Source organism: Heteronotia binoei, chromosome 1 (genome assembly GCF_032191835.1).
Source record: "Heteronotia binoei isolate CCM8104 ecotype False Entrance Well chromosome 1, APGP_CSIRO_Hbin_v1, whole genome shotgun sequence".
Classification (NCBI taxonomy): Eukaryota; Metazoa; Chordata; class Lepidosauria; order Squamata; family Gekkonidae; genus Heteronotia; species Heteronotia binoei.
The window spans coordinates 55747495-56848521 of NC_083223.1; the positions used below are offsets into that span (position 1 = coordinate 55747495).

A 1101027-nucleotide genomic window follows, 5' to 3' on the forward strand; every position below is an offset into this window, starting at 1 on the left:
GACCCTGTTCCCTGCAGCCAAGTGTTATCACCACATAATACCACAATGGAATGTAGGCTTGCCAATCCCCAGGTCCCAGCGGAGGTTCTTCCACTTTCCCAGGCTCCTTCCCATCCCTAGTCAGCTGGCCGATGGGGGGAAGCCCCATCCCCACAGCCACCATATGACTTTCCACCTCCAGAGGCTCCAGTCTCCGGTTGGAAAGGCTTCCTCTTGGGATGGTGTGCCTGTGTTACTTTGAAGAAGTTGGCAGCAACTCGTGAGTAGAAATGCCAATCTCTCACTTCAGAGTTGCCAGAAATGGGGGGGGGGGATGTCTGCTGGACACTTAATTATTCCCAATGTGGAGATTGATTCTCATAGGACAGGGGTAGCCAATGGTAGCTCTCCAGATGTTTTTTTGCCTATAACTGCCATCAGCCCCAGCCAGCATGGCCAATGGCTGGGGCTGATGGGAGTTGTAGGCAAAAAAACATCTGAAGAGCTACCATTGACCACCCCTGTCATAGGGTATAATGGGGAATTGATCTGGAGGTATCGGGGGCTCTGGGGGGGCTGTTTTTTGATGTAGAGGCACCAAATTTTCAGTATAACATTTATTGCCTCTCCCCAAAATACCTTCCAAGTTTCAAAACCTTTGGACCAGGGGGTCCAATTCTATGAGCCCCAAAAGAAGGTGCACCTATCCATTATTACCTATGGAAGGAAGGCATTATAAAAGGTGTGCCTAAATGTGATGGCCAGAATTCACTTGGAGTTCAATTATGCTCATCACACCCTGGCTCCGCCCCCAATGTCTCCTGGCTCCACCCCCAAAGTCCCCAGATATTTCTTGACTTGAAGTTGGCAACCCTAATGGAATGGCTTGTTGAAGCTGGTAGCCTTTCCCATTGCAGTGAACCACAAGGAAAGAAGGAAAGTGACTAATGTATTCCATGATGAGGAAGCCTTGAGGAAATGCATTTAGTAGCGGGGAGATGATCCAAGCAAGCAAAGACAGGATAGGGTAATGGGCCTGCCTTGGTATACGCTGGCCTAGGCCTACAGAATTGATGAGCTACCTAGTTGAATCCAGCAAATCAGCATAGCATAACCTGCCACAGCCCTTGACAACTTCCTCTTTGTTTTTGCAAACCAAGGCAAAGAGCAAAAATGAGAAGTCTGAGGTATATGTGGGCAAGCTGCTTTATTAAGCATTATTAATATGAGCAGCTTTGTTTTGCTGAGTATAAGGGCGGATTCTAGTCAGTCTAATTTATTTCCTCACTAACAGATAGGATAAGCAGGGGGAAGGGAGGCTTTCATCTCTATGCTTTGATTATTGGCCCTCCAGGGTGACTGGTTGGCTGTTGTGAAAAACAGGATGCTGGATTTCACTGGTCTGATGCAGCAGACCTCTAAAGCTGTTAGCTATTTCCATGTGTGGTTAGGAAGGCACATGTACCCTATACATGGGTCTGTGTGAATAGGGTCCACTTTCTAGTTATAATATAGTGGGTTCAATGCATGGACAAGACGAGGTAGTAGTGATCATAGCTCTTTATTAAGTACAGCATGGTATAGGGCTGCCCTAAAAGACTGCAAAAACTGGACCAAAGGGGCCAACTATATACACAACCAGTTCCAGTGCTAGCACGGTATTGGATCATTTAAACCAGCAGGAGCCCGTGATTGGAGCAGGGCAGCAGGTATTTGGATCCTGCTGCCTATTGTTCATGAGTCCCCAAGCTCAGTCCTAATGGCTTCAATGAGCCAGGCAGGAATGCACTAATAGTCTTCACTCAGGTCCGTATACATAACACCTGTTCAGCCCAAATTCATCCTAAGCGGTCTTGAACATAAAGAAGAAAATCTTCCTTCTGCTGTCTCTCACTTCTGTGTTAAAGACAACTCTGGCTTAAGGCTGCCTCCAGCTAAGAGATCACCCCGTCCGGGCAATTTCCACACTCCTTTAAAGTTCATTTTTCATTCAACCATGTTACAGGGTAGAGTGGGGGGGAGGTCTTGTAAAAAATGTAAGTGCTGTCCCAGTTCTTCCGTATTTTCCCTCCATTCCTTTTAAGACTGGTTTCTCCAGTACTTTGTATTTTCATTGTAAAATGAATGTGCAAGAAAGCCTCTTCCTGTGAATTTGGACATTTTCCCTGCTGGCCAAACCCACCCCAAAAAGGGTGGGTTTGGCCTTTTTAAAGAATTTGAATGTCAATGGCAAAATTTTTCTGTGCTGGAAGGTGCCTGCACAGAAACAAACATTTCCATTAGGAGTGCTGTCACCATCCAGGGGGCAAAGGTAGACTTGTTGTTTGTGTGCTATTTGTGCAAACAACTAACAAGAGTAACTAATGAGTGGTCAGGTGGCCACTAATCACCATCTTTAGGACTGAAAATTAATTTATCCCCAGATAGTGAAGAGCTATTAGGATCTGAGTACATCCTGGAGAGGGAGGAGGGGGATGTCTGAAGGTAGCCCAAAGGATGGCTGGGGTGTGAGGTTTTTTGCCACAGCTGGATTCTGGCTATGGCATGGGAGCCAAAGTGTGATACCCCTCCTCATCTGAGTTTGTCCCAGCTGCGCTTATATGGGAGGTCAAATCCTTTTTCTTGGGGGTTCCCCTTAGCAGTGTCCGCTTCAAGGCAGAGGGAAGGAGGGAGATGAAAGGAAGCAGGAGGCACCCACAGATGCCTGCTTCATAGTTTGGTGCTTTTGGGTGGGCCCGGCCACATGCAGCAATGGATCATCTCTTTGGGAACCAGTAGTGGCATCTCAATCCTGATGGTGTTGGACCATTCCCCTCCTCCTATGACACTTGCAGGGCAGGGAAGGAGGAGCTGCTGTGGCTATGATTTCTGACTTTCTCCACTCAGGGCTCCTGCTGCTTTCTGCTGGGATGGATGGGAAGGTGGGGCAGGGCTGGGCCTCCAGGCATCCTGCGGGGCAGGACTCCTATTTTGAATTTCTTCTCTCCTTCCCAAGAACTGTTCACATCAGGGAAAGGGGGGGGGGTGGAATATCATCAGATGGAAAGGGGGAAAGAGAGCCCACTCCAAGGGGGAAGGGAATCCAGAGCTGCTGCTGCTTCTTCTTCTTCATTTATGGGTGTGTGTTTATCTGCCCCCTTGCCTGGAAATCACGGTGACCTCTGGTGACTCCTCCTGGAGCATGGAGGACATTCAGAGAAGTGCGATTGTCTATTTGAGGCTGCTGCAGTGCTTCAGTGCATGTGGAAAACAAAAACAGGGGAAGGGGGAATGGAAAAACAATCCTCAAATGTGAATCCGAAGGGACAGAAGACAAAGAAAAAAATGTCACTGTGAACTGATTGCACCGATAGCGTGATCATTGGAGCCGCCACAACACTGACAAACGCATGAGAGGTGGCTGCAGTCTGGAAAACGCCCTGAGCAGTTCTGCTGAGAAACTGTAAAACCATGTGGCTTGTGCAAATCTCAAAAGGAATGCAGAAAATCTGGACAGAATGAAATGTGAAATGAAGTTTATTGAGGGGAATAATACAAGCAATTGGTCAGGAGGGTTAGGAAGCTCAAGCAGTCGAAATATTATTCAGCAATACAGTGATAATATATTTCAGGAGCAAAATATTGCATGCACTCCACCCACATTCCAGTTTGCTTTGGTATTTATTGAATCTCATCTTCATCTTTTACCTCTTCTGGCTCAAAAATATGCTAATTCTCAAAGACTGCTATTTCAGGAAGGATTCATACAGCTTTTTATAAAACTGATCGTGTCCTAAATGCAGCTATAAGTTTCCTCTAGCAGAAGAGGGTATTGTTTTACAGTTCCTCTTTGCATTGCAGACCCCCAACAGCATGAAGGGTGCCTCATGCTATTTCATAAGGTCCCCTGTCCCCCAGGTATAGCATTTTAAGGAGCATTTTGTGCTATAGTGGGACATGAGAGGCAAGAAAGTCTCTTCCATGAGCAGAGATTACCGCTGGATCATATCATGGGACTTTAACAAACCAATCATGTTATCTTTCTGCCGCAGCTACTAATAGAAAAGACCATCTTGTGCATTTCACAAGGTCAAAGGATCATGTAACAATAACAGCATGCATCCACCTCATGGAAATTTCAGCATTAGAATTTCTTTGTGTGCTTGGAGATACCTAAGTGGGGAGAAGTTAGGGTGGATAGTGTTGGACAGGAAAGACTAAAAACCTAAATAGCGAACAACATTCTTGCAATATGGGAGGGGTGATTAGTTGTGCTAGAGTCTGGTAATGTCGAGGTACTCACCTAGGTAGTTTCCAAACATCTGAGACTTTTTGTCAGCATGGAAATGCAAAGACGGGGAAACTATGATCTATTCATTTTTTACTTTTATGAAGCTGTATAAAAAGCACAACCTCTGCCTATCAAAAAGTGGCAATGTTAGCCAAGGCACTCACTCTCTTTGGAAAGTGTCACTGCAGATTTCAGTGGAATTTACTTCCATGCAAGGACTCATTCAAACATGACATTACATGATCTCATCACTCTTCTAGGCAAATGAAATCTTGTGTTTGATATTGTAGTGAAAGCTGTCTGTAGTGATCCCCATCCACTGTTTCACACATGCAGATCATGTCCTGATGTCACTGAGTGATGAACCTATAAAGTCACCCTAGGGGTTTAGGACCAAATTATCAGCATGCAAAATGGCCTCATTCACACATGCATATAATGTCATATATTATGCAGTAGCCTTGGTTAAAAAAAATACACAAAACTGGGTAGTCACCATGCTGTTGTATATGTGTATCTGACTTACTTATTTCCTAATCACCTCTTCAAAGAAAGTGCAAGTAGATGTTGAATTGAATTCAACTCCCTCAAGTTTCCCTTCTCATGAACAGATGACTTCTGCAGCTGTTGAAGTTGATAGTGCTTCTTGTCAGGTAGAGGATGCAAGCAGGGGATCCAATCCAGAAATGGGATGGCCTGTTATTTTGCCGCATAAACCACTCCCCTGTGGGGAACATGGTGCCATTTTGTGCCTCTGGCTGCCAGTCAAGTATGGCATGTGCCAACAGAGACCCCCCCTGACCAAAAAACGGCACACTCCTTCTATCTGGGATGGTCGTCCTCTTCCACCAAGCACACAGCTTCAGGAGGAATGCACATAGAGTGGTGAGGGAGGTAGGGGACACCTGCTAGGGCTGCCAAGCCCCCGGTCCGGTCCGGGCTTTCCCCACCTGGGAGGTTCCCAATCCGCCGACCCACATTGAGCTGGCAGGGGAACCTTCCCCTATATTGCTGGTGCGATAATGTCACCTGTAAGTGACATCATCAAAATGGAGGCTCACATGCGGGGCCGCTCTAGGCATTTCTGGGGAAACTCTATGGTTTTCCTGGATGTTCTAGCCATTTGGGAGGAAAACTCTATGGTACAATAGGTACCATAGAGTTTTTACCTCCCAAATGGCTAGAGCATCCAGTGAAACCATAGAGTTTTCCCGGAAACGCCTAGAGCGGCCCACACGCACACTGCCATTTTGATGATGTCATTTCTGGGTGATGTCATTGCATCGCGGCGCTTTGCACGTGTGCGAAAGTCCCCCGCTACATGAAGCTGGGGACTTGGCAACTCAAGCATGCAAAATGGCCTCACACCAGCCTAGCCTAACACCCGCCTAGCCAGCCAGATCAGCCGAATTAACCCTGCCGATCAATGGGGTGACAGATGTCACAGCCAGATTGCCCTCACATCCGCCAACAGAGACCTCCTTTCCTGGATTGGTGTACAAGTGTGTGTTTATATATAGAACAATTCTAAAAATAATATCTTAACAGCTTTGTTAATCAATGCCATTAGTATACTGAGTTATTAGGCTACCAGGCTTCAATCAAAATGTCTCCCTCCCCATCTCATAATTAGGAACTTTCCCCCCAAAGGGTTAGAACTTGGAAAAAAACAAAACAAGCCCACATTATCATGTCAGCCCGTCACACTGTAGAATATTTATTTGATTGCATCTATGAGACTTGAAAGCAGATGAGATGCATTGATATGCCTTGGCTAGAGAAATTTCATATTCATTTTAAATAATGAACTGAGTCAGTGACACCCTGACTTTTTAATCTTTACCTTTGCACTCTGGCAAATTACATATGGAAAATAAGCTCCTGCCCCCTAAAAGTAACTTATTAAAGAAACAGTGTGCATTAAGATTTGATAATAATAAGAGAGCAAGATGTAATAGCTGGTTCAGTTTAACATTTTCAAACAGTCCTAGAAGCTGCATGTCATTGTTGACCGCTTTCCTCAGAATGGGGCTGGAAGGGCAGAAAAAAGCATTTGGGCAAATGTCTCTACATTATAAGCTGTTATAAGGCATTGGAGAATTTTCTACAGAATTACGTCTTTAAAATGAGTTTTCTCATTTATTTGAATCACAATTGTTTTCAGAAATGGAAGCAGTGGCACTGCAGCATTTAATATTCATTATGATTTATAATGCAGCATTAAACAATCCTAAGATGTCTGGTCTTCTTTTAAAAAGAAAAAAAAAGAATATGTATGATGCCTTAGAGTAGTTGAATGTAAATTTTATGTAATGTATGGAAGACGGCTAATGGAATATGAACAGGCTTTGGCAGTTGTGCAGACCTATTGTTTAAATTGGGCAAAATACCAGGACCCAAATGTGATTGTGGTACAGCCCGCCAAACTGTTTTCCATCTGTCACAGGAATGTGAGCATCATGCTTTCCAGGGATATGTGACAGAGCTCTTTGAACTCTCCCCAGCTGCAACTGAGTAGATTGAAAATTGAGATATTAGGGGAGGGGGGTTGACTGATCTCTGTGTTACTTTGCCGTATGATTAATACTGATAATGCTAATACTCATAATAATAATTTGTGTACAGAGAAAAAAATAAGCACAAAACCAAAAAGATTGCCTTGAGCAATTTTCTCTCCCCACCAAGTAATGTCACTTTTTAAACCTTCTGGCAAAGTAGTCTTTGTACAAGCTGTCTGCAAGAGAGTGATTGCTATCGCACTGTTCTGTATTGCAGTGACTGAAATGCATAGAAAAGGAAAACTCAATTCCTAGTTGAATCAAGATATATTGTCAGATCTGCAAGCTCCAAGGAAAGTGATTGTACTTGCTGTACTCATCCTTCTAAAAGAGAACACTGATGTCAAAACCACCAGTTAAAAATAAGGTTCAAATTTCAAGATCTCCTAACTTTATTAGCATCCATATGTTTCTGATGCTGCTGCATATGTAGCAAAACCTTTCTTGGTGTTGTCCCACTGGTACAAAAGGGAACCACAGGGAATGGTCCCTCAGAGCAAATGCCCAACAGATGGCCAGAGATCTTGCCCCCACCCCTTATGAGTTATCTGCCCTGTAATAGTGAATAACATTGACTATCAGCATGCAAGCATGTTTCAGCAGCATTCGACTATTTTAAGCCCATTTTGCTTCTTAGGATGCTAGAGAGCTACTTGGTGGAAAACCTGCAAATCTGTCTGTGTTGCTAGCCTAATTGTGAAGCCTCGCTCCCTTGCTATCTTGATATTGCTGAGCTGTTAAGCTGTGTTGCAAACTACATTTTAAAACATACCAGGAAAAAAAATAGTACCAGGAGGTTAAGCTTGTTCTCCCTCTTGTGAAGACCGTAATATTGCTTCAAGCCCTCTGCCATTTGATAGAAAAGATTTGCAAAAGGCAATAATGAGGTGACTAATTGCACATGGCACCCCACATCAGGCTGTCTTTACCTGCTCAGATCCTAATTATTCTTTTAAAGGTGAAATTTCTTTCTTTGTGTATTGTGCGGTGCAAAAAGAATCCATCATATTTTGTAGGTACTCCATCTTGTAATGGCGAATGTTTTCTTCCATCTGTGATCATTTCCTCCCCCGTCTCGAACGAATAGCAGCTATTCTTCCATCTCTTTAAGGTTACCTTTTGTGGGGCGGAAAAGGAGACAGTTGGAAACATGGAGTTTTCTGATGAGCTCAGCAACAATAAGAGAGGAAGAGACTGACCTCCTGGTGGCCTCTTTGCCTGGGAACAGTTTTCCTCCTCAGGATGTTGGTGGCAGTGAATGGGTATTTTCACCTCCATCGGTGTGATTCCGATTCTGACACAAGTTAAAACAGCAAAGGGAATCTTTTCTTCTGAGTCATCTGAAGGGTGCTATAGCTGGACACACTGATTCCAAACATGCCCAGGATCAAGGCTGCCCGTTGCAGCAGATTGTCTGCCGCGTGGATGACTATCTTCCCAGCAGCTTGGGTCTGCAAGAAAAGGGGGGTAAATTATATGTTGATTCCTTAATATGTGATAGAACGTGCAAGCTTAGAAGCGACAACCTTCATCTTGGGAGGCGCTGATGGTAATTCAACGAAGCCCATCTCGCACATGACAAAAATTCGCTGTTCATCTGTCTGCCAGATAAAATACAAAAATCAGTTTTTGAAATTACGGTTTGTTACAGGTATTGGATGACTGCTTGGTGTTTGCCAATATATGGCACAGAGGGGTGCTGGAGAGCTTCTTCTCTTCCTTACATTTATTTCCCAGACTGAAGCACATGCTGATGCAGACTTGCATAATTTGAGATTCACCAAGCTGAATGGAGCCCGTAAGTTGTTGGGTTCCTCATGGGTCCAATAAACCTCCTGTTTTATGTTGCCTGCCTGAGTCGGCAAAAACAGAGGCTGTCAGGCACCTAGCAGGCAATTCATGGCCAGAAGGAGCACAAAGCTGCTTGGGGCTTGATTTCAGATCAGAACGTGAGCAGACGAACACTCCAGGAAACCTGTGTTGCCTCCTCTTCCCTCTCAAATTGTCCAAAGAAATAGAATAGGTTGTTAGTGGCCATAAATTAGGACAGCATTAGGCACACTAATAGCACAATCTTGTACAGAGTTACTCCAGATTTCAATGGGTTTAGACTGGAGTAACTCTACATATGGTTGCATTGTCACCATATGAAAAGTAATGAATTTAAACATTGCCCAGCTTTCTCCAGGATCATGTCAGTATCCTTTGTCCTCTTTAGGTATGTCTATAATTCCAGTTTGCTGAGGGGAAGTGTAGATGACTGGGGAAGGCAATGGCAAACCACCACATAAAAAGTCTGCTGTAAAAACATTGTGAAAGCAGCGTCTCCCCAGAGTCGGAAATGACTGGTGTTTGCACAGAGGACTACCTTTACCTTTTTATAATTCCAGCTATTGACTAAATGGGAGGAAATGATAATCTTAGAAAAGTTTGAAAGTTCATCATCTAGACAGACATTCAGTGTGAGGCACTCATCTTCATGTGAACATTTTAATTGTGGTTCTGAGTTCTGTTTTAGGAGGCCTCTATCCTAGGTTAGAATGGGGAAGGACTTTGTGACTTTTTAAAATTTAATTTATTTAATTTATATCCCGCCCTCCCCACCAAAGGCAGGCTCAGGGCGTCTCACAAGCCAAAGGTCGACACAAACACATTAGTGTGACCAATACAATAAACAACAATAAAAACATAAAAAACAATTTAAAACAATTGCATGTGCTACTATCAATATTTGATTTTCTCAATAGTCTGTGATAGCCCCAGCCTAGTGGTATCCTGCATTATTGCAAAGAATGATAATCTGTGGCCTCAGGTGAACAATGTTGATGCTGTAATTCATTATAAACAAAGGTTCATAAGGAGATATAGAGTGAAAACTACATAATCTGGTTTCTAGTTAACAGGAGCCAGGTAGAGATAAATGTGCTACAATTGCCACAGAAGATATAAATCTGCCTACAAGCTATTCTGCCAATATCTGCGAGGCTTTTGCATTAAGGAATACTTCAGTCCAGTCTTTGAATAACAATATTAACACACTAAATAGCACTTTTGCAGCGCAATCTTAAGTATACGTCCCTCTAACTCCATTGACTGCCATAAATTTAAAAGGATGTAACTTGTTTAGGACAGCACTGTGAGTGTTCAGAGTGCTTCATACAGATTATCACAGTAATCCTCACAAACCCTGTAAAGTAGAGCAGCATTAACTAGTGTATGACTTATGGACAACTGAGATGGAGAGGCTAGCCAAAAGCCAGCTACTATTACGTGACCCAGTAACATTCTTGATCACTAATTCTTTTAGCTAGCGTGCTACACCAGTTCCCACTAGGTGTGGTTTTACTACAAGCTAAATGGTTATATTTAATCTTCAACTTTTGTACAGGTTTATGGTTTCCTGAGGTCATGATATTTTTGGTGGGTTTTTTTAAACCTGGATTATTAACAAAGAGAAATGTTTCATCCCTTTTCTGTGTTAATGGGTTTGAAATTTTGCCTCAGTAACTTTATGAACATTTTCCTTCTATATTAAAATACATTTATCCAATTTAAAGGCTATCCGAGCATTGCCATTGTTTAAATTTAGCTGGAGTATAAAGCAGCTCTTTTTGCATTATGTAGTCAGAACTATGTCCATGATCCAGAATAAATGGGCTTCCTGGAAAAGCCTTCATTAGACATCCATGCTGCATAGCTGTATACTTTGAAGTAAATCTCATTGAGATATTTTTTTCCTGGCCAATGTGTTTAGAATTGTAGGCTACAACTTTAGTTCTCCCAGGTCTGAAATTCTCTCAAATGGGGCACAAATTCTATGAGCAAAAAGGAAACATAGCACTTAGGAAGCATGAACAGAAAACAGAGAGATACAGAGTTAGAAACATCCTACCTGTAATAACCTTATATATCCAGGAGTGATTCTTCGTAGACGGATAACCATGTTTTCCAATTTGTTAGTGGACTTTCAGTTTCTGAGACCAGAGGATTCCAGCCTTTTGCAGATTTAGCCAGGAGATGACATCACAATGAAATCAAGAATTCAACATGTGTGTCTTATACAACTAGCTAGTTTTAATCAGTGAAGTCCTTTGACCAGCACTATCAGAGAGACCTAGGGAAAGGGTGAACAAAGATGCTTGTTTCTCTCCTGGTTTCCGTTAAGTGTTTGACATGCCACTGTCCTGCTAGTATATAAAGCCCAAGACAATTACATAAGCTGTCACATGTGATCCATCTGAAAAGCTTTATTGGCAGAAGTCCTTAACTCTCAAGCCTCAAGCAAGGTATGTCTCCAATTCCGGAAAACTCCTTAGGTATGTCCCAAGCTCATTAGAAGAACAAATCAAGGGCTAGCCAGCTTTGAAATGCAAGCGTCTAAGCTGTCAATCACTCTATAGATAGAAAGGTTAGAGACAGTGTTGAGGGTGGAGAAGGAGAGGGCAAAAAAGTTGTGAAGTTGTAGCAATGCAGATTGGATTGTACTGATTGTACTGATACTTTGGCTATTGCCCCTCAAAAGGATGAACTAATGTTAGTGCTGGACAAACCTCACTACAGTATGGAAAGGTAAGGTTTCTGTTTTTCTCTGTTTCACATGTAGCAGATGCGAGTTCCCATTTCCTGTGGCTAAGTTAGTAATCCACTTGGAGGCTTAGCGCTCTCCTGCTGTTAGACTTATGTGGTCCCTTCTTTAAAAAATAAAAGGAACATCCAGAAGGATGTCTTTCCCTGTTCATCTATGCCCTGCCATTTTATGGCCCTCTCTATGAACACACAAGCCCAAGAGACCAGGTACAGTCTGGTTTCCAAGATTATATCTAAGGATAAGAAAAGCCAGTCCTCAGCACCAGGCTGTCCAAGGCCAGGGCTCAAGCTTCCAGCCACTGAGGCTGTGTATTGGGTGATAAGGAAAATGAGCTTCAGATGACCTACCCTAGATTCAAATGCTAGTCATGCCACAATATGGAGGCACCAAGAAAACCAGGCACCAGACAACACAAACATGCTTGGACGATGGACCATTTCTGTGCAGCTAGATCAGACATTGGCCGTCCTAGGCAACAGGAAGACTGTGGGTTACACTCCAGCCATTTGCTGGTGCAAAGATCTTGCTTCTAGTTTTGACTTTATTGTTCTTTGTCAGTTTCAAAATTTCTGGTTGCTAAAAGATGGTGGGACAATTAAAGGGATGGAACTTTGTGGATCCGAACTGAACCAACACCGGAAGCTCCCGTTTTATTTTTATGGCTAGTGTTGCTGGATTTGGTGATCTGAGTCTGCGCTTGTGCTGGTGGCGAAGGTGCTGCCCAAGAATTTGAGTGTAATTCAGTCTCTGCCCTCCCTGCTTCCATTGGCTCAACAGAACCTTCTGGGAGGTGCATCAGTGTGGCTACAGAGGAGTCTCCTATTTTAGTGTCATGCACAGCAGTATTTATTTTGTTTAAAATATTTTACCATGTGTTATCTCCACAAATGCCAGGTGGTTAACAGAACATCAAAAGCTGCAAGAACACAAACATCGTAAGTGCCCAACAATAAATTAAAACCAGTATACAGTTAGAACACAGAGTTAAAAACAAATGCGCACAGTTTAAAAACACAGCCAGAAGTAGCTTAGCTTCCACCAGATGCCCTCTGGAACAAAACAGTGAAGGCATCCACCACACCCATGCCAGTAGGTTATGGCATAGGAACAGACCTACCACAGAGAATATCTGTTGCTTAATGAACCATGCTAGGTAGGGTAACCATGGCCTGGATAGCCCAGGCTTGCCTGATCTTGTCAGATCTCAGAAGTTATGCAGAGTTGGCCCTGGCTAGTATTTGAATAGGAGACCTCCAAGGAATACCAGGGTCATGATGTGCAGGAAGACAATGGCAAACCACTTAAGAATGTCCCTTGCCTTGAAAACCCTACAGGGTCGCCATATATCAGCTGTGACTTGATGACACTTTCCACCACCACCACCACCACCAGGTGATGGTATCATCAGGAGAAGGATGCACGGGTGAGATGCAGTTTGAGAGATATGAGGGTCTCAGGCTCTGCAGGGTTTCCAAGGTGATAGCCAGCACTTTGATATGGGCTTAGAAGTGGGCAGGTAACCAGTGCAGTTGATGCAGCAGTGGGATTATATGTTCCAAGCCCCTGACTGCAGACAAGGGTCTCATCACTGCATTTTGAACCAACTGAAGCTTTCAAGATAACTTCAACAGCCATCCCACATTCAGCACATTAAAGTAGTCTAATCTGGAGGTTATGATAGCATGGATCAACATGTCCAGGTCTGCAGAGTCTAGATAAGGGGTCAGCTGTGAGCCAGATGTAATTGAAAGAAGCTGCTGCAACCAACAGCATCAACCTGTTTATTCACTGCCAAAGATGGTTTTGAGAACAGCCTAGTCTAACCTACCTGACAGACTTTATTGAATAAAACTTTGTTGGTCTTAAGGTGCCACTGGGCTCAAGTTTTGTTTAACAGACTTGTTGTGAGGGTAAAATGGAGAAAGGGAGAATGTTGTAAACCATTTTGGGTCCCTGTTGGGGGAAAAGCAGGGTATAAATGAGTAAATAAATATCTGGGAGAGACCAGAAAGCCAGTAAAGCATGATATTGTGGAAACTGACCTTAGGGTGTGATCACATGAAGGATTTAGCCCAGCCTAGCCATGCCTCCTATCTGGATTTAATGTACTCGATTACACACACACCTGCCTCTGGAGTCCCACCCGTCTTTACCTTATTTTAGGCTCGGCTGGGACCAGATTAAATAGCTACCGGATATTTCCCAGTAGCAAATCTCTAAAGCATGTGTAGGGTGTGTTTCCCAGCTGTCTAAATGATCCATGTGCACATGAGCAGTCTGAATGCTCCTTGCGCATATATGCAGCCCATGTCTTTCCTGGCAGCAAGGGGGGGAGGGGGCTGTGTGAATGCCCCAGCACACATCAAACAATACCAATTTTTTCAAAGCCAGAATACTGCCAGGGCAGATTCCATGTGAGATTGCACCCTTAGTGCCGGCAATATCCACCACAGACACCCAAAACTAGATGAAGAATTTTCCAGATGTTAAGTGTTCAGAATTTAATATAGTCATTTGAATGGGAGAGATTTATGCACATTCCATTTTTTTTGTTCTATTGAAATTAATGGAATTTAAAAGTGTACCACTTTGGCATTCTTTTCTTGTTCCATTTGTTACAAAAGATGGTTCAGCATTCTTCTGACAAGGTGGCGGGGGAAATGTTCTGCATTTGAAAGGTCTGTTTGCTAATCAGAGATTGCATGTCTTCTGATTCCAGAATAGAATTTCCTGATTCTGCATACTGTGAGATTTAAAGTGTACAAAAGAGGCTTAGCTGATTCTTCTTCTTCTTTTTTTTTTAAAATACTGTTTGATATAATGGTGACTTGGCTGAAACCAAAGTAGTTGCACTTTGATATAGAGTATGGATAAGAAGGTCCATGTAGGTCATTTGTTAAGTGCCTCTTGGAGTCTGAGTTTAACAAAGCCACCATGCAAGCAGAAATTATAATTGCCAACAACAGTGGATCAAACATGGTTAGGGAAGTTTGAAGCAGTTAATGAGCTGATAGTTGTTCTTTCTGTTGCTGTATAGTTAGTGGTAGTCCTAGAGTGATGGTACTACCTCTACATTTTAAAACATTTGGACAAATCCTGGACATGGTCCTGTCAAGTACTGCACAATCTTCACCAATCAATACTCCTTCATAGTTGAACAAAGGTGTTTTATTGAATAAGCTAGACAGTTACAGTGCAAGATGGTTCTTGCTAAAACTAATGCATGTGTCCCCAGTCCACACAGATATACCCCTGGATCCATTTGTTATACATTTAAACTGCTAAGCGTAAAAATAGACCAATAGCATCCCCCCCTCAAACATTCCAAGCCCTCCTAAGCATGAAGAAATGAGAAACTGTAAGAGTCTCTGGGAGTCAGATAACACAGGATGGCCTTGGAGCTGCCCGTTCCTTGTTCCCAGAGTTGAAATGGATACTTAATGTGTTGCAGACATAACAGACCAGTGTGCATGAGAATATACTGATGTTAGTGAGCCAAACAGGATCTAGAAGGTTACATACAAACAGAAATCCCATTTAGATCAATCATGGCAAGAGACACTCTTGACAGGTCCATTCAAAGTTGAATATGTTTTCAGTGGAATCTTGAGAAAAATATTCAATAGAAGTCAGTAGGCTAAAATGGGTTAACTGCTTAGGATGGCATTGTCAAAGTCCCATTGGCTCCAGTGGGAGAGTTTAGCATTTCTTGAAAATGCTGTCATTGAAATCAATGGGCCTTAAATGTGCTTAAATTTGAGGCTGATTCCGCACTAACCTTGCTCCACACCAGGCTTCTGTTTCTCTCCAGAGCAAGCTATTGATTTCACACCAGCTGCTCTGTGCTGCCATTTTGTGCCAGGGGCAACCCGCAATTTGCCACACCGCAGTGTAAACTTGTTTTTTCAGGTTTACGCTGTGGCACTGTGGCACAAAATGGTGGCGCGGAGCAGCTGGTGCGAAATCGCTAGCTTGCTTCGGAGAGAAACAGAAGCCTGGTGCGGAGCAAGGTTAGTGTGGAATCAGCCTGACTGTGCAAAACTCTGCACAGATACTCATGAGGGTTAAAAACTGAGACACAAGCTACATCTTCCATCAGTACCACACAAGAAAGTTTATTCAGAAACTCTCCTTGCAAAAGCATTGGGTTGGATCCATCCTGCTTTTTTACTCAACTGTGGCCAAATCCCCTTCTTATTACGACCCAACCCCCCTCCCATTCCACAAGGCTTTTGACCATGCAGGTCTCTTGATACCAAACATAGCTTTTTTGGTGGTCAAAAGGTACGCTTTCCTACCTTTTTCAGCAGTGGAAAAACTGGTTGGATCCAACTCATTACAAATTGGGTATGAAACTTCAAATGTACAATTACAGACACTCTCTCTGTTCCAGATGTCATTGTAAATAGAAGTATTTTATGCATTCTGTGAGGCTTTTTAAAAATGAACCTAGCCAGGAATGCTTGGATTTCACCTTTAACATATTTACCCAGGCTCCCAAAGAGATGACACTGATATGAATTATGATATTCCACTTGGACACAGGCCAAATATTCATAAATGATTTCAATATGGACACATTCTTTTCTAAATTAACTTCTGCTCCACTCCAATGTGTTTGTAACTGCGGTTGCTATGTCCATGCTGTCTTAGCCACCTTGATTATTTGTGGCTACTTTTTGTTATTAGCATTCTTATTTCAGGTATTAGTACCTGGCAATGTTAAAACAACATATATTACTGTTAAAATGACATATATTATCTTTGGAATAGTTGGTGGCTATGAAAATAGATCAGAAACGTACTCTTATGCTCTAAAGGAAGAAATATATTAGCTGAACTTTGCTTTTTCTCAGTTAGCTCAAGAATCTTTCCCTGTAGGAAACATATATTAATTGAAAAGTGGACCTTCTTAATAGGGTTGAAATTTTTTTGTTTTAATTCAGACAGATCTTACATGTTATTAACTTCTGAGGCTAAGGGCATGGAAAATGCAGCTCACAAAATGAGATAAATGAATATGGAGAAAACCAGGAGGGGAAAACGTTAAGATAGGACTTCAGACAGGCAAGTGAAGGTTTAGGGATAGTTGATAGATGATGTCCTATCAGTAGAGATGCTGGTGAGAAAATAGCGCTTTTGGGAAGGGGAGGGAAATAAATACTGTTTGTGAAGATTTAACATTATCTTTTCAGTTGTCACATGGTTTGGGCCTGAATAAAAACTGTGCTACACTTCAGTGGTTCCTCTAATATTGTTTTCTTATATCCTGAAAGACAAAGTGAATGAGCACAGATTTGTCTTCCTTACCCTCAGAAATGAGCTTTCTCCTTTTGTTGTTGTTTTCCTACCTCCCCCCCCACCAGTTGTTCTCAATGTGCCTCAAGATAACAGGCCTCAACCTTATTTATCAGGCAAATTATATAACAATGAAAGCATGGCTTTGCTTTAATCTCCGAAAAAAACCGAGGTCATAAAGAAACACGTGTAAGGTCAATCTTCCTCCTTCTTTCTAAAAAGCACTGCGGATTAAACTGCCCCTATGAACAATTCCAGTCAGTCTGCAAACTAAACTGTGTTAGGAAGCCTAATTGTGTGAATAATTCTCTTCATGCATGAGTCTTCCCTGATTTATTCTTTTTTTCCTGTGTGCAGACTACTCTCAGTATTTCATTGGCATTCTTATCCAAGGATTGGATCCTCTGTTCTACTCTGTTAAATAGTGGAGCCTGGTGCTGGTGAAGGTTCTGGACTGGTATTGGAGGAACGATGGAGTCATAGGATCCAGCCTTGTATTTCTTTCCCATGAGGCATTTTGTAGGCCTTAAAGCTATCCACAAATGGCAGACAAAATTCTGGCAGCTGCGGAGAACCTGGGGAAACCAGGGAGCACAACTCAATAGGGTGAGGGGTAGAGTTTGAGGGGAAAGTCTCCTGTTAAAGAGGCAAAGGATGGTGGCCCTCTCTACATTCTGTGGTATGCAGTTTTTGCATGTGATGACAAGTCTCCCAGTACCAAACTGTGCCTTCTACTCATCCAGTTACCTTCAATCAAACCCACACAATCCAGACTACATATATATCATAAGCACTCAAAAAGGACTGCGTGACTTCAAGCAGGTCAGCACAGCCCATAAAAAGTTATTGTATAAAATATACATATTATTACAAACCTAAGCATTTAGAAAATATACATCTTCTGATTTTACATAAGGGTCCTACCAATAGTTCATCTAGTCCAGCAACCTGTCCAACACAGTGGCCAACCAGTTCCTCTGGATGACCAACAACAAGGTATACAGGCCAAGGCCTTCCCCTGATATTGCCTGGGATGCAGATGGATCACACAAAGTCTGTTCTTATATGCACAAAAACACACGCCTAACATCATCATCACAGATTAAGCATCATCGGCATAACAGATTAAGAGAAGCAAAATGGAAATAGAATCCTAATACACCCCTCTCCTTTTAGAAGACAGATACAAAAAGTTCACTGTTTCAATAGTTACAACACTTTGAGAATAAAGAAAATAAAGGGACTTATCATCTGATTGGCCTATTTAATCCAATAATAACCAATCTAGACAAATAGCATGAATGTTAAAGTAGTCCTTCCTACCACAGCCACATAATATATATGAACATATGAAGCTGCCTTATACTGAATCAGACCCTTGGTCCATCAAAGTCAGTTTTGTCTACTCAGACTGGCAGCGGCTCTCCAGGTTCTCATGCTGAGGTTTTTCACACCTACTTGCTTGGACCCTTTTTTAGTTGGAGATGCCGGGGATTGAACCTGGGACCTTCTGCTTCCCAAGCAGATGCTGTACCACTGAGCCACCGTCCACCGCCTTTGCGCATATGGAATCTTTTGAAAACACTCACCTAACACATCTACATTTTTTGCTCAATGCTAAGAATAGTTATTTAGATGGAAGTTGCATTGATTTCAGTGGGACTTTCTAAAAAAGGAAATGTAGAATTGCAGCAATTCTCTCTCACACAGTGATGCTGCCACCATTTCCCTGATTCTCTCTTCTAGCATGGTGCTACTGTCTGCTTGTGTAGTAACTCCCACATGGTGTCCTTGGGTGCTTTGGTGCTTACTGGTGGGTTTCCTGGTACACATTTGCTTCTACACCAAGCATTTCTTTTCTCAAACCAAAGAGCCAATCATGGCCTTCCTTCACATCATTTGAGCAGGAGATGCTCCAGAAAAAACTCAGGAGGTACAACCATTGTGTCTAGAGAGACCAGCAGTTCAGAAACACACCTTCATCATAGAAGGATGGCCACCATGTGGTAGCTGTTTTGCGCGTGCCCCCTGCAATGGCCATTTTTGGTGGCATTCATTCACTGTCTTCAAAATTCTGAAGATGCTCACAGCCTCAACAAGAGTGGGCACTAGGGTTGCCAATCTTCAAGTGATTTTTGGGGTTCTCTGGGAATTAGCATTGATCTCCAGACTAGAGGTATCAGGTTCCCAGGGGGAATTGGCAGCTTTGGAAGGTGGACTCTATGGAATTACATTACCATGGAGTTCTCTTCCCTCCTGAACTCTGCCTTTCCTATGCACTGCCTCCAAATCTCCAGGAATTCCTAAACTGAAGCAGGCAACTCCCATGCTAGCTCATCCTTGGTTAAGAGCAGTGGGCTCTAATCTGGAGAACCACGTTGTATTCCTTACTCCTCCACATGCAGGCAGCTGGGTGATCTTTGGTCAGTCACAGTTCTTTCAGAGCTGTTCTCTAAAGAGCAGTTTTCAAAAGAGCTCTCTCAGTCCCATCAACCTTATAGGCTGTCTGTTGTAGAGAGAGGAAGGGAAGGAGATTGTAAGACCCTTTGAGACTCTGAGTCGAGGGTGGGTATAAATCCAATGCTTCTTCTTGACCATGCTGAATGGGAGAATGGGAGAAAAACCAATAAGAAGGAACAGATAGGAAGGAACAGATAAGAAAGCTGGGTTACCCAAGGAATGTTTAATTAACATTAAAGAGTCTGCATTATTAAATGACAAAGTAATATTTCAAACTGCTGCTGTGTTAAGTAAGGATCAGTAAAGTTCTTTTTTCTAATACTGAAAAAAAACCCTTGCATCAATGTCCTTTGCAGTGAATATATTTGTCTTCAGAACAGATCAGACCAACTTTTTTGTCTACTTAGTATTTATATACTAAAGAATAATCCCTCAAAACAGGACCACATCTGAACTCCTGTCTATGTGACTTTCTGTGACTTGTTATTCCTTGGTTGCTATAATTTTTAAACTGTATTTGAATGTGAATTATCTTCCCCCGACCATTAATATCTTAGAACTGTATTTATTTCTTGTTATTTTATATTCTGGAAGAATTGTGCTTATTATTATCAGGGCCGGCCCTGTCATTAGGCAAACCAGGTGATTGCCTAGGGCACCGGCCTTTTGGGAGCACTGAATTGGGCACCCCCATGTGACTTGGTGATGTTATCCGTGCAGGAGGGTGGGTGCCAAAAGTTAGCCTTGCCTAGGGTGCCAGACAGTCTAGGGGCAGTCCTGGTCATTATAGTACGGTGTAATTAAGTGCACAGACTCTTGTCTGGAAGAATTGTGTTGGATTCCTCACTCCTCCAGTTGCAGCTGCTGGAACGACCTTGGATCAGCCATAGCTCTCACAGATCTGTCCTTGAAAAGGCAACTTCTGTGAAAGCTCTCTCAGCCCTACCTACCTCACAGGGTGTCTGTTGTGGGGGAGGAAAGTAAAGAAGATTGTAAACTGCTCTGAGATTCTGAGATTCAGAGAGAAGGGTGAGGTATAAATCCAATATCATTGTAATCTTCTTCTTCCACAGTGTATGCTGAAGTGGAAGAGCAGGAAAGTGGGTGCTGTGGTTGTAGCTGGTAGTCAGGTGACTTCCAGATGGAGTCTTCTCTAACGGCTTGGGGAAACAATAGCTAGACACAGCGCAGCACCCTTTGGATCTTCCATGTGTGGGTCTGTATGGATCACATACACTCACATGCTTTCAGCTTCCTGGCCTTTCCTTATTCAACAAGTATCTATGCACAATATACACGTATGCAAAATAGACAAATAATTTATATGTTGTGGTCAAAAATAATTTAGGTGTTTGTGGAACGGGATTCGGTAGGACAGCCTACTTTCCTCTCCTGCATCTGGCAGCATGCACTATTTGAGAGTGAGGAAAGAGGCTCCACAACTGCTCAGCAAAACTCTCATTGGCTCATAACCAGAATCCCTGTGGATGGATGTCAGAGAGCATCATGCCTGCCTGAGTGAACCATCCCTTCTGTTCCCCAGCCTGGACTTTGTCTGTTTCCCCATAGAGCCCTTAAGCTTTGCTCTTTCCTCTCTCCCATATCACATTCATACTCTTTCACTCTTCCATTTATTTTCTGATCTCTTTCAAATGTCACACAGCTTTTGCTACTGAGATGCAGATGAGCGCACTAACCTGGGGTGACCCAGGAGGCATATATATTGAACAGAACTGAAATGACGGTGTGATCAGATTCACAGTATTCTTCAGCTCTTAGACCTTTGCATGGTCAAATTAAATTTGTAGCACCAAAGGATTCTGTATTCTAGGCTGACAGGCTGCTTTCGTTGTCCTGCCAGGAGCTTGGGAATTTGTATTCTTTTTTTGGCGGGGGTAGTGGTTTTACAAACCATTTCCCCTCTTTAGCCCATTCAGGATATTGTGTACATATCTATTTATTTCTAACATCATTTGAGGTGTAAAGGCCTTTCCCATTCAGATTTAGCTTGGTTTGCTGGGCTGAAGCAGAAGCAATTTACGGCCTGCTTATCTAAACATTTCAGAGTTTGCTTTGTCAAGCTATGGAATGAAGCACAGTAGCCTGGCAAAATGTAATTCATCTGAGAGAGATGAGCTTGTGTGTTAGCTGTAGAAAAAAAGACACTGAAGGACGGTGGTTCTGAAAACACACGGCTGTGTGCAATAAGTTTTTTCTTTATGAAAAGGTTCTCAAAGGGGGGTGGGGGTGGTGGAATAACAAAAGAACCCAGAGCCAATCCAAAAAAGCAGGAGGATAGTAATGGACATGTCAAGAACAAAAGATGGATGGCATTGTTGTTCCATAGTTTAATTTGTTAGGAAAAGATAAGTAGAAGCTTGTGTTTATGTTTCTTTTTACCAATTTGCAAGCTCCGAACTGCATCCCGTAGATAAAGTCATCTGTTCCTGCGCAGTATTCCTTGAGTCGTCCCCTGGGCTAGGATGAGGCTTCTTGTCTCAGTGTTGCTAGCAAAATATTTGAAAGGTGTTTTCTCCCCAAATTAAGAATAGAAGCTTTTTTGCTGTGGCAGTGTTTTAGTTGCATGTGTTTTTAGTATTGTCAAAATGGAATTTGTGTTCCTTTCTAGCAGTTCCTGAAGCACAGGTTCTATTGCAAACACATTCTACCATGCTCTGGGATAGTGTCCAGACCCAACGTGACCAGCAATAATATCTCAGAGGATAAAAATGTTTCCTGCAGAGAATGGGGGTGTTAGATGTTTGTACCAGTAGAATTTTGGATGGCTTGCCAGACCTCAGCAGAGCCAAGAATAAAGTCTGGTGATTTTTCAGACCATTCTATGTGTATGATTTCCCCAGTTATACCCCTCTTTGCCAAGAGGAACATTGATATAGATTTACCAGCCTGCTTCTGATTTTTAAATTCAGAATTGTTCTCATGACTGCCAAAGGAAACTGAAGACTGTCTGTAACCTACCAAGTTGGTAACCACCAGCCCCTGTGGTTCACGCTTTTCTTCTAAAATTGACAATGCTTCTCTAAGACATCATCATGATGTTCTCATTGGCATCCCTGCATTAAAATGTTAATAGTGCAATCCTATGCAGATTTCCTCCAGTCTAAACCCACTAAAATAAAGTCTCTTGGACTATGCAGAGAAAATGTCTGCAGTTTCCCCAAGAGCTATCAAAGGATCACATACTCTTCCTGTAAATTCCTCCAGATCTATCTTTTCTGTATGTTCACTTTAGGACAACTGTTTAGGCTAGTTGCAAGACCTTTTGAGGAGATACTTGGAAGCATTAGATCAGGGGTGTCAAACATGTGGCTCGGGGGCTGAATTAGGCCCCCAGAGGACGCCTATCATGTCCCCAAGCAACTGGCTGTCATCTTCTCCCTTCTCCCTCTCTGTTGCTTCCTTCTGCATAACAGCTTGCTTTGCAAGGCTTGCTCAATCACACAGGAGCTACAGAACAAAACCTCTATTTTTCTCCATTGGCTGAGACTCCTCCCTTGAGGAGGAAGGGGGGGAGGCAGAGCTTGTTTTTCCAGGCTCTCTCAATTGCACAGCAGAACTACTGAGCCAAGCCTCTCTCCCTTCTATTGGCTGAGGCTCGTCCCCTCCATTCCCTGGGGAAGGAAGGAATGATGCATAGCTTCTTTTGGGAAAAACAAAATGATTATCCCTGGACCGAGAGAAGTCAAGCTGCAAAACACCAGAGTGCAGGCCTTTTCAGCTGCGGCCCCGGTCCTATGGAACCAGCTCCCAGAGGAGGTGCGGGCCCTGCGGAATCTCAACCAATTCCGCAGGGCCTGCAAAACGGTCCTCTTTAAACAAACGTATGCTGGCTGCTGAATTAGGACCTAGAGTAACCGTGTCTCAAGATTCTCGTCAGTATAGATACTTAAACTGGCAGGCACCAGCGTCAGAATATTATTATGCTGCCAGATTAATTTAACTCAAACTGTGAATTTTAAATTTTTTTTAATTATTAACGGGTTTTTATAATGTTTAGATGTTTTTACTGTTAACTAAGTCTTATCTATTACCTATTGTTATACATGTATAGATGTTGTTAGCCGCCCTGAGCCGCCTCGGCGGGGAGGGCGGGATACAAATAAAATTTATTATTATTATTATTATTATATTATTATTCTTTTGCTCTGGATCCCATAGAAGAAATACAAAGAAAGCACATTTAAGACCGAGTGCTAACGTTTTAAGCATGTTTTAAGTTTTATATATAATTGTGTTTGTGTCCTTTATAAAGTTTATATCTCTGCTACCTACTCTTAAATAGGTACACACATGGCCTGGCCTGACATGGCCCACAACAACATGGCCCAGCCCAATAAGGTCTCATTTAAGTCAGATCTGGCTCTCATAACAAATGAGTTTGACACCCCTGCATGATGGTTCTTTGTGTTCTTGCCATACCCTGATAAATATTTTTGAAAAAGATATGTTTATATTAGGACTGTTAGGTGGGGTGCTCCCGGTTCTTTTTCATGTATGTAATCATTCATGTTATTTTTCCTGTGCAGCTAGACAAAGCTGAAGTGAAACGAGGAATCAAAGTACTGCCTCATTGCTTTTTCATGCTTGCTGCACATCTTGGAGGATTTTGCTGGACTTAGTGGCTTACTGAAATTTGACTTGCTTATAGGAAATTGATACAGCTTATAGGAAATTGATTTAGACTCTTGTGGATATTTCTAGCACGAGTTTGCTATTTGAATGTATGTAAAATTTATGGGTCCAGTTTATCCTGTTTCTATCTCTTGTACTGTGTTGTTATTTAATAATTTGTAATATATCATTTATATTTATAATTCCTTCATTGTGCTTTATATATATTGAGGCTGGATATTCACAGAAACGTTTGGGTTTTTCTCCAGTCTACTTATAGCTGTGATTCTCTGCTGGTTGCTCAAATCTCCAGGTGGAGCCTGATATCACAATTGAACTTCAAGCAACAGATCTCTTTCCCCCTGGGGAAAATAACTGCTTTGGAGGGCAGATTCTATGGCATTGTATTCAGCTGAAGCCTCTTCCTTTACTGACAGAACCAAGCTTGGTTGCCTAGCAACAGCCACTGCCTAGCAGCTTCCCCAATGGCCCAAACTTTGTCTGTCCTGGGACAAGGCTGAGGGGAAGAGGGAGGGAGTGACAGGAAAGAGGCAGCCACCATGGCCTCTGATGAAATGCTCCTGGAAGGGTCAGGCCTTGCTGTCTAGTCACATTGCCACCTTCGTCCCCTGTCTATTCTCTGTCTACCTGCCATGTGCTTTCTCTTTCAAATGCCACGGAGAGTTCTTAGGTGACAGCAAGCGGGAGAGAGGAGTGGATTCAACCAATGGAACACAATGGAACTTGAGCGGCAGTAGACAGGCCAATGGTTTATGGAGTGCACCCTGAAGTCAATAGGAGAGCTGGAAAGTGCTAATATATATATATATGCTTCAGATCTCTCAGCCCTGAGTTCTAGCAGAGATCTTCTTCGTGGTCTCTGTGCTTCACACTCATGGGATAGTGCGCCTGCGCCGATCCCCGAATCGGTAACTGAAAAAGCCCGGGATTTTTTCGCGCTCGGCGCCAGTGAGCATGCGCACGCGACCCACTGCGCATGCCCACCAGCGCCTGCGCGACAATCCCGCCAGTTCCTTTCTGACCGCCGCGCTAGAGAGGTTCACTTTCTGCTTTCCCGGTCGGTGAGATTTTTCTTCTCTCGTTTTTTGCCCGTTTCGCTGTGTAAATAGTTCCTTAGTTAGTCATAGTGTATAGTTAGATAGTTAGATAGTGTTTAGTTAAAAAAAAAAAGCGTTTTTTTCCGTTTGTCTGGCGGCCTTGCCCCTTGGGGCGCTCCGCTTTCGCTTTCCCCCATTTTTTCTCTCAGTCGTTTTTTAACTGAGAGTTTTTTCTCGGGCGGCTGCTTATGGAAAGTCGCTGGGGGTTTTTCAAGCGCTGTCGTGCTTGCGGCAAGAAGATCGCCCCTCCGGACGGCCATTCCCTTTGCCTGCTGTGCCTTGGAGAAACGCACAGGGTAGAGTCATGTCCGCATTGCCTTCGGTTCTCTAAACAGACTAGAAAGAACCGTGCGGCTCGATTATCGGCAGCACTGACTGAATCGGCGCTTCGGCCTCATCGACCGATGGAGTCATCGGCACCGAAGTCGACCGACACCCCGGCACAGGAGCTCGCATCGGCCGATGCCGCTCCGATATTGACTTTGGATCTGCTGGAGGAGCGTGGCGCTACAAACCGTTCCCACGAGGGCTCGAGTACGCCCGCTGAGAAACGCCGAGAGGACTCGGGGACCCGAGCTCCTAAGAAGGCGAAGGCGAAGTCGAAGGAGAAGCGCAAGCGACCCCGCACTCCTTCCCCGTCGGGCGATGCATCGACTTCGACAAAACCGTCAAAGTCGGCGCGGGTCTCTCCGATTCGGAGTCCATCAGTCCGTCGGCTGTCGGCGTCGGAGCACGAGCCTGAGATCGACCTCACACAACGGTCCTCATCTTCCGGCTCCCGTCGGCGGTCGATCAGTGATTCGGCGTCGGAGGTGGATGCTTCGGCACCGGTCATAGACCCGCCGTTCAAGCCCCGACAGAGGCGAGAGCGATTTCCCGTTCTCCAGCGCTTCCCGATACCACCATGGGAACAGCGCAGGTGGCAGCCTCCCTACTCCAGATATGAATCCGTTCGTTGGTACCCCGACGAGTATCCAGACTGGGAGCAAGCGTCGGAGTTTTCTTCGATGTCGAGGGTTTCGCATCGATCCCGGAAGGCGTCGGCATCGGTTTCGGTTCCCCCAGACCGTCAGCTGGTTCCGATCGAGACCCCGCTTAGACCACCGCTGACTCAGCTTCCACCTCGAGAATCGACCCCGATGCTCTCGGAGCACTCTACCCAGCGAGACTCCTCTTCATCGGAGTCGGAAACTGAAGAGCAGGAGTTGGAACCCTCATCGGGTCCCCAAACGGCGGAAGATCTCCCGATTTTGCCGTCGGAGGATCTTAAGTCTTACGGAGACCTCGTGAGGCGAATTGCTGCTACCCTCAAACTGCCTGTGACTCAGCCGGAGCCTGTAGTGGATGACAACGTGTTTGACATCATGCAACGGAACACGTCCACTGCAGTGGCCCTGCCGGTCACCAAGGTGATCCTTCAGGCCATCAAGGAACCTTGGAAGAAGCCTTCTTCGACACCGGTCTCTTCCAAACGGCTGGACCATATGTACAGGGTCCAGGAGGCAGGGGCCGAATTCTTATTTACCCACCCGCGTCCGAACTCGGTGGTGGTCTCATCCTCATCGAAGGCTAGGAAGGTGCATTCTTCCCCGCAGGACAAGGAGGGCAGGAAGATTGACGTAATGGGCCGCAAGGTCTATTCAGCGGGGGCACTCGGCATTAAGGTGGCCAACTACGCTGCATGCATGGCCAGATATCAGTATGCAGTGTGGGAACAGCTCTCCCCCTTCCTCTCCTCTTTAAGCGAGGACAAGAAGACGGCGGCAATGAAATTGCAGAAGGAAGGCCTCGTTGTGGCCAGACAGCAGCTGGCCGCGGCGAAACATATGGTTGAGGCTTCAGCCAAGGCTATTACTTCTGCGGTTTGCATCCGCCGGCACTCCTGGCTCAGGTCAACGGCACTACATCAGGACACCAAGACCTTTATTGAAGACTTACCCTTTGAGGGTGATGGACTTTTCAGTACCACAACTGACACGGCGCTGCAAGAGTTTGACAAGAGTGTCAAGACGTCTAGGAACTTGGGTGTCCAGTCGTCCTCCAAGTCCCCTAAATCCAAGCAATGGTCCAAACCCTGGTCCAAAAAACCGTACCAAAAGTTCTCCCCGGAGCAGTGGCGTCCTTGTTCTCAACAGCCCGAACGACCATCCTACTCCGGTAACGGCAGAAACCGTTACGGGGGCCAGCCTTCCAATAAGTCTAAGGGGGCCCGGCCACAGAAGCAGGGGGTTTGACTTCCCGCTGGCACGCGTCATCGCTCCCACTGTCGACTCCTCCATCCGTCTACGCCCTTTCCTGCCTGCCTGGGAGTTGATCTCCACAGACAGGTGGGCTCTGTCCATCGTGAAAGAGGGCTACATAATAGAATTTATTCAGACCCCAGACCAGTCCGTGGTAGTTACCACTCCCCCTTCCCCACCTCTGCTGGCGGAGGTGAACAACCTCCTACAGAAACAAGCCATAGAGGAAGTTCCATTGGAGGCCAGGACAGGAGGCTTTTACTCCCGCTACTTCCTGGTCCCCAAACGGGACGGGGGCCTGAGGCCTATCATGGACCTTCGGAGTCTGAACAAATTTATTCGGTACCAGAAGTTCAGAATGGCCACGCTGCAAACAATCCTGCCCCTCATCAATCAAGGGGACTGGATGGCGACCCTGGATCTCAAGGATGCCTATTTTCATGTCAGCATTCATCCTGCGTTCAGGCGTTTCCTAAGGTTTGCAGTGGGTGCTCGGCACTTCCAATTCAGGGCCCTGCCGTTTGGACTGTCTACTGCCCCTCGGGTGTTCACGAAGCTGATGAGTGTGGTGGCTGCCCATCTTCGTCTGCAGGGAGTCATCGTCTTCCCATACATCGACGACTGGCTTCTTGTGGCGAAGTCGAGGGAGAGTCTAACAACACACATTGCTATCACCCTGCGTCTTCTCGGCACCCTGGGGCTGCAGATCAACCTGGAGAAGTCCCATCTCACTCCTTCAAAGACAGTCCAATTCATAGGGGCTCTATTGGACACACAGCAGCATCGAGCATTTCTTCCTTCGCAGAGAGCGAAGGACATCATCGATCTGGTACAGCTTCTTCGAAGACGGCAGAGGGGCACAGCCCAGCAGCTCCAGCGGATGCTGGGGTTGATGGCTGCGACGACAAGCGTGCTACGCTTCGCAAGACTGCACATGAGAGGCCTACAGTTATGGTTCTTGCGCCATTTTCGACCTCTCAGAGACTCACCTCGAAAGAGGTTCACTATTCCACTGGGGACTCTCCGCTCACTGCAATGGTGGGGAGTAGAGAGCAACATCTGCCAAGGGGCTCCTTTTCATCTGCCGACCCCTACAGTGACCATCGCTACCGATGCTTCCATGTGGGGGTGGGGAGCTCATCTGGAAGATCTATGCGTGGGAGGCAAGTGGACACCGAAACTGAGCCGGTGCCATATAAACTATCTAGAACTGCTGGCGGTTCACTTCGCCCTTCGATCTTTCCGCCCACTGTTAGCGGGAAAGACTGTGGCATTGCTTACGGACAACACTACTGCCCTGTGCTATATAAACAGACAGGGGGGGGACGGTGTCTCGCAGGCTATGCTCGCTGGCGATAGACCTCTGGGAGGAGTGCCTCCAGTGGGACATTTTTGTAAAGGCCACACATCTGCCGGGGGTCCTCAACATACAGGCGGACTCTCTCAGCAGGGGGGGAGCCTCCCCACACGAATGGGAACTGCATTGGAGGTTCCTAGAGCCAGTGTTCCAACTTTGGGGCTACCCGCAGTTGGATGTTTTTGCCACAGCGCAGAACAAGAAGTGCCCCTTGTTCTGTGCAAGGGGAGGTGTGGATCCAGCTTCCTTGGGAGACGGACTCCTACTTCGGTGGGAGGGCTGGTTCCTGTACATGTTCCCGCCCTTACCTTTGCTGACGAGGGTGGTTCACAAGCTAGTGCAGGAGAAGCCACGCTGCATCCTAGTGACTCCGTGGTGGCCCCGTCAGAGCTGGTTCTCGATTCTGCTCCAGCAGTCGAGGGGGGTCTTTTACCAGTTCCCGGCAGAACCGGACCTGTTGTCGGCCCAGGGCGGGCACGTGCTCCATCACAACGTGCCTCACCTGAAACTGACAGCGTGGTTCATCGACCTCTAGACTTTTCCTCTAGGGTCCAGCAGGTGCTCCAAAGCAGCAGGAAACCTTCCACCCGCGCCTCTTATGAGAGGAAGTGGAAGAAGTTTAGCAAATTTGTGGCTGACTCCCAGTTGCCGCCCGCCTCGGTCGGGCTATCGGCAATCTTTGAGTTTCTTTTGTCTTTGGTGGACGAGGGACTGGTGTTCTCCTCCATCAAGGTCTACCTAGCAGCTATTTCTGCTTTCCATGGTTCGGTTGAGGGTTACACCGTTTTTGCTCACCCGCAGTCAAAAAGATTCATGAAGGGGCTGTTTCGCCTCCATCCCCCTTCTAGATCCCCTCCACAGTTGTGGGACTTGACTTTGGTTCTGGACAAATTGACTCGCCGTCCTTTTGAACCTATGGCAACGTGTTCCTTGCAACTTTTGTCTTGGAAGACTGCATTTTTGGTTGCCATCACTTCAGCACGTCGTGCGGGGGAGCTCATGGCAATGAGGTGTGACTACCCATACCTTGCCTTTCGGGAGGCTGGGGTTTCTTTGGCTCCGGACATTACATTCCTCCCGAAAGTGGTTTCCCAGTTTCACCTTGACTTAGAAGTCTGGTTGCCCACCTTTTTCCCTAACCCTTCCTCGGATGAGGAACGCAGGTTGCATGCGTTGGATGTTAAGCGTGCCCTCCTGTTTTATTTGAATCGTTCACGGGGGTTTCGTAAGGACAATCAGCTTTTTGTCTCCTACTCTGCCCCCAAGTTAGGGTCCAAGATTTCGTCTCAAAGACTTTCCAAGTGGCTCACTGAGACGATCAAACTTTGTTATTTGTTGGCTAAGAAGCCTTTACCTGGACCTGTTCGTGGACACTCCACAAGGGCGATGGCCACGTCGGTGGCATTCCTGAAGGGCGTGTCCCTGTCTGATGTCTGCAAGGCGGCTACCTGGTCTTCTCCGCATGCCTTCATGAAGCACTACGCGCTGGACGTGCATGCTCAGCAGAGGACTCGGTTGGGAGCTGTGGTGCTACAAGCTGTTTCTTCGGGCTGACCGTCTTCCCACCTCCAGGTATGCTTGCTTGCTAATCTCCCATGAGTGTGAAGCACAGAGACCACGAAGAAGATAGACAGGTTGCTTACCTGTAACTGTGGATCTTCGAGTGGTCATCTGTGCATTCACACTACCCGCCCTCCTTCCCCGCTGCTGATGGTCTCCTTCCAGCAAGAGGCTCTCGACGGTCAGGAAGGAACTGGCGGGATTGTCGCGCGGGCGCTGGTGGGCATGCGCAGTGGGTCGCGTGCGCATGCTCACTGGCGCCGAGCGCGAAAAAATCCCGGGCTTTTTCAGTTACCGATTCGGGGATCGGCGCAGGCGCACTATCCCATGAGTGTGAATGCACAGATGACCACTCGAAGATCCACAGTTACAGGTAAGCAACCTGTCTTTACTGCCACCCAGGGAGCAGGTTGATTGAGGCTCCCATATAGCTCCCACCCAGGACCTGGTAACCTTGTGGAAGCAACGTCTATTCTCTGGCTTGCATCCATGGTCCTTACTGATTCCTGGTCCTGACCTGCTTGATTTCCTTGGCACCCTGACCTTTTGGCTTTTGGACACTGACTTCTAATTCTGGTTTGTGATTCTGCATGGTGACTTTGCTCCTGCTTGACTTCCTGGACTTTGACCTTGGACTGGCTTTGGACTCCTGCCTGCCTGCACCCTGAGAATGTGACATACACACACACAGTTTTAAAATTATCTTTAAAGTATTGTTTTTGCTTGTATGCTGCCTTTGGGAGGACTCTGGTCCTCAAACATGCTGCATAAAATTTATGCAGACTCAATCATTTACTGATCATGTATTTTGCTGTGTCATCCAGTTAGGATGAGGTAATGGGTGTGCAACCCCATTGGGTAATCCAGAGTACCTTTGTGGACTGAAACTCATAATTACCAACATCCTGCACTGGTGGTGCTGGAGGCGGGGGAGCCAAGGGCATGCTGCCCTATTGCTGCAACCTCAAGATCCACAGCAGTATGCTGGAATGCTGTCCATCTGAAGAACAATGAAGTCAAGTCTGCATGGTAACGTGTGCCTGTCCAGCTGCTGTGCTGTATAGTTTAGTTAGTTGTATCCTATAGTGTTTTATTTCCCTTTGCTCATGTGCCTTAATATTATCTTATGAATACAATTGGTTTTCTTAATAAAAGCCTTAACCATTTTAAGCACCAGGCTGCATGATTGTTTGCGAGAGCTCTCCAAGGATCCAGTACCTTAAGACCTTTGGTCATATTTCTGCCAGTATAACTGGGTGAGGCTGCAGACTGTAAGAGGACTACCTTGCAGGGCTGTAGGTTCGTTAACGTTCTGGCAAGGGCAGGAGGGTTTCTCCTTTTTCCTTCCTGAGGCCCAGAACAGTAAAAAGGAATGGAGGCAGACTATCTCACAGGCTATTGGGTTTTACAGCCTGAACCTCATCTCTTCCCCTTAGCCTGAGTCAAGCTCCACGTCTGGCTTAGACTAGCAGGAAGCAGGAAATGGTGTGTGTAGATTTTTCCTAAGTTGTAGACAAACAAAATAAATGACCAGTCTTCAAAAAGAAAAGTGTCTGTCCCCTCATTATAAACCAGAACACAACAAAGTCTGTAAATAATGTAATACATCCATCTGATTGTCTTGTTGGAACAGTGAGGGTTTTCTGAAACCTCAACAGTCTATCACATATTTTGACAGTATTAATGGAATGGATCATAGCCTGTTAGGGTAGAAAATGAACACTGTGCTCTCTTTAATGCTGAGGAGCAGGGGACCTCTTGGCATAAACTGTATGTGCTAAACCAGCACACATCATTTCCCAGCATAGCTGTAAAACAGAAAATAAATACCCAGCATCTCCAGGTAATGCTGCTCAATGGAAAACACCCCACAATTACTCTCCCCCTCAAATGCCTTGCAAAGGTGCCTTGCCCTTGAAACAGGTCCACAGACAACATCAACCTGATTCAAATAACTAGAAAAATAAGAGAGTCTTCCAAACAACACTGTGGTTGCCAGCTGCTTCTCTTACCAAGTTAGTACAGTTTGTGTCTCTTATTTGTAATGACCTTATATTTGTTTGTATTGGGTTTGATGCAAACACACTGGGGATCTGGGGTCATTACTGAATAAGGGCAGGAGACATAAGCAAAGGCACCTGGGCTGTGATCTATAGGAACATAGCTACTGAATGGCTGGCAGCACCTGCGCTGGGTGCTATGAGCTGTTCAACAACCTTGGGACTGCTCCTCGTTTGAGAGTCAGTTTGGTGCAGTGGTTAAGAGTGCAGACTCTGATCTGGGAGAATCGGGTTCGATTCCCCACTCCTCCACATGTAGCTGCTGGGTGACTTTGGGCAAGCCACAGTTATTTCAGAGCGGTTCTCTCAGGAGCAGTTCTTGAAAGAGCTCTCTCAGCACCACCTACCTCTGTTGTAGGGAGAGGAAGAGAAAGGAGACTGTAAACCACTCTGAGTGAAGGGCGGAATATAAATCCAATCTCCTCCTCCTCTTCTTCTTTTCTGTGGTAAAGCTGCTGATCCACCTTCAGTGATGCTCAACAGTAACAGGAAAAGAAAGTCAGAAGTACCAGCAGAATGGCTACCATGTTCCATGAACACTTGTGTCGGTTTATATGTAAGCATTTGCTAGACACGAACACAAGAGACTGTCTTATATTGAGTCAGACCTTTCATCGGTATTGTTTACTCTAACCAGCAGTGGGTCCCTAAGGTCTCAGGCAAAAGATTTTTCACCATCACCTGCTACCTCATCCTTTAACTGGAAATGCTGGAGATTGAAACTGGGACCTTTCGTATGCAAAGCGGATGCTCTGCCACCTCTCTCACATGGACATAATTGAGGCTGTAACTTCTGCCATTGCCTCATTATGCCTTCCAGTTAAGACACTGGAACCCCTTTCCTTTTCAGTGTTGTTTGTTGAGTGATTGTGGAATCATTCCACAATGTTCCCATTCATTCTGTAACCCAAAACAAAAGTTCATTTCTGGTTATGGGTTTTTTTAAAAAAGATTGAATTTGCTTTATTCCTCTAGTTTTGCACTCCATAGTAGGGAAGGATGAAAGGGTTAAGTGCACAAACTAATGAAACTTTTGTGCAGTGTACTCAGCTTAATGTAATTGAAAAAAATCAATGCACTTCAGTCTGTCAGTTAGTAATCTTGCATTTAATTGAATAACATGCCAAGTATTTTAATCTGTTTACCAATGTAAATAGAATAGAGCAGTCGAGTAATTCAAATAAACAGGAATGCCTTTCCTGACTTACAACAGAATTTGTACATGACCTTCATTTTAAGTTCCTACCATAAATTAAATGAGTGTGCCAGTTTACAGAGTTATGGGTGGTGTCTTTTAACCATAATTCTGTACACAGGGTTGGCCGGATCCCACACATCATTTTTGTTGATTCATGCTTTTGTGCAAGGGGAACCACAAGTAAGTCATCTCAAGTAGACCTTGTGATGTTTGACCGTTTCCCATCTTGCATTCCTCCTTATGCAAGAGATAGCCCAAGGTGTAGATCAATAACTTTTCACCTGTTCTGACCTTGTTCAGCAAAAGCATATTGCACTTCCCAACTGGACAGCATTGACTGCAGTACATAGCCCTTTGATTATTACATGAAGCAAAACTGATTATAAGATCCACTATGGTATCGTGGTTAAGAGGGGTGGACTAATATGGAGAAACAGGTTTGATTCTCCATTCCTCTACATGACCCTGGGTCAGTCACAGTTCTCTCAGAATCCTCTCAGCCTCACAAGGTGCCTGTTATGGGAAGAGCAAGTGAAGGTAAGCTGCTCTGAGGCTTCTTAAGATAAAGCAGGTATAAAAAACCCTATTCTTCTTCATCCAAATATAAGCCAGTGTTTGGAATACTCAGGATCCCGTCAATCTGCACATCATGTTTAGTGTAGATTGCATACATGTGGAAAACCCCCAAATCAAAATATACTGGACTTTCCCATGAGGCTTCTAAAAGTACCATTCTAGAACTGGAACTCTGTACTCCTTTTTTTATTAGTGTAGTGAACTGGACCCAACCATCCTTCAAGGACACTCTCCTCAACGCAAAAGCTACTTAAGTTGGAGGAAGTCTCCTTAGGCAGAAAAAAAGTTTCACATTTTGCCCAGTGGACAGGGGTAGGATCCACCCCCACCAAGAGTAAACATTTATAACTGGATCAAAATGGATTCTTCAAAACACGAGTGGGAGCTCTGCTTGCAGAATGAGTCTCCCCAATTTTTGCAGCATCTCCTGTCCCTGGCACCCAAGAGCTGTCTCAGAGGCTTCAGTTGCCCCTGTGGATTCAGTCTGCCATCTGGTTAAAAGATTGCATTGAAGCACAGCATTGGAAGAAAGAAGAACATTTGTTTCATGAAAGGGGGAAACCCACATTTGTCCCTATTGGTAAAAATTTATATTCTTAAAAAGATACAAATTTTGGTAAATGAAAAGGGGGCATTTGACAGCTGGGCGTTTCAAACAGAAACAGTAAGCATAGCAGAGCCACTATTGCCCACCCCTGTTGTATCCTTTACTTGCATTTAATCTTCATCAGTGTCCTGGTATGCCCTTGCCTCCACGATGCCTTTCTGCAGTGCTTCTCTCTCATTCTTGCCTCATCCATCTTGCACTGCAGCTTGGCACTGCTGCATGCGCTCACATAACCCTGCTTCTTTCGCCTTTAAATTTTGCTCTCCAAGGCTGCGCCAGACCCCCCCTCCCCTTTTAAGGGTTGCCTATTTCTTTAAAAACTGTTACTGATTTTTATTCTGCTCCATGTTTTCAATTTCTTCTCAGTGAGCAGCACCGACTTTGATTAGTGAACAAGTTTATTTCATGTTACAAGGCATTTATAAAGCTATCAAGCAATATTGACCTCAACTGGCTTCCCCTGTTAGTTTCTAAAGCTTGTTTTGTTAGGAGTTCACAGCAAACAAAATTCAGACATTTTCAGGTACTGTCTTCGCTAACATGCTTTCTGTTTCAGCATTTTGCCTACTGTCAATCAGAAGATATGGAAGGTGGGATGTACAGATGGTGTTAGACTAGGGACCCACCTAGTCCAGCATCTTGTTTCTATGGAAGAAATATGTTTTATGGTTAGAGAGTTGGACTAGGATCTGAGTGAACCAGGTTCAAATCCTCACTCTGCCATGGAAACTCATGGGGTAACCTTTAGCCAGTCACTCTTGTGCTCTCTCAGCCCTAACCTACCTCACAGGGTTGTGAAAATAAAATGGAGGATGGGAGATAGTGTGAACTGCTTTGAATCCTCTTTGGGAAGCAAAGCAGTGTATAAATATCTAAATAAAAATGGGGCAACCGGACTCCTCTGGGGAGATCCTGCTTGTTGTTTTTCACAAGAGTCTGATACTCAGAGAAATACCACTTCTGAACATGAAGGTTCCATTTAACTGCCACTACTGAGTGTTCACAAAGATGTCCTCCACACATTTGAATTTTTAAAAGCTGTTCACTAAAAATGCAGGTGCAATGCCTCTACCTCTGTCATTCATTCTGCCATAATATACATTGCATACATTGATCTGGGATTTGGCAAAGGTGGCACTTTCTATATCACACAGTTGTGGCAATGCGGAGGCTTAGGGTATGAATTTATGCACTGGTCCAGAGGGCCATAGAATTAAGACAACACAACCCCTGATGACACTGCTCCCTTACAATGCACTTCCTAAGCCTTCCTAGCTCACTGCTTCAATGCTCTTTGAAGGGAGTAACTCTGCTTAGGATCTCACTAAGTAATCAGCAGAGAAAGACCTGCTTCAGTCAGATTTGGGTTTTAAACTACCAAATTTATTTTTCATGCATTTTACAGCACCTTTCCATTTTTTGGTTTCAAATGAGAGCCAATACATATACCCATTGTGACAGAGAGCAAGGAAGCCAGCATCAGTATTGGAGTTTAGTATGAAATTCACTGGGTAGTCTTGCACAAATCAGTACCAGAGCCTGATCCACCTGAGTGGATTGTTGTCAAGTTAAAATATTGCTCTGGAATCCTCGCAGGAAGGACATGATTCAAATGTAACTATGCTACAGTACTTTGCTGCTGTGCATAATAGCAGGGCAGGCTGCATAAAGATCATGGGAGGCTGATGCAGCTCTGCTGAGGAGAAGGGGGGCTATTTCATCCCTTTGTCCCTCATCACAACAGCATCCCCAGTCTGTGTGGTTATTCCTCCATATGTGTTCCCCAACCCCAGGGTGATCTTTTCTGGGACAAGGAGGGTCTACAGGAACAGAACAGGAAACAGGACTATTCTGTGAGCTTTCCATGCATGGATGGTTGGATATAAATCAATATGAGACCAGACTTCCATCTGTCACAGCATTATTAGTTTCAAAAAAAAGAATTCCAAAGCTATGCTGAAGACCTATGTTCTATTGACTTGATCTCCCAACCGTTAACAGTCGCTATCTAGTAAATAATGAAGGTTGTTCTACTGCCATATGACATTCATAAATCCTGCTATATTCTAAGCTGTTATCTTCAGATCTCAGAATAAAGTATTAGAGTGGTGCATAGATTCCATTCATGCATGTAGAACCTTTTGCAAAAATCCAGAACCTTTTGCAAAAGCAACCAGCACACTTTGGGGATAATTTGGGAATAGTGGGATACTGAAGGTTAGTGAATGGCTGATGCCTTTCCTACCCAACTGAATAATCCTAACATGTTTTCAAAGTTTGCTAATGGAAATGAAATATTCCCCTTGTCTGAAATCTATTATTTGAGTCTCTATTAAAGCTGCAATGACTGAGACAACTGCATCCCAATGAGTGACAATGCAGGAAATTTTCTTCAACATGTTCATGATGAATTTCAAATACAGATTGTTAAATGAATATAATAAGACCATTTCTTCTTGTAGCAAAGGCTCAGGTGCCCCCCCCCCCCCCCAGTAAGGTGGTGAACCCACATCCAGGCTATACCACTTTAGACTGCAGGGGAAAGCTCACATGATCAAGTGATTTTCTGTACAAGAAATTCTCAGCACCCCAATAGGCATTCAGCATCTATAGAAGGAATGCTTTTATATGGAAGAGCCTATGATTATATGAGCACCTACCCCCAGGCCAAAAGACTACAGTGTAGCACAGCTCTGCCATTTCAACGAAAGTCACCTATATGGCCAGAAACCTATATTCATATTTGATGTGGAAACCTTTTTCACACACTATAAGAGCTGAGATTAATATTGTTTTTCTCATGTTTGACTTCATGCTGCATGATCCTTATTAATGAACGTCCTCTTGGGAGTTCTTGCATAAACAACATTCCACTGACTTGTCCAGCTTGCAGCAATAGCCCCACCAGCATCTGATGAAGCAGTCTACACAAAGTCAATCTTTGTAAGCAAATAATCAGTCTAGATGGTGCAACTGCAGCCAGATTTGGAGGCAGAAGTTAAGAGTATCAGACCGGGATTTGGAAGACTCATGTTCCAATAATGGAAACTCCCTGGGTGACTGTGGGCCAGTCATACACTCTCAGCTTAGCCCTAGCCTAAAGGCTGTTGTGAAGGCAAAATGGAGGAGGGGAAAACACTTTTGGAGAAAAGGTTGAGTGAACATACAGTATTTTAATGAAGAATTAATTTTCTATAAATAGTAACATGGTCAAACCTGAATATATGCACTCTATGGAACCCAGAGGAGATACGGGATGATATGGTATAACCCAGGATGTGATCACATAAGCAGTTTGGCCTGACATAGCCACCCTTCCCCTCTGAATCAAACAGGCACAATCTAATGTGCACATCTTGCTCCCATGCCCCACTCATCCCTACCTCATGCTAAAATGACTCACATACAAATTAAGTAGCCACCAGTAAATTTGGTGGTGAACTTGGCAAAATGCTTTCATGGCAGGTTTCTGGGTGTCATTGCCTGGGCACAACATGGAAACACATGAGAGGTGTGATCATTCCATTCTGTTTCCAGCACATCCTTTTCCCCAACCCCACTCCAATGTGTGCTCAGCGCCCCCATAGAATACAGCCAAGAGTCCATGTGTGCTAGTCTGCTTCTGCATGCGCACAACTGGACTTAGAGAAAAACAACCCAACTCAGCTGCAGGGCACTGTTCTCTCTAAGCTGAGTTAGTGTGAGCTAGCTCACAGATTTTTAGCCTCCATCTCACGCATTTTTGTCTTAGCTCAGGAAGGATGACCATAGAGTACACTAATTTATGCAGTAGCTCACACAACTTTAATGCCAGTAGCTCATAAAGTAGAATTTTTGCTTGCAAGACTCTGCAGCTTAGAGGGAACATGTGCGTTAGTGATGCAGATGACCATAGGCCCACAGCACTGTGATGCCACCTTAGGGGGCACTGTCTGATCAACAGAAACTATCTCAAACTCAAGCAGCTTATTTAAAGCCAAGATATGGCCACAGCAACCTGCCGGCCTCACTGCACCCCCAGCCTTATCAGCTAATGGAAGCTAAGCAGGGTTGGATACTTGGATGGGAAATCATCAAGGAAGACTCTGCAGAGGAAGGCAATGGCAAACCACCTCTGGTTCTCACTTGTCTTGCTGGGGTTGCCAAAAGGTGGTTGAGACTTGATGGCACATATATAAACATGGAATAGAGAGACAGGATCATTCTTGCCCCATAGAGTGTAATTTTAGAACATCTGTTTGGATGTTATAAGCAAGTTATGGCTGCCAGTTCTCTAGGCTGGATAAGAACATAAGAGAAGCCATGTTGGATCAGGCCAATGGCCCATCCAGTCCAACACTCTGTGACACAGTGGCCAATTTTTTATACACACACACACACACACACACTGTGGCTAATAGCCACTGATGGACCTCTGCTCCCTATTTTTATCTAACCCCCTCTTGAAGCTGGCTATGCTTGTAGCCGCCACCACCTCCTATGGCAGTGAATTCCACATGTTAATCACCCTTTGGGTGAAGTACCTCTTTTTATCCGTTCTAACCCGACTGCTCAGCAATTTCATTGAATGCCCACGAGTTCTTGTATTGTGAGAAAGAGAGAAAAGTACTTCTTTCTTTACCTTCTCCATCCCATGCATAATCTTGTAAACCTCTATCATGTCACCCCGCAGTCAATGTATCTCCAAGCTAAAGAGCCCCAAGCGTTTTAACCTTTCCTCATAGGGAAAGTGTACCAAACCTTTAATCATTCTAGTTGCCCTTTTCTGCACTTTTTCCAATGCTATAATATCCTTTCTGAGGTGCGGTGACCAGAATTGCACACAGTATTCTAAATGAGACTGCATCATCTATTTATACAGAGGCATTATGATATTGGCTGATTTGTTTTCAATTCCCTTCCTAATAATTCCCAGCATGGCATTGGCCGTTTTTATTGCAATCGCACACTGTCTTGACATTTTCAGTGAGTTATCTACCACGACCCCAAGATCTCTCTCCTGGTCAGTCTCTGCCAGTTCACACCCCATCAACTTGTATTTGTAGCTGGGATTCTTGGCCCCAATGTGCATTACTTTGCACTTGGCCACTTTGAACCTCATCTGCCCACTTACCCATCCTCAACAGATCCCTTTGGAGTTCCTCACAATCCTCTCTGGTTCTCACCACCCTGAACAATTTAGTGTCATCTGCAAACTTGGCCACTTCACTGCTTACTCTCAACTCCAAATCATTTATGAACAAGTTAAAGAGCATGGGACCCAGTACTGAGCCCTGCAGCACTCCACTGCTTACCGTCCTCCACTGCGAAGACTGCCCATTTATACTCACTCTCTGCTTCCTATTAATTAGCCAGTTTTTGATCCACAAGAGTACCTGTCCTTTTACTCCATGACTCTCAAGCTTACTAAGGAGCCTTTGATGAGGAACTTTATCAAAAGCTTTCTGGAAGTCAAGGTAAACAATATCTATCGGATCTCCTTTGTCCACATTTGTTCACCCCCTCAAAGAAATGTAAAAGGTTAGTGAGGCAAGATCTTCCCTTACAGAACCCATGCTGAGTCTTCCTCAATAACTCGTGTTCATCAATGTGCCTACTCATGCTAAATTATGGGATCATATGCAGGCTGGTAATGTGTGAGCTTCTTGTTCAGTCGCACAGTCGAGTCCGACTCTTTACAACCTCATGGACAAAGTCACACCAGGCCCTCCTGTCTTTCACCATCCTCCGAAGTCTGCTCAAATTTGTGTTAGTTACATCAGTAACACTGTCCAGCCATCTCATTTTTTGCCGTCCCCTTAATGAGATGTAATACCTATGGAAATAACGTAGGAGAAAAGTAAAGGCTCAACAGAGATTTTTGAGGAACAAGCAGAATAAAGAAACAAGCGGGAGGACTAATTTGTAGCAGTCATCATACTAATAAAGAGGCAAGACAGAATATTTGCCTCTTACATGACAAAGCTCCAACTAGACCAGGGCTCTGTTATGACCAAGAGAGAGATCTTGGAGTCATGGTAGATAACTCACTGAAAAGGTTGAGACAGTGTGTGACTGCAATAAAAAAGGTCAACTATGCTGGGGATTATTAGGAAGGGAACTGAAGACAAATCAGCTAGTATCATAATGCCCCTGTATAAATCAATGGTGCAGCCTCATTTGGAATACTGTGTACAATTCTGGTCACAACACCTCAATAAAGATATTATAGCATTGGGAAAAGTGCAGAAAAAGGCAACTAGAATGAATAAAGGATTGGAACACTTTCCCTATGAAGAAAAGTTAAAGTGTTTGGGGCTCTTTAGCTTGGAGAAATGATGACCAAGGGGTGACATGATAAAGGTTTACAAGATTAGGCATGGGATAGAGAAGGCAGAGAATGGATAAAAGGAATTACTTCTTCACCCAAAGGGTTATTAACACATGGAATTCATTGTCACAGGAGGTGGTGGTAGGTGCATGCATAGACAGCTTCAAGAGGGGATTGGATAAACATATGGAACAGAGGTCCATCGGTGACTGTTAGCCAGAAGGTATAGATGGAACTCTCTGTCTGGAGCAGTGATGCTCTGTATACTTGGTGCTTGTGGGGGGACAACACTGGGTGGGTTTCTAGTGTCCTGGTCTCAGTGATGGACCTCCTAATGGCACCTGGTTATTTGGCCATTGCGTGACAGTGTTGGACTGGATGGGCCATTGGCTTGATCCAACATGGCTTCTCTTATGTTCTTATGTTATTTAGTACATTCCTAATGTGTTGATCTTATCCCTAACAGTGAATATTCTGAAATTACTTGTTGGTTAGAGTATTGTTAAAGCAGGAGAGTAATGGCTATGGAAGCAAACCATTCACAATACTAATAGTCAGGAGCAGGATGTGGAGAGTGGATTTAGGTTTTATTTTGGTAATTACATACTGATGTATCTTCAGGACACTGGAGACAATGTTTATTCTGTACACTTCTCTGTGAATATGCTCAGAATCACTTGCTGGGTGACTAGATGCAAAGAAGGATGTGGCTCCCACACATCTGTCAACTGCATATTTGAAGAAATATGGATCACAGATCAGAAAAGCTGCATCTGCTGTAATTCTGTGCAATTATTAGCCTTGCATCTGGTCACCTTAGCACGCTGCTGGCAGCTCTCTAATTCACTTGTATAATCGGAAGAACATTGCAATTAGGAAAGGATACGCAGGTGCTAATTGTTGAGAACATTATTGGAGCTTGACTGAATGTTGCTGAAAAGCAATCAAAATCTTTATGTATGGATAAATCTGGTAGCAAAGTACTGCGATGTAATTCAAGCTGAAGGAGGGTAGACATCAAGGGCTATGGAGACCACTCATTTTGTTTACAAAATCTGCCTGAATGGCACGGATAAGGAATTCTTCACATGATGATTCATCCCTAAGGCTACTTTCCTGAGAGTAAGCCCTATTGAATAATGTGGGACTTACCTTGAAGTAAACCTGCTTAGAATTGTTCCCCAAATGTGGTTGCAGTAAATAAGTCTATACAAATGATTTTCCAAACTCCTCCTTCCCTTCATTGCATGTACCATGTAGTCTACAGCAGGGGTGTCGAACTCCTTTGTTATGAGGGACGGATCTGACATAAATGAGACCTTGTTGGGCCAGGCCATGTGTGTACCTATTTAAGATTAGGCAGCAGAGATATAAACTTTATAAAGGACACAGACAAGCACTATTAAATATTTTTTTTTAAAAAAAAACTTGTGCTTTCTTTGTATTTCTCCCATAGGATCCAGGGAACTGGGCAAAGGAAGCTCTGGCTCTTTCTTTCCTTCCCAAGGGGACCAAGAGGGGGAGGAGTCTCAGCCAACAGAAGGAAGAGAGGCTTGGGTCAGTAGCTCTGCTGTGTGATTGAGAGAGCCTGGCAAGGCAAGCTAGCCCTCCCCTCTTCCTCCCCAAGGGAGGAGCCTCAGCCAATGGAGAAAATAGAGGCTTTGCTCTGTTGCTCCTGTGTGATTGAACAAGCCTCGCAAAGCAAGCTGTGATGCAGAAGAAAGCAAGAGACAGGGAGAAGAAAGTAGATGACAGCTGTTTGCTCGGAGGCCTGATTCAGCCTCCAGGCCGCATGTTTGACACCCCTGGTCTATAGCATTCACATGTGGACTTGTTATGAAGGTTACCATTAACAAATAACCAGGATGGTTTCTACTCACTGCTTAAAACTGCTTGCCAACAATGGGGTTGTTACAATATCAGCCTGTAGAAAGGAAAACTGATCCAATAGGGACTTGAACTACTTTTGAGCATTGCAAAGTAAATCAGAATTGAGGATATTGCATGGTAGTCCACATCTGTACGTATGCAGGAAGAAAAGAAGAAGAGATTGGATTTATACCCTGCCCTTCACTTGGAGTCTCAGAGTGGCTTACAATCTTGTTTCCCTTCCTCTCCCCACAACAGACAACCTATGAGGGAGGTGGGGCTGAGAGCACTCTCTGAGGACTGCTCTTGAGAGAACAGCTCTGAGATAGTTATGACTCAAGGTTACTCCAGCAGTTGCATATAGAGCAGTGGGGAATCAAACATGGTTTTCCCAGGTAAGAGTACATTCACTTAACCACTACACCCAACTGGCACTTTACCCAACTGATCCACAACGGTGAATCACACCAAAGCATAGTCAAACACTTTAACTTTCTATACTGTTTTATTCTAATACATTAAAAGGAACAGACTTGTATTAACAATTATATATAAACATATACAAATAAATTTTTCCTCTTTTGTTTTATATAGAAAAATATGCACTCTAACATTTGTATAAACAAATAACAGCATTTTTTGGAAGTGACACTTCAACTTCTTTATGGCTACAAAATAATTTTTGTAGTTATGAAGCATCTTGTGTACATGGTTCTCCCTTGGACAAATTCAGCCGCAATAATACATTGTCTTTCTCTCACACCATATACGAATATTAAAAATCTTTCTAAATTGACCATTAACTTGAGGAAGAAGTCAATTTTTTTTAAAAGCTGGTGAGTATCTTAGTGAACCCACTCGAATGACACTGTGTCTTCCCAAAATTCAATTCATAGTCTGTGTATTAAATTTAAACTCTCTACAGATGGAGGTACACATGAACTTTATTTCCTGTTCTTCCCAGGAAGGATATCTGTAATCCAGTAGAGAAACAGCAAAGAGATTGCATTGGCGTCATCTGCAAAGGAAAAAACAAATTTTGCATGAAATGTCAATATGATCGTTTTCAGTCAACATCTTAAGATCAAACAAAAAAAATAAAATATACATCTGTTTCCATTTTGCTGTTGAATAGGATGGGGGTGGGAAGGAGAAGCACCTATCCCCTAGAGCTACAGAAAACAAAACAAAACCCTTCAAGCTCTTAAAACAAACAGTTAAAAATACAAAATAAATGGTTTCTATAAAAGATGACTATTGTAAAGTATGAGTCACTATACATAAGGGTGGAGGGGACTTTAATTCAAATATTTTATTTCTTTAGAAAACACTTAGTGGTGCCTCTCCAGAGACTTACTCAAAACCATTTGCAAGTAAAAGAGTACAATAAAATATAAAATAAAATGACAGCATAAAAACAAGCCAGGGCACAAAAGTAACGCAAAACACTCTTCAGCTACTTAAAAATGTTAGTCATCAAACTGACCTCAAGGTGAGAGCAGATAATAAAAACAGTTTTTAAATGTCATCTTGATCAGGGCTTTCTTTTGTAGCAGGAATTAATTTGCATATTAGGCCACACACCCCTTGATGCAGTCAGTCCTCCAAGAGCTTACAGGGCTTTTCGTACAGGGCCTATTGTAAGCTCCAGGAGGATTGGCTACATCAGGGGGCTGTGGCCTAATATGCAAAAGAGTTCCTGCTATCAAAAAAAGCCCTGATCAAGATGACATTTAAAAGCTGTTTTTATTATTATTATTAAGCCACCTGTTTCTTTGGCACCATATTTTCTATGGTGCAAACCTAAGCAGGTCCCCTCAGAAGTAAGTTTAATTTTCTTCAACGGGGTTTACTCCCAGGAAAAATGTTCTTAGGATTGCAACCCGTGCTTCTTATCGGGACATTGGTCTTCCCAGCTTCTCTTCTTTTCCTTTGTTTCAATGCACAATTCCACTGTTTGTCATCGTCATTCTGCTAATGTCCTTTATCAGCTATCTTTTCTTGCCTGGGTTCATTACAAATGTCATCTTCTAAGGCTCTTTAGGATCAAGCTCCTTCCTATCTCTTTCATATTTTTCCTCCCTATACCCACTCATTCTTTACTCTCTGCTTCATATTATCGTCTGGTTAAGCCACCTGTTTATTTGGCGGCATATCTTCTTTGGCCATATGTTCCAACTTCTGTGTTTGCACTTCTCTGCCTCTTAGGTTTAAAACAGACAAGGTGCTGGGATCTTCCCAGTATCTTGCAATGGGTGAAAACAGGCATGCTGTCCCCTATTTGGACTGAGAAGATGTAAGGACATACATTTAATGTGCACTAAGACCAGGGATGGGGAAGGGAAGATGGCATGACATAGCCTGATTTCATCAGCTCTCGGAAATTAAGCAGGGTTGGTACTTGGAAGTACCAGACGCTCAGAGCAGCTTACAGTCCCCTTTCCTCTCCTCACAGCAGACACCCAGTGAGGGAGGTAGGGCTAAGAGAGCTCTCAGAGAGCTGCTCTTGAGAGAACAGCTCTGCTGAGAAATTGTGGCTGACCTAAGGTCACACCAGCAGTTGCATATGGAGGAGTGGGGAATCAAACCCAGTTCTCCCAGATTAGAGTCTGTGCACTTTAACCACTACATCAAACTGGCTCTCAGCAGATTAGCAATAGTATAGAGAATCCTTATATCGATTAGCAAACTGTACAGGGATGAAAGGGTTAAATGCTCTCTACTTTCTCTGTGCAGCTGTAATTTGACTTTAAAGGACTTATGGAGACCCCCCCCCCCCTTTATTTTTGCATGCATGGTGATCCTGCTACACGTGCTTTTACTTATTTCTGGAAACAAGGGCAAAGTAGAACAGCCACGTGCCTGCTTTTCAGGCCTGTTATGTAAAGCATCAGACTGAAAATAATCCAGAAATGGGTCTTTTAGGTATAACTGAATATGCTCCAGCATCGTTTCTCTGGGCCTGGAACACATTGGTAACATACTCCCCCCCCCTCCACCCCAATGCCATCCAACTCTATTCCTAAAATATTATGAGTCATGAAAGAAACATTTCTATTTTATTTCTGAAATTACATAAATAGCTGAACATAGTAGGAGGCAGTGGGGAGAAGCTGTGACTCTGTGGCAAAGTACCTGCTTTGCGTTCAGAAGGTCCCAGGTTCAATCCTTTGCATCTCCAGTTAAAAAGTAATAGGTTGTTGTAGCCACTGTCAGTCAGAGTAGATTATACTAGCTTTACTAGACTAATAATCTGGAATAGTATAAGGCAATTTTATGTGCTCATTAAAGCGCTGGTAACCTGTTCTGGCCCCTCATGAATACACCAACCCATGGGTAAAGTGTGCCCAGTTCCACCCACCCCTGACTTGGCCCCTGTGACTATGCCAGAAAGAGACTGTATGTGCAAAGAAAGACACGTGGATTGCAGCATGTTAAGAGCACATCTGAAGCTATCCATGACATAATCTAGTCGTTACATCATGAAAATTGGACACTGGATAGTTTTACTTTCTACTGTTTTCTCTCTACCCAATTGATCTCACAATCTTGCGGGGACATAATGGAACAGAAGAGAACCAGGTGCACTGCCCTGAGTTTCTTAGGGGGGAAATGGGATAAAAATATGAGATACGCCCTCTATTTTGGGTCTTTTTTTACCTGTCTGTATGCTCTGCCTGATTTTCTCAGACTCATTTATTGACTACGCCCAGGCCTGCAACTGTTAGAGCCTAACATCTGTTACTTTGCCCATCACATTGCAGCAATCATGAAGAATCTTGGGCTTGCAGAAGTGCTGCAGTTCACGCGTGAGAAGATGCCGGCTTGGATCCAGCAATGCACAAGAGGATGCATAAACAGACTTAGAGCTTGTGCAAAACCTTGGGCAACACTTACTTTCTGTCCTATATCTTGCAGAAACACTTTCCGCCCTGCACAAAAGCAACTAGAGATATAGTAAGCCTGCCTTAGTGCAACCAGCTCCCGCAATCTTGAACAGGAGATCTAGTATAAGTGAAAATTTCCCTCTGGATCCAACCCACTGGGGTCTGCACGGGAATCCTCGCAAAACTCTGTACCTTCTTTTCCCTGGGAAATGCAAACATGCCCGTACTAAGAGTAAGATGAGGAAGAACATCAAATGACACAATAATAAAGTTCTAATATAAATACAACCTCCTTTCCCCTCCCATTGTTAAATTCAAAATGTCAAGACTGAGATGCTGTAACTCTGGAACTAATGCATAACAGTAGGTCCCCAACTTCCTGTGTACCTAATACTGTGTCTTTTAAATCCTCTTTTCTATAGTGATCACCACTGTTGTATAATTACACTTTTAAGCTGCCTCCTCTTTAATTTCTTTTTCTTTGAATGCTGTTTCTTTTTAATAGTTGCAATGTATGTGGGGAATCCAGAGTGTGCATGGCAGGTGAAAGGTAATCATAGTGTCTACTGTGTTGGAGAATTAACAGCTAAATGGAGGAGGAATTATTAGAGGACAGTTCTGCCTTTTTAAAAAAGCCGGAAGTTGTTTTTAGCTCTTTAGTGGGTGATAATTTCCTGGGCAACAAGAGAGAAGGCTATTTTTGACTTGATGCTTGCCAACAAAAAAGAACAATGTTAACAGGCAGACTTAAGAGAAGAGGGAACCCCAGAGGCTGGTCAGAAGAAGAATGAATTTATGGACTACAAAAGGAATGGATTAAAAACCCTTCTTACGCTGTCATGACTATGCATACTGCATTCTAAGCGTTTCAGTTGTCACTCAAATATCTGTGGCTCCATCATGTTCCTGCTTAGCTCCTCTCAAAGCCATGTGGGAAGTTTTTTTTCTTCATAGTTGCCTCACATTTCTAATTTTCCAGATGTTCTGGAATACATGAAGTACCTGCCAGGAGAAGAGCCTGTTTTACATTCTTCTCATTACCCTGAAGTCCCAGACGGTCTGCTTAGTTCTGTTAGACTAGGAATGGAAGCAGCTGGTTGAAAACTGAATTTTTTTTTTTTAAAATCCAGCAAAATCCAAAATAGGAAAAAAATTGGTTCTTCTTTGAAAAAAAAAAACACTTTAATTAAGTAAAATTTAAGCCTAAATTTGTGCGGTAACAGGCTAGGGAGGAATTGCTTTTACCTTTACAGTCAGATAAAGTGATGACTGTAATACTTTTGAGCCTATTTCTGCTTGATGTCAGCTATAGTGAAATATTAAATTTTCAGAACACACCAGCTATGCAAATGGCTTTCATCCTCTGAGCTGTCTGTCGCTGACCCATCCATGGTTGGCTGGTATGCAGCCTATTATACAGGGTTTTTTTTTTTTAATTATGCATTGAGAACATTGATATCCAACCTGTCTGCTTTTAAAAAGCACACAAAGTGGATTATGATCATTAGATACAACAGCATCATTGAAAATTACTCTCCTGTGGTAGTGGTCATTGGAAGAAGGGGCCATGTTGGAGAGAATCACCAGGAGGTGGGCAGTAGGCACTCGCCTAGCTTGCCTGCCCCCAGGACAACAGGATTCTTAAGCAGCCCTGGAGTGCTGGGTCAGCTCTGCTAAAGTCACTTGGAGCTTGGTGGGTGGGTGGCCTTCACAGAGCCCTACACCTCCAGCACTGACATTTGCTTGGGAGATGGACTCTGGGGCTAAATAAGGCACACACAAAAACTTTGCTTGCTTTATTTTCACTACAGTTCTCAGGAGTTGCAGGGGGATGCTGAAATATCCAGCAGTGATACTAATAGGATGAACTGGGCACCAGAACAGAATCGGTTTAAAAACTCTGACGTAAACTGCCTTCTTAAACAGGCCACACTGGAAACCTGAGTCAGGAAACAAATGAAAACTGATATACTGACAGGAGTTGTGGCTTGAGTGCCACATGTAGCAATGTGTGGATAGGAGAAGGAACCCTGCAGGCCAGGCAATGGCACAGTGAAAGCCAAGCCTTTCTGTCTCTCCTCTCCTGTGCTGTGCAGCTGTGTCTTCCCAGACTCAGCAGACCAGAGGGGGAAGATCACATACAGGAACAAAGTGGGGGGCTGCCTGTGTGTGCCCTGCCTCCCCTGAGGGTGGCCACCACTGATGTGATCGACAGTGTGTTGTATATGGATCCAGCAGACTTCAATTAAACTCCTTACTGGCCATGAAGCTTAATGTTCAAGTTGCCTTTCCTCCATTTAACATAATGCACAATACTGGAACAAGAATGAAATGGACAGCAGGAAGCAGCATCCTCCCTGAATGCTGCTCTTGTGGAAAAGCAGGAGACAGCATTATGTGTGAGTGTACATGTTCAGTACTGTCCAGTTGTTTCTGACTTATGGCAACCCTATGAATTAGTCACCTCCAGAATGTCCTATTGTCAACAGCCTTGGTCTTGCAAAGGGCTATGACTTCCTTGGTTGAATCAATTTATCTCACGTTGGGTCTTCTTTTCCTGCTGCTTTCAACTTATCTTAGGATTATTGTCCTATCTTCTCATAATGTGATCAAAATATATTAGGCCCAGTCCAGTCATTCTAGCTTCTAAGGAGAGTTCAGGCTTGTCTTTATCTAGAACCCACTTATTCATCTTTTTGTCAGTCTACAGTATCTGTACAATTTCTAGGTGCCATCCCCCATTCTGGAGAAGTTTATTATATAAAAACAAAAGACTCCTCACTAATCTTAACCTTAAGGTTTTTCCCACCTCTTCCTTAAAGGTACATTTCATAATGTTGCACAGAAATGACCTTTCTTTTTGCGGCACCATATCCTATCAGACAACGAAACAAAAACACAAAGCCAAGAAAATCACATGACCCATCAACTTCTAGAACTAAATGAATTTCTTCTAACTGAATTTGCTGGTTCCCCCCCCACCCCCCGAGTCTTGCTTCCAAAGCCTTGGAGGAGCCAGCACCTTTGACTTGAAATGTTTTTGAATTGAGTATGAAGATATGAAGATTTGTATAACCCCAACGTGAACATCTGATGAAGCCTCCGTGTGAAACGGCCGGCTCCAGCTTGTGGCCCCGCGATCAATTTATGGAATTGGGGTTCAGTTTCTTTGCCACTTACAGTTTCTGAAGAATGGCACTGGTTTCTTCCTCTGAATCAATGGAATGATTGCAGTGGATTTAAGTGCATTTTGAACTGCTGGTTTGTTGCCTCCTGGTTGCACCGGGAGTTTATCGAGTCAAAGCGAAATTTGGATGAACACAACATATATGAAATTGTTTCAATGTTTGTTTCAATTGTTTGAAATTTTTCACAATTATACTCTTTAAACTGATTATAAATTTGTTGCCAGTAATTTGCAGCCATGAACCTCTGAGGGTTTTTTGTGCCCAGTTGTTTTTCAGGCAGAATTCAAGGAGTTGACTTTTAAAGACCTATATGTCTTGTAACCAAAATATCTGAAGGACCGCCTACTCCTTTTTGAATCTACCCAAGCAACTGAAGTCATCTTCTGAGGCCATGCTTTCAGTGCCTCTGCCTTCTGTGAACAGGTGGCTGGCAACCCAGAAGGGGGCCATCTCTGCAGTGGCACCAAAATTCTGAAACTCTTTCTTCAGGGAGCTTTAATGTAATTTCATTATGTATGTTTTAATTTGTTACCCACCTTGGTGGCCCTTATCCAGACAAAAAGATGTCCCAATTTTCTGAAAAATTTTGTTAACTAAGTAAATCAATAAGGGTCATCTTACATTTGTAATTGTGCGCTTGATGGTTAGCAGTATATTCTGTCTTTGGATAAGAATAGTTCTGAGGAATATTAACTTGAAACGGGAATGGATCTGGCAACCAGTCTCATCTTATCTGAAAGATAAGTACGGATCTTTCAGATAAGATGAGATGGGTTGCCAGCTTCATTCCTGTTTCAAGCTGATCTTCCTCAGAACTATTCTTATCTAAAGACAAATTATACTGCTAACCTACACGTTGGATTGAGTGGGGTATAAATTAAATAAATGAAATGAAATGGAGAAGAGTTATGAACTGGATTCTGGAATTCTGGAATTTCTGGTGCTTGGAGGGGGCAACAGTGGGAGGATTTCTGGAGTTTCGGCCCCACTGGTGGACCTCCTGATGTCACCTGGATTTTGGCTACTGTGTGACACAGGGTGTTGGACTGGATGGGCCATTGGCTTAATCCAACATGGCTTCTGTTATGTTCTTACCCCCACTATTAATTATGAAAAAGAAAGGGGGGGCAGAGAAATCACATTCATTTCAGCCCTAATGGTCCCTCCCCCCACTTCATACACACACATTGAGCCATTTAGGAAACATTTCTGTATGCTGATGTCCCAGACAGCTGTCATGTGTATGCACAGAACAGAGGTTTTCAACATTGCTCTTTTGAACATATGAAACTGCCTTATACGGAATCAGACCTTTTGTCCTTCAAAGTCAGTATTGTTTTCTCAGACTGGCAGCGGCTCTCCAGGGTCTCAAGCTGAGGTTTTTCACACCTATTTGCCTGGACCCTTTTTTGGAGATGCCAGGGATTGAACCTGGGACCTTCTGCTTCCCAAGCAGATGCTTTACCACTGAGCCACCGTCCCTCCCCAATAGGGTTTTCATAGGGTTGCCAGTTGGGGGTAGGGGAACCCCTGGTTTGGAGACCCTCCTCTGCTTCAGGGTTATCAGAAAGTGGGAGGGGGGAGGGAAATGTCCACTGGGCACTCTATTATTCAGTCTATAATGGAGAATCAATCCATGGGTATCTGGGGTGCTGGAGAGACTGTTTTTTTGAGGTAGAGGCACCAAATTTTCAGCATAGTACCTAATGCCTCTCCTCAAAAAACTCACAAAGTTTCAAAAAGATTGGGCCAGAGGATCCAATTCTATAAGACCCAATAGAAGGTGCCTCAATCCTCCATTATTTCCAATGGAAGGAAGGCATTTAAATGTGATGGCCAAAACTCCCTTCAGAGTTTAACCACGCTTGTCACAACCTTGCTCCTGGCTTCACCCCAAAGTCCCCAGATATTTCCTGAGTCAGACCTGGCAACCCTGCTCTTTTGCATCTAACATCTCTCTCCCAGTTCAATTCTAGTTGACTGCCATACACACATATCTGAACCTGCTTGTGTTATTTACATATTCAGGGCCAATTACTCATTGTGGACATTTCAGAGGAAAATTTAGCCGTTTAAATATTGCTGTGAGGGCCTGATCATGAAGCATCTGTGGGGAGGGCTGTTTTGGCACTTAAGCATCTAAAATTTCTTCAAAAATGGCAGCACTGGCGACGGGTTGGACCCATGTGCTCTTTAATGCTCATTCTGGCTCTCACTGGAGTTACATGGGATATCACCCTACCATGACTTAGTTTCCAGTATGGAGAAGCACTGAAATCAGAAGCCGCCCTGAGCCCGCTTCGGTGGGGTAGGGCGGGATATAAATCGAATGAAATAAATAAATAAATAAGATTTACTTCAGTATAAACATGCACAGCAAATGGCTGCAGAACAAAGTTTAAGTCCAGTGGCACTTTTAAGACCAACACAGTTTAATTCTGGGTACGTGCTTTCAGTATCTGAAGAAGTGCACATGCACACAAAATCTGATGCCCAGAATTAAATTTTGTAAGTCTTAAAGTTGACACACACTGTTCTGTTGCTTCAGATCAACACGGCTACCCACCAGAAACTGGCTGGATGCTTTATAGTTTACAAATGTATTGTAGGGAAAAATAAGGCTCAATGAAGTGAAATATAACCACAAAATTGAGAGCATTCCATCCAGAGAACCAAAGAGTAATACATGATGGGGGTGGGGGAAGGTTAATGTACCAAGCTATTACAAGATTTCTCTTAACAAAGGTACAGGGCAGAAGCTTGATTTTTCACTTTATATATTTTATAGAGATCTTCTGTTGCTTTTGGTTGAAAGGCCATGCAAGAACCTTGGATCTTCCCAGCTTTCCTTTCCCTTCCAGCAGCTTTTTTCCTGACATCCAGAAAATTTATTCCCAGGCTTCAAGACCCATGAGAATTAATAGCCACATAGGTGGGGGAAGGGAAATCACTCTCTTCTTCCTTCTTCAGAGCCCACTGAAGAAAAAGAATGTTGTAAGTTCAACCTATTCCCCCCTCCCCACTATGGCTTCCAGACACACATGGCTTCCCTCTCTCAACTGATATACCCCTGGAATTATGAGCATGCACACCCCCACTGCAGCATCTCAAACCATCCCTGGGTTTCCACCAGCCTGTGATGCCCAGTGAGGTTATCTTTGGGTTCTTCCTTTCCCCTTCAGTGTGCCTCAGGCTGTTGGGAGTCAATTGTGCTGGAAAGGTTCCAGGTAGCTGACCTGGTTCTCTACCTGCCAAATGGGATGGCTCTGTGGCTTGCTGAGAAGGGGCACAGTCCTGCCAGGTGTAGGGGCTGTTGCCATTCCACTAAGTGCGCTAGGGTTTGGCTGCTACCTATTCTTCCAAGTAAGCGAGCAAAGCTATAAGTTTATATATTTAGCAGTTTTGATTCACCAGCAATCCCCATTTTTACTTTACTATTAGTACTTCAGTATTTATTTTGTATTACACCTGCATCTCTTTCCTGTGGACTCAGACCAGCAAATGGTGTATTCCTGTGTGATTCAGGTAACTGAACTCAGCAACCTCTTGTAACTGGATTTTTTTCTGTGCAGCAACAGCAACCTCTTGTAACTGGATTTTTCTGTGCAGAGAATGTGATCCAGTTGTAAACAACTGCTACAGTGCAACAACAGCACAATATCCAACAATGTGGAGAAACAGCCTGTATCAAGCACTTCCAAGCTAAACATTGAGCCCAACAGTGAACATTAACAATGTGCTAGCTGCTGTTGAGAAGATGAAAGAAACAGATCATGGTGTTCAAAATGTCCTCAAATGAGGAAAAAAAGCTGAACACACATTTAGAAAGAGAATGCAAAAATACCCTCCAGCATTTCCTAGATGAAAAAGAAAGGTGCTTTTGAGTGCTTGTAATACATCTATTCTTACACCAGAGATCAATACCTGAGACTCCTTCTCCCATTGGTATACAATGCTAAAGGTTCTTCTCTCCTTCCTATACACTGTGATCAGTTACTGTACCATAGCCCACAGTGATTATGGAAATAGCATTAAGGTATAAACTTGACAACAGATATCCCTTATTGGATCTGTCTACTCTTTTTATATTTCAAAACAGTTAAAACAAGGGAGCCTTATAAAACAGGAAGCTGAGGTGCAGTTGAATGGGGGAGGGTGCGATCGTTTTCCCCTCAGTACCCTTTCTCTGATGCAAAGCCCAACAGCACCTGCCTGCTCTTCCACAAGGGAAATGAACAGTTACCTTACAAGCGCCTGTATATCTTCCTACTGCAGGACAAATAGCAGTTTTGGGGCAAGTGGTTTAATCATCTCCAGAACCACAAACCTGATCCAGCCAGTTGCTTGTAACAGCCAGATCATGGGGAAATCCAATTGTAGATATATCCCTTGGTCTCAGCTAATTCAACCCTAAGGGACTGACCATAATGGTTTTATTTTTTAAAAAAATAGGCTTGTTTAATCTCATTGTATGGAGCCAACCTTGTTTATTTCTTTGTCCTATACCATTTTGTGAATCAAATATCCAGCAGACTTACACAAATACTAAATATGAATAGCATGACTCTGAGGAATAAACACCCTTGCTATATGCTAATCTATAAAGAGATAAACAGTAGTAGTTTGCTTGTATGTGCTTAACATACCAGGAGGCATGGCTGAATGTATCTGGAACTCTTCCATGGCACCCTTTAGTCTTTCTACATCCTGCAGAAGTACAAGGGATTTCATCTGGTGCAGAAGAGTAACATCTGAGACAGCTATGTGATGAGATTCAAGGTGCTGTAAAATCTCACAAATGTTTTCTGAACTCACTGATGGTGCTTCGCATTTTGATCGTTCTAAAGAAAGAAAGGGAAAAAAAGGTTTATTTGGGGAAGATTCTCTTTGTATGAAGTGTATTTATCCTTCATAGCTTTTATTCAAAATCTGTAACACAATCCTCATGCTATATGGACAGATGACATACAGTCCTTGATACAGTACAGAAAAGGATATACCAAAACTGAAAATCAAGAAAGGAGACTGAATTACAGGCACCAAAGTATATCTGTCCCATGTAACCAGAAGAAAGAGTCCTTGAAACACAAGCAACATCCAGTTTTAAACAAAATAGCAACAGAATGTCAGTTGCATATACCTACTTGTACATACACAACAGGTTCTGGCTAAAACCACATTTCAAACCATTCCTTTACCAGACGTTGTTGAACATGCCATTACAAAGTTGTGATGCTTTTACACCACCATAAAATAAAGAGATGCTTTAAGAACTAAAATGTTGATTTTTTTTTACATGATGGCAAATCAATACCTTCATGATTGAATAAAGCGATACGTGCTTGAGATCTAAGAGGGAAAACAATTGCCACTCATGTTACAGCCATCCCAACAAGAGTGCAGTGAAAATATAGATGGTGTGAAGTGCAATTGATTGTCTCTGGAGTGTTCTTTTGAAAATGCAATGTATTCAGTCATTGACTCTACAGCTATTGACCCACCCAGCTTTCTGGCATTTTAAGGGATCATTTTTGATGTATCTTTTGTGCGTGCGTGTGTGTGTGTGCGTGCATGCGGAATAGGATGAGTTCAGGGCAGTCATGTCTTCTGCTATGGTGGGAGACCTCTTGCCCTGGACTCAGTGCAGTGAGGGGAAAAAACATGGAGGGTTCAGTGTCATTCCAGTGCTGCAAACACACTTCCAATGCAAACCAGGGTACATTGCTTCAGGCTTAACCACAGAGTTTGGGGTGAATCCTAGAATGTCATGCTGACACAACACTATCACTTTCAAAGATTTCAGGTTTTCACGGCTGGTAACATCATTAGGGTTTGTAGAATCTTTCAGGCTCAAGTGCCGTGTTCTACTGGAGAAAGTTTTTCTTCCAGACGTTTCGTTCTCAGCTGTGGAGAACATCCTCAGTGGTGTTGCAGCCGGAGCAGGCACTCTGAACTTCTTGGCTGCTCAATGCACAGCAGCCAAGAAGGTCAGAGCGCCTGCTCCAGCTGCAATGCCATGGAGGATGTTCTCCGCAGCTGAGAACGAAACGTCTGGAAGAAAAACTTTCTCCAGTAGAACACGGCACTTGAGCCCGAAAGATTCTACAAACCCTAACTATCACTTTCAGTTTTCATTGCAAGGGACACTACATGTCGGCAAGGTGTTGATCAGGTAAACCCCTGCCCTGTCATATCACAATGGATGCCAACACTGGGCTGGTAATCCTAGATGTGTTGCTCAGTCAGTAGGGCAAAACAGCAAGCACACTGAGGCATCACACAATGAAGGGCTGATCCTGCAACAGCCTATACTTTGCTGCATTGCTTGGAAGGGCACACGCTTGGTGCTGAGCAGCATCAACCAAACCCCTAGTTGTCTGTAGCAAACTGGGGGAAGGTGGTAAGGCCTGTCACTGCACAGCACAGCACAGCTTCTGGAAAAGCACTATATCGGATAACACAAACATTCTACTTGTGGCATTTGATCTGCAATTGCTTATTCACAAATGTCAAGTTATCACTGTAGTTATTAAGTGATAATCATGCATTTGTAAACTACTCTGTAACTATTAATACAGCACATCAGTGATAACAAGACCAAACCTATGGATTATGATAAAAAGATAGTAAAAATTATAATAAAATAAAGAACAGTGATAAAAGGGTTCCAAAAGAGAGAGAATCTGTAAAATGTAAGGAAATGTAACAGGAAACAGTAAAATGACCACTATATGAATAAAGACAGTACTTTTCATTAAGAATTCTTGGTGAAATGGTAAACCATAGCCGAAGGAGACAGGAAAGTGACCTTGTCTTAGGCATAGTTGATTATCTTACTCCCACATTATAAATATTTATATGTTGCAAATACTTGTTATACTATAAATAAAAAGTGAACATTAAAACATTTTTCCTCTGTATGTCTGGTTATATTTTAGTATCCTTTACCCCTATCAGTTATCACGTCATGCTGTTTCAATCTGTGGTCTGGAAAGAAAAATGCCAGTGGTAGGCATTTAGGATTTGTGTCAAATGTAGTTTGATTTAAATCAGAATTCAATATAGCTACTTCTAAATCAGCTTGTGCTCAACAAGTTACATATGTGTAAACAGGATATCCCCCCTACCCCCGCCACCACAGAAACACTTTAAATAAACATGTATGGTGGGCACCTTTAATTCAAATTATCTTCTGAATGGCTAGTCATTAGTCACTGAGAGCCAGTTTGGGATAGTGGTTAAGTGTGTGCACTCTAACCCAGGAAAACCCAGTTTGATTCCCTACTCCTCCACCTGCACTTGCTGATGTGACCCTGAGTCAGTCACAAGTTCTCACAGAGCTGTTCCTCTTAAGAACAGTTTCTGTCAGAGCTCTCTCAGCTCCACCTACCTCACAGAGTGTCTGTTATGGGGAGAGGAAGGGAAAGAAGATTGCAAGCAGCTTTGAGACTCCTTTGGGTAGTGAAGGGAAGAGTATCAATAAATCCAATATCTACTTCTAGTGTGCAATGGCTCACCATGTAAATCTGTGTAACACTGCATGCTCCAGGCAGAATAGTTTGAAATTGGACATTTATACTGGGGATCTCTTTGGCAAGCTACTGCTGCTGAAGAACTTGCCATATGATCACAATGTGGTTCAGATTCAAGAAGATCTGTTCATGTGAACTGGCCTTCAACATTTATGTATTTACCACCTACTTGCAATCACAGCATGAAGTAGGGTTGCCAGCCCAGAGCTGGCAACTGACAAGAGGTTTAGGGGGACAGGATATACAAACAGGCATTGTTTCAATGCTACATCATTTCCAGTGAGGTGGGCGAATCATAGACTATTGCCCTGATGCAAGGATGTCAATTCCAGGGTTGTGCGGGGAGAGTCACTGTGACCACTATTCCCCTAAACAACAAACAACCATAACTGCTGGCAAGAAATCTCCCACTATAAGCAGGTGACCCAGAAGCTCTAGCCATGACATCATATTCTGTGACATACATATATTTATATAATGAGGTAACCTTCTTCCTATCTTTGGAGACTTCATCCAACTTAAGTAGCTCCTCCTCCAGTGGAAGAGCCATGAGTTGTAGGAATGTTCCTCAGATTGGAGGAGCGCTTCAAACTTGAGCCAAAAGAAAAGCTGGGGCATAACGAAATAAACTTGACTCATTGGAGTGGTAGGATAATAGTACGATCAACTCCGTATTATAATTATACACACATATCAATATTTTAGTAGTTTACATAGAAGAGAGACACTTCATTTCCAAATGTATTTGGAATATATTCTACCGAAATAAATGAAATTTATATCCATGCATATACTTAGGCATTTAATAAGATAGTATGATCTAGTTTAGATGCCGGGCAAAACTGCTGCCATTCAAGAAAAGTATGTGCTATTCAATGTTCCCTCTAAGCTGTGGAGTCTTGTGAGCAAAAGTTCTACTTTGTGAGCTACTGCATTAAAGTTGTGGCATTAAAGTTGTGAGTTACTGCATAAATTAGATTGCTCTAGGGCCATTTTTCCTGAGCTGAGACAAAAATGTATGAGCTGGAGGCTAAAAAATTGTGAGCTAGCTCACACTTACTCAGTTTAGAGGGAACACTGGTGCTATTATAAAGTCCTTAGTACCGAAGCACAATGTTGACTCTGGTGTGTATTTCAATAAGGGCCAGTCACATCTCTCACATCTGTTGCATCTCTGGCTCAGCAAAGCAGAATGCACATTCAGGCCCACAAGAAATCTATGCAGTTTTTCCATTAGACGGAGAAAGGATAGCTATGTATTTCTTGTATTACATGTCAAAGTTACTAATGGGGGGAGGGGGTTACCTACTGTCAGAAAAATAGATTTCTTGTGTTGCTTGCAAAAAATCAAGAATGTCATCTGTTTTTTTATCCACATCTTCCAAATTTGTTCCTCCCTCCCTCTCAGGCTTATATGTGAAATCTACACCAGTTGGTTTTGTTAGCAAGCCAGCCGCTCTCATCCTCGCTTTTTGCCGTTTCTTTTTCATTTTTCTCTTTTTGTTTCGACTTAAAGCTTGGCTGTCTGAGTGTTCTGGCTGTAAGTTATCTTCAGTCGGATTTTTATGCTTCCCACATTCCACTTGGCCTTCATGTGAATTATCAGTGTTTTGCAAAACATTCTTTTGCTTCTTCCTTCGAATGCGCTTTTTCATGGGTTGCCCTTGATAATTCTCTTCTGTAGGTTTAAAAGAAGCATGTTAGTTATACATAAGATTGTCAGTAATTTTGGCTGTCCTGATAAGAATATTCCTTCCCCTTCTTTTCTGGAATGTTTAGGTATATCTGATAAATTGCAGGTTCAAGGAGTTTGCTATTAGCTATGTTATTAATATAGTACCCTCTATATGGTATATGGTGCCTCACTACAGGAGCCTGCAGCCTAACAACAGGAAAACCAGAAGGAGTTGAGGAAGAAGAGGAAAGAAGGGGCAATAAGTGAGGAATGAATGTGAAGAATAATTGTATTTATTGAACAAGCTTTGCCTTAGTTGCCCATGAGAATAACGGGTAAGACCAAAGCCCCCCAACCCAAATAAGAGGAGGAGAAGGGATTTGAAAGTGACAGCACCCCACAGTCACAAGCTTCCATCTTAGTACACCAGTAGAAAAATAGTTCCCAGAATGTTTCTGATTCTGTAGCTTACTCATCCATTTAATAATAAGTAGCTGAAACGGCAAGAAATCCGACTCTAAATGCAGAATTATACAAAATAAGACATTTGGAAGGTGCCCCCAAGTTTGTCTCACAACAGAAATGTGGCAGGGGTTGGCATTTGCAAGAAAGAACAGAGAAGTGTGAGGATACAGATTAATCTAACAACAGGCTAGGCTACCTCCCTTTGCATTTTCCCTCCCAGTTGTTTAAGATCACAGTTTCCCTCATCAGCTGGGCCCTGAAACCAGATCATTCTGTGGAATATTTGAAATGAGGCCCTGTTATTTTGAGGAGTCTTGCCATGAGAAGCCCAGAGTATTTGGGCTTGGCCTGCTACTATCTTGAACAAAATGTATTTCAGACCCTGACTCTGGGTGGCTTACCATCAAAAACTGAGCTATTTGCTTCACCAGAGGAACAGGCCATAGCTAAATGCAAACAGCTGTAAACATTTGAAAGTAAGAGTGAGAATCAATTCCTGTTTGTAGACATGGAGTTCCCCAATGAAATTAAAAGGGAAGAATCTGCAGGAAGGGAGGAAAAATGAAAAGTTAAGCACCCCATTTCTTGTTTGCTGTCATTCTCTTAGAATTGCCATTCTCACATTTATATTACTTCAGGAAACACAGGTTTGCGGACCCATGTTGAAGCAAAGGAAGAGAAAGGAAAGTTCATGGGTTTATACAGGCAAACTTATGTGGATGAAGAATGGAACAAAAATAAAACAGTCTGCATATGTGTCAGTGCAGATCCAACATATTTGTGGAATAAGCAAACACATTTTTTTTTTTTGGGGGGGGGAATCTAAACATGCCAACCATACTCCTACTTATGCAGATTTGCTGCATATAGGCGGAGTGAGTGGGTTCCATCCCTATGGAATCATGACAGGGTCCATACATTTGTTTGTAAGCAGGTTGTGTACTGAACTGTGGCTCTTGTTCTGTGCTCTATACACCTTGGCCTGACCACAAACTGCTGGAGTTAAAGGGTTTCCTTTCCCTCACACGCAGAGAGAAAAGAGAGGATGAAAGAGCTATTTTGGGGACAGGGGGAAACTGTGTTGTAACAATGCAGTTTAGCCTTCAGCAGTCCTCTCTTCAGTGGATATCATATTATGTTGTTTTTTTTCTCCTTTTGGACTTCTGGTTGATTAGAAATGCACAACAATGACAACTTTACTTGTGCTCTCTGATACAGCATGTTGTTCATTTAGACTCTGTTGCTCCCTCTCTAGTTACATTACAAAACTTTCTTACTTGGATAATTTCCTAGCTGTCTTTGAGAACACGTAGCCTACTCCTGACTCAGCTTCCAGTCCATTTGGCTTGTGCCCAATCATTGCTCCGAAGCCTGATCTCTGAATCAATGCCTGACCCATAACTTCATCTCAGACATGCTATGTCAAAAAGCATACCCATCTGTCAGAGCCGATGACCTTCTGCCAGATTCCATGCTAATGTCCTTATTTTGCGCCTTGAACTATTTCCTCTCTTAATTAACAGCAGTTCTTCTTACAGCCTAACTAGCTAACAAATCTCTCAAATCCTAGGAACTCCTAGATACTGGCATTCTTTCACACTTGTACTTCATTAAACAAAACGCCTTCTCTCGTATTCATTACAAGGAGGTCTCAAAAAAAGCACTTCCTACAGCAGAACTCAGATCCCATTCAGCACCTCAAATGCAAGCCTCTTCAGCACATGGGGACAGAGGAGCTTTGGTAGCCTGACTTATCTTAGGATACAGACAGCCCCTGAAATTTCAGTTTTCATTTTAAAAAAGTAACAAATGCACAATCCATCATGCTACTGTCACAGGGCCCTCAATGGAAATATTTTCCTTCCCACTCACTGTTCACCCTCAGTCATGCATGCGCCACATACTGGACATCACTAATAATGGGCAGCCCGTGTTCACCTCCCATACTGATCCAGCCACCATTCATCCCCGAGTTACTGGCCTGTGAGATTCTGGTACCTAAAGCTAGAATGCTGTGAACTCATCCTCTTTTATGGGGTAAGTCTATATTTATAGATCCCAGCACAGTTGTGTGTACAGGAAGCAAAGAAGGCAGAAAGTACAAATAAATAAGTTCCCTATTATTGAACTTTATACAGTAGGTCTTGGTTTGACGTCCAGATGGGGACTCATGTAGTGTCATTCCCTTCACATCCCTCTAGGGACTACTGGCTTGGTTGCATTGGTTTCCTCCCTTGACCCCCTGGAAAGGTAGTTAATGTGGGAGCTGAAACCCCCAAGGGTGACCTGATTCCCCATCCAAGAAGACCACTCCTGTTCCAGGCTCTCTGTTTTTTTATGCTTCTTTCTAGCTGAGCCTTTAGCTGAAAGTCACTCATATGGAGGACAACAGGCTGCTTTCAACTGCTGCTAATAAATGCCCATGTATTGACAAAGAGGTGTGTGTGGCAATGACTTTCAGGCTTGGGAATATATGAAGTTTTGATCCCGGGCCACAAAAAATCTACTGGGTAGACTGAAAATATATGCCATTAGCTGATCACTGCCAATTAAAAGCATTATTATGAATAAATGCCAATAAATGTATAGTCCTTACTTAATGCAACAGAGTAATAGAATGACAGCACATTATATAACGTCATCCTGCGCTTGATCCCTCTGTCTCCATATAGGGTTACTTAGTGGAACTTTTTTGTAGTCAATGCCTATGATAAGAATGTTCCAGCAACATGTTAAGATGACATGGATAGAGAAAAATAATGTAGGAGTCTGCTTTATTGTCTTTAAAATATTTTCACTGGCTTGGCTTACGTGGCACGAGCTGCCACTATCTGGCTGGCTTGTTCCACGTAACCTATTCCCAGTCTTTATAATGAATTTGCTTTGAATAAAAGGACTGCAATTTCATTTTGGCTGCCTCCTCCTTTCTTGAGCTTTATTATCTCTGAAACACTTCCTCTATTTTAATACCCGCATCAGACCTTCAGTCCCTCCTTAACTGACAGATGAATCATGGCAAAGGAGTTCTGATACTTTCTATGAAGGAGGTAGAATAAAAATACACAGTGAGTTTAACATTGCAGCACAGCAAAGATCAAAATAATTTTTTTCTCTGTACCTACAATTGGGAGAGTTTTGTATGCATGACATTTGAAATAACCATCTTTCATCTCTCAGGAAACAGGCAGATGGGAGATAAAAATGAATGGCTGTAAAATATCAGCACTGAAAAGGCAAAAATGAATTTGGAAAATAAATTCTCAAAAGAAATAAGGCTTGAATGGCATGGATATTAATCCCATTACACAGCTCTCGGGCTAACTTCCTCTTCAAAATCAGTGTAAATCACACAAATACATCTTTTGTGTGCTCATATGATGCATCTTGACCTATAGATTCATCTGTAGCCCACCTTTGACCTATAGACTCATCAGTAGCCCACCTTTCTTGCCAACACTCAAGCCAGATTACAAAAGTTAAAAAATAATTCAGAAAGACAGCATATAATAGCCAATTAACAAAGTAACAGGACTAGGATTACAGAATTTTAAAATAGTGCAAATAAACCTGATATAAAATTTTCTGCATGGCCTCACAGTTTAGATTTTGGACTTTTTTTGTGAGTTTTTTTTCCTGGGTGTGTGTGTGGGGGGTGCTGTTTGCAATGGCATAAAGAAAACAATCCAATTTAGATCTTTCCTCCAATGTCATTTAACATATATATGCACCCTCTTGTTGAGATCATCAGGAGGTTCTGAATTAGGTGCCATCAATATGCTGATGTGGCTGGGTTATGAAATGCTAGCTGGAGGGTCATTCACAAGATTTGATGGTGTCCAGTTGACAGCAGTAGACTCTGTAAAGAGCCTTGGGATGTGGTTGGATTCTGTACTGTCACTGGATAAACAAGTGTCCATGGTAGCATGGTCAGTGGTTTTTTTAACCTATGCCAGGCCTACCAGCTAGCTCCTTATATGTCTGGGTCAGACTTTGCCATGTTGATTCATGCAATGGTCACCTCCAGATTGAACTACTGCAGTTTGCTCTGTGTTGGGCTTTGGAAACTGCAGGTTTGGAAATTGCAGGTGAACCAGAATGCAGTGGCCAGATTACTGACTGGAACATATGGTCAGCTCATATTACTCCAATTCTGCAGCCAATGCATTGGCTAACAATTAGTCTCTGGATCCATTTCAAGTTGATGGTGTTAACCTTCAAAGCCCCCAACAGTCTGGTACCCTCATATTGACAGGACCGCCTCTCCTGCTGCAACCCCCATTACAACCTCCCTTCAGTCACTGTCTAGGGGCCTCTTACAGGTGCCTGACCCCAGGATGGCTTGGTTAGCTGTCACCAGGGGAAGGGTCTTCTCAGTTGTTGCCCCTACTTCATGGAATTAGCCACAGCTTATTGCTGGAACACTCTGTCTGGGGCAGTGATACTCTGTATTCTTGCGCTTGGGGGAGGGCTTGGGGGGCACAGTGGAAGGGCTTCTAGCCCCACTGGTGGACCTCTTGATGGCACTTAGGGTTTTTGGCCACTGTGTGACACAGAGTGTTGGACTGGATGGGCCAATGGCCTGATCCAACATGGCTTGTCTTATGTTCTTATGAATGCACTCTTGGATGGCACCCATGCCCTGCTAGACTTGTTTAGTTTTCTTAGGGCATGAAAAGCTGAATTATTTAGGTTGGCCTTTGGAGGGTAACCATGTGTTTAAGCTGTTTTAACAGTGGTATGGTGATAGCCATGTATTTTAATATTAAAATGTTACTGATTTATATTTGTTACTCTTAAATGTTGTTTTTACCTTATTGGTTATAATGTAAGTTGCCATTTCCCTTCAGGTGAGTGGTGACTAAAAAAAATCTTATAATAAATAAAAAATAAAAATTCCTCACATTATTGTGATGACCAATACATGTGAAATGATTTATAATATTCTGCACTTAGCGGACCCCACGTGAACACTGCTTGGAGTCCTCAGGTTGGCAATTGGCAGGAGAGACTGATCTTGGGGGTAGCCATAGAGCTTTAGCTGAACACTAGAGCATCATTCAGCATGATGTTGTCACATCCTGGTTGCAGTGGAAGTGATATTATGGCATCAGCAAAATGTTGGTCAGCCCTTCCATTTCTTCTAGCATCTTCCCCTGCTGCCCAGTGAATGGGTAGGGTAGGCAGAGCTGGTGGTGGTGGGGGAATGAGGTCTCCCACTGAATCAGGAGACCTGGCCTCCCTAGTAGTTGTGTCCCTTTTCTTTAAGTTTTCAAACATTTTCTTCAGAGATCTCTAGTGCATCAGAAGGACTGAGAGACAATTGTTTAGGAGGAGTTCAAATGATTTCCTAAAGCAGGGGTGTCGAACTCATTTGTTATGAGGGCTGGATCTGACATAAATGAGACCTTGTTGGGCTGGGCCATGTCAGCCATGTTGGGCCGGGCCAAGATTAGGTAGCAGAGATATAATTTTTATAAAGAACACAGACAAACAAATACATATATTTTTAAAAACTTAGAACATGCTTAAAATGTTAGCACTCATTGGTCTTAAAGATGCTTTCTTTGTATTTCTCCCATGGGATCCAGGGAACTGGGCAAAGGAAACTGGCTCTTTCCTTCCTTCTCCAGGGGACTTGGGAGAGGGGGGAGCCTCAGCCAATAGAAAGAAGAGAGGCTTAGCTCAGTAGCTCTGGTGTGCAATTGAGAGAGCCTGGCAAAGCAAGCTATTCCTCCCCCCTTCCCAAGGGAGGAGCCTCAGTCAATAGAGAAAACAGAGGTTTGCTCTGTAGCTCCTGTGCAATTGAGCAAACCTGGCAAAGCAAGCTGGAGAAAAAATGAAGAGGAACTAAAACACAATGAGTCAAATCAACTAGTACTTAACTTTTGGATGATTTTTTTTGGGGGGGGGAGGGAGGAAAGATACACTCAAAATTGCTGCAAGGGTACTTAGCATTGGCAGGGTACAGATTCTTCAGTGCAGCACCTGCAAACACTAATTGCTACTAAATATTCCTGCTTTAATAAGATTAGTATTTCACTTGGTAACTCAAAGCAGCACCTGCTTTTCTTGCAGCAATTTATAGTCAAAAGTTTAAGACATTTTAAAATATTTTCAAAGTGCATAAAAACAAAGTATGACTCTTGGATATTTTTGGTGTTGTTAAAACTACTAGATGGTGATTTACATTTCAAAGTTTCCTTTGAATTTAGTTTTCCCAGAATATGACAAAAGAGACAAACACTATATAGACAAGGATAACAAAACATGTTAAAATAGCAGTTAAAATGAGTAAACTAGTAATTTTGCTGGTGATATTGCAATGGATCACTATATTGCTCCCCAGGTAGCTGTCTTTGGCATCTCTAGTTAAACCATGAAGAATATCAAGACCATCCTTTGGTCATGCCAAGATGTACTGCTGAAGGCAAATGCAGAAGTACAAGGCAAAAATTTTCCATTTAACATTGTTACTGATGGACTCACAAACTCATAATATGGTTCTTGCAGTGGATAGAAATCAATCATGAGAGAAGCTAACCCTGATTTAAAAAAAAAACACATGGGAAAACTAGAGATTCATAGTTGGTATTTTCAGAAATCCAATACCTCTTCAGTGAAATCAAGAAAGATAATGAACCTTTCATTCAATTTTGAAATGTTTCACATATGAGAAAAAAAAATCTAATGCACTGGGTTTCTATACTTAACTAACTTCCCTAAAAAACAGTTGCTTGGATACTTCAAATAGCTTCAGCTCTCTAAAGTGGATAGATTCTATTCTTGTTTAGAGGGGACTGTCATTCAAAACATCAGTAGGTACAAAATTATCCCAGTGGCTTCCCAGAAAAAAATTCTTCAGTTTTTTGAAAAAATGAGTTTACCTAGAAGGCTGTGAAAAGGACTCCTCCCCCAACGTATCAATTGCCTTCCTGCTAAGGGATATGAGAAAATGGAACCAGAGCAAACTTTGAATAGCTTTCCCCCAATCCCAAAGAATACTTGTAGAAGCAAGTGCCCAAAAGGGCAAAATTGTGTTCCTAGGCTGTCAGAAAGTCAGTTGTCCAGTCAAAGTAGAAGAGGGAGCAACAACCCCCTCCCAGTTTGTTTTTCTGGAAAGGCCATTGCTTGTTTAATGTCACACAAGCAATTTATGATGGAACTAATTAGACTGGTTAACAGTGCTGTATTCATTTGATCCTTCTGTGATGTAATCTTACTGATAAATTACCAAGATAGCAATGGTGAAGAAGCAAGTTGCCTGCTTTGAAAACAAATGGCATAGGACATCAGGTGAGAACCATTATTGTGCTGTTTTGTTTCCCTATCTGGAAACTCTAGCAGACTCAGTACACTACCAAAAGTTGTCCTGCAATGATTCTCTAAAATTGCTATGACCACCCCCCCCCCCAAAAAAAATCCCACCTCAAAACCTGAACACCTAGAACTGTAGACCTAAAACTAATTACACTTCCACCTGGGCATTTTAAGAGTTCAAGAGTATCAAACATCATCTTTAATTTGCAGCCAAGAAACCTTATGATATATTCAAAGCAGTCAGTAAAAGTATTAGAAATGCGTATATTCAAAATGATTTAAATTTAAAATAACGAGATTGTATATATGTACTGTCATCACAGAGAAAATGCATACACAAGACATTATGTACAAAACAGTATACACAACAGGCTTACAGCTCACATTTTAGCGCTCACTGGAAGTTTATCCAAAAAAAAAAAAGAAAGAAAAAAGAAAAAAAGAAAAGAAAAATTATTGTCCATATACAGCAACAACAAAATTTAATACATTCATTCCTATTGCACCCTCAAGGCGACTTACTTCATCCACCATTTTTAACTTTACAACGACAATGGCAGAGGCTAAAAGGCAGAGCGAAAAGGCATCCAGCATAGAGATTCAGTCCCGGGTCCGCCAGGTCCTTGTATGAGACTCTGACCCTACATCACACTACAAAACGTTATCATCTATTTGTTCTCAATTGTTACTATACAGAATTAATAAACCTTTAAGGAAATTCTGCAGATAACTTTTACCCAAAGTGACTGGAGGAGGTACTGGCTATCTCAATCCACAGACAATGAATTATTTCCCAGATGGTGGAATAAATATCATTTCAAAACATTTTTTGTCCTGTTTACCCAATATCAAGCATTAGGCTATCATCTGGGGGAAAATTATCTTTGTTTGACAAGCCCATTTTGTCTGTCTATAAAGAAAAAAACCTTTCCCCTTAGCAGCAGGTTCACAATTCCACAGAACTGGCTTCCCTTACAGTCAATGGCAAGATCATAAGTTAAGACAAAAACAGACACTAAGCAAATGCCAGTTTAATCCCAGGGTCACCATCTGCTTAACCTTGGCTAAGTACCACAAAGGCAATGGACAGCCTGAAACTGTGGACCTTTGGCTTTCGTTATTACTGCAAAATGTCAGGATGCAATGGATCAAAGGAACATGGTGATCTTTTCTTTTAAGTGCATTTCTATTTCATCTTTATGTAAGACAGGATTTCCTTTTCAAATGACAAATATCTGGCCCTCAAAACTATGGCAAATAGGAGTTTTCCAGTATTTGGCATGGAACACTGCAGCATGGAATTCAGGTCACAATGCAGCCCAAAAGAATAAAAAGGCTAACTTGGGGGGGGGGTGTGTGTCATGTAGTGCCATAGTGCTCCTTTTTCACATAGAACTGGATATAAGAGAAGATCCTTTACAGAGCCACAGTTAAATTAGATCTCTCACACCCCAGTCGTGTATTTGTTTCCAAACTAATCTTTCTTCTTAACAGAAGCAGAAACAGAGCTACTTATCTGCAGCCCTGAAAGGACATTTGAGATTGCAGCAGTGCAGGCTTCGTAAATGCATTGTTGCATATGGGGGATTACTTTGGAATTGTATGCTTTGGAAATCTGGAAGTCACATGTATGGCTTGGCAAAAAGCACTATGTGTCAAATCAGATTCTGTCACTGTGTCCCATTCATTAGGCCCTTATTTAGTAAAACTGGCAATGTCAGAAAAAGACAAAGAATGCAAGGAAGGAAAATACAGGAATGACTGGGAGAGGGAAGAATGCTGTAATTCCATTTTATTTTTAGAGTGACTATTTTTTTACACCCAAAAATAAAAAAGGAGGAAATGGCCAGGAACAGCCTCGAATGTACTTAATTGAATGATGACGATCTTGATGCACTAAGACAGCAAGCCGGAGTATTTCTTCAAGCAGATACACCCATCAGTCCTTCAGATTATGGTGGCACATTAGAAATTCTCATTGGCCGGCAAGAAGACTGCCAAAGTCCATTATTTTTGAAGAAATAAAGTTTTCATTTGCAGTTTCTAGTAAAAAACCTGCTTACATAGTACAAGAGTATATTTTTATATAAGTAAGAGAGAAAGCAAAATCAGACAAGTATTTTAGGAGTTGTAACTGCATATCTAGCCTAGCCCTGGACTCAATTTCAGTTTTATCTATCTGGCAAAGAAAAGGAGAACTATATTTCGTTTGGTGGAAAATCCTAGTTTACATTCAAAAAGAGATTCACATGAAAAAGGTTACTATGTTCCTTTGATTCTATACATCTTAATTTCTGCAATAACAAGGATAGCAGATGCTTTCAAAACATATTTACGTTATTATTATTTTTTTTTAAAAAAAATCAGCCCCACATCATTGTACTTAACAGAAAGCACCGATTTGGCTAAAGATAGTTTACATCAGTAAGGTTGCTGCACAATAGCCTGCGAAGATGATAACACAGAAAGCAGAAACTGCACCTATTTCACCTGTAAAAACTGCTAACTCCTTCCAACTCAAACTATTTCTCTATTTTGAATCCTACTTGCCCTCCATTTCAATCCCCCACTTGCTGGTGTTTTATTTACTTAGAAAATTGGTATGCTGCCTCTCCAGGAACCTGCCCAAACCAGCTTACAAAACAAAAATAATAAAAATGAAACTATGAAAGATATTAATTAAAACCCAGTATTTAAAAGCCCTACTTAGCAGAAAAACATAACTATAAAAACCAAACCACAGATACCTTAAAACAAACTTTCCAGATAAAATAATGTTTAAACGAACTGATGCCTTAATTAAATGTCTGGGTGAACAGATACATTTTGGGCTGGTGCCTAAACAAAAGCAACATAGGTGCCAGGCAAGCCTCAAGGGGAAGGGTATTCAACAAATGAGGTGCCACTACTAAAAAAGCCCTCTAGGTTGTCACCTGCTTCACCTCTGAAGGTGGAATCACAGAGAGCAGGGCTTGTGGGATAGCTTAACTGGGAGGCTGGACAAAATGGGAGGAGGCAGTTCCCAGTAGCCTGGCCCCAAGCCAGTGAGAGCTTTAAAGGTGAGAACCAGCACTGTGAATTGTGTCTGGAAACAAATGGACTGCCAGTGCAGATCTGTCAGTATTCCTGTCCCTGACAATATCCTAGCTGCTGCATTTTTGGCACAACAAAAAATTCTGGAAAAAATTAAAACTGAAACCCAGTTCACAGACGTGAAAAGGCATATCTTTAAGAAGACCACGGAAGGTTGCACTAGGACGGCAAGAAACACAAAACACACTGAAATATGCCATGAATATTGGTCTGGAACAGCCAACTGAAGAGTTGTGTTTCAACATGCTAATGGGAAAAAAATTATCTAATTAATTTTAACATGTAATATTTAGCCCCCACCAAAAATAACCATTACTTGGACAATGGCACTTTTCAATAGGCCATGTTAATCCTTCTTTCAGAAATAAGTCAGCAACTGAAAAACCACCAGCTGGGCAAGGCTATCTATGACAGGATTCAAAACGCCAGATCATGTGGTCTTTATTCACAGCTGAAAAAAGGAGACAGCACTTCACAATACAATATGTATCATTAGGTATCATGTGAGATAGGGAAAGCCATATGAACAATATAGATATCCTCACGATGAAGTATTTTGTGAGAACATTTAACACATGGTAAAAGACCAGAGCAACAAACCTTATCTTCCCATTGCCAGACATCTGTACCCCTTCTCTCAGGGGAAGGAGTTGCAGAGGGTAGATGTCTGCTAGGGCTTCATTACACTTTGAGTAAAGCATCTCTGACTTCATTTTCAGTGAAGCTGCACATGTGCTGAATGGTGCTAGGGTTACAAATCACATTACCGATGTACTGTGCTATCAGTGCTGGATGGCTGCCAGGCTATTAATCTCAAAGTCTCCAGAGCATGGGCCCTCGCTCTTCCCTGCTTCTGAGTCTCAGCTGTACTCTTATCACTTCTCTGATGCGGCTGGCACCTGTTGTTGAGACTGCATTTATTCACATGGCACTTAAGATGCAGAGTTCACTTCTGGCATCCTGCACAGAAGCAGGTTCAAAGAGATTTAAAATAAAAAGCAGCCAACCAGTAAGAAACCATTCCAGTACACAATAGTCAAAATACTCAATGCCCATTCTTCAGGACTGTCATACAATTCCTGTCTTTAACTGAGGATCTATCTTTCTGCGAATATCATTTCCCTGGATTATATTTATTGCCCCAGAAGTCATTTTTCTCCACCTTGCAAAACTTCACTATATACATGATATCCATGTTAGTGGACTTCTCATTCTTTTGCTGCAGTGTAGAGAAAAGTTTGCAAAGAATTGTTGCATGAACTCGTCTTGGTTCATGCAAATAGGGTGGCCAGGTCTCTAACTTACTCTGCTACTGCTCAATGTGGCTGATGGAGCAAAATCAGGAGGAGGGATTGGCATAATGCCAACATTGCAAAGTCACTTCTATTGCAAGCCCGGGAGTAGTTGGCACCAGGGAGAGACTCTAGAATTCACCCAAAATCCCAAGGTTTTACTATGGAGTTTTGGGTGAACCCTAGAGCATCATTCTGACATGGTGACATCACTTCCAGCAATGTCACAGTATCACTGTGATACTGTGTTTTTTGCATCCTCCCCCTGTCCCCGATGATGTCCCACCAGTTGCCAGTGCTCAGATGACAACCCCAATAAGCAAGCACTTTGACACCTGGGTGCTCCAGTGAACATAAGAATGCATTTGATGAGAGCAGATAGAAAGACCTTGTGATTTATATGCAAAAGCATTCCAACATGCCACCCTGGTTTTATGGTCACATTTGTAGCAGCGACTTCATATCATAATCCACAAGTGAAGCCAGTGCAATCCAGTACAGATCATTGTGTGTAGCCTGAACAAAACCTGTTTTTATAGTACAGTTCAGTAACCGATACTCTAGACAGAAATGGGTGAATCATTTTCTCTTGCCCAAGTTCTCCATTTCAAACCTTGGAACAATATCAAATCAATTTCATGGGGATTTTGTTATGCATGCTGTTTATTAAATGTGTGATGGAATTAACAAAGCAGAAAGATATAAACTTGCACTTCTAATATGTTGCTGTGAGATTTATATGAAATGGGAGAGTGACTATTTCAGATAAAGAAACTTTACCTAAAACCATTTTTGCACCGTTACTGCTAGCAGCATGGAATTTGCTACCGCATTCCATCGCCCCATGCTGCTCCAGGAAGCATTTGAGACAACACACAGCCTCATAGGAAGTAGCTTTGGATGCACTATGCCACTGCAGGCAGGAGGCAGAGACTGAATGTCTGAATGCTTCCAAACATAAAAAGCCTTCTCTCCAACATAACACCCTTCAAAATGTGAGTATTCCCCTTGACTCAGCTGAAGTGTTCTTCTTGGTTGGGCTGCTGTTAGTGACTGTTGTCTCTGTGACTATGAGAACCATGTAGTTTCTTCCATCTGACTGCTGGATGGAGAAGAAATCAATGGATACAGCATCACATAACAGGCCATGGAGTTCCTGTGTTCAAGTGATGATTGAAGTTACATGGTAAAAATGGGTCTCATGCTAGTAGCGCGGTTGTGATCAGCTCTCTCATTTTATGATTATGGACCAGAATGAAACTGTTTTCCAGTACTTGGAGGCATGCTGTCCTCAGTGGTAAGGCTTTAACAATCCCTTTGCCTTACTAGTCTTGTTGCAGACTTGCAAAACAAATGGGCAAGAACGCCTACTCTGGCAGATTCCTCATGGAAAGCACAAGGTGAAACAAGAATCAGAGCTTTAATATGTTCTCATTATTCACAGATGCATAACTCACAACACAGAACAAATTAGAAATGTAAGTGAGCAGGGGCACTGCGTTTGAGTTACACTGCTCTAAGATGATATCAAAAAATATGCTGTGAATTCTGATGAGAATATTTAGATAACAAGTGCTTGAATAATACAAATTCTGATCTACACCTTTTCATAAGAGAAGTAATTAAATGCACTGTTGTCTTTCCCTCCTCTTATCCAGAATCACTTGAAATTGAGATGGCTGACTATTGGGCACTTGTTCTAATTGGCATAAAAATTTTTTAGTGCCAGTAAACACACACAAACAAGCTGCAACAATGGAGAAACAAATTACAGTGTGGAAGAAAGGAGGGCGGGGGAATCATACAATAAAAGGCAAATTTGGATGGTACTGTAAACCACACTTTTATGAGTGCCTCATGATCATTATAAAATGAAAACTAAAGACAGTGGGGAGGTATCTTGTGCACCTGGACTTAGAAGAGTCACAAGGCACACATAACCACTAAAGACAACATTCCTAAAAACACAAGATGTTTGCTAAGATTGCTGAAGAGCAGCTTGTTTTTGTATTGGAGACGGTGACCGCCTAAAACCTATAAGAAACAGCCAACTACCACCCAATCTGGATTTCCCCATATTTATTAAGTCATACAACACAGACAAACTGCACATGCAGAGCTGTCAGCCTAAGCCAGTACATTTCAAAGTCCGCCAGTCTGATCTGTATCACCTAGGGTGATATGGATTTGTTTGCAGTACAGGGGAATTCCATACTGGCATGAATGCATTTACTACACATGCAAACATTTTGAGCAATAGGGGAACAACCTGAGCAGCACAGGGCAGTATTTACTTGTGAGCCTGCACCTGTCATGTGAACAAAATTGAAGGTGAGCACCATCTTGTGGAGGAGGGAAATAGCTACACTACCAAAAGCCACTGGCTTTGTAGCTTGCACCAAGAAAAAAAGAGAAGTTACTCATTTCACTCATTTGTGTCAGGAAAGAAAAATACAGATTATACTTTTAGGGAAAAACTACTTCCGCTCTCTGTTCACCTTGTATCCAGGTTAATAAGCATATTATTGCAAACCTGGATAATCTCTTTGCAGAAGTCCAAATCAAAGCAAGAAGAGATTAATCAGAAACTAAATTACCTGTTATCATCAAAATGTTTTCCACCTAACCTTTAGATGAGTATTCATATCTTTAAAAGTGTGATATCAAAACATTTAGAAATGAGAAGGCAGAAAGACGCATAAAATAATCCTGGTGAGCACTGGCTCATATTTGGTTCAGTCTGAGAGCCTTACATCTAATGTTGGGGTTCAGTTCTTGAGCATGTGAAATTCTAAAGGACAGAGTACACATATGTCTGAACAGGGTACTTTCCTTTCATCACAGAGCAAGCACATCCAGCCACGTGAGTCACATAGACAAGACTTCTAGGCAAACTGGAGTCCTCTTAACTTGTATACTGAGTACCGCTGGATAAGGTCCTTTCATACTATTGATTTGCACGTAGAGTTGAAATGACCCAGACTACAGCTGAACAAAATCAGTGTCAGTGAACATAAGAAGTGATATTGAGTCAAAGCACTGATTCTATCAAGCTCAGAACTGTCTAGTTTGATTGGCAGCAGCTCTCCACTGTCACAGGTGGAAGGATTAGGCAGTAAGCAATGTGAAAGATCTCTAACTGAAGTTCACAAGGAATGAACTGACAACCCTCTGTTTGCAAGGCAGATGTTCTACCACTCAGTCACAGACCCTCCTGAAAGTGCATCTATGCCTCTTCTAGATGATTTTCAGGGGAGAAAAACAGTATTTTAAATGAAAGTGTCCAAAGCAGGTTTATTCTAGCCCAGTATATATGATATATCTAACAAGCTAACAAGGGAAGCAGGAACACATGACTAAACAAGCTGGCCCCACCTACTGCCTATGCCCAAACATGGGCACAGCAGATGCACATGTAGACTTCTTCCCTGTAATTGGGAATGTTCTACAAATAGCATTTCCAGTCACAGGAACAGAGCCAATGTGCACACAGTTTGTATGCATTTAGGCGCTGTGACCATTTTCGGGCAAATGTACACAGCTTGGGAGCATATCCAACTTGCATGTTCCTACACTTTCTCTATGTGTATTGGCTATCTTCAGATGTGTTAAAACATATCCTGTAGTTCTGGGGGAAAACAATTATGTGGACCTCCCACAATGGTACTGGTGCACCAGTTACATGGGTCATCTACACTTTTGGGAAGCTGCTGTCTATTCCATGCAAGAGAAATTTCTGGTTGGATTGTGTTCAGTAGGTTGACCACTGATTTATGCTGGGGAAGAAGAACCTCATGTGGACAAAAGTCACACAAGAGAGAAATGGCAGTAAAGAGGGGAAATCAGATGAGATTGAGCAGAAAAACTGGTAGAATCCAAACTACTGCTTGAGAAAAACCTTTGTTTATAAGAAGTGCCTTCTATATATGAACAGGTGATGGGAACAACACCAGAGCCCTCCCCTTCTTGACACCCCATATTGTCAAGCCCGGCATTCATCAGACTCAGTAGGGCCATCAATGCACCCTGTAACTGTCTACACACAAGCCAGCTGACCAGCGGTAGATGGCACTTTAAGAGTCAGGCACTCATTAACAGCCAGCTATCTCACAATCAGCTGCTGAGAAGCTCCATATGCCTGGGGGCAAGGTAAGGGACTGGCAGGGAACAGATTACTCAGAAGGCACTATTGGTCACTCACAAACCTGGGGGTTTGGGAGTCCCTGCTAGGCCTGGTCTGGATAGGGCCTATAAAAGACTTGATGGAGGCCAGTGAGGATGCAGGAGATGTGTTTTTCTACTCATAAAGGAGCAGGGCTAGGGGAGGGAAGGAAGAACAGATCAGTTCTCCATCCCCAATGCGTTTTGTCTGAAGCCAAGGAAAGGCACTTCAGTCAAACTGGACCTGGTGCACAATGGGATCCTGCAATAGCGGAAAACACATTGGGTAGTATTCCTACATGCTCTGTGGAAACAAGACTATACAGCATTAAAGCGCTGATTAAATAAACATTGTTTTCATATAGCTGGTGTAGAAAAATATAAAAGCTTGGAACCTAACTGTGCAAACATCTTGAAATCAATAAATAAACTGTAGCATGATTGAAAGTGTTTGTTCCTCAACAGTGAAGAAGAAGAACGCGTACACCAAGAGAGAGTGTGAGAGAGTGTGCATTCTGCTGAATCATCCACTGGATTATAGTTTTCCTTATTACATGTCACAGCACGTAGAATAAGAAGAATTTTATTTTCCCCTCCCCTCAGGCAAAGAGAGCTTTAATATATCAGTCCATGCAGTGTTCTAGAATAGTTTTACAACCAAACAAAATCTCTACAATAAATATACCTGCAAACCTAAAATGAAATGGTACTTGTTGTATTGTCTAATTTGTTCTAGGTAGTAGGTGAGGTGAAAGACCTCTGCTTAATACCATAGAGAGCCACCATCAGTCTGAACAAGGAATACTGACCTTGATGCATCAATGGTCTGAGCTGGTAAAAAGTAACTTCATGTGCTCATGTCTGTGTTTACCTGGAACCAAACCATCCCTGAATGTGTTTTTAAAGTGATGGTTTTGATACCTGAATATGGAGGGACAAAAGTCAACATGATCCTGCCACTAGGTAAGGTATTGAGGCATACAAGGGCCCAGCTGGGAACAACAGACTGCACCTTGTGTGAGGGGGAGATATTTGTAAATTTCCTGCCTTGTGCAGGGGGGTTGGACTAGAGAATCCTGGAGATCCCTTTCAGCTCTATGATTCTATGATTCCTAAGTATTGGAAGCAGTAGGTCAACCCACTGAATCTCCAGCAAGCTGCACAACAAATGACTAAGGAACATGTGTGGCTTCCTCAGAGATAAAAGATGTAGAAGTCTGAGAAGAGTTGGCATAAATAAGAGATTCCATTTTATAAGATTCAGAAGGCAAATGTTAACTTTATGACTGCATCGCAACCTGCTTCTCATCACCATCTCATGTTGTTCTAGAGGTACTTTATGGAGCACTGGAAGACAAAAAAAATTTCAGAGTGATCATGGCACTAAATGCTATGTATTGTTCCATATTTACTTCCAAGTAAGCATGGATAAAGTTAGGCTGCAGGTTGTCAACTCTTGCCATCCTCAAAAATGATTTGATGAGGTTCAATTTAAAAGAGAGTCGCAGTGTATATAAAAGTTAAGTGCCCAATATTTATTTTATAATCGCCTTTCTACCTAAAAGTCACCCAAGGTGATGTACCACTATATAACTTTCCTTGCTAAATTTAAAGACATTAATTCTTCCTATATCATTCACATTTATCACCAGAGACTTCAATACCATAATTTTTTTTTTTTTAGAAAGAGAACTTGATAGTACTTCCGAAAGGCTAGGCAGTTACTGCTCTAAACATGGCCATGACATTGACAGAAACTAAGAAAGAACATAACTGCCAACCCCAGATGAACTACGATTTCTCCTCCCAATACAATCTTAGCTTTTGGAGAATTTAGCAGTTCTAATCAGGAAGTATTTCTGTGTTAGAAATATATATTTTTAGATATTAATATTGTGTATCTTGGAACACAGTTTCGCATTAAATAAGTATTCCAAAATAAGAGTAAACTTATGCATATCTCACACTTTCCAAATATCCCAAAGTTATCATGTTGCCAGTGTTCTGCAAACAGCAAATTACAAAGATAGAATGCTAAAGCAGGAAGCCTCCAAAGCAGAGCGGCTGGCAGAACAAACTTCAAGTCCATAGATCTACAAATAGTCCAACAGGGTTTTTTTCAGATTTGGATTTATTAACGGCCCATGGTCAGTATGCATAGAAAGGTACTACAACAATTGCACACAAAAGAAAGCATTCCTACAATTAAAAACACAAATTTGCAACTCTACTAAAAATAGATTGGCAAATCAAGATTCCAAATTTACTTGAGAAATATATATTGATTGCAATTTTATTTCTTGAGCACAAAACTTCACTATTTTCGTCATAGTCTCCACATCAGAGAGCTTATTAACAATCTCCACATTGGAGATTTCAGAGCCTTTCTCTGATATCAATGAGATACAAGCCAAGCAATTGCTGTATAGCAACGGGGTTTTGGTTTTGACTTTTCTGAAGAACTGAAGATCTAAACTTGTCCATGAGACTTATTTGCTCCGATGATCTAGCTCTTTAAGAAATTACAGCCCAAAATGCATTTATCTGTGACAACACACTTGGAATTGTCTTCAGATCATTTTATTAAACTGAACAGTGTTATTCTATTAGTGTGATGTTTGTTAACCAGGCTATTTACCAGCTGGAGAAGGAAAAAAGGATAGATGTTTATTCTTGTTTGTAAGTGTGCTTGGTAGTACTAATGGTATCACTAAATGATACTGGAAAGAAAATGCAATTAAGGATTCTATACAGATGAGAATAGTGTTATACATTCAGTGGACAAGAGCTGAACACATGGTCTTTATCACACTGAGATCAAACGCAAGTCTAGTATTTTGCAAAGCTTCCAAAGGACCACAATATCTGTAGCACACACACATGTTTTGTCTGTCTTACATGGCAACACTTTAATGCTATCTATATTTCATTCATTTCTATGCTTGCACCTTTAAGGTTAATATAAAGGCATGCAACAATGGGTTTGAAGCAAGAAGCAGTGTAGCACAGTGGATGCATTCACACACAGTAAATAACACACTTTGCAACTGGATTTTTACTGTGGTAAGAATAGCAAAATCCACTCACAAACAGTCATGGTGTGAAAGCATTTGGTGGCTACCGGGGGACCCAGGTTCAAGGTCAAATCCCCATTCAACCAAAAAGCTCAGCAGGTAATATTTGACCAGTTGTTTCTCAGTCATCTTTAGCCCACACAGTTGATGTAGAAGATAAAATGAGGGAGGGAAGAACCATGTGCATAGCGTGAAGTTGCTTGGAGGAAAGTTGGAAGTGTCATGAAACAGACAGAAAAAAACTTAGTTGCAATTTTAATTATTGTCATCATTGCATACAAATGCAGCTGACACAAAATGTCCAAAGTATGTCTTTATCTTGCAAAAACAGAATGAGTCGCTTGGCAATTCACCGCTTTGTTATCTTTTGGTTTGAGCAGTACTTTGATTGCAACTCTGCCCTCTGAAATGTAGAGGGGGAAAAGAATGAGACAGCACTACATAATTAAGATGGAACGTTAGCTAAGCTCAGATGTATGGAAATCCCCATCTTACTGCTTTTTTCTGAACACCTTGGGATAACCAAGCAAGGTATCAGTACACCTTCCCACTTTCTGCCTCTTTTCTACAAGTGGCCTGCTATCACTATGACAACAAGAAGCCTGCAGCACATCTGCAGGGGAATAAAGCATAAGGTAAAAGAAAAGAAAGAAGGTGACTGGGAGGTGAAAGGCAAGAGTGAGGCAAAAAAAGAAAAGCAAAAATAGAAAAAGAAGGAGAAGACAGACAAGATAGATTCTTTACATTAGTGGTGTATTTAGCAAGTGTGTTATGACTACTGCAAGCCACATTTGGGTCCCCATGGGGGAGAAAAGGGGGTGTATAAATAAAGTTAATACACAGTCACACACGGTGCTAAGAAAACTACAGGGAAAGCAACTTATTGAAACTTTCAGGAGGTAGCAATGAAGGAAGACACTATTGATTATCTGCTGGGAATGTATTTATTGCATGGCTTTCAGTGTTCTTTATGTCTGGCAGAAACAAAATCAGCTTGCTATTTTCTTGGGACTAAACAGAATAAAGAATCCAATAAATCTTCTCCTATGGACACCTTTAGGCATATAGCGCAGTTCTGAACAAACAGACTCTGGCTTCTGAATACTATAATCATGTCCTGTAGATTTTGTAGTGACCAGCTAAAGGGTTGTGGGGTCATTATGTCCTATTGCACAATACACAATGGGAATGTGCCACCATATAAATGTTAATACACAAGAAGTGCTCTAACTGAACACTACCCTTTCCTTTTATGCATAACTATATCTTCAGATCAGCTACCTTGCTTTTTACTGGAAGGCTGAGTCAACCTTGAGCCAGCTACCTGAACCCAGCTTCTGCCAGGATTGAACTCAGGTCGTGAACAGAACTTGGACTGCAGTACTGCAGCTTAATGCACCCTTATGAAAGAGGGAAATGACTGTTTAGGACAACAGCTTCTCAATTGACCCAATTTACACCCAATCCTAGACAGAATTACTTCAGTCTAAGCCCACTGAAATCAATGAACTCATATTGGAGGCACTCTGCATAGGACTGCACAATTAATTTGAAGCCCCCACTATTTACTCCCTTGAACTTTGCTTTTCTTTTTCATTGCTTGCTGCCTTCATCTGTCCTGCTTCTGCAAAATTCAGATATGCAACCCTCTTGAGAACCACTTTTTTCTGCTTGCTTTCCAAAATGCTACAAATGGACATATACAGGCACACTGAGAAGAAGAGTTTTATAACTACTGTAGTTCCTCTAGAAGTTCAGAGTCCTTATGCAATGAATAAACAAGCAACTATTAGTATGATATCTAAATGCCATACAGTTACAAGGATATGGGAAATTTAGGCAAAAAATTCATATTTTATTTGTAACTAGGAATAAGATCTGCTGTGGTAACAAATATAACAGGCTCTAGAAAGAGGCTCTGGGTGAGTGCCCTGGCCTTGAGCACTCAGGGTCAATTTGTTGTGGCATCATGGCATGACAACGATCATGCAGACGCTGAAGCTCGGCATTCCTTTCATCTGCAGTATGTAGTTGCTGCCTTTTCCTGTCACATTCATCCTTGCAGCATTTAGTATCAGTATGTGCTTGTGGTGATCTGGTGTTTTTTTTTGGTCTGGCCTGGCTGTGCTATGGTATACCACAGAGTATGCACCTCAAGGCAGCCATTTTTTGTAGGGGAATTGATCTGACTTCAGCTTTCCATCTCCTCACCCACCAGCTGCCTCTACCTAGGAAAAGGACAGTTTTTCTCCACAGTGTGGACCAAAGCAGGAGGGAAGCAACCTCAGCAGAGTACAATGACACAGAGTCCACCCTGCAAAGCAGCCATTTTGCTATTATCTGCAGGAGAGTTTTAGGCTTTTTATATTCCCTATGACTAGGCTTTTTATATTCCCTATGTATTTTCTTTCACACATGAATTGTCATCAATATTTATACATATAAACCACACACACATACCCCTGCAAAAAAAAAAAAACTAAGAAAAAACTAAGCTACTTCTGAAGTAGATATTGATATCACTGCACTCTTTAAGACTTTATTTTTGAAGTACTGTAGTCTTTACAGTGCACTGCATCCAATACTGCAACATATATACAACTGCCAGCATATGTTCTAATTTTAAAAGATGGACTTTCAAAGTGATACCTGTCAGTCTTTCCCATCATGTTTTATAATGAGCAAAGAACCCACAGGCCTGACTGAAATCTTGGTTCACAGATGAAAACATTCTACCAGTTTATGTTCTGCCATATTCAGCTCCAACCATATATTTCAACCAACTTGTCTGAAGATGGGCACTCAATGGAATGGCCAAGGAAGCTTACAGTGTCACTTATGGGTTTGCTAGTATTTCTGTTTCTATGTCCAATGTGACTACTCATCTCTCTTAAACAGAGTGTGTGGACCACTTAGTCTACTGCTGAGCACTCTAGACTGATGCCATATATATAGTGTTTGCAGCGCTGCACATGCAGGAAACTAGGACATTGTTGATTTCATTCCTCCATGTTAACAAAGTATATATAGCTGGCTCTTTGGACACTTGGGCCCTGACATCAGTGCTCTAGAATAATTTCAGTGGTTTCCTGTAGTCCCGTGGTTGACAGTGAACACTAGTTTTAAAGAAAGAGCTATTGATCGCTTATGACACGTCTCTCACCTTCTTTCATGGCATCATCTCTTTGTGTATTATGATTCACTGCAGTACATTTAACTTGTACATAAGAACAAGGGGGATATTGTTATGTTATGTGGGTGGTATGCTCTGTGAAAGTTTTTCTCATGGGATTCTTGCTTTTACAAATTGATTATACATTTTTATAGCACACTAATTCAGAATCATGAATGCATTTCAAAGCATTGCCAGTCACCTCTGGAAAGCCAACATGGTGTCATGGTTAAGAGTGGTGGACTCTAATCTAGAGAACCAGGTTTGATTCCCCAGTCCTCCACAAGAAGCCTACTGAGTGACCTTCAGCCAGTTACGGTCCCCTCAAAACTCAGCCTCACCTACCTCACAAGGTGCCTGTTGTGGGGAGAGGAAGGGAAACCAATTGTAAGCTGTTTTGAGATTCCTTAGGGTAGACAGAAGCGGGATATAAAAAACAACTATTATTTGTTTGTTTCAGTTTTTATTCTGCTGTCCCTGCAAGCAGGTTCAGGGAGGATCACAACAGCAGTGTAAAACAGTAAAAACAATAATCGAGTAATTTAAAACAATTAAGAAAAATATGAGATTTAGAAACAGATCGCATTGTCAATGAAAAGTGCAATATCAGAAAAAGTTGCTGGACCTATAAGATCTACTCAGTCTGGGCTGCCTAAAGATGGAAAATTCAGCAAGGGAGGCTGACTGAATTGGGCACTTGCCACCTCATCCAAAGGCCTGGTGGAACAGCTCCATTTTACAGGTCCTGCAGAATGGTAGAAGGTCTGGCAGGGCCCTGATCTCAAGCAGAAAAATGTTCCACAAGGCCAGAGCCAGGGCAGAAAATGTCCTGGCCCTAGTCGAGACTAAGATGATGTCTTTTGGGTCAGGGACAACCAGCAGGTGTTGATTTGCTGAGTTTAAGGCTCTTCTTCTTCTCCTCCTACATTCATATCATTATATCTCACTGCTTGGATGCAGATTATATATACAGTAATGTCCTAGAGGTTGATGGCTGATAGAATCAGATAGATTCCAGTTGTTTTCCAGTATGATGGGCTTTTCAGCTATCTCTTTTTAAAGTATCATTTGCTTGTTAAAGGGTTAATCTTCCACAAACACACCTCTGCCCTACACATATACCTTTCTTGACTTTTATTTGTTCTGGATAACACAAAGCCCAACTGTAGGCTTTCTGTGTCTTGGCTGCATATGAACTGTGACAGTAAAGGCTGCCATTTTAAACATGTAACAAAGAAACGTGGAATTCTCTCTAAAACTAAGCTGATACAGGAGCTTTCACATGTGCTCTGAAACCTTTTCAGACTTTTTATCGTACAGCAATTTTTTTAAAATGTTGAACAACTACATTAAGACCAGAATAAGTAACTAAAATATTGTATTTCCTGAATTTCCTGTTTATAGTTTCCGATTAGTTTTCTGGATATTGCAAGAAGACTAGATATTTCTTTAGAAAAAGGATACATGTAAAAATGCAATTCACAGAACACTGCTTCTGGGAAAGCCCTGTTGAAATTAATGTAGATCCTATAGGAATACCATGTGATGGGCTGTTACTTTTGCTGGATAATGATGTTCTTATTCTGCAGTCTGCAGGCTACACCTGTTCTGTACATTCCAAACTGTCAGCTCCACTTGTCTAAAATGTCCCTGGGATTTAGTCAACGAATAATTTACCAATAAGATGATAAATTTGATCTCTGTTTTTACAACCAGGTTTTACCAACATGACAACCACAATAATAGACATTTCACACATTCCTGAGCAACAGTCACTTGGAAATACAGGGAAGAGTACTGTTCCAATCCCTTTTGGACAGCAGTAAAAGTGATCAGATATTTCAGCTTTAAGTGGAATTTCTAGAGTTGCCAGCCTCCAGGTGGGGCCTGGAGATCTCCTGCTTTTATAAATGATTTCCAGCTGGCAGAGATCAGCTCCCCTGGAGAAGATTCCAAAAAGCCAGGTGCAGAATTTTTGAAGATTATGTGTTGATCCATGTATGAATTGTCTCTCTCTGTAACTCCAAGAAGAATATTTGCATTGCAAAGAGGTACCAAGTTGACAAAGACATATAAAACCATCTTTAAGTTCTCTCTTTCATTGCTTTTATTCCATGGATTCTCTTGTTTGTTCATCATTGCTCCTTATTTGAGCCAGTTTGGTGTAGTGGTTAAGTGTGCGGACTCTTATCTGGGAGAACCGGGTTTGATTCCCCACTCCTCCACTTGCACCTGCTGAAATGGCCTTGGGTCAGCCATAGCTCTGGCAGAGGTTGTCCTTGAAAGGGCAGCTGCTGTGAGAGCCCTCTCCAGTCCCACCCACCTCACAGGGTGTCTGTTGTGGGGGAGGAAGGTAAAGGAGATTGTGAGCCGCTCTGAGACTCTTCGGAGTGGAGGGCGGGATATAAATCCAATATCTTCTTCTTCATCTTCTTCTTATTGTTCAATGAAGAACGCATATCATTAGAGGAAGTGATTGGAGTGCATATGCCCATATGGACATTTGGGGCAATGAAAAGTGACTTTGTTTAAGCTCTTTTCTCATTAGCTTGGGCTGTATAATTTTTAAAGAGACAGAGTCAAAACAGAATTCCAGAACAGTAGCTATTATATATTGTTAGAAATTGTTATTTATTTGTATTGTGTATGATACTGGTTTATGAATATGTATTTGATAGTGTTTTATACTTTATTGAACAGAAGCAAATAGCGGTAGTTGCTTTAATCCATTTTTTCTTGGTGAACTTTCCAGTTCCCCTGAAGAAAATGGCTGCTCTGAAGGGTGGACTCCATAGCATCGTACCATGCTGAGCTGTCTCCCCTCCCCAAACCATGCCCTCTCCAGGTATTTTTCAACACAGACCTGGCAACCCTAGGAATTTCTTTTTACCCATGACAGGCATATCCATACATGTAAAAATTCCAGGTATGCCAGATCCCAGGTGTATTTTCTGGTGGCTTTGTGTGGCCAGGGATGGAATTCTAGCAGGAGCTTCTTTCCATATTAGGCCACACACCCCTGATGTAGCCAATCTTCCAAGGCTCTTTTTTGTAAGCTCTTGGAGGACTGGCTACATCAGGGGTGTGTGGCCTAATATGCAAAGGAGCTCCTGCTAGAACTTCACCCCTGTGTGTGGCAGACATTGGGATCCCTGTATCTACTGCTGACTTCTTGTGTGATATTTCACACCAATATCTCACACAAAACCAACTCAAGTGAGATATTTACAAAGGGACATATGAACCTAATACTGTAACGATGGCCTTCCCACACCACAGAATTGTTCTCTGCCTTGGCAGTCACCTTCACCACCTCAGGCACAAGGTCAGCCTCTGAGTCACCCAACTTCTGAGATACTTTTAAGCTTATAACAGAAATAAAAAAATCTTCCTGACCAAAATAAACTTTCATTAGGTCATTTGTTGAGAAGAAATACAGTGACGGTGCAATCCTAAAACTTCAACGTCTACTAAAATTGGTGGGCTTAGAAGGGTGTAACTCTGCTTAGGACTGGTCTGCACATATTTTAAGCTATGACATAAAGATACAGAAAGGAAAAAAAAGTGAAACACAGAATAAGATTCTCCAAGGAACATGTTTTTACAAAATAATTAGTTCCTCGGAGAGGAATACTTATCTGTTGTTGGGAGACTGTACTGAAGTAAGGACTAAGGCACAAAATGTCAGGCATGCTTCATGTGAAATGAAAAGCTATCTAGGTAGTTGTAAACTCCCTAACAGAGAAATAAAACAGCCTTTGCTGACTTGTGACAAATCTATATCCACTCGTGTACAGCATCCAGCCTGTATTGCAAAGATGGTAAAATATATTATTCTGACTCAGAAGCCTTGATAACTCATGAGCTATGATCATACTATTGGAAAGCCTGTATTTAAAAATGTATTTTTTGCAAGATGACCTCTGAATTATAGTAAAACTTTATCATCCTAGAGAATGTACAACTGCGACATTTAACAAAAGGCAACAAGTCCCATGCCTGCCCAGAATATACAGCCATTGAGGGTGAAATCTGGACTCCAAGCAGTACAGAGTTTGTCTATGCTCACATGCATTTACTGTAACTTCACATTTTACAGGGTTAACGGGTGCAATCTCAGACAGATCTCAATGTAACTCAGCTTACACTGTCCATCCTTTGAACAGCCACTTGGGGTGGCTTTTTTCCAAGGCTTAGTTTTCAGGCTGTTTTTATACCTCTAGTTTTCCTCCCCAGTGACTTTCCCACCTGCTCCAAGTTATTGGACCTCTAGGTGTCTTGTATTAGTTCCTTTTATGGGTTTTGCCTGCTCCTGATGATTTGCTACTCAGTTTGTTCTGTTTTCTGCTAACTTGCTTCCAATTTATTTTGTGACAGGGTTTTAATATTTTTAAAGAACATTTGCCATGCTTAATGGTTTGAATGCAGGTCTTTAACGGATTCTGTTATAACGTTATTACCTACTGTTTTAATTTTATATGGAAGCAGCCTCCAGAACACTGTGCTGAGAGCGCATGGTCCAAATGTGTGTGTGTGTTTTTAAGTGAACAAACAAACGCCAACAGCCATGTATTCAGTCTCTTCCCCATTTGGTTCATGGCACTAGTTCGCAATGCCCCCAAATGAATTTATGTTGGGAAATGCTGTATGCTATAGATTCAATGGGACAGTCTTCTGAGCAAAACCAACTTTGAAATTCCCTAGAGAGGTGAACTTTTCAGAAATTCTGAAGTCCTATACGCAATACTTCAATCTAGGTTTATTTCACCACTTTAAAGCGCAGCAATGCAACTTGGAAAACCACCAATTATCTTTAATTTACGAAAATAAATAAAGCATGTACATTCATATTGTCTAGTATATTTCTACAAAAATTAGATCGTGTCTAGCATGAACAGACATGACAGCAAATTTCCCTGTCCACTCTCCTAGTACAGGCTGCTGTGCCCTCAGATCATGTCCCTGGGGTTACTGCACCCCCAAAAATAGTGGTGGTGGTGGTGGTGGGGACAATGGCGGACTGTAGGGGCAATTTAAAAAATCAAAGATTTCAGGTTTTCACGGCTGGTAACATCATTAGGGTTTGTATAATCTTTCGGGTTCAAGTGCCGTGTTCTACTAGAGAAAGTTTTCCTTCCAGACGTTTCGTTCTCAGCTGTGGAGAACATCCTCAGTGGCGTTGCAGCCAGAGCAGGCGCTCAGACCTTCTTGGCTGCTGTGCATTGAGTGGGGCCAGGGCTGCTGGAGAGCTGCTATTTGTAGGCTGGAGGGGGTGTGATTTAAAAAATCCTCCCCTCCCTTCCCACTGGTAGACAAATCCTGCTGACTTGTTTCCAATTTATTTTGTGACAGGGTTTTAATATTTGTAAAACTCTCCTTTTCTCCATAGTAGAAGATTCATGCTTGGTATGAATGTGAATATACTGGAGTGGTTTGGAACCTATAAGATCGTGGACAACTTTTCAATCCCTCATGAAGAAGGTTGACTGAAACATCCTGACCAGCTAGTGAGCAATGTCAGAGGCGGTTCTGGGGTGTCCTATACAAGATTCCAGATTTACACCAATTATAAATAAGAGACATTGCACAAGCACTTTATTGAACAGGATGCATTTACTATTTTGTCAACATACAGGAGTTTATTGCATATTGCTGGACTAACCATTTGTATGAACTCGCTATTGACTTTAAATATTTTTGCAACTGGAAATTGAACTTATAAAAATATTGGGAATTAAAGAGCTTTGTTAGTAATCTGACCATGGTCTATTACAGCTGTTGTGGAGAGAAGAGTCTTTTGCATTTGGTCTTTTGTCTGGACCAGTAGCCGAAGAGTTGGTTTCTGAGGAAGGACATTTGGTGTCAGTGTTTTCTGACAGAGGATAATCAGAAAGGTTCTTCAACAGAGAGAAGAGAGAGTCCTTTTTCTATACTACAGTTTAACTACTCTGAGGGAGAATTCAGATTCTCAGTCAAGAAAGCTATCAAACTACTTTACTCAGACAATATTACTGGAAAAATAGATTTGGCAAGAGCTGACTGAACAATTAGGCAGAAACTCTCAATCAAGCCAATTAAAAAGGGTTATTATTGCTTCTTGGGAAAAGAAGAATAATTCCTGCCAGTGAATAGGGGTTGCTCTGAGGAGAACCTGGGTACAGAGTAGAGAGAGACTGAGCTTTGGTCAGCCTCAGGAATTACTTGAAAAATCTAGGAACAAAAAAGCAAATGCTGTTCTTCAGAAGAAACATTATTAAGGACTGTATTAGAGCCCCGTGGCGCAGAGTGTTAAAGCTGCAGTACTGCAGTCCTAAGCTCTGCTCATGACCTGAGTTCGAACCCTGGAGGAAGCTGGGGTTTCAGGTAGCTGGCTTGAGGTTGGCTCAGCCTTCCATTCTTCCGAGGTCGGTAAAATGAGTACCCAGATTGCTGGGGGGAAAGTGTAGATGACTGGGGAAGGCAATGGCAAACCACCCCGTAAAAAGTCTGCCGTGGAAACGCTGTGAAAGCAACATCATCCCAGAGTTGAAAATGATCGGTGCTTGCACAGGGGACCTTTCCTTTTAAACTTCAGTTACACTTTCTTGAATGTTTTAATAATTTAAATCTGTATAAGAAAGATTTTACCTCAACAATCTCTACACCGTCATATATATATTGACACCCCTTTGATACTTCTGATCAATTTAGTCCACCATCTCCTAATACTAGGAAAATACTAAAACTCAAAATCATTCATATTATTAAAAAAGGTTCTTTGTCAAAAGGCCAGTCAATTTTGCCATTCAGGCCAGTCATCACATATAGCATCCAGCATGCTGTTCACACTATGAGAGTACTAATCACTCAGTTATAAAATCAGCAGTCAGAATACATAACTAATTTTCTCAGTCTTGCTTGGATATCTTAGAGACAATTAATGCTACATTCATGGAAGCGTGGAGACAGTAGCGCAACAAACATCAGCATTCTAGTCCAAAAACCATCACCAAATAACATTGATGCATAGAAGCAAAGCAGCTATGTGACTATAAACCCAACAGTGTTTCAACACCAGGACAAATGTGTGCTTGTGTGGGTGTGTAGGGCACACACATAAATAAAAGCCTGCACAACATTTACAAAAAGGAAATAAGACAGAGAAGTATTAATGGAAGGGTGAATTATGATGAACAAAACATTAGGTGAGGCATAACAATCTATACTTGGCTACATTTAATTTACATAAAACCTTTTAATAAAATTATTTTAAAAACAGTCTCAAGTAACAAGAGCCAAAGATAATACTCAACAAGAAATATATCCTAGATGGAGGAATATTCTTACTTCAATGATTTAATGACAAATATTACATTAAATTAGGGCCACTTCCTCCAGCAAGTTATTCAGTGTCATTCTAATGGGTCTAAATATAAGCAAGACTCTGCTAATGAGAGACAAACAGAAGTTTTAAAAAAAGCCTTTATAATTAATTGCAAGTAAAGTAAAAAGGAGAGAAGGCTGCATGGTATACCCTAATCTCATCAGTTCTTTAAAGCTAAGCAGGGTCAGTACTTGGAAAGAAGACCACAAAAGAAGGTCATCGGCAAGCCACCTCTCTTCTCACCTGCCTTGAAAACTGCTTGCTAGGATCACCGTAAGTCATCTGAGACTTGATAGCACTTCACTCACACACAACGTAACAGTATATGACTGTGTATTAATACACCATGCTAAATGTTAGATGTTTTCCCATAGCCAAAAAACTAGAGCCATTAGAAATTCCACTGATACGACAGTTGCAAACCACTGTTATACAACCTTATCTCCTAAACATGTTCTCTGTCCTCGCTCTTTAAGATTAAAAGCAAACAAAAAAAACTGGTTGTGTTCAGCAGTATTTTTAACTGCAAAAGGTGGATCAATCAGTTTAACTTGATTTAGACCACTTAATGAAAAATAATGCCACACAAGTGGTGCAACTGTGGCTCAGCAGTGTAGAGGATCAGCTTTCTTTGCAGATGGTCTCAGGATCAGGCAGCTGGCAAGGTGAAGGACCTCCCACCTATCATCCTGGAGTGCTGCTGCCAGTCAGAGATGATCATACTAAGATCGATAGATCAGTGGTCTGGTCTGACTTACCAAAAGGTAAATTTCACATGTATTCATCATTTTAAAGATACATTGCAAGCAATAATAAAATATTTTTCTTCAAATTAAATTAGTTAGCTATTGCTGGGGGGGGGGGGATTAATTGTTTAGCATTTAACAGGCTCCAATCCAGTACCAAATGCATAAACCTTAACATTCCTTCCCAGAACTGAAGTGACAGAAATAATTTGGGCTAAGGCTGTTAGGCCTCTGACTGGCACCTTTTGCTACCCACCACTTCTTCGAGAGGCAGTGGGACAATTTTATTAGAAGCACATTGCCATCATGGGCACCACAATATAATTTCTCCAGAAATCCAGAAGTGATGCTGGGTAGCTCTAGGAATCACTAGAAACTCTATGGTAAAACCATTAAGTTCCCAGTGATTCCTAGAGCTTCCTTTTATCATTTCTGGGTTTTTCTTGGAAATGACATCATGGCACATGCAATGGTGCCCCCCATGCCCTTACCTCCAAATCTACTCTGAGCCCAGACACAGTTCTTTCTGTGCTTACATGCATAGCAAGAACTCTGCACACTGTATTTTTCTTTTACTGCACCCAGCAGCGTTCCGAGGAAAGCAGCAATTCTTTTGTGAGCCTTCTTTTCCAATCACGAGTTTCTTTTTTTGTATCCTCACAAGTTTAGGTCATCATCTGAATAAATGGATCAACATTTCTGACTCAAAAGCAGTCACATTTAGTTAAATCAGACTGCAAAAGTTCCAATTTAGACCATGTTTTAGACTTGTGAATTATAACTTTTTCTGTAAGCTCACCTGAAAGCAATAAGTTGTTTTTGGGATCAAGAGAATAATATCACTGCTTAACGGTACTTTTTCATAGATGGCTACTAGTGATCACCTTTAGTTAAAAAACAAAGTTGTTTGTGTCAAGCTGGCATCTTAGCCAAGTTTAATTTTAAAATTACAAAATAACAACAGAAGAGTCTTTGTTGTTTGTTAAGCAGGTCTTTAAGGTTTTTAAGGGTATCACATTTCTCAGCAGCCATGTCTTCACAAAAATTCCTGAGTCTGAGGATTCTTTCAAGCATATCACATGTGAAATGTCATCTGGTTGATCAATCTAGGATTGTTGGCTTTTAAAAACCGAAGCTGTTTCATTATTAGAAAAAAGGGGCTGGATGATTAAGTCTTTAACAAAGTAAAGATGCTTTCCCCACTATACTGCTAATGGACCTATTTTTTCATAGCATTTTCAACAGCAAATTGCAGTGTATGAACTTCCTGCACAATAACACTTGGCAGTCACCTAAGCACTTCTGAGGGCCAAGGTGCACCATGCAACAAGCACCATGCTCTGAAGCAGCTCTTCATTGAACTGTACAGTGGTGATAAGTCTGTCGTTAAAGCTTCATTCATGCTTAACTGTGAAATGAGAATCTGGCTTCTAATTTAGATTGCTGGATTTAAAAAAAAAAATTAAAAATCAGGCAATGCTGTGTAATGACATCAAAACAAAGTAAGAACATGATTAATACAACTTCCCTGTCTCAGCTTTCACTCTCTGTTCCTTCATAAGCCAGATGGTGTGCCTTAAGGGGCTTATCCTAAAGAAGTGTTTTTAAATAAATAGATAATAACAAAAATACATTGGAACAGCCAGAGTTCAAAATTAAACAGCTTGAGGTGCTGTGAAGACATTGATTTTGCTACCAGCATTTGCTGGATGATAGTTTATCTGTGGTTTGAATACTGAAGCTACATTAAATGCCCTTGTCAAAAGCAACTTAGCTACAAAAGTGACTGAAAAGGATGCTGTCAGAATAGCAATTCCAACTTACTCTAAAGAAGAAAATGAGAATGAGACCTTGTCTCAATTTTCCTTGCCACCGTTTGGCTTCTTTCACTTAGAACCTCATGATATTTGTCATCTCCCAAGTGGTACCATCAGTCCCACAGTTCATCTGAATGTTTTGAGTTTTTTAAGTCACTGCTTTTCTTAAAATTTAGTGCTTGCTATTTTGTAAATGTCAGGTTTCAGAAACCAGATCCTAGCTCCATAATCACCTTATATGCACAGTAAATAGCCAACATCATGCTACACCTCTCATCCCCAAGCCTTCATGTCAGTCTGGGAACAGGCACACTGCCTCATATCCCTTCTCCAAACATGTGATGTAGTTAGAATAGTTTGGAACAAAATACTGATTGCGGGGAAAACAGAAGTCAGCAGATGCAGGTACCTTCAAATTCAGTGAAAAACAGAACTTTATGGGCATGTACACACACTTGCAGTCTCTAGGAAAGGAACATGCCCCAGTGCAGGAGCATTGCAACCTAGAGGTATTTCCAATGTGAGAATGGCTGCATAAGTGTCAGTTGAGAAATGAGCCTGAGAAGAACAGGTGTGTGTGTGTATATATGTGTGTGTGTGTGTGTGTATTATAGTGCAGTACATTACAGTATAGTGAAGAATGTAGAGCTTTGTTTCTTGTTGGTGGATTTGAATGCTGGGTAAACAGAGGATGACTGGTACCCAAGGAAAATGGAAGTCAAATATGGTCATACAAAGTGAAGTGACAGCAGGATGATCTATGTGGGATGACTGAATTACTTGAGTGGCAGACTCTTGGAGCCTGTTCAACAATGGCTGAGTAATGGCTTCAGGACTTTTCTTGTGCCTGTGGGTGAATTACAAGAGAATGTTGTATTGGAAAGAAGGCTTTGAGACCTCAGGATATTATCCTGTAAACTTGAGTCACTGATAATGACAGTGGGAAAGGTGTTATGGAGGGCTAAAGAAAGGGGCCATGATTACTGTTCTCCTGGAGTATTTAAGTAGTTGGGCTATTTCCTTTGGGGTGAGCCTTAAGGGAACTCTGGTCTTATGAGAGATCCGGTTGCAATATCCAACAATAGATTTCAAACCTGCACCTCTGGCATCTAAGGACCAAAGGATGGGTCTTAGTGGAGGGATATCATCATAGTTTATTACAGACTCAAGACCAGGATACAGTGTAAACATAATACGGAAAAGTAAAAACAGACATAGCGGGATATGAGGGGGTCACCATTGAGTAATGTGCACGACAAGGAGCCTCTCAGAAAGGGAAATGAACCTGTAATGAACACGTACCATTTGACAGGGGCGATATAATAGCTTTTTTCACTGGCATGGCTTGGCTCCAGCTAACCCAAACCTTGGATATTACTAAAGACAGAATGGCAATGGCAAAGGGAGGCAAAGCAGTTTTGGGATGCCAGACTGTATTCTATTCATCTTGGTACAAAAAAGCATAGCACAACAGAACACCAATTCTACAATATTAATAAGAAGCTGTGCCAGAGCAAAACCTTTTGCCAAGATAAAACTGAAGCCTTTTACCTCTATGTATATCATGTCCACTTATAAGCTGCAGCAGAGCTGAGGAAGAGCTGCTGCAAAGAAGAGACCCTTGCCCTTAGAGGAAGGGTGAGTAGGCCCATGTCTGACTGAGACAGTCTAGGGACAGTAAGTCCAGACACGTTAGGGCATTTGTTTATTTTCCCTTCACCCCTTTTACTGTTTAATGCACCTTGTTTGTGATATTGCACTGACTGATCTTTTAAATAAACCTTTTTTTTGTCGTTCACTCTCCCTGGTCCTCACGTCTATTATTTGGCCTAAGCTAAAGGAGGCCTGAAGGGCTTGGGAGGGAACTCTGGGCCTTCTCAAGGGGAACCCTTAACCCAGAGTGGTGGCAGCCATTGGTAATACCCCCCCCCTGAGTTGTGACTATATTTTGTAGTTACTTTTTAAAAAAATTCTCCCCCTAGAGAAGCTTGTCATAAATCAAAATTGTTGGTTGAAACTGTGACCATGGTTGATGCTTTGAGAACATGTAGTAGTATTGTTGCAAAATGCCCGCCAGGAGGGTACAGCTAATCACAAAAAATGGCTGCCATAATGTTGGGAGTCTAGGACTAAATCACAAAAATTTAAATATTTCCAAACCAAGTGCCCTCCTATGACAGAGGTAGCTCATTCTAATTGGACGCTACCCACAGACACAAATGGCTTTCTGGGGTCTTCTAAAGTACCTCCTGTTCCAGTGACATGAAGGACAGACAGGATTGGCTGTCTGCTTTATAGGACAGAAACTTTGAGGAAGATGGACATGGGCATCAGGCAACACTAGTGGGTACCACAGTGTCTAGGTCACAATCATATAACTAGAAAGGGAATGACAGATAAATAAATATGAGGCAACCACTGCCTTATTCTGTCATTTTGCTATTGATAAATTATCTTAACTTTAATACCTAAATACTTCAGCAACACTGCTGAAACTGTGATGTCACTGAACCATTATTACAGTTGTTCCTTCATTATTAATCCAAGAGAAAGACTTCCTAAAAATAAAAGGGAATTTTCCAAACACAGGTTTTTGTGAATGCAATTCAATCTCCACTTTTCAACTGGAAAACTCCACACCTCTCCAGCCTTGCAGTCAAAGACAAGCATCTGGAAAGAGGTCTGGCTAAGTCTTTACACCAAGTCTTTACCAGTCAATGCACATTAAAGCCTTTACAAATAAGGGGAATGAGCAACCATTTCCTTGAGGATTTCAAGTTGGGAACAACAGGGGATCTGGGACATAACATAGATTTTTTTTTTAAAAAGAAACCTAATCCATTCCAAGTGTCTTCTCTTCAGAATGGTTGCATTTTTGTAGACTCTTCAGGAGGGTTAGATAAAATAGACAGGGCCTGTTGTCAGTTACATCTGTTGTTGTGGAACCTGTGAAGGTGGGGGAACAAACTCTTATGACTCTGAACTTTTTTTGTTCTTGCACCAGTTTGATATATTATGTCTGAAAGAAACATAATGATGCGTCTTGTGGTGCATTTACATTCTTATCTACATAAGAAGCCAGCACAACAGATTAGATTACATACAGTACCCCCCTCACTCTTTTTCCAGACCATCTATTTTGAGGTAGGCAACAGAACTGAGGGTATCAGCTCTTTGTAAAGAGAACCAAGCGGTCCTCACAGTTACATTCCAGTTTAGCTCAATCGCTGATTAAGGATGACCTTTTGTCTCTGCATCAAGAACTAAAGTAGGATGGCTCTGATGCCATCAAGTACTATAACTCAACTTCTCAAACTTCTGTTCTCTGATAACAGACTCCCTAAAATTATAACTCAGCAGAGAGTACTTTGATCACAAATGCGGAACTGCCAGGAAACAGCTAGTAAACTATACTTAAAAGTTTTGCCACCATAAGAAAGAACATATATCAGTTATCTCCTTAAGATCAGCCACCATAACAAAGGAACATCTATCAGTCATTTCATCAGGCAGAAAAAGCTTGGCTTCGATAAACTGCAATGGCAGGAGTTAAGCTAGAAGTTCTGGGAACTCATCTTCAGTTTAGGCTGTCCCCCCCTTTTATTGGAAGCTCAGATCTCAGCAAAAGACTAGCAAGATTACTACAGACAGGTATTTAGCACCCCCCCCCCCCCAAAATTGGGAGAATGAGACAGACACCATTTTTAGATCTGTCTATCACACCACAATGGGCTCCCATTGCAGTCCCTGAAATAAGAAGCCTCATCTGCTCTCTCTCCTGTTGGTGGGCACCCATCTTAGCCAAGCTGTTCACCCAGATCAATGTAACTGGCAAATGTCCTTCAGGGGGGAAACTAGGCATCATTGTCCTGGTATATAAAAAGGCTGCAATTTGGTTCACCAAAACTAGCAACCTATTAGCTTGCTGAATATAGACTCTACAGCAAATTTTGCAGCACAAACTGGAGGACTGGGAGGGCTCAAATAACATTATACATCCTGAATTGCCTGTAGGCAAAACTAGCAGGTAGTAATATTGATAAACGTCTATTATTCCTGATTAGGGAACTTAATTCTAACATAACTGTTTTAGAGTTAAGGTAGGTCCCACAGACACTTTAACTGGAGATTCTGATTACTTGGGTAGGGGGAGTCAAACAGGGATGTGTTCTGGCCCCTTTGGTTTTCAATCTGTATTTAAATGATACAGTCCCAAATCTGTCTGACTCAAAGTATCAGATCTCCCATGACATGGTGTTTAACTTGCATTGGGTCAAGGAGGATGTTACATAATCTGGGCAATTTCTATAAGGATAAGACCCTAAACATCAAGTCTCCTAAGACCAAAGTAATGGTCTTTGGGAAAAGACTTTGAAGAATGTAATGGTCAATAGATGCTAACTTAATCAAACAATGCGGAACCTTTAAGTATCCTGGGCTGACTTTTACTGAAACCTTCTCAAGGAAAGTCAACTTGGAAATAACAAAGGCCTCAGCCCCGAGAACTAACGGGGCCAACTCAGGGCTGCCACCCTCCCGGTCTGAGCAGGGGTTTTCCCGGTTTGGAGGGCTTCTTCCTGCCCCAAGCCAGCTGCTCGGCAGGGAAAGCCACGCCCCCAGTGGCCCCATGGGCACAGCTGCACCTACCCTGAGCCGCAGATTTGCAGCTTGCAAGGCAAGTGCACTCAGCGTGGGCTCTCTGGAAGAGCAACAGCGCCAGGCACCCGCTTTCTCAGAGGGAGGGAGCACAGTCACTTGCTCCTGCCTTTCCAAGCCTCGATCGGAGCTTGGAAGGGCAGCTGAGCCCAGCACCCGCTCTCTCAGAGAGAATGGGAGCTGCTATCTTCCACCTTTCCAAGCCTCAATCAGGGTTTGGAAGGGTAGTCGAGCCTGGCGCCCACTCTCTCAGAGAGGCAGGAACTGCTTGCTTCTAGCTTTCCAAGCCTTGATCGGGGCTTGGAAGGTCTGCAGCACCAACGCTTGTTTCCCCCCCAACCATTTAAAGGGAAGGTTCCTTTAAATGTTTGGGGAAACAGTGTGAGTGTGCAGCGCTGTGTTTTCAGCATGATGATGTCATTCTACATGACGTCATTGTGTTGAGGGTAGCCCCTCGCCCTCCCGGAACGCCCCCCCGGATTCCCCCACTGGGGAATAGTTGAGACTTGGCAACCCTAGGCCAACTTTAAATTCTATACCTCAAAAGAAAGATTTCTAGTTAAAGCTGCCTTGAAACTGTTCCAGAGCAAGGCCAACCCTCAGCTTTTATATGCTACAGAGATCTGGGGTTGGAATGAATATCTGATTTCAACTCTAGAACCAATCCAAAATCTTTTTAATTAACATTTTTAGTTTAATCAAAAATACAACAATAACAACTTTATATCAAAAACATAGTTAAGGACAGACTCTTACATAACTATGCACATCTTAGTGCAAACTAATTTAGTACAGGAGGGAACGCAAAATAAAATAGCCACAAATGAGGAACTCTCAAATTGTAAAAGAAAATAGTATATTGTGTCTCTATAAACACCGACAGTGTCACGGCCCGAGTCTCTGACACGAAGCTGCGGCTGCTATCGTCCTGGCAACGAGCCAGGACCTCTCGCAGACAGCTCAGGCGAAGCACAGGGAGTGGTCGTAAAACAGTCCAGTTGATTGATAACGTAAACAGGCAGGCTGGAGGGTGAGACGGAAGCTTGGTCAGGGAAGCCGAGAGTCAGAAGCCGGGGAGCCGAGCCGAAAGTCAGAAGCCGGGAAACAGAGCCGAGAGTCAGAAGCCGGGAAGCAAAGCCGAGATCAAACGATACCTAAGCCAGTCCGATAAGCAAAGCCAGAGTCCAGAATACCAGTCTATGAGTCAGGCCGGGTCAGGAATGCACAGGTTCTTTCCGAAGCAAGGGGTGCGAGACGCAGACACATCCAAGGGTGTTCGCTTGTTGCCAGCACAGTTTGGCCTGAGGCCAGGATCCCAGATATACTGCTGGCTAATTGGCTCGTTAGAACTCCGGGCTCAGATCTCTTCTAGCCCGCATGCGCGCCTCTCTACGCCTGTTCCTGAATTCTAGGCGTCTCCTCTCGCGCAGGCGGGCCCCAGGTGTTGGTGAGTCTGGGGGAGATGAGCTAGTACCTGGTGTGGCCAGATTGGTTTCAGGTGGCCCCTGCTGCTGGCTGGCTCCTTCAGGACTTACGTCCTCTGTTGCTGAAGGCATCTGCACAGCAGGGGCGGGGTCAGAAGCAGGCACCTGCTCTGAGTCAGCAGGGGCAGGCATGACACTATCCCCCCCCTCAGGCCCCCCCTCATCCAAGCCGCCTGGCTTATCTGGGTAGGCCTCATGAAACTGCCGGAGCAGGTCAGGGGTATGCAGGTGGGCAGCCGGTTCCCAGGAGCGATCCTCGGGAGGGTAGCCTTCCCAGTCCACCAGGTACTGGAGTTGACCTCGGTGCAGCCGGGAGTCTAGGATCTGGTGGACTTCAAACTCTTCCTCATCGTCCACCAGCACCGGTGGCGGAGGCGGTGGTGGAACGTCCCGGTTTGGGTCCGGCGCTGCCGCTGGTTGGAGGAGGGAGCGGTGGAATACGGGGTGTATCCGGAGGTGGGCCGGAAGGCGTAGGCGGAATGCCACGGGGTTGACTTGCGCCTCTATGGGGAAGGGCCCGATGAACCGATCGGTTAGCTTGGAGGACCGGCCAGGAGTCCGGAGGTACCGGGTCGAGAGCCAGACAGAATCTCCGACCTTGAGGGGGGCTCCGTCCTGGCGATGTCGGTCCGCGGCCAGTTTGTAAGCGTCCTTGGCGCGCTGGAGCTGAGTGCGCAGGAGGGCGTGGAGCGCGTGGAGTTCCTCAAGTCGGTCGGTGGCTGCGGGAACGTTGGCGGAGGGGCCGAGCGGAGGGAAGAATCGGGGGTGCAGTCCATAGTTGGCGGCAAACGGCGTGGTCCGCGTAGAGCTGTGGACCGCGTTGTTATACGCGAACTCTGCCAGGGGTAGCAGAGTGGCCCAGTTGTCTTGCTGATAGCTGGTATAGCAGCGCAAGTACTGCTCCAAGGTGGCGTTGGTCCGCTCGGTCTGCCCGTCGGTCTGGGGATGGTAGGCGGAAGACAGGTGTAGTTCTGTCCCCAAACCGTGCTGGAAGGCCTGCCAAAAGCGGGATGTGAATTGTGGGCCCCGATCCGAGATGACCTGCGTGGGTAACCCGTGCAGGCGGAAGACGTGGTTTAGGTACAGCTGGGCAGTCTCCGGCCCGGATGGTACTCTGGCACAGGGGACGAAGTGGGCCATTTTGGTGAACAGGTCCACCACAACGAAAATGCAGGTGTGGCCCTGGGATCGTGGCAGGTCTACGATAAAGTCCATGGACACCACGTCCCAGGGACCGGCGGGAGTCGGCAGGGGTTGCAGGAGACCGGAGGGCTTGGCCGGTACGTTCTTGGCTCGGCGGCAGACCTCGCAAGAAGCCACGTAGCGACTAACGTCCGCTCGGACGCGAGGCCACCAGAAGTCCCGGGTCAACAGATGGGCGGTCTTGTGCTGCCCGAAGTGCCCAGCCGGGGGGGCATCGTGGGCCAGCCGGAGGATGCGGGATCGGAGAGGCCCGGGAGGGACGTACAACTGCTCCCGATGGTAGAGCAGCCCATCCCGGGTGGATAGTTCTCCGGCAGGGTCTTGCTGCGGTTCCTGCCGGTGTTTCTGCGCCCACGGGTCGGTGTCTTGGCTGGCCTGTATCTCGGCCACCAGGGCGGGTGCGGTCAGAGTGGCGGCAAAGACCGAGGGTGGCAGAATACTAGCCCTGGGGGCTTCGGTGGCACTAGAGGTGTTATAGTCCGGCCGGCGGGACAGAGCGTCGGCTCTCTGGTTCTGGGAGTGCGGGACGTAGGTGATGGTAAAGTCAAATCGTGAGAAGAACAGGGACCACCGGATCTGCCGCTGGTTCAGCCGGCGGGTGGTCTGCAAATGTTCCAGGTTACGATGGTCGGTGAAGACTTGGACCGGATGCCTGGCCCCCTCAAGGTGGTGGCGCCAGACCTCAAAGGCCACCTTGATAGCCAGGAGCTCTCTCTCCCAAATGGTGTAATTGCGTTCGGCAGCCGAGAGCTGCCGGGAGTAGTAGGCGCAGGGCTGCCATGGCTGGCTAGGCTCGTCCCGCTGGGAGAGCACGGCTCCGAGGGCCACATTGGAGGCGTCTGCTTCCACCATGAAGGGCAAGCTCGGGTCAGGGTACCGCAGAAGGGGACTGGAGGAAAAACTCTGCTTGAGCTGGCGGAAGGCCCGGTCGGCTTCGGGGGTCCACTGAAAGGGCTCCTTCGGTCGGAGGAGTCTGGTCAAGGGCTTGGTGAGGTCGGCGTAGCCCGCGATGAATTGCCTGTAATAATTGGCGAAGCCCAGGAGGCGCTGGATGTCCTTCCGACTTCGAGGGGCCTGCCATTGAAGGATGGCGTCGACCTTTCGCGGATCCATCTGGGTTCCCTGGGGGGAAATGATGTGCCCCAGGAACTCAACGGACTGGAGGTGGAAAGCACATTTCTCCAGCTTGGCATACAGGTGATTGGCTCGGAGTCGCTGTAGCACCTGGCGGACGTGGTGGATGTGCTCCTGTTCGGATGCAGAGTAGACCAAAATGTCATCTAAATAAATGATCAGGAACCGGTCTAGCAGGTCACGGAAAACGTCATTCATAAAATGTTGGAAGACGGCGGGGGCATTGGTGAGCCCAAAGGGCATGACCAGATGTTCGTATTGGCCATACCTGGTGCCAAAAGCGGTCTTCCACTCATCCCCGGCTTTGATACGAACCAAGTTGTAGGCCCCGCGAAGGTCGAGCTTGGTGTAGATCGTGGCCCCTTTGACGCGGTCGAGGAGCTCAGGGATCAGTGGGAGCGGGTAGCGGTTCCGAATGGTAATCTTATTGAGGGCCCGGTAGTCGTTGCAGAGTCGCAGGTCCCCGGTCTTCTTCTTAACGAACAGGACAGGTGAAGACAGGGGCGAGGTGGAGGGTCTAATGAACCCTCGGGCCAAGTTCTTGTCCAAGTACTCCCGGAGGGCAGCCAGTTCCGGGTCTGCCATGGGGTACAGGCGGCCTGCGGGTAGCGGAGCGCCGGGCACCAGGTCGATGGCGCAATCGTAGGGCCGATGTGGGGGAAGCTGGTCTGCTTCCTTCTCATTGAAGACGTCCGCGAACTCCTGGTAGGGAGTTGGGAGTGTGGTGGCGGCCCCCAGGAGGCTGGTGGTGCGTGGGGAACCGGGTTGGTTGACAGGCGGCACCTGAGTCGAGTCGGGTGGTAGCGGGGAACAGGGTGCGAGGGTACTCGAAAAGCTCAGTTCACGTTGCACCCAGTCCACATGGGGGTTGTGGGCTTGCAGCCAGGACAGGCCCAAGATAACAGGGAAGCGTGGCATGCGGGCCAAATCGAAGGTCTGCTTCCCTTGGCGCTGTTGGACCCACAAAACGAGTGGTAGAGTTTCGTGGCGGACCGGCCCCGAGCGCAGCAGACGACCATCCACTGCCTCGACCAGTGTAGGAGTTCCCTTTTCCCGAACGGGGACGCCATGCTCCTTGGCAAAGTGGCTGTCCATGTAGCAGCAGGCAGCCCCTGAGTCCAACATGGCATGGACGAAGATCCACCGGTCGTCGGGAAGCTGCAGGCGGATCGGGACCAGGAACGGGGTGGGTGGTGGATGGACGGAGCTAGAGGACCTCAAGGAGTGCCCCAGGCCAGGAGATCCGGCTAGACCTGGGGCTGGCCTTTTACCGAGGCAGCGGAGCTCGGGGTGCGCTTTGATTTGGCCGGGCAGGAGCTTGCAAAATGCCCGTCCCCTCCACAATACAGGCACAGGTTGTGGGTGCGCCGTCGGTTCTTCTCCTCAGGGGTCAGGCGAGGGCGGGCGCCGCCCAGCTGCATGGGTTCTACAGCCGGCGGTAAAGCTGGGGTACCTGGAACGGGAGCCGCCGGGGGGGACCTTGTTGGAGTAGTGCCCCTCTTCTGCCTCTGGCGCCGACCTTGCAGTCGCCCATCAATGCGTAGACACAGCAGGATCAGGTCCTGGAGGGCGGCTGGGCGGTCGGTGCGTGCCAGTTCGTCCAGGACGGCATCGGAGAGGCCTTCAGTGTACTGGTCCACCAAGGCAGCTTCATTCCAGGCCAGGTCTTGAGCCAGCAGCTGGAACTCTGTGGTATACTGAGACACAGAGTTCTGGCCTTGGTGCAGAGCCCGTATCTTGCGATTAGCTGTCTCAGCACGCACAGGGTTGGCATAGGCGGCCTGGAAGTGTGCCTTGAACCGTGTGTAGTCTGCTAGCAGCGGCGAGGGCTCTAGCAGCAGAGGAGTGGCCCACTTGGCCGCTGGCCCTTTAAGCAGGCTCAGGATAAAACAGACTTTTGTTTTGTCTGTAGGGAAGTCGCCCTGCCTTATCTCCATGTATAGTTCACACTGGGCGAGGAAGGCAGGGAACTCTTCCAAGTTTCCTGCGAATTTCTCAGGAATGCTCACCGGGCAGCGAGAGCGGGGAGCAGCGGCGGCAGCCAAGGCCACGGCATTGGACGCAGTCTGCTGCTGCAGAGTAATCACCGCTTGGGTTAATTGCTGCACCTGGTCTAGGAGCCCCGGCAAGGGGTCCATGCCTCCTGCCGCTTGGTCCGTCATGAGCGTGCCTGGTGAGTTTTGGGTGCTGGCAAGCTGTCACGGCCCGAGTCTCTGACACGAAGCTGCGGCTGCTATCGTCCTGGCAACGAGCCAGGACCTCTCGCAGACAGCTCAGGCGAAGCACAGGGAGTGGTCGTAAAACAGTCCAGTTGATTGATAACGTAAACAGGCAGGCTGGAGGGTGAGACGGAAGCTTGGTCAGGGAAGCCGAGAGTCAGAAGCCGGGGAGCCGAGCCGAAAGTCAGAAGCCGGGAAACAGAGCCGAGAGTCAGAAGCCGGGAAGCAAAGCCGAGATCAAACGATACCTAAGCCAGTCCGATAAGCAAAGCCAGAGTCCAGAATACCAGTCTATGAGTCAGGCCGGGTCAGGAATGCACAGGTTCTTTCCGAAGCAAGGGGTGCGAGACGCAGACACATCCAAGGGTGTTCGCTTGTTGCCAGCACAGTTTGGCCTGAGGCCAGGATCCCAGATATACTGCTGGCTAATTGGCTCGTTAGAACTCCGGGCTCAGATCTCTTCTAGCCCGCATGCGCGCCTCTCTACGCCTGTTCCTGAATTCTAGGCGTCTCCTCTCGCGCAGGCGGGCCCCAGGTGTTGGTGAGTCTGGGGGAGATGAGCTAGTACCTGGTGTGGCCAGATTGGTTTCAGGTGGCCCCTGCTGCTGGCTGGCTCCTTCAGGACTTACGTCCTCTGTTGCTGAAGGCATCTGCACAGCAGGGGCGGGGTCAGAAGCAGGCACCTGCTCTGAGTCAGCAGGGGCAGGCATGACAGACAGTGTTGTATAAAGTTAAAACAGAAGTAAATCTAATGGGGCTGAGCTTGAAATAAAAATCTCATGCCTTGACATAAAGTCTAGAATGGGAAACCATCTTGTTACAAAATAACACTGGTAATCTTTGTTTTCTAATTGTATGGACTAATCGATTATTTTTTTCCCCATGAGATAGTAATCCCATATTTTAGCAAACCAAAGTTTGATTGTCCTTCCATTTTTATGCAAGTGCTATTTTAGCTATTTTATTGACATTGACATAGCTATTTTATTGACATTGTGTTTATCAGATCTTTGCTAGAACACGAAGTGGAAGAATCTCTCCAAAGATTAAGCAAAACAGGTTTCAATAGTACAGAGTATCCTGTAATCTGATATATACATAGGAGATAACTTCTTGCCAAAACATAATAATAAATTTGCAACTTCACCAACAGTGTATATTTGTACCAACTTCTTCATGGTGTTTCCAGCATCTGTTAGATTTTGCAGAGTTTATTCAATGTAGCTTCAGGGGAGTAAGACACCAATGCATGATCATTTTGAAGTTGATCAACCTGGCATTTGTTGCCGTTGATGCTGAGATTAAAAAAAAATGAGATTCTTCTTTTGTCCAGTTAGCTTCAGTAAGATCTATGGAACATTCAGCCTGCCATTTAGTCTGACATGCCAGTCTTATAAAGCTATTGGCACAACCAAATTTTTGTGATATTGGCTCCATCTTAAGAGGAGCCCCGTAGCATAGAGTGGTAAATTGCAATATTGCAGTCCAAGCTGTGCTCACAACCTGAGTTCAATCCCGGTGGAATCTGGAATTCACTGCCTCAGGAGGCGGTGGCAGCTGCAAGCATAGACAGCTTCAAGAGGGGATTGGATAAACATATGGAGCAGAGGTCCATCAGTGGCTATTAGCCACAGTGTATTGTTAGAACTCTGTCTGGGGCAGTGATGCTCTGTATTCTTGGTGCTTGGGGGGCCACAATGGGAAGGTTTCTAGTGTCCCGGCCCCACTGATGGACCTCCTGATGGCGCCTGGTTTTTTTTGGCCACTGTGTGACACAGAGCGTTTGACTGGATGGGCCACTGGCCTGATCCAATATGGCTTCTCATACGCTCTGGTAGTCGGCTCAAGGTTGACTCAGCATTCCATTCTTCTGAGGCTGGTAAAATGAATACCGAGCTTGCTGGGGGTAAAGTGTAGATTACTGGGAAAGGCAATGGCAAACCATCCCATAAAAAGTCTGCAGTGAAAACATTGTGATGCAACGTCACCCCAGAATCAGAAACGACTGGTGCTTGCACAGGGGACTACTTTTACTTTTTTTTTTTTAAACTCTACCTTAAGTAATTTAAATTCAGTATATGGTCTAGAAACTGATTCTGAAATACTATTCAGTCATGTTTTTGAAATACTGAAACTAGTGTAATTTTTTATTCTAATTTGGACTCCAGCATTGCTCTTTGTTGAATGCTCCCATTACATGAGATATCAAGTAGTCTGGGCATTTTAGTCCCCCCCCCTCAATTTTTTTTTTACTGTAGTTGTGATTTTTGCCAGGTTGAAACAACTTTTGATGTAGTTAGGATGATAATGATGATATATCCTGAGCTAAATTTTTTCCTTGACTTGTCCCATATAGAAAAAGCATTCAGAAGACATGGATTAAGTTTGACAAGAGATGGCCTATGTTTTGATTTGGACCACACAACATCTTGAAGTGCTTTGGGGTGAGTATATGCAGATTCAGTTTGAACCCAATCAAGTTCATGGTTGTCATTCAGATCTTAGACTTCATATTTCAAATTGTTTTTTTACTGTTTTTACTATGGACCATTTTTATGATGTAACCCACCCTGAGCCTGTTCTACAGGAAGGGCAGGCTAAATATTGAATAAAATAAAATAAATTAAATTAAACAAAAACAGGTTTCCTACCTGTAACTGATGATCTTCGAGTGGTCATCTGTGCAGTCACACTGATGGGATATAGGCGCCCGCGCCGATCTCGATCGGTATTCTTGAAAGCTGCGGATTTCCGCGCCCCAGGCCCAGTGCGCATGCGCAGAAGCCCCACCGCGCATGCTCACAGGGACCGGAGCGGACATCCCGCCAGTTCCTTCTGACCGCTGCGTAAGCCCTTAGAGATGGACCGGCAGCGGAGGGGAAGGAGGGCGGGTAGTGTGACTGCACAGATGACCACTCGAAGATCATCAGTTACAGGTAGGAAACCTGTTTATCTTCTTCGTGGTCTCTGTGCATCACACTGATGGGAGATTAGCAAGCCAGAGTCCTACCTGGAGGAGGGTGCAACGGTCCATCAGTGAGAAACCTCTTGAAGCACCGCACGGCCCACTGATACACGTCTACGCCAGTCCAGGTCCAACGCATAATGGCTCACAAACGTATGCGAGGAGGACCAAGTGGCAGCATCACAAATGTCTTTCAGTGGTATTCCTCTCATAAAGGCTGCCGAGGTCGCTAGGGCTCTAGTGGAATGAGCTCTAACCTGTCTTGGCAGGGGTTGTTTGTTCAACAGGTAGCACAGTTTTATAGTCTCAGTTATCCACTTCGAGATCCGCTGTGGCGAAACTCTCACACCTTGCGACGTTGTGGAATATGAGACAAAGAGTCTAGGGTCCTTACGTTCAGGCCTTACTCTATGTAAGTAAAACGAGAGTGCCCTCTTTACATCTAGTGTATGGAGTCTCCTTTCCGACTCCGTACTTGGATTAGGAAAGTACGTGGGTAGGTAAATTTCCGCGTTCAGGTGAAAGGCGGAGGTTACTTTCGGGAGAAAGGTTATATCAGGGCGTAGCCCCACTCCCTCCGCGCTGAATCTCAAATATGGGTCGTCGCAGCGCAGCGCTGCCAGTTCACCGACCCTGCGAGCAGAGGTAACGGCCACTAAGAAGGCTGTCTTCCAGGATAGCAATTGCAAGGAACATGTCGCCATAGGCTCGAAGGGTTTCCCTGTTAAAGCCCGCAACACTGCTGGGAGGTCCCAAGCAGGAGCAGGGACTCGTACCGCGGGGTACAATCTTGCCAGGCCCTTTAAGAACCGTTTCGTATCAGGGTGTGAGAACACCGAGTGGCCTTCAAGTTGCTCATGATTAGCCGATATGGCGGCTAAGTACACTCTCACAGATGACACTGTCAGTCCCTTGTCAAGGAGTGAGAGTAGAAAGTCTAGTATTAGTGGGAGACCTGCAGTCTTGGGTTCCCTGTTAGTTCTAATCACAAATTGGCTAAACCTCGCCCATTTATATCCATACGATTTCCTAGTGGATGATTTTCTACTGTTTAGCATGACATCCAGGGCTCTATCAGATAACCTTGTCACACCAGTCTCCACGCCGTGAGTTTCAAGTGAGGCACGTCGTGGTGAATCACTCGTCCCTCGTGTGATAGCAGGAGGTCTGAGTTCGTTGGAAAGTGGTGGAACATTCCGCCGGACAGCTTCAGTATCGGGGAGAACCATTGTTGTCTGGGCCACCATGGTGTGATGAGGATCCCCTTGGGGCGTTCGAATTGAATCTTGTGAACCACCCTTGTGATTAGTGGGATCGGTGGGAAGAGGTACACATGTAAGCGAGCCCATGGGATCAGTAACCCGTCTCCTAACGATAGAGGGTCCGCACCCCCTCTGCAGCAAAATTTGGCGCATTTCGAGGTGTTGCGTGTGGCGAAGACATCCACTTCCGGTGTGCCCCACTTCTGGAATACCGGTTGGAGGAACTCCCAATTGAGTTCCCACTCGTGGAGTGAGGCCCCTCCTCGACTGAGGTAATCTGCACAGGCATTCAGATTGCCCGGTAAGTGCGTGGCTACTAGGGTAGCGTCCGATTCTCTGCAGATTTCCCAAATCTTTAGTGCTAGAAGGCATAACTTTCGTGAGACTGTACCGCCCTGCCTGTTCACGTAAGATAGGGCTGTGGTGTTGTCTGTCAAGATCGCTACTGTTTTCCCCACAATTAGGTGTCTGAATGAGAGAATGGCATGATGTATGGCCAGCAGCTCCAGGAAATTGATGTGGTAGCGCAGAAGATTCTGAGGCCATCTGCCCCCCACACACATGCCTTCTGCGTGTGCTCCCCAGCCCCATAAGGATGCATCCGTCGTTATGGTCAACGTAGGGGTCTGTCTGTGGAACGGGGCCCCTTGGAGGAGGTTGTGCTCCTCCTGCCACCAGGATAGGGTCCAGACTACCGTCGCAGGGACAGTCAGTTGGCGCGAGGGGAGATCTGTCTGACAGTTGAACACGCGCAGGAACCACAACTGTAGTATTCGCATGTGGAACCTGGCGAATTTCAACACTGCTGTTGTCGCTGCCATCAGTCCCAGGAGGCGTTGGACTTGGAACGCTGTGACTGTAGGGTTGGTTAGGAATACAAGAATCAGAGACCTGATGTCCTCCGCCCTTTGTGTCGGGAGGAATGCCTTGCAGGTTTGTGAGTCCAGAATGGCCCCTATGAACCGTACCCTCTGAGAGGGCTGCAGTGCCGATTTCTTTAGGTTGACCTGTAAACCTAAGTTTCGCAGAAGGGTTAAGGTGACCTCTATATGCTGTAGTAATAGAGGTTGTGAGCTTGCCACCAACAGCCAATCGTCTATGTAAGGAAAGATAGTGATTCCTTGTAGACGTAGATGGGCCGCCACCACCACCATAGTTTTTGTAAACACTCTCGGTGCCGTGGAGAGGCCAAAGGGCAAAGCTTTGTATTGGTAGTGGGAGTCTCCAATTGTAAACCTGAGAAACTTCCTGCAGTCCTGATGTATCGTTACATGAAAGTAGGCGTCTTGCAGGTCTAGTGTGGCCATCCAATCGCCTTGGTTCAGGAGGGGTAGGATGTTTTGCAGAGAGACCATTCTGAATTTTTGGTTTGGAATGAACTGGTTCAGGCCTCTTAGGTCCATAATGGGTCGAAGGCCTCCATCCTTTTTGGGAATGGTAAAATATCGGGAGTAGAAGCCTTGTCCCATCTGGTTGGTTGGTACCCGTTCTATTGCGTCTTTTAGGAGAAGGGATTGAACCTCTGTCCTTAGTGTGGGGGATACCCTGGTGTGGATGACTGTGGGAACTGTCGGGTTTTCTCTGAATTCTATTTGATAACCCATCCGGATTATCGACAACACCCATTTGTCCGTAGTGATTGTGGACCATGCCCGGTAATATGGGAAAAGTCTGGTACGGTCCGGGTCCAAAGGGGAGGGGGTAAAACGGGGGGAAGGGCAGTCAAAGACCCTGTTTAGACGGTCTATTCCCTTTTTGTCTGGATTGCTGTGACGGAGTAGGTGAGTACTTCGTTTTGGGGTTGTACGGAGGTTTGGAGTAAGATGTGGAGCCTTTGGGCCTCCATTGTTGTTCTGCGGGTTGCTTGGAGAACGGCTTCTTACTCCACGGTTTGTTCCAGGAACGTCTGCTTTGGGTCCTAGATGAGATGGGAACCCCCAAATTGCGAGATGTTTTAATGCTTTTATCCATCTCCTGTAGTGTGGCATCTGTAGTGGAGCTGAATAATCCACTTCCATCAAATGGGAGATCTTCGATGCAGGATTGAGTATCCGGCTGGAGCGCTGTAGATCTTAGCCAAGAGTGACGTCTTAAGGTGATCGCTGAGGTAAGTGTCTTTGCTGCAATGTCACCTGCGTGTTTTGCCGAATTGATTTGTTGTTTTGCTAATGCAATGCCTTCCCTTTGTATCTTCTTCATTGCCTGTTTAGTTTGTTCGGACAGGTCTGGTAGAGCCGATAATTGGTCCCATAGGGCGTATTGGTAACGGCCCATACACGCTCCATAATTTGCAACTTTTATTCCTAACGAACCTGCTGTGTAGAACCTTCTGCCCAGGTTATCTAGCTTTTTTCCCTCTTTGTCTGGGGGAGCAGCGTGTGTCTTTCTGGCCTTCGAGGATGACGCTACTACTACCGAGTTTGGTTTCGGGTGTGTAAATAAAAACTCTGCTGTGGACTCCTGGACTCGGTACATATGGTCCAGCCTTCGGGAGCTTATCGGTGTTGAAGCTGGTTTGTCCCACGACGATTTTGTGGTGTGGAGCATGACTGTTGTAAGCGGTAAAGCGACGGCCGTCGAGGTGTCTAGCTGGACGACATCGAACACGTTGTCGGTAACTACCGGCTCCGGCTGGACCGTCGGTAGCGACAGGGTGTGTGCCATCCGTTTAATTAGGTCCCCGTACGATTTTAGGTCCTCGGATGGGGATATGGGGAGTTCCTCGCCCACCTTACTCGATGGTGCCGGTTCCTCTGGGGAGGAAATGTCTTGGACTTCCCGGGGGGAGCCTTCCTCCGATCTGGGGGAGCCTTCTATGGACTCCGAGTGCTCCGAAGAATGTCTAGGCGTCTCCGACGCTCTCGGCGACTCAGGGGTCTTCCGGCTCTCCGAACTCCGCCGTCGAGGGGAAGTTTTCTGTGTCTTTGGCGGTGTGTCGGGTGGTTTGGACACCGACGCCGACGCTGTGTGTCTTGGTCGGTAAGATGTCCGGGATCTGACCGAGGCTTCGGACTGCTGGTCCCAATCTAGGTGTCTAGGTGGGAACCAGGGAAACATGGAGGGCATAGGGCAAGACCCATATAGGTATTGCCATTGCCTCTGATCCCACGACATTGGGGGCGGTGGTTTCCGAGGAGAGCGATCTCTGTTGCGAGAGCTTTCCTCTGAATCTCGGGATCGATGTCGGCCCCGAGGGCTACGCCGAGGGCTGCTTGAGTCGTCGCGCCTGGGATCTTTCCTAGGCGTGGTGGATTGATCCTTCTTGGGGCTTCGGGTTCGCCGCTCGTCAGGGCTGACCGACGGGTCTCGGGCCGGTGTTCGGGGCTGAGCAGTGTCCTCTACAGTATGTATTTCTAGTGGACTGCCCTCCGCTCCCGACCGTTGCGACAGATCGAAGTCGCGGTCCGAATCCGAAGAGATGGCGATTTGTGTCGACATCGATGCCAGTGTCGGGGGGCTTGGACGGCGGCGAGGGGAAGCGAACAGCTTCAACGGCGGTACTCTCGCTGCCGATTCCGACGGCGACGTCGGGAGCGAAGTCGCGGACGATCGATGTTTGTCCGACTTTTTCCTCTTCTTCGCTTCCGACTGGAGTCCCTTCTCCTCCCTTAGCCGTTTTGCAGGAGTGGAGGAGGCGGACTTTGATGCCGAGCCCGTTTTTGTGGGGCGATCGGCGTCGGGGGCACTCTTGTCGGTGCCGAGCGATTCTGATGTCGACGGCTTGTGCGACGGCGCCGACATTTTCTTAGGCGACAGAGCTTTCTCCATCAGTGCCGCCGCCAAACGGCCCGCGCGGTTTTTCTTCGTCTGGCGGGAAAACTTCGCGCAGTGAGCACACGCGTCAGGGATGTGTGCTTCTCCTAGGCAAAAAAGGCAAAGAACGTGCCCGTCTGTGGGAGCGATTTTGCTGCCGCAGTTCTTGCACCGTTTGAAAAATCCCCACCGTTGTTCCATGCGGGGGGGGGGGGGGGGAAGGGCGGGAAGAGAGATTTGAGGAGAAAGTCCCGAAAAGATCTAGTCTTCCCGCTCCCTAGTCTTTACAAAGACTGTTGTGTGGTCCAAGCCAAAACAAAATTTGTCAAAATCCAAAAGAAAAACAACTTCCAAGAAAGGATTCCACCGACCGTGGCGAGAGATCGACTGATCCAAGCGGCGGTCAGAAGAGAACTGGCGGGATGTCCGCTCCGGTCCCTGTGAGCATGCGCGGTGGGGCTTCTGCGCATGCGCACTGGGCCTGGGGCGCGGAAATCCGCAGCTTTCAAGAATACCGATCGAGATCGGCGCGGGCGCCTATATCCCATCAGTGTGATGCACAGAGACCACGAAGAAGATTATTAAGCTAGGTTTGTTGCTATGTAATACAATTTTAAATCAGGCAAAGCCTGACCACCTGAATTAATCAGCCTATGTTTCATTTAATACAAGGTTTTATATGCCCGTAAGAAGGCGTTAAAGATTTCTGTCATATTGACAAAAGTTTGTGTGAAATCTTTGTGGGTATTGCCCCAAAATAAAATAAAAATTAAATAGGAAAAACAAAAGATTTCATTAAGTTAGCCTTAACTCAAGCCAATGTTGTAGTCTTTATTTCCTGGTATATTTTGGTATGATTATATTTTATAAGTAGCTCCCAGTAGGCAGCTGTGTTGGTCTGAAGCAATAGAACAAAGCAGTAGACAAGTGCACCTTTAAGACCAACTAAGTTTTATTCAGAATGTAAACTTTCGTATGCTCTTAAGCAGACTTCGTCAGACAAAATGGGAATGGCAAGCAGCAATACTTAATATAAGTGGGCAGTGTGGAATCATGGGAATGTTTTTAGCAGATTAAAAGAATCACCAATAGGGATCTGTGTTTGTTAGCGCAGGACAAAACAGGGTCAAAAAAACACTGGAGAGTGATAAAAAGCAGATTGCTGTCATAGGTGCGGGTGCCATAAATCTAGGTAACATTCTGGCTTTGTTAGTTTAAAGCATCACCAATAGGGATCTGTGTTTGTTAGTGTAGGGCAAAACAGGGTTAAAAAAAACATTGGAGAGTGATAAAAAGCAGACTGCTGTTGTAGGTGTGGGTGCCATAAATCTAGGTAACATTCTGGCTTTAAAGGCCTTCATAACAAATGAGTTTGACACCCTGCACTAGACTCTTAGAGTGCACAAAACAAATGGATATGTATAAAGTTGCATTACTAGACTGTTCCTTTCTATGTAGCAACAACATATGTAATGATAAAGAAACGTATCACAACTATTTCAGAATACACACTTGATCACTAAGGTCACCTGCAAATGAACTACCAAATACTTCACAGTTCCCTAGACCTAGTTCTATCCATCTTATGCATACAGTTGTCTAGAAAAACAAACCTATCAGCATTATACAAACGCATTTATAGTATACAAAATTTAAGATCTGCCCTGACCTGGATAGCCTAGGAAAGCCTGATCTTGTCAGATCTTGGAAGCTAAGCAGGGTCAACTCTGGAAAGTACTTGGATGGGAGACCTCCCTGGAATACTAGAGGTGGGAGGTGAGGGCAGGTTTTATTCAGCCACATCCCTGAATATCCTCCAGACTCCCAGTAGGATTCAATCACCAGAGGTCACCATGATTCCAGGTGCACAGACACTCACACATACACACGCGCATGCGCACACCCACACCCACACACGTATAAAAATACAGAATTTAAGATCTATGGTCAAAATAAAGCTAGGTGTTAAATGTTGTTTAGGAGGTAAAAAATAAAGGAATACTTAAAATAAGGAGCTGAGAGGTCAGGTAAGTGGCCACATGAATAAATGAAGTCATTAGCCTAACATCACAACTAGGGATAGGCATGAACCGGGAATATGGTGCTTTGCATTGGTTCGTGATTCGTTTGATTTCCCAAACCAGTGATTCCTGTTGGTTCATTTGATATCCTGAATTGGTTTGTTTAGTTGTTTAGTCCAGGAGCTGGAAGAACAGCCCCGTCATAAGTTAGAGATGCCAAACTCTGCCTACCTGAAGGACCGTCTCTCCCCACATGTTCCCCAGAGAGCACTGAGGTCAGGAACACAAAATCTCCTCACTATCCCTGGGCCAAAAGAAGCCCGCTTGAAAGCCACCAGAGAAAGGGCTTTCTCCGTTATGGCCCCCACATGGTGGAACCAGCTGCCGGAAGAGGTGAGGGCCCTGCGGGACCTGGTTCAGTTCCGCAGGGCCTGTAAGACGACCCTCTTCCGGCTAGCCTACACCTAGCTGGGATGAAGACTTCATGTAACTGGCTAGCCATCTGTTGATACGAAATTGAAGTGTTATTGGTTTTAAGGTTTTACTGTTTTATGAAATTGAAACGTACTGGTTTTTAAGGTTTTATCTGTTTAATTATTTAATTGCTTATACCTAAAATTGTTTAATTTTATGCTTGATAAACTGTTGGAAGCCGCCCTGAGCCACTCGTGGGAAGGGCGGGATGCAAGCCCCGCATAAATAAATAAATAAATAAATAAATAAAAACTCACAAGAAGTCTTCAGCAGGTTCTCCTCCACTAGCCCTCCAAATTTGTTGAAGACTGGATTTGAGACATCCAAGTTATAGCCCCCCCAAGCAGATGGTTTTGACATTTAAAGCCTTACGTGGCCTGAGACCAACATACCAGCAGGACCACCTCTCCCCATATGTGCGCCGGGGATCATTGCAATTGCTTCACTACGTCTTTTGACTGTCCCTGGCCTGAAGGACATCCCACTCACCTCAACCAGGGTCAGGAACTTTTTGGACTGATGGAATCAGCTTCCCTAGAGATCCAGGTCCTATTTGATTTAATACCATTTCGTAGGGCCTGCAAGATGGAGCTATTCCACCAGGCCTTTGGTTGAGGCAGCGGGTGTCCTTATTCCATCTGCTTGGCCTTCCTTGCTGTGATGTTACTTTATTATTTTCGTCTTACTATTATACTCCTGGGTCTATAGTTGTATTGACCTGTAGAATGTGCCCAATAGAAATTACCACCTATGGTGTATATTATCGTTTTGGTTTTATTGTAATGTTAGATGGTTTTAATTTGTAAGTTTTAAACTGTTTTTTATCTATGTTGTTATCTGCCCTGAGCCCGTCTACAGGAAAGAGCAAAATATATGTCAACAAAAATAAATATATAAATGCCCCCAGGAAAGCTCACCTCTAGCTTCAGGTTTAGCCCCTGAAACCCACAGCAAGGAACACCTTCCCAGCCGGGATAAGTGCTTAAAAAACTGCCCCATAGTGTGTGTGTGTGTGTGGGGGGGAGTCCCTCAAAGCGTCCCCTAAATCAGCCATGCCGCAAACAACAACTCAACTAACTCCTCTCTCTTCATGCTGCAAAGTGAAAGCAGCTGAGTCAGGGTGTGATATTATACTGGTATATAATCTGCTCTCATTCAGCAGAATGGGAGCTCTGTGGTTGGCTCCCAGAGCTGTCAATCAAGCTATGGACAACTGCTTTGGGTGATTCTAGGGCTCTCCACTAGTCCACCCCCAGAGTTGCCTAGAAATTGATTGAATCGGCACCAAGATGTCTGGAGAACAAACTGCAAAAACGAACTGAATGAACCACCACAAAAAAAATGTGGTTCATTTTTTTGGTTTGGGATTGACATGAGCAAACAAACTGTTTTAAAATGAACCATGGACCGGCCTGGTTCATGATCAAACCATGGTTTGTTTCTTGGTTCGTGCCTGTCCATAATCACAATACATGAAGTCATAAGCACTTATCAACAGACTTAAATGGCTTGTGTATTGGCAAAAGAATGTTGACAAAAACACCTTAAAATATGCATAAAATACAACATGTTTTCATGCAAAATGTTCAGTGAATTTCCTACAGTTCTAAGAGCCACATAAGCAGCCTGTAGGACTCACACCCAACCAACACATCAAGTCAAAAGCCAGTATCACTTATTGTAATCCACTAGTTGCTGGACAACCTATTTGTTAATATTATTAGCATTATTGATTTGGAACTAAGAGCAGACTCAAGTACCATTAGACTCGGTACCATTAGATGTACAAATACTGGGTGTTTAAAAAGCAACACAAGGTCAAGATCTCCCTGCATGGAGAAGGATATGCAGGATAGGCAAGCTCCTGTTCACATTCTGGGTATTACTGTATAGTCAAAGAACAAGCGGTTCTGCATTCATATCTGAAGCAGTATGCTCTCAAAAGGAATGTAAATTGGTCCTGTTCTTGGCCTTAATTGGCTCTTTTCCCAAAAACATCACAATTTTGAAACAAGTGAACATGGGGAATCTCAGCGCTATAGAGGCTGGGATATTGCCATTAAAAATAGTTTTTCTAAAACTGCAAACAGTTTGACAGGTAACTCTATTGTGAAGTATCACCACAGCCAAATGGCAAAGGTTTGCCAAAATCTTAACGTAGCAAATATACCAAAACTTACGTGTTGTAGACTCTGTAACTTGGTGGTTCTTCAAATAACGTATTCAGTTCAAATTTACAGATGCAAACAATGGTTTCTGCAAAAACCGCAATGTTTAATAGCTCACCTGAAGCATCACAGTCACTGTCATCGTTATTTTCAGAGTTTTCATAATTCACTTCACTGTTAACATCCAGTACATAGTCTTCAGGAGGAGGAGTTACTGTGTACATTTTTCCTGGAGGCAAAATCATGCCCTTTTTGTCTAGAAAATAATAAAAGACTATGAAACTAAATTACATGTTATGTTGGTGATCCAGGATTAGATCTCCTGATGTATTTTTTAAAATTAATATTAGAAGAAGCTGAGAGTATAGGTGGATCTGCACTGCAGACATGACAAAGATGATGGGGTGTTTAACCCTTCCCCCCCATACTTTTTACCCAATAAAAATTGCCCTCTCCCAATATTTAGTGGTCCCGGAGTAGATCTACCACATATGACATAGTACTGCCCTAAACTGTAGTTAAGTTGATCAGTTATTCCCTTTGCTTGTAGGTAGAAATTTCACAGAGAAGCATACTAAAAGATACCAAAGGAAGGAAAACAATGTTGAGCAAACAGAACCTAGTTACTGACAGCATAAGTTTCAAGTTATTTAACTGTATTCAATATTAATAAAATTTGATTTCATAAATAATAACAAAGGAACTAGAGTTTTCCAGTTATACCAATGCCACTGCATCCATTGGATAAACTGAATAAAAGGGAGAAGAAGGTTTTTATTGAGCAACAGCATAGAATAGTGCCTCCATGTTTTGCCCCAATATATTCACAAATTAAAAAGGCTAAAAGACCTTGATTTAAATCAGGTCTTCTTTCCCCCCGGGGGAACACAGCAGAACAGACTTCCAGAACCTCTTTGTGGAAACAAAATTCTCAAAAAATGTTTAAAAGTTTATGAGGGGCACCCAGGTGTTTTTCTTCATTTCCCTTTCGAGAGTTGTGACACCTCTTCTGAGTCAGAGTTCACTTTATCAGATGCCAGAAATGTACCCTTTTTGCCTTTTTATTTATTAATATATTGGGGCAAAACATGGAGATAATATTCTATGCTGTTACTCACTGAAACAGTCAAGGCCTACTTCTGTCAAAAGGAGCATATGAACAGTCCAGCCAGATTGTACCTCAAGTTTTCCATGCAGCTTGAAACTACTGGTGGGAACACTTTTTTGGGGGGAAAACCCAACTAGAAACATATAAATATGGCATAAATTGATAAAAAAGCTATCCTCTTACTATCACCTTGTGGAGTAGAAGAAAAAACACATGCAAAACACCACGCATATAATCAATTACAGTACACATCTGGAAAGCACGTTAAGAGCCTTAACAACACAGGCCATTCTTGCCAAAATGCACTTCTACCATTATGTAGAAGATTTTGAAATCCGCAGCTGTTGAGAGATGTAACATTGCTCAAGAAATGTCTATTCCCACAATAACTGCTTTGCTCAAGAATTCAAATTGGTCATTTACTCATCTGTTTCCTGGGCATACAAAGGAAACTGCTGGTCTCATAAAAATCCCTCTAAAAAATCTCTATGGGAAATCTCAAAAGTTTGGGGATGTCTTATTTTGCTCAGTAGAAGAAAAATGATTTTAATTTTTGACATTATCAAAAAACAATTTTCTTCCTACTTTGACCCAGAATAGTTTAAGACACTATTTAAAATTCTTCCCTTTAGAGGTTAACAAAGAGGGAAAAATTCAAATAAAATGCAAACTGATTAATCATGCAATCTGGAAACATAGATATAAACCAAAATTAATTGAGACTGTTCAGTAACTTCATTTCCCTAAATTCATGCTAAAACTCTCAAACTCTCCTATCACTGTTGATTGATAATGAAATGTTAATCAAATGTTAATAAGAAGCAAATGTGAAATTTCATAAAGGGGTTAGGACTCTATTGGGACAGTATTGCGTGTTCTTAAAAATGCATAATTGTTAGACACACGAGTTTCCTGAAGACATTCTCTTTCAAAAACAAAACACAATTTGCAATAAAAGAAAATTCTCTTCAAACCCTAGACTAGCTTCTCCCAACTTCTGACTGGTAAAGTTTACTATTTCTGAATTTAAACTAGAGGTTCATCTCCCTTTTATCCATACGCAAATATGGAGAAGTACCCACACTCCAAGGACCCATCTTATGTCTTTCTGAGCTAACTGATCTGAGAATGGGTTTCCTAGGGGCAGATAATTCTGTTGTTTCTTTGCATCAGGAACAATTCAATCACACCTGATGCACAAACACAATAGTTCCCTGTTTCTAACAGGAGCTGACTGGAAAAAGAAGGCAAAAGAACAGCTAATCACACCAAAAAGGCAGGGGGCAGCTACCTGTGGAGGTGAGTCTGGAGCTCTCAGGAGTTGTACATTCATTACTCATGGCACAGTGCACTACTGTACTGAACTATACTGGGCAAATATTTAGTTTCTGAGGCACCCAGGGAAAACCAATTTCCTCTTTAGAAAAACTGTTTCTGGCTCTCATTGTCTTGGTAAAACATGTAAATAAATGACAGAAAGCTTCTGAAAGGTTCTCAAAGAAATTGTTTTTGTTTTTTTGGAAATGAAACTATCGGCTACACTTGGATGTAGGATATGCTTACACAGGCCTTGAATTCAGCAGGAGCTCACAGGAGCATAGCTCCTGAACCTTTCTGAGGGTTCCCCCTCCTCCCCCTCCCTACATTCCTTGTCCATTGAATAGTAGGTGCAGCTGCATAACAATTCCTGGATGATCTCCACCACCTATTTTTCTACAAAATGACCCCTGTGCTTACATTTACAGACTGTTGCGCAGATCTTCTCATCCAATTATCCAAGGGTTACATGCCATTATTTCAACTGCTTTACAGGACAATCAATCAAAAGCCAAGCACCTCTTCAGTATGATTTACTTGATAGTTTCTCTAATGCTTCTGAATCTTCAGAAGTTAAATACAATTATTATTTTATCTGACTAATACTGGGGCTCTTAAAATGTGACAAAATCTGTTCCATCCCATTTTGGAAACCCCATGAAGAAAAGGATGAGCTGGTGTTATCATTCAAGATCTCCAGAGAAAATTGCTTGCTGACATTTGGGAAGGGGTAAAAGGCATACCAGACACTAACAGTTAACAATAGTCTATTGATTCAAATGAAGGAAGCATGGCCTCGGAACATTACTCATAACCATCATATTGAAAGTTATATCATGTTAACAGAATCAACTAACAGAATACAAATTTGTGATGGGAAGACATTTAAAATGTCATCTTCTGCTCTGCAATGTAATAATTATAGTCTACAGCTCTCCTTTTCTTCAGTAATTAACTGCTAAAAGGAATTGTTTAATCAGTCTGCAAAGTTGTTTATTCCATTATTGCACTGTCAAAGATTATCTTATGAATATGTATAGGCAGTGTTTGCTTTCCTTGCCAATGTGTCACTGATACTGAATCCTTAGATTCAGAGCAAGTTTTGAACAGTTCTAAGTGTGTATGTGTGTGTTAAGTGCTGTCAAGTTGCTTCCAACTTATGGTGACCCAACACATTAGGCCTCCAAAATGCCCTATCATTAACAGTCTTGCTCAGGTCTTGCAAACTGAGAGCTATGTCTTCCTTTATTAAGTCCATTCATCTCAGGTTCAGCCTTCCTCTTTTCCTGCTGCCTTCAACTTCTCCTAGCATTACTGTCTTTTCTTGTCTTCTCATACAGCCAGTTTGGTGTAGTGGTTAAATGCGCAGACCCTTATCTGGGAGAACCGGGTTTGATTCCCTACTCCGCCACTTATAGCTGCTGGAATGGCCTTGGGTTAGCCATAGCTCTCGCAGAGCTGTACTTGAAAGGGCAGCTTCTGTGAGAGCTCTCTCAGCCCCACCTACCTCACAGGATGTCTGCTGTGGGGAAGGAAGGTAAAGGAGATTGTAAACCACTCTGAGACTCAGAGTGAAGGGCGGGGTATAAATCCAGTATCATCATCTTCTTTTATGGTGTAATTGCTTGCTGTATGCAGCTTTGAGAAACACGCTTGGATAGGTAAAAAGGAAGAAGAATGCTTTAAATGCCAAAAACAAAACTTTAGCATATCCTGCAGATTTAGGAAAGGCAACAGGAACAATTTTCATGTTAAGTTCTAATCCTAGGAAGTAATGAAACAGGATTCCATGCTATATCTAAAAATTGTCTGTCAATGGAACTAAATTAGTCTACATGTAGACATGAACATTAAGTATGCTTAAGTTTACTGAAACAATGGGTTTGAGTACACTTAACTCTGTATCAAATCACTACATCATGGGCAGGGAGGCGATGGGCAGGATTCCCTTTCATTAGAAGATACTAAGACCACACGTAAGGAATAGAGAAAGAAACTTGTTATTAAACTGCTGTAATGGACTAAAGCAGTTAGCCTGAGAAAGCAAGGAACAGCATGCTCTGATTAAATGAGCCACAACCATGGATACCAAATGTATCAATTTGCCAGACGACTTGTGTGGGGGAAAATCGACTCACAGTTCAGTTTAGCTTTAGTACTGAAGCAGTTCAGAGTTGGGAGTTAGCTCTGAAGGAGTTCAGTTGTGACAAGTAACTGGGAAGGAGCTGTGAACAGCATGTGGGCTGAGTTCCTTGTAAGACAGAACTGATTTTAGAGTTTCTGTCTCTGAGAGAGTTTTTTGGAAGAAGGGGCAAAGCTAAGCTCTTTCTGTGTGGAAAAACTCTGAGGTGAAGCAGAGGGGAACTGAAGACTCTGCTGAGGAGATCTGTCAGCACTTCACACACACACAGAGACCAATTTCACACTAGACATTTAATCCTGGTTTAGCCCTGGCCCCAAGCTGACATTCTACACTAAAATAATAGAATCAGAAACATATAGTTGGTTTCTCTGATTCTCGTGCAGAATGTCAGTTTGGGGACAGAGTTAAATCAGGATTAAAGGTCTAGTGCGAAATTGGTCACAGAGTACTGGGAACATATGATGTCCCCACGATTACAACATCAGACACACTAGCCAATCTGGAAACACCAGGGGACACCACAAAAATACATTAGGCAGTTGAATGGGACTAAAAAGAAGGTTGCTTTCTTCTTAGAAGTTACTTTGTTCATTGAAGCAAGGCTGGACTAGATTAAAAGGGGCACTAACTTATCAACCTGTGCTTGCCCATGCTCCTCAGCTAAACTTTAAAAAGAATAATCAGGTGTCATAAAATTCCTAGGTATCTATCAATTTGTACATCATGGATTGTATATTGCATATTGTGACAGGTTGTTTTCCTTTTTTAAAAAGTGCTGCATTAATCAGCAATGTTTTGTTTGTTTTGCGATTAGGCGGATGATGGCTGAATGCTGAAGGCAAAATGCCTTTTCTTTGTTTAGAATTACTTTCTATATGTGCTTCCCCTTTCATTCCAAGCGTTCTGAAAATCTGTATCGTATTGTCCAAGTATATCTTGTTTATCATTTTCTATAAGATTACATCTGAATACAAAGCACTACTTCTTGTTTTCTTCATGCAATAGCCTTGTTTAGAATATTAATCCAGCAAATTTTGCTATTCAAGTCAGTTTGCAAGTGTTATTACCTGGTAAACATGGGTATCCTTCTGATGCTTCAGTAGACTCTGCTTGTTCTGAGACTGGGCTTCGTAGCACATGTCTCCCTTCTGTGCTTGAAACGGCCACATCAGGAGGAGAGGCAGGAAAGAGTTTCTCCAATACCTTTCTTCTGAACTCTAAAAGTGATAATAAATAAAATAATTTAGCTGCTATGGCTGATTACCTAAATGCTTCATATTGCCAATTTCAATCATCATAGCTTTTTCCTAGTTCAAAATACCAGGATGGCTTTTGGGGAGTCTGTTTAACTCGCTTGAGATATCTCAGTGTGTGCAGAGTTCAGAAATACTTCACTATCAGGATCCCTGCAAGTCAGCCGATCATGGAATGATATTACAGTGAGAACTGATCCAACATACAAGATTCTACATCAATGGTGCTGAATTTTTGGAACTCTAACTTGTCTTCATGGAAACAGGCTCCCTCTTACATATATAACAGTTCAACAGAGAGTGATTCATATCATACAGTCTTCTGCACTACAAGCATCTTTTCCACGATGAGCAGCACTTATCTGTACCCTATTTGCTTGAGTTTCACCCTCCGTCTGAACCAGCGCAAAGCCTTTCCACAGCTTAAAACAAAGGCCACGGTGAGGTTTTCATTTATGAATAGCGTTCACTGACGATGAATTTGGTAATGGCTGAGTAATACTTTGTTGTACAGAAAAAACCCAAAAGCAAGCTATTTCTCTGCTGAAATTTAAAGCGCTCCACTACTTGACCTGCACATAGAAAATGCCAACACTTTAAAAACAGGAAAAGGGTTCCAAAAATTCACATAATGCAAAATGTGTATTAAGTTATACAAGTGGGAACCTGCGATACTTGCAGGGGGATTCCTCCTCCCATCTCTGGCAATTCCCATTAAGACTTGAAGTGGGAGGGAGACTCACAAGGGGGAGCGGAAATCCAATCTCTCCTTCCCCATAGCAGTTCCAGGCCCCAGCAGCTACCTTTTGCCAGCAGCAACAGAGCAGTTCCTGGAAACCAGTCTGAGCCTGTAGTGACTCCTAGAGTGATTCCTCACTGGCATTTGCTCCACCCTTGCTCTTCTCCCTGCACTGGCTCAAACGATGGATTCCCCACTAGTTGCTCTGTGGGCACCTCTTACATCGTGGTTTCTTCCTGTTACCGTTGCAGCCACAGGATGCTGGGTTTTTGGAGTTCCAGTTGCCGCGACAGAAATTGGAAGTAGCCCTAAAGCAAGAGGTGCTGCAGAGCACTTGTTGGGGGAATCGATGGCTTGTTCTGTTGCAATGAGAAGCATGGGGACGGAACAAATGCCAGTGCGGAATCACTCCTACTAGTGTCTTCTACCATTGTGGCCAGGCCTGGAACCTCTCTCTGAGGGCTCTGCTGCAGCAGCTGAGCCTGAGATGACTCCCAGATGCTCTGCCATGGCAGCCAGGCCTGGAGCAGTTCCTGGAGTGCTCCACTGTGGTGGTTGGTTTTGGAGCCTCTCCTGGCAGCCATTCCCAGTATCCATCACTGTTACCAGTCAAGGAGTCAGTCTCTGCATCTGCTGCAGTGACTGCCCAAGCCTGGAATGGCCCCACAGTAATTATGTTACAGACATGGATCAACGCATGCTCTAAACCTCTGCTGCCTGCAGCAGATCCGTTGATCCGTGTCAGTGACATAATTACTGTGGCTCCGAAAAACACTGAGAAAAGAGGCTGACGAAGTGTGAGACGGGTGAAACCGTGAGGACTCTTTTCTATACGGTCCCTCCTTTTTCTCTCTATTGCAACATCACAGCAGAACATTTAAGGACTCCACCCTAAAACACTTACTTATGGACTTGGTTAAGGCTGGTTCCTATGTAGAAACATTTAAGTGTATAATTTGGGGGAGTACAAATACCTTATTGTTCCTTTGTTCTTTATTTTCTCTTATATTTGCACTAAATCAATAGCATGTACACACAATGAGAGCGTGAATATTTATTGTTGACCAGTGATTTGATTATTTTCCTATTTACACACTGGTACCAGTTATTTATATTGTATTATACAGCATTAGATCCTGGCCATCATCACCGCCATGGAGGAGGAGGTAGTTGGGTTGTCTGCTTGTGCACAAACAATACATCTTTATGGGGGGGGGGGATTCCAACACCCCCCCTCCAATGTATTATTTATTTCAGATTCTTCTGCAAACATGGGGATCCCTCAAGTTAGTAGAAAAATCTCTTTTGCCGCTAGGAGGCCTCAGTCCACAGATTTAGCTATCCATAGATGGGGGCTGCATGTGGCTAACAATATACAGACAGTCCAGGCTTCTCTAGAACACCGGGCCTGGATAAAGCACTCCTATTTTTCTTCTTTTTTCAGAAGATACTTGCCACAGACACCACTACTTTGCTCCACAGACTGTCTACCAATGCTTTCAAAAATTAAGAAAATTATTCTAGAAAAGGGAGCCCTTTTCAGACACATCATATGAAATAGTTAATGTTATTGTCAGGATGCCAGAAAGCGACCAACGTGACATTTTAAACAGAGACCTTACTGGGACAAAACTGCATGAAAATCTGTGCCCAGGCTTTTTTTTTAAAAAGTATCTTTTTATTGGGTTTCCACGTTTCTTTCTCTAAATAAAGTATTGTTGGAGTTTGTTAAACCCCTTGCACGAAGCCTGAATATAACCCTCTTCTCTGCGCTGGTGCTGCCGTAGTCCCCTTTCTGAGGATTTTCTCCCATTCCCACTCTGACTCTAAGCAACAAAGCACGAGGGTACACAAATATGAAGGTGTGTTGTGGCAGTACAAGCTATGAGCACAAATTGCAATCACATACACCTTTTCAGTTACAAATTTTCCCTTTAAAAAGCCCAAGAAAACAAGCCCCCCCCCCGCCCCCCGGGAAACCACCTATTAGTGGCAAAATGGTAAGGCATCTAAGAAAAACTGCCAGCTTTTTCTCAGGAGGCAGGCATACACTCCATTGTATCTCATTAAAAAAGAGAGAGAAGATTTGGAGTGTGCCTAAGATATTTACACCTTTCAGATGATTAAGGGGGAAAAAAGAGCTACTACCTTTCTTGAATTGGAGTGACTTTCTGCTAAAGGAAATGGAGATTATATAACTAGGAAAACCGTATTCCCACAGAAATCTGTAAAAGAATGTTTCCAACTGTGCATCCTAGGAAGGCTGGTCCTGACTAGAATGCTGAAAAACGTATTCTTGTATCATTGTGAATCTTCTCTAAATATTAATTTAGACTATGGCAGTTTCTCAGTTCTTTTTGAAATGAAGGAAGCTTTCAGAATAGAAATACCATTGGGAAGGAAGAGAAATTTTTATGACTTGCAAGCCTTTTTTTGTGGTGGTGGTGGTGGTGGTAGTACTCATCAGTATTGAGTACTGGCACAGGGTTGGGGGGAGAAGACCTGAGTGTGTGTGTGTGTGTGTGTGTGTGTATAGCCACAGTGTGTGTGTGTGTGTATATAAATAAAATTTTTGGTCACTGTGTGACACAGAGTGTTGGACTGGGTGGGCCATTGGCCTGATCCAACATGGCTTCTCTTATGTTCTGAGGAGACAATTGGGAGAAACTGGAGCAGTATTGTACATGTGTGTGTGTACGCACACCAGCACTTAAAAAACCCCACTGGTGTTTGTGTTACCTTTCTGAAATAAAGAAAATTGAGAGCCAGTGTTATAGTGTGGGGAGCAGAATGGGGGTAACTTAGTATAATATAGTGGGTTCAACGCAAGGAAGAGGCGAGGTGGTAGTGATCACAGTTCTTTATTGCAGACAGCCTAGTATAGGGCTGCACTCTAAGACTGGAGAACTGGGCCAACAGGGCCAACTTATATACACTCAGGGTTCCTGAGCAAGCATACTATTGGACCATTCAAACTAGCAGGGGGGCCGTGATTGGAGCAGGGCAGCAGGGATTTGGATCCTACTGTCCATTGTTCCCGAGTCCCCAATCTCAATCCTATAGGCTCCAATGAGTCAAGCAAGAACACCATTAAATATACACTTTGCAGATCACATATACAACACCTAGACTGGACAGCTTGGGCCAGCAGCTTCCCAGCTCAGAAAAAAGTTGGCATAGTTAGAGGCACCCTGAGGCAGTCAGACACCGTGTGCTCCGCTACCAGGAGAAGGACTAGCTGCATGCGCTCCAGAAGAGCGGTCACACCGCTCGTGTGCTTTGGAAGTGCTTCCCTGGCAGTTCAGATGGCCAGGAAAGATGACAGGGAAGTGCCTCAGAGATTTGCCACCAGTTACTAACTGGCAGCTTTTTGGAGCACCATAGAGGCACTGGAGGACGAGGTAAGGGTAAGTGCTGGTTGGGGCCCAGATGTGTGCATTTGAACACACCATTTTAATTTAGCTGTGGGGAGTGCCTGTGCTAGCCCAAATTGTCCATCTGAATTCAGCCTTAGGTTCAAATTCCACTCAGGCATGCAATTTTTTGCATTATCCTAAGACATTGATTCTCTCTCAGCTGAAATTACCTCACAGTCAGGGCTTTTTTTGAGCAGAAACGCACAGGGACATAGTTCTGGCTGGCTTGGCATCAGGAGGTGTGGCTTAATATGCAAATGAGTTTCTGCTAGGCTTTTTCTATTTAAAAGCCCTCTGTGAAACAATGGTGACATCAGGGGTGTGCCCTAATACACAAATGAGTTCCTGATTGGCTTTTTCTACCAAAAATAGATTGTCAGGAAGATAAGGAAATGTATTCCTTATCTGTATTTCAAGATAAAATGTATTAAATAGACAGAAACTTGATGAACAGGGTACAAGGCACTTTCAGTACTTAAAACAGAAGCTGTCCTGTATTTCATCCTTCTACCCCATTCTCAGTATGGTCTTATTGCTGCAGTATAAGTTACTACTAGTAATTTCTACACATTTTAAAGTATAATTAGATTAAAAGTCAAAATGTGTGCTGTTAAAAGAGAACACCTGCAAATTTTTGCCACTTCAACTCTTTTTTGTTTCAGCTGTTCAAAGCTGTTACTGAACAAAACACTCTTTCATTAGAACACTGTACGTGTTCATGCAGCAATTTCATAGCTCTCAGAAGGGGGCTCCAAGAACATTATCTAGTCTTCACTCTCGTTTTAAAGTTTCTGAGCATGAGAAAAACAGATGTCGCGTAAGGGTAACATGCTCTAAATCCCCAGCAAAATAATTATAATATTGCCTAGGGACTAAAAATGCATCATAGATTTTTTTTTTAAACATCCTGAATAATAGAATTTTGCCTGTGCAAAAAATGCAGTTTTCTTCCTTTCACATCATGAACAATACTCAAAGCAATGTAACTCAAGGAGCAGCATTCATTGGGAATTTGCAATCTCATATAAACTGCTTCAGCAAAGAAATTACTCATATGCAGGGGATAGGAAAGAATCTTTGCCTTTAAAATGACTGCTCTAGATTTGCCTAAAGGCACATTTCTGTTTTTTAAAAAAGATGCATCATTGAGGGAAAGAAAGAAATGGGAGAACTTTTCACATTGATTGCTATTACTTTACTGCAGAGTACAGTAATGGACACAATGGTCAAAAGTTACACGTGCATACAAATGAGAGGTGAAGTCTTACTACCACTGCAGTAAAACTGAGTATGGCCACAAAAGGCCACAACATAATTTGAAAGGCCTACAAATGGGCCACCAGGTCAACCACAAAAACCATAAACATAGTTTGGTCCCTGGAGGCATTGAAGGCCAAATTAGGCATTTGCTGAAAACATTTATTAGCCTGTCTGCATTGCAGACAACTTGGAGCCACACAGGTTGTGAAGAAATGCATTTTCTCCTGGGAGGCTTGAAATGGGCAAAATCTCCACCATGCGTTTTAACAGGTTCCCCCCTCCAAGCACAGAACAGGTTGGAAAGGGGAAGTCAGTTCAATGCCTTTCCAAGCTCACCTCAGCTACCTCTTAAGTAATGCTTACAGGGCTAGCTAGAGACAATAGGTGGGTCAAGTTTTTCTCCTTCCCCAAGCAGGGACCAGAGAGTTGGAGGGACAGAATGCTAGAAAGTCTTCAGGAAAGACATGCTAAAGGACATATTGTGATGAAAGGTTGAAATTACATTGAATTGGACAAAGCTGGGTGGGATAAAGCTGCAAGCGAAACAAGACCAAAGACCAGTTTGCCTGTTGTAGTGCATACATATTATCTCTGAGAATGTGCTGCAGTGTATGCTGGATATGAAAATTTGCTATATAGATTGTGCTGGGACCAGGAAAATTACCGTATTTTTCGGACGATTAGACGCACCGGAGGATAAGACGCACCCTCCTCCTGGGGAGTGATCCGCTGCCTCTTCCTCCGATCCGGCGCTTCCCCCGCGCCTGCTTGCCTGGCTCCATCTTCTTCAGGCAAGCGTGGGATCGCGCCACGTGGCCCCAGCGCTTCGCAAGCGCCGGCTGTGGAGGGGGCAGCGTGCTTCCTACTTGCCTGTGTGCCTGCCTTCAGCTGTGATGTTTAAAGCAAGCGCTCGGATCGCTCCCTCCCCTCTCCGATCCCAGCGCTTGCTTTAAACATCACAGCTGAAGGCAGGCACACAGGGAAGTAGGAAGCACGCTGCCCCCTCCGCAGCCGGCGCTTGCGAAGCGCTGGGGCCACGTGGAGCGATCCCACGCTTGCCTGAAGAAGATGGAGCCAGGCAAGCAGGCGCGGGGGAAGCGCCGGATTGGAGGAAGAGGCAGCAGATCGCCCCCTCGCCCACCGAAGGTACGTACCTTTGGACCATAAGACGCACACACTTTTCCCCCCACTTTTTTTTTTGGGGGGGGGAGTGCGTCTTATGGTCCGAAAAATACGGTATATATGTGAATGGTGAAGCATATCATGTTTATTAATTTTGTGGTCCAGTACTATACATGTCTGTGGATGAGTGATTTACATTTTAAAGAACTGTTTAAGACACTTTGTAAGGTTTTGAAAAAATTATTATAAAGGACTTCTACTTTTGTTTACATGGAGCTTTTTGGCTTGTATTTATTCTCCTTTCCGTAGGATTACACGGGTTCATCAGAAGAGGCAGCTCTCTTAGCTGAGGTTTGGAGGCAACAGCCATTTTGACTATGTGCTGTCCTTGAGACGTGGAGCAGGCTTTGAGGTAATGGATACCATGTAGAAATATAGAACTCCTAAGTCAAAGAGCCTGTGCTATTTTACAACATCTGATAGGGCATGTATAGCGAGAGGGACAGAGATCTACATTTTATCCATTTCTTTTGAAATCCCTTGCTCAGTCTGGTGCTATGCTAAAAGTAAGCTTGTAAACATTTTCTTTTTAATAAATGCTTTACGATTTTTTGGGCTGGCAGTGGTTCTCCGTGCCACAGAGACCTTCACCGTTATGGAGACGCTATTTTAAAAGGAATGCTGGGGAAAGGCAGGCAGTTGGCAAGTGGCTGTTCTTCCAAGGGTGCTCAAGGCAGTAAAGTGTCCCCAAGGTGACCAGGAACTGGGCAGTACTAGACACAGAGACAAGGCCTCAGAACTTGGAAGGGAAGCTGGGAGTCCTGACCTTCCAGTGGGCAATTTCATGCAAAAGTCAGGTGGTAGTGGTGGACTACCCGAGAGTGGAAGAAAAACCTGGAGAGGTTAACCAAGGAGGGAAGGGTGGAAGAGGACTTCCAGGCCAGTTCTGCTACACAGATAATTTATGTGCAGTTCAGGAAGGCCTGTGGCTCAGTAGCAGAGCACCTGCCGTGTATGCAGAAGACTTCCAAGTTCAAGCCCCCAGCATCTCCAGTTAAAATGATTTTCAAAATCAGATACTAGAAGAGACTTCCCTCTGCCCAGCCCCTGGGGAGCTGCTGCCAGTAAGAGATGATTGCAGTGAGCTAGATACACTTGCAGCCTGACATAGTACAAGGCAGCTTCAAATATTACTCAGCATGTTCTGTAAAATAAAAGGTGGAGAAAATTGGGCTGGACCAGTGATATTGTGTGGTTAAGCCTCTGCACTCACTCCAACAGCAACCTCCTGGAGAAGGTGACCTCCCTTAATCACAATTTAAGGGAAAGGCACATAAAGTATAGACGCCTTTACGTTTCCCAACTCAGTTTTATTTATTAGCTTTATTTATTTATTTCATTTATACCTTGCCTTTCTCCCCAGTGGGGACCCAAACCAGGTTACATCATTCTCCTCTCCTCCATTTTATCCTCACAGTGACCCCGTGGAACCACAGGAGGAGGAGGAGGAAGAAGACCGCAGTTTTATACTCTGCCCTTTTCTCTGAATCAGAGTCTCAGAGCGGCTTACAATCTCCGTTATCTTCTTCTCCCACAACAGACAAACTGTGAGGTAGGTGGGGCTAAGAGGGCTCTCACAGCAACTGCCCTTTCAAGGATAACCTCTGCCAGACCTATGGCTGACCCAAGGCCATTCCAGCAGCTGCAAGTGGAGGAGTGGGGAATCAAACCTGGTTCTCCCAGATAAGAGTCTGCGCACTTAACCACTGCATCAAACTGGCTCGCTGAAGTGTATGACTGGCCAGGACCGGCCCTAGGTTGCATGGTGCCCTAGGCAGACTTGCTGCGCCCCACCCCCTCCATGGCGCCATCCTGCTGCTGCGTGGTCCCGCAGCTCACCACCTCTCCCCTCCTCTCTGCCAACATGCGCCACACCCCTCCCCTCTTTCTTCTTGTTTGCAGCACTGCAATTCAGCATGTTGATATGAGTGTTTGAATAAGTTTTGAGTTAGGAGTGAATTTCTGGGGCAGTGTTAACTTCTTTCTTTGAGTGATCCATTCTTCTTGAGTTTGAATTCTCTAACATGCATTCTCCAATCACCTTTCAGACTAAACACTCTAATCCAGGGGTGGCCAAACTTGCTTAACATAAGAGACATACAGAATAAATGTCAGATGTTTGACAGCTGCAAGACATGAGCCTCAGATGTTTGAGAGAGAGAGAGAGAGAGGGGAAGGAAGGAAGGAAGGAAGGAAGGAAGGAAGGAAGGAAGGAAGGAAGGAAGGAAGGAAGGAAGGAAGGAAGGAAGGAAGGAAGGAAGGAAGGAAGGAAGGAAGGAAGGAAGGAAGGAAGGACCCCCAGCATCTCCAGTTAAAATGATTTAAAAGAAGGAAGGAAGGAAGGAAGGAAGGAAGGAAGGAAGGAAGGAAGGAAGGAAGGAAGGAAGGAAGGAAGGAAGGAAGGACCCCCAGCATCTCCAGTTAAAATGATTTAAAAGAAGGAAGGAAGGAAGGAAGGAAGGAAGGAAGGAAGGAAGGAAGGAAGGAAGGAAGGAAGGAAGGAAGGAAGGAAGGGAGGGAGGGAGGGAGGGAGGGAGGGAGGAAGGGAGGGAGGGGTGGAAAGAAAGCAACTAACTTTAAATGCATTCTCCAAGCAGCTGGCCAACAGTGCAGTGGGAGTTTCAAGAGCCACACAATGTGTGTGAAAGAGCTCTAATCCATGTCATGCCCTATCTGTAAATAGGTAGATAGATTCCAGACTGTCTTATAAATGCTTAAGTCCTTAATCATAATGCTGCATATATCTAATATGTGTCTAAACATGTAAACTGTGGCTCAACCAATGTGTAAATGGATGATACTTGGGATCTGCATTTTTAATTCTTGCTTGGAGGAGGAGATTGGATTTATATCCCATCCTTCACTGAGAGTCTTAGAGCGGCTTACAATCTCCTTTCCCTTCCTCTCCCCACAACCAGGGCCAGATTAATAATTAGGCCAAGTAGGCACTAGCCTATGGGCTCCCATGTCTTTAAGGGCCCTGGGCCAGCTTCCCCCCCCCCTCAGTTTTCCCACTGCTTTCAGCCCTCCCAGTCTGCATGTGCAGCTAGCAAAACTGAGCTGCTCTTTGCCCAACTTGCCTGGTGCAGCTACTGCTGGTGGTGTCACCAGGTTTGCCTCTCTTCTGCAGCTTTGTCAAAGGTATTTTTGAGAAGGTGCCTGCAGGCTGCTGCAGGTGGTGGGGCAGGCACTCTGAATCTGAGATAATTTGTGAGGGGGGCCCCTGAGATTTTGACTGCCTAGGGGCCTCCACAGGGTTTAATCTGGCATTTCCCAGAACAGACATCCTGTGAGGAAGGTGGGGCTGACAGAGCTCTTTCTGGAACAGCTCTTGAGAGAACAGCTCTGAGAGAACTGTGGTTAACCCAAGTTCACTCAGCAGGTGCACGCGGAGTAGGGAATCAAACCTAGTTCTCCCAGATTAGAGTCTGTGCTCTAGGGTGGCCAGACCGTCCCGGTCTCCCGGGACTTTCCCGGTTTTGGCCCCCAATTCCCGGCTCCCGGGCTGGGTATACCGGGACCATTAAGAGGTCCCGGTTTAGCCAGCCAGAGAGCCGGGGGCAGCGCGCCCGGGCGGGGAAGGCGGCGAGTGAGGGAGGGAGCGACCCTGCGCGTGCGCAGATCGCTCTGCGCACGCGCAGGGACGCTCCCTCCCTCCCTCGCCGCTTTCCCCGCCCGCGCACGGGGCCCGGCGGTGGCGGCGGAGGCCCGGGAGGGCGTCGGAAAGGCCCGCGGGGGTCGCTCCAGTGACCCCCGCGGGCCTTTCCGACGCCCTCCCGGACCTCTAGCATTCCCCCCCCGTTCTCCTCCGCCCGGGGGGGCCGTCGGAAAGGCCCGCGGTGGTCGCTGGAGGCCCTCCAGCGACCACCGTGGGCCTTTCCGACGCCCTCCCGGGCCTCTAGCATTCCCCCCCTTCTTCTCCGCCCGGGGGGGCGTCGGAAAGGCCCGCGGTGGTCGCTGGAGGCCCTCCAGCGACCACCGCGGGCCTTTCCGACGCCCTCCCGGGCCTCTAGCATTCCCCCCTTCTTCTCCGCCCGGGGGGGCGTCGGAAAGGCCCGCGGTGGTCGCTGGAGGCCCTCCAGCGACCACCGCGGGCCTTTCTGACGCCCTCCCGGGCCTCTAGCATTCCCCCCCCGTTCTCCTCCGCCCGGGGGGCCGTCGGAAAGGCCCGCGGTGGTCGCTGGAGGCCCTCCAGCGACCACCGCGGGCCTTTCCGACGCCCTCCCGGGCCTCTAGCATTCCCCCCCCCGTTCTCCTCCGCCCGGGGGGGGGGGCGTCGGAAAGGCCTCTCCGCCGCCGCCGCCGCTGCCGGACTCGCCGCCGCCGCCGGACTAGCCACAGGTAAGGGGGCCGGGGGGGGGGGCTGGCGGGAGGGGGTGGCCTTCCTTCCTTCCCTCCCTCCTTTCTTCCTTCCTTCCTTCCCTCCCTCCTTTCTTCCTTTCTTCCTTCCCTCCTTCCTTTCTTCCTTCCTTCCTTCCCTCCTTCCTTCCTTCCTTCCCTCCTTCCTTCCTTCCTTCCTTCCTTCCTTCCTCCCTCCCTCCCTTCCTCCCTCCCTTCCTTCCTTCCTTCCTTCCCTCCCTCCCTCCTTATGTTCTTATGTGACGCAGAGTGTTGGACTGGAGGGGCCACTGGCCTGATCCAACAGGGCTTCTCTTATGTTCTTATGTGACCCAGAGTGTTGGACTGGATGGGCCACTGGCCTGATCCAACAGGGCTTCTCTTATGTTCTTATGTGACCCAGAGTGTTGGACTGGATGGGCCACTGGCCTGATCCAACATGGCTTCTCTTATGTTCTTATGTGACGCAGAGTGTTGGACTGGATGGGCCACTGGCCTGATCCAACAGGGCTTCTCTTATGTTCTTATGTGACGCAGAGTGTTGGACTGGATGGGCCACTGGCCTGATCCAACAGGGCTTCTCTTATGTTGTTATGTGACGCAGAGTGTTGGACTGGATGGGCCACTGGCCTGATCCAACAGGGCTTCTCTTATGTTCTTATGTGACCCAGAGTGTTGGACTGGATGGGCCACTGGCCTGATCCAACAGGGCTTCTCTTATGTTCTTATGTGACCCAGAGTGTTGGACTGGATGGGCCACTGGCCTGATCCAACATGGCTTCTCTTATGTTCTTATGTGACGCAGAGTGTTGGACTGGATGGGCCACTGGCCTGATCCAACAGGGCTTCTCTTATGTTCTTATGTGACGCAGAGTGTTGGACTGGATGGGCCACTGGCCTGATCCAACAGGGCTTCTCTTATGTTCTTATGTGACGCAGAGTGTTGGACTGGATGGGCCACTGGCCTGATCCAACAGGGCTTCTCTTATGTTGTTATGTGACGCAGAGTGTTGGACTGGATGGGCCACTGGCCTGATCCAACAGGGCTTCTCTTATGTGACAATACTGACTTTGGTGGACCCAAGCACTGATTCAGTGTAAGGGAGCTTTGTGTTTGTGACTGGAGTAGACAATACTGACTTTGGTGGACCCAAGCACTGATTCAGTGTAAGGGAGCTTTGTGTTTGTGTCTTCTAGTGCAATTTTGTTCTCAGATCCTGTATTTACTTCATCAGTATATGGGATAAGGCACTTTCTCAACTGTGCTGCATAATGCAGCCTATTTATTTTGTCCTGTTGGCTCTATCTGCGCCACCTTCATCACTTTCGGGGTGTGGATCCCCCAGTGGAGTGGTCTCCCGACTCCCTCCGCCGGCTGTTTCTGATAGCCCTGCGCCCCCTCTTTCATTTGATATGTGTCCCGTGCGGGTGCCACCCTCCCGCCGGGAGATGCCGCAAAATGAGCCCCCTTGAGGCTTATGGCGGCAGGGCTCGGGGGAAGCGAGCTAGACTGCTGTTCTTTTGAGGGGTTATAGAGTGTTTCGAGCCCGTCCCTGTGGCATCGGTCCCATCATTGTGGGGCCCAGGGGGCCGGCGCAGCGGCACGCTGAAGCAGCCTGTCGGTCACTTCCAGGTTCCTGTCCTGCATCTCGACCGGTGTTATTAGTGACAGGCTGCTTCGGCGTGCCGCTGCGCCGGCCCCCTGGGTCCCACAACGATGGGACCGATGCCACAGGGACGGGCTCGAAACACTCTATAACCCCTCAAAAGAACAGCAGTCTAGCTCGCTTCCCCCGAGCCCTGCCGCCATAAGCCTCAAGGGGGCTCATTTTGCGGCATCTCCCGGCGGGAGGGTGGCACCCGCACGGGACACATATCAAATGAAAGAGGGGGCGCAGGGCTATCAGAAACAGTCGGCGGAGGGAGTCGGGAGACCACCCCACTGGGGGATCCACACCCCAAAAGTGATGAAGGTGGCGCAGATGGAGCCAACAGAGCCAACAGGACAAAATAAATAGGCTGCATTATGCAGCACAGTTGAGAAAGTGCCTTATCCCATATACTGATGAAATATATACAGGATTTGAGAACAAAATTGTTTCCGGCGGTGATATTTGGGGGATTTTTGGGGACGTCACAGGAAGTGCTGTGAAGTCACTTCCTGTTTCCGGCAGTGGCATTTGGGGGAAATGATGTCACAGGAAGTGATGTCACTTCCCGTTTCCGGCAGGTGACGCGGGGGGAAATGATGTCACAGGAAGTGATGCCACTTCCTGTTTCCGGTGGTGGCATGACGTCACCGGAAGTGACGTCACTTCCTGTTTCCGGCTGCGCGCGCGCAGAGCGCGCACACCCCTACCCACCCACCCACCCCCCAGTGTCCCTGGCTGGCCTTCAGACATTATGGTCACCCTACTGTGCTCCTAACCCAACTGGGTCTCAGAGACTGGACTGTGTTACATATCACAGTTGCACAACACACTTAAAATTTATCTAGAGTAGGAATATTAATGTTACTGTATAATCAGTAAAGAAGCTACACCACAGCCTCATATCAATTTCCTCACTCTCCCCCACCCTTTACAACAAATGAGGACTTTACACATGTATTTCCACAACCCTTAATCACATCTTAGGTGACAACCATATATGAGGTAAAATGAACTGCATATTGGAGGAATGGAACTTGAGGCACGGCTGGCTCTTGCAGTGGAGCCCTTTTTTTCACCCACAACTTTTTTCTAGCCATTATGTAAAACACAAAGGATAAAGAACTAACTAAAAAGTCTATACATTTTAAAACTAAAATGACTCCCTTGCTACATCCTGTGACCATCTGTAGTAATTTCAGGTATGCACAGAGAAATGGGTGTTAAAACTTTGCTAGAATTTCCCCATTTTGTAAACAATTTTTTCTTTCTCACTCAAGACTAATAACCAGTTACTTTATTTTCAAAGTTTTTCCCTCTGTAACCTTTGTTCTGATTATTATGTTTCAATTATTAAAAACTATTTTTCTTGTATTTTCCCCTACAACACCAATACCTAATGCTACTCTTTGAGGTGAAATTGCAGTGCTGTCTAATAACCCCAGCTTAGGCTATATTCGGAATTGGTTCACAAACAATGTGACATGATCATAGGAGGTGCAGAATGCGTGAAGAGAAAATTAACCCCCTGTTTTGCATTTTCACTAAAACCAATTACATAGTGCATTAAATTGCAGACTAAGTGAAGAATGCAGCAACATCTGCTTGCTCCTCTCCTCTCCCTATTAAAGAAGCTCTAACTAAAGAGAGAAAAATTAGGAACAGCCTTTTCAGTGCTCAATACTTCACGCTTTGTTCATCTGAAGTATTTCATTGATTTCAGCTGACCTTCACTTTATAAGGGGGAAAAAAAATAACAGACAACTACTCAGCTATGGCTTAAACCATGCAGGGACAATCATAGGTACTGAGTTCATGTCATGACTGGAGCCTGGAGAGAAACAACTCTTCACATGGTGTCTCCACAAGTTCTCATGTATGTCCACTCTAAATGCAGATAAGCAAAGATAGATGCATCTTGTCTAACTCTCTAGCATCAAAGAATAAAACCACTCCTGCTATTGTCAGACATGGATATGTCTCTATCTCATTTTGTGAAGTTAAAAGCCAAATGTTTATATATACATATACATACACACACACGCATACCCTCTTGGCATAATGATAGCTATAACAACTTCAATAGTGTTCTGAATAAAATGTAGTAAGTAGCTTGAGAAAAGCAGAGCCTAATCTGTACCCACACCTGTCCAACAAGACAGGGGCCTATGGATAAGATATAGATATAACTACCGGTAATCTCTTCTCCTTTAACTACAGAACATTCACACTGTAGCACCAGGACTTCCCAGCCCTTGTATGGAACATGCAGTTGAAATTCCAAGGTCAAGGATCTAAATACAGGCAGCTATCACAGCTACTGGGCTTCAGAAAGCTTCCCTGGCCTAAGCAACAGTGAGGTTTTCCTAGCTCACAGCAGAAACATGTTGGTACTCCTAAGAACCAGAGTCACAACAGATTTGACCAAAAGTCTACAATAGTCTAGTGGCCCTGTGGCTCAGAGTGGTAAAGCAGCAGTACTGTGATCTGAACTCTCTGCTCATGACCTGAGTTCTATCCCAGTGAAAGCTGGTCCAGGTAGCCAGCCGGTCCAAGGTTGACTCAGCCTTCCATCCTTCCGAGGTCGGTAAAATGAGTACCCAGCTTGCTGGGGGGAAAGTGTAAAAGACGAGGGAAGGCAATGACAAACCACCCCGTAAAAAGTCTGCCATGAAAATGTTGTGAAAGCAACGTCACCCCAGAGTCAGAAACGACTGGTGGTTGCACAGGGGACCTTTCCTTTTCCTTTCGTACCATAGTCTAGCACTCTCATACTTCTTACATGCTTACCAGCCAGATGCTGCAGTACAATGAAGGCAAAAGCTCTGTTGCATAGCTTGGTCTCAATAGTCCAAATTCAGAGGCATGACAATTATGTGTGAGGATCTCTATGCCTTCGCTGGCTGAACAGATGGGCCCAACCTATTCATTTTTGCATATACAAGACCTTTGGTCTTTAAACCTGAAAATCTGCAGTTGCATTGATCTGATGCACACCACAGGATGAAATACACATGCATTTGCACCAGATAGCAAACTGAAATGGGCTATCATAGTTTTCTAATCGAAAAGAGAAGCAGAGAGTCTTTGGTGAAGCAGGGCTGAAGAACACGGGTACTTCTGCAAAGCAATCATTCCAAGTTGGAGCCAGACTGTTTTCTACAGCAATTCATTTCCAGCTGCTTCTACAAACCAAAAACGTCCTTCCTGCACTTGATGCAAGCTAATTCTGTGTGGGGCGTAGAAAAGAGTCAATGTAAACTGTACACAGAGCGGCTCAGTTTTGCTAGCTGCACATGCAGGAAGTAGTCTTCAATCTAGATAGAGATGCAATGAGGTGGCCCAGGAGATGGTTTGAAGCCATACAATCTACCAAATTTGTTGCTGCTAAGCATATCTGGATAGGAGAACTCCTGGGAAGCCTATGTGTATTGCCCAAAGCTCCAGTATAAAACAAATGCAGGCTATAAATGTAATATATTTAGAATGATAGAAAAAGTCACAGAATCTTCATATAGCGTTTTAAACATGATTTTTAAAGAGGGCATGGGATACTTCTGGCAACGATAGCAGTGACCACATTGGCCCTAGGCTTGGTATTTTGAAAAGTACATGTCCAAGTTGCAATACGAAGCAATGAAATATATGCAAGACAGGCAGAATCTTATTTGAATATTTATTATCAGTTGCATTCGCCAGTTGCTGCAAACCTATCATATAATCTCACCTTGCAGAGAGGATTTGTGGGATAGTCACAGTTCTAAAATATGCCTATTGCAGAATACTCCCTGTGGAACCAATCCCCAATAAACAGTTTATGGGGGTCATTTGTTCTTTGGTGTTTAAGTGTTTTACAGGAGCTCTTGCAGAGCAATGGGAAAATATTTTATCTGATTCGTATTGAATGACATAGTGTCCAGAGTACCAAATCATTTTAAAGCTAGTGAACATTTATAACATTGATCAGTTTTGTACTTGACACTTCACAAATCAGGTGGAAAGAGAACAAAATGTCTGCTAATTGCCATGACTACTTGGACCCAAATACACACCTGGGAGCAGGTTTGGACTTGAGTTTATTAAGCAGCAGTGAACCATAAGCCTCCTTTTCACTGGTATATTACCACAGAGCATGCTGCTGGGAAGAAGCTAGAAATGTACATTGGGTATGAATTTGCAAGCACTGCAGGGAGAAAAAGGACAACGAAGAATGCAAGCTTGGGCATTCTGAATGCACACCTTCATCCCCCCTGAGGAACACACAGAGCTGAAAAGGAAAATATATAAAACTGCATTTCAGTATGACCAAATTGGCTTGTATTCTCCCAGCTGATAGATGAATGTAACAGCAGTCTAGCAAAGGTAGGAATAAAAAATACACTAGTTGCTAGCTCATCTCCATCGCGACAGCAAAAATGAAAATGAAAGAACTACCAGCCCTACTCAGTTGAAGATAAAAAGTAGACTGGCATGGTAGAAAATGAAATGCATGACAATATGCTGGATGCTGAAAGATAATCTTGTGGCCTGTTGTCACTATATCAGTCACAATCTCTTACACTCTAGCAGCAAGGTTATGGGCAGGATGCAAATCTTCAGTCTTATTAATGATGAGAACCCATTATCCTATTATTGTCTTTATTACATGTGCACATCCTAAAGACTGCCAAGGTAACTACTATGCATGGGTAACAGGAAGCATTCAAGACAATGAGCCACAGTTGAAACAATCATGGTTTTTTAGGTTGCCAAGGTATCCATGCTTTAGATAACTGCATAACAGACAGAAAAATAGCAGGTTCTGTTTTCACTCAACACCACACATTGGGTACTGCTGCACCTGTTACATTCCTGACTGTAACACACTATCTCCTCCCATCTGTCATGTTGTTGTCATTCACGCATAGGGGTTCTGAAAGGAATTTCTCACTGCTTACTCCCGCAGATTTCACTTGTGGTTTTTATGTGGCATGGAGAATATCATTAGCCCTGTACAGGTCAAGTGAGTGTCTGCAGAGACTCAAGAGAGACATGACAAAAGAGATGAACAATGGGTAGAGAGTACCTGTGGTATGGTAGGTTTGGTAATAATCAGAAGTTGAGCAAAAGAGTAAAAGTAGGGAAAGATGTAATCATTGAGGTACTCTCCGATTCTGTATACCTCAGCCTAAATTCCCCCTATGGCTGTGATTACACATGCTAAATAATATAATTTCGATCCACTTTCAATGCACTTTCAGACTGGATTTTGCCAATTCAAACAGAAAGTGCATTGAAAGTGGATTGAAACTGCATTATTTAGCATGTGTAATCACAGTCTATCAAGTATTACACCTGCTTTATGTAAAAATTTGGAAGACCATTCACGAAGACAAGATTCACCCAACAACAGCAGGAAGCTGTACTGCAACTGTCTGCTGCTGTAATTTGTTTAGTTATTTTTCCAGTCACTTGTTTTCCAAGTTAAATACGAAGCACGGACAACAAAATAAGTCTTTGGTATTGGTGCTTTGTATTAGATTTTTTCCTATCCCCCCTCCCTCAGTTTACTTCAATAGTAGATCATGTTTTTTTATACCTCACTAGCTCAATGCAGCTAACAAAACAAAAACTTCACAGGTAAAGTATCATAAGTATCCAAGTTAAAACCATTATACAAAGTTAAAAGCCAATATTCACAGTTAAAAACACAGTCTAAAAATAATTTTATTTACATTAAATAATCTCTGGAATAGAACAGTTTTTCTAAACACCCTCCTGAACATAGAACATTACAGCAACCCACCACATCCACTCTGATAGGTCATTCCACAGGGACAGACCTACCACAGGGAATGCCCATGATCTAGATGATGCTGAATGAACCATTCTCGGTGAGGTGACCACCAGGAGCAGACTTTCTGAAGCATGCAACTGGTACACAGGAGTATACCAGAAGATGTGATACAAGAGGTATAAGGGTCCCAAGCAATGAAGGGCTTTAAAGGTGAAAAACAACACTGGGAATCAGGACTAGAAGTAGATATGCAACCAATGCAGATGACACAGCACTGGTGTTATATGTTTCAATGGCCCCAGTCAAAAGCTTAGTTGCTGCATCCAGCACCAACTAAACCTTCCAAAATGTCTTCAAAGACAATCCAACAAAACATGTTAGAGCAGTTGAATCTGGAGGTCACAGTGACATGGATCAGCATGGCTACATCTGCAGTCTAGATAAGCTTGCAAGCCAGATGTAATTGAAAGCAGGAGCACCTGGCAACAGCACAGACCTACTTATCTATCCACAAGGCCAAGGCCAAACATACCCCTGGACATTTAACTGGAATTACCAGAGACAGTTATGCGCTTGTTTGTTTTAAATTTCAAACTGTTATTAATTGTACTGTTGCTATTCTTTTGCTATGACCCACCCTGAGCCACTTGTGGGGAGGGCGAGATATAAATCCAAAAATAAAGATAAATAAAATAAAATAAAATAAATAACAGAGAAAGCTTAACCCTATCTAAAGCAGGCAGATTAATCTGTGTTCCAAACCAGCATTACCTCAGTGTTACCTGGACTGAGTTTCCGTTTGTTCACCCTTAGTCACTTGACCACAGCTTCAACATACTGGATCTTCAAGCTCCTAGCAGAAGCTTAAACAGTAGTATATAAAATTGAAATACATCTTTATTGGTGACAACCCACTCTAAAGCTCTGGATAATCTCAACCAGAGGTTTCTTCATATAAAGAACACTGGTGAAAAAATGAATCCTCGAGGCACACTATCTTTGGAGCACACTATGCATCTATGATAGATTTTTGCAGCCACCGAAATGGAGTCTAGCTTCTTTTTATTTATTTTTTTTAGTAATCTGCTTAACATTAATAAATTAAGAAGCAGTATGAGGTAGTAGTAGTAATATTTATTAGCCTCTTTCCCACCTCTGTCTGTAGAACTGAGAGCAGCAGAAAAATTAGCATACTATACAACAGGCCCCAAGAGGCTCATTTTGATTCTCACTCTCCGCTTTCTGCAAACCAGAAACAAGCCAAACCAATGCAGGCTGTTCCTTTTCCTCCAACCATTGATTGCCAAACCAATGCAGGCTGTTCCTTTTCCTCCAACCACGAATATCCTGATCAGCCATACCCCTGCTGATTCTGTTGGACCTCTCAGCAGCCTCTGATACAGTTGGCCATTCTATTATTATCCACCAGCCTGAAAATAAAGTTGGTATCAAGGACATAGCCCTTCAGTGGTTTCACCTTCTTTATCTGCCCAGACACAAAGACTCCACTGGAGGTATAGAATCAGCTGAGAGGAATCTGTCTTGTAGGAAGCCACAGGGTTCATTCTCTCACTCATACTTTTTAATATGGGCAAGGGCACTGAGTGAGATTGTTTTGGAGCTTTGGGGTTCAGTTCAGTTTTATTATTGTTGTCAGCTTTGGGAATGGGTGTCACCAATAAGCAGGGGAAACCCAACTCTGTATTTCATTATCTCCAGATGTGATGCTGAACCACTGCTCTAAGGTTGTAGTTAGGGGTGTGCATTCGGTTCGGCCGAACCGTATAAGCCGCCGAATCACCACTGATTCGGCTGTATACGGAATCGGCTGCAGCAAATTCCAATTGGGGCCCATTATGCAGCAGCCGAATACGGCTCCCCGTATACTTCCGTATATATATTCGGAAGTATACGGCTGTCAATGCAAAAGGCGGGAAAGTGGCTTCTGCAGCCTCAGGGGAGCTGCTTGCCTACTTTCCCGCCTTTGGTAGCTTTTCCCGCCTCTCCCATAGCCTCCCTGGGATCAGGGAGGGGGGGGAGGGGGAAGAGGAGCCCCAGCAGCCAATCCAAAGCATGCATTTGCAAAATGCATTGCAAATGCATGCTTTGCAGGGCTGTTGTGTAGCTGATGGCCCAGCCATCAGCAACATTGTTGTTCTTTTGATCTTTAGCTTACTTGGGTATCCAAGTAAGCACTGTTGTCTGGCCAATCAGAGAGCAGTGCTATTTTTTGAAACTGCTCTCTGTAGGGCCAGAGAACCTTATTAAGGAGTCTTCCTGGCTGGACTCCTCCATTACTGCTGTGTTGCTGTATGTTGGTTGGTGTGAGAGATTGTGCTGCTGCTGGCTGGCCCTTGGCTTCAGCTGCTGCCTGCTGCTCTCTCACTCAGCCTTACCAGACTTCCCTGGAGTACTAGAGAAGACAAGGTAAGACAAGTACTAGAGAAGACAAGTCTTGGGGTTCTTGTTTTTGTTGGTAAAAGGACTTTTTAAGACTCAGAGTTCCTTTACTTATCCAGATTTGGGTGGTGGTGGTGGTGGGGTAGCTTATTTGGGGTTAGGGGGTTAGAGGTTTCTGCTTGGGAAGGGGGCCTGGGGTGGGGGGGTTTTGCCAATTTGCCCATATCTTAATTTAGTGAGAGGACTTTTAAAAGTGCAGTGTCCTTTTACTTCTCCTGATTTGGGTGGCTTGGATTTCTTGGGGTTAGGGTGAAGGGGTTTTTTTGGGGGGAGGGGTTGGCAAAGTTCCTGTATTGTTAAAAGTTAAGTTTTTTACTGTTTTAAAAGGATTCTGTGTTTGATTTGTTGCTGCTTGTTGTGCTTGGCCAGCTCTCCCTTTGTTGTTTGGGGCAGGGCTGGAGAGCTGGCATCTGTAGATTGTGTGTTCTGTGGCAGGAAAGCTGGCACCTGGGTGAGAGACCCAGAACCAGCAGGCTTGTTGTGTTTGGCCAGCTCTCCCCATGTTGTTTTGGGCAGGGCTGGAGAGCTGGCATCTGGGTTTGCTGCAGCCAGGTCTGCAGAGCAGACCTTGAGCAGATTGTGTTTTGTGTGGCGGTGATGTTGGCAACTGGGTTTATATTGGTTCCAGGCCTGCACTGCAGGGTTCATAGAGTAGATAGAGGGATGTAGTGCATTTGGGTCCTATAGAGATTATCTGGTGTGAAGTTAGGTTTGGCTTTGGGTGCCCCAGGAATTGGACCCCCTGGTCCAATTTTTTTGGGACTTGGTGGGTTTGTAGGGGGGATCCCCTGCGGGTTCCCTGCAGTTTTTGGGGCTCTCCCTCAAACTCCCTGCCCCCCAGTAGCCTCTAATTATCCCCTATGTTGCCATTGATTTCAATGGCCCATAGGGTATAATGGTGGAATAGGGGCACCCTCTTTGGGTGCCCCTGGAATGGGATCCCCTGGCCCAATCTTTTTGGGGACTTGGGGGGTTTGTAGGGCCCCTGCAAATTTAGGGGCTCTCCCTCAAACCCCCTCCCCTCCAGGTGGCTTCAAATATACCCTATTTGCCATTGATTTCAATGGCCCATAGGGAATAATGGGGCCGTATATTCGGAAATAGCTGCGCACCTACCGTATAAGCGGCTATTCCGAGTGCTGTATTCAGCAGGATTCTGATTTCTTTTTCCCTGTATACTTCCGAATCCGTGTAATTCCAATTTTTTTTTTTTGCACATCCCTAGTTGTAGTCAGAAACCTAAGGCAGAACAAACTAAAATTGATTCCTGATGATACAGAGGAAATGTTTGTTGGGAAGGCTGATATTCTATAACAGGGGTCCCCAACCCACGGGCTGCAGACCAGTACCAGTCTGCAGCCTGTTAGCAACCGGGCCGTGCAGTCTCACTGCTCCCCCACGGGGCCTCCTCCTCCCTCTGTTTTTGCAATTTTAAGATCTGGAAAGGGGTGGTGAAGTGCCTCCCTCCCTCTTTAAAGGCTGATCCCCCACGCCAATCAGCTGATTGGCGGGGGAAACCATGGTAGCAGCGACGAGTGACCCGCTGAAAAAGTGATGCTGTCCTTGCCTCCTCCCCACTTCCTTCCTGGCCGAATTCAGTGCCCCCACTCTGCCAGCGTGGGGCCGCGGTGGATAGGCCAGCCCTGGAGCTGGTCCTTGGTGCCAAAAAGGTTGGGAACCACTGTTCTAGAAAGACTGAATCCACGTGTTACATAGAGTAATGTTGGCTTTATCAGAGCAGGTTAAGAGCTTGGGGGTGCTCCTGGACCATGCCTTGATGTTTGAAAAGCAAGCTGGCATGGTGACCAAGAGCATTTTCTATCAGTTGCATCGGATTTGCCAGCTTTCTCATTACCTACTCAGCTGAACTCACTGAACTGATCCATGTTTCTGAAACCTCATGGTTGGGTTACTACAACATACTCTGCATGGAGCTAAGTGGGGCTACCATGAAGACAACCTGAAAACTACAAGTAGTCTAGAACAGGGTTTCCCAAACTTTTCTTTCCCGTGGCCTGGTTATTTTTACACTTCTCCTTCATGACCCACTAAAATCCGGGAGTGGAGCTAGAAGACTTTAGGGATGGAGCCAGGAGACAGGACTTATGTCATTTCCTGTGGTGTCAATTCCGGGGCACAATGAACCAAAACTCCACCTTTTCCTGTGATGTCACTTCCAGGGCATGCCCCCAAACCTGCCACTTCTTCAGAAGTAACTTTGTTTTCAGAAAAATCTCTCTGAAACTCATTCTGAGCCAAAATGGGAGTGGAAAGTAGGTGGTCTGCAACTTTTTCATACATTCTCAGGGTCCTCTCTCTCCACCCCCACGCCAGCATGCACCTATCTGTTTGTATGTTCTTCTCCAGCTTGCAAGCACTCCTAATGCCCATGTTCAATTGAATAGCAGGCATCTTTTTTGGGGGGAGGAGGGATTTTATTTTTGGTTTTAGTTGGAGATGTTTTAGTGAACCAAGAGGAAAGGCAGGACCTAAACGTTTTAATAAATAAATATATAGGTTTTTAAGTAGGTTGGAATCTCATCCTATTTTCCACAGCACCAAAAGGTTTTCTGTTTTCCATTTTGCCACTAAGCAGGATGTGCTTGTACAGCGACCAGGAAAACATTTCAGAATTCATCCAATACTAGGACTTTTCCTATTAACTCATTCAACTATTGTAACTCTAATTCTAATTGTAGCTTTGTTATTCAGTGTCCTTGTTACTTAATGTATGTAGGAATGACTACTAGACCTGTCAGAGTTAGAATCTGTGAACATAAGAGCTGTATTAGGCTAAAGAAACTAAATGTTCCACTCGTCAACCATTATCTCACTCCTGGACACACTGAGGAGCAGCTGCGATTCTGGTTTGTAGAATGTGTTCAGCCTACATCTTCAAGCCTACATCAACTCCTACTGAAAAGAAAACTATTTTGGTTTCACCATTTTCAGACTTTGACACCTATGGGATTGAATGAAGAAGCGGACCGGACTTGCTGTATTTGGATGATGTGGCTAAATGTTTGCTGCTCTCTGATGGCCATTGCTGATCCTTTGCCATTTTGATTCCTCCCCTTCTCTCTTTCTTTTCCCCCCTTTCCTCTCCCTCGATACTTTGAAAGCAGAATTACATAACACATGAGAAGTATTGCATCATCCTTTCATTCCATTATATAGCTGACCTTACTAAGACAAATGTGCCGTTTGATTTCAACTGATGGTTGATGACACACATCATCTTGAAGTACTGTGAATTCTATACCAGGTTTGTTTTCAGGTTTAATTGTTCTCAGGTTTAAATGATCATTGTCAATCTATAAAATTTACCTCATATAAAAGTTTTACTTTATAGATTGTTACATCAGTGAAGATTTATGTGTGAGTGCAGCTATCATGAGAAGAGACCCATGGGTTGCTTTATAAGTTTATAACAAGTCACACAATATATGAGGTAGAAATGGTTTCATATTTTTTGCAGAATTTTCCCCATCCCCCAAATATAGCATTAAGAAAGCTTATTTTTATTATAACAATTTGGCCTTTTTCTTTTCTCTTTTCTTTGCATTTCCAGATAACAACATCTGGTCAAGATTAATGCACAGAATTTTCTGATTTTTTTTTAATAGTAGACATTTACCACTGAGGAAGGCCCTTGAGGCCAAAACATACAATGTGTGTTTAACATGTTCATCAACTTTGTATGGAGATTATTACTGTTTCTGTAACGTTTGTTCAGACCCTTAATACACCCTGATATTCAGGCCCTATGTTTTTAATTTTACTACTGTGTACAGTATGCAATATTTATTTTGATATAATTTTATCTGTTGAAGTTTGACCCTTGTAGCATTATGAAAACAAGAACCTGTGTAGATAGGCTAATTAATCAGCATTTTTTTAAAAAAAATTAAACATGGAACATCTATTTTTGGTATAACATGTTGTGACAGATAATTAATTTTGGATGCACTGTTTCAGTGATTAGCTGAGTGGCGCAGAAGACAAACGGAAGCTGTACGAAGAGAAAACACACACAAAAATCATAAGCTCCAATGGGGGGGGGGTTGTAGAAAAAGCCCAGCAGAACTTATCTGCATATTAAGAAACACTCCCTGACACCAAGCCAGCCAGAACTGTGTTCCTGTGCATTCCTGCTAAAAAACAAAAGCCCTGAGCTCCAATAATCATAAAAGTCTAACACAACCAAGTCTATGGCATTAGAGGAACACTTTTGATATGTCCTTAGCATGGATTTATAAGACAATCTTCCCCCACAGCAAAGATATTTTTTCTCATTTTTGCCATAAGGCAAGTTTCAGCCTCAGCAGAGCTAGTATTGTGGAAGAACAGGGAGGCAGGACAAGAGAACAATGCTGCTTACTTCATGAGGAAGGGGCACAGAAAACATTAGTTGCAGCTGTGACGTTGCTGCTAGATTTTTGTGTGCCATTTCAATAAGCAAGTTACTTTGTGGATTCAGAAGGATGCAACTTATGCTCCTTGTTGAAGAAGTTCTACTTTCAAGTCTATACAACATATAAAACCAGTGAGGATCTAATGATTCTCTCTCTCTTTCACACACACACAAATTGATGTTGGAGTCATGAACTAATTAGTTTTAAAAATGATTGGTTAATTAGTGGCTAATAATATCCTGCTATGATGAACTGGCCAGATGGGTTCGAAAGGTTATACATAGTTCATCAAAGGACCAAGGAAGTGCTGACCACCTTGAAGGAAATGGTCATAAATAAATGTAGAAAGATATCCCAGGACACAGATGAGTTTAAGTAGCTAACATTTTACAGATAAAGCTTCATTGCTGTATAAGGCCCTTATACATAAAGTAGCTATGCAACATCAGGGAATGCTAAGTGAGATATATTCTTGAGATGTATTTCAATTGGGATTAGGACCCATGCTTGGCTGCCTAGATTAACTTTTTCTGTTGTGTTTCTGGCAAATTTGTCTCTGCTGAATCTACTGAAGCTCTCAGCAACTTTAGACACCATCAACTACAGTATTTTTTATTTTATTTCAATATTTCTGCACAATATTTGTGCACAATAGAGAGCTTATAAAACATTACAATAAATTTTAAACAAAAACATCCAACTCAACAGGTCCTTCAGTATACTTTTAATCCGAGTATTCAACTGCAAGGATGCCCTAGGGTCATTCCATCCACATGGCTCATGTAGGGGCTACTGGCTGCAAGCCACAGATTTGGCCAGAAGTTCATGTCTTTGACCAAGCCCGGGTCTCAAATACTAAGAAAGGGGGAGGGGCAGATGTTCAGACCAAGTTTTATTCAACTGGCTCAGATATTTCTTAATCTATCAGGGGCGGCCAACGGTAGCTCTCCAGTTGTTTTTTGCCTACAACTCCCATCAGCCCCAGCCAGCATGGCCAATGGCTGGCGCTGATGGGAGTTGTAGGCAAAAAACCTCTGGAGAGCTACCTTTGGTCACCCCTGTATTACCTCTTGCCAAAGACTGGCTGGTTGGGGATCAGCGTGAGGTAACCAAGTGTGATAGGCTGTCCTTATTGAAGTTATACACACTAAATAATGCCCTTTCAATCCAGTTTCAAGGCACTTTTCAACTGAATTTTGCAGTGTGAAAAGGCAAAATCCACTTTCAAACAGTTTCTGAAGTGGACTGAAATGGCATTATTTAGCATGTGTGACCACACCCTGTTTTTCTTTCATTTTAAGATGAAATGTCTCTTTTTCATGTTCCCCCTTGACTTCCCTTTTCTGCTATGCCATTTTATTTTTTATTTTTCTCTCTTTCAGTTTCTATTCTCACTAATTCTTTTATTGTCATTATCTTTAACTCTTGACTAGGATTCCCCTCAACAACTGCTTCTTCTGCCTCATTATTCTTGTGTACCTCTTTAGTCTTTCGCTTTGATGCCATTGCTGACTGGAGTTTTATCACACCTGCAGAATCAACTTCCCGATGAAGTGCGGGCCCTGCGGTGTCTTGAGCAATTCTGCAGGGCCTGAAAGACCATTCTTTTTAAGATGGCCTTCGCTTGATTATTGAACCATTGATAGACTCGCTGTAGGTGTTTTCCCGCCATTACAATCATAATTAAATTTACAACATAGCACCAGAAATGTTAATTTTAAATAGAAATGTTTTAAATGCTGGTTTTATAATGTATAACTATTGAATTGTATGATTTTATTGTATAATGGATTAATATGTTGTGAGCCGCCCTGAGCCTGCTCCGGCGGGGAGGGCGGGATATAAATAAAATGTATTAATATTAGATCTAATTTGTCTTTTAGCCCAGCTGAGGACCTTGATGGAATAAGCAGGAGCCCTCTTGTTTTTCCCTTTCAAATGACAATTGAGATGATATAACATTCAAACAGAACTACCAATTTTATTTAACAGGCAGGGATTGAATAGGTGTAGTCAGGGGTTAGAAATGCTGAGGTAAAAGTTGTTAATAGAGATTATACTTCTTTTGGTATATGTTTCTTCATATAGTTTCCTAATTCTTCAGGTTTCCTGGAGACAGTCTCTTTGTGTACCTAAACTTTTTCCATTTGGAAACCACAGTTTATTTCACTATCCTGAGGTGTCTAAATCTGATTCCATTCACAACAGACCAGGGGCCTCCTCAGAAAAAAAAAACACAAAAAACCCTGCATAACTGGGCAGGAATTACTCTTCATCTCCTCAGAAGTTATAGTTTATTTTGGCCAGAATGGGAGTTTCAGCATACTACCCAATCGTCCTTGCCAAAATCTCAATCCCAGTTCTGGTGTTGGTATAAAATAGACTTCAGTTCAAGATGACTCTTAGATGTTCAGTTCTGATACTAAATTCTTCCTCAGAATAGATGGAAAACAGTTAAGGAAGTAAAGGTGAGCCTGTCTGATTGACTTTGTCAGAAGCCAACTGACTGCTTAACAGAACTGTGGAATTCCTGAAGAAGCCTTTGGGGAAGACAGTAAACTAACGGAAGACCAATCAACTGAAATTCTAGATGACTGATTTGTTTGTCAATGATGCAGCTATTCAAGGAATAAGGGTCTGCAAATTAACTAGTAGTTTCACATGGCAACTTGTATCTAGCAAAGGTTACTAGAGGTGGCAATATTTCATCCTTCTCTCTTCCTTTCACTATTTAAATAGCCTCTCTAAAGCAGCTATGAGCTGTGTAGGATGAAAAAGACACAGTCTTTGTACCCATCTTTTCCCCCCTACAGAGTTAATTACCACAGGAAAAGGGAATAAATAGTAGAGGTATGTGAGGAAAGGTTAAACATTCTATTCTTCAATGAAAGAGAGAGAGACCATCCATGACCAAACCTAGTTTGCCAAGCTAACAGGAAAAATACACACAAAACCCTGATGTTCAAAACTTGCCTATAAACAAAGCACTGTGGGGGAAAAACAGTATAAAGCCCATCTTAAAAGACAGGCAGTTCTAATTGCATTCCTGCAGAAATCCAATGTAAAGCTTCTCCTGCTGTTCGTAAAGGTATTTTGTACTTACTCGGGAATGTGGTGCAGCTCTAAGAATTATATAAACCAAAACCCAGCATAGGTCAGAGTAGCTTCTTTTTTTATCATGCAGTAGGAGGACAAAGTTTCCTCCCTTAAAGAGCTTTTACATAAGAAATGCTGCTACTGGCTACTATGCACAAAACAGACTTATAAGCATCCCCACTATTCTTGTCAAAAGATTGTCCAGTGCCTATTCACAAGCTAAGCAACATAAAAGCAATGCTCCAGCTAGTATGCAGAGCTTAAAAGAAAGCCTGGCAAGGAGTGTGAGCTCCTGGTCTACCAAGGTTTCCTTCTTATTCTTTTTACAGAAGTCTCTCTTTTTTTCCACCTAAAGGACGAATAAGAAAAAAGAACAACTGTGTATAATTAGGATTTTAAAAATGTGAAATCAAGGATGTCATTAAATGGAATCATGTAGCACAGCAAAGAAACTTTTATTATGATTCAAGAAGGCTTTGCAATGAAAAGGATTTGGAAAGGGGAACAGACAGAAAAGGGGAATACTGCAGGTTGTTCAAAATATGGCAACCAACAAGGCAAAAGCCACAGCAGCAGGAGTGAGAGCAGAAAATACAGGAGACCAACAGCAGATGAGTTTGTGCACAGCAGAGAGGAGGAAACGAAAGATGCTGGTGACAAAGAGCCTTAAATGTCAAGGACTAGGAACTGGCAATTGCTGAGACAACTGGCAGGGAACCAGCACAGACACAGAAGGGTAAATGCTATATGTGGTGCTCAGTTACATGCCATCCCCTCCACAAACTTTCTTCTTCCTCTTTTGACAAAATATAGCCTGGAACCTGCACAGGAAGATGTGCAAGGAGGAAAGGGGTCTCTTAACACTTTCTGCACCAGTGCTCCCCCTCCCCCTACTTAACTCCATCTCTGATGCTTTATCTTGATGAACACAGGAAAGACATGTGTGTCTTTTACACTATGAGAGGAAAAGCAGCTGGAAGGGGGGTGGGGAGGGAAAGCAATTTTTAACAAAACATCAGCCGCAGGAGGTTGACAATCTGCTCCCTCACAGGTCAGCCACTGCAGACTCCAGCTGCATTTTGTAAAAGAAAGAAAATGTTTTGGGTGGGGGAGGGATCACACATTACTGAACACAATGCGTAATTGGAGATAAATGAGAAATAGGAATGAGAAGAAAGTAACCCCCATGAGTTTCTGTTTTATTGCTTCTCTTCTTCATCTGTTGCCAGTGTAAGGTGACACAGCAATTAGGTTCCAGCATTCATGTTTTTGTTCACAAGGAAAGGCCAACAATCCATCCATCTCAGCAAAACCCCATCAAAGTGAAAGAGGGTAGGAACATCTTAGAACATCTCCTGAACTAATGTTGTTCAGAGTTATCCTATGGCAGCACACATGAAGCCCAAGCAGCTGGCATGAACACTCAACAGCCCTTATGCATAGTGGAAAAGGAGCAAAGAGCGTTACTTTTTAGCCTGATGATTGCATCTGTCCACCCAAGAAGTATTTACTTCCAAGTATGCTTAGGATTATTTATTTTCATCTGATTCCTTCTCAGAAAGATTCAGCTCAGTACACTGTTAGGTATTATGACTGAATGCAAGAGGAACTGGGATGTAAAAGGTTTAAGAGAATTCCCTCATCATAAGAGCCCCGTGGCACAGAGTGTTAAAGTTGCAGTACAGCAGTCCTAAGCTCTGCTCACAACCTGAGTTCGATTCCCGGCAGAAGCTGGGTTTTCAGGTAGCTGGCTCCAGTTAACTCAGCCTTCCATCCTTCCGAGGTCAGTAAAATGGGGAAGGCAATGGCAAACCACCCCGTAAAAAGTCTGCCGTGAAAACGCTGTGAAAGCAACATCACCCCAGAGTCGGAAACGACTGGTGCTTGCACAGGGGACCTTTCCTTTTCCTCATCACGTACACTTGGCAGTTGGCCCCACCTTCCCCTTGGTTAACTCTTGAGACTCTTTGGCCCTTGTTTGCCTTCCGTTTCATCTTATATAGGACCTGTGCTGCCCCAGGAGGTATATAGTAAGCATCAGGGCTTTTTTTGTAGCAGGAACTCCTTTGCATATTAGGCCACACACCCCTGATGTAGCCAATCCTCCCAGAGCTTACAGGGTTCTTAGTATATAGGGCCTACTTTAAGCTCTTGGAGGATTGGCTACATCTGCGGTGTGCAGCCTAATATGCAAAGGAATTCCTGCTACAAAAAAGCTCTGGTAAACATAAAAGGCAGTTTGTATCAGTGTAAGAAAATTAGTCCTTTACCTGTAATGTAATGCCTGATGGGAACTGTAGTTTTTAAGCACCTTAGGTAAGATGTTCTGAGATAGCCTTCCCTTTCTGGTTGCTTGCAAGCCCATCCAAGTTTTGGATGGCTCAGTGAGGACTGGCAAAGCCACTACATTGGGGGAGGGGGGTGGAGCTGAGTGGCTGGCAATACCACCACAGCACCAACCAGCATCACTGTTTTTTCAAATGGTGACCATGAAGGGGGTTGGTGAGAGAGGGCTCATGGAGCAGCGGTTTACCAGAAAAAGAATGGGGCCAGTGGGGAAGAGAGGAGGAGAAAGGAGAGTGCATGAATAGGGAGACAACTGGGCTGTCTTGTGCATGCTGCTCTGAGGGGAAAGGGGTCAGAAGCAAGTGGAGGAACAAAGGGGGGGGAGGGATGCTGCTGATGCTGCCACATGTCTAAACAGTCATGGAGCTAGGGTTGCCAGGTCCAATTCAAGAAATATCTGGAGACATTGGGGGTAGAGCCAGGAGACCCTGATGGTGGAGCCAGGAGCAAGGTTTTAACAAGCAGAGTTGAACTCCAAACAGAGTTCTGGCCTTCACATTCAATGGAACCACACACCTTTTAAATGCCTTCCTTCCATTTGGAAATAATGAAGGATAGGGGCACCTTCTTTGGGGGCTCATAAAATTGGACCCTCGATCTAATCTTTTTGAAACTTAGGGGGTGTTTTGAGGAGCGGCACTGGATGCTATGTTGAAAGTTTGGTGCCTCTACTTCTACCCCCCACAGAGCCCCAGATACGCACAGATCATTATACCCTATGGGAATCGGTCTCCATAGGGAATAATGGAGTGCTCAGTAGACATTTCCCCCCCCCCACACACACACACACTTTCTGATAATCCTGATGAAGGGGGAGGGCCTCCAAACCAGGGGATCCCCTGCTCCCAACTGGGGATTAAGCAAACATTACAGGAAACCACAGCTTGCAGATAATTAAACACATAGAACCAAAGCTGTGCAAATAAGATTTAAGTATTCATCACACCATTTATTTATATAACTTTTTTTCTTTCAGACACTTCTGTCCTTATAAGTTTTTTCAGAATCCTTCACAGTCCATTTCATAAAACAAAATCAAAAAAATCCATTCTGGGATGCCAAGGAGGCTGCTGAAAAACTTGTAAGGAAAATGACTCATCTCCTGAAAGTGCTATATATACAAAAAGTAACTAATTTGTATGGAATTGTAAGATATCCCCCTCTCTCCCATTTATAGTACCCTTGGAAAAAACCTAGTCTTGCATATGATTAAACACATTTATTGGGGACTTTTTGGGGTTCTTCAGTAAATCAGTTGCTTTCACTGCTAGGAATCAATTGTTTTTGTTTGTATTTTGAGTAAAAAAATCGTTAATTAGGTTTGACGGTGTCCTTTATAAACTTTATGCCTCCAGTACCTAGCATTACATTTTATGGCACATGGGGCCCAGCCCGACAAAGTGACATTTATGTCAGATCTAGCCCACATAACAAATGAGTTCAACACCTCTGTTTTAGCTGCTTGACCTTCCTGGCTCCTGACTTTTTTTTGTTTTACATTTAACCCAACATAAACATGGTTCACTCCATTTTTATCCTCACAACAATCCTTCAAGAGAGCATCACTGGTCTAACCGCACTCCATGGCTGATACACATGTGCAATTGCCATCAACCAGAAAAGCCACATCTACTTCCATCCCTAGCAAGAGGCCTGCACCTCAACGAGGCTCACAGTTTACCTGTTTCTCAAATGGTTGCTGCTCGTTACAGTAGGAACCAACTGCCAGCCACAAGGAAATGGACTGCCCAGTTTTCTGAAACATGGGACAAGTGCCACATTGAGGACCAGTGCTAACAAAAGCCACAGGTGAATCTTGAGCCACTCAATATCAATGCATTAGGTTGAGAGTTGACCATCCAGTAAGTTTTGCAGCTGGATGGAGATCTGATCCAGATAAAAGTTCAACATACTAACTGCTACAACAAATGGCCGGGGGGGGGGGGGCACCAAATTGGGTATGGAGTTCATTCTATTATATGGGCCCATAAGAGAATGGGCCAACAAGGGTCGTCATTTTTTAATTCCCCCCCCCCCACTCAAAAAAAAAAATGTAGATCCAGCCCTGGCGTTTCCACTCCGCTTTTATGGACATCTGAACTCCCGTGTCATGAACTAAAGCTGGATGAGATGTCTAAGCTGTCAGATCTATTTTCGCTGCTTTTTGGGTGGGGAGTCGCTGCCAATATGCTCATAAGTGCATATGCACATGAACCCACCTCCATTTTTTTAAAAAGACCAGACAGCAAGTTCCATAAGCGCTGCAATAATGTTGATGCCTGACCATTGGCCAAGCACGTGGGGAAACCACCCCAGGATGTGGTGTCTGGTCAGACCTTCCCACAACAATTTTTACACTACTGCAATTAGAGGCACACCAGGCCTGCACCAAGCCTCCAGTGTGCCTGCAGCCTTAGCTGCTAGCACTACAGAATAGTCTGCCTGTGATTCACTCTACCAATGTTCAGAAACTGAATGCAGGATTTCTAAAATCACACTCAAAAAAGCTTCAGAACACAATTCTGATGAACAGAAGCAAACCAATACCACCAATTTTTTTCCTGTTGGTGCCTCTTTTTAAAGGAGCTTGCAGTAACTTAATATACTATTTATTTGTGAGGATACTCAGTTAAAGGTCTAAGTCAGGGGTGGCCAAACTGCAGCTCAGGAGCCACAGTGGTTCTTCCATACATATTGGGTGGTTATTGAAGTCCCCACCACTCCGTCAGCTTGGAGAAGGCATTTGTCTCTTTAAATCAGTTCTCCAAATCAAGCCAGCCAGCAGCTTGGAGTGTGCATTTAAAGTTGCTTTCTTTTCACCTCTCCCTCCTTCCTCCCCATCTTCCTTCCTTCCTCCCCATCTTCCTCCCTTCTACAGAAAATCTAGGTCTCAAATCAGCCTTGGAAGATGCATTGAGCTTCATTATCAGTTGCAATTCAGCAGTCTCTCTAATCTCTCTTTGAAATTACTTTGTAAGAGAACTGCTACTCCTAGGTCAACAACTTAATGCCCTGGAAGGGTAAATGTTCCCCCACTGGTTTTTGGATGTTATGACGTCTAATGTCAGACTTGCGTCCACTTATTCTTTGCACCCTCCTGTACTGAAACCACCAGGAACAAATTGAGACCTAGGTTTCCTGTCTCATTACCAATGCTGATATCTCCAGAATACTACCCTTCTGCATATCACACCTAGTCCAATCAAGCCTGCTGTTGTCATTCACCTGCTATTGTCATTTGGCATCTGAAATCACCTTTATAAAGTTTATATCATTGGTAGCTTGTGTTACGTTTTATGGTATGTGTGGCCCAGCCTGACAGTGATATTTATGGAATTTATGCAATTCCCCAGGGCCTGTAAAGCAGAAATATTTCTCCAGGCTTCAGTTGAGGACAGCAACATTTCCATCATTCTTTTTCTTCTTTCCTCCATCTCTGCTTTGGCCCACTCCTCACCTGCCTGCAGAGCTTGTAGCGCAGTCCAGCATAGGATTATGATGAAATATTTGACACCATCTGAAGTAATATATTTTTGTTGTTTTTAACTAGTTTTTTATTGGTTGTAAATAGCCTTACATCATTCAGAATAGGCGATTCACAAGTCAATAAATAAATACTGAATTTAAAAATAAATTTTAAAAGATTCTTGCATATCCTTTTGGATAGGAACATTCCTACCTGCCACTAGACAGTGACTATGGCACTGCAGATATACCAGATATCCAGGATACACCCACCTTAGGAAATAGATAAGCAAACTGAATAGTGCTGTTACTAAGTACTCTGCAACCTATACAAAACCTTTTCCTACATTTTTCCCTACCACCTGTATTTCTCACAAGTTTTAAAAACTGGACTGTGACTGGAAGAACAGAGGTTCATTGGACAATCAGGGAAGAGATTCATTCAACCCCTATAATGATCCCCCTAAGCATCTTAACACATTGCTTTAATAGACACACATATGGCTCCATAATGCACTCTACCGTATCTCTGTTAGCTTCCCATACATGACCATACACTCAATGCGTCCTCTCTCAAAGGTAGTGTTATATTTTCCTCCATAACTGCTATATGCATTATTGTTTTCATCTTAGCATTCAGTTACAAGAATGCATTCCCCATCCCCAATGAATCCCCTTATCCCCTATATTCAGACAAACAGGATACTTAAGCAGGAAATCAACACCTCAACAACATTCTATGGTCTGAGTTCTGTGCCACAATAAAAATCCCACATCCCATTAGACCAACCTTGAGGCATTTGTCATATGCCAAATCAAAGCAGGATTTTAATTTCTGAGATCTACTTCACAAGCCTTTTCAAAAAGTTTCAGGTGTCATTAAAACTTGTACTCTAGCAATGGCTAGAAATTCACAGGGAACACAGTCCTTGCAAACAGTCACTTTGAGCAATGTGGAAAAATGATCTATAAATAACTTCAATAATTCCCCACCAAAATGGATGAATGCTTTAGTGACACAAGGTAGGTGAGTCCAGCAGTATGCTAAACCACCATCATGCACTCTCCTTCAAGTTTAGCAAATCTGCAGTCTCTTGTAAATAAAAAGAACACTAGAAAATTTGTTCAAAAATATCACATTGCTCATTAGAATACCAATGTACAGAATTTGGGGAAACAAGCTATAAGGTACAGATTTCCTACCATCCACCCACTAGCACACACTCTATTCAGCCCCCACCTACCCAAACAGCCACTCCCCCCCTCCAATCATGAGTGGTGCTAAGGCTCAGTAATCTCAGCAGATGACAAAAAGAACAGAAGGAACATCCCATGCCATACACAGTTCTTAACACTATGTGCAAGTAAGGAGCATCATTTTGTAAGTCATTTTCATCCATCAGCTTCACTGCCAGAGACCCTCTGTCCCCCAGTCCCTGACTCAGCATCCCCAAAGAACCCCACAAGCTGCCCCAAATCATACAGGACTTCCTCAGGCTTTCCGCTTTCAGAACTACCCCTCCTCAGCCCCACCCTCTTAAAAATCAGGCCAGCTCCGCTGCTGGCACTTCAACCTTGCTTACTAGGTCATATCAATCCACGGTGTCGCCACTCTAACCAACAACACGACCCAAGGCTTAGCCACACTGGGCTCTTCCTTTGCAACTCTCTTGCAAGGAGTACGCCAACCCGCCTACTGCTCGGGAGCCGTAGCAATGTCCCTACAGAACCCCACCCCCTCCCCCATCTCTCTATCTAGCAAGCCCTTCCTCTGTCCCTATAAGACCGCAGTTTCGCTCTGCCTTGTCTCACCTGCAGCCCTCCTGCTCAAGGCCATTCTTCTCGCGGAAGCTGCCTCGATCCAAATACAATGCGAGGAGTGACACTTATCTGCAAAACACTCGCTGTCCGACGAGGCAAGCAGCCCCGCACATTCTTTCTTTTCCTCTCTCGCCGTCTCCGCACTCCGACCTACTCCGCAGCTTCCTCCTTCCTAGGCGGGCGTGTCTATCAGCCGGGAGTCTGGCGTCCCATTGGCTCCGGAGGCGGACGGGAGGCGTTCCCAGCCCAGGACGGTTCGAATTGAGGCGTAGAGCTTCTCTCAATGGCCGCTGTGCTGGAGGGGAAGGGCCCATGCCGCGCTCGCTGAGTCGGGGGGTGGCGGGGTGAGAGAAGAGTGCGGCTGCGCAGAGCGTGAGAATTCTGCCTCGAGGGTGGTTTGACAGCGGCTGCCGCGAGCGAGCCGAGCACACAGTCGCTTCAGCAGCAGCAGCAGCGGCGCATGGACAGCGCGAGGGGAATATCAAGCGGTGCACTTACCTCAGCTTGCTGGTGCGAGCGCGGGAGTGTGTGAGACACATATACCAAAAGGAGATAATATGTTATACATATGCCTCTGCCTCTCCTCCTCCTTCTTCTTCCACCACCACTCTCATTCCTTCCTGCCCCGGCTTCTCCTTCACCTGACTCGTTGAGCCCAGCATGCAACCCAGTATCTGCTAAATGAATAATGCACTAGAATGTCAGCGCTGAAAAAGGTAAGGGCTTGAAATGATGGACAGTCAATGATCTAATAGCACAGTCCTTGGAGAAAAATGGAGGGGGGGGGGGCGCCGGTGCAGCCTGCACTGAGGGTAAAATCGACCAAGTGGGGGACTTGGGGTTGCAAGCGGTCCTGGCTGCCGCTTCGGTTAGGACTGCAAACTCTCTAGTCAGTGTGCGCGTGGAAAGGGGGGGCCTTGATGGAAGAAGCTGGTCGGATTCCAGCTGCTTGGGGGACTGAGTCATGGGGATGGGGAGGACTAATGGGGGGCAGCCTCTCTATCGGCCACTGCTGCGGTTGGGCTTTGTCGGAGCGCGAAGATGATCGTCTTTGAGTTGTTTGCGGTCTTTGGGAGATGGGGGGGGTCCACCTTCCTGTCCAGCGGCTGGAGGGCTAAACCTGCTTTAACTCGAGGTTCAAACCCGGGGGGGGGGGTCAGCATAAGAGGGCTTGTCGGGGGGAGGGTGCATCTGCTGCGGGGGCTGTTTCTCTCTTTGGCGTGGGGAGTTTGACTGGGGGGGGGGGTGGCTTTGAGTAGTTGTTCCGCGGCTGCTGCAGTTATTTCAGTCTGGTGCGGGGGTACAGCCACTGCTGGGCTCGCTCCTGCTGCCTAAAAGTGGGGTCGGGGTCTAGCCCCGGCCGGCGTTTCCTGCTGGCTGCGTGGGCTCCACTCGTCCAAGGGGTGGGGGGGGGGGGAGAGAATGATGCTCCTTTAGGGATGCTGGAGAGGTGCTTCCGACAGCAGCGTGAGCCCCGCTGGGTTCATAGCAGGGGTCTCTTATGTCACCACGGAGGGGAACTGGGGACTAAGGGATGGTTCGAGTGGCGGCGGCGGTAGTTTGGTGCTGGAGATGAATGGGAATGAGTGGCAGTGTTGGGGTGCGGGTAGAACCAGAGTCTCCGAGACGTGATATGGGGGGGGGGAGGGCTGAGGAGATCGAAGAGATACGTGTGGAGCTGGAGGGGAAAGGGCTCTCTTGTCACCCAGAATTAATATGGAGGGCTTGCGAAAGCTGTTAGGGAGACGGGGAAGGCGCTGGGGTGAGGGAGCCTTTGGTCACCCACAAGACACGCCAGCGCTGAAGCGACGCGACCCCAATCTCTGTGTGATCGCACAGAAATGAATTGGGGCGGGCGGGGGGGGGAGGTCTGGCTGCGGGTACCAAGGGCTGCCTCAACTATAAGGCTGAGGTCAGTTGTTTATATGAAGGGGGGGGGGTCTCTCGGCGGAATGATCGACGGTATTGAGGTCTGTATGGGGGAGGAGACAGGGGTCTCTCCTCCAGTCACCCAGATTGTATTCGAGAGGCATCGGGAGAAGGGCAGCGTGAGTCCCCGTGTGGGAAGGGGGGGGGGGATCTTGGCATTCAGAGACTCGCGGGTGCAGATTGCAGAACGAGGGGGGAGGTCTGTTCGCCCAGGATTAATGTCAAGGGATCTTTGGCGGGGGGCTTTGGTTCCCGTGAAGTAACATGGGAAGAGGAAAGAAGATGGGGGGGGGGGGGTTGAGAGACTAGAGGTGTGAGTGCTGCTCCCTCCCTCCCACGAAGACGAGGGCTCGGGATGAGGTGCTGGGAGTTGAGGGAGAGGTGTTCTCTAGCCAGCCGCTGTCCAAGGTCCCCGCGCTGGAGCTGCGCACCTCATTGCTCGGAGGAGTATCGGCAGCCCAAGTGCCGGCGGCTACTGCCGCTGCTAGCCCCGCTCAGCTCTTTCCGCCTGCGCTGAAGTTGCGGAGACGATCGGCGCGGTTCCCATTCGACGGGAGCTGTCCCAGGAGGTGGGGTCCCCAGGGCAGAAGCGATGGCGCGCGTCCTGGCTCCTCCTAAGGCATGACAGAGGGCTTTCTGGGCGCGCGCGGCTCCTGTGCTGGGAATGATGCAGTTCAGCTGGGGAGGGCCAGAGAGCGACATGTCAGGGTGCGAGAATGCCAGATGATTCTCCCCCCCCCCCCGCCCTCAGCTTTCTGCGCGCACACACCCCAACACAGAGGCACGCGGAGCTTGGGAAAGAGAGGAAGACATTCCATTCCCTCCTTCCTTCAAAGGCTCTTAAAAGCCTGCTCCCAGTGGGAATGAGAATGCAAGGCTTGCCCTGGCTAGAATAAAGCGAGGGAGCTGTCAAGAGTGTGTGTGTGGGGGGGGGGGGGAGGGAGCTATTAAACGTCTCCTCCACTCACACCACCACTTCCACTCCACCTCCCGGGCTTGCTGTCACGGAATGGAAGCTGCTGCGCCTGCTGTTCCCCTGGAGATGCCGGCTTGCGAAGGGCTGGCTGCAAAGTGGGAAGGGTGGAGGACTGGGAGGCTCCCTTTGGAGAGACGCGGGAAGCTGGGGCCTTCTCTCAGCCTTGGACCCGAGCATAAGCCAAGAAACGTCCAAGGCAGCTGATTTCCCTCCGCCCAACTCAAACGAGACACGGGCTGCTGCTTGCTGGTTTAAACGGGGTTGTTCTCTCCCTCCCAAAAGCTTGTCTCCCGCTCTAAAACGAAAAGCTGCGTACAGCTAAGAGCACGATTTCCCAGAGCATTCGCCTCTGCGGCCAGTAGGACAGATGAGGCCCCACTGCCTTCGTCCTCGGAGCAGCTCACATACCGCATCTTCTCCCTCAGCAAACTTTTGTCAGATCATTTCTCCCTCTCCATTTGAAAGAAAGAGCAACCCCTTCGATCGTTTCCGCAAGCAGTTCGGTGCCACTACATAAAGGCACCCTAGACTTTATAAGGGCAAGTCCTTTGGGGGCGGGGAGGGTAATATAATGCAATCGTTACGGGTCGGCGGGGGTATAAACCAATGGAAGTCTTTCCCTCCTAAACAGAGACGAGCGTCTGCTGACTCCTCCCCGCGGGAAGGCAGAGCTAAGAGCTGGTCCTCCTCTCTCGCAGCTGAGGGAGATGATGGCGTACTTCATTGACAGGGTTGCTTGCCTGTGCGCGAGGTGTTCTTGGAAACCAGCAGATCACGGTAGACTTATTTGTAAGCAGGAAGAGCCAAGCGGGCTGGTGGCTCAGGCTCCTGCACGGATGATAACTGGAAGAAGTTGTTAATCAAGACGATAGGAGCCAAATTGTTTTGTGATTGAGAATGACTCACAAACTCAACCTTTGTCAGCAACACAGCCAGTATTCCTCACTTGTGGCATTTTCAGTGATGATCTTCTCTACGCTGACCTCTTTGAAGGGGGAGGGGAGGAAAGATAGGGGAATTGTATGTGTCTTCTCAGATAAAATAAAATGCAGCCATGGAAAAGATATAATCAAGTCATTCACTCTTTTAAACATTAAATTTGACCACCATTGCTATGTTTTACTTATGTCTTCAAGGAGCTGCATAGAAATAATGTGAACATTTATGAAGGGACTACAATTTGTATAGTTTCTAAATTTGTGTAAATGTTCACTGTTAGGATCACAATATGATCCTAACATGATTGTACAGATCACAAGGAACTATGGTGAAAGGAACAGTTTTGAATCCCCCCCCCCAAATTTAGTTACCCCCCCCCCACCACCCAGTTCTTTCATCCATTCCACTAGCTCAGGGGTTTCCTTCATCTTTCTTTCAGATCAACACACAGCAGTTCTTTCTGGAGCGTTTTTACTGGAGCATTTTTGGAGTTTTTAAAACTTTTGGTAAATTTATGAAGTTATGTTTTTCTGCATACCTGAAGTCTTCTGAGGGTGTAGAGAGTAGACGCCTAACTTGTCACCGGGTGGCCTCATTGTCCAGTTGTTATCCACACAGGAGTCACCCAATTTATTATTAGATAGAATGACAGATATTTTAACCAGTCAAGAACAATGAACAATTATTAATTGTGGAACCAACTTCCAGAGGAAATGCGGGCCCTGCGGGACCTTGAACAGTTCCGCAGGGCCTGCAAGACTACCCTCTTCCGGTTGGCCTTCACCGATTAAGAGGGAAACTGCTAAAGAACTCGCCATCATAAATGTAAACGTAATCATAGCACCAGTATATATTTTATTAATTTTATTAATTTTAGAATTTTAATTAAACTGTCAATGTAGTAGTTTTATTGATTGTATGATTAATGTATGAAATAATGTTGTTAGCCGCCCTGAGCCTGCTCCGGCGGGGAGGGCGGGATACAAATAAAAATTGTTGTTGTTGTTGTTGTTGAACAATTATTAATACATTCAGGGCTAGCACCCTAGGCAAGGCTAATTTTTGGTGACCCCTCTACACTGATAATGTCATCAAGTCACATGGGGGGCACCCAAATTGGTGCCCCCAGAAGACAGGCACCCTAGGCAATTGCCTAGTTTGCCTAGTGGCAGGGCCAGCCCTGAATACATTATTCAACTTAATATATTTGCAAATGTGATTTCAGATATTTTCCTTTTCCGTCTTTAATTTTATCTCATCACAAGTACAAGTATTATTGTCCTTGAGGAAAACTATGAATGATTATATTGTTCCATCACAAAAGTTATTTCAGATCCAGTCAGAGTACACTGAAGCTGCATTTTCATGCCAGAGTTCTCCATTCGCTTTAGTAGCTTAATATTTTCTACAGTGCACTTTTCACTGGAATAAATTTTATTAGTATTTAAGGTGCCACTGGACTGCTGTTTAATTGTGCTGCAACGTACTGACAAGGGCTACCATACTGGAATTAATATTCAGTAAAACATTTAGACTGTGCCTCTACTATAATAAAAGTTAGCCAGCAGAGAAAATCATCCCACCCAAACCCTGGCTGAATTAAAAAAAAATGTTTTAAAATGTTTTTAAAGAAGCTCAGAGTAAGCAGAGTAAACACCCAGAGCAGAAGATCATAATACATAGACAGATTGCATAGAAGCAGGTGCCTGCCATGAACTTGGATAGTTGAGAGAATATTCATGAACTACCACTCTGTATTAGATGGCTCAAGTCAATAGGTAATGCCTGTGACTGAATGTCCAACCAGGTTCACTATACTTGTTTAACAAAATGTCATTTATTTTGATTAGCACTAAATATTTGTATACAGAAAAACAAGTTTCTTACCCACCACAACCGCTGTAATCCTTTTTCTAAGGCTTGCTAATTTTTTGGCCTTTAAGACTGGATTTTGTTCATGAATCATCTCCTATTCTCTTTAAAATAACTGCTATATTATGACTCATTTGCTTTAAGGCATATAATGTATTGTTCAATATTGAACGAGCCTATATATATAATTATTTTGTGGTACATATGGTCATTCATTGAAGACCTAATTCTGAGTACTGCTTTATAAACCATTTACTGATTGGGAACTGTGGTTCTCAAGTAAAAGAATGCATTGCCATGCTTGAATTACTTAACTATACTCATAAAACATGATCCCACCTGAATTAACCATGTTTAAGCTCATATTTTTCAATAGGAGATGATTCACTGGCAAGTGAAATTAAAACATATTTAACTTTGTGCCATCATAACGTATGATGGAATATTGAACAATGACCTTTGCCAATGACATTAAGGCTGGCAGGTTTATTTATTTTTGTCAAATGTAGCTGTTTCTTTTTTGAGATGTGGGAATTTTTCTAAGTAAAGTGGGACACATCTACAATTTTCTCCACTTAGTGGAATTTAACTTTGGTTGGCTAGTACCATTTAACCTATCAGGTTTCTATGATTACTTCATTTCAACTTTTTATTATTTATGTATTTTGTGATCTGCCTTGTGGATTATTATTTTAATGAAAAAGTAGTATATTAATATTTTAAATAAAATAATCACTTCAGGTAAAGTTTCTTACAATAACAATGTGACAATCGCAAGCATTTCCATGGTTGGTAATCAGAATTACTATAGCAAAACTGCACACATCATTCTAAGAACACGGCAAAATAGTAGCACGAAGACCATACACTCACTGTAGAGACTGTTCTTCTATTCCTCATAAAATCAACAAAAATTGACTTTCGGGGGGGGGGGGAATGTGAGTGCTGTGGATTGATAGTTTTCTTAATCCATCATTATAGCTGTGTATACAAATGATGGTAATTGTGCTAAATTGCACTTGTGAGGCTGTCTTTAGAGACGGCAGTTAGAAATGGTTCTCTTCAGACTGTCTGTAAAGATTCCTTCTTATGGAGCACCTATATGTGTAGTCTTTTATGGAGTATTAAAACACATGCATACACACACAAACAAAACATACTTAAAATAATTTTTTCACTGTTTGATCTTGACTACACCAAGGGATAGGGCTTGGAGCCTTGCTAAGAATCTCCTTTCCCTTCCCAAACACACACACTGAAGTATCTCCTCCTACCAGAATTAAAATAGTACACAGATTCTCTGATCCTGCCTTTTCACATCAATGAATAAACTTGTTCTTAGGAAAGCGTTTATTTCTTCATTGCTCATCAGCCACAGAGGCTTAAAGATATGGATCTATCTTTAACAGTCTCTGAGATTATGCAAAGTGTGACTGCATACTCCAGAGACTAACCATTATCAAGATAGTTATTTACTTTTAGCCCACCCTTTATTCAAGGCACTCAGGGTAGCACACATATTTTTGTCTACCTCTATTTTATTTTCCCCACAACCTTGCGATGTAGGTTAGGCTGAGGAAGCATGATTGGCACATTTCACCCAACAAGATACCATGTGAGAGTGAGGATCTGAATCTGGTCTCTTGGATCATGGTACAACACTATAACCACTAGAGAGCCAGTTTGGCATAGTGGTTAAGTGCGCGGACTCTGATCTGGGAGAACCGGGTTTGATTTCCCACTCCTCCACTTGCACCTGCTGGAATGGCTTTGGGTCAGCCATAGCTCTTGTAGGAGTTGTCTTTGAAAATGCAGCCTCTGGGAGAGCTCTCTCAGCACCATCTACCTCACAGGGTGTCTGTTGTGGGGGAAGGAGATAATGGAGATTGTAAACTGCTCTGAGATTGATTCAGAGAGAAGGGCGGAGTATAAATCTGTGGTCTTCTTCTACATTGGCTTTCTCAAATAGGTTGCAGCTTTAAATTAGTTCACTAATAGTGTTTTAAAACAATAACAAACTGTTCTTCAGTGTCTTTAAGCACAGTTAGTTCAGTTGTTGCATTGATATGTCTGGTAGCAGCAAACAAAAAAGCGAGGGTTGAGCTGGCTAGAAAAGTGGTTTCTCTGAAGAGAGGGTGAAACTGCTTTTGTGCTTCAGAGAGTCAGCAACAGTACATGCAACTGGCAAGGTCTTGTACTCACCTTGCTGTCTGAGCTCACTGAGAAGCAATCCCTACCACTGAGATAGGTAGTTACTGGGTGCAGAGTCAGAGGGAGTTCATGCTTGATGTCACTGTTCAATGCACAGAAGAAGTTCCAGAGCAGTGCTTGAGCCCAGCCTCTCCAGACTAGCATTTTTTTGGAGTAGAGCAGCATAAGAACTGTCTGCCACCATTTGATCTATGGGCTGGGAGTAGCTCCCCCACCCCATGCTTTAACCACAATACCACACTGGCTTGGGGGAAAACTTCAGGTGTAAAGTATGTAATAAATAAATAAAATGTTCCATATGATAGGTCTATTTTAACCCCAAGAAATATCCATGTAGGTAGCCGTGTTGGTCTGAAGCAACAAAATAAAGTTAAGACCAGCAAAGTTTTATTCTGTGTATGAGCTTTCATGTACATGTACACTTCTTCACTATATGGTGTTCTAAATACTATATTAGGGATGGACATGAACCGAAAAATGAACCGCAGTTCAAGAGCAAATCAGGATGATTCATAGTTCATTTTGGTCACGTCATTCCTGAGCCAAAAATCAAACCACATTTCCCCCCATGGTGGTTCATTTTTGTGACTTGTTCTCCTGACAGACTGGCACTGATTCAATCAATTCATAGGCAACACTGGGGTGGACTTGTGGCGAGCCCTAGAAACACCCAAAGCAGTTGTCCATAGGTTGATTGGCAGCTTTGGGAGCCAACCATGGGGCTCCCATTCTTCTTTGTGGGAGCAGATTATATACCAATATAATACCACACCCTGACTCAGCTGCTTTTACTTTGCAGAATGAAGATGGAAGTTAGTTCAGTTGTTGTTTGCTGCATGGCTGATTTAGGGGAGGCTTTGTGGGACTCCCTTTTTCCCCACACAAAGGGACACGTTTTTAAACAGGTCTCCTGGCTAGGAAGGCGTTCCTTATTATAGTTTCAGGAACCAAACCTGAAGCTAGAGCTGAGCTTTCCTGGGGGCATCTGCTTTGGGGGCTATAACTTGGACATCCCAAATCCAATCTTCACCAAACTTGGAGGGCTGATGGAGGAGACTTCTTGTGAGTTTGGTGCCTCTAACTTGTAAGGAGGCTGTTCCATTACTTCCTGAAACAAACAAACCATGAACCAGTTTAGGAAATCCTTCCTTCCTTCCCTCAAACATCTGGGATTCATGTCTTGTTGCGCTCAAACATCTGTCATTTATTGTATGTGGCTCTTAAGTGAAGCAAGTTTGGCCACTCGTGTCCTACAGGTTTCTCAGTCTTGTGATTCCTTATGTCATATTTGTGTCCATTTATCCTTTGCCATAGGGTTTGTCATGTTTGCCCTACGTAGAGAACCGAAGGGCATTGTTGGCAATTAATGGCATATATGTTAGAAGATGAGCTAAAGGATAAATGGACACAAATATGCAGGGCCGGCGTGTGGGAGTAGGCAGGGTCAGCGGCGGCCTAGGGCGCCCCTTCTTCCCAAGGAGCCGGGCCCAGAACTAATTGCAGGAGCGCAATACGCAAGCCTCTGCTTTCCCCACCCTGATCAGGCTAAGAAGCCTCATTGGGGTGGGGAAAGACAAGAGGGGGCTGAGCGTGGGAGGGAGGGCTTGCGAACTGTGCTCTAGGAGCGCAATACACAAGCTTCGACTTTTCCCGCCCTGCTCAGGCTTCTTGCTTTGATCAGGGCGGGGAAAGCTGGGGGAGGGCTGAGCAGGGGGGGAGGGCTTGTGTACCACACTCTTTGAAGCGGGAGAGGGCTGGCTGAGCTCTTGTGCGAAGCACGTGCAGTTCGAGACATCACTTCTGGTGACGTCATTGGGCCGCGCATGCCCTGCGCACAAGAGAGAAGACACAGGAGGGGGGTGGGGGCACAGGACTCGACCTGGGGTGCCAGAAGACACATTGCCAGGCCTGCAAATATGACATCAGGAATCACAAGACTGAGAAACCTGTAGAACACTTTAACTTGCTTTTATGGTTTTAAAAATAATGTATTGGAATATTGTTTGTAATGCAATGCAATATATAGGAATAGATTTTTCTGACAATACACCTAAAAAGAACAATATATTGGTATAATATTTAGAACAACATATAATTATTATAATGTAATGCAATTAAATTTTAAACATATTTCCCTGCATAACACCGTACCCATCCCAACAACAACAAAAAAATTTCTGTTTTTTACCCTCACACTTGAGAGGAGATGAATGGGGCATTGTAAAGGAGTCTCAGTTAACTTCCCACAATTAGAAAAGATTCTCTTACATATTTATTTCCTGTTTTGACATATTTATTGCTTCAACCGTTGTTCTCCCTTTATTAAATCCATACAACTGTTGACCCTATACACTTAACTTGTTATTTCTGTTTTGTCTCAAAATATCATCTTTCTGTAAGTATGAATGGTTTCCTTCCATTTCATTATATCTGAAGAAATGTGCACACACAAAAGCTCAAACATTGAATAAACCTTTGTTGGACTTAAAGGTGCCACTGGACTCTTACTTAACTCCAAGAAAAAGTATTGTATCCATTAACATTGCATAATTAGGAAGTCTTAGGAAGATGAGCTAAGAATGCTCTAAATAAATAAATAAATATAAATAAATATTCCTACAGCTTTTACTGAGAAGTAACCTATGCTGAATCATTGAGATTTACTTAATAATGATTTTGAGACACTAATCTGCATGTATAAGCTGACAGTGGAAATCAAAACAAGTATTCATAGCTTTTTCATGCATGTAGTACTAAAGAAATGCATACCATAATTGTGCCCTGACCTGGATGGCCCAGGCTAGCACCATCTCATCATATCTTAGACGCTAAGTAAGTAAGGTCAGCCCTGGATAGTACTTGGATGGGAGACTTACAAGGAAGTCCAGGATCACTATGCAAACCACCTCTGTTAGTCTCTTGCTCCGAAAACCCTATGGTTTGCCATAAGTCTGCAGTGACTTAATGGCACATTCTACTACTATCTAGGGCTGCCAAGCCCTGGTTTGGGCGGGGAATCCCCTGCCAGGAAGGTTCCCAACCCACCGGCCCACATTGGGCCAGCGGGGGGAACCTCCCCCTACATCACTGGTGCGGTGACATCACTTGAAAGTGCCATTATGAAAATGGTGGTGCCCATGCAGGGCCCCTCTAGGCATTTCCGGGAAAACTCTATGATTTTTTCAGATACTCTACCCATTTGGGATGGAAAACTCTATGGTACCATAGAGTTTTTACCTCCCAAATGGCTCGAGTGTCTGGGAAAACCATAGAGTTTTCCTGGAAATGCCTAGAGCGGCCCTGTAGGGTGCCACCATTTTGATGATGTCACTTCACATTGTGAAGCATGCACACAAGGCACGTGCGAAAGTCCCCCACTATGGGAAGCTGGGGACTTGGCAACCCTGCTATTATCATAATTGTATATGATGGGAGGAAGGTGAAGAAGGGACAGCATAGTGCGTGCAATACAGCTCTTTCAGGTTTTCTTCTATCCCACTCCTCTCAATGGATTTTGTGTTAGAAAGGATGAACGGTGAAGGTTCAGAAGTGGGCCTATAGAAGCCACTGTTCATCTGGTCAGCCTTTCTCATATTCTGATCATGACAGTGTGTGACTAAAACATACTGGGGTTTAAATGTTATATATACATTAAAATATGCAGGAATGTTTGTTTAGCAAAACTAAAGCCTCATTTGACAGTAGGGTTTTAAAAAATCTTTTTCACTTCACAATATTTTTCTGACAACTGATATTTGCTTTGCATGCAGATATGGGTATTTCATGGACAATAAATGGGGATTGACTAGCTTTCAGTTTTCAGTGAAGAACTTGAATAATCAATGCAATAATTCTGTAGTTTTTAAGTTGAGTGATAAAATTGCCCTGTACACCAATTTTTAATAGCCAGAAACAATTAAAAATTGCAATTACATCAAGTCAAATCAATTTTCCTTTACAACTCTTATAATTCTCTGAGCAGTTTTGGCAATAGAATACTGGAGCGGCCTTTTCATCCTAGAGTGTGCCACTGGAGGCTTTTCAAACTACATGCGTCAAACAAGAACAGCTGCTGCAGTTTTATTCTAGCAACAGGACAAGCCTTGCTAGCAGGTCTGTCCCTCTGTAGTAATTAGTTTATTTAAGTAGGCATGGTAAAATTGAAAGCATACTCCCTATGTTCATAGTACCCTGTCCAAGTATATTCATTTTAATCAGTTACAGTATATTCCTACTGTGTTGAATATATTTCTGAGAACGCTTCACCGTTGGTATGAAAGATGAGAGAAGCAGAACCTTTAATCAGGAGAGTGCATTTATCTTACAGATTTGTGCCCAGTGTAAGTAACATTCATGGTAAGCATGAACAATATAATTGTTATGTACTATATTACTTGTCTTCCATCTGTTAACCTGATTTTAAAGCAAGAGCTCTGGGCAGGTTTTTGGTTTTTGCATTATTCATGCCTGAAGCTGAAGGCCTGCGTGTATCATAGAGGCAGCTTCTCTTAAATTGTATATGAATCTATATTTTTATTTATTTACTTCATTTATATACTACCTTTCTCCTCAATGGAGACCCAAAACAATTTACACCATTCTCTTCTCCATTTTTTCCTCACAACAGCCCTGTGAAGTGGGTTAGGCTGAGAGTACATGGCTAGCCATGATCATCCAGCAAGTTTCCACAGCGCCACACTCACTCTCAATGCAACACAGATAACAGAGATGTCAAAACCCCATAGTCATGGACAGGGCTTTTTTTGTTGCAGGAACTCCTTTGCATATTAGGCCACACATCCCTGGATGTAGCCAAACCTTCTGGAGTTTACAGAGCTCTTCTTACAGGGCCTACTGTAAGCTCTTGGAGGATTAGTTATGTCAGGGGTGAATGGCCTAATATGCAAAGGAGTTCCTGCTGCAAAAAAAAAGCCCTTGGGATCACAATGGGTTGGATATAACCAGCCTTTCTGCTGGAGAAAAAAGGAGAAGGGATTCCTTTTGACTGCCAAAAAAGCTATGCTAGGGATCATGGAAATCTCATGTCCAAAACCTGTATTGGATGAAGGCTGTAATAAAGAGGGGAATTAAGATTAAGGGTAAAGACTGAGTGAGTCCAACCCATAATTATATCAGTGAAGCATAAAAAGAAACCAAAATGAATTGTATTATTTAAATACATTTGATTTCCGCCTTCCTTTTCTGAACTCTCCACCCCCAGCTTCAATGTCATATGCTTTTAGTATTGGCCTCTTTCCTCTCCTATCTTGTTCAGATTGGGGAAACTGCAATGGATATCTGCAGGACAGGAGTTAGATCAAATGATTAGTTTTTCTTTAGCTTTCCTCTTCCAATTTATATCTTAATTTATTAATAAATAAGTATGAAGATGAGCATTTAAAAAATGAAAAGTGACTTTTTTCACTCGCTGCTGAATCAGTGATCTTCCATGAACCAGATTGTTATAATGAAAGATTTTGGGAAGGAGATAAAACCAGGAGTGGATTTTGAATGTGCGTGTGTGTGTAAAGAGATTGAGTTTAGCATAATGCAGTGGTCAGGGGTAACCTGGTCCTGAATGTTCAGTATGCAGAGAATCAGGCATCTGCATATTCTCAAAGGCACTTTTCTTGTACTATTTCAGGATTTGCTCTGGTGTTGAAAACAAACTGTTTGGTTAACCCTTGGCACAAATTAAGTCAGAAGGAAGGAAGAAAATAAGGGAGGACTGTGGGGAGAGAAAACTGTTATATGCAGCATTTTTGAAGGAAGGGGGGGGATGAGGATTGGATATGCAATGGAACTACATTTCTGTAGTTTGCTGCCTTGGAATGGAGGTTCCAGAGGTACTAGGAATGGTGTGAAAAAAAATGCCCTTTCATGCAGCTGACCTTATTTTGTTCTTTGAAGTGCTTTTATTATTGACCAGATTAGGGCTGCCAACCCCCAAGTAGCCCCTGGGGCTCTCCTGCTATTACAGTTGATCTCCAGATGACCAACATCAGTCCTCCTGGAGAAAATGGCTGCTTTGGAAGGTGGACTGTATGGCATGATACACTGGGAGCCTCCCTCCTCCAAATTCTGCCCTCCCTTCCCAGCCCCACAAATCTCCAAGTATTTCCCAACCTAGAGCTGGCAACCCTACGGAAGGCTGTTTATTGTTCTAGCACATTTATTTCATACCTCAGTATCTTACATTGAGGCTAACAAATAATAAAAAATAAAAATTACAAAGTTAAAATAACAGATTGATAAATAATTTAAAGCAAGCCACATGGAACTTAAATGTAGTAAAACCAGGGGTGACAGGCCTGGATAAAAAGTTGTGTCCCCATAACAGAGGCTTAATTAACAGATGGTTGCATTTACCTCCATTCCCGAGAAGCTTCAACTGCCCTTTCCCACACATTATGCTTTTATTAAAGGGGCAGGACATTTTCTGTTGGCAACTCTAAGTAAAACAATCTGTGCATTAAAATCAGCAGTCAACAATAACAACCTGGATAAAACATTTTTAAAACCCCCTAGACCATAAAATATTAACACGTGGGGGAAAGAGGCCAGGATTGGTAAAATGAGAAGAGATGGGATAAAAATTTATTATTTATTAATATTATGTTATTTCTGCTTAAAAATTCTGTGCTCTGGATATGCTGACTGATGCTGAGCTAAATCACACAGCCTCTGTATTCTTCCACTGTAAAATAAGACCACTTCTATCAAAATGGTATGAAAACAACATAGTGGCAGCATCTATCCTACCATTCTATGAGCAAAGTCTGAAGCTTTCCTCCAATGTTAAGTGGATATTAACATTCCTACTTTCAATGTTAATATCCAATGCTGGATATCGTACTAGGAGTCTTTTGGAGGCGGGGGGGGGGGGGGAGAATTCTTTGAACCTTAATATATTTGTTACTAACTTTTTCTACATCATAAATTGGTTTTGTGACACCATCTCATACTGTATGGTTATATAAATCCTGGGTTTAAGAATGATTAAACACACTCAAATTATGTAGCAACACTTGTCTGACAGAATTCGTCTGCAATGATTTCAGAACTTTAAGTTTCAACCCACAAGATGAAATCTGGCTAATGGATATTCATTTCATAGGTCAGAATACATGAGAATATTCAATGTGATACATGTTCTAAGAAGAATCTGTTTTATATTGTCAGACCTAAAGTACTGTGAATTTTGCTTGGCAGCTATTTTATAAGACTTCAGGCAGAGACAGGGGGGTTTTTGTAGAGAAAGCCCAGTCAAGAACTCATTTGCTTATTAGGCCACACCCCCTGATGCTAAGCCAGCTGGAACTGCTTTCCTTTGCATTTCTGCTCAAAAAAAGCCCAGGGCAGAGATATTTCTTAGCTCAGCTACCCAGGTATCTCAGACATACCAATATGAGAAACATACATTTCTGACTAGCATCAATTACCAGAAATTCTTCAGGTTAAAAGGACAGTTAAGCTACAAAACTTGTCCTCCAAAAAGCAAAGGTATATTAAGTGAAGCCACTGTTTATCTTCCTGTAAGCCTTATACATATTGTACAATCTCACATATTTTGCGCACTTACAAATTAGGATCCATAGACTTTCACCTTGCCTGGTGCAAATAGTTTATTTCTGTACATAACCAACACAAAACAGTTAAAACAGTTGAATACCATACATTGGATACACAGCCGTTGATTAGAAAATGATTAAATGAAACTTTACAAGTATAGTATTCAAGGAAGAAAAAAACCTTTTGTTTTGTTTTTTAAATTGGAAAATACAAGGACTTTAAGGTCCCTATATCACTTCTTTACATAATCTTTATGGATTCTAGAAGCTGTGGCCAGAAATTTGCCGCAAGCAAACGTAACTTTGGGATTCGAATTTGGCAAAAGCATATTACTTAATTTCCGAATCTGGGCAACCTGGGCATCTCTCCAATAGGGGTTGGATGTAACTTAACATGTATTTCTTGATAATACTGCAACCAAACTTGGTATGTTTGATCATTTCCACTTTCCCAGAGCTGCAGGGGCAAACATGCTCGGCCTTTGGGACCTTCTTATAATTGCCCTCTGCTATTGCAGATGAAAAATATTACATTGGGCCATAGAAAAGGTCCTTTGATGGGATGGGATTTCTAAGCTTATGGTATGAAGCTGGATAAACTACATCTCTCATTTGGAGAGGGGCTAAAAAATTTGGACCCTGGGCAAGATCATTCTGCCTCTCGACATCTAGTATTCGCTGTTTGACTATGACCCTTGCCTGGTCTAAAGCCATTTCCTGGAGAGACTCAAAAGCCAAGCATGGACAAATTCTGATAAATAGCCCTTAGTCAGGGTCTTTCAGGGGGACACTGGGCTTGAGCTGGCAGAAATCCAATAGGTGCAGCATACTTTAAAAAATTAATAATACACACCTAATGAATTTCTGTTCAAGAGATCCATAAACAGCATAGTATTTCGTACTATCAGTGATTCTCAAGGGGTAAAGGTTACAGTTACTATAGCAATCCAATTAAATCATGAAGTTCATAGTTCTGTCAGGATCACTGATACCCAGCTCAACTAAATATGATTAACTAGCCTAAATTCATTAAACACATTCTTCCTTAGAAACTGGATAGAACACAGGCGAAATTAAAGTCTCTAATATATTGCTGTAAACATTTCAGTGAAATAACTCAATCCAGCCCCGTTTTCCGACAGTAACTACGCAATGAACAGTGCTATCACAATTGTGATGTCTTTTTCTTCCTCCCCTCCCCTTCCCTGCAACTGCATGTATTATTGATTACTGATGATATCCAAGTTAAACGATTATGCTGGATTTCATAAATGGACCAAAAGAACCATAAGCCAACATGTCCAACCCAGTGCTGAATGCAGATGCTATCCATCCTACTATCCCATCACTGTTGTACAAGTTACTATAATCAGACTTTGCTATACGTCTGAAAAATGGGAATAAAAGTGATTACTTCACAAGGATGAGATAATTTTAAAAAAACCTGAAAATAGTGAAGGCTAGTAAAATACTTGGGGAAATAATATATATTAGAGCTAAACAACACACCATAGCCTATGAACTGTTTTATCAGCACCATGTCACCATTTCAGAATGTTCTGTTTTGAGCGCTTTTATACTGCAGCTAGTTCTTTTGGTTGTTTTTAATGGGTAATGTTTTATTGCTATTGCTATTGTTGATTTTGTTTTTATTCTTATTGATATAATTTTTAAAAAAAACTGTTTTAACTGAGAATCACCTCAAGCAGGTTTGGAGAGGCAGCATCCGAAAAAAATTCTACATAAATAGTGCAGACCAGAATTTGTTATAGATAGTCATGACACAGAACTCAAAACCTAGTACTGAAAACAATGCAGACAGTAGGTATATTGAAGTTGTAAGAACTGGCACTATTTGTGTACGAATAGAACAATTCATGGTAAAATGCACTCCCTCCATTGCAGGAAATCTATTTGGGGGTTCTGTGTAGGGTTACTAGGTCCCCCCTGACCACCAGCAGGAGATGGAAGGGTAGGGTTGCCAGATCCAGGTTGGGAAACTCCTAGAGATTTGAGGAGGGATTTGGGAACCTGGGAAGAACAGGGACCTCAGCAGGGTACAATGCCATAAAGTTCATCCTTCAAAGCATCCATTTTCTCCAGGGGAAAATCTTTGAAGCCTGGAGATGAGGTATAATTCCAGAGGGATCTCCAGATCCCACCTGGAAGCTGGCATCCCTAGAAACTTTTGTCTCCAAGCCACTCTCAGTGCCAAAGCTTCGGCTCTTAAAATTTATAAATGATTAGAAACAAGTTGCTACCTTGACCAAGTACAGTGTGCTTTTCCCCTTACCAATGTATAATTCCTCCTAACAAAATGGGATTAGAATTGGTTGCCAGTTGCTGATGCTGCACCGGTGGCGTGTGGGAGGCAGCCTTCCAGGAGTGGGACAGAACTCTGAACAATGTTTCTGGTGTGATGACATCATGCAGAAGTGATGTCATCATGTCAGGGATGTCACATGGCAATGCTGATTGTGGGCAAAACTCTATGGTGAAATCAGCATCAAACCATAGAATTTTGCCTAAAAACTAGAGCATTGCTGTGCAATGTCTCCAGTAGGATGACATCACTTCCATGTGACATCATCACATAGGGACATCACATGGATTGGGGTGGGGTTTCCCCAGCCAGCCAACTGCCCAGTGGCGAGCAAAAGCAATCTGGGGGATCCCCCTTCTCGCTAGGAACTGGGGAATGCCAATCCTAGATTAGTGAGTAGTCAAGAGCTGTATCTTCCAGAGTATATCTCAGCTTCTCAAGTAGAAACACTGCATCTAATTCTCTGGGACAAAAACATGATAGGGTCAGTGAGTGTCCCACCAAAGAATTCTTAAAAACTGATTTTAAAATTGTGTATCCTGAAACTTTCATTAAAGAATTAGAGTTTTTTTCTTTAAAAGAATTTTTTTTTAAATGGTGGTAGCAGCAGAAGACCTGTGAAACGTTTTTAATTCAAGACTAGTTGCAGTAGCACAAAACAGTGTGCAACAGTTCTCCAGAATTCTTCATGAAGCTGGATGATTAAAAAAACAAGGGAGTGAGCCAAAAATATGTTATAAGGCATTCATAACTCTTTTTAGAATGTCCTGCAGACTTTGGGTGAAGGGTGGAGTTTGTGTCAGATATCCTTGCCCTTCTAAGAAGACAAATGTAAGCCTCCATCATGAATGTAAAAACTAGTGGTTAATCAAATGGCACACTAAGGTTCCTCAAAGGCTAAGAACTGAGAAAAGGTATAGTGGTCCACAGGGCTTTTTTTTTTTTTTTTTGTAGAAAAATCTTAGCAGGACCTCATTTGTATATTAAGCCACACACCCTGACATGAAGCCAGCTAGAATTGCGTTCCTGTGCGTTCTTGCTCAAAAAAACCGCTGGTGGTTTCAATATTAACAATTTACCTGTCTGAGGCTCGCAACCAGTGGGAGACTTACTGTTGGGGTGATCATGTTTTTTTTTTAGCAGGAACGCAGTACTGGGTGGCTTGGCCAGGGCTCTGGCTCAAAAAAAAGGTCTCTACCAGAGGGAAGGCATTAGGCAGCCATGCGCTCCCAGACCACATGTTCCGTCCTCTCTACCGCCTCCAATCTCCAACGGGCTTGCAAAGAGACTGAGAGATGTGGAGTCGCCCACAAGTGCCACCTCCTGGGAGAAGCTGGGCCTGTCACTGCCCGCTCTGCCACATGTGGCTCTCTTGCTCTCTTTGGCCATGTTGAGGGGCGGGGGAGTGGAACAAGGTCTCTCATTGGGCTGTGTGTGAGAATAGACATCCATGAAATGCAGCTGATGGCACTGTACTGTTCTGTGTCAATATGTGGAAAGTAACCTACTGAAAGGGTGACATTACTTCCCATGATGTCAGGGGTGTGGTCTAATATGCAAATGAGTTCTTGCTGGGCTTTTTCTACAAAAAGTGACTTCATTGTATAGGGTGACACGCTAGTCTTTGCCCCGATTTTTTGGTTTAACCACAGCGTTTTTGAAGAATGCTTGAGGTCACCTGATGTGATGATGTCACTCTCAGGATGAACCAAAAGTGACATTGTGCTGTTGTTGCAATGTCAATTCCCTTCCCTGGCATTTTCCCCTGCTAGTTAGCTGAGTAGCCTCAGTAGAGCTGGTGGGGACAGGAGAGCTTGCCTCTCTAACAGCATTATATTAAGAATATAACAATATTAGTTGTTAACATACTGAGTTTTACTTATTAGTAAACAGGAATTGAACGAGACCCTTGGGTCCTACTGATTTCCATAGGAGATGTATAATTCAATTCCATTAAAATCAATGGGACATAAAAATACTTCTTTAAACCATGGTCTTGATTTTCATTGCATGTTGTTTTTGTCTTACATTTGCCCCCACAACAGCCCTGTGTGACTATTTTTCCCTTTTCACAAAAGGTGATTTGCTCAAGGTCATGAGTCCATAGTCTCTTATTCAGCTTTCCCCATATTAGGCATTGTAATGAGAGAATTCTATTTCCCCCTCATGTATATAATTTGCCAGAATTACAGAAGAGGTGAGAGTTTATTAATTTTATTAATGATCAATTGCTCTGAGTACTGGTATATGGCTGGAACCCAAAGAGCTACTTTAAGCCTGCCTACAGCATTTCTTGGTTGTGAAGCATAATGGAGTACATTCTGTGGAGTTGTAGAGATATAATTATTTTTAACTAACATCAGGGAGTAAAAAGACTGCTTTGGATCATAAGAAAAAATATAAGTAAGAAAATTTACAATATAACACATATGTAAGATGTTATAGATAAGCTAAATTTGTGGATCCATCCTAAGGCAGGAGGAAGTAGTGCTGCCAGATTGAAGTTAGGAAACTCCTGGAAATTTGGGGTTGGAGCCTGGGGAGAACAGGGACCTCAGTGGGGTACAATGCCATAGAGATCATCCTCCAGAGCATCCATTTTCTCCAGAGGAACTGATCTCTGTAGTCTGGAGATGAGGTGTAATTCCAGGGATCCTCAGGTCTCACTTGGAGGCTGGGATCCCTAGGAGGAAGTTCCTTCAACCTAAGGAGCCTTACTCCACCTTCCTCTGCTGGAGAATGACTTCCAACTTCACCCACTGGGTGGGTAGGATGCATGCCAATATGTCCTGGAAAAAGATCATGTATAGTCTGACTGTTGACTTGGGATGAACTACTGAAAGTTTATGTTCCTTATGACAGACATCTAGTCTAGGGGTAGGCACAAACTGGAAAAATTGAGATTTGTAGTTTTCACAAACTCCTGAACCACAAATTTCTCTATTGCACAAATTGGATTGTGCTTTGGGGAGTTCATGGAATTGCAGCCCCACCTGGAAGTGAGCTCCAAAGGCATTTAAATGCTGTCAGAGTCCACCACCAGCCCACGGCCTGACATGAGTGAGGTTGAGTTGGCCTGACTTCCAAGACAGAGCTCCAAAAGCCTGAGCTTCAAGAGTGAGCTCCAAGATGAGCTCTGAAGGGTTTTATAGGCCTTCAGAGCTCTCTCTCGGTGGCCTGACTCAACTGAACTCCCAGGATGAACTCTGAAGACTTTTATAGGCCTTTGGAGCCCACTTCTAGATGGACAAGGAGGTGGACTCCAAAGCTCACTCTCAAAAGCTCAGTCGGGCTGCTGTAATCTGGAGGTGGCCCCTGAGGCATTTAAATGCCTTTGTAGCTCATTCAGGTTGGGCCATGGGCTCCGATAGCATTTAAATACCTTTTGGAGCCTGCACGAACCCTGACATGAAAACATATAGGTTTCTGGGTGGATTGTGGGAACCAAACCTCTGGTTCACAAACCACAAACCAGCCTGATTCGTGCTTGAAATAGGGTTGGTTTGTCAATTTATGCCCATCCCTGATCTGATCTCATGGAGTGCAGAACAGCATCAAACTTTTTATAGTAAATCAAGTAACAAAGAATTAACCATTCACATAAGAATTCAGATACTATTGTAAAAGTATTCTCTTTCTTTTGACTAATTTGAATCTACTGGTATTAAAGCCTACAGCAGGAGACTGAAGCAAACATTGATATTTATCCCATTGAAATCAATGGAGCTTAAAAAGAGGTTAAATTGAATTGTTCCTTCATATTCAAATATTTTACATTTAGTTACAGTATCCAATGGATAGCATGTTTTTAAAGCAGCTTCTTGCAAATGCTCAGAAATTTATTAGAGTCAGGTTATGAGGGAAAATTTGTATAAAAATTATTTACTTAGGCCCATCCCATGGCACAGAGTGGTAAAGCTGCAGTACTGCAGTCAAACTCTCTGCTCACAACCTGAGTTCGATCCCAGCAGAAGCTGGGTTCAGCTAGCCGGCTCCAGGTTGACTCAGCATTCCATCCTTTCGAGGTCAGTAAAATGAGTACCCAGCTTGCTGGGGGGAAAGTGTAGATGACTGGGGAAGGCAATGGCCAACCACCCTGTAAAAAGTCTGCTGCGAAAATGTCATGATACGACATCATCCCAGAGTCGGAAACAACAGGGGACTACCTTTACCTTTATCCATATGGAACCAATAATGAAAATATTGATATTTTGGGTATATGACATAAGTTTTCCTGGTGTGCTTTCTTTATGTTAAAATTGTTTATTTTTCACAGTAACTTGTGGAATAACTAATATTTTGTGTTTGGACTAACTTTGAATGGGCATGATTAGGATAACAATCAAGTCTTTACTTGGGTTCAGGATTTATTAGCTTTTTTGTTAATTTCATTTTCTATATTTGGTTTTAGTGTATTGTAAGTTACCCATATTTTGGATATGGCAGAATAAAAATATAAATAAATTCCACATTTCAAATTAATGCTTCTTTTACTAAACAAACTGAACTACCAGAGTGAATAATATACGTGCATACACTAGGAGGTCTGATGCAAAATGGAAAACATTTCAACATGGTCTTTTGAGTTTTATATAGAACAAAGAAATGTCTCTCTCTGTGTGTGTTTGTGTGTGTATACACACATTTAAGATTCACTTCATGCATCTTATGAAATGGGCCCTAGTTTACAGAAGCTTATGCTATAATCAATGCATTAGCTTTTATGCTGTCACAAGACTCTTTTGGGTATTAATTTTTTTTAAGTTCCACTGCACTTCTCCCACTCTTGGCATATTTACAATATAGTATTCAATTAAAGCACTTGTCATCTTTCAGTGATCCATTCTTGATTATCAAATATTCTATTTCCTCTAATTTCTATTAAACAGAATTGATAGCATCCATGTCTGTGTCCTGAAAGAATAAAGAAAAAGAAATACAATAAGTCCTTTGAAAAGAAATACTGTGGAAATGTGAAAAGAGATTTTTTTTCCCGTCATTAATTTAGTGGAGAAACTTTCCCATTAGGGCAGACTTCTAAGACTGTACTCTATCATTCTCTCTCTCCCTCTCCCACTTTTTTTCTTGCAGCAATAATTTCTAGAAAAAGCTCTTCATGGGCATTCTGATGGTTTTGTCTGTGTGTATCTTTATGTTAGCATTAAATCAGGCAATAAAATGCCATTTTGTGATATGGATATTTGTTCTTTTGAATATTAGAAAAATAATAAGGTCATTAAAAGGGTTCTTTTTGTGAAATTTAATAGGCTGCAGGTTTATGTATTGTGTGTAACTACTAGGGTTTCCATCTGCCTGCTGGGGTTGGGGTTTACCCTGATTTCAGGGCTCCCAACCCACCAGCACAGGATTGGCCAGCAGAGGAGCCCCACCCCAGAAGAGCTCCTTTGGTGCCCAACATGCCTGGCACAATGACATCACCCAGAGGTGACATCATCGCACTGGGCATGTTGCATGGGGACACTCTAGCTTTTGGGTAAATACTCTAATGGTGCAATAGAGTTTGTTAACTTAAATTCTACAGTATCCTCATGCGATGTGCCCAGCACAATTATGTCACTTCTGGGTAACATCATTGCACCTTGCGTGCAAGTACAATTCCCCTCTGGCAGCTAGGTAAGACCTGACAACCCTAGTAACTGGGCTGTCAGCCCCAGGTTGGGAAATATCTGGAGATTTGGGGGGAGAGGAGCCTGAGGAGGGTGGGATTTTGGGGAGGGGAGAGGCTTCAATGGGTTATAATGTCATAGACTCCACCTTCCAAAGCAGCCATTTTCTCCAGGGAAGCTGATCTCTGTCACATGGAGATCAGTTGTAATCCAAGGCAATCTTCAGCTACCCACCTGGAGGTCAGAAACAAAACAAAAAAACTGTGAAATGAATAATCAAAGAAACCCTATACAAAAACTTAGTGACTATATTACAAATATTTAAAGCAATACAATACCAATATTTCAAAGAGGCAGCTAGGGTTGCAATGCCAGTGTGGGAGTATTGGAAGCCATAACGTTGGATGACCAAGAAGAATGTGGAAAACATAGGAACTTTTCTCACGAATCTACATTTGGAGCACCAGCACTCTAATTCAGCCCATCGGAATGGGTGAATCGTCTTGAGTTTTAAAAGTCAGAAATTGATGCTATGAAATGTACTTGAATTAATAAAAATTGTAGTTGGTAGATATTTGTGATTGGACGGTAGTTGTAATGAATTTTTGATCTTTGAAATATTAGTATTGTATTGCTTTAAATATCTGTAATATAGTCACTAAGTTTTTGTATAGAGTTTCTTTTGCTATTCATTCACAGTTTTTTGTTTTGTTTCTGTCTTTCACTGTGATACTCTAGGTCAGGGGTGTTGAACTCATTTGTTATGAGGGCTGGATTTGACATAAATGAGATCTTGTTGGGCTGAGCCATGTGTATCATAAAATGTAATGCTAGGCAGCAAACATATAAACTTTGTAAAGGGCACAGACACACAAAGATTTTTTTTCTTAAAATAAAGCATGCTTAAAATATTAGCCTGCTTGCACTATTTTGTTTTACAGTCTCTGATAAATGTCACCTCTTGCTATGAATTATTGCATCAAAAACTGCAGACAATGTCTGTGCTGTACCAGTCTTGAATATGTGCTGTTCAGGTGTGCATATCTCATACTTCACTAAAACGTTGCTAGTCTTAAAAGCATTCTTTGTAGCTCTCCTTATGGTGGGGACTGCACAAAGGAAGCTCTGGCTCTTTCTTTCTTTCCCCAGGGCAGGAGGAGGGGGAGGAGCCTCAGCCATTCATTAGAAGGAAGAGAGTCTTGTCTCAGTAGCTCTGCAGAGTGATTAATTGAGCCTGGCAAACTTAATCAACCAGCAGAGCTATAGAGCCGAGCTCCCTCATTGGCTGAGGCTGGTTATGGAGCCACTATTTATGCTTCCTCCCAGGGCTTTTTTTGTAGCAGGAACTCCTTTGCATATTAGGTCACACACCCCGAATGTAGCCAATCCTCCTGGAGTTTACAATTGGCCCTGTACTAGGAGCCCTGTAAGCTCTTGGAGAACTGGCTACATCTGGCGTGTGTAGCCTAACATGCAAAGGAGTTCCTGCTACCCCCAAAAAAGCCCTGGTGAAGCAGATGGATGAACAAATTTCTTGAGGCTGGATGAACTGATTAAGGAGCCAATGGGACAAAGAGGGGGGAAACAGCAGCATATCCATTCTGCTTTTGTTTTCAGAAGGCATGGATATTATGGGAGGCAGAAAATAATCTGTCTGGGAACCCTGGTGACTCTCCAGGGCCCTGGTAGTATGGCTTTTGTGTAAGCCTCCTTTCCCAGTGCAGCCTCTTGAACTTTTTGGAGATCCTGCACAGCCTTTTCCACAAGACACTTCTGTCTGTCTGTCTGTCTGTCTGTCTGTCTATCATCTATCTATCTGGTTTCCCATTATGGTTCGCAGCTTTTCCTCCTGAGTATTTTTGTGTATCTGTGTGCATGCATGCCTGGAAGTCATGGCTGACTTCTGGCAACCCCTAATGGGGCTGAGAGGCAAAGACATTCAGAGGGGTGGCCTGCTGCCTACCTCTGTGTCATGACGCTGGTATTCCTTGGAAGTCTCCCATCCAAGTATTTGCCAGAGTAGGCCCTGCTTAGCTTCAGAGATCTGACAAGATCAGGTTTTCCTTGGCTATCCAGGTCACGGCCTGGCTGGGTTATCTGCAAAATAAGGAATGTATTTGAGTCTGTGAGAAAATGACATATTACATGTGTTAGAACATTAACAGAACTATACTGTCTTTGTAGCATATTAGCTGCTTTCATCTTTGCATTTATAAGAGATCCCTAGGTTTTAATACTAGATAAGGAAAAGCTTCTAGAAATATGGAACAGGTGGCATGCCCTCATTTTCAATCCATTTCTACATTTCTCTGATTGATTTTATACCTGTTTTGAGAAAAGAGCTTTGTGTTGGTTACCAACTGTTGATTGGGAAATTCTTGGAGATTTGAGGGTATAGTCTGGAGAGGGCAGAAGATATGGAGGCAGCTAGGGTTGCAAGGCCAGTGTGGGAGTGGCAAAGTGGGGATATAAGAGGCAGCCATCAGTGACAACATGATGTCACTTCCAGGAAAAAGCCAGATGTGACATCATGCCTCTCTAGCAAATGCCAGAAACTGTATGGTTTTACCAGTGGTGGTTCTGTGATTTGCCAGTGATGGTTCTACAATTTACTGGTGATGGTTCTATGGTCCCAGCTATTTCTAGAGAGCCGTGACATCACAGTTTTTTCCCAGAAGCAATCATGCTGTTGGCCTGATGGCCATTTTTAATTTTTTTTCTCTTGCTCTGGGCTGTGACAGGAAACAAAGAGTTGAGGGTCTGGCAACCCTAGTGTCACGTAGTTCAGCAGAATTCCATAGACTCTACTCTATGAACTTGCTGTTTCCTCCAGGAGAAATGATCTCTGTAATATCTATAATATAATAAAAGCCCTTTTGCCTTGGCAAAACCGAGCAACCAGATTGGTTGGGACTGGGGTGCATCAGTCTTTGGCCCATCAAACTATTAATCAAGAGTACTTGCATGCCATTGGTTGAGTCTGCTCCTCTCTCCTGCCCAAGTCGCTGTTACTAGCCAGTAAAGCTGATTCTGTCAGTAAAAGGCAACCAACCTTAGTTCTGACAGTCACTGGCTCTCTCTGCTCTCCCATTGGCTGAGTCACCTGTCACACTGATTCACAGAGAAAGAAAGCCTTCTCTCTATTGGCTGAGGGAGCGAGGAGGAGAGAAGCAGCCAGAGAAAGGCTTCCCTTAATTGACTGAGGACTTTTCCCTATCCCCTGGAAAAGGGAAAAAATGGCATCCTGTGGCAACAAACCTGTTATGTATGTAGAATTATGTCAGATACAGAGAGAGAGATACGGAGGGAAAGCAAGACACAGAAAGTGATTGAAGTCCTCTGCTTAAGTCCAACAACATTATCAGAGACAGACTGTTGATATGAAAGGTATCACAAAAGGTCTGTGAGGGAGAATTCATTGGGGCCAGTCCTGACTATGGCTGCCAGCTCTAGGATGGTGGGAAATTTCTGGAGATTCTGTGGTGGAGTTTGAGGAAGACATAGGAGTTAGGGTTTCAGAGCAGGGTCAGACATGCCAGACATGTTATTGCTGTGGAACCTAACTGGGTGATTTCTGACCAGTCACACACTTCCAGCCTAACCTGCCTCACATGGTTGTTGTTCAGATCAAAGGGGGGGGGGAGACGAGAATGATGTGAACTGCTTTAGTCCTCCCTTATGGAAAAAGACTATCCTTTTCCTGTGTAGAGGCTGCAGGGAGGGGGAAGGCAATGGAAAGCTGAAGTCAGAAGGGCAGATAAAGGGAAGAAGAGTTGCCAACTCCAGGTTATGTGATTCCTGGAGATTTAAGGGGTGAAAGCAGGTGAGGGTGGGGTTTGAGGAGAGATGGGGCCTCAGACAGGTACAATGCCATCTCCTCCTGGGGAACCACTGTTGCCAATTTCTAGGTGAGGGATGGAGATCACTCAGAATTACAACTGCTTTCCACATGAAAGAGATCAGCTCCCCTTGAAGTGTGTGCGGGGGAGTGAATGCCTTCACTTGGGTGGGAAAACACAGGCGGGGCATTCACCCAGGGCCTCTTTCTAGACCCCTAGTTAGTCATAATTCTGGAAGAACTCCAGGCTCCATAAATGATGGCAACCTTAATTTCATAGAACAATGGATTTCTCAGTAATATCAGATGTCATCACTCTGAAAGTGTATCCAAAATCAAATGGTACTGTATGCTGTATTACAAAGAACTAAAACTAATGTTGCACAGAGGAAAAAATGTTAAATTGGGATTGGTAAAAACTAGGGCTGTGCTATTATGAAGCTCATGATTTTTGGTCATGATTTTTAGCTTCTAGTATATCCCACATCACAGCATCCTGTGAGGAAGAACCCCTAAAATCCTATATGTCTCATTGAGTACTTCATTGATGTTTTTATCCACATACTAATAATTTGAGAAGCAGATGTTTCCTCAAGCTGGCAATGTCCTTAGTTAGATTCTTTCAGAGGAATTCGGAACAAGCAGATTGCACAAAATATACATATAGGTCACGGCTTTTTATTGGTTCAGTCACAGCATTTTTAAAACCATAGCAAACTATTCTGCAATATGCATATACAGATATAAATGGATATGGATAGGTTTATGTACTCATTACGTATGTTAAATGGTAGTGTTCCACCTAGAAGGATTTAAAGATGTTTTGATAAATTGTCTGTATGGATGTATATTATATTGTTTTTTGTCCAAAAGAATTAGAAGCCTTTCTAACTTTGATTATTTAATCTGATACACACACAGAGAGAAAGGGGGTTAGCGAAGTACGTGTTTATATATTTTGGTTGCAAAACTGTTGGGGCTGGGGGGAATTAAACTCTCTATATCAGAATGTGAAAATACTTGTGTAGATTTTTTAGAACTGCAGCTCTGGGCTTCAGTTTATTTGTATTCGTCACTGTAAACATGGTGAAACATTCAGGTTTTCAGGAAACAGTTTGCCTTTCAAAATATTCCAGTTCCTTTCGGAAGGAGTAAAAGCTGCTATTTTTGAAATCCATAGAACCATCATCATAGTACATAACTCATAGGCAGTTTATGCAAATCTTGCTTATATAATTGAGGCCAGCCTAGGAGGTGTGGTAGAACATGCTCTAAGATCTTGATGGTGTTGACTGTAAAATGTGACATTTTAGAAAGATTTATCTGGGTTTACTTTGCGGGTTGATAAAACAGAAGATAATTCTGATTCTTAAAAGAAGGGTAATCTTCACATTCAATAAACTAAAAATCAGTGTAATTTATATTTAAAAATTCATTTTTTTGGACAGAGCATTATATAGTGATGTTTAACTACAAAGGTAAACATTTTGGAGAATTATGAGGGATAGTTGTCAAGTAATTCTCTTCACAACTATTATATTTAGTCAGGACTTTTTTTGAACAGGAACGCAGTTCTGGCTGGCTTGGCATCAGGGTGTGTGGCCTAATATGCAAATAAGTTCCTGCTGTGCTTTTTCTACCATATAGGCATTAAGAATGCTGTGATCTTTGCTACAGATCAGTTCACCAGGTAAACAAACTATAATTGAAAGTAGCCAATCTTGGCATTAATTGATTAGTGCAGCAAAGGACCCAATCTTATAGCAACCTTGCCATGGACCAGTGGCAGGTGCAGCTGAAGACAACTGACCTGCTCCCTCCATTGCAAAGATGCAAATAAAACAAGGAGTGGATCACAAAAAATCAGATGAAGGACCTAGCCTCATTCTACTTGCAGAGACCATATTAAACCAATTCCTTTGTACTTTGAAATCCATTTTTGGTTTTATGGATAACTGTAATTGCTGTGCTGAGCTCCTTTGCAAAACAGGTAGGTTGCAAGGAATAAAACCATGCTTGCAAGCTATAACACATCATTAATAAGAACAAGATAAGGTAGAATCTACGGTACTTTAAAACTAATTCATTTGGAAGACAAATTTAAATATGGTTGCAAAGAAAATAATTATGTTTTTGCATCAGTGACATCAGTATATAAGAAAAAAAAAAACATGTATGCCTAAAAAGTGAGTGCTGTTGTTGGCCTCCCCACCCCCAGCAAATGGCTGCCCAATTCATCAATCAGTAGTGAATCAGTGACATATTTGTGATGACAAGGCAATATGACTTTTCTTGCTGTATTAGTTGGGAAATCTAGCTTTAGGTAGGCTTGCCAGCCCCCAAGACCCAGTGAGGGGGTCTCTGATTTTGCAGGCTCCTCCCTGCCACCAGTCAGCTGGCTGGCAGGAGGAAACCCCACCTCAACAGTCACCATGTGCCTTTAAAACTCAGCAGGCTTAGAAGAAGCTTGGAAATTGCTTGTGTTTTGGAAGGGGTGTGTGTGCCTTTAAATCTCAGTAAGAGGAAAGCAAGATGGGCAGGGTGAGCATACAGAATTATGTGGGTCTTCCTGGTCTGTGTGTGAAGTATGTGAGAAAGGAGGATAAGCCAGCACAGTCCCTATGTTTGTTTGGAGAAAAACCCCACCCCCTAGGCAGCTCTGCTTTAATTTTCCTGTTAGTCTGAAGAAGTTGGTTGAAATACAGCAGATGGTTATATTCAGCAACTCCTGTGAGCAAATTGCCCCAGTGAGATCACAAACGTGTGTGCTTGCAAATTGTTTATTTTGGCTGCTTTGTGTGTGTGTGTGTTCACTTTTATTTAGTGGAAATGCAACTGCTGGGGGATGAGAAAATGTATACTGATTGTTGGGCTGACCTCAGCACTGCTGTAAATGCACTGCTGTATTTTTATTTATTTATTTATTTATTTTAGGAAATGGGAAAGTCTCCTGGCTCCACCCCCAAAATTTCCAAGCTCCACCTCTAAACTCCCCAGATATTTTCTGAGTTGGATTTGGCAACCCTAGCTGTAGGTCACTTTATTAAGTGACTTCCTGGGCTTAGAAGAACTGGTTCATATGAGCTTCTGTGTGTGAACTTACACTTTATTTATTAAAGTGTCTTGCTCTTGCCCTATACATACACTGGGCCATTGTAACTGAGAACTGGTGTGGTGTAGTGGTTATGAGTGGTGGACTCTAATCCAGAGAACCAGGTTTGATTCCCCTCTCCTTCACATGAAGCTTGCTGGATGACCTTGAGCCACAGTCACAGTTCTCTCAGAACTAGCCCCACCTACCTCACAAGGTGACTGTTGTAGGTAGAGGAAGGAAAGGTGATGCTTTGAGACTCCTTAGGATAGAGGAAAGGGGGGATAAAACCCCACTCTTCCTTCTTCTCCTCCTCCTCCTCCTCTCATAAATGATGATTAAGTAGGCTGCCATGCAATCCACATTTGGAGGGCTTGTGGTGGTGCACCAAATTGCAGATTGAATCTGCTGTGAGCAACTCAGATGACCTAATTTCCATATGCTTATTGAAATATAGGATTAAAAAAAGTTGGTTGAATAAGTGGCATAAAATACTTGTCATGTGAACATATGAAGCTGACTTATACTAAATCAGACCCTCAGTCTATCAAAGTCAGAATTGGCTACTCAGACTGGCAGCGGCTCTCCAGGGTCTCAAGTTGAGGTTTTTCACACCTAGTTGCCTGGACCCTTTTTAGTTGGAGATGCCAGGGATTGAACCTGGGACATTCTGCTTACCAAGCAGATACTCTACCACTGAGCCACTGTCCCTCCCTATTTCTTCAGTACATATCTTTTTGAATGCTAATTTTTGGGTTGCATTGGGAGTGAAAAAGCACAAGTTAACAAGGTATCAGTGGGGTAGGAGTGGGCTCTGGGATATATATACCCCCTCCCCATTCCTTATTGGTATTTTTCAGGTATATCCAGGTATCTATAATAGTATTGAGGATTCTCAGGAATACCAGTGTCTGGGTCCATGTATTTCTGGAAATATTCCAAAATATCTGAGCCAGTATTTTAAGGATGCTAGGCTTGTTCTCTCTCCCCACCCCCTTAGCAAGTGTCCCAAGCAATGAGGTGGTGTCAAGCCACAGTGAGTCTTCCCCTGCTTAGAGAAGGTGGCTCTGAGCCAGCATAAGTCTCACCCAGCCTGTGTAGGGTTGCCAAGTCCAATTCAAGAAATATCTGGGGACTTTGGGGGTGGAGCCAGGAGACATTAGGGGTGGAGCCAAGATCAAGGCTGTGACAAGCATAATTGAACTCCAAAGGGAGTTCTGGCCATCACATTTAAAGGGACAGCACACCTTTTCAATGCCTTCCTTCCATAGGAAATAATGAAGGATAGGGGTACCGTCTTTTGGGGCTCATAGAATTGGACCCCCTGGTCCAATCATTTTGAAACTTGGCAGATATTTTGGAGAGAGGCACTAGATGCTGTACTGAAAATTGGGTGCCCCTACCTCAAAAAAACAGCTCCCCCCCAGAGCTCCAAATACCCGTGGATCAACTCTCTATTATTTTCTATGGGAATAAATTGCCACAGGGAATAATAGTGTGTCCAGCAGACATTTCCCTCCCCTCCCCCCGCTTTCTGATGACCCTGAAGCGGGGGGAGGGCCTCCAAACCGGGGGATCCCCTGCCCCACCTGGGGAATGGCAACCCTAGGACAGTACCATCTTCCTTATTTGCTATGCGAGACATGAATATAAACAGATTTTCAAGAGCTCGTAACTCCCTCCCTTTCAGACAAGCTGTGAAATTTTTTCAGGAAGTTGAAAAGGGGGGGGGGGACAAACTACTCTACAGCACGGCTGTCTGACTCTGGAGTGTGGCTCTTGGCTGGCACAAGCCAGACTCAGGGCCCAGAGGAATGCTGGTCTGATTGGCTCCTTTTCCTTCCCCTCCTCCTTTCTGGGGGTAGAATTAGACTCCTTTGTCCAATTTGCTTTAAACTCGAGGGGTGTCATTTGATTGAAAAGCAGCCATTCCAGCCATGCCCCCAGCCCCTCATAGGAAATAATGAAAGCTGAATAATTCCAGAATCCTGGGGAAAAAACCAAAGCCTAAAATAGTACCAGGGGACCCAAATACCAATACTCCTTCCCAAATTCCAAATTTTAAAAATTCATGTTTTTTCCAGGTACACATCCCTATAACATGGTTATCCTACTCCCATCCTGTCATTCCACTGAGCAATTTTTGAAGCCTCCCTGAAGCCTAAGGAGCCTTTTTGCAACTTTATGGTTTTTCCCAGAGCTTTTTTTTTTTTTGTAGCAGGAACTCCTTTGCATATTAGGCCATTCTCGAGCTTACAGTAGGCCCTGTACTAAGAGCCCTGTAAGCTCTTGGAGGATTGGTTACATACATCAGAGGTGGGTGGCCTAATATGCAAAGGAGTTCCTGCTAAAAAATAGCCCTGGTTTTTCTTCCAAAAAAGGAAGGTTGCTTGGGCTGAAGGAAGGTTCCTTGGAAGATAGTATGGGAGTAGAGGTGTTTCTGTGAGAGAAAGTGTTTATCATACAATAAATAAAATCCTTACCTGCATCCATCTCATACTTAAAAAAAATGTCCTTTAATACGGCTTACACAAATGTATACTTATTTATGTAAACATTTATATCCCACTTTCTCCAATTTATAACCCACTTTTTCAGTATTCCTCTGTCCTGAAGAATCTTATTCCAGAGTGCTTCATGCTTACGTCAAGGCTGAATTCTGACATTATAATAAGCTGCAATGAAATTCTAATTGGACATGAACACAGCTTGTAGCTATATTTGTGTGTACCCCTGCCCCCACCCAACTCTATGTACATGGCACTTGATTTAAACTTCCAGTCCTGTTCAAGTTCCAATTCACCATGATGTTCAAATGCAGTCTCCTCAGTGAACTGGATTTTGTTACTGCACACAAGCCAAGATTCTGAATAATGACCATGTAACTTCAGTATATCCATTTCAACAATTTCCAAAACTGTAAGAGGTGAGTCCATAATTAGTGGAAAATAGGGTGACTTCCAGTGCAGAGCTCAAAGGATTTTTGCTGCCATCAATTAATTCTGTACTAAATTCACAGTTGTTGCCTCATCCTATATCCAAGAGATATTCAAAATCAATGTAATAGGTTTCAATTTACAATCTCTGCCCTCTTAGCTGAGTCTTGGCCTCCTTAGCTTCATCACAGTCACTTTGAGCTGGGAGACATATCCACTATATATGGAGAATTTCTTTGTGATAATGCCAACATCTCTAGCATTTGTGCATACCAATTATAAAAACGTTATTCAGTCTTGGTGTAGTAATGTATGTAATGCACCATACTTCCTTTAATGCAATACACAGTCAAAAGCACAAATCTGAGTTGTGAACTCATCCCAGCATACTGACTGATATATCCATGCCCAAATCTTGTGCCCATAATGCTCTTGTAAGAATCTTTATCTGACTTTTTCTAACAATGAACTTAGTGGTCCTGTCACTATGAGTATTAATGAAACAGTTTTTCAGAGGCTTCCGGACACTTGGGGATTTGCTGGGTATGCAGAAAAATATTTATTGGTATTCTTAACGGCCCTATGAGTGGGAATCAGCATACTCATTGACCTCTAGGAGTTATGAGTTTATTTATTTATATGTTTATACAGGTATTATGCATAGTTCAAAGTGGCTTATAAATTCAAATAAAAAATACAAAAGGACTCCTCATATATTAACCCTCTAAGGCCCGATTAAAAGCCATAGCAAATTATAGCCTTTCAAAGCCTCCTCGATACCTCTACAGATTTTCAAGGGGCTTTTTACCCCTTGTTATTATTGCAAAGAGGGGAGGGGGTAAGAATATGAGAAGTAGGCAAGGAGGAAGAGAGGAGAAAGACAGCGATGCGAAGGACAGGAGGAGCTCTTTGTGCTGGCCTGTGACCCACTTTCAAAGGCTTCATGACCCACTTTGGGAAATTAATTAATTAATTGTGCTTCAGTGCTAGACTTCTGGGTTTCAGAACACAAGATGTGCAGGAAGTTACTCATACAGTCCTAGAGTTCAGGATACCCCTCCGAAATCTTCCATCTCTCTCCTCCAATTCCTCTTGGTCACCAACTTTGTCCTGTATTTTACATTTGTATGGAACCTGAGGAAGGATGGAGCAGTGTTCAGTCAGATAATAAAATGGTTATAATTGGCCTTGGTTATTTACCTTTATTCTCTAAAAATGTTTCATATTATAATGGAGTTTTTAATTGGCATTCATTTCAGTTTCTGTAAAATGCTTTATTGAGAATATCAGTACAAGCGTAGCACATTCTATTGTGTCTCCAAATAATTTGTCCTGGACAATAAATTTATTATGTTTCAAAAATATAAATATATAGTATATTTTCCACTGTTTAAAATTCCTTGTTTCATTTCCTAGATTAAAATTTGAATGAAGCAGATGGAGAGACCACTAACCATTTTGAATAAACAATTTTATTAGTAACATATGGTAGTAGAACTATAACTACAACTTATAAAAAGCTTAATATATATTAAGAAAAAGACCATCATTCTACCCCACATCTTACTTTCTCCCACCCCTCCCCCAATTACTTGACCCCCGCCAGTGTTATTTTCTTTAAAAAAAAACAGATATTAAAGGTACCCTTAACTATCAAGAAAAAAAAAACGAAACAAAAAAGAAACATAGGGAAGAAGAACCCCCTTCAAGAGTTATATTGTTATCTTAAAAATCTTAATCCTCAAAAATTGTCCAATGTCCTTTTATTTTCCACTCTTTCTCTACATATCTTCTGAATTTCTTCCACTCTTGGTTAAAAAGTTCTAAATCACAGTCTCTTAATTTTCTTGTTAATTTGTCCATTTCACTCCATGACATAACTTTCATAATCCAGTCCCATTTTTCTGGTATTTTTTCTTGCTTCCACAACTGCGCATACAATGTCCTAGCAGCTGAGAGCAAGTACCATATTAATGTTCTATCTTCTTTTGGAAATTTTTCCATTTGTAATCCCAGCAGAAAAGTCTCTGCCTCTTTATTGAATTCATATCCCAGGATCTTAGATATCTTAGATATCTCTTGTTGAATCATTTGCCAAAACATTTTAGCACTAACCAAATATATAGTATGTTCCTATTAAATTGTACTAATGATCCGTATTGTACTTGTTTTAAAGGATGTATTTTACAATTTCATTTTGAAGGCTAGGAGCATATATGAATTTTAAGTATTAAAAAGTTTAAGCGCTTCTTACTTACATTCCATTTCCTCGCTTCCTTGTTGGAAAAAAAGCTACCTTTTGAACCTCTGCTTAGAAATCCTGCTGCGTCCAGTGCCTCCTACTTAGGAAAAGTATGCATTAAGATCATAGCCTTAATGTTCCAGGAAGGCTACTGTGTCAGTCGATTGTACCAAAAACATAAGTTCTTTGATCACCTTAAAGATTAACAGAATTAGGATGCAATCACATGAGAGATTTGGCCTGACCTAGCCATGCCTCCCATCTGGCTTTAATATGCCTGATGACATGCGTGCACCTGCCTCCCGAGTCCTGCCCATTCTTACCTCGTTTTAGGACAGGCAGGGACCAAATTAAATAGCTACCAGGAACTTTCCGGTAGCAAATCTCTAAACCATATGTAGGGCGCATTTCCCAGCCATCTGAATGGCCAGGAACATGATGCACCCGTCCCACATGCACATGAGCAGGCTGAATGCTCTTCATGTGCTTCTGCATCCAGTGCCTTTCCTGGCAGCAGGGCAGGGGCTGCGTGAATACCCCCCCCCCCCACATCAAAGAATACCAGGTTTTTCAAAGCTGGGATACTGCTACACAGGGGTGGAATTCTAGCATGAGCTCCTTTGCATATTAGGCCACATACCCCTGATGGAGCCAATCCTCCAAGAGCTTACAAAAAAGAGTCTTGTAAGCTCTTGGAGGATTGGCCACATCAGGGGTGTGTGGCCTAATATGCAAAGGAGCTCCTGCTAGAATTCCACCCCTGCTGCTACACCAGATTCCTTGCGTGATGTCACCTTTATTGTAGCATACATTTTTATGATGATGATGATGATGATGATATTGGATTTATATCCCGCCCTCCACTCCGAAGAGTCTCAGAGCGGCTCACAATCTCCTTTATCTTCCTCCCCCACAACAGACACCCTGTGAGGTGGGTGGGGCTGGAGAGGGCTCTCACAGCAGCTGCCCTTTCAAGGACAACCTCTGCCAGAGCTATGGCTGACCCAAGGCCATTTCAGCAGGTGCAAGTGGAGGAGTGGGGAATCAAACCCGGTTCTCCCAGATAAGAGTCCGCACACTTAACCACTACACCAAACTGGCTCTCCTTTATATAAGCTTTTGTTCCCAAGATGTTTTTTTAAAGCCTAGTTTTGTATTTGATTGTGAATAGACTGGTAATTTTCATGTTTATTATGATGACTTGACCATGTAAGTGGCTACATGGAGTCAAATGTTCCTGTGAGTGGAGGAGACTATACATGTATGTTGCTTTAAACTATGCATGTGGTATCTTTCTGAAAACTTTTCTGCCTACAACCTTTGGAACATCTTTATCTAAAACGTTATTTTAGAAGAGACTAATGGAACTTTACAACAGACTCTAATTTATTACTCTTCACAATTAAGACACCTTGACAATGACATCAATCTCCAATTCTGACATTTATTGCCTTTGCTATTTTTTTTCTGCCCAGTTAACCCAACGGATAAATACCAGACTCCAACTTGTCATTCTTTTAATCTGCTAAAAAACATTTTCACTATTTTGCATACTAATTCACTGCCCACTCTCTAAATATGTAGGACTGCTAATTCCATCCCATATTATTGTGTGATGAAGTGTGCTTTTAGCACACAAAAGCTTACATTCTCAATAAAACTTCGTTGGTCTTAAAACTGCTCCTGGACTTCAGCTTTGTTCAAAAAGGCCTTTGGTGCCCTCTGCTGCTTACATTTTATTCACTTGAAGATGTTCACTGCTGTTGGCTACAGCTTCATTTTTATATTAATCTCCTGTCGTCCTTTAAAGCCCTTTTTTAAAAAATAGGAAAACTACAAAATGTTGATTATGTGGCAGCAGTTGCTGCTGAGTATGGCCTTTTGATTTTAAGGCCAAAACTCTTACAAAAGAGCAATTTCAACAATAAACTTTGGGGGTGGGAAGTTGTCTTTTTAAAAAAAAATGCAATGGAAGTTCTTTTCTGAAAACAAAAAAAAAAATCATTGTGTGCCTTGCACAGTTATTATCCACAGTTCATTGTGCACAAACACAGAAAAAGTGAAAGACCATTATCTGTCATCTATACAGTTCCAAAAAATAACTGTGTTCTTTTCCCAACATCCTGCTCTGCATCTACCACTTTTGCCTACTTTTTATATTTTGCATTTTAATTATATAGAATGACTAACATCAGCCTTTCAGAATACAAAATGTTATCAGTTATAAAGGAACAACTTTATAAAGAACTTCTGATCTCCCAGGTATTCTATAATATAATGTGTGGCACCCTCTGTATAATTGTAGATTATTATTACATAACTTTTTTCTAAATTGAATAGCGACTCTGTTTACAATGGGTTTCCTGAGAGAATAATTCTGCCACTGCTGGTCAGAATACTTGTACATATACATATGAAATATTTACAATGGATGTCTGATATTAAAGCCCAAATCAAATAAGTCTACTGGAGCCCCTCCTACCTGTTGTTTCTTTCAGTCCTAGGGTTGCCAACCTTCAGATAGTGGCTGGAGATCTCCTGCTATTACAACTGACCTCCAGGCAATAGAGATAACTTCACCTGGAGAAAATGTCACTTTGGAAGATAGACACTATGGCATTATATCTCAATGAAGTCCTACCCCTCCCCAAATCCTGCCCTCCTCAGACTCCCCCCCCCAAAAAAAAAAAATTCCAGGTATTTCCCAAGCCTGGTCTGGCAACCTTTTTCAATCTCTCCACTCTGCTTTAGGGGAAAAATCCCATAATGTGGCTTACACTTCTCTCCCGAGCATTCTTTTGTTAGAGAAAACTCCATGTACAATTCATACGCGCAATCCTTAATGCTTATTATTTATTTAAAATATTAACCACCTTTTTACCTTATAGGAACTCGAGACAGTTTACAATATAAATAATAAAATACATAAAATGCAGTGAAAACCACTTGTTTAAAACAATAATGTTAAAACTGCTAGAAGACAGAAGACCTAATCAAATGCCATCATGAATAAAACTGTCTTCAGCTGCCACCTAAAGATCACGAGTGAGAGATCCAGATGTACCTCCCTGAGAAGGTTGTTCTATAACCACGTTGGGTTAAGATTGGATCCATGGCAGAACCTAGTAGGTGAAATCTGGTATAAGAAATGAAGCCAGAATGGAACATAGTGAAATATGGGGACAGACTGGCTAAATTTAGTAGCTTCCTGTGCAACCTTAGAAGAATTCTGAGTTTATTGACCTTTTAGACCCCAATATTAGTTGGCCAGGCAGCAACCCTATTAAGATTCCTACCAGTATGGTATAGTTGTGAATAGTATCAGGCTAGGATATGAGAGACCCACACTGAAATCTCTACTCTGCCATGGATGGCTGCTGGGTTCCTTTGAGCTAGTCACTCTGTCTCCAGCTAAGCTACCTCACAGGGTAGTTGTTGTGAAAATAAAATGGAGAAAGAGGGAAAAAAGCAGCTTTTGGTCTTCTGAGGAAGAAAATCAGGGCACAAATAGGCAGATAAATAAATACCATGCAGAAGAAATTTGGGCAGCAATTATGTGTGAATTAAATGGACAGCAGCAATGTAATCCCAGTGGTGGAGTGATTAGATTACAAATATCAGTGGTTCCATCTAGTCGTACAGCTCTTATGTGATTATTTGTGACATTTCTGTATGGTACAGTGAATAAACATGGAACAATGGAGGAAGGAAAAGCTTGGCTGGGGTGGCAGGGAATAATTTAGGAGTGATTAAGTTGTACATTGATGAGTATAATTAAAACCTTGACTTTTGCTTAATTAAAAGCATCAGAGAAGACTGCAAGGTGAATGAAAAGGTATTGGAATTAAAATTATTTACATTTAAAAGAAAATTTCCTGAAAAAACCATTTCCTCATCACACAGTTGAAATTCTGCATGAGTGAAAGCTAAGCCATGGAGGGGGGAGTGCTGCGATTATTCCTAAATCCTGACTTTAAAAAAGAAAAGAAAAAAGGAAAACATCCTCAAAAGGCTGCAGTTTCAAATGAAATAGGATTGAATAGAAGGCATATGCTCTTAAACTTTTCCAAATGTGCACATGATGGAACCCCCAATGGGGCCAAAAATAGCAGGAGAAGGCAATTTTGAGCAAGATTGGTCACACTAATGGATTAAGTCTGGTTTGGTCTTCCATGACCACTGCAGGGCTTCTTTTACAGTGTCATCAATATCTTCTAGGACCCTTGACTTCAGTGTGCTTAGAAGAGTGTAATTCTGCTTAGGATTCCATTGGACCCTCATTAAATGCCTTTACATGTAATATGTTGCTTCCTCAGGTTTAGTTTGGACCTTTCTGGGTATTTGGAATATTTTCCGTTCTGTTTCAGACTTTGGATAGCATGTTGAGAGGAATGTGTCTGGATTTTTTTATTAGAATTTTGAAATCATTTTAATTTCTGTAATCCATTTTTAGTTTTCCTTGTAAAAGTAACAAAAAAGATGGTGCATGAACAAATAAATGTTTTTCACTTTTTATCAGTAATTTATTGAAATGTCAGCCATTTCAGCAACAATGAAAAGATACAAAATGAGCAATATAAACAAGCTCTTTTTACATAAGAAGGAATAATAAGCAGATGGCTGCAACAGATGTTTAATGGCATATAAAACAGACTTCGTGGTTCAAAGCACTTTGCAAACATTATTTCATAAAATTTACAATAGCCCTGTAAGGTAAATTGTTATTATGATCTCAACTGAGATGGTGTGGGTCTGAGGCGGAAAATGTAGTTTGTCTAAGATTGGCTGATGAGTTCAAGACTGTGAAATTTTAGCCAGGACAAAAAAATCCTGACAAGCCAGATCTGAATGGTGGAACTCAGTCATGCTACTTCAGTCCACGCAGGCATCCATAAAGGTATCAAACTCTGTTGCTACATTTTGGATAGCAGATGCAGTGCAAAGAGAATGAACAAGCAGAATGTGCCCCTTTCAAGATTGCTAAGCAACACTTGACAGTTGTATATATAGGAACACCCGCATTGCCTGCAGAGGTAAATTGCATTCATTTTCACACTAAAAGCACTCTGTGGATTAAGATGGATGACCTATAGCTCCAGGCCTTTCTAATGCCAAATGGCAGAGAGGAGAGAGATGAAAATGTGAAGAAGCAGGTGAAGAACAGATAGTGGGGAACTAAGTGTGAACTGGAACTGACACCTGAATCTTTATTTTCAGTGCTTTAGATGTCAACGAGTCATCTGGAGCCAACAACATGTGTTGAGCCAACAAACATATGTTAGAAAAAATATTATGGAGTGAGTAAAATGCCTTGACATGTGAAACAGCTCATAGGATGCTTAGTCACAAATAGATTTGCTGGCTGAGGAGAGTCCTATCCTGCCACTTGAAATGGAGTCCTCTTAGGAGTTCATTACAGGTAGGGGAGGAGAAGTAAATGGAGTCCTCTTAAGAGTTCATTACATGTTTGGCTCCTGCTGTGCTACAAGGGCAACTCATTCCAGGACTGGCTAGATTTATGAGCAAGCACCCACCCCCAAGCTCCAGGCCCCTCCAGGGCTCTTCACTCTGGGAGTTGCAAAAAGTGGGGGTGGGGAGTTACATCACAATGTCACTTCAAGTTTGAACCTGGCAGTGATATAAGAATATGGTAAAATCCATAGAGATGAGTCAGTTCCTGGAGCATTGTAATGTATGTCACTTCTGGTTACCAAATGTGTCCATCAAAATACTGTGTCCACCAAAATACTGCTGCTGGTTTCCAGCCAGGCCACCCTAAGGCTCACCAACAATGCCAGCAAAGGCTGTCATCTCACTTAGTAACTCCTCATGTGCTGCTGCCTGAAGGTGATATAGGAAAGGCAACAAGTGAGCCAACAGTCATCATGGGCAGTACTAGTCAGGCCTGAAATGAGTTGCCCCTGCAACACTGACAGACCTACTGAGATGATACTGGGACCTACTTGACTCTTTTCTTATTCTTCCCTCTACTAAACCAAATGGCCAGTCTGCCCCATGACAGCAGTATGAAGATGTTCAAAAGAGAGTGCTAAAACTTTTTCTTTTAACTCCTCTTGCAGTTTCTTAGTTCCAGATCACCACTTTCAAGCTGATTCTACTTTCCTCTTTGTGTATACTCATAATTAATTCAGAAAAAGATAGTATTGGAATACAACTCTCTTCAAAGATATATGGTTCATTATGAGTGTATATTTGTCATACAAATAAATGATTGTGTTGGAAAGAACAAAATTATTGCTTGCACTTTTTTCATTTATCTACTGTGTTACATCAAATCGAGTGAATTATAGCACATACCATGTGGCCTGATTCGCATATTAATGTGATACTTAGATAGGCAGTAGAGAGGAATTTTTATTCTATAATGCAGCATTTAGGTGATCTGACATTTTTGATCTTCTCTGCCTATAAGTAGCTTTTTATGTGATAAGCCAAATTTTTAAAATTAGCATTGAGAATTGTCAGTGGGCAGTGGAATAGAATGGCAATTTGTTTTGCAGAACAGCATTAAGTTTCCCAAAACTCATGTTTTAGGATCATTCTGTAAGTTGTCACAAACGCTCTACCTGGGCCATATGAGAGAGTATCCTTGTGATTTGCAGACTTCCATATGAATACATATTTTTATGCAGTGTGCAGCTGGTAAGTAACCGCACATGAAATATTTTTGCACTGCATTCTTTAATTAATTTCAGAGCTGATCTCTAGCAATGCAAACAGATTCTGAGAGTCAGCCCAAGCTCAAATTAAGACTTCTGTGGATTCTACTAGAAGATGGTTTGTGATGGCAGCAGTCTCATGATTAGTCATTACTAATATATCTAAAAGGAATACACAGGACACGTATCAGGACTAGAACATCAGACAGACCAGATGCAAGCAGGTCCAAAGCTTAGTTTATTAGAGTACAGGGTACATACATGAACACATGAAGCTGCCTCATACTGAGTCAGACTACTGGACTATCAAGGTCAGTAATGCCTACTTGGACTGGCAGCAGCTCTCCGGGGTCGCAGGAGAAGGTCTTTCACATCACTTACTACTGGATCTGTTTTACTGGAAATGCAAGAGATTGAATTTGGGATCTTCAACTAGCCATGTTCTACCCCTCCTTGCATCTAAGCATTTTAGATGTTGACAATCAATAGGCCAAGGATCAGGAAGGCCTATATAGTACCTGACTTGCAGCTACAAGTGTTGCTATATCATACTGCTTTACTTGTGATGAATAATTGAATAATCACCTACTTACCAGGATATTGTACATTGTAAACAGTGGATGTGTTAATCAGAATGCATTAATTAGATTACATTTTATTTCATGCCTCATTCAAAAAGACGTCATGTGGCATATATGGATCATTCTTTTATATCCTCACAAGTGTGCTTACATGAGGGACAGTGCCAGTCCCAAGACCATCCACTGAGCTTTCTGAAAGATTGGGAATCTGTTTCCAATGCAATCCTCTAATCACCATACCAGTGTAGCTTATTTATTTAAGAATCTTTAAACCATTATTCTACCAAGGAATTCAAGATGGCCCAAAAGGCTCATATTGCAAATTTAAAATCACACATATTTACAACAGACCAATGCCTAACTAATACACATGCCCTAATAATACACTAATATAGATGATATCATTAGATGTCTGCATCAGAAGCCCATCTAAAAATATGTTTTACATCAGGAGAGTTGCCCAAGCTATCAAACCAGTTTGAAGGTGCTTTGAAACTCTAAAGCCTCCCACTTCTGTTCTAATCAATCATTCTTGTTGCTTAAGCTAACAAAGCTAGGGTGATTCAGAACTGTAGCTTCACTGTACACTGGATCCAAGTAAACAGAAAACTGATTTTTTTTTAAAAAAAAGTCAGCTTCTGAGAGCAATGACAATCCTGACCATCTGATGAAAACCAGTCACCAGAATTTCAAAGCTTATGACCTGAGCTCTTCCATGGAATGACCTAACTCTGAATGGATCACCATGAAAGCTTCCATGTAAATCGGTAACTATTTAATAAAGAAAATGGTTTTTAACAAGTGATATTTTATTGATTTCTTTATTTCTCAGCAAAGCTTAAGGCTGCAATCCTGAGAACACACTTCTGGGAATACATCTAATTGAATAGCATGGGACATATTTCCTAGTAGACCTGCCTGGGATTGCTCTTTTGGTTGTTTAACTTAGCGGACATTTGCTTTATCCTCATTTGCACAGATACAAGGAGCCAAATCAAGGATTATGGTTCATCAAGCCTTGCACATGGAATCCATGACGTGAAAGTAATTTCTATAGCAACATTTATTTCAATAGCAGTCACATTACTTTATCTATGAATATAAATCTTTTTTTTTTTTGCCTTTTCTGTTTTTAAACCCACCTGTCTCTGAAGCTTCTCTTCTGAATAAAAATATTAGCCCTCATGAACTGATTTTATTGCATCGCTACTGAATTTTTTTTTATGACTGTTCTCTTGCTAAGCAGAAAGCAGAATTTGAGGGGGGGGGGCTTTTGAGGTTTCTTAAATATAAATTTCAAGTAGGAGGGAATATGTGAAAGCAAGGGTTTTGAATCCATTAAGACCATAATGAACCTACAGTGGCAATAAACCTTCAGAACATAACTTGAAATCTTCCATATTTTGGTCAGAGTGAATAACAAAGAAAACTCAGAATGATGCAATGAAATTAAATCCCAGCCCACAAATGAGATGGTCATTCCCATCAAGCAGTACTGTGGCATTATCTTTATAACTCCCTCTTCTCTTTCTCAGTGTTTAAGAACTGAAGAACCAGTGGTCCACCTACTCCAGCATGCTTTTTCACACAGCTGCCAATCAGTTGCCCAGGAGAAGGAGGACGAGAAGAAGGATTTATATCCCACCCTGTACTCTGAATCTGAAGTCTCAGAGCGGTCACAATCTCCTTTTACCTTAACCCCCCCCCACCCCACAACAGACACCCTGTGAGGTAGGTGTGGCTGAGAGAGCTCTAACAGCAGCTGCCCTTTCAAGGACAACTCCTACAAGAGCTATGGTTGACCCAAGGCCATTCCAGCAGCTGCAAGTGGAGGAGTGGAGAATCAAACCTGGTTCTCCCAGATAAGAGTGCACACACTTAACCACTGCACCAAACTGGCTCTCAACAAACCATTATTCTAGGCCAATAAACAGGGCGTAGAATAATGGTACTAGTTTTGCGGCTCATGGAGAACCACATTAGCAGTTACCATCAACAAAAATAGCTACATTTACTTCCAACTCTAGCCTGATGTTTCCAACTTGGAAGGCTTGCAGCTTATCTGTACCTCTGGTGATATCTGTTTCGAAGTGGCAACCAACTGCCAACCACAAGCTCTATCAGGGAAGAGCCTTGCCTGCTTTCCTCAAAGATGGGGCAAGTGCCATTTTGAAGAAAAGTGCTCAGAAGAGCTGCAGGTGGCATGTCAAAAAGCTACAATTATTTTCCAAGCCACGGAGTGACTATCACTGGCCTAGAGGCTAAGGCCTTTCCTTGGTGGTGCTACTAGCACTGGTATTTTGAGGTCTGCTGCCAACCTCCAGGTGGGACCTGGAGTCTTCCCAAATAACAACGGACCTCCAGATTACAGAGATCAGTTCCCTTGGAGAACATGGTAGCTTTGCAGGGCAGATTATATAGTATCACACTCCTGATAGGTTCCCTCCCCTTTCCAAACATTTCCCTCCCCAGGCACTGTTTCGTGACCTCCAGGAAATTCCAAAGCCAGAGTTGGCAGCCCTATCTGCCAACATCTACCTTTACTCACTGTGATTCACCATGGACAAATCTGCTTTTATTCACATTCACCACAGCTAGTAATTGATATCCTCCATAAACCGTCTGACTAACTCCCTTTTTAAAGCCGTCTATGCACATGGCAATCACTATGTCCTCTGGTAGGGAATTCCACAATTTAATTATTCATTGAGTAAAGAAGTATTTCCTTTTGCCTGTCCTGAACCTATTATCCATCAATGTCATTGGATGTCTTTTAAGTTGCAGTATTCTGGGAGCAGGAGAAAAAAAAAACTATGTCCACTTTTTCTACCCCATGCATCATTTTATAAACCTCCATCATGTCTCCCAAATGGACTCACAGTCTAGCTGTATCTGAAGAAGTGAGCAGTGACTCACAAAAGCTCATATCCTACCACAAATTTTGTTGGTGTTTAAGATGCTACTGGACACTCTTTTCTACTGCTATAGCCATCTTGATGCTTCCCAAGATGTCTTTTCTCTAAACTGAAAAGTCTCAAGTCTCTTCAGTTTTTCCTTCAGCCCTTAATCATCTTGGTTGTACTCTTCATTACTTTTTCCAGTACCTTTTCAACTATATCCTTTGTCAGATAGGCTGAACAGAACTGTGTACACAGTATTTCAAATGAGGATACACCATAGCGCTATACTGTAATGTTTCCTTTGACTTTAAGTCAGGATTATGGTATTCACTCAGGTTCCTGCTCTCAAGTTGATACAGCTGAAACAGGTGTGCTCAAAACAGCTTCCATTAATTAACAGGGAGATAGGAGCAAGCAATGTCAGAATAAGAAAGCTCATGCTGTTTGTAGGCTAGAGGTCTATACTTCTAGCCTACAAACAGTACTACCTAAATAGGGACTTCACCCCATGAGGCTAAACCAAATCATACAAATACCAGCACAGATCATTCCACTGTAATGTATACAACCATAATACTGCAATTACAATATTGGCTGTTTTCTTCCCCCTCAACGACTCAGCTGTTGTTGACAATCATGCCTCAAGGCACATGAATGAAGAACAATGATATCAAGCTGTGATGTCAAACCTAAGGTTGGCAACATCATTTTTTAAAAATGTGGTTTATTTGCAGCTATGGCAGGCAATATTTCCATGCTTAATGCTTTTGTTGTTTTTTTCTTAATGCATGTATTTACTTTGGTAATTTAGATTGCAGAAAAAGAATACATTCCAATTTAACTAAAATGAATTCTGGGTCTAGATCATATACAGTTGCCACAGCTTAATGCTAAGCTGCAAGTGTTCATGTGCACAGGGCTTTTTTTTTGTAGAAAAAGCCCAGCAGGAACTCATTTGCATATTAGGCCACATCCCCGACATCTCTGGAAGTGACCTCATCCGTTCAGTAGGCTGCTTTCTGCATATTGACACAGAACAGAACAGTGTCATCAGCTGCATTTTATGGATGTGTGTTCTCACACAGTCCGATGAGAGACCTTGTTTCGCCCCCTCCCACAAATATGGCCAGAGAGAGCCATGTGTGGCAGGGCAGGCAGCAGAAGGCCCAGCTTCTCCCAGGAGGGGATGCTCGTGGGTGCTCTGCGTCTCACTCTCTTCACAAACTTGCTGGAGGCAGCAGAGAGGACAGAGCACACGGTCTGGGAGAATGTGGCTGCCTAGTCCCTTCCCTCTACCAGAGACCTTTTTTTTTTTAGCTGGAACCCTGGCCAAGGCAGCTGGAGTTGCGTTCCTGCTCAAAAAAAGCTCAGCATGTCCATATCCATATTCCATATGTGAAGTGTTTGACTGATATGTGCTCTCCTTCATGTTGGAGAACTCCATACATAAAGTCTCAACAGAGTAATTAACACAGCAAAGGTGCACTACCTGATTAAAATGTAGCTAAAGCTTTATTCAGGAACTAACACACTTGATAGTGAAGAGATGGGACAGAAATGGCTAAATTAGTAGCTGAGAGAGAGAGAGACTGACTGACTGAGTTGAACTTCCAAGAAAAAGCAGGCTATTGCCTTAACAGTAGCAATCTGGAGACAAACAAGGAATACCATTTAACAGGAGAGAAGGTGCTGACTAGGGATGGGAACAAAAATTGAAGAATGAACTGTGATTGGCTGATTCATGGTTCATTCCAAAGTAGTCTGGCTGATGCTGCCAAACAGAAGCACGAACTGGCTTTTTTTTCTTGGCATGTGGTTTGGTTCCTGTTTGCTTTGTTTTTCCAGACAGTTCCCTGTGCTTCTTGTCAGTTTCCAGTGAAAATGACTAAAAGTGGCAGCTCTGCCCTCCCTGCCCTCTGCACTTCTTGCAGTTTCCAGTGAAATTGATTAGACCACGCATCTCCACTTTCCCAGCAGCCTGCTCTTCTAATCTCTTTCCAGTGAAACTGATGAGAAGTGCAGGGACAGGAGAGTGGAGCTGCTGTGTATAGTCAGTTTCCAAGCATCCTGGGGGGTGAAACAGACCAAAGCTGCAGGGTGGCTTCCCTTTCTTTTCCCAGCTTCTAGGAGAGCAGTTTACTGGGGGCACCTGCTTTGGGGGGCTGTAGCTTGGCCCCCCCCATCCAATTTGCACCAAACTTGGAAAGCAGGTAGAAGAAAGTCTGCTGAAGAGATTGCTGCAAGTTTGGCATCTCTAGCCCACTCGGGGGCCATTCTACACCTTCTTGAAATGAATAAACCAATGAACCACAAATCATTCAGAAAATTAAAAAATGAAGCAAAATGAACCACAGAATCGGGCAACCCAGCAGACCATGAAATGAAACACACCACCATTTTCATGTTCCATGCCCATCCTTAGTGCTACCCCACTATTCTGTTTTCTTGCTGCCCCCTGTATGGCCTTCTCTTCTTCTTTGTACACCAGTTATTGTCTACTCCAAACATAAAGGAATCTTAATTCAGTTATACATACAATCACATAAAGATGGCTTTTTAAGGGAGTTTAATCAATTCACATATATGTATCAGTGATGCTGAGAAAGAGAAAGGACATAAATGAAACAAGAAAACTGGAAATTGCATGAATTTTGTTTGCAAAGTGCTCTGCACAGAACTTGGAAATGTAAAACAGAAGAATTCCTAATGTTTATATGGCTTTCACTTTGGAAACAAGGGCAAATGGAATCCCAAAACTTGGGGACAAATTTAAATACATTAAGTATCCCAATACCACTGGAAAAAAACAATATGAAAAACTACTATTTGAGACATAAACTCTTTTGGCTGAACAGTGCCCCTTGAAGGAGAAGAAGGTATTTGCAAGGCAGAAGGAACTGGAACAGAAGCAGCAAGGGAAAAAGACATGATTGCACATTTTATCTGAAACAGTCTCCATTTTGGCAATAGCTCACCAGTCAAAAACACTAAAATGAGGTCTGAAAGTGAATACTTAAAAATGGAGATTGTATTTTAAAATTTTAGTATGTTTTAACTTGTAACAGCCAATGACCACATACAATAAACTTGCCTACTACTACTTGTTTAACCACTGAGGAAAGCCAATGGGTTCAAATGCATATGATCAGGGTCAATAATGGTCATTTTTTGTTGTCACTGTACAATTTGATTCTTAATTTAGGCTCTCACCAGGACCAATATCTGTTTTTTAGTTTACTTTGTATTAAAAATATGAATACTAAAATGGGGAACAGGAGATGGAAATTTGGCTTCTACCTAGAAATGTAAAAACCTGAAAAAAAACCCAGAAAAATTAGAGGGGGGGGGGGCTTGGTCCCACCATTTTCCTCAAGGCCCTTCCCTTCCATTTTTGCAGTGGAAAAATTGGAAATTTTGGAGAGTACTAAAAAAACCAAAACCCTATGAAATATTTTATGTTTTCAAATGAGTGAAATGCTTTTAAAGACAAGGTGGGCATGCTGTAGACATGTACAGCTCTTAAATCCAAGATTCATTTCTGTACCTAGAAGGATCCTTGACCTTCACGAGAGGAGCATGCATCTTCATCTCAGTGGGGGATCCAGGAGCCTCTCCTGGAGTCTTCTGTCATGTACACAAGAGCATGGTGCAGTAACATCACCTGGAAGTGATATCATTATGTTGCTGATGCTGTGCATGACACTCTAGATTTTGGGCAAAAACTCTTATTTTTTTCAGCTAAAAAACCAATAGAATTTGCCCCAAAACCAGTGTCATTGTGCAACGTCTGTGATGCAATGAACATCATGCTGGGAACATTGCATGATGATGTCCCTGTTGGGGCGTGGGGTTTCCCCCACTGGCCAGCTTTGGGCTGGTGGATTGGAGCTCCACAGACCAGGAGCTCCCCTGGCCAGACCAGGGGCCTAGCAACCCTAACAGCTTTGGTTGATTTTCAGTCATTGCATACCTTGTGTTGTCTTTTGACCTGTGGTTGACCTTGTCTTCTCCTTCATACCTCTAGGACACCTATATCCATAGATCGGGTAGAAAGTAGCTTATTGTCTTAATTTGCAGGAGGAAGGGAAAAAAATACAAAAAGGTAGGGCAGAGCCTGCAGCAAGGCTTCAGAGGAAAACTAAAAGCTCTCTCTAACTGGACAGGAGAAATTAAGGCACATGTGCTAAGATAGTACAGGGTGCCTCAGCTTGCAATCATCTTGCAAGAATTGGATATATTTTCAAAATTTGCAAGTACAAAACTAAGGCATTTATATATTTTTAGATTTCCATAAATATGTCAAAGAGTGCCTGTGAATGGTTCTTCATCCTCTTGGAGAGGAGTGACAAGTGAAGTGCCTTAAGGATCTGTCCTGGGGCCTGTTTTGTTCAACATCTTTATAAATGATTTGGATGAAGGAATAGAGGGAATGCTTATTAAATTTGCAGATGATACTAAATTGGGAAGATATGAACATATGAAGCTGCCTTATACTGAATCAGACCCTTGGTCCATCAAAGTCAGTATTGTCTACTCAGACTGGCAACGACTATCCAGGATCTCAAGCTAAGGTTTTTCATGCCTACTTACCTGGACCTTTTTTAGTTGGAGATGTCAGGGATTGAACCTGGGACTTTCTGCTTACTAAGCAGATGCTCTACCACTGAGTCACCATCCCTCCCTGCAAGTACAGTAAGACAGAAACAGGATCCAGGATGATCTTGACAGGCTGGAAAACTGGGCTGAAACCAATACAATGAATTTTAATAGGGATAAATGTAAAGTTCTGCATTTAGGTAAGAAAAATCCCATGCATGGTTATAGGATAGGGGAGACTTGTCAGGGCAGTAGTATGTGCAAAAAGGATCTAGGGGTCTTAGTGGACTAAATGCTGAACATAAGTCAACAATGTGATGCGATGGCTAAAAAGGCAAATGCAATATTAGGCTGTATTAACAGAAGTATTGTGTCCAGATCACCTGAAGTGATGCTATAACTGTACTCTGCTCTGGTAAGACCTCGCCTGGAATATTGTGGTCAGTTTTGGGCACCACATTTTAAGAAGGATATAGACAAGCTGGAACGGGTCCAGAGGAGGGCAACAAAGATGGTGAAGGGTCTGGAGACCAAGCCCTGTGAAGAAATGTTGAAGGAGCTGGGCATGTTTAGCCTGGAGAATAGGCAGCTGAGAGGTGATATGATCACCATGTTCACGTACTTGAAGGGCTGTCAATAAAAGATGGTGCAGAATTGTTTTCTGTGGCCCCAGAAGGAAGGACCAGAACCAATGGGTTGAAATTAAATCAAAAGCGTTTCTGGATCAACATTAGGAAGAACTTCCTGACAGCGGTTCCTCAGTGGAACAGGCTTCCTCAGGAGGTGGTGGGCTCTCCTTATTTGGAGGATTTTAAACAGAGGCTGGATGGCCATCTGACAGCAATGCGGATCCTGTGAATTTAGGGAGCAGCGGTATTTGTGAACTTTCTGAATTGTGGAGGGGATTGGACTAGATGAGCCTGGAGGTCCCTTCCAACTCTATGATTCTTTGATTACAATTTTATATGCTGTTATTAATGGTGCATTTTATGTTGTTATAGCAGTAATATCAGTTTAGGTTTGATAGAACAGGAAGTATTGTATATATTTCAGTTTTCCCACAAATCTCCATACCCTCTCCAAAAAAGGAGAAATCCCACCCCCTCAATGGCTTCAAAAGTTATGCCAATAAAGATTTTTGGAATTGGAATTGGCTTCAAAAGTTCTGGAAATTTTAGATATCTAGTCCTACCATGAGGAGATGTGGTATTTAGGCAACTCACTTTTCAGATGTATGACCAGCAAAAATCATGTCAGCTGCAGAAAGGTAAGGAAAAGAAAACAGGGAAGGGAAGGAAGGTAAGGAAAAGACAAAAGTAGAACCCCCAGTCTCACACTAACTAGCTATACTAGCTATACACTTACAAGATCATACAGAAAAGGGGCACAATCAGTGGGGGTTGACCCATAATAACTTCCAGCCATTTGCCTTCCCAGTTTGCCAACTGCCCACCCAGTTTTGCCTCAAGTTTCTCTGGTTGATAGCCTGTGCTTGCTACATACTATCACAGAAAGACTTATTCTTCATCTTCCTTTTAATTGAGCAGCTATGCTGCTCAAAGGTATGGTTTAATCACACCAGCCATAAGAATTTAGAGGGACTCTGAACCTCTAGGGCAGAGTTTCCCAAACTTTTCTTTCCCGTGGCCCGGTTATTTTTACACTTCTCCTTCGTGGCCCACTAAAATTTGGGGGTGGGGCCAGGAGACTTTGGGAGTGGAACCCGGAGACAGGAATTATGTCATTTCCTGTGGTGTCAAGGACCAAGTGACATTTCTTTCAGGGCACACTGAACCAAAACTCCACCTTTTCCTGTGATGTCACTTCCAGGGCACTCCCCCAAACCTGCCTCTTCTTCTGAAGTAAATTCATTTTCAGAAAAATCTCTCTGAAACTCATACTGAGCCAAAATGGGGGTGGAAAGTGGGCGGTCCTCTCTTTTCACCCCCACACCTGCATGCACCTATCTGTTTGTGTATTCTTCTCCAGCTTGCAAGCACTCCCAATGCCTATGTTCAGTTGCCTGCACCACCTACACATCCCTTCTTCAACAGCACTGGCCAGTGTATGCAATTGGGAGTGCTGTTGCCATTGCCATCAGGAATGCCAGCACTGTGTACTACCCACACTGGGCCCTGGCAGCTGCTCTACCTCAAAATATGCTGACACATTTAGTAGGCCCTTCCTCCAGCTGCTACTACTGGAATCCTGCCTCAAGCTACAACCAAGCTTGCTTGGTTTCAAGAAGATCTTTCAACAGCTATTTTTCATACTTTTCTTTTGTTGAAACACGGGGAAATTGCTGTGAAAGGTAGCAGAGAATTGTATTGCAATTAATAAATTAATTTCAAGTTACATGAAGTTTATACAAGCTTTTCTGCAGTTATCCCAAAAAGGATATTTATGAGGGGCTTGCAGCTTTTTACTGGCTGTGTTTCCCATGCCTTTAAAAGCAACCTGTTGTGCAGATACTTAGCCAGTGAACTACTTTTATCCTTTTTTAATATTTACAGAAGGAGTTTAATTTTGGTGTCAGACAGCTGTTAAAAGCAGGATTAGTAAAATAGTGCCAAGTTCATAGTACCATCTCTTCCAGTGCTGTTGAGATATACTGCAGTAATCTCCAATAATCTCTTTCTGCCGCACAGCTCTTACTCTCACTCACTCACACAGAAATCTCATAGAAGGCCACCTGGCTACAACTGGGGGTGCCAACTTTTCATTGGCAGAGCCCCTATGTCTGCAACAACAGTATGATGAACAGAAAAGTTTCATCCAGTAAAAATAGAAGGAAAGAAAGAAAGGGGAAAAATGAAATGGAAGGAAAGGAAAGGAAAGACATGGAAAAATAAAACATAAACATAAGAGGAGCCATGTTGGAACAGGCCAGTGAACTGTCCAGTCCAAAATTCCCTCATACAATGCCCAAAAAGCACCAGAATGTCCAGCAGTGGGGCCAGGGCAGTAGAAGCCCTTCCACTGTTGCTTCCCCCCCCCTCCCAGCAGCAAGAATACAGACAGAGCATCACTTGCAAAGAAAGAAAGAAAGAAAGAAAGAAAGAAAGAAAGAAAGAAAGAAAGAAAGAAAGAAAGAAAGAAAGAAAGAAAGAAAGAAAGAAAGAAAGAAAGAAAGAAAGAAAGAAAGAAAGAAAGGGGGGACAAAGGAAAAAAAAGCCTTCCTCACCATCAGATGACCCCAGCCAGCAAAAATTCTACCCAGGGGTCATTTGGTAAAAAAAAAAAAATAGCTACTGGAATGCCCACTCCACACCCCTCCCGGCTGAAAAAAACCCCACACACCCTTCTTTGCCACCCAGGCCTCCTGGGGAAATCTCCCCAAAAGAACATACTGCAAGGCACATGAAAGTTCATCCACTGAAGAACACTTCATGGGTCTAAAGTGCGGGTGGATGCTAGCTTTTCTCTCAAACACTGGGAGTGGGGGAGAAGGGAGGAGAGGCAGCCCAGCTCCTCTCTGCACAACACAGAGATGGAGCGGGGCTAGCTTTGGCTTTTCTTGTGACCCGGTAGTGAGACTTCCATGGCCCGGTACTGGGTCACGACCCTGCAAATGGGAAACACTGCTCTAGGAGGTTACCTCAACTCCCTGCTATGGGAGCAACAGTAGTGAGACAGCCAAGGGCCTTCTGTGGCCTCCTCTCACTGAACTTCCTATCCTGAAGATAGCCCCGGTGAGTAACAAGCAGAACATATCTTCCAAATACAGAGAAGCACAACTGTGAGATAGTCCAAATGTTCATTGATCTGTATTGGGTATGAAAAGGGTTGCCAGCTCCAGGTTGGCAAATATTTGGAGATTTTAGAGGTGGAGCAGGAGGAGACAAGGGTTTAGGAAGGGGAGGGACTTAAATTGCTTATAATGCCATAGAGTCCACCTTCTAAATGGTCACTTTCTCCTGGTAAACTGATCTCTGTTACCTAGAGATCGGTTCTAATCTCAGGAGAAGTCCAGCCACCATCTGGAGGTTGGGAACCTTAGTTTTGAAAGCAACAGATTAATTGGGTGGCCAACCTTACTCCTCCAGGATTCTTCTGCCAGTGAAGGCTGCATTACTGGTAGCATATTGTTGGAACTCTCTGTCTGGGGTAGTGATGCTCTGTATTCTTGGTACTTGGAAGGGGCAATAGTGTGAGGGCTTCTAGTGTCCTGGCTCCACAGATGGACTTCCTGATGGCACCTGCGTTTTTTTGCCAGTGTGTGACACACAGTGTTGGACTGGATGGGCCATTGGCCTGATCCAACATGGCTTCTCTTGTGTTCTTATGTTCTTAAGTAACAGATAAAGCTTCCTTATGACTGCTTCTCCATGCTTCTTTAACTTTTGCACTTAACTATCATCAAGTACTTTATAAAAGCACACAGGATTTTCTGCTTTAGCAAGAGAATTGGGAATCTGGCTGCTGAGCATCAGAACATATGACAAGTTTCAAAACCGATATGCAGAAATCACCTAGTGCATCAAGGGAGACATTTACAACAGGCGTATAACCCCTTTTGCCTTGCTTACTGGTGGAGGATGCATTATGCTCACAGATCCAGGTAGAAGAAAGAAGTAGGGGTGCCTTTTGAGTCTGTACCCTGAGATGGAGTACCTCTGAGTTCTAATGCAAAATAACTAAATGCTCTTCCTACATTCCTAAGCAGCTTTGATTTTTGGGCATGTGTGCAAAGGACTCTTTTTATGAGCAATATGCTTTTTTGGCACTATTCAGCATCCCACTTGTGTGCCTATGAGGCCAGTAGTTCCACTTTTGTTAATCTTGTTTTAGATATTTTCCTCACAATATCATGCCTTAATTTCTTATGAACCTCATTCTATGCTACTCACTTCTCTATGTGTTTTTTAAAAAACCAGATTATTTTAACTTGAATGTATGTAATTTGCTTCAGACACATCATGATGGAAACATATTTTAAACAAATAAATACCCCCATAAAAAAAATCACACACAAACCCTTAACTGGAATGCTGTTTGCAACTTAAATATCTGGCCACTCCCATGTCTGATTAATTATTTCTGGATTGTTTTCAAGGCAGTTCCTTAGACAGTTCCCATTATCAATCTCTTTCAGCTCTGTTGCTTTTAAAATACTCCATTCTCAGCTGGAAAGTATGTGCAGTTTCTTGCCACAGGTTTCTTTTTCCCTTTGCTCTAGCTGAACATTCTGTGTTCCTGTTTGTGCTCTTCGAGGGTCAGACTGGCCCTTTGACTGTCTGGGAAAGCTCCCAGAGGGACACTACCCCATTGGGTGACGTGGCACCTGCTGTCACTGTCCCTGCAAGAGCCTGTTGACTCAGCTTGCTCCAGAGCTGCTCTAACATCTTGCTCTGCCCCAGCTGCTCTTCCTCATCAGAGGTTTATAGCTCATCTCAAGGGCCTCTTAGAAATTGATTCTGCAGTTTGTAGTGCACGTTACTTTCTCAGCTCCTCAGTGTATTCGGGAATCAAACTTTGTTTTGAGCTTTTATAAAATACATTTCACCTGCCCCTTTTATATCCGCTTAACTGTTATAGCTTTACAAGTGTAATTACAGTGTGATATCTTTGTGCATGGTGCATAGTACATTGGCATTCAAGAAGCACCTGCACATCATATTCCAGTTAAAATCTGGAGAGTGCTAACATTTATGCATACATTTGTGTTCCCCCATTTTTTTTAAAAAAATGATTGGTCACATTCAGATCAGTCATCTGCAGCACTCCTCAATAGTTACATATAGTTAAGAAATTGTGACTTTAGTTTTGAGAGAAACACTATCCCCTACTGCTAGTATGCAGCTTCAGGAAGTAGCTAGGCTGGATTATCACCAGCATTTCCCCTCTTTTAATTGCTTTGTGCTGCGTTTATTTACTTCATTATTTGTTGGAGCATTTCTGGACACCTCCCCCCCCCTTCCCAGAGGGATTCAAAACAGCCAACAGAAGTTTCCAAAACAACCAAAACAATTCAATATAAGTAAACAAAACAAACAACTCCCTGGCAGGTCCTGATTCACTGGGTGGGCTGGCTATTGTAGACCCCAGAGTTGCAAGTCATGCTTGACTCTATTGAGCTATAGAGCTCCACTATCTGAACCTCTGAGTGTCCAAACTACATCCCTTACAGAGCAGGCATATCACTGACCTGTGTGGCTTCATTTCCTGTCTCTTCTGGGAATAAGAGTGCAAAGGCAGCAGTTATTCTTCTTCACATCTACATGCCCTCTGTTGCCCCATCCAGCCAGGATACTGGGGTTTTCTGGTCAGCCCTTCCCAGTTTGATAGCTGCTGTCCCTAGTGTGCTAGGCACATTCTCTCCCCATTAATCCAGACCTCTGCTTAGTTTTACAGATGGCTTCTAACTGCCCAAGTGCTATTTGGAGTGTTCTATATATAGACATCCCTTGCTGACATGGCTGCAAATGTTCATAAGGTGACTGATAGCTTCATGTCTACTTCCAATCAGTGGGGCAGCCCTGCTGCAACTCTCTGAAGCAGTGTGTTATGCTCTCTTTCCCAGCCAACTCTTCCAGCACTTTGGATGTTTCTTTGGAGAGGCTACTTTTAAGTACCCAGTGCACCATGGTAATATACACTGGACACATTAGACAAAGCTTTCAAGGCTCTGAAGAGGCAAGAACTGTAAATGTGGGCAGGGCAGGAGTCATAAGAGGGAGAGCAGGGAGAGGAAGGCTCCATAGCAAAACAGATTAGGACTTGTTACAGAAATCAATGAAACAAAATAGAGGGGGGATGGTTCATTTTTTCCATTCATTTGAAAACAAATACAAATCACTAGAAGAAACTTCCTTTGTGTACAAGAGTGAACCACGTAAGATTATACAGTGAGTTTCATAGCTGAGCAGAGACAGATCCATGACTCCTAAGCAGATCTCCTCAGACTCTTACTCAGAGTCCTAGTATTCAGTCAGCCTTACTCTCAGGAAAGTGCTCTTAGAATTGTACTGTAAATCTCTCTCTCTGTGTCCATTTTTGTTTTGCTCTTCCTGCAAGGTGCACAAGATACCATAGCTGGTTTTTCTCCCCCTTCAGGAACATGTCCGGTGAATCATGAGTAATCTGCTTCTTACAGATGACAGGGATATGTTCTAAAATTATGTTCCTGTTACTATGTATGATACCTTTTCTTGACTAGATTTTTTAGTGAGGTAAAATGTTCAGTTAGATAGAAAGTTTGATAGACATGTAAATTCTTGCATTTAAAATTAAAATTATATTTGCAATATCTTTTGGATGTGTTGTTCTAATCACATGGCTAAAGTGCTGTCCTGAAAGACATTAGTGCTTGTTAACTTTTGGTTCACTGAAATAACAGACTTAAAATTCTGTTCTTATCCCTTCTTTTACTTTACCACATCAAAGAGTGTATTATATCTCAGTCTAATGCTGTTGGCCTTGATCCAGGGAGAAAAGAGAAGCAATACCAGTAAATAAACAACCAAGAAGTGAAGCAAGACTTAAACCAGCACTGCACCAGACAGTTGGTTCTTATGGAATCAAAGCCATGAACAGTGCAATGAATTATGATTGAAAAGATTGCTTGGGGATGAATTATTAAACTGTTAGCTGTAAAATGTTAATATGGGTACACAAACATTAGAATGAAAGAGCATCAATACAGGCAACTATATAAACATATCTATCATTATTTGTTGCTGACAGTATGTATCATGTATCTTGTTATTTTTATTCTGCAAGAATAATTTACCATTTCAGTACCAAGATAATTTATTATTCCAGCAGAGAAGACATTGTCTTCTCCATACAAAAGTGTGTTTCCACATGCAAGTGATTATTTTTGCACTGGGTGAACTGAACTCAGTCTTGGATCAGATATCCTTTGACTATCCCACCAAGGATTCATAACTGGATTAAGCTGGGTTGTTATGCTATTGACGCCTTCCTGAAATTTCTTTTTCATATATTAATAATTTCTTTTGAAAACATTGCCTTTTTCTTTCTGAAAAGGGCTGTTTCCATGATGTAGAGATGACCTTGCCACTGCCATGCCATTCTGTCCTGTGAAGTGAAGAGATAATCATCTCTTTGCTGCTTTAAATCACTTGATGTCTAAAGAGTTTGCTTAGGGGCTACTGCTGTTGATCTTACCCAGAACCCGAGATGGAGCTTGTTGAACTCAGTTTTGCAGGGGTGGGAAATTAAAATCACTGTGAAAAACTATAATATGCATCTGACCAGAAAAGGAAGAGAGAGAGTTTTTGTTCTGAGGAGCTGGCTGACAAGAAACAAGGATAGACTATTGCTTGTGGGGGGAGGGAGACGCTAATAGAGATGCACTCTTTCTGCGGTACCTATTCACCACCATCCCTGCCTTGTGCCCCACTCAGTTCATAGATCAAAGTCAATGGCATGTGGTTGTGGCTGAAACCACAGCAGCTAACACAATCTTTAAATTTTCTACTGGAGCGTGACCACTGTACCTCGTACTTCTGTGCACCCCCTCATTTTCTTCTCATATCAGCAGTACATTTGTGTTTAATTTCTCTCTCTTGTATATACCTCTTTACAAAGTATCCAAAGTCAGAGTTAGGATTGCCCCCTTGTTCCAAAAGGATGCAATATGCATTAAGCAAAACAAAATGGTGTAAAAGTAACCAGAAATGATGAATAAAATTTCAAACTGATGGTTGGTAAATGCTAGAATTCTTCTATAGTGTTTTGGTTTGACAGCCAGCCAGTGGCTCAGCACTTGCTTGCTTGCTTCCTTGGCTGTATTGCTGTGTTCAGCTGAAGGAAGTGCTGTGTAGGACCATGGTTTTATTTGTTTGTTTTGTTTTGCGCAAACACCACATGCATTTATGATTTTCTTTTGCTGCAGGGTGGGGTGTGGAAGCTTCTTACCTTTTGTTATGAAATTGTTCTTTCCCATTTCTATTCATTCCTCATCTTAGGGTTTGTCATCCTCTGACGTGCGAATGTAACTACCACAAGTTCACCCCCTGCTACTTCTTGTGAATGCCTGCACCGCGCACAAGGCTCAGACATTATGGGGACAACTCAGGTACTGTTAACCTCCTAGGATTAATGCCTCTTTATGCACAGAAGAGATCACATGTGCATTGCCCAGAGAATATACCACTAGCATTTCTTGAAAATGGTTGAGTATGCATCAGTTACTCTTGCATGTGTTGAGTAGCTTATACATTGATGGTCTGAGGCAGGCACTCAGAAAGATGATAATATTGGTCGCTTAGTGATAAACACTTCAATGTATATGGGTGTTGGCTAACAAGTTCAGAATAGTAATTAGAGTGCTTCAAAAAGTTAATGTTTTCTTGATTTAGAACATCAGCACATAATTTACTTCAGAACTAGAAAATACAGGGTACAATAATTAGACTATGGCAAAATATGTAATGCAAAACTATACACACACGTGTGTGTGTCTAGTTTTGTATTAACACATTTATTTCACTATTTTCCCATCACTGCTTTTATCCCCAATAGTGACTCAAAGCAGTTTATAAAAATACAATTTACAAAAATGTAGTTTAAATAAGCAATTTTATTTTAAAGTATAGTACAACATTATTTGAAGGTAGCTAGAGTTGTTGGCTCAGCTCGAAGAAGGCCTCAGACTATGAGCCATGGGCTAAGATCCAAGAACAATCTGTGTCTTGCTAAAGGCTCACAACAAAAGACAAAAACTTCTAGCTTGTCTGGTGCCTTTGAATTTACCTCGGCACTAGCGTCTTAGAGAGAATACTTGGGTTACCTTTTCCACAGAGTCTGACACATACCAGACTTCACAGGTTGTTACAAATTAATGCAGATTAAGTCTATTTAAAATTTTTATTCATCACATTTGCATTCCAAACCTATCAGAGGGACATTTTCACCTCACAACAATCTTGTGAAGTGGATTGAGTCAAGAGATAATGGCTTGGATTTCACAGAAAACCTCTGCTGACTGATTTCCATCAGCAGACTGTGTTGCAGCCCACTATGACTCTAAAATACTGCTCTTGGGCGACAGCAGACACCCAGCAACAGCATGAAGGGGTAAGGGAGTCAGAGATCTGCAGCAGGGCAGAACCAACGAAAACATCTCCCGTTCCATTAGCAAAAATTCTTCACAGGATCCAGCCCAATATTCAACAGTAAACTTTATTTCAAAGTTGAGTAGAGATTTGCACTCAGGCTTCAAGTTTCCAATCTCTAGTCATCATATCACCCTGACTCTCCACACCTACTAGAAGTCAATTTTGCTGAATTGTTAAACATTATAATAATAAGGAATTCTGGTATGGTAATTGAAGAACAGGGTGGGGGCCTAATATCAAAGGAACCAAAGTAGATAGACTGCAAATACTATTGTTAAGAGGACTTCTCTTATTCTTGTTCACCCAGTTTCTCCCTGAAACCCAACAATTTGTTTTTGTTCCTATTTTTAGAAAGTTGGAGTCAGTTTTGAATCCATTCTGTTTTGATCAAAAGAAAAAATTGAACAAACAAACAAAAAACCTGCAAGGGCTGTTGCTGCAAAGTGCGCAGAGGTGTAACAGAAAACTACAAAAAGAAATGAAAGAGAAATTCTTTTGAAAGAGAATAACATGAATCAATAGCTGTATCAAAACACACACACACATTTTTGGGAAAAGAAATTGCACTTCCTGTAGCATCACTAACTGCCAGTGTGTGGAGGACTTGAAGTGCTGTGTTCAGGTCACCACACCGTGGCTGGCATAGCACAGGGAGAGAGAGAATCAAGGAGGACAAAGATAGACACATTGTAAGTGTGGTGGAAGCAGTTTGAACAATGTATTTGACTGCTGAAATCACCACTACCACCCTTAAGAATGTCTGTCTTCGCCAGGGCTTTTTTATAGCAGGAACTCCATTGCATATTAGGCCGCACACCCCTGGTGTAGCCAATCCTCCTGAAGCTTACAGTAGGCCCTGTACTAAGAGCCCTGTAAGCTCTTGAAGGATTGGCTACATCAAGGGGGTATGGCCTAATATGCAAGGGAATTCCTGCTACAAAAAAAGCCTTATTCTTCACCTATAGCTGCACAGAAGCCCCATCCCCTTCATAGTAAGTAGCCAGCTCATCAAAACCAGGGCCTCACAAAACAAATTCAGGTCTGTCCTAAGGGCCCTACTTCCTTCTAATAATTGGGAGTGAAGTGTCATTTTCCAGCCCAGTTGACTGGATGATCATCATAATTTTAATTCTTAATTAGGGCTGTTTTTATTAATCTATTAATGGCTTGAATTAGTTATTTCATGCTTTAATTGCAACAGTTTCTCTCCTCTGAACTCTGATGTGGCTGCAGTCTTTTGAATACATTGCAAATCCAGCAGACTGAAAAGAATACACTGAACATGATGTTAAAAGGCAAGATATAAAGGATGCTACAACTGCAGCACCCCCTAATGGTCATGAAGTCACTAATCAAGTCCCCCTCCCTCCTTTTTTTTTCTTGTTGCCACAAGAATCAAGCAACATTCTGCCTTCATTATAACATATCATGGTAAATGTTCATGAGCAATTTATCAGCGTATAATGTTGCCTGATAGTAAGGGGATATTTAAATTTGTTTTTAAGGCACTTGCAATATTATCAATGGAATTTTGAAAATGATTAATCAGATACTTATCTGTAAAGCTCCTGAAGAAAGTTTGCTATTAGGATAGTGTTTCTTCATCACCGTGGAGATTGTGTTAATGTTATTTCATTTCCTAGATTCAATTTATTAGACTGTGGTTAACATAATATAGGACCCAACATTTTCACGCACAGATCGCTGTAGTCTGTCTACTGCCGAGGCATTGACAATGAAGGCAGCTTTTTCCCTTAGAATATGTGATTTCATCCTGGAAGACAGGGTGGTGCGATTTTTATTGATTGGTTCATTTAAATCATTCATATCCTGCCCTTCTATCTATAAAATAAACCCTTTTGAAAATGTTATGCGTGATAGCATGCTGATGGATGACAAATATTTATCAGATCTGCGATGAAAGGTCATCACAGCTAGTGATTTGTTTACAAAAAGAGCCCCTAAATTTCATTAGCAGAAAATGTTGTGTTTCCCTCCATAGAATCAGGGCTCTTCATATGTTACTGCAGCAATATGTTAGCTGATTCCCCACAGCTTCTACCTGAGCTACAGTGGAAATGTTTAGAAACATGAAACCATGAGGGTGAGACCAGCAGAGCAGCTTAGTGTGGCAAGAGTATGTGATCAACTAGCAAAAATATTGGATTAGGCATAGATTCAGGTCTTTAGTTATGAGAAAGTGCACTCCCATCAATATGCATGTACATAGAAGTAACCCTCTCTTCCTCACCTCATTTATTTATTATTTTTTGTGTTTCATTTATACCTCCTCTTTCTCCCCAGTGAAGACCCAGAGCAGCTTACATCTTTCTCTTCCCCTCCATTTTACCCTCACTACAACTCTGTGTTGCCACAGGCTGGGAGTGTATGACTGAGGTCATGCAGCATGCTCCCATGGCAGGTTGGGAATTTGAATCTGCATCTCCCAGATCCTAGCTGGACACTCTAACCACTATCCCCCACTGGTTCAGATGTTGCTGCCTGGAAGAAAAAGTCTGGGGGATATGCATCTGGAATACTGCATTCTGCCATAGCCCTGAAAGGGCCAAGACTCCCTGTTGCTGCTTGAGAGTTGAAGGGAGGGAAAGGGCAAAGCATTCCCTGTGTCCAGGTTCCTCAGCTGCTGACTTCCACTCAGTCAGCCTGCCCATCATTAAACATAACTCAAGAACCTGCAGAAAAAAGAGAGCAAGCAAGCAATCTCTTGTCCTCCTAGAAGCAGCTGCTCCCAAAACAAGGCTTGGCAAAACTGAAAGCCCTGTGGGAAGCTTAGAACAGTTCAGAATTCCATTATTTTTAAATCACAAGCCCTCAGGCAGCATGGGTCCCCTGAATGTTGTGCTCTCAGTCCCCCACTCTTAATGGTATAGTAGATTTCCCTTCCCCAAGCTCAATCAAAGAACCATGGCATACAAATCAAACAGGATTCTTCCCACATGGTTATTGATTGACTGACTAAGAAGGCAGTGATCATATGAGGATACACAGCTGAGTTTGCCCAGGTAGTTCCACATTTCCTAACATTACAAGGCAGCGTGGTCAGAAGCTATAGACAAAGACAGTGCTGAGACACTGTATGAAGGAACCCCAAAATGTATCTCAGAACTTCAATAAATGCTCTTCACCCAGCAAAGTTAGCTTTCCCAATATGACTGCTGTGAACAAGAGAAGCCTTTCCTACATTAGTCCAAGTGGTGCCATCATATTAAATTTGTGTGCCAAAATCTGAGAATGATTCACAGCTCTGGTGTACCAGTTGCCACTTGGAAGAAGGCTTCTCAAGAAATGCCCTTTAGTTTCATCTCCAAGTGGCAACTGACGTATGTATGAAGACTGAAGAAGGCTCCACAGTTGTGGACATCCAGCCCACAGCTATGTAAAACAATGCTCAGAGCTCTCTTCCTGCATGAAGCAATGGCAAACTATGCTGGCCACTTGAACACTTGAGTCCAGTAGCCAACTATGCTGGCCACTTGAGTCCAGTAGCACATTAGAGACCAACAAGAGTTTCTGGGTATAAGCTTTCAAAAGTCAAGGCTCCCTTTGTCAGGTACAACGCAATTTCCTGTACCAAATGCTTCCTGTGAAAACATTGTTCACTGTTAATGGCATATAACATATATGAGATATAAATGGCATAAAATAAAGTGCTGTAAAAAATAATCAAGAACACAAGCAAGAAACAGTGGGTCAAACGAGAAAAAAGGTGCAGAGTGACAACACACAAGAATAAACAGGGATGAAAAAGTGTTTGATAATACATCCCTAAAACAACCCAGAAAAAGCATCTGACAACTGTAAAACAATAACTTTAGGGCCTAGCCATACCTGTCAGTTCTCTTTGTCACACTGACAAGCCCCACAGAAGGTCTGCTGCTGCTGCTGCTGCCTTCTTGAAGCATTTCATGTTCTACAATTTTTTTGCCCTTGAGAACAATTCCAGCTATCCCTGTTTCCCAGCCTCTGTTGTCAAAGGAATTGCTGCCGATTGCATTCCTGCAGATGGTCAGAATTGCTTGTATGGACAAAAATGTATTGTGTTAACTAGTCCTAAAATAGCTTTCCAATTGAATAGTGTCCTTTGAAGTACCATGTGAAATTATAAATGTAATAGGATCAGCTCCATTAAGCTCTCAGTCCGTGAAAGAATTTTGTTCTGACAACGAGCAGCTTTGTTAAGTGCTTCAACATTTTTTAAAAAATAATAACCTGTATGACCTGTTGGTAGCCAGTGTTTGTTAACTGTGCATTTCCACATATTCCAGAACATTAGTTAATACCTATAAAACCTCAAATCTCCCCACCCCCCCAAACAGCTTTTTGGAAGTACTTGTATTACAGAACCACAGAGTATATGACACATTCATCAAGGGAGATGCAACCACCTTATCACATGTCACGGCCTACCTGGGTCTTTGTAATGCCAGGCAAGCAACAAAACCAGAACGTTTATTGAGTCCCTGCCACACATAACTGGTGGACAGTGTTTTGCTTACCCACATTAGGCACCAGGTGGGGCCATGACCCTACTTTGCATACAGAAGGTCCCAGGTTCCATGTGAGACCCTAGAGAGCCAGTCAGAGCTGACAATAGACCTTGATTGGCCAGTGGTCTCACTCAGTATAAGAGAGCTTATGTCAAGCATCGATATTTCTCAAAAGTTGCTTTATTTAAGAAACTCAGAAGCTTTGCCAAGGACACAAGCCTTGGAAGTAATGACATACATAGAGTTACACAGTTGCTATATAGGATAACTTCAAAGGGTACCATACAGATGCAGCTTGAGTCACGGGTTCAAAGGTTACTATATACTATCTCTTTTATTACTAAGGAATTTAGGTTATTAAAAACATCTCCCTTTCTCACACTCCTTTCAGCTCTGATAAGAATGCCTGTGTGAACCTGGGGGAGAGGCAGCATGAGAGTAGTCACAGCCAGGCTGTAGCATAAACATCCTTGGGTCAGATGGATTTATTACTTGCCCAAAGTTTGTAAAGGAAGGGGGAGTAGTAAACGAGGGTTTACCTGTTCCCTGTCGAAGGAACCATTATGTTACAGAAATATGGATGCTTGACAGCTTCATATGTTGACCACAGATCTGCCATATTATATAGTCAATAGCTTCCGGCAATGGTTTAAATTCATATTGTGCGTATGTACGCTTAAAAATGTAAGTGTGAATGAGCAATGCACTCTCCTTTTCTTTATGTAGCTTGGGGTGGTTTTGACCATACCCCTTTGGCAGCAGGAGACTCTCTGGGGTAGGATAAATGAATATGTTCTTTTTCATATATATAAGAATGGAGAATGAGTTCTCATGGTTATCTGTATTTTGGAGATGGACTTAAAACAAGATGCTGGGGTTCTCCGAAGGTGACATTTTAGAGCAATTTCCGTGTGCTTTTATGAGACTGTGGCAGTGGCTGAAGTCTGACTGTTCTAGTAGTAGACAGGAGGACTCTTATTCAGCCCCTCTTCTACTGTACATACAAGCAAAAGCTAACATGTCCTACATTGTTCCTAGTTTTAAGAAGGTTGTTCCCTAAGCTAATAATATCCCTCGAGTTTTTGTTGATTGTCAGCAATAGTAAGGTTATAAGCTATCATGTAGGTTCCTGACAGATTCTGTTCTTGTTGAAATTTATACTGTGGGATCAATAGTCATCCCGGTCTACAGTTTTAATTTAGATTGTTTGCATTTTGTATAGTTCTATAAAATACTTCATGAAGATTTGATATGAAAGAGTTTTACTTCCTTTATTGTTCATTGTACTAAATTGACAAGTACTATATCTAAAGAAATACTGCATCAGACAATGGTAATATATGCTATCACAAATGGAATCCAGTTAAGAGAATCCCTCTCTACAATGTCAATGTATTTGCCATAATCCCATGATAGAATTCTACATGTGCTATTTTCTGACTGTTGTGGGACATCTTCTAACACACTGAGTAGGCTAACAAGGAGTCAGTATGCGCAGAATTTAGAGCCAAGGGTGTATATTCCTCTATTTGGAGGGGGGTGGGCACAGGTTCAGGCCTATACCTAGTAATCTATATGAAATTATTTTCATATGAATTTATTTATATTTACAAAAACCACCTACAACCAACACACACACACACATTCTCTCTCTCTATCTCCCTCTTTCTCACCACATTTTCACTCTATAAATTGAAACAGCCAAGGTCTAAAATAAAAACCAGGTAGCTTTGTTACATCAATTAAAACAAATTTATTATTATAAGTAACCAGAGGAAGCACCCTAGGAGGATATTGCCCCATGCGGAAACCCCAGCTCTGCTGCCCAGGCCTGTAGCCATGGTGAGACTACAAGGTCCTGGCCCCACCACCACTTAGCACCCCTGACTGGCTCCTGCTGCCAGGTCAACTGCCCCTGAGCCACTCACAAGCTGGCCAGACCATGGCAGCGCTCCCTTCCTTGCTCCCTCCCTCACATGGCAGCCGAGTGGGCACGTCAGGGCAGCCTTCTCTCAAAGCAATGACTTACCTTGCTGTAAAGGAGGCCAGAAGACTTGCACAATGGTGTTCAGGGGGCACAGCCACTTGGAGGGCCCCTGCAGCACTTCCTGGGGCTCACCTTGCTAGCGCCTGCCTAGATTGCCCCAGTCGCCCCACACCAGCTGGCCTGCCCTTCCTGGAGCTGCAGCCTGGCTCCCTTGATGCCTCAGCCCAACTCCCTCCCTCCCTTCATGCCAGAGTCATGGCAGTGCTGGCAGAGGTGGCTGGCACAGCGGCGACAGGGGGTGACCACCTGAGGAGGCTGAGGAAGCAGTTATTCAGTGCTTAGTGGTCTATTGGATAGATAACATCAAACAGGGAGAACACGGCTTTCTTTTCTCACCAAACTACAAGTCTTAATGATGTATCCAAATCATTAATTGTTGGTTGTTATGAAGGATACTTGCCTGCATTTGATTGCTCCAGAAAAAAAAACGAATAAATGAGATGTAATATTACCAACAATTCCTTTGCCTGTCCGGTACTGTCTGCAGAATGCACCAACACACATTTCCAGTTGTGGGGAGACCAAGGTACAAAGAAATCCTCAGGATTTTTTCCCTCCAGAATAATCACAGAATCCATCACACCATTATCACAGTATTTACCACAAATGTTAGATACCAACAATCCATACTTTTCTGTCATCCTGCCCAACACAACACTTGTGAGACCGTTTCCTGTTGAATCTGTGACATATAGAAATTCCAAACAAATTTTCCTTGATGCCCACTGATCTGCTGTTCAGTGTTTCCTCTGTGCATGTGAGTGCCCACTCTTTAACACAGGAAACCCCATTCAGCAGCAATCTAGAACTTCTCAGGAACTTGCACTGCCCATTGCCCATTTTAAGATGCAAGCAGTGATATTCTGATTACAATGTGAACTGCTCCACTCAGTGATGGGGGGGGGGGGAGATGAGAGGGAGCATTGCTGCTATTGATAAAGAGAGGGGGAGTGTGTGTAATTTAAAGGGGACAAATTGTCCCTTGTCACCTTGATGAGTTTAGCCAGGGCTCATTTTGTAGTAGAAGTGCCTTTGCATATTAGGCCACACACCCCTGATGTAGTCAGTCCTCCAAGAGCTTACAGTAGGCCCTGTAATAAGAGCCCTGTAAGTTCTTGGAGGATTGGCTACATCAGGGGTGTGTGGCCTAATATGCAAAGAAGTTCCCACTATAAAATGAGCCCTGAGTTTAGCATCAATTGCCATAAAGGAATAAAGTTGCCAATTCCCACTTTACTGTGGTGTGATGTTCACAATGCGAGGGGAAAGAAACCCTCACAATTATTTCACAGCAGACGTGGACCTCAGCATCTGCACCACCCAGCCCACTGCTGATACCAGCACTGAACTGGTTGTAGATGAGGGTAGGGAAGAAGATATTAAAAAGCAAACAGCTCCAAGGACGAAAAAAAAAAATGGAGAGAAAGAGAGATCGAAGTGGATATTTTAAGTTTTATCACTGAATAGGTAGAAAACAGCTGGAAGAGGCAGGCACTTTGGCAGGCTTTGGTCTAGCATCAGATGAAGAAGAAAAGAAGCACTGAAGATTCTGAGAGTTGGTGTGGATAGGGGAGATGGACACATTATTTAGGCAGATGGCAGATGAGAAAAAGGAGAAAATGATTTTATAGCAGACAACAATCAGCCTGGTCTTTTGTTCTCCTCCAGAGGCATTCAGCTGAAAGAAACTAACAAATAAAGGGAGTGAGCTGGGCTTGGAGATGAGAGGGGAAAATGGTTAATTGGGATATTGAGGCAAATGATTTGAAGAGAAGGTGCCATTAACCCTGTGCACATTAATAACCATAGATCCAGCTATTCTAGTGGCCTTGGGAAATCACCTGGCCAATTCTTAATAAGCACAACACGTGGTGCTTTCCACTGGTACATTTTAATTTAATTTTTCCACAAGGAATTTTTATCTAAAAACAGCTGGTGGTTCAAATTGCATGCATGTAAATGAACTACCATATGCAAATCAGTAATGACTGCAACTTTTTCTCTGCCACTTAGGTAGAAATAATTATTGTAGTTTTATTCTCCTTTGGGACAGTCTTTTTTTATAAATACTGGTAATAATAATTGTATCAGGATAGCTGGAGGCAACAGCCCAGCATACAAGTTTAAATGAGAAATTATGGAAACATTCACAATTATCATAATGCTATGATTCCACAACTTCAGAAATGATGCCTTGGAATTGCCAAAGAAAACCTTTAAAAATAACATATCTAGAAGTTCAAATGTATTTGTTAAATCCCATGGTTCTCATTTAGTATTGCTCTGAAGCACAGATTTATCCATTTTGCATTAAAAATAGGAGAAAAAATCCACCTAGAGTCTTAAAAGAACTTGAATATCTCTTTTTCACTCATACATAAAAACCTTTCTATTATTAAATGGCAAATGAAATATATACTAGTTATGATGAATAGTGAATTACAGTAACAGGCAGGCTGGTCTTATGACCATGATATGGCAGCTACACATATCCATACACTAATTTATCCTATTTGAAACCAGATCTAAAGGGATTTCTCATATCATGTCTTTAAGATCCAAAAGAAGTGAAGACCAGAATTTTGCATCTCTACCCATTCCCAGAAAAGTATGAAACTGGTATACCATAGGATGCCGTGAGTCCCACAGCACTACCAAGGTTCTGCATTATCAATGAGTAGATACAAATGACTGTTTATAATGTGAGATTTGTAGAAACATCTCTCTTCTTAAATGTATACTAAAGTAGATGGCAATGGATAGTTTTGTTATATTCTGTGGTTGCTGTCACTCCACTTCTATTTACTCACTTTTTCTGTAGCTAAATTATGAAAGGAAAGGGACTACCTATCCCATCACTTGTTTCTGCATTGTTTTGTTACTGCTAGCTCATTGCTTACAGAAGTAGATAAAAGAATCATAGAGTTGGAAGGGACCTCCAGGGTCATCTAGTCCACAATGCAGGAAACCTACAAATACCTCCCCCTACACACCCCAGTAACACCAGGGCAGCAAGGGATTCCTAATGAAGTTATGTGGAAATGGGGGGGGGGGAGGAAACAGTAACAAAAGGAAATGAAACTGGAAATTAAGGCTGTCTGGAATATACCATAGAATAGGTTTAGGGTGCTTTATTACACAAGGCTCTCTTTCATGGATTGCTGCCTTGACGTGGCGAGAAGGCTTGCGCGGTTCAGTGAGGCTGTGGGCTATGCCATGCAAGGCCACCCAAGATGGATGCCATGAGCCCTGAGGAGGGGGAACTGGAAGGATTAACAGCAGGGCTGTCTTAATGCATGGGCCTGGTGGGTACTTGCCCGGGGGCCCCACGAGCATAGGGGCCCCATACTAATCTGTGTATGATGCAACACTAATAACCATTTACACTTTTATTCCTGTGAGTAGTTGTCGTAGGGGCCCAGTACACTGCTTTGCCGGGGCCCACAATGCTGTTAAGATGGTCCTGGTTAACAGAAAGAACCAGGAAGAACCAAAAGCTAGCCCATCGATTACTCTCCTCACATTCCAGGCACCCGTGTCAGCTGTTGACAATCAGTCTCCTCCAAGCTCTCTGCCTTCCATCTCAAGAATGTGCAGCCATCTTTGGAAAACACTGGCAGAACATAGGCACGCAGCACGCCAGTGCTTCCGATCTCTTAGCCCTGAGTTCTAGGAGAATTACAGCCACCCAGGGAGCAGGCTGTTCAAGGCTCCCATATTACTCACACTCGGGACTTGGCAACCTCGTAGAAGCAACAAGTCAATTCTCTGGCTTGCATCCATGCTCCTTCCTGATTCCAGTTTCTGACCGGTTTGAATTCCTTGGCATCCTGACCCTTTGGCTTTGGACACTGACTTCTGCTTCTGGTTTGCAATTCTGCTGTGGTGACTCGGCTTCTGCTTGACTTCCTGAACTTTGACTTTGGACCAGCTTTAGACTCCCTCCTGCCTGCACCCTGAGAACGTGACAATGGACAGACCGCAGGTGAGAACCAAGACAAAATGTGATCCACTGAAGAAGGAAATGGCAACCCATTCCAGTATCCTTGCCAAGAAAACCCCATGGACAGTAACAAAAGGCTAAAAGATGTGGCGCTGGAAGATGAGCCCCTCAGGTCAGAAGGTGCCCAATATGCTACTGGGGAAGAGCGGAGGGCAAGTCCAAGTAACCATAGAAAGAGTGAAGTGGCTGAGCCAAAGCCAAAAGGATGCTCAGCTGTGGATGTGTCTGATGGTGAAAGAACAGTCCAATGCTGCAAAGAACAATACTGCATTGGAACATGGAATGTAAGATCTATGAAATGAGATGGCAAGACTGAACATCGACATCTTGGGAATCAGTGAACTAAAATGAACAGGAATGGGTGAATTTAACTTAGAGGATCACTACATCTATCATTATGGGCAAGAGTCCCATAGAAGAAATGAAGAAGATCTTGATGCTGGGAAAGACAGAGGGCAGAAGAAGAAGGAGACGGCAAAAGATAAGATGACTGGACAGCATTACTGATGTAACAAACACGAATTTGAGCAGACTTTGGAGGATGGTGGAAGACAGGAGGGCCTGGCGTGACTTTGTTCATGGGGTCGCAGAGAGTCGGACTCGACTGTGCAACTGAACAACAAAATTACACAAGGCTATTTCGCTCAGGATATGTCTTTTATCTATCTTTTTCTCTTCATCAGAACTCTTAGAAAAGGCATTTGGTACAGTATGGAAGGGGTTGTTTTCATATATATTTTACTTTTGCTTAATCATCTTTTTGATTCCCTCCCCCCTCACATTGTGGTTTTCAAACACTTTACCCATCTCCATTTGACTGGCAGTTCCCTGCTGTGTTTATTACTTTAATCACCCCTTATATCTCCAGTTAATTAACATATAGTGTCAGAGGAATAAAAGGCTGTCACTGGAGCACTTTCTCCCTTGATTCTTACCATCTTTATGCTGATCTGTTTATTGGAAAGCAAACGTCAAAGTGAAGAGGGATTGTTTTTCTCAAGCCAGATATATTTATTTGCTAACAGTGTTCATTGGCAATGACCTTATACCTGCTGCAGCTCCAAATATTTAATTATGCATTTGTGGAACTGCAAATGGAAATAAAGAACTGCTCACAACATGGCTGGTGTGAGGCTGTAAGTTATTTACCTTGTTTATAGCCCACTTTTCTCTCTAATGGTGGGGACCCAAAGCTGCTTACATCATTCTCATCTCCTCTATCTGACTCTTGTTCAGCAACCCCATGAGGTAGGTTTGGCTGAGAATGTGACTGGCAGAGTAGGGATCCGAACCCATTCTACCCTCACGGATTCTTTTCTTAGATGTTACATCCAATAGAATGGATAACTATTAGGCACAGGGACTGAATGCGATGTAGTGGTTTATTTATTATTTGACCAATTTTATAAGGTTTCAAATGACAAACCAGCTAACCAAGAAGCAAAGTAATACAAGGGGAAGGTGAGAAACAAAGTCTCCAGATCAAATCTGAAACAAGCATTAAATGTAATGCATCTTACCTGGGGTTGCAAAACTGGTAGTTTGCAGCTGTACTCACTTTCACTTTCACACATGTTCATAGAATCAAAAGTTGGAAAGGGCCATACAGGCCATCTAGTCCAACCCCCTGCTCAATGTAAGATCAGCTTAGAGCATCCCTGACTAGTGTTTGTCCAACCGCTATTTAAGATTGCTAGTGAGAGGGAGCTCACTACCTCCCTTGGTAGCTTTTTCCACGGTTGAACAGCTCTTACTGTAAAAATGTTTTTTCTAATATCCAGTCGAAACCTTTCCATCCTTAATTTACACCTCTCCCTGCCCTCCTCTAAGTGACAGCCCTTCAAACACTTACAGAGAGAGTGATCATGTCCCCCCTCGACCTCCAGTCTTCTCCAGACATGTCCCTAAGCCTTTCCTCATAGGGCTTGGTCTCCAGGCCCCTGATCATCTCATCACACTCCTCTGCACCCACTCCATTCTGTCCACATCCTAGTTTTAATGAGGCCTCTAGAACTGCACACAATACTCCTGGTGTGGCCTGACAAATGCAGTGTGCAGCCGAACTATGACATCTGAAAGTTATGCCTCTGCTGATACAGCTCAAGGTGGCATTTGCCGTTTTTGTTGCTGCATAACACTGGCTGATTATATTTAACTTATGGTCCACCCATACCCCAAGATCTTCTTCACACACACTGCTGCTCAGAAGTGTATCCCTTCATACAGTATGTGTGTTTCTCATTTTTGTTACTGAGATGGAGAACTTGGCACTTATCCTTGTTAAATTGCATCTTGTTCACTTCTGTCCACTTTCCCAGCATATTCAGATCATTGAATTCTAACTCTATCTTCCAGTGTATTTGTTGCTCCTCCAAATTTTATGTCATCTGCAAACTTAATGAGTAGCCCCTCCACACTCTCATCTAGGTGTGGACAAAATATTGAAAAGTACAGACCCAAAACTGAGCCCTGTGGCACCCCATTGGACACCTCCCTCCATTCAGATGTAATGACATCTAGATGTAATGCCACAGTTCTATAGTTACCCATCAGAACACCATGGTGAACCCTGTCAAAAGCTTTACTGAAATCTAGTAAACAACATCAACAGCATTCCCTTGACCCAGTAAGCTTGTCACTCGATCAAATAAGGAAATGAGGTTGGTGCGGCATGATCTGTTAGGGACAAATCTGTGCTGACTCCCCTGGATCACCAAGTTTGGTGTAGTGGTTAAGTGTGCAGACTCTTATTTGGGAGAACCAGGTTTGATTCCCCACTCCTCCACTTGCAGCTGCTGGAATGGCCTTGGGTTAGCCATAGCTATTGCAAGAGTTGTTCTTGAAAGGGCAGCTTCTGCGAGAGCCCTCTCAGCCCTACCCACCTCACAGGGTGTCTGTTGTGGGGGGAGAAGATATAGAAGATTGACAGAGTATCCACATGCTGTTGGATGTTGTGCAACAGAATATTTTATTTGTATACTTTAAAATATTGATGTATTGCTTTTCTCTTAGCAACTTAATTAAAATACAAAAATATAGCACATCAGACTCTAGAATAACTGAGAGCAGTAAAACAATAAAACTACACTCATGTCAACCATAAAATTACAAAGCAAAAGATTTTAAAAATGCAGCAAAATGGATGTAAGTTAATTAAAACCTATTGGAAATGTGAAAGTAGGCTGGAAACAAAGAACACCCAGAGAAGGCACCACAAAAGGAAAAGAGGGAGAACATTCTCACACTATACATGGCATAGTGGGCCACCAACCGCTCTTTTGAAAGTGGAGGGGGGACATGAAGAAGGGCCTATGAAGGCAAATGCAGTAGCAGAGTAAGCCTGTAAGAGGGCAGATATTCTGTCCAGGGGTAAACTAGCATTGTTACGGGGATGGGAATTCCCTTTTACAAAATTCACTTTTTTATTATAGCTATTGATTCCTTTCTTTTTTAAAGAGGGATTTTGCTTTTATTTCTCTCTGCAGAGAAATCAATGAACCCTTTTGTAACTGCAGCTGTTGCAGTTGTTTTATTTTACACACAGCACGGAGGTGCTTTAGTAGGAAAGTGAGAAGGTTTGGGAAGACATTGCCTGCCTCTGAATATCTATGAAGTGAAATTCTGAAACTTCTGCAGAACTTCCCTTCCTGTCCCTTTTCTCTTGGAATTTCTCTTTGATAAAAATTAAAACTGGGTCCAGATTCCTTAAAAAGTAATAGAAATAGATAGTTGGATTTCAGGAAAGAATTTGGTAAAGAGAAACTAAGAGAAATTCTCATAACAATGTTAGAGTAAATGGTGGGCTACTTGCTAGCAGCCAGGATCAAGCCAAGCCAAGTCCTAATAGCCCTGCCAGCACTGCAGTAGTTACTCAGCCTGACTTGCTTCTAAGCTCTTTACTTCCCAGTCCAGCCTAGAATCTTTCAAACCAGAAGGGTTCATGAATTAGAGCCAATGGCTTGAACTGGGACTAGAAACTAACAAGCATCCAGCACAAACTTGTTGGTATAAGTAGGATGTTTTTACTATAAAGAGAATATTCTCTCAGGATAGGGGACTGGACCAGAATACCTGTGGATTTGCTTTAACTTGAAGGAAACAAAATATTTTACATGCATATATATACATACCATGTAAGAACAACTGATTCCGCCCCCCCCCCCCCCACCACCAAATGGACTGACATTTCAACACTGACATCTCTTGGCTCATTTCTGCCATCTCTACACTCCTTCTATCGCATGTTTCTATATCAACCGCTTTTTGTTCCCCACGGTCTCTTCTCCAATTTACCACCCACGTACCTTGCATAAGCTGCTTCCATGGTTTATAAAATATTAGCAAAAGCAGTTTTTAGTTGTACTTCCTTCTTGGAATAGAAGGCTGGGGTCATTAGAGATTTGGTACTATATAATGCTTCTGTTAAAGGTGATATTTGTTCCAGCTTTGGGCAGAATCACTGTGGACATTGCTAGGAGCTCTTCATGCTGGAAAATGTTAAGGTTTTTAAAATACATAAGTAAGTTCAGATCTGTGACTTGGATCCTATACAGTACAAGTAGTGATGCTCAATGAAGTTAACTTCTCCCCCGCTTCCTGTGACAGCCTTTTCTATCCTGACATTGTGTTCCCACAGGAACAGCGTGGGTGGAGCACTGCTCCTCTTGTGGATAAACCAGGATATGGACAGGCCATTCTAGGGAAGGCTCACCAGCATCCTTCTACCATAAATCTGTCTCCATTCCCTTCTGAATGGAACATCTTTGAATCATATTGATACACTCGCACAGTGAATTGATAGGAGCAATTCATCAGAATCACTCTATTGGATTCCTTTTCAATCCTGATCACAAAAATAAGCATCCAGATCATCTTTTTTGTGTTCCCACTGTACTTTTCAGAGATAGGGATATAAGTCCAAAAAGTAAAGCAACAAAACCCTGACCCTTGAATACAACTAAGTGTATGAAGGTTGATGTGCAAGAAACCTAAGAATAAAATTGTAATTGGATTTAATCTGTTAAAATTGTAAGACTTCACTGTAGGTTTTCCTTATGTTGTCAAGAATATTGATTAGGAGAAATCATGGTGGTGCAGAGCTTGTCATTTAATTACATTCTGTCTTCAGCTGCACCCAATATATTGAATTGGGTAGAAATCCTGCAATTATACAAGATGTTGGCATGAAGAGGAAGTGTATCACTTGCCCCTGTGACAATTAAGCAGTAACCTCTCAGATCCTGATTCTTTTGCAAAATGACAGCTGCCATTTCTGTTTGTCTGTAGTGTCCATTGTCATCTTGCAAATGATGAAAAGGCTACAATAAATATTCTTTTACCATTGAAGAGCATCAATAATGTTTCAGAAAAGGAAGTATGTGTGCTTAGGGAGGGGGTGGTGGATTTGCCTCTATCTAAAAATAAAGTATGTAGCCATTATGTAATGCAGTGATTCATCACAGTGAAATAACAGCTATGATGATGGTTCTTTTATGCCATTCAGTTGGTGGTTCTCGGTCTGATTTCACCAGCTAGTCACACTAAATGGGATGTCTCTTATGGTTCAAGCCTTGCTAATAAGTTGATCTTAGCATTTTACTCATAGTATTAAGTATCCCGATTACTGACTCTCTCAGAAAGATGGAGCAAAGTTAAATTATAATAATGCTTTATTGCAACTCATTTGATGTAGTGCATTTGGAACTTGGTCTCTGAGCATGCATAATCATAGTCAATGTGGTATGGCAAAGCAAATGAGCTTTTCAGTGAATTAGAATGCCTTAAGTAATAAACTAAAACCTGACTTTCTTCAGCCTGTACCATAGAGCAAAATTCATATCCAGTAGATTTCCAGGTGAGCAACAAGATTTCCAGGTGAACAAAGTGTGAATCCAGTGGCACCTTTAAAACCAACCCAATTTTATTCAAGGTATAAGCTTTCATGTGAATAAAACTTTGCATGAATAAAATTTTGTTGGTGTCACTGGACTCAACTTTGTTCTGCTGCTTTAAACCAACACAGCCACCCATCTGAAGAGTTCCAGGTAGATGCTTTCAAGAATCAAAGCTCCCTTTGTCAGAGCTTTGAGTCTTGAAAGCTTCTCTCCTGGAAATCTTGTTGGTCTTTAAGGTGCTACTTTATATATTTATTTTATTCCACTTATATCCCGCCCTCCCCACTGAGGCGGCCTCAGGGTGGCTCACACAGAAATGCATGTGCATGATGCAATGTAATAGTACAGCATTAAAACCATAAAACATAGAGTAAAATAGACATAAAATACATTTAAAAATGTTTTGGTGCTATGATCTTGCATTTTCCAATTTTATAGTTCTCTGTATAGCAAATCTTAAGTTATCCTCTCTGCAGCTGCTATACAGCAGATTGTTGGTGGTGGTTCACATGCTGCTATAAACTGTAGTGGCCAACAGCCTAGTTCACAAATGCCTGATGGAAGAGTGCTGTCTTACAGGCCCTGCGGAACTGTATGAGCTCTTGCAGGGTCCTGACCTCTTCCGGCAACTCATTCCACCAGCTTGGGGCCACTACAGAGAAGGCTCTGACTCTAGTTGACATGAGCCTGGCCTCCTTAGGGCCGGGGATTGTAAGTATAGTTTGTGATCCAGACCGAAGTGCTCTCCAGGTGTCACGGGCTGGGGCCGGGTCAGGCAAAGTCCAGGGGCAGTCCAAGGTCTGTAGCTGGTGAGCAAAGAGGGTCCAAGGCGCCAAAACCAAATCACAGTCCAGGTATCGCAGGTCAGAGGTTCAGAAGCCGAAGTCAGGGGGTCCAGAAGTCAAAGCCAAAGTCAGGGGGTCCAGAAGCCAAAGTCAAAAGCCGAAGTGGATACTAGAACATCAGGTACGTGACTAGTTGCTTCCACAAAGCCTCCTCCCAAAGCCCACAGCTATATAGCCCTCTGCTGTCTGTTGTCCATTTGGGCTAATTGCTGGCTCAGAGAGGCAGCCAGGATCCTGCTGAGACTCAAGCATCCTCAGTCCTAGAAGGGCCAGAATCCTTTCAAAACTCAGGGCTCAGGGAGCATCTTGCTGGTGAGCGTGCCACCCTCCTCCGATCCCTGAGGTCCTGACGAAGGCGGTCACGCACACGAGCCACCCGAGAGGGCGAGGCAGGGGGGCCTGGATCTTCTCCAGCAGGAGGCAGGGGCACTGGTGCAGGTGGCAGGGGCACAGCTTCTTCTGCAGGGTCCCCAGCACCCATGACACCAGGGAACATGTGGGGAAAGGCGGTCCCTCAGGTATGCAGCCCCCTGGCCATATAGGGCCTTAAAGGTAAGAACCAACACCTTGAAATGAACCCAGTATGCAATAGGCAACCAATTCAGTGCTTTCAGCACAGGTTGAATGTGTTCCTGTATAGGAAGGTCCATTAACAACCTGGCTGCTGCGTTCTGCACCAGTTGAAGCTTCCGGGTTCAAGCCAAGGGCAGCCCCATGTAGAGGGCATTGCAGTAATCCAATCTTGAGATGATCATGGCGTGGATCACTGTTGCCAAGTTGCTGTGTTCGAGGTAGGGGACCAACTTCATTATCAGCCGTAGATGATAGAAGGCTGATCTAGTTGCTGTCACCTGGGCCTCCATATTTAAAGAGGAATCCAGAAGCACCCCTAAGCTTTTGACCTTGGGCACCAGTGTAAGTGGTGCCCCATCCAAGGTCGGTAGTAAGACCTCGATTCGCAGACCGCTACGACTTAGGTACAGGACCTCTGTCTTTGTCGGATTCAACTTCAGTTGACTCAGCCTGAGCCACCCTGCCACAGCTTGAAGTGCCATGGTCAGATCTTCCATGGAGGAATTGGACTTGCCGCCCATTAGGAGATAAAGCTGGGTGTCATCTGCATATTGATGACATCCCAGCCCAAACCTCTGGGCGATCTGGACAAGGGGGCACATGTAGATATTGAACAACAGGTCAGCAACTGATGATCTACCATGACAAATGCGGCCGATAGATCTAGAAGCATCAGTACTGCCGAGCCACCTCTATCTAGATGCCTCTGGAGGTCATCCATGAGAGCAACCAGAACCGTCTCCGTTCCATCGCCCAGGCGGAACCCAGATTGGAAAGGATTCAGTATGGAAGCATCATTCAGAAAGCTCTGTAACTGCACCGCGACCGCCCTCTCGATAATCTTGCCCAAAAAAGGCAAGTTTGACACCGGCTGGTAATTTGCCAATACGGCCGGGTCCAGAGATGATTTCTTTAAGAGGGAGCGGACAATTGCCTCTTTAAGAGGCTGAGGGAAGGTCCCTTCAAATAGGGACCGATTTACAATTACCCTTAGGGGGACCCTAAGTTCATCCCGGCTAGCCTTTATGAGCCAGGATGGACATGGGTTCAGACTACAAGTAGTCGGACATACAGTAGAGTGTACTGTTAACTTCCTTCAGGCTGAGTGGAGTGAAGTAATCCAAAACCTGACTAGAAGCTGTACACAGAGCCTCAAGTTCCTTTACTGTCTCAAGAGTGGCCGGGAGGTCGCTGTGGAGTGACAATATCTTATCTGCGAAAAAACTTGCAAAAGCCTTGCAGCCTATGTCCAATTCCCTAATATTTTCATTACCCTGTGGAAGGGTAGTTAGTGACTGAATTGTCACTAACTAAACAATTGTGCTGGGCATGAGTTCGCAGATGCAATCGTGGCCGTAAGATGAACTCTCTTAGCAGCCTTCACTGCAATCTCATAGGTTCTCATAAATGACCTATAAGATGTTCTTGTCACTTCGTCACGAGCACAGCACCATTGCCTCTCCAGCCCGTTTCATCAGCAGTAGCTCTGGGGTATACCATGGAGCCAGCTTTGAACGGGGGCAGAGAGGGCGCCTGGGAGAGATCTTATCAATGACGGTGGAAAGCCGATTATGCCAGGTCTCCACCAGCTCATTGAGAGAATTGCCAGGGAGCCAAGAGTCTCGCAAAGCCATCTGAAGCCACATGGGGTCCATTTGGCTTCGCGAGCGAGCTAAAATACATCGGCCACTCAAATGGGGTTGGCGTAGAACATTCACACAGGCCTTCAGGGCATAGTGGTCCAACCATTGCATTGCATCAGCAGTAATACAGTCTACTGTCACTCCCGCCGTAAAGACCAAATTCAGCATGTGCCCAGCCTGGTGCATGGGAGTTGTTACATATTGAGAGAGTCCCAGTGCTGCCATGGATGACATTAGGTCTGTCCCTGAATGGAGCGTGCATCATCGGCATGGACATTGAAGTCACCCAAGACCAACAACCTTGGGTGTTCCAACACCCAGCCTGCCACTGCCTCCACCAGGGACGGTATGGCACTGGACGGTGCGTTGGGTGGTCGGTACACCAACCAGATAGCCAAACTCTCTCCTGCCTCACACACCATGCCGACACATTCAATGTTGGTGATCTGTGGAGACGGGAGTGCCCAGAAGGAGTAAGCCTCCCCAGATGAATACTGCCACCCCTCCCCCATGCCCGCTAGTCCGTGATTGGTGGAGGACCAAAAACCCAGGCGTCTCCCCATCTCACACCCAGGTCTCAGTCACGGAAGCCAGGTCCATATTCTGTTCTAACAGAAAGCCCCAAAGGACTGAGGTCTTGTTATTAATGGACCTGTCATTGCACAGCACCAATGCCGGAGGCGGGTACTTCAGCTTGACCCCACTGTCTGCAACCATTGGGATGGGATGCAGGCTGGAAGGAGGCTGAGCCTTCTGATATCTCAGGCTCTTTCCCTTAATTCTATGCTTGTTCCCACCGCTGTACTTTCCCCTCCCCAGGAGCACCGGAATTCCCAGCTTGCTCATCACCTCCTACTGATGGTCTCCACTGAGGTGTGATGGTAATAGCAGTGCAGAAAGGTACAGAGGAACCCTAATTATACCTGAATGTGCCTCCAATTTGCTAATAACAATACCTTACCAACCAGTTTAGTCTAACCCAATATTCCAATTTGTCTTACCTACTAAATTTTATAAACCCTTAATATTATAATTGAACAATTTCCAATTTGTAGTATCAATTTACTCCCAATTTAATCAGCAACTACTAACATTTAATTTAGCAGCCAATGTTTCTTTGGGGGGGGAGAAGGGAGGGGGAGGGGGAGGAAGACAAGGAAGGTGGAAATGAGGTCTATTTGCTATCTATTAAATTAATTAAAATTTAAGTTCATTAAACAATCACCATTGCTAATTAATTAAACATATCAGATCAATAATCTACAGATAAACCTGAATACATTTTTACAGTTAAATTTAGCAGCCAGTACAATCTCCTTACATATTAATTTCGGGTGAACTTAATTTAGTAAACTTCATTATCCTATGAAATTTAATTTAACATTTCATTATCGTATACATTTAATTTAATATACTAAAATTAGATTGCAATAACAGTTCATCTGGTTAGCAGCAATTTGTTAAAAAAGGAGGCTGATTTTACAACCCCAGCCTCGTGGCGAATGATCAAATAAATAGCTGGGTTAAAACATCCAGAGTCTTCCAGCTGCAAGTTGTAAAGTGCAAAAGATGTAAAGTATAAAGTGCAAGGTGCAGTCTGGGTGCAAAATGCAGGTTTTGTGAAGGCTGGAGCAGTTTAATAAGCTACAGTTCATCCGGGTACAGTTCTTCCGACATGGAGCAGGTCCCACCACTCTCATTCACCTCCGCACAGCCCAGTATAACCTTATTACCAGCTGGACAATTTGTTGGCTTCATGCAGCCCTCAGGGGGCTCCGGGGGAGCAGTAACTCTCCTTGATCTCCCCTTGTTTCTCCGCTGAGGTATGCAACTGCCGCCGCCAGCTATACAAAGGAGCCCAGTTACGAAAGGGCTGCAGTGGGGCCGGGCTGCGTTGTCACCGTGGGGAACCTACCAAGGCCGGCAGTTCTATACGGCCGCAGCTCCTCTCCCATGGCTTGGATATATCCGTAATCTATGCTGCGGCTTCGATGGTCCTCACCAGCAGAGATAGGCTGTGGCGGCAGAGGAAGTGAGTCGCAAACTCGATTTTGTCTGCGATTTTGGGTGTCTCGACGGTCCGCGTTGGCTTCCTTCTGCCCCAGACTGTCGGATCATCACATTTGCCTTTTAATCCTGCCAATTCAACTCTGTACAGGTATTTTAGGGGGAGAAGACAGCGGGAGCTCTAGCATTGGAGCTTCTCACATACCACCATCTTGCACAGGAAGTTAGAATAGTATTCTAATACTATTTCTACTGGACTCAAATATTGCTCTTCTTCTGCACACCAACATAGCTACCCACTGTGAGTCTATAACTGAATGGATGGAAGGCAGCATGGCATAGCCCAATCTCATCAGATCATTCTGTCAATGTCTTGTAATCTCTGTTTGACTATGTCCCTGGCTTAGTCCAGGGCCATTATCTGGAGAGATTCAGGTGAAAAGCCATGCATAGACAATTTCTGATGAATGGCTCTAACGCAAGAGGAAAAATATCTATCCTTTAAAATTAGAGATGTGATATTCGTGGGGCAATGGCTGAGATTGAGCCAAATTGTGATTGAAAGTAGGCTCACCCTAGCCTCTATCCTTAGCAAGCCGGTTTCCAAGCATAGTACTGCATTGGAAACGCAGGTTGGAAAGTGGAAAATGGCTCTCAAGAATTTGGACTGAATTTTCTCAAGTGGATTGAAGCTTGATAAGGTTGGACCCGACATGGTTCCATAAGTGAGATGAGGTATTGTTTTGGCCAAGTACAGTTTTAACGCAACTGGTATAAAATGCCCCCCTTTCATAAGAAAAAACCTAATGATGGCCTGGGTCAATCTACGACCAGAGTTGGCAGCATATTTGTGATGAGCCTTCTTTGACCCTGAGGACTGAATCATGACCCCCAGATATTTGTAAATTGCTACCTGTTGTAAACTATGGCCATTTATATCTCCTTAGCCTGGGTTTTGGGCCGAAAGCCATTACTTTTGTTTTTTGATAATTAATCTCTAGAAGGTTATGGTCACAATAACGACCGAATTGTACTTATGCCCTTCTAAGGCCTACTGGAGTTCTAGACAGCAAGATTGTATCATCTGCATAGAACAGGGCTACCATTTGCCTATCAGCCAAGGAGGGGGGATGAGTATCGACTAGATGGAGGTTGCTGATCATATCGTTAATAAAAATGGCAAAAAGGGAAGGGGCCAGGACGCAGCCTTGCTTGACTCCTTTCAGTGATGGGATAGGGTCAGTAAGGAGACCTTGCTTATTACATCTGACCCTGATAGACGTATTGGTATATAATGCCTGGATCAGGAATAAAAGTCTCCTGTCAATTGAGGTGGCACTTAACTTCTCCCATAATTTCCCTCTGGGAATGGAGTCAAAAGCAGATTTTAGGTCGATAAAGGCTGCATAAAGAGAGACCGTTCTACTGGTTGCATATTTGTCAATCAAATGGGATAGGATCTGGGAAGCTAAACAGGATTAGTATGTGGAAGGGAGACAACCAAAAAAGACTATGCAGAGGAAGACAATGACAAACCACCTCCTCTCTTGCCTTGAAAGCCACTTGCCAGGGTTGTCATAAATCAGCTGCAACTTGATGGCACTTTACAGACACACATAGTAATTACACATCAGTGATGCCATGGAATGAACATTCTGACTGCTGAGAGGGAGGCAATAGAATGTTCACAAACTGGCTGGAAAAGAAACTTCAGAAAATGACTCTGGGTATAAGACAGACTAATGGCAAGAAAGTGAGGAGAAATGCAGGAACAGCTAGCGGGGAAAATAGGGAAGCTGAGGACTAGGAATCTGAGCTGGGAGACTGTACTGGTAATAGGTGAAGTAACATCTAGTACAATAGTTCTTGTTGGAGAATTTGGGCTGAGTTTTTTGTGTTGATTCATAATGCATGCATTATTTGGGTCAAAACAATCTCCTTGGGGATGACTATGAACTCTCACCGGGGAACACTAAATTTGGTATAAACATTGGTATAGGGAGCTTTGTCTTACTTATATCCATAGTTCATTCCAAACCAGTATGACCATTAACATATTAAAAGGCCAATGAAAATTTGCTATGACAATCATAATTTGGGTATAAGAAAGTTCCAAGGCTTATCCTGTAACCAGTCTACTTTGGCAAAAGTCAAGTGTACCTTGGTGGTCATTTATCCAATTTCAGAGAGCTATCTGCTGGAATCAATAGAAGGGCAGGGGCATTCTTCCTGTCCATCACACTGGGTCATTGCACAATCTATCCCTAGATACCAGAATCCACTTTGCTTAGATGGGGGTCACTGAATGTGTTATCCCAAACATGGTTTAACTTCAATGGAAATAACAGAGAAACTCCAGAAGCTTAGGGAAAAAATGCACAATCTTCTGTAGGAGAATAAACATAGAAGTCTTTATCAAGCACAGGCAACTGATGCTGTGGTTCATGTAAGCAGCTTGTATATCATATCAAAGCTAAGCCACAACATTTCATGAGTTTCAGTTTTCTTACCGAGGGGATTTGTAGGATAACTTTTTTGCCGAATAACAAAATAAACTGTGGTCGTTTTCACACTCACCTCCAGCCGGCGCGAACCCCCTCTTCACCGCGCAGGATCTGCGCGGATTTCGCACTAAATGCCGTAGAGCAGCCTTTTGCGCCGGAAACTCCCGTCGCAAAAGCCGCTCAAATGTAAATCGCCAAAAAGCAGTTTGGCGTTTGCGCGGCTTTTGCGACGGGAGTTTCCGGCGCAAAAGGCTGCTCCGCGGCATTTAGTGCGAAATCCGTGCAGATCCTGCGCGGTGAAGAGGGGGGTCGCGTCGTCTGGAGGTGAGTGCGAAAATGACCTGTGTGAACTTAGAGAGTATTTTCCAGCTTTTTATTCAACTTCTGAGCACCAGCTCATACAGAACTGCGCAGAAAGTCTTCTTTTAAAGGCAAATCCACAGGGCGCAGCTCAGGAAAGTTCCTCAGAATTGGAACATGGAAACTGTGCACCCTTGCATTTTAACCATGTTGGACAAGGTCTCCAACACAACTGAGCTGATACTTGGGCCAAATTGCTGACTCTGTTTATGTGTGTGTATGTGTACGTATTTGTACACACACACAAACACTCCTGCTGTTTATGTTTGTGCATCCCTGACTTTTTCTATGCTCCAGTGATTAGTCGCAAAGTTGGGGGAGGGTTCACAGGGAGGATGATCCCAAAAAAATTCAATGTTTTCCAAGTTTGGTTTAAAGAGAGGGATTGCACAACTTTAGAAGGGATGTGGGGCTAGGATTGCCAATTCTGGTTTGAGAAATTCCTGGAGACTTGGTGCTTGGGGAAGGGACAGAGCTCAGTGTCCTTTGGACTTCTGTTTATCCTGGACTCTACAGTATGCTATAGAATCCAGCCCCCAAAGCTGCCATTTCCTCCAACGGGCCACATGTCTCTAGTGTAGAGATCAGTTATAATTCTGGGAGAACTTCAGACACATTTGGGGCATAGGTTAATTTATATGAGTTGTACCCTATCAGCCAAGTTTTCAAGGATTGCACATGGGCACTGGGGTTGCTCTAGAGACTTAAAAAAATACCTAGACTTCCCTACTTTTGCACCGGCAGGTGGACTTGGGGGCACTTCTGTGGGGCAAGGATGTTGCATGGCATCTATAATGCAATAACATCACACAGAAGTGACATCACATTGGTGACATTGCACAGCAACACTTTGCTTTTTGGGCAAACTCTTTGGTAAAATTGTCCTCAAACCATAGAGTTTTGCCCAAGAAGAAGAGTGTCACTGTATGACATCCCTGATATGCAATTTTGTTTTAGGGACATTGCCGTGCGACCTCACTGTTTGGTGGCAGAGTTTCCTCTGACAGCCAGCTGGCTGGCAGCAGGCAGAAGCCCCCAAAAGTGCCCAAACTGGGGAATGGTAACCCTAAAAATGCCCCCAAACAATGTGTGAACACTTTAGCATAGATTTGTGAGAGCTGTGACAAGTTTCCTAGACTTGAAGAAGAGATAATGTTTTAAAGAGGCACTAAAAACAAAGGCCCCTGCCTTTGGACAACAGTAAAAGTGAAACAAAACTGAATTAATTTTGTTCATTTCTCCTTAATACAATAGATTTGGACCTTATTTTTATCCATCCAGGTATTTAACCTCTGTGTCAGAACCTCTAGAGGTCTCAGAAAGCTACACTCCAGTAATTCTCAGTATCATGATATATGGTATAATGGGTGCTGCTTTTGAATTTCCATTTTTGTTTTTATAAACTGCTTTTGAGGCTGGCAGAAGAGATGTTACTGAACTAAATTCTTCCACCATCCCTCTTTTTAAAGAATCCTACCTTCTCTCTGCTTATTTATTTGCTTTCAGAATCTGCAGCATGATTCATCCTATCCCATGCTGAGCTCAAATTAAACAGATTTGCCATTGTGGGAATGGATCTTCAAGGGCATTCCAGGTTGTTCTCCCCGCCCACTCTCTCACTTGCCCTCAACTTGATGCACCAGAACTTTGGATGCTTTGCATTCAGGGGTCATTTTGTAGAAAAATAGGTGGTGAAGCTCAATAGCATAACTCGTTAGTATATGCCCCCCAGCCAAAAGTAACCTGATGCAAGAAAGGAGAGCCCTGGGTGAGCGAGACCTGCTTGGACTGGCTAGAGATCCAGCCAGCCCAAACAGGTGTCGCTCACCCGTGGCTCTCCTGGGCTGCCCCCCCCCAAGTCAAAAGGCCAGCAAGCCACCCGCTGCCCAAAATCACATAAGAAGTGGAGAAAGGGTGGTGTGGGTTTCTCCAGGGGTTATTGAGGGGCATGGCTGACTGCCTGCTCTCCTAATCCAAGTTATGCAGCTGCACCTAGTATTCAATGGACAAGGTAGGTGAGGAGGAAGAGGGGGAACCATCAGAAAGGTTCAGGAGCTGTGCTCCTGTAAGCTGCTGCTGAATCTGAGGTCTGATTGTCTTGCATGTGGATGTTTTTGTCCAAAGGGATGCTGTGGTTCCCAAACAGACATCACTGGGAATAATGCTGATTGTGAGAATAAATACAACGGGCTCTAGAAAGAGGCTCTGGATGAGTGCCCCATCACTTTGCTGATGATCATGCAGATGCTGAAGTTCAGCATTCCTTTTATTTGCAATGCACTGTTGCTGCCTTTTCCTGTCATATTTGGCCTTGCAGCTTTTAGCATCAACATGTGTTTGTAGTGTGATCTGTCTTCTTTAGTCAGGACTGGATCCAATGAGTTCTCCCTCAAAGGCCAAAATAGGCCAGAAAGGGGCCTCATCCCCCTGCCTTTTACTGACAGAACCAAGCTTGGATATTATGGTTGCCTAGCAGCTGCCACTGAACAGAAATGGAGGACCCGGTGGGATGGGCCAATAGGACACAAAGGCAGCTTCCCCAATGGCTCAATCTGTCCTGGGGTTGGAGGGATTGAATGACATGCAGTTCAGCTAAAGGGAGGGGAGGTGAGTCGTCACCAGTACAGCTTGACTTTTATATATATATATATATATATACACACACACACACACACACACACACACATACATACACACACACAGGGCTTTTTTTTTAAGCAGGAACGCACAGGAATACAGTTTAGACTGGCTTGGTGTCAGAAGGTGTGGCCTAATATGCTAATGAATTCCTGCAGGGCTTTTTCTACAAAAATCCTTATGTGAAACAATGGTGACATCAAGGGATGTGGGCTAATATGCAAATGAGTTCCTGCTGGGCTTTTTCTACTAAAAAAGTCTTCTCTGTGTGTGTGTGTATATGTATATGTGTATATGTATATGTGTGTGTGTATATATATATATATATATATATATATATATAGAGAGAGAGAGAGAGAGAGAGAGAGAGAGAGAGAGAGAGAGAGAGGGGGGGGGGGATGCCTGAACCTCTTCATGTTTCTGAGTAGCCTCTGAACCTGCCCATTCCTTTAAAAAGATCCTTCAGTTTCTAATACCGCATTGCTAAACACAGTTTAGAAAACAGCTACACTGAGAAGAATGCACCTGTGGTTTCAAAAGCATTATCTTCAGTTTTCTCTATTGTATAGTTAAGTGGTCCCTGCTGTCCTGTAGTGAGAGGTCTAAGAAAAATACCAAAAAGGTTCTCTTTCTTTGGATGAACAGTGGAGGCTATAAGAGTCTTTAAAATATTTGTTCTGTTTATAGATATGTAAATTAGCTATGGACAAAACTCCAGGAGTCTTGATGTGCATTAAAACCAGCTATTGCGAATGAAAGAGACAATGCTCGGGAGGGAGGAGGGAGGGAGGGAGTACCTTTTTTGGAAAATTCTTGGTTGTCTCATAAACCCAATCCAGGAGCACCCAGTTTCCCCTCATAGTCTCCAAACTTTATTCCCAGGGGCTCCTGCTGCAACACACATACACTCCTCCTCTTATACAGTGTTGGTATTAAGGTGGAAGCTGCTCTACCCCTAAGTAGTTGGCACTGTCTGTTTCCTTTGTTTCTTTCCCTTCTCCTCCTTCCTGTACCTCTAATGTAAACTGGAAGCAAGCAGCTCCCTCAAAGCAGGAAGATAAATGCTGATCCTGCATCAAATCCTCCAGAGCAGCAGGGTGGGAAATTCTTGGAGTTGCCAGCACAAGGGTGGCAGGCAGTGCTGACATCACATCTAGCACAGCTGGAATTGATGTAATGACATCATTTAAGCTCTAGAATTCAGCCAAAACTTTATGGTTTAACCATAGAATTTTGACACAATGCTAGAAGGTTGCTGGTGATGTGATGAGATCACTTATGGCCCTTCCAGAAGTGATATCAGAGCATCAGAATGCTTGCAATCACTCCCACATTTCCCTCCCATTTCCCTAACTGCCTGATTGAGCAGTGGTGGGAAAGGCCTATAGCTGAGGTCTCCCACACCCAGTGTATCAAGGAATCAAACAGCTGGCCCCATGGGTTGGCAGGGCAAAAGCACACACATAACCAGACTGATGGTATTTTAAATATATATATTTATATTATTTATTATAATAGACAAGTTAATATAGTTACAGCCAGCAGATTACCAAAAGTCAGGTACAACACAAAACAATAAAGCTATCTTTACCTGCCTTTCACTTTTAAGAATCTTACACTGAGATGAGGGCCTCAAATTGGCATAGACTACGACTTCAGTAATTTGGCAAGCATAGAGCCAGGCCTTTACCCATGAAGTCTCACACCCCCTGGTGGTGGGTAGGGGTGTGTAAAAACAAAAAAAAATCAGAATTAATCGGATTCGGAAATATATGTGGCCAAAATATTCGGAATACCGTATATTTCCAAATACCGGTACTCAGAATAGCCGTATATATGGTAGATGTATGGCTATTTCCGAATATACGGCCCTATTATACCCTATGGCCATTGAAATCAATGGCAACATAGGGTATATTGGAAGTCGCCTGGAGGGGAGGGGGTTTGAGGGAGAGCCCCCAAATTTTCAGGGGACTCTCCCCTACAAACCCCTCAAGTTCCAAAAAGATTGTACGCCCTCCTTTGCGACCCAGTAGTCCAAAGGAGACGTTTCCTATCAGTTTTCAAGGTGACCAGATCTGTGGTGAAGGAGCATATGTTCCGTGCTGTTGGGGGGACTGTTCATTTCACCGCAGATATCTGGAGCTCCCAACATGCATTCGAGGGGTATCTCTCCCTGACTGTGCATTGGTGGCAACCCAGATTGGACCAGGGGGTTCCATTCCAGGGAAGAGGGTGCTCCTATCCCACCATTATACCCTATGGGCCATTGAAACCAATGGCAACATAAAGCATAATTAGAGGCTACTGGGGGGCAGGGGCGACCGACCTGGCAAGGTTCCAGGTGATCACCCTCCTGCCGTACCTGATTTCTCCTCTTGGCACACAGGTGCCACCCCCACCAAACATCTCAGACAGAGATGGCCGGCGTTCCTGCCTTGTCACAGAACTCTCCTGGAGAGCTCTGGAGGTAGTTGCGATGGGTCAGACCTCCTGGCTGAGTGGTGTTGGCTGCTTGGGCACCCCAGCACCAGCCTGCTTCTCCCCCTTAAGAAGCACCGCCTGATGGTCCTTCTGCAGGTGGTTCCATATCCTTCCCGGAGTCAGGTGGGCAGGGTCCTGCCCACGACTGACCCAGGCTCTGCACAGCTGGCACTGCGCATAGCGTGGATCCTCCGTAAGTTGGAAATGCTTCCAGACTTCGGAGGTGTACAGATGCCCAAGCTGACCGGCAGCTTGGGTGTACGGAGCCACCTCCTGTGAGGTGCTTGGGGCAGACACATCATGTCACGGGGTGGCAGGAGGGGCTGGCCACTGGGGGGAAGTGGACAGAGATGGAGGCACCTTGTGTGTCTCCATTTCTTCCCCTTCCACCCCATGCGGCCTCCCCTCCTGGTCATCCCCTGAAGGACTGCTGGTGCCCAAAGGAACTGAAGAAGGGGGCTGGTCCTCCTCAACCAGCTTCTGCTCCAGCTCCTGCATGACACTCTGCACCCTCCTTGGGATGATCATTTTGGACAGAAAACTGTCCCCAAAGCTCATCTCCAAGGAGGGCTGCTCCTGCTGCCCCTCCTCCGGCTTCTGAGGCTGAGCGACATCAGCTGGAGGAGAGACTGCCCAAGCAGCAGACCCCTGCTCAGTTCCAGCACCTAAAGGCACCTCTGCTGGGGGTGCCCTAGCAGCAGCCTCGATGAAGGGCCCAAGGTGGGACTTCTTCATCACACTCCGGCCAGAGGTCGGAGTGCTGGAAGGCGGCTGCGGAGTGGCCCTACGCACAGGTGTGGGGGGAAACTGGGTCCTCCCCCTCCCCTCCTCCCCTCTAGTCTTCTCCTTGGCCTTGCCCCCAGGGCCCCTCTTCTGCTGCCTGTCACTCATGTCACCCTTGGCCAGTCTCACACAACCTGAACTGAGAGTGGGATTTTTTACAAACCTAACTTACTACACTGTACCCTGAACCAACAGGTGCCCTGACTTCTTTTTAAAAACCCTCCCACCAAAACTTGTTTGTTTGTTTTTTTGGTCCCTAACCTGTCCTTCTTTGGGTTGGGGTAGTAGTATTCTGGTAAAGTTTAGGAGACTAGGTGATCCTGACTCTACCTGGCTACAGTTTTTAAAAGGCTACCTTGAGATGAAGGCAATCCTTGTTATATCCTCCTAGTTAAACTTCTCCTAACTAGATCCTGGGACAAACCGGATTTCCTTGCAAACTAGAAATCAGGTGTTCCCTATAACTAGAGAGAAGCTGTGGTTTACCCTATGGAAATCTAAGGATGCACCAGATTTCAGTGGCTGAAAGCAAGATGCACTGCAACCCTAGTCTCTTTACAAGGGAGTCTGATGTTGCCTAGTAGTCATGCTGCCTTTTATGAGAAACCTAAAATCTTTTTAAATTGCCCCTATCTGGCCTAGTTGAATTTTGGAAGAAGATAAAGCCCTAAACTAGATTATTTAAAAAAAAATTTCAAAAAACACAATCCCTAAAAACACCCTTATTAGTGGGGCAGCCTATTTAGTGGCCCTAGCCAAACTGAAAGCACCCTCAGACCCCAAAAATAACTCTTTAAAAACATGAAAGTGACCCACCCAGCACAGCCCACACACCAACCCCCACACCAACCAGAGGTAATTTAAAAAAAAAAACCAAAACGTGACAGAAAGAAACTTAACTTTTAACCCACCCCCCCAAAACCAGAACCAGGAAAAGGGACAACAGGACAGGATGCAAAACCAATAACAGATCCAAACAGATCATGGAGAAAAGGCCAAAAAACTCAACTGTTAAAAAAGTGACCTTTTTAACAATAAAAAACCTCAGGCCAAATCAGTCAACAATACCCCCCCCCCCAAAAAAAAAAAACAGAACCAGGAAAAGGGACAACAGGACAGGATGCAAAACCAACAACAACAGATCCAAACAGATCACTGAGAAAAGGCCAAGAAACTCAATTGTTAAAAAAGTGACCTTTTCAACAATAAAAAACCTCAGGCCAAATCAGTCAACAATTCCCCCTCCCAAAACCAGAACCAGGAAAAGGGACAACAGGACACGCTGCAAAACCAACAACAACAGATCCAAATCACTGAGAAAAGGCCAAAAACACAACTGTTAAAAAAGTGACCTTTTTAACAATGAAAATTAGGCCAAACAGCCCTCCTCCCCAAGAATAAGAACCAGAAGAGAAAAGGAACAACAGCAGCACAACACAGCAGCAAGAAATCAAGCACAGAATTCTTTTAAAACAGTAAAAAACTTGACTTTTAATAATACAGGAACTTTACCAACCCCTCCCCCCAAAAAAAACCTTCACCCTAACCCCAAGAAATCCAAGCCACCCAAATCAGGAAAAGTAAAAGGACACTGCACATTTAAAAGTTCTCTCACTAAAGTAAGATATAGGCAGATTGGAAACCCCCCCACCCCAAGCCCCCACCCCCAGCAGAACCCCCTAACCCTAACCCCAAATAAACTACCCAGTACCCACCCACCCAAATCTGGATAAGTAAAGGGACTCTGAGTCTTAAAAAGTCCTTTTACTTTTATCCTAACTAAAATAAAAAGCACCCCAAGACTGTCTTACCTTAGGTGTCTTCTCTTCTCCAGGCAGGTCAGGCAAGGCTGAGAGAGCGGCAGCAGCTGAGGGCCAGCGCAGCACAATCTCTCTCTCACACCAACACCAACACAGCAGCAATGGAATGGAGTCCAGCCAGGCAGACTCCTTAAAAAGGTTCTCTGGCCCTACACAGAGCAGTTTCAAAAAATACCACTGCACTGTGATTGGCTAGGGAACACTGTTCACTTGGATACCCAAGTAAGCAAAAGAACAACAATGTTGTTGATGGCTGGGGGATTAGCCCAGCCATCAGCTACACAAGAGCCCCACAAAGCATGCATTTGCAATGCATTTTGCAAATGCATGCTTTGGATTGGCTGCTGGGGCTTCTCTCCCCCTCCCCCTCCCTCCCTGATCCCAGGGAGGCTATGGGAGAGGCGGGAAAAGGCTTCCAAAGGCGAGAAAGGAGGCAAGCAGCTCCCCTGAGGTTTCAGAAGCTCGTTTCTCACCTTTTCTATGGACTTCCATATACTTCCGAATATTGATGGCTTCCAATTGGATTCGGAAGTATACGGCACCGTATACTTCCGAATCAGGGGTGATTCGGAGGTTTCTTCGAACCGAATGCACACCCCTAGTAGTGGGTATAAAAAGATGTTTCAAATACATAAAATATTCCCTCCCCCCCGCCCCCAAAAAAGAAGTCTCACAGAGGAACCCCTGCCCCTGAGGAATATAATAATTATAGTTTTTGCCCCTCAAGTCAGGTGATGGTGACATGCATCCAATCCTTCAGGAGAATTCTCCAGAATCTTACATCATCACTCCTGATCTTTCCCCCTCCCAACAGTAAGAATACACTGTCATGAAAAGCTAATTCCTCTGATCATGGACTGATAAGGTATGAGGCAGGCCAAGGCCCTTAATTAACAACACTTGTAAGAAAGAGCCAGGCCAATTATTTACATGTTAACCCTTGAGCAGAGGCAAGAATGGTGTTTAGCCTTACCCAGTGTGATATAACAATGCTAGAAGTACCTGGAGATTTGGGGGGATGGAAGCTAGGAAGGACAGGGCTGGTGATGGGAGAGGCGTTGCCGGGTATAATATTTTATCCACCTCCAAGGCAACCATTTTTGCCAAGTGAACTGATCTCATTTTTCAACAGCTATGTAAAATTTCAGGGAGAAGTTATCTGAATATTTGGGTTGAGTTGCCACAGATTTGCAGCTGACTCTCAGCTGTACCTCATGCTTCCAATAGATCCCAGGGAGGCTGTGGGAACTGGGAACAAGTGCCTGGAGGCAGTTTGGAATGGATGAGGGCTAACAAATTGAAATTTATTTCCTGACAAAATGAACTTACTACCAGTGGGGAGAGAGTTTAACCCAGGAAATAGGATATTTCCTCTTCAGGATGGAGTTTTACTCTCCCTAAAGGAGCAGGTTTGTATCTTGGGAGTGCTGCTGGACCCAGGCCTTCTGTTGGATAAAAAGGTAATAGTGGTAACCAGCGGTGCTTTCCATCAGCTTCTGCTAGTGAGCAAGCTGTGGCCCTTCCTGGGCAGAAACGTGCATACTACAATGTGCTCCACATGGGGCTACCCTGCTACTATAGGTACAGAATACTGTGGACAAAGTACTGATTGGAGTGGGTTGTAGGGACATTCCACTCTTGTTCCATCTACACTGGCTCATATTTGGTTTCTGGACACAATTCAGGGTGCTAGTATTGACTTTTAAAGCCCTATATGGGTTTGGGCCAATAAGGCTCGCCTTCTCCCATATGAGTCATTTTTGGAGCCCTGCTCAGGTGCCTCCACCATCTGAGGCTAGAGGGATGGCTATCTGAAAAAAATGATGTATGCATGTTGGGGCGAAGCTCTGGTGGGCAAATTAGCTTCTTGCCATAGAGTTTTGCCAAAAAGCCAGAACATTACCCCTCAATATCATTGACATGCTTACATCACATCTGGGTGACATAGGCACAGCACATTTATTTTCAGTTTCTTGCCTGTTTTTTTTTTTTGGGGGGGGAGGGTTTCCCCTGGGCTCCAAACCAGGGGATTCCCTCCCCCAAGCTGGGGATTGGCAGCCCTATCCCCCAGACAGCTAACATCCATCTAGTTTACATCAGCTGTTAATCTGTCAACTCCCTGTCTTTACAGTAAAACTAATGCTCTTTCATCTCTAAATATTTATCTATTTAGGTAGCACATTTTAGGTAGCACATGTGGTCATCAGGGCTTTTTCTGAGCAGGAACACACAGGAACGCAGTTCCAACTGGCTTGGTGTTAGGGGGTGTGGCCTAATACGTAAATGAGCTCTGGCTGGACCTTTTCAACAAAAAGCCCTATGTGAAAGAATGGTGACATCAGAGGGTGTGGCCTAATATGCAAATGAGTTCTTGCTGGGCTTTTTCTGCCAAAAAATCCCTTGTGGTTATTCTACCCAACTTAGAGTTTTCAAAGCAGCAAACAATAAAAATAATTTGAGCAGTTTTTTAAAAAACACATATAGTATAATTTTTTAAAAAATATCAATTAAAAAACACATGCACAATTTACTCACATAAACAGGAAGGAGAGGAAATGCCAAATGAAACACATATGTCTTCACTCACTGCTGGAAGACTGTAGTTGAGTGGGGGGAAGCCATGATTTTTATATATATAAGGTTGCATTATGAAGGCATGTAGAAATCAATGTGTTTCCTTTGGAAACACAGAAAGGCTATTGGACAGTTTCTGGATCCCTCATATTTCTTTGAAATGGGAATACAGCATTTTCAACACTATGAGTTCTTTACATCTGTCATGCTAACTGTATAGTTTATATTTGGGTCTTAGAAAGATTTGTATCCCTCATTCTAGAATATGAATTATTTGAAAGAAAAACCGTAAGGCACTGAACACAATGTGTCTTTCAGTGTGTCCAAAAGCTGGTTGTCTCAGAATATTACCAAGGGACAGAGAACAGTATAGTAGGATATTCTATCACCTGTGATGCTCAAAGAAGGAAAAAACAACACAAATCCACACAATCTTGGCATGAATTTTAGAAATTAGCGGTAGTCTGAAGAAGCTTCAAAACAAGGAATTGTGCTTTTCCATTCAATATGAGGAAAATGTTTCAAGTTATGTCATCATCCCCATTACAACAAAATATGAGATGAAAAAGAACCATTCAAATTAACACTAACGTACTCTCTATAGCCAAATAAAAGGCTTCTGTCTATCACATTTTTAATACACTGTTCTTCCTAAGAGCTCAGGGTAAAAGGTTCTTCCTCGGGTTTTTTCTCACTACTTTTCTCATGGTTTTTTCTGTGTATAACAGAGGGCAAAACTGTTAAAGGGCTGAAATTTTCAGTATTTTAAATTAATGTTGAATTCTGTGTCTGCAGAGCCAGGGCTTGACAGGTGAGTTGGTAAATTAACCTGATTTCCTCTTCAACTAGATATGATTTGTGATGTTTGCACAACTTTCCATTACTGAACTTGACCACAGGTTTTAGAGTTCCCGATTACTGGACTCCTTAAAAACGTTATTGATAACTTTGGGATCTGCACTTCTAGATTTGTATCTCTATAATTTTGTGTTCTAAGTAGCACCAAACAGATTTAAGAACAGGAAGAAAAGGAAGTACTGAGCTAAGTTTTCTTATTTGAAATACTTGCCTCCAAACCTTCCTGCATTTCTTCTTTCTTTTGCAAAACAACCAAAGCAGAATTATGGCATCAGAGAACCACTGCATAATGCTAGAGCAGACTTAGGGTGGGGAGGGAGTGAATCTTCTCATCCCTAGAAGAATCACCTGATTTTTTGTGTGTAAGAGGTCCCCCCCCCCCAATTTGGAGCCATTTAAATTAAATTCAGTTTGCGTGCCATATGAGTGTGCTTCCTGTTCCCATGTTTGTGCCATGACAGGAAGCATTGTTTCTAGTATGCTTTGATTCTCAGAGCCCTACCTGCTTAATTTGCGTAAATTCTGATTCTCTGCATTATGTTCCGAGCCTGTCAGGATGAAACTTGTAATGGGTGCTGCAGGGACAGGTTGTAGGCACTGTGATGCATCGCAAGTTTCCTGTCATTGTTAATTGTGGAACTCATCCTGCAATAGGAGAACAATGTCACAAAAGGAAACCTTCATTTGCAAACTGTGTGCGTCATACCATTACTCATGAGAAGTTAATACTCATTTTTTTGTATTTGTGAATTTGATGTTACATGACAGTTGACTTTCAGGTTTCCAGTAGCATAGGAGAAAACTTTTCTAGTGCAGTTCCTCCCCCCCCCCACCCCCACCCTATCGTTGGAAACACTTTTAAATTCCAAAAACAAATTGCTCTGAAATGATTTTCATTTGAAATCCAAATGATTTCCATTATAACGTAAATGGTTTCACAAAGAGTGAAAATACACATCATTTAAAATGTTTATTTAAAATACACAACACTGAGTGATGAGACCACTAATTTGAAGGCAGTATGTAACGTGGCAATGTTTCCTAGGATACCTATAGAAATTTTGAGGTATTCAGAAGCAATGAAATATGTATGTAAATGAATGCATGCACATCATGCTTTTATGTGCCTATATCTGTTTTAAGAAAGGGCCAACATACATTCACTTTACAGATAAAATCATGGACCAGTTCCCATATAAATATGGGGTTTAAATTGCACAATTAGCTGTAAGTATCTTTTTATTCTAAAAGAGTAACAAAAATGTTTTCTTTTCTCTTGTATCTGCTAACAGGTGTTGCCTGGCATTCTGCAGAAGCATTGCTGTATTTTACCAGACAGGAATACAGGTAAAAACTTTTCTCTGTTGCACTTTTATGTATTCCATATATATTGAGACAGAGAAATATGAAAACACAGAACTGCATAAGCAAGAGGAATTCTTGATTTTAAAAAGCTGGTTACTTTAGTGCTGATCGATCCCCAAATTCTAGTTGTTTGCTTTCCATAGCAGTTTTACCTAAATACGTGCTGTTTGGGACCAGGAGTTTTCTAGGAACATTTTCCTATCTAAAGTTGCATGTTTTAATTTCGGTACCATATTTTTGTAAATAGTAGATATCACATGAGGATTCATGTACAGTGTGAATCCTCTGGCGTTTGTATTTTTACATGTATCTGAAGGCCTCTGTGTAACTCACCTCTATGTACTTCACTCAGTCTGTTTCTGTGAATGGTGCTGATGGTACCATCGGATCATTCATTCTATGAGAAGAATTGTTTCAATTGAGAATTTTGACAATGAATACTGATAGTCAATTAACCACAAAACTGTTTCTGGTCTGTTATGTATAGCTGATATTGTATTAAAACTTTTATATTAATTTTCTTTGAAGCTTTCATTGATACGTGAAAGTGTTTTTCTCTAATGTACTTGTTTCTTTGAGAAATGAATTTTCCACTGCTACATTTGAAACAAAAATGGAAAACTTGGAGAACTCCCGTTTAAAGATAGCATTCTGATCATCTATAGTAAAATTTACTGCTCCTGCAAGCATAAGTGTATTTGTCTCTTTAGGATTGCAGTTTACAAACTGCTTACCTAGTTAATAATAAATGAAATTTATTATTTATAAAGCTCCTTAAAAACAAGGCTCAGTTCAGAAATTAAATTAAAAATGCTGCCTGAAGGATTACGTAATAATTAATTTTAATTTGTATATTCTAAGAGCCAATCCACACAATTGATCTTTGGTATAGTATCGTGTTTCTGGGATTATGTCATTTGAGAGTCCAGATGCAGGGCTACATATTTACATATCCTCCCATCTAGATCAAACATAGAAAGCTCATACACCAAAGAAAAGATTAGGCTACAGATTTCTCTGGAAGAGGGGAATTTTCCATGGACAAATAGATTTTTATCCGGAAAGCACTGAGACACACAGCTGAGATGGTATACATGTCACATGATTTATTTGCATGTATAGATTATCATTTGTCATGGAGATTGAGGACCTTGCTTTTTGTAGCCTGAACTCAGAACAGGCTTGAACAGGTGTGTTGTTTGGTGCTTCTCTTTTCAAGAAGCTAGTGGTCATGTTGGGTTGTGTATGAGGAAGCAGAAAAATTGCATTGTACAAGTGGTTAATCTCAAATAGTTAAGTAACTGAAGGCATCCTGCATCAGGACTGGCATCCACAAATTTCTAAAAGCAACCAAAGAAGGACTGAACTTGGAGTGGGAATTCCATGTCATGGTGGTGGTGGTGGGGGGGGGCAGTGGATTATGCTCAGGTTAATTATTACCTCCTAAGGTTTTAGAGGGCATATGGATGCCTGTGTTGTGCTTCATATAACATAATATTATATATTATAATATATTTTGTTTCTAGTTACTGGCAGAGCAATCCTATGCAGAGTTACTCTGGTCTGAGCTTGCTGTAATCAGTGGGTTTAAACTGGAGTAACTTTGCACAGGATTGTACAGTCAGGGATTCCAGCACATTTAATTAAACCTAGAAGCTAACAGGCAGGCAGTCCACAGTGTGTATTGGTTTTTATGTAAAGAAAACAGGTATACTGTGTCTGTAGTCACTTTCATGAATTAGTTGTTTGCCTGTCTGGATTGGCTAACCATTGCTTATAAATATGTGCAGAGCATGCTATTTCTTCTTTAAAACTGATAAGCAGGCTGAGATTGTCATTTGCCAGTATGGAAATGAGCTATTGGTTGTACAAGAGGAATGTAGGGGCAGGGGAGGAGGGAGCAATAACGACACAAGGGCCTGAAATTCCTAGTATGCTATCAGCTAAATTCACAACTCGTAGTTTAACTGAATGGTGTTTGTTTCCTTCTGATGTTCCTTAAAAATGAACCATTCAGCACCATTTCTCCCCATAAAAGGTTAATGATCAAGTTCAAAGGGTTAGTTGTTGACCATTTAAGTACTGTGCTGATGGAAACTATTTTCAGTGTGTTTGATATGCAGCATATAATCCACATAGTATGCTAGGCAGGAAACAATAGTGACGGCAGCTAAAGCTGGTTCAAGGGTACCAGAAGCTTGTATGCAGCTACAGAAAGAGGACTATATCTGAAAGTCCTTTTAGGTCTGATTTGGACAGGTTTTGATTGATTGTCAAGCTGTACGAAGATTCCTAACACTTGTAAGAGAAAAAAAGGAAACTGCTTGCCCTGCCTCAGAATTTTATCAACTCTTTTTCAAGCACAGTTATGTGGAGAATTTTTGCACAGTGTATTTGGCATATCAGTTGTTATAAAAATCCCTAAAATAGGGTGTATAGTGATTTATTCATTCGGCGGCTGCTGTGACCAAAAAAGCCTCCTTATAAATACTGTTAGAAATTAGCAGACATGCAGATGTTCATTACTTCACTGTCATAACTCTGTAGTTTGAGTTCCCTTTTGAGATACTACTTATGTACTCAGAGATTATGAGGAACAGTTGCATTACATGTTGACTAGATTCTGTTTCCTGAATGAAAGCTAAACTGCAGTGACTTTCATCTTTCTACACAAAGTTCTTCGGAATTTACCATGTAATTGAAACAACTATTACTTTATCTTCCTGTTAATCAAATTATTCAGTAAGCAACTTAAAATATTTTGTTACTCTACAGCTGTTCTAAATCACCTGGGCAGCCTCACTGCTTCATGATTTGGGTTCTTAAATAATCTCAACCCAATGTCACCATTATTTTAGCTGTAGGTTCTGATCTAGTAGCCAATTTTTGCTTAATAAACTGCCTCTTCCGAGGGTTTATTCTTGGACAGTCTCCCACTGAGCAACTATCCAATGCCTGTCATTCATTGTTCCATATGTTTATATGCCTCAGTGAACTATATAAGAATGATGGGTATTTTTACATCAGAGGATTTTGAGCATCACAGATCCTGCCCTGTCAGGTGGACAGCCCTTCTTGCCTAAGGAACCACGACGCTGTGATCAGATACTGTCTTTCAGACAGAAAACTGGACATGAATTTTGTGGATGGGAATTGTAGAAGTGGGACTGAGCTGCTTAATAATGCAAGTAAAGGGTGAGTTTGAATATTTTAAAAAAATTGTACCAACCCATGGAAAGCTACCAAGCAAATGGTAAGTTCTAGCAGTTAACTTTACTCCTGGTTTTCTGTGCAGAGACATATGTGATCTTCTCCATTCACTTTGAAGTGATACTTCAATCGACTTTTTTTTTTTTAAATTGAAGGTTATTAAAGCAGGGTTCAACAAATCCATATTAGTATGGTGCCTCAAAATGTCACTGAGGCAAGTAGAATTTTCAGCAATTATTTTATTTTATTTGCTTGGGTCCAGTGACTGGACCAAGAGGCATATGGTAAAGTCGGGTACTTTCCCAATGCTTCAGGAGCCAAGTGGGACTCACCCATCTTTCTCATACCTCAGGCAGCCACTATTGACTTGTCCAGAATACCCAGGACAGGATCCTGGACAGCAGGTAATTGCAACAACAGGACATGGGCTTCATCACCTCCCTCCTGGGCCCCAGAGCTTCAGGTATTGGCTGCTGACACCATCTCCTGGAGCTGAGACAACAAAGATAATGACAGGGAAGAGCAAACCTCAGAGGCCATCAGACCAGCCAGCAAGCATTAAGGCAGCTAGCAGAAGCCCAGTCATGATGGCCTAGATGGAACATGGGCAGGGGCTAGCAATGCAAGGACCTACATGGAACCAGGCAGGGAAGGCCTGTTTGAAGGCCTCCCAGAAAATGGCCTGCGGGAGAAAAGGGGAAGGATGGGGCAGGAGACTGGGGGGTGGAGTGGCACACTAACTCCTGGCCCAGATAATAGCTCAGGGCATAATGACTCAGGCCTAGGGGTAGGGTCAGAGGCGGGGGCTGATTGGCAGAGGTCGGGAGGAAGCAGGGCTTTTTTTTGTAGCAGGAACTCCTTTGCATATTAGGCCACACATCCCTGATATAGCCAGTCCTCCAAGAGCTTACAAGGCCTACTGTAAACTCCAGGAGGTTTGGCTACATCAGGGGCATGTGGCCTTGTCAACCGGTTTTTGGAGGGATGCCTCCTTCTTCCAGATTCCAATGACTAGGCAGAGACATGTGGTTCAGAGAAACAGCTTTAATTTTCACTTTTGCAAAAGTGGAGAGGAAGACCAAGTACAATGCTGTCTCCCTCTGGCTAATTCGTGGTCAAGCCTGAGCTTTTATCAATCCCCGACGTCACAGATCCCTCCCTTCCCCTGTGGCAAACAGCCAATCGAACGCAGGGGTTACAGTCTAGCTCATCCCCGTCCGCTATCTCAGGCTATGACCATATCAAATACAAACATCCTACAACCATATAAGGTAAACATCCTAAAAGCATCGTTTTCCCTTGTTTTATTTTATTAAGTACAAAGTTCTAAACCTAATATAACTCTACAACTACTACCTGCCCTAATGGCCTACTTGTCAGAATTATATCAACTTGGCTCACTAAAATTCTAAAAATGCTTTTTACTCAATATATTTTAAACTTAACTCATAAAGAATAGAAAGCAATTAAGACAGATCTTTAGCTCTCATTTCAGAGTTGCTATGAAGCTTGAAGAGGAAATGGCACTCGCCACCAACCACAGACAAAGGCCGGAAATTGCCAGCAGAGAGATAGGTACACAGTTTTAAAGGTCAGAGGAGCAGTTGGCGTCTCTGCTAGTTACTCATTTATCCCTTTTGCTCCTGCTAAATATTGATTCTGCCTTGTTTCCTAGCAAGCCTTAAAGCAAATGAGAAGCATTTTTATTTACCTTAGATTAAATAGGGCTAAGATCTATAAAGGAACAGTGAGCAACAGATGCTAGCAAACTATTAATAAGTCTGCAATAGGAAGCAGTTGCCCATAAACCGCAATAGGAAAGTAACTTGCAGAGCAGCTCAAATGTCAGGCCAGGTGTGCTATGTTTGCGGAAAGCATGGGGGGGGTCCTTTTTCTTCTAAGTCTTATCTTGTTTTATATGTTTGAACATGGTTGAGTCAAGAAGAAGGTGGGGGCTCTCTGACTCCTAGTAGCTGAACAAACTTCTAAAAAAAAAACTGCTTACCCGCAAACCACAGGTGGGAGGGGGACTTCTTGCTGCCTCATCTAGTGCTGAATATATGTTTTATATAAAGGATCATAATTGAATAAATGAACATTCTCATTATTAATTTCCTAACAATCCCCCCTTTTATTTTATAAACTCTTCATTTATTCACATTTCTTCCTTCTGCACCCAAGTGGATTCGAGTCTCTCATACACATGGGAGTCCCCTGGAGGGGGTGTCAGTGGTCGGTACTTGGGCAGAAATATTTCCATTTTGCTAGGGGTCTGGCAGCCTTTGCTGCAAAATCACATATTATCATTCTGGGAATAATTCTGGCAACCATTGAACAGGCCCGCTCCTGACCCAAGAGCTGCATCATTTCATTACTCCAGTCCTTGAGCCTGGAACTGGTCCGACCATGGATTCTTTAGCTCAACTCACTGGTTATTGTTCAAGGGATTTCTTCTCCCGAGCGTAAAACAGTCAGCTCCTGTGTAGTTAGGGGTTATCTTAAATACCTGTGGAATCCTGCCATTTCCGGTAAGCACGGACTCCAGAGGGAGTTGCCTGTGGAACCTCACTACTGCCGGTGAGTGAGGTCCAGAGGTTGGTTCTCAACCGTCCAGGTCCGAGAAAAACTGCACCTGCAAAATTTATCTAGGAAAACTTTGCTTAAAACTGCACAAATAAAACAGCACAAGTTCAAAACAAGTCTATAATTCAAGACAGTATATAATCTTTCATCTTGGAAACTGGGTTTTCTTTCTCTCAGGAGACACGACCTTTTGAACAAAACTCTGGACAACTCGTCAGGCTAAAACTAGCTTTCTGATACAAATTTTGTCATTCAGCTCTCCCAGGGATCTTTCTACCTTCTTCCCTCTTTCTGGGGCTACCTGATTAGCGTGATTTATGGGCAAACAAATCTTCCACTAGGAGAGAAACGCATTATTTTAAATACCAAAAAGCAAGTAAAGCAAAGTTGCTTCAAAGAGGGTCCCCTCTTTGTGGCATCACATTGGAGTATTTGCAATTGGGACCTTCGAGGTTTAGTAGAGCAGAAGCCGCTACTTCCTCCCGGAGAGGCTTTTATGAACTCACACCTGGTTCGGGGTTGGTTCTTCTCCGTGGTCGTCTTCCTCTGGTGTCTCCTCAATTACATTAAGTGAGACCTCGTTCCCAGCCGGGTGGTTCCACATGTAGGGGTCGAGATCCCCTTCCGTAGCCACTTTCATGACTCTAGGTTCTCGCCTCTCACACCAGTAGTTGTCACTCACCCTTCCTCTTTGGCCTCTTCCTTTCCCTCGGACTTGGGGAGGGGCGTTCGGGCAGGATCGAATCCAATGGCCCCTTTCGTGGCAAAAGCTGCACTCATCACATGGTAATGATGGTCGCCTAGCCCTACCCCGACCCCTCGAGGTCTTCTTTCCTCTTTGGAGGTTTTTCCAGGCTTCGTGGGACTCTAGGGCTTCATTCAACTTTTTAAACATCTCAAACCATTTCTTTCCCTTGATCTCGAGAGTGTAGGTACCTTTGGGAGTGTTGAAGGTCCTCGCAACGGTCTTCTCTCCGGAGTCGTATTCGGCTGGAACCACTGCTTCTTCTGCTCGTCCCCTACAACCAACTTCAGGGGACCAACCTTCTTCCGGGTCCTCACTCCAATCAAGGCATGCGTCACTCTGGGCCTCTGATGGTGGAGGGGATGATGCCATTCTCCCTTATCTCTCCCGATTGTCTCGTCTAGTACCACTTTCAATAAACTGCACAAAAAAAAAACTTATTTAGGCAAGTTAGTTGGGCCAGTGAAGGTTAGACCGAGAGACTGGTCATAAGATGAAGGAGGGGAACTGACCAAGAAGATGTTTTGACTTTTAGTGGGGACAAATGCCGGGACCTCAGGGTTGAGCCGCCTCCTGCCAAACTTCAAAGGGGTCAATCCAAACATTTACACAGTCTCGACCGGTCCCTTCTTCCCAAATTGGCAGGAGTCAGTCTACTCTCCTTGGCCGCCAGGCCCACTATCGGACCCACTATATTTCCTAGGTGAACACAGCGGTAGCAGGAACCCTTCAGGGACTGTTCTAAGTACCAATGGCCTCCAAACCTTTCCCTTAAGACTTGCTCTAATTCTACACTAAATTGACCCACGCCTCCGTAGAAGCTTGTTGTATGAATGGAAGGTAACAACCCTCAGAGCAATCTTGATCTCCCCATACATTTTCCATACCGTTAGGTAGCAGGGACCAAAGCAACTCCGCAATTCATATTTCAATATCTAATTTCCAAGGACACCTCAACCAAAAGTGCCTTGTCCAAGGAATACTTATTCGGTGATGATACATCCGGCAATTATATACCCACTTAAACTACACGCCCATGTGCAAGTTCAAGTACTGCACGGTCGCCGGACCATTATGGCATAAACAGGACAATTTCATTACAAACACAAAAAGCAAACCTGCCCGCACTTCCCCTTCTTTGAGTGAAGGCAAATTTACTCAATTTCACAGACATATTTCACATTACCTATAACAGTCTTTACATGGCCTTGCTGCTTTTAGCAATGTGAATCATTTGACTGCTTTGATCTTAATTTCTACCTTTGCTTCCAGCACAGGCATCTGGCTGGCTACAAAGGAAGTTCTTCTCCAGAGAACATCTGGTACTACTCACTCCGGTATCATCTAAATAAGCACACGCATTATCTCCTCGCACAAGAAACTGATCATCAAACTTTGTGCCATTTTGCCATTTCCACATTAGGCCTGTCTGCTTGGAGAGGCCAATCCAATGATGCACGGGGCGAGTCAGATTCACTAGAAAATGCATATCTTCCGGCGAATCAATCAGGGCCAACGTGGCACCAAATGTGGAACATTCAATCTCACTACTATTCCAATCTTTTTCATCTTTAGACATATAATAACATTTCCCATGATACCCAATCCAGTATTGTGGACAGGCTGTTTTACCAAGAGAAGGGCGTGGCGAGCATGGCCGTGTTTCTTTGGCAGCCATTACAATGATAACAACTAAAATTACAAACACAAAAGAGACAACTACAAATTTCTTCTTCCATAATACACTTCGGGATCCTACACTTCGGGATCCTACAGCTGTTGGACGCTTCTTGAGATTCCCCATTCTTCCTCAGGAAGCACTTTAAAACATAAATGGGAACATTACAAAAAGAACATTTTACATTATATAAGACAGATTTTATGGTCTTGTCAATTGGAAGCCTCCCAGAGGGGATCGTATAGGGGCGACCTGGTAACAATGGCAACCGGCCCCTTCAGATTCTTAGTGGTGGCCCTGCCCAGGGAAGCGGTTCCACCGGGAATCCTCCTGGAATAGCAGTTCGATTCTTTATTCTCCAAACCAGTGGGGGGTCGTCCCCAATTTTTCCCAGGAAACACCACCGGGTGCGGCGGGGTCCCAAGTTTTCATTCAATCCCCTATTTTGACCTTTTACCAACCAAGCGGTCGCCTCTCCTTGCTCCCCTCTCCACAGGGTAACAATGTAGGCATGGTGTCCAGGGGTGCGCCAACAAAGGGTCAGCAAACCTGGAGTGTGGACCCAGGGGGCAACCAACATTTGGAATCTCCGACGAGGGCTCCAGTAAGGCTGGTCCTCCCTCTGGAAGTCCGGTGGGGAATGCATACGGCTATATTGTCTCTATGGCAAACCGACAAAACAACTAAAACAAAAAAATAAGGGAGGGAGAAGAAAACATGTATGGGAGCCTAGGCAATCTCCCCGGAGAGTGGTCATGTACCCGAACTCTCCTGTTATAATCAAATTAACATACAAGACAACTAAAACATAAAAATAAGGTAGGGTTCACATATACAGGATCCTATTCACTCACTTCTCTGCGGTCCCAGCCCACCGTGTTAACGCAGACGGGAATCGCAGTAGTGACAGCTCCATTGTTGTTTCGATATCAAATATTGAAGAACCCAGAGATCTGTTGCAAATCTCTAAATTCTTCAATACCAGAGCTCTAAAATTCTTTTACCAACCTATAGCAGCAATACAGTTATAGCAGCAGTATAATTAATTATGCCGTCAAGGGCATCCCCCAGACTATAATTCTATTATGGTTAACCTGACAGACAAAACAAATTAAACACACAATTTCCCTAAATCCTTTCGAATGCAACAAGTATCCTAATGCACTGGCTGCATGCGGAACCGACTAAGGTCCGCTGGCAGAAGGGACCGATCCCTTCCCTTCTCCGTCGTCCAAGCTCTGTTAAAAAGCCACAGGCAGAAAGTAATTCTTTACCTTCCCTCATTCATTGGGACTTGCCTCAATGAATCCTCTGTTTCTTTGTCTAAATTTTAAATCCTCTTTTTCTTGTTTTGGGGGTACAATTTTGAGTGTTGTATTTAATTTATTCATTTCTCTCTCCAACTTGCTGGAGGGGAGTACCTTCTGTGAATCCTCCTCTATGCCCCCCCCCCCCGTCGCTGCTTTTTCCATTCCCTCCTTTCACCAGGGGCGACGGGTCTCTCTGACCCTCTCGCGCCTGACCTTCCCCAGGTTGGCCAGGCTGATAAGGAGGGGGAGCAGTGGGGATGACATAGTGTAGAGGATCAAAAATGAACAGACATTCTGTCCTCTACGGGTGTAGTTTTCATAGGTTTCCTTTTTTTTTTTTCTAATTGCCTTTAAATGGGGGGAGAATATCAATTCTCTTCCCTATGAAGTACACCCATAACAAAATATAAAGTGCCCCCTTGCCCACTACAGGGCTGGGCTCCTGCTCCTTTGTCTCATATCCTGTAGAGACCTCATCCTAGTGGGAGATCAGCCTTTCCATCGGCTGTCTCCGGAAATTCCTGACCCTGGCCATTCCTTTCCAGTGATCTGGGCGTCCCCAACGGAATTCCCTACCTTTGGTACCTTTTCCTTTTTACCTTTGACGTCTTATTTCCCATCCCCAATACCAGACAACAACACAAGGGTGGGGATTTTGGCCAGGAGGTAAGGGTTCCTCAAAGCCGGGACACACAGGGGTTTTGACAGTTACACACGACTTCGACTCTCGCCCCCGGAGCTCACGGTCGGCTAAGAGAACTGCGAAGTCCACTCACACACCACTCACACCAACAAACAAGCCTCAATGCCCAAAACTAATTTTAATTTTCTCTGCCCAATTTTATTTTCTACTCACCGGTTCCACACAGCAGACTCCTCCGGTGGGCTGTTTTCAGCTGAACGTCTCGTTGTGGGTTCTTGGGGAGCAGAGTGCCACGCCTCAAACAGTGAGTTGGCAGCCGAACTCGGCCGGGGATCCCTCCAAAATCACAGGAGAGGAGTGTTCGCCCTGCTCTCCAATGGACCAGAGGCCCAACCCCAAAAGGGGCTTCTTAATCCCACTTCTGACACCAGAAATTGTCAACCGGTTTTTGGAGGGATGCCTCCTTCTTCCAGATTCCAATGACTAGGCAGAGACATGTGGTTCAGAGAAACAGCTTTAATTTTCACTTTTGCAAAAGTGGAGAGGAAGACCAAGTACAATGCTGTCTCCCTCTGGCTAATTCGTGGTCAAGCCTGAGCTTTTATCAATCCCCGACGTCACAGATCCCTCCCTTCCCCTGTGGCAAACAGCCAATCGAACGCAGGGGTTACAGTCTAGCTCATCCCCGTCCGCTATCTCAGGCTATGACCATATCAAATACAAACATCCTACAACCATATAAGGTAAACATCCTACAGCATCGTTTTCCCTTGTTTTATTTTATTAAGTACAAAGTTCTAAACCTAATATAACTCTACAACTACTACCTGCCCTAATGGCCTACTTGTCAGAATTATATCAACTTGGCTCACTAAAATTCTAAAAATGCTTTTTACTCAATATATTTTAAACTTAACTCATAAAGAATAGAAAGCAATTAAGACAGATCTTTAGCTCTCATTTCAGAGTTGCTATGAAGCTTGAAGAGGAAATGGCACTCGCCACCAACCACAGACAAAGGCCGGAAATTGCCAGCAGAGAGATAGGTACACAGTTTTAAAGGTCAGAGGAGCAGTTGGCGTCTCTGCTAGTTACTCATTTATCCCTTTTGCTCCTGCTAAATATTGATTCTGCCTTGTTTCCTAGCAAGCCTTAAAGCAAATGAGAAGCATTTTTATTTACCTTAGATTAAATAGGGCTAAGATCTATAAAGGAACAGTGAGCAACAGATGCTAGCAAACTATTAATAAGTCTGCAATAGGAAGCAGTTGCCCATAAACCGCAATAGGAAAGTAACTTGCAGAGCAGCTCAAATGTCAGGCCAGGTGTGCTATGTTTGCGGAAAGCATGGGGGGGTCCTTTTTCTTCTAAGTCTTATCTTGTTTTATATGTTTGAACATGGTTGAGTCAAGAAGAAGGTGGGGGCTCTCTGACTCCTAGTAGCTGAACAAACTTCTAAAAAAAAAACTGCTTACCCGCAAACCACAGGTGGGAGGGGGACTTCTTGCTGCCTCATCTAGTGCTGAATATATGTTTTATATAAAGGATCATAATTGAATAAATGAACATTCTCATTATTAATTTCCTAACAGCCTAATATGCAAAGGAGTTCCTGCTACAAAAAAGCCCTGTGAGGAAGCATAAATCAGGCTCCATAACCAGGAAGCTCCATAACCAAGCCATGGAACAGAGAGCCAAGGGGTGCTAGCAAGAAGAAACTGCACAATAATGCCTCAGTGAAAGTACGAAGCATATTTATCACTTTTGCATCACAATGTTTATGACATAAAAATAAATGTGTGTGAATTTATCATTACTGTTTATATATAACCTAACTTTACATCATTCAGTGGTAGTAGAGGAATTCATTTATTAGCCATTTGCTTTCTCTATTGGCTCCAATATTGAACTAAATGGAGCTTTTTGAGAAAATAATGGAATGATAAAAAACTGGGGAGAAGTTAGTTCAGGGTTTGGGGTTAGCTTTTTGTTATGATGATGACAGCGAAAGTTACCCCTGTACTTAATTGATTACTGTGACATGTTTACCATGGCTTTAATAAAATCACAAGAAACTATGTAAATGTGAGGATTAAGTTTTGTGCTAGCAATAATTAGAAAATATGTCCATTCAAATACAAGACCCTGATAGCTGAAAAATGAGTTTGGCTCCTAAATTTTGTGGCTGGTTCATAAAATCAAAGAAAATCTGTCAAGACTTGCATCAGTTTTTCTTGTTATGGCAACCAATAACAAATAAGTGGAAACCAACGGCTATATCACATGACAAAACATGGATTGAAGCAAATGTTATCTTGAATAGGTAAGCAAAATGAAATGTCAAACCACATTTGGTTTGAATCAGTGGATCAGTACGGGTAGTAACATGTACCATTTGTATAAAATTAGTTGCCGCCATTTCCTTCATCTCCTTCCCCTGTCCTATCACTGATTTGTTTTTAAGATTCAGATGGGTAGCCATGTTGGTCTGAAACAATAGAGCAAAGTTTAATTATGGGTATAAGCTTTCATATGTGTGCAGAATTATACCCAGAATTAAACTTTGTTGGTTTTAAAGGTGCCACTTAACTCAAACTTTGTTCATTTTTAAGGTCTTTTCACTAATCTAGATTAACTGAAGGGTTTTTATGAAGTTATTTAATATCACAATAAGAAAATTCCTGTCCATTTCCTCCAGTCTGCCTTACTATACAGGGAGAGAATTGCTTTAACTGTGCCTTCTTGTGCTGCTTCAGTTTCTACTTGCTGAGACCTTACAAAATGTTTCCATTAAGATGCATGGCTCTTCGTTGTGAGCTGTGGCTTTCCAGCTCTGTTTCTATGGAAATTGAATTAAGGGGATTATTGACAGAAGAGATTGCAAATCTCTCCTTGATCTTCCATCTAGTCCAGAGGGGGAGGGGAGATCCATTCACTGGTCATGTGGTCAAAGGAGATGATTTTAGGAATGGGGGGGGGGAGAAATGATTAGTCTGTGGTCTTTAGTTTCATGCCTGCCCTCCCCACCCCAGCCCCATTTTTTTTTAAAAATGTGTGATTTGAAGTGTTAAATAAGTCACCGAATAGTCATCATGGGTAATTATAGTTATTTTTCAGTAGCAGAGGAAGAATACTATGCAATCAGGAGAACTGAAGCTGCCAGCGTTCATGTATTTCCACTCTTGTTAGAGACAGTCAGCTTCTATTAGTAATGGGTTTGGCTGGGCTTGTCCCAGTACAAAGGTTCATTGAGTAGGGGTCTGGTGAACTGATCTAATAATGAGTTGACATCTGTAGGGTCAGTGAGAAATTTCCTCTAAACTTGACAACTGGACTAAGATTTATTTATTTATTAGTCTCACAACTGAAGCACCAGATGTTTCTTCAAGCATTCCTGCTCTGCAGCAAGTCTCTGAGACCAATTTTACATTTATTCTATCCTTCATAGGGTTGCCAGGTCTGTGTTGGAAAATACCTGGAGACTTTGGCAGTGGATGTGGGAAAGGGCAGGATTTGGGGAGGGGAGGGGCCTCAGTATGATACAGTGTAGGGTTGCCAATCCCCAGGTGGGGGCAGGGGAATCCCCCAGTTTGGACACCCTCCCCCACTTCAGGGTTATCCAAAAGCAGGGGTGGGGGAGGGAAATGTCTGCTTGGCACTCCATTATTCCCTATGGAGACCAATTCCCATAGGGTATAATGAAGAATTGATCCACAGGTATCAGGGGCTCTGGGGAGGCTATTTTTAGAAAAAGAGACATCAAATTTGCAGCATAGCATCTGATCCTCAAAACATCTTCCAAGTTTCAAAAGGATTGGACCAGGGGGTCCAATTCTATGAGCCCCAAAAGAAGGTGCCCCTATGATTCATTATTTCCAATGGAGGGAAGGCATTTAAAAGGTGTATGGTCCCTTTAAATGTGATGGCCAGAACTCCCTTTGGAGTTCAGTTATGCTTATCACATCTTTGCTCCTGACTCCACCCCAATGTCTCCTGGCTCCACTTCCAAAGTCCCCAGATATTTATTGAAGTGGAATTGGTAAACCTAGTACAGTGTCATAGAGTCCACCCTTCAAAGCAGGCACTTTCTCCAGGAAAGCTGATCTCTGCCAGATGGAGATCAGTTGAAAAAGCAGGAGATCTCCAGGCCCCACCTGGAGGCTTCCAACTCTATCTTCCAAGGCGCTCATGGTTATTTATATGGAATTTTCCTGGTTTTTGCTTTACAAGAAACTTATGAGGTAAGCTAGGCTGAAAGCAAGTGATTGAAAATCACCCATACTCAAGCAAAATGTTTGCAAGTGGAATACCCATGTTTCTTAATAAAGAAATGTGTTTCCTCCCATGTTCTGAATAATGGGGAACCAATCTTTCTTTATGTACAAAGGTTCCTCCCCTGATACAGAATGAAACAGATGAATTTTTAAGTTTCTCCTCCTAAGCCTACCATACAGGCTTAGGTTTGATGGCTAGGCAGGATAAAGTGAATCAGGTTACTATTTCCCAGCCAGTTTATAATATGTGTATTTGCCCTTTTCGATCAATGAGACACGTCACAATGTTTTAGTTTTCTGCTTTGTGTTGGCTCTCCTATGTATAGAGTGCTCAGTCCAGGGCATCTCATCGAACATTCAGAGCCTTTCAAATTACTAACCTAGCTTGTCTTGGCTACTCATTCAGGGCCATGACCTCCTAAAATAGCCATGGTTCACTGAAAGCCTGAAAATGCTTGACATTGATTAGTTACTGTACAGGGAGGCTCTGACACATCAGCTCTGCAGCCTTCAGAGCAACTGGTGCTAGTTTGTGGAATTTGCTGAAGCAAGAAGTGAAAGTGTCTCGTACTTCAATAAGTGCCTTATCTCAGGATGTAAAGACACAACTAGTTTTTGACAATGTTTTCCCTTAGCAATCTCTTACAGTACACACCAGTCACTCCCAATTTTGCTCACCACTAGCAATCCCAGAGTGGATTAAAAAAAAGCAGGATGTTTCTCAGAAGCAAAGGAAATGAAGAGAGATGTGCTACTCAGGATTGCAGAGGAAAATTTGTTGCTTCTAAGAAAGATCTGTGTGTGCACTTGTAAGTCAATGTCATAAGATCCTTCCAAATATCTACCCCATCCTAGTTTTGTGTGCATGTGAGTATATTAAATAGTTTTAAGATTGAGAATGGAGGTTATGCTGCCCATTCCTTAGTCTCATTGGTGGCATTTTTTAGCCTCTTATTTGTGAGAACCTCTCTCTCTCTATGCTGTGCTACAAGAACTCTGCTCATGTCAGCAAAGGCTTCTGCAGATGCCAACCTGCAAATGGGCATATTTAACAATTGCTCATGCATGTGCTTTCTTGTTGTGGCTCCCAGTTTGTAGAGTGGCCTGCCTGAGGAGGTCAGGAAAGGTTCCACTCCCTGGCCTTCTGCAAACTATGCAAAACTGAACTATTCAAGAGGACTTTTCTGGGCAGGTAATAGGGCTGCACTGTACAAAATGGTTCACAAACTTACTTGGATAAATGACTGGGACTTGTGGTCTATACTGCTGTCTAAAACTTACTGTGAGTAGGATCCTATTATGTCATTTCTGTACTGCTTAATGTGCCATGTGAATACTTGTGCTGTGATTCAGTTCTTTCTGGTGGTCTAAAATCCTGATGCATTGGTTATTGAGTGTTCCATTTTATTGATTGTACTGACTCACTATGTGTAATCCACCTTGAGTCTCCCCTGAAAAAGGCAGACTATAAATAATGGAAACAAACAAACAAATATTAGAAGGGCAACCTTTCATTTCCACTGTTTTCCCCTCTCTATGCCTCCTTCATATTGAAGAACAATCTGTCTTTCCTTTTAATACGGGCCCTTTTAAGGGTAGGATGTGTTGGGAAATTTTGTGAGGGAAATTGTTTAAACTTTCCCAGACAGTTCAATGGACCGCTGGATCACAAAAAGAAATTGAGAGATCTTTAGCATTGAAAATATATATATTTTATTTCTAAAGGGATAGGGACACTGGGATGAAAATAATAACACTATAGACTACATCCTTACTCTGTCACTAATAAGCTTGGTACTCAGTCAGCTCTCCCAGATCCAAAATTGCCAACTGCTCTTCTTTTACCGTCATTTTTCAACCCTCTCTTTAACATTCTGTCAGCTCTCATCTCATTGGCAGTGAGCCAGATATCCCTTCCTGAGTCAGCTAAACAATACAAATTGGTAAACATATTTAACCCTATAATGACTGAACTTTAAACATTGCCTAGATATGCAATATAAATACTCAGAATTCCAACAGGATGCTCAATCCACTCATACTCTTTTGCACTCATTTGTAACCACTTTGTCTCCATTCCAGAAAAGGGAAATCCTAGAACTCTCACAGTTGGTACAATCCATACGACATGAGGAGCAACAAACCAGTTTCAGAGTTCTCCCATGTCACTTCACAGAGATTATTACTCCATGTTGGGTTTAAATGTTAACAGTTTAATTTCCTTCCTGTGTAGGTCCTTTTCTTATTTGTTTACTGTATTGTTCTGGGCAGCTGTAGTTTTCTAACTGTGCCAATTAGCAAGATGCAGCAATATTTGATGGGGCATACTGGAAGCTGTATTCACGTTGGTTCCTTCAGGTGCCTGTGATTTACTCTTGAGGGGCTGATGCAGCTATAATTCAGCAGCATAGATTGACAGAAAACCATAGCTACCTTGGTTGAAGATGCCCTCTGTCCCCTTAGAACTGGGCTAAGAGTGAGCTCTGCTCCCAGAGGAGTGCCTCTTCTCTTTGTTCATGCCTCAAGGTTAATGAAAACTATTTTGCCATCATGTAAGGAAGACTACTAAGAAGAGACTGCCTGAAATAGATTAATATGTATATCTGTGCCTCTAGTGAAAGAAAAAAAAGCAAAATCTAATATACACTGTCAGCAACACAAGTTGCATCAATTAAAGTTTTATAGCTTATGTTGATGCTGATTAACTACAAAGCTAAGTGAAGACAGGAAATGGTGAGAATGATTGATGTTTTATTTAAAAGCCATGGTTTGTTTGTTTAGCGGTTCAGTTTAATTCATAAATACGTGCTAAGGCAGTATTATAAATCATATTGAAGAATCTGTTTTCTGTGGATGGGCTTTTGACAAACCGTTGTGAGGACATAATGCTGAAGAGCAGAACCTAAATGAGGATGTGCCATGTTCAGTAGTTATAAAACCAGAGAAGAAAAGAAATGTTACAATAGCAGACTCGGTTGGATATCCCTATGGAGAATCCTTGTCCATCTCCTTATTCAAGAGCCCTAGGAGGTTACTGATAAATTTGATCAGATGGGGATATATTTACTCCATCTTTAATGCTGGGCCTAAATCTATCCAAGAAGATACAATGAAACCAGTAGGTACAGGCCATGCCACTATGATGACAGTGGAAGCCCTCTGGACAGTGTCATGGGATGTCAGAGCTGACAGCAGGGGAGGTCAGAGATGGAGCTTTTGGATGCCTCAGCTGAAGGGCTCTGATCTCAAGAGGGAGATTGTTCCACCAGGCTGAGGCTAATTGGGTGTCCTTCGTGCCAGGAATAACCAGAAGTCATTGGACACTTGCTCGCAATGCTCTGCAGGGCACATAGGGGAAGAGGTGGTTCCTGAGATATGCAGGTTCCTGGCTGCATAGGGCTTTAAAAGTTAGCCCTAGAACCTTGAACTGGATCTGTTACTTTATAGGCAGCCAGTGCAGTTGGCAGAGCACCTACTGAATGTTTTCAGTCTTTAACTATCCATTCACTCACACACTTAAAAAGGACATTATTGTGCAATACTATAAGCTTCATAGAATCCCCTTCCTGCTGTCTCTTGGAGACTTTTACCTATGATTTACCCTAACAAAGGCAACCTAATGATAAGCAACTCATCAGGGTTCCATATAAAAAGTAGGGCATGGCAAACCTGAGATTGGCCCAGCAGGCAAAGAGACATTTGAGTTGACCCACAGAAAGCTAGAATGCTGCAAACTGGTTCTAGGTAATGGAAGCCCATGGAGATAGAGACTTAACAGAGGGATTACATTTATCTCAGACAGTTTAGCACAGTATATTCTTTTAATCCTGGCCACCACACAGCAACTAATTCTTAAGTATTTCCCCATACAAACTGTTTCCACTGTAACCACTTCCCTTCAAAGTTGAGATGCAAGTTACATTACAGTAGGTCCCATGCATGTTCCCTGACAGATGTTAAGGCCGGCAATTTTTTTTAAGAGAGTCAATAAACATTCACAATGCGGTGGGTTAAATTTGCAAGCTTAAGTCTGCTTCCACATTCAAATCTCTTCTCAAGGTGGCTAACAAAAATAATTTTAAACATTATGATAAATTACCAAATGGTACATTAAACAGTTTGATGGTTTACAGAACAATGAAAGGTTGACAAGGGATTTTTTAAATATAAAAAAATCCACTTTCCCCAGTAATTTTTTCTTTGACAAAAAAAAAAAAACTACTAAAAGATTCATGGTGTGGTGATGAAGGGGGCTGTAGATGGAAGGGGTGTAATCCCAGCACTTTGCAACCACAAGAAGAAAATTAATTTATGACCCTGAAGAGCTGTGACAATCATGTTAAGAGACACAGCTCCTCTACAACTTGCAAGAAGTAGATATTATAATATTTGTCTATTTAACTGCTAAATAAGTTCCCCCAGAGAACATCTGTGAACTGTGTTGGGAATTTTTTAATTAAACTGCTATTGTACCTTATTGATTTTTCCCTTCACAGTGTATTTTGTCTCCGTGCCAAATTCTCATTCTTTTCTTTCAATCTTTATGTAACATTCTAGAACTGCCTGCGTTGCTTTATTTATTATGAAAGATTTACCTTCAACGCGCAAGCATCTGAAATAATTCAAGAGCATTTTTGAAAAACTCTTGACACACACACCTTTATTTTTTGTAATCCCTTCCCAGCTGTACAATGAGAATAAATCAAAACCTTTTATTTCAGGAAGAACCACTGAACATAGTTTTAATGGTATGGTGACACAATGTATGTGTTGTATTCATAATAGATCTTTAGGGGTAGATTTTTTTAAAAAATTGCTTCCCAGTGCTAAAATTTTATAACATTCCAACTTGTTGCTATAGAAACTACAACCATAAGAAGATAACATTAAACAGATCCACTGCATTATATGTGCCTCTGTTTTTTGGGGGGATTTTGTTAATATTCAGATTATTTTGATACTAGCCATTGTATAGTTTGAATTGCTGAATACAGTCATTGGGAACACCATTCTGTACTCCCCTCAATTTTGGATGCTGAAATGTTTTAATGGCTCATAGTTTGCTGTTGCATGCATTGTCCTTGCCAGCCATTAGTAGATAGCAGCCAGTAATCATTTATGGCTTTATGCTAATGCTCTCCTGGTTTAGTACAGAAGGGTACTAAAGATTTATGCTTGTGCTGTTATTCCAAAAGATGAAATGCTTGGTTATTGCCAATATCTCATCCAGAAGTCATCCCTTTCTTTAATATATCCAGTACAACATGTATCTGATAAAGTGAGCTTTAACTCATAAAAGCTTATACCTTGGAATATTGAGTTAGTCTTTAAGGTGCTACATGACTTGGAATGTGATTCTGATGCTTTTCTAGACAGAAAATGTGGAGAATTTATTTATTTATTTCACTGTCTTATATGGTTGGTTGACTAAAAGCTACCTGATAATTTACAAGTTTTCTCTTAAATATGGAATTAATGAGGGAGGATTTAGATCACAAAAATAACCCAGAATAGGATTGCCATGTTCCTTGGACCCGTTGGCAATGGATGGGGGGTGAATTTACTGGAAGTGGGGAGAAATACTGAAAATAAATGTGATGTACCTATGTGACCTGAGTCATTACTGACCCAGAAGGTAACATCACATCACGATGTTTTCTTGGCAGACTGTTTGTTAGGGGGTTGTTTGCTATTGCCTTCCCCAGTCATCTACACGTAACCCCATCAAGAACTTTGGCAAAAAAAAACAACCATCTCTATGTCACTTCTGGGTCATGTAGACACATCAAAGTTAATGTCTGTGTTCTTCCTTGTTTGGGATAGGTGGGTGGGGAGATAGGGCTCGAAAGTGAGGGACCCTTGCCTTTGGGCTGGATATAGGGGCATTTGCCCTGGGTGCCACCAGAGGGGGGCCAAATTGGGTATGGAGTCCATTCTATTCCATGGGCCCATAAAATAGAATGGGGCATCATTTTTTAAATTTTGCCCCCCACACCAAAAAAAGTTGATCCAGTCCTCCACCGGAGAGTCGGGCATCCCTAACCCAGAAGGAAGGGTTAAGTATATTTTCCCCAAGTGCCAATGATTTGATCAAATTCCCACAGATGAATCAAAGTTAAAAAAAAAAAATAGAATGTCAGGAGATTCAGACACAGATTCTTCAAGTAATTTGTAATTTTGCCTATAGGAGCAAGATTTAAGTAGAGTCCTATGATTGTTTCAGCATGTGTTAACAGAGAAAGAGAGAGAGAGAGAGAGGAATCAATTCAGATTAGGATGCAGCCAGGAGTGGGGGGTGGGGGAGATGGAATTGTTGGGAATGATACATGATGGCTTGCTGCACTGCCTGCTTGTGGCATCTTTTTGCTTCCAATATACTCTGCTTGTATATTTGTACATAAATCAATGCATGAAAAGGTTCTGTAATTCTCCAGTGTACTCTTACATTACAAGGAAGCTGATATTGTAATGAACCTACCCCCGGAACTTTGTATTCCCCAAGAAAATGGGGGAAATGAAAGGAATTGTGGATGAGATGTTTAATTTTGTCTTTGGGGTAGAGATAACACAATGTAAACCACCTAGCAGACTCTAATACCTGTAAAGAGGGCTGCATTTTGCTTGGAAAGTTGGCATCTTGTGCAAGCAGATAAGTAATTTAAGAAAATTTTGTCACTTTTCTCCCAAGTCCTTCTTGAGGTGGCACACAAGTATAAACACCATAAGACCATAAATTGTCAATAAAAATAAAACAAGTCATTAAATACAAATATTCAATACTAGGTTTGATTCAGCAGAAAATTTCAAGGGGAGATAATTTTCACCAATTCTAGCTACCAGTGCAGACCTCTGATGGCCCCTATATGCTGTTCATGGGGGTCCTCTGCACCCTAGAGCAGCATTTTAGGAGGCATTTGGACTGCTGTGGAATAGAGAGGTGATGAAGTTGCACTCTACTGAGAGAAACTATTCTGCCAGCAATGGGATCTAGGCCATTGACTCATGTCTGGGAACCAAATATAAGTTTGTAGGATCCTGGTATTTGGCAGCCATTACAATCTGGGGATCAATAGGATGGAAAATCAGGGGAGAGATCTTCATTTATGCTTGAATATTTATTATATAGATTCAAACTTACAATGGAAACTCAGAGGCTTGTTATGGATAGGCAAATATTCTCTATTTTTCCTTTGTATTTTTAAGAATTATCTATTTCCCCGTTTTTGCTGTTGGTTTTGTAGATTTGTTATATGTGGGGACCTTCAAGTAACCTATGGAGAGGGAGCATCACTTTGTTTCCTTCCATCTCCCCCCTTCTCTAACAATCCTCCCCATCTTTCTCATCCTCTCCTCTTTTCTGCCAATTTTTCTCATTTCTCTTTCTCCCTGTTCCCTTCTCTGACAGTCTCTCCCCTTTCTCTCCCTCCTCTTAGTTGTCACCTACCCCCCATCGCTTTCCCCCCACCTCTTCTCTGTCAACATACCCTCTATTTCCCCTCTATCATTATCTGTCAACCTATGTCTTCTCCCCCCCCCCAATTTCTTCATCAATCTATCCCCCCTTCTCTGACAACCTAGTCCTCTATTTTACCACCTTTCTTCCTCTTCCCTTATCTGTCAATCACCATCCTACCATCATTGCTGCCAGGCTGGTGTGGCTCCCCCCCCCATCCCCATATCACCACTGTCAACACCTTTCTCCCTCATTGCCAGCCACATTTCTGTCCCCTTTCTTGCCACCTTGCTGCTCTGGCAACCTACCACTCACCCTTGGAACTTCACTCACCCTCTGTCCTTGCTGCTCTCCCAACTTACCCCCAGCCATAGCATTCCACTCACCCAGCACCCTTACTGTTCTTCCTACCTACCCCCACTCTTGGCACTTTACTCACCCCCCCTCACTGCTCTCCCCACCTACTCCCTACCCTTGGTACTCCACTCACCCCCCTACCCCACCCTTGGCAAATATCCCCAGATATTTTCTAAGTTAGACTTAGCAACCCTACCCACCACCCTCACTGCTCTCTCTACCTGCCACCCCAAAACAACACACCTATCTTCTCCTGCAGCTCTTGGTCCCTTGCAGCTTCTGTTCTCTTTGCCACTGGGTCAGTGTCTTTCCCACCAGGTGGCCTTCCATGGCTGCTGGCCTCCTCTCCAGTGAGCCCATCTCCCCACCCAAGATCACCATACTACCACCACTGCTGAAGCCAAGTGGCCTTCCGCAGCTGCCAGCCTTCTTGCAACTACAACCATACTTCCAATATTCAAGCCTTGTTTTCTGTAAGTAAAAAATAGGGGCAGGGCCCTTTCCAGGCCTATTTTAGCTTTTGAGGGGGTACATTGGGCTAGGCCCCTGGCAACCACCAGGCAGATGATACCATGCAGCTTGTATGACTCACCCAGGACTGGCTTCTTGCTCAAAAACAGCCACTCCACAAAAACCATTTGTAGTAGTGGCTAGAGTTTTAGACTAGGCTCTGGGAGACCCAGGTTTGAATGCCCATTCTGCTGTGGAAGCTGAATGGGTGACCTTGGCCAAGGCACACACTCTCACTCTTCTAGGATTGCTGTGATAATAAAATGGGAGAGGGGAGAATGATGTAAGTTCCTCTGGATCCCCATTGTGAAAAAAGGGGGTATAAATGAAGTAAATTAATAATAAATATAGCTGAAGATGGGGGCAGATAAAAGGTAGGTTGTCTGGTGGGTTAGAAGGAGAGAACAAAACAGGAGAAGGGAGTTATGGGAGTTTTCAGGAAATGAACAGAGGAAATAGTGGGGGAGGAAAAAAAAGATGTCCTGCTTGTAACAGTGATCCTTCACTTTTGACTGTTTCTTGCTGGATGAACTATAAAAAGAAAGTCTATAGTTTAATAATACTTATGTGGCAGCTATGTTAAATACCAAAGACAATTTTGTTCATGTAGTTTTGAGGCATTATTTTAAAAACTGACAAGTAACATCACTGTTTTCCCCCCAGATAACCAAAACTTTTAAAGAGTGAGCAAGCGCTTCTTATGATTTCATAAGAAGAAGTTTTTGAAGTGTATTGTTGAAGGCAGCTGTTCAGTAGGAGGACGTGGAGGTGTCTTGAGTAGAAACACAGCAGTTTCACACGCCCAAACTACTATTTTTGTTGCACATTAATATGCAGCTTCTGTAAAGTTAAATTGAATCCCCAAAGGGAAAAAGCAAAGTGGAGTGATCTCTTGCCAATCTACAATAGTATTTTAGTAACCAAATGCCCTTACATTGTTTGAAAGTATTTTCAATATGTGAATCTCAAGTTTATCTCAGAACGCTCCAGTCTCTATTTTCAGTTTGTGTGTTCTATTTATAGGTACTTTCTTGGACACAGGCCTGGTTTCTCAGTCAGTACTTTAGGATGTATCAAGTAGGTGGAAAATTTTAATGGGCTTTTTATGCCAGCAAAAAGAACTGGAAGGCTTCTTTGTGCATGAGGATGGTTACAAGGAAGCAGTGGGTGGATTGGCCATCAAGACCATGGGAAAAGTCTCAGTGGGTCAATAGCCTGGGAGACTACCTCCTCTACCAGTGCTACACCAGCCCCAAGTGAGGGGTGGCCAATATCCCATTTGAAGTGGGTGGCAGCTGTTGCTATAAGCCAGCCGCCTTTGTCCCTTGTAGGGCAAAGAGGGAGGCACATGCATGAATCCAACTTGAGGCTGTTTGGAGAGGCTTTCTCTCCCTCTCTCCCTCATTTAGAAGTATTGGACTTGAGGGCAGGACCCTTTACCAGGGCTATATTTTCCTTCCTTCAAGAAAGGCTATATATAACACAATCCAGAATACTGAGCTTGGGTAGGTATTAGGTAATCCATTCATAACTATTCATAGTTTCTGAAGATTTTCATAAAGAAGATAATTTTCCTTGTGAACATTCAGGATGTGGAACTGCTATAGTAGGAAAGTGAGTGTGTCTGCTCTCTTAAGTGAAAAGCCAATGTAGCAATGGTCTCTGGCTGCTTAAGAGGAATACCCTTCCTGTCCCACCAGGACTCAGAAGTCAATATAATGGCAAGTAAGAAGTCATCTTTTACTCAACAATGAAAACTGGAAGGAGAACTACCATTTTTAGAGCATGATGTGGTAGAGAAGCAAAGAGCATGATGGTGTTTCATCTGTTTGTACGTGAATACTTACAAGAATGTCACCCCAAAGTACATATATCATAGCTAGAGAAATATCTCATAGCTAAAAATCCATGCTATGCATTTATGATGGAAATAGGTTTGTGATTCATTTTCGAAGTGTCTGTGCATGGGAGAGGAAAAAGGTGACATTTAATATCACTCAGAGCACAAGAATAATTCCCTGTTCAGATGATGAATTTATATTTTTCTTTTTCCAGCAGTTCAAAGAATCCTACCTATGTAGAATTCTCAACTTGTCCCAATTCTTCGATAGAGTCTCTTTTTTGGTTCCATTAATCTAATTTCCACAAATGAATCAGAGGTTGTGGTCAGACAGTAAGGTTAGTGAGATCTGACCATGCTTCTCATTTCACCCAAATATTTTTGCACCAGAGAGGTTTGTCCAAATAGCCGCCCTTTTACCTGCTACACCATGCACTCACCCCATGGATGACTATTCAGATTATTGGTGCATGGCAACCACCTTTTAAAACAATTAAATTTGGGTTTTGCGCATGTGCAGATGCACTTATTTGAAGCACCTCTCTTTTTTGACAGCTCTGTAATCCCTCTGCCAAGTGCTGTGATCTCAGAGCATTAGTTGTTCACCTGGAAATTCTCCAGTTTTCACCGCCACAACACACCACAAACTCCAGCTATTTTGAAGGTTTCCCACCAGAGGAATACTGTAATGTGAGAGTAAAGTTCTGTGGGCAAAATGGCCACCAATGTGGGAGCCCAACGAGGGACAATTTCCACTGCAGTCCCACCCCAAGGGAGGGGGTCAAAACTTACCAGCATCTCTACTTGCAAAGATACTTCTATCTGCTCTTTTTCTAAGGGGCCTGCCATCTGCTTCCCTTCACCCTCAGTCTGGACAATCTCTTTTGGCAAGCACTCCACAGTCCCCCCTCCTCCAGAACTTGCAGAGACTCTGTAGCTGCCAGCTGCCTGGGAGAGGTTATTTTTACTGGCTTCTTTGCCTGGTTGTGGGTGGCCATCTTCTGTTGGACTCTGTTGGACTTGCAGCTTCGCCTCCTGCAGCATAGCATTTCTATAAAGCAGGTCCTCCTCCAATGAGGAATTTATTGTCACTATTTGGGGGCACCAGAACCAGACCTTAGCCTCTGGAATGTCTAGAGCAGGGGTGGGGAACCTCCATCCTGAGGGCCTTGTACAGCCCTTGGGGTCACTTGGTGTGACCCTCGGGGATTGCTGGACCAAACTGAGCCATGTGCAGCCTCTCTGAGGCCTAGCTGGCCAGCAAGGATTGTGGGGCCCAGCCACGCTATGCAGCAGCCTCCCCAGGGCCAGGCAGGAATCACAGGGCCCAGATGTACTGTGCGGCAGCCTCCCTGCGGCCTGGCTCGTTGGCCAGAATTGTTGCAGGGCCTGGAAAAGTTACTGTCACAGTTCAGTTTGCACTTGATTATCCCAGATGGTGTGGCCTAATATGCTAATAGGTGTGTGACCTAATATGCTAATATTAGGGGATGTGGTCTAATATGCTACTGAGTTCCTGCTGGGCTTTTTCTACAAAAAAGCTCTGGACTTATGCATTTGCCTAAGGTGGCAGGCCGTGTGTATGTGTGCCAAATTAGGCTCTCCCCACATGACTTCAAATAGAAAAACAATTATTTGCATTAATTTTACTGGCCTGAATCATTCTCCTGTTTTTTAAGTTAATTTTTATTGTCCGTGAATCATGTTATAAATATCCATATGGCCCTTGGCAGAAAAATGGTTCCCCACCCCTGATCTAGAGGCTGACAAATTCCACTTCTCTTCAGAGGCTGACAAATTTTCTGAGCCCTCCTCATCTTCCAATCCACTGACGATATTAGCATGCTGCTCAGCCTCACATTTTTTCATGATGACCCCATAGTGCAGCTCTGACTCTTGCTCCAGAGTAACCCTCATCTCTGCAACACTGCCTGAGATATCTGGTAACTCCATTGCTGCTACCCAGCCTGCCTCATCCATCCTGACAAACACTCTGCAGTCCCGGAGAATGTGCTGGCTCCCCAGTATTCTAGTGCACAAAGGACCCAATCCCCTTAAGCTGCCACTATGTCAAGGAAACACAGGCCAACTCCATGGGTCATCAGGGTAGGTGCACACAAGAATCAGGCTATTGCTATAAAAATAATTAAAAAGTTTATTTATGAAATATTAATAATGAGAAAACTATTGCCAGCACATTACTCTGAAATAATACAGAACAGAAAACAACAGAGGAACTGCATTAGGTGACACAAACTTTAATTTCAATAGGAAAGCCTCAAAACAGCATGGTCTGTGTTTCTCAGAGTTGCCAATCATAGACTTGACCTATAGTTCATGAACATCTCAGCTAGCCTCCCACCTCCTGGGCTATAGTTCAATTATAGTTTCTGGTCCAGGAAATCAAGCGATGATGACATCCAATCAGAACGTGTCTCCGGGAGAATTCTCTGGAAGATTATCTCACCACTCTTACTCTCCCCCCTCCCATCATAGGTCACATTTCTCTGAGAATCCAAGCACCAGGCTTTCCTCTTGGCCTTGAAGAAGATAAGAGATGTGCAAGCTGAAACCAATTAAAAGCACCTGCAAAGGCAGTTCAGGCCCAATACCCATCCATGTTAACTCTTGAGAAGAAACAGAAAGGGGAAGGAAGGTGCTTTGCCTCACAGAACTCATTAATTTTAGCAAACACTGGAATGAATCTAATCATTTCATTTTTATTTTGTACAGACAACTTGATCTGAATGCAGCTAAGTTAAAACTGAGCTAAATGCCAGGTAATTTCAGACTCTGCAGCAAAATGTGTGCTACTGATGCTTCCCCCCACCAGAATAGTCCCCCTTTCATTTCATGCAATCTAATGCATTGCTTCCTACTTCAAGAGAACTTAATGAGTTGTATCCTGTTTTTTTTGTACTGAGCTGTATTTACACCGGCTATATGAAGAACTTGGGAATAATTTTCATCATCTACCATCTTGCCATTGGCTTCCCACTGAGATGATTAGCTAGACATTGATTCTGCCACTTGTGCCTTCCCTTCATACCTAACACTGAGTAAAGAAAATATTTTGGGGCTTCATATTTCATACATACAGAAAAGTATGTTGGACTGAAGGCTGAAGGGCTGTGAATATATGTTTAGGGTTTTTGAACCAGATTTTACTTGGTGGAGTGAGGCAGCACTGTAGTTAAGAGGGGGGAAATGTAGATAGCAAAGTTCTGGACTGGTCCTTCATGTCCAGGGCCATCTCATTTAGAGTCACCAAAAGCAAACCGTAGGCTAAGGGCTAAGAACCCTTTGGCCCTTGCTCTTTGATCCACACCAAAAGATGGTGCTTCTGGTTATATCTAGGCTAAATGCCTGCAACTGAGGAGGAATAGCAGGTCACCTCAGATCCCTTTCTACAGGTACAAAGATGCTCCCAAACTTCCCTCTCTTCCACTTCCTGTGAAAGAAGAAGGAATTGAAGGCAATATAGAATTTGGGAATACACTACTTGTCTTTGTTGGATTATTTTTTTCCTACTTTCCTACACTGAGATTTTTCTTTAGGTTGAACTCAGCTTGCAGTTTGGCTAGGTTGGCCAGCCCCCAAGTGGGAGCAGAGGATCCCCCGATTTCACAGGCTCCTGCCCACCACTGGCAAGCTGACTGGTGAGGTGATGCCCTACCCCCAACAGCCACAATCCGGTGTGATGTCCCCAATGTGATGACATCATATGGAAGTGGCATCATCACATTGCCCCACCCACCCCTCACTTCCAGAAAGCTTGCAAGAGCTTAGGAGCTGGCAACCCTAAATTTGTCCCCCATCTGATCCAGCACAAGAGTTTGGCCATCATAGGCTGTGATCACACATGCTAAGTAATGCAGTTTTAAGCCATTTTCAGTGCACTTTCAGACTGGATTTTGCCAGTCCACACAATGAAATGCAGTTGGAAAGTGCACTGAAAGTGGATTGAAACTGCATTATTTAGCATGTGTGATCTCAGCCATACTGTGTTTTCCTTCTGTGGTAAGCAGAATCAATGTGGTTCAATTTATGTGGACTGCAGATTCCCAGTATGATGGCCTCAGTTAACAGGTATATGTATGGACAAAGCAGACATGTATATATGTGTGGAGAACTAAACAGAGGAGCACAGATCTCTTTTGTGAGTGTCACATAGACCAACCTAGTTGTACAAAATACAGAAGATAGTGGAAGCTGATTGTTTTAAGGAATTTCTGAATATACTACACTTATTCTAGTCAATAGGTATGACTTAAGTATTTTTAAAGCACTATCTTAAAAAAAAATCATATATTTGTATTGCCAGTTCCTTTCTTCTTCCAAACTACTGTGTTTTTAAATCCTATTTGCTGGGAACAGGACAAAGAAGGTAATCCATCACTTCACTAGGTAATTTAGCCAAGGAAGATTGATTTAGAAGGAGCAGAACAGGTTTGTTCTATCTGGTAATGTTTGTGCTTACTAGTAAATGGAATGTTAACGAATAGCTCTTTTTGCAAATTTGCTGGAATTTGTGTAGTAAATATGGTGGAAAAATGTTACAAAAATGTACCATTAGATAAAGACAATGCACTCGTCACTACAGTTCCAATAGGTATGAGCCAAAGCCCTTGGAAGAAACAGTGAAAAGGAAAAAAATGTAGTCCCAGTATTGATAGACACCATCTTTCTTTAAGGGCTCTAAGGGCCTGCTATTTTGCTGCCAGGTGTCAGGGCTTTCTTATCTGCTCTCTTCCTCCAAGTGTTAGTGACACTAGCTCAGGTGTTTTTGTGTTAAAAAGTTTCCTCAGAGCAGAGCCATTCATTTGTGCACTTTCTGCTTCTGGCTAATCTTCCTTATCTTGTATTCCAGGGGCTGGCACGCAAAGGCTGTGCAGACATGGACCATCTCTAATGCTGGTCTTGATTTGTTCTGCCTTTCTGAAAGCTGCTTAAGCGGCATATGGAGGCTGATAACTGTCTAACTTCTGAAGGACGTGATGTTCTCTCTAGAGAGGCCATCCTCTGGAATCTGTGAGCATTTTATATTGTAGACTAATACTAGGGCTCTTCTTTCAGAAACATGCCTTTTACTCTGGTAGGGTGAAATGACCTTTCTTATTGAAAGAAGTGGCAGGTTTTCTAGTTAGGAAGGGCATCGGCTGCTCTTCAACTGGCAGACTAACATGGGACACTGTTTGTTGAGATGTCGCTACAGAAAGTATGACAGCTGCTTTCTTTTTAATGAATGTTATAGATCCTGGAAGTGGAGCCCAATCACTTAGGAAAATGAAGCATGAATTGCATTACCTAGTCATATGATATCTTAGAGTGTGTTTTTGAAAAAAAATGACAGTTTGTCTGGTCACATCCTTAACTTCCCCCAACAATTTTGCCTCATAGGGTGGCTAAAAACCACTTCCTAGAGTGTGCCCATGTAAATCTGCTAAAGGGTCCATGTTTGCTCACCTCTCCCCCTTTGATTTTTATTTTTACTTTATTTTTTGCTTTTACTACATGATTTTGTCTTGATCACTTGGATGGGGAGAAAACTTACAGTCTGATTTTTCAACAGACTCCTCTTGGGTTTTTGGGTTTTTGCAACCAAAAATATCTTGCAGTATAAATTTGCATCAGCCATGTTGATAACTGTAGCCATCTTCACTGTTCTATGGGTAGAATTAGGAAAGAGAAGAAGGGTGATTCATGCTGACTCTCCCTTCCCACACCATCCCTGTTCCATCGCTTCATGCTGTTTTGGAAAGCCCCAGGCCTCCACCTACCACTTTTTTGAGGGGGGGGGGGTCACAAGGGCCTGCATTTAGGAAGAGGGGCAGGTGGGAAAGTTCATTCAAGAAGCAGACCTTCGCTCATGGTCTTTTGAATCCAACCTTATAATACATGATTTTGACACTTAAAAAAGGTAATTATAGTTTTACTGTTCAAACCAATGGATATTTAACAACTGTAACTGAAGGAGAAATCCTTAGTCACTGTTTGAAACTGTCCAGTTCAATTCTGTATTCTGCCATAACAAGCAAGTTCTGTGTTATAATTGCAAGACTTAATGAGATGTCACAAGCTGTGGACACACTTTCCTTTAATTACACTGTGGAGCTGCGTTATGGTGGGGGGGGGGGCGGGGCTGGGGTTTTTTTGGCTTAATGTGTTGTATACATGACTTCTCCAGATAGAATGTATTGACTATATTACTGAATGAGCCATTCTCTAAGATCTATGTATAAAAATTGTAGGATAAGAAATCCTATTATAAAGGTTGAGCCTTTCTGTAGTCTGCATGTAAAAGACTCCATGTTCAGTCCCTGGCATGACTGAAAAGGTTTTGAGTTTGTTAACCTAAGACTGGAGAGTTGCTGCCGGTTATATTGGGCATCAAGGTAGCATCCTGTATTGTTCACTATTGTGATCTCCTTTGGAAAAGGATCTGTCATTTGCTTGCTTGTATGTTTGCTTAGGAAAATGCCAGCTGCTCTTTAAACTGCCACATACATTTTGCTGTGCTATATATATGAAGCTGTTAAACAGCCTTATAATATAAGACTGTTTTAACTGAGACAATGGCACCCCAAATTTAATATGTTAAGACACAGCCATAGAGTCCTGCACCGCTTGTAAGGCAAAATTGTTTATATGTCAATGCAAAGTGCATTACATTGTTTTTGCTTACTCTGACTGTAGGAATCAATAGTTGGTGCAATTGTACTAGCAGGTAGGGATGCTCAATCACCTGCCAGGGATGTTCAAACATAGTGTCAGAGATGCAGGACTTTTATTGTTATGAATTTATATTATGTGAACACAGGCAAACTGCTTCTATGGACATGATAAGCAGAAAACATTTGATATAAAAACTAACTCAATATGGACATTAATGACAAATACTCACTTGCCTCCTGTCTATAGGCAGTGGATCCTGTGTGATCTTAAGCATTTGGCAACTGTGCCAATATGGACATTTTACTCTATGGGGCCAAGCAGCAAGCACCCCAGCTTGGCTAAGAGTCCTCCCTGCTTGTTCATGCCATTGCTGTAACTGTGCATTCCTCCTGCATAGAAGGATTTCAGATCAGGCTTCCCCAAGGAGCTGCCAAGGCATACAGAATACAACTGCACTTCTGTCTAAGGAAGACAGCATCTAAGAACAGCCCTTAAACAGAAGCCTAGATGGAAGGAATCCTGACTCCATCTTGGTCCTGCACAAGCAGCCATGAGGACAGAGCTAAGACAACACTCCAGGTGTGCCAATGCAGATGCAAATGGAGTAGCCCACAGCTGAACAAAAGACTTTTACTACAACACCTGCATATTTATTTATTTATTTATTTATGTATTTATATTTTGATTTATATCCCGCCCTTCCCACCGGAGTGGGACAAGGATATGACAAAGGATTGTTCCTGTCAGCCATTGAGAAGACCTCAGGACACAAAGGAGAAGCCCAAGGAAGTGACTGTTGCTTAGAAGTTATCATGCAGAACAACCCCATTATGTTGGCTCTGGTGTTACAGTAGATTAACAGTGTGGCTCTAAATTGACCAGTTCCTTCCCTTTGTTTAAGGTAGTTTTTCATTAGGTAAACCCATCATCACTCACTAATCCTATCAAGCTCTGGGAGCCTCCCCCTGTCCACCCCTTTTTGGTGACATATGAGTCACATGTACTGGCATCACTGCAGTTTCACAGGTCACCTGACCTACTGGTCACACACCACATGGCCTCATTACCTGAGAACACAAATCAGGTTAAATCAAGGCCAGCACATGTTCCTCAGAAGTGTAGGGTGGCAGTCCTCTCCCAGTTTAGGTGTCTTGTCTTACCCTACCACAGACCTGCACCCCTAAACACTGTTTAGGCCACTCTCCACCTTCATGCCTTCTGCTTCAAGGATCCATAGACCAGGTCGTATTACCCCCACCTCTGCAAATATCCCTAAGACTGTCTATTCCTCACTCCCCTATTTCCTAGCCTCTTGTTATGAATGTTTGATTGCTTATGTGTGACTATTGTATGAATTATTTATCTTGTTTATGTGTGATTGTATTTGTGTTTTTATATATTTTCTAAGTAAACATTTTTATTTTAAATCTATTTAGTCTGGAGTCTCCTTCATGAAAACTGCACCTCCGTAAATAGGTAAAAGATCTCTCCTAAGCTCTGCCAGGTTCTCCTATGCTAATTCCCCATCTAAAGAGGAGATCCATAGCAATTTCCCTTTCACATTCTGCTTTCCAGTTATGATCAGGTGTTAGTTTTTACTGAACAGTTTGGGTATTTATGAGTAGCCCAGGACTTTTTGGGGTATTACTTTTTGTGCATTCAAACAGTAGAACAGTACAATCAGTAGCATTTCAACCCATGCATGTTGTCACACAGTCTGATGGAACTCCTAGCCAACTCCTTCCCACCCAATCCTGTCTTCACTGCATGTTGTTTGGCAGCCAATCATTTAAGTAATGTGGAGAAAAAAATCAGCCAGCAATTATTTTTTAAAATCACCTAAAACTGCTGTGCATTCATGGGAGAGCAACACTTCTCTCTCTAACTTCCTCCACTGTCTCTGTAGATTACACATCTCCTGGAAGAAGCATTGGGGGGCTAAGCTGCAGCAAGATGGAGGAGGCAGGGAAGTCATGCTCCATGAATAGAAATTCCTTCTGTCTGCAAAAGTATTAGGTGGGATCCAGCTCTGTGTTGTTGTTGTTTTTAATGTCTTATGATTTGGTGTTTATCAAAGTTTTTTATAATCAAGGTTATTTAGTGCATACATATTTTCATGCAGGCTTATAGAAGTCACAGTTTCCCCCACTGCACCATTTAATTGCTTGAAACAATCATCCATGAAGAATCAGTTTCAACTGCAATGCAATGCAGCTGCAAGGCAGAAGGCAATGAAATCAGAGCTACTGTTCAGCTGCAAAGATGTTCAGCAGCTGTTTGAGTAGGATGTGGCAGGGTGAAGAGATCTGAAACTCAGCTTGCAAGTGACATGGATGTTAAAACGAAGTATTATTATTACTTTAGATTTTTATCCCACCCTGTCCGCAAGCGGACTCAGAGCAGCTAACAGTCAGTTCAAACATCTATAATTACAGTTTAAAAACAATAAAATACAATTAAAAACATTTTATGGTGCTGTTCAACGTCAGTATAGGTGGGATCTTTCTTTTCTAATAGTGATCCTATAATGATCATAGTTCCTCAGCAGTGTAGGGTGGCAGTCCTCTCCCAGTTTAGGTGTTGAAGGCCTGTCGAAATAGTTCAGTTTTGCAGGCCCTGTGGAATTGAGAAAGATCCCATAGGGCCCTTATGGTCTCCGGGAGGGCATTCCACATTTCTGGTGCTGCCACTGAGAAGGCCCTGGCCCATGTGGAACACAGCCTGGCCTTCCCTTGGTCCGGGGATAGACAGTAGGTGTTGTGTCCCTGAATGTAGTGCTCTCTGGGGAACATGCAGAGAAAGGCGGTCCCGTAGGTAGGCAGGCCCCTGATCATATAGGGCTTTAAAGGTCAATACCAACACCTTGAAATGGACTCAGAACACAATAGGCAGCCAGTGCAGCTCTTTCAGCACTGGTTGAATGTGCTCCCATCAAGGGAGCCCCATTAACAGCCACACTGCAGTGTTCTGCACTAGCTGTAGTTTCTGAGTCAGGGTCAAGGGTAGCCCCATGTAGAGTATGTTTTCCTGCCAGACATGGGCTGATTCCGCACTCACCTTTCTCCAGGGCAGACTTCCGTTTCTGGGTGGAGCAAACTGAAGATTTTGCACCAGTTGCTCCGCGCCGGCATCTTGCGCAGGGCAAACCCGTGATTTGCCCCACCACAGTGTAAACCTGAAAAAACAGGTTTACACTGTGGTGGGACAAATCGCGGGTTTGCCTTGTGCAAAATGCCAGTGTGGAGCAATTGGTGCGAAATTGCCAGTTTGCTCCACCCAGAAACAGAAGCCTGCCCCGGAGAAAGGTGAGTACGGAATCAGCCATGGTTGCTTCAGATTTCATGGCATTCCCAGATAGATTTGAGGATCCTTTTGGATTAGAAAAAAAGGCCACATTAATTCTCATTACTGAATTTTCATTACAGACATAATATAGTATTAATGTAGCTCTCAATAACCATCGTGTTTGACTACAGCTTATACTAATGGTTTTCAATGATTCCTGCAGGTGGTCAGACACATGTGCACCCTAGATACATGTCTGTGTGAATATGATCCACCTTTCAGTTGGAACCCATACCAGAAAATCCTGGTGTAACAGGAATTCCCTTCTTTCTTCAGCTTCTCATCCCTTTCCTTGTCAGATGCTTGCTCAGATTTAGACAATGAATTACATAAAATGTTCAGAATAAAAGCACTCTTATGGGCTTTCCCAGATACAATAGTCCTAAAAACACCACTTAAAGTAGGTAGACATGCACCAGACTAATGATTCTGAACTAGGAGAACTAGTTGCAAAGTTGGGAGTGGGTAAGGAATATACAGAGATCCCAAATAGAATTTTAAAAATGAGATCAGGAAGAGGTGGCAAGAATACACAGAAGAATTATATAAGAAGGATCTCATTGTTCTTGACAACCTTGACAGTGAAATCGCTAACCTTGAGCCAGACATTCTGGAGTGTGAAGTCAAATGGGCCTTAGAAAGCATTACTAGCAACAAAGTGAGCGCAGATGACGGTATCCCAGTTGAGCTTTTCAAAGTCCTAAAAGATGATGCTGTTAAAGGTATGCACACATTCTGTCAACAAATCTGGAAAACGCAACAGTGGCCGCGGGATTGGAAAAGATCGGTTTATATTCCAGTTCCAAAGAAGGGTAATGCCAAGGAATGTTCAAACTATTGCATTGTTGCACTCATTTCTCATGCCAGCAAGGTCATGGTAAAGATCCTACAAGCTAGGCTTCAGCAGTATGTCGATCGGGAACTGCCAGAAGTTCAAGCTGGGTTTCAGAGAGGTAGAGGAACTAGAGATCAAACTGCCAACATTTGCTTGTTTAATGATCAATTATGACTGCTAGTTTCTGAATGAGATTGCTACTTCTGAGGCAGGCAGTGCTTCCTGTTCTTTTTGTATTAGTGTGACTCAATTGGAGATAGTCACTCACCTCTCTTTAATCCCTGCCTTTTGGCCTGTTAGCTGGAGATCTCATGCAGAACATGGAACCCCACAGAAAAGCAGGGCCTAATTTCCAACATGGAGGGTTAGCTAGAAAAAGTGGAGAGTGGTATCCAAAATGGAGTGAGATGACAACAAATTTATTTTTTTCCACTAAAAAGTTAGGTAAAGGCCATTTGAAAAATGGATACTGCTGGGAAGATATTATGGGATGTTTCAACAGGAGTGTAATTTGCACAGGGTTAGATCCTTTGCTACATTTCTTTTAATGGAAGGAGAGTTGCTAAATTTCTCCTCCATTGCCAGCCTCTAATTCACCCTTGTCTGTCAGGAGCAGCATTTTGGGGACACTTCAGGCTTCAGTGGAAGCAAGAGGTTAGTCCTGTTTCACTGATGCAAACCACTATTGTTAGTTCAGATTTGCTGTAGGATCCAAACATAAGATTTGTTGGAGGATCCAAGACAAATAAGATGTGGAGACTTTGCTTTGATGCCTGAAACATTTTGACAACACTTAAAATGGCTGCAGTTTCTCAATGTGTTTTTTCATGAATCTTGACCCTTTTTGGAGTTAGGAGCCCTTTTCTACAAGGTGAGGTTGGCAAAATTCTGATTTAGTGAAATGCTTTCTTCTTTTTGCGCTGCCTGTATGTCTGCAAAGGATGCTAAAAGCTTAGGTGGCTCCTTTTCCTTTGCCTTTCTTCTACTATTGAGTTAAAGAAGTGTTTTTCCCTCTAGGTGGAGCTAGCCACTTGAGTTATAACAGAATGGAATTGAGATAAGCTTACTTGAATGTGAGATGTAATGGTCAGCAGGGAGTCCAGAAAATTATACTTTAGGGTGCTATGAAAACCACATCCAGGCTCCAAGAGACATCTTCACTTCCTTAGGAAGGTCTTTTCTTTCTGATCATGATGACAAGACAAAACAATAAAGTCACGATGATCTTTTAGAATACTATTACGGGTGTTCTTAGTTTAAAAAAGCATATCCCAAAGTTTTATTCAAACTATTAGTACCAACCTTGTAACTGGGATATTTTCCCTCATAAAATATAGTATATTTCAGTTTAAAATTTTCAACCCAGACTTGGATCTTAACCTAGCAACATTTTGACCTACATTAACTTCCATTCTGATCCAGCAAGGCAGATTTTCAGTTTGTGGGCATGGAGTTTGGTGTGCTTTCCTTTTGTGCAATATAGGTACATGTATTGGTTATCTGGAAAATGGAAACACTTTGCTTAAATGAGCAGGTAGAGTAATTGGTGAGTGAAGAACTCCATTAAGACTATTCTCTAGAAATGTGCAATTCAAATCTGAAAATATTCAGAAGCACCAAATAATGCTATATGTGGCACACACATAGAATAACTATGATACTTGGAAAAGGTATCTGAATCCAAATTCCATAGTTGCAGGTATCCAGAATAAGTCCTAATATTCAGATCCCATCCGCTTGAAAGAGGAGGGCAATGAAATCTGTTCCTTAGACAACTTGACCTGTCCTCCTGAGAAAGGAAAATGGAACATTTCCCAGATAGCCTGACATCAAAGGTGGTGGGGCAGAAAGCTCATTGTCCCTTGATTGTAGTTGCAAAGGTCTTGCCAAGTGAGGGAGTAGTGGGATAAGAGCAATCCCTATAAACTATGTCTGTATGAAGGCACAAACAATAGAGCCAGTGTGGTACAGAGTTATGAGTGACGGACTCCAATCTAGAGAACTGGGTTCAATTCCCTGCTCCTTCACGTGAATTCAGTTGGGTGATCTTGGGCCTGTCACAGTTTCCTCACAACTCCCTCAGCCCCACCATCCTCACAAAGTGCCTGTTGTGAGGAGGGACAGGGAAGGCAATTGTAGGCCACTTTGAGATTCCTTAGGGTAGAGAAAATTGTGGTATAAAAAAGTGGGGCATAAAAACCAGCTCTTATTCTTCCTTTTCACTAGAAAGTACTTTCATGTGGGTCATTTGCAACTGAAAAAGGGGCATAGTTGCTTATATAATTCCCCTGCAATCTCCTGACCATTTCCTCTGTAGGCTGAAGCAGTCTTCTCTGAGTTCCTTTCAATATTTGAGTCTCATCCTTTAGTGTACATTAGGAATATAATAGATTAACTAGACTGTAGATTAATAAAGAAATTTTATATTAAGTTTAGGCAGCTTTTGGGGTATATATCAGGCATAAGGATAATAAGGTTTGTTAGACAGACAGATTTAGATTAGATTTGGGTAACAGATTTTATCTGTGTATATGTGTGTGTGGGGAGGGAAGGTGACATGGTATAGTCCAATCTCATCTGATTTGAGAAGCTAAGCACAGTCAGTGGAAGAGAGGCCACCAAGGAAGACTCTGTAGCAGGGGAAGGCACTGGAGAACCACCTTCACTTCTTACTTGCCCTCAAAGTCCCTTGCTGGGGTCCCCATAAATGGCTGTGATGTGGAGATTTTTATTTGGGGGAGGTTACTGTGTTCTGCTGCTGAAAAATCAGATATAGTTGTTTTGAGCATGGTAGAGGAAGTTGTGCCTGGAGGAAGGCTACAGGGACATTGCTGAGCTTCCCTGAGATACTCCTCAAGTAACATCCTTCCAGTATGGCTCTAGTCTGCTTGCCTGTGCTGCTCAGGGTATTTGCTCACACCTCAGATTCTGCTGCCCTCTGCTCCACCCTGCCATGCCTAATGCTGTCCTGATGGCATTTGCAGTGTTCAAGGTTCCTGTGCAGATTGCAATCAGTTTCCAATGTGAGGAAAAACCCCTTACAGAACATCGTAATCACCACCTTGGTTGCCAGAGTACCTGGAGAAGTAGCTCACACACGTTTGGCCAGAGAGAGTGAGTAAACCCATCCAGGGGCGAATGGGACTTATGCAGTACTAGCAGTCACGACGCTATGGAGGCACTCGAGACCGGTACAAGAGTGCCCACCAGGAGAACAGATGGCTTCCCATCATTCTGTATGACGTCCATCCTGGCCGTGGAGCGGAGGAGAATGCACCGCCAGGAGCTATCCAGGCGAACGGTTTTGAAGCACTAACCATGGAATCCACTGTGGAGGGCTAACACCACACGCAGCTATCTTCCTACCAGACCAGACTCCTTTCCAGTGAAGCGAACGGCTCACGTACTCGCCAGATGTCACCTATGATTGTAGGCAATTGACCCACCCCAGGCGTGGCTAATGGCCCAACCGCCACTGTCTTTGTCCAGCAGAACTCAAGACAAAGACTGGTGCCAAGAAGAAGACAGAAGAAGAGGAAGGCCATCTTCATCCAGAGCCAAGTTCCTTTGTGTAAACTGGGTGTTACCTTAGATAATTTGGCCCTCTATTGTCACCTTCTTAGATAAGTGTGATAAACTCAAGCACACCTCCACCCAGTGATTTCCCCCATTCTTCTCTGTACTGTCCTCTTGGAGCACCCCCACCCGGGTCCATTTCAACCTGAAAGTTCACTCAGCTACCCAGGACCCAAGCCTGTTTATTGGTCAGGAATGGGCGCCCAATTAGGTGCCACCAATGAACTTTCTATTGGCTATCGCAGTAGTCCAGCCCTTATGGTCACTGCGAAGCCTCCCGTTTTTGGGAGGTCATGCATCAACTGACCACCTTCCTCCTCCCTCGTACCTCCCATCCCCTAAAGGCTCAAGATAGTCCTTATAACCTGTGGACTAGCTACCCACAGGTGTGCTTCTAGCAGTATCCCAATTCTGCTGTCTAGATGCATCCCCGATTCTAAGGCCAAGTTTCGGGTCCCCTCTCCCACTTCCTCGCTCGTCGCCATTGGAGCCTTCCTTGAAGACTACAATCGGTAAATATCACCCTGTTCGACTACAATCGGTAAATATCACCCTGTTCGTCCCTCTCTCTCTCTCTCTATTTTTCTTAGGACTGTATGTATGATTTTATGAGTATTTTATCTTGTATGGAAGCCTATATTTTTCTGGAATAAATTTTAATTGTTTTACTTAATTAGAATCCCTAATATTTTTTAAGCATTAATTTCTGGATGTGGAATCCTGTATACACAGGTAAAAGATCCTGATTAAGCCAGGTGCCCACCTGACAATTCCCCAACCTCGTTTTGAGGGCATTTTGGCTTACACCAATGACTGGCACTGCTGCCTGGCAATTGTGGCTGTTGCCACATCTTCTCAACTCTTTGAGGCTGGCATAGGCACTCGAAAATCTCCTCTGGGATGAGGATGTGCAATGTGACCATGCTAAGTCTCCTTCATCTTTCAGAAGCTTTTGATGCCATCTTTCATATATCTTTCTTGGAGGATTAGGTTTGAGGGAAACATTTTAAAATGGTTCCAGTCCTGTTTTTGGCAGATCGCAGAAGCTGTTACTTCTCTCTGTGGAGTTGCACAGGGTTCTTGTCTTTTATGCTGTTTGACATAGGCATGAAACCACTTGGAGAGATTATTCAGGAATTTAGGGAACAGTGTCTTCAGTAAGATGTTCATATCTAACTCTAGGCCTCCCCCCTTTTTCATCAGGTCAGGAGTGATACAGTGAAATGAACCAAATTCTGTGGACTGTAAGGGACTAGGTGAGAGTGAATAAACTGAAACTCATTTCAGACAAAACAATGCAAATGGTAAAGTTCCTCAACACAATACTTTCGAGATCACATTCAAAGTATGGAAGTGCTTTTGGACATATCGTTACTACTGGAACTTTGCACAGCATTTGTGATCAACTTCAGTTGACTCTTCAGCTTCACCCACTCCTGGAACAGAGTGATTTGCCATTGTAATGCATGCCTTAGTCACTTCCAGATTAATGTGCTGTAATATGTGCTGCATCCTTGAAGTTCATCAGAAACTTCAATTAATCCAAGATGCTGCCATCCGTTCTTAATGAAAATGAACAGGAGGAAGCACTTATTACTAGTGCTCCAGTTTCATTGGTTTACCCATTTGTTTATGGTTTGAATTCAGAGTGCTGGATTGAAAGCTCTGAATTATTTGAGAACAGACTAGCTGATGAGCTGTATGCTTCCATACATATTGTCCTGCTCCTTGAATCCTGCCATTGGTTGGTTACGCATTGGCTTCGGTCTGGAGCAGGGCTGTTAACAAAGAGCTCTTTCAAGTCGATAATTCAATGCTAACTGAGGGATTTCCATGGTGTTTCTATGAAATGTTGATATTTATGGTTTTATTGTTGTCTATTTTAAAATTTGTCTATATTGATTTCAATATTTTTAATAAAATGACTAGAAACATAATAAGACATTTGAATGCACATAAAAGCCCCATGAATAGCAGAAAATCATACATGGTGGTTTGGATTCTAGGCAATATACTATTTATGCAACATGGACTCAAACCTCCCATTTTCCAACATGTTCGTTATAGGGTGGAATTGTTGTTAGAAGATTTACAGACAAAATTATTGGGTGTATCTGCTTTTCTGCCACATTTTGGGCTCTATTTTATTATTGACTTAGGTTTAATGTACTATCATGTAAATTAACCTTCAATGAGATTGCTAATGCAATCAAAAAGATCAATCCCTGCCTCACATAGGTGTTTTATAAGTCCATTAATAGCAAACTTTGCAGATTCCAGACCATATCTCTCAAGTGTCAGGGAAAAGGCACCTCACCAACACCTCTAATCCTTGAAATTCATGCTACAGAAGAAAAAAATTGTGGAAATATCTGGCTGGTGTTCTCATGTGAAGTTGGTACAGGTTACAACAACCTTCCTCTTAGTCCTAATTAATTTGAGAGAGCATGTTTATGTTTTCACTTGTTTCTCTACATCAACATTATGAGTAGTCAGTTCTCAGGACAAATGCTGAACAGAGGCATACCCCAGACTGGAAAATGTTCCAGTTCAGATTCCAGGACATGCACATCTCTGAGGCCCATAACTTGCATTACATCACTATTAAGTGGGTTTCCCGAAGAGTGTGCAAAGGCATTGTTAATTATTAGACTGATCTAAGGGCTGCAAGACTCTTTGTATGCATAATTGCATTGCCATTACACAATCAGCCCATATAGTTTTTCAGTGCAGATCTGACCTGGTCCTTTGTTACTTCACTCCCTGCATTCTATGGAACTGCAGATGTATCCCTGTGATACTCTCAGTATGGCAGAAATGTGTCCTTTGTGTTCTCCATCACTCTGGAAATGCTTGTGTTCCCCCTTCTTCCAGAGCAAGCCATTTCAGCAGGCCACCTTCTTCATTTTCCCCACCTGTTTGTCACATTGTTTCTAGGACTCCTCTCCATTCAAATCTTGTCCACATCACTGAATTTCTGATAATGCTTTAGAGTCTGATTTCTCTTTGTCTCAGCACTTTCTAATGAAAAGACACCAGTGAGCCAGATATTGACTTGCTACGTCAGTGCTAATATTAAATTTGGACTTGGAGAAAGCTTAAGGAAGTATTGGCAGCAGAAGAATGAATTATGTTCTACTGACCCTATTTAAAATTTGGCAACTTAGGAGAAGACATCCTACTTGAGGAAAGTGGGAACAAACAAGAGATGGAATGTTTTTCACACTGTGATGATCATGCTAATTGCAGCAGCCATGTGCATAATCTCTAAGCAGAAATGTGAAGTCTTGCAAAGGGTATTTATGCCTTGAGTGCTTGCAACAACTCTTTTCTGCTCCAGAGATGCTTATGCGGAGGCACTGCAAGTATGACTCACCCTGTAGAATGGTCATTTGGATGTGCTAGATTAAACATAGAACTGACCTCTGTCCGCTCATCTCTTATTTGATTGTTGTCCCTTATACTCAAGTTATTTTACTGATAATTTGAGATGAATTTCACAATGACATGTGTCTAGTGTACATGCCTTCTGATCACACAGGGTAACGCTTGAATCCTGCTAGCTTTTCAGCTGGTGAATAAAGGGATGAGAGAATCCCCTTTGACCACCAGAAAGTCTGTGTATATCATGGACCTGCATGGACAAAACCCACATGGAACAAGGGCTTTAATAAGGAGAGATATTGGCCAAGATTGAACAAAAAAACTGGCTGGATCTAACCCAATGTAGCTCTTTTTATATAAGTTGCTGGGGAAGCCATGTGTGAAAAGCACAATGTCAGGCTGAGCCTAATAAACCACACAAGCAGTGGCCATGAAACTGTATTAAAATAGTTAATTTTGAATTGGTTCCAGAGAGAATGCACTCTCTTATAAAGCATGTTAATAATAAGGATTCAGATAACAAAGCTGTTGAGTGACAGGTAGGGAATGTGGTGATTGTTGTTTTGAAGCAGCTGTTCTTGAGGAATCAGATAATGCTGGTGGGCTGACATCATTTGGTATGGTAATAACAAAGTACTGGAAATGCGAGAGAAGGAACCCCCTCCCAGAACTGAAATAGGAATCAAAAACAGATTATTAGCAGCAGTGACAGATTCATGCAACTGGATTATCAAAGTGACTGCAAAGCCTTGTTAATCAAGCTGATAGCAGATTCCTTCTAGATGGCAAAACTGATTAAAGACAAGCATTTAATCTTTAAAAGCTACTAGGTTTGTCCAAGTTTTCTTGTTTATTTTTGCAAACAACCATCAGTTTCTACAGCCAGCATCCTCTGTTTATTCCCTTCCATTCAGGCAATAATAAGTATATGCAGCCGTTTCTGTACTTTGCAAACTGTTGGCATTCAAACTCTACAGCAAGTGTTTTCTGTTCAGCAATAAGCATGAAATGTTTCTTGGTTTTCAGACTGTACCTTTGACAGTAACTGGGAGCTGTTCATCCCTTGAGTGCTGAAATTTGCATCTAATGAGATGTTTCTCCAGCAAATTTTCTAATGCTAGTCTTTTGGCTATGAACAGGCTTGTAAAAGACATATGCAGGGAACTGGGGTTTTTTCCCGCCTTGCAAAGGGTTTAATTTAAAAATAAGTGTCTTAAATCAAAGGGCTTGCCTTGCATTTAAAATTTGGTTCCCATGTTAGAATGTTTTGAGGCATTTGGCGAATTGCAATGCTGTTTCAAACTGAAGCATTTCATTTTAAGCTTAGTGCGTGTAGGCTGTAACCATAGTGATTTCTGCATATATAAGCTTCAGCAATGTGCTTCAGTTCTTGTGCAACATGCTTTCCCCATAAGCAGGAATTGGCTTTCTTGATGAGTGCTCTTGGCAGTCTTGACAAAATCTATCATGAATTTATTTGGAGAAAGTATTTCATAAGGTTCTGAGGATGATAGGCATATCGATGCAGTCTGTTTTTGCTAGGAATCTTGGCCTGTTCAGGAATGCCTCCCAATTAAAGGCTATCAAAGACTGCCAGCATACAGAATGAAATCAGCATGACCACAGCCATGAATAGAGTCTTGCAATGGATCCAGGGCATTCTCCATAGCACACTGAGGTCAATCTAAAAGGGATGCCATCTATCCCATAATAAGCTTTGAAAGAAAAAAAATTAATGTGTTATGTATCATGGTATGACCTTTGTTGTGGTAGTCATACCTTGGCTTTACTTAGTATTTTTTAAATCATTTGTATACCGCTGCATTCATTAAACCCTGCTTCTCAAATAAACCTGTCTTGCAAACCCATAGTTTCTTTGAGGATACTATAGAGTTATAAAAGCCCATTTAATTTATAAGCTCATAAGTTTGAAAGGTGTTAACGACCTAGGAACAAAATGCTTTGAAAAGTAACAACATATACATATTGAGTGATACCACCTCTTAAAATAGGGGGTTAAGTTGTCAAATGTTTTCATTGGTATGTTCCTTATTTTTCATTCAAGATAACAATGATGGGACAAATTAATCATGGCCTTCTCAGTTTTTGCATTGCAGAAGTCGACTGTTGTTTTCAGGATGTATGGAAATAGCACATGTGGTATTTAAATATAGCTCTGTTTGGTTTTTAGGACTACAAAAGGCAAAACCACGTGATGTATTAATCCCATGTTTAAAATGCTCTGTAGTAAAGCACAGCAATTGGCTCTGTTGCAATTTTTACACTGAAAGGTGATGTTTGTTCCTCCCAGTGTTCCCATGCCTCCATTTTTGTTGGCATCACTCCCTAGCCTTTTAGGTAGTACTTGGACCCAACTACCTTTGCCAGATTTGGAACAGTTTGCCATATTTTCAAAACTCTGTAGGCCAATGTGTAGGTAGCCTGGTAGAAGGAATGGTTGGTACATCAAGGGAGGTGCTAAGGTAAGCAGGACTTCTATCAGAATCCTGGGAAAGAGACCCAACCCTGCATGACCAAGACACAATGACTATGTTGCATATTCTGATTCAATTGAGTATTCAGAGCTATTGTCTAACACACTAATCTGCTTCAAATATTTGTATTTATTGTCTGGAATTGCTGCTTGTTGCTGTCAGCAAGTGTTTGTCCTTGGATCTCTGACCAATCTATAACTTGTGTGCTTGTTTGAGGATCAACTAGGCCACCCCAATGACTCTTCAGTGAAGAAACTGATAGGTAATATTCCCCCTTTGAATTCTCTACTTACTTCTCCCTCCTGATCTTATTCTTTGGTATGTTCTTCTCTGTAAGGGCATTACTGGGCAAGTTGGGTGCAAGGACTGGGTGCCAGTATTTATAGGCTGAGTGGTATTTTGTGTACTAATTGCACCCAACTTGCCCAGTATTTACTGAAATATTGCTCTAACCACTTACCTATAAAAGAGAAGTTCAGTGGTTCCCTGAAGACTAACAACTCTTATTTTAATACAAGCTTTTGTGAGTCACCACTCAATTCTTCAGCTATGAAGAAATGAGAGATGACTTCCAAAAATTCATATTGAATACGTTGTTAGTCTTTAAGATACCACTGAACTTTTGTTTCATTCAGCTACAACAAAATAATGCAGCTACCCCTTTGCTTGGCTTTTAGCTTTGAATCCCCTCAAGGAACTGTCTTTGATTATTCAAGTTCATCATGGTCTTTGTTTAAGTTTTGAGCTCTGATACCTTTCCTTTAAATCCCAAACATCTGAGTATATAGTATAAATAATTTGTGATCCCACATTTTTACAGTTCCTTTGACTCTTGCAGAAAAGAGAACAGTTCTTACACCTGATTGCATTAGATATGTGAGTTTTAGAGTCACATATTATCAATCATTCCTCCAATATGAGTCTGAGAGTTTTTGATGGTATCACATGTCTCTCCATGTCCTTCCAACCTGTTGTCCACAGGGTTTAGCATTGAATGGTTAGGGCAGAGTAGTTAAAGTGACTCTCTGTCATGAGTGGCCTTGGATAAGTATGGAAGGATATGTCATCATTAGAGCATAGAGTGGCAAGCTCTGGGTTGGGAAATATCTGGATATTTTGGGGGTGGAGCCTGCAGTGGGTGGGGTTTAGAGAAGGGAGAAGCCTCAACTGGGTATAATGTGGTAGAGTCCACTTTCCAAAGTTTCCACTTTCTCCAGGGAAACTTATCTTGTAGTCTGGAGATCAATTGTAGTAGTGGGAGATCTCTGGGTGCCACCTAGAGATTGGCAACCTGTCCCTGGGACCCACACTGGCAGATACCCCCTCTAAGGTAGGCCCCAGAGAAGCTGAATCTCCTCTCAGAAGGGACCCTTCATCAGTACAGCCATCAGCCTGAGTCAAAAGGGCCCTCAAGACAGGAGGCATCAGTATAGGTAGCCCCCCTTCCAGATCCACCACACTCTCCTCCAAGACTTCAGGAAAGTATAAGGCAAAGAGCCAGGGTGGAGGCACCTGGCAACTCACTACTTCCCTTACAGTAGCAGGGGACTCTAGTGGAGTCTTTATTGGATCTGGGCCCTGTTGCTTCTCAGGAGGAGGAAGGATGACTCAGCTAAGAGCACTGACTGTAATGAATGGACCTAGGTGCACATAGAAAGGAAACTGGCTACTTAAGCTGTCTGTGAGACCAAGGTCAGTATAGGAGTAGTGTGTTTGTGTGGATGATCCTGTCTTGGAACTATGTCCTTAAATCAGAGACTCTGTTGCTTGACCTTGGACTGGACTTGGCCTTTGCTTCCTGGGTTCACTTAGGAGTGGGAACTCTTGGCATGACCTTGGACTGTGTTTTGGACTTTGTATTCTTGGACAGTCCATGCTGTCTATCTGTTGCCTAGACCTGCCCCTGCTTGTTAAGTAAGACACTCTCTGATGACTAGAGATACCTGTTGAATATGTTCTCTGACTGAACCTGAAGTAGGCAGGAGTACATCCAGGAATTTGGTCATTTTAGTATATTTTATTACATGAAATAAATCTTAGCTCATCAGACATGTCCACATCAGTGTTTCTGGACCATACTCTGTTGAAATACTTTCCCATGTTTGAAATTTCTTCTTGTGACAGACTGTTAGTCTCACCAAGTTGTTCAGGAAATGTAAAAGGGTCTGCCCTCATTGATACTGGTTTGGTCCCGACCTTGCTTAAAACATCTTCACTGGTTAAAATGGGGCATTTCACGATAATGCTAAATACTTCTGGCTCAAGCTCACTGATAAGTTGATGTAAAGGAATGAAATGTCATTTCTATCCCGTTCTGAATCTGACCCAAGGCTCATCTTAACCTTGGCCACAGAAGGTAGTCATGAACCAAAAGCAGTAGGACCACCATGTCTGTATCATTGACAGTTTTACTTTGCACTTTTCACTATGCTTGATTGTCCTGTTTGAGTGAGGTACTATGCAATGATCCACTGTACTGCTACTGATTTGCAGTCCTCAAGGTGGGTGGGTAGGGCTGGGGAGAAGGGAGAGAGATTAAAAAAAACCCAACCCCATGCACAGAAAAGTTGGATTATTTTTATTAGCTACCACCATAGGCACACTGGTGCAACATAAAGCAAGGATACAAGCTTTGGGCAAACTGTCTGTCAGCTAATGGAACCACTGCCCCAGCCCCTTTACTATGAAGTACCTGGGGTGGAAAGTCCTGTGGTTCTACCTAGGAGCAAGTCTCTGTGTGGTACTGCCACCAGAGTGAGGCAAAAAGTGGTGACCAGCTGCAAGGGGGACCAATCATTAGCAGGAGTTTCTAAAAGCAAGGGGCAGACAATAGGGGAAGCCTATGCTTTCCCAGTTCTCCAAGCCCCTGCCCTCTCTGGCCATCCCAGGCAAGCAGTGATTGATTAGCCAGCTGACCAAGCATCCAGATTGATTAGTCAGCTGACCAAGCTGACCAAGCATCCAGAGACTGGCTGGTTGGAGCTGCAGCTGAGCCCACCCAACAGCTTACTGCTACAAAAAACTTCTGCTTTGAGCATGCAACAGTGAGACTATGGATTAGTAAACATCTGTTCTGATGAGTGAACTCCTACTCAGGTGACCAAGTTCTAGACATCATCTCAGAAACAAACCCAATTTGCAGCAACTTGCCCACTGAATTATTCCTTAGCAATCTGAAGAGGCACACATTCTGGTTATTGCAAGTGGGATGGTTATTAATGCTCACTGATGAAGAAAAGTCACTGCAGGACTATACATGAATAATGAGAAGGCTGGAGTTGAGGGAATTGGTAGCAGGAGCCTGTTCAATAGTATCCCAAGCTAACTGGTCAAACATATCTCACCAGAGTATCATCCAGAAATGCTGATAATAATAATAATAAGTTTTTATTTATACCCCCCCCCCCCCGCCAAGGCAGGCTCAGGGCGGCTTACAAAGCATGATAAAAGCATGATGTAGACACGTTTGATGAGCTGAGACATTTCCTATACACAAATGATCAAATCCCTCAATATGCTTCCACTTCAAACTCTATCAAAGAGCATAGTCAACAGGCATTTCTAGTCATCAGAAAGTCATTTATACTATTCTCTCCTAACCATTCATTGCTAAACCCTGTAGACAACAGCTGGGAGGAGAGCATTTGATACCCACAAAGAGACCCATAGCAGAGGAACTACTGACAGCATGTGGCCCTAAAACTTGCAAATCTAATGCGCACATAGGTGCAAAAAGGCTTGGCTACTCTTTTCTACAAGAGTCAAAAGAACTGTAAAAACATTGCATAACAAATTACTTTTTGTATTCGGACTGTAATTGTAATCTTTTCTAAAGCCGCCCTGAGCCACTTGTGGGAAGGGCGGGATATAAATCCCAAATAAATAAATAAATAAAGTTATTTAAGGGAGCAGAATAAATTTTCTGTACTTTTAGAGTTATCACCTTAACAATTCTCCTGCTACACTTTAATAGCTTGTCTTGACTAATCTTTCCCTCACAAATATTACAAATCACAAAGAATCATACTTTTATTTTGTTTTTACAACAAAAATAATAGTATATTTTGATTTACCAACCCTGAAAACATATGGTTTGATCCAACAAACGTGAAAATAGAGCTTCCATCTTGCAAAATGGCCACTACAGGAAAAATGGCCATCTCAAACTGATATAATAGTGTATTTGGCCTTGTTGAGCTCAAAAACATATCTTTTGAGATCAAGATGAGCATCCAATTTAATATTAGACATTTCAGTAACCATATCCACCATCTGGGGAAATGGAAGCTACAGGAAAAATTATTCAAAATGGGATTATCTACCCAAGAAAATTTTAAAGCAGTTGTACCCTGAACCACACGCAAATAGTAAAATTATCTGTAAGTATGTTTTTGTTTTTTGTGGAGCCCTGTGATGGATCCAGGAGTACTTAGACTTGCGGAAGGCTTCAGACTTTACTGGATATAGGATACAGGCCACTGAATGTGCAGAAAGCTTTTTGTTTTGTTTTGCTTTGCTTATTCCAAGTACATTTATTTTAGATTGGCAGATTGTCAAATTATAGACGATATAATGAAAATTTGTTTTCAAACTAATAATATTCAGTTTGTATTGTATTTAACACACACTTACTCATTGCCATGGGCCAAGTAATTCCCACAGCTGAAGTGGCATGCTGCTATTCAGAGTAAAAAAAACAACACCACAAAAACCACACACACACACACAAACAAAACTAAAACCTAAAAAACGAGAATGGAGGCAATGGAAACTGCTATCCAACAAACATCTAAAGCATCTCTGGCTGTGATTTTCTCCCAAATCTACCACCCGCAACAATAAAAGACCTCCACTGACAATATTCTTTTGAAAATGAATCAGACTCCTTTTTAAAATAAATAGTCAACTTAATTTAACCCAAAATACTAAAGAATGGATTCCTATTTTTTTTTTAAAAGCAGAAGCCAAGATGTGAAACTCTTGCTAGGTATTCCACTGATCCTGCTTGCTCTCAGGCTACCAGGCTAGAATAACCAGGATCAGCATGGCATTATATTACACATGTCCCTTTGTAGCTTAGAAAGTGGCCTTAGACTTACATAACATTTGATTTGTCACATAACAAGCATTATGTGTGTCTTGTCACCTGCCTTACATTATGAGTGAGCTTCTGTAATTACGTAGAGACTTCTTCTATTGTTGCATGTATGTACAGGGTTGATGCCATTTAGAACTGAACATTTCTAAACCATATAATTTGAAATCTTCTATTGATTCTCTATGATACTAAATATGTAAGCTTACTGTTGTCTTGGATATTGTGAAACAGAGAATTCTGAATAGGGATGGGCATGAACTGGGGAAATGGTGGTTAGATGTGTTTCATGGTTCATATGGTTGCCTGAAGCAGTTCATGGTTCATTGGTTCATTTGATAAAAGTCACTGGGAGTCTTCAGCAGGCTCTCCTCCACCCGCTCTCCGAGTTAGGTAAGACTGGATTTTGAATGTTTGAGTTATAGCCCCCCAAAGCAGCTGCCTCCAGAAAAGCTCAGCTTCAGCCCTCATGACAACTAACTTTTCTCTTTTTGTGCTGCAGAATGGGAGCTCCATCATTGGCTCCTAGAGCTGCCAATCAAGCTATGGACAACTGCTATAGGGCTCCCAGAAGTCTACCCTCAGCATTGCCTAGGAACTGATTGAATCAGCATCAGGCTGTCTGAAAAAATGAACTGCAAAAACAAACCCAATGAAGGACCAAGGTCCAAGCCAGTTCAGAACAAACCACAAATCAGCTCATTTCATCCATGAATCATGATTCATGGGGTGCGGTCACACTTACATTAAATCCATCAGCAACCCATCTTTAAAGCGCCGTTATTTCGTATCTCAGATAATCCGCCGCATCCTGTTTCCCGATCATGGAGTTCCGATGCTATGCTGTGTTGATCCCGTCGCTGCTTGATCACACAGCGCCCTACCGGAACTATTTTCAGATGGCGGCAATCCGCATTAGCGCAGGCGCAGTGCTGGGCACTAACAGGAGGATTTGGGATTCGTTTGAGCGCATGCGCGTTTGTGTTTGCGCTGGCTGGCCTAATTTAAAATGGTGGCAATCCAAAGTAGCGCAGGTGCGGTGCTGCGTGCTATGTTTCTTTCTGAGCGCATGCGCATTTGTGTTTCCCTATTTGCGCAGGTGCACTGCTGCGTGCTACAGAGGGTGTGTTTCGTGCTGAGCACGTGCGCGTTTGTGTTTGCCTATTTGCGCAGGCGCACTGCTGCATGCTACAGAGGGTGTGTTTCTGCTGAGCGCATGCGCGTTTGCAGTGGCGGGGTTTCCAGCTATTTAAACCTTCCCCCCCCCGGCTGGTCTATCGCTATATCGTTGTATCGTTGTATCGTGATGATACCCGAAATGGAATTTGATGGCCTTGCCACATTAGCGTGCGCGGTATCAAATGCCATGGGTCTCATTGCCATGCTGCTTTGTGCGTTGCTTTCCGAGAGACGCCGATTGAACAGGAGTGTTGTTGTGAGGCGGCGATACTTCCACATGGCATTAAAACTTCAATAATCAGGACACACCTGCGCCATCGGTTTGCACTACTTTTCGGAAAAGATCGCCTCACATACTGGAAAATCTTCATACATTTCTAAACTGCTCACATCCCTAGTCAATGCTATTAACATCTATCTTTGAAAATCACTTCTGCTTAGGAATACAGCTGCTAATAAGCAATTTTTTCGAGTTCCTTCCTTCGATCACGCAGTGATATGCATTTTGTTTGTGGCGGGAAGCGGGAAGCGCTGTTGCGACTCAGCAACGATTGCGTGTTAAGATGCTCTAGAGCGCTCAGGAAGCGCTCAGGAAGCGTCTTGTTCCGGATTAAAAGCAGTAGCAAATTAATCCGCGAGCAAGGCGCATCAGCGTGGGACGCACACGGGCTAAGCACGCTTCACAGATGCGGACGTGTGAACGTCCGGGTAAAATCCGACATGCTTGCGGGCTCAACTCATGCCCGTAGCGGGATTTTCTGGACCCATGGATTGGTTCATGTCCATGTCTAATCCTGAACTATCACTACATACGAAGTGGCCCTACACAGAGTCAAACCATTGGTTTATCAGTCTCAGTTTAGTTTGCTCTGACTGAAAGCAGCTCTCAGAGTCTCAGGTGGAAGTTTTTCACATTACATACTACCTGATCCTTTTAATGAGAGATGGAACCTGGGACCTTCTAAATGCAATGCAGGTGTTATACCACAGAACCACAGCCATTCCCCATGCTAATGTAATTCTTGCCTCCTGTCACACAGCAGAGAACCAGGAAGGGCCTTCTACTGGCTAGCATCACTCTGGTAAGGGGCTGTCTGGGAGGGCCAAGAGCACCCACCCAACCCCTGTCTTCCTTATTAGCAAGCACATGAAGACCCAGGCAGTTTAACAACAAGAGGTTTAACATGTGTTCTAGAACAAGTGGGTAGTAAAACACTAGTACAACAGTGAAGAAAACTGTAAAGGTTGGTGCAAATGAATAAAGAGCCTTATCACGACTATTTATACGTTTCCCTTCCTCTAATACTGAAGACTCACCCTCCTTGAGTGAGGGTACTATCTTCTTCTGGTACCCTCCCACTGCAGTTGCTCCAGAGAGCACTCTATCTCTGTCTGCAGCCTCTCTAGAGAGAACAAACTTCCTTTCCAGCCAGGCCATTTATGCTTTCCTCTCAGGTCCCACCCCCTCTTGACTAGTTCTCCCTCCAAAACTCTGCCACTCAATCAGAGGGACAGAAGGAATCCTGGGAGATGAAAGCTCACCAGCAACTCCTAGACTGGATTCTCCCTGCCTTCTAGGCCACACCAGGCCTCAGATCATGACACCTCCTGTTAAACTGTGAAAGGGAGGAATGAATGTTCTGTTCCACTGAGAGAAGTGACTTGTATGAGTGAACAATTTAATCTGGACCTAGCCCATAAAAAAAACTTTTGTTGTACATCATGCTAGACTGAATTCCTGTGATCAAAATTAATCATCTCTGTGATTTTTTAATTTTTTTTACAATGCACTGTGTTTGTCCCTGGGAAGACAGGCAATGGCATCAGGAATGTCCAGCTGTTCCTTAGTCCAACTTGTTTAACAGCTCTACTGACACATCATGCATTGCCTTTCCATAAATTGTTAGTTCCAGGCCATCTTAGCCTTCGTTCAGCGAAGGCTAAACAAACTTCTGTGAGAAGACATAATTTCACCACTGTTGTATGAAGAGATTACTGTGCACACTACATTATTCTATCAGTGATTCTTATTTCTAGGAGTTACCAAACAATGTAACATTGATGTACCAGTCTCTTGACTGCTGGGTAAATCTTATGCCCAGTGGTTAGAGTTTGTGGGATAGGGTTGCCAAGTCCAATTCAAGAAACATCTGGGGACTTTGGGGGTGGAGCCAGGAGACATTAGGGGTGGAGCCAAGATCAAGGCTGTGATAAGCATAATTGAACTCCAAAGGGAGTTCTGGCCATCACATTTAAAGGGACGGCACACCTTTTCAATTCCTTCCTTCCATAGGAAATAATGAAGGATAGGGGCGCCTTCTTTTGGGGCTCATAGAATTGGACCCCCTGGTCCAATCTTTTTGAAACTTGGGGGGTATTTTGGGGAGAGGCACTAGATGCTATACTGAAATTTTGGTGCCTCTTCCCCAAAAAACAGCCCCCTCAGAGCCCCGGATACCCGCAGATCAATTCTCCATGATTTTCTAAGGGAATAAATCTCCATAGGGAATAATAGAGTTCCCAGCAGACATTTCCCTCCCCTCCCCCCGCTTTCTGATGACCCTGAAGTGGGGGGAGGGTCTCCAACCGGGGGATCCCCTGTCCCCACCTGGGGATTGGCAACCCTATTGTGGAAACAAATCTTGGCTAGAGGCATTTTGTATTTAGAAGCCACAGAAACAGACAGTGAACTATTCTGAGAATTAAAGGAACTGCAAAACATTATCAGTGTCATTCTTTGGATCTCTCTGTTCCCCTCCAGTTTACATGAGACAGGAAGTACTTGCAGAAATCTTTAACAATTTATGTGACAGTGATTAGTTTTGAATCCTCATTGGAAACTGAGAGCCAGTTTGGTGTAGTGATTAAGAGTGGTGGACTCTGATCTGGAGAACTGGGATTGATTCCCCACTCCTCCACATGCAGTTGCTAGTGTGACCTTGGGTCAGTCACTAGTTCTCTCAGAGCTGTTTTCTAAAGAGCAGTTCTCTCAGAGCTCTTTCAGCCCCACCTACCTCATAGAGTGTCTGTTGTGGGGAAAGGAAGGGGAAGGAGATTGTAAGCCACTCTGAGTGAAGGGCAGGGTATAAATCCAATCTCTTCTCTCCTTGATGTTCTTCTTCAGATGAGCATCCATCCACTGTATTGTATTGACTTCATAAATCATCAGTTTTCCCAATGTATTGGGAATCTCAATTTTTAGAGAAAAAAAATCTGAATCTTATACAGAATATTCTGAGTTCATACACTTTTCGGTTCCTTCCATTCATTTGACTGTTCCACCCTCCATATTAGTGATGTGAATTGAAAAACAGTGCAAAAGAGTCCAAGTTCTTTTAGTGTAGTGTTTAAGTAACATGAAGTGTAAGACACTTGTATGCATTGATAAAACACCACAACAATTTTAATACAGTTGTACCTGTGGTTAGAGCAAGAGTTCTTTTGTGAGGTGTTCTACTAGTAGGGTTGCCAAGTCCAATTCAAGAAATATCTGGGGACTTCGGGGGTGGAGCCAGGAGACATTGAGGGTAGAGCCATGAAGGTTGGAACAAGTACAATAGAACTCCAAAGGGAGTTTTTGCCATCACATTGAAAGGGACTGCACAGCTTTTCAATGTCTTCCCTTCATTAGAAATAATGAACGAAAGGGGCACCCATGTTTGAGAACTGTTCATGCAAGCTGAAGCAGTAACAATGTACTGGATGAGAAATTGCCTTAGCAAGGGGTGAGCATTAACGGAGTGCTCTTATAACTTTGAGCAAAAATTATATATTTTATATATTGATTTATATGTTAAATGATTATTTTCACTCATGTTTAAGCTTTGGGATATAAAGACAAGCGGCCAGTGAAAGGTGAACGAAACACAGTCCTAACCTAGGACCTGTGTAGCCGCCGCATCTGCCAGATTTCGGTCTGCTACCCAATTGAGAAGTGATATTCATTGAGGAGAAGTGATATTCATTGTGGTACTGTCTACATCTCTCAACAAAAGGATTTTATCAGGCAGTGGACTGTAGTACCAACTTACAAAACTGACGAAAAGAGAATGTATTCTTGATTTATTTATGAATATTGAAAACAGTTTTGGTTTGTGAAGGGAATATATTTATGATATAATACAAAATAAATTTGTTAAGCATATGCCTGCAATGTATAATTATGCAGTGTTTTTTTCTAAGTTGCTCCAATCATTATACTGCGGTTTCCAGTTTGCCCACCTGGGGATTGGCAACCCTAACTCTCTCTCTCTTTCTCTCTCTCACACACACACACTTACTGGGTCTGGTTACTTGCTCTGAAAAGGAAAGCAAAACAAACGGAAGCTGTTGCTGACCCTTCCCCATGAAGTGCTTCCTGTTTCCTGCTCAACTTTAAAGGCACACAAACAACAGAAACACACACATAAATTTAAAAACGGGACCTGTTTGCAGGTTTCTAAACCTGCCGGAGCTCTAGAAATACATTGTGGCTGTGGGGGTGGGGCTTCCCCCCGCTGGCCAGCTAGCTGGGTGTAGGGGGAAGCCTGTAAAACTGGGGGATCCCCCGCTGGGACCTGGGGATTAGGAAGCCTTGTGATCAGTCATCATACTGTAAACCACAACCTTATGTAAAATCACATCAGAATTCATTATAGTTTTGTAGTAATTTATAGTTAGTCAAAAGGAGAAAGAAAGACACAAAGGGTCTGTATGATGTGGCAAGCTGTATAGTAGGCTTCCCAATCCCCAGGTCCCAGAGGGGGATCCCCCGGTTTTACAGGCTTCCCCCCTCCCCCAGCCAGCTGGCCGGTGGGGGAAGCCCCACCCCCACAGCCATCATGCACCTCCATGAACAATTCCCATAGGGAATGATGAGGGATTGATCTACGGGTATCGGGGGCTCTGGGGGGGGCCTGTTTTTTGAGCTAGAGGTACTAAATTTTCAGTATAGCATCTAGTGCCTCTCCTCAAAATACCTCCCAAGTTTCAAAAAGATTGGACCAGGGGGTCCAATTCTATGAGCCCCCAAAGAAGGTGCCCCTATCTTTCATTATTTCCTATGGAAGGAAGGCATTTAAAAAGATGTGCAGTCCCTTTAAATGTGATGGCCGGAACTCCCTTCAATTATGCTTGTCACACCCTTGCTCTTGGCTCTGCCCCAATGTCTCCTGGCTCCACCCCCAAAGTCCCCAGATATTTCTTGAATTGGACTTGGCAACCCTACTGTATAGTCTTCAGTCCGGTTCTTGATTTTAGCCATTATCCTAATTTAATCAGAAGGTAAAACACAGTGTAGAGTCAACTTCCAGAAACAATGAAATAAAGCAAATTCATTCAGCCTGCATGAACACTTTTTATTATTTATTTATTTGTGTCCCTTCTTTGTCCCCAGTGGAGACCCCATAAAAGGTTACATTTTTCTCCTCTCCTCTGTTCTATCCTCCAAACTGTCCTGTGAGGGAAGTTAGGCTGAGAGATGTGTGACTGGCCCAAGGTCACCCACTGAGCTTCCATGGCAGAGTGAAGATTCAAACCTAGGTCTCCGGAATCCTAGTCCAACACTCTAATTACTGCTCTACATGAGCTACCACTAATGTCATGATCACTAATGGCATTGTGTGAATGTGACTTTTCTTACAGATTTTTAATTATTTTGCACATTCTTATGCAAAAGTTGAGAAAATGTTTTACAAATAGAATTCAGTCACTTTCTATTTTATAAACATTGATTCTTCTTTTAGTTTTGCCTACGATTCTTCTGAAGCATGAAATTGAAATGAGTGTTCCTGTCTCCCCCTCCCCCTTTGGTATTCAGTATTGCTTGCCTATTTAAGAAGAGGCACTTTCTTTTGATGCAAATTACACTGTATTGTATTGACTTCACAAATCATCAATTGTATTTATGCTCCAAACAACACAGAGTGGTCCTTGCAGTTTGCTGTAAATGGTGAGTTTCAGAGTGGGGAGGGGAAAGCAGAATACTCTTCTCAGGTTGCTTTTGTATTTGTTAGACAATTTTATACAAAGGCCCTGCCAATATGGCTTACAGGCACTAGCACAGGAAGTGCAGTAATAAAGGAACAGAATCGGAGAACTTTGCATGTATGGCAGTCATCCTTGCAAACATGCTCAGTATATAGTTCTGTATTAGTAGTATGCATTCGCTGTGACCTGCTGTGAATCAAATTGGATTTGCTTTCTCAAGTTTTGTATGTTTTAAAAGCACCTCCCCCCACCCCCCAAAAAGTAAAGCCTGCCAGAGGGGTGCTATACTCTGTCATATTTGCAAAGGGACAGGCAAAAGTATCAGTCTATAAGATTTTTACCAAAGCACTAGTTTTTGGTTTTGTTTTCCAAATGCATGCACAGTAACATGCACCCCCACCCCTAACAAACAAGCAGAAAAAATCAGGGTATAGGCATATGCAGCATATTGCAACTTGGTATGTAGCACCTCAGTATGCATATTTCATGAGCCTGCTTATCTCTGTTGTCACTCTCTTTTAATTCACTAGATCTATAACAGTTAAAGAAAAATGATTGCTTTTCATGTATTGCTAAATGTTGATATGCCTGCCTGAAAGATAGAATCATAGAGTCATAGAGTTGGAAGGGACCTCCAGGATGATCTAGTCCAACCCCCTGCACAATTCAGGAAATTCACAAATACCTTCCCTAAGCATCCCCAGGATCTCTTGCCAAACTGGCCTGGATTAAAAATTGCTGACTGACCCCAAAGTGTCATTCAGCATTTCCCTGGGCATGTAAGAAAGAGCCATGAGAACTAAGCACTGATGCAACCCTCCCTGCCCTCCTTCTCACGATCAGCCCAAGTTCACAGAATCAGCATTGCAGTCAGATGGCCATCTAAGCTTCCATTCAAAAACCTCCAAAGAGGGAGAGAGACAAAACTTGTTCCACTGAGGAATCACTCTATATTAGGAAGGCCTTCCTAATATTTAGTTATGAACTCTTTTATAGTTGCGAAAACTTTTATAGTTGTGAACTTTTAGATAGTCGTGAAGCTCTGTGTTTTTTTTTCATGATTCACAGAGTTGTACTTCCAAAGTTTAAGCAAATCCCTTTGAACTCTGAGAATATTACTTCCCAGCAGGGCTTTTTTTGTAGAAAAAGCCCAGCAGGGACTCATTTGCATATTAGGCCATACCCCCTGGTGTCACCATTGTTTGCACAGGGCTTTTTGTAGAAAAAGCCCAGCAGGAGCTCATTTGCATACTAGGCCACACCCCCTGAAGTCAAGCCAGCTGGAATTGTGTTCCTGCTAAAAAAAAGCCCTGCTTCCCAGTAAACACTGTTAGGGTTGAGGCAGCAGTCTGAAATACTGATTTCCCAGCAGATGTATTTAGGATTCCAATTTACTGTGTAACATATACCTATATCACCATATGCCTATATAACTTAATTCCAACCATGACAGTCATCTGAAATTTAAAAAGTCCTTGCAGTACTTCCAAAACATGCTCAGGATCCATTGGTAGAGGGGGAGACATCCAAAGCATCCTTTTATAGATCTGATAGTACTACTAACAATAATGATGAAATATTGTGATGTAAGCATGATTTTAGACATGTTGAATTGACCACAAAGTGTTAAGAATGACACTGGAGTTGTGGGCAAGCAATCATCATCAGGAGACAAGATACAGCTTTTTCCATTAATTAATAAAAAAAATCATGCTCTGTAGAGCTCTTCAGATTCAAAGGCTGTTGCTCATCCACATCAGATATCAAGGATCATGTCATCCTCAATAAAGAAGATGCAACCATACTAAACTGGAGCCAAGGAATATGTAAAACTGTATGATCAGGGCTGGGTGGGTATTCCCACTGGAATTCTAGTTCTCCCACCTATAAAGCCAGCCATAATTCTTTCAGTCAAAGTATGGTGTCATTATCCTTCTGTACACTCACATTCAGTATCCCGTGATCACGTTCTGAAAGACCCCAATACATGTGCAAGTCACAAATAAAGGGGGAAAGGAGGATGAATCACTCTCCTTGGCAAATTGGTGGCACTGCGTTCACATACACGTGACTACATCTTGTGGCCCTTTTTGTGTTTGGGGAGAGACAGTGTGGAGCCCTTAAAATCTCACAGGCTCTGCATGGGACTCAATAGCCTTATAAATCTTTACATGGCTCTCACAGTCCCATAATTATTACACTTCTCAGACAAATGTAGCAAACCACTTAAAGTAATCTCACAAACAATATGGAACAATGGAAATATTTATTTTATTGGTAGGCAGATTGTCAAGCAGAGCCAACTGTGCAGTTTAAGCACTGTACTTAAATTGTCCAGCCTGCCAGTTAACATCCTCTTCCCAGGCTTTGCTGTCTTGTGCTGTTGTCAGTAGAGCTGAGGAGGGTGGTGATCAGAGATGGAACTTTCTCAATGGTTTCATCTTTTGGAATGCTCTCTTCCTTGAGGCTTGCCTGGTACCTACTTTACTCATTTTTGGGTGCCAGGGCAAAGCATTTCTTTTTACCCAAGCTTGTATTGTTTTGTTTTATTTATTTGTTTGTTTAATTCATTTATACCCTGCCTTACTCCCCAATTAGGACCAAAAGTGGAGGACAGGTTTTCCTGTCCTCCATTATATCCTCACAACAACCCTGTGAGGTAGGTCAGCTTGAGAGAATGTGACTGGCCCAAGGTCACACAGTGAGCTTCCATGGAGTGGGGATTCAAATCTGGATCTTTCAGCTCCTAATCCAACATTCTTAACCACTATACTACGATGACTGTCCAGCTGAGATGGTGCATCTTTTAAAGCTGTTTTTATTGTTTGAGGTCTGTTTTGTGGGTATTATTTTAAACAGCTGAGGGACAGGTTATGTCTGGCTTGTTTTTATTCTGTAGCTTTATTATTTACTAGGAACAAGGACTGTTGTGAAGAAAAAAACAATGGGCTCTAGAAAGGGGCTGTGGGTTAGTGCCCCCCCCCACATCCTTGCTGTCTTCCCACCCACCCCCACCACCTCAACAGAAGCTGATCTCTGCCATTGGCAGAGCAGTTGTAATTCTGAGTGATCTCCAGCCCTCACCTGTAGATTGGCAACAGAGGTTCCCCAGGAGGAAATGGTTGGTTTAGAGTGTGGAGTCTGTGGCATTGTACCTGTCTGAAGTCCCACCTCTCCTCAAACACACCCTCTCCAGGCTCCACCCCTCAGATCTCTAGGAATGTCCCAGCCAGGAATTGGCAACTGTTAAGTCTCATTGGCTGTCATGAGGGGCTGCTGCTGAACAGGAACAGTTAAGACATGCCAGCCAGGTGTCATTGAGTCACCCAGAGGGTGTTGCCAGGCCTAGGGTAGCCAACCTCCAAGTGGAGCCTGAAGATCTCCTGGGATCAGAACTGAATTCCATACAACAGATCTCTCTCCCCATCCTGCTTTGGAGGGTGGACTTTATGCCATGCTATACACCTGAGGCCTCTCCCTTTACTGATAGAAGTTGGTTTCCTAGCTGAGGAGAAGAGGCAGAGGGGAAGTGACAGGAAAGAGATGGCAGCCATGGCCTCTGAGGAAACACTCCCAGGAGAACTGGGCCTTGCCGCCTAGTCACATTATGGTGGCAGGCCATCTGTGTGGGTCATTGATGGGGTGGTTGAGGCCTATTGCCAGCAATGCTTTTTATGAGGCCAATTAATAGGGAGGACACAAGAAGAGTTGGAGATGTGGCTGTCCTTGAGGTTAGACTGTTTTGGTGGTTTAGTCAACATTCCCAGGCCTGCAGTAGGTGGGGACAGAGGAGTCAGCCACTACCATAAGGGAATTATTATTATAGATTGCTGTGTTTGGACCTTGTGAGCTACCTTGAGCAGATCTCTGGAGAGGTGGCACATATATTTTCTAAAACTGGCATAACTCTTGATAATATATACAGCATGAATCAGTTTACCACGGGCTTTGGAACACCATAGGAAAAATTCCCTCTTGCCCATCCGTAATATACAGGCAATGCGAGGTGTTTTTAGAATGGAGGTCTAAACACACTTCCCAGATCGGCCCCCATTTCTCCAACACCTTTATTTCTCCAAAGGATACAGTGATTATACCAGTCAGAGTTCATGGTATTGGTATTCACACAGCTTTTCCTTCTTTGTGTGTGCTGCCCATTGGTAGAAGACACTGAAGCCGATTCAAATAAATAGGACCAGACTAAACTTATGACAACCCTGAATATGAATTATGAGAGAACTTGTCACCATGGTCAGAGGATTGTTCCAGGCAGACTGAGCCTGGATTCATGAATCCATCCATTCCTTTGTACATTTTTGCTAGATGGCACTATGCAGTGAAGTGACAACAGATAAATCATGGCTTATTTATGGCTGCTATTTTCATGCCATGGTCTGCTTGTGGTGTGGATTTTTTAAAGCTGTGTGCAACAGTTAATCACTTCAGATTCAAGCACTCTTCTGGCCCCATTTTTCTTCCCCATTCTCCATATACTCTCTGTATGTGAGAGGACTTGGATCATCCAGGTGATGGGAATGGACACCTAGGGAAAATTCCTTTGGTGTCCAGAATCACAGGGTTATATTCCAGTTCCTTCTTTGCATTGTGAAAGAGGGTGGGTATTTATTTCACTTACTGAGAGCCTGTACAGGTTGCTTTTTAAAAACTGACATAGGCCTACGAATAAATGGCAACCAACTTTTGAACAGCACATAGTTATGACTTCAGTATCACAGTTCTGGGATGCCCAAACCCTTGCTTTAATAGAAAAGACAATTCTGTTGCAGATTCACTTGTAACAAAAAAACCTCCACAGGAATTATGAGTTAAAGGAGGCCCTCTTTTATTTAAAAAAAAAAAAAAGGAGGCCCTCTTAACATTGTGGGAATATCCCAGCCACCAACATGGAGCATTGCTGAAGGCAGAGGGACGATCAGCACTCTTACTAGAGGGACCCAGGAGGTGGTAATGGAGTTGCCAGCAGCATGGTTGCTACACTGTGCAGCAGGCAGCGATTCACTGGATATTGGAACCTTGCATGACAGCAGGATGATGCTGAGTTGCTGGTTGCTTTTTCACTTCCTCCGTCTCTAAAAACATCAGAAGAGATATGCAGTTCCCTATCCCTTCCCACTTCCAAAACCCACACCAGATTAACAAAGGACATCACTTCCTTCCTTCCTTCCTTCCTTCCTTCCTTCCTTCCTTCCTTCCTTCCTTCCTTCCACTTCAGTTTTGGGATGAGATGCTACTTTAGAAAGTCTAATCTGTCCAGCTCTCTTGCTCCTACTTATGAAAATCCAAGAAGGCCTTGGGAAAGAGAAACTTTAAAGTATTTAGATTTTCACTTATTCAAATGGGCATGTTGAAAACTTTCACTTTAGAAATGCCCCTTCGCAGGCAGATGGGCACAGATTAACAGCAGCAGACATAATTAGCTAGGTTAATAAAAGGGTCAGATTTATGTATTTTATAGCTTTACAAGGAAACAAAATGGCCAAAAGAGCAACACACACTCCATATCTGCCTATTTACTAGGAAGGATTTCGTGGTTAATGAAATCAATCTTTGAAAATATCACCCTGATTGCAAAGAAAAAAAGTTTATATGTTCCTAAACCATTTGGACTTAATATTCCATTAGCAAATGACAATTTATTGAGTCTATGATGATTTTTCCCAATTTTTTTGGCGCTGAGACTGAGGCAGATCCAACTATTCTCTAAGGAAGAAGACACTGGATTTATATCCTGCCCTATACTCTGAATCTCAGAGTCTCAGAGCAGTCACAATCTCCTTCCCCCCACACAATGACCTCACCCTGTGAGGTGGGTGGGGCTGAGAGAACTCTTACAGCAGCTGCCCTTTCAATGACAACTCCTACGAGAGCTATGGCTGACCCAAGGCCATTCTAGCAGCTGCAAGTGGAGAAGTGGGGAATCAAACCTTGTTCTCCCAGTTCTCTTAACCACTACACCAAACTGGCTCTCCCTGCAACTTAAGTGGCTCTTTCTCCAATTCAAAAACCACTTAAGGTGGAGGAAGGGTCCTTAGATGAAGGCTTCAAACTTTGCTCAGTGGTGGTCAGCACAATCCTATACAGAGTTACTCCAAAACCCATTGAAAACAATGGATTCACACTGGAGTAACTGCATGTGCATGGTGAGCATATAGCATTTCTGACTGCTCATTATGCTTTGGTGAAAAGTGCAAACGCGTAGATCTCCTTTTGCGGGGATACGTAGATGCATACAAGTGGAGGCTGCACTCTCCCAATCTCCACGTATCCTTTTGCGGGGATACGTAGATGCATACAAGTGGAGGCTGCACTCTCCCAATCTCCACAGAGCTGCATACTAATCTGTAATTCTGTATCGTACTTGTGAGGCGAGAGAACTGCCTGAGAACTGATTGAGTGCTCTTGCCCTTGTATATGTTAACTGTGACTGAAAGATTCAATTTCCAAGAGCTGCCATCTCAGCAACTACTGGTAGTAGCCACAGCCTCTGCAGTTAAGAGGAATGGCAATTTGGAAGTCTGAACAATCCTCTGAGTCACTCTCTTTCCCAGCTGGGGGTATGAGCGTCCAGGTAGTGTAGCTATCAATGGATCCAGTGAACAGGAAGACAGTCACTGATATAAGGAGATAGATGTGAAGTGCTTCAAAGCCTGAAAGCAATATGTAAATGCTAACTAGTAGACTTCAGTTCCTTCTTAACTCTAGGACAACTCTGCAATAGATATTCCCACCATCTTTCCTTAGGTTGCCCAAAGGGAGACCAATTTGTATTTGCATTGTTGCTTTCTCCTCTCTTTGTTTGATCTCTCATAAGAGATTGTTTAGAAGTTGGGGGGGGGGAGGGGGTTGTAAATGGACACACAACTCAGAAATGTTTTCCCGTATGAGCCAAGTAGTGTGGTCATTCTTCTCATATGCACACATCCTCGTTTGCTGTATTTGTGAAATGTACTTTGCTTGTGTGTATGTGCGTGTGCATGCACAACCAAACAAATGATAGGTTCCTGGTGATTCTCCCTTCTTATTATAACTCCCTGATGCTGAATTTCAAGCAGTTCCTTAAGGCCCTCTGACCATTTGGAGTAGTTTTTCAGGAATACAAGATTCTGCTCTGGAAGAAGGAAGACAGGGGCTGATAGCAGACGGCCAGTTCAGGATGGCTTGAAGCCACCCTAAAGAGAGCTGGCCTGAAATAGAGTGCTCTAGAGCTTCTGGACAGTACTCAGAAAAGGGATGCGCTGTGGGCACCCAGGGAGCCTCTGGAACACTCATGCATCCCGTCCGTGACTCTTCTGGCACTTTCTGGCCTTCCAGATGGCCGGGGAGGCGTCTTGGAGGTGACCCAGTGAAAAGGCACCACTTTCAAAGTGGTGCCTTTTTGAACTGGCTCCCGGCAAGCCAGGAGCGGAACGGGGGTGGGATGGGGACAGGAGGCAGATGTGTGTGTGTGGACGCCCTTTTTTGGTCCGCCTGCCTCCTGCCCCCCAAGTGACTTTAAATACCCGTCTGTTCTCAGCCGGTAAGATCCTTTTTGTGAACCTATCCCTTTTGTAGAACAAAGTTGGAGTCCAGTGGCAACTCTAAACTAACAAAGTTCAATTCTGGGTATAAGATTTCATATGCATGCACATGAATGCTTATACCCAGAATTAAATTTTGTTAGTCTTTGTTCTGTTGCTTCAGACCAACATGGCTACCCACTTGAATCTTATTCCTTTTGTAAAATTGTTGGATTCAACCCATTAATTACTTTACACAGCAACCTTGGCAGATTAACAGTGCTATCCTAAACACAGTTCCCCCCTTCTACATCAGTTGAAACCAGTGGGCCTAGAAGTGTGTAATGCTGCTTAAGACTGCATTGTTAATTAATAGGATTCTCTTTCTATGGATATGAAACAGGGTCTTAAAATGAGTGGTCCCTAAATATACTTTTGGTGGGTAGATTGCGCTATTCATGACTGATGGAGCTTTGCCAAAAGCATTTAAAAACTGTGTGTGAACATTAGTCCTCCAAACCATTTGTTGGACTATACTGCTTTAAAATATAGAAGACATCTGCAAACAGATGGCTCAAGACAAGAATAGACCTTCAACTTTTCAATGTAAGGTCATGTTTAGAGTTTCCCAGCTTAGATACAGTATTAGAAAATGGCCTTTCCTTTGGCACCTTGTGCTAGGATGAGGGCACCAAAAATGTATTATTATTTTTTTGTGATATACCTTTCAGCCATGTTTGTGATACTGTGGGAGGACCAAAAATGGTCCATTTGGGAACCAGCCCATGGAGGGTGGAAGACAGGCCATAGCTTTATTGATTACAGGTTTCTCAGGTGTTGGCATAGGCTGAGGGCTATAGGTATGATTGATGGGCCAACTGCTCTCAGCATCTTCCCCATCCTGCCTGTTGGGGTAACTGAGGGCAGAGGGCTGGTATTAGGGCTGGAAGCATTGAAACCCCTATTCCTTGACACAGCCAACCTCCTGGGGGGGGGAATAGCCAGCTCTGAGGTAGATTATCCTTGCCCCCTCCCCAAATGTCTTAAGGGGACATGTTACTAGCCAATGCTCCAAAATTCCTCCCCACACATACATCTACATCTGCACCCCCATTGGATACTTAACCTTATGGTGCCTTGTGCTTTGGGCCTCCTCTCCTCCAGGGGTGAGGTAAGGGTGCTGTCAGCATTAGATAGAAGATATGCTGACAGACTGCACCTTTGTTCTCTGTTTTAGCAGTGGGTGTAAATTAGACTCCTCTTTGCCAAGGGAGAGTTGTTGAATGCCAAGCACCTCTTCAACCTGCTTCTTTCAGTCTGATCTGAATCCCAAAGACAAGCCTGCAGCCAACAGGTCTGCATGCCCCACCCATTTTGAGATGAGCTGACCTCTGGGGTGAGCTGCAGGAAGCTGCTTGAGAGCTGGGCCCAATTGCCCCAAATTATCCTTGCTTTCCCCCTTTTCCACCCAGGTGTCAGTGCTCCCCTCCACCCATGGATGGGAGCCAGTCTTCTTTCAGCCTTCACTTTTAATGCAGCCCCCAGTGATGGGAGCATTTGGCCCAGCTGAAGTCTCAGTCCATCCAAGCATAAATGGGTAGTGAATATGTTTTAGCATTTTAAAAGGATTGCATAAATGCATACACGGCTAATAGTTCCACAGGTGGAAATGGCAAAGGGCTGCCAATATCTTTCAATGGCAAGACACAAGAAAAATATTGATTCTTTACTGAGACACTGATTGGTTCTTTGCTGAGACACTGATTCTTTGCTGAGAAGACCCTGACAGCTGCACATCCCATTTGTGGAGAGATTTCATTTTATCCACCTAATGACCAGTGCTTTCTGGGATGTTTTGTGACAGGGAGAGGTGCTGACATTTTATGGTAGTTACCTCTTGGATGCCTCCCATTCCCCCCCCCCTTTTTAAAAAAATGGTGCTCTTCTGGGCAGTTTTCTGTCCAAGGTCTCCATTTATTGCTCATGTAGGATTCCTGGTATCACAGGAGTAGTAAAACAAGCTGCTCTGAAGGGATGGGACCCCATCCACCACTCTGCCCACTCACATATTATTTTAAAAAAGTGTGTGTCATCAGGGCCCGTGACGTTTGGCTAGGAAGTTGCCCATTTAAGGAGACTAGAGCAAATGATATCATCACAATAGGTGGCTCCTCTGTACATAGGGATCATTTGTGAAATGAGATTACAGGCATTTATCTGGAAAACAGGAGGCAGAGGCACCTGCTTTATGTAACTGATATCCTGGGGAATAACACTGTACAGTAATCAAGACAGAGCTTCTTCTTCTTCTCCCCCCCTCTTCTGATTTGATTACTGGAGGGGGAATAGCTCTCCTTTTCCTGTCTGAGCAATAAAGCCCCTTATCCACATAGAAGACGCTCCAGACCATGTTTTCTGTTATGCTTGACTATATGGGACATGCATTGCAATCCTATGCTTGCCACACTGCTGCAGTGTAGTTGTTTTGCAGAGCCCGGCAGAGCAGCTTGGTCGAAGCTGTAACTAACCAGTTCCTTCCTTGGATACCTACTTTAGTCCCCGGTCTTCGTTCTCCTCCCCCCTCTTTTTTTAAAAAATGACGTTTTTAACAATGAATTTGAACTGCTTGTTGATTGCATCTTTTCCCTGGTCTGTGTGAGGCTCCATGCTCTGTGTCTGGATGCTGCCTGCAGTACAGCAAGAGCTTTGAATACGGTAAGTCAAAGATGACTCAATTCTTACTCTCTTGCCTTCCGTGTAGACTTTTCATTCTATACCGTGCAGCGATGCAAGGAAGGGTATGATGCCGGAGCCATTCTGTCTTAATTAGCCCTCCAGCTCATTAATTTTCAACAGAGGCTTTCTCTCCCCCCCCTTCTCTCCCCCTCCCCCAGTACTTTGCACCATGTTTTTCCCCCTTCTTCAGTGCAAGCGATGAGCTGTACTGTCTTTAAGTAAAATGCTCTAGTTTTCTGCTTTTTAAAATTCCACTCTTGCTGCATTGCCTGGTATGTCTTAACTGCAGAAGCAGGTTTGTGTGTGTGTGTGTGAGAGAGAGAGTGTGTGTTGAGGGGAATGCATATTAAGAAAAAGTATTGAACTTAACAGGTGATGCTGGGGAGGGAGGATAAAAACGATAAGTTCAGCCAACAGTTAATGTTTGTTAAATGTAATTTGTGACTCCTTTTTGGATTTCTGTTTCTGGTATAGTCAGCATGTGCCTGATGTATCCTTACTTTCAGTATTCTGTTGGTAAACTGAGGGACCTTCAGCAGCTCCAGCTTTCATTCCGACTGAAGGTAGTAGTATGAAAAGCCTTACAAAAGGCTGCTGTCTTTGCAGTGCAGGGTGCTGAAGATGATTCAGGAGTACCTCTTATCAACTGCATTAAATGTGATAAATGGAGGGGGGATATTGGCTGTTAATAGGTGTTATTATATTGACATGGTTCTGAAAATGTTGTTTCCTACTAGCACTAGACTTTAAAAATGAAATTCCAGTAATAGTACGGTTTGCTGGGGGTGGAGGGGATGACTTTATTAATTGTGCAGGGAGGTCTTAATTCCATGTAAGACTTCAGAATGGTTTTGGATGAAATGCAGGGAAAGGTCTGTTGTATCACTAGGTTACTAGGTCTCCTTTACCAAGGTTCAGAGATGACGGTTTTACTGGAATGGGCAACTTTGTCATTAGACTGTAATGCTGCTTGGAAGGCTGGAAATGCATGCATTTGGGCATGCTTTAGATGCCTGCCTTTGCCACGCTATGTGGATTTCAAGGGTAAGTGATTCTAAGCAATGACACACAAATGTATATAAGCAAGAGATGTGTGTCAAATGCAACTCACGGTCTCTTTGGGAACTATTAATTATCTCTGTAAATAAGAAAAGCTATTCCAGGTTTTCACCTCTTTTAAAAAAGGCACCTTCCTTGAATCTTGCATTTTAAAAAAAGCATGCCTCTTTGTGTGTGTATATTGCTAAGCTTTGAGGACAATCAAGGATCTGCATTATCAGCACGATTATTTTGTAAACATGAATGAATCAACACATCATTTGCTCACAAGTAGTTCATTGGGTCCAGAGCAAGCATGTTTTGTGGCCATATGGTGCAGCCTCTATGTTTTTTCTTTAGCAACAAGTGATCAGATCACATTTCCTAGGAGACATCTAAAACAGACTAATCTGTGTACGGCTGATCAAAAGTAGCTTACAGGAATGCCTGCATGGGCAAAGTTTGTTGCTTTCAGCACCCAATTTTGCATTATGTTACGCTGCTTCTTAAGAGGGTAGAAGGCAAAGGCATTCCTTGCATTTATCAGTTCATTAGGTAGACATATGTGCTGTCAGGCATTAAGGCTTTCCAAGTCAAACCAATGGGAAATATTTATTTAAACCACCACACTTGCTGTATGTGGCCTTTTTTGTTTCTTTGAGAACTGATTTTAATCTAGTGGAAGCAAAAGTTGGTAACTGTAAGATGACTATCTGTGTTTCATAGGTAAGATCCCATTGTACCACTCAGTACCTTATAACTTGTTACATTTAAATTGCAACAGTCAGCTTTTAATGTACCCAGCTGATTGAATTTTAACAATAATTTTATTTGCATAAATGTTCAGGTTTTATTCCCTCCCCGCCTCAGACAATGGTTAACCATGCTTAAATTGCTCCTACCAATGAAAATAAAACAGTTTAAAGGCTGATGCTGTTAGGGGATGAAAATACATTGTCTGTACATATTAGAATACAGGAAAGGTAATGCTAAACTATTAGAAATCATGTAAAACATTAATTATTTCATTACTGGGTTACTTAATTTAAGATGTAAAGATACACATTTCCTGAAACCTTGGAGCGACTCTAAGAATGAAATGCAAAGATTTCTCAGTATTTGATCTTCTCATAATAGCTTGGGCCCAATGCCATTTCTAACTGAAATATCATTAGTTTCTGAATTGGGGTTTATTTCCATCTAGCAAAATCAGGCTTGACTTTTATTTAATGCAGCTGGAGTTAAATTAAGGTAATGTCTGGTCATAGCATCCTGCCTTGGCGTCTTACGCAGAAAGCAGATGTATGATCCCTGCTGACTATAAGATTTTGTGCAGTAATCAGAACCACATCTAACATGATTCCATGATCTTATTTTAATAGGATTAAATGCAACTAATTATGCATAAGATGTTATTCTTTTATGATGGGTTTAAACAAAGTTATAATTGAATAGGTGAGTGAATTTATATTCCATCTTTCAATAGCATCTACAATGCTATAGCGCAGAACTAGAAATAAAGCACTTTCCCTTGAGGTACAAAGTGGTTAGATAGATTCTAGCTTATAGTAAAGTTTATATTTTACCTGATTTACAACACAGTTCCGTGTCTACCCAGAAGTAAGTTCAGTGGGACTGACTCTCAAGTAAGTGTGCCGAGGATTGCACCACAGAGAGAAAAGTAAAACTTGCTCAGCTGTTTATTCAATATTGAAAAGTTATTGAGGGAAGGCTGTATTTCATAGGATAAGTAGTATTTTAGAAAAGAATGGTAACTGTTTTTGGAAGTATCATACAGTATTATTTTATTAATAATAATCTTTATTGCTTGCTTTTAGAAACATATAGGTAATTTTTATTTTGTCTGGTTTATTTAGTAAAAATGATGACAAAGATGACAACATAATGTAATCATCAGTCTCCTGAAAATGATTAGTGAAACATAGGCAATAGTATAAAATGGATAAAAAATTGTGTTTTATCATGCTAGAGAGCTCCAAGCTTAAATGAAGTCATAGGGAGAGATATATCCTTATGAGGAACACAGTTCCACAATGCATTGGCAATTCCATGCTTGCCCAATCAGAATTATGTCCCATGGGATTCATCAGCTAGGATTGTTGCCCAAGCTTGAATGGAACTCTAGCCTTAAGAAAATTGCCTTACTTCATCACTTGTGTACCATGAAACATGCAATAACAGGATAGTTGTATTTCTTTAACAGTGATTTCTAAGTATAAAATACTAGTAATTCTGCACAGCAGGCCTTGAAGTTTGTTTTTGGCTCTAGAAACAAGTCCAAAAATGTAAATGTCAAGATTCCATTTTTTCTGTCTTTTCTGTATTTTAATGAAGACATTTTCTAATTATGGTTAGCGCAAGACCTAATCCTAACCTTCAAACTTTCATATAATTTTCATTGTTGTACTATATCATTATATATCATTTTGAACCATGCCATAGAGTATGGATCCAAAAAACCACATTAGGAAGCCCCAAGCCTGTAGAAAAATCTCATTGGGGCTTAATCTTCCCAATAACATTGGGGCAATGTCTACTTCTTCTAGAAATATATGCCACTGAAGATCGCACATGACTGTGTTGTGAGATCTCAGAAGCCATGTTGAGGATGCTTGACAAACCTCAACCAACATTGCAGAGGATTCCAAGTCTGGGTTAATGTCAGTGTAGCACAGGGAAGGAGAGATGTAGACCAAAACATTAAAAGAGAGGAGAGAAGAAAATGAAGCTGAAGGGAAGGAGGAGCAAAAAAGGTAATAGTGGAAAGGTAAAGACAGGACAGAACAGAAAAAAAAATTGTGTGAGATAGGACAGAGGCTGCCAGAGAGAGAGAGAGCATTGTAATGTAATGTAATGTAAAATTTTATTTATATCCCGCCCTCCCCCGCCGAAACAGGCTCAGGGCGGCTAACAGCATTTCAAGTAAACAATACAGTAATAAAAACATTAAATTCACATTAAAATTCACATTAAAATTTTGATGGATGGATAGGTGGGTGGGTGGATGGGTCAGAGAGAAGGAAAGGGAAGTGAGACTGCAGGCCTTGCCAAACAGACAAGAACTTCATGCCCACTTATTTTTTTATGTCATATAGAAACATCCGAATGTGAAATATGAGTCAGCTTTGGGTTTGGATCCAGCTACCTTTTAAACTTGGCTGATTCCCATCCTGGATGTAGTGCCTATTCCCATGATTCCCTTCACAACCTTTTTGGTGGTCAATGGGACCCCTTCCTCCTTCTTTCACTAGTGGAAAAGCTGGTTGGATACAACTCTTTTGTACTAATGCTGAACTTTTCTGATGGATACTAAAATTAAAAGTTATTGCTGAAAACAATAGGTACCACAATAACATTTCTGGGTATCATGGCAACCTGGCACCTGGGATTTGTCAAGCTCTGCCATACAGAACCTTATACAAATTTCTGTAAGGCTGGATAGGTATTGTAAACTGATCTGATCCTAAGCATGTTGACTGAGATGTAACTCACAGCATGTTCAGTGAGACTCCCAGGTAAGGATGCACAGGATTCCTTAACATACCAGGATACTTACTGTGTGTGTTAACTGCCATCAAGTTGCTTCTGACTTATGGAGACCCTATGAATGAATGGTCTCCAAAATGTCACATCATTAATAGTCTTGCAAACTGAGTGCTGAGGCTTTCTTTCTCAGTTTAGTCATCTTAGCGTCTAGGGAGAGTTCAGTTTTGATTTGATCTAGAACCCACTTATTTGACTTTTTGGTGGTCCACACTATTCATAAAATTCTCCTCCAACACCGCATTTCAAGCAAATCAACTTTCTTCCTGCAGCTTTCTTTGTCTAACATTCACACTAGGGATATGCAGTTTTTTTTAAAATGGTATTTTCCAGATTTAAATATGAGGGAACTGAAAAATATTGGTATTCAAGGTTTCCCAGGTCCCCTCCCACCCCGGATTCTGATACTTTTCTGCTCCATTGGGGAATCTTTCCAGGGTTTGTGTGGGGATGCTATTTTTAAAGCTACTGGCCCCTAAATTGCTGCAGAGCTGCTGATGCCTGTCCTTTAAGTAATAGTCAGATTTCAAGTGAATTGGACCAAAAGGGCCAGTTCTGTGGGTCCCTAAAAATGGAGAATATAGCCAATGTGCAACCCAAGGATCTACATCAATGTCAAACTCCAAAATCCACCACAAACAGCAAACCTGGCATGAAGAAACTCGAGCAAAGAATGCAACTTTGCAAAGTTAACAAAAGCAATTTAAAAATCTAAGATAAATCAACCAGACAAACCAATACCAAGCACAGGAAGACAGAGAAAATGTTTGGGTGTGGGGAAGAAAAAAGAAAGAAAAACAGTCCTTGGAGCCTTCAAATGTTGGCTCCCAATATTCCCAGTTAATCCTGAATATTTCCGGGATTTTCAGGATTCATTTGCCAGTATGCTGGAAAATGTCTTGCTCAGAATGTCCAGTTATCATCCAGAAACCCAAGTACGGTATATCTGATAAATACCAATGAGGTATTTTTTGGATATATATTTGGTTTAGATATATCCAAATGCACATCCCTATTTCACACCCATGCATAGTAATAGGAATACTATGGTATGAATTATCTTGACCTTGATCGCCAGTGACACATCCTTACCCTTAATAATCTTATAGTTATTAAGGATAGGTTATTGAAATTTGAATGAAAATGTGCATAGTCTGGAATTGAGTCTTGGCTAAATTGATGGGACCCAATATGGATCAGAGATTGTCTGAGGTTGGTTTTGGTAAGCATGTAATGCTACTTTCATGTTCTAGGAATCCTGTGATCGTAATTCTAGTTAATGGTAACAACACTGTAACATTTTCTTAAATAGCCCAGTAAAAAGCCATATTTTTAATGTCTTCACAAGTGACTAGATAACATTTTTCCCGACAGAATGAAACAGCCAGTAACATTTAGCAATGCTACTTATTTTTCTCTGGCCTGCCGACTTTAATGTTTATGAATCCTTGTCTGTATATTTTATAAAACATGTAGGTTTGGCTTATAAGGGTCCGCACTAAGATTGCCAACCAAGAAAAAAAACCTCATCCACTTTTAATCCCCAGGTTTTTAAGATTTTCTTTTGATAAAACCCAGATTGGGTGGCGGGGTGGGTGGTGATTTTTTTTTTAAATAAAGTATATTTTTTAAAATTAAGTCAGCACAATCATTATCCTGTTATTGCTCATGCTTAAACTGTATAATCCATATAGTTAAGGAGCCAGGTTGTTCGCTCATTCATGAAAGGCATTTGTATACTTCCTCTCAATAAGGTTTCTGAGGGAGAGAACAAATAAACAGATCTCAGAACAATAACTTCTATCAATAGCACTCTAGCAACATTAAATTTAGATCCTCAGTGTGAAACTGAAGACTGAAATCAGTTGAAAATCAACAGAAATGCAAAAGGAACACAAGCACCCTAAGCCCAATTTTAATAAAAGGGAGATTGTCATGTTGGGCCCCAGCAATATAAGGAGACAGTGGAGACCCTGTGTGTCTCTGTGTTCTCTCTGTAATTATTCTCTATACTCTCTACTGAGAAATGCCAGGAGAAATGGGTGGTAGCAATCTAATTCTGTAGAATAAGAACAGGCCTTGAGCAAGACATTTCCAGCACACTTGGCTAGTGAAAGCATAATGTTCTACAAACCTGTGAGGGCTCAACTGAAAATGACCACCATCAATTAAGAGTCCTTGGGCATTTTAAAAAAAATCATACCTTTTCTGCTCTCTCCTTTTCTGGAGAAACAAAACTTTCAAGATGGTGTCTCATTATGTTCTTTTTTTACAGTCCCTCAGAATAGCTTGCCTGTCCAAAATGAACTGTCTCTAGCATGAATAGGCAGTATGATGGATGTTCCTGTGAGGGAAAACAAAGGGCTGGATCATATTCTTCCAGTGTGGCAATGCAGTGATAATATCCAGCAGACCTAAGTGTCATCGATAAAAAGAAATGCAGATGTTTAGGATCATTACCCATTTTATTTTTTTTTTTTTGAGGCCAGCTGCAGCTCAGTAAGTCTAGGTTTCTAGTATATTGTGGGGATGATGGATCAGGGGAAGAATTATCCTCTTCTATTAGCCCTTTTGCTGATTCGATGCATTTGGTAGCATAAACCAGATCAGATGCTAATGCTGCATGAAACAGCATTGTCCCACTGGGCCCCCTGTGTGGATGCTGTTGTACAGCTGCAGGGGAGCCAAAGCAAAATCTTTGGTTCTAAAAGGAACTGTACTGCATGTAGGGAGTTTACACAATACTGCAAGGGAGTTGCCTTGAAGGAGGTATATTAAGATACCTTAAGAAAAGAGGCAAGCATTATTATATGGTACAACATAGTAGTTGCTTCTATAAAATCCTGTGAACAAACCCTAACCTATCTATTTAAAGGGACTTAGATGCCAGGACTGGGACAGATCTCTTCCCACAGTCCCAGGAAGCCATTTCCGGTCAGAACCAGAGTAGCTGATTCAAGGATCTGATTCAGTTTCATATGCCAAGCGTCTAATTATGATGGGGGAAATCCCGATCCACTTTCCCATTCAGGCTTGTGGTTTTTGTTTCAAAACTGAAGTCACGGAAATTTGGGACGATTGGTCAGCTTTGCAAATGTGACAGATATGCTCTTTATATTTTCATGGGGTTATCCACAAGAGCAAAGATGAGCAAATGTGGCAGAAAAGTGTTAAAGCTGGTCATGTACAGCCACTTACAAAGAACAGGATTGTATGGAGTGACATTCCTTTGAGCACTTTTGAGTACATTCCAGTTTTTTTTTTTAAATGCCTCTTTCAGGAGGCTCTGTGACATTAAGCACATTTCTGTCTGATTTATTTTGCTCACTGATGACAGAAATGACACCTAAGATGATAATGAGAATATTAAGGAATTTATTTTCCTCTATCATCCCCCATTTATTTTGTGCCTTTGACAGCTATTTATATCCTTTACAGTCAGTTTTGCTTTTTCCCTTAAGTTCTTTCCCATTTATGCAGGACTTCCACTCAGCAGCTCAAAGTGAACATAGTAGGGTAGAATTGCTGTTAAAATATGACTGGGTAGATGCAAAGAGTTGTGAAACTTTTTCATATGCTTTTGAAATGGTATAGGTTAATTGCACAATACCTTCCCTGAATTATTGCAACTCAGCTATTTTACAAGGCTATCTCATGCAAAAGGCCATTCATCCACACATCTTGCTCTGAACTGATGGTTCTTAACATTGGTAGTTACAGTCTCAGACACTGGCATTGCCTTAACTTCTACCTGAAAACAAAACAGAACAGAACACGTTCTACTGGGTTCCAAGAGTGATTAGGGGAGATATGCTGAAGGATTTGGGGATTTCAGTGGGACATTTGGCTTTCTTTTTCTGGGAGCAAGAAGCCACCATTCCATATCACAAAGAGCTCTGGAAACCTCTCTCAGTTTCTGAAGCAAATTTGCCACAGTAAAAAGAGGAAGGGACTGATGGTATGTATGTATATATGTATGTATGTATGTGCTATCAAGTCACATCCAACTTATGGTGACCCCAGCAATGGACTTTCAAGGCAAGTGAGAAACAGATATGCTTTGCCATTCCCTTCCTCTGCAGAGCCTTCCTTGGTGGTCTCCCACCCAAATGCTGGCACTGCTTAGCTTATGAAATCTGATGAGATCAGGCTATACCATACCTACGTTCCCTTTTCAGACCCAGTACTGCAAAAGTAATTTGGATTGTGGCCACTGAGAGGAATTGCCAAGCAAATGCCCACTGTTTGTTGAATCCTGATACATTTCACTAATTCACTTTTAACTATTTGCTGCTGCTGTGTGTAGTAGTAATGAGATGAAATGTAAAAGGAAGGATGCATCTATTTTAAAGAGGAAGAATGCATTCCTTAATCAGGAATTCAGAAACAGATGTTATAAACAGCTATATATGCAGAGCAGATTGCCGGGTTGGTTGTATATCGAGCATGCAGTTCTGTGCAAACATGAAGTGCATCAGTTGTGTATGAACATAGGAACAAAGACACGAAACATAAGTTCTTGAATTAAACAAGGGCCATAACTTGAATGCTAGCAGCCCTGGGCAGGTTCCAAAGGACTTTATTCTGACCACAGTTTCTACAAGCTGAATAGCCAAAGAGACAGATTGGGTGAAAAGCCCCTCGCCATCCACATGATGCCTTTTAGTTCATATTTTTACACTGAGAGTATAATAATAATAATAATAATAATAATAATAATAATAATAATAATAATAATAATAATAATAATAATAATAATAATAATAATAATAATAATAATTATTATTATTATTATTATTATTATTATTATTATTATTATTATTATTATTATTATTGAATCATCTCATCCCGGCCAATGCCAGGTTCTAGGCAACGTATAACAAAAAGTACATATAAAATCAATTAAACCAGTAGTTTAAAACAGTTGCAACCCAATGAACATACTTTATAGTGTGCTGTAATTCTGCTTTCTAAGCATTGGGAGCAGTTCCCCGCTTAAGTAGAGGGGGGTGCCAGCCTGGCAGCCATTGCTATCCTCAAGCAAAAGCCTGGTGGAACATCTCTGCTTTATAGGCCCTGTGGAATTATAAAAGATCCCACAGGGCCCTGGTGTCTTCCAGCAGAGAGTTCCACCAGTTTTTGGCCAAGACTAAAAAAGTCCTGGCCCTCATTGAGGACAGCTGGACCTCTTTAGGGTCTGGGATCACCAGTAGATTTCAACCAGCAGAGCATAGTGCTCTTCCAAGGACATAGTGGAGGAGGCAGTCCCATAGATATGCCGGCCCCAGATTGCTCAAGGCCTTAAAGGTCATAATCAAAACCTTGAATCTAACTTGGTACTCAATGGGAAGCCAGTTTAGCTAATGCAGCACAGGTAGAAGGTGTGCTGTCCGTGGCGTTCCCATCAGGACTCGTGCCACCGCATTCTGGACCCACTGGAGTTTCTGGGTTAAAGTCAAGGGTAGGCCAGCATAGAGCGAGTTACAGTAGTTTAGCCTGGAGGTGACCATCACATGGATTACCGTGGCTTGGAGGTCTGGACGAGGCAGGAAGGGAGCTACACTGAGAGTTTTACAGTGAGAATATTTACACTTAGAGTTACGTGTTTTTAAGAAATAAAGTTATGCTGGTGAGTCTTCTTGCTGGGCTATGCCTATGTTTTGAACTGGGCAGAGGAAGTCTTCCAAGAGAGTGTTTAGCTTGAGGCTCTAAGATAACAACCTGGTCAGCAATGTGAATACACTTGTCCAAGAGAAAGGTGATTTTAAACCCTTTCCTCCTCCTCATCCCAGGCTTGAAGCAGACATAACTGTTTGTCTGCATGGGTCCTGTGATCCCTGAAGAAAAAGGAGGGGTTAGCATTAAAGAAGAAGAATGACAGGAGTAGGAAGTTTTAGCAAGAACCTACAGGTTCCCCCAAAACCACCAAGAGCAACGTGTAAAACAGTTAATTCCACTGTCCACCCTAGTGGCTTCACTTGGCACACTGTGAAGTTACAGTGAATTGATTTGTTAGGCTGGATTGTGAAGGCTAATTAAAATTGTTCATACTGCTTTCCTCCCCACCCCACCCCACCCCATTTTATTGTAACCATTTTAGCTTTATGGTAGATTTTAGCTCTATGGTAGAGAACAGTAATCACTGACCTGGAAGGATCACAGAAAAGAGCAATATGCTTTGATCTTTGTGAGACTGCTTCCCAAACTAGGATCCAACATTCTAACAGGTATGAAACAAGGCTTTAAAAGCAGGATGCTGGTGCACCCAAATGGAAGCAATGCATTAGGAAAGCCATTCAAAAACATTAAAAGGAGTAGGACAACAGATGCTATCAGTTTTGCTCTTAATGTCACACACCAGTACGTCATCACTTTTAGTTGTCATAGTAGTCTATCAAAACATTATCAACTTCTTCTCCAGTGAAGGATATTCCCATTTGCTATTCTTCATCTGGTGCAGAAGTTTTCAGTATGCCAACAAATCAGCAGGGAACCTGGGTAAGCATCTCAGTGCATTAGAATTATCAGAAGGGACTTTTTTTTATAAACAGTACATTATTACAACAGTTTCAAATGAATTAGAAAACTTTTTAGATTTGTGAGATATCTATCTATCTATCATCTATCTATCTATCTATCTATCTATCTATCTATCTATCTATCTATCTATCTATCTATCTATCTATCTATCTATCATCTATCTATCTATCTATCTATCTATCTATCTATTCATCATCCATCCATCCATCCATCCATCCTTCTCCTCCTCTTCTTCTTCTTCTTCTTCTTCTTCTTCTTCTTCTTCTTCTTCTTCTTCTTCTTCTTCTTCTTCTTCTTCTTCTTCTTCATCATTTATCAATCTATTGCTATCTATCTGTCTATTTAGATTGTCTGTGTGTGTTCCAATATTTATATTTCACTGCTCCAATATTATATGTAACCTTTATGCCCTGTCAGGGCCACCGATGTGGCTAACAATTTAAACAAGCTTTCCACACCAAAAAAATGCATATATAAAGAAAATTAAAACCTAAGACAGGAAGAGGGGTCATTGACAGAATGCCATGCAAAACACAAAAAGTGTTCACCCACTGGCTCAGTGCCATCCAAATATAGAGTCATTCCAGAACTACAAATAATCTACCCAAGGGTTTTACATAATTGAATAGCATGGGGATATAAGACAGCCCACTTCAGACCATCACACCATTGCCCTGGTCTTTCTGCGCAGAAGAAAACAGGATACATTAGCTTAGTGCAACCACCATTTCCCTGTGTAAGGTTTGTCTCGGTAAGATTTTAATTTGAGTTTCAACTTTTTGATTGCTTTTCAGTTTAATATGACAATTCTTCTTCTCCTCCTCCTCCTCCTCTCAGTCCTCAAGCTGTTAGTAACAAGAAAAAAAATTCTTTTTAAATTTAACGTATTTTCACCTTATAAAATTATCCATGCCATTTGGCAGGGTGATAGAATTTTCAAATTTTTCAGGTATCAGTGCATCCCAAGGGTGCTTGTTGCATGAAGAACTCCATGTTGTGCCAAGGAAAACCTCACCTGTGGAGCAGCCTGAACTAGTTATGGATAACAGTTCATGAAATGGTAACTTAGCATATAACTACCTGGTGACAAATTCTCTGCTCCAGATGATACCTTTCTCCAGCATTGTGAGAATAGTGGGGCACAGAACAAAGTCCTGCAGCCCTGAAAGAAGGGTGTAAATACAGGGACAGTGTAAGCTACCCTTTATCCCATGGGTCCTTCCACAATAACTGCTCTACATTTTCTCTGGGCAAGTGTAGGGTAGAAGGACCCATGTGACTGACCCTGAACATGCATGGTCATTATTTAAACAATTATAAGGGGAAGGAGATTCTACCTTGCACAGACCTCTGGGCCTGTCAAGGTCAGTACTATCAGCTTTTGTCTTGCCATGCATGTTGTGGAAGGAGGGTTGAAGGGTCTGCATGATCTAGCTCGCTGTTCTCTGCCTCAGTCAGTGATCAATGTGTTCAAAGTCAGCACTGCTGATCTTCTTCATCAATGTCTAGGTGTCTGCAGCCACACCTATGGCTAACTGAGACTCTTACACGGCAACCATTCATTTCAATAGAATTTCTATGACAGCTTAAAATCTATATTTGCTTGAGCAGGTGAATTATTATTGCACTTCTTTGGTTTTCTATTTTATTTTTGGTCAATTCCATACAGTTGGCAATGGATTGATTGTGACATATATTTCATCCAAGCATTGTTAATATTTCTGTCACAGGAAAACTCTTAAAGAAATGTATGAAAAAACCTCTGATGTGGCAGAACAATGTAACTCCTGTGTGTAGAGAGGACAACTTTAGTATAAAATCATAAACAAATTATTGGGATGGATTGTTGTTAATGCTAGGAAACATGTAGTATAACATGATTTAGAAGGATGAATTTTGTGTATGTATGGGAATAGACAAATGAGTGTTAACATGAAAAAAAGTTTTACAAATAGACTAGATGGCTGCCCTTGAAACTGAGCAAAAAGCACAAACATTTATAGTGAAATAATACATACCCCAAAATGGGGATATGAGACAAGTTCTTCAGCTACATAGAAGATACATCATCCGGTTGCAGTTGCCTTGAGTTCAAATGTGGGAGTACAAATGGGAAGCATGAAGCGTACATTGGAGGGTGTTTCTTTAATTTGAGCTTGTTTACACCTAGGAGGAAAATACCCATCAAGATACAATTAAGCACCTAGTTGCCATCAACTTTCTATGAGTTCTGCTTAGAGAAATGTGAAAAAAAAAAATACTTTTTCACATTCTAAAATTCAGAGCCTGCAATCTTTAGGAAATATCTGGGAACATGCCCCACAAAATAAAAATACAAGTCACTTCTCAGTAGAGCTGCTTAGAATTGCTCCCAGTGTGGCCTCAGTTCATTTTCTAGAACACTCACTCTAATTGTCCTTTAGAAAAAGAAGATATTGGATTTGTATCCCGCCCTCCACTCCAAAGAGTCTCAGAGCGGCTCACAATCTCCTTTACCTTCCTCCCCCACAACAGACACCCTGTGAGGTGGGTGGGGCTGGAGAGGGCTCTCACAGCAGCTGCCCTTTCAAGGACAACCTCTGCCAGAGCTATGGCTGACACAAGGCCATTCCAGCAGGTGCAAGTGGAGGAGTGGGGAATCAAACCTGGTTCTGCCCGATAAGAGTCTGCACACTTAACCACTACACCAAACCGGCTCTTTAGCATTGGACTTGCTACATAGTTCTAGAAACTGAACTTATTTGGGAATGGGTCAGGAAAAAAACTGTTCATTCTTTCTAAATGTTGCAATTGAGGGATATACTGATTGACAGGAAAGACTTAAAGTGAAATTACAAGATATAAATGGAAATATATGGAATGGAGAATGCATGGGAAAATGTGAATTATGGAAAGCTGATACCTTTTGAGAGCCGTTTGGCCTGGGCTTAGGGTGGCCAGACCGTCCCGGGCGCCCGGGAATGTCCCGGTTCTGGCCCCCTATTCCCGCCTCCCGGGCTGGCTATACCGGGACCATTTAGAGGTCCCGGTTTAGCCAACCCCGGAGGCGGTGGGCCGCGGGCGCCGGCGGGGAAGGCGGAGAGTGAGGTAGGGAGCGTCCCTGCGCGTGCGCAGGGCCCCTGCACACGCGCAGGGATGCTCCCTCCCTCACTCGCCGCCTTCCCCGCCCGCGCGCGGGGCCCGGCGGCGGTGGCGGAGGCCTTTCCGCGGCCTTCGCTGGTCCCTGGAAGCCCTCCAGAGACTCTGGAGGGCCTCCAGTGACCAGCGGAGGCCGCGGAGCAGCCGGCGCTGGTCCCGGAAGGCCTTCCAGAGACTTTGGAGGGCCTTCCGGGACCAGCGCCGACCAGCGAAGGCCTCTCCGTGGCCTCCGCTGGTCGCTGGAGGCCCTCCAGAGTCTCCTCCAGAGGCCGCGGAGAGGCCGCGGAGCAGCCGGCGCTGGTCCCGGAAGGCCTTCCAGAGACTCTGGAGGGCCTCCAGCGACCAGCGGAGGCCGCGGAGAGGCCGCGCAGCAGCCGGTGCTGGTCCCGGAAGGCCTTCCAGAGACTCTGGAGGGCCTCCAGCGACCAGCGCCGACCCGCGGAGGCCGCGGAGAGGCCGGCGCTGGTCGCTGGAGGTCCTCCAGAGACCAGCGCCGGCCTCTCCGCGGCCTCCGCAGCCGCCGCCAGCCTCGCCAGCAGCACCAGCCGCCGGGAGGAGAGGCCGTCACCCGCCCTGGAAGAAGGTAAGCAGGGAGGGTGGGGGCTGAAAGCGGGGGGGGGCTGGCAGGAGGGGGCGGTCTTCCTTCCCTCCCCCCTCCCTTCCTTTCTTCCTTCCTTTCTTCCTTCCTTCCCTCCTCCCTTCCTTCCCTCCCTCCTCCCTTCCTTCCTTTCTTCCTTCCTTCCCTCCCTCCCTCCTCCCTTCCTTTCTTCCCTTCCCTCCCTCCTCCCTTCCTTCCCTCCCTCCTCCCTTCCTTTCTTCCTTCCTTCCCTCCCTCCCTTCCCTCCTTCCTTCCTTCCTTCCTTCCTTCCTTCCTTCCTTCCTTCCTTCCTTCCTTCCTTCCTTCCTTCCTTCCTTCCTTCCTTCCTTCCTTCCTTCCTTCCCTCGCTCCCTCCCTCCTTATGTTCTTATGTGACACAGAGTGTTGGACTGAATGGGCCACTGGCCTGATCCAACAGGGCTTCTCTTATGTTCTTATGTGACACAGAGTGTTGGACTGGATGGGCCACTGGCCTGATCCAACAGGGCTTCTCTTATGTTCTTATGTGACGCAGAGTGTTGGACTGGATGGGCCACTGGCCTGATCCAACAGGGCTTCTCTTATGTTCTTATGTGACGCAGAGTGTTGGACTGGATGGGCCACTGGCCTGATCCAACAGGGCTTCTGTTATGTTCTTATGTGACGCCGAGTGTTGGACTGGATGGGCCACTGGCCTGATCCAACAGGGCTTCTGTTATGTTCTTATGTGACGCAGAGTGTTGGACTGGATGGGCCACTGGCCTGATCCAACAGGGCTTCTCTTATGTTCTTATGTGATGCAGAGTGTTGGACTGGATGGGCCACTGGCCTGATCCAACAGGGCTTCTGTTATGTTCTTATGTGACGCAGAGTGTTGGACTGGATGGGCCACTGGCCTGATCCAACAGGGCTTCTCTTATGTTCTTATGTGACGCAGAGTGTTGGACTGGATGGGCCACTGGCCTGATCCAACAGGGCTTCTGTTATGTTCTTATGTGACGCAGAGTGTTGGACTGGATGGGCCACTGGCCTGATCCAACAGGGCTTCTGTTATGTTCTTATGTGACGCAGAGTGTTGGACTGGATGGGCCATTGGCCTGATCCAACATGGCTTCTCTTATGTTCTTATGTGACAATACTGACTTTGGTGGACCCAAGCACTGATTCAGTGTAAGGGAGCTTTGTGTTTGTGACTGGAGTGGACAATACTGACTTTGGTGGACCCAAGCACTGATTCAGTGTAAGGGAGCTTTGTGTTTGTGTCTTCTGGTGCAATTTTGTTCTCAGATCCTGTATTTACTTCATCAGTATATGGGATAAGGCACTTTCTCAACTGTGCTGCATAATGCAGCCTATTTATTTTGTCCTGTTTGCTCTGTTGGCTCTATCTGCGCCACCTTCATCACTTTCGGGGTGTGGATCCCCCAGTGGGGTGGTCTCCCAACTCCCTCCGCCGGCTGTTTCTGATAGCCCTGCGCCCCCTCTTTCATTTGATATGTGTCCCGTGCGGGTGCCACCCTCCCGCCGGGAGATGCCGCAAAATGAGCCCCCTTGAGGCTTATGGCGGCAGGGCTCGGGGGAAGCGAGCTAGACTGCTGTTCTTTTGAGGGGTTATAGAGTGTTTCGAGCCCGTCCCTGTGGCATCGGTCCCATCGTTGTAGGGCCCAGGGGGCCGGCGCAGCGGCCCGCTGAAGCAGCCCGTCGGTCACTTCCGGGTTCCTGTCCTGCATCTCGACCTGTGTTATTAGTGACAGGCTGCTTCGGCGGGCTGCTGCGCCAGCCCCCTGGGTCCCACAATGATGGGACCGATGCCACAGGGACGGGCTCGAAACACTCTATAACCCCTCAAAAGAACAGCAGTCTAGCTCGCTTCCCCCGAGCCCTGCCGCCATAAGCCTCAAGGGGGCTCATTTTGCGGCATCTCCCGGCGGGAGGGTGGCACCCGCACGGGACACATATCAAATGAAAGAGGGGGCGCAGGGCTATCAGAAACAGCCGGCGGAGGGAGTCGGGAGACCACCCCACTGGGGATCCACACCCCGAAAGTGATGAAGGTGGCGCAGATAGAGCCAACAGAGCAAACAGGACAAAATAAATAGGCTGCATTATGCAGCACAGTTGAGAAAGTGCCTTATCCCATATACTGATGAAGTATATACAGGATTTGAGAACAAAATTGTTTCCGGCGGTGATATTTGGGGGATTTTTGGGGACGTCACAGGAAGTGCTGTGAAGTCACTTCCTGTTTCCGGCAGTGGCATTTGGGGGAAGTGATGTCACAGGAAGTGATGTCACTTCCCGTTTCCGGCAGGTGACGCGGGGAAATGATGTCACAGGAAGTGGTGTCACTTCCTGTTTCCGGCGGTGGCATGACATCACCGGAAGTGACGTCACCGGAAGTGACGTCACTTCCTGTTTCCGGCGCCTCGCGCGCACACCCCTGCCTCCCCCCTTCCCCCCCAAGGTGTCCCTGGCTGGCCTTCAGACATTATGGTCACCCTACCTGGGCTTCATGATCAAAAAGCCGCATGTTAATGTTTTGGTATTTGTTATTTGATAGTGTTGCAAATTGTTTCTATGTGCATTCTTATAGGACAAAAATGTGACACACTCTCTCTCTTTTAATGGCTATAGTCCTCAAAAGCAGAAAGTGGCCTCTCTAGGCCTCTGAAAGGGCTGTAGTACCAACAATACAGCTAGTCTCACCAGTCCCCAGGTGAGGGCAGGGGATCCCCTGATTTCATGGGCTCCTGCCCACCTCTGACCAGATCATGAGTGGGGAAGCCCCACCCACAATAGCACCTTTCCCGCCTGCAAGATTCTGATCAGCTGGAGGGTCCTTTAAATCTTGCAGGAGGGGAGGGAGAGGGATGGTTGCATGCCTGAACTCCTTGCTTGGAGTTCAGGCAGGGCAGCCCCTGCTTGCAACCCCCCCCCAAAAAAAAAACATTTAAAGGGAAGGCACTCTGTATGTGAGAGAGAGAGACAAGGGAAAGAGAGGGAAGCAAAGGAAGGAAAGGGCAAGTGAGGAATAAACATTGAAAAGCAATGGAGCAGAGAAGGGGGCTTGTTGCTGGCTCTCTCTCAGTCCCTCCTTTGCACTGAATGCCATTGTGTTGTGAATGTGTTGTGAGGCTTATATGCTCCATCTGATCTTTCTGCTTCTCAATGGTTATTGCATCACAATTGGATTTATACATCTCTTGAGAAAGGATCTCATCTGAAATGACTCTATTACAGTACAAAGTACCACTGGGAAATATACAAGAGATTGTTCTTTACTTGGTGGATTATACATTGTAGTTCCTCCTGGAATATTGTTTATGAATTCTACTTCACTTGTTTATGAACTCTACCTATCAGTTTCTGCCTGCAACTGGAAAAGGATATGAAAGATTGGTCTTTACCTGTTAAAAAAGACAAGAGACTGTTCTTTATTTAGTGATCTGTACATTGTAGTTCTTACTGGAACATTATTTATGAGCTCCGCCTACCTTGTCCATGAACTCTTCCTAAGAACATAAGAGAAGCCATGTTGGATCAGGCCAATGGCCCATCCAGTCTATGCCACATAGTAGCAAAAAAACCCCAAGCACCATAAGGAGGTCCACCAGTGGGGCTAGAAGCCCTCCCACTGTGCTGCCCCCCCTCCCAAGTACCAAGAATACAGAGCATCACTGCCCCGGACAGAGAGTTCCAACAATATGCTGTGGCTAGTAGCCACTGATGGACCTCTGCTCCATATGCTTATCCAGTCCCCTCTTGAAGCTGGCTATGCTTGTAGCCGCCACCACCTCCTGTGGCAGTGAATTCCCTGTGTTAATCACCCTTTAGGTGAAGAAGTACTTCCTTTTATCAGTTCTAACCCGACTGCTCAGCAATTTCATTGAATGTCCATGAGTTTTCATATTGTGAGAAAGGGAGAAAAGTACTTCTTTCTCTGCCTTTTCTATCCCATGCATAATCTTGTAAACCTCTATCATGTCACCCTTCAGTCAACGTTTCTCCAAGCTAAAGAGCCCCAAGCGTTTTAACCTTTCTTCATAGGGAAAGTGTTCCAACCCTTTAATCCTCTCAGTTTCCGTCTGCAGTTGGATAAGTATATGTAAGACTGGTCTTTACTTGTTAAATTTTTAATGAATTGCATATTGCAGTTCTTGATGGAACACTGTTTATGAACTTTACCTATCGGCAGATGTCTTTATTTATGTTTGGAATAGTTTGACACCCCCCCCCCCCAAATGTATGATTTGTATATTGATGTTTATTGTGCTTTCATATGTGTAGGTTATTCTAACACTTAATATTTACTCTTCATATAATGATTGGAGTATATGTGTTTTGATTCTGTAAGGTTTCACATCTCCTGTCCCTGGCTTATTTCAGTACTACATTGGGTAGCAGACTGTGATCAAGGAACTGTGGCATCCCTATTGATGGGGGGGGGGCATAAATTTTTGCCAGCTAGTTTATTTCTTGTGACTGTGATTACCTTGTGAAATGTGGCTATGTGAGTGTCATTGCTGATCACCTTCTAGAAATGAAACATAGCACCTCCTACACATCTATTATATGGTGCGGGGGGTAACATACATGGAACAGTTGGAGTATTGTACTATTGACAGTACATTGGGTGATAGTGCAAGTATAGCTCTAGGTATAAAATGTTTAATTTTTAAAATCATCTTCAAAAGTCTTGACCTGCCTTTTCTCAGATACAAATGCCTCCCATCCCCTCATCTGCTATTGGCCCAACTGATGGTGGTGGGAGGGAATTATGATGCCTGTCTTTTTTTTTCCTGTTGAGGCTAACAACAATTTTGAGGCTCCAGATAAGGATTACTGACTGCACTGCTGTGCAAAGTTACTCTTTAGACAACCAGTGTGTTTACAACCTGTGTGTTTAGACTACAGCAACTTGCCTGTGGCAGGCTACTAAATTTCATGTATCAGATTATGTGACATCAGGGAGCAACATTAAATTCAGTTACATTATCATGGAGTCTTTCAGGGCCTTTTTTTGTAGAAAAAGCCCAGCAGGAGCTTATTTGCATATTAGGCCACACCCCTGACATAACCATTGTTTCACACAGGGCTTTTGTAGAAAAAGCCCAGTTGGAACTCATTTGCATATTAGGCCACACACCCTGACACCAAGCTATCTGGAACTGCGTTCCTGTGCATTCCTGCTCAAAAAAAGCCCTGGGTTTTATGAAGATGCTTCATACTGGACAACCAACAACACAGTACAAATACCAATCTTAAAGGTGGGCTGATAGGAAGCATGCAGACACTTGTTTTGAGAGGGGACATAAGGCTGTGGTTGATATTGGCAAGCAAGCATTACCAGAATGTGGACGCAATGGTTACATCAAACTGTTAATTTGTTCCACTCCCTCAGCTGACTGCCTCTTTGATTCATGCAGACCCATCCTATTGTTTTTTTTAAAAATCAAGCACTTTCCTATTATTTGCGTTACCTATTATAAAATTATTTTCCATAACCCATGGAGCTAAAACACACACATTGACTTCATTCTTGCTGCAGCAAACTGACCACCTTGATGCATTTATAACTTACTTATAATTGGAATCGAGAAGCCTTAATTGGTGTCACAATGTTTGTTTCCAGAAAGATTTTGGTGCCCCAGAAGGCTGGGAAAAGCACTAATCAGTACTTGAGCTAATCCAAATTTATTGGGTATAGATTGTTTCTAAAGAGTGATGGGACTGGCTTTTTTCTCTTCATGCTGCTGTTGGTAGCTTGATAACTGTAATAATGTAATTGGCAAGCCTGGCTGCACAGGTAGGGGTAGCCTCTTAATGCCTATATGAATTGCTCCTTGCAGCTGCTTTCCCAGTCAATGGAGTGAGTAAATTCACTAGACCACATCGCAAGATGCTTAAGATCTAGCCTACTTCACTTTTATGGGGACCTTCTTAAAAATGAAGGAAAAGAAATATTCTGGAATGGCAGGCCATTGCTGAGAAGGAAAAGTTAGTTTTTGCTACTATGCCGTATATTCTTCCATGGTCCCAGTCTACACCGAGCAATTCTTTGATTTGGAAAGGCATGATGTAAATAGCCAAAACAATTTAATGCAAAATTTGTTATACTTTTCCAGGAGGAATAGAATATAGGGCTGTAAAATGGATGATGGGTAGGAAGGAACCAGCACTTGCACAAGCAAGTCACATCTTCAGCAGCCTTTAAGCCATCTCTCTTTCTTAAATACATAAAGTTGCTGCAGGGATGTAGGTTCCACAAGTAAGCCAGTCCTTTCAATGAATACTTCATATACCTTTGATGATGCATGTTGCCAATATTTGGGATCACTGTAAAATCTGACTGGACTGGGGTTTGTTATTGAACCAGCATCCCTGCTCCCTTGGACTACTCACTGGGTTGGATCTCATTTTAAGAGATTTGTGATGAGCAGTCTGCCTTAAGTTTAAGTTTTAGGGCACTTTCACACATGTTGAATAATGCACTTCTGATCCATTTTTCATGCATTTTAGCAATTGTTTGCAAGCAGATCTTTCCATTTTGCATAGTAAATCCCAGTTGCAAAATGTATTGTAAGTGCATTGGAAATACATTATTTAACATGTGTGAGTGTACTACTAGACTGGATTCTGGAACTCAGGGTTTCTGTAAGCATGTTGATTGGTTTTCCATGACCAAAATTATATCCCTCTGGCTTCAGGGGAAAGACCTAGGCATTCTCCAAGATTTGAAGTGCACCATTCTGATCTCTGAGGCACTTAGTAATAATTCTTGAAATGCTTGGAGAGAAAGCATCCAGGTACTAACAGGAACATTTCTGAGTGGCTGGACTGGAATATTTTTTTCTCAGTCTTCAAAATCTCCACAATTGTGTTGGGGGAGGCACAGGAGGGGGAGACAAGATGAAACATTCTCTCTCCAGTGATGCAGTTCTGTATCTTTTGAATGAATTCTCCAGAGTGAAGTAGGATCATACTCTAAATGGGATGGAACTGCAGGAATCTGTTCATCCCATATATTGATCTAGGATTTGGCCTAGATAGGAGTCATAACGTTCTGTCTAAACTGTTCTAAACTTTCAAAAGAGGGAGCAAGTAAGGTGTATTTTTTTGTAAAACATGCATGTGACATAAAGACAAATGTGTTTCCCCAATTCTGTTCCCATATGGTTCCAGAAGTTCACACCACTCCTTAATTTTAACTAGAAGTATTTCTGAAATCTGTTCTGGAATAGAATTATGATGAATAGAGTTCATCTTTCCATTTATTAGCATGTTTTCTCTGACACAGATACACAAGTGTGCATTGATAAGAAACAGAAAATATTAGAGTTGACAACCTCCAGGTGGGCCTGGAGATCTCCTGCTTTTACAACTGTTCTCCAACTGGAAGACATCAGCTCTCCCTGGGAAAAATACCAATGCAAAATAGGATTTCAGCATCAATTGAGACTTATAAGCACAACCACTGAAATATAGCACAATGAGTCCCCAAATGTTATATAAGCATTTTACCCACTTTTAGATCTATAACATATAGGAACAATATTTATTTGATCATTAATTACATCTGTACAATAATAGAACACAGTCCCATGAGAAGTCCTCACTTCCTCTTCTTGAAAAAAGTGAAGAGTGGCAGTCCCTCTTTTATTCTCCATGTTGGAGCTTTTAGCTTCCACTCTTTCTTGCTCCCACGGCGGGCTTTTTTAAAGCAATCTCATGGTTCCATAGGATAATGTTCATTCAGCATGTAAGTCACTCCCACAAGTACAGATGAAGACTGAAATCTACAGCAAACAAAAACTCCAACACAGAGAATAAGAGAGAAGGGACTGTCACTCTTTTTACTGTTTTCAAGAAGAGGAAGTGAAGATTTCTCATGGTTCTATTATTGTATAGATGTGAATAATGGTCAAATAAATATCGTTACTATATGTTATAGATTTAAAAGTGTGTAAATGTATTTAAGGACTCATTGTGCTTCAGTGGTTGTGTTTATCAGTCCCTTGAAGAAAATGCCTGCTTTGAAGGGTGGACTCTATGGCATTGTACCATGCTGAGACCCCACCCTCTCCTGGATCCACCCCAAAAGTCTGCAAGTATTTTCTAACACAGATCTGGCAACCCTACAAAACACACGTATGTTCATAGGAATTGTAGAGGAAAATATGTGACTCAGCTATAGATTACAGAAAGCTAACTACACATGGGCATTCTGTACAAAATTCAATAATAAAAAATTCTTGGAGGAGTCCTAATCATGTGGTGCATGTTGGAAACCAGGCAAGGTGATTTAGAATCCCCAAAAAACTCTAGTTGCATTTTGTAGTATAATTTTGCAAGTATTTCATTTTATAAATCTGGGGAGGGTGTGTGTGTGTGTTGAGGCAGAAGTATGTAGACATGTGTGATTCATCGTTTTCTTCAGTATTCCCATTTGTGATTTTGTTTCATTTTTGTTCAGTACAACTTGTCTAATGCAAGTAATGGTCTTTCCTCCCATCGTAGTACCAAATTACATATTACATGGAAAATCTGTCATTGGATTTGCCATTATTTCATTTCTTAACAAAACACAGCCATGGGAGGACTGTCAGTTTGATTAGATTTGGGTTGTTGATGAGAGGGTGCTTAACTCTTTTCTTCATGCAATTTTCCCAGTCAGAATTGTCCCATTAGGCTGCCATTCTTTTTAATGCATGTGGAAACGAGCAGGCTTGGAAATGACTTTAACTGGGAATCCAACACAAGTAAAAGGGTTAAACATTTCCTTTCTTGGTGGCACAAGTCCAGTCAAAGGGGTATGCTTCCAATTATTGCATTTAATTAAAAATGAAATTCTAGGTGATCCATTCATGGCTAACCTATATAGTGCAATTTGGCCCTTAAAGCAGTTTGTTACATAAATTAACATAAAATGGCAGTGATTGAGAATTCTTCACTTTTCCTCAGGCCGAGTGGAGATTGGGAGAGTAAAGAGTGTGTGCATCTATAACCTTTAAAAATTATTTAGATTTTACAACTTTGTTTAGATTTCTATGGCTCTCTATCACAACACTGGGAAAATGAGCAAATGCCTAAAGAAAGCATCTATAGAACCGAGCACTGATTTAGAATTTCCAGATTATGGAGTTGTAAAACAATGCTGAACATTTGTTCCATCCATGTTTTCCCTATGTCTAATCCTATCTGTATGCCTTACCAGCCAATATCCCATCCCAATATCTATCCCTCACTGTGCAGATAGACAGAGGTCCCAGCAAATTAGAATTGCCAGCTCCCTCTCTGCAGATGGTTCATGCTGCTTGTTCAGGAAAACACTGTTTGAACCTATCCCCATCAAATATCATGCAAATAGTCCATAGCAATTTGAAAAGTTCCTGTAACAGTACAAGGAAGTGATAAAAATATGAACAGTGCTTCAGTTACCCATGCCATCTCCCCAGTCTCGAGGTAAATTCAGTCATCTTACTTCCACAGAATCCACAGTAGTATATTTGATCTTGCATGGGCATGGAAATCCCAGTGGTTGTTATAGAAGTATTATGATGGTGTGCTTCCATATCCAACAGAAGGAAAACCTCACTTCTGAATACATGACTGATTTACTAAATTGTGCCACAAGTTACCATGTGCCCATTCAAATGCTCACCAAATCAACAATGCATTGATCCTATTGACCTTTGAGTCAGCAGCTCTCAATGTCAATAAACATTCTAATAGCTCTACTTTTATTTAAACTGCTAAGAGAGAACCATCCGTTGCATCCGGTCCCTTGTGAGTGTGGGTGTGTACATTGCAAATGTTTAGCTGAGCATGCTGTCCCATCCAGGGCTTTTTTTGTAGCAGGAACTCCTTTGCATATTAGGCCCACAGCCACTGATGTAGCCAATCCTCCTGGAACTTACAATAGGCCCTGTACTAAGAGCCCTGTAAGCTGTTGGAGGATTGGCTACATCAGGGAGGTGTGGCCTAATATGCAAAGGAGTTCCTGCTACAAAAAAGCCCTGGAGTCCCATCAGACTTCTTTTGAATTTAGGAAGGGGCTGTTTATTTTTTATAACATCCACAGAGTTTGATATTGTGAGATTGCCTCCAAGGTGATTAACATTGCTTTCAACTTTTATGCAGAAAACTGGAATAGAATATGTGTTTTTTTTAATCACAATAACAGAATTTATTCACATAGGGTACATTTGCTTAGGGCTGCTCTTGGAGCCTTGCAGTTCTACACAAGGTACCTTCTCTCTCTAAAATGCTAGAAAGGAGGGAAGCGTGAAAGTAAATGAATGTTTTTCAGTGCCAGTGTCTTTCTCACTGAAAATATACTTATATCTTCCTCTTATTCTGAGAATCCCAGAACCACTTATCTGGTAGGCCCTGGCAGTTTCTCATTCAGGAACGAATGCAGCTCAGATCTACTTTGCTTTAACAGTATAACAGCTATGGGAACTGCATGTAAAATGTATATAGTCATCCCTTTAGTATCATGAAGCCAGTTGTTCAGGGCCTTTTCATTGTTTGTAGATGACTACAGCATTCCATATGCTGGTGGAAAACCATCTAGAAATCATATTGCTTTATTTAGAATTGCTGCTCAGAAGCAGTATGTATGTCAAAAATATAACTACAGTACCATAGTCAGTGGAAATTGTTCTGGGAAAATAATAGTATCATGGTCACATGGTCAGTGAATGAAATATCCTATTGAGAAATTGCCATGCCATAATATCAAACACTGGGGCTTTATTCATGCAATAGCATGCTTCTATGGATACAAATGACTAACTCCATTGGAATAAAAGGCTATTCATATATATTTTTTTAAAAAGCTATTTTAGTTTGCACCTTGTATTTCAAGTGTAATAACTGGAGTCGTGTACAAATTGCCCTGTAATTTTGTGCTTCACTCAATGCATGCCAAGGAGGAATCAGTTTCTTTTCAGTGTCCTACTTGTGTGTGGGGTGAAATGAGCAGGTATTATTTGAAACACATAAACCATTTTCAGTAAAACAAAGAATTTCTACAAAGCCAAGTGGAAAAGTCCCAGTTCAACCATTACAGTCTTTATCTGATCACATGTTAAATTATATAATCAACGTATTAAGCTGTCTGATACTAAGTTGGACCATTGGTCTTAGCCAAATATTGTCTACTCTGACATGTAAAAACTTTCCATGTCAGGGGCAATGACTATTTATTTCAGTTCTTGTAAAAAAAAATATGCCCAGGATTAAACTAGGGACTTGCATTCTCAAAGAGTAGTCTGATTCAGTTATTTTTGTGTGTGTGTGTTTGTGTCAAAGGAGGGCAAAGTATTTTTTACATAGTAAAAGTGAGAGCCATGCTTCCTGAATTAGTTTAATTTGCCTTCATTGAAGGCAGCTCATAGGCAAACTTAACTGGTTTAAGATAATCCAAGATTTTAAAAAATTGTCTAATGGTCATCTGACTTTTTGCCCTCAGTGGCATTATACTGGCCAGCTTCGATAGGTTAAATTACATCATCATTACTTCATCCCATTCAATATGTGATCCCTGATTGGTTCGGAGGACTGACCATGTGACTAGGGGTCAAAACAAAAGTGATATAGAAGATTAGTGATCAGATCTCCTAATGGCTTTCCTTTATGTCAAATCAGCCAATTTGATTGGATTAGATTTGATTAGATTTGATTTATTGGATTTATATCCCACCCTCCCCACCAAAGCAGGCTCAGGAAGGCTCACAATACATGGTAAAATACAATTGAAAAAATTACATTAAGAACATTAAAATTAAAAAGGTAAAGGTAGTCGCCTTTGCAAGCACCAGTCGTTTCCGACTCTGGGGTGACATCGCATCACGTTTTCGCGGCAAAATTTTTATGGGGTGGCTTGCCATTGCCTTCCCCAGTCATCTTCACTTTACCCCCAGCAAGCTGGGTACTCATTTTACTGACCTCAGAAGAATGGAAGGCTGAGTCAACCTTGAGCCGGCTACCTGAAACCCAGCTTCCGCCGGAATTGAACTCAGGTCCTGAGCAGAGAGTTTGACTGCAGTACTGCAACTTTACCACTCTGCGCCATGAGGCTCATTCATTAAAGTTATGGCACTTTAAAGTAATTTGGTACTGACTTCAATACAGTTTAAAGATAGCATTCAATGATCTTAATGAGTCCCGTGGCGCAGAGTGGTAAAGCTGCAGTACTGCAGTCCAAGCTCTCTGCTCACAACCTGAGTTCGATCCCAGTAGAAGCTGGGTTCAGGTAGCTGCCTCAGGGTTGACTCAGTCTTCCATCCTTCTGAGGTTGGCAACATGAGTACCCAGCTTGCTGGGGGGAAAGTGTAGATGACTGGGGAAGACAATGGCAAACCACTTTGTTAAAAAAAAGTCTGCTGTGAAAACATTGTGATGCGAAAAACAATTGGTGCTTGCACAGGGGACTACTTTTACCTCAATGATCTTAAGCATCCATTAGATCTAGTATTTCGGTAGTGGTCAGCATTTCACTTAAAAGCTAACTGAAATAGTATCATTTTACAGGCAAGGTCCCATAAGGCTCTGACCTCCTCAGGCAGTTGGTTCCACCAGTAAGGGGTGGCAATTGAGAAGGCTCTTTCTCTAGTTGTTTTCAGTTTTGCCTCCCTCGGCCTGAGGATTGATAGTAAGTTTTGTGTTCCTGATCTAAGTACCCTCTGGGGAACATGTGGGGAGAGACAGTCCCTAAGGTAGGCAGGTCCTCGGCCATATAGGGCTTTAAAGGTAATAACCAGCACCTTACAGCGAATCTGGTATACCACTGGCAGCCAGTGCAGTGTCCACAGCTCAGGCTGTATGTTCTCCCATATGGAGAGCCCCAGTAATAGCCTGGCTGCTGCATTCTGCACCAGCTGCAGTTTCTGGATTTGGGGCAAGGGCAGCCCCATGTAGAGGGCATTACAGTAGTCCAATCTTGAGGTGACCGTAGCATGGATCACAGTTGCCAAGTTGCTGCACACAAGGAAGGGAACCAACTGCCTTACCTGCCTAAGATGGTAAAAGGCAGATTTGGCAGTGGCTGCTATCTGGGCCTCCATTGTTAGGGAAGGCTCCAGTAGCACTCCCAGGCTTCTAACCCTGGGTACCATTGTAAGTGGTGCTCCGTCAAAAGCCAATAGGGGGATTTCCCTGCCAGGACTCAGGCAAAGGACCTCCATCTTCATCAAATTCAACTTCAGTTGACTCAGCCTGAGCCATCCCGCCACGGCTTGCAATGCCAGGTCCAGATTTTCTGGGACACAGTCAGACTGGCTGTCCATCAATAGATAGAGCTGGGTGTCATCCGCATACTGATGGCAACCCAGCCCATAACTCCAGGCAATCTGGGCAAGGGGGCACATGTCGATGTTAAACAATATCTGGGAAATACCTCTCCCTGAGGCACACCGCAATTAAGAGCGTGTCTCTGGGATGACTGTCCCCGATTGCCACCCTTTGTTCCTGACCTTGAAGGAAAGAGGAAAGCCATTGCAGAGCTAACCCCTGAATCCCTGCATTGGCGAGGCAGTGAGTCAGTAGCTGATGGTTGACTGTATCGAATGCAGCTGACAAGTCTAAGAACATCAGCACTGCCGAACCGCCCAGATCCAGATGCTGCTGGAGATCATCTACAGGGCCGACTAGTACGGTCTCCGTCCCATGGCTTCAAGGACACACATAAACATATATGAAGCTGCTTTCTACTGAATCTGACCATTGGTCCATCAAAGTCAATATTGTCTGCTCAGATTGGCAGTGGCTCTCCAGTGTCTCAGGCTGAGGTTTTTCACATCGCCTACTGCCTGGTTTTTTTTAACTGGAGATGCTGGGGATTGAACCTGGGATCTTCTGCATACAAAGCAGATGTTATACCACTGAGCCATGGCTCCTCCCCAAAAATGAGAAATTGTGCTGGGAGAAAGGGTTTCTCTTGTGCCATTCCTGTGTCTGAATTGCCCTCGAAACTGCTGCTAATCTAGCTGGGGAATTATTATTCTTGTATTTTCTACCCAATGGGTCTAAATTGATTGTTTGTTTGTTTAAAATATTTATATCCTGCTTTTCTCCTTATTAACTTATCTGATCAAATTCATCATCACATACTGCTGCTTTGAGATGTAAAGAAAAACAAACTATGGGAGATGCAATAAAGGTCTCAGACATTATATTTGTTTTGGTCCCATCAAAGACACACTAATCTGAAGAGGAAACAATGGTGCCAGATCAGATAGGAGCAACAATGGCAATGAACACAGTTGAAAAAGCTGCTGAAATTTTCACATTTCAAGCTTTAGGAGACTATTTCAGCCACCAGGAACGTTACTTGACCTGATATAATGGCAACAGTTTGTTACACATCATGAATAAAAGTAATGTAATAAGTCAATGTTCAAGAAATGGAACACTGTGAAAATGTTCTTCATATCAATTGCCTGAGGCACAGATTTTCAGGACCAAATGGTGATAGGTTATGGGGTGTGGTGTCGACTCCATGTCATCCTTCATGGACCAACAGAGATCCAGTCTGGACTCATGCTAATATTGTGATAGGTGGGTTTCTTTTGGAAGGGGAATATGTTCGGCAGCAGACTGAGGGAGTAACAACTGATAATCTCATGTGGGCGCTGAAAATATAGCACAGTATACACAGGGGCAATAAAAGGATGATAAAAAAGAGGAACCTCATATTGAGATATTTGGTGATTTGGGGGGTATTTTATGTTTCACAGTTTATTATGTGCTATTTTGTATTTTATGGTTGGGAGCTTCTCTGGAACTCTGAAAGGTCTGAAAATGAGTAAAAGTATGAGGAATTATTTCACAACCATAAAACTGAGAATTGTGCAGTGAGTGGAGGGGATCTCAATGTTAATATAATAAGCAAAGGACAGAGTGCAAATTTTGGTCCCCTATTCAAAAGATAGCAAGCTTGGATTAAACTAAGGATTGATTATTTAAAAAGTTTAACTGCAATAGGAAAACTATGGATCCTATAAGTGTGGCATGCTAAAAGGCTACCCAGCAGGTTCTCTAGCATTTGGGCAATCTCACCCTAGCTTCAAGCTCAGAGTGCCATACAGCTGGTCTTTGCTGGTTCTTGACTGCACATCAAAATCTGTACCAAGAGATGCTGCCGATCAAGACCATTGTTCTACATTGATCAGCATAAAGGTTCAGGTGTTAACCTGCAGCACTGAGAGTTCCCTAAGCAGGAACTTTGATCTGACAACCCAAAGAATCAAGTTTGGTTACCTCGCCATCCTAAGATATCTCAAGGTGCTTGCCAATTTGATTAACATAAAATAACCTGCCAGTGTTAGTTAGGGCCTTACCAGTCTCTTCTGACCAGGGCCATTTAATTGTAAAGTCTTTCCAATGACAGAGTAGGAATCAAGTGAAAACAGAACTGACTCAAGGCCTCTTGGAGATAATCTCAAAAAATTACTGCCCCAAAGCAATAAGTCATTATTAAAGTGCAGGAGGATGGGGGTGGCTCCTTCAGCAATAAGGTGGGAAGGTAAGAGATTGTTGACTTATACAGTCAGCTCCAAGAGTCCACCAACAGGGCAGGTAGCATTGTATTAGCCAGGGCTTTTTTGTAGGAAAAGCCCTGCAGGACATCATTTTGCATATTAGGCCACACCCCCCGATGCCAAGCCAGCAAGAACTGTGTTCCTGTGCATCCCTGCACAAAAAAAGCCCTGATATTATCCCACCTCCCCAGTAGTCTGGTGCCTTCCCTTTCTAAAAGCACCACAATTGCTCCAAGTGAATATAAAAACCAATCATCCCAACATATTAGGCGAAAGGACCAAGTGAAGAGAAAAAATGAGCAAGTGCAAGTCAAATGAGTGACAGCTGCAATCAGTTAGAGGAAAAATTAACAGCTGATCTGATGACTTTCAGCTCACCATTCGTAACAATTGCAAAGTTTGTGAGAGAACTGAGGTTTACAGACTGAACCATAAACCATTTTTTTTAAGATTTAGGGTGCCACAAATAGTTTTGAGAAGGGGGAAATGCCTAATATTTCTACAGCAGACTAAAGAGACATTTGTAGTCAAGCAGCAAAAAATGTTTATACGATATAATGAAGGAAAGTGGGAAAAAGAATGTATATATGTACTATAAAATGCTCAATAAAGCATCAACAAAGTTGTTACAGCTCCCAGATGGTGACAACATAACATAAAGGTCCCAATAAAGAAAAAAAAGATTTGCAAAATTGCAAAAATAAAGAAAAAATGATTTGCAAAATTGCAAGTCAAGTTGTAGACAGAATAGCAATTAGCCAATCAGAAATTATTTCCGCTAACCATTCACCACCCATGTAAAGTTCAAGAAAGAATGCACCACAAACCAGTTTCATAGACGGAGGAGAAAAATATACCAGAGTAATATAAAACAAGCAATAGACTATAAGATATAATAAAAATATATACAGAGAAGGCAAAATTATAAAAGGTAAAAATATTGCATCTTGGTGAAGAAAGAAAAGGAAGAAAATCAAGCAGTGGCAGTTAGAAAACTATTGGCAGGACTTTTAAAAATGTGGAAGTAGCAATTGTTTAAAGTTATAAACTGCAGAAATGTGAGGCAAAAATGCAGAGTGAATATTTTTACAGCAAACAGAGAAATTTGAAGTATGTTGTCAAATAGAGACAAAAATTTCAATAGCAGTTTTAAAGGTTCATACAGTATAGCGAAGGGAAGCCGAAGGAATGGATAGATTGTGGCTCCCAACCAGAGGCAGGCTGCACAGCCTTGTCTCCGGGGGCCATTTTGCCTCTTTGTAAGGAGGAGGAGCGGGCAGGGCATTATGGGAGGTGAGGGCGGAGCAGGCACGCCTTAACGCCTGTCTCCGCTTCTGTCTCCCAGTCTTCACCTTGTGCTCGACCCACTGTCCCGCCCTTGAGGCAGTGTGGGCGATAGCTGGATAGGAATTTTTTCATCTCTTCCTGTTCAGCTGTTGGAAGTGGTGTCTTTTGCCTACCTCACACTGCTTGTAGAAGGGATTATGAAATTGGCTAGGGTGTGGCTGGTTTAAGTAGGCTGCTCACTTTCAGGTTGGCTGGGTTTCTTGCCTAATTTTTGTTATGCAGCTTGGTGTGCACCAATAGCACCCCAGTTTTGGGCCACGGGGTCTGGCTAAATCATTCCTGGCCCATGCAGACTAGTTGAGTGATGAAGTGGACTGCCTCAGGTTTGCATGGATTGATCCGCCCTTCAGCCGTGCGGATGGGGGCTGGAACTCCAGGGCATAACCTTTGCTAGGCCGGCCGGGTAAGAGCCATGCATTTTGGCTATACCTAGGGGCAGGGTGGCTCGCCCATCATGCGGCAGGGGAGGGGTATTTCATCCCCTGGCCCTGCCATGCTGCCTGTTATGTTTATAGGGGCGGCGTTGCGGCAACTGGATCGGGGCGGCGTTGCGGTACTGATGTTGTTAGACCTGTCGGCTGCATTTGATACAGTCGACCATCGGTTACTGACGCGCCGCCTCGCCGACATTGGGGTTGAGGGGTCGGCCTTGCAGTGGCTTTCCTCCTTTCTCCTAGGTCGGGGACAGAGGGTGGCTATCGGGAGCGAGCGGTCCCGGAGGCGCACACTGGATTGTGGGGTGCCTCAGGGAGCAGTTCTCTCCCCGATGTTGTTTAACATCTATATGCGCCCCCTTGCCCAGATTGCCCGGCGGTTTGGGCTGGGTTGCCATCAATATGCAGATGACACCCAGCTCTATCTACTAATGGATGGCTGGCCCGACTCCGCCCCAGGGAACCTCGACCGGGCATTACAGGCTGTTGCGACATGGCTCAGGCTGAGTGGGCTGAAGTTGAATCCAGCGAAGACAGAGGTCCTATGCGTGGGTCGCGGCGCTCTGGGAAGGGAAATAGCTCTCCCGACCTTTGATGGTGCGCCATTGAAAGCAGCGCGCCAGGTAAAGAGTCTGGGTGTTTTACTGGAGCCTTCACTATCGATGGAGGCCCAGATAGCAGCCACTGCCAAGTCAGCATTCTTCCATCTGAAGCGGGCAAGGCAGCTGGCCCCTTTCCTTGAGCGCCGGGACCTCGCAACAGTGATCCACGCAACGGTCACCTCAAGACTAGACTACTGTAATGCCCTCTACTTGGGGCTACCTCTGTGCCGGACCCGGAGATTGCAGCTAGTGCAGAACGCGGCGGCCAGGCTGTTGTTGGGACTCCCAAAACGGGAACATATACAGCCGGGGCTACGTGAACTGCACTGGCTGCCGATTATATACCGGGTCCAGTACAAAGTGTTGGTCGTTACCTTTAAAGCCTTATATGGCCGAGGACCTGTCAACCTGAGGGACCGTCTTTCCCCATACGAACCCCAGAGAGCACTGAGGTCAACCGGGAAAAACCTAATGACTGCCCCTGGGCCGAAGGAAATTAAATATCAGAGTACCAGAGCACGGGCCTTTTCGATCGCGGCCCCTACCCTGTGAAACCGACTCCCAGAGGAGGTGCGGGCCCTGCGGAACCTTGAACAGTTCCGCAGGGCCTGCAAGACCACCCTTTTTAAATTAGCATACTCGGACTGCTAGGAAAAACGGTAACCAAGGGTCCGCCAATGCGGTCTAAAGATCTATACCGCATCACAACAGTATTACTGGATTGGTTTTAAGTTAATATTTTAATGTTTTATTGCTCTATATTGTAATTTTAAGGTTTTACTTGTTATTGTATGATTGTAGAATGTTGTTAGCCGCCCTGAGCCTGCCGTGGTGGGGGAGGGCGGGATATAAATGAAATGAAATAATAAAAAAAAAAAATAGCCCTTGTTGTTAATTTAATAATAAAGAAAGTGGTCCTTAGTTACCCAAACCCTTGTGTCCATCTCTTCCTTCCATCTGTGGGGGCAAAACTGCACCATAGCATTTGGGACAAATCTGCAAAAACTGGCTCAATAAAGCCCCAAATGGAAGTAACATATAGAAAATGCTATGATAAGGGGAAGTTGCTTCAGGCTAAAGCAAAGTAAACTTACATTTTTTTTTTTTGGAGGATAGAGATGGAAACACATGAAATGTTTTTAGGATTGTCAGTTTTGAGGTGGGAACAGGCCTCATTTTGGGCAGGAGCTCACAGGAGCGGATCTTTAACCTCTAAATTTTACTGTGCTCTTTCTTTCTTATCCCCACCCCGCCCCAAATACTTGCTTCTGGGCTCCATTGTTCAAAACCCCTGTGAGAATTTTGCTGAACTCTAAGATTTGACATTTTCTAATATATTTCCCCACAAAAAAATGGGAAAATAACCAAGCAGATGGAAATCTTCATCATGCCATTGTGGCCACATAGGAGAAAGCAATTTAAAAAATATGATGGGAATAAGGTTTTATTATGACAATTATAATTCAAGAAACATTTTAAGGTAGATGCGGAGCTGATATGATTTAGTACACCATCTGGTGATGTCAGGGGTGTATGGCATATGCAAATGAATTGTGCTAATGAGCTCTGGCACCTCTTTTTCTACAAAATGGCCCCTGGGTGGGAACATCTTGGAGATTTGTAGGTGGAGCCTGGGGAGGAGGAGAAGCTCAGTGTGGATGCAATGCCAAAGAATCCACACTCCCAAATTGCCATTTTCTCCAAGGGAAATTATCTCTGTAATTCCATTACAATAGTTTCAGAGTGTAGCTGTGTTGGTCTGAAGTAGAACAGATAGATTTTAGTCCACTGGCACATTAAAGAAGAAGATTTTTAAGGTAAAAGCTTTCAAGAGACAAAGCTATTTGATTTATCTGACAAAGGGAGCTTTGACTTTTAAGAATTTATACCCTGAAAATATTGTTGGCATCTAAGGTGCTACTGGACTTCTATCCATGCTCCCATTGTAATGCTGAAAAAAACGCCGGCCCCCACCTGGAAGTTGGCAACCCTAAATTGTTTTGCAGATAGTAAAGATAGATAATCATACAGAAACATTGTGAAATAGACTGACTGTAAACAGGGACTATGAGCAAGGTATCAAAATTCATAATCCAGGAATGAGATTAACAGATATGGATATCTGAAGCAATTTTGCATACAAGCATTAGCAAAAACAATCAGTTATGACAATGAACTTCAGACTGGGAGAGATCTTCCTGATGTTCCCGCCAAATCAGAAAGTCTCACCCTGTTTCAAACTGGGACAAGACCCTTTAAAATCTAGGCATCACCCACAGCCAGGTTTAAATTTACTAACCTGTCACAACACTACCCTTCTCATCCATTCCCACATGTCAAGAGCAATAATTCCCCCCCCCCCTTGTGCTGCAAGCTTCTGGGTAGGGGTAGATAGGCATGATACCTGCAGTATGTCTAGGCTAGGGATGGTCATGAACTGGCTCACAAACTAAAGTTTGTGTTGAATTTTGGCCAACTTGTGCTTCATGCAAGCTAGAGACACTGAACTCACAGTATGCCTCCCCCAGATGTTCCATTGTATGCCCTCCAAGTTTGATGTCTCTAGCTTTCAAAGGATCTGTTCTGTACACTTCTGCACCTGTCAGAATGACAGCTGACTGGCATTTTGACAAATTCAGGTGTGTATAGCACAGATCTTTAGAGACACCGAACTTGTAGGTGACCTCTACAGGACTCTCTCCTACCTGCCGTCCAAGTTTGGTGTAGATTGAATATACAGGCTCCAAGTTACTGCCCCCCCCCCCCCCAGTGGAGCTGCCACCAGGAAAGTGCTTTCTGGGGAAATGAGAAGCTGTCATTTCTGAGAAAGCACTTTTTTGGGCAAAGGGCATAACTTGGACCTTGTACATCCAATCCTCACCACACTTGGAGGACAGATAGAGGACAGTCAGCTGGAGATCCCTTGTGAGTTTGGTGTCTCTAGCATGCCAGAGGTGTGTTCTATGTTTCCGCAGTTCATGGTCATCCCTAGTCTAGACTCCATGCAGATAAAGAGGCAACAGGCTACAAGTCAACAGTTTGCCCTTTATTCTTGAGGCATGCATTTATGCGAATTTAGGAGTTAAGTGCTTTAGAATTTTTAAGCACACTATAGGATCACTTGGGGGGGGGGGAAATGTTCCACCAGTCAAGCTCAGGAGAGCTTGTCCACTCATAAACCAAGTAGGGAAAGGTGGAGATCAGATTTATTCTGATATAGCTAATAGAGGTCTGTTCTTTGAACAGAAGTAAGACACAAAGTATGTAGAAAAGAACAGTGACAGAATATTTAGAATGCTGCTGGAATAAACAATATACCTTTACATATTAAATAATCCAGAGCTAGTAAGGTTCCCAAACGCATCAACAGTTTTGTTTACATGTCAGGTTAGCTCAGCTGAACATTTCAGGTGTGGGGAAAGCAGAGATCCTGACATAATACACTGCCATAATGGAAAGGTCACTGTCCCTTAAGCAGAATTTTCTGCAGTACCTCTTGTCTGCTAAACATACTTTTTCACCATACTACCTTTTGATTGTGTGGGAGTCAAGTTAAATGTCTATGTGGCTATGCAATTTGCTAGCTTTGTGTGTGTGTGTGTGTGTAAAGTGCTGTCAAGTTGAAGCCTTACACAACTGGGTCTCAAGGCAATTGAGAAGCGGAGGTAATTTGTCACTGCCTTCCTCTGCAGTTTTCCTTGGAGGTCTCCCATTCAAGTACTAACCAGGGCTGACCCTGTTTAACTTATGAGATCTGATGAGATAGGGCTATACCATGCCACCTTCCTTCCCTGCTAGCTCTATACATGTAGCAGAAGTGTATATACAGTCAACAAGGAGAGTAGGTTTGTCAACCTAATGCTGACAAACAGTGGAAGTCTGATGCATGTGTGTGTGACAATGGGAGCATGGTGTCATTACATTACTTATGGTTTTCACCTGGAAATGAAGTCTAGGAATTTACTCTTTCTCGTGGTTCATATCACATTCGTTGCTTGTTTTTTTTTTTTTAAACATTCATCATTTATTAAGATTAGTATATATAACAAATCCATAGTAATAATAAGTATTTAACAATTAAACAAGCAAAAATTACGTAGTTCATAATTATCCACTCATCCAACACCCTGTGACCCGTCACCCTTGTTGCCCATACTTATCTATCACTGCCTATTGTATGCCTAATACTTGATATAGCTCTCTGGACCACCTTGGCCCCCACAGCCTAGAGGGAACTATGTTCAAATTCACATCCCGGACCCTGTAAATTATTGACAGCCGCCAAAAACGGTGCCCAAATGTCCTCGAATTGTTGTTGTTGCATCATTCGTCGGTAGACCAGCCTTTCATCCACCGCCAATCGCAGCATGTCCTCTAACCATTGCGCCACGGTTCCTGAAAAATCCGTTCTCCACATCTGCATGATTATCCTCTTTGCCGTCATCAGTGCCCGAAATCCCCAATATCGCTGTGGGCGAGACAACACCCATGTTGACGGGAAGTGGTTTAAAAGAACTTGCATGGCTGTGAATCTGTGCTGACCTCCCAATACGCGGTTTATCCACCTGAGTATATCGCCCCAGAAATCAAGCAGCACCGGACATGCCCAGATCATGTGGCTTAGCCCCGCTTCACTTCCCTGGCATCGCCAGCATGCTGGTGAAGTCAAGAGGTTAAATTTGTGTAGTCGAACAGGTGTCCAGTAAATACGAAAATGAATTTTTTGCTGAATTAATATCAAGCGTTGATCTTTAGAAACTTTTTGGATCGCCCTGTTGATTGTGAACCATTGGAATGGTAGAATATTAAGGTTCAGTTCATCTGCCCATTTTATTCGTTGCTTGTTGTTGTTCGACACCCTTGCCCATTGGTCCCACTTGAGTGAAAAGACCTGGTGTGCCCTGGAGCCTGAGAGCAGGAGCTTGCCCACTGCCTCAGGGAGAATGCCAGCCTCAAGAGAGAGGGAGACGGCTGGCGCAGTTTGGCCTTGTTCTCCACTTATTGTGTATTTAGCCTTATGTAAGCATAGAATTTAAATCCATTCATTTATTTATTTTCTTCAATTTATATCCCACCCTCCCTGCAAGCGGGCTCAGGTCAGGTTACAAGGTCACATAAATTGTGACAATAAAATGGTATCACGTTTAGCCATAAAATCAGACAGTTCAAATTAGAATCATAATCAAGAAACCAACATAAGACATTGCCTCGGCAGCAATCTGTATTTTGTACTTTTTGTGAAGACAACCACAAAAAGTACAAAATACAGATTTGTGTGTGTGTGTGTGTGTCACTCATAATGTTATATGGGTACTGCTTGGTTTTTTTCCCCTGCAGGGTGAAATATCTACATTCTGGTCTTCTGAGGTGTTCACTTGATACACAATCAGGAGACAAACATATCTGTTAGTCCTGCTCACACCCATCTGATCAGCCCCCCAGTACATGGAGTCAAGATTTTTGCAGCTGATCCAAACTGCGGATAGCTTTCCAGTTCATTGATACTAAGACGAGAAGAACAGCATGGGTATATTCCCATTGATCTAGCATCTTTAGCTCTTTCTCTCTATCATTCTTAGAAGATTGTTATTGACTGGATTTGCTTGATAGGACTTTTTTCCCTAGAGAGAGTACCAGTAGCATGAAAAATAACAGCAGGATGGAATAAAGCAGCAGCAAGAATCTTTCAACAGAAAACAATATTTGCGGGTGTCTTACCCTCAGAGCTTCCCCAGCACAAGTCTATTTATATGAATTTATACCGGTTATGGAATTTTGAAACATTGCAAATTAGGATCCTTTATGAAACCCTAATAAATGTGATTTAACTTTGAACACGGTAAGTCACCTGATGTGTGTACTGCTCATCTGATGTTTAGACAGAGAAGAAAATACACTGGTAAAGGCTGAGGAATTGTATTTGCTTAGTAAGATGTTATTGGCTTTATAGGTTTTATTTGCTTGGTAATTGTTTTTAAAAAAATGATTGAAAGTCATATGTATGTATTTAAGGAGGTACTGTAAAGTATTTTGGGGGACTGTTTGGACTAGAAAAATAATTTTTTGGTCCAATTGATTGTCCATGTCTGATTCAAATAGGAAGGAAGTGACATTATTGAGAAATGGGTATTTATATTTTTATACCATATTGTTAGTGAATTTTTATTGAATTTTACATGATTTTAATTTTTTTGTAATCTGCTTTGGGTTTTTTTTTTTTATTTGAAAGGTTGTCTATAAATAAACACACTAATATTTTCAGGAAAATCTTTTGAGAGTGAATTTCAAAGAACGAAGACTGGATTCTGAAAGCTTAAGTTTAGAGAGCTGTTAATCACTCCGACATAATTCTAAGGGATATTAACGGATGTGGAAAGGATTTACAGTCCTGATACCAGTCCTTCAACTCTAATTTTGGCCCATATTTATATATAATTACACTGACCATAATTAAAATAATGTTTGTTTCTAGCAGAAACCTAGTCATTAGAACTTTTAACAGGAAAAAATTACAATAATGTTTTAAACAAATCTTGCATTAAAAGCTAAATGCAAACAGTGTGAGCCTTTTAAAGGCCATTTATTCTAATACATTTGATAACAGCTTTGCAAACTAAACCTCAATCAATACTGCTGTGGCGTGATTGAAGTGATTTATTTGGCTTTTCCAAGGAAACATGAGAGTCAATTTTCACATTCTTTGAGGGTTCCACAAAATCAATAATTTATGAAAAATGAATATTGTTCATTCTCAAAATTAATTAGAAGTGTTTTGGTTACAAATTTTATAGTGCAGCCCTGACCACTAAATTGAACGTTTATACATAAAAGGTGGTGATTAAATGTCAACTGCTACGTGAATGTTCACATTGATGGGTTATAACTACACTGTCAATTAATAATCTCATAAGAGAAATCATTGGAAAAAAAGACTCAGAAAGACATTTAATTAAGCTTTCAGATTTTATCATTGGCTGACAGATAAATATGGTTATTTTCAGCCCAAGGGTAATAATAATAACTCTCACTTCATTTATCTTATTTTTATACTTATAACCCACCCACACCATGGAAAGCAGCTCACCTCTGTATTTAGCAACATATTGTATACCAAAATTATAGCAATAACTATCAATTGTGTACATGAATAACAAGAATCCATATAATCTGGGGTCTGTTGTATTCTAAAATGGAAGAACCAGGACTGAGTGGGATATTGTGATGGGTATCTGGTACCAAGGATATGAAATTAGATTCACATAGGTATACATATAAGGGATTAAGTAAAGCCATTGGAAAATGCACTGCCAGTCTACAATCTTGGAGACTTGCTTGGAGAAAGCAGTGAGAGGTTCTTAAAGAAAAACAAATTTTAAAATAATAATAAAACTATATAGATGAGAGGTGGCCAAACTGTGGCTCAGGAGCCATATGTGGCTCTTTCACACATATTGTATGGCTCTCAACGCCTCCACCATCAAGTCGGCTGGCTTGGAGAAGGCATTTATCTCTTTAAATCACTTCCCCAAGCCAAGCCGGCCAGCAGCTTTCTTTCCACCTCTCCCTCCTTCTCCCTCCACCCCATCTTCCTTCCTTCCTCTCTCAAACATCTGCTCATATCTTGCGGCTCTCAAACATCTGACGTTTGTTCTATGTGGCTCTTGCGTTAAGCAAGTTTGGCCACTCCTGACATAGATCATTGCCAATTTAGAATTACAGTACTTCGCAGGAATTAGCACCTCCTCTCTTCCATTTTGTCCTCACAACAGCCCTGTGAGATAGGTTAGGCTGAAAATGTGTGATTGGCCCATGGTCACCCAGCAAGCTTCTGTGGCAGTGTAGAGATTCAAACCTGGGCCTCCCAGATCCTAGTCCAATAGTCTAACTACTATACATACTGTCCCTCAACATACTGATATCAGCTATAATTGCTTCTCCTCCTTTGTCTTTTTGTTCTCTACAACATGCATAAGTGCATATGGGACAGGTCAATTTATTTCCATAATATTTAGCAGAGGAAGACTGAGTTGTGCCTGTGGCTTTAGAAGTCATTGCTAGAGGGGCCACCCAACTCAGACCACCCAACTCCAACTCCTATTGCTGGTGATAGTAAAGAAGACAGCTAGTGAGTTGGCATTGATCCATTGTTACTGTTGAAAGATGTGAGCCAAGTGGCCCCTGAGTTGCTGGAATAGCTGGAACTTAATTCTGCTTGCTCCTGGATTAGGGTTACCAGTCTTTTGAAGGACAGCAAGATATGGGGAGGGGGGTGGAGACTGGGGGAAACAACATCACATGGTGCTATGATGTCACTTGTATGATTGAAGATGAAGAAGAAATTGGATTTATACCCTGCCCTTCACTTGGAGACTTAGAGCAGTTTACAATTTCCTTCCCTTCCTCTCCCCACAACAGACACCCTGTGAGATAAGTGGGGCTGAGAGAATTCTGAGAGAACTGCTTTTGAGAGAACAGCTCTGAGAGAACTTTGACTGACCCAAGGTCACCCAGCAGGTGCATGTGGACAAGTGGGGAATTAAACTGTTCTCTAGATTAGAGTCCACACATTTAACCACTACATCAAACTGGCTCTCTTTTGCTCCTGCTGGTTAGGATGGAGGCCTGAGTCAGAGGGAAGAAGGTAGCCTGTTGCAGTGTCTGATCTACCAGTGAGCACCCATGACAGCAGCCTATAGAGAACTTTCCTTGTACTTTAAGCAGCCATTGCACCCTTGATCTCAGGTAGCATGTACTTAGATGTAGCACCACTGAGTAGTCATTGAGCTGCTTTTTGGTAGTGAGATATACTGTAGCTATGCAGATAACTGGAAGTACTTTCGTATACTTGGTTTTATGAACAGGCTAACATTTATAGGAAAACTAGGGTAATGTAGTGGTTAAAATACTGCTATGGCTGTTTGACTAATGCATTAAATATATGAAGGGAATGGTAGTTGTCAGCATGTTGAACTAGGACTAGGCAGACTCCCTTTCAAACCCTTAGTCTGCCATGAAGGTCTCTGGGGGACATTGGACCAGTTGCTCCTTTAGCCTAACTTACATCACAGTGTTGTTGCGAGGATAAAGCAAAGGAAGGGTGAACTATATATGCTCTCCCAAGCAAGGGAGAACAAGTTCAAAAAGTGGATGAGGAAAATTTTGTCATAAGAACTGAATGTGAGAATCCACCTTCAATTTTCAGGAATTCTCTGGTAAATCAAAACAGAAATACAAAGCATAAAAACATATTGCAAAAATGCAGGCTCTGTGTGTGGTTGTGTGTGTGTGTGTGTGTGTGTGAAGTGCCATGAAGTCCCAGCCAACTTATGGTGATGCCAGTAAGGGGTTTTCAGGTAAGTGAGAAGCAGAGGTGGTTTGCCACTGCCTTCCTCTGCAGTCTTCTTTGCTGGCCTTCCTTCTAAGTACTGACCCTGCTTAGTTTCTGAGATTTGATGAGATTAGGCTATGTATCATATCACCTTCCCTCCAAGTTGCAGGCTACGCACCTTAAAATAACTGCAGGCAAATACGCTAGTGTTTTTTCTCCGTAGGCAGAGTTTGCTGCTTGTCCCTGCTTTTCAGCTGCATTGAAAGATAAAATGCAAAAAATATCTTTCCTGTTCAGCTTGCGCAGTTCCTCTCTTCTTCTCCACTTGTGGCATAATTGAGGAATCGTACTATAAAGTCACTTAGCCATTTCCTGACTACAGTGACAAAACATAGTGCTGTTAAGGGATTTTGAGGACTCTAGAAGTGACATAGTAAACATTCAACCAGAAAAAAAAAAATACTCCAAACACCTATTGAGATGCCTATTAAACAGGGCTGCAATTTTTCCACCAGGGGTGGGGGATGCCTGCCCCTGGCTCATAAATTTTTTACAAATTCACTATTGGGCAAATATTACTTCCAGAAAGAACCTGGATGTGACATCACATCTCTCTAGGAATTGCCAGAAACTCTGATAGCACCCCTCCCATGTTCCTGCCTCCCCAGACTCTCACCTGCTTCCAGTCTTTGCCCAGCAGCAGAATAAGATGGTAGCCTTCAGAGAGGATAGAATGGATTGTGCCATTTCAGACTGTTGGTGAGGAGAGTCACATTTTCATGCTCCTAGGTTGACAAACTCCTTGCCAATAAACAGCACATTGGAATGAAAACTCCTATCCTAGGTCTTTGCACACTGTTTTCCACAAACAGGGAATTATTAATCTAGTAGAATTCTGAAGAATGGGAACCCCTCCCCTTGAAGTCTAAAACTGGTATGGGCTGTTCTACAGTCTCAGTGCTCTGCCACTTCTTTACTGTTTAAAACAATTTTATTTAGTAACGTATGGTAACAATATCTATTTCTTGCATCATTAATAACTTCTTTTTATCTATCCCATATATTACTTTCTAACCACCCCTCCCCCTGTTACTTGACTCCCAGTGGTGTTATTTACTTAAAATACTAATATTTAAAGGTACCCTTAACTAATGAAAAGAAAAATTAATATTCTTCTTCCTTCTAAGACTTAATCATTATCAAAAATTCTCCAATGTCCTTTTATTTTCCACTCTTTTTCTACATATCTTCTAAACTTTTTCCACTCCATCTTAAAAACTTCTAAGTCATAGTCTCTTAAAATTCTTGTTAGTTTGTCCATTTCACTCCATGTCATAACTTTACAATCCAATCCCATTTCTCTGGTATTTTTTCTTGCTTCCACAACTGCCTATACAATGTCCTAGCAGCTGAAAGCAAGTACCAAATTATAGTTCTATCTTCTTTTGGAAATTTTTCCATTTGTAATCCCAACAGAAAAGTCTCTGCAACTTTCTTAAATTCGTATCCCAAGATCCTAGAAATTTCTTGTTGAATAATCTCCCAATACTTTTTTGCTCTTTCACCACATATGGTAGAAAGAACCTTCATGTTTTTTACATTTCCAACATCTATCTGGCATCGTATTGTTCATCTTTGCCAACTTTTTAGGAGTCATATACCATCTATACATCATTTTAAAACAGTTCTCTTTAATACTATGACATGTCGAAAGCTTTATAGAATTCTTCCACAAATATTCCCAAGTTTCCATCTGTATTTCTTTATTTACATTAATTGCCCACTTAATCATTTGAGATTTCACTACTTCATCTTCCATAGACCATTTTAAAAGTAATTTATGTAGTTTTGAAATTAATTTTTCATTGTCTCCAAGCAGAACTTTTTCCATTTCTGTTTGCTCTTTTCTTATTCCTTCGGTTTTAATATCATTTTCCACCAAGCTCTTTATTTGTTGCATTTGGAACCAATCATATTTATTATTCAGCTCTTCAGCAGTTTTCAATTCTATTTTGCCACTTTATATTTTTAATAGTTGATTATATGGCAACCACTTTTCTTCACCCGTCTCAGCTGTTATTTTTATTACTTCTTCTCTCATCCCCATATTTCTTATATTTCATCCATGTATTTAACAAATTGTTTCTTATATAATGGTGAGAAAAAAAACATCCATCTTTTTTCCCATAATACATATAAGCGTGCCAGCCAAATTTATTTCCATGACCTTCCAACGCTAAGAGTTTTTTGTTTAACAGCATCACCCATTCTTTTATCCACACTAAACAAACTGCTTCATGATATAATTTTAAATCTGGTAATTGGAATGCTCCTCTCTCTTTTGCGTCTGTTAAAATTTTCATTTTAATCCTTGGTTTCTTCCCAGCCCACACAAACTCTGAAATTTTTCTTTGCCATCTATTTAATTGTTTACTGTCTTTCACAATTGGAATAGTTTGAAACAAATATATTATTCTTGGTAGAATATTCATTTTAATTGCAGCTATTCTGCCCAGCAATGACAAATTAAGTTTATTCCATTTTATCATATCTTCATCCATTTTACGCCATAGCTTCTCATAATTGTTTTTAAACAAATCAATATTCTTCGTTGTTATCTCCACACCCAAATATTTTACCTTAGAGGTAACGTCACAACCCGTTAGCTTCTGTAATTCCTTTTTTTATTTACTTGCATATTTTTACATAGAAGTTTTGATTGTTCTTTATTTATATAAAATCTCGCCAGTTCTCCATATTCTTGTATTTTAACAAACAACAAAGGTGTTACTTGTATGGGATTTTCATTTATAAACATTATATCATCTGCAAATGCTCTATATTTATAAGTAAATCCTTTTACTTTTAATCCTTCTATTTCTTTGTCTTCTTGGATTTGCATCAGTAAGATTTCAAGAGTCATTATAAACAACAGTGGGGAAAGCGGACAACCTTGTCTTGTACCTCTGCTAATTATCATATCTTCTGTAAGATCTGCATTTATACATAGCCTTGCACATTGTTCAGTATATATTGCTTTTATCATCCTTATAAAGTTTTCCCCCAACTTCGTTTTCTCTATTACTACAAACATAAAGTCCCAGTTTAAATTATCAAATGCTTTCTCTGCATCCGCAAAGAATAATGCAACTTCCTTTTCTGGATGTCTTTCATAATATTCTACAATATTTGCAACAGTTCTAATATTGTCTCTTATTTTGGAGAGAAACCCCGCTTGATCCTCCTTTATAAATTTTATCAGATGTTGTTCAAGCCGTTCTGCCAATATTCTTGTATATATTTTATAATCATTGTTTAATAGTGAGATTGGTCTATAATTTTTTACATTCGTGATATCTCTATCTTCTTTTGGAATCAACGAAATAACAGCTTCCTTCCAAGTATTTGGTATTTTCCCTTTTATTCTTATCATGTTCATCAATTTCTGAAGTTTCGGTATTAATTCCTTTTTGAAAGTTTTAAAAAATTTAACTGTATATCCATCTGGCCCAGGTGCCATTCCATTTTTCATTGCAATAATCGCTGCTTCAATTTCTATTTTTTTCAATTGGATCATTCAAAACTTTTTTCATATTTTTTGTTAAGGGTGCTATTTTAATATTTTGTAAATACGCTTCCATCTTTTCTTACTTTATTTTAACACCCTTAAATAATTTGGCATAATACTTAAAGAATTCTCTTTCTATTCCTTCTTGATCTACCACCTCTATTCCATCAACCACAACTTTATTAATGATTTTGCTTTCTCTCTTTTTTTTCAGTTGCCAGGCCAAATATTTTTTAGGTTTATTTGTTCCCGCGAAAGATTTCCGCTGTAATCTTTTCAGATTCCATTCCAGTTCTTTAGTTAACAAATGTCTCATTTGTGTTTATAATATTGTATATTACAATATAATACAATATATAATATATATAATTACAATATAATATTGTAATATATAATACAATATATTATATATATAATATAATACAATATAATAATATTGTAATCTCCCTCATAATTTTCTTTTTCCCCGGCCTTTTTCTCAGTTTCCCTTTTTTTTTCTTTATTTCATTTTGAATGTCCAGCATCTGTTTTTCTTTTGCCCTCTTGTCTTTATTATTCAATGTAATCAATATTCCTCTCATTACTGCTTTATAAGCATCCCACACTGTCTGAAATTCTATATCTTCTTTATCGTTTATTTGGAAGAAAGCTTTAGTTTCATTTTCTAGAGATGTCACTATTTCTTTATTCTGTAGTAAATCTTTATTTAATCTCCATCTTCTCAACTTTTTAAACAATTTTGTAATCCACATTATTGGTTTATGATCAGCTCCTATTTTAGGTAAGATCTCTATTTTCTTTGTTATAAGGCCTAAATCCTTAATGCCCCACAACATGTCAATTCTGAAAAAAGTATTGTCTTGCTGAAAAAAAGGTATAGTCCCACACTTCAGGGTTAAATTTTCTCCGTATATCTTCCAGGTTTTCTTGTTTAACCAATTAAAAAAAAAAGACTTTGGCAATTTTCCGTCCTTATTATTTTTCCCCCAGACCTATCCAGTGTGTTTTTAATTATTCCATTAAAGTCCCCCATTATCAAAACTTGACCATATGTCACTTCATCAAATTGTTGTATAATGTCTTTGAAAAAAGCATCCTTTGCTCCATTTGGTGCATACAATCCCAATAACAACTCTTTTTTTTTGCATTTAATATTATTTCTACTGCTACAAATCTTCCATTTTTATCTTTAAACACTAATTTCGGATCCAATTCTTGCTTAATATAAAAATCACTCCCCTTTTCTTCTATTCAGCCAATGAATGAAATTTTAGTCCCAATTGCTTATTCCATAAAAATTTATAATCCTTTTGTTTAATATGTACTTCTTGTAGACAAACTATATTACAATTTTGCTTTTTAATCCAATGAAACGTTGCCTTTCTTTTTTTGTGGTGAATTTAGTCCATTTACATTCCAAGATAATAATTTGTAATCCATCATGGTGCAAATTCTTTATGTTCTTCACAAAATCTATGCAGTTCCTGTGTGTTTGTAATTGTAATCCTTTTTCCTTGAAGTTCAAAGCTCAAACCCTCAGGTATTATCCATCTATACCTCATTTCATTGTCCCATAATTTTTCTGTCAGTTTCTTATATGATCTTCTGTCATTTATCACTTTTTTTGGTAACTCCTTCATAATTCTTACTCTGCTGCTTCCCACTATCAATGTCTTTTCAAAGTTTTTATTCATAATCCTTCCCACCATTTATTTTGTCATATATCTTATAACCACATCTCTTGGTATTTTTTTTTTTTTTAGCATAAAGTGAATTCACTCTATACATATAGTCATACATATTTCTAGTCCCTTCAGGATCTTCCACCAGAAATTCCGCAATTATTTTTATTATATATTCTTTCAGGTCAGTTTCTTCATCCTCAGGTACTCTTCTCAGACGTATCTGGGTCTCCATCAATTTGCAGTCATGAATTACCACTTTTTCTTGTATTTTTAGCAAGGTGGAATCATGTACTTTAACTCTCCCTTCCACCTCTTGCACTTTCTTTGATGTTACCACAGTCTCATTTCTGAGATCCTCTATATCTTTTTTTAGCTCTTCAATATCTTTTCTAATTTCTTTTTTGGAAGCAGTTATCATCTCCTTCATCCCTTTCATTATCCTGGCTTCCATTGAATCCAGTTGGTCCTGCATTTTCTCCAGTGAAGCAGCCCTTGCACGGGTTTGCTTGTGGTCTGACATGTAAAAACACCAAAAAATTTGACCTCACCAAATTAAATTTCAGCTATCAGGTTTGAAAGAGTGACGCTTGCTTTCTTCAATAAGCTTAATTTCGCTATCCTCTGGGCTCAGATATTTATTTTTAAAGTTTTTATTTTCTCCAAAATGGCGGTCGTGACTTTCTGCTTCACTTTATTTTTTTTCCTTTTTCCTCTAGAGGCTTCTAAAATAGTTATTAGCAATAATGTCCAATAGCATTTACCTTATAATCGTCACCTCTGTTGGCTCCATCAATTTTTAATGTCCCGAACACTTTAAAAGTTTTATTTAAATTTTGGCCTCCTTGTAATGGCCGCCGATGTTTTTCTATGATATTATAGTCCTAGAGTAGGCTGGCTGCTTCGATGATTTCCCTTTTTCATCCAATGCTTCCTGCTTTACTTTCCATCAAATCCCGTTTTCACTGGCAGAGAGATCTCATGATACTTGACGTATTTCCTGTGTTGACTGTAAGAGCTGCAATTCTATGACGATGGGGGGTTTTCTCAAAAACCGCAAGTAGATCAAACAATAAATACCTTTTCACTTTTTAACACTGTCCTTTAAATTTACAAAGTCCAAATTTTGCCCCTTCTCCTCTTCTTCTACCAAGCTTTCTAGATTTCAATTTCCCACCTTCTAATTTTATTTTGTTTAATTTTAATTAGTCCCAGAACGAAAGATAGCGATCTGTACCTTTTCTGTAGTTATCCAGATCAACACCAATCTTGTACAGCTTTAGATATTTAGTAGTATCAAAGAAGATTAGGATCCTGTCGAGCTTAAGTCAAATAAATGACTCTGGAAACTTCTGCAGATGATGAAAATGCAACTCATCGCCGGAGACCCTTCAAAGCCTCAAAGGAGCCCCCCCCCGCCCTTGGGACTCCCTTTTAGCCAAAGTAAATCTCCTCAAAGTTTCCTGTGCATATCTTGGACTAATCTCTGACTGAGAAAAGTAGGCAGTAGGCATTAGATTGCCTTTCACTACCCTGAACAGAAGTTCCAGCCTGCTCCCCTTCTGAGAAGCAGTTCAGCTTGGCATTTTCCAACCCCGGAAGTCCACCTGCTTCTTTTCAATATCCCTCTGCCACTTCATTACTGACTCATTCAGTGACATTGTTAAATACTGGGTCCAATGCATAGATGTTCAAACAGGAATATGTTTTATTAATAACTCTGGAACAAGACAAGATGGCAGGGCTGTGACTCCGCTTATATACAGGCAAAAGAACCATCCCCAGATCCCCATACCAAATCATGTCAGTCAAGCTTCATGCCAAAACTGCTTGTCCCGCCCAGCCCGGGCGAGGACTATGCAAGGGGGACCCCCCGGGGCCTGCCAGCCGCTCCCGGGCCAAGCCACCGCCCCGATAGCCTCCCACACCTTCCCAAGCCCCCGCGGCGGCCCCACCCCTCACCTGGACTGAGGGGGTGCCAACAGCCACCCGAACAATGCCTCTCAGCCACCAAGCCCGTCTCCGGTCCAAGGAGCCTGGCCAGAGCGAGACGTCAGGGAGCAGGAGGGAGAAGCTGAGCCCAGCGCCGGGCAGAGAGGAGGAGAGCCGCCTGACCCATGGTGGCGAGAGATGCCACACCCCAGCACGCCGCAGAGGTCCGGGATGCCCGAGGCATGCCCAGGCAGCCCAGCCCCGGCTCGCCTCTCCCGGGCGTCTGGGGCTTTGAAGGGGGGGAGGAGCCAGAGAGGGGCAGAACCCAGGAAAAGGGAGGACTGGGATGGGGGGATAAAGGAAGGGAAGGAGGAGGTCAGGGAGGAAGCTGGCCGGTGCTTATTGAGGCTGCCTCGCGAGAGAGAGGGACAGGAGCCGCAGCACAGCCAGGAGGGGAATGGGGGCCTGTGGTGAAGTAACCCAGCTCCCACCCCTGTTTCTGAGACCTCCGGGGAACGCCCCAGAGTGCCCGGGAGGGGCGACGGTGGCGCCGGGAGACCGGGAGGGGTGCCCAGGGTGCGACACTGCTCATTGGTTTCTGTTTAGAATCCAAGTCTCAAAGGTGTAGCAAAGAGTCTCACTGCATTTGGGCACACGAAAGCAGCACACCAAACACAGAGTCCAGTACATAACAGGCAGTGTCTTGACTGGGCCTTGGTGCAAGGGTTTTCCCATCATCTTGAGCATCTGTGAGGTTCAGAGTCATCTTTGACATTTATTTTTCCAGGCCTTCCTCTTGAACAATTCCCTTCACTTATACTGAGTTAATTATGAGAGGGGGTTTTTTTAGCTTCACTATCAAGTCGATGCATTGATTTATTTAAAATATTTATCTACCAGCCTTACTCATGAACAACTCAAAATCCAAAGTAGGTAACAACCGTCACATAAAACAACAAGAAAACAGAATTAAATTAGATAATGTGTATAACCAAAAAGAACAAATAAAATACATTCAGTGTTACATTTAACAAACTGCTAGGAAAGGTGGCGTATAACTGTTTAAAGAAATTAATTAATTCATTAATACATTAAAACCACCACTCTAAAAACACTTTGTGCACTGCTAGAACAATATTCCTTTCCACACTGCTCCCAAAGTTCTGCAGAATAATTCTGTTTTGTAGCCTTCCTAAAAAGGCAGGGTGGTAAAAGCCCCTTGCACTTTTGTGGGAGGCTGTATCACTGACATGGGGCAGTCACTGAAAAGGCCAAACCTAGGCAAAGGGAGGCAAACAAAAAACTCTGATGGAAGGAGTAAAGTTAGGGTTGCCAATCCCCAGGTGGGGGCAGGGGATCCCCTGGTTTGGAGGCCCTCCCTCTGCTTCAGGGTCGTCAGAAAGTGGGGAGGGGGGGGGAAATGTCTGCTGGGAACTCTTTTATTCCCTATGGAGATTTATTCCCATAGAAAACCATGGAGAATTGATCCACGGGTATCTGGGGCTCTGGGGGGGCTGTTGTTTGTGGTAGAGGCACCAAATTTTCAGTATAGCATCTAGTGCCTCTCCCCAAAATACCCCCCAAGTTTCAAAAAGATTGGACCAGGGGGTCCAATTCTATCAGCCCCAAAAGAAGGTGCCCCATCCTTCATTATTTCCTATGGAAGGAATTTAAAAGGTGTGCTGTCCCTTTAAATGTGATGGCCAGAACTCCCCTTGGAGTTCAATTATGCTTGTCACAGCCTTGATCTTAGCTCCACCCCTAATGTCTCCTGGCTCCACCCCCAAAGTCCCCAGATATTTCTTGAATTGGACTTGGCAACCCTAAGTAAAGTTGCTGCACAGGAAAACCTAGGGAATGACAGTCCTTTCCTGAACTGGAAGAGAAAGAGAAAGACATTAATTGAACCAGAATATTGCCAGAAAGCCCTGACTTGATAATCCAGGCTAGCCCAATCTTGTCAGATCTCAGAAGCTAAGCAAGGGTAGGCCTTGCATAGTATTTGGATGGAAAACTGCAAAGCCTACGCAGAGTAGGGTTGCCAAATCCAATTTCGGAAATATCTGGGGACTTTGGGGGTGGAGCCAGGAGACTTTGGGGGTGGAGCCAGGAGACACTGGGGTGGAGCTAGGGGGAGGGGGGGGACGGCTGCCGCCACCGCCTGTTCTCCGCTCACCGTAGCTGCTCCTCCGAGATGGGCTCAGGCTGAGCCCATCTCGAAGGAGCAGCTAAAATGAAGCCGAGAAGAGGCGGCCCTGCTCTTCCGGCAGTTTCTGCAGGAAACACTGCTGGGCAACTGGGCCTCCGAGGAGGGTGTGGGGCCACAGAAGCCTCCCGCCCCGTCTCGGGGAAGCCGCGAAGGCAGCAGAGAAGGGAGGGTGGCAAGGACAACCCACCGGGCCTCGGCAGGTCCATCCCCCCGGCCTCCCTCCCTCCCGTGCCGCGGCGGGGCAGGGCAGGGCAGGGCGCTTACTCACCTGGGGTTGCTGGGACTTGGGGGGGTGGCAGCGGCTGTGCTGCTAGAGGCAGCTGACCACGCGGTCGGTGTAAAGGACGGGCTTGAGGGTGCGCGAGCGCTACGGGCGCAACGGGCGGGGCGTGGAGACCTTCTGCTACGGCTGGCCGCAGCGCTCGCGCACCCTCAAGCCCATCCTTTACACCAACCGCATGGTCAGCCGCCTCCAGCAGCACAGCAGCCAATGAGGAGCACATGGAGCGCGAGTGCAGGTGGCCCCCTCAACCCCCGCTGGTGATGCTGTTCACCCCCAGCATCCTCCCCGGCAGCCCCCGACGCCGCCAGCAGCAGCAGCAGCAGGAGGACGCCGCTTCTCCCCCCGCTTCCGTTTTTTGGGGGAGCGGGGGAAGAGGCTCGGAAATCTGGGGTCCCCCGCTAGAGCGGGAGGGTTGGGACCCCTAACGCAGAGCCAGGCAGTGGCAACCCACCTCAGAATGTCTCTTGCCTTGAAAATCCTATGAGTTCGCTGTGTGTGTGAGAGAGAGGGGAGGGGGTGGGCAGGGAGGCTTGTCTTTGCATCTCTCCTGAAAGAGGCAGCCCTGTGTGTGTGTGTGTGTGTGTGTGTGAAAGAGAGAGAGAGAGGTGGGGGGAGGTGGGAGGAGAAGGAGTCAAGAGGCAGGAAACAGGAAGCCAGAGACAAAGAGTCACTGAGGGAGCTGGGGGGGGAAAGCTAGCTTGGTGCAGCTGCAGTAGCAGTCCTGGAAAAGAAAGCAGGAGAAGGAAGTTTCTTGTGGACCAATTTTGAGCCCCATGCAGGCTTGACACTCTTGCTGTATGGTTTCAATAAGAACTTAAATTTTGCAATTTTTTTACAGGGCTATTTTTGTAGAAAAACCTCAGCAGGAACTCATTTGCATATTAGGCCACACCCCCTGGTGCCGAGCCAGCCGGAATTGTGTTCCTGTGCATTCCTGCTCAAAAAAAGCCCTGGCTTTTTAAAAGCTCTTTCCAAAATTTCTTTCATCCAGTTATATTCAGTCATGGACTTGGAACACTGCTTACAGGACCCCTGAGGGCTTGATATAGGGTTGTCAGGTCTGGGTTGAAAAATACCTGGAGACTTTGGGGGTGGATCCAGGAGAGGGTGGGGTTTGGGGATGGGAAGGGCCTCAGCATGGTACAGTGCCATAGAATGGCAACCCCATGAAAAAAGTCCCCCGCTGGCAGCCGGTAGGGACTTGGCCACCGTAGCCACAGATCATGATAGATATGTAAAAGAAAAATGTCATTTAAGTAGCAGTCTATGCAAAATATGTACTTCAGAGCTGAAAGCCTTTAACATTTATTTCACCTCAAGTTGAAATTGTCTGAGATATAATACCATACCAAGTCTGAAATCCTTCACATGTTCTCCTTGGATTTTTCCATTGAAGACGATTAGATCTAAGCATCCTAACTTTATATAAAATTGCAGCCCAAGGTAATAATTATATTGCCAGTATCTTTTGAATTAGCAGTTGTGATCTCCTTACTCCACAGAAGCACATGCAAAGGGTTAGGATGAGAATTTTGGGTTAAGGTTGTGAGATAATTCAAATAAGTTATATGCCTGGATGAAAGTAATGGCATATTACATAGACAATTTTGTGTTCTAGGTAATTTACCTTGGGGATTCAAATAGATTAGGCAATGCTTAGTATTGCTAAGAGAGACCTTGGGTATAGTTTAATTATTGCTGACTCTAACAACAGAACAACCTAAGCAGAAATGTGAGATTGCATCAGGCTCAAGCATAATTTATAACATTAATGTGCATACATCTACACACTTACTAGTGTGGTCATTTGCTAGTCCTATTTTGAGTCTGTCTATTCCCTGTCAAGTACAAAATGGCACCAGGCACCATATGGAGAGACAGTGAACACAGGTATAAACCTGTCCAATAGGTTGGGGTTGCCACTTCTGCTTTGGGAAATTCCTGGAGATGTGGGGGTACCTGAGAAGGACAGAGTTTAGGGAGGGAGCTCAGTGGGATATGACGGCACACCCTGTGATGGTCACACCCAGATCTAAGATCAACCCCTTTGCCTACTCTGAGGTTATGTTCTACCCAAATTCCAATTTTAAATTTCCCACCTCATACCACTTCTTCCTGCCATTTTCTCCCATCTTACTTCACTTGTAGGCATGTGTTATACATGTCATATAACTTTTACATAGTTGTATTGGCATGGAAGTCATTTTCCCCATGGCTTCATCCCACATTGCTGCAGGCTATGGACAACTGCATCGACAGGGCTAATTGCTTGGACCTTTCCCATGCAATTTAAATGGCCCTATCAGACTAACTGGAAATCAGGCAGGAAAGACCAATGCAGTTGACCAAATAAATATTAGTTTCCTTAGTTCTAAGGAAAACTGCTTCATGCAGTTTCTGCATACTTGCTAAATAATCATGGGGTCCACCCAGTCAAGGATGCTGAAAGTAGGATTTTTGACTTCATTACTTGCCCTTTGGTTATGTCTTTGACCACTACTTAATGGGCACAGGTTAAACAGACGAAGTTATTGCCATTCCAGTCGGAATAATGGGACAGACAACAAAATATGGATTAAAGGGCAACTTTATTACCTTAAAACAACAAGGGAAAAAACAGTGGGGACAGGTTAAGCCAGGGGTCAACCAGACCACCTCCTTAACCTGGAACTGGGCGAGCCCCAAGCCCCGGGTGGGAGCCAACCCAACAGCTCGAACCCGGCCGGCCACGCAGAAGATCCCGTTCACCTGTGCTCCACCATCCCCCAAGCCGTACAGCCATGGATGTGGACAATTCCAAGTGACGGGATCCCAAGGCTCCCTGGAGCCAACCTTGGGACGTACAGCTTAATGGTCGCCCCAGGGACACCATTCACCCAAATGGTGCAGTGCCGCGGGAGCTCACCAATACCCCACACAACATGTTCCCAAAATTAAACAGCCAGTGATCAACCTATTTAACAGCACCGCCCAAACCAATTGCCAGCGCCCATCGACAACAGTACAAGGTAGGCAAAAACACGCCCCAAACGAGCCAATATGTTTGAAGGTGAAAAATTCCTACCTGGCCCCTAATAAGGTGACCAGCCTAATGCCTGCACTGCATGACGGGCAGGCGGGCGGGCCGAGAGCGCGAGTCTGAACTGCGCCACGAGAGGCGGGGCCGGCCTTAAAAGGCCGCCCACGCCTCCGCCTACAAAGGAAGAGTCCACTGTCTCCTCCTTCCGGGGAGGCAATGGGCGGCCCCCAGCCTAATGCGGCCGCTCGGCTGGGTAGGGCCGAATTCTTGTAATGCGGATAAACTGATGTGAAAGGTTTCATATTGTTAATAACTCCATAAAAGCCTGTAGATAAAGACACATAAACAGTGCCAATTAACAACAACAACCTGGAAGGCCAGTTTAACACTTAATGTTAAAGTGTAGTATAGTAGTTCCTAGTTGTGGGGGGTGGGTGGGGTGAATAACAAGTCCATGTAGTATAAAATTTGGGAGTTTTTGTTTCTTAATACCTTATAACACCGGAATTTGGTATCCACTATGATTACAAACAGTGGGATATCAGTGAGCTTTATGAAGACTAAGAGTTATGGAATGATTTAATAATTCTCTAAACTATTTATAAAAATATACTGAAGATAAAACTCATTGAAGATAAAATAAAACCAATTCTCTTCAGATGGTGAATTTTACCCCGTACTCTTGTTAAATGTATTGCAGAAGAAAGCTGCTCACTTTGGGACACTGAAAGCACTTAGCAACATACATATGCCACATAAAAATCACTTCTTCAAGACATGATAGGGAGTATGAGGCATTCTATGATAATTAAATGGTAAGAGAACAGCAACATAAAAGCCGTTTTTCACCCTTAGTATATGACTGTAAATCCAGCAGAATTGTGTTAAATATTGTTGGCATATTGTAGTTTTCAACTGTTTTGATTGGCTAAGCACAATTAGCTTATAAAGCAGTTCATATTAAATGTACATAAAATATTAATTAAACAGCAATAGTCACCTTTTCCCATTTTGATCCTGACTTTTCTAGATGTTGGTTTTGGGCACACAACAGCTTTTTATTTATTCATTTAAAATTATTTCTGGTTTTTTCCTCTGCGACACATAGCTTGGACATTATTATAGCTTTTACCACCTCTGCATCACAGATTTCCCATGTTCTTTGTGTTTGCTTGCTTGAAGAATGTCTGAATAGTGTTTCTACAAAATGCTCCACATATACTGGGGTTTGTGGCTACAGACCATCAACATGAGGAAGTTGTGGATGTGGGTCTTCCCTCTCCATCCCCTCCATCAGAAGCTCTGTGTACCCCTCCAAATAGCCTCTGCTAAGAACAAGAAAAAAATTATAAATAAATGTCATGTGGTATGGAAGGTGGCATGGTACAGGCTGATTTTGACAGCTCTCAGAAGCTAAGCAGGGTTGGTACTTGGATGGGGGACCACCAAGGAAGAGTCTGCAAAGGAAGGGAATGGCAAAGCATCTCTGCTTCTCATGCCTCGAAAGCCCTTTGGGGAGGTCACCCAGAAGTCATTTGGGACTTGACTGTATGGTACACATGAAAGGCTATAATGAGCAGGAGTAATACTGGCAAAACGATCGATTCCTCTTAGTGTTAGCAGATGAATCTTGGTGAAGCTATCTGTTATCTGTTTGTGCAAAAGAATGCCAGCAGTACATAGTATGCAACCCATGATTTCCTTAAATAACTCTGTATGGTAGGACAGTAATATTGTTTCCATATAACAGGTTTGGGTAGCTGAGGCATATTGTTTTACCTAATGTTAGACAATGGCTTGAGTACTATTTGACCCAGACTTCATTGCTCATAGTTTATACTCTTCACCACTGTAGTATATATGCATTCAGAATTGATTCATTTCTTTGGATCATAGACAAACTTATTAATTCATATTTATCTATGTTACTTACAGTCTGCCTTTCTCATTGAAAGTCAAACCAGATTATACAGTGTAAATCAACACAATCAATAGGATGAAGCATTTAACAAGTACTGTCAGAAGACTAGGAATTACAGAAAGTTGAATCAGAGCTATCAACTGATCAAAGTATTAAACATGACATATTAAAGAATTCAGAACATAACATTATATCAGTAGAAGCACAGTGCATGTTCCTATGCCAAATTGCTGTGTTATAATCTTATTTCCTATACAAAAAATGCCTTCTTGAACAATTCTATTTTACATAGCTTGCAAAATGCCAGGAGTGTGGGAGCCTTCTTGATCTCCTCAGGCAGGCCACCCCGTAGGGTGGGGTCACTACAGAGAAGGAATTGTTGATGTTGCCCACCTGTAGGGTGAAACCTGAAGAAGGCCCTGCTTAGATGAGACAAAGACCTTAGAGTTGTCTGTGATAACATAACTGGAAATAATTCAGTGACGAACACAGAGGTCTCCAGTTGGAAGGCTGCTTTTCTGTGGAGTCTTTCAGACGAAATTAGTGCTCACATGGGTAAGCAACCTATGTGGGCTGTAATTATACAAGTGTCAATTGAGGAATCAACACTTTGCTAGGAATAATACTGTGTGCACTGATTTCATCTGAAAGACTCACACAATTGGCCCCAGACCATGTTGTTAGGTCATTTCAGTGTCCATTTTCTACTGCAACACAAGTGTTCATAACAAAGAACCTTCACCGGCTCAGGTAATGTGTAAAAGGTATTATCTATTAATGAAACACTCAGCTCTGTTTTCCTCTCTGTCCAAGTGCTTGGGACTTGAATCCTCTAGAAATAAAAGCATATCATTCTAGTGAAGAGAGGATGGTGTGAAATGCTTCACTGTGTGTTTTCACACTCTAGGTTGGATCCAACTAGTTTTTCTGCTGGTGAAAAACCGAGGAAGGTCCCCTTTTCCCCACTTGAAAAGACTCTGGGGATCTTGGGACCTAAATGTACAAAAGCTATGTTGGACAGTGGATACACTAAGAAAGAAGATTGGATTGAGTGAAAAAAGCTGGCTGGATTCACCCCCCTCTCACCTTGGTGCAATGGAGCTCACTCTATAAAACTGAGAACCACAAGATACTGTTAAACAAAAGAATTGAGAAAGTGGCTGAAATAAATAACTTTCCCATGAAGTTAAAAAATACCCTGAAAGAGCTCAGTGAAAAGTCTTTTTGAAACCATAATTTATCCTTTTTGTTTCCCCTGGGCCTTCAGAAAAGTATGAGGGGCAAAGGAGCAGGGAGAGTAAAGAAGTTTTCTGAGCTTTTTTTGGCCTTTTAATAAATACTGCAGAGTTGTCAGAAAGCTAATTAAATTATATAATGTGGTGAATATGTTTTTTAAAAATTGAATGAAAGCACAATGCAAGGCTTATGGTTATTATTCTCATTTTCTTCTTGATTGGGTGACAGAGATAAATTGAGGAACTAACCTTTGATGCTAAAGGTAGTCAATTTCCCCAGCATGGCCCTTGGGGGGGGGGGGGTGAACTAGGGATTAAAACTCACTCTACTTACACACACCATCCCCCCACCCAAGAAATGGAAGAAGTTTGAGTCATCCAAATAGCAAAGAAATTCACAGTAAATTCAAAATGGACAGGAAGCTGTTTATGTAGACTTGAATGGATTGGAGGGAAGAAACAACTGCATCAGCAAAACCCTCCTGAATCTATTTTCAAGTATGTAGATTTTGAGGAAGGAGTTTCACAGGTAAGTAAGCCTCCAGGAATTTCTATACATGCTGACAAACCACTTCTAGTTACAGGTAAAATGTAAACATCTGCCAGGAGATACTAAGAATAGGCAATAGCTTGTCATAGTTCATCTGTGGCTCAGATGTCAGATGAATTTGTATGAGTTGTTAAATAAACAGTTGTTGTCATGAGAGAAATCAGATTATGTCTCCTGACTAGCAAAACAATTCTATTTCTTTCTGTGCTATATTGTTGATTATGCATCTTAATGAATCTGATTTGCTATGTTACTTAAACGTTGTGATTGAGGACAATGAACCATAAATTCAGCTTTCTTTACTCATTTGACAGTACAAGCCTTAGCAGAGTTTGTCTTCTAAACCCATGGATTTAGAATAGTGTAACTTTGTTTAGGATTGTACTATTAAGTGCCTTCTTCATAACAGTAGGGAAAAGAGGAGTTATTCCCCCTCTGCAGCCCCTGATGCCCAGAGTATTTTTGTCATCAGGGGTTTTCTATCCCTCAATATTATCTTTCAGGTGATTGCTGGAATCTCACATAAGAAGGAGACAGTACCATAGCTATGGTGGGGTCCTTGCCAAGACCCCCGACTTCCTATCTGTCCCAGGCCCTCTGACTTCCCATCCATCTGGTTCACAGGAAAAACTTTAAAAAATATTTTAATTTTTTGCTGTGTCCGTGCCTTTACCTCTAGGAGCCTGCTGTAAACTGGGGCCAATTTATCTCAGTGGCTAAATCTGCTGGCTGGAGATGAGGGGGGGGGGGGTGTAGACTTAACCAGGAATGGGGAGGAATCTGCTGGCCACCCACTCAAGTGCTAATCATGTATTTAAGATTTTTCTTGAACATGGCCTCATGAAAACTGTGTTTTGTTTCTGGACCTCAAAGCAAAATGAAATATTTTCCCTGCTACTGTTAACATTTTATGAATTCTACAACAAAGACTTTTTTTGCCTGAGGCATAACTTCAGGAGAGGATAGAATAGACTAGGGTTTGCATTTTCAAACAATTAGTTTTCTAACCTTTCTGGAGTTGAGCACCTCTTCAGATGTTCAGATTATTTAAATTGTCTTCATTTATATAGACTATGAAATAATGATTCCTTACAAGGTGTGACTTTTTCGATCTCCCTTTGTCATTGTTAATTTACAGAAATTGGCCTTTGCTGTCAATCATCCAAAATAATGATTTATAATATGGTATTAAATCCAGTGGGATGCTAGTCAGAGTTCATCTGGAACACTGAGTCCTATTATGGGTGCCACACTTCAAGAAAGATGTAGACAAACTGAAATGAATCCAGAGGAGGGCAGCAAAGAAGATGAGGGTATGGAATACATGTTCTAGAAGGAAACATTGAAGGAACTGGGTGCGTTCAGCCTGAAAAAGTGTGGGAGTCATGATCACACTTTTCAAATACCTGAAGAGGTGTTACACAGTAAAAGACAAACATTTATTTTCTGTTGCACCGGTGAGTAAGACTAGAGTTAAGGAGCTTGTTAAACATTAGGAGAAACTTCCTAATGTTTAACAAGCTCATGAACTATAGTCTTGTGTTGTGAAACTTCCTAATGTTAAGAGAAGTCTTACAAGAGAACAAAAATCATATGTGGGGCTTGGGTCTCTAGATGCTTCTGAGAAGAAAGCAAACAAACAGCTATCTATTGGGAATATTTGTATTTCTTGCATTTTATTTTATTGATTTTATTCATTTATACCATGCCTTTCCCTCAGATGGGTACCTAGAGAAGCTTACATTGTTCTCTTCTCCTTCATTTTATCCTCACAACAGCCCTATAAGGTAGGTTAGGCTGGGAGAGTATGAGTGGCCCAAGGTCACTTAGCTTTCATGGTATGAGTAGGAGTTCAGACTCGGATCTCCAAGATATTAGTCCAGTGCTTTTAACCACTATACCACACTGCCTCTCACACTATAGTGATAATTAATTAAATAAATAAATAGAAATTGAGCAGACAGTTGGCCTAGTAAGGCTGTAAGGCATCTGTAAGATTCTGATTATATTACAAAGATAGCATGTCTTGGGTAGTGCTGCCAAGCCCCTGGGTCAGGTGGGGGTTCTCCCGCCCAGGAGGCTCCCAACCTGCTGGCCCACATTGTTTGAGTATGTCAATACAAAAGCATTATTCTGATACACTAACCTAAAAGAGAAATACATTGGAATACTGTGGATATATCGCCATACTTGTTGAAAGTGGGTTTAGCATATGTAATGAGATTAAAAAAAAAAAAATCTCTGTTCAGTCCTGGGGAGGTGTTTGTTCCAAGTTTCATAATAGTTTGTAATTCAGCAATTCCCCTCTCCATTCTGGTCTTGAAGTTCTGAGGGTGGGTTTAGCATCTGTAATGAGATAAAAAACCAATATCCCTGTTCAGTCCTGGGGAGGTGTTTGTTCCAAGTTTCATAATAATTTGTAATTCAGCAATTTCTCTCTCCATTCTGTTCTTGAAGTTTCTTTGCAGTAAAACAGCTACTTTGAGATCACCCATTGAATGCTTTGGAAGGTTAAAGTGTTCCCCCACAGGTTTCTCAGTTCTGTTACTGATGTCAGATTTGTGTCCATTTATCCTTTGGCAGAGGGTTTGTCCTGTTTGCCCTATGTAGAGAACTGAAGGGCATAGTTGGCATTTAATGGCATATATTGCCCCCCCCAGTCGGAATAACGAGACAGACACCGAGTTGGATTAAAGGGCCACTTTATTAACTTAACAACAAGGGCAAAACATGGGGACAGATCAAGCCAGGGGTCAAAACCAGACCACCTCCTTGACCTGAAAATAGGTGAGCCCCCAAAGCCCCAGGTATGAGCCAACCCAATGGCTCAGACCCAGCCGGCCCAGCAACATGATCACCGCTCACCTAAGCTCCACCATCCCCAAAGCCGTGCAGCCTGGGATGTGGACACTCTCTGTGTGCCGGGATCCCACAGACTCCCTGGAGCCAACCTTGGGCCGTACAGCTTAACGGTCCCCCAGGGAAGCCATGCACCAAAAATGGTGCAATGCTATGGGAGCTCACCAATCCCCAAAACATATTCCCAACCACAAACTGCCAGTGACCAACCTATATAATGGCACCGCCATTCCAATTGCCAGCACCCCCTACCAGCAGTACAGGGTAGGCAAAAACACCCCTGAACTGGCTAATTAGTCAGGGAGCGAAAAATTCCTACCCGGCCCCTTGAAACAGGCGACCAGCCTCTGCCTGCACTGCGTGATGGGCGGGCCGAGAGCGAATTCTAACTGCGCATTCGGGGGCGGGGGCGGCCTTTTAAGGCCGTGCCTCGCCCCCACCCAAACTGGAAGATCCCACTGCCTCGCATCCGCGTGGGGAGGCAATGGACGGCCCCCAGCCTCAGCAGTCGATAGACCGCTCGGCTGGGAAGGGAGCCGAATAACGTTGGAAGATGAGCAAGTGAATGAGCCTGAGATGGTGTAGTTAATGCTGTTAGGTCCAGTGATTGTGTTGTCTGGGTGTATGTGGCACCAAAGTTGGCATTTGGGTTTATTGCAAACTCTGGTACTCATGCTCAGATGAGTTGTTGTATTGTTGTGGGTGAGGAGTTGTTTGAGATTAGGGGGCTGTCTGTGTGCAAGAAAAGGTTTAACACCCCCCCCCCCATTATTATGTAATTATCTCATTACAGATACTAAACCCACTCTCAGAACTTCAAGAACAGAATGGCGAGGGGAATTACTGAAATACAAACCATTATGAAACTTGGAATAAACACCTCCCCCCGGATCGAACAGAGATGTTTTGTTTTTTTATCTCCTTACATATGCTAAACCCACTTTCAACAAGTATGGCGATATATCCACAGTATTCCAATGTATTTCTCTTTTAGGATAGTGTATCAGAATAATGCTTTTGTATTGACATACTCAAACAAGGGATATCGGCTGTTTATCTCATTACATATACTAACCCATCTTCCACTATATTTTAATGTATTTTTTCCTAATGGCAAACTAGAATGATGTATATATTTATGTTACATGTTAAAAGGTAAATTAGTTGGACAGGAAAAACTTCTGGGAAAGAAATGCCTTCTTTTTGACCCAGGTTTATTAGCAATAGAATAATTAACAGGCATTCTGACATGTTACTGTTTTATGGTTTCCCACGCTAATTCAACCCAGATCAAAGGTTTTCTGAATTTAATTTTACTATTCTGCTATTGGTTTTTAACTTTGTACCACTTGGCTTTCCAAACCCCACCAGCTATATGTGTCTCTGCTTACTGTACCTCATTCCTCGTCTGAAGAAGTGTGCATGCACACAAAAGCTTACATTCTGAATAAAACTAAGTTGGTCTTAAAGGTGCAATTGACTCCTATTTTGTTCTATATATTAATGTGTAAGTCTTGCCATGAAACATCAGCAGATAATGAAGGTGCCTGGGAAAAGGGAAACAGAGAGTTGCATGGATAAAGGGAAATAATTCTATGTTTCCTCATGATTCATAGTGAGGGCAATGGAGCAGCTTGATTTGGCTCTCTGTGTTGTCATCACATAGCCAGATCTCAGTGGCTGTGTGGTACTATGATATCATTATGCCCAAAGTTCTTCACTGATTAGGGGGAATCATTCCACGATGAACCTTTTTTCAGATTAAGAACTGGTGCCAAAGGTATAGCAACCAACTGAGGAAACAACGAGTGCAGAGATATGAAAAAATGAGTTATTAAACAGAAAATAGAGGTTTATTCATTAAACAATCCTCACCATTCTGAAAATGGCCATCAAAAACCAAACCTAAAAAGAAATTTGACACAACACTAGACAGAATCAATAGCAGAAAATCATAATTATTTCCCCAATGTATTACCTATTATATTCTCATTAAGTTCTGGTTCTTTTCCTCCCACAGTAACTACTGTAAACAGAATAAGGAATATATTCTCTTCACCTTCAATCACCCAACACTCAGATAAAATACAAAAAGATTTAAATCTCTACAGCTGTTAGAAGTAGGGATGCCAGTCTCAGGTGGGACCCGGAGATCCCCCAGAATTACAGCTCATCTCATACTGCAGAGAATGAATTCTTTGGGCCATGGATTCTATGGCATTGTACCCCACTGAGATCCCTTTCCTCCCCAGGCTCCATCCCCAAATCCCCAAGAATTTCCTATCCTGAATCTGGCAACCCTACCCTCCCATCCACCACCGGTGAACAGGGGGAGCGTGGCAACCCTAGTTAGAAGACTGTGACTCTAAACGACACCTGAACAATTGATGAAATGTTTCTATTCTCTGAAGATGTCCCAAGAAATGATGCACACTAATTTAACACAATTATAGAAACATATCTCAGCAACTAAAAATCAAGACATATACATTGAGTTTTCCCCTCATGGAAGTGAAATTTCCCTGCCTTCCTGAGGGATGCGTCCAGGATTTTTTTTTGGGGGGGAGGGTATTTAAATAAATTTAAGGGTACCCTCTCAGAGCCAGTTGGAGGGAAGGGAGAAGGGCAGCTGCTGTGAGGCTTCTCTAGATCTTCCTGCTTTGCAGCCAGCAAACCTGGCAGAGCAGAAGGGAAGGGATGGGGCAGCCGCAAGGACCCTTGCCTTGAAGGAGGGAAGGGAGAGGGAGTGCTAATGATGTGCCAGTGATCACGCCAAACTCTGCTAAACTCTTGTGATCATGCCAAACTCTGCTGTGGCCTGTCAATTCCTCCTTTCTCCCTTCACAGCTGAACTGTGGTGTCTCTTTATCCTGTTTAAGGTCTGAAAGTAGAAGAGTGTGGGGCTTAGTTCTGTCATTTTGAAGGCAGCATAGCTACACCCCTCCTCAGATTGGCTGCAAGCAGAGCATCTACATGGATGCATGACCTGTAGCCAGTTCAAAGGAGAAAGCCCTGGGAGCCCCATAAGCCATGTTTGGAAAGAACATGATGTTGTTTGGAAGATCCCCCAAACCCCCATGTGGCAGCAGCTACTGTCATAGGTAGGCAAAGAACTAAATAGCTTCTTCATATCCCAAAAGATGAGATATAAGCATATTGCACATATCTTTACAGAGATTAGGAAAGCACCTGTTCCTACCTTTTTATCTCTCTGTTTGATCTGCCCTATCAGCCATGTTGGGATGCTGCTATTACTTTGAATAAAGAGAGCTGTTCTGTTAAAGCTTTGGTACATCTGCCTGACTCTGAGGACACAGTATGCATGTGCCCTATACCCATAAACAAATGAGGAAAAAAATATATTATGTAATAGCTATGTAAAACTGTAGGACTGAATTTAAAAGACAGTAAGGCTGCAATTTTACATATGAAATGTAATGTTACTGGGTTTTAAGGTTTAATTGTTTTTATCAAATTGCAATGTTACTGGTTTTTAAGGTTTTAAATGTTTAAGTATCTAATTGTTTTATACTTAAATTGTTTAAATTTTATGCTTGATTAATTGTTGGAAGCCGCCCTGAGCCACTTGTGGGAAGGGTGGGATATAAATCCCGAATAAATAAATAAAATAAATAAAATAAATTCACAGCACTGAGTGATTTAAAACCTGATAGCCTAGAGAGGATGCTCAAACCTGTATTTGCTCCAGCATTTCCTATTTTCTGACCAATTCCCCCCCCCCCCCAGGGATATAATCAAAAGCTTTGGGTTGCATAAGAATTAGCCTTTTCTCACTAGGAGTGGCTAGTTCATTACAAAATGGTTCTTTAAAACTTTTTCTGCTCTCTTTCCATCTCTTCAACAGCCAGATTGTTGCATGTGCATTGCTAGAGGCAGATATGACCATTTCTTTTCTAAACAATAGATGCATGTCATTTAAGTTTCAAGATCCATGTCCTTGAATGTGTTGAATGTGAAAAAGCAATTTAAGGCCAGGTATGTAGTTAATGTCCTTTTGAGCACAAACTTGTAAAGCCTAAGAAGGCATGCCTTTGGCTAAGAGCAGATGAAGTCATTGTAGGTGTGATCTGTAAATTCCTGGTTAAAATTGCACTGCAGCCCTGCATGGTCATCATTTGTTCAGCGCTCCCCACCCCCCCCCACCACCTTGCCCAATTCACACAAGGATAACAACACTGGCTTAAGAACAAAGTTGGAGTCCAGTAGCACCTTACGACCAACAAAGTTTTATTCAGAATGTAAGCTTCATCAGACAATGAAATGGGGTACAATGAGCAGGGCTACAAATAACTGGGGGACAGTGGTTAAGCATGCAAAGTAGCAGAGTTAGCATCCAATGGCAAAACATGGTAATTAACATATTGAAAGAACACCAAGGTCGGTCTGGATAGCATTTGCGTGGGACAACAACAAAGGCAGTAAACATGTCAGAATTGAAGAATGATGGTGAGAGTGTCACAAGGCAATAAATGCAAAATCTGTAAAATGCTCTATTGCTTCTCAAGCTTGGGTTGAACTGAGGACATGTTGTTCTGTTGCTTCAGACAGCTGCCAACCTGGATCTACCAACACTGGCTTAAGGCTTTGCAATTTACTGAAAAACTCTGTGTGAAACACTTTGAACACTTAGGAGAAGCGCTTTATAAATACTAATAATGGTATACTAATTATACAGCTCTGGGACAGCAGCTTCATTTTCCCTGTGAAATTGGCAACTGAGTACAAATTGACTTTTAAAAAGAAATTGGGAAAAGGATCGACTCCTAGCATTGAGCTGTAAATTTAGTTTAATTAGTTGAAAAATAAACAGAGGAAGAGATTAGTATGCAGCCAAGATATCCTCTTTAAGACAAATGCTCCTATAGTGCAATCTCTCACGAACAACATTAGTGGTAGCATCAGGATCAAAATCTGAACTTTTGATATTGGCTTTTGTATGTTTATGGAAAGAGGGAGTTTGTTCTTATTTCATACCTCATAATTTAAAAAAAAACTTTTGAAGAGAAATTAAGGCTGCCAATTCTGGTTTGGGAGGGTGCCTAACCACTGGCCTGTTTAGTCCTTGAATCTGTCAAACATCCAGGGCTTTTTTTTTTTTTTTTTTAGCAGGAAAGCACAGGAATGAAGTTTTGGCTGGCTTGGCATCAGGAGTGTGGCCTAATATGCAAATGAGTTCCTGTTGGGCTTTTTCTACAAAAAAGCCTGTGCGCAACAATGGTGGTCAGGGGGTATGGCCTAATATGCAAATGAGTACCTGCTGGACAGCCTTGTAAACATCTTTATTAGTCTGTACGCTAATTTACTGCTCTTACCCTCTACCTATATGTACAGACTGATAATTTCCATTTCATTGTATCTGAAGGTGTGTGCATGCACTCAAGAGCTTATATATTGAATAAAATACTTATGCTTTGTTTCGGTTCTATTTTTAGATTTCTGGTTGGTTCTCCAACTTTAATCATATGGTGACACTGGACTCAAACTTTATTATGTTGATTGAGACCAACAAAGCTACCCCCCTGAATTCTGGCTTGGGAAATTCCTTAAGAATTTGGGATGTTGCCTGGAGAGACAGGCGTTTGGAGAGGGGAGTTCATCCTCTGTATTAGCTATTTTCTTCCAGGGGAACTGATCTCTGCGGTATGGAGATCACTTGTAAGAGAACTAGGGTTGCCAAGTCCAATTCAAGAAATATCTGGGGACTCTGGGGGTGGAGCCAGGAGACATTGGGGCAAAGCCAGGAGCAAGGGTGTGACAAGCATAACTGAACTCCAAGGGAGTTCTGGCCATCACATTTAAAGGGACAGCACACCTTTTTAAATGCCTTCCTTTCATAGGAAATAATGAAGGATAGGGGCACCTTCTTTTGGGGCTCATAGAATTGGACCCCCTGGTCCAATCATTTTGAAACTTGGGGAGTACTTTGGGGAGAAGCACTAGATACTATACTGAAAATTTGGTGCCTCTACCTCAAAAACAGCTCCCCCAGAGCCCCCAAAACCTCCAGATCAATTCCCCATTATACCCTATGAGAATCGATCTCCACATAGGGAATAATGAAGTGCTCAGCAGACGTTTCCCTCCCCCCCACCCCTGCTTTCTGGCAACTCTGAAGTGAGGGACTGGCCTCTCTACTCACGAATTGCTGCCAACTTCTCCAAAGTAACACAGACACACCATCCCAAGAGGAAGCCTTTCAATGGGAGACTGAAGCCTCCGGAGGGAGAAAGGCACATGGTCCTCTGGGGGCGGGGTTTCCCCCCACCGGCCAGCTGACTGGGAGCAGGAAGGAGCCTGGGAAAGCGGAAGAACGCCCGCTGGGACCTGGGGATTGGCAAGCCTAAAGAGAACTACAGGCCCCACCTGGAGGTTGGCAGCTCTAGCAAGCATTTTATGAATGTAGTATATTGACTAAGAGAAGGCAGATTTTTAGGAAGAGTTCACTTGATGGTAGGATCCTCTGGAGAAAACACATTAAAAGAGGTTCCAATAAGAAAAGAAAGCTGGCCAGCCATGAAGGAGGCCATAAATAACGAAGTATTTCTTTTCTGTCTTGCATGCAACCTTCTAGTAAATTACTTCAATATCTTTGCACAAATCCAGAACATATTTCCTCTGTTGGTTGTTCACGATCAGCTAATGGAAGTTAACACTGTGAGAGAACATAAATATTCCAAGAAGAACATCAAGGTTCAGTTTGAAGGGAAAGTATTTTATGATTTCAAGGAATGGATGAGACTGCGGTTTTTGTAAGCGTTGTCAATGCAAAGGAAACATTTATTTGCTTAATAGATTAAACACTTCTCTCCAATCTCACCAACAGTTCTGTATTTATATTTTCTGTTCCCGAACAGTAGTCATTTTGGAAAGGAATTTTGATAGACTCAGAACCAGCAAAATGGTTTAAACTGAAGATGCAGTGTGCCTGCCAGGGAAATGTCATTGTCCGGGCACTCACAACAGCCTAATAATTAACAGGAGGGAAAAGGTGCTTTCTGGAGGTGTGCAGAGTAATGTCCTTCTTGTGATTATTACAATAGACACACAGTGGGGCATGTTTTGCATGCACAGAGTGGCATTCTCACCTACTTAAATATTTAGCAATCAACATGCAGGTTAAAATGTATCTCTTTAATGCAGGGTTTGTTTGTTTTTTTTGCTTTGATCTGAAGAAAAACTCTTTAACATATTTTTATTTTAAAAATGAAACCACAGAAATGATTCTTCTTCACGCACACTGATATGTAGATGTTGCAGGAAAAACACACACAGACCAGCTCCAAGGACAGGTGAAGCAGACTGGTTTATTTTGGCGCCGATACACTCAGCCGGGTCTAGCGACCCAAAGCAGCCAAGCCCCGATTTAAGGGCTACACAGAGTTTTTATACCTTCAAATGTCAGCGTAGGAAGGTTAAAATAGCTTTTCATCTCACTTTCTTGCATTTACAATTTCCAGCGCAGGCGGCAAGCATTTGCCACTCCCTGTTACATAACACCTTTTTGCGCTCAAGCATAGCATATCTTGCATATTTCCTATTTTCTAACTCCTTGCGATTCGGCTCTTATTTCCTGTTTTAACTGAAGCATAGCATCTATCGCGTCATGGTGGTTCTGCTGTCTTCTACCCACCACCTGTCTTTTCGCAGGGGTGCAATTCTAATACCATTTGACCTTTTAAAATATATATTTTCCCTTCCATTCCTGCCTCATCCCCCCAGACATCCCCCCACCCCCCTTTCCAGAGTTCTCTCTGGATCTAAAGAGAGGAGTCTGGTCACCCTGCTTTATGGGCTTATGGGTTTCAATTACTTAGTTCATCATCCCCAAGGGACATCAGATATTCGGCATCTATTGTATTTGCATATATACCTCCCTTTCCCTCAAGAACATGACCATTAATATAGCAAACAGTATCGACTGGTTCCAATTCATCTTCGCCTGTTAGCTGTTAACAGGAGCAAAGGACTGCAGTGTTGTCTGGTGGGCTGAGGCCAGGGGTTGTCTTCTGGAACCGAAGCCTCAAATGTTCCCCCAGAACTGGCTGCACTGCCCAGGATTTAGCAGCTGTTTTTAGGGGTGACGGGTAGACCTATGCGGTAATCCCAGAAGCCTTAACAGCTGTGGCAGGGAACTTAACACCACCACATGAGGACCCTTCCATTTAGACTGCCAGGGTTGTGTTCTCCAATTTTTGACCCAAACAAAATCTCCTGGTCAATAAGAATGCATAGGGGTGACCACTTGGTATGGGAGGCTCTCTTGCACATAGTCCAAGATCTTATTTATAGCCCTACCCATTGCTTGTAATTCTTGCTGTGTGATTAAATTGCCCAACTGTTCTAGCTCCCCTCCCCCTTGGTTTAATAACATTGCCTCTTCCCTTCCATTCCTGCCTCATAGACAAGCAAGAATTTCCAACGGTGACTTCTGAAGGGCAGCAAGGGCTTCTGCCTCTTCTACCTGTACTTGGGGAAACTAGATTTCCAACTGAGCCATTTGAGAAGGTGGCACTGGAGAGACTGGCAAGCAGGGCTCAGGACTAGAATTGCCAGTACTGGCTTGACAAAATGGAAAACTGGGGGAAGTCCAGAGGAGGGTGAAGTTTGGGGTGGGGAAGGAGCTCAGTAGGAATCTAATTCCACAGAGTCTACCATCTGAGGCTGTTTCCTCCAGAGAAACTGATCTCTGTAGTCTGGAGATCAGTTTGAATTCTGGGAGAACTCTGGTCCCACCTGAAGGTTGACAGCCTGAGCTAGGACTAGGACTTCTTTTGTAGAAAAAGCCCAGCAGGAACTCATTTGCATATTAGGCCACATCCCCTGACACCAAGCCAGCTGGAACTGCATTTCTGTGCATTCCTGCTCAAAAAAAGCCCTGGCTAGGACTAGCTGTCCGGCTGTGGTAGGGAGCTTTTTGTATTTCATGATTCCTTCTTGCTGTCATTCTACCATTTTTAAACAGGGTAAATTAGCTGTCTCTTAAATTTGATCTCTCTCTTTTCACCAAGTTGGTGGGGAATTTTTGAAAGACCAAAGCCTGAAGGAACTGTGGTAGTGGAGTTGATATTAAAAATGAAGGCTATGTAAGAGGGAGGAAATGGAGCTGAGCATGATGGCTTTTAGCTGCTTTCAGCTGATTCAAGGCCTCTCCAAGTATCTCGGCTAAATGCTTAGTTTCCACCTGTCCATTATCTAAGATACTTACCTCCTAAGCAGAATAATTGCAGGTTCCTGTGGATGGGTGGTTTGCAAGTTCATAGTGCAGAAGGGCATTTTTAAAAACTAAAAATGAAACATAAGCAAGGGAGCAGAAATCAAGGCCTAAGGGAGAAATCAGAATTGTGACATGTTGATATCGCATATAGTTCAACTAAAAATAGCTTATGCATTAGGGAGGGTTGCCAACTTTGACCTGGAAAATTCCTGGATATTTGAGGGCAGTACATGGGGCAGGAAGGAACACCACACAATGTAATTCCACAGAATGTAATTCAACCTGCTGTTTCCTCCAGGTGTTTGGAGATAAATTGCAATTATAGGAGGATTCCAGGTCCCACCTTGATATTGGTATTCTAACCCTGGAAAATTATAAACATAGTTTACAAAGCATACACACACACACATTCTGAAGGCAACAATGTTGTGAGTCTATCGTAGAGCAGGGGGCCCTCTAGCATCTGGAAAAAAGCTCTATAATTATCATAGAGTTTTCCCCCAAATGCTAGAGCATCCCCTGCACAGCATGCACAGCATGGGTGATGTCACATTGGCCATCTTCAGGGATGGGGTTCTCCCACTGACCAGTTCCATAACAGTGGATTGGAGGCTCCAAAATCAGGGGAACCCCCACTCCCAGAAGGAAAATGGGAACACTATGCTGGGGTCTCCTTAATTTGGCTGTGACTTGATGGCACTTGACAACCACTTCCTGGGATGGAGCCTATGTAGAAGAGGAAGAAGAAGAAGAAGATGATGTGAAGAAGATATTGGATTTATATCTCACCCTCCACTCTGAAGAGTTTCAGAGCGGCTCACAATCTCCTTTACCTTCCTCCCCCACAACAGACGCCCTGTGAGGTGGATGGGGCTGGAGAGGGCTCTCACAGCAGCTGCCCTTTCAAGGACAACCTCTGCCAGAGCTATGGCCGACTCAAGGCCATGCTAGCAGGTGCAAGTGGAGGAGTGGGGAATCAAACCCGGTTCTCCCAGATAAGAGTCTGCACACTTAACCACTACACCAAACTGGCTCTCCAGTGAAGGTGGGATCAGAAGATTTAGAGAGAGCAGTCCTAAGCAGGTCTACTTTGAATTCTAATAAGGTTTATTTAATGGGGCTTACTCTCAGGAAAGTGCTCTTAGGGCTGAACTGTTCATCTCCATAGAGTAATTAATAAATGTAAGTTACCTCCATTTCCACTAAAGCACAATTTCCTGCCCTACTTTAGCTCCCTTCCTCAGAATTATCATTTTATTTTCCTTTGTTTTTTTTTTACTCTTGTATGATAAAAAGCTTTTTTACTCTTGTTTGTATGGCATAAAGCTTTGTTAAAAAATTAAAAAAAATGCTTGAAGTTGTTCTTGGAAGAAATTTTGAGTCTTATACAGTGCATTCTAGAATGGATAAGAATATTCTGCTTACTGTGTAATGTGTCTCAAATGAAAAATTCAGAAATCAAGTTAATATCTTTTTGAAAAAAAAAAGTCAAACATAAATCTTTCCCCTCTAGATGCAAAGCTGGCCTTGCATTTTTCCAAATTACACTGCAAGCAAATAGCGTGATATTATTCTTCATGAAATTTATTGAAACAACTTTCTGAAGTTAGTGTCTGTGCCAGGACTGAACTGGATCAAAAATAAGGCTGAATTTAAACTAAAACTTGAACTAACATTTTAATTTTGAGTCACTACTTCCAGTGACCCAGTGAACAAAACTAGAGTCCAATGGCACCTTGAAGACCAACAAAACACAAAAGCTCAATAAAATTTTGAATAAAATTGTGTTGGTCTTTAAGGTGCCATTGGACTCTAACTTTATTCCATTGCTTCAGACCAACACGGCTACCCACCTGGATCTAACTTCCAGATAATCATTATTAGGGTTACACTCTTGGAGTTCCCAGCTGAACAGAAAAGGAAAATCTCCTTCATATCCTACCACCCCACCTTTGAGGTAAAATTAAAAATGGTTCCTTGTCACCTTTTTCAACTACTTGAGGCAAAGCCAAGCAGCAGGCCTGTGTACGCTGAAAGTGACCAAATTATTTCTAGTGAATAATACTGTCAGAAGAGGACTGGCAGAATGCATCCTTCATGCCCTCAGTTCCTGTTCTCTTCTCATCTTGTATGACTTCTATACCAGAGGGTCCAGGAAAGACTGAATTGCAATTCATATTCCTGAGAATCATCTGTACACTTCACATGGTTTCAGGGTTACACTACTGCATTTTCTCACATTTAATAACTGTGTAATTCTGACCATACTTAGTACTATCAGCTTTACTTTAAATTTACCTATCATATCCTATGCTTCCACTTCACAAGCTCCTGGGTTATTAGGAGAAAAGGTAAAAGGATTTTCAGAGTGGCACTTTGAACATATGATTTTGCCCCATATAAAACATTCCTATAATTTTTTTTTAAAAGCCCATCATCCTGAAATCAGTCACTTGTGTAAGCTTTCAGTCATTTTCAAGTATAAATAATCTTGGAGGCTTTTCCCCCCACTGTTGATGTAAATGGGAGAGGGAATGAAGGTGCTGGTCATTCAGTTGTGCTTTCTGAGCCATGTAGGCTTTGTGTTACCATTATAAAATGACTGCAGCAAAAATTGCTAGAAAATCTCCTTTCAGCTCAACCCAGTAATAGAGGATCATATCCTGCCGTGCCCCCCAGCTAAATATGGAAGAGATTCTTTTGCCAAAGAAAAGCATTTTCCGCTGGTAGAAGACACCACATGTAGCTCAGTGGTAAGTTATAACCCATATAACCACAGGGTTCAGAATTACAGAACAGTTTTAAAAAATACCCCAATAATGCTAAATATAGGCCAGAAATTCCCAATAGCGCTGGAATACCATGAAATTGCACATGCAGAGCCTACTTACTTCATGAGAGATAAATATATATTTAAGGTCAGAAGCTTAGCCTGTGCAATTTACCCTCCTGCTCGTGAGTCTCTAAACTGGATTTCTATGGCTGCTTTTTGCATGGTACCAGTATTTGGAACTTTCCTAGGTGATGATGGGGAGATAAGAGGTGTTGGCCTGAATGTTCTTGTAATCCATTAAATTGCCAGTTGGCAACATGTAGGATGCACTTGCTGCCAGCACAGCAGAATACCTCTTTGCTGGCTGGAAGTTGATAGATGATAGAGAGACCTGTCAGTCTCTCCAATGTGCTTTTGTAAAAGCATTATTAAAGCCTACTCCCCAATTCTGTTCAGTTTCAAACCTTTGTAAGAGAAAGGATACTGCTAGACACACATGGAAGAGACGGAGAAGGAAAAACTATTTCTCCATTATCCTACAAAATTGCATTTTCACCTTTAATGTTTATCCTATGCAAAACAAAACAGGAAAAAAACCCAAAAGGTTAAAGGGGCTTGTGTTTGAGTGATGTTTTCAAGCTTAATTATTTAACGATTTTCAAAGTGCTTTGAAAGTTTCTAGATTAAAGACTCCTTATATTGCAAGTATAAAGTTATTTATTATTCATATATTATCGGCTGCCGTAAGGTAGACATAGAGCTGGGTTTTTAATTAAAAAACAATAAATTGTAATGTTGCTGCCCAAATTAGGCTTTGACTACATTGCTCACTTGAGTACATACAGCTTGAAATATTAATAACTTTAAAAGTTGCATTTCTGTTTTTTTTTGGGGGGGGGGGTTTAAAAAAATTGTTGGTATAATGTGAATGTTGGTGTAAGGTGACTTCATACTTCAATTTATGTCTATGCAATTTCAGAGCCAGTATGCTTTCTGTGTTTGAATATGAAAGCGTCACACTGTGAGCTTATACACGCTTAAGCACCACTGACATAATTCTGAATAAGCATCTGTAGGATTGGGCAACATTCAAAATCCTTCCTTCCTTCCTTCCTTCCTTCCTTCCTTCCTTCCTTCCTTCCTTCCTTCCTTCCTTCCTTCCTTCCTTCCTTCCTTCCTTCCTCCCTCCTTCCATCTCTGGAATGGCATACATGGTTCTCAAAGACCTTGATGGCAGGATAGGATTTGAGTTCTGGCCTCTCAGGTCCTAATTTGACACACTAACCACCAGGGCCAGTCCTAAACTGTCTGGCACCCTAGGCAGGGCTAACTTCTCGTGCCCCCCCAACCCCTGCACACCGATTATGTCACCGACTCACATGGGGGCACCCAATTCGGCACACCCAGATAGGCTTGCCAATCCCCAGATCCCAGTGGGGGTTCTCTCACTTTCCCAGGCTCCTTCCCGCTCCCAGTCAGCTGGACAACGGGGGGAAGCTCCGCCCCCACAGCCACTATGTGCCCTTCCACCTCCGGAGGCTTCAGACTCCACTTGAAAAGGCTTCCTCATGGGATGGTGTGTCTGTGTCTTTAAGGCTGAATGGGGGGAGGAGGCAGAACAACATGGCTGCTCCCAGTGGCTTTGAAAGAAGCCCAGACCCTCTGTTGGTTGCACAATCTTTTCAGAGATCGTTTGCATAGGAAAGGTAAACTTGAACCTTTGGTTGCTGTGTGTTACTTTGAAGAAGTTGGAAGTTCAATAACTCATGAGTAGAGATGCCAATCCCCCACTTCAGAGTCGTCAGTGACGGTCCCTATGAAGATCAATTCCCATAGGGGATAATGGAGAATTGATCTGGTGGTATCTGGGGCTCTGGAGGGGCTGCGTTTTGAGGTAGAGGCACCAAATTTTCAGCATAGCATCTGATGACTCTCCTCAAAATGCTCTCCAAGTTTCAAAAAGAGTGGACCAGGGTGTCCAATTCTATGAGCACCAAAAGAAGATGCCTCTATCCGATTGAAATCAACTAGAGACAGAGCCTTCTCAATCGTTGCCCTCTGCTGGTGGAACCAACTGTTAGATGAAGTGAGGGACTTGCAGAACTTTTTGCAGTTCTGCAAGGCCTGCAAGACAGTCCTCTTCCAGCTGGCATTCAATTGACTGGCACCGGTACTTAAGAGACGTGGAAGAAGGCCGTCGCCATTAGAATAGCACCAACTCAGTAGTCTGTTTTAATCATTGTATATCTATTTTATTACCGCATGTGAGCCTGCTTCGGCAGGGAGGGCAGGATATAAATTAATTAATTAAATAAATGAATAATTTCTAATGTAGGGAAGGCATTTAAAAGGTGTGCGATTCCTTTAAATGGGATGGCCAGAACTCCCTTTGGAGTTCAATTATGCTTGTCACAACTTTGCTTATGGCTCCACCCCCAATGTCTCCTGGCTCCACCCCCAAAGTCCCCAGATATTTCTTGAATTGGACTTGGCAACCCCACATCCAGAAGGCCAGCACACTAGGCAATCACCTAGTTTGCCTAGTGGCAGGGCCGGCCCTGCTAACCACTATATCACACTAGACTTACAATTGTAAATGAACAGAACACAGAAATTGAAAGTACAAAGTAACGTTACTACTGCTACTATCTATATATTTGATACTACCTTTCCTCTAAGAAGTTCAAGGTGCATAGCCTTCCTTTCCACCATTTTATCTTCACAACAAACTTGTTCAACTGAGAGGTGGTGACTCTCTGCCTAACCACTTTGTTATAAGATAAAATGGTGGAAAGGAAGGCCGAAGTTATCTAACCAGCTCTGCAGCTCAGCAGAGGTTTGGACCCAGGTCTCCTGGATTCTATCATATTCTTCTTGTTATGCAATAACACCAACAGAAAAACAACTGCATTGCCAAATATACTGTGACCTCTTCTGAACCTTTGGAACATAGTAGATGAATAAATAGGGTTATATAAGGCAGCATATTTTAAGCTTTATTATATACTTTCGGTTTATAGTTTTTATGCTTTGAGACTTTATTACTGAAAATCTCATATCTACTAGCATTATTCATCTTCCCTGATAATAAACATGCTCAGAAATAAACATCACTTAAATCAATGGGTCTGGCATCTAAGTAAACATAGGATCAAGGTGTAAAGGTCATCCTATATTACATCGGTCCCAGCTCTGGGAAGATTCATCAATGTGTGATTCATCTCATAAATTCTGTATACTCCAGTTGTCACTATCTCCTGTGCCTGTCGCTGATCAATCATGTCAGAATTGTACCACTGTTTTGTTGCTGTCCTTCTAACCTTTCACCCCTTAACTGCCTAAGCAGATAACAAATGCTTCTGCATGTGGTTTTTGCTGAAGCCATTCTATAGCACAGCTAGATTGATTGTTTTAAGAGCAATATTTTGGCACAGCATACCTCAACAGAGTAAATGGCTGGTAGGGCGGCTAGCCTCCAGGTGGGGCCTTGAAATCTCCTGGAATTACTAGTGATGCCAGTGCCATGTTGGGAAATAGCTGGGTATTTTGAGGATGGAACCTGAGGAGGGTAGGGCTTGGAGAGGAGAGGGACTCCAGTGGGGTATAATGTCATAGAGTTCACCTTCCAATATGGCTATTTTCTCCTGGTGAACTGATCTCTGTAGCCTGGAGATGAATTGTAGTTGTAGGAGATCTCCAACAACCATCTGGAAGTTAACAACCCTAATTACAGCCACTCTCCAGACTTCAGAGATCAGTTCCCCTCAAAAAATTGTCTACTTTGGAGAGTAGTCTCCATGAAACTTTAGTCTCTCCAAGCTGTACCCCGAAATCTTCAGGGATTTCTCAGCTAGGAGCTGACAGAGAACTCTGGCAGTGGATCTGGACCTTGGAATACAGTGTGTATCTGTTTTCATTTAGAGTTGCTAGCTCTGGGTTGGGAAATACCTGGAGATTTGAGGGGAGGTGTGGTGGAGCCTGAAGAGGATGGGTTTTGGGGAGGGGAGGTTCACATAGCCTTCTTCTCTCTCTTTTTTTTTAAAGAAGAAAAAAAAGAACACATCAATTTCTGCTCCCTCAGAACATGCAGGAAAATTATTTCCAGACAAAGGAGGTGCTCTTTTTTTATTGCTCACTGTAAACCACGCTTTTTTCTCACAGGGTCCAGGAAGAGAACATGGCTTATGTGTATTTAGCCTAGACTTCAGGGAGGGCCTTGAATCTTTTAGGCCAGCGCTGTTACCATTTGCATCTCTTCTAGCCAGTCTCATTCCCAACTGAAAAGCTAAGCTGAGAAATTTGTGAGGCAGGTTTTGTTCCACAGGGGAAGATTTGGTTAGGGCAACTGTTGACCATATGCAGAAAGAAGTTAAACATTTTCTTTGCAAAACTGAAAATGTACTCAAGTTAGGCGTGGGGTAAACTTGGCAATCCTGGGAGCTGTGAAGACCAGAGTGGGGTAGCATCACACAATATCACCATGTCATTCAATATCCTCAGCTGAGGGGAGGGGATCCCCTGGTTTGGAGGCCCTCCAACTGCTTCAGGGTTATCAGGAAGTTGGGGGGCAGTTGAATGTCTGCTGGGCATTCCATTATATGCTATGGAGACTGGTCCCCCTAGGGTATAATGAAGAGTCAATGTATGGGTATCTGGGGCTCTACAGGGGATGATTTTTTGAGGTAGAGGCACCAATTTTCCAACATAGCATCTGGTGCTTCTCCTAAAAAACCTCAAGCTTCAAAAAGATTGGACCAGGGGGTCCAATTCTATGAGCCCCCAAAAGAAGGTGTCCCCATCCTCCATTATTTCCAATGAAGGGAAGGCTTTGAAAAGGAGTACAGTCCCTTTAAATGGGGCGGCCAGAAGTCCCTTCAGAGTTCAACCTTGCTCCTGGCTCCACCCCCAAAATCCCCAGATATTTCCTGAGTCAGACCTGGCAACCCTATTCCCCCCAGCGTTCTCCTGCTGCTCTGTTGAGTGAGTGCGGAGACATGGTCTCGCTAGGCTAGAGAGAGAGTTTCTAACCCAGACCTCTCCCTACTTTGCTACTTTTCTGTTATCAGGAAGCTTTTTGCACAGGCCATTCAAAAGCTCTCCTGGATGCAATGGCATTGCTCATCCTTCTGTTTTATTTTGCTGTATTTAAAAACTTTTTATGTTTTATTTTGTCCCTCTTTTTTTAAAGCAGGATTTTTCCTCAAGGGATTTCCCCCCAGATCTGTAGAAACATTGCTTTGTTTGGTACCTGGCCCATTGTGCAAGGAGGGTAATCTATGCTCTGTTGTTAGGTTTAGAAGTATACATATAGATATTTAGATAAACCTTTTTATCCGGCTTGTATATTTATGTGCTATTGCTGTTGAGTGATCACTTCCTTTGTATACCTTTTTATACCCTTGTTGTAAAATTGGTTAGTTATTTGCTTTATTTTGGGAACAGACTGCCATCAGTTTTACAGTGATTCATGGATGCTACATTTAAAACATGATGCCTAATCATGATAAAATTATCCATCTGGACTTCTGTTCTACAGAGTGAACATCCGGTGCTATGTACAGATATCAGCACATGCCAGCAAGATGTTGTGGTGCAAGAACCTCCTCACAAACACTCTGGGTTTTTAAAAATTCCCTCATGATCTTTAAGTACGGCTTATAAAATTTGGCTGCCTTCTGACATATCTTACTGGAATAGTTCTGAAAACTCTAAAGTAGGTTTTTCTCCTGTATGAGTACATGGCTTGAAATCTTCAATATCTTTGGAAAAGGCATAAGAGATTGGAACTAAGTAGTTTTCTTCTACTATGAGACCCACATAATATTTTGTCCTGGTGACAAAACTGCTATCAAGAATGCATAGTTTGTAAATTCTACTCCACACAGAAAATAATTTTTACATCATTTATACTTTCTCTATGCTGATTCATAATTTTGTCGATCTCTGTCATGTCACCCCTAAATCATAATTTCTCCAAGTAAAGAGGCCAAACTTCTTTAACCTTTCTTCATAGGGGAAGTGTTCCATTGCCTTAACCATTTTAGTTGCCCTTTTTGCACCTTTCCCAATGCTATAATATCTTTTTTTGAGGTGCAGTGACCAGAACTGTATACGATATTCCAAATGAGGCCACTCCATTGATTCAAACAGGGGCATTATAATACTAGCTGATTTGTTTTCCATTCCCTTCCTAATAATACCTAGCATAGCATTTGTCTTTTTTTTTTATAGCAGTTGCACACTTAGTTAATATTTTCAGTGAGTTATCTACCATGACTCCAAGATCTCTCTCCTGGTCAGTTACAGCCAGTTCAGACCCCATCAACATGTATTTATAGGCAGGATTTTTGGCCCCAGTGTACATTACTTTGCACTTGTCCATGTTGAACTCATTTGTCAGCTTAACACACATTCATCCAGCCTCAACAGATTCCTCTGGAGTGCCTCACAGTCCTCCCTGGTTTTCACCGCCCTGAACAACTTTGTGTCATCTGCAAATTTAGCCACTCCACTGTTTACTCCCAACTCCAAATCATTAATGAACAAGTTTGAAAAATACTGGACCAAGTACTGAGCCCTGCAGTAACCCACTGCTTACCACCTTCCATTGTGAAAACTGTCTATTTATATTCTCTCTTAATTAACCAGTTTTTAATCTACAAGAGGACCTCTTATGCCATGACTGCTGGATTTATGTAGGAGCCTTTGATAAGGAACTTTATCAAAAAATTTCTGGAAGTCTAGGTAAACAACATCTGTTGGGTCACCCTTGTTCCCATGCTTGTTCACTCCCTCAGAAAACTCTAAAATTTAGTGAGACAAGATCTTCCCTTACAGAATCTGTGCTGATTCTTCCTCAATAGCTTTTGTCCATTAGTGTGCCTACTAATTCTTGGATTCCAGCAATTTATCTGGTATAAATGTTGGACTGACTGGCCTGTAATTTCCTGGATGTCCTTCTGGAATCTTTTTTAAAAATGAGGTTATATTAGATATCTTCCAGTTCTTGGGAGTAGTGGCAGATTTTAGTGATAGATTGCATATTTTTGTCAGGAGATCCATAAGTTTACATTTGAGTTCTTTCAGAAATCTTGAATGTAGTCATCTGGGCCTGGTAAATTTTTAATTTGTCCATCTGTCATAGGACTTCCTCTCTTGTCATCTCAATCTGACTCAAGTCTTTCAATGCCCCTCCCAAAATCAGTGGTTCTGAAATGGACAGGCAAGCACGTCCAATTTTCAACAGTGAAGACAGAGGCAAAAAAAAAAAAATTCCAGTTTCTCTGCCATTTCTCTATCATCTTTTAGTAACTCTTGATCATCCAAGGGTCCCACTTCCTCCCTAGCTGTTTTCCTGCAACTAATGTATTTGAAGAAACATTTATTATTGGTCTTTATGTTTTTTGCGGCATGTTCCTAATAGTACCTTTTTGCATTTTATTTGCCAAAACCTATGCTCCCTTTTATGTACCTCACTCCGAATAGTCTTCCACAGCTTAAAGGAGTCCTTCTTACCTTTTACTACTTCCATTACTTTGTTAACTATGCAGGCCTTTTAAAATACCTATTTGTACATTTTCCTAACCTGCGGCATACAACTTATCTGAGCTTCTAGGACTGTTGATTTAAATAGTCTCCAAGCTGCCTGAAGGGATTTGACCCGCCTTACCTTTTTTTTCAGTTTATTCTTCCCAAGCCCCCTCTTTTGAGAGAAGTTATCCCTTCAAAAGTTAAATGTGGTTGTGTTGCTCTTTTGGGCAGTTCCCTATTTACATAAATGTTAAACTTAATAACATCATAAAGCTTACATTCTGAATAAAACTTCGTTGGTCTTAAAGTTGCAACTTGACTCTTGTTTTGTTCTACTGCTACAGACCAACACAGCTGCCCACCTGGATTTAATAACATTATGGTCACTGTTCCTAGTTGGTGCTATCATATTTACATCTCTCATCAGATCTTGGGCATTACTTAAGTCCAAGTCTGGATCGCCTCCCACAGTAGGTTAGGTGACCATCTGCTCCAAGGACTGTCACTGAGAGTACCTAAAAACCCAATCTCTTTCTGCTGACTTGAACACATATTGACCCAACCAATGTGTGGGGAGTTTAAATCATCTATTATGACACAATTATAGCTGCTTTTCTTAATTATTTTGCTGTTTTTAAATCATTTTCTAACCTTTGATCTGGGTGATAACAAACTCCCAGAATTAAGCTTCCTTTTGGGCACACTATTTTTACTCATAGTGTTTCTGTGAGTGAATGTGAATCTGTTTCTCTTACATTCTCAGTCTTACTGAACTGTATGCCCTCTCTGACATACAGAGCCTTTCCACCTCCAACACTCTCCTCCATATCTCTCTGATATCATTTATATCCAAAATTCACTGTATTCCACTGATTATCTTCATCTCAGCAAGTTTCTGAAATGTCCACAATGCCTGTGCTCTCCTCTAACACTAAGCATCCCAGCGGTCCCATTTTACCTCAGACACTTCTGGTATGTGTATATAAAAGGTAAAGGTAGTCACCTGTGCAAGCACCGAGTTATTACTGACCCATGGGGTGATGTCACATCATGATGTTTTCTTGGCAGACTTTTTGTTATGGCTATTGCCTTCCCCAGTCATCTACACTTTACCCTCAGCAAGCTGGGTCCTCATTTTACCAACCGCGGAAGGATGGAAGGTTGAGTCAACCTTGAGCCGGCTACCTGAACCCTGCTTCTTCTGGGATCGAACTCAGGCCGTGAGTAGCGCTTGGACTGCAGTACTGCACCTTACCACTCTCTGCCACAGGGCTCCTGTATGTGTATATAAACACCTATAATTTCCCAGACGCATTAGGCCTGCAGCCTTTCTCCTGAGGTCTTTAGACCTTGTCAGGTAGTCAGTATTGTTTGTCACCCTCTCAGTGGTCAGTCCTAATCCATTTCCCTCTTGAACAGTAAGAGTTCCCCCTTCACTCTTAGAGATGAGATGTCATCTCCTGTCAGCTTTCGCTCAATATTTAGTTTAATAACTGCTCTGCCACCTTTTTGTTTTGAAGCACCAGAAGATTGATTCCTTCTTGGGACAAGCAGAGGCTGTCTCTTTTATACAGGATCTGCTCATTTCAAAATGCATCCCAGTGCCCAACAAACTTAAACACTTCATCCACATATTGAGACTCCTAATTTATGCCTGCCTAGCTGGCCCTGGAACAGGCAGCACTTCTGAGATGACTACATTGGATGTCCTGGCCCTGAGTATCCTGCTTAGCAGCCTAATTTTTTTCCTGCAGGGCCACAAGACTACATTTCCCCACATCATTGGTGCCAACATATACCATGACCACTGGCTCCTCCCCAGCACTGTCTATCAGCCTATCTAAACCATGCATAATATCCATTACCTTCACACCAGGCAGGCAAGTCACCATGCATTCAGTACACAGTTTTGCAACCCATCTATCTACACACCTAAGGATCAAATCGTTAACTACCAATCGTTAACTCCTCCCTCTCTGCCCAGGGATGATTCCTTGGTGTGAAAGGATACCTGTTCATCAACTGAAGAAGGGATTCCTTCTGAGAGAAATTTCCCTTTTCATGATGTCATGTTTCCCCTTGACCCTGCCAATCTTGGAGTGGGTCACATCTAACAAGTCCCCAAAGAGTATTATGCATATACCTAACTGACTGTCTTTGCTTCTCCGTGTCAGTCACCTTGACCTTGAGGAGCTCCTTGCACTAAGTACACTGCCATGACTTTTGCCCAGTTGGCAGAGAGTCATACATGTTACACTCAGTGTAATACACTGGATAGCCCCCACCCACCTGCTGGCATTCTACCTTCACAATTGCCTTTTTGTTGTTTTGTTTTTTAATACCATCTTTAAAATAAAACTTCCTATGCATGTTGATTTGTTTGTGAAAACCCTTCTTTGAGAATTAGCTTAACATTTTAAACTTAGTTAAAAATTGGATCCTCTGTTTTGTTTTTAAAGCCCGAGCTGTGTTTTGAACAGCTGAGTAAGTTGGTGATTAATTTAATTTCATCCTAAGCACCAAAGTTGTCTCCTTTGTTGGATGCATGGGACACTTATCCCTGGAGCCAGTTAGAAGCATGGGGTGCCCAGCATCCTGCAGCCTTTGTTCTTGTTTGACTTTTCACGTGGGAAGGAACTTGAAAACATTCCATGTCTCTTTCTCCTCTAGCTGGTTCAGAAACTGGCTCGAGGTTGACTCAGCCTTCCATCCTTCCGAGGTCGGTAAAAAGAGTACCCAGCTTGCTGGGGGGAAAGTGTAGATGACTGGGGAAGGCAATGGCAAACCACCCTGTAAAAAAGTCTGCTGTGAAAACGTTGTGAAAGCAACGTCACCCCAGAGTTGGAAACGACTGGTGCTTGCACAGGGGACCTTTCCTCCTTTCCTCTTCATGACCATCTCAGCTGTTAACAACCAACGATGTCAGGTGACAGTGGAGCAGTGTACAGTGTGATAATACATCACACAAAGTGCCAAATTAGGTATTATGAAGGAGAAGGGGAAAGAGACATGAAGTAATAGCAGATCTCTGTAGCTCTCAACGTCTGACTTTGATCTCAGACTTACCAAAATCGCTAGGTAGAATCTAACACAGGTGTAGTAAATAGAAGTACAACTGAGCACAACAGTAGTGGCAGAGGAAGATAAGAAACAAAAGCAGCTGGCCTTGGGAAGTAATTCTGTACCTGAGAGAGGGCTGAATTCCCAAACCAAATCTCAGGAAAGTGTGCAGCATGAGTGAAAATGGGGGTTCATAATCTGAACATAAGAAAATCTGTTCAGTTATGTAGGAGTCAGTGGAACTGGGCCAGTGGGAAAGTATTATCTGTCAATGCATATTTTATCTTTGTTCTAGGAAGTTTCCAGATTTTGAACTGAGAAACATGAATGCCTACAATTTGGAGCAATGTGGAAAACAGTGGCATTCATCCAGCCCTACAGTTCCTCTGATGGAATGATATTTTAATTTGAGGAAGAGGCGGTAGCTTCCTTCCTACTGCAGATGCCCATTTGCCTCATATGCTGTTCCTGAGGGTTCCCTAACCTCCAGGAACAAAATTTCAGGGGGCCTAGTGGGCTGCAACAGTGGTAATGTCCTATTTCAGTGGAGTCCATGAATGGGCATCAAAATATTTATCTGCAATTATACAAGAGTATATCCTTTGGACAGCATTGTCTATAAATTTGGTAATATTTCTGTATGCATAACAAAACCCTAATAAGGCAAAGGCCTCTGTATAGAATTTACTTGATGATAATTGGTATTGGATTTGGACCCTATAAAATGTGACTGGCAAATCAGATCTTCCCCCTCCCAGAGCAGCTGCCTGCAGCACCTAAGAAAGTATTGCAGGCAGAAGAGGGGAAATTTGGTCAGATTTCTCCTCCTTGCTGCAGCCCTCCTGTGCCCAGTGGCTTGTAGCATCCTTTAACCTACTGTAAAAGCCTTGGACAGAGGACTACTATGGAAAGAAATGAAGAATGCCTTGCACTGATTTGAAGAATCCAGGCTATTATATTGTAGAGCTTATTAGGGAACCCTCATCCTACTGTAAATAAACTAATACTACTCACTATTTAAATTTGTTTTTATTTTGTTTTTCAAGAACGGAAGTTAAGTGCAGCTGGCATCAAAAATGACCTGCTAAACATTTGTTTCTCAAGTCTCTTCAGTAATTTCTCACTTAAACTATAAGAACTGTGTGACTGACTTCATTACAGCTCCCAGAAAAAAACAGGGTCAATAGTTTCCCCACCAAGTTAAATACAGATCTGCTTCAAAGCAGTAATCTTTCCAGTGGAGAGAAAGATTGCTAAAACCAATCTGGCATGCTGGAGAGCTTGGATCTAAGTGACCTCTGTCTTTTGTTTGTCTTTGTTTATAATGCAAGCTACCTGTGCATTGTAGCTCCATCTTAAAGGGTGAAAGTCTGATTAAAGTTATGAATGTCTAATGAAAAGTGTGAATCAAATGAAGAAATATTCATAGATACATGCTGTGGTGCCTTGGCATATATAACATAATGGCGAGCTATAACACTCAGATAATAAAAGTTAAGGTAGCAAGTTATAAAAAGCTAGGGTTGCCAGCTTGGGTGGATAAAACCTGGATATTTGAGGGTGGAGCCTGGGGAGGGTGAGGTTTGGGGAGGGACCTCAGCATGGCATAATACCATAGAGCTAACCCTCCAAAGCAGCCATTTTCTCCAAGGAAACTGATCTTGATCATTTGGAAATCAATTTTAAAGCAAGAGATCTCTAAGTGCCACTTGAAAGTTGGCAACCCTAAAAAAGCAAATAGCCGGCATGTAGATAAATGCATATCTTCATCTAGGCTTTCTTGTATTTTTCTATCTTTATAATAAAATTCTTCCAAAACTACTGTAGAGAAAGTGGCAAGGCATATCCTCCTCACAGGCTATGAATCTGGTATCTTCTATGGCATTGCTAACCTCCAGGAACAAAATTTCAGGGCATCTAGTGGGTTGCAACAGGAGAAGGAATTGGCAATGTCCTATTTCAATGGAGTCCATGAATGGTCACCAAAATATTCATCTGCAGTTATACAACAGTCTATGGCCCGGATGTTGGCCCACTTGGGCTGTCCTCTATCCCAGAGGGCTATACTACCAGACCCCTGGGGCCTGGAACCGAAAGCAATGGACCACAGAAAAGGAATTTATACCTGCAGCTGTTGCAAGGGCGGGGGACAAGTTTCAACTGGATAGGGAGCAGGTGGAGTTGTGAGGAAATGGAGGCATGGCCAGACTCAATGGGGGATGGTTGGAAACCGAGGCTATGGACAAAGACACATGGAACAAGAAGGGGAAAAGGTCCTGGAAGAGAAGTGGCACAGAGTGGCCTCCTTGGCAGCAAAGGGAAGCAAGGCCAGATGAAAGGCCAGCCACCCCGGATGCAGAGCCTATACCGGGGCGGGGGGAGGTGGAATGGGAGTCCCAATCATTGGATGCCTCCAAAAATGACTACCTCCAGTTCCTTAGAGGAGGGAGTGCGTTGGCCGAGGCAGGGGGAAGGTGGCCAAAGGCTCTTGATTTAAATGGGAGGGAGTTCCTGACCAAGGAGGTAAAGCATATGACTCTTCTAGGCTTCAGTGAGAGCCAGTTTGGTGTAGTGGTTTAATGTGCAGATTCTAATCTGAGAGAACCGGTTTTGATTCCTCACTCCTCCACATGCTTCAATTCCTCAAGGCCTGTAAGCCCTGGGCCTTTGGTTGAGGTGATGGGTGTCTTGTTCTTCTGACCTCCGTGCTCCACTCCCCAACCTGGTATATTTAATGACTTGGGGTGGGGGGTGATTGCCCACTGTTCAGTTCTGGGCATTTTATAGACCTGTAGGAGCATTATGTCCTATGTTTATGGGCCATCTGGATTTGATTATTTATTATATAATTGTGGAAGGTTTTATCTATTGTTTTAGTTGTATTTTTAATCACCATGAGCTGCCGTGAGCCCTGCTTGCAAGTAAGGGTGAGATAAAAATGCAACTAATATATAAATAAAAGCTACCCCATGCCATTTAAAAACCATATACATTTTCCTTTGGCTTTCCAGCTCTTGTAGCAAGTTGCTGTATGTCCATTTGACCAGGTTGTGGTTTTTGCAAGAAATATCTGTGGCTTCCTTGTTGATATAGTGACATAAGACTGGATGATTCTGGTGGTGGTGGGAAGCAGATGGGGCTACTCTGTAATTTTTGTTCTGCTTGAAGAGCTAAATCCTTTATTGTGAGGACAGTGGTCCTTTTCTGGTACTTGAAGTCAACAGAATGAAAGTAGGGAGACAGGGTGCAGGATCATGACAGCATTCTCTTCCCTTGGCCTATGCTTATTCACGGGAACATATGGATAGAGCTTGCGTATGTACAAGTGTACTTGCATAGGGCTGTCTCTATACATTTGAGGTTCCTGGAAAGAGTGAGATTCCTGACTGCATGGACAGTGTTGGGGATGTGCAGATTCTGTGGGTAAGTTACACTGAATGCACATGGGTTGGGAAATAGAGATCACCACTGTGCTTCTGAACTCTCCATTCCATTCAGTTTTTTAACAAGATATACAGAGTGCATGCATTCAGATTGTCACTCTCTCAGCAGCACTGGGGAATTCTCAGCGGTAGCTCCTTAGCTCTGGAACTCCCTTCCACAAATTTTTACTAGAGGTGATAAAATACTGACTTGATTGGGCAAATGTTAAATGGACAGGAATAAGCAAGAGTTTTTATGGCAGCATATTTTTTAAAAGTGTGTTTTATAGATACAGATTATCTTTTACATTGGCTTTGCTATTCTTTTTGTTGTAATAATGACATGATAATGCTTTATATGGTAATGTTATTGGTTCACAAAGGTTAATAACCAACCTTGTGAATAGAACGGGTTATAAAACCAAAGTTATCAGAGTGGCATCCTCTTTGTGAACTAAAAAGTCATTTTCTGCCCTCTGTCTGGAGCTATGTACATGGCATAGAGTTGCCAGGTCTGTGTTGGAAAAATACCTGGAGACTCTAGGGGTGGATGTGGGAAACGGCGGAGTTTGGGGAGGGGCCTCAGCATGGTACAATGCCTTAGAGTCCACTCTCCAAAGTATCCATTTTCTCCAGGAGAGCTGATCTCTGTTAGCTGGAGATCAGTTGTAAAAGTAGGAGATCTCCAGGTTGGCAACCCTGACATAGTATGCCACCATTTCATTTTAACCATTCATTTTAATGTCTCTGATATAGACTAGCTGGGAAAGTAACAGCTTACCCAAGACCACCCAGTGAACTTCTTGGGTGAAATGAGTAGAGTTTTATTGCTGACTTTGCAACATCCAAACCCAGTATGCCAGCCGTTGCATCACAGTGGTTGTGCAAATCTTTGTGGGAACAACTGTACAACTTTGAACCACTAGTAAGCCCACCAGCAATGCATTATGGCTTGTTTCACAACTCCTTGATTCTACAACTTCAGGTGAACTGCAGAGAAATCAGCTTATGAGCTCTTGGTAGATCAAGATACATAGCTGCTGGCTGAATTTGACAGTTGGTCACAAGTGTTGCAAGCCTGTGACAATATTCAGAAGCATCTAAGTGTATATTTTACCTGTATTTCACTTATTTCCTCAGTTTCAGCAGAAGTTAATTTCATATTTCCTTTGACAATACATTGTGGGCTAAGGTAGAAGTAATTAAAACACATTGGTAATTAAAGATATTACCGTACACACAAAAGTACCTTTAATTCCCAGTGCATTTTAATGTTCTGTTGCTGTTCATTTCCAAGGTAATGTCTGTAATATTAAGAGTCTGCTCCCAGAGTGGAGCTCTGTAGAATCAATGTTACACTGCTATGAGTTTTCCAGGTTTGGAATATAAAATTTATAAGAAGAGTATTTGTTCAGACAGGTTAGTTGAGATTATTATGTCAGAACACTATTTAAGATCTTTCAGAATAGATTGTGCAGGGTAGGACTCATTATGTGTGTCACATGTTTCAGGAATGTGTTAATAGTTGCTTCTCTCATCTGTTTCTGTCTTAAATTTGTGCCATAATACATTTTTTCTGATGACATACTTTGCTTGTGAATTAGGGAAATGCACTTCAGTAATCCGCTGATCACATCTAAAGCAATTATTCTTTGTGAGGTAAAGTTGGAAGAGTTACCCACTTTGGATATTCTAGACATAATTTAGAAGATAGCCTACCCTTTTAGTATAATTGATATTAAGCCAGGGGATCTTTTACAGTGTCTCCCCTCCCCCCTTTATAAAAGGCAGCTCCTACTGTTCTGTCTTAATCTGACATGGCGAAATCTACAATCCTGTGCACAGATCCATGTAGATAACTACGTTGGTCTGAAACAACAGAACAAAGTTAAAGCCCAATGGCACCTTAAAGACCAACAAAGTTTTATTTAGTGTATAAACTTTCGTGTGCATGCTCACTTCATCAGACAGAACGAAATGAGACTTGCCAGTCCATACATATAAGGTAGAGGTTGAACAGCAATACTGAGTAAAATATAATGAATGTTTTAACAGATGTAAGCAAGAATAACAACCTAAGTTTATTTATTTATTTAATTAATTTAATAGGCTTATATTCCGCCTTTTCCCGTAAACGGGCTCAAGGCGGATCACAACATATGAAAATAGCAATAAAAACCAACATATCAAAGTTAAAACACCAATTTAAAAATAACAGTAAAAACAATAAATAAAATGCACCACTGGCGGACAGGGCACAACATATCAATAACCAGTTGCACTGTAATAAGCATGATGTCACCACAAGGTTATCATGGTTTAGATTAAATTCTGGGAGAAAACAGGCAAATAAATGTGTAGGAGTTTTGAGAGTAATCATTTGACCCTGATGTCATACTCAATCCTATGCACACTTAACTATGAGTAGCAAAAGTGAGACTTATTTCTGAATAAAAGTGTGTCAATTGCACTGCAGAAATAATAACTCACAATAGTATTTGACTAAGGCTGGGTCTGGACCAGCAGCTTAAGCTGACACAGGAATGGCTGGCAGGCAGATTTAAAAATCAAGTCCAAACACGCACATCTGACACCCATCCTGCTCCCACACTCACCGTGTCCTCTGGCGTCTCTAAGATGACTCAAAAGGCTACCACTTACGATGTGGTGGCACATTCTTCTACTGCACACCATCTGCCTTTCCTGGCGTCTGAACACAGTAACATGTAGGTGAGGTGGATTAGCGGTGTGAACCCACCAATCTGCTCTAGGCGCTCACCAACATTCTTTTTTAAAAAAAAAACTGCCCTGGGTGCATGGCCTCTAAAAATGTAAGGAACAAAAGAAACTCAAACCACACAAAGGGGGTGGTGTGCAACAACCATCTGACTGCACTGTGTGAGATACAGGTGCATGGTGCAGGAGTGTCTGATTGCTCTTTGTCCACTCCATTTTGGAGCAGTACAGTTTGAGGCACCTCTGGTGTGCTCGAGGCTGCCGGTCTGTTCCTAGCCTAAGATGCATTTTTCCCTGAATAAAATTGAAGACATTCTTCATTTTTATATCTGAAAAGTTTTATTTTTATAGTCTGTAACAATCAGAACTGCCTGATGTCAGAGGAGCCTCTGTATTTTGGCATTAGTCTCTGATATGAATAGGCCTTCGGACAGAAGTGAAGCTTTTGCAAGGATGAAACAAACAGCGACCATTTTCACCCACAGCTTACCTCACAGTCACAATCCTGTTCACTCCGCAGCGTCTGTTGGATTTCCCACCATCTGCGCCAGAGTTACAGGAAGTGCCGTGGCTTTTGCGTAGCAAACGTAAACTGGGTTTTAGTGGTTTACGTTTGCTATGCAAAAGCTGTGGCACTTCCTGTAACTTCGGCGCAGATGGTGGGAAATCCGACCAGACGCTGCAGAGGGAACAGGATTGTGACTGTGAGGTGAGCTGTGTGCGAAAACAGTCAGCCTCCTGTACCTGAGGGCAATTCTGTTGTATCTCTGACTAACTGATCTAGTAATATGGATGACACAAAGGCCCATCAGGCTCCCATGAGCCCAAGATAGATAGATAGATAGATAGATAGATAGATAGATAGATAGATAGATAGATAGATAGATAGATAGATAGATAGATAGATAGATAGATAGATAGATAGATAGATAGATAGATGGATGGATGGATGGATGGATGGATGGATGGATGGATGGATGGATGGATGGATGGATGGATGGATGGATGGATGGATGGATGGATGGATGGATGGATAGATAGATAGATAGATAGATAGATAGATAGATAGATAGATAGATAGATAGATAGATAGATAGATAGATAGATAGATAGATAGATAGATAGATAGATAGATAGATAGATAGATAGATGGATGGATGGATGGATGGATGGATGGATGGATGGATGGATGGATGGATGGATGGATGGATGGATGGATAGATAGATAGATAGATAGATAGATAGATAGATAGATAGATAGATAGATAGATAGATAGATAGATAGATAGATAGATAGATAGATAGATAGATAGATAGATCGCTCTCTTCTCATACTTCCCTGTGTGCTAGTTGGTATTCTTGGGTTGTTACTTGTTAGTTGTCCCCCTGCTTAAGTTAGCCCACCTGATATCAGCTAGAGCCTGTGCATTTTGTATTGTAACTTCTGCTTGGTGGAGGTATGTGGTGGAGTCACTGTCTCAACAAATTTTTTGGAGGTGCTATGATGCCATTCCATTTGCCAAGCTGTTTAGTGTTGTATAGGCTTCTTTTAGGGAAGAAGGGGATTACTTGAGGTTTTATTTTATTTCATTAGTGATTTGTAAGCTGCCTCGAGCCATGAGGAAAGGCAGGATATAGATATTTTAGTAAATAAAATAAGGCAGTGTACCTGGTGAAGGGATACTTAGAGCTTATTGAGAACTTTTACTGAAAGTTTTTCTTAGATTTCACAAGCTCACTGTTTGTATATTTCTGATATTCATAGGGCAAAGGACAATGTTAAGAATAATAATTCTAAATGGCTGGTGTGATCACAGAGAGGGAATTCACTATTCTCTGAGGTTTCTACACTCTGAGTTTTGCAGTTCTGTTCACCTTCGTTGATATGGATCTTGTAGGACTGTACAATGTATTTCTGTGTGCCCGCCCTAAATTCTTGCAATAGAAATGCTCTTCTCCTTAATGATGGGAATTTGCTAGTCTACTATAAATGACTGAAAAGTGTCCAGCGAGAATTCAGGCAGAATTCCTTGTAGAACTGTAGAGCTGGACTTATCTATATTGAAACTGAAGTCATGTAATTGTGAATTCAACTGAATGGTAATATTCATTTCTCCCTGTAAATAAAGATAAATGTGAGCTTATACTACTTATTATCTCCTACTGTTCAAGTAGTTACAGCAGTCTGAATAACCAATACTTACCTACTAGAGTATGTATGTACATTCCATCAAGTTGCAACTGAATTACGGCAACCCCAGCAAGGGGCTTTCAAGGCCAGTGAGAAGCAGAGGTAGTTTGCTATTGCCTTCCTTTGCAGAGTTATCCTTGGTGGTCTCCCATCTAATCCTGCTTGGTTTCTGAGATTTGATGAGATCAGACTATGCCTTCCCTTACTACCCAAAAAGGGTGTTTCCCCCATTTCCCCCCAAAGAGGTATTTGCAGCAGTATCTCTGAAGCTTAGAGTTACCTGGTTTGGAATACAAATTTATTTAGGCTGTATTTCTTGAATGTATTATGAATGGAATATGAACAGGATTCATATTTCATTCATAGTACATTCATATTCCAAAGATGCTTTGTAAGCACACACAAAAGTACATTGGATGACAGAAAGTTTTCACTGGAAGAGCTGAGGAAATCACAGAAAACCTGGAAATATTTATTTGCTTTTAGCTGAAGTCTGTTTTTGTTCAGGCTCAGAGATAGCAGTGAAAATGCCATGAAAAGGTTATTTTTTAAAAAGTCTTCAGGGAACTGTGGACAAGCCCTGCAAAACACTGGAGGGTTAGTGACAAGAGAAAACCATGCAATCCCTGATCTGTTTTAACAAGCACAGAGAAACTTTTGAACCCAAACAAGCCTATTTCAGATAGTGGCTCTTTTTATATATGCCCTTCTCCTGGCCTCTGTTTTCATAAGTGTTCTCCTTTTTGTGATCTCTTTGTACTTTTATCCTAAAAGCATCATTAATAAGTTTCACAGCATTAACAAAGTACATTCAACCTGCCCAGGTCCTTAGAATAATTATAGGGAAGAAATACAGTCTTTCGTGTTTGTAGATGACAAAAGTAAATCTGTGAGGAGGAGGAGAAGGAGTTATTGTACTCTGCTTTTATCTACCTTAAGGAGTTTCTGGCTTACAATTGCCTTCCCCTTCTTCTCCTCATATAGGGTTGCCAAGTCCAATTCAAGAAATATCTGGGGGCTTTGGGGGTGGAGCCAGGAGACTTTGGGGGTGGAGCCAGGAGATATTGGGGGCGGAGCCAAGAGCAAGGGTGTAACCAGCATAATTGAACTTCAAGGGAGTTCTGGTCATCACATTTAAAGGGAATGCACAAATTTTTAAATGCCTTCCTTCCATAGGAAATAATGAAGGATAGGGGCACCTTTTGGGGGGCTCATAAAATTGGACCACCTGGTCCAATCTTTTTGAAACTTGGCAGGTATTTTGGGGAGAGGCACTAGATGCTATACTGGAAATTTGGTGCCTTTATCTCAAAAAACAAGGCCCCCCAGAGCCCCTGATACCTGCAGATCAATTCCCCATCATTCCCTATGGGAATCGTTCATGGAGGTGCATGATGGCTCTGGGGGTGGGGCTTCCCTTGCCGGCCAGCTGGCTGGGGGAGGGGGGAAGCCTGTAAAACCTGGGGATCCCCCTCTGGGACCTGGGGATTGGGAAGCCTATCCTCATAACAGGCACCTTGTGAGGCAGGTGAGACTGAAAGAGTTCTGAGAGAACTGTGACTGGCCCAAGGGCACCCAGTGGGCTTCATGTGGAGGGTTGGGGAATCAAGCCTGATTCTGCAGATTAGAGTCTGTTGCTCTTAACCACTACACTATGCTGGGGTTCCACTATCCATGGCCTTCTCTTCTATAACAGTTTAAATTTATTTTATCAGTGAAAAGTTACAAAACGAATTCTACATGCCTCTGCAAAATCAGGCCTGAGATGAACAATGTCTTACATACTTTAAAGTGAACTATAATAACAAAAGAGCCCACTGAAATGTTGCCAAAGGATAAGTGCCAAAAAAACCCCAAACGAAAAGCCTGATGCCAGAGGACATGCGATGCTATAAAGGTTACCTAAATTAATAGCATTTTGAAGCTGCTATTTTCATTCTGGTATAGAATGACCCATGAAGTTAGGGTTCAGCATGTTTCTGGACTAAAAACAATAATGTTTTTGGACTAAAAACAATAATGTTTCTGAACTAAAAACAACAATATATATATATATTTTAAAATACATATAGCTTTTTGATGCTTTTTGATGCATGTGTGTGTTCCATGTACAAAGATCCTGAACAATGCAGAAAACATATTGCCTGATAATCTCCTTTGCAGCTTATCCATGGGCTAGAACTCTGCATCTATGTTCCTGTAGGTCTAATTCTGTCTTGAACAGTCTCACCTGTTTTCTTTAGTCCAAGCCTGCATGCCTCACTCTGTCCTAGGCAGGGTGGCATTATTGTCTCCACTGTATAGTCTTCCTCTCTTCTGTTGAGGGGGAAATAGCTAATCTTCAGAAATAGTACAAATCAAACATGCCTGACAGGCCTTTCTGGACCCTAAAGAGATTGCTTACTTTTGCAAGAATTTGTAGAACAAAGGGTGCAATCACATGAGCAGTTAGGTCTGTCAAAGCCACCCTCCTCTCCAGATTAAATGGGTGCACACACACACACATACATGTGGGCCCCCGTGCCCCACTCATTGTTACTTCATGCTGCGATGACTCCCAGATGGATTAAATAGCCGCCAGGAAATTTGGGTGGCTTCTCTGGCAAAGTGCTTCCATTGCAGGTTTCCAGCCAACATCACCTCAACATGCCATGGAAATGCATGAGCAATGCAATCGCTCTACTTCATTTCCAGCACATCCTCTTTTTTTCTCCAACACCACTCCAAGGAGCGTTCGTCCACTTGTCCAATTCTGCACACAAACAACAGGACTTTAAAAAGCAACCAAACCCATTCCACGTGAGTCTGTGGTTGTAGTGCACTGGCAATGTGAATGCCCCACCATGGGCCTGTGCTGCTTTGCTGTTGGTTTAGCAGCCACTGTCTCATCAATGGAGGTGGCACAAAATTGAGTGGCTTTTCCAAATGTGGGATGCTGCTGCAGCAAACTTCCAGTCTGATTGCCCCCAAAGTTTGATTCCAGTGGCACTTTTAAGACCAAGTTTTATTCAAGGTATGAATTTTCGTATGCATGCACACTTCCTTAGATGCATTGAAATGGAAGGCAAAAGGTGCCACTAGTCTCAAATTTTGTTCTGTTGCTTCAGACCAACACAACTGCCCACTTGGATCTCACAAGAATTTGGTCACTATTTTCCAACCACCATAATCAGTCAGAGCAATGGAAATGGTTTCCACAGTCACCTGGGAGGACCAAATCATCAGAAGAGTTTGAGAAGTCCTAGAAAGCATGTGTGGCTCACTCTGGTGTTCATAAAGAGGACGAAGGAAAAGGGTAAGGAGCATTGGGTGCCCTAGATCCTGCATGTAGATGAGGTGATGGGTGGCAGGGATGGGCAGAAGTGATGAGTGGTATGCTGGTGGCCACCCACCAAAAACAGAACAGCAACACACACACAAAAACTCCTGCCACTTGAGGCTGCTGCCTTGATATAACCAACCCTGGCCTGATTTATGGTGTCTGATGCTATATCTGTATCAGTTCACCTTATATAATGCATGATGAATGGCTACTGCTTAAGAAGGGTGGATTGGCAAAGCTTCCCTTGGCCCCCACTGTGCTTTTTTCCCTTCTGTTTCCTTGTCTCCAGCCTGTGCATTTTTACGGGGAAGATAATTCCTCTGCTTGATAGATCTTATTCTCAGACTTGTGCAGAAAGGCTTGCAGCCTTCTTGATTCTCAGCCAGCCGCCGCAGCTGCTTGACTTTTCCCGGGTGCCCTTTCTGTCGACAGTATACCATTCTCCTGTTTTTGTGTGAGCCTTTACTGTCATCTCTCCTTTCATTGGCCTCTCCTTCTCTCAACACTCTGTCAATCTCTCTGCTTAGTTTCCTCCAGCCTCGGTCTCTTCTAACCTATCCTTCCCTCAAGGTCCAGGTTTATCATTCTTCTCTGTGTTGAACTGGAAGCTTGTCAAAAAGCCTTGCTGTATTAAAACTGAATCAAAGATGATGATTTGGTATGATGAACCAGGCCTTGAGGGAGCCTAGTAAACCTTGCATTTTTCCAATAGATCTGCCACATTTATTTTTGAGAGGAAGGTGCCATATGTCAGATTTAACAGAAATATAGGCATTTAGAGTTGGGGAGGAGACAAGAAGACATGAAAAAAGAAGAAATGGAAATTAAACATAATTCATAACGCAGTCAGGTTTTATGGCCATGAGATATAGTTGTATGTAGATACAAATATTGAGGCAAAATCCTGAGAATGACAAATAGCCTCTGAGCATTGCTCTAAATTATACCTTGGCTCCCAGCTGTATTCAGTCCCATGATAATATATACACACACTTTATTTCTCTTTAAATGGCACAAAATGGACTGTAAATTCCATTTCCCTGACATCACTAAAGCATTATACAGACATACAATGACAGAGAAATATTCAGTAGTAACCTTTCACTGACATAAACGAAAGGAAAATGTGAAGCAGTAAATGCTTTATTTAGAACGGTTTTTCAAAGTTCACTCCATCACTCACTAGATTTGCTAATTTCGTTGTCAGCTTCTCATTTCTCTTTTGAATTCATAGAGGCCTATCCTGTAGAATGACTAATTAGTAGCAAGATGGTCTCCTCCATTATGGGATATAGAAGTATTATGAGAGATGGAGAACAATAACCTTGCTGTGGGGGAAATAGCCATGTTGGGAAAAAAAACCCATCACTTCAGCCTTGACCTCTCCCCTTTCCTTGTTAACAAAGAATTAGAGCTCTATAGCAGAAGAGGGGAAGCCACTGGTGAAAGCCAACAAAAATGTTACCATACACAGCACAGGAACAGGCATGGTAGCTGTGAAACAAAAGAACTACTTATCTAGCCCAAGAATCCGTAAAGGAAGAGTTATGGTAAAGCACTATGCACAAAGTATTTTGATATGACTGTCTTCCTAGCAGAGACAGACCCAGGAGCATAGGGAGGAACATAGGTGAGAGATGATTCAAACATACCAAGTGACTTGAAATAAAGGCCAGAACTTTACTGAATACACCTCAAGAGCACTGGTGCAGCATGGGGATGAATCCAGAATTAGAAGGCCTACTGTTGCCCGATTAACTCCATGCCACACTACAGCCTGCCTGCTAGGGGTGCAACTGAGGAGTGGTAAACCCTGGGAGCCACATGGGCACTGGCTGCTATGTGGCTCCCTTGCCACCTGATGGCAAGAGCCTCATTGACAGCCCCTGAATTAGGCATGCCACTGAATTGGCTCCACTCTAAGACCCTTTAAGGAAGTCCACAGAAACACAGAATGTGGGCATGTAGGCACCACTTCCCCAGCCCAAAGGATACATATCAGTGCTCAAACTGCACACAGCTGTGACAATAAGACTATACAGCAAACAGTAACAAGACCCACGACAACTTAAACACCGGGAGACTGGGAGGGAAGGGTGGACTCTATGGCATTGTGCCATGCTGAGGCCCCTCCCCTCCTCAAACCCCAGCCTTTCCTGGACCCACCTCCAAGTCTCCAAGTATTTTCCAACTCAGACCTAGGAACCCTAGAGATGAGGTTCCAGCAGAGGTGTACCTTCATAGGGAGGAATGGGCAGGCAAAGCCATGAGACAGCCCACATCCCTGCCCCACCTGATGGGAGCTCATCATGCAGGAGGGCTTACCTTACACTGGCTCAGGAGGACCCACCTAGGTGACAGGGTAAGTCCCAGCCTCAGCTTCTAGGAGGCAAAAAAAGTCTATGTAGTACCCAGAATATTGATAATATCTGGCTAAAACACTTTTCAAACAAATCAGATTTTGTGATGTTACTGAGGACAGACAAAGGGCGTTTTCGCACTGACCTTACTCGGGAGTGACATCCCTCTTCACCGTGCAGCGTCTGCGTGGATTTCACACTAATTGCTCCGCAGAACCCGGAAGAGCTGCAAAGTCCCGCGGCTTTTGCATCACAAATGTAAACTGGCCAAAAACCAGTTTACATTTGCGACGCAAAAGCCGCGGGACTTTGCAGCTCTTCCGGGTTCTGTGGAGCAATTAGTGCGAAATCCGCGCAGACGCTGTGTGGTGAAGAGGGATGTCGCTCCCGAGTAAGGTCAGTGCGAAAACTCTCAAAGGTGATTTAGAGTGAAGACAGATTAGACCCTGTTCAGATGATATATGTAGGGTGAAAAGAAGGCATGTAGAGTGGAAGTGGGAATGAGCCTCTGGCCATGTCTGTGCAAGATTGCAGGAATGTGAGCACAGTGCATAGGGTTTTTTTCCCTGGGGGAGTACAGTGAAACAGAGTTCTATAACCCCTTTGTGGAAACAATATTTTCAAAAAATCTTTAAAAGTTCATGAGAGGCACCTGTGTGTTTCTCCTTCATTTTCCTCTTGAGAGTTCCAGCACCTCTTTTTCCAGAAAAAAACATGTTTGTGGCATATGTGCATAAATGCCATTTCTATATGCTATTTATTTTATGTTCCCACTCATAGCAGTGGACTACATGTGTACACTTTGTTCATGATCAAATTCTGGCAATCCTATGTTGGGGGACTATATGACCAGTGCACTCCTTCTTCCTCTACTACTTTATTTTTTATTGTATCTATATCCTTAGAAGTGTTAATTCAGGAAGTGTGGCCTTCACTCTAAAAGGACTTTGTATTTCTTTAGGAAAATCCCACAGTAGATCTGATTGCTGTCTCTGAGTATGGAGGTTCCTTCACCATGGTTTGTAGCTACTGATGAGCCACAGTGCTAGTGTTACCAAATGTCAGTGCTCAAAAGCAACATCAGGGGAAGGGCTTGCCCTCCATCCCCTGTATTGGCCCTCCAAGGCAACTTGTTGACCATTTTGTGAAACAGGACGCTGACTAGATGGACCCTGGTCTAATTCTACAGGGGTCTTGTTGTTTTCCTATGTGGTATAATCCCTGAGTAGGATAACAGATGAAGAAGGAGATTAAAAACAGAAATAAAAACTAAAAGGATGTTGTGGCTGCAGGAACTAGGAAAAACCATGGGTTTGAAGAGGATCAAGCATACATCACAACATTTTGGAGGGGACAGGGAGAGGTATTTGAAGGGGACAGGGAGAGAATAGTTTGGGATGTATCACTTTCTCATTAGTTTCCCATAGATAGTTTGTTAATGCAAAACCCCTGTGAGTTTACATGCCATTGAAAAGACTAAACAGTGGCAACACACCTTTAATGTAAAGTGACTTTCTCCCTCATATTACACTTAATATAATAAGCAACTCCCCCCCCCCCCCCCGTGGAGTTATGAGAAAAGAGTTGCATCCTACACATTCAACTGTTTAAGGTATTATGTTATTGAAATATCTACATCCTTGCTTTGGATTTTGCTAGCCAATGTGGATGTAGTGCTAGAGTGTTGGAGTAAGATCTGGAAGATCCATATTCAAATCCCTATTCCTCTCTAGATGTTTACTCTCTCTCAGCCTGACTTACCTTACAAGGTTATTGTGAAGATAAAATGTAGCAGGAGAGAATGATGTTGTCAACTGCTTTGGGTCCCTGTGACTAGAAAAGTGGGTTATGAATAAATAAATAAAATGTTTCATAAAACCTCTAAGGCTGCCTATATGAATTTGTTCTTCCCTCATGGGCATAGAGAAGAGCCCTGTGGCGCAGAGTGGTAAAGCTGCAGTACTGCAGTCAAACTCTCTGCTCACGAAACTGAGTTCGATCCCAGAGGAAGCTGGGTTCAGCTAGCCAGCTCAAGGTTGACTCAGCCTTCCATCCTTCCGAGGTCAGTAAAATGAGTACCCAGCTTGCTGGGGGGAAGTGTAGATGACTGGGGAAGGCAACGGCCAACCATCCTGTAAAAAGTCTGCTGCGAAAACGTCATGATACGACATCACCCCAGAGTCGGAAATGACTGGTGCTTGCACAAGGGACTACCTTTTACATGGGCATAGAACAGCACTGACTTGGGAGTAGCTCATTATAAGCAAGCTTATTACAACAAAACAACTCTTCTGTAAGCCGGGGGGGGCGTATTCAGGGCGGAGAATTTGAGTATCATGAAAGACATTACAAAACAGCAATGTAATGTTGGACAGTAATACTCTAATGGTGGCTGTCAATTCACACAAGACATCATTTTCAGGAAATATAATTGGAGCCGCCAGAACTTTGAAGACAAAGGAAGTATGAGGCATTTGAGCAGACAGTGGATTGCAGACTAAATACCTTTGGAGTATGAGTAGCATTAATTAAAGCTGTTAGTGCAGCTGTTATTGACATAGATGACTCTCTAGGTCAAAATATATCTCCATTCTCCCCGCAACTGTACAGTTAGGCTGTCATATTTTACCTCATGCAATGTATTTTCAGAGACAGGAAAGGAAAACAACTTAATTAAAAGGTTAAATGGACTGGCTTATTAGAAGTGCTGAACTCCGCTGCATAGATGGCCAATTTAGCTAATCAGCTATGGCAGCCTTGGAAATATGGGGCCAAGAATCATATTCAGTTATATATTTTTATTTAACCCTGTGTGATAATTGTCTAAACATGTAGAATCCGCTACACTATTTAGAGTGTTTGTGTAATTTTTATAGCTCTTGGTCACAGAAATCCCACATCAAAACATTCTGAATTACCTTCTGAGGCCAATGCCTGGTCTCTTCAATCCACATAAAATCCTGGTGCCTAGTAATGGCTGAAATAGTCCTGAGAACAGCAGTTGGCTTTTCATCTGTAAATTAAGCTTTTATTTTTTAACTTTGCCTAGGGTTGCCAAATCCAATTCAAGAAATTCAATTCAAGAAAGAAGCCCTGTGGTGCAGAGTGGTAAAGATGCAGTACTGCAGTCGAAGCCCTCTGCTCGCGACCTGAGTTCGATCCCCGGCGGAAGCTGGGTTTTCAGGTAGCCGGCTCCAGGTTGACTCAGCCTTCCATCCTTCCGAGGTCGGTCAAATGAGGACCCAGCTTGCTGGGGGGCAAAGTGTAGATGACTGGGGAAGGCAATGGCAAACCACCCCGTAAAAAAGTCTGCCGTGAAAACGTTGTGAAAGCAACGTCACCCCAGAGTCGGAAATGACTGGTGCTTGCACATGGGACTACCTTTACCTTTTTAGGGTTGCCAAGTCCAATTCAAGAAATATCTGGGGATTTTGGGGATGGGGCCAGGAGACATTGGGGGTGCAGCCAGGAGCAAGGTTGTGACAAGCACCCACCCTATGATTCTGGAAAGTGGAGGTCATTGCTTGATGGGGACAGTCCTTGAAATGGCCACCACCAAAAGGACTGTTAGGTAAGCTGTTAGCTTGCCTGAGCTGTGGACCTCTCAAGCCAGGTATGGGAGTATAGTGCCCATCATCTCCAACAACCCCCTGCATGCTTGTTTTGATACTCAAGTTGCTGCCATGAGGAGAGCAAACTGACTTCAGAAATACCTCCACCACTACCTTGGTAGCCATTTGGGAAAATAACAAATTGGCCACAGTATGATGACAGGGGTTTTAATTTCATTTTCTCACAACCACTTGGCCTTCCTCTGAGTGCCTTGACAGTTTCTCTCTTTAGCCTGAGCAGCTGGGTCTCATGCTGAGGACAGAGTGAGTGAGAAGGCCGAGAGGGAAACCCTTCCTATTATTCCAGATGTCCAAGGGCTCTCTACCATAAAGCCATGGTAAGGAGAGACGACCTTACATGCAAAGATGTACTCTGGCAGTTTAAAAAGGCTATAATTATATATTTAATTTTAATAAGATTATTGCATGTGTGAATTTGGGGTGAGGTGGCTCCTTTGGTTGATAATAGCTGTGAATGTCTGCATATAATAGGAATGGCAGTCTCTAGGTGGGACCTGGAGATCCCCTGAAACTACAGCTCATCTCCAGACTACTGAGATCACTTCTTCTGGAGAAAATGGATGTTTTGGAAGGCGGACTCTATGTTTTGGAAGGTGGACTCTATGTACCTCACTAAGGTACCTATCCTCCCCAGGCTCCATACCCAATGTGGATTTGGCAATCCTACTTCCCCATCCCCCACCAGCGGCCAGGGAACATCCCACAAGCTGTGGGATGAGTACCAATGAATTAGAGTCTTGCTACTTTAAAAAAAATGAAAGTTGGGAGTCTGAGACCTGAATGGGCACCAAGTGGCATCTCCAGATTCTGGTAAAACCCAGCCAACTAGGCAGTATGGCGACTTTGGGTCAAGTTATACAGTGTCTTGCAGGGTGAAATTTCCTCACTCCTGATGCCAGATTTCCTCACCTGTCTTGAAATGTGGGACAGGGGAAACACAGATCTTGAGGATAGGCTTGGTAGAGTTAAAGAACATAGACCCTATGCACTTGAGGTTGTTCTTCAAGAACTTACAAATGCTGTGCACTGTGGCCCATGACTGAGAATGTGAAATTATATGATGCTAATAGGTAGTCCTTACATAGTGCACACAGAAACCTAAAAGGATATAAATACCTTTTTGTAGGATCTAAACATTTGTAGTTCCTATAATTTATTTAAAAACTATTTACAAAAAAAAATCCCAGTTATATTTTAATTACCGTGAATGACTAGTGCTGCTGTTTTACTCTGCTGAAAGATGGCACTTTGCAACAGCCTCTGAAAGCATGCTGAACTAATGCTGACTCAAAGGAAGCAATGCCATATTTTTGAATTACCAACCTAGGGCCATTTTTCTTTTAAAAAATCATCTCTTGCTCATGAGATTTATACCTCTATTCCCCAGTGCTGTGTTTAAGTTAAATCCTTCTTCCCTTCTGCTCTTCCTCTTCTTTGCCACAGCTTTGTCCATTTCTCATTGCAAAGTTACTCTACCCCACATCTCTATTTTGCAGCTTCTTACAATGTGATACTAGCTACAAGCAATGGGTGCAGAAATTTAAAAATAATCAAGTAGTATTTTCAGCTTTTCAAAATAAATTTTAATTTATTTATTTTTATTTTATTCTATTTATATCCCACCCTACCCCACCGAGGCGGGCTCAGGGCGGCTGAGTCTACTTTCCCTTCTGTATATTTTAATTGATTGTAGCCCTCTGCAAGTGTTTTATTTTGTACCTGGATCACACATATATGCTCCTTTCAGACAAAACCAAATTGTGGGAGGGTTGTGGGTCATGTGCTCTCCTGATACATGTGATAAAACATTATGACTAAAATGGGTTCTTACCTAGAGATGATCTGTAGTTTATACATTCATCATATTCAAACTTTTAAAGCCTTTCATGTTCCAGCTCACCAAAAGTTTCTGAAATGTGTTAGCTCAAGAGTCTCTGGTTGTTGCTCCTTGATTGTCAGGCAATAGCTCTCTGTGCTGCGCCAGACTTCTTGTGCATATCAAGCAAAGGATGGTTAGTTAGGTTCTGAGGAGGGGTGTGTGTCACAGTCAATGGCAAAATACCTCCAATACTTGGCATTACATTTTATGGCACACGTGGTCTGACAAAGTGACATTTATGTCAGATGTCTTCTGTAACAAATGAGTTTGACACCCCTGATGGACCTCAGTGTGATTACAACCAGAGTTAAAACATGGTATTTATACTAGGGTGACAAACTCCAGTGTGGGAAATTCCATGGTGGAGACTGGGGAGGAAGTTCAGCCATAGATGCCATAGGGTACGATCACACAAGAGATTTGGTCCAACCTAGCCACACCTCCCATTTGGATTTAATGTGTATGATTACACACACACACATCTGTGCCCCCCCCCCCCCGATCCCGCCTGTACCTACTTCCTCTTAGGATGGGCTGGGACCAGATTAAATAGCTACCCGGGGACTTCTTAGTAGCAAACCTCTAAAACGTATGTAGGGTGCATTTCCCAGCTGTCTAAATGGCCAGGGCATGCGATGCACCCACCCAGCATGTGCATGAGCAGTCTGAATTCTCCTCTTGCACACATGCAGCTCGTGCCTCTCCCAGCAACAGGGCCAGGGCTATGTGCCTGCCATGGCACTGTTCAAAGAGAACTGGCTGCACCAAGTCTCTCATGTGATCGCACCCATAGAGGCCACACACTGAAGCTGTCTTTTTCTCTCCAGCAAAACTGGTACCTGTAGTCTGAAGATCCATAGAGAACTCTAGGCCCCTCCCAGTGGCTCGGAACCACTGGTTAGAATGTCTGCATGTATAGATCACATACATATGTCTCTGCCTATGTACACAGATGCAGATTTTGTGATCAACACACAAAAATGATTGGGGTGCATATTTAAAGATGTATACTTGGCTGTCATTCCTAAAACATAAGATGTATGAATCTCATGAGTGGGGCCTATAGGTTTGGCAGTCTATTGTAATATGCTCTGTTTGGAGCACTGGGTGTGTGGAAAGGAGAAGGACCTGCTGCCATGACTGCAACTGGCACACATAAAAGTCTCCTCCCTCTTTCTCACCTTCTTAGCCATTCTTTGACCATGATTCAGTCTAGCCGGGTACTGCACACACAGAGAAGAAAAAAGATCTGTCCCCTGGTGCTGATTGTCTGGGACACAATACATCAAACAAACACAAGAGTGAGGCAAGAAAAGCCCAAGGAAACAATGAGGCCTTCTTGGCTTTAAAATGATGGTCTTTGTATTGACTTCTTTCTCTTTTTTTGCTTTGTTTTGTTTTGCAGAGTCACAGTGTACACTCTGTGGTGAGCCTGAAGGTGAGTTGTACATCAGTTTCCTTAATATTTTTCCAAGCTAAGAGTGGTGACACTTGACTTGCATGATCTTTTAAATCTGCAAGTACTTTTTTTTCTCCACTAGTGACAGTAGACTGAGTGTGGGATTAGAAGAGATACAAATAAAAAGGAGGGGGGAAACCCACTGTTATATGAGAGGCCAAAACATGAATTGAATTAGACTAAGTAAAGCACAGTACATGCTTCAGGCGGCAGGAGGCCCGCATTTTCCTACAGTAGGATAATGGAAATGGTTGCTGTTTATTCAGGTCTTGTGTGTTGGTCAGTAGAATTAGAAGTAAGAAAGTACATGAATATCCATTTGAGGGCTGTATAAAACAGTAGCAAAATTAGATTTTTTAGCTTAAGCAGTTGGAGTTTTATGGCTGAATTCATACCACTTTAAGAAACAAGAGCAACTAAACATTATACCAGGAGAATGTTTTTTAAAAGAGGATTTATGCCCAATGGATATCGTTTGTGCTTTACCAAGATGATTCACCAAAATAAACATGTAGCCAGCATTCGGGCTTTGGCTGCAAAAGAAAATGCAGGAAGTGGCCCCCTTGATTCAAATGGAAAGAGATATCTCTGAATTAGATATCCAATAGCATAGAACATTTATGGAGAGCCGGTTTGGTGTAGTGGTTAAGTGTGCGGACTCTAATCTGGGAGAACCGGGTTTGATTCCCCACTCCTCCACTTGCAACTGCTAGAATGGCTTGGGTCAGCCATAGCTCTCGCAGAGTTGTCCTCGAAAGGGCAGGTGCTGTAAGAGTTCTCTCAGTCCCACCCACCTCACAGAGTGTCTGTTGTAGGGGAAGAAGATATAGGAGATTATAAGCCGTTCTGAGTCTCTGATTCTGAGCGAAGGGCGGGGTATAAATCTGCAGCCTTTTTCTTCTTCTTATGTGTCATGCAGTTGGAGTACAGATTAAATTGTATTAGACATGATCCAGCAAACATGAATTCCCTTTGATTTCCATGGCAGAGTGTTTAAGCGCATATTTTCCCAACTTCCAAGTGATAGCTGGAGATTCCCCAGGATTACAACTGATCTCCAAGCAATAGAAATAAATTTACCTGGAGAAAATAGCTGCTTAGGAAGGCCCTCCCCAAATGCAGTGCCCATGCAAACTGCCCACCAAAGACTGTGATCTCTTTGCTGCCATTCCTGTGCTTGTGAAATACTAGGCAAGGGAGAGTTGCAGTGTGTGCACAGCACTTAACACCTTCCATTTTTAATAAGGCAGCAGACCAAAGAGTTGAGCAACAAATGATACAAAATTAAAATCCCACCCCAGGGTCCACAAATATTTAGACACACCACAGCATTCTGCTCATGAATGGATGGATAATATAAACTAGTTACTGATGCCAAACTGCAGTGTCTTCAAACTCTAACATTGAGGACAGGTTTTCAGAACAGGCTTGGTGAAAATGTCAAATGATTTGTAAAGTGTTGTGTCTGCAATACTGGCAAACATAGGCTTACCAGATTTCCCAACATGGCAATTTCTTGGCCACAGCTTCTGGCTCCAGGTGCCCTTCACTCCAGTTGAAGCAAAAATAGGTATGTGTGTGAAAAGTATTGTTGCATTGTCATTTCCACTTGGAGAAGAAGAGCTGCTTTTTATACCTCACTTTTCTCTACATTTGTAAGAGCCCCATGGCGCAGAGTGTTAAAGCTGCAGTACTACAGTCCTAAGCTCTGCTCACGAGCAGTGTTCGATCCCCGGCAGAAGCTGGGTTTTCAGGTAGCCGACTGGAGGTTGACTCAGCCTTCCATCCTTCCGAGGTCTGTAAAATGAGTACCCAGCTTGCTGGGGGGAGAGTGTAAATGACTGGGGAAGGCAATGGCAAACCACCCTGTAAAAAGTCTGCTGTGAAAACATTGTGAAAGCAACATCACCCCAGAGTCGGAAATGACTGGTGCTTGCACAGGGGACCTTTCCTTTCCTTTCGCTACATTAAGGAGTCTCAGAGCAGTTTACAATCTCCTTTCTTTCCTCTCCCCACAAAAGGCACCTTGTGAGGCAGATGGGCTTGAGAGAGTTCTGACAGAATTGTTACTGGCCCAAGATCACTCAGCAGGCTTCATGTGTAGGAGTGGGGAATCAGTGGGTTCTCCATATTAGAATCCTATGCTCTTAACCCTATACCACACTGGCTCTCTTGTATCCAGAAGTGATGTCATGATGCCCTAGGACAGGGGTGTCTAACTCATTTGTTAAGAGGGATGGATTTGACATAAATGGGACTTTGTGGGGTCTGGCTGTGCATGTCATAAAATGTAATGGCAGGTAGCGAAGATATAAACTTTATAAAAGACACAAACACAATTAAAGGGGTTTTATAAACTTAAAATACAAACATACTTAAAACTCTTTCAATGTTTGGTTTTAAAAGAAAAACTGGGGAAATAGTGGGATTTGGCAATGCCATTTTCAAAATAAAACATCAAGAAAAAGCACAAGGATCACAGCGGAAACTAAAAATATAAAACAGATTGAGCCTCTTGCAATATTTTGTTTTAAAAGGAAAACTGGGAGAATAATGGGATTTGGCAATGCAATTTTCAAAATAAAATATCAAGAAAAAGCACAAGGATCAACCATTTATTTGCAAGGAGACAACTCCAGCAAGCAACAGCTTCAACTGGCCGTACAAATGCTGGAAAGTGAAACTATTTGAGCTCCGTTTCATTGAAATACATTGCAGCACAGACAAAGTTGCAAAGAAAACACAGAATGGATTTTCCATTAAGGTCTCTGGGAGCAGAAAGACTACTCTGGGAGTGGAACGACAGTCTCTGGGAGTAGTAGAAGTGTTCTGGGGTTGGAATGAAGGCCCCTGGAGTGGAATTCCATTCTCAGAGTGGAATTCCATTCCCAGAAAATTGCTGCTATTTCCAGGGGCTGTCAGTCTATGCTGCATCATGTCATTCCAGTCCCAGAACACAGATTCTGTTGCTAAGGACCATCATTCTACCGTGGAGGCTGTCATTCCAGACCCAGAGCACTGTTTCTATTGCTAGTAGTCTATCTGGGCACTGAGACCTTAATGGAAAACCCATCCCACATTTTCTTTGCAGCTTTGCAAGCCCAAAAGAGCTTCCTACTGAAGCAGGCAAAGACAAAGCAAAATGATCTGGGAACTTCAGCAGCTTTGGAGCTTCAAAGGGTGAGGACAGGAGGGGTTGAAGGGGAAAAAAAGAGCCATGGGCCTGATTAAAGCACTGGGTGGGCCAGTTGTAGTCCACAGGATGTAAGTTTGACATTCCTGCTCTAGGAATTCCCCAGATCTCTCTGATTTTTACTGAAACAAAAACACTTTAATTGTCTTCTTTCATCATTAGTACTTCTGCTGGCACAAGACAATCTGTTGGCACAAGGGAGAGGAGAGGGTGCTTATGCCAGCCTCTCCTTATTGTACTCCACAAAACGTGTGACTTTTTATCTGTACTGATTCCATGACCTCCAGCATCAGCTTTTGTAGGTCTCATGGGGCTGATGAGGGATACGGGAGGTGAGAAAAATCTTCATCAGTTAACACCTTCCACTTATACTTCATGACATCCAGCACAATACTGGAAAATCTGTCAAAGAACACAGATGCTGAGTTTAAAAAACCAAAAGGCTAAAATGTTCATAGGGTGGAGGTGATGTGCGTTTTACTGTTATGCTAATCTTGAAATGTTTGGACAGAAATTAGAACTTGCTGAGAGTAGAGCTACAGTATTTCAGGTAATATCAACTTTCAAGCCATCTGTGCCTAGTGTAAAACCGATGTTTATGATATAGTTGTTGTTGTTTTTAAATTAAGAATCTGGGCGGTAGTTCAGAAATAATATCTTAAACATGCAATATTGTTCTCAGTAGGGTTGAATTTCTATCTCAGTGATTTAGTGCTGGTTCCATGGTGTTAACTCCAAGTCTAGAAGAACTCAAGCAGAGATTTATAAGTGGCCCTAGAGTACCCTTGGAAACACTGCTAGAGCATGAATCAATGCTTCATAATCCTTTGCAACTTGTGAACTCTCAGCAATTTATTAATAATTTGCTTGACTACTGTAGGGGAATTCAGTTCTACTAACTTGATTACTAGGGGAAAAACTGCTTTTTTAAAATGTCCAAACAGAATTATGAAATAATTTACCCCTGGCATTAAGAGAACAAGGTGGAATTTGAGGGAGAGTGGAGACATTTTGTTCAGATTGAGTTCATTTTGTTAAGGCTATGGTCAGACTGGAAGGTTGTCATGATTTGGGCGCGGCACTAATTACTCTGTTGCATTTTGTGATGGAGATTTTCGATCAGAATCCAACCCTTATCTGGTCTTACCATGCACTTCTTCCATGGCTGACCAGTCAAATTGGTGCCCCAAGTCAACCACAAAATGTGCAGTCTGGTCTTCTTTAAAATAAACTATGACTTTTTAATTTTTTTTTTTAAAAAGTCATTTTTGGGTGTGCATGTGTATTTTTTGGGTAGTGCATGTGCATATGCACTACCAGTAAGAAAAAAAAACAGAACAGCAGCAAAACTGGAATTAAAGATTCATACTTATGAACCAGTTTGTGCGTGCACCAGGAGAGTTCAGACATCTGGAAATGTGGGATGAATGTGCAGACATCAATAAGTACCAGACTTTCTACAATGGCTATTTACTCTGCATCTAGTTTGTCATACAATAGGGAATGGGCAATCGCTCTGTTCCTTCATTTCCTCCGCTTATGTGGAATACACGGCGACTAGAAACACAGTTCTTTATAGCAGGTGATAATTTTTAATCATTGTTGTCCCCAAGATGAAAATAGCGCAATGGTGTACCGATAATCAGTCCATTTCCCACAAATGCTTCGTCTGGCGCATATCCATTGAATGGGACTAAATTTCCAGCGATGCAATCACACAAATTCTCCTCGAGTCAAAATTCTAAGGCTAGCGTCTCTGGCAGCAGAGGAAATGAAGGAATAGAGCGATTGCTCTTTAAATACGGACATTCGCTGTGGGCAGTGGAACGGCATGGTTAATGTGGTTAATATGGTTAAAAATTGCAACATTTGTGCATATGAAGTCATGTTGTTTATTCATGTTATTTTTTCATAAATTTGTTTTATTTTTTGCAGTAATTTGGCCGTGAGCCTTGTGCTTTTTTGATTCCTAGTTCTACATGGCTTTCCCTTTTGATTGTTATCAATTTTTTGCAGTACCACTTATGATGGCCCTTCTTCCAGAAATGGACATGGTTACAGCACTCTCATAAGTTCCAGACTAGATTGTTGTAACTAAGTCTATGTGTAGCTGACTTTGAAACATTCTTTAAAACAACTTTTTCAAAATTCAACAGCTCAGTTATACATGGGACAAAATCAATTTACACCCAGTTTTGTACACCCACTTTCAAGTTTGTTTACATGCCAGATTTATACTGTTGGTTTTGATGGTCAAAGTCCTAAGCCCTCTAAAGCAGTTGTCCCCAACCTTTTTGGCACCAGGGACTGACCCCAGAGCTGGCCTGCCCACCACAGCCCCAGGGCTGGCAGGGTGGGGGCACTGAATTCGGCCTCCCCCCGCTTCCCCCACGGTGCCTCCTCCTCCCTCCATTTTCACAACTTTAAGGCCTGGAAGGGGCAGTGAAGCACCTCCCAGGCTCTTTAAAGGCTGACCTCCCCCTACCGATCAGCTGATCGGTGGGGAAAACTGCAGCAGCAGTGGCCAGTGACCTGCTGAAAAAGCGGCACTGCCCTTCCCTTCAGGAAGAGGCGGTCGGCCTTTAAAGAGCCCAGGAGGCACTTCACCGCCCCTTCCAGGCCTTAAAGTTGTGAAAATGGAGGGAGGAGGAGACACTGCGGGGGGGGGGGGTGGTGAGGCTGCGTGGTGCCTCAGGGGGTGGGCGGCAAGGCTGGGCAACCCAGTTGCTAACAGGCTGTGAACTGGGACTGGTCCACGGACTGGAGGTTGGGGACTCCTGCTCTAAAGGACTGCTTTCTCCCTCATGAACCTGTTTAGTCACAGAGGCCACCAATGAGGCCTAGTTTTGTGGGCAACTTCCATCAGAATGAACACATTTAACAGGACACTTTTTGGGTACAGGTGGCGAAGTGAGGCTGTGGAATCCCCTTCCCTTAAGAGTTATATCTGGCTTTCTCTTTCCAGATTTTTTGGGAGAATTTGTTCAGACTTTTTTAGCAGAGCTTTAGGTAGTTTATTTGTGTGACTTGCATTTCTGGGAGATTGATTTTCTTTATATTAACTGCTGAGGCTCTATGTTTGTGGCTTGATTGCTGGGTGTAGATGTTATGTTGGCTGTAGTGAAGCATGATTTTATATTTTAAGTTGTATTTTTATGCAAGAAAATGGGTCATAAATTATTAATTAATTAATTAATAATGAAATGGTGGAATCCATTTCTGTTTGAAATCTGGTCACATTTTAACAGTTAAACTGTCCTGCTTGCAGGGTTGCCAAGGTTGGGTTGGGAAATTCCTGGAAATTGGAAGCACACACAGAAATACTAAACGCTGGGGTAAAGGCAGAACAATTATTGAGAGAAACTGCACTTTTTGAGAATTGTCTCAAAACCACACAATAGCTTTTTATGAGAAGTCAACATCAATTTGGGATATTATGAACCTGCCTCCCTCCTTTTATAGATGTTTATATTTTTATATGCTTTCAAGTGTGTGCTCTTTGGCTATGACTATAGGCCACTGAAGAAGACACATCAAGCTGAAACACATTTGCCCTGTTGGTATTACATACAAAATCCTTTTCGTCTGTAGCTAAATTCTGATGTATTAACTGGCCTGTTGGTTTCATGTACAAAATCCTTTTGGTCAGTAGCTAAGTTTTGATGAGCTAATGTTATTATTGAACAATTGCATTTGATTTTTATGTATTTTCTATATTTTCTATTATGTATTTTCAGTTGTCACAGAGTGTAATAAATACATGTAGTACTTTCAAATTGCTAAATTCAGCCTTTGAGTACCCACCTGTTTAAGTGGTTGTCCCCCCCCCCCTCTTAGTTTGTCTGGTCTGGGAGGTAAAGCCTGGGAAGAACAAGGATCTCAGTGGGGAATATTTCCATAAAAGCCCACCCTCCACCATAGCCATTTTCTCCAAGGGAATGAATATCTGTAATCTCAAGATCAGCCAAAATTCTAGGAGAAGTCCAGGCTCCACCTGGAGGTTGGTAACCATACCTGATTGCCTTGATGGATGCTCTATGCCAGAAAGTAACCATGGGAGTGTAATCATGTTGATTCTCCTGTAGTTTTAGTGGCTTTCCATGCCATTAACCAGGGTATCTTTCTGAATCTTCTTGTGGGGTCCAGAATCATGGTATGGTTTGTAATTGTTCTGTTCTGTCCAAATGAAACACAGTAGATAATTGGAGGTAGCAGTAGAATGGAAGAGTGCTGATATACTGAGACTCATTTCAGACAAGATAATGATTTTGATTGCTTGAAGGAAAGTCAGAGAAATGAGAGGATGGTGTTTAAATTCATGTTTTACTTTGAGTTCAGTTAATGTGCATTCCATACCATTTTTATTAAATCATACATCAATCCTCTGAAGGCATTGTCAGAAATTGTATGGTAAAATAGATTCCAGCAATTCCTAGAGGACTGGTGTCACTTCCATGTTTTCCACAGAAATTATGTCACAATAGCATCTCCACCATGCCTCTCCCTGATCTCCCACTGGTTGCCAGATCATGCCTGACAGTTCTAATTGAGACAGAAACCTTGGTTTAGTTGCAAGTTTACATTGTTGTATATTCCTGGTTATGATGTGCATTATATATAAATTAAAATGTGTCATTATTTATCCAGAATGACTTTGATTTCTCACAGGGATGCAGCTTCTTCTTTTCCTTCACAAACTTCAATATTCTTGTTAGTCAGCCAGACTCGACAATATATAACACACCTAATTTTATTGTTTTGCCATTGACATAAAAGATGTCTTGCATGGATCATGGTGTTTGGAGATTATTCATTCCCAGTAGCTCCCCCTTTTATTGGGCTTTGAAGAAACAGCTCAGACCCACAGTGACCAAATCACCATTTTATGATGAATTCTTAACTGAGTACTCAATTTGGGTTTAGGAGTTGTCTTCATGTCACCAGAATTCAAGTACTATGGAACTTTCTTTTATTTTCTTCCTCTCTCACTTTGAGAAATATTTGGTTCATCATATTTGTCACGTCACCAAAAGTGCTGAATAAAATTTTGTGTGACAAGTGCATATAAATTGCTCACCAAAACAATGATAGGGCTAGCCTTGCTAGTGCACTGTGCCAGTATGGTCTCTTCTTGACTTCTCAAAACTGCTGCTGTAAACCAGGTTAATGGTCGCTTTGCATCACCGGAGAAGCACAGAGCAGCTGGAGGGCAATAGTCAGTAAAAGGCCAAAATACTCAGCTTGTTATACCAGTACAAGAGTATTTGACATTTTGAGAGTACAAAGATTCCTTCCAGTTCAATCTTTTGCCTCCTGGGTTTTTTTTTTTTTTGGTTTTTTTTTTAAATAAAGATGTATTCCCAGCAACATTCATTTTGTGCTTATAAATGTGAAGAAAGAGTATGACAGTCAACAAATCCCTTTTATTCATTTATCTTATATGGTATATATATATGTAGAGTCTTGCCAGGGCATTTTCAGGTGGGTAAGAGTTTAACAAGAGTTTAACTCTAATAAAGTTAAGAGCAATGTTTGTGGTTGTTCATTGGGTATCATTTTTCCCTAACACAAACTATGGTGATATTGGCTGTGTATTAGCAAATTCAGGGACTGGAGTTCACGTTTTTTAAAAACATGCTATGATTTTGCAAAAAAATTCCTGGTCAACCTATCATCAGAATATCAAAAAGGCTCTGTGCAACAGTGAAACACGCTGTTTCCAGTGAAGAAATCATGTCCAGCCACTATAGGAATATCCCTCTATGCAGACACAATCTAGGAAGAGACAAAGATCTTGAGTATCTTTTTATTTGGCCGGCTTTTCTCTGTTGACTTTCCAAAGATATTGGAATAATAAAGCATCAGCTTCAGGGACCAAAATATAGGAGCTACAGTGCCATCAAAACAAATGTTATTTAGCTGGGGAGACCAACTGGCATTTTTCTTAGCCTTTAAAATTTCAAACTAACCTTAAGCATCTAATTGGAAGAGACATGCTTGTTCTATCGCTGCCAGTCACCATTCAGTTCATATAGTGATCAGAAATCACAAGTCCTTATTAAGTAATGGAGGTTCAAAATCTCAACCAAGATCTACTTCTATGAACTGTTTTTTTTTTAGAAAGCAAAACCAAAAAGGAGCTTTGTGGAACTTTAAAGACTAACAGACTTAGGCCTATTGTTCACAGGTGTTTTGCCTCGCTTTCACCACGCATGTCCATTAGGTTTTCTTTTTCATTCTGCCTTGATTTGCCCCACTTGAGCACTCAGTTTGCTTTCTGGTTGCTGTTTCTTTGGGTTTTCTTAGCGTGTTTTTGTGCCAGTTTTTCTCTTACTTCACTTCCAAGCCAAAGGTAATTCAAAAGCATACAGATTTCCTTGGATTTCCCTCCACCCTTTCCCTACTCCTCAAATGTCACTGCTCACCTACATCGTTTGTTCCACCCACTCTGCATTTTCTGCTGTCCTCTCTCCTCCATTGGTGTACAAGCTCCATTTCCCCCTCATTTTTCAATTTTTAATTTTTTTGACAAGCACATGAGACTGTTGCTAGTCTCAGATTGTTGAATTAAAAAATTTAAATGGAAGGGGGAAGTTTAAAAGGAACTGTGCGAGGTTTAGTTCCCTGCTTGTATTGACTTGGAAGGGGAATTGAAGAGAAGGCAAACAGCAGTGTCCCCAGTGCAAAAACAAACAAACAAAGGATTTGGTCACAAGAGGAGAAACCTTATCTGGGTGCTGACTTAGTAAACAATAAAGCAAGAAGGGAGGGGAGCTGTGCCAATCAAACCTGCCCAGACACTGCAGCCCTCTCCCTTGAGCAGGGCCAACTCCACACCTTTTCACACTACATTGCTAAATGAGAGAATATTGCTAGGCTTCATCAAGGGGAGGGAGGTGAGCTGAGCCTGTGGGGGTGTCAGCATTCCCCAGCTTTCCAAACAGGTGCACCAAAGAAGCATGAATGGCTTTGAATGACTTGCACACAGCTTCAGATGGAAAGATTCTTCTCCCTGATGCCTGTACTGACTTTCAGGCTCCAAGTATCAGGGGTCCAGAAGTCAGACAAGACAGAGCTGTTCAGTCCAAGATAAAGGGTCAAGAAGTCAGGGAAGGCAGAGTCATTCAGCCAAGGTCAGGGGTCCAGAAGTCAGGCAAGGCAGATTAGGTGGCGTAGCATCTATCATGCTTATTGCATTCATGCCTAACAGCCTCTCTTGGCTGGTTTTATAGCTCCTTGCTGAAGGGTCATGCTTGCAGCCAGCTGCTCAGAAGCAATCCTGCAACTACTCATCTTTGTTATTAACAAGCCATCTTGTCTGTAGCTCTGTTCTCCCCCTGTGTCTGTGGCACTCTAGGGGCGTGGGTGATACTGGTAGGCTAGGAATGGCAAAATGAGGTTCTGCTTCTGATGGAGGGTGTTTGTGGCTCTGCACCAGCTGTTGACTGTGAATCCTAACAAGCCTGCAGCTCATTTTCCTGCTGGTCAGCTTCTGTTAACTCAAGGCTGCCTACACAGGGCTCCTTTTCTCCTGAGGAGTCTTCATTGTTGCTGAGACCTGGCTGACCTATGACAATGCCAAATGTAAAGACATCCTCTTAAGCGCTCTTGCCTTGCTCCCAAGGAAGCCAGTGGAGGAGATGGGAGTGTTAAGACAGCCACATCCTAATACCATTGAAGCCTCACTCCCATATATGTCTCTCTCTCTTTTTCAATTTAGTAACACAAGACTAAAAATGTAGTGACACAAGACTAAAAAGGCTCTCCAGAGCTTCTGCCAGAGAACTCCCCATACAAACTGCAGCCCTATGCCAAGTGTGGTAGAGTTGCAGCTGACTTTGCATAGGTTTGCATGCACATGTGTGCACACACGCACAACCAAAAACCACAGCTTGCAATGCCAGTGTCAATGGCTTCTATCATGCATTCTGTTCACTCAACATGTTCCTCCATATTGTGAGATCCTGTGACTCTTCCCAGTTTTTCATAGTGGTTGATAACAAAGAAGAGAATCCCCTAGTCAGTGCTTGGCAATATGAAAAACAGGGCTTCACAGCTGCTTGTCATTTTCAGAAAAAGTCTGGTCAATGTCAACAGTGGGTTTCCCCCTTTTGCCTGCTTTTTGTTTCCTTTCATTTCATGAACTAATGCAAAAATGCATGTGCAAAACTTTAACTCTGAAAATCTGCAGAAAGATATACATGCATAATAGGCCTTAGTGAAGTGCAGACTTTCTTGGCCTAGAGCCCACTTTATCAGATGCCCTTCAATTACTGTTTTTCAATAGTGGGAATGGAATTTCAGAGAACTGAAGATTCACCATCAAAATATCTGTATTATATCAGCATATGTCCAGTTAAGTTCCCCTTCAGAGGGTAAAAGGAACTGCTGTCTGTTGAAGGAAAATGTCTTTTGTGTGCTTTTTCCAGATCAAACTTAGAAAAGTATTCCGAAGAAGAGAAAGGGAAAGTTTGTTTGAAAACCAATCTAAAAAGTGCAATAAGATATCTCACCAAATGGAATTAACTTACCTTGACTTGCCAAATACTGAAGAATGCCATTAGGAGAGATTGCAAGAAAAACACATCCATAAATCCATGGATATTTTTTTTTAAAAAAAAATCCACCTCACAAGGCGTCTGTTATTGGGAGAGGAAGGGAAAAGCCGTTGTAAGCCACGTTGAGGCTCCTTGTGGTGGAGGAAAGCAGGATATTAAAACCTCTTCTGCTGCTCAAATCATGTATGGGCTACTAATTTTGAGCTTCCTTCATCAACAGTTTTTTTTAGAAAGTCTGTTTTCTTCAAGACATCTACATTGGCACATAAGGTTTGTGCACTCCCAGTGCTGCTTGGGAATTGCATGGAGTTGGACAAGCGGCAGCACGTTGCCTGTGCATGTTTGTGCTACTACACTATGCTTCGTGATCATGACTGGATTACTAGTCTGCAGACAGATCCAGGGCATTGTTCTATAAATGACAGTGCCATTTAACAAAACTTGTGGTGATTTTAACTCTTGGAAAGGAAAGACATCAAAGCCCAGTAAGTGATTCAAGCAATCAAATGCTAAGAATGCAGGAGCAGCAGCCAGTGGCCTTTAGTTGCTTGGACTGGTGAATGCAAATCACACATGCATTTATAGGTTATCAGTAGTTGTTTATTTGCAGTATCCATTCCCTGCCTTTCCAATGTCAGATAAACCAGGAAAAAACTATTAAAAGAACCATGAGGTAGAAGGCAGGCAATATGATTCAACCAATTATAAATTATTTTTATTTTTTTATTTATTAAATTTATATCCCTCTCTCTCATAAAACTAATATAGATAGTTATTATAAATACAGTAATTCATAATAAATACTTTCCACTATACAACTAAAAGATGGCATGAATCTTGGGGGGGGGGGCGCGAGGAGTAAGGTATAGTTGTCTGATGAGAAGGAAAGGGGGGCAAGGAGAGAGGGAGAAAGAAGGGGAGGATAAACCAAGATGGAAACTGTCCAGATGGAGTCTGTTGCTGCCCTCAACCATATACCTAGGGGGAAAACTCTGTTTTGCAGGTCCTGCAATATTGTAGCAAGTCATGCAGAGCCCTGATCTCTCCCAGAAGAGGTTTCCACCAGGTTGAGGCCAGGGCCGAGAAGGGCTGAGGACAGCTGAAGGCAACGCTGGAACCAGGGTTTTGGGGACCCTACACGGCAAGGGGGGGTCGGCTCCAAGCACCTCCAAACACATGAGCTGCCCCATCACCCCTACTCAGCCTTCCCGGATCTGTGCACAGACCCGGGAAGGCTGAACGGGGGCAGCAGGGCAGCTCATGTGTTTGGAAGAACTTGGAGCCAGCCCTACCTTGCCATAACACATGAATCCCATGTTCCATCACCGCTAGTCTTTACAGCCATTATGGGCACAGGCCCAAAAAGCAAGTGCTTCACAGCATCCAGGATCCTGTCAACCTCAGTTTGTGAGAGTAGGCTGAATTCTACAGGAGAAGGGGATCTTAAAAACCAGGAGAATGTGAAGTCTTCATTTAGTGCCTAAAAGTTAAATTTGGCATTAGGTAAGCCTGTTTAAGAAGGAAGTTCCAAAACCATACTAGACATGGCAGTGTCTTCATGTTCACCTCACGGTCACTATCACTACTTGTAAGTGATTTAAATAACCACACTCCACAGGTGTTTTGGCACTTGAAAAAGTGCACAGGAAGGAGGAGGAATAGCGCCACAGTCCAATTGGGCTTTTGCAGCATTTTTGAATCACTTTAAAATGGTAGCAGTGTCTCTGTGGCAGATACAAGGACACCATTACATCTAGTCTGGCCCCCAGACTTTGGTGCCAAAAACTCTGCCTCCACTCACTAAGCCTGTGAACATGAGGCACAAACAGCAGAGCTGCTAGTGAAAAATCTTAATTGGTGTGTAGACTGAGGTAGGATGAACTGCTGCATCAGATACCCTGGTTCTAGACCAATGAAGAGCTTTGTTGATATTTACCTCAGTTATGCTGAGAAGTGAACCAGAAACGAGTGTAGAGCATCTAAATTCAGTGAGATATCCCTTAAATGTACTAGCAGCCGAGCCACCTAATTCTGAACCCACTGAACAATGGCTGCCAAGCTCCTGGGTAGGTTGGGGGTTGTCCCATTTTGGGGGTCCCCAACCCGCTGGCTTACAGTGGGCTGGTGGGGGGATCACTTCCTGATATAGCCTCCCAAATTCTTCCCAAGTTGCTAGAACATCTGGGAAAACCATAGCGTTTTCCCAGAAGCTTAAAGCGGCCAGCGTACGATGTTGCCAGCGCAATGATGTCACGAGTTATGTCATCATGCCACACATGCATAGCATGCGCAAAAAAAGTCCCCCGCCAGAGGCCACAGCGGACTTGGCAACCCTACACTGAACCTTTCAAACAGTCAGTCCCTCATTGAAGTAGTCCAACCGAGATGCAATCAAACTGCAGCTAAATTACACCCTCAAGAAAGGGCCATAGTTGACAGACCAGACAAAGCTGGTCAAAGGTGCTGTGTGCCATAGAGTAGAATCTGTGTCTCAGTCTGTGGCCTTGGATGAAAGGCACCCATCAGTCTACATATTTTACCTTATACGTTAAGGGAAGAGGAGTGCAATCCCATCAAGAACAGACTAAATTAGGGGTGCTGAACTCATTTGTCATGACAGCCTGAACTGACATAAATGAGACCTTGACTTGTAGCGTTGCAAGTTGTGGCAGATTGGCTTAGGCTGAGCTGATTGAAGCTGAATCCGACAAAGACAAAGGTCCTTTGCCTGAGTCACAGCAGACTGGGCAGGGAAATTCCCCTACTAGCTTTTGATGGTGCACTGCTGACAGCGATACACAGAGTCGGAAGCTTGGGGGTGCTATTGGAGCCTTCCTTAGCAACGGAGGCCCATATAGCAGCCACTGTCAAATCCACTTTTTTTCATCTCAGGTGGGTAAAACAGTTGGTTCCCTTCCTTGAGCACGGCGACCTGGCAACTGTGATCCATGCAATGGTCACCTTGAGACTGGACTACTGTAAATGCCCTCTACATGGGGCTGCCCCTGTCTCGAATCCAGAAGCTACAGCTAGCGCAGAATGCGGTGGCCCAGCTGTTATTGGGGCACATACAGCCATGGCTGCGGGAGCTGCACCGATTGCCAATAGTATACTGGATTCGCTACAAGGTGCTGGTTATTACCTTTAAAGCCTTTTATGTCTACCTTAGGGACCACCTCTCCCCACATGTTCTCCAGAGGGTACTCAGATCTGGAACGCAAAATCTATTAGTGATTCCCAGGCCGAGGGAGGCAAGATTGACATCTACCAGAAAGAAGGCCTTCTCGATGACTGCCCCCTATTGGTGGAACCAGCAGCTGGAGGAAGTTAGTTCCTTGCAGGACCTCACCCAGTTCCATAAGGCCTGCAAGACGACACTATTCCGGCTAGCCTTCAACTAATTAATAAATACTGTATGCCATCGGAAATGAAATAGCATCAAATAATATTCACACCTGGCTGCTTTAATGTTTTAATTGTAACTTAATTATGACGAATTTATGTGTTATTTATGTATATTGTGATTTTATGGGTTGTGAGCCGCCCTGAGCCTGATTCAGTGGGGAGGGCAGGAAATAAATCTAATTAAACCTAAACCTTGTTGGGCCAAGCCATGTGTGTCATAAAATGTAATTCCAGATAATAGAGATATAAAATTTATAAAGGACGCAAACACAATTTAAAAAAAAATTAAAATAAAACATGTTTAAAATATTAGCACTTGTTTGTCTTAATGGTGCTTTCTTTGTATATCTCCCGTGTGATCCAGGGAACTGGGCAAAGGAAGCTCTGGCTCTTTCCTTCTTTCCCCAGGGGACCAGGAAAGGGAGGAGCCTCAGCAAACAGAAGGAAGAGAGGCTTTGCTTAGTAGCTCTGCTTTGCAATTGACCAAGCCTGGCAAAGCAAGCTGTGATGCAAAAGGAAGCAAGAGAGAGGAATAAGGAAGCAGATGACAGCCAGTTGCTTGTGGGCCTGATAGGAGCCCTCCAGGGGCCTGATTTGGCCCTGAGCCACATGTTTGACACCTCTAGACCTAATCCTCAATTCTCAATTGGCCTCATCTAATAGTACCACAATCTTATTTTTGCTGAGTTCCATAACACAGGATAAAAACAATACAGAGAAAGAAAGCCCAACTCATAATAAAAACAAGTTTTGTGAGCAATGCAAATTCACATTGCATACCATTATAGGTGAAGTTTGTCAGTGTCACCAGGCTCAAAACCACGATCATTGTGTGCTTCTTAAATATAGCTCTGCAGTAAGTCAAGCACTGCCTTCCCTTCTGCTTGTGTTGGGTCCTTCTGAGGTTGTATTGTAATCTCAAATCTTCCCCTCCTTTCTGTCCCGAGAGCCAACAAGCAAACCGCAGCTTCCTCCAATTAGTTTGTAAGAAAATGTATTATTTGTCTTCATTTGCTATAAGTATGCATTCTAGTTATTCAAGAGTTTCCCCCAAAAATTCTAGGGAGTATAAAAACATACTGCCCTTTTAGTCTTTGGCTGATTGTTACATTCACCTTTACACTCATACCAGTTCTAAAGACTGGAGAAATTCCCAGAAGAAATTTTGCTAGGAATCTGTTTCTTTCTGGTCCATGAACTGAGTTTCTGCTGAAAATCTGTCCACCTTTGGGACTTTAGCTTGTCCCATAAGCCCTACCATTTGACAGCTGCAGCTGCATTCTTCAATTAAAGGCACTCTCATTACACACACACATTTAGATATATCTGCCACCCCTACTAGAATAGGCTTTCACATTTGTGAAACCCCAGATGTTGTTCCAGTTTTGTATTGGTCTCCACTTTGGCAGAAGACCTAATCCAGGGGTGGCCAAACTTGCTTTATGTAAGAGCCACATAAAACAAACTTCAGCTATTTGAGAGTCACAAGACATGAACATCAGATGTTTGAGAGCTGCAGGAAGACAGGAAGGAAGGAAGGAAGGAAGGAAGGAAGGAAGGAAGGAAGGAAGGAAGGAAGGAAGGAAGGAAGGAAGGAAGGAAGGATTACTGCTATTGGCCATACTTATCATATGAATCAGTGGCCATACTTATCATATGAATCAGTAATAACATAATTTTCTTCTGCAGCCTTCTGCAGATCATCCAGCTGTAATCTTTTCTATAGCACTGGGGATATTTCTCCCAGCTCCTCCTTTTGTGGTTAACTAATGTCTCTTTTTCCTTCTTTTTAGTAGTTTCCCTCTTTTGTAACACTGAGTTCTCAGCTGGTACCTCCAGCACTCAGTGCAAACAGCAGTTGTATTCTTCTTTGTGTACTGTAATAGAAAATTAATGAGCTATTGCCCCTAAAGCTTGTCAGAAAATGCTCTAAAGATTTTCCAGGGATTCTGAGCCCATGCCTATCCCTCCCAATAGCTTGGAAGAGATCAGAGCATACATGAGGTACATTAAGACTGATGTTCTCCCTACCTCCTGATCCTCTGCTGTTTCAAGTTTCTTGCCTCTGCCAGCAAGAGTGTTCCTTAATTTCTTTACAATTGCACAGCAGGACCAATAACATCCTTTGTTGGCCGGTACTCTGTCTTTTAAGACTATTTTATTCCTTCTGCTGTGCAATTGGGATGGAATTCCCTTTGATCAAACCAAAGGAAGCATCCCTGCCAATTGTCAGAGGGATGAAGATTGTATCTGTATGGTTTAGTAGCCGCTCTGAGTCTGCTTGCGAAAAGGGCGGGATAAAAGTTTAATGTAAATAAAATAAAATAAAAATTAGTATGGTTATTGAATGCTTCCTGTATATCAGTTTCCTGTATCATGATAATTTCTGACTTACTCTCTCCTGTCCCTAAAAATAAGCTATTTGTTTTACTTTATTGACCTCATTAAATGCTTGGTAAAAATGTCTCTCTACAGTTTCAGATAACTCGTAAGTAGCTTTCTGAAAGCTACAGCATCTCCTTCCTTCCTTCCTTCCTTCCTTCCTTCCTTCCTTCCTTCCTTCCTTCCTTCCTTCCTTCCTTCCTTCCTTCCTTCCTTCCTTCCTTCTTCCTTCCTTCCTTCCTTCCTTCCCTCCTCCCTCCCTTCCTTCCTTCCTTCCTTCCCTTCCTTCCTTCCTTCCTTCCTTCCTTCCTTCCTTCCTTCCTTCCTTCCTTCCCTCCCTCCCTCCCTCCCTTCCTTCCCTCCTTCCATCCCTCCCTCCCTCCCTCCCTCCCTCCCTCCCTTCCTTCCTCTCCTTCCCTCCCTCCTCCCTCCCTCCCTCCCTCCCTTCCTTCCTTCCTTCCTTCCTTCCTTCCTTCCTTCCTTCCTTCCTTCCTTCCTTCCTTCCTTCCCTCCCTCCCTCCCTCCCTCCCTCCCTCCCTTCCTTCCTTCCTTCCCTTCCTTCCTTCCTTCCTTCCTTTATTTAAATGTCCTATATAACTGGTATTCTTTGTCCTATCTCTCTGAAATTTGGAAAGTGCAATTCCTTGGAGGAGAAGTGAGGAGGAGCAGGATTGATTGATGATGATGAATGTATATGGCAATGTGTGTAGTATAGCCACAAGATCCTAAGATGGTCTGGTAGCCAGAAGTTTAGCTCTTTTAGCATTATGCAGTACTAGTGGCAAGTTTCTTAAGGCAAGAGACATTTCATTGCCTGCCTCACAACTCTGGTATTACTCAGAGGTTGCCCATTCAAATACTAGCCAGGCCCGAGCCTGCTTAGCTTCTGAGATCTTATGAGATTGGGCTAGGGGGAATACCAAAAGGAATTACATGTGGAAATATGTGCTGATTTCAAAATGAATAAAATGAACCCAATTTGTTTGGTTTTCATTTTGTTTTGAAATGAAAACCAATGGAACCAATTGGTTTGATTCTCACTGGTTTTCATTTCAAAACAAATAAATTGGGTTCATTTTCATTCATTTTGAAATCAGTGCACATCCCTGTTACATTTGTGCCTGAATTTCAAAATGCCTTTTGACTATACTAATGATGTTTAAGCCAATAACAATGCTGAGCCTTTAAATTCATCCTCCATGAATACTGAGGGCTGAAATATTGAGAATATTTTTGAATTAGTTTTAAAGAAAATATGTTGATAAAGTTTTCATTTACTTACATTCTTCAGAGTTCTTTATACATTTTCGTGTACGTGTGTGTAATGCTTACTAATCGTTGCAACATAACCTTACCAAGCCTGGTATCCAGTGGCTATTTCCCAAGGTTTCCAAATGCAGTTTAGATTATTCCTGGAGATTTAGGGTTTGTACCTGGGAGGGAGGAGTGTGGAGAGTGGAGGCAGTTCAGATGAGATGCCACGTACAAGTGAAAGGTTAGGTCTCCCAACCCCCTAGCTGTGAGGTCAATTTTAAAATGAAATTTGCCACCTAGTTCCACTTCCCCCTGCCTATTTTTCCCACTATACTTATGTCTGATGTGCTCTTTGCATTTACTAACTGAAGGTAAAGGTAGTCCCCTGTGCAAGCACCAGTCATTTTCGACACTGGGTGACGTTGCTTTCACAATGTTTTCGCGGCAGACTTTTTACAGGGTGGTTTTGCCATTGCCTTCCCCAGTCATCTACACTTTCCCACCAGCAAGCTGGGTACTCCTTTTACCGACCTCGGAAGGATGGAAGGCTGAGTCAACCTGGAGCCGGCTACCTGAACCAGCTTCTGCTGGGATCGAACTCAGGTCATGAGCAGAGGGCTCTGACTGCAGTACTGCAGCTTTACCATTCTGCGCCACGGGGCTCTTATCTTACTAACTACAGATCCTAAATATTTGTTCTGATATAACTGGCTGCTCTCTAGTTATGTTCCAATCAACCTAAAAATATATCAAAATCTTCCAGTTTTTCTCAGTATTAAAATGTCACTAGTAGGAGGATACATTTAACAGTATTCCCATTCATCTCTCAATCCCAACCAGCCTCTGATGGTTAGTATCTTTACATGTGACAGGCAGCTAGTTTCTCCTATTCTTATGGTATCCCATAAAGTCCCTATGGCATACCATAGGAAAAATGGAAATACTAAATCATCCAGTATCTGTAGTTACTCTAAAATTTCCTAGAAACTCCCATTTCCTCTAGGGAGACTGGCGATCACTTGAAAATCCAGGACAATGTCATCCCTCAACAGGAGTTGGGCAACACTGCTACTTCTTGATGCTTACCAAGGTTCACATCTGTGTCTTGAAGAAAAGTAATTGCTTCTGGAAGCTTTAGTATTACCCTTGGAACAACAGAAGCTAGGTGTGATAAGCTTCATGAAGCCTTTGTATTTTCCCATAGTGTACGGATTCAATTGTGACTGGACAGTCTTTCAAGGAATAGCATTGTTTGTTCATAAGGCAGTGCTGATCTAGGAAATGACATACCAATAGTGGATTATGTTTTGTAATAATAATTTTCTAAAAACCCCTCTGGAAGAAAACAGATAGAGACTAAAGCTGGATGGAGCCAGAAACATTTCTTGTTGATAACTTTTTAGGTAAATTTCAGTACAGTTTCCTGCAGCTTGGGTACATAAATTTTTCTGCTTCTTTCCCAAAGGCAATGTTCTCTGAATTACAATTTATAGTTCTGGAGAGCACTGCTCTGCTTTTTATTCGGTGAGCTTGTTTGCTCATCTCTAAGGTCACAGCTTTATATTTGCCTATGAATGGGAGAAGGAAGAAAAGAAATTGGGAACTGTTTGCATGGGTGCTCCATTCCTCATGCTACAATCCAGCTATTAGTAGTTCTACTCACACTGCCCTTTTCTCTGCCTAGAGAGCCCAGGTCTGGATACTAATTGGAGAGAGGGAGGTTGAGTCAGGGATTAATCACTTTTTGCCACATCTTGGGCATTCACATCCATACACGTACTGCATATATACATACACATGTCTGTCTGATATTTAAATAATGAGAATCTTATTTGTAAACTGATATTGCCATCAGAATTAATTCATAAGAACATAAGAACATAAGAGAAGCCATGTTGGATCAGGCCAACGGCCCATCAAGTCCAACACTCTGTGTCACACAGTGGCAAAAAATGTTATATACACACATACACTGTGGCTAATAGCCACTGGTGGACCTGTGCTCCATACACTGTGGCTAATAGCCACTGATGGACCTGTGCTCCATATTTTTATCTAAACCCCTCTTGAAGGTGGCTATACTTGTGGCCGCCACCACCTCCTGTGGCAGTGAATTCCACATGTTAATCACCCTTTGGGTGAAGAAGTACTTCCTTTTATCCGTCTTAACCTGTCTGCTCAGCAATTTCATCGAATGCCCACGAGTTCTTGTATTGTGAGAAAGGGAGAAAAGTACTTCTTTCTCTACTTTCTCCATTCCATGCATTATCTTGTAAACCTCTATCATGTCACCACCGCAGTCGACGTTTCTCCAAGCTAAAGAGTCCCAAGCGTTTCAACCTTTCTTCATAGGGAAAGTGCTCCAGCCCTTTAATCATTCTAGTTGCCCTTCTCTGCACCTTCTCTAAAGCTATAATATCCTTTTTGAGGTGCGGCGACCAGAACTGCACACAGTACTCCAAATGAGACCGCACCATCGATTTATACAGGGGCATTATGATACTGGCTGATTTGTTTTCAATTCCCTTCCTAATAATTCCCAGCATGGCATTGGCCTTTTTTATTGCAAACGCACACTGTCTTGACACTTTCAGTGAGTTATCTATCATGACCCCAAGATCTCTCTCTTGATCAGTCTCTGCCAGTTCACACCCCATCAACTTGTATTTGTAGCTGGGATTCTTAGCCCCAATGTGCATTACTTTGCACTTGGCCACATTGAACCGCATCTGCCACGTTGACGCCCACTCACCCAGCCTCAACAGATCCCTTTGGAGTTCCTCACAATCCTCTCTGGTTCTCACCACCCTGAACAATTTAGTGTCATCCGCAAACTTGGCCACTTCACTGCTCACTCCGAACTCTAAATCATTTATGAACAAGTTAAAAAGCATGGGACCCAGTACCGAGCCCTGCGGCACCCCACTGCTTACCGTCCTCCACTGCGAAGACTGCCCATTTATACTCACTCTCTGCTTCCTATTACTCAGCCAGTTTTTGATCCACAAGAGGACCTGTCCTTTTACTCCATGATTCTCAAGCTTTCTAAGGAGCCTTTGATGAGGAACTTTATCAAAAGCTTTCTGGAAGTCAAGGTAAACAACATCTATCGGGTCTCCTTTGTCCACATGTTTGTTCACCCCCTCAAAGAAATGCAACAGGTTAGTGAGGCAAGATCTTCCCTTGCAGAACCCATGCTGAGTCTTCCTCAATAACCCATGTTCATCAATGTGCCTACTCATTCTGTCCTTGATAATGGTTTCTACCAACTTTCCCGGTATTGAAGTCAGACTGACTGGCCTGTAGTTTCCCGGATCTCCTCTGGAACCTTTTTTAAAGATGGGGGTGACATTTGCTACCTTCCAGTCCTCAGGAATGGAGGCAGATTTCAATGAAAGATTACAGATTTTTGTTAGAAGATCCACAAGTTCAACTTTGAGTTCCTTCAGAACTCTCGGATGTATGCCATCCGGACCCGGTGACTTATTAGTTTTTAATTTGTCTATCAGTTGTAGGACCTCCTCATTTGTCACCTCAATCTGACTCAGGTCTTTCAACACCCCTTCCAAAATTAGTGGTTCTGGGGCGGGCAAAAAGTTCTCGTCTTCTACAGTGAAGACGGAGGCAAAAAATTCATTTAGCTTTTCAGCCATTTCCCTATCCTCCTTCAGTAATCCTTTCACCCCATGGTCATCCAAGGGCCCCACTGCCTCCCTGGCTGGTTTCCTACTTCTAATATAATTCATTTATTTAGATAATGTCTATGCCAAAGACCTGCTTGAAGCACTCACAAAGCACACACAAAATTATCATTAAAACATCAACCATAAAAACATCAATATTAAAAGAAACAACAAGCCATCAAACAGCATTAAGCAGCCTCAGATGTGTATGTTTTATAAAGAGCCCTCAGGCTAGAAGTGAACTATAAAAAAACAGCTTTTAAAAGATGGAACACTTAAATCAAAATCCAGCATAAAAAGAAAAGTTTTGGCTTGATGCTTAAAGAATAATAGACTAGGCATCAGATGAAACTTTAAGGGAAGGGCATTCCAAAGATGTGACAAATCCCTATCTGTGACTACAGCAGAAGTGGGCTGCTTCTGTCTCTCTCATAGTACTTTGATAGCACCAAGCTAAAAAGGCCTATACCAAAATTGAGATGGCCCCAGGCTAGTCTGATATCAGATCTCGGGAGCTAAGCAGGGTTGGCCTTGGCTAGTATTTGGACGGCTACTTCCAAGGAATACCAGAGCTGCGATGCAGAGGCAGCCAATGGCAAACAATCTCTAAAATGTCTCTTGCCTCAAAAACAAATCTAGCTTGCCACCGAGTGGTGCATAACAATAAAGAGCTAGAACTTCTAGCTGCCAGACAGTCTTAGAATCTCCTGACTATACTACATACAGGCCCTGTTCAGACGCACAGTATAATCAGATGCTGCTGCTGTTTCCTTCCGGATTTAAAGTGGCTGATCAGACAGCAACATCTGCCTCCCGGTATTAACTCATGGTGCCCCCTCCCCAATCCTTCTCAGAACCGGATTATTTTGTTACCTGCTCCTTTGCGATGTTTTTTGAGTTCTCCAATTTCAACTCGTAGTTTTCTCCATCTGGATAGTTCTGCGATATTACCCAGCTTCCTGATGTCTGAAGGCTGTCCCAGAGCAAAAGGAGCCTCAGACATCCGGTTTACGGTCACCATTTTTTACTTAGTGATATGCGCATAACTGCATAACCACATAATGTTTTAACCTATGCGCATGTGCATAATGCTCTCAAGTGCATAATGCACATATGTGCATAATAGTGTAGGAACAAAAGAACTGCATGGTGCCATTGTGTGGACGGCAGAAGATGGTTTCACCACAGAGTGATTCGAATTGCAGTATAGCAGTCTGATCAATAATATCCGGAACATATGATAATAACCCAAACTTTCTGAAGTCAGTGGGCTAAGAATGGTTTAACTTTGGTTCAGATGACGCTGCAATGCAGCTTGAGGATAGCTGTTTTAAAAAATGATTCCACAAGTTAGGAGTCCTATGTATGGTGTATTAGAAGTGACCATTAATGGAACTGGAGGAACAGCTGTTCTTCCTGTGACTGATTAGCCCCTTGTTTAAAAGTGGCAGTGTGAAGGATAATGAGCCATGATTTAGAACTGATGTCTTTATAGAAAAGATAACTGATTTGGCAAACAGTTCTGTTGTGCTATGACTGCTTAACCCCAAGTTGATTTTTTCCTTCAGATCTGCTGCCTATGAATAATAAACTGAAATGCATATTTTTGTATAAATACCAGAGTTATGGTACTATGTACACAAGTGTCACAGAATTTGGACAACACACATTAAATTAAAAGACGAATGACTCAATGTTAGTGAAATGTCACTGTTTGCTTTAAATTATTATTGAAAATATTGTTGTTCTGCTTGTTTGATTTCTGGGCAAAAATTCTAGCTTTTCTATAAATCCCTTTAATAGGTAGGGTTTATGTAGCTCTTAAATAGTGTCTTCCTTTCCTTTAGAGTGCAGTAGTCACTGAGGTGTGTAAACAGCCTTATTGTATGATTATTTTGGAAAGATGCAAATTACCAAGTGCTAGCTGTGTTAGGCTGCAGCAACCAAAACGATACAGTTTTGTGACATTTTTAAGAATGACAAATTTATAGTGTGATAATGGATTCATGGGTGACTGGAAAGAAAAAAACAGCCTGGGAAGAGGGTCCTGCCCCCAGCCTGCCCTGGTCATCCTCAGCCCATTTTGGGTCCATCCTCCTCAAAGGATGCAAAAAAAAAATGACTCTAAATCCAACATGGGGTTCAGACTCCTGTAGGTGGCCATACTGGGCCAGCTTTCATGTGAAGAAATGCCCACTGAACTGGGCTATGCAGCCAGAGGATGCTGCTTTCAATTTCTGTCATCATGGAAGACATTTTCTGGTAACCACAATCATAGGAATTGCTGTTGGCAGCCAACAGTTGACTGCTGTTATACTTCCAGACGACATACTTCTGGTAAGTTTGCACCCAAATTGGGGGGGTGGGGCGTGGGAATGTGTGTCCTAGCATCAACTCTGAACAGTTTATGGAAGTTTTAATCTAAACCCTGCTATAGATTTTCCAAATTAGGCCTCTGGCTAAAGTAGTTGAAAAATGAGTTCAAATGTTTAAAAAGTTGCAAGAGTAAACCAGATAGCAGAGACATGTAGTCTTCAATAATTTAAAAGTTACTGACGTTATGTTTATAAGATTTAGTGAATGGAATAAATACTCCCCCACCGTCTGTCTAGGTACTGAGCATCATGGTAAAAAACCTATTATAATTAAGGTTTCAGAGAAATGCATACTTTTTTCTGTAGAGAATCTGTTCCAAGTACAATAACCTTCATCTACCTTCCAGCTAATCTACCTTGCATCCATAGCACTGTAGTCATGGCGACGCCACACATATCCTGTTTCTTCAAGTATGACAGTTGACAGTGTTGCCCTTGAGCTCCTAATGGCTTGGGCACTGTGGTGATGAATGAAACCTGCAACACAGCTTTGGGGAAATCAAGCAGTTGTTTGATCAACTGTGTCATCCCTATTAAGGAATGGGTGCTGCACTCTGGGGCTCGTCTGTTGTCCTCAAAGTTCCATTTTATTTTGGAGCCTGAATTAGAAAGAAAAACAGAAAAGAGAACAGGGATCACCACATACTTCTACATGATGTTTGCTGTTGTGATGCATGCACTAAATGTGCAAAGAATCATGGACATGATCATCCAAAGCTGGAGACTCAGAGAGCCAACATGGTGTAATGGTTACAGTGTTGGATCTGTGAGACCCAGCTTCAGATTCCCACTCTGCCATGGAAACTTGTTGAGTGACTAGCCTAGCCCATCTAACAGCACTGGAAGAATAAAATGGAGATGGGGAGATTGTTGTAAACCACTTTGTGTCCCCACTGTGGAGAAAAAGTGGGGTATAAAGGAAGTAAAATAAAAATAAATTTTAAAAATGCCTTCCCAAAGTGCATCCTTCCCAGGCACTGCCTCCATATCTTTAGGAATTTTCCAAGCTGAATCTGCCTGAAGAATTGCAGATTTATACTCTTCCTTTCTCTCTGAATCAGAGACTCAGAGTGGCTTACAATCTATATCTTCTCCCCCCACAACAGACACCCTGTGAGGTGGGTGGGGCTGAGAGGGCTCTCACAGCTGCCCTTTCAAGGACAACCTCTGCCAGAGCTATGGCTAACCCAAGGACATTCCAGCAGGTGCAAGTGGAGGAGTGGGGAATCAAACCTGGTTCTCCCAGATAATAATAATAATAATAATAATAATAATAATAATAATAATAATAATAATAATAATAATAATAATAATAATAATAATAATAATAATAATAATAATAAATTTATTCTTATATCCCGCCCTCCCCCGCCAAAGCGGGCTCAGGGCGGCTCACATGACATGGTTTACACCATGATTACACTAAAATCCAATCATTACAATAAAAGACAATTAAAATAGTAGAATACATTCAATTAAATTAAATAAACAGGTAAAATTATTAACAGCTACAAATTAAAGTGCCACAGTTCAGTATATGTATAAGATGGCTAGGTGTCATTTCCGGGTTCCATCTTAAACGCGAGTTGACAGAGGGTGGTTTTGCAAGCCCTGCGAAACTGATTTAGGTCTCGCAGGGCTCGCACCTCCTCTGGTAGTTGATTCCACTATTGGGGAGCCATTGTGGAGAAGGTCTGCTCCCTTGTTATCTTCAGTCTGGCCTCCCTTGGTCCAGGGATTCGTAGTAGGTTTTGGGAACTGGATCTCAGTGCTCTCTGGGGAACATATGGAGAGAGGCGGTCCCTAAGGTAGGCAGGTCCTCGGCCATATAGGGCTTTAAAGGTAATAACCAGCACCTTGTAACGAACTCGGTACACAATTGGCAGCCAGTGCAGCTCCCGCAGCGTAGGCTGTATGTGTTCCCACCATGGTAGTCCCACTAACAGCCTGGCCGCTGCATTCTGCACTAGCTGTAGTTTCCACGTTCGGTACAAGGGCAGCCCCATGTAGAGGGCATTGCAGTAGTCCAGTCTCAAGGTGACCGCTGCGTGGATCACAGTTGCCAGGTCGCCACGTTCCAGGAAGGTGGAAGAAGGCGGATTTGGCAGTGGCAGCTATCTGGGCCTCCATTGTCAAGGAAGGCTCCAGTAGCACTCCCAAGCTCCTGATCCTGCGCACTGGTATCAGTGACGCACCATCAAAAGTCGGTAGGGAGACCTCCCCTCCTGGCCCGCCGCGACCCACTCAAAGGACCTCTGTCTTCGCTGGATTCAGCTTTAGCCCATTCAGCCTGAGCCAACCCGCAACGGCTTGCAACGCCCGGTCCAAATTTATAGGGACATCGTCAGTCCGGCCGTCCATCAATAGATAGAGCTGGGTGTCATCAGCATACTGGTGGCAACCAGCCCATACCTCCGGGCAATCTGGGCAAGGGGGCCCATGTAGATGTTAAACAACATTGGGGAGAGAACTGCCCCCTGAGGCACCCCACAATTAAGTAGGTGTCTCTGGGACAGCTCTCCTCCAATTGCCACCCTTTGTCCCCGATCTTCAAGGAAGGAGGAGAGCCACTGTAAGGCTAGCCCCCGAATTCCTGCGTTGGCGAGGCGGCGGGTCAGCAGCCGATGGTCGACCATATCGAACGCAGCTGATAGGTCTAACAGCAGCAATACTGCCGAGCCGCCTCAGTCCAGATGTCGCCAGAGGTCATCCATGAGGGCGACCAAAACCGTCTCCATCCCATGGCCTGGGCGGAAGCTGGACTGGCACAGATCTAAGGTGGAAGCGTCATCCAGAAATGCCTGTAACTGCAACGCCACAGCCCTCTCTATAATTTTGCCCCAAAAGGGCAAGTTTGAGACCGGCCGATAATGAGCCAATTCGGCCGGATCTGATGTAGCCTTTTTGAGGAGAGGGCGGACAACTGCCTCCTTCAGGGGTGTTGGAAAAAAGCCCTCTGAAAGAGATCTATTTATGATGTCCCATACAGGACGTCTTAGCTCCTCCTGGCAAGCCTTAATTAGCCAGGAGGGGCATGGGTCCAGATCACAAGTTGTTGGGCATGTGGAGACAAGGACTCTGTCGACTTCCTCCAGGCTGAGTGGGTCAAAGCAATCCAGGATCAAACCAGAAGACACGCATTGGGCCTCGAGTTCGCTTATTGCTTCCAAATTGGCAGGGCAGTCGTGGCGGAGCAACTGGATCTTGTCTGCAAAAAATTTCGCAAAGGCCTCACAGCCAATCTCCAATTCTTTAATGTTTGGATTGCCTTGTGGCAATGTAGTAAAATTCCAAATTATCCTAAACAATTGTGCTGGGCGCGAGTTTGCAGACGCAATCTTAGCCGCAAAGTATGTTTTCTTTGCGGCCTTGACTGCCATCTCATAGGACCTCATAAACTTCCTATAAGATGTTCTAGTTGCTTCGTCATGGGTACGCCGCCATTGCCTCTCTAGCCGTCTAAGGCCTTGTTTCAGCTGGCGTAGCTCCGGGGTATACCACGGAGCCAGCTTAGTCCGACGTCATAGAGGGCATCGAGGTGCAATCTCATCAAAGGCCCTAGAGAGCCCGCTATTCCAGGTCTCCACCAGGCCATTGAGACAATCGCCAGAGGGCCAGGGATCCTGTAGAGCCATTTGGAACCGTTCCGGGTCCATCTGGCTCCGCGGGCGAGCCATAATGAGTTCGTCACCTAAACAGGTTTGGGGTGGCATATCTACACGAGCCCTGAGGGCAAGGTGGTCCAACCATGGCACCGCTTCAGCGGTTATATCGTCCACCGTAACCCCGGCCGCAAAGATCAGGTCTAACATGTGCCCGGCCTGGTGAGTGGGGGTTGTAACCAATTGAGAGAGTCCTAGCATCGCCATGGAAGACACTAGGTCCATCGCCTGACTGGAGGTCGGGTCATCAGCATGGACGTTGAAGTCACCCAGGATCACCAACCTTGGGTGCTCCAACGCCCAGCCTGTCGCCGCCTCGAGCAGGGATGGTAAGGTGCCTGCTGGTGCGTTTGGCGTACAGTACACCAGCCAGATCGCCAACCCCTCTCCAACCTCCCATGCCAGACCGGCACATTCAATACCCTCGATCTTTGGGGCCGGGAGCGCCCTAAAGGAGTAAGCCTCTCATATAAATAATGCCACTCCTCCCCCCCCGCCCACTAGTCCGCGATTGGTGGAAGACTGAATAGCCCGGGGGAGCTATTTGCGAGAGGGCTACTGTATCTCCCTCTTGCACCCAGATTTCAGTCACGCAAGCCAGGTCCATGTCCTGTTTGAGTAGGAACTCTCGAAGGACAGAGGTCTTATTATTAATGGACCTGGAATTGCATAACACCAATGATGGAGGTGAGTTCAGCCTGACCCTACTACCTGTCACCCTTGGGATGGGACACAGATTGGAGGAAGACCGAGCACTATCTTGTCTCAGTCCTCCTCCCTTATGTCATCTGTTCCCATAGTCATACCTCCCCCTCCCCAGGAACACTGGAATCCCTAGACCAGCCATTCCCTGCTGGTGGCAACCACAATCTTAGCCACCACCAATGCACTACTGTCACCAATACTCCCCAGTCCACTCCGCCCTACCAGATCCCAATATTCAGATTAACCCAGTAGGCCCCAACCCTCAAATTCCCTTGTATATTAATTGGAATTTTTTTTTATCAAATAGCAATAATTAATTGTAAATCCCGCCCTATTCCTCAAATTTATTAGCTAAAGAGTTATACAATTCAAATCCAATATATATACAATAACCCAAACAAATGAGTTAATTGGTAAAACTTTTAAACTAATAGTTCAAGAGTAGGTGGGGGTAGGACATTATTAAAGTGCAGTGCAGTATGGCTTCTCCAGATTAAGACGAGTACAAAGTAGGGTACCGGGGGTGGTGTATTGCGAGGTAGGGTGTTAAAGATAGCAAAGTGCGGAGTGCAAAGTCAGACACCGGTGCCGAGCCAGATGTAATGCTGAGAGCAATAATCCCCAGGTGCAGGGTCCAACAGCTAAGGGTCCTGTTCGATGTTTCCCGCGGGGCCTGGCGAGCCCATGGAGGGCAGAAATCGCCCTCGTGCTCTCCTGCCATGCGGCAGAGCCCCACCGTTCTGTTTGTGGGGGCAACTGATTCATTCAGGGCCCCTGCTCTGCCCATACACTCGGTCCTTCCAAGATTGTCTGCACCAGCTCCCCTCTTCAGCACCCCAATGTTATCTGCCGTCGCCGCCAAACTCACTCCCGGCAGCGCACCCCTCCTAGTTCCCGGCCCCGTCAGTGGCTCAGGGCTCCTCTTGCTCCACCCGCCGCGTCTGGTGCACAGGCGTCTCCAATCTCCACTTAGGCAGGGGCGTCGGCTCCGTTTGTCCTTGCGGCTCCGTTTGTTCTCGCGGCCGCCCCGCGGGCTGTTCGTCTTTGTGGCCGCCGCCTTGCAGGCCGCACCAGCACCAGCTGCCCCATGGGCCGCACCGCCGCCTCGGCCGCCCTGAAATTCATGCCGCGCTCTTAACTACTACACCAAACTGGTGTACAGTTCTCGCTCTTAACTACTACACCAAACTGGTCTACAGATGTGGTTCTCTTTCTCCATTTCTCAGAGTGACAGAAGCTGCTTAGCCCAGTTTGTTCTGTATGTTCTGCTTCTTACCTTCTGATCTCTGATTGAGACAATGAGTAGCCCAAAGTCTCATGGAGGTTTCTTCTCTTTCTGATAAGTCAGAGCATCTGTACACAATATGCAACACACTATGGGTGATGACAGACAGACGGCTTAGGGCAACATCAAGCTGCCTCAAAGAGAGCCAGCTAGAAAAGGAGCAGATCAGAGGCCTCCAGACAGCACATGGCCCGCCCCCCAAACAGGGATAGGCTGTGTGTACCCTGGAGGAGCTTCCGGAGCACTTGTGTGCCTCTTGGTCGCTCCTCAGGCGTTTCCCAGCCTTTCAGACAGCCAGGGAAGTGCCTCAAAGCCGCCTTGGAAATTAGGTACCACTTTGTAAGTGGTGCCTTTCTGAGGTGGCTTTGATCTGGCCCCGGGCGGGCTGCCAGCGGGACAGGGACAGTAGGCAGATGTGCATGTGTGGACACACTTTTTTGATCCTCCTGCCTCCCATCCCTGGGACGGCTTAAAACACCCATCTGTTATTACCCTACGTGTCTCAATGGGAGGAATGGAGGATGCCACTGATGTGGACCTGTTACTCAAGGTCCACTGCCAGAGTTGTCACTTGTCGGCCATAGCTGGCAACCTGGCCAGAGAATCTGGGGTCCAGGGATAGTCATGCCAATAGAGAACATCACTTCTGGTGCAAAACCAAAAGTTAACAATAAGAACAGTAGCTGTGTTTTAATTTTTGAATAAATGTAATCAAATTTTAAAAAGAACAGTAGCTCAGCCACTAATAGATCTCTAAAGAAAGTATCACATAAGTGGCTGTAGGATACAAGATATGCACTATAAACAGCACTTTATTGATACATGTAAACAATTGTGGTAAATAATGATGTATGAATTTTGATGGACTGATAAGCCTATACCTCATGATTTATTACAATTGTTTACATGTATCAATAAAGCATTGTTTATAGTGCCTATGTTGTACCCTACAGCCATGCACTTGGAACTTCCTTTAGAGAGCAAAACCAGAAGTGACCTCATCACAATCTATGAGTTTTGGGTATATCCTAGAGTGTTGTGCCACCCAATGATATCATTCAAGTTTTGTGCTGGAACTGATATTGTGCATTGGCATGCTGATGCTGAGACCCTGATTCTCTTCCCTGAACTATCAAGCAACAGTGAGGAATGGGGGTCCCAGGCCACAAGGACTCCCACTATAGTGGGAAACCTAGCAGCCCTAGATATTGTATCCAGCTTTCTGTACACAAAGAGCAGGACTGCCACTGAATGTCTTATTATGTCTAAATAGCCATATCACTGGTGCCTTGTGCGTAGAAGTTATTGGCTCAATTATCATTTCTTTTAAAAAGAAACATTTGTTGAGATACCTTTTTTTGGGGGGGGGGGGTAAGAGGGATCAAAATTATGTTTCATGGGAGGCAAGCAATATCATTGTAAAGAAAACATTCTGGATGCAATATTTTAAAGCAGGTTGACTATAGGTTGCTCAGGGGACCATTATAATAAAACACTTAAGCAGTATATTGCTGATTGACAGGTCCGCGAGGAGAATGAAAGAGAAAATGAAAGGAATCTTTCAGCAAGATCTCAGGAGACATTCTGAAGTACCTGGCTGTCAGCATTTTGAATCAAAAGGAGTAGCTGCGCTATTGGCTTCCACTGAAAAAGAATATATACCATGGCAAATCTAAGTTCCTATTGTTTAAAGGAGATTCACAGAACATTTAGCAACCCACTCTAATGACCTTTAAGAGTTTTTTTCTGAATAGAACTATTTAAAGTAAGACTATTCAGTGGACATTTACCGTATGTATGTTTTAGTCCCAGATTGGATAGCCAGTCCCATAGAGATAGAACAAAGGGGCAACAAAACAGAAGGCAAAGCATAAAGAGAAAACAACAGGCACCCCAAAACAAATATATAGCCCTATGTGTTTCAAAGTCCCTCTCTTTACCAGGACGAAGTAAATATTGTGTTGCTGTCTTGTGGGCCATATTTATTTATTTTTAGTTAATTCATTTTTATCCTGTTTAAGATGACATACATTGTACTCATCTCCTTCATTTTATCCTCACAACAACTCTGTGAGGCAGGTGAGACTGAAATTGAACAGCTGTCCCAGTGAGCTTCATGGGACAGTAGAGATTTGAATCTGGTCCAGTAACCATTATGCCACCTGGACTCATGCAGTAATCTTACTAACTCCTTGAGAAAAACTACCTGCTGTTTCCAGTTGCAGTTTACAACTAGGGAGACCAGGTCTCCTGGCCACCCTTTGTGTTGCTTGCCAGCCCACTGAGGATCAACAGAGGAAAAATGTTTTTGAAAACTGCCAACAGCAGTAATAGATCAAGATGGGTAGCCGTGTTAGTCTGTCTGTAGCAGTAGAAAAGAGCAAGAGTCCAGTAGCACCTTAACGACTAACAAATTGGTGGCAGGGTATGAGCTTTCATGAGTCACTGCTCACTCTGAAGAGCAGAACAACAGTTTATTCCCTGCCACAAATTTTGTTAGTTTTTAAGGTGCTTCTGGATTCTTATTATTTTCTACTGCAATGGCATTAATGTTACTTCTGAAAAATACCCAGATGTAATGTTATGTCATTGCATAACATTACTTCTGGCATGATGTTCTAGGATTCAGACAAAATTTGATGGTTTCCCCCCCTTTATAGTCCCTACACACTCCCTATCCACTGGTTGCCAGCCTACTATTCAGAGGTATACTCCAAACATGGAAACTCCATGGCTAAAAACCCTTCACAGTAATGTCCATCATGAGTTTGCCTAATCCCTTTAAAAAAGCTAGCTAAATTTAAGACCTTCATTGCATCCTGTGACAGTGAATTCCATAAACTGAACATGCAACAGTGTTACCTTTTCTATGTTTTGAATTTCATTTGATGACCATGGAAGAGAGAAAAATATCTCTCACTTTCCCTACCATTCGTAATTGTACAAAGTGTTAAGATATTTTCCCCCCAGTCATATTTTTTCCCAACAATATAGATTGTTTTATAAAAAGAAGTTATTCTAATCCCATGATCATTTTAGTTTCTCTTTGCTGAACCCTTTTAGTGCTATTATATCTTCTTTGAACAACCAGCTTCCAAATGCATTCACACTATATTAAAGCTTAGGGCATTGTGAGTATGACAGTTTTGTATTAAAAGACTGGTCTACACTTACTGAGTTTTTTCATTGCTACTGTGCACAAAGATGAGATTTTCAAAGAGCTGGCAATGACAATGAAAGAATCTTTTTCCAGGACAATCACACCCAGTTGAGTTTGCGTCACTGATCCCCTCCCCCAAATATTTATTAATGTTACAGCACTCCCCCACCCTTTTATTCATGTTATGGCACTGGTCCCAATACAGATCCAGAACTTGTTGCTATGTCTTCAGCAATTTGTTCCTGACATTCCTTTCTTGTTCGCTTTACTAAATATTTGTTTGATAAGAGTGGTGGCTCATTTTTCTCTTCATTTGAGCAAATGTTCACCTTTTAAAGAAAGTTGTCCTGTATTGTTGTGTATGTGGACTCAAGTGAGGACTGAATTGGGTGTACCTGCTTGGCTCATTGGAGCCATACGAACGGAGCTTGGGAACTTGGGAACAATGGGCAGCAGGATCCAAATTCCTGCTGCCCAGCACCAATCACAGGCCCCTGCAGGTTTGAATGATCCAATAACATGCTTGCGCGGGAACCCTGAGTTGTATATAGTTGGCCCCATTAACCCAGTTCTCCAGTCTTTTGAGGGCAGCCCTATACTGTGCTGTACCTAATAAAGAGCTGATGTTTCACTACCACCGTGCCTCTTCTCTGCATGGAACCCACTATATTATATGTATCTTCGCTGACGTAGTAATCCTGTGGAGAATTACTCCAATCTAAACCTATTGATGTCAGTATGTTTCGAATGGAGTACGTAATTCTGCATAGGATTACACTGTGAGAATGCAGATGTAAGGAGGGTAACATTCTCTCTGCTAAATCTATTGATGTTTGAGATCACACTGGAGTACCTGGGAATCCTCTTAAATTCATCCATACCCTTCCTAATCTGGAGCATGTATTTAATCTAAATTCATGTTACAGCAGTTTTAAATAACCACCAATCTCCTGAAAAAGGTTATACTTCCCTGATTTTTAAATTTCAACTCGTGTATTAAACTAAGCTCTTAATTAAAAACACACACATGCACAATCTGACATTGAATGTTGTTATATAGGTCTTCTTTTCCATTATTTGCTTGCATATATGATACAATAGGTTTTGTCTTTCAAGTTAATAAGCAGGAGGTCTAGGAATAAGCATTTTGTCTTCTTTAGAAGTTGACCATCATACATAGAGTTGCCAGGTCCAACTCAAGATATATATGGGGACTTTGAGGGTGGAGCCAGGAGCAAGGTTGTGACAAGCACGATTGAACTCTGAAGGGAGTTTTGGCCATCACATTTAAAGGCACCGGGCACCTTTTAAATGCCTTCCCTCCATTTGGAAATACTGGAGGATAGGGGCACCTTCTTTTGGGGATCATAGAATTGGACCTCCTGGTCCAATCTTTTTGAAACTTGGTGTTTTGCGGAGAAGCACCAGACACTATGCTAAGTATGTAGTGCCTCTACTTCAAAAAAACAGACTCCCAAGAGCCACAGATACCCATGGATTGATTCTCCATTATATCCTATGGGAACCAGTCTCCATAGGGCATAATGAAGGGCCCAGCAGACATTTCCTCCCCCTACCCCCTATGATTTGTTTTATTGTCATGATCTGTTGGTTTTATTGTCTTCTTTGCTTGGTTTTATTATTTTAGCTGTGAGTGACCTCAAGCAGGTCTGCAGAGTCAGCACACACATTTTCTAAATAAAATAAATAAATATACATTGAAATGTTGCCTTCATGGAATTATATTTCCTACTTATATCATTAAGCAATGCCCCATGCTTCATAGACAAGGCCTCCTGTTGCATCACCCTATGATCAGTCTCAAATGGAAAATGGCACCTATGAGATTAAATGAATGCCCTGGGTTGCCAATCCCTAGTTGGGGATAGGGGATCCCGTGGTTTAGAGGAAAATGTCCACTGGGCACTCCATTATACCCTATGGAGACCAATTCCTATAGTGTATAATGGATAATTGTTTTGTGGTTATCTGAGGCTCTGGGAGGCTGTTTTTTGAGGTAGAGGCACTACATTTTCAGCATAGCGTCTGGTGCCTCTCCTTAAAACACCCTCCAAGTTTCAAAAAGATTGGACCATGGGATCCAATACTATGAGCCCCAAAAGAAGGTTCCCCTATCCTCCAGTATTTCCAAATCAAGAGAAGGCATTTAAAAGGTGCACAGTCCCTTTAAATGTGACGGCCAGAACTCCCTTTGGAGTTCAGTTGTGCTTGTCACACCCTTGCTCCTGGCTCCACCCCCAAAGTCCCCAGATATTTCTTGGGTCAGTCCTGGCAACCCTAATGAATAATCAGGAGTAGCAGTTGGAAATCCCACTCAGCCCATGCCAGTTTTCCTCTCCAGGATTTTCTGAGAAGCTTAAGAAGACTCATTCCCCTTCTATTCCTTTCATCTTTCACTGACATTCATCTCCTCTCAGTGTTCCATCCTTTCCACCCATGAGTTTGGAATCACAGTGAATTGCAGAACCCCACATGCACCTAGAAAACTGCTTTTTGGAAAGACCTGCCATTGTGCACGCATATATATATAGCGAAGACTATGCCTCCGGCCTTTCTTTGCAAGCATGCTGAGAAAGGCAGCAAGATAGTGAATGTCAGCTGTGGACAGGAGTCCTTTTTAGCACAGGCAGGTTCAGAGAGACTGGCTCCTCCTGATCCTGTCACATGAGTTTGATGTCACGCAACTTACTGCTGTATGCTTACCACTGGTCTCATGCTGCCATGTGGGTTGAATGTCTGAAAAGACTGAAGACCAGTGTTCTAGAGCATGTTTAGACCTCACTGGGCCATTTCATTTTCTTTACTTTTACAAAGTTATATATATATATATATATATATTCTGTATGCTTGGGATGTTCTCTTTATGTATGGCCTCATTGTGCTGTTTATCACTAGCCCAGGGACCAATGAGTTTGCTATCAGATACAGAAAACCTGAGAGCTTGTGAAAAAAAACACAGGATGATTTTGAAATCCCACCAGCCTTTCAAAATCTCACCCTTCAGCATCTTCCAAACTCTCAGGAATCTGAGTAGGCCAGTCTCTCTCTCTCTCTCTCTCTCTCTGACGCTTGGCTACTCTCAATATTTCATACCAGCTGGAAAATAGTCTTCATCAGACCATTTTTAAGTTGTTTTCTGTCTCCTCCACCCCATTCTGGTTAATTTAGAATCATATTTTCCTACAAATGTGGATGGAGTCCCCCAGTTAAGCATGGAACACTACATAGTCTGGGTCAGGCCTCCCATTTTGTCAGGAGATCTTTTGCCCCTTGCCAGCTCTTTCTGCCACTGCTTAAATGGAGGGAAAATGGCAGGAGAAATTGGAAGGGGGGCAGTCAGCATTGTGCTGAAACCATTATGTCACTTTTGGTGCCAACCATTTCACCACATGGGGCTATGCTCTAGAATTTTCCCCAAACTCTTTAGTTAACCCACCTTCCAGAATGTGAGTCTCCCTTCTGCTGGCAAGCAGTTCTAGGTACTTGAACAGCTCTCATTTTCTGCACAGGAACCAGCCACTTTTGTATATGAAATACTGCAAAAAAAAAAAATCACACTTTCTCATCTATATCTTGCCAGTTGCCTCAGAGATGGGAAGACATCTGCTGCAAATTGAAGACGGTTGGTTTTGTTGTAACTAATATGAGTTCAAATCAATATGCAGCTCTATCTTCTAAAGTTATTCTAAAGTTTTGCTTGTTTGTTGCTTTAATGTATGTCACCTTGTAATCATTTCTTTCTTCTGCCTTCTCTGCCAAAATCAAATGCCTAATTATCACCTTCTTGAGTATAGTGGCACTTGTGCCTACATTCTGGCTCTCCTCTCCCACATTGTCTTCTGAAGCTGTTTGTTGTCACTTGATTTTGCTACCCACCAGGGCTTGGGGTGCAAATCTCCTTCTTACTTTTCAGACTTATATCTGCTATATCCCCACAGTTTTTCTGACAGCTGGCCTCGTGATTCTTCAGATTAACTTCTGTTGTTCTTAGACTTCCTCAAATTCTGCTCTTCATTAATCGTATCATGCTTGTTTGGGGGAAAGTTATGCTGCTCATTTCTACATTTCGGCATTCTCTTCTAGGGTGGTCAGCATGGCCTGTGGGAGATAGAAACTTAGAATTAGGTGGAGGGAGCAGTTGGCATCCCTGGTGCAATGTCATCATTTCCAGTGCAACCCAAAGGGATGTCACGACACCAGAGACAATGCTGTAGCATTTGCCCCTAACTCTGTGGTTTGACCATAGAGTTTGGGGCAATGCTGGAGCATCACTTGATGTAACGCTATCACTTTCAGATAGTGCCAGAATTTTCAACATCATATTGGGAACAAAGAAATTATATGGAGTGACGGTATACAATATATAAGACAGCAATAACCCACACTAGGCAAAATGATTAATAAATAATTCTTTATTATTAATTTTGCCTAGTGTTATTATTAATTTTCCCTCCAATTTGTTGGCCATTTTCCTCCTGCCTGCAGGCAGACCAGCAGTGGTAATGGGGAGAGATGAGGTATCTCCATCCAGCAGTGGTAATATGGCATCCAAATTCCTTCCTACAAATATAGTCATGACACGTTATTTCTGCAACACAGAAAAAAAAGACAGCTTTAGCGCTTGTTCTAAACAAGTGCAATAAGGGTTAAAGCAATGCATAGGCTAATGGCAATATATATGCAAGTAAATAAGGGATAGTCATGGGAAGTGGCTTTTTAAAAATGCTTGGCACTGTTTTAAAAATCTTAAATTCACAAGTAGATTTATTTATTTAGAATATTTCTGCCCTGCCTCTCTAGCCAATTTTGCCCAAGATGTCTAACAATGAAAATTATGCCCCCCCCAGTGGTTTATGCCTCTGCACCCTGATAATTTCAGTAACTACAAAATATACAATGTGATTTCACTGCATTACAAGTTCAATTAAGTTGAGGAGAGGCAAGAAAAGCTCTCATTGGGATGATGTCATGCCATGTGTTTTGCAGTACCTGTTACCAGGGGTCACTTTGTAGAAAAATAGGTGGTGCAGCTCATCCAGCTGCACCTACTATTCAGTGGACAAAGTGGGGAAGAGGAGGGGGAACCCTCAGAAAGGTTCAGGAGCTGCACTCCTGTGGGCTCCTGCTGAATCTGAGGCCTGCCTGTTACAAGGAAGAGGAGCAGAAAATCCCAGGCTGATATTTCAGCTGCATCCACACTTCACAGTATCTAATTGCCTTGTAAATTAAAGAAATCAATGTCCATCCACTTTGCTGCCTGATATTTCTCTGCTTTAACTTGCTATATTTAGTTGTCATTTCTGAATAATGTCATATTCTGCCAACAATTTTCATTCTCAAACTTTATATCGTTACACTGAGACCTCTTGTCTGGAGTGGCGTGATACAGCCCCACTGTTGGTAGCAATCAGTGTTCAACTGCAGCCATGACTACTGAGATGAGACAGTGTCATGGATTATATAGCTACATGAGACTGGTGGATTAAAGTTGCTTCCCTGATCAACAAGTAGCTCCAAGCAAAGGCAATGAAATCTGGTGGCGTGCAAACAATAGTTCTGTAACAAAGCTGATTTGGACATCACAGGACAGGTCAGGGATATAGCACTAAAAGCTAAAATACAATCAGGATGTTGTTTTCAATTCCAAACAAATGAGAGGTGGGTGGGTTGAGCTAAGAATTTTGCAGTAGGAAAAAGTAGGATGCAGATAATCTTTCTATGGTAACCTAAAACTGCTACTTGAATCCTCTTTATGATACATTTTGGTACATGAGCAGGAAGGTTCCTTCCTCTTTAAATGAAGGAACCAGTGGTTTCTAATACTTGCAGAGTTCTCTTGGCTATTCTGTAGTAACATCACTCCCACCTCCAGTAATTCTGTCATCTTCTGGTGGTAGGTTTTCATTTTGCTGATCCCTTTGATATTCTGAATGCAGGAGTGAAACACTTTGTTTTGCTTGTACACTACAAGGCATTATCAACATCCGTTCTCTCTCTCTCTCTCTTTTTAGATTTTGAAAATTATTTTTGGTACTCACGTAATACAGTTCTGCTCAAACAGTTCTAGACAAGGAAATGGATGGTAGAAGTGTTCTATTTTAGAAGCAGGCAGACTCCTTTTGCCACGCTCTCCCCTGTGATTCACTCCTTGACTCAGAGAGCCCACTCACCACTGTGGAAAACAAGCAGCTCAAAATCACACAGCAGTAGCAGAAAAGAGGAAGAGACAGTTTTTCACTTGTTTGGAGCTGACATTTATTTGTATATCAGTTAATTGTTTTGAGTGGCATTTGAACCCAACGGAAATTCAGGATTTATATACTAGGATGGCATACAGTCATCATATACGATATGGTTAAACAAGCGGGGGACCTGTGAGGATACACATGAAGAAATCCTGTGCCCCCCCCCCCACACCAGTGCTTCCTCTTCTCTAGCCATGTTTGTCTTTCCTCCCTCCCTTCCTTTCTTATCCTGTTTTGTTCTGTCATCATCTGCCTTTTTTGTCCCATCCCTCCTTTTTAGACCCATCCTTGCTTTCATTTGATTTTCTTTTTCCTCTCCATGGCCTCCCACAAGCTCTCTCTAAGTATGCTGTTCCTCCATTTGGGGTGATTTTCCTGTGATTCCTAGCGCTAAACTTCAATCTCTACTGGGCTGTCCCCAGAAGTGATCATGCCCAAGACACCACCCATCCCATGTCCCCTGCCTCCAATCCTCCTGCTGGTTTCTAGGCTCAGCCTGCTAATCCTAGCCTTGCTTCTGCGTTTTCCCAGATAGATGCCATTTTGAATTGCTGCAACAATCCCAAATACCATGTGAAGTTATTTTACCCCACTATGACATTATTTTACCCCACTATGACATCCAGAAGTTGCTGTTATCAAGCGGAGGCATTAATCTCAAGGGTTTTTTTGTTTCATATTTTTTCTGCAAACCTGAAGTTTCCCTAGAGTTTGCACTAACTTATACTGCTATCCTTGAGCAGTTCCACTGTGCAGACATTACTGTTAGATATATAGATGATCTGGTGTATAAGCAAGAGACAAAAATCAGAATAATCAATTGAAAGGCAGTCTGTGTTTATAAATTAACTAAAAATGTAAACCCTTAAGATAGTCCATTAGATTGTGCTCTGTTTGATTCAAAATTACTAGCAAGTCTTTGGAAGTCTGGGTTGCTTTGAGTGTATGTGTCAGTAAATATATCACAAAGGAGACCAAGGCTGTCTTAATATAATGTATTAAAAAGCCTGTTAATGGTGGCTTGAATGTGTTACCTTTGTTACTAAGGAAGGTAGGGGCACTGGCTTGTGAATTGTATTTCATGACATAGTGAATTCTGCAAAGCAAGCTGGTTTGATATGATAAAATTATGCAGTTTCATTACAATGTGTTATTAAATTGCGTATGCATTGTGATTGTATTTTTGATAACTTGAGTAAAAGTTAGCAGGGGGATTTGAATTCTCTTTTGGATGCTCCATTGCTGAGGGTCTCCTCCACTACTACCAGTTCCATATATAGGACAGATGGGCTCACATACTAGCTGTATCTGACAGAGTGAGCAGAGACTCACAGAAGCTCATACCCTGCCACAAATGTTGTTAGTCCTTAAGGTGCTACTGGACTCTTACTCATCTGTTAAAAGGTTCATTGGCTAGTTTGCTCTGAGGCTGCTGTTGATAATAATTGGCCCGATGAAGGCAGACTAACTACAATCAGACTAACATGGCTCCCATCTTGATCTATTTCCATGGTGCCCAGTGGTGCACTCCAGTACTTCCCTGGACATTCTCCAAGCTTTTCAGAAAATGAGTGGGAGCATTGTAAGGCATGGCTTGTTATTAGCTGCCCACATTCAAAGGAAAGGGTTTTCTGCTAGAGGATTGGGAGGAGTGGGGCTTCCTTAGTCATTCCCCCTTCTGGCTTTCTTTCATTTCAAAAGACAGGAGAAGGTATTTAGGTATTCAAGGAGATTATATAATAGCGGTCACTGAGATATATATATATATTTTATTGCTTATTTGGATGCATTTTACACAGGAGTCATATTTCAGTTGCCTATGAGGAGAATCCATTCTCTATGATGTCATAGGGCTACTGTATTTTTAAATATTTTAGTCTCTTTCCTTGAAAAGAAAAAAAAACTAAAGCAATTAAACACTGTCTTTAATATTAAAAGGTACATGTATATGATTGAACAGCAGCCCATAAAGCTCTGCTAACATGTTTATTTCACTGGGGCACAGTAGTACGTAGTCTCAGGGTTTGTTCAGAGATTTATATGCTCTTGGCTTCATGGTTGGGAATCTTCCTCTGCTTAGTTGGAACCCTGGGAAAAGAAGGCGGGTTCCCATCCTTTAATGTTCTGAACAGTGTTTTGAAAGATTTAGGGACAAACTAGCTGAATACAGACCTTCTTTTGGAGCAAGAAGAGCAACAGGAGTACCAGTGTATCAAACTTTCCTATCCTGTTCAGCAGTCTGTTAAAAGGTTCATTGGCTAGTTTGCTCTGGGGCTGCTGTTGATAATAATTGGCCCGATGAAGGCAGGAGCTACCGCTGAAGCAAGCAATGAACTCTTCCTTTGATAAGATGGTTTGAACTGCTGTGCTGAAACATATGTGGGTGTGGCCTCACTTCTGGCTTCTTCTCTTCCTTCTCCAAAACGGCAAGGCTGTGAGAGACCTTGCCACCAGAGACCTTGCCTTTATAGTCCTAACCTATAAAGCCCTAGATAGCTTAGGACCACAATACCTGCTGGAGCACCTCTCCCAGCCTCAATCTGTCCAGATACTACACTCAACCTCTGGGGCCTTCCTCCAGGTGCCAGCTCCTTGAAAGGTTCAAAGGAAAATGTAATAGTAGCCACTCTACATGTTATCACCTTTAATTAATTGAATTGAATTAATTAAAGCCAGTGCAAATATTCCAGGCTCTGCGATCTCTGCCACATGTTTGTAAGAATGTAAGAATATACTTGAGCCTTGTTGGATCAGACTAGTGGTCCATCTAGTCCAGCATTCTGGTTCACAGAGTTGTCAACTAATTGCCCTGGAGGGGCCACAAACATTGGAAGTTCCAATCCCAACTCAAGGTTCTAGTCCTAACCTATAAAGCCCTAGATGGCTTAGGACCACAATACCTGCTGGAGCACCTCTCCCAGCCTCAATCTATCCAGATACTACACTCAACCTCTGGGGCCTTCCTCCAGGTGCCAGCTCCTTGAAAGGTTCAAAGGCTAGCAACTAGGAGAAGAATCTTTTTGGTAGTGATCTGTTGTCTTTGGAACAACCTCCTTTCTGCAGCACACCTGGTGCCAAATTTGCCATCTTTTCAGCACCAGGTTAAAGCTCTCTTTGTAGAGGCCTATGAAGACCTATAAAGGATATCAAGTCAGATAGATAGATGGATTGATGATAGGTAGATAGGTAGGGAAGGGAAGGGAAGGGAAGGGGAGGGGAGGGGAGGGGAGGGGAGAGACAGAGAGAGAGAGGAAGGAAAGGAAAGGAAAGGAAAGAAAGAAAGAAAGAAAGAAAGAAAGAAAGAAAGAAAGAAAGAAAGAAAGAAAGAAAGAAAGAAAGAAAGAAAGAAAGAAAGAAAGAAAGAAAGAAAGAAAGAAACTGTCTAAAATCTACGTTGTGTGGCACTCATAATAAAAGATAGGCAAGCTAAAAGATGATACAGCATTAATAAGATGAATGATTTTTATTCATAGATGTTGACTAATATTTGTCTTAGTGAGGTAGGTGCCAAAGAATTAGTATAGTTCAGTTTTTGAATCTGAAATCACAGTTTTAGCTCACACAAGTAAGAGGGTAAGAATTGCTCTACTGACACTTCACAGTGTAGCCTGTCCCTAATTGTTTCTAGGGGAAGATTGGATTTTGGAATGCCAGTTCCATATCAAAGGTTGCACATTACTAAAACTCATGTCTAACTCTGTTCAAAGTTTCCTGTACAAAGAAAATTAAATGTCAGGCAGATCACTTTTTTTCTTTTCAACTTTCTGACATTATTTTGTTTATACTGCTTAAACTTTTCAGGAACAGAAAATGGCAGAAACATTCACTGTTGGAGATATGAAATGGTTTTCTTGAAGATTTTATCATTTTAATGATATTTTATATTGTTCATAAACTGCTTTGGACAAATTAGATAAATTAGATTTATTAACAAAATAGCTGGTTTCCAATAATGTTTTTGTTGTTCAGTTGCACAGTCGAGTCCGACTCTTTGCGACCCCATGGACAAAGTCACGCCAGGCCCTCCTGTCTTCCACCATCCTCTGAAATCTGCTCAGCCATCTCATCTTTTGCCGTCCCCTTCTTTTGCCTTCTGTCTTTCCTAGCATCAAGTTCTTCTCCATGGAGTGATACCTTCTCATTTGGTGACCAAAGTATTTGAGTTTCAGCTTCAGCATCTGACCTTCCAGTGAACAGTCTGGGTTGATTTCCCTTAGGACTGACTGATTTGATCCTCTTGCAGTCCAAGGGACTTCTATTTGCCAAGGAGTGATGGGGCTGGATGTGATTTGGATCCTGTTACCGTTAGGTGGATCTGTAACTGGTTGACAGATCGCACCCAAAGAGTGTTTGTGAATGGTTCCTGTGAATTTAGGGGGAAGTGTTTGTGAGTTTCCTGCATTGTGCAGGGGGTTGGACTAGATGACCCTAGAGGTGCCTTCCAACTCTATGATTCTACAATTCTATGATTCAAGAGTCATCTCCAGCACCACATCTCAGAAGCATCTATTCTTCTGCACTCAGCCTTCCTTATGGTCCAGCTCTCACAACCATACATTACTACTGGGAATACCATTGCTTTGACTCTACGGACTTTTGTTGGCAGGGTGATGTCTACATTTTATTATACTGCCCAGGTTTGCCATAGCTGTCCTCCCAAGGAGCAAACGTCTTTTAATTTCATGGCTACAGTCACCATCGGCAGTGATCTTGGATCTCAGAAATGTGAAGTCTGTCACTATTTCCATGTCTTCCCCTTCTATTTGCCAAGGAGTGATGGGGCCAGATGCCATGATCTTAGTTTTTTTGACGTTGAGTTTCAAGCCTACTTTTGTGCTCTCCTCTTTCACCCTCAACAAGAGGTTCTTTAGGTCCTCCTCACTTTCTGCCATTAGAGTGGTATCATCTCTATATCTGAGGTTGTTAATGGTTTTCCCAGCAATCTTAATTCTGGCTTGTGCTTTATCCAGGCCAGCATTCCGCATGATGTACTTTGCATATAAATTAAATAATCAGGGTGACAATATACATCCTTGTAGAACTCCTTTTCCTGTTCTAAACCAATCAGTTGTTCCATATCCTGTTCTGACCGTTGCTTCTTGACCCTTATACAGGTTTCTCAGGAGACATGTGAGGTGGCCTGGTACTCCCATCTTTTTAAGGACTTGCCACAGTTTGCTGTGATCCACACAATCAAAGCTTTAGCATAGTCAATGAAGCAGAAATAGATGTTCTTCTCATACTCCTGTGCTTTCTCCATAATCCATCAAATGTTGGCAATTTGATCTCTAGTTCCTCTACCTCTCCGAAACCCAGTTTGAACTTCTGGTAGTTCCCGATCTACATACTGCTGGTGCCTAGCTTGTAGGATCTTTAACAAGACCTTGCTGGCATGTGAAATGAGTGCAATGGTGCAGCGGCGTCACTAGGGCGGGGCCAAGGGGGCCATCGGCCCTCCCCCAGAGCATTCTCATTGGCCCCAGGCGACCAATCCTCGCCAGGAGAGGGGAAGAGAAAGGGAGGAAGTGAAGAGAGAGAGGAGCAGGGAATGCGCCTGCGCGCGCACTCGGCCCAACGGCGCGCGCCCGCCTGCCCGCCCGAGAAACACAGAAGGGAGAGTTTGTGTGTGTGTGTGAGAGAGAGAGCGCTTCCCCTCCCACCAACGGCAAGTGCCGCCTGGTTTGAGAGGCAGCCAAACGGAAGGGAGGGGGTGACGCAGCCCTCCAAAAGGGGTGATGACCAATGGGGGGGGGTGACTTTAATCAGTTACACCCCAGGGTACAACCCACCCTAGTGACGCCTCTGCAACGGTGTGATAGTTTGAACATTCCTTGGCATTACCCTTCTTTGGGATTGGAATATAAACTGTTCTTTTCCAATCCCGTGGCCACTGTTGCGTTATCCAGATTTGTTGACATAATGTGTGCATAACTTTAACAGCATCATCTTTTAGGACTTTGAAAAGCTCAATTGAGTATATAATCAATCTGATTTCTGTGTTGCCCATCAGGTGATGTCCACGTGTAGAGTCGCCTTTTAGGTTGTTGGAAGAGGGTGTTCGCTATGACCAGCTTGTTCTCTTGACAAAACTCTATTAACCTTTGCCCGGCTTCATTTTGTTCCCCAAGGCCAAACTTGTCAGTTGTTCCGGTCACCTTTTGATTTCCTACTTCCAATAAATTACTTATGTCTTAATCACTGCAAGTAAAGCTCTGCTTATCAAACAGATCTTTCTTGCTTACCTATTTTGACATGCAGCCTGCTGTGGCCCCTGAAATATGGTCCTTGGTTAGGGTTGCCAGGCCAAAAGCAGCAACTCCTTGGAGCATTTAGGGGGTGGGTACTTGCACACCAGCATCAAGCTAGCATTATGATGTCACTTCACGTGAAAACTTGAAGAGTCAACATGGGATGCTCTGGGATTTCAAGAAGCTCTGTGGTAAAGCCATGGAGTTTTTGCCAATCCTAGAGTGCCCATGACATCATGTCCAGGTGTCACCATGATGTCAGCATGGCAGCACAATGCTTTTATTTACTGAATTCCACTGAAGATCCAATGTTTATAACGCCATATTGTTAATGTTAATTTTAATTATTTATAATTTGTTTTAACCATGTTTTTATAAGTATAACTGATGTACCGTATATTTTATGCTGTGAGCCGCCCTGAGCCTGCTCCGGCGGGGAGGGCGGGATAGAAATAAAAAATTATTATTATTATTATTATTATTATTATTATTATTATTATTATTATTATTATTATTTTCTCCTGCCTTCAGGCTTCAGTAAACAACCGATCAGGCCATATAGTGAGAGACAGTCTACTGACCCTCAAGAACCACATTTCATGGGACAGCATGAAATACAACTTGTGGGAGAACTGGCAGAAATTGCCCCCTTTCATGAATGCAAGTGCCCCTGTACACACAGAAAACAAATAGTGTAATCCTAAACAAAGTTTCATCTTTCCAAGTCCACGGCAATCAATAGGTTTAAAAGGATAGAAGTCTATTAGTGTCTAAGGGAATATGTATCTGTGCATCACTAGTAAAAGGAATTTTAAATGGAAAAGACATTACATAATGGATAGGAATATTATAGTGTAATCTCAATCCTCACTTTCAATGGAGGTCCAAGTCACCACTGTTGCCAGGTCAGCCTTCTATCATCTTTGGCTGGTCAAGAAACTGGTTCCCTATCTCACTTTCTGGGACCTAGCTACAGTGATCCATGGAATGGTTACTTCCAGGCTAGACTACTGTGCCTTGCTCTATGCGGGGCTGCCCTTGAACCTGCCCTGAAAATTGCAGCAAGTGCAGAATGTGGCAGCATGCTTGCTGATGATGATATCTGTGTTGACATGCATTCAGCCAGTGCTCTGCTAACAGCACTGACTGCCAACTGAGTTCCAGATCCAGTTCAAGGTCATGATATTGATTTTTAAAGCCTTATGCAGCCTGGGACCAGCATACCTATGGGGCCATCTCTCCCCGTATGTGTCCCAGAGAAGCTTGTGCTCTTTTGATCAACTTCTACTGGTAGTCCCTGATGTTTATTTAGCTTCGAACAGGGCTAGGGCTTTCTCTGCCCTGGTCCCGGCCTGGTGGAACATGCTCCCATGAGAGATCAGGGCTTGGTTTTTATTATAGGCTGTTATTTATTTATATCCTAATTGCTGTGAGCCACCCTGAGCCCATTTTTGGGATACGGCAAGATATAAACAGAAGGAAGGAAGGAAGGAAGGAAGGAAGGAAGGAAGGAAGGAAGGAAGGAAGGAAGGAAGGAAGGAAGGAAGGAAGGAAGGAAGGAAGGGAGGGAGGGAGGGAGGGAGGAGGGAAGGAAGGAAGGAAGGAAGGAAGGAAGGAAGGAAGGAAGGAAGGAAGGAAGGAAGGAAGGAAGGAAGGAAGGAAGGAAGGAAGGAAGGAAGGAAGGAAGGAAGGAAGGAAGGCAGGCCATGTTGGATCAGTCCAACACACTGTGTCACACAGTGGCAAAAAAAAAAAAATACCCAGGTGCCATCAAGAGATCTATCAGTGGGGCCAGGACACCAGAAGCCCTCATCCTATTGCCCCTCCCAAGCACCAAGAATACAGAGCATCACTTGCCCCAGACAGAGTTCCAACAATATGCTGTGGCTAACAGCCACTGATAGATCTCGGCTCCATATGTTTATCCAATCCCCTCTTGAAGCTGACTATGCTTGTAGCTGCCACCACCTCCTGTGGCAGTGAATTCCACGTGTTAATCACCCTTTGGGTGAAGAAGTATTTCCTTTCATCTGTTCTAACCCAACTGCTCAGCAATTTCATTGAGTGCCCACGAGTTCTCATATTGTGAGAAAGGGAGAAAAGTACTTCTTTCTCTACCTTCTCTATCCCATGCATAATCTTGTAAACCTCTATCATGTCACCCCTCAGTTGATGTTTCTTCAAGCTAAAGAGTCCCAAGTGTTTTAACCATTCTTCAAAGGGAAAGTATCCCAATCCTTTAATCATTCTAGTTGCTCTTTTCTGGACTTTTTCCAAAGCTATAATATCTTTTTCGAGATGTGGTGACCAGAATTGTACGCAGTACTCCAAATGAGGCCGCACTATCGATTTATACAGCGGCATTATGATACTGGCTGATTTATTTTCAATTCCCTTCCTAATAATTCCCAGCATAGCATTGGCCTTTTTTATTACAGTCACACACATTTATTACAGTCTCAACATTTTCAGTGAGTTATCTACCATGACCCCAAGGAAGGAAGACAGGGAGGGAGATTTAGATATAGTATCCTACTGAGTTTGAATACATCTGATCTCTATGAGAAGGAAAAATGGGAGGAGCCTATAAACAGCTTTCTAAAGACTTGAGAAATAAAAAAGACTCAATTAGGTAATGAAAGAAGAAGGATGAATATAAAAAAAAATAACCAGTGCTTATAGAGAGAGAGTTAGAAAAACTAAAGTCCAGTATGAGTTTAGGCTAGTGAGAGATGCTAAAAACAACAAAAAAAGGCTTCTTTTCTAATGTTCAGAGTAAGAAAAAGAGCAAGGACATGGTAGGCCCCTTGTGGGGACAGGAAAGTGAAATTGTATCAGGTGATGAAAAGAGGGCAGAGTTGCTCGATTCCAACTTTTCCTCAGTCTTCTCTTTCAAGGGAAATGGTGGTCTCCATGGGGGAAGGAGGTTGAAGCCTAGGATTGGTATGAGGTAGTACATAAACACCTAAACTGATTCTTCACTAGCATTCACTCCCTCCACCCCCAGGCTTCTGCTTTCCTTGGAGCAAGCAATCAGTTCCCCACTAGTCACTCAACAGCCATATTTTGACTCATGGCTCCCTCCAATTTCCCTTGTAGCTTCTGGATCTCCAAAAAACCAGAGGAGGACACTGCAAGGGAAATCGGAAGGAGCTGTGGATCAAAATGCGCCTGCATGGCAACTGGTGGAGAACTGATCACTTGCTCCAAGAAAAGCAGAAACCCAGAGGCAGAGCGACTGCTAGTGAGGAATCAGTCCCACTTTCTTTAAATGAAATTAAATTCTCATGGCCAGATAAACTGCATTCAAGGGAACTGAAAGAACTTGTGGATGTAATTTCTGAGCTTCTGACCATTATTTTTGAGAATTTTTGGAGAACAGGTGAGGTGCCAGAAGACTGGAGGCAGGCAAATGTTGTCTCCATCTTCAAGAAGGGGAAAAGGAGGATCCAGGTAACTACCAACCCTATCCCTGGGATGTCTATCCCTGTGAAAGTTTTAGAACAAATCATCAGTCAGTCCTTGAGCAATTAGGAATGACAGCTGTGATTACTAAGAGCCAGCATGGCTTTCTCAAGATCAAGTCATGTCAGATTAACTTTATCTATTCTTTTAAGAAAGTTACTACCTTGCTGGATAAGGAGAATGCTGTAGACATAGTTTTTCTTGATTTCAGTAAAGCTTTTGATAATGTTCCACATAATATTCTTGTTGATAAGTTGGTAAAATGTGGTTTGGATCCTATTACTATTAGGTGAATCTGTAACTGACAGATTGCACCCAAAAGAGTGTTTGTTAATGCTTCCTCAATCTCTTGGTGAGGAATGAAAAGCAGAGTGCCTCAAGGATCTGTCCTGGGAGCTGTTTGTTCAATAACTTTATGAATTATTTGAATTAAGGGATAGAGAGAATACTTTTAAAATCTGCAGTTGATACTAAGTTGGGAGGGCTTGCAAATACGGTAGAAGACAGATACAGGACACAGGATGATCCTGACAGGTGAAAACAAATAAAATGAATTTTAATGGGGATAAATGTAAAGTTTTGCATTTAGGTAGGGAAAAAAATCAAATGCATAATTACAGCAGAGGGGAGACTTGTCTTGGCAGTAGTATGTGCAAAAAGGATCGAGGGTTCTTAGCAGACCATACACTGAACATGAGTCAGCAGTATGATGTGGTAGCTAAAAAGGCCCATGCAATTTTGGGCTGTATAGTGTCCAGTAGTATAGTGTCCAGATCATGTGAACTGATGGTATCACTTTATGCTGCTCTGGTTAGAACTCACCTCACCTAGAATATTGTGTTCAGTTTTGGGCACCAAAAGTTAAGAAGGATATAAACAAGCTGGAACGCATCCAGAGGACGGCAACAAAGATGGTGATGGGTCTGGAGACCAAGTCCTATGAGGAAAGGTTGAAGGACCTTGTTATATTTAGCCTCTGAGAGAAGATGACTAAGAGGTGATATGACAACCATCTTCAAGTACTTGAAGGGCTGTCATATAAAGGATGGTGCAGAGTTGTTTCCTGTTGCCCTGGAAGGTCAAACTAGAACCAGTGGCTTGAAATTAAATCAAAAGGGTTTTTAAGCTAAACATTAGGAAGAACTTCCTGACAGTTAAAGCGGTACCTCAGTGGAACAGGCTTCCTCGGGAGGTAGTGGGCTCTCCTTCTTTGAAGTTTTTTAACAGAGGCAATGCTGATTCTGTGAATGTAGGCAGATCATGAAAAGGAAGGCAGGAAGAGTTGCATCAGTACAGCAACAGCAACAATAATTAGATACATGCATGAAGATATACATACTGTTCAGTCAATGGCCATTCAGATTTGTTAGCAAAAGGCAGTATCTCAAAGATTATATCATTATTCTTATTCTAAATGAAGTTGAAAGACAGTTCTCATTTTCAAATATGTACTTTCTGATTTTCCATTCTTGTTCTGCACTATTATAATTTTCTCTCTCAGAGGCTTATGACCTTGCTGGCTGTACGATAGACAGTTAAACAATTGGGCACATGCAATGAGCCCAGATGCTGAAAACAGTTAAATAGCATTTTTAAAGGGGTAGCTGTCTTTCTAGTCCAAAGGATTCAAACCATTTGCCAATTTTCATACTAAAAAGCAATGACTGTTAGGAAATATTCACATATCTTTATTTTTGAAAGGAAATGTTCATTAATTATTCCACTAAGAAGGCTGCAGAAGGACAGAAATAGACTGCTGGGAGTTGGCTGGCAAATTGGATCAAGATTCTTGAGAGGAATTGGCCTGAAGTTTGGCCTTACTTCTTGTCCAGCTATGAAGTAATTGCCTTAATGGCTGTATCTATTCTTGGACTGAACGCTCATACCATAAGCCAGAAGAAGCAGAAAGCATGGGAATTACATCAGACGGATCAGGCAGCAGAAGCTTCTGGAGCATCTAAATATCTTTGTTGGGGGCTTGGAGCTATGATTTAAAAATTCAGTGGCTGGTGAGAAGTTTGAAGAGCTGAGGGCACATATAGTCTAATGGAACATTTAGGATGGGCTTTTATATTTTGAAGATCCTTTCTGTGCACACTGAAATCAAGGCCTGTAGTGTTGTGGCAGCAGTTGTTGTTGTTTTTATTAATTGATATGCTGAAGTAGTTAAGAGAATCAGACAGTTATCTGGGGAATCCAGGTTTTAATCCCTACTTGTCCCATGGAAGTTTGCGAGTGAATTTTGGCCAGTCACACACTCCCACTCTAAGCTACCTTACAGGTAGTTGTGAGGACAGAATGGAGGACAGGAGAACAATTTAAGCTGGTTTGGGTTCTTGTTGGGGAGAAAGGAAAAGTAGAAATGAATTAAGAAATTAAATATGTTAATGTTTATTGACAAAATTTATATCCTGTTTTTCTGCCTTCACAAGGTGACTAACAATTAAAAACATACATGATAAAATCATATTTTAAAAATGTTAAAATCAACCCCTCCAATGCACATCATTAAAACAAATCAAAACAGTTAAAATATGCATGAAGACATAAAAGCAGTCACCAAAATATTAGTCAGAAAGGCGGGATCACGAAGCAAACAAAAAAGTCGTTAAGTGCTGGCAGAAGATCACAACAGAAGAGAACAGACAAATCGGCCCAGGGAGAGAATTCCTGAGCTTTGGTGCCATGACCAAGGAGGCTTTGTTCCAGGTTGCCACCTGCCTAATCTCAGAAGGCAAGGGCACCCAAAATGGCCTCCAAAGACAGGCATAGACTTTTCAGTTTCCTGGGGGGGGGGGAGATAAACATAGGAACCATACTTATTAACCTATATTAAATTATTTAAATATTAAATTATTTCAAAAAAACATATGCCATCAACAACTCATCATGTGGTTTTAAAAAATATTTTTTCCACTTGAAATATTCTGAATCTCAAAGAAAGAAAACTATGTTAGAGGAGAGGAAAGCATTCATGAACTTCTTCAGTGAGACAAATATTTCATTTTTTAATGAAAAGAAATCCTTCCTTCCCCATTCTGTTTTCTTCACAACTACATTGGTTAGTCTGAGTGGTCCACAGTCATATAGTGACAACTACATCTAACAACTACATCAGTCATATATTGGATACTCAGTATGAATCTCCAAATGCATCTCAGAATCCACAATAAATACTGACTTCTCAGATACCCTGGCCTGAAAATATGGAAAGACTTTTTTTGGAAGCATTAGGGCTTCCCAGAAAGGTGACAAAAGCAGATTGCAGCCAGGCCGGGTGGATAAAAGGACTGCTAAGGTGGAGAATTCCTCCATGCCTGGAGGTGGGTGGTAGGCTAGGAATATTCAAAGAAGGCCAGTAAAAGGTAACCAATTCACCTGTCTGCAAGATAGTAACTGGTTTTGCTCTCAGGAAGACTTGCATTTGCTGATGAAATTACCTTGATAATCCAAGGTGGGCACCTGGCTTTGCAAGCCCATGTGGCAGTGGGTAGGCATGCAGAGGTCCCATCAGTGAATCAGTCTCCTGCCCAAGGTTTTGGCCATTCATTAGCATAAGCTGAGGAGAGCCTTGATCTTTTTTTGTGAAAACAAAGCATTGCTAGTTCCTAACATGGCTGCCAAGGCAAATTTAGCCCACATGGAATCAGGGCAGACCGTACACATCTAGGTAAGAAGGCGGCCCTTGGTAGCACCCTCCCCCCCGGACCCATCGCTAAAGATAAAATGGAGATGGGATCATTTTTTCTCTCTGATAGGGCCACCAGAACACGCTAATAATGCAATTATTAGTATCCCATCTGTGAAGGCAAACCATAATTCTCTTGATCCATTACTTGCATCAGGTTTTCAAGGGTAGCCAAGTTGATCCACAGTAGAACAGCTACATTTGAGTTCAGGAGCACCTTAGAATCCAATCAGATGTGGGGGTTATAAAGTTGTGAGACTCAATGTTCCCTTTGTCAAATAACAATGAAGGGAGCTTTGACTCTCAAAAACTTGCCCCCCCACCAGAATCTTGTTGGTTTTTAAGGTGTACTGGACTTGAATTTAGGTGTACTTACCTCAGAGCTTTCGTTACAGGCTATAGGAAATGCATTCTTCAATCAACTACTGAGGCCTCTTAATTGCCACACAGATTGGTCTTCTGCAGGTGTGCACTTGAATAATGGCAAGACTACAAAATTTGTCATCTTGTGATCTTATCGTTTTGAATATATATTGTATTAGGTTTTTAGTATTCATTGTATTATTTTTGTCTATCAGGTTTGTTCTGTTATTTCATGTTCTTTTATGTTTTTTGGATAACGTAAGAACATAAGAGAAGACATATTGGATCAGGCCAATGTCCCATCCAGTCCAACACTCTGTGTCACACAGTGGCCAATATATATGTGTGTGTGTATACACACACGCACACACACATATATATATACACACACTGTAACTAATAGCCACTGATGGACCTCTGCTCCATACACACACGCACACACACATATATATATACACACACTGTAACTAATAGCCACTGATGGACCTCTGCTCCATATTTTTATCCAATCCCCTCTTAAAGCTGGCTATGCTTGTAGCCACCACCACCTCCTGTGGCAGTGAATTCCATATGTTAATCACCCTTTGGGTGAAGAAGTATTTCCTTTTATTTGTTTTAACCTGACTGCTCAGCAATTTCATTGAATGCCCACGATTTCTTGTATTGTGAGAAAGGGAGAAAAGTACTCCTTTCTCTACTTTCTCCATCCCATGCATTATCTTGTAAACCTCTGTCATGTCACCCCGCAGTGAATGTTTCTCCAAGCTAAAGAGCCCCAAGCGTTTTAACCTTTCTTCATAGGGAAAGTGTTCCAAACCTTTAATCATTCTAGTCGCCCTTTTCGGCACTTTTTCCAATGCTATAATATCCTTTTTGAGGTGCGGTGACCAGAATTGCACACAGTATTCCAAATGAGACCGCACCATCGATTTATACAGGGGCATTATGATACTGGCTGATTTGTTTTCAATTTCCTTCCTAATAATTCCCAGCATAGCGTTGGCCTTTTTTATTACAATCGCACACTGTCTTGACATTTTCAGTGAGTTATCTACCACGACCCCAAGATCTCTCTCTTGGTCAGTCTCTGCCAGTTCACAAACCATCAACTTGTATTTGTAGCTGGGATTCTTGACCCCAATGTGCATTACTTTGCACTTGTCCCCACTGAACATCATCTGCCATGTTTTATAATACGTACAAATTTCCTGGCCCACTATTTTAACTTCAAAGCAACAATGCAGCAAATATTAGGCATAATTAAAGGCCAAAGCAGATATCAATGCAGAGGATCCATGAATGGATGTCCTATGCATTTTTAAAACCTGAAGAACTGTTGAATGGTGCTATATCACTGTCAGAGGAAGGCTAGCTCAGGGCTGTCTTAATGCATCGGCCTGATGGGCACTTGCCCGTTGGCTCCACGAGCATAGGGGCCCCATACTAAACTGTGTATGATTCAGTACTAATAACCAGGTATTGATAGTTTGTGAATATATGAATGGATAAGCTTTTTATTTGTGCAAGCTGAGAAACCGTTGAATGTAGGCTTGTAGACCTATACAAAGATCCTTTGTATAGGTCAACCATTTATCGATCATTTACATTTTTATCCCTGTGAGTAGTTGTCGTAGGGGCCCAATACACTGCTTTGCCCAGGGCCCATAATGCTGTTAAGATGGCCCTGGGCTAGCTGCTGCTATAACAGTACGTAATAGACTAAGAATAAACATGACCAGGACTCTCTTTCTCTTGGTTTGGCTTCGCGAACGAAGATTTAAGAAGGGTGCAATAGTCCACGTCTGCTGCAGGCTCGCTGGTGGCTGACAAGACCAATGTGGGACAGGCAGGTCCGGCCACAGTGGCTGCAGGGAAAAGTCTGATTTAGGGTTGGTGCTGTAGCAGTGCGATTCTTCCTCAATCTCCTTTTGTCCTCAAGACCAGCTATGCGTGTGTTCTCAAAACAAGAGACAGCCTGGTGGATGGTGTGCCTCCATGCTTTGCGATCTGAGGTTAGGTCAGACCACTGGTGATGGTTGATGCGACAGGTGCCAAGGGATTTCTTCAAGGAGTCCTTGTACCTCTTCTTTGGTGCCCCTCTATTTCGATGGCCGGTGGAGAGTTCGCCATACAGGGCAATCTTGGGAAGGCGGTGGTTTTCCATCCTAGAAATATGCCCTGCCCAGCGCAGCTGCGTCTTCAACAGCAGTGCCTCGATGCTGGTAACCTCCGCCTGCTTGAGTACTTCAGTGTTGGTCACAAAAATCACTCCAGTGGATGTTGAGGATGGTGCGAAGGCAGCGCTGATGAAAGCGCTCAAGGAGTCGCAGGTGATGACGGTATAAAACCCACGATTCAGAGCCGTAGATGAGGGTTGTCATCACAACCGCTTTGTAAACATTGATCTTTGTGCCTTTTTTCAGATGCTTGTTGCTCCACACTCTTTTGTGCAGTCGGCCAAAGGCACGGTTTGCCTTTGTCAGCCTGTTGTCGATCTCCTTGTCGATCTTAGCATGAGGAGATGATGCACCCCAGGTAGCTGAACTGCTGGACTGTCTTCAGAACTGATTCACCTACAGTGATGCAGGGAGGGTGATAATCTTCCTGGGGTGCAGGCTGGTGGAGAACTTCTGTCTTCTTCAGACTAACTTCTAGGCCGAATAGCTTGGCAGCCTCTGCAAAGCAGGACATATGCTGCAGAGCTGATACCGAGTGGGAGACGAGTGCAGCATCATCAGCAAACAGTAGCTCTCGGATGAGTTTTTCCATTGTCTTGGAGTGGGCCTTTAGTCGCCTCAGGTTGAACAGGCTGCCATCGGTGCGATAGCGGATGTAGACACCATCGTCATCATCTAGATCTACTGCGGCTCTTTGAAGCATCATGCTAAAGAAGATCGTAAAGAGAGTTGGCGCGAGAACGCAGCCTTGCTTTACACCTGTGCCTATTGGGAAGGTCTCCGAGAGGTCGTTGCAGTGTCTGACTTGGCCTCGTTGGTCTTCATGTAGCTGGATGATCATGCTGAGGAACCTTGGGGGACATCCTAAACGTTCCAAGATTTGCCACAGGCCTTTCCTGCTAACGGTATCGAAAGCTTTGGTAAGGTCGACAAAAGTCACATACAGAGCCTTGTTTTGTTCCCTGCATTTCTCTTGGAGCTGCCTGAGAACAAATACCATGTCGGTGGTGCTCCTGTTAGCTCTGAAGCCGCACTGGCTCTCTGGGAGGAGTTCTTCTGCAATGGCGGGCACCAGTCTGTTCAGGAGTATTCTGGCAAGGATTTTGCCTGCGATGGAGAGCAGGGTTATCCCCCGGTAGTTGGAGCAGTCTGACTTTTCCCCTTTGTTCTTGTATAGGGTGATGATGATTGCATCGCGAAAGTCCTGTGGTAATTTGCCTTGTTCCCAGCAGGTGACAAGTACTTTGTGAAGTGAGCTATGTAGTACTGTGCCCCCATGCTTCCAGATCTCTGGTGGAATTCCATCAACTCCTGCTGCCTTGCCACTTTTCAGTTGCTTGATGGCTTTAACAGTCTCTTCTAGAGTGGGGATCTCATCCAACTCTGTTTTCACTGGTTGAAGTGGGGTGAAGTGAGTTGCTGAATCTTGAACTACGCGGTTGGCACTGAAGAGAACCTGAAAATACTCCGACCACCGGTTCAATATGGATGCCTTGTCTGTAAGGAGCACTTGGCCGTCTGCACTACGCAAGGGACTCTGAGTCTGATATGATGGACCATATACTGCCTTCAGGGCTTCGTAGAACCCTCTTAAATCACCAGTGTCTGCACACAGCTGGGTTCTCTCAGCAAGCTTGGTCCACCACTCGTTCTGAATGTCTCGAAGCTTGCACTGGAGGTTGCTACATACAGCGCGAAAGGTTGCTTTTTCCCCAGGACAGGAGGGCTGAGCAAGATGTGCTTGGTAGGCAGATCTCTTTTTCGCCAGTAAATCTTGGATTTCTTGATTGTTCTCATCAAACCAGTCCTTGTTCTTCCTTGTGGAGAACCCGAGGACTTCTTCAGAGATCTGCAGGACGGTAGTTTTTAGGTGTTCCCAGAGTGCTTCTGGAGAAGGGTCTGTGGGGCAACTGGGGTCCTCAATTCTTGACTGGAGTTTTGCCTGGAAGGCAGCTTTAACTTCGGCTGACTGGAGACTGCCAACCTGAAACTTCCTCCGAGGGATACCTCCTCTCCTGGGTGTGGGTTTAAAGTGAAGACGGAGATTGCAGCGTACAAGACGATGATCCGTATGACATTCTGCACTGGGCATTACTCGGGTGTGTAAGACATCTCGAAGGTCTCTCTGGTGCACCAGAATGTAGTCGATAAGGTGCCAGTGCTTGGACCGTGGGTGCATCCAGGTTGTCTTCAGACTGTTCTTCTGCTGGAAGATGGTGTTGGTGATGGTGAGCTGGTGCTCCATGCAGAATTCTAGCAGAAGGCGCCCGTTGTCATTGCAGTTGCCAATGCCGTGTTTGCCAAGTACTCCTTTCCAGGCTTCCGAGTCTTTACCTACTCTGGCATTGAAGTCGCCAAGGATGATCACCTTGTCCTCTGTAGGGGTCTTCCGTACGAGGTTGTGTAGATCAGCATAGAACTTGTTCTTTTTTGCAGGATCTGCAGATCCTGCAGAAAAGAACAAGTTCTATGACCAGGACTATGTTTATATATAATCCACATCATATATTCTTTATAGAGTGCTGATGAATGTGCATTGTTCAAAAAGCAATGGTATGTGGTCATCTGCACTTTTCATGGTTTCATACCGCATGTGTATTGGGAAAAGGTGATCAGTTGAACCTAGTTGCTTTCCTGCCTTGGAACCATATACTTTCCCACAGATCTATTAAGACCGCTTGATAATAAGTAATAAAAAGCACTGTGTTAATTGACATGTTTAGTATTGAAAGAAAAAGATATGGGTTTATAACACACAGAGAGACTTTCTACTGGAAGAAACCTTACTTAAAGCATGAGGATAAATGTTGTAATTGACTTTATTCCAATAATGAAAGAACAGTGCCCAGTTTTCTAGAAATGTATCTGTGAATCAATGCCCAGAAATGGCTTGGATGTAGTTTGTAAATGTGTAATTTCTGCAATTTGCCAAATTCTAGAAAGACTGTCCCAGCATTTTGGAATTTGCAGCATGGCTCCACTTGGCTGCTATGTTTATCCTTGCTGAACATAACAAAATTATTGCAAATTCCATGGCACAGTTTTCTGCCTAACCTGTTACATCGCATAAGAGAAGAGCTGTTGGGTCAGTGATACCAAATATTTCATCTTTTGAACCAGAACTAGGAAGTTGGGTGTGGGAAAGAGATGGAAATAACATGGGAGGCTTTTCTTGGAGGTGACAATACATTATCATATTTGTGTGGTTTAGTAATATGGAAAGAAACTGGAGAATTTTAAGCTTGTCCAGACCTTGGTTCTATCCAAACAAGTATACATCAGATATGCAAAATGGATAGACTGATACTGGTATCTTCAAGCAAAGACAACACTAATAATTTAACTGTATTGAGGAAGGAAAATGTATTTGTCACTGTCTGATCATTTCCTTTTTGCTCAGATAGGGCCTGGGGTGCAGAACAATTATTGTATGTGTTCACCTTATCGCTGAACTGTTGCTAAGCCCATACCTTGAATGCAAAATAGTCATGATTTCTAGGTGTATGGCATGCAACTCAGACTATAAGCAAATATTAAGCACAATTATGATGATAATAAGGATGTTACAAAACAAGTTATATTTCAAGCCTCTCAATACCAAGAAGAAGAAATTCTTTGGGTTCAGAGGCACATCTTGGATTTTGTACACCTGAGTTATTACTCTTGCAGTTTTCATATACAAGCTGCTCTTCTGTTTTACTTATAGAAAGCCATTTTGTGTGTATTCTGTACATTCAATAATTATGAAAAGTTGATTTCTTGGTTTAAGAGGTCTATCACAACTATTTAACTTCATGTGGTATGATTTCTTTTTTAAAAAAAAACATCTGAATGCAATCTATCCATTTTTCAGAGACATTAGGAAAAAATTCCTGTGTTTTATTTTGTAAAACTTATTTGTTAGAATTTTTCAAATTTTATTTCACTGTATAAAAATAATATCATTGAGTTAGATTTTGACAATTTGCAGATTTTTTTTGCATATTTTTGAAAGAGGATTTGTCTTTTCTCCAGGCCCACAGGTGGGGGCTTGGAGATCTTCCAGAATCATAACTGTTTCCCAGACTTATAGAGATCAGTTACCCTGGAGAAAATAACTGCTTTGGCAGGTGAATTTTATGGTATCACATCCCTGTTGTTGTCCATCTCCTCCCCAAACTACATCGTCCTCAGGCTCCCCCCCCCATCTCCTGGAATTTCCCAAACTGGAGTTGGCAACTCTTTGAGTTGGTTAACACAGTAAAGCACCAGGAAGGCAAACAATCCCCATAATCAATGTTCCCTATTCCTTCAGTTGTGCAATTCAGCTCTTTGATGGCTAAATTCAGTAGTTCCTATATTAGACCTACCATATTTTTTATTCATATTTAATATCACCTAGTTTCAGCTGTAGCTGTGGTCAGACAGACAGTTTGACCTGATATAGTTGGTTTTCCCTAACAGATTAAATGGACTCACACACACATCTGGCAGGCATTGCCCAGTGGTACTCACCCTGTCATATGACAAGTTGGATACAGAGTAGATAGCCACCAGAGAGAATCAGGTGGTTATGAATCTCTGTGCATTCATCCTGTGTTGCTGGATGTCTGAACTCCTCCAGTGTGTGTTCAAACCAGTTAAGAAGTGTGGACCTTGAATTCTGGTTTTGTCTTTCTATTTTTTTTATCTAGTAGTGCACCTGCACATGGGCACACATGCACACCCAAGAAATGTTTTCCAAAAAAAGGTTAAAGTTATTTTTAAAACACACACACATAAAAATACCAGACTGCCTGCTCCATGATAGATGCACAGCACTAATCTAAACTGTCAACCACAGGAGAGGCATGCAGTGCCTGTGGGTACTCTTTTCTAAGTGCATGGAGTCATGACTGCCATCCAGCCTAATCTGGGCATTGCCGCTTCAAGCACCACACCTAACCACACTCACTCCAGCTCCAGCCACACAGTGTATCTCTAACTTTCAAAATGAACTCCAAACAACCTAATTGTGCATACGATTATTGCTAAATTAATGTTTCATATTCTCTTACATTACCTTGAAAAGAGGCACTGGAATGTAAAGGGCAGGTTCATAAGTGCCTGTTAGCTGTTATGAGTGGATACATTTCCTTGCTGAAAATGAGCAGAGTTCTAAATACCAGTGCCTGGGAGCAACAGAGGGAGGCCTTCACCTCTGTACTCTGCATAGGCCTTCTAGGGCATCAAGTTGGCCACTGTGTGAAGTTGCCACTTCAGTGTTCAGGTGAGGGCACATAGGATTGAATGTTCCTCCAAACAGAAAGATATCTGCAGGTAGAGATCCAGGTGCCAGGGAGAAGAATTCTGTTGGCTGTTTCAGTGGTAAGCTCAGGGCCGGTGCATAGGAGTAGGCAAAGTAGGCAGTCACCTAGGGCACCACCTGGCCTAGGGGGCACCACTGGCACCCGATCCCCCACTAGTTGCTCCGCAGCGCCTCTTACATTGCAGCTTCTTCCTATTACCATCGCAGCAACAGGATGCTGGTTTTTGGGAGTTCCAGTTGCCGCGACGGGAATCGGAAGTAGCTCCAAAGCAAGAAGTGCTGCGGAGTGACTGGTAGGGAATCGATGGCTTGTGCTGATGCAAGAAGAAGTGCGGGGGCGGAGCAAATGCCGGTGGAGAATCACTCCAAGATATGAGGCTGATTTATTACCCACAGTCTTGACTATGGTTTCTCTGTTATGTATGGATGCAGAGCCCTGTTTGAATCCTGGCTTAATCTTGGTTTTGTGTCTCACCACCACTTCATAGTTTTCCTAACTATAGAAATTACTTGCAAGAGCAGCCTGAAAATGTGACCTGTCTTATCTTTCTGTGCTTCCCAGTAGCTGTCACTCTAATAATGTCCTTGGCTCTGCTAGACAAAAGCTGTGTGGAGAGAAGCCAAAGATTGGTGAGGAAGATTACCCTTCCATCACAGACCCACTAGCCAATAGTTTGCAGGGCTTTGCACTTAACCAGGTGTCACAACATAGGCCAGCATAACACCCATGGGGTGGGGGGGGGGGGTGCAGCATTGGAAAGCACCATCACTGAAACTCACATTTGTGGAGACAAAGTAAGGTTGAGTCATCTTCTGTAGGTAAATCTATTTCACAGACTAACTGTGGTTAAAATAAGCCATGGTGGCTCTGCAGTACATCTGAGTGGACTTTCCTTACCATTTGGCATTGGTGTATGACTGGTATTAATAATACATCATGACTGGAAAATGTCACAATGGAACACAGAGAATAGTGGGTACTGAAAGCAGATACTTAGTGGTATGTTTTCTAAGTCAAAACAAACATTTAGGCAACAAATCAGAGGGTTTAATACATGATGATGTTCTAAATATTACTCCCAATCCTCTTGAAGTGTCATCTATAGCTATAAAACCAAGATAGTGTTAGCAGGTGTCACTGTCTTACAGTTCTTCCTTGTCAGCTGTTACAGTTTGGTGTGTATTAGCAACTGCCAAGAGGGTATTATTGATCTGTTGAGACATCTGTTCTCCTTACATTAATTTGCCCATTCTCTCCTGATGGATGGGTTGCTTATCCCATAGCGCAATCATACTAACCAGGTCTCTGCAGATGGGAAATAAACACGGTTACAAAAGGAACACCTAGACTTCATAGCTTGTATTTAGGCATCATTTGAACAGATGATGGTATCTCTATGTAAGTGCTTTGGAAAATGAAGGCATCAAAATAACTAATGCCTTACTTTACTTAAAGTAAAAATTAATTGAGTCCTTTCTGGGAGAAAAGCAGACTATAAATATTTTAAATAAATAAAAGTGAAAGTTCCTGTTCCCAAACTGAGGGAATGCTTTAATACATAGTGATGCATAAAGATTATTTGGGTAAGATGCTGGTAGCTTTCATAATGAAAAAGCAGAGTTACCAAAATGCCTGTATATTTCTTAGAGACTTCTGTGCTGATATAATGACTGTTATTTTACTTAGATCTGTGTTTGTTCTTTACTCTTTCCATTGTTATATTAATAGTTCTAATTTTTTTTTAAAAAAAAAGGATGAAGAAAATCATTTAAACTTGTTTCTGTACAAGTATGCTCTTCACTAGATCATGGTAAATGACTGGTTAGCAGCTGCCCATAGTGGTGCATGGCAAGTTCCTGCCTGCTCTGCACCCCAGTGGGGGCTGGTTTGCCAAGACCTGTGGCCGGAAATAAGATAGGGAGTCTGTTTAGGGTGAGGCCAGGGCTCTGTGACAGGGCATATGCTTTGAAAGTAAAAGGTCCTATGTTCAGTCCCCAGCATCTCTACTTAAAAAGGATCAATAAATGAGTGATGTGAAAGACCCAGGCTTAACACTTTGGAGAGCTATGGCTAGTCTGTGTACTCAGAGCACTGACTTTAATAGACCGGTGGTTTGACTGCATATAACCCAGCTTCATTATATTGCTTAAAATTATTTATTTATTTATTTAAAAAAGACATTGACTGTTTTGGCATATTAATTGTAAAGCTGGACACTCTTTTCTTATATATATATTTTAAGAACAATCCAACTAAGGCTTATGGATCATGAATACCAAAAAGTGTTCCCCTCACATCCCCTTGTTTGCTCTGCAGCAAATCTAGGTATACTCCAAAGACATGGGAAAATACCCCATTATTTTTTTACTTTAGATTCCCCATTCCATCATCGGACTTTTACTCTGGCACGTTTAAATGCCTTCCCATCAACAGTTCTCTTTGGTAGGTTTAGACAGATACCTCTCCAAAATAGATTATGTCCATGTGAATTGGGAGTCCTTGATTCTTTATCCCATATTATTTTACAATGTCCTTTCCTGGCCTCACAACATGGACAATTTTTAGCTGAATATCTCCAACATAATGTATTTACTGAAAGGAAAACTCTAGCCTACTTTTTAGAAGAAGTTAATCCCCACATTACTACATGTGTTGCAAATTTCTTAGTAGAAGCCTATAAAATTAAATGTAGGCATACTACTTATTTTAATTGCTGGGCGTTTACTCTTGATTATTATTATTGGCTGCCATTTTACTTGATTGCTTTATGTATTGTTCTTGCTATACTTCAGGCCTTTGTATCTACTTCTGATTGTGAATTGTTATTGCTTTTATGCCAATAAAGGTGTGAACTAAACTGAACTGTAAAGCATCTTACAGAAATTAAAGAATAGTTTTCAAGTTCTCTGTTTGCATATATATACACAACTGTCTCTCCTAATATGTTCCTTGAAGGGCTTTGCACTCCTCTGATCAACATTCACTGGTGATCTCCAACCCAAAGGATGTATGTTTGACCTCAACCAGAGCCAGAGCTTTTTCAGCACTGGTTAGGGTCACCAAGTCCCCTGTGGCCTCTGGTGGGGGACTGTTTTCATGTGCAGTTTGCGCATGTGGCACGATGATGTCACTTGAAAGTGATGTCATCACACTGGTGACATCGTGCGCTGGCTGCTCTAGGAGCATCCAGGAAAACTCTATGGTTTTCCCGGACACTCGAGAAATTTGGGAGGGAAAATTCTATGGTACCGAAGAATTTTCCTTCCCAAATTGCTAGAGCATCTGGGAAAACAATAGAGTTTTCCTGGATGCTCCTAGAGCAGCTGGTGCATGACATCTCCAGTGCGATGACATCACTTTTGAGTGATGTCATTGCACCGGTGACATTGGGGGAGGATCCCCTCCACCAGCCCAATGTGGGCTGGCGGATTGGGAACCTCCAAGGTGGAAGAACCCTGCCTGGCCTGGAAACTTGGCAGCCCTAGGCCTGGTGGAACACTCTCCCAGCTAGGCCCTGTGGGATTTAATGCAGTTCCAAAGGGTCTGTAAAATGGAGATGTTCTGCCAAGCTTATGGTGAAGGTGGCAGCAATTCATCTATACTGGTTTCCCCTGCTCTGACCTGCTTTATTCCATCAGGGCTGCATTTCTCAGCCACCCATTTGCTCTGCACCATTCCATCTATGGCTACCCACAACCAGAATCCCTTGGGACCTTAATTTAATTGTGCAGCAGATGCCATCAAATGTCTTAGCAATGTTCTAGTAACACTTCGTAATTAATAATTTTATGGGTTTTGACGTTGTACTATAGTTTAATTATGTTGTATGTTTTAATCATGCTGTAACCTGCCCTGAGCCTGTATACAGGGGAGGGAGAGCTAAAAATCAAAGTAAGGAAGTAAATATAGATGTGGCTAGAATGAAAAGAAAAAATGTGTGTGGAACTTGAAAATATGTAAAATATACACTGATATAATAATATTACAGGACCTAAAAACAGGAGGGATTCTACTCCACTCCTTTTCTTCCTGCCCCATTAAGCAAAAATCGAAGGCTTACTTCACCCTAAGAAAACTTCCTCTAGCCAAAGAGGCTCTTCTGCTAGAGAAGGAAGTTGGAGAAAAGCTCCTTAGTTTGGAGGAAAGCTCCTTAGAAGACAATTGGATGCATCCCATTATCAGCTACACCATCTTCAGCTCATCCACTTTCATATCTTCCGATGTGAAATATGCTGTCATATGCCAGCAATGTTCATCTGTACTTTACATAGGACAAATGGGTCAGTCTTTGTGTAAACAAATAAATGGACAAAAATCTGATGTTAAAGATGACAATATTCAGAAACAAGATAGAAAATGTTTAACATGCACCCAAAGTGGTGAAAGTTTATGCTAGAATACAAACTTGTTAGCATTTAAGGTGCTGCAATATTCCTGTCCATTCATCCTCCAAAAGGCTAACATAGCTACTTCTCTGGAATCATTAAATGGAGCAGAAAAATTGCCTTGCTGGATCAAACAATAATCCATTAGTCCAGCATTCTGATTCCAAGAGAAGTCAACCAAATGTCTCTGGAAGCTTCAGAAATGATGTCCTTTGCTATGTGTTTTCTCCCAGCATATGCTACTCAAAATTACCCTGCCTTGGAACATGGATTTTCCGTTTAGCTGGCATGGGGATTAGCTATTGATCAACAAATTCATAAAGAAGAGTTCTAAGTAGATTTCTCACATTAGTAAACAAAGTGTATAAAAACAGTTAAGATGTGGGTCAGGTCATTCACAGCATCTACAAATGCTTTTAGATCCGAATCTGAGAAATGTGTCTTTTTTTATTACGGCTCCTTTTTATTTCTGGAGGTCAGGAGTTAAAGCTAAAAGAACCCCACTGCATTTTTCTGCCACAGCTTGTCGCTGTGACATTTTCACGTTAATTAGTAATACATTCAGTTGGCCATGGTTGATATGGACTGAACAAATGTGATAAAAAAATGATGCAATAATAGCTGCCCATTTTTCAATCCTTCAGATCAAATGCTTGCAAGTAATGTAGTGTATAATATTTTCTGTTAACAAATTGCCTCTTGATGGTAATAAAATAGCCTTGTATAACAATAAAGTGTTTTCAAAGATTCTTTCCAATAATCTCAAAAACAGGTCTCACTGATTTTGTATTAGAAAGCCATTTAACACTCAGTGCAAATTTTATGTAGGATTTGGTGATGACTGTTATTACAGGAAGAACAGGTCAGACATGAATACTTTTAAATGGAGAGGGGGAGACTGAGACTTTGCAGTAATGTTTATAGCATGGTCTACTGTTTCCCATACCAAATTCTGCAATAATACAATGGACTTAGAATGAGCATGTTCACTAAGAAGCAAGTCCCATGAAACTTGTCCAATGGGATTTACTTTCTAATAAGTGTGCTCAGCTTTAGTGAGTTTGAATTTGAGCCAGAATTTGCACTCAAGAAGCTATGCTAAAACAGCTGCAGAGCAGATTGGTCATGAGTCTTGCAATGGTTCTTCCCAGAACCAAGGCAGTGTGCTGTAACTAAAACAACTTTAGTATTACAGTACACAGCTCTAGAACTCCAAGACTAGAATGCAGACTTTAAAAAGACAGAAAGTTGCCAGCCTATTTAGAGAGACTTACAAATTTTGAGCATCTGTCCTCGCCTCCTTACTGGAAGTTGCAAATGGGTATAAGCATACAATGGATTCTGTCCTTCTGCATGACATCACACAGCTGCACTCATAGTTCCACACCTGGTTTCATGCATACAGAAGGGACTGCTCTTTTTGAGAGCTCCCACACACATGTGTCAAGGCTTTAATAAGTTCTGGAGTCCAAAAGCCTGCAAAGTCCTCCTTGGCCAAAGAGAAAGAGAGCATGGTGCTGGTCAGTTACCATAATTGTCATGGTCCATCTGCTCCATATCCACCACAATCTTGATCTGTTTGTCACATGTTGCCATTGGCCCCCTACTTCTCTGTGGCTGTAGAAGCCAGTACTAGAGGAAAGTACTGGCTTTTCTGATGTTGCTCAAGTATGCCTGAATAATGTTTTCAAAACCATTGATGCTGCTCACAACAAAATAACTTGCCAAGTAATCTTGTACATCCCAAAAGCCACAGAAGAAGCCTCAGTTAAGGCCAGCAGAAATTTGCCTCAGCAGCAGAAGTCAGGCTGTGCTATTAGAAATATGAAGTTTGACCATGTGATGAAGGATGTCACATGATAACCAAGTACTTCGTTTCTCAGTGTTCGTGGGTTAATGGGTTAGATTCTATAGCAAATTTCCACTAACAGAAGGGAAGAGATGGTTTCCACTGATTCCTACCCCTTACTGATTTCTATAACTTTCCTGGCAAGGAGTCTCCAGTCCCCTAAGAGCAGCATTTCAGTGGGCATATTTGGTTGAAGCAGAAGGTAGAAGGCAGTGAAGTCCTGTTCTACTATGGAAATCCCCTCTGTCAGCAGAGATCTAGGTAAACTTATGTTTTAGTGGATGGAAGACCAGTAGACACTGTGGAGTTGCCTCATAAGATTTGAATTTAATTTAAAGATAAAGCTTTGGAAGGTGGGATGTGTGTGTGTGTGTGTGTGTTTTAATGACTATGCAAAACTACCACAGCCCAAACCATAGCTACTCTATTTAGGTTCAAATGGTTTCTATGTATTGAATTTTAATGATGAGAAAGGAAATATGCTAGCTCTATTAGTGTGCCATGTTTCAGACAATATTTTAATGACCTCATTGCATTGTAATGTGTATCACAACACCAATTTCTTCTGGAAAGATTGTGGAAGATGTAATTATTGTCTCATTAAGCTCACTCTTCATGCTCTTTAAAGCAATAAAGTCACATTTTCAGAGAGAATAAAAATCAGAAATGAATTTCTGAGAAATTTAGAAAGTCATTTCTCAACACAGATCACTAATGAATGAAATAAGTAGCTGTTATGTATCAAATTCTCTGGGCTTTAATCTGGCTATAGTTTCAGTAATTTGTATCTTGGCACCTGATGATGGCTGATTACCATGACCTTCAAGTGACTATGTGACATTCATTTTGTGGGTTATTCTGTCTGAATAAAATAAGTTCTCATACCTATTAGTACATGACAAGTTGTTCCTCTCTTCCAGCACTTAATCTGGTAGGTACCATTTCCTGGGCCACCTGGATGCCTTTTGGCATTCTTTTTATGGACCATAAAGTGAAGTGGATACAAGAACCTTTTCACAGAATTACCAGAAAGACAAGTACTCACAAGGGTTAATTAACATCCTATTCAGACAGTGCTAGCAATTACATAAGTGTCAGTTCTACCTCAGCAGCTGTTTTCACTCTTCAGATGAAACCAAGTGATGGAATCAAGAATAAACCAGAAGCATAGATAAGATCATTGCTCTACAGTCCTCATGTTATCTTTCCTTGCTTTCCCCCCCACCAACAACCAGGCATTCCTTGCACGGCAGAAAATTGAGAAAGATCTTGCTGAGCAGGAAGCTAGAAGCAGCTGAAATACGTGTGTTTAAATGCCATCAAGTCATTTCCAACTTATGGTGACCCTATGAATTAACATCCTCCCAAATGCCCTTGTTATTCGATGCTTGCAGCCTGCAGCAACGCAGTAGCAAGGTTTGCCTCCCTGGGAGGGAAGCACGTATTTGAGGGGGCAGGGCCAGGTCGTTGTAACGGCCACACCTCCGCTCCCTGCTTCAGTCTCGACGACGATCGGCCCTCCTGCCCGCCCTGTTTGTTATGTAAGCGATTGCTGGTTGTCTCATGTTTGGGGGGCCGGGTAGGAATTTTTTGCTCCCCAGCTGATTGACAGTTGCTGGGGTGTGTTTTTTGCCTGCCCTACATAGCAAAACAGTGGATTTGGCTATCGGGAGGTGCTGTTAAATAGGTTGGTCACTTTAGTTTGGCAGGTTTTTCTGGATTAGGGTACTATGCGGCTAGGGGAGGACCATGAAGCATCCCCCTTTTGAGGAATTTGGAGTCTGGCATGATCAACCTTGGGGTTTGATGACCCAGGGTAGGGAGAATGCAGACTGTCCCAGAGGCTCGACTAGAGGGTGCCTTCCATTGAGACGTGCGTCTGGTGGTTGGGCCCTCTGGGACATGCCTCCCAGCTGGGCTGGCCTGGCGGGAGCTGTGTCACACAGCTCCGGCTGGGGGCTGGGTCTCTCACCCGTGAATGGCAGGGGAGCAGTCTGTTGAGACCCCTAGCCCTGACGAGGTCACAGTTTGGGTGCCCTTGCCGTTTTATTATGATGATTAATAAAGTGGCCCATTATTTATACCAGTGCATTGTGTCCGACTCTTCATTCCGACTTGGGGGGCAAACAGCCTTGCTCAAGTCTTGTAAACTGAGGGCTGTGGCTTCCTTTCTTGAGCCAATCCCTCATGCTGGATCTTACCTCTTCCCTTGCTGCCTTCGACTCTTCCTAGCATTATTGCCTTTTCCAGTTACTCTCCCTCCCCCACCCCCTCATAATGTGACTGAAGTATGATAGCCTCAGTTTAGTCATTGTAGCTTCTAGGCTTGATTGGATCCAAAACCTATTTCTTTCTTTTTTTAGCGTTGCCAAGCCAGGAGCAAGGGTGTAACAAGCACAATTGAACTCCAAAAGGAGTTCTGATAATCACATTTAAAGGGTCCTTGCTCCTTTTAAATGCCTTCCTTCCATAGGAAATAATGGAGGATAGTGGCACCTTCTTTGGGGGCTCATAGAATTGGACCCTGTGGTCCAATCTTTTTGAAACTTGGGGAGTGTTTTGAGGAGAGGCATGGAATGCTATGCTGAAAATTTGTTGTCTCTGCCTCAAGCAACAGCCCCTCTGGAGCCTGATCAGATCAATCCTCCATTATACCCTAAGGGAATCGATCTCCATAGGGTATAATTGACTGCCCCGCAGACATTCCACACCCCCCCCCCTGCTTTCTGATGACTCTGAAGCAGAGGGAGGCCCTCCAAACTGGGGGATCCCCAGCTCCCACCTGGGGATTGGCAACCCTAACTCTTTTTGGTGGCCCATGGTATCCATAACACTCTCCTCTAACATCACATTTCAATTGAATCAACTTTCTTCCTGTCAGCTTTTTTCATGATCAAACTTTCACATCCGTATGTAGTAATGGGGAATACTATGGCATGAATTAACTTCATCTTGGTTGCCAGCAACACATCCTTGCCCTTAAGTATCTTTTCTTTCATGGCTGATCTTCCCAGTCGCAGTCTCCTCCTGATTTCTTGATTGCAGTCTCCCTTTTCATTGATGATGGAGCCAATGGATAGAAAATCTTGAACAATTTAAATTCCTTCATTGTCTACCTTAAAGTTATGTAATTCCCCAGTAGTCGTTACTTTTGTCTTGCTGTTTAGCTGTAATTCTGCTTTGGCACTTTCCACTTTAACCTTCTTTGGGAGTTGTTTAAAGTCTTCACTATTTTCTGCCAGGAATGTGGTGTCATCTGCATGGCTCAGATAATTAATGTTACTTCCACATATTTTTACTCCACCTTCATTTAAATCTAATCCAGTTTGTGTTATGATATGTTCTGCAAACAGAATGAAGAGACAAGGAAATAAAACATATCCTTTTCTGATACCTTTACCAATTGGAAACCATTCTGTTTCTCCATATTCTTTCCTGAGAGTAGCCTCTTGTCCAGAGTATAGGTTGTGCATCAGAACAAGATGCTGTGGCACACACTTTTCTTTAAAAACCAACCATAGCTTTTCATGATCCACACAATCAAATGCTTTGCTGTTGTCTATGAAACACAAACTGATTTTCTTCTGAAATCTGTATGTTCCAGTAACCAGCGTAAATTTTTAATATGATCTCTAGTGCCTCTTCCTTTTCTGAATCCACCGTGCATTCCATATATGGTAACTGTCTTTGTTGTAGGATTTTGAGCATCACTTTACTCGCGTAATTAACATGATGATCTGTTATTTGCTGCAGTCTTTGATGTCTCCTCTTTCAGAATTAGAAAATTGAGCGTTTCCACCGGTGGGCCATTGTTTTGTTTTCTGTATTTGTCAGCACAATCTCGTTAAGATTTTGACGAGCTTCATTTCCGTAGCTTGAAATAGCTCTACTGATAACCCATCTACTGGGGATTTGTTTCTCTCAGTTGATCTCAGTGCAGTTTTCAATCCACTTTCTAAAATCCAAAAGATTTGTGTTGGAGAGAATCTGTTATCCCTTTATCTCTTCTGTACAGTTCTTTTCTTTATTTTGTCCTGTTCAGTTAATGCATTTTCATGTTGATTTTTAAGCATTCTTAGACCATACTTTACATTTCCATTTGTTTTCTTCAGCCTTGTGGAATAGATCTCTTGCTCTTCCTTTTTTGTTGTTCTCTTCTATTTCTTTACAGTGGTTATTATAATAGTTCTCTTTGTCTCTATGTGTATTTTCATTCCCAAAAATGTGTAAATTATGTAAAACAGAATACTTCATGAGAATTTTTCTATAAATTCTCTAATAATGGGCTGTACCAGAGAAGAGCTATAAAGGGCTGTACCAGAGAAGAGGATGAGTTGGTTTTATATCCTGCTCTTCACTACCAGAAGGAGTCTTGGAGCAGCTTACAATTGCCTTTCCTACCTCTCCCCACAGCAGACACCCTGTGAGGCAGGTGGGGCTGAGAGAGTTCTGAGAGAATCGTGATTGAGCCAAAGTTACTCAGCTGGCTTCATGTGGAGGAGTGGGGAACTTATCTCAGTTATCCATATTAAGAGTCCACTGCTCTTAACCACTACAAGCTGGCTCTCGTAGTTCAGAAAAGGACTTTGTAAAGGGAAATTGATTATGAATAGGATGTATTGTTTTGTTGTTTCTGCTGATGTAATACCATTTTTCTTTGTTATATCCACACTCTGTATCAGGCCTAATATGCTGTGCTCAATCAGATTTCGTTATCCTACTTATAGTATGTTGCTTATTCATTGTTTCCTTGTATTGATTGTATTGGCCTACACCAGGTATGTCCAACACGTAGATCGCGATCAATCAATAGATCACAGAGGGGTCAGAGGTAGATCACCAGCCCCACTTGGTCTCATGGTTTGCTGGACAGATGTTTGGGGTTTTTTTTATGATTGTTTGGTGTGGTGCTATTTGATTATTGGTGCCAGTATGATGAATTCTTATTTTTACTTTTAGAACTGCATGTGTGGTTTTGGCATCATCCAGAGGTCTTCAGTTCCTGTTGATCTTTAATACTTTGGGACAGTGACAGTTTTAGACCAGATTCAGCCTGTGTTAACTTAACATTCCAGCCACCCCAGTATAACGAAGATGAGTGTTCCAAAGAAGAGCAAAACCTACCACTTTCATGATGAATGGGAAATGGACTACTTCTTCATCATGGTGAAAGACAAGTGTTGTCGTCTACTTTGTAACGCCGCTGTATCCTTGCCCAAAAAGGGTAATCTGGAGCGTCTTTATAAGGCTCTCCATAGCAACGTTTGATGCTGATTTTCCACCCAAAAGTGAAATTCATAAACTGAAGCTTGAAGAACTTAAATCTAAATTGGCTGCACAGCAACAGTTGATGGCGAAGCCAAGGTCACATTCGGTCAATGCAACCATGGCATCCATCAAGGTCAGCAACCTGATCGCAAAGAAATTCAAACCTTTTAATGAAGAAGAATTTGTAAAAGATTGTTTTCTTGAAGCAGCAGACAATCTTTTTGAAGGATTTAAGAATAAGAAAGAGATCATAGCTGCTGTTCAAGATGTACAATTGTCAAGAAACACCGTTGTGCAGTGAACAGAAAAGATGTGTGGAGAAACAACTGAACAATTGTTGGAGGATGTTTCAGTTTGTGTTGCTTTCTCACTCCATCTGGATGAATCTACAGACATAAGAGACATAGCCCAGTTACTAGTCTTTATCCGGATGGTTTTTGAAGATTTCAGTGTTAAAGAAAAACTACTTGTAATGATTTCTTTAAAAGGGAGAACTACCGATCAGGAAATATTCAGCTCTTTCCATTATTTTGTGACAAAGTGTAATCTTCCATTGCATAAACTTGTTTCCATCACTACTGATGGAGCAAGAGCAATGACAGGTGAGGTTAACGGTTTCATAGGCCTCTGTAGACAGCATGACTACTTTCCAGATTTCCTTTCTTACCACTACATCATTCACCAGCAAGTTTTGGCAAGCAAGAGACTCAATACAAAGACTGTCATGGACATCACTTTCAAAATTGTAAATTCAGTTCGTGGAAGTTCGCTTCAAAGATGGCTTTTCAATCTTACTCTTGATGAAGGGGCAGCGGAAATCATTTTGCACACAGCTGTAAGGTGGCTAAGTAGGCACAAATTTCTGCAAAGATTTTGTGATTTGCTGAATGAAATAAGGTTTTTGAAGGAGAGGGGAGATGACAAAGCAGAGTTGGAAGATGAGGAGTGGTTATGTGATCTGGCATTTCTCGTTGACTTTACAGGCAGATATGAACATTGAACTACAAGGTAAAAACAAATGCATTGGCGAGATGATGAGTACAGTTCCATCCTACAAGAGCAAATTTGAGCTAATGATGACTGACTTTGCAAACAACACTTTTGATCATTTTCCTAATATGCAGGACCATTTGGGACAATATCCAAATTTTGTTTTCAGAATGAGAATTATGTGACAGAAATCTGCTCTGTTATCCAGGAATTCGAAAAAAGTTTCTGTGACTTCCAAAGAATTGAAAAAGTTGTGGAGTATTTGTTACACCCATTCAAAGCAGATATGGACATTAAGGAAACTGCAGCTGCTATCAGTAAAAATTACTAATTGAACAAGGCAACTCTTGAAAATGAAATAGTAACCCTTAAAAATGGCATTTTTCTCAAGACCCGTGCTGAGCAAGAATCACTTTGGAAGCTAGTGCCTAAAGACAAATTTCCCAACTTGAGAAGATGCAATGAAGCTGTACACTCTTGTTTCGGTTCAACTTATTTGTGTGAATCTGCGTTTTCCCATCTGAAAATGACTAAGAGTACACAGCGTTCCAACATGACAGATGAACATCTCCAGGATTCCCTGGGACTGGCCCTCACGCAATATTCACCCAACTTAAAAAAGCTGGTGGATGAAATGCAGGTGCAGACGTCTCACTAATTAGCAAGAGCGAAGTTTTAAAGATTGCGCAAGATCAGCCTGGATCAATACTTGACCTACATTTAACACAAATTACTCAATAAAAGTTAAAGAAAGTTATTAAGACAGTTAAAGAAAGTTATAACAATAAAAATTTAAGAAAAACTGTTTGCAGTTCTTTCTGGATCTTCGTCTGTTTTGTTTCTGGTTATTTTGCTTACCAGTAAATGGCAGAAGGTGCATTGTAAATGGGGGGGGGGTTAAAATCCCCCCCACTAATCCACTTTGGTGGGTTAAAATCTAATTTGAAACTAATTTGAAAGTTAATTTTCATGGTGGTAGATCACCAGCACTTTTGTCCGGAAAAAATAGATTACAACCTGTTTGAAGTTGGACATGCCTGGCCTACACTGTGCTTATTAGAAGTCTCTTTGTAGTCTGTGCAGTGATTTATGCTGTATAATCTGCTTTGATTTTCAGTGGGAAAGGTGGACAATAAATAGTGAATGACCTATACGGCAGGGGTCCACAACCTTTTTGAGCCCGTGGACACATTTGGAATTTTAACATGGCATAATGGGCACAGCAAGAAAATGGCTGCCAAAAATGGCTGCTACAGGAGGCAGAATCAGTCACAAAATGATTGCCACAGCTTAACTTCAGTAACACAGTGCAGGTCCTTGTGCTGTGGCAGCAGCTGCTGCCAACGGAATATTTTAAAAAACAGCCAACCCAGCCAACCCAGCCAGCCTTGCTGGATAAAAGCCCTACCTGGCCCCACCCACTTCCTAAAAACATTTGGCAAGCATCAGAAAAGGTGTCCTCACATGCCATGATGTCCACGGGCACTGCAATTGGGTCCTTGCCAGTTGGGTCTCTATATGTCAGCTGTGACTTGATGGCAAAAAAAGAAACAAAAATTAAAGTGTGTGTGTGTGTTATATCTGGGTCAATCTGGTAGTGTTCATGGGATTCTGATTGGGCTCTTTTTTTTCTTCAAAATTCCTTGCTCTTATGGTTCAGGGGGGAAAAATAATAGCAATATATATTGGTGTGTGGCTCTTGTCTGAGGATGGATGGATGATGACTGTATTCAAATAGTCAATCCCTGAAGTCCCATGGAGGCTTAATGCTCACATACGGAAAACAGAAGTCATTGCATGAGTGACCAGATTCTACATCTTGGCTACCTTCTGAGTGTACATCATGTGCTTCTGGCTTCCTGTGAGCTCTTTGCTGGATGCCTTTATTTGGATAGAGGTTGGAATATTTTCTTCCCCCCTGATTGGCCTTTGCAACCTTAGTGCTATTTTTCTGCTTATCTAACAATGCATTTTTGGCACCTGCTGAGTATGCACGATGAAGCTGCGAGTAGGGAGTGCTGCAGCAGATTTGCTGAACTACCAATCTGTTTTCAGTCACTGCCAATATAGGGAACGAAACTGAAGGGACAAGAGTGAACTAGTTGATGATGTATACAGGCTGAATCAGCAGAATGTGGCTTTTGCTTGGGACAGTCATTGAACACTTGTTAACTGTGGGTTTATGACTGAGCAGCCTAGTGATGATATGATCTGGAAGATTCTTCTTATTGAGATGGGATACAGGCACTAATTCACAGAAGCTTCAACTGGTTGAGGGAAGTATATGTCCATGTAAGCTAATCACTTGGTCTGTTCAGTTTGTGCTGAACAGTTGCAAATATCTTTTCACTCTTCATGCAGTTGCAAATACCTGCCAAATTGGTTTACATCTGGTTTTTCCCAACTGTGTATGCACAAGGCTGCTATTGATTTAAACCAATCAGCAGCCATTAGCAATGCTAAGGACTGCTTAACCATGCACAGTACAATACAGGTACAATTTTATTGGAACACATTTTTTTTTTTTGCTTTTTAAGTTTTTTGCATGTGTATGTGCTTGCATGCCTTTAAGTCATGGTGAGTCCTGGCAATCCCTTGTGGGGCTAGGATGTTTTTCAGAGAGGTATCTTGGATTGCCTGCCTTTGAATCCTGGCCCTGGTATTCATTGGAGGTCTCCCTTCCAAGCACTTGCCAGGGTCAGCCCTGCTTAGCTTCTGAGATCTGACGAGATCAGGCTTGCATGAGTTATCCAGGTCAGAACTGAAACACATTATTTATTGATGACTGGTTTATATGATTTGCAAGTGATCTGAACTGGTTTGTATAGGGTTTCCCCAAAACTGCGCATGCACAAAGATACTGATGATTCAAACTGACTGGCAGTCATTAGCTTAACTAAAGACTATTTAGACAGCATTGCACTGGAAACTAAGACTAAAGACTGGGCCACTGGGCCAACTTATATACAAGTCAAATTCCCGCACTAAGATGCCATTGGATCATTTGAACCAGCTGGGGCTTGTGATTGGTCCTGGGAAGCGAAGATTTGGATCCTGCTTCCCATTGTCTCCATGTCCCCAAGCTCAGTCCTAAAGGCTCAGTTTATTAGTGGGTATTCATGAATACCTAGTTGAAAGTAAGAGGAAATGGTAGTTGCAGCTCACTTTCTCTCGATTATTCCCAGTGGAGTTTAAGAAGCAGTTTGTGGATTTCAGACACTGGAGGCAGTAATCTCCACTCAAATAGTCCTCCAGATACTACTTAAATAGTCCCCTAGGAAATGGTTCCCAACTCATGGCACATATACCACCAGCAGAATGCTGAATTTGTCTCCTTTTAAATTAATTATATGTAAAAATGTCCAACATACACCAGTACAAAGAAATCTTCAGAGAATATTATTTGACTCAGCCTAGCTGCCAAAAAAAAGTCTGTGTCCAGTTAAGACCAACCAACGAAGTTTAATTCTAGGTATAAGCTTTTGTGTGTATTCACACTTCTTCAGATAACTGGAACAGTCTTCCTCAAGCCTTTCATAGAGGTGGAGGTGGGAGTTAGTTGCCAGGAAGGGCTAGTTTATTTAATCACAAAACAGGAGTCTCAAGGGAGGAAGACAGCAAAGCAGACACAAGCAGCCAACTAAAGGAGCAGTCCAATGGAAGACCCTTCAGCAAGTTTGGTATCCTCAGAAGCAGGGCTTTTTTTTTGTAGCAGGAATTCCATTGCATATTAGGCCACAAACCCTTGATGTAACCAATCCTTCTGGAGCTTACAGTAGCCCCTGTACTAAGAGCCCTGTAAGCTCTTGGAGGGTTGGCTACATTGGGGTGTGTGGCCTAATATGCTATGGAGTTCCTGTTACAAAAAAAAGTCCTGCTCAGAAGGATGGAGGATTTATCTGAAAGAGAGAAGAGGCTTTGGAACCTCTTTCTGATTTCCACTGGTCGTCCCTTCATTCTTTTATCTTTTGTCTCCTCGTATCTGCTGATCCAATTCCTGACAGTCACATCAGAGCCTCAGTTTATATACTCCAATTTTGGATTTTTATCAACTTGCTGATGGAGGATTCCATACAGATCTTGACAAGGTCCACATGAATATCCAGTCATTATGGCAAAATACACAAATCTCTATATGATTCCTCCTACCTAAAGTCCCATCAGTGCTTGGTCATGCCACCCTAGAACAGGGGTGGTCAAACTTGCTTAACATAAGAGACACATAGAATAAATGTTCAATATTTGAGAGCTGCAAGACATGAACATTAGATATTTGAGAGCCGCAAGGAAGGGGGGTGGGTGGGAAGAAGGAAATAGATGGGGGAAGGAGAGGTAGAAAGAAAGCAACTTCAACTTTAAATGCATTCTCCAAACCTCCAGCCAGCTTGGCTTGGGGAAGTGATTTAAAGAGACAACTGCCTTCTCCGAGCCAGCTGATTGGGCACTGGGGGCTTTGAGAGCCACACAGGATATGTGAAAGAGCCACATGTGGCTTCCAAGTGACACTTTGGCCACCCCTGCCCTAGAAGTTTAACTGATACAAGGCTGTTTCTGAATTTCATCCAGCATTAGTCTGAATAGCCTGTTTTTCTGTCAGATGCCATTTAAAAAACACTCTTCAGTGAAAATCATCCCTTTATATATCCACATAAGGGGTAGAGCATCTGCTTGGGAAGCAGAAGGTCCCAAGTTCAATCCCTTGCATCTCCAAAAAAGGGTCCAGGTAAATAGGTGTGAAAAACCGCAGCTTGAGACCCTGGAGAGCCGCTGCCAGTCTGAGAAGACAATACTGACTTTGATGGACCAAGGGTTTGATGGACCAAGGGTCTGATTCAGTATAAGGCAGCTTCATATGTTCATATGTTCCCAAAATGTATCCCCCTTAGGGGTTCTTGACTACTAGCAAGGAGATTCAGTATGCATGTGTATAGCATAGCTCAGCATGACTATATAGCAAAGGAATTTCAGACTCATGAGGAAAATGTGTGTGTGTTCCTTGACATTCTAAATCATGCTTCAGAAGATGTAACAGACTTATAGATTCATTTAACAGCACAAAGTTCAAGATGCCAGAGGGGAAAACCCTATTACTTCCCTAACTCCCAGTCAGGCTTAAATTGCTTTAATCATTAAGCCTTTAGACACAATATTAATGTGAGTGAAATTTCCACCCCTAAAAATCAGAACACTTTCCTATGAAATTCCTTTTTTTAAAATCATATGCTTTTGAAATGTTAAATTTTCCTTTTGGCAGGATGTACTTCATTTGGCTTTCTGCCTCACCCACACCAGGACTGTCTGACCATCTTGCTTTTGGATTTCCTCCCAGACCTTCTCACAAACCCCCTCAGAAAGCATCGTGTCCCCAACTATTACATTGACTTTAGCTCAAGCTAGTTAAATAGCCAAAAATACCTGGTTTGAGATCATTTCACCTTCTTATATGTCTGTTCGTCTTGTTTTTATTAAAGGATAAAGTCAGGCCTCAGATTCAGTGGGAGCTCACAGGAACACAGCTTCTGAACCTTTCGGAGAGTTCCTCCTCCTCCTGAGAGTTCCACCTCCTTGTCCATTGAATAGTATTACAGCTGCATAACAATCCCTGGATGAGCTCCACCACCTATTTTTCTACAAAACAACCCCTGGATAAAGTAAATCAGTTTCATTGTCCAGTACTCTTCCCCCTCCCTTCTCCTCACAGCAGATTCACTTGTCTGAATGTTTGTTTAGCCAATGTTTACTTTTTACTTAGATTGTCCTTCAGATTCTTGGCATTAGAATCCATGTCCTGGAACTTCTGCTAACATTTTGAAATGAGAGAGACATTTCACTTCAGGGTTTTCAAGTTTTCAGGCCTATAATTCAGATCTCTGGCCTGGAGCCTGTAATGGTTTCACTGCTGTTTAGGTCTGCAATCTACTACTCTAAGGCTGCGCTCACACACACTAAATAATGCACTTTCAATCCACTTTCAGTGCACTTTCCAACTGGATTTTTGCCAGTTCACATAGTAAAATGCAGTTGGAAAGTGCATTGAAAGTGCATTATTTTGTGATCACAGCCTAATAGAAGTAGTCCAGCTAGGTCTGAGGGTTTTCATAACAGTTCTCTTCAAGCGTGCCCTACAATCTCATGCTGACACTGCCTACCAGATTATCCATCTGAGACATTTTACTTCATTAATACTACGCTTTTCTTCCCATCAGGGATCCACAGCTGCTTTCATTGTGTTCCTCTCCTCCATTTTACCCATACAACAATCCTTTGGGGATGAAAGCATGTGACAGGCCTAAGGTCACCCAGCAAGTTTCCATGGCAAAGCGGGGATTTGAACCTGGGTCTTGCAAGTCCTAATCTGACATTCTGACTTCTATGCCACACTGGCATGCTAATAGTGATAGCAGAATACCTGTGTAAACATAGAAATGGCCTTCTCAGAAAAAAGGAATTTTTGTTGTTGCTGTAATAGGACCCAAGTACTTTAACAGAGTGATTAATGCGATGTAAGATACAAAAGTTTGAGAACCAATGCTCCAGTCACTTCCCAGGTCATGCATTTATTCTGTACTTCACTCTTTGTGTCAGGAAGTGGTGGGTTTGTGTGTTTTAAGCATTACAAATCAGTATCTTTAGCTTCAGAAGAGATACGTAGAAAGAATGCTTGCTGCGGAGGAGGCAGCAGGTATAACCTTAAGGCAAAATGTATTGTGGGTGAGAGGCTACTACACTGTACCATGTCAAATGACTGGACAAAAGGACAGATGTCTTTGATTTCTATACAGGAATGATGCCAAATTCCTACAACCTAAAAATGGTCATTTTGCATATCAGCAGTATTTATATTTCTGCTTTGCATTAGAGAGTCACTCTTAAGAGGTTTTTTGTTTTAAAAGAGAGAGAATAGCATGTTGAGTGCTCAGCAGCAGAATTAAGATATAAATAGATATATATTACTGTCCCATACATTAAAAACAAACATAGTTATCGTTCTTGAAGGGGGGGGGGAATCCCATCCTTTATGGTAATCTTGTCTGCTGCAGAGAATGATTCACATGCAAGCTCTGCTTTTCGTGTGGGTGGTTAGATCTGACAGTCTGCATACATAACATCTCTGAGCCATAAAACACATCTGTAAGACTGTACAAAAGGCTACTGCTCTGGCCTTTTCAGTCTTACATTTCACTGCAGGAAAGGGAAGGGGGAAAAAACACACAAGGAGGAATGTGATTAAAATAGCATATAGATTTTATAAATACAGTTCCGCCTTGAATTACCGTAAGGGCCAAAGATTACACACATTTGCAATCTAGTGCCATTATGCAATAGTTTATAGGATACGGTTCTGCAAAAAAAAATTGCATTAGGAGTGAACCTTTAAATCTCTTTAGGAAGCAGTTGAGGAAAATGGCAAAGAAGGGTTGGATGCTTTCAGCTTTTCCACTGGCACAAATTGGAGAGGGGGTATGCTCAGGACTTTTTTTGAGCAGGAACGCACAGGAACACAGTTCCAACTGGCTTGGTGTCCGGGGTGTGTGGCCTAATATGCAAATGAGTTCCTGCTGGGCTTTTTCTACAAAAATGTCCCGTGTGAAACAATGGTGCTGTCAGGGGGTGTGGCTTAATATGCAAATGAGTTCCTGCTGGGCCTTTCTGTACAAAAAAAAGTCCTGGGTATGCTCAGCCAATTCCCCTCTTGCCCACAAGGGTCTCATGAGTCTTAGTTTAGCTTTTTCAGGAGGTCAAAGGAGCCTGTACTCCTGTTTGTGTCATCAAAATAATCAGAAAAAACAGTATTCAGACAAACAGAAAAATACTGTACAAAAAATAAATCCAGTTCCTGGGCTGGTCCTGGTTCCACTGAGCCATAGACAAAGCGTTATTTAGCCCTTGCTCTGTGGCCTGCGCCCTCCTCAGGTCCCTCAGCTCTGGCTGTACTTGCAACACAGGCAGAGTGGCCCAGATTTCATACAGCTGCCACTGGATTGGATTCTATATAAATGCTACAAGTTGTCAACCTCATGGTGGTAGCTGGAGACAACCGTAGCTGGAGATTTCCGGGATTACAACTGATTTCCAAGCATCAGAAATCAGTTCACTTGGAGAAAATGATCTCCCCCTCTCCCAAAGCAGCCCAAACTGCTTTGTAAAATGCTGCTCCTCCAGGATGAGAGATCCCCAGGAGTAACAAAAGGGGATCTTGTGCATGCATATATTAAAATACATGGGGAACCAATCCATTTTTGTTAAGGATAAGTAGGGTTGCCAAGTTTTCTAGAGTGGGGGACTTTAGTGCACGCAAAGCACGCATGCAGCGCGATCATGTCATCCAGAAGTTACATAATCAAAATGGCGATGCGCATGTGGGGGGGACGCTCTAGGTGTTTCCAGGAAAACTCTATGGTTTCCCCGGACACTCTAGCCATTTGGAAGGTAAAAACTCTATAGTACCAATGTGGGCCAGCAGGTTGGGAATCTCCCAGGCGGGGGATTCTCCGCCCATACTGGGGGCTTCGCAGCCCTAAGGATATGAATAAAATGTCATATGGCATGAGGAAATGCAGTAAGGAGTACTGTCAGGTAAAATCACCACTTCCTCAAATGGAAGTTTTCCATTTGCACAAGAGTAAAGAGGGGCGGTTTTGCCCAGTTCCTCTTCTTTACAATATCCCCCCCTCCATGCCCTATGACCTCTTGTCCACAAGGCTCTACTGATTCTTGGCATCAGCACTTCAAGGACCTGTTGGAACAATGTAGAGGCAAGATATATTTGTCACCTTTACTTCATAGGAGCCAAGCCACATTCATTCACACATGAACTCTCATTCCTGAATTCATATTTCTGCATAAGCATACTAACACATGCCTTCATCCACATTAATGAATTTTCACACATATTACAAAGAATATCGCATGAGAGAGAGAGAGAGAGACTCAAATATATCTAAAACATAAAGATGTAGGATGCTCATAATTCAACACTTGAAAACTCAGTGCTGATGCTGGTAAGCCTGATTCAGCCAAATGTAAGAGGGCCCCAGTTTTGCTCCTAACACTGAGAATGTTCCCTTTCTCCCACTGCCATTACAAGTCCCACATTGAGAGATGCGAACCTAAGGGGTCAAATTCACCATTTTGCTAATCCAAATGGTACTGGAGTGATGACAGTGTGGCCACAAAGCTAGCAACACTATAGTGTTCATTGAGTAATGGCTATTTGTGATATTTCTTCATGGAAGTTTCTATTAAACGTTTTTGATATCTGTTTAAGAATTCCAGTAAAAATGCCAATTGTGAAGACTTGGACTGGAATCTAATTGCAGTGAATGGTGCCATAATTTGTAAAATTGAAAAAAACCTGAAGTTCTCAGATATATCAGCGTTTTGAGATATGTCAGAATTGTCCCACTCCATCTAGAATGCAGAGATATGCTAAACATGCTGTCCTAAATAGTGCTATACTATTCTAAGCAAATTGACTTCAATGAGCTAGGTGAGGCTTAAATTGTTTTAGGATTGCACTGTAGGTATATTAGACCAGGAATGTCAAGCTCCTTTGTTAGGAGGACTGGATCTGACATAAATGGGACTTTGTGGGGCTGGGCTGTATGTGTCATAAAATATAATGTGTGCAGGGCTTTTTTTGTTAGAACATTTAACATAGGGCATTTTGTAGAAAAAGCCCAGGAGGGATTCATTTGCATATTAGGCCACACACCCTGACACCAAGCCAGCCGGAACTGCATTCTTGTGCGTTCCTGCTAAAAAAAAAAAAAAAAAGCCCTGAATGTGTGGTAGCAAAGATATAAGCTGTATAAAGGACACAGACAAACACAATTGAAGATCTTATTTTTTAAACTTAAAATACAAATATGCTTAAAACTCTTGCAATATTTTGTTTAAAATGGTAAGATGAGGGAATGGTGGGATTTGGCAATGCAATTTTTAAAATAAAACATCAAGAAAAAGCACAAGGATCACAGCAGAAACTAAAAATATAAAATGAAATATAAAAACAATGAAATGGCATTGCAAGCTTCTCCGCCCCACCCCTGGTCAACTCAGATTAGCAATGGCTTTTCAGTACAATATCCCCTTTTGGCTGTGGGTTCCCAGGTTAGAGTACTCACTAGGTCAGGTCCATTCAGCAAAGACAAGCAGGCTCTAAGCTTCAACTCTTCATTTGCAAGAACACTATTCCAGGAAGCCTGAGCTTCAGCTGTATATACAGGAACACTGAAAGTGAAACTGATCTCCATTCCATTGAAACACATTGCACCACAGACAAAGTTGCAAGGAAAACGTGGAATGGATCTTCTATTAAGGTCTCTGGGCCCTATCTATTTGTTCCACATTCTTCCCACAGCTTTGATGAATAGTCCATTCCAAGTTTTCCTTGCAGCTTTGTCTGTGCTGTAGCCTGCAAAGACAATGTAGAAAAGGCAGGGAAGTGAAAGAGAAAGGAACTTCGTCAGTCTCGCAGCTTCAAACAGTGAGGACAAGCATGGGGAGAAAAGAGCCCTGGGGGCCTGATTAAAGCTTTGGGTGGGATGGTTCTGGCCCATGGGATGGACGCTTGACACTCCTTTATTAGAGTTTTTTTGCATAATATCCAAAATAAACTATAAGAATGTCTCCACTAATGTGTCAACCTAGTCTATGTATTAACTGAAGCTGATTCCGCACTCACCTTTCTCCGAGGCAGGCTTCCATTTCTGGGTGGAGCAAGCTGATGATTTCGTACCAGTCGCCCCGTGCCGCCATTTCACCTGGTTTTTCAGGTTTACACTGCGGCAGGGCAAATCACGGGTATGCCCTGTGCAAAATGGCGGCACGGAGCAACTGGTGCAAAATCGTCAGCTTGCTCCACCCAAAAATGGAAGCCTGCCCCGGAGAAAGGTGAGTGCGGAATCAGCCCCAGTTTATTCATACAGATATAATTTCAATAACAGTGATCTGAATAATATAATATCAGCAACCTACTGAAAGTTTGTATACATAAATAAAAAAAGTGGTTTTCCCTGAAGTATGAGGATTGATGTTGATGTATAAGAAATACACATCTATTGAGGTGCTCAGAATTACATTGTGGAACTATTTGGATCCCAGCCAGTCTCCATTTATTTTAGAATAAAAAGATGCAAAAGTTTTTTTATACGTTTTTATATACTTTGTGTTCATTGGAGTTTACAAAGAAGATCCTGATTTTCTTGGATGCAAACAAAGGAAATATTAGGCAATTCCATGTATTTCTTACCAATGCTTGAAAGCAGCCATGTTTTGTGTACATAACTGGTGGGTCTCAAAACAGGCTAGACTAAAACAGGCTAGTCTGAATGCAAAGTTTCAGGCAGCAAATAATACATTTTTGCAGGGTCTGAACTCCTCCATTTGTCTAGGTGAGCTTGTTAACATCAGATGCCCAGTGTAGATTTAGATGTAGAAAAGGGGAAGGCTATCATAAGCTATGTGTTCCATTAAAAATACTGTTTTAGAATTCCACTAAGTGATATGGTATTTATTTGATACTGCCACCTACACTTATATGATAATTGAGGTCAAAGAGACCATTGGCATATGCAAAGGAGAGGCATGCTGAAGATGCTCTTGAATCTCAGAGAATGAACTCAATTACAGCCTCAATATCTTTCTGGTGTACTCTTAACAGAGATGTCATTGTAGTCCCCCAAACTATTGCCATTTCCATGAATCTTTTCTGTGCAAAAATACCCTTTTCCACAAACTGACATGTGCATAAATGTGGGTTTTACAGTATGAAAGAGTATTGACAATGAAATCTAATTGTGATAGTTCTCCAATGGTGCAGCAAAAACTGTTATTTCACCTGATTTATTTTTAGTTGTTAGACTATGTGAGGATCCACTTTGGAAGATTATTCTTTTCACTGTATGTAGATTGTTGCAGGCATTGTAACTGTGTTCAAGCAAGCATAGATATTTTTTTAAATGCATTATTGCTCTGAAATGCTTTCAGAGGTGCTATGAAAACATACCAGTGTTGTGTGGATAAATGTTTTAGGCATGATACCGGTTTGTTTAGACCAGGAGTGTCAAACTCATTTGTTATGAGGGCCAGATCTGACATAAATGAGACTTTGTCGGGCCAGGCCATGAATGTTATAAAATGTAATGCCAGGTAGCAGAGATATAAACTTTATAAAGGACACAGACAAACTCGAAGATTTTAAAAAAAAAACAACCTTAAAACATGCTTAAAACATTAGCACTTACTGATCTTAAAGTTGCTTTCCTTGTATTTTGTTGGTGTGATCCAGGGAAGTGCACAAAGGAAACTCTGACTCTTTCCTTCCTTCCCCAAGGCACCTGGAGGGGAAGAAGCTTCTGCCAATAGAAGGAAGAGAGCCTTGGCTCAGTAGCTCTGCTGTGCAAAGCAAGCTCTCCCTCTCCCCTTTCCTCCAGAAGGAAGGAACTTCAGCCAATGGAGAAAATAGAGGTTTTACTCTGTAGCTTCTGTGCAATTGAGCAAGCTTTGCAAAGCAAACTGTGATGCAGAAGGAAGCAAGAGAGAGGGAGAAGGAAGCAGACAGCCAGTTGTTCCAGTGCCCTAATAGGAGCCCTCCAGGGGCCTGTTTCGGCTCCCAGGATGCATGTTTGACAAACCCTGGTTAGGGCTTTTTTTGTAGCAGGAACTCCTTTGCATATTAGGCCACACCCCCGATGTAGCCAATTTTCCAAGAGCTTACAGGGCTCTTCTTACAGGGCCTGCTGTAAGCTCTTGGAGGATTGGCTACATCAGGGGTGTGTGGTCTAATATGCAAAGGAATTCCTGCTACAAAAAAGCCTTGCTCTGGTTTAGGCCGTAAGAATAAGGAGCACACAGCAGATTCCATTGAGTTCCCAGAGAGGTTCTCATCCCTGTGCAGGTGGAAGGTTGCTTAGCCACAACCAAATGTACTTACCTGCAGCAATGTAGGTAAATCACAGCAGTTAGAGTGTTGGACTAGGACCTGGAAGACTCAAGTTCAACTCCTCACTATACCATGGAAGCTTGTTGGATGACCCCGAGGAAGTCAGCCAATCTCAGTTTAACCTGCTTCACAGGGTTGTTGTGAGGATAAAATAGAGGAGAATGATGTAACTACTTTTGGTCTCCACAGGGGAGAAAAGCAAGGCATAAATGAAGTAAATAGATCACATGCTTTGAGACTGACCATTGGTTTACAGAGTTAGAGAAGTGCAGAGTTGAAAACTAAGCTGACACCTATGGTCTTCTTGAAGAAATAGAATCAGGTTTTCCCACCCACCCACCCCGCAAAAAAGGAAAGCACATCTACACAATGCATTTTTATGTAATTTATACCTAAATGTTCCATTGAAATCTTGTGTAACATGCCTTGCCCCAGACATGTTCAATTGCATGCAAGTCTGTACCTTACTAAACAAGCACTCATGTAACCTCCCCCCCCCCCCCCGACATTGCACAGCATTTCCAGACCCTAGGGTGACATATCCCTTTTTTTCTTTTTTGAAGGCTAGAAAAGTTATTGGTATGGGTTTGCACATTCAGTATTGTTTTTAATTATGAAACTCAAAACTCGGGCTCAAGAAGCAAATGAATTTAAAATGTATTATTCCCTGCTCTTCCATGTAAATTAAGCATCCTTTGGATATCTCTAAGGGGACTTCTGAACAAATTCCCCTGTGTTGTGCATTTTTAAAAAGCAATTGCTCTTGATGTCTATGCTGATGTCTGTGTACAATCACATATGTGTGATTGACTATGCAGATGACTACTTAAAGAGCAAGCGTGGCCTTAGCTCAACAATAGAGCATAGGCTTTGCATATTTTAAGATGCTGGATTCAACTGGAATTGTTATGAAAAATTCTCTGAATTCCTCTTTATCCAATAAGAACAAAAGAAGAGCCCTGCAGGGTCAGACCTATGGTCCATCTAGTCCAGCCTCCTGCCTCACACAGTGGCCAGCCACTTCCTCGGGAGCACCACCAAACAGGGCATAGAGGCTGAGGCCTTCCCTTGATGTTGCCTTCTGACTCTGGGATTCAGAAGTTTAGTGCCTCTGAATGTGGATGGTCGTCTCAGTCACCATGGCTTGTAGCCACTGCTAGACCTATCCTCTGTGAATCTTTCAAATCCCCCTTTAAAATGGTTTATTCCTGTAGCCATCACTACATCCTCTGTCAGTGAATTCAACATTTTAATCACTTTCTGTGTGAGAATTCTCCCTGAAATCTAGTAAATTGTTCCCCCCCCCCTTTTTTAGGAATATGGAATCTGTTTGTAACAAATTCTGCTTTGATCAATGATAAATTCAGAGAGAGGTAGGCAGCTTCTTCCTCAACTTTCCTGTTGTCTTGCTAGAGAACCCACCTTGTGGTGTTTAACATAAAATAACTGAAAGGGCTGAAATTACAAGATGCACTGATTTCTCTTCAAAGAGAAATCCAAGAGAAATACCTCTTTTGAAAGAGTAAAAGAAGAATAAGAGTAATCAGCAGTCATATATAAAAAAATGAAATTCAGAAAATGAAATTCAGAAAATGAAATTTAGCAATAACAATGCTAAATTCAGCCCCTGCATATCCATCTTTTAGTTGTTTGGGTTGGGAAAAATATCTTACTACTGTCATGGCTGAGAGATTTAAGGTTCTTTGAAGCTCACTAGGGGGTCCGTAAAGCTCTGGGAAACAGAGCTCTTTCCCAGAGAAGCAGACCATAAAATGCACAAATTGCCAGAAACACAGAGATGTGCTTTTACACAGAGGTAACTGTGTAAAATACAAAAGAACTGTGTATCAGTATAATTATTTGTATTGACATACTCAAAATAGGGATATTGGCTATATATCTCATTACATATGCTTTACCCATTTTCACTATATTTTGTTGCATTCCTTTTTCCTATGGCAAACCAGAATTATGTTTACATGTTAAAAGGTAAATTAGGTGGACAAGAACAGCACTATCCAATGTATTTCTCTTTTAGCTGTACTGACACACTCAAACAGAGACTTTGGTTGCTTATCCCATTACATATATTGAACCCATCTCCCATTGTCATTGACAGACAATCTCACATTTTGATATACTACTGTTTTGTTGCTTTCGCGTGCTCATGCTACTCAGATAAAAGGTTTGCTCAATTTGTTAATTTTACTATTCTGTCATTGTACCATTTTACATTCTAAACCACTGCCTTCCGGATAATTTTACTTCACTGTCATTGGTTCTTAAATCTGTACCATGTTGCATTTTGGGCCACTGCCTACCAGTTATGTATGGCTCTGCTCAGCTATATATGGCTTTGCTCACTGTGCTGGATTCCTCGTCTGATGAGGTGTGCTTAAGAGCACACAAAAGCTTATGTTCTAAATAAAAATTGGTCTTAAAGGTGCAACTTGACTACTACTTTGTTCAGCTGCTTCAGACCAACATGGCTGCTCGCTTGGATCTATCTACAGAGGTAACTAGTTGCCCAAATATCCAGGAGAGTTCATGACAGATGACTATTGCCAAAAACATGACATAGACAATAAAACATGTGAGACATGCACTCCATGGTGATTGGGGATGGAGCACTAGGATCCCAAGAAGGGGTAGACTCTCAGACTTGGGGCTGGAAAGGGACTTACAGGTAACAAAGGCAGGATAGCTTAAAAGAGCTGAGCGATTTAATGTTGTCCAGATGTCAGGTGTAGCGTTTGTTGCAGCTGTCCACGCAAGGGACAGATGCTGAGGTAATGATGGCAAGTTACACTAGTGAATGTGTTTTCTTTTGTTTTGCTAGATCTGCTGTAGTCCTTTGTGTATGGAATTCATTTTTCTCAGTGTAATGTGCTCTAGACTGAAAACCTGTTATAAATAAAAAAAAATCCTGTTTAAGAAAGTAGACTGTGTTCAAAGTGCCTTCACCACACCTAGCTGCTCATACATGCATTATTAGAGAGGGGGGAGTAGAAGTCGAGAGACTCTCTACTCTCCATATGTTAAGAAAGCCTTTACAGATATCTAAATCACTAGTAAAAGAAGATAGAAGATATTGGATTTATATCCCGCCTTCCACTCCGAAGAGTCTCAGAGCAGCTCACAATCTCCTTTACCTTCCTCCCCCACAACAGTCACCCTGTGAGGTGGGTGGGGCTGGAGAGGGCTCTCACAGCAGCTGCCCTTTCAAGGACAACCTCTGCCAGAGTTATGGCTGACCCAAGGCCATGCTAGTAGATGCAAGTGGAGGAGTGGGGAATCAAACCTGGTTCTCCTAGATAAGAGTCCGCACACTTAACCACTACACCAAACCAGCTCTCAAGAGAGAGTCTGAGTTCCGTTTGGTGATGACAGAATCAAAAACAGAGGTAAGAATTGTGAAAGTGCCCTTTCAGACACACATGCTCATGCAAATCCCTCCCCTAACAGAACTAGATTATCACAAACATGATTCTGAAGAGCTGCTGCCAATCAGAAGAGCTACTGCTAGGCTGGATGAACCAGTAAGGCAGTTTTATATGTCTAAAATGGGTTTCCTTTGCCTAATCTCAATATCCTATTTGCACATTACTCCATTTGTTCATATATTTCCCCCTTGGTTTTTTATGTCTCCCTTCTGTCCCCACTTCATGTTCTGCTCCCACTGTTATGCTTATAATTGTTTTAAAAAAATCCTTTGCATTTACTTCACATACAGTTGCCTTAAATAAGTCAATAATTTAGAGGTTCTTTATGAAGAACTATTGAATGTCAAGTGAATCCCAGTCATTAGTAGCAGTTGGGTACATTTTTCAATCCTCTGGCCTCATTAGTATGCCACTTCTCTTTGAGGGGGAGCAGTGGTGTTAATCTTTTCTTGTCAGGCTGGTAAGTCGCAGACTATTCATGGAACTTGACTGCACCATAAAGTCGACTGCTTTCCTTGTAAACATCCTGTCTTCTCTCCTCCCATCACCTTCTGTTCATCCCTTCCTCTATAACCCGTGCAGAGGGACCATTTATTTATTTATGAATTTATTTGTTATATACTCCATTTCCCACCCCCAATAACTGCCCTAACACTTACAAGGAATAGATCCAAGTAGGCAGCTGTGTTGGTCTGAAGTAGCAGAACAAAATAGGAGTCAATTGCACCTTTAAGACCAATGTAGTTTTATTCAGAATGTAAGCTTTCGTGTGCTTTAAGCACACTTCATCAGACGAGGAATCCGGCAGAGCCACACATAGCTGATAGGCAATGGCTCAGAATGTAAAATGGTACAGATTTAAGATCCAATGACAGAATAGTAAAATTATCTGGTAGGTAAAATGGTACAAATATAAGATCCAATGACAGAATAGTAAAATTAACTAATTGAGCAAACCTTTGATCTGAGTAGCATGAGAAAGCAACAAAACATGAACATATATGAACATATGAAACTGCCTTCTACTGAATCAGACCCTCAGTCCATCAAAGTCAGTATTGTCTACTCAGACTGGCAGCGGCTCTCCAGGGTCTCAAGCTGAGGTTTTTCACTCCTTCTTACCTGGACCCTTTTTATTATGTCATAACTGTATTATGTCAAAATGTGAGAGTGTCTGTGAATGACCCTATTGTTATAAACCTGGCCCAAAAGGAAGGAATTTCTATCTCAGAAGTTTTGCCATACAACTAATTTACCTTTTAACATGCAGCATACATATAGTTTGTCATTAGGAGAAAAATACATTAAAATATAGTGGGAGATGAGTTCAAGATATGTAATGGGATAAACAACCAATATCCCTGTTTGAGTGTGTCAATACAGCTAAAAGAGAACTACATTGGATAGTACAAGGAATACAATTCAACAAGTATAACAAGGGTACATGGATGGTTGAATGACAGACTCTTGTGTCGCCAGAAGGTGATTACATAGTCCAGGTTCTGCACTCTGAAGAAGAGGCCAGAAGATACTGGAAGTGGGATAAGCTGATAGTAAAGATCAACTCTGCTGTTGATCTTATGCCCCGTAGAAATTTATTTATTTATCTATCTATCTATCTATCTATCTATCTATCTATCTATCTATCTATCTATCTATCTATCTATCTATCATCTATCTATCTATCTGACTTTTAGCCTGATCTCCACTGCATTTCAGGGTTCAGGGTGGGTAACAAGTTAAAACAATAATCCAATTAATGATTAAAAATAAATTAATACAATAATAGTCAAAAATAAAATCAGATCGCAATTTTGGCACTAACAACAGTTTTTATGTGAGTGAGTCTGTGCCACCTTTGTGTTTGTGAAGCTAGAAAAATTAATAAGTGGCTGCAGGAAGGGGGGCTGAGGGGGGACAGATTAGTTGCCTGGTGGAAAATTTCTGTTTTACAGGTCCTGCAGAACTGTATCAGATTCCGCAGGGCCCAGACCTCATCTGGAAGGGCATTCTAGGCCCATATTAAGACAAGACAAATTCTTTTTGGGCCAAGGACTGCCAAGAGGTTGTTATTCATAGAGTGTAATTGATAATACAGTCCATATTCTAGTTTGTTCTCTTCAAACAGAGAGAACAGAAAGAGCTTCAGCATGGTGCACTGTGCCAGCATGGTGTAATAGTTAAGAACAGTGGACTCTAATCTGGAGAACGAAGTTTAATTCCCCACTTCTTCACATGGCATTGGCAGCAGCTCTCCAGGTTCTCAAGACAGGCTTCTTTTTTTTAATCACTTCCTACCTGATTATTTTGACTGGAGATGCCAGGGATTGAACCTGGGACCTTCTGCATGCCAAGCACTGCGCCGTGGCCCTTCCCCATGTAAAAGCTACCTGTGCCATATAGCACCTGCTCATTGAGAAGTGGTTCCCATGGAGCAACGGCAGTCTTTAAAAGGTGTTGCAGCTTGCTTGCTTAAGTAATCTTTGAACAACATGCTCTGAAATCCGCTGGAGTGTGCTTGGTCTGTGCTTGTAGTCACTGATTGAGGGATAAAGATCAATAGGTTGCTGAGCCTGTCCTGTATGTTCAGACTTCATCATTCTATAACTTCACTAGGAAAACAGATTGGTGTTCTTTCCTGCAAAAGGTTTAAATTGCGGTGCATAGCAGGTGTGAACAGGGACTGCTTTGTTTATTATGCATTCTGGCAATATGTTTAATAGAAAAGTAATGCAAACTACTTATATTGTAAAATAAAGAAATGCTGTTACGGCTCTAAAGATTCATGAAGCATACTTGGAATGAAGGACATAATCATTTCACTGCAAATGTTCGTTTACGCTCAAGAAACAACTTAAGCTTCTGCATTTAAAGTTAAGGCATTGATTTTTAAGACTAGCTAAGCCACAGGTGCTAAAGCATCTTAAGTGCTAGTTTATGTGGCTTGAAGGTCACACCACAACAAGCTGCAAGTAGGAAATCTAGCATATGGTATTGATTTCATTCAAATACAACAAAACCCCTAGATCAGTGGTTTTTACTTGAGAGATCAAGCATCCAGATCCATTAACATCAAACAAAACGAAACATATTTTCTTTAAAGAAGATCAGTGTCCAAGTCCAACATCATGGTGTAGAGTACTGAACATAGCATTTCCTGGCCTTTCCAGTTCTCAGCTGGTTTCTTGTTCGTTGCTCTTGTAACAGGAGTTGCCAGGAATATGAAGGACAACAAAAAGATCATGTTCTTACCCAAAGAAACAGTGAATTTAATTTGCAACTAGGTGACTAGTGGCTGCTGGCAAGTATTTTCCAGCTGAGTAAGCTAATAAACCTATTTACTCTTTCTAGATGATCGAGCATAGACCCATTAGCTCCAGATGCCTTCTGCAATTTTCTTTGACATATAGAAGGTCATCTCTTCATTGTCTTGGTCTATTTGTACGTGAACAGTTAGCAGAAATATCAGCTGCATTTACCCATGTTGCAACAAGGAACTAATTACTAATAAAAGACCAGAGTGGCAGCTTCTGAAACCACCTCCCCCCCTCCACTTTTGCCGGCATTCTGATGGATTGCTGCTTTGCGTTCCATCTATTTTGAAAATGTTTAAATTAAAAGGAAACTGCCTGAAGTAATTTAAATTACAAGATGAAATATTGCAGCAAAATATCCTACACATACAAAAAAAAAATCTTTCTTCAAGCCTCATTTTCTATTTAATGCTAGCTTGCAAGAACTCTTCCAAGTAATTCATTAGGCATGTAGCAATGGATGATTTATCACCATCAAGTCAGGGTTTCCAATCTCCGATACTTAAAATGCAATATCCTAGCTTAAAAAATCATAAGGATAGCTTCCTCCCAAAATTGACCAGATAAAATAATAAGGTTTCCGGTGGATTAAAGATTTTTAGTTGATTTAACATCTGGTTTATAACCAATTGATCCAATTTAAATAAAACTGCACATTAATATCGATGCCTGTTAAGAATATTATAAAAAAAAATAATGAGAAGTACTTACTTAAAGAAATTTTATTACAGATCTAAATATTCATGAAGCAAGGTTTGCGGGGCAATCATTTTACTCTGCTATTTGTGTTTAGGTTTGTTTATAATCAATGCTATCAACAGTTTATTGTAAGTATCAGTTTACAGTTTAATCAACAAAGCCTCCCTCTCATTCTTCCTACTTTAATATAGAATCTTCTGTACTCCGAAGGGGTGAGAAAAAGATATTACATGTCAGGCTGCGCTCCTAAAAACACTTTCCTGGGAATAAATCCCACAGATTAAAACAAAGCATGCTTCTGAATAGACTTGTTTAGGATTGTTTTCATAGTTTTGCACTGACATAAATAACCCCAATAAATATTTTGAAATATAAATGCTACCAATAGTTATGCCTTAGTTTTAATGTATTTTGTTTTCTTTGCTGTCGTGTGTTTTGTTGTGATGAGGAGTAGCCAGTTTCTAATTTATATTTTTCATTTTAAACCACATTCTAGTTTTTCTACAAGCAGGAAGAGAATGCCATTTTAAAACTGAATTGTATTCGGCCCAATGAAAAGTAAGACAGTAGGCTGTATCCATTGTTTCCATTGTGCTAAGGGCTTAAATATATAACACGCCCAACATGTGGCAGGTAATGGAGTGCAAGAGTGAACCTACAGTCAGATGTACATGGGGAGAACTCACCTTACACAGCACTCATTTACTCAGCATGGCAATGGAGCTCTGTGAGCGAGGAGAAGGAGCTTCCACTTTTCTTCCAGCCATGTTTTCATCAACAGAAACAGTGGTGTAGGGAAACGGACTTTTCACCCCTATTCTGTTTCCATGTGCTATAGGAAGGACATGTGGATCCAGAGAAAAGGGGCAACCCACTCCCTGCTGTTTCTTCTGGGAAAAAAGAGTCAGGAAGGAAAATGGAAGATCTTTGTCCTTTCCTACAAAGCTCCCATGCAGCACCAAGCAGACAAGCATTTTTCATAATAAGCTTCCCCAATGGATGTCTGACTGCGTGTCCAACATGTGTTAGGCATATTGTGTATCTGAGTGCTAAATGAGCCTTCCTCCAGTGAAGGGTGTACAACTGCCCATTTGGCATGGTGATATGCCACTCACTTGTTCTGTAAATGGGGGAGAAAGGAGTTGAGACTGTTATTTAAAGTTTTAGATGATTAACATACTGATTAAATCAATTAAAGCTTGCTGCATCAGGGAATAAAGCATCCTGTAATCAGATCTTTAATTTTCTCCTCTTGCCACAAGGGGAAAGACAACAGATTTTTTTTTAAGACACCCTGAATATTTTGTAACTTTCAGAAGAGGGCTCTTAAAAAAAACAACACTGCCATTTGTGATAACTCTGAAACCATGGGGAATTACAGCCCTGTTGCCTGCTCAGTAATGTGGGATTTATTTATTTATTTTAGACATCTCTGTTTTGTCAATAGCTTCATTATGAGGAGAAGGAAAAGAATCTCATGACCCAACATGTTGCATGCTGCATTACATAATAAGCAGAGTTAACATCCCTCAAAGTCAGTTCAGGTCAATGGACTTAGAAGGGTATCACACTGTTTAGAATGGGTATTGTTTGAGGCTTTAACTTGGGCTATGCATAGTGCATATGTGCACTATGCGTATGTGTAGCAAGAGTGCTTTAGAAGTAGAACACTGTTGTATTAAACCTTCTATGAGTTTTAACTGTTGCTGGATGTTTCAGCAGTTTATCATGTTCTGTGGTTAATATGAAAGATAGGACATGCCCTCTCTGGTGCTGAAATGAGTTGGGGAGGGAAGGAGTCTTTACCACATTGTCTTAACATAACTTTGTTAGCAAACATTTAAAATGTGTAATCCCTGGTTTAATTTCTTTTCAGCTTTTGCAGTTCAGGATGTTGTTACATTGTTAAGATGTTTAAAAACCCACAAAGATCTCAAAATAATGAATTTGGAAATTTGATACTAGGGATGGGCACAAACCTTGTCTCCAGCCTACATTCATCACAAAAATTGCCCGGTTCATGGTCTGTGAGCCAAGGGTTGTGCAATTACATCGGCAGTGAACCTCCCACAAACCTCCATGGTTTTCACAGAGGTTCATGAGGTTCATGTTGGTGGTTCATGTGGCAGACACATTGGTACCAATCAATTATTCATCAAACCAATGGGGGGGATGGACTTCCACAGCTGTTTTACAGCCCTGAAAACACCGATAGTAGCCTCCAAAGCTCAACATGCAGTGCTAGCTGACAACAAGAGAACTCCCATTCTGCTCTATTGGAAATCCAATTAACAACAACAACAACATACCCCCAGCTCACATGCAGCTGTTTTTACTTTGCAGCAGGCAGTTAGGCAGAGAGTTAGAGGCAGAGAGGAAAGAAGAAGAGTTGGTTTTTTACCCTGCCCTTCGCTACCCAAAGGAGTCTCAGAGTGGCTTACAATTGCCTTCACTTCTTCTCCCCAAAACAGACATCCTGTGAGGTAGGTGGGGCTGAGAGAACTATGACTGACCCAAGGTCACCCAGCTGGCTTCATGTGGAAGAGTGGGGAATCAAACCTACTTCTCCAGATTAGAGTCCATAGCTCTTAACCACTACAACCAAACTGGCTCTCAAAACGGGACTGCAAGTCATTCCTCATTGTGGAAACAGTGGGGTTGGGGATGTTTGAGGCTTACTCAGGGCTCGGAGGCACCTGTCCTTCTGGGATCTTTGACTTTGCCTCTGGTTATCTCCCTGCCAGGCTTAACATCGTCAGTTGTCCTTGCTGTGCCTGCCCCACATCTTATTTTTTTCCAATTTTCCACCCCCATCCGCTGCCAGACCACTTACTGGACCCAAGGAGAAGGACTGCCCATCTGCAGCAACAGTGTCTATGATGAGGAAGCAGGCTGTGCTCATCCCGACCCCCCAAGCCATTCCTCACAAAACTTGGAGGGCAGGTAGTGGGGTATCCCAGGGGGGTCTGCAAGTTTGATGCCTCTAGCCTTGGGAGGGGGGGCTGTTTGATACACTCCTCCTGCTCCTGCAGCTGTGATTTTCTCAGAGAGCAGTTCCCTGGGGCACCTGATTTTTTTTTGGAGGGGGGGCTGCAACTTGGCTCCTCTAAATCCAATCCTCCCCAAACTTGGAAGGCAAGTAGAGGGCATACTGGGGAGGTCCTTTGTGAGTTTGATGCCTGTAGGTTGCAGAGGGTGTATTTGATACACACCTGAACCTGTGACTGTGATTTCCCCAAAAAGCTCTTTTGGGGGGGCACTTGCTTTGGAGAGGCCTAAATCCAATCCTCACCAAACATTAAGGGCAAATAGAGTACAGTCAGATGGAGATTTGCTATGAGTTTGGCCCACAGGGCTGCTTCTATCATATCATTAAGTGGTTCAGTTATTGTGAAGGTTTGTGGTTCATGAGACCCCACGAACTGGGACACTCCTCCATTTTCCTAGTTCATTTTCATTCCTAGTTGATACTTCTCATCATCTTAATATTTGGCCTATTACACACAGGTGTTTTGTTTCTCTTTCACCATGCATGTCTGTTGGGTTTCCTTTTTCATTCTGCATGGATCCCCTCCCCCCCATTCAGTGCTAAGATTTCTGGGAGCTGTTCTCCTGGAGTTTCTGGAAGTAGTTTTGTGCTGATTTCTTTGTTGCTTTGCTTCCATGCAAAATGTAATTTAAAGCATACAGATTCCCTCAGATTTTCTCTCTTGCCCCTTTGCTGCCTCTTGAAGGTCACTCCCCACTGACAATGAGATCATTCTGCTCACTCTGTACCTTCTGCCATTTATTGGTTTGTCCCTTGTTATGTTACATTTTAATCTCCCCCAGCCATCTGAGTCTAGTGTTATAAGATCATTGCTAGTCTCTTGCTCTTAGTCTTGTTTAAAAAAAAAAAAAGACTTCTGACTGGGCTGCCCTCTCCTACCAAGATTGCGTGACTCTTTCCCATTTTCCCCCAGTGGCTTATAACATAGCAGAGAATCCCTTAGTGCTCTGCAATATGGAAAAGGGGGCTTTGCAACTTTTAAAAGCTACTTGTCAGGGTTGTTGTTGTTGTTTTTTTTAAAGTCTTGTCATCAGGCAGTGGCAGGAACATGGAATGGATGCAGCTACTGCATGTAATAGGCACAATGTTAGCAGCAGCCCCTCAACTGGGAGTATGCCTGGAGTCTCCTGCATGCCCTTAGGGGGAGCTACGCAGCTCACTCAGCTCTTGGGTAATGTCACTAGCTGAGCCAAAGAAGGGATTCCCCTGTTCTGTCCTGAAGGAAATTTGTGTAGCCTCATAGCTTCATGTTCCCCCTTCCAAGAGCCCCAAAATTCTGTAGGAGGGCTTGATCCTGCAAAGAACTCAGAGTGATGGGCATTTGGTTGCTGCAAACCAAAACACAATGTATTTTTCTTTTTCTTTTCAAGTTGTCGATCTTCTTTGGCAGGTTGAAAGCAATCAGCCAGCAGCTGCCTAGACTTGGCACCTTCTTCAAGCACTCCACTGTGAAGGGGAAGGTTTTCACTTGCCTTCTTCCCTTCCTACTGGCCAAGCATCTGATCCCCCTTCCCCTCTCCCCCCTAACTGCTAAAGCAGGCACACCTGAAGAATTCACTCAAGTTAGGATCTCATTCCTCTAAGGTGCTTTGTAGAAAAGCACTTCACATTTGATGCTCTATCCAACCCTCATTTTCTTCTTACTTTAGCCTATCACCTTCTCTCTCCTCCTCCTCTCCCCTCAATTCAATTTTAATGTCATCTAACTTCTATCTAGGGTTTACAAGTGTTTAATCAAAATGAGCAGTGACTGTTTAGTAATGATATTGGACTTTGTGATCTTAAATAAATTGGGTCTGTGGGGGGAAAAAGTCTTGTCAATTTCAACATCGGGAAATGGAAGGTGCTTGCTGGACTCTACTGCACAGCTGCAATAGGGCAACTGTGTAATTTAAAAAAACTTTGGACACACACCCCACTCCACACACATCACAAGTAACGTTCCAACCCAATTTATAAAAGGGTGGTGTTTTTAAATTGTACCTGCAGAATAAATACATTGGAGGAAAAAGAATGGCACAGAAAGTGGGCACAGAATCTGAAGTCAAGATTAAAGGTTACTGCTCTGAAAATCTGCTGTAAGATACACATTCATAATAGGCCTTTGTTAGCATTAATAAGACTTCATTTAAAAAAAAATTCAAAGGGAATTAAAAAAAAAGCAAATTGTTCAAATATTTAAAATGCAAAACACAAACCTGGACTCTGAATTTTATCAAATCCCAACATTTGCATGAGATTTCATGTCAGTTCTAGGGCCTGCATGTGACAGTGTGGTATAGTGGTTAAGAATGTCAGACTAGGATCTGGGAAACCCAGGTTCAAATCCCCACTCTGCCATAGAGGCTTGCTGGGTGACCTTGGGCCAGTCATATTCTCTCTAACCTACCTTGCAGGGTTGTTGTGAAGATGAAATGGAGGAGAGGAGAATGGTGTGAACTGCTTTGTATCCCCACTGGGAAAAAGATGGTGGTACAAATGAAATAAATAAATAAATTTGGACACATAGGTAGCAGAAGCCCAAGGCATTTTGAAAAGTCTGATCCAGTAGGGCTCTTACATTCTTTTGCAAAAACACCATTTTTTGCTTTTTCTCAGTGACTTGGTTTAATTTACACTGGCAGTATATATCACTTCCAGTTACTGGATTAAGGAATGTGTTTTATTCATAGTTTTCTCCTTGTCCAGCATATTATACATTTAATGAATCCATTTCTCTGTTCCATTGCTGGGCATTGAAGCACACAGCAAAGATGGCTCAAGGCTTCCTTGTACTTCGCCAGATGTCAGGAAAAGTCACTGATCTGGATTGCCTTCCCACCTCTTGCTTTACAATGAGAGAGAAATAAATTAACTTAAGGCACAGTTCATTGCATGAAAGCTGGGGCTGGAGGGGTGCCCTATAAAGGATGTCACACATGAATATGAGGGAATAGCAGGAGAGTGACAGAGGAGGCAAAAAGTGTACTAGTTAAAATCAGGAAATGTGTGGCAATATGAAAGGAGGGGGGTTTAAAAGAATTTAGAAGTGCAGCAGGAGTATATTCTTGCAACACAACTTGCTTGCATGTAAGAAAAGGTGGAAGAGTTGCATTTTCTACAACTAGCACTAATTTCTTATTGAATTGTCTTTTCCTAAGAGGGGTGCAATTCTCCTTGGGAATCACTCCTCACTATCCCCACAGACTTACCATAGTGGATTTGTTTTACCTCCAGGGAAAACAGGGTCAGGCAATGCTGTTCTAAAGATAGTTCAAGTTGAAGATAGGTAACATAAATAATATTCAAGGTGTTGAACTGTTCAACACCTTGAATATTATTTATGTTACCTATATCTCTGTGTCAAACTCAAACTTCTTTTCCATTGGTGTTGCTATCTGTCCTTGATTGACTTTGCTTTATGATTTCAACTAAATTTGCTTCTAAGATCTCCAAAATTTCCCGCATTGCAAAAGTTCTTAACAAAGCTATCAACAACATAAGAACATAAGAGAAGCCATGTTGGATCAGGCCAAAGGCCCATCCAGTCCAACACTCTGTATCACACAATGGCCATATATATATATATATATATATATATATATATATATATATATATATATATATATATATATATATATATATATATATATATATATATGTATATACACACACACACACATATATATAAACAGTGGGTCATAGCTCCATATTTTATCTAACCTCCTCTTGAAGCTGTCTATGCTTGTAGCCGCCACCACCTCCTGTGGCAGTGAATTCCACATGTTAATCACCCTTTGGGTGAAGAAGTACCTCCTTTTATCCGTTCTAACCCGACTGCTCAGCAATTTCACTGAATGCGCATGAGTTCTTGTATTGTGAGAAAGGGAGAAAAGTAGTTCTTTCTCTGCCTTCTCCATCCCATGCATTATCTTGTAAACCTCTATCATGTCACCCCGCAGTCGATGTTTCTCCAAGCTAAAGAGCCCCAAGCGTTTTAACCTTTCTTCATAGGGAAAGTGTTCCAAGCCTGTAATAATTCTAGTTGCCCTTTTCTGCACTTTTTCCAATGCTATAATATCCTTTTTGAGGTGGGGTGACCAGAATTGCACACAGTATTCCAAATGAGACCGCACCATCGATTTATACAGGGGCATTATGATACTGGCTGATTTGTTTTCAGTTCCCTTCCTAATAATACCCAGCATGGCATTGGCCTTTTTTATTGCAATCGCACACTGTCTTGACATTTTCAGTGAATTATCTACCACAACCCCAAGATCTCTCTCTTGGTCAGTCTCTGCCAGTTCATACCCCATCAACTTGTATTTGCAGCTGGGATTCTTGGCCCCAATGTGCATTACTTTGCACTTGGCCACACTGAACCTCATCTGCCACGTTGACGCCCACTCACCCAGCCTCAACAGATCCCTTTGGAGTTCCTCAAAAGCCTCTCTGGTTCTTACCACCCTGAACAATTTAGTGTCATGTGCAAACTTGGCCACTTCACTGCTTACTCTCAACTCCAAATCATTTATGAACAAGTTAAAGAGCATGGGACCCAGTACTGAGCCCTGTGGCACTCCACTGCTTACCGTCCTCCACTGCGAAGACTGACCATTTATACTCACTCTCTGCTTCCTATTAATTAGCCAGTTTTTGATCCACAAGAGGACCTGTTCTTTTACTTCATGACTCTCAAGCTTACTAAGGAGCCTTTGATGAGGAACTTTATCAAAAGCTTTCTGGAAGTCAAGGTAAACAATATCTATCACAGTGTTTGTTCCTCTAGCCATTTTGGAAAAGAAGCTTTATAGTGAAGTATAATTCTTTGCAGGTATCTGGAGTTAGAAATAGATGCCCTTGAGAGTATGATTTCATCATTTGCCTTTGAAGCAGTTCAAACAGCAGTGTTTTTGGTCTTTTGATTTAAGCGCCAAGATGTTTCCATACAACACAATTCAAACTTGGAGCATATTCATATAGGCCAATGTCTATTTCCTTGCTCTCACTGCAGCATTATACAGATGAAACTAGGAACTAAGCTCTTATTGGCTGCTGGAACTCTACTCTGATTGTTTGCTGTGTGGTTTTTACTCCTCTAGTTGTCACACACTCCAAGACAAATTATGCCAAGGATACCATCATAACCCCAGATTGCTGTTTTCCAAAGGCTTTTCTCTGCTTGATATATACTGTCTTCATTTATTGTGAATTAGTTTGGCCTCTATGGGTTTAAGAACTAAGAGCATGATGGTTGTTTCACTTAAGCATATGTTTTATATAAAAAAAAAATTAACAGGATTGTCCTTTAAAGGGGCATCATCCATTCAAATCTATTTTATGCAGTTGCATAAAATGGCAGTGTGTGTGTTGTGCTGTAATATCCATTATTCAAGTATTTAGAAAATCTCTATGCTGTCTGTTGGAGGTAGTTCACAAAATAAAACATTAAATACTTTAAAAGTTCTTAACAATAAACTACTAAAAACCTAGCTGGAGCTTAAAAATAGCATTAAAACACTGAACAACTTAAAATAAGCATCACAAAATGGTTCTCAGGGTAAAAGCAGACTATAAAAGCACTGTTAAAACATCTACCCCCTCTTAAAAGCCTGAGGGAAAATACCTGGTCCCCCACCCCCACCCTTGGTGCCTAAAAGAGAGTAGTGTAGGTGCTTTTAGCTCCTCACTGGCATTCCACAGGCAAGGGGCCACAGGAAAGAAAAGCTCCGTCTCTAGTTGCCACCCTCTTCACCTCTGGGCAGGCTCTTTCACAGTGCATTAATATAGTGGTAATAGGGTTGCCAAGTCCAATTCAAGAAAAATCTGGGGACTTTGGGGGCGGAGCCAGGAGACTTTGGGGGTGGAGCCAGGAGACATTGGGGTGGAGCCAGGAACAAGGGTATGACAAGCATAATTGAACTCCAAGGGAGTTCTGGCCATCACATTTAAAGGGACAGCACACCTTTTTAAATGCCTTTCTTCCATAGAAAATAATGAAGGATAGGGGCACCATCTTTTGGGGCTCATAGAATTGGACCCTCTGGTCCAATCGTTTTGAAACTTCGGGGGTATTTTGCGGAGAGGCACTAGATGCTATACTAAAAATTTGGTGCCTCTACCTCAAAAAATAACCCCCCCCCAGAGCCCCCAATACCCGCAGATCAATTCCCCATTATTCCCTATGGGAATCGTTCTCCATAGGGAATAATAGAGTGCCCAGTAGACATTTTGCTCCCCCCCCCTTGCTTTCTAAAGCAAAACACTCCCTCTCTTCATGGGGGCTGGAATGACAATCACAGGTCTAGGCTGTCCCAGGAAGGCAGCTGAGGCAAGGAACATAGCAGTGGCAAGGGACCTGAGAGCATCCTTATCCCCCCAGCTCCAAATGGAAGGTAAAGCCCAGGCATTTAACACACACACCAGCATGGATGCAGATGGCTCCACTCTCACCCAATCAAGCTGCCTAGTGGCAGCAAACTGAGATCATCCTTCCCCCCTCCCTTCTCAAATGAGAGGCAAAAGGAAAGGAAAGGTCCCCTGTGCAAGCACCAGTCATTTCCGACTCTAGAGTGACGTTGCTTTAACAAGGTTTTTCTTTTTATGGGGTGGTTTGCCATTGCCTTCCCTAGAGAGGCGAAAGCCAGGACATTTGTCCCCCCTCCTCCACCCTGAGAGCGTGGATTAAGAGGGCAAGGCAGCAGCCTGAGAGCATCCTTCCTCCCCCACCCCCAAACAGGTGAAGCCAGGGCATTTAGCGTGCCCCCGGCCCTCCCCCGCCGCCGATCATTGATCCGCCCCAGGAGGCAAAGCCAGTTAAAAAAATTTTTTAAGAGCCAGAGAGAGCTTGAATGCAGACGGCTCCACTTTCCCCCAAGTAAGCTGGGCGACTGCAGCAGCCTAAGAGCATTCCCCCCCAGTCCTGAATGGGAGGCAAAGTCAATTTAAAAAGAAAAAAAGAAAAGCCCGGAGAGCAAGCTGGCAGCCCCGACCAGAATGAAGCAAAGGCTGGCCCACACACACACACACACACACACACAACCAACACCCCTTCCAGAAAGCACATAGCTGTTGAACTACTGGGAGGGGGCCAGAGCCCACAGCCCTCACCCCCCAGAGTATTTTAATCCTTGCTGAGTGCAGGCTTCCCTCAACCCCCCCCCTCCGCCTCCCCCCAAGCAAATGGACATTTAAACCCCGAGTCGCCAAACCTGCCCAGCAGCCGCAAGAGCCTGCCGCCGCCCTCAACCCACACACCCCGGGGAGGGTGGGAAAAGGGGGTTGCAAAGCTCGGCCCTGTTGCGAGGAGGAGGAGGCGCGTTTGGCTGAGAAATAAACTCGCCTGCTGTTCAGCACCTTTTTTATTTCAGGGGTCTCTCCCGCGGTGGGCTTTTGCGAATGCCCCTTTCGGTGTTCGCAAGGGAGAGGGGGAGGCTTTAAAGAGAGAAATTTTCCAGGAGTTCAGCTAAAGTTAAAATAAAAGTGAGTAACATGAAACTCGATCCCAGAGCAGAGTGGAAAGCCTGTAAGCCCATAAAACTCGGGGCTTCAGTGGGCTCCCCTCCCTTCACCGGCCAGCTGACTGGGGGCGGGAAGCAGCCTGAGAAAACGGAAGAGCTCTGGCTGCTGCGATCGGGGCTGGGTGCGAAGGGTTGCCGTTCTCCTCCTCCCCTCCCCCCGCTTTCCCTTTTATGGCCAGCGGGGGGAGGAGGCTCCAAATCGGGGGTCTCCAGGCCTACCGGGGGATTTGGGACCCCTAAGTGGTAACCATAAACATATATTCAGTGGTGTATAATAGTTTGCACAAGGCAAGAGTTCCTGTTGCAGTCTGAGAATTGTTGAAGGTTAAGGGGTTATTTATTTCAGAGTTCTTCACAATTATAAGCAGTGGGATTCAGATACCTAAAGCCCTTTTATTTTTGTTTACAATATACATATTTGTAGAGCTGAGTACATTTGTAGTGGTTTGTACACTCTAAATCCACAGCAAAATGAAAGCTTCCTGTTCAGAAACTAGTTACGGTTGCTAGGTAACCTGAGTGGCCATGATCACATAACACAGCTGACGACATTGGTAAGGAAATTAGTACTTAAAACAGTCACAAGTAATATTCTGTTCATACATTTTAAAAGTTATTTTAGTCAGAAAAAGAAAGGAAACCACCACCTACATTGGAAGCCACACTGACACATTTCTCAAAATTGTTCAAGGAAGGGGGGAATTGGTTCACTTTAAATGCTAATATATTTTCCTTTCAGATTTAAAGAATCTAGTTTAAACCTATGTAAAGTTAGGCAGCTGAGGTTTTTCACGCTAACTTTCAGCCACCCTGTCAAGCAAGCGAGCAAACAAAAATTGTACAACTGTTGCTCCTTGCTGTAGGCTGAATATATCATCAGTTGCCTTGAACTTCTGATTGGCAACAGATACTGGTGGAACTAGGGTTGCCAAGTCCAATTAAAGAAAAATCTGGTGACTTTGGGGGTGGAGCCAGGAGACATTGGGGGTGGAGCCAAGAACAAGGATGTGACAAGCATAATTGAACTCCAAGGGAGTTCTTGCCATCACATTTAAAGAGACAGCACACCTTTTAAAATGCCTTTCTTCCATAGGAAATAACTAAGGATAGGGGCACCATATTTTGGGGCTCATAGAATTGGACCCTCTGGTCCAATCATTTTAAAACTTGGGGGGTATTTTGGGGAGAGGCACTAGATGCTATACTAAAAATTTGGTGCCTCTACCTCAAAAAATAGCCCCCCCAGAGCCCCCAATACCCATTGATCAATTTCCTATTATTCCCTATGGGAATCGTTCTCCATAGGGAATAATAGAGTGCCTAGTAGACATTTCCCCCCCCCCACGCTTTCTAAAGGGGGGGAGGGCCTCCAAACTAGGGAATCCCCTGCCCCCTCCCTCTCACACACACGCACTTACCAGATCTTCCTCCGGACAACTCTACTTCCTGTGAAAACGAAAGCAAAGAAAGGGAGGGGCCGTTCTCAGAAGCCCTTTCTGCTTCCTGCCCAGCCTTAAAGGCGCAGACATTTTGCAAACGGCTTAGGAGCTCTACAACATGAAGCCTAAAGGTATGTTCTCCCCCCCCTCCATCCCCCACCCCCGCTTCCAGAGTTTTGAAGAGTGGGAGATGAGGCTGCGAACCCAGAAGTCTCCCGCCAGAGCGGGAGGTTTGGGAAGCCTAGGTGGAACTCCTCTAAAAGTAGAAAATGGTGCTGAGTTGATCTGGAAGCACTGTAGCATAGGGAATGGTCTTGGAGAATGGTCTTGGAAGTCACTGGATCAAATAATTTCTCAGACACACGGTCACTAGGGTCTCTTAGGTAAATTGCTTTCTTCAGCCTTACACTGCAGTCCTAACTAAACCCATTGATTTCAAAGGATTGTAATTTGTGTCCCTCATATGCAGTAGAGGGATAAATAAATATAGCAGCCTACCTTACAGAGATCAGTGAACTGTTCTGGATTATTGTGATTTGCTTAACACAGAAAGTGCTAAATAAATAGAAATGATGTCTAATAGTTGACTGAGTGCATCCCAGTTACCTGGGAGTAACTCCATTGAACAAAGTGGGACTTACTTACTTGAGTAATAGCAGAGTTCATAGCCTGTAGCAACATAATTGAACAGAGAGAGACCAAAAGTATCCGTGAGAGGAACCCAACACTCTTCTGGCACTGACTCATTGACCTTGTGCAATCTGAAGCAAAACGCCATAAACAAACTGAGTATGAGTCACTGCAGTGAAAGCAGCACCCAGTCTGTAGAACTATACCCTCCTTAGCTCTACGAGATGTCATACTAGCCCACCTATCAAACGTGTTATACTTACTCAATGTGTAGTATTTTTAAGGTCAACTTACTGCTTTGCCTTCAAAGATGCCACAAACAAAATAATAATATATTATCCCTTTTTCCCCTCAGCACCCGGGTATCCTTCCTTCAACAAAAATCACTGACTAATGTTCATATTATATAGCTTAATTCAGATTATGCAGATCAATTTGTATTTTTATATCATCAGACTTGCTATTTCAATCACAGAATTAATTAACCCAAGCAATGGGTAGCTGCTTTTTAAAAATAATTCATAACTTTCCCATGTAATCAAGTTCAATTTTGACAGCATCTGTTTAGATTCTGAGTAATTTGTAACTATGACATTCTGTTATCCTGCTAAAGTCTTTTTTTGGTGGGGAGGGGCAAAGAATTGATTGTTTTCAGCCTCTTGGTCTTCTTGGCAGGTTAGGGCAGTGTGGCAAGCCTTCACAGTTTGCACCAGGCTGTGTGGTGCGTCCTTGGCTGGCCTTGTATCCCACCTTAGCAAGTCTGTCATGACTCAAATGGCAGAACTGTGCCAAGGGCCATTCAGTGCAGATTTACCTGCTTTTCTTACCAACTTTACTGCATTGGCACAAATGGTAACTTTCAACTTGATTGAAACCTCAGAGTCTCAAAACAGGGTCATCAGAAGTCTGACAAAGGTTGTCCACTTTGTTCAGAGATGCATGAAAATAAGAGGCACTCCTCATTTCCAAGTGCCCACAACTTGGCTGGTTTTGATAGTAGCCAATAAGGTATTGCTTTCTTATTTCCTCTTTCACGGGTGCAAAGTAAGGCATGATTTAAATGTGATAGCAAAAGAGCTCTGAATCCACGTAGTGTCTTGTTGAAACTGGACTTCTACCTGTGCTAAGCAGCTATACATGCTTAGCTGGCTCCAGGGCTTTTTTTTTTTTTTTTAGCAGGAATCCACAGGAATGCAATTCTGGCTGGCTTGGTGCCAGGGGGTGTGGCCTAATATGCAAATAAATTCCTGCTGTTTTTTTCCTACAAAAAAGCCCTAAGTGAAACAATGGCAACATCAAGGGTGTGTCTTAAAGTGCAAATGAGTTTCTGTTGGGCTTTTTCTACCAAAAAAGCCCTGGTTGGCTTGCTAACACAAATCTGCAAAGGCTATGAATCTCTGATGTGCTATCTGAGCATGCATAGCTGCTTTGCATAGTTTGCCATACTGTTGGAGAACCTGAACAAACACACAGGGAATCTCTTTGCTTTGCCAGTATCATGCTTTAGTACTCAGTGTATGGTAGGGGTAAGAGCCGTGATAGTATGAATGTGATTACTCCTTCCCTGTCAGGATGCATCTCTTTATAGGTTGAAGCCAGGCACCATTTTGAAAGAAGTGGTAGGGATGGGCATGAATCAGTGCATACGAAACAAAATCCATGCCCAATTTGGGGTGGACTGGGAAGTGATGTTTGGCGAAGAACACACTCCATGGACATTCCCCAAACTTTGGGGGCAGTCCAGGAAATGGAAACATCTCCTGGAAAACCCAGCCTTGACACCAGCAAACTTGCAGGGGTTGGAATTCTTTCTAGCCTTGGAAACACCCTCCAAAGCTTGACAGACAGGGCTGGAACCAGGATTTTTTTCCAGAAGGGGTTGGAGAAGGAGGTGGTCCAGTTTTCTCTCTCCTCCTTCCTCCCTACACCCCCCCCCCAACAAATTCCTTGGGTGATACAACTTTCCCTCCTTGTCCTTCCTTCTCTCCCCAAAAGTGCTCTGCATTCCTTGGCATGTTTACATGGGAGTCAGTCCTGTGCAGATCTTAACATGCTTTCCTTGTGAGCCAGCCACAAGGATTGGGGCTGCTGGTGGCAGTGGGGCTGCTGCTGCACAGGCTATGCTGCAGCCTGGCCTCCCTTTCAGGCTCAACATGTGTGAGGAAGAAAGGGAAGTCTCAGGTGCACCGTGTGTGAGTCAGGGCTGTGCGTATTGAACCTCCAAACCTCTGCCAAGCCCCACAAGCCCAGGAGGGAGGGAGAAAATGCCGTACACCCCAGACTGCCTCTCCCTTCTGGCCAACTGACTGACTGGCCAAATGACCAACGGACTCCCTCCCCCTCCTGGTCAACTGACATGGTCAACTCTAACCACCCTTCTTTTTGTGGATCAACTTTCTGGGCTGTGTGTGGTGTGTTTGCTGGACCAAGGCTCCATGTGCCACACCCAGCCGGGGGTTTGGTTTTGCTTCTGCTGTGGCCAGTTTCTGTAACTTCTGGCTCTCTATCTGCTGGAGACTTTGGGTGTTTATAGCTCAAAGCTCTGAGTCCACAGCCTTCTACTCATGTTGGGCAGTGGGGTATAGCTGGTGTGGGCACCCTGGCTTCCACATTTACACCCCACACTCCACTTCACTCGTCTCTTTTAAATAATCTAGATCTATCTCTGCTGGGGGCTTTGGGCTTCAGTGGATTAGGACTCTGATTCCTCACATCCTCTCCACTCACGCTGGGCAGTGGGGCATAGCTCGTGTGGGCACTTTGGCTGAGGGCTCTCATATATTTACACACACATACCACTCCTCTTTTGTGAGTCTCTCTCTCTCGTCCCCCCCCCCTTGAGGCTTTGGATGTCTGGGTCAGGGCTCTGATTTCACACAGCTTCTCTGTTCACACCGTGCAGCTGTAACTCAGACCCCCTAAGTCCAATCTTCATATAACTAGGAAGACCCATGGAGAGCATCTTGGGGAGGTCCACTGTGAGTCCCATGTCTCTAGTTCACAGAGGGACCATTCTGTACGCTCCACAACCCATGCCTGACAACTCCCAAAAGCAGTTTCTTGGGGGTGCCTTATTTGGAGAGGCCATATCTTAGACCCTCTATTTACAATCTTCACCAAATACAGTGGGCAGGCAGGAAAGAGTCAACTGGAGAACCTTAACATAAGAGAACATAAAAGAAGCCATGTTAGATCAGGCCAATGGCCCATCCAGTCCAACATTCTGTGTCACACAGCGGCCAAATATATATATATACACACACACACACACACACACACACACTGTGGCTAATAGCCACTGATGGACCTCTGCTCCATATTTTTATCTAACCCCTTCTTGAAGGTGGCTATGCTTGTGGACGCCACCACCTCCTGTGGCAGTGAATTCCACATGTTAATCACCCTTTGGGTGAAGAAGTACTTCCTTTTATCCGTTTTAACCTGTCTGCTCAGCAATTTCATCGAATGCCCACGAGTTCAACCTTGTGAGGTTGAAGTCTCTAATACCTGGTGTGGGGCATTCTGTCATGTCATGAACTTCCCAGAGTGGTTCCAACTGAGGCCAGGTTGGCCCAGAGTTTGGTCTGTGGGCCACCATAGACCCCCAAACCACCTTTTTTTCAGTCTGTGCCCTTCTGCTAGCAGTACTCTTATAGCACAATGATCACATTGCATTTGGTGATCAGGCAAACGTACTGGTGGATTCCTTCTTATTTTCCATGGCAGTTTGTATGTAATCAGATATATCCTTTCCTGACAGGCCTAACACACAAACTTCCTGTTGCCAATTGAGTGCACATGGCAATGTTGACCTCTCATTGCTTCCCATACCATCCATACCAAACCTTTAATGGCATAATAGAATCAGATTAAAATACACAGAATATAAAAAATTTAAAGATTGGAGATAAAATCAAAATAAAACCGAGCTTACAGATGCATTCAAACATGGTCAGAATTAAATTTAAGGATGTCAGCCAGAAATTTTGCCACAGCCTCACTAACCACCCCCTCAGTATCACTCAATAAATAATAACAGGGTGGCAGAATAGACAAATCTGGAGAAAAAGAAAGCTTGCCAAATAAATCTTTACGGAGGTTATGGTATAAAGAACAATCAAGCAATATATGCTGGATTGAGTCAGGGGTATTTGCTCCACAGGAGCAAAGTCTGTCGGCTAAAGGGACTCGCTGATATCTCCCTTGTAAAACTTTGGAGGGAAACGCGTTTAGTCTAGCCAACATAAATGCCCTGCGATGACTTGGAGTGGTTAGGTCTGATAGATAATTGGGCATTTTGCCACAAAAAGCATAAAGACCTAAGGAAGCTGGAGAGCAAATATAAGGGTCAGTTGGCCGTAATTTCGTTTCCTCCGATTCCCATAGTCTCAGTTTAATACATCTGAAGATATATGACTCATCAGCGGTAGAAAAATCATCTACCTCTAACCCCAATTGATTGAGTTTAGACAGAAGCACTGCTGTCCAGGATGAAATATATGGGTCTCTTTTCATACAATCAAGAAGGCTGTTGGGATCTGTTCTAAAATGAATTTTGAGCCAGAATTTAAACACTACAATCCAGGCTTTTGTCTCCACCAAAGACTGACCCACTTCAGAGCAGAGAGCAAAGTAGGACACACATTTTGGCAAACCAAGAATTTGTCTAAAGAATGAGGCTTGAATGCCCTCCACTTTCCTGGTAAAAGCTGAGATCCAAATAGGGATACCATAGAGGATTTGGGCAAGCGTTTTGGCTTTGAACACTTTAATAGCTGCTGGAACTAATTGGTTGCCCCTTGCAAAGAAAAACTGTTTAATTTGAGCAGCTGAACATTTAGCCAAGTTGATGGTGTTGTTACGATGTGAAACCCAGCTTAACTTGTGGTTAAAAGTGATCCCCAAGTATTTAAAAAATTTTGTTTGCTCAATTGTTGAATTGCCAATAAACCATCTCTGTGGGCACCAGCAGTTTGAAAAGACAACTACTTTAGATTTGCAGGCCCACTCTTGTACAAGAGAGGATGGTAGTGTCATCGGCATAAAGTAATAAGGGGACCGCTCGGCCTGCAAGTTTAGGCGGATGACCGTTGACAGGGTTCAAAAATTGTGCCAGGTCAGTTAAAAATAGATTTAAAAGATGCGGGGCCAGCACGCAACCTTGTTTAACCCCCTTTAACACTGGGATTTTACTAGTCAAGTCACCGCTAGAAGAAAATTTCACTTGGCAAAAGGTATTAGAATGAAGTTTTCTCAAGAGAAACAGCAGACGAGGGTCCATTCCCAGGTGACCTAGCTTGATCCATAGTTGGGCTCTATCTATTGAATCAAAAGCACCCTTCAAATCGATGAAGGCAGCGTATAATTTTTTTGACCCGGTATGCATATATTTTTCAGCAAGGAAGGCCAGAGTGCAGCAGTGATCCATAGCAGATTTGCCTTTGGAGAAACCAATCTGTTCAGGACCTATGATGTTGCCTAGGCGCATCCAGTCAGTTAATCGGAGTTCTAAATGTTTTGCATACAGTTTGCCCACTATAGATAATAAACTAATGGGGCGGAAATTTTCTGGTAACTCCAACCCCCCCCCCCCCTTTTTGTATATTGGAATAATTATAGAGTCAAGCCAAGAGTCAGGGATGGAGCCATGCAGATCGATAAAAGAGAACAATTTTGCAAGGGGCAAGAGCCACCAATCGGCAAACTTTGTGAATACCTCAGCGGGAAGGCCATCAGGGCCAGGTGCTTTACCTGCTTTTAAATCCTTCAATAGCTCACTGATTTCCTCTAGAGTTACTGGAGGCCAGACCGGCATATCAGAAACTGAGAGGTTGGCTAAGATAGGAGGGGATACACATGGAGCAGCAAAAATGTTAGAGAAGTAATCAACCCATGTTTGCTCAGAGATATTTGGGTCAGTAACAGAATTGTTTTTTAGATTACCTGAAATGATTCTCCAGAAAGCCTTATTATCGTTAGATTTTATCGAGTGGTAAAGTTGGTTCCATTTATTCTGAAAGAAAACTTTCTTTTTGGATGTAGTAAGCTCCAGGTAGGCTGTCTTGTAAGCAATGTAGGCCTTAATTTTTGATTGGTCTTTGGAGTGACAAGCCTCTTTAAAATGAGCTCTCAGTTCTTGTTTCCAAGCTAAACAATCTGTATCGAACCAGCTGGAGAAACTAGACCTAGACAAGATCACAGGTTTAGCTTTGGCACTACAATAATCAATTAATAATGATAATCCAGAAAGGATTGAATCGTCTGAATTGGAATTTATGATTGAATCCCTTAATCTGCGTAGCGCTTCAGAGCCAAAGAGGGAAGAAAACTCCCTTTCTAGGGCCGGGGACCACTTGATTTTTTTAGAACATTCTCAGGGGCCTTCACGGATTGGGAAGGTGATACCATATTAACCTCCAGATCCAATCTTAGGGATAGAGTTAGGGGCAGGTGGTCACTTTCTGTGCGCGGATTGATGTAAAAGTTATCGATAGATGACAGAAGGTTGGATGAACCCACACAAAAATCTATCACACTGCAACCCCTTGTGGAAAAAAAAGTAAAGTCAGTTGCAGCCGGAAATTTGGAGAGACCATTAAATATTATAACATTGTGCGCTATGCAGAATTCAGTTAATCTAAGACCCGCCTTGTTGGTTAAAGTATCTTTAGAACAACGGGGTAAACATAATTGTAGTGGAAGGGATTCAACCGTTTCAAAGCCAAAATGAGAGATCCATTTCTGATTGTTACTGCCTATCCAAGCATTAAAATCACCAAAAATCATGAGCTGAGCAGTATGGAATTTCCTAGACAAAGACATCACATAGTCAGAAAATTTCTCCCAGACAGCATCAAACTCCAGCTCACCATTAGAAGGGGCTAAATAAACATTAATCATGATTAGGGTCAGTGCTGGGGAGGACAGCAATAAAGCCTGGGCAATTGGCGGGCAAGGATCCAAGAGGATCACCTTAAATGGTAAGCTGGATTTCACCAAAGCAGCCAGGCCTGCTTTACTGCGACCTTTAGAGTGAGATCTATAAGCGGGGAGATTAAAAACTTTAAAATCCGTCAGTCTAAAACTGTCTGCTGCCCATGTTTCCTGAAGGAAGACACAATCAAAGGATTTCAAAAAGTCCAAAAAATCTGAGTCATTCACTTTACTCTTCCACCCAGCAATGTTCCAGGAGATGATGTGGATCTTCTTTGTGGCTTCCCTAGCTGGTAGTCAATCAATAATGGATATCCTTTCTAGCACCCTGGAGTCATCAGTGAAAATACAACCGTTATGTTGGGGTGCCCTTGAGCCAGTTAGAGAGAGTTCCATAGACAGATCAATTAAGTCAGCTGATGGAGGAGAAGGGGACAGGGGGTTGCCAGCAGGATCCAGGTTGATTGAAGGAACTGATTTCCCCGGCTCTAAAGACCTTTGCAGCTGCAGCTTAGTACCTTCAAGTCTTACGAGTATCGCCTGTTGATCTTTTGCTGGAAGACTCCCAAATGACTGCAAAAGGTCATCTTCTAATGAAACATTAAGGGGACTATGCATCACATCCATAGATGGCTGCACTGATGACTCATTATGCAACTCGGGGTTTGCTTGGGACTGACCAGATCTGGATACCTTAAGACACATCGCAGCCTTATATTTTGCCGCTGAAGATGATGCGTTCTTCAGGAGATGGGGATTACTTCGCATACTGACCCCTGCGGACAGGTTAGGGAGCAGAGCATTAGTTTGAGAGTTAATAAAAGACCGTACGGGGAAAACCCCCTTTGACCATAAGTAATTCTTTCGCCTCAAAATTAGTGAGGGAATGTTGGGGGATTGAAAGGTAAGCAGAATCCTCTGCATTTGAGACTGATCATTAAGAGATTCAATGGTAATCAAGTCAATTTTGTGATAGTTCAGATGAAGAAGTTCACAGAGATGGGATTTAGCTAAAAGTTTACTTCTCCAGCATGGGGTCTTCCTGCCATAAGGACAAACAGTGATGCATACCTTATTGGGCTGTAGAACCAATTGTTGCACGTTCCTTTTAAGGCCCACGCTGACCTTAGACTCCGTAAAGGAGCTCCGGGGATCAACCTCCTGAGTTGCAGACGGACATCGCTTTAAAGGGGCTAGAGCTCCAATAGAGGTATCATCCAGCTGGGCTAAGTAGACTTTATCCATTGACATAGATAGTCTCTTTAGTTCCAAAGAAAGGTCAAGAATTTGGTCTTCTAAACCCTTTAACTTTTTAAAGATACAATCCACTGTGCTTGCAATCAGGGTAATTGGGGCAAGCTCGTCAGAAGACATGGATCTTTCTTCATTATCATGCTGACTCTGCTGCACCTTTAAAGCCCCCACCCCAGACAGGAGTTGAGAGTCAACGCCATCTTCGTGGTCAGACTCATTAGTCAATTCATTAGTCGGTTCCTCCTTTTCAGCAGGCTCTACCTCGTCTTCTAGAGGGGAGAAACGATTCGATGTTTCAATAGCAAATGACGGCAGAGCAGATTTGGACTTATTGTTTAGGGTAAAAAAGTCCTCTATCCTGAACTGTTTGCAAAGTGGCAAAGAAGCAGATTCCTCCTCCACTTCTCTTGGCCGCTTGCCCGATGCCATTAAAAAGGTTCTATTGGGTGGCAATTAGCCCTGTCCTGATAAAAATGAATAAAAAAATAAAACAAATACCAAACAACTAATGTCTTAAAACTTACTGATAAAAGCCGCAACATCTGCTAAGAATATCGTAAAATATCTTTAAAAGCCAAATTTGTCAGAGCCAACTCTGTAGCCGACTGCACTCTGCCTTGTTGCTTTGCAGGAGTTGACTTAATTTCAACCTTCAGTTCAGATTAAAAGATTCTAAAAAAAAAACAAAAAAACCCCCTGTCTTTGAGAGACAGGCTAAGACTATGTAAAACTTTATAAAACTTCAGCTGTAGGTCGTTAGCTGCAGCAGCTTCTGATTCAGAAAATGAAAGCAGAGGCTTATTGACTAATTAAACAGCCAGAGCTTGGGAAAAACAAAACAGAGGCACCAAATATTAAAAGTGAGGTGGTAGGATAAGATTATTTAAAAACAATTCCTTCTCTCAAGGCAAGATAAAAGTTAAAAGATTAAAACAACTTAGCGTTAGTAGGAGCAAAGAGACAAGCGGCTGCCTTCCTCCGAGTCTGCGCAGTCCAGCCTCATTGCTTCCTTCATTTGATTGTCCTCGCCCTGGTCTCCTGTCTGATGACCTTGGAAGAGGTCCTTGTAAGCCAAAATGCCCTCAAAACGAGGTTGGGGAATTGTCAGGTGGGCACCTGGCTTATTCAGGATCTTTTTACCTGTGTATACAGGATTCCACGTCCAGAAAGTAATGCTTAAAAATATTAGGGACTCTAAGTAAAACAATTAAAATTTATTCAGGAAATATAGGCTACTATACAAGACAAAATACTCATAAAATCACACATACAGTCCTAAGAAAAATAGATAGAGAGATAAAGGAACACATGGGTAGACAAACAGGGTGATATTTACCGATCGTGGTCTTCAAGGAAGGCTCCAATGGCGACCAACAAGGAAGTGGGAGAAGGGACCCGAAACTGATCAGGAATCAGGGATGGATCTATGCAGTTGAATTGGGATACTGATAGAAGCACACCTGTGGGTAGCTAGTCCACACATTATAACGACTCTCTTGAGCCCTTAGGGGATGGGAGGTATGAGGGAGGAGAAAGGTGGTCAGCTGATGCATGACCTCCCAAAAGGGGGAGGTTTCACAGTGACCATAAGGGCTGGACTACTGCAACAACCAATAGAAAGTTCATTGGTGGCACCTAATTGGGTGCCCATTCCTGACCAATGGACTGGCTTGGGTCCTGGATACCTGAGTGAACTTTCAGGTTGAAATGGACAAGGGGGAGGCTCCAAAATGACAGTTGGGGAGAAGAATAGAAGAGATTACTTGGGTGGGGAGATACTTAGGACTATTAGACTTATCAAAAAGGGTGACAATAGAGGGTGAAATCATAGCCTAGGTAACACCCGGTTTACACAAAGAAACTTGGCTCTGGTTGAAGATGGTCTTCCTCTTCTTCTGTCTTCTCCTTGGCACTAGTCTTTGTCTTGAGTTCCGTTAAACAAAGACAGTGGCGGTTGGATGATTAGCCACTCCTGGGGTGGGTAGATTGCTTGCAGGCACAGGTGACATCTGGTGAGTACGTGAGCCGTCTGCTTCGCTGGAATGGAGTCAGGCCTGGTAGGAAGATGGCTGCGTGTGGTGTTAGCCCTCCACAGTGGATTCTATGGTCAGTGCTTCAAAACCGTTCACCTGGATAGTTCCTGGCGGCGCAGTCTCTTCCACTCCATGGCTGGGATGGACGTCATACGGAACGACGGGAAGCCATCCATTCTCCTGTTGGGCATCCTTGTTCCGGTCTTGAGTGCCTATGTATCGTTATGGCTACTAGTACTGCATAGATCCCTTTCGCCCCTGGATAGGTTTACCCACACTCTCTGGCCAGACGTGTGTGAGTCACTTCTCCAGGTGCTCTGGCAACCAAGCTGGTGATTACGATGTTCTGTAAGGGGTTTTTCCTCACATCCTGACACATTATTTTGAGCTCTTCAGCCTTTAAGGTAGCACTTCCCTCTTGGCTTATGTATGATTCTCATGCACATGGAAGGATGGCTTTGCAAACATATACAGAAATGTCAGGGAGAGACGTATAATTGCAGGTGAGATGAGAGCCTGTATGAAAAGAACTTCTGCTCGTAATGAGTTGCCAGAGTAACTATCTTCACCATATTAGATAAACTGCTCACCCCACACAGGTCCATGACTACTCAGATTATTTTGACAACTAATGAAGAAGCTCAGCCTCCCAGTCCTTGTACGCTCTGTTATATAGAATATGGTGGTGTATGCTCTGTTATATAGAATTTACAACTGAATCTCTTTGAGGCCTGATTGACAGATGAAGGGGAATGATGTTAAAAATCCCTGGAAGTGATAGAATGAACCAGAGTATCATATTCTGGAATGCTTCCCATGTTAAAAAGTCAATTCAGATATAAAAAGTAGTGGCTAGAATATTGGACTGGAGAGACCCTGGTTTGAATCTGCACTGTGCCGTGGAAGTTGACTGGATGATGTCAGACTAGTCACACACATTCTGCCTAATCTTCCTCACAGGGTTATTGTAAAGTTAAAATGGAAGAGAGGAAAACAAAGTAAGACACTTTGGATCCCCACTGGAGAGAAAGGCTAGGTATAAATTAAGTAAACGAACAGTGAAGGTTCAGGACTTTCTTTCCTCTGATGCTAGTTTTCTATTTTCATGAGATTCAGGCTCTTCCATTTCATTACTGCCTCATTCTTCTGTATGATGTGTGACTAGGCCACAGAGCTAGTCACAGGATTTCTGTGAACCAAGTATGGAGCCAGTGATGGTCTAGTTTTAACAAGCCTCCGATTTCAGCATTCACTGTTGTCTGCTTCCCACCACCTACCCCCAACTAATAGTGATATCTCTATATTGACAGACATAATTTAAAGTTAGGGAAGACAGTGTCAAATCTTGGTTGAATTTCTGATTTGAGTCTCCTACTAAGACTATTTTCTTATTTGGACCAAAGAGGATGTTACTTCCAGGGGTTCTAGGTTCCGGCTGTTGTGAATCCAAAAGAAACAATGTATTATTCTCTGGAAGAAGTTTCATACATGTATTTGTATTACAACTTAATTCAAATGTTATAATTTTAGTGTAGAACTTGCCTCCCTGAAGTCAGGTCCTATTCCATACTACCACATAGGTAACATCAGTGAACAGCGAATTTGTGGGTAGGTCAGTTGATGCGGTTCATTCTCACATCAGCATCCTTTCTTCAGTGTTGCTGGCTAGGGATGTAACCATGCTAGTAATCAGGCAAAGTGGTGCTGGCCTTTTGAAATGTTCCTGTGTCTGGAAATTTGAGGAAATGAAAGATTTTTTTTTCCAGCTCTCATTAATTAATTAGATTGTCTTACTCCACGAATTACAAGGAAACTTTTTAAAAATAAAAAAAATCCAAACTTTACTATGTTCTTGGCTTGAAGTCAAGAAAGAAGGATTTAGGTGAAATACAAAGGATGATATTTCCAAGAACAGTTAGGCAGTGGAACAAATTATGCAGGAAAGCTGTAGGCTCCCCATCATTAGACACTTTAAAAATAGGATAGAATGGCTTAAATCAGGAACAGAACAGATTTAATTAGTCGTGCTTAAATAAAGCAAGGTCCATTAGCTGACTGCTTGAGGTGACAGTTCTAAATTGCTCAATGTAACATATTTTCAGATGTTACATTGCTGTTCTTTAGATTTCAATTTTGTTGTGTATTTGCATTAATTTACCTATATATGCTACCATGTTTATCCCAGAGTCTTATTCCCTGAAGTAGACTTGCTTTTTTTATTTTTGAAGGATTATCAGATATTTATTTTAATTTGTTTAAAAATCAATACACTGAATGGCTACTTCCAGATGTCACAAAGAGGCCTCCAGTTGTTAGAAGCAAGACCTTGGTTACCTGTTACGCTTACATGCTCCCTCCCTCCTCCCTTAAATATGGAGTGTGAGAACACATCCTGCTTTCAACAGTCTTCAATTTATTGTGAAGTCTGAATGTAAGAGCCTTGAAAATTTAAGTTCCTTTATTCTCTAAGAATTGAGAGTCTAAACTGTAAATTTAATCTTGTCCCATTTTGTGGAAACCAACAAGTCCAGGCTCTCTATACCTCTTCCTGCAGCCTTTTAGAACATCATAGAAACTGGGACTTCCGGGGGAGGAAAATGCCGAGCTGAGCTGCTTCTCAAAACGGGAGCAGGCTGCAACTTCTGTTCGGGGTAGTGGAAGGCAAATTAATGCCTACTGCCTACTTTTCTCAGTTAGAGATTAGTCCAAGATATGCACAGAAAATTTTGAGGAGATTTATCTTGGCTAAAAGGGAATCCCAGGGGGATGGGCTCCTTTGAGGCTTTGAGGGGTCTCCGGAGAAGAGTTGCATTTTCATCATCTGCAGAAGTTCACAGAGTCATTTATTTGACATAAGCTCGACAGAATCCTAACCTTCTTGGACATTGCTAAACATCTAAAGCTACACAAGACTGGTGTGGATCTGGATAATTGGCAGAAAAGGTACAGATTACTATCTTTCATTCCGGGACTATTTACAGTTAAACAGAATAAATTCAGAAGGTGGGAAATGGAAATCTAGAAAGCTTGGAAGAAGAAGGGAGGAAGAGGTGAAATTTGGACTTTGTAAATTTAAAGGACAGTGCTAAAAAGTGGGAAGGAATTTATTGTTTGGTCTACTTGTGGTTTTGAAAAAAGAGCACCATCATCACAGACTTGCAGCATATACAATCAACACAGGAAGTATGTCAAGTATCGTGAGATCTCTTTACCAGTGAAAACAAGATTTGGTGGCAAGTAAAGCAGGAAGTAACAGATGAAAAGCCTACTCTAGGACTATAATACCATAGAGAAACATTGGCAGCCATTGCAAGGAGGTTAAAATTAAAATAATATCTTTAAAGTGTTCGGGACATTAAAAATTGTTGGAAATAATTGAGGTGATGATAAGAAGATAAATACTATTAGACACATTGTTTATAAAGGACTTTAGAAGCCTTTAAAAGAAAAAAATAGAGAGAAGCAAAAAGTCGCAACCGCCATTTTGAAGGATTTAAAAATTTTAAAAATTAATATCTCGGTCTTGGAAGCCCTGAGGATGGCGAAATTAGGTTTGTTGTAAAAAGCAAGCTCTAAACTTTTGAACTTGATAGTCAAATTTGAAATTGGTGAGATCAAAATTGTTGGTGTTTTTAAATGTCAGAACACAAGCAAATCCATACAAGGGCTACTTCATTGGAGAAAATGCAGGATCAATTAGAGGCAATGGAGGCCAGAATGATGGAAGGCATGAAAGAGATGATAATTGCATCTAAAAAAGAAATCATAGAAGAGATTTAAAAAGATATGGAAGATCTCAGAAATGTGACAGAGGAAACATCTAAGAAAGTGCAGGAGTTAGAAGGGAGAATGAAAGTACATGACTCCACCTTGTTGAAAATACAAGAAAAAGTGACAATCCATGACTGCAAATTGATGAAGACTCAGATACATCTGAGAGGAGTACCTGAAAAGAAAGATGGCGACTTGAAAGAATATATAATAAAAATAATTGCAGAATTTTTAGAGGAAGATCCTGAAGAGACTAAAAATATGTATGATTATATGTATAGAGTGAACTTGCTCGATGCCCAAAAAAATAATTTACCAAGAAATGTTGTCATAAGATACATGACAAAAGAAATGGTGGGAAAGATCATAAACAAAAACTTTGAAAAGACATTGATAGTGGGAGGCAGCAGAGTAAGAATTATGAAGGAATTGCCAAGGCAAGTGATAAATGATAGAAGAACATTTAAAAAGCTGACAGAAAAATTATGGGACAATGAAATGAGGTTTAGATGGATAATACCTGAAGGTTTGAGCTTTGAATTTCAGGGGGAAAGAATCACAATTACAAATGCACAGGAACTGCATAGATTTTATGAAGAACATAAAGAATTTGCACCATGATGGATTACAAATTATTGTCTTGGAATGTAAATGGACTAAATTCACCACAAAAAAGAAGGGCAACATTTCATTGGATTAAAAGCAAAATTGTAATATAGCTTGTTTACAAGAAGTGCATATTAAACAAAAGAATTGGAGCCAAAATTAGTGTTTAAAGATAAAGATGGAAGATTTGTAGCAGTAGAAATAATATTAAATGCAAAAAAACCCGTTGTTATTGGGTCTGTATGCAGGTAATGGTGCAGAGGATGCTTTTAAAAAAGACATTATACAACAATTTGATGAACTGACTTACAACCAAGTTTTGATAATGGGGGACTTTAATGGAACAATTAATAACACACTGGATAGGTCTGGGGGTAAAAAAAATAATAAGGAAGGAAAATTGCCAAAATCTTTTTTTTTAATTGGTCAAACAAGAAAATTTGGAGGATATATGGAGGAAATTTAATCCTGAAGTGCGGGACTATACCTTTTTTTCAGCAAGAAATAAAACTTTTTCCAGAATTGACATGTTGTGGGGCACTAAAGATTTAGGCCTTATAACAAAGAAAATAGAGATTTTACCTAAAATTGGAGCTGACCATAACCCAATAATGTGGATTACAAAATTGTCTAAGAAATTGAGAAGATGGAGATTGAATGAAGATTTACTACAGAATAAAGAAATAGTGACATCTCTAGAAAATGAAACTAAAGCTTTTTTCTAAATAAACGATAAAGAGGATATAGAATTTCAGACGGTCTGGGATGCTTATAAAGCAGTAATGAGAGGAATATTGATTACATTGAATAACAAAGATAAGAGGGCAAAAGAAAAACAGATGTTGGACATTCAAAATGAAATAAAGAAAAAAGAAGGGGAACTGAGAAAAAGGCCAGGGAAAGAGAAAATTATAAGGGAGATTACAATATTACAAACACAAATGAGACATTTGTTAAATAAAGAATTGGAATGGAATTTGAAAAGATTGCAGCAGAAATCTTTCGAGGGAGCAAACAAACCTGGAAAATATCTGGCTTGGCAACTGAAGAAAAAGAGAGAAAATAAAATTATTAATAAAATTGTGGTATATGGAAAAGTGGTAGTTAGCCAAGAGGGAATAAAAAGAGAATTCTTTAAGTATTATGCCAAGTTGTTTAAAGGTGTTAAAAAAAAGAAAGAAAAGATGGATGAGTATTTACAAAAGATAAAAATAAAACCCTTAACAGAAAATATGCGAAAAGTTTTGAATGATCCAATTGAAAAAATAAAAATTGAAGCAGCAATTAACGCAATGAAAAATGGAAAGGCAGCTGGGCCAGATGGATATACAGCTAAATATTTTAAAACCTTTAAAGAGGAGTTAATACCGAAATTGCAGAAGTTGATGAACATGATAAGAATAAAAGGGAAAATACCAAACACATGGAAGGAAGCTGTTATTTCATTGATTCCAAAGGAAGATAGAGATGTCACGAATGTAAAAAATTACAGACCAATTTTGTTATTAAATAATGACGATAAAATATATACAAGAATCTTGGCAGAACGGCTTAAACAACATTTGATAAATTTTATAAAGGAAGATCAAGCGGGATTTCTTCCCAAAAGGCAAATAAGAGACAATATTAGAACTGTTGTAAATATTGTAGAAGATTATGAAACACATCCAGAAAAGGAAGTAGCATTATTCTTTGCGGATGCAGAGAAAGCATTTGACAATTTAAACTGGGACTTTATGTTTGAAGTAATGGAGAAAATGGAGCTAGGAGAAAGCTTTATAAGAATGATAAAAGTAATATATACTGAACAACGTGCAAGGTTATGTATAAACGCAGATCTTACAGAAGGTATGATAATTAGCAAAGGTACAAGACAAGGCTGTCCGCTTTCCCCATTGTTGTTTATAATGACTCTTGAGATATTACTGATGTAGATTCAAGAAGATAAAGAAATAGGATTAAAAATAAAAGGATTTATTTACAAATACAGAGCATTTGCAGATGATATAATGTTTATAAATAAATATCCCTTATGTTACACCTTTGTTGTTAGCAAAAATACAAGAATATGGGGAGTTAACAGGACTTTGTATTAACAAAGAAAAATCAATTTTTTAATGTAAAAATATGCAAACAAACAAGCAACAGGCCTTGCAGAGACTGACGGGCTGTGAAGTTACCTCCAAGGTAAAATATTTGGGCGTGGAGATAACAATGAAGAATATTAATCTATTCAAAAATAACTATGAGAAGCTATGGCATAAAATGGATGAAGATATGTTAAAATGGAATAAACTTAATTTGTCATTGCTGGGTAGAATAGCTGCAATTAAAATGAATATTCTACCAAGAATAATGTATTTGTTTCAAACTATTCCTATTCTAAAAAATAGTAAACAATTTGATAAATGGCGAAGAAAAATTTCAGAATTTGTGTGGGCTGGGAAGAAATCAAGGATTAAAATGAAAATTTTGACAGATGCAAAAGAGAGAGGTGGATTTCAATGACCGAATTTGAAATTATATCAGGAAGCAGTTTGTTTAGTGTGGATAAAAGAATGGATAATGCTGTTAAATAAAAAACTCTTAGCGTTGGAAGGTCATGGAAATAAATTTGGCTGGCATGCGTATTTGTATTATGGAAAAAAGATGGACGGTTTTCTCTCTCACCATTATATAAGAAATAATTTGTTAAATACATGGATGAAATATAAGAAATATGGAGATGAGAGAAGACCGTTATGGATAGTGCTAGCTGAAGTAATAAAAATAATAGCTGAGATAGGTGAAGAAAAGTTGTTGTCATATAATCAATTATTAAAAATACAAAGTGGCAAAATAGAATCGAAAACTGCTGAAGAGCTGAATAATAAATATGATTGGTTCCAAATACAACAAATAAAGATATCAAAACTGAAGAAATAAGAAAAGAACAAACAAAAATGGAAAAAGGTCCGCTTGGAGACAATGAAAAATTAATTAATAAATTACTTTTAAAATGGTCTATGGAGGATGAAGTAGTGAAATCTCAAATGATTAAATGGGCAATTAATGTAAATAAAGAAATACAGATGGAAACTTGGGAATACTTGTGGAAGAATTCTATGAAGCTTTCAATATGTCATAGTATTAAAGAGAACTGTTTTAAAATGATGTATAGATGGTATATGACTTTTAAAAAATTGGCAAAGATGAACAACAAGATGCCATATAGATGTTGGAAATGTAAAAAACATGAAGGTTCTTGCTACCATATGTGGTGGACTTATGAAAGAGCAAAAAAGTATTGGCAGATGATTCATTAAGAAATTTCTAATATCTTGGGATATGAATTTAAGAAAGCTCCAAAAGAAGATAGAACTATAATTTGGCACTTGCTTTCAGCTGCTAGGACATTATATGTGCAGTTGTGGAAGCAAGAAAAAATACCAGAGAAATGGGATTGGATTGTAAAAGTTATGACATGGAGTGAAATGGACAAATTAACAAGAATCTTAAGAGACTATGATTTAGAAGTTTTTAAGATGGAGTGGAAAAAGTTCAGAAGATATGTAGAAAAAGAGTAGAAAATAAAAGGACATTGGACAATTTTTGATAATGATTAAGTTTTAGGAAAAAGAAGAATATTAATATTTGTTTTTATTAGTTAAGGGTGCCTTTAAATATTAGTATTTAAATTAAATAACACCGGCGAGGGTCAAGTAACGGGGGGAGGGGTGGGTAGAAAGTAATATATGGGATAGATAAAAGAAGTTATTAATGATGCAAGAAATATAATTTGTTACCATATGTTACCAAATAAAATTTTTTAACATGAGGACATCATAGAACTAAAAAAAACCAGCAACTCTTAAATTGTGTTCTGCACTCAGGGGAATGAGGAGCATACAAGAATGACCACTTCTCAGGTATGGGCAGGGGTATAAACTGGACCAAGGATTTTAAAAAATCCTAACATAACACCCTCCCCCCTTTCCCCAGGTTCTTTCTGGGACAGAAAAAGATTCATTCAAGGCTTTAGGCTTAAGCAGAACATGCAGTTTTAATAGGATGATGCAAAGAAGATAGATCAAGTTGACATTCTGAATAAAATTCAAAGTTCTTTTATAGGATAAAACAGACAAAAGGTCGCAGTCTAGAATTCCAAAAGAAAGCTCACCCATTTTACCCTCCTGAGTACTTTTTGCATTCCTTCTAGGGAGAAAGGGAAAATAAGCCCTTTACATATTTTTCATGGGAGATAAGGATGGAAGAGACCTGTGACTGAGATAAGGTTGCTTAGCAATCAGAAGATCAAAGAACAGATTTACAGTGTGTGGGGTGGGAGGTTAGGCAGGAATATAATGTCTTTAACATTTAGAAAGCCAATATAGGCTCACAATTTAGAAGCCAATGTTAACATTGCAAAGTCCTGTTTATGTGCCCTAATATTCAATTAGTAGAGAGCTTAACTGTAGAAAATGTTGGTTGACCAGCACAGTAAAATACATTTTATTGACATTCGTAGATTAGGTTGCACTCTAGCAACTCAGAAATATATAGGGGCTGATTAGACGCACAGTATAATCAGTTGTCGCTGTTGTTTCATACCGGATTAAAAGTGGCTGATCAGACAGCAACATCTGCCTCCCGATATTAACTTGTAGTAGCCCCCCCCCCCCCCAGTCCTTCTCGGAACCGAGTATTTTGTTACCTGCTCCTTTGCGGTGCTTTTTGAGTTCTCTGGTTTCACCTTGTTGTTTCCCCATCTGGATAGTTCTCAACCAACTTCTGGATGTCTGAAGGCTGTCCCGGAGCAAAAGGAGCCTCAGACATCCGGTTTATGGGGGGTTTTACTGCTTAGCGATATGTGCATAACCACATAATGGTTTAACCTATGCGCATGTACATGTGCACATAATGAACGCATGCACATAAAAGTGGAGAAAAAAAAGAACTGCATGGTGCCATTATGTGGATGGCAGAAGACGGTTTCACCGCAGAGTGATTCGAATAGCAGTATGGCAGTCTGATCGATAATATCCAGAACAAAGATATTCGGAACAGAACCCGGTCAGTTTAACACAGACTCAACATACTATGTGAACAGGGCCATAGTGTACCTTTAAATTCCATAATGCAAGAACAGATATGACTATCATCTCATCTTACCCAATCCTAGCCTTATTCCTGTTGTATGCTTCCTGCCTGCAGTAATGAAAAGGTTTCAGGGCTGTCACATAGTGATGATGATGTAGTAGCAGTAAAAAGGACCAGGGCTGGGACATACAGCAGAAGATGCATCTCTTTTACCTCTCACTGAAATTGGGCCTATAAAGTTTCTGGGGTTACAATCTAGCAACTGGATATATTACCTTTTGGCATAATTGTTGCTTTCGATTATTTTAGATGCCAGCTTTCTCCTTTTTAAATCTTTATATCTTCAACAGCCTCAAGGTATCATGGGAGATAAACTAGATGTGTACATCATATCTTATATTCTAATAGCCAAGTTGGCCAAATCATTGGAAACTTGAATCTGATGACTAGAATTGTGAACAGGCAAGACAGAACTTTCTACAAACCTGAAAAGGGTCTCAGGTTTGTAGAGGAAAAGGTTAAACCTAAAAAAAGGCTGGAAGACTTAAAACCCCTGGAAATGATAAAAAAGAGTGCCTGTAACTTTAAAAAAAAAAACCCAGATTCCCTCAGTGCCAGGAGGAAGGAAAGAGGAAATGGTGTGTGGAGCGGGATACAGGAGGAAATGAAGTTCCTCCAACAAACCTTGAGAATTCTCTCTTATGCAAGTGAGCCTGGCCCAATGACTGGCACTACACAACTGGGCCGTAGTTTTCCTAGGCAGAGGCTGCTGGGACGGGGGAAGAGAAAGTTTAAGATGGAGGAGCAGATAGAGGTAGGTTGGATGTTGGGTGGGAAGGACATATGGTTGCCAAATCCAGGTTTAAAAATTCCTGAAGATTTGAGGGTGGACCCTAAGGAGGGTGTAGTTTAAGGAATGGAGGGACATCAGATGGGTATAATGGCATAGGTGCTACCTTCCAAAGCTGCCATTTATTCCAGGGGAACTAGAGTTCCCAACCTCCATGTGAAGACTGGAGATTACGTGGAATCACAACTACTCTCCAGATGACAGCGATCAATTCCCCTGGATAAAATTGCTGCTTTAGAAGGTGAAGTATAGGACATTGTGCCCTGCTGAGGCTGTTTCCTTCCCCACAACTCATCCTCCCAAGGCTTCACCTCCAAAACTCCAGGAATTTCCCAACTTGGAGCTGGGAATCCTCAAGCGAACTGAGCTCTGTAGCCGCCCTGAGCCTGCCTTGGCGGGGAGGGTGGGATATAAATAAATATTATTATTATTATTATTATTATTATTATGGGTGATCCATTGTGATTCCAAGAGATCTCCAGGTTGGCAAAAAATGGAGAGAAGGAAACAGAAAAAAGGGAGAGGCCCCCAGAGAGCAGATCAGAAACCCTGTATAATGGGACCAAATATAAACAGGGGGATTTATTAACAGACCAGGGATTCAGAAAAATCACAAAAGTTCTTAAAAAATGAGAAGGGGGTTAAAATCTCCTCACCCCAAATTGAGCAGTATAAAGGAGTGTGTGTGTGTGGAAGACCTTGCAATGTACCTTTGTGAGATCTTGGAGGCTATATTGCTAGGGTGGGCAGGCCATGGTGTAGGAGGCTGCCACTGGTGGCAGCAGTGGTTTAGGAATAGGATAAGAGACCAGGCAGGAGTAAGAGAGGGTGTACAAGCAATGTTGGAGAGAAGGTGAATGACAATGGCAGCCACCATTGTTCAGAAAGTGAAGGAAGAAGCCACCCACACAAGCAAAAATGCAGCAGTGATGCCTTGAGGGGAAGAGGAGGATGGGGGAGGCTGGCATGGAGAAAAGACTGGAAAGCAGCAGAGGGTGGTTGCCAGGAGGAGGAAGAGGAGGAGACTGGTAATAGTTCCTTCCTCAGCATAAGAAGCTTACAGGTCTCCATTTGTGGATGTCATAAATCTCTCCAAAGGCTTTGATTGCCCAGATGCTTAATTTATAAACCAGTGAACTGCTTCCTGAAAAATATGCCTTGAAATGTTGGATGGGGAGTAGACAGCCAATGCTCACCCTTCTGTGAATGGCCTCTTAGCTATGGGTTAAAATCATTCTTAACTACATTTCTAGCTGTAGAAATGAATTGTAGCATTGCAGTGGTTTAAGATCAATATATGGGAATAGGCTTTTAGCCTTGCATTTGTCTCATAATAGGTAAAATGGTTTTCAGAGGTGTATAGTATATCCAGAAGTTGTAATTCCTTTAATGGTTAGCATTGACAAAAATATATTTCTAAGCAGCGCTGCCAGCTCTTTTCCTTTGTTACAGCGTGAAGCAGGTGAAATTTCCAAAAGTCTGATGTTTTCTCAAGAAAACTGGAACACAGGAAAACGTCAAAGATTTCCTTAATTTGATGTGTTTTTCAACTTGTTATCCAAGAGCACATTGATGAAATAATTACTTTGATGTGAAGAAAAAACACAGCCCTTTGATTCAAAAGAACATGATAGCACGTAATGTTCAACAAATACTCTGAAATTAGTATTCTTGTGATATTATACTGCTCAGAAAGGTGCTACTTGGATACTAAACGTGTAACTGTTAATATTAGTCATCATAGAGAACTGGAAGGGACCTAAAGGTTTGTTTCAGATGAAATACCAACCTATCATTTGATTCGATATGAGTGGGCCTTCAGGACAGTCAAGCTCACTCCATCCTCTTCTAGAGTGATGTGCTAATTTGTTGTTCCCAAGTTTTGGCAAGTCTGAAGTGCTGCTACATTTAAAACAAAACAAAAAAAACTATGGCTTGTGCTTGCCCTGCAAAGCTGGATTGCAAAACATGGTTTGTTCTCTGTATCTGAAACTCTGGTTTTTATTCAAGCACAAACCACAGTTCATTAGGACAGCAGCCCTAACTCCAGAAATATCTAATCCAAAGTACATAAGACTCAATCAATCTTAAAACCATCTAATCCATGCTTTGTAATAGTATGCCTTCCTAAACTGAGGTCATTTTACAAATGCTGTTTCTTCAGTATTTTTAAACATCCTGGAAAACAAATCTATCACCTTCTGTGCGTATCCATCTATCAATTTATTCCTTCTTTTGTTGTATGTGAGGGTGGAGGCGGCCTTGGTGCTGAGAAGCATCAGCCAAATCCTTAGGTTTCTGCACAGCATTTTGGCACAGGCAGATGAAGTTTGGCTTCTCTTGGCACAGTTCATGTGCCAAGTTCATGTGCAGATAAGATAACAAAGGCAGCAATCATTGCATACCAAGTTTGGAACCAGGATCAAATTCCTCAAATAATGGTAATGATGGGCTTCTTAGTGCATCTGAAAGACCATGCTGCAACTTAACAAGCCAGTGGGGGAAATGAAGGGTTTTTTTCAATGTTGCTCTCATGTTTAGTATCATTTCTGGTGAAAAACTGGAAATGATGCCATTGTGATATGGTGACAATCTAGGATTTGCTCAGAACTGTATGGTTTAATCATAAAGTCTTGGGTAAATTGTAGAGTGTCAGCCCATCATGATGATGTCACTTCCAGTTGTTTTTTTTGCATCAGTACAATGTTAAGAAGATTGTCCCTGCCCCCAGATTCTCCTTGCATTGGAAACCCGACACACTCTGCACTTAAAAAGATTTTTTTTTTTTTTTACAAAAAGAAGTAAATTGTGTTAATGAAGATAATATAAAACTATGCAAGCCTTGGCAAGATAATTGCCACCAATCTAGCAATATCAACTGCTGAGTGTTTTTTTTTTTAATTTCAAAACAATTTCAAAAACTCAAAACATTATTGCAATCATAAAGAGCATGAGATCAGCTGCCATGATATATGGTATTGTGATCTAAGAATGAACTGTGAATGGGAAGTCTCTAGTTCAACTCTCTCCTTAGCCATGAACTAAGGAGGCAGCTTTAGACAAACACTCTTGCTGCAGTCCAAATGCCTCCAGAAATCCTGTTCTCAGGGGGGCTTCTGACTGTATCATACTATGTCAACCTCTCTCTTTTTTTCAATGATGCATCATTAGCGTAACTTTTTAAAGCAAATAAATCCATATTTAAATTAGTGCTGCAAGAAAAAAGAAAGAGAAATGAATGAGTTAATGCAGTAAAAGTCCTTTAAATTGCTATGTGTGGCAAGTGCCTTTGGGAAGCAAGGGAGGAATTGTGATGAATAGGAGCAGCTCTACCTCTGATTAGGACTTGGTGTGGGAATTGCCTTGACAGCAAGAACTGCTGTTGCTGCTTCTTCAGAAACGGTCTTTTAATGAATAATGCACAGGCATTTCTGCAAGCTGCAGCAAACTAGCGCAAACCTACAGAACTTGTTTTCCATGTGTTGGACGTGAAGGGGGTTTTTTTTGTTTGTTTTTTGCTTAATGCTGGATTTAAATTAGGGGGGAAGCAGAAAAAAACATGTGCTGCTATATTTCAGAAATTATATTTCAGACTTTGAAGAGTTGTTTCATTGGTGTATTTCCCATTGTTATGTAATAAAGAAAAGCACCATTTTTTCAGAGTATCTTGATTTATTCTGTAACAGTGATTCATAACCTGTGATCTGGAGGTCATCAGTGGTCCCTAGCGCCCTTTCAGGTAGTTCCCCCAAAACATGTTGAAAATAATAGAGGAAAATGCTGAAGGAGCGCAACCAATTTCTCAGTTGAAAACTGCCTCTTCAGCAGTGCAAGCCATATAAGAAGTCCCTGGCTACGTGCACTGTTTTTCCTGTGTGTATATATAGCTTTGTTAGAACGTGACTACAGAGGACAAATGCAGCTGTTAAGTTTTAATTAGGAAAGCATTCAACTTGTTGTCGCTTGAGTAAGGTTCATAAAGAGCAAGTGAACTTGTTTAATGCTCTTCAATGTGAGAATTTGAGAATCACTACTCTATAACGTATTAAAGAGTTTTAAGGAATGCAAATACTCTGTAATTTATTGTGGTTTATGATGCATCCATTCATGCCTCCTAGAATATGCCATAGCTTCACATTGGTGACTCATAGTGTATCAATTCAAAGGTCAAACATCTACATCCTTTTCCAGTAACCTGTATGCCTACTTTGTTGCTCTCACTAGATCTCAAGCTTTCTACAGTTCTCTCTTATCAAATGTGTAGGCTGGACTCTCAAGATTAAGAGGCAAAAGTTGGAATTATTCAAACTATATCATCTTTGTTCTGGTAAACAAATCCATAGATATATCTCATAGGCAAAACATTACTTAGCATATATGACAGGCTGTTTTTATCAGCTGAGGGGACTCACACAGAATCCTACAATTTGGGGGGAGCCAGGTTTATTCTAAACTATGAATGTCCCCCTCAGATACCAGGTGTACAAAAGGCAGTGAGTGTCTAGGCCAGGGGTGGCCAAACTGTGGCTCAAGAGCCACATTAGGCTCTTTCACACATATTGTGCAGCTCCTAGAGGTCAAGAAGGAACTTAATGCAGGCTTACGGTTAAGTAAGTGTGCCTAGCATTAAGACCTCAATCGGCCTCTGACCACTGACCCATAGGTAGGTAACTATTCCCGCCATGTGTGAAGCAGGGAAAGAAGGGGAAATAGGCAGGCTTGCAAGCTCTTCTCCACCACAAAGGTCGCATGGAGACCTAGAGTGGGGAAAGAGAGCGCAAGAGCTGAGAGAGCCACTGGAAGGAGGGATGGAATTAAAGAGGGCTGCGCAGGGTTCCCCCTTCGTTTTATAGCTCTTGTAGGAGCTGTATTCTCTAACCTTGGTGTCAAGGCAAAGAGAGATGCATGATGCAAAAGGTGGTCAATGATTTATATGGTACATGAGTGTTTCCTGGTGCCAAAAAATTATTCCCTAACCTTTCCCTGTGCTTGTCTTTCGGGACTGTTATACCCAGGGTTGTATTTTTTTAAAGTCTCTTTCTAGCATGGTTATGTTGTAAGTGCAAATATATGTATTTTATCTTGCTGTGCAAAGAAAGTATTAAGAGTTTTAATAAAGATGTGTGTGTAATATTTGTTCATGTCCTGGGGCTCTCAAAATCTGATGCTTATTCTATGTGGCTCTAATATGGCTCAAGCTTGCCCACCCCTGGTCTAGCCCTTGTGGTCACTACGATGAGGTAAGTTTTGTGATGCACAAATAGAATATGGAGGTCACTGAGGCAGGACTTTATATATTAGCAACAAATATTTATTTGTTTGTTTGTTCTATTTCTAACCCACTCTGCCTGAAACTGGCTATATATTTACAAGTAAATTTCAAGGAACAGATCAGCAGCACAGGTCTCCAGGTAGACAAAGGAAAAACATGGCTGAGGCACATCTATTTAGAGAATAGTTTCAGTTTTCTTTAATATTTCCAAGCATAAGAAGGCTTTTACCAATTAGCCACTAGGCTGGATCCTAACACACATCCACACACACGATTCCACTCACATCAGCCTGCTCTTTCCCAAGAGTCAGACAAATTGGCACAAGGTCTGCTCATTGCCAGAGACAGACCTAACAATTGGGCACTATTATCTGTCTGATGTAGAGCCAAATTGGGCTTCTGCTTTCCCTGGCTCAACCGATCAATTCCCCAACAGTTGCTGCGTGGCCACATTTTGACTTGGGTCTCCCACCAGTTCCTTTGCATATGAAGACATGGGGTAATTGGAGGGAGACATGAGTCAAAATGCGCCCATGCAGCAACTGGTGGGGAACTGATTGGTTGAGCCAGGGAAAGTAGAAGCCCAAGGGCAGAGTGACTGCACTGCAATATTAGTCTCTCTGGAAATGAAGCACTAAGACCCCAGTAAACTGCTCTCCTAGAAGCTGGAGAAAGAAAGGGAAGTTGCCCTGCAGCTTCTGGTCAGTTTCACTCCCAGGAAGCTCTGAAACTGACTAGGCACTGCAGCACCACTGTCCCGGCTGCTGTGATTCTGTTCAGTCTCCTGTGAAACAGACCAGAAGCTACAGGGTACTGGGGGGAGCGGAGCTGCAGTATCTAGTCAGTTTCACTGGAAACTGACTAGAAGTGCACATGCTGATACTAGGTTGTCTGGAAAAATGAAGCAAATGTGAATCAAATGACTCGCCAAGAAAAAAATGCTGGTTTGTTTTGTGTTTGGGTGTGATGGGATCAGATGAGCCAGTTTGGAATGAACCACAAATTAGCCATTTTTTGCACAAATCATTATTTGTGATTTGGTTCTTGCCCATCCCTAGTTCAGATCACCATCTCACAATCTGGTAACAGACACAGTTATCATGTCAGCTTTCCCATATATTTCCTCCTGTGTATTTAATAAATTATGTTGGTTCAATGGTACTAGACATATACGATTTTTTTTTAACCAGGGAATCAGATGTATTATTTATCTTCAATAAACGCTGTTGTAAAGCTTCTATCCAGGGTAATAGCAGAAGTCATCTGACCTCTGCTGCTGGTAAAATATACCAAATAATGTCAGAAAGCTAAAGGGGAGATATGTTTAATGTATTCATAACTGATATTCCAATGCCATCCACGTGCACTTATTCAAAAATAAGTGGCAAGAATACATCACTGATTTGCTCATAAATGTAGTACAGATGCATCATAAACAGATGGCAAAATAATTACATAATCCAGTGCTAGAAATGAATGAAGAAATTACACTGCCTGAGTCCTCCAGAAGGCAATGTAGAATGGCATCTATGGGCAAGCTCACACAGCTATGTGCAGTGACTAGAGCACAACAAGGATATTACCCAAGTGAAGAGGGCAGTGTTCTGAAACAATTACAGAAAGTTTTTCAAATGCTGTGCCAGCCCTTCTCTGTTTCTCTAAGAAATGTTGCAGTTGCAGCTAATAGCAATCATGATCCTCATATATATGATGTTTTTCTGAAATGGAAAGCCCAGATTGATTAGTGTTTCATAAACTTGTGGCCTTGAAAAACAAAGTGAACAAGACTGAAACTGCGACCTGTATTAGTCCAACAGAGCGTGAGGGTTTACTGATTAAGTTTACTTTACTGAAAATCAGCCCAATGAATGCAGAGTTTTTTGTTAATAGCTAAGAATACTGCTCTTCTCCTGGCCTTCAGATCCCAAAGGAGGCTGCTAGGATTCCCAAAGAAAGCACTTAATATATAGGCACAGCAGAGAGTTCATTTCGTTGTTAACTGTGGTAATTTCATATATTAAAGTCTAGCTGGGAACTGCAGTAGGCTGAATTTATCTATTTAAAGGGGAAAAAACCCTTTCCATCGCTCTCATCATGTGTGGTGTCAGACAGCTCCCTTTTTGTGTAGGAAAGCAATAAGGAAGGTAGCATGATTTGTGGGTCCAATATGTTGTGTGAACTGTGTGACTTTGAACTTGCTAAGCAGGTCATTTAATGCTTCACAAAGGAGAGGTCCAGCAAAGGCAACCAGTCACTTTATTTTTGCCCAACCTTAGATCAGTTTGTTGCCAGGAGACAAACATATCCTTTGCATTAAGAATGCCCATAGTATAACAACTAGTGTGACTTTATCTTGACATCACCTTAGTACACATTAAATTAGGTGCTTTAGCTGCTCAGCATATGCATGCTTATCTTGTTTTGAAAACATTTTTTATCCTGCAGAGATACTGATTTCATTTTACAACTGCTTCAGTTTAAACATAATACTTGTCAGGAAATGGGGGAGGGAGAGCATGACCTTACCTGAGTGGGGTTCCGGGTAGCGTTTAAACCAGGTCGCTGGCACTTCTGTATTCAACACTAGCTTGCACGTACAGCATAAAAGCAGGTAGTAGGTCCTAAGATTGTGCTGTGTGCTTTTAATAAATGTCTGACACATTGAACTCAAGCCACACAATCATACCAATGGTCCATCTTGCACAGTATTCTCTAATCTGATATATGCTGCTCTCCAGAAATTTCTAATATAAGACCTGTAAATAAAGATACCAGAGGAAATATGATATGTCATAATCATTGAGCCCTTCCCTCCCATAGGTATGAGATAATTGTCCTGTACGCACCAAATCATACTGTTTCAGGCTACAGAAATGTAAAGGGAGGAGGCATATAGATTTTTAAAACACTGGAACCAAACAGACCCAAAACATTATTTTTTTTCATTTTCATAAAAGAGACACCATCTAGATAGCAACAGATCTTTGACAATAAGTAATGGAATTGTGAAAGGGCCCCATGGTGCAGAGTGGTAAAGCTACAATACTGCAATCTGAGCTATCTGCTCACGATCTGAGTTTGATCCCGGCTGAAGCTGGGTTCAGGTAGCTGGCTCAAGGTTGACTCAGCCTTCCATCCTTCCGAGGTCGGTAAAATGAGTACCTAGCTTGCTGGGGGAAAAGTATAGATGACTGGGGAAGGCAATGGCAAACCACCCCATAAAAAGTGTGCCGTGAAAACGCTGTGAAAGCAACGTCACCCCAGAGTCAGAAACGACTGGTGCTTGCACAGGGAACAACCTTTACCTTTTTAAAAAAATGGAATTGTGAATTTCATTGCTAGCGGGCATAATGATAGCCATCTACATAGATGTCTTTAAGAGGAGATTAGTCAGATTCATGGAGGATATGTCAATCAATGACTACTGGTCTTGGTGACTAAAAAGAACTTCCATATACAGAGGTAGAAAACCAATTAATCCCAGTGCTAGGAGGCAGTACTGGCTGCCATGCCCTGTTTGATGGCCCTTCTTGGCAGCTGGTTGGCTGATGTATGAAACAGGAAGCTGGACTGGAAGCAACACAGGTCTGACCTAGCAGGGTTCTTCTTAGGTTCTTATGCTATTGTTACATTAAATTGAGGCTGCAGCCAAGAAACCTTATGGACTCCTAACTAGAGATGGGCATTAATTGAAAAAATAGAGGTTCATTGTCCCTGGGGACACACAAACTACAAGCCCCAGTTACCAAACTGGTTCTTTTCATGATAATGATGATGATATTGGATTTATATCCCGCCCTCCACTCCGAAGAGTCTCAGAGCAGCTCACAATCTCCTTTATCTTCCTCCCCCACAACAGTCACCCTGTGAGGTGGGTGGGGCTGGAGAGGGCTCTCACAGCAACTGCCCTTTCAAGGACAACCTCTGCCAGAGCTATGGCTGACCCAAGGCCATTCCAGCAGGTGCAAGTGGAGAAGTGGAGAATCAAACCCGGTTCTCCCAGATAAGAGTCCGCACACTTAACCAAACTACACCAAACATGAGGTTTGTGAACAGGTGAACTCACCGCTTGGACTTCACTTGCACACCGTGCCTTGCAAACGCCATTTAAAGAAAGTGTTCCTTTAAATTTTGCAAGGTGTGCTGCCACAACCATGGCTGGGGCTCTGCTCGGTAGTGAAACCAGACTGTCCAACAGAGTCTTCAATGGAAAGGACTTTTGAATCTTACGAAGAAAAAATGTTATATGGGGCCATGAAAGGTGACAGAGTAGAGTCCAATTGCTAGGATTCAATAATAAAGATTCAAAAGTCCTTTCCACTCATTGGAGATTTTTTGCTTCAGTTAAAACGCCAGGATCCATGCATGTGTTTCCTATGAATTCTGGGCCAAATGAGCTCTAACAGCAGTATGTAAAACACAGCTTGGTACACAGCAAATCATGTGGATAAATCGTAACAGAGATTGATTGAAGGAAGTTGATTCATTTGAAACATGGTGTTGGAAGAGAGTATTTTGGTACTGTGGACTGCCAAAAAGACAAATAAGTGGGTTCTAGATAAAATCAAGCCTGAACTCTTCCTAGAATCTAAAATGGTCAAACAAAGCTATCATACTTCGGTCACATTATGAGAAGACAAGAGTCACTGGAAAAGGCAATAATGCTAGAAAGAGTTGAAGGCAGCAGGAAAAGAGATGGATTGAATGGAACATGAGATGGATAGATTCAATCAAGGAAACTACAGCCCTCAAGTTGCAGGACCTGAGCAAGGCTGTTAACGATAAGACATTTTGGAGGTCATTAATTCATAGGGTCAGCATAATTCAGAACCAACCTGATTGCACTTAACACACACTTAATTTGTAACCCAAGGCCCCAGCCTGCAATAACTGGCAGTGGCCTTTATGTTGATAAGCTTGTAGTATCTGAGCTCTGTTACCTGAAACCTTTTAATAAAGATCTGAATCACCCTGTCCCATTCCTTTAAAGATACAGTCAAACTATCCCAACAAGCAATGTGAAGCAGCTCAGTAAGAGTATATATTTATTCACCACCATTCTCCCAATGAGGATCCAGCAATTTACATCATTCTCCACTTCTCAATTTTAACTTCACTACAATTATGTAAAGTAAGTTAGGCAGAGTGTGACTGGCTGAAGGTCGCCCAGCAAGATTCCATGGCAGAGTCGGGATTCAAGCCTGGGTCTCTATTGGATCCTAGTCCAACACACTAACTACTACACCACACTGAATGTCCACCACACAGACTATAAATAAATGTGGGGGGAGGGAGTCCTTTGAATCTGGATGTTATATATAGAACTCTTTTGTAGACAAGTAAGAAACTATCCAAGTTCTTCTAATGACTTGAAAGAGATCAATTAACATCTGTTTGTTTGAATTCCTGTATGAGACATTCAGCATTTTTGAAGCATACACAGTTTCAAGAGGGGACTGGATAAACATATGGAGCAGAGGTCCATCAGTGGCTATTAGCCGCAGCGTATTGTTGGAACTCTCTGTCTGGGGCAGTGATGCTCTGTATTCTTAGTGCTTGGGAGGGGGGGGCACAGTGGGAGGGCTTCTAGTGTCCTGGCCCCACTGATGGACCTCCTGATGGTGCATGGGTTTTTTTGGGGGCCACTGTGTGACACAAAGTGTTGGACTGGATGGGCCATTGGCCTGATCCAACATGGCTTCCATTATGTTCTTATAGGACCATAGTCGGCTGAGAGATGATTTAATATTTTATATAAATACACAAAATTTAAAGACATTTCACATCAACCAGGATCCATGAATATGGAAATAATATGAAAAACCACCTCAATACATGTACAAGGCATGTAGCCATTGACACAGGGTTACAAAACCTAGTTTCCGCTGAATTTGCAGGCATGTAGCAAACATGAATTTGAGCAGACTTCAGATGATGGTGGAAGACAGGAGGGCCTGGCATGACTTTGTCCGTGGGGTCACAAAGAATCGGACTCGACTGTGCGACTGAACAACAAAAGCAATATCTTTGCATTCCTATTAATGTCTTTGTCAGCTCTAAACATGGTTTCATGCAAGAGCCTTCAGTTTTCAGAATGCCAGAATGTTCTTCATTAATGGCATCAAGAATCTAAGGTGCATAGGATATCAAAACCCACATTCACCCAAAATTACAAATATTGTTGTACCAGGAGTTTTATAGCAATACTATGAAGGAGATAAAATGCGGACTTGTAGAGTCCATTGCAGTATCATGTCAGTTCATGCTTTAAATATTAGGGGGAAAGTTACTTGTAGCAATTATACAGATAGCTATTGGATTTCCATGCATCGAAAACAATGCTCTTGGCTTTTCCTTCAATCTGTTTGTAATTCCTTTCAACAGAATTAAATACGATGCAAAAGAAATCAATTTCTCTGTGGCATTAAGGAAAATGTGAGAGTAAGCACTGCTCTATAGTGAAAAACTTCAGTGAGGGGAGAAGCACTCATAAAAATATTGAATATTAATAATCTTATTGATGAAGAATAACAAGAGGTAGAAACTGTGAGGGTAGTTCTATTTAAATGCTGCTGTGGTTCATACCGTACATAAAGCAAACATAAAAAATATTTGCTGTCACAGTCAATTTTTCTATCATGTTTTGTAATTATTTGCTGATTGAAGAGTTTTTATCATGTTTGTAATCCACCTTGAGTCCCAATTGAGAAAGGTGAACTGTAAATGAAGCAAATGATAATCATAACCATGCAAACTGCAAAAGAAGAGAACAATCAAAATGCATAAGAATTATGGTTAGTTGCTTCCTCAGATGTTTTTGCTAACTCTTTAATCAGTTCCATTGCATCATTATTTGGAGGAGTTCATCATAGGAGGAAACCGGTACCGAAGCTAGATTTGGTAGAAAGTTATCGTAGTAGTTAAGTAGTCCCAACATGGAATGGAACAGAGGAACAACCTCAGGTGTTTGGATAATTGTTTTATTTATTTGTTTGCGTCTTTATTTATTTATTGGATTTTTATCTTGCCCTTCCCTGCATGCATGTCTCAGGGCAGCTCACAAATTGTGTACTTAAAAGTTTACATGCACTTTGTCAAATGATCCTCAGCCTGCATACAGATGGGCAGTTTTGGGCTCACTGAAGGCATCCCAAATGGTGCCATCCCAAAATGGAGCGGCCACATCCTAATCAGATGCTCCATGCAATGTGCCCATATAATGTGCAACGCCACTGAGGATGTTCTCCGCAGCTGAGAACGAAACGTCTGGAAGGAAAACTTTCTCCAGTAGAACACGGCACTTGATCCCGAAAGACTCTACAAACCCTAATGCCCATATATTGCTCAGGGATGCTTTGGTGCATTCACGTGGTTGTTGTGCACCAATCCCTTAGCACATTTTGGGATTCTTTTATCCCCTTACATTTTTAGTGGCCATGTGCACATATGCATATGAGCTCATGCACTCTGGGCAGATTTTTTTTAAGAATACTGGTGAGCGCCTAGAGTCAATTGGTGGGTTCACACCACCAACCCGCCTCACTTGCACACTCCCACAGTCAGACACCTGGAAAGATGGATGGAGTGCAGAAGAAGAATTTGCTACCAATTTGATCCATCACAGAGATGACAGAGGATGTGGTGAGTGCGGGAGTGGGACTGACAGCAGCTGTGCCTGTCTGACCTTGCTTTCTAACCTTGTTTTATAAATCTGCCCAGGGGATATCCTTATGTTGGCTCAAATTGGCCATCTGAATTCAGCCATAGTGTTGATGGTGTCCATAGCACTTAACTGAAGGTTGAAAGAGGTCACATATTTCTTGTTAGTATGGCTAGTTAGGCAACATTCACATTCCAGAGGCAGATTTTTGGTCCTTTCATATAGCAAATCTATCATGTAAATAATATATATATATATATTAAAAAACCCAAAAGAGGATAGGTGTAGAACTGATGTCAAAAGATGATCTGTTATAGAACAATAGCACAAAAGTTAAGGTGCATCTTAAAGACTAACACCATTTATTTCAACATTTATTATTTATTTTATATTTATTATTTTAAATTTATATTTCTCTCCGCAAGCGGACTCAGGGCGGCTAACAATCAATTATATAGTACAATTTAAAACCAATAAAATATATTTAAAACATTTTGTGGTGCTATACAACTTTGATATGGTGGGATCTTTCTTTTTTCTGTTAGTGATCCCATGATATTCGTAGCTCCTCAGCGGTGAGAGGTGTTGAAGTCCTGTCAAAACAGTTCAGTTTTACAGGCCCTGTGGAATTGTGAAAGATCCCGCAGGGTCCTTATGGCCTCTGGGAGGGCATTCCACATTTCTGGTGCTGCTACCGAAAAAGCCCTAGCCGGTGTGGAACATAGCCTGGCTTCCTTTGGTCCAGGGATGGACAATAGATTTTGTGTCCCTGAACATAGTGCTCTCTGGGGAACATGAGAAGAAAGGTGGTCCCATGGATAGGCAGGCCCCCGACCATAAAGGGCTTTAAAGGTCATAACCAACATCTTGAAACGGACTCAGAACACAATAGGCAACCAATGCAGCTCTTTCAGCACTGGCCGAATGTGCTCCCATCTAGGGAGCCCCGTCAACAGCCACGCTGCAATGTTCTGCACTAGCTGTTGTCTCCAGGTTAGGGTCAAGGGTAGCCCCATGTAGAGAGCATTACAGTGATCTATTCTCAAGGTGACCGTAGCATGGATCACCATAGCTAAGTCATCACGCTCCAGAAAAGGTCCCAGCTGCTGTACCCACCGAAGATGAAAAAAGGCGGATTTGGTAGTGGCTGATACCTGGGCCTCCATTGTCAGAGAGGATTCCAGAAGCACTCTCAAGCTCTTGACCTTAGGGGCTGGTATTAGTGGCACCCCATCAAGAGCCGGCAAAGGGATCACCTTTCCCAGACCACCCCGACTCAGATAGAGGACCTCCGCCTTCATTGGATTCAGCTTCAACTGACTCAGCCTGAGCCAAGATGCTATGACTTGAAGAGCCAGGTCTAAATTTTCCGGGGTACAGTCGGAATGGCCACCCATCAATAGACAGAGCTGGGTGTCATCTGCATATTGGTGACATCCCAGCCCATACCTCCTGACAATCTGGGCAAAGGGGTGCATGTAGATGTTAAATAACATCGGGGACAGAACCGCACCCTGTGGCCCACCACATATAAGTGGGTGCCTTTGGGATGATTCTTCCCTTATCACCACCCTTTGCCTCCAACCTTGGAAAAAGGAGGTCAGCCATTGCAAGGCAGACCCCTGAATCCCCATGTCGGCGAGGCGACTACAGTAACTGATGGTCAACCATGTTGAACGTGGCTGACAGATCTAATAGTAGCATTACCGCTGAGCTGCCCCGGTCTGGATATCGCTTTGTATGTCAGAGCTCATTACTTCAGATAGTGAACAAGTGAGCAGTGAAAAGTTTGTATTGAATTAAATACTGTTAGTCTTTAAGATGCCCCTGGACTTTTCTTTTCTTTTATTGCAATCTTTTCTTTTATTGCAATAGACTTGCACAGCTATCCATTTGCAATAGAACAAGAAGCTCTTTTTTGTAGTAAAGGGTGGAGCATATCTGACATTAATTATCAGCTTCCATTTGGCAGTACATGTTTTGTCAGTCTAACTTCCTTAAATATTGCCGATGCTAAGCAGCAGGGGCATATGTGCACACCCATCCACAAATGGGACTCTTCAGATTCAGATATATTGAACTCCCAAAAATCTGGGACTCCCAGAAAAAAAAAAAACAGATTCCAATATTACTATGGTATTTTGATTCAGGGTTGGGTTGTTGTTTTTTTGAGATCCTGATTTTTTTCCTGCTCCATTATATCCTATGGAACCATTATAGTCAATGGGAAATCATCTATCCAAGGGTTGGGGGGTGGGGTTAGGTAGAAGGACCAAAAATTCAGCATAGATTTTGGTGACTCTCTTCAAAAGATGTACCTAGTTTCAAAAAGATTGGGCCAGGGGGTCCAATTCTGTGGGCCTCCAAAGAAGATGCTCTCATCCTCCATTTTTTAACCAATGATGGAGAAAAATCAGCAGCAGCAAAAAGGATTGATGTCAAATCAAAGGGTCTCTGCAGTAGAAACTGAAGGTGGGGGGATTTTTCAAAGCCCAGCAAAACAACTGCATGTACAGTGCCCCACAGAACCAGCGTATGCACAAAGTGCCAGCAGAATCAGTGCCACTGTTGCAATGCCTGTTCAACAGATCCAAGTCGGGAGAGGGGTGCAAGCTCAGCACAGACAACACATGTATAGAGTGCCTAGAAGAACCAGTGCATGTACAGAGTGCTCAAAGAAGGTGCCCCCATCGGGGGAGAAAACAAACAGCTTTTAAGGGATGGCACTGGGTTTTGCTGGGCACTACTACACTGCATTAGTACTGCTCGGCACTCTGCACATGCACTGGCTATGCTGGGCTTGTGGGGGGGGGAGAACCTTGACTGAATTTGTTGAGCTAGCATTGCCACAGTGGCACTAGTTCTACAAAAATGTCCCCCTTCAGTTTCTACTGTGGAGACTCTCTGGCTTGACATCAGTCCCTGCTTTTTTGCTGTTTTTTTCCGCATCCAGTGGAAATAATGGAGTATGGGGCACCTTCTCTTGAGAGCCCATAAGATTGGACCCCCTGGTCCAATATTTTTGAAACTTGGGAAAATCTTTTGAGTAGTGGCACTAGAAGCTATGTTGAAAATCTGGTGCCATTACCTCAATAAACAGTTCTCCCAGACCCCCACATACCCCTAGATAGATTCTCTATTATAGTCTTTGGGGATCATTGGCTATAATGGTCTCCATAGGCTATGATGGAGCTGAAGACATTTCAGTTGTGCTGCAATCCCTGTAAGAGCTTTCATGAATGCAGCTTCACCCTGAATAGTATTTAAAGGGAGTGTACTCTCTTTAAACAAAGTTTAACGGTGGCTATCCTGTTTTCCCAGATAATCCCATTTTTTTCGGGATTATCCAGGATTGGCTTGATAGCTGACAATACACACGTACTCCATATCCATCTAAAAGAATAGCCAATAAATATCAATAAGGTATTTTCCAGCTATTTTTCAGCTCGAGTGGAACTGAATACAAACCCCTACTAAACAGCAGCCAAGTCTTCATCTTTTTGGTTCTGTGTACTGCTCAGAATACTGGATTTAGAGGTTGAAATGTCTACACACATTGCCCTTTGTCAACACAGACACAATGAACTTTTCCCATTCTGAAAAAAAAAACATGTCAGCACTCAAATATGCATTAAATACCCCAACTTCAGTTTCTACAAACAATACTAAAGCATAAGGCACCCACTACTTGTGGTTTGCAAGATTTTGGCTGTTGTCAGGTTTAAGAGAAAGCTTCACCAACATATTGTTCATATTTCTCTGTTCACCATCAAAAATCTTTTCACAAAGTTTTCCCCCCACACACACACACACACTTTTTTATATAATATTTTTGAAGAAATCGAGATTATCTGGTTATGTTTTACCTGTTAGCTGCATTAGCCAAAACCAAACAAGGACAGATGTTTTCCCTCAATTGCATACAAGGATTTCTGATGCTAGAATTTAAAAACTTTAGTTATATATGAAGGAAGGAGATACTGTTGACTCACAGCTCTCTTTAAGGAGTGAGACCCAGTAGAGGTCAGGAGGCTCGTCTAGGGCAGCCACCACACTCTAATAGTGAAAAGTCCTTTTCTGGGTCTAACCCTGTGCTTGCTTGCCTGGCTTCTACTGCCCCACCATCTCCCAGTTTTCTGGGTCTAACCCTGTGCTTTCCTCTTTCTCATTCCTTTGGGCTTTCAACCTGCCTGGCTTCTACTGCCTCACCATCTCCCAGTTTTCTCTCTCAGGGTGCTGTCCAGCCAGGCCTAATTGGCTTGGTCTTAAAGATCCACAGTCCCAGTCCAAGAGCTTCCAGGGAACAAAGAAGGACAGCTGCAGCCAGGATTGCCAGAAAGGCTTCATTTCATTTCCACAGTAGTGGAATTCCACACATTGATGTTTTTAAAACTGCACATTATGGCTGTTTTCCCACTTACCTTACCCCGGAGCAACGTCCCTCTTCACCGCGCTGCGTCTGCACGGATTTTGCACAAACTGCTGCGCAGCACCAGGAAGAGCCGCGTAGTCCCGGGGCTTTTGCGTCGCAAATGTAAACCGCAGTTTACATTTGCGACGCAAAAGCCCCGCGACTACGCGGCTCTTCCTGGTGCTGCGCAGCAGTTTGTGCGAAATCCGCGCAGACGCAGCGCGGTGAAGAGGGACGTCGCTCCGGGGTAAGGTAAGTGGGAAAACGGCCTATGTGAAATTTTATGCAGCAGATTTTATCTCACCAGGCACAAAGCTGCCTTCATAGCCTGCATGTTCAAAACTGGGGATTCCAAAAGCTTGGGGTAAGGAGAAAACTTTGGGTTTGCAACTGGTGAGGAAAAATCTACTGTGGAAAATTCTACATAATGTGCAGTTTTAGAAACGTCAGTTTGGGGAAATTCCCTACTGCAGAAATGGTCATGGTGCTGGCAGAAAGAGTGACAGCATACATCCAGCCCCTTTAGCTTTGTTTGCTCATCACATCCCATCTGACTGCTGCTAGATTTGAACCTGAGGACACTCCAGCTTGCCATCACTTTTTAGTCCTGCAGTCACATTAAGTATCTCCTTTGGCACCCGTTTTTTAATATGTGTATAAGTGATCAGAATTATAAAACTTCCTGCCAAATGAATTTGAGTCCTAACCGAAAATGTATGCTGAGAATGACTGATACAATTAACTCCACAATCAGTCATTCAGGTGGAATATTGACACCGCCCCCCCCCCCCCCCGAGAGTGGTATAATGATTGGAATGTTGAGTTGGGACCTGCAAGGCCCAGGTTCAAATCCCCCTTTGCCATAAAAGCTTGCCTGTCACTCTCTCCCTCAGCCTAACCTACCTCCCAAGGTAGTTGTTGTGAAGATACAACAGATACAAGAAGATTGTTTTCGTGTGCTTTACCAGTGCAGTAGAACACATGTGAACAAGAAAACACCTCTAAAAAAATCATGATACATTAATATGTGCCATCACAGTGAGGCTTTTACTTTGCAGTATTTCAACTCCTGATTTAATTCTAGAAAATCTCCTAGACAAAAAAATAATAATTCATAGGAATGTAGTAGTAAATTCCAGAGTGTACAGAGCAAATGGAAATCTGCTTTTCTCTGTTATGACCCTTCCTTGGAATTAGTAAGCAAGCTACTACAATATGCCTTCTGTCTGCAAAGAAGTTGCTATTGCCACCAATCTTTCTCAGTATATGCAGTTTGAGCATAGCTTCTCCACATTTGACTAGTCTGTTTCCTGAGACTTGCCCTTTTGATAGAGATGTACCCTCCTGATTCACGCTAAATTCCTTGTAATCCCTCTCTCCAGCTTTCATAGTAATCTGCCTGCCTAGCAATAGCAATTTTGAATTCCCTTGTGAAGGCTGGTGTTGAGGCAGTGAGTAACCTTTTTCTCACATCTGATCATTGTACAGACTAACAGGCTGGCCTCTCAAGGTATCATTTAACACTTGCCTAAATCAACAGTGCTCTGACATTTCTCTTCTGTATCACAAACTGTACAACCAGTTCCCTGCTTCCCAGATAGACCCAGTAATGTTCTGCCATCATTAATTAATCTTGGTGTTGTTCCTTTGATGTCTGAAAATATAACATTTCCAGGCTACAGTGAAAATGGTAAGGCTTTTAACACATGTGGGACTTAGTCCCCTTCCGTCATTCGTTTGAAACAGAACTGTTAACATACGCATTGCTTTAAAATGTTTCATTCCCCCCACCCATGTTCGCAAAAAGTTGTCATTTGTGTGGATTCAGCCTTAGGCTAAAGGAAGTTCCTCCAGTTTAAGGAGCTCTTCCATTGGACGAAGTTTCCGTAGGATGGAGAAACACGTCAACTGTTGTTCTTTGGAAAGGTAGGATCCCTTCTGCTTAAAAACAAAAAAACCCTCTCTTGAATTTTCCTAACCATTATGGATCCTTGTGGCAAGTTATTAAAATATTTTCTTGACAATATTTGCATACTATCTTAAATAAGTATTGATTTTGCTTTCACAACCAGAAATTGCTCCAGCTTTCAGCTTCAATGTCATGCCATATGCATCAGTCTGATAATTGACCTTCAAGTAATTTATACCATTTATCTCCCACTTTAGGACTCATTGGTTTATCTGTAGTAGTAGGTGCAATAAAGCATGTATTTATGACTAAATACATTCATGACTAAAAAAACCCCACATTCTCAGAGCAACTCAAAGAAAACTTTTTGTCTTGTTAAACATTTTTGCTGAACTGAAAGTGAAACAGAATGTAATCATCAGTGGTTAGATCTTATGACTCCCATCCACTAAGTCAGCTCCTGTGACTCCCTCCCACCAAGTTTTCCCCATAAGAAAAACACTTCCTTCAAGAAAGGAAGAGTCTTCTTCATCCAAGTCTAAAATAATGCCTACATGGCTAACAATACAAGTCAAGGAAGCTATAAAAACTAAAAAAGACTTCTTTTGAAAAGGAAGATCTTCCCCAATGACAGGGACAGCCCTAGACTATCTGGCACCCTAGGCAAGATTAACTTCTGGTTCGCCCTCCCCCCCACACACACTGATAACTACATAGGGAGCCCAATTTGTTACCCCCAGAAGGCTGGCACCCTAGCCAGTTGCCTAGTTTGCCCAGTAGCAGGGCTGGCCCTGCCAATGACTTAAACAGAAGGGACCACAGGATCTGGCAAAAGAAATGTGAGTCAAAAATTAGGCATGCAAAAAGATAATTTGAGGAGCAGCTTAAAATCAAAACAAACAATAAATATTTCTTTAGATATATCCAGGTCAGAGACACAGTTGAAATAAATAAATAAATAAATATTTAAATATATCCAAAACAGAGGAACTGTTGAGCCCTTGGATGACAAAGGAATAAAGGGACTGCTAAAGGAAGATGGGGAGATGGCAGAGAAGCTCAATGCATTTTTTGCTTCTGTGTTCACTGTGGAAAGTGTGGAGTGTGTACCCATGCCTCAGCTACTATTTTCAGGAAAGGGGTCTGAAGAACTGAGTGAAATTGTAGTGACAAAAGATGAACTTCTAGACTGGGGTGTCAAATTTATGGCTTGTGAGCTGCAACCTGCCCATCCAAGGCTTTAATCAGGGCTGTGGCTCTTTTCTCCCCCATCCTCCCCCACCTCTCCTCACCCTTTGAAGCTCTGAGGCTGTTGAAGTTCCCAGCTCCTTCTTTGCCTGCTTCAGCAGGAAGCTCTTCTGGGCTTGCAAAGCTGTAAAGAAAATGCAGAATGGATTTTCCATTAAGGTTTTTGTGCCCAGATAGACTACTCTGGGCGTAATCTATTTGGACCCAGAGACCTTAATGGAAAATTCCCTCTACATTTTCTTTGCAACTTTATCTGTGCTGCAATGTACTTCAATGGAGTGGATCTCAAGTAGTTTCACTTTCCATAGTTTGTATGGCCAGTTGAAGTTGTTGATTCCTGGAGTTGTCTCCTTGCAAATAAAGGATTGATACTTGGAGCCAGCTTGTCTCTGTTGAATGGACCTGAGAACCGGTGCTAAGTGAGTACTCTTCCCTGGGAACCAACAGCCAAAGGGGGATATTAAACCGGACAGCCATTGCCAATCTGAGTAGATCTTGAGGGGGGGGGGGAGAAGCTTGCAATGCCCAGCCATTTCATGTTTTCCTAGGCTCAGAGCATTTTATATTTTTAGTTTCTGCTGTGATCCTTGTGCTTTCTCTTGATGTTTTATTTTTAAAATTGCATTGCCAAATCCCACTATTCCCCCATCTTTTGTTTTTAAACAAAATATTGCAAGAGTTTTAAGCATGCTTGTATTTTAATATATAATTGTGTTTGTCTGTATTCTTTATAAAGCTTATGTCTCCGCGACCTGGCATTACATTTTATGACATGCATGGCCCAGCCCCATAAAGTCCCATTTACGTCAGATCTGGTCCTTGTAACATGGGAGTTCGACCCCTGTTCTAGACCTATTGGGGAAATTAAAAACCAGTAAGTCTCCCGGTCCTGGTAGCTTACACCTAAGATTTTTTTAGAGAAAAATCTGAGATAGTTGGTCTACTAACTTGTATTTGTAATGTGTCACTAAATTAGCTGCTGTGCCAAAACACTGAAAAGTAGAAAATGTTATAGTAAATGTTACACCCATTTTTTAAAAGGGGTCCAGAGAGGAATGAGGGAATTACAAACGTCTTTTCCTATACCTATTACTTGAAATCATTTTAACTGTAAATGCTGGGGCCAGACCTGAGACTTCCTGCATGCAAGCCACTTCTGTATCACTGAGCCAAAGCTCACTCCCAGACTGCTCTTAAATGTTCCCAGCAACCAGTTTTGAATAATTCATAGTGATCATAGAGGAAAAAGCAGCAGATACATTTATCTTTTTTAAAAAACCCTGGCATTGCAATCCTAACCTGAATTTTCAGTGCCAATATTTAGTGCAATATTTAGTGCAATATTTAGTGCAATATTTAGAGCCAGTTTGGTGTAGTGATTAAGCATGCAGACTCTTATCTGGGAGAGCCAGCTTTGATTCCCCACTTCTCGACTTGCAGCTGCTGAGATGGCCTTGGGTCAGCCATAGCTCTCACAAGAGTTGTCCTTGAAAGGGCAGCTTCTGTGAGAGCTCTCTCAACCCCACCTACCTCACAGGGTGTCTGTTGTGGGCAAGGAAAGTAAAGGAGATCCTAAGCTGCTTTGAGACTCTGATTCCTAGAGAAGGGTGGGGTATAAATCTACTGTCTTCTTCTTTTGAATATAGTTTTCCAAATGAGCAATTTCTAAGGTAGGGCTGCTTTGATATTTTATAACACAAAACATATTGTTAATGCCTAGTTAATAGCACACTCATTCATTCTTTTTTGTCATGCATTTGAAGAATATGTTTGTTCTGCTTTGTAGTAGATGTTCTCTGTCATTATGTGCAGCAGTAAATGTTTATGATTTCAGTATATTTAATTAACTTTTACCAGTGACTTTCCATATTATATCATGGAAGGTACTAACTTCTTATTTCTGATTATTTAGTTAAAAGGTTTCTGTCTTACTAACTGTGCTGTCAAGATGATCATTGTGATTCATCAGGAAGCAGCAAGGTCACCTCAGGGTTTTTTTAAAAAAAGATAAATGTATCTGCTGCTTTAAAGTACATTTTAAACCTTTCTGTAAATTATTTTTTTAAAATGGGTTTATTATGTGAACTCTTCTAACTGAAACACAAGCAGGAGATAAGGCCCTCACCCATATCTTTCTCAGTGGTGGTCAATGGGCAATTAAAATTTGCATATATTTAAATGAATTACCACAAGTACATAAGATAAAGCCATCTCTCTGTGCAAGAAAAATGGCTATTGAATAGGTGGCAGCTGCTTTCAGATTTCAAAGAAAAAAGATTGTTTTTTATCATATAGGTAGACTAGTAAAAGTACTGATAATGCAGATTATTATGTAAAAATAAATAAATTAAAACTAGTGTTTTTCTGAGTCCATATTTTGAGACTATTATAGAATAGAATCACAGATACTGTGAGGTTATGCTACAGTTATTTGGCATGTAAGGTTATATCAATCTTTCCTGCTTTCTGGGTTTTCCTGACAATGAATACAGAACATGGTAGCTAGATCTTCATAAAATTAGATGAGTGAGGCATCCAGATTCCTTGCTTTGGGTAAAATGCCAGAATGAGAAGCAGAATGACCGTACTTTCCATACTGCAGTAAATCTCTGGTATATGAACATAGGAAGCTGCCTGAGTAAGTCCATGACTCTGTCAAAGTCATACTGTCTGCTCAGACTGAAAGAGGGTTCTCCAGGTTGTTTAGGAAATCTTTCACATCACCTGCTACTGGATTTTTTTAACTGGCGAGGCTGGGAACTTCAACTGAACCTGAGGTCTACTGCATGCCAAGCAGATACTCTACAACTGAGATGTGGCCATTCCCCATGTTGTCTGGGTAGTAAAGGAGGTGATGGGCTCTCCTTCCATTGAGGTTTTTAAGCAGAGACTAGATGGCCATCTGACAGCAATGCTGATTCTGTGAATTAGGGTTTTCTCCAGAGCTAGTGCTGTAAGAAGCATTTCGTTGCATGATGGAAAGTGGGAGGAGTCTCTGAGATAAAGGAAATCTGAAACAGTACCACAGGCAGCTTTACTGTTGAGGCTTTTCATGACCCACTATTTTCAGCATTTTTACAATTGATGAAAAGTTTCAATTTAACATCTGCAAGAGTGAAGAAATGTGATTTCTCAAATTTAAATTGTCTGCATTAACGTTCAGACTGCACCAGCACTTTATTCGTCCCACGGAGTCGGGTGAACATCTTTGAGCATTTTAAAGTCAAAAAATCGACACATGTGAACTGAGAGTCTTTTTATGACTTTATTTTTTTTCTGCAAATTGTATTAGAGATTTAGGAATTTTTGTAGAGTGTAATGAATTGTATTGTAACATTGTAGAACCACTACTGAATATATTATCAGGACTGTTAAATATTTTCAGGATTCTTTTTATTTTTCCGCTTTTTTGATGTATTTTCGATTCTGTGAGTTAGGCAGATCATGAGGAGGGCAGGAAGGGTTGTGAGTGGGGAGGAGGAGGTATTTGTGAAGTTCCTGCATTGTGCAGGGGATTGGACTAGATGGCCCTGGAGGTCCCTTCCAACTCTGTGATTCTATGATTCTAAATGTTCTGTTTAAAAATAGGTAAAAGGAAGACCTGGGAACATGTTTCAGAACAAGGCTAAATTGTATATAAAATATACATAAATCCAGGCTTGTATGAAAGTGTTCAATATGGTCTCAAGGAAGCACAACGTTATGTAGCATAGAGACCATTTTTGGCAAAACAGCCACCATTATGATCCTATTTGTTTAATCCACATTTGGCATAGTTACTTTAGAGACTTGGGGGGAAGGACACATTTAAATATGTGCAGACAAAAAGGATGAGAATGTGTGCAATGTGTTATAAGATATTTGACATCTCATTTTTAAGATTGGGTGTGGGAAGTTTTTTTTTTTTTTAGTCCCCGTGTTCCTTAATATTTATGTGTGGCCCCTGAATGGCTTCATTAGAGCTTTGCAGTTGGGTCTCATCAAATGCCGATAACACCTAGTTTTAACTATTTCTTTAACTAAGCCTCTAGAAAATGCAGCCTCTCTCCTATGCCAGTGCCTGGATGCTGAGGTCAAGGAGATGAGGATAGATGATGAAATCAAGTGTACTGAAGCTGACTCCAGACAAGACAGGGGTGATGTTGGTGGGGAAGTCAGAGGTCTTGGAGGAGGCTGATTAACCTTTGCTTGACAATGTGAAGTTATTGCTAGCAAATTGTGTTAAGAAGGGAGGGTTTGCCTTGTTGCAAGAAAAGCAAGTTGAACAGGTGGCTAAATCCCCCGCCACATCTACACTATATTTGTAAGTTATCAACCTTCCTTGTGCTGATTGGCACTTCTGTAATTTCTAGGATAAACTGTTGTAATGTGCTCTACCCTTGAAGATAATTTGAAAGGTGCATCTTGTTCAAAATGTGATCACAGATAACTAGAAAGAGCTGCTTCCATCATATTGCAGATCTAAAATCTCCACCGGATTGCTATTTGCCTCATTTCAGGATACTTATTCTTATCTTTAAAGTCTTCTGCATATGTGGCCCATATCTCTCCACCACCACCATCACCCTTGGTATAAGCATGCACACAAACTGCACACTGCAGGAATCAAAATTTGCTGAGTCCTTCTGTGACAGAATAGGGTTGCCAGGTCGTATCTGGCAGCCGGTGGGGGGGATCCTTGGTCCTCTCCGGGGCCTTCTGCCAGATCTTCACCTGAACTGATGTCATCACATTGGGCAAAACTCTGATTTGCAGCCAATTTCACCATAGAGTTTTGCCAAAAAACTAGATTGTCGCAATGCAACATCAATGTCACGGCTGGGGCCGGGTCAGGCAAAGTCCAGGGGCAGTCCGAGGTCTGTAGCCAGTAAGCAGGAGGGTCCGAGGCGCCAAATCCGAATCACTGTACAAGTATCGCAGGTCCGAGGTCCAGAAGCCGAGGTCAGGGAGTCCAGAAGTCACAAGCCAAAGTCAGGGAGTCCAGAAACCAAAGTCAAGCCGGAGTGGATGCTAGAACATCAGGGAGATGACTAGTTGCTTCCACAAAGCCTCCTCCCAAAGCCTACAGCTATATAGCCCTCTGCTGGCTGTTGCCCATTTGGGCTAATTGCTGGCTCAGAGAGGCAGCCAGGATCCTGTTGCAACTCAAGCATCCTTGCTCTTAGAAGGGCCAGAATCCTCTCAAAACTCAGGGCTCAGGGAGCGTCTTGCTTGTGAGCGTGCCGCCCTCCTCCGATCCCTGAGGTCCTGACGGAGGCGGTCACGCACACGCGCCACCCGAGAGGGCAAGGCAGGGGGGCTGGGATCTTCTCCAGCAGGAGGCAGGGGCACTGGTGCAGGTGGCAGGGGCACAGCTTCTTCTGCAGGCTCAACTTCCTCTGCAGGGTCCCCAGCACCCATGACAATCAACAATGTGATGTCATCACATCACCTTCTCGGCCAGTAGGGGCAGGATTTCCTCCACTGGTCAGCGGGCTGGTGGTAGGGAAGCACCCTGTGAAAGTGGAGTTTCCCCCACCCATGGGGGGTGGGTCTGGCAACCCTATGACAGGCATGTTTGGCCATCCCTGCAGCAGCTCTGTTGCTATGGAAAGAGCTTTTTAGGGGGATCCAGAGGATCCCATCATTGTTGCCTTTTTTTTATTTCAGGGGACATTTTTGCAAGGGCTTATTTGTGTTTGATTTGTTGTATATATGAGTGTATTCAAATTGATTAATTTTATATGAAATATGTTTTATGGGTATATTTTAGCTATGTTAGGATGAAAAGTGAAATATAAATGTTTTAAAATAAAAATGTGAGTCCCACCCACTGAGTTGGCTCATTTTTTGTCTCCAGGGGAGGCTTCACATTAGTTAACCCCACATCAGCTTGTTCTCACAAGATTATACAATTGTAAACTTGGCTATAAAGTTCTGTGCCCTGTCATAGGTATTTGCCAGTGATGCTGCCTTAAACATCTGTGTCATTTCTCCCCAAGACTCCTTGGTCAGCCTTCATTTGAGCCAGCAACCAGTTCCCAAAAGACTTTAAGACAGGTTGACTAGTTCAACAAGAATGAGGGCCAGGCCTGTAGCTACGAAAGGGCTCTCACCAAGCAACACCTCCTCCCCAATTTCTCCAACCTGACCAGAAAATTGTGCCTTGTCTGTCCGGTAAGAGAGACAGGTGGGGAAAAAAACATTTTGTAGGTAAAAGTTGTTTTCATTTCCCTGCTAGCTGAATTGACCATTTCTGGCCAGGGATTTCATTAGCGTGTCTAAAGGGTTGCTAGGCTGAAGAGAAATTTATATGCTGTACCTCTTACAGTATTGTTGTCATTCCTCATCATCTTAATGCTCAGAGGTACCATAATAGAAAATATCACTGCCTGCATTTTAACGCAATTAATTTTCTCTCTTGCTAAATCAGCTTCTCCATTCCATTCTGCTTAGGTTTCCTCAGAAGTAAGCTCCACCATGCTAAACTGCCCCCTGCCTGCTCCCCCTGAAAAACTCCTGGCTACAGTGCTGAGTAGGGCCATGACCAGTAGACGGCCTGAAAGAGTAGAGGTGGTGGCAGATGGAAGCAGAGAAGGTCCAGGATATGAGGGAGAATGCACTGTTCCCTAGAAGGAGGAAAGAGATGGACCCCTTGGTTTCAGGGAAGGACTAAGGAAGTCAGGCAGAATGAAGCTAATTGTACACAGACCCAAATAAAGGCAAAGACTATATAAGTTTATCTAACAGTCTCATATCTCATCCAGGTAACATGGTATGTAGAATGTCCTCCTGCCAGAGGGAATTGCAGGGAAGAAAGAAATATATAAATGCTTTGCACGAACCAGTGTAAACCAGTGGCTAATATGTTGAATCCACTGTTGGATCTATTGAATACAGTTAAAGTTTTGTAACCTCAGGTAAATCACTCTTGGCTTCGGTTCTCCATTTCTAACATGACAATAATTGAAACCAGCCCCAGAGGATTGCTCTGAGAGTGAATGAGGCTAGAATGTGAGGCACATTTTAAGTACTATAGAAGTTTTGGTCATAAATTCTAAAAACTAGTTCAACTAAAGTAAGATCTCAGTATCTTCTGAAACTATAGTTAAGAGATGTATTAATCAGTTTCCAATTTTTATTCATTTCATATCCTAATTATTATTTATGAAAGTTTTGATTGGATTTCAACTATTATTTTTTATCATATAAATTTTTTACTGTTTTAATTCCAGGTTTGGATTCTCTAACAGGGCATGCATTTTCAGGTAAAGTTGTGGTCAGACTGGAAATTATGTTTTGTGTGTGTTACACTGTGATCATGGGTGTATTGTGCTCATATGTCACATATGTGTGGGTTAACTTTTAACACTGCATAAAACTTACAACATCAAACAAGTTCTAACTAAATAGATATTAACATCCAGTGACTTAAAAAGTCAAATACAAGGGTTTGTTTGTGATGGCCCTGTCCACTTCCCTCCTTCAGAGTTAAGATTTTCCCTCCATTTCTGTTTCCCTTTACTGAGTGAGCTGCCCCAGTAATGCGTTTTTTTCTTTGCAGAACTCTGATTGTCCCACCCTGTCACAGTACACTATTTTGGCTGCTGGCTCAGCCTAGGAACTTGAGGGAAGGGTTGGGATTGCCCCCTTTAACTTAAACAACTTAAATGTCATTAGAGGCATTTTGAAATTTTAAAAAAATCTTTAAAAATTATTTAACATAGAGGGAAAATGTCAGGTGAAATTAGGGGTTGAAAATTTCTGAGGTAACTCAATATAGATAACTCTGAGGTAAAATCAGTACATGCACAGACTTTAGTTCTTAAATTTCAGGCAAATGAGAGTTTCTTAAGCTATTTCTAAGTACTTAAATCTTTATGTTGATAGGCTTTTGTTCCAATGTTTTCCCAAACAAATCCAGTACACTTGTTTTTGAGTATTCTCTGACTCTTGTTCTACTCCTTCCAGTATCCAGCCCTGTTCTCTCAAAACACCACTATTCAATTGTCACGAGTTTTTAACTGACTCTTAAGATCTCTACTAAGAGCCCCATGGCGCAGAGTGTTAAAGCTGCAGTACTGCAGTCCTAAGCTCTGCTTATGACCTGAGCTCAATCCCCAGCGGAAGGTGGTTTTTCAGGTAGCCGGCTTGAGGTTGACTCAGCCATTCCATCCTTCCAAGGTCGGTAAAATGAGTACCCAGCTTTCTGGGGGGGAAATGTAGATGACTGGGGAAGGCAACGGTAAACCACCCCATAAAAAGTCTGCTGTGAAAACATTGTGAAAGCAACGTCACCCCAGCGTCGGAAACGACTGGTGCTTGCACAGGAGACTTTTCCTTTTTTGCCTAAGGTCTCTAAAGGCAGTTTCTAACCACACCCGACCAGGGATCTCTGTAATCTTCAGAGCTAACTCCGTTTGACTAGATAGGGAATTTTTTCTCTCACTAGAAAATCTATCCCCTTTCTTGGTCTGAATGGAGGTCTGTGTCTAACTACCCATTCATCGTTGCCAACTTTCCCCAATTCTTCTGTCTGTTTTAAACTGCACTCTTGTCAGGGTTAAATTCTAAATCTGCCAGTACTTCTTTTTTTCTCAGTTAGGGCTGAAATCAAACAGAATTTTCCTCAGCATCCAGTTCAGAAGTCTTTTATAGCACTTCTAAGCTTTTAAAATTGCAGTCCATCACACACACATACATACACACATCTCAGATCTATAAATTCAGATACAGTAAAAGCTTTGTTATCTGTTGCTCATGTGGGATTATGGATTAGGGTTGCCATTTAATCAAATGTGTCAGATAGTCAAGATTATCTTTGTGTCCTGCACTGTTCACCAAGGAATCCAGTGACCCATTCCACTGGGAACACCACATTGACAGACACTGTTTTTGTCACGACCTTTCTTCTTATCCTGACTCACAGAACTGTCCTACACAGCAGACAGAGAAGTGTATAAATTGCCTGGGAACCATCCTGATGAGTTGTCTTCTGACAGCTCAAGAAAGGCTGAAAGGAAAGGAGGCACCATAGAATTACAGCAGCTGGTATTACAACTGTTGGAAGCCAAGCAACTGCTTTAGGTGCATACTCTGGGCAGTGTGTAGGTACTACTTGAAGCCATGGTTGTAAATGAAGATATCTGAAGAATGAGGGAATGAAGAATGGGGCAATTCATTGATGCAAAAGGTGAAACAGAAGAGCCTACAAAAAGCTGGAGGACTGAACATTGATGTGGAATCCCAGAAGATGAATGAAAATTCTCCTCAAAGAGAATCTGTTCAGGCTTTCTATGCTAATTTCATGTCATACAGTAACTCCATGAGATTGGATTTTATAGCCAAGAGCATCCCTTCAAGAAGGTAATTTAAACTGAGGCTTGTCGAAGCGGTCAACTAGTTTGGCTAAGGGCAGAATGTTGTCATTAGTCAGTATGTGTAAGAGTATAAAAAAAATTCCCCTCTGATGTCTTTATAAATTTGAATCATATTGGATGTATTTTCTATATTGTAATTCTTCCATATCCCATTTAAATGACTAAATGCAGCCAAATAAACCCTTCCTGACTTGTACTTTCAATACACAACATACACTTTCCATGGAGCTTTGTATGGCCAGGAAAAGGTTAGCTATAAGAGAATGATAGTAATGGTGCTGATGTGTATAGGGCATTTCAAAATGCACACCTCCCCATCCAGAGGGCTTGCCAACACACTTTTACTGTGTTCTTTGAGAAACGATTGTATTCCAGGTTTGAGGAAGAAGATACTGAGGACAAAGGAGTCTAGAAAGTGGATGATTAGAGGACAGGTCATGTGGATGTTCCCCCTCCCCTGGAGCTGCAATTTGGAGGCCAAGGCAGAGAATATCTTCCATGTTGATGCAGCCAAAAAGCTGCAGAATGGAATGGAGGTCTGCTCACTGTTCTTTGTATCCAGTCACACTGGTATTCTAATGTTTTGGTGTTACGCTATTGCCTTAAATATTGCCTTAAATAGTGTTACGCTATTGCCTGTTGGTGTTACGCTATTGCCTTAAATATTTAAAGATACCTCTTATTGTGTTTTAGGAAGCTGTGGTTATAATGCGTTGAAACACACTCATTCTTGTAAAATATTCAATATTTATATTTCCATGTTAGCATAGTTTCAATGTAGGATTTCTGACATGCATTATAAACTACGCTATTCGTTGCAAGCATTCAGAAGTTCAGCGGGACTATATGAGGTTACATCAGCAGAAGTATTATCTCTAAATAGATTTCAGATACATTTGATATACCAGTGAAGTCAATCACCCTCCAGGGTGTCTTCCTTTGGCCTAAGGAGCAAACTTAAGTAACGCTTCCTTAAATGAAATAGTCACTAAACTTGGAGGAAGGCTCCTTAGTCTGGAGAAATGTTTCAGACTTCAAACTGCCCTTTCAGTGGAGTAAGAGGACAGCGTAGAATCCACCCACTGGGTACTTTATCATAACTCAAAGTAGAGGTCCAGGGAATCACCCTTGTATGAAGAAGTGGGTCTTCCTCACTGTGGGCTGTATAGAGTCCTGCAAATCTGCATGCTACACATCATATTAGACCTGTTGGCTGCATTCGATACAGTCGACCATCAGTTACTGACCCACCGTCTCGCTGACACAGGGATTCAGGGGTTGGCCTTGCAATGGCTTTCCTCTTTCCTTGATGGTCGGGGACAAAGGGTGGCGATTGGGTGTGAACTGTCCCGGAGGCGCCCACTTAATTGTGGGGTGCCACAGGGGGCAGTGCTCTTCCTGATGTTATTCAACATCTACATGCGCCCCCTTGCCCAGATTGCCTGGAGGTATGGGTTGGGTTGTCACCAATATGCTGATGATACCCAACTCTATCTACTGATGGACGGCCAGCCTGACTGTGTCCCAGAAAATCTGGACCTGGCGTTGCAAGCTGTGGCAGGATGGCTCAGGCTGAGTAGGTTGAAGTTGAATCCAGCGAAGACAGAGGTCCTTTGCCTGAGTCGTGGCGGTCTGGGCAGGGAAATCTCCCTACCAGCATTTGACGGTGTGCCATTGAAAACGGCACGCAAAGTCAAGAGCTTGGGGGTGCTACTGGAGCCTGCCCTGTCAATGGAGGCCCAGATAGCAGCCACTGCTAAATCCACTTTTTTCATCTTAGGCGGGCGAGGCAGTTGGTCCCCTTCCTGGAGCGTGGCGATCTGGCAACAGTGATCCACGCAACGGTCACCTTGAGACTGGACTACTGTAATGCCCTCTACATGGGGCTGCCCCTGTGCCGAACCCGGAAACTACAGCTAATGCAGAATGCAGCGGCCAGGCTGTTATTGTGCTCCCTAGATGGGAGCACATACAGCCGAGGCTGTGTGAACTGCACTGGCTGCAAATAGTGTACCGGATTCGTTACAAGGTGCTGGTTATCACCTTTAAAGCCCTATATGGCCGAGGACCTGCCTACCTTAGGGACCATCTCTCCCCATATATTCCCCAGAGAGCAATGCGATCTGGTTCTCAAAATCTATTGGTGATCCCCGGGCCGAGGGAGGCCAAACTGAAAGTCACCAGAGAAAGGGCCTTCTCGATTATAGCCCCCCACTGGTGGAACCAATTGCCAGAGGAGGTGCGGGCCTTGCAGAACCTTGCCCAGTTCTGAAGGGCCTGCAAGACCACTCTTTTTCAGCTGGCCTTTACTTAAGAAGAAATTTACTGTAGAAGGAATATCATCGCCACGGAAAAACTGTAAGCTGTGTAACATCAAGATTTTAGCACCAAACCAACTTAGATGGTTTTAATGTATGATTTATAATACTTGATTTATAATGTATGTTTTATTATATGTAGGTATGATTTATAATATGCATTGTTTTAATTGTTGAAGTTTTTATGTTGTGAGCCGCCCTGAGCCTGCTTCGGCGGGGAGGGCGGGATATAAATTATTATTATTATTATTATTATTATTATTATTATTATTATTATTATTATTATTATTATTATTATTATTATCTTTACTTAATGCAGTCTTCTATCTATATCTAAGTGTGCAAATATGTTTAATTACATGAGGAATTAAACTCTTCCTAGCAACTGAGATGAGTTCTTAAAGTTAAGAATAATATCAAATATACATATAGACAAGCATAGATACACACACACATATACAGACAGGTAAGTATATACACACTTTTTGATGTACACTGACAGTGTAGTCCTAAGCAAAGTTACATCCTTTTAAGCCCCACTGTCTACTTAGAAGGGGGTAATTCTGCTTAGGATTGTACTATAAATCAGAAGCATTATCTCACCAGCATGGAGAATGATAAAATCAAACCAAATCCAATCATGCTTAGAGGTTAAAAGCCAGCTTGAAGAGGAAAAAAGTCTTCCTAGATGATATAAAGACAGGCCAAAGTTTTAAATCTGGCAAGCCTCAAGCAGTAATGAATTCCATAAATGTTGGGCAGCCACTCTGGCTGCTGAAGACAAAAGTAACTCCTGCAGCAAAGATTTGTTATTTCCTCCAGAATCAGGAAAGTATAACTGAAAGCAGGCCCTTCTTCAAGTAAACCTGGCTTGTGCCAGATAGGATGTTAGAGATAACATATTTTAAAAATTCCTTTGAAATAAGCCCAGAAATAGTGTAGGTGCTGTGGTGCTGTTCTTGGCAGATAATGCCAGTAATTCTGCATCAAGATATTACTGGCTTTATACAGTGCCATGATCTCTTGATTCCCACAGTATATCAGCATAAATTGTTGAAACTTGCTTTTGTTTCACCTGAGAATTCAGGTTCTCAGCACCTACAAACTATTAAGCTATTCTTTCAGGGAGAATGTGAATGAAGGAACTTAAGCAGTTAGCATAACTGAACTATAAGGAAACATCTTTCCAGTTCTGCTGGTTTCAATGCGATTTAAGTACTGTATTTGTCCTTTGAAATCATGACTTACAGTTTTTAACCCTGGTTCCAACACACTTCATTTCTCTTGTTACATCATTCATTGCAATATTGAAAATAATTACCAGCATGAATTTGTCAGAACAAAAAATGCCCTACATCTATAAATACCGTAAAACACCATAAAGCAATGTCACACCTTTACCATTGATTTCAGTTGACTTTGAAGCAGGTAACTCTGCTTAGAATTACAGTGTTATATCTTTTATTCAAGAGTTCCAATTTTTTATTGCTGCTCATATTTTCATTGCTGTTCACAGCATAGTTTTTAGTTCTGTTTTTAAGAACAGGGTTCTTCCCCCCCCTTAGTTATTGCATTAATCAATAATGTTCAAAATACTCAGCTTTAAAATAAACTTTTGAATGATGGCAGATGGTAATTAAACCTGTCATTTGCAACAAAACAGAGGGAATCATGAACCCCTTGCATATTATGAGGAGAAATGCATTGGTGAGCTCTTCCCCCCCCCCCCCCTTTCAAGTCTGCACAATTCTAGACACTTATCTCTGTATGGAACGTTTAGAATGCCGGTTTCTGGTACATATCCCAAACTATAAAACGAAGTGAAATTACCGACACAGAATTGTAAAGATACAGATATTGTACAGCCTGTAATTGTTATACTGCTTGTTATAAAGATTTAAGGCCATATGCCATTATTTCACTTTTATTATAATAAGGCTTATTTAAACTATGAATGTGTTCCATTTGTCAAACTGCCATGGAATTAGCTTGATGGATAGAAAGATCTGAGTATAATTTTTGACGGCTGGTCTTTACTATTCTTGTTTTAGTTGGCACAATAAAATATTGCCACTGGCTCATCTTCCAGTTGCCGCCAGCACAGTTAGTATTGATTAAAACCAATGTAGAGGAAGGGCAGAATACAACTAGCATAAGTGTTGAAAAGACACGGAAATGTAGCTCCAGCTGATTGTCATATTTTGGTGATCACTTGTACCATTAGATTCCAAAATGTCTCGGCTTTGTGCAAATACGGCAAAGCCAAAAACTCTTATTTAACAGTAGCTACTTTATGTTGACCAGGCAGTTGAAGCATTGATGTCTACTTGGCTCCAAGAGCTGCACTTACAGGAGGTTTTAGAAAAATCTGAGATTTTCAGGGGTTTCTGATCCAAGAGTCTCAAGCAAAGTGATGAACAGAATGCTGTTTTCCTCCCAAATGAATATACTTCTGCTGCAGGGATCCCCAACCTTTCTGAGCTTGTGGGTATCTTTGTAATTCAGACATAGAGTGGTGGGTGCAAGCAGAAAATGGCTGCTGCAAGAGATAAAGCCAACCAAAAAATGTCAGGGAGCAAGGTTATCCACAGGGCTTTTTATGTAGAAAAAAAGCAGGAACTTATTTGCATATTTAACCACACCACCTGATGTCACCATTGTTTCACACAGTGTTTTTTTGTAGAAAAAAGCCCAGTAGGAACTCATTTGCATATTAAGCCACATCCCCTGCTGCCAAGTTAGCCGGAACTGCATTCCTGAGCCCGCCTTGGCGGGGAGGGCGGGGTATAAATCAAATTAAATATAAACATAAGCATTCCTGTGCATTCCTACTCAAAAAAACCCCTGGTTTATACACAACACTCATAATAACTCTTCAATATGTCAGGCAGAAGCTCTGTGTAACAGGATGCCTTTTAAAATGGATATACATACAACCAGTGTTCCCTCTAAGTTGAGTTAGTGTGGGCTAGCTCACAGTTTTTTAGCCTTCGGCTCACCCATCTTTGTCTTAGCTCAGGAAGGATGGCCCCAAAACAAGCTAATTTATGCAGTAGTTCACAGCTTTAATGCCAGTAGCCAGGGCTTTTGTGGTAGAAAAAGCCCTTCAGGAACTCATTTGCATATTAGGCCACACACCCCTGATGTCACCACTGTTTCACAAAAGGCTTTTTTGTAGAAAAAGCCTAATAGGAATTCATTTGCATATTAAGTCACACCCCCTGATGCCAAGGCAGCCAGAACTGTGTTCCTGTGTGTTCCTGCTCAAAAAAAAGCCATGCCAGTAGCTCACAAGGTAGAATTTTTGCTCAGACTCCACAGTTTAGAGGGATTATTGCATACAACATGCTTTTTACAAAATCTGCATAACCAATCAGATGTCTAATGGCCAATTTAAATATTTCCTTGCATACATAAAACATGCTTTTGAAAAAATCCACATAACCAATCAGATGCCTAGTAGCCCTTCAGAAGCCCTACTGTGTAAAAGCCCTGCCTAGGGTTGCCAAGTCCAATTAAAGAAAAATCTGGGGACCTTGGGGGTGGAGCCAGGAGACTTTGGGGGTGGAGCCAGGAGACATTGGGGGTGGAGCCAAGAACAAGGATGTGACAAGCATAATTGAACTCCAAGGGAGTTCTTGCCATCACATTTAAAGAGACAGCACACCTTTTAAAATGCCTTTCTTCCATAGGAAATAATTAAGGATAGGGGCACCATATTTTGGGGCTCATAGAATTGGACCCTCTGGTCCAATCGTTTTGAAACTTGGGGGGTATTTTGGGGAGAGGCACTAGATGCTATATGAAAAATTTGGTGCCTCAAAAAATAGCCCCCCCAGAGCCCCCAATACCCACGGATCAATTTCCTATTATTCCCTATGGGAATCGTTCTCCATAGGGAATAATAGAGTGCCTAGTAGACATTTCCCTCCCCCCCCCATGCTTTCTAAAGGGGGGGAGGGCCTCCAAACTAGGGAATCCCCTGCCCCCTCCCTCTCACACACACATACTTACCAGATCTTCCTCCGGACAACTCTACTTCCTGTGAAAACGAAAGCAAAGAAAGGGAGGGGCCGTTCTCAGAAGCCCTTTCTGCTTCCTGCTTCCTGCCCAGCCTTAAAGGGGCAGATATTTTGCAAACGGCTCAGGAGCTCTACAACATGAAGCCTAAAGGTATGTTCTCCCCCCCTCCACCCCCCACCCCCGCTTCCAGAGTTTTGAATAGCGGGAGATGAGGCTGCGAACCCAGAAGTCTCCCGCCAGAGCGGGAGGTTTGGGAAGCCAAGCCCTGCCTGACCACACCCATTTTCTAAAAGAACTTGGCTGCCACCAGAAAAGGTGTAGGTGGGCACCAGGGTGTTCACAAGCACCACTTTGAAGATGACTGTCCTATGTCGCACAGAAATTGATCAAGTATTTCTAAATTGTTTAAAGGGTTGGTCATTTTATCTTCAATGCACTGGACCACCACTGACTATAATACCGTAGTTTGCATGAGAGTGCAAACAACTACAAAGGTCACTGAAATGAAATTGACTAAGGCTTTCAACAGCTGTAAACGTCATGGAAAATGAAATCCACCAAATTCAAAATTTGCCTACTTAATTGAATGACATTCACCAAAGCTTTGGACTGCTAAGAAAGCCCTGGTTAATCAGTTCTCTCCCAGAGTGGTGAAAATGAAACTGGCAAGACTTCCAGCCTCCAGGAAAGGCATAGTCAATTCAGTTTCCCTGAGAGAGCATTTACTGTATTAGTGTACATGGAGGTGCAGCTCCAAGGCTTGTGAAATCTCAGATGGGGGTTCCTTTGAGAAAAAAATAACGAAAGAATGAAGAAATAAAGCAGAACAAAAGAAGCGAAGAGAAGATTATTGGCTGCGAAGACCCAGGGGCTCCACTCAAAGTTCAGGAATTCTGATGGAACATCTTTGGAATTAATCATTTGGAACAGGAGGAGCTCAAATGGTTAACACAACAGTCTTTCTGATTAAAGAAATAATTTTTAAAAATACAAGACAGGCCTTTGGGAATCTGATTGCATCTGCTTTTGGATTTTGGATCTTACTGGTCTTAGCTTTTTTATTTTTTAAAAAAAGCAATATCACTTCATTTTATTGCACTGAAAATATTGCACAATTTTTTTTAAAAAAAAGGTAAAGGTAGTCCCCTGTGAAAGCAACAGTTTTTTTCAACTCTGAGGTGATGCTGTATCACAGTGTTTTCACAGCAGTCTTTTTACGCGGTGGTTTGCCATTACACTTTGCCCCCAGTAAGCTGGGTACTCATTTTACCAACCTTGGAAGGATGGAAGGCTGAGTCAACCTTGAGCTGGCTACCTGAACCCAGCTTCCACCAGGACCAAACTCAGGTTGTGAGCAGAGAGCTCAGAATGAGCCTAATAATATTATTTAAAGTAACATCTATTTAGTGCAGTGGCTCAAACACAATATACAAACCTTTACAATATCATGACTGTAGGAGCAACTAATTCACACATTCTTTAGGCAAAACAAAAAACCCTGATCAAAGAGCAGATCCTAGACTTGTGGAGCTTGATTTAGTGAAGTATTAAAGCCAAGAGGGAAGAACAGTTGTAAAAGGCAAATAACTGTTCCATTATATAACATCCAGAGTGAGTCACTTCTTTACAAAGATTTTTGTTTAACATATCAGGATTGCGATTTCTTCATGGTTTTGCTTTTTTTCCTGGTGTCATGGGTGTTGCTGGCCAGATTCAATGTGTCATGATTGACTGCTTCCACTACCAGTTCAGTAAAATCCTCTCCTTAACAGTGAAACAACAACAACAAAAATCCCTTTGTGGAAGGGAAGACTTGGAGTATGAAACTGCACAATTTTACAAGCTCCTTCTAAACTTCCGGTCAAATATAGCAAAATTAAAATATGTAAGTTACTACATAGTACTTATAGTACCTACCTTCTTTCTCTTGTCTCAGCTTACCCTGGCCTCCACTCTCCCCCACCCTCCAAGGCTGTATTCATGCTTGCAAAAATGGAACCCCCTCCTCACTGCTCTGGTCTCCCCTTTTTTTGCCATGTGTCTTCCTGTGCTATGTTTTCAGCTCCATGGGTTGCATGTTACCATCTGGAAGGTAAAGATCAGTTCCAACTCAGGAAAGATGAAAAACCCCAGAGAGCCAGTTTGGTGTAGTGGTGAAGTGTGTGGACTCTTATCTGGGAAAACCAAGTTTGATTCCCCACTCCTCCACTTGCAGCTGTTGGAATGCTCACTGGTCAGACATAGTCTCGCAGAGCTTGGGCAGCTTCTCTGAGAGTCCTCTCAGCCTCACCTACTTCACAGGGTGTTTGTTGTGGGGCAGGAAGATAAAGGAGATTGTGAGTCGCTTTGAGACTCTGAGATTCAGAATGGAGGGCAGAATATAAATCCAATGTTGTTTTCTTCTTCTTCTTCTGATTAGGATAGATAGATAGATAGATAGATAGATAGATAGATAGATAGATAGATAGATAGATAGATAGATAGATAGATAGATAGATAGATAGATAGATAGATAGATAGATTAGATAGATAGATAGATAGATAGATAGATAGATAGATAGATAGATAGATAGATAGATAGATAGATAGATAGATAGATAGATAGATAGATAGATAGATAGATAGATAGATAGATAGATAGATAGATTACTTGCCCTTACTTCCAGGCACTGGAAGTAAGGGCAAGTACAAGGCTTAAGGCCTTCTTTCTTAAATCCCCCCTCCCTTGCACACACCTTGACTTAAGCAAAGTAACTATTTATTATAAAAGTAAAAACAGTTTTGTACACAGGGTATGGTGCTCCCCACCCCCAAAGTACTTTCCCTTCCCAAACCAGAGATCCAGCAGTCAGTGTCCCAGAAGTGCTGCCTTCTTGATGAAGCTGGTCCAGTCTCAGTCTAGGGTTGCCAAACCCCAGGTGGGGGCAGGGGATCCCCCGGTTTGGAGGCCCTCCCCCCGCTTCAGGGTCATCAGAAAGCGGGGGGAGGGGAGGGAAATGTCTGCTGGGAACTCTGTTATTTCCTATGGAGATTTATTCCCATAGAAAATCATGGAGAATTGATCTGCGGGTATCTGGGGCTCTGGGGGGGGGCTGTTTTCTGGGGTAGAGGCACCAAATTTTCAGCATAGTATCTAGTGCCTCTCCCCAAAATACCCCCCAAGTTTCAAAAAAGATTGGACCAGGGGGTCCAATTCTATGAGCCCCAAAAGAAGGTGCCCCTATTCTTCATTATTTCCTATGGAAGGAAGGCATTGAAAAGGTGTGCCATCCCTTTAAATTTGATGGCCAGAACTCCCTTTGGAGTTCAATTATGCTTGTCACAGCCTTGATCTTGGCTCCACCCTAATGTCTCCTGGCTCCACCCCCAAAGTCCCCAGATATTTCTTGAATTGGACTTGGCAACCCTATCTCAGTCCCTCAGAAGCAGCAGGCCTCCAGTGGGAAGGAAAGTGCTCAGGGCCTCTCTCCTCACCATCCAACAGAAGAAGTCAGCTTCAGTTCATAGGCAGGTGGTCTGGGGCTAATCTCCAGAAAAACAGTCAGTTCCAAAAAACAGAGGGCCCACACCAGACAAAAATCTCTTCAGCTGAGGCCTCAGCACTTCAGTCCTTGGAGAGCCCAAGTGACTAGGTCTCTGCTCCTCCCACTACCCAGTTTCTTTTCTTCTAGTCATTCCTACATACACTCCTCCCAATATGCAAATGAAGTACTTTCACTTCTCTTCCACAGACTCAACAGCCCCACCCTATGCAGAGGGTAAGGCCAGGAGGTGGAACCTGGGGGAAAGTGCTCCAATGGGCCCAGGAGTTGTCCATCAGTTGAACCCTACCTGGGGAGGAGGGGAGTATGACAGCTTGGTAAGGATGGGGATAAGACAGCTTGGTGGGGCTCTGCCCTGAGGGGGAAGACTTAAGTCAACCAAGGAGAGGAGGAAGAGCACAGAAGATGCCCGGAGGTGCCGGGAGAGCATCAGGGAAACTACGTGCAAGAGAGAGGGATTTGGATGCCTGTCAACTCCCCTCTTCCTGCATTGTCTGAGGCCACAGCCAAGCCAGTTAACTGAAAGTCATGCTCTGGAGGACCCTGTTGCACCAAGCTGAGACCCAGGGGCGTCAGAGTTAGGACTTGACAAAGTTTTATTCAAGGTATAAGCTTTTGTGTCCACACACACTTCTTCAGATACAGACTTTACAGTATTAGATAGGCTTGCACAATTTGTGACCCAGCAAAATCAATGCTGGAGCTCAGGAAGCCTCTTTGTTGTCAAGGTTTCCCCTCACCCCAAGCCAGGGATTGAAAAGAATGCAGAGCTATACATAGGAAGTATATAATAATATAAAATATGTAACAAATATGATACAATGGGTATGCAGAATATTGATCAGGAAGATTATCCTGTCCTGCAGATTGTCTCCCCCAACAACAACACACATATTTTGTAATCATAAATATTAGAAGCTATATTTTGTAATACAAAAGTGTGCATGAATGCCTTCATAGCTTCACAGTTCTGCTTAACTTCAGGGGAAGTTGTTTGCACAATCTAATATATCCAAGGACACGGGCTCTGATCAACTCTGCAAAATGAGCTAATAATTTCAAAATTAAAATGTCTGACTATATCCATTGCTTAATTCAGTGGCAATATTGTATTAATACAGTGCTTGTTTCCTTTCTGCTCTTTTTCCCCAAGGGTCATAAAAGCTAGATGCAGAGTTTCGTAGTAGTAGTAGTAGTAGTAGTAGTAGCAGCAGTAGTATAGTACCACCAAGGATCAATTGGGTTCTTCTGGCTTGTCTTTTAATTGGTTGAGGAAAGATAACAGGCTGGCCAAGGTCCCAGTCTTCCACAGATTTTTCAGCCCAATACTCAGAAATATATATATATAGGAAGCAGAGAGTGAGTATAAATGGGCAGTCTTCGCAGTGGAGGACGGTAAGCAGTGGGGTGCCGCAGGGCTCGGTACTGGGTCCCATGCTCTTTAACTTGTTCATAAATGATTTAGAGTTGGGAGTGAGCAGTGAAGTGGCCAAGTTTGTGGATGACACTAAATTGTTCAGGGTGGTGAGAACCAGAGAGGATTGTGAGGAACTCCAAAGGGATCTGTTGAGGCTGGGTGAGTGGGCGTCAACGTGGCAGATGCGGTTCAATGTGGCCAAGTGCAAAGTAATGCACATTGGGGCCAAGAATCCCAGCTACAAATACAAGTTGATGGGGTGTGAACTGGCAGAGACTGACCAAGAGAGAGATCTTGGGGTCGTGGTAGATAATTCACTGAAAATGTCAAGGCAGTGTGCGTTTGCAATAAAAAAGGCCAACGCCATGCTGGGAATTATTAGGAAGGGAATTGAAAACAAATCAGCCAGTATCATAATGCCTCTGTAGAAATCGATGGTGCGGTCTCATTTGGAGTACTGTGTGCAGTTCTGGTCGCCGCACCTCAAAAAGGATATTATAGCATTGGAGAAAGTCCAGAGAAGGGCAACTAGAATGATTAAAGGGCTGGAGCACTTTCCCTATGAAGAAAGGTTGAAACGCTTGGGACTCTTTAGCTTGGAGAAACGTCGACTGTGAGGTGACATGATACAGGTTTACAAGATTATGCATGGGATGGAGAAAGTAGAGAAAGAAGTACTTTTCTCCCTTTCTCACAATACAAGAACTCGTGGGCATTCGATGAAATTGCTGAGCAGACAGGTTAAAACGGATAAAAGGAAGTACTTCTTCACCCAAAGGGTGATTAACATGTGGAATTCACTGCCACAGGAGGTGGTGGCGGCCACAAGTATAGCCACCTTCAAGAAGGGTTTAGATAAAAATATGGAGCACAGGTCCATCAGTGGCTATTAGCCACAGTGTATGTGTGTATATAAAATTTTTTGCCACTGTGTGACAAAGGTCGTTTTCGCACTCACCTTCTGCCGGCGCGACCCCCCTCTTCACCGCGCAGGATCTGCGCGGATTTCGCACTAAACGCTGCGGAGCAGCCAGAAAAGCCGGAAGCTCCCATCGCAAAAGCCGCGCAAATGCCAAACTGCTTTTTGGCGGTTTCAGTTTGAGCGGCTTTTGCGCCGGGAGCTTCCGGCTTTTCTGGCTGCTCCGCAGCGTTTAGTGCGAAATCCACGCAGATCCTGCGCGGTGAAGAGGGGGGTCGCGCCGGCGGAAGGTGAGTGCGAAAACGACCACAGAGTGTTGGACTTGATGGGCCGTTGGCCTGATCCAACATGGCTTCTCTTATGTTCTTATATCCCAACGTTATTGTTTTTTCTACTGCCATCACTAGATGTGTGTGTGTGTGGGGGGGGAGAACTGAGAGTTTAAAATAGGTTCAAGAACAATCCTAAGCAGGTCTACTAGGAAGTAAGTCCCATGTTGTTAGCCCAGGAAAGTGCTCTTAGGATTGCAGCCCAAATCTTATTGGGCATTTTCGCATTGACCTTCAAGTGGCGCGACCACCCTCTTCACACCGGAGGATCTGCGCGGATTTCGCACAAGAAGCGCCGGAGCACCCAAAAGAGCCGGCAACTTCCGTCGCGAAACCCGCTCAAACGGAAACCGCCAAGAAGCAGGAAAACGTTTGAGCGGCTTTTGCGACGGAAGTCGCCGGCTCTTTTGGGTGCTCCGGCGCTTCTTGTGCGAAATCCGCGCAGATCCTCCGGTGTGAAGAGGGTGGTCGCGCCACTTGAAGGTCAGTGCGAAAACGCCCATTAACTAATAATACACTCCTAAGCAAAGTTACATATGGCCCCTTGCTTCCTACTTCCCAATTATGTAAGCACAAGGCAAATTCCTTGGAATCAACCCTGTTTTGTTATTCGTATATCAAGAAGGAGATTCCTTCCCTTTCCTTTTCAAATACTTCAAGTGTGATGCCTCTTGAGCTGCAGAAAGACCACAAATACACACACACGTTTTATTCAGCATATGAATGTTCCTAATTGTAACAGGGTAGAATGTTAAGCAGGTAAATGTTTGTTTACAGATGTTGAGCAAAAACTATTTTAAGAGCATGACTAAACACATCCTCTTCTTTAAACCTTTAAACCATAAATCAATATAGGTTCATAAACTTGAAACAGCAATGCTTATTATATATTTGGTTAGTATCAAGCCAACGTCTTGCACGCAGCTGCCCAATAAGGGGTTCGTTTCTTGGTTTCAACTTCTTTGGGGTGTGCAAAACAAACAAACCAGTATTTTTTGAGTTCTGGCATATTGAACCTGGAAAATATCAGTATTTCCCTATATTCCCAAATTCCAATACTGGGATTTGGTAAATATTCAGGATTTCCAATATTTTGGCTCCATTATAACCTATGGGGACCATTATAGTCAATGGTCACCACAGGATATAATAGAGAATTGATCTGGGCAGGGCCTTTTTGGAGCAGGAACTCCTTGCATATTAGGCCACACAGCCCTGTTGTAGCCAATCCTCCAGGAGTTTACAGGGAGTATCTAGAGGAGTATCTAGAGCTCTGAGGAGGCTGTTTTTTTAAAAAAGATAAAGGCTAGAGTTCTAGTTCAAGATGGTGACAAATCAACCTCACCTATCAGTTGCTCCATGATTTTAATTGTTTTTAATTATTTTAGAAACTCAAAAGTACATGTTTTTAGTTGGCAACAACTGGGATAATTGGATTAATTCATATGATAAAGACACTACATTTGCAGCATAGCTACAAGCGCCTCTCCTAACCCCCCCCCCCCAAGTTTCAAAATTGAACTAAGGGGTGCTCCAATCCTCCATTAGTTACACTGGAGGGAAAAATATGCTTAAAGGGATTTTGGTTCCTTTTAAATGCCTTCTCTGAGCTACATGAATGGCATGACTTGGGAAGTGAATTCTGAAGGTGTTTAAAGGGCTTGCAATCCCTTTAAACACTTTATCCAGTGAGCGAGTTCACCTGGAAGGGGTTTAAAGGGAGTAGAACTTCAGCTATCCAGCAATCTTGAAAAACTGTGAATATGTTCAGGATTTGAGGGGACCAGCCAAAAAACAGCCAAATGGCCAAAATGGCCAAATCAACATCTGACTGAAATAATATCCAGAAAATACCTATAAGGTTTTTCCAGCTCAGAATTAGCTGAATGCACACCCCTACTTATTGCCTATTACTCCCTCCCTGGTATCTGGTAGAATTTTGGAGGAGATTTTTGTTACTTCTTGGGTCCATTGTGTACATGACACAGCTAGGAATCCAGATATGTTTTCTTCCAGAGTAACTGAAATCGAAAACAGAAAACTGATTTCCTAGCAGTTTGTCCAAAATCAAAGGGCAGTTTTAATTCTGTGTCATGATGAGCAGAATGAAAATTAAATATTTTCCACCAAGGCTGTGTGATTTGTGAGGTTACTTGTGCTGTGAAGGTTGTCCTTTCACGAGAGGAAGGGAGAATGACAGAGTCAAAAGAAACTCCCTGGTATGCACCAATTAGCATACATGAATTAAAAAGCATGAGGCAGGATAAGCCAAGAGTGTAGACCAGTCCAGACCGGGAACTTGAAATTCAAGGTGCGGGTGGGGGCAGGCATTTTGATTGGTATCAGTTGTGATTTTGAGGGGTTCCTCATTATTCAGCAGCATTGTGGATTAGACTAATTACTTTAATAGTGTTGAATTTCACAACCTTTTATACCAAATGAGAACCTTTGTCTAGTAAAGGAAGTCATTGTGCCTTACAGAAAGACCACCAGAGAGTGGTAGGGAATATTTGGGTTTAATATCTGGATGCAAATCCCTGTTCTTTGACTTGTATTCTTCCACAATTATAACAATAGGTGTTGGGAACTTCTACATGCAAGAAAAGCTGACAAAGTCAACAGACTTGCAAAAATCCATTTTAAGGTGAATTGTACTTATCCTTGGGATTCATTTTGATGCAGGCCGTGATTTAGCATTATGATGGGGCATGCTAGGAAATAAAAACTAAAGGAAGAACAAATCATTGGCTGGTATTTGAGAGCAGAACATTTCAGTCAAGCACCATGATATTTTTTGTGTCACATCTGTCATAATACAAGCTTTTAGTGGGAAATAATTCATTTTTGTGCATGCAAACTAGGATGACAATGGAATTCCTAGTATGGAAACCAACAACGTTAGCTAAAACTTGTTTCCTGTTTCTATGGGAACCATAGTTCACTATTATTTTATTTAAGATCTCTGGCTAAAGTATATATATGGCATCTTTAATATATATATATATATATATATATATATATATATATATATATATATATATATATAAATCTGTCCTGTAGTTTCTGAATCTGAGGTTGTTCTTTCTTTACTGGAAGACAGTTGTAACTGGAAAAACATTTAAAATATGTGTCATAGAAAAATACAGATTTAGACTATGTAAAAATAGAAATGTAATAGGGAAAATAGCAATTCTAAATGAAAAAATATATATGTAAAAAGCAAGTTGACTGTGTCTATGTAACAAGGCTGCAATATGTCAACAAGAACAGGCGAAATGCACAAAATGGTGGTGCCTAGTCATCTCTCCAGAACCCAAGTCTGCCTCCCCAGTGCCTTGGGCCTCAGTCTCACGTTTTTCTTCATCCTTATCACTTTCCTCTTCTTTTGGGGTTTGTTGCATGTTCCAAGAACAAATCAGGGAGGCTCCTCAGCCCAGCCTGGTTAGGAATTAAATATTACCAGAGCTTTTTTTTGTAGCAGGAACTCCTTTGCATATTAGGCCAATCCTCCAAGAGCTTACAGTAGGCCCTGTACTAAGAGCTTTATAAGCACTTGGAGGAGTAGCTACATCAGGATGTGTGGCCTTATATGTAAAGGCGTTCCTGCTACAAAAAGGAAAGGAAAAGTTCCCTGTGCAAGCACCAGTCGTTTCCGACTCTGGGGTGATGTTGCTTTCACAACGTTTTCACGGCAGACTTTTTACGGGGTTGTTTGCCATTGCCTTCCCCAGTCATCTACACTTTCCCTCCAGCAAGCTGGGTACTCATTTTACTGACCTCAGAAGGACGGAAGGCTGAGTCAACCTTGAGCCGGCTACGTGAAAACCCAGCTTCCACCAAGGATCGAACGCAGGTCGTGAGCAGAGCTTAGGACTGCAGTACTGCAGCTTTAACACTTTGCACTACAAAAAAAAGCTGTGATTATTACCAGTCAAGCATTACAGTCTCCATCCAACTCTTGGATGTCTTGCAAGTCATCTGAGCTTTGCCCATCCTTGGTCCCAGTTGTTCCTCCTCTGAAGCCTGCTGAAGTCGGGGAAGTTGGCTAGCAATGTGCAGTGCCATCTCAGCAGTGTGGCATGTGACTCTGCTTCCTGCCCTGGTACCTGGGGGCCCTCTGAGCCATGATTGCTCCTAGTACACCTGAACTCCAGGTTGGACTGGCTCCCTTTCTGCATCCAGGGCTACTGGTCTAGTGAGCCCTAAACCATGACTTCTACCTTCAAAATCAGAAAGACTATTTATCAGTTAATTGCCCGCCCCAGCACAATTAGAGGGGTGCTAGCCTAAGAACTTCTAAATGGGTAATTTATATTTTTTATTTTTTAAAAAATAAATCAACTTAGAATTCTAACTTGGATATATGCTCTTTTTGTACAAAAGACTTTAAAAACTGCATAGTAATCTACTATTATAAGCTTTAAAGGACCAATATTCATTTAGCCCAACAGCAGACCAACTCAAGTTGTACTAAGCCCAGCATAGCTCAGCAGCCTTAGATTGTGGCCTGCCAGATGTTTGATAACCACCTACATCCTTCTCTTTATAGTCTCTGACAGGTAGCAAAACCCAGGAGCTTTATCATTCTTTTGGTTGGTTGCCACGCGTGGTTGGTGGGCTACATTCCATCTGGTGGGTCACAAGCTATTCCCAAATTACCATTTTGAAGGAAAGTAAAACAATGTGGCTGTACAGCAGGAGAGCATCTCCAAATAATTAATGTTACAGAAAGGATCACTGTGGTTTACAAAATGGCACAAGAACGGGGGAGTGGTCTCTCCTCTTTCTCTCTCCCTCTCTAATTATTCACCATGACACTTGCACAGCTGTACTTCACACAGCAATCCTAATAGCAAAGAATGAACTATTTTGAGGCGGCTGTTGAAGGGAAGAGAGTAGTTTTTCATTTTCTCATTGCATTTTAAGTGCTTATGAGATGTAATATCCTCATGACAAAAGCAATACCATAAGGGAAGACTTATGAACTAATGACAAGTAGGCATTTGTTACACAAAGAAACCAAAAGTTGTTCATGTTAAACAATTGTAAGAGTGGCTGAGCTTGTGTAGTGTGCCTTAAGATTCTGAAGTGGAAGAAATGTCATTATAAGTACACAGTAAAATGTGTTGGCATCCTACATTCACATATTCCTTTCTGAATGTCCCTATGCATTCTGGTATATTTTGCTGGTAATTCCATTTAAAATGAGACTGATGGCCATTCTGAACAAGCATTTTCTGTCATGATTTATGGAATCAGTTGCCTGCTAGGATTTGTTAGATCTTACTGTTTTGTTTTGGGTTTTTTTTAATGAGACTTATGAAAACCTTTACATTTATTAAGACCTTTGATGTCTGGATAGGCAACCTATGTCCTGATAGTGTGCAACCTATTTTTTCACAGTTCAAGTGTAAAGCGTTTAATTGATTTCCATGTGTTACTGTTACATAGTTTGCTTTGGAGACTATTTGTTGGCATTATAAATCTTCTAAAAATATGTTTAGCATTTGAGATGGGAGTCCTTTACATACATTCCATGTGAAAGAAGCTGAAGCCCTGTGCATACTTAAGGGAGTAAGCCCTCTTGATCATAAGTAAATGTTGCATGCATTTCCATTTATTTATTTGTATCTTTTCTTTCCAGTTCAAATTCAAAGCAGCTTTTAGAACATTGTTCTCCCCCCCTCCATGTTCCCACAACAACCCTGTAAGGTAGACCAGGCTGCGCCTTTGTGACAAGCCCAAGGTTACCCACTGACCAGGGTCCTAGTCTGCTGCTCTATCCACTACACATACTGGCTCTCGTTGAGTACACCCTGTATATTATATGGGAAAGTGGTTTATAAACACCAGCATGTATCCAATCATACATTTCATCTAAGAGAACAGCTTCTCTGTTTGAGGAAGAGGAGGCAACTCCACTGACCAAAGACCCTGACTTTGCCCTTCATTCTGATCCTAAGGGTCTCCTGATTTCCACCCCCTCTCCAAACAAGATTTGGGAGTTTGAATGTCTGCTGCAGGACGCAAAAAGTCTCATTCAGCAAAACCCATGGATAGATGACTGTATTCCATCTTAAATAAAGTAATATTAATAAATAAAGCTATATAGGAAGCTAGGAAGTTCCTATGAGAATGATTTAATAGGCCTCTGGTGGGGTAACTGTTTTGAACAGCAGCTTCTAATAGGTGTTCTAAGACAAAAGTGAGTGTTGCTGAAAATGAAGGCAAATTGCCCTCTGTATCCAGCCTCCAAAAGTGTTGTGGGGCTCTCTAATATTTAGGGTTCCCAGCCTTCTGCTGGTAGCAGGGGTTCCCCTGGTTTTGGACACCCAACCAGCTGGTACAGAGCTGGCCAGCAGGGGGATCCCACCCCCAAGAAACTCCTTCAGCCCCCGATGTGCCAGCATGATGACATCACCCAGAAGTAATATCATCATGCTGGGGATGCTCTAGCAAAGACTTTATGGCACCATAAAGTTTTTACTCAAATGCTAGAGTGTCCTCCACATTACATGTCTGGTGAAATGACATCACTTCTGGATGATGTCATCATGCCGCACATGCTTTGCTCATGTGAGAAACATCCCCTGCCAGGAGCCAGGTAAGACATGGCAACCTGACTAATACTGAATTGCAAGACTGCTCCTTTTGGCAGGAAATTTTTATGCTGCTGGCAAAAAAAGACAAGACATTTTCATGTAACATTTCTTACTTTATACCCCCTAGTTTTTTATGTGGGGCAATCCAATTCCAGGAATTTAGCCTAAAAATACAAGAAACTTGACTTTTTTTAGTGGGTTGGTGGGTGGGTGTTGGCAAAAGTTTAGTATTAAAAATGGCATCAAGTGTTCCTGCTTCCCTGTGTTCTAAAAATATAAATGAAGGCTCTAAATATGGTGTGTAATTGGCATAAAAGAATGAATCGCCTGTCATTCATTTATTCTTATGTAACCAGAGCAACAATCCTAAGCATACTTTTTAGAAAGTAAGTCGCCTTGAAAGTGCTCTTACTTTCCTGTGTTTAGGATTTAGTTGTAGAAAAGAGACATTCATATTAAAGATGCTTTCTAGAAGAATAACTATCCCTGAGGCGTTAAGAAGTACTCTTAATAATCTCAAAGACATCAGGCTGAGAGAAAAAAAACCCCTCACGTTGAACTGTTCACTTTTATTTCAGTCACCATAGAAACTGCCTGTTCAGATGTTAAGTTATTTTTGCATTTGGAGTCTTATGTATTTGGACATGTGTTCTGAGAAAGAAAGTCTGTGAAATCCAAATTAAACAACACTTCCATATGTATAGCTGGCAGGAGTCAAGGATGTTTGGGAAAGACTCAGATGCCAAAAATGAACTTTACAAAAGGATGAAATGCTGCCTTGCACTCGGTGTTACCAGTGTGGCTAGCCAAGTCTAGGTGTCATTACTACATGCTGCCCAAGCACTGCTTTGCAGAATTATGCAGAAAAACTGCTGTGATTTCAGTGGCCTTGGACTGCCGTGACTCTGGTCGGGGTTGTGTTGTCACTAATTTACATAGACCTGCTTACCCAGCTTAGGTCAACCTGCATCTTCTTCTGAAAGTATCTGCTTTTTGAGAGGAGATTTCTGTTTTCTCAGTGGTGGCATCCACTCTTGAGTGTTCTACCAAAGGAGGTCTGATGAGTATCTTTGTTAAGATTGTTGTGGAAGGTCACATCTTTTCAAGGAGACCTCCGCTAAGTCGCAAGCTGTTGGGTTGGTTTACGAAGCATGGGCCTCCTGTCTTAATTGTGATGCATCTGAGTTGTTTGCACTTCTTGTTAGGTAGGGAGTGTTTTGTCAATTGTAAATGCTGTAATAATAAACAATTATGTGATCTTCCTAGAATATAATATATTTAGTAAAGTCAGAGACAGGAGACACATTTTTAAAAATAAATAGTAAGCCCTGGCTTGCAAGCCAGTCCCCAGCATGTCCAGTTCAAACAAGATCAGATGATGTGAAAGACCTCCACTTCAGAGGCACTACCAATCTAAGTGAACAAGACTTACCTTGACAGATCAGCATGGCAGACTTGTGTGCATGTTTTCCAAACCAAATCTCTGGCATTCAGCAAAGTGTCTAAAATGAAGATGAAATGTAGAATGTGACCTAGCTGTTCTTGTCCCAGGATGTTGGCTTAATTAGAATCAGTGACTTTCATCATGGTCATCTAAACACACATTATATGTTCAAGTTGTTTTGTCCTGCATGACACAAACTAATTACTATATGATAAGAAAATATTTAACCATAAATGTGAGTAAAGTATACACTATATATGAAGCAATTCCTCGCTTTTGTCATCCCTTTATACACCCAAGGAATAGATAACAGTGTCTCAGTACTCTGCTGAGACAAAAAAAAAAAAAAGTCCTGTGCTTGATCCGGGACCAGATCTACATGTTTTTTGAGGGGGGGGGCAAAATTAAAAAATGGCACCCCCCCTTATGGGCCATTTTGTCTTATAGTCCCATAGAATACAATGGACTCCATACCCAATTTGGCACCCCCCCTCCGTCAGTGCCCAGAGCAACCACTCCCCTCTGCCCCCTCCCCTAGATCCAGCCCTGGCTTGATCCTTCAGAGCGGCACTCTAGCAAGAGCATGTGTGATATCTTTATAGCAGAGACTTTTGCTGCTTGCAAGCTATTGTACACAGGAGCAACTAATTTCTCTTTCTACCTAACCTTGCTGTTAACTAAAGCCCAGGAACATGTTTAGTCTGCTGGTAATAGAAATCCATAAAGTTATTTTACCTGCTTCATGGAAAGCATGTTAAATAAGGTTTAATTGAAGAGAACGATAGCATAAGACAATAGGTTGGCTTTCAAAAGGGAAATTGGTGCTTCAGTGGTCTGTCCAGTGGCAGATTCCTGGGTATAGCTAAAGATGTCCAGCTATCACTGATGTACCATTCTTGGTCTATTAGGGATAAATCTGATTTTAAAAGACCACTGTGTTCCAATATGCTTATTATCACTAAATCACTTTCCTGTGATTTTTGTTTGTGAGTTGGTTTGCTTCATAGAAAGAAGAAAGCCACCTGCTCATCAAATTTATAAGGCAAAATGTACATGCTATAAACACTATGTAGCGTGAGCTCATTAAGCTGTATGCAATAGATGTTAGGAAATGTGTTAGAAAATGGATGGCTTGTAAGTAGGATGTACTTGTGTTCATTTCAGTATTTTATTAGTAAAATGCTACCTTCTTTTTCTAACACAAACATTATAGCCAATGTCCTACTAAAGGAAAGCGGTTAATACAGTTTTTTTAGTACCCTGGAGATATGTATAATTTCTGCAGTGCAGATGTAACTATTGTGCTTATGCATATATTTAAGTCAATAATTTATACCTACAGCTATCTGAACGCTGCTTTTCTCATATTTTTATTCGCAAGTGATAAAATATATATGGATGACAGTTTTAAGACATGACTATGATGATAACAACTTAGAAATATAACTGATATTTCGTTATATTTGTAGTAATTACCTTTTTTCCATATTTATATATTTTAAACAATTGTTATACATGCACACACCCATTCCACAAGACCTAAGGTGACTGCCAAAAATAATTGAACAATTCTGTAAAGACAATAAAGTAATATAAAATTATTTATTTAAATATTCATACCCCTCCTTTTCTCTGTATTGGGGACCCAACATAGTGTACACTATCACTCTCTCCTCCTCCATTTTATTCTTGCCACAACATTCCTATGAGGTGGCCTGGTCTATGACAGAGCTGAAGGTCACCCAGCAGGCTTCCATGGCAGAGTGGAAATTTGAACCTGGGACTCCCAGGCTGGGTACAGATGAGCAGCTTGGGGTGGCATCCTCCCAGCTCAGAAAAAAACAACAGCACAGTCCGAAACACCTTGGGGCAGTCGGGCAGCACATGCCCCGCTGCCAGAAGAGGGATGGGCTGTGCGTGCTCCAAGGAATGGTCAGACCGCTCAAGCACATGGGAAGCACTTCCCTGGTGCTCCCAGGCCATTCAGACACCTGGGAAAGGTGACAGAGAGATTTGCTACCACTTAGTAAGTGGTAGCTTTTTAAGGTGGCAGAGAGGCCGACATAAGGGCGGGAGCGAGGTGGGACCCAGACGTGCATGTTTGAACACACAATTTAAATGCAGCTGTGGAAAGTTCCTGTGTCAGCCCAAATAGGCCATCTGTATTCAGTCCCAGATCTAGTCCAGCATTCTAACCACTACACCACACTGGCCATAACCCCATAACTAAACTCCCCAAAAAGAACACTTTAATACTGTAACATAATAACCAGCTCAATTTAAAAGCCAGGAAAAATATCTATAATTACTCTCAGCATCATCGCAAACAGAAAGCAAGGTTTGAGCTTGCTGCATGGCCTCAGTTGAATTAGTCCAAATATCAGGGGCAACAGGGAGGGAGGCTGACTATAAAGAGTGCTGGACATATCAGAGATGGTGCAGAGGCTGAAAACAGGATGAACATCTCATGAAAAGTTTTAAACATAATGCTGAACTTTGAACTGAACCTAGAGGCCAACAGGCAAGCAGTGTTGTCATATCAGTACACTTAGAAGTGTTCATAGTAGCCCCAGCCCCAGTTGTGTAGCTGCATTTTGGACCAACTGAGTCCTTACTGATTGATGTAAAACATTTATAAGCCACTTTATGTGACCTTATAACCCACCTTAAGGGAAATCAAGGAGGATTCATGTTGGCTTCAGGGGCTGCCATACATAAAGCTTATGACAATAATTAAATCTTGTTAAATGTAAATGTAGTCTACAATATGACAGCCAGGACAATATTGGGCAGTCTATAAATGAAGTCAAGGTATAAATTAATAAATGCTTTTTCTTCAATATGCATCTGTGGTTCACATTTTCTCTTAAAGCTATTGCTTATCACAATGTAGTCCTCTCCTCTTTTTTGTATGAATCCTGTGCCTGATAGCAAACTAAGCTCTGTGTTATGCCATGGTTGCCATGGAGTAAGCTAAGCTAAGGCCAAGATTTCTTCTTTCTGTTCCTCATCGAGGAATTCCTCATTTAGGTTCAAGACCATACATGAAGTTAGACAACATACTTATGACTAACAGTGCAACATGTAATAGAACATGGAAAGAAAAAAATATTTAATGTTTGGGTTAATATAAGTTTTATGTTGTATTTTACTTAGAACGCAATCTATAGAAAAGTGTAGCTCTCATGTGACAATCCCCTCCTTTATGCATATAGGCCATATGTCATATTGTATTGAGTCATATTTTATATTAAAGGAACATAACATTTTTCTTCTTCAGGCATGTTGGTAACCCTGTGTTGGAGCGGGGAAATCTCATGATGCACCTTACATATTTAATGTTTTCAATTGTGTCATGGAACTCTTCTTGAATTTTTGCAAGGAAAGGCTTTGGGGATGTTGTCTTTTTAAGTGACAGCAGCAGCTCCGCCATGCCTATAGCAAAGAGCTGCCTCACAGATGCTGATGATTAAGAAGAGACTTCTGGCCAAGGAGAAATGCAGCATTAGATGGCTGAGTCAGCAGCTCCCTTGAGTGCTGACGGCTGAAGAAGAGAGACAGCATATAAATGGGAAAGAAACAGGAGAGGGCAAGGCAACATGTGGCTTGAGAAAGAAAGAGAGGCTTCTGTAGAGTTTGTGAGCTTGAGCAAATTACTGCTTCCTGGAAAGAACCAGATAGGCAAAGTATTCTGGGCAGGGAAAAATCACAGAGCACTGGATTCAAATATAGGCTTGCCAGACAGCAGCCTGTGAACCTGCCAATTCTACAGCTGCCGGAAAGAATTCAGCTACAATCCTTTTTTACACCCATTCCTGGTTCTGTTGTAAGTTTTTCACTGCACCTTTAGTTGCACTCACAAGAGCCAGGTGAATGACAGAATCAAGGAAACACAATTAGCAACAGTTTCACTACTAAAGAGCTGTTAAAGAGACCATCAGGATCTCTGAATTATATTTTGGCAATTGTATTCAAACAGGCTGCTTGACAATCTTTGTATGAGGAATAGACTCATCATTGTACTTTCATGATACTTATGCCCTGCTTTTCCCTTGTGGATCAAGATGGCTTACGACCATAAGTTTAAAAACACACAAGATACTGTAAAATTCTATTTATTGCCCTTCCCAAGAGAAATTTTGCAGCTTACCCCATTGAAAGCCCTTGTATGTGCCACATGCACACAAACAGTTCTTACAGTGCTTACTGAAAATGTCAAGGCTCTACCCTCTTCAGGAAGCCTGTTTCACAATGTAAGAACCACTGTAGAAAAGGAAATTTTATCCCTAGGATAATTATAACAGTCATGAATTGCCTCCAAACTAAATCTCTGTGGGGAAACTGATAAAAGAAATTCCACTGCCAGCAGTTCAGCCAAAGGGCATGGAATATTCATAAACAAATATGCAGAGTTTCTGTCTGGGAATATTTTAGTTTTATCCCCAAGTGTGTAGACATTAGTATATTTTATGTAATGGCTTCTTTCCTCAGCTATTGTTCTGCCTTGACAATGTTCTCATCCTAATATAAAAGTGCATATACAGGTACATAGAGGTTGCAGCCACACATTGTTGGATACAACGCTATTGTCGCACCACAGTGGTAATCCATGACTAAAATTTCCTTGTGTGGACAACACAGATCAGCCAAAGTTAATATTCTAAGTCCTCTAATAAGGGATTCTTTACTAAATCTTACCTACTGTCAATATGTTGGTAGCAACACAGCTATTGGCTGTGCTATGACTGCTACACTGGCTGTTTTACTGCTGCTTATGTGCTGTACATATGGAACTTTTTTTAAGCCTGTGCCATCATAAACCCACAGCTGTACTTTTAATCTGACAGTTTGTAGTAAAAGTTTATGTTCCACAATCAATCCTGTTAGTAGAAAAGGGGGTTCCATAGCAATGGGTGTACTGAAGGTGATATATTTAGCCTTTTGGGACACATAATAAAACAGTGAAACATTGTGCTTTGTACTATGAAAGCCTTGGGTAAAAAGACCATCCCTGCCTTAGAGACCTTGTTACTGAGCTTTTTTTTTTTTTTTTTTTTTAAACGCAGCTAGTATAGGGAAACAACAAAATAAAAGAGGACAAAGTAATGAAAGAAAACATCAAAATAATAAGACTTGCATAAGCTAACTGAATGTTTTGTAGTATTTCTGTATACTATTAACAAAGCTGAAAAGCCACAGCATTTCCCACTTAAATGTATTTATTTTGTGGATCATGTTCACTCTTCAACTTTAAGAAATTCCAGTTTAACATTTTAGAATATATGGCTTGATGTAACATACTCCTCAGAAAATCAAAGCTCCTAGAAAAGCCAAGAGAGCTTAGCATATATTTTGCTGAGTATGTGCAAATGTTGTGAGAATTCATTTTGCACACAGCTTTTTAAGTATTATGTTGATTCTGTCACAATTATTTCAAATTGACTATTATTGCCATTTGATGTTTAGATGGAAGCTGAATGAAAAGGCAGTGCTACATTTTATCATGTAAGCCTGTGCTTTGACAAGTAGTTCTTATGGATGCTGTATTGTGAAAGACCTACTGTGCCCTTTAAGAGGTAAAGTCAGAATTTGGTTGCGGAATTTACTCATGGTTCTTGGCACGCTTTGATCTAAATTGATTACCTGCTGAAAACCAAATATTTCCTGGTTTCTAAAAGAAGAGCCTGAGGCAGTCTAGAAATATGCATCAGGACCATACATCATTATTAATCCTGTCTAAGAATGACAGGGAAGATTTCAGAGCTGGGCTTTAGGGCTATGTGAGGCTTTTCTTTCTTTTTTCATAGGCATAGCACAGTAGTGATTTTAACATCCTGAGATCAGGGAGCTGGGGTTTCAAGTTTTTCTGAAATTCTAATAATTGTGGTATGCGTTATTTAAAATAAGAGGGACCCTCATTCAAACCTCTACGAGATTAATATGGATTACTTTTAACTTTCCAACCCATTGTGGAATTTTTGTTAATGTGTGGCTTGAACTTTACTACTCAAGGGTAGAGTTTTATCATTCTTGGTTTATGTAATTTAGGGCATTGCTCTGTAAAACTCTGGGGGAGGGCAGCTGTGACACACCTTCTCCACTCACAGAGTGCCTACCACCCACTACAACCTCTCTTCTTCAGGTTATGGATTGTATGTAGGTCAGAACGTCACACTCACCACCCTTCTTGCCTCTTTTAAAGAATCATGATGACCATCTCACACCTCAAGTCCTCTTTCTCATTCCCACAGACAGGGTTGTCCAGTCCTCTTATCAATCAGTGCTCACTCACACAGAACTACTGGGGTTGGGACTCAAACAGTATTCCAGTCACTCACTGCCACCATTCATTCATATCCTCTAATATAGGTGTACTAGGAACAAGGTTCTCTCTAAGCTGCAGAGTCCTGTGAGCAAAAATTCTACTTTGTGATCTACTGGGATTAAAGTTGTGAGTTACTGCATAAATTAGTGTGCTTTGGGATCATTTTTCCTGAGCTGAGACAAAAATGTGTGAGCTGGAGGCTAAAAATCTGTGAGCTAGCGCACTCTAACTGAGTTTAGAGGAAACACTGACTAGGAATAAGGCCCATGGTGCGGGAAAATACAATAGGCTCTAGAAAGTGACTATGGGTGAGTGCCCCCCACCCGTACTGTCTTCCCACTAGGGTTGCCAAGTCCATTCCCAGAAATATCTGGGGACTTTGGGGGTGGAGCCAGGAGACACTGGGGTGGAGCTAGGGGGAGGGGGGGAAATGGCACCAAGGAGCACGCCACGCCGCCGCCCCCCCCCCCAGCCACTTCTCTGAGATGGGCCCAGCCTGAGCTGGGAGGGGCGTCTACACGGTCCCCCCCCATACCTCTCTGGATGGTCTCGCCGGCCACTCAAATTCCGAAGTGGTGATGCAAGGAGTTTCTAGGAAAGCGCAGAGACCAGGTGATTGCGCTCGCTCGCAGCTCGCTCCCCTTTCGCAAAGCGGCGGCTGCTGCTGCTTGCTGGCGCGGCTCCAGCTGCTAGTCCACCATGTGGTTCTGTGTCGCGGCTTGCTGGATGTTATTTTTCTCGCCCCCTCCTCACTGGAGTTTCCCTCCCATCCCCATGAGATGCACCGGCCTCTGAATTCGAATCCTGCGCGTGGATTTTATTTATTTTTTCTTTCCCCCCCCAGAAAAGTCTTGGCTTTTCACCCCCTCTTCCCCTCCTCTCGTCTCCCCTCCTCCTTTCCCTCCTCCCCGGGTCTGGTTGGGGAGGCCGCTCCAGCTTTGGATCCGGCGCCCTGTTTACTTCGCCTTCGGGAGAGCAGGGAGAGGAGAATCCTGCAGAGGGAGGCAACATGATCCTGGAGAGGAAACCCTCGGAGAAACCGGGTTCAAGCCCCCCCGACCCTTCGGGGGGGCGGCGGAAAGCTGGAGTCACCTAACCCGGGCTCCCCCGCCGCCGGTGGAAGGCGGCAGCTGCACAGCGGCACCGCCTGCCCCGAGATGGGGCGGCCGGTGCCGCCTCCCCCCCCCGCTTCCGTTTTTTGGGGGAGCGGGGGAAGAGGGTAGAAATCCTGGGGTCCCCCGCCAGGGCGGGAGGGTTGGGAAGCCTACTTCCCACCCATCCAAGGCAGCCATTTTCTGTAGAAGAATTGATCTGACTTCAGCTTTGCATCTCCTCCTCCCTCCCCGCAGCCTCTATCTAGGAAAAGTACAGCCTACAACAATTTCAGCATTTATATAGGCAAAATGGTTCTGTGTAAATGCTGGAATTGATTTCCTTATAATGCTATGAGCCTTGGTTCCAGAGATATAATCATGTGGTCAAAGTAGAAGGCATTCAAAACACGTAAAGATAAGAAACCTGGAAAGCATGGATAATCAACAGAAAAACAATTTTCAATTCATTCTTTTAAGCCTACATTTAATTCAAGGACTGTTGTCTTTGTTGGTCGAGTATACTGCAAACCTTGCATGTTGTGCACAGAAGTAATTGCTGTTTTAACCTGGCAAACTTTGCATGTTTTTCTTAGAAGTAATTGTTGTTAAGAAGTTGATTGCAGTGCTTTCCCTTTAAAAGCCATGAATATAAATACTCAGTACACTGCCTAGTGTAGTCAAGCACTGATATAATGTTTATGAAGAGTGTGTAATTCTTATATTAATCTGTGATATACTAGTTGTAATTATTGTTTGCACAGCATATTTTTTCACAGCCTCCTTACATTTTACTCAGCCTTGGCTGTGTTTCCCTTGTTTAGTTGCCAAGCCTCCAGGTGAAGCCTGAAGATCTCCTGGTATCACAACTGAACTCCAGACAACAGATCTCTCTCCCCCTGGAGAAAATAACTGCTTTGGAGGATAGACTATATGGCATTATAGTTAGCTGAGGCCTCTCCCCTCCCCAAATCCTGCCTTCCTCAAATTCCACCACAAAATCTCCAGGAATTTCCCACCAACCAGGAACTAGCATCCCTAGTCAGGACTGGCTCCAATTAGTTCTCCCTCAAAGGTCTGTAGTGACACTTTTCACGGTCTCTCCAGTAATGTTGTTGGTCTTAAGCACAGGACTTCATTCTCTTTCTCGCTCTTGCTTGCTTTCCCTCCCCCTCCTCCCTCCCTCTCTCTTTCTGTCTGCTGCTCTGGGACACCATCCCCCCCCCCCCATCTCTGGCTGTTTCCATTCCAGAGAAGGAGAGGGAGAAGCCCTCAACAAATCGAGAGAAGCTTTCTCTGGCTCTTTCCCTCCTCCTCCCTCCCTCAGCCCATCAAGGGAAGGTTTTCTTTCTCTCCTCTGCAAAACACTGGCCCAATCCTTTCCATCCTGGAGCTGGAGAGTGGGGGTTGTTCTCCATTGAGATCAAGCAACAGGCAGCTCAGCCAATAGGCGAACAGGTGAACCATGACCAGTAAGGTTTTTGTCTTGCATGTTTCTGTTTGGTACTACTACACTGGAAGAAGCACTACCAATAGATGAATCATTACAGTACTTTATGACACTGTTGGCTGAAGGTATACTGGAAGAAGAAACAGGATAATTTAGCTCAACAACTTTATAATCACCCCAGAAAGAGCTGCAGTGGCAGGGGGAAAAGCCCTAATATTGGATAGCCCAGTACTGAAATGACATGCCAAGATCAAGCACTATCTTAGGATGAAATTACTCCATACAAAATAATATGGCAGCTACTAACACATTATTTGTTTCAACATTGTAGCCGATACAAGTTTATAGAACTTGTGCTACTGTGACAACTACAATGATATTATTTTTGCTTCGTAAATGTGTCTGAAGCCTGTTTGTTGCAGTCTTTCAGCCAAAAATGGTTATTCAAACTGACATTTACACACCTGAGTTGTCTTAAGAGTGTGAGGAATGGTTGTTGTAGTGGGTTTTCAGAACACAGTATCAGCCAACAGTATGGTCATAGGTTTGTTTTTAAAAAAGACAATAAACAAGAAATCATTCTTGTTTTCCCTTCCACCAGCAGTGTTCTGTGACCATTCTCCCAACAAGTGATATTGGGCAAATTTAGATGCAGTGCAATATGGCATATGGGACAATAGCAGGAAGAGGAAATTGGATGCATCTCCTCCTTCCTCTTCCACCACCTGAAGTCAATGACAAAATCCCTCTATGAGGAAAAGGAGAGAGGATGGTTTCATCAGTTTTCTCTCCATACTACAGTCTCCTTTGTCACATGGTGTTGTGCCTGGTAGGGTCACTACTTCCCAGGATCAACTTTTTGGGGACCACAGAGGCTGCTGGGAAATGAGAAATAATATACTTCTGCTGGAGCTTTTGTGTTTACAGTCTGTACAATCCAACCCATAGTACTTAAAATTATTTTAAAATTGGTTAAATAGCAATTGGGAAAATCTGTTATGCAGATTTGTATTTTAGCAGATTAAAAAAATCACAAATTGGTGATCTTAAAGGTGCACTTGTCTACTGCTTTGTTCTATTGATTCAGACCAACACAGCTGCCCACTTGAATCTATCAGAAACTTGACAAATGGCATCTCTTAATTTAGATTGTACAAGAAAATGTCAGAAATCAGCCTGCATTTCTCCATATCCTTTACCTGCTACTGATGCCTGGATGTCATTCTCATTTCTGTTTACAAAAGTCACTCAGCTGACCAGTATTTATTGGGAAATGTCAAAATTTTCTGTTATTTTCATCAGGCTTGTCAAAAGCATACAACTTTGATAAATATCAACATTCACCACATTTTTGATAGGTAATCATGAGATACAGGGATGGAATACTAGCAGGAGCTCCTTTGCATATTAGGCCACACACCCCTGATGTAGCCAATCCTCCAAGAGTTTAAGCTCTTGGAGGATTGGCTACATCAGGGGTGTGTGGCATAATATGCAAAGGAACTCCAACTAAAAGTCCACCCCTGATGAGATGTAAAAAAAACAGAATCGAGAACTGAGAATAATATTCTGTAAACTGTAAACTAATGTCAGATTTCACAAGCAATGCATGAATTTTTGCCCCCCAAGTCGGAATAAAGAGGCGGGCACAAATAAATTGGTAAAACTATGGGCTACTTTATTAAATAACACAGCAACGGCAAGGGCAACCAAACTGCGGCCAGGTCAGGGCCAGGGGTCTCCTTAGACCGCTTCCCTGCCTTTTTCAGCAGGCGAGAGACACGGCCCCCCAGCCAGAGCTGTCTGTGACAGCTCCTGTCAGGCAGGCCCAGCAGGGAGGCTCGCACCAGAGGGCCCAGACACCAGACGCGCGTCTCAGCAAAAGGCACCCATCCAATCAAGTCTCCAGGACAGTCTGCATTCACACACCTCGGGTCGCCAATACCCAAAGGTTGATCCTGCTAGACCCCTAACTCCCCAAAAGGGGGAGGCTAACTGGTCCTCCCCAGGCGGCATGGCGCCATAAACCCAGTAAAACCTGTCTTAAAAAGTGACCAATCTATAAGAAGGCACCATCCCGAAGCCAGTTCCTCAATCCACTGATATGCTATGCCCGGTAGGCAAAAAACACAGCCCAGTCATAAGCCAAACAGCTGGGGAGTAAAAAATTCCTACCCAGCCCCTCAAAAAAAGAGGCAACCAGCATATGCCTACATAACAAACAGGGCGGGCAGGAGTGCCAAGCACCGCAGGAGGACTGCCGAGAGGGGAGTGGAGGCTTCTGAAGGCATGCTAAAGCCCCGCTCCCTAAAGACGTGACTAAAGTGTGCTAGATCACCCGCTCTTTCCTCCGGGGGGGGGGCAAAATCTCCTCGGCAGCCATGCCGGAATGCAGCAGGCTGCTGGAGGTTCCATTGCCCCCCAAGTCAGAATAAAGAGGCGGACACAAATAAATTGGTAAAACTATGGGCCACTTTATTAAATAACACAGCAACAGCAAGGGCAACCAAACTGCGGCCAGGTCAGGGCCAGGGGTCTCCTCAGACCGCTCCCCTGCCTTTTTCAGCGGGTGAGAGACCCGGCCCCCCATAAGGAGCTGTGTGTCACAGCTCCCGTCAGGCAGGCCCAGAAGGGAGGCTCGCACCGAAGGGCCCAGACACCAGACGCACGTCTCAGTGAAAGGCACCCATCCAATCGAATCTCCAGGGCAGTCTGCATTCACACACCTCGGGTCACCAATACCCAAAGGTTGATCCTGCCAGACCCCTAACTCCCCAAAAGGGGGAGGCTAACTGGTCCTCCCCAGGCTGCATGGCGCCATAAATCCAGTAGAACCTGCCACAACTAAGGCCAAGTCTCTACTTAGGGCTTAGCATCCACCGAAAGGCCCAAAGCCAACACCAGCCCTTGCCGAAGATCCCTCTGGAAAAGCATATTACCCTTTTTCGAGAGATGCACCCCGTCCCCCATTCCCATATCTGGATGGGGCAAATAATGGCCCAAACCACGTTCCAACGCCTTACAAATCTCCTTATTTGCTCTGTAACGAGCCCTCTCTATCCCAGCTGGATTCCAAGCACTGCACCACACCAAGCACGGAATCATGGCCCCATTAGGTGCGGCAGATCCCCAAGACCCCCAGGGCCACACAGGCCCAGTATAGGGCAAAGAACCATCCCCCAACTTACCAGGAGGTACAGCAGGCACCAATGCTGTTCCCACACCAACCGCACTGGACAACGGGCCAGATCCAGCATCCGAGCCGACCAGCCCAACAGCTCCTCCACTAGTAGTCGCAGCAGACCTGCCCTCCAAAATAGACAAATGGGTCAGTATATCTGCCTGCAAAGCCAGCTTGGGAACCCACCCTTTCCTTGGCAACTGAGAAGGTGGAAGTCCAGATGCCCGTTCCAGGGCCTGCAGCCTCTGAAAAATGACTGTGTTCACTTCATCCTCTCCCTCCTCGTCTGAAGACGAGGGGGGCGGAGGACGCTTCTGGGGCGGCTTAGGCACCTTATGAGCAGGCTGCTTACCCTTGATTTTCCACTGCCTTTCCGCCCCGACATGTTTGTCACTCAAAGGGATTACGGCATCAGACAAAAATTAAAGAGAGTTTAAACTACAGTACTGCAGCTTTACCACTCTGCCCCAGGGGCTAAGATTCACAACCCCCTAAAAACCACTCAGTTTCCTCACCCAGAATGGCCAAATCCCACCACTAAAACGGCTGCCACCTCAATATAACTTAAAATGGCTGCCAAGAACAAGAGGCAAGGAAGGAAGAACAAGCAACCAACTCCTCACAAAATGGCCAAAGTTACACCACCAAATGGCTGCCGCCTCCAACCAACTTAAAATGGCCACCCAGGCCACAAGGCCATGAAGGGAGAGAGTTGGGAGTGAAAGGGGACCTTTGAAATCGACGCCTTCACATGAAGCAGCCCCCTGTCACCCTTAAAAATGCCCCTGCAATTCCACCCCTTAACCAGTAACAAGAGGGGGGGGGGAAGGAGGACACCCAACCACCCAATACGCAGCACACGCTGCACAGGACGAAGACAGGCTGCCAATAAGGATGGAAGTGAGAAAGCCATGCCGCGCCACTAAAAAACCTTCTTAAAACACAAGTCCCACAATGCAATCACTGCCCTCCAACGCTCCGACACGCTTCCCGATGGACCAACGGCCAATGCTGGCTAAGAGTGTAAAATCACGGTCCTGCTTCGCCGAGCACCGCAGGAGGACTGCCGAGAGGCGAGCGGAGGCTTCTGAAGGCACGCTGAATTCCTGCCCCCAAAGACGTGCCTAAAGCGCGCTAGATTGCCTGCCCTTTCCTTCAGGGGGGGCAAAATCTCCCCTGCAGCCATGCCTCGATGCGGCGGACTGCCGGAGGTTCCATTGTCTCCATATTTTATAGGCAACAGAGCAAGTTTTGGGATGGTCTTATGTATAATATTGGACAGATTAATGTAGGCAGATATTTTAATTATGCTCAAGGCAGTGAGTTATTCTCAAAAGAACTGGAAGAGGTCGAACTGAAAGGTGGGAGGAACTGCAATGAGATAGTTTCTTACCCTGGTCTAAAAGAAAAAGTTACCAATTATTGTTGCTGCTGATTGACAGTTGCTTATTTCCTACCAAGTTATGCAGCTGGCTGTGTTTTGCACTCTTCTGCCATTCAACTCAAAATAAAGAAAACTTCACAGCTTCTCCATGGCAACCATTGCATCACTTGATAGTTGTTCTATTTCCAAGGTGCCTGAAAGGCTTCGCACAGGGAAAAAAAATAACTATATGCAGGCCTGGAGAAATTGAAGGTGGTGAAGGTATGATGGCATTTATAAAATATTTTCTGTCTTCCACTTCAACTAATCCTCACCTTTCCCCTTCCGAAAGTACTGGAGCACTACATTCCTTCCGGGGCTGCTATTTAAACTGCAGTACAGCTGCCCCAACAGTATGCATACTGCTTCTTCCGCAAGCCAATTTATAAACACAGGCCTGGGGAGTTCCTGACATTCCTTTTCAGCCCCAGCATCAGTGCACTTTATGTTTCAGCTTTGCACTCAGGTGGACAATACCTTAATGCCACCCTCAAGCCTACCCAGTCAGTTTTGAAAAGGGCCTACAAGTACAGAATCTTCAATTTGTTCTTTAAACTGCACTGAAGCTGGGCATCCCTGTAAATAGGTAAGCCCTGTGCACCTGTTACAGTCAACACATGTACATCCTTTATGAGTGTACTTCTGCTTGTAAGAAAGATTCAACATGTGCTCACTTTAGAATGAAAATGGAGACCAGTGCCTGGCTGAAGGCTGGGTTTAAATCATACATTCAGCTGTACTCATGTAGAATGTAACATGAGAATTATTCAATGTGTATATAAAGAAAAATCAAGTGTACACTGTAAATGAATTGTATGCACATTCCTCTTAATGTGAATAGGACTATAGAGTTAGAGGTGTCTTTTAAGTCATCTAGTCCAACCCCATGATCAGTACAAGAAATTCAGTTCCTGAGAAACAGCAGTGCAGCATGCTTGAAGACCTTCAGTGAGGCAGACTCCCCACAGTTGGTTCCATTGTTGAACTTAACCATTAGTTTCTTCTGATGTTCAAGTGAGGCCTGCCCTCCTGCAAGCAGCACATTAGATCTAATCTTGTTCCCTGGAATAGCAAAGAATAAGCTCTTACCCTCTTATATATGACAGTTCTTCAGGTATTTGAGAGGCAAAATCATAGATATCATCACTCTTCTCTGCTCGAGGCTAAACATATACATTAGATTGCCAGATTCTTTTCTTGTGGGCCTTGCTTTCCAGTTGCCCCTCCAGTCGGAATGAAGAGGCTGACACAGTGTGTTGGATAAAAAACTGGGCCACTTTATTGGAAACAAACTTGAGCAAACTAGAACGACAAGGGGTATGGCCTAACAGGACAAGCCCTGGGGTCAGCCCCATGACCCCGCCTTTTCCTGGGAGGGCGAGCCACCCTGCCCCTAGCACAAGCCCAGTATTCTGACTGGTGCTGAGTGGCCAGACCCAAAGCTCGCCTCCACCTGGACTAGCATCAATCCCTCATGAAAGATCCGCCCTGGTGAGGCTTTGCCATGATCTGCACTCCCCGCATTGAGCCGTACAGCCCATCTGCAGTTCATACAGACCACCCGCACCAATTGGTGCTGAGCCATAGGTGCGCCCCTGAAAACACTGTGGTCAATACCTCATCCTGCCACCACCAATGCCAAGCCTCTGCTTAGCATTAGCGCCTACTGGACGGCCCAGAGCCAACCTCAACCGCTGCCAAAGCTCTTCAAAAAAGGCCCGGTTGCCCAACTCAGACAGATGAACCCCTCCAGCCTATACAAATCAGCATTCTCGACCCGTATGGCCGGATGGGGAAGGAATATCCCTAGGCCCCCCCTCCATGGCCTTCTGCAAGGCCCAGTTGGCCTTACGCCTGGTGCGTTCTAACCCCCCGGGGGAAAGGGCGGACCGCCAAACCCTGTGTGGCAGAATTGCAGAACACACCAGAATAACACCCAGCCATCTTTGCTTAATTGCCCAAAGATCCGTCTGGGCCTGCAAAGAAAGGGCCTTCCCTTTCATGAATCCCAAGTCATTACCACCCAGGTGTATAACTAGGATGTGAGGAGGAGGTGCCATCCTCCCCCGGAACAACAGTGGCATGATCCCCGGCCAACGGAGGCCCCGGTGACCCAGCCACTCCACTGTTGCCCACTCACTGAGGCCCAGCTGGGTGCCCACTGGTGACCTCCTGGCATGAGGGGCCACCCAGAACACCATACTGTGCCCACAGATGAGGATCCGACGCCTCTCCCTACGAGCCACAGCATCTGGAAAACAGAAAAATGTCACAACCCAGAAATATGCCAACGGGCAACAAACAACCAAACTGCTCCCGCAAGATCCTAAGTGACCAACGGGCACACTTAAGATTTAAAAGCTGCTGACTGCCACCGGCCAATATGCTGTATGGTGGAGGGGGTGTAGCCCATCGTTGCTGCCGTGGAAGCAGCACCTATCCGGAAGGAATGTGTTCCAAACTTAACACCCCCCCCAAACCCAACTCAGCCAATGCCTTACCTGTCCCAGCCCAAAATTGATATTTGTAAGGGGAGGGCCCTCACTATGTCGAAAAAAGTGGCCGTCGTCCTCCCTGCTGAGCTGTACATACTGCTCCAAGGCCTTGACCAGGCACAACTTTGGCAATACACACTGGCCAATTGTAATAATCATCCCCCTCTGATGCTGGTCCATTTTGGACCACCTGACCATCAAAAGAATTTGCCCTTGTACAATTTTGACATCCCTAGCACTCAGCGCCCAGTTAGAATTGTCAGTCTTGGACTGTACAACCAACTTGCTAATATTCAGAGTCCCAAAAAAGGCCACCAAAGAGGCTGCATGAAACAATGTGGCCTCAAACGAAGAGGAACATATCCCCAGCCAGACCCTATACAACCCCTTCAGCACCGAAGGGGATATGGGTTGCCGGGAATCCGCCCGTGGCCCACGCTCCCTTGCCCAACCCTCAAGCATCTTCCTGACTCTAAAATCGCCCATGTTCTCGGGGAGCCTTTGTGCTTTACTCATGAAGGAAAGTGCTGCCAATTGACCCTTAATTGACTTAAGCCCCAACCCTCTATCCTTCTGATATACGCAAAATTGCATGATGTGCGCCGCAGGAACCAGCCAGCTATCTGGTAGTCCAGCGGTGTTCCTAAAAACCCAAAACTGTAATCCTGCCCTCTCGTAAGCTCTTCGGGTGCTCAGTGCCAATGCTAATTGAATTGCCCTTCCGGCTTCAGCCTCCCAAGCTGCCAAAGTTCCTGGGGCATTCGTGCTGGCCACGGGTCTGCTTCTGGAGCAAGTAGGCGAAAACACTCGATCTGTTGGCGAGATAGGTTGTCCGCCACCCCATTGCACACTCCCGGAACATGCCTTGCAAGGAATAAAATGTTCAACTTAAGGCATCACAGTGTGAATGCCCGCACCAGATTCATTAGCAGTGCTGATTTGGAGGAGAGGGAGTTGATGACATGTACCACAGCCATGTTATCACACCAGAAGTGAACAGTATGGTTGGCCAGCTGCTCCCCCCAAAGCCAAACGGCTACTAGAATGGGAAAAAATTCCAAGAAGGTGAGGTCCCTGCAGAGCTCGCTGGCCAACCATCCTGTGGGCCATTGTTCCGCACACCGGTGGCCCCGGAAGTATACCCCGAATTCGGCAGCTCCCGCTGCATCCAAAGATATCTGGAGCTCAGCTTCAATCTTTAAATCCTCCCTCCAAAATGAAATACCATTAAAAGATTTGAGGAATTCATCCCAAACCTCTAGATCCCTACGCATGCCTGCGGTCACTTGAACCCTAAGGTGAAGAAGCTGCAAATGCCCCATGGCATCACATAGTCGTCTTAAAAAGGCCCTACCTGGGGCCACAACTTTGCATGGAAAGTTGAGGTGTCCCACCACCTGCTGGAGCTCGAGCAGCGACACATTGCGCTGCCTCCTAAGTGAAGCTAACCGGACTCTAAGACCAGCCACTTTATCCTCAGGCAGCCGTGAAGCTTGCTGATTGGTGTCCAGCTCAATACCCAAAAATGTAAGCACCAGGCTGGGCCCTTCAGTCTTCTCGTGCGCCAATGGCACGCCCAGCTCCCGCGCCAGCTCCTGAAATGACCGTAATAACCTGGCACATTGCCCCGACCCCGCCGGGCCCACAAAAATGTAAACCGTCCAAGTAATACACAGTGTCACCTATCCCTGACCTGTCCCGCAGCACCCATTCCATAAAGGAACTGAAACGCTCAAACGCGGTGCAGAACACTGAACAACCCATAGGTAATGCCCTATCCATGTAGAACTTTCCCTCAAAACTAAAACCCAGAAGCTCAAAATCGTCCGGGTGAACTGGCAACAGATGAAATGCTGACTTAATGTCGCATTTTGCCATCTCGGCACCAACACCGCACCCCCACACTACTTTGACCGCTTGGTCAAATGAAGTGTATCGGACCGAACAAAGAACATCAGGAATGGAATCGTTCACTGATGCGCCCCTCAGGTAGGACAAATAGTGTATCAAACGGTATTCCCCTGGCGCTTTCTTAGGCACCACCTTCAAAGGGGATACCCGTAAAGTGGGCACTGGCGGAGCATCGAAGGGTCCCAAGACCCTCCCCTCCGAACACTCCTTGGCTATTTTTGCCCTAACTACATGCTCCATACCTACCACCAAACGGAGATTAGGAGCCAAACAAGGTACCCTAGGTCCCACGTACGGAATCCGGAACCCAGAGGCAAAACCCTCCCCAAAATACTCTCTATCTGCCATCAGGGGGTATCTACCAAGCAATCTACCGAGTACCATCAGATGGATGGGGCTGGGCCCCTTTTCCCAGATGCTTCTGGTTGCCCCCACCGCCGGGTCTTTTAGCACCTGCCCTGGGTTTTGACCTGCTGCAGGCCGAGAAGGCATGTGACCCCCTGCACAGCGGGCACTCATGCTTAAATTTACAGGGCTTCCTGGAGCACACACCCTTGGACGTGAACTCCCAACACAACAGCCGGGGTTGAACCGACTGGCCCACCGTACCGCAGGCCCCTGCAGCAAGCTGTTGCTTATGCACCAAGTGTCCACTATCCGCCCTATCACCTAAATTCGGCTTTGCCAGGGACATCAACTGCAGCCAAAGCTGCTGATTAATCTGGTCCCAAGGCAGCCCTGGGTTGACTGCAGCCCTCATCCAAAAGGCCTCGTCATATTGCAACCAAGCTGCACCCACAAAATTAGTGTATGCACGGTACACTATGTCGCAATACTGGAAAAGCACTGCCGCACGAAACGGCTGTGCCCTTGCTATGACACCAGCATAGATAAGGAAGCCAGGCATCCAATTGGCCCAAGTCCTATCCACTTTCCTATGCTTTAACTTCTCCTTTTCCTTATTGTCCAGCTCTTCCTTATCCTTCTTTTCTAATTCCCTAAAGAGGAGACTGAAAACATCCACGTATTCGCCCCTCAAAATCTTGTCACGTGTAGCCGCTGACAGATGATCCCCCAATGGCAACACCATGTCACCATATGGAAGCACATTAAAAGGAATGGACCCATAAGGATTTGGGGGGGGTAATTCCACATACCACGCTGATAATCTGGCCACCCGCCATACCTCTGCAACTGCTGTTGCCCACCCCAAGGCAGCACCCCAGGTGGAGCCTGTTGTGCTGGGGCACTCTGTGATGCGGCCGGGGCAGCTACCTGTACAGAAGCCTGAGAACTAGAACCTCCTCCACTTTGGCCTTGCAGAAATATCCAAGGGGTCCCCCAAGCCCAAGACGGCCCCGCCACACATTGGGGACTGAAGGTCCGCTCTGTCCTGGCATCACCGCTGCTCTCTCCACTATAACTGGGGGGGGGGCAATACTTGCGATGGGCCCCAAGGCCACACTTGGGGCTGTTGTTGTAAAGGGGGCTTACCAACATCACCAGGGAGGTTAGCCGCCACTGCCACCGCCGGAGCCTGCTGCCTGACATCTCCCACTGTCCCAATAACCAAGGGATCATCAACTGGCCACTCGCCCAAGTCAGCCCCATCCTCCTGGTCTGGTTCGTGTCTCATGTCAACTCCTGGAGCTCCGCCCTGTAATGCAGAAAGACGGGCCAGTACCTCCTTCTCAAAAGTCAACCATGATGAATGCCCCATTGCTCTACGGCACCCTTCCCATTAGAACAGCGCTTCTCTGCTGCTCTAAAGCTTCTAATTGGCCCATAATAGCTTGCCTTACTTGAGCCTCTTGACCCTCATCCTCCGCGGGGCCGGTTGGCCCTGCCTCCTAGCGGGCCTGGCAGGTTGCTTCCCCTTAGAGTTGCCCTGGCCCTTCCTGGGAGCCATATTGACCGCCCTGAAGAAACCCCACCCGGACCAAATGGCCACGGCCCGCAAAAAAGGCAGCCCCTCCCCTTAGACCCTTAATGTTATAAAACTGGCCACCCACCCCCACTAACCCAACCACAGTGCTGTGCTGGGTAGGCTGAATATGGGGTGGGGGCGGGGGGAGGTGGCTGGGATCGAGCACTCTCCCAAACAAGAACCCCCCTTGTGCACTGTTGATATGGTGACTGGGGTGGGGGAAGAAAAAGGGGGCACCACCCTTAACCTCCACAGCTCCCTAAACCATGAATAAAATGCAGGAGGGGGGGCTAGGAACGCCCGCCCAGGCACCCTAGTGAATGTCCCCTTACAGGGTCGCAGGGCCCAACTACCGCACCCGTCACCCAAAGCAATGAGGCCTTGCGCTGCTGAGCTCTACGAGCCTCCCGAAATCGCCGCTCGCACGCTCGGCAGGACCGCCACGCCCGACACCCTGGGCAGCCTCGTTGCTCCAAGAAGATGCCCCTCGCAAGCGCCGCCCACCGTGCGCTCCACCAGCCTAAAGCTCAATGACGCGGCTCTCTTCCCAGAGAGCCGAAAGCAACTGCGTACCTCTGGGCGGGGCCGGGGCTTAAATATAGCCCCAACACCATGCCCAGAGCAAGCTCTCAGATGCCCGGGACAGAAGGTAAGCCCTTCCTCCTTCTGGGCTGGCAACTGACGGCCCCCAGCCTATCGCTGGCGATGCCAGCTTGTCTATGAGGGGCCGATTTCCTCAGCCATCTTTGTTGTCCTCCTGTGAACTCATTTCAATTTGCCTATGTGTTTCTTGAAAGTGCAGCACCTAGAACTGGAAACAGCATTCTATATGAGATCTAATTAGTGTAGACTAGAGTAGAATGAATACTTCTCATGGCTTGGGTATTATGCTTTTCTTAATGCAGTCTAAAATCAAGTATCCTTTTTTTGTAGCTACATCACACTTCTGACTCTTGTTCACCCTATGATTATATGTAGCCATTTATGTTAAATTTATGTACATGCAGCCATTTATGTACTACTGCCAAGCAGTGTTTCCTTCAAGCTGAGTTAGCGTGAGCTAGCTCACAAATTTTTAGCCTCCAGATCACACATTTTTGTCTTAGCTCAGGAAAAAGTGGCCCCAGAGCACAATAATTTATGCAGTAGCTCACAACTTTAATGCCAGTAGCTCACAAAATAGAATTTTTGCTCACATGACTCTGCAGCTTAAAGGGAACATTGCTGCCAAGCCAGGTATCTCCTGTTTTCTAACTATATAAATGATTATTTTCACCTAAATACAAAACTTTGCATTTGTCTCTGTTGAATTTAAGTTTATTAACTTATCAAATAATTTTGAGTGTTATTTCTGTCCCATCTGTCTTTATGTCATCTGCATATTTGAGCAGTATTGCTCCCTTATCCAAGGTGTTGACTCCAACCACTATGAACATAAGAACATAAGAGAAGCCATGTTGGATCAGGCCAACGGCCCATCAAGTCCAACACTCTGTGTCACACAGTGGCAAAAAATTTTATATACACACATACACTGTGGCTAATAGCCACTGATGGACCTCTGCTCCATATTTTTATCTAAACCCTTCTTGAAGGTGGCTATACTTGTGGCCGCCACCACCTCCTGTGGCAGTGAATTCCACATGTTAATCACCCTTTGGGTGAAGAAGTACTTCCTTTTATCCGTTTTAACCTGTCTGCTCAGCAATTTCATCGAATGCCCACGAGTTCTTGTATTGTGAGAAAGGGAGAAAAGTACTTCTTTCTCTACTTTCTCCATCCCATGCATTATCTTGTAAACCTCTATCATGTCACCCCGCAGTCGACGTTTCTCCAAGCTAAAGAGTCCCAAGCGTTTCAACCTTTCTTCATAGGGAAAGTGCTCCAGCCCTTTAATCATTCTAGTTGCCCTTCTCTGGACTTTCTCCGATGCTATAATATCCTTTTTGAGGTGCAGCGACCAGAACTGCACACAGTACTCCAAATGAGACCGCACCATCGATTTATACAGGGGCATTATGATACTGGCTGATTTGTTTTCAATTCCCTTCCTAATAATTCCCAGCATGGCATTGGCATTTTTTATTGCAAACGCACACTGTCTTGACATTTTCAGTGAGTTATCTACCACGACCCCAAGATCTCTCTCTTGGTCAGTCTCTGCCAGTTCACACCCCATCAACTTGTATTTGTAGCTGGGATTCTTGGCCCCAATGTGCATTACTTTGCACTTGGCCACATTGAACCGCATCTGCCACGTTGACGCCCATTCACCCAGCCTCAACAGATCCCTTTGGAGTTCCTCACAATCCTCTCTGGTTCTCACCACCCTGAACAATTTAGTGTCATCCGCAAACTTGGCCACTTCACTGCTCACTCCCAACTCTAAATCATTTATGAACAAGTTAAAGAGCATGGGACCCAGTATCGAGCCCTGCGGCACCCCACTGCTTACCGTCCTCCACTGTGAAGACTGCCCATTTATACTCACTCTCTGCTTCCTATTACTCAGCCAGTTTTTGATCCACAAGAGGACCTGTCCTTTTACTCCATGACTCTCAAGCTTTCTAAGGAGCCTTTGATGAGGAACTTTATCAAAAGCTTTCTGGAAGTCAAGGTAAACAACATCTATTGGGTCTCCTTTGTCCACATGTTTGTTCACCCCCTCAAAGAAATGCAACAGGTTAGTAAGGCAAGATCTTCCCTTGCAGAACCCATGCTGAGTCTTCCTCAATAACCCGTGTTCATCAATGTGCCTACTCATTCTGTCCTTGATAATGGTTTCTACCAACTTTCCCGGTATTGAAGTCAGACTGACTGGCCTGTAATTTCCCGGGTCTCCTCTGGAACCTTTTTTAAAGATGGGGGTGACATTTGCTACCTTCCAGTCCTCAGGAACGGAGGCAGATTTCAATGAGTTTATCAGTAGCTCTATTTATTTTTACCCAAATGCTCACCACATGGCTATCATGTTCACCCTCTTGGATTTCTGAACAAGTGTACATATTTTTAGGTATAATGCTACTCCTCTTCCTTTCTGCTGCATCTACTTTTTTAAACAAGTTATAGAAGTTATGGGAATCATCCCAGCAAGTCTGATATATTCCAGTTAAGTCAGGGCCAAACTGTGGCTTATGAGCCACATGCAGCTCTTTCACACATATTGTGTGGCTCCTAGAAGCTGAGGAGGAACTTAATGCAAACTCACTTTCAAGTAAGTGAGCTTAGCATTGAGACCTCAGTCAGCCTCTGAGCAGTGACTCATAAGTAGGTGACTATTTCCCCTGTGTGTGAAGCAAAGACCTAGAGTGGGGAAAGAGAGTGCAAGAACCAAGGGAGCCACTGGAAGGAGGGACAAAATTAAAGAGGGCCTTAGTTTTATAGCTCTTGTAGGAGCTGTATTTACTAACTTTGGTGCCAAGACAGAGATGCATATTGATTCAAATGGTGGTCAGTGATTTATATGGTATATGTGTGTTTCCTTCTCCCAGTGGTGCCAAAGAATCATTCCCTAACCTTTCCCTATGCTGGTCTTATGGGGACTGTTATTCCCAGCTTTTGCTTTTTTTATATTTAAAAAAATCTCCTTCTAAGCATGGTTGTGTTGTAAAGTGCATACATATGTATTTTATCTTTTTGTCCAAAGATAAAAGTGCTAATAAAGACCTGTGTGTGATATTTGTTCATGTCTTGTGGCTCTCAAACATCTGATATTTAGTTTATATGGCTCTTTCATTAAACAAGTTTGGCCACCCCTAAGTTGTCATATTTACTAGAGTTCAACCATCTCTTATTTCCCATACTGTGAGCATTAACATGTGTTGATAGTCATTAACATTATGCCTGACTTGTTCCTTTGTTGTAGCTTTTTGTGGGTCTTTAGGCACCCACAACTTCCCCAGATTCTCCTGTACTGACCAAGTTCTTGTCTTTAGGACTTACAGTAATATCTACTTTGGGATGTATATCTCAGTCTACTACATCATTCCATTTAAAGCCTTTTCAAAGTTCAACAGGCTTTGTTAGACATTCTTTCTAGAGCTAGAAAGGTGCAGTCCATCTCTTTCCACTACCCTTTGGTTTAAAAAAATCTTATACCATAGCCAAGAATTCAAGCCTGTTTATACAATACAATCTCAGTAGGCAGTCATTCAACTGAAGTATTCTTGTCCCTCTTTGTATTCTGCTACCACTTACAGAACACCAACGGAGTCCAAGAGACTTCACCTTACTTCCTAGAGTCATAGTTGTCATACTCTCATGGCTGTGCCCAGCAGTGTTATTCATTCTAACATGATAAGCAGGAAAGGGATAATGTTCAGTGAGTATGATGAGTCACAGTAACTTGTCTGTCACTTCCTGGATCTGTGCATCATGGAAATAGCATGCTTCATGACGAACTAACAGGCTATTTAGACATTTTTGTAGGAAAGCTCCTGAAAGTGATGCCTTAGTTTGAATGTCTCAGTATGTCTTATAACTTCCATGGAATCATAGAAACCAACTCTATGAGTTTATGCTTCTGTGATTCTAGTGTAGAAAATCAGTTTGGGGATGGGGCTGAACCAGGATTAAAGGTCTAGTGAGGAATTGGCCTGAGGTTAAAAAATACCAACCAGTGCTTTTTTGCAGCCTTCATCTGAATATATCCAAGTGTGAACCTTGGAACCTTTGTTTTGAAACTCTGACATTATCTTGAACTTTTTGTGTGAATCTTGCCATTCCTGTTACATTTTGCAAGTACTTTTAAGACCAGGCCAAGATATAACTCTGAAGCAAGAGGATATGGCACCTGATCTGAGCTGTGCAATTCAGAAGTCACTGAAATGTAGCCCACGTGAGATGCATCTCTTTCCTTGTGCAGGCATACATGTTATCCAAGAGCTGCACTTCCACTGGGCAGTACCTGACAACCTTGATTCCCAAGCTTGCCAGGCTACAGCTGGCAGCCTCCTGGAGGAATGGAGGAGGGAGCTGAGTGCACCAGTGGCACACTAGCACACTGACATAACTTCTAGTAAACATGGAAGTGACATCTTTAGATGCTCTAGTCTACTTTCTGATTTCTAAAATGCTAGAGTATAGCCACATTTTTTTTACCAGAAGTTACATAAGCAATACTCCCTCTACGCTATGGAGTCTTGTGAGCAAAAATTCTACTTTGTGAACTACTGGCATTAAAGTGGGAGCTACTGCATAAATTATTGTGCTCTGGGGTCATTTTTCCTGAGCGAAGACAAAAATGTGTGAGCTGGATGCTTAGAAACCGTGAGCTAGCTCACACTAACTCAGCTTAGAGGGAACACTGGCCATAAGTACTCCAGTGCAATAATCATTAGATATTGGGAAAGGGTTGAAAACTCATGATCTAATTCCCTGAGTCATCAGTCTTTCAATCTACTGCTAGCTAAAGACCCTCAGCACCTTGAGTTTCTCAACAGCATACGCTCAAGATATCTTATTCCTGATGATCTCTTGGGACCCACAACTGACAAATCTTAGAAAATGGATATTTGACTCTGATGCTCAACTAGATTGTACCTTAATATTAAAATCGAAAACAGCACCATGGTACAAATTCATTAAACTGGAACACACAAGATCTCTATCCTTAGTTAACATTTCTAATCATGTTCTTAGAGCAAATTTTACCTCCTTATGATTCCAGTCAATGCCAACAGCAGTCATGGAAGGTCGTTTTAACCAAACTCCAGCAGCCCAACATTTATGCATGTGCAGTTCTCATGCAATTGAGGACCACTATTTACTTTTCCGTCTGCTCTATTCTAGGACTATATTTTTAGATGAAATTCTGTCAGGCCTAAGTGCTTATTCAGATGAGGAAAAATAGTATTTTTTTTGTCTGATACTGATGCTTATATCTCCCAGAAAGTTTCAGTCTTCACCCTTGCAGCAAAGAAAATACATACCAAGGTGGCAATGCGAAGGCATGATTTGTAGATTTATGTGCATATCTCCATTGTTATTGCTTGCTATTGTATTACATCTGTTGTTATACCCTTTTGCTTTACTTTGTCTGTTCATTAGTTTAGTTTAGTTTGCTTTCCCTTGAGACTTTTGTACACTTGTAACAACCAATGGCTAATTACAATAAAGTGAATTAATGCAATGCTGCCACACATACTCTCTCCCCCTACACACACACTTCTTCCTGCCAGCACTTGAGGGCCTTCTGCTATAGCATCCTTATAAATGATTCCTCGAGTGGATTCTCGGATTGCGACCAAGCAGGCAGGTCAGTGTAGGCACTTTTGTACAGTTGGCAGGTATATAATAGAGCCTGTATCTTTATTGTTTTAAGTTTGTTTCCATTGCAGTGTGGCTGAAACAGAAAAGGCTTAAAGGATTATCTTGTCCAATTGCCTGTCCTAAGCTCCCACACCTAATTCTCCTCATTGCACATAACTTTCAGCTGAAAACTAAACAAAAAAATGGCTAATAGTATTTGAAGAATGATGAGCGGTTGGCACTTCCCTCAGCTCTGTGATCTCAGTTTCTGGTTGCTTATAGGCTTGCCAGATCAAGATGTGTCATGCAGAATGTGCTTGTATTAAGGAATGCTGATGTGCCTGTGGAGTCCTGTTAAACTGAAGCTTTCTGATATAAATGACTTCCATTATGTTTCATGTGCTTATGAATTCTGGATTAGATTATCATTGCACAAGATAAATCTACAGTTCTAACTCATAAATAAAGAAATAAACTATGAAGTTTCTAGTCAGTCTGAAGTAGGAGTTCACTTTTTTTTTTTAACAGACTGACTATAAAGGGTTTAAGTTTGTTGTTGATATCTCACAGCAACCTGGACACAATTCATCAGAAAGTGTGTTAGACGCACACATGGCTTTTTTTTTTCTGGGGAAAAAGGGTGCCGGAACTCTGAAGAGGGAAATGAAGGAGAATCATATGGGTGCCCTTCATGAACTTTTATTTTTATTTTTTAGACTGTTCCACCATGTTCTCCCAGAAAAAAAGCTCTGGACACACATGACAGGACTGGATTGGACTGTTTTTAAACTCTGTCCCTTCCTCCTCCCCTCGCAATTTAAAATTCCACATAAAACAAGTAGACAATTTTGGGTATCTAAAAATACTTCCACTTCAAAAGTGAGATTTTTTTAAAAAGGCTCTGTATAGAACAAGCTGAAAATACAGAGGGTTCCTGCCTTGGTACACGAGGAGGAGGAAAAATTCAGTCAAAGAAAGTCTGCAAGCTCCACATAATTATAGCATTGTGCATTTCAAAATATGTAAGTAAGACTACAATGTAAAGCAAGCTTTAAATGCAAACAACTGAGGGAAAAAAAATCTGTTTTGGGTGCAGGAAAAAAGTCATGCTGGCTTACTTGTTTGTATGGTGTCCAGCCACCATATGTGATGTTAAATAAAATCCTGATTAAATCACCATTCCACAAGGCATTCTAAGTGGACCCAGTCCTCTGTACAAGCAACTTAATTCCACATTGTCTGATTTTTTTTTCTTAGTAACAGTTTAGTATCAGCTGTACCACAGCTGAGAGCTTGTAAACATGGTGGGAAGAAGCAGCATCATTAGTGATGGAATATTTATCTTCTTGTTGCTTTTCCAGGCTGTGAATAATATCTGAGTTCATTGTGCCAAGTGGAATGAATTGCAAGGGTTCTAAGTCTCTACAATCTCTACAACATAAATTGCTGAAGGCAGCTACATTGTTAGGAAACCTGTTGATGTACTAATTATGCTCTTGTGTTTTCTGTACTACATAAAATGGCATCTATGCCATTGGCAACCTTGTGAAATATTAATAGATAAAAAGTAAAAACAAATCTGTGAAAGTTTCTGGGCTTTTCTTTAATTTTTCCTGTTTTGTGGCTGTTGTTCAATAGCTAGTGGAGAACAACCAACACTTTACATTTGAAGGAATACCAAATTTCACAGTTTGGTTAAATTTGGCTTACTGTATCATTAATGAATGAAAACATTAAATTTTGTTAAAGACATTACAACACAGATCATCTGATTCATTACAATTGGTGTATTGATATCAAATGCTGCAGAATACTTACCAACACTTGTTTAACAATTTAGATAATGTTTTCTGAAGTGACTGAAGATTTGCCTGTGTTGTGATGAAGCTAGTTTATGGTGAAGGCCTATAGCTCAGAGCTGGCTCAGTCTAAGCCTTAGATTGGAGTAACTCTGCAAAAGGATTACTCTGTAAAAGGACATAACTGTGTTTAGACTGAGGTAAGTGAGCCTGCGATTGTACTGTAAATCCCTTTGTTTGGAATGCTAAAGTTTCCAGTTTCTAAGTTTTTATATTATAAAAACTATATATAAGACCCTTTATTGTTTGATGGCATTCTCACCCCAGCTCAATCATCTTCTGCTTGAAAATGACATGTTTAATATGCTATTTTCTGATTTTGGAGCTGAAGCCTTAGTTGCTATATTCTTGACTCCCTTTGGTATTTTCCCAAAGCCAAACAGCCCTAAAATTCTCAACACCCCCCCCCCCCCACCCAACAAACTTTAAAAGATCATGAGGGGCACCCACGTGTTTCTCCTATTGAGAGTTCTGGCACCTCTTTTTCCGGAAAAAAGAATTCCTTGCTTTTTAGTATATGGATGCTCTTCCTGCCAGTCACCCGGTCTGGCTGTCATTTCAAAGTAGGCTTCCCAACCCTCCCGCCCTGGCGGGGGACCCCCGAATTTTGAGCCTCAACCCCCGCTCTCAAAAAATCTGGGGGTGGGGGAGAGAGAGCTGGGCCGGGCCTTCCCACCAGCCAACAGACCCGGGAGCGGAGAGGAGGAGGCAGCAGTAGTGGCCTGTCCGCGCCGCCACCAACCGGCCCTCGATGGCGCTCCCGGGCAGCCTCCCCTCCCCTCCCTTTTTCTCGGGGCTGCAGTGGCGCATGGCCTTTGACTGGCGGCTGCTGGGGCCGGCCGCCGGCGGGGGGCTTCGGATGGCGTGGGCGGCTGCTGGCCGCGGCCTTGGGGCTGCCGGCGGTGCTGCTGGCGCTGGGCCTGGCTGCGGGGCCCTGCTCTCCACCACGCCGCCCCACTGCTGCCGCCTTGACCCGGCCCTGCGCAACGCCTCCCCTCCCCTCCCTTTCCCTCGGGGCTGCAGCGGCGCAATATGCGCACACCGACACGCTCTGCTCCGGTTTCCATGGGGAGCGTCCACAAAGGCCGGCAGCAAGCGGCCACCCTCCCAAGGGCCCGGCTGGGCTCAGCAGCACCACCTCCCTCCGCCCCTGCCCAGTCCCTTTGCAGGCTGCGGAAGCGAGAGCAGCGGCGGGCCCTCGAGGGGAGCAGCCGAGGAGAAACGGCGTTTCCAGGCCAGCGACCAGCCCGCCCGCCTCCCCTTGCAGCTGCCATTGCCATTTGCAGGGAGAGAGGAGAAGCCCCTCGCTTCAGAGGGAGCAGCCTTACCCAGCTGAAGGAAACCGGGCCTGCTCGCCACTCAGTCCCCTGGAGGATCCCCGGAAGGTTTCTTCCCTCCTGGAGAAGGAGGCGGCCAGGCTGGGAAATGGCGGCCTCCTCGGGGGCAGCAATCACCTTTTTATCACCTTTTATTCCAGGTATCACCTTTTATTCCACTACAAGGCGCCTGGCTGGGTTTTTCTGGGCGCCTGGAATTGGCGGGGAAATAAGATTGCCAATCCCAAGGGGGGGCAGGGGATCCCCCAGTTTGGAGGCCCCCCCCCTTCAGTGTTGTCAGAAAGTGGGGGGAGGGGAGGGAAATGTCTGCTGGGCACTCTATTTATCCCCATAGAAAATCATGGAGAATTGATCCGCGTATCTGGGGCTCTGGGGGGGCTGTTTTTTGGGGTAGAGGCACCAAATTTTCAGTATAGCATCTAGTGCCTCTCCCCAAAATACCCCCCAAGTTTCAAAAAGATTGGACCAGGGGGTCCAATTCTATGAGCCCCAAAAGAAGGTGCCCCTATCCTTCATTATTTCCTATGGAAGGAAGGAACATAAGAACATAAGAGAAGCCATGTTGGATCAGGCCAACGGCCCATCAAGTCCAACACTCTGTGTCACACAGTGGCAAAAAATTTTATATACACACATACACTGTGGCTAATAGCCACTGATGGACCTGTGCTCCATATTTTTATCTAAACCCCTCTTGAAGGTGGCTATACTTGTGGCCGCCACCACCTCCTGTGGCAGTGAATTCCACATGTTAATCACCCTTTGGGTGAAGAAGTACTTTCTTTTATCCGTTTTAACCTTTCTGCTCAGCAATTTCATCGAATGCCCACGAGTTCTTGTATTGTGAGAAAGGGAGAAAAGTACTTCTTTCTCTACTTTCTCCATCCCATGCATTATCTTGTAAACCTCTATCATGTCACCCCGCAGTCGACGTTTGCCAAGCTAAAGAGTCCCAAGCGTTTCAACCTTTCTTCATAGGGAAAGTGCTCCAGCCCTTTAATCATTCCAGTTGCCCTTCTCTGGACTTTCTCCAATGCTATAATATCATTTTTGAGGTGCGGCGACCAGAACTGCACACAGTACTCCAAATGAGACCGCACCATCGATTTATACAGTGGCATTAGGATACTGGCTGATTTGTTTTCAATTCCCTTCCTAATAATTCCCAGCATGGCGTTGGCCTTTTTTATTGCAGACGCACACTGTCTTGACATTTTCAGTGAGTTATCTACCACGACCCCAAGATCTCTCTCTTGGTCAGTCTCTGCCAGTTCACACCCCATCAACTTGTATTTGTAGCTGGGATTCTTGGCCCCAATGTGCATTACTTTGCACTTGGCCACATTGAACCGCATCTGCCACGTTGACGCCCACTCACCCAGCCTCAACAGATCCCTTTGGAGTTCCTCACAATCCTCTCTGGTTCTCACCACCCTGAACAATTTAGTGTCATCCGCAAACTTGGCCACTTCACTGCTCACTCCCAACTCTAAATCATTTATGAACAAGTTAAAGAGCATGGGACCCAGTACCGAGCCCTGCGGCACCCCACTGCTTACCGTCCTCCACTGCGAAGACTGCCCATTTATACTGACTCTCTGCTTCCTATTACTAAGCCAGTTTTTGATCCACAAGAGGACCTGTCCTTTTACTCCATGACTCTCAAGTTTTCTAAGGAGCCTTTGATGAGGAACTTTATCAAAAGCTTTCTGGAAGTCAAGGTAAACAACATCTATCGGGTCGCCTTTGTCCACATGTTTGTTCACCCCCTCAAAGAAATGTAACAGGTTAGTGAGGCAAGATCTTCCCTTGCAGAACCCATGCTGAGTCTTCCTCAATAACCCGTGTTCATCAATGTGCCTACTCATTCTGTCCTTGATAATGGTTTCTACCAACTTTCCCGGTATTGAAGTCAGACTGACTGGCCTGTAATTTCCCGGATCTCCTCTGGAACCCTTTTTAAAGATGGGGGTGACATTTGCTACCTTCCAGTCCTCAGGAACGGAGGCAAATTTCAATGAAAGATTACAGATTTTTGTTAGAAGATCCACAAGTTCAACTTTGAGTTCTTTCAGAACTCTCGGATGTATGCCATCTGGACCCGGTGACTTATTAGTTTTTAATTTGTCTATCAGTTGTAGGACCTCCTCTTTTGTCACCTCAATCTGACTTAGGTCTTTCAACACCCCTTCCAAAATCAGTGGTTCTGGGGCGGGCAAAAAGTTCTCGTCTTCCACAGTGAAGACGGAGGCAAAAAATTCATTTAGCTTCTCAGCCATTTCCCTATCCTCCTTCAGTAATCCTTTTACCCCATGGTCATCCAAGGGCCCCACTGCCTCCCTGGCTAGTTTCCTACTTCTGATATATTTGAAGAAATTTTTATTGTTGGTCTTTATGTTTTTTGCAATATGCTCCTCATAGTCCCTTTTTGCCTGCCTGATCACAGTCTTGCATTTGATTTGCCACAGCCTGTGTTCCCTTTTACTAATCTCACTTGGAGTGGTTTTCCACCGCTTAAAGGAGTCCTTCTTACCTTTTACAGCTTCCATTACTTTGTTTGTTAACCACGCAGGCCTTTTCTTATGCCTGTTTGTGCCTTTCCTAACTTGTGGTATGTATTTTATCTGAGCTTCCTAACTTGTGGTATGTATTTTATCTGAGCTATATGTATTTATGTATTGTGGTATGTATTTTATCTGAGGAATTGAAAAGGTGTGCTGTCCCTTTAAATGTGATGGTCAGAACTCCCTTTGGAGTTCAATTATGCTTGTCACAGCTTTGATCTTGGCTCCACCCCTAATGTCTCCTGGCTCCACCCACAAAGTCTCCAGGCTCCTCCCCCAAAGTCCCCAGATATTTCTTGAATTGGACTTGGCAACCCTATTTCAAAGTTTGGCTTTAAAATGAAAGACCTAATATTTTATTTGAACATTTTAAATAATATTTTAATAGAAGCTGCATTGGTGGATTTTTAAAATCACAGTTAGATTTATATATATATATATTCTTTTACTGTGCACATCTGCTGGGAATTTAGTATATTCTAGCTTATATTCACCGTTGACTTCTTCAGGAAAATGATTTAATAGACTGCTGCAGCCATGAACTTTTTCTGCTGAGACAGAGGTTTGTGAGCCTAGAGTATGAACCTAGAACTGGAGTGTGCATTCTTTTAAAATTCATTCACTTTCCTTAATCGTAATAGCTGTCCATTTTGCTGCAGAGATGTTCTTTCTTAGCATATAGTAGTCAATAATATTTGGATTTATTTATTTATTATGTGTTCTTAGTACTGTTTGTGAGCAGCTAATACACGTATTCAGTGTCTGTGTCGGCCCCTCTCATCCTGTTATTCAGAAACTAGCATGAATCTATGGAAGTTTTATTGCTGAATGAATCCCATTTCCAGTCATTAGAGTAAAAGCTGAGCGGAGCCTTGGGTGTACAGCTGTGTTCTGAGAGGAACTGGAAGTTAAGAGATTATAGCTAATCACTGCCATTGTCCTGGCAGAGCAGAAATGACTCATTAATTGAACATATCTCTTGTCCTGTCATGGAGGGGAGAAGATGAGCCCACGTTCTAAAACAATGTGATGCTTTCATTTATGATTTACTGGTAAACAAGGTGGGGCGGACCCAAGAGTTCACTTGATTTCTCCCTTGAAAAGCAATGCCATATAGCTCCACTATAACTGCCATAATTTCTGAAGATGCCTGCACCACATTTTGTGCCAAACCTTCTTATATTATCATCTGCAGTATATCCAAGTGGGCAGCCATGTTGGTCTGAAGCAATAGAACAAACCAGTAGGCAAGTTTCACCTTTAAGACCAACTAAGTTTTAGGTCTGCTTAAGAGCATACGAAAGCTTACATTCTGAATAAAACATAGTTGGTCTTAAAGGTTCCACTTGTCTACTGCTTTGTTCCATCTGTAATACATAATTGACTTCTTCTATTTGAAGAGTATTTGGCTGAACAAACATGTGTATGTTCTGTTAATTATGTACACCATTACAGTACACAGTGTTCCATCACTCCAAGTGCCTAAAGTATATTGATTTGTTTTAATCATTTGAGACTGCCTCTGTTTGAAAATACACAACGGGTTCAAACATATATAATGTATTACTATTTTGTAGCAACGTCAAGAAGCATTTACCCATCGATGACTACCTTGCTCATCTGGGCTTAATAAATCAAGGGTAACTTTTAATTGTGTTTAAAGGTAGAAAGATGTTGAAGGTTGTACATTTTTGTTTTATTTTACCCTATTTCCAAGGAACTCAGAATAGTGAATGTGGTTTTCTTTATGGTCTCTGGATTATAATAATAACGGGAGGAGAGATTCAGAATGGATCCTCAATTCAGAATGTTCTACAGTTACAGTCCTATAGTAAGGCTTTTATGTCTGAAAACTTACCCCCTTTTGAGCCTATTTACTGTTGCCCATTGGGAGGATGTATGACTTCCCACTCAGTTCCTTTATGTCTGCCATAGCAGCAGCATTGATGAGGATATTCTCCTTAAATAGGGTTGCCAGTTTCCAGCAGGGGTCCCCCGGTTTCAGGGGCTCCTCTGTGCTGCAGACCAACTGGCTGGTGGGGGAAACACCTCCCTTAAAGAGAGATGTCATGTGGGGGATGCTCTTGTATTTAGTCAATCTATGGTTTGGGGGCAAAAAAAGTAGAGTTTTACCCAAATACCAGAGCATTCCCATGTGGCATCTCTGACACAATGATGTCACTTCCAGGTGATGTCATCATATCAGGGACATCACATGACATCATGCAATGTCCCTGCTCATCCCTGGAACGCCCTTCAGATCCCCTTGCCCAGCAACCCTATCCATAAAGAACTCTATGTGACAATGTGGTTCATAGCTTTTCTTCTTTATCTTCAAGTATCTCTCCTCTGTACTTTCCTTATTCATCCATCCTTGATCCTTTTCCCCACTGGAGAACATTTTTGAGAAATTTCACCCCATTATATTTGGTTGGACAGACTGTGTTCAGTAGGTGCCAGAAGTGTGGGAGCAAGTCATCTGTGAAGAATAACAAGAACCTGTACCGCTTGGGGAAAGGGTCAGCTTCAGAACTATTGCCCATTGATAACATTTACAAAAGACACATGTCAGAACCATTATATCTTCTCTGATCTATGTACTAGGAATGAGCTCCATATACTGCAGTCATGTGCAGAATTACCTCAGGGCAATGAACCCAATGCCTGTACACTTGCTACCTTAAGAACATCTGTCAACTAAGGGAAAGGTTTACAGTTTAAAATAAACCTGCCCCCCCCCACCACAAATTGTAAGAGGCTGTGAGGGTCCCCTTAGTAGCCAGTAAAGGCCTGTCACAATATCATATTTGTCATTGGGGGGGGGGGCATTTTGTGAGAATAAGCAATGATAAGAATTAGTGTAACATAAATCAAAGGCAGAATAAAGCCTAAGATTTGAAAAGTAGAGTAAGAGGGTCTTTTTCAACTAAGGCTCTACTCAGACATCACTGCAGTTTTGCAATTAAATTTCAGTTGCGCATGAACATAGTTTGTTTCTGAGTTTGTATTTGTCTGTTCTCCTCCTCTGGCACACCAGGCTTGACTAATCATTTCCCAACTTGATCAAGCTCCAATTCACTGTAACATTGAGATGCAGATGTCTCTTTGGAGTTTGTTTACTGTATGCAAGCCATGATTCTAAACTTGCATTTAACTGAGTTTTAGTATCCCGGCTTGAGGGAAAGCATTTTACTGGAGATCCGTGTTTTAGCAGAGGAGGAAAGTGGGAGCTGCAAGGGCACAACAACAAACAGTATTTGTACCCAATCAGGGTTTGACTGCAGCTTGTTGTAATTTTTTAATGCTGTCTAAATAATCACATTTCACGAAAGCCAAACATAGATTTTCTTCAACATGTCATTCTCTGTTTTCTGACACTTAACAGCTGTTGGTGACTTGAGTGAAAGCCTGAGGTCATGTTTTGGATCTTGGACTACATGAATTCATGAGCATTAAGAGCTCTTTGCATATTTGGAGCGTGTGCTACCTGGGATGGCGGATCCGATAGGTCCTTCAGTCGCTACTAGCTGCTAATTAAAAAGAACCTTCATATTAAGATGTAGGGAAAAAACCTTTGAAAACCGCTTTTAGGAAGCAGGATCAGGGGAAGATATTGACCTGTGTGCTCCATCTGTTGGTCCTTCAGGCCTACTTGTTAACCACTGTATTAAAAAGAATATTTTACTAAATGAGCAACTAGTCTGATTCAGCAGGGCTTTTCTAATGTTCTTATGATGTTTCTAGTATGCTCAGTCACCGTGTTGCTTGAACAGGACAACACACATATTTGCTTGCAAAAACAGCATCATTACATGTGAATGAGAACTCCATTGGACAGTTTGTATGTAGTGAAATTTTATACATGTGCAAGAATACATGAGTTGCCCGTATTCACACAACATGGTGGCCAAACATATTGGATATGGTCACATGCAGTTGGAGGGTTTCAGGTACACACTGATGTAACGTCTGAAAAGGACATATGAGCAAGACATCTACGCAGGACAGAGAAAAAAGCACTATATAAATTATTCCAGCACTTTTCTGTTTTTCTTTTAAAATTATCCCATAGTTCTTATTTGGAAAGAATTATTTCCCAATGTTTTATTGCGTGGAGCTGATGCTTATAAAAGCTCTGCCATTATTGCCAGAGCAGTAATGGCATACATCCATCTACCTACCAACACCTGGCAAGTCACAGAATGTAAGCGAATGGAAGTACATTTTTAATATACATGAGAAAAGCACTCTGGATTGATTGTAAAGCCAAAGCTTTACAATTTTGCATCAGCACTATGAGACATGAAGGAGAGTGCTTGGCTCATAAAATTAAATAGACAACTTTTCATTTTATCTGGTCAATAATGAAAAAGACTTATGTCAGGGGGAAAATTTACACTGAACAAGCAGAAAGCATGCATGTCAGATGGGGAAAGATTGAAGTACTCTGGATCTAGTCCTATTCAGCTTCCTACTCAAAGTGATCTGCTGTAAACAGCTGGGAAAGCAACCCATAATTTTAGCTATGTAAGTGCAACATTTATAAAATGAATCTATCCACAGTTTAACTCCCTAGTAGTTAGCTTTGAAAGGGAAGGAAGGAAGGAAGGAAGGAAGGAAGGAAGGAAGGAAGGAAGGAAGGAAGGAAGGAAGGAAGGAAGGAAGGAAGGAAGGAAGGAAGGAAGGAAGGAAGGAAGGAAGGGAGGGCCGTTTTCCCACTGACCTTACCCCGGAGCGACATCCCTCTTCACCGTGCAGCGTCTGCATGGATTTCCCACCAACTGCTGCGCACAACCAGGAAGAGCCGTGGCTTTTGCATCGCAGATGTAAACTGGTTTTAAGAAAGAAAGAAAGAAAGAAAGAAAGAAAGAAAGAAAGAAAGAAAGAAAGAAAGAAAGAAAGAAAGAAAGAAAGAAAGAAAGAAAGAAAGAATTATATTTCACTCAATACAAAGTGCTTGCAGCAAACTTGGAGATAACTCAGCATGTCCTTTGGGGATAAATAAGGTGTCTCCAGAATAAAAATGAATGGAGAAGCTCTTGAGTACATGATGCACAAGGAGCCTCTGGATTAGGGCATGTTCACACTGAGAGACTTCTTCATGACTTATTCCTATCTTTTTATTATTGTCCCTCCAATAACCCTTTGAGATTGGCCATAGTTATTTTATTGAGATTGGACAACAGTGACATCCTTGCTTATGAAATAGTGAACTGCTTGCTAATCTCCATTTATGAGAACAAAGTCACTTTTCTGTTGTAATTCCTTGTCATACTTTTTCTTTTGATACCATTTCAATTTTTTTTAAAGACTTCAGTCTAGTCTTTGTCTGAAGCCAAATCAGAAGCTCCCCTTTCAGTTTTAAAATGTAGACAATGAGCCATCTCCATGGCAACTGCCTGATTTATGTTTGTATTTAATTAGAGTTGTCCATTACTTCTCCAAATAGAATTTAATTTCAATACATGTGCCTGTCACGTTTTAAAAGATCCATTATATCTAATCTGCAAGCGGAGTGACTGGATTTCTAGAAGGCTGCATATTATATGAGAAGTATATTTAATAGTTTCAAATAGAAATGGCAACTGTTCTCTTTTTCTCCAGAAGATCTGTGAAATGTGCCAGTTCTTTCTTCCACGAAGTCTGTGCAACATTTCCAATTATTATGATCTAAACTGTGTAATCTTTCAGGGTATATCAGAACTGGGAGGAAATTATGTTTTGTTTAAAATTGGTTAACTTCCATTAAATCAGAAGCAGAAGTTACAATTTAAACAAATACACTATGGCATATAACTTACTGATGAAAAATATGGACACTGGCATAAATCTTTAGGAATTTTTAGGAACATGCCCCACTGAAAATATAGGGGTCTGTAGAAAGTCGGAGCCCTCTGCTCACGACCTGAGTTTGATCCCAGCAGAAGCTGGTTCAGGTAGCCAGCTCCAGGTTGACTCAGCCTTCCATCGTTCTGAGGTCAGCAAAATGAGTACCCAGCTTGCTGGGGGGAAAGTGTAGATGACTGGGGAAGGCAGTGGCAAACCACCCCGTAAAAAGTCTGCCGTGAAAACGTTGTGAAAGCAACATCACCCCAGAGTCAGAAACGACTGGTGCTTGCACAGAGGACTACCTTTACCTTTTTAGAAAGTATTAGGCAGTGTAAATGGGAGGTGAGAATAGAATCTTGAGCACCTGAAGTTAGTGGGGTGTTTATGGACTGGATCCAGCTAAAGAAAAGAGGAAAAACCTTATGACCACTGGAAACACTATGTCAAGGATCGTGGAATTACATGAACAAAAGATTGTGTTAGGCAGGAGCTGCAATGAGGAAGGGAACTTGGCAAGAGCAAAGAAAAAAGCTGATAAGTTTGAAACCAATGAGTAGGTGGATGATAAAAGGAGAAATTGTTACCACATGTGCTCCCTTTCACATGCTCTTAGACATGTGAACTCTCTAATTTGGGTTTTGAACACTTACCCAGAACCACAATCATTTGGGAGAACTAAGCTAAGGTGTCGGAGTGGGGTGGGGGGTGGGGAATCTCTTCTTACTTTTACAGTTTGCTTAACTTAGAGAACTGACACATTCACCAATTAGGTGGAACAGAACATGTGATTTAGGGATCTTTACCTGGAAAATGCGCAAGCAAGTCACCCAGCAAGTCACAGGTCACAGCAAAAAGAGTAACAATAACAAATACAATTAATAACAGATTAAAATTTAAAACATAAAGCATAACCATCTCTGGCACCCCCAATGTCTCCAAATGAGCAGGGCATAACAAACCAATAGTAATACCCAATTTAACAGATGCCAAGATAGTTCTTGAGGACCATTCCTCTGGACAGTGTAGGCAGGGGAGGCCAAGGTCTTCAAATGTCCACCTCCTCACCAAAGGCCTGGCAGAACAGCTCCATCTTAAAGGCTCTGCGGAATTGCACTATATCCTGCAGGACCCTGATTTCAAGTGGGAGCAGTGCTGGGGACAGGGCAGAAAATGCTGTGGCTCTGGTTGAGGCTAGATGGACATCTTTCAGGTTAGGGACAACCAGCAGATGTTGTTCAGCAGAGTACAAAGTTCTTCAGGGCACATAGGGGAAGAGGTGGTCTCACAGATATGTTGGTCCCAGGCTGCATGAACCATATTGGGTATTCAGTAGGCAGCCAGTTTAATTAGTGTGACACCTGCTGAATGCACACCCACATAGATGTCACAATCAACAGACTTGCTGTTGCATTTTGCACTATCTGGAGTTTCTGGATCAGGGCCAAGGAAAGCCCCACATAAAGCATGTTACAGTAATTCAGTCTGGAAGTGAGCATTGTATGGATCACTTTAGCTAAGTTCCAGGAGGAGAAATAAGGGAACAGCTGCCTGACCAGTGGTAAAAGTCAGATTTGGCATCCGTAATGATCTGACCCAGAACCACCCCAAGCTCTTTATCCTGAAGGCCATCAATAGTGGCACCTCGCTGAGAGTTGGGAGCCTGATTCCCAATCTCCACCCACCCAAGGCTCAGATACAGGACCTCCATCTTTGATAGATTTAAACTCAGCCGACTCTATTTTACCCACCCAGCCATGGCTTCCAAAGCCCTGCCCAGAATTTCTGGGATGGTGTCTGGCCACCTATCCACAGTTAAAGCTGAGTTTACCAGCTGCTCTGCACTTAGCACTAACCCCCAGGCCAGCTGGGTGAGGGTGCGCATATAGATGTTAAACAACATCAGCAAGAGGATCACCCCCTGCAGCACACTGCATTTTATTGAGTGTCTTAAGGGGATCCCCTCCCCTAGCACCACCCTTTGTCTCTGACGATGAAGAAAAAAGAAAAGCCATTGCAAGGCAGTCCCCCATATTCCTACGTTGATGAGTTGATGGGTCAAGAGATCAAGATCAACCATACTGAATGCTGCTGTTAGATCCAAAAGCAACAGCAGCACTGACCTGTCCAAATCCAAGTGTCTCTGGAGGTCATCTGTGTGTGGGGGGGGAGTGCAGTCTTCATCCCATGGCTAGATTGGAATGGATCTAGGACAGAACGTTGTCCCAAAAAACCTGAAGCTGCTTGGCTACTGCTCTCTCAACCACCTGATCTCATCAGATTAGTCTGACATCAGATCTAAGAAGTTAAGCAGGGTCAGCTCCAGTTAGTATTTGTGTAGGAGACCACCAACAAAGTCCAGGGTTGATATCCTAGATGCAGGAGATGGCAAACCACCTTGAAAACCCTCTGAGGTCATCATAAATAGGCTGTGATTTGATGGCAAATCATTTTTAAAGCTTTTTCAAAATATAATAATACTTTTTAAATACTTTTTTTCAGCTCCAGTTAGTATTTGGATAGGAGACCACCAACAAAGTCCAGGGTTGATATCCTAGAGGCAGGAGATGGCAAATATGAAATGTTTTAATGTTTGCTACCTTGGGGACTCTGAGTTGGGGGAAAAGGTGGCATAAAATGTTTCGAATAAATGAGTAAATAAAGAGAAATCAAGAGAATTTCTCCTAACTATACTGCAGCCACTTATACCAACACACAGTAGTTGGGCTTCGTCATGGAGAGAGGTTTAAAATTACAATTTAGAACCTTAACATTGCTAGAAAGGTGGTCATCACCTAACATTAATATCCAGGGTTCTTAATATAAGGGTAGTCATGTATTTATTCTGCTATGTATCTTTATGTGACCTGTATTTTTCAGATAGTGCTAAGTGCAGGGCGTTTTTTTGAGCAGGAATACACAGGAACACAGTTCCTGGCTGGCTTGGTGTCACAGAGTGTGGCCTAATATGCAAATGAGTCTTGCTGAACTTGCTTTGTGAAAAATGTTGACATCAGGGGGTGTTGCCTAATATGCAAATGAGTTCCTGCTGGACTTTTTCTACAAAAAAAGCCCTGACTAAGTGGACATATTATGAATGTCTGGCTTTTATAACCTTAGTAGGATAATTGCTTTTTTGCTCTTTGTTTCTCTTTCGCAGTATCCTTGGGTGCATATTGAACCCATTTTTCACCCAGAACCATCTAATCCAGAGGCCCCCAACCTTTTTTTATCCCAAGGAAGATAGTTCTTGAGGACAATTCCTCTGGACAGTGTAGGCAGGGGAGGCCAAGGGCTTCAAATGTCCACCTCCTCACCAAAGGCCTGGCAGAACAGCTCCATCTTAAAGGCTTTGCGGAATTGCACTATATCCTGCAGGACCCTGATTTCAAGTGGGAGCAGTGCTGGGGACAGGGCAGAAAACCGACCCCAGGGCTGGCCGGCCCACCGCAGCACCAGAGCCAGAGGCCACCCCTGCCCCCCCCCACGGTGCCTCCTTTCCCCTCCCATTTCCTCCTCCTCCCTCCTCTGCCCTGCCCCCTGCAGCCTTGCCACCCATCCCTGCGCAGCCTCACCGCCTCCTGTTTTTACCACTTTAAGGCCAGGGAAGTTGAAGCGCCTTCTAGTCGACCTCCACCCCCCCGCCTATCAGCTGATCCAATCGGCCAGGAAAACTACGGCAGCGCAGCTGTTTCAGCAGTTGCTCGCCACTGCTGCCGCGATTTTCCCCACTGATTTAGATCAGCTGATCAGCAGGGGGCAGGGGAGGTTGGCCTGGAAAGCGCTTCATGGCACCTTCTCCAGCCTTAAAGTGGTATAAACGAAGGACAGTGAGGCTGCACAGGGGGACGACGAGGCTGGGCAGGGGGGTGGGGTGACTGTGCGGTCCACTCAGAAACAGGCCACGGACCAGTACTGGTCTGGGGCCCAGGGGTTGGGAACCCCTGATCTAATCCCATTAAATTCATTATGCTACAAAGAATAGTCTAAGATTGCCCCATCACATTCTAAAACAGCGTCCTATTTTTCTCACTCCCTTTTCATTATGTTTGTGTGTACCATCACCAACACTATCTTCCAGCAGAAGAACAGTCTGAAGACAACCTGGATGCACCCATGGTCCAAGCACTGGCACCTTATCGACTACATTCTGGTGCGCCAGAGAGACCTTCGAGATGTCTTACACACCCGAGTAATGCCAAGTGCAGAATGTCATACGGATCATCGTCTTGTACGCTGCAATCTCCGTCTTCACTTTAAACCCACACCCAGGAAAGGAGGTATCCCTCAGAGGAAGTTTCAGGTTGGCAGTCTCCAGTCAGCAGAAGTTAAAGCTGCCTTCCAGGCAAAACTCCAGTCAAGAATTGAGGACCCCAGTTGCCCCACAGACCCTTCTCCAGAAGCACTCTGGGAACACCTAAAAACTACCGTCCTGCAGATCTCTGAAGAAGTCCTCGGGTTCTCCACAAGGAAGAACAAGGACTGGTTTGATGAGAACAATCAAGAGATCCAAGATTTACTGACGAAAAAGAGATCTGCCTACCAAGCACATCTTGCTCAGCCCTCCTGTCCTGGGAAAAAAGCAACCTTTCGCGCTGTATGTAGCAACCTCCAGTGCAAGCTTCGAGACATTCAGAACGAGTGGTGGACCAAGCTTGCTGAGAGAACCCAGCTGTGTGCAGACACTGGTGATTTAAGAGGGTTCTACGAAGCCCTGAAGGCAGTATATGGTCCATCATATCAGACTCAGAGTCCCTTGCGTAGTGCAGACGGCCAAGTGCTCCTCACAGACAAGGCATCCATATTGAACCGGTGGTCGGAGTATTTTCAGGTTCTCTTCAGTGCCAACCGCGTAGTTCAAGATTCAGCAATTCACCTCACCCCACTTCAACCAGTGAAAACAGAGTTGGATGAGATCCCCACTCTAGAAGAGACTGTTAAAGCCATCAAGCAACTGAAAAGTGGCAAGGCAGCAGGAGTTGATGGAATTCCACCAGAGATCTGGAAGCATGGGGGCACAGTACTACATAGCTCACTTCACAAAGTACTTGTCACCTGCTGGGAACAAGGCAAATTACCACAGGACTTTCGCGATGCAATCATCATCACCCTATACAAGAACAAAGGGGAAAAGTCAGACTGCTCCAACTACCGGGGGATAACCCTGCTCTCCATAGCAGGCAAAATCCTTGCCAGAATACTCCTGAACAGACTGGTGCCCGCCATTGCAGAAGAACTCCTCCCAGAGAGCCAGTACGGCTTCAGAGCTAACAGGAGCACCACCAACATGGTATTTGTTCTCAGGCAGCTCCAAGAGAAATGCAGGGAACAAAACAAGGCTCTGTATGTGACTTTTGTCGACCTTACCAAAGCTTTCGATACCGTTAGCAGGAAAGGCCTGTGGCAAATCTTGGAACGTTTAGGATGTCCCCCAAGGTTCCTCAGCATGATCATCCAGCTACACGAAGACCAACGAGGCCAAGTCAGACACTGCAACGACCTCTCGGAGCCCTTCCCAATAAGCACAGGTGTAAAGCAAGGCTGCGTTCTCGCGCCAACTCTCTTTACGATCTTCTTTAGCATGATGCTTCAAAGAGCCGCAGTAGATCTAGATGATGATTATGGTGTCTACATCCGCTATCGCACCGATGGCAGCCTGTTCAACCTGAGGCGACTAAAGGCCCACTCCAAGACAATGGAAAAACTCATCCGAGAGCTACTGTTTGCTGATGATGCTGCACTCGTCTCCCACTCGGTATCAGCTCTGCAGTATATGACATCCTGCTTTGCAGAGGCTGCCAAGCTATTCGGCCTAGAAGTTAGTCTGAAGAAGACAGAAGTTCTCCACCAGCCTGCACCCCAGGAAGATTATCACCCTCCCTGCATCACTGTGGGTGAATCAGTTCTGAAGACAGTCCAGAAGTTCAGCTACCTGGGGTGCATCATCTCCTCAGATGCTAAGATCGACAAGGAGATAGACAACAGGCTGGCAAAGGCAAGCCGTGCCTTTGGCCGACTGCACAAAAGAGTGTGGAGCAACAAGCATCTGAAAAAAGGCACAAAGATCAATGTTTACAAAGCGGTTGTGATGACAACCCTCATCTACGGCTCCGAATCTTGGGTTTTATACCGTCATCACCTGCGACTCCTTGAGCGCTTTCATCAGCGCTGCCTTCGCACCATCCTCAACATCCACTGGAGTGACTTTGTGACCAACACTGAAGTTCTCAAGCGGGCGGAGGTTACCAGCATCGAGGCACTGCTGTTGAAGACGCAGCTGCGCTGGGCAGGGCATATTTCTAGGATGGAAAACCACCGCCTTCCCAAGATTGCCCTGTATGGCGAACTCTCCACCGGCCATCGAGATAGAGGGGCACCAAAGAAGAGGTACAAGGACTCCTTGAAGAAATCCCTTGGCACCTGTCGCATCAACCATCACCAGTGGTCTGACCTAGCCTCAGATCGCAAAGCATGGAGGCACACCATCCACCAGGCTGTCTCTTCTTTTGAGAACGCACGCATAACTGGTCTTGAGGACAAAAGGGGATTGAGGAAGAATCGCACTGCTACAGCACCAACCCTAAATCAGACTTTTCCCTGCAGCCACTGTGGCCGGACCTGCCTGTCCCACATTGGTCTTGTCAGCCACCAGCGAGCCTGCAGCAGACGTGGACTATTGCACCCTTCTTAAATCTTCGTTCGCGAAGCCAAGCCGAGAGAGAGACTGAGTATCCAGCCAAATGAAACATAATAGTGATGAGAAAGAAAATTATTGTTTTGTGATTTTTGTAAATTCCAATTAAATATATATTTATACTGGTGTTATGCTGGTATTAAACATTGCTATTAACATTGGTACACCTTGGAATGTTGTATGTGGACCAGGCCTCAGATTCAACAGAAGCTCACAGGAGCGCAGCTCCTGAACCTTTCTGATAGTTCCCCCTCTTCCTCTCCACCTACCTTGTCCATTGAATAGTAGTTGCAGCTGCATAACAATCCCTGGATTAGGAGAGTGGGCAGCCAGCCAGCCACCAGGAGTTTTGCCACACTCCCAGCAGCCTTCTTTAACCCCTGGAGAAGCCCGCGCCACCCTTTCTCTACTTCTTATGAGACTTTGGGCAGTGGGTGACTTGCTGGCCTTTTGACTGGGTGGGTGGGGTGGCCAAGGAGAGCCCCAGGTGAGCAAGGCCTGCTTGGGCTGGCTTTATCTCTAGCCAACCCAAGCAGGCCTCACTCGTTCAGGGCTCTCCTTTCTTGCATCATGTTGCTTTAGGCTGGGGTGGTGGTGGCATATGCTAATGAGTTATGCTAATGAGTTCCACCACCTATTTTTCTACAAAACAACTGCTGATGTGGACTAACATGTTTTGTTATCAAGCAATTTCAAATTTTTAAGAAAAAATATAATTTCATTTTCTCCCATTGGAAAAGAAAATTATTAACAGTTGTATGCTTAACAAATTAGACAAAGGACATGCAGCATGAAGGAAGGTTAATTAGGAAAGGTATAAAGATGTGATCAGAGAACAAGAGTCTTAGCAAAATTTAGCCCTCGGATTTTCTAAGTGTTTAATTGTACGTAGGTTGGGGTTCCAGAAACTGAACCAAATATATTTTGTTTTATGTCAGATAACAATGGGAATAGCATTTCTTTCTGCATTCATTTGTGTATTATTCTTTGGCCTTCCTTGAGATGACAATAGTATGAAAGCCAGTGTAAAAATTATAATAAAAATAATTACTGTATGGTGTTCCCACCTTTTGGTATGTACTTGCCTACACATATATTGTTTCTTTATTTTTGTCATCCTTTTGGCTCATCTAGTCTCCCAAAGGAAATATTCCATTTGTGTAAAATTATATTAACATTACGCACATCTCTGAATTTTAAAAGTTGTGAAAATCATAATGTAGACTTCAAAATGTTTTGAAAATAGTTAAAATAAACTAGAAATAATTGTTAACATGCTAATCTGTTACAAGAAGTGAAGGCTGTTTTAGAAAATTAGTCTAGACATTATGCAATACCAACAAAGAATCCTGTGGTCCCTTAATGGTTAACAAATTTATGGTTCTGTCCTAACCAGAGATACTCTGATTAGGGCATGCATGTGTGTGTTGTAAGAAAATACCCCTAATATTCAGAACATCGTAAACACCTGCCTGGTTGCCAGAGTGCCTGGAGACTGAACTCACACACATCTGCTAGGAGAACCTGGGTTTGTCTACCAGACTGGAAAGGACTCATGAGTACTACCAGCCACAGTGCTACAGCATCACTCTGTGTTTCTGGAGGAGTGCTAGCCAGAAGAATGGATGGTTTCTAGTCACTTTGTGCGAACACCATCTCTATTGTTTGAGCAGAAGAAGGTGCGCCGCTAGGAGCTATCCAGGCCATGCGGTTTTCAGCCTTGACCATAGAATCCACTTTGGGAGGCTAACACCAGCTATCTTCCTGCAGTGCCAGACTCTATTTCAGCAAAGCGGGAGGCTCACGTACTCAACAGATGTCACCCATCCATAAGGCATCAAGCTTATCTAGGCGTGGATCCTGTTGGACCGCCTAAGCCTTTGTCCAAACGGAACTAAGGACAAATACTGGTGCCAAGAAGAAGTCTGAAGAAGAGGAAGACCATCTTTAGCGAGCCAAGTTCCTTTGTGTAAACCAGGTGTTACCTTTGGTAGCAATTTGGCCATCTATTGTCATCTTTTTAGATAAGTTTAATAGTCTTAAGCACACCTCCACCCAGTGATTTCCCCCATTCTTTTCCCCAACGGTCATCCTGGAGCCTCCCCACCCTGGCTCATTGTTACATGGAAGTCCAAGCTTGTTCATTGGTCAGTTATGGGTACCCAATTAGGTACCACCAATTAACTTGCTATTGGCTACTGCAGAAGTCCAGCCCTTATGGTCACTGCAGAGCCTCCCCTTTTTCTGAGGTCATGTACCAGCTGACCACCTTTCCTCCACCCTGTACCTCCCATCCCCTAAGGGCTCAAGGTAGTCCTTATAACCTGTGACCCAGCTCCTCACAGGGGTGCATCTAGCAATACCCCAGTTCTGCTGTCTAGATCCATCCCCAATTCCTGATCAGTTGAGGGTCCTATTTCCCCATTCCTTGCTTGTCGCCATTGGAGCCTTCCTTGAAGACTACGATCGGTAATTAACACCCTGTTTGTCTATCCATGTGTTGTCTCTATCTCTCTCTCTATTTTTCCTAGGACTGTATGTATGTTTCATGAGCACATTGCCTTGTATGTATGCCTATATTTTTCTGGAATAAATTTTAATTCTTTTACTTAATTAGAATCCTTGGTAAATTTAAGCATTAATTTCTGGACATGTATCCTGTATACATAGGTTAAAAGATCCGATTTAAGCCAGGTGCCCACTTGACAATTTCCCGACCTCGTTTTGAGGGCATTTTGGTTTACAGTGTGTGTGTGATATAAGCTTTAGCAAATTAGAGCTCACTTCATCAGGTGCAAGTAGTGTTTCCTTTCATTGGTGATGTGTGTTTTGTGTGGGTTTAAGATAAACAGAAAAAGAAGTTATTAGATCAAAAGGCTACAGAATACAAAGATTAGTAAAGGATCTTTTACTTTTTTATCATAGCCACATAATAGCAATTATGTACAGCATTCACTGGTGTTAATCAGTATACCCAATTCTCAATGTGGTCCCATCTGTGGATACCCAAACCCAGCAATTGGGTACATAGATAGACAAGACAGATTTGTCTACCCTGAGAAAAGTCCTAGGTTTGCAGAAAAATCTGAATGCTAAAATAAAAATACATTGGGAAGGGGCTAAACCCACAAATGATAAAAGGAGTACCTGTAGCTTTAAGAAATGGGTTGCCCCAGTGGCCATTTCTAGACAACCAGACCAGTATTGCTTGTCTTCAGGTCTTAGCTTCTGTCAGGAAAAGGCAGGCAGAGGGCTCATGGCCTTTTTGGCCTTGGAGGACTCAACAACAACCATTGGGGAACTTGCTACCATACAACTCACATGATCCGCCAAGGCTCGGTTGCTTGCTACTGTTCAGCAGCCACCCCACAAAAACCAGCGTAGTGTAGTGATTATAGTTTTAAACTCAGATCTCAGAGATTCAGGCTGGAATCTGCACTCTGTTGTGGAAGCTCACTGGATGACTTTGTGTCAGCCACACACTCTGGCCTAGCCTACTTCACAGAGTTGTAAGGATAAAATAGAGGACAAGAGACTTATGAAGCTACTTTGAGTCTCCATTATGGAAAAAGACTACATATAGAACAAGTAAAGAAATAATAAATATAGCTGAAGATGTGGGAAACAAATGAAAGATAGATTGAGAAGGAGAAACAGCAGAGAAGGGGTATGGGGAAAGAGGAAATAGTGAGGAAAGAGGAAATAGTGGGGAAGTAGATAACAGAGGAAAAGTCATTTGTGGGTCCCCCACTGTTTTAAATAGTCTTAAATAAGGCAGTCATGCTGGGTCATTAGAAAAAAAAAATCTGAGCATTTTAGTAGCTGCTTTCTCCTTGGAACTTGCTTTCTCAGATTGCTTGGGTTACTGCTACAGCCCTTCACATTTCCCTGCAGTGTCTTGGGGGTCAAGGTTACAAGCAGAAATCAATTTCCTATTGACAGCAACAAAAGGGGGCAACAGGGGAAGGGGTTTTGGAGTTATAGACCTGCTGGTGGACCTCCTAATGACACCTGGATTTTGGCCACTGTGTGACAGAGTGTTGGACTGAATGGACAGTCTAATCCAACATGGCTTCTCTTATGATCTTATGTTCTTTCAAGTACAGTATGTTATAATAATATTAAACAATCTGAAGAAAAATTTTAACAAATAAAGCAAGCCAAACCCCAGTAAAATAAATGGGGAAAGCCATTTCTCAGTAGCAGAGGATCTGCTTTTTATGCTCAAAATCCCAAAAGTCAATCTCCAGTATCTCCAAGTAGCAGGTGATATGAAAGACTTCAACTGGAGACTCTGCTGCCATTCAGAGTAAACAGTACTGCCCTTAAGAGATCAATGGTCTAACTCAGAATGAGACAGCTTCATGTGTTTGTATTCAAACTGAAATAATGAGCAATTATTCAAATAGTTCTTGAACATAGGAGGAGGAGGAGTTGGTTTTTATATCCCACTTTTCACTACCCAAAGGAGTCACAGAGCAGTTTACAATCGCCTTCCCTCCTTCTCCCCACAACAGACACCCTGTGAGATAGGTGGGGCTGAGAGAGCTCTAAGAGAACGGTGACTGACCCAAGGTCACCCAGCTGGCTTCATGTGGAGAAGTGGGGAATCAAATCCAGTTCTGCAGATTAGAGTCCGCTGCTGTTAACCACTGTACCACACTGGCTGATCAGAATGTACATGTCCACTGTAAAGTAGAAGTAAAGGAAAATATGGTAGCCCCTATATTAACAAATCTGGAGATTAATTTTAATAGCATACTAGGCACAGAGAAAATAGAAAATCAAATTGGGTAATTTTACCTACTGGTTGGGTCTCAGTTTGACAAAAGTCCATTAAATAGTATATCATCTTCCTTGCTTGAAAACAATTCCAAGCTTGACTGAGCCTGAATTCAATGGAATCAAATTTGCTAATTCTAGTCCAGGAGAATGCTGGAGTGTCCTATGCTGCAGTAATAATGAAGTCAGAGGCAGAGTGTGCTTTGAAACTGAAATGAGTTTGCTCTGATTTCTTAATGTCGATATGTTTGGAGATTTGTAGTCATTCATTCTTTTTGTGTGGAGACTGACTTGTCTGTCTTACATGAACAGACAAAGGACACTATTAGCAAGAAGTCACTTTGGAGAATGTGAAGGTTATGGAATTTCTGTTCTTATTGGGTCCTACAACAAAAATGGCTGCTTGGATTTGGAGCACAAATGGTTTATACAGATATAATTTATATAGGGACTGTTTGATACTTTTTTCCCAGAATAAATAAAGAAAATCTAATTAAATCTATATGATTACTGTGCAAGAATAATAATAATGCTATCTGCAAAACAATGAATAGAAACTGACAAGATAAATATTATAGAAGAGTGGAAGAACAGCTGAAGGGCGCTGGAGTAGAAAAACTATGAAGGTCAAAATGTACAAAATATTCAGATATATTTAAAAAAGTTTTGCCCTGCACATTGTTCTTTTAGGGAATATTGAGTTTTGTTGTCAGAATGTATCCAGGATCCTGATAATATTTATGCTGTTTACTTTGTTTCTGTCTTTTCAGAGGAAGAAGGCGGTGACCTCCTCAAATCGGGGATCAGTTTTCCAGGGACGCCAGAGGAGGAGCTAGGTACAGATGTTATTTCTAATATTTTAAAATCTGGTTCTAAATGACTGTTAAATGCCACCCAGCTCCTACTAACCTAAGTATGCACTTGCAAGTAAATTTTTGTTTTAATCCAGAATTAACTGAAGAGGAATGAAGTCATGTACTCGTTTAGAACTAACTAGTTAACTTCTGTATCCTTACATAATACAGAAATTATTATATCTTTTTAACCCTTCTTTGCTTTTCTCTTCATTCATAGAGGACCCAAAAAGCCATTAGTTCTATGTAAGAGAGAGAGGTTGAATGCAGTCGGCTAATTTGGGTCAACACAAGAACAGCTCACCTCCAGATTTAAATGGCGCATTCAAACACGCATACCTTAGTCCTGCCTCACTCTTGCTCTTACCTCGTCCTATGCCAACATTCTACTGCTTCAGAAGCTACCAGGTAGTAACTAGTAGCAAATCGCTGATGTGCTTCCAGGTGCTGATGCACTTCCAGGGCACCAGCAGGTCCCAGAGAAGCATTGTTCATGTGCTTAAATGGTGTGACCACTCCTTCAGGGCACACACGGCCCATCCCTGTTCTGGTAGCAGGCTGCATGTTGTCTGACTCCCTAAACAGCTTTTTTCTGAGATGGTAGGCTGCCACCCCAAGCTGCCCATCTGTACCCAGCCAGTGAGAGAGAAAAAAACAGGACAGACTGGGAGTTAGGGTTATCAGGCAAAAACTTTATGATAAATTTGGCTTCTACCACAGAGTTTTTGCCTAAATACCAGAATATCACCTCGGTGTCCCAGATGTGATGATGTCACTTCTGGGTCATGTGGGCAGTTGTGTAGACATATTGCTGCATGTTGGGTGGAACTCCCTCTTCTCCCCCCCCCCCACTGGCCATCTGATTGGCAGTGGAGAGGTGGGGCCTGGCAGCAGGGTAACCCTGCCTCCACCAGGGGGTCTGACAACCCTACTGTGTGTGCTGTAGCCATGCCTTCCCCCCCTCCAGTAAATAAGGCAATTCTGCATGGGACTGAATAATTTATTCAGAGGGTTACTAACTAGAATTACATAACAGTACAAGTTTAGAACTCAACTGAGTATTCTTTTACATAAATCAAGGCCTTTCATATATGATAACTTTACTACTGAGAAGTATTCTCAAGTATCCATTTTAGTTCAAGTGCATAGCATGGTACCTTGCCATTAGTAAGGGCTTACATGTGTGTCTTTATCACATATGATAATATACATGTATAATGCCTACAATTTCTTTCACAGTCATTTGCCTTTGACAAAGTGGTCCTGTTATGCCCCACCACTGAGTTCACTTAAATCAGCGTTGATTATTTGGAGGACAATAGAAAGATTAAATGTGTGTAGTATCCATAGGGTTGCCAGTCTGGTTGCAGACTGGCCACAGAAAATGGCTGCTTTGGAACATGGACTTTATGGAATTATATCTTGATGAGATTCCTCTTCCCCTAAAATACACTCTCCTCAAGCTGCACCCCCCAAATTTCTAGAAATTTCCCAACATTGACAATCCCAAGCATCCACTGCAATATTATAAAGATAGTCACTGTTTGTCAATCACATGCATATGTGTGATGTTGCATAGTATTTCTGTGAGTTGGTTGCTTTAATTTTAAAATATGGTAAAAGGAAGTAGAGTAGCAAAACGTCTATGGATTCGTAGAACACAACCATTTTCATCTCAGTCACAAGCCCTTCTTCATGAAAATGTTATAATAATTTATACATTTTTTTGTATGTAGCAGAGGTGGTAAATACAACTTTTTGTCTTTCCTCAACAGCACACCATAATAACATTAAATCTTGATTACTTTTCTCATGCCTTGTGGTACATTGGGCAAAATATTATTACCTCTGGCAGTGATTGGTCCAGTTGGCTGGTTGCCTGTCACGGACAGGGGCAGAAGGACTGATTCATTCAGATCCTAAGAGTCACTGGTTCTCATTAGGTGAACTACTCTGATCCTAAGAATTTCTTCTTGCTGTTAGCTAACTTCCTGTGATCTGAAAAAAATCACAGCAAAGCAGGGCTGGAAAAACCAGAGGAAAAGAAGGTGGAAAATCTGTATCAGAATAGTTTTGATGAACAGTGGGAGATAGCGTTGCCAGGTCTGACTCAGGAGACATCTGGAGACTTTGGGGTAGAGCCAGGAGACTTTCTCATTCCCGAAATAAATACATAAAAATACAGCAGTGCAGTTCCCCTGAATACAGTCTTCATTTATTCATCCTCTTTTTTTGCCTACCCTGGCAGCTGCACTTCCACTAAATGAAAATAAAATTTGTCATACCCCCAGAAGTCCCCCTGCCAGGCTTTGGAAGCATTTCCAAGCATGGCTTTTTAAAGGACATGCACGCATATTCACAAAGCAGCAAAAATAAACAGAGTTTGCAAGTCCACACTTTTCTGATCTTACTGGGGCAGTTTACTCACAGGAGTTCTTCAGACAGGAACAGGAAAGAAGAGCAGCTTAGGGGGTGGAGTTTTCCCCCATCCCATAATCAGGTTCTAGCTAACTCTTTCCTATCCATTCTACTATAGAAATGACTTCTGAGGTGAATGTAAAACAGAGGGACTCTGCTTTCTGCTTTTTTCACAGCTTCACACACTGGTGGCTCTTCCTGCTCATCCTTCCCCCTATTTTCCCGCTGCTGAGATTTAAAGGCACACACACATTCCAAAACACAAACAGTTGCAAGCATCTTCTCAGTCTGCCGAGTTTTAAAGGCACATGGTGACTGTTGGAGCAGGGCTTTCCCCCACTGGCCAGCTGGCTGGCAATGGGGAGGAGCCTGCAAAACTGGGGGATTCTCCACTGGGACCTGGGGACTGACAAGCCTAGCTAGAGAGGAGAGCAGCCACATATTGATTAGAAATGGCCAGCCAATTGTTTGTCTGCAATGCTAGCAATGAAATCCTCAACAGAGTTATGTGCTTCTAAGTCCATTGAAGCCAATATTTAGGATTGTGCTGTAAAACTGTCTTTTATGTAAACTGGGCTTCTGCTTACTTTAATGTCAGAGTGCTCTTATGTGCTCAGATTTTCACTGAACTTGTTTTGATATAAACTGCTTAATTTTGGCTGGATGTTTCCTATACAGATTAAGCTAAGTGTAAAATGATTTTATTTCAGTTTAATGTTCTCCAGTCTTTTCTCAGTGAGCAAAGTAAGTAAGAAGAGTGAACCGGTCTGAAATAATCATTTCTTATAATTGCTCCCTATAATAATTTGTTATAAGTTTAGGAGGCAATATAATACAGAGTGAAGTGTGCGTAACCCTGACTGAAATAAACAATGTTAAGAGTTCTTAATGTGGCTCCGGATTCTGTACAAGATGTTTTCCCAGACTATTTCACAACTAACAGTTAGAAAACGGCAGGATGGATCCTAAGATCTACAAGTAGAGTTCTGCAACCAAAACAGGGCTTTGCCACCTTCTTCTTCCCCTTGGTGTGCTGAAGAGCTGCACCTCAGATTAGCAGTCCCTCTGGAACAAAATTTCAGTGGCTGCGTAAAGCAGCTGTTGGGAGAGAATCAACATAAATTCCTCCTGATATGGAATGTCGTTCTGTTCATCCTAGGGCCCAATGGGATGCAAGCCAATATACTGTACAGTATGCTGACAACTTGGGTTGACATCTTGCAGATGAGAAGAAAGGGGGGGGGGGGGGAGATTCACGGGACAAGATGCAAAACTACAACAACCACCGTGAATGCAATAACAAAAAGCTGCAATTCTTATACAGTCTCAAACTTGTAATTCTGAATAAATTTGTTGAAAATTTCTGCATTTCATTAATAGCAACAAGAATCTTTACATATAGAACACCAAACGAATATACTTACAAATCATAGCTATAGAAACTCATCCAGTCAATATAGTTGCCATTTTTACAAAAGGTACACATCTGTCTCTGATAACTTCAAGAATATACAGGATAATTATAACGTGCCAAAGTTCCTCAATGAATAAAGTACATAAAGCCTTGACAATGAAAAAGTGCTTATGCAGATAACTTCAAGTATGAGCAGACTGGATTTCTCATTGCACTTGCCACTTCTAATGGGTCCCTGCCGGCTTACATAGACACACCATTTCCAATAATTTATCAAAGAGGGGTCCAGGCAGTCCAAAACATACATCCAGCGGTGGACTGGCCAGGATATCAGCTTGCCCAATGGCAATTAGGCCCCTGATGAAGCGGGCCCCCTTAAACATTAGACATATGTTTAAAAAGTTAATGTCCTTTTAGTAGCTTGAAAATATCCTACAAGTTCCAATATTATTACTGTAATGCAGCTAAAATTTACATTGTATTAGGGTTGCCAGACTCCAGGTGGGGCCTGGGGATCTCCTGCTTTTACTGGCACAAATCAGCTCCCCTGGAGAAAATGCAATCTGTATTGACATTTAATCCCTACTGCATACTGCCAGTAAAATGCACAATATATGTACACTGTAATTACTATATATATATATAATATATATATTATAATATATATATATATATTTACATACATTTATTTTGCAAAAGTTTTAATTTTTTCCACTTATGTATTTTTTGAAAAATTTGTTTCTTTTTTATAAAAATTAAATGATAGCCTTATAGTTGTGGGTGGGGCCCCCTTTGTCTCCTGGCAAGCAATATTTTTAGACCCAGTCCGCCACTGCATACATCTTCACAGCTTAGGAATGTCAATGCTTTCCAATTTGGAAATAAAATCACCACTGTCACATATGAAAGAATCCATCTTCGGTATGAAGACACGTGCTTGCTTGTGAATGTTTTACATAAAAATTGGCCCTTCATATCTGTATATTCTTGAAAATATTAGAGATGGACTAAGTTGTTTATTTTTTTCTCTGTTTTGTAGCCTTCTGCGTGTTTCTTTTGATAAACCTTCTTAATCATAGTCCGTAGTGTTATTTGGGTTTTGGGGCTGCAAACTAAACCCAGTACCTTGGCCTATTTTGGCTACAGCTACTGAAGTAATTGTTTTTGGAACTCAGCATGCAAGTGTCCTATCTTACAGGGCTGACTTCTTGACTTACACCCAGTAGGGCTTGGTCCATCAGTTTTTCAACGGAGGGTTAGTTAGAGGGGTGGTGGTCAGTGAGGATTCGCTGTCCTGTCTTATGCATTTTGCTTTTCTGATATTTCACTTCCCTTGCCATAGACACACCTTGAAAACAAACAAAATTGGCAATCCCGGATCAAAGCTTTGGAATTTCAGGATCCATTTTCGTTCATCACACAGTTGTGAAGTGTTAATGTAAACCATGCTCTCTTCCAAATGCTAGCAATTATCCAGTCAGGAGCTTAATAAGTAAATGGGAGCATTTTCATTTGCATGAATAACAGGTGATAATTTAGTAGGAAATTCACTCATGGACTTGATAAGTTTAGCAGCAAACTGCCGCAACCATTTAAATATATTCACATAATAGGTTTTTAGTCAGTGATGCAGTAATCATTGAGTGAAATCACGACATGCTTTCTCTTGCTTTATGGGTATCTCTCTCTCTCTCGGTTTGACTTCACGAACGAAGATTTAAGAAGGGTGCAGTAGTCCACGTCTGCTGCAGGCTCGCTGGTGGCTGACAAGACCAATGCGGGACAGGCAGATCCGGCCACAGTGGCTGCAGGGAAAAGTCTGATTTAGGGTTGGTGCTGTAGCAGCGCGATTCTTCCTCAATCTCCTTTTGTCCTCAAGACCAGCTATGCGTGCATTCTCAAAGGAAGAGACAGCCTGGTAGATGGTGTGCCTCCATGCTTTGCGATCTGAGGCTAGGTCAGACCACTGGTGATGGTTGATGCGACAGGTGCCAAGGGATTTCTTCAAGGAGTCCTTGTACCTCTTCTTTGGTGCCCCTCTATTTCGATGGCCAGTGGAGAGTTCGCCATACAGGGCAATCTTGGGAAGGCGGTGGTTTTCCATCCTAGAAATATGCCCTGCCCAGCGCAGCTGCGTCTTCAACAGCAGTGCTTCGATGCTTGTAACCTCCGCCCGCTTGAGGACTTCAGTGTTGGTCACAAAGTCACTCCAGTGGATGTTGAGGATGGTGCGAAGGCAGAGCTGATGAAAGCGCTCAAGGAGTCGCAGGTGATGACGGTATAAAACCCACGATTCGGAGCCGTAGATGAGGGTTGTCATCACAACCGCTTTGTAAACATTGATCTTTGTGCCTTTTTTCAGATGCTTGTTGCTCCACACTCTTTTGTGCAGTCGGCCAAATGCACGGTTTGCCTTTGCCAGTCTGTTGTCAATCTCCTTGTCGATCTTGGCATCTGAGGAGATGATGCACCCCAGGTAGCTGAACTGCTGGACTGTCTTCAGTACTGATTCACCCACAGTGATGCAGGGAGGGTGATAATCTTCCTGGGGTGCAGGCTGGTGGAGAACTTCTGTCTTCTTCAGGCTAACTTCTAGGCCGAATAGCTTGGCAGCCTCTGCAAAGCAGGACGTCATATGCTGCAGAGCTGATACCGAGTGGGAGACTCGTGTATATGGGTATAGTGGAAAACAAAAAGGCAAGGAAGATCCGCCTCTGCAAAATGCTTGTATAGACAGTCCATATGATCCAGCCTGTAGCTTGTCAGCTCTGGTGACATTGAGCCTGTTAAGAAGGTGGTCTGAGTTGTTACCCTTGAAATTCCTTAATGATGTGTGGTCTAATATGCAAATGAGCTCCTGCTAGAATTCCACCTCTGGGTACAGTCAAATTGCTTCAGACTTATAGTGACCCTATGAATTAATGACCTACAGAATATCCTATTGTTAACAGCTTTACTCATGTATTTAGAAACTGAGGGACATGCTTTTCTTTAATTATTCATTTCATTTCATATTGGGTCTTCCTCTTTCCCTGCTGCCTTCAACTTTTCCCAGATTTATTGTCTTTTCCAGAGAGTCTTCTCTTCTCATACTATAACTAAAGTACGACAGCCTTCAGGTTTGATTTTCAGTTCAGGTTTGATTTTGTCTATTTCGGTGGTCCACGGTATCCATAAAACTTTCCTCCAACACTGTATTTCAATTGAATCAACTTTTCTCCTATTAGCTCTCTTCAATGTCCAGTTTTCCCAGTTTTCCTTATGATATGTTTCATCCAGTTTTCCTTATGATGTGTTTTGCATACAGATTGAACAGATAGGGAGACAAAATACATCCTTATCTGACACCTTTGGAAATTGGAAGCCATTCTGTTTCTCTATATTCTTTCCTAACAGTAGCCTCTTGTGCGCAGTACAGGTCATCCATGATGTTATCAGATGCTTTGGCATACTCTTTTAAAACAAACTATAGCTTTTCATAATCCATACAGTCAAAAACATTGCTGTAATCTTTGAAACATGACTAGTTTTCTTCTGGAAATTTTTTATATGCTGCAGCAACTAATATGAATTTCCAATATGATCTCTGGTGCCTCTGCCTTTTCTAAATCCAGCATGAACTTCTGGAATTTCTCATACCATATAATTTCTCATACAGTCATTGTTGTAAGATTTTGAGCATCGCTTTACTTGCTTGAGAAATTAATGCAATGATCCAAGAGTTGCTACAGTATTTGCCATCTCCTTTTTTCAGAACTGGAACATAGAGTGTTCCAGTCTGTGGGCCATTGTTTTGTTTTTTGTTTTTTGCTTTTTGCTTAAAGTTTTCCATACTTTATTTGCATTACTCAAATACCTCATAACAATTTAGATGCCTTTAAAATGGGAAATCATTTTCCATGGCACTAAGCACTCAGGTCAAAAGGCCACTGTATACAATTTTTTTTTCAAAAAGTTGAATCTCTAGTTACCTGATATTATATTTCCATTTGAAATGTTGTTCTTTCCTTTTTATAGCACTTATTCTTGCTCTTATTGGTAGAATAACTGAATCCCCAATATGCTGCCTCTGTGTTCTCCAAATAGGAAAATGTGTCACATTGGAAGATGTAGGAGAACATATTAAATGTTTATAACATTTCTCCTTACACTAAAGATGTACTCCCATTTTAAATCTGAATTAGTGTCTACTAGCTTTGTTAGTATGTTCAAAGCTAAATGATCTTGGCAGCTTCTCTGAGGAATCTTTAGTTCTACAGATTAAAAAAAATGTTATTTGAATCTAAAAGCTGCTGATACAGAAAGTCTTCTCATACTTCTTAGAGTTACATTCTTGGCTTCAGTGCTTAGGCCATAAACCAAAAAAAAAAAAACATTTCCATATTCCCAGGGATTTTTCATTTGTCATGGTTTTTCTTCTTTCCCTTTTCAAGCATCCTCCCTCCACTATGCTATATTGAAAGTTGCTTTTAAAAAATTAAGTGTGGGCTGCTGTAATAGGAGGCAAGCAGGAAGGGAAACTCTAAACATACATGGGAATTGGGAACACAATCTGTTCTGGATCAGATCTTTCAACTGGAGTTTTTCATAGACATCCTAAGGAGGTTCCATACATCTCTGCCCTCATAAATTTGCAAAGGTTCTCCACATATCCTGTAACATGAATGGAATATTATCTTGTGTTTATAGAATTGATCCTTCAGAATGACAAAATACTATGAGCATTTATTTATTTGTTTATTTATTTTACTTTATACCTGGCATTTTTCCCCAATAGGGACCAAAAGCTGCTTACATAATTCTCATCTCCTTCATTTTATCCTCACAACAGGTTTTTGAGGAAGGTTAGGCTAAGAGGGTGTGGCTGGCCTAAGGTCACCCAGCAAGCTTCCATGCAGAGTGGGGGCTCAAACCTGGATCTCCTAGTTCCTAGTCCAACACTGCACTAGACAGGCTCACAAGCATTCCCTTTGACAGATGTAAAAACTGCATGGGTTGGTTGCTAACTTTTGTTGCGTGCTTGAAATTGATTCTCAAAAAGAATCAAGATTTCCCCCAAAATAATATGATATATGGTTATGGATGATATAACTCCGAAACAATAATCTATAAGATTGAAGTGATACAGCCACAAACGATACTATTTCTCCTTTCATTCTCCCTATACACAAGTAATAGGCTACTGAAAATTGACTTTTTAACTTTTCTTGTTTCATATTCAAAATGACAGACATTTGCAAATGGGAGTGATGTGCTATTATGCAGCATATTTTATAAAGGGACTAACACAGACTGATTTTTCAGTGTTTTCAGAAGAATAAACTTCTGAGAACAGTTTCTGGGCTGTAATCCAGTTCGCTTGTAGTAACCCTTGAATAATGCAATATCCAATCAGAATGCATAAAACAGGCAGTATCCAAAAGAGGCTGTTAATGGGCACAAGTTATCAGAAACAGCTTCTATCGGGTCTTTAGAAATTAATGGAAAATCTGCAATTGTACTTTTGGTCAAAGCCATTCATTGTAACCTGTGCAAAAAAAATGTTCCTGTTCTTGGTGACATTTGTTTTGAACCAGCGGTCTGTCAGTTTGTATATGCACATGATCTGGTGTTATATATGTGTTCTGTTTAAGAATGATGATTAAAATATGTTCAGAAATATTTAGGCCTGCTAATTATGGTGTAGTCTTCAATAGTGGTTTTTTTTTTTTGTTTTTCTGCTTGTTTTTCCTTGGGCCTGATATATAATAATTGAAGAGTTGTAGTTAGTTGTCTGCTGGCTAGTTAGGAAGAAAAAAAAAACTTTAAATCTGGACAACAGCCAATATCTATAGCACTGTATCAGTTTATCATTTCAGGGTAAGGTGTCTGAGAAAGTGATAACTGGATGACAAGGGGGGAAATGATAAAATTTATTTATTATTTATTCCAGTCAGAGATAATGTCAGATTTCTGAATGGAGATATCATTGGCTGTCCTACTTGATGTCTTATAGTAGGACAAATACCAGAGGCGTACTTGCTAGTTCTCACACATTTTGTGACAAATCTTGGTACAATAAACTTTGGCGCCCTTCTGGAACATCTTGTAGAGTTAGGGACTATTTGGAGAGTGTATAGTTTGCCTCTCAGGAATAGCTCTGTTGCCGTCCTTCTTTTGTGTAAAGTCCATGTGATGCTGCTGAGTAAAGTAGTCCAGAATATGTTATTGCCAGGTAACACAAACTCAATTTTCATACTTCTTCAAATGATGTGGCATCTGACCTGAAGTTATGCCTGTGCACTGTAATGGACTAAATGAGGATGAATAAATGATTAAGAGAAGTCATGTTATTATATTAAATTATTTAATCATGCATTTAATTACAGCCTGTGTTTCTCCCAAGATATGAGCAGGTAGACAAGTTCAGTGTTTGTCTAATTTTAGCATTCTGCTTTATATAATGACCAAGCAGATGACACTGGAAAATTTACAAGCAGGGTACAGTCCCCTGTTGTGGTAAGACTATTATTATCTCAGAAAACATTTAACCACTGTTTCTCCTAGCCATTGATGTCCATGGATTTGTCCAATCCACTTTTGATTCCAGCAAAATTAATGGCCATCTCTACATCCTGTGGCAGTTAATTCTAATTTAAGTATTCCCTGAGTGAACGTATGAAAATATGAAGCTGCCTTATACTGAATCAGACCCTCTGTCCATCAAAGTCAGTATTGTCTACTTAGATTGGCAGCAGCTTTCCAGGGTCTCAAGCTGAGGTTTTTCACGCCTACTTGCCTGCTAGACCTTTTTTAGTTGGAGATGCCGGGGACTGAACCTGGGACCTTCTGCTTACCAAGCAGATGCTCTACCACTGAACCACCGTCCCTCCCCAGAGGAACTACTTTTGTGTGTTCTGAATATATTGCCCATCATCCTCATTGGATACCTGCAAGTTCTAGTCTTATAAAATTACTACATACATAATTTTGTAAACTTCTGTCATGTCCTCCCCATATAGAGCAATCCTAACTAGATCTACTCAGAATAAGTCCTGTTGTATTCAGTGAGCCCTGTTCCCAGGAGAGCATTCCTAGGACTGAAGCCTCAGTCTTTTTTCTCTAAACTTTTTTTTTTAAAAAAACCCTCCAAACTCCTTAGTCTTTCCATCTAGAGAGTGTACTCCATCCTCTTGATCATTTCACCAGTTAAAAGATTTCTGCCTGCCCCTCCATAAACCTCAGAGCTTACAGTTAAAACAAATAAAATCACATTAGCACAACTAGTTTGGAATCAGTTTATCTAACACAGATAAAACACCTTATTTTTAAAAGTCTCCATTCCAGACCTTTAAAACAATCTTGAATGTCATCCTAAATGTTAAAAGGGATGGAGTCCTCAAACTGCTTCTGCTTCATTCTGAATGGTAGAAACCACAGTGTAAAATGTTGACAAGCAGGCCACAACAAAATGTATCACTCAAAGTGAAGGCACTAGGTGAAGGTGAGCATTGAGCTAAATATTCAGGGATGGATTGGCCATTAAGACCACTGATTTCTACCTATAGTTCAGTGTCAAAATGCAGCATAAATTTTATTTTCAGTTTGAAGGGCTATGAAGTGCTTTTTAAAGATAGATTCAAGCACAACAAAACCAAAGGGGGGGGGGAGATTTCCAACCTGGAACAAACCCGGTAACTTAAGAGATTGAAAAAAGAAGATAAACCTTGTTTGTAGAAATAACAAAGGCGATTCCCAAAAGGTTAAAAATATATTAAATCAAATTATCTTTAATCAAATAGTAGATATTAAAAACTGTGCATAAAAACCTGTCAGATATTGTTATTTCTACATATATATATAGGTACCTTCCTTTAGAGCAAGAAAAAGACCTTTGGGGGGAATAAAACTACACACATACACAAGGAGATGTTGCACCTTTGCAACACATCTTTCCTATGACCAGGTAGAGTTATAAATGACTTCAAATACTTGTACACCAAATGTATCTCAGCTATGAAGCCTTGTACAATACATATCATACTTAACTGAAGCACTGAAACATCCAGATGTAAAAACTTTTTACATGGAATGGGTATCTTTCTTTGTTGTTATAATTAATTAGGACCACTGGAGATAACTTTTTAGAAAGTAGTTGCTAGTAGTCGAATTTCTCTGTAAACCAGAAGTAGGGTTGCCAGAAGGTTGGACCAAAGCCAACAGGTTGAAATTAAATCAAGTTTTTTTGACTAAATATTAGGAAGAACTTCCTGACAGAGCATTTCCTCAGTGGAACAGGCTTCCTCAGGAGGTGGTGGGCTCTCCTTCTTTTGGAAGTTTTCAAACAGACTAGATGACCATCTGACAGCAATGTTGATTCTATGAACTTAGGCAGATTGTGAGAGGGAGGGCAGGAAGGGTCACATCAGTGCTCAGTTCTCATGGCCCTTTCTTGCATGCCCAGGAAAATGTTGACCACCACTTTGGGGTCAGGATGCATCTTTCTCCAGGCCGGTTTGGCCAGGGATCCTAGAGGTTTTTTGCCATATTCTGGGCATAGAACAGGAGTCACTGGGGTGTGAGGGAGAGGTATTTGTGAATCTCCTGCATTGTACAGGGTGTTGGACTAGATGACCCTGGAGATCCCTTCCAACTGTATGATTCTATGATTCTGTGTCCTCAGAACTCACCAGCAAGGATGAGAGGGAGTGATCTGGGAATGGGGCAGAATTTCCCCCCAAACAACAATGTCTTCACTTGATATCCCTGACATGATGATGTCACTTCTATCTGACATTATCATGTTGGGGATGTCACTGTTTGCAGGTGGGGTTTCTCCCACCAGCCAGCTGGCCAACCAGAAGCCCCCAAAATCAGGGGACCCCCCCTTGCCCCACCTGGGGAACGGGAACCATAGGATGTTTGATTTCTGACAGTCCTAACTAATTATAACAAGATGCTTTTAAATGTATATGTATACATGTAGTTATGCAAAAAAATGGATTTTTTTCTTGCACTATGGGAAAGTACCTATATATGTAACTAAAGTAGGTGGATTTTTATGCACAGTTTGTAATGTTTTCAAGTTGATTAAACATTCTTTGATTTAATAAAATTTCAGCTTTTTTGGAAACTGACCTTGATATTTCTACAAAGAAAGAATAAAACTCAGACCATTTCTTATTCTACTAAAGTAACTTCATTGAATTTGTTAGAGTGATATGGAATCTTGAAACTGCTTAATGGGAGAATGCATCTCTTGAGTGGGTGAATGGGGAGCATGAGTGAACTGAGAGCATGAAAATACTATTTTATCATGATTATTAATATAGGTGGACCCATTGGCAACCAGGAAGATATTCCAGGGAGAGCAGCCACATGAACAAAGTAATGACCTCCACAGTGGACATGAATTTGCACCTGCTACTTCATAGCACTGGTGCACAACCACAGTGGCTGAAATACAAGTGTCACGTTCCCCATGAGCTGCCCCTAGGAAGTGATAGTTTTAGCCATGGATGTCAGACTATACTTCCTCCATTGCTCTCTGAAAAGATTTTCCAGCTCCCCCTTTTTAGCGATTATTGCAACTGAAAAGGCAATTTAAACATATCCTAGTGCAGAGTAGTGAAGATCATATAGAGATTATTTGCTGTCATATTGAGGTCAGGCAGGGATCAACAGTAAAGAACAAAAGGCAGCTTTCTGTAGGATTTCCAGAGGAGAACCCAAGGAGTCATTCTTGCAGAAAATGGGAATATTGCTCTGTTGGTTCTGTGCAGCAAATGGAGAACTATCCAGCAGCTATACCTGTGTAACATGGATTGGATAATTTGGAAGGCTTATGTCCAGGTTCTGCCTCTTAGCCAACCACAACAGGAGCAGGGAAAGAAATACTGTCCACAAAGAGTGTTCAATTTTGATTCATTTAGTTTTTAACTGATTAGGTTTTTTCTTTATTATACCTACCATACAAGTTCTGCTTTATTTCTCTTCTATCCTTCACTAATTGCTGTTTCCAGCTTTAACTTTCATTTGCTTTCCACCCACTTTAGAATGAAAGTAGCTGTAGTTATACCTAAGGAATCATTCATGCTGAATTCCAGGCAGGAAAGTGGAAAGGCTTTTATTTTTATTATTTTATTGGAAAGGCTTTTATTTTATTTTATAGCAGGCAAGGTAATCCTATGCAGAGTGACACCCTTCCAGTCTCACTGTCTTCAGGATTGCACTGTTGGAAATCCAAGAAAACAGACAAATGATATATAGTAGTAGCAGGACCTTATGTATGTCATGTTTTCAAATGACTAGTGAGGGGTCTGTTTTAAAAAGCCCACCTGCCCCTCCCCCCTATTTACCATACCATACCAAACCTTTAATGGCATAATAGATTCTCCCCCCTATTTTCTCCCTCAGAAATGGGTGCCCAAGTGGATGCATTTGAGAATGAAGCACAGCCTTTAAAAACCATTATAGAATTGTGTGTGTGTCATTCCACCTTTAGGTAGAACTTCCAATCTCCAGGTGGTGGCTGAAAAACTCCTAGGATCAGGACCAGACTGCCCAGTAGGTGAATTAGGTGATCACCTAGGGCACCAATGGTCCAGGGGTGAAGAATTGGATGTGGCTCCCCCACTCCGCCTCTAGGAGTCTCCAACTGGCATGGGCAGCAGGACTTTCTTCTTGGTTTTGCTCCCTGTGGGAGCCTAGACAGCATTTCCCTGGTTTGTACAAAACAATTTCCCCAAGAAGTTGGTTTGATGGCTGCAATTCCATCATCCTTTTCATTGTTACCGTGAATTCAACAGGAACTCAAAGCACCACAGGCTTTTGATCTTTGTGCTTGTCTAGTTCTTTTGCTAGAATGAAAATGTAGCATTGCAGGCCCATGGACCATGTTTATCCCCTGAGCTAAATGTGCTTTTAATTTTGTTTTTGTTTTTTTTTAAAAAATCACAAAATCTCAAGGGATTGTTGCACTATAATTTGCTCACCAGAGTAATAGCTTTAGTTATTAGCATGCAATCCTAAAGAGAGTTACTCCGTTCTAAGCTCATTGAAATGAATACGCAGTGTATAAAAACAGTGCTCCTTTGAAATTTTATCAGGGATTGTTTTAGCCCTTAGACATTTTAAAAGCTTATCCCATATTCTAATGCTTCTTCAAATAAACATTGTCTTTCACAACCGTTCCTGGTATCTTTTATTGAAATCACCTTCCTGTATGAACTCCACATTCTTTTCTGACCGCCCTTTATCCCAGTCCAGTAAAAAAATAAATACTCAAACTTGCCGTTTACCCCAAACCTTTCATATGAAGGACAAAGTTCTTCCTTTAAATCCTGTCAAACCCTTCTCATCCGTCCTAATCAATCAATCAATCAATCAACCAATCAATAATTTAGTACAGTACCAAGCCAGACAGTATACATGGGTACAAAAGTGATCTTTATGAGGCTATTATACATCTAACTGTGGTGTGAAAAAGCTTTCAGTCATACTGTTTTGTTTTCTTTTAGTCATAGCAGATTTTTTTTGCAGCATTATCAATACTGGATTAGCTTGAACATCTTTTAACATTAGTCCTGTAAACACCAAAGAAATGAAACAAAGTATATTTCATCTGAACACTGCCAAAAGATTTCTTGTACTATCTAGAAAAGAAATGCTGGCTTTCTTGAGATGAGCTGACAAAAGAAACAGTTAATAGTATGTTAATTTTTAAAAAGTTTTTATTTTACCTTTATCAGAAGCTAATTTGTTCCATTAATCCACTTGTGCCCAGATCCAATTTAACCATGTGGAATACTCCCATGGCCTCAGCCATGGGAACTGGGTACCTTCCTGACAATGACCTTGAAGGTTGGGGGGCGGGGGAGATAAACAATTCAGGGCATCTGAGCAGAAAGGCAAGGAAAAACGATTTGAATATTTATATAAATGAAAGTAAAAATTGTGTAACAGCAGAATCACAGTGATGAATGTGTGCATAGCAAAATAAATAATAGAATTAACCATATAAACAATAAATGAGGAAAAATAGATATCCGCATTTATACAGATATAATAACAATAGAAGGTAACAAAAAGAATATGAATATTGACATTTGCATAATAAATATGGGTTCCCTGGTATGACTAGTTTTGATACTGTCTGGAGTATGTCCTTCAGTATGTACAGTAAATGACTTTATGTGTCCAAAATGTGAAGGGAAAAAATGCTGATACAGTTGTAGTTGTCACAGGTCTTATAGCAGCAGAGGTCCAAAAAATCAATTATTAAATAATTACAAATAATATTATGGCATCTGTATGGTAACAACTTTGGAGAAAACATTTGTTCCTGCCCCTCAGTCAAGGTTAAACAAATCTACTGATCTTGGTGTAGATTTGTTTAACCTCAGCTGAGAGGTTGAGAGGTTGCTAGATACTTCTCAGTGTGAATGTGGCCTGCCATTTCCAGTTTGAGTCCAGATTCATACTAAATGACCTGGGTATAAGAAAGAAAATGTTCCTTCCACCACCTCTCTCTCCTATGCTAAAGGAGCTATTGACTTCATTTCTGCATATGACTTATGGAATCCACTGAGTTTGGGCAGTGACCCATACAAGTGAATTTTTACAGGTATCTAAGCAAGGTTGGTGGGAATAGTGAGAATTGGGATAGAGTGAAAACAGAAAAAATTTCTGGACTGAAGAGTTAGAAAAAGTAATACTCTGTACTAGAGGCCCACAAAGAAATCCAATCACTTCCAGGAATTCAAATATTGTTGCTCTGCTCAAGAGGAGAAGTGAGAAATCAAGGCATGGAGCAAGAAAGTGAGAGAGAATATATTCAGGAGTTGCAGTTGTAGTGTAAGAAATGTACCATCCCATAGCGCTCTCATTTTAATCAGATCTTAATTGTTCCATGTCAGTGTCTGGATTGTTGCATTTTGTGTTATCTGCATTGTCTGATGTGTCCTGGTTTGTAAATGTATTTCAATAAAGTGCACATTGTGGTGCATTTGAGTCTGACTCTTAGCTTGAATACATTGTGCTGTTATTATAACTGGATGCTTCAAGTCAGGCAGTTGAAATTTTCCTTGGTTAGCACATGAAGAGTAGGGGGCATGTTGTAGTGATGTGTTTTCATTAGGTACAATTGACCTGTGTTTTTTTTTTCTTTTTGCAGATATTCATGGTGAAGTGTACTAAATTGCTCAATTTAATTGAACTTGATATCAATAGATATTTTATTTTAGGTTCCACTTGGCCATGTAACTAAAGTGCAGAAGAACATTCAAAGAATGGATATGTCTGCATCCATTCTATATAAATCCAGTGGAGTGCATCATATCCATTCAATGTCAGGACTGTACTTTTTTTTGTTTGAAGTGCTAGTGAAAGGCTCTTCAACTGTGTTTCCCCCAGGTTCAGGGAGCTCCTGGTCTTGTTTCCAAAGTGGAAGTAATAAATTAGGAACTTCCCTATTTGAAAAAAAGAATCCAGATTATATCCATATAAATTCATTTTTCCAGTCTTTCTCTTCAGTTCTGGTATCCTTCTGCATTATTAATGCAAATATCTGTATTGATAAAAAGATGCAGAAAAGCAAACCTAGCATGATTATACACATGATTACATCAAATGTCCCAATAATACTTTGCACGTTGGTCAAATGCCTATGAGATTCCAAATACATATAATAACATTGGAAGTGTGTTGTGCAGGGTTTTGGTCTTTTTTTAAATAATCAGTAGGTGTTTACTGATAATACAGAGCAGAAGATATGAATGAGCTGCAGGAATTGAAAGAGCTGGCCCATTACACATGCTGGGGTTCTGTAACTTCTGTAACTTTTCTGTCTTCTGTGGCCCCAGAAGGTTGGACCAGAACCAATGGGTTGAAATTACATCAAAAGAGTTTCTGGCTCAACATTAGGAAGAACTTCCTGACAGTCAGGGAGGTGGTGGGCTCTCCTTCCCTAGAGGTTTTTAAACAGAGGCTAGTTAGCCATCTGACAGCAATGCAGATCCTGTGAATTTAGGGGGAGGTATTTGTGAATTTCCTGCATTATCCTGGGGGTTGGATTAGATGACCCTGGGGATCCCTTCCAACTCTATGATCCTATTATTCACTTACGGCAAGGTTTCCCAAATTTTTCTTTCCCGTGGCCCGGTCATTTTTACACTTCTCCTTCATGGCCCACTAAAATTTGGGGGTGGAGCCAGGAGACTTTGGGGGTGCAGCCAGGAGACAGGAATTATGTCATTTCCTGTGGTGTCAAGGACCAAGTGATATCACTTCCAGGGCACACTGAACCAAAACTCCAGTTTTTTGTGCGATGTCACTTCCAGGGCACTCCCCCACTGCCTCTTCTTTGGAAATAAATTCATTTTCAGACAAATCTCTCTGAAACTCATGCTGAGCCAAAATGGGGATGGAAAGTGGGCGGTCCTTTCTTTTCACCCCCACACCTGCATGCACCCATCTGTTTGTGCATTATTCTCCAGCTTGCAAGCACTCCTAATGCTCATGTTCAATTGCTTGCAAGCACTCCTAATGCTCATGTTCAATTGCCTGCACCACCTACACATCCCTTCCTCAACAGCACTGGCCAGTGTATGCAATTGGGAGTGCTGTTGCCATTGCCATCAAGAATGCCAGCACTGTGTACCACCCACACTGGGCCCTGGCAGCTGCTCTACCTCAAAATATGCTGACACATGTAGTAGGGCCTTCCTTTAGCTGCTACTACTGGAACCCTGCCTCAAGCTAAGCTTGCTTGGTTTCAAGAAAATCTTTCAACAGCTATTGTTCATACTTTTCTTTGGTTGAAACATGGGGAAATTGCTGTAAAAGGTAGCAGAGAATGGTATTGCAATTAATAAATTAATTTCAAGTTATATGAAGTTCATACAAGCTTTTCTGCAGTTATCCCAAAAAAGATATTTATGAGGGGCTTGCAGCTTTTTACTGGCTGTGTTTCCCATGCCTTTAAAAGCAACCTGTTGTTCAGATACTTAGCCATGAACTACTTTCATCCTTTTTAATATCTACAGGAGGAGTTTAATTTTGGTGTCAGACAGCTGTTAAAAGCAGGACCAGTACAATGGTGCCAAGTTCACAGTACCATCGCTTCTAGTGCTGTTGAGATATACTGCAGTAATCTCCAATAATCTCTTCTTGCCACACACCTCTTACTCTCACTCACTCACACAGAAATCTCATAGAAGGCCACCTGGCTACAACTGGGGGTGCCAATTTTTCAATGGCAGAGCTCCTGTGTCTGCAACAACAGTATGATGAACAGAAAAGTTCCATCCATTAAAAATTTAAGGAAAGAAAGAAAGGGAAAGAATGAAATGGAAGGAAAGGAAAATAAAGACATGGAAAGAAAAAACATAAACATAAGAGACGTCATGTTGGATCAGGCCAGTGCACTATCCAGTCCAAAATTCCCTCATTCAATGCCCAAAAAGCACCAGAATGTCCACCAGTGGACACTAGAAGCCCTCCCACTGTTGCTTCCCCCGCTCCCAGCACCAAGAATACAGACAGAGCATCACTTGCAGGGAAAGAAAGAAAGAAAGAAAGAAAGAAAGAAAGAAAGAAAGAAAGAAAGAAAGAAAGAAAGAAAGAAAGAAAGAAAGAAAGAAAGAAAGAAAGAAAGAAAGAAAGAAAGGAAGGAAGGAAGGAAGGCCTTCCTCACCATCAGATGACCCCAGCCAGCAAAAAGTCTGCCCAGGGGTCATTTGATAAAAAAAATAACTACTGGAATGCCCACTCCCTGCCCCTCCTGGCTGAAAAAAACACACGCACCCTTCTTTGCCGCCCAGGCCTCCCGGGAAATCTTTCCAAAAGAACATACTGCAAGGCACATGAAAGCTCATACCTTGAAGAACACTTCATGGGTCTAAAGTGCCAGTGGATGCTAGCTTTTCTCTCAAACACTTGGGGGGGGGTGAAGGAAGGAGAGGCAGCCCAGCTCCTCTCTGCACAACACAGAGATGGGGCGGGGTTAGCTTTGCTGGCGGCAGGGCTAGCTTTGGCTTTTCTTGCGACCTGGTAGTGGGGCTTCTGTGGCCCGGTACAGGGTCACGACCCTGCAAATGGGAAACACTGACATGAAATTAATTTTAAAAATTCTCTCAGTATAAATTGGAGTTCAGTTCAGATAGAGTGTAATGCAGAACATAGCAAACCTAAAGGTCTATAAAGGAAGTGACTGCTAGGAAATTCTCTCATCCCTAATTTTTGAAGGTGTTATAACCACAGCAAAGGCATGGAATAAGAACATATACTTTGCAAAACTCTCTGCACAGGGGCCCTAATATGATAACTAAATGCTTGCCAGTATATTGAAATCCTTTCCTCCCTGCCCCCCTTTCTTCCCCTGTGAAAATGTATCCTGAAAAAAATATAACATTTTGTTTCTTGTACTTAGAAGCCTCATATGTTGCATTCTTTTTTTCATTAATGTTATTTTTGGGACAACAGATTCTCTCTTCAAATAATTTAACATTGCTGGAACCTTTGAACACGATTGCTAGAAATAGCAAGAGCAAACTGCAGTAAAAGCTTTGTTACCCAACAGTCAGTTATCCAGAATGCACAGTTAACCAGCATCTCCCAGAGTTCAAACTTAGCCAACATACCCCATCCATATATAGGTTCCCTTAGCCAACATACCCCATCCATATATAGGTTCATATGCCACCCACTCCTGCCTCTCCAACCAGGTCAGCATCTATGCTGGGCTTTTGGTACCCAGTGGTGCCAGTGGACGCCATCCTCAGGCGCCGCCTTTCCCTTCAGCTGCCAGGAAGAAACTCTGTTGGAGGGCTTCCAAGGAGCTGGCCCACTTGTCTGCTTACTGAGCAATAATTTTTGTAGGTGTTATAACCACAGCAAAGGCATGGAATAAGAACATGCTCTTTGCAAAACTCTCTGTACAGGGGCCCTGATTTGAAAACGAAATGCTTCCCAGCATATTCAAATCCTTTCCTTCTCCCCCACTCCCTCCCCATCCCCTTTCTTCCCCTGGCTCATGGCTCATGTCCTGCCAGACAAGGGGACTGTTGCCATGGCATTTCCCATGGAATTGGGGGGGGGGATCTGCTGCAGATTCCTCTCAGTAGGGAGTGGGGCAGAGCAACACGCTTGAGCATTTAGCACGGTAAGCAGATTAATTGGCTACCCTCATGCCCCATGAATGCCAGATAACAAAGCTTTTACTGCACTTGTTAAAGGCATCATTCAAAGTCTTTTGAAATGCTGCTGTCAAAACCAAGGTCCCACTTTTCACCTAACACCCTGCATGAGGAAAGTCAGTAGCATCTTCTGGTTTGCTTTTCTGCTTCCTTCACAGTGTTGAAATATAGCTTTATGAAATGTTTAGCGTGTTGAAATTGTAAGCCACTATCCAAAGCACTAAGCATTAAGTATTATTATTACTTTCACAGATTTTGTTGTATTCTATGGAATCCAATTTTTTCATATAAAAATGGAGTTTTGGGGCCTCCTCTTTGAAAAGGTAACATTTCTTCTGTAGTTTAATGTACCATAGCCTTGAGTGCCATGAGCTGTGCAGACAAATGTCTTTAACTTCACAAATAGCAAGCGGTCTCTTGCATTTTTCCATGCACTGAGGTACTGCAATTGACTGCTCAGATTCACAGATGTTCACATGAGATTTTTCCTGACTGTTTGGGTGTGCAGAGAGGCTATTTGCAGTGATAGAAAATGTTACATACCTGACAAAAAGTTTAATATCTATAAAGCCTGAACCAACAAAATTGCTCATTCATTTCTCTTTGCATGAGTCAAACATTGACTCTTGAGCACCTACATTATAATTTCTGGAAACTAGTTAATTGAGCAGTGACGTTGAGCCTTCAACATAGTGTTTCTCACATCACTTTGGTAACTTGAATAATAAGGGGATTATGTGGGAGGGGATTATGACATGGATATTCTTTATACTTATGCACTGGCTCCAGAGAAGGAACAGTGCTTGTGCATGAAATACCTAGGTCATCTAACCCTTCCACACAATGTCCCCATTGCAAAAGCTATTAGATGGGAACAAGAAGCAGCCATGTGAAACCAGCTACCACTGGAAGGGCACAATTTGTCTGATGTCTTCTCAAAATCTTGTCTTCTGTATATTTCCAGTGAAGCTGTCTCATTGATTTTGAAATCTGTTGAGATTTGAGATAACAAAATCAGGGTTGTTTTTTTTTTTTCCTTTTGGCAAAATGACAAAACAGTAGTTTTATTTATGCAAGATTTATCTGACACGTCTAACTTTGAGAAAAGTGCTACAAGATGGGGTAATAGCTTCTTAAACATCTTATGAATATTTAAAAGAAATTTTAAACATGAAATTTCAGTTCATAATACTGTGAGGAGATTATATATATATATATGCCGTTGTCCAGAGTGTGGTACAGAATTAAACAAAATGTTTGCAGAACAGTTTCTGCCAATGACTTCAGCTTTCTTGCCTCGCCCCTCCCTCTGAAGCTCCCAATTCATACTGAAATCCCACTCTTGAGCAATGCTCCCTCTAAGCTGTGAAGAGCTGTGAGCAAAAGTTCTATTTCATGAGCTACTGGCATTAAAGTTGTGAGCTACTGCATAGATTAGTTTGCTCTGTGGCCATTTTTCCTGAGCTAAGGCAAAAATGTGTGAGCCAGAGGCTAAGAAACTGTGAGCTAGCTCACACTAACTCAGCTTAGAGGGAACATTGCTCTTGAGGGAAAGTATTCCAGGGGCATTTAGGGATCCAGTGGTATGGGGAAGGCATGCTTCAATCAAAGTTAGAATAGTGTAATGTGCTCTGCATGGGGCTGCCTTTGAAAATTTCCAATTGGCCCAAAATGTAGCAGCACGGCTATTGTCGAGGTTTACAAGGATCGTATCTTCTAAAGAACTGCATTGGCCACTCATCTGTTTCCAGGAGTAATTTGGTTCTTCACTTTAAAGCCATAAACTTCTTGGGGCCAGAATATCTGAGGAACCATTTCTTCCCTTACTATTCAGCCCACCTGTCAAGATGCGCCTCTCAAACCCAGCTCTCTGTGTCCTGCCTTCAGAAGGAAGTTGCTGGCAACTAGAGACGGGGCATTTTCTGTGATGGCATCTTGCCTTTGGAATTCCCTCTCCCTTGAGATTCACCTGGTGCCTACTTTACTGTACTGTAGATAGGCCAAAACATATCTTTTTACCTGACCTTTTAATTAGGGTGTTTTTTATCTTTCCAGGTTTTTAATAGACTGGTATTGATCCGAGATCTGTTTTATGGATAGTTTTATGCCTGTTTACACCCTGACCTTGTTTTAATGGCTTGTTGTGTTTATACCGATAATTTATTATTTTAATTGTAAACTGCTTCCAGCATAGAAATCTTCTAAATAAGTAAAAGAAATTTTAGCTCCACCGGTGGAAATTGTTCGTCTGTGGAAACTCTCCACTGGATCCAAGCCACTGCTTCTTACGCTACATGAGGGTTTAGGCTTGCACTCCATCCAAAATGTGCCACCACCACTTCCAATAAGAGTCAGCTGGGGAAACCTTTGCACACAGAAATGAAAGTGGACCCCTGTGTGCATGCCAGCAGTGGGTTGTGTTTTAAGCATCAAGTATACTCCAGCATAGAAATGAGGCTTGCATCCTTTAGGTAAGGTTTGTACTCTGCTGTGGAGTTATGGTCTCCATCCAGTGTCCAAGAGCAGTGTCCATGCCCAATAGATAAAGAGAGTGATAAATGATGGGGACTTGTGGAGTGCATCATATACACTGCATCCAGTTTTTCACATTCGTATCTTTCTAGTTCTTGTGCAGGCCAACACAGAAATACATACCTGTTATAATAATGTTAGTTCATTATCATTTGAGGCTCTTTGCGTGGATGATGTCTTGGCATTTAGTAGCTATCTAAATGAAACATTTAGTCATATCTAACCATTGTAATTGATATTTTGAATCATCTCATAGCTTTTGTGTTGAAATCCCATTGTAAGACTTATTTCTTGGAGCACAGATGTGAGGAGGCCTGGGAAACACCCCAGAAACCGGGGGGGGGGGGCATGTTTCACCATTTATTTCCAAGGACTTTTTTCAATTTTTCCCATAGGAAAATGAGAACATTGGGAGGAACTCTGGAAAAAAAAATATAAATTTTTCTCTTGTTGAATGAGTGAAACACTGAAATCAAGATTTTTGTCAGCGGATTTTTCCCGGTTTTTCCAGTGTAAAAAATGGGACATTTGGATGGACACTAAGAAGAAAGCACCTGTCAGCCCCCCCCCCCTGCTTTTTGAATTACTGGACTCCTTTTTAAACACGGTTTTACTTAAAATGTGTAGTATCATTTAAAAAAAAAAGATAAGACAGTCTACAGCATTAGATTGTGACTAGTGAGGGAACTGCAAGGACTTTTTTGGGGGGGAGGGGTCATCTCATCTTCCCTGCCCTCGCTACATCTTCTTTCACTGTCCTGAAAGCCCCCAGAGTGTCTCCTCTTTTCATGCTTCCTTCACTCGCTTTCATCCACCAGCCAACCTACCATAATCTGTTCCTTCTTTCCTTCCCTCCATGGTAGCCTTACCCCAGGAAAACTATCACTCAGTTGCATGGTGGCAGCTGAGCAAGGCCTATATGCACTGAGGGGGACCTGGAAGGACTTGGGAAGGAGCACGTCCTGCATTTCCTCCCCGTGCTATTTACTCTTTCCCTCATCCTAGCAATTTCAATAGCCTCACCTTTTTCTACTTCCTTCTCTCCTTCACACCAACCCACCAATCTAACTTTATCGGTCCCCACCTTACTTTTTAATTCATTTATATGCTGCTTTTCTCTATAATAGGGATCTGGTGCATCTTTCATTATATTCCTCTCCTTCAATTTATTCTCACAACATCCCTGTAAGGTAGATTAGGCTGAGAATGTGTAACTGGCTCAAGGTCCCCAAGTTAGTTTCCACAGCAGAATGGGGATTTGAAGTTCCAGTCTGAAACTCTGACTATATCACACTGGCAGGGCCAGCCCTAGACTATCTTGCACCCTAGGCAAGGCTAACTTCTGGCGTTCCCCCTTCCCCGCACTGATAATGTCACCAAGTCACATGGGGGGCACCCAACTGCGCGCCCCCAGAAGGCCAGTTCTCTAGGCATTCATTCAGTTTGCCTAGTGGCTTTCATGCTGCACACTGGCTTTCATTGTCAAGTCCTCAGGTCGTTCAGTTACCAACATTTGTCATTTTTTGCAAATGGCTTTTATTGATATACTAGCATTCACAAGGCAAGATGGCCCTTGCAAACACTGCTGATGATCCACATGTCCTCAGTTTTATACCCTTCCCCAGTAGCCATTATCCTCACAACAACCCTGTGAGGTAGGTTAGACTGAAAACATGTGATGGGCACAATATCACCCATTGAGCTTCCATGGCAGGCTGCTGATCTAAACCCAGGTCTCCCAAACACTACTCAGACTCTGACCACTATGCAACACTGGCTTTCATGGGGTCGCTGCTGTTAAATAGTAGCAAGCAGCCAGATTTTCTTGAGTCTTGCAGTCAGGTGGTATCAAGTCACACAGTGGTTGCTGTCAGCACTGGCGCTGATGAGTCCTCTCTCAAAGGCCAGAATAGCCCTGGAAAGGTCTCTGCCCACTCCCCCTGCCTTTTAAAATATATTTTATTTTTGTTAACTTGTATTCCACCCTTTCCTGTGAATGGGCTCAGGGCAGATCACAACAGAAGTTAAAACAACTAAAAACTTACAAACTAAAACCATAACAATACAAAATAAAGCAGCATATGTGTCACAAGCAGCGATTGTACTGACAAAACCCAAGCCTAGAATGCTGTTGTTACCTAGCAACTGCCACCGTGGACTTCCATTTTCCTTTTATCATTTGGGTTTTTTTTTTTAACCCCGTAATGTATTCAAGGTTTTTCTGCAAACCTGGGGAAAGATCTCTCTTTTCCATCCATAGGTCCAGTCACAGAATTTAAGTATCCTCAGATTTGGCCAACTTTACTGTTAGAATATGATATACATATACTGTCAACTTTTGCAACATATTTTCAGAAATATGTTTTTGTTTAAATGGAGATAATCTTGGCAACAATTAATATGATACAGTGTGTTTAATACATTTATAAAGAGTTAAATGTTTTTAGTGTTATATACTTTAACTTGATGTCCAGATATGCTGTTAGTCATACCTATTCTTTATACTTTATTTTTCTTTATACTTTTAAATTCCATTAATCAGGCAAATTTTATATGTGGAGTTAGAAATGATACAATTTAAGTTGTTAAATCAACAACATATTACTTTTATAGGAAAAAAACTATTGCATATACGTCAGCTCACACACACACCAATTTCTGGGCTGTTTTTCCGGGGAATTTTTTCCCCAGTGGAACTTCAGAATTTTCAGAAACGTTATACTTCTATCTTAGAATAAGATTAAGGGAAGAATAAATGAATGTCACTTAGAGGGGAAATTGACAATGACAAAATTGACTTCAGTGATCAAGACTAGTTTGGTGGAATTCAGTTCAGACACGTACAGGTGAAAGACTATAGTTAAAATATACGGAAAGAAAGATTGTTTTGATCTTTGCGCTTTGCATGTCTTGATAATGGCAAATTAATGACAAATGGCTTGCTAGGTTACACAAAAACCTGATGTGGTATTATCAAGATTGAGTAATTTTTTTTAAAAATGAAATGCATGAGAATAAATAAAAAATGGTGAACATATTCCAATGTAATGTGTTGTCTTATGTGGTTTGAATTTTACATTCCATAGTAGCTATGCAGAATGCTAGTTTTTAGCATTCACTTTCCACTCTTATTTTGATAGTCTTTGAAATCTGTTTTTCTGTCAGTCAGGAGTTGTCTTCTGGTACCTCATCCCTAATAATAAGCCACACTGTTGAATTCCTCAGTAGTACTGAAATGCACTCAGCATATCAGTGGTACTGAGATGTTTGTTGAAATGCATCTCCTAATTTTTAAATCATGCATTCAGATGTTAAACCTCATCTTAAAATACCACTCTCTTCCAATATAGCAGCATGGCAAATCTTCTCCAAAGGCAGTCAACCAAAGAAGAAACAATGAACCTTATCAGCTGCTCAGAGGTTTTAATTGACATTTGAAAGATTAGTAAGAAGGTTGAGTACAGGATAGTGTTGCTGGGCAGTGAGGAGGAAACAAGCAAAGCAATGAGAAAGATTTAATGCATGGAAGAGATGGAATTCTGACCGCTCATGTGAGAAACAAGGAGAGAGTGAGCAGCTACATAAAACTTGTGAATTAGCTCTTAGGCTAGAACAGTCAGCTAAAAATTTGATGGCTTGAAATAATTGATCTAATATATTTTAGTCTTCTCTTTTGTAGAGTGGGCTAGAAAGAGAAATACTAAATTGATATCGGAGCAACAAGGACAGGGGATTGCCTGTTTGCCACAGTCTGACCCAAAACATAGCATATCTTCATGAAATTGTCAGCAAACATAGCTGAGTTGAATTTAAGAGCCTGTGGGTGGTTTAAAATAATTAAAAATTCTCCCAATCCTTCTTCCCCATTGGACAACTTCCAAAAGAGCAAGCAAAAGCAGCAACCAGTGAAGCAGTCTAGGAGGGAGGCAGTCACTAGGCCTGATGACCAGTGGAATTTAAGATGCCAGTTCTTGCTTTTAAGACTATTTCATTACTTGAATTTCTGAGGGACTGCATTTACTGTATGAATATATGTGTAACAACTGTGTTTCCTATGTCATTTTCTGCTCATGGTGCTCTCTCACAGACATTGGCTGTTCCTCCTTAATTCATTTATGGCATTTGTTGGTTTTGAGGTCACCTCGATAATGTTCAGGGGGTTACCTTCATTGTCTGTTTTTAGCATGTTGTGCAAGGCCATTCTCCCTGAGGACTTTTTGTTTAAGTGATTCGATGCTGAGGATTGCCTTGCTATTGTAAATGAAATTATTTATTTATTTATTTACTTAATCTGTACTCCATTTTTTTATACTCCAGACAGATTACAGAATTAGTAATCTATCATTTAAAATATTTTAATTGCATACTTTTAGCCACCTTAAATAATTGGAGAGAGGAAGGATATCAGTATTTAAATAAATAAAATTGTTTTCCTAGGTGCCTAGCAGTACCTAGGAAACACCAAATACAGAGACACAGCATGACTATGTGCTTTCCCAGTCAATTGGCCCTTCAGACTTTATACCCCTGTCAAACCCCTGGGATACACATCCCCTCAATTTGGGCTGTGACTAGAATACAGGTGAGAATTTCCTCTCCTGGGAATGATTTTTTTTCTAGCCTTTTCCTTCCTTCCAAGATGTCATAGAATTGTAGAGCTAGAAGGGATCTCCAGGGTCCTCTAGTCCAACCCCTTGTACAATGCAGGAAATTCACAAATATCCCCCATACCCAGTGACCCCTCTTCTATTCCCAGAAGATAGCAAAAAAAAAAAAAACCCACAAAAACCCGACCCTCTGGGATCCCTGGCCAAACTGACCTGGAGAAAATTTCTTCCTGGCCCCAAAGTAGCAATCAGCATTTCCCTGGGTGTGTAAAAAGGGCCACAAGAAATATGCCTGGTTCAACCCTTCCTTCCATCCCTCTCATGATGTGCCTATGTTTACAGAATCAGTATTACTGTCAGATGGCCATCTAGCCCGATAACCTCCAAAGGAGAGCCCATCTCCCAAGGAAGCCTGTTCCACTGAGGAACTGCTGTCAGAAAGTTCATCCTAATGTGTCTTGGCTCCAGACTTCCTGTCTTTCATTTAGGTGTACGTGCCCTCTTCTTTTATATGGGGGGGGGGGGGGGGAAGACTCAGACCAAGCATGCAACTTCTAATATCCACTAATAAGTATATATCCAGTTACACAGTGTAACACACTATCTTCAATCAGTTTTATGTTTTAACTGAAATATAGTTTGATGGATAAAACTGTTTTATGTATCTCTGAGCTAGAAAGCTATGGAAGTCACCAATATACAGTTTTAATTTGAACTGATGCTCTATTTTCAGAGTTGATGATGACGATTATTTGTCCAAGAATTGGCTCTTACAGATAGCAATAGCTGTATGCAGTGTGTGTTAACAACCACTGACAGTATAATATATAGTCTCTAAAGGGTACTTTTAGACTTGCTCCAATATTATCCTCCACTTACCTTTGCATGAATTTTCAGTTTGTGAGTATAAGAACTTGTTTGCAGATGCAAAAGTTGAATGCAACATATATTGCAGGACCCTTGTTGTATTTTCATCAATAGCCAAGTCTGTGTCCTCCATACAACTGGGACTGAGGCTTCTCTTTCTACGTGCAGCATAGATTTGCTTCAGATCAAATGATAAAGGGATGGCATTCTTACAGCACAGATCAGCTGCTGGGCAGAGGGGCTCTGGTGCTCTTTATGGCAAGGTTGGAGAATCCAAGATAGTCTCCTACCTACATCCATAAAACCTGGTTTAGATGGCTTTAAAAGGGATTAGACAGGTTGACAGAAGACAGATCTATCAGTGTCTGGTCTTGATAGCATGTTTCTGACATAATATTCCTCTGAAGAACACTGTGGTGCGGTTGGAAACAGAACTGTGGTACAGTTGGAAACTGTACTTAATAGCCCATTGATCTGATCTTTGTTATAATCTAAAGCCTGCCCTGAAGCACAGATATAGACAAGGCAGACTAGTCTATGGAAGGGGGTGGGGGAATCTTTCTCTCTTCCCTTCTTCTCCAGGCAGCTTTCTCTCCTTTCCTGTACCCAGGCTCCAAACCAGAGACATACCTGGGGACAGCAGATGCAGAAAATTTATTACAAGCCAAGTCAAAGGTCAGAGAGGAGTTTTGCTGCCCTCATAATTGGAGTAGTTTTTTGCAGAGTGGGGAGCTTGTGTCTGTACTTACTGGTTCCAAATCTCTCTCTCTCTCTCTCTCTCTCTCTCTCTCATGCACCACTTCTTCATAGTTGCTTCGGGACTACATAAAGTGAATGCTCTGAATAAACAAAAGTAATTGAAATATATGACCCTTATGAATAAATCCAGAGCAGGTACTCTCCCACAAACAATATTATTAGGATGTGCACCCAACCAACTCTAGTTATTGCAGACTAATGTAAATAACTTCCTGCTAGGCCATTTCAGCTTCTGAAAATGGAATGAAGGGGGGGAGGCAGGAGATCCTCTTCCCCAAATGACAGTCCCAAGCTCGAAAGGGCTCCTTCTGACTTTTTAAAATGACATTCCCTGAAGCTGCTCTGTGGCTGCAGCGAAAGTGTGCTACATCAGAGAACTCGCACTCCACACACTGGAAAATGTAGCATCTAGTCACCAGGCTAGGGGCTCCTCATAAGCATTAAGTAATTATGTAGATAATATTCCTATAGCAGTTAAAAGAGACCCCTGTAGGAAGGGTGTGTTACCCAGGATTACCACCAATAATGGGAGGAATACAGTATCCCACTCCACCACTTCTTTTTAAAAAATCCACTGCCTATAGCTAATGCATAAAGGCTACACTCAGGCAGCTGGAAGAATCACAGTGGCTATGTGCTGGAAATGGGCCAGTGGGAAGAAAAAGGAATTACCAATTCTGCTAGTGCAAGGGCAGTGGCTTGAGCTGTAGAATCCTCTAGGGTTCCCTAACAAGGTCTTAGGAAGATTTCAGATGGACCTAGAGGAGGGGGATTTGTTTCCACCCCCTTCCTTCTCTTTCTGGCCTGCTTGCATCTTCTCCCTTTGCAGTCTAATGAGTGGTCAAGCCCTTCCTCCCTGACTGTTCCTAGATCTGCTTTTGAAGGTTTCCCAAGGGGAGGGACATTCCCAGCTTCTCCCTTTCCCTTCACTCCAGAGGCTAGACCCTTGAGACTGACAGGAGCCATGATGAATGGTGCTTCTCCCTGCCTAGGGTTGCCAGGTCCCCTTACCTTGCCAGTGGGGGACTTTGGAGGGGGATTCCAGAGGTGGGTGGTGGGGACATCCTACCCCAAATGATTTGGACCACTTCTGGTAAAACTGGAAATGGCCCCAAAATAGGAAGTGGGATGCAACCATCTGAATGGCCCCTTTGGCTAGGGAGAAGCAAAAAGCACCATTCAAATGGCTGTCAGCCGTTTCATAGCCGGTTTCACTCCCCCTCCCTTCTAATTGGGGGAGAGGAGAGTGATCACTGAAAAGAAAGCCAATATGGTGTAGTTATTAGGAGTGTGCACTCTAATCTGAAAGGACCAGGTTTGATTCCCCACTCCTTCACATGCACCTGCTGATATGACCTTGAGTCAATCACAGGTTCTTTTAGAGCTGTTCTCTCAAGAGCAGTTTCTTGAAAAGAGTTCTCTCAGCCTTACCCACCTCGCAGGGTATCTGTTGCAGGGAGGGGAAGGAAAAGGAGATTGTAAGGGTGGGGTATAAATCCAATCTCCTCCTCCTCTACCTCCTCCTCTGCAATCAGAGTTGCTGAAGGATTGCAGCCATTTAAGTGGGAAGCAAAAAGGGAGCACTCAAATAGCTGCTTTGGGCATGGCACTTCCAGGTTTTGGGACAACTTCCAGTTGTGGGGTGACTTCCAAAAAGTCATTTTGGGGTGGGATTTCCCCCCACTGGGCCGCTGGCTGGCAGTGAGAAAGCCCTTCCTAAATTTTGGGATCCCTGCCCCCTACCCCAACCCAACATCCTCTAAAGGAGTTTGTCTTCAGCCTGTTTTCCACCCTATCAGGTATTCTCCCCTGTATATGATCTCCTTGCCTGGACCTGTCCTATGTGGGGCTGAGTCTCATCTTCCCTCTTCTACTGTTTCCACCCACATTGGGATTTCACTACTTGCCTTGTTCCACTGAGGGTGTGGTGAAGGAATCTATCACTACTGTTATTATTGTGGAATAGATTAAATGGAAGTAATGGCAATGCTATACCTCTTTGTACTGTCTCTACCTTGCTCAGTTTCCACACGGAAACTTACTGCTACTCTTTGGGAAAAGGTATTCTCTCCCAATACCATCCTGTATACCCTGTGTCAAAAAAAATCAAATATTCTGTACAAAATGTGAAGAATTTAATATTTAAATACTATCTATATAAATCAGCAAAAAATGAACCATTTAATCCACTCATGCACACATTGAAGAAAGAATAAATATCAAACTTCCACATTGTCATCAATCCGCTCTTCCATTAGAATCAATATTACTGAATTGAAATGGGACAAATAAATGTTCACTAATCCAAATTTTTGTAAGTCTGGTTTGTTTTCTTGATATCAGTTATACATCCTCTCAAAACTTATACACAGTGGTGGAATTCTAGCAGGAGCTCCTTTGCATATTAGACGACACACCCCTGATGTATCCAATCCTCCAAGAGCTTACAAAAAAGAGCCTCGTAAGCTCTTGGCTACATCAGGGGTGTGTGGCCTAATATGCAAAGGAGCTCCTGTTAGTATTCCACCCCTGCTTATACAAACTGAACACTTATTTCTGCTCTTAAACCACAGAGAAGCAACTGATAACCTTAGTTGTATGCTATTGAGGCTTTTGTGACTTTTGTGACTTTAAGAAGTAATCCCATCACCTCTATTTCTCTGATCTTCATAAACCATAAACTTTAACTCAGCTTAATCCTCCATTCACAAACATCCTCAAAAAGTAGTGTAAACTGTCACTATAATCCAAGAAGTGCACAAATTATAGAAATTATCTTCAAATTTTCATATCTGCATAGGAATGCATGAATACATTCTCATCTGACTGACCAGTTACAATTCATTAGGTACTTCATTAGGCAAAGGCATGAGGAGAAAGTCCACTCTCTCCCCGTGCCCTGCCCCTTTTCTCGTTCCATTAAGAAACATGAGTTCCCCTTGCAGGCTTTTCAACTAACAAAATATTACTTTGTAATTAAAGCACGTTTTATACTCTGTATTTCATGGTTGCAATTTTATTTGAGGTAGAAAGAAGGGATGGTAGACATCCTGCTTGGTCTCCCACCATGCAATGCTCGTTTTCACTTAATTCTTGTGAAACTGATAGTACAGTCCTAACACCCTTCTAAACCCATTGACTTCAGTGGCCTTAGAAGTATGTGACTCTGCTTCGGATAGCAATGCAAGCCTTATGAAAAGGGTCCTGTTGTGCATTCCACTTCTGAGCCACTGCCTGATAGGCAGCCTGGATTTTTTTTTTTTTGAAGGCTGCCATTTCCATTGTAGCCAAATGAGCTAATGCAATCCTTTAGATTAAAATGGCATCTGAAAGTCAATCCACTGAAACAGGGCTGCATTCTCTAGCTTCTGTTTCTCTTGAAATCTACTACTTGTCTGTAATAACTTTCCATAGTGATGCTTTCTGAAGGAAATACATCAAAAAGACTGTGAAAGAAGGACACTTAAAATATAATTATGGAAATGTTTGGCTGTTCCTGTAAAGGACTGCTCTTACAGCTCAGATGTTCATTTCCTTTTCAAAAGTTTAATCAACTGAACTTTGAGGAGGACTTTGAATACTTAAATCAGACTGAAGCATTCCCCATTTTCTTTGAGCTCTTTGCACAATTTCCCAGCTGCAAGATCTTGTATAACAGTGAGCAAAAGTATTCATGAAACTGAACACAGTGTAGCTTTCTATAGAAGATGCCTTTAATTAGAAGCCACTTGTGTGTGTGTGTGTATTTATTAGGGATAGCTTTACCCTGGAAGGGAAAGATATTAGATTTAAAAGAATCTGTATGTTTCAGTAATATATGTCTTCATTAGTTAGCAAGAAGGGAAAGAGTTTAAAGAATTTCATGTGTTGAGCCAATCCTGTTCTATTCAAACCTGTGTTGGTAATCCATGTGCACTGCTATATAGGTATGAGCTGGTACCAAGTTGTGGTTGGAAAGCCTGATGTATAGGAACTACATTGAAATTCAGCTGCTCTTGGCTTGTCAATGCCTGGGTGGTGATACCATCTGAGAAGCCTGGGTAGCCTGTCTTGAGTTCCATAATAAAATTAAGATGTGATTTAAATCTAGAGAATAAATAGAAGCCACAGCTTTATAGCACAGTGAAATAGGTTTGTGGATCAGAGCTTGAACCCTAAAAAGCAAGTTTTAAAAACTTCTTATAGGTGCTTTATAGGGTAAGAACCCAGAATCATAGGGTGCAGAAATGATCTGTTTAGGACTGTTATACTCTTTCTTACAAGAAAAGAACATGAATAATCCTAGTTAATTTAAGCAAAAACTGGATACATACCCCAAACAAAACACCATTAAATCTCATTAATTTTAGTGAAAGTTTTAAGTACCTGTTCAACACAATGATATTTTAACAGCCAAATTCAAGGGGTTAACTGCTCTTGAGATTGTCATCGAAAGAAGTGTTTAATTTGGGCCCTATCAAATTGGATTCGTAATTAAGCATGCTGACTCAAGGAGCTATGGTTTGTGGATTTCTCTGTTTATGGAGAAGTAAAGATGAATTACTGGGATTGTTCCAGCAGTATACAATGATAGTGTGTAAAGACCACTCTGTCTATTAAGTAGTCAGATCAGTATTTGGACAATTCCATTGATCAAAAGACAAAATAAAAGAGAAGCACATCACTTGTTCTCTGTCTGAAAAGAAGAAAAACAAATTATCCTTAATTTTTACCTGTCAGGTAATTTAACCTGTACTCATGCCAAAAATAAAGTATGAAGATGTTGTTGCTATATACTTTACTTGTTAAGCCTGTTGCTAGATTTCCTCTAGCTCAATGCTGTGTCTCTGTGCTTTGTTCACAGACCAACCGTACTCATGGTCTCCTACTCAGCCCTTCAATGAGGAAAGATACTCTCCTGCTTCAAGGAACATGAAAGGATTATCTGGCAGTCGCAATCAACCACAGTTATGTTCTGCTCATACTTGTGGCTTAGCATCCACTGAAGATTGTGAACACACCCACGATCATATTCATCATGGCCAGGATTCAAGGCAATCATATCTTCTCAGCCCAACGGAGAGCTGCCCGATGGACCACCATCGCTGCTCACCACGAAGCTCCATCCATTCAGAATGCATGATGATGCCCATGGTTATGGGTGATCATATGTCCAGTAGCACTTTTCCCAGAATGCACTACACCTCACATTACGAAACTAGGGACGATTGCACCATGTCTCATCCTAACCCTAAAGTCAACCGGATCCCTGCAAATCTGCTGGATCAGTTTGAAAAACAACTTCCTCTCCACAGGGATGGCTTTCACACTTTACAGTACCAGAGGACCTCAACAGCTGCTGAGCAACGTAGCGAAAGTCCAGGGAGAATACGCCATCTTGTTCATTCAGTACAAAAACTTTTCACAAAATCTCATTCTTTGGAAGGATCTTCCAAGAGCAATGTGAATGGGACAAAGGGAGATGGCCGAGGAGATGACCATCATCATGGACATCATTCTAAACATAGCAAAAGAAGTAAAAGTAAAGAACGGAAACCTGAGAGTAAGCATAAAACTGGAATGAGCAGTTGGTGGAGTTCTGATGATAATTTGGATAGCGATAGCACTTACCGAACACCTAGTGTTGTAAACAGGCATCATGTGGACCATATCTCTCATTGCTACCCGGAGGCTCTTCAGGGACACTTTGGGGATCTCTCTCTAAAGACTTCAAAAAGTAACAATGATGTGAAGTGTTCTGCTTGTGAAGGGCTTGCAATGGCCCCTGATGGGAAATACATGAAAAGGAGTTCTTGGTCTACGCTAACCGTAAGCCAGGCTAAAGAAGCTTATCGCAAGTCATCCCTTAACCTAGATAAGCCTCTAGTTCATCAGGAAATCAAACCTTCCCTGAGGCCATGCCATTACCTTCAGGTAAGAGCTAAATGTAGTTAATATTATTAATCGGAATGGAACATGCTATTATAAAATTTTGCCAGAGGGTTTTCTGTGTGCATGTTTTACATATTCTATTTTTGAAAGTTCCCTAGTTTCTTATAGTTCATCTGTAACTGGGAATAAAACATAAAATAGAGAATATGAAATTAGGGTTTTTTAAATAATAATAATAAATTAATTAACTGCAATAGTGCCCTGACCTGGATGGCCCAGTTGAGCCTGATCTTGTCAGATCTCGGAAGCTAAGCAGGGTTTAGTCCTGGTTAGTATTTGGAGGGGGGGAATTGCAGGGGCACTATGCAGAGGCTGGCAATGGCAAACCACCTTTGAATGTGTCTTGCTTTGAAAACCTTATGAGGTCACCATGGGTAGGATGTGGCTTCATGGCATTTTACACACACACACAGAGTTTAATCTCTTGTAGACTCAAAACATAAATTGTAATCATGTTGTCCATGTACATTAGACTTATAATAGAACTTTGTTAAACATTTTTTAAAATTGAGGAAAAAACTAAGACTATCAAACATTGCACAATATGTGTGGGAGATCTACATGTGGCTCCTGAGCCACAGTTTGGCCACCGCCGTTATAGAGACAGTCCCATGTTATAAAAGGAATAAACAATCTGGATCTTGGCAAGCAAAAATTAAGACATACTTCTTATAAACAGATGATACACATACTGAACACATTTATTTATTTAGACATTTATAGCCCACTGTCTCCTCATTGGGGACCCAGATTGTGAGGTAGGTTAGGCTGTAAGAGGGGATGGCTGGTCCAAGTTCAACCAGTGAGCTTCCAGTGAGCAGAGTGGGAATACAAATCTGGGTCTTGCAGATCCTAGCCTGACACTGTAACTGAGGCAGCACACTGGCACATGCCAAGCTTTTGCCGTTTCAGACTGCAGGTATGGGTTCACAATGTCATATGCACCTCCATAACACCACCATACCACATGTAAGTAGAAAACTAGCACATTGTGATCTAAAGCAGCATGAACATATAAGGTTGTCTGCTATAATTCTACTGATTTCAACTGGACAATTGCTAACTACATGTAATATGCAAGTATGAGTAACAAATCTCTGACACCATTTTTAAGAGTGAAAATTGTCTCAAAAGGTGAAATTTAGAACAGAAAAGTGAAAAAAATGTGAGGGGGTGCTTAATCTTTCCCCACGAATGATTCCTCCCTTTTTATTTGTCCTTTAGCCATTTTTGCCCTACAAGAAATGTCCAAATGTCACTGCCCCCTTGCTGCTTCTCCACTCTAACCTCTCCTCTCTTGAAATTAAGGTTGCTAGGTAGAACTCAGGAAATATCTGGGTACTTTGGGGTTGGAGCCAGAAGACTTTGAGGATGGAGCCAGGAGCAGGGTTGTGATGAGCATAATTGAAGTTCAAAGGGAGTTCAGGCCATCACATTTAAAGGGACTGCGCTCCTTTTAAATGCCTTCCCTTCATTGGAAATAATTGAGAATGGGGGTTCATAGAATTGGACATCCTGGTCCAAACTTTTTGAATTTTTTTTAGGAGAGGCACTAGATGCTATGCTGAAAATGTGGTGCCTCTACCTCCTACAGCTCCAGATATCTGTGTATAGATTCTCCATTATACCCTTTGAGGACTGGTCTCCACAAAGGATATAATGGAGCATCCAGCGGACATTCCCTTCTCCGGTTTCTGATAATCCTAAAGCAGGGGGAGGGCCTCCAAACCTAGGACTCCTCTGCCCCCAACTGGGGATTGGCAACCCTACTTGAAATGACTACCCCTATTTCCCCTCCCCCCCAAAAAACAAACAGTATTGGGATTTTGTTGCACAGACCTCCATATCACAATTCTTTCATTTCCAGTACATTTTGCTGGATGGCTCTTATTGCCCAGAGACTATTTTTCCCCTGTTGTTATATTTTTAATTGGGAAAGAAAACTTAGGCAGCAACTTCATACACATTTAATCATCAGTAAGTCCCATTGACCTCAGTGGGACTTTCTTCTGAGTAAGCAGATGAGTGGGCTGTTTGTTCTCATATTAGAAAAGACATCATCATCACTGTTCAAACTGCTTACATTAACCTATCTGAGATGCAGTCATTGGGTCCACAGTGACAATTGCCAACAATGTTTGCCTAATTTATAGAGGAAATAATAGCCCTTGAATAAATGATAAGTACATTGCTGTGGTTGGTAAGTAAATGATGGAGGAACAGACCTCGACGTTCTGGGATAATACTATCATCCATCAGCATGCTTCCTAGAAAGAAATCCTAGAAATGGATCTGAGAAAGAGGTAGAAGTGGATAATCCATAAAATTTAGAATAGAGGTTTTAGATTTGATTAGATAAATAATTTGTTTTCCCAAAATACTAGCTCATACCAATAAAATGAAACAAACTACTTTTTCTCTCATTGTTGGAAAGCTCAGAAGTGGTTCAAGTGATGTTATTGTCCAAGGCCTTGTGACTAATTTTGGGTTACTGAATTGCCAAATCTTCTTGAAACTAGTAATAACAAGGTACATGTGTATTATTTTACCTCTTTTGAACTATTCTGACTGCTCTCAAAATTTCTTTGAGGTAAATTGAAAGCAAGGGCATAAGCTGGAAAAGAGGGGGATAAAGTCTTCCAAAGCAACTCCTGCTTATCCTAGCTGCCAGTATTTTCCTTAGGGCAATGTGTCCCCCATGGAAAGCAGGAAGCCCCACATTCAGGGTCAGCTCACCCACTAGGCAAACTAGGCAGTTGCCTAGGTCACTGGCAAGGTGGGGTCACCAAATTTGACATTCTCCCACCTTCCCCCTAAGCAAACGCCTAGTTTGCCCGCTTCGCAGCTTCCTCCTCTCTCCCTTCCCCACCCCAGGTCTATTTCAATGCTCGGAAGGGCGGTCAAGCACAGTTCCTGGGCAATCTAAAGGTGACCCCCTGCCAATCAGCTGATCGGCGGGTGAAACACCGCATCCTGAAAGGGAGCATCAGTGGTGCCCTTTCAGGATGTGGTTCCTTCGTGCTGCTGCTGGCCTGCCCCAGCGCTCATACACAGTGACCCCTGCACTGTTTTACCCGCTGATCAGCTGATTGGCAGGGGGGGCACCTTTAGATTGCCCGGGAGCAGTGCTCAACTGCCTTCCCGGGCATTGAAATAGACCTGGGGTGGGAAAGGGAGAGAGGAGGAGGCAGGGAGGGGAGGAGGCATGGTGGGGAGGGGGGGAGGTATGGGGGCACAATGCCATGGGGGGAGGCACGACACTGTGGGGGGGGCGGGCTGGCAATCTGCCTAGGGCATCATGCGCCCTCAGGCCGGTGCTGCCCAAATTAAAGGGAAATGCCCACATGTCCACCTGACAAATGCCATACTTATTGAAAACAGTACTTAAAACATTCCCAGAGCTATCACCTTTAATTAAGATTAACAATAAGACAATTCAATTTGGCTCAAAGGAAGTTGTGCGGAGAGGCTGCAGGGGAGTATCTGTGTGTGCACTTCCTTTGTTGCCAGTAGGGGGAAGAGGGAGGAGCCAAGTTCTGATTATTTGCTGCCCTTTTAAAGCCTTTGAAAGGCTCTCCCCTGACTGAGCTGCACTGCAGCTGCACCAGAAAAAAGTGAAGTCAAGGTGGCCAGGCTGTGGTGGGCCCCAGCAAAATCACCACCCCATCTGTGCCTTTATGCAAGTGGGATAGAAAAAGGAGAGAAGAGTGGTTGGCAGTGGGGAGAGTGCTGGCATGCTGGAACCATGAAATAGGCACGTTTTTTAAACCAAAGGTTGTGAGAAGACCTGCTGTAGATACATTACCTAGCAGATAATTGAAAACAATGTAATATAATCAATATGTCTAATTCTCAGCATAGCCAAATCTTTGAGTAATTAAATCCAGAGACTAGAACTAGAGGCAGATAAAGAGGATGTTTCTACAAACCTGAAATCCCATATTTGCAAAAAAGAAGGGGGTTAGCCCCCCCTCACTAGAAATAGAACCAGTAGCTTTAAGAAATTAATGCCCTCAGTGACCATTCCTAGAATACCACACAGTATTGCCAGCCTTCCAGCCTTGTTTTTTGTCTGTAAATGGCAGGGGGGAAGAGCAGAGCTTCTTTTAGCTTTCGAAGGAGGACTCGTCAGGACCAGGCATGGGAGCAGCCATTGAGTGACTTGTTGTCACCTGACTTGCATGACTCATTTAGGCCACCTGCTTGCTACTTTTCAACAGCAGCAATCCCATGAATGCCAGCATGGTATTGTGGTTAGAGTTTCAGATTAGCATCCCCAGGTTCAAATCTTCACTCTGCCATGAGAGCTCACGGGGTTCTTGTGAGGAGAGGATAATATGGAGGAGGCAAGAATGATGCAAGTCACTTTGAGTCCCTGTTGGGGAGAAAGGTGGAATATTAATAAAAGGGAAAAGTAATAAGTATAGCTGAAGATCCAAAGTTAAAAGGTAGGTTAGTTGGTGGGTTGGACAGACGAAAGGAAATAGAGAATGTTGAGAATATGAGGCCTGCCAATGAAGGAGAAATAGTGTAGGAAGGGGGATACAGTTATAACTGAGATACTTCTCACAAGTCCTTGCAGGTTCCTCTCTACAACAACTGAGCTAAGTCTGGGTGTCACTACACAGCCAGCCCTGCAGTGAGGCTAGTACAACATATCTGGGCCAGTCCTTTCCATGAAGGAAAAAAAGCTGAAGACAGGGGACAGATTAAGGGAGGATGTCTGGTGGGTGAGAAGAAAGAAGCAAGGAATAGTGACAATATGGAAGCTCTTGGTGAAGGGTTTTTTAAAGTCATCTGGCTGTATATAAAGTGGTATTAAAAATGGATTACATGTATGCTACAGTGGGCGATTCAGCCTGACAAATGACTCAACATACTAATTTTGGAGCTAAAGTTGTCAGCCCTTGGAAGCCCCAGAGAGTTGGGGATGGGGAGGACAGAGACTTACCAAAACAACATCCCACAAAGCCACAACTTCTCCCCCAGATACATAACCAGAAGTTCCACTATAGCACTGCAGAACACTTTAGGCTTTCTAGAAACTCTGTGATAAAAATCATAAAAGCTGAAACCATGGTAAAAGCCAAAGCGAGCACTCTGGCTACCCTAATTGGAGCCAATGTGGAGTAGAACTCAAATTTGGACATGAGGATCCCAGTACTCATGGGGGAGGGGATCCCTCCCTTCATTGCTGCTGATTCTTCTTATGAGTTGGGGTGGGCACTTGTAGGAGGAGGTTTTGGCATGGCTCCTGAGCCCAGCATCCTCTTCTGCTGCTGTTGGGCTCTTCTGGGCATCCTCTGCAAGCTAGAGGGGATCTTATATCCCTCCAGTGCAAAGTCTTGTGTGGCTTCTGAGCTCAGTGTCCTTCTCTGCCACTGCCAGGCCCAGTGCATCTCCCAGGCTGCTGCACTGCCAACACTGCACACGGTGCAGCTCCCAGCCTAGTGAATCGCCACCATGCTCAGCACAGTTCCTGGCCTGCTGTGCCTCTGCTGCTGGGCCCATTGCAGCTTCCAGGCTGCTGTGCCTCCACCACCATGTGCAGCACTCAGTGCAACTCCTGGCCTGCTCTGCTGCCACTGTGATCAATGCAGGTTTCGACTGCCGTGTCTCCATCTCTGGGGCCAGTACACTTCCTGGGCTGCCATGCCACTGAGGTATTTTGGAAGAAGTTTAAACCCCCACTTCTTAAAGTCAGATTTTTCTGCAAACCTAGAGGGTCCCCTGAGTTTGCAGAAATGTATGTTTAGTGCCTATGTGGCCCCAATCCACAGATTTAGGTACCCACAGATGGGAGCCACACATTGCTAATAATATATAGATAAGCCATACTAAGTACGAATGGAGAAATTAGCTGGAAATGCCATCATTCACTTCCTCATAGGAACCAACCCACTGTTTTTAATATTTGCATTGTGATTTTCCTAAGTGTTCAGATTGCACATTATTTTAGCAATCATAACTGCTTTAAAAAATATGCCAGTATTATTATCTCTCTCTTATACTTTCTGGGCTGGGGGAAATTACTCTGGAAGATTTGGTGGATTGCTTTAGACCTCACAATGAGGTTTACTTCTCAGACTTTTCTAACCCAGGACAAAATATATTCATAATACAAAGGGATGTTGCATCCAGTGTGACTGGTGACTTGCACATAGAAATTGCAACTTGATCGCTACAGAATGGAACTGGTGCTTGGAACAAAAGATCAGTCTGGTGCTTGCAAGTAATTTTGGAGTGAGTTTCCCCCTGGTTTTTTGCAAGCATTTCTTCTGTCCTAATACAGGTGCTGAACCTTGAACAGCATAATGCCACATGAATATCTTTTCCTTTGTGCATTAAGAACTGCAAATACAAGGATTTACCATCTTGTAACAGGAAGAAGGCTTTTGAGAAATTATAGATATCAGCAATCATTACTAAATGCAAGTAGGTAATTAGAGTAATTATTCCCAATTAGCAGATGCAAACCCTGCAGATGGGAATTTCAGGCACCGATAACTATTCTCACAAGCCATAAAACAACTTCGATGTTTTCCATCACATGGATGCAGATTTTTGCAAGTGTTCTGAATGATTAAAGAGAGAGGCAATGTAAATGAGATGAAGTGAAATGCTGAATATATATATACCAGAGCAAATATTTTCCTTTTTTCATGGCACCAAGTGAATACATTTACAGCAGGGGTTTCCAACAGGTATCACGTGAGCAGCTCACCAGCTGCTGCAGACTAGCTTGTGCATTGACAAGAAGATCTATGAAAAGGTCATAAAAAGATCTGCTCTAGTTTTGTTTTTAAAAGTTTTCACTATATAGGATATTTCTCTATGTTGGTTAACTGGTAGTATCATTCTGGTACGTTTCTTAGTTAGGGTTGCCAGATGATCTATGACTGAACAGTGAAAAGGGAACCACAGTATATGAAATACCACAATAGCAAAACACTGCTATATCTATTCAGCTTTGTATATAAACAAGCTTACAATTATTTTATCAAACACTCATTAAAACTATTTTACTGAAACTGTCTGTGACATATCTATCTATCTATCTATCTATCTATCTATCTATCTATCTATCTATCTATCTATCTATCTATCTATGACATATCTGTCTATATGTTAATTTATTATTTATGCAGAAAACTCTGCTTCACAAGTGCTAGTTGAGACATGTGTTTGTTTCAAAGATTTCCACAACACAAGTGCTCCATGCATGTACACAGCATAACCTGTTGTGGACCTTCCATCTTTTCTATCTCCCCAGCTAGAGTCACTGTAAGCTGTTACTTGTTGTGCTGAGGTAGTGTCTAGTACTAATTTACTTGCAACATACCTTACTTTAATTTACTTTTAGACACCTCAATACCCTTTTCGCAGCTGCCCAATCTTTCATAAAAGGACATGCACACTTCTGACACAACATATGAACTGCAATGGAGATATCTGGTCTTGACCAACATGCTTTATACAGTAGGGACCCAGTTAGTGATTGATACAATGCCTTGTTTTCAAACACTCTGTCATCAGGCTCTTTTCCATAGCTTGTGGTCATTGGTGTAGTAACACAGTTTGCATTTGTCATGTTGTATTCTTCAAGCAGCTTTGTTATTTTATGCTCCTGACTGAGCTCAAAACATCCATTTGTGTTCTTTGTAATATCTACACCCAAGTAATACTGAATGCTACCCAAATGTTTAATCTTAAACAGGCATTGAGTTGTTTGTATTGCAGCCCACCAACCGGTAAGGCTTTTAATTTGAATACCCAGTGGCAACTGATTACGTTTTTTTCAGCAGGCAAATTCGTCAGAGTAAACACTCCATTTTCAGTAAGAGAATCATGTTCTGCTTGCATAGCAGTCTGCCAAGCTTGCCTTTCTGACTCAGGCAAAGTTAACACTTCCTGGTAACCCTTTGGTTCTCTTACATATACATGATTTACAGTAGTGGTATCAAACCCAAATCTGACTGGAGGTATACCCTTTGTACTTCTGGTAGACACTCTAGGCACCTTTTGTTCACTCTGTTCACTCTCAGAGAATTGTTGCCTAGGAGACATTATCTCTTGTTTTACACTTATGTTTTCCTTTGATAAGGGGAGTGCGACCTGCGAAGGCAATTCATTAGCATGCACTCTGTGCCAATTCTAGTCTTCACAAAAATTGGCAGACCTGCTAAAGCTCAGCGTTTGATGTTAGCAAACCTGTATGCCTTCATTCCTGTCTGATAGCCTAGGAATAGAAGCTTTTTTGAGTGAGCACCCCTTTTCCTTCTCTGGTTTAAAGGAACATTCACCCAGGCCTTGGTGCCACAAATTCTTTAATGTCCCAAACTGGGTTTTTTGTTGTACAACACCTTGTACAGAATGTTACCTATGGACCTAGTCCAAATTCTGTTGCTTATATAGCATGCAGCCTTCAATGCTTCAGCCCAGTAAGTGATCGATAAACCAGCATCAGTAAGCACAGACTGCATCATATCTTGCAAAACTCCCCCCTTTCTTTCAGCCGCACCATTCTCCTTCAGTATTGACACATTTGTCACTCTATGAGTTATACCTTGTGCTTGCAACCTCTGTGAAATTCAGAAGACATGAATTCACCTCCCATGTCAGTCTGCAAAGCACATAATTCACCCAAATGTTTCTGTACCTTGCGTGCCCAATATTTTACTGTTTTGAACACCTCAGACTTCTTTTTGAGCACATACACCCATGAGAATCTGGAAAAACCATCCACCAAAATTAGAGCAAGCCTCTTATTAGAGTGGCTTTTGGGGAAAGGTCCTATCACATCTGCATGTACTAAAGCCAACGGTTTAGCAGACACTCTATCACTTTTTCTGGCATCCGGGAATGCTTTTGATTTTGTGCGTTTGCACACTTCACAGTCAAGAAACTCTTTACATTCTTTCACTCCCTCATGCCGCACAATAGCAAGTGTTTTGCTTATAGTGTTAAAACTGGCATGCCCCAGCCTTCAGTAGAGCAAATGCACACAATTATCATGAGGTTTTGTGTTTGTTACCACCTGTGCTTCCACAGATGAATTGTCTAAAACATAGACATTGTTTTGCAACCTTCCCACAGCAAACACCCAGCCACCCTTTATTATTTTGCATGAGTTGCTGGCAAAAGTCACAGTAAAACTGGCTTTGTCCAAACCCAGCACACTCAGTAAATTGTTTTCAAGAGCAGGAACACACAGCACTGCTTTAAAAATGTATTGAAGTGCTGGGAATGTGACACTTCCCTGACACCATACAGCAGAGTTCCTGCCATCAGCAAGACTCACATGTTGTAATGTTGAGGAATGAATGTCATGAAGCAGGTATTTGTCTCTGCAAAAGTTCTGAGATGCTCCTGAGTCTAAAATCCATGTTCCACATACAGCAGTCACATCTGCAACCACCAATGTGGCCTTCTGGCTGTGTGAAGAGTTGTGAGGTGGCCCTTTCTTCTTCCACTCCAGGCACGATCATCTCAGATGCTTTGTAGACCCACAGCAGAAGCATCTGCGTACTTTCAGAGCAACTTGAGACACCTCTCCATGCTTTTTATTCTTACTGCTTGGCCAGTCTTGCAGCTGGCCCCTTCCGCCTCCTCCACTTTGGAACGCTGCCACGTCTCTGAGGAACTCAACTCCCTCTGCCTGTTTTCTTCTTCCAGCAGCCATCCAATAATATAAGCCAAGATCAATCTGTTCACTTCTGTAGATTCTAGTGATGTTATCAGCATATTATAATCCACAGACTGCGAACTGAGAATAATAAACACTTTATCCTCCTCTGGTACAGTTTTTCCACAGTGTTGCAGCTGCTGGAAGCATTCAGCCAAAGTGTTTAAATGAGCTCTCACAGACTCATCCTGTCTCATTACAGTCAGGTACATACAATGGGTAATTGTTATCAGAGACGTTATCAGTATGTGCTTTGCACATACACCACCTTCAGACTGTCCCACACTTGTTTAGCCTTCGGTTTACCAGATATGTGCACAAGCTGGTCATCTGCCACACTCAAAACGATGGTCGCAAGAGCTTTTTCATCCTTGACATCGTCTCCAGCAGCTGAAGAGTCTGGGGGAGCGTCGACATACAGCCACAGACCTTCACGCTTCAGATAATGTTCCATGTGAAGAGCCCACACATTATAATTAATAGAAGTGAGCTTCTCCACCAGCAGAGCAGTCGGAGCCTAAGCCATGTTGCCGTCTCCGTCTGGCAGCTGGTCCTCAGAATCATTCCCGTCCTCCGGGCTGTTATCAGGACCCTGGCTGAGCACGTCTTCCTCCTCAGCTCCAGAAGTGGCAGCTGCAGACTTCCACTCAGTCATAGGTCACTGCGGCAGTTCAGCCTCATTCAGAACCTCCGGAGCATGGCGCAGCGGAAGCATGCTGGGCCCATAATCCTGTTGGCATATTCGCTGGTATGCTCTGGATTTGTGAGGCTTAAAAATAGACAGCACACTGACTTGTGGTGACTATTTACATTTATTTATAAATATACAAGTTATAGTTGTTCTGGTAGACACTTCGACAAAGTGCTTCGCCAGACACCGCATTTGAGAGCAGAGGATACACTATACAAGCTCTTCCCAGTTATATACATATTGCTATAGACAAGCACCAATCAGCACACAGTGCTGAGTCATCCTGCATAGGCACAAGTACTCTGGACAGAACTGGTGTGCACCTGCTAAGGGCAGCTGTCAGGAACTGTCACAGATCATGAACTGTCATTTGCATTAGACTCCAGCCTGAAGTCTTACTAGCCAGCACATGCTGATATGCCTGTCCTGTAGAACTCTGGTTTACTACATCCCTGTTCCCTGTATTAAACTGTTTTCCTGAACTGTTCTGTTTTACACGTTCTGCAAAGTGATAGGGTACAGGAGACTACCTGAGATCCTCAGGCAGGCCATTCCACCAGATGGGAGCCATAGCAGAGGATGCTTAGGCATGGAGTTGTTCATCTTATCAGTTTGCAGGTGGAACTTTTTGAAGATACTGCTCTGATTAGTAGAGCTGCCTCAGCAGGAAATAATGGGAGAAGTGGTCCTGCAAATATGCAATTTCTAGGCCAATTAAGGGCTTTGCAGGTGATAAATGTACCTATAATTGTATCCAGAAACTAATTGGTAAGCTATCTAGTTGTTCCAGAGTAGGTCTAATATGCATGCTGGGCCTAGCAATGAATAATAATTAAGCTGCACCATTCAGTACCAGCTGCAGTTGCTGAGTAGTCTTCATGGACAGAGCTATGTAAAGTGCTTTACAATACGGTAGACTCTGAATTACTGTGGCATGGATCCATGTGGCCAGATCAGCCTGGTCAAAGTAGTTATCTTCCAAACAGTGAGAAAATTTAAGAAACTACTTTTTGTGGCAGAATTAGTTTGCTTCTCCAGCAATAATGCTGTCCAGAATAAGCCCCTTAAAGTTAACTGAGTCAGCTGAACCACATCAGATGTGGGAATCACAATATTCTGAAAAGGTTCAGCCTGCCTGACCAGAATTATATCTATTTTTTTCAAGATCCAGTGTCAGTGTATTCATCCTCCGCCACTTAACCACTGCACCTGTGCATTGGCTCAAGATAGCTAGATTTGCAACATGTGGACAGAGAAATGTGGAACTGAACATCATCAGCATGATGGCATCCAACTGCAAATCCACAGATAATTAAAACCAAAGTTTAAATACCCATACAACTTAACAATTAAAACATAGGGTAGGAAGGAGAGATCACAAGATGAAACAAAAAAAGTCATCACCCACTGGTGGAAGGTGGCAACAGAAGTCAACAAAATAGTTTCCCTATTGTAAGCCAAATTGCCCTCAAATGAGGTGGGGGGATTAGTTAGGTGGGGAAAAGATGGCTAAATTCAGCAGGGGTTAATAACCTGTGTATATAGGAGGTGGTCTTCCAGGAGCCCAGACATTATAATGAGAGAATTGTAAACTAAAAATGGGTATTTATTAGAAAAATAGTTCAAGCACACAGAAAAATAAAAATCACACCACAAATGTGCAGTCCTAGGAATAATAGCAGGAACACTGGATAGAGAAACACATAGGGACAAAACACAGACAGGGCACATACTTTACCATCTTGAAGGCTGCAGAAGGCATGATCCAGTAGTGAACACTATAAAGGGGGAAGGGGAGCCAGAGATGACCAGCATCACTTGCTGTAATAGGACCCAATGGTTAATTGGGGATGGCTCAGACAGCAAAATGGGGATACTGTAAGAGACACACCTGAGTGGTCAAGCACATGGCTTTTATTACCTAATTCCTATCCCCAGGCAGTGACATCAGGTGACCCATGACCACCTACAAAAAGGATTAAGGATGTTGATGGGTTTACCTTACCTAAACAAAGACACATTATGGGATAATGTGGAACTGAATTGCTATCTATTTTGACACCAGAGCTAAACACAATGGGGACAATCTCCAAGGCTGGAACTGGTCTTTACAAGACAATTCTTCTAGCTGGAGTTGTATTGTGTAAGCAACTGCCTTGGCTGTCTGGCAGGAAAAGTCTTTGTGTAAGTGAGAAGATGAAATTAGCAAGCCTGTTGTCCACCTTGGCTTCTTCACATTTACATCTCCACGGCATGTCCTGATGCATGGGGCTCCCACCTTGATGTCATGGCATCCAGCAAGACCTGAAGTTGTTGTTTTAAGACAGCACAGGAAAATGGCTCCTGTAGGGAGACTGCTTAATGGACAGGAACACAGTTAGGATCTGCATGGTTGAGCAGCTCAGGAGAGAAGCATGATCTGGAGTCCTTTCTGGCAGGGGGATGCACACAGTCACTGAAATGGCAGGGACAGGCAGGGAGCTGGCTGGAGAATGGTAAAGAACACTGCTGCATGATTCACACAGAGTAAATGTCCATATGGAAGCTGGCACAAATACCAAATGCTTAAAGTCAAATAGGATTCACTGCCTGTAGACAGTAGACAAGTGGGTACTGGGTATTAATGTCCATATTGGGTTAGTTCTAATATCCAATATTTTCTGCTTACCACTGAATGTTCATAGAAGCAGTTTGCTTGTGCTTACACAGGTCCATAACAGAAGTCCATAACAACTAAAAGTCCTGTATTTCTGACACTAGGCCAGAGTAAACTCAGTCCATAAATGATGGGAAATGGGTGCCAGGGCTTACACTATGGGGACAGTTCCAGAACCTTGGTGACACAACTCATCGGTAGCAGACCAACCAGAACCTTGGTGCCACAACTGAGAAGGCCTTCTTCTGGGCTGCTGCCTGCCTAGTCTAAGAAGATGGGGGTACCCAAGGCAGGGGGCCTCCGAAGATGACAACATCAGTTGGTAGCACCTTGAATTACACCTGGAAATAGATTGGGAGTCAAGGTAGATGGTCCAAGACTGAAGAATTACGGTTTCCATGACCCACTGAAATCAACATCTTGGCTGTGACATTCAGCATACACTGAAGTTTTTGTCCAATTTTCAAGAGCAGCCTCACTTAGAGTTCACTTCAGTAGGCTCTTCTCGATGTAACCAGTGCCCACACCACAGGAGCCAGGAAAGGCCACACCTGGCTAACCAGTTGAAGATGGTTAGAGGCACTCCTGGCCATAGTTGCCACCTGCTTATCCAACAGTAGGCCTGGGTTGAGGAACACCTCCGAACCATGTACCTGACCCTTCAAGGGGATTGCAACCCCATCCCAAACAAGTGACACTAAGTCCTGGGTCAGAGCTTCCACTCACCAGTAACACTTCTGTTTTGTTAGGATTAGTCTATGGTAGTCCTGGTCCAACTTTAATCACTATGTCATAGCACTGGCCTCAATCTTTTAGATAGCCTATACTTTCAGAACTGTATTAGTATGAAATGTGCTTGCTGATTTTAAATTTATGTATTTAGTTTTACATCAGAACAGATGAGAATCTGAAAGCAAGAGACTTGATTAAGAGCACTGTACAATTAGGAGTCAAATGTCAAAAATTGAGGCTATATAAGCCAAATGCACAGCACCTGTAAGCTAGTTTCTGAAATTATGAGAAAATCCTATGAGTTATGTGATATCTTTGTAATTAAACAGAGTTATTACTACTTGTCATCATACTCATTTTCATTTGATATTAATTTGGAAACTGTACTGACATCCACTGATTCCAAAGATAATGAAAAGGGATTAATTGTGATTCTACTATCCACACAGGATTAAACGTGCATGCATAAGGATTAAACTCTCTGTTTTATAAGGTGTATTTATAAGATGATGTGGTTTCTAATGACAACATGCAAAGTTTTTGAAGCAAAATACATTACTTTGGAAACAGAACATAATTCCTCTTGCTTATAAAGTGGGTGTCTTGTGTGTGGATGCTAAATGAGCCTAGAAAATTGGCAGCAAAAGGTGAGAGAATATATCAATGTATGCAGGGAAATCAGTATGTGTCAGAATGCACATCCAAATGCAAGACTTTTCTTTTGGAAAAAGAGGTGCCAGAACTCAAGAGGGAAATGAAGAAGAAACACATGGGTGCCCCTCATGAGCTGTTAAACATTTTTTTTTTTAGAATTTTGTTTCCATTAAGAGATTCTGGAACTCCATTCTGCCATATTCCCCCTAGACAAAAAGTCCTGTCCAAATGTATTTTCCAGTGAAAACAATGCAGTATATATATACACTGCATCTATACAGTTAATTGGATGAATATCTGACTTAGGCTCACCGATCATGCTTCATCTGGCAAGTGCCTTCTCATGTGGAAAATAGGTTCTGTGCATAGACAGGTGGACTAAGGCAAGGCAGTATGTGGTTGGGAGGAAGGATAGAAAGCACTAAAATGTTTTCCTTGTTATTTTATCCCCCCCCCACATGAACACATGGCAAAAAAACAATAAGACAAATTGAGAATGTATTTCATGGGGCCATATTTGATTTATGTATAGCTGTGCTTGGCCTGTAATCAATAACCTCACACCTACTATGCTTTCAAGAGGAAACTGCATTATGGAATGTGGTTATAGATTGTGTCTTGCTTGTCTCTAAATGCCAGTCTTAATGTTTGTTGGCTTCTCTGAAGGGCTGCCAAAGTGGGAATAAAGGTTGTCATTTAACAAACGGTAACTTATGGGCGGCATGTAGTCCATTGTATGCCATGGGTTTCATTGCAAATAATCTACCTCTTCATGTCATTATATAAACTATGGGATATATTCCTGATAGGTAAATGGTCATCTTTAGTCACCCTGAGTCAACTACAAGAGCTTTATGTCTACAAGTCCGGGCTAAGTTGTCTCTTTATTTAATGGTGAACATTTATGCAACAGTGAACCCCTCAAGATGTATGCTTAAAGTGATATTTTACCATTGTTATCACTGTATCTACTAGTAAACTGAGTGGCTTATATCATTCTTGATAGCAACAAAACCAGAGCATCCATGTAGAAGTTTCCATATACTCAAGAGACTTCACAGGTATTCAGAGAAAAATAAGACTTTGTAAATTAATCCAAAGAAAAAAGGGGAGGAAATTTCACAATTTCCTGGAAAAACTGTGTATGCTCCAAAGAGACATATAACGCTGAGGGAAATGGAGTTAGTTTAAAAAAAAAAAGTTGATGAGAAAAACTGGCCTGCTTAAGCGCCTCCTGACGGGTTACAGAATTCTGAGAAGGAGATTTGGATATTGGGGTGGGGGGGGCAATTTTAAATCATTCTCCGCCCCATGCAATTCCTCACAGGCCCCCAGCTTGTAAAATGTATTCCTATTTTGTGCTTGTGCTGTGCTGTACCAGGTGCCTCAGGATGAATGGGGAGGGTACCCTGCTGGTGGTAAAGATGAGGAGATTCCCTGCAGAAGGATGAGAAGTGGAAGTTATATCAAAGCCATGGGAGATGAAGAAAGTGGAGATTCTGACACTAGCCCCAAAACATCACCAAAGGTAGCAGTCCGACCAGAGTCATTGTTGAAATCCATTGGACAAAGAGCTCTCGGAGATCACCAAAAGTAAGTCCTTCAAAACTTTCTCCTATGTTTGGTCAGAATGAAGTTCACTGACCTGAGTACATTTCTTTCCTCATACTTCTTCACATTGCATCAAAACTGGCTCCAGAGAACATGTTAACATCAGCTTTTGCATTATAACTGTAAAATAATTGTTAAATATTAAAAGTGGGGTTTTTTAGGGATCTGAATAGATATGTCATATTTCAGCAGAAGTGGTATGAAATGAAATTCTAAAGAATGACCAGGTATTTAGAGTGAAGGTAAACAATTCCAAGTCCTGCTATACTGAGGACCATATGGCTATGATCATGTTCCACACAACCTATGGGCAAGCGTGCCCCCTCACCCAATTGAAGGCATGCCTGAAGTCCTGCATTGAAAGGAGGCTGAAAGTAATTTATTAATAAACTAGCAGTAAAGCCTGTTGTAGGAAGAAATACAACGGGCCCTAGAAAAAATATTCTGGAGGGGGGTGATTAATGTGTAGGTGGCAGGAAGGAAGGAAGATAGGATTGCCAAGTCCAATTCAAGAAATATCTGGGGACTTTGGGGGTGGAGCCAGGAGACATTGGGTGGAACCAAGAACAAAGGTGTGACAAGCATAATTGAACTCCAAGGGAGTTCTGGCCATCACATTTAAAGGGACAGCACACCTTTTAAAATGCCTTCCTTCTATAGGAAATAATGAAGGATAGGTGCACCATCTTTTGGGGCTCATAGAATTGGACCCCCTGGTCCAATCGTTTTGAAACTTGGGGGGTATTTTGGGCAGAGGCACTAGATGCTATACTAAAATTTTGGTGCCTCTACCTCAAAAAAATAGCCCCCAGAGCCCCCAATACCCGCGGATCAATTCCCCATTATTCCCTATGGGAATCGTTCTCCACAGGGAATAATAGAGTGCCCAGTAGACATTTCCCTCCCCCCTCATGTTTTCTAAAGTGAGGGGAGGGCCTCCAAATCAGGGAATCCCCTGCCCCCTCCCTCTCTCACACACACAAATACTTACTGGGTCTTGTTCCTGCAGAACTTTACTTGCTCTGAAAACTGAAAGCAAAAGAAAGGGAGGGGCCGTTCTCCTACGAAACTGTTACTGACCCTTTCCCATGAAGCCCTTCCTGTTTCCTGCTTCCTGCTCAGCCTTAAAGGCACACAGACCTGTTTGCAGGTTTCTAAACCTGCAGGAGCTCTAAAACTTCATAGTGACAGTGGGGGCGGGGCTTCCCCTGCCAGCCAGCTGGCTGGGGGCAGGGGGAAGCCTGTAAAAACAGGGGATCCCCTGCTGGGACCTGGGGATTGGGAAGCCTAAATGAAGATAGACAAACAGAATGAAAGAGAGAGAGAGAGAGAATGGTAGGGAAAAGATGGTGAGAAAAGAATAAAAGGCCCTTCTCCATTCAGCTTTGCTCCAAATCTACTGAGCACTGAATCCACCTGCTACAAACTGGCATCATTCAAAATGCTTCTACATTTAAAACTATGCTCCTCACCTTTTGCAGAGTTTTACTTCTATATTTGAAAAGAAGGAAGCCCCAGGCAAGAATTCCTGCCCCCTCCCCCATGGCAGTGCACACATTGCTGTCGTGCGCCGCCTCTTTCATCTGCCTGGGACTCAGGCAGCTGAAGGGGATGGCAGGACAGTCCTCCACCACTTGGAGACTGCCATCACCTCTTTTGCCTGCAGGACCCTGGCAGGCCTGGTGCTAGGGCCTTGGGCACCCCAGGCCAGCACCTGTCCTGTGCCCCGCAACTGCACCTGCCCTTCCACCACACACACCCCCCCCACACACACAGGGACAGTGGGCACAGCGTTGTGGAAGGAGGGATGGGCAAGCTGTGGCCGAGCCAGGCCTGTGCAGTGCACTCTCGGAGGTGCAGAGCACCTCTGAGAGCGCACTGCAGAAGCGTTCTCCTCTGAGTCATATGATTGGTTAATTCAATATGAGTCCATATGCTTGGATATGCCCCTTCTGAATGCTTCTGCTGACTAGACTCTTGTGGTTTTGGTTAAAATTCCCTTGGCTTGCGGGTTACAGAGGGCACATTCCTTTGTCCAGTCTAGAGTGCTTTTACTTGCCTCCCAAAATAGTCTGCTTCCAGGAAGTCCCAAATTTACTGCAGACACATCAGCTTGCAGTTAGAACAATGGCTCCTTTGAGATGTTAGCTATCTTCTCTAAGAGCATTGATGGTTTACATCAACAACTTGTGTTAAGATGGTACTGGAATTAAATAAACTCTAATAGAGATTCTATATGCCTGTTCAAAGTGTCTCCCATATTCTAATGTTTCTGTAAGTCCAAGATATAATTTCTTGGTGTGCCTCTGGGTTAGTAATGTAAACTAAATATGCCGATAAGTAGCCATCTCCATTGATCACATACGGTTTTATATGTATTAATAACATTTTATAAAATAAGTACTATTGTTATTATCTGTGATATCTGCAATGTTATCCATCTGTGTGCAGGCCAGGGGGGAAAGGATGTAGGTTTTAGCTGGATTGTCCTGTGCAGACCTCACATTTTCTATCTGCCAGACTTCTGCAGCTCTCACTGTTCCTTTATCTGTAGCCAACTGAATTGGTGATGGCCATGGATTTGTAGGACCCAGGACTACAAATATCTTTGACTAGCAAAATAAATTATACATAAACTTGGGGTGGGGTGGAGAGCTATGCTCAGAATACTTATGTTTTCAGAATATATATTCTGCAACAGATTTGAAAATTACAAATTCATCCACCACCAATGTCACACAAAGATACTTTTGAAACTTTTAGCAGGCTTTTATGGGGTAGTGAGACTGGAACGGGGGGGGGGGCAGGAATTTGCTTGGAGAATATCTGGAGGCAATAATTCCCTCTTTACAAGGAGCATGGAGTGTTACAATGCCCTCAGGCCTTATTTGCCTGTTCCTCAGCTACCACAGGTGGAGAAGAAGGCTTCCTTCTCCTTCTGGAGGCCAGTAATAGGCAGTATACATGTGGTGCTTCAATAAAAGGCTGTAGCTACATTTTCTACTGTCTAACTAGTGTCAGCTGAGTAAGAAATTGCCCCAAATGTTAGGTCAACCTTGAGGCACATAGGTAGATGAGACTGTAGACAGTGGTGGTTTGTTCCATTGATAAGACTAGCCCTTAGTTTTTTTAATTGGCAGAGGCAAGCTAAATCTAGAGCTGGAGTTCCAAGGATATCTAGCTGGCTTAGTTATTTACATTTCTTAGAGAGATAAGGCTCAACTGGAAGCCTGGAAACAGTATCTCCAAAGCATTTTTTTTTTTTTGTTAAACCTTCAGTACATTTTCTTTGGTATCTAGAAATCATGGTGGATCCTGAATTGGTGTTTAATCTTTTCCCATATACAGTTGTCCTGTTCTCAAACGTTCTGTCTCCTTGAGCTGCTAGGGTATGTGCCTCACTGGAGGAATCATGCAGACTGGCAGTAAATTGTCTTTATGTCCCCACAAAAGGGAAGATTACAACTCAGGGCCAAGGGGGGGTGGGGGTGGTATTCACCATGCTTTGGACCCAGTGGTAGCTGTACCATTCCTATCTGCCCCCAATGCATGCTGCATAGGAGGTCTACAGAAGCAGAGTTGTTGAATTTGGCCAGCAAAGGCACAAGTAAAGAATGTCTACATCCATTTTACCCCTCTCATATCCAGAGTAGTGCTCTGCAGCCTACCTTGAAGCTCCTGACAGTGGCATGTGGGGGTGGAGGGGCATCTCTGTCGTGCCTGCAGGATCCAAGACAGGCCACAGGCGGTCTGGTAGGAAATGATAAACCCAAGGCATGCCAGATGTCTCCTCCTACTTGCACCCTCTGATGATTTGATGCCCTAAATGAATTTTTGGATCATTTGGGTGGTGAGCTGGCCAGTCCCATTGCTTTAGAAGAGATTATCAGCAGATTGTTACAACCTGTACAAATATTGTCCTGGAAAATTTAAGAATAGCCCTGATATTACCAGCTTGCAAAAACAGCTGCATTATGGATTTAGAGAACAATCTCAGTATCAGTAGAAATAAGAGAAAGACTCACACAGAATTATTGAATAAGCTAACAGATGTAATTGTGTTAATGACAATCTGTATGTTACAATATTATACAAAGAAAGTACAGATTATGCTGATTGTCTAATGTGTCATTCAATGTAAAACAAAAGCTGATTCTGTTTTAATTGATTTTCAAAATTACTCACCCAACTTATTTATCCTAATAGAATTTTCTTCAAGCATTTTGTTTTGGCAAGGATAGGAGTCTTCATCATGAAGATATGCATTCTGACATTATTGGAAGGGGAGAAAAAGGCCTAACTCAGTTCAGTTGTTAACAGTAGTTTCAGAGAAACAGAAGTGGCAAATCCTTGTATTTTTATAATGCATTCCTATTTTATTGATTGCAAACCACCCAGTAAATAATTTGTTGGAGAAAACAAACCCTTCCCACAGCTGCAAATAATTTTATTCAATTTAGCAGAAATCTTGACCTCAAAAAGATATGATTTGCCAAATTTTAGACTGAATATAAATTGATCTGGATTGCAGACACTTACAACAGATAAAGGAAATTCAGCTAGGAGTGCCTTGATAGGTTTTGAATCTGATTTCTTCTTGTTGTCCACTCTAATCTGGATAATGTGGTCTAATATGGCAGGGGAATTGCATGCAGAGAATCTGGTTTTTGCAATGTGGCATTCTGTAAGTACTTTCAGATTCTATTGATATTTCAACAATTATGTTTAGTGCAGCTCACTATTAATTTTTCTTCACAGATCATATCCACAAGAGCTCAGTAACCAGGCACTGCATATATCCAAAATTTGATGGAGTCAAAACTGCCATAATAAGTGTGTTGTGGACATGAATTATGTCAGGAACCCATGCTATCCGTAGAGCAGGGCCGGCGCATGGGAGTCGGTGAGGTAGGCAGCCGCCTGGAGCGCCACCTCACTGCGGGAGCGGTGGCAGGTGCCCCATCCCCATCCCTGCTTGTGCCAAGTGAGCTTGCTTCAGAGGGAACTGGCTGGGCAGCGGCCACCCACGTGCTTCTTCTGCATTCCAATTCAAAACCCAGGAAAAAACACGCAGGCAGCCGTTGCTCAGCCAGCTCCCTCTGAAGAGGCAAAGGGCTGGGCGAGGGGCAGGCCAAGCAATGATGTCACTTTTGGCATCATTGTGCTATGCGCGCTTCAGGTTAGCATCCTGGGGAGGGCAGGGTTGTGGGGTTCTGCCTGGGGCAGCAGAACCCCTAGTACCAGGCCTGCTGTAGAGTTTAGTGCAATACAGCAACACCTGGTCATGTAGGTTCAGCCTTGAAGTATTCAGAATCTGACCTGGAAGCCTAGACTGTGGTGATGATGGCTAGTAATCTTGACTGATTCTGGAGATAGGGATGCCAGCCCCCCCCCCCCCCACTCGAGGCAGGCCCTGCCTTCTGCCACTGATCAGCTGGCTGACGGAGGAGGGGATTTACCACAAGCAGGAGGGAAGACCAGGCAGTGTCACCAGCAATGAGGCAATATCATTTCTGGCATGTACCAGAAGTGACATCATCACATTGGTGATGTTGTAGTGATGCTCTGGTATTTGGGCAAAAACTCTATGGAAGAATCCATTTTTACCAAATACCAGAGCATCACTTCAATATCACAACACGATGACATCATGTCCAGTACATCCCTGACATGATGTCACTGTTTTGCTGGCAACGTAGCTTGAGCCTTCTTGCCACTCCTGGTAAGTCTCCACCAGTCCTGTGCAGTTGCTGTTGATGGAGGTTTGAAAGCTTCTTCTTATGGAGAATGTAGCAGTTCTTGGTTATGCAGAATGTAGCAGTTCCTTTTAAGAATTGCTATTTACACCTAATCTTGTTTCTGTGTGTGTATATTTTAATAGTCTTGTGCCTATGGAACTTCCAGAATGTGTTCTAAAATGCAGAGGTCTATGATCAAGTTCACACAAATATTTTCTCTTTTGGAATTCATAGCCGTGCATCCCAGTCTTGGGCACAGTAGCATACATGTTGCAAGCCATTCAGAAGTGTCGATTTTTAGAGGCACAGACACACAACATCTTTGTTGAAAATCAGCAAATTGTCTACGCAGATTAAAAAGAAAGGTAGCCATGTTGGTCCAGAGCAACATCCCAAAACAAAATCCATGTAATAGTTTTTTATTAAGACCAGCAAAATATCACAGCATATTGTGCAAGCTTTCAAGTTCTTCAAAAATCTTCATAAAGCTGTATTTTTTTTTTTAAAAAAAAAGCAGGGGCAGAAGAGGAAAGATCATCCTTCAGTCCCTGCTATAATCATCACTCAGTCCCTGATATAATTGTCTAAGCAGTGATTATCTGGATTTACCTTGAATTTCATTCGTGTCGAAAGTGTGAAGGCAGAAAGAACTAGCTAAAAACCTTTGGGAAACAATTTTTGTCACATCTGTTTTCATTTTGCATAGAAATGTTGATAAAGCATTCTGGATGGAGCATAGCTCTTGAGAGTATGCTCTGGCTCTCTCTAGTTTTGTAAGCATAAGGCACAGTTTAGCAATGGTTCACAATATCAGTTGACCCCCTCATTCTCCCATATCTCGTTGAATTTCCTTGTCTGTACATAGCAGCTGCATTACATTTTGCACTGCCAGTGAAATACCAAATAGAAAGAATACCATCCTTCCAGGGCACTGCAGAATTTTTGTTCTAACAAAGCTACCTCCAAAATTTGGATTTGTGCATCTTCCATTGCAGATGAAGGACATGTGCTATCCTATGAGCATCAGTTGTTAATCAGAGAAAAACAAGGATTCATTCACAATCAATATTTCGTGTTTTGGATAGTAGCACTAGAATGTGGCTGCCAATTCTGGGTTGGGAAATACCCAGAGATCTGAGTGTAGAGTCTGAGGAAAGCAGGGTTTGGGAAGGAAAGGGACCTCAAAGACATATAATGGCTTGGAGCTCACCCCCTAAAAGAGCCATTTTGTCCAAGGGAACTGATCTCTGTAGTCTGGAAATCAGTTCAGCCTATCTTCATTACAACCCAATAGCCACACAGAAGTAGAACAAACAATGTCAATTAGTTGTAATTCCAGGAGATCCCCAGGCCCCATTGGAAGGCTATATCATTACATCAGAAGAGCAAAGACTTGGTAGTGAAAAGAAACAGAACAGGAAGGTCTACACTTGGTTAGATGTGAAAATGAGATATTTCAGAACAAGAGTTGGATAAGTTCCTATTTTAATAAATCAAGCTATCACAATGATAGATTTAGTTGCTATTTTTGAAGTATTTGCTATAAAATGAGGCTTCCACTGAAGGGCACAATGTAGCAGTCTTAAACCAGAGAAAATTTAAGTTCAGAATCTGTGATTTTAGGCTTCTAATCAATCATAGCAAGTATTCATAATACTCATATGACTAGTGAGACAAATTCAGGATGAAATCACCAGTTCAGAGAGCTGGGGTTTTCTTCCCTTTCAAAGAAGACTCTATTGAGAGTTGAGTGTCCCTTTAGAGATGAACCTTAGGCTTCTAATCAATCATAGCAAGTATTCATAATACTCATATGACTAGTGAGACAAATTCAGGATGAAATCACCAGTTCAGAAAGTTGGGGTTTTCTTCCCTTTGAAAGAAGACTCTATTGAGAGTTGAGTGTCCCTTTAGAGATGAACCTTAGGGTGTTAGCACACAAAAGCACCCTCCCTGGCAATTGCTGATGGCAGTTGTGCGGAGAGCTGGTTTGGTGTAGTGGTTAAGTGTGCAGACTCTTATCTGGGAGAACCGGGTTTGATTCCCCACTCCTCCACTTGCACCTGCTAGCATGGCCTTGGGTCCGCCATAGCTCTGGCAGAGGTTGTCCTTGAAAGGGCAGCTGCTGTGAGAGCCCTCTCCAGCCCCACCCACCTCACAGGGTGACTGTTGTGGGGGAGGAAGGTAAAGGAGATTGTGAGCCGCTCTGAGACTCTTCGGAGTGGAGGGCGGGATATAAATCCAATATCTTCTTCATCTTCTTCTTCTTGCCATGTTGTTCCCAAACAAAGATGAGTATAATTAAAAAATCCCAACTTCAGGTATAGGCTAATGAGGTCTGAATTTGCCTTATGGTTTTATATCCGTTCTTTCCTAAACACAGAGAAGGATTATGGGTGGGAAGATGGTTGAGAACCTTCTCTGTGTTTAGTGCTGTAGGAATGATCCATTTTTGAAGTGATGAGTGAGGAATGCCTCTTCGAGGAAGGGTGAACCTGAAACGGTAACAAATGTTGGCGTTACTGTTAGAGGCTTCCTTTGCACCCACTTTTATGAATTCAACTTGTTGATGTTCTGAAGCTTTATAACTGCTGTTTGGAAATAGGAAATAACTGATATAAAATCATAAGGCACTTTTCTTCAATGGAATCAGCACAAGCACTGGCACTTTAATCCATTCTGCAGGAGTGGGGGAGGGGGGGCAAAGTTACTGAAGTCTGAAACTGACATGCTTACATGGAATTGAATGGACTGGGACTTTGGTTGTTATAATTTATGTTTGACTGTTTATACTTTGCTGTGATAATAATGAAATATATATAGTATTGAGATAAAAAAATATTCTTCAGACTGTTTCACTTTCAAGAGAGTTTTGAAACTAGGTTTAACAGCAGCAATTTCTAGTGTTTGGGACTTCATTAATCTTCCAGTTTTTTTGGTTTGTCCTTCCCACCTGGAGGCTGGCAGCCCTAGCCACTGAAATAGATCTATGGTGCAAGCTCATTTGGAATACTTTGTACAGTTCTGGTCACCATATCTCCAAAAGGACATTGCAGAACTGGAAAAAGTATAGAGAAGGGCAACTAAGATTCATTAATTAATTTATAGTAAGATGATTAGGGAGTTGGAGCACCTTCCGTATGATTAGGGGGTTGGAGCACCTTCCCTATGAGGAAAGGCTGAAGAGTCTGGGCCTTTCAGTTTAAAAAAGAGAGGACTAAGGGTGGGGGGGATAGAGGTTTATAAAATTATGTATGAGATGGAGAGAGTTGACAAAGAGAAATTTTTCTCCCTCTCCCAAAATATTAGAAACTGGACAGTAGGTTTGGGACAGACAAAATGAAATATTACTTTTTGCAGGGATTGGTTGAAATTGGAGTTTACTGGCAGAGGATGTTGTGATGGCCACAGGAATAAACAGATTCATGGGGGATAAGTCTGTCAGTGGCTATTAGCCATGGTCGCTGAGGGGAACCTTCACATTCAGAGGCATTAAACCTCTGAATTCCAGGACCAGGAGGCAACATCAGGGGAAGGCCTTGGAATATGCCTATTGTTGGCCTTCCAAAGGAACAGATTGGCCACTGTGTGAGACAGGATGCTGGACTAGATGGATCACTGGTCATATCCATCAGGACTCTTATTATGTTTTTACATTCTAAAACAGAGGGCACTGAATTTTTGCATTGTCTGGAATCTGAGCTGGAATGTAGCTTGTTTTCTGAATTTTTCCAATCCATTAAGGAGTTTTGGTTGGCTAGAATTATTTTATTCCAGAACCATCTAAGACTTTCCAGAGGTGAACCTGGTGGTTCTACCCACCTCTATATAAAGTGGTATAGATGTAAGCCGAAATGCCCTCAAAACGAGGTTGGGGAATTAGTCAGGTGGGCACCTGGCTCACTAGGGATCGTTTTCCCAATGTATACAAGATTAACCAACCAGAGAGTGATGCTTAAATAATGGGGACTCTAATTTAGTAAAACTAATTATAATTTATTGAGAAAAATATAGTCGTCCATACAAGATAAAAATACACACATACAGTCCTAGGAAATATAGATAGATGGATAGGGGAACATAAAGGGTAGACACACAGGGTAATATTTACCTATCGTAGTCTTCGAGGAAGGCTCCAATGGGCGACGAGTGAGGAAGCGGGTAAAGGACCCAAAACTGATCAGGAATCGGGGATGGATCTATGCAGCGGAAGGTGGGATACTGATAGAAGCACACCTGTGGGTAGCTAGTCCACAGGTTATAAGGACTCTCTTGAGCCCTCAGGGGATGGGAGGTATGAGGGAGGAGAAGGGGGAGGCTCTGCAGTGACCATAAGAGTTGGACTACTGCAGTAGCCAATAGAAAGTTCTTTGGCGGCACCTAATTGGATACCTGCTCTTGACCAATGAACTTGCCTGGATCCTGTATACCTGAGAGAACTTTCAGATTGAAACAGGCCTTGGAGTGGCTCCAAAGTGACAGTTGGGAAGAAGAATAGAAGTGACTACTGGGTGGGGGACACTTAAGATTAGATGGGCTTATCTAAAAAGGTGACAATAGAGAATCAAATATTGGCCTAGGTATCACCCAGATCAGACAAAAGACTTGGCTCTGGCAGGAGATGGTCTTCATCTTTTTCTATCTTCTTCTGGGTATGAGTCCTTGTCCAGGGTTCCATTGGACAAAGGAAACGACAGTTGAGTTGATGGTCCATTCACTGGGCAGATGGGTTGCTTGCAGGCCAAAGGTGACATCTGGTGTGTACGTGAACCTTCTATTCCGATGAAATGGAGTCAAGCCTGGCGGGAAGATGGCTACATGTGGTGTTAGCTTTCCATGGTGGATTCCATGGTCAGCGCTTCATAACCGTTCACCTTGGATAGCTCCTTGGCGGCGCAGTCTCTTCCGCTCCATGGCTTGCATACGCAACGACGGGAAGACGTCCGTTGTGCTAGTAGGCACTCTGTACCGGTTTAGAGTGCCTGCATAACTTGTGGCTGCTTGTACACATAAGTCCCTCATGTTCCTGGATAGGTTTTGCCCTCACTCTCTGGCCAGACGTGTGCGAGCTCACTTCTCCAGGCGCCCTGGCAACCATACCGGTGACTACGATGTTCAGAAAAGGGGCTTTTCCTCACATAGAAGGCATCCTTTACTGAATCAGTTATCTAAATGTTAGCAAGATGAAAAAAGGTTGGTCTAATAAAAGGTAAATTTGCAACAACAACAACAACAATAATATCATCATCCCAAGGCACTAAAGATCAGTTACTGATTGATAAAATGGTATTATAAAATTGTAAAGGCTGGAAAACCAACCTGAATGTTGCCTGGATTAATTACAAGAAGGCATTTGATTTACTCCTTCATATTTGGATCCTAAGAACACTAGAAATTATATACATCAGCAAAATTGCAATGACATTTATCAAAATTGCAATGATTAAATGGAATACCAGGTTGATAGTGAATGGCAAAGAAATTGGAACAGTTAATATCAAATAAGGAATTGTCATTATCCTAATACCACTCACAATTAATAATTAATTAATAGGAAGCAGAGAGTGAGTATAAATGGGCAGTCTTCACAGTGGAGGACAGTAAGCAGTGGAGTGCCACAGGGCTCAGTACTGGGCCCCATGCTCTTTAACTTGTTCATAAATGATTTGGAGTTGAGAGTAAGCAGTGAAATGGCCAAGTTTGCACATGACACTAAATTGTTCAGGGTGGTGAGAACCGGAGAGGATTATGAGGAACTCCAAAGGGATCTGTTGAGGCTGGGTGAGTGGGCGTCAACGTGGCAGATGAGGTTCAATGTGGCCAAGTGCAAAGTAATGCACATTGTGGCCAAAAATCCCAGCTACAAATACAAGTTGATGGGGTGTGAACTGGCAGAGACTGACCAAGAGAGAGATCTTGGGGTCGTGGTAGATAACTCACTGAAAATGTCAAGATAGTGTGCAATTGCAATAAAAAAGGCCAACGCCATGCTGGGAATTAATAGGAAGGGAATTGAAAACAAATCAGCCAGTATTATAATGCCCCTGTATAAATCGATGGTGCGGTCTCATTTGGAATACTGTGTGCAATTCTGGTCACCGCACCTCAAAAAGGTTATTATAGCATTGGAAAAAGTGCAGAAAAGGGCAACTAGAATGATTAAATGTTTGGAACACTTTTCCTATGGAGAAAGGTTAAAACGCTTGGGGCTCTTTAGCTTGGAGAAACGTCGACTGCGGGGTGACATGATAGAGGTTTACAAGAATATGCATGGGATGGAGAAAGTAGAGAAAGAAGTACTTTTCTCCCTTTCTCACAATACAAGAACTCGTAGGCATTTGATGAATTTGCTGAGCGGTCAGGTTAGAATGGATAAAAGGAGGTACTTCTTCACCCAAAGGGTGATTAACGTGGAATTCACTGCCACAGGAGGTGGTAGCAGCTACAAGCATAGCCAGCTTCAAGAGGGGGTTAGATAAAAATACGGAGCAGAGGTCCATCAATGGCTATTTTTTTTTTTGCCACTGTGTGACACAGAGTGTTGGACTGGATGGGCCATTGGCCTGATCCAACATGGCTTCTCTTATGTTCTTATGTAATCATTTGCAATAGCACAGGCCAAGAATGCCGCCTTTCAAAGAGAGGCCCCAAAGATTTCACACTGTAATAACTTTTGTTGATGCTAGGACTTCTCATATGACTAAAACTGCAAATATTTATTTGAAATGTGGTCTTAAACTGTAGTCTAAGTCTGCATTTAACTTGAGAGAGACAGCTTGCATTCTTAGAGCAAAGCAGGTTCTTTTGAGTGAATTGAATTAGGGAAATCAGGGATTTAATTAAAGACATTTGATATCATTTTGTCAAGTTATGAATTTAAAATAAGACTAAAATTAGCAACAACTTCTAGCCTGAACAGCAAAAAAGTTAGTAATTTGGTTAGTGGACTATTTAGGTTTATCATCATCATCATCTGCATTCAATGAAGATGTAAAAGGGAGGAAAGGAAGCTTGCTAAACTCTCCAATATTCATCAATAAAACTGTGACTCTCACCCTATGATTCAATAGAATTCCTGTGGAGAATGTTAATATGATAGAGAAAGACAAAGAAAATGAGAGTTGCTAACCTAGTGGCATGACATATAAACATAAGTGCTGTTTTAGATTGCTTCAACAGAGGCATCCAATGGTGTATTTGTTTGCTTTTGTTATTTCTTTTTTTTTTTGCTATTTTTGCTATTTCTTTTGTTATTTTGTCATTTCAAAACATACATACAGAATTAGAAACAGAGTTGTTTTTAATAGTAATTTAAATGAAAAGCCGTTCCAATAACTGGTTGGATCTATCTGTGAAGTAACATTTGTGCTGTCTTCAAAAATTGCATTCTGTTTTCCATGAACCATAAACAAATAATCTTGCCCACTCATTCCTTGATAAAGTAGCTATCATGTGGATACTTGTTCCTAGAGTAATTTTCTGTTACTCTTAGTGTAGTGCTAAGTAATCTGCCTGCAACTCTTCAGGGTAAGCACAAGACAGGTCTCTGCTCCAAGGAGTTTACATTCTAAATTTATTCAGGGCAGTTGGGGTGGGTGTGGGGGTGCAAGAGAGGAAGAAAAGTGGCAGCGAGCAAGGCAAGTGTAACTGAGAAAGGATGTGTGCAATAGCAGTTTCTAGGAATTTGAAAGAAATTCTCATGTTTGTCACCATTACTCAAACCACAGTGTTTTGCTGGAAGAAAGGATTCAGACCTGTTTGATTGCTTGTCAGAGTTTATATAGCAGTGTGCTTCTATCATAATTTTTCATCTGTCACATTTCTGTTGCAGTTCTATTCTATCTAATTTTTCCATCACCTATATCCCTCTTCTCTCGTTTTAAAAATATTTCTTCACTGTCTTGGTTTTTTTCTTTTTTGACATGAGATATCTGCTGGGTGTATTCCCTTGGGGGTTCATGCCAGGTGTTCCACTGGGATCTATTTTAGTATTGCTAATAAGGTTGGCTGACTATGTCTTTGTAAGGCTAATGGGTAACTGTCAGGCTAAGCACCCTAATTTCTCCTCAAGGGTTAATATGAATATTAGGTTGAACTTATAGATCTCCTGACAAAAATAGGTAATCTTTCATTGAAATCTGCCTCCGTTCCTGAGGACTGGAAGGTAGCAAATGTCACCCCCATCTTTAAAAAGGGATCCAGAGAAGATCCGGGAAATTACAGGCCAGTCAGTCTGACTTCAATACTGGGAAAGTTGGTAGAAAGCATTATTAAGGACAGAATGAGTTGGCACATTGATGAACACAAGTTATTGAGGAATACTCAGCATGGATTCTGTAAGAAAAGATATTGCCTCACTAACCTGTTACAGTTCTTTGAGGGGGTGAACAAACATGTGGACAAAGGGGACCCAATAGATGTTGTTTACCTTGACTTCCAGAAAGCTTTAGATAAATTAGGGTTTGTAGAATCTTTCGGGCTCAAGTGCCGTGTTCTACTGGAGAAAGTTTTCCTTCCAGACATTTCGTTCTCAGCTGCGAAGAACATCCTCAGTGGCGTTGCAGCCAGAGCAGGCGCTCTGACCTTCTTGGCTGCTGTGCATTGAGTGGGGCCAGGGCTGCTGGAAAGCTGCTATTTCTAGGCTGGAGATGATGTGATGAAAGGGCAATGGTTTGTGAATGTGCCCATTGTTTGGTAGGGCTTCCTGGAAGGGTAGTGATAAGGAAACTGGCTGTTGAATGTGACCATTGTTTTGTGTTAATTGCTGGGAGGGTTGGAAGGGGTGTGAAGATAAGGAAGATGGTTGTTGACTGTGCTGATTGTTCTGTGGAATGTGCTGGTTGTTCTGAGACTTTCTGCAATTTATAGTCTGTAGGGTGTTTTGCAGAGCTGGGTACCAAGATTGGTGGATGAAAATGCCTTCTTCCTTTCTGTTAAAATTGTGCTGGTGTTTGTAAATCTCAATAGCTTCTCTGTTCAGGCGGGTGTGATAATGTGAGACCGTAGAAAGGACTTCATTTCTTTCAAAGTGGATGACATGGTCTCCTTCTTGAAGTGCATGTTCAGCTACAGCTGATTTTTCTGGCTGAAACAAGCGACAATGTCTCTTGTGTTCGGTGAGACGGGTGTTGATACTGCGTTGGGTAGTGCCAATGTAGACTGCACCACAGGAGCAGGGTATTTTGTAGACTCCAGGGGTTGAAAGTGGATCTCTCATATCTTTGGCCGAGCACAGCGTGTGGCAGATCTGTTGTGTGGGCTTGAAGACTGTGTCAACATTGTGGCGTTTGAGAATTTTGCCAATGCGGTCGGTGACAGATTTTATGTAGGGCAGGAAGGCTGTACCCACATTTGTGTGTGGCTCGGGATTTGGTGTGGATGGTCTCCTGGGATGGAGGGCTCTTCTAATTTCTTGTTGGGAGTATCCATTGGCCTGCAGTGACTGTTTGAGGTGGTGTAGTTCCTGTTGGAGTTGGCTTGGTTCACAGATGCGTGATGCACGGTGGATGAGGGGTTTTACAACTGTATGTTTTTGGCGAGGATGATGATTGGAATTCTTATTTAGATAGCGATTGGTGTGTGTGAGTTTCCTGAATACAGTGTGGCCGAGTTTTCCATCATCTTTCCTGGTAATGAGGACGTCAAGAAAGGCAAGTTGATCATTGTTTTCTTTCTCCACGGTGAACTGGATACGAGGATGGACTGAATTCAGATGAAGGAGAACGTTATTCAAAGCAGCCTCTCTATGACTCCAGATGGCAAAAACATATCGGAGCCAGCAACGTGGTTTTAGGAGGGCAGATCTTAGTGCTGTATCTTCGAAGGTTTCTATGTAAAAGTTAGCGATGACAGGGCTAAGGGGGCTTCCCATGGCAACTCCATCGATCTGTTCATAAAAGTTATTGTTCCATTGGAAGTAGGTAGTGGTGAGCATGTGGTGGAATAGGGCAGTGATGTCATCAGGAAAGATGTGTTGTAGTTGCACAAGGGTTTCTTTGACGGGAACCATGGTGAACAACGAGACGACATCGAAGCTTACTAAAAGATCGCTGGGTTGGAGTTTTAGGGGTTTGATTTTTTCCAAAAAATGTGATGAGTCCCTGATGTAAAAAATCAAACCCCTAAAAGGGCAACTAGAATGATTAAAGGGGTGGAACACTTTCCCTATGAAGAAAGGTTAAAACACTTGGGGCTCTTTAGCTTGGAGAAACGTTGACTGCGGGGTGATACGAACAGAGGTTTACAAGATTATGCATGGGATGGAGAAAGTAGAGAAAGAAGTACTTTTCTCCCTTTCTCACAATACAAAAACTCATGGGTATTCAATGAAATTGCTGAGCAGTCAGGTTAAAATGAATAAAAGGAAGTACTTCTTCACCCAAAGGGTGATTAACATGTGGAATTCACTGCCACAGGAGGTGGTGGTGGCTACAAGCATAGCCAGCTTTAAGAGGGGATTGGATAAAGATATGGAGCAGAGGTCCATCAGTGGCTATTAGCCACAGTATATATATGTGTGTGTGTGTGTGTATTATATATATATATATATATATATATATATATATATATATATATATATATATATATATATATATATATATATATACATACATGCCTTCTCTTATGTTCTTATGTTCTAAGGTCTAGTTCTGCTTGCAGGGATTTGAGATTTCAATGTTCCTGCAACCACCATCATTTTCTCTTTCAAGGCTGGATGCAAGAATGTAGCAATTGGACAACTCATGAGAACTTGTGCTTAGTTGTGTATATAACCAGGGGTCGTTTTATAGAAAAATAGGTGACAGAGCTCATTAGCATAACTCATTAGCATATGCCACTCACCACCCCCCCAGCCAAAAGCAACCCGATGCAAGAAAGGAGAGCCCCAGGTGAGTGAGACCTGACTGGGCTGGCTAGAGATCCAGCCAGTTCAAGCAGGCCCTTTTTACCTGGGGCTCTCCTGGGCCGCCGCCACACCCAACAGTCAAAAGGCCAGCAAGCCACCCGCCACCAGAAATAGGGTTGCCAAGTCCAATTCAAGAAATATCTGGGGACTTTGGAAGTGGAGCCAGGAGACTTTGGGGGTGGAGCCAGGAGACATTGGGGGAGGAGCCAGGAACAAAGGTGTGACAAGCATAATTGAACTCCAAGGGAGTTCTGGCCATCACATTTAAAGAGACAGCAAACCTTTTTAAATGCCTTCTTTCCATAGGAAATAATGAAGGATAGGGGCACCTTCTTTTCAGGCTCATAGAATTGGACCCCCTGGTCCAATTGTTTTGAAACTTGGGGGGGTATTTTGGGGAGAGGCACTAGATGCTATACTGAAAATTTGGTGCCTCTACCTCAAAAAACAGCTCCCCCCCCCAGAGCCCCCAGATACTTGCAGATCAATTCCCCATTATTCTCTATGGGAATCGTTCTCCATAGGGAATAATTGCCCAGTAGATATTTCCCTCCCCTCCCCCCCCCTGCCGCTTTCTGAAGACCCTAAAGTGGGGGGGGGGGACCTCCAGACTTGGGGATTGGCAACCCTCTCTCTCTTACACACACACACACTTACTGGGTCTGGTTCCTACACAACGACGTCTGAAAAGAACAGGGGCCACGCTGCTCTCTCTCTCTCTCTCTCTCTCTCTCTCTCTCTCTCTCTCTCACACACACACACACACACACACATACATACTTACTTGCTCTGAAAGGAAAGCAAAACAAACCGAGAGACTGTGTTGCTGACCCTTCCCATGAAGTACTTCCTGCTCATCTTTAAAGGCACAGACACACACATACATTTTGAAATGGACCTGTTTGCAGGTTTCTAAACCTGCCCAAGATCTAGAGCTGCATGGTGGCTGTGTGGGCAGGGCTTCCCCCACCAGCCAGCTGGCTGGGAGCGGGGAGAAGCCTGTAAAACCGGGGTAACCTCCACTGGGACCTGGGGATTGGGAAGCCTAACCCAAAATCACATAAGAAGTGTAGAAAGGGTGGTGTGGGCTTCTCCTGGGGTTAATGAGGGCTGCTGGTGGTGTGGAAAAGCCCCTGGTGGCTGCCTGGCTGCATGCTCTCCTAATCCAGGGATTGTTATGCAGCTGCACCTACTATTCTAAGGACAAGGTAGGTGGGGAGAAAGAGGGGGAGCTATCAGAAAGGTTCAGGAGCTGTGCTCCTGTGAACCCCTGCTGAATCTGAGGTCCATATATAACCAGATGGAAGAGAGGAATTAGGAGCAGTTGTCAACATCCTCTGGAAAGTTCCTAAGAAGAAGATCCTTGTTTGGACCCGAGAGACCACCTGATGTCATAAGGCAGAAATGTATAATAAAGGTATAGGCACAAAAGAGTTATGCTAACACCATGCTAATATGCTTAAATATGTTATGCTTCATTATGATGGAATGTGCAGAATGCTTTTATTCTACTACTATGCTGCAAGAGATTTGCCATCTAAATATGGTTGCCAAGTCTATGTTAGAAAATACCTGGAGACTCTGGGGGTGGAGCTGGAAGAGGGTGGGGTTTGGGGAGGGGCCTCAACAGGGTACAATGCTATGCAGTCCAGCATGATACAATGCCACTCTTCAAAGCATCCATATTCTCCAGGGGAGCTGATCTTTGCCAGTTGGAGATCAGTTGTAAAAGAGGGAGATCTCCAGGCCTTACCTGGAGGCTGGCAACCCTACCTAAGGTATGTGTTGTGTTAGATAGAAAAGTTAGCTTTTTTGTTTTCTTGTTGCTGAACTAAAAAAACTGTACTGCAGAGGCAATTATTTTAATAATTTAATAAACCTTTATACATTTTACAAGGTCTGCTTTTCTCATGTGCCTCCAACCTCAAGGACCCACAGGTCTGGGAGTAGGGTTGCCAAGTCTTTTTTCACGCACGCAACGCATGTGTGGCGCAATGCCATCACCCAGAAGTGACGTCATTGTGCCAGCAACACTGTGCGCCAGCCACTCTAGGTGTTTCTGGGAAAATTCTATGGTTTTCCTGGACGCTCTGGCAATTTGGGAGGGGAAAACTCTATGGTACCTATTGTTGGGAACCTCCAGGGCAGGAGAATCCCTGCCCTGCTTGGGGGCTTGGCAGCCCTATCTGGGAGGTTGTTCAGGGGTTCCAAGCAGAGAGCCAGGAGCAATAATACCAGGGGATCCAGCTAGGATTCTTGTTCTCTCAACTGATAGTGAAATTTCGAAGATAGACCCCTGTTGGTTTGCTGCTGATGGGTGGGAAAACATATCTTGGTATTTGCAGAAAAAAAGTAAAATAAGTTGTCCTGATTAAAGTAAAGTCACATAGTTTAACTGAATTTGACCAATTGAATCACTATGGTGAGTTCGTTTCTTGAAAAAGAGAAAGAGAAGAATGACATGAAAGCATTCATTCTCAAAGAGTCAGGAGACTCCATTTAAAATATTATCTACTGGAAGCTAGAATATAGTAAAGATAGGACTCATTTAAGCCCCCACATTCCTTTTTCTTGTTTGCCACATGGAGAGAAATCAAAACAATAGAACCTAATGTCAGCTCACTCACTTTCTGGAAAGTGGAAACTTTATTCACATCAAGACATTTATTTTAATGAAGTTAAAAAGATACTGCAAGGCATAAAATGGATAAAACCAGCTACCAATTACTAAGCCCTGTAGCCCTGATACAAAGAAATTGATATGCTAGAGAAGCAGGCTGATAGGTTTGCTAGTGGTTCCAGCATAGTTTCCATCTTCTTCAACTTATTGATCTGTACTTGTGGTTTACCACAAATTCACCTTCTGCCAAATGAGCAAAGCTGGCAATGCCTGGAAGGACTGAATTTGGCTGCTTACTCTATCTATACGTGAGATTGGTGCTATCACAACTAAGAGCAGATGTGTGAAGCTAGGGCTCACTCAGCTGGATCAGAGCCTGTGTCTATAACAGGGATGGCCAAACTGTGGCTCGGGAGCCACATGTGGCTCTTTCAGACATATTGTGTGGCTCTCGAAGCCCCCACTGCCTCATTGGCCAGCTTGGAGAAGGCATTTCTCTCTTTAAATCACTTTGCCAAGCCAAGCCAGCATCTTGGAGAATGCATGTAAAGTTAAAGTTGCTTTCTTTCCACCTCTCCCTCCTTTATTCTCCTCCCTCCCGGTGGCTCTCCAACATCTGACATTTATTCTATGTGGCTCTTACATTAAGCAAGTTTGGCAACCTCTGGTCTATAATGTGGGTATGGGACTGAAAACCATAATCCTTAAATAGAATATGTATTATATTGGGTACAAGTGCATTGTCCTATAGCAGATCTTCCACTATGGAAAAACTGAGGAGCTGCTGCTATTATATTATATTGGGCTGTTTCACATCCTCATTATTTGAAGCATACTTTTTTCATACATTATCTCTCTCTACCTTCTTTACTAGTCAGAGCTATCTGCAAGCTGCAAGTGATGCGCCTGGTGGTCACAACTTGGATCCGTCAGCAAACTACAATTCCCCCAAGTTCCGATCGAGGAATCAGAGCTATATGAGAGCAGTGAGCACGCTCAGTCAGGCCAGCTGCATCAGCCAGGTTAGATTTTTTTTCTTTTTAGCCTTTAAATTTTATAAAAATACCTGTAGTTTATCACACATCCCAGGATTTTTGCAGGTTTCATTTCTTAAATGTCACTAGAGAACTGAAAACTTGAAGAGGTTTGAGTTAAAGCAAATAGAATATTAAAGGGTTAAGCTATTTCAAATGATCAAAAGACCATATTCCTAGGATATGAGAAATATAGTAAAGTAAAATCACCTGGAACAATAATCTTCCTCCTGTTTTAGTTCATTTACTACTCAACTGGGCAGCTCATTGGTATTGTACCACTGCTCTCTCTTTCACCATCCATCTACTACTTTGTCCTGTATCCAGTGACAAAATGATGATAATGGGGAGGTACAGGAATTCTAATCATGCTGAGTGATGCATTTGTCCAATAAGCTTCTTTCCATGTGTGACCTTCAGTTCCTCACTGACCAGAACTAAGTGTTACTGGAGTTGCTAGGCTGTTACTAGAAACAGCATTGACTGCAGAAGGGCTGATCTCACCTGCTCCTCATTATAAACCTCCAGCCCACATAGCTGATTGTGCATGTGGGTCCAGTGAATCCACAGATAACTGTTTCAGATTGATTTGGGGCCGCCAAATGTGGTGAAAATCTGATGAGGAGAAAGAAGACGACATCGGCCTCTGTTTTCTCTAAGAGCTGTGAATTTCCAGTAATCCTTGTTCTAGCCTGAGGCCTATCTGCAGAGAACATCCCATGTAGAGCAGGAAAATGTCCACGTGGATTCTGGTTCTTACTGTTTATATCCCCTTCCATTCATATAAATAAAAGATTATGCAAGTGTAGTTTCCACATGGGGTCAAGCTTGTGTTGTTATATCATTGTAGGTGCAGGCTGCTTTGAAAAAATGGGTTGAAAAATCTCACCCGCCTGGCAAATTTCCCTGCTTTACTGTGATCTTTCCCAAAACATCTCAGCAAAGCAGGTTTGAGAAAGATTAGAGAAAAGCAGTGAAAATCCTGGGAGGTGCACAGATGTACCACAATGCAGTGGTGAAGCAGGGAGAAAAATGCTTCCCAAAACCACTGAATATTCTGGACCAAATAACCTGCATGGAAATGGCCAAGCTGAAGCAAGATGCAAAGATGTACATCAGCTGTGGCCCCTTCATCTTCAGATATCCAGCTGCATAAGTCTAAAGGTTCATGTACACTGAATGGCCAGAGAATGGGGTCAAAGAATTGGACTCCCTTATAGAAATGCTTTGGGTTGAAATAGAGGGCCCAAAAGGCAATTTAACTATGGGAGTTTGTTATCGCCCACCAAATCAAAAGACAGGACGACTACGGTATAATATGATGGAAGGCTTAAAGATGGTGGCTAGACGAAAAAACTGTGTCGTCATAGGTGATTTTAACTACCCACAGATTGATTGGGTCAATATGTGTTCTGGTCGAGAGAAAGAGACTGAGTTTCTAGATGCTCTCAATGACTGTGCTACGGAACAGATGGTCACAGAACCTACCAGGGGTGGGGCGATCCTGGATTTGGTCCTAAGTAATGCCCAAGACCTGGTGAGAGATGTAAAAGTGATCGCACCGCTTGAAAGCAGTGACCATAACGTTATTGATTTCACTATTTGTATAAATTGGGAGTTGCCCCAAAAGACCGGCACAACCACCTTTAACTTTAAAAGGGGTAAATTCTCTGAGATGCGGAGGCATGTGAAGAGGAAACTGAAAGGAAAGGTAAACACGGTCAAAACCCTTGGGGAAGCTTGGAGGCTATTTAAAACTACAATCTTAGAAGCACAGATAAAATATATACCACAAGTTAGGAAAGGTACAAACAGGTATAAGAGAAGGCCTGCATGGTTAACAAACAAAGTAATGGAAGCTGAAAAAGGTAAGTACTCCTTTAAGCGGTGGAAAGCTAGTCCAAGTGAGATTAATAAAAGGGAACACAGGCAATGGCAAATCAAATGTAAGACTGTAATCAGGCAGGCAAAAAGGGACCATGAGGAGCATATTGCAAAAAACATAAAGACCAACAATAAAAATTTCTTCAAATATATTAGAAACAGGAAACCAGCCAGGGAGGCAGTGGGGCCCTTGGATGACCAAGGGGTCAAAGGATTACTGAAGGAGGATAGGGAAATGGCTGAGAAGCTAAATGAAATTTTTTCCTCCATCTTCACTGTGGAAGATGAGAAGTGTTTGCCTGCTCTGGAAGCACTTCTATTGGAAGGAGTGTTGAAAGACCTGAGTCAGATTGAGGTGACAAAAGAGGAGGTCCTACAACTGATGGACAAATTAAAAACCAATGTCACCAGGTCCAGATGGCATACATCCAAGAGTTCTGAAAGAACTCAAAGTTGAACTTGTGGATCTTCTGACAAAAATATGTAATCTTTCATTGACATCTGCCTCCGTTCCTGAGGACTGGAAGGTAGCAAATGTCACCTCCATCTTTAAAAAGGGTTCCAGAGGAGATCCGGGTAACTACAGGCCAGTCTGTCTGACTTCAATGCAGGGAAAGTTGGTAGAAACCATTATCAATGACAGAATGAGTAGGCAGATTGATGAACACGAGTTACTGAGGAAGACTCAGCATGGGTTCTGTAAGGGAAGATCTTGCCTCACTAACCTGTTACATTTTTTTGAGGGGGTGAACAAACATGTGGACAAAGGAGACCCGATAGATATTATTTACCTTGACTTCCAGAAAGCTTTTGATAAAGTTCCTCATCGAAGGCTCCTTAGTAAGCTCGAGAGTCATGGAATAAAAAGACAGGTCCTCTTGTGGATCAAAAACTGGCTAATTAATAGAAAGCAGAGAGTGAGTATAAATGGGCAGTCTTTGCAGTGGAGGACGATAAGCAGTGGGGTGCTGCAGGGCTCAGTACTGGGTCCGATGCTCTTTAACTTGTTCATAAATTATTTAGAGTTGAGAGTAAGCAGTGAAATGGCCAAGTTTGCGGATGACACTAAATTGTTCAGGGTGGTAAGAACCAGAGAGGATTGTGAGGAACTCCAAAGGGATCTGTTGAGGCTGGGTGAGTGGGCGTCAACGTGGCTGATGAGGTTCAATGTGGCCAAGTGCAAAGGAATGCACATTGGGGCCAAGAATCCCAGCTACAAATACAATTTGATGGGGTGTGAACTGGCAGAGACTCACCAAGAGAGAGATCTTGGGGTCATGGTAGATAACTCACTGAAAATGTCAAGACAGTGTGTGATTGCAATAAAAAAAAGGCCAACGCCATGCTGGGAATTAATAGGAAGGGAACTGAAAACAAATCAGCCAGTATCATAATGCCCCTGTATAAATCGATGGTGCGGTCTCATTTGGAATACTGTGTGCAATTCTGGTCACCGCACCTCAAAAAGGATATTATAGCATTGGAAAAAGTGCAGAAAAGGACAACTAGAATGATTACAGGCTTGGAACACTTTCCCTATGGAGAAAGGTTAAAACGCTTGGGGCTCTTTAGCTTGGAGAAACGTCGACTGCGGGGTGACATGACAGAGGTTTACAACATTATGCATGGGATGGAGAAGGTAGAGAAAGAAGTACTTTTATCCCTTTCTCACAATACAAGAACTCGTGGGCATTCAATGAAATTGCTGAGCAGTCGGGTTAGAACGGATAAAAAGAGGTGCTTCTTCACCCAAAGGGTGATTAACATGTGGAATTCACTGCCACAGGAGGTGGTGGCAGCTACAGGCATAGCCAGCTTCAAGAGGGGGTTAGATAAAAATATGGAGCAGAGGTCCATCAGTGGCTATTAGCCACAGTGTGTGTGTGTGTGTATACATACATATTGGCCACTGTGTGATACAGAGTGTTGGACTGGATGGGCCGTTGGCCTGATCCAACATGGCTTCTCTTATGTTCTTATGTGATGCTTTTTTTTCAAACTATTATGTTTCCTGCCAATAAATTGGGTTTTGACATTATAAACAAGACCATTCTCATACTTGAAACTTAATTGCCTCGTCTTTCTTTCTTAATATTGTTAGTAGAAGGCTGTTCAGTATAAGTATGTTTGTCTTTCCAGAGTACATTAGCTTGTTCAATTTGATTAAAAATGATACAATAATTAGGAAGGTCAGAAATAATTGTTTTCAAAATAGATTTTATTATGAGTAATGGCACAAGAAGATTTTCAGTGTGGTTACCGAGTTTCTTCACTGAAATTATAATTCACTTATTCAATTTAAAAATATATGTCCTAGCAATAAGGTTACACCCATTAGTCCCTGACCTGGATAGCCTGGGCAAGCCAGGTCAGATCTTGTCAGATCTCACAAGCTAAGCAGGGTTGACTCTGGCAAGTACTTGGATGGGAGACCTCATTGAAATACCAGAGGCAGAAAGCAGGGGCAGGCTTTATTCAGTCACCTCTCTGAATATCCTTCATGCCCTCAGTAAAGGTCAGTCACCAAAGGTCACCATGACTTCCAGATGCACGAACATACACACATGTACATAAAAATACAAATATACCCCCCATATATTATACCCTTTATGCTGGTACAGTCCACACAATGGCATATAGCTTACCATTCCACTGAGCAAAATTTAAAGACGTCATCCAACCAAAGGAGCCTTCCTCCAAAGAACAGCCGTACAAGCAGTCACAGCACCTCTTGGCCATGCACTGCTGTGGGAGGATATAACCAGGAAAAAAAAATAGAACCAGATAAACCAGAAAATCAAAAATGCAATCTAAAGGAGGACTCACCGACCTTTTATTTAAAAAGTGCTACTCCTGAGTAATGGAAAATATCTCACCCCAACCAGCAAATTATCCAGTTTGTTCTGTCATAGAAACAGACCATGGACTTGGAAGAACACCAGAAAAGAGGTGATCAGCTAAGAAACTCAGAGAGAAATCCTATGAAATAAAAGGCTAGAGCAGACCTTTTTTTTTTTTTTTGCAGTCTTTTCCTGAGCCCTCCACATATTGTGTGGCTCTCAAAGTCCATCAGCCAGCTTGGAGAAGGCATTTGTCTCTTTAAATCACTTCTTCAAGCCAACCCAGCTAGCAGCTTGGAGAATGCATTTAAAGTGAAAACTGCTTTCTTTCCACCTCTCCATCCCTCCCCCCACTGATTTTCCTCCCTCCCTTCCTATCTTTCAGCTCTCAAACATCTGACATTTATTCTATGTGGCTTTTACATTAAGCAAGTTTGGCCACCCCTGCTCTAGAGAGTGCATGATCTGCTCTGTGGGCTGCAGCAGCCAATGATCTACTAGTAGCTCATGAGCTACCAGATGGAGACTCCTGATTTATGGTAATTCTGATAACAGCTGTTGCTGGGGGGAAATGTCATCACAATCACAAGAATAGTTGTGGATTGTATCTGGGATCCACACCCAGTTCACACACTACTTTTATCTGCATGAGTCAGTGTTTGGGGTACTTGGGATTGTTTTCCTGTACAAAAAGAAATTAGTCTTAAATTACTAATACATGTAGCTTATAGATCTGAGAGCCATCAGTCTGATGCAGGCCCTGTGCTTTTAACAGCAGGTTGATTTCTCCCAGTTTTGGCCACCCCCATAAGGTGAACTAAAGAAGCCTGCCATCCTATTCAGCTGCTAAAGGTATAAGCATTTCTCCCTGAGCCATGAGTTGGCATACCAAGATATCATGAATATCATTATTCTTCATTTATATGAATTCTAGTTCTTTCACTCTCCTATAACAAATGACAGGATCTATTATTATCAGTCACTTACACAGCCGCTTCATTAGCTTTTGAATGAATTTTTCCCCTTTAAAGTTACTTATTAATTTGTTCAATCCATTTTCGATTGGTATCTCAAAGTATACACAGAATTGAAATGTCCAGTGTCTTCAAAAGCTCAAAATGAGGTTCTTGAAAGTATCTCGCTTCTTATTTTATTTCTTGAACAAAGAATAATTTTTGAGATAGGACATGACAAATAGGTTGCTTAGGAAAGCAGTTGGCTGGTTTAAATTCATTCAGGGATGTCCAGTGGGGCTAATCAATATATAATACAGAGGACAGATTGATGGTTAAGTCATTTTGATAAATCTACACCAGCTGATGGTCTTCCTGTAGGCTTCTGAACCAAAAACACTTTCCAAACACAAGATGTTTGCCAGGGGCTGCTTTTTCCTATGGAAAAAAAAAATCCCATTTTCAACCTATTATTAATGTGTTTCTGAGTAACTTTAACCAGCTTTCCACACAACAGTCTCCCCAGCCGGCGGGGTTGGCTCAACTCCTTTTTCCACTCCAAGCAGCTCTCTCACTTACAGCACCGCTTCCTAGCTCCAGCACTACCAGTTTCTGTGCCATACTTGGGGAAGGGGCACACCTACTACCATGTTTTCCCTCCAGTTCTGAGCAGCAGTGGCACACACTGGCACACACAGGGTCTGTAGAAGATCTCTATAGCCTGTAACAGCTGGACTGGATGAGGGACAATAATTGACACAGGCAATACCTCTGTCATATCATCTTTTCTGGTTTGAAGCTGCTTAGATCACTTTGTGGTGAGTCAGTTCTGGCCCCCAGCAGACCTTGAACATCCATAAAATGGCCTTCAAACTAAAATGTAAAAATGTACATGGCAGAAAGAAACCCAACACATTTTTATTTTTATATTATATATATATTCTCAAAAAGAAATAGGGATACAGAAGGAAAAAGGGAACACAAAAATTCAAGAAAAAAGTTTTAAATATCTTAGTGTGGCACCCCGCCTCGTCTGGGGGCCCCACCCCTCAGCCTGCCATCACCCTGCGAACCCTGGGGCCCCGCCCCTGGGCAGCCGGGAGGTCTCAGAGGAAGGTGCTGGGCTGGGTTACCTTCTAGGCCATGCTTGTCTCCTCTGCACTTATTCTCTCTCTCTCTGGTTGTGCTTGACTCAACTGACCTCCACACTGCACTATAGATCATCATCAACCTCCCACTGGCCGCCCTTCCTCCCTTTTATCCTTCCCCTAGGTCCCTCCCCAGTGACTGTCTCCACAGGCTTCGCCCCCCCTTTCTTAAGCAATGACGCCCAGCAGCTGTCTCCCTCTCCTGGGGCTGGTGGGGGCTGGGCATCCTTCAAGGCGCTGTGTGGCAGGCCTGCAGGGCCTGCTGCAGCTCAGGCCAATGCTCCCTCCTCCCCGGATTGTGGAGCCCCAGGGGAGGCCAGGCACTGCCACGCCCATGAGGCGGCTCCCAGCTGCGGCATCTTCATGGGGCCTTGCTTTGCCCCTGCTGCCTGGGAGTGCTATGGCGATGGTGAACATTGTCTCCTTCGTCCCCCAGGTAGGTGGGGGCAGTGACTTGCTTGGGTTGGGGATGTGGGGGTGGTCCGAGAATCCCATGGGCGGCTCAGGGGCCCTGTGTCAGCCTGAGGCGGGGGTGGACGGCGCCGGTGGTAGGCCTGGCGTGGCACAGCCGGGACACTTGGATATTTACACACAACAAGGACAATAAAAATATTAACATACATATTTCACATATGAGAACATATAGTGTGGAAACAATTTCAGTATTCAAGAATATTTTCTCTCACTCAATCTTAATTAGACAACATCAACCAGTGGTCGCTATAATGATACTATAGTCAGAAGAAATTGGCAAGGTATTCCAAGGATATTTCAGGGGGGAAATACAATAAAGAATTACAGAAAATATCCAAAAGCACATTTTTGAAGGCCAGTCCATATCTTCTAGTTTGCTGCTTCGGGGCTACAACACTCAATCTCTTTCTTCTTGCAGCCCCCTCCTTGCACTTCACTTCTAGTGTTGTGACACTCTCCTTCTCCTACAGTGCAACACAAGTAGAATTCTCAAGGGTGAGCACTTTTGAATACATAGCATAGAGGCAAAACAACAGCGTGACTGCCTCTAACTTTAGTTCAAGAAGGCAGAAAGCCAAGTCCTGTTCTTAGATAAGGCCTTTTGAGTTCTGGTCCTCTATCAATCCTGGATGCATTCAGCAAGCAGTGATTGATGAATTAATGCAAAAGGAAGCATAGCTGGGAGAGACATTAATTTGCTTTGCCGCATTTCCAAAAATGGATTTTTTTTTTCAATTCTATTAGAGCTCTATCTGAACTGTGGTATTTAGCCATATCCCTATTTGGATTTGGAGATGCTTCCTGGAATTCATTAGAAAAGAAGACAAATATAAGGGTGGTGGGAAAGTGAAACAGATCAGAAGCAGGACTAGCCTCAGCTCTTCAGTTAGTTTAATTTTGCAAATTAATGCTTAGGTGGCTCTGTGTCTGTGCCTATTCACTCAGTTTATTAAGTATAATCAAGATAAAGCCAGACTCTAAAACTTAATCTCAAACTAAATTCAATACTAACTGGGGGTCGGTGTACTTAGCATTCATCTACTAGCAAAGCAAATGTACCTAGCTAAATTATCTTGATATGTTTTACTAAATGGAGAAATGACAAAAAGTTTTGCTTTGTTTGGGAGGGGGAGGTGATCGTGGTGGAGAGGAATTCTGTGTAAATGTACTACAAGTGCCTGTTTGTGAAGTATTAAAGCAATGTTCATTACAGGCAAAGCCTGCCGAAAAATACCAAGCACAATGTTGTTGTTTATTTAGATGAGTGAAGCAGAGGTCAATGGGCAATTTGAATCTGTTTGTGAATCAGTATTTAGCGAAGTTGAAGCTCAGGCAATGGATGCCCTCGACCTCCCAGGATGTTTCCGAACCAGAAGCCACAGTTACTTGCGTGCCATTCAGGCAGGTTACTCCCAAGATGATGAATGTATCCCTGCAATGGCATCTTCCAATATCACCTCAACAATCAGGTCGACAACAGGTAAGATCAGCTGTGCAATGAGCAGTTTTACATATGAAAATTTGCTAATAAGAAATGTAGCATATGAAATGAAGAATCTATACACCTGTGTAGCCATTATGACTTCTTGTACAGAAAAGTACTATGCTGAATAACTCTTTTTGCTTTTAATTTTTGTATTTTGTTTAGTTTTAATTATATCTTTAGTTTTGTTTTACCTCTGACTGGCTTTCTTATCTCCAATGTATAACCAGTGCATACCATAGTCAGGTTTTGTTCCTAATGAATTGCAGAAGGAGGTATATCCAGATAAAAGAGGCTAACAAGTTACATAATTAGAGCAAGAAGTTTATGCTTCTAGTTATATGGCTGACAGGAAGAGGAAAAAGAGTAAAGAAGGATGAAATCAACCTGAGAAGTATATTCAGGAGATAAAGAAGGAGACAGCATTTAGAAGATTAGAAAGAAAGTAGCATCCACACCTCTATTTAACTAGCTTTATTCTTTTGCCCCCCCCCCCCCCAGAGCTAACTTCTTTTGTACACTTAGCACTGTATATTCCAACAGGCTTTTCCCTGTGTTGCATTCATTCTGAACCTAAACACTGTCCTTGGAAGCCAATGGTGTTGATTTAATCTTCATAAAGCGTACTTATTTTTCCCAGTTCTTAGCTCTAGTCTTATAATAAGCTGATGCTCATTATAATATACAGTAAAATTGCATCAGTTGCTTTATCATTTCTCTTTGCTCTGAGGAGAGTCTGAGAGCAAAAAAGCAGAATTTAAAAATATGGTTCATCTTCTAAGCAGTCACACACACTGAAATCTTAGAAGGCTGTGCTTAGAAGGCTGTGAAGATGCTTGCTTTATCATATACAAAATTGTCCCTTTAATTCATCATAGATCACTACTACTCCCTTATTTTTGTGGACTTGAAATGCTTTTACAGTTCCTTCCCCCACAAAGCTACTATTAAATGGCTTCATTATTTTAGAACTACTGTACAGCCGGGCCTCCGGGGACTGCACTGGCTGCCAATAATATACTGAGTCCGGTACAAGGTGCTGGTTATTACCTTTAAAGCCCTATATGGTTAGGACCTGCCTACCTTAGGGACCGTCTCTTCCCATATGTTCCCCAGAGAGTACTGCGATCTGGCTCCCAAAATCTGCTCGTAATTCCCGGGCCAAAGGAGGCCTGGTTGAAGTCAACCAGGGACAGGGCCTTCTCAATAACAGCCCCTTGCTGGTGGAACCAGTTACCGGAAGAGGTCAGGGCCCTGCGGGATATTGGACAGTTCCGCAGGGCCTGTAAGACAGTCCTCTTCCGGTTGGCCTACAACTGACCGGCACCAAATTACCAAAATACTGAAGAAAGTTTATAGATAGCGCACTGTTGGATTTATGTACTGATTTTAAGGTTTTTAATGTTTTAACTATGTAAATCGTTACTGTATTTAAAATTCGAATTTCATTGTTAGAACTTTTGTGTTGTGAGCCGCCCTGAGCCCGCTTCGGTGGGGTAGGGCGGGATATAAATTAAATTAAATTAAATTAAAAAATAGAAGGAAAAAATATAATATTGACCACATGCAGCAGAAATCTATAAATAAATATATTCTATATACTAATAATGAAGTCATCAAACTCTTTGGATAATTAAATCTGGTGACTGGAGCTGAGAAGGGGCAAAACAGTTCTTTCTACAAACCTGAATAGGGCCCAATTACAGAAAAATGTGAAATCTTTTTCACCCAATGTGTGTGTATGTATATGTATATATATATATATATATATATATATATATATATATATATATATATATATATATATATATATATATATATATATATATATATATACGCATTGGGGCAGGGGTGTCAAATTCATTTGTTTTGAGGGATGGATCTGACATACATGAGACCTTGTTGGGCCAGGTCATGTGTGTCATAAAATGTAATACCAGATAGCAGAGATACAAACTTTAAAAAAGACATATACATTTAAAGATTATTTTAAAGCTTAAAACATGCTTAAAATATTAGCACTCTTGCAATATTTTGTTTAACAGTCTCTGATAACTGAGACCTCTTGCTCTGAATTATTGCTTCAAAATCTGGTGACAATGTCTGTGCTGTAGCAATCTTGAGAATGTTGTCCAGGTGTTGTTCAGGTATGTATCTGTAAGATACAAACCTACTTTTGATGTATTGACAGTCATTACAGAAACTCATGGTCAGTGGTTTGAGCCTAAGACCAAAAGCAAAAGATGAAATGGCTGGGCACTGTGAGCTTATGTATAGAAGTTGCTTCATGTGCTGGTCAAGAACATGAGAAAGCACCATGACACCGAGTGAGGGCTATGTGTTTGTCTACAAAACTATATTCTTCCCCAGAGAAATAACTACAACTCCTGTGAGGCAGTGCAAGAACATAGAGACAGCAATGTATAGTGGTCAGTATCAGCCTACTTATATGGGAAGTCTAAGTTTAAAAACTCTAGTCTACAAAGTAAATGTACTGGGTGAACTTGGTCTGGATGCACTCTCTCAGCCTAATCCACCACATTGGCTTGTTATTTCTCTTCTTAATAGTTCACATTGCTTTCCTACTGAGAAAGACTGGATTATGAAGGCATGAATACAGTGAAAAGGGGGATGCAAACCCAGTTGTATCCAGGAGAGCCCTGGCATAATGAGCCAACAAATCTCTCTCTCTCTCAGGAAAAAGCTCATACCTTGAATAAAACTTCGTTGGCTTTAAAGGTTCTTTGTATCCTTCCTTGCAATTGAAGGAACTGGGCAAAGGAAGCTCTTCCCTCCCTCCCAGGGAACGAGAGGAAGGAGCATCAGCCAGTAGAAGGAAGAGGGGTTTAGCTCAGTAGCTCTGCTGTGCAACTGAGAAAGCCTTGCAAAGCAAGATCTCCCTCCCCACCCTTACTTCCCAAGGAAGGAGCCTCAGCCAATAGGAAAAAAATAGAGGCTTTGCTCTGTAGTTCCTGTGTGATTGAGCAAACCTGGCAAAGCAAGCTGTGATGCAGAAACAGAGAGAGAAGAAAGTAGATGACAGGAAGTTGCTAGGAACTTGACAGGAAGTGATAGGCGCCCTCTGAGGGTTGGATACAGCCCATGGCTGCATATTTAACACCAGCAGTAGAGACTGTTGGGGGTGGGGGATGAGAGAAAGAGAAAGTTTAAGATAGAGGGACAGATAAAGGTTGGTTGGAAGGAAGGAGAGAGATAAAGTGGCCCACTCCAGTTTAGGAAATTCTTAGAGATTTGGGGGGTGAGGACTGGGAAGGGTGAGGTTTGAGGAGAGGATCAACCTCCAGAGTTGCCAGGTCCAACTCAGAAAATATCTGGGGACTTTGGGGTAGAACTGGGGAGAGTTTGGGGATGGAATCAGGAGACTTTCCCATTGCCTAAAATAAAGAAATATAATACAGCAGTGCCTCTTAATTCAGTCTTCATTTCCTCATCTTCCAGCAGCTGTACTGCCATTAATGAAGGTGAACATGAATACACACACACACACATGCACAAAGCAGCCAAAATAAACACAATTTGCAAGCATACGCTTTTGTGATCTCATTGGTGCAATTTATTCACAGGCGTTGTTGAATTAACCATCTGCTATATTTCAACCAGCTTCTTCACAGTAACAGGAAAGGAGAGCAGCCTAGGGGATCAGCACTGGCACCAGGGTTTTTGGCACCCTAGGCGAGTGCCTCCAAGCACACATGCTGCCACGCTGCCCCCGATCAGCCTTCCAGGTCCATGCAGACCTGGGAAGGCTGAGTGAGGGTGGCAAGGTGGCATGTGCGCTTGGAGACTATTGGAGTCAGCCAGCCCTTCCTGGCTGCGGTGCACCCACTGCCACATCCCTGCTGCCTTCCTGGGTGGTGGTGAGGGTGAGTGTGGCTGCAGCAGGGTGTGCTACAAAGGAGGGATGGCCCCAAGCACATGTGATGCGTCACCCCTACTCAGCCTTCCTGGGTCGTGCTTCCATTGGAAGCACACACCTATGAGGACTGAGCAGGGGTGGGGCAGCACGTGCACGCAGGGGTACTCAGAGTCAGCCCTCCCTTGCTGCGGTGCACCCTCCACCACACTGACCCATTACCCCCCCTCAGCCCCCTCTCCCTGCCTGCAGGCCGCCAGGCTCAACGGTGAGGTGGGGGAAGGTGGCAGAGTGGTGGGTGAGTGTAGTGGCAGGGAAGGGGCAGCAGGGGCAGCAGGGTGTCCTCCACCCACACCTGTGGCCAAGTGGCACTTTAGGTGGACACCTACCTGGCCTACTGGATTGCACCAGCTCTGTAGGGGATGGAGTTTTTCTCCATTCCATAATCAGGTTCTAGTTAATTCCATTTTACTGTACACAAAACTTCTGAAACCAATGCAAAACAAACAGAGGGACTGCACTGGTTTCTCTTCCTTTCTCACATGGTTCATACACTCACTGGGAAGAGCCACGTGGCTCTGCTTGCTCACTGCACACATTCAGCTTTCCTCCAGCTTAGATTTAAAGGCACATGCACAGTCCAAAACACAAGGTTGCAAGGTTCTTTTGAGCTTGCTGAGGTTTAAAGGCAAATTGTGACTGTTGGGGCGGAGCTTATTCCCAAACGCCATCTGCCTGCCAGTGGAGAGGAGACCGAAAAACCAGGAGGATTCCCTGCTGGGACCTGGAGGCTGGCAAGCCTAGCAACTTCAGAGGGGTATAATCAGAGCTTTTTTAGCAGGAACATACAGGAACGCATTTTCCGGCTGTCTTGGCATCAGAGGGTGTGGTCTAATACGCAAATGAGTTCCTGCTGGGCTTTTTCTACCAAAGAAGCCCTGTGTGAAACAATGGTAGCATCAGAGGGTGTGGCCTAATATGCAAATGAGTTCCTGCTGGGCTTTTTCTACCAAAAAAGCCCTTGGTATAATGCCATAGATTCCACCTTCCAAAGCAGCCATTTTTTCCAAGGGAGCTAAAGTTGCCAATTTTGAGGTGAGGGCTGGAGAACATTTAGAATTAAACCTGCTCTGCAGATGACAGCGATCAGTACCCTTAGAGAAGGTGGCTGCTTTGGAGATTAGACTCTGATGTTGTACCCTGCTGAGACTGTATCCCTTCTCAAACTGTGCTCTCTGGAGACTCCACCCCCAAATCTCCAAGAATTTCCTGACCTGGAGCTAGGAACCCTAAGGGCAAACTGATTTCTGTAGCTAAAAGATCTGTTGTGATTCAGGAAGAGGGGAGGAACTGTGAGGACTTTCAGGAAAGTGAAAGTGGAAAGGGTGGAGGAGTAGAAAATGAGATGCCTCCTGCAAGTCCTTGCAGGGTCTCACTTGTAACTCTTAATATCCCTTACATCTATTTTTATGCTCTTAACTGTACAGTTTTCATTTTCTAATAGGTACTTGATTTTTAGTGGAGGTGAATTGTAAAATAAGCCCATGGGAGCCATTCAGATGCAATTCATCTTACCTTATTTCTACACGCAGTCAGCTCAGATGAAGGCCTTGGTCTCCTAATCCTCCTCCCTACTCTCACCATTCTGCCCTCACCACAACAATGCACAAAAGTGAACACTCTGGGAGATCACTGTCCAATGAATGTACTGTGTGTAGAGAAAGTGATTGCACAACATGTTGTACAGCCTGGAAATCTGCTGTGGAGGAGTGGGGAAATATTCAGGTCACAAATCATATACCATTTGCAGAAGTCCTTTTAGAAGTTCAGAGGGCTGCATCACCACATGTACAATCACATGCCACACTTGCAGTGTTCTAGGTTGTAACCTATACCACATAGTTTTCACTCAGAGGCGGTAGAGCCAGAGGTCTCCTAATTTATAAGGCCCACAAACATGAAAGTGAAGGTCTTGGGCATCAGTGGTTAATCTGTTCATTTTACACAAAAGTATGTTGGAGATAAATGATCACTTGGGAGACTGAAACCTCACAAAAAAGAGATGAACTGTCTGAAGTGTACCACTTCAGATTGGAGGCAGGACATTTGTATTAGGATTAGGGTCGCCAAGTCCTCCGCGGCCTCTGGTGAGGGACATTTGCATGTGCGTGATGCGATGACATCATAGAGTTTCCCTATCAAATTGCTAGAGTGCCCAGGAAAACCATAGAGTTTTCCCAGAAGCACCTAGAGCGGCCGGTGTGCATTGTCACCAGTGCGATGACATCAGTTGTGAGTGATGTCATCATGCAAGCAATGTTGGAATGGGGTCCCCCCCCCCACCAGCCCAATGCGGGCCAGCGGGCTGGGGACCTCTGGAGTGGGAAAATCCTTGCCCCACCCAAGAGCCTGGCAGCCCTAATTAGGAGCGTGTGTTAGGGCATACCCAAGCTGAAATTATACCTCTAATTAGTTCAGCAATATGTGGATTCTCTGAAAGGGTGCGGTCACATGTACCATTAGTGGCGACACAGCTCCGTCTCGCTGACGGATTAAATATGTTTGCCAACACATCCACATCTGGCAATCGAGCGTCATCCAGGGTCATTCCAACTTGCTGCGGATCAGTGTCACATTAATTTGACAGCGCAGAAAGTCTGGCCCTTTTTCAAAAAAGCAGCACAAGATCAGCTTTTTCCTGTTTGGACAGCTCACACACAATACTTGGAATGTTTACCACCCCTCCCACCTTTTTTTTTTAAAAAAAGCCTCAGCAGACATGTGCATTGCCAGATCATCCAGGAATCTGAGGTGACGTTTCTGCTTCTCCAATCAACACAGGATCAGAGGGGGGGGGGGGGGACATTATCCCACTATTCAGAATAGGAAAAAAAATCTTTTTTTTCAATGTGGAGGATTTCCAGATATGACTGTCACTGCCAATTTCTAGGAAAGTAATTCCTGGCAGTTCCTTGGTTTGAATCGGCAACATTAATTCCGGAAACTTTCCCCCTTCCCCCCTGCCTCTGAAGCAACCTTCGATTTCCCAACTCCAAACAGTTGGGCGCATGTTCAATGGACCCCCTCCCCTCCCAGAAATCACCATCTGATCACGCATGCTCCAAGAAAAGAGCTTGATAGTATTGGATGTCTGAATGCTCAACAACAGAATGAGTAGCATTCTTGGATGCTCGTCTGAACGACCCTGCATCGAATCAATATTGAGCAGTTCAAATTTGAGCGCTACACACCCGCTTTTAATGTGATGTGTGACCGCACCCAAAGAGAACTTTCTGCCTTTCTTTTTTTTTAAGTAAGTCTCTGGCTCTCTCTCTTTTCTGGCGCTCTAATCGAAAAGGAATATCTCCACAATGGATTGGACTAGAAACATACTTTTTAATTTAAAAATGAAAGTTGGGAATTCAGAGAACCTGGTACAGATATTTCTACACTTTATATCAATATAATGCTGTTTAATTGTTCATTTTTTAAAAAGCCCCCTAGCCGTGGAGAAGAAACTACCACTGTGAATACATAAAGGTGACTTATACTGAATCACACCACTGGTCCATCAAAGTCAGTATTATTTATTCAGATTGGCAGAGGCTCTTTAGGGTCTCTGGCTGAGGTCTGTGGCAGCAAGTAGGAAACAATAGGTTGGATCCCATCATTTTTTTCTCAGTCTCTCTCAATTCCTTTCCTTATTACAACCACTGTTACTAGGGTTGCCAGATCCTGACAATGTGCAGGGGGTGGGAGGGAGCCTTTTGGGAGTGTGGTGGTGCTACATGATGTAGTTACATCACACAGAAGCAGTGTCATTACATCAGGGACATCAGAAGGCTCTGGGTTGGGTTTTTTTTTTGCAAAACTCTATGATAGAATTGCCCTCAAACCATAGTTTTGCCTAAAAACCAGAGTGTTTCTGCATTACATCCCAAATATGATGACATCACTTCCACATTATGTCATCATGTTGGGGATGTCACACAACAAAGTCACTGTTTGGGGTGGGGTTTCCCTACTAGTCAGCTGGCTAGAAGCTGCCAGAACTGGGTGATCCCCTGTTGGGGCCTGGGGAATAGGCAACCAGAGAAGAGTCACATGGGATGTGGAGCTGGAGAGCAAGTGTGGGCACTGTGTACTACTGACTCCTGTGACAGAGTGAACCACTTTTCAAAACAACTTCCACTCTCAAAAAACATCATTGTAGTACTTCCAAGAATCAATTTCTGGGGAATGGCAGCACTACCTGTCAGACTTGACTGTTATCCATGAAGGTCCCACAATCCTCAGCATAGCTTTTTGAGTGCTCCTTTTTTGGGTGCACCAGTGAAAAAGCTTCGGAACCCATTACATGGAAAATTCTCGCTGGGTCCAGACCAGCAGCTTCAGGCTCACAGGAGGCATCTCAAATGGGGCCAGATCCTGGGTTGCTCATTTCCCACACGGGAGGCACTTTGAAGCGGTCAGATGGCTGTTGCACACCATCCCTTTGCCATGGTTTGGGTTTCTTTTTTTCCATACATTTTAGTAGTCATGTGCATATGTGCACAAGCACTCTGGGCAGTTTTTTTTAAAAAGAATACTGGTGAGCACCTAGAGTGGATTGGCAGGTTCACACCACCAATCCACCTCACTTGAGTGCTCTCATGTTCAGACACCTGGAAAGACGGATGGCATGCAGCAGAAGGATTTGTTACCACTTCATAAGTGCTAGCTTTTTTAGCCACCTCAGAGACGCTGGAGGACGGTGTGAGTACGGGAGTAGGATGGGAAGCAGATGCGCATGTTTGGTCTTGATTTTTAAATCTGTCTGCGAGCTGTTTCTGTGTAGGCTTAAAATGCTGGTCTGGACCCAGTCTCTGTTATGCATATTTTGTTAAATGATGTTGTTTCTGATCCAAAATATGAACCTTCTGATATGTAGTTGACTGTTGCTGTTACAGTACAGAGACCCTATATGCCAGAGGTGGCCAACGGTAGCTCTCCAGATGTTTTTGTCTACAACTTCCAGCCATTGGCCATGCTGGCTGGGGCTGATGGGAGTTGTAGGCAAAAACATCTGGAGAGCTACCGTTGGCCACCCCTGCTTTATGCAGTACTCATTCCATTCATTATGGTGGGGACAGCATTGCATTTCAATGTTATATCATGTAATGGAAGCAAAAATAGATATGGATCATCTTTCCACCATTACTTGAAATATAAAAGAGTGATACAGCATACTGTCCTCCGGAATTCTGAACAGGTTACAGGTCAGGGAATAAACTGAAAATTCACGTAGGTCACCATCAAATAAAAAGTTTATTACCTTTACAATTCCCTTTTATTTCTCTGTGCTGATGCTTTTATGAAGCATAAGAAATATAATATACCTTGATTGGCATTCTGCTGGCTATATGAAGTTCCTTCATTTTTTAAAAAAAAAATTGCATAGCTCATTGTACTCCTGAAAGGTATCTTTCTTATCTCTAGAGTTTATCAGGTAATTTCTCGCTTTAATACTTCATCTCTCACACTTGTTAAGCTAAGTACAATGATGCTTTCCAAACACTGTGAAATTCGGAAGGCTGAAAATCTGGATATGCCTGTGGGCATTGTAACTTGTAACTACTTGAATTATCCATACCACTGCACAAATCAGCTCTTGGCTTCTGTGAGAATGTAGAATGAGTAAAATATTCAAATGGGAATGAATATATATATCTCAGATCTACAAAGAGTGTAATGATTATATGATACAGTGTGTTAAGTGAAACTTTCAGTTTTCAAAACAACTTATTAGCTTCTAAGTGATAGAGTAACTATTTGATATTGCTGCATTTGAAATGCAGCAGACAGCAGTTTCATTCCACATTATTTTCACACTTCAAATGACCATTTACTTATTAATTTAAAGCAACTCAAATTAAATGTAGTGCACCATGTTACAAATAATTTTATGTGTATAGGATCTTTTTACGTAAAAGGCAGAAAGGTCATACTTCTGTTGAAAATGGATTGCTTTGAATATTCAGAGAGATTAATAATATATCAGAGTAATGATTTTTGCTAATACACCAAGCCATAAAGAGGTTTCTTAGGAAAATAATTTCATTACTGTCTGAAATTGATATTGAGGTTATAGTCCATATGCATCATTCATATCCCAATCACACAGTCTACACATACAACCATGCTAGCAGGGCAATCCTAAGAAGAGTTACATCTTTCCAAAACCATTAACTTAAATGGATTTAGAAGCCGCACAGAATTAGGGCTAAAATACACTTTAAGGTGTCACTTTAAAAGCCTCAGAAGTTGATTCTGCTGATGGCAGACAAAGGGTAGAAGAGGGGGCTTCTGCTACTCCACCCCAGCTTTTCCCCTGAGCCTAAAAAACTCCCTAGGGGAAGTTATTTGCATTACTTCAGAGCTGCATGTCCACACACTCACAGTTCCAAAGTTATGAAATAACTTCCCACTGGAGATTCTTTAGGCTCAGGCAAAAGGCTAGGGGAGGGAGCAGGAGCCCCTCCACCCATACTGCCTATCTTCAGCAGAATTAGGTACTGAGGCTGTGAGGGACTCTTAGGGTCAGCTTGGGGGAAGTGACCACTGTGATTTTTTTTCAGTCACTTTCACCCAGTACCTCAGACAACAAACTAAAATCAGAAAATAACTAAGCACCAGACATTTTCAAATTCAAAACCAAAAGTGTATTTATTGATTTACAAAGGCAGGGGAGGGTGTGAATAATTATTTGTTTAGCTATTAACAAATCAGTTGGCAGGCAGGATTTCAACTAAAAAGACAATCTCTAATCACCAGAGATGTTGGCATGCTGAAGTATTATAAAATGTAAAACTGGCAGAAGATATACAAAACTAACAAGCAAATATTAAACAGGCAGGCAGTGCTTCTTTAGCACTACAAACACTCTATGCAGAGAAGGATTATAAAATAAAAAAGGGGTCACACACTCTTTGTCTTTCTCACTGAGAACTATCTGACTTGTGCCAGAATTTTCCCACACAGACGCTCTTACTAGCATATGGGCACACCCCGGACCTAAGTGATACCTCAGATCTCACATCTTTGAGTGCTATCTCACAAGCCCCACAATCCTGTGTGTCTCAGTCCCACTCAGCTAGTGTCCCTGTCTGTCTCCTGGGATTTCTCCTCAACCACAAGGATCTAGCCTTTCTCCTGGTGTGGTTGTGTGTTCTTAAATTAAACCAGGAGTCTGCCCTGAAGTGCTGATAGATCTTCTCAGCAGAGTCTTCAGTTTTCCCTCTGCTTCACTCAGAGGGGTTGTTCAGACGCACAGTATAATCAGTTGTCGCTGCTGTTTCATACCGGATTAAAAGTGACTGATCAGACAGCAACATCTTCCTCCTGGTATTAACTCATAGTAGCCCCCCCCCCCCCCCCGATTCCTTCTCGGAACCGGAGTACTTTGTTACCTGCTCCTTTGTAGTGTTTTTTGAGTTCTCCCATTTCACCTCATAGTTTCCCCGTCTGGATAGTTCTCGACCAACTTCCGGATGTCTGAAGGTTGTCCTGAAGCAAAAGGAGTCTCAGACATCCAGTTTACGGTCACCATTTTTTTTATTACTTAGCGATATGTGCATAACTGCATAACCACATAATGTTTTAACCTATGCGCATACCACCAGACTTGAATGGTTCACCTAGGCCTGGCTGCTTGCTTCTGTTCAACAGTAGCCCACTTAAACAGTAGCCCTCTTATGAAGCCATTGTTGTTTAGTAGTTAGAGTTTCTGGTCTTCCAGGTTAGAATTCCCATCTAGCTGCGGAAGCTCACTGGGTGATTATGGACGAGTGATCTACTTTCATCCTAATCTACCTCACAGGGTTGTTGTAAGGAGGAAAAAAAGAGGAGAGAAGACTAATGGAAGCTGCTTTGATCCCCACTGTGGAGAAAAGTGGAGTATAAATGAAGTAAATAAATGATAAATGTAGCTGAAGATGGGAGGCAGATAAAAGGTAGGTTGATTAATGGCTGAGAAGGAAAAAATAAAGCAGGGAAAAGGAAGAAGACATGGGGGCTGCCAAGAGGAGGGAAAGGTCAATGTTTTAACCTTGTAAAGTTTGTGACAAACATTATCATTTCCAAATCATTTTACCTGGGGTGAAATGGAGGACTGTAAGGTTCTAAAGAGGTTTAAAAATGTGTTTGTTAAAGACTCAGATCCATCTAACTTAAAAATCTGAAATGATCATGTGGAGGAGGAGCATTCTGAATTTATTCCCTTCATTTGTTGAAAATTCCCCATCTTTTGGTGATTTCATTCACAACAATGTCTTGACAAATATCCCATGATACGGTCCTCCCTTAATGGCAGTTAGGAAGAGGTCATACATTTTATTTTTCTCCATAAAACAGCTCTTTATCCTGATCTGTCATAGTCTTCTTCCTGGCATGCTAATTTTCTACACAAAGGAAATTCTGACTGCTTCCACAGAGAGGTTTTTCTACTTTAATTGTCCTTTCCGAAAACTCAGTATGGCTTTTTCACAGTTTTATTGTAGTCTTTTGGGGAAGAATGCAATCCAAGTACATTAGCACACCATCTGGATGGGAAAGTGTGCATTCTCAAAAGTCCCAGCCATTTTCTTACTGTCACCCTTTCAGGGCTGCCATTTAGCATGCCTTGCAAGTGGTGGGCTTTTTGAGGACTTATTTTTTAAAAAGTCGTCTCTATAGTTCTATAGCAATTAGTGATTTTTTAAAAGATCATTAGAAAGCCCAGGGCTTTTTTGTAGCAGGAACTCATTTGCATATTAGGCCACACACTCCTGGTGTAGCCAATCCTCCAAGAGCTTACAGGGCTCTTAGTACAGGGCCTAATGTAAGCTCCAGAAGGATTGGCTGCGTCAGGTGTGTGTGGCCTAATATGCCAAGGAGTTCCTGCTACAAGAAAAGCCCTGAGAAAGCCTTCCAGTGATGCAACAGCAAAAAAAGAAAGAAAGAAACAGAAAAAATGACAGCTGAGAGAGCCTGATGGAGGAATGTGTGCAGAAAACTCATGCGAGGAAATTCTGTTGCTAATGGACCTGCCCTTGCATTCCAAGTGGCAATGGAAGGAACACAGAAAATTCTTGTCATGTGTAATCATCCTTGGATAAAGAACCACATTCAAGGATGTAACCTCCATTTGCAGTCTAATATGCTACTGAAGGAAGGCTGCATCGCATTATTCCTCAATATGTAGTTTATCTCTGAGTAATGTATCAGGGTTGCACATCAAGAAATTAAAGAGAACTCATGATATTGATAAAGTAGGAGCCTTGTTTCCCAGCCATCATTGCTTCTGTCTTATCTTTTATTTGTTTTATACCTGTGGAAATAAAAACGGAACCATTCATTTAGCATGTGGGGGGGAAACCCATTTGGCAGGATCCTTATGTTCCAGCTTCCAATTACCTCAACCAGTTGCTATATTAAATATTGCAAGTTTACAACATTTGATCTGAGTGTACAAAAAGGACACTTTGGATATTAACATGGAGTTCCAGAATAATTGGAAGGTCCAGAATTCCCAGTTAGACTTCCTCTGAACATGCATGGGAACCAGCAACTCCATAAATTAATGGAAACATTAAGATCAGCCTTGTTTTATACATCTACAATTTACATTGTATCAGCATAAACGTGAGATACAGGGAAGCAACCAGATGTTTATGCTTTGAAATAAAGATTCCTATGCTTTTGTCGGTATGCGTTAATCTGTTCTAGGTTTTGCCAGTAACACATTTACTGGAAAATTTCTTCCATTATTAATGTCTGAATTTATATGTAGATTTCATTGTAACTAATATAGCATCTTTTGGTATTAAGTCTGAGATCCATCCCCCATTCTAATCATTTTTCCTATAATAAATCCTATTAATCTAAATGGTTCTTAAATACCAGTCAACTTTCTTCGGGTTGCATCTAAATCAAAAATAAAATGCACACACCAGCTCAATATGAAAACAACAGACTGAAGCCAAAGTTAAGTCTCAAGCACACTCTTAGTACTAAATGAAATAAACGAGTCTTGCAGTACATCCTGAAAATTGCCAAAGAGGTCCTGCCAGGCCATCAGGAGGAATGACTCCCAAGGGAAAGGCCCAAAATGAAAAAGCTCAGCTTCTGGACTCCTAAATTTTGATCCTGGGGAACGGGTAACAAGAGCTTTGCACTCGATTTCAGTTGCATTAGTGGGATAGGACTTGAAAGGCTGTCTTGAAAACAAACATCCTCCACTGTTCTATCTGGAGCTAAAGGTTATGGCCGGGTGGGGGGAGAGGCTAGCAAGTTTTGCTCTTGAGCTTGATAAAGTGAGCAAGAGTGAGATAGCATTCTGGAAGCAGCATAAGGGTCATGCTCCACAGAATTATGCAAATCCGTTTCAATCAGTCATCTCACTGACCCCATAAAACCAGCTGTTAAGAAGTCACTACATTTGGAAGTCAAAATTGTATAACTATATAGATGAACTGCAGGGAGTCCGTTCAAAAGCCAACCAGCTTTGGCTGGTGGACACTTCTAGCCAGCAAAGACTAATACGAATGCCATTATACATTTGCCTATAATCCAGTTGGTCACATAGCGGGAAGAAATCTGATGCTACTAGACTCATAATGGCCTCAAACATTCCTTCAAGGCCACCGGAAACATACAGCGGTGATGGTTGCTAAGCAATTAGTGCCCATTCTAATTATGCCTAAGGTGTGCTTTTATAAAGCGCAAGATTAATGATTAATTTGCTATAGTATCGATTCCCAACTAAACCATTATCCACAGTGCGTTGAAATTGCCTGAGAGCATGCTGACCATTTGGCACATAAATACTATATTAGAATGCAGGAAACCAGCAGCTAAAGTTGTTTCTGAAGGTGCCACCATATGAAGAGCTTTCAACCCATTTCTGTGAACTTCGCAACGGTGGAATGCAGTAGATACCATCATTATTAATTTTCAAGTGCTTTCCCCTAGCAATAACATTCATTGGTTTTTTATTTGCAGTCACGTTGCCACACATTGCAATGGTTTAGTGTATTTTAGGTCTTATTTATCATTGACGCTTTACAATGTGCAAACTAGTTCATTTGAGGACTACTATGATAGAAAAGCATGTTCAATATTGCTTAAACAAATTAGTAATCTTTCTCATTTGCAAAATTTTAAACTGTTACTGGCAGTGCTGTGCCTATGGTCTGTGATATAGAATGGGATCTACATGGATAATCTTTAAAATTACCGTGTCCAAATATAAAATATTAATTGTACGTCCAGCTTTAAAAGCAGAATTGACCTAGTATGCTGCACCAGAATAGGGCATTCCTTCTCTTTGGACCAGACTGAGTAGGGTTTCTGGATTTCATAGGAGACTGTACTTCTGTGTACAAGAAATAATTTTATAGCATGAAATGGACCATAAATCGTAATTTGTGCTCAAAATGGCTGATTTGTGGTTCATTTCATTGTGTTGTGCCCGAATTGGAAAGTGAACTCGCTGTTTCCCGGGGCAGTTCATTTGGTTTGTTATTGGTTTGTTTCTCCAGACAGCCTGGCACCAATGTAATCAATTCCTAGGGAACAATGGAGATGGACTTCTGGGAGCCCTAGAAACACCCATAGCAGTTGCCCATAGCTTGATTGGCAGCTCTGAGAGCCCATCACAGAGTTTCTATTCTTCTCAATGGGAGCAAATAGTATTTATTGCCACACCCTGAGTCATCTGCTTTCATTTTGCATGCAGCTTCTGCAGGAGTTAGTCACATTGTGTGCTTGTTGATTTGACTGCTGCTGCATGCTAGAGTGTAGGGACTCTTTTTGTTAGGGTTGCCAAGTCCCATTTTTAAAATATCTGGGGACTTTGGGGGTGGAGCCAGGAGACACTGGGGTGGAGCTAGGGGGAGGGGGGGAAACGGCGCCGGGGAGCGTCGCTGCGCTGCCATGGCTGCTCCTCCGAGATGGGCTCAGGCTGGGCCCATCTCGGAGGAGCAGCTGCCGGGGGGGGGGGGCGTTGCGGCGGCGTCACGTGCTCCGCCTCTGCATTGGAAAGGGGGGGGTTGAGGCGGGCCAGGAGCGTGGCGAGCCGCGAGTCCGGGTCCTAGAGGGGCCCGGATTCGCAGCTCGCCATGCTCCTGGCCTGCCTCCACCCTCCCCTTCTCTGGTTTGGCTGCTCCTCCGAGATGGGCTCAGGCTAGGGTTGCCAAGTCCCATTTTTAAAATATCTGGGGACTTTGGGGGTGGAGCCAGGAGACTTTGGGGGTGGAGCCAGGAGACACTGGGGTGGAGCTAGGGGGAGGGGGGAAACGGCGCCGGGGAGCGTCGCTGCGCTGCCGTGGCTGCTCCTCCGAGATGGGCTCAGGCTGGGCCCATCTCGGAGGAGCAGCTGCCGGGGGGGGGCGTTGCGGCAGCGTCGCGCGCTCCGCTCAGCCTCTGGGTTGGAATTCAGGGGGGTGGAGGCGGGCCAGGAGCGTGGCGAGCCGCGAGTCCGGGTCCTAGAGGGGCCCGGATTCGCGGCTCGCCATGCTCCTGGCCCGCCTTCACCCTCCCCTTCTCTGCTTTGGCTGCTCCTCTGAGATGGGCTCAGCCTGGGCCCATCTCGGAGGAGCAGCTGCGGGGAGGGAGGGGGCGGCAGCAGCGCGGCAGCGTTGCCCGCTCTGGGATGGGGTGCCCGCCGTTTCTCCCCCTCCCCCCGCTTCTGTTTTTGGGGGGAGCGGGGGAAGAGGGTGGAAAACCTGGCATCCCCCGCCAGAGCGAGAGGGTTGGGAAGGCTACTTTTTGTCCTCCAGCCCCACATTATGGGACAATGTTAAACATCTCTTCCAGCTGCCAATTGCTCCTCTGTGGTTTAAGGGACCTTAGCTCCAAGGGGAAGCTGTTTTGGGTTTGGGGTTGCCTGCTTCTGTGGTGTTTGGGGCTGTTCTTGCCCTGGCGGGCTCCATCACTGTCACCGCTGCTTGCTATGTGGCTCTCTGCTCTCTCTGGGTTTGGGGCCTGGCTTGCTGGAGGCTGCAGTCTCTGTGCCCAAGTAGCTGGGGCACTTCCTCTTCCTGCTACCTGCTGCCACAAGACTCTTTAGGCCCCTTGCTGGCCCTCACCTGGCTGCAATAAGTTGGGGGGAACTCAGGTGGTGGTGGTGGGGTGCATGCTGCCCCCTTCAGGAACTGGCAGTCAGGAGGGCCATCAGGGGAGTCAGGAAGACCCACCCCAGTCCTGGCCAGAAGCCGCCAGGACACTTCTACAATTTTATTTCAATTCCTAATTTATTTTGGTAGGCTTTGATTTGTTTTAATCACAGAGAACAAACCAAGTTTCTTGTGCCTCTGTGGTAACTCAGCCCCCCCCCATCTAATTCCCATCAAACTTAGACCAGGTAGAGGAAAGTCTGCTGAAGAATCTGCCACAAATTTGGCCTCTCTAGCCCACTCAGGGACCGTATTACCCCTTCCTGAACCAAATGAATCACAAATTGGTTCCAGAAATCTTTTTTAAAAAATGAATCAACATGAATCAATGACTTGGGTGACCAAACAAACCATGAACTGAAATGAACCACCATTTTCCCAGTTTGTACCCATCTCTAGTCTTAATTTCTCTTAATAGCGGTAGGAGAAGCCAAAGTTACTGAATATTTTTGGCGTTTTGGTTTTGGCACTCAAATCCTTCCCTGTATTATGTCTTATGCATCTAGATATGTAAGGTGAAGAAAAGTTCTGCTCTCAAAGATAGTTCATGATAAGAGTTAAAAATAATATCATTTCACAGTTGCCCCTTGGGCAAAAACACTGTTGATATAAACACAATACTTTCTGTAGTCTAAATTAAAATTATTAAAATGGATTGCGATGAGAGGAAATGATGCTATCAGTACAATCCTAAAGAGACTTACTCCAGTCTAAACCCATTAAAATGAACAGGCTTAGACTGGTGTAACTCTCTTTAGGTTTGCACTGTTTGAGAAGGTATGTGTTTCTCACACACCTTCATAGAGGCCCACAGTTAACATTCTTTTTTCCCTTTTTTAAAAATCTTCTCTGCTGTCTTCATATATTTGAATACCGCAGCATTTGAATACCGTAGTCTTCCAGGTATTTTTGTTTGTTTGGAAATATTAAAATATTACTTACAGTAACCATAGCTTTTTTTGTAGGAAAAAAACCAGCAGGAACTCATTTGCATATTAGGCCACACCCCCTGATGGCACCATTGTTTCACACAAGGCTTTTTTGTAGAAAAAGCCCAGCGGGAACTCATTTGCATATTAGACCAAGCCAGCTGGAACTGTGTTCCTGTTCAAAAAAGCCCTGACAGTAACAATTGTCAAGCAATAATTATTATATTATCTATTAAACTCTCATCAATAAAGAATACATGTCAGCTATCAAATATTGCCAAATATCAACTGTTACATATTGAAATTATTTGACCACACATGTTGAATGCAGACATCTAATAACTGGCAAATGTTCAGTCAATTCCTGGAGAGCACTGCAATCAAAAATTTGCAAAGGATAATTTCGAGAGTCTGTAGAGGATCAATTCACTTCAGTGTTTTCCTTTTATAAAATCTTTAATAAATTCCCAACCAAATAAATACTCCTCTCTGTATAATAATTTAGTGACTTCTGTTAAAATTCTTGATGTTAAATGTAATCACTGCATGTACACATTTAAACATATAAAGAAAAACTAATAAAATGAATATATACAAGGTTGACCACCATTGCGATTCCCATTGAGACTCTGCTTAATTAGTATCGCCAGAGCTACAAGGTATGACTTCACACTTTATCCTTTGCAGCAAGTATAAAGAGCATATGTGGAAAGATCTTTATAGATTCTGAAAGTAAGCCAGCTTTCACACAGATCAGTAAATTCTATTTCCTATCACAAGAGAATGGGGATTATCTAGAGAGAATGAGTTAAAAAAAATCCACAATGAAGCTGCTATCAATACGTAGCTGTCTTCAGAATGCTGTTTGCTACACTATAATTTGTTGCTAATGAACAGATCTAAAATAGAACCTTTTGTATGCATCCCATCAGCTGTTCTTTGGCTTTGCCTACATCTCTGTGCCTTCAATACAAGCATTCAAGTAGGTGACCTTGGTGTTTTGTTTGGTTTATATATTTTGGCAAAGCAAGATTAACTCACCTTTAGTTTCACCAGCCTGGATTTCTCCTGCTTGCAGAGCCAACATGCCTGCTAGGTGACCTTAGGTGGTTGCCTAGGGTGCAGCCCTGGGGAGCTCCAAATTGGGTGCCCTCTGGGAGGGTGGGGGCCACCACTTCCCTCCTGGGGAATTTAAATCATGATCACAGGTAACGCTGGCAGAAGCAGCTGGCCTGACCTTCCTCTCCATTTAAAGAACCTGCCAACCATCTGGCCAACAGGGAGGGATGGTGGCTCAGTGGTAGAGCATCTGCTTGGTAAGCAGAAGATTCCGGCATCTCCAACTAAAAAGGGTCCAGGCAAATAGGCGTGAAAAACCTCAGCTGGAGACCCTGGAGAGCCGCTACCAGTCTGAGAAGACAATACTATGATGGGCCGAGGGTCTGATTCAGTATAAGGCAGTTTCATATGTTCATATGACAGGGTCTTTAAATCACACAGGAAGGGCAGCGGCCCGGCAGGGGCAACCTTCAAGCACCTTGTGGCTTGTAGGCTGCCTCCACCCCCACCGGCTATTCAAATCACATGGGAAGAGTGGCAGGAGCAGCCACTGCCCTTCCTGCACAATTTAAAGACCCTTCTGACGAGCTGGTCGGTGGGCTCTTTAAATGCAGGGGGAGGCCGGCCCAGCTACTTCTGCCAGTGATACCCATGATTGGAAGAGTGCCCAGGAGCAGGCATTGGCCTCCTAGGTGATTTTAAGGCCTGCCAGCTGATCAGCAGGACCTTTTACAGGCATGGGAAGGGCAGTGGCTGTTCTTGGATGCCCTCCCACACTATTTAAATCACCTGGGAGAGAGGGGCAGCCCCCACCCTCCCAGCATAGGGCATCAGCAACCCTGGCACTGGCCCCGCCTGCTTGGAAGCAATGGTTTATAATATATTTATTTGATTGTTTCACAATTTCTTTCTAAAATGTGTTCCTGTATTCCGAAGGGATCTTCATTTACAATAATTTAGACAACTCCATCATGTTTTTAAATGTGGCTTTGATTTAAAGCTATTGTGTAATTTTGAGGGACTTTTGCTTTTTTTTAGGTTCATTCCTGAGTATGCTCATATAGAGACTACTTCAGGGCCAAATTAAACCATTACTATTTTTAGAGTGTTGGGTCTCGATTTCCAAGCACAGCAGCTGCAGGGAATGGCTTCTAAAACAAGGACAGTCCAAACTGACTCTAAACACTGCCAGGGTGGAGGTACTGCTCCTGCCTCCCCTCATGCTGTTCTCCTGCATGAAAACTACCCCATTAAAAATCTGCCAAGAGAACATCATGATGTGGTGTCACTTCATGGGTTGGTAACAACTTGGTGCTTGCACAGGGGACTACCTTTACCTTTATATTATTACTAGTAACAAGGCCGGTTGTGAAGAAAAATACAATGGGCTCTAGAAAGAGGCTCTGGGTGAGTGCCCCCCCCCTTGCTGTCCTCCATCCACCCAAGCGAAGGCATGAACTTCCCCTACGCACACCTGAACGGAAGCTGATGTCATCTGGAGAGCAGTTGTAATTCTGAATGATCCCCAACCCTCACCTGGAGATTAAACTGGAAGAGAGGATCACAGAGAGGTTGAGAACAGGGAAACACTGATATAATAACAAAATCACTAATAACAATTTATACCAAATTTATCAAATTTAAATAAAGTGATATTAACACACAACTCATAAATTTTGTTATCAGTGAGTAAGAACTTCTCATAACAAATCATCCAATGCAACTGAGCACACATGAAACCTTATATGAAAATTACTTCCATTATAGTGCAAAGTGCAAAAAAGTGCTTGTATATTGAAATTTTGGTTTCTAAATCCCAAAGTTCATTTCATAGTTTTTTGTAGAAGACCACCAAAACCGCCTGACAGAACCCGGTGCTGACTGATGGTTTGCCATGCCGTTTCAAATCTCTTTGTCAAAGAGGGGATGTCTGAAGTTCTTCCAAACCTTTTTAGTACACAAAAAATTGATTAATTAATAACACACGAATACGGGAATATACAAAGTTCTATATCATTTCCATTTTAAATAATTCACCATGGGTGGGGGAGAACCAATGCTATCCTTTTTTTTTCTCCTGTAGGGCACAGAGCAGCCTGAAAGAGAGGACATTTACTTTAAGGGAAATGGGAAGCCAGTGTGGTTAAAGTGTCAGCCTAGGATGTGGGCAACCAGGTTAAAATCCCTACACTGCCATGATGCTCACTGGGTCTCCCTTGGATAAAAATGTGTTGGGCAGAAAAGAACATCTCCTTCCCCTCTCCTGATTCATTTGAAGCTCTTCTGTATATCTTCATGAGCCAATTAATCCATACAATCATAAAGATGGGGAAAGGATCACAAAGTTCATCCAGTATAAGTATTTATTTATTTATAAATTAAACTTTTAGACCACCCTCCCCTGTATATGCAAGACTCACGGAAGTGAACAACAATAAAATACGCTCATAAATTAATAAAGAACAGTTCATAAAGTAAAATAATGCACATTTCCAGATGGCATTAAAAACTTTAGATTGCTCCACTGCCTCATGGGGCACAGATGAGGTTACTATCCTCAACCAAAAGTCTGATGGAACATCTCTGCCTTGCAAGCCCTGTGGAACTGCATTAAGTCCCATAGGGCGTGGATATTATTCAGCAGAGAATTCCAAAAGGTCAGAGCCAGAGTCAAAAAGGCCCTGACTCTGGTCAGGGACAGCTGGATATATTTGGGGTTGGAGATCACCAGTAGTTTTTTCTCTGCAATGCATAGTGCTCTTTGGGGGGTATACATTCTATAACTGGTTGCTCTCATGGATGACCTCCAGAGGCATCTGGATAGAGGTGGCTCAGCAGTACTAATGCTTCTAGAACTATCAGCCGTGTTTGACACGGTCGATCATCAGTTGCTGACCTGCCACCTTGCCGACACTGGGATACGAGGGTTGGCCTTACAGTGGCTCTCCTTTTTCCTTTAGGATCGGGGACAAAGGGTGGCGATAGGGGAGGAACTGTCCCGTTGGCACCCACTTGTGTGTGGTGTACCACAAGGGGCAGTTCTATCCCCAATGTTGTTCAACATCTACATGTGCCCCCTTGCCCAGACCGCCCAGAGGTTTGGGCTGGGATGTCATCAATATGCGGATGATACCCAGCTTTAGCTACTGATGGGCAGCCAGTCCAACTCCTCCATGGAAGATCTGACCATGGCACTTAAAGCTGCAGCACGGTGGCTCAGGCTGTGTCGACTGAAGCTGAATTCAATGAAGACAGATGTACTGTACCTAAGTCGTGGCGGTCTGGGAACTGAGGTCTTACTACCGACCTTCGACTGGGCACCACTTACACTGGTGCCCAAGGTCAAAAACTTAGGGGTGTTCCTGGATTCCTCTTTAAATATGGAAGCCAAGGTGGCAGCAACTGCCAAATCAGCCTTCTATCATCTATGGCTGATAAGACAGTTGGTCCTCTACCTCAAACTCAGCGACTTGGCGACAGTGATCCACGCCACGGTCACCTCAAGATTGGATTACTGCAATGTCCTCTACATGGGACTGCCCTTGGCTCGAACCTGGAAGCTTCAACTGGTGCAGAATGCAGCAGCCAGGTTGTTAATGGGCCTTCCTATACGGGAACACATTCAACCTGTACTGAAAGTGCTGCACTGGTTGCCTATTGTATACTGGGTTCGTTTCAAGTTGTTGGTTCTTACCTTTAAGGCCCTATATGGCCAGGGGCCTGCATACCTGAGGGACCGCCTTTCCCCACATGTTCCCTGGAGAGCACTTCAGTCTGGATCACAAAATCTACTTACAATCCCCAGCCCTAAGGAGGCCAGGCTCATGTCGACTAGAGTCAGAGCCTTCTCTGTAGTGGCCCCAAGCTGGTGGAATGAGTTGCCGGAAGAAGTCAGGGCACTGCGAGAGCTCATACAGTTCCGCAGGGCCTGTAAGACGGCATTCTTCCACTAGGCATTTGTGAACTAGGCTGTTGGCCACTACAGTTTATAGCAACACGTGAACCACCACCGACAATCTGCTGTATAGCAGTTGCAGAGAGGATAATTTAAGATCTGCTATACAGAGAACTATAACATTGGAAAATGTGAGATCATGGCACCGAAGCATTATGTATTTTATGTCTATTTTACTCTATGTTTTATGGTTTTAATGCTGTATTATTACGTTGAATCATGCACATGCATGTCTGTGTGAGCTGCCTTGAGCCCACCTTGGCAGGGAGGGTGGGAAATAAGTGGAATAAAACAAAATAAAAAAATAAAATAAATACAATAAATACAATATGCTTTTGCAGCTTCGTTGTGAATGCACCAGCAAATTCACTCTAGTTGTCTAAGTATTATATTATATTATATTATATTATATTATATTATATTATATTATATTATATTATATTATATTATATTATATTATATTATATTATATTATATTATATTATATTATATGACACAGGAAGTGCATAATAATAAAAAATATGTAACCAAGTTCATAAAATGGGTATGCAGACCAATTGGGCAACCCCCCTAAATACTAATATCTAGATTTTTAATCCACTCAATCACAGCTGGAGAGAGTTCAAAGAATTCCGTCACAATTCTAGCTCGCCTCTTTATGGTGCACCCTGTATAACACTAAAAGCTTCTGGCAGCCGAACAATCATAGAATCTCCTGGCTACACCGCACACATGGAAGCAATCCAGTATAAATTCCTGCTTGGTACAGTACATCACTAGTGACAGCATCCCAACCAAAAGGAACTCCAGCATTTGTGCAAGTTGGCCACAAGATTTCATGAGTAAAGGACACCATTCTAAACAAGACTGATCATGTACATGGTCTCTGAAATTCCTTTTAATTTGGAATAATTATCTCATTTCATTAAACATGCTATGATTTTGTAACCTTTATTTATTGCAATGACAAAATCAAAAGTATGGGTATGGGCAGTAGATCGTAGTCCTAGAAACAGCAAAAATAATCCTATGAGATTCAAGGAAAACATTCAAGGGCAAGAGTGAAAGGGACAGGATTATAATGATGACGTAGTCATTTGATTTCTATAATCCTAACCTCAAGGGAAATTTATGAAGACATGATTCAGAAACATTCAATCTTTGTGTATGTTACGGGATTAATCCCAGTAAATCTACAATAAAAATAAATTATAAAATATAAATATTTATATTTGCATGCTATGGATAATTTATTCTGGAATAAATTTTGCTATTTACATAGATTTTTAATGACTCTTTCAAGAGGGTTCAGGCAAATATACTTTACTATAATTCTGTCCTCACTGTCTAAATGAGCATAAAGGGGAAGAAAATATTCAAGATACAAAGAAAATTTACGTAATTTTTTCATGAATGCAGGAGTCAAGTGAAAGCCCCGTGTTCTCTCATTTACCAGTCTCTCTACCCATATCCCATTATTCCTGTTGCTTTAGCTTGTCACAGTTTTTGCATGTTCTTTATCACATGCAATCGAGCCACTGAATATTACATCACCACTGTCTACTTGCTAATCTCAATTTTATTTATTCATTTATTTACTCATTCATTTATAACTGCACCCTTTCCTCAACAGAGGACTTGAAGTGGTTTACAATATAGCATTAAAACTTAAAAAATAGATAATAAAACAGATAAATACCAATAAATACAATAAAACAAATTCTAATGAAAAAATCAATTGGTCATCAGCTCTGAGACAAACTGAACAGACAGACAGCTCACCCATTCTCTTAATTAATTAAATGCTACACAAAACAAGGCAGACATGCATGCCTTACAGACCCTTAATAGGACCTAAAGGCCATTAACCTTCTCGAGAATCTGGTTCCAGAGGGTAGGAGCAACCACTGAGAAGGTCCTTGCCCTCCTGGGCTATTTGTGGTCCAAGTACCTACAGGAGGCCCAATCACAGAGATCAAAGGTGGTGAGAGGGATCATATCAGGAGAGGTGTCCCAAAAATATGAGAATCCCAGACCATTTAGGGCTTTATAGGTCATAATCAACATCTTGAATTTGCACCAGAAATCAATTAAGAGCCAGTGCAGTTGCCACAAAATTGGAATTATATAAGGCAACCAAGAAGACCTGTTTAGCAGTCTAGCCACAGGGTTGTGGATCAGCTGCAGTTTTTTGAAGCATCTTCAAGGGTAGCCTTATGTAGAGCATGTCATCTGGGAATGACCATTGTATCACATGTAACTGAGCCAGCTGCAAGAACTGAACGAAACAAATAGGGAGCCGGTTGCCAGGCTCAACATAGACAATAAAATACTGCCTTCATTATCGTTGTCCAAGGAAGAGTGGGTGGAGCCACACTGCAAGGCTTTTGATGGTGTCCATTGCTACAACCATAACAAGCCCAACAAAACTCTCTCTCTCTCTCTCTCTCTCTGTAGCAAGGCAAAATGTTCATACCTTCACTAAAACGTTGCTACTCTTAAAAGCACTCTTTGTAGCTCTCCTGATGGTGGGAACTGCGCAAAGGAAGCTCTGGCTCTTTCTTTCCTTCCCCGAGGCACGAGGAGGAGGAGGAACCTCAGCCATTCACAGAGCCGGCGGGTTCATTAGGCAACATTTGGCAACTGCCTCAGGTGCCGGCTCTTCGGGGGCACATTGTTTCTGCTTCCTGAGGGGTTGGAGAAATTTTCTGGCCCCTCAGCAAGCAGAAACAAAGTGGGGCTTAACTTTCAGTCACCTGAGACTGAAAGTGCTGCTTTGTTTCTGCTTGCTGAGGCGTTGGAGAAATCTTCCAACCCGTTAGCAAGCAGAAACAATGCACTGGGCGCCCGGGATGGAAAGTGCCCCCTTGTTTCTGCTTGCTGAGGGATTGGTGAAATCTTCCACCCCCTTAGCAAGCAGAAACAAGGTGCCGGCGCTTACCATGAAGGTGCCGCTTGGCTTCTTTCAACCCGAAAGTGGCCTGTTGTCTTTTAAAAACTATGCTTTTGGGAGGCTTCCAAGGAAGCCTAAAAAGAGTGTAGTGCAGGGGGAAAGTGGCGGCACAGCAGCACTCTTGTGCGCCACCTGCCGCTCTCTAGTTTCCCTTATGATGAGCATGAAAAAAACCGAAGGGCAGGCAGACATGGGCCAGCAGCTGTGGGAGGAGTGCGACTTGCGCTGATGGCTCGGCGCGCACCCAGTGCAAGGCCAGGACAAAGGCGGCCTCTTCCTTGGGCAGGCACAGCACGTCATCACGCAGGTAGGAGACGAGGCAGGCCAGCAGCAGCCACTCTAGCTGCACACCCAGCCCATCAGAGCCAGCGGTGGCGTGGCGCAGAATGCTGTGGTGGGCGGCGATGGCGAGCGGTGCACACTTGAAGGTCCCAGTGAAGTCTTGCATCTCAAGCGCCATGGCCCGCTCCAGGCACAACACCAGCCAGTCCATGCGCTTGTGGAAAAAAACCCAAAAGGGAGCTGGAAGGGGGGTGCGGTGCAGGGGTCTGCCTCTAGCAGCAGAACCCTTAGTGCTGGCCCTGGCCATTCATTGGAAGGAAGAGAGGCTTGTCTCAGTAGCTCTGCAGAGTGATTAATTGAGCCTGCGAACTTAAATCACCCAGCAGAGCTATAGAGCCAAGTTCCCTCATTGGCTGAGGCTGCTCCTCCCTCCTGCTCTCTTTGGGAAAAGGGAGGGGGGAGAGGGAAAGGCTGCTTTGTTGCTCTCGCTTATCTATGAAGAAACACAAAATGGCAACTGAAAAAAGCAGGCAAAGGAAAATGAAGCAGACAACAGCCAGTTGCTGGAGGGCCTGATTGGAGCCCTCTGCGGGCCTGATCTGGCCCCCAGGCCATATGTTTGACACCCCTGGTATAGTGGTTAACGTTTCAGACTAGGATCTCAAGGCCCCATTGTGTCCTGGAAATTCACTGGGTGATGCTGGGCCAATTACACATTCTCAGCCTAATTTACTTCACTGACAGGGGCAGATAACTTTTTGATAATCAAATGATAGTGTCAAACATTCCAGTAAGACTTTTACTCAGAGATGAGCCAGTTTCTCATTCCCATGTCTCCGTGTGCTTGTTTATAATCCAGGAGACATTGCATCTTCGTCCTTAAAGAAGCACTCATAAGATCCAGTGGGGTATTAACCTCTCCAAAGGCCTCGTCTCACCTCTTATTCACACTTGCCAGGAAAATAGACATTCTGTTGAAAACTTATTGTTCCAACATAATCTCAGGTGGAGGGAGCATTTTCTCCAGTTGAAACACAAATCCTCCTGACACTGTTATAAAGGACACCTGTCTTGTGCAGTGCCGAAGGCAACTATATTTTGAAAACAAGGCATGATCGAATCTTTGATGAATGAGCCTTGTTACACAGGAAGTGTAACATGCTCCTGTGCTTTTTCAGCAATAGGTAGTAAATGAAATCTAAGTGGAATTTTATCTCTGTCAGCCTAGATGCTTTCCACTTAGGTTAGTGTTTGTATTGATTCATGAAAAGAAGGGTAATTACTGCCTTCAAATAACAGAGAATTTGTGGGGGAATTAGCATGTTGTATTGTTCTAATGTGACCTCCTTTCAGCTAAAATTTGATGCCAAATCTAAATTGTCACCACGGAGCTTTGCTACAAGTATAATTTCCAGTCTAAAGAGCCATATGGCTTCTAAGAGTTATACAGTTCTTTCAGAGACAATTCAATCAAATAGCAGGTTGGATGCAACCAGCTTTTTGACTGGTGAAAATGGATACATTGACATATGAAGCTGCCTTATACTGAATCAGACCCTTGTTCCACCAAAGTCAGTATTATCTCCTCAGACCAGCAGCGGTTCTCCAGGGTCTCAGGCTGAGGTCTTTCATATCAACCTCCTACATGACCCTTTGAACTGGAGATGCCTGGGATTGAACCTGGGACCTTCTGCATGCCAAGCAGAAGCTCTGCCAGTGAGTTACAGAACGGGTTTCTTTCAGCCACCAACAATGTCCATGAGATCTTTATGGACAAAATCCATATGGGATGGTGCACTTAAGGAAGGGAATTAGGCAAGACTGAATGGAAAAACTGGCTGGATATAACTCATAAACTGAACATTTAGCAGACTTCTGCTAAATGCTATATGAATCCAAGTTCAAGAGTGATCTTTCATACACCAGCACAACAATGAACTTTCATTGCACGAGACCAGAGCTCAATCATGGCCAGCATTCTATCTCATGCATTGGTCAACTAGTTCCTCTGGAGGTCCAACAGCAAGATGTAGAAGCCATGATCTTCCCCAAATGTCTAAATATAAGCATAGTAAATTCTACAAATTGCCAGTCTCCAAAACACTCTTTATAGTACTCAAGATTATCAAAGAACAAATTGACTTGTGAAACTGTCACACAGGAAACTTGATCCATGTTGTATTGTTTTGCTGACAATTAAAACTCAAAGCATTGCTTGAATCCTCACTAACAGAGAGAAATATCCTCGCTATTTCTTGATAACTAAGTTTTACTGATCCATACAGAGTTATAACCTTCTAAACTCATTATTTTAAATGGATTTAGAAATGTGTAACTTCATTTAAAATTGCACTGTAAGGGCGTTTTCGCACTCACCTTCAGCCGGCGCGACCCCCCTCTTCACCGCGCAGGATCTGCGCGGATTTCGCACTAAACGCCACGGAGCAGCCGGAAGAGCCGGAAACTCCCGGCGCAAAAGCCGCTCAAACGGAAACTGCCAAAAAGCAGTTTCCGTTTGAGTGGCTTTTGCGCCGGGAGTTTCCGGCTCTTCCAGCTGCTCCGCGGCGTTTAGTGCGAAATCCGCGCAGATCCTGCGCGGTGAAGAGGGGGGTCGCGCCGGCTGAAGGTGAGTGCGAAAACGGCCAAAGTGAATTAAAAGAGACCTGTGTAAACTTAAGATGCCATTAATTTAGGGTTTCGGAGGTGTTTCCCCCTCTAAATTTTACTTGTATGATAACCTAAGGAATCATCCCAATAATGGCTTCCTGACAAGGAAGAAAACACGACAGCCTGCAGGTGAGGGGTGTAATGTTTGAATGCTTCCCGATGTAAATATACTTTTTTTAAAACAAAAATTAAAACTAGGAATAAGGATCTACAAAGAGGCTCTGGGTGAATGCCCCTTGCTATCTTCCCACGCACCCAGGTAAGGGCATTCACCTTCCCCAACACACACACCTCATGGGAAGCTGATCTCTGTCATCTGGAGAGCAGTTGTAATTCTGATTGATCTCCAGCCCTCCCATGGAGATTGGCAACAGTGGTTCCTCAGGAGGAAATGGCTGATTTGGAGGGTGGTGTCTAGGGCATTGTACCTGAGGTCCCACCCCTCCTCAAACCCTACTCACTTCAGGCTCCATCCCTCAAATCTCCAGGAATCTGCTAACCTGGAATTGGCAACTGCTAAGTCACATTGGCTGTCATAGGGGGGCTGCTACTGAACAGGAGCAAGCAGCCAGGCCTAGTTAAGTCATGCCAGTCAGGTGGCATCAAGTCATGCAGGGGGTACTATTAGGTCTAGGGTAGCCAACCTCCAGGTGGTACATGAAGATCTTCTGGGGGGCATTCAGAAATGTGAATCCAAGCTGCAAACTGAAATTATGTATCTGTTGATGTTGTTCAGTTACACAGTCGATTCTGACTCTGTGGCATTATACTCAGCTGAGGGCAACATCAGTTGTCTAGCAACAACCTCTGGCTAGCAGCTTCCCCAGTGAGGAGGAGGGAGGGAGTGACAGAAAAGAGGCTGCCGTTGTGGCCTCTGAGGAAATGCTTTGTGAGGCCACCGTAGAGCAGCAGCCCTTTCTGAGGTGAGTTGATGGAGAGGACACAGAGGAGTATCTGAGATGTGTCTGTCTCTGAGGTAAGACTGTTTTGGTAGTTTGTTCAGTGTTCCTGGGCCTACAGTACATGGGGGATAGGAGAGTCAGCCAATGGGAACCCAGAGGTGGTGACTGACACATGATGGGCCAGTTATTTGTTTGACTGACACATGATGGGCCAGTTATTTTATATATATGAGGTCTATAATAGTAATATTATAGACCTCCTTTGCTATACTAGAATTATACTTGCTGCGGATTTTTTTTTCTGTAGGAGGGCATTCAGAAATGTGAATCCAAGCTGCAATCTGAAATTATGTATCTGTTGATGATGTTCAGTCACACAGTCGATTCTGACTCTTTGTGACCCCATGGACAAAGTCACGCCAGGCCCTCCTGTCTTCCACCATCCTCCTAAGTCTGCTCAGATTTGTGTTAGTTACATCAGTAATGCTGTCCAGCCATCTCATCTTTTGCCGTCTCCTTCTTTTTTTGCCTTCTGTCTTTCCTAGCATCAGAATCTTTTCCAGTGAGTGCTCCCTTCTCATTTGGTAGCCAAAGTATTTGAGCTTCAGCATCTGACCTTCCAGGGAACAGTCAGGGTTGATTTTCCTTAGGACTGACTGATTTGATCTTCTTGTAGTCCAAGAGACTCTCAAGATTCTTCTCCAGCACCACAGCTCGAAAGCATCTATTCTTCTGTGCTCGCCCTTCCTTATGGTTCAACTGTCACAGCCATACATTACTACTGGGAATACCATCGCTTTGACTATATATCTATCTGTAGGACTCTGCAACCTCATTCCATTCCATATGTGGACCAGGCCCCCAGATCAGGTTTTTAGAGTATGATTCAAAATTACTCACTCCAGCAAAGTCCCACTGATTGCAGTGGGGCTATACCAAAATGTATTTGTTTAGATATTTATTATACTGCTCTTCTCCTCAATAGAGACATGCTTTTCTCAAGCTGCTTACAACATCATTCCCTCCTATTCCTTTTCATCCACACAACAGCTCTACAAGAAAGTGACTAGCCCATGACAGAAACTGGCAAGAGCAGGGAAGGGGCTGCTGCTAAGACAGCAAGCTCCGCCCCTTCCATAATCACAGGCTCAAACAGTCCTGCTTATCTTCCTCTCTTCCTCACAGCAAAACAAATGAGTTCCTCTGGCCTAACATCCAATGCTGCTGGCTGGTTGGAACAAATAATTTAAGAGCCACATAGAATAAATGTCAGATGTTTGAGAACCACAAGAGATGAATGTCAGATCTTTGAGAGCCACAAGGGAAGGAAGGAAGGAAGGAAGGAAGGAAGGAAGGAAGGAAGGAAGGAAGGAAGGAAGGAAGGAAGGAAGGAAGGAAGGAAGGAAGGAAGGAAGGAAGGAAGGAAGGAAGGAAGGAAGGAAGGAACTTTAAATGCATTCTCCAAGCTGCCAGCCAATTGGGCAGTGGGGGGCTTCAAGATCCACACAGTATGTGTAAAAGAGCCACATGTGACCACCCCTGACTTGGACTGAGATAGGGAACAATAGACTGCCGAGCATGTAGTAGGTAGGATCATCTCGGAATTAATGGAAGAGTGATGAGGGGAAAATGGACTCTTTGTAATTTAGGGAAAGTTGAGTTGGACAAATGTGGAGTTCTGTTTTAGAGTTCAGGCAACTTACTGGTTAGTATCCTGGATAAGTAGTGGGGAGAAATTTACTGCACATTTTTATGAAAAGCTTAAGGAATCTACCAAGTGGTAAAATTCCCTTTAGTCCAGGGAAGAAGGAGATGGTACCGGTTAGTAAGGCTGAATGAAGTCCTGGTGGATACAGTGCTCCGTACTTTTGACAGGGAGACATAATATTTGACTCTATAAGGAGTCTAGATGTCATGTTGGATTCTGCCGTTGTGTTGGAAAAATAGATTAAAGTAGTGACCAAAAGCACATTTGGTCATCTCTCATAGAAATTGGCCCCATTTGGACTCGGCTGACTTGTATGCACTGATTACACTGGTTTAAAATGTATTATGCTGGCTGCCTATATATTTCCAAGGCTGAGACTCTCACATCTGCAAGATGGCATCTCTCAATATTCTCCAGTGCATTGCTTTTTTGTCACTCAGATCAAGGTTTGTGTAATGTGTCGGCACAGAAGCATATTCAGTCATTGTGTACTGAATGCAGAATGTTTTCTGCAGTGACTCCTGTATTCTGGAATGGCCTTCTTGGATGTATCATTGTAGACATCCTGATGCCATTGTGAGGCAGAGTTATTCAGAAGAATGTCCCTAATAGATGGGTAGTTGTTCTGAGCTAGCAACTTCTCAGCCAAAGCTTCGTCCAATTTATTTCTAAGGTCACCATTTTTTCTTTTTTCTAGCATGGTTCCTATATACACAGGTGAAAAGGCTGAAGAAAGTACAAGTGTTGGATTTCTGCTTCTCTTCATGCTGCTCTAGAAATCCAGGATACTTGTCATAAAATTGGCACTTCAAGTTGTTATTTTCTTTCTTTTCCTTGTAAAGATTTTTGTGCTTGTATATCTGTTTCTGATAACTTTGTTCTCACATAACTCCCATATGTCCTTTTTAATGTTTTAATTATTCCTAATAATAGTTTTAACATTGTGCAGGAGACCATCATTATATCAATGGGAAGCATTAAGATCAGAAGCAAAGTGGATGGTTTTTATGAATGACAATTGATATTTATTTAATAAGCTTTTAAAACTGTTGCTGTTCAGACTCTCTCTCTCTCTCTCTCTCTGGAACAAACAATACATTATGCTGCAGGAATGTTTAATGACATCCCCACAGCCCCTTCCCTTTGCCAAACATGCACCTGGTGCTTTGTTATGCAACAGAGAAAAGGAATTCTGAACTCTTCTGCAGCCCATTTCACCCTCACGTGTTTTACCTCATAAAACAGATTTGGAACCCCTCCCACCCTGGCCTAAAAGAGCTAGGAGTTGGCAGAAATTCAGAGATAAATGGGGAGGAAAAAGAAAGGCCCAAAATTCCTTTCCTCCTCCTTCCTTCACTCCTTCATTTCCCTCCCCCACCTCTGCAAATGAGAAAAGGCGATGGGGACTTCATTACATACAGCTGCAGTGTAAGGTGTAGTTTGCCCCTGAGAGGCTTGGAACAGTAGCAGTTTGGAAAAACCTTGTAAATAAATATCTATAGTCCCATAGCAACCTCTAAGATGCTAAAGTTGCAGTTTTTTTCCTCAGTAAGATTCTTCCAGTGCGTTGCATTTGGCCCTGCTAGTCTGCACAAAGCGTGAGAATGCCATCCCCTTTTCACTAGGAGGCGAACTAATTTTTAACAGAATTTTTAAAAGTATCACAGTTCTTTCACCAGTTTTCTTTCTCTCACACAAATAACATTGACATGATTTTCTTAACTATTTCCTCTGACACAAATTTTAATTTATGGGAGTCCTGTTGGCATTTAGTCCAGACCTTACAAAATTACTTTCATGTCACAGTTCTTTTACAATTGATCTGAAATTGGTTTTTGTCACTGCAGAGTCCTTGTCAACTTTGACCAGGAATGTGCTTATGTTCCCTTGTCAGGAAGCACCAGTCAATGATTATCTATGTACACAGTCCAGATTTTTGACCCTCCCTCTCTATGCGTAAACTGATTCATGTAAATTCTTTGCCAACTCCTTTTTCTTTTCTTTACTGTGCCTAGGGCTTCTAATTGGAGAACAAAAAGACATTCCTAGTCACTGTTTCTGTTTGAAATAAAATGAACCTGTTGCTATGGCTACAGTTCTCCATATGACAGAGGATTTATGCTGATTGTAAGGTTTATAGATAACTATACTTTGTAACTCCTTCCCTTTTTTTTAGTCGCATAATCTGTCTTTTACCATTTGCCACCTCCCATGAATCACAATGTGACTTGTTATTAATCATGTTTTCTCTCCTCTTTCTTGATTCTCTTCATAGCTGTAACATACACAAGTTACAAAAAAACGCCACCGCCTGTACCCCCTCGTACCACCTCTAAGCCACTTATCTCAGTTACAGCACAGAGCAGCACAGAATCAACGCAGGACGCCTATCATGATAGCCGAACTCAGAGGATTTCCCCATGGCCTCAAGATGGGCGAGGGATGTACAACTCTACAGACAGTTTGGATAGTAACAAGGCCATGAACCTTGCCATGGAAACTGCAGCTGCCCAGCGCCATGTGTCTGAGAGCCATAGTACCTCAGCGCGAACCAGCGACAAGGCCATCCTAGTGACAAAAGCTGAGGAGTTCCTTAAGAGTCGGCGTTCCTCTATAGGGATTCAGGTAGCCTGTCATTAACATCTGTTCTATGATGAGTTATTTGCCTCGGTTCTGTAAATAGCACTAAATGAGTCATTTGGCTTCAGTGGCTCTTCATAACCTGACAAACAGTCCCTGTCTGCTTAGCATTAATTTGAATTCACATCATGGCAATGTAGCCAGGCAGAAAAGTGTTCAGCTAACATGCAATACATGGAAATAAAACAAATGAATATATCTTCAGGATATTTTTGGGCAGGTTACCTGTCTTTAATGTTCACTATGACAATTATACTGCATGGGCACTGTTGTATGATCTGTTCACTTCTCTGTTTTTCTGAGAATTCACAGTTCTTCACATAGGGTCCTGCTGCCAGTAATATTATTCAGTATAGTCCGGTGGTTCTCAAACTGGGGTTGAGGCCTCAAAAGTGCATTACTACTCTCTCATCAAATGGGGAGGGAAGGGCAAGGCCAGAAGTTGACAGAAAGACAGAGTAAAATGTCCTTCTAAGCTCATTGACATCAGTGGACATCAAAGTGGACATCACATTTCAGAGAGCTCTGAGAGAGAGCAGAGAAGCTCTGAGAGAGAGCAGAGAAATAGTGCTATAAAGGTGAGGTTTGGCTTTCTAAGCAGCTGGGGAAGTTGCTGAGAATTTCTGTGTTTGTGTGACTGCTGAAAATTCTGAGTTTGTGGTTGCTGGGGAACTGCTGTCTGTTTGGTTTGAGTGGGTTGAAGGTGATCGAAGGTGATTGTTGCTGATTGATTAGGAGTAGCTATGTTCCCCACCCTCTTTGCATTATTAAGCTGAGCCTTGCCAGAGGCGTGAGAGCTAAAGGGCTCTTGGCCTGGGGGCTCTGTAAAAACCAGGAACCCAGATCCCTATTTCCTTGTGTTTCCAATAAGGTAAGTTGACCCTCCAGAAGGAGAGCCACATAAACAAACAGGATTTAAAAGGGGACTGTATATTTTTGGATAAAGCTGTCAAGAAAGTAGAATGCCAGCAGGGGGGTGGGGGCTTTCCAGTGTTTTGCACTGAGTGTCACATGTATGACTATCTGCCGACGCACAGAAGTCTTGGATGTGTGCTTGATGCAAGGAGCTCCTGGTCCTCAGGGAACGAGTTTGTACCCTTGAGGCCTAGGTGACTGACCTGGAGAAGCAGAGACAGTCAGTTAGGCACTCAAAGAAGACTCTTGGGGACGTATTAGATGAGCCCCACTCTGAACGTGGCAGCCCCGTTGCTGCCAGGGAGCGTGAGGGTCAAGAGGGAACAGGGCACCGTGCTGAGGATAAAGGGAATGTGCCCTCAGAAGGGACCTCTTCTTCAGTTGGTGAGCGGGTATCCTTTCATGCCAAGGAACCATCCCTGGGCAGGGAGAGAGGGGGAGTCTTGGTAGTTGGTGATTTGATCCTTAGGCAAGTAGACAGCTGGGTGGCAAAACCACGTACTGACCGTATGGTGACTTGCCTGCCTGGTGCAAAGGTAGCGGACATTACGCGTGTAGTAGATAGGCTGGTAGACAGTGCTGGGGAGGAGCCAGTGGTCATGGTGCATGTTGGCACCAATGATGTGGGGAAATGCAGTCATGAGGTCCTGGAGGAAAAATTTAGGCTGCTAGACAGGAGACTTAAGGCCAGGACCTCCAAGGTAGCCTTCTCAGAAGTGCTACCTGTTCCATGTGCAGGGCTGGAGAGACAGGAACAAATTAGAAGTCTCAACATGTGGATGAGACGATGGTGTAGGGAGGAAGGGTTTAAGTTTGTTAGGCATTGGAATGCTTTCTGGAACAAGCAGGAGCTGTACAAGAGACGGTCTCCACTTGTCCCCAGATGGAACCAGTTGCTGGCGCTTAAAATCAAAAAGGTGGCAAAGCAGTTTTTGAACTAAATCTTGGGGGAAAGCCGACAGGAGATTAAATGTCTCTGGTTCGGGAGGACTCATCTCAAAGAGATGAAGGGTTAGCTCTTACTTTTCTACCAGGTAATGGATCAGAGTTGTCCACTGAGATGGTGATAAACAGTATGGAGTGTCTGCCAAAGTCTCGAGGTGGCAGGAGGAAGGTTGCGGACCTAACTTGCATGGGAAATTATAGATGTTTATATACAAATGCTAGAAGTGTTCAAAGTAAAATTGGTGAGTTGGAATGTTTAGTGCTGGGGGAAAACGTAGACATTGTGGGAATTTCAGAAACTTGATGGAATGAGGAGAATCAGTGGGACACGGTGATTCCTGGATATAAGATATCGGAAGGATAGGGAGGGAAGGATTGGAGGTGGGGCGGCTCTGTATGTCAGAGAGGGTATACAGTCCAGTAAGACTGAGGTCAGAGAATTAGAGTCCCTTCTAGAAATGCTTTGGGTCGAAATAGAGGGCCCAAAAGGTAATTTAACTATGGGAGTTTGTTATCGCAACCAAATCAAAAGACAGAGGACGATTATAATACGATGGAAGGATTAAAGATAGCGGCTAAACATAAAAACTGTGTCGTAATTGGTGATTTTAACTACCCGCAGATTGATTGGGTCAATACGTGTTCAGGTTGAGAGAAATAGATATAGTTTCTAGATGCTCTCAATGACTGTGCTATGGAGCAGATGGTCACAGAACCTACCAGGGGTGGGGCGATCCTGGATTTGGTCCTAAGTAATGCCCAAGACTTGGTGAGAGATGTAAAAGTGATTGTACCACTTGGAAGCAGTGACCATAACGTTATTGATTTCACCATTTGCATAAATAGGGAGTTGCCCCAAAAGACCAGCACAACCATGTTTAACTTTAAAAGGCGTAAATTCTCTGAGATGAGGCGGCATGTGAAGAGGAAATTGAAAGGAAAGGTAAATACAGTCAAAACCCTTGGGGAAGCTTGGAGGCTATTTAAAACTACAATCCTAGAAGCTCAGATAAAATATATACCACAAGTTAGGAAAGGCACAAACAGGTATAAGAAAAGGCGTGCATGGTTAACAAACAAAGTAATGGAAACTGTAAAAGGTAAGGACTCTTTTAAGCGCTGGAAAGCTAGTCCAAGTGAAATTAATAAAAGGGAACACAGGCTGTGGCAAATCAAATGCAAGACTGTGATCAGGCAGGCAAAAAGGGACTATGAGGAGCATATTGCAAAAAAACATAAAGACCAACAATAAAAATTTCTTCAAATGTATTAGAAACAGGAAACCAGCCAGGGAGGCAGTGGGGCCCTTGGATGACCAAGGGGTAAAAGGATTACTGAAGGAAATGGCTGAGAAGTTGAATGCATTTTTTGCCTCCGTCTTCAATGTGGAAGATGAGAAGTGTTTGCCCGCTCCAGTACCACTTATTTTGGAAGGGATGTTGAAAGACCTGAGTCAGATTGAGGTGACAAGAGAGGAGGTCCTACAACTGATAGACGAATTAAAATCTAATAAGTCACCAGGTCCGGATGGCATACATCCAAGAGTTCTGAAAGAACTCAAAGTTGAACTTGTGGATCTCCTGACAAAAATATGTAATCTTTCATTGAAATCTGCCTCTGTTCCTGAAGATTGGAAGGTAGCCAGTGTTACCCCCATCTTTAAAAAGGGTTCCAGAGGAGATCCAGGAAATTACAGGCCAGTCAGTCTGACTTCAATACTGGGAAAGTTGGTAGAAACCATTATCAAGGACAGAATGAGTAGGCACATTGATGAACATGAGTTATTTAGGAAGACTCAGCATGGGTTCTGTAAGGGAAGATCTTGCCTCACTAACCTGTTACAGTTCTTTGAGGGGGTGAACAAACATGTGAACAAAGGAGATCCAATAGATGTCGTTTACCTTGACTTCCAGAAAGGTTTTGATAAAGTTCCTCATCAAAGGCTCCTTAGTAAGCTCGAGAGTCATGGAGTAAAAGGACACGTCCTCTTGTGGATCAAAAACTGGCTAATTAATAGGAAGCAGAGAGTGAGTATAAATGGGCAGTCTTCGCAGTGGAGGACGATAAGCAGTGGGGTGCCGCAGGGCTCAGTACTGGGTCCCATGCTCTTTAAGTTATTCATAAATAATTTGAAGTTGGGAGTAAGCAGTGAAGTGGCCAAGTTTGCAGATGACACTAAATTGTTCAGGGTGGTGAGAACCAGAGAGGAGTGTGAGGCACTCCAAAAGGATCTGTTGAGGCTGGGTGAGTGGGCGTCAACATGGCAGATGAGGTTCAGTGTGGCCAAGTGCAAAGTAATGCACATTGGGGCCAAGAATCCCAGCTACAAATACAAGTTGATGGGTTGTGAACTGGCAGAGACTGACCATGAGAGAGATCTTGATGTCGTGGTAGATAACTCACTGAAAATGTCAAGACAGTGTGCGATTGCAATAAAAAAGGCCAACGCCATGCTGGGAATTATTAGGAAGGGAATTGAAAACAAATCAGCCAGTATCATAATGCTCCTGTATAAATCGATGGTGCGATCTCATTTGGAATACTGTGTACAATTCTGGTCACCGCACCTCAGAAAGGATAATATAGCATTGGAAAAAGTGCAGAAAAGGGCGACTAGAATGATTAAAGGTTTGGAACACTTTCCCTATGAAGAAAAGTTAAAATGCTTGGGGCTCTTTAGCTTGGAGAAACATCGACTGCGGGGTGACATGAACAGAGGTTTACAAGATTATGCATGGGATGGAGAAAGTAGAGAAAGAAGTACTTTTCTCCCTTTCTCACAATACAAGAACTCGTGGGCATTCAATGAAATTGCTGAGCAGTCAGGTTAAAATGGATAAAAGGAAGTACTTCTTCACCCAAAGGGTGATTAACATGTGGAATTCTCTGCGTGTGTGTGTGTATATATATATATATATATATATATATATATATATATATATATATATATATATATATAGTGGCCACTGTGTGACACAGAGTGTTGGACTGAATGGGCCATTGGCCTGATCCAACATGGCTTCTCTTATGTTCTTATGTTCTGTTTAGGGTTGGATTGCACCATAAATGACAAATTTGGTTTACCTTTGCATAAGGAGTATGATGGCCCTGAAATGCAGTTTGTTGCTAATCTTAATAAATACTAAACATGAAAAAATTCAATATGAAATCTCACATTAGTGAACATTAATCATGTTATGTTGGGGAAGGGGAAAGTAGCGTAGAGTTCCTTTGCCAGAGGGTCCTATTGCTATAGTTAAATGTTCTTGGTTTTGACCCTAAAGGAAAGGTTATCATGGCTTATTCTGACTGCCCTTCCCTTTTTCACCCCTAAAAGAAGACTACAGGACTTGAAGGAGTTATTGCAGACATATTCTTTATGATAGAACTTGAAAATTTAGCCCAGTGGACTGGTGCTTAAAACCTTTGATATTGTTTGAATTTTATTTCTTTATTATTTGTTTTATCCTGCCCTTCTAACAAATTTAGAGTGCATAGTTCTCTCTTCCTCCATTTTATCCTCGTAATAGGCCTGTAAGGCCATTAATTTAAGAGTTATTGGTCCAGGATTCCCCTCTGAACTTCATGGCTGGGTGGAGACTTGAGGTCAGTAAACCTCCTAGCCTGAGGCAAATGTTATGGAAAAGGAAGCAAGAACTAGGTCTTTTTCGTTCTCTTTCAATGCTCTAACTACAATACACCCTGGCTCAGTAGTTCTTATTGCTAAGACAAGAAATGTTGTTCACTATATAATACAATGTGTTATTACGATAACGTATTAAACTATAGTGTACGACATTTCTGGTTTGCCTAGGTGTATGAGGTTATTCAGGTGATTAATTCACAAAGTTAATTCACTGTGCAGAGTTCACAACGGGTTTTCAAGTAGCTGTCAGTTTACTTCATCAGTGGTCACAAAAAGGTACTAGAAAATAACTGACAATTAATTAGAGGTAGTCCGGGTGACCCTATAAAGATTCAAGGTTCTCTGAAGCAAGAGGAGCATAAAAATGATCCCTAAATATTTGATTAATGTCATTAGGTTCAGCTCATCCGTTAGGAAGGCACATTTGCATCTTTTGACCTTGTACCTGAGTAGCACGGCAGCAGCAATTCCCCAGATAGCGCAGCTCTTTCGACCCCATCTCAGACTGAATGGAGGATGGAGTCACCCTGTTAAAAACCCTCCTCATTAAGTGGAATTAGTGTCCCTTTTAAACAAAAGCCATTCTACTGACAATAATTACTTCAAGTTTCAGGAGCTGCCACAAAAAGCTTCCTGAGTAGGTTTGTATAAATTTAAAGAGATCTTCTAAAAGTACTTTCCAGGGGTTGGCAACATGAAATTTCATATAAAATCCAAGGTCCTTAAAATGTGTTTGAGTTTGGACAGAAACCTGCCTATCCACCTCTGTCAAATGACTCTGCTATAGCTAGTGTATAGATGCCTAGAATGCAGTTTAGCATCAGCACAAAATGTTCAGGTCAGCTTTTCCCACCTCCCAATTGCTGAGGCAGTAATTAAAAATTGGACCTGTAATGATTCACACTGCAGTATACTGCAATGAAGGATGAGATGGGGTTTATAAAAGGGGGGGAGGCTTTGACAGATAATAATGAAAAGCACCTGATAGTGAGAGTTGCTAAAGACAAATTTCCTGCTCGAACAGGAAAGATGATGGTGGGTGTTCACATGTGCTTCTTACAGAGATTTGGTCCAAAACTGCTACTGTATTAGCATGTCCTTCCCATCTCTGTTCCAGCCCAGTTAAAACAGAGATTTGCTATTGTCTCATCTAAGGTGATGACTTTTGCAATGACTGTATCTTGACTTTTTACTTGGTGTTTTTGGTTTGTGTGCTCACAAAATCTCTCAATACGTTTGTTCAACAATTTACACCGATACAGTCAAATCTCTATAGCAACAGGGTATTTGATGTTCAGCCTTTATTGCATGCTTTCAAGAACACTAAACGACAAACATTGTTTGTCAACGTTTGGGCTCTAAAAAGACTGAACTGTACATTTGCAATAGCACAATGACTTCCTTGCTATTTCTTTAGCAAATAATTCCATTGAAAATATTGGTCCCCAGGGTTGGTAGCATCCTTGAAATAATGAACCTGGAAATAGGCACTGAAATAACTAGAGTCAACTTTATTAACAGCTGACCTGCAAGAAGAAAACTTATTTTTGGAAATTTCTTCTCAAATCACAATGCACGTTTCCTTCAAGTTGCTCCTCTAGAGATAACTTCCCCATGCCTTTGAATGCAAGTTAAGCCCACCCTGGTTCAGATCTCAGCTCAGCTAGTTTCTCTGCCTTTACTCTCACTGCCTGTAGATCAGCTAGAGTGCCAGGAGGGACCAGCCCCACCAGTGAGTCAGCCTCAGTATTCACTGACGCTGCCCAGCCCATCAGAGAGTTCTCTCATCCATTTCCTTTGGACCAGCCAGCCATAAGGTTTGGTCTATGTATACCTCAGGGTTTGAATGTTCTTTCTTCCTCTAACTTCCAGCTAATTTTGAAGGCCCTGGTAAGTACAATCAAATCCTCAATCCTTGCATTATGTTCAAGGATTGCTAGATAATTTCCCAAAGTTCTGGGCACTAAACCCCTCTCCCTAAGGCTCACATAAATTGCATGCAATGCTTCATTGATCTGGTCCAATCTTTTGCCAGTCATACGTAGGCCTACAATCCTGGAACTTTCTACAATATCAGCAGCTGGCTCTAGAACCAATGATGGGAAGTCTGCACAGCACCTGACGCATTGTTCTGGCTTCCCACTTGCCACAGATGCTATTTGTCCAAAGTACTCTTTCTAGAATAAAATACTGAATCCATTATTTATGCCATGCAAGAAAGAAGATATTGTGCTTAAGACACTGTAGAACAAAAGCCAAAACCAGTCCCTTAGCCTTTGGCGAGCTTGAAGTCTGAGACTAAAATACATGCGTGGAAGAGATGTTATTATTCTAGAATTTCACTGTAATAGGTCATCGTGTCAGCCCAGAGGGGTTTTCTGTAGTCAATTTCAACTACTTATGTTTGCGCCATTTATAGAAGAAAACCTGTTTTGCCATATCTTTTGCCATGATTGCAACAAATTAAAGTAGCATGACTTTTTACTTTTAAACCCAGTTGTTTTGTAAACCCACAAGGATGGTTTTACCAATAATAGCTGCACTTAGAACACCTGAATTTAACAGTTTTATTTGCATATTCATTAGATTAAATACACTCGTAGCTTTCACATTAAATAACGGTGAGGTGCCACTGAACTGCACCTGTATACATTTCCACTAATAGCAGGATAGTTAATTACTGAATTTCTTAAATTCATGCTCCAATTTAACATGGGGTGTAAATGAACAGTAGTGGCATGGAGGAAGCAGATTAAGCTTCAGGCAGTGACTTACTATAACTCTTACTCTGTTCATTTAAAGCTTGTGGCGCTGAAGGAAGAAATCAACTGCCAATTCTAGTAAGAATTCCACATCGGTCAGTTATAGAGATCACCTAAGCAGAGAAATCATAATGACATATCTTCTAGTCCACAATAAGGTTGCAATGCCAAGTAGGGAAACCTTGAAATAAATTTCTATTTTATAAATCCTGCAGCATACTTTGAACATTTACTGGAGTGGATCCTCTCCATATTCCTTCCCCTCCGCTGAGCAAGGTTTGACACTTTCCCCTAGCCTAAGACATCTTCCAGTTTAAGTAACTCTTTCCTCCAATGGACATGTAGTGTATCTTCTCTGACCACTTAAGTCTCCTACAACCAGGTATGACATCCTCTGCAAAGTCTTGGACTGGTTTAGATAATATAGTATCACTGGTAATCAGAAGCAAATGTAAAGGACAGTGGTCACTCAAAGTAAGATCTAAGATCTCAAACCTAGTCATAAAATTCATTAGAGCTGGAGATACTACAGTGTGTTTGCTCTTGTTCTAATCTTGGGATAGTATTATCCACACATTGCATGACAGCTGAGGCACATGTGCGTTCAGTTAGAATTCCTCACATGAAATAAGAACGCACACAGGAAGCAGCTTTATACTGAATCAGACCATTGGTCCATTAATGTCAGTACTGTCTACTCAGGCTCGCACCAGCTCTCCAGTGTCTCAGGTAGTGGTCTTTCACGTTACCTACTGCCTTGACCTTTTAACTGGAGAGACCAGATATTAAACCTGGGACCTTCAGCATACAAAGTGGAGGGTCTTCTACTGAGCCACATCTGCTCCCCACAAGAATTATGTGAGGGGGAGCTTCCCTAAACCTTGAGGTACATGTTATAGGAAATTTCAGTTATTGCTCCCTGGCATATGGTTATTGCAAGTTTGTGGATCCATCCCATACACATGGTAAGTTTGCTTTAAAAAGCACATCTGTTTTTCTTACCATCTCTAACCTGGATTGCCCAGTTTAGTCAGATCTTGGAAGCTTAGCAGAGTCAACCATGGTTAGTACTTGGATGGGAGACCGCCATCTAGGAATGTTACACAGAGTCAGGCAATGGCAAATCTAAGTCTGCTTTGACTTGATGGCACTTTCCACCACCATTTCTATAACCCAGCTTTCAGGTAGCTAAAATACAAATGTAATAAATAAAAATATAATAATTCATTCTAAAAATGTCTGTGTTATTTTCCATACTAGTTATTAAGGTTGCCTGACATATGCCGGGAGCAAGAAGTCTCCTGATCTCAGCTCCTGTTGCCTGCTGCAGCTCTAGCAAACAGCAGGAGGGGGGGGGGGACAAAAAGGAAATAAAATAGGTGTGATGCCTAGGAATTGCCAGAAACTTTGTGGTAGTGATGTAATGGAAGTAACACAATGCTGTCATGCCAATGGCCTCTGGCAGGCAATTCTACTAGCTATGGTTAATAAATTTGTCACTGACAATGTGTCAGATATTGTCAGGACAGTTTTCTAGGAACCAAGCAGAATTATCATGGGTTTTAAATTATATCCTGTCATTTCATGTATTCTTTTAAATATTATTGTCAATGATCAGATATATATTTTACAGACCCACCAAAAAAGCATAAAAACTGCTATTATGGTGCCATTTTATCTTTCTAAAAAAGGTCTGATAATCATAGTAAGTTTTTTTTTCCTGGTGTAATGGAATTAAATAACAGCATTGATAATCTTTAACACTGGTAAAAATAGAATATAGTAGGTTCCAAAAATATGTGTCTATACTTCCTTTTTCATTTCCTCCTAGTGTTGCCTGAACTTTAGTTACTCACATTCTTCTAATTGTAGCAAATTAGACCTATAAACCTTTGGTGGATTAGAAGCAGGTTAAACAACAGGAAGCATAAAGTAGGAATAAATAGGCAGTTCTCATAATAGAGGACATCAAGAACTGGGCTCCTGCAGAGATCAGTATTGGTACTGGTGCTATAAATCTGTTCAGAAATTATCTAGAAGTGGGGATAAGGAGCAAAGTAATTCTGCAGATTATACTGCATTAGCAACCAAAGAGATCCAGGGGCTGTAGTATCTTCTTAGGAAAAGCTAATGAGTTTGGGCTTTTAAAATTTAAAGAAAAGACAACTAAGGGAAGATGTGATCGAGATCTATAAAATTACAAATGGGCTTCTATGAGACTCGCAGGAGGGAATCCCATCTCCCCTCCACTCTCTCGCCAAGCCCAGCATGGCCCATGGACTCTCCAGCAGATTCTGCTGGGCCCAGCATGGCTCCCATGCTTTCCCTGGGCTGCTGAACCCAGCACGGCTCCGGAGCTGTGCATCTACTGCTGCCAGGCCCAGCATGGAGCCCCGGGGTGCACTACAGCTGCTGCTGGGGCCGGTGTAACCCCATGCTCGCCCTCGGCTGTGCCACTGCTGGGCCCAGTATGGTTCCCAGGCTTTCTGCAAGCCACTGGCAGTTTCAGCACAGCCTCCAGGCTCTCCCTGAGTGGCACTGCTGCTGTTGGGCCTACTGCATTTCTCAGGCTGTGCAGTCACAGCCACTGGAGACAGGATGGAACCCCAGGCTGCACTGCTGCTTGACCCAGCATGGTTCCCAGGTTCCTTCAACTGCCAGAGATAAGTATGTTCTCTGCACTGATGCAGAGAACACTATTTTAGTTTGGGAGCAATCTAAACCCCTGCCCCCATTATATTTTTGTAAATATTTAAGATTTTTCTGCAAACTTATAGGATCCCTGAGTTGTCAGAAAAATCTTTTTAGCATCCACCTGGCCCCAGTCCATGAATTTAGATACCCTTAGGTGGGGGCTAGAGTTCACTAATAGATGCATGAGTTGGAGAAACTGGAGAAAGATCTCTCTCTCATAATACTGGAACTCACAGGCACCCAGTGAAGGGCAGTAAATCCCAATCAAACAAAAGGCAGTACTTATTTACTCCAAGAATACTTAGTGTGTGGCATTCACTTCCTCAAGATGTATTAATGGCCACCAATTGGACTGGCTTTAAATGGGATTAATCCAGTTCTTTGCTTGTTGCTTGGGTTGCCAAGTCTAATTCAAGAAATTCTGGGGACTTTGGAGGTGGAGCCAGGAGACTTTGGTAGTGGAGCCAGGAGACGTTGGGGGCGAAGCCAGGAGCAAGGGTGTGACAAGCATAATTGAACTCCAAGGGAGTTCTGGCCATCACATTTGAAGGAACAGCACACCTTTTTAAATGCCTTCCTTCCATAGAAAATAATGGAGGATAAGGGCACCTTCTTTTGGGGCTCATAGAATTGGACCCCCTGGTCCAATCATTTTGAAACTTGGGGGTATTTTGGGGAGTGGCACTAGATGCTATACTGAAAATTTGGTGCCTCTACCTCAAATAACAGCCCCCACAGAGCCCCCGATACCTCCAGATCAATTCCCCATTATACCCTATGAGTATCGATCTCCACATAGGAAATAATGAAGTGCCCAGCAGAGATGTCCCTCCCCCATCCCCCACCCCTGTTTCTGGCAATTCTGAAGTGAGGGACTGGCATCTCTACTCATGAGTTGCTGCCAACTTCTTCAAAGTAACACAGACACACCATCCCAAGAGGAAGCCTTTCCAATCGGAGACTGAAGCCTCCGGAGATGGAAAGTCACATGGTGGCTGTGGAAGCGGGGCTCCCCCCCACTGACCAGCTGACTGGGGGCAGGAAGGAGCCTGGGAAAGCGGAAGAGCCCCTGCTGGGACCTGGGGATTTGGAAGCCTATTTGTTGCCCAGTGGTATAGTGGTTGTACCAACCTGCAATGATGCCAGATATACATGGGTCATTATTCCTATGGCTGTCCTAACCCTGGAGGAGAAGGGGCAACACCACAGTCCACTTACACATCAGAGAGAAGAGCAGGGCTGCCAAGAGCCACCACAAACCCCAGGTAAAGTTTCTGTCTGGGCTCCCCATGTGACATGTGACCCTGAACAAAACCAAATATTATTGGCTTGCTGTTACCATCCATGAATAGAATAATAATTGTCCATTAGATTAAAAAAAAGTTAAAGGAAAAGGGCCAAGAATGTCGATGAATGAGTTTTACTTAATTTATTGACACAGTGCACATTGCAATAAGGTATGGTGTAAAAACAAAAACACCCACTTTCAAATAACCATCTAGCGCAGGTCAGCATAAACGGAGAAGAGATAGATTTGAAGAAATCTGGCTTTTCTCCTGTTGTGTCTTGCATTTCAGTCCCGAAATTACAACACAGCGGACACTACGGAGGTGACCAGTGGAAGTCCACTGGTCCCCAGATGTAGTTCCGCAAATACGCTCCGCCAATCAAGATCTGTGGTGGGAAGTTTAACTGGCCAGGATTGTACCTGACCAGACTGAGGGTTGTTCTGGGATATGTATATAATCGGGACCCAGCCCGCGTTGCCTTGCCTTGTGATGTACTCGCTAATAAAGCATGTTGCCTTCAACACATCTCGTCACTCAGTACATTACAGTGGCGACGAAGGTGGGATTCTAGCCAGGTAACTCCCCAAGCTGACCTGGTCGGAGACGAGGAAGGCACACATTCGAGGGAGACAAAAGCGTCCGCCACCACCCCCAAGTGGGACGACAGGCCACCTTGCAGAGTTCGATCCCGCCAACCCCGATAGGTGGGAGACCTACACGGAGTAGGTCGATTGCTACCTACGAGCAAACATGATTACAGACGACAGCCGAAAGAGAGACGTGCTCCTGAGTATCTGCGGGGAGGCCACATTCGAGATCGCAATGGGTCTCTCGGCCCCTGCGAAGATCACGGAGAAAATGTATGAGGAGATAGTCAGACTCCTGACCGGGCACTTCTTGCCCCAGCCTTCCATCATCGCCCACCGATTCCTCTTCCACAAGAGGGATCAAGAGGTGGGAGAGACAGCTGCCGTCTACCTAACCGCCCTCTGCCAAATCGCAGGGAACTGCAGCTTCGACAAGCTGGATGAAGCCCTGAGGGATCGCTTTGTCTGGGGCCTCCGAGACGAAGCAAAAGCTCTTCGCAAAGGAAGAGCTCACCCTCCAACTCGGCTTCAACGAAGCCACTGCATTCGAGAGAGCAACCAAAGCTTACAACAATCCGCGAGCAGAAGCCGTCCACCAGTGGGAGATGGCACCGGGCAAAACAGAGGAGGAGGCAAACCAGCTACGTCGTCAACCAGGAATTTATTTATTTATTTATTTATTTTGAGATTTATATTCCGCCCTTCCCACGAATGGCTCAGGGCGGCTTCCAACAATTTAATCAAACATAAAATTTAAACAATATTAAGTATAAAACAATTAAATATTTAAACAGTTAAAACTTTAAAACAGCATATTTCAATTTCCTGTAAACAGATGGCTGGCCAGTTACATCAGTTGTCATCATAGCTAGGTGTAGGCTAGCCGGAAGAGGGTCGTCTTACAGGCCCTGCGGAACTGCGCCAAGTCCCGCAGGGCCCTCACCTCTTCCGGCAGCTGATTCCACCATACGGGGGCCATAACGGAGAAAGCCCTTTCTAGTGGCTTTCAGACGAGCTTCTTTTGGCCCGGGGATAGTGAGGAGATTTTGTGTTCCTGACCTCAGTGCTCTCTGGGGAACATGTGGGGAGAGACGGTCCTTCAGGTAGGCAGGTCCCAGGCCATATAGGGCTTTAAAGGTAATAACCAGCACCTTGTACCGGACTCGGTATATCACTGGAAGCCAGTGCAGAGTCCGGAGACCCAGCTGGATGTGTCCCCACTTTGGGAGACCCAATAACAGCTGGGCCGCGGCATTCTGCACCAGCTGCAGTTTCCGGGTCCGGGACAAGGGCAGCCCCATGTAGAGGGCATTGCAGTAGTCCAACCTTGAGGTGACCGTAGCATGGATCACTGTTGCTAGGTCGTCGCGTTCCAGAAAGGGGGCCAGCTGCCTTGCCCGCCTAAGATGAAAAAATGCAGACTTGGCAGCGGCTGCTATCTGAGCCTCCATCCTTAAGGAAGGCTCCAACAGCACCCCCAAGCTCTTGACCCTGTCCGCCGCCATCAGCGGCGCACCATCAAAAGCCGGTAGGGAGATCCCCCTCCCCGGGCCGCGGTGACCCAAGCAAAGGACCTCTGTCTTCGTAGGATTTAGCTTCAGCCCACTCAGTCTGAGCCACTCAGCCACGGCCCGTAATGCCTGGTCAAGATTTTCCGGGGCACAGACAGGTTGGCCATCCATCAGTAGATAGAGTTGGGTGTCATCAGCATACTGGTGACATCCCAGCCCATACCTTCGGGCAATCTGGGCAAGAGGCCGCATGTAGATGTTAAATAACATCGGGGAGAGAACCGCCCCCTGGGGCACACCACAATCAAGTGTGCGCCTCCGGGATAGCTCCCCCCCAATTGCGACCCTTTGTCCCCGACCTTCCAGGAAAGAGGAAAGCCACTGTAAGGCCAACCCCTGAATCCCCGCGTCGGCGAGGCAGCACGTCAGTAGCCGATGGTCGACCGTGTCGAACGCAGCCGACAGGTCCAACAACATCAGCACCGCCGAGCCACCCCGATCCAGGTGCCGTTGAAGGTCATCCACCAGGGCAACCAACACTGTCTCCGTCCCGTGTCCCGGGCGAAATCCGGACTGAAATGGGTCAAGAGTGCCCACCCAAGGAATGGGGCCGAGAGTGCCCACCTGGCCACGAGCGACAGAGAAACCAGCCAACACCAAGTGTGCCAGCTGTGGGGATCCACACAAGTGCCGGGACTGCTCCTATCGCAACGTGGACTGCAGGAACTGTGGAAGAGTGGGCCACATAGCGTGGGCTTGCCGGGCCAAGGCCACCAACCACGGCTCGACCGATGCCTATTCGACCGCATCGACTAGCCTGCAGGTAATGAACTTGCCCCTCACCACCCCAGATAAGGTCAGGGTGTCGGTCCTAATTAAGGGCACTCCATGCCTAATGGAGCTGGACTCGTGCTTCTTCATCTCCATAATTTCGGAGGAGTCTCTAAGAAAACTTTGTCCTCGACTGCGACCGGCGGACCTCATACTGCGGGACTTCCAAAAAAACCCTGTACAGATTTTGGGTTGGGTCACTCTGAAACAATGAGTCCCCCACCTCCATGAGCAGGTGCTTTAAAACAGCCCAGGAAGTGTCTCGTCTGTGCCAGCAAGTAGCACTCATTCAGAGCACCCCGACTGGCCAGTGTAAACAACAGAAAAAATGTGTGTGGGGGGGGGGGGGGGATGAGCAATCAAAATGAATAATCAGAATCAGTTCCAATGTATGTAGCAAGAACACTGCAAGGCTTTATCCATTAAATGTAGGCGAGACACTGGGAATAAGCCCCATCGAATATATTGATGCATACCAATGTAAAGATGTTTAAGAGGGGAAGGAAAGCAGGGAATATGTAGAAAGCCCATCTAAGCTAAACTGTACTGTGCTGGCTAGGCTTCCCAAAGCCTAGGCGGGGGACCCCCGATTTGGAGCCTCCTCCCCCCGCTCGCCAAAAATCTGGAAAGCGGGGGGGAGGGGGAATGGCGTCCCTTCCCACCCAGCCCTGATCCCAGCAGCTTCTCCTCACTCCTTCCCTTCCCACCGATCCCCGATGCTTCTCCTCGTCCCTTCCCTTCCCACCCCGGATCGCAGCAGCTACTCCTTGCCCTTCCCTTCCCACCCAGCCCCGATCGCAGCAGCCATTCTTCCGTTTTCCCAGGCTGCTTCCCACCCCCAGTCAGCTGGCTGGCGGGGGGGGGGGGAAGGCTCGCACTGCCTGCAAAGGACCATGTGCCTTTGCACCTCCGGAGGCTTGATTGAAAGGCTTCAATTTGGGATGGTGAGTCTGTGTTGCTGTGAAGAAGCTGGCAGCAACTCGTGAGTAGAGAGGCCAATCCCCTGCATCAGATTTGCCAGAAACGGGGGGGAGGGAGGAGGAGAGGGAAACGTCTTCATTATTCCCTATGTGGAAATCGATTCTCCTAGGGTATAATGGGGAATTGATCTGGAGGTTTCGGGGGCTCTGGGGGAGCTGTTTTTTGAGGTAGAGACACCAAATTTTCAATATAGTATCTAGTGCCTCTCCCCAAAGTACCCCCCAAGTTTCAAAACGATTGGACCAGGGGGTCCAATTCTATGAGAGGGTGCTCCTATCCATTATTTCCTATGGAAGGAAGACATTTAAAAAGGTGTGCTGTCCCTTTAAATGTGATGGCCGGCACTCTCTTGGAGTTCAATTATGCTTGTCACACCTTTGTTCCTGGCTCCGCCCAAATGTCTCCTGGCTCCACCCCCAAAGTCCCCAGATATTTCTTGAATTGGACTTGGCAACCCTAGTGCTGGCTGACAGAGAGCCCCAGTTTAGGGCCTTCAAGCTGACTTTGGCCCCTGGGAATTTTGCCCCTCCTCCCGCCTCCCTTTCTCAGTGGCCCTGTGCAGGAGCAACAGAGGAGCAGACAGAAGGGGCAACCAGTACTAACTCCCTATAAGATAAAGGAGTTCTTTAAAAGGATACATTGGGAGAAAAGGCCTATTCTGGGGTAGGAACTGGAAGTGGTTGAGACTGGGAGATAATAGGCCTCTGCTAAAGTAGGTGAGAGAGAAAGCAGCTAGTTGGTACCCACAGAAAGCTAGGAAGAAGAATAATGGCTTTCCCATAGGGTTGCCAACCTCCCCAGTCCAGGTAGGGTTCTCCCACTTTTGTAGACTCCTTCACACTGCTGGCCAACAGGAGAAGCCCCACCCCCAAACTTTGTCCCAACAGTAAACACTTGCAGCTGCCCCTCTCCCTCCCCTCCTACGAGATTTAAAGGGCTCTCCAGCTGATCAATGTAGAATGTGGCCCACCAATCTGCTAGATGACCCTTTAAATCATGCAGGAGGGGACGGAGAGGCCTGTAGGCCTGAACTCCAAATGGTGATTCACTACCTGAAATTCAGGCACACAAACCCCCTGTTCACCAAAAGCATTTAAAGGGTCCCTTTGAATGATTTTGGCAAGCTGGGCAAGGCCTTGTGCACCTGAATGCAGGCACACAAAACCCCTGCTCACCAAAAGCATTTAAAGGGTCCCTTTAAATGCTTTTGATGATAGGGGCAATTGGACCTCACACACCTGCATTCCAAGCAGCATTGCCACTTGGAGTTCAGGTGTGTGGCTGGTGACTGCCTCCCTCCCCTCCCCTCCTGCAGGATTTAAAGGGCCCTCCAGCTGATTGGTGGGCCATGTGTTCCCTGGATCAGCAGGAGGGTGTTTTACATCTTGCAGGAGAGGACGGAGTGGCCGCAGGTGGTCCTTGATGAGGCAGGGCTTAGGGTCAGGGACATCCACAACATGATGCCATCATGTTGGGGACATCCCCTCCCCCTCCATGAATGCCCCCCCCAAAAAAAATTTCCCACCAGGGATGAGCTCTACTTCCCCAAAGTCACTGTGTGAGTGGAGTAGAGATTTGAACCTGGGTTTCCCAGGTTTTAGCTACACTTGGCTATATGATCTAGGGCAGGGGTGTCAAACTCATTTTTTATGAGGACTGGATATGACATAAATGAGACCTTGTTGGACCGGGCCATGTCAGGCTGGGCCATATATGTACCTATTTAAGATTAGGTAGCAGAGATATAAACTTTATAAAGGACACACACACAATTAAAGATTTTAAAAAAATGCTTAAAATAGCACTTGGTCTTAAAGGTGCTTTCTTTATATTTCTCCCATGAGATCCAGGGAACTGGGCAAAAGAAGCTCTGGCTCTTTCCTTCCTTCCCCAGGGGACCAGGAGGGGGAGGAGCCTCAGCCAATGGAGAAAATAGAGGTTTTGCTCTGTAGCTCCTGTGCAATTGAGTGAGTCTGGCAAAGCAAGCTGTGATGCAGAAGGAAGCAAGAGAGAGGGAGAAGGAAGCAGACGACAGCCAGTTGCTCAGGGGGCTGATAGGATCCCTTTGGGAGCCTGATTTGGCCCCCAGGCGGCATGTTTGACACTCCTGGGGATTTAACCATGTGAAATAGTCATTAGGATTTCTTTCCTCTTTTTGCAGGCACATGATGTTATGGGGTACCCTTTACCCACTTGGAAATCAAAAACTCTTATCGCCTTTTGCTATACTTTGGAGACTTGTTTTCCCTCTTCACTTTCCAGTTTTATTTTTGTGCACTTGGCACTAAAATATTTACTTTGCCAAATTGCATAGAAAATCCTCATTTGGCACTGGTTTCTGCTTCTAGGCATGGCAAGCGAATGAAAGGTATTAAAATGTGAAAGTAATCATTGGGGTATTTAGTCAGTGTCAGCATTGGCAAGCTGCACAGAATGATAAGTTGGAACAGTAGAAGTCCTTGTGTCGGTTTTCTGGCACCAAGAATGCAGTGATATTTAGAACTATTAAAATATAAATTAAAAGTTCAATTTTGATCATCTTCTTAAAGACCAGAAACACCTATGGTAATGATGTCTCAAGCAAACCACAATCTGGAACTTACTTGTTTTTCATTTGGTCAAAAGCCAGTGGAGATTTTTCTGTGTTCTCACTTGCCAACTACATCAGTCTTCATCAGTATACACAATTAGTAAAGTTTTTAAGTATTGACATGCTGTTTTTCCATTTCAAAATCTCCAAAGTGGCTGAATAAAATGATAAAATTATGATGTTTGGGGAAAATATACAGTAACATTGTGTACTTTCCAACTTTAAGCAACTTGAAGCTCTTTCAGTTAGTATGCATCTTGGTTTCAATCTGCTTATTCCTCTCTCAAATCTAGCAAGCAGTCCTCCACATCACTGTAGGTGAAAAGCCAATTATAGAGCTGGCCGCACCATTATAGAACATTGTTAGATCAAAGACTCTGACCCCTATCAGGCCTCACTTCAGGCAAACCAAGAGCAGAGAGCCAGTTTGGTGTAGTGGTTAAGTGCACAGACTCTAATCTAGGAGAACTGGGTTTGATTCTCCCCTTCTCCACATGCAGCTGCTAGTATGACCTTGGTCAGCCACAAGTCCTCAGCAGAGCTGTTCCTCTCAAGAGCAGTTCTGGGAGAGCTCTCTCAGCCCCACCTACCTAACAGGGTGCCTATTGTGAGGGGAGGAAGGGAAAGGAGATCGTAAGCACTCTGAGTGAAGGGTAAGGTATAAATCTAATCTTCTCCTTCTCCTCCTCCTTCTTCTAGATCCATTCACAGTCATGGGAAAGCAGTCTTAATAGGCACAGGCTTTTTTTTAATTCTTGCTAAGTTTTGCTTGTTCACTTATAATAATATTATATTTAAAAGAAGAATATTTTGAAACTTTCTTAGCATTAAAGCTTATCTTTTTAAAATATAATTTAAACTGTTGAAGTAACTTCTATCTATGACCAAAGATTAGAATTTGAGAGGATTTCAAAAAAGTAGTACAAAAACTGCCCTTTGTTGATCTGTTGGTTGTATCTGTTACATGTACCTTTTCATTTTGATGCTGTTTTAAATTTCACTCCGTTTCCATTAAAAATACTTATGCAGTCCAGTGAGTTATTTTGGGGGAGCTGAAATACAATTTCAAGAACAAAAGGATTAAAATTGAATTTCTTCAGGATTTTACTATGTACTCTGTTTGCTGAACTGATACAAATTTGGAGTGAAACTATATCATAGAAAGAAAGGATCAAGTCAGGCTTCCTTGGAAGAAAAGCAAAGCTCAGACACAAACACAAGACCAGCTGTAGGAATCCAGCGCAACAGATATCTGCTAAGATGCCAGGACCACAAAGAGCTCATTTCCTCAGCAGTGCCAAATTGCACAGAACCCCAAAAGGTTAAAGAGACACTGTGAAAGAGGTTTCAGATTCTCATCTCTTCCAGTTTAAGCAAGTCCACTTAAAGTGCCTTGCCATTGGCTACTGAAATCCTGAAACCAGCACTACATACATAGGACCCCCCAGACACATTAATTCCCCATGAATAAATAAAATACATGCTACTCCCAAAGCTTTCTGAACCAGGCTTTTAAACAAGCAAAAGATGAAAGGAAGGCCATGGAAACAGGTGAGATGGAGGAACAAAGAAAGGCAGCTTGACTACTGCACTGACAACTGGACAGAAGAAGGGCTAAAAGAGCAATCCTAAGCAGGTCTACTCTGGATTCTACTATGGTCTATTCAATAGGCCTTACTCCCAGGAAAGTGTCCTTAGGATTGCACTGTACAATGGACTGCATTGTAAATCAAGGAAGCTGCTACCTAGCATGACTAGGTGTTTGTGGCCTCTAGTTCCAGCTTGTACCAAAACCAGACTAGACATACAAAACAAATCCAGGGATGCTGAGTTGACTGTGCTCAGAAGTCTTTAGATTCTGGCATGTATCACCCAGCCTGTTTCATGATCCAGGATGCTTTGGCAGCACAGATCCCCTTGCCCTGGAGTTATTCTCTGTCATGATCCAAAAAGAGAAATAATAACGCAGTCACACCATTATATAAATATGTTCATGTCTTAAATTATCCATGGAATTTTACTGTAATATTTAATTATATTATTAGCATTTTATTTTACTGAAGCGAGTTATATTATTCTGCCTAAATGGTTTGTCAAGTTATATAATAAAACAAAGATGCCAAGCTTGACTAAAATTAGGGTGATTTTTTTTGTGTGCTGAACTGATCATTATAAATGATAACAAAAGGGTTTATTTTCTGTTTTGTAAAATGGATTACCTTACTACTTTCATCAGACATTGAATGATTTGAATTGTTTTATTTCACAAGATGTGTCTTAGGCTGTGATTCCATCTCTTTGGAAGTTATGTGCACTGAAAAGCAGCAGAACTGATTAATATGTTTTTAGACTCAAGTTTTTAGGAATATTAACAGGTGGGAGACCTACAAGGACTTGCTGGGGGCATTTCATTTCCTCTCCCCCACTCTTGCCTCTTTCCCTTTCCTGAAAGCCCCTATAACTTTCCTTTTCCTGCTGCTTTCTCTCCTTCCCACCCAACACCCAACTACCTTTATCTACCTTCTGCTTTCAACCTTCCTCCCACTGGCAGCCCCTCCCCAGAAAATTATGGCCCAATTGTGTGTTACTGGCTGCTGGTCCAGGCCATTGTACAGGTGGGAATCTGCAAGGACTTGCATGAGGCACCCACTTTCCTCTTTTATCTCCCTCCCCATACACTATTTCCTTTTCCCCTTCTCACTGAGAGAGCTTCCATGGCAGAGTGGTGATTTGAACCTGGGTTTCCTAGATCCTAGCCTGAACCTTTAGCCACTACACTGCACTGGCTTTAATAGGAGTGGCTGCTGTTGAACTAAAACAAGCAGCCAGTCCTATGTGAGTCATGCTCGCTGCATGGTGTCAGGTAACTCACTGGTTGCTGCCAGGCCTAGCCCAAAGGAGTCCTTACATAAACATCAAAACTGCTCCGGAAAAGGCCCTGCCTTTTCCTGACAGAGACCAAGGCTTGATGGCTGACAATACTGTTGTTGTTAACTTTCAACCCTGACAATGCCCACTGTAGAAAGTGTTCCATTTCTTAAAGCTACAGACACTTCTTATATTACTGGGGGGTTAACCCCCCCATCCCCCCCCTTTTTTTAGATTTTAGATTTTTATGAAAGCCTGCAGCTTTTTCAGGTCTTGTCTGTCCATGTCACCTGTCTCTGGATTTAAGTATCCAGATTTAGCCACATCAAGAATCAGTTATATTGTTTTTAGTAGTCACTGAGATAGTAATAATCTTAGATTTTCAATGTTCACTTCTGTAGATTTATCTTTTGTGTTGAACTAGGTGGAAGCAGCAACTGATTCAGATACTGAGAGCAGAGGTCTACGCGAATATCATTCTGTTGGGGTGCAAGTTGAAGATGAAAAACGGTATGTCCAACAGAGACACAAATTCAGAGGAGCTAGCCGTGTTAGTCTGTTGCAGCAAAATAGTAAAGTGTCCAGTAGAACCTTTAAGACTAACACATTTTATTGTAGCATAAGCTTTTAAGAAACATTGCTTTCTTCATCAGAGACACAAATTGTGTGTGTTTCTGTATGCAAGAGAGATTAAAAATACATATAAATAATGAGAAATGTATTTGAATGTCTTACCATGTGTTTTATGCATACTAGTACTTTAATCTTACAACAAAACTTTGGATAACTGTGAATCCCCCCCCCCCTTTAGACATTTGTATTTACAATTCATTTATTTGCCTTTATTTGGGCTAATGATAACATGAGCTTCAACAGGGTTTGAAATTATTTCCAGGGAACTCGCACGTTTTGTTTTCTAAAGTGGGAACAAATCAATATTTGCTTCCAAATGTGTTTTATATTATTTTCATTCATATTTTTATTGAGAATGGTAGTAACAATGTATTCTTTATTCAAATAAACATAATCATTCTGGATCAATATTGCTGAAAAATAAATGGTGGGGGGAATCCTGATTGGTACCACGCTTACTGTATTTTGATAATGTGTGAGTTTGTTTTCATTCTATTCCAGACATGGACGGTTTAAGCGCTCAAATAGCGTAACAGCAGCTGTTCAGGCTGACCTAGAACTTGAAGGCTTCCCAGGACATATAACAATGGAGGATAAGGGACTTCAGTTTGGTGGCTCATTCCAGCGGCATTCAGAACCTAGTACCCCTACTCAATATGGTGCAGTAAGAACTGTACGGACACAGGGGTTGTTTAGTTACAGAGAAGATTATAGGACCCAAGTAGACACTTCCAATCTTCCACCACCTGAACCCTGGTTAGAACCAGCCATTGAAACAGTTGAAGCAGGACGGATGTCTCCTTGTCGAAGGGATGGGTCTTGGTTTATGAAGTTACTACATACTGAGACAAAGAGAATGGAAGGATGGTGTAAGGAGATGGAGAGAGAAGCGGAAGAAAATGATCTTTCTGAAGAAAGTAAGAGCCCATCTTTGTATCTCATACTTACCATTTTTAATTTTATTTTAAGATATTTATGTGATTCATGATAATGTTTCACTGGTATTTACATGAAATGATTAATGAAATTACTAGGATAGACTGGTAAAATATCCATTGAGACTTGGTTCTGAGAACTAATAGTACAATCCTAAACAGTTCTTCCCTTCTAATTCCATTGACTTGAATGGCTTTCCATTCCAATTTCATACTAAGAGTGGCATCCAGGAATACTTTCCTAGGAGCAAGTCCCCTTGAAAAAATTTGAGTAGGATCCTGAGTAGACCTGTGTAGGATTGTTCTCTAAATTACAAGTTATCTAAGTAGGGAGATTGTTGTTTGATGATATACTTACATCTTGATAATTCCTGTTTGGTGCACCCTAATCAGTACTGCTTTTATCTGCTCTTAGGTGATCAGACTTTTGAAGATGTAACATTGACTTTTTATAATGGCAAAAAAAAATCACAGGTGCATATTATACCTTGTTATCAGGAGCTCTATTATGAGAAAAATTCACAAATGTTTACTATTTGGGTGAAAGTGATCCCTCAGAATGGGATACGTCTCTAATCACAGGGTTACAACAATGAGAGAGGTTTTTTCTCTACTGAAATTCACCTTTTTTAATATAGTCCCATAGGGACTGACTTTCAGATATAAACAGTACTGTGAATGTGATACCAAACATCCCTGCCCCAACTCAAATACTGCCACTACTAGGTCTCTTAAAAAGAAGAAACTTGGAAGATCTCCCTCCCTTTTTTAAAAAAAGTAATATTTCCTTCAATATAGCAGGAAATTAATTTTAAGAAATCAATAGTTAGTACTACTATAATATAAAAAAACAGAGAGAAGGGGGACATTAATCCCAAATTCATTATATCTTTCTATGATTTTAAAGTCAGAATTTCATTCTAGAGAGTAACCATTTCTGAATTAAAATATGATTTAGTTTGGAACCCATTATGTTTGGGAAAACATGAAACCATTTACATTAAAAAAAACCCAACAACATACAGCTTCTATACATGAAAATAGGATGCAGTGCTTTGACTGACACTCTCCACCCTGCCTTAGCAGAAAAAGGGCATGTTGCTAGTGATTCTCCCCACATATTACTGAGGGCAGCAGCACTCTATTTTATTTTGTTTTTATTCTGTCTTGTTTTATTTACTATTTTCATCATGTTTGGCTATCTTTAAAATGGGAGGGGAGAAAAATTTCAACCTAGAACAGACCAAAAAGATTGGGGAGAAAGGGGGGGGGGGGGCTTATATATATTTATCACTGTCAATTAAGAAAAAGCTAAAATTATATTCCAAAATTTTAATTGAACTATATATATTAAAAACTGTGCATCAGAAACATCAACATTTGGTTACAATTCTCTAGTGTAAAAATATTTTTTTAAATAAAATTGCATTTGTACCCAGCATCATGGATTGGAAAGAATGTGCTACTTCTTTCCTTTAAAATCTTAACAGGCAGCAGGTCCTAAAGTGAGTCACATACTTTTCTTGTGTAGAGCAGGAAGCAAGAAAGTAAAATCTCACCAGTTAATGCAAGCAGTGGTTGGCTATGAAACTGAGCCTCTGGGTGGACCATTCATGAAGCAATTTTCTGGCCAATAAAGTTTAATTTAATTCTTGTTTAAAACAGTGGAGCAGCTTGTTTTGAACGTTGATCTTCTGCGCATTTGGTAACTCTTGACTCTTTGCCCTCACTTCATTTTTTTCAGGTGTATTTATCTGCCTATGTTGACTGAATGTGTCTACCAAGCCTACATAGTACAAGCAACTAGTATAAAAATAATAGTCAATAGGAACATAATAACATGAGTCTCATTTCTCTTTGAATATAGGAAATTATTTACCTCAAATGTAAATCTGTGTGGAAATGAGAGTGACATAATGTATGGCTCTTTTTAAGTCTGTTAAATCTTCCAGATGAAATTCCCTGGCCTAGCACATATAGTCTGTGGATTTTTGTGCACCTACAGGTTGATATGCATGTATTCAGGGTGGCATAGAAATACCATAGCCTGAAATAATATAGATTCTTGTGGTAGCATAAGACTAACAAATTTATTGCACCTTGAGCCATAATAAATCTGTTGATGTTTAAGATGCACAAGAGTCTATTGTTTACACTGAAACAAACAAACATCACTTACTCCTCTGGAATTTGGCTCAGCCTGAAATATATCTTGATCTACTGACATAATATTTATTGAGACATTTATGTTGTGCCTTCATCATTGAAAACTGCAAGATGCCTCATATGTATATAGAAATCCCTTGAAAAGAACAAGTTATCTTGGCCAAGGTAACTATTCATGCACCACTACTTCCAGCAATGAAATATTGTTTGGGGTAATTTTTATGGAAATGGCCGTATATGCTTGCTTTTCTTTGTATATTGATTTCAGCTGGGTATATTATTCTCTAAGAAAAAACAATGCATCTGCAGTGTCTCATTATACTTTATTGTGCAATGTTTATGCTAGCAAAGTGTGAGATGAATTCTATGAAACAATTGTCATCCATGTAAAGCCTCAGTTTCTGGAACAGTCAAGGAATAACTCAAATGAAAATTTAAACAGACTTTTGTGAATACTGTACAAGAATTAAAAATATGCCTTAATTCTTTCTCCTCTCACTTGTGCCTGAAATTTAAAGCAAATCAATACATCATTGTACTATTTAAATAATTTTAAATCAGGTATTCCTTATATGGCTTATTGCTGTTTCCTTATAGCACATGTTCTTGCTGTTTTCCAGAATCACAATCTGTTTACTCTCTTAGACAAAAATGAAGGCAAACCAACAAATCTAACGCATTTAGAATTTGTAGTGGCCCAGTTGAGACTCAATAAATCTTTGCTGTTGTTGCTGCTTGCCTGAAATTACCAAAATGAAAGGCTTGCTGATCTCCTTGAAGATCACAATGAATGGATGGTGGGCTGCATTGGGTTTGTTTGTCCTAAATTGTGCAAGGTACATAACTGTTGTCAACAGTACATCAATTCCAATAACTAAAATTCTGTTCACTATAAATTTAGTGTGTTTGTGTGTGTGTTAAATGCCATCGTCGCTTCTGGTTTATGGTGACCCTATGAATCAATGATGTCCAAAATGTCCTATTGTTAACAGCTTTTCTTAGGTCTTGCAAACTGAGAGCCATGACTTCCTTTATTGAATCAATCCATGTTATGTAGGGTCTTCCTCTTTTCCTTTTACCTTCAACTTTCCCGTTATTGTTTTCTGTAATGGACTGCACTTTTTAAAAACTTAGAAGTGCTGTACAAACAGATAAAGGAATGCGAAGGCTTAATTCCTCAGGGATCCTTGAGTGACAGCCTGTTCCAAGAGGTCTAATTAATTATCATCTGCTGAACAGAGAAAGACTTCTGAACAGGACGCTGAGGAGAATTCAGTCTGATTTCAGCACTAGTTGAGAAGAGTCAGCCCTGACTGAGAGCGGTTGAATACCATTCAGGCCAAAGAAAGGGTAGACCTTCTAGTGAGAGGAGAATTTCCATACCTAGTCGAACAGGGAGTTAGCTGTGAAGAGTGAAGAGATCCTTGGTCTGGTGTGATTAGAAACTGCCTTTAGAGACCTTAAGAGTCAGTTAACGATGAGTACTGGTGTTTCAAAAGAAGGCGTTTGAATATTGGAAAGAGTGTACCAGCCTTCTGGAACCCAAAAATTTTAGAGATTACTCAAAGAAAATGTACTAGAATGTTTAGGAAAACACTGGAACAAAAGCCTCTCTGCATAAAAGATTTAAGTCACTGTGAATGGCTTAAGAAACTCTCATTAGCCTGATACATAAGAACTAAATTCTGTGCATATACTGGTTTTATCTCAGAAATTTCAACCCCTGATTTCTCCTGACCTTTCTCCGTGATTTTAAATAAAATATTCTGTTATTTTTGAATTTCAAAACACATCGAGTGCCATTTAAGTTAGTTTAAGCTAAAGTGGGCTCCTGATCCTTCCCTCAGGTTCCTGGGTTGAGCCAACACCCAAAATATCATGCTGTCAAAGGGCGGGACAGCCACAGTTTATCAGCAAAGAAAACACATTTCTAGGGTGGCTCACTCAGTAAAGGGAAAGGAAAATACAGGGGAAATCTTGCTTCTGAGGGAGGGAAGTGGACGGGGCCATCATATCTTCTATTTTAGTTTGATCACATGAGAAAACAGGAGTTTTGTCTTTTTATTATGTGACCAAAGTACAATAACCCCAGTTTAGTCATTTTAGCTTCTAGGGAGATGTCAGGCTTGTTTTGATCTAGAACCCATTGATTTGTCTTTTTAGCAGCCCACAGTATCTGCAACACTCTCCTCTAACATGACATTTCAAATGAATCACTTTTCTTCCTGTCTGGTTTCTTCATTGTCCAACTTTTACATACATATGTAGAAATGGGGAATACTATAGCATGAATTAATTTGATCTTGGTTGCCAGCGACACATCCTAACACTTCAGAATCTCTTCTAGCTCCTTCATGACTGCCCTTTCCAGTCTCAGTCTCCTTCTGATTTCTTGGTTGTAGTCTCGCTTTAGTTGATGATGTAACTAAGGAAATAGAAAATCTTGAACAATTCTGATTTCTTCATCATCAACCTTAAATTTATGTGATTTCCCACTAGTCATTATTTTTATCTTCTTGATGTTCAGCTGAATCCTGCTTTGACAGCTTCCTGCTTTAACCTTAATTAGGAGTCATTTCAAGTCTTCACCGTTTTCTACCAGTAATATGGTGTCATCTACATATCTCAAATTGTTAATGTTCCTTCTACCAATTTTCACTCCACCCTTATCTAAATCTAATTCAGTTTTCCTTATGATGTGTTCTGCATATAGATTGAACAGACAGAGAGATAAAATAAATCCTTGTCTGACACCTTTGCCAATTGGGAAACCATTCTGTTTCTCCATATTCTGTCCTAACAGTAGCCTCTTGTTCAGAGTACAGATTGTATATCAAAACAATCACCTTTGCCTTGTCTGACACCTTTGCCAATTGGAAACAGTTCTGTTTCTCCATACTTTGTCTTAACAGTAGCCTCTTGTCCAGAGTACAGATTGTACATCAAAACAATCAGATGCTGTGTTACTCCTCTTCTTTTAAAACCAACTATAACTTTTCATGATCCAAGTTAGAGTCCAGTGGTACCCTTAAAACCAACAAAGTTTTATTCAGGACTTTTTTTGTAGAAAAAGCCCAGAAGGAACTCATTGGCATATTAGGCCACACCCCCGGATGTCACCAGGGGTGGAATACTAGCAAGAGCTCCTTTGCATATTAGGCCACACCCCCTTCATGCAGCCAATCCTCCAAGAGCTTACAAGGCTCTTTTCTGTAAGCTCTTGGAGGATTGGCTACATCAGGGGTGTGTGGTCTAATATGCAAAGGAACTCCTGCTAGAATTCCACCCCTGGATGTCACCATTGTAAGGAGCTCATTTGCATATTAGGCTACATCCCCTGGTGGCAAGTCAGTCAGAACTGCATTCCTGCTAAAAAAAAAAAGCCCCTGGTTTTATTCAAGGTATGAACTTTCATGTGCAAGAACACTTCTTCAGATACACAGAAATGGAAGATAGCCATTCAAACTTATGGACTGAGGCTGAGCAGTAAATTAGCACATAACATGATGAAGATATTTTAAGATATGCGGAGACAAAACAGGAATAACAGGTTAAGTTTATAGGGTCAACAGTTGTATGTGTTTATTTAAGGGGGAACAACAATGAAGCAATGTATGTCAAAATAGGAGATAAATGTGTGGGAAAAAATTCTTTCTAGTTGTGGGAAGTTAACTGAGACTCCATTTCCCTGTGTAACACTGCACCCCACCCCAAAAAAATAAAAAATGCTGTTTGTCACCTTCATGCTTGAGAGAAGACAAATGGAGTGTCACAATGGAATTTCAGTTGTGACTGGGTTAACTTCAGAGCTTGTTTTTAGCTGCCAGCTTTTTCAGGCTGGAATCTAAAAGCGCTGGTATTGTTGTCCCAAGCCAACCATGGCTGTCAACTGAGATATTTTGAGAAAACGAGGGGGAAGTATAGCCTGTTGTTTCCTGCTATTCACTCTGGTGATTGGCCTTTGCCTACAAGCTGCTGACTGTGTACACACTTCACAGTAGGCCAGGTTGTAGATTTTCCTAATTCTCTGAGGCTGTTTCTAAGATTCATGTGCATCTCAGTATGACAAACAGTGATCGGCCAGGTAATTCACTAGACATGGCATGGGAATCCCTAACAACAGTATCCTTAGAGTTCTTGAAAATAGACTGCATCCTTTTTATCATGGAATTCTATTGAAAGAGAAATGCATCTTTCAATATACTGGAGTCACTCATCTGAACAAACTCATCTGACAACCTCTTATAATGCTTGGTTTTATAACTTCTGGCTTTCAGGATGCCAGCAGGATGTATCCTGTAATGAAGGAACAGACTGCCCAAGACTGAGGGCAGTGACAGAATACAAACCATTCATTTAACTATGCAGTTTTAAATTCTTAAGAAGTCTTTTCTGTCTTCAGTTTCAGCACTTAGTTCCACTTTTCTCTTAATTTCCCAATGTTTCCATCTTCTGAGTCAACTGCTGGCACCTTCTGGTTACCAGTGTTTTCAGTTTTTTTAAAAATTGTGTTTATGCTGCAGCCCTACACCTCTAAAGTCATTGAAATTAAGCCAGGGTAATTGGGTATGCTTGTGCAATCCCCCAAACATAAAGCAGCCTTTTCTTGTGCCAATTAAAATTATCAAATGAACCACTCTAAATTCAGAAGGCATTTATGATGTAATGAACTAATCTGTCAACCACACTTTTTATCCTGTTTATCCTGTAGGCTGCAATTTCACGAGAAACACATAAACACTATGTGGCTGCAATCTGAGGGGTGGTTGTGACAACATCCCTTTGAAAATAGTGTCATGGGACCTGGTCGTTACTGACTTAAGTCCCATTGGTTGCAGTGGTATTTAGTTAAAATTTTGCTAGATTAACATTTGCAAAATCATGAGAATTTTTTTTTGAAACCTGTAGGAAGGTTTGGTCTTGTTGAGGGCAATGGAATGTAACAGATGTAAAGACCTCAAATTGGCAGCTCACTTATATTTGCAGAATAAATTCTAAATTCTTGTTGATAGACTATATAGCAATTTCGTAGCAAACTGCAAAGTCAATTAAATGTGTCTTGGGTCACAGGAAAAGTTTGAATTTTCAACATAATCCAGAAAGACTGTGAAGTCAGGGAGTTTTTACCAGAATGCTTTCCATAAGGAGATCCTTTAAATTAACACCCTATATTGTCCAATAATGTAGAATAAAGAAGATTACTTCATAAATAGAATAATAAAAAAGTAGAATTAAAATCTCTTTATTTTCTCCATCTTCATTTCTGCTCATAAGTACAGAGTCCATATTGTTAATATAAATGTATTGACTAGCTAAATATCATGAACTTAAATATTTTAATACTTTAATGTAATTTAAATATTGATTGATTGACATTATTTATAGTATGCCTTTCTAACAGGAACTCAAGGCAGATTACATATAGCAAATCAGTACAGTCAATTAATGGGGCATTCAATGCATTAGGGTTGTAGAAGTTTGAGGACAACTGGTTTACAATAGCAACCCTTTGAGTTGGATCCATAAGGAATTATTTGAACTAGTTCAAGGTACATCCCCACTTCTTCCTCCAAGGATCTCAACAAGATAATATGATCTACTGTATCAAGGTTGCAGATCAATTCAATAACAGCAACAGAGAGGCTTGGCTTTTGTCCACATTCAGACGGAGATCATCAACTAAAGCTTGCAGTGCTGTGTTTGTACCATAGCCCGGTCTGAAGCCAGCCTGAAAAGGGTCTAGAGCAGATGAGTTATCCAAGAAGACTTGGAGTTTGTCCACTACTGCTCTATCAGTCAGAACACATTGGGAATTCTAAAATCCTCCAGAGTGTTCTGGAATCCAGTAGGATTCATGAGCCTATTTTAACTGGGCCTTCTCTAACGCAGGGTATCGGAGTCACATTCACTTCAGGTGGTGGTCAGACTATGGTGTCAGAACCACCTTAGATAGTGGACTATGGTTCAGGGTGAATCTCTAGCCATAAAACCAAACCTTCCCTGAAAAGCTCAGTGCAAAAGATTAAGTCTAGGGTGTGACCTCTTTCATGTGTTGGGCCAATCACAATTTGGTAGAGAACAAAGGTATCTTCAACATTGAAATCCTTCATAATGATCAGCCTAGGAGTCTCCAGCATCACATCTGACAGTACATTACCAACTCATAAAAGGTACCCAGTGAGGAACTAGGTGGCTGGTGGATAAGAATAATGCCTTATTGATCCTTAGTCCCTAATATAGGAGACATATAGTCAATGCCAATGATATTTTTCATTGGGAGTTTGCATAAGTTAAAGATTCATGGTGGAAAATAACCAAGCCTCCTTTCTGGCCAGTTGTGCGGGATCTGAATGGCCTGGTATATGAGCTGTGCAGGGAGATGGACAGAAGGAGTGCAACTGGTGATTCTTCTGGACTTCTCAGTGGCTTTTGATCCAATTGATCATCACATTCTTCTGGATTAGGATTGGAAGGCACCAATCTGTGGTGGTTCCAATCTTACCTGGAGAGTAGGTTTCAGAAAGTGGTGCTTGGGGATGGCTGTTGGGGATGGCCTTTGGCCTCTGGGGTCACAACAAGGTTCCTTCTTGTCTCCATGATCTTTAGCATCTACATGAAACCACTTAGTGAGGTCATCCAGAGATCTGATCTGGGTTGTTACCAGTATGCAGATGACACTCAGCTCTATGTCACACTTCCAGCTGATTCCAGGTAGGCTGTAGAAACCTTGAACCAGTGCCTGGAGACAATTTTGAAGAGGATGTGGGCTAATAAACTAAAGCTTAATCAGTGCTACTTGTGGGTAGATGGTCTGACCTGGAATTTAAGGTGCACTCATTCTGTATGGGGTTGCACTCCCCTTGAAGAAACAGGTCCATAGTCTGGGAGTGCTCCTGGACCCAGGCCAGCTGCTGGATAAGCAGCTGGCAGCTGGTTTTCAGTCTAAAACCAGATTGGAAGGGATCTAAACAATTTGTCTCATCCAGAAAGACTTGCGGTTGTCCAGCCATCACCCATTCGATCACTTTGCTCAAGAATTGATATTACTGTATGGAGAGTGGAGAATATTAGCTCAAGATTATTAGTGTAAACTTGTGGGAAATATGGTCTCTTCTAATCCACAAGAACACAAGAAACTCAATATGTTGTTGTTGTTGTTTTGGTTTACTGAATCACCCATCCCGATTAGTGCCGGGCTCTGGGCAATTGACAACAATGAATAAAATACAATCATATAAAAACTAGTAAAACCAATTAACTAAGTTAAATCATAAACCCGATGGTGTCCTGTTAATATTCTCCTAAACCAGATTCCCAGATGTGACATCGAGGGGGGACCCCATTGAGGGGGAGGAGGGAGGTACCAGTTCAGTACCACTGCTGTTCTAATTGAAAGCCTGGCGGAACATCTCTGCCTTACAGGCCATGCAGAACTGAAGAAGATCTCATGGGGCCCTGATGTTCTCTGGCAGAGAGGTTCACCTTTTCATTTCTGGCTCTCGTCAAGAACAGCTGGACCTCTCTAGGGTCAGGGATCACCAATAGATTATGAGCAGTAGAGTGTAACACTCTTCCAGAGACATAGCAGAGGAGGCAGTCCCATAGATACATCACTCCCAGATGGCTCAAGGCCTTAAAGGTCACAACCAAAACCTTTTATCTGCCTCAGTACTCAACCAGAAGCCAGTGTTGCTGACACAGCACAGGTTGAATGTGTGCAATCCATAGTGCTCCTGTCAGGAATTGCACTGCAAAATTCTGGATCAATTGGGGTTTCCGAGTCAGAACCAAGGGTAGGCCAGCATAGAGTGAGCTGCAGTAGTCTAATCTGCAGGTGACCATCTCATGGATTACTGTGGCTAGATCTGAGCAAGACAGGAGGGGAGCCAGCTGCCGGGCCTGGCAGATATGGAAAACTGGCACCTTGGCAATATGTATGACCTGGACCTCATTGAAAGGGAGGTATCCAGTGTAACTCCCAGACTCTTGACAGTTGGCACTGGTAGTCAAGGGCTAGCAATTTATGCTTCAGTTCCAGCCCCACTCCTCCCTCCCAGCCACAGAATCTCCATCTTTGATGGGTTCAGCTTCAGCCTGCCCTTCCTTAATCAGCCCACTGCGGCCTCCAGTCACTTGGCCAAAAATGATGGAACAGTGGCTGACTGGTCATCCAACAGCAAATACAGCTGGGTGTCATCTGCATATTGATGACACCTGCCCCATAGCTCTGTACCAGCTGGGCAATGGGGCATATGTAGATATTAAACATCATTGGGGAGAGGAGTGCCCCTTGAGGGATCCCACACACCAGGGGGTGTCTAGTGGACACATCCTTCTCTTGTGCCACCATCCTTCCTCGACCATGGAGAAAAGAGGAGAGCCACTGTAAAGCCATTCATGTATTCCCATGTTGGCAAGGTGGTGAGCCAACAGGTTATAGTCGACTGTGTCAAACACTGCTGTAAAATCTAACAGTAACAGCAGTGCTGACCCACCTTGATCCCGCTACATTTGGAGATTATCTGTTAGGGCAGGGGTGGGGAACCTCTGCCCCGAGAGCCGTATGCGGCCCTCGAGGTCACTTGGTGTGGCCCTCAGGGATTGCTGGGCCGAACTGAGCCATGTAGCAGCCTCCCTGGGGCCTGGCTGGTCAGTGAGGATCATGGGGTCCAGCTGCACTGTGCAGCAGCCTCCCCAGGGCCAGGTAGGGATCACAGGGCCCAGATGTACTGTGCGGCAGCCTCCCTGGGGCCTGGCTGGCCGGGCAGAATTGCTGCAGGGCCTGGAAAAGTTACTGTTACAGTTCAGTTTGCACTTTCTTGTCCCCAATGGTGTGGACTAATATGCTAATGAGTGTGTGACCTAATATGCTAATATTAGGGGATGTGGTCTAATATGCTACTGAGTTCCTGCTGGGCTTTTTCTACAAAAAAGCCCCGGACCCATGCATTTGCCTAGAGCGGTGGGCCATGTGTGTGTATGTGTGTCAGATTAGGCTCTCCACACATGACTTCAAATAGAAAAATAATTATTTGCATTAATTTTGCTGACCTGAATAATTCTCCCTTGGTGTAGCACTGTTTTTTAAATTGATAATTTTATATGGCCCACGAATGTTATAAATATCTATATGGCCCTTGGCAGAAAAAAGGTTCCCCATCCCTGCGTTAGGGCAACCAGGACAGTCTCAGTCCCATGGCCAGGGCAGAAATCAGAACTGAATGAGTCTAGCGTCGATGTGTCCTCCAGGAAACCCTGGAGGTTTGGCTACACCTCTCAATTACCTTGTCCAGAAATGGTAAATCTGAAACTGGGCTGTAATTGGCCAGATCAGAAGGATCCATAGATGGCTTTTTTAAGTGGTATGACCACTGCTTCCTTGAGGCCCTCTGGAAACACCCAATAAAACTTGACTGAGAGTGTAGTCCTAAACAGAGATACACATTTCTAAGTCCATTGAGGTAACTGAAAGGTGTAACTGCTTAGGCTTACACTGATCTACTTAGGAAAGAATGACTAATGATAGAGCGTCTGATGATATCATGCTTGCAAATAAATCTGCAAAACTGCTAGTCCTCCAAAGTTTTTATAGCCACTTGTTGTGTGTATCTGTGTTAGTCATCATGGCAAACAGACAAACTAAAAGAAAAAAAAATCCTTAACTGTGTCTGTCTACAGAAGCTTCTCTGTCCAGAGGTGATTCTTACTCACTACAGGTGGTCAGGAAAACAAATGTACAAATTAGAGTTGTACACGGAAACTAGTGTCATATGTATTTTTGTTGAATTTATGGCATCGTGAAATATGGCTGTCAGTCGAGATAAGTACCAGAGTATGTCTACCACTGACATAATTTTTTCAGGCAATTGAACTCTTTAAAATGTGTTAAAATTGTAGCATGCAATATATAATCCTGTTGCAATAAAGAGCTTTATGGTAGTTATTTCCTTTTGTGAGGTCAGTTTCAGAGGAACAAGCGGAACAGAATGAAAGTATGCAAATGTTGGCCTACAGCCTCCTATAACCATACTCTCTGCAATCATTTTGCAATGGCCTCATGCTGTGAGGTGGAATTTGGGTAGAAGGATGAATTCTCACTGACTAGCCCACTCCAAATGAAGGCTTTGCATAGTGGAGGAAAAACTGGGAAGAGAATAGGGACATGCAGGTTTTGTAAATGCTATTTTGATTGTCAGGCTAGAGTTTTGCAGATAGTCAAGAATAGGCACTGGAGTTCTTCCGATAAATGGTTGATGTAACACAAGAAGAGTCGGACAGATAACAGATGAAATATCTCTGAAATATTGTAGCTTCACAAATTAGTGCATCTTAATTTATTTTAATTTAGCATCTCTTTGTTGTAGACCAGGGGTGAGAGATACAGTAATTTTAGGTATTTGGGTTATGTTTTACCAACAGTTTCTGTTCATTACTTTAAAAATTTGGTACCTGAAATGATTAAAACTGAATCTTAATAATCTATCTACAATTGTCTGTAAAACAAGTTATTCCAATAAATATAACTGGCGAGTTACCATGTAATGAGAACATAGTTGTTGTTTTTTAAATTACAAGTTTCAGAACAAGCTACATTATCACAAATGAAATATTATCCTAGCAGGTTTCACTAGTGAAGGTGGTAGAATCCACAGAATTGGTCAGATTTCAGAAAAATATTTGCCGAAGTTGTCACTAGATGGAATGACAGGATAGATACTAATGAAGTCTTTAAGAATAAAATCTTGCAATGGATATCATTTCTGTTTTGTTTTATTATGAGGGGGAAATGACATCTATCTATCTATAAGGTATCGCTGTTATTTTAATGTTCTACATACATAGAAGTTATATTTGGTTAAGGAATAATTAGAATGGTGCCACAGGAAGACCATCAGTAAACTTCTATCAGGGTCTGAGAAGTTTCCCTTTAGATCTGTTAACACAAATAAACTTTGCAGATAGTATGACTACCTATCATACTAAAGAATTTTCATTGTCTGCCTTTTGTTTAGTTAAATTTTCATATATGTGCTTGTTAACAAACTATCTGTAGCTTTTTTATATATGAAAGAAAATATGGAATAACACATAGTTATAAATAGAACTATGACCTTTTATCACAATCTCACTGATTAAAATTTGACTCCATGGATTACAGAATGATGTGCACCTTATTAGTTAAAACTGTACTACACAGATGTGTATTCATTACACATTGAGGATATGAAGTAACTTGGTAAAATATCTAGATACCAGATAATCCACAGTCCTCTGTTGTGTGTGCAAATTTTGCAAACTGAAGTTAGAATGGCAATATTACATGTCATTTTGCAAACTGAAGTTAGAATGGCAATATTACATGTCATTTTGCAAACTGAAGTTAGAGTGGTAATATTACATATGTCATTCTTCTAATTAAAAAGAAAGGAGTGGATCCCGTTTAACCACTCGAAAAAGGCTATGTGGCAGATTATAGGAAAAGTGTTCAAAAGCCATACTGAGTGGGGACTGTAGTATGGCTTTTAAAGAGTGACCAAGGCTGCAGTCCTAAAAGCACTTTTCCTAGTAACAAACCCAATGGTACATACTGTGAACAGACTTGCTTGAATTGTTTCTAAAGGCTGTTTTGTCTGCAAACTAAAACAGTACTTCAAAAGCCCTCCTAGTGTGCTGGTCAGTCTTTGCTTCTGATAGAAACTGAAACTAGGGATTGGCATGAAATGTGGAAATGGTGATTATTTCATGGTTTGTTGGGTTGCCCAATGTTTTTCTGTTTTTTCCAATTTCCCGAATGATTTATGGATCATTGATTTGTTTACTTCAGGAAGGCATAGAATGGCCCCCAGGTGGGCTAGAGTTGCCAAACATGCTGCAAACTCTTCAGTTTACCCTCCTGTACCCGCTCTCTAAGTTTAGTGTGAATTGGATTTCAGGTGACTGAACTACAGCCCCCAAAGCAGGTGACTGCATCTAATCAGTTTAACGGAAAACTGACTAGAAGTGCAGGGGGCTGGGGTATCATGCCAGGCTGCCTGGAAAAATGAACCAAACATGAACCAACATGCCAAGAAAAAAGGCCAGTTCATTTTCATGTTGGGGGGGGGGGAGGATCAGATGAACCAGTTCGAAATGAACCACGAATTGGCCATCTTTAGCATGAATCATGATTCGTGTTTTGGTTTGTGCCCATCCTTAATTAAGACTTCTTTTTTATTTTTAATTTTTTCTTCTATTTTTACTTTCAGTGATTGCTGTAGGATTTGAAAGGCTGATCTGGTTTCTGAGTTTATATCTTCCTTGACCACAGCTGGATGATAAAAAACTTTCCAAAACTTATTGGATATAGAGAAGAAAGGGATTTTCCCACTTATCATTTCTACTTTATAAATATATCTGTACATTGTTTTTCTTCAAACCAAGACTGATGGTAATCACCTTGCCTGTTTAGTTCTAGGTAAGATCCGGAGTGCCGTTGGAAGTGCTCAGCTTCTTATGTCTCAGAAATTCCAGCAGTTCTATTGGCTATGTCAACAGAATCTGGTAGGTCAATGCTTTTCAATATTGCTAGATTCAAGTTATTTTCTACTCAAAAGTTATTGGGTGAAAATGATATAATACTTGGTGATTGTAGCTACATTAATAACTGCATAATGAATAGTAACTGTATAATTTTCTACATCATCTACTCACACACAATTTCAGTTGTCACAGAAGGCAGTACCTGGAGCGGTTGACTGCAGCAACACAAATTCAGCTATGAAATTTCCTGGGTTTGTCATTTTGTGGCTGGCCCCAGGCTTGCTATGAGACATCATTGATATGAGATGGAGTACTCTAAACATGAGTTACAATGAGAGAAATACATGGATATGTTTACATATTATTCTGCCATGCTTTTCATTATTGTAACAGAAACACAGTAAAATCTATAGGAGTGAGGTTATTTTGTTTTGAAATGGCATACGAAAACCTGAAATATAATGCGATAGGGAAAGGTTCAAGATATAATTTCTTAATGAAGTTAATAAATCGTACCTCATGGAACAGAAACAGGCAAAATGTGACAATATAGCTATTTAAGGCTACAGGAAATCTCTTCAGGGCTGCTGTAAGAGCTACCATGACCCTCCACGTAAAGATTCTGCTCCCCGTAAACACCAAGTCCCATCATCAAGTCACATGACTTTCCCAGCTCCATAGGCCTGTAAGATTGACAAGGGCCCTTACAATTTTGTTCCTGTCAGTAGCCCCTCATATAGGCTACTCTGTGCAGTTCATATTCTAGAAAGATACAGATGAGCCATTTTAAGTATTATTCAGATAACTGTGCAGTTGCCACTCAGGGATTTGGAAGTTGGAAACACTGAACAGAAAACTGTGAATGAGTGATCTTGGATGGGATCCAAAGATCTATTTAACACTGAGTGTTGGGCATGTCCAGTAAAATTAATTTTGTACAGCAGACCACATCACAATCTGTTTCTTAAAGTCCCCTCAGAATTTCCCTGTTCCCTCATATTTGGCAGGTGGAATATTATCTGATACAAGTCTAAAGTCTAAATATTGTCACATTTTGCCTGTTTCTGTTCCATGAAGTATGATTTATTAACTTCCTTAAGAAATTATATCTTGAATCTTTCCCTATCCCATTATATTTCAGGTTTTCGTGTGCCATTTCAAAACAAAATAACCTCGCTTCTTTAGATTTTATTGTGTTCCTGTTAGAGACATGGAACTAGCTGTATGGCTCTCTGGATGCTACCCAGTGATTTCCTTCCCCAACATGTTGATTGTTCTGCAAGTTCTAGGAAGACAGTACCAACTATTGCACTGAATGCTGGCATTCCCTCTTGGCAATGTGTTTGATACAGTCAATAAAAAGTAACTGTGGCACAAAATCCTTATGATAGCTGATACCTCTTCCTTGCTGCTAAAATACTAAATCAGCCATGGGGCAAACTTCTCTCAGAATGCAGCACCAATGAAAGACAACATTTCCTGTTGGAATGAGAGAACAAAATAAAATTTTGAGTTGGCATCAGAGGATGTGACCTATAAATCTGTCTTATTTAAAATCAATCATTCTGTAATATTTACAGTTTAACCTTTACCGGCATGACAAGGCATTCATTCTCTGCATGCCTATTTGAGTCTCGTTATCCAGTAAGGTTAAAGCAAACCAGAGTTTTGAAAAACATACTTGAAATGCAAGAGAGAGTGCTCTGGGCTGTATTTACTCCGCCATTTGCTTCAGTGGTAACTGGTTTAGTTAATGCTGGAGGCAGTCAAGTTACTCTTTTCTCACTTCCCTGTTACAGTTATTTATGTCAGTGCTGGTGAAAGTGCTGAGGGTATGTCAATGCTGAGCGGGGCTCCAGGGGCTTGAATGAGCTGATTTCTTCAGACTGATTCCTGCAGGCCACCAGCAGAGTGATATCAGGACAAATAAGTCAGGCCACATACTGAAAAAATTCGTCAAATGTTCTGCAATGTTGTTGGGTTTTTTTGTTTTTTACATTTTCCATTTGTGGGTGCATGAGTGTTCAGACACACTCTGGCAGTAGTGAGTGAGTACAGGAACCTCATTTTTAATGTCAAAGTACAAACAGTAGAATTTGACTACCTCTCTTTTTGCAACAAAACTAGATAAGATTCAAGACAGCAGGAGCTAGATCGCCTGCCATTTCTAATTTTCTTCATTTTAAAAAAAGCTGTTGTAGGAAAGGGGGATTGGATTGAGACTACAGCACTGGGACAGGGACGATTCAGGACCACATCCTTTCCTCGACAGAAATCTCCCTTCTGCACTGCAGTTAGCCCTATTAGAACTGATGGTGTCTGATTGTGGGCATATGTCATATAAGTTATTCAGGGGTGGAATTTTAGCAGGAGCTCCTTTGCATATTAGGCCACACACCCCTGATGTAGCCAATGCGCCAAGAGCTTACAAGGCTCTTTTTTGTGAGCTCTTGGAGAATTGGCTACATCAGGGGTGTGTGGCCTAACATGCTAAGGAGGTCCTGCTAGAATTCCACCCCTGTGTTATATTACATAAAGCTGCTTTGTATTGAGTCAGACCCTTGGTCCATGAAGGTCAGTATTGTCTGCTTTGACTGGCAGTGCATCTTCAGAGCCATGAGTCTTTGACATTACTTGCTACCTGATTCTTTTAACTACAGATGCTAGGGATTGAAGCAGATGTTCTACTACTGAGCCACAGCCTTTCCCAGTTTCTCCACACCACCACCAAACAGCATGGGGAAAAGGAAAAGATTAACCCACAGCTACTCCATCATCAAAAGACTGATCCAGATTGTGGTGGGAGCCCCCATAGTAGTTGGGGTTTTTTTCAAAATACAAGTATAAACATTGGGAAACTTGATAACAGGCTTCATATAGTTGTGCCTTATGGCAATATACTTGTATACAACACCATGTAACCCCCACCCCGTGCACATTAACACTTCAGAAGAGTCACCCATTTGATAACTACCTGCTAAACGTTATCATAACACTCACTGTGACCAGAATATAAGTAAGCACTTAACAACTGTCAAAGAACCTACAGTAGGTAAAGTGTATTCAGGTGTTTAATTTTCAAATAGTGTTACGATGAAAAATATTTATGCCTACAGCTCAATCATTTGGAATTAACCCCTCCCATATGACCATTAAATACGTGAAACAGTGAATAAAGGGCAGGAGTGGCCAAACTGTGGCTTGGCCTATGGCTCTTTCACACCTATGGCTCTTTCACACATATTATGTTCCTCTCAAAGTTCCTCTCAAAGCTCTTTCACACATATTATGTTCCTCTCAAAGTCCCCACTGCCCCATTGGCTGGCTTGGTGAAGGCATTTCTCTCGTTAAATCACTTCTCCAAGTCCAGCCAGCCAGCAGCTTGGAGAACACACTTAAAGTTGCTTTCTTTCCACTTCTCCCTCCCTCCTCCTATCTATTTTCCTGCCTTCCTGCCTGTCAGATCTGTGTTGGAAAATACCTAGAGACTTTGGGGGTGGATTTGGGAGAGGGTGGAGTTTGGGGAAGGGAGGGGTCTCAGCATGGTACAATGCCATAGAGTCCACCCTTCAAAGCAGTCACTTTCTCCAGAGGAGCCAATCTCTGCCAGCTGGAGATCAGTTGTAAAAGCACGAGATCTCCATACCTGCCTGCCTTTTCGACTTACAGCTCTCAATGTTTATTCTTTGTGACTCTTACATTAAGCCACCCCTGTTCAAGGGAATGTAGCAGAACTGAAACTATTTTTGTATTGAAACAGAAATAGTATACGACAAAGTGATCAAGAAGAAAGTAGCCAGTAGAATGTTGTATCCAAAGTTGGAAACTTCAGAAGAGTGGGCCCATACACTCAACAACCAACCCAGTAATCTGATAAATTTTGATGATATAATCAAGTTTATGGGCTGACACCCCTTCTATGAGTGGATATAGATCAATCACTGATAGAATTTTTGAGATAGTTGCCCAAAGAGCTGCCAGTAGTAGCCACAGTGAGAGATGGCTATTTGTAGTCACACATAAAGACATTGTAACCGTATCACCACGTTGGAAGTCATTCAGAAAACAGGAATAAAAATCAGGGAGTGTGGAGCTTATCTACAAAGCTTACCCATCTACAGAGTCACTGCTGTCACATGGTGAGCTTTTAATAGCTACTGAATAAGTATGTACATTCATCATGGGTGGAATTTTTTAAAAAACAATCACTGTGTTGCTGGTGCATTGAGGCCAGAATATCTGATACAGTCAAACAGTTGCCCCAAAACCCCCATGTTTCAGCAAGCCAAACACTTTGAATTTCCAAAAAAACAAAGAGGGACGGACAGAGAGAGACTTTGAAGTCAATCTCATTCTCTTAATACCTTGATATGATCTCAGTGGGAACATTCATTATCTTAATCCATTACACAATTTCAGCCATATTCTCATATGACAAGATTTATAAGGATACATTCATTACAACACTAAGCTATTGTGAAGCTGATGTATAATTTATACTGCCATGATAACATACACACAAACCAAGTGACAAGAACTCTTTATATTGTACTTGCTGAAAAATTACACTGGGTTTTTGGAGGAATCTGACTTTTCCCAAAGCCCTCACCTACTAGAAACAAATATCTCTTAGCCTTGTGAGTTCTAATGAGATCACAGCTAAAAGCACTGTATGTAGAGGCCAATATAGAGGTGCAAACATTATCTAAGGCCAGGGGATTTTTTGAGCAGGAATGCACAGGAATGCAGTTCTGGCTGGCTTGGCACCTAATACGCAAATGAGTTCCTGCTGGGCTTTTTCTACAAAAAAAAGCCCTGTGTGAAATAATAGCGATGTCAGGGAGTGTAGCCTAATACACTCCTGCTGGCCATTTTCTACACACACAAAAAGCCCTGTCTAAGGCCTTTTTTACTAGTTACTGTCCTAAGGGACACAATTCATGTAGTTAGAAGCAGGGCTTTTTGTGTAGCAGGAACTCCTTTGCATATTAAGCCACAACCACCTGATGTAGCCAATCCTCCAAGAGTTTACAGTAGGCCCTGTACTAAGAGCCCTATAAGCTCTTGGAGGATTGACTATATAAGGGGTGTGTGACCTAACATGCAAAGGAGTTCTTGCTACAGAAAAAGCCTTTGTTAGAACCATGTTTCTGATTTTGTTCATATAAATATATATTGAGAGAGAGAGAGAGAGAGAGAGAGAGAGAGATTTCCAGGGCTTTTTTGTAGCAAAAGCCCAGTAGGCATTCATTTGCATATTATGCCACACCCCCTGACATCACCATTGTTTCACACAGGACTTTTTTTGTAGAAAAAGCCCAGCAGGAACTTATTTGCATATTGGACCACACTCCCTGACAGCCAGCTGGAACTGTGTTCCTGTGCATTCCTGCTCAAAAAAAGCCCTGCATATTTCTGAGTAAGATCAAATTTAAGTATGTCTCAAGACAAAGTATCTCTATTAATACATTTTGCAGGGTGATGATTGAGAGTATGAAGTACTAGTAGACATTGAGTGTGTGCATATATATGTGTGATACAAGGCAGCCATCTTGTGGCCCAGAGGGGTATAAAGCAACAGAAGGCCAACAGTGGAGAGTACATAGCATTATTTCTGAGTGGAGCACCTAAGAAAGAAGTATGATCTCTCTAAATAAGGACAGAATGGAAAGCTCCCTGACTACCATATCAGTAATTACTGCATAGATTGTTTTTTAAAGAATAAATCTGAGAAATTTGAGATTGTCAGGAGAACTTTAGAAAGGCAAATGTGCATGCATGTTTTGTTCAATCCCACTAATCAGATTCCCCCACAAATAGCCAAGCTTCCAAAAAACATTGCAGTGGATTACATCTCCATTGCAGTACATAGGGCTGAACTAATTTGCATCAGTTGGAGGTGAGGCATATGGTATGCAATCTGAACCACAGCATACAATATAAAACTAATCTAGTAGTAGAAGTGAATGTCATTTGGAACAGCCTTATTTGTTCCAAGTTTTAAAATCTTATCTTTACTCCAGAGCACTCAGGACAAAATATATAGCCCTTCTCTCCTGTGATGTTGGTTAGCAGAGAGGGAGTGACTGCAAAGGGTTGCCTGATAAACTGAATGATGAGTGGCAATGTCTCCCTGTCTCCCTGATCTTAAATTAACACTCTAACCGCTGTGACCCACTAGCTCTCATGCATTCTCCTTCTGTATTGAGTGGTGGCCCACCCTCTAGGCAAATTAGGGCACGGGTCTTGAGGGGGCGCCAAATTGGGCCCTCCCCCTCCTGTTTCCTGGGCAATTGATATCACCCAGGAGGAAAGCAACTCACAACCCTCCCCCACCCCGCTGCCTCCTCTGTGGCACCCTCGGTGCCCTCACCGCCCTGCTGCCTGCATGCTACACCCTTCACATACACCCCCCCCCCCGCAGGCTGTGGGCAAAGCCAGAGGAGGCCAGGGAGGGCACATGCAGTGGCCACACAATGGCCAAGCAAGCCTCTGAGTACCGCATGCTGTCCTGCTGTCGCTGCACTTCCCTTCTGGAAGGGAGGCAGAGTGATGGCAGCCAGATGGCATGGGGCCTCTGCACTGCTCAGAGGCTTGCCAGGCCATCACATGACCACCATATGTGCCCTCCCCTGCTTCCTCTGCTGTGCACACCCTTGAGGGGGTAAAAGGGAGTGAGTGGTGGGGCAGTGAGGGCACCACAGTGCGGCATGGGGGGTGGGGCAGCCTTGCCTTGGGCACCATGCACCCTCAGGCAGCCCCTGTCTGTATTGTTTCTTAAACAACATTTTAATGTTGTTTCCCTAAACCCTGCTTTCTTTCTGGGTTCCAATGAGACCAATAAAGGTTTATTGCTGAGGCTGCTGGAAGTGTTTCAGAAAGGATCTTTATAAGAAATCATGTTTTCGACTTCAGGTTGTTTCCTCTAACAGTGAAGGACAGAATCCTCTGCATTGTTGAAAAGAGAGTTCAAACTCTCCAGAATTCAGTGGACTTCACTCTGCCATTTGGTGGTCCAAGACATAAGCAGCTATAATTTCAGTATTAATTCAATCAAGCTATTGAATTCTTGAAAGCATTATTCATAGCTTTAGGAATGTGAAGGAAAGGAAACAAGTATGTCAACAGTTTTTAAAAAGGTAAAGGTTGTCCTCTGTCCAAGCACCAATCGTTTCTGACTCTGGGGTGACATTGCTTTCACAATGTTTTCATGGCAGACTTTTTACGGGGTGGTTTGCCATTGCCAATCATTTACACTTTCCCCCCAGCAAGCTGGGTACTCATTTTACCGACCTCGGAAGGATGGAAGGATGAGTCAACCTTGAGCTGGCTACCTGAAACCAGCTCCCACTGGGATTGAACTCAGGTTGTAAGCAGAGCTTGAATTGCGATACTGCAGCTTTACCACTCTGTGCCACGGGGCTCCTAGCATCAACAGTTTTATAATATACTTAATATATACAATTGATATTCTTACTATTTACACTTTTTCTGTGTTTTTATCAGGATCCCAGTGCCATGCCACGGCCAACTTCGCAGGATCTAGCGGGATTCTGGGACTTATTACAGCTATCAATTGAAGATGTCAGTATGAAGTTTGATGAATTGCACCAGCTGAAACTGAATGAATGGAAAATAGTAGAATCACCTGAAAGGAAGGTAAGAATACTACAGATCGAGCAATTCACATTCACTTTGGACTGATAAATCCTTTTATTGCATTCCATTGTTTTCTGTTCAGTTAGTAACTAAGTGATGATGATGTATTACACTAGCAGACCGCAACCTTTGACTCAGGTCTTCTCTTTAAGGATGCAATACTGTGATCAGATCACATGCTCTCAAGAGCAATGCACACACATTGGGTGTGTTCACTCACACTAAATAACATGCATTGCAACTGGATTTTTACCGTGCAAGAATAGAAAGATCCATTTGCAAACAGTCACCATGTGAAAGAACCCATTGTTTTTGCTTTTGTTTTGCTTTTGCTCTGGTAAGGGAGAATGTTCTAGCTCTCCATTGTAACTTTAAAGAAGTGGTTGTAAAAACCCATCATAATCTGATTGCGATCATGTTTTTAAACAATCATTTTTCTGAGACTGAATCAGTTGTAGCACCCGAAAGATACTTGGGGAATCTGTAGTTCTTGTTAAAGATGTATAGCTCCAGAACTTATATGTATTTTATTTCTTCCGGTTCCTGTTCACATAAAACAGTGACTATAGCTATCATGACTGCTGACAGCCATCAGGAGCCCCCAAACAGATTCCCTCCAAGATCCCCACACAGCATTCGAACCCAACCTAAACAGCAAATGATATGATATGGCTGTGGGTCCCCAGCATGACAGTTGGAATGTTGTCTCCCTAGTCTTCTTCTCTCAGCAGATCCAATGGCTGCGTAAATAGAATTTATACGTGTTTTAAATAAATAGAGTATTTCAGTTTAAAGGTGTCCCTCCCTTTTTTCCAACATAGTTTTCATACTTTCATTCCATACTCACATCCAAAAACATACCAATGTAGAGACAGTAGCCAAATCCAGCAGGAAGCCTGAGAGAGCAACCCTAAACAGATCTACTCTACTTGATCTTAGCTATATTTTTGTTTGGCATTCCAAAAATATAAAATCAAAACACACACGCACACACTTATCCACAGGCACATCCCCAAGTGTCCATTGTACTTTTTAAAAAGCAGGCTGGGTCATTTTGAAGGAAGAACCAGTGAAGAGAACCCACCGTTCAGTTGTGAGGCAGTAGGAGCCAGGGAACACCAGAGCAGTAGAGAATCTATTTCTTCCTTGGTCTGTAGCCCATCTCAGAAGTTACAGTGAAGGGACATACAATACATGTACAATGCCCAATTGACTGTTCTTTAACTGAACATTGAATAATTGTCATGTGAAATTTGATACATGGACAGCTGAATGTATGATACAAACCCCACATTAATCCAGATACTAGTCTCATTCCTAACATGAATATGTGTTGACTCCTTCTTCCAAACAGGTATACGCATATACATGAAGGATGTTCATATGTTCTGTGTAACATGTGAACAGAGCTTTTCCCCCTCTGTGTGTGCATGTCATTTCTCCCTTGAGCATCTTCTGTGTATATGTGTTTCCCATCCTCTCTTCCTCTTGTGTGTGTTTGTGTGCTTGGTTCTGCCTCCCATGGCAGTCATATTGTAGTGGTACCCACCTCAAGATTCCAAAGTTGCCTACAGGTTAAAAAAAAAAGTTGAGGACCCCTGTTTAAACCACTACGATGAGAACAGATAAGATTGTTTTTGTAAATTTACACAACAGCAAAATACAAACTAAAAACCTTGCTGTTGAGCCCTGGATGGAATTTGATGCATGGACAGCTGAATGTATGATACAAACCCCACATTAATCCAGATACTAGTATCCCAGTCTCATTCCTAACATGAACATGTGTTGGTTTAAACCACTACGATGAGAACAGATAAGATTGTTTTTTGTAAATTTACGGAACAGCAAAATACAAACTAAAAACCTTGCTGTTGAGCCCTGGATGGAAGAGGCAGGGTTCTGATTGGAAACTCACTAATACCACAACTTTCTTTGGAGAGGTGATGTAAAAATAACATGTTCAACATTAAAAGTATCAAAGAAGCCACAAAAAGGAAAAGTCCCTATTACAAGAAATGTATTTCTCTGTGTGATAGCCAATTGATATGCTGGGCCTTACCTCTGCATAACCAAAGAAAAAATGTAGTACATAATGGATGGCATGAGAACAGAGAATAAAGATGTGTGGCCAGCTGCTATCTCATATTCAATGGAGACCAAACACTGCAGAATGAGTCTAATTTAAAGCATCTCTTTTAGGCAATTTTCCTGCCAGTTCTGCATTGAGAGTTCAGTGCAGAGGAGAGAGTCAGGGTGCCATCCGGGCACTCTTATGTCCTGTTGATTCCTGTGGGAGAGTTTGAAAGTGCGCTTAACTCTCACATTCAAATTATTGGAACATAAAACACTCTTAACTTGGGCTGGATCATGCCCTTTCTCCCCAAATATAGTCCTTTTGAATGGGACTCAAGTGAAGCCTGTGACATACATTCCTGCCGCTGTACCTCCCAAGAAAATGAGTTTAGATTTACTTGCTTGATTGTAAGATTGTTTACATGACTTATTGACTTAGGAAGTTTGATAAGCATTAACAGTTGAGGAAATCTTCAGATTTCAGGTGAATTTAGGGAAATCAAAATATTTTGCAGTTGATATTTCTCTGACATAGGAAGGCCCCATTTAGATATTTGTGTCAGGGCAGCCACACTTTTTTCAGCTGCAGCACACACATGCAAATCCCCACAGTAGGCAACTGCAGGAAAATCTGTGTCCTCTAAGTCAAATCACGCTGCTGGGGACACTTGTGATGTATAATACTTGTGTATACTTCAGGTTTTGCAACAAGCCTGTACAGAATGACTGGCTGGACATGGGCTGTTCTTTATCTGTACATTGAATTCAGAAAGATATTATATTTAATTCTATGTATTGTGTTTACCCGTTATAAAGGAGTGGTGGTGGTAGTGGAAGTTCCATCAAGCCACAGGTGACCTACGGCGATCCCATAGGATTTTCAAGGCAAGAAATGTTCAGAGGTGGTTTGCCACTGCCTGCCTCTGCGGCACAACCCTGATACTCCTTGGTAGGGTTGCCAATCCCCAGGTGGGGGCAAGGGATCCCCCGGTTTGGAGTCCCTTCCCCCGCTTCAGGGTCATCAGAAAGTGGGGGGAGGGGAGGGAAATGTCTGCTGGGAACTCTGTTATTCCCTATGGAGATTTGTTCCCATAGAAAATCATGGAGAATTGATCCGCGGGTATCTGGGGCTCTGGAGGGGCTGTTTTTTGGGATAGATGCACCAAATTTTCAGTATAGCATCTAGTGCCTCTTCCCAAAATAGCCCCCAAGTTTCAAAAAGATTGGACCAGGGGGTCCAATTCTATGAGCCCCCAAAAAGGTGCCCCTATCCTTCATTATTTCCTATGGAAGGAAGGAATTGAAAAGGTGTTCCGTCCCTTTAAATGTGATGGCCAGAACTCCCTTTAAAGTTCAATTATGCTTGTCACAGCCTTGATCTTGGCTCCACCCCTAATGTCTCCTGGCTCCACCCCCAGAGTCTCCTGGCTCCACCCCCAAAGTCCCCAGATATTTCTTGAATTGGACTTGGCAATCCTACTCCTTGGAGGTCTCCCATCCAAATACTAGCCAGGCTGACTGTGCTTAGCTTTCGAGATCTGACGAGATTGGGCTAGCTGGGCTATCCAGGTCAGGACATAAAGGAATGATAGTATTTATAAAATGTTGTGAAAGCACCACTGTGAAAGATGACATGCTAAAACATCTCTAACCTTGTAACAGGAATGTTCTGCAGATGATATATATGATGTTTGTTTAGTAAAGGATATTTCACTTTCATGCATATTGTATTAGTTTTGAAGAACAGACTTGATTATAATCTTTACATTTACCGCTCAGCCCTTTTTGATTTGACTTGGTGATGCTTCACTTGGAAGAATTCCGGCAAACGTTGGGAGGGACCCTCTAAGATCAGACTGTATTTCATTTTTCTTTCTTTCTTTTTCTAAACACTCTCTGCAGGAAGAAAGAAAAGTTCCTCCTCCTGTACCAAAGAAGCCCCCAAAAGGAAAATTCCCTATTACAAGAGAGAGGTCTCTAGATCTGCCTGATAGACAACGTCAAGAAGCCCGAAGGCGACTAATGGCTGCTAAAAGAGCAGCCTCCTTCCGACAGAATTCAGCCACAGAGCGTGCAGACAGCATTGAGATATACATCCCAGAGGCCCAAACTAGGCTTTAAAGACTAGAATGCTGCATAGTTTCTTCTTTTTTTCAAAGAACAACACAAAGCAAAATGCTTGTACAGTTTGTCTCCTCCTGGCTAAACTTTGTCACATTCTCTTCCCACTAAATGGGCCCTTGGTGTTGTGCCCTTTGTGCCACCTGCACAGTGGAATGCTTTGGAGTTCCTCAGAATTCACCAAGCCCGTTGCAAGAATTACACTTTTTTTTTTTTTTGTATTTATTAACAGACTAAACAATCAGCTCCAATGGATAGGGCTTCTTAAGACCTTACTTATCCAATATGTTCTCAGAGGACAACGAGAAACACCTCTTGAGATGGAACCCAGCTTACTTTTTTGTTATTTATATTTTTATAAATGATGTGATAACTAGGGATAAGAATATTACAAACTTTTCAAATGGGTGCATCTCATCATTCACCAGAGGCATTAGCTAATCCAAGTAGAAGGTGCTACAAACGTAAAGTGCAAGAAAGAAAGAACCCATTTCTCTTTCTCTCTCTCACTCTCTCCCTGCTTCTTTCTGACCTCCAGTTTCCTTACCTTATATACCTAGCTTAAGTTTTTGCCCATGTGCTCTGCTGTTTTGCTTATCTCAGTTACTGCAAAATAATGAGGCCTATCATCTTTCATCAAGTTGAGTTTTTGGAGACGAACAGGGATATCCAGCCATGAAACTCCAAAGTTCATCAGGAACAAAAACAAAAATCAGAAGCAAAGGAATATCTGGTGGTGGTGGGAGCATCCAGCCCAGTGAGAAAGATGCTTCATTTCAAGAAGTCTGACGGGGGGGGGGGGGGATGCAAAAGGACTTGAGTAAAATAATGAAAAGGGAAGCCTTAAGAATTTAAATCTTCTGTAGCAAGATGTGAAAAGTTCTATTACTCCTTTGGAACATGCATTACATTGTAAACAGTTCTTTTATGCTGTAGTTATTTTGTTTACAAACATGATTTTTTTTAATTTCAAATGCTGTGCTACATGTAATATTTGAAAGTCTCACAATGCTATCAATTGAGTTTCCAGGGTATCCTTTAAAACAAAAAAAAAAATAACAAAAAAATTGCTTGTTTAAAATACCAGTTGTGATGTTGTAACCAGTTTAAGAAATATGAATGTGAGTGGTAAGTATATCTCAGTTTAAATGGTAATCTTAAGGTTAAAAAGGTGAACTGTGGTTTACATTTGTAATTTTGTTCTATTTCCCCCCTATGCAGTATTAATTAATGATATAAGGAAGTCTCTTGAGCGTTGTTTTGGATTTATAAGAATAATATCAAGAGGTATGTGACTTCTAACTATGGGATTAAAGGAAAGTCCCTTCCCTTCCCCAACCTTTGTTTAATATTAAGGAAAAGCTAGAAATATTATGCTTGGATGGGAACTATGCTCTTCATAGCATTATTCAGCTTATTTATCCTTCCAAGGTTCTACTAATTCTCTAAAGTCTTCAGAAGAACACACACACACATCAGGGTTCAGAATGGAACAAAATTCAAAAATTGAATTGCATCCTGGAGACAAATTTCTTTTACCAGTTTTAGTTGAACAATCTGTATTTAGCCATAGGCAGAACAGCTCCTTAAATGATACTACAGCACTTTGATTTTTCACTTTGACGAGCACTTTAAATATGTACTTTGCAAGCCCTTCCTTCCACTATGTGACTGAAAAATGCTAGACGTTATAGGAGGTTAGGCAGATCTAACATTGGGTTTCTCCGCTTCTCCCCTCCCCCTTTCCTCCAATGTATTTTGTTAAGCATGCATTCTGTTTTAGGGCAAAGCTGATATAAGTAAGCATGTTTAGCATCAAGATATGAATCTTTAGAGTTGAATGTTTGAGAAAGGCAGGAACCCTGTAAATTGAGCCTAGTATCTTGTGTAAATTTTACCAAATAGCCTTAAACTGCATTTGGAAGCAAAAAAACCAAGAGGAATGTATAACATTAAAAATGCAAAAGAACAATAATAATCCTAAAATATTCTGTAATGATTAGGATATTCCCCCTCCCCAGTGTGTTAATAGAAGTTCTCAGAAAGAGACAACTCCTGGGTAGTGTATAATGTTAATGCTGCTTACTGTTGTTTTAAATGCAAGTGTATTTGCAGGTATCTTTAAAGATGTAGAGTTTTTTTTCAAGTTGAGCTGCTACATAGAAGTAACTACATGAAAGTAAAAGAGTAGAATATGCATTTCCTAGAGACAGCAGATTTGAAACAGATCTTCCTTACCCTCTCTTCCTTGTCCCACCATCAATGTTTCCTCTAAACTCTGGAGTCTTGTGAGCAAAAATTCTACTTCATGAGCTATTGACATTAAAGTTGAGAGTGAGTGATTTGGCTACTGCATAAATTAGTTTGCTCTGGGGGCATCCTTCCTGAGCTAAGAGCAGGGCTTTTTTTGTAGCAGGAACTCCTTTGCATATTAGGCCACACACCCCTGATGTAGCCAATCCTCCAAGAGCTTACAAGGCTCTTAGTACAGGGCCTACTGTAAGCTCCAAGAGGATTGGCTATATCAGGGGTGTGTAGCCTAATATGCAAAGGAGTTCCTGCTACAAGAAAAGCCCTGGCTAAGAAGAAAATGTGTGAGCTGGAGGCTAAAAACTGAGCTAGCTCACACTAACTCAGCTTAGAGGGAACACTGCCCACCATATCTAATGCAGCTGATCTGTTTTTGTCTAGTGTAGTCAATAGGTAAGGCCAATTCACATGCTTTGCTCATTGGAGTAAACCTGTGCAGAGCAGGAACTGATGGCCGTAAGGCAATGGGCTGCATTTGACTCCTTCACCATATTCCACACGAAAAAAGATGCAAACGATTTTCAAGAGTCCACACCTGTTCAAATGTAACATCTAACCTAGTGGATGAAACAGTATAAGGACTGGATGGTCTGGTATGTGGAATTCTTTGTTAAATGGAAATGGCTCTTCTGCATCACGTGTTTCTGGAGTGAAGTCTGAACAGCCAGCTGTAATTGTTGCTGCAACTCAAGGGCAAGGGATTGTTCTGCACTGCGCCATTCCAAAAGGGAACTTCCTTAAACAGAAGCTTCTTTCCTGTGCAGGCAAGACCGTTGTGTTTATTTTTTTACTTCACTTTCTATTTTGAAAATTAATATCAACTCTTACTAATAAGTAAGGCACAAAGCACGAAGGATAGACTAGGCCAATGTGATCAAGCCAAATGCTGATTTGCATGTTTTCCATGCAGTGATGGGAAGACACTGAATATGAGCCTTTGCCTCTGTACATCCCGCTGTTTGTTCCACCTCTGTTCCAAAGAAAACTATTTAAAATGTAAACCAGTTGCCTTCTGCTAACTCTGATAAAATGTTTCCTGTTCAAAAACCGAGTTTTTAAGTGCAATATACTTTTTAAACAATAATGGCACTTAATAAGCCATGCTTCTCATGTATTGTACGTTAATTTGTTGAGGAAAAAATAAAAGTAATGTTTATAATACTTGTGTTGCAAGTCAGTTGGCCCCAGTCTAGAGTAAACCCTAAAGTCAACAGAGAGAGTTACAACCAGATGCGGTTCAAACAAGAGAATATAAATTATTGTATGATTAAAAGATACCACCAGGACTTTTTTTGTAGCAGGAACTCCTTTGCATTTTAGGCCACACACCCCGATGTAGCCAATTCCCCTGGAGCTCTATAAGCTCTTGGAGGATTGGCTACATCAGGGGTATGTAGCCTAACATGCAAATAAGTTCCTGCTACAAAAAAAAGCCCTGGATACCACCATAGTGGTGAAGTCTACCATGTTCAATTAAACTTGTATCTTGAAGCCACATTGGAAATTAGAATCCATAAAGTGATGAATAATGTTGGCCATACAGGCAAATTCTTCTTTTGTTGCCTGTAGTGCACCAAGCAGGGCCCTAATTCTGTGTGCACTTACCTGTGATTAACAGTTTAATCCTTAGCAGAACTGGACCCTTCTAAATCCATTAATGTCAATGGGTTTAGAAAGATGTAACTCGGCTTAGAGTAACACTGTAAATATAATTGAAAACTATAGGACAGTTGTAAGTAAAGATGCACAGGACTGGGCTTCTAACAAGTCTCTCTTGTTAGAAAAGAACTTGTTAGATTTGCTTTCCAGTGATGTCTGTGGTTGTTGGCTTTCATTTCCATTCCACGATTTGTCAGTTACGCATCATGACATGTTTTGCAGGTTGCTATTTGATTGATCAGAATGGCCTTCCTGGGAAGAATGAGAAATGTCACTGAGAATAAGACCAAAAACAGCATTTTAATTTAATTTATTTAAAACATTTTTATGCCACCTTTTCCACCTGATCAGGGTCCACAAGGTGGCAAACATAAAGAATTAAAACATTTGAGCAATTAAAAATACGGTACCTTTAAAATTATAAAGTAATTTGATTAAAACCATATAAACAGCACTAGACTGAGGGCCCATAACCATTATAGTAGGTATGCTAGATGAAACAAAAAGTCTTCACCTGATGACAAAAGACACCTATGGAGAGAGAGACAGATAAATGTTAGTTCATCAAATACACAGTAAATGCCTATTGCATGTTGAATGGGATTGTGGGATTCATGCAAAAGAGTTTCAGATAGTAACAACTGTTTTTTAAGGTGCTCAAGGTAGCCTGTAATCTGGAGTCTTATGTGTATGAAAGAACTTTTCTGTTCTAGACAATCCTCTATAACTACAAGGAACCACCACCCTCACCCCCAAAATCTATTGAAAAACAACCTGTAACTAACTGAAGAGAACAGGAAGTAGGATTAAGCAGGTTTCCCATCATTTATCCATGGGTTTTGCTCAGACAATCTTCCAGCCCTTTTTGAGGAATTTGAAAGAATCCAAAGATTCAGAACACAGCCCATTTCCCAGAGTCAGGAAAGGAAACTGAGTTGGTGCACACTTCCACAACTCTGAGAATCAGGATCCTGGGGAAAGCAGTGACAGAACAACAAGTGACAACAAATAACAAAAGCCCCTTCAAAACTAGTTTATTCTTCGTGTGCCAAAAACTATTTTTTTAAAATATATATGTATAGGTATTATTTTAGCACACACATTTGGAGATGGAGTTGAAGGCTGTTTGCTTGTTTGCTAGATGGCTTGTTTTTTGCAGCACGAGAGTGCGCTTTCTGTAAGATCCCTGAAGTTCAGAGTCAAGTGTGTGTGCATTATGGGGCTTTTTAAAAAAAATCTTCACAGACCCTGATAATACTGGGAGGGAAATAAAAACATTTCATAATATGAACTACTCTGGGATTGCTCATCAGAATTCCCACAAATCACATAATCTTTTTTTTTTTTAAACACCACCAAATGGGGAACTTTCACAAATCGATTGCAAAATCAATCCTAATAAGGTTTTGTAACCATTCTAAGACACAAAGGACCTTAATCATGCAACTGCTGATCCTACAAATTATATTTTCTTTAGCAATATTGGAAAAGGGAGATTGTATTTCTCAGAGGCTTCTTGGCTGGATTTTCTGGACACTTCTGCTCGTTCCTTAAAGAGGATGTGCTCAAGAGACAACATTTTGAAGTTCCCCTAGTGAAAACGTACTGAATTCTTAATTGTCATTTTACCAGATTAAAAGTATAGGGCTGGATCCAATGACTCGCTTCTGCTACGCAAGTCATCTAGGTCTGGTGGAAGGACTCCATCAGAGCAACACTCTTTTCACAAGAGCAAGGGGTCACGGGGTTCAAGCCTATATTTTAATATGCAGTGCCAAATTAAACTTAAAAACAGGAGAGCAAACTTGAGACTTCTATTCATATTCTAACCTTTAAATCGCACTAGGTGTGGTTTAATAGAACTGCAAATAATGTTAGCAGTACCACACAACCATTTTACAGAATGGATCACATGCTTCTTGTACACATGAACCCAATCCTGTCATCTCCAGTTTGAAAAGAAAAAAAAAAAGAGTAAGTACCAGGCAGAATGGACAGAGTTGGGCTGTAAAAACTGATATAACAGCTGAATGTGTTCAAAGAATTGGAAGCAATTAAGTATTTGAACTGTGCACTTTAATTGTGTTGCATCCAGTGGGGTAGGGTGTAGGCATGCATAACTTTTGCTGGACTGTGTTCAAAGTGCCTGTGCTTTATCTGTTCCGTTCCCCCTTTTTCTTACTCATCCCAACCACACGTGTGTATAACTTGGCTTCTGTGCATGTACTGTAGCTACAAAAGGAATGGACCATCAGGGCCTTTTTTTTTTTACAAAGCCCAGCAGGAACTCATTTGCATATTAAGTCACACCCCCTGACACCGTTGTTTCTCATAGGGCTTTTTGTAGAAAAAGCCCAGCAGGAACTCATTTGCATATTAGGCCACACATCTGACACCAAGCCAGCCAGAACTATGTTCCTGTGCATTCCTGCTAAAAAAAACCCCCTGTGGGCCATATACATGAAGGTTCATCCATCCCAGTCCATTGTCTGGATATTGCGCTGGTTTGAAGGGTAGGAGGAGAAGGTAGACAGCTAGCTCAGTGCCTGTCCAGTATCTCTTCTAGCACCACTGTCAATTTAATTTGCAGGCAATGGGGGCTTACTAGCCTCAGTAATTGTGGTTGCCCCATTCATATGTTTATGTGCTTCTCATGAAGCTATGGGTACACTGACTGGAAGAAGGTTAGACTGGGACTCTTGTGAATTTCATTCATTTTTCTTCTTTGTCCTTCTTCTTTGTCCCTTTTGTACATTTCTCTAGCATTTGTATAATCTTTGATACATTAACCGCTTTTTTCCCCCTTTTGGCAGCCATTCTTTATGATATCTGTAGGTCATCACTAGAAATCTGCTACCTGTTCTCAGAAAGGTCTGTGTATGAAAAAGATGAGGGAAATAAGGTTGATTCTGAAGGATCAGCAAGGATGCTTATGTGAGGGAAGCGTGTTTCCATCTGTAGATCTATGTTGAGGACTAGGGTTACAGACTCTCAACAAGCCGTATGCAAAGCATTTCAAAGCTGAGCAATTTGCTGACATTTCCCCCAGCTTTGAAGTGATGCACATCTATAGAAGATTCTGACACTAGATATCTTTTTATATAGAACACAGACAGAGATCTGACAAATTAAAATCGCAGAATCACATGAGCTGCAAAGATAACTGTACTGCTGATTGTTTCTACCCACTTGAACGGTACTAGTGAACAATTTAATAATGATCAATTCCTATCAAGAGAGGTTTATTCCTTTTTAAATGGCAGCTATAGCAATTGCCTGATTACCACTTTTGCTTCAGGTATCAACACATGTTTCGCCTTAACTCTAATGCCAGTTACCCCAACATCCGTCTAGGCAGCTTTCTTTGCATTCAAGGCTACCACATTAGATATGCAACACAGAATGGAAGCCAGCTACCGCTTGTTTGGGATACAAGTGTACATCATCTGCAGCAGCAGTTACTCTCTCCTTCCAAGCAGGCAATAGTCACAACAGAGAAGGGTTTTTATTTAGCATAGATGTTGATCTCTACACACACAGCTATATTCATAAGCACTTATTTCCAAGCACGGAAATGCAGTACCCAGTTATGTTTGAAGTCCCATCAGGTGCTCTGTGCTTAGTGATGAATGTCTTGCCAATCTTCCATAATGTTTTGTTGGTACTTTGTCCACTTTCACCTCAACTTTACATCATCACTTCATGTGAAACCTAGATAAATATTTGTACATTGATTTACCTCTGAGGTTTGATATTGGTCTCCATTTCAATTTTAAAGGGCTCAACATGCATGTATTATCTCCTCCATGCTTTCATTTTTGTTGAAGGGGGGGGGAGGGTTGGGGTTTGGATTTTTTTTTTTAAAAAAAATCCCTTTAAGACAGTGCAAACTAATACTGCTCTAGAAACAGTCTTTCCTTTACAAACAAAAACAGAAAAAGTCACTATGTCTGTACAGCTTCTTCTGTGCAGAAAGAAATTCATAGGTTCGCTTAGTGCATAACGTGCCAAAATCTTCAATTGTGGCCTACAGACTAAATTAAATGCCTCCTACCGAATTTCAAGGAATGTTAGAAACAGAAAACTAGCTCTTTAGTTTATTGTTAAAGAATTATATATATAAATATTATATATATATATAGATATAGATATATACTTACATAAGAAATCATATCAACAATGAGGATGAACTGAGTGCCAAATATTTGCCATCTGTACAAACCTTCACTTCACTGGAGTTAAAGCTATTTTATGTAATTCTCTTTCTCATGTTTTTATGGTTCTTTTGATAAGTTCAGTTTAGTAGCATGCAGGATACCTGAATTTGAATGTATAATATAACGTTTCATTGCTACAATAATTTCTTGCTTCTCAGTAATATCTTATTTACCAAAAAGTTGTTTGTTTGTTTGTTTGGAACATCCTTCCTGATGTTTTATTCTTTAGTTACTTTTTTCATTATCTTCTATTTGCCTTCAGCTAATTGTAAGAACAACAAATGTGCTTCACTATTCTCTCCCCCCCCCCCACCCTCACTGGCTCTTTTATGAAGCTGCCTCTCCATTGATTCCTGTATTGTTTATGATCATCTTCTGTAAATAATTCTGCAATTAAATTTTTTGAGAAAAGTGGCCTTGCTCTTTATTAATACTGCCTCAACCCATGGAAAAGATGCAATTAGAAGCTCTCACACAATTTATAAGCATGATGTAAAAATTCACAGAGATTATTGGGAATTGTTCTAGGTTGCTTCCCGAGCCAAAGGATGTATTAAAGAATCTGATAACTAGCAAAAACAACTTAGTTCCTCTAAGCATGGTGCCATTGTATTAATATGTTGAGCAGAGTGTAACATGGCACAGCAGAATTTGTGTTAGGTTGCTGCTGAGGAAATAAAATGTTCACAGAGCCTGCTTTTATCTTTAGTAGAGAAATATGAGGAACTCCAACCAGGATAGAAAAAAGTAGAGAGAGTGTTCTGAGCTGTACTAGGATGGACAGAGAGGCACAAGGCATGTCCTGCCCTCATGGCTGCAAGATGGGGGAGAGAGAAAGTATCACCTAGAAGGAAGAAAGTTTCCCTGAAAGTAGCAATCTAAGCATCAAAGGGATGACATCAGAGCAGGAGAAAGGAAGGGATACATCTGTCTAGCTCTCTGGCTGTCTATAGTCCCCCTCTGAAGTCCGAGGCTAAGAGACAGAACTAAGTCTTTCAACTGTTAACTGCTGTGGTTAGGAGCTTTTAACCCAAATTTGCGAGAGGGAATCATTAACTAAGCCTCTGGGAACACCTCTTAGAGAAACAACAGAGTCAGGAGTCCTTAAATACATGGCCATTTATTCAGAAGTACTTGCTAATACATAGTTCTAAGATCAGAATCCAATTACAATTCAGGAATTTCATGAAACAGATACAATGACTACATAGCTACAGCCTAAGGTCCCATAATGTCTTGTCTATTGTCTTTAGCAAAGCAAAGCTTCAGTAAAGTTTACTTAGTTCATTCCTTGCAAAGCATGGTAGCATCTCACCTTCTGATGTACGCCTTCAAAGGATGAGGTGGGGAATCAAGACCTCAGTCAGGCTTGTTCCCATTTCCTGGTCTACTACCCCTTCCTTTCATCCAAATCTGAGTGGTCGGACCACCCAATTCACCCAATCTCGTATAAGGGGTCAACTCTTTGGCTCTAAAATCCATTACTCAGCATACCAAATGTCCCCTCCACATCAAAACTAGATGATAAACTTTCCCTTCCAAATGTCATCCTAACTTTGGGGGTAAACTCACACTCTTTCCTCATTCTTACTTTGGCATGTCTCCATATTGCTAGAGAACTCCATTTTGTATCAAGGAATCCATTTTGAACATAACCATTCCAGCCTTTTTCTAGGCCTAGAACACATCCATCTACCAGAAATACTTCACCTGAATAAGCTGTTCTCCTACAATTAGAAGCTTAAGATCCCTTTCCTGACTTAAACAGATGAGGTGAGATAGAAAACCTGATTTAAGTACCAAAAATAGTGAACCAATGTTATAAATCTATGCCCATATAGTGAATATGTATGTACTCTTCTTAATAACTAAGAATCTAGCATTGGAATGTATTGAATCTAAAAGTTCTTCTTAAAAATCTCATCCTCAGTGCTTTGGCATCACTCCCAATCCTTCTAATCCCCTCCTGATCAGTCACATCCTTCAATGGAACATCTTCACAATCATTTCCTCAATAATGAACACCCTTGTATGATTAAAACAACTTTTACATGAATTCTATATGGTTCAATGTACTTTGTATTGAATCTCTGTATAAAACATGCTGTGTGTGTTATCGACAAGAACCGTGCTGTGACCTTTCTCACTCAGGCACAGCTTCTAGCAAACTCCTCTTGCCCCCTCCCATCCAGAAAGGGACTTTTTCGATCCAAGTTATGTTGGCTTACTGCCCTTCCTCTGATTTCTTCTCAATGTATATTCAAGTTAAAGGGTTTCAATGTGGCATATTCCCTTTCCAGTCTTTCCTTACCAATCAACAGCACTATCGGGGCATCTAATTAAGAGTCCTGAAAAGAAATGTTAATTCCTTTTACTCTCATCTTCATCAGACAAGCCATTTCTTTCCACCCCCTCCTGTCTTCATAAAATGAGTTTATAAAATACTCTGGCATTCGTTCCAAAAATGAATCAATATTCTTCATGTTTCCTTTTCATCTTCTGTATACTGAGAGTCCTGGTTACATTTTAAAAGGGTTCTGTTAACCGGATAGAGATTTCTCTCTTGCTGAAATCAGGTTTAAACTGAAACACACACTTGAAGACACGCAGGACTGAAGTATAGGCCATGAATATACCTTCGGGAATCCATACATCTTGTTCCAGCAATATAGGCACGGCTAACACAACATACTATATTAAAGGAACTTAGAATTTTATTGTCACTACAATTCACGAGTACTCAAATCAATTGAAAGTAAATTGACACAGTGTTATGTGTAAAGAATTTGGTTTAGCTTGCTTGTGGTAAGTATTACCAGCTTTCTAAATGATGTATTAAGTCTTCCAAGCCTGGGAATGCACAAAGAATCTGAGAAAGGCATGCGAGTCATCACAGGATAAGTGAGAGCTGTACATTTGAAATGGCAACTCCAAGGTATATGTGACCTACCTACAGAGGAAAGCAAGAGGCCTAGACTTTAGAAATCGACCTGTCTAATCAAAGTGAAGAAGTAAAAAAGGTAAAGGTAGTTCCCTGTGCAAGCACCAGTTGTTTCCAACTCTGGGGTGACATTCGCAATGTTTTCATGGCAGATTTTTTATGGGGTGGTTTGCCATTTCCTTCCCCAGTCATCTACACTTCCCCCCCCAGCAAGTTGGGTACTCATTTTACTGACCTCGGAAGAATGGAAGGCTGAGTCAACCTGGAGCTGGCTACTTGAACACATCTTCCGCCGAGATCGAACTCAGGTCGTGAGCAGGGAGATCAAACTTCAGTACTGCAGCTTTACCACTCTGTGCCACAAGGCTCTTAAAGTGAAGAAGAGGACTGGGCAATTTAAAGGGCAAAAGGAGTATCTAAGGGGCAAACTACATGTTCTGAATTATCACCAGTATGCAGCTCTTCACCCTGTCCTATTTACATATATGCTTCTTTTCTCCCCAAAAAACACAGCGCTGGATAACATTGTGCAACTCAAAATTAGGTTAACAGAATTTCTTTTCAGGATGTGTAAGCTTCACGCCAAACAATTAGTTAATACTGTACTGGGCTAATAGGCTTAATTAATATGCATGAATATTCCTTCCATTTCATTTGCTCTGTATACTTTTGGAGTATGGATAACATTCCTAAGATTTTGAGGTGAGGCTTAGGAGACAGAGAATTTGCCAAGCCCTCATCCAACATACAACTGCTTCAGCAGCTGTGTCTTAAGGTGACCAGCAGAGGGAGCCCCTGAAACATCAGCAGTTAAATACATGAAGGTGGTTTTAGCTGTGCTGCTGAAAGGACTCAAAATAACAAAGACAAATTATTCAAATGAAATCTCTATTTCCCCTTTTAAAAAATTAGAAGACCTCAGCAATTGATAACCAGTAACAGAAGGGAAAGTGCTGTCTGGTAAAACATATGACAGCAAACCGTCTGGTAAAACATATGACAATCAAGAGACTATCTACAGTAGCACAATCCTTCAGCAGCAGAGACTCACGCGGTTTCAGAATAAACAAAAGCAAGTGCCATTAACTGGCAACAACCAAAATAAGTTCTTATCTTGCTTTTCCTGATCGTAGTTTGAATTTTTACACGTGGCTAGAAACACTTAAAACAATATGCTACAATAGGCACTGCTTGTCACCAGGGCTTTTTTTGAGCAGGAACACACAGGAACGCAGTTCCAACTGGCTTGGTGTCAAGGGGTGTGGCCCGATATGCAAATGAATTCCTGCTGTAGAAAATGCCCTGTGTGGAACAATGGTGATATCAGGGGGTGTGGCTTAATATGCAAATGAATTCCTGCTGGGCTTTGTCTACAAAAAAAGCCCTGCATGTCGCACCCCTGTGTATGCTACAGTGCAGACTCAGGCTCTTTCTGCATACACAGATTCTGGTTTTCACTGAAGCTGAGTCAGTTGGGGCTTACTGCAAATCCTGTACCTTCATTCTGCATCTTTCTCTCTCTCTCCATTTCCTACTGAGATTTGTGGAGTATATATTCTACATACCAATGAGAAAACCCTGAGGTTGGTCTCTCCTGATTGGCTAGTTTCTCACTGGGTGTGCCTTTTGAAATAGGAGATTCTTCCAGCTGAATTTACTGTGGGGTCACCATTAGTGCTCCCCCCCCCCCTTTTTCAGTAATCAAGGAGTTTAATGCTAATCTGGGATGGCCGGAGGAAAAAAAAACAACACTGGCAAACACTGCTTTAAAAGTTTAGTGAGAGGAGATGCCAACCACTCGGCCAGAGAGCAGGAGGTTCATGAGAGGGGAGATGGAGACATCAATGCTTTGCAGCCTGAGTCTCCCCCACAATTGTTATTCAGAAATGTGATGACAAAAAGGGGAAGACCAGTTGTTGACATGGACCAGGCTTTTTTAAAAAAAGAAAAACAGGCTGCTGCTGCCCAAGAGCAGGTTCCACAGCATTATCCACATGTTTGAAATGTTTGTAGTAAGAGTCAATTTAAAAGAACCTTTCCCCCCCCCAAAAAAAAAAACAAACCAAGAACGTTGCTGTTAATGCACATGAGTCAGACAAAGGCAATTACTCTCCTAATCTCCTATTTCAAAAGACATGCTTGTGCGAAACAGGTCAATAAGGAGAGACCAACTGGCCTGAGGGGAGAAGGGAGGAAAAGTCAAAGGAAATGTGTCTGCTTTTAAAGGTTTGGAAGCAAACTAATAGGAGGAGAGGGAAATACTCCTCTGAAAAACCACTTTTGGAAACTATGGAGATACAGCAGAGGGACAGCAGAATGCCTGGAAAAGGATGTGGAAGGAATTTAAAAATCCAGTGGGAGAGGGGAATATAGAAGCAATTTTTTGAAGCGATGGAGGTGCAAGGAGAGAGCTGTGGTAAACTCAAATGCAGAAAGGGACTCAGAGTGCCCACCCACATGTGCTTCTCCTTTCACTATGTCAGAGGTCTGACTTAAATGTGAAACAGGAGAATTTACCCATGCAGTGCTGTACGTACCCAGGTCTTGTTCAAAGTTGGCCTTTACCTACCATACGCAAGCAATGTTACTAAGCCATAGACAGGTAGCCTGACATTAGCCTATTATTGAATGTACAGCAGGATGACATGTGCAGTGGCCCAATTTAAATGAGTTGCAGTGCTTGTGCAATGTCACCCAGATAAGTTCTTCTGCTCCACCAGGGACACATTTTAATCCAGCATTCTTTATTTAGATAATTTGTTTGGATCCTCTGCAGGTCAGCCCTGCCCTGGATGGCCCAGAAGAGCTTAGCATGGCATAATGGTTATGAACAGCAGACTCTAATCTGGAGAAATGAGTCTGATCCCCACTTTTCCACACAAAGCCTGCTGAGTGACCTTAGGCCAATCAGTTCTCTCAGAACTCTCTCAGCCCCACCTTCCCCACAGGGTGTCTGTTGTGGGAAGAGGAAGGGAAGGCAATTGTAAGCTGCTTTGAAACTTCTTAAGGTAGAGAAAAGCAGTGTATAAAAATCTTCTCTTCTGCCATGCAAGTCCTTGTAGCATGGTGTGGTAGGGACATTAGAGACCCCTGATCTATGCATGCGTAGAGGAGAGAGAAAAACATTAAATAGTCATAATTTTTATTTTAAAATTGAGCAAGTTAAATGTTTACCAATATACCTAATCAAATGTACTCTCGAGGATTAGGAGAACTCTTATAAACATTGTTATTGTACATTAAAAAGCGAGCTCAAATGTTGTAACTTGGATGACACAATCTAACCATATTTCTGGGTGGTGCAGAAGTTGCTACATAAGAAGAGACAGAAAAAATGAGAAAACTATCCCTGGAGCAAACCTCTTGTACATAAAAACTGGATCTTGAACATGTTTGTCAAGTTCTCCCTTAAGAAATTCTCTTCCACTCAGCAGCATTCATGTTTTATGAATATAGAAATTATCTCCCAGTTCCACATGCCAGAACTTTAATATGTAATTGGAGGATACTTTTGTGGGAATATTAAGTGATGTGGTGGAGATCAGCAAGTGAAGCCCGTCAACTTCAAAGCGTACCCAAAAAAATATAACAAAGGGTTTGGGTAGATGAATGCACACAGCTTGACTGCTTTCTTTGTTAATAAAGCACCCTTTTCTTCTGTTCTTTTGAAATTTTTAAAAAGTGGCTTGTAAAAAATGGGACAAAACATATAAACCATCAATTGATATATATCACACTAACAACCATAAATATAGTGAACAAAACATTATATACCAAATCTTATCATGACAAAAATATATATCAAATACATTTCAACAGGTATACTCAAACAGGTCAATTGTCAGTATATGCAGTTGGGCCAAAAATACCAATAAATATACTAAATGCCCTCTACTTGGGGCTGCCTTTGTTGCGAACCTGGAAACTCCAGCTAGTGCAGAATGCGGCTGCTAGGCTGCTATTGGGGCTGCCAGTGGGAGCACATAACGCCTGCACTGCAGGAACTGCACTGGCTACCAATAGTGTACCGGATTCGTTAAAGGGTGCTAGTGATTATTTTTAAAGCACTGTATGGCCGAGGACCCGTTTACCTGAGGGACAGTCTGTTCCCACATGTTCCTCAGAGGGTACTAAGATCTGGATCCCAACATCTTCTAGTGATTCCCAGGCTGAGGGAGGCGAGATTAGTGACCACCAAGGATCAGGCCTTTTCAGTGGCAGCCCTGTCCTGGTGGAATCAACTGCCAGAAGAGGTTAGGGCCTTGCAAGACCTCGCCTAGTTCCGCAAGGCCTGTAAGACTGTCCTCTTCCGGCAGGCCTTCAACCACCGTAGGAGAATTCTGGAATAACCGCCATCCTGGAACTATGAGGAACATCTAATGTGTAGCACCAAGCTGTATACTGTTTTAATCTATGTGTTTTAATTTATATATTTATGTGGTTTTACTGTTTTATGCCTGTGATCATAGCATGCTATGACTTGATGTAAGCAGCCCTGAGCCTGCCTTGGCGGGGAGGGCAAAGTATAAATTGAATAAAATAAATAAATAAAAATGAACAAATAAATCCAAACTTCCAATAGATTTTCAACAATCATTTCAAATGTGGATCAAAATAGTCCCATAAACCTGAACAAACAATGATGGGGTGCTAACTCTTCAACTATTTCAATAAGAATCTTCTTCATAGTCATGAGATATTTTGCTTGCCTGCTGAAATAATATATAATTACCAAAGAACATTTAAGATTAATTATACAACATTACAAATATCAAAATGAATTACACATTATTTCCATTATAAAATAATGTAAAATAACCTGACATAATACGTAGCTAATCTCTTAACTAGCAGATACAGATATGATGTGAAATGTGAATATTCCTATTGAATTGTATATGGTAAATATTTTTGTCATGGTCAAATTTGGTATGTAATGTTTTGTGGAACTGCTATATTAATATTTACTATATTTATTATTGTTAGTGTTATATATGTGAATAGATAGTTTATATGACTCATAAGTTCCACATGTTTTGTACCACTTTATTTGGATAATTTAGGTGGTTTTAATACCACCTAGAAAATGGGGTCAGGGAGTTGAGATAAGAAAATAATTCCCAGAAGTACATTTACAAGACTGAAAGAGTGGTTACATAAACTAGACTAAGTTAAACATCATGTTTTCCATGACATTCTCTTTCTCATAAAAGCTAACTTGTTTTATCAATCTGAAATTTGGCACAGATAGGCCCAAATGAAACAACAGCAAAACACCAGTGGTTGTCACATACAGCTCTTAGCTCAAACTGCCTCAACATATCATTAACAACCTACAGCCTATGCTGGACATCAATACTCCTCTCTTCACAGGCATAAGGAGCAGGCTTGCCAATTCCCAGGTCCCAGTGGGAGATCTCCAGTTTTGACAGGCTCTTTCCTGCCCCCAGTCAGCTGGCTGGTGGGGGGAAGCCCTGCCCCAACAGCCTCCATGTGCCTTCAAACCTTGGAAGGCTTAAGAAGATGCTGGAAACAGCCTGCTTCTAGAAAGGTGTGTGTGCCTTTAAATCTTTGAGCCAGGTTGAATGAAGGTAGGGAAAGCCCGCAGAACAACATGCCTGTTGAAAGGGAAGGGAAGGAGCCTAGAACCTCTTTTTGTTTTACAGTCCCTTAAGAAGCTGTTTGCACACTAAAATAGCAACCTCTGGTTTCCCTGTGTTAGTCTGATGAATTGGGTTGAGTATAGAGCAGCAAAGAACTCCCATGGTGAGTAAATTGCCCCAGTAAGACCACAAAGTGTGTGTTTCCAAACAGTGTTTATTTTGGCTGCTCTCTCTCTCTCTCTGTATGTGTGTGTGTGTGTGAGAGAGAGAGAGAAAGTGGAAGTGCAGCCAGCTGCTAGGGATGCTGAAATGAAGACTGTATTCAGGAGAACTGCACTGCTGTATTTTTATTTATTTATTTATTTATTTTAGGGAATGGGAAAGTCTCCTGGCAGGGGACTGTGTTCCTGTTTAAAAAAAAAAGCCCTGGCCCAGATTCAAATCCCCACTTGGACAGGATGCTCACTGGTGGCCTTGAGACCTTCACTCTCTCTCAGCCTAACTTCACAATAAAATGGAGGAGGGCCAATGTACACTGCCCTCAGGTCCCTGAAGGAAGACTGGGATAAGAAATATATTAAATAAATCATTATCAGTTAATATTTGGGTGCAGTGTTTCTTACTGGCAAGACAAAAAATATAAATGAAATTCAGTTCCCTGGTTGTGGAACCAACTTGACAAAAATATAGATCTGCTATGCCTCCAATGGTCATTTGATGCCATGCCTTGAACTGGATCCTAACCCTGTTCCATAGGCTATACAACAATCACGTAGTTTAGCTGCAGAATTTGCTATTGCTGGACAAAGACAGATGAAACATTTGCCCCATTTTTGCCAGATTTGAAACAAGAATCCTCAGTTCTAGCATTGCCATAGCTAAGAAATACACCTGTGCTAGAAACACACAAAGTATCTCATAAAATAAGATTGTCATAGGTGACATGGGTAACATTATTATGTCATAAAATGTCTTGCAACATATGTTCTAGGCTTGTCTCCAAGTTTGGATCAAGATCATTTGTTTGTAGTACCAGAGTTTGCGAGATCTACCCTTCATAATTTTTTTCTAGTTTCCTTGTTTCTTTCCAGCAACCAAAAAGCAAGCAAAACAATGATTTTTTAGAATGTTTGAAAGAACACTGCCCCCCCCCCTTGGAGATGATCCATACACCATCGGATATTGCATTATCATTATCATAATCATACACCTCCTGGGGTTTCCAGCGTGGACAGGAAATAAGGGACTATGCAATACCCAGTGACATGTAGATCTACTCTAGGGTGCGGAGTTCTGCAGCTGACTGCCTGGTGGGGGGGGGGACTTCACAACAGTCCAAAAAAAGACCAGACATGACAAACATAGCATTTCCTGTCTGGAAAATGCTGTAACTTAGTTGGTAAATTTTCCTGATATTTGTCAGCATTACATTCCAGATCTGTGCTAAATAAGTCTCAGGTGAATTGTGGGTGCAGTCAGATGACCACTTTCATCCATTGTCGTTGCTCCTCCCCAAAAGATTTAAAGTGCTCATTCAGACATCTGCAACTGTTCTGCCCGCCCTCTCTTTGGTGACTGTGCAGCAGCAGTCTGATCACTCGACCATGAGGTGAGGTGGGATTAGGGTGATGTGTGTGATCACATTTTTCCAGAACAAATAATTCCAGAGAAATCAGAGGTATGACGAAGCCAGCAGTGTGACCGCACCCAAAGTTTACTGGTTTACTGTGGCCAATAAACGATATGTCTCCTGGATATGGTCACAAAGTCATCTTAGAAGTCTGTGGTGTCTCATACATAACTGGGGGCTTTGATGGCATGTCCATGTATCCAGACACCCCTACAGTGATTGTGCCTATGCTTGAGACAATAGGAGGGCCTAGGTTGCCAGATTTTGGGGGGATGATTAAAAATTCCTAAGTGGAGTCTGAAGACATTTGTATTGAAGTGCTGTCATCAGGAACCCCAAAGACTCATGTTATTGTCTGACAAAGGGAGCTTTGACTCTCAAAAGCTCCTACGCTGAAACTCTTGTTGGTCTCTAAGGCTCTCTACCCACAAAATCTTGGCAACCCTCCTTCCAGCTCTTCAGATGGACACAAGTCATGACAGACATAAGCTTTACTAGGGACTCCATCTTGTCCATGCAATAAGGAACAACAAAGAGAAGTCTCAATCAGGAGATCTAAGGTAATAATGGATTTTAATCTACTTCAGTCTCAAGCAAAGCTGGTCTATTCTAAGTAGACATCATTTAGGAAATACATGGTTTTGAGAAAGAAGACTTGTATTTTCACCTTTTCTTTGTTTCCTTGCTCATCCTAGAAGCTTGAGTAGAACATGTGTGTTATCCTATTAATTTATTAAGCTTATGTTTTGAATCCTTTATGTCTGATCTCTGAAAACACACTATGGCTAATTGGTCTTGTTATCTGTAGACCAGTAATAGGCAAGAGCAGGAGGTATGCTGCCCATTCTTTTTTTTTTTTTTTAATGTCCAAAAACTTTTTTATTGAATTTAGTAAACATACAAATAAAGCAATCAATGACTGTATCTGCAATCATTCTTTGTGTATAAGCATAGCATACCAGCAGAAAACAGAATATATATATATACACAAAATACAAACAAAACAACACATACATACATTCACACATACATACATACTTGGCAGCTGAATTAAAAAATAAGTACTCTGTCCATATGTTAATTACATCAAATTAATAATGTCATAATATCTACCAGGAATACATGTACGCATCTGATCTACAGGACTAAAAGAAAATTTAAGAAATGGAAGCCACTTGTACATCAGAGAATCGTTACCTTCTGAATTATTTATATTGCATAAACTATCTGCTATCTTGTCCATAGCATAGACCTCCCAGATTTTAGCATACCAGGCTTTAACTGGAGGAATATTGGGAGATTTCCAAAATTGGGCTAACACCATTTTAGCAGCAGCTAGTAAAAGGGATATCAGGGATTTATTGAGAGAAGTAATAGAAATACCTTTCCAACAGTCAAGCAAAATGAGTTCCAATCTTAAGGGTAAACTATAGCCCGTGATATCCTTGATTTTTGCCACAATTACTGCCCAAAACGACTGCACCCTCGGGCAAGACCACCAGCAGTGTATAAATGTGCCCACCTCTCCACAATTTTTCCAACATTTGGAGGATTGATTTATCGCCATATGGCTTAATCTCTGAGGTGTTAAATACCACCGGAACAAAATTTTTTGAGTTTGTAATTGTATATTCAATGATTTTGAAACAAACGAAGGAGATGACCAGATTTGTTGCCAAACATCCTCCTGAAAATTAATTGAACTATTCCTTTGCCAAATTTCTTGATAGGATAACAAATCAACAGCATCAATGTCTAGCAAACCCTTATAGATAAATGAAATCAGTCCCTTCCGCTTTAAAAAAGGAGATTGTAGCAAGGATTCAAAGAAAGTAAGAGGTCGATTGAAATTGTATTTCTTTGAGAGTGATGTCACCAAGTTGTTAATTTGCAAGTATTCAAACCATGGGATTTTTGTCCCACCAGTTTTCTCTTCTAAAGATTTTTTGTCGAGCACTTTTCCATTGGACAAAATATCCACAAACCTATAAAGATTATATTTTTTCCAAATTGGAAAAGACTTGTAAAAAAACCCCGGTTGAAACCAAGAAACATCCATAAAATGAGATAGTGGAGACATAGGAGGGGCTAAAAAGAGGCGGCGTTTGTCCCAAATCTGAAAAATGGCTTTAAGGAAAAGGTTGGAGGAGATATTAGGAGGTCTCTTCTTTGGAAATTCCCATAATGTAGATTGAAACGATTTGTTATTTAGATAGGTATCTTCTAGGACCTTCCAGCCTGAATTTAAATCAGCATCATGGTATCTGACAAGGCCTCCTAAAATGGCAGCTTCATAAAATTTATGCAGATCCGGAAGAGCCAGACCACCTGAGGATTTAGAACGAATAAGAGTTGCATACCCTATTCTAGATAAGCCCTTGTTCCAAATGTATCTTAAGAACGAACGACGCCAACCCACAAATAAGTCCTCAGGAATAAGAATAGGAATGGCTCGAAATAAAAACAGAAATTTGGGAAAAATAAAAGATTTAATAATCTGAATTTTTTCATTCCAGGGAATGAGTGAAGAATTTTTATTCTTTTGCATATTAAGAATGTCCTTAATCAATAAATGATGATTGACTTTAAAAATATCTCCCAATTTTAAAGGTATATTGATCCCCAAATATGTCCAATATCTATCCATTTTTTTGAAGTGATAATTTGAGTAGATGGAATCTTGGAGAGCATCTGAAATTGTGATGGGATAAAGAATGGTTTTAGATGGGTTTACTCGAAGACCCGATATAGAAGAAAATACAGATAATAAATCAAAGACAGCTGGTAAAGAAGTCTTAGGTTTTGTAACAAAAAGCACTAGGTCATCTGCAAACAAAGACACCTTAATTTGTTTCTTTCTAATAGGGATACCAGCAATAATATTGGTATTACGGATAGCATTAGCAAGAGGTTCAATTGCGATTGCAAAAAGCAGAGGAGACAAGGGGCAACCTTGCCTCGTCCCTCTGAAAAGATTAAATTCTTCAGAATCCAAATTATTAATAGAAAGAATAGCAGAAGGCGACTTATATAAAGAATGGATTATCTTCAGAAAATTCGGGCCAAAATTCATTTTCTGCAGTAAGGTTGTAAGATAAGGAACTTCAACGGAATCAAAGGCTTTTTCAAAATCAATAGACAAGATAAAGGAAGACTCAATATTAAATTTCCGGCAGTATTGAATAACATCAAGGACCATTCTAGTATTGTCCGTTAACTCACGGTGTGGGATAAAGCCCGATTGGTCAGGATGAATGTAGTTCCCTATAAAAGTATTAAGCCTAGCCACCAGGGCTGCTGTAAAAATCTTGTAATCGCAATTAAGGAGCGATATCGGCCTGTATGAACTAGGGTCTAGCAAGTCTTTGTCTTTCTTTGGAAGAAGAATGATTTTTGCCTGTGACCAAGTAACTGGAAAAGAACCAGACTGTACAAACTGATTACAGGCGTCCGCCAAGATGGGAGCCAACAAAGTATTAAAAAAATTATAAAATTCTGGTATAAAGCCATCTCGGCCTGGAGATTTATTGGATTTCATAGACTTGATAGTCTCCTGTATTTCAAGTGCAGTAAAAGGTTTGTCCAAAAGGGATTTAACCTCAGGAGAAACAGGCTTAATAACTGAGTGAGTGTCTAAAAAAGATGAAATAAGGTCTGATGCTGGATGCTGGGAGGAATATAGAGATGAATAGTATTTTTTAAAAACTCCTACAATATCCTTAGTGGAATGTTTCAAGGTACCGGATTTAGAACGAATGGAAGAAATAGCCATTGAGGATATTCTCTTTTTAACCTTCCATGATAGGAGTTTAAGGGATTGAGGAGTTCGAAACCAATATTTTTGTTTTATATAAGCCATTTGTTTTTGAATCTTGGAGACGTCAAAAGATTCTAATTTTTTCCTTTCTATAAGAAGTTTTGAATAAGTTTTTTTGCTACCAAATTTTTTAAATTTCTCTTCCAATTTGGTAATGTTGGCAACCAAATCTGATCTAATTTTGTCTTTTTCTTTTTTATACGAAGAGGCAATAGCCAAAAATCTGCCACGAATTACAGCTTTAAACGAGTCCCAAACTATATGCTGAGGTACTCCACACTCAGTATTGAATTGAAAAAATTCTTTAATGTCTTTTTCAATGGAATCTGTAACCGATTTCATAGACAGAAGTTTACTATCCAATCTCCAATTAAAAGAAAAAGATCTTTCAGTGATTCCTGACATATAACCTTCCAACCATGCATGATCAGACCAAATCATTGGGCCAATGTCTACTTTAAAAAAAAGGTTAGAAATAGAATCCGAAACTAAAAGAAAATCTATTCTGGAATAAGTTTGATGACGAGAAGAAAAGAAGGTATAGTCTCTTTCTTTTGGATGCCTGCTTCTCCAAATGTCTGACAGATTATAGGATTGAAAGATTTGAGCTAAATCATTTTGGCCATTCGAATCTTTTGATTGAGACCATTTATTGGCAGATAGAGGTAGCAGGCTTTTTTGAGATCTATCTAAAGAAGGATTGACAACATAGTTGAGATCTCCTCCCAAAATAATGGGCCCTTTATGAAAAGTTTGAAGTTGTGACAACGTATCTTTAATAAATGCAATTTGTCCATCATTTGGAGCATACACCGATGCCAGAGTATAAGGGCTACCATTAAAGACCCCATTGATAAAAATATACCGACCCCTAGGGTCAATTGAGGAATTTTCAAAAGTGAATTGGACTGATTTACCTATTAAGATGGCCACACCTCTTGCTTTGGAGGACCCGTAAGCTTGAAATTGATGAGCAAAAAATTTTGACTGGAAGACCTTGGGCTGGTTACCCTTAAGGTGAGTTTCTTGCAAAAAAACTATATCTGGTTTCTGATGAGAGATGGCAGAGGCAACCCGTTTTTTCTTAATTAAATTATTTAGCCCATTACAGTTTAGAGATAGAAATTTCAAGTGGCACTCTGCCATAATTGAAAGAGGAAATAACCAAGGTTATCAAAATTATTGCAATTCATAGCTTTGAACCCAGGTGCCACCAGGATAGCTAGAGGCGAATCCTGTAGATCAAATTTCAAAGGTATGAGGACAGATTTCAGATCAAAGGCTTTAAAAAACTTCCAACTAAATCCATAATAATTCAATACAGTTATGCTGCCCGTAACACAAACAAAAAACCATAACCAACACCAGTGGTCTAGCATTAACAGACACTAGCCACTAACTCACCCTCCAACTCTGTTAACCCAAACTTGGGAAAACAACAACTATTTACTTAAAAGGATAAATTTGAAACGGAAGTCTTCGTTACTGAAGACACCACACAACTAGCAACAACTACCAAATGGAGCTAATTAAAAAAAAACTGAAGTTCTCCATTCTCCCTCTCTGCCAAAAATGCTTATATTTAACACTACCAACCCAGCAAAAATAAAATTTATAAACAGAATAACAGAGCCGAATGTATAGAAAGTTTATAATGAAAGGCCAAACAAAGCTGATCGAGTCAAGGCTAAAATGCCTAGAAAGCCACATATAATAAAACCTGTGCCTTTTACCAACTCAGGTTAGTGAATTAAAGATAATTACAGGCAAACTAATATACCATGTGTAACAGCATCAGATCTCGATCACAAAGTTATTGTAAGACTTAAGACACTATGATAAAAATACAATGAAACTTTAAACAGAACTATGAACGCTATTAAATACTGGTCTCCCCAAACACTCCCCACCAACTATCCTTCAGCCACTTATAAGCCTATGTAGGGAGATATGATGGTGAGGGAAACAAGTTTCCAAACCTTCATAGTAGCATAAGGCACAAACTGACACACACATACATTCCCTACCCACCCTCTGTCTCACAGATTCATTTCCATTCAACAATTCACACAGGAAGGGAAAAGGTCCTGACAATTCATTAACTCATAGTAGAAAGAAATATATTGATATAAAACCCTAATCATACTATTCAAGTTTCTCACTCTGATCAACCCCCCCTCACTCACTCTCTCTCCCTCCCTCTCTCCCACTCCCTCACTCAACACCCAGCCTCCCCATTCCAGCTCCTACTCAAACCATATATTCCAAGTCACCCCATTCTTCCAATCATGCATACCCAATCAACCAAGAAGATTTCCTTTAATGAGTTGATTTGAATTAATAACTCCCTCACATTCATAACATTGTGTTCAAAAGATATAAATAACCCAAAAAAAAGGGGGGGACCCCCCAATTTCGTATATAAACATTGCTTCATAGGCACGAAACAATCATCGGCATATTTCTAAGCCGTGACAGAGTTACACGTAGGCAAAGCTTATAAGTCAGCAGTTCAGTAGGCAAAGCTTATATGTCAGGAAAAAAAAAAGGGGACGTCAAGAATCCACACAAAAAAGGGAAGATTTCTGCATAGCAACAGTTCCAGCGTTTAGCTTCTAGGAGAAACAGGCCGATCAGGACGGTTCATAGGCACACGACGCCATCTAGTGTCTGAAGTTATTGAGTGAACATGTGAGACTGCTTCTATAAGGCCGGTGGGAACAGGAAGATTCAAATCTCTCAGCATGCTTAGGCCTGAGTCAAGGCCTCCAGCGACAAACGACCGATCCTGTACAGTAACTTGCAGCTTGTACGAAGCAACCCATCGATATCTGATGTTTTCCCTGTTCAGGATTTCAATAATTGGCTTCAAAATTTTCCGCCTTTGCAAGGTTTCAGAAGACAAATCCTGTAGAATTTGGATGTTGTAATCTCCTAGCAGAAGTGGATTTATAGCCCGGGCTTTTTGCAGCAGCTTGGATTTAACTGAGGCAGAAGAGAAACGGACTAAAATGTCCCTAGGCAACGAAGTTTTCTGTGTGCGCAAAGGGCCAATTCTATATGCAGCCTCCAGGGCACAAAGATCAGATTCAGAAAAACCCAATGCCTTTGATAGCCAGGAGGCTATAAGAGATTTTAGGTCAGAGGGAGAGGCAGAGTTCTCGGGGAGCCCGCGAATTTTAACATTCCCCATTTTCAGTTGGTTCTCAAGTGCAATAATTTTATCAGTGGCCCATTCATCTCTTTTATAAAAATACTGAGTGTCCTCCTGCACAGCACATGCCATGTTAAAAGCAGAATCTGCAGTCTCTGCCACCTTCTCTAAGGACGTTTTGAAACCCTCCAACTGAGCAGAAAGGGGCTGGATCATGGCAGATATTTTGTCAGTCATATTTTTTTCCAGTTTTTGAAAAGCCTCCATTACCTCAGAACGAAATGAAGCTAGGTCTGCTGCTGTGTTTTCCCCTTCTCCCGACGCCATCTTGCTTGCAGGGCTGCTTGCTTTTCCTGAGGCCTTAGCCTTAGGCTTTTTGGGAAAATAGTCTTTAACAGAGTTCCTTGAGTTTCTTTTTGATCTGGATTTTTGACCATCTACTGTTCCCATACTAATTAAAGAAAAAAAAGAAAACAAACAACAACGCTGGGCGCTTGCTTAAGTGGATTTGGCAGGGGTAAGTAAGGAGCTCTGTTTTCAGGCGTCCATTCCCTATGCGTGCGACGCCACGCCCCGCTGCCCATTCTTGAAGTATAATAGTTTAAATGTGCAGAGTTGCTGTTGATTGCCCCTATACTAGCTTGTGCGCAGTAATGGGGTGGGGCAACAACTAGGCAGAACTGTAGACAGCAATGCAGGAATAGATGCTCTAAGAGTTGCCCATGGCAGCAGGAGGTACTCGTTGTTGCACCTCCATGGAGTGAGAGGACAGAGCAATATGAAATGACAGAGAAGATTAAATGTCTCTGGTACGGGAGGACTCATCTCAAAGAGATGAAGGGTTAGCTGTTACTTTTCGACTGGGCAATGGCTTAGAGTTGTCCACTGAGACAACTCAAAAAGCATGGACTGTCTGCCAAAGTCTTGAGGCAGCAGGAGGAAGGTTGCGGGCCTAACTTGCCTGGGAAATTATAGATGTTTGTATACAAATGCTAGAAGTGTCCGAGGTAAAATCGGGGAGTTGGAATGCTTAGTGCTGGGAAAAAACATAGACATTGTGGGAATTTCAGAAACTTGGTGGAATGAGGAGAATCAGTGGGATTCCTGGATATAAATTATACCTACATGCCTCCAGCTACGATCCTAGACATACCAAATGATCCGTTGTATACAGCCAGGCTCTACTCTACAGTCACATGTGCTCTAGTCCTACAGATAGGGATTCTCACCTGAGGGATCTACAAGAAACCTTTTGGAACTAAAGTTTCCACCTAATGAAGTCAAGAAACAGATTAACAAAGCCAGAATGGTACCCAGAGAAACCCTGTTACAAGACAGGCCCAAAAGAGACAATAACAGAACACTAGTAAGTGGTCACATACAGTGCTCAATTCAAAACATTTCAATGCATCATCAGCAACTAACATTGTCTACTGGAAAATGACAATTTTCTTTTACAAGTACTGTGTGGAGGAAACCTTTTCTTGAACACAGACAGCTCCCCAATCTCAAACAACTACTCACCCACAACAATACAGCATCTAAATTTAGACGCTGGTACCAGAGCTTGCAATAAACCCAGATGCCAGCTTTGCCACATACAAGCAGACAACACTATCACTGGACCTAACAACATCTGGATACATCTGCCCATCATTCTCCAATTTTGACATATTCATTTCCTTCACTATGTTTCCTCTCAAGATTAGACCCAAACGTGTGTGTATATATACACACACACATACATACCCACACACATACCCACACATATGTGTATTTTTATATGTGTGTGTGCATTATGTATGTATGTGTATGTGGGTACATTATATATGCATACATATATACATATGTGTATTGTTTATATATGTGTGTGTGTGTGTGTGTGTGTGCGTGTGTCCTGTCAAGCAGCCCACTCCAGTTCAGGATCTTGTAAAGCCGTCCACTCTAGTTTAGGATGCAATGCTGGTGTCCCTCATCCCCACACATTAATAATTGTATTAATTCATCAACCTCATCTTTTACATATTTCAGGGGTGGCCAACGGTGACTCTCCAGATGTTTTTTTGCCTACAACTCCCATCAGCCCCAGCCAGCATGGCCAATGGCTGGGGCTGATGGGAGTTGTAGGCAAAAAACATCAGGAGAGCTACTGTTGGCAACCCCTGACATATTTGATCTATTGTACATTCCTCCACACATTCCTTCCAATAAATTAAAGAAATCAATGCATCCTCATGCAGATTCAGTCTAAAGGTATGAATAAATTACTTATTGAAAGGTAATATTATCCCAAGTGAAAGAAATGTCTGTACAATGTGTTATTTATGATGTCACTTGTCTTCCGTAGGTTCACACTAGCAACATCTATAAACTATGTGGCCATGGATCCTCCGTCTGAGATCACATGAGCCTTAGTGTGCCTTTTCACATTCAGGTCACCTCATAATACAGCTGCAAAAATCGATCATATCAGAAAGTCACCTGCAAGAAATGTTAACAAACAGGATTCTCATTAAGATTCAGTTCCACCAGTGACTCATGTGTAAGAAGACTTCTACTATTCAGTATTTGTAATGAACTGTGGAAGGCTATTATACAATTAAAGGACAATATTAGTGTTTTGGGAGATCAGATGACCTATCAGTTCCATATACAGGAAACCAGAGGGAGACTAGACATTCCAGCTGTGGTAAGGAACATCTGTTACCCTACTGTTTCCAATAATGTATCTGTATCATGGACATACGTCTTTAAACACCTGCCTGTCTGTGTCTGGGAACCTACAACCCAAACAATCAGAACTCCTATACTTGTGTCTTTAAAAATGTGTGAACAAAAGTGCATGACACCCACGTTGAACCAAGAAAAAAGGCAGGATATGTTTTAATAAAATAAATAAAATATCTAATTTGTGTGTCTGTTTTAAGGCCATTTTCACATAGGTTATTTGTTGTTGGGAAGTGGGAGTTTTTCAGGGGTAGCAGCTTCCACACAGCATCGTGGTATATCTGTGCACCTCCCAAGGTTTCCCTGGCTTTGCTACAATATTTCCCAAACCTGCTTTGGTCCAAAATTTTGGGAAAGATCACAATAAAATCTGGGTGGCTACTGTGTGTGAGCAGGAAAGTTTGGGTTTTTCCTAGCCCACCTACTTGGCAGCCATTTTCCCCCACAATGGTTGTTTTCTTTCTCTGCCACCTGGATCCTTTTTTTAAAATGGAATGCTTTTATATTGATATAACATTATATGTGTATCAGATTGTCTAAAATCTCATATTTCATATTTTAAAAAAGTCTCTTTCCTGCTTCTTTGCAAAACTATACATAGAAAACTGTCTCCATGACTAACTGACTTAGAGGTTTGGGGTTTTTTTTAAAAAAAGATGGGGATTCAGATAATCTGTTAAACTTGTTATAACATAATAGTACTAAACTGATATTTAATTGCCAATTTAAAAAAAAATCTGGAAAAGCTCTGATGCTGTGTTAGGAGGGGAATGCCCCATCAAGGGATCAAGCAGCAAATCCATGAGGGACCTGCCATACGGAAGCCCCACTGATACTGCACTGTATTGGCAGCAGTAGCAGCAATGAGGAAACTACACATGCTTGTAGAAAACTCCTGGGTTAGGGGGTCTCCAACAGGGAGTTCATACTAGCTAGTTCTTCCCTTAGAAGACTCAGGAAAAGGTTGTGAAAAGATCTGTTCTAGGCTTTTTTTAAAGTAGTATTTTTAGGGTTGCCATGTTCCCCGCATTCTCCAGTGGCGCCAGGGAGCCCCTGATGAAATGATGCCACCCAGAAGTAACATCATTGTGCATGGCCACTCTAGGCATTTCTGGGAAAACTCTATGGTTTTCCCAGATGCTCTAGCCATTTGAGAGGGAAAAAACTCTATTGTGCCTATTATACCATAGAGTTTTCCCCTCCCAAATGGTTAGAGCGTTCGGGAAAAACCATAAGAGTTTCCCCCAAAAAACACTTAGAGTGGCTGCCACGCGACATCACCAGGGCGGTGATGTAACTTCTGGGTGATGTCATTGCGCTGGTGACGTAGGGGGAGGTTCATTGGGCCAGCAGGTTGGGAACCTCCTGGGCAGGGGAACCCCCACCTGGACCAGGGGCTTGGCAGCCCTAAGTATTTTATAGGATTTTTTCTTTATTAAGACAATAACTTCATTTCTAGTGCTCCTCTAAGTTCATGTTCTGACAGAACTTAATTTAGTAATGCATATGTATGTGTTGGGGGTGGGGGGGTAGTCGACATATTTTCATTACTCAGAAATAGCTCTCATCAGAGAAAAAGTTGCCAACTCCTGACCTAAATACTATAGCTTATCTGGGTTGGGAAGATCCTGGAGATTTCAGGGATAAAGCCTGCTGACTTCAGGATTTGGGGAGGGGAATATAATGCCATAGAGTCCACCTTCTAAAGCAGCCATTTGCTTCAGAGGAATAGATCTCTGAAACCTGGAGACCAACTGTAATTCAAGGAGATCTCCAGCAACCACCTGGAGAATGGTAACATTACTATGACTACACAATTTTCAAAGGAGTGTCTCCTGAAACATCTCCATGGTTGCTATACCAGATAAAACTGCATTTCATCGAGAAACACGTAGTTGCATAATGAGCAAATGGGATTCTCACAGGCTGGATTCTAAACAGGCTGATTTTGATCTGCCTCCTCTCAGTGCTCAAGGACAAATCTGTATGAGGCAATACGCAAATTTGATCATCATGCTACAACATATCTTGTTGGAACTGGAGCTTAAAATAAGAATGGGTGGAAGCACTGTAGCTGCCTGACAAGTATGATGGAAAAATGATGTGAGTAACCTTTCCACAAATGAGTAGTCCTAGAAGATTGCCTGAATCAGAATTTACACATTTAAGTAAGGCTTTCAGGATTTCTCAATAAGTAATAATGATCTTGTTTTGATTTGCAGGACACGAATCACCCACTGGAAACTTTAACAAAATTGATAACCAAAGATATACACATTAACATAGGCTACTGATCCACAAACATCATCTGTATACATATGACACTATTAGATTTGGGAGATCATGGAAATTGGGGAGGACAGGATTACAAATGGAAGGCCTTCCTCTGTGTATGTTGTGATGTGTCCTTTATAGTGGAGCAGATTTAACCATAACCAGTTTATAGGTTTATTTGATGTTTGTAAATCCATTAGTTACCAGCTTTCTGACCTCAAAGGAAGCTGACAGCATGGCTGCCTCAGCTTCTCTTTGACGTCACAGCCTCCTTAACCTCTCCAGCTTATTCTGAAAGCTGCAGGTGCCAGAGCCTGAATCAGCCAGCTGTAGATCCTATTCAGACATGCTGTCCTCTGTTGCTGTGTCCTGTGATGACAGTCATCCTCTTGTCAACTCCCAAGTTTGAGTCAAGATCCCAGCCATCTGCAGTGACCTGCAAGCTCTCTTGAACCTGAATCCCCAATCAAACCTGCTCCCATCTCCTGAGAAGGAAACCTGCTATACTTCAACCACTCCTCTCTCTGCATGTTCCAGTTAAAGCCATCCCGAGACCTCCAGTCACCTCCCTGATTTGGAAGCCTACAAACTCCACCACAGCTTCTCCTCCATCTCAGCTGTCCTCTGTGTGTGTAATTTATTTCATTATTGACTCTATAGTCTACCCTTCTCACTGAGACTCAAAATGGATTATGCAGTGTAACTCAATATTAGTCCATATACAGACACTTCTAAGTGTAGGTCAATACAATCAATATGAGATATCAAATGCCCAACTTACTATCATTAATCAGAGCATGGCATATTAAGTGTAAAAGGTATGGACATTATGGAGAAAAATGGTGGCATTTCAATAAAAAAACACAATTACACAACAACAGGGTAATATGTGCATCAACTGCTTCAATGTGTCCCTTCCCACCCCCATCAAGTTGTAGCCAATTTATGGTGACCCTGTAGGGTTTTCAAAGCAAGAGACATTCACAGGTGGCTTGCAGTTGCCTGCCTCTGTGTAGCGATCCTACAATTCCTTGGTGGCCTCCCATCCAAATACTGATGAGAGTCGACCCTGCTTAGATTCCAAGATCTGACAAGATGGGGCTAGCCTGGGCTATCAAAGTCAAGGTATACAGTAGTATAATTCACAGTTCTTCTTCCTTTATAAAGCCATTTGTGGACCATTCTGCTATAGCATAGCCCTGTTACCATTATAAAAAAGTTTGGGACAACTCTATTTTACCCAGTTTGCAGAATGACAGGAGCGCAGGAGGTAGTCTGACCTCTTCAGCCTAGTGTTGCAAACTCCAGGTTGGGAAATTCAGCTTGTACATTTGTGTGTGTGGGGGGGGGGGTTGTAGCCTGGGGAAAGTAGAGTTTGGGGAGAATCTGATTCTCAAGGGGGTCTAATGCTAGAGAATCCACCCTCCAAAGCAGAAATATGTCTAGGTGAATGAATCTCTGTAATCTGAAGATCAGTTGCATTTCTGGGAGATCTCCAGATTCCATCAGGAGGTTGGCAATCCTACCTCAGACAGGCTATTCCATAGCCACCCTAAGTCGTTCGCAGGAGGGGCAGGGTATAAATCAACAGAAATAAATAAAAGGCCCAGAAAAATGAGTAGAGCTGTTGTAGCAGAACATAGGAGGAGAGGCAGTACTGCAGATATAAGGGTCCAAGGCCATCCAGATCTTTGTACGGTATAATTCCTCTTTAGACATGCATTGTTGTTTCTACAAACTTTGGTGTGTTGATGGTTGACTCTTATAAGCGCACCCAGCCTAACAACTTTTGCATGACAGAAGAAATTAGCAGCGTCTGGGATTATGAAACTCTAATTTCATTTAATGAGTAAAAACTTAGTGACTTGTAGGCACACCCTTGTTCTTTCACAACTAGATAAGCCTAGCAAATGGAAGGGATTGGGTTTTCTTGCAAGTAGGAAATGGTTATGTGTAGTAGCAAACAAAATAGCAAGTGCTTTTTGCTGTGACTATCAGCCTTTTGCCCTGACCTGGATAGTCTCCAGATAATTAACAAGTTTTTAAAATTTTATTTTACATAGAACAAAACTAAAAGTACAGTAAGAGTAGACACCAAACTATAGATACAAATGATATCAAAACATAACTTACAATATTACAAAATTAAAATTAAAAATATATCATTTTTACATTTAAAGGATTACTTGGTAAAATCTCTTGTTCCATTAAATTAGTTATCACAGGATACCATGGTATAACTATTTTTTTCTCATAATGCATAATTAACAACATTCATATATGAATAATCAACCAAGAATAATCATACTTTACACAGTAAATCCACAGGTCACATAACTATGAAAAATCCAAATAGGATAATAGCCATATAATAGATCTGTCCTCAGTAGTAGCTAGAACTATGATAAATGCAGAAGTCCTATACATTCAGCCCAATGCTACTAAAGGAAACTGCAGTCATTCTTCAGCTGACCGGAAATCATTATAAAAGCCAGTTTCAGAGTCTTGCAAAACATATATAAATACCAACTGTATTTCCCAGCCATGTATGTAACCATAGGACTCAAAATCTCAATTAGATTTTGATGTATGTAACCATAGCTCCAAAAGCTATGCTCACACAAAATCAAAATAGATGAAGAATAAATTTCAAAGTGGAACTCCCAAGCCTCTTTTTTTCTATCATGTATTCCTATAAGCTTCAACTGGGTGTGGTGTTCTTGGAGACGCTGAACGATTAAGGGCTAAAGAAGTCAACTGTCCTAATCGTTTCCACTATTCCTAAAGGAATATCCCATCTGACAACTCCTGGAATGGAAAAAGTGAAGTGGAATTTCACTACACTGCACCCATTAGGATCACTGGTATAAATAAAGGGGGAAATTATTATTCATAAGAAATTGCTAAGGTCCAAGTTCTGATAAGTTAAGTCAATACAATGATGGCTTCAGCTTAGTTGTGAAGGCCTATAAAAATGAGTTTGTCTCACTTCCAGGGAGAAGAAGTTTTAGAATTTGGGGCCATTGGTTAAAATGGACCTTCAAGGCATCCCAGTTGCATCACTTCATGTTTCTGCAACAAGACACCATATTTGAATCTCAGAGTTCAAGCACGTTGCTATGGACAAAGGAGTTACTTGGGGCTTGCATTAAAGGATGTACAAATTACACCTTGTGACCTCTGTTTAGAGCAGACTGGCATTTCTTTATCTGTTCCATCAAACAGTACTATGTACTATTTACATTTTGGTATATGGTGGCTGTCATGGTCTGAGGTAATTGGCCTGTGTGCTGGAGTACACAAAGTAATCTTTTGAAGATCACAGATATTATACAGCTGCATACTTTCACAAATACTAAGGAAATATCATTAGGATGAATTTCAGTCTATTAATATTCTTCAGTTTGGCAATTCACAAGCAAAATAGAAAATAACATGATGAATTAGGTACCCCCCCCCCCAAAAAAAAAACCTCTCACCAGAGCCAGCAGTTTCAGGGACAGTAAATAAAAACTGACCCTAACTTGGATGGCGCAGGCTAACCCATTCTCATTAGATTCTGGAAGCTAAACAGGGTCAGCCCTGATTAGTACTTGAATGCAAGACCTCCAAGGAAGTCTAGGGTTGCTATGCAGAGGCAGGAATTGGCAAACCATCTCTGTTCGTCTCTTGCCCTGAAAAACATATGGAGTCACCACAAGTCAACTCTAAAATAAACTATAAAAACTGTAAGAATAGGGATGGGCACAAACTGGGAAAATGTGGTTCAGTTTGTGATATGCCCGGTTCATGAACCACGAACTGTCATAAACTTAGCTGCCGAACAAACCAGTTCAGTTCACGAGGTTCTTGATGTGGTAGAATGAACCCCCTGCATGCTAGAGTCACAACACTTGCAGGGCTTCTACAGGCGACTCTCCTTGACTGCTTGCCCTATAAATTTGGTGAGGATTGGATTTATGAAATGCAAGGTACAGTCTCCCAAAGAAGGTGCCCCCAGGAACGTGTTTTCTGGGAATATTACAGGCACAGATTCAGGAATGTATAAATGGATCCTGTGCAAGCTAGAGACATCCAAGTCACAGGGGACCTCTCCCAGATGTTCCTCTACATGCCCTCCAAGTTTAGCCCCTCTGTTGCTTTGAAGTTTGGTAAGCATTTAGATTGAGCAGAGACAGTCTATCTGAAAATGTATACATTCACGAACTGCCACCAAGTGTGGAAGTTTGTGGAAAGTTCATGCTGGTTGACCAGCTATGAAGTTCAGTTCATGAACCATGAACCTGTCAAAATTTGTCATTTACTTTAGTTCATGAGCCAGTTCATGCTCATCTCTGCATAAGAAGATACCTTTCCTTCCTTTCCTTTTGTACCCTTAGAAGATCATTGATTCACAAATCTTGAGCAGCAGAAGACACTTATTTTTTTTTAATGCAAGGGCTAAAAGGACTGAGACAAATTTTACAATTGCTAGAGTGATCCAGAGTATGGGGGGAGGGGAGATGGTTGGTTGAATAAAGACTTAATATAGCAATCCCTCATAATCTCAAAAAAAGTCTGTGTGCTAGCAGAGCATCAAAAGATGTATCAATACTGTTAAGACCACAAGGGCAGATTCTATCAGTGTACGGTCTATTCAAAAATCTCCTTTGCAAAACCATTGTAGGTATAATGTTCAGTCTTGCAAAAAAGCTCTGCAATAATGTTTGTTTTGTTTTTTTAAAGATTTTGGGTAAAAATAGAGATGAGCATATTCTGCAGACTTTTAGGTTCAAGCTACCACGGTTGATTTCAAGGACTTGTTTTTTGATCAGAGAAAATGCTTTGGTTTTGCCCATATAAAAAAATATAATCCAACTGGCATTCTAAGAAGGCACCAAGTCCAATGCATATTTTATGTCTCCAAACATCTTAATTACAGAAGTTCTGTGATCTGAATTGTTGTTTCAACAGTTCACCAGACCTAGCTTTCTACTTGGCTTAGTGAGGGAGAGAGAAAAAAAAGAAATAACATTAACTCCAAGCTTGTCTATTTTTCATTACAGAACCTATGTAAGGGATTTCTTTTTCTCATACATTTGTATATCATCTTTCTTATAACTGCTAACAGCTATTGATAATTATGATCCCAATACAATAATCAAATTGCTTGTTAGAAACCCCCCTGCACATAGAAAAGAGCAATGAGCCACATGAAAGCACATTTAAAAAGTTACATGTTTTCTGATTTCTTTTTTACATTTTCTGCAAAAGCTAAGAAGACAATTTATCTCACCATCTCTATGAGCGTGTGCTAGAACCCAGAACCCAGAACTGTGAAGACGCTGGAGTTGGCCACCTTTCATCTTAGATGAAGGGTGTGGCATATATTGCTAGCCAGAACATCACAGCTATATGGGCTCATATGCAGTGGTGAAATGTACCTATTTACTTCTCAGACCCTTTGAAAAAGAAGAAAGCCCAAAGGAAAGGAAAACGGTTGTTAAAAGTTTGTATAAAGATAACACATGCTTCAGCAGGAACTTGAATTCTAGAGGGTAATTAGGATGGTGGTTCCTGTCCACAACCATCTCCTCCACACACACACACCACCAACAAATGTGAGCCATGATTAGTCTGATAATAGCTGATTTATGATGACACCGTGGGATTTTCGTATAAAGGAAGTGAAAACGAGTGAAAACCAGGTAGCTGCAGCTGATGGAGTTGCCTGATGAATTCAGCACAAGAGACCTTGGGTTAGGGGAGGTTGATTCAGTATCTGCACAAGAACCCAAAATCCAGATGGAAACTGTTTTTTACTGCTTCAGCTCCACAGTAGGATAATCTCAACCTGCTGTACTTTTCATTTGCTTTCAAGTCACAACCAATTTATGGCAACCCCAGAGGGTTTTTAAGGTAAGAGATTTTTTTTTTTTTTTGGCGCCTCAGCATTACAGCCCTGGTACTCCTTGGTGGTGTGCTGTCCAACCAAGGCAAACCCTGCTTAGCTTCTAAGACTTCATGATATCAGGTTATCCAGGGCTATCCTGGTCAGGGCACACATTTCATATTAGTGTAAGAGCCCTGTCCATGATGAGAAGTGTCAGCCACCGAGTTAGCTGTTTTCTAATCCCTGGCAGTGTGCTAAAATCAGAACATTAATTGTAACACTATGTTATTGCCCTAAGGCTCACAGAACGCTTTATTACCACAGCCCTAAGACGTCCAAAGGAAAACTATGATTAATTCACTGCAATCAAGAGCTGCATCACAACCCTTTTTGCAATCACAGGTTATTATGCCAGATGCACATTACAGGTCACACAAGAAAACAGGATACACAAGTATGCTATCAACTCTGGAGATGTCAGAGGCATAGGTTAACTCTTTCAACATCAACTGAGATTTTAGCAATTGAGGTGTTAATGTAGTCTACTGAGAAATATTTGAATAATTTATTTTGTTGGCCTCATTCCATCTATTTTTCATATATGCCCAATACATGCTACCCACCCACTTCTTGCAGCAGTGATTTCAGACTAGGGGTAACCCTACATGTGTTGGAATTCTTTGTCAGAAAATCCACTGCAGACACCAAGGCTTTATCTTTTTTATATCTTCCAGGATCTAATTCTAGCCTGCAAAATGAATGAACTTTTTTTTTAAGGCTGCCCAATGGTTGTTTTACATTGTTCTTATGCCGTAACGTATTTTTAATGGCTTGCTGTTGTTTTTACGGTTTTAAGATATTGATCTTACTTAAGAACCACCTCAAGCAAGTGTTTGGAGAAGTGGCATATAAATAAATGAATTTTTCTTTGCAATTATCCAAGCAAAGCATGGGTAAAGAGGCAGAGTCACTCAGGGTGGAATGGTCACAGCTGAGACTGGGAATTGTAAAATGGGAAATGGAAAGTTTCTCTTCGCAATCCTGGGAGTGAGTGAGCTAAACTGGAATCAGGGCATTTTCAGTCAGAAAATTACAAAGTGGGGGAATGACACACAGAAGAAATATATATAGTGAGGAGACATGTAGTGCAGATAGGATTGCAAGAACAGAGGAAGACACAACATGAGATGGTGTGACTCAATCAAGGTGGCCCTAGCCCTCAGTTTGCAAGACCTGAGCAAGGCTTAAAGCAGGACATTTGGGAGGTAATTAATTCATAGGGTCACGCTAAATTGGAAGAGACTTGAGGGCACTCAACACACACACACTTATTTACTCAGTTTCCACCCTGCCTTCCTGCCCAATGGGAGCCAAAGCGACTTACCTTCATTTTATCAACTCTGCAAGATAGGCAAGGCTGACCATCGGTGAATACCTCAAGCTCACCCAGTGAGCTTCCATGGGAGAGAGTAGCAATTCATTCAACAGGGCTTACTCAGAAGCCAGAGTACATACCGATTGTTATCCTTTAAAGGATTTTGTAAATTTCCCAAAGAGGTATCTCATTATCTGTTTAAATAGATAAATAAAACGAGGTTTAGGCCGAGATCCTATGCATGGTTACTGAGAAGGTCATTAGTAGGACCTGGATAAACAGTCATGAGTGTCTCCTAATTTTAAAACTGCTTTGTTCTGGACAACAGTGAATCTTGTGAGCTGGGTCAGACAATGCTTAAAAAGCAGTTTCCTATTTAATAAACTGCGACTCCGCTCGGTCCTAGCGCCGTGTTTCTGCATTTGGGAGGCTTTCCTTTGAAGTCTACTGTACGTAACTGTTTAAAAACTAAAAGGGCGTTGTTTCGAATCCAGCTGGATTTCCTGCCGGCACAAATGAACCGTGTTGTGCAACTGCAGTTAACGTAGCCGCTTTTCTTCCTCCCCTCCTCCCGGTAGAGGGAAATGGTTTGCTCTAAGCGACAGGCTAATGCAAGGCGAAAGGAAGCGAGAGTGCATGCGAGCGGGGCCTTGGCGGAGTGAATCGAGCTCTGGCTGGTGTTTTCTTTTGCATTTGTCACGCAATTGGCGCCGCGATGGGGAAGAAGTCCCGACTTGGCCGATTGGGAGGCTGCCGAGCAGCAATTCGGAGCGCATGACCAGAAAGAGAAGGACGAGGAGCAACAAGAAAACGGAGGCCTGTATCCTTCCAACAGCCTAGCCGGTAAGTAAGCTTTGCCCCTCCCCAAAAGCGCCGGCAAAGCCTCCCTGATCAGTTTCAGTTCTGGTTCCTCTTGCAAAGAGCATCGGAGCTTCAGGGAAGAGGCGGCTGGCTTGTGCGCCATCCTGGGTCTTTGAAACGGGAAAAGACGTGATAGAATTACCGTTAATGGGCCTTTCTGGGCACCAAGGAAACCCCGCGGAGAGCTGTGTTGGTTTTCCTCCTCTTCGGTGAGAGCACGGTAGGGTACGGGGAAGAAACCTAGCCCTAAAATGATAGGCAAGCAAGGCCACGGGAGCGGAAGCAGGCCCTCATCGGTGCAAACTTACTCGCATCCTTTGTTCGCCCGCTCACTTCTTAGAATTGTTTGCTGAAGGTAACTAATACAGGCCAGGGAACACAGTTGGAGCCCGCCCCCCCTTGAATAAGGACTTTGCAAAACACTGCTGTTTAGGAATGGTAGCCTCTAGGAGGGATCTGGGAATCTCCTGGGATTATAGTTTACACCCAGAATACAGAGAACAGTTCTCTGGAGAAAATGGATGCTTTGGAGGGTGGATTCCACCGTCACCCCTGTTCTCCCCAGGTTCCAGCCCCAAATCTCCAAGAGTTTTCCAACCTGGATCTCTGCTTCTGCTGAATCAGACTGTTGATTCATCAAAGTCACTGTTGTCTAGACTAGGGGTGGCCAAACATGGTTAATGTAAGAGCCACATAGAATAAACGCCGGACGTTTGAGGGCGGGCAGGTAAATAGATGGGAGGAGGGAGGCAGAGTTGGAAAGAAAGCAACTTTAAATGCATTCTCTAAGCTGCTGGCTTGACTTGAAGGAGTGATTTAAAGAGTTTTCCTAGCCAGCCAATTGGGCGGTGGGGGCTTCAAGAGCCACACAATATATGTGAAAGAGCCACATGTGGCTCCTGAGCTGCAGTTTGGCCACCTCTGGTCTAGACAAACTGGCAGCAGCTCTCCAGGGCCTCGGAGAGATTTTTCCTGTCAACTCCTACCATATCCTTTCATTTGGCTATGCCAGGAATTGAACCTGGGACCTTCTGAATGCTAGGTAGATGCTCAGCTGCTGAGACACAGCCCCTTCCCATCAGTTACAGATGTTAGATGAGCCTCTATTTTTTTTTTTTTTGCTTGACTAGATTTGAATTGTGCATAACTACTTTTCAGGATGGACTTGGCCCTTCTGTTTATTTTTGTCCTCCCTCAGTAAAAGGTCTGCCTAATGAGGATCCATTTGCTGCATCTGACAAAGGCAACACCTTGTGCAGGAATTTATAGAAACAAATACATTTATACCCTGCCCCTCCCATGAACAAATAATAATTCAGGTGCCACTGGGCTCCGCTGTATTTGATCTCAAATGGGTGCTTTTCATTACAAAACATTGTAGTAACATACCTTTGGAAAATTGTAAAGGAATTCTGGGGCCTGTTTCACTGAATGCTGTTGTAGCTTCTTTTTTTTTAATTGCTTTCAAGAAGCAGCTGCTCTATGGTGACCCCATGGGGTTTTCAAGGCAAGGAGATGTTCAGAGGTGGTTTCCCATTGCCTGCCTCCACATCACAACCCTGGTTTTCCTTGGAGGTCTCCCATCCATATACTGGCCAGGGCCAACCCTGCTTGGTTTCCAAGATCTGACAAGATAAGCCTAGCCTGGCTTATCCTACTAACCTTGGTAACTGTTTTCTATAGACCTCTACGTAAGTACTGACTGTGTATTCACTAGTGAGGGATTAATTGCTGGTGACTTAAATAAAAAAGATTTTGGTTTGTAGCACTCCATCAGCTCCTTGGGAAAAAAGGCAAAATTTATACTAGGGATTATCCAGAATACTGAAAGTTAGTCTCTTAGTAGCTCTGTATATATCTACAATGAGGTGGCTTTCGGAAATATCTACAAGTAGAGTGCCATACAATTGAAAAAGAGCTGCTGAAACTATTAAGTAGAAAAGAGCAAGAACCCAGTAACACCTTAAAGAATAACAAAAGACTGTCACAAATTTTGTTAGTCATTAAAGTGCTACTGGACTCTTGCTCTTTTCTGCTGTTGCAGACAAACCAACATGGCTACCTACCTTGAAATGATTAAGGGTTTTGTTGTCTTTTTCCACTGTGAGGACCCATAGCAGTTTACATCATTCCCCCGTCTTTCATTTTATCTTCATTTTATCTTCCCCAAAACTCTCTGAGGTAAGTTAGGCTGAGAATGTGTAACTGGCTCAGGGTTAACCAGTGAGTTTCTGTGGTGGAGTGGGGTTTTGAACTGGGGCTCCCAAATCTTAGACTGACAGTATAACCACTACCCACACTGGCTTTTGTGGGGTGGCTGCTGTTGAACAGAATTTGCTGCCATTCCCTAATTGAGTCACACAAGTCATGTGGTAGCAGGCTGCCCTGTGGTTGCTGCCATGCCTGGCCTCATTTGTTAGAAGGTGATTTTACTACCTATCTTCAAGCCTTCTCTCTAAGCAAAGAAATTTAATCCAGAGTGCTGAACATGGGAGATTTAAGACTCCTGCTGTGGCTTTAAACCAGACATTGGGAGACTGGTACCACTTCATCAAGCCCATCCATCATATTAAAAATGTTCTGATTAGTGAAATAGTTACTAAATGTGGCATCTAAGATTGTTGCTAAATTACTGTCAATCAGACATTGAAAAACTGGTATCACTGGTTCAAGTTAATCAAAACTAGAAATGTGAATAAGCGTGCAGTTGATAAGATTCAGTTGGGTAGCTAGCTGGATCTGATGGAAGTGTGCATGGACATAAAAGCTTATACCAACAATTAAACTTTTTTATACCTATAATTATACTTCATTGATCTTAAAGGTGCCACTGGACTCAAACCCTTTTTCTGTGCAGTTAAGTGTTACCATTTTGTATTTTTATTGTTATTATTGCCCTTAGTGGGTCATGCAAACAGCTATTCTGAATAGTGCTTTTTATTGAGCAGTGTAGGGGACACTGGGGGTGAGTTTATGAAACTAAGGGCATGGTGAACTGAAAACGTCTGGGAACCATGGTTCTATTATTTTGCGTTTTTTAAAAACCTCTAGCATGTTTTTGTTTTTTAAAGATTGCAGATTTTTCAATCTTTAAAGCTTTCTCAGGATTGCAGAAAAGACCTGTTCTTGCCTGTTCATGGCTCCAATCTCTGGTTGCAGTCTCTGGATTTAGTTTTGCCATGACATGAAAATATCTGCATCCTTTTTTTCCCTTTTTTTTCAGATGGCAAAGTGGACTTGGTCATCGTTCAATGTAGAGGCAAAAGTTCAAGATCCTTAAAAAGACCCATCGTGTGGTTCCTCCCAAGTTCCCACAAAGTGGTTTGCAACATAAACAAAAAACATGGTTGAAGAAGATGGTGATGTGGCATCCAGATCTGTTTTCGCCTGGGATTATGTTTTGTGGGAAGTTCGTCTGAAATTAGTGGTGGCTGGATTTTTCATCTACCTGGGAGTGTTTTTTTTCTCACACTACCTATCTTCAAGGATAAGCATCACTTACCGTGCCTTGCCAGCCAAGGAGAAAGTCTTTTGGAATCTGGCTGTTACACGAGGTGTGTTTGGCATTCAGAGCTGTGTTGCTGGTTTATGGGCCTTGCTTCTAGATCCAGTTTTTCAGGCTGACAAAGTGTATTCCCAGCAGGAGTGGAGCTGGTTCAACTGCCTAATAGCCTCTGGCTTCTTTTTGCTTGAAAATGTAGCTGTTCATGTGTCTAATATTGTTTTCAGGACATTTGATTTATTCTTAGTTGTTCATCATTTGCTTGCCTTTGGTGGCTTTTTTGGTCTGGTGACCAACGTAAAATCTGGACATTATATACCCTTGATGGGAATGCTGCTAGAGATGAGCACGCCTTTCACCTGTATATCCTGGATTCTTTTAAAGGTAAGAGATTGTTGATATATATTCTGAATAGTCATGTGATACAGCCCAAGCTAAGTGGAGAACATATTTTTGAGTAATACAGATAATACCAAATACAACTTGGGGAGGGGGGTCTCATTAGGTTGCGGCAAGAAGGCAAGGAAATCCAGGTCTGTGCGCCAGTGTTCACAGAGCTGGCTAAACAGAAGCCGGGGCTGAATGGATGGTGAGCAGATCCAGCACAGCAAATGTGTCAAGATCTGGTCATTAGAATAAAGGTACATGTAGTCCCCTGTGCAAGCACCAGTCGTTTCCGACTCTGGGGTGACGTTGCTTTCACAACGTTTTCACAGCAGACATTTTACGGGGTGGTTTGCCATTGCCTTCCCTAGTCATCTACACTTTTCCCCCAGCAAGCTGTGTACTCACTTTACTGACCTTGGAAGTCTGAGTCAACCTGGAGCCAGCTGCTTGAACCCAACTTTCACCGGGATGGAACTTAGGTCGTGAGCAGAGCTTAGGACTGTAGTACTGCAGCTTTACCATTCTGTGCCATGGGGCTAAGGGTGTTTTCTCAAGGAAATGTCCAGTCTGTGGACTAGTGTTCCCTCTAAGTTGAGTTAGTGTGAGCTAGCTCACAGTTTTTTAGCCTCTGGCTCTCACATATTTGTCTCAGCTCAGGCAAAATGACCCCAGAGCAAACTAATTTATACAGTAGCTCACAACTTTAATGCCAATAGCTCACAAAGCAGAGTTTTTGCACACAAGACTCCGCAGCTTAGAGGGGGTATTGCTGTGGACCAGTATGATATAACCATTAGAATACAAGATCAGAATACAGATCTTGACACATTTGCTGTGCTGGATCTGCTCACCATCCATCCATACAATACCGGTCGCAATTCTGCTTATCCACAAAATGTACAGAGGGATCCTGGGCCAGTCATTCCCTTTGAACCTAAATTACCTCAGAGTTGCTGGAAGACATAATGAAAGGGGGAGATGTACTGCCTTGAGCTCTTTGGAGGAATACCAGGGGTATTTGTTTGCTATAGAAAATTTGTATGTCACCTCCAAAGACCTGATTGAGGCAGTTTCAAACTAAAACAAAGCCATTAAAAACAAGCAAAGGCATGAAACAAAAATTGAACAGCCTAAAATGATATTAAAATTCTTTAGGTTAGAAGCAGACCATAAGAGGTAAAAAAGAAGAATTTCCCTCAGTCAAAAGCCTAGGTGAAAAATATTTTGGCCTGGTAAAGAAAGTGAGTTAGGTGTGAGGTGAACATCAAGGGGAAGAGTATTCCAGAGGTGAAGTTCCACCACTGAAAAAAGCCTGCATTACCTCTAGAAGGTGGGACATAGGGATTAGGTCTTGAAAAGATTATCTTGACTGGTAGGCTGTACAATGTGAGTGGAGATAGTTTTCATGCACTGCAGACCCAAGCCATTCAAGGCCTTAAAGGTAAGAATCAGCACATAGAATTGTGACCCAGAACAGATGAGCAGACATTATAGGTCTTTCAGCACAGTGATGATATAATCCCTATACCCAGAATAACATTTTGGACCCACTGCAGCTTCTGAATAGTTTTCAAAAGCAGCCCAAGGTGAAACAATTATTGTAATCTAATCTGGATGTGATCAACTCATGGATCACTGGCCAAATCCAAGGAAGGGCTCTAGTTGACATATCAGCCATGTCATGGAGGAGACCTGAGCCTTGAGTCATAGGGGAAGGTTCAATAGCACCTCGTGACCCGTAAACCTGCTCCTTTAGGGGGGATGCAGATTTCTCCAGAACAGACTGACTCTACAGTCCGTAAGTGACTTTGTCATTGACCAACAGCAGTTCAGTCTTATTTGAACTGAGCTTCAGTTTTTTGGATCTCATCACCTTTTCTGGGCAACTGCTAGGGTCAAAAATTATTAGAAAGATCTGATACTTCCATGTCTGGTATCTGTATAATTTACAGCTCAAAGCCATGACTGTTTATTTGTCATAAGACTTACTGAGTTCCATGAATTTACTTCCCGAAAGTATATGTGGGATTGCAGTCTCTGCTGATTAAATCCGTAGGCTGCATTTTTTAGTTTCACTGGCTTAAAGTTCTTGTGAATTATGCTTAATGTTTAAAGTATTTTCATTACTTCTGTTTTTTTCCAACCCTTCTTTCAGGGAGGTCAGTACAACATAAGTCATTCTCCCCTCCCTCATTTTCTCCTCACAACATTGCTGTGAGGTAGGTTAGGCTGAAAATGAGTGAGTGGCCAACAGTCAGGCAGGAAACTTCATGCCTGAGAGGGGGATTTTCATCCTGGGTCTCCCACAGTCTAGTCCAGTAACTATTGTAACATGCTGACTTTGTTTTTACATATGCCTGTATTTTTTGAAGTCTTAGACTAACATAATCCATTTTATCTAGGATAGGTCAGTGTTGTAGCACGACTAGAAGAAAATAGGATATTTTGAATAGAAGTTGATGTCATTTAAGGGAAAAATGGTTTGAAATTTCATGTCATTTGTAACAGTTGGAGATTATGAGCAGTGCAGATGCTTAGCCACATTGTTGGAGCACCAAGCTGAGAGAAATTCTACATTCTTTTCTTCTCCCCACCCTCTTCTCTTTTTAAATTTGAATGATGAGGTTGAAAAGTACAGATGGATGGAAGCCTGTGGAGTTTCTATGTAAGATCCTCCGATGAAACATATAGTGAAATACATTGGGATTTGTTTATTATTATAGTGGTCTTTAGACAATCATATGAAGGAAAATACAAATGTACAAAGGTTCCAAGATTTTAAAATACTTGAATAAAACCTTAAAAAATGGTTTAAAATTTTGTCTAATATCTAGTAGCCACCTGCTATCTTACTACCATGCAGTTTCTGTAACCCGAGTATTGCCATGCAGAAACTGGCTACTTGGGGTTTCTATCAGATAGAAGGAACTCAAGTTTAGCTTTTTCTGGAAGGCTCAATTTTTTCTTCAGTGGAGTGATGCTCTCCTTATGAGCCACCTTTATAATACAGGCATATGAAAAGTATGCAGACTGTAGTCTCTACCTCCTTTAATGGACAGGTACAGAGCCTTTCTGAGAAAGGAATGTTCTTATATTTCCCTTCAAGTACAGCAAAAGGGAGGGCAGAGCACCTTGCCAGAGTGAAGGCTCTTCTAAACCCTTTTACTTCCAAAGATTTTAAATAGTTTGCAGGTTCAACTGTGTTTTTGATGCTTGCTCCCATCATAGTATTTTATAAGCTAGAGAGATTGGTTTGGTATTCTGTATCCTCATTTCTCTATTTAACTAATTTTTTGCTTGGTATGTTCCATAGGATAAGGGTGCCTGGGGGCACAATTCTCAGGATATAACTTTGAACAGATTTACACCAGTTTGATTGGAAATTGTCATAATATATCAGGAGTAAACCTTGTGGGTCAAGCATTGGGATCTAAAAGATCTAATAAACTGCTCTACCTCGTATCTCATTTTTTTTCTTTTTCCTTCTACCTACTACTAAGGCCTTATTCTCTTCCTGAAGGCTGAAAAGTAGCCTTTGGTGTAATTTCTGGCACCTTGGTTTTAGAAACTTAGCAAAAGCAATCTTTCTCTGAGGTATATGTCCCAGTTTTAACTGATAGTAACTCAGTCTGTTTGTTTTTCCTGAGAGAAGTGTCTCATCTATAGTTTTTTGATGCTATGGAAGGAAGCTTTGTATTTATACCCTCCCCTTCACTTGGAGTCTCTGAGTCTCCTTCCCTTTCTCTCCCCACAGCAGAAACCCTGTGAAGTAGGTGGGGCTGAGAGAGTTCTAAGAGGGCTGTGACTGGCTCATGGTCAACTTGCAGGCTTCATGTGGAGGAGTGGGGAATCACACTTGGTTCTCCAGATTAGAGTTCGCTTACCCACTACACCAAACTGGCTCTTGGTCATAGCCCAAACACATTCCTTGTATCCAACCTCAAAACATGTCAGAAGCCTCCAAGTGTTTAAAATACTTAACCTCCAGGGAGTTTCGGACACAAAGTATTAATACAGCCAGAGTCTGACCTGGCAGGTTTTTCCTGTATCATTATAATAAGTAAATGAATCTGTACGCTTGAAAACAATGCATTTCTGTTGGGTCTAACTTTTGTTCTCTCTTTCTTGTTCTCTAGGTTGGCTGGGCTAACACTTTCTTTTGGAAGGCAAACCAGTGGGTGATGATTCACATGTTTCATTGCCGCATGATCCTTACTTACCACATGTGGTGGGTGTGCATTTCCAATTGGAACGCTGTACAAGAAAACTTGGGACGTCTACATTTTGCAATTGTATTCGCAGGGATGAGTGCTGTCACATTTGTACTTAACCCTTACTGGACATACAAAAAGACTAAGCAGCTTGTCTGTCCCGTTGACTGGAATTTTGCCAATAGAACAATGAAAAATGGCTCCTCCAAAAAACTAAATGGAAAACCACTCCAGACAAAAGAGCTATGATGCTGAATTTGGGAGTCTTTTCCACACAGTAGTGAACCATGGGTTAGACAGCTAGGACCATAAAGCTTTATTTTTAACTTATAGGAGATTGAAAACCTATTTATTTCTACCTTCTTAACAGTATTCTTTATGTTGTTGCTGCCTGAATTAATTATCTGTGTTACTGACAGATCCTGAACTTCAGTAATGTCTGAGTATGTTTGGTAAATATAGAAAGCTCCAGTTGAATGCAGGAGAGCAGGTAGTTGTTGTGATTGACCAGCCACTTTAAAAACTGCCCACCTGAACCCCATAGCCAGGTGACAGACCAGGAAATCATTCTGTCTCTGCCATTTTTTAAATATTTCCAGTGATGGGAGGATGTTTCTGACATTTGCCCAAGGGCTCCAGATGGTTATCCATATATTCTAGAGTTGCTCTTAGTTCTTTCATTCACTGACAAGCTTTCAATAAATTAATCATTGTGCCACTAATACAATAAATGCTGAGCATCAACTCAGCTTAATCTTTTAATATGCCAGTGATTGTGTGGGCCCAAATATGATTCTTCCTATAAAGCCTTGAAAAGTACAAGTTGGACTTTGCTACTATAAAATATATTCTGTTATCGCAGGATGAGATTGAATAGTAGTCAAATATTCAGAACATGGTTTCACTTTATGAGTAAAATACAAAAAAAAAAAAGTTCTCATATTTTCTGTGGCTTGGAGTATAAGTTCCTAGTAAGCCAGCATCAGTATTATGGGCATCATTCTGTAATGTGATATGACTCTGTTTCCACATGTTTTATTTCTGTCTGGTATTCATACATGCACTAACGTGTCCCATTGCGTATTCCAGTAACATTCTTCCTAGTCTTGAGCATGATTCTATATAAACAGTATTAGCCTTTGACCTCTCAATGAACTTCCTTCATCTTGTTGACTGTGGGGGCAAAGGAGATAGTGGTCCACATTCTGATGGACTTTGGTGTGCCTGCTGGTTACTGGGACTCACGCAAAGAGTACTGGGTGAGGTGAAGCTGTGTCTGCAAGGCACTTAATTTCTAATAAACAAGAACGCAGGATCACACAACGCAGATTAATCATGCCTTAACTATAGAGAGGCCCTGATTATACATTCGTGCTCTGTGAATGTAACACACACTTAAGGTTTTCGAGTTTCCCCTAGCCTCTGGCAGGGGATGGGGTAGGGTTACCAGATCCAGTTTGGGAAACTTCTGGAGATTTAGGAATGGAACCTGGGGAGGACAAGGACCGCATTGGGGTAGAATGCCATTGAGTCCACCTTCTAAAGCATTTTCTCCAGGGGAACTTATCTCTGTAGTTGGGAGATTAGCTTTAATTCTAGGGGATTCCCAGGTACTACCTGGAGGCTGGCATTCCTTCACAAATTGGTGGGTCATGAGAATTTTAGTAAAAAGGCTGGTATAAACTCGTACCTGGTCATTTGGCAGGATGCATCTGACTTAGACTTCTTCTTGTTCTCTCCCCCCACCCTTGAAGACTGTTCCTTTTTAGTTGGCATAGAAACAGTCATGGTAAAGAACTGCAAAAAAGCAAGTTTAGTGCATTATAAGGGCAGGATCTTCTAATGAAGTACTATACTGACCTTTCTCATGTGTTCTGTATTTTGGGTTAGTTTGTGCAGCCTTCCTCAAAATGTTCTCATCCCCCTCATCATCCCAGGAAGCATCCTTCTAGATGTGATAATCAAACAGAGGTACTTTTTGTTCATGGTGGACCTTACTGGCTCAAAGGCAATGAATAACTACTGACCCAAATCTGAATTATGCAAAATGCACAGGAACTATGAACTACATCCTATGGGGCCAGTCTGGGAAGTTGATAAATACTAGGGATTGTGTTAAATCACACTTCAGTTTATTGAAATTATAAATTGCTCCAATACCAAATTTTAGTGAGGGTCACAATTAAAAGAAATCCTAACATATAATTATAATGAAAGAAATTTGATGATACTAAAAGACAAAGCCATCACTCTTCAACCCTTAAAAGTCCAATTGTAACATATAATTAGGTAAAATTCACATGGCACTGGGTATTGCCTGCTGTAATCATCACCTGGATTTCCCATAGACAGGAGAATCCACTATGTAAATAATTGCAGTTCATATCCAGCATTGTGTAGATCTAGCCTTCCTTAAACGCTGCTGAAAGGTTCTCTTAACTGCTACATAACATTGACTACAAAAATGACCTAAAACTGTTGGCAAAAACTTCAGGATTTTTCATACCTCTGTTGCATTGTAGATAGAGCGAAGCGGGCAGCCTGTTACATTGTAGAACACTGACACCTAGTGGCTTTTGGAAAGTATAGCCTATCTCTTTTTTTAATAAGAAGAACATAAAATCAGAACATCTCCAATGCCCAATTCTTGAAGATTGTTGCAAGTGTTGGCTTTTTAAAATATGGAGTGTTGGGTGCAGAAAAATATTTGTTTGCTGTTGGTTTTATTTATTTGCTTTGTTTATACCCTGCCTTTCTCAGTGGGAACCCAAATCTGCTTATATTGTTTTTTCTATTTTTCTTCTCACAACAGCCCTATGAGATAGTTAGGATGAGCTCAGGGTCACCCAGTGAACTTCCATGGCTGAGTAGAGATTCAGACCTGGACTTCCCAGATTCTGGCTTGGCATATTAATCACTACGCCATATTAACTATGCAAGCAGGTATTGAAAAGGTTTCAATGAAATGTTCTTTTCACTAATGCTCACATGAAATTAGTAGATTACAATGAACCACTAAAGTAATTATTAAAGCTGAGCAGAACTATACTTAAAAGGTAAGTTAATCACTCCGTTCTATGTTCTATATGAGCTATAAATGGACATTAGTGGAAATGTGCAATTGTGAATGTCCTATGATGGCCTATAAAAAGAGCACTGCATGCTTGCCATGGTACTTCTTTGAGAGGAAGAATATAGTCAGGAGGAATGTTTTCCTTTAAGGAGGCATAATAACCTAAATGTAATCGTAGAACACCTCTGAATTGCTAGTTCCAGTCCAGCATAGGATGGCAATTACTTGATATTGTGGTGTATTTGGCAGTAGACTGAAGTTGAAGGCCTGGGATTCTTGATATACTCAATTATATTCAGGGCTTTTTTTTGTAGCAGGAACTCCTTTGCATATTAGGCCACACACCCCTGATGTAGCCACCCATCCAAGAACTTAACAGGGCTCTTACTACAGGGCCTACTGTAAGCTCCAGGAGGATTGGCTACATCAGAGGTGTGTGGCCTGATATTATTCAAAGGAGTTCCTGCTACAAAAAAAGTCCTGGTATACTTAAGTGTCTTTCTCTAGATGCTAACTTCTAGCTACAGGTCCCTTAAATCAGAATGGAATTATTTTGATTAGGCAGAGAGATGTTACATGTCTAGTTTTCATGATAAATATTCCAGGTTGCTTTCAAAAGTAAATATGCTAATACTTTTTATTAGGACCAATCAAAATATCACAAAACAGCACATTCTTGACCTCTCTAGAATTTTTCATCGGGATGTGTAAGACACAACTTTCTCCCATTGAAATTAATTTTCTCTCAGGAAAAAATAGGGGGAGTTTTTTGTTCTTTGCTTTGCTTGCTTGTTTCTTTGTCTTACTCCCAACAGCCTTTGGTGTACAAGGAAACTTTGGTGTACAAGGAAATCTGCACCCAGCATCACTTAAAGAGACATCCTTTATTCAGTTTATAGTCCTGCCAGCTGCAGATTTGAGATCCTCGCCATCATGCCTTAATTCTGTCCCTGATCCATCTTTTTTGTGTGTGAGAGTGTAATTGTTTCTAGTGAATATCCAGACTGATGAAAGTTCTGGAGAACTCATAAGGTCACTGTACTGTTGTGTGGTATTTTGTTTATTCTGATAAAAAGCTCCTAGACAACTTTTGCTGTGAAATAAGGGATTGCATGCTTTAGTAGAACCTGGTGGCAAGGCCATTGGTTTTTTTATGCAGAAAATCTTTTGGAGGGCTGTCCCTGCATTTCTGTTGCTCATTGGCTCTTGGGCCCTTAGACTACCCCTTAGTAGTGCCCTGGGGGTGTTGGATTAGGTTGTCAGTTGGCCCTTGCTAGGGCTCATAGAGGGTGCTCTATGTTATTTTTTGATATTCCTGCTTTTATCCTTCCATCTTATTTTTATCGATTGACAGTTCTTTTTATCGATTGACGGGATTTTTATTTTGGCTAGGTTAAATGCTTTCGCCTTCGTTGTTTTGCTTGATAGATTCTGAAGAGTAGTTTACTCAGACAGACTGTGTCCTTGTGGATCTGGTGGGATTGAAACTTTAGCTTGTATCTTATTTGACTGTGTTGGTGACCCTTTTGAGAGATCTCTGGCTTCAGCTGGGGATATCTTCTGCCGTTTACTTTGCTTCCCTGGCTTCTTTGATAGCTGGTACAAATGCTGGCTTTTGTAGATTTTGTTTTGGTTGCAATGTTTTTAGTTAAACGGTGGAACTAGAGGATGATATTAGAGTGATTTATATTGTCCAAAGACTGTTAGGTCATCAGATTAATAGAAATAAAGAAATAAAGGTATGGAGAAGATCCAAGACTCAGTCCTCAGCACCTGTAATTAGATGGACCTCAGCAGGTCTTTGGAACAAAAAAAAAAAATTGGCCTGAGAGCCCAGGGAGCCCCTTCCCATTGAAACATAGGGCTTATGGCCTTTTAAACCTTGGTTATACTTCAGTCAAGACAGGAGGAAGCTTCCATGCTATGGATTGACTATGTTGCAGATTGTGGGAATATATGGAGTCAACCAATACTTTCCATTACTTTTAGGCAATTTTAATGCATACCTTGGGTAAATGTTGCAATTTAATGCTCAATTATGAGTTTTCTTGCTAACTAATATCCTTTTGAATGCTTTGGATTCTCAGCCCACCCAATTGGACTGCCAACAGTATTTATCCTGTTTCTAGCTTGTAATTCTCCCTAAAAGTGATACCATGTCTGGGCCTCAGTTTATAAAATAATGCTCCCTAGGCTGTCCAATGGGAACATGTAATGCCTTTTAATAATCTTAACTTTAATATGTAAGTCATGGTGGCTACATGTTACCTAAGTTGCCTTCTGATATGGGGCTTCTAATATGAACAGATATCCTTTCAACTCAAGTGAGGGCTAACTATTTTTTAACCATGAAAATACTATATTCCCTGCAATATTTGAATAGCTAAGCAGCTATGGAAAATGAATGATACTTCCATATTTCTTAATATTACTTAATATTTCAAGAAAGTGGTTTGGGGAAATGATTGTTTTTCTGATGTATCAAAGAGTCATCTCTTCCATATGTAGGGCATATTATGCCCCTGTCCACTTCCCTCCCTCAGAAGCAAGATTTTGCCTGCATTTCTATTTGCCTTTCTGACTGACCAGCCTAGTGATCTGTTTTCTTCTTTCCTAAAGAACTCTGGCTGTCTCACCTATCTCGAGATGATATTTTACTGCTGGGTCAGCCTAGGAACCTGAGGGAAGAGTTGGGATTGTCCTTTAATTTAAACCACTGAAAATGGCACTTGAGATGTTTTGAAATTCAAAATTAACAAAATATTTTATTCAACATAGGGAAAAGGTCAGATGAAATCAGGGGTTGAAGTTTCTGAGGTAACTTAATAAAGATAGATCCAGGTGGGCAGCTTTGTTGGTCTGAAGCAATAGAACAAAGTAGGAGTTCAGTAGCACCTTTAAAACTAATAAAATAAATAAAATAAAACTTTGTTGGAGTTAAAGGTGCTACTGGGCTGCTTTGTTCAATATAGGTAACTGAGGTAAAATCAATATGTCACAGACTCTAGTTCATATGTTTCAGGCTAATGACAGTTTCTTAAGCTATTTAGTTACTTAAATCTTTATGTTGAGAGGCTTTTGTTCCAGTGTTTCTCCCAAACACTTCAGTATACTTTCTTTGAGTATTTTCTAACTCTTCTGGTTTTCAGAAGGCTGGTATACTCTTTCTAGTATCCAAACCCCTTCTCTTGAAACAGCAATACTTGTTGTGAGTTTTTAATTGACTTTTATGGTCTCTAAAGCCAGTTTCTAACCACACCAGACCAGGGATCTCTGTACTCTTCAGAGCTAACTTCTTGTTTGACTGGGTAGAGAATTTTCTTCTCTCCCTAGAAAATCTTTCCTGTTTTCTTGGCCCAAATGGGAGTCTTGCCTACTTCCCAAACTTTCTTGCCAACTTTCCCCAGTTCTCCTGTTTGTGTGAACTGCTTTCAGTCAGGGCTGAACTCAAACTGATTTTTCCTCAGCATCCAGTTCAGAAGCACCAATCAGATCTCATGGAACAGCTTGTCACTCAAGGCTCTCTGGTTCACAGTCTTTCATCTATTTATACAGCACTCCTAAGCTTTTAAAAGTGCAGCCCACATGCATTAATTCTGGGATATAGTTACCTAACGACAAAAATAATAAAAATATAAAGCTAAGGCATGATCCAATTGTATGTTTCAAAGGCAGTCCCCCCTAGGAGGGCAGGGTGGAAACAGAGCCTGAAGGCCAAAATAGGCACATTCTGCCACAACCTCGGCACCCTCTGTCTACCTATATTGTAAGACTTGAGGAAAACTCTTCCAGTTTTCCTGGAAGAGTTTCCAGTGTTCCAGTGAAGTGTACATTCACATGAAAGCTTATACCCAGAATTACTTTGTTGGTCTTAAAGGTGCCACTGGACTCAGACTTTGAGAAATTCTCATGGTAGTGTATTTCTTAAGCAAATCTGGAGACAAGTTGTTACATGTAGTATTAGCACTGAACATTTAATAGGTCAGGGTGACTTTTTTCAATAGCCTTGGAATATTCTGATTCACATCAGTATTTAAGAATCTGTACAGCCCTTTGTAACACCATACTTGGAGCTTCTTTTATATATTATTTGTGTTTCTAAGTTTATGAAAAATTAAATATATGTATAAAAATTAGTCTGCAAGTGTGGGTTTGTTGTGGGATGAAAAGGGGCTGCTTCTGAATTCTTGGTCACCACTCTTAATTCTCAGACAGGATTGGGGCTGGAAGAGTATTTTTGCCATGTACACACATACCAAAATGCTCATTAAAAATACTGGGTGGCTTTGGGCTGAGGCCCATAAGCATTCCAAAGATGTATAATGTTACATTTCAGTTTTTGAGAGTGATGCATTCGCTTATCAGTGAAGCTCTAGTCAAAAGTGCTTTGTTTTGTTTGCTGGCTACTGAGGTTAGCCTTCATGTCTGAAGTAGCCGGAAAAGCTGTTTCTCTGTGGTTGGGCTTTTTGCAGATAAAAGCTGAGTTGAGCTTCACTTCAGCCAGAGCTGACGGACAGGGGTGGGGGTGGGGCAGTTGTTCCACTGTTGGAACTTTGTGCGCTTTATTTTCCCCAAAAAAACAAATATTTTCCTCAAATAATATAGAAAAATAGGAAATCCAAGTTTAACTGTGTAATCTACCACTATAGTTCACATGAGTGGATAGAGGTGCTTTTGCAACATTCCTTGCAGGTTTATTGTCTCTACTCACTAAGTCAGTCACCAAAATAGACTTAATTGACCTAGCAATATTGTCCTTAGGCAGCTGTGTACATCTGCAGCTAGTATTTTGAATACAACTGCATTTTTTCCTAACTTTCAAAACAAATTATTGAGGGGAAAAGGAAAATTGCAATGATGCATCTGATGAAGAGAGCTGTGTTTCTTGGAAGCTTATGCTACAATAAAATGTGTTAGTCTTAAAGGTGCTACTGAACTCTTTACTATTTTGCAGCAACAGACTTAACACGGCTAACTCCTGTAGCTCTATGACCTAAATACCTGGTAATTTTGATTCTTCTATCTTTCTGGGGTCCAAAGCTATAATTGTATTGCTAGGAAGAAGAAGTTGCCTGGGGATTAAGTGGTAGTTCAACTCAGCCTTAAGTTTGGAGTGGTAAACCTGAATATGCAGCCAAAGTCCTCTTGTTTTGTCTCCTTGAACCAAAACATGTCCTTTTGCCTGCATACTATAACTATCCCAGGCATGTCCAACTTCGAACAGGTCGTGATCTATTTTTTTCTGGACAAAAGTGCTGGTGATCTACCACCATGAAAATTAAGTTTCAAATTAGTTTCGAATTAGATTTTATCCCACCAAAGTTGGGTTCCACCGCCCCCCCCCCCCCCCCATTTACAATGCACCTTCTGTCATTTACTGGTAAGCAAAATAAGCAAAAACAGAGACAAAGATCCAGAAAGAACTGTGAATAGTTTTTCTTAAATTTTTATTGTCATAACTTTCTTTAACTGTCTTAATAACTTTCTTTAACCTTTATTGAGTAATTTGTGTTAAATGTAGGTCAAGTATTGATCCAGGCTGATCTTGTGCAATCTTTAAAACTTGGCTCTTGCTAATTAGTGAGACGTCTGAGCCTGCATTTTCATCCACCAACTTTTTGAAGTTGGGTGACTATTACGTGAGGGCCAGTCTCAGGGAATCCTGGAGTTGGAACGCTGTGTACTCTGTCATTTTCAGATGGGAAAATGCAGATTCACACAAATAAGCTGAACCGAAACAGGAGTGTACAGCTTCACTGCATCTTCTCAAGTTGGGAAATTTGTCTGTAGGCACTAGCTTCCAAAACGATTCTTGCTCAGCATAGGTCTTGAGAAAAATGTCATTTTTAAGGGTTACTATTTTGTTTTCAAAAGATGCCTTGTTCAATGAGTAATTTTTACTGATAGCAGCTACAGTTTCCTTCATGTACATATCTGCTTTGAATGACAAGTACTCCACAACTTTTTCAATTCTTTGGAAGTCACAGAATCTTTTTTTGAATTCCTGGATAACAGAGCAGATTTCTGTCACATTTCTGTTCTGAAAAACAAAATTTGGATATTGTCCCAGATGGTCCTACGTATTAGGAAAATGATCAAAAGTGTTGTTTGCAAGGTCAGTCGTCATTAGCTCAAATTTGCTCTTGTAGGATGGAACTGTACTCATCTCGCCAATGCATTTGTTTTTACCTTGTAGTTCAATGTTCATACCACTTAGTTTGCCTGTAATGTCAGCGAGATATGCCAGATCACATAACCACTCCTCATCTTCCAACTCTGCTTTGTCATCTCCCCTCTCCTTCAAAAACCTTATTTCATTCAGCAAATCACGAAATCTTTGCAGAAATTTGTGCCTACTTCGCCATCTTACATCTGTGTGCAATATGATTTCTGCTGCCCCTTCATCAAGAGTAAGATTGAAAAGCTGTCTTTGAAGCGATCTTCCACAAACTGAATTTACAATTTTGAAAGTGATGTCCATAACAGTCTTTGTATTGAGTCTCTTGCTTGCCAAAACTTGCTGGTGAATGATGTAGTGGTAAGAAAGGAAATCTGGAAAGTCGTCATGCTGTCTACAGAGGCCTGTGAAACTGTTAACCTCACCTGTCATTGCTCTTGCTCCATCAGTAGTGATGGAAACAAGTTTATGCAATGGAAAATTACACTTTGTCATAAAAGAATGGAAAGAGCTGAATATTTCCTGACCGGTAGTTCTCCCTTTTAAAGAAATCATTCCAAGTAGTTCTTCTTTAACACTGAAGTCTTCAAAAACCATCCAGATAAAGACTAGTAACTGGGCTATGTCTCTTATGTCTGTAGATTCATCCAGTTGGGAGTGAGAAAGCTACACAAACTGAAACATCCTCCAACAATTATTCAGTTGTGTCTCCACACATCTTTTCTGTTCGCCGCACGACGGTGTTTCTTGACAATTATTTATTTATTTATCTGGGATTTATATCCCGCCCTTCCCACCGAGTGGCTCAGGGCGGCTTACAACATATATAAAACTAACATAAAAGTATAAAATTACACTTTAAATTAACATTTCACAATATATAATTAAAATCAAACATTTGTTATAACTATACATCATTAAAACAGACAGCAGTCGTGGAGCTACACTCTATTCAGCTTCAGATAAAAATTCAGTATACAATATACAGCATTCAGTAGTCGGTATACAGGGCCGTTAGTTGTGGGCCAGCCGGAAGAGGACTGTCTTACAGGCCCTGCGGAATTGGGTGAGATCCCGCAGGGCCCTTACCTTCTCCGGCAGCTGGTTCCACCAAAATGGAGCCATTACAGAGAAGGCCCGGTCTCTTGTGATCTTCAAGCGGGCCTCCTTTGGCCCGGGGACAACCAAAAGATTTTGAGATCCCGATCTTAGTGCTCTCCGGGGAACATGCGGGGAGAGACGGTCCCTCAGGTAGGCAGGTCCTGGACCATATAGGGCTTTAAAGGTAATAACCAGTACCTTGTACCGAACTCGGTAGGATATTGGCAGCCAGTGCAGCGCCCGAAGTCCCGGCTGAATGTGCTCCCACCTTGGGAGCCCCAATAACAACCGGGCGGCGGCGTTCTGCATATTGAACATATTGAACAGCAGCTATGATCTCTTTCTTATTCTTAAATCCTTCAAAAAAATTGCTGCTTCAAGAAAACAATCTTTTACAAATTCTTCTTCATTGAAAGGTTTGAATTTCTTTGCGATCAGGTTGCTGACCTTGAAGGATGCCATGGTTGCATTGACCGAATGTGACCTTGGCTTCGCCATCAACTGTCACTGTGCAGCCAATTTAGATTTAAGTTCTTTGAGCTTCAGTTTACGAATTTCACTTTGGGGTGGAAAATGAGCATCAAACTTATTGCTATGCAGAGCCTTATAATGATGCTCCAGGTTACCCTTTTTGGGCAAGGATACAGCGGTGTTACAAAGTAGACAACAACACTTGTCTTTCACCATGATGAAGATGTAGTCCATTTCCCATTCATCATGAAAGTGGTAGATTTTGCTCTTCTTTGGAACATTCATCTTCGTTATACTGGGGTGGCTGGGATGCTAAGTTAGCACTGGCTGAATCCGGTCCAAAACCGTCACTGTCCCAAAGTATTAAAGATCAACAGGAGCTGAAGACCTCTGGATGATGCCAAAATCACACATGCAGTTCTAAAAGTAAAAATAAGAATTCATCATACTGGCACCAGTAATCAAATACCACCACACCAAACAATCATCAACAAAACCCAAACACCTGTCCAGCAAACCATGAGACCAAGTGGGGCTGGTGATCTACCTCTGACCCCTCCGCGATCTACCAGTAGATCGTGATCTACCTGTTGGACATACCTGAACTATCCCATAGTTCCAAAAGGAAACACTGAGGACTGTGCTTTTCTTTTTTTCTTCCTGTGTAATTGTTATTTGCAACTCAAAGATTCTCTATGGAAGCGTATGTAGAAACCACATTTGCATAATAAAGAGTATTGGACACATTAGACTGTGGTTTCCCTCCATTTGGACTTACTGTGGATTTACTAATAAATGTGTGGTTCTTCAGAATTCACTGATTTGTTTCCTTGTTGATGTCACCTAACAAGACTGGCCATAGATTGTTTGCACTTAAAATACTATTTTGCAAATCTGTGTAGTTGGTGCATGAACTTAAGCAAAGAGAGCTTCCTGAATAACACTGTAAAGCAAGATAACTCATGTAGAAGCTTGATTAAATTGTTTTAGTCATAGAATAAAGTTAGAATCTAGTGGCACCTTTAAGACCAACAGAGTTTTATTCAAGGTATAAGCTTTTGTGTGCAAGCATGCTTTAGCCATGTAACTGCACTTCTTATTTCAAAAGGAAGCCACAGCAAAGCCCTGGACTGTTTTGATGAAATCTGGTGTTACAGCTGAGTAAATCCATTCTACCTCCTACAGTTAAATGCTTTTTCCTCTTTGAAAAGGTGATGTCCAGAAAGGACAGAAAAATGTCACTAACATATTTCAGAGAGAGTAGTGTAGTAGTTCATAGTAAAAACAGTGCAGTGTAGTAGTTCATAGGATTAGAATCTGGGAGCTCTAGGTTCAAATTTTCACTCTGCCATAGAAGCTTGCTTGGTGACCTTGGGACGGTCACACATTGTAAGCCAAGCCTACTTCACATGGTTGTGAGGACAGAATGGAGAAGAGAGTAAGGCCGGAGGAGAGAATGATGTAAACGGCTTTGGGTCCCCATTGGGAAGAAAGGCAGGGTATAAATTAAGAATATATATTACTTTAAAGTTTGTCTCCAGCATATATATGCTATTTTGAGGCACTTTCTAAACTGTGGAACAACAAAGGAAAAGTATGTGAAAGTGTAAGGGCTCCAAGTTAAGATACATGTAGCAAAACTTTCATAAGCATAGCAGAGTTTTTCTTGGCTCCCACATCCATGCCTCCCACATTCAAATTGTTAGGTTCTCTTATCTACCTAGCACTTGCAGATATTTTTAACAAACAGAAAGGAAAACTAATGAAGAAAGATTGGATAGGCCTGTTGCAAAAGTGCAAAACAAGTGTTATAGAATAAAACATATTCTAAAAGATGGGGAACTTATTCAAGATGTCCCTGAAAGAAGGTTTCAAGGCAAGGCCTATTATCTTTAAAAATAAAATGACAGCAGAAGGCTGCCCACAAAAGAAAAGCAGTTCTGAAGCATACTTTGTGGGAAGACATACATGACGCGGACCCAAGAATTGCCTATAAATCATTCTTTTCATATAGGAATTTTCTGCTGCTGCTTCATTTTGGTTTCAGAACAGCTGTGTGAGAAAGATTTGGGTGGGGTAGCTGTGGTGGTCTGAAACAGCAGAACGTTTTAGTCCAGTGGCACCTTAAAGACCAACAAAATTTCGTTCAAGATACAAGTTTTCATGTGCAAGCATCTGAGGAAGTGTGCTTACACATGTAAGTTTAGACCTTGAAAAAACTTTGTTGTTCTTAAAGATACCACTGGACTCAAACTCTGATCTGTGTGAGAAAGGTTATGATGAGATTGACCCCATGAGTTTCATGGCTGAGTGTCTCCCTGATCGTAATAAGATATTCTAACTGCTGTGTCACATTGGCTGTCTCTCTCTCTCTAGAAGGGAATAAGAAAGCACATAGTAGATAATAATTTCTAGTACCACGTGGGAAGATGCTTTCTAAACAGTTGGTGAGTGATGGTGGACATGGGAATATTTCTGTCTTTAGGCATGTGTGTTGGGTGGCAGGACAACAAAAGGCCTATGGCTTAAAGGCTGCAAGTTAAGGTGATATTGGTATCCTGAGGCATGTAGCTTTAAAGAAAAAGAAATGAGAGATATAGAAATAGTCAATTATTTTTGCCTCTGTGTGTCTGTACAGGGAGGGGGGTAGTTAAGGTTGGTTCACCAAATATAGGAAGTGAGGTGATTCTGCTGTCCTGAGCCCTACTTCAGCCAAAAAAAAAGGTCTCATAATTTCAGGAGCCAGTATTTACAGTGAATTTACTGTGAATTCTGAGAAGCATATGAAAATTCATATTGAGTATCTAATATGTGAGTGATGTAGTTGTTAAGAGTATTAGTCTAAGACTGGGGACAAAAAAAGTAAAGGTATTGTGCAAGTACCTGTGCAAGTACCAGTCATTTCCGACTCTGGGGTGACATTGCATCACGGTGTTTTCATGGCAGACTTTTTATGGGGTGGTTTGCCATTGCCTTCCCCAGTCATCTACACTTTACCGCCCAGCAAGCTGCGTACTCAATTTACCATCCTCAAAAGGATGGAAGGCTGAGTCAACCTTGAGCTGGCTACTCGAACCCAGCTTCTGCCGGGATCAAACTCAGGTCGTGAGAGAGTTTGGACTGCAGTACTGCAGCTTTACCACTCCGCGCCACAGGGCTCTTAAGATTGGGGATACCAGAATTCAAATTTCCACTTAGCCACAAAATATACTATGTGACCTTGGGCCAGTTACAAACTCAGCCTAAGTTGCAAGGAAAAGAGAGAGGGGGAGGAAATATTTCTTTTCATACATGAATGAAATATTTACTCAAATTCTCTCAGTGAAGGAGTTCATGGCATTTTTTCTTTCACCGAGTCTCTTTCTTTGAGTGTAAATATTTGTAACATATATATGGCATATTTCTTTGGAAATACAAAGTTTTTTATAATTGAATAATTTAACATAGATTATTAAATGTGGACCTGGACCATTTCAGCCCCATTCCCCCCCTCTGGAAATTGAGAAGTTTACTCTTGTGTGGTTTAAACTGTATGTGCATTGAATCTAACATGATAATTACTCTATGCACATAGCAACAAAAATCGATTGTGTGTAGATTGTGCACTGTAACTTGTGAACAGCCTGTGCGTTTTCAACACTTGCAAAGCGTGCAATTCAACAGGTGCAGCTTTTTCCAACATAGAGAAGCAATGATAAAGAAAACAATCACTGCAGGATGTCTGTCATTTTAAAGGGACAGATATGTTGATGTTCCTATCCTATGTCTCTAAGCCTCCCCAAAGAAGAACACGGAAAAGCGGTGCTTCTGTGGTCTTCTGGAAGCTGTTTGGTAGCAATCGTTCGTGTGCTTGTGTATGCGCGTTGCAGCAGTTTCCTTAGAGTAGCAGCATTCCCGACGAGGACCTGCTCGTTTGTGACTGAAGGGCACGCCCTGCCTTTCCCAGTTCTGTTCTGGCTGTTTTGAGTCATGGACAGACAGCGCCCTATTTAATGAAGCGGCAGCTGGGATGTATACATTACCATGGAGCATCCCTGGAGAAAGACTCCTGTGCAGCGGTAAATCATAACTAGAGTTGCCCAGTCAGCTAGCCATAACAGTTGGATGAGCAGATTAAATGGGAGTGTGCTGCTTACATAGGAAAGAAATCTTCCAGTGGGAATCCCCACTGGAAATGCGCAGAAAACAGACAACTGGTATTTAAAAAAGGTTCTGCCTCTTCCCATGCGAAAGCTTACATTCTGAATAAAACTTCGTTGGTCTTAAAGATGCTACTTGACTCCTACTTTATTCAACCACTTCTGAAAGTATTACTCCATTGTCTGTTTGATTGGGGGGCGGGGGTCTGTGTCTGAGGGAAACCAAGCGGACGATTCCTCGCTTACTCGAGGCGAGAAAAAGGAACTGGAGCATTCGGGAGACGCTGACAGCTCCTACGCTGCACTGCACAGCTGTACAAAGGAGCGCAATTAGGACCAGTCACGTGGGCCTTTAGGAATGCGATGCATGCGTGGAGAGAGGGAGAGGAGGTCCCCGAAAGGCTTTTCGGCTCTCTCCACTCGCCTCTCCTGCGGAGAGACTGGCAGCCGAAGGAACCAACGGCATAGCGGGATTGTCCGACAAACCCTCCAATCACATGGAGCTTGAGGTGCTCGGCAACGACCTCGCTGGGCAGGCTGTCCTGTGTGGCACGAAATGCTGTGTATTTTGTATTTTGCAGCGGCATCAGTAGCCGAGGAGACGGCGGGAATCGCCGCTGCTGCGGCTGAAGCACAAAGGTGAAATAAAAACGTTGGACGCTGCGAGGAATAAAGAAAGAGCATGTTTGCTTGATGGTGAGGACTGGCTGTGCGTGCGCCTCTGGGGGGCATCTTGGCCGAGAGAGCTTTGCGGATTTGGGAGGAGGGGCAGGCAGACTTGCGGAGGAGAAAGTTTAGTGACGTGTCTGGAGGGCTCAGTCTAAACTGTTTTGTCCGTGCGCCGATTGCATCCTTGGGAGGCTGATGTGATGCCAAAGGAGTTTAATCGGCGGTGGCTGTGCCTGAACGTGGTTTCTTGCCTTCTGCAAGAGGGGCGAAAAGCTAAGGTGTGTTTTGCATTTGAACTCCCTTCCCTCTTGCTCTTTTTCTTTTACCCTCTGAGGAGCAATGATTCATGGGCTGTGAGTGGGTGTGTAGGCACTTTTGGATCCAGAAGCTGGTGGTGTCATGGTGAAAAAATTCATATAAGCACGCAGTACAGATGTCAGAGTAATAGAGCTTCTTGGCGTTTGTTTGCTCAGCAGTTCTCTCCAGAAATGGACCTAAAAGAAAACCTGTTTTCTTGGCTGGGCATTGTTTGCTTGACTGTTTAATTAAAATATTTGTCCCTTGCCTTTGAAGTGTACTTTTTGTTTTTAAATTAGTAATTGAGCAAGCACATTAAATTGTTAAGCTTCAGTTCCAAGCCCAGTCCTTTTAGCCACAATCCAGTGTGTATGCATCAGAATTGTTTTGTGGCTGAAGTCTGTAAGTCTCAGTGGATCTAAATGTAGTCATCCCTTATCTAGGGTTCAGTGAGTTAAGAATATGTAGGACAATGCAGAGACTTGCTGAAAACTAAGTCATTTGCTCTAGATCAGTGATCTTCAGCCAGACTTTGAACCCCAGCTGGGTGCAAGGGACCCTAAGTTGCAAGCAAATTAGCTGTGATCTCTCCAGGGTCAAGGCCAGGGCAGTGAGCAACACTGGGGATAGGGGATACATACCAAGCAACAGGAAATATATAGGGCCAGAGCTAGAGCCACAGAAGAGCCCTTTAAACCGCGCTCTTGCTTTGCCATCCTGCTGTTCTCTCAGCTTGCATGCAAAGAGAGGCAGGTGGTGTGGTTCCTTTCCTGTCTATGCAAGTAGCATGTCCAAAAAAAGAGACAGCTTTGAAAAGCCTTTTCAACCTGACAGGACTCCTCAGTTGAAGGGTATCACTTTAGCATAATTGTATTATTTTTGATAGTGGTCAGAACAACACTATTATTTGGTGGTATTTGTGATAATTGTCTGTTTGTAATTTTGTGTCATAAATCATATGTCTCTCCATTTGCAAGTCTTGATCCAGATGACAGGAGGACAAGCAATCTCACATTTGTCTAGTTTCAGTTTGAGAAGAAGAAAAAGTATTCAGGTGCTTCACAGCCCTTTGGCTGTTCTTATTTGCCAAATGTGTGATATGCTTTTTCTTCATAAACTCTGCTGTCCCCATATGAACATATGAAGCTGCCTTATACTGAATCAGACCCTTGGTCCATCAAAGTCAGTATTGTTTACTCAGACTGGCAGCGGCTCTCCAGGGTCTCAAGCTGAGGTTTTTCACACCTATTTGCCTGGACCCTTTTTAGCTGGAGATGCCAGGGATTGAACCTGGGACCTTCTGCTTACCAAGCAGATGCTCTAGCACTGAGCCGCCGTCCCTCCCCGTATGTAGTTAATATTTTTTTAGAATGCCCAGAGTGTTTTGCAGACATTAATACTTACCAGCAAGTAGACTGGATATTTAAAGTCAGTGTATGGGTGAAACTGAGAGAGTGGTTTTCTTAAATCAGCCAAAGGTTCTGATTCACTGCTCGGTCCCTTAGTCAGTCCATTTCTACAGACTACATTAATAGTACTGTACATATAAAACTTGGAAAACTTCCATTATGAAAGGTCATGTGTATATTTCAGGATTTTAAATGCAGGTTAATAGTACAGAACACTAGCAAAATGTTTGCCTGCACTTGTTGAAGCACACACCTTGGGGAGCCAGGTTTGTAGATGCCTTCTGGTTTTCATGACTGAAAATGGAAAAGATGCTAATCCTGCTTATATAGCTTCTTGATGGAGCTGAAGATTCTCTGTTAAAATACCATCTGATTAGTCATCAATTTATTTCTCCATTCAAAATTGTTGAGGAACTGCCAGAATTATAATTGGGTAATTAAGACTTGAAGAAAAGAAAAGCAGACTTTGTACAGAAGATATCTACTGAGATAGAATTAGTTACTCTGAGGAATCCAGGGCTAAGATACTAGCGAGGCAGAGTTTCAGTGATTTATCTAATATTTGGTGCAAACAGCATACCATCCAAGCTGAGGATCAAGCTGAGAAGGGTGTGTGCTCCTGTTGCTTGGCTAGAACAACTGCCATGCATGTGTTGTGGATGTGTTTGATGAGTTTTGGAATGAATCTTTTCTGGATAGGGAATATGAAACATCATACAGAATGATTCTTTGATTTTGTGGTGGATTAGGCAAAGGAAAGGCAAAGAGGGAAAGTGGAAGGTTTTTAGTTCTGAGCTCTTATGCATATAAATTTGCCCTGTACTAAAATCAGACTCTTGGTCCATTAAAGACAGTGTTATCTACTCAAACTGGCAGTGGCTCTCCAGGGTCTCAGGTAGAGTTTCACCACCTACTAGATCAGGGGTGTCAAACATGGCTGTCATATGCTTTCTTCTCCCTCTCTGTTGCTTCCTTCTTCATAACAGCTTGCTTTACAAGGCTTGCTCAATAGCACAGGAGCTACAAAGCAAAAGCTCTTATTTTCTCCACTGGCTGAGCCTCCTTTGGGGAGGGAGAGCTTACTTTGCCAGGCTCTCTCAATCGCACAGCAGAACTACTGAGCCAAGTCTCTCTTCCTTCTATTGGCTGAGACTTCTCCCCCTCCTGGGGAAGGAAGGAAAGAGCCAAAGCTTCCTTTGCCCAGTTCCCTGGATCCCATGGGAGAAATACAAAGAAAGCACCTTTAAGACCAACGAGCGCTAATGTTTTAAGCATGTTTTATTTTTTAAAAAATATATATTATTGTTTTTGTCTATGCCCTTTATAAAGTTATATCTCTGCTCCCTAATCTTAAATAGGTATACACATGGCCTGGCCCAACAAGATCTCATTATATCAGATCCAGTCCTCTTAACAAATGAGTTCGATACCCCTGGATCTTTTAGCTGGAGATGCCAGGGCTTGAATGACAGAACTTCTGCAGGCGAAGCAAATGCTGTACCACTGAGGCACAACTCACTCCTGTACTTAGACCAAAGTAATGACCTGAAGCAAGCACATTCAAAGTACTCTTTCTGTTTCTCATGTATCAGAAATGTAATAGATGTGCATTTAAAAGAGCCGTTTTACACATGTGCTCCAATGTAACAGAGGACTTGAACATTCTGAATTGGTTCCAGTTTTCCATGAGTGCAAAGATGTCCACCATGGAGTGTGATTTTGCTGCCTCCTCCTTTCTGTGATAGCCCCAAATCCCCTTTCTGGGGAAACAGGATGGGGGGATATATGGGTTGCTTTGGTAGCGGGAAGTGGGAAGATCTTTCTCTGTGGGCAGTGGAAATCCTTGCTCCCACAGAAACATTAATGTGGGCCTGAGTCATAAATTTGAATTTGGGCATAACTTTTTAGTATCCAAAGCACTTTATTTTATTTATTTCATTAGATTTGCTACGCTGCCCATTCCCTGCAAGCAGGGCTCAGGGCAGCTTACAGTGGTTTGCTAAAATGCAATATATAATATTAAATTGCATTAAAACAATCCATCAAAGAAATGGTAAGCAGTACTATATCCTGTCCAAGATGACATACAGTCTCAGTGTCCATTTAGAAATTAGATATTTCTCTTAGAAATTCCTAGCAGAACCTTATAAGTATTATCATTCTTGTACAGAAAGACAGGACCAAGAGACAGGGGGACAGAAAGACAGGACCAAGAGACTGCGTGTTGCCTCATATTACTTGGCAAGTTAATGTTTGAAGTGAGATTTCAGCGATGGCGTTGCTGATACCCCATCATGGCCACCGTCTTACCTTCCCCTGCCTTCCTTCCCCCCCATGCTGATTTTCCCTGTGTCCTGTACCCCGTTGTCCTGGCTTGGTTTCTGCTGAGCATCTGAAGCACTGACAATGGGACTGGGGTTCCTCCAGGCCTGTGGTGGGATCCGAGGGATTGACAGGTGCTACCAGCCAGACTCCAGATTCAGCTTGAATGCTACTGTTCCCAGCCCACAGATAGTCTTGTGCTGTAGAAACACACAAGAATGTTGAGTAAATTCTCAAGATCATTCAAAGAAGACAGTTTCTTATGATCTTTCATATCTCATGTTACTTGATCCTTTAAACTAGAGAAGCCAGAATTGAACTGAGAACCTTCTGCATGCAAAGCAGATGTTCTACCACTGAGCCAAACCTTTCCTGTCTTCATTTGGTATAAATAGCTTTTCCAGCCAATATATCTTTGATTGAGCTAGTTATGTTCCCATTGAATTTGAGAAGTTTCAGATTTTCTCTAGTACTCTGTATATCACAAGTTCCTGTGTGACTGACATTTGTGTAAGAGAGTGATGAGTGCATTTTTTATGGTAGTGTGTGAGATTTACTCTATTCATTTTCCTTTTTGTGTTAGTTCTTGGGTAAGTCTATCTATTAATACCATATTCTGACTATAGGTTTGTTAGTAGAAGTGTATTTTTAATGTGTTATGGTAATTATTTGCAGTATGCACAATATCAAATTCTGTTGTCTTACTCATACTAAATATATATACATTAATATTCAATTTGTCTGCCTTTGTATACACACAATCAGTGACTTGTTTCTCTGGCAGAGGCAGGGAAAAGTGAAGGTGGTTTTGAATAAACAGGATTCTTATAGCTGGAAGGGACTACAAGACCACATTCCCTACCCCTGATCTAGTACAATCCCATGCCCATAGGCAGGGACTTTCCTTCACAAATTTAATTACATTGTCCCACAAGCAAAAAGCAGGTACATTACTGTTCTGAACTCGTTAAAATAATAGTTTCTTTCTCTTGGCGCAGAACTGACAGCCTTAGTAGAAAAACTGGAACATCACCCTTCTTCATCTTTGTGTTTAATACATACTCATGAGAAATCCTATCCAGCAGGCATTCTGTGACTAAAAGGCTGAAATCCAGGGCACTTCCTGTTTCCTTCACTGTGTTTTCACTGTGTGCCCAAGGCATATCAGATTGGTATATATTGTATTCTGGGCCATTGATACTAGTTGGTTATTCTCCAATTTGATATAAAGCAAAATGGTATCCCTTTTTATCTCTCTCATCTTACTTTCCACTTTTAATATTTGCTTTTTTATTTACATAATTTTTAAAAAATGCTTACTTGACCTTCCTACTTCCCTCTTTCTCTCTTGGTAGTAGAAAAGAGCAAGAGTCCAGGAACACTTTAAAGACTAACACAATTCGTGGCAGGGTATGAGCTTTTGTGAGTCAGTTCTCACTTCTTCAGATTCAGTGTTTGAAGAAGTGAGCAGTGATTCATGAAAGCTCATACCCTGTCACAAATTTTGTTAGTCTTTAAGGTGCTGCTGGACTCTTGCTCTTTTGTGATGCAACAGACAATCATGGCTGTCTGTCTTGATCCGTTTCTCTTGGTAGAATAATTGTTGCCCGTTCACATTTAACAAGCTGGCACAAGTGGCAACACATTTTTTGGATTTTGTAATTGATTACCTTCTCCACCCTAATCAGAGGAAGAAAATTGGGAACAACTGATCTGCTCAGAAAAAAAAAAGCGGAAGTATATAGCCATATAATGTTGTAGCTGTAAACATTTGGCCACAGGCATATTTCTTAATGAGGTTCTATTAGAATATTTTGATAGGTGACACAAAGAAGCGTGTTTGAATCTATTTCACACTTTTGTGTTCTATACAAAGTACTATTAATGAGGGGAAATACTTGAAAGGGAAAAAAATGTAGATGCCAGTTAATTCTGGTTTTACATTCAGATTAGGATCTAATTTAAAACTAAGCCATTTTAAGCCTGATATGCAGATGAGCCACAGGCAATAAGACAATCATGGGGATCTTTAAGAAAAGCTTGCCTTATTGGAAATAACAACTGTGGATTATGATAGACTAAAATGTGCAAAATTTCCTTTGCCTGTGCATAGGAAAATAGATCTATATTTTATCCCAAGTGGCTTTCTAAAAAGTGCATAGCTTGACAGCTGTGAGTGATGCTCAGACATTAGTAGTCTATTAGAACAGCAGAAGCCTAATGCAATGTGTCAGTAAGTGCAGTTAACCAGTGCAACATTGTTCTACTTCTACAATAGTGAATAGAAGCCCTATGTTCAGAAAATCCTTTTCAGTTATTTGTTGTACTATTAAAAAGCACACAGCTTTTGAGACAAACCTCAGAATATGTTTCAGGAGATTTTAGGATTAAGAATTTGCCCTTCTTTCTGTTAGAGAAATATATTAAAGGGGATATAAAGAGTGACTTTCCAGAAATGATGGGCACTTGTCATATTTTTGAATGCTTGTGATATATATCTATATATAAATTATTAAGCAACAAAATACCCAAACAATATCATTTTATAGAATCACTGATATTAATTTGCATATAAGCGAGCATAACCCCCCAAACAGGGTTGCAGGCCTTGAGAAAATGGATGCTTTGGAAGCTGGTCTCTATGGCTTTATAGCCTGTTGAAGTTCCTCCCCTCCCCAAATCCATCCACCCCAGGTTCCCCCCCCCCCTCAAATCTCCAGGAATTTCCTAACCCAGAGCTGGCAACTCTACCAAAAGACATTTTTTTGAAGGAAAAAACCATTTAAATTATTGATTCTGTGTAGTAGTTCATATATTTCCTCAGCAAGCATGCATATCAACTGCTTGTTTTGACCAATAGAGTATATTTGTTTTCAACCAAGTAGATTCTAAATCTAGGGATATAAGACAGATCCTTGGCCATACAACCGGCATGTCGTTCCACAAAATTATCGGTTTAGGAACAAGACATCTGTTTTCTATTTCAAAGCTGTCTCATCACATGGAAGGATGCTAAGTACAGTCATGTGAAACTATCTTATATCAAGTCAGATCACTGGCCCAAATAACAATGTTGCCAGCCTCCAGGTTGGGGCCTGGAGGTATTCCAAAATTGTATCTGGTCTCCAGACTAGAGATCAGTCCCCCTAGAGAAAATGGCTGTTTTGGGGAGTGAATAATATGGCATTATTTCCCACAGAGGTCCCTCACCTCACCTAACCCCACCCTCCCCAAGCTCTGCCACAAAATCTCCAGAAATTTTCCAGCCTGGCGCTGGCAACCCTAGTCTGCTCTGCCTGGCAGCAACTCTCTTTGGGTAGCGTTTTTTTCACATTAAGTACTACCTGATCTTTTACAAATTAGTGATGCTGAAGACTGAATCTAAGATCATGAGAGGGAGGGCAGGAAGGGTCACATCACTGCTTAGTCCTTGTGGTCTTTTCTTGCTCAGGGAAAATGCTTATCACCACTTTGGGCTCAGAAAGCAGTTTTTCCCAAGCCAGTTTGGCCACAGATCCTAGAGGTGTTTTTTTTTTTGGGGGGGGGGCATCTTTTGAGCAGTGGCTCACAATCTCTTTTATCTTCCTCCCCCACAACGTACATCCTGTGAGGTAGGTGCGGCCCAGAGTGCTCTCCTCAGAAGCTGCCCCTTCAAGGACAACTCTACCAGAGCTATGGCTGAGCCAAGGCCATTCCAGCAGCTGCAAGTGGAGGAGTGAGAAATGAAACCCAGTTCTCCCAGATAAGAGTCTGCACACTTAACCACCACACCAAAATAAAGTGCACAATTGTATCATTCTGAAACCATCACACACGCACCCTGGTCTGTGGAAAAACTGTCTTCCACAAAACTGGTCCCTGGTGCCAAAAAGGTTGGGGACTGCTGACCTATATGACCTGTATGAATAATCCTAGTGAGATGTAGACTGCATCATGCAGGATGGCATCTCTTGCTTCTTGATGCCTGTGATGAGTCGCCAGTCCTTAAGTCCAGTAAATAGCCCACAACCAGGGTTGCAACAGGTCTGCAGAAAAATATCCTGCCTCTTTAGTGGAAGAAATGGGCATTGAAGCTTTCGGTGGCATGGAGGTAAATAACATCGCCTTGTGAATAACATTCCATTAAGACTCCTTTAAAGGAACAGGAAATTTTCCTCCAAGCAATTCTCAGCCTTACCCACAGCAGTAAAGACAATATTTATATTACTTAATCTTTGGTCAGATATGTTTGCACATGGGTCACTTTTACATTGGAAAGCAGCCATTAATTCAGTGTGCTTTTCGGTAGCCTGTGATTAACATTTAAAAGATGATAGGTGTAGACTCTTAACATGTTTGTATTAAGATTTAAGATGTTAACTATGTTATCTTTAACTCTAATTTGAAAGTTCATAATATCAAAATCCAGTTGTTTGACAGGACAAGTCATAGCAAGGAGTTCCAGGAGCCGCTATTAAGGAAAAAACAGGGCAAGACATTATTGAATTGAGTTGATATATTCAGTTAATGGACCTTTTAAACATTATTGCAGCCGCATGCTTGGTGAGGTGGAATGCAGTAGGAAGGATGAATTATACAAACTTTTGTAAGGATATGACAAGTGGCATTTTTTTCCCCAGTTGTCCCTTTCCACTGCAGCTCCCCACACCATTCCTAAGGTCCCCTTGACCCTCAGAAGGACTTTAAAATGGCTTCAATAAGTGGGGGTTGTGTGGGATCCAATGCCCAGTTCTTTAACCAAGCCATGAGTCATTTAAAAAGTTGTGAAAGAAAGACATTCATGCGCTGGAATATATATACTTACAAACAAAAAAGAAGGGAAGTAACAACAAGATTTATGTCCTTTGCAGTCTCGCCATACCATCTCTCCCCCCCATTCATATTATAGCGAGAAGATCAGGTCTGTGGGAGTAGCATAAGAATTTAAAATGCAGTTGGGATACATTTTGTCTGCTTATTCAGAAAAGACCTTTAAATATCCTCTTTGTAACACAAATGTTCCTCTGAACATCCTTGCATACAGCACAAGTGGTTCTTTCTTTTCTCTGCAATGTGTTCAACTTGGGAGATGCTAAATTAAAAAAAAAATCACCACAAATTTAGTCTGTCATGCCTCTTAGGAAACAATATAAATGTACATTTTTCTAATACAGGTTAAATTTATTTCCAATGTTGTATCATACAAAGTAAATACAGAGTTGACACAAGGATAGAGTTAAAATATTTTTAACTGGACTATATCTTTTCTGCCAATATAAGTATATTTCCACACTGCTGTTCCCTCATTACACCCAGCTTTTTTATTGGGGGTGTCCATTGAATTTCAGGGGCAGTGTTTCATGAGATGTGGTGGGCTGTATCAGGAGGAAGAGGTGGGGATTGTGTTGTATTCAGTACTTTTACACAATTCAATTGATTTAATTTATGTAAATTAGATTGCAGTTCAAATATAAATTATTTATTTATTTATATTTCGATTTGTATCCCGCCCTTCCCACCGAAGTGGCTCATGCACATGCACATGAAAGTTTTACCCAGAACTAAACTTTGTTGGTCTTAAAGGTGCTGTTGGCAGGGCCAGCTCGCCCACTAGGCATACTAGGCAGTTGTCTAGGGCACTGAGAGGATGGGGGCGCCGAATTGAATCCACCCCGCCCCATGCCCCAGGCAAGCGCCTAGTTTGCCTGCCTCTGTCTGCCGGCCGCTGCAGTTGCTGTCAAACCCGCCCTTCCCTTCCTGTTGCCCCCCCAGGCATGGTGCCCACTCTCTCCTTCCCTTCCCTTCACACTCCCCCAGCACACTGCCACCCTTGCCTCTTCTGCTGGCCTGCTGCTGCCACTACTGCTGTCACCACCCAACCTTCCTTTCCCTTCCCTTCACAACCCCCGTGCGCTGCCCGCCCATGCCTCCTCCGCCGGTCTGCTGCTGCCTGCCCTTCCTTTCCCTTCCCGTTGCCTCCCCAACCGCACAATCATAGCACGCCACACCTGGGCCCTGCCGGTCATGGTGCAGCTTGTATCTTATCTTTTGAAGGATGGGGGATCGCTTGGGGGAGGAGGCAATGGAAAGGGAAAGGAGGGGCGGGTAGCACGGTGAAGGTAACGGTGGTGGGCCGGTGGAGGAGGCATGGGTGGGGGGGGGTGCAACGGAGTGCAGTGCTGCATTGCAGCGCTGTTGGGGACGGCAGGGGGCAGCTGCCTAGGGTGCTACATGCCCTTGGGCCAGTGCTGGCTGTTGGACTCAAACTTTTACTAGCTCCATTCAGATGCTTCAAGTTCAGATGCTTGTGTATAGAGGTAACTAGATTGCTGCTGGTCCCATTGCAGGATTTCCATACATATAATTGGATATCTGCATGGAGCACTGTACAGCTTATTTGAGAAATCGGGGCCTTGTTTTTTTTGCCACATTCCCAATCATGTACAAAAGCATATGTTTATACAGCTCACTGCAAACAGTTGTCTGTACATGGAAATATATAGACACTGGGGCAAGCAGACTTAGTCTCATTTCCCTGAATGAATATAGAGTGATTTTTTTTTTTAAAGCATGCACAGGATTACTGTGTCTTTCTAACATGTACATGCACCAAACCAAGGGGTGTATGGGTTTACTACACTAGATGTTACACACGCATTGTGTCTGTGATTGTTTTTTTCACGTGAAAATTATATTCATCGAGGAAAAACATTTAATGACATGTCCTTCTATTAATGGTCATTGCATTATGTTCTTTTATTTAAAAGGAAGTTCTGTGTCCTGTGCCGTTCTCACATATGTGATTTCTAGCACATCAATTATTAAAAAGCTAGCAAGAGCTTTTTAGCACAATAGCAAGTGTTGTTAATACTGTAGAGGAGAATCTTGCATAAGGAAGTTTTGAGAAAAATGCTGGAGATATGCCCAGTCATCGCCTATAATTGAAAACTGTTGGGCAGTGAGCTGCAATAAATAAAGGGTTCTACAGTTTAAGAGTATGAAAATATAACTCAAACAGACTGTTAAGAGTTGCAGCAGAACTTTTGATATGCAAATCATTTCTACCTCAATTTATTGTCTTATGGAGATATATTCAGGGGAAATCTAGCCATAGTCCAAAATGGATTCATTGTGTCTAAAACTGACATTTTGATATTGATCAACAACTTGGAAAACATGAGGGAATTTGGCAAATAAGTCTAATATTTTTTCAAGGCAAATGAAAAACACCTTGCAGAGTTGTTACAAGTGATCTTTGCTACAAAGGTAAGAAAGAAAGTGAATGTATTGTATGTTAACAAGCACATTCACTTTCCATGTTTCCTAGGTACATGTTACTTTGCCTATTATGACTTCTGTATAACTCCTTTCTCACTGTGAGAATTTAATTTGAAGCTGAACTTGCAAGAACACATGCAGCTGCCTTATAGCGAGTCAAATTATTGGTCTATCAAGCATAGTATAGTTTAGTGTGTTCTGACCAGTAAAGGCTCTCCAAGGCCTCAGGTGAAGGTCTTCCATATCCCCTACTACTTGATACTTTTAACTGGAGATGTCAGGATTTAAATCTGGTATCTTGTGTGTGTAAAGCAGATGTTCTACCACTGAGCCTCAGCTCTTCGTCTTTTGTTTGAGCCTGGATAAAGCATGTGAAACAGTTTTCTGAAATAAGCGCCTGAAATATCTGGAGCAAAATGTAGACAATTGCAATGAAATTACAAAAAGTTACCTGTTTTCTCTTGTGCTTTTTAAATGAAAAAAAAAGCACCTATGCCTGGGAAGAGCTCATAGTTTGATTGTCTCACCCATATACAAAATGCTGAGCTTTTTGGAGAAACCACAAAACATAATTTTTGGAATGAAAGATTATTGTAAAGCTGCCAGTAAGCATAATGCAAAAGAAAAAGTAGTAAGATCTACCTCACATCATTATGCTGTCATGCCTGAAGATGTTGCGGTAGAGACTTCTGCATGCTCAAGGAGCTTACCATATCATTCTTTTTAGGACAATGGCTGTCCAAATTTGAGCAATATGTTCCCATAATTTTGTTTTGCTAATTTCATGTCTCTCCAATGCAGTCATTTTGATGTTAGGCAGCAAATGTAAGATATTTTGATTACTTCCATGGTGCTTATGTTTTTTAATGTTTTATTGCAGGGGAATTTATTGTGCTTAACATTTTTTGTAAAGGACATAGTACTATGGAAATGGAAGGATTACCTCCCCCACCACCCCCTGCAGGTAATCAAAAGGATAAAGTTGTACTTCTTTTCAAATTTAGAATATTTCTGTGTTTTGTCACTTCCTAATTTGTTTTTTTTTCCCCCTTGGGGAGGGATTCAAGTATTAACATTTTGAGTTATAATTTTTTAAAAAAACAGACTCATGTTTTCTTGTGTTTGGGCATAATATAGGCTTTGGTGTGTGTGTTTAATACGATGAGATTCAACCCATTAATTTCATGTATTGGCAGTAGCTTTCCTGAACGAAACTCATTTTTCCAGTCGTTAAATATCATGCCTGGGGTATGACTTCTTTTATTCTTGGGTGCTGTAAATTTTGGAGGCTACTTAAATGGATATATTTTTCTTGGGGGAAGAAATAGTTGTGTGAGTACACCAATGCATCTAGTATTATTTTTAATAAAATATATTGTAATATCCATTATGGAAGACAGCTTCAGGTAATGGGTGCGTAGGATGGGGCCAAATCTGGTATAGGAATATGATACATGCAGAATTCCCTGAAGACTCTTCTGAGGTATGCTAAATTGTTGTGTGTGTGCAGGGCCTTTTCTGTGCAGGAATGCAGTTCTGGCTGGCTTGTGTCAGGGTGTGTGGCCTGATATGCAAATGAGTTCCTGCTGGGCTTTTTTTGACAAAAAAGCCCTGTGTGTATGTGTGTGTATTAAATAGTGCTTTAAAGCTAACTTTTCCACTTGATGTTGGTTATACTGGGAAGTTCCAAACCGTGTTGTCGATTATTTTGTGGCTTTTGAAAGCAGGAATTGAGAACATCATACTTCTGCATGACTAAGCCTGCTTTGGCACTGTATGCAAGAATATTGCCTAACTGAACTAAAGGGATTTGATCTTTGCTTGTGCTGCATTTGTTTGTTAGCAATGCCCATTTGAGCTTGCAGACTGTTAAAAAGGATGGTAAAACTGAAGCCAAGCTTAGAGATGAATGAGAGCAACATCTGAATTGTAATTATGAATAGTCTTTTGTTTGGGAAGCTGTTAGTTGCTTGTTTGGTGTCTGAACTTCTGTTTGAAATAGAAGGACAGAGATCCTGTTGCTTCTCATAAATAACAGTGAAAACAAATCTATTAAAACAAATCATTGATATTTTATTTAAAAACACACTCTTTACAAGAGGAAAGAGAAATAGACAGTATTGTATGAAAGTACATTGTTTAACTATTTCTGTTTTGTTTTTTTTCCAAATCCTGCCTCTGTCTGAAGGGCTCAAAGCAGCTAGAAACTGGTATTACATAAACAAGTCAAACAAACTGCACAAATATTAAAAGGAATTTTTAAAACCCAATCTATTAAGTCCACCAAAAACTAAATACAGCCCTCCCCATATACATTTCCCTTCTTTTAAAAGTATAACCATCCACATTAACAGTAATAGCAAACAAGCCTTATGCTGCTAGCTATTCAAGAAGGCTGCACAGAGAAAGGCCTGACTTTTGGTGGAGACAAGCTGGGCAAACTGCGTGGAAGTAAAGTTGCCAGCTACACAGGAGAAACATGTCCTGTCCCTTTCATAGAAGTTTAATGAGTGGTAATCAGCAGTTGAAGCTTTTCATGGCATGAAGTTCAATAGCATCACTTGTTAATTGCTTGTAGATCAAGGTTATATTGAATTTTTAGAAACTGGCAACCCCAGGGAGAAAGAACTGGCAAAAGAAAGCACTAGACAGATCTAAAATGATGTGTGATTTCATACTGTGGACCTTCAGTGACGTGGTCCCAGTTTATGAAGGGCTTTAAAGGTGATAATCAGCATCTTGTTTCTAAGATTTCTACTCAGATATAGAAATGCTTATTTTTCTTTCTATTAGAATTATAGTAATTTTGGTTGCAATCGTTTCAGGCTAATCATAAGTTTGTCTTTTCTATCTTAAGTTCACATTAAAGTTTAGAATAATGAGCATGGGGTGTAAAAGTTACTGCAGATCATAGAGATGTTATTCCTTATATTGTACTTTAAATTAGATCAGGAGTTAAATGATATGGCCTCAACATTTGGTTGTTAATAGGTTTAGAAATTAGAATTAATACATTTACAGTACATATACTTATAACCAGGACTTTTTTTGTAACAGGAACTCCTTTGCATTTTAGGCCACACACCCTTGATGCAGCCAATCCTCCAAGAACTTACAGGGCTCATAGTACAGGGCCTACTGTAAACTCCAGAAGGATTAGCTACATCAGGGATGTGTGGCAAAATATGCAAAGGAGTTCTTGCATATAACATGATCTAAAAGAAGCCCTGCATATAACATGATCTAAAAGGTAGTCAATTAAGATTAGAGGTATAATTTGCAAAGTGAAACATTCACACTGTACATCACCTGGAAATTCAAGAAAACATAAGAAGTACTTTGGTCAAAGAAAATGAATGAAATAAGTATTGGTATCTGTAATGAAACTGATTTAGGTTGAATTAATCATAAACAGTACAATATAGAACCACCTTCTAAAAACAGCAAGATGAAACCAAAAATAAAACTAAGGAAATGCAGTATGTGGGTAAACCACATGGATCCAAAGGGCCAAACTCCTGGAGCAGGGGTCACTGGAGATAAATGTGTGAGGGGGAGGTATTTGTGAAATTCCTACATCGTGCAGGGGGTTGGACTAGATGACCCTGGAGGGTACCTTCCATGTCTATAATTCTACTTCAAAGAACAGTCTTCTTGTACTTTTGTGTGTATGTGTGTTAAGTGCTGTCAAGTCTCTTATGGTGATTCTATGAATTAATTACCTCCAAAACATTAACAGCCTTGTTCAGGTCATGCAAACTGAGAGCCATACGTTTCTTGATTGAGTCAATCCATCTCATGTTAGGTCTTCCTCTTTTCTTGTGCCTTCATATTTTCTGAGTATTATTGCTATTTCAATTGAGTCTTGCCTTCTCATAATGTGACTACGGTTGCCAATCCCCAGGTGGGGGCAGGGGATCCCCCGGTTTGGAGACCCTCCCCCCGCTTCAGGGTCATCAGAAAGCAGGGGGAGGGGAGGGAAATGTCTGCTGGGAACTCTATTATTCCCTATGGAGATTTATTCCCATAGAAAATCATGAAAAATTGATCCGAGGGTATCTGGGGCTCTGGGGGGGCTGTTTTTTAGGGTAGAGGCACCATATTTTCAGTATAGCATCTAGTGCCTCTCCCCAAAATACCCTCCAAGTTTGAAAAGGATTGGACCAGGAGGTCCAATTCTGTGAGCCCCAAAAGAAGGGGCCCCTATCCTTCATTATTTCCTATGGAAGGAAGGAATTGAAAAGGTGTGCCATCCCTTTAAATGTGATGGCCAGAACTCCCTTTGGAGTTCAATTATGCTTGTCACAGCCTTGATCTTGGCTCCACCCCTAATGTCTCCTGGCTTCACCTCCAAAGTCCCCAGATATTTCTTGAATTGGACTTGGCAACTCTAAATGTGACCAAAGTATGATATCAAAGAATTCGGGTTTTCACGGCTGGTAACATCATTAGGGTTTGTAGAATCTTTCGGGATCAAGTGCCATGTTCTACTGGAGAAAGTTTTCCTTCCAGACGTTTCATTCTCAGCTGCGGAGAACATCCTCAGTGGCGTTGCAGCCGGAGCAGGCGCTCAGACCTTCTTGGCTGCTATGCATTGAGTGCACATCTTCCTTATCTTCAAACCCCTTCCAACCTTCCCAGCAATTAACACAGAACAATGGTCACATTCAACAGCCAGTTTCCTTATCACTACCCTTCCAGGAAGCCCCACCAAACAATGGGCACATCCACAAAACAATTGCCCTTTCATCACACCCCCTCCAGCCTACAAATAGCAGCTCTCCAGCAGCCCTGGCCCCACTCAATGCACAGCAGCCAAGAAGGTCTGAGCGCCTGCTCCGGCTGCAACACCACTGAGGATGTTCTCCGCAGCTGAGAACGAAACGTCTGGAAGGAAAACTTTCTCCAGTAGAACACGGCACTTGATCCCAAAAGATTCTACAAACCCCAAAGTATGATAGTTTAATCATTTTAACTTCTAGGGAGCATTCAGGCTTGATTTGATCTAGAGCTTACTTATTTCTCTTTTTTGCAGTTCACGGTATCCATAAAACTCTCTTCCAACACCACATTTCAAATGAATCAGATTTCTTCCTGTCAGCTTTCTTTATTGTCCAACTTTCACACCTCTACATAGTAATATTGAGTTGAGGCAGCGGACACTGCCTTCTATTAGCTCCCCCCTGCCCACCCCCCGTGATCTTGGAGATCTGATGGAGATCTTGGACCTGATTTGGTCACGACTGTCAAGGAAATGTTTTTCAAGTTATGTATTTTAGTTGTTTTTATAGTGTAAATTTAAATATTGTTTTAATGTCAAATTTCTGATGGAACCTGCCTTGAGTCTGCTTGCGGGAAGGGGGAATATATAAATCTAATAAAATAAATATATAAATAATAGGGAATACTATAACATGATTTAGCTTTATTTGGGTTGCCAGCAACAGATCCTCACACTTAAGAACCTTTTCTAGCTCCTTCATGGCTACTCTTTATTTCTTGGTTGCACTCCCCCTTGTGGTAGATGATGGAACCAAGAAATAGAAAATATTTAACAATTTGGTTTCATCATCTTTAAGTCAGGGGTGTCAAACCTACGGCCCATGGGACTAAGATGGCCTGCCCAGGGCTTTAATCTGGCCCACGGCTCTGTTCCCCCCTGACACCCACTGCCCTGCCTGTCCTTACCCTTCTGAGCTCAAGCTCAAGCTGCCACTGAGTACAGGAAGCAGAGGGTGGGATCGCAAAACTTCCAAGCTCCTCTTCACAGGCAGAAGCTCCTCTGGGTTCTTTTGAAAAACATTGCAACACCAAAAAAAGTTGCAAAATGTGTAATGGATTTTACATTCCCAGATGTGTCTATCTGGCACTAGAGACTTTAATGGAAAACGCATTCTGTATTTTCTTTGAACTTTTTTGGTTCTGCAATGTGTTTCAATGGAGCCCATCCAAGTCAGTTGGCATTCTTGGCCCCCATTATCTCAAAAAAGCCTTCAAGTCCCTCCCATCTCAAACTGCCCTATAAAAAAAAGAGAGACGCTGCCTGGGGAGCCATTGCCACTGAATAGATGTAGGGGCTGTGGGGGGACTTGCAATACTCAGCTAATACATATTTTCCTAGGCTCAGGGCATTTTCTATTTTTTAGTTTATATTTTTAGTTTCTGCTGTGATCCTTGTACTTTTTATTGATGTTTTATTTTAAAAAATTGCATTGCCAAATGCCACTATTTCCCCAACTCTCCATTTTATGCAATCATCTTTTAAGGATGGGGGGGAGGTTGGGGAGGTATCAGATATCAAAGACTGTTAAATACACAACATATTGCAAGTGTATTACTGTTTTAAGTATGTTTATACTTTAAGTTTAAAAAATATCTTTATATGTGTTTCTGTATTTTAAAAGTTTATGTATCTGCTACCTGGCATAACATTTTATGAGACACATGGTCTAGCCCAACAAAGTCTGATTTATGTCAGATCAGGCCTTATAACAAATGAGTCTGATACCTCTGCTTTAAGTTGTGTAATTCCCAGTTGTCTCTAGTTTTGTCTTTTAGATGTTTAGCTATAATCCCATTTTCTGCTATAACCTTCTGCTAAAATCCTATTTTCTGCTATAACCTTCATCAATAGTTGTTTCAAGTACTGCTGTACCTTCTGCCACTAGTGTAGTGTTATCTGCATATCTCATACTCTGCCTTTGATCTAAATCACTCAACCTTCATCTAAATCTAATCCATTTTTCTTATGATATGTCTGTGTATGGTTTGGAGAGATAGGGAAATAGAAGTACATCCTTGTCTGACACCTTTGCCAATTGGAAACCATATGTTTCTTCATATTCTGTTCTAACAGTCATCTCTTGTCCAGATTACAGGTTGCTCATTAAAACTGTCAGATGTTGTGTGGTTCACCCATTTCTTGAAAATCCAGCCATAATTTTTCATTATCCACACAGTCTGTGAAACACAAGCTGATTTTCTTCTAAATTCTCTTGTGTGCTTTAGTAACTAATATAAATGTGCAATATTGATCCCTAGTGCCTCTTTTTTTCTGAATCCAGTTGAACATCTGGCATTTCTCATTCCATATATGGTAGCAGTCTTTGTTGTAAGATTTTGAGCATCACTTTATTTGCATGAGAAATTAATAGTCCGATAGTTGCTGCAACCTTTGACATTTCCTTCATCAAAATTAGAATGTAGATTGATAATTTCCAGTCTGTGGGCCATTGTTTTGTTTTCCATATTTGCTAGCATGTTTTTGTTAAGATTTTTTTTTAAATTTATAATTTCATTAAAATTTTTATTAAAGAGAACTGCCACAACTCTTACATTTATTTATTTATTTGGGATTTATATCCCGCCCTTCCCACAAGTGGCTCAGGGCCACTTGTTTCATTTCATACATAATGAGATTCCTTAAAGCATTAATTTTCTACTAGTTATTACAACGATCTTATTCTTATTGCGATACAACAAAATTTGCACTTTGTTAAGCTATTCAACTAAGAATCAGTTAACATGAATACAACAAATAAAAAATAGAACCTTAAAATAAATCAGTGATTGATACAGAGCATTATCTAGAAGAATTTGTTGTTGCATAAAGAATGAAACTACAGGAAACCAAGGTGGTTTTTTGTTAAGATTTTGATGGACACCATTATTATAGCTTGGATTAGCTCTTTTGATATTCTGTCTACTCTTGTTGCTTTGTTTATTCCAATTTCCCTGTTTACCTTTTACTTCACTTTCTAAAACTGTAGGTTCTTCTTCAAAAGATTATTTTTGAAGGTTTCCAAAGTAAGAGATGATCAGAAGTGGTTTACCATGTCCTTTTTCTGCACAGTACTGATCAGAGTTAACTGAAGTGGCATGGTTGTTATCTAGTGTCACCTTCTATTATGGCTGTTGTCCAGAAGCCAGCTTTCATGGATTCCTTTACTGTCCATTCTCTTCTGCTTATGTGGACATTGATTCCTGAAGGGGGTGGATGGATCCTTGACTGGTGTCTCAACTGTGATATGGTAGTGTGCATAGACTATATTAATGTATCACAGTAGGGTTACCAACTTCCTCATGGGACCTAGAGGTCCTCAGAATTACAGCTGGTTTCCAGACTATAGATCGCTTGGGAGAATGGCAACTTTTGAAGGCAGTCTGTGGCACCATATCTCCACTGAGCTTCTTCTGCAAACACCAGCCACAGATCTCCAAGAATTTCCCAAGTCAGAATTAGCAGCCCTACACCATACTGTGATTATGCCTTGAAAATCAGATAATCCAAAAGATTAAGCAATAAAGGTAGATGTAATTTAATCTTTATATCTAAAAGAGACATGTGGCCCCCATCTGCAGATATCTAAATCTGTGGATCAGAGCCACACAGACATTAAATATTTTCCTGAAAATTTGGAGCCCACCAAGAGTTTGCAGGGGGGAAAACCTGAAATCTTTTTAAAAGTACATAATGGGGTTTGAGTCACCCTCCCCAATAAAAAAGTGTTCTCTGCACAGAGGGTGTCCTTACTTCTGCAGAGTTGGCATTGGTGTCTGGGAGCTGCTCCGAGAGTGATAGCATTGGTGATGCTCCAGGTCATGGCATTGGCAGTGCTCTAGATCAGTGGCCCCCAACCTTTTTTGCACCAGGAACCGGCCCTAGGACCGGCGCACCCACGACGGCCCCAGGGCCGGCAGGGTGGGGGCACCAAATTCGGCATCTCCCTCATCCGGTGCCTCCTCCCCCCTCCGTTTTCACAACTTTAAGGCCTGGGAAGGGGCAGTGAAACGTATCCCCAGCTCTTTAAAGGCCAGCCCCCTCCCACACTGATCAGCTGATTGGCAGGGGAAACTGCGGTGAGCGACCCGCTGAAAAAGCAGCACTGCCTTTGTCTCCTCCTCACTTCCTTCCTGGGCGTGGGAAGAAAGTGGGGAGGAGTCAAAGGCAGCGCCGCTTTTTCAGCGGGTTGCTTGCCGCTGCTGCCATGGTTTTCCCCGCCGATCAGCTGATCAGCTGGGGGGGTTGGCCTTTAAAAAGCCGGGGAGGAGCTTCACTGCCCCTTCCCGGGTCTTAAAGTTGTGAAAACGAAGGGGGAAGGAGGTGCTGGGGGGGGGCTGCACAGTGTTGTGGGGGGGTGGGGCAGCAAGGCTGCACGGCCCAGTTGCTAACAATCTGCAGCCCGGGGGTTGGGGACCCCTACTCTAGATGTCATGTGGAACCACGCCAGACTTAGCAATCAGGGAGCTGTTCCAGGTCCAGAGCAGCTTCCAGACTTTACAGCTGCTGTGACCAGCACCAGAGCAGGCTGCTGAGGCCTAAAACTGTACCAGGCTCAGAGATGGGGGAAGGGAGGATAGGATCGCCCCGCCCACAAGTCTCGCAGCAACAGGAGATAAAGGTTAGGGGGAAGAAGGAGAGATGGAGAAGAAAGGGGAAGGGTGTCAGAGGAGAGGAGAAATAGAGGAGAGGGAGGTTAATGGAGATGGGGTGAGTGGCAAAAGAGAAAGGGCAAGGGGGGAAATGGGGATTGTCAGAGATGGGGTGAGGCAAAAAAAAGTAAAATTTTACTATTCAAAATATCAGAGGGAGTAGAAATCCTATAGAACTGAATCACTGCAAGTAAATGTGGGTGCAAAAACAACCACCACCACTGACCCCATTTTCTTCCAACCCATAAGATGACCCCTACTTTGATTTGGCTGATCTTGCAACTTGGATCCACACTATCAAGACCAGACTACATTAATTTAAATATTGAAATACTCTGGGTTAAACCCTGGGATTCTTGCTGAATACATTCTATTTTGGCTGTGCAAGAAAAAGGGCAAGATATTTTTTTGTTCCTGTGTGATAAAGCAGTTCTATCTTGCTGCCATTTGTGATCTCAAACCTTCAGCTTCCTTTTAATCACTTAATTGTGTGAAAGAACAGCCAGTGATTGAGAACAGCTGCAGTTTTATTCTCTGATGCCAAAAGCGATTATTGGTTACATGCTTAGGATGTGATCCATATCCATTTAAATAAATCTGATGAAATAAGTCTGCTCTGTCACAAAGCTTAATGGGTTCTAGATTCTGTCATAAGTGTAACTTTAGACTTTGAACAGACCCTTAATCTTTCTGGCATGCTAGAAAAATTTAGCAACTCAGGAACTCTTACAGTTTCATTTCAAATAGGGATACAAAGGTGTCAAATTTGAAACAGTTCAGGGGGGTTAACTACAAAACATTACCAAAGCAATGGCATTAGCTTTGTGGAACCACTTGTTTCCCCAGATATTATAATTAACTGTATTAAGTGATATAGACATTCAGTACATATGCTTTATACTTTCCATCTTTATTTTCAGGTGCCTTTGCCTGCTAACTTTCTATCTGTATATTTAATTGTATTTTTAGAAAGTTTGACTGTTGTGGTTTCTGCATTCTGAACTGCCCTTTCCACCAACATGTTTGTGGATTGATGGTATGATGCCAAAGTGGTATGTTTGAACCCACTGGTGGTCAGGAACCTTTTGGAGTATTCACTGTGAATTCAGAGGCATTATCTGTTACTCAGGTGTATGGAAGTCTGTGGACAGTGAATAACTGATAGAGCTTTAATTGTGGACAAGATCACCACTTTTATTGGGAAGACATCCAGCATCATGACCACCATAGCTGACCAGCATGATCAGTACTAAGTCATATCCATGGATGATAACACCAGCTATTTTCATCCACTTCTGCTCAGCCTCTACTTGGCTTGCAGTGCAAGGGAAACAACCCTGGCTTTGCAAAACTTAGGATCAAACTGAATATGACCCCTCCCATCCTTCAAATCACCCAGTTAATTGTGGAATACTGCTTCATACTGCTGCAGAATCTCAGATAGGAGGCCATGTGCTCTTTTGTTAATGGGCTGCAGGATGCTTTGGTAATTCAATTTGAAACCAGTCTCAGTTCAACAGAAGTGGTAGCCTAGCTGTTAAGGCACCCTAGGAGATACTTATTTTCCTAGAGCTCAAAACTAACATTCTTATCATAGTATGTCCTAAGGATTACTGTTGTAGGTTCCAGTTGGATGCTTGGCTTGTTCTAGAATATTCCATGATGGTGGCAAATGCACCTGTGCCCACTTTTTGATTGGATAGTATTTCTGTATATGGTAATGTTCATTATGATAGGATCAGTTTGTGGCCTTTTGATGGTGAACTTGCCTTTGTAGCCTTTCTATAATGATAGTCTTCGACCTTTGTGAGGTCTCCTTTTGCTTGCAAGTCAGGTATAGGGTACTCATTCAGATTCTTGGTCTTAGGTTTTGCACAGCAAAGACAGATGTGTTCAAAACAGCATCCATTTATAAGAAAGGAGATACAGAAATGGGAGCAACATTTCTGGACAAGGGAACTCCTGCAGTTCTGTCTAACAAAGCTAATTGAACAAGGACTCCACCCCATGAGATTCCTGCAGTTCTATCTAACAGAACTAACTAAGCAAGAACTCCACCCTATGAGCCTGAACCAGTGCACACAGATATCAGATGGGGGAACAGATTGTTCCACTGTAATGCATACAACAAATGCATCACATGGCTGAAGGCTCTGTAATGCACTTTCTTTGTGACTTGAAACTTCTTTTCTCTTTAGTATGGCAGATTTTCTCCAAGTGAGCTTTCCTTTTGCAGTACTAGCATTCATGGACATAAGGACAAAAAACACTGTTTTAAAAGAAGCTAGAACAAATAACTAATAACACAGGTCGAGATGCAGGACAGGAACCCGGAAGTGACCGACAGGCTGCTTCAGCGGGCCGCTGCGCCGGCCCCCTGGGTCCCACAACGATGGGACCGATGTGACATCCACAAACCAATTGCCCTTTCATCACACCCCCTCCAGCCTACAAATAGCAGCTCTCCAGCAGCCCTGGCCCCACTCAATGCACAGCAGCCAAGAAGGTCTGAGCACCTGCTCCGGCTGCAACGCCACTGAGGATGTTCTCCGCAGCTGAGAACGAAACGTCTGGAAGGAAAACTTTCTCCAGTAGAACACGGCACTTGATCCTGAAAGATTCTACAAACCCTAATGATGTTACCAGCCGTGAAAACCTGAAATCTTTGTTCTTATGTTAGTTTGCAAACTACACAGGTTAACAGCAGAATCAGGAATATGATTATTAGCACAATGTGCTGAGTCTGATCAAAGCAACAAAAACCGTTTGTTCAGTGCTTTGGCATTTAAGTAAAAATAGCTATGACTGAGAAAAAAATAAATAGGGAAGTAACACTTTTTAAAATCTTATCAGCATATGTATTGCCCTGAGCAATCACACCAGGAATATTAAAATGACTTTAAATAGTGAGCAATGAGAAAAGTAACAACAAAAAATTAAAACCTGCAAGATTAAAAATATAGCCAATCAAATCAAGGTCAATTTGGAGAGATACATGCATCAGGAAGTTGATGGATCAAATTAAGTGCATATAAGGTGTCCCATTAAATTGAAAGCCTGTGTGAATAGTAACAATTTCAGCCTGCTGCACTGAGCATTGCCACAAAGTAAAGTGTGTCTTTTTGCACTTTCTCCCCAGCAAACTGAGTACTCATTTGACCAATCTCAGAAAAATGGAGGAAAGCCTGGAATTCTCACATATATACAGCTCCAAATATTAATATTAGAATACAGTTATTTAAAACCATTACATGCTGGTACTACACACCAAATAGAATTCACCATTTTCAACCAATTTCTACTACCAAATTTATATTGGAAAGGGTGCCTTATGGAAGGTACCACAACTCACTGTTGGTGGGAATATATATATATATATTCAATGATTTTGGAAATTAATACATGAAAATATGCAAAATTCTTAAAACTATAATCCCTTTTAAAATAGAACACTATATACTTATTATGTGGACATGGAAACAAACAGGATTCAACAATTATGAGCTATTAGAAAAACTTAGTTCAGCAGCTAGACTCGTGATTGAAGCAAATTTGGAAGACTCTAACATCTTTATCAATTTCAAATTGGATGAATAAAGCATGTGAAATATGTCTCTTAGACAAAATTACAGCTTCCCTCACTCAGCAAGATTCAGATGATTATGAAACAGAATTCGTGACAGTATGGTTCCCTTTTCTTGAGTATTTGGCAAATGAAGACCAATATAATTCATTTTTAGAAGCAATTAATGCAGTTTATTAATATCTGTATTATAATTATTGTTTCTTAGAAGTATAATAAGGTATCTATTGAGGAAAAATATATATTTTCTTTTGTTTACATTTTTATTTATTATGTAATCTGTGCTCACAAACAATGTATAAAATTACATGGATGTATATTCAACTTTTATTTAATTTCTGTATGCCACGATTTTGCAATAAAACATTATTTTTTAAAAAAAAATTGAATAATTTTGAAAAATTTGAATTTTTTTTTTAAAAAACCTCCACAGTCTGGTATATTTCCTGTAGACTACCTTTAAGATATCGCAGTTACTATTTATTGCTACTGTAGCTTAATATGTTAGTACTGTCTGCTGTCTTACTTTGTTATTACTGTCTTACTTTGACCACTTATTGATTGTTCTCCTTTTAAGATTTATTCTACTAGAGGAATTGTAATTGAATTCTTGAAAATTCGTAATCTGCTTTAGGAACTTTTCAGTTAAAAGTTCAAGATCAGCAGGCTTGATAAACCACCTTGGTCAGGGAATGCTGTAGTCTGGTACTTGAATTGCAGAAACCCAGTCCTGTGGGCCCTTCAACTTCTATTATTACCGGTGTGCAATCTTAGAGTCTTTTTCCTTGGCAGAAGGACATTTTAGGGTTGCCAGATTCAGATTAGGAAATTGCTGGAGATTGGGGGATGGAACCTGGGGAGGACAGGAACCTCCATGGGTTACAGTATCATAGAGTTCACCCTTCAAAGTATTCCTTTTCTCTATGGGAATTGATCTCCATAGTCTAGAGATGAGCTGTAATTCCAAGGAGTCCCCCGGTCCCACCTGAAGGTTGGCATCCCTACTATCACTGGATCTAATAATGTGTTTTAATGTTGACTTTAAATCCTGAGACTTAAATTATTCCAATAAAATTTATACAGATAGATAGCTGCAACTTTCTCCAGCATTTTTGAATGCTTACGGTAATTTTATTTTATTTTTTTACATGATCTAGAAGGACTACTGTTCTATTTAAGAAGGTTCGTATCTTCCCTTACCTGTTGATTTGTGCAAAGAAATAACATTGCTGAAACTACTGTAGTCCCTTCATAGCTGTGCTGTTCGTAGTATTGTACCATGTTTCAGATAAACATGGGTTGCAACTAGCGGTGCCAACTTCTAGGTGAGGCCTGGATATCTTCTAGAATTACAAGTGGTTCCCAGACTGCAGAGATCAGATCCTCTGAAGAAAACAGCTACTTTCAAGGGTAGATTCTATGGGATTATATCTTGCTGAGGCCCTGCCCTTCCCTAAACCCAGGTTCCACCCCAAAATCTTCATATTTCTCAGCCTAGAGTTTGCAACCCTGCTTTAGTTTTCTACTAATCTGTTGGGTTTAGCTATTACATCCCACTGCTGCTGTGAAAGTATAACCCTGAGCCTGGTGGCAATGTAAACAGTTAATCCTCTTCGCTAACACAGTTCAGTTGCTGTTTCTAGCAGGACAGCCAAGGTGGTGAGAAAGGGAGAAACAAATGCCCTTTGGTAGGTCATGTTTGTTTTTTGTACTCTATTGGGGAGAGCACAGGGAATTTTGTGGAAAAGTTTACCAGAATAGATCAAACCTCTGGATATATTTAGCTTTATAATTATTATAATAATGTTATTCAATTTCTGTAACTCAGTTTATAGAGGACAAGTTAAACTAGGGCCATAGGCCTTTTTACAATGTATTCCACAGAGCAAATCATTAGGCACTTACTGGGAAAACCTCATAGATCAGTACAAAAACTTATGTCATCTCTGTGTGTTTTATTTCTTTCAGTGTATATGGAAATGTGATCAAATTAAACTATGTAAATTAGGTTTACCTAAGGTTTAAGTAATTCAAAGGAGCAGCATTTTAACAGGTGTTATTACTCTGAAGAAATCACCAAGTGCTTAAACGATTCAAGCATTGCATGTTCTTATTGGAGAAAGATTGGTTGTGACAGAAGAGTTCATAAGGCACAGTCCAGAGTACAAATGTTCCTGAAGAGAGATGCTTGGATCTAGGTTCTCAAAATCCATACAATCATCTAAAAATATTTTGAGCTTTAGCTTCGGAACTGAGTGGTGTGTAGGAAGACTTTAAGAGCCACCGTTTCTATAGCTTGCAACTATTTCCATGTCCTTTCCGCTTTCAGATGTCTCTGTTGACATGATATCTGGTATCATAAGCAATGTGGATTGTGGTTAGGAGTTTTACACAATAGGGACAGATTTGTAGTTTAAAGGAACTATGTAGGTGACAGAAAGCACTGCTGTCCAGGACCCTCAAGAGAGAAGGAAATGGAAATGAAATAATTGGATAATGTGCAAGCTCCAAGTTTGGGTGCATACTGTCACTCTCACTCTCACCTCCTGTAGTTTCCTCTCTTCAGGAAAAAATCTAGAAGGTGAATAACAGCACACTGCCTAAATAATGGCTTGGATCTAACTAAGCTTATGTAGCTTTGGGGACTGTAGAGGAAATGGTGAGAAGGCCACACACCATGGGTGAAAATCCTCCCACATGCAGTAAAACAGTTCATTTTTTGAAACCTATAATAATATGATGTTGAAACTGATTTCCTACTGTTAGCCATCTGGTCTGAGAGTCTTGCAAGTAATAGTTTAGGAACCCTTTAAACATTTTCTTGACTATCCTATATATATTAATTGTCACTTTGTGTTTATTCTAGAGCCATGGAATTAAAAAAATTGTGATCGAAGTAAAACTATAGAAATGAAATTTAAAATATTTTTTTTAAAATAAAAAAATGGCTGAGTGTGATAAGGCAAAGGAACATTGAGGGCTTTCTGCACTGACAAAAGGCACATAGTTAGCAGAAGTTGGTTTTTTGTTTCCACGAAATGCCTGCTTTTCAGTTAGGGATGGGCTGCTGATTTTTCATTCTTGTTGGTGGGCTCTTATTTTGTGTGACTTTCTTTTTAATTTTAAGTGTTTAAAAATTTAAAAATAAGCACCAATTAAATGTTGGATATTTTGTCTTAAAATATAGTGATGTTTTATATTTCTTTAGCAGGTATGTGGTAGTAACTGTTCTTTGCTATCCTGCTCCTGAAGGCTATTTAAAGGGACTTCTTTCAGAAAAGAGTTTGGTTATTATAAAAGCAAACTATCTTTATATTAAGAATGATTTCTGAAGTTCCATACACAAGATGACTTAACCCAATGTCATGCCAATAAATACCCTTTTGTTTCTTAAGGGTGTAAAATACGAAACTTCCTATGTTGCAGTAATAATGTATGAAAGGTGTAACTACTGTGTCAATAGTGGAAGTGCTGGCTCAGCTTGCTAAGAAACCAAATGCCTTGCAAGAATACTTTTTGCTGTGATAATGAGGATAGAAACATTAGAGTTGTGTGAACTTTTGGCAAAAGGAATATGCTTTGTATGCCAACTGAACTGTAAAGATTTTTATCAACTTTTAAACAAAAAAAATGGTAGTAACATCTGTACTGAGTTGCCTCTACCTATTTACTTAAAAAACATTTCATCATCTTGGTTGCAAATATGTGCCCAGATTTTCCTTTCACAACCTGCAGAAATTTTACTTTAGGTTTTTATTGGAAAACTGTCTGGAAGTTGTATATAAAGTAAAGGATTTTTAGAAATTTGAGGGAAGTCCATTATGATAGAGGCCTTTCTGGGATATATGTACACAGAATGCAATATAGGCTTGCCCTGCAAATGTTTGTCAGAGATCTAAAGGTTACATATGTAGCCTATGTAACCATGGCTACATAGATCCCTCTCCTAAATAAGGTTTTTTGGTTGGAGAGTTAGGGGACGGGGGCAGAATTCAGTCGACAGAAAATTACAGCATTCTTATGCCTTGGCAAACAGTTTTGAAATTGCTTCAAAAGGCAAGCATTCAAAGTATTATAATTTTCAAGGTAACAAATATTTATCCTAAATCCAACAACTTCACAAGTAAAACTGAATCATAATGGCATAGCACATTATGATACTATAGTCCATAGCAATATCTGCAGAAACAGTATCTTCAGTGTCCTTCAGAAAGGGAGCTCTGAACAAAGGCAAGTCCTGACAAATAGTGCCCAGTAACACAGAGAAAACTGTAAGTCTAAAATGGTTGTTTAAACAAGTGCAGGATTGTTTCTTCCTCACTGTGCTTTTCAATAGTTCCCACTGCTCTTGCTTTGGCTGTTTTATTTCTCTGGCTTGGGCCTGCAAAGCAATTAGTAGTTCCCTCAGTGAAGTTCTAGGACAGGCCTTCTCTCTCTGCTTGCAGGCTAGATTGACCCAGTCAGGGAAAAGAGTTTGAAACCACATCTTTAAACACAACTCAGCTAACAGCTTGACAACCCCTTTCTTTATAATATATTCTTAAGGGCAGATTCTGACATGACATTTCATCTTAGTTGATAGGGTTGCCAGCCTCCAGGTGGGGCCTGGAGATCTCTTGCTTTTACAACTGATCTCCAGCTGGCAGAGATCAGCTCCCCTGGAGAAAATGGCTGGTTTGAAGAGTGTACTGTATGGTATTGCACCATGCTGAGACCTCTCCCCTGCCTCTCCTGGATCCACCCCCAAAATCTCCAGGTATTTTCTAACCCAGACCTGGCAACCCTACTAGTTGGGCAATTTCTTCCTGTTTGAGGCCAACACATCCCTACAAAGGAGTTAGCAGTTCCTCAGGTAAACCCTAAGCCCTAACTTCTAGCTTTTAAATAGAAATAAAATAATACATTAAAGAAAGAAGGGGGAGAAATGGCATGAGTTGCACATTCTTCTTCTTAGTTATGTTAACCTGTTGTTCTAGTGCTAATATCTGAGTGTTTGCTGTGAAGAAGAACCATTTCTTCAGTTAATTACACTTGTTAGTTTGTTTAAGTAAACACTGTGTTCAGTTTTAGAAAATGAATTAACAGCCAGTGCTACCAATGAAGAAGAGGAGGAAGGAGAACAGTTTGATTTCGATAGTGGAGATGAAATACCAGAAGCTGACAGACAAACCATTTTGCCGTCTATTTCTAGTTCTAGAATTAATACGGATCAGGAACAGCTGAATTCTGCAGGTAGGTTTCTCTGTGAGAGCATTGCTTGTTTTGAGTGTCTCTCCTTTAAAATGAATGTTCTGAAAGCACTGTGCAAATGTTCATTTTGGACAGGGAAGTGTGTTTGCCCCCCAAGGACGAAATAATGAGACAGACACCAAGTGATTGGAATAAAATTGGGCCACTTTATTAATTAACCTCACCAACAGCAAGGGTACCCCACCAGCAGCCTGGCCAGGGCTAGGGGTCACCGCGACCGCTCCCCTGCCATAACGGGCGAGAGACCCAGCCCCCCGGCCAGAGCTGAGCGCCTCAGCTCCCTCCGGGCAGGCCCAGCAGGGAGGCCCGCACCAGAGGGCCCAAACCCAGACGCACGTCTCGCCAGAAAGCACCCTCTAGCCGAGTCTCCCGGCAGTCTGCAATCTCCACCCGGGTCTTCAAACCCCAGGGTTGATCATGCCAGGCCCCAAATTCCCCAAAAGGGGGATGCTTCACAGTCCTCCCCTGGCCGCATAGTGCCCTAAATCCCAAAAACCTGCCACTAAAGTGACCGCCTATTTAACAGCACCTCCCAATAGCCAAATCCACAATCCACTGCAATGCTATGTAGGGTAGGCAAAAAACACAACCTGGGCAACGCCAATCAGCAAGGGTGCAAAAAAATTCCTACCCGGCTCCTCAAAGAAGCAACCAGCAAATGCTTACATAACATACAGGGCGGGTGGGAGGGGCCGAAGCAGCTCCCGACGCAGACTGAGAGGAGCGCAGGTCTGGCTGTCAATCAGCCAGACCTCGCCCTCCAGCCTGCGCGCCTAAACGGGCGCCCTCTGTCTCTCTCCGTCCGCGGAGGCAAACGCTTGCCTCTGCAGCCCAGCCGCTGCGCTGAGGGCTGCAGGCACCTGATTGTAGGGCTGCTAACTCTGAGTTAGGAAATTCCTGGTAGGGTTCCCAGCCTCAAGCCAGGGGAGGGGTTTCCCCTGATTTCAGGGCCTCCAACCCACCACTATGGAACTGGCCAGTGGGGGACCCATGCTCCCGAAGAGCACTAGCATGCTGCAATGTGCCCTGAATGATGACAGCACTTTACCGTGCACACAAAGTGTGCGCAAAGGAGATTCCCAATCAGATGCCAGGTAATACCTGGCAACCTTAGTGGAGTTGGGGAAGTGGGGTTTGGGGAAAGTGAGCTTTGGGGATCAGAGGGGCCTCACTGGAGTATAATGCCATATAATCTGCTCTTTAAAACTGCCATTTCCTCCAGGAGAACTGATCTCTGTAGTCGGGAGATCAGTTGTAATTCTGGGAGGTCTCCAGGTCCTACCTGAAGGCTGGCAACTCTGTGTACTTCAGAGTTGAGTGGTGAGATTGTTGTAGCCTACTATGGCTATCATGTTTTCAAGGTACTGTTTACATGGTATGCAACTATGCAACTCTGTTTACTGTTTACATAGTTGCAACTACAGTTGCAACTATGCAACTGTAGATTAGAACAACATTGGAAGATGCTGTTTTTTGTGTTCCTTTCTCCTTCAGTGGGCATGTGTACAGAGCACAGCTGATGATAAAAAAATAGTTTAAGAAGGTATTCCCATGTTGTCGTTTGTGTTAAATGCCTTTAAATGCATTTGATGGTTATTCGACATAACAGTAACAGCTGTATTGTTTAATTCATGTCAGCAGATGAGTTAGAACTATTATATTGTGAATGCCCTGCCCCCATCATTTATATGAAAGTAAGGTTAAAGAGGCTGGGACTTTTCAGTTTGTGGAGGGGGGTGGAGATGATTGAGGGGAGAAATGATAAAGGTTTATAAAATCAAGCGGGAACCTGAATCTTATTTCTGCACTCCCTCACTATTGCCTCTTTCCCTTTTCCAAAAGCCCCCATAGCCTCTCCCCTTTTCCGAATTCCTTCTCTCCTTGCCACCCAACAGCCAACTTACATTTATATGTCCCTGTATGTTCAGGCTTCCCTCCCCCACAGCAGCTCGCACATAGGAAAATGGGCCAAGTTGTGTGGTCCCAGCCATTAGGCAAAGCCCACTTGCGTGGTAGGGAGCCCTCAAGGACTTGTGGGAGGCAACTTACTTTCCCACTATTTCCTCCCCACATTATTTCCCCTTTCCCTTCTCCTGGCAACTCCTGTATCCTCTCCCATTTTGCTGCTTCATTCTCTGCTTCCCAGTCATTCACCAACCTACCTTTTATATGCCTCCCATCTTTAGCTATATTTATTTACTTCATTTACACCCCTGCTTTTTCCACAGTGCTGAAATAAAATTAAAACTTCTTTCTTCAACTTCAAAGGGATTGTAGAAAATGTAGCTGGAATGGAGAAAATGCAGACACCTGAAGCCAATTCAGAGGGTGCTCCACCGAGGGTAAACCCTTACTCTGTCATAACCATAATGGAAGAAAAGGAACTGCCATTGTCACCAGAGCCAAGTCCACAAGATGAAAGTATAAGCCCCAGTCTGTCAGGCGGATATTCTGTCCCTGTACCCTGTGGCTATGCTGTACCATCAAATATACCACTGATTTTGCCGGCATACTCTAGTCCTGTTATAATACGCAGCATATCTGTGGATGAAGAAGGTAGTATAATTCTGGGATTTACTGTCTATCAAGTAGTAATATAGTGACCCAATGCTAGATTACATTTTAGAATTGAAGAAAGAAATGTGGAACTTCTTTCACTAGTATAATTTATCTGAATTTTATGTATTTCAGACTTCGTTTGCAATCCAAATTCTTGAATATTGCTTAATATTTTGTTTAGCTTATTCTGTTTGACTAAACTATTTCATACAAGTTCTCTGGAGGAGAGATGCATATGGTTGTCCTGCTTTCCCCAAAAGAACCAGAATTCATTGTTTTTTAAAAGGAATTTGTTGGGAACTGAGTAAAATCTGAAATTTGTAACCTTACATTTCTGATTTGAATGTGTTCCTAGACATGTTACCTTTGCAGCTCTCAGGGTTTAACATGTTGCCTATTCTTGACTTTCCATATGGAGAGTCAGTTTTCTATATGCACATATTTTTGTTGATAGGATTAATGGGGTGTATGCAACCATCTGTGAACTTACCATGCCATTTTCTGGCTTCCTTCTCTTGCTACAGCCCTCTGTGCCCCCTCCTTCTCGTTCTTGGAATGGGGGTCAGTAGATCCTCAGGATCAGGTACAAAATTAGGGGAAGAACTGGTAGAAGGGAACAGTTGGTGGGAATTGGAAATGCTCTTTTGCAAATGCTGTTTCCTGGAGAAATTGCTTGGTTGGATACACCCCAGTGAAATGAAATAGTTTAAAAATCATAAGGAGGTGTTGACTGTACTGGATTTTGTTCACATATCTGTATCCATTTTCTCATTTTGCATTCACAAAGCATATTATTGTTTTGAAGGAGTGATCTAGGGTTGCCAAGTCCAATTCAAGAAATATCTGGGGACTTTGGGGGTGGAGCCAGGAGACTTTGGGGGTGGAGCCAGGAACAAGGGTATGACAAGCATAATTGAACTCCAAGGGAGTTCTGGCCATCACATTTAAAGGGACAGCACACCTTTTTAAATGCCTTTCTTCCATAGGAAATAATGAAGGATAGGGGCACCATCTTTTGGGGCTCATAGAATTGGACCCTCTGGTCCAATCATTTTGAAACTTGAGGGGGGGTATTTTGGGGAGAGGCACTAGATGCTATACTAAAAATTTGGTGCCTCTACCTCAAAACATAGCCCCCCCCCGAGCCCCCTATACCCACAGATCAATTCCCCATTATTCCCTATGGGAATCGTTCTCCATAGGGAATAATAGAGTGCCCAGTAGTCATTTCTCCCCCCCACACACTTTCTAAAGTGGGGGGAGGGCCTCCAAACCAGGGAATCCCCTGCCCCCTCCCTCTCTCTCACACACAAATACTTACTGGGTCTTGTTCCTTCAAAACTTTACTAGATCTGAAAACAAAGCAAAACAAAGGGAGGGGCTGTTCTCCGAAGCCGTTCCTGTTTCCTGCTTCCTGCTCAGCCTTAAAGGCACATATTTTAAAAACGGACCTGCAGGAGCTCTAAAACTACATGGTGATTGGGGGGGGCTTCCCCCGCCGGCCAGCTGGCTGGGGGCAGGGAGAAGCCTGTAAAAGCAGGGGATCCCCCGCTGGGACCTGGGGACTGGGAAGCCTAGAGTGATCTATGTCAGACAAATCGCATATTAATATTGATGTTGAATGAGAAATAATAATTGCATTACTACTGAGATGCCTTCTACTTTTTTCTTTTTTAGCAAATGTTCAGGCAATAGTTGAAGATTGTCATTCTAATTCCCAGAGTTCTGAGGATCCACAGAACAGGTAACTCACAAACTTTACGAGCCATTATTCATGAAAGAGACTGTCTGTAAAATGTGAACTGCATCAGAAAGATCATGTTCGCTTGGGCATTGTCCCATCTTACATTTTGCTACTCCAGGACCTTGTTGCCTCTTTTCTTATTCCTCTTCCTTTATGATTTCTGCCATCCTGCTTTCTGGATTTGCCCTGTTTGTCAAGTTAGTTCCTTCTGTCAATCATTGTTTCTTTAATCAGCCTAACTTTGCCTTTGCGACAGTGTTTCTTTCACTTGACTCTTGCTATGGATCATTTTTGAAGTCTTCTTTGGACTTCTCTCTTTTGTGACATGTTACTTTCATTAGATTTAATGGGGCCTCCTAAGTTAGAGTTGCTGTCAATGCTTCCAAATGAAAATTTATATTGGAATAAATTAAAAGTTAACATCTTCTTAGGCAATGCAGTCCAACCTAAATTACTGGATTCAGGCTTCTAGGTAGAGTGTACTGGCAATATGATTAACTAGAACCCAGTATGATCCCCTTGATATCTATAATGTCACTGTTTCATTCCTGAAGTACACATATATGGTAGAAAGCATTACTGCAATTGAACAATGACACTGCCCAGAAATATGGAGCAGAGATATTGGACCAAGTAATAGCAAAGGGAATTAGCAAATTCAATACAGGTTTGGAAACACACATACTAACTAAATGTTCTCCAAATCCTAACTTCTACCAAATCCTAATTTAAGCGAATGATATTCATCTAAAGAGAAATATGAAGGAAAGGAGAACTGAGGAAGTTAAAACTTAACAAGCAGCCTAGAAGTGAAAGTAGGGTGAAAGTGGAGCACAGTCTTTACAGATGCTTGTTTTGGGATGGCAGATCCATTCATACATTCCTCCAAGATACATTTTTTCCCCAGGGATTTGGAGTCAGTTGCTGGAGCCCAGTAATGAGATGTATACCAATCCAAGGGGAAAAAAAGTATTGGGGTTCTTGGGAGTAACTTTATCACTCACATGTGTGGAGACAGAGGGAAATATGATACCTCTCCAAATAGATTAGCTTGGAACCAAAAGTATTAATCTTCATTCGTGGATCAGTGAGACAGCTATTGTGCAGGAAAATATCTCTCAAGGAGTCAGGGAGGGGGAATTGGGGATACTATACCTTCTTTAGTGAAGTTTATGGCTGAAATAAAATTAAAAACAAAGCCTTTATGGTTTTGTTTCCTTTATGAGGAAAACAAGATGAAGGAAATATATACATCAAAATTGGAAATGGATGAGTTGACATGCCCCTCAAACAAATATTTTTAGTGAATATGCAATGCCAAAATTAATTAATGAAGACATTGTTGTTACCCTTTGAATGGGGGAGGTAGTGAATGAATCTGCTGGCATTTGCCCATTCCCTTTAATGTTTTACTTGCATGCCGCACAAAGTCCTATGAGCAGGAATAGGTGATGGCCTATGTTATGACAAGTATACCCAAATAATAATCTCTTACATTTTACTTTCAAGTGAAGATAATCAGGAGAATAAAGATGACAATACTTTAGTCAAATGGGCTGCGAATCCTGCCAACACTGAGTGGATGGAGAGTAAGTATTGGTGATTCTTAACTCTTCTAAATAAGTTAGTGAGTCTGGGTTCAGAGCTGAAAATAGATCAGTGGTCTGATTCTTTTTCTGGTTTAATATTGTATGTTGTGACTGTCACCAGTCAGAGTAGTATCTCTGCCTTAGGCTCTGTAGAACAGTACTAGATGGAATATGGCAGAGAGTTCCACCAGGTTGGGAATGAGGACAGCTGACTGTCTCTTGGGCCAGAGACCACCAGCAGCTGTTTGTCACTAGAGTGCATGGCTCTCTTGGGGGTATTCCAGGAGAGGCAGTCCCAAAGGTACTTGAGTCCCTGGACTTTTAACGGCTATAAAGGTTAACACCAATACCTTGAACCTGATCCAGTACACCACCAGAAGTGAAGTATATATTTATAATTTTGTAATAATTTTGTTGCTCAAAAGCTAAGCAGAGTCAGTATTTGGATGGGAGACCACCAAGGAATACCAGGGTTGCTGTGCAGAGGGAGGCAATGGCAAAACAGCTCTGAACATCTCTTGTCTTGAAAATCTCCATAAGTCAGCTGTAACAATGGGGGGAAAAAAGGATTCTATTCCCCATTTAGTAGAAAAGGCGCTAATTTGGATGGTGTATCTTATTGCTGCTATTTCTATTTAACTTTTATTTGTTTGCATATTTGATGTTTTTTTAAGGAGTGTCTAATAATCTGTCAAGCTTTCTCTCACTTTTGTTTGGTTTTTAGATGCAGATGAAGTAATATATGACGATGTACCGAGAGAAAATTCAGACTCTGAACCAGGTAGGAACCTCTTGTGAAGAAGCAGGAGAGTTGCACCTGTTAATGCATCCTCAAAAAAAATGTGTTTCTAAAGTTGTCCACCTGTTGATGTTTTTAAAATGAGTTGAAATTACTCTGTGGAGTTAGCATTATGAATAAATGTTGTTTTTAAAAGTTATATACAACAGTTGCAAGTAAATAATGTTCTGATATGAAATCCAAAAAGTTCTGGGAAATTCCATTCTCTCATCTCTACTCTCTCTCAAAACACAAAGTTTACCTGGACAAGTGAGTACTGGAAGGCCACTAGTGCAAACCTAAGCAAAAGTATACCCTTCCAAATTTAGTTGAGTTCAATGGACTTAAAATGATGCATTTATGTTTAGGGTTGCAATGCACTTATATTAAATTCAACCAAGGCTTCATTGATATTTTTAGTGAAGGCTTTTTTCAAGTTAGCTTTGGAAACAGTAGATTCATTCATGTGCATCGCAACAGAATGCATACAGATATCTTACTGAAACTAAATAGACTTGTGATGTGTAAGCCTGTTGTTTTTATTCTTGCCCTTCATGTATTCATTCTCTTATGCTGGATCCCCAAATAATATTAGTAATCTGGGTGTTGCCCAGAAGACAATCTGTATGGATACTAAATATGCAGTTTAAATCCTGTATGAGGAAAAGCCACTTATGGGTAATCTGGGGTGAGGAAGCTGCAGACAATAAGTGTGTTAAAGATCACAACTAGTAAGACTTCATTAGTAAATGCTGTATTTGTTATATATCTGAACTTTTTCATAGCTTTAAAGTAATATTTTGCAAATTAATGCATGCAGAGGAGATGATTTACGATGATGTTGAGAATGGCGATGAAGGTGGAAATAGCTCTCTAGACTATGGGTGGAGTTCCAGCGAGTTTGAAAGCTATGAAGAACAAAGTGACACAGAGTATAAGAATGGAATGCCCAGTTCCTTTCTGCGTGGCAACCACAGAAGACAAGTATGTAAATTCAAAGCCACATTCTTCTAGAGTAGCACAACCTTTCAGGCAATGAGTTCCCCAAGCTTTATGATGTTCAGTTTTTCTCATGCATTCTGTTTTGAACTATTATAATCATCGTATGTCTATTTTGAATTGGGCATAGATTATATAAACAGTAAATCTGCAAAGTGGAGTGTAGGACAGATGGGAGATTTCTCTACAAACTTGGAGAAAATCCTAGGTTTGCAGAAAAATCTAAAATCTTTTTTTTTTAAAAAATCAGGGGATTAAAGCTGCCCAAATTAATAGAAACAATGCCTGTAGCTTCAAGAAAAGAATGCCCACTAACCTCTCAGTAGTCATGTTAGGAGTTGCTAAGCAATGACAACAATATTACTACGTGTTCCAAGCCTTGATTTTTGTAAAGCCAAGCCAAGGAGGGAGGGACAGGCATGGGCTGAAAGGTCAAAAACTCCTGGAAAAGGACCCCCTTTCATTGTGTCCAACAAAGAAGGACTTTCTGGATCTGTTGGCTACTACACTTCATTTTTTCCTTTCCACCCACCAACCAGTGTACCTTTAGCATCCAATGCATGACATGGGCCTCGTAGCAAAAGATGTGTGGGTGGGAAAGAAGAAAATGAAGCAGGAAAAGGGGAGAGGGTATGGGGGCTGCCAGGGGAGGGAAAGAAGAAACAGTGGAGAAGAAGTATAGAAGGGATAGTGAAATGCCTCCTCCAAATCCTTGCAGATCCTCCGCATGTTATATCTAATTCTCAGCATGGCCCCAGCTATGGATCCTTAAATCCAAGGATTGGGTCCACGTAGAGAGAAAGGAGTTCTACAAACTTGGGGTATCCCAATGTTTACAGACAAATCCAAAAAGTTTTATAAGGGCTGTTTAAAAAAGAAGGGCTGTGTGAGAAATGTTTTCCATGCTTATACGGATAAAGTGCTACTGTTGGCTTCCCAAGGGAGATGAAATGAGAATTGCTGCCATTTGACTGCATGGGTAGAGGCAGCGATGGATGGAGAAGGGGAAAGGGGAGAGCCACTAACCCACAATCTCCTCCACTCCCATAACACTGCTTTCCACAAGGAAGCAGGGGGGATAGGTAGGTTGGGCTGCTGAACAGATCAGTGGAGCTGGCAGGCAAAGCAGTGAGTGGGAAGGCAGAACAAGGGAGGAGGAGGCAAGATTCCCCCATGGGTTTTTCATGCTCCCAGAAAAGGGGGGGGGGGAATGGGAACCTGAAAGCGGACAGTCAAGTACAAAAAAAGTACCCACCTGTGAGTCTTGTGGGTCCCCTCCTTGTACTATAGAGTGAATGACAAAAAGTCCAGGAAAAGTGACCAAAATCCCTCAAAGATATATTAGTTTATAAATGTACATAAATGGAGTTTTATAACATAGTGATTATCTTCACTTTTTGTTCATCTGCTGAAATCCCATCAGTGGCAGCATTATAAGATACATGTGATTTGTAAGACTCACAGGTTTTTCACTGTGTGACCCAGAGTGTTGGACTGGATGGGCCATTGGCCTGATCCAATATAGCTTCTCTTATGTTTTATATCATTTCTCATTGCTTTCCCCTTATAGTGACCCTTTTTGGTTAATCTCTTGGACAACCAAATCTGGTTCATTCTGTCTTAAATTACAGCAAGCTAAAACAGATAGAAGATAATGGGTTACTTTGGTTGACAGCAGCTGGAAATATTTGCAAGGTGGACTTCCATAATATTGTTTTGCAAAGTCTAAATTGGATTGTTTAAAACATGATTAGGTGTGACAGAAAAATCCTGAATCATAAAAGATGTTCAGATGTGATAAATGCAACATTTGCTGTATATGATCACACAAGATTTAAAATCCTGGTATGTGTGTATAACCTAGCAAAGTTGCATTGGTTCAAATGAACAGAACTTCCTATATTTTACCCTTTGGGAGTACTGTTGTTGCCTATGAACTAATCAACCAAATTCCCTTATGAAGTTTTAATAAAAACAACAGATCATTATCTGTTTTACTGGTTGTTGCAAACTCATTTCTTATCCGGCCACCAGCATGCATGATACGGCTCAAGAGTTTAGCGTAAAGTTTAAGATTGTATCTTTTTGTATGCTATAGCTTTCTCATGACCTAACCCGTTTAAAGGAGCACTATGAAAAAAAGATGAGAGATTTGATGGCAAACACGGTGGGAGCAGTAGAGATTCAGCAACTAAGGCAAAAACATGAGCTAAAGGTAGCGTAGTTGATTTTTGTAACAAGATAAATGTTAAAAATTATTGTTCTTCAAACACAATGAACATGTGTTTCAATAAACAAGATTGATGGGGGGAAATTGGACAGTTTGTATTCATATGCTACTAGGCCATTGGCCTTAAAAGAACATTGTCAAGGATTTTTATGTGTGCCAGCATCTCTTTTGATTTTCTGCATATAACACTTTGAAAATTAAATAGAGAATTATTTCCAATTCTGATGTTGCAATATGATCTGTATAAATCTATCGTTATGGCTAAATACAGCTGGCAAAAGTCTCTTTTGAAAGATCAGTCTTCATCCTTTTAGAATTTGAGTGATGAAATGAATAAGGTGGGTTTCTCATCTTTCAGCTCAAATGTGTTCTGATACAATAATATGAAACTGATGATACCAGTGTATTTCTTCTGCAGCATTATTTTGTTCTGTGCCAACAGAATAGACTCAGGAAAAAGCCATAGTGAGCTGTAGGAGATGGTGAGGTTAGGGAGAGTGGCTTTTAAACTATGCAAGAATCTAAACAAAACTTAGGGGACAATGCAGTTTCTTCTGTTCTCCAGATTCATCTCCCCATTATGAGTGGATGTCCCCATACAGGCAGATTCTCGTCTTCTACTTTGTGCATGGGTGGGTCATAATTATCCCCTTACATTTATGTAACTACATAACTACAGAATGTAAACAGTAATACAGTTATTTTGCAGACCAATTAAATACAATGTTTGATTCAAGTGTGACTTACAGTGAGTGCATGTACAGGAGTTTTATTTAAAAAAAAATAGGGTTAAAATGTTGGATGTGAAAGCAAATGTATCGATACATCTTCCAAAATATTGTCTTTGGTCTCTGCAACTTGACAGTGTTCTTTTCAAGAGCATCTATTTGCATGATTGGCTGCTATGGTATTTGTAAAGCCATTGGATTCTGCTTTTGTTATTCACTAGCCTTGTAGAATGTGTTGATTACTGTTTTGCAGATGCAGAAGCTCATGAGGGCTGCTAGAGAAGGCACCAAAGATAGTCTTGAAAAAACTAAAGCTGCTGTGAAGAAAGGTCGATCATTCATTAAAACAAGGTCATTTATTGGCCAAGGTATATATTGATCACTTCCTGTTTTAATGAACACTAGTATCTGTATCAATGGGTCAAAAACTACTAGCTGTATTATAGGGCATGCATATTTAACATCTTATGGATTCTGAAAGTTTTAAAAGCAATTACAGCATTTGTGATGGGAAATTGATCAGTTGTTTAAACTTTTTCAGATCACTAGGATCAGAAACAACCCTATAAGGAGTAATGGGATGCGTCCAGTGCAAAGTTTCCACTCATATGCATGTGGAAGCACAAGAAAAAGACCATGATGCTAGTCATATTTACTGTATTCCCATTTCTGTTTCTGTTCTCATGAGTTTCTGTGGAACTAATTAAGGAGGAATTCATTGCTTGCAGCCTGTAGCAACGCTGCTAGGCTGCTTAGGCAAGCTTTGCTTCCCTGGGAGGGAAGGGAGGATCTTCAGCCCATTTGGGCATGCGTTTGAGGGGGCAGGGCTAGGCCATTGTAACGGCCAGACCTCTGCTCCCTGCTTCAGTCCCAGACGACAATTGGCCCTCCCGCCTGCCCTGTTTTTTATGTAAGCAATTGCTGATCGTCTCATGTTTGGTGGGCCAGGTAGGATTTTTTTGCTCTCCAGCTGATTGGCAGTTGCTGGAGTGTGTTTTTCGCCTACCCTACATAGCAAAACAGTGGATTGTGGATTTGGCTATTGGGAGGTGCTGTTAAGTAGGTTGGTCACTTTAGTTTGGCAGGTTTTACTGGGTTTAGGGTACTATGCGGCTAGGGGAGGACCAGGAAGCATCCCCCTTTTGGGGAGTTAGGGGTATGGCATAATCAACCTTTGGGTTTGATGACCTGGGGTGGGAAAAATGCAGACTGTCCTGGAGGCTCAACTAGAGGATGCCTTCCATTGAGACACGCATCTGGTGGTTGGGCCCTCTGGGGCATGCCTCCTTGCTGGGCTGGCCTGGCGGGAGCTGTGTCACACAGCTCCGGCTGGGGGCTGGGTCTCTTGCCCGTGAATGGCAGGGGAGCAGTCTGTTGAGACCCCTAGCCCTGACCAGGCCGCATTTTTAGGTGCCCTTGCCATTTTTATTATTATGCTTAATAAAGTGGCCCATAGTTACACCAATGCCTTGTGTCCGACTCTTAATTCCGACTGGGGGGGGGGCAAAGTACTAAGTGTTGCATGAGATCTTACACAAGTGGAACTGGAGTAAGTCCATCAGCATTTTAGCTGTGGGTCACTGGATCTCTGTATCAATTGTATATCAGTCTCTCTTATATCAATAAGGTGTTTAGGAAAACTGATTATAAATTTCAAATGGGTTTATTTTAAATTATATAAAACAGAACACTATTTTTTATAATTTCAATTTCCAGAACAGGAAAATAAAAATATCAGTTAGACCAAGATTGTGCTGCTCCAGATAACATCTGTGCTAGGAACAAAACCTAAAAATTTTGCATTGTGTACATGTGCACATGTTTCAGTCTGTCTGTACTGAAGATAACTGTCATTAGATCTAGCAAAAAAAAAAATACTTTGAGTGGTTGGATGATCTCACCTGATATAAATTTATTTTCAAGACATGTGTGCATATTATTGGCTCCCAGGATTATCTGGGTATTTCTTGGAAAGGAGTTTAAGTTAAAATAATAAAATAAATAAAATAATTAAATAATATAATTGTTGTAATGGGACATAGACAAGGATCCTGGGCCAAAGGGCTAAAACCTACTCCAGTAAAAAAGAATGTCAAAACAGGCTCTTGAGATTGCTTTCCAGACATGATGATACATGATTGTTCCAGTGACCATATGTATTTTCAGACAACTAGATAATTATTTGGCTTGTTTATTATTCAGTCATTGAGCTTGACTTCTCTTTGTAGAAGGTTATGTATTTTTGCTGGTGAATCATAATTTAGACAGATAGTTAATCAGAATGCAGGTGGCTTTTTGAAAGACGTACACAAAAGAGTACTCAATGTTAATATGCTTGGCTGTGCAACAGATATACATCTAGTTGAAAACTGCATGTGACAACATTTTTCCACTGCATGGTCAAAATGAATAATACAATGAAGTGGGCACTTGTAGGTTTCTCAGACATGGAAGTATGCTCATGTAGCATTTTAGATCCAGTTCCCATTTACCGTTATAAATTTACCATTATAAATCTTTGGAAGAAAATATCATAGGTAATAGTAATTGACTCCCTGATAATTATCTTTATGTGCTTAATTATGCTGGTTGGGTTGGTTCCTGTGAAATGTAAAGACTTTCGTGGATACAGATTTTTGTAATCTTCCCCAGTAGTCCCCCATGACTCCTGAAAAACTGATACTGGAGACTGAGGGGAACCTCCTGAACCAAATGCTATGGGGTATGGGCAGCTACACTGAGAAGACGGAATTGCCACTGACTCCTTCTTCTCTTATCATAAGCTCGTATATCAGTGGAAGCACCACGGGCAGAAGGGAAAGTTGAAGGCAACTTTGTACTTCATTCCTTTATGACATATGGCATTTTGTTCACAAGACTCACCCACTGCCAGTTTCTCAGCAGTCAAACAGTGCTGCTGGGAAGGAGAAAAGTGGGGAAGATCTTGCCTGCAAGCACAGATCCATTTATATTTCATCAGAGCCAGCCGTTAGATCTCTGCTACACATTTCCAAGTATTGTTCCCTGCAAACCTATATGCGTCCATGTGCCCTAAACCCTAATGTGAGAAGTCAACGTAAGTATACACCTAGCTGCCAGATTTTTTTCCCTATTGCAATTGACTTCCAAAGCACATTCTTCAGGTAACTTAAGAACTTCTTGTTCTATTATAGAAGGATGATGAAGACAGCAGAAACAACAATCAGGTTATGTTTTACCTGGCATATTCAAAGAAGATCTTCTATTTTTCATATTATCAGTCTCTCCCTGTTTGGCGACATTAGACTGATAGTGTAATCCTAAAAGGAGTTACATCCTTTTAAGGCCATTGAAATTAAAAATTATAGATAAAACTTTACACCAGAGTCCCTTCAGAACAAGAAACATAATTGTGGGACTTGAACTTTATGCCATAGTGCTGAAACAGAGTAACGCTGTAGTTAATCTCCTTTGAAGAACAATTGTTTCAATTGATATATGTGTAATTCAAGCATTTTAAATTATGTCTAGACCACAGATCATCGTCTTTGGAAGAAGAGGAGCTATTTATTGATGTAGACTGCATGCACGCAGAGGCAATCATGACTCCAATGCCTGATGGTTTATCACAACAGCAGGTTTGTGCATTAGATAATGATGAATGCAAAAGCACATTTGTTTGATTGTAATTCTATCAGATATTTGTATAGTCGGTTGTGCATTTATACAGTGCAGTCTTTTTAAAAAAATCATTTACAAAATTAAAATAAAAACCAAATTTAATTCACTATGGTCGACTAAAGCAGCATTTCAAATGCCCTGAGATTTTTTTCTTCCACAGAGCAACTGAAATTGACACAACTGCATAAATTTGCATATTTAATTCAAATCTAACTGTTTCCAGTCAGCATGTTAATTAATACACTTAGCAAACTTTGACATGCTTATTTCCTCAGATATTTTTTTAAGTCATTGTAAATCTGAGCTTTTAAATAGGAGCAAATATAAAACCAGCCTGGTAAGTAACTTTCACTGTAGAACTCCTGAGGCTTCAAGAGCATGCCTTCTATTTACATAATATTTTTCTTAATATAACTACCCACACATCCCTGTGATAGTCTTTTGTGGTTTCAGGGAGAGGAAAGTATATTTTTGTAAAGATTCCTCCCTTGGTTTCCTGGTGGCAACTTTACTTGCAACTAGGTGCCAACTGAGCAACTCTACTTGATAGGGTAGCGTATACTTAGAAAAATATTTGTTTAAAACTTGCACATGTGGCTGCTTACCACATGGGGGCGAAATAAGATGCCTGCTTGTAGCTTAAATTGCCACCTACATGCCTAGCTGCTCAATGAACGAGGCAAAACCTGCTAGGTTAATGACTCATTCTGTCTCTTGTCATCGTTTTAGTTCACAAAGGCTTGTTTTCTGAATCTAAAAATACATCTGCAATGGTAGTTGGAACAAATCTTTGACCGCTTGCTGTGTTTTATCATTTATCAGAGTTTATCCTATAGTACCCCTCTGGAAGCAGTCATGGAATGCGGCAAAAATCTGTATTCTAAATCAAAGTCAGCCTTTGCGTAAGCTGTTAAAGCATTAGCTATGCTGTAGGGAAATGACAAGATCAGTGATGGTTGTATTAGTTCTTGCTCCTCAAAAAATCCCAAGAAAGTTACTTCATCAGCCACCAGACTGAGTTGTTAAGATTTGATAGCATGCTCATGAACTTTCTGACTTCTCAGGAATTAAAGCTATTAGTGCACAAGGCTTATAGACAGATGGGTCTCTGTGGTTAGTAGGAAGGAAAGCAAAGAAGGGGACTGTTGAATAATTCTATTGAATAATTAACTGATAGGCTTAGGGATAGGTCCAACTTACTGCGTTTCTCCAAAAACTTTGAAGGATGTTGACATCATCTGTTGAATGACTGATTCCAGATGTCTTCTCCACTCATTGCTGCAATACTGTTGTTTTCGTGACATAAAAGTGAGAACATGAGCTTTCCTCATGCAACTGCAGTTCCACAGTGGTCTCTCCTCTTCTTCAGGGAAAGGCAATGAGTTCCATTCTTGTGTGAGACAGAAGTTTTTATTCCCACACAATACATTGCAGGATGTAAGATGAACCACCCAGTCCGCTTTTTCTGCAGTTTATTGGGAAGTGTTCATTGGTGCAATGTAAGCAATTTTAAAAAATTCATGTATTCTTTTTTAAGGTTATTTGCACAGACTTTCACTTGAAATGTACTCGGTTTATACAAACTGTAGTCCCAAAAAGTGACCTTGTGTTTGTGGCATCCTGTGCCTATATCTGGGAATGTTGCCTAAAGCTAAGTTAACACCCATCATCAGATATTTTTAGGGGGCCATATATTTTAATGAACAACAAAAAAATCACTGGTTTGTTACCAGCATGTGTTTTAGAATTTAGATGTCACCATCTACTCATTTTGGTGCTGAGAGAACTGCATTCCAACAAGGCCACAAGTCTTAGCAATGTAAAAAGTGGGATTATAGAAGACAGACTTCTGCTGGATGTGAACTTTTATGGATCAAGAGGTGACCATAGGTGCAAACCAAGAAGCTCAGGAGAAAGGAAAGCATATGCATATATTTTAAATAGCCAAAAGAAATGGAAAGAAATCTTTATGGTGAAGATAACATGTGTGAACATAAACGTGGTATTTAAGGTATCATGTTTGGCCTTTTGGAATATGATGCATGTTGAACTGTGAACTGTGGCTTTATGTTAGCCTACTCCTAAAGGTAATCAAGAACAAGTGCCTGTGATTCTACATCAGTATAATGCGGGCTATCATTTTCAACTACCTTATTGAGTGGCAAAGGCTGTCCTTCCAAGGCTGTCCATCCTTAGGCAGTCATGAGAGAAGTTGCCTGGCTTTTTTTTTTAAATAAAGTTTATTTAAAACATGCCACATAAAAGAAGCTGCCTGACTTTTTAACCCTTTCCTCACATCAGACCTGAGGAAAACAGGTTCCCTGTGCTGATTTAACAGCACCCCAAACATACAAAGATCCAACAATACTCCTTTCCCCTAGAGCATCATGCCAGAATTGGTAACTTCATGTCATTCAAACATACCTAGAGCATCATGCTGCACAGAATGGAGCAGCAGGCAGCCATGAATGAGGGGATAGGAAGAACAATATGTTGTCCTCTTACCTTTCCTTCCACAAGGGCCCTCAAAATTTCAAACTCATTATGTCTGTGAAAAAGTAAAAAATGGGTTACTTGTGTCAATGAATAAACTTCTTTGGAGGAGGGCACATTGAACAAGCTGAACTTCCTTTAATGTACCCAATCACATGCAGATGTCGGTGGCCAAGGTTTTAAAATGAATCAGGGAAGGAGAATATTAAAAGTAGTCTCATATCTAATGCTAGAGAAGATGTGTGTATTGTCTCCATGTCGTTTATTTTTGATATCTGTTGCTTTTTATCTAGCAGTTTTCTTAAAGCAATAGCAATGAGACAGGTGCCATGCTTAGGCCATGATTGCCATTTTGATTGCTGTTTGTACTTTTGTGCGCACATGCATACACACACACACAAATCCACACTCTATTAACTGTAGTTAATGTTAATCAGAGTTGGAACTTGGCTAATGCAGACCTTAACTATGCTTAATACTAACTGAAGATGGAGCTTATTAGCACTGACTATGGTTAAACTCTGTGGTTTTGTATCCCTTTACTGTAGTTCTTAAAATGTGATTTTTGCAACTGTTCTTTTTGTAACAGGTTGTAAGAAGATATATTTTAGGTGCTGTTGTTGACAGTGAAAAGAATTATGTGGATGCTCTCAAAAGGATTCTAGAGGTGACTAAATACATTTTACCTTTTTCTAAATGTAGCTGGATAGTTATTTCATTGGCACTAAGGTTAAACTTGTTACTTTTATTCATTCCTACAAGTTTTTTTCTCTATAAACATGAATTTAAACCATCCTTAATGAGGTATGATAATTTAAATAATATTCATCATTTTTACTCCAGCAATATGAGAAGCCGCTGTCAGAGATGGAACCCAAATTACTGAGTGAAAGAAAATTAAAGATGGTCTTCTACCGAATTAAAGAAATCCTTCAGTGTCATTCAATGTTCCAAATAGCTTTGGCCAGTCGTGTCTCTGAGTGGGATTCTGTGGAAATGATTGGAGATGTTTTTGTTGCATCAGTAAGTAATCAGTCATTGGGCAACGGAGGGGGTGGGGTAGGAATAATAGCATGACCCCTTGGAGCCCTATGAATTGTATATCGTCATCATATTTATGACAAACTGGGGAAGATCTTGTCCCAAAGAAATACATATGGCTGATTTTTTGCACAAGTTCAGATTATCCCTTTTGCAAAAATTCTAATAAAGCTAGTAACTTTTGTTGTTTTTACCCGAGGTGTGAATTTTCTATGAATATGTGTTAAAATATTCATGTTGAATACTCCATGCTGACTAGTACTAGATTGTATGCTGGAGCTACATTTGTAACACTCTTATTTTTATACATTTTCAGTTTTCTAAGTCTATGGTACTAGATGCATATAGTGAGTATGTAAACAATTTTAGCACTGCAGTGGGGATTCTTAAGAAAACGTGTGCCACAAAGCCTGCCTTCCTTGAGTTTTTAAAGGTGAGTGCATTTAGGTTAATTTTTTTGTAGATATGAAAGAAATGGAGTCTTTAAATTGAGGGAAGAATCTAACCAGATTAGAGGCTCTAACCAGATTACAAGACTCTGAAAATCCTTGTCTGGGTTTTCAGCTCTCTCAAATAGCAGCCAGTTTGGGGCTGAAAACATCCATGGTCCTATCATTAATTTCCTGAATGTTGTCTTGTTAAACCCTTAGTTTTAAGGGTCTGTTTTATTAATTGGTGCACAGCTTAGTTTTGTGGAGTGTCATAGCCAGTGTAATTAGTTGGATATGAATGCTTCATCCTTTCAATGGCTACCATTTAATCAATTCTGCTCTGAACAAACCAAACAGATTTGTTCATGTGTGTGTTTCCATATGTTTTTCTTAATAATCAATGCTGTATGTGTATGTATTAGTGTGTGTGTGTATGTGTATGTGTATACACACACACACTGTCACTAAAATGCATTCACTACAAATAACACGTATACCTTGTGTACTCACTCATTGATTACTAAGAAGGGGATTGACAGATTCTGGTATTCTGTGCTAAACTGTCCTAGCCACAATTTCCAGTCATATTTGAAATATCATAAGCTCTAAGGTTTGTGTAGCTTCCATCAGGGCTTCTGCAGCTAAGATAGTCTCAGTAGTTGTTGGATTCATGTGGGTAGCCGTGTTGGTCTGAAGCACCTTTAAGACCAACAAATTCTGGGAATAAGCTTTTGTGTACCTGAAGCAATGTGCATGCACACAAAAGCTTAAATAAATAATTAAACTTTGTTGGTCTTTGTTGGTGTCACTAGACCACCTAGCTGGTAGATCTTCTTCGTGGTCTCTGTGCATCACACCAATGGGAGAGGCGCCGGCGCCGATCACGATCGGTAACTTCAAAGCCGCGGATTTCCGCGCCCCCGCCCCGGTGCGCATGCGCAGGCACCCCTCCCCTGCGCATGCCCAACGGGGCAGGAGCGGACATCCCGCCAGTTCTCTTCTGACCGCCGCTGAGATCAGTCGATCTTTCCTTCGGTCGGTGGATTACTTGCTTCAGCCTTGCTGGTTTTCTTTCCAGTGCGGATTCTTCTAGCGTTATCGCTTTCCTTCATTTCGTGAGTGGGGTGGAGTGTTATTTTTGTTATTTTTCCTTGACTCCAGTATCCCTTTCCCTTCCCTTCCCTCTTCCCCCCCTCACCCTCCCCACGCTTTCGCGTATGGAAAAGCGCTGGGGCTTCTTCAAACGGTGCAGGCGGTGTGGCAGTAAGATCGCCCCTCCGGACGGCCATACCCTTTGTTTGCTGTGTTTAGGAGAGACACACAAACCGGACTCCTGCACCCATTGCGCGAGGTTTTCCAGACAAACCCGCAAAAACCGAGCGGCTCGTCTCGCGGCAGCCTTGGTCGAACAGGCGCTGTCTCCGAGGAATATGGCGTCATCAGAAAGCGCGCCAAAATCCTCGACGTCGGTGGTCGATACCGACAAAACCTCCCTCGATGCCGATCGCCCCCTGAAAAGAGCGGGCTCGGCTTCGTTATCAGAGACCTCGACACCAGCGAAGAGGTCTAAGGAGGATAAAGGAGCTTCTGCGGGGTCGAAGAAAAAGTCCGACAAACAGAAGCATAAGAAGGTTCCTGCGACCTCGTCACCGACATCGCCGCCCGATCTAACAACTCCAGTGTTACCGCCTTTAAAGTTGCTGGCCTCCCCGGCTCGGCATCGACCGACTGTGCCGCTCGAATCGATGTCGACGCAGATAGCGATCTCTTCCGACTCCGACCGAGATCTGGAATCGGCGCAACGTCTGGTGAGCGATGACAGCCCTTCGGACCTCACTCAGGAGGAGAAGGACAGCTCTCGAGATCGACCGGAGACGACTCCTCGGGATCGATCCCGCAGTGCGCAGAGAGTCTCCCCTCTAACACTGAAACGGGTGCCACATCCGGACCAGCTTAAGACATCCCAACGGGACCGATCCTGGAGTCCTCGGTATCGACGGGATCGTCGGTCATCGAAGGAGAGATCTCCGGAGGATCGATCTCCTAGGAGGCACCGAGAAGTTTCCCCACGACTGCGAACACCGCCACCGCTCTCGTGGGACCAAAGGCAATGGCAATACCTCTATGGGTCCTGCCCGATGCCGTCCATGTTTCCCTGGTTCCCTCCTCGTCAGCCTGATTGGGACCAACGTTCGGAAGCATCTTACCGTTCGAGGACATCGTACCGCCCCCCGAAGCGCAAAGCGTCGGCGTCGATGTCGAAGCCTCCGGCCGAGGAACCGGCAAAGAGGAAGAAGTCTCCTCCCACCGAAGAGACTGTGGCCCCGGAACCGATTCGCGATCGACCCGCTCAGTCAGACCAGTCGGAGTCCCCGGACTCACCGAGATCCTCCGAGGGCTCTATCCAAGAGGAGCAGCTGTCCTCAGAGGAGCTATCTCCCCCAAACAAGGTCGGAGAAGACCAGCCCATCTCCCCTTCGGAGGACTTAAAATCCTATGGGGAACTGATAAAAAGGATGGCTCAGTCTATATCTTTGTCGACCATTCAGCCTGTGCCTGTCGTTACCGATAGTGTATTCGACATCGTTCAGATGGATACATCGACGGCCGTAGCGCTTCCATTGACAACGGTGATGTTACACACTGCAAAAGCTTCATGGGACAAGCCTGCTTCCACCCCTATTACATCCCGCAGGCTTGATCACATGTACCGTATTCAAGAATCCTCAGCGGACTTTCTCTTCAATCACCCCCGACCCAATTCAATCGTAGTGGCTTCATCCTCCAAGGCCAGGAAGACCCACGCCACCCCTCCAGACAAGGAGGGTAAGAAGCTAGATGGTCTGGGGCGAAGATTTTACACGGCAGGAGCATTGGGCCTCAAGGTCGCCAATTACGCTGCCTGCATGGGGCGCTATCAATACGCCCTATGGGATCGTGTGTCCACCTTACTCCCAGGGCTTCCAGAACACTCCAGAAATGCCCTTAAGAAAATCCAGAACGAGGGCATGGCATTGGCCAAGCAGCAGTTAAACTCCGCTAAACACGCTGGGGATATAGGTGCCAAGACTCTTACTTCGGCTGTGACTCTTCGGAGACACTCATGGCTGAGGTCCACAGCCTTACAGGCCGACACCCAGGCTTATGTCGAGGACTTACCTTTCGATGGAAAGGGGCTATTCAGCGCCACCACCGATACGGTGCTCCAAGACATGGACAAAAGCATCCGTACCTCCAGGAATCTGGGGGTACCGGCGTCATCCAGGCAGCAAACCAAGCGTCCATGGTCCAAGGCATGGAGCAAGAAACCCTTCCAGAAGCAATCTGGGGACCAACAATGGCGGCCCAAGACCTCGGGCTCCTTCAGCAAGTCCCAGTACGGGGCTAAGGCCAAATACTCGCCTACCTCCTCCCAGTCTTCCAGGCAAAAGGGGAACAGGCCGGCTAAACAGGGCCTTTGACTCCCCCCCCTTCCTTTACCACACCCCCTCCAATTCTTCAGACCACCCCCGCCTCTGGCCCTTTTTCCGAGCGTGGTCGTCCATAACAACAGACCACTGGGTGCTGTCGATAGTCCGGCTGGGCTATCTAATCGAATTTCTACAGGAGCCGAAGGCTCCAACATTCGTCTACACCACCCCGTCTCCCACCCTCCGAGAGGAGGTGAGGACTTTGCTCGAGAAGAAGGCCATAGAACCCGTTCCGCCAGACCAAGTCCGAATGGGGTTCTACTCCCGCTATTTTACCGTCCCGAAGCGGGATGGGGGCCTGCGGCCCATAATGGACCTTCGGGGACTCAACGACTTTATACCACACCAAAAGTTTCGTATGACATCCCTGTCCAACATACTTCCTCTGCTAAACCCTGGAGACTGGATGGCTACATTGGACCTCCAGGATGCTTATTTTCATATAAGCATCCATCCAGCTCACAGAAAATTTCTAAGGTTCGCCATTGGGACTTCGCACTTCCAATACCGTGCGCTTCCCTTTGGGTTGTCAACAGCCCCAAGGGTATTCACAAAGACTATGGTAGTGGTGGCGGCCCACCTCAGATTGCAGGGCATAGCAATATACCCGTACATCGACGATTGGCTTCTGGTGGCCGGATCCGAACCCGACCTCCTGAAGCATATCTCCACCACCCTGAACCTCCTCCAACAGTTGGGGTTACGAGTGAATATGAAGAAGTCCTTCCTCCATCCATCCCAAAGGATCCAATTCATTGGGGCGATTCTGGACACACAACAGTGCAGGGCATTTCTGCCGGAGAAAAGAGCAAAGGACATTATAGACTTAATACACATTTTCCGGTCAAGCCAAACCGTAACTGCACTCCAGATTCTGCGATTGCTGGGACTAATGGCAGCCACTACGGCGGTGCTGACGTTTGCACGGCTGCACATGAGGAGTCTTCAGTTGTGGTTCCTGAGACGATTCCGTTGTGGGATAGACCCTCCGCTACGCAGGTTTTCCATTCCGCAGGAGATCCTGGCGTCTCTGACGTGGTGGTGCCACAAGCAAAACTTGCTTCAAGGGGCACCGTTCCACAGGCCACAGCCGACAGTGACTCTGACCTCAGACGCATCCCTATGGGGATGGGGGGCACATGTCAATGGTCTTTGCGTGGGCAGCAGATGGCCCAGGGACCACCTGCAATATCATATCAACTTCCTAGAACTTCTGGCGATTCATCACGCTATCCTCTCTTTCAGGCCACTGCTAGCAAACCGAACTGTAGCAATACTGACGGACAACACCACGGCGCTGGCCTATATAAACAGGCAGGGCGGCACGGTGTCTCGCAAGTTGTGTTTTCTAGCATTGCAGGTATGGCAGATTTGCATGGAGATGAACACTTACCTCTTTGCAGCTCACCTCCCGGGCGAGCAAAATGTATGTGCGGACTTCCTCAGCAGGGGAGGAGCGTCCCTGCACGAGTGGGAATTGAACTGGACCTTCCTACAGCCGGTCTTCCAGGAGTGGGGGACTCCGGAGATAGACGTCTTCGCCACTCGGGACAACAGAAAGTGCGAGAACTTTTGTTGCCGGGGGGGGAAAGATCCCTTGTCGCTGGGGGACGGTCTTCTGCTTCGCTGGTACCGCCTCCACCTCTATCTGTTTCCCCCGATCCCGCTCATCACACGGGTGGTGCAGAAACTATACTCAGAGCGTCCGAGGGGCATCCTGATCACCCCCTGGTGGCCCAGGCAACACTGGTTCGCCCCTGTGCTACAGTTGTCCAAGGGCAGGTTTCACCACTTCCCAGGGGAGCCGGACCTACTTTCCTCCCAGCAGGGCAGGATAGTTCACCACGACGTCCCGCATCTGAAATTGACGGCATGGAAGCTCGGCTGAGCGAGCTGTCAGAGAGGGTGCAACACGTCATCCTTAATTGTAGGAAGGAGTCAACGAGGAAGTCCTATGCCTACAAATGGACTCAGTTCGTTAAATTTGCCTCTCAAAGGGGCAGTGACGCAAGGAGGGCGGGCCTCCCTAGCATCCTTGACTTTTTGGTCTCCTTGTTAGACAGGGGACTGACGGTCTCTTCCATCAGGGTGTACCTGGCGGCCATCTCAGCCAACCATGAGCAAGTTGAGGGCAGGTCGGTGTTCACTCACCCTACCACCAAGAGTTTCCTGAAGGGGCTGGTGCGGCTGTACCCCTCTGTCAGGGCTCCTTTGCCTTCCTGGGACCTACCCGGGGTTTTGGAGGGTCTCATGGGAAAACCCTTTGAGCCTATGGCCACTTGTTCCCTGCAGCTTCTTTCATGGAAAGCGGCTTTCCTGGTGGCCATTACCTCAGCACGTCGGGTGGGAGAACTGGCGGCTTTGCGATGTGACCACCCTTATCTGCAGTTCAGCACGGAAGGGGTGCGTTTGCGACCAGATGTGACCTTCCTACCGAAGGTGGTGTCTGCCTTCCATTTAAACAAGGAGATTTACTTACCGGTCTATTTCCCGAACCCCACTTCGGCTTCGGAAAGACGTTTTCACGCTCTTGACGTGAAGCGCGCACTCTCCTTTTATTTACATAGAATCAGACCGGTGCGCAAGGACTCCAGGCTCTTCGTCTCGTATGCCTCGGCCTCTATGGGGCAGAGAATCTCCTCACAGAGACTGTCCAAGTGGTTGACAGAGACAATTAAGCTGTGCTACTTGCTACGTAAGCGGCCTCTGCCGGGGCCTATCAGAGCTCACTCCACGAGGGCAATGGCTACCTCAGCTGCGTTCATGAAGGGGGTGCCTTTGCCGGACATTTGCAAAGCAGCTACTTGGTCCTCCCCGCATACGTTCATCAAACACTATGCGCTGGACCTTCAGTGGAGACAGAGTTCGTCGGTGGGCAGTGCAGTTCTGCAGTCGCTCGCCTATTGACGGACCACGCAACCCTCCTCCAGGTATGTGGTGAGCTTGCTATTCTCCCATTGGTGTGATGCACAGAGACCACGAAGAAGATAAACAGGTTTCCTACCTGTAACTGATGATCTTCGAGTGGTCATCTGTGCAGTCACACTACCCGCCCACCTTCCCCACTGCTGCGGGTCCGTCCAGGGCTCCTGCAGCGGTCAGAAGGAACTGGCGGGATGTCCGCTCCTGCCCCGTTGGGCATGCGCAGGGGAGGGGTGCCTGCGCATGCGCACCGGGGCGGGGGCGCGGAAATCCGCGGCTTTGAAGTTACCGATCGTGATCGGCGCCGGCGCCTCTCCCATTGGTGTGACTGCACAGATGACCACTCGAAGATCATCAGTTACAGGTAGGAAACCTGTTTTTTTTGCTTGCACTGTGTTGCTGCATCTCCACCTTGTCTCATAAGAACATACAAGAAGCCATTTTTGATCAGGCCAGTGGCCAATCCAGTCCAACACTCTTTCACACAGTGGCCAGAAAAAACCAGGTGCCATCAGGAGGTCTGCCAGTGGGGCCAGGACACTAGAAGCTCTTCCACTATTGCCCCCCCCCCCCCAGCACCAAGAAGTTGTATGACAACAAGTCCTTCAGGTTCCAGATATTCCTGTAGTTTGGCTGCTGGATTACCTGGCATAGTTTGTAGGTAGCAGCTGTGATTAATAGTAATGAACTGAGAGAACCTCCTGATTTTACTTCTATAGGTCTACATCAGGCTAAAGTATATTATCCTATATGGTTTCATTTTATTAAGCTATCTTTGATAATAACTGAAACAACATAGCTTACAGTAATTGACTTGTTTAGTATACTTTACAACTTCCAGCATTGCAGAATCAGTCAAATTTACTATATATCTAAATGCTGTATTCTTTGGGGCAGTGCTGATTAAGGTGCAGTTTTAGTAATATTTCACACATAATAATATGCACACACATAGCTAAACTTCTGTTTCCATTTTTTGTATCTAGTCAAAATGCATGGTATGCATGAGCATGTCATTAGTAATGTTAATGTAGTGTTTTGCAGTATTCAGAGTATGTCACATACATTATTTTATTGTAATCCTTGCAAAGCCTTGATATTGCAGGTAGAAACTAGAGACTGGTAAGGAATGTGCCTTTGCTAAGGCCACATGATAGCACAGGTAGAATCTGAACCAAGAATTTCATGGAACAAAAGCTGTGCTATTTTACTGGATAAGTCTTCCCGGTTATCTCACCAATATCAGTCCATGAACTGTAGATATGTAGTTCAGATGCCATGTTAAAGGCATAACATTTTATTTTCTCACAAGCAATACTGACAAGATGGCTAATGAAGAAATAACTGAGACTTTTTTCATTACAGCTATGCCAAGAATCTAGTCCTGATAGGATTACACTTTATGGCTTAATGATGAAACCCATACAACGTTTTCCTCAATTCATCCTCTTGCTACAGGCAAGTCATGGTGCTAACGGTATGGGAGATTTGTATCTTCTGTTTTGATGCATCTCTGAGTGATCTTTGATATGCTTTGGCAAAATACTGTAGTAGTACTGAACAGAGTTTAATGAGAGTGGTTGAAAGGTAATGCTGGGTTACTGGGAACTGAGATAGAGTTATTCATTTGATACAGTTCTTTTGGAAAATTCTGAATACATAATTGATACAAATAACACTGCCTTAAAGGAGGTGTAAAATCAGTTGTTCAAAAACAAATGCTCAGTTAAAATATGATTAAAATGGCTAAAGCACAGGTGGTAGGTCATCCGTCTTCTCACCCGCCTGCCACAAAGCTGACAATAAAACCGACTGCTTTAAGAGGCTTTAACATTCTTCAGGTAAGTATGGAATTTTTCGATCATGAAGAACTAAGGATACATGTCATGTTTTTAATGCAGATTGTATTGTCAAGTGGATTCCACTGGTAAATTGTAGATGCACTGATCAGGCAGACTAGGCTTGATTATTATGATGGATTCCAAAGGATAAAGCATCTTGAATTGTGCTGAGACAGAAACCATGAAGGTTCTGCTTTTTCTTTTCCCTCTTTGTTTTAAGGATATGTTAAAGAACACTACTAAAGGCCACCCTGACAGGCTGCCTCTGCAGATGGCCCTCACAGAGCTTGAGATGCTGGCAGAGAAGCTGAATGAAAGGAAGAAAGATGCAGATCAGCGATGTGAAATAAAACAGATTGCAAAGGCTATGAATGAGCGATATCTAAACAAGGTTGGGACAGCACAGTTTGCTCCCTCCAAGTTTTTTCATTGAGAAAATGGGTTAGAATGCAGAGGTTTTTGCACTCAGATGCTGTGGAATGTTTTGGGGTTTTGATGCTGTATGTATGTGGGGTTATGGGAATGTTATTCCATTGGACCGCATGGAGGATAGCTTCATAATAATGACAGATTATCTCTCAAAGGTACAGTTATTGTTCATGATCACGATTGCTCTGATTATTGACTACTCCTTCCTGTGTCTCCTGCACAAATGCATTTCAGTTATATATAAACCTGAAAAGCTTTTCATCTTTTCTCATAATGTTGTGGGAAAGTGGATTTTAAAATTCAAGAACAGCAAAAATCAGTCTAACTTGGAAAAACAGCATAAATATTAATAAGCCAGTGCTTGTTAGTTTCTTATGGATTTCAGGGCTGTATCATGTATTGTCAGGTATTACACTATTATTATATCAGTCATTTGCAACTGAATTTTCCTGTGTGGACAAGATAATCTGGTTGCAGAGGAATGCTGTAGACAAGTGACAGCACAGTATCCAGAAATGTGTGGATAAAGCCCAAGGCGAAAAATAGTTTATCGCTCATTCTTCAACTGCCCTTCATGATGGAATTATAAAAGAATGTATCAACTGATCAGTCTTTCCCATCCCTGTTCCTGTCACTTCCTTCTCCTTCCCATCAAAGCTGCTTTCTCCACCTTAGCTATGGATGGGCTTTATTTCTGTCCCCTTTTGAAGCTGGAGGTGATAGTAGTGGCCGAGAAGGAGTAATGGCACAGAAGAGCAAATCATATTTTAAAATTGCATCTTCTTTGTAAGTTGCTAAGGGTGGTGTGCATGTTTGTCACAACAAACCCAATGAGGTGGGTTAGGCTGATTAGGGAAGTTGAGCTCCCAGTCGTCCAGTCCCCAGAGCCAGTTTGGTGTAGTCCAGACTATAATCTGGGAGAACTGGATTTGATTCCCCACTCCTTCCTATGCACCTGTTGCGTGACTGTGGGTCAGTCACAGTTCTCTCAGAGCTATTCTCTCAAGAGCAGCTCTCTCAGCTCCACCTACCTCACAGGGTGTCTGTTGTGGGGAGAAGAAGGGGAAGGGAAAGGGGATTGTAAACTGCTCTGAGACTCTCAGTGAAGGGCAGGGTGTAAATCCAATCTCCTCCTCTTCCTCCTTCTCTTCTTCCTACTCCTTCTCTTCTTCCTGGTGCAACACTTTCACCACTGCAACAAATAGGCTTTCAACACAGGAGCAAGCAGTAAGAGGCAAGACCAAGAGTCTGATTATGGTGTTATGCCACTGTATTATTATATCAGTTCCATTCTGAACATGGGCATGTAGGATGGCTGTTGAATGTGCTGTGAGGCCTTCTTTTTATGATATAAATGCTCCTAGGCAGGATGTTGACTTTAGGCCTTTGAGTTCCCGGCCTAGAGGAAATAAAGAGAGATGTGGAAGGAGATGTCGTTATGGCAGAAAGTCTTGTTAACTCGAGAGGTTTTGAGGTTGGAGACTTGAATTGTTACTCCATTTTCAACAACTCAAGAAAACTAGGTGATTTCAAGGGCAGCAAAATCAGTAAATAAATGTCTTTAATGGAAATGATGTCTTCAGCACCACAGAACAAGTTAACAAAAGAATGGCATACTATTTATATGGATTCGTATATACTTTAAAGATATATAGGCAAAGCTATAGGAGTGCTGTATTGCAAATTGGCTAATGCATTCTTTTTTATACTTCCAGTTACTTAGCAGTGGCAACAGATACCTCATACGAACTGACGATATGCTGGAGACTGTTTACAGTGACCGAGGGGAAATAGTCAAAACCAAAGAACGACGGCTGTTCATGTTAAATGATGTATTAATGTGTGCTACAGTGCATGTCCGGTAAGGTTCCACCTCTTTTTAAAAAGTGCTAGAAAGCCCAACATAAAAAGAGATGTACACACACCTTTGCACACATGCTAATGCTTATGGGAAGTTTTCATCTTGAGCTACAGAAATGGTACTCTTGACAGCTTAGTGTTGTAATTGTATTATTTTGCTTGTTTACTTTTCAACCCAACTCAAGTCCCTCAAGGCAGCAGATATTAAAATGTGTCAAATGTTAGAACAATTAATCAAATCAAAAGCAGACAATGAGGGGGGAGTGTCATAAAAGTTAATGAGTGAATGCCAAACCAAACAAAAAAAAGTCTCCACCCACTAGTGGATGCAACAATAGAGGGAGACAGGTGAATCACCTGGGGAAGGGAGTTTCAGATTTTCACTGCCAGGACCAAGAAAGCCTTTTCTTGGGCTGCCACTTGTCTAGCTTCAGGTGGTGGGGGCACCCAAAGCAGGGATCCAGAGATGACCAGAAGGTTTAGTAGATTCAAGGGGGAGTAGACAGTCCTTAAAATATGCTGGCCTCAGACCATATAGGGCCTCTGCACTGGGTCTGGAAGCAAATTGGGAGCCATTGTAGATTAAACAAGTCTAGAGGAATATGGTCCCTATGACTCTATGATATGGTCTCTATGATTTGCTCTAGGCTGATCCTACACTGAGCAGGGGGTTGGACTAGGTGGCCTGTATGGTCCCTTCCAACTCTGTAAGTCTATGATTCTATACCCACCATTCTGGCTGCTGCATTCTATATCTACTCAAGCTTCCAGTTAACCTTCCAGGGCAGCCCCAAATACAGCACATTGCAATAATATAATTATATGTTTACAAGGGCACATACCACAGTGGCATCACACTATTAACATTGTAGGGGTTCCAGTTTTGGTGGCACAGCACTTGTTTGGCACGCTGAAGATTCAGTGTTCATTTCCTAAAATATGGGCTGTAAAAGGCCTCTTATCAAGTCTCTGGAAGGCCTCTACCAGTATACTATAGCATAAATGTAGCTATGGTATAGTATATAGTATATCTATAGCATAAATGTAGCTTCTAATGCTGAAGTCTAACTCACTGTGAGCTGTTTGATTTTTAACATTTTGTTTGTAAATGTTTAAGATTGTAAGGATTGGCACTTTAATCTGCAGGATGCAAATTCATCTGCCAGCTCAGCTATAAATTTCCTGGCATTTGCACACTCCATCTTATAATGTACTATACTGTTTTACATTTCTGAGTGATTGAATGGGGTTAGGATTCCAAAGCAGCTCTCATACTTACATTGTGATGCAGTGGAGCAACCCACACAAGGATTTTGCATGCAGCTAGGTTTCTTCTTTTCTTTCCCTTCTCTCTTTCTTTTTCACAAGCATCTGGAGTTTCCAGTATATATGGTATTGAGACAGTGTGTAGGGAAGACTTGCCCTTAAAGTAAAAACCTGATCGCTTGTACAAGTGTGATCTGGTGTTCTTGTGTAGTGCAGACCACAGCTTTACACCTAATGCTGAGCTTTATTTATTCAGATATTTTGGTGAGATTTCCAGTAAACTTCAAGATTGTAGTCTATGGCACCCACCACATGTATCGTCTTAAGATTTATTGAAGTCAACAATAGCTAGCAGGTGGAATGGTTGTATGGTGAAGGGCCTTAAATTATTTCATAATTGATTGGGTTTAATGCAATAAAAGTGTAGTGATTCAGGCTGAATCATGACATCACATGGCTCGTCCCAAATGTATCATTCTGTCTAGGATTGCCAACTGGCCTGGTGAAAAATGTCGTGTCCCTTGTTGGAAATGTACAGCTGAAGTTTTTCATGGCATGGAGGTAAATAACATTACCTGGTACTTCAAGTCTCTTTAAAGGTCTGCTAAAGATGGCAAGACATTTTCCCCAAGGCCTTTTGGCAATTCTGTACTTTCTCATGAGTGAGCTGTCTTTACATTATTCAGAAACTAAGCAACCAGATGCTCGTGTTGGACTTTGCCCTTTTAACTTAAAATTGTACACAAGTTCTCTGCTTTCTTTGTTATGGTCCAACTGCATCTTCCATGGTAGTGCATTTAGCTTATCTCTGAGATCTGGTTGCAAGCTGTCCCTTATTTCAAAATCTGCTTTAGCAACAGATACAAACTTTATTTTGCTATAATACCAATAAAAGCAGAGAATCTAAAACCTTTCCTTTCCTTTCCTTTCCTTTCCTTTCCTTTCCTTTCCTTTCCTTTCCTTTCCTTTCCTTTCCTTTCCTTTCCTTTCCTTTCCTTTCCTTTCCTTTCCTTTCCTTTCCTTTCCTTTCCTTTTGTACCCTTAGAAGCTCATTGATTCATGAATCTTAAGCACCTGGACATTTATTTCTTATTTTTTTTAATGCAAGAGCTAAAAGGACTACTAGATCACTCTTGCAATTGCTAGAGTGATCTTAGGATCCTTATCACTGAGCAAAAGATCCAGGGTTTCCAGAGTTATGGTGGGACGATTGGTTGAATAAAGGCTTAATATAGTCATCCCTCATAACCTAAAAAAATCTGCATTCCAACAGCATGAAAGGATGTATCAATCCTGTTAAGGCCAAAAGGGCAGATTGTACCAGTATAGGGCCTATTCAAAAATCTTCCTTGCAAAATCATTGTAGGTATAATGTTCAGTCTTGCTCTGCAATAACATGGAATGGTAAGATAGTACATATTGGGTGTGTGTGTGTGTGTGTGTGTAAAGATTTTGGTAAGAAAGACCAAAAAATAGGGCTGCATCTAAAACTGGATTATGAATCCTTTGAGTTTCCAAAGTTCACAGATGTTTGTGTTTTTGACCAAATCTATTTTAGTATCTAACCCACTGCCAAAAAGCCTGTCATTATAGACAATAAATTGTTCTGACTGTAATATTGAAATACAGGCTAGCTGTCTTTAATTCCTTTACAACTTCTAAGTGGGCTATAAGTAGGATGCCATGGAAAATTTCCAGTAATAGCAGGTGGGGTAATTTTTGCCATTCTTCCCTCCCACTGTAGAACCTCCAAGTCTCCCTCATGATTTTCTTGAGGTCCCCTGCTCTCCACAAGTGGCATTTTGCAAGAAAATTATGTTCTGCTGCTGGAGGATTAGGGGCATGCAGGTACACCTGCATAGTGCACAGGCATGATGCCAGCATGCCCCACCCCTCATTTTTCTTTGAAGCACTAGTGAGGAGTTGGTGGTGGTGGGAGGGAAACTGCTAGGAGGATCCAGTCCTCATCTTCCATGAGCAGAAATGTTCAGTGGGATACAAGCTTGTATTTCTTCAGGAACTTCTTTTCCCAACAAACCTTTTTATTTGTTTATATATCACTTCCTCTTTCACTGCAATCACATTAGAAACAGATTTCTATATGTGTATGGAAGGTGAGTGAAGCAAAGGGCAAAGCCCCCCAAAGGTAACTTTGGTGCTCAATTTCCATGCAGAATTATCCCCAAGACAAACACAATTTAATCCACAGCATTATACAGCCTCAATAAGTTAGAGTCATAAAGCCTGCAACAGTATATCAAGGGATAAAATGGAGCTTCCAAGGCCTGTAATTGGACAGTATTGTATCTAGCTGTTCTCTTACTGTGTATAGAGTGCTTCTTCCTGGCTTTAAATTGGCAGGGCATTACTGACTAATAATTGTAGCGCATCTTGAGTAAAATGCTCAGTTGAGTGACTCTAGGACAATGGAAAGCATAGCACACATTCCAGTTTGTGAGAACTGTACATTGAAAATGGCTTTCTAATGGCAAATCATCTTTATCCAACCCTTTGCAAATGTTTGCCTCATCCAGTTATGTGTGTTGCGTACTCACTTGGGAATGTAGGCGAGGGGCTGCATCATGGTGTAGGTGGCAAATATTTGCAAATGCTGCGGGCTGGCTGGGTTGCTCTCGGCAAAGAAATTCTTCTTGGCAGCATCCCCATGGCAACTGTTCTGGCTCTGACATTCTGAAGTGAACAGGGCCTGTCTTTATGTACTAATTTAAAATGCTGAATGAAAGGAGGAGCCATGAGAATTTGTGCCAGCTGTGGTGACTGCAGATTCACTTAAAGTCACATATGGTACACTGGGAGAATAAGCATACTGGCAGTAATAAGTTTGATGACTTCTACAATTTTTGGTGGGGGGTGTGTAGGTGAAAGTAAAGATCCTGCTATGAAATGAGTGTTGTTCCTGTAATTCTTCTGCTTGTACTTTTTTAGGTTAAGATTTTTTTTCCTGTAAAGCTTGTTTGTGGATTTCAGCTCCATATACATTATCCTTCCTATTTTCCCCTTTCATATTGTATTTGATTTGATAATAGTTTGCATGACTATGAACAGCACAGCACAAGACAGCTGGTGATGATCTGGGATTGGCTACGCAAGGTGTTTCCTCAAATTGCAGCACTACACAGGATGGGGAAAGCAAAGGGAAACTTACTTTTTTTTCCTTTTTGAGTGGTAGAATGCTAATCTTTTAAATAGGAAAAAGTATTTTCCTAGGAAACTTTTTTGTTTATTTTTCAGAACAGCTTAAAACATCTTTTTCCCTCTGGAATTTTTTAAAATAATGTTTGATGTATAACTTTTATTGCTGTACACTGAACACAGAATTAAAATAACCTCTGCAGAGTGCTGTTATCCCTTATTTGAGAGGAGCCATGGCTCTAGAACATCTGTTTGGCATGCAGAAGGTCCCAAGTTTAATCCCTGGCATCTCCAGTCAAGGGGATCAGGTAATAGGTGATGTCAAAGACCTTCAGCTGAGACCTTGGAAAACTGCTGCCAATCTGAGCAGGGAATGATGGACCTGAGGTCTGGTTCAGTAGAAGGCACATTCATGTGTTCATGTGTGTTCATTGTAAGGAAAGCATACCATGCATATAAAAGAGATAATATTTGATAATCAGTGCTGTTTTATCTATTTTGTATTTTCCTTTTAGTTCTTCTCATGAAAGCAGCAGCATTGTGACTGGCCAAAGGTATTTACTAAAATGGAGCGTGCCCCTTGGACATGTGGAAGTCATAGAGTATGGAAATAATGATGGTCAAGGCGAGAACTGTAGATTCCCTCCACAACATTCCTCTGAGAACATTGTTGTTAATCCCAAACCAAGTAAGTAACACCCCAAACTTATTTGTAGTTGCTGTATTAAAAAGGAGTGTATAAAGTACTTAACAAAATCTTTACAATACTATGCAGTCTCATTTTGGTGTTTATTAACTGCATGTTTAATATTCAGAACACATGGTCTTTACTAGTAGTAAAGGAGTAAGAGTCCACTAGCACTTTAAAGACTGTAAGTAGGGATGGGCACAAACCTGGAAAATGGAGGTTCATCCTGGTTCATGGGGTCTCATGAACCATGAAGCTTCACAAACTGAACTGGTTCGTTTCATGAGGTTTGTGATGTGGTGCAATGGCCCCCCTGCAGGCTAGAAACATCAAACTTGCAGCAAGTCTCCAGCTGACTCTCCATTTCTACAAAAGGGAGATCTTTCCCCTTTTTCCTTCTGATCCTGCAGTCCTTGACTTCTGGGCCTCCAGAGGTCCCACTTTTTGGCCTGGCCTCCTGCTGGCATCTCTCTGATCACCCCATGGGCTGGTTTCCAGAACTCCCACTGCTTCTATTAAAAAAAGATCCACCCCCCCCCTTTACCTTCTGACCCTGCAATCCTTGACTGCTGGGCCTCTTGGAGTCCCCCTTTTCCTTCCTCTGGCTGTCCCAAGGGCCGGTTTCCTGAATTTCTTGCTTCTGTGAAAAGGAGATTGCTTTCCCCCTTCTGCCTCCACTTTCTCCTGTGCCACAGGTGCCAGCGCATACTCTTCTTCCACCTCTCCCTCATTTCCTTCAACCTCACCTGGGCTCTTTCACACTTTCCTTTGTACCCCCAGGTCCCATAAGGGCGACTTGTGTTTTGAGGCCACTATTGGGAAACTACTTGTTTGGGAAACCACGTTGTTGTTGTTGGGAAATGACTTGTTTCTAGGGCTGCAGAAGTCCAACCCCCATTCCTTGCTTTAATGATAATTGATTGGTGCCAGTATGTCTGCTGTGTGAAACACCAACATGGATGTTTGTGGAAAGTTTGTTGCAGGCATGATTGCACAACCCTCAGCTCATGAACCACAAACTGGGTGATTTTTGTGACAGATTTAGGTTTGTGATGAGGTTTGCGCTCATCCTAGGATATGAGCTCATACCCTGCCACAAATTTTGTTACTCTTTAAGATGCTACTGGACTCTTGGTCTTTTCTACTGTTGCAGATGGACTAATGTGGCTTCCCATCTTGTTCTGTGGTCTTTAATGTTTAGAAGGTGTGATCTTTTAAGATCTCTTTCTCTGTTTTGCAACATTTGCAGTGTTAATTCTATTTTTTTTAACTAGGCTGGGATTGAAAGCTGAAAGTTTTCTAGGAGTAATCATGAAAGGAACTAATCTCTGAACTCTGTACCCATAACTGATGTGTTTAAAAATGTAGTTCATCAAAAATATTTTCTACCTTCTTAGCCCACCCCATACATCTCTAAAAGCTGCTCCTGAAAATTATTTGACCCTCAGAAACTGAATGAGGGGTATGAGGCTGTGTTGAGAGAAATAATCAGAAATCCCTGCCTATGCTCTGGCATAAGTAGAACAAGCTCAACAACTGGAACCAAATCTTCTCCCATTGTGTGTGTGTGTGTGTGTGTGCTGAAGGGATTCTGTTGATTCCATACTCTTGCTGCAGCCTTCAGTTCCCTCTGCCATTCATAAATTGCATTGGGTGGGGCACAGAGGTGTGCTAGAAAGGAAATGGTGTTAGAAATCTTTTCTGTAAATGTATGTTCTTTGTGGGTCAAAGCCTGCATATTTAGTCCATGGCTATAAGGACATTTGAAAAAGCAATGGGTATCAGTGTTCTGCTTGTTCTTGCTTTTGTTAATGTTATTATTGCATTACTAGGAATTAGATAAGATTGCTTGTACTTTTACTTATAAATGAGGAATGTACATATTTCTGGGTGCTCAGGTATTTTTAAAGATATGAGTGACTCCAAATATATCAACCAGGAAGATTGGATGGAAGGCATAAAGAGAGCAAGCCAGCTGTTGGGTGCACATTGCACTCACTGGTTGCACCCACAACCTAGGAGGACAACAAGTGCTCGATCAAATCCTCCTCAGTACCACCACAGTGGGTCTCTTTGGACTTTGTAGCCACCTGTACTCGAGCAGGGCTCTCACCTGTTGCAGGTAGCTGTGCAGTTGGATAGGGCTTCTTAGGTTCTATGCAAGCAGGCAGGTTCACCAGCCTAACTGGGAGAGACACATTCTGGACATTAGCCTGCTGCTATGCTAGGTGCTTTCCCTGCCCTCATCAGATCTTGGAAGGTACCTGCTCCTCTGCCCAGCCACCATTGCCAAGGGGATACTATGTGGATGACAATCATAAAGTGTCCCCATTATTCCCATCTCTTTGCTGATGCAAGAACCACAGCAACCTCTACCATCACTGTGGTAGGCTGATAAGTACATTAAAAATATACATTTAAATCTTGAAAACACAACACAAAATGCCTGCTTTTTCTCTAGAATATGAAGAATGCATAATCTGCATACTCTGTGATTCCTGGGGAAAGAACTGGAGTGGGGAGGGAAGGTGCAGAACGCAAGCACACCATTCAAAGTTAAAGGCAGAGCAACTTGAGTTCATTTAAAATCAGGAGTACAGCGTACATGCAGAAAGGGCCATGATTTGTAAATGGTCTTGCAAATGGTAAAACCGTCTGTTGAACAAAGTTTAAAATCTTCTGAGATCTCTAGCCTGTTTTTTTTATTATTATTCTCTGTGTTTGAATATGTTCTCTGGATTCTGATTGTAAGAACAAAAGGTGAGATATCTCCTCTTAGAACTCTTTCAGACAAGATGAACTTTTTTTTTCGCTCACTCTGAAAAAGAACAAGTGTTTCTTCCCAATCCTAACTTCTTCCCCCAGTTCTTAAAATCTCACCCAGTTTATCATTAGTATTTATTAACTACTGAGGGGGCAGCTTCAGATGTTCTCGGAGACAGTGACTCATGCTTTCATTTTTTGTGTTCTTGAGCAGTGTGTTGTGAAGCTTCTGTCGGTTTCCAAAGAGAACATGTGTAATGTGCTGTTTTGCACGTTACACTGGAGGAGGAAAAAGAATAACTAAGAATCATTCATGTATCCTTTGTGGCACTGCAGATATTTATTTGAATGTCTGAAGTAACTGGAGATCATGGTAGATAACCCATAAGAGTGGGTTAAATAATAATCCTGTTTATTCTAGGGGTTAGCTATATTTCCATCACAACAACAACAAAAAGTATACTAGCATCTTAAAAAGTAGCACATTTATTGTGACATAAGTTTTTTTTTGTACATGGCACAGAGTGGTAAAGCTGCAGTACTGCAGCCAGAGCCCTCTGTTCATGACCTGAGTTCGATCCCAGCGGAAGCTGGTTCAGGTAGCTGGCTCCAGGTCGACTCAGCCTTCCATCCTTCCGAGGTCGGTAAAATGAGTACCCAGCTTGCTGGGGGGGAAAGTGTAGATGACTGGGGAAGGCAATGGCAAACCACCCCATAAAAAGTTTGCTGTGAAAACATTGTGAAAGCAGCATCACCCCAGAGTCAAAAATGACTGGTGCCTGCACAGGGGACTACCTTTACCTTTTTTTATGAAATAAAACCTGTTTTAGTATAATTATATAATAGAAGGGATCTTTCCCACACCCCTTAAAGAGGCTGTGCTCTGTCCCCTCTTGAAAAAAACCATCTGCAGATCCGGCCGTATTGGCGAACTATCGGCTGGTATCAAGCCTTCCCTTTTTGGGTAAGGTTATAGAGCTGGTGGTGGCAATTCAGCTACAGGGATTCCTGAAGGACACTTCCGCACTGGATCCATTCCAGTCCAGCTTTCGACCAGGTCACGGGACGGAGACAGTTCTGGTCGCTCTCATGGATGACCTCCTGCGACATCTGGATCGGGGCGGCTCAGCAGTGCTGCTATTATTGGACCTGTCAGCCGCTTTTGATACGGTTGATCATCAGCTACTGACTGGCTGCCTTGCTGACGTGGAGATTCAGGGGTCCGCTTTACAGTGGTTGACCTCCTTTCTCCAAGATCGGGGACAAAGGGTGGTGATAGGGGAGGAGTCATCCCAGAGGCACTCAGTCACATGTGGTGTGCCTTAGGGTGCAGTTCTGTCCCCGATGTTATTTAACATCTATATGTGCCCCCTTGCCCAGATTGTCAGGAGGTATGGACTGGGTTGTCACCAATACGCAGACGACACCCAGCTCTATCTATTGATGGGTGGCCAGTCCGACTGTACCCTGGAAAATCTGGACCTGGCTCTTCAAGCTGTAGCATCCTGGCTCAGGCTGAGTCAGCTGAAATTGAATCTGACGAAGACGGAGGTTCTCTAAGCCGGGGTGGTCCAAGGGGAGGGGTCCAGCTGCTGGCTCTAGATGGGGTGCCATTGATACCAGCCCCTAAGACCAAGAGCTTGAGCGTGCTCCTTGAGTCCTCCCTTACAATGGAGGCCCAGGTAGCAGCCACTATTAGATCCGCCTTTTTTCATCTTCAGCGGGTGTGGCAGCTGGCTCCTTTTCTGGAGCACAATGACTTAGCAGTGGTGATCCATGCTACAGTCACCTCAAGAATAGATCACTGTAATGCTCTCTGCATGGAGCTACCCTTGATGCTGACTTGGAAACTACAGTTAGTTCAGAACACTGCGGCACGGCTGTTAATGAGGTTCCCTCGATGGGAGCACATTCAGCCAGTGCTGAAAGAGCTGCACTGGCTACCTATTGTGTTCCGAATCCATTTCAAGGTGTTGGTATTGACCTTTAAAGCCTTTTATGGTCAGGGACCTGGTTATCTGCGAGACCGCCTTTCCCCATATATCCCCCAGAGAGCACTGCGTTCAGGGACAAAAAATCTGCTGTCCACCCCTGGACCAAAGGAGGCCAGGTTGCATTTGACACGAACCAGGGCCTTCTCGGTGGCAGCACCAGAGTTATGGAATACTCTCCCGGAGGCCATAAGGGCCCTGCGGGACCTTCCTACATTCCGTAGGGTCTGTAAGACCAAATTGTTTTGACAGGCCTTCGATGCTTAAACTGAGAGAGAGCTGCCACCTGACATCAGCTAGAATTCCCGGTGACCAACCATCTGAAAAGCAGAACCACCAACACAGTAATGGTACAGCACCGTGGAATAGTTTTAAAATTTTAATTGTATTAATGTTTTATAGATTTTATTGACTTATTGTTTTAAATCATGTAAATGACTGTTGTAAGTTGCCCTGAGTCCGCTTGCGGAGAGGGCGGGATAAAAGTCTAATGTAAATAAACACATAAATAAATATTGTCCATCTGTCCTTCTGAAACTATAGTAGCTACTTTTTAGAATGTGTTGCCTTTAAGAGTGTTCCCTTGTTGGGAGTATAAATAAACTGAAGATGTGCTGAATAGAGAAGGTGTTGGTTTGGAAGGTAGATACTCTTGAGGAGACTGATCTAATTAGGCTGGCAAAGATCAGGTTGACCATGTTCACTCCAGTGAAGTGCCGCTGAGTGCCTCTGGATTCAGTCTTGTTACTGGAAAGATAGCTTAATGGCTTTGCCAGGAGTGCTTCCTATATGCATGACTGATTTTGAAAGCTGTTGTCTCTGTTTATTCTGCTGACCTTGCCACATTGATCCATGGTCAATGTGGCAAGGTCTGCCTGGTTTACTGTAGTGTGCTCTGTATGTAGTGTGCCCTTACTAGTGTGCCCTTGTAGGTACCTTATGTACATTTTGGTGGAACATTGTTTTTGTTATTTATGGTTGCCAATCCTCAGTCAGGGGATCCTCTGGTTTGGAGGCCCTCCCTCTGCTTCAGGGTTATCTGAAAGTGTGTTGGGTGGTGGTGGAATGTTCACTGGGCACTCCATTATACCTTATGGAGACAGATCCCCATAAGGTATAATAGTGAACTGATCCATGGAGTACTGGGGGTGTTTTGAGGTAGAGGCACTGAATTCTCAGCATAGCATCTGGTGCCTCTCCTCAACCCCTTCCCCCAAGTTTCAAAAAGATTGGAGCAGGGGGTCCAGTTCTGTGAGCCCCAAAAGAAGGTGCCCCTATCCTCCATTATTTGGGGTGGAGGGAAGGCATTTAAAAGGTGGGTGGCCCCTTTAAATGTGATGCCAGAACTCCCTTTGGAGTTCAGTCATGCTTGTCACAACCTTGCTCTTGGTTCCACCCCCAAAGTCCCCAAATATTTCCTGAGTTTGACCTGGCTAATGCTTATTTTTACTGTTTATTTTTATTTGTATCTGATTTTCTCTGATTGGTACCCAAAATGTTTTTTTTCATATTGTTCTCCTTTCCTCCACTTATTCTCTCAACAACCTTGAGAGGTAGGTTAGGCTGAAAGATTAGGCCAGATGTCATTAGTGGGTTTTTTTTAAAGTTTGGCTTAATTTGGGGGAAAGAGTCCAAGTGTCTGAGTCCCCATTGCAGAGAAAGGTGGGGTATAAAATAAACATTGCCATTTTTTCTTGGTAGGAAAGACCTTTCCAACGAGTTGCACATTTTATTTGCCCCCCCCCTTTTACACCTTACACAGCTCTAAGAGAAAAAGGGAAGCATAAAGTTGTCATTGCATTTAAAAGAATTAAGTGTTTGAAGATTACCTAGTCTAGATCTGTCTGGCAGGATGTTTACATTTGTTCTAGAATTGACCTTAATATATAACAAAATTCTTGTGAAAATGTTTTCCCTTATTTCTGATTATGTTCTTGCCTTCAGTTGCCTATATTTTAAACAAGTTGTTACCCTACAAAATCTTTTCTATGAGGAGAATAAGTGTTTCAATATAGTTGATTTTTTCAGTTCTGTATAAAGAACCTCTTGTTGAGGGTGAAAGAGGAGACCACAAAAGTAGGCTTGAAACTCAGCATCAAAAACCGAAGATCATGACATTCGGCCCCATCACACCTTGGCAAATAGAAGGGGAAGACATGGAAGTAGTGACAGACTTCACATTTCTGGGATCCAAGATCACTGCAGATGGTGACTGTAGCCATGAAATTAAAAGACGTTTGCTCCTCGGGAGGACAGCTATGGCGAACCTGGGCTGCATAATAAAAAGTAGAGACATCAGCCTGCCAACAAAAGTCTGTATAGACAAAGCGATGGTATTCCCAGTAGTAGTGTATGCTGTGAGAGCTGGACCATAAGGAAGGCCCAGCGTAGAAGAATAGATGCTTTTGAGCTGTGGTACTGGAGAAGAATCTTGAGAGTCCATTGGACTGCAAGAAGATCAAATCAATCAGTCCTAAGGGAAATCAACCCAGACTTTTCCCTGGAAGGTCAGATGCTGAAGCTCAAGTACTTTGGCCACCAAATGAGAAGGGAGTACTCACTGGAGAAGATCTTGATGCTGGGAAAGACAGAAAGCAAAAGAAGAAGGGGACGGCAAAAGATGAGATGGCTGGACAGTGTTGCTGATGTAGCAAACACGAATTTGAGCAGACTTCGGAGGATGGTGCAAAACAGGAGGGCCTGGCATGACTTTGTCCATGGGGTTGCAAAGAGTTGGACTCGACTGTGCGACTGAACAACAACAACAAAATTCTGTTTTACTTTTGGTAAATTCTGTAGAACAATATATTTTCAAAAATCCATTTAGATAAATGCTTTGGTTTGGTTTGTTACCTTCTCTGAAAAATAATGGCTTGTAAACATTCTCATTTGTTCACTGGGGGCTTGCAGCAAAATTTACAAATATAACATTTTATAACATACCTAAATGGGGCTACCATTGTTGCCTATGAGGGATTTTTTTGAGCAGGAACACACAGAACCACAGTTGCATCTGGCTTGGCATCAGGAGGTGTGGCCTAATATGCAAATGAGTTTCTGCTGGACTTTTTGTACAAAAAAAAGGCCTGCTGTTCACACACCTATCAAGTCATATCACCTTCCTGAGTCCATCAGCTGTCTGGCAAAGGTATTTAGACCAATTTCCATTAACTGCAAAACTCTAGAGATTCAAGAAGAGTAAAAGTACATTTAAAAAATGTGTCTGAGAAATTGAGTATACTGGAGCTGCCCTCAATTCATGAAGTCGGATGTGTCTGTTCCTCCTCAGGACTGAGCTCTTTTGCAGTGAGCACTGTACACTACTGATCTGGCTGTTCCACCTTCCCTGATCTCTATAGTAGTTTTGCATTTTTTTTACAAGGAGTTTCTTTTTAATTAACAGCAATGGATGCACAAATGCATCGGATTGCCAGCTCCAGGTTGGTAAATTCCTGGAGATTTTTTTTTTTGGGGGGGGGGGGGTGGAGTCTGGGTAGGGCAGGGGCTTCAGCAGGCTGTAATGCCATTACTGCTGTTATTATGTATTAAACTTCTGAATTGTCCAATTCCTGATACCAGAAGGCTCTGGGCAATGTACAACATGATAAACACACACACACACACACACATATAAAAATAATGTTTTTATATAACTAATATCACAAAACTAAGAGACTGAATCAGATGGCAATTTTGTAATTACTTCCCCAGTTTCAACCATCTTGTGGGTGGAGGGGGCAATGACAATGTAGTTATGAAGAGCGGGGTGAGGGTGCCGGCCAGAATGGAAACCATTACTGTCCTCACCAAAAGCCTCAACTGTAGAGTCCTCAGCCATAGAGTCCACCCTCCAAAGCTGCTATTTTCTCCAGAGGAATCAATCTCTGTTACCTGGAGAACAACTATAATCTTGGGAGATTTGCAGTCACCACCTGGAGATTGGTGACCCTACAAACATATGAATGCTCAAATGGCAGAAAAGGGCAGGAAGCTTTCTTGGAACATGGAGGTTGACTGCTGAGGCATGGAGGCAAGGTTGACTGCTGAGCTAATGTTCAACTTGTCCTATATGAGTATTTGTGGGTTCAGTTACAAAGCTAAGTTCAGCTTTGCCAGAAAAAACTTGGGACTGTCCACATTTTGCTTTTACCATTATCAGTGCTTTAGAAGCTTAGTCTAGGGTTGCCAGGTCCCTCAAAGATGACAACGGGATGGGGAGACATGCTGGAAGCTGGAAGTGATATTGTGTGACATCCCCACATCACCTGGAAGAGACATAGGCACATCAATGACATCAGGGGTGACTCTCTGGTTTTTGAGCAAAACTCTATGGTAAAATCAGCATCAAACCATAGAGTTTGCCCCAAAACCAGGGTGTCCCCCCTCCCCCGACATCACCAATGTGCCTTTGTCACATTTGGGTGATGTGAGCCCATCACATTTATTTCCAGTGATGTTGCTGTTGGGGCTGGGAGTTTTGTGGGCAAGAGCCCACAAAAGTGGGGGATCTTCCACCCCCAACAAGGGAATGGCAATCCTGGTTTAGCCACAATCCAAGTATCTTTCAAACTGTTTAATTTGGGCTGGTTTGGGGAAGAATTTTAACATAGTACTTTATTGGGGAGAATGTTTTAAAGTATTGTTTCATCTCTGGCATTTTTAAATTCTAAATTGAGCTAGTATAACAGTATTGGTAAATTGCAATCAGATGGGTAAACAAACCTGAAGGACCACTTGCTCCCATAATGTACAGCCCTCCAGCCAAGATCTTGCCTCACAACCTCTGCTCTCTGTGTCCCTGCCTTCAAAAGTGAACCAGGTAGCAACAAGAGATAGGGCTTTTTCAGTAGTGGCACCTTGCTTGTAGAATGCTTAGCCCCTTGAGGCTCAAGCTTATTTTAAGCTGTCTGGTTTTTTTTAAGGTGCATGTTTTTATGTTAGGCTCCCCCCCCCCCCCCGCAGATGCTGGATTTTAATTAATATTTTTTCATGTTCTGTTTTTATTTTAATTTTGTAAGCCACCTTGGGCAGGTTCCTAGAGAGGTAGAGTAAAAAATTTTCTAAATTAATAAATTCTAAATATTCTTAGGGTAGAGCCCCCTGGCACAGAGTGATACGCCGCAGTACTGTAGTCCAAACTCTGTTCATGACCTGAGTTCGATCCCAGTGGATGCTGGGTTGAGGTAGCCAGCTCAAGGTTGATTCAGCCTTCCGAGGTCAGTAAAATGAGTACCCAACTCGCTGGGGGTAAAATGTAGATGACTGGGGAAGGCAATGGCAAACCACCATGTAAAAAATCTGCCGTGAAAACGTTGTGAAAGTGATGTCACCCCAGAGTCTGAAGCGACTGGTGCTTGCACACCTTTACCTTTTAGTGCTTTTTGTGTTCTACTTTTTTGTAGTTGCCATTTTCCAATTTTTTGTCTTAATTTAGAATCTCACCCTGTGATCACAAACTCTCTTCAGTAACTTGTTATGAATGAGGAAGAGCTTTGAAGAATGCCAAATATTAATCCAGCTAAGAAGAGTGTGCTATTTAAGGCAGACTTGCTAAGCTGCTTGTATTATAAGATTCTTCAGAGTCGGGAGAGTTACTTATCATTTTTGAACAGGTATATAGTAAAAACTTTCTGTACATAGTTTCTTTAACAGAGGGCCCATTCAGATGCACAAAGTGTCCCTATGTGCATCCTGTCTATAGATGTGTTCTGAGAATTCCATGCTCTGAGCTTAATTCCTAGGTATGCAGGGCCCTGCTTCAGATCAGATCAGGAGTGTGGAGCACAGGTAGAGGCAGCATCATAACATGATGCCAGTCCAAGGCTCAGTTCACTTCATGCAAAACCATGGCTTATTTAAACCATGAGTTCAGTTTACAGTCAGTCACTCATAGCCCAGTTTGCCTTAACAAATGCTGGTTTTGTTGTCTCTCTGTAGCATGGAAGGAGATTGCCAGAGAACATTTCAGGATTAAATCAGGATTAATTGATTAAACCAGTTCCTGGTTTGAGGGACTCTATCTTACCATGTCTAGTGAGGTGGGTGGCCTACACTCAGACAATTACATTAACCTTGATTAGTTTAATCTATAGTTTTTCATGATATATGACATGAATCTATGGGTAGGTTTAGATGTAATATACTCTGGATTAATTAAACTAGTCATAGTTGAGTGTTCAAATCCACATGGCAGGCAGTGTAGACTATACCATACGGAAGATATTGGTCCCATTTTGCAGCTGATGATCACTGAGCTATAAGTATAAGTAGGCTAACTGTTCTCTTCTGCATAGCTATCCAATCTGCTTTTCATTTTTCCATGAATTTTTCAGATTTTTCTTGGCATAGCCTACATTCTCTCCCTGCCTTGCTGTAGGCAAGTTAGTCTGTTCTTCCCCTGCTGGCCTCCTCACACACCTCAGGGTGGATCCATTATGATCACAAATAAGCAGAAATTATTCTTTGCTACTTCCTCTTTGCTGTTCTCCACATACTTCTGAACACCAAAGGAACAAAGTACATTGTGCAAATGATTGTAGCAAAGAGGGAATCTGGAGAGGAGCTGTGGTTCAGTGATAGAGCAATTGGCTTGGCATGCAGAAGGTCCCAGGTTCAATTCCTGGTATCTCTAAAAGAAACCAGGTAGCAGGTAGTGTGAAAGAGATCCTGGATAGCCATTGCCAGTCTGAGGAGACAGTATTGACCTTGATGTATCAGTGGTCTTGATTCAGTATAAGGCAACTTCGTGTGTTTGATTCCATCTCCTCTTCTGCAAGCACTTTAGTGACTCATGCAAGAGGTGGGAACCCATTCTGCCAGTTCCCTGATCTGATTAAATGCAGTCTCACGCCACATCCCATATTCCTGAGTGTCATTGTTGCCAGGTTGTCCTGAACTGTTGGGGTGGGGAACTTACGTTGCAGTTGGAATATGACATGGCAAAAATTATTTATATAACTTCATTATTTTTTTCAGTACAGTAAGATGCAGTTCTTAGGATTCAGGAACAAGTTGCCTTTGAGCATGGGCTTCTGCAGATTTTTAGTTACCACTAAGCCAATGGTCCCTTTTCTCAGCGCAAAATCCACTCCTGGTTTCTCTATCCCAACCTTACTGTCATTGCAAAACCAAAATATTTCTGTTTTTCTAAAAAACTTCCAAGCACAGTAGAGCAAATCATTGTTCATTTTTAATGTTAACTTTTGTACTTTAGTAGTCAATTAAGGGCTGTGTAAGAGAGGATCAAGAAAACTCTTTCCTTGCTGTAAACTTACTCTGCTTCTCATTTCCTATGATAGATTCATGAGAGAAGTAAGTAGCCAAGAGTAAGAGCATTTAGTCTGCATTTAGCATTGACATTGAGAAAAAAACAATGATGTCTTGGGTGTGTACAACAGGATATTTGAAAAACAACAACAGTGCTCTGATTAGGTAACTGGTAATAGCAGTAAAAACAGCTAGAAGGACTTTTCTTCAGATTTGCTTTATAACACTATCAAAAGCTGGCTTATCAAAAGCAGTAAAAGAACAAAGGGTTTTACTGCTGGGCATATGAAACTTTCTTCCCTGACTGACAGTATGGTATTTCCTTCTCTCAGTTAAGCCAGTAATGCTGTCTGAGCTGGGTAAACTTCATCTTTGTTCCATGTAGTACTAAAAATCCCAGAACCAGGAGGCAACACGAGGGGAAGGCCTTGGCCTCTATGCCGTTGTTGGCCATCCAACACCGCACCTCAAAAAGGATATTATAGCATTGGAAAAAGTCCAGAAAAGGGCAACTAGAATGATTAAAGGGGTTGGAACACTTTTGCTATGAAGAAAGGTTAAAACGCTTGGGACTTTTTAGCTTGGAGAAACGTCGACTGCGGGGTGACATGATAGAGGTTTACAAGATAATGCATGGGATGGAGAAAGTAGAGAAAGAAGTATTTTTCTCCCTTTCTCACAATACAAGAACTTGTGGGCATTCGGTGAAATTGCTGAGCAGTCAGGTTAAAACGGATAAATGGAAGTACTTCTTCACCCAAAGGGTGATTAACATGTGGAATTCACTGCCACAGGAGGTGGTGGCGGCTACAAGTATAGACAGCTTAAAGAGCAGAGGTCCATCAGTGGCTATTAGCCACAGTGTGTATATATATGTGTGTGTATGCATATATATATAATTTTTTTGGCCACTGTGTGACACAGAGTGTTGGACTGGATGGGCCATTGGCCTGATCCAATATGGCTTCTCTTATGTTCTTATCCAGAGGAACTGGTTGGCTGCCATGTGAGACAGGGTGCTGGACTAATGAACATATGAAGCTGCCTTATACTGAATCAGACCCTGGGTCCATCAAAGTCAGTATTGTCTTCTCAGTCTGGCAGTGGCTCTCCATGGTCTCAAGTTGAGGTTTTTCACACCTATTTGCCTGGACCCTTTTTAGTTGGAGATGCCAGGGATTGAACCTGGGACCTTCTGCTTACCAAACAGATGCTTTACCACTTAGCCACAGTCCAGATCATTGGTCTGATCCAGCAGGGCTCTTCTTATGTGTAAAACTAAAATCACACATTTTGTATGCATGATTCCAGTTCATAAGTTGCTACACAGCTGGATGGCACATGATACTACAAATCTAAAACTGTCCAAGAATGAAAGTTATAGCTACTTCTTGCAAACATCTCTTCCCTGTGACAGAGACCCATGAAAACTGTTAACGCTGACATGTTTCCTTCTCATGAATCACACAATTTCATGGGTATCCATGACTGCAGGTAGTGTTGATTTGCATAGCACCAACTTGAAAGTGAATGAGGGAAGGAAGTTTGCAGCTTTCAACATTATCATGTCTGCAGGCAGCACAATTTGTTTTCCTAGAAAGTTTGATTTAGATTCACTGTTATACCTTGCCAATGTTGCTGAATTACGGAAGAGCTTTAAAGAATGTTTTAATTGAGGATAGCAGGTTAATGCAAGTTTCTCCTTGTCTGCATTTAGATCAGCCTTTAATACTTTGAATTCTGACTCACTGTATTTAACCCTGTTATTTACTTCAGTCACACAATCACACTTACGTTTTAAATCTTCATGTAATACTGAAAAATTGGTTGTATGTATTTTTCTTTAGATTAAAACCTTGTTCATTGATCCTAGGCTTGTTTGGGTATTCATATCTCTCTTCAATTAATAATTCCATATTTATTGTAGATACTTGAGTTGAATTAGATTTATTGTAAATACATGAGTTGAATTAGATTTATCATGGTAAGCAAGCTCCAGAACAGTTAATACTGTCCTGTTCTCCTGCATATTAACTTCCAATTGTGGTTACAATGTTGTCTGAGGGAGGTGGGGGGGGGGGAGAAGCTTTCACAGGTAGCCATGGAAACAGCAACAGTGTTTCTAACTAAAGCAAAAGACAAATAAAATGACTATTGTTGGAGGGTGTTACAGCTGTAAAGGGCTTCACTTACATAACAAAATGTGCAGGAAGTTTACAGAGCAGTGAGAGCTAAAAATAATCTTCATTTGCTTTATCACTGGCTTTGACATTAATAATGAATCTTTAGAGCTGGAGAATCAGAGACAGACAGTTAAATCAGTACTGAAGCTTTCCGTTTTCTCTAGCTAAGCCTAAGGAGAATTTTAGTTTATTAAAAAGTTAAAGACTAGAGCAGGTGCCTTTGTAACAAAAAAAACTTTTACCATTTTACCTTATGTTACACTGCAAATAAAGTACATGGCAGTGTCCAAAAATCGAAAGGTTATTTTTAGATTTAGTATCAATAGATGCCCAGGCCAGGCTTGTTTGTTCGATTCTTTCCAGGCTAGTCCCGGGCACTCGACTTTTGTTTTCAAATAATTTTAAGCTTCTTGTCTCATTATCATCATTGGATGTTCGTAGACTTTTGCATACATTGCCTCATTTGTGCTTCGGACAGCTTAGCAAACTCAGCAAAGTCAGTTGATACTATCCCCCTGTTGTAGATGGGGTAACGTACAGCTGAAGATGAGATAATAGCTTGATAACCCTACTAGTGATTTCATGGCAGAGTCAAGATGCTAATCATAGACATTTTTGTTTACATTTCTATGTTTTAAACACTGTGCATAAGAAAAATTAGTTTAGGTTTGATCCAGAGATGCATCAGCAGAAGGAATGCAGATTTTCTTCTTATTCCCCTTCCACCATAATTCTTTGATCTTAGAAAAAATGGGGTTAAGGGATGCTCCTCAAGGATAAACAGCCACAGATGTCAGGTGGCTGTAATAAAATGTGTGTGGGGGTGGGGGGTGGGAAGGGTCAAAATCACTCACTTCTTCTACAAGTCAGTCTTTGCTAATGGCACATCACCTCTTTTCATCTCTTGCCTTGAAAACCCTTTGGGGTCGCCATAAGTCAATTGTTTCTTGGCAGTGCTTTAAGAACACAGGAAGAGCCCTTTTGGATCAGTCCAGTGCACTCCCATCTAATCCGGTCTCACACAATGGCCAACCTGTTCCCTGGGAGGCCCAACAACAGGGCACAGAGACTCAGGCCTTCTCCTGATGTTACAAACAGGAGGTGAAAATAAGACTGCTCTAAAAATATAAAACATTTACTTTTTGTTGTTAATGCACACACTTATGAATGCAGTCGCAATGGAAGAAAATAATGTTTGTATAATGTCTTCCCCTAGAGCAGTATTTGAGAATTCTGCCCTAGCAGGGGCATGAGGGCATCAAGGCAAGAGTTTACACTCAGCGTTTCACTATGAAAATTGCCACACTCCAAATCTCAATTTTAAACTATTGCTGCAGTTAAGTTAAGCACATTTCTCTTCTGAAATAGTATAGTCTTCATTCAGAAGCTGTATCAGAATGATTAATAGCATCCTAAGCAGAGTTATGCACTTCTAAGTCTACTGAAGTCAGTGGACTTTGAAGGGTGCAGCTGTGTTTAGGATTACGTTATAAGTACATATCCTGTAGTACTAAAAAAATGCTTTAATGAAAAATATTCACAACTGTCTGGTTCAGGAGGTGTTACATATCTTTGAGCGTCTCATCACTGTTATGCTATCCCCCCCACAAAAAAAAATAATAATTTGGAGACAGCAAAGCAGATTTGAACCAAAATCTGGGAGACCTAACTTTGGATCCCTGCTCTGCCATGGAAACTCACTGGGAAACCTTGGGTCTGTTGGAATTTCATCCCAAACTACCTTAGAGGTGGTTGTTATGGACAGGGAGAGAATAATGTTATAAACTGAGAGCCAATTTGTTGTAGTGTAAACTGTAAATTGAGAACCAGTTTAGTGTAGTGGTTAAGTGCATGGACTCTTATATGGAAGAACCATGTTTGATTCCCCACTCCTTTACATGCAACTGCTTAGGTCAGTTATAACTCTGTTAGAGCTCTTCTCTCAAGAACAGTTTCTGTCAGAGCCCTTTCAGCCCCACCTGCCTCACAGGGTGTCTGTTGTGGGGAGGCGAAGGGAAAGGAGATTATAAAACGCTCTGAGACTCTCAAGTGAAGTCTTGGGTTGTTCAGGGGTATAAATCCAGTCTCTTCTCCTCTTAGCTGCTATTGGTGAGAAAGACATGGCATAAATATGCCAATCAATAAATACCTCAATAAACCAAAACATATATGTCCATATATGAAAGATAAATTCTGATTTATAATCTTAAAATACTTATAAGTACTATTTCACATTGTTTAAATTTATGTGCGGATCACATCATCATCTCTCACACAGCGAGTAACTGTTTGCTATAGAGTGGCAAATAAATTAGTAGCTGACCTAAGCTGGTCTTCTGCATACGTTTAATTTTTAGTTTCCTCTTCTTTACAAGCACTGAATCTTTGCGTGTTTCAGTCTGGTTACAAGCAGATAATTCAGTAGGCACAATCAAGGCATGCATAGCTGCCCTTATCAGAACAATATCTTCATGGAAGCATTTCGCTCTTCTTCATGGGATTATTCCCATCACCTTCAAGAGGACAAAAAAATACTGTCTGTTGTTGAGAAATCATTTTCCATGATGTCTCTTGTATTTAGCACATTATTATTACCATCACATGTCTAAACAGAAGGATTGTACCCAGATCGCAACAAAAGATCAGAGTGCAGCTATTTCATTTAGATCATAATGCCCTTGGTCCTTAAGCAATATTCTTGGTTTTTGTGTTTTTATACACATGGGTCATTTATATGAATGCTGTGTGGCAGTAAAAAGATTGTAGGTGCGGTGGTATCAAGCATATCTCATGCCTGCCTCCCCCTGGAAGAAGTGAGACAATTATATGGGCTTAACTAGTTTGTTTAAATGGCTGATCTATGTCATAATTTATTAAAATATGCTAACAAATTTTAAGGGGTGAGCTGTTCTAGTCAGCCTGCCAACGGCTGCCTTTGCTGAAAAGATCCATCATAGCTCCAAACTTAGCCAGCAACTATGCAAGCCTTGTTTATAATTACCAGCCCATAAAGTTGTCAGGCCTCGCCTGGGAACCAGCAGGAGACTTGGGGGCAAATGGCAAAAAAGGCATGACATCACTTCCAGGAAAGCCTGAAAGTGACATCACACCTCTCTAGGTATCACCGAAAACCTCTGTGGTAAAACTGTAAAAGGTTTGGGTTTTTTTGCAGTTCCTAAAGGAAAGTGATGTCATTTCCAGCCATTCCACCTGGTCTCCTGATGGTAGAAGATTGCCTGTCTCCAGTGGACACATGACAACGCTATGTGCATATGTTATCTGCCAAGTTTCATCACCTTTCCCAGTACATCATAAGCCACTACCAATTTAGGTGATAACTGTTTAGCACCAAGGGTTCTCCATCGCAATCCACCACATCACTGGATGTGTGATGGGTTAGTCAGAAGACACCCATCACACTCAATTCCTGAAGATGGTTGCTAATTTTCCTTACCTATTGTGAGCAACTTGCCCTGTTCCTGGCAACTAGTTATGGTTTAACTAGTCAAGGACCGGGTTTACTTATACCTAACCCTTGGAGATATAGAAGCAAGTTTCCCATGAGCCAATTAGGGGAGCCCCAGAAATTCCTGCTTGGCCTGAACTGACCAGCTTGTCCCATGATATTCAATGGGGGAGGGGGTAGCAGCTCACAGCTCCTGCATGGAAGAAGGAGAAATCAACTTTAAGAGCCTACAGCCCTTGGCATCCCAGCCACAGCCAGTCTGTCCCCAAGCTTCATTTGAACTGAGGAGGGGCTGGAACAACACAATCTATAATGGTACTGTTATGAATGCACATTATCAACAGCAGGTGTCCAATGACCCTTTAAAGACTAAATGGAAGACGCTGAAATCTAGTTCTTAGAAGTCCCGCTTGTTCAGCTCTAGTATCTAGTAGCAGTTGTTGCAGTCCCGTAAAAGCAGTAAGTTGCATATATTTTGGACTTCATTGTTAGAAAGTATTTCCAGTGGCCATGGCAAAGGGCTGTGTGTGTGTGTGTGTTGGAGAACCATGAGTACAACCAGAGCTGTGATTGCTGTTTCTGCTTCAGCAGGGATTGCTGTGCAAAAATAGTAGTTCATATCAGGTATCCTGTTGTAGTGACTGTCTCACATTTAAAGCTTTGGAATTGAGGCCTATAATTACCAAAGCTGTGTTATTTCTTGTTATGCAATAATGCATTGGTTACAGATGTGTTAGACTGGAAAGGAAATTGAAACACCAAAATACCTGGCCTAATTTAAACTACCCATTTTTTTTTTTCTCAGCATCACTTCAGACTTACAAATTTGTGTGTACAGAACTTAGATGTATTCAGTCATATTGTCCTTAATGTATGAGATTTAATTGCTTATTCTTATCTGTTTCAGATAAACTTTATATGGGACCAGGGCAACTGTACCATGATTTGCAGAATCTTTTACATGATTTGAATGTAGTTGGCCAAATTAGTCAACTGATAGGCAGCCTAAAAGGACACTACCAGGTAACAGCTAATGTAACTTTGAGTTGTTTCTCGTATCTCTTTCTAGATGTAAAGCATCTGAATAGCTTAGCTCACGGGTGTCAAACATGCGGCCTGGGGGCCAAATCAGCCCCCTGGAGGGTTCCTATCAGGCTTGTGAGCAAGTCTGCTTTCATCTCCCTCTCTCTTGCTTCCTCATGTGTCACAGCTTGCTTTGCCAGGCTTGCTCAACTGCACAGGAGCTACAAAGCAAAGTTCCTATTTTCTCCATTGGCTGAGGCTCCTCCTTTGGGGAGGAATAGCTTGCTTTGCCAGGTTCAATCGCACAGCAGAGCTACTGAGCCAAGCCTCTTTTCCTTCTACTGGCTGAAGCTCCTCCCCTTCCTCATCTCCTGGGGAGGGAGGGAAAGAGCCAGAGCTTCCTTTGCCCAGTTCCCTTGATCACATGGGAGAGATACAGAATCTTTCATTGTGTTTGTCTGTGTCTTTTATAAAGTTTCTATCTCTGCTGCCTGGCGTTACGTTTTATGACACACATGGCCCGGCCCAACAAGGTCTCATTTATGTCACATCCGGCCCTCATAACAAATGAGTTTGATACCCCAGGCTTAGCTATATAGTGTAACAAAAAGCACACACAATCTGTTGATATTTTAATTAGTTTCTTGTTAAAGGTTTAACTTTAGAGTCATAAGCAGATTATGGATATCTTGCTGATCTCCTTTTTTTAACCTTGATATTTTCATGTATGTGTTATTGTAATAATAACATTTTCTCAGTGGCTACTAATTTCATATGGAAGCTTGAAACTGCAGGTTTCAGTTTTTTAAGGAAAACACTACCATGCAACTACACCACATGTTGGGGGCGATATCACTTTATCACAAAATGCTGTGCTATTTAGCCTCCATTTTAGCATAGTTTGAGATCGGTAAACAATTCATGTTTTTCCTTTTGCTATATTCCTTTGTGTACTACTTGGGCCCAAGAGACATATGATGGCAGCAGAGCAGGTCTGTGAAAGAGCCTGTCTTTGGCATGCAAAGGGTCCCAGATTCAATCTCCATAATCTCCATCTAAAAGGATCAGGGAGTAGGTGATGTGAAAGACACTTGACACCCTGGAGAGCCTCTACCAGTTTGAGTAGACTGTACTGACCTTGATGGGCCAATAGTCTGATTCAGTATAAGGCATCTTCTTATGTCCATGCATCTAAGGGGTGTGGGGGCTATTAAGCTTTAAAGAGCCAAACTGGTACATGGGTAGGAGGCTGTTGAACCTTTTCAACCCTTTTATTGTGTTCTCTGCAGCATCTTTCCCATCATGTACTTTTTCTTCCAGTAGGCTGACTTGTATATTGGAGGAGATAGGATTTCAGAATTGGGAATAAGAACAGTAAGGAGTGTTTAGTAAGAACATTGCCAGGTTTCTTCAGGGCAGTGCTGCTTGGCTGCCATTGTATAGTTTAAACTTCAGTATGTTAGTACACTTTTTTGTAATATGCTCATTGAAATTATTTAATGAAACTATTGCTAAATTATTGAATTTCACCTGGATTGATATGTACGTGAGAAATTGTATTCCAGGATTTAGAGGAGATAGGAATATATGCAACTTGATTCTTCAGCCAAAAACTGTTTTTGCCCTAGTTTTGGCCATAAAATGGTTTAAATGTGATTAATATGTTGTTAGGTAGAGGCACACATTTGAGATGACTTCTGATGCTTGTGTACAACTAGGATCCTCAAAGTTCAGATCTTTGAGTTTTAGGCCCAAACTAAATGTTGCAAAGAATGTTACCTTTGTGCCTCAGCACCTCACCTTCCCCCACCCCATGGTAATTGCACTTCTGAGGAATTGTCAATTTCTCTATAAAGGATACAGAGGTACCCACGGACACATCTTGGGTGGGTGTGATTCAGATCACAGAATTGGGACTAAGCACCCTCCCAAACCATGGCAAATTGGGCCTTAAACAACTGCAAATTAAGATTCATAGATCTTCCAGGATCACCATGTCTAGCTTGACCCTTAAATGGTTCTATATCACCATAAGTGAATAGTGAATCAGAGAGCCTTTGTTTTTTACATTGTGGGAATAAACATTACTGTAAACAAAGTTAGAAACGAACCTCTGGACTTCACAACAGTTTTTGTTTTCTTTCTTCCCTTTCTGTTAGAATTTAAATCAGTCAGTGGCACATGATTGGACTTCGGGTTTACAAAAACTTATATTAAAAAAAGAAGATGAAATTCGAGCTGCAGACCGCTGTAGGATTCAACTTCAGCTTCCAGGGAAGCAAGACAAGTTAGTAGGAATCTAACATTTTTGGGCAATGTTCTGAAGTAAAACCTGTCTAGCGTTCCAAAAGTGGGTAGCTCAGCCCCCATCAAAAGATGGGGATGGTGAGGAAAATGTCCCGCCTTTCTTTCTGAAGATATCTCCAAAGTTGTGGAGGAAAAAAGAAATGTACCTAGGATATGAGTGTGAAGGCTGAAACCTAGCTTTTGGGGTTCCTTTTGTGGAGGAGGGAGAGGGATATTTCTCAGCTGCTTCTCAGAACCTTAGGCGGGGAGGAGACATACAGCCTAATTGTGAAATATAGCTCTGATCCTGCCCTTCTGTATTTTCATCCTTCCCTGCCTATTCAACTTGATTAACCTGGTCCTTTAATGAATTCTTCTTCCCAGTTATGAATGTGCTCATCTTGTTATTGAGAAAACAGGACGTAACATGATGTTTCCAGTTATTTTTGTAGTACACTTAAAACCTATATTTTTTTTCTTCCAAAGGTCTTTATTGAATTGCTTATTTTCTTTTTTTGTCAGATCTGGACGGCCTACTTTCTTTACAGCAGTGTTCAATACTTTCACCCCTGCAATCAAACAGTCTTGGATCGACAATTTACAAATGGCTAAGCTTGCCTTAGGTAAGAGTTTGTGTCAGTGAACTTGAAACAGCTACAGTTAGTTAACGATAGAAGATTGTAAAGTTTATTTTATGAGTTAGCAATATAGAATCAATATAAAATTGGATGTTGCAGAAATTTTCTAATAGGATTTCTAGTGATTATTAATGTTCTAGCACCATTAAGTTATAGAAAAGTAAACTTTTAAACTTATTTTACATAGAAAGTAGACAAGGGTCAAAATCCAAAGAACTGCATGCTCAGAAGTACTTTGGGTTTGTATGTATTGAGCAGCAGTAGTCTATGACATACTACATACTTCTTCTGAAACAGAAGCATTCTGAAAAGAGTTACGGATATGATATGAGAGCCCACAGTTTAAAGAAAAAGGTTTTTTTAAAACCCCAGCAGTTATTCCAGAGCCCTTGGGTGTACCAGTTCTTCCAACCATTAAAAATTTATTCTTGGTTTCTTCTATGTTTTATATTTTAAAACTTCTATCAGCAAATTATCAAACTATAAACTAATAAAAATTTAGACTTTCAATTGTGGCCTAAACTATGTACTTCAGAAGTTAAAACCGTGTTATATTTCTGCTACCTAATTGCGGCAGGAATGTGGCAATTGCTGCAAACAAACATTCTTAGCAGCCCTAATTTCTGTAATTTCCCACTGTGAGGAAGGGGCTCAGTGGCTGGGATCATATTTGCTTATTTTTTTCGAGTACGTCAACCATTTCTTCTGCTGACCTGCACATTTCAGAAAATATCTCTTGATACTTTATAAAGAGTAGCTGTTGTTAAACTAGAGGCCTTTACTAGTGCTGCCTAAATTTACATTGTGGAGAAATGCCATCTTGTGTGTGGGTTTAACTTTCTGTGGTCTGGATGGGAGGAGACTGTCAAACTTTAGGTAGCCTAATCTCCTCCTCGTTCCCTCCCTCACCTCCTGTTTCCAACCAGTAATCTGAGGACAACTCCCTAGAGAGGACAGGAAATCCATCAAGGTTATGAGGATATCTGCCCCAGAATGCTGCAAAGGGAGAGCCATTTCCTGGGCAGGAACAGCTGTATATATTATCAAGGAAGCCAGTTGGTTAGTTGGCTAGAGCTTGCAAGAGACAGGGGGAGGTATGGCCCAGAGACTGTGGCCATTTTGGGGGATATGTTTGACCAACTTACCCAGTGTAACAAAGTAATGTACCTGCCCTGAATACCACCTAGATAGGGCATGAGTTTAGAGTAAGGATAGAGATGAAGTGTTATTGTCCATGTTATTTTAATTCTTCCTTTTACTTCTGATGTGCCTGAATATAGTTGTGAGTTTTAAATAAATCATTTGATTGTTGAAGGAGTGGAGTCCCTCTGTACCACATGGTTCCCCCAACCACTTGGAAATGCTAGGAGTGCATCAGGGAATCCCTAGGGAGGAGAAAAGTAAAACAGCCAGTTGCCAACTCTCCGGGGGAACCCCAAAGATCCCTGGGAAGGTGGATTCCTAGTGATGCCAGACAGAGGTTAGGTTGTCCTGCCTAACCAGAGCCCAAGACAGAGACAGTGGTGGCAGCAATACCCTGAGGCACCCTTCAGGTGTCAAGTCAGCATCACAGGAGGGGTAGGCAGAGTTGAGCCTGCTGGCTGACGCAGGCCTGGTCTGTCACAGACATAATATAAGAGTGTAGCTTAACCTAACACTAATCCCCTACTTCCTCTCTTTTCATCCTTTTTTTGAATTCAATATGGATCCATAAAAGAATTGTGTTAGATTTTTTAATTTAATAAATATTATCCTGGGTTGAATCTTATCAGATTTCTGCCAACAGACGTGGATGGTATCTTGCTTCCAAAAGGGCCATATTAGGAATCAAGGATCCATATGGACAAAAAGGTCTGTAGGACAGTAGTCTGCAATAAGGAGGGAAAGTAGGCAAGGTCATTCCTTCATCTTGCATATGTTGTAGGCAGATAGAATCCGATTCACTGGCTCTCACCCTCATGTCCTAGAGAGATTAATATTAGTTAAGGCTTATATATTGGAGCTGTTCTGTCAAATAAAAACTAATTGGTTCTTTCCCCCTAGTTGAAGAGAATATATTGGGTTGGTTCTGCATCGAAGATGATGGGAATCAGATAAAGAAAGAGAAACATCCACTTCTTGTTAAACACATGCCTGTAATGATGGCCAAACAGCAGGAGTTTAAGGTGAATAGTTTGTTTTGGTTTGGATATATGTATTGGTACATGCATTGGTAAGATCCACTTTTGTTGCTAGGTATAGATCAATGTGGTTGATCATTGAGAATACAGTAACACTTGAATTGGGTGAAATATTTCCATTTTTCAGTTATTGGACTGATCCATACCTTCACGGAGTCAAGTCCATGTATCGCTTTCAAATCCCCTGCAGATTTTCTTACTGCTTGTCACTATGTAGGAGAAAACCATGAATATCTTATAGTCACTTGAGTTGCAGATATGAAGAACAGAAATGTGGACCTGGTCTAAATCTTGCTATTGTTCATCTTAGATGCTTAGAGAACTGGGAGATTATTGACCTTTTATTGACGTCAAGGGGGCCTTCGACTCCATAAATTGCCCTAAATTGTGAAACAAACTTAATAAAACTTCCATGGACAAAAGGCTCCTAGGACTTATTGAATGCTTATACTCAAGTTTGACTGCTCAAGTACGATGTGGGTACAATGGGAATTTAACAAATTCATTTAATTTGGAAAAGGAGATTCATCAGGGATGCTTGTTGGCACCTTTCTTGTTTATCTTTAAAAGATGTAGAATTAATTTTGATGATTACTGCCATCCACCAAAATTAGCTGAGATTAGTGTGTGTATCTTGCTTTATGCGAATGATGCTATGATTTTGTCCCAAACCAGGGTCAGACTAAAAAGGGTTTTGCAATCTTTGTCCAGTTATTGTTGTCTAGAAAGCCTGGTGATTAACTACTCAAAATCTAAGGTCCTAGTCTTCACCAAGATCAGAAAATGGAACCTGTCTCAGTGGTCTATCAACTGTTCCCATATCGAACAAGTCAAGACCTCCTATTTGGGAATTCTGTTCTTGGCAGACCTATCTTGGACCCTCCAATTTAGAACAGCGCTTAATAAAGCAAAATCTTGTATGAATGCCATAAATAGATTTTTCCACAATAAGGTGGGGGTGGGGAGTATGTTCCTGGAGCGATACAAGCCTTTGATTTGAAAGTGGTTCCCATCATTCTTTATGGTTCAGCTATTTGGATTAAAGCTATCTCTGATAATATCAGCCAACCACTAGCCCAGTTCTTAAGGAAAATATTGAATATTCCCTTCTATGTGCCAAACGTCGTATTATGAGAAGAATTTGAACACATATCCTTGGAAGCAAGAACATGGCTTTTTGCCTTCAAAATGAGATTAAAATAGCTCTTTGCAGAAGATGGTTTGTTCACTGCTTTAAATTGGGTTACCCACAGATCAACCTGGATGAAAGACCTGGATGAGAAACTGATGAAAGTTAGAATGCCGATTGATGATATTTTGAGATGGGCAAAACCAAAGCATTTTCTCTGATCAAAAAGCGAGTCCTCAAAATTGACCGTGGTAGTTTGAACATGAGAACCTGCAGAGTATGGTCATCCTGTTTTTTTTGGTATTTCTTCCCCAAAATCTTTATCCCCCCCCCCCCCATATGTACTATTTTACCACCCCACATTATTGCAGAGCATTTTTGTTTGAAGACCAAACATCATACCTACAATGGTTTTGCAAGGGAGATTTTTGTATAGGCCCTACACTGATAGAATTTGCCCTTGTGGCCTTAACAGGATTGATGTAAACTTCTGTGCTCTGCAGGAATGCAGATTTTTTGCGATTATGAGGGATTACTATATTAAGTCTTTGTTAGACCATCTGTTCTCCCATACTCCGGAAACCCTGACTGTTTTGTTGAGTGATAAAGATCCTAAGATCGCTCTAGCAATCGCAAAATTTCTCTCTGTCCTTTTAGCCGCATTAAAAAAAATAGGAATAAGTGTCTTCTGCTGCTCAAGGTTTGTGAATCATTGAGCTTCTGAGGTACAAAAGGAAAGCAAAAGGAAAGGCTAGGAGAACTACATGTCAAATATAGTTTTGTTTTTTGTATTGTTCCACAAGAATCCCCTCTGGTACTTAGGCCCCAAACACTCCTGTCTTAGCTGTAAGAAATATCATAACCCATATTAGCAGGGGCGTAGCTAGGGCTTCGGGGGCCTGGGGCGCAAGATTTATGTGGGCCCCCCTATGTGTGTGGCGGAGGGGAGGGGCTTCCCTGCCTTAAGACGCCGAGCGGCCCTCCCCACATCCCTCCGCCCCCGCAGCCTGCCTCACGCACGCCCAAAGTTCCTCTTTCTTGCGCACCGCCGCGGCCGGGGCCAGGAGTGGCTGAGTCGTCGGCGCCTGGGAGTTGAGGGGGCCGGAGAGCTCCGGGGCGCTGCTGCCGAGCGTGGGGATGCGGCCACTGGGCGCGCAACGCCGCCGCCTCCGCCTCCTCCTCCTGCTGCCCGCTGCCGCCTTCTGCTTCCTGCTGCTGCCCGCGGCACGTGGAGCAGCAGGAGAAGCCTCGAGCAGGCGAGGGTCGGATGCCGCTTCCCCCGCCCCAAGCTGGGACTGTGGCCGGAAGGTCTGCGCGATGCTCCGGAGCCCTACCGGGGAGGGGAGGGACCCCCCTTGGCAATGCGGGGGCCCCCCAGATCCCCCAGACCTGGGGCGATCCGCCCCCCCCGCCCCCCCTCCCTACGCCACTGCATATTAGGGTACTGAAAAATAAAAGGGTGACTGGACAAGTATTCAGACTGTCAACTTTTTTTTCCTTCTGTGGTCTCCCGCTATAAATCATTATTACCAAAATGCAGGGCTTTTTTTGATCAGGAACGCACAGGAACACAGTTCAGGCTGGCTTGTGTCAGGAGGTGTGGCCTAATATGCAAATGAGTTTCTGCTGGGCTTTTTTCTACCCAAAAAGCCCTGTGTGGAACAATGGTGCCATCAGGAGGTATGGCCTAATATGCAAATATGTTTCTGCTGGGCTTTTTCTACAAACAAAGCCCTGCCAAAATGTTTGGGTTGGTGTGGAAGAAGTTTCTAAAAGTAAAGAATGTGGAATATCTTTAAAAATCATTTAGTGGTGCTGCACTTCACTTATGGCCCAGCGCCAAGTCTTTGATGCCGTCTCCATTTTGTGTATCCGTTTGGAAAGCTGTGAATAAAAGTGAACATGTACTCTAGTGCAAGTTTCTTGTACTGAAGGATCCTTTTGGACTGGACCATAAATTTGTCTTTAAGTGCACTTCTTATGAGGTTTCTATCTTTTGCGGGTAGAGTCTTCTTTGTTTGTTGTGTTTGCTGTTAGCGGGATGTTAGTATCATTCCATATGTGCACACAGCGTCTTTGCAATTTAACAGGGAGAAATGTTCCTTGGATGGGGAGAAGGATGAATCAGACAAGTACTCTATAAGGTTTCTGTAAATACTAAGATTATTATAGCTGGCTCCTATTCCCTCTCCGCTGTCTCTTAACAAGCCCTGTGGTGCAGAGTGGTCCAAGCTCTGCTCACAACCTGAGTTCAATCCCGGCAGAAGCTGGATTCAGGTAGCTGGCTCAGGATTGATTCAACCTTCCATCCTTCCAAGGCTGGTAAAATCAGTATGCAGTTTGCTGGAGGTAAAGTGTAGATGATTGGGGACAGCAATAGCAAACCACTCTGTAACAAAAAGTCTGTCAAGAAAATGTTGTGATGTGATGTCGCCCCATGGGTCGGTAATGATTCGGTGCTTGCACCTTTGCCTTTAATTTCTTCTAGAGAGCCAGTTTGTTGTAGCAGTTACGAGTAGTGGACTCTGATCTGGAGAACCAAGTTTGATTCTCCACTTCTCCACTTGTAGCCAATTGGGTGGCCTTGAGTCAGTCACAGTACTCTCAGAGCTGTTCTCTCAAGAGCAGTTCTTGAAACATCTCTCTCAGCCCCACCTACTTCACAGCATATCTGTTGTGGGGAGAGAAAGGGAAGGAGATTATAAGCCACTCTGAGACCCCAAGTGAAGGGCAGGGTATAAATCCAATAATCCTCCTCCTCCTCCTGTTATGTACTGACTTCACAGCCTGCAATGGCTAGTGCTTCCAAGGAAAAGTAACTTCATAGAAGTCCAGTATAGAAAGGAGCAGCAGGGGGTGGGGAAAGCATGTTCTGGCACTGTAAGAGGAAAAGCAGCTTCCTTTAATCTGATCCTCTGATACCAGATACCACCTCCCAAAGCTGCTTTTTCTTTAAAATCATTAACTGTTGCATGCTGTAGGATGCAACATGTATTAGACAGGGTTAGTCAAGAATCTGCAAAGAAGACTTGAATATATATCTCCCCCCCCCCCTTTCCCTCCCCACCCACTTTCTTGCAGCTGCCAAGGAGAAGGACTCTATCTCTGCTCTTAACTGGAGGAATGTAGAAAGAACAAAAGCAGTAACTGCAGTAGCCAGGGCAGCTGAGAGGCTTGGAAAAGGGCCTAGAACTGAATGTAGAACAAGGGTGGAGGTATTGTCCCTTCATGTCTCTTCTCCATTTCCAGCACACTAACCTGTGAAGTCTGGTGGTGTCTGTCCAGTGTATGCAAGGATTTTCTCTTCTCCAAAAATTAATCTCTGCTGCTCCATCAATCAGAATTCTACAGGTTATTTCAATAGCAGTGGCTGTTACCTGTATCACATATTTATGAATTTGAACTGTCAGATGCTAGGGTAGCCAACATGGCTGAAAAGCACGGTATAAAGATAATAAATACAATAAACAGTGTTTATATATGTTGTTTTGCTATTTAAGCCTTGATGTGTATTATGAGCCCTGTGCTGCGCTGTGGAGCATCTGCACTAAAGCAACATGAACCTTGCCCAAATAAATGCTTTTATGCTTCAAATAGTAAGGGCAAAAGTTAAGGGAAAGGAGGGGATGGGAACTATACAACAGGCAGGACAGAAGAGAAAGCGTGGGTCTGTGATAGCCTAGCAAAAGCACTTTGTTATATTAAGCTAGAATGGAGAGGAATTCTGGAACATCCCAAGGGGACTTGGTGCACATTAGATTCTATTACAGGTCCTTGTGTTACAGCTCTGGCTCTGGGTCTTCTGGGGGAAAAATAGGGTTTTACTTATTTCTAAAGTTGTATCTACCTTTCTTTTTCACTTTTTTCTCCCTTTTAACTTCCTGTAAGATCTGAGCGCACGCATCAAAATCTCAAAAAAATTGGACACAAGATTCCGTGTCTGCAGTGTTGGTGGTGCTATTTGCATTAACAATTTTCTTCTTCTTTTTGGGGGGTAAAGGTTGAATGTGCTGCTTATAATCCTGAACCATACTCATGTGAAGAAAGTGATCCAGATCCTCTTTCTATAGAACATGGCTTTCTGTGGGTAAGTTCTCTTTTTTATAAGGCAGGGGTGTTGAATTCATTTGTTATGAGGACCGGATATGACTTAAATGAGACCTTGTCGGGCCAGGCCATGTGTATCATAAAATGTAATGCCAGGTAGTGGAGATATTAACTTTATAAAGGACACAGACAAACACAATTAAAGACAAATAAATTAAATTATTAGCACTCTTGCAATATCAATATCAATATCTTGTCAGTATCAAAGCAAGCTCTCCCTCCCCCACACTTCCTCCCCAAGAAATCCTGGCAAAGCAAGCTGTGACACAGAAACAAGGGAGAAGGAAGTAAACTTACTCGTGGGCCTGAAATGGCCCTCAGGTTGCATGTGTGACACCCCTGTTCTAAGGTACTCAGTGGCCCTATGATGTAGACTGAGAGGCATCTAACATTATTATAGTGATGATGTTTGAGATAAAGTGAGTTCAGCCAGCTCTGAATCAACCCAGAACACTTTATTGCAAGAAGAAACAGTCACAAAGGAACACAGGAAAAACTTCAACAATATACATTCTGGCCATGGTTAACCATGCCCCCCTAGCAGGCAACAGTTACTCCTATTGGCTTACTCCAGAATCCTTCATTTGCATCTCTTTGTTACAAGTTGTTACATGCCTAGCATCCTGATTGGCCAGTTCTTCCAGACTTCGGGATCCTGGTTTGCAAGGAGTGCTTGTCTCAAGCTCAGGCAACAAGAACCCAGTAAACCACAATACATAACAATGCTAAGTTATGCAAATATGGGAGTTGATTACAATTAGACTTGGTAAGGCTTTTGCTAGATAACTTTAAAGAAAATTGGATGTATTGAGTGGAGTTGTCGGTTGCTCCAAAGTCCTTCAGCATGGGTACATTCAGCTGTGGTACATCTTTTGCCCCTTCATCATAGCCACCAGTTGTTGTGGGTGCTCACTTTGTATTCTTGAAATCCATCCTCTGAAGCTTGTTCAAATAGTTTGGGATTTGGGTAGGAGGGAAGAGAGGGGAAAACCTGCAGAGCAAATACTGAGAACGCCTCGGCTTGTGTGTTATAACTGCAGAAAACTTGTAAAGCTTTCCTTAAATTGTTTGTATGTAATTGTTTACTGACTGACATCTTGCTACAAAAGGACATTAATCTTTTCTCCCTGATTCAGATTGGCAGTTGTACAAATCAAATGGGTCAAATTGCCATTGTGTCATTTCAAAACTCCAGCCCAAAAGTTATTGAATGCTTCAATGTAGAATCGCGAATTCTTTGCATGGTCTACATTCCAGAAGTTGAGAAATGTAAAAGCTTGGAAGTGCCTTCTGATCTGGAAGATGTGCCTACAAAACCTTCTAGTGTGCCAACTATTTGCCTGGGCACAGAAGAAGGAAGGTAGTTCTTTCTCTCGCTCTCTTTTTTTATTTCTATGAACAGAACAGTATTTATCAGTTGTCATGACTGTGCAGTATAAGAATAGATTCAAGATGGGGAACTGATGAATCTTGAACATGAAGAGCTTGCTTACTAGTTCCTCAGCGTAAACGATAGACCTTTTTATTTTATTTTATTTTTTAAAAAAAACTTTTTAAAAAAAGATCTCTGTATGTATCTCTGCATAATATTGCCCCCTGGACTGCTCATTCAGCATCTGAGGGGTGGGGTGGCATTGATGCATACAAAGAGCACGGTTGGAAATATTCTTTTTGTGTACATATTGTTCAGAGCTGAGAATTAGTCAGGTAGCGTTAAATTAAGTCTGCATTCCCACAGAGTAAATTGTCCATAAGTAAGCTAATTTTGAGATCTGCATCACTGAAACTGTACTGTTCATACCCCATCTCTTTCAGGATACTCTGCACACAACTGCTATGGAGGCAGGAAAACCCAGACCAGCTATTTTTTAGATAGCTTAACCCATACAAAATGCAGATTTAGACTTTGAAGGATCCTGAGTAACAAGCAGGCTGTAGGTTTTCAAACTAAAAACATTAAATAACCTGCAGAGAAAAACTACTATTCATACCAGATCCATGTTTATTAAAGCCTCTCATTACAACATCTGGCTGTCATGACAGAGAATGTAAATGCATGTTTCTACAAGTAGCATACATATCCTTTTTCCATTTATGCAGGGTTTGATATAGGGTTGCCAGACCCCACCCCCAAACAGGGATGGTGTCACGTGATGTCCTTCATGTGGTGATGCCATCGCATTGCTGACATCGGGTGACAATGCTCTGGTTTTTGGACAGTGAGGTAGAACCTAGCAACTCTAGTCTGATCCCAAGCCAGTGAAAATGCTCATACTAATTCAAACACTTGTGCTGGTGCAACTCTTAGTCATGCCACTGAAGCCAGAATCAATGCTGAATTGTTGCTGATTCTTGGGCACTTTTGCTGTACCATTCAGCTCAACTGAACACCAAGAGGCAAAACAGATTAAGACTAGAAATTCTGTGTCTGCAGTGATGCAATGTTAGTTAAAATTTAATTATCAGGAATGTGTGGGGGTGGGATATTCAGAGTGGGAATACGGCACAAGGAAAGGGTGGGATTTAAAATTTACCCTACTGTTTTCCTGATCTAAAATGGGCCCTAGGAACTGCTTGTTGCCTCATTTGTGGTAAGTGTAAGTTTCTCAAAATAGCACAAGCAGTAGCTCCCCAGGGCTGTTTTAGTTTGGGAAAATGGCATAGTGGAGAAGATTTAGCGCACACATACTTCCTGCACCATGATGCCAGGGGAAATTAGACCCTCAGGCACCTGATAATTGAATTCCAAAAAGCACCCAGTGGTTCAGTCTTGAGCATCTCTTCTGGTTTCATTTTTAGAGCAGCAGGCTTACCTTTGTTCTAATTAACTGGATTGTGAGTGATAGTATTTCTGGAGAAATTCTGCAAGACTGGCATGAAACAAAGGAGTTTTCCTTGTCCTTGTGAAGCATTTGTCAGCTGCACAGGACAAGAGTCTGTGTTTGAGAATTTCTGATTCCAAATGTATGTGAAGGTCCAAACTAGATGTTACAAGGGTCATAGAGATGCTCTGTCTCTTTCCGCTTTGTAGTGTACAGTACTGCACATGATGTGATGCTGGCATGCTGTGGATCTCCCTGCCCCCGTCTCACATCATGAGCTCTGAGGGAGGATAATAATGTACAGTGTGATGGTATCATGCTATGCCTTGTTTCATGCAAACATTGTGAGGAAGAGAAAAGAGGCAGGAGCCGCTGCTGTGTCTCTCTGATAAGGTTTTGTCCTTCTTGAGTAACAATGAAAAGCATTTCAACCTCTATTGCTGTAACAGAACTCATGAGGTTTCAAAATGACTTCAGATGGATTATTTTTCCCCTCCTCTTGCTTTTGAATAGCATCTCCGTTTACAAAAGTAGTCAAGGCTCGAAGAAAGTCCGACTTCAGCACTTCTTCACTCCTGAAAAGTCCACTGTCATGAGTCTAGCTTACAAATCCTGTTATTTGTTTGTTGGTCTTGTCAATGGCAACATTGTCATCTACACCAAATTGGAAGGTATAACCTTTATGTCTTCTCTTTTATTTATACACACATTGTTATGCATGATGAGTGTTGTGACAGAAATGCCTTGAGTTAAACCCAGGAGACCTCAGTCACAGGGGAAAATATTATTTCTCAGGGAGTGGAACACAATTCAAGGGCAATGGATTAGATTTCATCTAAAATTTCCAGGCACATAAGGACCTCTGTGCACAGCTGCACAATGCCCCTCCCCAAATGCCGGTCCTGGGGCACAGGGGAACCACAAGAAGATTATGAGGCGAGTTGGGGCTTCCATAGAATGGCGATATCAGCAAAATTGCCCCCTTTTTTGCACAGATGTTTTTGACAAGATCGAACTCCATATGCACAACATGTCCCACACCAACCACTGCATTCTCTTCCAACTCAATTTGCATTCCTTTCACCTAAAGCTTGCCTTGTAACTGTGATTCCTTGACTTAGATCCAAAGTGTCCCAAACACCTCCATATTTGAAAGAGAGTTCCTCCAGCATTCACTAATGTTCCATCCTTACATCATCTTCTGCTGTGTTTTAGCTGTTGTGGAGGATCCCCCTAAGGAACAGATTTTTGTGGAGTGCAGGGAGCTGCAGTGAGAAAATCTGTTTGTGGTAGTTAAAATTCAAGCCGAAGGCTAATAAAAAACCCATGCCAAATCAGTTGGTATCCTTCCATATTTCCGTTGGTTCTGTTTAGTTTTCATCTATAGTGATTGTAACACTCAAGCTGCTTTTCCAGTCATCCCTGAAGGTGCAGTTTTATGAAGCACTGACCTATTTTGCCAGACATATGAATCAAGGCTGAAGAGTGGAGGAGATAATTTGACCTAATAACAATTGGCACACTTTATTTGTTGGTAGGGAATCAAAACCACTTTGTTCTTCAACATGTACCATTCTTCATCCAATACGCCAGCAGCTCATATTTTTGCTAAAACATGAAAACAAAACATTAGTCTTTGGGGAAGGGAGGCAGTTCTTTAGACTTTTCTAGAAGTCCTGGATGGTGTTCTGTCCTTGAAACCTTGTGGAAAGAGTCCATTCAGATGGGTTTTATGATCATTGACTCCCAAAGTGCAAGGAAATAACTTGGCAAAGTTTTCCAAGCTTCAACTCTTTACATAGCTAACCAGCACTAGAGTAAGGTGTGGATCTGTCACCCATTTTTGAAAGACTTATGCACCTGCCTACTGCTTTCCAAAACCAAAATGAACATTTTAATTTAATTCAATACAACAGAAGAAATGTGTTACATCTAAAATAATTATTTAGGGTGATATGTTTGCTTGTCAGCTCAGAGTTGTAGATCGCTGCTATTGAAGATCACAATCCAAAAAGTGTGTATGTGTGTACGCGTGGACATGCACACATGCAAGAGAGAACAGTACCCCAGTGCTCAAGAGATTTATTTCTTCAGTGAAGATGCTTTAGTGTGAACATATAAGAGACCTCCAGCTATTTATTCCACTTGTAAGGGCGCAAAGATCCCTTGAGTGATAAGTGATGACAATGACAGTCTTAAATATAATCCAAGAAGCGAATTTTCATCTTAAATATCTTGAATGCAGTCTGCTTCTAACCACTGCTGTATATTTTAAATCTCACTACCCTGTCATAAAAAAGTCAATAGTGACTAGCCATGATAATGCTGTGTACAAATGTTTATGCTCCATTGCACAACTCAATTAACAAACTCAAGGCTGTTTTGGCAGCACTGGTGAAATACCAGTAGTGCTGCTGAGAGAATAAGGAATCTGTTAAAACAATGTAAAAAGTCCAATCTTAAACAATTTTAAAAGTTCAGTCTTAGTCCCAGCCACATGAAAGAAAAAAGACCTTCCCCCAAATCAAATTGAGCACATGATAAAGAATCATGAGGGAATGACCAAAAAAAAAATAGCCTATATAATATTTGAGCTCTGTTTTCTTCTAGGCTGCAAGAATGGCTCAAAGAGAGCTGCCAAATGTTCAAAGGGAGGCAGGCCAATTAGTGGAACAGTTCCGCTCTGAATACTGAAAGTTGAACACTGGGATTAAAGCTTTAGCCTGTTACAACAACATTTGTCTTTTATGATGCAAAAAGGCACCACACGATTTTCTGGAAATGTTCTGTATGCTGTTTCCTTCCTGACATAGGCCTACCTTTTCAGTTACAGGCTATGGATAGACAATATCTTTTCAGAAATTTGAAAAAAGTATGATAAAGCCATTGTTGCCCATGTTTTACATGCATTCATTGTTGTTTTCATTTATTCTGCTACTGTCTATGGGCAAAGAGGTTTTTGAGGCACAACAAAACGTGCAAAACTTGTTTGAACAGAGACCATAGTGCAGCAGGAAAGAGTGGCTGAGTAGACACTGAACAAGAGGGGCACTGTCATTCTGGCAGTGAACAGATACTGGAGCATTCTCTGTGTGTGTGTGCAAATGATGGTGTTTTTTAACTGCTGCATTTTTCTGTTTTGCTGAAGATGGTGCCTGGAATTCAGAACCTCAGAAAGTAGTGAAATTGGGTGTTTTGCCAGTGAGAAGTCTTCTTGTCATGGAAGAAACCGTTTGGGCTGCTTCTGGTGGACAAATTTTTATAATTGGTACTGAGACACACACCGTAGAGGTAAACAGTTTTTTTTTCACCTTTCATATTATTTCATACAGTCATACTTACCATGTGAAATATATGCTTTTCATACTGGTAAACTCTGACACATGTAGAGGAAGAACTGTATTTTTTTTTAAATGTTGATCTGATTTGCACTGGATGTAGCATATCTTGGGTAGGACTGAAGTAAATGAGTAATGCTTTAAAGGCCTGGCACTATTTTCTCCTCAAAACTAGAATTCTAAACACTTCTTGATGTGGAGTCAAGCAAGCTGGAAGCCAGTTTAAGTCACTCATGGTTCAAATGATGCTCTCAAGTCAGTCCTGCTTTTGGTATTGCTTTTTCACATTGCTGGTTGATTATAGGCCTGAGTAAATAGTAGAGTTGCCAGCCTTCAGGCTGGACCTGGAGATCTCCTGGAATTACAGGTGATCTCCAGGTGACAGGAATCAGTTCTCCTGGAGAAAATGGCTGCTTTGGGGGATGGACTATCTGGCATTATCCCCTGTTGAGATCTCTCCCCAAATCCCACCTTTTCCTGGCTCCATCTCCAAATCACAGCAGATAAAATAATAACAAAATAAATATTTATTATATGGTGTGCACAGTAGTAAAAGTTAAAAACATAGGGCCTGAATATCAGGCTGCATTAGGAATCAGAACAAGCTTTACATAAGCTAGAGTAATTTTCCATACAAAGTTGATGACCATGCATGTTTTGGCCTTAAGGGCCTTCCTCGGTGCTCAGTAATACATACCTTTTAAAAAACACATCCAGGAAAGAATATACATCAATCCTGACCAGGTGATGTTATCTCATGACTGCACTTGTTGTATATCGTTTTTAAAAGTTTAATTTAAAAAAGAGAATGCTATAGACAGACAGACGGACAGAGTGGTATGATGTAAGCTTATAAAAGCAGGCCATGGGTCCCTTAACACATAAATCTTCGTTGATGTTATAATCTGGTATAAATTTGATTTCAGTTGCTGGTTGATGATGTGCACATCCAGAAATATAGGAATCCCAACACAGAGTTGGAAACTGATAGGTAGAGAGAACAAGGAGAGAAAATCTTTACTTTCACATGCTGAATAGTCTGAATTACATTCTCTGCTTCTTGTTTACGTAATTCTTCTTCCATTCAAATCTCTGTTCACATTGACATGCTCTAAACGTTCTTTTTCAGAACTATTTTTTTCATACTATGATCATGTCACATCAGGCAATGATCAGCTATTTTTAAGAAAGGATTAAACTAAAAGTCTGAGAGAACTGCTTCTCAACAACTCTAAAGAAACCTCTATTACTCATATATCTGTTAGATTTGCCTTTTATTACATGAAGATACTGTCTTCACATAATCCTATTCTTTCTTTAAGTCACAGAGAAGCTGATAAGCCAGACAATGCATATTTTGGCTTTCAGGAAATACTATTATTGCACAGTTGTTAGAGCAGGTATCAGAAGTGAACAGTATTTGCAATACTGAGCCATTCAAAATGAATAAGATAATAACTTTTCTCCCTTTCTCATAATACAAGAACTGGTGGGCACTCTATGAAATTAATCAACAGTAGGCTTAGAACAGATAAAAGGAAGTATTTCTTCACCCAAAGAGTAATTAACACATGAAATTCACTGCTGCAGGAAGTGGCGGTTACAAGCATAAAACAGCTTCAAGTTGGGATTGGGTAAACATATGGAGCTAAGTCCATCAGTGGCTATTAGCCACAAGGTATAGATGGAACATTATGTCTGGAGCAGTGATGCTCTGTATTCTTGATGCTTGGGGGGTAGCAATGGAAGGGCTATTGGAATTCTGGTCCCATTGGTGGACCTCCTGATGGTTACTGGGTTTGGGGCACTGTGTGACACAGTGTGGTGTACTAAATGGGTCATTGGCCTAATCCAACATGGCTTCTCTTATGTTCTTAACTTATAGTGTAACTTTGTGCTTCTATATTATGCCTAGGTCCTGGTCATTTTTTACTAAGGTCATGCCTTATGTCTCATTTTAATCTGATCAGTGGCTTTCATGATTGAAGATAGCAGATGACTTAAAACCCACATTCCATGAAAGTGAGGCCATTTTGCTGAAGAATATAAACTTTACCAATAACCCCACCTCTCTTTATTTTATCAATATCTATTACGTAGTCAACTTATTCTGGTATTGTGAGACCGTTAGCAACCATGCTTTTATCCATGCTATGGGATTATGTGTGTTGAGCTGGGGAATGAAATAGCTGCTGGGGAAATGCAAGTAGTGAGGCTGTTAAGTTGTGTATTGGTGGAAAGGCAGAGTTAAATTCTAAGTGCAAGTGTGTCTACCGAGGGCAAAAGGGCAATAATAGATAGAGGCAATATGCAGAGCCAGATGAAACTAGGTCCACAATTTTCATTAACGAATATCCAAACAGTTTGGCATCTAGAGAGCCATCTTCATGCTGGATAAGAAATAGATATAGATCTTTCCCAGTCACCAGATCAGTTCAGGTGTCAACTACTCTTTTCCAGAATCTCTGCCTGATGCCCAATTTTTAAAAAATAATTGTAACAAATAGCTGCAAGAAGACTAGAACTGGAGATGATCAGATTTCTCTCTGTCCCTCTCTGCTCCTAGGGGTTCAATCTGGTAACCTTTTGTTCCTCCAGTAAATTTAGAGGTGGAACTAGGAACGGATAGAGAACAGCTCTCGCTATCCCCTACTCTCCATCTACCTTTAAAAAAAAACATTTTTCCCCAGTAGCATCCACTAGTGTGAACATGGAAAGAAAAATTGGGAGGTGACATTATTGCATATTTAAGCTATTGTATGATTCTGGGATTGGGGCATGTCCATCACTTTTCTAAGCTTCCCCAGTGTTGTGCTTTGTCCTGACCAAAACAGAGAGACTTTCAGATGCTGCATGTGTCATCCACTTTGGTCACACTTCTCCCCATCCACCCACCAGCTTAGAGAAGTATCTTTCAATTATTATCTGTCCCTTCATAGCACAGACATAACCATGCTAGCTGTCCTCAGTAAACAAACAAAGCCCTTAAGCTTTTTCCATTTTTTGCCTATTAAATGTTTTCAAACTAGTTGGCATGATTCTCTGCATCTCTGTTGCCTCCTACTCACTGTTCCTTCCTTGCTGTGTGTTTGTCATTTGGAATCTTCCTCTTGAAATCTCAGTTGCAGCCTGAGGTAGGTTGATTCTTTAAATATGATTTCCAGGTCAAAGATTTTTGGGAAGCGACATGCCGATCATATGATATCTGTGATTCTAATGTCTATAGGTCTGTGTGTAACACAAGAGTGATTGGTTTTTTGTTTCTGTTTTAAGAAACAATTGAGGGTGGTTTTTTAAAAAATTCATTATGCTGCAACTATTAAAAGAACTGTCCTTGGCAAGGGAGAAAGTCCCCAGAAGAATTTCATGCAAATTGTGCCAGCCTCAGTCATTTCAGTAGCTTCTAAAGGCTACAATAGGTTCCAAAGGCATAAGAGTATTGGGACAAGACTGTACTGGCAGGAGGAGGACTTGTGAGGCCAAATGCCCTTAGAGTTACAGCTGTGGTATTGCTTGGGCAAGAGAAACTTCCAGCCTGCCATAACCTGTCCTAGTGCAACTCTGTGAGTTATCAGATTGCTACTTTTATGTGCTTAGAAATAGATTATAAAACTAGTATAGAGAAAAGCTAGGAAAAAACTTAGTAATATATTGTATGACATTTGTCTGAAATTCTCATATCAATGATGTCAGTGCAACTGGTACACCTCAGTTAGTCACTGCTCTTTGCTATAGTTCCTACAAACACTGTGGTGCATACTATTGAAGGTAAGAGGTTTTTAAATCATGATTAAGCTTTCACGGTACAACCTTAGCTCTGTATCTCTAGTTCTACTCTCCGAATGCACTATTTTAGCATATGTGTTTTATATAGATATTTTTAATTCTGTTCAGATATTTATACCTCCCTTTTCTCCCTGATGGAGTCTCCAGAATGGCTTCCCCTCCTCCAATTCTGTCCTCATAACAATAACCCTGTAAGGTAGATTTGGCTGAAAGAGAGTGACCAGCCTGAGGACCAGCCACACGTGGTTTGCCTGTACAGTCCAACTTGACAAGTTGCGTTTTCAGAACAGTTGCAGCTTTAGTCTAGGTGTCTGATGCACACAGAAATTCCACATTTATTGGGATTCCGATACTGAGCTTTCATCCTGGTGTTCTGAGAAAAAATGTTACAATGTTTGATTTAGAATGATCCTACTCTTCCACATTTTTGCCAGATGAAACACAGCACATTATTTTAAAAAGCATGGAAAGGCATCTAAAATGTGCTAGATAAGCAAAGAATACCCCATGTTCCTTGGTAGTGTGCCTAAATACTGGTCGTTTGTTCGCCCTCTCTCTCTCTTCCAAAGTGGCAAAAAGTCAGTCGCTTTTCCTGAACAATGGGGCCCATTATATGGAGTCCTGCTATGCTTGAGAAAGCCTGGCTCAGCCCTTGGCACCGCTCCTTGGGCCAGGAATCACAAAGGGGTCTGTACTGTGTGTGTAAGTGGGGGGAAGAGAATGATGCAACTATGCAATGGGCTGCCATAACAATGGCGGGACATCTCAGGCGCCACTGTTTTAAAAGAATCCTCTGTGGGATTCAAAATATGTGGTAGAACTCTTAACGTTGCCATAGAGCAAAAGCACTTGAGATAGAAGTAAAGGCCTTGGAGAGAGAGGTGTGTGAGGAAAGGGTAAAGACAGAGTTCTCTCTGCCTTAGAGCCAACAGAATGCATTTGCAGGGACAGCTACCATAGTACTTCATCAGATTTTCACATTGCCCTAATGGAAAATCCACGTTGGAGGGCTATGACTTACACAAGTACCAGCTCTTTTTTTTCTCTGACAGAGGAAGAATGGGCTCCCCATACTGGCAGCAACCATAGTGCTGCATTCTCTGTCCCTGTTTCGGAAAGCTCCATGGTGGCTGTGGGTGTTTGTGTTCTCTCTGCTGAAAGGGGAAAAAACCAAGTTCATATGTCGCAGTAATGGCAAATTGGGGGAGAGTGGGAAGAGGCGAGGTGGCTGCTACTTTAGTCTTTTATTTTGTTTCATTAGCTGAACCACTTTCTTTTATTTAATTTTACTTTTTTATTTTATTTATGGGATTTCTATCCCACCCATCCTGCCAAAGCAGGCTCAGAGTGGGTTAAAACACAACCAAATACAATATATCAGTAAAACATAAGACTATAAAGGATAAAAATTTCTCAGCATAAAGCAGTGTACAAAACAATATAGGACTACAACAGTGGTGATAGCTCCTTAGTCTGCTTATCAATATACGGGATCTAATTCAGTTTAATTTACATCATTCATGAGCAGTTAAAAGGCAAGTCTGGGCTAATTTTGGCAGGAGGGGCCAATCTATCAATGTCCGTGGCCTTAGCTAAAAGCCCAGTGGAAGAGCTCCATCTTACAGGCCCTGCAGAACTGTAGTAGGTTCTGCAGAGCCATGATCTCTACAGGGAGCTCATTTCACCAGGTCGGGGCCAGAGCCAAGAAGGCACTGGCCCTTGTAGAGGCCAAACTGACTTCTTTAGGGCCAGGGGCTGCCAGCGGACCTTGATCAGCTGATCTTAAGGCCCTTTGTGGGACATATGGGGAGAGGCAGTCCCACAGGTATGTTGTCCTTGGCTGTTAAGGGCCTTAAAGGTTAGGACCAAAACCTTGAACCTGATTCGGAACTCTATTGGCAGCCAATGCAGTTCACAGAGGACCAGCTGAATATGTGCCCATAAAGGCATCATAGACAGTAAGTGCACGCTGCATTCAGCACCAGCTGTAACTTCCAAGTCAGGTGCAAGGGTAGGCCTGCATAGAGCAAATTGCAATTGTCTAATCTGCCAACCCTGCTGAAGATGGGGAAAGGCCGATTTGGCAGCTGTTGCGACCTGGACCTCCATAGACAAGATGGCATCCAGCATCACATCCAGGCTCTGGACCTTGGACGCAGGCATCAAGGGTACACTATCCAAGGCCTGGAGCTGGATTTCCCCTCCCAAGTCCCTGCGACTCAGGTACAGGACCACCATCTTCGATGGATTTAGCTTCAGCCAACTCTGCCTCAACCAACCAGCCATGGCCCCAGTGCCCGGTCCAAGATGTCTGGGCTGAGTCCATCCATCCATTAACAGATACAGGGGGTGTCATCCATATACTGGTGGGACCCATCTTCTAGGGAATGTGTACATGTCAGCACCTCTCCAGGGTTCTTGATCATAGGGACAGTGAACTAAAGCATGTTCATTTAAGGGTGGCACTGTGGGTCAGTGGTTGAGCATCTGCTTGACATTCAGATGGTCCCAGGTTCAATCCGTGCCATCTCCAATTAAGAGGACCATGTGGGAGGTGAAAGACCTCTGCCTGAGACCCTAGACTAGAGAATCACTGCCTCTCTGAGTAGACAATACAGATCTTGATGGACTAAGGGTCTGAATCAATTCAAGGCAGCTTCATATGTTCATGTGTTCACTTGTATGTGTGTAGAAGCTTCATACACCTTCAAGTAAAGATGCACAAACAAGGAACGCAGCTTGCTGTCACAGTGCAGCTTTCACTTCTCTGTTTATTAAGTGTGTTCAGTCACCCAAGCATGTTGTGTCAAAGGGGCAACCGTGGGAAGAAAAACTGGAGTCAGAAACAATAACAAAATCCAACAATAAGCTATGAGCAGTGACAACCAAATGTCACTCTAGGCTAAAGTAACTTGTAACTTAGACTGTCACCCAAGTATGCCCTTTTATTATGTCGCTGAATTTCAGCAGTGTACTGAAGCACACATTGTCTGGAAGTATAATGAATTAGCTGGTAAATACATGCTGACAAGAAAAACACCTTTGCAAATTTCTTGCAGCTGTTCTAATATACAGGCTCTTCACTTGCTGAAGAGAAGTAGTTGGCAATAAGGTAAGGGCCTTGCCAATACTTATTGAAACTGTAAAAAACAATGGGCTCAAAGGCTGTCCTACTTCACTGTAAAGGAAAAGTTAAACTAAATCAAAAGATGTTCTTCTCCTACAAGACGGTTTTTTAAAAAAATTATCTGTTGGTTTGCTTGTTTAATTAAATTTGTCTGTCTGTCTGTCTGTCTGTCTGTCTGTCTATCTATTGTGTCCTGACAGATCATCAATGCTGAGCCCAAATCCCTGCACCTAGAAACTCAAAATTCAGGGAGTGCATTCCTTCCATGACATCAATGCCCACTAAGAAGGGATTTTTAGAAATTCAACCCCTAAGTGGGTAAAAAGGGGTAAAATGTGTAACAGAGACTGTTAGATCCAGTTTCAATTGATCATTTGGGGCCCTAGGGCCTAGGGAGAGTCCTAATAGCAAGGGGAGGAGCTTCATTTTGCAGACCGTGCAAACTGTATTAGGTCCCGCAGGGCCCTGATCTCCAATGGAAGTTCATTCTACGAAGCAGGGGTCAGGGCTGAAAAGGCCCTCGGCCTAGTTGAGACAAGTCAGATGTCCTGGGGCCAGGGACCACCAGAAGTAGTTGGACCCCTGATCACAGAGACCTATGGAGCTGCCGTGGGGTAGGCTTCCCAATCCCCAGGTCCCAGCGGGGGATCCCCTGGTTTTACAGGCTTCCCCCCTCCCCCAGCCAGCTGGCCGGCGGGGGAAGCTCCACCCCATAGCTATTATGCACCTCCAGAAATGATTCCCATAGGGAATGATGAGGAATTGATCCACGGGTGTCAGGGGCTTTGGGGGGGCTGTCTTTTGAGGTAGAGGCGCCAAATTTTGAGTATAGCATCTAATGCCTCTCCCCAAAATACCTCCCAAGTTTCAAAAAGATTGGACCAGGAGGTCCAATTCTATGAGCCCCAAAAGAAGGTGCCCCTATCCTTCATTATTTTCTATGGAAGGAAGGCATTCTAAAAGGTGTGCTGTCCCTTTAAATGTGATGGCCAGAACTCCCTTGGAGTTCAATTATGCTTGTCACACCCTTGTTCCTGGCTCCGCCCCAGTGTCTCCTGGCTCCACCCCCAAAGTCCCCAGATATTTCTTGAATTGGACTTGGCAACCCTACCGTGGGGAGAGGAAGTCCTGAAGCTATGTCAGCCCCTGGCCAGATTGGGCTTTAAAGTAAACACCAGCACCTTGAACCTGATGTGGTACTCAATAGGCACCCACAGCAGTTTTTTGCACAGGATGGGTCATTGTCCACGTAGATGACAATGTCAACATCTGCTGTGCTCTGCGCCAGCTGAAGCTTTTGGAGCAGTATCAAAGGTAGCCCCATGTAGAGAGAGTTATAATAATGCAGCCTGGAAGTGACCATTGCATGGACCATTGCATAGCCAGGTGACAGGGGGTGAGATACAGGATTAGCCACCTTTCTTGTTTACAGAGTGGCTTATCAAGGTTGGGTTGGAATTTGTAGTCTTGTCAGCAGAAGCTGAAAAGCTTATAACCCTTTTGCAAGTTCTTGTGCAAGTCTCTGCAGCGCAGTACTGCCATTTTATTTTCATTCTTTTTTCCCTCCTCCTCTAATAGGGATTAATTAGATGAGAATAGGACTTTTTGATAGAAATATGGTACCCTTCAGCAACAATGGCCTGGTTCTTATCAAATGTGGCACAAGACCCATCCGGCAAAATGGGAAGCTAGCTAAGATGATGGGGATGACCCAGTTTTTCAGGCAGTTTGATATTACTTTCAGTCCACTTGTACTGGCTAGATGCACATTTATTCTAGGGCAGATACAAGGAAGGAATAGTTAGAATGGAGGAAGGGGAAATCTTATATATTTAGAAAATTTGTATGCTACCTCTCTAGAACAGGAATGCACTTAAGGCAGTTCTCAACTAAAACAACAACAATAAAACAAAGCAAGCCAATGAAAACATATGAATAAAAACATGTCTGCTCAGGGCATAAAAACGAACAGAGCAGTCTAAAGTGATATCAATAAAGTGGTTCTCAGGCTTGGAGCAGAGTTGCAGACCATCATATAGCTAAATTTATTTATACTATTAGTTAAAAGCCTGAGTAAAGAGAAAAGGGGTTTTTTTCTCTGCTGCCTGCCAGGCGAGCCTCAAGTGGGCATTCCAAAAGTGTGAGGCGCCTCCACTGAAAAAGCATCACCTCTGCAGGTCAGAGCACAGAGAAGAGGTTCATGATAGACAGGCTAGTCGATATGGGAAGAGGCAGCCCTTCAATAAAAATACTAAGTATTTTAATAAAAATCTACTATGTTTTTAGTTAAAGGAATATCCCTTAACACCATTGATTTTTTTTAATTGAGCTTTTTGAAGGCTATTGTGACCCTTGACTCGTTATTGTAGTTGAATCACCTGCCTCTGCGATAGCTACTGCTAATGTAAAGCTGACTCAGGAGCAGGGAGTGTACTCCACCTGACTAGAAGTTACTTAGGTGGAGATAAATAAATTGGGAGATTAGAAGCAGCAGGAAATGGAAAGAAAACAGGGGGAGCTCTCACCCTTCTGGTAGTAGGGATGCCAGCCACCCACTGTGGGCAGGGAATCTTCTGCCCCCAGCTGCCATTCCCCCACAGTCAGCTGACCAGTGGTGGAGGGAGAATGGCCAGAAAAATGGGGACAGATGGAATCTGTGTCCTGATGCAGCACCACCACTTCTGATACACGTCAGAAGTGATTTCAGTATGTCACTGGGAAGGCTCTGGAATTTGGGCGAAACTCTGTGGTAAAAAATGGAGTTTAAGTGAACTGGCAGCCCTATCTGACAACCATTATGAAATATCAAAGAGAAATATATACTAAGGAGATCTCATCTCTGCTTTCTCAAATGTGAGGTGTGAATGAGAAAGAAAAATGAAATGGGAAATATTATCTGTTCTTCCTTACCCCGTGAAGAACTTTCAGGTATCTACTGAGATTGCTGAAGCCCCCTTTCTTATGGTGGCACATCTCCCAGAAATAGAGCTACCAGCCCTGGTGAATACTGAGTGGCATAAATCTGTTATATTATTTTTGTAGCAATTGTGCTGATTTCAGTTGCTGACATTTGCCTTTTAAAGTCCTCCACAGCCAGGGGCCTGTGTTCCATAGAGACCACTTCTCCCCGTATGATCCTTTATGCTATTTGCATTCAGAATGTTGAGTGCCATTGCACTAAGGACGGCATTTGCAAGAAGCAGGGTGTTTACTGCAATGGCACCAAGTGTGTTGAATGAACTCCCTGGTGAGTGTCACGGCTGTCTGTCCCTCTCCATTTTATATTGGTTTGCATGGGTCTTGTTTTAATACATTCTGAGGAAAACTCCTAGTATTTTAAGAGAAGCGGGTTATAAATGTTAGCAGTAGATGAACTGCTTGTTCTGTTTTCCAGTTACATAAAGTATTAGTTGACTATTTCCAGTGTTCAGAGCATCAAACAATATTTAAAATTAACACATTAAGAGAACTATAAAGCAAAGCCTGTAAAGAACTGCCGTGACCTGCATGGCCTAGGCTAGTCCAGTCTCATCAGATCTTGGAAGCTAAACATGGTTAGCCTTGGTTAGTATTTAAATGGCGGATCACCAAGGAGGAATACCAGGGTCACTACACAGAGGTTGCCATAAGTCAGCTGTGACTTGATAGCACTTTGCGTGCACACCCACACACATAAATAATAATAATTAAAAACAATAATTATAAAAAAACAACATGAACTAGTCCAACTATCTGCCAATATAGTTTTAACTTCTTGTGGTCCTTAGGCAAAACAGCCAGAGACAAGTTCTTCCTTGGGTCTACAGGCAAGTCATGCTGATTCCTAAGAAAACTGTTTGTCTCTGTTATTGTTCTAACCTCTTGGCAATGAGGACATACAAAGGGGGAGATACCTGACTGGAGCTGCTGTAGTGAGAGCAGTTGGCATGTCACTGATTGGATAAGCTCAAACTTTTCATTGTCTATTAAAAGATGGACACCAACATCTTACAGCAGCAGGGTTTTCTAGTTCTCTGAAAGGGTACACCCATGTAAAGCACAGTATAGTTGTCCAGCCCGGATTTTTCCAGAAGTATGTTTACAGGAAGAGGAAGAACCTACACAGTTAATGTAAAAGATTAAAAAGCAATTGTAGCTACAGCTGTAGCCTGATTCTCAGAAAGCAAGGCAATATCCAGAAGCACTCCATGGCTCTTGGTGTAGGCTTTCTAATAAGTCTTTCTAACCAGGTGGTGGTTTGAAATAACAGTATGATTTGTTTTCTATGTGTTCTTCCTTATTCACCAATATTGAATATGTCAATAAACAGCCTCATGTGCTTTTTCAATTGATATGTATCTTTTATCTCCCTGGAGAAGTTTCCTTGTTTTCTTTTGAGAGGCTTTTAAAAGTAACATTGGTTATAATTTGTGTGGAATCCCACTGAGCAGAAACATATTTGAAAATTGACATTTCCTGCCAGTTCTCTTTGGGTGTGAATCAGAAATAGCTCCACTGAATTCCACAAAGCTGTTTAGAGTCCAACCAGTTATGATTTCAAAAAGAAATTATTAAAATAAATACAGAGAATAAGTATGTGTCATTCAGTACATTAATGGCAGGAAATGTAGTCTAGTAGAATGGGTGGGGTTGAGCTAGGTATCTCCTGGGATTTTGTCATGGATTGGCTTGTTGGCTTTATTCATTGTTTTTAAATCTGTATTTTAATCTGAAGGTCTGTAGTACAGAAAAGCGGCATATAAGTGCAGTAAATAAATAGGTACAAATCCAGATTCACCCATGAAGCTCATTTAGTTGGATCCAGACTAAATTGGCAGTTTCCATTTGCCCCCCATTCCTGCTGCAGAATCTCCTCATGTCATTCCTCAGGCTCCCTTAGCCTTTCAGGAAGATCAGTGAGCTGAAGTGAAAGGGGGAGGGAGAAAAGTTCCACTCTGCCATTGGAACATTTACTCTGGATCCAACCCATAGGGTGAATTTGTGCCAATCACTGTCTCTCATTGTTACCTTCTTCATAAACATAAACATGAATATAAAGAAGGGGAAGAAAGCATGTTGTATATTGGTTTGAAAGTCTGTTGGAGGAAGGGTGAGATCAAAATATAGTAAATACTGTGTTGGATCCAAGGTAGGATTGCTAGCCTTCAGGTGGAGTAAGCAGAAAAGACATCTCACTGGGAACAAAATAGGTAGTGACATGTAGTATACTTAAAGGTACAGGATAATCAGTTACAAAGATATTGAAAACATATATAATAGATCTCTAACAAATCACTTTCTAAACCTATATGTAGGGGCAGTAAAGTCTTCCAAAAGGGGTTCCTCAGGTGTATAAAAATATGTAAAAGTCCATCAATTTCACCAACTCCCAGCAGACTGAAAAGTGCTTGTATAATATTCTCCATGGTCTCTGCTGTCGAACAGCTGTTTTGACAAATGGAATGGAGTCTTTATCAAGGGCCTATTTCTTTTTTCTTCAGTCCCCCAAAAACTTCTTGTTGCTAGCCAGAACCTTTTTGTAGAAAAAGCCCAGCAGGAGTTCATTTGCATATTGGGCCACACCCCTGGCATCCCCATTGTTTCACACAGGACTTTTGTAGAAAAAGCCCAGCAGGAGCTCATTAGTGTATTAGGCCCACACCCCTCTCACCAAACCCATCGGAACTGTGCTTCTGTGCATTCCTGCTTTAAAAAAACCTTGTTGCTAGCAAATAATGTGTGGTTTTGCCATTCTCTATCATTAACATCATTTAGCTTTAATAAAATGCTAAATTAGAAGTTGAGGGCAGCACTGTTTGTTTAGACAGTCAGAGGTGAAATGCTTCCCTAGAGACAAGCTGACACAGGCTGTGTACAATTTCAACAGTGTGCTACATTGTGGTATCACTCAGCAGCATCTTATTTGGGATAAAGCTTATCCCAGAAGTGTTTTGCTTTTTGTGAATTGGGGGGGGGAGGGGAATCCTTTGTATCCTTAATATAGAGGTACACTGAGAAATAATTAAGAACTTGAGTTGCTGTCACAATCTGTTGCTGTTGGGAGTGAGCAGTGCAGTGGCCAAGTTTGCGGATGACACTAAATTGTTCAGGGTGGTGAGAACCAGAGAGGATTGTGAGGAACTCCAAAGGGATCTGTTGAGGCTGGGTGAGTGGGCGTCAACGTGGCAGATGCGGTTCAATGTGGCCAAGTGCAAAGTAATGCACATTAGGGCCAAGAATCCCAGCTACAAATACAAGTTGATGGGGTGTGAACTGGCAGAGACTGACCAAGAGAGAGATCTTGGGGTCATGGTAGATAACTCACTGAAAATGTCAAGACAGTGTGCGTCTGCAATAAAAAAGGCCAACGCCATGCTGGGAATTATTAGGAAGGGAATTGAAAACAAATCAGCCAGTATCATAATGCCCCTGTATAAATCGATGGTGCGGTCTCATTTGGAGTACTGTGTGCAGTTCTGGTCGCCGCACCTCAAAAAGGATATTATAGCATTGGAGAAAGTCCAGAGAAGGGCAACTAGAATGATTAAAGGGCTGGAGCACTTTCCCTATGAAGAAAGGTTGAAACGCTTGGGACTCTTTAGCTTGGAGAAACGTCGACTGCGGGGTGACATGATAGAGGTTTACAAGATAATGCATGGGATGGAGAAAGTAGAGAAAGAAGTACTTTTCTCCCTTTCTCACAATACAAGAACTCGTGGGCATTCGATGAAATTGCTGAGCAGAAAGGTTAAAACGGATAAAAGGAAGTACTTCTTCACCCAAAGGGTGATTAACATGTGGAATTCACTGCCACAGGAGGTGGTGGCGGCCACAAGTATAGCCACCTTCAAGAGGGGTTTAGATAAAAATATGGAGCACAGGTCCATTAGCGGCTATTAGCCACAGTGTATGTGTGTATATAAAATTTTTTGCCACTGTGTGACACAGAGTGTTGGACTTGATGGGCTGTTGGCCTGATCCAACATGGCTTCTCTTATGTTCTTATGTTCTTATCCATGAGAAAAAAGCAAGACCAATTCCTCACTACCAGTTGCTCTGCCCCTGAACTTCTGCTTTCCGCAGCTCAAGTGATCAGTTCCCCACCAGCTGCTGCGCAGGTGCATTTTGATCCACAGCTCCCTCCAATTTCCCTTGTGGCTTCCTGCTCTTGTTTTTTAGACTTCCGGAAGCCATGAGAAAAATTGGAGGGAGCCGTGGATCAAAATGAGCTTGTGCAGCAACTGGTGGGGAATTGATTGCTTGAGCTGAGGAAATCAGAGGTCCAGGGGCAAAGCAACTGCTAGTGCAGAATCGGTCCAAGACTCCAGTAGCACATGAAGGACTAGCAAAATTTGTGGCAGGGTATGAGCTTTCATGAGTCACTGCTCTCTAGATACCTTCAGTATCTGAAGAAGTGAGCAGTGACTCACAAAAGCTCATATCCCGGCATATGTTTTGTTAGTCTTTAAGGTGCTGCTGGACTCCTGTTTTTTTTCTGCTGCAGACTAACACAGCTACTCACAATCCATGGGAGGAGATGAGCCTATATTGCCTGCACAGATTATTTTAAAAGACAAATATTGCGGTTTTTTCTCAGATATAAAAGCTATGCAAACAAGTAGATGTGGATTTTCTACGGTCAGACCTATAACTATGGGGGGGGGCCTTGCCCCCGACTTCTGGCTGGGACCCCCTGACTATTCAGTGCTGCCACTTGAGTGCTGTGGCCGGCCTCTGGCATGATCGCGGGCCTTTCAATAGCATGGGATGGTCAGCAGCTGCTCCTGGGCGCCCTCCCACATGATTTAAATCACCTGGGAGGGAGGGGGCGACCCCCACTGTCTTCGCTCTTGCCTCCACAGCCCCTCAGGAGGAGGCTGTGATGGCAGGGGGCTGCTTAAAATGCACAGAAGGGGTGGCAGGAGCAGCTGCACCTCCCACGGGGGGTGGGGAAGGAAGCTGGTAAATGCCCTCCCAACTTTTGCTCATGCCCCCTGACATGGGAAATCCTAGCTATGGGACTGTCTATGGTACTGAACTTGCCTTGCATCCCAGTATTTCTCAGTTTTATTAGTTTTCCAGAAACATAGGGGAAAGAGGAATAGAGAGTTAAGAATACAAATAGCAGTACCAATATAACCTAGTCTGCATGAAAATACATCCTTAGAATCCAATATTATTACAATGTTACTGTTTGCTTTACACTGTATCATCAAAACCTAAGTAAAATGTTCTAGAGATTGTAAGTCTTCATTTAAATTAACTGTTTAAGCTTACATTTTTAGTATATATGATATTATAATATGCAGTACAGGAGATAGAGATAAAAGTTCACACCAAGAAGTCTTAAGTATCTAACCACACATATAATTTCGCCCAATATTTTCTTGCTTCTTCCTTAGACTTCCCAGTAAGCAACTGGGATAAGTAGTCCATCTCAGCCATTTCTAATATTTTCCCCATCAAGTCCGATCTCGTGGGGATTTTTTGAAGTTTCCATTTCTGTGCCAAAAGGATTCTAACTGCTGTATTAATATGAGTTAATAAATGTCTCATCTCTTTTGCATAGTCACTGGGATATATATTCAATAAAAAATAGTTCTGGTTTAAATTGAATCTGTGTCTTCAGAATTTTCTGTAATAGTTCATGCACCATCTTCTGATAATCTTTCACCACTTCACAGGTCCACCACATATGATAAAACGACCCTATGTGTTTAGTACATTTCCAACACTTATTAGACACATTAGAGTACATTTTAGAAAGTTTTTATGGAGTTACATACCACCTATAAAACATTTTGTACAGGTTTTCCTTAAAGGTTACAGACTTAGTTAGTTTAATATTAAATTTCCATAGCATCTCCCATTCTTCTAACATGATATTATGCCCCACATTCTTAGCCCATTGGACCATACAATCTTTTACAATCTCATCTTGCATTTTCATCTGTAGTAGATATGAGTATAGTTTAGAAATTAGCTTTTCTTGAGGGCCCAAAAAGATTTTATCAAATGTTCCATATTAAAGTCTGTTGTCTTGTCTTTGGCATATCTGGATTCTGCTTGTGTTCTCAACCAACAACTCATTTCATCCCAGTATTTCTCGTTGAGATACTAACATCCACGACTCCCACCCCCAAAAAACCCCTCCAAAGGCCATCTTTTAATATTCTGCTAATATTCAGAACACTGGGAGGGGGGGCAAGGAGGGGGGGCCATCTGCTAATATTCAGAACACTTGCTAACCTATATAAATCACAAAGAAAGGAATACTACTGCATGGTATCCCATGATGATAATGTATCACAGCAACCAGTGATCTTCAAATAACCCAATTTGGTGGATTTAATTTATCTCTAATAACAGCATTATTTTTTTTCCTTGTGTAATATCAGTTTTGAATGCATCTTTAAAGTCAGTAAAGGATATAGCATTTCAACACTTTTAAAAGTGGATTTTAGTTCTTCATTGACCCTTCCCATGATTAATGTCAATAAACTGATTTGGCGAAACTGTTAAATTTCTTCACCATATGATTTTTTTCCCGTTGCTGTGTTCATTACTTTGGATAGTGCTATCTATTCCCATACTTCTAAGAGAGAACTCAGAAGTGTTTTTCTGCAGAATCACATAACTGGAACTGTCCCATTTTTTGCCCATGATCTTATCAGAAAAAAAATCAGGGGATTCCTCCTTGCCCCCCCTCCCAGATATTATATAAATTTCATGTTTTGTTTTGTTTTTTAAATCCATGGCTTAGATCCTAACCTAAACTGTTTGTGCCATGTCTTTGTCCATTGCAGAGGTGCTCCTTGGTTGTGCAGCACTTTTTCTGGTGCTGGGTTCTTTTTGTCTCGCTGTAAAACACTATCCTCATGTGAATGGAAGCTCCTTGCAAAGGAGAACTTGTCTTGCATTGGAGGACTGCTTCTGTAATTTGTTAAAATATCCAGCTCTTGGAAGCATACTTGAGGCCCAATCACACTTGGGTTTTGGGGTTTTTTTGTGCCCAGTAAAATATGCACATGCCACCATCAATTGGGATTGGCACACATGTATGAGTGTGAGACTTGGGGCCTCTTCCTTGTTGTGTATTGGCAAGGAAACCTATTTTTAAAGGTCTATGCAGATGTTTAAAAAATGGATATTAACATCATTTATTTGGCTGTCTATTTTATTTATTACATTTTTAATCCTGCCTTCTCCTGTGGAGCTCAGAGTGGGATGTATGATCATTTCCTGTCTTCCTTTTTTATTCTCCAAACAACCCTGTGAGACAGAGCCACAGCAGCTGGTTCAAGGTTAGGGTGTTTCATGGCTGCCTAGGGATTTGAATCTAGGCAGGTAGGCCTCTTTAGCTAGCACAGGGTTGGATCCAGACTAAATTTTCCAGTGCAGAATGAAAGTTTCCTGTCTCCCACACACTGAAGCTCACTGATCTCCACGCCGTACTGCTTTGGGGAATAGGGGACCCCAAGGAGTGACTTGAAGAGGTCAGCATTGAGAAGGGGGATTGTTGGAAATTGCAGGTTTAGTCTGGATCCATTCTACTATCTTGAAGTGTACCCAATCTTAAAAATTGGTCTCTAGAAAACAGGTAGGGAAACCTGAGTTCCTGTTGTAAATAAGTGATTTCTATTAGCTGTTTACCAGTAAGCTACTAGTAACAAGAGGCAGCAATTTCCTAATACTGTCATTAATGATTCTGCCATTCTTGCCACGGGAAAGAACATCAACAAGGAGAGTGTTCATTTGCACAGTATTACTACTGTATGTTATTTCCCCTCAGAGAAAACAATAACATAAGAATTACTGAGATTGGTTGTTGTGCTCCATGACCTTTGACTTTTGTCTGTCCGTAATTCAGTGCCACTTTGAAGCTCATCAAGAAGAAGGGATGGTGATTTCCCATATGGCTGTGGCAGGAGTTGGAATCTGGATTGCCTTCACATCAGGATCAACACTTCGCCTTTTCCACACAGAAACCCTTAAGCACCTCCAAGATGTGAATGTTGCTACTCTTGTTCACAATATGTTACCAGGTACAGATAATGCTTATTTAATGGCATCCATACTTCCTTTAGTAATAATTAGTTATATGAACATGACTCCTAAACTGGGAAATTTTCTGATCACAGTAATAGTTATAGATATTTGTCACAATTTCAGCCTAAGTTGAGGTCTCAAATAGGCTGTTGCTGGAACAGTTTTGCAATAGGAGTTTTCACAATCATTCCCCCCCCCAAAAAAAAATTACAAACAGAAATTTATGAACAATGTGGGTGGAGGGACAAGAATTCCAGAAAATCTGTGTTATATATTCAGATTCCAGAAAATCTGTGTTAAGAAAACTGTGTTATATACTCAGAAGTGATTTTTTGTGGAGAAAATAAAAAGTAGAAAATTTCTGGATGACATCTTGGATAGTTTTAATTGCAGTGTAAATGTGCATGTGCATACACAAACACAAAATTAGTGTTGGCATTTAAAAATGGAACACAGTCTTTTACTAATATGCACTAAAACTAGGACTGTGTTGTCCAAGACTGTTAGTGACATTTTGTGACTACAATTATTATATTTTAGTTCTCCTAGTGGAGCAAAAAAGAGTTTCCCACTGACTGGCAATGCCAGGTTCTTTGCCTGAATTGCAGTTGCCTCATAATACAGGTATAGCCCTGATGCCTGTCTTTCCTTTGTAATCCTGTTCAAGTTCTCCATTTCATACCAGTGCAAAGTTAAAACTTTGTCTTTTCTTTGCAGTGGGTAGCCTGGAAAAAATGGAGTGTATCCAATCATCCTCCAAGTAGCCTTCCACCAACTTAAGTGGCTTTTCCACAAATAGTAGGGTATAAATATTTTAATAGATCAATACATTAAAAAAGAACATAAGAAGAGCCCTGCTAGATCAAACCAATAGTCCATCCAGCATTCTGTCTCATGCAGTTGTCAACCAGTTCCTCTGGACAGACAACAAGGGGGCATAGAGGCTGAGGCCTTCCCCTGATGTTATCTCCTGGCTCTGGGATTCAGAAGATTTAGTGCCCCTGAAGTTAGGGGCACTCTTCAGTCATCATGGCAAATAGCCATTGATAGACTTGTCCTCTGTGAATCTATCTAATCCCCTTTTATTCCTGTGGCCATTGCTACATCCTTTAGCAGTGAATTCCACATTCTCTTTGTCAGCTCACTCTACCTCATGCATCATTTTATAAACCCCTATCATGTTCCTCCTTAGTTGTCTCTTTTCTAAACTGAAAAGCCCCAGACCCTTCAGCCTTTCCTCATAGGAAAGGTGCTCCAACCTCCTAATCATCTTGGTCACCTTCCTCTGTACTTTTTCCATCTCTGCAGTGTTGTTTTTGAAATACAGTGACCAGAGCTGTAAATAAACTTTTCTCAGTGGATGGTAGGTTAACTATATATCCACCACAATTACCTGTTTTCTCCCCAGCACTTCCCTAATTGTTTTGTTTTATTAATTGCTGACAAATATATAGAAGCACTCCTATTAATTGCCAGCTCTTCTGACTAGGAATATTTCCACAGTTTTCAAAATGTGAACTGATTTAAACAAAACAATGTGTTTCGTTCTTCTGCAACCCTCTTCCAACCTCTTAGTCTTTCTTTGACACATAAATCAGGCAATGTGTGTTTCAGTGGATTCTTCATTCATTCAGTCATCCTCATGCAAAAGAAATCTATGTTTTGTTCTGTGAGATGTGAACTTTTTGTACAGTAGTTAGCAGTGAATATATCTACGTGCTTATTAGAGGTGGGAAAAACTAACTGGAAAATATTTAGTCTCAGTAGTCATTGCCATGGAAATAAGGTGATCTAAAACCGTATTTTTTCTGTTGAAGAGCTTGTGTTAGTCATTGGTATATGTTCTGATGTTATACATCCATCTTCTCTGATATCATTCCCATCCCATTTCAGCGGCTTCTGTTTTATTTGGAGAATTCTGTTTTGTTCTTATTTTTTAAATTGCTACAGGAAAAAAGTTACATTTAACATTTTAACCATTTTGGTTGCATTGTCTGCTATAATTCTTATAACTTTGAAATAACTAAAATCCATTTGCCATTAAAGAATAAGGAAGCCAGAGTTTTGTGTGGTGATCAAAAACTGAAGAGAGTTGATGGGAAAAAAATCAGAAAAATACTGATCAGTATTTGGTATGCTTGGAAAAGACCCAAAGGGAAGAATTTAGCATGATAGATGAACAAACAAGTCCCGTAGCAAAAGAAGTACACTGAAGTGAGTATTGCTCTGTTGGGGAACCTGCAGGAACTTCATTTTGTACTAAACATTTTAGTTGCCAATCTGAAAAAAGGACTGCAGGGATTGAAATACATCCAAGGCTTTGAAGAAGTTGTTTTGATGCAGGGGAGAGACCTGCTATCAAGATAATTCAGTCTTGAAGTGCTTTGAATCAAATTGCAACAATAAAGAGATGCTGTAATCCCAGATTGCCTAGCTGCCTGGAGACTTGTTTTAGTATTCTTTTTACTTAGGCTTCTTAGATCAGAAATAATTCTCCTGCAATTAATAGGTTTATTCATTAATAACTGGAACAACTTGTTCCTCTCCAGCCTTCTGAACTAAAAAGGTTCAGCTAGAATGGCAGTTCTTAAAACTTTGTATTACAGACTATTCTTCAAGTTCATTTGTGGGTCGCTTCCTCTTCTTAAATTATAGCAGTCAAAATGCAGCTGTTTGAAAAGCTTCTAAATTAAAACTCAGTCCCTTGTATACCCCAGTATCCCTGTGCTGAACACAGAGGGGAACTGTTGCTAGGTAGCAGGTAGGCATGGCTAGATTTAGATATCTGTAGTCAAGAGATACCACTGTACTCAGTACTGATCTGACACAGTGTGCGTGCAACTCTGGTTGCTGCCCTCACAACAAGGATTCTCTCTGTTTTGCTTTGAGTGCAGGAGCATGACGATTAGCAACAGTTTCTACAAAGGAGCTTTCTGTGCATTTCCCTCTGTCAGCCCCTCGTGACTTCCAGTTTCCCTGCTACATCACTGAGAGGGTTTTTCCTCACTGTTAAAAAAACAACTGGTGATTTAAAAATACGCTAATACGCCATAGAATACAACAGCAAACAGCAGCATCGGAACGACTGGTGCGACTAGAAAGAAAGAAATCCAACTTACACCGAAACAACGGTGGCTTTCTGTCGCAGGTGAAGCGGGCCGAGAGCTGGGCGTTGCACTGGCCGAGCCGGGCCGTTGCAGGCCGGCGCGGAGACGAGACGCGGCCACGGGCTGGAGTGTCGACCAAGCCGGGTCGGGCAGACGCAGAGCCGGGGCGCTGTGTTGGCCGGGCCGTGCGGACCAGCGCGGGGATAGGGCGCGGTCGCGAGCTGGAGCCGTGGAGCGACCCAGGAATGCACGGTGTTGCGGGCTGGAGTGCATGGAACAGCCGATGAGAGCGAGAGGCACCGTGCATGGCGGCGAAAAGCGAACAATAGTAACAACAGTAACAACAACAAAGACGAGACTCAGCTCAACTGGCCCTCCCAATCAGAGCCAACGGAAACTGTGGGGACAACGCGACGGTGAACGTAACCGGGGTGTGAATGAAGCCGATTGCCAGACACCCGCAACTAGGCGGCCCTGTGCGGGGCGAGTGTTGAACGGAGAACTGGCTAGCCGAGCGCAGGGGACCAGTCTACACCCCGAAACAGCGGCAGCGGCGCTGGAACCCCCCTTATTGAGCCAGTCCACTAAGGCTCAATCCGGGCTACTGGGGGGACACAGTAGGAACGTTAGCTCTCCTGGGCCCCCTAGCTGTTGGAGATTATCGGACCCGGGACAACAGATAGACTGTGTCAATAGAAACCCAGTCGGAAGCCGAAGAGAATAAAAAGCACTAGCGCTTTAAGAACTGTTAGATCACTACTTAAACAAATAGTTCTGCCCACCAACCCTCACGGAAAAATTGCACTGCCGGTAAACTAAGAGATTAGATTATTAACTAGTTAATTAATTATTGATTTATAAATTGTTGGCTGATTGATTGATGTATATTTATTATTATTACTGGCAGATTAATTGGAATGGTTTAAACGGGGAGGGGATATATATATTTATCTTTTTTATTAATGTGCCACAGAGGAAAATGTTTAGCCAATTAAATTATGGAGATAAAGTGGGGAGAGGTTTAATTTAATTAACTATAGATGAATTATTAAAGACCAGGCGATTGGAATTGTGGAGTAGAGGAGCGTGAGGGTGGTGAAGCTTTGGATAAGACAGCTAGGTAGCAAGCTAACTGACACTAGTGAAGGATTGGATATGGAGCAGATGTCTGGCCTAGGGATCCCAGTGCTCATGGGAAGGGGGAGGTATGACGGTGGGAGCAGACAGAACCATGTGGGAAGAAGGCGGAGACAAAACAGTGCTCGACCCTCTTCCGGTCTGCGTCCCATCCCGAGGGTGGCAGGTAGCGGGGCCAAGAGGGAAAGCCAGTCTCCGTCATTGGTGTTATGTAATGCCAGGTCCATAAATAACAAGACCTCAATCCTTAGGGACTACCTGCTCAAGCAGGATATGGACCTGGCTTGCGTGACCGAGACCTGGGTGCGGGATGGGGAGACGGTGGCTCTCTCCCAGATGGCGCCCCCGGGCTACTCGGTCTTTCACCAATCACGGACCACTGGCCGGGGGGGAGGGGTGGCGCTACTCATACGGGAGGGTTACTCCTTTAGGGCTCTCCCGGCCCCAACGATTGATGGCTTGGAATGTGCCGGTCTAGCGTGGGACGTGGGGGAGGGGTTGGCGATCTGGCTGGTGTACCGTCCGCCTAACGCACCGGCCAGCGCCTTACCAGCCCTGATGGAGGCGGCGGCGGGCTGGGCGTTGGAGTTCCCAAGGCTTATGGTCTTGGGTGACTTTAACGTCCATGCAGACGACGCGGCCTCCAATCAGGCGCTGGACCTAGTGTCTTCCATGGCGACACTGGGACTCTCCCAATTTGTTACCACTCCCACGCATCAGGCCAGACACATGTTAGACTTGATCTTTGCGTCCGGGATTCTGGTGGACGGTATCGCAGTAGAAGCGGTGCCATGGTCGGACCACCTAGCCCTTAAGGCCCGTGTGGGTGCGCCCCCTCGACCCTGTACGGGCGGCGAGCCTATTTTGGCTCGCCCGCGGAGTCAGATGGACCCTGAGCGGTTCCAGAGGGCTCTGCGGGACCCCTGGCCCCCTAGCAATTCCCTCAATGACCTAGTGGATACCTGGCATGACAGGTTGTCCAGGGCCATCGACGAAATTGCACCCCGGCGTCCTCTGCGCCCCCGAAGTAGGCTGGCTCCTTGGTATACCTCGGAGCTACGCAAACTGAAACAGGGACTCAGACGACTAGAGAGGCGGTGGCGGCATACTCGTGACGAAGCGACGAGAACATCCTACAGAACGTTTATGAAGTCTTATGAGATGGCAGTCAAAGCTGCAAAGAAGGAATACTTTGCGGCTAGGATTGCGTCTGCAAATTCGCGCCCAGCACAATTATTTAAGATAATTGAGAATCTGACCACTCTGCCCCAGGGCAGACCAAACATGAAAGAATTGGAAATAGGCTGTGAGGCTTTTGCGAAATTTTTTGCAGATAAAATCTCGTCACTCCGCCAGGACTTTCCTGCCACATTGACTGCAGCAGACGAACCCGGGGCTCCGTGCCTGTCTTCTGGTGTTATCTTGGATCACTTCGACGCGCTTAGTCTTGGGGAAGTCGACGAAGTCCTCTCAACTGTACGCCCTACAACTTGCGACCTTGACCCATGCCCTTCCTGGCTAATTAAATCCTGCCAGAGGGAGCTTAGATATCCTATACGGGATATCATAAATAGATCCCTCTTGGAAGGGCAATTTCCAACATCTTTGAAAGAGGCCATGGTCCGCCCTCTCCTAAAAAAGAGTACAGCAGACCCGGCCGAATTGGCAAATTACCGGCCGGTCTCGAACCTACCATTCTTAGGTAAGGTTATAGAGAGGGCAGTGGCGTTACAGCTGCAGAGTTTTTTGGATGACACTTCCGCCTTAGACCCTCACCAGTCCGGCTTCCGTCCGGGTTATGGGACGGAGACAGTGCTGGTCGCCTTGGTGGATGACCTCCAGCGGCATCTGGATCGAGGCGGCGTGGCGGTGCTGATATTGTTGGATCTGTCGGCCGCATTTGATACGGTTGATCATCAGTTACTGGCCCGCCGCCTCGCCGACACGGGGATTGGGGGATTGACCTTACAGTGGCTTTCCTCCTTCCTCGAAGGACGGGGACAAAGGGTGGCCATTGGGGGGGAACGGTCCCGGAGGCACCCACTAGTATGTGGGGTCCCACAAGGGGCAGTTCTCTCCCCGATGTTATTTAACATCTATATGCGCCCCCTTGCCCAGATTGCCCGGAGGTTTGGACTTGGGTGCCATCAATATGCTGATGACACCCAACTCTATCTGCTAATGGATGGCCGGCCTGGCTCCGTCCCAGAAAGCCTGGACCTAGCATTGCAAGCCGTGGCAGGCTGGCTCAGACTGAGTGGGCTGAAGTTGAATCCAACGAAGACAGAGGTCCTGTGCTTGGGTCGCGGTGCCTTGGGAGGGAAATCCCCTTGCCAGTCCTTGACGGTGTGCAGCTTAAAGCGGCACACAGGGTCAAGAGCTTGGGGGTTCTTCTGGAGCCTTCATTATCAATGGAGGCACAGATAGCGGCCGCTGCCAAGTCCGCGTTCTTTCATCTTCGTCGGGCGAGGCAGTTGGCCCCCTTCCTGGAGCGCCGTGACCTAGCAACAGTGATCCATGCTACGGTCACCTCGAGACTGGACTACTGCAACGCCCTCTACATGGGGCTGCCCTTGTGCCGAATTCGGCGGCTGCAGCTGGTGCAGAACGCGGCGGCCAGGCTGTTGTTGGGGCTCCCAAGGTGGGAGCACATACAGCCAGGGCTGCGCGGACTGCACTGGTTGCCGGTGGCATACCGAGTTCGCTACAAGGTGCTGGTTATCACCTTTAAAGCCCTATATGGCCGGGGACCTACCTACCTAAGGGACCGTCTCTCCCCATATGAGCCCCAGAGGGCACTGAGGTCATCTGGGAAAAACCAGCTGAATATCCCTGGGCCAAGGGAGGCCAGACTGAAAGCCACCCGGGATCGGGCCTTCTCTATTACTGCTCCACTACTGTGGAACCAACTTCCTGAGGAGGTGAGGGCCATACGATGTTTAGAGGGATTCCGTAGGGCCTGTAAGACCCACCTTTTCAGGATGGCCTTCAACTAGCGAAAATTAGTGGAAAACTGTGACAAAACTAGATATGCTGCTAGAAATGCTTTTACTCTTGAAATGTTTTTACTGCTGAAATTTATTGAAATTTGTTATAACGCCATATTATTATGTGAATTTTAATATTTTGTAATTGTTTTAACCCTGTTTTATAATTGCAACTGTTGTAATGTGTGTTTTATGCTGTGAGCCGCCCTGAGCCTGCTTCGGCGGGGAGGGCGGGATAGAAATAAAAAATTATTATTATATTATTATATAAAAACAATTGGTTAACAAGTCCTACAACAATTGCCAATTTTTAACCTACCCTCCTTGCCCTCCAGTGGTAGGCATGACATTTTTAAAATGTTTATATCCCGCTTTTCTCCTGACAGAACCCAAAGCAGTTTACAACAACACAGCTAAACAAAACTAAAGCAGAAACAAAACTAAAGCAGAACCCAAAGCAGTTTACAGCAACACAGAAAATATAAATAAACTAATAAAAAAAAGAAAAGCACAACTACATTCCTGGGTTTAGTGACTGGCTTATTTGAAGAAACGGGCCTCAGCTTGGACCTCTGGCCATGTCCTCCCTCATATCTGCGGATAGGAATGAAACAAAAACCACAGCTGATGAGATAATGCCTGAAGGACAGCCTCCTCCCATACAAACCTACGTGTCACCTTTAGAGGCCCTGCTTTGGGAGTGTCTGTCAGCAGAGGCTAGATGTGTAGCAATCCAAGAAAGGTCCTTCTTGGTTGTGGCACTCAAACTTCAGATGCATAATTTATATTTTAAACTCATTTTAAGGTCTCAAATCTTTTAATGTTTTGTTTTTAATGTTTGCTGCCTTGGAGATCTGTGGTTGGACAGAAAGGCAGTATAGAAATGGTTTATGGAAAATAAAATAATGAGCAGCAGATGACTTGAAAATAGTGCCTGGGTGTGTGGAACATTTGAAAATGTACACCTTCCTATCCAGGCATGGTGATAATGCGCTTGAACTGTTCTCTTTTCAAAAAGATATAAGCAAAGCAGATTTTGGAAAAAAATATTGAAGGTAGGGAAAGGTTTTTTGGAGCACAGTGAAAAAAAATTAGACTTCATGTGGAAATTAAACCTTCATGTGGAAACAACTTGTAACAGTGTTGTATCTTTCCGTTGGGTGGCTGGTGAAGTGACTCTCTGATGCTGCGAACTGATCAAGGGAAGAGAAATTATCTTTCATATTACTAGCATGACAGTTGAGTGGTGGTTATAAAAGTAGAGGGTAATTTGGTCAGTACCTTGGAAGGATGTCCTTGCTGAATCCTGTGCTGGAGGCTGCTAAGCAGTCAGCAACTGTGCAGCAAATGTGGTTCTGTTGGTTGAGATGCCTCTTCTCTCTACTGCTGCTTCCTGCTGATTGCTTTTAATGGTTTGTTTTCATTTGCCTATCCATAGCAGCTATCAGTACATAGCTTCAGTACTGCTGTGCTGAAATACAGAAGTGGTGGATTGTAACCTGCAAGCATGTTGTTATTTGTTTTGCAGAAGGCCTTCATAATTTTCCTCCACTATGGTAGACCACCTAAAAGTGCACAGTGTCCGTGATAAATACTTTAATGGGCTAAGTGAAGGCAAAAATTATGTTTGGCATACATGTATTCATAATTTAATTGCAATTAGATTAGTATTGTATTGGAACAGAAAATGTACTCTGAGTTGAGGCTGTGCTTAATGACAAAGTATTTATTTATGAAAGCTGTTTGGAAGGGCCAAGGCAAGATGTATACAGCTGCAAGCAGCAGTAAAACTTTCACCTTTAACAGCTAGATTTATTTCTTTGGCCTATCTCCTCCTATTTCTTATAGGAAAAGAGGCACATCTGGCCATGTGTTTCTGACTGACCTACAGTGCTGCAAAGTGGTTACCAAGTGGCCGTATGCATTTTAGTGAAAATTTGCACTTTGTGCATCATTGCTTTGCATTTAAGCCATACCCACCCGGCTCCATGTAGGATGCAAAATTGCATCCCTGCAGTGGAAACAGCAGCAAGAGACTTAGAAGGGGGTAAGAAGCCACATTCACATGCCCCACACTGCTTCCTGCTGGTGCCACCTGCCCTTCTCACTGGTGACATTAGTGCAGCAGCTCTGGCCTGCGAGGGTTTTTCTTTAGTCTGGCTTAAAATGGAGCCATGCTCAGAAAGAGCGCAGTCCCAGGAACCACACTCAAGAAAACAGTATTGTATTTGAACCCCTAAGTAAAGCAGGAGCAAACTGTGTTCCACCCTGGGGGAAAGTGTCTTATTAAAAACAGCCCAGAGTTCATTAGATTATTTGAAACTGAGCCTGCAAATATAACTTCTGAAACCGTTGAATAATGATGGTTTATGTCTGTACTTAGAACGTATTGTTCAAATCTGTGTCTAGATTTTGGTGTTCTGTATGGACACTATTTGATTTCTCTTATTTATTTGATCAACCTTCTGGTTGTTGAATATGGAAGACTCTAAAGTAGGACTGGGTTCAAGTTTCCCTTTCAACTTGCCTTACAGGAATGCAGCCAGCGTGTTGTTGTAGTAAGTTTCACTGGCAGAATATCCATCAGAATTTATTGATAGCTTTAAACTAAAACAGCTTAAATGCTAAAAACTATTGCTATGCTAGTGTCTCATTTTTTAAACTTGGAGGGGCTATGACAGAAAGCTTTGCATTTTACTTATCCCACCTACGTCACCTCATCTTCTGAGACCTTTCTTTGGATACTTCTGATTTTAGACACTAGATGGGTGGTAATCTGAGAGAGGGTCTTTTCATTCATGGTACCTAAATTGCGAAACTCCCTCCCCAAGGATAACCATGTGTCTCCTTCTATCAGTCTTCCATCTTGGCATGCCCTCAATAATACCAGTTATTGTACCCAATGGTTTAATTGCCATTTCCTGTGTTCTTACATACCGTAGGTATGGTATTTGTTGGAACTCAGTCCTAAAATGGCTGACTGACTCCATCTTAGTAATAGTAAATGTTGTTTCTGTAATGTCATGCTGCATCATGGCCCAGCTGTTACCTGTTACTGAGGTAAGGTGAAATGACCTCACTTGTAATTAGGCTTTGTGCTAACTCACAGAGTTGATGCAACCTCTGGTGAGCTTGCATGATTGATGTGTGTATTTTGGGAAGCTCAATGAGCTTGCTTTGTCTGCCTGTAAGGATTGTGGGTACTGTGAGACTCACTGTCTGGGTGGCAGCGAACACTGCTGGTGTTGGATCCTATGCTACTGTGCTTGGATCGTGCTGTGTATACTTACTGGTGTATACTGTTATCTACTGAAGTGTGTACTGATTACTGTGTATGACCTTGGCCTGGCAACGACTCTGAATATTGAATACTATCCTGGTAAATATATTCTACCATTGAATACAGTTATCTCTCTTGTCTCTTAATTCCTGTGTTTGCCTGTCCCTCTCCTTCAGCTCTTCTGCTGCGTGCAAATTCTCTAACAGTATTTTAGGTTTAATTGGTTTTATTACATGTTTTTATAATGCTTTTTCATTGTTAGCTGCCTTGGTGGCCCCGACTTGGCAGAAAAGCAGAATTTAGATAGGGTTGCCAGTGCCCAGGTGGGAATGGAGGATCTTCCAATTTCATGGGTTCCTGCCTGCCTCTGGTCAGCAGTGGGAAGCTGTGCCCCAACAGCCATGACCCAGTGTGACATCCTAAATGTGATGACATCACACGGAAGGGGATGTTGCATTGCAATGCTCTGGTATTTTGAACAATGGTAACCATAAAGTTTTGCCCCAAATACCATACCATTGCAGCATGACACCCCTGGCATGGTGTCACTTCCGTTTGATGTCCCCACCCCCACCCCGGTCCCAGAAAGCTCTCTCCCAGCTTCCACCAGGGAGCGCCAAGGACCTGGCAACCTAGATATATATTTGGTACATAAAGAAAGAATGAGGCATATACATATATACACCATCTTATATAATTATGGTCCTGGCTTCCAGTAAACCTCACATTTCCAATCCATATTCATTGCACTGACCTAACCATCCCAAGTTTAGAGTTTTACTTAGTCCATCTTGTCATGAACATTATGGATTCTTCATGAACTCATCTGATGTTTTATTACTCAGTAGACTATTTTCTGTATAAGTCCTGAAGTTAACCGTTGTTTCCCTAGTGTTTTCTTCTAATGTCACAAAGCATCCATTTCAACACAACAGTTCTGCTGACTGTGAAGGAATACTTCATTTGTTCCTTTTACAACTGATGTCAGCTTACCTGTGTAACAAAGGACACTTTCCATTCATTGCCTTATAATGTAACAAATATAGTTTCCTGCCTCCCATCATTTTCCAGGAAACACAGCATTTCCTCGCTGGGGAAAAGAATGAGCACAATAAGCTTCCTTTTTGTAACAGGCCTTCACCTTTTTTAAATCTCAAGTGGCCTTTCATAACAGAATATCTAAAGAAGAGAATGGATTTGGAGAGTTTTATGAAAAATAAAGCTTTTTGGTTTTCTAAGTGCAATAAAGATATTTTGGTATTGCTGAAAGGTTTTTTTTTTTAAGTTCACACCTTTTAGTTTTTCTAGTAAAACCAGAAAGAGAAAATGTGGTTTTGTGCAATATCTGATGATGCAGAAGTATCATTTAGTGATCTTCTTTAGATATCTTTTGGAACTCAGAATTAATAATACTGATCAGTTGTCTCTAGGATTAGCGGTGGAGAAAAGCTTTAATCTGCCACCTCAGAGATAAACTCTATATTAGAGAGTGTGGTGTGAAAGCTATAGCCAGTGAGAGTTGGGAGCAAAGAAGCTGAAAATAAATCTTGACCACAGTTAGACAAGATATTGTTCCCACAGTTTCAGCCACATATTTGTAGTATGGAGACCATAATTCTGAGATCAGGCAGAAGGCAACCCAGGAGAGAGTTTTTCTGGCCATGTCACCAAAGTTCTGGAACTCTCTCTCTGAGATTTGCCTACCCTTCTGTTACCAGCTTGCGCCAGCAGGTGAAAACTTTTTGTTGTTGTTTGGCATTCCCTCAATGATTCCTCCATTGTACCCAATGTTTTAGTTGTTGTTTTTATGTTTGTATGTATTTTAACTCTGTTTTTTTTTTTTATGGGGGTTGACGTTAATTGTTTTAAAATGGGATTGTATCATGTATGTTTTAAATTGTTAGCTGCCATGAGTCTCAGGACCCAATGTGTCTCAAAGCCTGTAGAGTACATTCGTGTCCTTGTATGTGCGTAACTGTTCCCAATGTATCTTCACATTGCTGTAGTTACTTAGTCAAAAATTATTTTCATTTGCTACTGAAATTAGGGGTGTTAATGGAGACTAATTAAGATGAAGAGGTTGTTGTAGGGTTCTGGCACTTCAGAAACTCAGCAGCATGGATCGTGGTTATGTTTTCTATGAAAGGCTCCTTATGAAATGTAAATTATCAAATATTGAGCTGAGCAGTAATGATTCAGGAATAGAAATAAAATTTACAAAGCTTTGTACTGTACAATATCTACCTATCTTGAAAAGTGCATAGAAATAATTGTATACATTGATCACCTTACATTAATGAGGGTGGGTTTTTTTCAGAAGCTCATATCTCAGTGCAGGTGTTTCCTTATTCCCCAACAATTCCATCTTTTTAAGAGCAGGGGATTTATGTTTGACCTCACTTCGTCATTGATTCCTAAAATTGTCTTCTGCTTTCAAGATGTTAGATTGCTAGATAATCACTCCTGGTTTTTACATGTGGAAACAATGTTGTTTCACTGATACAAATTACTGGTTAGAGGCTGCTGCATCACATTGTGCCATGACAGGCCTTGAGTCCTCTGCCCTTTTCCAGATGTTATTGTCGTCAAAATATTACAGATGGTCCAATAAAGATAAAAACTAAACCAGGAGAAGGTATACAGTTATGTTCAAATGTTGTTGCCATAAAATAAATGATTAAAAAAATTGCATAGCTGGGGTGTGCATATCCAAGCATTTGCATATTTTGGTTTCAGTTATTTGACAACAGGAGAAGCCCAATCTTTACTGTGATGTTGCTGTAGTATCAAATGTGATGTAAACTTATAAGGGTTTGCTGTACCCATTTAAGATTGCCAGGTCCCCTTGCCACCCCAGCAGAGGGATTTGGAGGGCATTCTGGGGGTGGGCGGGACATCATGCATGATGCTCTGGTTTTTGGGCAAAACTCTATGGTTTTTGAGAGCCAGTTTGGTATAGTGGTTAAGAGCAGCGGGCTCTAATCTTTGCAGCATGGATCCTGATTATGTTTTCCATAAAAGGCTCCTTAAGAAATGTAAATTTTCATATATTGAGCTGAGCCATAATGATTCCGGGTTTGATTCCCCACTCCTCCACGTGCAGCCATCTGGGTGACTTTGGGTCAGTCACAGTTCTCTCAGAGCTTTCTCAGCCCCACCTACTTCACAGGGTGTCTGTTGTGGGGAGAGGAAGGCAAGGAGATTGTAAACTACTCTGAGATTATGAGGGAAGGGCGGGATATAAATCCAACTCTTCTTCTCCTTTTTTCCTTCAAAACCATAGTTTGCCCCAAAACCGGAGTGTTGCCATGAGATGTCCCTGTTTGGGGGTAGCTGGCAGTGGATTGAAAGCTCCTGAAAACAGGTGAACCCCTACTGGGACCTGGGAACCTTATAGCCATCCTATCCATGTCCTCATCTAAGGAATATGGTAAATGTCAGCTGACGATCAGTTCTTCATGTGTGCATGTACCCAGGGTAAGGAAGTGCAACGGACAACTCTCAGCTGCAAAACAAACAGGAAGTATCTGGGGTGAAAAAACTGATATAAGCACAGCCAGCTGTTTGGCAGTGGCTCAAGCAAAACAACAGGCTGGCCAAATCCTTTTGCGCAAGCTGACCATAACTTATATTCTAGTATCAGTTGTACCTTCCATTATGTCACTTAAAGAACAACTGCCAGTAGGGATTATATTGTAGCATTTGATTTTATAACCAAGTAAGAAGGAAGCTACCAGATCTACTGTGAAAATGAGCTGTTCAACATCCCAACACACAGCTACCCCTCAGTACCTCCAAGGAGCTGATTTTCACAGCTGGGTTGCTGGGGTTTCCCCACTACTAAAACTGACAAGAGTGACTGAGTGGGCAGGCAATGACAGTGAAAGTATTTGGTAATTAGATTTCTCCTGCTAGCGCAGAACAGCATTTCTGCTAGTTGAAAAGCTGTTATTGGTGTTCTCTATATTGGTGCCTCTCTCATAAAGGTCAAAAGCTTGTCTGAGTTGTGCTTCCCTCTTTCATGAGCAAGGTCTTGTGCATTTGGAGGCCAAGCACTAGATAGTCTCTTCACTGTAGTTGCCAGGTTCCAAGTGGGGTCTGGAAATCTTCCAGAATTATAAGTGATCTCCAGACTGTAGAAGTCAATTCCCCTCAAGAATATGGCTACTTTAGACAGTGGACTGTATGGCATTATATCCCATCCTGGCTAGGCTCCACTTCTAGATCTCCTGTTCCTCACCCATGTACAAGGCACTGTATTTTTCCCATGTGTGGCAGGATCCCACGCTGTATTACAGATGAGTTCTACCTACAGCTACTCCTCATACTTTATGAAGTGGTAGAATGTTGTGGAGTTGAAAAACATGAAATATGCACACTGGTGTTTTTTTTGGGGGGGGGTTGCCATATTCACAGAAATTAGGACCATTTTGTAGTAAATCTGGGTATTTTTAAAAAAAATCTCAAAGGAGATTTGAAGGACTGCCAAGTTCTTCATAGTAGTGTGCTTATCATGTTTGTCAGTAATAAATTAAGCCTTAAATTTTAGAACCAGACTATGAATTGCTTTTAGTAATGTTCTCTTTGAACTGTGTATACATCTAAACCAATGCCAGGAATTGCTGTTTACAGGAATTGTCCCCTGCATTCCTGTAAACCAGGATCCCACTCTACTCAGTCACTGTCTCTTGTGAACTGAATGAAAATTGTGATTTTTCCAGGGTTCGAGTTGACATGCATGCAAGCTGCACCCACATGAAAAATCCACATGTTGCCCAGTTAACACAAAACCGGGTGGATGGGGAGCATAGCAGGGACTTACAATTTATTACTTCTACTTGGGCTTAAGAGAGAAGCTGAGTTAGCCAATGCCATGCAAGAGCAGTTGATGGATGGTTTGAAGGGGCCAAAGGTTGACCCAGCACAGTCCCAACCAATCAGGATGCTCCATTTTGCCACCACGAAAGGACATTTATTATATAAAGGATGGTTTTATTATATTTAATTCAATAGTAATAGCAACAACAACAATTATTGTTAGCAATTTGCAGTTTATTAAAATTATGTAAATATTTGCAAGTTAGTGAAAAGAGATTTCCATAGCAATAGAAAAAATGTTTCACCTTCCAGAATTTTTTTTATACCAGCGTTCCACATTGCAGTTCTCTTGCTTACTGAGATACTGTTTTATTAATGCCTGGTTTTGTACTTTGACTTTTACAAACAACTGTTAGCTGGTGCTTCTAGCATTATTTGGGAGGTCTAAGGACTTCTCCCTGACAGATGCCCTCTACTCTTCTATCCAGCTGAGATCATCTTAGTGCCAGGCATCTTTTGGCTACAAGGGCAGATTTTTCAGTTTCAGTCAAAGCTGCCCCTCTGATCCCTTCTGATGGAGCAGTTGGGCATTCTTGCATGTGGACAGACAACATCTTTCATGCATTAATGGTGATCTTTAATTAAGTGCTCATTCTTTGAAGACACACCATTTCCTTTAAGAGTAAAATGGAACTGGTTGCATTCTGCTCAAACGGAATCAGCTTCCATAACAATGCTATGCTGAACAGAACAGCAGCCATTTCCTTACTAATCTAACATGTGATCAGGGTTGCTGTAGATAAATCCTTTGAAACCACATGCATATTGTAAGATACATCTGTCAGTGCTTGGCTGATATAAAAGTTCTGCAAAAGTAAACTTAATTGTCCTTTCAGAAGATCTCAAAAAAGCAAGGGTTGAACTACAACATTTTATACAATTTTGGAGAATGTCAACACTTAACTGACAGGACTTGCGGAATCTCCAACATTATGATTTGTTCAGCTTTTGCAAAACATCACTTTTAATAAAGCAGAATTTTACATGTGCAGTCTGTTTGCAGTAAGATTAGTCTTGTAATAGAATAATACAGTGCACTTTAAATCTTGCAGGACAGCATCGGGTTTCTGTAACCAGCCTTTTGGCATGCCATGGCCTCTTATTGGTTGGGACAAACCTTGGGATTATAGTAGCACTCCCAGTTCCTCGTTTGCAGGGAATCCCAAAAGTAACTGGTAAGTAGAATGTCTGATTTAATCTTCTGTGGCCTATACTGAATTACTGTTCTTTACCCAAATATACAATTTTCACCATGATTCTGATAAATAGGGAGAAGGGGTTATAAAAATGATTTTGTTGCTATCATTTCAACTGAGGATATTAATTTCCTCTGTGCATGTGTGTGTATGTGTAATCATACAACAAAATGAAATATGGTGTTAAAGAAGTAATGCAATCCCATACTTGTCCCTCTTTGCATATGGGACAAGTATGCTAGGTGAACCTATTAATCAAGCCAATATGTGAAGGGGGGGGGGGGCGCGGAGGGAGTTGGCAATCCACATGTTGGATGGTTATGTATTTGTTGACCATGCTTATGGCTTGGGAAATTTACACAGATTTTTGAATCTTTATGATTAATCGCTGGGTTGCGTCTTGCATTGCTCTTGTAGATTTTTCTGTTAAACCATTTTGACAGCTAGTCAGCTGCTTTTCAGGACAACTCCTTTAGTAAAAAGGCAGAAAGAGGGACTGTGATAGTATTTTAATACCTTACACAGGACATACCCCATTATGCTGCAGGGCCTTTAATTTTTAAAGCTTTTGTCTGGAATCTAGGAAAGAATTTTACTTTAGCGAGACCAGCATCATTATGTAAAGAGATAAAGGGTGGGGTAAGATTGATTGAAAACAAGGCCTTTGGCTGTGGATTGTGGAGAAGGCATGCAATGTTGAGATAGCAGAAATGCCAAATAAAACAAGTCAGCTGATCTCTTTACTCATGCTGTTGTGAAAACAGAGAGAACAAAGCATGAACTGTGTGTCAACTTCAACTCTTAGTGTCCTAATTTTTTCTGATTTGTTCTAGGGTCAGAAGGTCACTGTAGTATATAGTAGGTTGTTCCAATGCATTTTTAATTCTGTTCACATGTTTTACTCCTAAGAGAGTGGGCAGAGACTGGAGGTGGAATCTGACTCCCTGTTGTGTAAAGGAAGCGTTTTCACAAGTTTACAAAGGAGCCACCAAACACTGTACCTATCCAGTCATCCTATTGTATATGTGTTTGTGTGTGTTCCCTTTCTCCACACCACAATACTGGTTGCTGATGGCAGAGCCAAGGAAACTCAGTATGGTGACACAAGACCATTTGGTGACTATATTTAATCAGGGCCTTTTTTTGTAGCAGGAACTTTTTTGCATATTAGGCAACAGGACTCTTAGTACAGGGCCTGCTGTAAGCTCCAGGAGGATTGGCTACATCAAGATTGTGTGGCCTAATATGCAAAGGAGTTCCTGCTACAAAAAAAGCCTTGTATTTAATTGTTATGGATGAGGAGAGGAAATTATAGGAACATTGTTGTAATGACATCTGTGTGATGTATGTAACATATCATCTGATTCTTGGAGAATAGGAATTCAGCAATTATGCTTCCAAGCCAAGGATGTGGTGCAACAGCAAGAATGGTGGTATGACCTTGATGTAAAGGCAGTATAACATGGCTGACCTTGATGTAAAGGCAGTATAACATGGCTAGCAAGATAATGCCCAGCATAATGCGACTCCTTAATTAAATGTCTTTTCTTTTTGGTTTCAGGAAGGGGAATGGTCTCTTACCATGCACATAATGGCCCAGTTAAGTTCCTTGTAATGGCTTCTGTAACAAACAAGCATAGCAAAAGCAAATCAAGGCATAGTCTGAGTCGACCTCATTCAGTATCGAAAGATGATGACCAAAAGAATGTTGTTCACAATGAGCAACCCAGTTCCTCCATAAGCAATGCAGATGACCATGCTGTTTGGCTAGGAGATTCAGTAGGCTCTATTGCTCAAAAAAGTGACATGTCTTCATCTTCAGGGTCTCTGACGTTATCTCATGGATCCTCCAATACCGAACACAGGCCCGAGGAGAGTGCTGTCTATGAGCTTTTGAAAGATGTTGCTCTTAGTCAAAGTAAAAAATGTAGATCCAAAGAAGGGAAAGCAATTTCAGTATTAGTTATCTCTGGAGGCCAAGGGCATAGAAGAGTGAACAGAAAGTCTAAGCCTCAGCGACCAGACGAATTGGTTTCATCTGTGATGATTTGGCAGATTCCACTATTAAATATCTAAAATCATGATGCAGTGTGACTATGTAAAAGACATCTGCTTTAGCTCCAGAAGTCTGAATTCATCATGATGATCCCTCTTCAAAAGAGAATGGTGGTGGTGTCATCATTTCAAAAGGAGTTCTAAGCTAAGGCGCATCTTTGATAAGGTCTATTTGTATGACTAGTTATATAGATGTCAATAGGACCAATTGTTCAAGTAAGACCTCTGAAGATATCCCGAGAACTCCCTTTAAGAACTGTCTTGAAAATACTTAACTTTTAATGCTTATCTGTGTAACAGAAATATAACTTTACTACTATTACAGTTCATTTTAAACTATTTTTTACAATGTTGCCATTATTTATATTGCAATTTTATGGCCTTGAGCCCTAAATGAGAGACAAGTAGTATTCTATTGATGGGCTTTGCTTTCTTAAGTAACCTCTTTTTACTGAGCAATATTGTGTATGTGCTGCATGTTTTACCCAGGGTTTTTGGGGAATAACTATTCCAATATTGTCTCAATTCCAGAATGCATAGATTCTTTGTCATGTATTATCCTCAAGGCAATGACAAAAAATGGAACTTGGTCAAATATTTTAGATTTATACACCTATGAAACAAAGAATACTAATTTTAGGGTCTAGTATTTAAATCTATGCAAAAAATAAATGTAAAAATTCAACATGAAATGTACATTTTACATATTTTATTTTAGAGCTTTTCCATCTGTTGATTCTCCTACACTGTATGCAGATTTTAGTTAAGCAGTAGGTATATGTCATGGTTTTTCTTTCAGTGCTTTCATTGTACATTCTGTTGCTGGCAACGGAATATTGGCCATTCATGTGTAAATTGTATATGTTTGGAATTGTGTGGGATGAGACAAGATCGCAGAAAAATAATTGTAATACGAAGCTTTTGGAAAGAATAGCAACAAAAGAACTGTAACATGAAGAGACCATTATGACCTCATAAGGTAATATTGAGTTCAGCACTATACAGCTATATCAGATGGCTGCCAAAAGTGCACATTATTAATGCAAGCTTTCATCTAAGGTTCACTGATGTTCACTTTAACTATGGCTGTAGGTAAAATCCACTGCATAATGTGTGAGGGAAAGTAGCCTGCCATAGTGCTGTATTGCAAGGAAAGAGAATTTGTTTACCTAGAGCAAGATGCACAAACCCTCCTTGCCAAACTCCATTCTCTTTCAGTTCGAGCGGATATACATACCTGGAATTCAGGCTCGTCTGTGAAATCCAACACTGCTATGATTTGGCTAATTCAGTCAACAGGTATATGCCCTGCATGCTCCTGTTTGAAGCCAACTTTAAGGTGGTATTGGCAGCCATTTCATGAGATGTGAGCCTTCTTAGGGCCTGGAACTTGCTGGAATTCAGGTTGCATAGTGAGGAGTGGATCTTGCTTTGTGACCAGATACCTCCATAAACCACAAAATGGGTTATTCTTGGACTTGTGAAAATTATTGAACTTGGATGAACAGGACAGTGGAATTGGTGGTGATCTGCAACAATGATTTACCCCACCAGCTGTGAGTACTTGGATCAAGCCTTATGTGCACCCTTTTGTCCTTGATGTAGGTGGCATTGCAATACGAAGCTCAGTTTGGGAAGATAAATCCTGTGATGTTACATCTAGTTCACCCTCCAGTATCAGCTAATGATAGCCACTGCCAAATGAAGGTGGGAATGTGAGTTCAATATCCATGGTCCTGGGTGGAGAGGCCATGAGAATCTTTTAAACTTCTGCATACTGCCTAGCAATGTGACCCATAGTCGCATCTATATAAACCCTGTGTGCTCCTAAGTTCAGTTGTGCCTGATCTGATCCAGGAAAAAATAAAGTGTCAGCTGTTCAAGCAAAATGTTATTGAGTGAATATTTAGACACAGAAGTGAACCCAGAGTCCTATGTTACTGAATCAATGGGCACAGGTCAAAAAGAGCTGACAGATTGTTTATGAAAGCTAGAAGTAACCATGGTAGTTCCAGCCTTAGCTTTTTAAATCAATTCCCAATTATATAGATGGTCGGCCCATTTTTTGCATGTGCTTAAATAAACTCTTAATTTGTGGGCTGTGTTTGGAATGCCACTGCATGTGCTTTTGAAACATGGTCTGAATCAAGCATTTGCCTTAGGCAAAACTCAAATTATTTATTCCTAAAATCAAATAAGTTCAGTAGAATTTAAGCACTTAACTGTTTGCTTGTCATTGTGTGTTTCCATTTCTTTGGAATGTCAGCTTAGACGGAATCGAGGTTGACCTTTTCCCCATTAATAACAACTTCTAGCATATGAGTCAAGGTTACAGCCATAAAAAAAATTATGTAGCAGGTTAAGCTTCCTCATTGACTTTTTTTTTGCCATTTGCCAAGATCCTAAGAACTGTGAAGCTATTGCAAAGTTGTGAACAGCAGCTTTCCTGTTCCTCGTGGGAAATTTTGTTATTGAAATCTCATGGAGGCTTCAAAAACATTCTGGGACAGGACTTTGGGCACAGCTGTCCAAGTGAAAGATGCTGGGCTATCTCAGCCCCTGAACAGTTCTTGGATTCCTGATATTGAGTATTGCTAGTAAAGTATAGAACTATCAATAAAATATATGCTGCTAGATATTACGGTAAAGAATAGCTTTAAAGTATTTTACAAACTTGTAAATCAACTAAAATACTAACTAGTAACCAGGTATAAAATATATTTGCTTTGTAATATATTGCAAAATGGTACCACATTGTTTCAGTGGTGGACGCAAGCCAATGTTGAGGCATTTCTAAAGTCAACAAATAGATATAGCTGAAAGCGTTGCTAGGTGGACCAGATTTTGCTTCTGATTCCTCTTGGAGAAAGCAGAAGTCTTTGCAAAACAGGAGAAAGGGGAACTTAATGTATAACCACTACAGTTCATTAAATATTTTCTAACCTTTAATAGTATGAATGTTATAACCTGAGCCATAAAAGTTTGTATTTATGTCCCAAATAAACTCTGAAAAAATGTTTTTAAAGCCCCTTGTGAATAAACAAATCTTCAAACTGTACTTGTGATGTTCTCATTTTACAGTTAAAAGTTTACCAAGCACACACACACTCTGCTCTGCTGGCTAGAAATTTCTCAGAAAGGACTTTTCTTGAAGAGGTACAATAAAAAGCAAATACAGTATACATTCAACATATTTTTTAAAAAAATTAGGTGTTTTTTAAATTAATATACTGATGATTTAAAAGCTGATTAGCAACCATATGTATTAGCATAGTTTGCAAAACACAGAGGTGCTCTGGTTTTGTGTGTGATGTGAGCCCCTGATAAAAGTAATGGGCAAATCTGTGCACCTATTAGTTAGATGTCAAAGGCACAGGAGCCCTGCCAGAAAAGTGTTGGCATCCTTAACGATGTTATAATTGCAAAGTCACTCTGTGGTGCAGAGGGGGAAAGCTGTGGTGTCTAAATCTGCCCTAATAGTTCTGAAACAGGCTTTGGAGCACAAAAGCTGGACTGTTTCAGTGATACAGTACTTGATCTAAAATCTGCTCATTTTACAACTGCTATCACAACAGTATAAAATGTAACAAAAGTAAAATAGTTGTTTGGCAACATGGTTTGTATTTTTTTTATTTGTTCTTGATGGTTGGCATGAACTTGAGAACTGTAGCACAGCAATGAAAGAGAAAGGAAGGACATGAATGCAAGATGTCAGAAATAACTGGTCAGGTTCTTCTGCATCTGGTTTTATTATATGGAGACACTGATCGTCAGAATTACAGTCATGAAATTGTTTGTATTTTTAAGAACACATGACTGCGTTCATTAAAGAAAACCATAAAATTCAGAATGTTCGTAAGGATACTGTCATGTGGTGGTGAAGTTCAAGCATTTAGATCACATTTTTGTTACAAGGGTTATTGTTTGCAAATGTAGTCTATGATGAAATGTGATATTAATACAGGGCATGATTCAATCTGCTTTTATTTTAGTTTGCTTTCAGTTGAAGGTCTGAGTTTAAATCTCTCCTATTGAAAGTGGGATTTAAAAGTACATAATTTTGGCTGGATTATGTGCATAGGTTTATTAAGATTAACAACTAATACTTGTTCATAGCCAACATTTACAGTGGGAGGAAAATGCTTGTTCATAACCAATGTTTGTATAATAAGGGCGGATTTCTTAGTGCACCATCTAGTCCAGAAGTCATGCATAAAACAAGAATTGCTAGCTAATGTTTTACTTTACAGTGTGTGTTCTACAGAAAGCCAATCAAGAAGATGGAATGGTTGGATCTTTAAAACAATTCTGGGAGCACCATCCACCAGAACTAGAGAGGATTCCAACATTGGGGTTGTATCAATTGATCAATGCTTTTCAACTCTTATTTCCCATCTTTGTGCTATTTTATTAGCTGGCTTGTTCTAGTCCTGCCCTGCACTGGACCATGTCCAAACACTGCATGTCACTCTGCATTGTGTGTGGACATTTCACTGGCCATCAGTGTGCTTTGATTGTTCTCAGGCAGAAAGGAGCGTATCTAAGAAGGAAGGAAGCTACAAATGATGATTTGCTGAAGGAATTATCTGGAAATAAGAACATATTATAGGGACCAAATGGAGCTATGAAAATGCCTGCAGCCACAATGAAGAAAAGAACTGGGAAAACTGCAAGGGTGAGATCACAGCTAATTCTGGCATTTTCTTCTATGAAGAAGGCATATGCTTCAACTGCTCCAGCTAACTTCTTGTCTTGAATCAAGCTTGAGGGGGAAGCACAGTACTCATCTTGGATGGCCCAGACTAGCCAGGACCCTATCAGATCTCAGAAGCTAAGCAAGGTTGGCCCTGGTTAGTATTTGAACGGGTAGACCATCAAGGAATTCCAGAGTTGCTATGCAGAGACATGCTATGGCAAACCATTTCTTGTCTTGACAACCATACAAGGTCACTGTAAGTCAGCTGCAACTTGATGGCACTTTATACACACACACACACACAATTTATTAATATTTATTAATTTATGCTCCACTTTTCTCTCCAGCAGGGATCCAAAATGACTTACATTGTTCTACCCTTCTCCATTGTCATCACAACCCAAACTGTGAGGCAAATTAGGCTGCTTGAGAGTGGTTGGCCCATACAGTCAACCAGTGAACTTTTATGACAGAGAGAGAGGGTTGAGCCTGAGTCTCCCTGACCCGCTCCCATTATACTGCACTGGCAGCTGTACTGATTCTCCTTAGTTTCTGGGATTGCTCCAAGATACAGGTGTTCCCTGTAAGATCCAGGACACCTTAGCAAACGCCTGTCCTTGTAGAATTCTCTCAACCTGGCACCTCAGATCTTTTGAAGTGTCTGTGTTCCCAATACCACCCTTTAGAGCAGGGGTGTCAAACATGTGGCCTGGGGGCCAAATCAGGCCCCCGGAGGGCTCCTATCAGGCCCCCGAGCAACTGGCTCTTGTCTGCTTCCTTCTCCCTCTCTCTTGCTTCCTTCTGCATCTGAGCTTGCTTTGCAAGGAAACTACAGAGCAAAACCTCGATTTTCTCCATTGGTTGATGCTCCTCCCCCTCCTGGTCCCCTGGGGAGGGAGGGAAAAAGCCAGAGCTTCCTTTGTCCAGTCCCCTGGATCCCATGGGAGAAATACAAAGAAAGCACCTTTAAGACCAACAAGTGCTAATGTTTTAAGATATTTTAAGCATGTTAAGTTTTTTAAATATATATATATATATATATATATATATTTAGTTCTGTTTGTGTCCTTTAAAAAGTTTATATCCCTGCTACCTAATCTTAAATAGGTACAAACATGGCCCAGCCCACCCCGACAAGGTCTTATTTATGTCAGATCTGGCCCTCGTGACAAATGAGTTCGATACCCCTGCTTTAGAGAATTTTGGTCTGAGAAAGGCTGGAACAGGACAGTCCCTGCTATGGTGATGTGCAGAATTCCTAAAGCGTCTCTGTGTTTGGGTTTAGAAAATGTCTTCCTTTTTAAAAACTATTCTGTCAGGGATTTGGGAACTGCTCGCCAGGTTTTACATTTGGGGATGTGGTATTTTAGTGACTGAGTCTTTTCTGGGTATGTATCTATGATGTATTATTTATTTATTTATTTTTCACACTTATATCCTGCCCTCCCCGCCGAAGCAGGCTCAGGGAGGCTAACAACATCATAATATCGACAGTAAAACAATAAAACAATCGCAATCACAAATCAATTAGGAAGTTAAAACAGGTTACAATTTAAAATTATCAGTACAGTTTTAAAACAACAGTTTGGTGCTAACATCATGCCATTCTTCAGTGGTGTTGGGCATCTACACACTTTGGTTGAAGGCCATTTGAAATAGTTGTTTTGCAGGCCTTGCGGAACTGGGCAAGGTCCCACAAGGCTCTAACATCGTCTGGGAGCTGAGAGAAGGCTCTTTCTCTAGTAGCCTTCAATCTCGCCTCTCTCGGCCCGGGGATTACTAATAGGTTGTGTGATCCAGATCTAAGTACCCTCTGGGGAATGTATGGGGAGAGACTGCCCCTAAGGTAGGCAGGTCCTCGGCCATATAGGGCCTTAAAGGTAATAACCAGCACCTTGTAGTGAATCCGGAATACTATCAGCAGCCAGTGCAGTCTCCTCAGCTTCGGATGTATATGGTCCCTAAGGAGGCCCAGTAACAGCCTGGCTGCTGCATTCTGCACCAGCTGCAGCTTCCAAATTCGAGACATGGGCAGCCCCATGTAGAGGGCATTACAGTAGTCTAATCTCAAGGTGATTGTCGCATGAATCAGTTTCTAAATGGCCGTGCTCTAGGAAGGGGACCAACTGTCATGCCTGCCTAAGGTGGAAAAAGGCGGATCTCGCAGTGGCTGCTATCTGGGCCTTCATGGCCAATGTGGGCTCCAGTAGCATCCCCAAGCTCTTGACTTTGGGCACTGATATCAGTGGCACCCCATCAAAGGCTGGTAGAGGGATTTCCCTTCCCAGACCACTGCAGCTCAGACAAAGGACTTCTGTCTTCGTTGGATTCAGCTTCAGACGCCTCAGCCTGAGCCACCCTGCTATGGCTTGTAACACCAGGGCAAGATTTTCTGGGGCAGAGGCAGGCCGGCCATCCATCAGCAGATAGAGCTGGGTGTCATCAGTGTACTGATGGCAACCCAGTCCAAATCTCCGGACAATCTGGGCAAGGGGACGCATATAGATATTAAACAACATCAGGGAAAGCACCACCCCCTGAGGCACCCTACAATTAAGCAGATGCCTCTGGGATGACCGTCCCCCCCGATCGCCACCCTTTGTCCCCGACCACAGAGGAAAGCCATCGCAAGGCCAACCCCTGAATCCCCGCGTCGGCAAAGCAATGAACCAGCAGCTGGTGGTTGACCATGAACACTGCTGACAGGTCCAACAACAACAGTACTGCTGACCCGCCTCGATCCAGTTGTCGCTGGAGATCATCCACTAAGGCGACCAGCACTGTCTTTGTCTCATGGCCCGGGCAAAAGCCAGACTGGTGTGGGTCTAAAACGGAAGTGTCCTCCAGAAAACTCTGCAACTGCAGTGCTACTGCCCTCTTGATTTTACCCAGAAAGGGTAAATTTGATACCGGCCGATAACGCACCAATTCAGCCGGATCTTGAGTTGTTTTTTTCAAGAGGGGATGGACCGTTGCCTCTTTGAGAGGCTTTGGGAAAAGCCCATCTGAGAGGGACCTATTTACAATATCCTGTATAAGATATTGAAGCTCCATCCAGCATGCTTTAATCAGCCAGGATGGACAGGGGTCCAAATTGCATGTTGTTGGGCGTGCAGTTGCGAGGATGCTGTCAACTTCCTCCAAGCTGAATGTTGTAAAACAGTCTAGAGCCGATCCCGAAAACAGGCACGGTGCCTCAAGTTCACTTACTGTTTCAATTGTGGCAGGGGGGTCACGACGGAGCAATGAGACTTTATCCATGAAAAATGTTGCAAAGGCCTCACAGCCAATCTCCAATTCCCTATAATTTGGTCTGCCTTGTGGCAGAGTTGTAAGTGTCCGAATAATGCTAAATAATTGTGTTGGGCGTAAATTCACGGATGCAATCTTGGCTGCAAAGTAAACTTTCTTTGTGGCTTTGATTGCCATAGGACCTCATATACTCTATATAAGATGTTCTGGTTGCTTCGTTGTGAGTCCGCCGCCACTGCCTCTTCAGTTGTCTGATCCTCCATTTCATCAACCGCAAGTCCGTGTTATACCACGGTGCCATCTTTGAGCAGGGGCGCCGAGGAGCTATCTTGTCAATGGCCATGGTGAGCCAATTTTGCCATAGCTCAACCATGCCCTCGAATGAGTCGCTAGGGGGCCAGGGATCCCGCAGTTCCCTCTGGAACCGTATTGGATCCATTAGGTTCCTTGGGCAAGCTAAAATACGCTCGTCGCCTAAACGGGTTTGGGGTGATACATCCATACGGGCCTTCAGGACATAGTGCTCCGACTATGGCACTGCATCAGCAGTAATTTGGGTCACTGTAACCCCTGATGCAAAGATCAAATCCAGCATGTGCCCGGCCTAATGTGTTGGTGTAGTTACAAATTGAGAGAGTCCTAGTGTAGCCATGGATGACACTAGGTCTGTCGCCCAATTGGAGTTTGTGTCATCGGCATGGACGTTGAAATCACCCAGGATTAAAAGCCTTGGGTGTTCCAACGCCCAGCCTGTTATGGCCTCCATCAGGGACGATAAGGCGCTGGCTGGTGCATTAGGCAATCGGTACACCAGCCAGATCGCCAAACCCTCTTTTACATCTCACTTCAGACCCACACATTCAGTACTGTTGATCTCTAGCATCAGCAGAGCCCGGAAGGAGTAAGCCTCCTGTATGAATAGTGCCACTCCTCCCCACCCCACCTGCTAGTTCATGACTGGTGAAAGACCGAGTATCCCGGGGGGGGGGGCTACTTGGGAGAGGGCTACCGTCTCCCCATCGCGCACCCAGGTCTCAGTCACGCATGCCAGGTCCATATCCTGTTCACACAGGAAATCTCAAAGGATCGAGGTCTTATTATTTGTCAGGTAGAAAACACAGGAGTCCCGTGGCGCAGAGTGGTAAAGCTGCAGTACTGCAGTTGGAGCCCTCTGCTCACAACATGAGTTCGATTCCAACGGAAGCTGGTTCAGGTAGCCGGCTCCAGGTTGACTCAGCCTCCATCGTTCTGAGGTCTGTAAAATGAGTACTCAGCTTGCTGGGGGGAAAGTGTAGATGACTGGGGAAGGCAATGGCAAACCACCCCATAAAAAGTCTGCCGTGAAAATGTTACCCCAGAGTCGAAAACATCTGGTGCTTGCGCGTTGCCTTTACCTTTTTAAAAGACTTTGAATGACTGCTCTGAAAGCAATGTTTCACTATATGTAATATAGTAACGCAGCCAACCCCTGGGTGGATAATGAAACCTGGTAAGAGTCTTCTGTTCAGACTAGTAGTTGCCCAAATATGCAGAAACATATAATCTAGTAAATTAACAGGGGTGGTGGTGGATGGATATGCTTAAAAGCCTAGTTTAATGGGGCCTGGATATTCTGAGGTGATGAAATGCTGCAAACTGCCAGTAAAATGGAAGGGGAAATCAGCTGCTGTAGCCCCTGAAAATGTAAAAGCTCCTGCAGGATGGAGTTTGCCAGGATGGGATTTCCTAGGCGCCCCATCCCTACTTTGTAATTTCCCCTGTATGCCAATTGAATGCTACTGGTTGCTTCCTGATGTCCGGATTCAATCAATGTTCCTTTACAGCTCTGCTTTACTAGAAGGAAGGGATGCCATGGTTGGAATATCACCGCTGTTGTAAACCCATTTCCCAGTAGGTGCTATCACTGGACATGGAATACTTGCACGGCAATTCGCAAGCCCGGAGATTGCATTCTACACACACACACGCCCCTATTGTTCTTTCTCTCCATGTGCGAATACACTCCCCCCCCCCCCCCCCGTCAAAGATGACAATCGCTTTCCGTTGGCCTGCGGTTTGTTTTTGTGCGTTCTTCCTGCTTTCGCGGTGGAGGGGGGAGGCGCCCCAGGTTTCCCAGGCTCCGCTCCAAACAAAAGTGAACGTGAAGCGCTTGGAAGAGGGCGAGACGACGTCGCCGCTGCTGTCCCGTCCCCTCGCGCTATCCCGCTATGGCCCGCCAGCCGGGCTGTTCCGCAACCAGCAAGCTGCAGGGGCTAATTCATCCCCCCCCCCGCGCGCTTTGGCAAACTGCCAGCCGCTGCTGAAAACTGGGGCGTTGCAGCTGCATTTCGGACAGACGAGCTTGGCCCCGCCTGATGCACAAGCACCGCGCCGTGTAGACAGCAACAGGTTTACAACATTTGCTGTTCTCAGGGCTCGGAAGGGAAACACGGGTGTTGTGGGGTCTTCTTTCTAATGCTAGAAATAGGAGCTAGAAGCACATACGAAGGTTTTTTTTTTTTCTTTTCCTGAAGCCCTAGGAAAAGGGAATCCCGTTCAAGAATTTTAAAAGCCTTCCCTGTTTGGTTTGTTCAAAGCGCAGGAAAAGTGACCAGCACACTGTCCCGAGCTCCCCGCCCCGCGTCACAGAACAAAGGGTCATAAAGCCGCGCAGCATGCCCAGGCCGCCGCCGCCGCCCGCGTGTACAACCAGGACAGGAGTAGCGCCTTCTAACAAAAGAGCTTCCTGCCAAGAGCTGCCTGCCAGCGCGCCGGCCCACTCGCCCCCAGCTAGCAGCCAGGTGGCGAATCCCAGTCATTTGCAGGCACCGCGGCGGGCCTCGCGCAGCTTGGAGCGCGCTCTTTCGCCACACGCGCCCGCCCTGCCTCCCGCAGCTCTCTCTCTCTCTCTCGCCTAGGACGCGCCGCTTTCCCAGCCCGCAGAGCTCGCAGCCAGTCACAGGCGGTGACGCTCCCCTTCCCCGCGCTAAGAGAAGGAGGAGGCGCCGCTCGGGCGAGGGGGCCGAGCCAGGGCTTTGCCGCCGCGTCGCAAGGCTTCGTCCAGGAGCATCCGCCAGGCGCGCCGGCTGGAAGGCGGAGGGAGGGGGGATTCGCGCTCGGAGTGATCCTGGCGCGCCGTGTTGGCTTGCTGCGATGGCACGGCGGATGGAGCTGCTCCACCGACCGACCGGCCGGGGTGCCTGCCTGACAGGCTGCCTGAAGGTGACGGTATGTGGCTCTGAGCTTTCCCTTTATGCAAAAAGAGATGCGTCTCCCTCGCTGGGAGGCTGCATCGCTGCTAAAGGAACGTTAGGTTTGCGTTCTTACAAGCGCTGCACAGCAGCCAGCCTTCATGTTGCTTTTATTGCTCGCATTCGGGTGAGCTGCTTCCCGGGGCCCATTAAGGCCCCGTTGGGAGAATGCAAATGGCATGATAACGCCAGGAAACTGGCAGATAGCAAGAGGCAGGGATGAACTTTGATTTTCACTAGGGCTGTTTATCATTTGCTGTGTCTTTGCTTTAGGAATCTCATTTAAACGGCATTAGGGAAGGCTGGGCGAGAGGTAGGCAGAGAGGCACTCCGCATTTGCTGGATCCTCGGAAAGGATTGCTTAGTCTTTCTAGCCCATCATTAATGCAACAGTTAATTAAGTCGCATCGCAGAGGGATGGCGTGCAGCGGGGCTGGAGAGAGAGCGAAAGAACCAGCCGGAATGTGTTTGTTAAAGGAGATTTAGAACTGTGTCACTTCCAATCATGCTTTCGCCTCATTCTCTTCCCGCAATCCTGATTAATCCACTTCACTGCCTAAACGGTACACTAGGACTGCAAGCTGCCCTGAGCATATTCTCCTCTGCAAAGACGTCTTCTCTATTTGTCCCCCCCCCCCCACAAGCCTAAACCACACGGAAAGCTTAATTTTATTTTTGTGGGTTTTTCATCCTTCGCTGCTGTTTTTCATCTTTTGTGGGTTTTTCATCTTCGTGGCCTTCCAGGATGCTAAGTGATTTGGCACCATTCTCCCAAAGGCTTTTTAAAAAAAAATTTAAAATACCGTTAAATATGAGACTTGAAAAGCCTTCATTCTTCCATTAGTGTTTTATTATTAGGTGTCTCGACCTCTGAAAACCACCAGACCATCAGTTACACAACAAACATTGGCTTACATCATGGTGGTTAGCCATCCTTAGGGAACATGGACTGGAACAGGGATGAAAATAAGGTTTTATACAGATTGGTCTAAAAACTGTTCAGTGTAATAATACTTTTATGGATGTTTAAAAAAAATCCTCCCAAGGAAGTAACAATTGATTTTGGAGAGGCTTGGTTACAGATATTTGCAAGAAGACAGATCCACATCCCCTTGTTTTGATTCAACTATGCAGGCTTTAAGAATTAATTTAATTTGTAAATACTTGTACCAAATATTCCCATTAACCTTTTTCCTGAACATCTATGATTCTGTTCTCCTTCTGTCCTTAACCCCAACCATTTACTTGCAGCAACTCCCTCCCCATTTCTTTCTGAATGATTTATTCACATATTTCCCCTTGTTGCCCACCCTTTGCTCCCTCTCCTGAAACTCAGACTGTATGTTCCTTAGGGCAGGGACCTGGCTTTTGTTTAGGATGCTCTGTAAAGTGCCATCTACCCAGGCTGATGATGTTAAAAACAGTGCTGGCTCCTACAAATCTGTTCCATTAATGGCAGAACATACTTCTTCCAGCAGCAAAAAATTCCATCATTTGCAGAACTTATTTAAATACTTATACCCTGCTTTGCTCCACAGTGAGGACCAAAAAGTACCTAACATCATCATTCTCCTCTCCTATGTTTAGTCCTCAAAGCAATCCTGTGAGTTAGGTTAACCTGAGGGGGAGAATGGTTGGCCCAAAGTCACCCAACATGGTAGAGGGTGAACTTGAACTCAGGTCTCCCAGATTATACTCCAGCACTCTAACCACTACATTTATATATTTATGTTGTGCTTTCAGGGTTCAACACCTGTTATCTTTTAATCTTGTAAGATGGTGCTTAATTGTAACTGGATCATACCCATTAATTATTTAGTATTTATGCAGCCACATTTATTCCCTGCTGTGCAAGCCTATCTATACCATATTAAACTTTATTTTTGTATTTTGTGTGTGCGTATGCGTGCACGCATGCTTGGAAGTCATGACTGACTTCTGGCAACCCCTAGTAGGGCTGAGAGGCAAGGACATTTAGAGAGGTGGCCTGTTGTCTGCCTCTGCATCCCAGCTCTGGTAATCCTTGGAGGTCTCCCATCCAAGTACTTGACAGGGTCGGTCCTGCTTACCTTCCAAGAGCTGGCAAGATTGAGCTTGCCTGGACTATCCAAGTCAGGGCTCCTTTTAAACTTCTTAAACTCCATAGGGCTGTCCTACCTCATGGGCAGGGATGGCCCTAGACTGTATGGCCCCTAGGCAGGGCTAACTTCTGCCCCCCCCCCAGCACTGATAATGTCACTGAGTCACATGGGGTGCCCAATTTGGTGCCCTCAGAAGGCTGGCACCTTAGGCAATTGCCTAGTTTGTGGTCAGTTAAACATATTTGCCAGCCCTGCTCATGGATATATGCATGGGAGGGATCCTTATTTGGAAGCACCCCCCTTCAGACTCTTCATGCCTGTGCATAGCTTAATAAATCAGGGGGAGGTATTCTAGTCTAGCTTCCTAGCTAGAAGAGAACATGATAAATTTACATGTGCTGTGGAGGAGCTTGATGTGGAGTGCTTTCAAATGAATAATGCTCTGTCCTCGTGTTCATTCCTGAGGTGGTACAGTTCCATGCATGACTATATCCCAGGCAGTTCTGAATGTCTGAATTGTTTGTAGGTTCATTGATTGCACTGCAGCATGGTGGCTCGCAATGAGGTGATTCTCCTTGACCTCTGGCTAGTTAAAGGAGATCTAACAGTGGCTATTGGGAAAGACCCCTGCTTCTGGGGTGGCCTTTCATTTCCTCATGGGAGGATCTACAGGGAGAAGGAGCTGATGTGGATCTGTGATCTACTGTTTCTGAATAACTCTCCCACAAGGAAATGAGAGAGAATGGCATTAAAGATGCTTCTGGGATAATATCCCATTCCACACACACCCCGCCCTTAGAAATTGTACATCTCTTGCAGAAGAGAGCCTTAGCAAACTACCCCAAGTCTCCTCAGAGCCTGCTGGATGCCACACAGACCTACCTGTGTTGGCGGGCGCAGGTAGTGGGGCATAAGGTATGCTGGCACACTATGGGGATGTGGTGTGTGTCATTGGAAGACTTCTTTCTTAGTGCCCCACCCAACCTGGATCCAGCTGGGCTTGTATACATGTTGAGCATTTAGGAGCACAGGAAAAGGAGTTTTACAGAAGCTTGGCAGGTAGGGGCTCAGTCCACTAGTTTGCTGGTTTTGACAGACTCTCCATCCATATTTCAGGTGCTGATTGATGATTTTCCAAATTGCTGTAAATGTTATCTAACTCCATATGCAGAGTGCAGCTACTAGGACTGGCCATCCAATTTAAAAAATGTGGTCAGTTAAACATATTTGCTTATGAATTGATTAATCAGTTAGCCTTTGCATTTACTAAAAACAATTTTTCTTTTCTTTTAGATTATATGCATGTATATTGTAGCCAGCATCACCTTTTGGGGAGAAAGTTATTCCCTCTTGTGTGATAGTGCTAGCTGTTTGCATTTTTCAACTACCTATTTTCAAAACAATTACAAGAAATGCTGCTTGACTAATTGATATTTATAGTCTATAACAGTTTTGTGATTAAAGAAAGGCCACTCAGTTCAGTGGTGTAGCCTTTGTAACTTGATTGCGTGTTTTAACTGGTGTAATAATTAGGGAATCCTGGGAACTGTAGTTTTGTTGTGACAATGAGAGAGACTAGCAAAGCCAGAGACAACATTCCGCCCCAAGGGGAGGATGACTAAAGCAACTGAACATAACTTTCATATGGATATACATGTTACATTATTTGCAGAATAATAACATATGGTAGTTTCTAGGTTTTCAGTTACGGGAATCAGCTCTGTTATTGGCACATACTTAGTGATAGCAATTCAGCCCTAGAGGAAAGCAAGATTATATAGCATTTGCAGCTGCCCTGGTTTTACCTCAAAAGAAAGTAATCTCATGTAAACAGAAGGCACAGGGTAATGGAAGGCTGCAGAGCACACACAGTGGAGTTTGCCAGAATTCTTAAGTCATCCTGTTATGAGAGAAAATCCAGGGAGGCCAGGGTAGTAGAAGCTAAAAACCGATTTCAGGAAAGCTGTGAACTTTTCTTTCACTAAGGTTGCAAATCGTAAGCCCTTTTATTGAGTTCAGAGTGAACCCCGTTGAACTCAGGATGAGATCACACCAGCATTGTGAAAAACAGAAATAATTGAAATGTGATTTTAATTAACTTACCTGCATGGTCAATTGTAATCAGTTGTTTCAGGTATTTGATCACTTCAAGAGGCATGTACAAATTCAGTCTGCGATTTACTTTGGAGTAAACATATTTAGGATCTTACTATAAGGTGCAGGACCTATGGAGCCATTGCATCAAAAATACATCCTGTAACTATCCTGTTAGGTTTTTTACTCTGGAAAGTACAGTGTTCCCTTGTGGCAATGCAGTTTCCTTCAATAATGCCCTTCAGGACAACAGAAAACAATTTTTAAAAAATCTTTCTTTGGCCCCTGATTATACATCTGTTTATATGTGTTGATTGTGGTTTATACAATCAACATTTTCTTTGGCAAATGAGCATTTCCCATTTAAATTGTATAAAATACCCCACATCACTTTAAATTTAAAAAGAGAGCGAGAAAAGGATGCCTTCTGGGTATTAGAAAAATGAACTGATTCAGATATTGCAAGTTCAACTTTCCAGTGGCAAATTATATTAAATTATATAATGTAATATTATTAATTAATTAAATTATAATTTGAATCATTTATTCAAATGAATAAATTGTTGCAGCTGTATGGCCCAGCTAGAACAAGAATGCTATTTGCTGGGCATAGAACCAGACTGGTGTCTAGGTATGACTGGTGAAGTGTGCAAGAAAACAGGTGCCTTTTGCAGAATGCTGATGAAAGTGGTAAAATGAGTCTGCATTTTTAAAGCCAAATTCAGGCATCCCTTGCTCTATTCCCAGTTCTCCTTCTGCACAAAAGGATGAGATGTTATAAATTGTAGAACTGTAATCACAATATTGATCAGCATGAGGAATCTTTTTAAAGTATACAATACTGAGGATGCAGTTTATCAACTGTATCCTGCTGCTAAACCCTCTTGCTTGGAAGTTGGATGCAAGTTTATTGGAACTCCATGAGATGTAGCTTCTCAGAAGGGTGTCAGATGCTTATGTATCTCAAGGCAACTTAGTTCTCTTTCCCATATGATAGAAATGGGCCAGGGAGGAAGGCATCAGCTCATGGAAGTTAGGCAGGGTCAGTACTTGGATGGGAGACCGCTAAGGAAGACTCTGCAGAGGACCCTGCAAACCACCTGTATTGCTCACTTGCCTTGAAAGCCCCTCGCTGGAGTTGCTATAAGTTGGTTGCAACTTGATGCTACTTATGTCTGTAAAAATGGGCTGGGTGAAGAGGAAGGGGGGTTGGTTGTTGTAATAGAATTATTGTTAATGTATGTACCATTTTTGCAGAGGCCTGAATGAACTTAAAAGCCCTCAGTATACCCCCTCAATGCAAACAAATGTGTCATTGGCACCTAAAGTTGTGTCTCTGGTAACCACTTGCATCATCCCTTGGCAAAAGGCATATGACCTGCTGCCCAGCGCCACCCTAAGTTCCTGCACACAGGTTTGGGAGTGCAGAATCACAGTCCTAGTTCTGCATTGCTTGTAGAACGCTGGTAATGTCTTAGGACCCATTTCCTTGGAAGTGAAGGCTAAGAGATGGGCTGCTGCTCTCTACCCCTCAGAAGGACGTATGACAGTGATGACACCTGCTTGGTCTTCTATGAGTCAGACAGCCCATTTTGGTTCAGTAACAGCCTTTGTTTTCCATATGGAGCAATGGGGCAACATGGAGATGGCTTGCAGAAAGACTCACTGAAGGAAGGGGTATGCGTGTGTTGCAAAGGAACTGAGATGGTCTGAAGGAACTGAGAATCTCCTCCCTTCCTGGGATTGCCTCCTCCATGTGCAACGGATGGATGCATCATTGTGCTAGTATGAGCAATTTGTCATTTCACACCCAGATTTCAAATGGCCTGATCCCTGTTTTACTCCTACATTCTTTTCTGCCTTGGCATCAGTTTTGAATAAAGTAGTGAACAGCATGGAGCTAACTTGACTTCAGAGCTTCATTGTAGTGGTCCTTGTGAACAGGAAAGAAGAATGCTTGTTTGGCAATATGTCTTTGAAAAACTGAACTGATGTGCTGTCAGGTTCCAGATGCAAATTCCACAGGTGCGGTGTGCGAGAGAGGTTAGATAACATCTAGGAACTAACCGTCTCCAGTTTGTTGCAGAATATGGAACCCTTCCTGCCTCCAGTTTGTCATAGAGCATGCAGTTCCCACAACCAGTTGAACCTGGGGGAATCATCCTCTTCAAGTCATCCCGTTTGTAACTTTCGTTCTTTGGTCAAGTCTCAGCTACCCCATTACTGTCACTCCATATTTTTTTTATGTAGAATAGCAAACGTGATCCTGGATTTTGATTTTAACTCTGTACTGTCGTTCCCTTTTGCTTGTGTCTTTCAGTTTAAATTAGAACAGTTTTGCTGGGGAATATCTTATTTCTTGGTTATTGCCTAGATTTTATAATTCCTTAATGCTTTGCACAGACCTACGCTAAGAGTGTCCAAGTTCAACCACAACATATTTATGTATTACTTTCAGAGCTCACGCTTCCTAAAAGGACAATAACAAGGTCATTTAGTGAGAACAAGGGAAAAGAAAAAGAAAGAATTCTGGATCTGATTTGATTTTTTAAAAGAAACCTCTGTTTATTTTAGAGGTCAGCTGATGAAATCCTGCAGATCTGTGCTGTCAATATAACTTAATAAAAATTCTGCTTCTTCACATTGGCTTGGTTATGGTTAGCACAAACCACTTTGCAGGAGGGTTGCACTGTGGAACAAGACAACCAGTGGCCATTCAGTGTTGATGGAACAATCCCAAACTCCAATGCCATATTTGTTATGATTAGAGCTCAGAGGTGAAGGGCTCAGTCATAGGAAGGGGGATATTTTACCTTTATCTAAACCCCCAAATTCTGCTCAGCAAAACAGACACACAAGTTTGGGAGAACATCCAGACTGACCAATCACGGCCCTTTGCAAAGTGATGGTGTATCCTGGCTCTAAAATATTACTAATTTCCCCTCACCTAGGATCTTCTAAAAAAGCCTCTAGAGAAGGGTTATTCCACAGCTTCCCAAGATTTGTGAAATTGCATTGATGTTTAGAATATTTCCCAGCAATATATTTCCCAGGTTAACATTTAACCTAAATGTTAATTTGTAGGTTTACCAAGGGTTTTCTAGAGAATCCTCTCCAGCATTATTGTGACGCTTAAGAGTAGTGCTTCATTCCAACCTCTTTTTTTAGTAAAGTTTACATTTATTAGTCCCCTTCATTCTTCATAATTTGTGGGGGAAATGACAAGTCAGTCTATGATCAAGGTTCCAGTTGCATAGCATTAAGCCATCTTAATAAGTGCTTAAACTGTGGCCCTAAGCAGAATAGGCAACAAGTGTTTGTGACATAGTAGGAATAGGAGGGCTCACACAGCAGCTCATATGCCTTGAGTGTACTATCTGCTTCTTCTGTGCTGAGGCCTGCTATGTGGGCAGAAGGCAAATGTGGTTTGTCACAATTTTACTCCATTTGTCCTCTGAGGATTTCAGGGTGGTGTATGCAATTATTCCCTCTATATCATCCTCACAACTATCTATGCTGTAAGTTAAGGGAGAAGGTGACTTGCCCCATGGCTTCCTACAGAAACTCACTGGATATTTCCAGTGACAATCAGCCCTCTAACCACTATACTATACTGATTCTCACCAACAGACCATGCTACTTGTAGACATACTACAGCACCATATGTGGCACAATATCACATTTTTTAACTGAGTTGAAGCACAAATGTCAAAATGACTAGTCTGTGCTGTTCAGACATATTCTTGAGATGGGCAGATACATTATAGGATAATTAACTGAAGAAAGTTTGGGCAAATTTGTTTCAGGAGATATATTCTTCAAACTCAGGCTAGGCAATTTAAACCCTTCTGAAGGAGAATATGGCATACCTTATGAGATGCAGCCCAATGTGTCTTAGTTTTGCTGCAAAGTTGTCCATGGGAAGAAGCAGAAGCTCAGTGAATATATTTCTACCTCCCAAACCATTAAGGTACATTGCCATCTTCTTATAGGTTGCCAACCTCCTGATGGCTCCTGGAGCACTCCCAGAATTACAACTGATCCCCAGACTACAAAGATCAGTTTCCCTCAGAAAATGGCTACTTCAGAGGGTGGATTCTATGGTAAACAACAGAGACCCCCCTCCTCAAACCCCAACCTCCTCAGGATTCACTCCCAAATATCCAGGAATGTTTCAATCTGGAGTTGTCAACCCTGATTTACCTTATGTAGAATAACATGTTGACAAGACAGGAGTCCTTGGAACCACTGGAACCAAAGTATTTCTTTATATTTCATGATAAAATGTTTTGGCAGTTGCCAGCTGTAAGCTGTTATTAAATGTTAAAATGACCATTCCCTGAGTTCTTGAAAAGGATTCTAATGTACAGTTAAGCTTGTGTGGTCTCTAATCAGGAGAACTTATTCTTGGAAGCATCAGTTGTTGAGCTCATTTGGAAAAAAAATCTATGTGCTAAACAGAATAACTTGAACTACTTAAGGCAACCTGGGACTGTAATAGGTCTTTGTGAGAGGTTGCGAAGAAGTTTAATAAGCACTCTTAGAGAGGATGTAATCATCTAAACTCTTCAAGACACATCCTGAAGTTCAGGCAAAATATCTCAAACTCCATTTTTACCACTCCTTTAACTAAATAAAAAAAAGTTTCCTTCTTGAATGTCCCATGTGGAAATTTTCAGTTTTGAAGATAAGAAACCTTTTATTCTTAGGTTGAGGTTAATTAAACAGTCCTAAAAGCTTATGTCCACTTTGAAATGCTTCCAGAGCACTGTCTAACGAGATGTAGGCACTTGTGCTCTTAATTTCAATAGGGCAGTTTGAAGTGTTTGAAACTTTCTCCCGTTGAAATCAAAGGATAATGGAATTGTACCCTTTTTTGCTATAAATGTATACTCAATTTTTGTTTGCTTTCAGTGTTCACATGGAGGACAATTTAACATGCCCAAGGCATTTAAAATGCTTAACCGAATAGATAATACTGATGGTATTTTCAATCTTAGAAAGCTTTGTTTAAAAGGATACTTGAGGATTGCAGTGCTTATTTAAAAGATATCTATCACATGCTTTTCTGCGAAAGGTGACTAGCAACATAAAATTCAACTATAAACAACACAACTCAAACTGTTACATTTAGTAGACTAAAGCAACACCTGCAGTTAACAGCATTTTAAATAACAGCCACTAAAATCAAACAAAACAATGGTATAAAAGTAGGGAGAAAACAGGATAAAGGGATAAAAATTCAGTTGAAAATGTGGGTAAATAAAGCGTCTTTGGCCTGGCACCGGAAAACCTGTAAAATAGGTACTATGAAAGCATCATGGGGGAAGGCATTCCCAGGTGGGGTGCCACCACTGAGAAGGTCACACCTGTAGTTGGTGCCTGCTTCTCTGTGGGTGGAAAAACCTAGAATGAGAGCTGGACAGCATGAGAGGAGGTGATCTATCAAGTACCCCGAGTCCTAAGCAATTTAGGGACTTCAAGATATGGAGCAGCCCTTTGAATTGTGCCCTGTAACAGACAGACAGACAGCCAATGTAGGACTTTCATCATAGGGGTAATATGATCCCTGTATCCTGTCCCCTAGAGCAATTTAACTGCCTCATTTTGAACGAATAGTTTCTAGACAGTCTTTAAAAGTACCCTCACAGCTTTGCACTAATTTAATCTGGATGTAACCAGAGCACAGTAACCAAATCACTGAGGAATGACATATCAGCTGACGTGGATAAAAGGTGCTGCATGGTACAGAGCAAACCTAGCCATAGGCCAGGATATAGCAGTATGCTCATAACTATGAACATGCTCTTTCAGCAGGATTACAGACACCTTCCAGAACAAGTTGATTCTTCATTCCTTGAACAGCTTTACCATTAACTGTTAGCCTTGGTTGAACTTCACTTTATTGGGCCTCATCCATCCTACCTTCTCAGGTGTTTGTTCAAGGCCTCCACACAATTTGTATCCAGTGTTGATTATTTTGTTCACAAGAGCACTTGATAATGTCAAAGCACTTGAACATGAAGAAAAAGAATCAGCACTCTGAGCCCTGTTGATAAAAGATACTCTGTGGTTTAACTCCTGACAAGTGGTATATTTTGGACTGGACAAACAGTATAACCTGGAAGGAGACACAAGTGCCATTTCCCTGGAGGAGCGCTTGTGGGCTAGCTTGCCCAAATGTAAACCACTAACATCACAGGAGAGCATCTCATTCAAACCATTCTTGAATCTTGTCCGGTAAACAACCATTATTTGGTTATGTTTCTGTCCTGAGTATTCTTTCCTGTTAGTAACTAACAGGCTGTTACAATGATATATAGGTGATGTGAGGATTATCCTTCCTGATCATCACATACTGTGTCCTTGTAAAACATTTTTGGCAGCATGGTAAAAAAGCCTTGCCCACAATTGAGTCAGAGCTTTGGTAAAAGGAAAGGTTTTTTTTTATTTTATTTTAAGGAAAGTTTGGGAAGTGTTTCTTTTTTAAAAAGCGCACAGGCAGGCAAATACTGAAGAAATGTGACCTCTAGTATGTAAGAACAACTTTCCTCTTTCTTACAAAAAACAAAAAAATTCCCCAAAGGCTGCCTCATCCTGCCAAAATTTCTTAGCCAAGTTGTGTCTCAGTTTCCTAGATCAGGGGCACATGTCCAGGATGCAGCTAGTGTGTCACTGCCAAACTTGTCAGTACAATCCATGGTTGCTGGAGGTTCCCACCTCTGTTACTTCCTTGCAGTGGCATTCATCCAGATGAAATAAGTGGTTGTACCCCCCCCCACCTCCAACTCTAGTATAAATTCATTAAGTACTGTTTTAGTAAATCAAATTTGTGATAGTTAATTGATTAGATTCATCTGTTAACTGCATATATATCAAAAGCTTGTTCTACCCAATCAGAGCAGTGGTTCATAACCTTTAATGCACTTAAAATGGTTCATAATCCATCAATTATGCAACATTATCCTTCAGTGTTCCCCAAGTGAAATAGAAAGAGTTCTCTTGGCACTCCAGGCAAAGTGAACTCTCTATATAACAATATTTATAACATATGCATACAATACACAGGTCTCAAGCATTCATTCTTATATTTGTGCCTGATGACCATCAGGTAATTCCTTAATTCCTTAGTGTTAGGTTTGATTTCTGTTTTCTGTGGGCCACTAGGATGGATTCCACAGTATAAAGCAGATTTCCTCCACTGGCTGCCATAGGCCAGATAGGGAGAAGGGGCTTAAAATCCCAATGTCCCTATCTGTTATCCCCCAATTCCTAATCCCCCCCCCCATTTGTAGACTGCCCTGGGGAGAGGGAGGTTTAGCTGCCCTGTTAAGAATCCTCACCCTCTGGGTATTTTTGCATGTTTGCTTTGGTTGACTGCTAGGTTGGCTGAGAAGACTTCTTGGGTACAGAATGTTTCATAAGGCAATCTAAACTGTAACTGAGTTCTGAAATGACATTTAAAAATGATTCCCCCAAATGTAAAAGTTTTTGCCAAATTTGTACTGCAAACTTTCTAAAGTAAATTTCTGGTGAAGGAGGCAAATTGAGGAGATCCTCAGGATGAACTGCTGATGCAAGCTATGTGACTTAAATGAATCTCATGCTGACAAAGGACAATTGACTTGACTATTTTGAAATGCCGCAAATTGATTATGGATAGCAGCAAGTTGTAGGCTACACTGGTTAATATGAGTTGCATCATTAGGTATCAGATCTTGGACACCACTTCCTTATTAAAACTGCAAGAGAAGACGACAACATGGGATTTATATTCAGCCCTCCAGTCAAGAGTCTCAGTGCAGCTCACAATTTCCTTTATCTTCCTCCCCCACAACAAACACCCTGTGAGGTGGGTGGGGCTGAGAGAGATCTCCCAGAAGCTGCCCTTTCAAGGACAAGCTCTGTGATAACTACGGCTGACTTAGGGCCATTCCAGCAGGTGCAAGTGGAGGAGTGGGGAATCAAACCTGGTTCTCCCAGATAAGAGTCCGCACACTTAACCACTACACCAAACTGGCTTTCTAAACAAGCTTAGAAAACGGATGAAAATCATTATAGCATTAACATTCTCTTTAAACTTATTATATATATAAACCCATTGAATAACTCTTCAGAGATGAGGTGGTAGTAGCACAAAACCACACTTCCAGTACCTCCCCTTTGGAATCAGGCCCGGCGCATCCCTGTAGGTCAGGTAGGCGGCCACCAAGGTCACCACCTGTCCACAAGGGCAGGCATGGGTGCCTCCTCCTCCTTCCCCTGACTGTGTGCTCTTCAAAGCCTGCTTGAAGGGCAAAAAAAAAGCCCTGGCCTTGGTCAAGGCTAAGCAGACATCCCTTGGGCCAGGGACAACCAGCAAGTCTTGGTCCACAGAGCACAAGACTTTCTGGGGAACATATGGGGAGAGGTACGTTGGTCCCATGCCACACAGGGCTTTGAGGGTCACTACCAATACCTTGAAGTAGATCCAGTACTCAATCAATGATCAGTACAACTGGTATAGCACCAGCCAAATGTGTACCCGTACAGACGATGCAGTCAGAGGACCCAACACGAGAGATCAACAGGTCAGTGCACAATCAATGGGAATGCGGCACATCTGCACCCACAGTTTACTTCACCCGTATAGAATGGGTTGAGATGTGTCTTTTGAAGTAGATAGAAATGCACATCTACATCCAAATTCGACAAGATTAATTGCATATTGTCCAAATTGGAGTGGGGCCAATGTGTTTCATCCAATATTATTAGCTTTGCTTATTAGTAAATTATTATAATAAAGCATCATCTTTCTTTGTAATAAAAAAGAGAAAAATGTTTATAACAAATTGCAGCTTTGGGTATTATAATAGGTCAGAGGAATGCCTGAGCAAATGCATATTTATTTTATGGCATTAAAGAAAACTCAATTACGGTATTTACAATAGTTGTATAAAAGCTCCTTTCAGAGTTGACTCAGACAAAATGCAGGCATGGGAACTGTTTCATTTTAAAACTGAACAAAACTCAAAACTCTTTTGTTATGCAGGTGGAGGAAAGATGAATGATGACTCCGTAAGAAACAGAAGATCTCACTGAAGCTCATATGCAAGTATTGATGCCAGCTTGCTGACCAAAAAGACAACTTGATGGGGAATTCCTTTTCAAAATATTCTGAAAATGTACAGTATTGAAGTTCATTTATTCCACTGAAATAACCATAGAAATAAATTTTGGAATGACTATAGTTGGGACTCGTTGATCTTCACAAAAAGGGACATTTCCTAAGCACTCTGCGTGGAAGGAGTACAAAAGATGCCATCTATCACCAGAACTTCAGGTAGCAGGACCACAAACTAATGTATTATGACCATCAAACGGGCTGTCAGTTAACACATTTTAAGTGATGAAGGCTGCACTCCTAAGGAGACTTTCCTGGGAGTGAGACCCACTGAATAACATGAGATTTACCTTTGAGTAGATTTGCTCAAGATTGCTCTCAAATGCACTCAAGTTTGAATATATACCCCTCCATCCAGTTGAACCCAGTATTTTCTCCCTTTTAAAATAATTGTCAGATTGCAATCCTGTAATTTTTGACATTTGCATCAGAGGGATAAGACTTCTTTTTTATACCGGCAAAATTGTTTTTATAGGGACCTCAGCCTGCTCCTCTAACACAAAAAAGTGCCTGTTTCCTGTACTTCCCTGCCTGTGAACGGCTTATGGAAGTCAGCTCCAGAATATGAACTGCTCATGAAGCCAGAATTCCCTTTGCTGTCTCTGTAAGTCTTGGGTGCAGGAATCAGAGCAATCAGAGGGGAATTCCTAATCACAATCACTTTGGGCAATTAATCACACTAGCTTAAGGAAGCAATAAGTCTTCCTGTTATTATTATTCCCTTATGCCCTGATATTGGAGGCTTGAGTAGTCTGCATGATTTGTACAAAATTACAAACATCACTCAATCCACTATCAAATCAGGCCTGGCTTCTTTGAGAAATGCTTCAGCTTTGGCAGACTTCATGGCTTCTTTGAGAAATGTTTCAGCTTTGGCAGACTTCATGGGAAACTAGAGGTTCAAGCTGTGTCTATGGCGTGTATTCTGACAACAGCAAGCGGGTGGCATCCGACTGAGTGTATCTGTTGACGGTCCTTTGGAATTGTACATTACTGATTTCCTACTGGCTGTCTGACAGAGCTGGAGGTTATTGTACAAAAATTTGGATCTGTAACTGGCACAAGCTCTTATATTTGGAAGGTATGACCTTAACTGGGCTGAATTTGGGTATTTGGAGAAGCAGTTAATTGCTGTTCCTGACTGAATTTTTCTGCGTCTGTGAACTGTGACCAGTTCTTGGAAACCTTTACAGCAGTGATTAAAGGTTCATGCACATTGTGGGGGAGGGGACTTGTGCATGTACTTAAGTATATGCATCTACTGTTTTGTTGTGTGCTTAAACTTTGTGCTCAAGCCATGAACCAAACTTCGAGCTTAATTCTCAGGAATTATACATAGGATCAAGCTAGGTTGTATAACTGAACTCTTGGGGAATGACCCATTAAATTAGATATGGAACCTGTTTTTTGTATTAACATACACAAACAGTCTTTAAAAGTAAGGAACTAATAAGCATATCAGCTCCCAGTTGAAGATCTTGGACATTAAAGGGAATTTACAGGCAAGCTTTTTGTCCCCAGGGGCTCTGCCCATAGGCTTTAAAGAGTGAAGACAATGTATTTGTATTCCCAATGGGGACCCAGAGCAGCTCAGTTTTGTTCTCCGCTTTTCCCTTTTATCCTCATGAAAACCCTGTGAGGTAGGTTAGGCTGAGAGTGTGACTGGCCCAAGGTCGCCCGGTGAGCTTCCATGGCAGAGTGAGGACTTGAACCTGTTTCTCAGATCATAGTCTAGTGCTCTTACTTACTCATCCAAGTGAAATCTCAGAAGCTAGATGGCTATGCCAGCTTAACCAAGGTCAGAACACTGGGCTTAAGGGCTCACCTTAATCTTTTTCAAGACCAGAAAAAGCAGAAAAAATATGCAAGAATGGTTCATTTGCATAATTACACTTGTCAGTGTAGAATGTTGGTTATCGTGGCCCCAATTAAAAAAGTTTTCTGTCAACATTTAGTGGGGGACAAAGGCAGGGCTGGGCACGTGGGAACTGTATAAAGGTTGTTGATCCGTTGTGTAATCATGGGTTTCACTGAGGAAAATGCAAGTCTGTGTCACAGTGCCCGGGAATTACTTTGAAAGTTTTGTTTCCTCCGGCCTCACCTCCCTATGGAGTGGAGACGTCTGACTGTACTTCAATCGTGGCGGTGCCACCCAGGCAACGCAATCTCTGCCCTGATCGGACTGCTTGGCAGCTTCCAGATAACCTCTACATCGGGAACGGTTCAAAAGTTCAGTGGTGAGCGGAGCGGCTGTAGCTGCTGCAGCCACGCCTCACTCGGTGGGTGAGAACCTGGTGCGGAAATTGACCAAGCGCCAAGTGAGCAGTTGAGCAAGCAAAAAAGTCGCTCGGAGCACTGCAAAGCGGCACCGGGGGGGAGGAGGAGGGGGGCGGAGAGAAACTGAGCTGTGCTGGCGGGCTTCTGCCCTACAGGCGCCCATGGAGAACTTAGCGTTGTTTTGTGTCCCTTCCCCAGGTGAGAACGGGAATGTCAACGAGGCGAAGAAGCGCTGCGAGGAGATGGAGCCGCCGCTAGCCTCCGCGGGGAAAGTCGCCACCGGGGAGTCGGCCGAGAGAAGCAGCAGGGAGCAGCCGGCCGCGATGGAAGGGCGCGTTGTGGCTGAGCAAGAGAACGGGGACAGCGCGGGGGAGCCGAGCGTGCCGCACCTCCCCTTGCAGGCGCCCTGCGGCCTCACCTCTTCGCTGTGCTTCAGCTCGCCCGGCAGCGGGGATAAAGGCACGCCGCCGGAGCCCGACACAGCCTCCTCGTCGTCGTCTTGCAGCAGCAGCAGCAGCAGCAACTGCCGCGTGGTGCAGAGCCAGTGGGAGATCAACAACGCGACGCCGGAAGAGGAGGTGGAGGGCGGCAGCCAGGCGGCCTCGACGGGCGCTTTCGGCCAGCAGCCGTCGCCCCCGCTGGACCCCTGCGCTGCGCAGGTGGCGGAAGAGCCGGACCTGGTGATCGAGGTGGCGGGCCACCGGCTCCGGGCTCACAAGGCGGTGCTGGTGGCCAAGAGCGACTACTTCCGCGCGCGCTCCTCGCGGGACATCCTTCGCGTCAAGGGGGTAAGCTACGGGGCGCTGCGCCTGCTGCTGGAGTACATGTACACGGCGCGCATGGGCGAGGTGCGCCCGGACAACCTGGCCGAGGTGGTGAGCGGCGCCCGCGTGCTCCAGATGCCCCCAGCCTTGCACTGCGCCGCCGAGGCCATGAGGGCGCAGCTCCGCCTCGACAACTGCTTGCAGCTCCTGAGCCTGGCCAAGAAGCAGCGGCTGGCCGAGCTGCGGGAGGCCGCCTACCGCTTCATGAGCGACCACTACCTGCAGGTCCTGCGCGAGCCCGCCGTCTACGGCCGCCTCACCGGCGCCGAGAGGGACCTGATCCTGCAGCGCCGCCTGGAGGCCGGCAAGCCCTGCCTGCTGGTGGCCGAGGTGAGCGACGCCTTCGAGAGGCTGAGCGGCGGGAGCCGGCCGCAGAGCCGCGAGAGCAGCCGCCCGCAGAGCCCCTCCTCCGTGGTATCCTTGGACGAGAGCAGCTACCTGCTCCACAGCTATCACGAGGAGGCCAAGGAGTGGCGGGTGCTCACCCGCCTTCCCGACGAGGCCAACGCCAAGGGGTGCGCCATGTGCGTCCTCTACAACTACCTTTTCCTGGCCGGAGGCATCTCCACCGCTCCAGGCGACCAGCGGGCCAGGCTCTCCGACAAGGTGTTTTGCTACAACCCCTTGACTGATACCTGGAGCCAGGTGAAGCCTATGAGGCAGCCTCGCTCGCAGCTCAAACTCCTGGCCTTGGATGGCTATCTTTATGCCGTGGGAGGTGAGTGCCTCTTCACAGTGGAGAAATATGACCCCCGGGCAGATCGGTGGAATCCAGTGGCCCCTTTGCCCAAAGGTGCTTTTGCTGTGGCTCATGAAGCCACCACCTGCAATGGGGAGATATATGTGTCTGGTGGATCCCTCTTCTACCGTTTGCTGAAATATGACCCCAAACGGGATGAGTGGCAAGAGTGTCCTTACAACAGCAGCCGCCGCCGCTCCGCCGACATGGTGGCCTATAAAAACTTCATCTACCGCTTTGATGTCAGTGGCAGCCGTGGGGAGCAAGGGCAGGCCGGGGGTGTGGAAGTCTTCCGGTACAATACAGTGGCCAAGCACTGGAGTCAGTGTGCATCCTTGCGCCCCAGCAGCAGCCCTGTCCAGCCATTTCGCTGCGCTGCCTTGGGCAGCACCATCTTCTGTGTCAACCGGACTGGAATGCTGTGCTTTAACCTGTCCCAGAGTGGTGAGGTGGAAGCGGATGGTGGATTGAAAGGCACCTTTGACCCAGAACTGTTCAAAGCCCCATTTGATGTTAAAGGGGTCCTCCTCCCGTTTGTGCTTACTCTTCCAGAGAGAGAGAAAACACTGGAACCGGAGAGCCCACTGGCGTTATAAGAGGTGGCCCTTCCAATACACAGCTCAAGCTAGGGCCCCGTCCTGTTTATGGTTGACAGTAGTGCAGGAATGCCACCAAGGAAAAGATCAGATGGGGTGAATGTGGGTCTTGTGTTCTCCAAAATTCAGCGGTGGTGGAGTGGGTGGAAGGGCTATATAGACAGCAGAGGCAAATCCAGGAGTGAAAAGTCATCTCTGAGTTAAGTAACACCTTTGTAGCTACAGAGGCTAGCTGAAGGCCATTGTTAGATGTCCTTACTTCGCACAATGCATGCACTGCTATGGAGGCTTCTGTGGTGTCCCACCTAAAGTGTTGATCAGCTTAAGCTTCCTAGTGTACTTTATGTAGAAAAGAAGTCACCTCTTGACACTTATAGAACCAGTCAGTGAAAAGCTGCTAAAATAGATTTATTGTTGAGCAATGTCTGTGCCACTTTCCAGTCGAGAGGTATTCTGCAGCTGTCAAAAATTGTGGAAGGAGAAAGCTTTTTAAAGGAATTTCCATGAAAGAGTTCTTTTGTAAATAGGCATTTGGGTCCAGCTAGCTACTTTCTGCTGCCTCCTGGGTTTTGGCAGATGTAGAACAAGCGATATGGGGGTTCAAGCAGTCCTTCTAGGAAAATTTAACAGGACAAAACAGAATGTTTTCTCTGCATAAGAATCCTCTGGGTTACGTTTTCTTTTGACATAAGAGTCTGTATTGAATACATGGCATTGTGCGGCCTCAGAAGTTGCAGCCACAGTGCATGATTTAACAGAAGTCAGACATAATGGTTGAAACAAGTCTAATGTTTGCCATATGTACATACTGGGAAGAGACGAAAACTAAAATAAAAGGGGGTGGTCTATTCAGTTTCACTTTGCTTCCGTTTTTAAGATGCACACTTTTTCCAGGCAGACTATCAGAAAGATGTGATCCGCTTTGTTCTTAACATACTCTGGTGTTCTTTTTCAGTCATGGTTTTGCATCATAATGCCCAAGTCCAGATCCTGAGAAACGGGTGAGACTGAACATACCAGCAAATTCATAGTAGGGGAGATTTCCTTTTCCTTAAGTTCAGGGCTGTTAACTGCAAGCCAATGAAAACTAAATGTGGTTTACTTGAACCGCACAAAGAAATGCTCCAGTTTTTATCAAGAAACAGTTCTTCCGTTGTTCACATAAGGAACCAAGAGGTATTTCCATTTTGTGCTAGCAGCACTCCAGGTCATAAATGAGAATGATTGTCATGAATGATTCGCTTGTCAAGTTTGTTACACTGGCAGGACATGTAGTTTTGCTTTCATTCTAAATCTTTTCCTGAATAATTGCTTACTCAGCAGCACGTTCAAAGAAGAATCGCTTGTTGGACGTTAGAGCATCTTGCTTTTCACATTGCATGATGCTGAGTTCAAAATTAAAAAATTGTAGTTTACTCCAAATTTTGAGTGTTCACTTATGGAAACAAGGGCCCAAAGAGCAGCTTACAGCCCTGCAAGAGACGTTTGCTGGCCCGCTGTAATGTTTTGATATTTTCCTTTGATTGGCTGACCCCCTCTGCCCCAAATTCCACATCCAAACTGTTCTTGAAAGTCTCACTTCCAAAAGCCATGCAGCAAAATAGCTCTCTCAGTGCAATCCTGAAAACAGTTCTGTAAGTGTAAGTTGAGTAGATTTGCTTAGGATGGCACTATTAGGTTGCACTCCTAAGGGCCTTTTCCTGGAAGTAAGCCCTATGGAATAATGCAGGACTTGCTTCTGAGTAGGCCTGCTTAAGATCATTCCCATAGTTCCCTTGATCCCACCCCAACCCTGCTTAGTTTGGACTCTAGTGGATTTTTAGGTAGCAAACTTTGGTATGTGTTTATAGCTGAATGCCCTGAGCCTATGGCATGATACTGAAAAATAAGTTCCACTGTGGGGATTATTCCCAAATTTTAAAGTAACAATCATTTTTTAAATACGTTCTTATTTCCATCTCTAAGTCTGGGCTGACAACCTTGTTAGTCTGTAGCATCAAAATAAACCAGGTGTGCAGTGGAAGCTTTCTAAACAGAAAATATGGAAAAGGGTGTTAAAGTTTCTTTTACACATATAAACCAGATAGATGAATGTGCCATATTGATTTTGCAAATATTAACCCAAACAGTTTTTATTTAAGCAAAATGGATTTGAGAGGCATGACCCAGTTACACTGCAAGCACGGTGCCCTTGCAAAATAGTTTCCTGTGAACTCAGCAGAGCCCTCTGCCTGTGCAGAAGGAAAAACACATCTTGTATAATGGAACTTCAGAGCAAATAGGGCTACAGAAGGTAGACAGCTTCAATGGTCCTATTCCCTCGGAGGTTCCATTGCACAATATGTGTTTGTACTTCTGCTCACCGGTCTGTCCAGCTTCCTCTCTCAGCCTGATGCAAACTACTCAGTAGAGGCAAGAGGGTGGTATGGATTGAATGGTGTGGAAACAGACATCTTGTTTCTTGTGTGTGTTCAGCTGAAAGGAAGAGCTGTGGGGAGGAAAGGGTCCTGTTCAGCTTGGGAGCTATCTTGATAGTGCAACGAGACCATGCCAGTATTTATTCTAGTGATGATGCAGCCAAGAGTGGCTATGCTACTTATGACGCGTAGCAGTTTTAGTTAGTAGAGTCATACAAGATGCTCCATTTTGTTCAAAAGTCACTTCAGCACACTGTTAACATTAAATTTGGTTATTTCCAAAGAAAGTAAGCAGATCTGGTTATAGAAGACATCAGTTTAGTAAAGGAGAAATAACCTAATCTTTACCCCCCTCTTTTTTAAAAAATACAGTATTAAATGATTAGCACAGCAATGAAATGTTTAGGCCTGCAGAACTGTTACAAGCTACAGGACCAATATCTGTAGAGACTGCTAAACAGGAAATGAACGCTTATTTTGGAATTAACTGTATATTAGAGTTTTCTCTCCCAGTGGATTTTAAGAACAATAAGAAAATTGAGGTACAGATAAAATCCTTTGCAAGGATATATATACTCCTTGTAAAACAATTTTGCTTTAATTGGGATATAAGATACATATGTTAAAATGGATACAAAAGTAAAATATAATACACACCAAAGTGAAACAGTGGTTAGAGTTTTAAAAAATCATGTAGCCCAAACAGGTCTTAAGTAAGCAGTCTTCTTTTGTGGTTTCTAAAAATTGTATTGATTCATAATGTAATAAATTGTCAAGAGTATAAATACAATATGTAGTTGGACTAAGCCCTTTCAATCATTCTTTACAGGCCTTGTTCAGGAAAACTGAAGGATATATAAAAAATACTTTATGTTGCAATATTTTAATTTAAATATATTTTTAAAATTTTTGACATATTTTAATTAGTTTGTTAAGCAAAATTTAGAAAAGATTTTTACCAACCACTATATATTATTTTCACTGTATTATATACTTGCAAGTTCTCTAACATGCCATCTTTTGATAGTTGATGGATTGTGCTGGAAAAAAAAATATTATTGCCAGATCCTAGGAGACCAGAAAGGTGGGGTATGAATTTTGTTATATAATAAAATAAAGCAGTGGAACCAAGAGTAGAGACATTGTCTTGGATGCACTAAGGAAAGGAAAGATCCTCTGTGCAAGCACCAGTCGTTTCCGACTCTGGGGTGACGTTGCTTTCACAGCGTTTTCACGGCAGACTTTTTAACGGGGTGGTTTGCCATTGCCGTCCCCAGTCTTTTACACTTTCCCCCCAGCAAGCTGAGTATTCATTTTACCAACCTCGGAAGGATAGAAGGCTGAGTCAACTTTGGACCGGCTACCTGAATCCAGCTTCCGCCGGAATCGAACTCAGGTTGTGAGCAGAGAGTTCAGACCACAGTACTACAGTACTGCTGTTTTACTGCTCTGCCTCACGGGGCACTAAACTTGCATGCAAATACAAGTGCCACCAGTTTAAAAAAGTCTGGAACCAAACTATGGTTGCCCACTCCCAAGTGGGGCCTGGAGACCTCCCAGAATTACAACTGATCTCCAGAAAAGAGAGATCAGTTCCCTTGGAGAAAATGGCCTGCTGAGGTCCCCCCCGCCTCCAAACCCTGCCTTCCCCTCTATCCCCAAATCTCTACGAACAGCCCAACACAGAATTGGCAGTCCAATCCAAAATTAATGTAGTCAGTCTAATCAGGCATAGTCTCTAAATGATCCTAAGGAGAGTGAGAACTTGTTATTTTTAAGCCAAAGCTTGGTACTTCTAGGATGGTGTGGAGATGTTTTCTGTGGCTCCAGAAGGTTGGACCAGAACCAATGGGTTGAAATTAAATCAAGAGTTTTCAGCTAAACATTAGGACGAATCTCCTGCTAGAGCAGCTCCTCAGTGAAACAGGCTTCCTCAGGAGGTGGTGGGCTGTCCTTTTTTGGAGGTTTTTAAACAGAGGCTAGATGGCATCAGAGAACAATGCTGATTCTGTGAACTTAGGGGAAGGTATTTGTGGATTTCCTGCATTGTGCTGTGGGCCCTGGAGATCTCTTCCAGCTCTAAGATTCTATGATTTAAAGAGCTCAAAAAAAATCTGAGATTTAAAAAGAAAATAATTCATGTATTTATTTTAATTAAAAAGATATGCTGCTACCAGTATAGTCAAATCCATCTATTAAATGCAATCCTAAAAAGAGTTACAGCCGCCTGAGCCCACTGAGTTCAACACAAGGGTGCCCTGTCTGTTAGATATCTGTTGCTGATTTAGTTCCTGTACAACTGTACTGTTATATGCAGGAACTCCTTGCTGTGTACTCTCTTTCCTATTGGCAATTTCTCCTTGCACTGAATACTACGAAGGGCTGAAGTGATTCTTAGCGTATATAGAAGACCAACTGGATTGTCCTCCAAATGTAGTCGGGGTGGGCTCAAAGAATTCAGTCAATATATTGAAATGTTGATAGTTACATCCAATCCATTTCTCTGCAGGGTGACATAATGTTCTGTGCCCATCAGCTAAGATTAATGTATGTACTACTGACTGCACTGTGTCACAAGCAAAAAGGAGAAAATCAGATGTTCTATAGGCCATGGAATGCTTTTTAAAATATCAAAAACATGCCCAGCTGTAAAATGTGGTTTCCTGAACATTTCAACATAGTGCCTGATGTAGCACTTTCGTAAAGTTCTACTAAGGACATTTTCAATACCTAACATGGTATTGTTTTAAACTATGCATCAGAACCAGGAAGTTACAGAAATAATTTCATTTGTTAAATTAACCTCCCCCCCCCCCAAAAAAAATTCCCTGAAGTCTTTAAATTGTCCCTCTGCCCTGCCCCATAACAGCCTTCCTCTGTATATTCAGCAAGCATGTGTGCATAGCCCATTCATAAAGAAATATATATTTAAGCAGATTAGATCAAAACTCTTACAGCTATTGTTTCCATTTCCACAGTTTCATGCAGTCCAAAAACAGATGTAAAAATCCAGTGCTGCAACATGGGTAAAACTGTGTTCTCTTTGAAGTCAAAGTGAAACACACAAGTGAGTGTTTCCCGTACCATAATCTGGACTTAATTACTAGCCATTAAATGCAGTTTTCTTTGTGTGATATCCACATAATCATACCCAGATGATTGACTTTTCTGGCAACATATGGGGCACCTTTAAACTGATTTCCTGCCCTCATTTTTTTCATACCCAGACCCTGAATCAAGCCTGTGGAGTTTTTAATTTCAGTTCCAAGCCTTTTGACCACACATTAACAGCAAATGGAAACCCCAATGAGCAATTAGAATAAATACACATATAGCTTCAGCATAATTTCATACAAATCCAGTTTGCTCCGTGAACCTTTCACAGGAAAAGCTGGGAAAGGAATGGCCTTATTTTTGGTCTATCAGTTCTCATGAAAATTGAATGGGGATGATGCTAATCATAACTGTTTAATGAATAAAACTACTGTGTGGTACCTAATGAGTATTTTATGCACAATGAACTTCCTTGTAAATAAACACCTGATACAATTTCAAGTGCTTGAAAAGAATAAATTATTTCCATGAAAGAAGCATCTCCCTCGCTTTGGCTTTTGGTTAGCAATCAGAGGAATTGTTTTCTGTCCCCTTGGATCTTCCACTCATGAGTGGTTTGTTATTGCTAGGGTTCCCCCCTTCCCCATGACATTTGATTTGAAGCAGTAACTGACAGCCCAAGTTAGAGGAATTGTACCCCAGTTCCATCACATGCTGTTAGCACAAAAGCATCGGTTTTTGTGACAGAGACACAGAAGGGTGAGACAGGAGGTTATGCTGGCTTTGCATAGAAATTACAGCGGTGTCACAGAGACATGCACTGTTGCAACCTTTTAGAATTCAGGTGAAAACAGGAATCCTTTTTTTTATGCTGCAGCTGCAGGTTAAGATCCAGCATGAACTGGGCAAGGCTTTTTATATAGGTTCTTTCAAAACCATCACTTGGCTGGGATTGAGGATGACTGTGAGATGGACGCAACAATGCAGTTGATCCTGCTCATGAAGCTGATAGATCAGCAGCCCTGATGTGAGAAAAGCTACTGAACAATGGTTCCTGCACACCATTGCAGAAGCATTTGAAGGGCTTACTAACTTTGATAGAAGAAAGCAGTACTTGATTTACAAATAATATCTTTTTTAAAAAAAAATCAGTTTTATTTAAAAGGAATACCCTGCCTTTCCTTCATACTTGTATTAGGCTGCATTATTTCCAATGTGTAAGCACAACTGAATGGTGACACTTCTGCATGCCTAGGATAAGGCTGTTAGTTTTGATAGCAGGGGCAGGATAGGACCCCAGCTGTAGAATAATACCTTGTAAAAGTCAAAAACATCACTTATTTCAAATGGGGAAAAGGTGGCACATGTCAGATTAATCTAGTCATCCCATGAAAGCAGCAGAGTAAGCAGCTTGTGACTTACTGATCTTCAGGAAATTCGATGTGTGTTTTTGTAGAATGAGTTGATTGTTTTTAAAGCCACAAATGCGGATGCAGTCAAAATAAGAATATGGGCAGTCGGGAGGGGGGGTCCTCTTGTCCTCCCCGTGGTGTGCCATTCCACATTGTCCAGGTGCTTTTGAAAATTTGAAGAGTTTATGATGTGGTGTGCAATATGCATAGAAGTCATAGTGTGCCATGTGCATAGAAGATTGGAGCAGAACCAACGGGTTGAAGTTAAAAGAGTTTCCAGCTAAACATTAGGAAGAACATGACAGTTAAGAGTGGTTCCTTAGTGGAACAGGCTTCCTCGAAAGGTAGTGGGCTCTCCTTCCTTGGAGGTTTTTAAACAGAGGCTAGATGGCCAGCGGACAGCAATGCTGATTCTGTGAATTAGGCAAATTGTGAGAAAAGGGATCCTGGAGGTTTTTGTCATCTTCTGGGCATGGAGCAAGGGTCACTGAGGATATATGTGTGTGGGGAAGGTATTTGTGAAATTCCCGCATTGTGCAGGGGGTTGAATTAGATGACCCTGGAAATCCCTTCCAACTCTATGATTCTAAGTCAATTGGGAGGGGGAAAGGGGATGCTACAGGGAATAAAGGGAAAACCTTGTTGCCTTACTATGAAGAAAGATGATGTGTTGACAAAATTCATAGTCTAAAAGTATGCATCTGGTGTATCTACTGATGTTTTTGGCCTTTCAAGAATTACGACTGATCAACTCTCGTGCACTGCATAGATTCCAGAATTTTATCAATTCATAGTGAGATTCTTTCTTTAGCAAAGTCAGAAAAAAAATGAATAATGATTCATCCTAGGAGAGATAAATTATAAGAATGATGAATAGGCTTCCATTCCTGTTCCTGTTTCTAATATCAAAATAGTAATGGGTTGACAAGAAGAGGTAACGATTGGCTGTTACTTATACTCCTAAATATCCAGCAAGCATCTTTAGAGTAAGATACTGAGTTGAATTCAGCCAGCTTTTTCATTCATTCTTACTCAGTTCCTCTCCTAACTGCAGCCCCTGTCCCGCATGGCTTTTGTACATGCAGGTCCCATGATTCTCAATATAATCTTTTTATGGTCAAAAAGGTTTCCTTTGTCACCAGTAAACAACGATTGGATCCAGTCCTTTGTTTTCCTCATCTATTAAGCCATGAATAAGATAGGCTTCAGGTATCTACTACACCATGGCTTGTTTTTTTTTTCTACAGCGTGTTGGCTATCTAGTCCATTAAATGTTAGACTGTTCAGACAATCATACAGTCCCTTTTCAACAACTTCTTCAGATAGACCACTTAGGATGCCATTAGGCAACTTTGTAGTGACCACAAAAGTAATTGCATAGGGACAAAAAAGAGTATACCGTCCTCCCCTCCTTCAGTCCTACAGGACTGTCTTAACAATGAGACTATTAACACATGATTAATTGGATGCAGGAATGCTGCCAAGCCGTGCCATCACAAGTCCGGTTCTATTCCAGGCAGTTCTGAGCACTTGACCTGCTTTCCAGCACAATCCAGCCAGTGTTCTACTCATGACTGATACGCTTAAAATAACATTTTAATACTTGTTAGCTCTACTTCCCCATCTCTCTCTCTCCCTCTGTCTGACTCTCACTTTATTGTGATAGGATCCCATCTTGGACATTATATAATGTTTCAGGAAACTGGTTTGGTATTTTGTAATCATTGAATTCCTAATGGAAAAGTCTGGGTAAGTTCTTCCCCGCAGTGACTGTGTTGATGCTGCCACTAATCACAGATTCATGCAAATGCTTTGGACACTGTGCACAATTCAAGTATATGACATGCAGGACAAATGTAATTTGTTACCAGTGTGTTTTTAAATGCACAAGCAAAAAATCTTCATAAAGCTTTTTATGTACTTTGGCCTATGCTGTACTGGAATAAATACAAGCAGAAAGCAAATGCTCCTTCATGGAGGTCTACTATTGATTTGTGTCCTTTCTTAATGTCCATACAATTTTTGTGCATTCTCAGGTCACAGCTAAGAAAATTGTGCTCAGTTTCAAGTTTTGTAAAACTTGCTATACATGTGAATCCCACCATATTTTCAAGGGAAGTCCTGAACTTGCCAGAAGAGTACATCTGTCATCTGCCATTTGCTCTTAAGTTGGGATTCATTCATTTTAATTTGTACAGTCGGGTTCCAAGAAGATGAATATCATAGGGATCCAAAGGATGAAGAACACAGTGCTTCTACTTGGCTGCAGACTCAAGAATTATGTATCTTGAATACATGCAGATAGACAACCTAAGTCTCCTGTTATCACAGAATCATCAGCAGTGGCAATGCAACTCTTGCAGCTGAGAAAAGAATCCATTGGAACTCATCTCCCAGGCTTATAGGCCTTCCTTAAACCATTCATGCTGATTACCATCTAGATTTGGGGGAGGCACTTGAATGCAATTGTTTTCCCCAAACTAAAGACTCCTTCCCTTGCTGTTCTGTATTCTGTTTATATGGTCCAAACCATGCACTTCTTGCCCTGTGGGTTTTGCTTCTAAGTGAATCACCCCCCCCCCACTTCTTAGGGGGGGAGAAGGCCCCTTTAAAGGCTTCTTTTGATACAATAATTGGTATGTCTGTGGTTCTGATGTATGTGCTTTTTAATAGATCCATTTGGTTCCTCTGTTGTGTGAATTATTGTTTTTAGAATGGAGTGAGACTGATTTTACCATTAAATATTTTGAGCATTTGTATTCAGAAACTGCAAGAACAGTTAATATTTGTTTTGGAGGTTTGGTGAGTCATAGATTTTACTTGGGGGAGGGAGAGTATCCTCTTCAGAACAGAGACTTGAGAACAGCTTGGCAGTGACGCCTGCTTGGGCAGATTGAAAGAACTCTGACTAAAGTTCAGCTGGAATGATTTGAAGTGGAAAGGGGGAAGACAATGGAATGGTGTGTGTGCTGTCTTCACAAGTACTTGTCCATTGATACCAGAAGTTCTGACTCCAATCTTTCTTTGAGCCAGCGTATGAGATGCAGTGTTTAGATGATGCTGGCTTTTCCTTTTGCAGTGAGATTATATTTCCCTGTCCATGCAGCTCTTCCAAGAGAGCACAGTGTATGTAAAGTGATTCTGCCAAGCTGGTGAAATCCTTTCAGGGCTTTGAAGTGTAGAACATTCTTTGTTCTTTTCCTACTGTGGTTTCTTCTTGCAGCGTGTAAAATAAAGAGGGAAGAATTGAACCCCTTAATACCCTATAAAAATAGCATTTGCCATGAGAAAAAAAATGGTGGGCTACATCTAAAAAACAAAGAATGAAAGGAAAGAAAACCTACTAGCATTTTGAAAGAGGTTATACAATGAAAGAGGTTATACAATGCTGTAGCCTAGGGTCCCCAATTAGGGTTGCCAGGTCTGTGTTGGAAAATACCTGGAGACTTTGGGGGTGGAGCCAGGAGAGCATGGGGTTTGGGGAGGGGCTCAGCATGGTACAATGCCATAGAGTCCACCCTTAAAAGTAGCCATTTTCTCTAAGACAGCTGATCTTAGAGAGTTGTAAAAGTGGAAAATCTCCATGTCCCACTTTATTAGCCTGTGACACTTAGTAATTCTGACACATAATGATGGGCACCATCTCAAAATGGCTGACACAGGAGGCAGAGCCAGCCAGAGCATGGCTGCTGCAACAGGTGAAACCAACCACAAAATGTCAGGAAGTTAGGTTGGAGCTGGCTCTGGTTTCCAACTTAGATGCCTCCAAGGAGCCTGAGGAGACGGAGACATGGCCTGGAGAACAGTAGGAAATTCCAAAAGACACATGAAGAGCAGGAAATTCCAGGGCATATGCTCCTGGCCTATCTGTACCAGAACTTTGCCCTATGACGCCTGCAGTAGGCGTTTCTCTTACCAGAACTTTCCTCTGTCCCCCGAGGTCCTGGGGCAATTAAGTACCATTCCTGACCATTCATTTTAGTGCAAGGTAGGTATGAGTGGGGCACAGGAGACGGATGTGCATGTCTGATCATGTCCATTTGATCCAGAGGGGCTATGTCGGGCCAAACTGTGTGATTGTACCCTATATCTTCTTAATTCCCACTAGCTTGCAATGGCAGAAATCAATGGGGGGGGGGGAGTCTAATTGCATATATTCATCTTTAGTTCTGGAACAGTAAAATCCACTTACTTTACAGCTGCTGAAGTCAGGATTACACAGAGCTTTTTGTTTTAACCTGCTATAAATAATTTTTGTAATTTGCCCTGAGTGCTGCAAGGTAGACAAGACAAATGTTAAATTAGACAATACAAGTTTTAGATGAAATTTCCTATCAAGGTATAATTTTAGTCTTTAGGAAAAACTTAGTATTTTTATTGTGAAGGCAGAACAGGCAATTTAGTTATAGAAATCTACGGTAATTAAGAGGAATTTCACATCCTCTCACTGAATTGGAAGTGCAGTTATCCTCTATTTGTGTCTATCACTAAATTAAAATGGGAGATCTGAGTCATCCAGTAAAGTCAATATCTGTTGTGAATTCAGCTCTGAATTACTGTCTCGGGATTCCCATTTTCCCTATATCATCATCACCTGTGTTATCTTTCCTCCCTATATGAAGCCACTGTGATGAGCGGCAGATAGTGGAGAGAATGGGAACTGGACTTCTTTTGTAACTTTGAGGTAACACTTTGGCGAAACCAAACCAAAGGGCCAAAGCTTCCCTATGGAGTAACTATTAGTTCAAGCAAGTGGTGTAGAAGAAACTGATGGTTTAATTCATTTTTGAAAGGTCTTCGTCAATACCTGTGATCTTTTCCTTGAAAATCATAAAGATTAAACTTGGGACCATCTATGTGCTAAACTTGCGCTGTATCACTAAGCTGCAGTCCCTCCCACATACTTGTGATGGTCCCAGATCTGAAAAAGATTAAAGATTCATTATTTAATTAAACTAGGCTGACCACTTATCCATATCTCACATTTGCCATATTTAGCCATTGCAGTAAAATGCATATACTAACAAATGTATTGGGTCTTTAGGTCAGTTCATTGTGTTATCTTATGAAGGGGAAATTCTTGGAGGGGGGTCTATTTCCCCGCTTGAATTACCTTTTTACCCTGTTCCCTCCCTCATCCCTTAATTCAGCTATTGCCTAGGGCTCCATCAGACCCCCTTCCACTTTCTCCCATTTCCATCACAGAATATTCTGCCTGCTCCCCCAACATCCCAGATACAATGAGAGTAGAATGTTTTGAGGGAATCGGTATGCTGAAAAAGTGGTTCCATGAAGTGCCCTTCCCATTTCTTCTTTTATATCTTGGAACCCACTGCTAATGTAGTTGGGTATTCAAAAGTGGAAATGTGTACTTATTTGAATTAACTAGTGAAATCTGGAGCTGTTGGTCTCTCTGTATTGTTTGTCCATTAAGGATTAGACTATGCCTCTGTTACTACCCATACCATTAAGTGGAAAGATGTTTCATGTGTTGCTTTGTTTTCTTTGAATATACCATGGCACTGGCAGGTCACAGTTTCCTCAAAGCAGTGGGATAGCTTTGCCTGTAGGCACAGGGGTGATCCCTTAGCAACTATTTCATGCATCTGACATCAGTAACTGAGGGGGATGCAGACTAATATGGTAAAATGGAGGAAAACAGAATGGGCAGACTACAGATATTTATGTGTTTGATGCTCCTGCATACATCTTAACACTACAGCAATTAAAAAGAAGCAATGACAATGGGGAAGAAAAAAAGCTGGATATTTTTCAACAGATTGAATCTGGTGGTTTAGTTCAGAAAGTTTGCATACAATATCAAAGGCTTCCTGTTTAAAGTCCTTTCAGGTAATTTCTTTTCATAATCTATAAAGGAAGAAGGATGATTATATAGTAATTAATTTATGATTTCTTTGAATATAATTCAAATGTATTTTGACGCTAATAATAGATTGGGAACTCATACAGCCATGTATGATTGTTTCTGTCCTCCACAAGTGACCTGTGGTCTTCCCCAGATGTTCTGATTCAGTCTGCTTGTCTTATCCTCTTGATCACTATTGCCACAACCCCAACTCTTTTCTCTTTGGTGCACAAGCTGGAATATCAGGCTCTACTATAAGCATTGAGGGAATGAAGTACATGTATTCACTGGAGGCTGGTGTGTCAGGATATTCAATCACACAGCTTAATCGTGTAACAGATCTGATGGAATAAGAAAAGAGACATGAAATTACTGGACCAGAGACAGATGGCTTACTATCCTTTTGAATAATTGTATTCAGTCTCATGGTACTAGCAGGGAAGCAATAGAACAGGGGTCCTCAGTGTGGTGTCTATGGGTGCTGACAACTTTCCTAGTGCCCACCAGATGTTTTGGAAAGCAAGTGGCACCAGGTGGTGGTGCCATCTAGTCAAGTTTTGACTGGCCACTCTGCAGGTTAAAATAAGGTTGCAGCAGCAGCTTGACACCACAATGTTGTTTTTTTTCTATCCCATTCCCTTTTCCCAGTGTACTTTTTAAATTATCCATCTTCTCCCCTGCACTGTGACTTGTGCTGTGAATCTCTCTCTCTGATCCCTATGGCAACCATTTTTAGTTGCATCTACCACCCTGTATGAGAATTTCAAAGTGCCCAGAGGCTCAAAAATAGGGGTGTCAAACATACAGCCTGTGGGATGGATCCATCCCCCATAGGGCTTGGATTTAGCCCACAAGCAACTTCCTTTTCTTCTTTCTTTTTCCAGGGCTGCTACTGCAGCCACACTGTAGCTTGCTCCCCCCCCCCCCCCGCAGCTGCAGGAGAGATACAAAGACAAGCCTTCTCCCCCCCCCCCTCACACACACATACACCTGCTTTCTTCTCTGGGGCTGCTTCTCCTCATTTGGGGAGGAAGGGAGGGGGAGGAAAGACACAGAGAGAAACAAAGTTGGAGTCCCATGGCGCTTTAAGTCCAACAATGTTTCATTCCAGGTGTAAGCTTTTGTGTGCAAGCTCATGTCTTCAGAGGGAGGGAGGATGGATGGATTTTTCTGACAAGCGCAGTTTACATTTAGAGCATTATTTTGGCTTATTCTGAAAAAAGTTTTTAAAAAATTGGATTTCTCTGTTCCTATCTGGATTTTTTTCATTTTAAAAGATCCTGATTAGGAATTAGAACATGTGATTGGTTCTTGTAGAGTGGAGTGATTTCAGATGCCAAAGGATAGTGGCACGCATTGGTGACGAGATTGGAAAGCTAGGTCTCAATCCAGTCCTGGAGGATGCTTTGTCTTGAGCTTTATTTTCAGTTGCAATTCAACAGTCTTCTTTCTAATTTCCCTTTGAAATTCCTTTGTAAGATCACTGCTACTCTTGGTCACCATGTTGTGGTTTCTAATGTCAGACTTATGTCCATTTATTCTTTGTATTCTTCTGGACTGAATCCTTCTGAACGGAATTGAGACCTAGGTTTCCTGCCTCATTACCAGTGCTGGTATCTCTATGTCTACTATCCCTTTGCATATCACACCTAATATAATCAAGCTTCTATTGTCATTCACCTGCTATTGTCATTGGGCAACTGAAATCACCTTTATAAGGTTTATATCTCTGGTACCTCATGTTACATTTTATGTCATGCATGGCCTGGCCCAACGAAGTGACATTTATGGCAGATCCTGCCTTTGTAACAAATGAGTTCAACAGCTTTGCTCAAAAGGGTTGGGGACCCTTGTAATAGAACATAGTTAGAATCCAGTTAAAAATACATAGGCCAATGGATTCCTACCGATAGAACCATAGATTTCAGTATTTCTAAATGGGTATAAATGAAGTGTTCTTATTCAACTGGTTTCTGGATCTGTTCCTTGGATATATGCTATGCCCACTATATTTGCATTTTAATTACTTCATATTGAGTCCCTATTAGTGTTGTATATAACCATCCGGAATATTTTCTGCAAATGTTGATCTTGCTAGAAAACAATATTAAATACACACACACATAACATACACCATCTGCTCCAGAAAATATGCAGTGCATATCCACTGAGAAGAAGAACTCTAAAACTGGAGACAGATGACTTTCTACAACCTAAGGATGGGATTTTGAAAAGAATACACCTTCAACTAGGTATTGGTAAATACTGCCCAGTTTGGTCTCTATTGACTCTAGTTTACTACTGAAAATTAATTTCCATCTTTGTTATATAAGGAGTTCCATGGTTTTTCTGTTGTTCTCAGCCATGTCAAAGAACCCATGTTCCAATCAGCGTTAAAGAGCTGTCCTAAACAGGCCTAATCAGAAGTGCCGCATTTTATTGAATGGAGCTTAGTTCCAGGAAAGTGTTCCTAGGACTGCAGCCTTATTAGAGACTAGGACTGCCAAGCTCCCATTGGGGGCAAGGGATCCCCTGGTTTGGGGACCTGCTGGCACAGAGCAGGCTGCCGGGGGGATCCCTGGCCCCAAAGAACCCCATCATCATGTGACATGCCCTGTGCAATGACATCACCCAGAAGTGACATCGTCGTGCCAGAGACACTCTAGGATTTGTGGTAAAACACTATGGCTTGGCCCAACAAAGTGACATTTATAGCAGAGCCAGCCCTTGTAATAAATGAGTTCAACACCTTTGCTCAAAAAGGTTGGGGACCCTTGCAATACCTCTCAACTTCTCCTGCCTTGAAAACCCACAGGGTTGCCGTAAGACAGCTGTGACTTGATGGCACTTTACACACACAATAATTGTACAATGTTATGAATGCTTCTAGTTGACCTCTATGGCACAATAGAGTTTTTACCGTGAATCCTAGAGCATCCCTGGTGTGATATGCCCAGTGCAATGATGTCACTTCTGGATGACATCATAGTGTTGTGTGCACAAAGCGTACATGAGAAGAGCCGCCCGTCACAGTGGCAGAGGGACTTGGCAACCTTATTAGAGACACATCAGAATAATTACTGGCATTTATAGTTTCAAAGGGACAGCAACCACTGTTCCTTTGCCTTGTTATAGATTTCACATCTTTTCCCACCAGGCATAGCATAGTCTAATGAAGTCTGCAGAATACTCCCTGTATGCCATGTTAAGATTTTAACAAACTGCAGACATAGGCATTTTGCATTGTCTGACAGCATATTCCACTTCATTTTTGTGTTCTGTTTTGTTGCTTATCATCCACCCTAAGAAAGAATTATGAAAAATAGCTTACTACATTGTGACTTTTTAATTGGGCCTAATAATTGAATATCCTGACCTGGACGGCCCAGGCTGGCTTGATCTCGTCTCATAAGTGAATTAGGATCAGCTCTGGTTGGTACTTAGATGGAAGACCACCAAAGAAGTCAGGTCATTATGAAGAGGAAGGCAGTGGCAAACCATCTCTCAACCTCTTCTGCCTTGAAAACCCACAGGGTTGCCATAAGATAGCTGTGACTTGATGGCACTTTACACACACAACAGCTGTACAATGTTACAAATGCTTCTAGTTGACCAATATCTCTACTGGCATTTTTGTCCATCAATATTTTCTTTTACAAATTAACAACATCTTGTGTAGCCTGTCAGGATGGCACTGGACTCTGAGCCACTCCCACTAGTGAGGCTGGCTCCGCAGATGTGTCGGCTGAGGCCTAGTCTCCGGGCAGCCTCAATGAAGTGTCAGAACCAGCAACCACAAAGAGCCTGGAAAGAGTAATCCAGGCTCAAGCAGCAATCCGGGTACCAAATTCTTTCTGAAGGGCCAGGAAAATGGAGAGGGGGAGGCAGAAGGCATATGGCCTATCCCACCAAGACCCAGGAGCCAGTTAATGGAAGCGGGGGGGGGGGGAACTGGAGGAGAAGGGAAAGGTAGGGTTGCCAACTATGAGTTGAAAAGTACCTGGAAATTTTGGGGGTTGAGCCTGGAGAGGGTGGAGTTTAAGGAGAGGTGAGAGCTCAGCCATATAGTCAACCTGCCCAAACTGCATTTTCCCCAAGGGGAACTGATCTGTGTCATCTGGAGATCTTCAGGCCCCACCTGGAGGTTGTGCAACAAATAGAGAAACACGGTAGAGAGCGACAGGAGAAAACCCTAAGGTTCCGTGATAACCAGCTTCCAAAGAAGCATAAAGACACAAATATACAAAACACACTTCTATATTATTGCAAACACTCTCAGACAAACCATCTTATAAACATACCCTGATATACAGAACACTTAAAAGTGAAAACAAAGGAAGGACACAATCTAGAAAGTTCATAATAAGCAGTCCCACGTAGACAACAATCCGTCCTTCCACATTCAAAGGAATTCTCGGTCCAGTTGCTCCTGAGGAGATGCTGAAGTGTTCCAGAACAGTCCCAATTCCAAATATGTTATGTACACAGCTTTCCACAGAGACACAGCTTAACACAGAGATGAGGTAGTACTTTATATTCCCTCATTTCACTAGAAGCTTTGACCAGCTTTCAATAACTCTGAGTACAGCAAGATTCTAATTCTTTGCACACAATTAAGTTACTGCTTATTATGAACTTTCTAGATTGTGTCCTTCCTTTGTTTTCACTTTAAGTATTCTGTATATCAGGGTATGTTTATAAGATGGTTTGTCTGAAAGTGTTTGCAATAATATAGACGTGCGTTTTGTATATTTGTGTAAGTGTCTTTATGCTTCTCTGGAGGCTGTTTATCATGGAACCTTAGGGTTTTCTCCTGTCACCCACCTGGAGGTTGGCAAACCAACTTGCGGGGGATAGGAATAGGCAAGGTGTGGCTGGGGAGATGGGGAAGAAGACCATAGACTTATACCCTGCCCTCCTCTCTGAATCAGAGTCTCAGAGCAGCTTACAATCTTCTTCCCCCACAACAAACACCCTGTGAGGTGGGTGGGGCTGAGAGGGCTCTCACAGCAGCTGCCTTTTCAAGGAAGAACTCTGTGAGAGCTATGACTAACTAAATGCCATTCCAGCAGCTGCAAGTGGAGGAGTGCGGAATCAAACCAGGTTCTCCCAGATAAGAGTCCACACACTTAACCACTACACCAAACTGGGGATAAGAAGGTGGTGGTGAAAGGTGGGGATAGACCGCCTCTTTTAAAAGGGCTCCGATAAGAGGCTGAGGAGAAAGGAAAAGGGCATAGCTCAGTCTGAGAAGAGCTGCTGCCCTGGGACAGAGAAAGAATAGGGTGAAGCAACCCTCTTCCCAATCTGAGGCCTTGGTAGACCTGCCAGAAGGATCCAGCAGGGCAGCCAAAAGCAAGTTGACACCGCTGGAGAGAGCCTCACACAACCAGTTTGGTATTTACATTAATTGTATTGTGATAAAAATTCTGTGAGCCAGGCCCCAGTTTTCTTTAATGTGCCACAAGACTATTTGGGCTGCAGCAGATGGTAGAAGCAGGCTTAAGAAGGTCTACTCAGAAGTAAGCTTCATTTTATTCAGTGGAACTTGGGAAACAGAATTGCTGCCGACTTTGTACTTCATAAAGCTTTTCTTTTCTGTGGATCACAGTCAAAGCAAAACTGCAAAACATTCTATAACACCACCCCCTCACCGTTTATCATCTCCCAGGTAACAGAGGTTTCCTTAGGATTCATCTGTTAATTTCACATTGTAACTGTGACTTAGCTTACAATAGTACCATGAGGGTGAGGGGGTGCAAGCAATCTGTTTAATTCTAGGTCTTGAAGACACTGGATACTTTCAAACATTATGAAACAAGCATTGACTTGTGTTGACATCAGTATCCACTTTCCATTTTCTGAAGAGTACTTAGAAAGCTAGAGGCTAACCATGTAGCTGGTGGATATGTATGCTCCAGCAGAATGTAGTAAAATACTCAATTTTTACATTTCCTAGGCCATATTTCTTTTGCACCATACATTAATTTTATACTAACCACTTTTAAAACCAAAGTATTTTCAGGTACAATTGAAATATGCAGACAGTTAACACTAACGTTTCTCACTCTTTTTTTAATACTTGTAGTAAAAAATCAAAAAAAAAAATGAAGCAAAGGACCCCAAAAGACTAAGACCAATTTAAGGGTACTTTAAGATAGAACCCTAGAAGTCCAAACAAGTTTATACAATGAAGGCTGATTATCTACTCAAGATGTAGATGTTTTTGTGGTCTTATATTTGAGTTGTACCTTTTTCCTCTGTTCAAACCGAAGGTATGTGGTTGTACCGCTCTTAAAGAAGTCAACCCTGGAGTTTATGGATCATTCCAATTACTGCCCAGTCTTGAATTTTTCATTTCTGGGCAAAGTAATTGAGAGAGCAGTGGCAGAACAGCTTGAGACTTTCCTGGAAGATACATCTGCCCTGAACCCATTCTAGTCTGGCTTCTGCCCTGCCCATGGGACAGAGACAGAATTCATCACCCTCACAGACAATCTCTGCAAACAGTTGGTCTGAGGTGGCTTGATGCTGCTGCTATTGCTTGACCTTACAGCAGGGTTCAACACAGTTGATCATGAGCTCTTGACCTACTGCCTCATTGACATAGGAGTTTGTGGGGAAGTCTTGAAGTGTCTTACCTCATTTCTCCAAGGTTGGGGACAGAAGGTGGTGCTGGAGGAGAGGGTGTTAACTAGCACCCCATAGTATGTGGGGTTCCTCAGAGGGTAATTCTCTCTTCAGTGTTGTTTAACATCTACAGGCACCCCCTCACCCACTGGTGCTGAGTTTCTGGCTGGGGTGTCACCAGTATGCTGATGACACCCAGTTATATCTGTTGATGGGTGGATGTCCAGACGCTGCCCCAGTAAATTTGGCTGAGTGACTGGAGGCTGTGGTGGGATGGTTGAAACAGAGCTGGCTGAGATTGAATCCTGCTAAAACAGGTTCTGTAACTGGGAGGGGAGATTCAGGCTTGGGGTGCCAACTCCTGGCTCTTAACAGTATGCCCTTAATACCAGCACCAACTGGATGCCTCCTTATCAATGGAGGGCCAGATCACAAATGCTGCTAGACCGGTGTCTTTCCACCTATGCCAGGTCAGGCAACTGGCCCCCTATTTGTCCTGTCCTGACCTAGCCACAGTAATCCATGCAATGGTCACCTTCTGGTTAGACTACTGCAACTTGCTCAACACAGGGCTACTCTTGAGACTGACCCAGAAACTCCAGCTGGTACAGAATGTGATAGTGCAGGTCCTTATGGGGACCCCACTAACACCACATATTCAACCTGTGCTGCATGAGTTGCACTGGCTACAGGTGGAGTATCAGATCAGGTTCAAGGTTCTGGTGTTCTTTAAGGTCCTTAACAGTCTGGGACCTATGTGTCTTTGGAACTGCCTCTCCTGGTACACCCCTTGAAGAGCACTGCGCTCTGCACATAAGAACCTGCTGGTGGTCCCCAGTCCAAGATAAATCAACTGTCCTCAACCCAAGCCAGGGTGTTTTCCACCTTGGCTCTAACCTGGTGGAACTCTTTGCTGAACACCTGGGATTTAATGAAGTTCCACAGGGCCTGCCAGGCATTTGGTTGAGGACAGAGATGAATTCCATCTATCTGGCACTCATGTTTTTTGCACCCCACCCCCAGTAGTGGCATAACTGGAAGTCTTTTAGCATAATCTAATTAGGTCAATTATTGCATTTTTATTGAATTATTATTGTATTTGCATTGCTTTAACCATGGATTCAATATATTAATGTGTTCTACTGTTGTACACTACTCTAAGCCCTGTTAAGAAATGTAATATAATTACAGGGTCCGGGATGTGAATTTGAACATAGTTCCCTCTAGGCTGTGGGGGCCAAGGTGGTCCAGAGAGCTATATCAAGTATTAGGCATACAATAGGCAGAGATAGATAAGTATGGGCAACAAGGGTGACGGGTCACAGGGTGCTGGATGAGTGGATAATTGTGAACTACGTAATTTTTTGTTTGTTTAATTGTTAAATATTTATTATTACTATGGATCTGTTACATATACTAATTTCAATAAATGATGAATATATAAGGAAAAAAAAAAGAAATGTAATATAATAAATGCATACATACATACAAATAATTTGTTCATAGTATTAGAGTTTACTTGCTCCTTGAACCATTTTTGGCTATGGCACTCAAGAACTGGATCTTATCCCCCTGCTGGGCACACACAGACTTTTTACAGATTGTGTCTCCATGCATTTGCATTGAGACCTTAATGATGTTGGCAGAGTAATTAACACAGCAATGGTGCACAGCCTGATTAAAGAGTAGATAAAGGTTTATTTAGGAATTAACATGCTTGATAGAAGAAGATGATTTTGGATTTATATCCTGCCCTATACTCTGAATCTCAGAGTCTCAGAGCGGTCACAATCTCCTCTACCTCCCCCCCCCCCACCACAACAAACACCCTGTGAGGTAGGTGGGGCTGAGAGTGCTTTTACAGTAGCTGCCCTTTCAAGGACATGAAAGCTATGACTGACCCAAGGCCATCTCAGCAGGTGCAAGTGGAGGAGTGGGGAATCAAACCCGGTTCATCCAGATAAGAGGAGAGACAGAGATAAGTTTCTAACTACATCCTTAGCTGAGAGAGAGGGCAAGGCTGAATGTGGCACTTCTGAGAAGGGCAAAATTGCCCTAAGAGTAGCAATCTGGAGACAGACAAGGAATGACATAAGGACAGAAGCTGCTGACCTCAGTATCCTATCTCATTGTTTTCTTGCTTCCCCCTGCAGGGTTTTCTTCTCTTCTTTCTACGCCAGACATTGCCTTTCCCAACAAATGAACTTTCTTTCTTTCTTTCTTTCTTTCTTTCTTTCTTTCTTTCTTTCTTTCTTTCTTTCTTTCTTTCTTTCTTTCTTTCTTTCTTTCTTTCTTTCTTTCTTTCTTTCTTTCTCTCTTTCTCTCTTTCTCTCTTTCTCTCTTTCTCTCTTTCTCTCTTTCTCTCTTTCTTTCTTCTCTTTCTTCTCTTTCTTCTCTTTCTTCTCTTTCTCTCTCTCTCTCTCTCTCTTTCTCTCTCTCTCTCTTTCTTTCTCTCTCTCTTTCTTTCTCTCTCTCTTTCTTTCTCTCTCTCTCTCTCTCTCTCTTTTTTTCTCTCTCTTTCTCTCTCTCTTTCTCTCTCTCTCTTTCTTTGCCTGCCTGCCTGCCCCACTTTTCTCCACAATGGGAATTAACTTTTCCTGTTTCCCACTCTATCCTCCTAACAGCAACCCTGTGAGGTAGGTCAGGCTGAAAAAGAGTGACTAGCCCTAGATCACCAGTGCACTTCCATGATGCTGTGGGGATTTGAACCAAGATCTAAGTCTAACACACTAACCACTACATCTCACTGCAAAGAGTAAAGCTGACATTTCTCTACCATGAGTTTCCAGATGGAAAGCGGCAAATAAACTTTGGTCTAAAACTTCAATTAAACATTGTAAGTCAGGAATAAGCAAAACAGCAAAAGAAAAACCCACTTTACACAGGTCATTAAGAGCTGATAAAATCAAATAGGCACATTAATCACAAGAAGCTTGTATTAAAAGCACTTCAAATTCTGATGCTGGTAACACTAGCTGTCACATGGTTCCATAATTTGGGCTCCACCACTGAGAGTGAACTCTGCGGTGGCCACTGGCCTAATAGATGAAACCATCCAAAGATTATTGTAACAAGTAGGGAGAAGAACACTTATTATCTTTCAAGTAACGCAAGCAGGGATGGGTACAAACCAGCCGGTGAACCAAAGGCCATCATGAATTTTAGCCAGTTCATGAGTTGTGAATTGAAAAACTGCCACAAAGTTCCATCAATTTTGATGCAGTTTGTGGCAGTTTATGAATTTATGAAAAACAGCTCAGCTGTTTAAATGGCTTGGAGTCATTTAAACTAACAGCTCAGCAGCAATCCCCACCACTCAGCTGCTTGGAAATCCCTGCTTTTCCTAGGGAGCAGAAAGCAGATCTTTAACTGTAAATGGCTCAGGAATGGATACAATGGTTTGGTTCACAAACCGACAGTTTGTGGTTCAGCCAATCTCTAATCTGAACCTAGATAGTAAATTGCTTTAAAGGTGAGCACCAACATCTTAAATTTAGCTTGGAAACATATTTACTAAAAACTCAGAAAGTTCATGTGAAATCAGTGTTCCATGTTCCCTAAAGCCAGCATCAGAAACCATTCTGAGCTGGGCCACTTAGAGCTTCTGAAACCTTCAAAGGCAGCCCAGATAGAGTCTGCTTCAGAAGGCTATCAGTGAGGTTATTGAAGCAAGTGGAGCCTACACAGACACACACGCACTGAGGCTTTGCCAACGAGTGACATGGTCAGAGTATGTCTTATTCTATTCCATTGAATCTTCAAGACATGCATGTTATGATAGAAACAATCATCGTTATGAAGAAAAAACCCCCAGGCATTGCTTTCTCCGTGTTTCTTACAGCTACTCAGCAATGAGCATTCAAGTGGGAACAAATTTTGATGAGTCAGCAAAAACAAGTATTAAATAGCACGCCTTTGTTCAGAACACAGACTTTTCCACATTTAATGTTCAGTTTTCTTTTTAACAGTGTTACTAACTGCTGTGTCAACAGCTATCCTCCCCCACATTTTGTTTTTGAAAGTAAGACAAGGCAAAACAATGTGAGCAATTTGGCAGACATGATGGAGGTCAGAGGGCACACTCTGTGCTGTACTTGAAAGTGCCAGCAAGCACTCCACTCGCGTTTGAAGACAAAAAGTAGCTTGAGGGTCATATTATTGGGCAGCCATCCTTAGCTCTGCTGTCTTCATAATGGTTTTCTTTAATTTTATCCTGTGGCTTTTGCTGGAAAACAATGCATCTTTAAACAGCATTTGTCATTGCTTTGAAATAGCAATGAAAACCACCAAAGTGGGCTGAAACAAACACAGAGTGCCAAAGATGATGGAAACCCTGTTGCAAGCAGTGGAATAACATTGACGATTTCAGTGAGCTTTGGCATGCTTCTCTTTCCTCTTCATTGCAAAGAGAAATCAGGTCATCTAGGTTGGTAACTATACCAAATTAAATAAGAGATATAAAAGCATAGGTCTTTGGAAGGCTGACTTCAGGAATACAGACATGGCCTCTGAAAATATCTGTAGATCTCTTATGGCCTAACTATGACTCTGATCGATTGTCTCTGTCCCTGGATGACTATAAATATTGGCCAGTGTTTGCAAGGAACCATAGGTGTATACAACTCTACCTGCATTAGCTGTACATGTGTCAGGGTCCCTGCTTCTTGTTGCAGTCTTAAATTTTCATACAAACCTTTTTGTCTAAGTGCAGCAATGCCTGAGGGGCAGGGGCAATGAGTATAGTCCCACTTCTTTCTAAAAGGACCGTAAAACACAATATGCCTGACGCGAGTCATGGGTGCCGTACCTGACTTGCAGTCAGACATACATTATGGAACTTATCTTTAACAGTGCAGTTGTAGATTGCACTGGTTCTGCTGAGCTTGCAACCCTGTCCATTGCTTCGAATGTGATTCTGTGCTAGACATCAGTCCTGTTCAGCTGGCATTGCCACAATATTATTGGATTCTACTGAGCACTCTTTGATTTTACTGGTACTGCTGGGCACTCTGTACATTGCACCGGATCTGCTGGGCTTGCAAAAATGCCTCCCCACCAATTTACACTGCAGAGATTCTCTGGCTTGGCCTTAGTCCTGTTGGGTTTGCACTGCCACAGTGGCACTGGTTCTGCTGAGCACATTGCACTGGTTTTGCTGGGCTTGCAAAAATGCTCCCTCCACATCTTCAGTTTCTACTGCTGAGAATCTTTGGGACTTTGATTCTGTTCCACTGGGCTTCTTTTTTGCTATTCTTTTCCCCTCAATTGGAAACAATGGAGGATGGGGTCACCCTCTTTCATAACCCAAACCCCATTAATCCAATCCTCACCAAACTTGGAGGGCAGATAGAGGAGAGACAGCTGGAATCCTCCGAGAGTGTGGTTTCTCTAGCACACTGGAGGGGGTCATTCTACCATCTCATGAACTCAACAGATTCATTTAGCTCTTAAAAGTTTGTGATGGTTCATGGTTCGTGAACTGGACATGCCATGAACCAAACTGCATTTTCCAAATTTGTGCCCATCCCTACCAGAAAACCAGCAGCAGTAATACTGAGAGTCTACATGAAAAGATGTAACTGAGTCTTAAGTGTATGAATGGGTGAGCCTGAGCAGTACATTGGACTGTTTGCAACTCAGAGCCAACTTATCCAGATAAGTATGGAAAGAAGAGGCCAGGCTCATCTGCATCCTAGTCATTTCCTGCACTGGAAATGAACATCAGTTGATGAAATATTTCTTCCCACTGCAGATTCTTGCTGTGGCAAGTGTATGGTATTTTGTTACCAAAAGAGCCCTGTGGTGCAGAGTAGTAAAGCTGCGGTACTGCAGACAAAGCTCTCTGCTCACAACCTGAGTTTGATCCCGGCAGAAGCTGCATTCAGGTAGCTGGCTCAAGTTTGACTTAGCCTTCCATTCTTCCAAGATCGGTAAAATAAGTACCCAGCTTGCTGGGGTGTGTGTGTGTGTGTGTGTGGAAGTGTAGATGACTGAGGAAGGCAATGAATGGCAAACCACCCCGAAACAGTCTGCTATGAAAACGTCATGATGCAATGTCACACCAGAGTCGGAAATGACTGGTACTTGCACAGGGGACTACCTTTACCTTTTATTTTGTTACCACAGTTGTTTGTGTTGGCTCTTTATTCCATGTCCACCTGGAGTGGATTTTGATCAATGAAGGCACAAGGAAATTTTATACTTACGAAGATATAAAACACAAGCCTTAGCACAAAATACATGGCTGAATAAGTTCAATAAACCAAGAGTGGTTCTGAGTAAAATAAAGTTCACATACCTGAAGTTGCCTTTCTCTCCACAGAATCTAGCATCACAATGCTTACGCTAATGTAGACTCAAGACTGCACCAAAATATTTTGCTGATTTAATATCATCTGGGGGTGATGGACCTCCTCCCACACTGCAGCATCCCAGGGGGACAGAATAGCTGATGTTGGTTTTCCCACTGCTAGCCAAGATGATGGAACCACCAGGAGGCAGTGGCAGCCAGAGCAACCTGTTTCTGTGTTGGATGCTGCAGTACCATTACAGGCTGTGACAGCAAGCTTCACCGTTGAGTATGGAGGGCTGTGTAGGGTTGCCAGGCCAGGCCTTGAAGGGGCAGGCTGGAACAACTAGCAAGATGGCCCTGGACCAATAGGGCTGGAGAAACAGGGCTGGGGCGAGGTGGGGAAGTCAGAGGCTGAGGTGTGGTGGTTCCAAACAGGGAGGTTATTGGAGAACACCTCAAAACACACAGGAGCCTACCATACTTCATAAATCATTGGGGAAGGCTTTTGTTAAGCAGGCCTGAGGAAGGTTGGGGATGAAGAACCAGGTGTATTCTATACTGCCAAGGGACAGGTGACTGGCTGCAGAGAGAGAGCCCAGGAATGCTGTTAACACCCTCCACTCTACAGTCTGAGACACACTGAGGCCTGGCTGATCAAAAGAGGGTCCTGGAGGTTTAAAAAGCCCTTTTCAGCCCTTTGCAGTGGTCTAGGACCCCATGCTGGGGGAAGAAGAGCCAGTCAAATATTTTTAAAAATCTATACTAACAGGTTGGCTTTTCATTTCTGGGAAAATGTACCTGATGAACTGAAAGAATTTTCCTCTCTATTTCTAATGATGCAAGGTAAGGGGAAGTTCAAATTATTTCCACCTTTCTGAACAGTAATGTACAATATATGGAATCATCTAATGACAGATTTCTATGAAGATGTTAAAGAGTATCTGATATTAACACCAAGGCAGATGTTACTGAACATTTCCTTTCACACCTCTCTGTCAACTATGGAAAACATTACTGGGTTTCTCAAAACATCAGGAACAAAGTTTCCTCATTTTCACCAGTTTTAACTAGCCCATTGTCTGTAACATAGATAAATTTGCTGCCAAAACCGTTAGGAAAATCATTTTTGTGAGACTGGCAATTGAGGTACTGAGTTTTCTCTTTCAGCAGGAGCACTGAAGTACTGAAAAACTGCTGTGAACTCTGAATACCAGAATATATTGCGGTGTGTCCCCACCGGGCGGTTCTTCCTGCTCCTTGCTGTGGGTCAGGGTGTAGAGGAAAGTGCTCTGTTACAGGCATATCAAAGACTATGACACATTAAAGCACAGGATGCTGGAAATCCACTTCCTTGTCACAGCTATTGGTCAGTTCAGAAAAGCAATGTGAGCACACTGAATACTGATTTTCACACCAATGGAGAGAGAGGCTGAAAAGGGCTTTTTAAAGCGGCTCAAGAGAATGTAGCCTAATGAAGAATACCAATAGCTGCAGAGCAGCTATTGCCTTCATGCCTTGCTTGATATGCTTTGCAGAAGTATCTTTTCTTCCATGGAAGCAGATGAATGTCTGCCTGTCTCCTTTTGGAGTAGCTTTTGGACTGTGGGTCAGTAGCTGAGCATCTGAGTAGCATGTAAATTTCCCAGGTTCAGTTTCCAGCATCTCTAGATAAGGGCTGGGTAGTAGGTGATGTGAAAGACCTGCAGCCGAAACCCTGGAGAGCCACTGACAGTCCAAGTAGACCATACTGAATTTGATGGATCCAGGCCTGGTGCGTAGGGTTCTGTTGCCTGAGGCAGCACCCCAAAGCACGCTTCCCCAGTAGATTTTGCATGCATGGCATGATGACATCACCAAGAGGTGACGTCATCACACCAGGCACTCAGCATGTCCTCTCTGCAGCAATTGGCAGGCACTGGAGAGGAGAAGCCTCATTTTTTTTGGCTTTAAGGGATCAGGGGAGCTCCCCCAACCCCGTAAAGCCAAGAAAAAATGCTGGTCAGTTTCCTTCTGCAGCGTTCCCTGAGTTTGGCGGGTGCTGCAGAGGGAAAGCCCCATTTTTTCTTGGCTTTAAGGGGTCGGCGGAGCTCCCCCAACCCTTTAAAGCTAAGAAAAAAATGCTAGTCAGTTTCCCTCTGCAATGCTCACCAAGTTTGGTGGGTGCTGCAGATGGGAAGCGCTGAGGCTCCGGGATGGCATGAGTGGGGAGGGGGTGCCTGCTCCTCGCCTCTGCTGGGAGCTGGTGCCCTAGGTATTTGCCTAGCTTGCCTACTCCCACATGCCAGCCCTGAATGGATCAATATAGTCAGATCAACTATATAAGGCAGCTTCATATTTACCTGCATCTCTACCTACCTGAGTCCAAACTTCAATGTGAAGAAAGGTAGTACAGACATTTTTAAATAATCACTTTTAGATTGTCTCTCAGTGTATCACACCCAAGGCAGTTTAAACATACTGTTAATGAAAATGGGAACAGAAAACCAGCTAGTCAGCCATCAAAATAAAGCCAAGTAAAACAGGGTAGTGTATGTTGTATGCAGGGCATATCTCCAGGATGGAAAACCACCACCTTCCCAAGATTGCCCTGTATGGCGAACTTTCCACTGGCCATCGAAATAGAGGGGCACCAAAGAAGTGGTACAAGGACTCCTTGAAGAAATCCCTTGGTACCTGTTGCATTAACCATCACCAGTGGTCTGACCTAGCCTCAGATCGCAAAGCATGGAGGCACACCATCCACCAGGCTGTCTCTTCCTTTGAGAACGCACGCATCGCTGGTCTTGAGGACAAAAGAAGATTGAGGAAGAATCATACTGCTACAGCACCAACCCCAAATCAGACTTTTCCCTGCAGCCACTGTGGCCGGACCTGCCTGTCCCGCATTGGTCTTGTCAGCCACCAGCGAGCCTGCAACAGACGTGGACTACTGCACCTTTCTTAAATCTTTGTTCGCAAAGTCAAGCCGAGAGAGAGTGTATGTTGTATTTCCTCAACAAGTGAGAAGAATACAATGATGTTACCATATGGAAATCTGTGGTCAATATATCAGACAATGTCATTTCTGGAATTATATCTTTATTTTGCTCCCCTTTTGTTTGGTAGTCTAAATTTTACACCCTAGAGAGAAAATATGCTGTTCTCAAAAACATTTCTCATATAAAGGTTGCTGAATAACATAAGGCTATAGTTTTAGACTGATTTTTAAAAAAATACAAAATGAATCAGTATTTCGTTGTTACCATCGAAGAATCACCAATGGAAAAAAAAATCAAAATTGAAAGGTACCCTGAATTAATTGTAGAGAAGAGCAACTGAGTATCTCCAGAAACATTTTAGGTAGAATGCAGTCCATACAAACATCTTCATACCTTCATGCTAACCAAGCAAACAGCTTTGCAAGAGTTGGTATATGCAATTGAAAAATCTATGTTTGAAAATATGTGTTTTGAGTCACTGCAGTCAGTATTTGTGTCTGTAAAAATGGGATTTCTATATTAGCTGCAACTGAAAATTCATGTGAAGTTGTTCAGAAACTACTGTTTAAAAATGTGGCAGCAAACCTAGAGGACCATACTGTTCATAGTGTTAAGTGCCTTTTAGCGATAGCTATACAGAGTGCCTTTTCTCTGCAATGAGATCAATAATAAATTTCTTTTCAGGTCAATGTAGCAAAGGCAGAGTTTCAGTACAGATTAAATTTTGACGTGGTCTTTAGGCTTCCATGACTACATAACAACCATACAGAGAGGGGGGGCACAGATCTTATGCATTTTCAGCATGGGAAGACATAAATGAAGAGAATCCAAACACAGAGAGACAGGGCTGGACAGGAAAGGCCAAGACAGGAAATTCCTCCTTCCGCCTATCTGAGGTCAGACTTTTGGATGAGTATGAGAAGGGAACTGTGTGAATAAGAGGTAGGGTTGCTAGCTCTGGGTTGGAAAACACCTGGAGATATTGGAGGTGGAGCCACAGGAGTGCTTGGGATATAATGCCATAGTAGGGTTGTGAAGTCCCCTGTGGCCTCTGGCGGGGAACTATTTTGCATGTGTGTAGCGTGCGGTGTGATGATGTCACTCATGACATCATTGTGGTGGCAATGATGTGAGCCGGCCGCTCTAGCAGCTTCCAGGAAAACTCTATGATTTTCCTGAATGCTCTAGCAATTTGGGAGGGAAATTCTAAATTGCTAGAGCATCCAGGAAAACCAAATTGTTTTCCTGGAAGCCCCTAGAGCAGCCTGTGCACAATGTCGCTGGTGCTGTGATGTAACTTGTGATTGACATCATCGCTCTGGCGATGTCGAGAGGGGATCCCCCTGCTGGTCCAATGTGGGCTGACGGGTTGAGGACCTCCCGAGCGGGAGAACCCCTACTTGACCCAGAAGCTTGGCAGCCCTATGCTTTAGAGTTGCTCCAGGGTGGCCATTTTTTCCAGGTGAACTGATCTCTGTCATGTGGAGATCAGTTGTAATAGTAGGAGATCTTCAGTGGCCACCTGGAGGTTGTCAACTGTAATTAAGAGGCTTAGTGTAAGATTATTGGGTAAGCAGCACAATGGAATTTTCTGCAGTGGACACTTTTTAAACACTTTTTTCTTTCACAGTGTTCAGTGGCATTGACTCCCAGGAAAGTGTGTATGTCAAACCTACACATTTTGCAGTGTACCTTGGTGGTTTTTAACCTCCAGGTACTTAAGGTGTATGTTTGCTGCTATGTGTAAAGTCTTTCAACAACAACAATGGGAAATATATAAATTACCACAATGTGTCCTGCATTTTGGCTGATGCTAGTTTTGTGTCAAGCCATTTTGTCTGTGGTAGAAATGACTCCCTGGCAAATAAAAACATTGTCTCCAAAGCCAGACTTGCATTTGGTTTCCAGTAGAAGGGTGAAACCTTCAAAGCTTACCCTAGATACCTGTAAAGTTAGTTTTCCATGAGTGAGGTTCATGCATGCAGGGTTGGCAGCCTCCAAGTGGCATCCAGGACAGGACTTACTCTTGGGCTCTCTGGACTACAGAGATCAGTTGTCCTAGAAAAAATGTCTGCTTTGGAGGGTGGATTCTGTGGCAGCACAGCCTTGCAGAGCCCCTCCCTTCTCCTCAGCTTCACAGTTTCTAAGCTCTACCACAAATCTCCAGGAATTTGCCAAGCCAGAGTTGGCAAGCCTACATGCAGAAGAATAAGATAGCAGAATTGACTGTTGATGTGCAGATTGCAAGTGGTAGATCCCAGCTTTGAATGTTTCTTGGTACGAGGGTTGCCAAGTCCGTCCTGGCAACTGGGGGCAATGGTGGGGACTTACCAGGGAAAGAGAAAGTCCCAGTCAACAATTGGTGTCACACAGAAAGTGACATCATCATGTCAGCAATTTCTGGGTGGTACTCTGGAATTTGGGCAAAAACTCTGTGGTAAGACCATCTTCCACCATAGAGTTTTTGCCCAAATACCAGAGCATCACCTGGAAGTTGCTGGCATGATGACATAACTTCCTGTGCAATGCTGGCATTTTGACCTAGGCCTTCTTTCTACTGGTAAGTCCCCTGTCAGCCAGCTGATCAGCAGCTGGGGGCAGGTCTTGAGAGCCGGGGACCCCTGCCTCCACCAGAGGGTCTGGCAACCCTACTTGGCACAAACAGAACTCCACTGAGAATAGAAAAGTACCACAGGAGAACATGCCCTCTCTCATTTGTTATAATGGCTTTCTATATGCAGGGAGTTTTAAACTTAGGGAATTGCTTTAAAATATGCTTTTCCATTTGTAGCCTATTCTACCACCTCATTCTCCTTACAGTGTGAATTCGGCCTTGTACTTGCATATCTGATGTGACCTTTAAGAGGCAGCTGGGTATTTCGAAAAATGCAAATAGTGAAAGCAGAATGCCAGTAAGCAGTACAAGTTTCAGCCAGCAGAGGGAGCAGACTTTAAACTTGTTTTTAAAATACAAATCACATCAAATAGGAGCTTTTTGCCTGTGCTAGTCTTTGAATTTCCTTATGTTGGTTTCTCATCTGAATAAAGGTGTGGGTCACATTTGTTGAAATTGGTAAACTGTATCTGAAGATTTAATGATAACCTGCTGAAGAAAGGGAATGGGATAAACTGAAGCCTCTTTGATTACCCTATTCTCACATTCTTTTAATCCAAAAAACTCTAACAGCAACAGTCTTTCTTAAGCTGTAATTTGAATTCAAGGATCTATTTTTTTTTTTAAAAAAAATCTTTCAAAATCTTCCCTGCCCTTTGGTGCTGGCAGCTTCTGGGTTCTCTGTGATATGGCAATAACATTCTGTATATGCAAACCTTAATCTGTGCTATTTGTAGGGTTGCCAAGTCCAATTCAAGAAATATCTGGGGACTTTGGGGGTGGAGCCAGGAGACTTTGGGGGTGGAGCCAAGATCAAGGCTGTGACAAGCATAATTGAACTCCAAAGGGAGTTCTGGCCATCACATTTAAAGGGACGGCACACCTTTTCAATTCCTTCCTTCCATAGGAGATAACGAAGGATAGGGGCACCTTCTTTTGGGGCTCATAGAATTGGACCCCTTGGTCCAATGTTTTTGAAAATTGGGGGGTATTTTGGGGAGAGACACTAGATTCTATACTGAAAATTTGGTGCCTCTACCCCAAAGAACAGCCACCCCCGGAGCCCCAGATACCCACAAATCAATTCTCCATAATTTTCTATGGAATAAATCTCCATAGGGAATAACAGAGTTCCCAGCAGACATTCCCTCCCCTCCCCCCGCTTTCTGACGACCCTGAAGCAGGGGGAGGGTCTCCAAACCGGGGGATTCCCTGCCCCCATCTGGGGATTGGCAACCCTAGCTATTTGCCTAAAGTGCCTTGTGCCTGGTCCGCACAAGCACCAGCATGAGATTGTGGGATACTAGAATGGACTACACTTCCCAAAATTCCTCATTCTTAATATTTCCTGTAAATGGAACACAAGCACAGCATGCGAAGGGGCAGGTTAGCTGCTTTTGTCCTGATGTGTCAATTCAAATGTGGTCTGATAAGTTACGGTTTCTCATTTTCTGAATGTGTCGACCAGGCATAGAGCCCTACATAAAAAGGGTAAAGGTAGTCCCCTGTGCAAGCACCAAGTCATTAGTGACCCATGGGGTGGTGTCACATCGTGATGTTTTCTTGTAGGGTTGCCAATCCCCAGGTGGGAGCAGGGGATCCCCCGGTTTGGAGGCCCTCCCCCCGCTTTAGGGTCGTCAGAAAGTGGGGGGAGGGGAGGGAAATGTCTGCTGGGAACTCTGTTATTTCCTATGGAGATTTATTCCCATAGGGAAAAAAAAGGAAAATTGATCTGCAGGTATCTGGGGCTCTGGGGGGGGGCTGTTTTTTGAGGTAGAGGCACCAAATTTTCAGTACAGCATCTAGTGCCTCTCCCCAAAATATCCTCCAAGTTTCAAAAAGATTGGACCAGGGGGTCCAATTCTATGAGCCCCCAAAGAAGGTGCCCCTATCCTTCATTACTTCCTATGGAAGAAAGGCATTGAAAAGGTGTGCCGTCCCTTTAAATGTGATGGCCAAAACTCCCTTTGGAGTTCAATTATGCTTGTCACAGCCTTGATCTTGGCTCCACCCCAATGTCTCCTGGCTCCACCCCCAAAGTCCCCAGATATTTCTTAAATTGGACTTGGCAACCCAATTTTCTTGGCAGACTTTTTATGGGGTGTTTTGCCATTGCCTTCCCCAGTCATCTACACTTTACCCCCAGCAAGCTGGGTACTCATTTTACCCACCTTGGAAGGATGGAAGGTTGAGTCAACCTTGAACCAGCTACCTGAACCCAGCTTCCACTGGGATCAAACTCAGGTTGTAACCAGAGCTTGGACTGCAGTCAGGGCTTTTTTTGGTAGAAAAAGTCCAGCAGGAACTCATTTGCATATTAGGCCACACCCCTGATATCACCATTGTTTCACACAGGGCTTTTTCTAGAAAAAGCCCAGCAGGAATTCATTTGCATATCAGGCCACACCTCCTGACACCAAGCCAGCCAGAACTGCATTCCTGCTCAAAAAAAGCCCTGACTGCTGCACTGCAGCTTACCGCTCTGTGCCACCGGGCTACTTACAGCCCTACATGGGAACAAATTCAAGGTTATTTATTTCATCTTTGTTTAGAAGGAAGAATCCATCATGCATGTTCAACTTCATCATGGTTTTCATATTACACATGCTGATGTTCTGTGCAACCCCAGTGTGATTAGTCTGCCTCTCTTTACCAGCAGGTAAAGACCTTTATGTTTTGCTTGACCTATTCCCAATTAGTGTTATTGGCTCTCCTTCCTGGAGTTGGTGTTATGTTTATGCATTTTACGAAGTTTTAATGTTGAAATGTATTGGCATTTGCCACCTTGGGGAACCTATATAGGTGGAAAGGCGATATAGAAATGTTTTAAATAACAAATTCATGTTTTGTTGCATTTGTTTGTTTTAATGTTTTTTTTTCAGATTTAAATAAAGACATTAGCTATGCACTGCAGGTTTGTAATAAATCATACCCACTGATAATTAATAACATCCTAAGGGCTAAATGATCCTAAGGGCTGCAAATTCTAAGTCAGGAGGAGACAAGTCACATAATTGCCATGGCAGCACACCTCAGTGACTGAAAGGAAGTCATTTTAAAATGCTGCCCCACCACAAAAGCTCCTCCCAACTCATTAATCAATGAGCCACGAACTGGTTTGGGAAATTGAAAAGTCTGTGGGGGTTTGAGGTTTCTCACGAACCACAATCCACTATGAACCTTCATTTTCCCAGTTCATGCTCATCCCTAAACAACACTGTACCATTTACTGGAATATAAGAATAAGTTCCTGCGCTATGAGCTCATTCTAAAATGTACAGTGGCACTTGGAAGAGTCTGATTTTCAAGCTGCTTTTTGAAAGAATTACTTCTCCTCCCTATCAATTCAGATGCTGGAGTTCCTTGCTATATCACAGATGTGACTGAACACACTAATGTCTGATTTTAGATAAAAAGGTACTGTATCTATTCATTTCTTGGTAGCAAGAGATTGTCTGCTGCAGATCTCGAAAGACAAGATATGCATGTTCATGGGTTTTCTTTGCGCATGCTTGAAATTCTGTCAGTTTTGACAATAAGCTCTTTCTCCTTTTGTAGTCCTTGAAACTTTTTTTTTTAATTCTTACCCCCCACTGTTTCTCTGTCTGGAAGCCATTCAACAATAGAACAGGATATAGCCAGTTATTCTCTCTCCAAACAGGTTTCCTTCAATGAGCAGAAACATTTTTATTGTGTGAGAATGGTATTTGATTAATTTCAGGGCTTATATACTCCACCCCCCACCCCACTTCCTAGATATAACTACTGGGAGGATTTGTAGCATTACTTTTAAAACAGTGCACCTATTCATTAACTGGGAATACAGATCAAAAGAAGACACACTATGGTGGATTTGGTTTAGGATTGCCAAATCCAATTCAAGAAATATCCGGGGACTTTGGGGGTGGAGCCAGGAGACATTGGGGAGGGAACCAGGAGCAAGGTTGTGACAAGCATAATTGAACTCCAAAGGGAGTTAGGGTCATCACTTTTAAAGGGACCGCACACTTTTAAAATGCCTTCCTTTAATAGGAAATAATGAAGGATATGGGCGCCTTCTTTTGGGGCTCATAGAATTGGACCTCCTGGTCCAATCTTTTTGAAACTTGGGGGGTATTTTGGGGAGAGGCACCAAATGCTATACTGAAAATTTGGTGCCTCTACCTCAAAAACAGCCCCCCCCCAGAGCCCCAGATACCCATGGATCAATTCTCCATTATTCCCTATGGGAATAAGTCTCCATAAGAAATATTAGAGTTCCCAGCAGACATTTCCCTCCCCTCCCCATGCTTCCTGATGACCCGTAGCAGGGGGAGGACCTCCAAACTGGGGGATCCCCTGCCCTGACCTGGGGATTGGCAACTAAGGTTGCCAAGTCCCCTGCTTTCCGTAGTGAGGGACTTTTGCGTGCGCAAAGCATGCATGTGATGCAATGACGTCCCAGAAGTGATGTCACCAAAATGGCAGCGTGCAAGCAGGGCCACTCTAGGTGTTTCCACAGAGTTTTTACCTCCCAAATGGCTAGAGCGTCTGGGAAAACCATAGAGTTTTCCCAGACGCTCTAGCCATTTGGGGGGGGGGGTAAAAACTCTATGGAAATGTCTAGAGCGGCCCCGCACCTGCGCCACCATTTTGATGACATTACTTCTGGGTGACATCATTGCACCAGCGACGTTCCCCCCGCCGGCCCAATGTGGTCCAGTGGGTTGGGAACCTCCCAGGCGGGGGAAATCCCGCCTGGATCGGGGGCTTGGCGGTCCTATTGGCAACCCTAATTTGGTTGCAAGCCTGGCCAAAGTTTTTTCTACTAATTTTCAGCAGGACAACTTATATGTACAAATCTAGGACAGCAACTGCAATTGCTTCTGCTCAATATCTGTGTTACTTTCATAGACACCCAATGAGGCCTCTGATTCCAAGTTCCTGTGTCTGAACATAAAATATAAGAGAAGCTTTCATGATCCTGGGCCTAGTGAGACCTGCAGGCCCCAGGGAAGCCTGCCTAGGAGTACTAGGAAGAGTCTACATTTCCCAGGATCCCTTCTGTCCCTGATTGGGTGGCCAGGTTTTGGAGGGAAACTGGCCCAGAGAGGGGTGGGGCCTGGGAGGAGGACATAAAAGGGCCAGGCCCAGGAAGGGGTGTCTTTTTCCTGGAAGGCTGAGCTGGAGGTAGGCTGTAGCCTGGAGAGCTTGCAGCAGGGGAAAGGTCCCACATCCAAGGCAAGGAATGAGTGTTGGTTAGTAGAGTAGGGACTGTATAGTTAAATGCGTCAGGGCTTTCGTTTCTTTGCACCAACCTTTACTGTTCTCATATTCCCTTTAGCACTAAATCTTTGTTACCCACTTTTTATTTGAGCACTGTAAATAAACTGTTGTTGTTATGCTCCTTGTTTCCTCACATCTCCTTGGTCACAATTAGGAAGTATCTATTAATACGGAGGATTCAGGGGTGGTTGGGTCTTCTGGGCCCTTCCATACAGACCCGAACCAGAGTGATGGCAGCCAGTAGAAGGCCCTGCTAGGCCCAGCTGTGTGACAGAAGCCATGCTGGATGAAGCCAGTGGCCCATCTAGTCCAACACTGTGTCACACAATGGCCAAAACCCAGGTGTTATCAGGTCCACCAATAGGGTCAGAACTCCAGAAGCCCTCCCACTGTGGCCCCCCAAGCACCAAGAACATAGAGCATCATTGCTCTAGACATAGTTATATCTATACCTTGTGGCTAATAGCCATTGATCCCACAGCTATCCCACAAAATCACCTATCAAAAAGGAGGAAAATGAAACTGAACAAAAGCAACTCTTTTACTTCTAATAGTCACCTTTCCCCTAGCATCAAAAAATAAGAAAAACGTGTCTTCTGCTGCTCAAGATTTATGAATCAATGAACTTCTAAGGGTACAAAAAGAAACAATCACCTTTTGAGGTATGCTAGGAAAGTGGCTGTATTCATATGAGAACAAGTTTGGTTTTTTCTCAGACTTGAGTGTCCCCTTTCTCCTTGCCTTACATGCAGAGTCAAGATGGAAGACTTCTTGATTTTGGCAGTCATCTACCTAACATCGGTTTGTTCAGGGGTTGTTTTGTAGAAAAATAGGTGGTGGAGCTCATCCAGGGATTGTTATGCAGCTGCACATACTATTCAATGGACAAGAAAGTGGAAGTCTCAGAAGGAGGAGGAGGAACTCAGAAAGGTTCAGAAGCTGCTCTCCTGTGAGCTCCCCCTGAATCCGAGGCCTGGGTTTGTTATAATCAGCAAACTGGGGTTTGTTTCTTGCTCACTAATTGAGTTTTTAAATCCCAGTCTGTGGTCAAGAATGAAACCCTAGTTCAGATGCCACAGCAAACTGAGTTTAGATTGAAGACTTTCTAAAGCAGCTGTCCCAGAACATGCTAGGCGCAAGGCAGGTCAGACGTGCTGGAGCACAAGCGTGATGCGTGAGCATAGCCGGGGTAGTGTGGTCAGTGTCTAGCTCCCAGGTCAATCACAGTGTAGGTAATTGGCAGCAGCAACAGGTTTGTGGACAAATCCAGAAATCTTCACATACCCATTCCTCTTTTAAAGAGTCTTCTGCCCCTTCAGAGTTAACTATGCCTGGCTGACCCATGACACCAGTCCAGTTATAGCTCCAAGGCTGAGAGTAGGAGGGAGAGGGAGGTAACACTGCAGCCCAAGGGGAGGGGGAAAACCTTAGTGTTTAAATTACAAATGCACATAAAGACAATAATACTGTAATAAGAATATTTTTGCTTGCTGTAAGCAAATTCTTTATAAGATTTCCATTGTTATCTCTTCCCCAAGAGTACTTGAGAGATGGTGTGGAATCTCCCTGTGTGTGAAAGGGCTTGGATACCTACTTGTCCTCCCCCTCTTGTCTTATTTGGTAGCTTCCACAACTCAAACTCCACCCTTTCTTTCCCTATCCATGGTATAAGATGTGAGAACTGCTACACACCTTCTACCCTTCATGCTAATTGTCCTTAGCCCAGTAAGGAGTGTTTGTTCTATGTGTAGACAAGTGCAGATGCCCTGGATGAGATCTTTGAACATAGTCTGAGATCTTAAGGGGGGATGAGATATATATTGACTAAAATACATTTTTATTCACTACTAGGAGTAAGGCCTGTTGTGAAAAAAAATAAATAACGGGCTCTAGAAGGAGGCTCTGGGCAAGTGCCTGCCACTCTTGCTGTCTTCCCACCCACCCAAATGAAGGCATTAACTTCCCCCCACTTCAAGGGGAGCTTATCTTTGCTATCTAGAGAGCAGTTGTAAATCTGAGCGATCTCCAGTGGTTCCCTAGGAGGAAATGGCATTGTACCTCAAACCCCACCCCTTAAATATCCAGGAATCCCCTAACATGGAGTTGGTAACCTATCTCCTTCCCCTTATCTGCTCCTCTAACTTCAGCTTTCCATCTCCTTCCGCCTCCCCGCAGCTTCTCCATAGGCTGTCTTTCTCCATAGTGGGGGTGGGGAAACCAAAGCAGCTTACATAATTCTCTTCTGCCCCCTTTGATCTGAACAACAACCGTGTGAGGCAGGTTAGGCTGGAAGTCTGTGACTGGTCTGAAATCAGTCAGTCAGCTTCCACAGCAAGGACCTGGGTCCAGCAGATCCTACTCTGAAGCCCTAACTCCTATGCTCTTCTCTAAGTCCACTTCAGAATCTCCAGGAATTTTCCATCAACATGGAAAGGTACCACTGAAGGCCTCTGGGCATGTGTCTGCCACCCTTGATGTCTTCCCACCCACTCAAGTGAAGGCATTCACTCCCCCACCACCACCTCAAGGTGAGCTGATCTCTGGCATCTGGAGAGTAGTTGTAATTCTGAGTGATCTCCAGCCCTCACTTGGAGATTGGCAACTGTAGTTCCCAGAAGGAAATTGTTGGTTTGGAGTCTTAGGCATTATACCTCTCTGAGGTCCCTGCCCTCTCTAGGCTGGCCCCTTAAATCTCCAGGAATTTCCTAAACTGGAGTTGGCAACCCTATCTCCTTCCCTTTATCTGCCCCTCTGACTTCAGCTTTCCATCACCTTTGCCCTCCCTACAGCCTCTATATAGGAAAATTAGTAATTCTTCACAGTGTGTGTGGGGGGAACCAAAGCAGTTTACATAATTCTCTCCCCCCCCATGTGATCTGAACAACAACTCTGTGAGGCAGGTTAGGCTGGAAGTCTGTGATTGGTCTGAAATCAGTCAGTCAGCTTCCACAGCAAGGACCTGGGTCTGGCAGAGCCCACTCTGAAGCCCTAACTTCTATGCCCTCCTCAAAGTCCACCACAGAATCTCCAGGAATTTCTCACCAACCTGGAACTAGCAGTTGTAGTCAGCACTGGGCCCAATGAGTTCTGCCTCAGAGGTCTGTAGTGAGACCTTTCAGACCAACAGTCTATTTCTGACAGACTGTTTAATAGGGAGGAGTTGTCAGCCATTACATCAGCTTTCAACATTCTCCTCTCCTCTCTCCCCTTTGATCTGACCAACCATCACCCCGTGAGACAGGTTAGGCTGGTTCGAAATCACCCAGTCAAGCTTCTACAGCCCTCACCTGGAGATTGGCAACAATGGTTCCCCAGGAGGAAAGGCCTCCCTCAGAGGGCTTAGGAATTTCTGACCAACATGGAAAGGTACCACTAAAGGCCTCTGTGTGAGTGCTCCCCCCAGCCTTGTGTCTTCCCACCCACCGAAGTGAAGGCATTCAGTAACCCCGCCCCCTCAAAGGGAGCTGATCTCTGCCATCTGGAAAGCAGTTATAACTCTGAGTGATATCCAGCCCTCACCTGGAGATTGGCAACAATGTTTCCCCAGTAGGAAAGGTCTCTCCCTCAAAGTCCATTCTGTCATATGAGCTCACTGTAGGCTAATTTGAATAGAAGGAGTGAAGAGTATCGGCAGGTGGAAAGGGCCCCTCCCTGCTGTGAATGAACATTCTTTTTGCCTCAGTTGAAGAGAAGGAACCCTACTGTTTTCTCATGAGCACAGGCCTGTACCTGGGGGGAGTCTGGGGGGCCAGGTACCACAAATCTTTCCCGTTTTACACCCTCACACCTCCTTGCCTGCTCTCAGATAGACTGTCCTGGACTTCCTACAACAGGCCCTGAGGAGAGGCAGTACTGATCAGGAAGCCCTCTGTCAGCAGAGAACTGTCTCCCTTGAAGGTCAGTGGACTTATGCTGGAATTATTGTCTGATGGGGCTGGCGGTGGGCGGGGAGAGCAGAATCAGTCAGTGGCACGGCAGAGACAGTGTGAGCCAATCCTGTGCAAGCCACATCTAACAAATGAAAGTCCACAGAATTGCCACCACGGTTGGGCTTTTATTTATATAACTGATAGCACAGGGGCACTGGAAAACTATATGAAATATTAAAGTTAGGTTCCAGAACTAAGAAAAAGAAACAAAACATTAGGCTAATTTGTATAAGTCACAGGTCTTTGCATGCTGTTCCAAGGAAATAGGCACAAGCAAACCTGCAACTTTGAAACAGAGGCTGGTCCAAGCAAACTTCTCTCCATCCCCACTGTTTCCTGGGCCTTGGTGTTAAACTTTTTAATTCTTAACCTTCCAGCTGGAAGGGTTTCTCGGTCTATCTGAGAACTGGGTTTGAGCTCTCACATATGTAGCCCTGCCCAGCACCTTTCTCCAATCCTACCCAGGTGCATGTTCCCAGTTTTTTTATGATCAACTCACAATGTCCGAAAAGCAATCGGTCTTGTCCCTTCCTGACAGGTGGGCAAATGGTTCCATTGACCTTGCTATTTGTCACCATAAACAAAAACCCAATCTTCTCTCTCCCTGAAAACCAGTGAGTTTATGACTTTGCAGGACCTCTCAGGTATTGATCACGGCATCCTACATTCATAAAAGGTGCTTGGTCAAACCAAATGTAATTTCTGCTCTGCAAACCAGGGTTCTAAGTCAGGAGTAGTTCTGTCAGGCAAAGTACAAATGAAGAGGAATGGAGTGTGTAAGAGTAAAGACAAGCCCAATTCGTGAACATCACAGACAGGCGATGGTTTGGTCAGAAAGTCTGAAAAAGAGCAAGAGCTGTTGAATTGACTTGATTGTTATCAATTATCCTGGGAAATCAATCTAAATTTATTTCATCCTCTATCTTGTATGTGTTTGTTTTGATTAATCCATGTAATGAATCAGAGGTTGAAGTGCATTGATTCTAAAGCAGTAAATCCTGGCAAGGTGAGGACTCTCTTGTCTGGCTCCATTCCAGTCTGGTTTGAGATTTGGTTATAGGGCTAAAATGGCTTTGGTCACCCTGGTGGATGACATGCACTAGCAGAAGGATGAGGAAGTGTGACCTTGTGAATTCTCCTGGATCTCTAGGTAGCTTTATATACCACTGATCATGGTATTCTTCTAGATGGCTTTTGGAACTTGGACTATGTTCTGTGGTGGTTCTGGATCTATCTTGAGGGAAGGTTTAAAAGTTTGGTGTTAGGAAGCTACTGTTCTGCCTCATGCCCTCTGGTGTAAAGGGTTCCCCAAGATTCCTTCTTGTCCCTGATGCTTTTTAGCATCTATGTAAATCTGCTGAGAGAGATCTTCTGGAGATTGCCACAAGTATGCAGATGACACTCTGCTCTGTCTTGTGCCAAAAGATCCCAGGAAGGCTGTGGAAACTGTGAGCAAGTGCCTGGAGGCAGTTTTGGAGTGGATGAGGGCTAGCAAGTTGAAACTTAATCCCAATAAAACAGAGGTTCTGTTGATGGTGGGGAGGTCTGATCCAGAAAATGGATCACCCCCTGTTCTGGATGAAGTTATACTCCTGCTAAAGGAACAGGTTCATAGCTTGGAGGTGGTCCTCAACTCAGGCCTCCTGTTTGATGAACAGGTGGCTGTAGTAACCAGGGGTGCCTTTTAGAAGCTTCAGATGATGAGCCAGCTGCAGCCCTTTTTAGGTGGAAAAAATGCCTCTGTAGAGCAGAGCCCTGTAGTGCATGCCCTCTCCAACAAAGAGATGCCCTGATAACATCTAGATTGGATTACTGTAATGCACTCTACATGGGGCTGCCCTTGAAGACTGTCCAGAAACAGCCATTTGTACAGAATACTGCAGCTAGAATGTTGACAGGAGCGCGTCATTGAGAACATGTCACTCCAATCTTGCTCCATTTACCCTAGCTTCCAATTTGCTTTCAGGCTGAATTGAAGGTGCTTTTATTTACTTTTAAAGCCCTATATGGCCTGGGACCAATGTAACTTAAGGATACCTTCTCCGACATGAACCTACCCACTCACTCTAGTAGTCTTTGGAAGCCCTGCTTCAAGAGTCCCCTTGATCTGGGTTAGCAGCCCAGAAAGGCCTTTTTGGTTGTGGCACTAAAACTTTGGAACTCCCTCCCCAAAGCGATTCGTTTGTCTTGCTCTATTAGTATCTCCTACAATTGAGTGAAGACTTTTTTCTTTTGTTTGGTGTTATTGGCCCTCCTCCCTGTTTCTAGTGTTTTTAATGTGTTTTTATTAGTTTAGAATTTGAATATTGTTTCTAATTGTCCTAATGTTTTATATGTGCCACCTTGGGTATCTTAATTGGGTGGAAAGGTAGCAAAAAATGTTATAAATAAATAAATTATCTGGAATGTAAAAAGGAACATGCCTACTGAGTGGAGACAGTGTCCATCCACAGGAAAGCATAGTGACTTGTGAGTAACGCAAAGCAGCCAGACGTACTGTGGAATCCTTTTCTTGTCTAGACTTTAGACGTTGGTTTTTCAGCTGAAGACAAGCAGCCTCTGCATTTTGATTATGTAAACCAAAATGGCACATGAGCAACTGCACCATAGCAATGCCATCATCATATTAAACCAGTGCTGCAGTCAGTTTATGGCAATTCATGTATTTAGGACTGAGATTTAAAGGGTGAACGAAAATGACTCCTGCTTCAACAGTATTTTTGCAGTAAATTAGATATACAGGATTGATACTGCTTGATAGGATTATTGTACTGTATTTCAAGGAGGCTTTAGTCTTGCCAGGAGGCAGACGGCCAGGAAGAATGCAGCTGATGGTTAGGAAAGCAAGTTGTGTACTGACACTACATAATCTCTGTGCTCTCTTGCTTCTGGCCTTTCAACATGCTGGCTGACCTAGATAAGATGCTGCTGTTTTGAGGATGATCTGTTGAAGACCAAGTTTCCTTCAGCAAAAATTTCTGCTGGAGCATGCATTTTGTGAGGGTGTTCCGTGTGGGGATGTTGTTTTTCACTGCAGGTTTGGTAAAGCAGTGCAAGCCCTTTTCAGATGATACATTTGACCATGCATACAAGGTAAATGCTGAGTTTTTTTAGCCTTGGAACATGTCTAAAAATTAATGCATTTCACTCTTTCAGACAAAATAGTAATCGTGCATGGTATGGATGGATTAATTCTAGAAGAAGAAGAAGGAAGAAGAAGAGGAGCTGATTTTCACACCCTGCTTTTCTCTAGGAGTCTCAAAGTGGCTTACAATTATCTTCCTTTCCTCTCCCCACAGCAGGCATGTTGTAAGGTAGGTGAGGCTGGGAGAGTTCTGTGACTGGCCCAAGGTCACCTGCCAGGCTTCATATGGAGGAGTGGGGAATCAATCTCGGTTCTCGAGATTAGAGTCCACTGCTCTTAACCATTACACCACACTGGCTCCCCTCCACATCTATCAGTGTCAGCCATCTTCTGAGAATGTAGCTTGGTATCTTATTGGTCACTCTGAGCAGATAAATTTCTGTTACCCTAAAGTTGTATTAAGACATTAATTCTGTCCCTTTGGCCAGCCTGTTGTTATCACTGATAAAGTATTCCTGGTCATTAACTCTCTGTGCATGACACTAATTTTGGTGAGAAGTGCAAAGCTTCCCTTAAATAATACATTTGGACTGATTAGTCCAAAGTCTTCTTGGAGGAAATTTTGAATCTGTTCCCTGAGTTCTGATTGTCTGAGGAGAAGAATTCCCAAGCTAGAGGGAAACCCATAAATATGGAAGCTTTGGATGCAGTTCTTCATTCAAGGTTCATGGCTCATTGAAGAAACACACTCAGCACATTCAGGCAAAATGAATCTCCAGAAACTCCTTGCACAAGCCTCAGGGAACCTTCTGACAAACCCGGGGCCAGCCCTGCCACTAATAACAGGACTACCGAGCAAGACCTCTATTTTCTCCATTGGCTGAGGCTCCTCCCTTGGGGAGAAAGTGGGGGCGGGGAGGATAGCTTGCTTTGCCAGGCTTTCTCAATCGCATAGCAAAGCTTCTGAGCCATGCCTCTTTTCCTTCTATTGGTTTAGGCTCCTCCCCTTCCTAGTCCCCTGGGGAAAGAAAGAAAAAAGCCAGAGCTTCCTTTGCCCAGTTCCCTGGATCCCATGGGAGAGATACAAAGAAAGCACCTTTAAGACCAACAAGTGCTAATGTTTTAAGCATGTTTTAAGTTTGTTTTTTAAAAAAAATTTACTTGTGTTTGTCTGTGTCCTTTATAAAGTTTATATCTCTGCTACCTAAACTTAAATAGGTACACACATGGCGCAGCCTCACATGGCTTGGCCCAACAAGGTCCCATGTATGTCAGATCTGGCCCTCATAACAAATGAGTTTGACACCCCTGGGTTAGAGTGTCAGCCTAGGAATCAGGTTTGAATCCCCACTCTGGTGCTGTGCACACAGGGATGGGATGTTGTATTTTCCCTGTTATTGGTGCAGCTGCCGATAAAGCACAACAGCAACAGGCCTCCCAATCCCCTGGAAGTGACCATCATCCCCTCCCCTGGGCCATGAGGTCTTAATACAGACTAGATCATCATTGTATGCCATTGTAATGGTAGATGTAGCTGGTTCTTTGAATCCCCAGCTTTCATTTTAAAAGGGAAGACACTAGAGACTTCCTTTAAAAAAAAGAAAAGAAAAGAAAGCTGGGAATTCAGAGAACATGTTACATCTATTGGTACAATGGTATATTGATATAATTTTTTATTTATTCTATACTACATGTTCACAGACCAATGGGTCATAAGCATACAGATTCAATAATTCAAAGGTACAGAATAACACAATCCGGTAAGATAACCCAATAACCAGAAATACTAAATATAAAGTGTAAAATATGTCATTAAGAGAAAAAGTCATTAAAGACTATAGATAAGAATTTTGCCACAGCAAGTACAAATATAATGATATATTCTGGTTCCATTTTTTTAAAAGCCCCCCAGTGGCAAGGGAAAGGAAATGTCCTCTGTGAGGCAACCCTACAAGTCCCAGCACCAATGCTCAGATATCTGCTGCCTCTGTCTGTAGATGGAGGCTTCCCTTTACTCTCTCTTTGCCTATTTTAAAGAGATGTTGTGAAGATAAAATAGAGGAGAGGAGACTGATGTAAAACAGCTTTGGGTTCCCATGGGGGGGGGGGGAGGCAGGGTCTGTAAACAAGGTAAATGAATCAAGCAAAACTGCTAAAGAAATATTGCAACTTGCTGGATGTTGCATAATAAGTTAAGAAATGGGAAAGACTTAGAGCAACAGAGGCATTTGTGAGAGACACCAACTGGCCTTGATACTGCAAGTTTGCTTTTGAATGCTTGTTCTATATCTGAATAGGGATCACTTTGAAAATCTAAAGGCTGTCCCTGGTCAAATTTGTGATTGTTGCTGTTAGAAGCTAGCTGTCAGCCAAAGAAAAGTGGAAAGGATTTATCCCAGATTATTTTTAGGGGACATTAATTATTGAGAAGGGATGGTGCTGAAATCTTCAGCCTCTCAAATTGCATCCCTGCCTCTACTTCTTCCCACTCGGGAAAGGTTTTCCCTTTCTTTTGCATAACATTGAGCAAACTGGCATCATGATCAGACAGCTGTGCTTTAATTATTGAAAGCCTTATTTAGAACCATCAGTTCTTTTGGGTAAGTTTTTGTCTTTGCACTTGCTGTCAGTCTTGACAGGAGAAAGAGGTGGGTTGCCACAAAAGTTCCATTCCTTGCTTGTTAACAGCAGTTTGGATCTTTGATGTTTTGTGGCACCATCTAGTGGAGAAAAAGAGGAAATGAAAAATTTTCAAAACCACTTTTTTTCCTTGAAAGAAACGGGTAATAGTTGAAATAATTGTTTTGACTGCTGACACTTCATTGGGACCAAAGGACTGTGATGGCCTGAAAAAGATCACTTGTGTGTGTATTTCAGACAATTAAAACCCATTTTAGGATGGAATTGAATGTTAGGGTGGAATGTGATGTCACGTTCTTGTTGTCTTCATTACCAGCTGCCTTCTGGTTCATTGGTTGCCATTCATGAACCATATGATGCCAGAAGCAAATGTCACTGTTTAGATAATATGAGTGGCTTTGTTCACTGGCAGCATCTTGCCCTTCTAATTTTCTCAGTGCTTCTGTCTACATTTCCCCCACATTCCCTCTTTCATCTTGGTCTCCAATTTTTTCCACCCTCAAGGAATTGAAGAATGGGAGGAAAATATAGCTTCCACATAGTGACACTCTAGAAATTCCCCCTAGTCTCTATGGAAAGGACCAGAGTGTTAACCAGAAGTGATAAATCCAGGGCTTTTTTTGAACAGGAACTCAGTTCCGGCTGACTTGGTGTCAGGGGTTGTGGCCTAATATGCAAATAAGTTCGTGCTGGCCTTTTTCTACAATAAAGCCCTGTGCAAAACAATGGTGATGTCAGAGGGTGTGGCCTAATATACAAATGAGTTCCTGCTTGGCTTTTCCTACAAAAATAGCCCTGGATAAATCTGGAGTAATGTTGGAACCCTTACTTGCATCCCTGTTGCCACTTGCTCCATTTTGCCTTCTCATCTCCCCCTCTGTTTTCCTTCCCCTGTGGTTCCCCCTTATCTTCAGCTCCTGTTCCATCTTTAAATTGGTAGCAGCTGGCATCACTTCGTTAATGACAGGTGGCATTTTGGGTTGCTTCAGCAGCCTAAAATGCAACCTAGACCTCGTTTTTCCTCTGATAATTATTCTTCACTTCACTGGAGTCTCTCACTTTGGTTTTTCTCTCTTTCCAAACCTTGGGTTCCTTCAGGTTTTGCATAGCCCAATTGTGTGGATTTTTTGATCTGCTTATGGATGTCACATGTCTGCTAAATATATAACTGTAAGATTTCATTTTAAAGAGTCAATTAAAAAATAAGATTTCAAACAAATCCCTAGCTCTTCCAATAAGACATAGCAAGGGCTGGGTAACAATGGAATACATTTCTATTCCTTTTCAAACAAGTGTGCAAGCAATTAAAGAGTATGGGGAATGAATCCTGTACATTTGGCATTACATGACTCTGCTTGCTCTTGTAGCATGACAGCACTATTTTGCATGAGAAAAGGGAGAGATTTGGGCTGCTGTTTTCCATGGCAGACATGCATCTCTTGTAACACCTGGTTCTGCCATAAACTACAACCCTGAAATTTCTTATCAAATTGGCAGTCCCTTCAGGTCTGTGCCTTTATTTCCATTATCTGTAATTACATCACCTTTAAAGAACAGTTGCTACACACTGCTCAAATTAAAAACAAAGCCCATTAAGACCATTATATTGGATTTATTAATTGAGCTAGAGATTCATAAAGATTTCAAAGGGAGCTAATTAATGTAAGAGTTTGAATTTTGCTCCATGCTGGTTAATATTGATTTTAGTGAAGTAAATGGATAATGCCGCTCAAGTCCCTAAAAGCTTTATAATGAATCTCCTTGACTGCATAACAGAACATTTATACAATTGCAGCTCCTTGCAGCCAAGGGTATTCTAATAAGCATGTAGTTTTCAACTAACTTCATATAATGTGGATTTCAAACTTTTTCCAAACTTCATATGCAGTTTTAGGTAGATGGGCAAGATGGGGAATTTATTAGGAGTTAAAAATCATGTTCACACAGCCAAGTGAATGTGAAGGATGGTCTTTTTTTTTTAAATTGACATCTCACAGGTTCCCTGAACAAGGAAGCGTGATTCAACCTTTAGTTCTCTGCCCTGCCCCTTCTCCTGAATAGGCAACAGGCAGAATTCTGGTGTGTGTGTGTTTTGGTAAAAGTTTATTAAAGCACCCAGGCCACATCATAGACCTCTGAGTTTGTTTAAAGTTGATCCAACATTAAGTGCTACATTATGTATGGCCAGGGCTTTTTTTTTGTATCAGGAACTCCTTTGCATATTAGGCCACACACCCCTGATGTAGCCAGTCCTCCAAGAACTTACAGGGCCTATGTATGGCAGTCGATGCATCTAAGAAATCCCTTGGAGGTGAGATACTCTCCATTTACAAAAAAAAAAGGATAAAGGGAAATCCTGCAAAACATGGCCCAATTACTCTTTTTTCTGTTCTGGGTAAGTTGTATGCTGCTCATGTATTTTTGAGGATTGAAAGGTGGATGAAGGAATATGCTATCTTGGGTACTGGACAGGTTGGATTCAGGACAGGAAACTCAGTTTTGCATCGTACTCATGTTCTTGCCCAACTTGCTGAGAATGCAGACCTGGCTGCTCGGTTAGGGCAGGCTATAGAATCTCACACCTCAGAGTCATTTACATACCACAATGTTGCATTTACACAGGGATGTATATGCAGAAATCTGCTTTCTTTTGTGTTCATCTTCCAGATGGAGTGGAGCAAAATGATATAAATAAAATTATTTTATTATTATAACTCCATTAGTAGCCTATAGGATAAGTTTTTTTTTTATAATTTTAGTGTTGATAAAATGTTTCAAGAAAAACTTTGAGATGCAGCCTGATCATATGTCTGCTTGCTTGGAAAGTCCCAGTAAGTATAGAAGGAAAGGTCTCCTGTGCAAGCACCAGTCGTTTCTGACTCTGGGGTGACGTTGCTTTCACAACGTTTTCATGGCAGACTTTTTACAGAGTGGTTTGCCATTGCCTTCCCCAGTCATCGTAAATGTCACCGTAAATGGCAGTACCATCATCAGTTGCCACTGTCATGATTGAATCACTTTGGCAGTTTTCATAGCTCCATATATTTGACCATTTAGAACAGAGAAACTCATGGTAAGGAGTATGGAACGGGATACAATGGTACTATTTTAGGGAGCATTCTTGTTAGGGTTACCAGGTCTTATCTGGTTGCTGGCGGGGGAAGCCCTGTGCCCAAAGAGTTCTGACAGTGCCCAACATGCCCAGCATGATGACATCACCCAGAAGTGAAGTAATTGCACCGGGATGCTCTAGAATTTTGTTATAAAACTTTATGGTGCCATAGAGTTTTATACCAAAATACTGGAGTGACCCTGCATGACATACCCAGCATGATTATGCGACTTCCAGGTGATATCATCATGCTGGACACTTTGGGCACCATTGGAGCTCTTCAGAGGCAGGACTCCCCCCCACACACACTGGTCAATCCTGGGCTGGTGGGTTGGAGACCCTGAGACTGGAGGAACCCCTGCCCCCAGCGGGACGTTGGGAGCCCTAATTCTTGAGTTGTTGGGAATTGTTCCTAAGTAACCTTGCATAGAATTGGAGTCTTAGTTGAAGTCATGTGGTGGCAATGAAACAACACTTTCCTGTCACCATTGCATCTGCGCAGTGTAGGCCACCGAAATGTTCAGGTGGGCAGAAGCTTGATGGGATCTGGTCTGCAAGAGGTGAACTGCTCAGTGGCCCACTACGACTCTTTGTATGACCCTTGCCCTTCCTGGTTACTTAAATCTGCTGGTGTGTGTGTATGTTGCTGACTGAGACTGAGAGGGAGTAGTTGCCCCAGCTTTGAAACACACTGTAGTGTGTCTACTACCAAAAAAGCCTACCGTGGACACAGGAGATCACAATAATTATTGACCAGTTTCAAATGTTCCATTCTTGAGCAAGGTGATTGAACAGGTAGAGGCTGAACAACTTCAGACTTTCCTGGATGAGGCAAATTATTTAGATCCTTTCCAGCATGGATTTAGGTCTGGTCATGGGACTGAAACAGTCTTGGTCACCTTGATAGATGATCTGTATGAGGAGATGGTCAGAGAGAGTACAATTATGTTTATTTTTCTGGACTCCTTTATGGCTTTTGGTGTCATTGATCATGGTATCCTTTTGGAATGCCTTTATGGGCTGAGATTGGGAAGGACTATCTTCTGGTGGTTCCAGTCCTTTCTGGAAGGTAGGTTTTAGAAGGTGGTCTGGAGAACTGTTACTTAGCCCCTTGGCCTTTGGCCATTATGGTCCTGCAAGGGTCCATCTTATCCCCTGTGCTCTTTAACATCTACACGAAACTGCTGAGTCATGTAGAGATTCAGGCTGGGTTGTTACCAATATTCAAATGACATTCAGCTCTGTCTTGCCTTTTTCAACTGATGCCAGGGAGGCTTTCGAAACCTTGACTGGTGCCTGGAGGTAGTTTTGGAGTGAATGTTGGCTAATAAACTCAAGCTTAATTCTGACAAGACAGAAGTGCTATTGTTGGGTGGATGGTCTGACCTGGTATTTAAGGTGTCACTTGTTCTGGATGGGGTTGCACTTTGTTGAAGGAACAGGTCCATAGTCTGGGCATGTTGATAAGCAGATGGCAGCTGTGATCAGGAGTGTCTTTGTGTGCTCTGGCTGGTTAGATAGCTGTGGCCTGTTCAGGGCAGAAAAGATCTGGCCATTGTGATACCTCCACTGGTTACATCTAGACTAGATTACCACAATGCAGACTACATGGAGCTGCAATTTCACTTGGTAAAGAATGCTGCAGCCAGGATGTTGACTGGAATAGGTCATAGAGACCAAATTTCTCAATCTTGGCCCATCTACACTGGCTCCCAATTTGCTTCTGAGCACAATTCAAGGTGCTGATGTTGACCTTCAAGCCCTTATATAGTTTGGAATCAACATACTTGAGGGACTCTCTGCTCCTTACGAACCCACCCTATCACTATGGGTATCTTTGGAAGCCCTGCTTTGGGTGCCCCAGGCTTCCAATATTAGGTGGGTGGCAAACTGGGAGAGGGTCTCCTCAGTCATGGTACCAAAACTTTGGAACTCTATCCCCAGGAATATTTATCTGTCCCCTTTTGTCGCTATCTTCCAGCAGCAGGTAAAGCTCTTTTTGTTTCATTTGGCATTTCTTTGGTGATCCTTACTTCCTGTTTGGTGTATTGGTGAAGTGTGCAGACTCTTATCTGGGAGAACCAGGTTTGATTCCCCACTCCTCCACTTGCACCTGCTGGCATGGCCTTGGGTCAGCCATAGCCCTGGCAGAGGTTGTCCTTGAAAGGCCAGCTGCTGTGAGAGCCCTCTCAGCCCCACCCACCTCACAGGGTGTCTGTTGTGGGGGAGGAAGGTAAAGGAGATTGTGAGCCACTCTGAGACTCTTCAGAGTGGAGGGCGGGATATAAATCCAATATCATCATCTTCTTCTGCTAAATGCTGTTGTTTTTATGTTTTTGTTGTATTGTTGCTGTTTTATTGATATGTGTAGTTTTGGAGCGTAAGTTAATGGTAGGGTTCTAAGCCTCCCACTGGAAGTGGGAGTTCCCCTGATTTTGGGTCCTCCAACCCACCACCACAGAGCTGGCCAGTGGGGAGCCCCACCCCCAAAGAGCATCAGCGTGCTGCAATGTGCCTGGGTGATGATGTCACCCAGAAGTGATGTTATCGTGCTGGGCATCACAATAACTCACCATAGAGGTTTTTCCAAAGTGCTAGAGTGTCCCCCTGCATTCATGCCTGGCATAACATCACTGCTGAGTGATGTCATCATGCCATGTGCACAAAGCCCACACAAAGAAAATCCTCCACCGGGAGCCAGGTAAGACCTGGCAACTCTAATTAATGGCTTTAAAGTGTGATTTTTATTATGTACTAATTTGTTAGCTGCCTTAGGGGCCCTTGTGAGGGCAGAAAGGTGGAATACAAATTTTGTTAATAAATAATAAAATATGTGACTGTTGAATGGTAATGAGTAGGAGTCAGTTTATGTTCTGGGTTTTGAAAGCTTGTTTTTAAAGTCCAAGGAAGTGAATATTCATTGTTCAGTTTTTAGTTAGTTCATTATTACATGTTCTTTTAAAAGTTCTGTATTTAGTTAAGTTGTCTAATGACCCTCACATGGTTGAGAAGAACGGACAAACAGCTCAGTTAAACATTGCCCAAATGGTGACTGTGAATGCAGTCCCCATCCAGATTCTCTATTCTCTTTTAATTTACCTAGGATCTAATTCCCTTTTCCACAGGGCAGGATGATACAATCAGTTCAGCATCTGTTACAAGCACACCTTTGAGTTACATGATCATCTGTATTCAGCCTTTAAGATCATAAAAGGATCCTAGGAGAGGCCAAGGAGTCCCGCTCTGCTTTTATTGTAGGAGCTCCCACTGTGCTGTCCAGTGCTGCTATAGCATGTGTGGAACTTGCGGAACACTGCCAGGAGCTGTAACCAAACAGGCTAATCATTGTGGGTTGGGAGAACAGCTGTCCCAGGCATTCAAGCTTTACATTCTAGGAGACTGAGCCTTCAAGACATTTACTAAGTTGGCAAGAAGCCGTGGGGGGAGGGTGTCCTGAAACTCTGCCACCTTAATACTTAGTTACCCTTCAAACTGTCTGCTCTTTTACTGAGGCAACCCAGACTATCATTGCTCTCTCCCTGAGGCAGATCTGAAGTCCACCTGCTGTGCTTCCCTCCAACATTCCATCCCCCCCCCTTCTGAAAGGTGATTGGATGTTGGAGCAGCACTCCCATGGGCTCATATGAGTGGCTGTTTTTCCCTTCAGGGGCAGGACAGCCTCCTGTCCATTATAGGGACCCTTCTTTTCTCTCTTGCATGTATAGGTTCTGTGAAGAGAAGCTCTGTGTGGGAAAAGAAAAGCCTTGAACCTGTTGAAGTAGCCTGTCTAGAGAAAGGGATATCAAATCTCTCTTCAGGGTTTATTTGCTTTAATTGAGAATCAGCTACAAAGCAGTTGCTTTCGTTGGGGGAAAGTTTGTGATTTTTGGGAGTGCAGTTGAGAGCCAGTTTTATATAGCAAAACCATCCACACAAAAGTTTACCTGTTAAATACTTTTATAGGTAAATGTTTTGTGTTAAATAAATGTTTTCTGTTAAATAAACTTTTGTTGTTCAACTCTATCCATGTCTTGAATATCTAGTCAAATATCTAAGAAAGAATTATTTCTATTTAGTTCATAACTAATTACAGCCTTGGTCTAGCAAGTTCCCAAATAAGAAACCTCCATAGATAGAGTTGTCAGGTCCAACTCAAGAAATATCTGTGGACTTTGGGGGTGGAGCCAAGAGACTTTGGGGGTGGAGTCAGGAGGAAGGGTGTGGCAAAGGGAGTCCAAAGGGAGTTCTGGCAATCGCATTTAAAGGGACTGCATACCTTTAAAGTGCCTTCCCTTGATTTGGAAATAATGAAGAATAGGGGTATCTTCTTTTGGATCCAATCTTTTTGAAACTTGGGGGTGCTTTGAGGAGAGGCACCAGATGTTATGCTGGAAATTTGGTGCCTCTCCCTCAAAAAAACAGCCTGCCCCAGATACCCACAATGAATTCTCTATTATACCCTATGGGAATTGGTCTCCATAAGGCAGCGGTGTCAAACGTGCGGCCTGCAGGCCAAACCGGCCCCCAGAGGGCTTCAATCAGGCCCCTTCCCTTCCTGTCCCCACCCTACAAAGCCTGGAGGCTTCCGATGATCCCAGCTCCTTCTGCCTTCTCTTTGCAGAGGCTAAAGCAGAAGCGAAGCTGCAACGAAAATGTGTACATCTCCTCTCTCTGGCATTACATTTTAGGACATGCATGGCTCAGCCCCAGAAAATCCCATTTATGTTAGATCCAGCCCTCCTAACAAATGAGTTTGACACCCCTGCCATAAGGTATAAAAGGAAGTTCTTCACCCAAAGGGTGAATTCACTGCCACAAGAGGTGGTGGCAGCTACAAGTATAGACAGCTTCAAGAGGGGATTGGATAAAAATATGGAGCAGTCCATCTGTGGCTATTAGCCACAGCATAGTATTGGAACTGTCTGGGGCAGTGATGCTCTGTATTCTTGGTACTTGGTAGGGGGGGGGCAAAGTGGAAGGGCTTCTAGCCCCACTTGTGAACCTCCTGATGGCACTTGGGTTTTTTTTGGCCACTGTGTAACACAGAGTGTTGGACTGGATGGGCCATTGACCTGATCCAACATGGCTTCTTTTATGTTCTTAAGGTATAATGGAGTGCCCAGCAGACATTTCCTCCCCCCCCCCCGCAACTTTGATAACCCTGAAGTGGGGGGAGGGCCTCCAAACTGGGGGATCCCCTGCCTGCAACTGGGAATTGGCAACCCTATCCAGAGAACACAGAGCTAGAATGCTACCAACCCTTTAATCAAAGCTCGTGTACCCATTTTATTTGATTGTAGGTGGTTGGGCTTTGAAGAATCTGTAGGAGAGGCCAGAGTAGGGGACTAAACATTCTTCAGTTCGGTGAGCAGTTGCTTCAGAGTCTTCTCTTCTTCCCTCCCTCTCTCTCCTGCAATAGCTGCCACAATGGCACATAGCACAAGAATTAAACTCGCCATCAAATAACAATGTTGCAACATCAAATCAAGAATATCAACAACAAAGCAAACAGCAACAATATGAACAAGCAGGACTTTTTGGGTAGAAAAAGCCCAGCAGGAACTCATTTGCATATTAGGCCACACATCCTGATGTCACCATTGCTTCACACAGGGCTTTTTTGTAGAAGAAGCCCAGCAGAATTCATTTGCATACTAGGCCACACACCCTGACACCAAGCCAGCCAGAACTGCATTCCTGTGCGTTCCTGCAAAAAAAAAAAAGCCCTGTGAACAAGATATAATTCTCAGAGTACCTTTCATACACCCAGGGCTTTTTTTTTTTAGCAGAAACGCACAGAAACACAGTTCCAGCTGTCTTGGTGTCAGGGGGTGTAGCCTAATATGCAGATGAATTCCTGCTGGTTTTCTCCTACAAAAAAGCCCTGTGTGAAATGAGGGTGTTGTTAGGGGTGTGGCCTAATATGCAAATGAGTTCCTGCTGGGCTTTTTCTACAAAAGCCCTACGTACACCAGACATCACCAGAACAGGCCTGTTTTTGCATGGAATATGAAAGTTAACAAGAAATGGTCTGAGTAAACATCCCTAGTAAGAGAATAAATGGCATTGTACACAGGCCTCAGATTCAGCAGGAGCTCACAGGAGCACAGCTTCTGAACCTTCCTGAGGGTTCCCCCTCTTCCTCCCCACCTACCTTGTCCATTAAATAGTAGGTGCAGCTGCATAACAATCCCTGGATTAGGAGAGCAGGCAGCCAGCCAGTCACCAGGGGCTTTGCCATGTGCCCATCAGCCCTCATTAACACCTGGAGAAACCAGTGCCACCCTTTCTCCACTTCTTATATGGTTTGGGACGATGGGTGGCTTGCTGGCCTTTTGACTGGGGGGGGGTCAGCCCAGGAGAGCCCCAGGTGAGTGAGGCCTGCTTGGGCTGGCTGGATCTCTAGCCAGCCCAAGCAGGCCTCCCACGTCCATGGGTCTCCTTTCTTGCATCAGTTTGCTTTGAGGTGGGGGGAGGCATATGCTAATGAGTTATGCTAATGAGCTCTGCCACCTATTTTTCTACAAAACGACCCCTGATTGTACACACAAAAAGGAGAAAGTTGAAATGTGTATTTTCCCCCTTTGTTTACGAAGACCCTGCCAAAAAAAAATGCCTGACTAGACCCTTCTTGACTGAAAACCTCTAATTAATGAAAATGACATACCATGTCCATACCATTGGAGCATAGCTGATATTGCCCTCTTCCATTCCTCCTCATTGTGTATTTGTGGTCATTCTTAAAAACAGAAACTTGAAAACATTTTGTTGTTACTAGACCATGCCTCACTTACCTGCTCTGTACCCTGCTCTATTCCTC

The 1101027-nt window shown here is 42.5% G+C and overlaps 5 protein-coding genes and 1 long non-coding RNA gene across 13 annotated transcripts; 4 read left to right on the forward strand and 2 right to left on the reverse strand.

Moving 5' to 3' along the window:
• Positions 1-7932: 7932 nt before the first annotated feature.
• LOC132586223 (uncharacterized) lies at positions 7933-10952 on the reverse strand. The gene is made up of 2 exons (XR_009556355.1): positions 10700-10952; positions 7933-8258 (listed from the first exon to the last, which is right to left on the reverse strand). It is a non-coding gene; the product is annotated as an uncharacterized LOC132586223 (long non-coding RNA).
• A 32214-nt stretch (positions 10953-43166) lies between these two features.
• ERICH1 (glutamate rich 1) lies at positions 43167-156773 on the reverse strand. The gene is made up of 6 exons (XM_060234856.1): positions 156577-156773; positions 120437-120586; positions 114920-115057; positions 58597-58965; positions 54402-54596; positions 43167-43698 (listed from the first exon to the last, which is right to left on the reverse strand). The coding sequence occupies exons 1-6, from the start codon at positions 156599-156601 to the stop codon at positions 43625-43627; spliced, it is 951 nt and encodes a 316-aa protein (XP_060090839.1). The 5' UTR covers positions 156602-156773; the 3' UTR covers positions 43167-43624.
• A 213-nt stretch (positions 156774-156986) lies between these two features.
• Positions 156987-819560, forward strand: DLGAP2 (DLG associated protein 2). Of its 6 annotated transcripts, none has more exons than XM_060234802.1 (15): positions 156987-157301; positions 253818-253872; positions 426214-426246; positions 581179-581211; positions 653802-653867; positions 688500-689569; positions 705387-705598; positions 725755-725902; positions 734474-734693; positions 768494-768843; positions 790902-790987; positions 791612-792027; positions 806660-806751; positions 814237-814389; positions 818368-819560. In XM_060234802.1, the coding sequence occupies exons 1-15, from the start codon at positions 157284-157286 to the stop codon at positions 818584-818586; spliced, it is 3171 nt and encodes a 1056-aa protein (XP_060090785.1). In that variant the 5' UTR covers positions 156987-157283; the 3' UTR covers positions 818587-819560. The 6 variants fall into 6 exon arrangements, with proteins under 6 accessions (XP_060090785.1, XP_060090802.1, XP_060090794.1 ...); XM_060234811.1 differs by lacking the exon at positions 156987-157301 and adding an exon at positions 215834-215943; XM_060234819.1 differs by lacking the exon at positions 581179-581211.
• A 37097-nt stretch (positions 819561-856657) lies between these two features.
• On the forward strand, positions 856658-865885 carry CLN8 (CLN8 transmembrane ER and ERGIC protein). 2 transcript variants are annotated; one of them, XM_060234868.1, is made up of 3 exons: positions 856658-857008; positions 860250-860912; positions 865052-865885. In XM_060234868.1, exons 2-3 carry the CDS (start codon positions 860370-860372, stop codon positions 865373-865375), a joined length of 867 nt encoding a protein of 288 aa, XP_060090851.1. In that variant the 5' UTR covers positions 856658-857008; positions 860250-860369; the 3' UTR covers positions 865376-865885. The 2 variants fall into 2 exon arrangements, with proteins under 2 accessions (XP_060090851.1, XP_060090861.1); XM_060234878.1 differs by having other exon boundaries at positions 856999-857235.
• A 14634-nt stretch (positions 865886-880519) lies between these two features.
• ARHGEF10 (Rho guanine nucleotide exchange factor 10) lies at positions 880520-1019019 on the forward strand. The gene is made up of 29 exons (XM_060234889.1): positions 880520-880784; positions 892923-893006; positions 910122-910289; positions 912576-912863; positions 914544-914610; positions 916120-916199; positions 916924-916980; positions 917798-917961; positions 920075-920191; positions 921188-921302; positions 924445-924551; positions 927677-927754; positions 927931-928110; positions 928445-928561; positions 936317-936409; positions 937013-937183; positions 938937-939082; positions 944016-944188; positions 962765-962880; positions 965040-965167; positions 965689-965789; positions 967848-967969; positions 973114-973200; positions 974357-974580; positions 976556-976713; positions 979191-979333; positions 997143-997317; positions 1013763-1013885; positions 1015468-1019019. Exons 2-29 carry the CDS (start codon positions 892967-892969, stop codon positions 1015980-1015982), a joined length of 4053 nt encoding a protein of 1350 aa, XP_060090872.1. The 5' UTR covers positions 880520-880784; positions 892923-892966; the 3' UTR covers positions 1015983-1019019.
• A 7979-nt stretch (positions 1019020-1026998) lies between these two features.
• On the forward strand, positions 1026999-1045382 carry KBTBD11 (kelch repeat and BTB domain containing 11). Of its 2 annotated transcripts, none has more exons than XM_060234903.1 (3): positions 1026999-1027116; positions 1040346-1040636; positions 1042953-1045382. In XM_060234903.1, the coding sequence occupies exons 2-3, from the start codon at positions 1040612-1040614 to the stop codon at positions 1044911-1044913; spliced, it is 1986 nt and encodes a 661-aa protein (XP_060090886.1). In that variant the 5' UTR covers positions 1026999-1027116; positions 1040346-1040611; the 3' UTR covers positions 1044914-1045382. The 2 variants fall into 2 exon arrangements, with proteins under 2 accessions (XP_060090886.1, XP_060090894.1); XM_060234911.1 differs by having other exon boundaries at positions 1040346-1040478.
• The last annotated feature ends 55645 nt before the right edge of the window (positions 1045383-1101027 follow it).

Excerpts from the sequence above, each read along its gene's own strand:
- ERICH1 (XM_060234856.1), bottom strand. The coding sequence starts at position 156,601 with ATGGCCTTGAGCAGGAGGGCTGCAG. Across the intron at positions 120,587-156,576 it reads CTTGAGCAGGAGGGCTGCAG|AGTTCAGAAGAAAGGTATTG; the intron begins GTGAGACAAGGC and ends TATCACTTTTAG. Across the intron at positions 54,597-58,596 it reads AGAAATCTATTTTTCTGACA|AACGATCAAAATGCGAAGCA; the intron begins GTAGGTAACCCC and ends TTCTTTCTTTAG.
- DLGAP2 (XM_060234802.1), top strand. Across the intron at positions 253,873-426,213 it reads TTTACCAGACAGGAATACAG|AGTCACAGTGTACACTCTGT; the intron begins GTAAAAACTTTT and ends TTTGTTTTGCAG. Across the intron at positions 792,028-806,659 it reads AAATGATCTTTCTGAAGAAA|TTCTAGGTAAGATCCGGAGT; the intron begins GTAAGAGCCCAT and ends TTGCCTGTTTAG.
- CLN8 (XM_060234868.1), top strand. The coding sequence starts at position 860,370 with ATGGTTGAAGAAGATGGTGATGTGGCATCCAGATCTGTTTTCGCCTGG. Across the intron at positions 860,913-865,051 it reads TATCCTGGATTCTTTTAAAG|GTTGGCTGGGCTAACACTTT; the intron begins GTAAGAGATTGT and ends CTTGTTCTCTAG.
- ARHGEF10 (XM_060234889.1), top strand. The coding sequence starts at position 892,967 with ATGGAAATGGAAGGATTACCTCCCCCACCACCCCCTGCAG. Across the intron at positions 893,007-910,121 it reads TCCCCCACCACCCCCTGCAG|TTTTAGAAAATGAATTAACA; the intron begins GTAATCAAAAGG and ends CACTGTGTTCAG. Across the intron at positions 965,790-967,847 it reads AATGGCTAAGCTTGCCTTAG|TTGAAGAGAATATATTGGGT; the intron begins GTAAGAGTTTGT and ends CTTTCCCCCTAG.
- KBTBD11 (XM_060234903.1), top strand. The coding sequence starts at position 1,040,612 with ATGCCATCTATCACCAGAACTTCAG. Across the intron at positions 1,040,637-1,042,952 it reads ATCTATCACCAGAACTTCAG|GTGAGAACGGGAATGTCAAC; the intron begins GTAGCAGGACCA and ends TCCCTTCCCCAG.